This window comes from Equus caballus, chromosome 2, assembly GCF_041296265.1.
Source record: "Equus caballus isolate H_3958 breed thoroughbred chromosome 2, TB-T2T, whole genome shotgun sequence".
Taxonomy (NCBI): domain Eukaryota; kingdom Metazoa; phylum Chordata; class Mammalia; order Perissodactyla; family Equidae; genus Equus; species Equus caballus.
The window spans coordinates 110,605,781-111,533,976 of record NC_091685.1 but is presented as its reverse complement, the minus strand read 5'-3'; the positions used below and the strand labels follow the sequence as shown (position 1 = coordinate 111,533,976).

Here is a 928,196-nt window from a genome sequence, read left to right as displayed (position 1 = left end):
TCTCTTTGGGTTCATCTTATTTGGAACTCCCTGGGCTTGGCTTCCTGGATCTGGATGTCTGTTTTCTTTCCCGAAGTCAGGGACGTTTTCAGCTATTATTTCTTCAAATAAGCTTTCTTCCTCACTCTCTCTCTTTTCTCATTCTGGAACTACTATAATGCGAATGTTAGTCCACTTGATGTTATTCCGTAAGTTCCTTAAGCTATCTTCACTTTTTTTTCATTCTTTTTTCTTTTTGCTGCTGTAATTAGGTGAATTCCTCTGCCCTGTCTTTGAGTGCGTGATTCATTTCTTCTCCTTCATCTAATCTGCTGTTGAATCCGTCTAGTGTGCTTTTCAGTTCGGTTAATATGTTCTTCAGTTCTATGAATATATTCTCCAGTTCTGTGACTTCTGTTTGGAACTTTCTCATATTTTCTATCTCTTTGTTGAAGTTCTTACTGTGTTAATCAGTTCTTCTCCCAAGTTTGGTTAGTGTCTTTATGACCATTACTTTGAAGTCTTTATCAGGTAAATTACTTATCTCTGTTTCATTAAGGTTTTTTTCCTGAGGTTTTATCTCGTTCTTTCATTTGGAACATACTCCTTTGTTCATTTTACCTGACTCTGTGGTTGGGTTCTATGCATTAGATGAAGCAGCCACATCTCTGAGTCTTAAAGCATTGGCCTTGTGTAGGAGATGAACCTTGTTGTTCAGCCCTGCTTTAGCTCTTGGTTGTCTCTCAAACCTTTGTGCTTGTCCAAGCAGTCTGTTTTATTTTTAATAGCTCCCAGTAGTTGAGGGTATGCTAAGACCAGTCATTGTCTCAAAGGGGAGGATCTCAGTCAGCACCTAGATTCAGGCTGATTTGAAGCCAGACCCTCGGGCAGCAGCTTTTGAACTATGCAAATATATACAGTTCTGTTGGACTGCAAGCCTAAGCCCTGTTGGCTCCCAGAGCCAGGGATCTGGAGGTGTCCCCTGAGCAGCAGTCACAAAAATCAGGGCTCCAGACGAGTGTATAAGCTCCTTTCTGGGAGATAGCCGTGAGCTATTGCAAAGCAAAGGGAGAGAGCATCGATGGTGTCAGCCCGCCTACGTTCCCTGAGATCACCTCTGTAGCCTCTAGATGTATGCCAGACCTGAAGCTGCCCCTAACGCCAAAGCTCCAGGATTAGCCAGGTAGGCGTCCTTCACAGAAAGGCTGGGGGTGTGTTCAGTCTGCTGTCTGTGAAGTGCCCTGTGGGTATCAGCCTGCCAAGAACTGTCTCACTGATGGTTACAGTCCTGTGGGACCCAGAAACACAAGGCCCCTTGGCCACAGGCACCAGGCAGTCATCTAGTATGTCCTGGGCAGCAGCTGCAGAAACCAGGGCACCAGGTTTAAAATGTAAGGCACCAGACATATGTAAGAGCTCCTCTCTGAGAGATGCTGGCACTCTGGAATGTGGCAGAGGGAGATGATGAAGATGGCAGACAGTGGCTGGAGTGAGACAGAGGGGAAGTACAAAGACGGCACCTGCTGAAAAAAGAAAAAGAAAGGAAAAGAGGTGACACCCACTGGCTTTAGCAAAGCAGAGTGAGAGCAGGCAGATGGCTCTCACCAGCCTCTGTCCCCAGAGAGTATCCCAGCAGGCCCCTACCCCTCAGACCAATGCTTTAAAATTAAGAAATGAGTCTCTTTCACATAGAGTCTTGGCGCTTTTCAAAGGGCTGCTTCTGTGCTGGACTCTGGGGCAGGTGAGTCTGAAGGAGCCCTTGAAAAGCCATTGCTCAGTTCACCACAGCCTTGTGAGTTTCATGGGTGTGAGCCCCGTTGGTCTTCAGTGACATGTTTTGAGGACTCATCTTTCAGGTGCTAGTCTTAAAAGTTAGGGTGCCTGCTGTGGGGTATGAACCCTTTGCTCCTCAGGGTGAAGCTCCGGATTTTGAGTTCTGATTGTGAGTTGCCACACCAGGGGTGGGGTTTGTCGCAAGCTTGTCTCTCATTTGCCCAATGTGAAGAGTTGCTCTGCCGGTTTTTAGGTTTTTTTCAGAGAAAATTTTTTCATACATAGCTATAGATTCAGTATATCTATGGGAGTCCTATGTCACCATCTTGAATCAGAACCTCTCCACACCATCTTTACCCAGGTTCTTCCCATTTTAGGGACAGTTCAAAAATAACATTTGCATGAAATGTTTTCTGAAACCTCCTAGTTCTAAATGCGTCTCCTGTCTCTGAACTCTTATGTATCCTATTCCTTTTGCCACATTTATTTTCACGTGTTATCACTGTTACTAAATTGTCAATTTATTCATTTTTTACTTACTGCCTCCTAGACAGTGACTTTCCTTTAGTAAATAGTTAATCAACATTTGCTTATTGAAATCTTTTATCGTTTTTATTCTTTTCCCCAGGAATGAAAGGTACAGTTATCCCTCATGTCTGGAAACAACGAAATTTACTACTACAGAAATTTGGAGCATTTCTGGGTCTCTTAGATATATGTTCTTATAGACAAATTGTTATGCTTGATCATTTACTGCTAGGATTTTAATGACTATATCTCCTGTGTAACTTGTGTACTTACTAAGATGACTTGTATTTTTATTTTATTTTGTTTTGTTTTGTTGTATTTTATTTTATTTTGGTGAAGAAGATCTAACATCCGTTGCCAATTTTCCTCTTTTTTTTTCTTGCTTGAAGATTAGCCCTGAGCTAACATCTATGCCAGTCTTTCTCTATTTTTTATATGAAATGCCTTCACAGTATGGCTGATGAATGGAGTAGGGATCCAAACCTGAAAACCCAGGCCACCAAGCGGAGTGTGTGGAACTTTAACCACTTAGCCATGGGGCCGGCCCCAGATGACTTGTATTTTCAAAACCCAAGAACTTTCTGCATTTATTAAGAATGTATGTGACAATAAGTTTAATGTGTTCTTTTTTTTTGCAAAGGAATTATTTTTCTCTCAGAATTTAAAGAAGCTTTTGTTTTGAAATAATTATAGGCTCATAAGAAGTTGCAAAAATAATACAGAGAGATCCTGTGTACCCATCCCCCACCTTCCTTTAATGGTACATTTATGTAATTATAGAACAGTATCAAAACCAGGAAATTCACATAGGCACAATTAACTAAACCACACAACTTACTCACATTTCACCAGTTTTCATATTTACTCCTTTTTTTGTGTATAGTTTTATGAAATATGATGTATAGATTAGTATAACTACCAACACAAAGTACAAATTTGTTCCATCACCACAAAGGAACTCCCTCAGGGTTTATAGTCAAACCTTCTCCCCAACCTCTGGCAATCTGTTCTATCTATAATTTGTCATTATGAGAATATTATATAAGTGGAATCATATAGTATGTTTGGAAATTGGCTTGTTTCACTCATTATAATGGCCTTGAGATCAACCCAAATTGTTGCATGTATCAATAGCTTGTTCTTTTTTTATTCCTGAATAGCATTCCATTTTATATATTACCACAATTTATTTATCCCTTCACCCATTTAAGGACATTTGGGTTGTTTCCAATTCTGGCTATTATAAATAATACTGCATTGAACATTCGTGCATTTTTTTATTGTGGTAAAATATACATAAACTTTAGTGTTTTTTTTACCATTTTTAGGTATATAATTGTATTAAGTACATTCACAATGTTGTGCAACCATCATCATTATCCATTTTCAGAACCTTTTTTATCATCTCAAACAGAAGCTGTACCCATTAAATAATAACTCCACACGCCCTTCTTCCCCCAGGACCCTGGGAGAAGTGGTAATCTATTTTCTGTCTCTATGAATTTACCTATTCTAGGTACCTCTTATAAACGGAATCATACAATATTTATCCTGGCTTATTTCACTTAGCATAATATTTCCAAGGTTTGTTCATTCTGTAGGTGGTATCGTAATTTCTTTTTTAAGGCTGAATAATATTCTGTTATATGAGTATACTGCGTTATTTCTTGTTGTTTATCCATTCATCTCTTGATGGACATTTGGCTTATTTCCACCTTTGGGCTATTGTAAATCATGCTGCTATGAACATGAGCGTACAAGAACGTTTGAGTCCCTGCTCTCAGTTCTTTTGAGCATATACATAAAAGTGGAATTGCTGGATTATATGGTAGTTCTGTGTTTAACTTTTTGAGGAACTACCACCGTTTTACACAGTGGCCACACCATTTTGCTTTCCCACAAGCAATGCACAAGAGTATCAGTTTTTCTGCGTTCTTCCCAACACTTACTATTTTCTGCTTTTTTGGACATAGTGCTCAAGGATTTTTTTTTTAAATTATGCCCAGTTGACTGGGCAGCATTTGTTGAAAAGACCATCCTTTCTCCACTGAATTATAGTTGCACATCTGATGTAATCTTATATACGTTGGTCTTTTTCTTTTGCATTGCCCTATGCTTATGTCAATACCACATTGTCTTACTTATTATGTAGCTTTATATAATGTCTTGATATTTGGTAACATGAGCCCTCCAGCTTTGTTTTCTTCAAGAATGTCTTGGCTCTTTTAAAAAGATTCTTTGTATTTCCATATAAATTTAAGGCTCACTTTGTTGGTTTCATTCCCCCCTCTGCTGCATACACTTATTTAAAATCTACTCAAATTTTTAATGGAATTAGATTAACTCTACAGAGAATTAACATCTTAAGAATATCGAGACTTAGAATTCATGAACATGGTATATCCTTTCGTTTATTTACGTCTTAATTTCTCTTAATTATGTTTTGTTTTCCAGATAGAAGCGTGTGTATTTCATGACATTTATTCCCAGTTATTTGATGTTTTTTGGTGCTATTACAAATGATCTTGTTTTAAAATATTCTCTGTTTGTTCACTGCTGGCATATAAAAGTACAATGGACTTTTTTGTATATTAATCTTCTTAGTAGTAATCTTACTATGTTCACTCATTAATTCTAATAGTTTGTAGTTCCATATTCTTTTGGATGTTGTATTTATACAATCACATCATCTGCGAAAAATGATAATTTTACTTCTTTCTAATCTTTTATTTCGTTTTCTTATTACATTTGTTTAAACCTCCACTATGCCATTGAATAGAAGTGGTGATATACATCCTTGTCTTACTCTTAGTCCCATACTCAGAAGGAAAGTGTTCCATATCTCATCATTAACGCATTAGCTGTATTTTTGTAACAAAATACTCAGATTAAGGAAATTCCCAACTATTCTTAGTTTTCTGAGTGCTGTTAATTTTTATTTCAATTTTAAATGACTTTTATACACTAATTGAGTTGTTTCATGTGGTCTATATAGGTTTCTTTTTTTTTTTTTTGTATGTGATGAATTACACTTTGTTAAAATATGAAGCCAATCTTGCATTGCTGGAATAAATCTAACTTGGTCACATATATTATCTTTTATATATGACACTGATTTTAATTTGCTAATATTTTGTTAAAGATTTTGGCATCTTTCTTTATCAGAAATATTGGCTGTATTTCCGTTTTTTAGTAATGTTAGTTTGGTGTCAAGGTTATGCTGACCTAATTGAGTTTTGAAGTATCCATTCTTTTTCTACTTTGTCAGATTGGTTGTATAAGATTGCTAGTATTTATTCCTTTACTATTTCAAAGAATAGAACAGAAAGGCCATTTAAACCTGGAGTTTTTTTTATGGGAAAGATTTAAATTACAGATTCTCTTCCCACTTTTTTTTGACCATTATTTCTTTAAATATTTTTTCCGTCCTCTTTCTCTGGTATTCCTGTTACATACATGTCAAACCACTTGATATTATTCAACAAGTCATTGAGGTTCAGTTCGCTTTTTATTCAGCCTTTTTTCTCTTTGTGCTTTAGTTTGATAGTTTCTCTGTGATACTGTATTTAAATTCATTGATCTTTTCTACTTCATTGTCTAATCTCCTGTTAAGCCCATCTAGTGAATTTTTTATTCCATATATTTTTCATTTGTAGAATTTCTGTTCTAGAACTTTAGTTCATTTTTACAATTTTTTTAATAGTTTATTTGTGTGTATGTGTGTGTGAGAGAGAGGAAGATTGGCCCTGAGCTAACATCTGTTGCTAGTCTTCCTCTTTTTGCTTGAGGAAGATTGGCGCTGAGCTAACATGTGTTGCTAGTCTTCCTCTTTTTGCTTGAGGAAGATTGGCCCTGAGCTAACATTTGTGCCAATCTTCCTCTATTTTATGTGGGATGCCACGACAGCGTGGCTTGATGAGCAGTGCTAGGTCAGCACCTGGGTTCTGAACCTGTGAATCCCAGGCCATCAAAGCAGAGCATGCAAACTCAATCACTATGCCACTGGGCCAGCCATAGTTTACATTTTTATAGTTTCCATTTGTCTGTTGTATTCCCTATTTGTTCCTTCATTGTGTTTAGCTTGTCCTTAAGTCTTGAACTTATTTAGAATAGCAAATTCCATCATTTTTATTCTGTTCTTTGAGTGATTTTTCTCCTGGGTATAGGTCACAGTTTCCTACTTTTTCACATGCCTGGGCATTTTTGGTTTATGCTGGACCTTATTGATGCTTTCTTGTTGAGTTTCTGGGGTGGGTTGTCTTATTTTAAACAATGTTGAATTTTGTTCTGGGATGGAATTAATCTACTTGTGGATCATCTTGAGTTTTTCAAGGCTTCCTTTTAAGCTTTGTTAAGGCAAGTCTAGAGTAGCCTTAACACTAGGGCTAGATTAGTCCAACTTATAAGGCGTGGTCTTTCTAGTGTTCCTGCCAAATTCCCACGGTAGTCAACAAGCTTTCTCTACTTCAGCTTATTGGAATTTGAGCATCTTCTAATCCTCTGTAAGCCTCAGTGGTTGTTTAGGTCACAGTTTTTCACTACACATTCTTTCTCTGTTAGTCACTCCTTGTGGATCTAGCCTTGTGAAGTCACACCCCTAAAAAGGCACAGCTTAGTGACTCGGAAAAAAAAAAGTTAAAGGTCTTCTATACATATTTCTGCGGCAACTTTTCTGTATAGCTCTCATCTCTCCAGCATACTGTGCCACAAATTTCGGTTGCTTCACTAACCTTGAAACTCTCTAATCTTTGTTTCTGTAGTTTAGCAAGGTTGCTATGCTCTGCGTAGGGCTCACCTTATTTGTGTTCATTTTCTTAGGTGTCACATTTGTCTGCTGCCTGTTCCTCAATGCCCTAATATTATGGTTATTTATAAGAGGAGGGCTAGCCTGGTACCAGTTACTCTCTCAGAACTGGAAGGAATCTTATTCTATGTATTTTGAAGCTATGGAATTACTAGATGAATCAAATTTAGAATTGTTACATCTTCTTGTGGAATGAACTTTTTCATTATGAAATTTTCCTCTTTATCTTCTGCTTTAAAGTCCTCTTTTTAAAATTATTATCACTACCTCTATGTTTGGGGGGATTTTTGTTTTTTGGTGTTTGCATTATATGTATATTCCTTTTCGTCCTTTTACTTTTAACCTTTCTTTTTATTTAAAGTATGTTTTTTATAAATAGCGTATAGTTGGGAGTCATTTTTATTTCATCATACAGTCTTTTTTTAATTGGATTTTATAGTTCATTTATGTTTAGTGAGATTATTGATGGATTTTGGCTTAAGTCTTTTTGCTCTTTTCTGTTTGTCTCATTTCTTCTTGGTTCATTTAGTTTATCTTTATTTCTCCTTTCTTTAGCTTATTTTTAATACTACATTTTCCCCCTTCTTATTTTTTAGTTATACTATTTTAATAGAGGTTACCCTATATTATAATATACAAATCTGACTTATTACACTTTAACTAAAATTTATTCTTTTAGCAGTTCCCAAACAATGCAAGTATCCTGCAACATTTTAATGCCATTTATCATCTTTTGCCCTTAGTTCTTTTGTTGTCAAATATTTTACTTAAGCATATGTTAAAATGCCACAAGACCTATTGTCTTCTTAGTCACTGTTTACCCTATGTGGTACTCTCCATTTCTTTTTTTGTAGTTCTGTGCTTCCATCTGGGATTTTTTTCCCTTCAGTCCAAACTTATCTGTTATTACTTCTTCTTTTTTTGTGTGTGAGGAAGATTGGCCCTGAGCTAACATCTGTTGCCAGTTTTCCTCTTTTTGCTTGAGGAAGATTGTTGCTGAGCTAACATCTGTGCCAGTCTTCCTCTATTTCATGTGGGATACTGCCACGGTATGGCCTGACAAGCAGTGCTAGGTCCACGTCCAGGATCTGAGCCTGCAAACCCCGGGCCACAGAAATGGAGCGTGTGAACATAACCACTATGCCACCAAGCCAGCCCCTATCTGTTAGTACTTCTTGTAGCTCAAGTCTGCTTTTGACTCGTTTTTGCAGTATTTTGTTTGTAATGTCTATTTCACCTAAATTTTTAAGAAATTCTGGGTACAGAATTGTAGATTATCATGCATTTTGTTTGTTTTATCACCTATATGTCATTACATTGTTTTCTGACTTTCTAGATGTTGTTGAAAAATTAGCAAACAATTTTATTGTTGCTCTGCTGAAGGCAGTGTGTTTTTTTCCCCACTGGCTGCTTTTTGTCTTTGCTTTTCAAAAGTTTGTCTATGATTTCCCTAGGTGTGGATTTGAAGGTTTTGTATGGGTTCTTGGTGTTGTTGGTTTGTATTTATTCTGCTTGGGTTTTATGAGCTTCTTTAATCTGTAGGTAAATGTCTTTACATTGTTTATGAAAGTTATTAGCCATTATATCTTCAAATATAGCTTCTTCCCCTATACTTTCTTTCCTCTCCTTTTATGATTCCAATTACCTGTATGTTAGATCTTTTTACTGTGTTCTGCTTGTTTCATATGTTCCTTTTGTTTGTACCTTCTTTTTTCTCTGGTCTTCAATTTGGATATGTATTAAATTTTTTTTGGCGAAGGAAGATTTGCTCTGAGCTAACATCCGTTCCAGTCTTCCTCTGTTTTTTAGTATTTGGGCCACCAGCATAGCATGACCACTAACAGCGTGGTGTAGGTCCATGCCCAGGAACCATACCTGGGCTGCCGAAGAGAACGCACTGAACTCAACCACTAGGCCACCAGGGCTGGCCCTTCAGTTTGGATATTTTTTGTTAGCCTGTCTTTGAATTACTAATCCAGTCTTCTATGTCCAGTATGCTGCTAAGCACATCTAGTGATTTCTTAAATTCAGATACTGTATTTCTCAGTTCTAGAATGTGCATTTGATTTTTTAAATTAAGATTCCAATTTTCTGCAAAAAATCATAGTTTCATCTGTATTTTAGATCTTATCCTCTATTTTCTTGAACATATTAATCAGTTATTTTTAAATCTGTGTCTTATAACTCTGTATCTGAATTCTGTGTTGGAGATTTGTATTGGTTTTTGCCTCTTAATTTTGAGTGTGTGTGTGTGTGTGTGTTTGCCTGCCTCATAATTTTTTAACTGATGCCTTATGTAGATGAAATATAGAGGCTCTGGCTCATGTTATCTTTAAAGTAGATCGTTTTTTTCGGGAGGCAAGTAGGCTCTGGCAGATACCTTTGATCCTGTTGAAGCTTCGTTTTAGGCTTTGTTAGAGCTGGTATATAAGATTTGTCCTTATTCCAAGGCTTGTTTACCTGGAGTCTTGGCCTTTCTTTTTCTCATCCTAAGTCCTAACGTGTTTACTAGACTCTCCTCCCTGGCAGAACTTAAACTCCAGCCTGTGTCTCCTTAGCACCACACAGCTATCTACACAGTTGATTCACCTCCTATCTGCTGTTTTCTGCCATTTCTTTTACTGATTGGGAGGTGTCTTAACTTGTACACATGCAGCTGATGGATCAGCCATTGAAGGGAATTTGTATGTAGATTTACAGGTTCCTCCGTAGTTCCTTCTGTTTTGCTTCTTAAATCCCATCCATTTTGACGACCCTAAACTCCTATCTCTGTTTCCTCATAAGACTGCTGCTTGGGTTCCATTTGCCTGTCCCATAATTTGGAAAATAGCCTCAGAGAAAAAGCCAGGATATCTCTTGTGCACATTTCTTCTCTTGAGGAATGTAACCTGCAAGACCTGCCTGTATTGGTTGTTCTCCTCACACAGGGTTCCTGCTACCACATTTAGGCCTGAAGGGTGGAGGAGAGGGGTAGATTCTTAGAAACTTGAAGGACAGGGTCTTAAGAAAGGGCCACTTTGAGAGGAGTATGATCTTTGGTCAAGTGATGTAGCCATCCTGAGGTGATCCTTCATCGAACTCCTACCAGGGATCCCTTTGGCCAAACTCAACTAGAAACCAGAAGGCAAGAAAACACATTAATATAGTCCACATAAGGCAGCTTAACAGGGTGGGTAAGGATGTTGAGTTGTTGAGGGGAAAATAGAAGATACCTAGCACAGTTCAGCTTTTTGTTCCTCAATGTGTACTCTCTTCCTTCATTTGGGAGAAAAGTTTGTGTCCTAAGCAAAGGAGACACCTGAAATTCCATAAATTTTGGTATCACTGTGGGGTAATGTCAATTTAACAATACTTTTCCTGAAACTTAAAATGTTGGGCACCACCAGTATTCTTCACATAGAAAAAGTGAGGCTTTATGAAGTCCCATTTCATATGGGGGGGGGGGGGGACCAAAAGAGAGAAAAACAAGTAAAATATAACTACTTGAGAGTTCCTGCTCAATAGCTAGTCATGAAAGTTAGTAATCAGAGCTGCCTTCTTCCAATACTCCTGCATGTTCCTTTTCCCCTCTGCCATTACTTTGGCTGGATGGAATTCTTTATCTGGTGGTGGACTCCAATTCTCAATTCTGTGGAATCTTAGTTCTTGCATTTTGGAGATTGGTACAGTTTTCCAGTGACCAGTACTATTGGAAAGAGAGAGCTAAGAGATGTCTCACTGCATATCCTAGGTTCCACATATAGTGCTATCTATTGTGTAGCTGTTGCTTCTGTTCTGTAGCAAGAACTCAATTTCCCCTGTCATCAAAATCAATTACTCTAGTCAGTACAATAGTCCTTTATGTCCCTGTTGGTTCAGCTGCATGAAAAGCCCCCAAATGGCCAAAAGGTAGTCTCAGCTTCCATTTAATCAGTTTTCCGGTAGAAGTCAAGGTTCCTAGTAGAAACATGCCTCATTGAGCACTAGGACCTTAAAATTGATCAGGCTAAAGTTTCATTGATGGGAGGTAAAATAATTTTGAAGTGAGTCATTCAGTGTAATAATGAGAGGGACCATTTCTACTTCTTTATTCCCAGGCCTGTGCATTCTGGCTCTGGGGGAGACTGTGCCATGTATTGTCTGCTGTTTTACCACAAATAGCACATCCTGTAGGACCGCACCTCATCCTCACAATATTGTTTCCAAGTAAGTGTTATAACTGAACTTTCAACAGGCAATTTCACTGTCTTTTCAAGCCAGCTGCTTCTGAATGATAGAGCACATAGTGAGGTCAGTGAAATCCATGAGCACGATCCCTTCACCACACTTCTTTTGCGGTAAACTATATTCTTTGGTTGGAGGAAGTGTTATGATGGATAAGGCATTTCATAAATCTAATGGTAGCGCTGCAGAACACTTGAGTCAGGGAAGGAAAATCTATATTTAGAACATGGATCCATCCTTTTGAAGACAGAACACTGTTCACTCCATAGATGGGGGTGGGGGCGTCCAATATAAGCAATCTACCATCAGGTAGCCAGCTGGTTCCTCTGGGGAATGGTGCCATATTGAAAGCTCAGCATTGGCTTATTCTTTTGGAAGATTGGGCACTCAACAGTGACAGTAGCCAGGGCAGCATTTGTGAGTGAAAGACCATGTTGCGCTCATACATAGTCTTCATCCTTGCCACCATAGCCACTTTTTTTGTGGACCTATTGAGTAAATACTGGATTGGCCAGGTAAAGAGTCTGGCCGGCATCCACAGGAGGGGTCATCTTGAGCCTTCTTTACGGTGGGACATTATTATTTTCACATTCTCTGCCCATTCAAAGTGGTCCATTCATGAACCTCTTCCCCAGACCTCTTTGTCACCAGTTTTCCATTTTGTTTTTCAAATCCCTGATCTTCTGGCAAACTCATTTGTCACTTCCCGTAAGTCAGTCTATTTTAGGTCCATACCTCTGTCCACTTCTCCTTCACCATGAAATGTTAGCCAAATGCAGAACTTTGAATAGGGTTATAGTCCTGGGATCGTCTGTTCTGGCTGATAGCAGCATCTGGTGCAGATCCATTTGTAAACCAGGCTCTTACTCCTCTTTTCAAATTTGTAATAGGCAGCTTCCCAAGAAGCCAAAGGAGTGAGCTGACGGAGAGCAGTTAAACCAGGTGCTCTGAGAGTCTAAGCTTCCTGCTTATGCAGTTTACTTATCCCTTGTGGACCTGTTCAGGCCTACTCAGTTCCATTTAATGATGAAATGCTGCTCTGTTCACCAAATATTATGTTTCAGCACATCAGTAGTTCATGGTGGGCAGTTCAGGTTGCATAATCATTTGGTGTCTTGTGGTTAGATATTTGTCTCTACCAGGGTTCTGTTGCAATTCAGGAGCTGCTTTTTTCTTTCTCCGCAAATCCCCCTGGTACATAGTTGTATATTTCAGTTGTGGGTCCTTCCAGTTGTGGCATGTGGGACGCCACCTCAGCATTGCCTGATGAGCAGTGCCATGTCCACGCCCAGGATCTGCAACAGCAAAATCCTGGGCCTCTGAAATGGAGAGCACGAACTTAACCACTCGGCCATGACCTGTCCCCAGGAGCTCCCTTTAATTGGAGTATTATTTGCAGAGTAGGACATGATTTTTCTAAAAATTATAGGACTGTGTAGTAATTATCTTCCAGGGACTTTGTAGAGACTTAATCGCATCTCTATTGCAAGCACTTCAAATACTGGGTCTGCTGTGTCATAAAAACCCATGCGGCTGAGGAATCCGTATTGAGGCCTCCTTGAAAACTAACAGCCTTATGGGTTACCCCCCAAAAATGGCTCAGAGTAGTGTATGTAGCATACTTCTAAATTCCAGAGGCCCACCAAGCTTTGTACTTCTTTGTAGTGGGCTGTTCAAGGCACAGCATCTTGTCCTCCACTTTAGAGGAATCTCCTAATATGCATGAAACTACTAGACCCCCTAGAAACTTCATTTTTGTGACACATCCCTGAACTTTTGCAAGACTTATCTCCCTTTTACCCTACATATGCCTTACTCAGGCACTACTTCTACTTGTGACTTCTCACCAAATCCAATTAGGTTAACATCACCAATGTAATGGACCAGCATGACATTCTGTGAAATAGTAGATGATCAAGTACTCTCTGAACTCATTATAATAGAGAGCAGCAGACTTCATATACCCCTGGACCAAAGTATTCTATTTCTCGTGTCATGTGAATGTAAATGGCAACCACCAGAGACTGTGTCAGTCAGTAGTCAACTATGCTCACTGCAGAAAATGTTCTCTTGAAAGGAGTTCTGAACAGTGCACCTCCCTGGCCCCTATAGAGTTATGCCACAGGAAAGTCTGTGATCCCTTTGGACCTTCTGAGATGGACTCAAGCTAACGCTCCATCTCTAACTTGACCTTCATAAGCCCACATTCTGACTGGTGGCTTACAGTGGAGTTTCAGAATTATAGGGTCCACTGAGAGCCATTATTTAATAGCCCCCAGAATATCTATATATTTCCCATTCCTCAGTGAATGGTCTCCCTGGTAAATATCTCTTCTAAAATACCTTGGGGAAAATTTACAGTACAACAGTCTCCCTTATTCATGAAGGATACATTCCAGGACCCCCAGTGGATGCCTAAAATCACAGATAGTACTGAACTCTATAAATACTATGTTTTTTTCTATACATACATACCTGTGATAGTTTAACTTATAAATTAAGAGATCAATAATAAAACAGTTATCAAATATACTGTAATAAAAGTTGTAGACTTCAGCAACCCCAGCATACAATTTTTTTTCTTTCCTTGTTAAGTCAAGAACTTGCACCTTTTCACTTATAGGAAGCACTTTATGGCTTCTCTTTGGCATATCCGAATTGCCAGCATCACTACTTCTGCATTTTGGGGCCGTTATTAAGTAAAATAAGGGTTATTTGAACATAAGCATTGCAACAATACAACAGTTGATCTGATAACTGAGATGGTTACTAAGTGACTAAATGGATGGGTAGTGTATAAAGCATAGATGTGCTCGACAAAGGGAGCAAGATTTCAGCATGCTCCTCAGAACAGCACACAATTTAAAGCGTACAAGTTGTTTACTTCTGAACTTTTCCATTTAATATTTTCAGACCGTGCTTGACGGCAGGTAACTGAAACCACAGAAAGCGAAACTATGGATAAAGGGGGACTACTGTAGACATCTGTGGCCATGTGACAGGGTCCTTCCTTGAAGGGATCCAGCCTCTTCCCTCTGAGGCAGAGATAATAGGTCCATGAAGTGGCTCAAGTCTGGGAACTGGGAACAGATTGTGAATTCAATTATGATGACTTACGTTCATTTCTGCCCAGCAGAATTACTGTCTAATTTTGGGGGATCTTGCAGTCAGCCACCATGATAGATCTCTTTGGATCAAAACACTTTGATTAGTACTCTGCCCTGTGGTTAATTGTGGTGATTGCTTCAACCTTGTCTCTGAGGGCTCAGTCCTGCCACCTGGCCTTTACCACTCCAGGATTCCATTATTCCCATGAGATCAAGGAACCCAGTTCCATTGCCGTACCATCTGTTCAGTTATTTCTGGTCTAATGAAGAAAACCACCGCAGAACTCTTGTGAATGATAGTGTCCCCTTACCAATGCATTTCTTTTTTTTGGTGAGGAAGATTGGCCCTGAGCTAACTTCTATTGCGAATCTTCCTCTTTTTGCTTGAGGAAGATTGTCACTGGGTTAATATCTGTGCCAGTCTTCCTCTGTTTTACGTGAGATGCTGCCACAGCATGGCTTGACGAGCAGTGCTAGGCCCACACCCGGGATCCGAATCTGTGAACCACGGGCCACCAAAGTGGAATGCATGAACTTAACCATTACGCCACTGGGCCAGCCGCACCAATGCATTTCTTAGTGTCTTCCTGGGCAAGATGAGAAGATTGCACATAATACATCCATTGGAATATTTCCATTTCTCATTTCCTTTGGACTCTTTCTTCTACTGGAAAGTTCTTGTGTTTAAACATCATTAAAAGAGGCCACTGTGTAGTCTAAGCATTTACTCACCCAACTATTAATGCCATTCACAAGTTCCCATTAAATTCTGAATCTCAGGTGATTGCCTTCATCTCAATTAAATCAACCCAAACATGCCTTATTGTTCACCTGCATTGGTCTAAACACTTTGAATCTCACTTCCCCAAGAATGTTGAGATCTTAACTCCCATTTTAGTCCTGGAGGCAATGAAAGGTGGTAGAGTTGAGTTCTGAGGAAAATTGCCCTCAATTCGTGAGTCATTGGAAGGTTTTTAAGTAGAAGAGTGGTTTTTCCTTAGAAGGGATACTATGAAAGAAAAGGGGTTGCCTCTGTCAACAAGACAGGCAGACAGATGTTTAAAGTTCTCGGCCTCTATATCTGGCAGAATATCCACATCCCTTATCTCAGGGTCCCACTTCTTCCCCTTCCTTAATGTAAGAGACCTGGAAGGCTTAAACTTTTAATTGGCATTATATCTTTGCAGACCTTACATCAGACTCTTGGCTTTGTCCTCTGCCATATATATCTATATATATGTATATGCCAGATATATGTGTGGCAGATACATGTGGCAATAAGAGATGAGGAACTCCTTCAAAACTGCCAATGAGGACTTCTGGTTACCCATGCATGTTTTTAATTGTATATTCATAAATTTAATCTTTTTCCCTTTGTTCTCTATCTGGGAACATCAGAAGAATCTAGGTGGTGATTGCAATTTTTATAACTGGTGTTTCTGTAGCAATTAAGTGTCACAGCCATTTGATCTCACACCACCATGCCCTCTATCTGTATTTCATCCTATGCTCCCGTCGATGATAATTTGAGTAATCTAGATGCTACTACATGCCATACATTTCCCGTGTCCTCTATTATCATTAGGTTTCTTGAATATTCCTTGAACAACCCAGTCCCAGAATACTATTTTGAGGGGCTATTTCTGCTACAGTTACTATGTCTGAGTCAGGAAACAGATGGCATACTCAAATTAGAGTAATTCAAGAAGGATCTATGAGAGGCAATTTACAAAGCTATGGTCAGGGTACGGGGGAACTGCAAGGGATGGTACAGTACCCTAGAGCTGGTAACAGTAGAAGTGTTACCATCCATAGGCTTGAAAGAAGGAGTGGAAGGAAAGGTTGGCAGAATCCAGAAGGAAAAAGTCGCAAGAGAGTCAGTCACCTTGAGAGAAGAAGCTGGCTTCTTTGGTGGAGAGGCACAGCTGTTCAGAGACTACTCCACAGAGAAAGAGTCAAGGGAATCTCTTCTGTCCCTCAGACCTCCTACCAGCACTCCCCAGTGGCAGGAAAGCCAGAGGGCAGAGGAGGCCTTTGATAAGGTCATAAAGATGAGCCTCCTGAGGGCAGAGAGCAAGATGTAAGAGAATGGATAGAGAGACCAATTATATGAAGAGTTTCAAGAACGTGTTTGGCATCTTAAATTTAAGGCATGACCTGGACAAGGAAAATATCATTTGATGAGAGTTTTATCAGACTAGAACTAAGGATCTGATCAGCTTGTGAAAGGAGAAAGCAAGAGCTTTGAGAAGGCCATTCTCCTATTCCATATACCTCTCCAGGGAAAGAGAGACTTTTCTTTCTGTTTTTGTTTTGGTGAGGAAGATTGTCCATGAGCTAACATCTGTTGCCAGTCTTCCTCTTTTTGCTTAAGATTGTCCCTGAGCGAACATCCATGTCAGTCTTCCTCTATTTTGTATGTGGGGTGCTGCCACAACATGGCTTGGTGAGTGGTGTGTAGGTTTGTGCCCAGAATCTGAACCCATGAACTTAACCACTACGCCACTGGACCAGCCCCCAGAAGAGAGACTTTTGTAAGCATTTTAACTATCTTATGAGTTCACATGAGTAATTCAGAAATATTTTAGTGCTTACTGTGTGCTGTTCCCCAAATAACAAATATCTGGGCTTGTTTTTATTCATCAACTTTATTAAATAATTTTATTAATTGATCTACATAGACATTATGTTTAACAATTCAGTATAAAAATAAATACTTTTATGGGATAAATAAGCAAGTTTTTTAGAGCCCCTAGGGCTTACAAAAAAGAATCTTAAAAGATCCATATTTATCATCCGAAGACTAACAGTTACAAAAGGTAGCAAACCATAAAATCAAAAAATAAATATAAATTTTAAATATTTAAATAAATAACCTGATGCATTTTAAATGGGAAGCACTTAATTATCAAGTCATTGTTGAGAAGATGCTTTGACAAAAGGTAATCCATTTGTTCAGAAATTCTACAATTGTTCCTGTCTCATCATCATATTCACATGTGAATCTTGTTTCAGACCCCTATAAAACAAAAATTTTAATTTTTTTTTTTAGTTCAGAGTAGTTTACCTTATATAATTCTCAATTGAAGTCTTACAGGCTTATGGCCTTTATTTTCAAGTGTATTAAACATATTAATTATTCACATTTTCTTGAAATGATCAAAATGTGCCAAAATTACATTTTCTACAGTATTTTACTATCATTCTCATTTGTTAATTCTGCAATCTCAGTGAACACAAGATTTTTTTCCTGAGTTGTGTACAAGTAAACATTTGAAATAAAAACAGTTCTGGACAAATACTTCATTGCATGCAAAATAAACTTGTTTGACTTCCTCTGTGTATATATCTGTATGTCTATCTGTAGGTTACATGTATACAGTGATATGCACATTAGACTTCCTTCTTTTCTAAACCTTGATTAAGGTTATTCTACTCATTATTCTACTTGAGTAAATCTCCTCATATTTTCTCCAAAGCAAGGTAGAACCAACCCTGAGTAAGTTAGAACAGGCTTTTGTTTGGGGGAAGTTTGTGTGAAGAACATTTTCATAAATACTCATCCCCCCTCCCTCAACTCACTATCAATGCAGGTGAGTTTCCCAACTTTTAAAAGTGTAAACGTTAGAAATGTTGTCCTGTGGACTGACTGTGTAGAAATTAACCTTCTCTGCAGAAAGGGACTATTTCAACTCAGCTTCTAGCTGACAAGCTAAGGAGAAAATATTTTGATATGCAAATAAAAGAGAGTGCTTTTTCAAATTTGAAGTATCCTATCCTGGAAAGACAAAATGAGACAAAGTATTTCCTTTAAATAAACTGTTGCAGTGTTATATATCCTCTAACATGTAATTATTTAAGTATTGTAATTTCTTGGGAGGAGTTTTAGACTTTTAAAAATGATTTTCACATAATTTTATCTCAATTTTGCATCAGGAGTTTTAGAGTGAGTTTTCTGATGTTAAAAATTTTAGAGCAAACCTCTTGACGTACAATGAGAAACTGAGTCAATCAATGTCTAAATGACATTAATCTCAATGTATTTTTTAAAAAATTAAATGGAAAGAAACAGTCTACTAATAAAGTGACTCTTACTTGGAAAGATCCAGAGTTACATACTTTTAGAAACTTGGTTCTACTACTGTAATTAAAATTGCTCTGTTTATTTAGGATAACTGTTAATTCCTGAATTTTGTCCTTTGGCAGATGGGATGAGAAAGGAGAGCTATGAACCTCTTTCATGTCATCTGAGTCCCTTGTACATTTCATGCTTCCTGTGCATTTAAAAATTCTTAAGGTCCTGAAAGTATTACCTCTAAATAAAGAGCTAATTATTTGTCCATCAGCTATTTTAATGGTTGCTGTTTAAGACAAATCTCTTAATCCTTCCACTAAATGATAGGGAAACCCCATTTAAAAAGCTTTTCACACAATCAGTATTAGTTATTCTGGTAAATGATCTGAAGGAATTTGAAAATACATAATAAAGTCTGTCTGCTTTCTGTGAAATTCAATTCAGTACCTTCTCCCAGTTTTGTGTTAATGTGAGGGGTGTCAGAGCGCAGGGGTGGAGGCTTGTCCCTATGTGGATGGTAGATGGAAGCTCTCTGGCTTGCGCTTCCTAGCTCCACAATGTATGATCTAACATGAAAATAATTCATGTTCACAGTGGACTTAAAATACACAAGTACTTCACACATACCAAAAATGTTATACCACTTTAAAATGCCCTTCCATTTATTTCATTTCCAAGAGAGCAAATAAAGTAATGCCTTACCTTTAGTCCCAGAACTGTTACATTGATATTGCTCATTAATTCCTTGATATCTTTCGAGAGAAAGTTTTTTAGCATTTCCTCCAGAGGTTTGAGTTCTTCTTCTAGACACTGAAGATGTTTCAATTCTGTGGCCTTGAATAATAATAATTATCATCAAGTGAGTTTTCTCTGACTAAAAGTCAGAATCAGAAATTAATCTCCAATCTATTTTTATTGAGTGGCAGTATATAGTTTTTACCATTCTCCCTGTTCTCAGCATTACTGTAAAGGTGGACCACTATAGTTTACAAATCACAGATACAGGCTGAGTTCTTTTCCAATCTGTATAGAAATCATTAGAACCAGAGTAGTCAGAATGTGGAAGTAGAGGTTGACATTTTATGATTCTAATATTTCATAATCTAAGGGTTAATCACAATGTTAGGGAAAGAAGGAGATCTTGGATGCCATCTGTCACAGTCCCAAAGTTTGATACATTAGGCAATTTTAACTGTATAGTAATGACTCTCAATTTAGAAAATCACATATAACTGTAAATTTTTTACTTTTCTGTAATAAGTACATTAAGGTGCATTTAAAAAAATTATTTGTCCCAACCAAATAAAAGTTTACAATATTTGAAGAATTTTTGGATGGGCCTCCCAAATTAGACATACACATACATACTCTCCTATATATAATGATAGTATTTCACACTTTTATGGTACATTATAATTTCAAAGTGTTTTTTCCTAAATAAGCCCACTTAAGTGTCACAGCCACATTTTGAGATAGGCAGTGCAGTATTATCATCTCCATTTTACAAATAAGGAAACTAAATCTCAGAATTTAAGTGTCTTTCCCAACGCCGCATGACTAAGTGGATCCAGAATTAGATTTCAATTCTTTTTTTTTCATAGCATTAACATAGCATCCTTTGAATTAAATGTTTTTATATCTTTCTAAAATCTTTTGCAAACAGAATGGTGATAAAATGAACAAATGAATGAAATTTATCACATTACTTTTGGTTTCAAATAGATTTTGAGTTGTCATTTAGAAACTGTGAGATTTCAAAGAATTCCACCACCCTCTAAATTATACACATGATCTCATGTTATCTTTCTAACAATCTTTAGAGGGAGAGGTAGGACTACACTGCTCATATCTTCTGACATTTCTATCTACTGCCCTTTCAACTTGCTACTACAAGGTCTGCAAGTTCAAGGCTTACATTTTTGGTATGAGCAATTTGGAGCTATTGCCTTCAGAAAAGAGTCTAATGTCATTATGTTGCAGGAGATAAGAGTTGTGTGTCTGATTAAGCTGGAGGAGCATCTCTAAGCTATTTTCATCTTTCAGAAGAGTAGTGTAAAGCATAATTTCCTTGAATTAATGAGAAGTGGATCAATGGGATTGCATCTATAATCCTTAAGTCCCATTTTTTTCTGGGCTTGGATTTACCCTGGGATAAGGTCTTTCTGGCACCACAGTTTTGCCCCATCTCTGCTGACCTGCACAAGTGCTAGGAAACTTTATACTCCTAGCATCGCTCTAGGAGCTTAGATGATTGATGCTTACCTAACTATCTGAATTTGAAAATGATGACGATTTTAATCTTGGAAAATAAGTCACATAGAATCGTAAGTCTCTGGGTCTACTGACATAAAAGATGTTTAAGTCAAGAATTTTATACTCCCCAGAGAGAATTTTATCTTTACTACTACTAGTAGTAGCTAATGCTTGTATGGTGTTTACCATATGCCAGACACTGTTCTGAGTTCTTTACATCTACTCATTAATCCTCACAAAACTATATGAAGTACGTACAATTAGAATTCGCATAAGTAGGTGAGAAACTTAGTCACAGAGAGTAGGTAACTTGCCCAAGGTCACAAAAGCTAGGACACGGCTGACCTGGGATTTCAGTTCAGATAATCTGGACCCAGAGTCTGTGCTATTGATTACAGCTATGCTGCCTCTCAAAGATAGACCCTTCAGAATCTTTCCCAAACAATGAAGGATTTTTAAAAGTGGCCTCCTCTGAAATGAATTTTGATCATTAGCATGCTAAAATGATACAATCAAATATCTAGAGTTTTGCATGTTTAAATAAAACAGTAAGTCAACATAATCTTTTAAAACAGTCTAAGCAATAAAGTAAGAATGTTATTATTCTTTTCTTCCCAGTCCTTGCCCGCCAAAACACAAATACATATAAAAAAATATAGGCCAAGCCATTTACAGAAGGCCCATTATCAAACTTAGACTTTTTTTTAAAAGTATTGAAGTTACTTATTCTTTTCCTCAGATGAGGTGCTATTAATCCAATCAGTGTGCAAATTTGTATATTACTTTGAATTTCATTAAAATATAAAGTGAACATAGAAAATTGTACTTACCTTCTTGGGCATGTTAATTTTAAATGTGAGCATCTTGGAGAGTTTGGGATTCTTGTTATTCTGAGAAAGTATAACAGATTGTTATTAAAAAAGGAACTCCAGCTAGAAAAATTAAATGTAATAATTTTAGTAAGAAAGGAAATATACTCACATTAACTCCTTCCAAAAGCAACTTTAAATCCATCTGTAATTGCTTCAGTTGTTGCTGTGTTTCCCTCTTAGAGCTTGAAGTAGGTGCACTGTTTGCAAGGACTGCAAGAGTTAGTGCGATGCAAGCCAAGAGTTGCATCTTGTACATTGTGGCAGGAGTTGAGGTTACTCTGAGTAGTGATTAGAGAGGCTGATATGAAGCTCTTGAACAAGAGAAGCAATTTATACTGTTAATTCTGGAAAAATATTATGGGGGTGTCAAAATGTTTTACATATTACACATATTTTCAAAGATTCTACCTGTGTGGCAAAAAGCATTACCTTTATTTTTCCTCTTCTGATGACTCTTTGGAATTTCTTTAAACCCCCATAAACTGACTGAATGGATGTAGGTGAAATCCCTCTTGGTTACATTAGCCCACACTTAGGTGGCAGTTCTAATTCATACAACTAACGCCTTCTGTATGAAACAGTTTTTCCTCCCTCTTTCTTTAAGGGGGTGGGGATACAAAAGTGCCTCATGAAAATTTTCTCTTTGTCATAAAACTGCTGAACATGTGGAGCACCATGTTGTGGTGGACAAGAGCAAGAATAAATAGTTGAAAAGAATAAATGTTTAGATTTGTTGATTGAACAGGAAGAATATTGGTTTCCTGTTTCAGGATGGTTTTAACTTTTATCTACACAATGACTGAGCTAATGCATATAACATGACAGATTACTTCTTACACAATCAGCTGGAGAAATATTAAGATTAGAATACATAAAATGCTCATTGAACTTGAGGTACTGTTTTATGCTGTTTTAATTTTAACATGTTTCTTGTATTTAAATATCTTACTGTCTGTTGTCCTTTTTTTTTTTTTTTAAGGGTATGATTGTTTAACAAACAAACACTCAGAAAAGGATTTGTACCCAAGGGCACTCTTGCTAGTTTTATAATAGACTTTATATGGGCTTTATGTAAACCAATCCATAAGTTTCTAGTTTTCATCTCTTTAGTAAATTTAGATTTATCCTCTAAAGCACCTGGGACACTGTGAGTGTAACAATAGAAGTTATAAAGTAAGATCAGATGAGTATTTTTCTAGTAGGTAGACTAGGTAGGATATTTAGGATGTATGTTAATTTGTCCTCAGTATAATGCACAAACTGCCTGGATGATGGTATAACTATATACTTCTAATTTAACCTGGAGAGAATTGAGGAAATCCTTTATCAATGAGATTGCTTGTAACTCCTCCATTTTTACTACCTTATTCATTTCTTATCTAGTCTCTAAACAGATATTTATCTAGCACCTATGATGCCCTCAGGTATGTAGAAAGAGAGAAAAAAGAACAATGTGCAGGCACACAGTCTAATTTAAGCCTAACAAGAAACCTGTTAAATGATGGTTCCCATTTTGCAGTTTAGAAAACTGAAGCTCAGAGAAGTAGTTTGTTTTAGGTCATTCAGCCCTTACTGACAGTAAGGAACAGAACAAGGATTTGAAACCAGAATATTCTAACATCAAAGTCCACTCTCTTACCATCTGTATTCTTTCTCAAAGAACTTGATGTGTAACAGGGAAAACGTGCACATAGACAATTGTAATCCTAGGTAAAAGACAATTGCTGCCTCAAGAGAAGTGGATATAAAGAATTTTGAAGAAGAAATATGACTTTAAACTGGATTTCGAAAACATGGTTAAACTGTAGTTACATAAATTTAGGACTAGAGGGAGGGTGGGTAGGCAGGAAGGTTTAAGCATTCTAAAGAACACTTAATTGTACTTGCAAAGAACAGAGAAAAATGGTTCAAAACTGTTTATGTGCAAGGCCTTATTTTGAAGATTATAAAACATCTTTGTAAAATTAAAAAATAAGCTCTATATCTCCTCAGATGAAAAAAAATGAAGAAAAAGTCAGATTAAAGAAAAATGATCTTTTCTTTTAGAAAAGATGAGAGAGATTACAGACAAAAGATTATAATGTTTCTATTACTAAAAAATGCAGAATGTCTCTCTGTACCTTTCAGATCAAAACCACAAATTTAGCATTAGTTCTAAGGGAAAGGCTACTTAGTGGTCTGTGTGTCAACTTTATTATACTTGTTTCGCTTCTCTAAAGACTCAGTGTCTCATCCCAGCATCATCAGCTCAGGCCTTTACCCTTCCAGAATGGAAAAATTCAGGCCCACGCATTTTCCTGTGTGGGGGCTTTTCCAATGAGGCTTTTGATGTTCTCATAGTCTTGGTATTTATATTTCTCTGGCTATTTCCATTAGAGAATGGGTCGATATATGGCTACAATTCTGGGGTCTGTAGAAAATTGAATTCCTAGGCCCCTTGCTTATCCCTATTATTGCATAACAGGCACCATTGCAGAAGTTGGCCTTATAATTTCTTTCTTGAAATGCTTGAGGAGAAAGCTACCATATGCTGTGGTGTACTTTCACTTTTTAACATGTCTGACACATCAGCTGGCTTTTCTGGCTGTAGTGGTGATAAAGTCAGTAATAGACTGCTAACTACCACATGTGTCACACCCCTACTTCCCCTTTGAAAATAAAATTTTACTATTCAATAAGAAGCTATTTTAGTGGCTTAGCATTGTTTGTGACTCAGCTTCTTAGACTTGAGGGTAGCCTAAGTCCTTTAAAAAGGGAAGCCCCAGTCTCTGAAGCTGCCTACCAAAGAGATTGGTCTGTCAGTTGCATCCATTGTCGATCCATCAAAGCTGACTTTCCAGGACTCTGCCTCTTGCAAAAATTTCTTCTTTCTGACCCTCTTTCACAGCTTTGTAAAATTTTAATTTGTTCTGGAGCTTGATGCCTATATTTATGCATCTCTTTTTAGTTTCTCTAAAGGCCTCTTGGCTTTTCAAGATAATTCTCTCCCTTTGAAATTAGGACATAGTGCTGGATAATTTCCATACCACCTAGAGAGAATTCAGCTAGGAGCTGTGTTTCCTGTGAAAATCTGAATTTCCTCAGACGTATACTGGTGCCCAGACTGTCTTCATCACACCTGTAGTCTCCATAGTGTGATACCACTTCAATCTGTCTGTGATCAGTTAAGTCTCCTTCATAGGTGCTCACCTTCCATGTGGTAAATTTTAAAGATGTTCATAACCTTTTGGCGTGGAAGAATTATTTCCTTGGTACTTTTAATTTTGCAAAGCGTTTTCAAATTCATCATCTCATTGAGTCACATTTTACTGATAAGAATTTTGACGTTTGTAGAGGTTAAGTGACTTGCCCAAGATCAAAAACCCAAGCCTTCCTGGCCCATAGTGATCTCATGTGTTTCCAGTGTAAAAGAGTGATGCCAAATTCTAGGACCATTAGGCTACACAAAGAAGGCTGAATTAGGTTGTTCCTACTGTTCCACCTCGCTTCACTTTATCAGTGGTAGCTGATGAGTCAGGCGAGGCAGCATCCACCTTCCCCTAACCAACACATTGTCTGTACGTATTTCATGAAGAACTTTATTTTCTTCATACATTAGGAATTAAGCCTTTCAACTTACAGATAAATATTAGCTTTATCCTCTGCCAAGATAAATGCCTTCATTAAAATCTTGTGAAAATAAAATTATTTACATTTATTTAGGCTTATCTTCATCTATTTGCTTTTCCTGCCTACCTTTGTTTCTAAGCTCTCTGTTAACCATTTGTTCTTTCCTCTTCTATGATAGCTTTCGATGTGTCATTGACAGAGTCCATTGTTTTATCATTCCTAATGTTAAAAGAAAAAGTACAGCATATTAAACATTTTTTAGCGTATTTGAGCAAAAATTGATTTGAATTGGGCAGCTTCCAATCTAGCAGACAGAAAGGAGCTCTGAGGAGCTGTACAAAGTGAAATGCTTTTATAGCAGGAAGGGAGCAGGAACAAGGAAGTTATACTAAGCAAAAAACCAGGGATGACAGGGCTCTATCAGGCAGATTACCTAACCAGTGCTGTTCAGGCAACTCCTGATTGACTGTTTTGAGATTCCATTTCTGGGAGAGCTGAAACTGTAATGAAGTCTTGGTTTGGTGACATGGGGATTAGCATAAGCAGCTCTATTTGGGACATGTTGTCTTGTTTTTAACAATATTTGTAAAAGTTATAGCCTGATTTTTTTGTTTAAAAATTATAACATTATCTAGTTACAAAATAATACATATCCATTATAGAAAATACAAAGAAGCTAAAAAATTTAAAAAACGAAAATCAACTGTATTCTTACCAAGCAGAGATAACTATTGTTCCCACATATTGGTATATGTCCATCTAGTCTTTTTTCTGTGATACAATTTTACATGCTTTTTTCTCTTAACAATATGTTATAAATATCTCATATATTAAGTATTCTTCCAGAACATTATTTTTAATAGTTGCACGTAAAATTCTGTTGTGTGACTGTATTCTATTACTGGAATTTACTTTAATACCAATCATTCACAATTATGAATACTACTGTAATTCACTAAAATCTTTTGAACATAAGTATTTGTGCAAATTTCTGATCACCCTATTAGGATGAAATCCTAGAAGTGAAATTACTGGGTCAAAGAGAATGAACATTTTAAGGCTTTCAATGCTTATTCAGAAAGTTTGTAACAACAACACTCCTTATCGGGGTATGAGCCTATTTTTCTGTACCATCTACATGGTTTTCATATTATCAAATAGGGAAGGGGGCAAGAGAGAGAAAGGAGAGGAAATGATGAAATGTATATTAATTGGTGGTTACACTAATGCTCAGGTCCATATTTGGAATTGAGAGTCAGTCAGACCTGGGCGCAAGTCCTATTTATCACTTACTAGCTGTGTGACCTTGAACAAATTACTTATCCTCCCTGAGCCTGTTTGTTTATTTCTAAAATGACAATATGGACCTGACTGGTCTCTTATGAATGACAAATAAGATAGCATAAATGAAAGGATACAACATTAATCTGTTAACTTTGAATGAACGAGTAATCCCATGACTTGTTTTTGATATGCCACACTCTCCCCCTTTTCTGCCAAGATATTTTTTTCAATGATGACATTTGCTTTACATAATTCCTTGATATCATCCAGGTTTTACCAGTCTGCCTAATCCGAGGGTTGAGAAAGAGACAGGTGGGAAATTTTACCATGCCAGCATTGCCCAGATGAAACTCAGTTAAAATCTAATTTAATTAACCATATAATTTTGAATCATTCTATAAGGTCACTAGAGATAAAGTATAATAGAGATATTATTCCGTAAAATGTCAGTCCCATCTGAGAGGATCTCTGTCCATTGTAGGGGAGGAAAAATCCTTTCCCTCTGCCTTTCTAGGTGCTTAGCTGAGACTCCAGGAAATAAAAAACAGACTAATGGGATAAAAAATAAAAAATTTAATTATGTACGTACATACCTGTGGGAACCCCACAAAGATATGAGACTCAAAAGGCAGCCAGATGGTTGAGGCTTATCCACTATCCTGAGCTAAGGAAAGGCATGGGGGTCTGGGCTTTCAGAGGAGGGAAGGCAATTCATGGGAAGGTGAGAAGAGGAAAAGTTGGCAAGTGAAAGTTGCCCCACCATGCAGATTCGTCTCTCAGGTGAAAAAGTTATCTCTGGTAATAGCTTTCTTCCTGGCACACGCCCCCTTTCTGATGTAAATTTCCTTTATACTTGTAAGTTTCCCTTACAAAAGGCTAACTTCTACTCTGTTTTCAGAGCTTCTCCTCTGTCTTCTCAAACTAATCAGCTCAAAATAATCCTTATGCCAAAGAGGCATATTTTGGGATGGCACATTCTGCTACCCTTTACCATCAAAGTTGATCTGTCTTTTTTTCTTTTTTGGCGAGAAAGATTGGCCCTGAGCTAACATCTGTTGTCAATCTTTTTCTTTTTGCTTGGGGAAGCATGTTGCTGACCTAACATCTATGCCAGTCTTCCTCTATTTTGTATGTGGGACACTGCCACAGCATGGCTTGATGAGCAGTGTGTAGGTCTATGCCCAGCATCCAAACCTGCAAACCCTGGGCAGCAGAGCATGCAAACTTAACCACTACGCCACCGGGCCAGCCCCTAAAGTTGACCTATCTTGATCTCATTTCTCTCAAACAACCAAAAACCAGAAAGTTAATTTTTAAAAAGTCCTCTGAGCAGCAAAAATTGGTGTGGAAAAGCTCATGGTGAAGATGATAAATAGGTTTCCTCTCATGTGCTGCATTATTAGCAGAGTCTACTTAGAGTGCTGTATTAAGAATAGTTTTGTCCTCAGGGGACAAGTGTGCACCATAGATATTTAGTCTTCAGTGGGCTCTGGAGTGTGGAGTAGCAGCTTGCATACCAAGTCTTTAGCATTTCTGCCCTATGCTCATGCTTTCTTTACACCCAGTTCTAGCCAGCTTTGTTATTTTTCTTCAAGAGCATTGTAGATTAGAAGCAATTTTGGGAACTGGGCTGCCTGCAGAATAAATGATCACTGACAGTTTAAAAGAATGAGGTAGAGGAGGTAAATGTAACAATAGAAATCAAGTAAAGTATTAAAAAAGTGAAGAAAATATAGGAACCACAGAAAAGCACAGCCTTCTGGAACCTTAGTATGTGACTCAATAACTCCATGCACCCCAACAGGTCCTGAGAGTCCTGTATAACTGCAGGGTATAATGACTGATGTTCACAGTGATGACCCTGCCTCCTCAAAAAATGTTGAAATTATGTTTTGCTTTGTTTAAATCTGCTTTGTTTAGGAAGTCAGAATATATGTAATGTTTTGGGGAGAGCTTTCCATTTCAATTGGTTAAGATAAAAACAAATTTGATGCCAAATCAGCTCTGATTCCCTAGTTCCTGAATTCTTTTATGTGAGAGAGATACGAGTATATCTTGTTTAAGCCTTTGTTATTTTGGGTTTCTCATTATATGCAGCTAACAACACTGTATAAGTACAGTGGGCTGTGTTCTTTTTACACAATTCTACTTGTTTTTTTTGACTGAAAAATGTTTAAGGTACATTGATGAACATCATCATGGGCTATCAGAATACAAAAATAAGTAGCTATCCCTGGCCTGCAGAATTTTATATTTTAGTACGAGAAAAAGACATATGTAGGGAGCCTCCAGTTTAAGACAGTAAGTGCAAGGGGATGAGTAGACAGTTAATTGCCAAGTGTAAAATTTTCTGGCTTCTATTGGCATAAGAATAGACATATGGATCAATGGAATAGAATTGAGAGTCCAAAACTAAACCCTTACATTTATGGTCAATTGATTTTTGACAAGGGTGCCAAGACAATTCAGTGGAGAAAGAATAGTCTTTTCAATAGCTGATACTGAGACAACTGGATATCTACAGGCAAGAGAGTGAAGTTAGACTTCTACTTCACACAATATATGATCATTAGTGTGGATCATAGACCTAAATTTTAGAGCTAAAATTACAAAACTCATGGAATAAAACATAGGAGTAAATATTCTTCACTTTGAATTAGGCAATGGTTTCTTAGATATGTCACTAAAAGCAAAATCAACAAAAGGAAAAAAAAATAAATTGGACTTCTTCAAAACTTAAAACTATTGTGCTTCAAATGACACCATAAAGAAAGTGGAAAGACAACCCACAGAATGGGAGAAAATGTTTGCAAATCATGTATAAGTGATTTGCACCCAGAATGTAAAAAGAACTCTTGCAACTCAACAATAAAAGGACAAATAACCTAATTTAAAAATGGCCAAATGATGGAATAGATATTTCTCCAAAAAAGATGTACACATGACTAAAAAGCATATGAAAAGATGCTCAGTATCATTCATCATTAGGGAAAAGCAAACCAAAACCACAATGAGATGCCTCTTTTTACCCACTATGATAAATAAAATTAAAAAGACAATAACAGGTGTTGACGAGGATGTGAAGAAATTGAAACCATGATGCATTGCTGGCAGGAATGTAAAATAATGGTGCAGCTGCTTTGGAAGACAGTTTTGGCACTTCCTCAAAATATTAAATATAGACTACCATATGACCCAGCAATACCACTCCTAGGTATATACCCAAGAGAAATGAAAACATATCCACACAAAAACTTGTGCACAAATATTCACAGCAGCATTAATTAAAGTAGCCAAAAAGTGGAAGCAACCTAAATGTCATCAACTGAAGAATGGATAATTAAAATGTTGTATATCCATATGATGAAATATTATTTGGCAATAAGAATACTGAAATACTGATACATTCTACGACACGGATGAACCTTGAAAACATTATGCTAATTTCAAGAAGCTCTTCACAAAGGCCAAATATTGTATGACTCTTTTTATATGGAATGTCCAGAGAAAGCAAATCCATCATGGCAGAAAGTAGATTGGTGGTTTCTGGCGTCTGGGACGAGAGAATGGAGACTGACTGCTAATGAGTATGGGGTTGGTTTTTGAGGTGATGAAAATGTTCTAAAATTAGTCAGGATTGTTGCGCAACTTTATGAATACACTAAAAACCAATGAATTGTACACTTACATTATGTAAATTATATCTCAAAGCTGTTAAAAAATTTTTTGCTAGCTTCACAATTGTGGTTGAAACATATGCAGTATGCTTTTGGTTTGTGGCTGTACTGAAATAAATAATGTCCCCAAATGAAACTATATTTATCTCTAAGAACTATTTATATAACCAATGTATGTAAAACTAGTTTTATTACAAATTAAGAAGAATGAAATTAACAGATTAAAATTTAAAGTTGTCTTTATTGTTAAATCATAATAGATACCACCTGGCATTCAGTCCCTACTCATATTGCCAATTATCGTCACCTAATTAAGTCCCAAACATTGAAGAAGTGGTAATGGTTTTTCTTTGAGTAGTGAATGAAAATAGCATCCTTCAACACATCGCTATATTTGAATGCTTGAAAAATATACTTTAAGATAAATAACTGTACAGATACTGTGGAAATTGTTCCAGAAAAGATGGCTCCGTGGTCTTCCCTATGGCTCATTAATGGGAATCCCATATTCTATTAACTGCTCAAAACACAAAACTATGCAGTCATCTTTGTTTTCTTTCTTTATCTTGCATCCCATATTCAGTCTGTTAAAAATTCTTGTTGGCTCAATCTTCAGAATTTATCCTTAGTCTACTACTTCTATCCACTGCTCTCTCTACCACTCTAGTCTAAGCCATTATCACCTTTGTTTGAATATTTCAAGAACTTTCCTAACTGATGTCCCTTCCTCCAGTTCTTGTCCACTATAAGCCTCTTTTCACAGAGGAGACGGAGTGACCCTTCTAAAATCTAAATCAAATTATGTCACACTAATCAGAACCTTGAAGTGGCTTCCCATCTCACCAAAAGTGAAAGCCAAAGTCATTAATTGGCTTACAACATCCCCCTCATCTGGCCTGAATAATGATATCTGCCACTGTTCTCTTCTCTTACCTCCAGTCTGGCCTCCTTATAGTTCTTTGAACAAAACAACCTATGACAGCCTCAGAGCCATTGCATTTGCTGCTCCTTCTGTGTGAAATGCTCCTCAGTCCTGTATTCACTTGACGTATTCCCTCACCTTCTTCAGGTTCTTCACTCAAATGTCCTCCTCTCAGAGAGACATCTTCTGATCATCTTATTAATATGGACCTCCCAGGAACTAGCTATCTCCCTTCCCCGATTTTTCCCTCTCTGTAGCTTATTATCACCTTCCAATACACTGCATAATCTTCCTATTTATTCATTGTCTGTCTCCTTCCACTATAATATAAACTCTATGAAGGCAGAGATTTTGTTTTTCCTATTGGTATCTCTAGGGCCTATAACATTATCTGACACATAGTTGTAACTCAATAAATATTGACAGTATGTTATTCTAAGGAAATAGGATTTTTCCTGAGTACAATGGAAAGCTATTGATAGATTTTCTATTAGCATTTTATAAAGATTCCTTTAGTATAATTATGGAGGAGAAGTTGGAGGAGCTAAACAAAGCCTTCCTTTTGTGATATCAAAATTTTGCAGAAACACTCCACTTGGAGCCTGAACCTAGCTTGGGAAGACAACATATCATTTCTTTGAGAAATGCCTTAATTAAATAAAAGATAAAATCTGCAATTTTATTTGCCACTTTGTAAGCATAAATTATAGCATGAGGTTTGTATGTAAATTTAGCATGTGATATTGAGAGACTTAAACTGAAGCAATGCTATCATATAATGTGGAATCAGCAAGAGTATTGAAAATTTTGGTAGGGAATGTTGAAGTAGGGGAGAAAGATATGTGCACTAATCCACCTGAAGTTCTGGCACAAAACTATTTTATCATGAGTAAGTACAGAAATTCTTCTTTTTTTTTTCTTATTAAGGCCAAAAAATATCTTCAGTAGCTATCCATTTTATAACGTGAATGCAAAGAGTTACTGCATCTTAAATAAATGAGTGCCTGAATTCTAAGGGAGCAGAAGAATGTGTCCTCTGGACAGAGTTTTGAGAAAGTCAAACCCTTGGAAAGATAAAGAGCCTTCTTTGTTGATTTCTACTGTGTATGGTCAAGTGTATATTTACTGGTTTTCTTTTGATATTTATCTATAATCTAAAATTAAAATTTGGGCTTTCCATGGAACTCTTCCATCTTGATGCTACTCTTCATTGTTAAATGACATGCTTTTATGGTTTTCTCTAAGTGATTACTATTTTGAGAAAAATTGTGATGTATATTTATACTGGGGTAGATAAAGTTTGTATTTCACAATTACCGTAACCATTTAGTCTGTCTATTCCCAACATTGTACTTTCTCTTAATCTACATATTGCTAATTTTGTGGGCAAAAAGAACTGAAAGAACTTAAATTGGATAGCTGAGTAAGAGACTATTGTTTCTCCCCTGTTGAGCAGATAATAGTCAAAGGAAGACTCCTTAAATAATCTCATTTGTGAACTTTCTCCTTGGGTTTATTTTTTCATACCTGTTTTTTCTTGAATTCATGGGGTTTATAATTTAAATAATATTGAAAATATTTACTTTAATTTCCTAAAACACTAATGCCAGAGTGGGATGGTAAGACTGGATTGCAGATAAAAGAAAGTAATATTTATTAATTGAAAGTTGTATTAACATTGCCGAGACATCTGTTTTCAAATTGCCCAAGTTACATGGACTGAAGTGTGTGTTTTCAGTCACACAGAAGAATGATAGCTGCAGAGAGAAATCTCATTTACTACTTTCCCTTTTCTGTGGAGTAGTGTGTTTCCGGGTTGAAATACTGTCTCCATTTCATCTTTTATCATCTACCTTTATCCACGAATGTCTGCAATCTTTGCAGCATTTTAGCAAGAAAATAGCCATACTGAAATCTTTTACATTCATTCAAATACCCATCCTCTAACCATTCCACTGGACTTTAGTGTTGCTTGGTCATCTGTATTGGACTTAAAATTTCTATCCACGTCATAAATAAGTCAGTAACTAGAAACAGAGTAAGTAAAACATTAAATTAAGTTAGTAGAAAATGGTTAATCTCCCACTGTCTCAAAATTTGCTGTACTTTTCAATCCGAATTATCCTACATGGTATTTTTTCTGTTTCGCCACATAGACAACAGGAGGGCTTGGGGGGAACGTGTCATTAGTGAGCTTGGAAGTAGACCCAGTCACCCCACTCAAGTATGCATCTTCAGAGAGATTCACTTTCTGAGAAAAAGCAACTCTCTCCCCAATTTAAGTCAGTACGAGATCTAAAATGGAAAAACAAAAATGAAACCACAAACCCCCGGCATACAAGAGAGATTTAGATATTCCATGAACGAGCAGTCATAGAAACAGCCATTATCTTTTAATTCTGTCTGCAGTATATGTGTGACTCAAAAATCTTCCATAACTGGGGGTATTGTTTCAAGGGCACTTTATGAAATTGGAAAAATTATTTTACGTTTTATAGTTGACCACATTAAAGAAATAGTTCAACTGTATCCAAACCTAGTTTCTGAGAATACAAATGCTTTCAGGCATTACTAACATTTTTTTTCACAGCTTTATTGAGGTATAATTGATATTAAAAATACTGCACATATTTAATGTAATCAATTTGATGAGTTTGGACATAGGCATACCCATGAAACCATCACCACAATCAAGGTAGTAAACATATCTATCTTGTACCCTCTCTTTTTTGTGGTATTAACACTTAACATAGGATCTACCCTGTTAACAAATTTTTTAAGCACACAATACAGCATTGTTAACAATAGGCACTATGTTATACAGCAGATCTCTGAAATTTATTCATCTTGCACAAATGAAACTTTATACCCATTGAACAACAACTCCCCATTTATCCCACTGTCCAGCCCCTGGCAACTACCATTCTACTCTGTTTCCTTGAGTGTGACTATCTTAGATACCCCATGTAAGTGGAATAATGCAGTATTTATCCCTCTGTAACTGGCTTATTTCACTTAGCATAATGTCCTCCAGGTTTATCTATGTCATTGCACATCGCAGGATTTCCTTTTTCTTTTTAAGGCCAAATAATATTCTGTTGTATGTATATACCACATTTCCTTTATCCACTCATTTGTTGGTGGATATTTAGGTTGTTTCCATATCTTGGCTATTATGAGTAATGCCACAATGAACATGGAATACAGATATCTCTTCGAGATACTGATTTCAGTTCTTTCAAATATATTCAGAAGTGGAATTGCTGGATCATATAATAGCTATATTTGTAAATTTTTTGAGGAACCACTATACTGTTTTCCATGGTGGCCGCACCTTTTTACATTTCCACCAATAGTGTACAAGGGTTCCAGTTTTTCTACATGCTTACCAACACTTACTATCTTTAGGGTTTTTTTTCTTTTTTTAACAATAGGCATCCTAACAGATGTGAGGTGATATTGTGGTTTTGATCTGTATTTCTCTAATAATTAGTGATGTTGAACTTCTTTTCACATATATATTGGCCATTTGTATGTCTTCTCTGGAGAAATGTCTATTCAAGTCCTTTGCTCATGTTTTAATTGGGTTATTTGGGTTTGTTTGTTTTATTTTTTGCTACTGAGTTATAGGAGCTCCTTATACATTTTGGATATTAACTCCTTATCTGATATGTGGTTTGCAAATATTTTCTCCCATTTTGTAGTTTGCCTTCCACTCTGCTGATTGTTCTTTATTGTACAAAAGCTTTTTAGTTTTGATATAGTCACACTTGTTGATTTTTGCTATTGTTGCCTGTGCTATTGGTGTCATAGCCAAGAAATTATTGCCAAGATCAATGTCAAATAGAATTTCTCCTGTTTTCTTCTAGGAGTTTTACAGTTTCAGGACTTATATTGAAGTTTTTAATTCATTTTGAGTTGATTTTTGTATATAACATAAGATAAAGATCCAGCTGCATTCTTTTGCATGTGGATATCTACTTTTCTCTACATAATTTGTTGAAGAGATTATCTTTTCCCCATTGTGAATTATTGGCACCTTTGCCAAAAATTAATTGACTATGTATGCATGGATTTATTTCTAGGCACTCTATTCTGTTACATTGGTATATATTCTGCCTTTATACCAGTATCATACTGTTTTAATTACTGTAATTTTGTAATATATTTTGAAACCAGGAAGTGTGATGGCTCCAGCTTTGTTTTTTTTCCTCAAGATTGCTTTGGCTATTCAGGGACTTTTATGGTTCCAAATGAATTTTAGGATTGTTTTTCCTATTTCTGTAAAAAATGTCATTGGGATTTTGATGGAGATAACATTGAATCTATAGATCACTTTGGGTAGTATGGACGTTAAACAGTACTAAGTCTTCCAATCCATAAACATGGAATGTATTTCTACTTATTTGTGTCTTCTTTAATTCTTTTACCAATGTTTTGTAGTTTTCAATGTACAAGTCTTTTATCTCCTTGGTTAAGTTTATTCCTAAGTATCTTATTCTTTTTGATGCTATTGTAAATGGGATTGTTTTCTTAATTACTTTTTTGATAGCTCATTTATAGTGTATAGAAATGCAACTGATTTTTGTATGTTGATTTTGTATCCTGCAATTTTACTGAATTTATTTATTAGTTCTAACAGTTTTTTTGTGGGGTCTTTAGAGTTTTCTACATATAAGATCATGTCATCTGCAAAGAGAGAAAATTTTACTTCTTTCTTTCCTATTTGGATGCCTTTTATTTCTCTTCTTGCCTAATTGCTCTGGCTAGGACTTTCAGTACTATGCTGAATAGAAGTGGCAAGACTGGGCATCCTTGTCTTGTAACTGATCTTAGAGGAAGAGCTTTCAGTTTTTCACTGTTGAGTATGTTGTTAGCTATGGGCTTGTCGTATGTAGCCTTTATTACGTTGAGGTAAATTCCTTCATTATTTCTTTAAATAAAGATTCTGTCCCTTTTTCTCTCTTCTCCTTCTTGCACTTCATAATGATGTGCATGTTGATTTATTTGATGATGTCGCATAAGTCCCTTAGGCTATTTTCACTCCTTTTCATTATTTTTTCTTTTCCTCTGACTGAATAATTTCGAATGACTTGTCTTTGAGTTCACTGATTCTTTCTTCTGCTTGATCAAGTCTGATGTTGAAGCTCTCTATTGAATATTTTAGTTCAATTATTAAATTTCTGAGCTCCAGAATTTCTATTTGGTTCTTTTTTATAGTTTCTCTGTCTTTGTTGATATTCTCATTTTGTTCATGTGTTATTTTCCTGATTTTATTTAGTTATCTATCTATATTCTTTTGTAACTCACTGAATTTCTTTAAGACAATTATTTTGAATTCTTTGTAAGGAAATACATAGATCTCCATTTCTGTAGGGTTGGTTACTGGAGATGTATTTTGTTCCTTTGATTCTGTCATATTTCCCTGAATATTCATGTTCCTTGTAGTTTTGCATTGGTGTCTGCACATTTGAATAAACAGCCACCCCTTTCAGTCTTTACAGATTGGCATCAATAAAGAAAGATCTTCACCAATCATTCTGGCTAGAGTTTCTGGGAGCTTCTTAAACCTTTTCTGTGGTGCACATTCCACTCCTCTCCCTCCCTCCTTGGGGAAAAGTCTTTGTTTTCAACCTGCAAGGCTCAAAATTATTGAACTCTCAACAAACTTAGATTATAGGGCATAGACAGAGAGGGCTTCTCTTGGAAAAGATCTATATTTTCTTCGTTCTCTACTAGCAAATGGGCCACCTTTAGTCCCAGCTTCTCTGTTTCGTGTAGGGTCTTACTAAGGCAGCAAGCCGCAGCTGAACCATTTCAACATTCTGTTAAAATAAAAAACAAATGAAGAACAGCCTTGACAACTCCCTGAACATTCAAAACCAGTTTAGTCAGACAAGCAAGGCTTAATGTAGTTTATTTTGCAAGGCTAACTTGACCTGGGTCATTTCTTCCTTCTGCCTCTGGAAATCATAAGCAAAACTTGAACGATTTCCCAAGGTTAATATGAGGTAACCACTGACTAATTCCCTATCATTTAAGAAAACTCCAATATTATAACGAATCACTGTGAAGAATAAACAGTTACTGCTTTCTCACTATATGAACTGCTTTATGACAATATTCCCCTAAGCTTCATTCCATGTCTTGATTTGAATACTCCCAGTTTGCACATTGTCTTTTTCGTGTGTGCACAATAAGCTTTTACTAGCTACTACTTCAGTGATTCATTGGTTTTACTTTGGCTATTCTGAAGTTTTGACAATTACTAATTTTTCCTATCGTGTACCCAAATACTACAGCTTTAGTAGGCATATGTCTGTCCCCTAAAGTGAAACAGTTTTACCAACTATTTCCCAAGCAAGTTTCTAGAACCTCTCAACCAGGAATAATAGCAGGGTGCCCATTGCCATTGCTCCTACTTTCTCCACTCAACAAATTCCACATCACATTTTAGGTCTGAGAATTAACACTTCAATTTCAGGTACCAAATTCTGTGTCAGATAGGATACTTCCAGCCACAAGTAACAGAAGTCCTGCTTTGAATTGGGCTGAATGCCAAGGACATTTACTTCATGTATTAGGAAGTCTAAAAGTAGGATAAATTCCAGAGCCAATTGATTCAGCAGCTTAGAGATGTCATCAAGGACCCATATTCTCTGCTGCCACAGAGTTGGCTTCCTGCTAAGACTGGTTACTCTCATGGTCATGATAAGGCTGCCGGCAGCAACTAGAATAATGTATTTTCTTCTTCATATCCAGCAGGAGAATGAAACTAGCTCCTTTTCCCAGAAACTCAAGTAGGTCCTTGACCCAAATGGGCTTACGCCTGCCCATCCTCTAATTAACCAGTTCCAAGGGGGAGGAGTCTTATTATGATTGGCTTATACTGATCTTCTGAGGTAGATTGGAGCCAATATCCTCCAATCCTCCAATATCCTCTCTAGCCAAGCGTTTGCCAATGTGCATTCATATACAAATGAAGGTCTTGATTTCCTAATACCTCTTCTCTCAATAATAGCCACGTTTCTCCTTGTGCTCTCCTACACATAAGATCTTAGATTGAAGACTCTATTGCACGCATGAGTAGAAATTGGCAGAAAAATTATTTTACAAACCTATGCAGTTGTCATTTCACTTTGGCTTAGGTCATTGTCAACAACTAACACTTTAATAATTCAATAAAGCTAGCTGGACTCTATGTATCATTTAGGAACGCTTTAAGGTTGAGAGTAATGTAACTCCAATATGGTAGCTTAAAAATAGGGTTTTATTTGTATCACATAAGAAATCTGGCCATATGTACTTGCTTGTGTTGGCTCAGTTGCTTGACAGTGTCAAGGTTAACATCTGTGAGTCTCAACATTGCTTATATATGTCATCTCACGGTGACAAGATGGCTGCTGCAATTTCAGATATCAAGTTTATATTTTAAGTAGGAGGAAGTGGGAATGGTGATCCTACTTACATATTATCAGCCAGAACTAGTGACCCATAGCCACCTCTAGCTGGTAAGTGACTGTGGAGAAGGGGTCTGGGAAAGTCAAACACTATGTCTGCCATGCACTGCAGCTGGATAAAGTATGTAAGCATATGCAGTTCAGTGCAGAGTAATTTACTTTCTTCCAGAAGCTGGAAATGAATTTATAGTTGGTGAAGGCATAAGGATCAAGATACGCCCAAGCCAGCTGCCCCATCCTATAGGAGTGCTTCAGACTGTCTACTTAGCAGCTTTCCTGGACTTGGGAGACTATGTGCTATGCATGGTCCCCTGCTATCTTGTAGTTTTCAGTGCAACTTCCTGGGTTCCTGTCCAGAGGAGTCCACTTGGTTTGGAGAATTGAGGCACAATTGAGGTTGCAGGAAGCTGTGGTTGACCTGGTTTCTCGTTACCCCACAAACAGCCTATTATGAGATCTATTCTTTTAACTCCTTTGCAGTATCTATATGAGGAATAAGGGATTCCTTGAGTCTCTCTTTCCTCCTCTGTCCCCAAAAGTGGCCTTGGTTTTTTCAGGATTGACAAACTCTGACAGACTATGGAAAGGACTTTGCCTCCTTGCCTAAGCCACAAGATTGTTCCCTTCTTTGCTTCAACCCTCTTATCTTCTCTCTTGTCATCTCTATAGCTCACTGGACAGTGGGTGTGAAGAGACTGCAGTGAAGGGAGAAAGGATTATAGCAAAGGGGACTTTGTTTAGGCCTTCGTTAAGTTGTGCTTTGTTCCCACAGCATCTAGGAACTGGATGCAGGATAGTGCAAGCCTGGAGAACCTAATTCCCATACCTCCACTGCTCCCAGGCTAGGCTTACTCTGAACAGAGAAAAAAATTAAAGCCTTCCTGATGACTCAAAATCAGTCAAGCTTCCTTGGAATATCAGACCTACTAGGAACCAAGGCAGCAAGTAGGAGGCAATTGTCTTCTGTTGCCTTCAGTTCCTACTGTCTGTCAGAACAGTGCATCACTCTCCTTCATATGAGCTTCCCTTCTGAGTCTGCTTCTAAATCCTGCCATGGAACTCCACACTTGCCCCACATACACACTCTAGTGGTCTGTTCTAAGGCAAAGAAAAGTGGAAAATTATTCTAGATTTCTGAATCTAGAGAACTGGCTAATAGTTTTTCACAATTGGAGCTTGAGGGAAAATGGTACATATCTTTATTTTTTGATTTTTGGACATTCGTACAGAGAAGTGATATAGAAGTAGAACAACAACACCAGTGATCCACACACAACTCTTATGAACAGATGTAGCTTCAAAGGCAATGAGGATTCGGTAGCAGGAAGTGTCCAGATCCACAGAAGCTAAGTGGTGACAGCTTTTACTTGTGTCCAGGACTCCCTGTGCTCTTCTTCTCCAGACACTTCAGGTATGAGCCAAGAGGCTTAAGTTTAAAATAGGCATGGAATGTTTGGAAGGGCCAAATTCTTACAAGGTTTTTTTTTTGCCATCCTGGTGCTGTTCACATTACTGTTTGCGATGCTCAGAATCAGCCCTCTGTTTTCTGGATCCTTCAACAGCCATTGGCGTCCAGTCTCTCAGTGCTATCTATTGCTAGGGAGATAATGGCATGTCCTTGGTTTTAAAACACATCCCTGATTCCCTGAATAGGTTGTTAGCTGCTCAGGAAGGAATCTTAAAGATGCTACAAAGAGAAAAGGGAAGGAAATCTTGTAAGTCATTTAGTTTATTTCTCTGTCTCCAGGAAGAACCCAACCCAGATCTTTTCACACAAACGGACCTCTGATTGAATCCTATGTATCCAGCAGTAGAGTACAGAGCTTTTGTTTTTAAGATGATACAGTCTTTGTTTTCTCATTATAACGCACTATATTCCTTGTAGAGATTTGGAACAATATAAAAAGTACAAAAAGATAGAAATTATCTACAGTTCCATATGTCCAGCAATAATCATCCCTAACAATTTGATGCATTTCTTTCCAATCCCTCACTTCTCTCTCTGTCTCTCACAATTTACGTGTGTTCGTGCCCCTTACAAAATTGGGATGATAATCATATACATGATTTTGTATTCTGCTTTTTTTCCCACAACACTGTATCATGACTGTTTTCTCAAACAAATATTTTTTAAAAAATCTTTAAAAATGATTTTATAATATCTTGTCAAATGAGTATATCATAATTTATTTAATCATTCTCCTGATTATAATCCATCTTTTTATCTGAACAAATTTTAACAGTATTTATAGCAGTTTCATATAGCAGCCATATAAAATAAAATCAGTTAAGACTTAATTAAGCACATGAAATGTCCAGTGTCCTGTGCTAAATGCTATAAAGCATATAAAAAATTATAAGGCCAGTTCTCTGATCTCAAAGAGATTTTAGGTTTATTATGGTGTGATTTTTTTAAAATTAATATTATATAGCTTAATTCTTAAAACATGTATCTTACAGTTTTAAATAATTAGTACTTATAATTATTTTAAAATACTACTTATTTTACATTCTTTCTACTTTTCAAAACTATATGAGGCAACTTATTATAACAGAAACAGCTAAAACAAAAGTGAAGATCAGCATAAGAAGAGGGAAAAGATAGGAGCCAAGTCATAAAGGGCAAAGGAAGGAAGGAGACAGGAACCAATGAAACCAGAAAACCTCACCTAAGGAGACTGCTGCCTAGGCTGAGAGACACACAGCCTTTATCATCCAAGTGCATGCCTTCAGTTATTCATTGATTCTTTCAGCCCACAGGTATTCACGGAGCACTAATGCTCAGTGCCAGGCACCAAGTTAGGGGCTGGGGAACAATGATGAACAAAATAGACACGTTCTCAGAGAACCTGTATTTCACAAAGAGAGACAAACTTTCTCTTAGCTCTGAAGGATGGTAGTGTTGGTGAAAAATTCAAAGATCTTCTATACTTCCTCATCTCTTATAGGTCCTCAGAAGAAGCAATGAACACTATGTTAAGTCAAAGAATTCAGGATGAAGTTTGAAAGATGTAGTCCATCAGTGCAGGATTTTAAATAGAGATAATAAAGCTTAGAGAATCTAGAAATATGAATATTTGGCACATCCTTTATGAAACTCCATATGTATATTAATTATCCTAGCTAGTCTTTTGATAATAATTAAACAGTTGGCCATTTTTAAATGTTTCATTTTTTAAATTATCTAAGAAATATGAACACATTACTAACATTATGAAAAAGAAAGAAAAAAACTCTCCCTTAAGGCCTTGACCTGGCCTAGCCATTAACATTTATATCTCTTTCCAGTCTTTTTACATACTTGTAATCATACTTTACATAAAACTGTCTTTGAATGTTTTTACACATTATTATATCATAAGCATTATATTAAGGCTCTCCAGAGAAACAGAATCAATAGGTTATGCATATACACATATATGTATGTAGGTATATATATATGTAGATATATATATATATAGGTGTGTATATATATATATATATATATGTAGAGAGAGAGATTGAGAGAGAGAGGAGAATTGGCTCACCCAATTATTATTATTATTATTATTATTATTTTTAGGAAGATTAGCCCTGAGCTAACATCCACTGCCAATCGTCCTCTTTTTGCTGAGGAAGATTGGCCCTGAGCTAACATCTGTGCCCATCTTCCTCTATTTTATATGTGGGACGCCTGCCACAACATGGCTTGATAAGTGGCACTAAGTCCGCACCTGGGATCTGAACCACCGAACCCTGGGCCGCCAAAGCAAAGCATGCGAACCTAACCACTGCACCATCGGGCCAACCCCTCACCCAGTTATTGGTTGTGAGAAGTCCCAAGATCTGCAGTCAGCAATCTAGAGACCAAGGAGGGACAATGTGTAGTTCCAGTCTAAAGGCTGGCAGGCTCAAGACCCAAGAGAAGCCAATGTTTCAGTCCAAGTCCAAAGTCCAGAAAAGACCAATGTTCCACTCAAGTAGTCAGGCAGGACAAGTTCTCTCTTACTTAGCCTTTTGTTCTATCTAGGTCTTCAATTGATTGGATGAGGCCCACTCACATTAGGGAGGGGAGTCTGCTTTACTCAGTCTACCAACTCAAAAGTTACTCTCATCCAGAAACATACTCACAGACGCACTCAGAATAATGTTTGACCAAATGGCTGAGCACCCCATAAGCCAGTCAAGTTGACACATAAAATTAACCATCAAATGCATTTTTGGGCCCAGCCTGTGGCCGAGTGGTTAAGTGCACGTGCGGCACTTTGGTGGCCCAGGGATTCACCAATTTGGATCCTGGGCGTGGACTTGGCACCCTCATCAGGCCATGCTGAGGTGGCATCCCACATAGCACAACTAGAAGGACCTACAATTAGAATATACAACTACATACTGGAGGGCTTTGGGGAGAGGAAGAAGAAGAAGAAAAGAAAAAAGCATTTTTCTTGATATATAGTTTTCACGAGCATAATTTACTTAGCTATTTTGGATTACTATATTTTTTATTATTTCTTATTTTTCCCGACTTCTTAATAACACCATGATAGACATATTCATGTTGTGAATATTTCTATTTTTTAAACTATTTCTTTGGAATTGCTTCCCCAGATGGATTTCTTTCTGTTCAAGGGTTGTGATATGTGTTAAGTTTCCTAAGGCTGCTGTAACAAAATACTACCCACTGAGTGGCCTAAAACAACAAAAATTTATTCTCTCAAAGTTCTAGAGTCTAGATGTCCAAAATCAAGATTTCAGAAGAGTTGGCTCTGAGGAAGAATTTGTTCCTCACCTCTCTCCTAGCTTCTGGTGGTCGCTGGTAGTCCTTGGCATTCCTTGGCTTTTAGATCCATCACGCCAATCTCTGCCTCCGTGTTTGCATGGCGCTCTCTTCTCTGTATCTTCACATGGCCTTCTCATAGGACACCGGTCATTGGATTTAGGGCCCACAGTAATCCAGTATGACTTCATCTTAACTAACTACATCTGCAAAGATCCTATTTCCAAATAAGGTCACATTCACAGGTAGCAAGGGTTAGGACTTCGACATATCTTTTTAGGGGACACAATTCAACCCATAGCAGGGTATCTGGCTATTCCTGATAGATACTGTCAAATTGTATTCTAAAAGGCCTGTATTTATCTGAAATATGCCAAGAGGGTATGAGAGTAGTTTTATTTTATGTGTTTTATTTTCTTATAATGGTTATATCTTACTGATGATTTGACTCTATTGTCATTTTATAGTGACCGCCTTTGTCTGAATTCTTTTTTGGCTGAGACCAGAACTGCTGAGAGTATTCTTGTAATGGGAAATGTACAGGCTCTCATAGGCTGTTCAGAGGGCCAGGATAGCCAGTAGAAGGGCACTGGGTTACTCTGGCTCTTCCAAGTTGCAAGGAACATGTGTAGGGTACCTCAGGAGAGAAGGGATTCTCAGAAGGACATGTGGCAGATCAGGAGCACTCAGGCATAGCGGTCTGATGAAGACTTGAACATCATCCTGGAAACAGCTGCAGTTAGTCAAACCTTGAGAACAGGCATGGAGAGCCCATTCAGGGTACAGTGCTTGCTGCAATGGCTGGCAATTTTATCTTTCTCTTAGTAGCAGACGTCAGCTGCTCAGTAATAGACTAAGCTCCACCTGTAGGCTGCTGCTTGTCTGTGCTTTTGTGGCTCCTGCTGCAAACAATTAACTAATCTTAATTTCCTTACAGTTTCTGTTACTCATGGCTTCTACTCTACTATGGCTTCTGTTTCCTGTCCCCTCTCAGCGTCTCTTGGCTTCCATCCATACTGTTTTCTACTGGTTCTGATGCTGAGTGTTCTGAATTCAAACTCCACAAGAGAGTGGGTCAGACCAGATTGGCCCATCCTCACCCCTGTTGAGCACAGTACTAGGTTAAGTAGAGCTCGTATGACAGGCCTCATGGATAAGGGCCAGTCTATTGATTACTGTCTTTGAATCTGCTGGCTATCCCTGGTGCAATCAACTATAACCATGGTGGTGGATCCTGTGTTAATAACTATGGTGACTCAGGCCAAGAAGCCTCTCTCTGAAAGGGGAGCAGAGACTCTGAGGCTTTCTCAATGGGGTCAGTACAAGTAGCAGGCATCTGGCATGGTTTGTCCATTAACAGCACTTACCTCAACCTAGAGAAGACTTCCTGGAAGAGATGACAATAAAAAAGGTCTTGAAGGATAGTAAGAGTTGATTATAGAGGGAAGAGAAGACCAAACAGAGGATATAGATTGAATAAAGGCACAGATACATGAAGCATCTTGCCATGTGCAAGAAACTACAAATAGTTCAATATCAATAGCAAATAAATGTTGAGGCAAGACAGTGTAGGCTATGTAGGAACCAACTTATGAAGACTCTATTTACCAAGGTATAGAGCTTGGACTTGTGGTAAAAGGAAGTCACTGAAATATTTTAAGTAGGGAAATATAATAGCTTTTTCTAGTTCAAGCAAAAAATATAGGTTTAAAGGGGGCAGAACTAGCAGCATATTAACTGGTTAGAAAGCTATCAAAATAGCTGCGCAAGAGAGAGTGAGGGCATTGGTAGTACAGATGGAGAACAGGGTTCAGATCTGAGGAATGTCTGGAAGATAAAACTGGCAAAACTTGATAATTGAATTGAAGTAGAAAGCAAGTGTCAGGAATGAGTTCAGAATGACTCCCAGGACTCTGGCATGGGCAACCTATGAGTGGTGTCCCTTTAACTGAAGTTTAAGGACTTAGCACAAAAGACACATTTCGGGGGAGGAGATAAAAGGTACTGAGTTCAGTTTTGGACATTCTGAGTTTCAAGTACCCCAAGTACACACATTTGGATATATGCATCCAAGTTCAAGTGTCATTTCTTCAAAGAAAGCTCCTCTGACCATATACAGGGTACAGTCTCCATCTCATAAAGTCTTATACTTTTCTGTTGTGCTAATCACAATTTAAGGTAAGTAACCAACTGTGCAATTAACTGTTTAATGTAATCTTCAGAAGGACAGGCTCTGTTTCCCTGGCCTAGGCCAGAGCCCTCCCCACAGTAGGCATGCACTAAATATCTGTTGAATAAATGCTAGGTGCTTCTCAATCACCTAAGAATTAGTTATTATTATCCTGCATCTACACATAGGGCTGGAGATTCTGAGAAAGCAATTTGTGCATGGTCACACATTGAGTGGAGGGTTGATAGGTTTAGCAAATAAAAATACAGGATACCCAATTAAAAGTGCATTTAAGAGAAATAACAAGTACTTTTTAAGTGTAAATATGTCCCAAATATTGCATGAGATGTACTTGTACAGCCCTGAGTGGCATTTGATTCAAAACTGTGTCACCCCAAAGTCCAACTTTCTCCTCTGCCGCTGGGAGGGAACACCACTGAAAGCCTCGCTGGGGATTATTCCATTACTAATCCTCCCCTTTTAGTAAAAAGCTTTTGTTTTTTTTCATTCTGTGTTCGTTTGTTTTTAAATTCCTGCTTTCATGGAAGGTAAGTCAGTTTATCCTGGATGCAGAACAGCAACTAACAGATTCCAAAAGTTTTGTTCGAGTCTTTCTGGGTTGCCTTCTCCAAACATGAAGATTAACTAGAGCTGCCTGGACTTTCTGCTGTGCCAGGTGTGAGGAAATGAGGTAGAGGACTCTCCCCAGGTAGAGGTGCTCCCCACCCACTTCTGTGGTATTCTGAGCCACTTGGGAGCTGTGGCCCCTATCAGATGACTATGTACATCAAAGACAATCCTTTATAGTTTATGTGTTTCATCGTAGATGTTCTGAATTGTTCTGGAAAAAAGATAACAGTGTGGTTCTAGCAATTTTCCTGAGAGATCTTTAGGGCTGTCCTGTGTGGTTAATTTCATCTGGGGAGGTGGTGCGTTATGGGTAATTTTGAAACACGGGGTTTGCTTGTCTGTCTGTCTTCCCTAGGTGACAACACTTAGGCACTGGTTCAAGGGGCAGCACCAGGCTTTCCTTGAAAAACTGAGAAAGGCTCTCATGTGCTCTTTCCCTCCCTCCCTCTCTGTATGTATGTATGTATTTACGTACATACATGGAGAGACACATGTAAGTTTAGTAGAACATTAGTAGTGATTATATTCCAAATAGTGTGATTTGGGAATAATTTTTACTTTTCCTTTATATCTTTCTATATATATCTTTTTTTTTTTTTTTGAGGAAGATTAGCCCTGAGCTAACATCTGCTGCCAATCCTCCTCTTTTAGCTGAGGAAGATTGTCCCTGAGCTAACATCCGTGCCCATCTTCTTCTACTTTATATGTGGGATGCCTGCCACAGCATGGCTCCATAAGCAGTGCATAGGTCCACACCCAGGATCCGAACCAGCGAACCCCAGGCTGCTGAAGCGGAGCTTGCCAACTTAACCACTGCGCCACCAGGCCGGTGTCCTATATTATTTTGAATTTTTGACATAAGCAGTGTTGCCTTTATAATGACGATAACTGTAAAGATTATTCTGTTTTTGGGAGAAAAACAGTTTCAGGCTTCCCTTTATAGGTTATGAGTTGTCCTCATATCTGATACTCTGCTATTTCTTCTTCCTCTTCTCCACTTAGAAAAGAAAAATAAAAGAGAAATAAGATGAAGAAAAAGGAGAGAATTTTCTAAAAGATTATTCAATAAAAAGGCAAAAGAAAATAGAAACAAACAGCTCTAGGGGCTGGCCCCATGGCATAGTGATTAAATTTGGTGTACTCCACTTCAGCAGCCCAGGTTCATGGGTTTGGATCCCAGATGCAGACCTACACATCACTCATCAAGCCATGTTGTGGTGGTGTCCCACATACAAAATAGAGGAAGATTGGCACCGATGTTAGCTTAGCAACAATCTTCCTCAAGTAAAAAGAGGAAGATTGGCAACAAGTGTTAGCTCAGGGCCAATCTTCCTCACCAAAAAAAAAGTAGAAGTTAATGTGCTTGTTTGGACCTATCCACACAGGTCTTTGGAATTAATCCAGGTTGTCTCCTCTTCCACTCGTGCCACTCACCAGTTCTTCCTCTGTGATTCTTAGTTCTTTGAATTGAGTCCATATCCAGAGCTTAGCTCTCCTTGTCTGCCTGGCCCTCTTGGACTGTTCTGGGCTAGATTTTCTAGACTGGCAGAGATACTCTTTTTCCAGCCAGGCCTTTGGCACACGCCTGCCTTTACCTGCCCTCAGCTTCCACTCCTGAACCACCTCCTTGTTAGTGGAGGAGGATAAGCCGGAGCACCGAGAAACAGAGGATAGAGTTAGCTCCAGCGCCAGTAACTCTGTGCCTGTGGGCTAGTCTTTTTGAGCTATTTCACACTCTGCTGCTTTCCCTGTGAAAAGAGGGGATAGAACGAGATGGTCCCACTGTGCATTATGAGTTAAGGAACAATCACTATTTTTTGTGCTGGTGGTGTTTGCAATAATTTTGAGACGCACATACAAAAAAGAAAAGACGTTTCCTTCAAATCAAGTATGTTTCCTGCAAATCACATTTTTGCCCTGGAGTATTCATAGTTCACTCATAGTTCTCAGTTTTTGACAGGATCATGATGATGAGGAGTTTTTAAAAAGTTAAACCCTTGAAAAGAATGGAAAACTTTAACAAGTTAGAAAGCATTATATCAAAAATTGGTATGTATTTCCCCTTCTAAAGAGGGAAAGACGGAGGCTGGTTAGAGAGTTGATATAATGGAAAGAAATGCTGAAATCCTGGCATTAATTTTACCTTAAAAATCTGGAGTTTTTATTCGCATCAACTTGATAATGTAAGCAAAAGTAATGGAGAAATTTGCCCGAGACTTGGTCTTCCCACCTTTATTCAAATTACTGTCTTGATTACTTTCCATATCTTAACAAGGGAAAAACTGAAAGTAAGGGAGGTGTGTGCACCACAGTGGCTGCAGTCATACCTTCCATCTCTGAAAATGAGAATGAGCAAGCAATTTGTTTTTCCATATTCAGAAATTATTTTTTTTTTTAAAGTTCAATTTTAATAGTATTAAGATTGAAAGCAATCAACAAAGGCAAGGAAATTCACTCTGGAGGAAATGAAATTCCTTCTTAAGTCACAAACACAAGAAAACATAATCTATTGGTTTGATCGTATCAGGAATCCCCTGCCCATCCCCCAAACACTCTCTTTTCCCTGTAACAGATCTTTTTAGTCATTCAGCAAGGTGTGTCTCAAGGACACAAACTCCGAAGAGATTTTTAAAATCAAATTCTTAAGAGGGTTGTTAACTTAGGGCTGCTTTTATCTTTCTTTGAGGTTCTTTTGACAAGAATTATCAAACTATAATATAACTTTCTAAGATTTCAAACCTGAAAAGTTTGTTTAAATTTTTTTTTTTTTTTTTGGTTAGTCAGTACAGACAAGTCTACTTTTTATCTCTAGCGAAATCATGATGAGTAAACTGAAAGGAAGATTGGGTTGGGGTTTATGCAGACACAGTTTCTTCCTCTCCACCCCTCTACCTGCCTGGCCTGCAGAGAGACTCCCCTTTGCAGTTCTCATCCCACCCCTTGGTTCCCAGAGCACCACTGGTCAGTTGTGGGTAGTTCTAGCATTTTGTGTGTGAAGTCTTAGATTGAAAGAACGTAGTCAGGGTTTCTTAGGGTCAGCTTGTAAAAGCAGAATCTCCAAACTGAAAAGTATAATAAGACTCACTATTCATTCAAACTGACATGAACAGAATCATTTGGAGCTATGTGGCCATAACTATCAAGAAATATTTGAGGAGCTGGCTCTGTGGCCAGGTGGTTAAGTTCACGCGCTCTGCTCTGGTGGCCCAGGGTTTTGCTGGTTCAGATCCTGGCCGCGGACATGGCACCACTCATCAGGCCATCCTGAGGCAGTGTCCCACATATCACAACCAGAAGGACCTATAGCTAGAATATATGACTACGTACTGGGAGACTTTGGGGAGAAGAAGAGAAAAATAAAAAAGAAGATTGGCAACAGATGTTAGCGGAGGAGCCAATCTTTAAAAAAAAAAAAAGAAATATTTGTTAGGTGCCCATTTATGTATAAAACTGAACTAAGTAAAGTGTACAGTGAATACCATAGGCACAGTCCTGACCCTTAGAGGCACAGTTGATTACAATAGTGTTGATAATAGCACCTGCCATTTAGCGTGTATTTAACATATGCCTGGTATTTATATTCTCATTTAATCCCTAGAGCCACTCTAACATTTAGATATTCTTATGACTATTTTATCTAAAAGGAAACTGAGGTTAAGAAACGTTAAGCAGTTTGCCCAAGGTTGCAAGACATACACTATCCTTTATCTGAAGAACACACTACTAGATTGTATCACTCTTGAGCCTACATGAAAATTGAGTGTGTAGGACTAGACATGGCCTCTTCCCCACCTGTTTGCAGATTGTAAATATATAAGTGCATAGGGTCCTTGGATGGATGGGGAAATAAAGAAAATAATAGAATCTTTTATCCAGATGGCCTAGGATACTAGTCTCCTGGAATGACTCCCTCGAGAGAAATAAAAAGGAAGCAGATACTAAAGGAACTTTAAAATACTATATAGTTTCTTCCCAGGATGAGAGAGTTTACAAAAGAAATATATCCAATTAAAACTTCAAACAACACAGAAATGTATAAAACAATCCCACCAGAGAAGATTGCTGTTAACGGTTTGTGCATATTCTTCTAGAGTTGTCCCACATACAAATATATAATTATTTAAAAATAGGATCATAATATATACACATATGTTTCATCTAATAATATGCTATGTAATTCTTTTTATATCTTTACCTTATTTTTTCCCTGCGACTTCTTAGTATTTCATTGTATGGTTATGCTGTAATTTGTTTATCTAATAATTCTATTGATTTGGACATTTAAATTTGCTTTCAATTTTTTGTTGTTACAAATATTCTACAATAAATATTTTTATGCAATGTGTGTAAAATAAATCCCTGTAAGTGGAAATGTCAGATCAAAGGAAAGGCATATTTAAAATATTAAGGACTAGTGTCACATGCCCTCCAATAAGATGGTACCATTTTATATTTCCACCATTGGTGTAGGAGAATCCCTAGGCCACTATACTTTTGCCAATACTGGATATTACTAATCTTTTTAACATTTGCCAATGTTATGGGTGAAAATTGTGTATTATTTTCATTTGAATTTCTTTCATTGTTATTAAGTTACAGCATCTTTTCATATATTTATTTGGCCACTTGTATTTTTTTTCTGTGAATCCCTAATTCTATCTTCTTTTTCTATTGGGAATGTAATCATTTTCTTGGTTTTGATGAATTCCTTGTGTGTTAGGAGTAGTTTAGCGTTTGTCTGCTATACGTATTGCAAATTTTATTTCCTAATTTGTCTTTTGACCTCGTTTTCTTCTTCTCCTTTTCCCCTTCCTCCTCTTCCTCTCTCCCTGTCTCTCTCTCACTCGCTCACTCACTCTCTTTTTTTACTATATAGTTTTTAATTTTCTGTCAAAAAGTTTTTATGATCTTTGGACTTCGTATATTAGAAAGGCCTTTTGCAGTTCTAAGAGTAGGCAAGTATCATTCATGTTTTCTTCTAGAGCTTTTTTTCACATTCAGATATTTGATCTAACTTGGATTCATTCAGATTTAGCTACAAATCCAGGTTTTCATGTTAAATCATCTGCTTTAAAATGTGTGCTTTTAAAATATATATTTCCTTAGTGTACGTACCAAATAAAACAATCTTGGTGGCCAGGTTTGGCCATGGACTGCCAGTTTCTGACTTCTAGTTACTAAGATTCCACATAAGAAATTAAACAAGACCAGATGGTTTCTGTTACATTGCTGATGGATAAAAGGAGTACAAACAGTGTGTAATTAAATGCAGGGAAAACTGTATAACTATCTGTTTGAAGGTAATAAACTTCAAGCTCTATCTCCTGAGGAAAATAATGTAACCCCTCTCTGTTTCCTCATCTGCAAAATGGAGATAATAATAGGTTTTGGGGGAGCATTAATTGTGTTTCAGCCTTGTATGGGGTTTGGCACATGGGATAGGTCATTAAGTGGTAGTTCTTATGAGGGGTTTTAGGGAATTACAGATATGGTCTCTACTACTCCCATAGCCATCTTCAAGCCATCTTCCAAGTTTGTTTCAGAAACAACTAACTCAAGTGGAGATTCTGTTAAAGTCAAGTAGTGCTTATGGGTTCCCAGTTGTTGTGTGATTTACTGATAGACTCTGCAGGAGATATGGAAGAAGCATTAGGTATAGTCTTTACTCTCAGAAAGTCTCCAGTTTGGTTAGGAAAATTAGATTTTCATTTGGAAAACAATGAAAACACAAATAAGGATGCTGTAATTAAGTACCAAATTGATACAGAGAAGATGTGTTTTAGCTGAAGAAGATAAAGTTGTAAGGGAGATGAAATTGAGGGTCTTGAATAATGTGTAGAATTTGTGTGTGAGCCAAGAAAAGAGCATTCCAGATCTTGGGAAACAGCATGAACAAAGACATAGATGTGAGATTGTGTGTGTCATTGTGCTCCACTGCAGATGGTAGGGGAGTGAGAGAAGGGCTGTGACTAGGGACAGAAGGGAGGGGACATGGCGAGGGCAGAACTGTGGGAATATGCTGGGCAGACACGTTGAACTCAATAAACAAAGAGGGTTAAAATTCTGGGCTATTTTGGAGGGAGGGGTGCAAGAGTCTGTGACAGTGCAAAGTCTGGTAACAAGGGCTGATCAGTAATTGGGAATTATGAGCAGTCACATGGAAGTTGAAGTTGAAACTATAGATGAGAATGTCAAATTAACAATAGCTAGCATTTATTGTCACTAACATTATTAGTGATATGTCACTAACATAAAACATGGTTTCAAGAGGTTCTTTTTGTCTTTAAGTTTATCTTATCACTTAAACGTTACAACAAATGTAATAAGTTAGGTGGTATTATTATTCTCATTTTACAGATGAAAACGCTGAGGTATAGAGCGGTTTAGAGACTTGTTCAGGAAGAGAGAGATGTCCTCAATAACACTAAAGGATCTGCCTCTTTGGGATATTCTTTAGAAAAGCCACTCGTAAATCAATCCAGAGGCCACATTTCAAAGGATAGACACCAAGCTCTCAGCCTCTTTTGAGTGTACCTTAGGACATAGGTCAATAGGCAAGATGAGGATGGGATCACAGTGTCTTGGTGACATCTGTGCCCTCACCATGTGGTATATCCAACAACCTTTCAGAGGATTAGAAATCAGTGAAACAACGAGGCTCCCAGAGCAGAGAAATTCTACTCAGGTGAAAAATTGTTCACTTTTGACTCATTGGTTTTCTCTGCTCATTGAGTCATGATTACTGAATGCTGCCAGGTGCTTCAATAATTCCCTCATTCCTTTTTTGACTATTAGGTACTTTCTCTCACTTTTCCTTTTTAATTTTGGGGATTTTTCAGATTTTAATTTGCTACTAAGTAACAGGGGGAGAGAAAACCATTTTATAACTATCTGACATTTAGGTAAACCAAGTCACAGAATAATCAAGAATCTTTTCCAAGACAACCAAGTTAATCTCTGTTAACAACAAGACTAAAATGTCTTAACATTTCTTTTTGGAACTTTATTTTCCAAGCACATTTTTAAGCATCAGCTTCTGGGATATTGTGCTAATTTCCTTCCCAAGAACCAATAAATGCAGCTTTTATTTCTCAAGTCCCTAAAAGCAAAGCAAGTCATTCTCTTGATACTCTTAGGCCAGTTAAATGACCACTTGGTAAAAAGTGGAGAAGATAAAAAGCCTGACAGATAATTTGTCCTTAAGTTTACCTCCCCAAAAGGCAATTATGGGAAAGTTCTTTCATATGATGAGCGGAAGTATTTTCCTAGAATACTGACTCACAAATCTAAGGCTGAACCAATCCTATTGTTTAATAACGTGAACCCAGAATGAGCCTGGGATCCACTATTCTCCAAGGAACAAAGAAGCATAGCCTCAGCGACTGTTTTGAATTACCTTTCTTTTCATTCATCTTTTCAGAATAGATAGCACCAGATGTTTCAAATCTGGAATATAAACAGCCACTTTCTACCAATGCAAACAGCAACTCTGCTGCATATTTTTTGGGGGGGATTTTTAAAGACAACAAAAAAATCAATTTATTTATTTGATGTGCCTATGGTTTGCATGAAAATATCTCTTTGGTTTGCGAGAATTTATTAATAGATGCATAGTTTTTGTTAGACAATGTATCAACAAACTGTTGTTAGCACCTCCATAATATATCTCAAATTTATCAACTTATCTTCAAACCCACTGCAGTCACTGAGGTCTAAGCTACTCACTATCATCTCTTGCCTGGACCACTACAGTCGCCTCCTGGCTTGGTTTCTAGCAGCCAAAATGCTTTTCAAATCAAACCCACTTCTTAGGTCCATTCTGCTCAAAACCTCCCATGACCCTACATAACCTGGCCTTTGCCTACCTTTCCAGTCTTGTTCTACTCCTGCCCCTGCCTTCCGGCTTCCATTTGGTTTTAAAACTTAACCAAGGTTTCCCTCCCTAACGCTGTTGCACAATTGGTTTCCTCTTCCTGGAAGACTGCCCCTCTTGCTTGGTACGGCAGTCTCTTTTCTCCTCTTTAGATCTCAGCTTAATGTCAGCACCACAGAGAAGCCTTACTCACTACCCTATCTAAGTGGGGCTCACCATTTTTACTCCATTTCTTTGTCCTGTTTGTTTCTTTTATAACAATTATATTGATTTATTTGTTTCCTTTTTATTATTTTTCTTTGTAGAAAAATTGAAAACTCTTTGATAGCATAGACCATCTCTGTTTATTCACTACCGTACACCCAGCACCTGGTACCATGCCAAGAACACCCTATGTTCTGCCACATATTGATTTCCATGTGTTCCAAAGAGGAACTGCAATGTATTTTTGCTGGTCATTTTTTGATGCTAAAAGAATATTTTGAAATCTAATTGTTGTCAACAAGCTTGACTTTGAGAAGACAACCAAGACTGGGTTGGCGATATAGGTAACTAGGACATCCCTATATGTCACTTGAGACACTGGCCTCCAGGCTAAAATATGCCCTGATTAATAAACAGATAGTTGCATTGGTAATATTCCAGTGATACTTCTGTATTCGGTTACCAAGGGCCTGTGACAAGCTCAAGTGTGGTAGAAGAAGACAAGTAAGATGAGGAAGGATCTGGAAACCATGGAGTTGTTGTAGAGGATGCACAGAGTAGTAGTAGGAACAGAAGATGAGGATTTAATGTCAACTGGGGATAGAATTGTAAAAGAAATGAAATGAGATGAACATCAAAGTGCTATTATATGGGAGAGATATTGGAGTTATTCTAAATTGTTCCAGAAGGAGAACTAAGATCAGAAAAACATATTTCAGATCATTATAAAGAAGAACTTACACAGTTGAGCAAAAATAATTAAACCTCCTTGTGAAGTAAGCTTTTGTCACAACAAATGTTCAGGCAAGACCAACAACATGGTCAAATATATTAGTATGAAAATTGTTACACATAGTGACCTGTACAAAATAAACATTCAATTCATGTTGGTCGGTAACTGTAACTATGTGAAGTGATGGATATGTTAATTAGCTTGATTATGGTAATCATTTCACAATTTATGTATATGTCACTATATAACATTGTACACCTTATATATACATGATTTTTATTTGTCAATTATAACTTCACTGAAGCTGGAAAAAATTCACGTTTGATGAATAAATAAGGGTATTACTGCACAAGATTAGACCAAGTAACCATAGAAGTCTAGTAGAATGCTGATAGTCTTTGATTTGTCTAGTATCCACTCTGCACCACATGGGAGATACAGAGGGAAATCAACCCTTGTTCCTTGCCTTAAAAGTGGCTGAAAAGATAAAGGAAGTGCTTGAAACAAGGAGAAATTGTAATAAATTGTTTCAACAGAAAATTTTAGAGAAGGTGAAAACCCTTGAGTTGATATAGAAGTTTTCTTAGCGGGGCTGTATGAATTGGTCCTTGAAGGATTTAAAAAAACAGAATAAAGAAGATGTGTCATACTAGAGAACTAGTACAAGAGTCCAGAGATAAAATTGAGCATGACATAAGGGAGAATGAGCAGACAAGCTTGTCAGAGTGAGGAGTCCCCCATGGGGCAGGAAGAAATGAGGCAGCAAGCACATAGGAGCCAGACTGGGGAGTTCAATGCAGAAGACACATGGAAGTTTTGTCAGTTATTAAGCAGAGGAGGACATGATTAGAATGTGTATGAGAAACATTTACCTGATAAATGTACACTGGACAAAATAGAGCTGTGCTTTTCAAACTAGGGTGTACACCCCCCCTCACATTCAACCACCAAAATGTTCATGAGCCTTCATTTTTCTTGAAGATTTTGGGGAAAAGATAATATAGCTCATAAGTGATTGAAGGTATTATTTTCTATCAAACAAATGTGATGCAACCTAAGACTTCAGAGAAATGGCATTCTTGTTGCAGAAATGCCATAGGTTCTGCTCAAGGGGCCTGCTGGCTCTCTAGGGCTCTCTGGGGCAGATGGTCTTGGATGGGGAAATGTGAGCAGCCTGTGGGAGAAGATGAAAGAGCAGAAGACAGTGCCCAATTAATAAACACTGAGAGCGTGCTGCCCTGGGCACCGTGCTAAGTGCTGGAGTAGAGAGGTGAAGATAGCTCTGCCCTGGAGTAGCTGTTATCTGCTGGGGAGATAGGTACATAAACAGATAACTTCAATATATTTTGGAAACCAATAAAAACCAATTATGTACAGAAGGGGACCCTGGGTAAGTGAGAGGAAACAACTAGAGAATATAGTGGCAAATTGAATGCAGAGGCTAAAGGGAATGAAACAAAGCACCAGACCAAGATTTCTGTCCGGGAGGCCCAAAGAATGAAGCTGCTGCCAGCAGAAAAGGCAGACACGTGATTAGGTGCCCAAAGAGGTGGCTGTGACTAAACAACTTGTGTTTAGTACATCCGAGAACTCAGGCCTGGGAAGAAAACACATGAAAAAGACAGACACCCACTTCAAGAACTTGCTGTTTGCACCCACACTGTCTGACCTCGCTCTGCAGCTCTCCCACCTACCTGTGTACGTGAGCTCGTTTCTATCAATGGTTCTAAGACACAAGTTCTGGTATTTTCCAATTTATGACTTATCGTGCCTATTGAGAATAAAACCAGTTGAAAACTTCAGAATAACCTTTTCGGTAAAGAACTCAGAATCCCGCAGCTCTTGATAAGAATAAGAATAAAGATCTAACTTATAGAAATGGAATATACCTTGCTGAGGATGTTACTTGAAATATATACGTGACTTAGATTTTCCACTTTCTCAAAGAAAAGAAAATTGTAGCAAATTCAAAATATACTGTTTGTACCTTTCCTATAAAGCAGTGATTTATATTCATTGAATTGAATTAAATACCAGTGGCACACTGGTAAATGAAGTCATTTGTTATTAGTAAGAATTTTCAAATAATAGTCCCAAGTAATTAGCTACTGCTACTAGCTAACATTTTTTGAATGTTTAATGCATGCCAGGAACTGTTCTATATCAACAATTTTCACTCATGCAAGAGATGAATTCATTTAATTTTCACACAACCAAATTCGGTGGATATCATTATTATCTTTCTTTTATGGCTAGGATAAATGAAGCAGGAAAGTGAAGATATTTGTGGAAGGTAACATAGAAAGTGGCAGATGCTGGATTATTTAAGAACTCCAGAATTTAAATGCTTAAACACTGTACTTCACTCTGTAACAATACTAATAATCATTACAAATGATTTATATATTTTTGAAAAAGTAGTTATCCCTATGTGACACTCTCAGGAGACATTCCCGTGAGTAAGAGAGAGAGGGAGAGAATGAGCAGGTTGCACTGAGAATACCAGGAGTTGCACCCAATCTAAGGTAAGCCCATGGAAGTATATGATGTCCTGGTACATCATCCTGGGTGTACATCTCAGTAGAAAAAAGGATTTCAGACACTACATAGGAAATGAGTTGATGCTCAGTTAAATTCTACTCCATATAGCATTGGAGAAAACTCAGGGAGCAGCTTTGTATGTGTATTGCCAATAAATGGCAGCACGTAACATATTTTAGAGAAAATTTATCCCAAAGAATTTCAGAAAACATGGACCAACTTTAGGTGGGTATTTCCAACTATCAGCAGATCACTCACAGCAACTGGTTCAGACTGCATCAGACCTGGTTTAATGCACCTCCCTGGATTTACTTGGCCCTCCCTGCCTTCCAGGTTCTCCCTACTTGGTCAGTGGAGTGACCTGGCCACCATTATGGGCACCTCATCGCCTAACACCACCTGCTGTCACTGCCTCCTCAGGGTGATTGCTAGGCTCCAGTATGGTGTCTTTTTTGCCTTTTGGGAACACAGATGGGATGCGACCAGACTTTACAGGCTGTGGCCCCTCTGATCCTTCTGGTCTCAAATGAAGCATCCTACTATAAGGCATGGTATCCAGCTTCTCCAGCAGCTGCCTGGATGAGCTGGGCTGTACAACCAAGAAGTACAGGGGAGTTAATGTACCATGGGGCAAACTTTGGCCATGGAGGCATAGGATATGGAAAGAGGTTGGCTGATAATTCCCCTCCTTGATGGACTGTTTCAAAGCACTATGATTCCAAAGATCCTGTTTGAAATACATCCTATGTGACTGAGCAGTCATCTGTGTTTTCTTGTGAAACTGGCCAGCTTGCTAAGGCAACAACTTGTATTTGCTTTCTCTCCTTTCCTGCCTCATGTTCCTTTTTGCCTCACTCTTGGTACCCTAAGATTGTACCTCCTAATAAAGCCTTCACACATAAACTTTGCCTCCCACTCTGTTTTCTGGGGAACTTGGGCTAAGACAAACTATCCACTATATATACAGCTATTGATCTTAAACACACATGTGCTTTCAGATAATCCCTCTCCTCAAGAAACTTCCTGCTCTTGAAATTCTACTACTTGTTTTGTTTTTTTATTTTAGCCATTCCCAAGTGTGATAGACATAGCACTGATGGTGGTGACATGATTTTATGTACTACATGAATGAAAATTTAATTATGAATTTATTTTTCTGTTATTTTCTGTTTGTGGCAAATCATCCTGGTCTTCCTGTTAAGGTGGTGATAATTTTTTCTTTTAAAATAAAAAAGAATTCTTATAGACAAGAATTTTAGTAAATGGTTGTATAGGAGTTTTGAAGATATAACCAAAATTTTGAAGATGTCTGGATAATGAAAGAAGTTTGGGAAACACTTAGGTGTTTAAAAGCCTGTTTGAATATGAAGTAGCAGCAGTAAAAGCGCATTGCCTTGTTCCAGATCTTACGGGGAAAGTATTCAGTCTTTCACTGTTAAGTATGATGTTAGATGTAGGTTTTTCATAGATGTCTTCTTTCAACATAAAGATGTCCTTATCTGTTCTCAGTTACCTGACAGGTTTTTTTTTTTTTTTATCATAAATGGGTGTTGAATTCTGTCGAATCCTTTTCCTGTATCTATTTTCCTGTGTCTCTTGAGATGATCATATGATTTATTCCTTTAGTCTATTAATAAGATGACTTTAATTAATGGTTTGAATGTTAAACCAATCTTGCATCATAGCATAAAGCTCCCTTGGTCATGAGGCACTATCATTTTTATATATTGCTGGATTTGATTTGTTAATATTTTGGTTAGGGTTTTTGCGTTTATGTTCATGAGAGAGATTTATCTGTAATTTTTCTTTTCTTGTGCTGTCTGATTTTGATATCAGAGTAATATTGGCCTTGTAAAAGGAGTTTGGAAGTGTTTCTTCCTCAATTTTCTGAAAGAGAGTCTATTAAATGTTTAATAGAATTCTCCAGTTAAGATATTTGGCATGGGGCCAGCCTTGTGGCTAAGTGTTCTAAGTTCATGCACTCTGCTTCAGTGGCCCGGGTTCACAGGTTCGGATCCTAGGCACAGACCTATGCACTGCTCGTCAAGCCATGCTATGATGGTACCCCACACAGAATAACTAGAATGACTTACAACTAGGATATACAACTATGTACTGAGGCTTTGGGGAGAAAAGAAAAAAAGAGGATGATTGGCAACAGATGTTAGCTCAGGGCCAATCTTCCTCACCAAAAAGCATTAGAAAAAAGAAAGAAATTGGGCCTGAAATTTTCTTTATGAGAAGGCTTAAAATTGTGAATTCAATTCATTAGTAGATATTGGACTATTCAGTTTTCTGTTTCTTCTTGCAAGGGTTTTAGTAATTTGTGTCTTTCAAGGAATTTATCCATTTCATCTGGTTGTCATATTTTTTGCCATAAAGTTGTTTATAACATTTCCTAATCACCTTTTAATATCTGTAGGATCTGTATTGGTGTCTCCTTTTTCATTCCTGATATTGGTAATTTGAATTTTCCCTCTTTTTTGTCTTGATCATTATATCTAGAGGTTTATGAACTTTATTGATTTTTCAAAGAATCAATTCTTGATTTCATTGATTTTTAGCTATAGTTTGTCCATTTTATATTTGATTCATTTCTGTTCTTATCTTTATTACTTCCTTTTCTCTGCTTACTAGCCAGTGAAAAAAGTTTTCACAAGGGTGACTAGTGGATTCATTTCCATCTCTGAGGAAAGTCTATCAGACTCTCTCTCATAGTACTTGGCTTTTATGATAACAGGTGGTATAGTTCTATGAAAATAAACTAAGAAATTGCTTTCTAGTTATTTGAGGAACTAGTGTTCTGATCACTTTAAGGGTCATAGAAATGCTGTTTTCTGAGGACTGTTTTTAACTTTTTTCTAGCTTAATTGAAATATAGTTGACATATAACATTGTGTAAATTTAAGGTGTACAACATGACCATTTGACATATATAGACACTGTGAAATGATTACCACAATAAAGTTAGTTAACACATCCATCACCTCACATAGTTACCTTTTGTGTGTGAATGTGGTGAGAACATTTAAGAGGTACTTTCTTAGCAACTTTCAAGTATAATAAAATATTAACTATAGTCACCATGCTGTACATTAGACAAGTGTGTTAAAGATTGAAATTAGAGGAAATGAGAAAAATTATTGTGGGAGGGAGGAAAACTTCAGCAATGAGTTACTGATGAAAATTAAGTCTTTAAATGAACTCTTTTTTTTTTTTTTTTGTCACTAGAGTAAATTTGGGATTGGCATGAGAAATAAACCATACTCCCCCTCCCTAAAAGTCCTGTGTCTATAAGAGGAAAGATCCTAGGTCACTTTCTCTGTTATTGTTAATTTTTAGAATAATTTAACTCAGACTAAATCTCATTTAGCTGAAGCGTCTTTTGGATAGATAGCTTGGAACTTCCCCTCATACACGTCCGTTTCCAACACAGAGAAATAGAAATTTACTAAAAATAAGGCAAGGGCTAAAAGGGAGATCTCCAATAGTTACCCTTTGGAATTGTAGAAAATATGGTATGTCATGGTTGTCAAAGGAAGTTGTTGGTATCATACTGTTTGGCTTCAAAGCCTAGCGCTAGCTGGTCTTGGGCAAGGTATCGCCTCTCTGTGCTTCAGCTTCCTCAACTGTAAAGTGGCGATGATAATACTACCTTAAGATTATTGTGAGTTAATGAATATTAACTGCTTAATAAAGTGTCTAGCACGCCATGACTGTTTGCTAAGGTTAACTGTTATTATTTTACTGATATTCCCCTTTCTATTAGTGGCTAGGAAGAGTCAGTTTACCGAGGAAGCCCACAGAACAATAGTAACAACACTCAATCCAGATATTTTGGACTCTCTATAAAGTTCAAAGACTTGAAGCTGAGCTGATTTTTAGGTTCACAATCCAGAGTAAATAGTTGAGAAGATGGGAACATAATCCTGTTTCCTTCTTTGGCTAGTGTTTAGAAGTCCTAGGAAATTCTGGTCTCTTTGGCATACTTTGGACTTTTCAGGGGTTTTGGCTAAGGTGGTAACTGATTACATTAAGCTCTTACCTAAAACTGGAATTCAGTAACATCTTGAATGGTTGATTTTTAATTTTTCAAGCTCCACTCCCACACTTCTCTTCTCAGCTCATATTGGAAACTCTGTGTATTCTAATTAATTCTATGGATTACTTCCTGACTATTTGGCTTCTGGTTGGGTTCTACCAGTGGTGAGTATCAACAGGAGATTGGACACAGGAGAGTGAAGTCTGGGTATTGACTCCTCAGATTCCTCCCCACAGGGAGGCTTGATGAATCCCTCTGTTGAAGATCACAATTTTAGGTGGGCCTCCCCACATAGCTCTCTCTCCAGGTTTCGGTTACTGTGCCTCTCCTTCACCCTTTTAGGCCTAGGGATGGTAAGGGTGACTCTCTCCTGACTTTCCCCTGTGGCTTCTCTCTATCCTGCTTACACCTTAGTTATTGAACTTTCCTCATATAACCCAGGTTGTGTGTGATTGTTTCCTGCCTAGACCTTGACTGATATAATCCATATGATTACAGTCCTTTCAGCACTCATTCTTGCTGTGATAAGAAGTGGACAAGATTTTTTGGTTTCTTTGCTACTTAAAAGTTTTTACTTACAAGATAAAATAATTTGGGGAAAGAAGATACAAACTAAGGATGATTCATTGAACTTAATTGTATATATCATACCCATCTTCAAGAAAGGTATTACGGGGCCAGCTCTGTGGCCGAGTGGTTAAGTTCATGCACTCCGCTGCAGCGGCCCAGGGTTCGGATCCTGGGCGCAGACATGGCACCGCTCGTCAGGCCACGTTGAGGCGGTGTCCCACATCCCACAACTAGAAGGACCTGCAACTAAGATATACAACTGTGTACAGGGGAGGTTTGGGGAGATAAAGCAGAAAAAAAAAAAAAAAGATTGGCAACAGTTGTTAGCCCAGGTGCCAATCTTTAAAAAAAAAAAAAAAGAAAGGTATTACATGTGAAAACTACAAAAGATGTTATTCACATTTTCTCAGATTTAGAAAGTCTGTGGTCTTTCTTTGGTATTAACAGAACACATCTTATATTTCCTATAACTGTAACAGTAGTAGCTTCATGGGTTGTTTTTTATTATTATGTCTGACTATATAAAAAGCTATTCAAATCCTAAAACAAAACAGCTGGATTATGCTTTAGAGATACCTGGTCTAGTCGTTTTTAACCGAGCTGTGGAGTTTGAGGTGGTGATATAGGGAGGGAGAGCAAGGAGCGAGGTCAAAATTGATGCTGCTGCAGCCCTATCTCCACTTTAATGGTAAAGACCAGCTCTGTTTTTCCTGTTTTCCATCTTTTTAGCTTTCTGAGCTGCCTTTTGGGGTAATTTCCCCTAGATCCATGTTCCTGTCTATTAGTTCTGTCTTTAGCTAGGTATAGTCTAGCTTTTTAGGGTTTTTTTTAATTCCTAAAAGTTTTATTTGGTTCTTTTTGAATCTATCTGTTCTATTTTTCTGCTTCCCCTCTCCTTCCTTTCCCTCCTTCCCATTATCCCCCTCCTCCTCCTCTTCTCTTTCTTATTCTTTTTAAAACTAGTATCTTGTTCTTTTCTTATGCTTCCAATTCTTTCTTTGATGTCTCTAATCATTTTAAACATATGTATTTCATAATATTGGCCTGACAATTTTCATATGAACAGTTCTTGAGAAGAAATATCTAATACTGCTATTTATTTCATTTGCTGAAATTTCCTCATGGAGGAATGTTTCTCTGTGTTTTTATGACTTTGAATGATGACTGCATCTTAAGCAGATTCTGTAAGACTCTTGTGTAGCTAGATCATGTTTGTGTCTCTCCAAAGCAGTTTTCCTTTACTTCCGCAAGATGTCCCAGGGATATTACCAGACTAAACCCATTTTTAAATTAATTTCTCACTTGGGGGTTCCTGAACAAAAAGAGAGTATATCCTAAATTAGTATGAGGGCAGGCCTGTGGCACTAATTCTCAGAAGAGGGAGTGTTCCCTCCTGCCTCCACGCCCTACACCCAGCTTTGTGGTCATGGGCTGGTTCTTTCTTGTTCTCCCAGATTACAGTGATTCTTGTGTAGCCATTAACCACCACCCAGACTCTCGATTACTGTGATAGAAGAAAGTATGTGATGCCCCAAAGAGTCCCAACTTCTGGTATGCACACCCTGTGTAATCTCTCCCCTTGAACACAGGCAGAACCTATGACTATGAAGGGATATCATTCCCACAATTAAGTTTCTAATCAGCTGAATTTGAGTTAATCAAAAGAGAGATTATCTCAGTGGGCCTAACCTAATCATACGAATTTTTAAAAGGGACTAAGAACTTCCTGAAATCAGAGAGATTCAACTGTGAGAAAAATTCTCCTGCTGGTCTTGAAAAAACAAACTACTATGTTGTGAGAAGACCTATAGAAATGGGCCATGTGGCAAGGAACCATGGACAGCCTGTAGGAGCTGAGAGGGGCTCCTGGTTGATAGCCAGCAAGAAAACAGGAACCTCAGTCCTACAACCACAATGAACTGAATTTTGTCAACAATATGAATGATCTTAGAAGAGGACCCAGAACCTCAGATGAGACCCCAGCCAGGCTGACACCTACATTGCAGTCTTGTAAGACTCTGAGCAGAGAGCACAGTATGCCATGTACTATAGTCTGAATGTTTTTGTCCCCCTGCCCCCAATTTATATGTTAAAATCCTGATGTCCAATGTGATATATTAGAAGATGGGGCCTTTAGAGGGTGCTTAGGTCATGAGGGTGGAGTGCTCATGGATGGGATTAGTGTCTTATAAAAGAGGCTCCAGAGAGATTCCTAGCCCCTTCTACAATATGAGGACACAGTGAGAAGGAGTCAACTATGAACCAGGAAGAGGGCCCTCACCAGAAACTGACCATGTTGGCACTCTGATCTCAGATGTCTAGCCTCTAGAACTGTGAGAAATAAATTTTTGTTGTTTATAAACTATCCAGTCTATAGTAGTTTGTTATATCTGTCTGAATGGACTAAGACAGTGTACCTGGACTTCTGACCTACAGAACTGTGAGAAATAAATTTGAATTATTGTAAGCCACTAAGTTTTTGGTAATATATTATGCAGCGATATGTAATACCAAGCCCCAGGCAATCCTAGAGCCGGCTCATGCTTATCCGAGGCAGTAAAAACTATCTTCATCTTCAGTTCCCAGGGAATTTTCTTTACTTGTGTGTGAGCTCTGCTACGCATTTGAAAAGATATTGTTATATTTCTACCATCGTTTCTTGTTGTTTGGTAGTGGGAGGTGTTTCAGATTTATCATTGGAAATGAAACTATAGCTCTTCACTTGTTTTTGCTTTCACATAAAATTTTGATTGAACAAAGGGCTTTATGACTAAGAGAAAAGAAAAGCATGGTAGGCCTCTAAAGCACTGATAACAGACTTATTCTCTAATTTTATACGTGAGGAAACTGAGGCTTAGAGAGGTTAACAACTTGCTCAGGTCTATACAGAGAGTTAGTAGCAGAAGAGGGGTTAGAAACAAGCTTTTTGGCTTCTATCTAGTGACTATTATCTTCATCTGGGCCACACTGGCAGGTCTGGACAAAAAAAAAAAATCAAATGAAATGGCTCCATAACCATTCTATAAAATTTTACCACCTGCAACTAAAAGACAGGGAGTTATTCACATTTTCCGCCACTCTTGGAGGAGAGCTATGATGGCCACCTCCACCCTACTCCCAGAGTCAAAATGATACTAGAAGAGTGAAAGGAGAATATTTTGAAGGAAAAGTCTTGATTTTAAAATTTACAATGCTAGATCAAGTTTAAGATTAAATGCATGACCTTAACAAGTTAAAAAATATTACAACCTTTTAATTATAAACATCATGTACATATCTAAGTTACTAGAGCAAAAATAATTTTACTTTTTTGTGTGTGTGGTTGTTTGACAGTCTTTCTCCCCTAATAGATGTTTGTTCAATGAGACCAAGGACTATATCCCCAAATCTAAAAGTTGCTTAATAAGTTATTATTGGATAAATGAATGAATTATTGGCATGAAATGTAATGACTTCCTAGAAGTTATTTAAATAGCAACTTGAAAATATTTCAGTCTTGTGCATTAACACTTTGACCAATTCAGTTTTCAAGAGAACTTAACAAGACTTCAATTAGAGATTAGAAATACATAGATGTTCATTTCTGAGTTGATTCTGTGGCCATAGATGCAATTCTTTTTTTTTTTTTTTTCTGGAGGCTCTGTAAACTGCACAATTTGCCAGGTTGGATACCTTCTTGTTTCCAAATTGTATAATATACCTGTCTCAGAGGAAGTTGTCAGATTTAAATTTCAGAAATGTTATCCTTGTAACTAGAACTCCAGAATATATTTACCTTAAAACATTTAAAATTATTTGCTCATGAATTCCATCAGTTGAATGACAGATGCCATTGTGTTAGTCATGGTTCTCCAGAGAAACAGAACCAATAGGAGATATTGGGGGGGGGGGGGGGTGGGAAGGGAAGGGGAGAAGGAGGGAGAGGGTAAATATTCATGACAATTACAGTCCTTGTTTCTGTAACTGGTCACATGGTTGTAGCTGCTATAACTACTTATTCCACTATTCATTCTGTATTCCATTTGCCCTCAGCAAGTACCCCAGCTGGTCATGGTTCTTTACCTGGTCGGGGTGACCTAAATCTTCGTTCCTGAAGGGTCTGGGCTATTAGTAGCCCTGCCTGGATTGGGTTGTTTTAGTTTTCCATTGACTTTAATCACAGGGCATCCTAAAACTAAGAGAAGCTCTAAGGGATCTCCTGTATTCCAGACATTCTCTTCCTTACTTCCATTATGGAATAGTAGTCCAATTTCCCCTTGGTAGTGAGGATCAGTCACCCCAGCCAGCAAAGTAACCCCTTTGCCTGTTGATTCAGACATGTGAGGAGTTCAAAGGGGCCAGGTGGCAGTCGTAACTTTCAGTTCAATGGAATCATTGTAGCATTCCTCCTTTTTGGAACTAAGACTCTAGGTCAACAGAGCATAAGGTTGTGGGAACAGGAAACAGAAACTTTGTGACTGGGTCAGTAGGGGTAATAGTAAGAGGCGCCACTCCCATTTCCACCCCTTAATCCCTGAACCTGTGAATCCTGGCTACGAGAGAAATAGAATCATATGTTAGATATTGCTTCAGAGCATATACTGCCTTCTAGAGAACCATAACCCAGCCCTGCGAGATATTGCCACCTAGTTGATGCTGTAACTGAATCTTCAGAAGGTCATTCCACCATTCTATCTAGCCAGCTGCTTCAGGATAGTGGGGAACATGATAAGACCAGTGAATTCCCTGAGCATGGGCCCATTGCCACACTTATTTTGCTGTGAAGTGAGTTCCCTGATCTGAAGCAATGCTGTGTGGAATACCATGATGGTGGATAAGGCATTTTGTAAATGCACAGATGGTATTTTGGCAGAAGCATTGTGTGCAGGGAAGGCAAATCCACATCCAGTGGATGTTTCTATTCCATTAGGAACAAAACACTACCCCCTCCATGATGGAAGCAGTCCAGTGTAATCAACCTGCCACCAGGTAACTGGCTGATCACCCCAGGGAATGGTGCCATATCTGGAACTCAGTGTTGTTCTCTGCTGCTGGCAGATTGGGCACTCAGCAGTGGCCATAGCTAGGTTGGCCTTGATGAGTGGAAGTCCATATTGTTGAGTCCATGCATAACCTCCATCCCTGCCACCATGGCCACTTTGTTCATGAGCCAATTAGGCAAAGACAGGGATGGCTGGAGAAAGAGGCTGACTAGTATCAACAGAACAGGTCATTCTATCCACTTAATTATTAAAATCCTCTTCTGCTGAAGTCACCCTTTGGTGAGCATTCACATGGAACACAAATGTCTTCACTTTTTCACTCATTTAGAGAGGTCTATCCACATACCTCTTCCCCAAATTTTCTTGTTACCAATTCTGTTCTTTCCAACTCCCTGACCATCTAGCAAAACCATTGGCCACAGCCAGTGAATCAATATGTAATTACATATCTGGCAATCTTTCTTTCCAAGCAAAGTGAACAGCCAGGTGCACTGCTCAAATTCTGTCCACTGGGAGAATTTCCCTTCACCACTGTCCTTCAGGGATGTCCCAGAGAGGGGCTGTAGTACTTCAGCTTCCCACTTTTGGTTGGTACCTGCATATCGTGCAGAACTATCCGTAAACCAGGTCCATGTATTCTCTTCTTTTGTCGACTGATTGTAGGGAATTCCTCGTGAGACCTCAGTTACAGGCTGGGAGAAATAAGTCAGTATAGCAGGAGTGGAAACTATGGGAAGTTAGGCACTTCTTTTTGTAACTTACCTGTACCTTCAGGGCCTGCTGAAACTTGATCACATATGTACCACTTCCATGTAAATGATGGAGTGCTGCAGTGCATGCCCAATTTTACAGTGTGGTGGGTCAGATAAAACCCAGTAGCAGGCCAAGAGCTATTCCTCAGAAGGGGAGTAGTCATCTGCAGAGGATGGCAGAATTTTGCTCCAAAATCACAAGGGCCTGCCAAAGGATCCAAACACCATAGCTATCTGCCACTGCCACTTCAAGTGCCATTGGATCTGCTGGATGATATGGTCCAAGTGGCAGAGCAACTTGCACAGCAGCCTGGACCTGTTTCAGAGCCTTTTCTTGTTCTGGGCCCCATTCAAAACTAGCAGCTTTTTGGGTCACCTGAAAATTGGGCCAGAATAACAAATCCAAATATGGGATATGTTGCCTCCAAAATCCAGAGGCCAATTAGGCGTTGTGCCTTGTTTTTGGTTGTAGGAAGAGCCAGATTCAACAACTTATCCTTCACCTTAGAAGTGATATCTTGACATGCCCCATACCACTGGACCCCTAGAAATTTTACTGAAGCCCCTGAACTTTTGTTAGATTTATTTCTCACCCTCTGGCATGCAACTATCTTACTCAGCCTTTTAATTCCATTTAGGCCTTCAATAGATTAGATGAGGCCCACCCACACTAGGGAAGGCAATCTTCTTTACTCAGTCTATTGATTCATATGTTAATCTCATCCAGAAACACCCTCACACACACCCCTAGAATATTATTTGACCAAATATCTGGGCACCCTGTGACCCAGTCAAGTTGACACATAAAATTAACCATTCACAGCCATCTTGTTATTTTCATAAATATTGTCCTTAATATTCGTAAAATAGATTTAATTCAGGGCCTCATCATTTCCCACTTAAACTAATGGAACAAGCTTACAACTAATCTCATGACCTCCAACTTCTCCTTCCTTGCATTCATCTCCTAAACTCCTACCAAAATTATATTGCTTTTTAATAGCACAGATCAATAGTGTTTTCCACCCCCATTGCTTTGCCAGAGCACTGTAGCAACCTCCAGTGGTTCTCCTAAGCTGCGGGATTCAGTACAACCTCAGTGGTATGGGCATGAGGAAGTCTTATCATCATCTTCTACTCCACTTCTCCTCATGGGAATGCCTACTTATTTTTCTGATGATAAATCAGTGCAATACAATATAGTAACTATTAGGATGAACCGTACGAAATTGCCATTATTGTAGGTAAAAAATGGTAAATTGGCCAAATATGATGCCGGTTAACTCAATAATATAAAAGAAGTATACTTGAAAGTTCTCAAGAGTGCTTGTCTCATCCATCTCAGTTTACCCAGTGGCCAGCATGATTTTTGGCACATTGCAGGCCCTAAGGAAATGTTTACTAAACTAATGAATCATTTTTATATTAAAGAACATTCAAGAAGTGAAAACTTTAGAGTATGTAGTGAATTTTCATTGTCTTAGATTTTACTCTGACTTTATATGCTTGATTTTACCTTTTTTAAAAAATTAGAACAATCTTCAAAGATCCAAGTTAAAAAAGCAATTATTCCTAGAGTTAAGAAGTATTTCTAGTTTATCTATATGTTTAAAAATGTTCTTAGTCTGAATGGAAGAAAAACAGAGAATATCCTTAATTTAGTTTTGAGCTAAATTTTACTCCAAACAGTCACTTGAAAAGGAATCCACTGCTTGTGGCCAAAAACTCCCTTTTGAAAATATCACTTGGGGTTTGTTGGGATTTTTGAGTGACTTTTTTCTGGCTTCAGAAAAATGCTAAAAATATAACTTATTGAACTCATGGGAAAAGTGAACCATTATGATCAGATAGAGCCTGTTCAATCCATGAATGCACTGGAAACATTTTCTAATTTGACAGGAAATAGAAAGTTTTTCAGTGGAGGATCTCTCGGGGTAATTATAATCTACTTATAGAATTGAAGACCTGGTGGGGACTTTGGGAGACCAATTTATCTACTCTCTCTCTTCCAGCAGTACAATGTTAAAGCATCCCCAACAAGTAAGAATCTATCCTATTTTTAAAAAGTATGTAAAAATGTGGAAATTTTAAATCGTAAGCCACTTATAGATGTAAATAAATAGTATATCCCCCACAGGGATTGCCAGTACTGTAATTAATCTAACACATGAAGTGCCTGGGACATAATAAGTGGTCAATAGTTATTGGCTATAATTATTTTTGTATACTCAAGATAACCAGAAAAAAAATAAGCATCTTCCTGAGACTAAAATATTAGCTTCTCTTAATTAAAATAAACAAAGTGTGTCTACTTATCTCTGTAATTATTTTGGAACTGGCTGGTACACATGAAACACTAGAAGACATGAGCTATAGAGCCCCTAGTAGATGTGGGTTTAAATTTGAACTCCCCTAAATTTCTTCTTCTTAAAATGAGGACAGTCATACAAACCTACGTTGCAGGAATGTTGTGGAGATTAAATATATTATTTGTAAAATGTTTTGTACAGTGCCTGCCCATTGTGGGTCCTTCACAAGCAATTCCTATTAATAGTACTAGGACTCAGCTTAAGCGTTCACACGCGTTGCTGGAGAGTGAATGATGAATGGAGTGTACAGTCAGTCTGTGAAGTGATAAGCAGGACTCCACAGGACACGTCTTATTTCTTACACTGTTCCTTCAGAAACAGGATGTTCACAAATCAAAATCACAAAATCGCAAAGCTAGATATTCCTCCATTTGAAGGGAGAGGCAACTGTATCAGTGGGTCACAGACAGCTAATCCTCTGAATCACCTAGGGAACCTTCTAAAAGTACAGAGTCTTAACACGAAGTCAGACCTAGAAAATCAGCATCCCTGGGGTGGGGAGAAGAGGGAAGGACTCTTGTATTAAAAAAAAAAAAAAAGCAACAAAAAACAACCTAGGTGATTCCCATGGTAAGTCAGTGAGATGACCTCTCTATTCCCTTCAAGATTTAGATTCTGTGATTCTAATCACACCTTCTAAGTGAGTCAGAGCTCAGAATATTATGCAAAATGAGGTATTTTGTGGTTTCCTGTCTTTAGATTATGGTAGAGGGAAGTATCACATAATAGGCATTATCTGATAAATTAATGGAGAGTTGCTATAACAGAAAAGTGAAAAATTGTCTCATTAAACCCTTAAGCTTTAGATCCCTAAAGTTCTGGCAAATAAAGTGAACAAAGCAGACTGGATGTTAACATGATGGATATGTTCCATGCCCTAAAAAAACCCTGACCAAAAAAGGAGAAATACCCAGAGAATACTCAAGCAAACCGCAGTCAAGGGAGCGACAGAGAATTGAGCTGAAGTTCATAACAGAGACACTTTGTTTTACCTCATAAGTGAGCAACTGCAGTCTTAAGGCTGAATCAATAAAGAAAAAGAACAAGGCTTCATAGAACCAGAGTGATATTTTCTATAGAATTATGGGGCATGATTGCTGTCTGAGGCCCATGTGGTCAAGGAAAATGTTGCTAAATTAGAGTTCACAAACATACTTGATTCAATCAGAAGAAGAAATCTCATACCAATTTTGCAATATGTCCCAGACTAATGCAGCAGATCATGACCCGCAGGATAAATCACTCTTCTACGGACTAAAAGAAAACTTTTATATTTCCAGCACTGTGTCTGGCTTCCAGAAGGAAACTAGTGTTTATCATGGCTTTCAGAATCCAGAAAGTTCTCAATGAAGTCTCCTCACTCTGGGAAGGAAATGAGAGGGTTGCCTTTCTCTCCTGAATTGATACAGAGAGAACTAAGAACTGGGCAATTGATGATGCCAGCCCTCAGAAATATTTGCCTACTGCATTGACATTCATGGAGTCACTTCCTTTGCACCTAGGGTGGTGCTGGTCACACTGTGCACTAACCTTGGGAGTAAGCAGGGAGGGGACTCTGAAGACCTCAAGTCTCAGCAAAACAGTAGATCCACACCATGCTTTCAACTAGTTGTATAATTTTTAAAAAATTCTCATTAATTTACATAATCCTAGATTTCCAGCTACAGGGGTGTTAACACACTTTGGAAAGGACAAGTACCCATGTAGGGCTGTCTCCAGGACTCTAATCAGAAAGGCCAATCAGTCACAAGGTGGAGAGGAATCTGATTCTTAAGTGTCTGATTCTGGGTATAGCTCTGTTTTCTGGCTCTAAAACTGTACACTATCTCTTCACTAGAAAACATTCTCCTGTCACTTGCTAATTCACATCATGATGACCTGCATCAGGGTTGGTAAAGTTGGGGTCTGGAGGCTAGCACTGACATATCTACAGGAAGGTGTTCTCAAGGGCTCCATATCCTGTCCTGTTTTTAACTCTCTGTAATGAATTAACCTATTCACCCCTTGTGTAGATGACACAGAAAAGGAAATGATCAGGTTTTATAACTATTTATAGCTTTCTGATTCATTCTTGGTCTCAGAGATCTGTGGGTGTTTACTACAGCTTAGCAACTTTCTTTCATAAAGTAATGCCCAGTAAACCTCTTCTGGGACTGCAGCCAGGTACAAATGGTCTCATAGTCCTGTTTTGCATCAGTGCAGTTGACTGCCTTCAGAGAAAGTAAGGACCCTGCGAAGAGAAATTCCTCCCCAAGAGCTAACTAGGAACTGGAAAGGATTCTTGATTGCTAATGAATATTTTCAGTTTCAGCTCCTACATTCAGGGCTGTGTTTAAGGAGGCCCACTTAATGGAAGAAGTTAAGTCTAGCTGTAGAGGGATTTGGGGGAAAATGAACCAAGCTTCTCGCTTTCCCTGAATGTCACATCTGTGGCCACAAGTCAAGAGGGAAAACCCGGCTTCCTCCGAGCTCTGTCTTCGGAAAAAGGCACTGAGGTTTAACGTAGTCCCAAAGCACTTGAATCAGCAGTTCTAGCAGTATTTCCTCTGTACGATGAAATTAAGATAGTTGTCTTATAGGCTTTCCCCACTTTCTCTTTCTTTTTCACACTTACACTGCATCCCCTTGTTTCACTGCACTTCCCTCATCTGCTTCTTAGCCCATTCCTTTTTTTTCCCTCCCTCATCCTTAAAGAACTTCTCAGATGAGGTGCAGATGGGGAAGGTAGAAAAAACACACTCATCTGACTTAAAAGCCAGATGGGAAACAAGTAGAGTCAGGGATTTCTGTTTGTTGGTTCTGTAAACTAAAAATCTCTAAACATGTTAGGGAATCATGGTTGCAGAAACCTAGTCAAGTTGTCCCAGGGGCCGGCCTGGTGGAGTGGTGGTTAAGTTCGCAGGTTCTGCTTCTCGGCGGCCCTGGGTTCGCTGGTTGGGATGCCGGGTGCTGACATGGCACCACTTGGCATGCCATGCTGTGGTAGGCGTCCCACATATAAAGTAGAGGAAGATGGGCATGGATGTTAGCTCAGGGCCAGCCTTCCTCAGCAAAAAAGAGGAGGACTGTCAGTAGTTAGCTCAGGGCTAATCTTCCTCAAAAAAAAAAAAAGTTGTCCCAACAAGCTCATTGATGCCATCTTCCAAAGTCTGCCTTTAGTTTGAGATCAGTTTGGGGTGGGGCTTGGTGGTCAGCTGCAATTAACTTGAGGTACCACTAACTGGGTCAATAGGAGGCCTGGCAGGTCGAGTGGTAAAGAGCTGGGTAAGCAGGAGTCCCCAAGGTGATACTGCATAGACTTGTGAAAACCCAATGTTTTCCATACAAATGGAAGAAAAATCAGTTGGAAACAATCTGTTAGATTTTCCCAGCATGCATGAGGATTTCAGTGGAGGTTGAGTCTTGACTGTTGGCAAATTGCACAGAATTCTTGGGTCAGAACTAGCATCCTACGATGATCTGTGACAAGATTTTACTGAGTGAAGGACAAGTTGGTGTTTGAATTACAATAGAGCACATGACTAATTGACCCAGAGCTTGCATTCTACCAACATAAAGAACATCCTCTCCTTTTATCCCACCTTTCTTCACCCCCAGCAGGAGTTTTTGCATCCACAGAAAAGCAGGAGAATTTGGGAGGCAGGGGAAGGAGGGAAAAGTTTTCTGGGGTCTGAGCCACAGCAGAAGAAAGAAACTGAGGAAAATGGAAGGATGGTATAGCATCTGTCCCCTGTCTGGCTCTTAGAACAGGGTTTGAGCCTGGGTAATGGTGTGGACATGGTGCTTGTCCTCCGTCACTCTTTGAACTGAGGAAAAGGAGAAAGCCAGTGGGCAAAGGAGCTGTGTTTTGGGATAGATTTTGTGAAAAGTACACCAAGTTATAGAGAAGACTGCTCCCCTTGTGGAGCCCAGGATGAGTGTGGTGCCTCGAAGCTTGTCAGCTTTGGGAGACCTGGAGAAGTGCCTTTGTCATGGGCCTTGATGTTCCTACAATATCAGGATTACAGTGATACTCCTTTGCATGACCCTCCAGACTGTGGATGTGGATACTGAGGGAAAGTGCCGCAGATCCAAGACAGACGCATGTGAAGTACACCCTTTGATTGGTGCTCACAATTAACTGTGAGAGATTTTGAGGAGTTGAAATCCTGCTACCAAGTGTAAGGATGTAGTAATTTGGAAATTTCTGATGATGCTTGATATATGCCTGTTAGGAAAATTGGAAATGCCCTTTACATGACTCTGTGTGTGTGTGTGTGTGTGTGTGTGTGTACATGCATGTGTGTGTGTGTGTGTTTGTTGAAGATAGGCAGGATTTAATATCTGGTATAATTACATACAGTGAGGGACATATTTATTTTATATTAGTACATCTTCTTCCTGGCTTTCCCTTCCCTATATAATTTTTTTTAGCCTTTTTTAATCTTTGGTGATTAAGAATTGATGGAGACTAGGTCTAATTATGGCATTGTAGACTGTAGAGCATATTTTTCACCAAAATTCATTTTAGGAAAAACATTCTAGCCCCAGAGATATTTCCATGTTTTTCTCCCCTAAGCTTGTAATTGAAATACTCTTGTTTTGCTTTAGATAGTTTACTCCTTTTTTGGGTAAAATAAAAGCATATAAATTATAAGACATTTGAAATTATGGAAGTTTAGAAAGAAGGAAAAATATCACAAATCATATACTGTCATGGGCCCCTAATAGAAACCAGTCCTTGCAGGGTCAGAGAAATGGAGTCCAGTCCACTTGTAGATGAGAACCAAAGTTGCCCCTCAGTTTGTTAATAGCAGAAACAGGATTAAAGCAGGATTCCAGCCTGTTTCCAACTACATTTTAATAGTGGCCTTCTGGAGACAATGTCTTTGCTTTTGTTATCTGGGCATGGAGAGCATCTACCCTTGGGAATTTCAGACCACGAAATTGGGAGGGCAAAGCAGGAGACTGTTGGAGAACCACTGTAAGTTTACTGGGGCCCTGCTGCGATTTGGGACAGGACAACAGGCTACCCTGCGAGGTGTATATTCTGGAACCCCAAACCATACATTTCTGCCCCCTTTTTCCATGGACAAAAGGTGATAGTTCTATTCTGTCTACCACATTCAGTCCAAAGAAAAATATCAGAAAAATTAATTTATACCAATCTAAATGTAATACCACTCCCAGAGACTGTTGCATTTTAAAGAGGGACTGAAGATATAAGTCAAGGGAATTAATTTCTAATTGTGAAGTTTCCAGTATCACTAAATAAGATAGGAAACATCGACAGAAGGGCCATGGTGTTATATTACAGTGAAGCGGTAACTATCTGAGAAGATATCCCTCATGTTGAGTCCAGGGCAGTCTTCAGGCATTCTAAATCCGACATGAGTCTTACTGTACAAGTTCAGAGCACTCCCATGGATTTATTTCGGAGACTAGGAATAAGCCCAAGAATGACTTGACTAGATTGAAATATTCATTTATTCACTCAATACACATTCATTGAGCATGTACTGTATGTAAAGCCCAATCTCAGACTTTGGAGGAAATAAAAAGATGTTAAAATTTTATTTCCTGGACTTAAGGGGTCTTCATTCTAGTAAAGGACAAAAAACATATGCACAAATAAGTTTAACACAAGGTGAAAAGTGGTGTCGTGAGAAAGGTTCTGTTTTTTTCAAAGATTAGAAGGTGCTAGAACATCTTATAAGTAGAAGAAAAGATGTCAGTGGAGAGGGGATGACTAAAGAGTCAAGGCAAAGAGATTTCTTGAGAAAGTGATGCCCCTAGAGTGAATGTGGTGGGATCAACTTTGCAGAGGGGCTGGGAAAGAGACATAAAAGGAGGAAAGAGTTTGTGTGTGTGAGAAATACTGAGAAAATGTAAGTTGAAAAGGAAGAAAGTATGGGAGGTTTATATTGAGTGCCCTTGGTCCACAGTAAGTAGGATGAGAAGCTGTTAATTGAGAGTGAATATGACAGCAGTGATGTTGGGGCTTGGTAGAGGGAAAGGTTTAAGTAAGTGTCCTGAGACCTTGCATTCATTAAAGACAGGCCCTTCTCAGGTAGCAGGGAGGGCCCAGGTGGGTCACGTTGCATGGTTTTGCTGTGGATCCATTCAGCCCAGGTTCATGACTTTATTCTAAGGTTGAAAGCAAGCTCCAAAAGAGTGGAGGGGACTTTAACCTAATGGGGTTTGGCAAAGAAGGCACACGTGGAGGAGAGAAAGAAAAGAATCAAGAATGCCAGTAAGAATATCACTAAAAGGATGAACCATGGGGTTTGGGTAGGAGAAGACGTGAAACTGGAAGAGTCAGAGGATCTGAGAGGGCACCATACAGGTGCCTCTCCTTGACACTGATCCAATCTCTTGCTAGTGATCTCCTCCACTCTGCCCTAGGGGTGAATGCCCATAAAGCTAACTTCTTCCATAGGAGAGGAGATGAGTGAGTGTGGCAACAAGGCTCCAAAGGGCAGAATATTAATAATGCAGTGGCAGATTTTGAATGCAGCTTGACTACCTGTAGATATAATTCATGGAAATAAAAAAACTTTTATCTTTCCCCACTTAAATTTTTAAAAATGTAAACACTGCAAAGCAAAAACACACATTATATAACTCATATTGTTAAAAAATACAGAAAAGATGATAAAATAAATAAAAACACTTAGGAACAATGAGGCAGTTTACAAACTCTTAACTGCCATCAATCGTTATTGAATTTTGCCCTATTTTCCCTGGGCTTGTGTAGATTTTTTTTTCTCTTCACCTTGAATCTTTATACGTAGAATTGAAAACCATTCCGGAATTGAAAAAACCTATACCAGGAGTCAATATATGTTTGGCCTTTATTTTGCTTTATGCTTTAACTTCCCTGAAATGGGGATTTTTTTTTTTTACTCTTGATTGGTTTTTTCTTTGTGTTCCAAAATGAGGAAGAAACTGTTTTTCTCTATTGCCACTTCTGAAAGAGAGCTGGTGAAATCACTAAGTAAAACCCCATCTTCTCCCCAGTCGAGATTTTCTGGTTACTTTTTTCTTCTTGGAAAGAACATACTTCTGTTCCCATCTCCCAGTCAACATCCTTTAGTGGTTATCTCATTGACATGAGATAACCTTCACATGAGATAAGCTTCACATGAATGAATGAATTACAACATGGAATTTTGGTTGTAAAGTTAGACTTACCAGAACATGACTTTTAAGGAGAGAATTCACCAAGTTTTTAAGGCAGAGCTTAAGTCCCAGGTAGATTTGTCCTGGTGGACGAATCCCTTCCACAGCCATGGGCCATTTAGGATCAAAGGCTCTGGGGCCACCTAGGACAGAACCTCTGAGTATTGCCCTGGTTTAACAATGGCATCCTCCCACTGCCAGCTCCTGCTTTTGACAGCTCTGCCATGCTGGGCCTCATGCTGGGCCTCTCTGAGATCTCCTCTGTTTCACATACCCTCAGTGCTCAAGAGTCATTGATTATGCGGGTGACATTTAAAGGAAAATAAGCTTTTAAACAAATTCATTTAAAATAGTCAATAAAAAAGGATAAGGATCATTAGTGAAACAATGGCTTTTTCCTGGGAAGTAGCAGACAGCCCCAAGCTTGGATCCGGGTGTCCTCACTCACTCTGAGAACCTAGGCTGGGTGCCAGGCTAATGGGAAGTCCATCAGCAGCTCATTCGCTTTTCTTCCCAGTGCTACCTTTGGAGGGAAAACTGAGTGAAGCACCGAGCATGCCAGCTCTTTAGATGGAAATCTCTTTGAGGGGAGGGAGGCAAGGAAGGACGTTGTGCCCCAGTCTTTGCTCCCCTCTTTTGGTCTCAGAGCAGGAATCACCTCACCGTGGGGTGCCTTCCCAGGTGGATGGGATTGGTATTGTGGTAAAGACTCTTCCAGAAAGTGGCTGGCTTTCTCCAGGGCCCTGACCTGGGATCTGCTGAAGTTGGAGGGCTGGGGCACTGAAGGTTTAGAGTTGGGTTTCAGGTCAGGAAAGGTATAGAATAGCCATGGCAGGAGGCTGCAGTGTGTCTAGAGCAGTGTCTCAACCCTGTCTGCATTTTAGAATCAACTCACGTGCTTTTGAGAAAACGCCAATGACCGGGCCTGTCCCAGACTACTGAGTTAGTATCTTGGGAGAGGAGTCCAAGCACTAGCATTTTTTCAACAGCTTGGTCTCTTCAGTCCTTCCCTCTTATTTCTGGCCTGCAGCCTACTGACCCATCTCTCTCCAGATGCCTCAGAACAAGTGGAGGTTAATCCTTATTTGGGATGTAGCCATTAATGCCCTAGATGTTCTTAAGACTATTTCCCTTTGTTTCATTGTGAGCCTCCGTCCATCAGTTATTGAGCGTCATTTGATTAACTATTCAGTTTTCACAGATCGATGTATTTTTTATTTCAAGGTGGGAAACATCATGGTTAAAAGCACAGGCTCAGAAGGCATCCTGCAGGGTTCCAATTCCAACTCCACCACTACTAGCTTTGTGATCTTAGGTAAATTACTTAATCTCTCAGTGCTTAAGTAACTATACAAGATTGGTAATAATAGTATCTTCCTTTAGTTCATATGTGTGTGGTGTGTGTGTGTATTTAATGAATTACTGTATCTAAAGTGCTTAGAGGAGCTCCTGACATAGTGATTGCTCAATAAATGTTGGGTGGTTTTGGGTTTTTTTAATCACTTTGCAACCAAGCCTCATTGGTTAGAAGTAAGAGCTCACATTTAATAACTACTTTATCTTACTCAGAGAAGCATTACAATTAAAACATCTTATATCTTCTGAGAAGCACAATTTTTCCCCTCAATTATGCACAGCAAACATTATATCTTAAGTGTATCCCTTTTTGCAACTTAAATCCAAATACATTCAATATGAATTTAATTTCCTAGGAAGGTTTGCAAGGCAATTGATGTAGGGAAGATAACTTGGCACAAGGAAGTGGCCAGGCTGATGTGACTCAGTGTAGATCAGCATGGGATATAGAATGCCAAGTGTTATGGGTTGTATTGCATCCTACCCAAAACAAGGTATGTTGAAGTCCAAACCGCCATTACCTCAGAATGTGACCTTATTTGGAAACAGGGTCGTTGCAGATGTAATTAGTTAAGATGAGGTCATACCAGAGTAGGGTGGACCCCCAATCCAATAGGACTGATGTCCTTATAAGAAGATGGCCATGTATGAAGACACAGACACACGGGGAGGACACCATGTGATGACAAAGACAGAGACTGGAGTTGTGAAGCTGCAAGCCAAGGAACGTGAAAGACTGCCAATAAATCTCTGCAAGGATTCCCCTACAGATTTCAGATGGAGCACAGCCTGGTTGACAACTTGGTTTTGGACTTCTAGCCTCCAGAAATGTGAGAATAAATTTCTGTTATCTTAAGCCACCTAGCTGTGGTACTTTGTTACGGCTGCCCTACAAAACTAATGCATCAAGGAAAGCAGAAGAATCAGGAGGAAATAGAAACCTAGCATGAAAAAAGGGGAAGAGGGTCTGGACAGCACTTGAGCAAACATTACCCAGTCACTTGCAACAAGGGTTTTAGCTGGTGAGGAATTAATACTGGAAGGATACTGCAGTGACATCTACACATCATCTGTGCTCTGGGTATACTTATAACTATGTGTAAACTGTTAGAGCTCTAAACAATTTTTAGTCATAATGTAAGTTCACAGATACTTGATGGAGCCTTTGTTATCGGTACTATTATTACCCCATTTTACAGGTGAGAAAACTTAGGCACTGGGAGGTTAAGTAAGGTCGTGTGGCTACTAAGTGGCAGAGCCAGGAGTCGAGCTCCAGGGTTCATGCTCCTGATCACAGCTGTCCTTCAACATTAGTGAAAAGAGCAGCTTTGGAAGGGGAGAAGCAATTACCCAATCGCTTGTCTGTGGAATTGGGAAGGGGCAGTCCATCTGGCTCCTCTTGGGAGTGGGAGGTGAAGGCACCAGAGTCAAGGAAGACAATGAGATGGACTCCATCAGTTTTCCACCAGCTGTGAGAGACTCCTAAACAGGAAAGGCATAGAAGTAAAAGCAGTTCCCAGTGACAGTGATATTGGGTTTTTGAAAACTTTGTTCTATTGAAAAATAAAAAGATGCTTCAGACTTTCTATAGCATAGTTGATTGAACTTTTTTTTTTTTCTGATTGATAATCAAATGCCTGAAACAGAACTCACTGTAATCACAAAAGGTACTACTTATAGTACCTCTATAGATGGAGTTCCACAAACACAGGGATTCTGGTCAATTCTATTTGTGTTATCCCCATAAAAATGTGTAGTACATTTGTAATAGTGCATGTTGTATTACTGTGGCAAGAAAACCTTCCATTTTTGATTTGGTGTCTATATGAGCTGACTCCTTCACTTATACATGTATGTATATGTCTGGTGGTGAGAAGAATTTTTCACGGAGCACCTTCTAACTTTGAACATTTCAAACACTTTTTCTCCTCTGCTATCCATATCCTCTGGTGCTGGACATGGTAGGACACATTCATATTGTAATACAACCTCTAGCCCTGTCTCTTCATGTCATGAAGAGGTAAATTGGCACAGTGGGTAGTAGGCACATCCCTAGAGGCCATTCCTATAATAGCTTAACTATAAACAAAAGAGATTTCAAACCTCATAATGTATACTACTAAACCTAAATGAAATGTATTTCCAGTGTAATTTCCCCTTAGTCCAGTGTTTGTCAACCTTTTTTCATTTATTGCCTTTCTCCAAGGAACATCCTTAGACATGTTTTTCCTAATTGCCACCCTCCCCATGAAATTTTAAGACCGAGGATATATTGTATATATGCTTATGTAATGTATATAGATGTGCTTTATACTTAAAAAGAGTAGTATATTTGCCTCTGTTGGGAACAGTAGCACCCCCATTGAGGAAGCATGCCTTAGCCAAATCTCCCCAAATGTTTATGCCATTCTAATGCCACTCAGCTCAAGGGGGAAATGTGACAGAGGGGAAATGGGAAAGGAGAAAAACACGTGACCGTATGAACACATTGAGTGGGACCCTCCCAGTGCCTTGGAAGGCAGCAGTTTAAGTAAGGAGCCCCAAGCTTACCCTCCTTTTTCTTCACAGTTAATACACCTCTGCCAACACGATGTGACTTTTGTGGCATGACAAATAAGAAAATCACAGGGAAAAATCAGAGTATGCTCTCCTTTCAGAAAACTGGGCAAATGTCTTAATATCTTTCTTATCCCTCAGAAACATATCTGCTCACTCCAGGTCAAAAAGGCAAAGACACACTAATAAAATTCCACAGAAAAGACTGGGAAAAATCTTCAGATAAACTAGTCTCTCCTATTACATCGAAATCGAGGGACTCCTCAGGCATAGTAACAATTGATTTTGTAATATAACTGTGTATTTTTTAAAGATGGAGTTTTATTGTAAAGTGTTCATTGATTTTGCAATGATGATTGAAAACATTTAAAATAATTGAAATACTAAAACAGTTGTCTATATATTACACTAATTATTGGTTTTGAAAAACAAACAAATTCATTTTAAAAATGTTTTAAGTCTTGACAAGTAATAAGAAAGTATTCAAACTATAACCAGTATGTGTAAATATGGGACATTTGGTACTGTGGTACTACAAGTAGAATTTCCTGATTTCCACATTTCTTCATGCTTTTAAGGAAAAGTGAATTTGAAGGTTGTATATACTGATATTACTGTGATCATAAAATGTTGTGTTTTGAGCGTCAGTAGGGACTCAGATAGCTGGTTATTTAATCTCCCTCAGGCTGTGAAACGCTGCTTGATGCGCTGTTTGCTAGTCGTGGAGCCTGAGAATATTGACTTCAATGTAAAGGATCATTCAACATGTTTTTACAGACTTAAAATAGAAAGACAGGTTTTACTTTTTTCCCATGTAGGAGAGAGTGGAACATTTTAAAATTGAGAAACTTAAAAAGAATTCCAAGATAAAAGAAAGTGAGACTTGAAATTTCTAAGTAGTTCTGGGTCTTTTAGTCACAGTCCCCAAGTCATTTCTCATCAGGTGCTTTTATCTTTGGTAAATTGTGCCCCTGCTTATATGAGAAGAAATCTTATTTACAGTATTTAGGAATACAAGAGTTTAATTTAGAAAATTGATAGTAATTATCAAATAACACTTAGTACAGAGTATGCCCATAATAAACAGCGCCATGTGCTATTGTCGTTGAAATGTGAGAGTTGTCCTTCAGAGCAAGGTAGCTTCCCTAAGCCACAGCTTCCTCTTCTGTAAAGGGTGGTAATAAGATATTTTTCAAAAAGGTTTTTATACGGATTAAATGAGATAATACGTTACAACAGTTTAGAACTTGTCCTGTGCCTTGCAAGTATGAAGAATTGTTGCCATTATTATTGTTGTTATGAGTTGGGGTATCAGGAAAAACACAGAACTTCTTGCCCAAGCTCTTCTGATTGCTGCGTGGTGGTCTACTTGTCTGTTATCATCCTCATTTTTTAAATACAGGGATTCTCAGGATTTGCTTTGACTACACTGTACATAATTGTCTATTAATTGTATTGTGATGGTACTCTATTAAAATTTCCTGTTTACTTGTCTGTGTCCACTCCTAGACTATAAGCCAGAAAGGCAGCTTGTCCATCTCATCATTTACCACTCTACCCCTATGTCTAGCATATGTGACTTAGCACCCAGTAGGTGCACAGTTATGTGTTGAATGAATACAAGAATAGATGGTGATGGTGTCATGATAGATAGTTATACACTTGGATTTCCTTAGGTAAAATGTTTTTCCCATGTGGTTTTAAAACCTGCCTCAGTTGTGACCTGAGGCCTCCATGACTCATTCAGCCTGCCAACCAAAAACACCAGGAGTGCTAATTACTGTAAAAGGCAATGTCTTCAGAAAGAAAAGTTGTCTACCTACAGTAACTAAACAGAAACCACCTACCATCTAATTTCATGTTGGCCCATGAACCACCAAAGAGCAGGAATTTTCCATCCCCATCTAAAAAGATTGCTATTTAACAAGTGGCCTAAATCACTTTGGAAGGGGTTCGGATTAAAGCAAAGGAAATGATCTACCATATACTCATTAAGGCTTTCTTGAGTCTACAGTGTGCTAGGTTCGCTGTAGGTTGCAAGAGAAATGGAAGCCCCCTGCCCCTGTCCTCAAAGAATTTGCTACCACGTCAAGGAGATAAGTCCATACTACAGAAGGGAGGATTATTTCAAGGTCTCAAGGGACAACAAGTGTACAACTTATTGGCTCTTGGCTGGTGACTTCTGGGGATGGTTCTCCTGGAGAAAATACAATAACTCTGTTGATTAAAAAAAAATTTAGTCTTAGAATTAAGAATTACTTAGTTTTTTGTTTTTTTTTCCTTTTTTGATGAAGATTAGCCCTGAGCTAACATCTGCTGCCAATCCTCCTCTTTTTGCTGAGGAAGACTGGCCCTGAGCTAACATCCATGCCCATCTTCCTCTACTTTATATGTGGGGTGCCTACCACAACATGGCTTGCCCAGTGGTGCCATGTCTGCACCCAGGATCCGAACTGACGAACCCTGGGCCACCAAAACAGAATGTGCGAACTTAACTGCTGCACCACTGGGCCGGCCCCAAGAATTACTTAATTCTTAATTTTATTTGTATGGATAAAACATAAAAGGGTTGGAATGACTTCAGATGAAAGAGCCTAATAAACTTCCTATATTAGGCTTTGTTCAGATTTTTGTTTCTTCTGTATAGCACGGTAGCTATATGGCCCAAGGTCCTTTCTGTTCCTCTGTGGGTGTAACAGTTCATAACATAACGCTGGCTTCGGGAAGCTGATGGAAGCTTCATTTGGTCAGAACTTGAGGTGGGGGAATATGGAACTGGTCCTCTCACGCCCTCCAGTCCTTTCTTTCCCTGTGATGTTATCTCTTCCCTGTTGGAGCAGGACAGGGTAAGGCAGGTGGAAGCAACAGAGAGCAGCGTGGCCAGGCTAGAACAGATTGGCAAGGTAAGGGGGGCTGGGAGCTACTGAGTGGGGACACCACTGTGGGGGTTAAAGGCCTGGAACAAGGTAGATTCTGGGAACACTGAGACAATGATGGGGACAGCATGGATACGTGAAGATAGAGTGATGAGTAATTCAAATTCAAGGCTAGATTAAAAGCAAAGTGTTCAGTAGGACTGTCTTATAGCAACTGGATTAGAGCTAGGCTTGAGCATTTTCCTTGAGCTGGTCTCCTTCTCATAAATGAAATGTTTAGATGAAACAGCGGCTAGGGGCCTCCTACATGGCCTGGCCCCACTCAGGCTTAAAGGGACCCATCCCTGTTGGGATTTGCATTGCCTCTATATCAGTTAGGACTGCTTTCTTCATCATTTCTGCCTTCATGGTTACAAGATGGATGCTTTAGCTCTGGACATCACATCCATGTTCATTCAAGAGAGTAGTGTCAACAGATGTTCTCTAATGTCTTGTTGCCAGAATGATATCAGGTAATTCCTGGGGGAGCCTAGCAAGGAAGACTGTGAAATACACTATTTAGCTTTTGCATCCTTTCAAATAGAATCAGTAGAGAGCTGGATTTGGGTGAGGGGGACCAACATATGATGTCTGTCACTGGATCTGAAACACTCCTCTCCGCTTGCTCCCTTCCCACCCCACCCCTCATCACAATTTTTTCGAAAAAGGAGAGAACACTCAGGGATGTTTCCAGTGGAAATAGTAATCAAACTCAATCAAGTCCTCATGTTACACCTACAATCTGCCCAGATACCCAGGAACCTGTTTCTCTTGTTTTATCACCTTTCAGTCTTGTAGCAGGTATCATTCCTCTCAGCCACCTCTGACCTCAGCTGCAGCCATGGTGGACAGTTCTATGCATGTCATTAACCTTCCACCTCAGACACCCACCATAAACCTCTCCACTTTCCTGCCCCAGGGTTTTCAGCAAACCCAAAGGAAGTTGTTGGCCTGCACATGTGAGCAGCCCAAAGTGCAGGAGGGTTTATTTTCCTGGAGATAACCCTCTTCCAGGAGTAGATGGGAGTCAGTAGACAAATGCCCCGACCTTCTGCACTCGAGCAAACAATGCCTCTTGGGAGGCATTCTACATGCTGCTTTTGAGGGTCCCAGTCGGTTGCCCACAGTGGAGACCAGCCCAGTAAATCCCTCTTTCCTGGTTTTTCTTCCTCTGCCGAACTCTCCCTTTTCTCCTACTCCTGCTTCCTGGGATCACACATGAGCATATGATGAGACCTGTGCCCACGTCCCTCATCTCAGGCCCTGCTTTGGGGGAAACCCAAACTAAGCAAATCTCTTCATTGAAACTCCTTGACAATTTTTGCCTTTTGGCATTTCCACAGGATCCTTCTGTTTACACACTCGCTTTAAGAGGGAAGCTGGGCTTGATTTCTCTACAGAAACTAAATATCTAGATGTGTGAACTATAATCCATTATACAATGTAAACATACATGTTTTTCTTTTTTTTAATATTTAACTATTCTTTTTAAAGATTGGCCCTGAGCTATCATCTGTTGCCAATCTTCCTCTTTTTTCTTCTCCCCAAAGCCCCCCAGTACATAGTTATATATTCTCGTTGTAGGTCCTTCTAGTTCTGCTATGTAGGACACCGCCTCAGCCTGGCTTGGTGAGCAGTGCTAGGTCCCCACCCAGGATCGGAACTGGCAAAACCCCGGGCTGCCGAAGCGGAACGCATGAACTTAACCACTCGGCCACGGGGCCAGCCTCACCATATGTTTTTCTGTTGAAAAAGAGAAACAAATATATCAGAGCGTGTTCTTCTCTCAGAATCCCTCATTAGACCCAGATATTGACTGATTATTGTAAATATGTGTCCAGGGGAATCAGCAATAGCATAGAAACTTACAGTGTAGTCAGTGTGCCAAAGTACCAGGTCCAGTAGTGTGAGCTGAGGATCCACAATTGAGCAGACACCATTCTGCTCTCAAATCACTCATGGAGTGGAGGTGGGGTGTGGGGAAGGTCAGGTCAACAATGATCTATGTAGTATGTGCTATAAAAATCCACATATCTTGGTGACTGATGAAATGGAAGATGGGAACAAAAAAGACAAAGGGATCTTGGATGACTCCAAGCTTCCCAGCCTGGGTGACTGGGTGGATGGGACATTGTTAATCAAGACAGAAAATATAAGGGCAATCGCAGATTTGAAGAGAAAGACGACGTGTTGAGTCTTAAGTATCTGTAAGTCATTCAGAAGGAGATATCTAGTAGACAGAGACATGGGTCTTGACGTAAGGAAAGAGATCAGGGTTGGAAGGTAGATTTGGAAGTCACTGATGCATAAAGTTGATACTATGGAAATAAATTAGATCAGCAGGAAAAGAAAACAAAAGCAAGTGGATGATTAACTCCAGGAAACAGCAGGACTAATAAACAGGTTAAGAAACAGGAACCAGCCTTGAGATAAAGGAGAATTGACCACAGAAGCAGGAGAAGAATCAGATGGGAGTATTTTGCAATTCTTAAAATCCAAGGGAGGATGCTTAAGGAGACGTTGCAATTTATAGTGCCTGATGCTATGCTATAGAGCGGTCAGGTGGGATGGATAAAGACAAGGAGCTTCAGCATTAACGACCTCAGAGATAGCAATTTCAGTAGAGAGGCAGACAAAGGACAGCTGGTACATTATTTTACTCACCTCAACCTGTGTCTCATTAACAGCCATGCATGTAGGGCACCGACCTTACCTTTTAGAGGCTCTAGTTAGAATGTCAGCTTCTTCTGACAACCGAAAGCATATTTCCTCATTTTCACTTTTTCCTTCTCCCTTCTGCTCCTCAAACATATTGGGATTTATCTTCCTTCTGTGTGAAGTTTTACTCTGTCCTCCCGAACATTTCTGTTTGCCATATAGAAGATGCTGCTCTTTCTCGGCTTATTTGCATAGCAAGTTCTGGTAAAAAGTACTCTCTGCTCTTATCTGAACAGAAGCTCTCTGAGCTGGTGGATAGCTTCTAATTTGTATTAATGAACTTTGCAAATAGCACCCCCATCGGACCATCACTCCACCAACAAGGCCCTGTGGCATACGCCAGATGATCTGGTGGAAAACATTTTAGGGGGCTGGCCTGGTGGCACAGTGGTTAAGTGCACACGTTCCACTTGGGCGGCCTGTGGTTCACCCGTTCGGATCCCTGGTGCAGACATGGCAAAGCTTGTTAAGCCATGCTGTGGTAGGTGTCCCACATATAAAGTAGAGGAAGATGGGCATGGATGTTAGCTCAGGGCCAGTCTTCCTCAGCAAAAAGAGGAGGATTGGCAGCAGATGTTAGCTCAGGGCTAATCTTCCTCAAAATAAAAAAGAAAAGAAAACAATTTAATTGAAAAGAAAAATTGGTAGAAACCCAGAACTGGTTATAAAACCATATTTCCAGTCACTTATTTTGCATCCTCTCAGGCAATGATGCTTACTTTACTTTATAATGACAAGTCATATAAAGAAGCTAGTCCTGCATCTTGGAGAGGATTTGTTAAATGCAGAAAAATTACCCCCCAAAATGGAAAATTTTTTTTACAAAATGGCATGGGACACCCATACGATCAGAAGTACATTGTGAGGTGAAGCACAATACGGGTCCCGGCAAGCTATTTAGCCCTGAGGCAGTCAACACTGAGCGGGATTAGAAAAATGCCTCATGTGGTGTGAGCTGATTGCGTGATTGGAGGCCTTAAGCTTCAGAAAACTATGTGGAATCTGGCTTGGGGATTTAGTAAGATGATTATAAATTTAGTTCTAGGCATATTGAATTTGAGATTCTAATCTAGAGAAAGGTCTGGATGGAAAAATCAACCAGGAATGTGTAAATGGGGAAGGGAAAGCAGAATAGAAATTGAGGTTGGAAGAGATTTGAGAGGCCATCCATGAAACTGGGACTGGTTAGGGACAATGTAGAATACAGAGCGAGATTTACAAACATTTGATGAGATTACTAGCTACCTGGCCAATATCCATTCCCCCAGGTTCCTTAGTAACGGAATGCAAACTTTTAGCTGAGCACATCAGCTCCTGAAAGAAACCACGTTTCTCAGCTTACCATAGAGCTGTTGGCCATATGACTAAGTTCCGGCCAATTATTTGTTGTCAGAAGTGTTGTATGGGACTTCTAGGACAGAGCAAGCCCTCTTTCTCCATTTTTCCTTCCTGTTGCTTGGAACGCAGAGATAACGGCTCACTTTAGCAGTCATGTTGGCTATAAAGTGGCCTTGAGGAATCCACATGCAGTGCACCAAACAGTAGAAGGACCTGAATTTGTACTGACTTCATGAGGCTGTTAGGTAGCAGCTCTGGACATTCTGTATCTAAATTTCCTTTTTTTGGAGAGAATAAACCCTTGTGTGTGTAAGGCACAGTAGTTGAGTTTTTGTTTCTTTCAACTGAACATAATCTAACTGATACAAATGCAAGGTGAAAAAGGGAAGTGGTGCTAAAGAAAAAGACAACGCAGGCAAAATCAGAGAGCTAAGAAGAGGACTAGGACTGGGTGAATCAGGAAGCCAATGGGAAGAAAGATGGAAAGGGCCAACAGTATTAAATACTGAAGAGAGGATGATTATATTTCTTTGTAAGTACATTAAACTTGTTTTGAGGCAAGCAATTCTATTTATTAATCATAATGTTTATGCATAATTTATTTAATGTTGCAAAACACCTGCTTACAGTTTTCTATTATTCTAAAAGGCTTTATAATACATCTCAATTTTCTTTCAACTAAGGCTAATCTGAGCCACAAAACTTCATGAGTTGTATTTCATGTTTAAGTTTGACAATAATGACTATATTATAGAATGGATAGTAGCAAAGAGGTGACAGAAAAATCTCTATGTGTGCAAAATGGAATTTATAAGTCTCCAAAGAAGTTAACGATAGTGATTTCTAATGGATTCTGAATGATACAATGGTAGTGTGGGGTTTTTTGTTTAGTTTTCAGTGTCTTTATTTGAGACAGGAAGTTTATACCCATCTTATTAGCAATGTTCATCTCTTAAAATGAGGACACCCACTAGAAAATAATTTTATTAAGGGAGAATTTGCAATCACTTAAGATCCAAAATTGAATAAAAATCTCATGCAGACAAAGAAATGAAGTTTAAAAGATTTTCTAAATCAGCAAGAATGTTCCACAAAAGCATAATTTCATATTATTTCCTTTATTCTTCGTATGAATTTGGAGTTACCACATTATAAATCCATTATACTTGTAATGAACTGCTTCTAAAAGCATATTAAACTTAATCAATCAAAATATCCAAAGAATACAATATTCTAGTTAACTGAATTTTCTGGACAATCCAGGATTAAATAAAAGCTTTTGGTTTTGATTGTTATCTTTGAGAGGTTTTGTAAAATGTATACGTTTTCCAGCCTTTGTAATTAGAGTAAAATATGCTGCAGCTGTAATTGCATATTTTGACGCTTAATTTTCGGTGCCTTGAGAATAACTTGTTTGGAACTATAGCTGTGGAAGGAATAGGGATCTGGTGCTAGGATGCAACACTTTATATTCCAGATAAGGAACTGAGACCCTGAAAAGTCAAAGGTGTGTGCACATGCATGCATTCATAATAGGACATAGACTTGTCCAAGTATCAAACTAAACCACTGTTATCATTGACAATACAAAATCTCAAGGAAAGTTTAAAGTAAACTACCAAAACACAAGAATTTTTGTTTGTAACAAATGTAATAATCATGAATTTTTTCCCTGCTCACACATACAGGCAAGATTCATATTTATTGTCTTTCACATAATATAGTCAAAATTACCCATAGGTTGATAATGATAGAATTGGATGTTATAACCTGTAGCATGTTGAAATCTCCAAAGACCCTTCTAGGCAGACGGGGGAAGTGACTGAGTTAGCCAAGTCAGAATTATTTTTAACGAGGAGAGTAGGGGGAAGGAGAGTGGACACTCACCCAAAAATAACATTGGTGCCTCAAAGATGAGTCTTAACCTATGCATCTGGCAGGGGGCTTCTCTGCTGGGTGTTTATACTTCTCTTTGCTGCATGTTCCTGGACTAGCTCTGTTTTAGTTGAATAGTATTATCAGTGACTGCTCTATTTTACTAAGATTACCAATTAGTAGAATGTAAAGTCTGTACCTGGAATTTGTTGATCTGCTATTATTTCTGTCTCTAAACTACGTTGTTATATATTATATATTGGTTTATATTCACACAACTGTTATGGATTCATTTAGCAGGTAAAACAGCATTATTCTTCTCCCATGACTGCCCCTGAATGCTGTATCAGCTCCCCATTCCCCACACCTGGATAACATGTGAGGCAGATTCCAATGTTTTCCAGCCATTTTGGGATATCAGAACAATCCTATTTTTAATCCTTTTTTAAGAAGGACAGCCCAATGTAATATCAAAAATTGAATCTTTCATCCAATTAAAGCCTTTCCCTTCCCCTTCCCAACAGCTTAGACCTGACTCCTGGCTTTAAACCTGCCGTGGGGAAAGAGGGAGTGGGATACTTTGCTCTTTCACCCTCCTTTGTCTCCCCCTGCAAACACATATCTTGCCATCCTTGGCTCCTTCGGGGCCAAGGGCAGAGGAGCAACAAGCAGTAAAGGGTGGTGCTTTAACTGGTCAGTGCTGTTGACTATGCTCTTGCCCACTGGGGATTCAAATGCTGACTCTTTTAGGGCACACATTGGTCAATTCCTCAGAGATCTCCACTCACCCTGCTTCTTGACTTAGGTGATTCCATCCCCAGATGACCTCTTGTGACACCCCATCAGCTCCTATGCCTGGTGGAAACCCCACATGACCTTGCTCTGCCAAGATTCCCTCACCCCAGTGGACAGTGTTTTGGGTTTGAGCCCTTCAGGAATGGCTTTCATGTGGCCACTCCACCACCCTCCACTGGAACTGGCCTGGGGAACATTCGGTCTCCCTGCCCTGCCCTGTCCTACTGCTGCCCTCTCCCCATGCCCTGCCCTCTTGGGCTACTCTGGTTTCTTCTTCATGTGCCCCTAAGTTCCTGGGAGGAAATATGAGTTTGACCCCAAAACTCATCAACATACATTCTGGTGGTGGCAGCACATGGTGATCGCTGAGCCGTGACATGCTAGGACAGCCCCTGTTCTGGCAGATACCCAAGTCTCTGGGAGAGCTTCTCCTGGGGCCTCCCTTGTGCCCTTAGGGGACACATAGCCTGTATCTTCCCTCACAGAGGGTGAAAGGGAAATACCTTCTCTACTGTGAGCCCTGTGCAAAGACTCCTTGTCCCAGGGAGCCCTTAGTTTGCTTTTGCACGGTGTTGGGGGTGAAGTTCCCTGGACTAGCTTGGATGCTTGTCAGCAAGTCTTGCTGGGATGTGTCTAATGACTCTTTAGAATGTAGAGGGATTACCCATTATCTTCAGCTTTGTGCTTTAGCTGAAATTTCAAAGCAACAGAAAAAGTTCTTCCACAACCTGCTACACTTGTGTTTGAGGATGTACAGTAATTTTCGTGGATTATATATAAAATCGGGAAGTTGAATTAGTTCATCTTTCTAAGGTCTCTTCTGTTAGTAAAATATGCTGAGACTTTTCCTGAATTCCTTTATTTGGTAGTCTAACTTCTTGAGAAAACTAAAAATCAGGAAATAACTCTTAAAGGCCTTAGACCAAGTAAAAATAGTACTTAAAAACCCCCACAACAAGCCTGATACTTTATTTAATAGGAGATTCCCTTGGCCTCTCCTCAGTTTCGAATTACTCTGACTTTTTTATATAATTCTTTTTCATATAGCAGATTTAAGTCATTGAATACTACAAAGTTACCTTTGTAGTGTTACTCTTTTGTTGCAGACAATAGAAATCACCTTAAAATGGCTTGTCAATTAGGATGCTGTTAGTTGCAAGCAACAAAACACCTAACTCAAATTGATTTTTAAAATAAAGGAAATATATTGTACATGTAGGTGACATATCTACAGGCTTCAGGCAGAGCTTGCTCCAGGTTCTTGTCAAGGATCCAGTTTCTTTTTTCCTTTTTTTCCCTGCATGGTTTTGGTGTTAAATTAAATCTGACTTTCCTTATATTTATACAGTGTCCATCAGAAGCACCTGACACTTAAATATCTCCTCATTTATGTCCACTGGACATCTTTTTTGCCATCTCCTAAGAATGACAAGAAAACTCCTTTCTCAGAAGCTCCCAGAAAATTCTTTTAGTGGCTCAACCAGCACAAACTAGGTCATGTACTCACTTCTGCACCAATAACCCTATCCAGGAGAATGGGGTATGCTGACTGGCTTCAGTCTGGCCCCGCTCTGGAACTGAGGCTTATGGTCAATTCTACCCAAAACATGTGATTGGAAATTTGTGGAGCTGGCAGGAAGGAGGAAGTAAAGAATGGATGTTGGGGAAGCATAAAGAAATTTCCACTCCACCAACTTAAGGGGGAAGAGCAGAATTTATTATCAGATATGGAGATGGCTTATAGAACCTAAGGACAGGAATGTTCTGGGCCTCAGGAAGGAATCGAATTGGTAATGAGAAGTCCATTGTGAATCCTTGGTGTACTTTTTCACTGTCTCTTATTTCTCCTTGTTAATCATCTACTTTATGATGGGCTTAGAAGCCAGCTTCCATAACTCCCAAGTTCATGTATTAAACACCTAGTCTGGCTCCAGATTCCACATTACCTGGGAAGGACCCCTGATTAGCCTGGTCAGGTGCCTGCCCTTCACACAATCAATGTGGGCACAGGGGACATTATAAACAAACTTGGCTTCTAGGAACCTGCTCCTGCATACCAGGGAGGAGTTAAGAGGCCTCAGGGACTAGGCAGCCTTCACACAATGTGTCTACCATAGGCAGTAAGTGCTCAAAACCAGCACATCGCTGCAATCTGTCACTAGGTTCACTCTGTTCTATTTAAATTGGAATTTTGCTCTTGTGGAATGTGCAGCCGTTATTATACTAGTTTGTTTAACCTGCAGCCACCCTCTTCTGTCTTTTGTGGCTTTCTTAACCTTTATACATTATCAAGATTAATTATTAAGATTCCCTTCATGCTGCATATCTGCAGTTATTTCTGACACTGATTCTGAATCACTACAATCGTTTCTAACATGAATTCTTTCAATTAATATTTCCATCTCACTAAATAGTATGCTTGCCTTCTCCCATAATGTACGTGGTTTTATTTACATAATTTTGACCGAACTGATGAAGGTGCATGTTATTTATCTTAGTTCAGAGGTGAACTTGCCATCAAACTGTTTTTAGGTTTCCTTATTCCCAAGTTTTGGTGGCAAAACTCAATATATCTATTGAATGATCTCTCTGAGCTGAAGCCTGATTCACTTGAGAAGTAATGCAATGGGCTGAAGGACCCTTGAGTACACAGTACTGGCATAAAAGAAACAGAGATTTATTACCAGAGAAACTAAAATAAATTATACTCACCTATCACGTGGCAGGACTGCTGAGAAGACAGATCCGGGACCGCCTCCCTTGAGCCTCTGTCCTGCCTGTCCTTAACTTGCTCTAGATTCACAGACGCTTCTGGAGGAAGGACAGCATCGTGGTTAAGACTCTCGAGTTAAAAGAGCATGCTAGCAATTTAGAACATGGGCTGGATTAGAATCTCCCCTCTTTCACTGGGAAACTAGGAAAATTACTGACCTTCACCTGTTCAATTTATACAACTCCTTTGTAGGAGGGTAATAATAATAATACCTCCCTCGTAGGGTGGCTGTGGAAATCCAAGTAAAGTGCCCATATTCATATTCTCCCCTCCATAAATTTCCCTTCCTTTCCTATTCTTTCCTAACCTGTTTTCTTTTCTTTTAGAGAAAGAAAACAGTTTTATTGTTGAATAAGCATTATACTTGAATGGGATGCACATCACAGGCAATCTGCTAAAAGATTGCAAAGACAGAAAGAAATCTCACCCCCTTCTATAGCCAAGCAGATATAACCCATTCCGCACTTTCCAAGATACACAACTAGTCCTCAGATAAGAGGATTGGAAGCACCATTCATCACACGTTGTTTGTCCTAACTTTTCTTGGTAATTAGAGTGACCCTCTATCACTCTAATTGACTTTATCTGGAGGGAAAAAACTCAAACTTCTCATCTCTTTCTGACCGGAGGTAGTTTTGTAACTTGGAATAAAGCACCCATGTAAGCGAGGTCCCTACCTTCCTAGAGAACCTGGGAGATGGGGTGCTGTCTCCCTTGATTGTAACCTGCTTTCTTTGCTCTAAATTACCTGGCAGTTTGATCCTTTCTTTTCAGTCTTAATGAATCTTTGTATCCTAATGTAAGACACCTAGAAGATCTCGCCATACTTTGAATATCAAATCATCCTTTTCTTTTTCAAATATTTCCCAACACTCTTCTGGGAACCATGTACCTTCGTGAAATCCTAAGTCTCTTGGTCAGTTCAGGTTCCTTTCTAAGGAGACAAGGCCAAATTCCTTAGCGGTGACTGGTTCTCTCTTCTGATCTAAAGGTGAGATTGCAGGCCTCGTCTTTATCTCTGTTTTCTAGAAAATGCCTAGTAACCCTCTGGTGCTCATTAGCGTTTAAACAGTAGCCACAGTTTGAATTATAGACTGAGGCATGGCCATGTGTGTCATAATACTTACCCTCCTCTGCCAGTACCTTTATTTTAGTGACGAACTCTTAAAATGAAAGCAAAGCAAATACTCTGTGCACATCATAAGAGCAGACACTTAGAGGCACTGGAGCACAGCAGCTGCTCCTGACCGAAGGCCTGGGAGTCACCCTGCTCCACACAGCAGCTGGAGCCTGCCAGAGCTGGCTTGGGGGCTCTGACGTACAGTAACCAAGCTCACAATATACAGATCAGATCCCAAGGGCCTTTATTTATAATAAAGAGGGAAGTTACTGAGCAGAATGGATATTTATAGGTAAGTAATTCTTACCCACAGGATGGTAGCTTCCTTTCAAGTTCAAGAGACCCCCTTACTCTGCAGTACTCTCACAACACCTCTGAAGAAGTTTAGTTCTAATAAATCACCAAAACTTTGTGGTTTGTACCCAAAGGAGGCCTCAGTTAGATGTAATGGCCTTTGGGTCTCTATTTTGATACACAAGTAACAGAACCATGTATTAAGTGACATCTTAGTAAAGAGAACTTTGACAGAATCCAGGACAACCTATTTATAAAACCATTGATACAAATATAGATTTGCAAGTGTGCACCTAACTAGAATGTGAGTTTAAAAGTGGGGAGGGAGAAAAAATGATGGAGAAAGACAAGTTTCTGAAGCACAGTCTATAGAATGATCTCAGAACTATAACTTTCTAGCCTAGAGCAGCAAGGTCATTACCCATAGTTTCTTTATCTGCACTGCCCCCTGGTGGTTAGATGGATTAGTCTGTTGGCAGCAAGAGGCAGGTTGGGAACAAAGGACACAGAGGAGAGAGGCTGGAACTGAGCAGGGGCAACAGGTCAGATAAGAAATAAAATAGAAAAGAAGGAAGTCGTAGTTTTCCTGGAAGAGTGGTCAGGAGAGCCTGCCAGTGAGAATGTTGGGGAGAGCCCCTGGCACCTTGTAGGGGCTGCTTTTGCTGTCCATCTATGTATGGTCAGCTCTCTTGAATTCTGTAGGACAGACAAGGTTTTGCTTTGCTTTGCAGCCCTGTGTAGGCTGGGTGTTGTGAATTGTGATATTGAGTCACATTGCTCAGCCACCACTGTCCCCTACACTCCAGATCATCTCAGAGAAATGTAGCCTAGGAAATTGGATGACATTGGTCCACACACATACGCTAAGCAGAGGAGATGTCAGCAGAACAGCTCAGTGGCGCAGAGGAAGCCCCTGTGTGGGCCATCTTCCTCTTTTTAACTACCTTGGAAGCTCCTGGCCAAAGGAGGGCCTTGGTCCTTGTGTATAACGTATACCCATCTAATTCCAATGAGATGAGGAGGCCTGCAATCGTTATCTCTTTCAGAGAAACATTTGAAAAATAAAAAGGGGAGACTAGAAGCAATCTTGAGGAAAGAGCAGAAAGTATGGGGACTTTTGCACATGGTGATTGCCACAACTGAGCATTACATTTAGTTCTAAATTTCCTCATAGCTAAGGGAAAACTGGCAATACATGAATTATATAGTTTGCATTGCCTGGGAGGAGAAAACATAACCATCCTTCAGAGATACACACACAGTTCCTGTGACGGGATGGAGGTGTTAGCTAATGCTACAATGGCAGTCATTTTGCAAAACATGAATATAGCAAATCAACATGTTGTAAACCCTAAACTTACACAATGCTATGTGTCAATTATATCTCAGTAAAGCTGAAAAAAAAATTTTAAATGATTTTTAAAAAAGAGAGAGATATAGATAGTTCCTGGCGTTACATTCCAAGAGAAATTTATGTTAGTAATCCCAGACCTTTAAATAAACACTGAGTGGAAGGCATCCAAATGCATAGTTGTTTCTCTTCCACGTAAGCTTGCAAACCTGTTGCTATATCTGTTAAGTACTAGATGTATGTGTATTTGCTATTTATCAGTGGTTCCCCACCTCTGCTGGGCCCTCTAGTGGGTCATGGAGTTATTGCAAAGTGTCCATGACTACATTCTAGACACATAATTTCAGGAGTGAAAAAAATAATGTTTTGTGCAAATGTACTAATATTCTTCAAAAATATGAGGATGACCAGAACCAGTAAAATATAAATATATGTAGAAGAACTACTGAATGCACACTAGCTTTTTGTTATTATATATTTTCTTAATTAGCTTCTACTAACAATACAATTATTAAAATTTTGATATTTACAGGTAGGTCCCTGTGCTTGACAAGGTTGTGAACCGTCACTGGTGCAGACTATCTAGATGGTGTGACTGCTCTGAGCAGAGGAGGCCGACTCCCCCCCAGACGCTACCCTCAATAACTTTTTCAGGTTCTGAGATGAGCTCCAAGGAAGGCAGCATGTGCTCGGATGCTCTGGGCTTTGTTCGGTAATCAGCTTTGTGGTTTCAGGAGGCCCAAGAGAACTTCAGGGCTTTCCACTCTGAGCACTTTGTTCAGGAAGCTTAAGAGACTTGTTGTGGTTTCAGAAATGACACACTTGAAGTTCTGGAGTTGGCACAAACTATTGCTCCTGCTCACACGGGTGGTAGGAAGAGAGGCAGCCATAGGGGCTGGCCGCCCGAAAACCGAAGCTGTGGTTGTCTCCACAGACGACTGCTCTTCAGCAAGCTTGCAATTGCTCCACACCCCTTTCATGTGGGCAACAAAAGAACTTTATCAGACAGCAAGTCTCTATTCTCTTGAGACGTTGGGGTGAGAGGGGAGGAAGTTGGGCAGTAAATTGGGGCAGAATTTACAACAGTGAAAATCACGTTTTTTGTTGAGTTCTCCTTTATCACATGGGCGACTCCACTCTGCTGTATACGCCTCATAGCTGCTGTGTGCTGGCTGATGCTCCAACTGCAACATGAGGACCCCAGAAAGGGGAAGGCAGAGCTCCCTGAAGCCAGCTTGAAGTCTTAAGCCACTGTGCCCTGGGTCATCTGGCTTAGCTTGGCTGTCTGAAGACAGAGGCCAATGGCAACAAGATTCCAAAGCTAAAATGGGCGTTGCAAAGCCTTGTGAGAGAAACAAAGTTATGTAAGATTTCAGCCTCACCCTTTGCAGCGGTGCCGTTAACAAGCCACCGGATCACCACCCCAAGGACAGACTAGCACATTTGTTAAGGAAAGTACCAAGGTCACAAATTCTTTTTAGTCATAACTCTAAGGGAACATATAGACATATAAATTTAAGTGTCTAGACGAAAATCTCTCTCCCACTGTCTATCGTAGCTTCTCAGTTGTACCATTGGAAATTTTCTTTGAGTCAAGAGTCTTTTCGATCTCTCTAAAACTGCAAACATTCTGGTGGGTATATCTGGTAGAAATAGGGGGCATGACAGGTATCTGAAGGTAGGGCAGGATGCTGGGAAGGAAAACAGAATGAAAAAAGAGAATAAAAGGTAAAAACAGTTCGTGCCTACAGCTTGGAGTATTTGGAATAGAATCTGAAATCCATGGTCAGAAACAAGGTGGCCAGAGGCGAAATCTCAGCCCGGGCAGAGCCTGCCTGGCTTGAGGCCCTGCCTCTCAGCTTCCTCTCCTGCCAGGCCCTCCTCCCCTCTGGCTGACTTGATCTCAAACTTCAAACTCTTTCTTACCCCCTTTGCTCCAGCAAACCTCTCCTATAAAGAGCCCTGAACCAAGGAAGCGTGTGTTCACATCTTGATTCTTTGGGTAAGGAATTCCATTTCTTTCTGTTTTGTCATGTAAAATGGGGCTAGTGCCTTCCTGGTTCCCTGATACTAAAAAACAAAACAAAACAAAACAGTTTTTTTCTTGCGTTTCTGAAATCTGGAAACGTTTTTAAAAAATAGCTGTTACCAAATAAACAGTGTGTATTCTAATTAATGGCTTCATGGAACTAAAAAATTACAGTATTTTTTGCTCTTTCTCACAAGTTAGTGTGAGTAATGAATGTGATAATTCTTGTGAAAACTTGGCAGTGTATAGAGGTAGACAATAAAATGCCAGGGCGTTTTTCCTAGAGGGCCTGCTGTCTGTTGAATGATGGTCCAAATGATTCTTGATGACATCCCCATAGGTTCCTGCACCACAGACCCATGAGGCCGTCTTTCCTAAAGGCACAATGTTATAATGTTGGGTGCTATTATTGGAAAACTATTTTGTATCATAAAAATGTCCTGATCATTAAAATAAAAAAGAGAGAAAATGAAAATATATGTTCTTATAAACATTAAAAGTAAATATAATATAAATCTATAGGTTATATATATTATATACACAAATTATGTATATTAAAAGGAAGCATTATCAATGTTTCTTTAGGGATTTTTCTACATGGTCTGGATTGACCAAGTCTTCTTAAAATATAAATCCAATAACATTTTGGTAGAAAACGTCTTTTTCTTTTCCTAAATATCCCATAGAAAACCTAGGAGTTCTTGATTACTTCAAGACTTGTTAAGGTATAAAGGCTCCTGGAGGATGAATGTTGGGCTTCTGGCAGACCAAGAAAGAGGAATGTTAGGGGACAGGCCAGCCATGTGGTACCTCCCAATGATACCAGGTGGATGGCCTTTGCTCTAATTCCTGGTCTATTCTTTAGCAAATTTTTATGTAGGAGGTATTCTCTCTAAAGCACTGGACTAGGGATATGTGGTGTCAGGCCTACTGGGGTCTGACTGTGGTTAGCATTTTTAGATTCCAAGAATTCAATTTTCCCAAAGTTAGTAAATTCTTGGCAGGGTCAGGATTCGAACTTAGAATCCCTGGCCTTGTGTCCTGTGAGGATAAACATATCTTTGCAGCTGAGTGGGGAATTCAGTAAATATTTATTGAATGACTACTATGTGCTAGGTGATATGCAAAGATGAACACATGCTCTTACAAACTGACAGGAAAAATGTGCTAAGGACACAAACTAAAAATTCACAAAAGAAAATTTCAAATGGTCAATAAACATTTAAATGTGTGTAATGCACTAGCAATTAAAGAAATATAAGTTAAAATGAGAAATCACTTTTCTTTGCTCTGTTTGACAAAGGTTAAAAACAATGGCCGGTGTTGGGGCGGGTGTGGATAACTTCCCTATACTAATGATGAAATGCCACCTTTCTAGAGGAGTGTGATAATATGTATCAAAACAAAAATCTCCATCTTTAACCTGGAAATTCCCAATTTTGGATTTTAAAAAGAGGAAATAATAGAAAAGGGGCTAACAGATGTGTGTAAAAAGATTTTGATTGAAATATTGTTTATAATAATGGTTTCATATAAATGTCACTTATAGTATTGTTAAATAATTTATGATATATCCTTTCAATGGGTTTCTGTGCAGCTGATGATATATATTAGGAGAGCTATCCACAGTATATCATCAAGTGAAAATAACAGAATGCTATATATAGATTCATCCTATTTCTATTTTGTAAAATGTATACATAGTAAGAAAGTAAGAAAGATCCTCCAAAAGGATAAACATGGACTGATCTTTCATTTCTTTTTTATACTTCTCTGTATTTCTTTAATTTTTTGGGGGGATGAGCTTTTATTACTTTTATTATCTGAGAAAAAGTGTTAAAATATAAATAACAAGCACTCTGTCCTCAAGGATATCACATTTGTAGACACAGGCGTATTTTTCCAAGCTGGAGAGTAAGTCGTCCACCAATTCTGGAATTTACAGCCTCACTTTTCAAAGCCCGAAGCCTGGTCCCAGGAAGAGGGCAGGGGGTCCAGACAAGCCCTGCCTCCCTGTCCTCCAGTGAGCCAGCCACTCCAGGTGACGTCATTTCTCTTGAGCAGGGAAGGAACTAAAGTTTATCAGGAGATTCCTAAGTTCCAGGCACTCTGCTGGATACTCACATATCCTCCACTGCTGAGGTGGGTATTATTAGACAAAGTAACTGGCCCCAAATTGGCAGGACCATGATTCAAATCTAGTCCTCTGATTCTAAAACCCCTGCTATTTCCATGGGTTCCTTAGTGTCTACTTTTGTGCGTTCATGTGTTTACCAGGATCTAGGTTCCTGCTTTAGTGTCAAATGGTTTGTGCCTAAAAATTTACACTTAATTGGCTCTTCCTTAGAAGAGACCTACAGTGGGCACATTTTCCTCATGTCTCTGCCCTCTTTAACTGGCTAGAAACCTGCACACTCATCCACCTCTGCTTACGTATATCATCTCCTTTTGTCCTCCCTTCCATCTAGTATTTGTTAAGAGCAACAGAGTTTAGAGTTTAAGAGCATGGTCCATAGAACCAAACTGGCCGGATTCAAATCATGGCTCTATCACTTACCAGCTATGAGACCACGGACAGGTTACTTAAAACCTTTGTGCCTCTGTTTCCTATAAAAAGGGGATAACAGTACTTACTTCATAATATTGTGAACATTAAATGAATTAATCAATGTAAAATACTCAGAATAATGCCTAGCACATAATAAGTACATGTCCATAGTGATTAATACCAAGTGCCTGGCACTGAGGGAGATGCTGAAATTTCAAAATAGAACAAGACAGGGTTTCTGCCTTCAAGTAGCTCACAGTCGAGTGGAAGAGACAGACACTCCCGTGACTGTAAGCACAGGGTGCTGTGGGGGCAGCCCTGGAGAGAGTGGGCATCAAGGAGGCTTCTCAGAGAAGAGACTGTCTAATCCGAAGTGAACCACTGAAAGGTGGGGACGACAGGGACAAAGCCATGGAGGCAAGAGTGTGTGGCAAGCTTGAGGCACCCAAGTGGCTCAGCATGCCTGGGGTGCAGACTGCCAGAGAGGCACAGGGGAGAAGGAACTGGAGAAGGAAGGTCAGTTGGCTCTTGTCCTTTGGCAACTTTTTTGAAAGTCCTCTAAATTTAGTGGAGTTGACTATACCCTTCCCCCTTTACTTGTATTTAAATCTTTCTCCCTATTACTGCCCTTAATTAATAACAACACATTAGACCTAAAAGATAAGGTTGGAGGTAATGGGTAAAAACTCTCCTTTCGCTATGCTTGTAGTTTCTGGGGTGGAATGACTGAGTGTTCCAGCCATGCCTGTGTCTGGAAACTTCACCATATTTAGAGTCTCAGACTATGGAAGTGGGATCCAAAGTGTCCCCAGCTTTGGGGAAAACTGCCTCTCCCAGTCGTCTTGGTTTGGCAGACTTTTCTGGACTAGCTGCCACCCAACACAGGGAGCAAGGACATATGCCAGCCCACACCCTTGCCTTCAGCGGAAATCACGGCATGCCTGTGGGGCAGGCTGACCAGCTTAGAAGGGCTGATTTATTATACAGTTCTTACGTTGTCCTTCTCAAAAATAATTATGTTCCAAGGATAGAACTGGAGAGCTGCAACTCCTACTGACTAGGACTTTTATGGCTGTTCGGACTATTCTCAAGGACTACTCTCCCTCTGTTTCTTTGTTTGCCTTTAAAGAATCAAGTATTGGGGCTGGCCCAGTGGTGTAGTGGTTAAGTTTGCACGCTCTGCTTTTGCAGCCTAGGGCTCGCTAGTTCTGATCCTGGGGGCAGACCTACACACCACTCATCAAGCCATGCTGTGGCGACATCCCACATCGAAGAACTAAAAGGACCTACAACTAGGATATACAACTATGTACTGGGCTTTAGGGAGAAAAAAAATTGTTAAAGTATCCAGTATTAAAGTGTTTTCTATTAGTCAGCTTTAACTAATGCCTCATTTATCACAAAAATCATGTATTCTTAATTTTTGTCTTCAATCAGTAAATTCCATAGGTTTTCTCTGTGAAATATGTGTCTTTGGACCCAAAGATTCTTATTCTGTTTTGAGATTTCCTTTGAACGTAACGTAAGGATGCTCACTGAACTAGTTGCCAGTTTCCAGAGAAGGTTCAAACCCTGTTACCTATATTTATCTTCAAAAGGATTTTTGTAGGTCTGTCATAACAGACTCGGTGTTTCTCTCTTGGCTTCTGCTTGCTTTCTGTTTTTGGTGTAACATCCTCCATAGGATATTTTTGGCAACAGAGCTTGTCTGAATCAGTCTCCTTTTCATTTCTGAGGCAAACTAGTGATTCATCTTTAGTACGGGAAGACTTTCACAAACACGGCTGTACTGTTTTGTATCATTGGGGTTTAAGTTAGGGAGACTGATCAAAGAAAGTTGTCTCAAGGGGCATTCAACTTTCCAATTAGTTCTTTGCTGTTGACAGCACCAGGAAGAATGTGAGAGCAGGTGACCCCTTGGCTTGCTTGGGAAGGGGCCTGGATGAGCGAGGAAGAAAGGCTGGAAGTGCATTATAGAGTAATAAAATCACGTGTCTCTTGATGTGCTATACTGGGAAGGGCCCACCATCACCTATATTGTATTCCTGCCAAAGACGTTTAATCTAATGGTGAGGAAACAATCATGCACATTCAAATTGTGAGATATTTTGCAATACAGCTGGCTTGGGCTCTTCAAAAATGTCCCTGTAATTAAGCCCCGTGGCCAGGTGGTTAAGTTTGCGCCCTCCACTTCGGCAGCCCAGGGTTTTGCTGGTTTGGATCCAGCCATGGTTTGCAGCCATGGCACCGCTCATTAGGCCAAGTTGAGGCGGCATCCCGCATGCCACAACTAGAAGGACCCACAATCAAAATATACAACTATGTACTGGGGGGATTTGGGGAGATAAAAAGAAGATTGACAACAGTTGTTAGCTCAGGTGCCAATCTTTAAAAAAAAAAAGTCAATGTAATTTAAAAAAACAACAAAAAGGTTAAGGAATTGTTCTAGATTAGTTCTCAAAATGTGATCCCAGGACCAGCAGCATCAGCATCACCTAGGAGCTTATTGGAAATGCAGGCTCTCAGGGCCCACCCCAGACTCAGAATCAGAATCTGCATTTTAACAAGATCCTGGTGATTTGCATGCACATTCAGTTCTGAGAAGCTCTGACTAATGTACAATTCATATTCAGATTTCCCCAGTTGTCCCAGTAATATCCCTTTTGGTTCCCCATTCTAGCCCCCCCCAAATTTGAATCCACTCAGGTATCACACATTGCGTTTAGTTGTCAAGTCTCTTTCAGTCAAGAACTGGGGCTTTCAGGCATCAGCCTGCATTACAAACACTTAGAGGGTTTCTTAAAACAGGTTGCACCCCCTGCATACACACCATCCAAGAGTTTCTAGAAGTGAAGTCAGATGCTACTGGCCCTGGGACGACACTTTGTGTAGCAAGCTATTAAATAACAGTATTAGTTCAGTGTTAGATTTCTAAGCGTAATAATCATGTTTGTATAGCAGAAAGCCTTTGTTTTGGGAGATTTTTGCTGAAGTAGTTAGAGATGAAGTGGCATAATATCTATACATAACTCTCAAATGATTCAGAAAAATAAATAAATAGCTAAATGGATAGATGGATCATGAATGCATGAACGCATGGATGGATGGATAGATGTGTTACAGAACCAGGTTCATTTCACCTGCCACATGATTGTGCCAATCACCAAGATGACAAGTTTGCAAAGAGAAAGGATTTAATTGCAAGGCAGCTAAGCGAGGAGGTGGGAGAATCAATCTCAGATCAGCTTCCTCGAAAATGGGGACTTGGGGATATTTACGGGATAAGGGGATGGGTGGTCTGAAGTGTGGGAATAGATGATTGGAGGTAAGGAGAAAAGGTAATTGATGATCTGGGCAAGCATAGTCAAGCTTCATGCTTCTTCATAGGACATATGTTCATAAGATGGCAGCAGTACTATGATCTGAGGGTGAAGTTTTTAGCTCCTTGACATCAAAAACGGTCACTTGTCAAGCATTTGCACAGGCCCAGTTGATGGGTTGGTGGTCTCAATCACCTGAACTGGACGAGGGGTTGACTCTCAGTTCCTGAAAAACTCTAGCACTCGCCAGTTACCATGGTGACCCAAATCTCAGAGATGTTATGTGTAGGATGGCTTTAGTAATGCATTATCTGACTACCTTTGCAAACAGACAACTGAGTATAGTTAAAACAATTTGGCCCCTGTTTCAGATGAATAGGTAGATAGAGCAAACATGGCAAAATGTTAATAATCACTGAACACAGATGAATAATGAACATAGTGAACAAAAAGGACAAACAAACCCATAGTGGGGAAAATGTCCTTACCCTCTTAGGTTCCTCGCCTGGGGCCTTGCAAATTAGCTTGACAAAAGGCAGATTAACAGAAGAAAATGCATATAAATTTTATTTTATGTTAATTTTTACCAGACTTGGGGGCCTTCCTAGAAAAGAAGTGAAGACCCAAAGAAGTGGATAGGCCTGAGAGCATATATATCATTTTTAACAAAGAGTGATAAATTGTGGAGACATGACAGGACAAAGGAAATGGGTTTTGGGCTTCCAAGGGCAGCAAACTATGGGAAGACAAATATGTGGAGGAAACTAATGGGAGATAAGGGCTGTCTTAGCAAGGTTTGTTTGTGCAGGTCCATCTTAGTGCCAAGTTTCCGTCTTCTTCATGGCCATAAGACTCCCTGGGATGGGGTTTCATGACAGTCTTTACTTCCAGAGAGTTTCTGCTTCTAGTCAGATAAGGGAAGCTCTGGGAAGGTTTCTTTCTGCATCTGTTGAATCTCAAATGTCTTCAGCTCAAAATAATCCTTCTGCCAAAGTGGTAACAGGGTTCAGGACATGCTACCCTAAAATACAGCACCTTGGTTCATTGAATATCTTAAGCTGAAGGAATTTGAGAAACGGCAGATGCAGGAAGTATTCTCTGACCGCCCCTGAAGGAGGTCTTAAGACCGTTATGTGAGATGTGCCCTTCCTATACCTGGAGGAAAGGAGTGTCCTTGTCTCTGAAGACACAAGGACACGAAGCAGAATCCAAACCAACAGGCCTTGCTAAGTGTCCCCCAGTTTACTTCCCTTAGCTCATACCCTTTTGTCCTATCACATTTTCCCATGACTTCCCACACTTCATCAAACCTCGTATGAAAATGCTCATGCTTAACCACATCTTCAGGTCTTCATTTTCTTATGAAGCCTCCCACATCACGTAAAACTTAGATTACATAAATTTGTATGCTTTTCTCTTATTAATCTGTCTTTTGTCAGTCTAATTTACAGGGTCCCAGCCAGTGAACCTAGGAAGGTCGAGGGAAAAGGATTTTTTTTTCCTCTCCTGTAGTGGCATATTTTGGGGTAGCACAGTCTGAAGAGCATCGCCTTCAAAACAAACAGAGTGTCTACCTGGAGTTGCAGTTTTTATTGTCCCTATTAACATCGCCTTCAAAACAAACAGACTGTCTACCTGGAGTTGCAGTTTTTATTGTCCCTATTAACAGTACACCCATGTGGAATGTGGAAAGAACAGTCTTTGGGTGGATCTGACCCGCATCTCTAAGGCTGCTGGGTGATCAGTGTATAGTGCATGGCTCAGTAACCAGCCCTTATGATTTTAACCTGAGAAGCTGAGTGAGAGCTGGTCATAGGTAGTGTTTGGTGCCATAATGACCAATGGGAGTGGTGCCCATGTTGAATTGATTTATTTCATTAATACTGCTTAAGTCTTCAATCGACCAACGTTTTTTACCATTTCTATGTTTATGTCAGGAATATTTGACCCTTGCCCTCTGTGTCCAACCAGCATCTCTCCCAGGAGCCTGCGGCAGGAAATACTTTAGTCTCTGAGAGGGGTGTTTCAGAGCACCCTGGGCTAGGTGAGGAAGGAATGCAGATTCTGATTTGGGCAATGCCAACCAGAGGTCTGTTGCCTGGCCAGGTCAGTTAGGCCCTTTGACCTTCTGTTTTCTTGTCTGTAGCCTGACCATTGGACTAGAGCAAGGATTTTCAGATGTGCTGTATGGAACCTTCAGCGATTCCCTGCCGTGACCTCAGGGGCTACTGAAAGGAGCGAGGAAGACCCTTCAGATAGGTCTGGGGGAAGGTTCCTCCTCTGCTCCAACCACACACAGGTGAACCATCCACCCCTGCAGTGCAAACGATCAAGTCCTAATGGGTCTTGTAGGATCTCTGTTGGCAAGTGGGACACTGACAGGGGGATTGGGATGGTGGAGTAGAGATAGAATCCAAAGGAATGCCTCATCCTCCTCAAGGACCGGGAAACACACAAGGAAACCTCATTCTCATCAGCATTTGTCCAGTGCCTCCCGGGCAAGGTCAGCCGGTCTACATAAGGACTGAGGAGAGTGTGAAGGCAGCACAGGGTCCAACGTGACCATACAAGGCTTCTTAGAGGAAGCATTTTTTTCAATCAGGTCCCAAAAAGGAGCTCTAAAACCTACAATTCTGATTCTGAGGCTAGCATATATCCTGAATTTACCCTCCATAGCAATAAGAGAGAACTCTTTTCATGTTTCCGTTGTTGATGCCCTGTGGAGCTCAGTGCTTCAGTAAGAAATGCCAGGTACCCACGGGCACCAGGCAAAGTTTACCATAAACTGGGAACCTAAAAAACAAGTTAACCTCATTGGATCATTTCACTCTTGCTTACATTTAGATATAATTCTGAGCAAACAACTTTGCCAGCAAGCTGTAATGTTTACAGTGTTTACACTGAGCATCGGTCCCCACATATCTAGATGCTTTCTTTTTTCTTCTTTTTTCTTTTTTTAAGGAATATTAGCCCTGAGCTAACATCCGCTGCCAATCCTCCTCTTTTTGCTCAGGAAGGCTGGCCCTGGGCTAACATCCGTGTCCATTTTCCTCTACATTATATGTGGGACGCCCACTACAGCATGGCTTGACAAGCGGTGCCATGTCCAGACCCGGGACCTGAACTGGCGAACCCCAGGCTGCCAAAGTGGAATGTGCGCACTTAACCACTGTAGCACCGGGCTGGCCCCTAGATGCTTTCTTAACAGCACCTCCTGCCACAGAGGACTGTCCCACCAGCCAGGAGGGGTCCACTGGCTGCTTCCCTGTCACAGTAAGTAATGGCAATGCTGGCCAACATTTCTCAGGTTCAGCAACTGCTCCTCAAATACACACAGGCAAAATTATTGGCTAATTATTAGTCACCAAAGCATAAATCTTAGGCTATTTTTTCAAAAAATGTAAATAGACAACAGATTCCCTCTTGTTTCAGGTTTGGTCCAGCATTTAGTCCTGGTTTTGCTACTCCAGGCACTAGGAAATAAACCCTTAACACTTTGGAGACCCACAGTCTCAAATGCTACAGTAGGCAAAAGCTTGCTATTATTTCTCTTGAAACACACACACACACACAAAACAAGCCTCACATTAAAGATTTCTTCTGGATTTGCATTTACTGCCACTGCCACCGCTGTTGCACTTGCTTCTGGTTACACTGACCAGTTCACAGTCTTGTATCAATCACTGAGCCGTTCTGAGCCTTGGTTTCTCTAAGCCCATACCCACCCACTAGACCAACTGGGGGTGGTTTTGCCCCTCAGGAGACATTTGGCAATGTCTGGAGACATTTTTGATTGTCATAACTTGGGGTGGGGGGTTCGACTGGCATCTAGAGGGTAGAGGCCGGGGATACTACTAAATATCCTGTAATGCACAAGACAAGCTCTCACAACAAATGATTATGTGCCCCCAAATGGCTATAGTTACAAGGTTGAGAAACATTCTTCTAGACCAAGTAACTCCTGCAAGTCCTTTAGCCTCCGATTTAAATGTCACTTCCCCCAGAACACCTTGTCTCATGCCCTACACTGAACATAAAGCTGTCAGAACACTTATCCCCATATGCTGTAATTGTTCTTTACTCATTTTTCTCTTTAGGAGAGAAGGGAATATTTCTTCTTTAGTGTTTTATGTATCTCTTGAGCTTAGCACATAATGTAGTAGAACAAAGGAATGGATGCATAGGTGGGTGGATGGATGGATAGATGGATGATTAGTTTGCAGTCTATGCTAACAAAATACCACAGACTGGGTGGCTGAAGCCAGAAATTTTTTTCTCGAAGTTCTGAAGGCTAGAAGTCCAAGATCAATGTGTCGGCAGTTTGGTTTCTCCCAAGGCCTCCCTCCTTAGCTTGCAGGGCAGTCTTCTTACTGTGTCCTCACGTGGCCTTTTCCCTGTGGGCACCCAACCAAATTTCTTCTTCTTATCAGGACACCAGACAGATTGGATTAGGGCTCACCCTAATTTTTAATTTATCACCTCATTTTAACTTATCCACCTCTTTTAAGGCCCTATCTCCAAATACAGGCACATTCTGAGGTACTAGGGGTTAGAGCTTCAACATAGGAATTTTGGGGGGACACAATTCAGCCCATAACAGATGGATTTTTATTATCTCCAATATTCTGAGGTTCAACTCCATAGGAATATGTTTCCGTTGAAGAAGAACAATTCTCTTAATTCCTTCCCAATTCTGGCTTCTCTTCAACAATGTCCCACCTTCTACCTCTAAATCACTGAATGCTGAGATCAGAAAACGGAAATCACCAGGTATAACCTTGGCACTAACACCCTTAGACAGGTGACTGAAGGCAGATACCAGTGTGTGGTTGGGTCCTGCTTCCACCACGAGCAAGCTGGGTGATCTTGGGCAACCTCAGTTCCTGCTCTGAAAAATGGGACATTTATTACATCAACCTGTTAGGATTGGTGCCAGGTTTCATTAAGATATGCATAAAATGTGCCTAACATAGTGCTTGGCACATAGTGAATATTCAATAAATGTTAGATTTATTTTACCATTGCTTTTTTTTTTTTGCAAATTAAACATTATTTTTATATCACAGTAAAATTTTTCTTTTGCCATACTTAGTAAGAACTTTGATCTTTGTGAGGCAAAACGTATTTTGCTTCCTAATTCTTTTCTCTTAGTTGACATTATAGGTAACTTGAGAAACCCAATTGTCATCCAGTTTTTACTCACAACTCCTACCCTGGTACCCTGTGTGCCGTCAGTTCTCAAAAGCTAATGACAGGTTAATGGGAAAGTAGGAAGAATGGAGTTTGTTAGGACTATTTCCTCTGTCAACTTTATCATCTCCCTCTCACCCATCCTAGCATCCGCTCCTGCATTAAACTTGTAGATTCTACTTCCTTACTCTCTCTTATATAGTTCTCATTTCCTATAGGCTCCTTTCTCTGCCTTGGCTGGGACCCTCACCAACTCTGGTCTGGTAACACCTTGGAGCCTGACTTCCCTGATCCTGGATGATGTCCCTTCACACCTACTCCCAACTCTGCTCTCACTTTGATCTTGCCAACATAAAATGCCCCAGTGGCTTTCTCTAGCTTTCAGGAGGAACTTCAAACTTCTTAATCCATGAGGCCCTTTCCAATTTGGCCCCTACTTCCTTCTCTAGCCTTCTCTCTTCTCCAACCCCTCCTCCGGAAGGCATTGTGCTCTTTCACATTTCCTGTGCCTTTCTACAATGTCACACTCTCTACTTCAGATCCCTTTCCTCCACTCTTCACCTGACCAAGTCCTACTTGTTCTTCAAACATCTGCCTCCTCCAGGAAGCCTTCTTTACTCCCTAGGCTCCAATTGTAGCTTTCATTTATTCAGGAAAATTTGCACACAGTAAAATGCAAAGACCTTACGTGTATAATTCAAGGGGTTTTAATAAATGTATACACATCCATGTAAACTCCACCCTAACTGGGATGTGGAAAATTCCCTTGTGCTCCCTCCCAGTCCATCTGTATCCTGACCCCCCATCAGCAAGCTTTCTTCTAATTTCTATCACCACAGATAAGTTTTGCCTGTTCTTGAAATTAATATAAATGGAATCATATGATATTTACTCTTTTGTCCGTATTTGTGTGGGTCTATTTTTGGCCTCTCCAGTCTGTTTCTTTCATCTGTCTATCGTTACACCAATACTGTTCTGTCTTAATTATTGTAACTTTATGTGTCTTTCTTTTTTTTTTAGGAAGATTAGCCCTGAGCTAACATCTGCTGCCAATCCTCCTCTTTTTGCTGAGGAAGACTGGCCCTGAGCTAACATCCGTGTCCATCTTCCTCTACTCTATATGTGGGACACCTGCCACAGCATGGCTTGACAAGTTGTGCATAGGTCCACACCTAGGACCTGAACTGGTGAACCCCAGGCTGCTGAAGTGGAACGAACCTAACCGCTGTGCCACTGGGCCAGCCCCTATGTAAGTCTTGAATTCAGATTATATGAGACATCCAACTTTGTTCTTCAAGAATATTTTGGCTACTCTAGGTATTTTGCATTTCCATATGAATTTTAGAATCAACTTGCCAACTTCTACCAAGAAGTCTGTTGCAATTGTGAATGTGATTATAATTATGTTGAATTTATAAATCAATTTTAGGGAAAATTGACTCTTAGCAATATTCAGTCTTCTAATCCATGAACATAATGTTCTTCTCCATTTATTGAGATCTTCTTACATTTCTCTCACCAATATTTTGAAGTTATTTTAGAGGTTTTGCATGTCTTTATTAAATATGTTGCTAAGCATTTTATAATTTGATACTATTATGAATGAGATTTAAAATTTTTCATTTCCCAATGTTTGCTCCTGTTATATATAAAATTGATTTTGTATATTGAGACCTTGATAAATTTACTTATTAGCTCTAGTATATTTTTTAGATTCATGGGTTTTCTGTGTAATCAATCACATCATCTGTAAATAGAAACAGTTTTGCTTTTCTTTTCCAATATTTATATTTTCTATGTCCTTTGTTGCCTTATTACACTTGTTTAGACTTCCAAAACAATTTTGAATAAAAATGAGAGTAGACATAATTGCCTTGCTCCTAATCTTAAATGTGAAGAGTTTAATAGTTCACCATTAAGTTTAATGTTAGCAGGACATTTTAAAAAACTACCCTTTATCAGAATAAGGAAATTTTCTTCTATTTTAGTTTACAGAGATTTTTTGTTGTTGTTGCATCATGAATAGGTGTTAAGTTTTATCAAATGCGTTTTCTTCATCTATTGAAATAATAATTTGCTTTTTCTCCTTTATTCTATTAATATGGTGGATTACATTGATTGATTTTGGAATGTTCAATAATCCTTGCATTCTTTGTATGAACTATAGTTGGCCATGATGTAATAAACGTTTATATATTGCTGGATAATTATGTGCCAATTTTAAAGTATTTTTTGCGTCTATGTTTATGAAGGATATTGGTCTGCGCTTTTCTTTTCTCGAAAGATTTCTCCCAAATTTTGGTATCAGGGTTATGCTCACCTCATAAAATGAAGTTGGAAGTCGTCCCTCATCCTCTGTTTTCTGAAATAGTTTGTGTAAACTTGATATAATTTCTTCCAGAATGATAAAATTCACTAGGGAAACCATCTGAGCCTGGAGTGTTCCTTTTGAGACTTTTTTTTTTACTATGAATTCCATTTCTTAAGTAGGTATAGAACTCTTCAGATTTTCTATTTCTTCTTGTGTCAGTTTTGGTAAATTTATCTTGAAAGAATTTGTCCATGTCATCTTATTTTAAATATTCATTGATATAAAATTTTTAAAATAATACTCATTTGTTACCATAATGTCTGTAGAATCTGTAGTGAAGTCTACTGTTTTATTCATATTGGCTATCTATACTTTCTTTTTTGTTTATCAGTCTTGCCAAGGATTTGTCAATTTTATTAATCTTTTTAAGGAACAAATTTTGGAGTTTTCTTAATTTTCTCTATTTGTTTTCTATTTCATTGATTTCTACTCTTTATTATTTTATTCCTTCTACTGACTTTGAGTTTATTTTGCTCCTCTTTTTCTAGCTTCCCAAGTGGAATCTTAGATAATTGATTTTAGACCCTTTTTTCCTAGTATAAATATATAATGCTAAAAATTTCCTTCCACACACTCTTTTAACTACATCCCACAATTTTGATATGTTTTATTTTTATTACTATTAATTCACAATATTTTATCATTTGTTTTGTGATCTCTTCTTTGACTCATGGATTGTTTAGAAGTCCATTTCTTAATTTCCAAACATTTGGGGCTTATCTAGATATATTAGTAGTGATTCCTAATTTAATCTTGTTGTAGTAACAAATATATAAGATTGTGAAATTTATTTATTTTAAAAATTTATTGAGATTTATTTTAAGGCTTAGTATATGGCCTATCTTGGTCTGTTCTATACACACTTAAAAAGAATGTGTATTTTGAAGTTGTTGGGTGTAGTGTTCCATAAATAGTAGTTAGATCAAGTTGGTTGATAGTGTTGTTCAGATCTTCTGTAGACTGAGTGCTCTATCGATTACTTAGAGAGATGTGTTAAAAATCTCCAGTTACAACTGTAGATTTTCCTATTCATCCCTTTAGTTTGTCAATATTTGCTTCGTCTATTTTAAACCTCTATGTTAGATGCATACACATTTATGTTGTCTTCTCGAAGAAGTGATTTTTTTTTATCATTAGGAAATGTTCATCTCTTTCACTGGTAGTACTTCTTGTTTTTAAATCTATTTTGTCTGATATTAACATAGGCACAATACCTTCTTATAGTTGTTGTTTTTATCACATATCTTTTTCCATCCCTTTACATTGAGCTTATCTGTTTTTATATCTACAGGGTCTCTTGTAGAAAGGATATAGTTGTGTCTTATTTTTTTTATGCAGTCTAGCAGTCTCTGCTTTTAAGTAGAAGGTTTAGTAATCAGTTATATATCATTGAATTTAAGTCTATCATTTCCCTATATGTTTTCTCTTTGTCCCATCTGCTTTTTGTTCTTGTATTCCTCCCTTCTTGACTTTTTTTAGGTTAATTAAATATTATTACTATTCCATTTTAATTCCCCTTATTTTTAGCTATTCCTTTTTAAATCCTTTTTAGTTGCTGCTAAGATTATAACATGCATCCTTAACTTATCATAGTCTGTGTGAGTGAATATTGGACCATTTCATATTCAATTTAAGAACCCCAAAACAATGTAATTCAAGTTACTACCACACCATCTTGTGCACTGTTGTTTTCATATTTTTTATAATCTTCACAATAAGATGTTATAATTTGGGGTAATAAAAAGAGATTTGTCTTTGAAAGAAATTACAAGAAGGAAAAACAATATTATTTTACATTTACCCATGTATCTGCCATTTCCAATGCTCTTTATTTCTTCCTGTATATCTGAGTTTCCATCTGCTGTCATCTTTTTAGTTTAAAGAACTTTTTAAAATAGTTCTTTTAGCAATTCTATAGGCTTTTATTTATTTGGAAATGCCTTTATTTTGCATTCATTTTTAAAGGATATTGTTAATGAATATAGAATTTTGGGTTGACATTTTTTTAAGCATCTTAAGCATGTTTTTTCATTGTCTTCTGTTGTCCATTGTTTTTGATGAGAAGTCAGACATCATTCTTATTGCCATTCCCCTGCATATAATGTTCTTTTCTTCTCTGAATACTCTTAAAAATTTCACTTTATCTTTGGTTTCAGCAGTTTGACTATGATGTATAGATGTGATCTTCTTTGTGTTTATTTTACTTGAGTTCCTCTAAGCTCCTTACGTCTATATATTCATGTTTTTCACCTAATTAGGGAAAATTTTGGCCACTATTTCTATAGATATTTTTTCTGCTTCACTGCTTCATTATCTCTCTTCTCTCCCTTTGGGACTCCAACTTCACATCTTAGACCAATTGATATTGTTTCGTATGTCCCCAAGCTTCTGTTCATTCTTCAATTTTCTTTCTCTGTGTTTTTCAAATGGGATAAGTTCAAATATTTGTATACAAGTTCTGCTATCTTCAATCTGTTAAGCCCATCCCCATAAAATTCTTTTACTTCTGATATTATAATTTTTGGTTTTAAAATTTCCATAAGCTTTATAGTTTCCATGTCTCTACTGAGATTCTAATCTATTTACTCATTAGGACCATTTTTCCTTTAAGTCCTTGAACACATTTATAATAGTTGCTTTAAGATTGTTGTCTGCTAATACCAATATTTGGATTATCCTGGGGTCTATTTTCTCTTGAATGCTTTTTCTCTTGCCTGTGGGTCACATTTTTCCTATTTCTTTGCATATCTACTAATTTTTTTATGCTGATATTATGTATGATACATTGTAGAGACTCTGCATTCTGCTGTCTTTCTCTAAAGAAGGTTAATATTTGTTATAGCAGACATTTAAATTACTGGCTCATCACTTGAATTTGTGAAGGCTTGATTTTACATTTTATTAGGGTGAGTTTGTTTTGGTTTAGTCTTAGGGTGAATCTTAGTCCTTTAATATAGTCTTTACTGCTAAAGCATAGCCCTTCTGGGGTTTTGAGAAAACCCAAAATGTTTACCAAGTCTCTCTAACTTGGTGGGAATGATCTGCATGCCAACCTGTCTCCACTGAAGTGAACACTAGTTGACACCTCTGCTCAGCCTTCCATATATTGCTATCCACTGGGCTCCTTGACATCTGCTCTGTGCATACACAATTCAGGGGCCATCCAAGGATTTGGGGCAGTTTATGTGCAGATTTAGAGGCTTTCTACTTGTGCTCCCTCCTTTTTGGTCTTTCCTCCTCCAATTCCCAGCTACTCTAACACCCTAAACCATGTCTTCTGATACCTCAAAACAATAGACTGAAACCTTCTGATTGAGTTCTGATTGCACCACACTTCATGGACAGGAGGAGCCCTCAAGGTAAAAGTCATAAACGTAGCTCTCACTCAGCATAGTTTCCTTCTTTCAAGAGCCAAACCTCTCCACTTTTTGCCTACTTTTGAGTTTCAGTGAACTATAAATAGTGATTTTTTAATATTTTATCTAAGGTTTATTATTGTTTTCTATGGGAGAGTTGATTGAATAGAAACTACTCTTCCTTTACCAGAACCAGAGCTTTCCCACTGTTTTTTGAACATTCTCCTATCAGAGAATATGTCATATTGTATTGTAATTGTGAATTTAAGTATATGTCTCTCCCACTAGACTTTAAACTCTTTAGGGTATGATCTACTTACTCAAGTACCCTTAAGCAATGTAGCATTTGTTGTGCTCACTAAATGTTAATTGAATTAATAAAACTAAGAAGTTTGGTAACCAGGGGCTGGAAGTGCCTCCCTCTTCAGCACTTCTCATGTGGAGCATTGGTTTTCTCAGGTCAGCCATTTGAAGAGCATTCTGAGGATTACAGGGACGAATTGTCCTCCTCTTTTCTCTAGCTTTGATGATTTTGCCATTCATTTATAGTGATGGCAATAATAAAAACCAGGCCTTTGGCAATTAGTCTCAGATTATGGATTAACATGGTAAATAGGAAATAAAGATACATTATTGCTTGTTTTAATTTAAAAATGATTAGAATAAACCTCTGATTTGAAACAGCAGATGTGGTGGCCATGGCCATCCTCACTCTTGTGGAAGGAAATAGGGAGAAATAATATTCAGTCCAGCCCAGATGGATTTCCCAGCTCTGTGGAGCAGCAGTGGATTCCAGATCAGATAAAATGGAGTTTATGACCCCAGATTCTATTTGTTCTAATATGGTGCTGATGAGTGTCTGACACAGTAGTGTTTCCTGATTGTCAAAGAAAATATAAGTAGTGCAAATATTGTGGGATCTCAGGACCTTTTACTCCGTGTAACTTTCTACATGGCTTTGGTCCTTTCTGCTATTTCTGTGGTGATGGTGCTTTTACTACAAGGCATGTTTGGGGTGGGGGTGGGGGTGGACTCCACATCTGGCTCTGCGACCTGCAAGTGGCCATCCTACAGTCAGGAGCTAATGCTGTAACCTGACTGGTAGGCTTCGTAACCTGACCAGGCTTGTTTTTCAAAGATGAGAGAAGCGGATTCTACATTCTTGTTTTCCACAGATGGTTAGCCAGAGAGAGTGCTGCAGAGGGAGTTTCACACCTCAGTTTCATTTAACTAGGGGTTTGGTGAGGATCAGGATACTCTCCTTCTTTTATGAAAGTTATTTTTAAGGTAATTTAAAGTGCTGAGATTGAGGAATCTTAATTTAAGGGTCTTCAGGTCATAAATGACATAAATACAACTGAAATTAGCTTAAATATAAAGGGGAATTTATTGGCTCATATAATTAGGTTCATTGGTAAACCTTCAGGCACAGTGTCTCTCCCTCTCTCTCACTTTGCTTTTCTCTGTCTCAGAAAGCACTCCCCAAAGAGTGGCAAAGATCACCACTGGCAGCTCCAGCCTAAACCCTCTCAGCTTAGCAACCCCAGTAGGAAGAGAACATTTCTCTCTAAATAATTACAGCAAAAGTCACAGGAAGGTTTCTCCATGCTCTGGCTTGTGTTATGTTTCTACCACTGGAGCAGGGAGGAAGTGAGACCATCCTCAGTTGACCATGAGGACTGAGCGCTGGTCAAGTAGTGATTCGCAAACAAAAAGAGATCTGATACCAGAGGAAGGAGGATAGATGCCAGGCAGACAAAAGCAAGGGGTTTTGCTCTTGTTCGTTTGTTTGTTGAGTCCTTAACAGGAAGAAAGAAGTTCCAGCATTAAAAGCAGAAGCAACAGAGGCCAAAATGTCTGAGCCATTACTAGGCTTGACCTGATGAAGAGAGCAGAAGAAGGAGAGGAGAAAAGCTAAATAATACAGAATTGGTGAAAACACTGAGACTATACCGAGGAGGGCTATATTATGCAGAAAATAATGGTCAACTTTTGAAAGGAGAAGACATGACCAGAGACAGCTAAAAAAGATGATTTAATTGATGCGTTTAATTAAAGTGCTGCAACCTCAAATCCTTCTTCTGTGGCAACTACTAGGAACATTTTTTGATTTACTAGGAAACTGTGTATTAAAATACAATTCATTGAGGCCAGGGTTGCAGAAAAGAGGTTCCCACATGAGCTATTTGTCATGAGCAGGATGAGGTGAATGGGAGTTCAGCTAAGTGTCACCAGTGGCAAAATGTTTCAAAATAAGTCCTATACTGTCAAATGTGTAAACACTTTGCAAGGTATTTTCCTGAGCCTTATTTAATTTTATCTTCGTGAGCATTCTATGATGTTACGGCTGCTTGAATTATATCAGCGCTTTCACGGGGGAGGAATTCTGCAGTGTGTTTCTGACTTCATCCAAAATGAAGGGTTTGTCCTGGTTAAAGAACTCCTAAAAAGGGTCCCAGCTAGATTAAGGTCACTCTAGCAGGAGCCGCGGGCCAGGTATTTTGCCTGTTTAAGGGTCCTGTGAACTGCCCTCTCAGCTGCTCCTGTGTGAGCAGGACAGCAGCTAACAGTACCAGGGCAGGTTTCAAACACTCCTGTTCTTGTTCACACTGACTTCTGTAGGTCCAAGGAGAAATGATTTTCCTGGTCCTGAAGCTCCTTTCAGAAATGATCTCAGTAGTGGATATCTTTGTAAAGTCCAGGACTGAAAGAGCTGAGAAAATCTTTTAAAGTTTATACCATTGCTTTCTGCTAGGTGTGGGGTGACAAGGTCCTGACGTTTTAGAATTTGGGTGTCTGGATGTATTTGCATTGTTTCAATAGGTGGCAGCATGACCTCTCCTTTAAAAACTATCTTTTTAAAAGGACATATTCAGTGAAAACCTTCTGTTGGGATATTAAGAGGTGCTGATAATAATAAGGGCAAATAGGAAATGTTCCCTGTGACCCACCATGACTATATTCCTCATGGACACACAACACAAGTCATTTAACAGGTTTTGACCCACCAGTAATAACTTTAGAGCAAAAATTGTATCATGGAACCTCTACTTCGAATTCTAAGGCTGTTTAGTTCTCTTCATCATGGACTCTTAGCATATTGGAAAAGATTTGCCAGACAACACTTCCCCACCCACCATTTTGTGGATGATTCTGTTTCTACCCTGGCCACACCCTTCCCTTCTTTGCCTTCCTCAGAATGACCAGCTCTAAACTGTTCTTTCTTTTCGGGATCAATTTATCAATCAACAGATATAAATGTTTTAATTCCATTCACAATGGCATTTTTCTCAGGGACCCTCCAAGGAATGGTTGGTTCCGACTGAGTCAAACAAGAAAGGGAGAGGCTTACTAGAAGCTTGGAATCCATCGACTGCCCTATATTCTAAGAATATGAGTGTCTGTATCAGGGAAAATCTCTTCTGTTGGTGGTGTGGGAGTGATGGCTGCTCTGGGGTAGGAGTGGGTTGGTGAGGAGGGGTAGAAGGTCTCCTGGTATGTATGACTTGGGGTGCACATCAGTATTCTTACACTTGAGCACTCAGTCTTTGTGCTGCAAATATGTTTATCTCCAAAACTGGGTTCCTTTAGGTTGAGTGGGCTTTTGAGAATTAAATGGTAGCCCCCAAAAAGGAGGTAATCTATATAAAATATATATAATATATATCTGTAATTGCCTATGAACAAATATATCCTAACTTTCCTACTTCCATTTTGATAATAAAATTAATCTTTGCTCTAAGCCTTCTTCTTATTTTAAAAATAAACTTTTTTCTTTTTTGCTGAGGAAGATTTGCCCTGAGCTAACATCTGTGCCAATCTTCCTCCACTTTGTATGTGGGTTGCTGCCACAGCATGGCTGATGAGTGGTATAGGTCCATGCCCGGGATCCAAACCTGTGAACCCAGACCACCAAAGTGGAGCATACAAACTTAACCACTATGCCCTGGGGCCAGCCCCAAAAAATAAACTTTTAAAAGGAAAAAAACGATCACTCTTACTGTAGCAAGCACAGCTGGTGTCTGTTCGGATGCCCTTGGATCCTTTTCATTGGGTCTATGTTCCCATCCCATTTGTGCACTTTGGTGACAGCTTATCCTTGGGACACTCAGAGGATGGCCTTCAGGCACTGGAGCAGCCTCACCTGTGTCCTGAAATTCCACAGACATAAGGGTCATTGTGGGAGTACAAAAGCCCAGTCCCTTTGCCTCCAGGCAGAACTAATGTAATTTAAGCTCCAGGGCACCCTGCAGGATCAGGTTGATCTGGGGCTTCACCTTAATTTACACCCAGCCAGGATTTCCCTTCCCAATCCTGCTTGCCCCACTCCCTTCCTAGTTTCTCTGGGAGCATTTCCTTAGTAAATCACTTGCGCTGGAATCTTTGACTCAAGTTCTACTTCTGGGAAAACCCAACCAAGGATACTTACTGTTTTTAATTCTTTCTCTCTCTCTCTCTCTCTTATTCTTTCTGTTTTCTTTTGTAAGTTAGATTTGGGAAATTGCTTGAATTAAGATTATAGGGGAGAAACACACAGCAACACAAACTTTTATTCTCCAAATTGACGATCTCTCAGCCTTATAGGAAGGTGGTAGCATAATCAGAGCTAGTTTAAAAAGATAATTTTAAAGTTGTTATTGGACAACCTAGAATCTCCCTTTGAGGCAACTGCTGGGTTATTCCTTCCCTCTCCTCTCTGTTATCACTCAGCCAACTGTTTTCCTGCTCCATAGTCTCCTCCAACTTTTGCATTTCTAGGAGTGCCATGTATCATTCATCTGACAGAGAGGATTTCTTTAAAACACCTTTTTCTCTCATTTCTAACTTTTTATTGAATTTTAGCATAGCAAAAATGGTATAAATCATGTCAATAAAAACTTCCTCCTGGGTCAAGAAATATAGCAGTACTAGGACCCTGGAAGCACCCTTCGTGTTCTCTCTCAATGGGTATGCTCCGTTCGCCTCCCCACGGATAGCTACCATTGGCCTTCTAATACTATCTATTAGTTTTGCCTGTTTTGGAACTTTATGTAAATGCAATCATAAGATAGGTATTCTTTTGTGTCTAGCATCTTTTGTTCAACGTTATGTTTCTGAAATTCAGCCATGTGGCTAGCTACTGTTCATTTACTCAGTATTGAATTCTATTATATGACTATTCCAGAATCTGTTATTCCTTTTTTAAACAAATAATTCCTCCTATCTAAAGCCAGCCCTGGTGGTCTAGTTAAGATTCAGCAGTCTCACTGCCATGGCCCAGATTCATTGCCTGGTCAGGGAACCACATCGCCCCTGTGTCTATTGTCATACTGTGGTGGCTGTGTGTTGTTCTGATGCTGAAAGCTATGCCACCAGTATTTCAAATACCAGCAGGGTCACCCATGGTGGACAGGTTTCAGTGGAGCTTCCAGACTAAAATGGACTGAGAAGAAGGACCTGGCCACCCACTTTCAAAAAATTTAGCCATGAAAACTCTATGAATAGCAGCAGAGCATTGGCTGACATGGCACTGGAAGGTGAGAGGATGGCACGAAAAGACTGACTAGTGTTCTGGCTGCTGTACATGGGGGTGCTAGGAGTTGGAATGGACTTAACAGCACTAACAACAATAAAATCCTATGTAAAACATCCCCCAAATTATCTTTGTGTTATAAAGAGCAAGCACATCTTTTGGGTGCTATCTTTGTTTTTAGGGCCTCATAGAGAATTAAATTGTTGCAAGAAGGAAATGACTTAGAAAAAGTACATTAATATATTCATAATTTAATAGTACATATCATTTCAGAAACTACCAGTTCCTTCTACAAATATTTAATGAGTTCTTTCTATGTTCAAGGCATTGTTCTATTTGCTGTATATACAGCAGTGAACAAAACAGACCCAATCTCTGTCCACATTGAGCTTTCTAGCTGGGGCCAGATACAATAAACATACAAATTATTAAAATATATATGTTCAGGGTGGTAAGTGCTATGGAGAAAAATAAAGCAAAGGTGTTTGGGGGTGGTTTACAATTTAAAATACAGTGGTAGTCAAAGAAGTCCCTGTGGAGAAGACAACAGTTGAGCCTGGACATGAAGAAGGTGAAGCAATGGATCATGTGGACATTTGGCAGGAGAGCCTTCCAAATGGAAGGAACAGAAAGTGCAAGTGCCTTAGGTGGGAGTGTTCCTGGAGTATTAGAAAAAGGAAAGAGTGCCAGTGTGGCTGGAGTTGAATGAAATGAGGTTAGAGAAGTGAGAGTTAGAGGGGATGCGACCATGTGGCCCTTGTTATAGCTCTCAGGCTTTATCCTGAATGAGATGGGAGCCATTGGAAGGTTTTAAGCTGAGGGGTGACATATTCTGAGCAGTTTTTTAAAGGATCATTCAGCTTGCTTTGTTGCAAATAGACTTTGGTGAGGGGCAAGGACAAAAGCAAGAAAACTATTTAGGAAGGTATTACAATCATCTGAGTGAGAGGTTGTGGTGGCCTCGAGCAAAGTGGAAGCTGGAGATGGTGACAAGTAGTTGGATCTAGAGATATTTTGAAAACATTTGGCAGTTATCACTGGCTTTGGTGATAATTGGATTCAACATGTAAGAGAGAGATGTCGAGAAAAATTTCAATGCATAATCATGTATTTTGTGTTTAGTTCAATTCAATTTTGCAAACGTTTGTTTTCTACTATATGCTATTTACTGTATATGAGGCACTAGGCTAGCAAGATGCGTTCCTTCTCCCAAGGGGCTGATGTCCTGGAAAGGGAAACACATACAAATCAATAAATTTGTATACACCGCCTTAAGTCTAATAAGCAAAGTATGCTCAACATCTGAAAGAGGGGAGAGCTTAACACTGTCACAGAGATAGAGTAAGATGGTGATGAAAATCCTTCTAGAGGAAGTGATGACTAAGTTGAATGTTGATGGATGAGTGAGGATTTTTCTGGATGTTACAGAGGGGGTGGAGGAGTAATATTCCAGGGAGCGATCACTGCAAGTACAAAGGCATAGAGGAATGAAACAACATGGTGTGTCTAGGGAACTAGAAGAAGATTGGATTGGCTGGGATGTGAAGTTCAAGGTGAAGAGAGGCTGGGAGCTGAGTGGAGCAGATGATAAAAGGTTTTACATGCCCTGCTTCGGGTCTGGGCTTTATTCCAAAGGAGCGCCAGTGCAAGGTTTTAAATAAGGGAAAGTTGTGATCAGACTTAAGTTTTAGAAAATATCACTCTGGTGGCCATGTGGAGGTAGATTGGAAAGAGGAGAAGGCAAGAGGCTAGAAACCCAATCAAAAGTTATTGAAACCATTGCTGAGAGCCTGAATTAAGGTGATGGCAGAGGAAGTAGAAAAGAAAGAGTGGATTTTAGAGATAGAAATACCAAAGCCCAGTGACAAACTGGTTATAGTGTATGAGAGAGAAAGCAGAGTCTGGGAGATGCATTTCCATCAATTAAGATTAAGGAACACCGGAAAGTAGAGGAGGTGGGAAAAAGTGATGAGATCAGTTTTGACGTGTTGAAGTGAAGGGCCTGGGAGATCAAGATGGAAATCTCCAGGGAGAAGTTGGATGTATGGACCTGAGATTTAGCAGAGAAGTCTAGCCTGTACCTATAGATTTGGGAGTCAACAACATATAGGCGGGTGTTTAAAACAACAGGAACTCATTCAACTGTTCAGGGAAAAGGTTTAAAGTGAAAACGTGGCCAAGGACAGAATCCTCAGGAACATCAATTTCTAAGGGTAGGACAGAGGAAAGTAAACCAACAACTGACACCGAGAATGTATGGTTAGAGAGATAAGACAAGAAACCAGAGGAAAGAACAGCCTCCAAAATCAAAGAAGGGAAAGAGAGGCATGATGAAAGGTAGCAAAAGCCATGATAAAATCTAGTAGGATAAGGACTTAGACATTTTTGAGTTGGGTAATTTAGAGTTCATTGTTGCCCTGAGAAAGGGCAATTTTAATGATAACGGTGATGGGGTGTAGGATGGGTAGAAATCAGATTATAGTAGTTTGGTAAGTGAATAGGAGGTAAGGGAGTGTGGACACATGTATAGACTACTCTTTCAATGAGTTTGACTGTGAATACCCAAATCTCTCTACACATGAGACAAGGTCATGCCCAGACTAACCTGTAGGTGGAGGACTGGAGTAGATGGAGGCACCTGTTGAAGGCAGTTGAGTGTTTAGAGCTGAGAGTGAAGTGAGAAAATGACATCAGTAAGCCAAATTGGGGATTTTGAAAGGGTCCCGAAAGGTAAGGGGCCAGAGCCAGTGTCTGAAGCTGGATTAGGGGAACAAGACAGAACACCTACACAGAGAGTTAGTAGGCAGGTACTCAAGAAGAATAAGATTATGTATTCTGCTGAGTCTGGCCCATGCTCAGTGGGGGAGGGAGGGAAACTAATAATGGGGAGGAGCAAAAGCCTGGTCGTTGTGATGAGGTCTTGGGACAGATGTAGTAGAAGTAGGGCAGTTTGGGAACTAAGAGACTAGCAGGTGATGGTTTTATATATGTAAAGATTTCAGACAGACCAAGGTTCCAGGTGATGAAGTCTGGTGCATGGCCATGGGAGTGGGCTGATGATGGGGTAAAAGATGCAGGTGTTTGGAACTGAGGCAGTCAAGGTTCTGGGAAGCTACAGTGTTGGTAGAATCCTCCTCATGGGCACTGCCGTCACCCAGGATGATGGCAGAAGTTGGCTTCAAGGAAAAGAACATGCGTAAGTCTTCAATGAACATGGAAGAATGTTCAGGAAATGACAGTCATCAATAAGAAGTGAGAGAACAAAAAAGCTAGATGGGGTAAATTTCAAAGCAGCAAAGAGTTTTGCACAAAAGTGTACATGTAATGGGCATTAGGAAGGAAATCCTCAACTCCTCCCAGACCTGATATACATTTGGGAGGGTTGCAAAGGAAGTGGTATCCTTGAGGGACAAGAAGTGGAAAGTTCCCTTTCAGTGAAAGTATGTAAGGAGAAGGGTCATCATTAGCATGTACATGTAAAAACTATATGCTCCCAGAAACTAAGGATCATCCTTTATTTTCTGCTAAGACTATTGAATTAAGGGTTTCCAGGGAATCACAAAAGACAGTTATACTGACTGGGTAGTATTTAATAAGATCAGGTCTTAAATAAAAAGCCATAAACATAAACATTTAAAACCAAATATATAATAAATAATCATTAAGTTATAAAGTACATAGTTCATATTAAAACTAAATTCTCAGATGCAAATGTAAATACAACAGAGCAATAATATAAAATAATGCTACAATTTTATACAAGTGTCCAAAGGAGGCACTTTCAGCTAAAATAGTAAAAATCATGATTAATTTTCCCTGAACTCTCATAACCTACAGCAATGTTTTCCTTCCTTCCTTCCTTCCTTTTTTTTTTTTTTTTTTTTGGAACATTTTCCTTGTTCCTGCAGTGAGTGTTACTACAAATACTATTGAGATAATGTTGAGCAACCGAACATCAGCTTCAGTAGAAAGTTTTACGTGGAAGTATGGTCAGATATTCCTATAAGAGCATCTAGAACTTTAGAGACTCATAGACACATAAAGCTTTAAAAAAGGCAAAATAGACCTTGGAGGTTAAGTCCAACACCCTCATTGTACAGATAAGGAAATGGAAACCCAAAAAATGTAAGCAAGTGACCACAATTTGACAGCCAGCCAGATTTCAGGTCTGCTGTATTACCATCCGTAAGTGAACAGTAATGTTCATGGGTTAGCCTTCTATCCCTTTTGAGGGCTGGCTAAGTCTTGAACACAGAGCAGTAAGATGGAGCTGTTCAAGTCTCACTTCTTCATCTTGTTTATTCTGATGCATTGCTTTTCTTGGGATGCTCCTAGGATCTTTACCCAAGTCTTTAAACTCAGTTTAGTGAAAGCTCTTAGCCAACACTCCATTAAATTATTTTTACTTTTAAGGTAGAATCTCTGGTCCAACTGATTAGAACAGAGATTTTTAACAGTAAACACACCAAAATAAATATATTATTTTAAATATAAAATCACAGTGTCAAAGAAGTCAACAACACTAAAGCCAGAAACAAGAAATAAAGACTCCAGCTTCCCCAAGTCGACTTTGTGCTTGCCTTCCACTTTCATCCCCACACCCTGGCCTGGCACAATTTGACACTTAGGCAGGCTTTAGATGCATATTATCATTATTATGCACATATTTACATGATTGCTTTATAATAACATTTCCAAATTTTAAAACAGAGTACCTTGTTTCTAATGATAAAGCATTTCATTGAGATTTGATGAGATTATTAATTCCTAATATACCTTTTAGGACTATAAATTAACCTGTATTTGTTTTTAGAATACTTTCAAGTAGATAATTTTTCTTCTCAGAGCATAAAGCATTTCCCATACAACATCCTCTTGCACTCTCACAGCCATTTTTAACAATAAGAGATTCTCAAATAGCTTATAGCATTCTAGTGAAAAATTTATTTTTCTAGAGTTTTTAACTTCATATTTAAATAAACTGCTGGAGTTGATATGAAATGGCAGTTAGAGCAGATTGCTTGTTTTTACTACCCATGATTAAAAGATTGGGATGTTTATGCAAAAGTCTGTTTTCTATTAGGACAGGAGTCCTACCCTCTTGATTTGTCTCCTGATTTTGATTTTATATAGGTGATTGAATTTGCCGTATGCAAAGCATGCAAACACAAAGAGTCTGTCATTTTAAAAAGAAGAAAGGAAGAAAGAAAGAAGGAAACAAACATTTGGGATCTTTAGCTCGCTCTCATACAATCATAATAATTTGAGGAGAGCTACGAGACTTTTTAAAAACTCATTTGGTTCCAGAAGACCATCTGATGTATGTCCCTGTATAGATTTTAATTGCCATTTCCACAAGGTTAAAGTGTTAGCTTATAAGGGAACTTGAGTTGGGAAAGGTACCATTAAACTCATGTAAAGACAAAAAGGCTAAAAGAGTCTATTCCATAAATACATTCATACCTATAGTATTTAAATATTTTCATAAATCCCAATAAAGAAGCAAGACTGTTTTGTAGCCATCTGGCAAAGCTATCCCTCGGTACATAAATAAAATATATATTTATATGTTAGACATTCTGAGATAAAAAGTAAACTCTTCAGATATACATTTTAAACTCTCAGTTTTCATTTCCTTAAAAGAAAAAGACTTCAACTTTTCATTTTGATCCTATGCCTCTATATTTCTCAGCTTGAATAAAGGTATATAAGTTTTAAGTTATGATTGTCAGAGACCTCATTCTTGTAGTAATCAAGATCAAGGCTAATATAAGATCAATAAATCCAAAATTGTTATTTTGGATTCAAATTTTTGAGCTTTTCCCCCAACCAAGAAATGTTATATTGGGCAGTAAGATAAAATAAAAACTTTAGAAGTCATAGAAATCCATAACAGAGGAAATTAGACTCTAATTGAGTAGGAAGTTTTTTCAAGTTGACCAAACGCAAAGCATGTGAATCAAACTGAAGTGTTGCATAGCAATTTGGGGGAAATAGTCCTGACTTGGAACACTTATCTGAGTTCTGTTCCCCATCACTAATATATTGTCCTCCTTCATTTGGAATACCAAGAAGTGAGTTTCCCTGCTATGTTAGAGTATGTAATATAGTGTCCAGCTTCAAGTGAGATCCTCAGGAATCTTCATATTCCATGTGTTCTAGAGAGATGCTGATGAATCATCTGTGGAAACAGTATTCCATGAGTAACTTAAACATAAGCAGTCTAGACAGATGAAGATGAAATAGAAAATCAAATATAATTTAAGTTAGATACCTTTTGGATGAGTGATTTCAGTCTTTCTAGGAATTCTTTGAGTGGTTTTTTCTCATAAGAATCACATGAAGGGCATGTCTAGAAATCAATGAAAAAGTAACATTCTTCTTTAAAACTTTTTTCCTATTTAATAAAATGTTCATTTTAAATTTGTTTTTTCCAATTGGAGACACAAGTCATGTTCACCGAAAAAATTTTGGAAATACATAAAATCATTCAGAAAATAGCATTGGGAAAAATCACTTATAATCCCATCCTCAGAGATTACTGCAATGTTTTGATGTATATCCTCCTGGTAATTTTTTTCTTTGCATTTATGTTATTTTCACTGGTAGATAATTTGCTTTTTTTACATTTAACATATCACAAACATTTCCTACATGTTAAATATTCTTTTTTTTTTTTTTTTTTTTTTTGAGTAAGATTAGCCCTGAGCTAACTACTGCCAGTCCTCCTCTTTTTGCTGAGGAAGCCTGGCCCTGAGCTAACATCCATGCCCATCTTCCTCCACTTTATACGTGGGACGCCTACCACAGCATGGCTTGCCAAGCGGTGCCATGTCCGCGCCCGGGATCTGAACCGGCAAACCCCGGGCTGCTAAGAAGCGGAACAGTGCAAACTTAACCGCTGCACCACCAGGCCGGCCCCTAAATATTCTTCAAAAATATGACACATAATGGGGCTGGCCCCGTGGCCGAGTGGTTGAGTTCGCGCGCTCCGCTGCAGGCGGCCCAGTGTTTCGTTAGTTCGAATCCTGGGCGCGGACATGGCACTGCTCATCAGACCACGCGGAGGCAGCGTCCCACATGCCACAACTAGAAGAACCCACAATGAAGAATACACAACTATGTACCGGGGGGCTTTGGGGAGAAAAAGGAAAAAATAAAATCTTTAAAAAAAATATGACACATAATGCTTACTTTATATTCCAACACAGGATCAAACTATTACTATTTTTGGACACATAGATTGCTTCTGACTTCACTATTGTATGCAATGCTGCAAAGAATATCTCTGAATAGTTTTTCATGTGCATCTTTGTTTATTTTATTTGATAAATTTCTAAAAGTAGAGTTACTAAATTAGAGGGATAAACATTTTTTAGGCTTTTGATATACATTGTAAAGAAGTTTTATCTCTATTTATATGGAGCATTCTTACCATTATTGGGTATTGTTAAAATTTTAATTGGAAAAAATAGAATTTCCTTCTTTTAACTTGAAATTATAGGGAGATTGAACAATTTTTCATATATGTAATGCCCATTTATATTTCTTTTTTAAAAAAAATTGTTAGTTTATGTTCTTTATCCTTATTCCTGTTGAGAGACCAACACCAGGCCATTGCTTGGTATTTAGCATCTCTAAAGCCAGTTTGATGTTGTGGTGAGAGCATTTGACTAACAGGTGGAAGATATAAGTTCTAGATCTCATTCTGGCACTTACTATTTGTGGGGCTTGGGACAAGTCACTTAACCTCTTTGGTCTCACTTTCTCATCTATCAACTGAAAATGCTTAACTGGATAGTTCTAAGGCCAGTGCCAGCACTCCCATTCCATAAGTCTTTGATATTGGGTTTCAACAGGATGCTCAGCTTCTTTGTTTCTGAGGAAAGTTTTAGAGGGATATATTTCACATTGCAACCTGGCCAACCAATCATAGGAAATAAAAATCATTTTGACAATATAATTAAGATTTCATTTGAATCATATGTGAAATTACTTGGAGGAGAGAGAACTGATAAAAAGTTTCGAGTAACTTATCTTATGTGTTTATCCACTGGTTTCTCTTAATGCTTGAATTACTGAGGAGAGCATCAGCATTGCTTATGAGTTAGCATAGGAGAGCTATACAAGAGGGTCTCAGGGCCCTCCCAAACTAGGGACTATTAAAATTCCCCAGCCAAATAATGGGGCCTAGTTATTTAAATGTAGTACTGACTCTGTGAGTGTAATATTCCTTGAGACAGGAAGGCAAAGTCTGAGATTTATCCTGGTCTCTTGTAGGCTGTCTTTTTTCTTGCAGGAAAAGTAAGATCTCTCTTCTGTTAATAAGAGTATAAGTTACATGTCACCTATAATGAGAGAAAGTACTTTTTAACTCTTAACTTGTAACTAGATTCTCTATCTAATGACTTCTTACCTTGGGAAGCTATATTAACTTATTCCAGCTACCAGGGACTGTTAGTAAATTCTAATTGGTTTTCTGGGCACTTTGAAGTCTGTAGACATAGAAGAGATGACTTCAACTTCTCAAAACACACTATCTATGATAAGGTCTGACTGGAAGGAAGGCACTGGAGGGTCTGGCTACAAGAGTGTGCGTGTGTGTGTGTGTAATGTACTAGATAGATGACAATGACAATCTTACTGGTCTGTGTTTCTGTCTTCTCTCTGCATTTGTGGGAGGTAGTTTCCTCTTCAGCTGTTTAATTAATACATTGATTTTCTTTTCGTTGTCTCCTGCATTTGCTGACTTTAGTTGAACCTTCTGAAAACATGAAAAAGCCGACTGCTCACAGTGTCTCTGAAAGAGAAGTAATTTGTATATATGTTAACAAAAGTTATTCAGAAAGTAAAAATGACCCTCCCAATCCCTTTTTTCTTCTACTACAGCATCTTGGATCACATTCATTTCAGTAGAGAAGTGAGGAATGATTTCATATCCTACTTAATCTTTGGGCTAAGAGTCTCCTACAATTAAAATTCCCCCTTGTGTTAGGGAAGAGAGGACATTTCCTCGCCTCACAGACAAGAGCAGGGAGCCTCGCTTTTCCACAGTTCTTTATTCCTAATGCCTTTTTGAGTCTGGGTGCTGGGCAGGACTTTTGTGTTCCATACAGGAGAGTTAGTTTGGTGTTAGAACACATTTTCTGAGTTATGAGACTCTAAAAGTAACACTGTGACTGGTGGCAGCTTGGGGTGAGTTATGCTATAGTCTGATCAAGCATCTTCATTTGTTTTTGTTTCTCTCTACAGTGGACGTAGGAGTATCTAACAGTGACATGTCTTGAGCAGCATCTTATCCTGCACAATACCTGACTTGTTGCTAGTGAATACTCAATAAATATTTGTAGAGTCAACAAATGAAGTAAATGAGTAAAGCCCCTCCTCCGGGGAAAGGAAGTGGTACCTACCTCTGATGGCATATTCCACATCTAATATTCAATACACCTGCCATAGAGCACGCATGAGTATTCTGAAATCCTGTTCACAGTCTCAGGTCAGCTAGGGTAGGGTTCTGCCTGAACCAAACAGTCAAGGAACAGAATTTGAGACTTGCCCAACCAATGGGAGGGAAGACTGTTCCTTAGAAAGTAAAAGTAGTGTCTCAGAGAATAGAGAAGTGGACAGAACAAGGATCAAAAACTTGTCTCTGGGTTTAGTCAAATAACTAGTGACTAGTGAACAAGTCAAAATCTTAGAAATCAAATGGAAAGTGAAATGGAATTTATTGGAAGAACAAAATTTATACTGACCAATGAAAACATTTTAATGCCGATCCAAGAGCTTGTATCCAAGTTACTTTTTTCTCTCAGCAATTGTGTGTATACGATGCTACACCTCCCCATGCCCCGCAAAATTGCTATATTTTCATTTCATTAATATATATGGAAGCCACTGCAATATAACCAGAAGCCTCAGTCTCTCTCAATTCCTACGAGGGCAGTCCCATATTTAACGCTATTACGAGTCTTCTCATGGACAATCAGCTGAAAATAGCATCTGGCCTGCTTTGCATTTTCCAACCCATATGCTTACCCAATATGAATGTTGATTAATAACTTGCATCTTTAAGACACAGCCCCATCGGGCTTGCTTTGCATACTTTGCCACAAGCCGAGAACCAGCTTATCTGGTTTCCTTCTATCAGAGCAGCTTGCCTCTCATAAGGGCAAGGTAGTGTCCTTTCCATATGTTTGCCAAAATGCTTATTTAATAGAAACTATTTATAAATGTTAATTATAGCACTTTTTTTTTCCTTGAAAACCACATGTTCATGTTTGTTGAAGTTTTTTCTTTTCTCTTCTTTTTGACCACAACCGGCTTAACTTACTGGAAAAAAATAATATTCATATTTAAAGAGGTAAATTTTCCAGCTGAAACTGAAAACACTAACTGTTTCATCCGTGATGATCTGAGAAACCAGCATTTCTCACAGAGGCCCATTTTGCTGAGTTAACATTTACCCGTGCATGTTGAAAGAAAATTAGGTTCCAAAGAAGTACAGGGGCCCTACCGAATGAACTCCCTTGAGACGATATTGCCAGGAATAGTCGAGACAAGTTTACACCTGAGAAAGCCCTTCCAAAAGGCTCTGAATGGCATCTGGACACTGATGCCCACACTGCCGGGGCTGTGCTCTTTCTCCTGCCCTTACTTGTTCACCTGTGCTGATAGACAACGGTATTTTGTTTTGTGCTTCCTGCAAGCAGCGGGGCTGTCCCTGGCAGTGTGTGGTCCAGGACAAAGAACTGCTGGATTTGACTTCATATGCACATCAAAGGCAGCCTCAAAGAGGAAAAGAAGTGGAGGAGCTGTCCCGCTAACTGATTTAAGAATGTGTTGAGAAGGGGAGTGGAGAAATTAATCTTGATTCAGGCAGCCACAGGTGCCCTGTCACTCATGGGGTTTACTGGGTGACCCCAAGTTCATGTCTAGCACCACCATCTGGGAGCTTAACCATTGCTCTCCTTTGCTGTGCCTTTGACAGCAGACTCTGAGGGCCTGGCTTTGTTTTCTTCATCCTTTAACACATGAAAATCTGAGGACTTATCTGTCCTACACTAGTTTTGCAGAATAGAGGGAGCAGAAAGGAAGTCAAAAGCAAAAGTAACAAACCACTCCTCTCTTCAGCCAGAGAACAATCGAGTGCTGCTTTTGCAAGGAAGCACACTTCCCTTTGTTGTTTTGCAATTGAATATTTGAAAATATTTGCTTTCTTACAGCTTACTTTAACCTACTTATTCATTGTGTGTGTGTGTGTGTGTGTGTGTGTGTGTATGTATGCAAAGAAAGCTCTGGCCATTCTCACTAGGAAGTCTGGCTAACTGGACAAAATTACCTTTGTCCTATACACAAATTAGGTTTATATCAGAGTTTCTCAACAGTGGCATTATTGACATTTGAGGCTGGATAATTCTTTGTTTTCTGGGCTGTCCTGTGCGTTCCAGAATCTTTAGTAGCATCCCTGGCCTCTACCTACTAGACGCTAGTAGAAACCACCCACACACACACAATTGTGACAACCAAAAATGTTTCCAGACAATGCCAAATGTTCTCGGGGAGCCAAACCACCACCAGTTAAGTACCACTGTTTATATAATTAGAAAGAGAGAGAAAGATGCCTGGAGAGGCCAATTAGAGATCTTGGATAATCACTACATATCAACATTTATATGCAACATTTAAATGAATTTATTTTCATTAAACTTTTTAATCTTTTAAAAGCTCTTATAGCCCCTGCTTTGATGCTAGCCCTGAAAAACTTGATATAACCCTATTTATATAACACTATATCCTGAGTTTGCCTGCCATAAGGATCTTAGTTATACCATTACTCACTTGTATCATAGCCAGCATTGCTTGATGAGATTATCAGGTAGATACAGTGTCACTGAGACAAAGTCTTCTCATTATGATGTAAGATAAAAAAATGTCGCTTTAACAAAGCATATAAGGGAAGTACCCACTGAATCAACTTGAGTTGGAGAATGGAGTATCTTTCTTATTTCTTATTTTGCAAGTTATAGACTGCAGCTAGGAAACTCCAGAAAGGACTCTAACCAGAGCAATTAAACAAGGATGCTGTTAAACAAGGATGTGAGATGCTGAAAATATGTTTTGATAATTAAGACATTGATTAAGAAATATTCTTACTTATTAGAAACGTCTTTCCAATAAGCTGAATGTGCTACTTTCATTTTAGATGCTGCTTATTAGAAAAGGACCTAGTAAATGAGAGTGGTTAGGTTCAGAGCTAAGAGTGAATTTTAGAGAAAAGCAATAGTTGTGACTCATTCACTTTCTACATTTTTACACATAGTCATTTACGATAATTGTTTTCTTTGCGATGTATCTTCTTAAGTCTCCCCCTTTGTAGTGCCCTAATTACTGGTAGCACTTTTATAGTAATTCTAATTTATGCAGTTAAAAGTCTGTGACAATGAAAACATTTCCCCAATTGCGTTGTTATCCTCAAGGTACCAAACCTGAAGACTAGATTGAAGTTACCAAGGAAAAGATCAGCACACAACACCCCAGAGCTATGTGCTAGGCCTCTTCTTCCTGGATCTAATGGATTTAAATGGCTTAAGAGAACGGAATGAGTTGTTGAAAATGATCCTTTAAAAGACCTCACCGAAGGCCAAAGACAAGACTCACTGAGGCCAAGGTATATATATTCTAAAGGATGACCTTGATTTCACACTATCTTTCCTTCATGCTGTTCCTGTAATCTATCTTTCCTTCCTTCTTTCTTTTCTTCCTTTCTTTCTTTCTTTCTTTCTTTCTAGTTCTTAAAAGGTGAATTCGTCTTCTTATGTTATGTATCTCATTTTCTTAGATAGGCTTACAAAGAGGGCTCAAGAGCTTTCATGCACAAGGGCTCTTAAAATGTAATTAGTTGGTCATTGTTCAGAAACTGATTGTAGTATAGATTTATTTTCTAGTTTTGTTATTCTGTCTCAACAATACTCCTTGGGAGTACTCTTAGAGATATTTGGAGATCAAAATATATTTTATAAGGTATGTAGTGTTTTATTGGGTGGCTTGTTGAATATTTGACCAAAATAGAAATAAGTATTTTACCAATTATTAAACCCCCAAATTCATTGAAATTAAGTATATTCCTAAATAATCATGTTAATGCCTTTCTTAATTGGATTTAAAAACATATCAAATATATTTCATGAGTAAATTCAACTGGTCTTACCTTTACATCTTCTGGAGCTGGCAGAAATTCAGGATCCTAGAGCAAAAGAAAATTAGTTCTTTTTTTTATAAGTCAAAAAGCTCGTTTTATATTAATTGAAGAATATTATTTGAATTTTGTTGTGACAAGTATGGCCTTACCAAGTCATTCACATAATTTTTCAGCTGATCAACAATATCTATAAGTTGACGCATTCTAATCAAGAGGCGATCTTGGCCTTGGAAGCTTGATTTATGGGCCACTGTCCCCAAGAAGATGACCATCAGGCAGATGACTATCCTCTCCATGTTGCCAGGACTGGATCTCATAAGTGCCAGTAGAACAAGACCTTGGTCTCAGTTTTCACTTCAGTTTGACTGTGAACAGGTTGTCAGTAAAGCTACCTATTTATTCATCCTTCAGGGAGAGGTAAAGCCCTCCCATTGCAGCCTGGAAATCTTTGTAGAATGGATGAATGTGAGTAACTCGTTTTTCTTTTCCACTGGCTAGGTATACGTGTGCATGTGCTAATGCGTGGGGGCAGGGATTGATGGAGTCAACGAAATGTGCCCCATCTGCATCTTAGACAGGAAAAAGAGAGAAATGGGTGAATTCCAATTTTCAGCATGAATCAAGAAGTGGGCATGGTAAACAGTAGATACTACTAGACTTCAAAGAAGTAAACAAAAACACTTTGATCTCTCTTTCTCTGCCTTCTCTGGCAGCTTACCTGTACTCTCTGACAGTCATAAGGGCATTTCAATAATGAGTAAAGTGGCAACATGTGCTTTCTTGCAGGACTTTTTCTTATGATAATAACTATGCCTTTTGACTGAAATCATCCAGTATTCCATCATAAAGGTAGGAGGAGAGCTACCTGTTAGGAAATTTTAAATATCAGGGGTATTTTCCATATTAGCAAGAATATTTGGGGTTCTTAATCAGGTTAAAGGGTTTAAAGTAGAATTTGCTTGCAACTCTTCCCCAAGGTATCTTTAGGTAACATTAATCTTGGCTTCTAACATTTTACTTTACAATCTAATTTATACATATCATAAATGATTCTAAAGGACTCTACAGAAATTTATTGCAACCCCCCATTAAGATCTCACTCTACCCTCATTAAAAAAAGAAAACTCTCTAATGTCCATCCCTTCTACATAAGGCATCAATTAAATGAATGAAAAGTGCTAATACTCATTCCTGTCCAAACCAAAAGGTTTTTCAAACGGCAAAATCAAAAATACCCATAAATGATTCTTTTTCTCGTTGGGTAGTATTACTTATTTCTGTTAGACATAATTTCCTCTGGGTGTGTGCAACACATTTCTAACTATGACCAGATAGTGGTTAATAAAAGACTCAAAGTCCAGAAGTGGCTGTATCATCCTGCTCTCTGCTACTTCTCTCGTCTCTGCTCTTCTTTACCCATTTGAGAAAGTGGAATATAATATTTTAGCCAGAAGCAGTTTTGTACCACAGTCAGTTGGGTCTTACAAATAAAACTCTTGACTGTAGATTTGATTTATTCATTTGTTTCTTCATCTATTTCATTACATGCTTATAGCCATACTTTATTCTAGAATGTTATGAAGCCAAGATAAATTGGAGTTTGGACTTGATTTGCTTTAAGGTTGACTGTAATCTTTTTATCTTAGAGTATCTATTCAAGAGTATTCAGGTTTGGTCGTACAGGATAGAGAAGAATTCTTACTCTATGATCAAGAAGTTCTCCCTATAACCGCTAAATTCTATAGGGGAGGGTTCTGTGTAAACCTAGGAAATGCATATGGACTAGGGGTTGCCACTTGGCACCTCGACATTGCCTGCATTGTCTTTGTACATGCTTTCGTTATCTGCCTAAAGAGTAACCAAGGAGACTCGCATCTCTTTAGGTAGATAAGGAAAGCGTGTAGAAAGACAATACAGGCAATGTCGAGGTACCAAGTGGCAACCCCAAGTCCAAAGGCATTGGAGACACTAACCACAGAGCTCAATTTCTTCCAATCTTCCTTTTTTTTTTTTTTTTTAAGGATTGGCACGTGGGCTAACAACTGTTGCCAATCTTTTTTTTTTTTTTTCTGCTTTATTTCCCAAACCCCGCTGATACATAGTTGTATATCTTAGTTGCAGGTCCTTCTAGTTGTGGGATGTGGGACGCAGCCTCAACGTGGCCTGACGAGCAGTGCCATGTCCGCGCCCAGGATCCAAACCCCGGTCCGCCGCAGCAGAGCGTGAGAACTTAACCACTCGGCCACGGAGCCGGCCCCAAGAGCTCAATTTCTAAAACAAAGCGCTTGAGTTAAAATCCAGGCCCTTAACAATTAATAGCACATATGACCCTGGGTGCGTTATTGCAAAAGGAAGATAAGTATAGAATATACTTATACATGTATAGGGCTGTGGTGAGGCTTAAATAGACGTTCCAAGTAAAAGAACTAAGTACAGCACACAATAAAGTCCCAGGGGGTTTGTGTGCTGATTGTGGATGAGGGCAAAGGGAAGCATTTATAGAAGCCTAGAGAGGCTAATCTGATACACTGAAGGAAGAGCACAGGCAGGTTGGTGTTCAGCCAAAACACATGGGTGTGGCTGTACTGGTCGTAAAAAGGTGGAAACCCTTTTATACTGCTTAAAAAGAAATCACTTCTCCTGGCCCTGGAGTGCCACACCACCACCCTAAACACCCTAGGCCCTCGCTGAGACCTCCCAGCCCTCTCTACCGTCAGTCCACCAGCACGCCAAGATCTCCAGAGTCCTGCTCCAGGACTATGACCTATGGCCTTTCTGAGGGTCAGATCCCTTGCCTGAAGTGGTATATCAGTTGTTTGGCATTTTGAATATCGCCGCTGATGTGGGAGGCTGAATAATGGCCTCCAAAAATGTCCATATCCTAACCCCTGGAGCCTGTGAATATGTTACCTTCACAGGTAACAAAAGGGACTTTGCAGATATGACTAAATTAAGGATCTTGAGATGAGAGATTATCCTGGATTATCCAGGTGGGCCCAGTGTAATCAAAAGCGTCCTTATAAGAGGAGGCAGGAGTGTCAGAGTCAGAGAAGATGTGATGACAAAAGCAGAAGGTCAGAGTGATATGGGGTCAGAATCCAAGGAACACAGGCAGCCTCTAGACTGGGAAAGGCAAGGTACAGAGTCTTCTCTAGCACCTCCAGAAGGAATGCAACCCTGCCAACACCTTGATTTTCGCCCCATAGAACTCATTTTGAACTTCTGACCTCCAGAACTGTAAAATAATAAGTTCATGGGGTTTTTTAGCCACTGATTTTGTCGTAATTTGTTACAGCAGCAATAGGAAAGTAATACATCTAGGTATGGAATTTCTACTCTTGGAAGAAAGGCAGGAAAGAGCGGAAAGGATGATAAGGAGAGAACCAGTAAAGGCTGGAATTTTGTTTGTTGGGCTTTTGGGCGTTGCAGCTCTTGGGGACAAGGGATCGTGAAGAAGAAAGGGAAGTAAGTTTAGGGTAGCTGCCACATGGTGTGGGATGTTAGGGATAAAAATGTATGATAAGGACTTCCCAGGAAGTCTGATGTGTGTTGTAACAACTTCTTCCTACTGCTGAGAAGGTTCCCTCAGGATTGACATTATGTTTCAAAGTTATAGAGCCCAATTTGCATTTCACTTGAATTAATTGCTGCGTTGAAATGGACCTTAGGGTGGACATAAGGAGGCTCAGATTTACCTGAGTTACATATTCTCTGCTAAGAAATGTTATCCTTACTGCTACCTTTCTAACATTTCATTGGGTTCTTAATGGCTTTTTCCTCTTTAAATTTTAATCATTTTTATTATCTAGATTCAGTTCATCCTGCCATTATGCTTGTATTGAAAATGGGAATTTATTCCAACGTGATTAATATACCAGGGAACAATTTGAATATAACAAGAATTTTGTGTTTGCCTATGTGCAGTTTTGTCTGCAAGAAATGCTAGGGGAATGCAGAAAACTGCATCCAGCTGAACTGAGCCATATAGAAATGCACAGAATGCATACACATCTCAAACACCCACCAGCTTCCTCAGTCCACCATGTGTGCGATGAGCCACTCCTGTCCTCTTCTCGTGTTACAATGTCCATCCCGGAGAACCCTCTGTTGCCATTTCTCACTAGCTCACAAGCTTCAACCCTCCCAACACTCACCTCCATGAGCAAACTTCAGGTCTTTTTTCTAGGTAAAATGCTTTATTTATTGTAGTATTTATGTATTTCTTAACCAGTTAATATTGTAAAACTGCCATCTTTTTTATTAGGTTCTTTTTATCTTTTTTATGTGTCACTGACAAAGTTTTTGAGTGCTGTGTCCCTAATCCTATTTTTTCCATAAACTCTGTGGTTGTTAATGTGCAATTTTGTATAGTGCATTGATTTTTAGAAAAGTGTATGTCACATTAGAGCAGAACTGGCTGTATTTTGTCAGGAAATGGTCACACTTAAGCCCCAACAGCAGCTGGTTATACCCAGGTAAAGAGCCAGAGTAGGATAAAGGATTTATTCTTAAGGAGGGAGAGGAAAGGAAGATGATGGAAGAATGGATGGAGAATGAAAAACAACTCTTTTTTTCTTATTTTTACACATAGCCCATCTGAGCTTGGATATTTAAAAACCCTGCTGCCACTCCTCCCCTGGCTCTTCCCGATTAGCACAGGAGCTTATCCTGACACCTATGGACCCCCAGGGTCCACTATCAATGTGTTTTAGAAGTCCATGAGCCTCCTGAAATTATTTGCAAAATTTTGTGTTTATGTTTTCGGGAAGAGGAAAACCTTAAATTTTATCTCCTTCTCAAAGGAATTGTCAGAAAACTGCTGTTTTTATTTTCTAGGCTTCAGAGACTTTTGTGAAGGGCAGTGTGACCCGCATTTCTTCAGCACGTACACACGACTGTGCATGAGAGTGGCGGCTCTAGACTTTCTATCCTAGAGGAACTGAGGGCCAGCAGCCTAGCTGGAAGCCACACTTGTACAGCAAGCGTACTGCTTTTACTTAACTTCCATATTTATTTGGTACCTTCTGGGGAGGGAGGTATCCTGCTAGATGCATTATTTCCAGGAATATAACCCAAGTCATCACCATGAAAGCATGAAACTTTAGTCACCTACCCAAGGGGATTCATGGACATATTTCAAGAATTTTCTCCAAGGGACCGTGCTTATAGACTACCTGGTCAGGGTAGGAATGAAGCCAGGGAGCCAAAGGAAGGCTTCCAGCCAGGGAGAGCAAACTGAAGGTGAGAGAACCAAAGGGAAAAATGAGTTGAGGTCTGACAATGAATGCGCTAGTTCATGGTTTTGCATGGGGAAAGCTGTGCCGGGTCTACAACTGTGCTGGATACTCTCTGTGCCCAACACCTTTGCCCTGTCTTCACAGCTTTTCCTTGTGACCACTGCGTGTCAAATATTCTCTTTCTATTTTCACTTGCTTTGGCCCCTCATGGGTAGAATTAGATGGTCTGCATGGCGCACTCTGGGAAGAAAGGCCTCCAGTGTTTAGCGTGATATTAAGTTATTATAATATGTACCACTCCTACATAGCAAAGGTATTCAGATAGGAGGCTTGTCTCTAGGCTTGTCTCCAGTCAACTATGACACCCATCAGTGAGGCTAGAGATCAGATATCTTTCATACCATGACCATCAATCTTAAAGATGGAGAAAAAGAACTGGCTGATCCATACTGTGCAGCCAGATTCCACCCTGAACCCATACCAAGATATGTGACAAGTTCTACCAGCCTCCCCTGGCCTCCTGTCCAATATCTATGATCAAAGAAATCCTATTCTCTCTGGACTCAAGGCCTGCACCTGTTTCTTGCCTAGGGTGATGGGTGGCTGTAAACATCCTCTGTCTTGGCCCTGCACACAGTCATAAAAATAAAGAAGTATAACATTGGCCTTTGCTGTGTCCTCTTCCTAAGGTGTCTGCTGAGTTCCTTGTTAGTAGGAACTTCCTCCCCATGTTCTCCCAAGGGGCGGCAGCAGGATCTCAGAGAGGAGTCTTCAGGCTGTATGCAGCCCTCATTCTGAACAGTTATTTCCGTTTCTAGGAATGAGGATCATTTTTGGAAAATTACTTTTCATCTTTGTATTTACAAAAGTAATACATGTGTGTCATAAAACAAACAATTCAAAGAAGATGTAATTGTATAAAGTAAAAAGCAAAATATAAAATTACTCCCTTTCCTTCCCTAATTTTCACTCCCTGGGACACTCTTGAGAGTTTACTATGTATCATTGTAGACTCTTTTCCTATGTACATAGAACAATATAGAGGAATAGATATAGATATATGGAGACTGAAGTAAATAGAATTATATATGGAGACAGAGACATATAGAAAAAGAGACATAGAGATATAGACATAGAAAAGGTATACTTTTTTACATAAAAATTTAATCTTATACATATTCTATAACTTTTGTTTTTTACTCAACAGTATGTCAGGGACAGCAATCCATACAGTATTCACACACAGGGCTATCTCATTTAAATAGCTGGATTACTATTCCATTGTATGGCTGTACCATAACATCCACTCATAGCCCTACTGATCAACATTTAGATTGTTTCCAATTTTCATCTCCTACAAACAATGCTGCAATGAACATCTTTAACCATCTATATCCTTAAGCATATGCGAAATATATTCCCTTTAGATACATATGCCACATTTCACTTCCTTAGTGGAAAGATTATATCCTTTCAAAAATTTGATAGAAACTGCCAGATTGCCCTCCAATGTGCCATACCAGTTTATACTCCCATCAACAACAGTTTCCTTTCCTCTTCCACTCTCATAAATATTTTATATTAGGAATATTTTAAATATTTCCCAGTATGCTAAGGTGAAAAAATAGTATCCTATCATTGGTTTGTCCTTCTTTGATCGACAGTTAAGTTTGGCATATTTTCCTATCTTTGTTATCAGTGTATTTCCTTTTCTGTGAACAGCCTTGTTCATACTCTTTGCCCATCTGTTGGGTTGTTTCTTACTTGTAAGGGCTCTTTTTCTATTAAAGATGTATTAAATATGTTGAAGTTATTTTCTCTATGGGGTCTTTTGCCATACAGAGATTTTATGTTTTTCTGTTATTGTATCCAACAATCTTATGTTTTATGGTATGAACTCTGTTTAGTATAAAAAATGTCTCACCTTGTATTCCTCCTACTTGAGGAATTCTAATGCCAAGCAGTCACTATGAATTCAGGAGTGCTTTCAAATGAATTTGCATTTAATTCATCACAAGCCTAGCTACATACTTTTTTGAAAAATGATAATACATATATGGTTGAACTTGATTTAGTCGGTTTGTAGACAATGGCCTATGCATCCATGCATTCATGGCCTTGCTGAACACCGTTGTTTTAGAACAAAGCTGGATATGATATATAATTGTTACATACATATAAATGCAGTCTTATACCATACTCAGGGGTACAAGGCACTGAAGAATCCTGAAATGGCATCTGAGCCACAATTTGTCAATTGTGTTTGCTACAGTTTTAGTGCTGAATGTTTTATTTTACTTGAATTCTTTAAATATGGATTCTCCATGTACCATGTGCATGATAGCTCTCTAAACAAGAATGACTGATTAACAAAGTGGAGGACAGGAAAGCACAGGACTCTGAGGTTTACTCAATGGTCTCAAAGGCTGCCCTGAAATCAGCCTAAACTGAAAAATAGTTACACTTGAGAGACACTTCTGCTACTAATAGAGGGGGATGGGGTATCATTCTGGGAAAAGATGTAGACCAATCAAAAAGATAATATTAATAATTCCTAGAGCTAACACTTATATAGCTAAGTGCTTTACAGACATTACCTCCCTTAAAGCAACAATGAGAGAAGTGGGTACGTTCTATGATTACCCCTCCTTACAGATGAGGAAACCAAGGCACAAAAATGTTAAGTGACACATTGAAGTGACGGGGGAAGCTGCCTGTAGAGCCTGACCCTTCTCTCCACTACAGGAAACTGCCTCCAGTGCCAGTGCCATTGGGTTATAGCAGAATAGCCTGTGCAGTTCGTGAGACTCCATCGAGGGATTAGAGCTCAGTGATGATCTTTCTGACACGTGGATTTGGGGTAAGGTGGGGATTCCTTTTGCAAAATTATTCTTGGTGGTATCCAGAATGTAAATGTATGTCTTGTCTGGGTTAACTAAATAACCAGCTTCCAGTCTGGGCTGGAATATCCTGCTGTCTCTCTTTCATTTATTTTGCCCAGTGACAGCCTGGTCCAGTGTAAGACTGACAATAATTTTCTGGCATTTTATATCCATAAAAGAAGAGAGAAAGAAGTGAATGAACTTCTGCAATCATTTGGGTCTTGAATAGCACAGACAAAATCAATCAGGAAATCAGCCCTCTTAACAACTTAATAGCCAAAAATATAATTAAGTTTTTGCAATTATTTAACTCATTGTTCCATTGCCATGTTTTTCAAGCCTTCTCATGGAAATGAGAACATAATGACACTCATCTTCTGCTCCAGTTAGCCCCCAGAACTTTAAAATAAGAGACTGAGGGGGATATCAGTACAGAGGAAGACAAAAGAAACATGCTCATAAAGAGAGCCAACTAAAATGAAATCTTCATGAAATTAAGAGATGGATGGTTCACTGTTTTTGGATATCCCCAGTTAAGCCATCACAGGTCATGTCAGCATATTTAGCAGAAGTCGTCTTGTTACTTCTGTCATGTGTACCTATATCAACGGGAAACTTTAATGGTATGACAGTGAAGAGGGACTTTCTGGCCCTTGACTTGATTTTTACCAGCTGTCAGAACCACTGCTCGGATCATTGCCGCTGTGTTGAGAGAATAATTTTTAATGGGGTTGGTGTTCAGGTCAACATTTAGAATGGAGACCTTAGAAATGTAAGGATTAAGGCAACTGAAGAAGGTCAGCAGTAATCATCAAGAACAATGACCCCCAGCAGACCACAACCCAAATAAAGCACGGAACCTAGGAGAGCTCCAAGTGTCTGCCTCCTGCTCCCTTTGTCTCCTCCTTGATTTCTCTCTGGATCTCTCTATTCTCCCTTTCTCTTTGTGGCTCATTTACCTTAGATTTCTTCTCCTCTTCTTCTCTCTCTCTAGCTTTGTTTTCTTCCATTCTGGTTTATTTGTGCCTCGTTCAAATCCTTGCACCATGAAACCAAAATACCGTCATGTGCCACATAACCACATCTTGGTCAATTATGAACCACATATATGACGGTAGTCCCATAAGATCAGTACTACATAGCCTAGTAAGCTATACCATCTAGGTTTGTGTAAGTACACTCTGATGTTTGCACAAAGACAATGACATTGTTAAGTGACGCATGACTATATATTTTAACTGTAACTGTTTTGTTAAATAAAGCTTTCTAGTCTCTAAATATTAGTTTAAAGTAAAATGAGTTGAAAAATATATTCTCTCTAAGGAACAGAGAGAGCCTTTTTTAAATGTCCTTTGGTATTTGATCTTTAGAGGTTTTTTTCTCCTATCATGAGTCAATGATCCTTTTACAGAAAAACAACACTCTTTGCCTTTTCCTATTTTATAGAAATAGAAGTCAGAGAAACCGTAAAAAAGGCAATATCTGCTTAGCGTCTGGGGAAGGGATAATTTGGGAATATCCTATGTTTACTTTCTGATTCTCTAAGGAGCTGTTTTTTTTTAGAAAGAGCTCTCTTACCCATGTTAATTGCTCTTGGTGTTCGAAGCTCTCTGAGCTGCCACAACCACGGACTTCTCTGGAAACCTCTATGCAGTTAGTTCCTACGTTGCACATAACATGTACCAAACCGTGTCCTTCATGCACACACAAATCCAGCAGGTACTACCAGGGAGGAAACACTTTGAACAATTTTGTGTGGGATACCGAATAGAGTATTTCTGTTTTGACTTATTTCCCTCATCTGCTAAATTTTATGTGGATGATCCAGGAAGAGAAGGTTGTTTGATAGGTATATGTTTCCCATGAACTCATAACTAACATGCAATAGTAGCTAATCAGGTTGAATTTGCTGTTCGGTGGAGGCTTCCTGAGACAGAGCTCAAGGAGGGTTGCAAGAAAAAGACATTAGAATAAAAGGTCCTTGATAGCAGAAAGCCTGATATGGAACAAAAGTTTGATGTCCTTCATGTTCTGGCCTCTGAGAGCATTAAACTACGTCTGGAGAGGGTCGTGAGGTGACTCACTTGAGCTCGAAGGATGATCTCAGTCACATGAGCCAGATTGGAAGGAGGTTGGAGACCAAAGTGGAGGCAGCTGAGGAAACTACATTGAAAGTGTGTTCTGTGCAGTGCACATATTAGGCACTAGATAACGCCACTAAGGTGGCATTTGGTGAAATGCCATGAATACGGTGACAATGAGGTGAAATTTGACGAGGTTTGGAGTAATTGGCTAACAAACACCTGTAGGAGTTTTAGGAGACTCATTGTGTTAACTAGGACAACAAAGTGATATTGCTGCCCTGAAAGTGTCCTGGGAGAGGCCGCCCTGCCGCTGAAGGTGAGGGAAGGTGAGCAAAGCTTTGTGCCCCTCCACTCTTGCTTTAATCAGAGAACATCCTCTTTTGTCTGTTTTACACATTGGATCCTGTGCAAGAGTTAGTTTTGAGAAGAGGTTTACCCACCAGAAAAAAGAAAAAGTTTTAAAGTGACTGATGGAGCCCCCTGTTTATAGAACCCAGGGTGGTGGAGTCGCCTGCCCATGTCCAGGTGTTCTGTCTTGAATAAGGAAGCCATCCACAGCCCACAAGGGGCTTGGCAAGGCCACTTTGCACTTGGTCCATAAGTTGCTAATAGATATTTACAGGTCACGTTTATCAGACACATACTATGTACCAGGCATTATTCTGAGTTTTGTACTTATTCTGTCTTTCAGTTATTACTGTATTTAATCAACTCTCGAACAGCGTATTTGTGTATTAATATCTCAGAAACCAGGCTCCCGCTTATCGTCAATGGCAACTTAGATTCAAGGAAGTACAATAAGCTACCTAATCCTCACATTTATGAGGTGACTACTATTGTCCTCCATTTTAGAGATGAGAAAACTGAGGCACAGAAAGTTTAAGAAACTGGCCCAAGGTGGCATTTGTAAGTGGTCATGTGATGGCTCCTGTTGAAACAGCAAGATTGTGCTACTGACTAGGTGATAGGATCGCCTAGGACGAGTCCTGTTAGTGCTGGGAGTAAATGATTTGATATGAGAACTGTGATGAGGATAGCAATAAATCACTGCATTATACAAAATTACATGTAACTTTTTGGGAAAATAAGCATTAGACTTACATTCTGTATATTTTCTATCAACTCTGCCCTCTCTGACTAACTTCATTATTCACAGTAAAAATCATCAGTCTTTTAATGAAGAAGCTGACCAGAAAGTTTTTGCCTTGAAAGGCTGTAACTTATGGAAGCCCATTCAAACTCTTCCTCACACATAACAGGGACCCATTAAACATTAATTCCCTGCCCTTTTTTTCAGGGTTAGAAAAAATAAAAACTTCCTGTGGATCATTCTTTAAACATGTCATACTGGTGGCTGCCACCTCTGATGTTAAATTTATTTGCTAAATAGAAGTGTAAGCCTTGGAGAACATTATGGTTAGAGCTTTGACAATCCCAGTTGATTTATAAACAGATTTACAATATGTAAAACAATTTTCCTGACTTCTCAAGAAATAGGAAAAGCGTTGAGGCAAAGGAGGATCATCTATAATTGTTTACTATAAGCTAACCGGAATACCATGGAGAAAACGCGAAGGGAATTAAAATTGATAGCTATGATCAGATGCAGATGTCTTGATTGTTAGAAACATGAATAAGAACAAGACCAACAGGGGAGCTCAGAATACTTCCACTTCATGTGTACATGGGGTGGGGAAAATACATGGTTTGTCTGTCAAGTGAGAGCAAATGGGCAAATGACGTGAATTTAGTAAACGTCACCTAAGACGTCTGTGGCTTAGGAACATGCTGAGTCAATTTGCTACTTGAGAATTTACATCACCTTGACAGTGGACTTCCCCAAAAGTGGAATTCTAAGCAACCTCATATCCCTACCTGGGGAGAGCAGAGATTTCCTTTTTCCTTTATCTGTGACAGTCCAAATCATGAGGTGGATACAAATGAGACCTCATTCCCTCCACCCACATTTTCCTTTACATGACAACAAAAAAGATTTTTCCTACAGCTTAGTCACTGGTAGATTAAATAGCATTCTGAAAATTAGGAGGCACGGTGACAAAACTGCTTTCAAGGAATTTTTTTTTAATCTCTAAGTTGGGGATTCTTGAATTCATTATGCAGCATGTACCTTAAAAATGTAGTACCATTAAAACCGATCTGAAAGAATATGACTTGCAATTTAAAACAATAAATAGGAAGCATTACATCATCAGGAAACATTTATGGGGTCTGAAGTATTTGCTACTTGTCTAGATGCTATCAGGTCACTGCTCTATGAAGACACAAGGCAAACCCTAATTATACATGTGCCTGAGAAAATGAAAGCATGCTGGCCTTTATGTGTGAAAATGACACTAAATATGATCAGACAGATGTGCATTTGAGGTTTGTTTTTCAGTCGCACTGAGTTTTCCTTCCATAATTTCTGTAGCACATGTACTACTGGTGACCCCTGTCAAGATTTTAAGATGATTAGCAAGAGTTAGAAGTAGTCTTTGCTCATAAAATGGTTTTGTCTTTGAGAGCTTGCTGGTAATTAAAACCTTGAGCAAGCAATGAGCATCATACCATAACTAAAGCTTCAGTAAAAATAATCTGGACTTGGAGGAATGTGGGAGATGCTAGTAGAACACATCAGTGTAAGTAAGACACTAGGAAGATACACAAGTCATGACAATGTTAGTTACGTTTGAATTAATGTAGTTGAGAAAATTAATTAGGGGAATTATTATGGAACAAGAACTTCAGCCGTTTAATATACTGATCGGATTCCTCTGTTATGCTTTGCACTAGAATTCATCTGGATAATAGTGTGTTAAATTCCTTGGTCATTTTTTTCCTTTGTAGACAGGAGAACCTCACATAACTGTCTTCTGCCACCGTGTTGTGTGAAGACCCTGTGCAACTGTCTTCCTCACTGCTTTCTTTACAGTGCCTGGCACAGAAAGGCATTAAATAAATATTTGTTGCCTGAATACGTGAATGATTGATTGATTGAATGAATGACTTTATTAACTGATTATTGGCATATATAATTGGGTACAGCAGGAAACCAATCACCAGCTCAATCCTGATTATTGCAAATAGAATGAGATTCAGTGGGCCCCAAAATGGGAGGAGACCACCCACAGTCTATTAACCTAAGCATCATGAAAACAGATAACTCAGGTTCTAGAAAATGGATGGTGACTTCCCTGCAGTTACATCTACCAAAAAAGCCTGCAGGTGTACCCTAGATAAGACACACTGTTTCCGTTAATGAAACAGAAGCATTTGTTAATTAACAAAGAAGCGGTCACTTGAGCAGAAAGCTTGGCAAATGCCTTTGAGCAGTTAAGAAAAATTTCCTGCAGAAAAGCATTTCTTTTGATGATAACTTTAAAAAATAATTTATGTAGTTTCTTTTTCAGTAGCCGTGCTCGATCTGTATCGTGCAGCATTATTAGCATTTGTTAACAACAGAAGTGGTAAGGAAATTACTCACCACAATTGTTAAACCCCGTTATTAGAGGCAGAGAGAGAAGAATGGCGTTCATGAGTACTCAGTTCAGATCTCTGCAGTCAGCAGAGGTGTGGCCACGGTGGGGGAGGATGTGAGAATGGTGGAGGGAATTGGCTTGCCTCAGTTTCTGGTGAAGCATTAAAATTTGTAATGCAAGCTACCTAGCTTGACAAGGGTGATTGGTTTCTTTGTTCTAGAAGAGAAGGATTGGGGAGTAAATTCAGATGGGGAATAAATACAGCTCAGAACTTTCCAAGTTTGAATTTCATGAAAGCCTCATTTATAGAGATAAGGCGACATCTCAGGAAAGCAGTGTATATGCTATCTTTTTTTTTTTATTTTTATTTTTTTTTTTCAGGGGAAGTTTTGCCCTAAGTTAACATCTGTTGCCAATATTCCTCCTTTTTTCTTCCTTTATTCTCCCCAGAGCCCCAGTATATAGTTGTGTATACTTGTAAGTTCTTCTAGTTCTTCTGTGTGAGCCTCTGCCACAGCATGGCCACTGACAGACAAGTGGTGTGGTTCCATGCCCAGGAACCAAACCCAGACTGCCAAAGTGGAGCATGCCAAACTTTAAGCACTAGGCCATTGGGGCTGGCTCTATTTTTTATTTTTTAAGAGTGTGCAAAATTAGATTGTCTCAGTCATTTCTTGTGAATGATTTGGTGCCATGGATTAGCTCCCGTTACAAATTTGCATGTCTCATGTGCCTTGGTCCCTATGTGTCTATGCATAATGAGGGCATCTTTGTTTATTTAAAATTCATTCATTCAACAAATATTTCTTGAGCACCAACTAGTCACACATTCTCTATTTTTTCTGTATATGAAAAAATGGGATTGTCTTTAGCTGTGTTTTATTGGGTACAACTTGCTTATGTTTTAGCAGGGACTTCCCAGCACATATAGCACTTTTGTGGAAATGAAAGAAAATAGCTCCCTCTCTGTGCAAGAGAATTATTTTAAAAAGTGCCTCTTCCTTTGAGAAGAGGAAGCCCTATGCCAGGGCACAGGCTTGATGACGGAAGTGAATTCTAGATTTTAGACCCTACCTGGGCACCATTTAGCGGTACACAAAATGCATACCTATATGTGGAAGCTAGTCTTCAATGAAGCCTCACAAAAACAGGTTGGGTTTTGTTCAGCTTTTGGTGATTTGGACCAAGAGTGGGGAGAGTTCCTTCAATCCATGTTAGCCAAAGAATCTTTATACCAAAGACTCTGATCTCAGTTGTCCATCTGGCAAATGAAGGAGTTAGACTAGATCCCTTTTTTTCCCCTAAAAAATATGTATTTTGGGGGCCAGCCAGGTGGTGTAGTGGTTAAGTTCATACACTCCACTTCAGTGGCCCGGGATTTGAAGGTTTGGATCCTGGGCATGGACCTACACACCACTCGTCAAGCCATGCTGTGGAGGCATCCCACGTATAAAATAGAGGAAGGTTGGCACAGATGTTAGCTCAGGGACAATCTTCCTCACCACAAACAACAAAAAAAGTATTTTGGTTTTATAGTATACAGGTCAAGAGTATGGGCTCTGGAGTCAGCCTGCTTGAGTCTGAATCCTGGCTCTATGATTTAAGAGCAGTTTGACCTTAGAGAATCTCTATGAACCTCAGTTTCTTTATTTGTAAAATGGAGATGACAGTACCTAGTACCTAGTTCATAGAGTTATTATGAGAATTAAATGAGATAAAGCATGTAAAGCACTTAATACAATACCTAGAGTATACTTGTTAGCCATTATTATTATTATAGCCAATAATTGCTAGCCATTATTATTATTATTATTGTTATTACTGTTATTTAGTCAGCATGATTCCGTATCTCCAGAAAACCAAGGGCAGCCAATCCCCAGCTTCTACCTAGCAGAGTTCCAGCATCAGTCATCTCACTAACAGTCAATTGTTTATTCTCATTTGCCACCTGGCCAATTACAGCACCCTCTGGGTCACTTATCTATAGTAAATAAGCCTTGACAAAACTACTACCCTCTATCTCCTAACACTAATGTAATACCCCAACAGACATTAAGAGAGAGTCAAGTGGCAGGCACTTTTGCCTGAATCAAATAACTGGTGTTTGTACTGACACCTCAACATGCTCCCAAAAGCAGCCTCTGGAGATTCTTAAGAAATAATCCCTCAAGCAGATGGATTCCTGAAACACCTAAGAAGCACAGTGTATCAGTTAGCCATTGCTGTGTAACCAGCAACCTCCAAATAGAGTGCCTAAAAACAACCACCATTTATTATTTCTTATGAGTTTATGGGATGGCTTAATAGCTTTGCCAATCTGGGGTACGCCTAACTCATCTTGGCTGGGCTCCCTCATGTATCTGCAGCCAGTGGCAGGTTGGCCTTGGCCCAGACAACTAAAGTTCTTAACATGGCTCTAACGTCCCTCCAGCCCAGCCATATACTGATGGTGGTGGCACGGGTCCAAGAGAGAAAATGGAAACAGCAACTTTTTCCAAGTCTTTGCTTGTGTTGAGTTTACTACTCTCATTAGCCAAAGCAAGTCGGAGTGGCCAAGCTCAGAGTCAGCAAGGCAGGAAGTCAGCATACACAAAGGATATGGATAGAGGGAGGCATGAAAAATTGGGGCCGTTATTACAATCTACCGCACACAGTAAATATTAGTTTTAAAGATTTGTAGCATATAATCACATCTAGTAGTCAGCTTCATTGTTTTAATATTCAATCAAACTTATATACTAGTTTTTTCTTGTTTTAGTCACAGGAGATGTCTGGAAAACCAACACAAGATCCAAAAATAAGTTGCTAGTTTCTAAAGAAGTGATAAAATCGTGTCTGAAGCATTCTGTTCTGTTTCTACTTCCCTGCCTGGCTCAGTTTGGGTCTTCAGAGCAATGATTGTCACAGAGGTGTAATTGCTACCAGCCAGAGTAGCTGAAGGACTGCCTTGTGCCCAGTGTTTTATGGAGACCCCCAAGAGCCTCTGAACATGAACGCTTTAAACAAAAAAACCCAGAAAGCTGACAGGTTTCTAAGGAGTGTTAAAGATTGAGCAAAATCTTGATCAAGTTCTCTTCATGAACTTCTAATTTGTTCTTGTAGAAATCGGTTAGCAAGGCCTTCTAAGGTAAATAAAAGATAAAAAGGTAGGGTGAATTTGTCCCTACTAAGGTAAGACTGAAGCATTGACTTATGCAGTTAAGTCACATGCTAGGAGACTCCACCTAACAGTGTAGAAGACGGAGCGCCCCCTTTCATAACAGTTGGCTGTCCTGTCTGCATAGAAGCCAACTCAGAGAGGTCAGAGGGCGCCTGTCAAACAGCTGCTTCCAACTGGTTTGAAAAACCATAGTTATGGCCTTCAAGTCCTCCAGGATGTAAGTTGTCTATTAGAATTCGCATTTGGACTTTAGCTTTAGGATCCACAAAAATACTCTCACACTTGGCAAATATACCTTATAATTTAGTTTACATCTCCAAATTCTGCCACAGCAGCACGATGACTCACACCCTTAAATAAACCTCCACATATTTGAAGACACCATGTGGTCTGCTCTTCTCTAACTTGTTAACCAAACTGGTTTAATATTTTCTTATAGGACCTAGTTTCCAACAATAGCATTTTTTCCCTTGCTTTCCTCTAAACGTTGAAGCCCTTTGCCACATCTGCTCTTAAATGTGGTGACAGTGCTGCCTCGGGTATGGTAAATTGGGACAGTTCCCAGGCCCTATACCTTGTCCGCCCTCCCCAACACACACACGCATTATAATGACAGGTGGCTAGGAAATGACTCAGGAGGTGGAGCCTGGAGGAACAAGGGGAGACTCCCAGCACAAGTGTGGAAAAAACTTGAGGGTTTCGTATATAAGTTTACTTAGTCAATAAACTCCTTCCTCCTGACCTGGCAGACAGTGGCTGAGTCCTCCCCTCTCTCCGCACGCTCTTCAGGATGAACGTGTCTAATTAAGACTCCTACCTCCCTCCAAGTTTATCCTTAATATTGCCGTCACAGAAGATCATCACAGTGACCCCAGGTGGTGACCAAAATCTGTCATAACTCCAACAATGGCAAAAAACACAAAACTCCGGCTTTTAGAAGTCATTCTCCTAACAAAGCAGCCTGATAGGTGTTTCTCTTTTGACCAGAACCCATGCTCGCTACATTCAACTTGGACTACTACAACTCCCCATCTTTTTTCCTTGTTCCTGTTTTCTTTATTTTCTTAACTACTCAAATCTTAGTATTTTCTGACAAAAGCAGCTGCAGTGGGTTGGCTGAGTGCATGAAGAGGAGAGTTATCCCTCGGGGTCCTGCTTTGCACACTGTCTCTCAGGTACTTCATCCTGCTGTGATTGAGGGTTTCTAAAAGTGCAATTCAAGTAAATAGTAAGAAGTTATAAACAAAAGTTTTCTCTGATTAAATATGCATGAGAAGAGCATTAAACGAGGCTCCTTTATTGCAGGACTTGTCTGACCATTTAAGTGTGCTGTTACATCTGTGACTTTCCAGCAGTGTGCCTGTGACCATGGAGACACCCTCATGGAGCATCAATTGAGACAAGTACTACAGGATCCACTCTGGGAGCTCCGGTCAGACTTGTAAAGGCACATCCACAGCACAGATGTGGAGTATCCCTCCCAAGGGGTGCAGCTAAGCAGATCAAGCCGCTGCCTACAGCTGGGTTTTCCATCTAGTCACTGGGTCGCAACAAGCTAACTTCAGCTGCCACCACTCAGAGGCCAATGAGGAGAGTCTATAAAATTCCCCTCAAGTTCTCTTTGTTAGTGATCTAACACGCAGGTAAGGGTACTGTCTATGTTCTCCTGCTGCTTTTCCGAATCTAGAGTTTTGGATCATTCATTCAATGAACAATTATTTATTGAATACACACTTTGTGCCAGGCAACTAGACCAAGAAACCCAGACTTCATGAAGATTATATTCTAGTGGGCAGAGAGAGATAATGAAAGGATAAAAACATAAAATACAAAGTACATCAGACACTGATAACTGCTTAGGAGAGAAAAAGCAGAGGAAGATAGGGAGTGTGGGGGTTGGGAGTAGGTGCTATTTTTCATAGTGTGCACAACGAAGGCCTTGTAGATGAAGTGAGGATGTAAGCCACCTGAATCTCTGCTGGAAGAACATCTCAGGCAGCAAAAGTAGCTAGAGTAAATGCCAAGGAAGCAGTTAGAAGTACAAGTCTGGAGTTGGGGAGAGAGTTCAGGGCTGGAAATGTAAATTTGGAGTGATCAGCATGCACGAGGTGTTTACGGCAGAGAAGCTGGCTGAGATCACCAAGGAGTTAGTATAGATGGAGAAAAGAGGGAGTATGAGAATTAAGCCTTAAAGGTTCAGAGTTTGGGATGATGAGGAGCAATCAGCAAAAAAAAACTGAGAAGGAATGGACACTGACGAAGGAGAAAAACCAAGAGTGGAAGCCAAGTGAAGAAAGAGGGTATGATCGACCCAAAGAAATGCTGCGAGATGGAGTAAGATGTAAACTGCAACTGACCTGGATATTGCAACGTGGGAGTAGTTGGTGGACTTGAAAAGCATTACTTCAGTGAATTCTTGAGGACAAAACCTCAGTGAAAAGTGGCTTTAAGAAGGAATGGGAGGAAAGAAAATAGAGTCAGTGGGAAAAGATTATTTCAAAGTGTTTTGTGGTAAAGGGGAGCAGAGAAATGCAGTAGTAAGTAGAGAGGGATGAACAGTCAAAACTATTTTCAAAATGACAAAAATAACAGGCAGTTTTTATGCTAATGAAAATGATCCATTAGAAATGAGAAAATTGATAATAGGAGGAGAGAGAATTGCTGTGGTGATGTCCTTGGTGATTAAGTGAAGGTGCAGTCTAGTGCGTAAGTGGGCAGCTTGCCCTTAGATAGGAGCACAAATTGTTCCTCCAGCGTAACAGGAGGGAAAGCTGACTATATGGGCACAGATGCAGCGACGTGGGCAGATGTGGTGGTGAGAACATGAAGAAGTTCTTTTCTGATTGCTTCTATTTTCTTGGAGAAAATGGAAGCAAAGTCAGTAGCTGAGAATGTAGATAAGAAAGGAGGTATAAGAAGAGAGGATAAAATGTGAGATAATTATATAGGAGTTAGGGAGAGTGAATGGACAAGGGAATTTAGTGAGATTATCAGGCAGCCCTATGGCACATTTGAGGTTGATGGTTATGCATTTTTAGCAAGACCAGTTGGCGTGGATGCATATTTTTCTCTGACAAAGCCCAGCTGTGTGCATGTGAACATGAAGTAGGTGTAGAGGTGGACATGTTAATCGTGGTTGTACTTTTGCCAGGTGAAGACAATGAGGTGAGAAAGGGGACAATAATAGTGATAGAGAAGGAGGGAAGTGATGACAGGAGGATGGAGTAAGGGACAATCCAATGTTAGTAGGGTCAATAAGTTATGAGTGGTGAAGTGAATGGTTGTTGGAGTTGGGACACCAGAGAGAAAAAGCTGGAAAGGTAGGAGGTGGTGGTCAGAGGGTAGAATGCCTGGAATTGAAGTTATAAAGGGGTGAAAGTGATTGATAATGACAAAGTCTAGAAGGATATGACCGTGAAAGTGAGTGACAGAGGAATGGTGTAGGCAAGATCTTTGAAACCAACGAGGTCAAGGAACTGACTGACCAGAATATCGGAAGAATTATCTATATGAACATTTAAATCACCAAGAATTGTCAGGAGCATTGTTGGAGGAAGTGAGTGACAGCTAGCTAAGAGGTAAAAATCTCAAGGAATGAAGAAAAGGGACCTTGGTGGGAAGTGGGAAGACTGGAACAAGGAGACCATCTAGTGGTTTGGGCCTTGTGGCGTGCAATTCAAAGCAGGTTTTTTGTTTTTAGGGTGGAGGGAGCAAGAATAATCTGGAATTAACAATGAGGAGCAAGTCTTTTGCCATCTTGTCTTCATCTCTCACACCTTGTGTAGTATATCCTTCCAGTTAGGTATTTTAGAGGCATATTGCTTCTTGGTTTTCTTTTCTTCTAAACTTTTTTTCTTATTCAGTTCAGTTAATGCCCCCAGGCTTTAATTCTCAGCCCTGATTGTACTTTAGAATCACCTGAAGAGCTTTTTTTTATGATTATACCGTACCCAGGCCCCACCCGTGATCTATACTGATTTAATTGTTCTAGGATGGGGCCCAGGTATCTACAGTTTTTAAAGTTCTCCAGGTGATTCTGATGGACTGGCAAGTTAAGAACCATTGTCCAGAGAAGAGTCTGAAGTGGTTTGAGTCTTTGTAGGCCTATGCATTGTTGTGGAGAATGGTCAATAGTTTTCATCATATCCTTGCAAATATTCCTGACTCAAGAAGATTAAGTCTAAGCCCCTTATTTTTCTGATGAAAAAATGTACCTGTGGCCACTGATGAGTGATGTAGATCTGTGCTCAGGAACTGAACCCAGGCCACAGAAGCGGAGGACGCCGAACTTAACCACTAGGCTGCGGGGGGCTGGCTCTTAATTGATTTTTTAAAATCTTTTTCTTGGAGATGGAGATTGGAATTGGGAAAAAGGAGTTTGTTAAAATTTGGCAAGAACAATACCAAGTTAAGTAAAATGATGGTGTTTTTTCCAAAACATCAGCAGGGCTTTGAATCCTTCGTGAAGCAGAATCCATCAGGCTAGCCCACTACCCTGTGCATCCAAGAAAGCCTCTGTCCTCCCTTCCTGCCCAGAAAAATGCGAAATGTGCCGGGGCAGCTGACTCTGGGGCTCTCTCACTGCTGGTTTCTGCGTAGGAGTGTTGCACACAACAGGCTCACTTAGCACCTGCGTTTTATGATGTGAAAACTGCATATCCATCATATGAGCATTACCTCAAATTGTATAATTTTTTCAAACAAAGTGGAAAAAAGAAGTTTCAGAATATGCATTCAACCTCTTCTGGCCTCCTAAAGGAACATGATGGGTTAAGAATGGGGTCACGAAATTAGAGAGCCCTGGAGGCAGAAGCCCTCTCTGAGCCCACCTCAGAGCCCTCTCTGAGGTGATGGCTGCCACTGTGACTTGCCTGCTACATTGTTGCCCTTGTCCCTTCACTGTCGTGGCAGGGCCAGCTGGCAATGCACTCGGTTTTGTGAATTTACTTGCTTACATATTAAAATGTTTGCCAACATTAACTCAGTGGTCCTGGTTCCTTCACCACAGGTCTTAACCCTTTGATAGGGAAGGCAGGAATGTCTTGGAATCATGTACTGTAATTATAGCCATCATCTTTACTTAGCCAACCTTTATCCGTTCAGTTGGGATTCTGAGACGCCCAAACCAAGCCGTGACATTTCTAAGCAGGTAGTGCAAAGATACGAGGGAACAGTTTATAACTATTCTGGTGAAAGCAGGAGCCAGCAGAAATTCCTGAATGCATCTGCCTTGGCCATGCAACTGCCCATCTCTGGCCTAATGAGCATTAACCCCTACTCATCCCTGCACATTTTAGGGGAAGATAAACATTGGCAGATGGAACACATCTGCAACTGCACTGGTGAAAGTGTGTGTGGCTTCTCCCTCCTCTCTCCTTTTCTCCCTTTCCTCCTACCATTGGTCGTCATTCTCTTCCCTTTTCTCTTTCTGCTCATAGTCCTCCATGCCGACCTCACACCACACTTGATTCACACCCCCACATGTCATCCTGACTCACGTTCTCACAGTCACCCACACAGTTGCTCACTGTGTACTCCTTTCATGTCCATTTCTGCCCTGATGCCTTGGTTTTAGGCTTTTGTCTGATTCTCAACAGCAGTAGCCTATAGATCTGCAGGCCTCTTGGACTCCAAAGCAGCCAAATCAACCACAGGTTGACCTGTGACTCTCCCCATTCCTCCGTAGTATTTGGGTCAACTTCTGGAGGAGCCTGTGATAACACACATAAATCCAAAGAACTTAGCACAGGGTCTCCAGAGTGGAGGTTGCAAACTAGCAGCCCCAGATGCCTCTGGTCAGTGTTCTATTTAGCCCACACAGCATCTTAAAAATACTGTCGGGGCTACATTACCTTTAACAAAAATATTGAGTCAACATTTAAAGTTAGGAGATACCACAACTTTTCTGTAACATTCAGTCTGCATTCCAGCCAGGCAGTCACTGGCTAGAGTTGATTAACTCTCTGCCCCTTAGACAAAATGTCTCCTCAGTTTGCCACAGTCCCCACCACTCCTCATCCATCCCGACTTCCTGCCTCTTCACTCATTTATGGTACTTGTCTGGCTCATGGAGGCATTTGAGCTGGGCGCCTACTCTCCAGCTGCCACAAATGGAATCCAACCCAGCCTGACAGGAACCCAAACCCAAAAAGATAAACTACCCTGGGGGTTGTGAAAATCCAAAAGGAAGGGCAGCCCAGGGGACTAGGCTCTTTAGTACAACAGGAAGAGCATATGCTTTGGGAACAAACACCCCTGGGTCTAAGTCTAAGCTCAGCTACTTCCTAATAGTTTAACTTTGAGTGATTCACTTAGCCATACAAACTTTTCCTTTTTATAAAATGAGAGTATTAATTGAAACCTTGTCATGAGAATAAGAAATAATATATAAAATAAAATACCTAGCACAGTGAATGTTAGCTGCTATTATGATCTACTTGCCCTCTCCGCTCTGGCCCATAAATATTCTTGAGCACTAATGAGTATACATGCACAGTACTAATGAACGTATGTCAGCAGGGGAGAGGAAGTGATGCCAGCAATACTGGCCAATAATGATGAAGCCAGACAAACTCAAGGGTATTCCAGAGATTTCTGGGTGCCCCAAAGAGATAGTGGGCAGGAGCTCTTGTCATGGCAGATGACTTTCTGAAGTACCTACAACCAGGATCCTGAAACTCATCAAATGTTTTATATCTCTGCTATGCTGATAGGCCAGAAGAGAGAGACCAGTAATCTGAACTGGTGCAGTGGTAGTAAAGATGGAAAGAAAGGGACATACTTAAGAAATCTGTAAGAATTGAAATTGACAGATATATAAAGAGTATGTTGATTTTGTACTTTGTCAACTTAGCTGAGCTGGAATTACATTTCCCAGAATTTTCTTCCCTGTTTGGTTCTGGGTCAGGGGTGGTCACACAAGGCATTTGAGCATGATTTGGAAGGTGAAGTAAAACAGCAGCCATTGCGTTGTCACTGATCTGCCAGCTCACCCAGGCAGAGGCTGGCCCACAGCTTGGCTGCCTCTCACCCATCTCCTCCTTCAGCCTCTCGAAGTCCTGGGCTGTGCACATGAACAGCTCTGAGACTTATGGTACCATCTTTTTTCCATTGGTCATTGGGGTAAGATGCAGAGAGAGACAGACATGAGTTCTAGTGTTTCCTTGTAAGTTCTAGTTTATCCTTGTGATTCCAGTTTCTCTTCACTCTTCCCCAAGAATTTTCATCTTTCCTTCCTGACTGCCAGCCCTCCTGACCAAGAGTAAACCCAGGCCCACCACCTGATGATTCACTGGGATTCACAGAGGTGGTTGCCACAAAGAGCCAACAACCTTCCATAGACTTTAGTATCAACCTTCTTCATAGTTCCACTCCAGCAGCAGGTTAGTGATTTTTCTTTGATCCTTTTAGGATTTTACTTGCCTAACTTCTCCCATAATTGTATGAGGTCTAATTCTTACAATGAATTCCTTAGTCCGTAACATCCATAATGGTTCTGCTTCTCTGATGGAATACTGACCAATATAGGGAATAAGATAAGGAAATGACAGAAAGTTTCCAAGTCTCTGGCTTGGCAGATGAATTGGGTGGATGTATATGAAGAATGTCCAGAAGACAGCTAAAGACACATATCTAAAGCTCTTGAAAGGACTTCCCTAGTGGCTTTCAAAAGAATGGAAGAATCTTTGGATAAATCTAGGGAACCCAGAAATCTAGAGAAGTGCTGATTCCCAACCCAAACTCACTTTCATCAAGGCTTCCATCTCCAGGTCCCAGATTCATCTGCTTTACTACACTGGCTGTGCAAAGAGAGATTCATCTCTAGATGAATCTGTCTTTGGATATATCAGGTCACCACTGTTCTCAAAAAAATAATGGCCAAAAGTATTTATCCTAGATCTATATGAATATAACTTAGTTACAATCCATTTGTATATTGGTTTGATATTTTTATTTTTCTTTCAATATGCCTATCATATGCAGCCCCAACAATTCTAATAGAGAAGATTTGCATAGCAGGTAGCTCTGTGACCCTAAGGAGATTAAACTTGATTTTGGGGGAAGGAAGCACAATGGAAGGAGGTTCTCACCATTCTTTTATTACTCTTCTTGAAGGTAGAGAAAATTACTAGGAAGAAAGCTACTCTAGTTTGAAATGTACGGTTTCTCTTCAGGATCCCTTTTCAAGGCATATCATAATGGTCTCCTTTGTCTTCTCCTACTGCTCATCAATTGACACTGTCTACCACTGTTACTGCTCCCATGGTGGGAGGGGGAAGGAACCTTGAGAGTTGTGCTAGGAAGACCAACTCTGCATTTGGTCTAATCTCTGATCTAGAACTGAACGTCTGAGGCATAACTCACAATCATTGTGTATGTTTAAAGGTAGTTTTTTCCAATTGAATGGGAATGACCTGAGAGTATGTGAGCATTTTCTAAAGATGAAAAATAATACAGCTTTGTTCCTAGAGTATCAGACAGTTGTTGTATCAGCTGGTTGTTATCTGAGAATCAATAATTTTTTTTAAATCTAGGGGAAAGCTGCAAAATTGGAGAGCAAGTGAGTACACTCACGTCCATCAACCTCAGAAGATTTTTTAAAGCATTTTAGTGAGGTGTTAAGTTGAAGTGCTATTGAGAAAGGCACATCTTTGTATCATCTGCCTACTTCTCACCACCTCCACTGCTGACATCCTGCCCAGCCCTCATCACCTCTGCCTAGAGCGTTAAAATAGCCCCCTTCGGCGAATCCCTGCTCCCGCCCTCCCTCCTATAAAATTATTCACGACGCTCAGCAGCCAAAGGATTCGTGTGAAATATGTCAGATTAGCCATTCCTCTGCTCAAATTCCCCGATGGCTTGGTTTTCCCTCAGGATAAGAGCTAAAGTCTTTGCAATGGCCACAAAGGCCACACATGATCTGCTGCCCATTCTCTCTCTGACTCTCACTCTCCTCCAGATGCGCCAGCCTCCTTCCTGTTCCTTGAATGTGCAGGCACACTCCCTCCCCAGGCCCTTGTGTTCGCTGTTCCCCTTGCTTGGAGCATTGGCCAACTGCCTCATTTCTTCAAAATTTTATGCAAATCTTACTTTCTCTATGAGGCTATCCCGATAGCCTTATTATACACAAACTTCCACCTGCCACCTCACTTCTGATCCCCCTCACTCAGCCTTTTCTTTTTTCCACTGTAATGATCACTTTCTAACATCCTATATAACTTACTTATATGCTAGATTTATTGTTTGTTTTCTGTATCCTCCCACTAGAATGTAGGCTCCACGGAGGCAGATATCTTTGACTCTTTGTACATTGACACAACCAAAGTGCCTGAAACTGCGACACATAGTAGGGACTGCAAAAATAGTTGTGGAGTTGAGTTAAATGCTTACGCTAGAGAGTGAGATTCCACAATTGTGATATAATGGGCTTTATTTTATATGTTCAAAATCAGAAACAAAAATGCAGAAAGACATGGAAAAGACTTGGTTGTAGAAGTTTTGTTACATATGACATGATATTAATCGGAATTAAAGTGCTTACAGTTTTTCTGTCCAGAAGTGATGGGTGTTATTCAATGCCACACCAAGATCACAGCTACCTTGTCCTGTCTGTGATAAAAGAACCTATCTCAAAATATCAAGAGGCAAGCATGTTTCAGAAGGGATTCTCAAGTGCCACCATCTGAAATCAGTTACCCTTTGTGTAACATTTAAGGACACTGAATTTCTAATAATTTAGATAGACTTTAGTAGCTACTAAATGCTTCCAACATGCTAGGCACTGCGGGAGGCAGCTTGTGTGTTTTAACTCATTTAATCCTCCCACAAGCTGGCAAGTAGACATTATCATTTTGCAAATGAGGAAATTGAGATACAGAAATGCTATCCAACATCCTCAGTGTCACACAGTAAATGGACTCATCTGAACTAGGCTACCTCCTAAGACTAATTTCTTTGGTGAACATACACATGAAAAAAAATTGCAGGGAATTTTTGTTTGCTTATTTGTAGTTGCCACATGGACTCTCTCACTCTCTTTTCCTCACTCTTTCCCTCTTAAAGTATTCTTTGTTCGGGGGGATGGTTCCTAGGCTCCCCTTTGATGCACAGAATGCAAATAATGAGAAGATAGGAACAACGCTGAGAAGACAAAGTTTAATATAGATCTACATAGAGAAACTGATCAAAGGATGGAACAACAAAAGCCTACTTGGCTTAAGTTTATGGTATAGATTTTTGAGAGGATCTTGAAGATAAATTTTGGAGCTAATTTGGTATCAAGGCAATACTGATGATAAGAAGGGGACATGAGATTTTAAAAATATTTAGCTAAGTATTTTGAAAGTAGTCCCCCTATGACACATTCAGGAGAGACTGTTGTTTAACGGATTAAATAGTGTTTATTTACTTTTTGGTTGCCAGATAGTTTTGTCTCTGAACAAAAGTCCATATGGGATTGGATCAAAAAATGGTTTGCTTATATGGATTATGTTTTGTAAGGAAGGAAAATGAATAATTAGCTCCATCATCTCTCAAGTTTAAAAATCACAAAATAATCTGATGCCTCCTTTATTGGCTATCTATTGCCACGTAGTAAATCACTCCAAAACTTAGTGGCTAAAAACAATAAGCACTTACTATGTCTCACAGGTTCATCCCCTGTGAACCTCCCTACAGGACTTCTTGAGAGGCCTCACAACGTGGTGGCTGGCTTCCCATAGAATGGGCAAACCTAGAGAGCAGGTGGAAGCTGCACTGTCTTTTATGACCCAGCCTTGGAAGTCACACATCATCACTTCCACCATGTCCCACTGGTCACACAGGTCAGCTCTAATGAGAGGGACACACCAAGGCATGAATGCCAGGAGGCAAGAATCACTGTGGGGAGGGGCGTCAGCTTAAAGACTGGTATCCACACCTCCCTTTTTCTTTCTCCCCAAATCCAAATGGTCACTGAATACTGACTGTCTTCCTTTATAGCTTTTTCCATTTCCACCATCTTCGCTATTCAACTCCTACACCCTGTCTTGATCATGTTCTGACTAATGTAATGGCGTCTTAATTAGTTTTCCTACCTCCAATCCACTCCATATTTCTTTTTGCCACATCTATCATTCTTCTTTATCAGAGCTTGTTGTGTAATTATAATTGGTTATGTATGTGTCTATCCATTTATTTCCCACACTACATTGAAAGGCTTTGAAGGTAGTGACTGTTTCGTGTATTCATATATCTCCACGGCTCCTAAACTGTGCCTTACAGGCATGATACAGAGAAAAGCAGTAAAGCCTAGTGAGTAAATACAGAGGCGGTTGAGCCAGATAAATGCTATATTTGAATCCCAGCTCTGCCACTTCCAAGCTGTGAGATCTCAGGCTGGTTATTTAACCTCTCTGAGCCTCTTTTTCTCGCTTCTTAAAAGCAAGTTAATCATAATTATTAATTAATAATAATATGTATAATTATTATTAATTATTAGTAGTAACTATTATAATAGCTAATAATGCCTACCTTTCAGAGCATAAGAATTGGACAAGTGATGTGTACAAAAGGTTTAGCATTATGTCTTGTACATACTAAATGCTTAATAAATGGTAGCCATTCATATGTCACAAAGTTAGCATTTAATAGTTTTTGATTAAATAAATATTGAGGAAGGAAGTATTTGGCCAGAAGGCCCTGACTCTGGAAGTCCTCTTTCTCCAGCTTTCAGGGAATTTCTATGGAGTTCTAGAGCAGCACCCTCCAGTAGAACTCTCTGCAATGATGGAAATATGCTATATCTGCATGTTCAATAGAGTAGCCTGAAAGAACTTGGGTTAATATGAAAAGTGAGAGAAAATAATTCACATATAATTGCTATTTATGATTTTATTGTCAATTGAAACCCTTTTTAATAATCCCTTGTGTATCATTCTCATCTTCACCATCCCATCCCCAGGTCCTCTGGCTCGTATTGTGTCTAGTCCTCACAAAGCCCTATGGTGTAGATGTATCACCCTCCCTCCTTTTTAGAGATGGGCAAACTGAGGCTCTGGAAGACGGAAACTTACCTAAGGCGACACTGTAAGTGAGGGCAGAGCTGGGCTTTGAACCCAGGGCTGTTGTGATCCAAAGCCTGTTGTCAACCATTCTGCTCTGCTGCCTCATTCTTTGTCCCATGTCCTTCACAAGCCTTGCTTGCTTTTGAGCATCTATGTGTATGATTCCATTATTTTCATTATATAATTACATGAGTTCATTAGAGGAAAATTTAAAAATATAGAGAAGCAAAATAAATAAATAAAGACAATTTAAATTGGGCATTAGTTGTAGCCCGGTTTCTCCATTGTTGAGAGTAACCACAGACCATGATTTACTACCCGGCCTGTCTCCTCTGGGGAGAGAGGGACAGCCCAGGGTGAAGTGTGAGTTCAACATTTCTTTACAGGGTCAGCTCTTTGTATTTTCACACGTGCACAAAGTGGAATGTCAGAGTCTGAAGGGAAGGTATTGATTATCAGATGATTCTGGGCCAACTCCTTCATTTTCAGAGGAGAGAATTGGAAGGCCCAGGGGGTTGAATAACTTACAATGATAATTCTCCAGAAGGTGAAATTATACCTCACCAGAGAAAAGGCAACAGAACATTCAGAAATTCCTCTATGCACATAGGGGTTGTATTTCATTTGACGATATTCCTAAATCCATTTGTTCATAAATTCAAAGTGACAGGCTATAGGCAGCCACTACTGCCACCCACTGGTGGTGGGCAGAGTTGATGCAATTCTACACAGGTGCATAAAATGGTTCATATCTGTGAAAGTCCTTAAGTTGAATCTCATCGCAGGAAACTTTGTATTCATTTAAAAAAAAAAAAAAGTAAGGTGTGTAGAATCAGACAGATCTGTGTTCAAATCTTGGCTGTGCCTCGTGTGAGAAGGGTGACTGCTTTCATTCTTGGTTTTCCATTTGTAAAATGGGGATAATATCTAGTTCATAGGGATATTGTAAGAATTAAGTAATGAATGTGTATTAGATTGGGTAAATGCTAGTCAAAATCTCAGTGGCTTAACACAGTCTCTTTCTCACATCACAGCTCGAAGTGGGTCTTCCAGATCACCAGGCAGCTGTCCTCCAAGTGGTGATGTGAGACCAAGCTCCTTCTACCTGATGACTCCACCATCTTCAACTCTGGCCCCCCGGGTCATCCTGGAGCCCAATATCCACCAGCAGAGCAAGAGGAGAGGACATAGAAGTGTGCAAGGAGGTTTTTATGGGCCAGGCCTGAAGCTGCATACATTACTTCTACACCCATTCCACTGTCCAGAACTCAGTCTCACGGTTGCATCTCACTACTGGGAAGACTGGGAAACATAGTCCAGCAGTCACTGCCCCAGCCATAATTTTTAGTAATAGAAACACAAACATCACTCCAATGCAGTTATGAATTTTTCTTTATGTATTATGTAATACTGTTTATATTTTTCTCAGTTTTTAGTATGACACAGATATGAAACTAAAAGGCAAGGTGGTGTGGTGAAATGAGCAGTGGTCTTGGAGACGTGGCTTCTAATCCTCTGTGATCTTGGACGTATCACTCAGCCAATCTGAACCCCAGTCCTTATCTGCAGAATGATAGGGGTAAAGCCAGCTGGTAACTGTGTAGTCTCCTCTACTCCCATCTTCCCAGCTCCAAAGGTTTACAGTTTTTTTCACAAAAGTAATGCAAAATAAAACATGCAGTGACTCTCAGAGTAGACAAGTGATAGGTTACAAGTCTTGGATGAGTGAAGATGAGAAGATTTCTTGAAGAGAAGCAGCTTTAAGCCTGTTCTTGGAGGAGGTGATAGTCCTAAATAGAAGGAATGAAGTATGGAATGCTATGCAAGGAAGGGGTGAAGAGGACCATAAATAAGAATTTGGGGGAGGGAGCATGGCAAGGAGAATAGCCTGGCTGAAAATATGAATGTGTTAGAGTGGGGCTGGGGGTGAACTGAAGATATAGTTTGATAGGTAGAGGGAAAGAAAACATTAATGATAGACTACCACACTTAGGCCATATTTCATCCAAAAGGATCCCAATAGGAAGCCAATTATGGTTTTTTTCTATGGGCAAGTGACATCATGAAAATCTGTTAGTCATTGTGAAAAGAAATCTGATTAGATCATAGCACTTGATGTGACCTTACCCTTTTTAAGTCGCTGAACTTCTAAAGTCTAAATGCTCCATAAATAATCTTCCAAATATGTTAGTTATCTGAATTCTATACCCATTTCAAGGAAGAAGAAAGAGTTTTACATGGTAATGGGGAAAAGGATGAGGATGTGGGAAGAATCAATAGTTTGAAAGAATTGAAAGAGAGCCCTCAGTTCTCTGCTTTATTTTATTTTATTTTTTTAAATCTAGGATAAATATGTAGGTAAGACATGAGTCAGAGCAAACTCAGAAAGTACCTAGAAGCCTTCAGCATTTGAAGCAGGCTCGCTAGTTTCATGTGGGTGAAGTTTGGTTTTCAGGAAGACAAATTGAAAATAGAACTTGTTTGTTTAGATTTTGCCATTCTCTAGGGACGTCCAAGGATGTTCAATGAACTGAGAGGGGAAGAATTGGTTCTTGGGAACTGCTGCAGGGAGCCTTGTTTGGAGAGAGTATGGCCCTGGAGTGGACCCTCAGCACATTGCAGTTTTTCTCTGGACCTAGTCTGGGAAGACATGGTCTTAGCAAAGGTGAGCACAAGCAATTCAGTCCAGTCCTCACACCAGGTTTCCAGTAAAGACCTCTCTCACATTCTCGAGAAATGTGGAGATTGAAACAGTCCATGGGAAAGCTGTTGATGATCCCCTTGACTCTCCTTCAGCTCCAATAAGCTCTTGGGAAGCATAGTTTTGTTTTTGTTTTTAAGAAAAAAATTACATTTTAGATGGGTAACTATTTGTTACTTTGTGAATATTAATGTTTTTACACAAATGAAATATTCTACTACTAAATAACCACGTGACCTTGGCAAGTCCCAAGCCTTTTCTGAGCTTCAGACTTTGGTTTCCTTCTCTGTAGAATACAGAGACTGGATTATATAATCTCTGAGGCCTCTTTCTGATCTGAAATGATAAATTCAAATTCAAACAACTTCCTCTTTCTGGTAAAGTAACATGAAGCCTGAGGTTACTTTATCACATTGCTCTGAATCTCTATCACGCTTAAAACATATAGGACAAAAATCAGCAGCCCATTGAGCATGTACTGCGGGCAAAATCCTCCATTCAGAGCGACAGCACGTTGGTGGGAGCACTTTGCTCAGAGCTACTTCCTCCCACCCCCGCGACAGGGGGGTGTTCACACCTTTATGCTCCTTAGAAACACAAGTGTTTTTATTGTGGCCATACAATAGCTTCTCTGGCTGTGTGCACTTTCCAGTTTGGCAATAGTTTATTTGCTATCTATTCTTATTCTTTATTCCACTTTCATGTTTTTAAATGGGTTCCACTTTATTTCTATGAGGGAATTTCCTCTGAAGAAAGACCATATCCTAAATAGAGCGATTTTATATACAGTGTCCAGGAGAGAGTATGTGATGATCGTGCGATAGACAATGATGGTAGCTAGAAAAATATCATAGGATTTCAGAGCTGTGCTAATATGGTAGCCATCAGCTATATGTGACTTTTTAAAATTGAAATTAACTAGAATTAAATTAAAAATTCAGCTCCTCTGCCATCCCAGCCACATTTCAAGTGCTCAGTAAGCACACATGACTGGTGGCTACCATTTTGGATAGCACAGATGTAGCACATTTCCTTCACTGGAGAAATTTTAATTGGATGGTGCTGCCTAAGAGATCACCTAGTCACAGAAGCATATTCTTGAGATGTCAGGGAACATGGAAACCACCTAAGATATTCTTCTATCCAGGATGGTTCAAATCTTTCCAGTGCAAAGGAATTTATCACCTTACAAAGTGGTCCATTCCATTTTTGGAAACTTTATATTAGAAAGCTCTTCCTTAAATTGGGTCAAAATCCATATCCCTGTAACTTCTGCTCTCTCTCTAAACACAGGATAAGTATAATGATTTTTACCCCTGGAACTTCATCAGAACATTGATGCCACTACTATGTCTCCTTAGACTCCTCTGTCCAGTGACCCATGCACAGGTGAGGAGGCTGAGGCCTGGAGCAGTCCTGCCTCATGACTCATGGCAGGGCTAGGACTGAAGCCAGGTTTCCAGTTTCCAGTGTGTTCCAGGAAAACCCTACTGCTTCCAAGTCTAACAAATACGTCATTAAAGAGTATGTATACAGGAGTTTATAGGTTTGAAGTTCTTAGTCTTTTCTCTTTCTTTCCATTTTGCTGTTGTTCTCCCATAGTCTTATTCTCTCTCTCTCTCTCTCTCTCTCTCTCTCTCTCTTTTTTGTGAGGAAGATTGAACCTGAGCTAACATCTGTGCCAATCTTCCTCTACTTTATAGATCCCACCACAGCATGGCTTGATGAGTGGTGTGTGGGTCCATGCCTGGTATGCAAACCCGTGAACCCCAGGCTGCCAAAGCAGAGCATGTAAACTTAACCACTATGCCACCAGGCCAGCCCTTTATTCTCTTTTTTTCACTGCATGGTTCCTAAGAGACTCTAGGCTATTTCTTCCCCAGTAGAACAAAGATTGCTTGCACTCAGCATGAATATTTCAGAACATAAAACTACCTTCTTCCCCCAAATAACCCCTGCTTGCCAAGCATAGAAATCACACTGAGATGGTTGCTTTAGTTTGCCAGTTTGACAGCAGTATGAGGATAGAAGAGGAAGCTGAAGCACTAAAGATAAATGGTCTACTTTCAAATAGTATCTAGAAGAGAAGAGGCTCTTGATAACTATTCAGTAAGAAGGGACATCTACCTCTGCATGGAGCTTTGTGGGAACTTTGCGGGTGAGATACTGTGTTCAGTGTCAGTTACAGCTTCTGATCTGTTCAACAAATGCTCATTGAGGTGAGGGTCTGTGCTGGGGCAACAAAAATGATTGACATATTGTCTTTACCCTCCAGTCACTGGCAGGGAGGCCAAGTGGAGTCAATAAACAGTCAATTACCACTCTAGACATCTCCACTGAGTGCTTTGATGGGTGTGTTTCAAAGGAACCAGGAGATCGGTCTTGGAGCTCAAAGGGTCACAAGCAGTTGCTGTCACAACTGAGCAACTTCTTTTTTCTTGGTGAGAAAGATTGGCTCTGAACTAACATCCATTGCCAATCTTCCTCTTTTTGCTTGAGGAAGATTGCCGCTAAGCTAACATCAATGCCTGTCTTCCTCTATTTTGTATGTGGGACACTGCCACCACATGGCTTGATGAGCAGTGTGTAGGTCCGCACCCAGGATCCAAACCTGCCAACCCCAGGTCACCAAAGCAGAATGCACGAACTTAACCGCTACACCACTGGGCTAGCCCCTTCTGAGAGCAACTTCTGAGAGTCACTAAATAAGGGAATGCATGTGCCAAGCTTCCTAGGGAAGAAGATTCCGACTAAACAAGCCTGGGCCCAGCAGGAGATCTGGCATTGCAAAAACAGCTATCTTCTTTACCAACAAAAGAACTGCTACCTGATTCACCTCCTTAAATTTGGCATACCATCAGAAATAATGAAAACCTTACCAGCCTCCACTACCAGCCATACCCCGTAACATCCAGCACTACATACATAGTTGTTGACGATATATATATAAGTGTGTGTGTGTAAGTGCATGTGTGTATATATATATATACCAACAACATGTATAGGTAGGATTTTATATAGAATTATTTTATATATGTATATACATACATATATAGGTATGATTTTATATATGTTTTATATTTTAATGGTCTTATAATTTGTATATAAATGTATATTTATGTAATACAAATTTCTAGTTGTGTACCCTTATCTATATATAATTTTTTATTTATAGATTTTATAATTTTTATATATGTATGTATACGTGTGCATACATACACACTGAGGATATTTCTGGAAAGATACACAATAAATTTTTCACAGTGATTATCTCGGGAGAGCAGGAATGGGGATCTTGGGTCTGGAGTAGGGAAGGATACGCTTGCGTTTCATTTTATAACCTCTATATTTTTATTGTCCATTTATTACTTTTAGAACAATAAGAACATTTTTATTAATATTTGGTTATGCTAAGGACACCATCATCTATCTTCACACTGTTTTCCAACGTGATCTCCAAAGCGCAAATAGAGTTAGAAGACCTCGTTCCAGGCTGGGCTCATCCAGGTGCCTACCATGGAAGGTTTAAGTTGCTGTGGTTATTTCCACATTGGCCAATCTGAGATAGCTGGACCCAAATTAAAATCAGATGAGATGATGTGCATGACTACGTGACACTGCTGGCAAACTGTAGACTCCTACACCCAGGTCCATAACACTGGCTTGTCGAAGAGTGCCCAGAACTAGCCAACTTGACTAAAATCATCTAGGTCCTGGTCCTCTTCACCAGCCTATTTTTTAAAAGGGATGCATGAATATATGTGTGTGTGTGTGTGGTAGAGAGAGGTGGGCTGTGACGTTATGATGAAGAAATGAGTGGGAGCAGGAAGGAAAGAAATGAGAGGGGACAGTAGTACAGACTAAGGTGGGAGAGGGTGGGCAGGAGGCCTCCAGGAGTCCTGATGTGGTCCAGGCCTCCTTGCGGGAGGATGCTCCTTTCTGGCATGAGGCCTGAGCTGCCATAACTTGCGCCTGTTCCCTGCTGACGTGTGAAGATCTCTGCTGGGAGAATGAGGTATCATTCTAGAGAGTTTCAAGAGAATATGGTGAATTCATGTCCAAAGGCTAGCTGCCTCCCGCTGTCCTCTGCCAGAGTCCTTTATTGACTCCCTGGATCCTCTTGTTTAATTGTTAATTCAAGCAACATTTATTGAGTCTCTCCTCTATGCTCGGCATTGTGCTCAGTCCAGGGGAAATGAGACAAATATGATGCTGTCCCAGCCATCAAGCTATTTACTGTTAATAGTGGGTAAGAATGTGGAAATAATAACTGGACGTGGGCATAATAAGTGTGTTAACTGTTATAGCAGAGAGGACGCACAGAGAGCTATGATGGTGACTAACAATGCAAAGGGAAGCGGGGCAGACATTGGAGGATAGGTAGGAGTTTGCCAGACAGAAGGATTTTGAACCGAGAGGCTCAAAAATGCATGAGAGATTCAGAGGAAAGTGAGTAATCGGTTTTGGCTGAAATATAGAGTGAGGGCAAAGGGACAGAGGCAAATCTGAAAAGACCAGGCAGGGTTGGGTTGTAAATGGCATTTTGTGTCACACTAAGGAGTTTGTACTCTGTCCGGCTGGCAAGAAAAGGCTGGGGAAGATGAGAGCAGTTCATTTGATTTTACATCTTTTATGAAGGAAAAGTTATACAGCTACACAGTTATTTACCTGTAACAAATTAATAATGTATTCATCACAAGGACCTCTTTGACCTACTTATTTCATTGTGAAGTATAATTTTGTCATGTATATTCTATTTCTCTCAAATAATTGATTGGCCACTCAATATTATTAGACATAAAGCACGGAAGAAATCCTAAACCTGTTTGGGAATCAAAATCCCCAGTTTGATGAGTTGATGAAAGCCATGATTCTTCTCCCGTAAAAATGTAAATATAAAAATATTACATACAATTCCAAGGAGTTCATGGAACTCTTTAAAAAATTCCTGAGTTCAAAGTTTGTATAGACAACCAGATGACAGTTTGGGCAGTTTTGTTTTTTTTTTTACAAGGAAATTATGTAGAGTCTTAGGTACTTACCTAAAGCCTTATATTGTGTTCAAAAGAATGAATTCAAAATCTTTTTTCAGTGGTAAAGTCTGAGGTCACTCTCAAATACAATGTGGAACGTTGAATTATTTTGAAGTCTTCTTGATTAAAAGAACTCTAATTCGTATTTTATTAATATGAAGAGGGTCATTAAGCTGTTTTAGGATGCCCAAACATGAAATGAAGGAAGAAATAATCCTATAACGTAAGGTGAAAAATAATAATTCCATCAGATATCAGATGTTCAAAAGCCTTTTCTTACTGCTGCCATATAGATACAGGAATGAGTCCATGACTGTAAATAAAGATCTCTCCAATGTTAAGGCTTGCTAACTTTCAGAATAAAATGAGATTCCTTTATTAATTTATTAACCCAAGAGACCCTTAAAATTGCATCGCGTTTTGCACATGGACCAAGGGTAACATCTTTTGGACATGTTTCGCTGAGCCTTCCTGTTTGGGACCTGCAGAAGAGGCTGGGGTGGGTGTGAGGGTGGGGGTTGTGTATTGGAACTTTTTGTGGCAGGAGTGCAAAGAAAAAGATTCACTGTTTGGCTTCTGAAAGCCAAAATAGGGTTTTGTTCTTTTTTTTTTTTTTTGGTTGAGACAATAAAACCTGATTTCCTTGAAAAATAAAACAATTTTTCTAAGCTCCTCGTTGTCCTATTGATATGGGAAGAACCTGATCTAGTGACTTGATCTTGAGATTTTATGTAAAGAAGGAGGACTAGAAAGCTGGAAGAGGAGTGTGGAAAGAAGCTGTGAATGGGTATGGATGGGGAAGAGAGGCGGGTGAGGAGAGACCCAGTCCTGGCCTCCTCCCCTTGGCTGAAGTCCCAGTGGGGACACATCTGCTAGATACGCTGAGCAGCCCGACTCCTGTCTGTGAGAGTGGGAGGGGACTGGCTTGCATGCATGTTGGGCTACTATGCTACTTAGTGTTTAAACAGAGTCTGAGCTAGCTCTCTGGAGCCGCCCTTGGCACTCAGACAATGCAGAGAGTTTAGAAGTTCCTGCTGGCAGGAGAAAGCTGCAGCAGGAAGTAGATGGTGCTGGCTGTCCAACTTAGCAGAAGTCCCCAGGCAAGAGCAAAGGGCCTCTGAAGCCAGGTTGCAGCCCATCTTCAGGGGCCAAGTCACCAGAAAGAAACCTTGGTCTCAGGCCAAACTGAGAGAGCACAGACCAGTCACACCAGCCTCAGACTTCAGGAGCAGCCACCAGCTCCATGCCCAGGGGCAGCAGCAGGGCAGCCAGATCACAGAGGACACCAGCCAGTGCATGGCCACGGATGCCACAAAGAGCACAGTAAAGCCCCTCACACATCCAGCTGCTTCCCAGAAGGGAGAGAAGGAGAATTCTGAAAGTCTGAGCTTTTACTGAAGGACTGAATCACCCAAAAGCAATCATTTGAACCCGTTCTGATTGATGGTATCATATCATATTTGAATAGATTGAAATTTAGATGGAAAGGATACTATTGAAATCATCAGTTACTTTTTGATGTGTAGGGTGGGGGCTCCTAAGGAGGATGAAGTCAGCCATAGAGAAACGAAGCAACTACATTTTCTTTGCCTTGAGTGAATTTAGAATCCTGCTACATCCTTTTCCTGCTACACAATCCTACCACAAATTCAGGACTATATCATATTTTATTATTTCTTTGAAAAATGATTAAAAAATCCAAATTTTAATTAGTAGGGTTTTTAATTTTAAATATGCTAAGCAGATATAATTATATGTGTTTAACAAATTATTGACTTTTGTGTTACATAGACCATATATTTTGTACATGTGTATGTGTGTGTGTGATAACATACATGTATATATCTTAATATTCTCTATTTCCTTTTTTTGTTATATTTCCTGTGTGCTGAGCTGAGGTATTTATTCTTCGGAATGATGCAATGGGTTAACAAGATAGTATATCAGGAAGGAAATCTTTTAAGGTACAAGGACCTTGACACTACAATTTGTTTCGATTTGATTAAACAGATGGAATTCCACGCAAGTGGAAAGTTGTGAAGGCGGGCTCCTATAGCATATACAACATCAGTGAACAAAAGTGGTGGGAAGTCACTGAAATGAAAGCTGGCAGAATGGTTTCTAGCATCTCACCTTTTACCAACGATACTCTGCTGCTTTGAGCCTTCATATTCAAAATCCAGGTTTTGTAACAATAAGAAAAAGTGCTGTTTTTACCTGTGAAATTCTAAAACTCCTAACCATCAGAGAATGAAGTGGGTGATTGCCTGAAAACGACTCATACATTCCTTGAACATTTCTCTCAAAAAGTGATTCTTTTATGAACATGTAGAGGAAGCCCTGGGAACTACAGTAAATGTGGGAGTTTTTTTCTGAATAAAAACTACTGAAATTTATGACAAGGATTATTCTTCATTTAGTATGTAGATGTTATAGAGATGTCAGAAGTCAACGAAAATTTTAAGTGTAATATTTTGGAAACTTTTGTATGACCTAATTTTAGTTAACTGGAAATAGTTCTAATTAAAGATGAATATATTTTAAGTGACAGAATGTTTAAAGGACACTTTCTTTCCAACTAATTCTGTAAGGCTGAAACAGGAATTAATGAAAAACAATAATATGAAGATCCACATTGAACTTTCTTCTTCATTTTTAAAAAGGATATAAATCTTGCCAATTTAACCAGAATCTAATTTTTCTGTTTGATTGCATTTTTATAGCACACAGAATTGGAGAAACTATCAGCATCATATTAAGTTTAGATACATTATTTTAAATGAAGAAAAAATATCCAATTTAAAGCAGAGGAAATAGGCTTAATGTTAGTGGGTATATGAGGTATAAGATGTGTCAAGAAAACAGTGAAAGGGGAGCACGTGTTTTGGGAGAGTGTCCTCTGGGGGTAAATCAAGAAATTCTCATTTGGGGCATTTAGTACTTGTATTATTATTGTATATTTGATTTCCCTTTGTTTCTTCTTGTGTTGAGACACAAGTGGTTTGCGGCCAAAGAAAGTGCAAACAACTTGATAATGTGCCATCACCGATATCCACCAGCACCCCGAGAAGAAACAAGCTACTCAGTGACGGTAAGCAACACTCACGAGGAAACCACTTCAAAAGACTCGGGTCAGTGTTGGCAAGAGGACAGTTTTACTGCAAAGCACTGTTTAGAATAAAACTTGCTTCTAAACAGAGGAATGCTTAGGAAATAATGCTGTTGAGGAAGGGAGGGTGCAGAAGGGAGGCTGCACAATCACACTTCCATGGTGTGGAGGAAAATGCCGGGATGGGAGGACTGAGTGTCCTGGGTTTCAATCCTAGTTCCAGCACTTGGGCTCTTTGGACGTCTGTCTTCTCCTACGTGAAATGGGCCTAAGGATGCAAACCTTCTAAGATTGTTATGAATATTAAATGATTTTAAATAGGCAAAGTGCTAAGGCCATGGCCTGGACTTCAGACGGACTTATTAGTCCCCTTTCTTACTACGTCTACTTAGAGCAAGTTAGTGAATAAATACATGTGGATTAAATGCTCTAACATAATCATCCGCTCGTTCCTATGAGCACACGTGCTGTCCTCGGGCTCTCCCCCGGGCGAACGGGGACTGGTGTGGGAGGCACGAGTCCCTACCCCAGGCAGCTCTAGAAGCCTCACACCAGAGGCTTCCCTGGCCCACGCCCAGTTGTAATTCAGATAATTCAGATTAATCCTCTGAGCTACATCAGTTTTATGATTATGTTCTGCTCACCCAAAGAAAACCAAATGTTTTTTAATCCTTTCTAGAATAATTCAGCACTATGCTAGGTCCTTTACATATATAAGCCTTTCAACAACTCAGAGAGGTGTGTATTTTTATCCACAAATGGGTGTCTTGATATCAAGGACTATCCTTTCCAAGGCAACATTCCTGAAATATCTGGGACTCCCTTAGAAGCACGGTTTCCAGACATTCTGGTTCTGCTGGCCAGAAGGGATCACTTCTGCCACCTGCCGTCAGAGAGAACATGGACGCCCAGGCCATGTGGCCTCATCCAGTGGTGACTTCTCATTCTGTTCAGCCACATTGTAAGGCCATATTTCCCTCCCCTGAGCCTGGGGTGGAGGGAAAACCATGTTGGCCCCATTACAGACCTTTTCTTTAGCCCAGAGGGGTGACTTAGCTCTTCATGCCACATTGTCTTAGTCCAGAGCTCCTGGGCAAGACCCTTGAAAATCCTCTCGACTCTCACACCTCTCACCATGGTGTTTCACTGTATATAACATTATTGGTTCCACGCCTCCCTAAATTGCATCAGGGCAGATGAATCCCTCTCTGGACCAAGCTTCCTCACATTAAGTAATCTCTCTCATACAATGCTCATAACATTGAGATATTAGAGATAAGACCATACCTGAGGTTCAGAGATATCAGATAGCTTTGGCTAAGATAACCCTGGTAGAGAAAGCTGGGACTAGGAGCCAGGTCTTTTGACTTCAAGTTTAGGACTTTTTAGACTATGCTATTCTGCTTCCTGCTCTCATCAGCAATTAATATATCTTCAGGGATGTCGGAATAAGACAGTATCCTTTCATATCTCATTTAAATACTCAATTCTACGGAAAATGATGATCTTATGATATTTAGCAGCATTTATATAGAACAGCATTTAACAAATTTATTAAGTGTTGAATTCGGAGGAACATTAGGTGCTTAAAACATTTTAAAAGAGTGATTCACTACCGTTACTAAGAAAATATGCAGTGGGGGTGATTCACTGTAGAAGGTTTAAATGAGGCTTTGAAATAGATGGTGTACCAATCATAATAAAAAATTTAAAAAAGAGAGAGAAAAGAAAAAAACCCTTTGTGGTTGCTTTTCTTGCAACTAAATGTCATTTTACTAGAAAAGGGTTTGGCCAACCTATTGATTCATCCTGGACGGATGCTGTTTTTTGTTTTAGAATTTTTTTAAGACCTATTGTTCATTTTAATAATTTCATTTCTCTTTCTTCTTTTCCTTCTTCTCATTCTTGTTCTCCTCCTCCTCCTCTTCCCCTTCCTTCTTCTCTATCTCCTTCTTTTTCTTTTTTTTTTCTTTTTTTTGGTATTAAAATTAGTTCATACAAAGAAATCACATAGTGTACTACAAAGTTAATATCTATCAAAATGAATTATATGTTTGGCTTCATTTATCCTTTCTCTTCATCCATGGAAAATGCCTATTATTTTTCTCCAAGGGAGATAAAGACATTAGAATGGTCTGCCTCTAAAGGTAGAATAGGAGAAGAGTCAATGTTGAGACGTTACGAACTCACTCTTCAGGGAAGTTCCCACACTTATGTAGAATAGGGTATTAGTCGGGATTCCCCAGAGAACCAGAACCAACAGGATGTGTGTGTGTGTATATATATGTTTGTGTGCATGTGTGTTTATACATATATATGTATCTTTATATATATATATATAAAGAGAAAGGTTTATTTTAAGGAGTTGGCTCACACAGTTGTGAAGGCTGACAAGTCCAAAAAAACTGCAGAATAATCTGACAAGCTAGAGACACAGGAAAGAGTCAATGCTGCATGTCACATCCAAAGGCAAAATGCTGCCAGAATTCCCTCTTCTTCGGAGGAGGTCAGCCTTTTTCAATTAAAGCCTTCAACTGCTTGGATGAGACCAACCCACATTATGGAATAGTGTTAATCTGCTTTATTCAAAGTCTGCAGATTTTAATGTTAATGTTATTTTAAAAATACTTTCACAGAAACATCTGGAATAATGTTTGACCAAATTTATGGGTCCCCTGGCCTAGTTGATACATAGAATTAACCATCACAGATGGCCAGATACTCCCTGTAAAGAGATCATTGCCCCATGTCCCATTTTAAATCATATCAGAATAAGTAGAGTGGTCCCTTAATAAGCTGTGTCAGACACAACTCCTCTTCTCTCCCTGGCTTATCTAGAAATTTTTATGTTTTTTTGCAAACTAAAACCTGGTTCTCTACATTTATGGGAATTTGGAAGGGAAATTGTTGCCTCAACTCCAAGTGTGGTGTTACAAATCAACAGCAATTTTCCTCACTGGCAAAGCTGGTAAAATTCTTTCCTCTAAACTGTAAAGAGTTGACAGTTCCTTCCCTACTAGTCACTGTGAACAATGGCATAAATCTACGGGATTATTAGAGTCAGTTTCCCAAAATGTCTTAATGCCAATTCTCTATTGCTTCCTTTAAGCTTCTATTACTGACTCATCCCTTCTGTTCCCCATTCTGTCTTGTAGATGTAAGAATAGCTCAACAGCGACTGAGTCAAACCTGGGAAAACAGGAGAAGTTGTGGGTCCTGACTCCTCACAGTCTTGAGTAATTCCATCCTCTCCAGGGCTTCCGGAAGTTGCTACTGTGTGTGTGTGTGTGTGTGTGTGTGTGTGTGTGTGTGTGTATCTTTGAGGGGTAAAGATCAAGAACTGAGAGAAGGATACATAGGACACAGAAGAAAGAGAAGACTGGAATTTTCTTTTTCTTTTTTTCCAGTTTGTTCTCTCCAAATGTTTAAAAAATTAGGACTGAGAAGGTGTAGTGAAATTCAGAAAAGAGATGCTCACTATAATATAAAAAATTCATCTAAATCTTTCTCTCTCAAGATTGGTATCATGCTGGTACTGTGAAGAAAGGGGTATAAAAGAGGAGTCAGAAGAGAAGACAGATGTCCTGGGCCGGGGGACATGCACAGTGTCGAAAGTTTGTGGGAAAACAGCCTGACCAGAGTGGACATCAGCAGGAAATGAGGCTGGGTAAGGAGTGTAAAGCCACATTTTGGAGAGTCTTAGAAACCCCACTGAGATGAGACTTGTCACAATTGTGTTGTTATGAGTAGAGAAGAGACATGATGTGGTGGGGTTGGGGAGATGAGGAGGAATGAACAGAGGGCCCAGACAGGAGCTTTGGGAAAGCCCCGCTCCTGGAAGGTGAGAGGAGGAGGGTCGATGTGTGTGTATCTTGTCCCATAACTGATTTCCTCCCTGCAGTTAGAGAGGAGGTCATATGATGATGGTAAAGACAAGAGGTTAGGATTGAGGGCTCGAGAGAAGGTTGTTCAGTTCAATTCTACAAAACGTTTTTGAGCTTCTGCTCTGGACTGGCCACAATGCTAGGTGTTAGGAATACAAAGATGGATAAAATATGGCCTCTCTCCTCAAGAAGCTTCCAGTCTTGCAGCAATCAATAAGAAAAAGAATTTTTTTTTTTTTTTTAACGAGCTAGCAGCACAAGTCAGGCTTGATCTCTTACTTGACTGAGTATTGAGACTTGGAAGTCTAGTATGCCAAGGTGGGAGGTGGGGACAGTGTATCATGGAGGCCAGGGTGGTGTTGACATGACATTGCAGAGTGAGCTAATGGCAGGAGCTGGATGATTAGAGATCCCAGGGAAACAGCAAGCTCCATATATGCAGGGGGGTGGGAGAGGCTGGTGTGTAAGAAGGTTGTGGTGAGATTCAGTGTACATTCCAGGATCTCATGGTGAGGTCCAGGGAGTGACTATGCAGATGCACTCCTACTCTGGAATGGGGATGGAGGTCAAGAACCAGAGCAAGTGAAGAATCTTGAGATCCAAGAGTGGGATGAGTTGTTAATGGACAATTACACTTTTCTGCACTTATGACAAGATGAAATTGCTCCCACTACTCTCAGACTGGGCTGAGAAAATATTTCTTTATATCTCCATAAATCATCTCAATTTCTTCATGGCCCCACCTTCTAGGGGATAGGAAAGAAAACCCTAAATGTTAGTTTAGTCTCTAAGTAAACTTAATGCATTGTAATGAAAAGAACCAACTATATAATTTGCAGGGCTTAGTGTAAAGTGGAAATGCAGTCCCCTTTGTTCAAAATTAAGAAATTTCAAGATGGCAACAGTAGAATTTAAAGCAAGCCTAGGGACTTCTAGTCTCACACCTGCAAAACTAGGCCTGGTAATAAATTCAACAGTCCCTCTAGGTGACTGCTCCATATCTTTAAAGTGCTCAGAGTCTCTGATTTCCTCTCCCTCTGACTGTTCCTCTGAAGGTGGGGACAGGGTGTGGCTTACATGGAGATTGTGGGGAGAGGACATGTGGCTCCTAGCACTGCCCCCTCTATCCTCACTGGTCTCTACAGTGAAGCAGCTGGTTTTTGTGCTTCCTGTACTGGTGGCCACTGAGATGCAACTGGCTCATCTAGTTTTAGGGGATGAAGTGCTGGCCCACATGCTGAAGTCCAGGATTCCAACCCCTGTCCTTTTATGTTGAAATCTTGGCTCAGGGCAGCTCTTTGCCCCAGCCCTGGGCCTAGCCAGTCCACTGGCACTTTTGGCACTTCTATGGTTTCTCATTGGGGCACTTCAGAAATGTCTGGTCCCCTGATTTCCACAGCATTTGTGGGGCACTGTAAGCCCTGCCAAGGCCCATCTGTCTTCACCCTTCCCACACACTCCCCTGAATCACCATGGCCCAGTGATGATGGGTGTGGCTCTCTCTAGTTCACCTGAGAAGGTGGGTCATGCGTCCTGATGTTCTTGGGCTTTCTCATGCCTGCCTGAATGTTTCTAAAGCATCCACCAGGTAAGGCTTTTAAGGAAGGTGCAAGGACCTGCCTATCTACCCCATGCCCATCTCTAGCTGCAGCTTCTGGATCTTCTGCTCCCCACCATTTCTCCAGCAAAAAGAGATGTTTTGAGCTTTTTGATATTCTCTATGTCATATCTCACTTTCCTTTTATGGTCCTTATGTGCACAGAATTGAATTAATCAGAAATTTTGGTTCATAATGCATTATCTTCATTGGTTTCCTTCATGTCCCTCTTTTATTTTTAGCTGTTCATTTATTAATTAATATAATCAACATCGTGAAACCACTCAACCCAGGAGCTAAAACATTACCGATAACTTACATCTACCTCATCGTGCCCCATACCTCTTCCCTAGAAGTAATTATTATCCTGAATTTTACATTATTCTCTCTCCTTCTCTCTCTCTCTCACAGACACAAACACACACACCACACACACACACAGTTTTATCTCACATGTAGCCAGCTCAAGAGAGTCAACAACTGTGTGCTTCCCTTCCCATTTCTGCGTTTACTGATATCATGTGGGTAACTTGAAATCAGCACTGTGGGAGTATTTATAGCATGAACTTAGCAAATACTACAAAGCAGTGCCTTTTTCTCCAGAGAGCTCGTTTAAACATTTACCAGCACTCCACTGCATGTACGTTCCTAAACAAAAACTGCCTCTTTTGTTCACTTGCTGTAGTCCTAACTCCTAGAATGATGCCCAGCACATAGAAGACACTAAGTTGTTTAACATGTGAATAAATATCCTTCTCTATCCCCAGGGCAGCAAAGCTCAGGACTTAGATAGCACAGTGGAAGGTGTCCTCTCTGCCTATGGAAGAAATTCTATCATCTGAGAGCTAAATCAAGTTAGAAAACTCTCTCTCTTTTAATAAAGCCTGGCTTCAGTAACTATTATCTTCTACCTAAACCCCATGGTGGATGTTATATAATGAATATTAGGGCTTCTGTTCTCCTTGCATTCCTGCTGGAACAGTTCTAAACCTGTTAGGCAAATAGATGCCTATGGAAAAAGACCAGGGGAGTGGTCTGTACAAGGGAATGCAAAAGGAAAAATATCTAAAAAATATTATCCCAGATACACATTACTTTTCCCAGGAACCTAAACCAAAGGGAATGACACCATGGCAGGCTATTGCAGAAACACTGAGGAGGCCAGGAGGCCATGAAAAAAGCCAAGGAGGGAGATTATGTTTCCTTCAGGAATGTGTCTTGGAGTCATTCAAATCATTTCACAAAGCAGGGGGTCTATTATCGTAAGGTAAAGGGAAAAACTACCCTCTTCCTCTGTGCCTCCTTCCCCACTCACACAGAACACTTCACTTCTGACACTTAGGATCACCAAATGTGTGAGGATTTTTTCCCCCAGCAAGCAATTCTCTGAGACACTAGCTGGTGTCCTACAATTTGATTCAATTCTGACACTAACTGGAGTTAGATTAGACCCCACAGGTTAAGGGCTCAGTCACGTAAGACTGCCCCCCACTGCAGGTGCCAATCAGAAATTGTAGGTTACCCACAACTTCTGTCCCATTTGGCTACAAATCAGAGGTTCCTATGACCCTCTTCCTTAGATTCAATCATTTGCTAGAACAGCTCGCAGAACTCAAGGAAACACTTATATTTTCCCATTTCTTATTTAATAAATGACACTGATGAACAGACAGATGAAGATATACATAGGGTGAGGTCTAGAAGGATCCCCAATGCAGGAGCTTCTGTCTCCATGGAGTTGGGGTGCAGCAACCACCCGGTACATGGATGTGTTTACCAACCTGGAAGCTCCCCGAACCTCATACTTTCCTCATGTAGGTGTGATCTATCATTAACCCCATTTCTAGCCCCACACTCCTCTCTGGAGAATGCGGGATGGGGCTGAAATTTCCCAGCTTCTAATCATGGCTTGGTCTTTCTGGTAACCAGCCTCCCCATCCGGGAGCCCACAAGGAGTCACCTCATTAGAACAAAGGACATTCCTGTCAACTAGGAAATTCCAAGGGGTTTAGGAGCTGTGTGCCAGGAAGAGGAGTCAAAGACCAAGTATTAGAGCAAAAGATGTTCTTATCACTTAGGAAATTTCAAGGGTTTTAGGGGCTCTGCCAGGAACTGTGGGCAGAAACCAATATTTATTTTTTCTATTATTTCACATATAAGCAGGACCAGCCACACTTCTCTACATGTGTGAGGCCACAGTCTATTTGCAAGAAGTGTAGAATTAAGGAAATGCTATTTGAGTTTTTAGACAATCTACTAAAAACTCAAAACACAGATGCCATGGGTCCTATCACTACTGCCTTCTTCTTCTCCCTCCTTCTCTCCCCTCTTTCTCCCTAAATGTCCCCTCTCCTCTCTCTCTGCTCTTTTTCATTCTCCTCTTTCTCCTTTGTACTTCTTTCTTTGTCCTCTCCTTTTTCCAGGCAGTGTACAGTAAGGCAGACTGCTGAGTGTGCATGGAAGGAAAAAATAAGGAAATGGACCAGAGTTCCATCTCAGAGCACTTTCCATTGCTAGGAGTTGAAGCACTGTGCCCTCTGGGTGGGTACAGGCATGTCTGTGATTATTTCTGGGTGTTTTAGACACTCTGGAATGTCTCATATTAACATTTTTATGAAAATAAAAAATTAATCTTGATATTACGTTCATCTGAAAATGACTCTACAATCTTACTTTTTCCTATACTCTCCCTTATGTGGCAGAAAAATCCTATGTGTTTATAAAATCTTGTTTCATTTTCCTCGCTGAGTCACCACTTGGAGGAGAGCCCCGAAAGGGAGCCTCCCACCACACATCAGACTGTGACATGAGCAAGAAATAAACCGTGTTGAGTTAAGGCACTGAGATTTGGTATTTGTTACTGCAGACTAGTCCATCCTATCCTGATTCTTTTCTTAGGAACATCTTCAAAAGTCCTAGGATTCAGGGGCTGGCCCCGTGGCCGAATGGTTAAGTTTGCGCGTTCCGCTGCAGGCGGCCCAGTGTTTCATTGGTTCGAATCCTGGGCTCGGACATGGCACTGCTCATAAAACCACGCTGAGGCAGCGTCCCACATGCCACAACTAGAAGGACCCACAACAAAGAATATACAACTATGTACTGGGGGGCTTTTGGGAGAAAAAGGAAAAAATAAAATCTTTAAAAATAAAAAGAGTCCTAGGATTCATTCTAATTGAACATACATGGGTCATATACTCATCCTTGAAACAATTACCATAGGCAAGGAGCAGTTGGCACATTGATTGACCGAGGTGGGGCCACATGCTGTACTCCTGGAATTGAACACAGAACCTTGGTGAACAAGTGGATCGATACTGAGGTAAGAGTTGATATGCCAGGAAGAAATCATGGAATTGGTTTGTCTTTTCTTTCTTTCTTAAGTGAGGAGGCACAGAAAGACAGGGAGTAGATGCTGGAGTCTAAGACATCATGGGTTTTTAGCAATAATAAATAGGCTATTTTTACTTTAATAAATATTAATGTTAAGAATTAGTTGTAAATAAGTCTAAAAGGAAAAATTAAATCCAATTTTAGAAGCTCTAACTCTTGAATACCAAAGTAGATCATCTATTCTCCTATAAAATTTAGGGAACCATGTGTGTTTTTGAGGTGGCTAGCTATTTGACGTGTTTGATGAGAGTAGTTTTCTAAAAAGCAATAACTTGCTGGTAGTATGCAGAATAGATTGAGGTTGAAGAAAACTGGAGTTGAGAAAATTATAATAATCCAAGAATGCAATGATAAGTGATAGTAGTAGTAGTGGTGGAGGGAGTGAAAAGGAATTGACAGGCTGAGTTACATGAGAAAGGAAGAACTGACAGGTCTTCACATCTGATTTGATGCAGGGAGATAAGAAGGAATCAAAGATGATTTAAAGGCTTGAAACTTGCACAGGGAGATTATGTTTGGAGAAGATGATGTGCTTCTGTACACTGAGTCTGAGATGCCTATTAGGAGTCCAAATTGAAGTTAAGCAGCTAGAATCTAGGGAATAATCTGCTCTGGAAAGAAAGATTTGGGAGGCATCTACATAAAGATATTTGTTGATAAAATTACTCAGTGAGAGTGTAAATTATAAAGTTGTCCTCAGAGGTCTGAGAACAACTCCTTGGGCAATAACCACCATTGGGACAGGCGTGAGTAGAGAAATTGAGTGAAGAAGAGAGAAGAACCAAGGAGGAGGAGAAGAAAGTAGTGTGTGTCGAGGAAGGGAATCTCAAGTTGTCTTCAAACTGCCCAATGCTGCACAAAGTGACACTGAGTCACTGGGGATCTTGAAGTTTCAACAGAGTAAAGATGAAGTCTCAGGACAGCCAAATTTCAAAGTGTTAAGGAGATGGCGAATGGTGAGGAGATAGTGTTAAAAGGCAGTTATGAAATAAAATCATAGATTGGAGGCACATCGCAGTCAAACCAAAGTTTCTCCAAGACTGAGGAAACCTGTGCATTTTTAAATCAGAGGAAAAGAAGCCAGGGAGGAGGAAGTTTTTGTTGTTGTTTTGTCTGTTTTTCATTTTTTCAGAAAACTAGTAAGAATAAGAATGATACCTTTTATTGCCACATAATATGTGTCAGCCTCTGTGATAGGTAATTTTCAGTTTTATTTTTCCAATTACTGTACTGATTTTATAGAGGAGGAAATGAAAAATCAGAAAGGTTGAGTAACTTGACAAGGTCAGTCAGCTGTTAAGTGGTGGAGCAGAATCAATCTCACTGGATGTGAATTCACTTTCAATGACACCCCACAGTCTCTGCAGTGCCCAGCAGTGCTGGCATGAGACAGTCCATCAGAAAGTTCTCAGAGAATGGTAGGTGACATCTAGGAACCTGCGTATAATATGAAGAGACTTCCAGGGATGTCTAACAGAGGCCCCTGATTTATCTCAGCAAAGCAAGCAAGGCCCCGTCTCTGGAGGCTTCTCTTCTGTGCAGTTTACTAAAGGTGATAACAGGTAGTTACACATGGTTTGAATTTTGTATCAAGAATTAATTAGTCTTGAAGGTAAACAAGATTACTTTCTTTTATCAGATAAAAAAATTATATTATATATATATAATTATAATATATATATATATTATATAGTCCTTTGCCTTTTATTATTTTTCATTTAATTTTTTATTGAGATAACATTGGTTCATAACATTATATAAATTTAAGTGTAGATCGTTATATTTCTATTTTTATTTTCTCTAATTTTTTATTAAAATAATATTGGTTTATAACATTATATAATCCTTACCTTTTAAATTAAGAAAAGCTAAGAACCAAGCTAACAACTCTGCTGAGGTGAGAGATCAACCCAAATACTTGAAGACATGTATTTTCCCAGCAAAATTTTTTTCCTTCGTTTGTCCTTTTATATTTATTTTGAATTTTTTCAAGGTTTTTGAGGATCCTTTGTGAAAGTCAGTGGTATATATGTGGATTTATGTTGTATATACGGTCTTGTTGGTTGGTGGTTCTTCTCTCTAGAGAGATCTGAAGGGTGGGTAAGTTTTTAACAGGAACACATACTGGTGAGAAGACATTACAGGTGGAAAGACAGCAGGCAAATGAGGAGAAGCAAGCAAGCCCTGAGAGTTCCAGAACACAAGTAGTGAGTCTGATGATGTTCTAGAAATATAGAATGAAATGTTTACATTAAGAACTTGTTGCTTACCATGCAGAAGGGAGAAGAGAGAGCACAGCATCCCTAAGGGGACAGCTCTACGCTCTCAGCTCCCCTCGAAGTTACAAATGTCACTGTGCGCACCCCTGTGCAGATTCAATATGCAGAACTAGCCTAGCAATGTGAGCAAGCCTTTGGGGATTTTTGTCCAAGAACTGTCTTTCTCTCTTCTCAGGAAATGCTTTGTTTGGTGTGTCCAGGGGTTTGTTATGGCACAGTGACGTTGTGGGCAGGGATACCTGGAACCAAGGCGGGGAGAGTTGGGACAAAGCATTTTGTAACGCAGGGGAGTGTGGATACTTCTGGCAGGAGAGGAGTGAATAAGGTCTGCATTGACGGTCCATAAGACATATGCAGGGGAGTGGGAGGACAGAAGGGCAGCAACGCAAGTCTGGGTCATAATTGAGGACTGCGAAATGCCAGACTGAGGAATCCGAACAGCAGAAGCAGTCTTAATGGATGTGCAACAAATCAGACCTGTAGATAATCGATGCTTCCCGTTCCCCCTGTAGAACTTGTTCACTATGCTTCCTGCGCCTGAACTTGGGAGACAGTTGCCTCTCTGCACAGCTCCTAGCACTTCTGCTTCCACAATCGGAGTTCAGGGCTGACAAGAATCAGTTACCTTTGCCCCTAAGCCTGTTTGTGCCTTCTTTAGTTGTAACTGGAATTACATAACTTAATTAAATGCTCCATAACCTGATGAAATATGCATGTGAGAGGGAATGATGAGTGAATACTTTCTACAACAGCTAAGCAGAATGCTTTGGAAAGAATTGATAAAAGTGAGTCTTTAAAATAATTGATGTTAAATTAGCTGTGGGTGAAAAAGTTATTTTAAAAATTGGAGAAAATAAATAAAATTCCAGAAGGATTCTGGGCTCAGGTTGCTTCACAGGTGTCTTTCAGGTCTTGTTCCACTTTAAAGAAACTAAAACTTCAGATCATAAGATGATGCAGCCTGCATGTGGTGTAGGTAAGGAGGCACCTCTGAATTCCACCAGAGGACCCCTGTCCAAGACAAGGCCCTGCTCCACATCACATGTAGCTGCCTATGTTTCATGTCAAGTATAAAATATTAGGGTGCATTTATAGCATTTTCTATCATTTTTCATTTTAATTAACTTCTTCAATTAATTACTTAGGTATGGGTCAATAAGGAGCCACTGGAGATTTTGAAGTGGTGAAGTGACATATTCAACACAATAAAAATGGAATTTGTTATATTTAGTAAACATTTTAATCTACCTCTCAACATGAAATATTTCAATACACTTGCATCAAAAGATCTATCAACTTGAAGTGTGAGTTAAATAGAATTCCCTCCACAACTTGATTTGACATCAAGGTACAAATGTAATATGATGTCGTGAGTCTGGAAGAAGGCCAATGAGTTCTAGTCCTGGCTTTACCACCTACCAATACGTGACTTTGGACAAGTTAGTTGGCCTCTCTTTGCCTCAGGTTTCTCATCCGTTAAAGGAGGATAAGAATAGAACCTATCTGAGAGGAATGAGATATACATTAGCACTGTTATTAAAGAAAAGTTACGATAGGTACCTCTGCTGACTACAGAGTGGGGCTGAGATTAGAGGTACTCATGCCAGAGACTCAAGAGTATACGATGCTTTGCCTGATGTAGGAAGATGAGGATTTTGGTGAATTTGTCCTATACCTTTCTAAAATATTATTAGAAAATAACTCCACAAAGTGGGTACAAAACCCATACAACCACTACTTTTATCATCTTACTGCTTAACTATATACCAGCCCAGCCAATTGGCTGCTCCTTGAGTACCTGTTCATGTATAAGGGTGATCTAGTCAATTGGGAGTCTCCTCCATGACAAAGTCTCACTCTTCCCTCAGCTTCATATACTGGGGCCAATTTTCTCTCTAGTACTATTGAGAGACAGATGTGCTCCATAAACTTCAGCCCGGAAGGGAAGAGTTTAGTAAGTCAAAAGCAGTTACTATAATCTCCCATTGACTGAAAATCGTATTATAAATAAGCAAAAGTTTTCCACTGTGCTACAGTTTTATACAAGGCGGACTGAATATCAGATACGTCTTTAGTTATGATATAAAATGCAATATATCAAAATACTGACTTTTCTGAGGACACAGTCTTAGGATTCTCCAAGACTCAGAAAATTTTTTTAGAAAAAAGCTTGTGCATGTATGTATGCATGTGTATGTATGCATGTATAAAATGCATGCCAAATTCATAATTCCTCACAACCTTAAGAAGATATTCTGAGTCACACTTTTGATAGCTTTGATGGCTAAAATGGCTTTTGTGAATGTCCCTGAGCTTTGTGGATGCCTGTCACGTTCAATCATGATTGTTCTTACCAAATTTCAGAGTGAGTAGTAATGAGAAATTTTAAAAGAAAGAAGAAAAAGAGAGGGAAGGAGGGAAGGGAGGGAAAGAGAGAGAGAGAAAGAGATCCATTGCCCATTGTTACCATAAGCAAAAAGGAAGAGAAACTGTAGGTGGGGATAGTCTTCCTGGGACGTTGCCGCATATAAACAGTCCCCACAATGCCAGCAGCTCCCTTTGGGCACCTCTCCTTCCCTCTGGTTCCCCGATAGCTGAGCAGCAGCTCAGCACTAGGAAAGTCCCGGCAGAGGAAGGGCAAGAAGGGTGGGTGCAGCAGCTTTTCCGTTTCCCTTCTTGGGCTGTTTTTCCATCTTGCAGTTTGCCCTGATTCAGAACAAGAAGGTGAAAATGTACAGAGGGAGATGGCAACAGCCCCTTTTGCCACTTGGACCAGATCATAGAGTAGCCACGCCTTCACCAAGGAGTCCATGAAACCAAGGCCTGGCCGTTCAAGACAGACTCATTTCAAAATCCTGGTTCGGTGTTGCTCCATGAATGTTGGACTTTCCCAAAGTCTGGAGCGGTTGTTGAGCAAACTTCCAGGCAGCCGCAGAGGCACTGGGCTCTCTAAGGTAGACTCACAGCCTGCCCTTGCTGACACTGCCTCCCCTTTTCTTGACGCCCCTGTCTCGTTAGCCATTGCCAATGATGCAGGTGTCGTTTTTCTTTTACTCATCAGCACCCAAATCCATGGGGTTGTGATGGGTTAGCAGGTTTTCCTATTGATAAGCTGATGGGCCCTGTAGTCACAGAGGCAAAATGAATCATGGTTAGAAATATCCATCTCCCCCCTCCCTTGGTATGATGCCATCATTTAAACCATTTACATATAGAAGAATCTCTCTAATTTGTAAAGCCCTAAAGAGAAAAACTGAATTTGAAACTTTCCTTAATTATGTCAATGTTTAACAATAACCTTTGTAGTTTGGAAATCTCAGCTCACTGCACAGTGTATTCACTGACTCTCTTTTTACTTCAAGAGGAAAATATGTTTAAACTTTCTTTAATTAAACTTTCTTTAATAATTCCAAGGATTAACAAAAATATAAAAAACCTGGGGTTGACCTGGTAGCCTAGTGGTTAAGCTCATCACACTCTGCTTCAGCAGCTGAGGTTCAGTTCCCAGGTGCAGACCCATACCTCTAGTCGCCTGCCATGCTGTGGTAGCAACCCACATGCAAAATAAAAGAAGATTGGTACAGATGTTAGCTCAAGGCTAATCTTCCTCAAGCAAAAAGAGGAAGATTGGTAATAGATGTTATCTCAGGGTGAATCTTCCTCAGCAAAAAATATATATATATAAAAAATATGTATATATATATACGTATATATAATCTAAAAATCTAGAATCACTACTCAATATATTTACTGATTATGTGTTTTTTTTTAAAGATTTTATTTTTTTCCTTTTTCTCCCCAAAGCCCCCCAGTACATAGTTGTATATTCTTCATTGTGGGTCCTTCTAGTTGTGGCATGTGGGACGCTGCCTCAGCGTGGTTTGATGAGCGGCGCCATGTCCGTGCCCAGGATTCGAAGCAACGAAACACTGGGCCGCCTGCAGCAGAGCGCACGAACTTAACCACTCGGCCACAGGGCCAGCCCCAAACTGATTATGTTTTTAAAGATTAAAAGATATAATTATAAGCAGAGAATAATGTTAGAGTTATAATGTTACTTTCTGTACATCTGAAATTGCTACTCATAGGTCGATAGGAATCCTCTATTTTAAACTATTACCAGTTTGTGAGGTGAGTGGGAAGAACAGACACTGCTCCCTCACTCCTTCAGTTCCCTTCCATTTGCAGAGATCCCTCTTCCCATCGCACTGCTGGCTTCTCTGCCCCTTTATTCATCTGTCCCAGAAGAGGAGGTGAACTACGGGGAAGATTGTTCGCTAAAGTTGTCACAATAATTCCTCCTCCCCCAGGCCCTTTACAATACGACTTAGCCACTTCTCCTACCAAGAGGTGGATTTAATTTCTCCACCCCTTTCTCCACAAACCAGACTTATGATTTGCTTTCACCAACAGAATGCAGTGCAAGCAATGGGTTTTGGCTTCTGAACTTCTCAATCTCCAGTGGACTTGCAGCTTCTAGCTCTAGTCCCCTTGTCTGCTGCCATTGCATAAAAAAGCCCAGACTAGACTTCTTAACGATAAGTGAACACATGAGAGAAAGGCCCAACCAACAGCCCAAACCAACCACCAGATGTGTAAGAAAGCTGACCTTAGACCATCCAGCCTCGGTCAAGCTGCAGATGACTGCAGCTACACGTGTGACCCAGCCAAAACCAGCAGAAAGACCTCCCACTGGGTCCATTGCAAATTGATGACCCACAGTATTTTTTTCTATTGAGATGTAATTTACATATAACATTGTGTAAGTTTAAGGTACACAATCTTCTGATTTGATACATTTATATATTGCAATATGATTACCACCATAGCTTAAGCTAACACGTCTATCGTATCACATAATTATCAGTTCTTTTTTGTGGTGAGAACATTTAAGATTGAATCTCCTAGCAATTTTGAAGTATATAATACAGTGTTGTTGACTACAATCACTATGCTGTGCATCAGCTCTCCAGAACTTATTTGTCTTCTGGTTGTAAATCTGTACCCTTAAACAACATCTCCCCATTTCCCCTCCCACCTCCCCCTAGTAACCACCATCCTACTCTCTGTTTCTATGAGTTCAGCTTTATTAGATTCCACATATAAGTGATATCATACGATATTTGTCTTTCTCTGTCTGGTTTATTTTACTAAGCATAATGCCCTCAAGTCCATCCATGTTGTTGCAAATGGCAGAATTTCCTCTTTCTCATGGCTGAATAATATTTCATTGTGTGTGTGTGTGTATATATATACACACACATATATATGTATATATATTACCTTTTAATATATCATATTGTATATATATATAATCGTTTCCTTTGAATATATATCCAGAAGTAGGATTGCTGGATCATATAATAGTTGTATTTTTAATTTTTTGAGGAAACTCCACACTGTTTTCCACAGTGGCTGCACCAATTTAAATTCCCAAGAGTATACAAGGATTTCCTTTTCTCCACATCCAATACTTGTTATCTCCTTTCTTCTTGATGGTAACTATTCTAACAGGTGTGAAGTGATATCTCATGGTGGTTTTGATTTGTATTTCCCTGGTTATTAGTCATGTTGAACATTTTTTCTTGTACCTGTTGGCCATTTGGATATCTTCTTTGGAAAAATGTCTGTTCAGTTCCTCTGCCCATTTTTAATTGGTTTGGTTTGTTTTTTTGTTGTTGTTGTTATTAAGTTGTATGGTTTTTTATATATTTTAGATATTAACCTCTTATCTGATGTATGGTTTGCAAATATTTTCTCCCATTCCATAGCTTGCCTTTTCATTTTGTTGATTGTTTCTTTTGCTGTACAGAACATTTTTAGTTTGATATAGTCCCCCTTGTCGATTTTTGCTTTTGTTGCTTGACCTTTTGGTATCATATCCAAAAAATCATTACCAAGACCAATGTCAAGGAGCTTCTTCACTACGTTTTCTGCTAGGAGTTTTACAGTATCAGATCTTATGTTTAAGTCTTTTTTTTTTTGAGGACGATTAGCCCTGAGCTAACTACAGCCAATCCTCCTCTTTTTGCTGAGGAAGACTGGCCCCGAGCTAACATCCATGCCCATCTTCCTCTACCTTATACGTGGGACACCTACCACAGCATGGCTTTTGCTAAACGGTGCCGTGTCCGCACCTGGGATCCAAACCAGCAAACCTCAGGCCTCTGAGAAGTGGAACATGCGAACTCAACCACTATGCCACCAGGCGGGCCCTGTTTAAGTCTTTAATCCATTTCAAGTTAATTTTCGAGAGTGGTGTAAGATAGGGGTCCAATTTTGTTTTTCTGCATGTGGTTACCCAGATTTTCCAACAGCATTTGTTAAAGAGACTATCCTTTCCCCATTGAATGTTTGTGGCTCCCTTGTCAAATATTAGTTGATGGTATATGCAGGGGTTTATTTATGGACTCTCTATCTGTTCCATTGATCTATGTGTCTATTTTTATGCCATTACCATACTATTTTAATTACTACAGCTTTGTAGCATAGTTTTAAGTCAGGAAGTATAATTCTTCTGACTTTGTTCTTCTTTCTCAGAGTTAATTTGGCTATTTAGAGTCTATTATGGTTCCATACAAATTTTAGGATTGTTTTCCCTATTTCTTTGGAAAATGCCATTGGAATTTTGATGGAGATTGCATTGAATTTATAGATGGCTTTAGATAGTATGGACATTTTAATAATATTAATTATTTTTATGCATGAACACAAGATATCCTTCTGTTTGTGTCTTCTTCAATTTCTCTCATCCAAGTGTTGTAGTTTTCATTGTACATATCTTTCACTTCCTTGGTTAAATTTATTCCTAAGTATTTTATTGTTTTTGATGCTATTGTGAATGGGATAGTTTTCTTTATTTCTTTTTCAGATAATTTGTTGATAGTGTATAGCAACATAATTGATTTCTGTGTGTCGATTGTATATCCTGCAACTTTATTGAATTCATTGACTAGTGTTGCGGAGTTTTTTTGTGGAGTCTTTAGGATTTTCAAGATCATATCATCTGCAAATAATGACAATTTTACTTCTTCCTTTCCAATTTGGATGCCTTTTATTTCTATGCCTTGCCTAATTACCCTAGCCAGGACTTCCAATGCCATTTTGAATGGGAGTGGTGAAAGTGGGCTCTCTGGTCTTGTTCCTGATCTTCAAGGAAAGGTTTTCAGTCTTTCACCATTGAGTATGATGTTAGCAGTGGAGTTGTCATAGATGGCCTTTGTTATGTTGAGATATGTTCCTTCTATATCCAAATCGTTAAGAGTTTTATCGTGAAAGGATGATGTAGTTTTTCAAATGCTTTTTCTGCATTTATTGAGTTGACCATATGTTTTTTTCTTTCATTCTATTAGTGTGGTGTATCACACTCATTGATTTGCATATGTTGAACCATCCTTGCATCCCAGTGATAAATCCCACTTGGTCATGGTGTCTGATCCTTTTGAAGTGTTGTTGAATTCAGTTTGCTAATATTTTGTTGAAAATTTTTGCATTTATATTCATCAGAGATATTGTTCTATAGTTTTCTTGTAGTATCCTTATCTGGCTTTGGTATCAGAGTGAGGCTGGGTTCATAAGATGAAGAAGATTGAAAGTGTTTCCTTCTCTTTAATTTTTTGGAAGAGTCTGAGAAAGATTGGTGTTAATTCTTCTTTCGATAGTTGGTAGGTTCACCAGTGAAGCTATCTGTTCCTGGGCTTTTCTGAGTTGGGAACTTTTTGATTACTGATTCAATCACCTCACTAATTATTGATCTGTTAAAATTTTATGTTTCTTCCTGATTCAGACTTGGTAGGTTGTTTGTTCTAGGAATTTATCCATTTCTCCTAGCTTATCCAATCTGTGATCTATAATTTTTCATAGTAGTTTCTTATGATCCTATTTGTTTCTGTAATATCAGTTGTAATGTCTCCTCTTTCATTTCTGATTTTATTTATTTGAGTCTTCTTTCTTTTTTGTTTAATTAGTCTAACTAAAGTTTTGTTGTTTTTGTTTATCTTTTCAAAAAACCAGCTCTTAGTTTCCTTGATCTTTTCTATTGTTTTTCTGGTCTGTATGGCGTTTATTTCTGTTCTAATATTTATTTCTTTTCTTCTGCTAACTTTGGGCTTAGTTTTTTCTTCTTTTTCTAGTTCTTTGAGGTGTAAAGTTAGGTTGCTTATTCGAGATCTTTCTATTTTCTTAATATATTCATTTATCACTATAAACTTCCCTCTCAGAACTGCTTTTGCAGCATCCCATAGGTTTCAGTGTGCTGTGTTTCCATTCTCATTTGTTTTGAGATATTTTCTGATTTCTCTTTTTATTTCTTCTGTGATCCATTGATTGTTCAGGAGTGTGTTATTTAGTTTCCACCTGCTTGTAAATTTTTCAACTTTCCTCTTGTTGTTTATTTCTGTTATTACCGTTGTGGTTGGAAAAGGTAAGTTGATATGATTTCAGTCTTCTTAAATTTGCTAAGACTTGCTTTGTGGCCTATCATATGATCTATCTTGGAGAATGCTTTGTGTGCACTTGAGAAGAATGTGTATTCTGCTACTGATGGGTGGAATGTTCTATAAATGTATGTTAGGTCCATTTGGTCTAATGTATGGTGCAAGTCCAACATTTCTTTGCTGATTTTCTGTCTGGATGATCTATCCATTGCTGAAAGTGAGATATTGAAGTCCCCTACTGTTATTGTATTGTAGTCTATTTCTCTCTTCAGATTAGTTACTGTTTGATTAATATATTTAGGTACTCTGATGTTGGGTGCATATATATATTTAGAATTGCTGTTTCTTCTTGATGAATTGATCCCTTAAATATAAGGAACACTTTATGACTTTGCGTGTCATCCTTGCTTAAGGGCCATGATAATCTTCTTTGTGTTGGTCCAATTTCAGTATATGTGTTGCCAAAGCAAGCATGACCCACAGTATTGTGAACAGATAAAATTGTTTTTTTAAGCCACTAAGTTTTTAGGTGGTTTTTAAACAGCAGTAGATAATTGATAAAGACTTGATGTGATTAATAAGTCTAGAAAGAGAAGTTGAGGATGCACAGCCCAACCTCTTCCTCTCACTCTCCTTTTGGGAGAAAGCAGCCCACTGACAATCCATGTTCTGTTTTTGTCATCCAGGACATAAATCTCATAAGGTTGAAATGCACTGATATATGTTTTTTCCAAATGCTAAAACGCCAGGAGTTAAAGTCAATATTTGGCTAAAATCAAGGCCAAAACCAAGTATTGCCATGGGAAAAAGAACTAGAAATCAAGAATAAATCTGAAAAAAATAATTAAAAATGTAGAATTATTGTAATAATTTTATTAGTCACACATTGAAAGTTGATTAGTCAAATTAAAATGTTTTAAAATATTTTTTCTAACAAAGTATTCCATTTTCTTTTCTCTTTACGTTCTTTATCATGTCAAAATTGAAAGTAATTTATTAATATTTTAAATTATTTCCTCCTCATGAAGTTTTAAGGTGGCAAAAATGATAATTTAATTCATTTTCACGACATGTAAAAAATTGTCAGATAGGACTTTTTATTGAAAACACATAGTATCTTTGTATTGAATTTGGCCTTAACACTTTTCTGTTATTCATTTTTGTGTGAATTTAGTTCTCCTGATTATCAGAAGGATATTTTGTTCTACAACTCCTGTTGTTTCTGTGTAATGTTAAAAAAAAAAAAACACCACAAAACTTTTTCTTCTTCTTCTTCTTCTTCTTCTTCCCAAAGCCCCCCAGTACATAGTTGTATATTTTAGTTGTAGGTCCTTCTGCTTGTGAGAAAAAAATTTAAGGTGATTTTTCTGAGTTTGTCTTGCTCTATTTGTCTGCCCCACTTTTCCCTGGACCTTCTCTTTCCTTCGTCTATGTTATTCCTTCCTGTCAATTTTGATTCAGCTGCTCTATTTGGCCTGAGTGTGAGGCCCAGTGGAAGGTGGGAAGGTGGTCCTGCTGAACCTGTCAGCCTGGCTTACTGCAGGCCCCTTACCTCACCTGCTAATTGAGAGACAAACCCCTCTCATTTCTGCTGCTACTCTCACACTGGCCCACTGCACTCCCCAGTGAGTAGCTGGGGGCTCTTTTGGAGTCTCCTATTGTTAAATTGTTGATCTTCGGTAGCTTCCTTCTGCTTCCTCCTGAAAAGATGCTGATAATGCGTAAGTCTTGTGGATTTTGCTGGTTTGTATTTTGAGATTCACTGGGTATCTTGTCACCTAGCTTTGTTGTAAATGTTGTTCATCAATTTTTTTTAATTTCACTGTCTTTTTCTATGTGAGGATTCAGAAAGATCCAAAACTCTGCCACCTCCACCGCTGTCGTCTTCTTAAAATTTGATAAGAAGAGTTTTAACCCAACTTCATCTTGTCTGCTTGCCCATCATTTGAAAGTAAATATCCAGATATTTATTCAGATCACTGATAAATCTGAATGACGTCTCTGATCCCATCTATTGTTTGCATTACAGTCTCTGTTATGCTAACTAGCCGTGATGGTCACCTCTGACATCACGTGATCTCCGATCATCCATGAATTTTGGGACGTGTGAAATAGGCATCTGTCATTTGGAACTTTTGGCAGAATAGCAGGACCAAGATCAAACTTGGGCACATCCTTATTATATCAGCTATGTGTGTGTGATCTGGCTGTCCTGCCACTGCGTGGCTAAATTGAGTTCTGGGCTCAGTATTAGGAAGCCTACCTGCACAAAAATGGAAACCATGTCCTTCAGCTCAGCCCTTACCAGTTAAAAAAAGTGTAAATTTTAGCTCTAAATATCAAACAACTTCTTTATATCATTTTTTGGTTACTTCAGAACTTGGACAGGGAGAATTTTTCTCTCTATTATTTGAAAAATAAGTAAAATAGCGGAGAGCATCTTAATACATGGAGATTGAAGCATCTGGCAGAGCCGGGAGGGTAATTTAAGCTTTAGTGGCTCTTACTGATTGTTAGGGGTTGAATTGTGTCCCCCCAAATAAGATATGTTAAAGTCTTAACCCTCAGTCCCTCTGAATGTGACCTTATTTGGAAATAGGATGGTTGCAGATGTAATTAGTTAAGATGAAGTCATACTAGAATTGGGTGCAACCCTACTCCAATGCAACTAACGTCCTTCTGAGAATATGGCCATGAAGACAGAGTCAGAGAGAGAACGCCATGTGCCCGTGAAGGCAGGAAGTAGCGGCAAGCCAAGGAACGCCAAAGACTGCCCAAAAAACCACCCAAGTCAGGAGGAGGCGAGGCAGGATTCCCTTACCGGTTTCAGTGAGAGTGCAGCCCTAGTGACCTCTCAAGTTCAGACTTTCAGCTTCCAGAACTGTCAGGTAATAAATTTGTGTTGTTTTAAGCCAACCAGTTTGTGGGAGTTTGCTCCAGCCAACCTAGGGAACTAATACACTAAGTACAGTCTGTGGGGGCTTCTTACCCTCCTGGTCTGCAGCCTGTATTTGGCACTGGAGCTGGGTTTGCAGTCAGAGAGTTAGCTTTTAACTGGGGCAGCCTGCACAAGGGACTCTAAAACTTAGGCCACACGAGATTTTCTCCTGGCTGGTCACTGCAGCTTATGGCATTTATATCCACAGGTCAGTGGTTGTTTTCAGACAAGAGAATGGCTCTTTTTAACATAGACTAGAAGAATGTGAGCAAAGATTTCAGCCTCAGATCCCCAAAAGATGCACTCTAAAGAATCTCACTGACTCTATGGTGCTCATAAAACTCAACATCCAGTAATTTGGAAGCAGCTATTGTCGACTAATGTCTCACTGCAGAAAATCTCACTTTTTCCTTTAGTTGAATGTTTGCCTTAGCCACACCAGCTAAGATACAGCTTCAGTTAGGCAGTTCAATGTCAAATTACAACAGTCTGACATTTGCAGCAGAGTATATGCTAAGTAATACGATGTAAGTGAATTTGAGGACAATGTTGCAGAAATATAAATTAAAAACAAAATCTCTTGCCAACCAAGAAAAATTCTCCACAAAAGTAGAAGAGGCAGAAAACAGTTTTGTTATTGAATAACCATTAAACCAGAATGTGAAATGCATCACAGGCAAGCCACTAAGAGACTGCAGAAACAGAAAGAAGTCTCACTCTTTGACATAGCCTGGCAGCTACAGCCTGTTCCATCCATGTTCTCAAGATAAACAGTAACTAGTCCTCAAATAAGAGGACTTAGTAGCACCATTTATCACACAGAGTTCATCCTAAATTCATCTGGTAATTGGGGTAACCATCTGTGTTAGCTAATTGGCTTTATCCAAAGGAAAAACAAGCTTCTCCTAACTTTATGGCAGGAGGTCATTTTGTAACTTGGACCAAGGTGCCCACTCAAGTTAGGCTCCTACTTTCCCACAGAAACTGGGAGATGGAAGTTCTCTCTGTCTTGATGTTTACATTTCAAAAAGATGGCTTCCTCGTGCTTGAGGAAACATTCTGCTTTCAAATGAATTATTGCAACAGCTAGATTCAAATGAAAAAACATAAATCCTCCCTTTTATGCTTCTGGTTCCTATAAGAACACCTTAGTAAACCAGTTTGCTGGTCCTGGTTCTCAGGCTTTTCCAATGGATTGCCTTGGACATTGATTCTTAGAGGTTGAGAAAATACTGTGAAAAGTAATTAATTTACATCAATATTTCCACACTTTTATTTTGTGAATTGCTACCTGAAATAAAGAATTTCATGGTTGTGAGAGAGACTGTTCATGGTCCTCTCCTCTTCTTCCATAGAAATAGAATTTTTAACCAGGCACATGTCTGCACAGAATAAAGACTATCTTTTTGGTCCTCGTTTTCAGGTAGGTGTGGTCATGGAACTAAGTTCTAATCAATAGGATGTAATCAAAAGTTATTTTACAACCTCTAGGAAGTGTCTTTGAAGGGAGAGGGGATTCTCTTCTCCTTTCCATTTCCTCTTTCTGCTGGATGGAATGTAGATGTATAGATTGGAGCTGGAGCAGCTATGTGGGACCATGAGGTGGTCTTAATAATGAAAGCCTAAGTCCATGACACCCTAAAGAGCCAAAGTAGATCGGGACTATCTATCTCTGGAATTTTACTTAAGAAAGAAATAAACTTTTATATAGTTTAAGATATTAAGACACTGATATTTCATATTTTGTCTGTCACTTCTAATTGAACTTAATCTTAACTGATACGGTAACCAAATATATCTGGGAAATTCTGCATATCTTATCTCTTGCACTACTAGGGTATATTGGCATATAAAGACTCCAAAAAGACCTGCAGCAAAATAATATTTTTAATTTTATTTAATCCTCTATTCCCCAGTGTTTTTTTTATTAACACACCACAAAGAGAGTTGATTTCCATCTTATTCTTACACATGGAGGGCCCTTCTACAAATATAGTTGTCTTTCTATAACAATACCACTTTGCTAGCTTTGCTGCCGTTTGAACAACTAGGATCTGCATATCCCTGAGCTGTATTCTGATGAATATTTCACTCCATACGTTGTTCTGGGTGGTCTTTCAAATCCACATTATGCCACCTGACCCTTATGAGCACAGCAGGGTGGGGGTAACACTCCCATAGCCTGAGTTAAGTTGTTGCATAAGTGATTGAGTCATCTACAGACATTTTAGGGTGTGTTTTTACTAATTCTGCTAACACTGATGTCAAGAGCTTATATTGGAAAATGTTTATTCCTTTCCATAACAATTGGTCTCACTGTCTAGGGTCTGTTCTTGGGTTGAATTTGGTTCACTCGAGAGGAATCGTTGGAGAACTTCATCCTGAGCTACAGCTATAAGTCAATCTTGTAACATGTCATCTAAGAGATACCCGGACTACGGTGTTGAGACTTACCTTAGTTCTTCAATAAACATAGCTTTAAATGTAGCTTTAGCCAGACCAACAACGTATTTTATTTGTGTACTTTTAACGTCTGGTGTTACTGAGAAGAGTGTCTTTGAAAGTTCCACAAGCTCATCAGTATTACTATTAAACTAATGTGAAGGCTCCTAGAGGGCTGTGACATATTTTTATTTTCAGCCTCTTCAAAGACAAGCACAGGGCACGTATTGAAATTCAGGTTATTGCTAAACGGGATGTTGTAGAATTGCCTGGGTCACCTTAACGAGCAGAAAAGCAGTTTTGCAGAAGCTGTATTTCAATACTTTGCTTTAACGGTGCCTCTTTTCCTCTGCTTCTCATGAAATGATTAAGGTTTTTTTTAAACACTGTACAGAGTCTGTTTTGGTTTCCCAATATTTGACCTAGTCTTGATGTACATATTCAGGCATAGGAGGCAGGAAAGTTTTGAATTATGCTCAGATCCAAGTCTTCTGTAATCTAACTAATTTGTTTAGACTGATGATTTTAGAAACTTTAAGACCAGAGGCACATTCAGTGTGCTCTAGAGCTCAAACCTGTCTGTCCCGAGTGCCCTGGAGCAGCCCTGTGCCCTGCACACAGCCGGCTTCCTTGCGTTTATCTGTAAGGATTACATTATTTTCTATCGTGAAAAAGTTTGGCTTCTACAGGGTAAGTAATGCTTGGGCATCTCTTTTCTTAAAATTAGTGTTTTCGGTTTAAGTTATAAATCAACAAACAAACAAACCTCAAAGGATAACAATTTTTCTTTGTTAGTTGTAAACGTGGACGGATTCCCCATTAGAGAAGGATCCTGACTTTAATTCTTCCTTACTGAAGCAGGAGCTGCTAGGGGCGATTCTGCAGCTATTATTAGAAATAACATCAAAGGTAAAGCCTTTACCGTGCTTGTACAACCGTATGAAAACACTTTCTGATAGTTTCTGTAAATGGAATACAGAATAATTCTGCCAAAACTATACCCACGTTTGAAGCCACTGCACTGAAAACGTAGGGTATGGTGTTCTATGGGTCACTCCCTATTAAAATTTGAACTAGACGAGAGGCGTAGGGCTTTCTCTGCTCACCTCATTTAGTTCTGTTTTCTCTCCCTTTTTAATAGTCTCAAAGTATTTTGTGACTCTAGAATAATGATTTTCCAACCTGAGCGTCCATAAGGCTCATGTTCACAGACTAATCCAGTAGGACTGGGCTAGGTTCAGGAAACCACTTTATAACAAGACCCAAATCTTTGTTTATTTATTTATTTTTCTGTAGCTGACACTAGAACCTGCACCTGGCCATTGCCTGTCACCACCTCCATCTCCTTTCTTTTCCCGTGGTCATCTAGGGACAGAAGAAGCAAGCTCGTCCCCTTCACCTTGATATCTGGACCTCCCAAAAATAAAACTCTGGAGTCTGTATTGCCAAGTCTGTCCCTTGTTATGCTAAATGGGGAACTAAGACAGTGGCTGTGATTTTATTTAACGCATTAATTAATGTGGGAACCAGTAAGATAATACAACCAGTTCAAAAGCACACATATATATAGGCCATTAGGAATGCTGAAATGAATTTGCAAACAGGTGGAAAACTGGTCAATATCCACAGGGCCGTGATCAACTGTATTCCATATGAAAATATTCATCTACATTTCTATGCACAGGAATCATTTGCATTACTCTAAGTTTTCTAAGACTTGGTTATAATAAAATAGCTCAAAGATTGGAGTTTCAGACCCCTGTATAACTAGACAAACTGTAAGGATGTGCTAGACAGGACATCCAGTGATTTTTTCCCCCTATTTAAATTTCTCTCAAATTTTTTCTAACACAGTCAAAGACATAAATTTCTTTGTCAGTAAAATGAGAGATTTGGACCGGTGATTTCTGAGGCCCTTCAATTCCAACATCCTACTAGTCTAATTCCTTGACCATTATCTATGTGGGTGCATAAAACTCAGGGAACTTTTTTGTTGGTATGTCAGAACTATTGTACTCATTTGTATTCGTCAAAATCAGCCATAGCTATAAGAACATCCTCATGCAATCTCTGCCTGAAAATAAAATCAAACTCTGCCTCTCTCCCAGTTACTTTCAGGCTATGTGTGTGTGCACTTGTCAGTGGAAGCAGAACCTGAGAGTACGTATTCCAGGTATACTGGTTCACTGTCTTTACCAAATGCTACCTTCAGAAGACACTGGTAACTTGGTTAATATGACAAGTCAGGACAATATTGTGTAGATTTTGCAAATGGTGAAACTTTGAAAAGCAATGAATCAAGATTTCTCTAATTCTTGTAGACTTTCCTGCAGGGCAAATACAGCAGATCTTTCTAAGATTGCTCTGTGATGGTGGAGGTGGTCCTAGTAGCCTTGGGGGTGTCAAAAGTTGATTGAGCTGGTAGAGGCCAGTGTTAGACAGTGGAGGAGAATAGGAAAATACTGACGTGTGATTTTTTTTTTGTTTACTTCACTTCTCCTCTATTAGACTAAGCTCTAAACTTTAAAGCAACGGAGAACAGGGACAGAGCCTCTTCAGTTTTGTAATTTAACAAATATTTGTTGAATAAGTAATGGAGCTACCTTTTGTTTTCTCTAAACATAGAGCCCAGGTATCCTAAAAAGCTCTCAACCTATTGAGTTTTTAAAAAATCTATCATATTTGAAGGTGTGAAAGCATGAGTAATGATTATGTGCAGCTCATATTTTTTTGAGGATAAATATTCTGCTTTGTAGATTTTATCAGGTAAAACCCCATTCAGTTTAGAAATCAGCATCAAAACTTCTTTTTTATTTAAATTTGTTTATTCTCATTTGAATGGTCTCATTTTAACTAAAACGATATTCTTGATGGTAAAACATAAAAACAATTGCATTTCTTTGTTTCAGTCTTTCTTTTCTTTCATCCTAGTCATTTCTGTAGAAACAGAGACCCAAATGACTGGGTAGCGTTATGGAGGATTTCTGGTAATAATACACCTACACAAATGCAATGCAGGAAGTAGAAAGTCCACACCTGATACCCTCAGTAACTTACGACTTGATGAGTCATATAAGAACTTAAGGCTATTGCTACTGAATATTGAAGATTTACATCCCAGATGTATTTTTCTGCACCAATAACATAATATGGAATCAAGGGGCAAAAATATGAAAGGCCTGGATTTGATGCACACACACATATACATTTATATCTGTCTATATAGATATACATCTGCACAAAGGTGGTTGCAAGTAAGGTGCAGGAGGTGGACACAGAGGATGGGATGATGAGAAAAGATAACTAATAGCAATTAATGCCTTTTATGTGGGAGCCAAATAACCTTCGTTCATTAATTTTATTATCTCAGTAACTCTGAGAAGTAGTTTCTAGTAACGCCATTTTACAGATGAAGAAAATGAGACTCAACAGTAAGGAGCAGAGCCCAGTTTTGAAACACGTTCTGCCTGATTTTAAAGCTAATAGATCAAATAGTAAGACTTTTCTTGTTGTCCCTGAACTGCAGCTAGGGCCCCAAACTAAAGCCAAAAATTAGTGGGTACCTTCACATTTTAAAATCAGAGAGCTGCCAGCACCTGGAGCCAGCCCCATTCTCCCAGAGCATGCACCTCCCACCTCTGCTCCCCTCCACTGAGAGGACTGAGAGGGAAAGAGGTGTGAATCTCCCATCCCCAAAGCCAATGGAAAGGGAAAGGGAGAAAAAAAGAGAATTTCTTGTAAAGATTGGAGTGCTTACAAAAAAAGGAGACCAACATTTTTATCCCCAGAACAGGATTTGGTTCAAAAGTGGACATACAGCTTGGCCCGCATGTGACCTGACTAACGGCCAAGAGATTTGGAGAGAGAGGGTCTGGCGAGATCGAAGACTGCTGTGCCTGTGATGTGTCAGTTTCCATTAGAAGACGGATCCCATGTGTGCCTGCTGACCTAACAGTTTGCTGAAAGGTGAGAACTGGGGCTATAGTTTTGGGCAATGTAAGCAGTGTGTGTGTGTGTGTGTGTTGGGAAGGAGGATACTGGCAAAGAGGCCCAGGCATTGCAGGATAAATGGCACCAACTGGGCGTCACCTAGAATAGCTGGCCAAACCTGGCAAACGATAGCCAGTGCCTAAGGGAGCTGCACCAGAATAAGTTGCCCCCGCCCCCCGCCCTCCACTCCCCTCCCCATTTACAAAGGATGCTGGAGCCTCTTCATCAGCCTGTGTAGACATTGACAGAAGAGCAGTCAGGGTCAACCAAGAAGAGGTCTGCATCTCTGCCACTCCTCCCCAACCTCCACTCTAAATACAGCTAGAAGAGGGAGGAGGAGATGGATGCAGGTGCTACCGTGGTCCCTTTGGGCAGATCTAGCCTGAGCTGGAGGAAGGAGAAGATGAACTTTGAGTTTGAGAACAGGACTGAATCTTAAATGCCAGAAATACACTTTTCTAATAACCAAAATTGGCTGAAAATTTGTAAAAACTGGCCAAGAGTTTGTTACAGAAACCAATACTAGAGGAAAAGTCTAGGGGGAGGGGACATTTAGCACAACTGCCAGGAGAGTTATAGGAAAATATAAAACTTTTATATTTATACCCCTCCCCCAACAAAAGTTAAGCATAGTCACCAAACCAATTACCCTGTCATTCTTTCCTCTATGTAATCTTCATAAGAGTAGTGAGCCAGGGGCATATCTCTAGCACCTCAGGGCCCCTCTTAAGACTTCGCCAATTAACTGGGACCTCTCAAAGCTGGTAAGAAGTTGTACCTATTTCCTATAGTTACTTATCCCTTAGGTGTTCCTGCCTCTCGTGGACATCCACCTCCCATCAACCTGACTTGTTGGAAAAGTTCCTGGCTGGCTCTGCTTGTCACAGCTCTGAGATGGAGAAAGAGGGCCCAGCTGTCTCTGCAGGACCAGTGGACCAAACGCTTTAAAATACTCTTGGATTCAGGGAGTCTTCAATCTTCAAATGGCAGGTATAGGCATTGTGCCTTTGTAAGACATGCCACTCAAAAGCTCACCCTGTTCCCCTTTCCCTGATCCCCAACCCCCACATACTCACAGAGACACCTGAATCTTCAAGGAGTAGTGTCTAATTTAAGTTTATTGGGCCACCAATCATTGTGGTAGATTGCCTCATTGGCTCCAGTTCTCTGCCCCTTCCTGTGTCCATGTCTTTTCCATGGACTTTGCCATTCTTCCCACTAAAGGAGCAGAATATATTTCCCCACCACTTGACTTGGGATTTAGCCATGTGACTTGCCCTGGGCAGTAGAATGAAATGGAAATGACAATGTACCATTATGAGCTTGGGCCTTAAGAGGCCTTGAATATTGCCTCTCACAGACATGTGAGTCATATAATTTTTGTTTTAAGCCGCTGAATTTTGGGATGGAGGTTATAATGCACTAAAAGCTAACAGATACAGTCATTTTTTTAATACAGTAAAGAAATATAGAATTTATACCAGAAAAAAAAGTGCCTTTATTTCTAGAATAATTTTCCCTTGGATTGCATTTGCCAGCTTAATAAGTAATTAAATTAATTTCTGTTTGTATTATTTGCTGAAATATATGTATTTCCTGGAATAGTCTAAGAAGAAAATGTATCTACATTTTCATTCTGTAGAGCTCTGGGAGGAACATCCAGTCATTGCTGACAAAGCATACTCCCACATATCCCATCATAGTGCAAGGTGCATGCACAGTTCATTTGAAAAACAGCTAAATCTGCTTGACATGTTGTAGTCCCGAACTTCATTATGAGTCCCTTATTTAGAAGTCAGAGCACCCTTCCCCATGGAAACATATTGTAGTTAGCCCTCCCTAACCGCAGGCTCCACGTGCTAGGAATCAACCAACCGTGGATGGAAAGGCTTATGATGGTTGCATCTGTACTGAACATGTACAAGCTTTTTTTTTCCTTGTCATTATTCCCAAAACAATATAGTATGACAACTATACAGCATTTACTCTGTATTAAGTATTATAAATAATCTAGAGATGATTAAAATATACGGGAGGATGTATGTATGTTATATGCAAAGCCTGTGTCATTTTATATAAGGACCTTGAGCATCCGTGGATTTTGGTATCCGCAGGAGTCCTGAAACCAATCCCCTGTGGATACCGAGGGAGGATTCTATAATATTCCCGGGCAAAAGCCCATTTAATCCCACATACAACTGAATGATATGAGTAATGCATGGCCCACAAGGGGAGAACATTTATCTCCCACTGCTCAGGTTTCCTTCTCTGTTTATGGGCCCTCTCTCCTTGTTTGCTCTTTCCAAAGGAAGAAGAGTGGCTGATTGGTTAAAGCCTGCCATTTATGGGGCCTCCTTTCCTGAGTGAGCAGCATTACGGTATTGAAAGATGGTGAGGACAGGCCAGGCACTGTCTCTCAGACCTCTCGTCCTCCCACGCAACTCTTTGGCTTCATGGCCTCCAAGTCTGCTCCCTCTCTCATGCACACTCTCTCTCTCTTTCTCCTTCCCAGGCATACCTGAGCCTATAGTTCCCAAGTCTCGGGTCTAAGATGGGTTCTCCATCAGAGTACCAAGAATCCTTTAATCAGGGTGTTTAAGAAGTGCTTGTGCAGGTTGAGAAATCAGTTCTTAATTTCTCTCATTTACTGGTGATCCTTGCTGGCTATGTCATCAGTCATATGCTGAGGTGAACAGGAAAAGCCAGCATTTAGAACTCCTAAGACTCAACTCCTCTCTTATTCATTATTCCTATGGAACAATTCTTCCTGTGTCCCAGCTGAAGAGGCTGGGGCACATCTTGAGTGCAGCCGCCTTTCATGTCTTGAAGGGGAGACCCTCCCATTTCACAATGACTTGTCTTTTGGAAGAATCTGGTTCTTTCATGGAGGAGTGGTGGTCATGTTTTGTTAGAAGAGGGGGATAAAGGTTGATTTTGGAGAAACTAAGCAAGGTAGGAGAAAGTGTATGTGTGTTCCATTTTTTAAAATTTCATAAAAATGCTTTAACTTATTCTTCTCAGTTCAGAGTTCAAAGATTTAACTGCCCTCCAACCTTAGCATCACCCGATAGAAACGTATTCTAACACAAACTCTCAACATCGTTTTCTGAGAGAATTCTGGCATTCTTCAAAAACTTGACTAATTTAACTAACGTTACTCTTTCATTCAGTTAAAATAATTAATTTTGTCTCATATTTTTAAAAAATCGAACTATCCTGTGTAGACATATGACCTTTCTATTCATAACTAGAATTTTCTTCTTCAATTCATTCTGAAATCCATTTCTCTCCATGGTCTGTGTCTCATAAGAGCCTTATTTGCTTAAAAAAAAATCATATACCTTATCATTTAACTATTTTCCCTACAAATTTTATAGCCAGTAAAGTGTATTATTGATACTCATATATTTTAACTTTAAAAATTTAATAAAATTTTTAAACCTGAGATTTTCCAGCCTTCCTTTAATATAGCTGGTATTTAAAAACAAGTTTAAATCTATGTATCATGTCTTACATGCAGTTCAAATACTCGTTAAGGCCATTGTGAGACCTCACCTCCAGATAAGAGGTGACTTGATCCAAGGGCTTAAAGCCTGAGGGACGCCACCTTGTCAATCAACCCTGAGTACCTACCAAAAGCACTTTTAAAACTCTCAGGAATGCCACATTCTTACACACTGTTGAGTGGTTTAGGATTAACACTCACCCAAGCTGGACCAATGGAAGCCACCACCCCTTGCCAGTTCAGTGGCTTTTTTCTGTGGTAGAGACGGGAGTCTTTGGTGCAGTGGGCGGATGACTTCTGTGTGGAAGAAGCTCATCTGCTCTGCTGTGGGAGAGCACGAACATTCTGAGACAAGCAGGGACAAGAGAGGGAAAGAGAAAGCTCTGGCAGAATTTGATCCTGGCTCCATGTACCCGACACCAGGTACACTCTTGCACCTCCCACAGTTATATGAGTGACTCAGTTCTCTTTGAAATAGATCACTCCTCTCTTTGAGTTACAGCTAGCTGTAAAAATGATGCTCATTTGCCATATAATATATTTTTTTCAAAGCTCTAAGATTCTTTTTGTTTAGAACAGCTCCTAGGGAGTAGAAATTAAGGTTGTGGCCATCAAAAGCCAAACAGTTGGACCAATGGAAATGTTCAGGTTTTCCTTTGAAGGTTACAGCAACCTTAGACCTAAATCTTGTCATGTGTATTATGCGTATTGCCTAACAGTGTAGCATAGACACATTCCTTGCTTCCTTCGAAAAGGGAGGCATTATACCAATTTCTTGACTTTTCGTGTCAAAGATAATGGTAGATTCTCCAAAAAGATTTTATTTGGGTTTGGGAGAAATGCTGTAAAAATCCCATATTTGAGATCAAATAATAAAAATCTAAGGCAGGAGGAACTAGAAAGCTATTCAACTGTTCTATGTTGACTCCTGCTCAGAGAACTTTCTTTTTCCCTAGATAATGTAGACAATCTGCATTGCACTATTTGGACAGGTATTTATTGGTTCTTTGCTCAGAGAGCCACACATATGTATGAGATTACTCATAACTGGTCGCATGTATTAATTTTTAAATATTTTTCCAGTTCCTGCTGGGTTAGAGGGGCATCCTGTTACAGTGGAAAGAACAAGGAATGGATAGACTGACAGACATGGAAAGAGGGAGCACAGGCCAGTGAAGGGGAAACGGATTCATTATGACACAGAGATGTAAAATTCCCTCGCTAAGAACAATGCAACATTAAACAAAATACATTTAAAGATATTGTTTGGTACTTTTCCATTAATTTTTCAAAGGTCTTGACCTCCTAAGAAAAATTTCTGACTAAAAGGGGTTTTCCTCACCACTCAGTTCCTTCTTCTGCTGGGTCCTACAGCGAAACAGTGATCCTATATTTGGCCCTTCAGACAGTTGCCACGGAAATGAGAGCGGCAAACACTTTCAGCTTTCTGGCTTCACTGTGGGATCCAGCGTAGAACATGATTAAGCTGTCAGAGAACCTCCCTAAGTAAAGTTTTACCTGATAAGTAAGAGTTTCCAGAAAAATGGTGACACATATGAGAAGGAAAATAGATTGTTTAACTCACTCTGAAAAATCCCTTTTGATTCATAGAATGTCTACATGGTTGAAACATAAGAAACCATCTCTTTCTCTAATCAGACTCTTCTCAATTCACAGACAAGTACCTCAGGGGGCAAATAAAACCTCCCTGTCTTTGAATGAGAAGGTACCACATTAGCTAAAGGAAAATAGGGTTCGTGAGCGCTGAAGAAATGAGAAAGCAGAATGCTAACAAGGGGTTGACAGAGTGAATGAGAGGGAGGTGATTAAATGCCTTTTAAACCATTTTGAAGGAATATCAAATATCTTATTTGAAAAAAAAAAAAGAAATTACTGTGGATGTCAAAGAACACTGGATTTTCACAACTGGAATCAGAGATGTTGTGGAGCTTGAGAGACATTACTACAATGGAATTGAAACTTTATTTGTATCATTTGTTCCCAGCAAACGAGACCTGGCTTCTTTAGAGACGAGCTCTAGCTATCACTCTGAATCCATTGAGTAGTTCTACTCCATATCGTTGACACCTATGAAACTCTGTTGGATTGAGTAAGGTCAGTGTTCTTCATATTGGGATTAGACAAGAGAAGACCACTCCATGTGGTACCATGGCTGCAAATGAGAGAACTGATCAGCAGAAGCCAATATTTAGACAGCTACTTGGAAGAAGACTTTCCAGATATTGCTAGAATAGGAAAAAGAAGTGACAATTTGAAAAGATTGTACCCTCTCTCTTCCATTTGGGATTTTTAAGCTCTTTTAGTTAAAAATATCCCATCATCTGTATACTTGCTGGTGGGTGTCTAAATTATTGCATCCACTTTGGAGAGCTATTTGGAAATATCTAGAAAAGTTGAAAATGCAGATTCCATACAACCCAGCAATTTTACTACTAGGTGGCAGCTACAGACTGAATTGTGTCCCTCAAAATTCATATTTTGAAGCTCTAACCCTTAATGTGACTGTATCTGGAGATAGAGTCTTTAGTAGGTAATGAAGGTTAAATGAGGTTATGTGGGTGGGGCTCTAAATTGATAGGATAAGAAGACGTAGAGATCTCTCTGTCTGTCTCTCTCTGCCATGTGGGACATGGCTAGAATGTGACCATCTACGAGCCAGGAAGAGAGCTCTCACCAGAACCCAACCACACTGGCACCCTGATCTTGGACTTCTAGCCTCTAGAACTGTGGAAAATAAATTTCTGTTGTTTAAACCACCCAGTCTATGGTATTTTGTTATGGCAGCCTGAGCTAAGACAGTGGCTATCCTTGAAAAGCTCTTATGCCTGTGCATGAAGGAAATGTAAGAATGCTCATTATAGTGTTGTTCCTAATAGTAAAAATATGGGAGCTAACTTCCCGTAGAGAAATAAATACATAAACTTCTTCTTCACATGACATAATTCTATAGAGCCGTTGAAATGAATGAATAATATTAACATTTATCAATGTAAATAAATCTCAAAAATATAATGTCAAATAAAGAAATCAAGCTGTAAAAATATATTTATACATGCTTTCACGTAAATTTTGAAACACCCAAAGCAATAGTTTATAATTTTAGGGATACAGACTTGTATGGTAAACATACAAACATGCTGAAAGTGAGGATACACACCAACTACTTCTGAGAAGGGAGGGAAAGATGATTGCAGAGGCAAGGGAGTGACTTTTGCTATATCTGTTCTGTTTTATTTCTTAATAAGAAATGAGATTTGTGTCAATTTCTGTAAATTGTTCACATCTTTTAAATCTGGGTGGTAAATGCATTGTGCTTGCTACATTATTTTCCATAGGTTTCACATATTTCATAAATAAAAGATGTTTTCCCTTATCATCTGAGTTTTTCGCAGTACAAAAGTCCTTTTCAGACAGATAGTTTTCTTATCCACCTTTTATATATGCTGCAGTAGAAAGCCCAGAGAAGTTAGGTGACCTGGCCAAAGTGTGCAATCTAGTTAAACAGTGACTTGAGGATTAGAAGCTAGTTGTCTGTCTTTTGCCGTGGAGCACTCTGTATGTCTGTTAGTTATGTGCTATAGAGACAATGACTCCAAATTTATCATCTAAGCCAGAAATAAGCTAGATCATGTCCAGTCGTGGAAGAGCACGTTTGACCCCTCGTACCTTTTCTGTCCCTCAAATCATACTGCACAGTTGATGTTACTTATTTTGCTTACTCACAGGCATCAGCCGACTTAGGAGAGTTCAGATATTCCACTTTTGAAAAAAAGGATATAAGGAAACAAGACTACTGATCTGGAAATTTGCTGAAACAATTGAGAAGTTGGCAGAAGCTTTAAGATGGAGGTTTTACTAATTATAATCAATTTTGGCTAAAAGATTTTAATTAGGACATTTATATTGTTTGTAAGATAGATTTTTATCACTGTTCAACTTAGATATACAGCATGAAAACTAGTAGTTACTTATGCTGAATTTCCAAATTAATCTAAATAATTGTATTTCTGAAAAATGAGTGATATGAAGGATTCCATGATATAATATTGAAACAATGGGTAGGAAATATTTAGGGATATTAAGAATAAATTTTGTTTCTATAACAACATATCCAGACAAAAGTAAGCATTGGTTAACACATGCTCTTTATCACATTTTACATAGTTGGGGCAAGGAATTTTGGCTGCTTCAGTTACATACTACCAACCCACTTCAACACCTGACGGGATTCTATAACCTACATTTCATGAAAAATAAATAAAAAGGACTTGAAAAGAAAAGACTGAACTTATTTTGAGAAATAATGACTAAATACGCAACTTAGGCGTAATTTCATAATACAAATTTACCAAAAACACATAGTTGGAGAGAGGTGATGTTATTCATACATAGTGGCTGGTACGCGCACACACACACATATGCTACAGGCTTAGCCAGCCATAGGTAAGAAGGTAATCTCAATTCTTGTTCAAATTAAATTGCTGTCTTTTTTTGTTATCTGGGTTTTGCTGATTCTCTAATGTGTCCCAAAATATTCTCATCTCTTGCCTCCATCATCAGAGCCCCTATCTCTATTTGAAAAAAAAAAAAAAGCTCAGCCTCCTGCTTATCTGACTCTTCAAAATTCATTTTAAATCCTGTCTTAATAAATAATATTCCTAATCTCTCCTTTCAACATGCTTGGCAAAACATTTGTGTGCTCTGCGTCTTCTGCCAGATGCCTGGATGATGTTCCCCCACTGGGTTGATGGAAGGGATGTTTTAACTCTCATCCTTTGGGCAGAAGAGTGCCTGTTTGACTGGGTTAGCAGTGAGGACCTGAGGACCGTGACACTTCCTGCATCCCACCATTCAACACTCCTCAGCGCGTGGCAGTTCAAGGGTGTTTAGTAAGTGATAGCGTGTGGTTGCTGCTCGCATTTATAAGTGTTTACTTTGTTATTTTTATATGGTGTGATATTTGATTTGTCCACAATATATTTCCAAGAGAAGTAAAATGTACTTACATATTTCTAATAGAAAGACAGAAAAAATAGTGTGACACAGTGCACCTATATATTTTTTCATCTCCTTAAAATTAATTTAAAGGACCTTATTCCCAAACATAATTTGACTTTGGGTGTTTTTTTGTATATGTCAGTTTTTTCAAACTGAATTCTATAGAACTGTGTTAACTCATTTTGTTAAGTGAGAAGAAAAAAGAGTGTTCTGTTTTCAAGTAAACTGATATATATAGGGTTAGAACAAATTAGATTCATCTTTGAAGGTCTCAGAGTCTAGATGTGACTATCCATTATGCAGCACAAGAGATGCTAAAGTACACAGTGTGGCAACACCCTTCCTTCCTTTTGATGTCGTATTGTAGAATGCTTCTTAGTATCACCAGGACGCTGTATTTATTCATCTTTAGGCAAATTATATATATTTTGACATATATTTCTAATATATTTTATATTAGCTTCCTAACCTAGTTTTAAATGCAATTGAATTTTTTACTTTTTCTTTAAATTATAAAATTTATGTTCATGAAAATTCAAACCATACATATGTATGGAGAATAATGCTCTCCTGAGTCACACTCTCTTCCCTCAGAAGTAATCATTGTGAATAGTTTAGTGAGTCTCTTTTTAGTCATTTTTATATAAAATAATTTAATTCCTACCTCATAGAGTCAGAGGGAAATGGTAAACATCTTCAAAACTGGATTGGAGAGAAAAAAATCTTTTTTAAAAAAATCTTCAAATAATATATTTTTCCCTGATAATTCCACAGCTTACATTTTGAATAATGTCAGATTTGCTTTTAAGTGAAACTCTTGACGTTTCATTAACATAAGTAATTAGTTACCAAGGAAGTGGGATAAAGAATACAATTTCTATAGATTTTTCCCTAAATGGTGCTGGATAAATTACATCTTTAACTTTGATCTTTCTGTAAATCCTTCACTAATTTATGTGAAACCATCAAAATAAGCATAAATCAAACCACACGTTCGTCCCCAAACTGAGACAAGACCTCAACGCCCTCTAGTGGGGCGACCTCCGTGCTCCATCACCTGTGACCAGCCCTGCTTCCAGCGGGTAAGATGAAGTGAACCGCTCTTAGTGTTAGAACAGTACTTCCCTCTTCCATTCATGTAACAAGTATTTAAACTTGTACTTCAAGTTTTCCGATTAAAATGAACCATCACCAAGAAAGCAAGGGAAAATTATTAGGGGGGAGTACCCAAAGATAAAATATCAAGCAGTAACTTTTATCACTATAATCAGTCTCTGACCTTCCAAGTTATCTGCTTGTCTTGACTACCTACTCTTGGCCACATCATGACTCTCTACCATTGAATTTACCAAGACTTAAATCTATTCTTTCATTTAAAAAAAAGAAAAAAATTTGATCTTTTTCTTTGCGTTCACTTCTCCGTATTTATCAGTTTCCTTGAGTATTACATCAGTTACTTTTCTGAACAACAATAAAAAAGGTTCAGTAACCACTGATGTCGCTTTTCTGCTTTTATCCCTCTGAGAATATGGGCTCTCAGCCTCCCCTGCTTAAAAGATAACACCTGCTCCAAGGGATGATGAGCACAGCCTCGCAAGAGCCAAAGGCCTGACTCAAAGCCCACATGAGCAATTTACTGTCCATGTGTTGTTGAGCCAGTCACTCAGATCCTCTGTATCTCAGTTTCCTCATCTGTAAGGTCAGAATGATGATAACAGTATCCAGTAGGACTTAAGAAAATCCATGTACAGGAGGTAGAACAGTGCCCAACACATAGTAAGCACTCAGTAGCAGTCACTTAATGTTACTATTTCATCAGAGTCCTGTGAATAAAAATAAGACAGCATGAAGGAAAGATCTGAATCCAACCTCTTTTGCAAAACCAGATGCAGCTATTCATTAGTCAGGCCCTCACCTCCCCCTGTTTAAAAGATTGCAGTGGCCTCCTAACTGGCCTTTCAGCCAGCGGTCTCTCCCAATTCCAGTCCACTGTCATCAGTCAGATTTATTTTCTTAAAAATAATGTTGACATTTCTGGTTCAGGATATGATGAGCTAATCTTCCTGCTGGAAACAACTATAAAAGCTAATATATGAAACAACTGTGTGAAGGAACTGGAAAGCACCCAATTCAGGCAGGATTGGAAAGGAAAGGCTACAAGCCTTGAAAGAAGAGAAGCACTGGAGGGGAGCTCCACACCCACCATGACTTCCCCCTGAGAACATTTTCCAGTTCACAAAATAGGGGAAAGAGGCCCCAAACAGAAAGGCAGGAGTCTAACTCAGGAGCTGAGGAGAAACAGGTTGGAATTTGGGACTACCAAAGTGTCTAGGACTTGAGAGGAAAAGTTATAGAGAGCAAGGATTCAAGGTGACGTGAAATGAAAAACTCGTCTACATCCTCCTTCCCCCCATCACTGGCTAACTCCTTAGTTACACATGCCTGGAGTGAGACTCCAAAAACCCCAGCAGAAAACAGCATCTGAGAGAACAAAGAGCTGAGCAAAAGTTTAATTAAATAGCTGTGCAGTGCTGCCCAGACAAGACGAAGAGGGGCAGGAGGATTGTCAGTAAATATCCTGGGCTTTCAGTCAAGACACAGAAGTGTTATATCCTGGGAGTAAGAGCAAACCTAAAATAGAAAAACTGTAATAACGACTAAAGCCATCTCCCAAAAGAATCAAAATGATCCTCCTGTATTTTACATACCTGCTGGAAGAAAGCTGAACCTTCTGTGGAGAAAGATAACAGCATTTATAGCCTCTCCAATTTTTCATCTACAATATCTGGCTTAAAAAAAAGGGCCAGGCCCTGTGGCCGAGTGGTTAAGTTCGCACGCTCCGCTGCAGGCGGCCCAGTGTTTCGTTGGTTCAAATCCTGGGCGCAGACATGGCACTGCTCATCAGACCACGTGAGGCAGCGTCCCACATGCCACAACTAGAAGGACCCACAACTATGTACCAGGGGGCTTTGGGGAGAAAAAGGAAAAAAAAAATTAATTAATTAATTTAATTTAATTTAATTTAAAAAAAGGGCCAAATAACTGAAAGCCACAATTTAAAAGAACAATAAAAATAGACCTAGAGAAAATTAAAATATTGAAATAAGCAGATAGAGACTTTAAAAATAAAGATAATTAATGTGTTTAATGAAACTGAAGAAAGTATGGAGAATTTCAACAAAGACCTGGAATCTATTAGATATGACAGAACAGAGAACTTCTAGTAAACTGGAAAACAAGTCAGGAACTATATTTAGTTTGAAGCACATAGAGAAAAAGGGATAGAAAATACAAAAAAGAGTATGAGAGATATATGAAGAACAGTGATAAAGTCTAACATGAATGTAACTAGAAATAGAGAGGAGATGATGGTTCAGAAACAACATTTGAAGAAATACTGGCTCAAAATGTTTCAAAGTTGATAAAAGACACCAAACCACAGAATCAAGACACTTTATGAACCTCACATAGAATACTAAAAGTATAAAGAAAGCACACTTGGGGACATCATAGTTAAGCAGCTAATAACCAAGACAAACAGAAAAAATCTTAAAAGCACTCAGAGAGAAAAAAAACCCCACACATTACCTTCAAAGAAGCAAAAGCTTACTTTTCAACAGAAATTACGGAAATCAGCACATCAAGGAATGGCATTAAAATGCCAAAATGAAAAAAAAAACCTTACCTCTCACCTAGAATGCTATACATAGTAAAAATATTAATCAAAAAAAGAAAGCAAACATTGATGACTTTTCAGACGAACAAAGCTGAGAGAACTTGTCTCATCAGTACATCTTCACCACGACAAATACCAAAGAGTTATTCAGGCTGAAGAAAATGATCCCAGAGGGACCCACCACCTTGCAAAAAGAAATGCAGAGCACCAGAAAGGGCAGGTAGGTAATGCTGATGAATGTAGACTGGTTTATAAAAGACAAAATATTAATGTCTTGTAGGGATTTGAATATATAGAGAAGTAAAATATATGACAATACCATGATAGATGAGAGACATAAGTAGAGTTAAACTATTGTAAAATTCTTCTATTTGGGAGGAATTGGTAAAAGGGCTAATTAAAGGTAACCATAGGGGATGGCCCAGTGTCATAGTGGTTAAGTTCATGTGCTCTGTTTCAGTAGCCTGGGGTCCATGGGTTCGATCCCAGGTGCAGACCTACACACCGCTCATCAAGCCATGTGCTGGCAGCATCCCACATTCAAAATAGAGGAAGATTGGCACAGATGCTAGCTCAGGGCCAATCTTCCTTATGAAAAAAATAATAATAGTTAAAAAAAGTTAAACTGCAATAAGTCTAAGATGCATGTTGCATTCTATTATTACTTGACAAACCCCTGCAAAATTTACCAGTTTAAAACAATCACAGCATTTATTTTGCTTACAAATGGGCAATTTAGGCAGGGCTTATGAGGACATCTTGTCTCTACTCAGCATCAGCTAGGGTGGCTCCAAGGCTGGATGCTGGAACCATCTGAAGGCTTGCTAACTTACCTGTCTGGTAGTTGATACTAGCTGTGGGCTGGAACCTCTGTGGGACTATGCCCAGAACACCTATATGTGATAGTTCCATGTGGCTGCCTAACATAGCATGGTGGCTGGGTTCCAAGATTGGGAGCTCAGAACGAGAGCCAGGCAGAAGCTAAATCACCTTTTCTAACCTATCATCAGAAGTCATGCAGTGTCACTTCCACTACATTCTACTAATTAGAAGAAAGTTACTAAGGACAACCCATATTCAAAGGGAGGGAAACTAAGATTCTTCCCTTTGATAGGAAGAATGTCAAAGAATTTGTGGATGTGGTTTAAAAGCATGAGAGTAATTTTCAACAATTTTCAAATAATTGTTATTATACTGATGACATTCTCTAACAACAATGTAATTCAGTTATAAATCATTATCAAAAAGCAGTATTTAAAAATTCCTCATATGTTTGGAAAATAAAGAACACACATGCATTAATAGCCCATTGGTCAAATGATAAATCAATGAAAATTAAAACCTACTTAGGATCAAATCACAGTAAACCTACTGCATATTAAAATGTCTATTTTGATTTATCAATGAAAATTAAAACCTACTTAGGATCAAATCACAGTAAACCTACTGCATATTAAAATGTCTATTTAGAGGGGATGTTTTGAAGAAAAATTTTACCTCTGGTAAAAATAAAAGGAAAAAGACTGAACATTAGTAAGAGAAAGAAGCAAATTTAAAAGTAAAAAACAAAACAATATAGAGAAAGAAAGAGGAAATAAAGGTAAAACTAGAATTAATGAAATAGAAAACAAAGATACAATAGAGAGGCTAAACAAAGTCAAAGATTTGTTGTTTGAAAATTCTAATAAAACTGACAAACCTCTAGCAAGACTGATCAAGGAAAAAATAGGACACAAATAAACAATGCTCGTATTGAAAAGGGGACATAACTAAGATGCAACAGAGATATATTTGGTTGAAAATGTTTTTGTATTTACTACCAACGTAGTTTCTTTCCAGTCTTGGCTCTGATGATTACGAAGGCGTGGAAAACAAATAAAGGTCCACTGGATCCTCTTACACTTGAATGCTTGGCAGCCCTCCCTCTAGTATTTCAGTGTGTTGGCTCATCAACTTCCCTCACTCCAGGACTGTCTCCACAGTACTAGTTTAAATGAGACAAAATCATGATGCCTAACAATGTGGACATGAATGTTTTTTAAAATTTTTTATTGAAGTACAACACTCACACAAATGCACAAGCCAAATAAACATCTCAATGGATTAAGTCAATGTAAACAATTATGTAATTACCATACAAACCAAGATACATGAAGTAGCCAACACTAGAAATCCCCTGCAAGCCCCCTCCTACTACTTCCTTCCTTTTCCCCATGGTAATCACTATTGTGATGATCAGAATTAGACTACAGTCTAGTAGGAGTACTATGGTTTTTATGAGAATAAATACTGTTAAAAGATGAATCATTACCATCTTACTGTTACATAGTTTGAACATCTGTAGAAACCATCTCATGAAGTAAACTTTTAAAAATTTAAAATCTGAACAATAATCAAAATCACAAGACAACAGGAAAATGCATGCAGCACATATGACAAAGATTAATTTCCTTTGTATATAAAGAGCTCCTACAAATCAATAAATTTTAAAAATCCAATAGAAAAATAGGCAAAGGACATGGATAGGCAATAGACAGAAAAGAAAAAATAGATCCTAAACATGAAAAGACACTCAATGCCTCTCATAAGAGAAATGAACATTAAAATTACAAAGAGATATGACTTGCGACTTGTCAGATTGGCAGAAATCAAAAAGTTTGGTGATACTTTATCAAAGAGTGGGCATTTTCATTTACTGTTGGAATGTAATTTGGCAAAAATCTTTTTAGAAGGCATTATCAATATAAAAAATGTTTAAATTAAATGCATGTAGATTTTGACCCAACCATTTCACTTCTAAGAACTAATTCTACAGTTATACTCACATCTATACAATAAGTTTATTAATTTAAGCAAAAGATTAGAAATAAAGTCGATCAATAAAAGACTGTCAAATAAAATATAATCTATACAGTGGAATGTTATATAGCCATTAGAATGAGTCATTTTATTTGTATTGTTCCAGTACTATCTCTAGAATACATTAAATGAAAAAATTAATACATACAATATATGTAGTATGCTATCATTTGTGGAGAAAAATCTACTCTATATACACGTGCATATATATATGCATTCTCTGCAATGATTCATAAGAAACTGGTAAAAATAACTGTCTACTGGGAGAACTGAGGCTTCACTGGGAAAGAGACTTTTATTTAGAATTCTTTGAACTTGTTGATATGTATTTTTATGTTCATTACCCAGTTAAAATATATATTTTAAAAACTTAAAGGCCATAATTTTCACATATAAAGCATGTTTAGTAGGTATATTTTTTAGCAGGAAATGCTACATAATTAGGAATTAAAGATAGTGTGAAACGCTTAAGAATGTTCATGAGCATACGCCATTCTAGCTTCAATCAAATAATGAAAACCTCTCTTGTGTTGACAAAACGAGAAACTTCAGTTGAGCTAAAAATGAACCAGGTGAGGCAATGAAAGCTACATTTTCTACAAGCCTTTCGTGCTCCAAAGACCATTACTTGGGTTTAGGAATTTTGTGTCCAGCAAGTAGCATCTGTCACCCATTATCAGGAACAGAAGTCTGAACACTTCTGCCCATTGCATCTTGGTAACAGAGTCGCCAAGGAAAACACAATGCAGTCAGTACTGGAAGGAACAGTGCTTTGCTCATATAGAGGAGACAGCAAGATCAGCTTCAGTAGAGAGTGTTGGTTTCCCATGGCCAGCAGTTCCCTCCCAGAAGCCAACGCAGAGCAGTTGGCCTGCTCACACCCCTCTTGTTGCATAGCAGAAGACCCCATCCCCCGCCTGAAGTGGACTGATAGAGCAGTGGGGTTGGCCAGGTTTCATATGACATATATGCTTAAGCAGAACAAAGTACACATTGAGCCTGAAACAGAAAAAGATATTCACAGACAAGGTGACAAGTCCAGCACAAGCTATAAGGACTCTCTCGGTAAGCAAGGGTTCTAGTCCCAAAGCCCATTCTTATACAACCCAGTACGAGTCAAAAGACTGCACACAAGAGACTGCCTTTCCCAACAGTTTGGCTCTTTCATAGAAAACAAATAAAGCTAAATTACAAGAGAGTCATAGAATTGAATGACCTAGAAAATAGGCACTTAATTATCCTGAGAGTTTTTATCCATAGGGGAGCAGCATAATGAAGAATAAGGCTACAAGATTTAGAATCCATGTTTTATTTATCTATGGGCAATTCAACAATTTTTAAACTTAAGTTCTCCGAACTTTAGTTCTCTCACATGTAGTAAGATGGAACTAATACTACCAGCTTCCCAGTTGTAATATATAAACTGAGATAACATACGTAAAATCTCTAGCACCTGTCCTAGGACAGAGGTATTAAATAAATCCAAACTTCTAGGGTCAAACTTACAGGGAAATCTGGGTGATACAAATGCTTTGAATTTCTTTATAAAAAGAAAATTAGCAAATGATGTAGTTTCCAGTTTTATTTAAGACTTTACATATCTGAATAACTTACTAAAAACCAAATGCTCATCTGTTTTTAAAGAGTTGCACAAAAGGAAAATAATAGGGAAAGTAATGGCTTGTTTGCCAAATTCATTTCGATGTGGGGCCAATTTCATTAAACTTAAAAAAATTCTAAGTCTTTTGACCCTGGGACTCTAAAAATAGCAGTTGGAATTAATACTGTTCTTGGATTCATGGTTCCAAAAAGTCATTTACATTTTCTTTGTTTCATGATGCTGTAGATTTAACAACATATTGGTAGAAACATGTAACTACTCACATGGATTAAACATCAAGAGACCAATTTGTGTATATAAACTAAAAACTAAAAATGAATACATTCAGATATTATGGAACTGTATAACAAATGTAATTTGTTCACTTTACAGAAGGAACAAAAAAGAATTAATAAAGAGTGGTCTTTTTCATTATTTTCAAAAATTCTTCCTCATTTATTCCTCCATCCCCGTCACGATCAGCTTCATCAAGCATTTCCTGTAAAACGAAATGTTAAATATGATATGTGAAATCTATAAAAGTGAATAATGATATAAATGAATGTTCAAATACATACTCCAAACCAAATTTTATTTTAAATGTATTTATGAGTACAACTAAAGAATATAACTATAAATTATATGTTACATATGTTTTATGTTATATATGTTTTGTATGTTATATACGTAAATTTTAAAAAATAACATCTACCTGAAGTTCATCATCTGTTAAATTTTCCCCTAGTTCCTTAGCGACCCTCTTGATGTTGGTTAGTGTTATGCTTCCAGTCCCATCATCATCAAATAATTTGAAAGCCTTCAGTATTTCTTCTTTTTCATCTTTCTCACTCTTTATGAAAACAGAAACAACTAAATGTCATTAGTCTTTCATTTATCCTATCAAGCTGGGTCTACAGCAGCAACGTACCAGGTAGCTGAGCTCTGACTTTATGTACTGCTCTGACTTTTAACAATTATTCCAGTGCACTCACATCTGCCCATCCACGTATGTAAACTCAGGGTTTATTAAAGCGGAAGAGGCACAGGGTGGTAAAGAGAATGTATCTCTTATTAACTCCAGTAATTGAGATCCATGACCAAAAATGCAAGCTCCAAGAGAACAAGGAGGCTGTCTCATTCAACGCTCCCTAGAACAGTGCCTCGCCAAAACAGACAATAAATGTTTGCTGAATTCAAGGCTTCAAAATGCTGGCCCCATTCTGTCTATCTAGCCATGTATCCTCATTCATGGGAATGAGCCATGTCCATCAGCCATGTAGCCATTATTTCCTAATGAAAAACCTCTTCTCCACCCTGGACAGTCTTCATTACTACCCCGAAAACATCTTTATTTTGCTATTCCTATCAATCTAAATCCCACCCATCTTCAAAGACTGAGCCAAGTCTTCCTCTATGAAACCTCTGATTGCTCCAGCCAAAAAATGTAGGAGGCTACTGCTTGTATTTCTTTGAAAAACAAAATCACTAATGTACCATTTTTACACTCATTATGGCAAAAAAATCTTCAAAATTAATGGTGCCAGTTCCTTCTGTGTCGATTTCAGCTATCATTTTTTTAATTTCTTCTTTCTTTGGTTCAAATCCTAAGGCTCGCATTGCAATCTGAAATAGGAAGCAAACAAATTATAATATGCCACAATCTCATTCCTAGCTTTTAAATGACTTATTATTAATTACTAGATTCTCTCTTTTTTATACAGACTAGGCATAAACATAGAAAGTCGGTGAACAGGCCTAGGTTCCAATCCTACTGTGCCATAGGATAGGTCGCTGTCACACCCCGGACTTTGGCCTACTCATTTATAAAACAAGAATAAAATGTTTTACAAGGTATTGTTTTGTTAGTGCAGGGCAAGTGAATACACCAACAGTGTAGGTGTGTGCACTGAAGAGACTTTATATCAAGCTTCCAGAAGACTACTGTTAAAGACTGAAAAATTGCCACAAATGATAGTTTTTAAAATGTTTTAGAATTAGAAGCAATTTCAGAACCTTCAACTCTTTCACATCTATGGTTGCAGACCCATCAACATCAAACAAATCAAAGGCCTCTTTAATTTCTTGCTTTTGGGTTTCATTCAATTCAATTTTTGCTGCTCTTTTCCTCCATTGGTCTGAACTTGTGTGGTAGCTGGATGCCTGTAATAAATACACACATGGGTGAAAGATAAACTATATAACTGGAAAAGTCACCAGAGCCAGAATAATTGATAATGAACTAATTACATCTAATAAATAAACGTATCCAAGCATCCTATTCCCTACTATATAATGAAACTCAACAACTTGCCCCTTTTCCCTTTGCTAACATTTGTGCTTTTAGTTATTGATATCTTGATGGAAAGCCTGGTTCTTCTTTACTAGTTAGGTTTTTCCTTAAAACTGGTGCCTTTTGAGAGGGAGAAGAGGCAAAGGAAGGCATGCTGGAACAGTAGATGGTGTCATGTCAGAATACAATTAGCCTTACTCAATCCGTCTGAAAAGTGGTCGTTTAAGGAATATTTACCTTCATATATGCCTATATGTCTCACAATAAAATTTGTTCATTTTGTGGGATATGCTTGATTGGAACATAATATCCTTTTCACCTTATTCTAGCATACTCTTCTATATTACAGAGGCTGAGGAACGAAAAAGTAGATTTTCCAAGTAAAAAACTACTCCAGGGATCTAGATAAGAATACATGTCGGGCCATCCATCAGTATCCACCGTACATTTGGAAGCTAGAGGTCACCTTCCTGCTATTTGCCATTTCCCGCTGGCAAGCAAGGCCATGGAGTTACTCCTGGGGTTATTCTGCAGCCTCATTTTGGTATCCTGTCTCCAGCTTTGAGCTGAGAAGCAGTGGGGGACTAGACTCCTTGTTCCTGTGTACCAGTCGCCAGCTTCACGTGCAGGTGTTGGCTGTGGCAGCGGCAGATGCTTGATCCCTGGACTGCAGACACACTGGTGCGGTCCTTGACTAAGCAGTGCCAGCGGCAGCCTTCAGATTCCCCACTTCCCCAGCACTGGCAGAGTTTGTAGCTCCGCCGGCGAGTCAGTTTTCAGAGTTCAGGACATCTTTCCTAGAGGTCCAGGCCGTCCAACAGTTCTTAAGCATCTTAATCTCTGTATTCAATTCCTCTCTGGTTAAAGAGTGGTTTCTGTGTTCAACACGGAACCTATTGCAGACTGTTGCTATTAGCAGTTGATGGGGTGGATGAGGGAAAAAAGGAAGAACCCCTGTTCCCCAGGGAAAATGCGCTTCTATTTGGCTACGAGAGGAGGCGTTACTGACGACACTCGAGGATCACGATAAAGACGCGAATAAGACATATCATAAACTAAACAAAATTCCTTCCTTGCTCCGAGGGGAAACCAGCCCCAGCGGGAGATTACAGCCTCGCACTCACCATGGCCCCAGCCGGTGTCCGCAGCTTAGAGCCCGGACCCCACCTGCCGCCCCGCAGCCCAACAGCAGCCTCCTCCGCTCCGACGCCGTTGCTAAGGCCGCTCTCGCAGACCTCTCGTTCAGCCCCGCCCACCCGCGTGCACATACTGATTGACAGTTATCCCATCCAATGGGCAGGAGAAAAGGCCCTTGAGGCCAGCCCCCTCACTCTTCTCTCTACCAATAGCCTAACGCTGTGCCTTTTACTGCCTACAGTTAAACGGAACTTCCCGTCTGGTTTCTTAGCGACCAGGTCCTCAGCCCCGGCCCGCTTGCTCCTCTTCGCACATGCGCAAACTGCGTGCGAGGAAGGAGTGGGGCGGGTCTTCGCCCCGGCGCCTTAGGGTGGTTGTGCCCGCCGGATGCTCGTCTGGTGGTGGGAAGCCCTGGACTGGAGCCTCCCGTGGGCATGGAAAACAGACCGAGGTTAGTAGGGAGGTGCTTCCACCGACTGCTGTCTTTGGTGAAGACGTAGGGAGCCCTTGTTTGCTTTTCTGACCTCTTAGGGCCGGGAAAGGATGAGAATCTAGGGCCTGGTAAGCCTGGGTGTATTGGTACAGCTTTGAGCGGAGAGGACTGCTCTTTCCATGAGCCTCCACAGTGCCTGGCTCTTGGCCTTTAGCCACTTCCCTCCTCCCTGGTTCACAGGGATTCTGGCCTGGAAGGCAATGGCATTTCTTTATAGGAGGGGCGTGGTGCGGCGATGTACTTGGAAGGAGGTGGGTGAGGGGGCAGGATGGGTCTTGGGATGCCCTTGAAGCCTCACTGCATAGGAAAGAGTTTTGACCAGGATTGTGTTTATTTGTGGGGTAGGACTTTGGCCCCACCCCTCATCACTCTCAGACATCTACCCGACTCCTCGCTGACCACTCTCACCTCCAGCCATGCCATTGGCTGAATCCCAAGATCTCAACCCTACCCGGGCGTAGATCCGCGCTCTTGAGCCACACACAGGTGGCCTGATAATCCAGCTGACTCAGTAACAGCCGAGATTCAGATGCCCAGACAGCCGCTGTAAACCAGCGCAAATTCTTGTCCAGAGAGCCGGGCTTGCTGGCTCTGCCAAGTACTGAATCTGGTCATGGACCGACTAAAGAGTGGGGGAGAAGGACTGAGGTGGATCTTTCACTTCCTAGTAGGAATGAAAAGGTGATAGTCTCTTGAAACTTACAGATCAAGACTTTTTGTGACTCCTGCAGTGCCTTCTCTAAATACTTTATTTTTTAAAATCAGACTGGATTCTCCAGCAATGGATTCAGGAAGAACATTAACTTTCACCTGGTCTTTTTCCTTTGTCTCACTTATCTCATTGAAGTAGAGCAGGAAAAACGTGCAAAGCACATTCTTGAAGCAGTCTCCCAAGTCGCTGTTCCTACTTTAGTAAGTAGGAACGTGACACATTTTCCAAAACCATCATGCCATCTTGTTCGCATTATGTCCCAGGCAGACACCCAAGCATTGTAATAATTGATTTAAAAAAACTCATTAGGATTCTGGAAAATAGGTGAGGTTATCCTAATATTAGAAGTGATTTTTCCGTATAAAGTTACCCCAGTGGAAATTAATAGGATGCAAATTCAAGATATTTTGTGTATTAAGTAAAATTTTCAGTGTCTTAATTATAATATATTGATTTTTCAGGCCATTAATCTCACTTGAAAAATTGCTCTTGATAAGTTTCAAGGACATACACTTCATCTTTACTCCTAATATTAAAGGGATTTCTGAGACCCGGAAATGAATAAGTGACCAAATATGTAGAACCAGATTCTAATTTCTAGGCTCTCTTGGATCAAGTTTGATCTCATGTTAATTAAAAGGCTGAATAGTATGTTAACCTGCTTTTATATCACTCTATGATTTAGGCTCTTATATTTGGGATATTAACTTCTAGTAAAAGTGATTTTTTAATTATAGGCTCAGATTGCAATTTCTAGGTGGCAGATAGGAAGTACTCAGTCCTAAAAAATAGCTATTACTAATCTAATCGTACTATAGAACATTGATAATAATAATAATCATCTAGGAAAATATTAAACACGTTAGCACTCTTAAATCTCCCAAATTTATTTATACTCTCTACGTGTCATGTACTATGCCAACTATTAGGTGAAAGGAACTGAGTGTAGAATATAAAGATGAATAAAAGCAAGGAACCCACAGATTAGTGGGGGAGATAGGCAGAGACATAAATATAGTGTTTTAAATTCAGGGTGCTAAGTGCTTTAGCAGATCTGTGTAGAAAGTGCTTTGGAAGCACAGGAAAGAGATGCTACTTCCCAGAGCACTGGAGAAGGCTGTATCAAAAATGTGGCCTTTGCCTTTGGTCATGAAAGATGTATAACATTTGCCAAGGTGAAGAAAGGGTAGGATATTCATATCAGAGTTTAGCATGTGCAAAAAGGAAAATGAATGTATGTTCTAATGTGTCAAAATCATGGGGTTTCTAAGGAAAGGTGGAAGATGAGTCTTTTAAATTGAGATCAGATTATAGGACACCTATGTCAACCTAGGGAGTAAAGACTTTATTTTCTAATAGATAAATAGACGTTTTTAGGAAGTGGAGTGATTAGGTTTGTGCTTTTCAAAGATAATTCTGACAACCATGTGAAGGAGGAACCATTTTGGAAGCAATTAAAGGGCCTCAACTAAGGCAGTTCTGAAAAGGATTCCTGCCAACTCTAAGAGTAGTTGAACCGTAAATTTATGGTGGAGGAATACTGACAGTGGCGTGTGTTTAATCTTGTTTCAGTTTTGTACTTAAATCTAAGATAACAAATATAATGAAAACCATTCATGCATTCAGTCATCAAATATTTATTGAGTGCCTGCAGTGTGTTAGACTATATTCTTGTATGTGGAATGTCTCAGTGGCTAAAATTGCCCTCCTGGGAGTTACATTCTAACAGAGGGAGATAATCAATAAATAATAAATAAATAAGTAAACTATGTACTATTTTATAAGGTGATAAGTGTTATGGAAATGAAGAAAGTAGAGCAGATAAAGGGAATCCAGAGTCTAGAGGGAAAAGAGAAGTTTGCGAAGTGTTAAATAGGGTGCTCAGGGTAGGCCTCATTGAAAAGGGGGAAATTTGAGTAAATATTTAAAGGTGGTGAGGCAGTAGATTTCTTGGGGAAGAGCATCCCAAGAAGAGGAGCCTTTCAACTGGACAGAAACACTAAGGTGGGGAGCATAACTTGCGTGCTCCAGACATAGAGAGGAGGGCTGAGCAGAGGGTCAAAGGGTGTAGTAGTAGGAGACAAAGAGGGGCCAGAGGCAGGAGTGCACATGATCAGGGCACTGTCAGGACTTTGACTTTCACTCTGAGTGAAATGAGAAGGCTTTGCAGGATTTTAAGCAGAAGAGTGAAAGGATCTGAGTTAATTTGTTTTTTGAGAAAGATTAGCCCTGAGCTAACATCTGCCGCCAAGCTACCTCTTTTTGCTGAGGAAGACTGGCCCTGAGCTAACATCCGTGCCCATCTTCCTCTGCTTTATATGTGGGACGCCTGCCACAGCATGGCTTGACAAGCGGTATGTAGGTCCGCACCCAGCGTCCAAACTGCCAAACCCTGGCCCGCCAAAGCGAAACATGCAAACTTAACCACTCTGCCACCAGGCTGGCCCCCAAGATCTGAGTTGTTTTTTTTTCTTTTTCTCCCCAAAGCCCCCCAGTACATAGTTGTATATTCTTCGTTGTGGGTCCTTCTAGTTGTGGCGTGTGGGACACCACCTCAGTGTGGTTTGATGAGCAGTGCCATGTCCGCGCCCAGGATTGGAACCAACGAAACACTGGGCCGCCTGCAGCAGAACGTGCGAACTTAACCACTTGGCCACGGGGCCAGCCCCGATCTGAGTTAATTTTTAAAAGGGACTCCTGTGTCAGACAAAGAAGTAAAGTCTTTATTTTCCAAGTTGGAGATTTTTAGGCAGTGGAGTGATATGATTAGACTGCTGTCTGGGGAATAGACTGGAGATAGGCAAACTCTTAGTTTTGGTGATGGAAAAAGCTAATCATAACTGTCAGAAAATACTAATTTTTTTAAAATGCGACTCCTGAAAAGCATTGCATGTCTTAGTATTCTAAACCAAGTACTTTAGACAAGACTAGACATGATCTCAGGAAAAGAAAGCTGCTTCTGATGTCAGAATCCCACTGAAATAGTCTGACTGTGCTCTTCTATTACACTATTAACTTCTATTAACTTCAAACTTAATAGCTTAATAGGCTTGCTGGCTTAATAGCTGGCAAGTAAAGTTGTTAGTGATCTCAATAATGAAACAGAACTCTGTCTGTGGAAAACACTGATGCTGATGTGTAGCAGAACAAGAATCAGATTGTGTCAGTTCAACGCCAAGAACACTTGCCAGAGGTGCTTCTCGTGTTTGAAACTATCTGTTGCACCATCCCTCCCCTGTCTTTGTCTTGTTATACTCAGCCTCTTAGAAGATGAGGGATTCTTGTTTGAGTTTTTATTTTATGTTAATTATAGTGAATTGTAATCTCATCAAATAATAATTTGGGAGCTCTTCTAAATTTAGGAATGCTAAGACTGTTTTTTAAAAAAATTACTGTTGAGGGGCTGGCCCCGTGGCCGAGTGGTTAAGTTCGCGCGCTCCGCTGCAAGCGGCCCAGTGTTTCGTTGGTTCGAATCCTGGGCGTGGACATGGCACTGCTCATCAAGCCACGCTGAGGCAGCGTCCCACATGCCACAACTAGAAGGACCCACAACGAAGAATATACAACTATGTACTGGGGGGCTTTGGGGAGAAAAAGGAAAAAATAAAATCTTTAAAAAAAATAAAAAAAATAAATAAATAAATAAATAAAAATTACTGTTGAAACTTGGAATACAGTTTTCAAATGCTGAAACAGATCTCTTGCATAATTATTTTGATATTACTTTTATGTGACTTTTTGCTCAAAGATTAGTTTTGTCTAAATGATTTCATGCCTTCTCTGGGAAACCTTTTTTCATATAATTAAATACAGACTAAGTTTGAAAAAGCCCATGACTTTTTCCTTTTACTCTAAATTCTCTATGAGTTTTCCACTCATACAGTAATATCTTGTGATTTAAGTATAGTATAGAAAGGAAACCATAAACAGAGACTCTGACACCTAAAAGAAAAAATGGGCTTATCCATATTAGGGGTATGAACAAGGCTTATGAGAAGGCAGAAAGGCTTAGAAGTGGGAAGTGCAGTGGGAGATTCTACAGAAGAGAGGGCGAATTACCATCATGCTGAGTAGAAGGGCAGCCAGATGGTGGTATTGGATAGTAGTTAACAGCAGGGGACTTTGGCATTAGACAAACCAGGGTTTTAGCCCATATTCTTTTACTAGCTATGATGTTTTGTATGTTACTTATCTGTTCTTTATTTTCTACATTGTTAAAATAGGTTAGCTCTAGTACCTACCTCATATTGTTGTTGTGAGGACTACGTTATATAATGCATGTAAAGTGCCTCCTACTTAATAAGCTCTCAAAACCTGTTGGGAATGAAAAACAAAAGCAAAAATCCAGTCTTGTCTTTTCAGGCTTGTCTTTTCAATAAATTATTCTGGAGCAACTGGATATCCGTGAGGGAAAAAATAACCCCTACCTCACACAAAAATCAGTTTCTGATGAATTATAAACATAAATATAAAAGCCAAAACAAAAAAAACAAAGTTGGAGGACTCATACTTCCTGACTTCAAAACTTACTACAAAGCTACAGTGATCAAAACAGTGTGGTCCTGGCTTAAAGATGGACATGTAGACCAATGAAATAGAATTAAGAATCCAGAAATAAACCCAAACATCTATTTCCAATTGATTTTTGACAAAGGTACTGAGACCACTCAATGGGGAAAAGAATAGTCTCTTCAATGAATGGTACTGGGACAATTTTATATCCATATGCAAAAGAATGAAGTTGGACCCCTACCTCACACCGTATACAAAAAAATCAACTCAAAATGTATCAATGAACTTAATATAAAATATAAAATTATAAAACTCTTTGAAGAAAACATTGGGTTAAATCTTCATGATTTTGTATTTGACAAGATTCTTAAATATGACACCAAAACCATGAGCAACAAAAGAAAAACTAGACAAATTAGACTTCATTAAAATTAAAAATTTCATAGGTCTAAGTATATTGTCAAAAAATAATGGAAATATAACCTATAAAATGAGAGAAAATATTTGCAAATCATATTTTTATGAGGTTCTAGTATCTAGAATACATAAAGAACTCTTACAATTCAACAACAAAAAAAACCCAATTTTAAAATAGGCAAAAGATTTGAATAGATATTTCTCCAAAGATAGTGTACAAATGGCCAACAAGCACATGAAAAGATGTTCAATATCATTAGTCATTAGAGAAATGTAAATCAAAACCGCAATGAAATATCACTTCACATCCAGTAGGATATCTATTATTTAAAAAGTAATAGTATTAAAAAATAAAACAAAACAGACGATAAGTGTTGGTGAGTGTACTGGGCTGAATAGTGTTCCCACCTAAACTCATGTCTACCCAGAATCTCAGAATATGATTTTATTTGGAAACAAGGTCTTTGTAGATGTAATCAGTTAAGATGAGGTCATAACAGATTAGGATGGGCCCTAAGTCCAATGACTGGTGTCCTTTTAAGAAGGCCATGTGAAAGGGAGGCAGAGACTGGAGTTATGCTGCCAAAAGCCAACGACCTTTAGGAGCAACTAGAAGCTGATAGAGGCAAAGAAGGATTCTTCCCCAGAGCCTTCAGAAGGAGCATGGCCCTGCAAACACCTTGATATCAGACTTCTGAACTCCAGAACTATGAGAGAATAAATAGGTATTATTTTTAAGCCATCCAGTTTGTGGCAGTTTGACAGTAGCGCTAGGAAACTAATACAGCAAGGATATGGAGAAATTGAAGCCCTTATATATTGCTGGTGGGAAAGTAAAGTGGTTCAGTTTACTGTAGAAAACAGTTCCTCAGAAAGTTAAACATAGAATCACCATATGACCACCCCTAGGTGCGTATGCAAAAGAGTTGAAGACAGGTACTCCAATACTTGTACGCAAATTTCATAGTAGCACTATTCACAATAGTCAAAAGGTAGAAACAAGTCCATCAACAGATGACTGGATAAGCAAAGTAATACATCCATCCATCCATCCATCCATATGGTTGCGATGGAATGTTATGCAGCCATAAAAAGGAATGAAGTACTGACACATAATACAACGTGGATGAACCTCAAAAACATTATGCTAAGTGAAAGAAGCCAGACCCAAAGAGCATGTATTGTGTGATTCTACTTATGTGAAATATTCAGAATAGGCATATCCAGAGATGGAAAGCAGATTGGTGGTTACAAGGGGCTGGGGAAGAGGAGAGTAGGGAGGGACCGCTCAATGGCTGCAGGATTTTTTTGGGGGGGGGGGGGTTAATGATGGAAATGTATTGTAACTAGATAAAGGTAGTGGTTGTTCAACATTGTGAATGTACTAAGTACCACTGAATGGTACTAAAACCACATTAAAATGGTTATGTTTATGTTGTGTGAATTTTCACCTGAATTTAAAAGAAAGACTAGAGCCAGCACTGATGGCCTAGTGGTTAAAGTTCGGCGTGCTCCACTTCAGAAGCCCGGGTTCAGTTCCTGTTCCTGGGTGTGGAACCACACCACCCGTCTGTCAGTAGCCATGCAGTTGCAGTGGCTCACATAGAAGAACCAGAAGAACTTACAACTATACACAACTATGTACTAGGGCTTTGAGGGGTGTGGAGAAGGAAAAAGGAGGAAGATTGGCAACAGATGTTAGCTTAGGGCGAATCTTCCCCTGCAAAAAATAAAATAAAAATAAAATTTAAAAAAGACTAAAACCTAAAGCTTTGGAAGAAATATAGAAGAATATCTTTTGTACTCAGGGGTAGGCAAAACTTTTGTAAATAGAACCCAGAACGCAATAACTGTAAAAAGAGAAAAAAAAGATAAGTGAACTAGCTTGCCAGGCAGTATTAAGGGCCACTTGTGGTTTGGGATCATGAACTTAAAATGAAACCAGTTAGCATGGTTATGTGTGTTTTTCTGTTTATTTTCAGCTGCCCCAGGTTAAGCATGGAGTAGACAGAGAGTTGGATTTCATCAAAATTAGTGGAGATTTGCAAGGTAAGATGCAAATTACTTTAGATTTACAGGTAAGATGAACCAAAAGAGGTACAAGGTTTTGAGGGTGTACGTGCAAAGGAGTGATTGTAGTAACTGACAAATGGGAATTTAAACTGGGCGAGTAGAGAATTGATAAAAGGGGGTGAGTGGTGAAGGACAGCAAAGACATGGTAAGATCAGATAGTTGTAAGACATGAAGAGTCTCAGGATTGTTGAAGCTGGAGTCCTAGAGTATATTTTGGCTCTCTCTAGGATATGCTTGAGTGTGTCAGAGTTTTATTTTTATTTTACAGAGTTGAAAATTTCGCTGAGTTCAAACGATCATTATATATTTTCCTAGGCTGCACCAGCTTTTCTTCTTAGTCCTTAGAAACCTGTAGAGAGCTCCTCTTAAGGAATGGTTATTTGTGGCCGCCTGTGATCTCAAGGTCTGCCTCACACTGTGGTGCTCTTTAGCGTCAAGGCTGAATCTGCACCTTACAGAAACAAATTTACAGTGCTGTGGCCAGCATTAGAGGAAAAGCAAAACTCTAAGAGTTGTTTGCTTTTTGATATTTTGGACTTAAAATATTGTGATGAATGTTACTTGAAGAATTGTGAAGTCTTAGAGTTGGAGGAGAAATTTATATTATCTACAGTTTTAGCTTTAGTACTTTAACTGAGAGCTCATACCTCGCAAGACAGGTCCTTTTAGTATAGACAGCTGTTTAATTAGGGGGTACTTTGTTAAAACATTCTTTTTATTGGGCTGAAGTCTTTCTCTTGTAACTTCTTCCTATTAGTTTTAGATGTGAATTCTGAAATATGGAAAAAGTCCAGTTGCTCTTGAACTTCCCTTTAAATAGTACTTTTTTCCCCTTTATATTCTAATCAGTAGTTGAATTCATCCTCTTACCTCCATTCGTCTTCCTCATTTCTCAACTAGATAACTATAGAAGATGCTTAACTGGCCTCTCTGCCTCCAGTCTGGCACTCATCCAATCAGTTCTCTACACTGCTAGCAGAGTGGTAATAAATCCACAACACAAATAACATTTATTATTATTATTATTAATTATTGTAGCAAGTACTCATCAAGCACTATGTGCAGGCACTGTTCTAAGCACTATACTTGTGTACTCCTTATAATAGCCCTATGAAGTAGATTGTCTGTAATTATGCTCCTTTTTCAGATGTGGAAACAGGGCAGAGTAGTTAAATAACTTGTTGAAGGCTCTGCAGCTCGTAAGCAGTAGAGCCAAGTTCAAACCCAGACTTCTAGCTTCAGAGCACATGCTCTCAAACACTCCATCAAGCTCTTTCTTAATCTTCCTTACTTAAAACACTTGTGGTTCCCATTCTAAGATCAAGTTTGGCATGGCGCGTGATGCCCTTCATGATCCAACCCCTTTCCTCTTCTAGATCTTCATCTCCTGCTTTTCCCCACTACTTTCTTTGTATTCCCATAAAACTAAACTGCTTGTATTATCCCAGTACACTCTGTTTTTTCAAATATATGTGCATTTACTACCACCTCCTTTAACCTGCTAACCCTTTCAAATTATTCTTCAAGACTCACTTTAGGTATTACCTTTTTCTGGAAACATTGTCTGTTGCCTGCATGACCCACCTTCCCTGTTGGATGATGTGTTCCTCCTCCACACACCCATTCCTTTGTCATTAATATCATTATAATACTGTGTCATTGCACTGACCATATTTAATGGAAACTATAAATACCAGAAACTCCTCAAATGAGGGAACCATATCTGGTTTTTCTTTTGTAAGCATTTATACCCACGAGTTACACTGAATAAAGTTCCAAGTTTTTATTTTATTTGCAGATGATGATTCATGGTGATGGCTTGCAGAGTCATAAACAAAAGAAGGCACATGGGACTTCAACAACTCTCATCATTTGCAGAAACAGGAAGAACTTTTCTGGGCCCAGTAAAATCATCCAAATTTATTATAGATGAAGAGTGTCATGAGAGTGTGTTAATCAGTTCAACAGTAAGGCTTCTCGAAAGTTTGGATTTAACCAGTGCAGTGGGACAACTTCTCAGTGAAGCAGTTCGAGCACAAAATAACACATACAGAACTGGAACCAGTACTCTTTTGTTTCTTGTTGGAGCATGGAGCAGTGCTGCTGAAGAATGTCTTCACATGGGTGTCCCCGTTTCGTTAATAGTGTCTGTAATGTCAGAAGGCTTGAACTCTTGTATTGAAGAGGTAGTTTCCCTTGAAGTCCCTGTCCACCATGTATTCGACCATATTGACAACACAAAGACATTTTCTGGACTTGAAACATTTAGTGTCAGTTTGGGCCCTTTTCTACAAATCCCATCAGATACTGGTTTGATGCAGAAAGAGCATGATCTCAAAGATGTTGCCCCTCAGCCATTGACCATTCACAATCTTTCTGGGAGACCTGTTAAATCACCTCAACTCTTTAGGCCTCAGGCTAAGGTTGAAGCAGATACAAACACGTCACAAACCCCTCAAACTCTGAAGAACAGTCTGCTTGCAGACACCTGCTGCAGAAAGTCAGTACTAATCCACAGTAGGCATCTTAATAGGACGGATAATAGCCAGCAGATAAGCAAACCAGATGGATTTCTAGAACAACATGGTGCAGCTACACCCCAGGCTTACAGGTGTAATGATCTGGTAGAGTTGGAGGTGGGTTTGAGTCACGGAGACGACAGCAGCATGAAATTAGTAGAAGCAGCAGCACAGCTGCAATATCAGAATGCTCGTACGCAACAGGGCAGCTGTGCAATGCCGTTTATGTTTGACATTTCAAGAATCTTCACTTGCTGTTTACCAGGTTTACCAGAAAGTTTTTCTTGTGTCTGTCCAGGATATATCACTGTTGTATCAACATCCAGCACTACTCTGATCAAGGAATTGCAGAATCAGCCCATCCGGGTAGTTCTTATTGAGGGTGACCTCACAGAGAATTATCGCCACCTAGGATTTAACAAGTCTGCAAATATTAAAACGGTATTAGAAAGCATGAAGCTTCCACAAGACAGCTCAGAAGAACTGTGGATAAATCGTGTATTAGAGATATTAATTAAATTCAATGTGAACCTTATCCTGGCACAAGGAAATGTATCTGAACACTTAATTGAAAAGTGCACACACAGTAAGCGGTTGGTAATTGGGTCAGTGAATGGCAATGTGATGCAGGCTTTTGCAGAGGCTTCAGGGGCCGTACAGTTGGCCTACATTACACAAGTGGATGAAAACTGTGTGGGTAATGGGGTCTGTGTGACCTTCTGGAGAAGCATTCCCTTGGATGTTGTAGATACAGTCGACGGAATGGCAATCATGTTAAAAACAGAAGGGATTAATTTGGTTACTGTAGTGCTCACTAGCCCGGTCACTGCACACATGCAAAGCAAAGAAGATAGATTCTGGACTTGTGCCTCTCGCCTGTGTTATGCTCTAAAAGAGCAAAAGGTCTTCCTTGGAGGTGGTGCAGTTGAATTTTTGTGTCTTAGCCATCTTCAAATTCTTGCGGAGCAATCTCTGAGTAAAGGAAACCAAGCCTGTTCAGGATGGCTTCATAATACTTCCTCTTGGCTGGCCTCATCTCTGGCACTGTACAGACCCACTGTGCTTCAATGCCTAGCCAATGGATGGCACAAGTACCTTTCAACTCTCATATATAACACTGCCAATTACTCATCGGAATTTGAAGCCAGCACATTCATTCAACATCATCTACAAAATGCCATAGACTCTGGCTCTCCTTCATCTTACATCTTGAGCGAATATAGTAAACTAAATAGTGGAATTTTCAATTCAGGCATTTCAAATAAACTGGGACAAATTCCAAGAGTTTATGACATTGTTACACCAAAGATTGAGGCGTGGCGCCGAGCTTTGGATTTAGTACTCTTAGTCCTTCAGACAGACAGTGAAATTATTACTGGACTCGGACACACAGAGATAAATTCACAGGTGCCAGAGGGCTTTTTATTTTTGTAGTGTTATTGGCTAAGTCTTTGGAAAATAATCTTTTGTAATATATCATGCTAATAATAAATTTTCTAGTAGCCAGGTCATAGTGCCTAAAATGCCAGCTATTACCAAGAAGAAAATAATTGATATCTGTCAATAATTGTGCAAGCTCTGAGATTTCACTCTACTCAACAAGCTAACAAGTTAGCCTGTTACTATTTCATGGGATGCTATAGAATACATGAGACACTTGGGTAACAGACAGAGGACTTTTATTATTCACAGCAAAAGCAGAAGCCAGAGCTTCGTGTGGGTTTGTGTCAGTTCACCGTTTCTGTAAGTCCCACAAAAACAACACAAAGGGCCAATGATGGAAGCCTGCACACATAGTGGGTTGTGTTACTGAAGAGGAACACTGAGCTTGGGATATTCACCGCTTTTGTGGTAAGCAGAAACAGTCCTGTTCATTGTCCAAGGGGAGTTGTTACCTCATGCCTCAAGGTTGCTGAGTGTAAACACAAGCCTGGACTAGGTAAAGGTAGGTCAGGTCTTTGCATTCACGGCATACCCAGAAAGTATGCCGTGTTGCTCACAGCCCATAATGGATAGCCTCTTCCAACAATTCACTGTTTAACCTGACATGTTCTTGGCCAAACTTGAATTTTCATGTGAGTATGCCGCTCTTTTGGCTACTCTGATTAATCTGAAAAACAGGTTGTTTAGTCAATACCAACACCATTCAGTTGATCTCATATAGCAACTAATTAAGTCTGCTATCAACAGACTCTGAGCAGCAGGGTGAAGCCAGTCTGCAGTATTGACCTCAGTCGTGTCCCCGAGGGTCTTGCATTTAGTCAACTGTAAATTCCAGTGGGTTAGCAGGACATATTTTTATTAGCCAGAATGTAGTCTAAGACCAATTTATTTTCCATTATGACCCACGCAAGGGAGCTTTGACTGATTTGCTGACCTTTGGTGTCATTACCAAAAATTATAGGAGGCAATAGATGGGCCAGGAAGCAACCCCGATCCCTAATGGAGAGATCTTCCATGGCCCATTTTCCCCACATACAAGCACATAATCCAATGGACTCAGGTCAGTCTACTTCAGGATTTGTTGTTAAACCTGATTTGAATTACCATTATATAGATTTGATTAAGTCACAAAGATAGTGTCACCCAGTAGTCGCAGCCTCAGTTTCCATAGGTGGCAAATTCCAAGGCCACTCAAACATTATGAGAAACATATGATCAGTCAGATTGAGACAAGGATGTCCTGGTTCCTGTATTTGCACATGTTCACCCCTAGGAGCTGCCACCGATGGCATCGTGTACTGCCTCCAATCCTGAATGAGTCTTAAGGTGTCGAGCCTTCTTTTTGGTGGTGGGCATCAAAGAGACAATATTTGTTTGACTCCCAGAGGGATTGAGTGCTATGAATCTGTCGAGATGGTCTCAAGAAACTTTACTTGGCAAATAGGGTTCTGAATTTTGTTGGGATTTGTCAGCCACTCCTACTGGTAGAGGTGGATAACTCCACAGTCAGGTAGATAGTGGCCACAATCAGGGCCATTAAGACAGGCTTCTAACTTGTCAATGACCAGATCATCTGTATAGTAAACATTTGGGGCATCAGAGCATAGAGGCACTGACACTAAATCCCAACCCGCCAATGGGTTAGGATGGGTGAAGGCTTGGTAGCGGATGGCAGGGAGTTTTCTCTACAAGTGGCAATGCTCTGAATGGGAGAATCTCCTCTGGCACTTTATGAGCATTTATAGTATAAGCAAATAACATCTCAATACCAATTATGTATTTTCATAACAAAAGTACATTGAATTGGTCTACAGGGTCATTTTTTCCCTTTACTGCAAAATTTGCTCCAATCCTATCAGTTGACTTTAGTCACTTTTCCCCCCATTGGGAATATGGACCAAGAAGTTTAACAGTTGCACATTAGGGCCTTTAAAAGCTGCCAAGTTATTTCCCTGCCTAGGAGCTCAGGAAGGAGCAGGGAGTGAGGGCGGCAGCCAAGGGGGCCCTGTTTTTCTGTTTTTTTGGCTTTTCACTTAGCTGTTGGTGCCAACTTCTCCCCTGTGCACTTCCCGGTATCTGGAGAGCACCCAGACTCCAGGGATCTTTCTTTTTGCCCCCCATACACCATGGCATCTCCTCAATGTCCTGCAGTCCTTGGTACTTTTGACTGCCCTGTGCCAATACCTACTTCCCCTCTGGGACTAGGGGCACCTGTATCTTACAGAGCTATAAAAGTTTGAGTCACTTTCTTCCCCATTGTTCCTCCATCACACTTGGCTTTTTCCTTCAAGCAGCTGACGTCAGGGTAGAGGGTGAAGGAGGTAGCAAGAATTGTGGAGAAAGAGAAGGGCTCCATGCCAGTGAGCAAAGCTTTGAGTTTAGAGTAGTCCGCCCTTATCCATGGTTTCACTCTGTAGTTTCTGTTACCCGCTGTCAACAACTGTGGTTCGAGAGTATTACATGGGAAAAATCCAGAAATAAACAATTGATAAGTTTTGAATTGCATGCCATTCTGAGTAGCGTGATAAAATCTCACTCGGTTCCATCTGGGACGTGAAGCATCCCTCTGTCCAGCGAGTCCACACTGTATGTGCTGCCTGCTGGTGAGTCACTCAGTAGCCGTCTCAGTTATCAAGATCTGCTGTCACAGTTTCGCAGTGCTTGTGTTTAAGTAACCCTTATTTTCCTTAATAACGGCCCCAAGGCACAGGAGCAGTGATGCTGGCAATCCACATATTCCAAAGAGAAGCCATAAAGTGCTTCCTTTAAATGAAAAGGTGAAAATTCTCGACTGAATAAGGAAAGAAAAAACATCATATGCTGAGGTTGCTAAGATCTACAGTACTTTTATTACAGTATATAGTTATAATTATTCTATTTTATTATTAGTTATTGTTAATCTCTTACTGTGCCTAATTTGTAAGTTAAACTTTATCATAGGTATGTATGTAAAGGAAGAAAACAAAGTGTATATAGGGTTCAGTACTATCCACATTTTCAGGCATCCACTGGGGGCCTTTAACATATCCCCCATGGATAAGGGGGACTACTGTACTTTTGGATTTGATTGGCTGCCCAACTTGTGCTCAGGATTCTTATATTTTCGGTATACTCAAAGTTTTATTTCCTCATTGCTGACAGCATTTCTTTCAGCTTTGGAGACCTCTTGACTTAGCAGCCACTGGCAGATTTCTTCACAGCTAGGGCCCAGGGGCATGCATCCTTCCTCCTCCAGCCCCGAGGTGACTGAGCAACAACCAGGACTCCATCTAGGTGGCTTGTATAATCCTACCTCTCACTGCTTAGCCTCCAAACGTTCATCAACAGGTAGGACAGTGGGGGCCTCTGCTCCCTCCCCCTTTCCCACTAGTTGAGTGCAAGTATTCACTGTTGGATCCCAGGGAGTCTTATATCTCTTAATCCATCCCATTGGGGCCCTCATCTTTTCCAGAAAACCATGGCCCTGTCAGCCAAAACTGTCAAGAACTGTGCAGGGTGTAAGATGTTTCCGTTTACAAGCTAACAGGTTAGCCTATTAAAATTTAATGGGATACTGGCAGAAGACATGAGACTCCTGGGTCAGAGACAAAGGACTTTATAGTAGCCAAAGCTTCATTTTGGTTTGTATTGGTCCCCTGTGCTCCTAAGTCCCACAGGGATGACATAAAGAGCCCATGAAGAATTCCTGCACACAAGGTAGGTTGTGTTGCAGGAGAGGAACCCTGAGCTTTGGCGATTCACAGCTTTTACAGTAAGCAGAAGTAAGCCTGTTCTTTGTCTGGAGGGAGATACTACATCGTTATTCAAGATTTCTTACTGCAAACACAGCCCTGAGAAATGGCCTGGAAAAAGAGAGCTCAGTACCCAGCAAGAACATGCAGGGATGCTAAGAGCCCATGGCAGCCTGCCTATCTCAACAAAGTCTTTCTCTTTTGCTACTTAGCCATAAATTGAACATTATAAGGACTGAATTATTTGTGTGGTTTTTGGAATTGAATATTAGAAGAAGTCTAGGAAAATAATCGTAGTAGTAAGTAATTTACTGACTACCTACCATGTTCCAGCCACTGTTCTAAATTCTTTACATATTAATTTGCTAGGGTTGCCGTAACAAAGCACCACATATAGGTAGCTCAAACAACAGAAATTTATTTTCTCACAATTCCATTTAGGCTGGAAGACTGAGATAAAGGTGTTGGCAGAGTTGGTTTCTTCTGAGGCCTCTCTCCTTGACGTGTGGATGGCTGACCTCTCCCTGTTTCTTCACAATGTCTTCCCTCTGTACCTGTCTGTGTCCAAATTTCCTGTTTTTGTAAGGACACTAGTCATATTGGATTAGACCCCTCCCTAATGACCTCATTTTAACTTAATTGCCTCTTTAAAGACCCCACCTCCAAATCCAGTCACGTTCTGAGGTACTAGGGCTCAGGACTTCGTCAGGTGAATTTGAGGGGACACGATTCAGTCCATGACACATATAGTATCTCAATCTTTGCAACATCTATTTTCTCCATGTTATAGATGAGGAAATGAGCTTAGTAAAGTTAAGAAACTTGCCCAAGGTCTCACAGCTAGAAGGTAATAGACCTGGAATTTGAACTAAGATTTTATCTGGCTTCCAAGTCTATTTCTAAGCATTAATTGTGATATGAAGCTTTTTGTCTGTAAGGTAACAACAATAAAACAAGAAGAAAAGAGGATGTCTGGTTTATTTATAGGGCTAATTTAAATGTGGTCTTAGAAAATGTGATTTGATTATCCTCACGCTTTGGGTAAAAAATACCATTTTTGGTTTGGTGGTTGTCTTAAATGTGGTCACATGAAATCTTTGCACAGATAATCATCCCAGTTATATATACTGTCGATCAAAGTTAGAATAATAACAATGTTGAGTGTTGAACTGTTTTTAAAAATAAAAGTGTATTATTTTACTTTGGTAGATAATTGACACTTTTACTCTCCCTCTGTATGCTATTAACACTTAGTTTATGTTAAAATATTATGAAGATTACCAGTGCCACTAATATTAATGAAGATGCTCAGCTAAATTTATGTAATAGTTTTTTGTGAAGTTGGTATTTGCCTATATTAGTACAATTAAATGTTAGTAAAATCTTGTAATAAATACTTTCCTTTGAAACTAGAAATCTCACTCTAATATAGATTGTGTAAATTTGTTTTGTTTCCAGATATTAAAAAAACTTTGTACTATTATGTGGTTTATTGGCTATTTTTCTAATTCTTATAATCATAAAAAGTAACTTTAGGTTTTAATTTCTCAAGGAACTGTTTTGTCCTTGCAAACTGAGGGCAATCCCTTGAATAACTTGATTCATCTAAGCAAATGGACTTTCCAAGAAGCCCTGTCTACAAGCAGGTAAATGTTTCTCGAAGGACCAGAACAGTGTTGACATCTTTGTGAGACTGACCTGCCTCTGTAACGTTACGGACTACAAAGAGGTTTGCAGTCATCCTACATCTACATTATAGTCCATCTTCTGAAAGTTAAATAACTCCTGGACCAGGGTTAACTAGCCCTTCAAAAAACAATCTTTAAGAAATTCCAGCACTGGAATCCCCACATGGTCCAGAAGGTGGGCGGGTGTGCCTGCCCGCCCAAAGGCAGGACAGATGCAGGATCAGCAGAAGGAAAATGGGAAGCGGCAAGAGAGAAGGGGTTCCTGACAAGTCATTGTGAGCTACAGTCCCCAAGACTGCTAATAAGTTCTTCCAAAAGGAAAGCACTCTACTTGCATGGAAATATGGGTAAGCAGGTTTGAGAGCTAACTCATGGGCATCACATTCTGGGCGAGTGCAAAACAACAACAAACCAAAAACAACCCCACGTCTCTGTGTTCGTGTGGATGCAGAATTGACTAGTGGTGATCAAAGCTCTGAAGAATATCAGAAATACCCAGCACATGCTTCCTTCCAGGAGGCTGAGCCACACTCTGAGGGAACGAAAATGAGAGCAGGGCAGGAATATTTGGAATAAGAGAGAGGGAAGATTGACATTGTGAATGGTGAAACAATGTCATTTTGTATTAGGCTGGGTGGCCAGGAGACTCAGAAGAATGAGATCTCTGAAGGTAAACATAACCTTGAAGGCAATGTCAATAGATCTCTAGGAAACACAGAGCTGGTGGTAGGAAATCGTTCCAACCAGACTTTACAAGCAGAGAAGGGCTACACAGAAAAGTTTTATTTTCAGTCCTTCGTTTATAGCAAGAGAGACGGTGAGCCATGAAGCTGAGAAACTGAGCCTGTCCTGTCCCTGTCTCCTCCACAGGAATCTCCTCCTGTGATGGGATCCACAAAAATCCATGTAATTTGAATGTGGGGAAAGAAGAAATGACTGGCCTGGTGGCACAGCGGTTAAGTGCGTACATTCTGCTTCAGCCACCTGGGGTTCACCGGTTTGGATCCCGGGTGCGGACATGGCACCGCTTGGCAGGCCATGCTGTGGCAGGCATCCCACATATAAAGTGGAGGAAGATGGGCATGGATGTTAGCTCAGGGCCAGTCTGCCTCAGCAAAAAGAGGAGGATTGGCAGCAGTTAGCTCAGGGCCAGTCTGCCTCAGCAAAAAGAGGAGGATTGGCAGCAGTTAGCTCAGGGCTAATCTTCCTCAAAAAACAAAAAAGAGAAGAAGAAATGCCGTTTAACCTCAAATGACCTTAGTACAAGACAAAGGATTAGAATGGATTAAATAATATTTGAATAATGAGAACTCACCAGGAAAAAAAGTAGCTACAAAGCAGATGAAAATTAATGTTTTAAATGAGTTAAAGTAATCATTTAAAGTCTTTGAAAAAGAACAAGTTAGAAATGAAGATCTCAGAAATTAGATAGCAAACAACAGGTTATGAACTGACAACTGACACAGCTCGGAAAAGAATTGGACTAAATTACAAGTAACACAGGAGCAAATAGACTCAACAGAAAGCACAGTAAAGGAAGTTTCATTGCCAGAAACCCAGTAGAGGAGTCTCCTGTTTCACAAACTCTTCTCAATTTCCAAAACGGAGCTCTGCATTGTACCATCTTTCTTCTACGATGCTGACTTCCATGGCCGAACTTTACAAAGGATGACTTTCCTACGTAAAGCACAGTCCGAGCTAACGTTAGAGTCACAGTCTGGAACTTTCAAAGCCATTAATTACTCATTTAAGTCCAGGGGCCGTTCTTGGCCCCCTAGTTCATGCCATCGTCTACTCAGTTTAGTGAGGTGAAAGCACTGGTGGATCAAAGGAGTCCAGGCTCTCTCAGGGTGGAAGGGCCTCGCAGTCACCAAATGGCAGGGTTTCCATGATCATAGCTTTGCAGGCACACAGACTTTTGCCAGGATAGTAGGAAGTAATCATCCTTAGGGGGATTAACTCAAACCAAACTCACAGAGAATTGTTGTGTAAAACAGGATGTTAATTTCATATTTACATCTGTAACATAACTGCTAGAAAAAACAATATTTGTGTGAACCGAGCCCATCATTTTTTTTTCTTCCATGTACGAAAGTCTCTGAGAAGCTGGGAAGATTGCTTGTCGAGGCTGGAGTTGAAGCCGAGGGACTCTTCTGATACAGTGCTAGCCAGGCACCCTCTCTTCAGGAACAACGCTGGAGAGCCACCACTAGCCAGGAAGGTGAGCTTTTTGCTCACTTCTTCATTGTCATACTCTTTATTCAGATGTTGAGATAATTGGACACTGCTTTCTTTTTACTCCGTCATATTTCACACTTGCCCTCTGGAGGCAATACTCTGTGGTCCCTTTGAATGATAACTGCCGCTTTGATTTGAGAGACATCACCAGAATCACCCACTTCATGATGCTTGTTTAATGCCCAGAGCTTAACGTATTCTCCAGGTTCTGGGAGCAAAGGTTATAGTTTCCTATGGACAATCTAAAGGTTGTCCCTTCCATAATAAAAGACTGATGACAGGAAGGGATCTATCAGCTTCCAAGGTTCACTTGTAGTATAGTCAAATCGGCATTGGACTGAAAGCTAGGAGACCTTTGTGCAAATTCTGACTTCGTCCCCTGGGTGACCTTGGGCAAGTCACTTAGCCTCTCAATCTGTTTCTTTATCTGCAAAATGTATTCTTAAAGCGACTTCGAGTTTTAAATTAAATATTCATTACAGTAACCTAACTCAATAAATATTAACTGCATGCAAATATCTAGGGAAATAAGTCAGGCATTTGGAATCTTGTTATAAAATAACTTTATGAGATTTCTGTTCCTTTCCTGGCTTTACAATTTTGATGCTTCTCCTTTGTGCCCCTCCCTCCCTGGCCCTCTTTATAGTGATTAGAAATTCTGCCCCGTGAACAGAAAGGGTCAGTGTGCCTACTTTGGAGATGAGAGCAATAGCAAAGGCAAGTGCTAAGCAAGATATATTTCGGTTCTCAAGGTGGCTGGAGGACAAAAGAACCCAGGCAGTTGAAGAAAATAATGACAAATAATAGTAATAGTAGGTTTGGTGTAGTGCTTTACCCTTTTGAAGAGTTACTAGACTGCCGTGGGCCTCTTCTAGAAGTGGCAGAGCTCCTCTCTCCCACAGGGGTTTGCTGGCCTGAGAGTGCAGAGCTGAGCCCAAGCCAGGGAGGCTTACCAGTCATGCTGTCAAGTTCTTATTGTGATTGCCGCCTACTTTACTTTAGTATTTTGTTGACGTAGAGCAGTAGTTCTCAACCTTGGCATCATATAAGAATCGACTGGGGAGCTTTAAAGAACTCAGTGTCCTAACCACTTCCACATATATTTATTTATAATTCGTCTGAGGTCAGGGCGCCAGGCGCTGGTAGTTTTAAGAGCTCCCCAGGTGATTGGAATGTACAGCCAGGATTGAGAACCGTTGACTTTAATAAAGGGATGATTTTTCCCTTGCTCAGTGGTCCTTCCTCCTGAGCTGCACTTTAGGATCACCTGGGGAGCTTTTAGACAAGGTAAATCAGAGGATTTAACTGGAGTGGGGGCCTGGTCTCTGGATTTTCAAGGCTCTCCATACGATTATAATGTGCAGCCAGGATTGATGGTCAATGTTATAACTTAAATAGAACATAAAAAGATGAGCTTTTTAATACAAAGTAAATGCTGTCCATCCCAGGGGAAACTGAATTTTGCAACTTTGCAAAAATATGACAAAGCATGTGCTTAGCTCCAGCCTGGGGAGGATAATGTAGGAAAGGGGCACAGAGACAGGAAGAATAAGGAACAATAACAATCTTCATTCATTATTTTATATGAAACAACTTGAAGTCCTAAAATGCCAGCTATAATTACCTTTAACTCAGCAATCGTCTAAAGAAGGATTGCTTCTTGCGAAGTGTCGATCATAGACCGCAGCTACCATGGAAGAGCACTTCTTCGTGCCAGGCACATTGAGGAGCACTGACAGGCGTGGGCTCGCTTAGGGCTCACAGCGGTTCTGTGAGGCAGGCTCTATTATTATTCTCATTTTACAGATAAACTGGGCACAGAGGCTAAGTGTCTCACCCAAGAACACAGCCATTTAGAGGTACAATCTGGCAGTGGGACTCAAGAGACCCTAATGGCAGCCACTGGTCTCTGAAGAGGGGCGGATGCACAGACAAGAATGTCCATTGGGGTGCAAGAGGAATATATTAGAATTTCTACTTCTGTTTATTTTAATTTTTTTCTTTATATTATGTAATTTACATATCCTTAGTTTGGTAGGACATATATATATTTAATTTATAAATAAATAAATATTCACATATTGAGTCATATGATCAAAAAGTTTGAAGACCACTTCCCTAGCAGCTAATGAGTACGCAGCACAAATACAAAAATTCTGCATGAGGCAGACTCTGAGTCTGAGAGAGCAGAAAGGAATCTAGGAGCAAATATTCACTGAAGGGTGAAAAGGAAATGAATTTGGTTAGCTCTATCTTCTTCTACAGGTAAACACATTGAGACTTAAAAAAATGTAATATATTTTAGGGACATGCGCTCAAACATTCTGAAATACTTTTCAGTGAGCCATTCTAAAACATCTAGTTTATTTTAAATGAGTTTTCACCTGCGCCCACTTAGCAATATGTTTTTATGGAGCTTTTTAGACAGCTTAGGTCTTCATTTAGACTACAGAATTTATCAACTGTTTTAGACTGACTCCTGGGATAACCAAATCCGTGTTGTATAAGCAGCAGGCGTGCCAATTTGCCAGTCCTCCTCTGGCCTCACATCCAGGCTCCTAGATCGTGTTGTACAACCTCTTCTTTTGCATCTGACTTTATCCTTGACCAATTTTATTACGTGTTCTGGCACTTCCATTCTTCCTTAGTACTCTTGTTTATCCTTCATAGCCAGGCTCCATTTTCTTTTATCTTTTTACGTTTGATTATGGATTGCCTTTTCTTCTTCTATTCATACTTCCATCTTGGGATTTTTTAACATATTCTTCTTTTAACTCCTTCCGTTATTCTTCAAGAACATTTTTAGAGGAAACTCTTGGTCTCTTTTTTCTACCACACAGCAAGGTAACCTTATTAATATTTGGGACATAGTTTTCCAAAGCCCCTTCTGTGTGTGTGGATGTAGATATGTTTTTTGCAACCCATAAGTGGGATCATACTAAATGCACTGCCATATAACCTACTTCTGTCAAGTAATTACTAATAAATTTCCCTAATATCATTGAATAGAATTCAGTAAAATAATTTCAATGGCACCATATTATGCCGGCACAATAACCTACTATAATTAACCCATGGCCTATCAGACATGTAGTTCATTTCCAGCTTGGATGCTATTATAAACAAGGCTATAAAAAATGTATTTGTAGCTGAATTTCCTATTATTCATGATTATATCCTTTGGATAAATTCTTAGAGACAGATATCAGGTCAATATGTAAGCGGACATTTTAGCTTTCTTACATATTTTTGCCAAATTGTTTTTCCATAAGGCTCTGCAAATGAAAGTGTAATTTTGACAGCCGTTGTTGACACTGGATATTACTATTAAAATTTTGTTTGACTAATTTGAGTGAAAATACAGTCTCATCTTAAACTTTCTGTGATTATTAGTGAGGAAGAAAGTACAGTGATTTTCTTTATATTTTTTAATGTTTGTAAAATATCTATATTTTCTTTTGATTTTCTTCCTTTGGTGTTAGGTTTAAAAAGGTCTTCCCAACCCCAAGATTGTGTTACAATCCCCTATACAGACTTCTAGTAATTTTATGGTCTTATTCATCTTTCACATCTAAATATATAATCCAACTGGAGTTTATTTTAGTAGACTATAGAAGACTCTAAAAGAACTTTTTCCAAATGGTTATCCAGGTGTCCCAACATCATTACAGAGTTTTCGTTGCCCACACAGATATTTCTAGCAGTGCGGAGGAAATACCCACAGAAAAAGTGATATCATGTTCTCAGTTGCTAAGAAACATTTTCATGCCTTTCTAATTATGGATTCACACTGCTCAGTGTTCTGTCATTCTTTTCTGCTACCGTAGCACCATATACTACCAAAAGAAGAAGAGAGTAGAAACTTGTTGCACTAACAGTGATGAAAGTGAAGGCAGCATCCCCTTTGTAAAAGTCCTCCTGTGCTGGATTGAGAGCTCCTCTCCCAAAGAACTGTTTTAGAACACACTTTTGCCTCCTAAGGGTCATCAGAGCTTTACTCTGAAAAACCTGAAAAATTTCTTCTTTCTTTTGACCTGTAGGTGGCAAACTTCCACTCTTGAGCTCCTAAAATTTGGACCTGCTGATTTAAAGTCCGCAAAATGAAAGGTGAGTTGATTTTAGTGTGGGTTAGCATAAATATAAAGGTAAGGAGATTTAAAGTAAAAGGACGGTAAAAGTAAAGGCCAGTTCCTTTTTTATTATTGTCTGTTTCCAGACGGTCAGCAGAGACCTCGGCCAGAGGCCCAGCTCTGCTGTTCGCTGTGACTCGGGAAGGGGAGTCAAGTTCTCTTGGCCTCTGTCACCTCCCCTTTCAGTCACAAAAGTTGGGCGAGGTCATCCCTGTTGCAGTTTCCAGCTCTAAATTTTATGAGTCTTGTTACCAATTTAAATCCCTGACAGATTTTGAGTGATAGTGAAACTCATTTGAAAAGGGGCAAAAATGTCAAAAATTGCTTCTTAAAAGATTGTAATGACAGGGCCAGACTTTAAAATTGATTACAAAACTTTAGTACATGATATTTATAACATTGGGGTTTCAAAAATTGGCCAATTACAGATTTAAACCATTAAAATGACCTATTTTATTGCAAACCAGTAGTAATACAATAGAGACTGAAACAAATTTTTTCAATGTTAGGAGAAAGAATTAGGTCTATTGTCACCACAGCCATATCAGTAAGTTACAATAGTTTCAAAAGTAGAATATAAAATGTAAATCTGCAAGAAACCAGAATATAAAATATAAAACCCAAAGAAACCAGAATAACAATATGTATGCCTTTTGTGGGTAGGAGATGAATTAGTGAATATTAAAAAAGAGAAGAAGCTATTGAACACAAGATTCAATTTTTCATTCTAAAAGAATAAAAACATTTTCAAATGACAGGAAGAACTAAATGTGACACATTATGAAAAGCTTACTATTTTAAATGTATAAATATGTGTAATACAGGCCACAATTGGAGTCTCCCTAAACTCAGGTTAAATCTGGCCCAAATCTTAAATCCGGTAACTCAGATATTAAAAGGCTTTCTGAGAATTTTATTGTGGATCCCAAACACACACAGCACAGACACACACACACATCCTTTTGCTTCTCTCTGCCCTCTGTGTTTTTGTTATTTTTTTAAGGATTGGCACCTGAGCTAACAACTGTTGCCAATCTTCTTTTTTTCTTCTGCTCTTTCTCCCCAAATCCCCCTAGTAGATAGTTGCATATTTTTCAGCTGTGGGTCCTTCTAGTTGTGGCATGTGAGACACTGCCTCAGCATGGCCTGATGTGCGGCGCTATGTCCACGCCCAGGATCCGAACCGGCGAAACCCTGGGCCGCCCAAGCAGAGCTGGTGAACCTAACCACTCCACCACGGGCCGGCCCCTGCCTTCTGTATTTTATTGGCAATCTATTTTTCCTTTCCTCTCACCATCCTTTACTTCTCCATTCTTAATGTCTACAACTAATCTACCCATTCGTATTAAGCACTTCATGGGTTTTTAAAAGCACTTTATAAAAGGTCCGAGTAAGTTGCAGAGAGGCAGATGCCAAAACGTGGAGTGCTGACCTTTCACTATTTCCTCATTACATCCTTTCTTGCTTCTCCCCTCCCATCCCCTCTCCTCCTTAATCAGTACCATCATCCCTAGCCTCAAGAAGAGCTCTTCTTACATTCACCCTCCACTACACACTCCCATTTTCCAAAAAGGACAGCTCTCCTGAAGAGGCATATTAGTATACAAAATTTTCCCCATCTAATTTCATCTATAAGGTTGGCATTTTAATTCTACTTTAAAAAGGAGAAGCACTTTACACAAAAAGACATGGAAAGTGCACAATTTTGCTCCTATAGTGCAGTACACAGCAAAGCAGCTTTAAAGCAGCATTACGTACTAGTTAGAATGGAAAATATTTGAAAGATAAAACTCAGTGTTGGTGAGTGTTTAGGAAAGTGTGCATTTATGTACATTGCTGGAGGACACGCAAATTGGTTCAACTTTAAATTGTTCTTGTACAAATAGTTAGTATAGTAGTAGTATAAAAAATGGAAACAAACCAGATATTCCACAATGGGGAGTATTTAGACAAATATGTATTAATGTGATGCAATGAGTACTGCACTGCTTCTAAAAATGCCAAGTGTGCATTTTACTTCAATACATAGACAAGTTTATAAATAGCAATAAATTAAAAAACAGAACTCAAGGGGCTGGCCCCGTGGCCGAGTGGTTAAGTTCGTGCGCTCTGCTGCAGGTGACCCAGTGTTTCCTTGGTTCGGGTCCTGGGCGCCGACATGGCGCTGCTCGTCGGGCCACGCTGGGGCGGCGTCTCACGTGCCACTGCTAGAGGGACCCACAGCGAAGAATATACAACTATGTACTGGGGGGCTTTGGGGAGAAAAAGGAAAAATAAAATGTTTAAAAAAAAAAAGTTTAAAAAAAAAAACAGAACTCAAGATGATATTAACTTTATGGCTATGTAAGAACAATAACAAAGATTGGAACCCCGAAGAATGTAAATAAATTCAATTCTTATTAATTTGTAAAGTTAAGTTCCAATTTTTAGAAATGACAATAATTCTAACTACTAGTCATAATTATTCTATCTTGTTTTATATCTCTGTATACACTAAACCAATTGTTCAAGTCTATTGGAGTTCATTCTAATAGTTTGAACCATCTCCAAAAGATTTTATTTTCCTTTTAGAATTACTTTAAGTCAAATTTTTCTGATGCATTAATTGAATCTAGGAACAAATTAGGTGTTTTAAAAGATTTATTGGTGTATGACATTCCAAAAAATACTTGACCAGCACGACTCAAAACTGTAAAGGTTATAAAAAAAACAAGGAGAGTCTGAGAAACAGTCACAGCCAAGAAGAACGTAAGGAGACATGACAACTAAAAGTAATGTAGTGTCCCAATGGGATCCTGGAACAGCAAAAGGACATTAGATAAAAATGAAGGAAATCAGAATAAAGTATCAACTCTAGTTAATAATTATGTATCGATACTGACTCATAAATTATAATGTACCATACTAATATAAGATGTTAATAATAAGGGAAACTAGATATGGACTAATATAAGATGTTAATAATAAGGGAAACTAGATATGGAGTATATGGGAATTCTTTGGGCTATTTTCACAATTTTTCGGTTTGTCTAAACTATCCTAAAATTAAAATTTAATTTTAAAAATATGTTAATATGTTCAGACAACTATAACACCATCTAATGTATTGACCTATTGTCCTAAATAACAGGACCTAGTTTACTGTTAGTGTCCAGCTGATAAGGTGAAAAATTACCTTATCTAAATCTAGGTGAAAGATTATGTATCTATAATCATGCCATGGATCAAGAAAACAACTTCAATCACAGAAGATACCCATCAGTAGAGCAAATGACATGTTATTAAGAGCTGAGGATGCAGAAAGTACCACATAAAGCACTATCCTCGCCCAGGTGTACATAAACTATCTCCAAGATGATCACACCATGGGAATACATTCCAAGGGCCCGATGCCACCTCTATTCTAACAGTGTTCTTACCTATCAAGATGTAAAGTTGTTACTATTATACTACAATATCCAATGAAGTCTATTTCAGACTCTTTTGAGGTTTCTTTTCCTTTTCTGAATTTTTTTTTCTTTTTCCATTTTGTTTGCCTTTTTTCTTGGCAGTTGCATTTAAAAATTTTTCCAGTGTATTTATCTGGCGATGTGAAGAAGAGTCTTTGCACATTGTCCACTACGAACGAAAAACAAATTGGGAGGTTTGCAGTCTGTTGAGAACATTGAGCACTGGTTCGATGTCTAAAAAAAGTAGAGCTGTTTCCTGTGTTAACCTCAGAAGAGGAGGTGGAAAAGGCCACTTCCCAATAGTTTTCCACGCTGGACTATGGACAATTCAAAGAAATGAGGCAGATGTGATACATTTTTCCCCTCGTCACTCAAATTAAATCACTCATTAAAATAGTTTCTTTTTAATGTATTCAAAATGTTTTAAACTAGCATTTGTGTTTTCTTGCTTAAAAGTGATAGAAACTTCTGTTGATGAAGTCATTTATTTTCTTAGAAATAATTACTGGTTTCCTAATGTATTTCCGAAACTGCCTTGTTAGTAGCATGTGGGCCACTTGTCAAAATGCAGATTCCCGACACACGTCTCAAGATTCTAACTCAGTGTGCCTGAGGGCCCGAGGGAATCTGTCTTTTTTTTTTTTTTTTGAGGAAGATTAGCCCTGAGCTAACATCTGCTGCCAATCCTCCTCTTTTTGCTGAGGAAGACTGGCCCTGAGCTAACATCCGTGCCCATCTTCCTCTACTTTATACATGGGATGGCTGCCACAGCATGGTGTGCCAAGGGGTGCCATGTCTGCACCCAAGATCCAAACGGGTGAACCCTGGGCCTCTGAAGCGGAACATGCAAACTTAACCGCTGCACCACTGGGCTGGCCCGGAATCTGTTTTTTCAATTAGAGCCTTCGTCTGGTCAGACTACGTCTTCTTCTGATAGGTTAAGTTGCTTGTAGTCGTTCTTAACTCTGACTACACGACAGAATCATCTGAAGAACTTTTAAATCTACTAATGCCCCACCCTACCCCTTCCCCCAATTCCAGACTATTGTGTGTTTATCTGGGATGGAGCCTACACATCAGTCTTTTTAACTCTGCCTGGTTTTGCTAATGTGCAACCAGGATCGAAACCACTAGTCTTGTGTATGGAACCAAAATTAATTGGAAAAACCTGTACTTTACTTTTTAGGCTCTATTCAGAAATGTGTCCATACACTGAACATAGCATGTGGATCTCACTAGCGTAACGCTCAGCAAAAGAAGCCAGAGTCAAAAGAGAACATACTAACGGGGACTGAACTCTAACAGGTTTGGGGCGAGGCGGGGCTGATGGAAGGAAATGTTCTGGAATTGGAGAGAATGATTGCACAACATAGAAAATACAGTAAAAACCACTGAATCGTACACCTTAAAGCAGTGACTTTTATATTGTAAGAAGTATATTTCAATTTAAAAATGCTACCCAAAAAGAGAGAACATATGGTTTAACCATTTTTGTAAATTTCAAAAACAGGCACACCTGACCAGAGTGTTAGAAGGCTGGTTGTGGTTGTCTTTGGGGAGGTGGCAGGGTAGTGACTGGCAGGAGAGCAAGGACGGCCCTGGACGGCTGGCAGGGTGCTTATTTCACGCCCTGGGTGATGGTTACCGGGTGAATTCACTTTGTGATCATTTATTTTTGAGCTGTCTATTTATGATTTGTGCTTTGGGAAAACTGAGTTGTCCAGAGAAGGTTAAAAGATATTCAGCCTCCTCCACTTGAGACTGCACGAAAGATTGGCCAAGAGTCTATTTTGACCTACAGTAAAAGCGAGTCTAATGAGACGAAAAGATAATGTTTGACAGCAGAGGTCATTTAATATTGGAATTGCTTACCAAGGACAGCTATAAAATCTGTCCTCAGAACTCTCTGAAAAATATCTTTGCTGTAAAATCAGTTCTATTTTGGGATGGTATCTTGTAGTAATTGGCCAGATAATATTTTGAGGCTTAATCCAGTTCTCTGAGTCTACCTTTAGTTTATATTGACGTTTTATTCCTGGAAATAAAAAGTAGGCAAAAAAAAAGAAAAACTAAGAGAACTTTGAATTCCCATAACAGGATACTTGCCAAAGAGAGTTAGCTAATTCATATATTTTTTGTTGTAGCAAACCTTATTGTAATCTGTTTCATCAGTCATCAAACTGAATTTCCCTAAGCTCAATTTATTTTTCTTTCTTTTATATTGTTGTCAATAATGTTTTCTTAATTGCTGTTAATATGCTGGCAATCCTAGACTCTCCTTCCTTTCTTTCTTTGCTTATTGCTTTTCCAGGCTCCATGAATTTAGTTGTTTCCTACTTTCTTTCTTCATACGCTGCAGGATTTTATCACTATATTACCTCTTTCTGTATTTCTTTAGCTCTACTCACATTTCTAAGACCTTTGGTTTCCAGAAATGTCTACAGTATTGTGAGGTCCTGGAAAAGGTCCACTTCCTTTTGCAATACTGTTTGTGGGCTACAACAGTGTGGTTCAACACTGACTCCTCCGGCTCCAGGGTTACATCTGTGGGACCGAGTCAATTCAGCGTTGCCACTGATTTCATAAACTCTGTTTTGCATGCAATCTATTCCCTTTGAAATCTTCTCATGAGTTTCTAGAACTCTCTTATTCCCTTAGCCACCTGTAGACTATGGCTTTATTTTCTTACATCTAAGCTTTTATTTATTTTTACAAAGAAAACATCATTTTAAATTTGCTTCGTTCTTAATTATTTTAATTTCTCTGAGGACATCACCATATTATAAGCACTCATAATGTTAGCCAGATTCAGAGATAATGAGTAGTTTTTTTTTCTGGTTCTTAATTTTTCCAGTCGTTTCTTCATTGATTGACAAATCTTAGGTTAACTCTTTCATTAATGGTGCTATTTATTTTCACTTAAGGAAAATACTATCACAGAAATAAGAGTACATCCTGTTTCTTAGCTACTAAGCATATATATATTCCCTCTTATTGAGGATCAAGTCCCTGTGGTAGCCGTAGATAATTTTCTAGCCGGAAGGAATTTTATAGGTAATCTCCTCCAGTTGCCTCATTATACAGATGAGGAAATGGAGGCCCAGAGAAATCTATTAGTTAATTACTGATAATGCCGCTTTTCTTCCACAGTTCTTTATTGTTTCTTTGTGCTTAACGTGTATCTTTTTGTCTAAGCAATATTTTTAACATGGGGGCACACTGAACCATTTTGGCTTTTTTCCTCTTGTTTAATTTTTTTTTTCTCTTTTTTTTTTTTAAAGATTTTATTTTTTCCTTTTTCTCCCCAAAGCCCCCGGTACATAGTTGTGTATTCTTCGTTGTGGGTTCCTCTAGTTGTGGCATGTGGGACGCTACCTCAGCGTGGTCTGACGAGCAGTGCCATGTCCGCGCCCAGGATTCGAACCGACGAAACACTGGGCCGCCTGCAGCAGAGCGCGCTAACTTAACCACTCGGCCACGGGGCCAGCCCCTCTTGTTTAATTTTTTTAAAGATTTTTTGGTAAATCATTTAGCTCCGTTGTAGTACCAGATGTTCCAGCTGACTGTTTCAGCCACTTAATACATTATTATATTAGCACAACTTTAAGAACTTCTTCAGAGCAAAGCACTTTTCTTTGTCATTGTTGGCTTTTAATGTATTACTTTTTTCCTCCACCCTTACTGAATTTTCCACATCTAGTTACTCCAAGATCCATCCCTTCACATTTTCATCCTCTATTCCTTTTTTAGGTACACATTGGATAATAATTACAGCTGACAGTGATTGAGCTTCATGTTTATTCCCGTTTCACTGACGGGATAACTGAGGCAGAGAGGATCTTCATGGCAGAGTGGGATGAGACCTAGCCTTCCTCATTCCAGTTACAGTATTGAACTTTTTATATATTCCTTTAATATATTCTTTATTGTATATTTCATAGTGTTCATTATATGCTTGTATGTACTACTTGTGTATAATTTATAAATTTATAAAGGTAAAGAATTAACCTCAACTAAACAGAGGCCTGGCCTTTGCCCTCAGCTCCAGGGAGATGATTTCTGAGCCCCTGGAATGTCCTGCCTTATAAGACTGTCCTTGTTTTTCTGGGGACCTTGGGATACACTGGATAGTTTAACAATGTGATTTATGCTGGGGGCTTTGGGCCAAGTAGTATCAGCTAGACCCTCAGAGAGGCTGGACACTAAAGGTTGTGACCAAGCTCCAGTAAAAACTCTGGACACCAAGCCTTCCCTAGCTGGCACTACTCCATGTGCAATGTCACGTTGTTGCCAGAAGTTTCTGCCATTCGTAACTCCACAGGGAGAGGACACTTGGAAGCTTCATCCATGGAACTCTCCTGGACTCTGCCCTGTACGCCTTTCCCTTGGCTGATTTTAATCTATATCTTTCACTGTCGTGAACCATAACTGAGTATAACAGCTTTCAGTGAGTTCTGTGAGTCCTTCTAGGGAATTGCCAAACCTGGGAGTGATCTTGGGGACCACCTGAACTTGTAGCTGTTGTCAGAAGCGAGTGTGGTCCTGGAGATTCCCAAACGCGTGATCAGAAAAGTTTCAAGGTGCTGGCCCTGTGGCCCTGTGGTTAAATTCACACACTCAGCTTTGGCAGCCCAGGGTTTCACCAGTTCAGATCCTGAGGGTGGACCTAGCACCGCTCATCAAGCTGTGCTGAGGCAGCGTCCCACATAGCACAACTAGAGGGACCTGCAACTAGAAGATATACAACTACGTACTGGGGGGCTTTGAGGAGAAGAAGAAGAAGGAAAAAAAACAAAAGATTGGCAACAGATGTTAGCTCAGGGCCAATCTTTAGGGAAAAAAAATAAAGAAAGGAAAGTTTAAAGCCCATTAGTCTACGTCACATTGGCAAATGATTGTCTATTTTCTTTTTCAAGGTCTATGGAAATGTAAACTTCTTCAATGATCTATTTTATGATGATGGTATAAATGTAAAGTCACAGCAATAATCAATAAAGGTCAATTTCACCTGCTCTAGGGCCAGCCCTGGTGGCCTAGTGGTTAAGTTTGGCATGCTCCAGTTTGGTGGCCTGGGTTTGGTTCCCAGACATGGATCTACACCATTAATCTGTCAGTGGCCATGTTTTGGCAGTGACTCTCATACAAAAAGAGGAAGATTGGCAGCAGATGTTAGCTCTGGGTGAATCTTCCTCAGAAAAAAAAAACAAAAAAAAAACATTTCACCTGCTCTAAAAATGTGAGTCCTTTTCCTTTTTATTCTTTTAATCTCCTTGGTTATTGTTATTTTGTTCTTATCTTCCTGGTTCTATTGACTGCATTAAAAATTACTCATAGCTCCAGCCCCCTTAAAACTTTCTTGGGGCTGGCCCAGTGGCATAGTGGTTAAGTTCACATGCTCCGCTTCAGTGGCCCAGGGTTCACAGGTTTGGATCCAGGGCATGGACCTACACAACACTCATCAAGCCATGCTGAGGCGGCACCTCACATACAAAGTAGAGGAAGATTGGCAGAGATGTTAGCTCAGAGCCAATCTTCCTCACCAAAAAAAAAAAACTTTCTCCTAGGTGATCCCTTAGAGTCAAAGGCCCGTGAGGGCTGAGACCACTGTTTATTTATAATTTTAGTTCCAATACTTAACACAATGCCTGAGTTCCCTTTGTCAGGAGAAAAACAAAATCCTGTCTCTAATGGAGAAATAGTATTAGAGAAAAAGGTTTAATTTTAGTCCCTGGTTTTCAATTTGCTTTGGCAACAATAAGCAAGTCACTACCTTCTCTGAACTGCTATTTCATCATCTGTAAAACAAAGAATGTAGACTCAGTGTTTTTAACTCTCTATCCATCTATCTGTATGTTTATTTACTCATAGCCATGGCACTCTTTGCAAATGAAATCTCACAGAGAAGCCCAGTTGAAGCCTAAACAAGTTGAAGAAGCCGTGGGAGGGGGCCTGGGGCCTCCCGTGCTCTCAGTCCTCCCTTGTCCCCCATTCCGTGGCCCCACAGGCCTGCAGGACGCTAGGCTCTTTAGGGCAGCACCGGAAACTCACTGACTAGACAGTTTCCGGAGCCCTGTCAGACTCTAAGATGGTGTATTCTAGAAGCAGTATCAAAATATTTTTTTACAGTGTTACCACTCCAAATGTTATTTAACAACAAAGGAAATTTTGTTGGATTCAGAGTTTTGCTTTGTATTTTCAACACGGTGTTTACGTTGTAAAACATTCAAATTGAACTCCTGAAGAGATGGAACAAAGGACAAAGTAAACTGGAAGCCAAATCCGTCATTTTCCTTCTTTTTTTTTTTTCCAACTTAAGTCCAGTAACGCTAAACAGATGGTGAGAAGTTAACAAGCCCAGAAATCTTAAATGACATGGGTGCTTCATCTTGTCACGAGGCTGCCATTCTTGAGTCTGCTGGGAGAGAGGGAAATCATTAAACGAGAGACGTTTGTGCAAAGCTGAGCACTGAACTTTCCAAAAGCTTTGGAACGGTCTTCCAGTCTGTGTGTCTCAAAGGTCGTTGGTAAAACCTGAACTTGGATTGAGAATGAACATTTCGTGTTGTACCTAACAATAAGCATTTATATAGCGTTTAACTTCATTGAAATCTTACGACTTTATGAGCTGAGTATTAATGTATTATTATTATTGTCATTATTAATTCATGCTAGTAAGTTTAATATATTTTTTTCGTGATTATTAATATGTTTGAACTCATATTCACCGTCTTATTCTGTTTGTTTACCATGCATTTTCTTTACTTCTTGTTTACTTCTTTACTGTCTGTTATTGACCTACTAGACAAGAGGAAGGTTAACATACTATTTCTGTTCTTTGAGTGGTTACTCTTAAATTTTAATATGCAAATTTAATAAAGTTTAATCAATATATAATCCAAACAAACGACCCTTAATATGCAGTTGGCTTTCTTCCATGCCTATCCCTGGAGTTGGAGTTTTCTGGGCCCTATTTTATGGCTGAAAGGCCATTTCTGGGCCTTTCGAGCCCCTCGGTTCATAAGGGACCTCTGTTCTAGCACCTAGCATGCATGAGGCCCTACGTACGCTGACTTCCTTCCTCCTGTGATTACGGATCTCCAGCTCTTTGGTTATATATCTGGTTCTAATGCCCCTGTGAGAGTTTTTAGCTCTAGTTCCCCTCCACATCGTGGCTTCTTGTTCCCTCTTTATTTCATTATGTAGAGATCTTCCTTTCTTGTGTTCAAGCCTGTTTAAAAATTTTGTCGAATGAGTAGATCTCCAGTGTTGGTCCAACCTACCATGTTAACTGGAAGTCTCGGGGACACTTTATTAACTTCTTTACAGATGTGGAAAGACGTGTGGAGAAGATACAACTAGCCCCTCCCGGTATTGGAAAAGAATAAGCAGACTTTACTTCAGATCTTATAGCTCCAAATCCATTTTTTCCGTAATGTTGGGCTTCTTTCTTTTCCCGTGCCTCGTTACTTATGCCTTGAAGTCGTCCCTAGAGTCCTGTTGACTCATAGCACACCAGTCACATGTTATCTTTTCAAGGAAAGTCCTGTGTGTTCATATGGTCCCCGAAGCTTTAGCCCCATTTTTGCCAGTACAATTTTTTAGAGCCATGTTAAACATTTTTTTCCAAGCCCAGCATCAGGAAAACACTAGAGCCCTAAGGTCTTAGAAGAATCATGAACTCTAAGGTTTACTTGAATCTCCTGGCTTTTACCTCTTATGGCCTGATACAAAGCCGTGTGGACCTTGGCTCTTTTATTCATAAATGACCCATAAATTCATTTATTCTTTTACCCTCACATAAGAACCAGCCTCTGGGCTCCCGTGGACCATACATGAGACAATTTGCATCCATAGCCATCAATGTAATAGGCTTTTGAAAAATTACACCTCTATGCCATTTTTAAAAGCATATTCTTTCTCTGAAGAATTTTTCTCATCTTCACTATATCAAATATTTCCACTATCTCAGCTCACATTATTCCAATCTGTATCTTAATGTTCACTATTCATCCAGTAAACATTTTTTGACTGTTATTCTGTGCTAAGCCCTAGAATCACAAAGATAGGGAGGGAGCAAGTACACAGTGAAATCTCTGCTGGCATAGTCATATGCACATTATGCTATGGAATAAGTAAACAAGAAACATCAACGCCCCTGGAGGTGGAAAGGAGAGAGACAGAAAAAGCCTACAGCATGTACAAGGACATGGAAGTTAGGGTACCCTTGGGAAACTGCCAGTCTGTCTGGGGCTGGGGATCTATGATAGGAAGGAAGACTGGCAAGGAGGAGCCTAGAGAGGCTGGCAAGGGCTGGGCTGTTTGCCCCGGGGTACAGGTGTTTGTGTTTCATTCTGGAAGCACTAGGCAGCTGGAGTGATTTTAAGCAGAGAAGTTGATTAAAGCGGGGAAAGCTGGAGCCGGGGGGACATACGGGGTGATCATAGTGCCTGGTTCATAGTTAGCACTCAGCGAATGTCAGTTGAATTGTTATTTTTTTTTTTTAAATTTTTTTTTTTTCTCCTTTCTCCCCAAAGCCCCCTGGTACACAGCTGTATATTTCGTTGTGGGTCCTTCTAGTTGTGGCATGTGGGACGCTGCCTCAGCGTGGTCTGATGAGCAGTGCCATGTCCGCGCCCAGGATTTGAACCAACGAAACACTGGGCCGCCTGCAGCGGAGAGCGTGAACTTAACCACTTGGCCACGGGGCCAGCCCCCGAATTGTTATGTTTTTATTCGTGGATGAGCACCCCATTCCCATATTGACCTCCACAAATTTACAAATCCTTAAGTGTGGAAGAATAAGATGATGTCTGCATAAGGTAAAAACTGGTTTGGCTAGACCACTTTCATTGTTTACATTCCACATGCTCAAATATACTCTTAATAAAAATGGGCTCATTTAGTTTGCTGTTTTCTTAGAGCAGACATAGCACTCAATCTGACCAGAGTGGGCAGAATCCTTGCTTAGGCTCTGAACACAGGATGTGTTCACAGGTCCTTTTCGACTACTCAGAGCCTCTGTTATTCTATTTATAATCTAAGTCCTTTACTTTTCTTCTTATTCCTTCTAATGCCCAATGTTTTACTTTTTAAGGACTCTGTTTACATTCACAGGTGGTGGGGATAATGAAAGAAGAAAATAAGTTAATTTTTATAAGCGTTTTTGGAGTAGGAATTTTCACAAAAACTTTCCCAAAATTCTATGTGCATCACTAAAGACTTTAATATCAGAGTTGTGTTTATGCACTTCTTGGAATCAGGTTCTTTTGTAGAAAAAAATATATCTATTCCACTCAATTTTTGTTTATATGGAAAAACATCTACATGGCAGTGAAATTAAATTCCAAGTACTACTGGTTTATTTTTATGACTTCTTTTTCTTGGTGGGCAGTTAACAATGACCAGAAAAAAGAGAAGTCATTAATTTTGTCTTAAATATTTCAATAACTTGAAACAATTTATGCCAAATTATCTACACCTTCACTAAGGTATGAGTTAAAGTTTCAAATATTGGCTGTATCTTTTCTTCTGAGCCAACCCAGGCTATGTTTCCAAAGCATAGGTTTTTCATTTCTTGAAATGCATTCATTGATGGTACAGATGAACTTGTAAAGGTTGGCTAGGGGCATGGATGTCAAATAATTGAAGTGATGATTCCATGTGCTCATTGCTAAAGATAAGATTTGGGATAGGATGGGGAATAGAGAGTCACCTCATGCTATATATATTTTTAAGTTTATAAAGTTTAAACAGTGGGATACTAGCATTAGATTATCAAATGGATCAATATCAAACAGACCAATGGTGCAGAAAAAGAGCTTAACAATAGACCCTATTATATTAAAAAATATAATATGATGAAGCATTCAAATTCAACAGAAATTGGATATCCATATACCAAAAAATGAGTTTTGATCTATACTTCACCCTTTATACAGAAATTAACTTACAATGGATCATAGACCTAAATGTAAAACATAAAACTAAAAATCCTTTTGAAAAGACAGAGAAGAAATCTTTATGTCCCTGGGTTGTGCAAAAACTCCTTAGATATGATATGAAAAGTGTGATCCATAAAAAAATTGATAAATTGGACTTGAAAATTAAAAGCTTTTGTTCTGAAAAAGACACTGTTAAGAGAATGAGAAGATAAGTCACAGACTGGGAGAAAATATTTCATAGATTGCATATTTGTACCCAAAATATGTGACTAACTCTCAAAACTCAATTAGTTAATTGTGGTGATGATTGCACAAGTCTTTGAATATACTAAAAACCACTGAATTATACACTTTAAGTGGTGAATTGCATAGTATGTAAGTTTTATCTCCTTAAAGCTGTTATTAAGAAGTGGAGGGTGGGGCTGGCCTGGTGGCGTAGTGGTTAAGTTCATGCACTCTGCTTCGGTGGCCCAAGGTCTGCCGGCCCAGATCCTGAACATGGACCTACATACCTCTCATCAAGCCATGCTGTGGCAGTGTCCCACATACAAAATAGAGGAAGATTGACACAGATGTTAGCCCAGCAGCAATCTTCCTCAAGCAAAAAGTGGAAGGTTGTCAACAGATGTTAGCTCAGGACCAATCTTCCTCACTAAAAAAAAAAATTGTGGAGGGAGAGTTTGACTACCACTGGTAGCAAGAAGAAATTTTCTTTTTTTTAGGATGAGGGAACTTGATTCTGGTGGTGGTTACACAATTCTATGCATTTGTCAAAACTTGTAGAATTGCACATCAAAAAGAGTGAATTATACTGTATGTAAACTTGACAGCAAATTTTAAAAACTTTTCAAAGTTCAGTGGAGAAGTTAAGGTTTAAGAATAAATGGTGCTGAGAAAATTTATTAGCTAGTTAGGAAAAAATGTTGAGGCCGACTTTCACTACCTACCAAAACAAATTCTGGAAGGATTGAAGAATTAAATATTTTTTGTCATAGGAAAAAAAAAAAGAGATATTGATCAAGATTTTGGAGTGGAGAGAACTTTTTAAAGTTAGAAAGATGAAGGAAGCGCTGAATGAAAGATTCATGGATTTGTCTATGTAAAAATGTAGGAATCTGGATTTCAGAAAGCCCCCATAGTAAACAAACTGGGAAAACATATATTCAACAAATATGAAAAGAAAATCTCTTACTATTTAAAGAACTCAAACAAATCAGTCTGGAAATCACTTAAACCTAAACTGATAAAACATATCATTTCTATGTAATTTTGCAGCTATTCTTTCTATTTTCCTCTCCTATGGCTGTCTCGTTGTACTGCCTACATTTTGAGGAAGATAGAAGGAGGGAAAATGTAATCTAGTTACTCATACTTCAGAAGATGCACCCAATCTTCGTCCCACGTCAACTACAGAATTATGGGGGTTTTGTTTGTTCTTTTGATTTCATTACTGACCTATGTCAAGCACACAACAGTCAAGGCCACAGCCAAGGCCTACCAGATTTGGCCGGTAAGGATACAATGAGCCCTTTTTGGCTTTCGATGGTTTATTACCTACATGGACAACTAAAGGCTCACAAGCCTCCGTGCTCTGGTGTTCCAGGAAGAACGCAAGGAGGATCCGCCAAGGCTTAGGACAGGCTCCAGCCCAAACCTGGCTCCTTTGGATATGTGCAGGGTCACCAGGGTGCAGAGATGTCCCCCTACAACTTGCTGATTACCTCCCTGGTCTGCAGAAGTCACTCATCTCTTCTAATCTGCAATGAGACTTTCTTCATTTGTCCCTTTTCCTATTTGTGAAGTAAAGCTGTGTGATCCACCTGCATAGAATTTACTCACTGTTCTCCTTATTTCACTACCTTTTCCCAAATTATGTAATGTTTTCCATTATGCTAATAGGAATAAGAAGAAAAAGTATGAGTATGTTCTGTATTGTATATTTCTGTGTAATAAACCACCTCAAAGCTTAGAAGCTTAAACCAACAACTACTTACTATTTCTCATGATTCTGTGCATTGGCTGGGTGCTCCTCTGCTGGTTTTGCCTGGGCGTACAGCTGGAGGTCAGCTGGGCTAGAAGGTCCAAGATCACCTCAGGCACATACCTGGCACTTGGTGCTGGCTATTGGTTGGGGTACTTGGTTCTCCAGTAGCCTCTCATCCTCAGTAAGCTAGATTGGCTGCCTACATGTCCCTCCTGGGGCAGCATTCCCACAGACCCAAGGCAGAAGCTTAAGATCTACTTTGTAAGTCATACAACATCACTCCTACCACATTCTTTTAGTCAAAACAAGTGATGAGAACAGCCCAGATTGAAGGGGTGGGGAATAGATTCCTCCTCTTGATAGGATGAGTTGCAAAAAGAGTATGCTCATGTTTTTCAGTCTACAGCAATGCAAAAAGACAAGACAAGACTGAGTTCTTTCAAGTGAATAGATTCATTGATGCGCAAACAAAATATGACTTTTCATTCAGGTAAGCAAGGCTACCAATAGAGTAAATATTTTCAGTGCTAGTCACTGCAATAAAATTACTGTGACACTAACAGTTCACAAAGATAGAAAATTGAGGAAACTAGGCCTCTATTTTCCTAGGCCCAGAAAATATTTGCAAGAGGAAGTAGTGGTATTAAGTCTTATTTCTGTAGGCAAAGTGACCTGGCAAGTGTGGTTTCCAAACCTCAGAGGGTTATGCCAATTTGATTCCAAGTCTCTTTAGTTAATAACAGAATAGAGAACACCAGCCAAAGATTTTGTTACTTAAAGGGAATTTGCAAATTAACTCTCTTAAGAAGCCATTTGTTGGCCAACATTCCCTGAGGAGAGTTTGTATTTTTACCATCCACCTTGCATAACTGATGAAAGTGAAATGAGATGGTTAGTGTAGTGTGTCTAGTGTAATACCTGACTAACCTTTGCCTTAAAAAAATATGGTTGCTACTATTATTTTATTCAAAGCTTCACCAAGAATTTACATTGTTTAATGATAGATAGACATTGTGGTAGGTACTTTCTTAATACATTTTTATGGTCGAAGTGGGTGCTTGATAAACTTGCTTTAAAAACTTTTCAAGCTAAAATTGTCGTTACCATATTCTATGGGGTAAAAATTTGGAACCTCCATTTTCTATTTGTTCACATGTTGGAAACTGACCTAACAAATGCAACAGTCAGCTATTGCCATATAACAAATAACCATAAAGAATCTCAGTGGCATTTAACAAAAGCATTTATTTTGCTCATGGATCTGTGAAGTGGCTAGAGAATTCTGCCTCTGCCTGCAGCACCTGCCTCTTCCTCATGCTACAAGTCTACAGATAGGTTGGAACAGCTCTGCTCAACATGAGTTTATTCTGAGGCCCAGGCTAAAGGAGCAGCAGCTACCCAAAGTAAGTTCATCTCATGGTGATGTTATAGGCTCAAAAGAACGAGCAAAAACATGCAGGATCTCTTAAGGTCTAGGTTCAGAACTGGCATACTCTCACTTCTACCCAAGTCAATGGAATATCCAACTTCAACTTTAGTAGGAGGAACTACTCAGTCACAGGGCAAGCTCCAAGTTATAATAAGAGAAGAAGAATTGACGGCAATAATGCAATCTACCATGATATTGGTTAAATAATCTTGGCCTACTGACGGACGGTCCCTAATCCTACCTCCATAAAGAGACATGTCTCCTGGTTATGCTTCTGATACTTTCTCAATAGGACATAAATCCCTTGGTTGGCTGACTGTTGAAGCTTATGATTCTATCCTCAAATAATATAGGATGTCTGCCTTGTCAAAAGTTCAGCAATAACAGAAGTAAAACCAATGAATCATTGAAGTAGTAATTAGCAAAAGTTTATTGTACACACCAAAAAGACAGTCTGCAAACCAGGAGCACTCAAACCAAAACATGGAACGAGGCACAGGGGTATATTGTTATAAAGCAACTTATATAGTGAGAAAGCAGTGACTGTTTATTCTTCACAGTATTGGTTATAATATTAGCATTTTCAGTGATTACCTCATATCAACCTAGGGAAGCAGTTCAAATTTTGCTTGTAATTTCCAGAGACATAAGCAAGAAATGACCCAGGGCAAGTTAGTCTTGCAAAATAAGCTAAATTAAGCTTTCCTTGTATGATTAAACTTGTTTTGTCTGCTCAGGGAATTTTCATGGATGGTCTCCATTTGTTTTTGATTTTAACAATTCCCCCCTTTTGGTCATTCTCTCAGACTAGTTTAGCATTATTAGGGGTTATTACCATTGATGTAATCAGGCCAAAGAATCAAGTTATTTGCTGTTTCCACGAGTTGAGTCGTCAGGCCAGAGGGCCATGTAGTCATCGTCTTCATCATGTGTGCAGTTATTATTCATTTCATCCAGTTGTCTGATCCTGATGGGTATCATTTGACATGTGAGTGGCTACCGACAGGCATTGAAAATCCTTGAGAGTATACAATGTACTGGAGAGGTTAATATGATGACTTTAAGGAGGACAATAGCCAAGGATTGAAAAATTCCCTGGAGCAGCGATTCCCAGGAGCCAAGATTTAACCAACTACATAAATTAAATGAGTTTTCATTTTTTTTAACTTATTTAGGTGGACACAACATGACATATTAGCAAACACATATCCTCATGATTTCTTAGGATGGGATGAGTATGAGGATGTTGCATTTCAGGCAGGGATGTTGCAGGTGAGCTTTCCTTGGAATAAGGTCTCTGTGTGATGTGAGCAATCAGGTGATTTAAGGAGGGGCATTGCTATGGAAACAAAAGAAAAACAAAGGTTAATAGTTTGAGCAAATTATAAATTCAGTTTCTGGGTTTGGAGAGCAGCCATTTGAGAAGATTTCTAAATGTTGGGTTCTAAGCATCTTCGGATGGAATGAGGGCAAGCAGTGTCAATCTGATGGATTTTCCTGGTGTGCAGTGTGAATGTCTCTGGTGAGCCTTCTGAGCAGGCACATAGCAACAGGTGCGAAGACTGTCCACACACGAGTGGTGATTTCTCTGAAGTTTATATCAAGTTGTCCAGCCTTCGCTTTCGTGGCTTCAGGAAAAGGGCAGTTTTAGTTTCACAGTGATTCCCAGTCAGAAGAGTGGGAGAAAATTGGAAATGTTAGTTTGGAGAGTCCTAGCCAAATATTGGGGGAAACTAGAAGAATTCAGGATCCCATCCAGTTTAAGGTAGAAAACAGAACCTCAAAGACAATTAACGGCACCAGAATCTGATATCTACCAAGATGTATTACTGAAATATAGTCATTCCCATTTCTAACAAAGATAACCATAATTTTTTGCAAATTAAGTTTAGTTTCAATAAACTTGGCCTAACTATTTACATAAGTGCAGCAAGAGTAGTGATTGACAATATAGGCTCCTTTAAATCTGCTTTGCTGGAACTTTTCATAAGGAATCTCAGAGTGGATTATCAAAGGCCTTGAGGCTAGGAAGCCAAGTCCAGGACTTGTCCAATTGTGTCCTGTTATAAGGAGAAAAGATTCTTACAGCACTTATGCAAATGCATATATTACTGTGAAAAACAAGAATATTAAATAGGAGTTTCTAAATTCTGGAGGGATCAGGTAGGGAGAAAAAGATAAATGCTTCAAACTTTGTTGCAAAGATGTGCTTTACCAAATTGCTCTAAGTTATACATATCTTAAAAGAGAAGAGAAAAGGGGATCCTTTTTCTGGAAAACAAAACATTAAAGAATCAGCAATGTTTTAAATGAAGTCATAAAAATCATAATCATCTTCATCAGTTCATTAGGTCTCCTGTGATTAATTCTTGTTTTCCTTCATCTTGGGTTAGCAGCTTTATGAATCAATCAATTTCCCATTAGAATTTTCTAAATTCTTACCCAGTTCAGTGTTATGATCTTAAAGTTATCAGAAACCTGCATTTTAGAGTACTTGTGAGGGTCTTTTCCATGAATCTCTTTGAAGACAAAATGCATTTCACAAGAACATTTTTGCGAAATCATCAGAGTAAAACAATAACTGTCAGTAAACAACAAAAGACTTTAAAAAATGACGATGGTTAAAGATCTGGTGGGAGTTCCTTATAGTGCAATTGACAAGGAAATTTGGCTATTTCTCTGACATACACTTGAAAACAATAACTAGAATTATGACTGATAACATTATATGAGGACATAACAGATTTTTAGGAATTTCAAGTAATTTCTTGAACACATATTAATAACGTATATGTATACAAATATAAACTAAAGAAAGTTTAGCATCACTTCTTATTTGACAAAGCTCCTCGTGTAATTTAACATATCAAATAATCCCAATAGGTTTAATATTTTTCTTTTATAAGGAGAGAGAACAAATCTTTTGAGATGTTTCAGGGGCCTTCTGTAAAATCCCAAAGTTAGTTCAAGATCAAAAAGACTTCATTCAGAATTTGATTTGGGGAAGTTTGTTAAAAATGTCAAAAGATTTAAGACATTTGATCAAATAGGATTATAGGTCACTATGAAACAATACTTAATTATCCATTCAACTGTAGTGACAGTTAAAAGATTTCAAAAGCAAATATAGAAAGTTACATAGTTGTAAAAAACCTTAGCTCTTTTAATAGAGAAGGCAGTTTTTCTAATTAATCAAAGACATGATAAAGAAAACATGAAGCACAGGAAATATTTACATAAGACACAGAATCTTTGTTTCCTAGGCAGATTATATTAAAGGTAAAGGAAAACCTTTACTTACAGTTTCTTATTAGGAGCAGACCAATAATCTAAGAAAAGTTTGTTCTTTTAACAGAGAAAAAAACAAATTCTAATTTTGCAGCAGTGTACTTTTGATATTAAAACCTTTTTTTTTAACTTAAGTAAATCCATTCCAATTCTAGTCAATTTGACCACATATACAATTCTTTTCTCAAGAGCTCCTTTCCACAAGAGACCTTCCTCAAGAAACCTTCTACAACTTTCTATATCCATTTAGGTTTTTTCCTGTCTTTTTGCTTTCTTATTCTGGAACAATCATTTTATTTGAGGACGAAATTACTTCCTTTTTTCCTTTTTACACACAAACAGAACAAAACAAAACCATATCCAGCATACTTTTCCTTATCCAGAAAATGCATTCTATTTTCCATACCTGTTTTTCATATACAGTCATTTTCCTTCACCCTTATTTTTTCTAGTGGGTTTTTTTAACATGTTGACTATAAATTTTAACTATTTGTAATCTTTGCTTTCCAGTGAAAACTGGGAAGCAGGCAATTGTCATCTGTCTATCATATATTAGCATTGTATAGTGGATTGGAAATTTGTAAATACATTTCATAATTTCTAGAAATATATTTTTTATCATAGTAAATTTTTCAATGTGGCACAAAATGTGTATTAATAGACACAAATATCTTTTGTCTCTCTGTAAAAAGATTTAAAAGCCAAAAGTGGATAAACATGTTTAGCATTTAGACTTTATCTTATTTGAAAATGATTTGGATATTCAATGAATATCCATTGTTTAGTTTAACTTAGTATAAATTTTTATCTTATTTACATTTATTTAAGTTACTTGCTTTTAACAATTATGCTTGGGTTAGACATTAAACAGCTAACCATCATCTTAAGTTATTTTTCTTGCTGACAGATTTTGAAAACATGCCTGCTTTTATTAAACCAACAAACTTAAGCTAGCTTTATTTATCAAGCATTATCCCAGACCTTGTGAGCTTAAAAAACATTTGGGTTAGTTTCTATATTTCTGAGAGTATATTTAATTTATACAAATACTTCATTTTATTTAAGCCAATAAAATATAGCTCTTTACAAACTAATTTTGGCAATGCCATGGAAAGGTAGAAAAGTATCACATATCTATAACATACATACATAGATGTACATAAACATACAGACAGAAACAGAGATCTTATAGCTTTTGTTTAAAACATTTTAGCTACGTTTCAGGTACAAAACTCAAAAGAATAGTTGAATCCAAATTTTGTTTCTGGCAGATGGACTAAGTTAAGGTTACCTGCTCAGATGATCACAGAGTTTTTGCTAAAGATTTGTTATTTGCATGCCATAAGGATTCTTTTAGAGCTATTTTTGGAGTCATTTTGTCTTTTAGAAGCTTCTGAACACCAATAAAAGAATGCATTCCATTGTCTCTGAGAAGTTTGGGAATCTTCTCTTTTAAGGGTGCCCTTTAAAGTGGACTTATCTAATTTACAGGTTCCCAAAAGTGGCCACTATAATACCAAAAGTTCATCTGTTTTCCAAAAAGGCACAAGATCCTGGTCCATAGACCAAGTGGAACCCAGCTTTGCCTTTAGATTTCCTAACATATCTTAACTATGAGGGTTCCTGTTTTCCAACAGCTATTCTAAAACATAGGGAATGACATGTTTTTCCCCTTTTGAATAGAATAGGATGACTTACAAGAAACTTCAACAAACAAAGTACAAGTAAGCACAATAAAATCAGAGATGTCAATATGCAAAGAGAGCAAAGTTTGGATCCAAGATAGACTTACCCTCAAATTCCAGGGTCAGTGAGAAAGCAGTGAGCTCAGTGGGCTCTGTGGGTACCAGCACCTGTTTGCTCACTGGCCTCAGAGTCATCGGTTGGGGGGTCTTCTTTGGATCCCACTTCTGACACCATGAAATGTCAAAAGTTCAGAAATAACAGACGTAAAACCAATGAATCATTGAAGTAGTAATTAGCAAAAGTTTATTGTACACACACCAAAAAGACAGTCTGCAAACCAGGAGCACTCAAACCAAAACATGGAATGAGGCTCAGGGGTATATTGTTATAAAGCAGCCTCTCTACTGAGAAAGGAGTGACTGTTTATTCTTCACAGTGATTGGTTATAATATTAGAATTTTCAGTGGTTACCTCATATCAATCTTGGAAAACAGTTCAAATTTTGCTTATGATTTACAGAGACAAAAGCAAGAAATGACCCAGGGTAAGTTAGTCTTGCAAAATAAGCAAATTAAACTTTGCTTGTATGATTAAACTGCTTTCATCTGCTCAGAGAATTTTCAAGGATGGTCTCCATGTTTTTATTTTATTTTAACAAACCTGTTAGTTACCTAACAGAGTATATTTTTAAATTCTATGCTGCCTCATAATTATAAAGTCTCAGTTTGGAAAACCATATTTGTGAAGTATTTCTTAGTGAATCATCCATTCCTCAAGATAGTCTAAATTTCACACCTGGATCAAGTTAAGTTGTAGAAAAGTTTCCATGTACAACATATCATGTCGGCCTCTTATAAAACTGCCTTTTGTTAACCAAGCTTGGGTGTTAAGCTCTCTACCTACATTGAAAAGAGTTATAAGAAAATAGCTTATGGACACAGTCATTAATTAAGATTGACATTGATGTGCTCTACACATTCCCTTTTTTGAAGAACCATAGAAGATTTTCTCTTGGCACACAGAAACAAGAATTTTATGGGATCCCCCTGAAAAATTGGCTTATTTTTATCTTATAGTCACTGTGATGTAACTGATCATCTTTCCATTCTTATATTGGCCACTAGGAAGCTCTGATACAGATTCAGAAGCCATCTCTGCTGGAGCACAGAGCCTCATGCATAGTATGGCCATTTTGTGTCAGGCTTTAAGTGAGTTAACACTTATTAAGTCCTTAGAAGAGCTTGACACATAGTAAGTGCTATATGTTGGTTTGCCATTTGTCTTATTATTGATATTAATGGGATAAGTTAGATATAAATAAAATTCAATTAAATAAGAGAACGAGATCCTAATATCTGACCTCCTATTTCATTTTGGAATAAAAAGTACTGAATTCATCTGTTCCTTTTCAAGACTTTTGTAATCAAATTACATAATAGATAAGCAGGCCAAGTATTGGATGAGGAAATTTTATTCTCCTTCTCTTTAACTAATAGTTTACTGATTAAGTTTAAGTTTGTGTCGTTTGGATCAAAACAAATTTCCACTTCTTGCCAAGAACACTTAGAATGAAATAACCAAAAGTTTCAGCAAAGACTGAGGTAAATGTTATTAAAAAATGGATCATAGATTGAAACTCCCTCGAATGGTTTGGTGGCGTAGGGATTGGGGAGGGTAAGAAGTCCAATAGGAGCTCTCTTCTTTGCAACAGCTAGTTTTTGGCCTAAGCAGGGCCCTCTAAAATTTTGCTTTCCTTCCTTGTTTTGAGGCTGGGAGAAGGAAGTGAGGGGCCCAAATCAGCCAGGATTGATCATCTCACTGGCAAAGACACGATGCCCACAGGCAGAGGAAGCATGCTAAAGCTCCAGGGTTCTCTCTGTGCCCCTTGCCTTGATGGTGTCCACAAGAGAAACACAGAGAAAGAAAACAGCTGTTTTGCCCACAGCTAAAGGGCAAAAAAAAGAATACAAATTGTCAACCCCTAGCCCTCAAACTTTTGACCGGAAGGAGAGATTCAAATAGTCCTCTGCTAAACAGAGCAAAGGATCAAGGATTTGGGGCTAATTCTATTATTCAAAAGAACAGCCTTTGGTCAAAGAAAAGAAGCTGAATAAAAAACTCTTTTAAAGAAAAGAATATGTACCATATAACATGCAATGGACATATGAAAAATTCCTGCTAGAGGAAGACAATCTAGGTATTTTTATTTCAGGGAATAAATTGGACAGATTTTACACTCTAAAAGAAATTGAGAGTATTTCATAGTGAGGAATCTGCAAGTCTTTTGTATCTGAATGAAGACAGTATAGAGAAAAAGCAGTTAAATTAAATGCAGATAATTAACATTAGATATTAAAATGTAGACTAATTATTAAATTAAATTGTAGTTAAATTGAATGTAGGTATTAGGTTTTTTTAAAGACAAAAACAATGGTGTTCTATTCTTATGAGAAGCAGTTTGTCAATATCTATAAAAATGACAGATGCCAAGAGGAGGACTTTATCTTATGTGTCATATGTGTGTGAACTCATGTGTGTAAATGATGTATGTATGAGATTATTTATTGCAACATTGTTTGTGAGAGTAAAATATTGGAAATAACTTAAATGCCCATTAATTGGAGACCAGCTAAATAGACAATTCATATGCTGGAATATGCAGCCATTAACAAGAATGAGGCAGATCTTTATGTAATAATAACATAAGCTCTCCAAGATGTGTTGTAAAGAGGATGTGGAAGAGAGGGTATAAAATACTATCATTCATGTAAAAATATTTATTTGTATTTACTTGTTTATACATAAACATTCTGGAAGGATCCATAAGAAAATGGCCAAAGTGCTAGCTTCTAGGAGGGGAACTGAGTGTCAAGTGGACAGAGACGGGGGTGACTTTTTTCACTCTAAATCTTTGAATCCCTTTTTGTGTGTGTCTGTGAGGAAGATTGGCCCTGAGCTAACATCTGTTGCAAATCTTCCTCTTTTTCCTTGAGAAAGATTGTCGCTGAGCTAACATCGGTGCCAATCTTTCTCTATTTTATGTGGGATGCCACCACAGCGTGGCTTGACAAGTAGTGGTAGGTCCATGCCCGGGATCTGGGCCTGAGAACCCCAGGCCACCAAAGCAGAGCACGCGAACTTAACCACTACACCACCAGGCCAGCCAGCCCCTTTGAATTCCTTTTGAAGTTGATGTCATGTGCATTTAAATTCATTAATAATAATATCATCAAAGAAATTATGAATTCATCTGAAACAACAAGGAACAAAATTGGTACAAGCAATCTGTGATGTGGAGGGCACACTTGAGAAAAATCATGCAAGGTGCAGAGAAAAATGTCAGAGACTGTCCAAAGAGGTATGGAGGACACATCACAAGATTCAACCTATAAATAATCGGTATCACCAAAATATGTATACCATGTTTCTATTTTTGTAAAGATAAAGCTACACATACAGATAAATTACCTAGTATCTGTATGTGTAAATGTCTACTCCTATGTGATTGTATAATAATAATAATAAGCAACAAAAACAGTACTTAAACCATGTACCAGGTACTGTTCTAAGTGCTCTGTGTGTGCTATTGTTGGTCCTCACAACAGCTCTATGAAGTAGGTAGTTATCCCCACTGCACAGATGGGATTCCAAAGCACTGAGAAGTCAGCTTCTGGTCCCACAGTCACACAGCTAGTAAGTGGCAGAGCTGAGATTTGCCGCCCGGCATTTAACCCAAATTGGCCTTTTCATCTACCAGATCATGATGCCTCCCTGTCATGTAAAGAAAAATGATGGGGAGATAAGCAGTAGTCACTTAAAACCTGTAGAATGAAGCTGTTTGGAATTTTTATTTTCTGTATTAACATGTTTGTATCATTTGAATTTTTATAACTTCTTTATAATTTAAATTAAAAAGTAACTATAAATCAAAGAGAGGTATAAAACACTAAATAAACATCTGAGACTGCTCTCTCTAACTCACTCTTATTATCAGAAGTTTTATAAGAAACTATGTTTTTGTAAGAAATCCACAGAGCTCAAGTCCAGGGTTTAGGGTTCACCTTCATGCTCATTGGCTGGCTAGTTAGTAAAGCTCTCTGATTGCAGGTACATAATATCTACTTTGTTCCCTGTGGCATGCTCTTAAAACAGAGTATGCCAGGATTCCTTGACCCTCCAACCTACAATAGGACTCCTGAAGAACTGAGTTCTGATGCCTACATGTATGCGTGTAGTTGAAACTCGCTGCTGCTCTTCAAACCACCATGTCAACATCAAGACACTAGCCTGGACATCATCGTTCCCTCTGTGAAGATTACTGTTTTACTCATTTGAGTTTAAGAATATCACCATGTCTCAGTTCAGGCTGCTGTAACAGAATACCATAGTCTGTGTGGCATATAAATAAATATTTCTTTCCCACTGTCCTGGAGGCTGGGAAGGCCAAGATCAAGCTCCAGCAGATCTGATGTCTGGTGAGAACTTGCTTCCTGGATCGTAGACTGCCATCTTCTCACTGTGTCCTCATGTGGTGGAAGGGGCAAGGTAGGTCGGAGGGCTTCACCCTCATGACCTAATCACCTCCTAGGGGCCTCACCTCCTAACACCAGCACACTGGGGATTAGGATTTCAGCATATGAATTTTGGGGGGACACAAACATTCAGTCTGTAGCACACAACATAGCTAATTTATGGAGGTGAGCATTGTGATAGCAACTGTAACGCTTCCATACCCCAAAATTTCAGAGATGTTTCATCAGATTGAAAGCAATGTTGTAAATAACCTTTCCCTGCTTATGGTTCCTAAACTTTATAACAATTTTTGTAATACTTTAATACAGTTCCTGTAATAGCATACTACACTATACTATTATAAATTACTGTATATAAAATAGCATTACTATTATGCACACAGACTAAATGTTTGCCATGTTAATGAGGAGGGACACAGATAACTGAAGTCTATTTGAAATTTAAGGTTTTCGCCAGGGCTTTGTTTGAATTGCTGTATTCCTTGTTTCTTAAGACTTCTAATGCTGATAGCATTTACTCTTTCATGACAATGGGGTATCATTTGGTAAGACACTAAGGCTTATATACAACATTTAAAATTATTAAGAACAGCAAATTTTAAAATCTTAAGTGCATCTTTCCCTCTCAAGAACCTAGATCTCTGTCAAGAGCCTAGCTCACCTTAACAGTTTTTATGATGGCCGAATTAACAAACTCAACTTGTCACTAGTCTCAGTCAGACTTATTTAGATGTAATAACTTCTATTTGTGGGCACACAGTGAGAATATAGATCTGACAAGATGCAGCTGTAATAAACATAGATATAGTAACAGCTTCTATGTCTCTGTGTGGAATGGGGATCCCAGCTTGAACTTGAAGTATGTCTGCAGTTTTATTGATAATTCCCACCCTCCTCCACCACTGGATTTTCAGGAGTCCATGGGGAGCTTAGCTTGGAACAACTCAGTCTCACAAACATGCCCAGACATGTTGCAAGAGTGTAAGATTCCCCTGATTATAATTTAGTGCGGTTAATGGTGTGGGTCTTCTACGTAAGCACAAAAAAGAAAGCCTTTTTTTTTAACTTTCTCCAGGAGATATTTTATGTGCATGTTTGTCTCTGTGTGTTGCCAAAAGATTAGAAATTACAAAAGGCCATGGTACAGAAAATGAGTCCCTGGTTGGTCTCATTTCCTTAGTGTTTCAGCCTAATGAATTAATCCTGTATCCGATCCTTTTAATTTTTTGTTTCAATTCTGGAATCTGGTGCCAATTTAGCCATCTGACCACTAGGAATTACTTTTGAAGTATGATATTACAAAAAGACACTGACCAGAGGAAGGCATTACACACAGGATTTCCTGTTTATAGATGCACCAAACATGTAGGCCCCTGATTAACTGATTAACGGGGGGAGAATAGAATATATCTAAACAATGTACTCACTGAAAGTTTCCACACAACTGCGTTGGATAGCTTACTCCAATGTGTGACTCAGGAAAACATTCCAGTGCATTCATAAATTCAGAGAAGGAATCCAAACTGACGATAGATGGATGCAATTGTTGGTGTCCACTGGGAAAGAAGTAGCAGGTTAATACTTGATTTAAAAGATTTCATCCAGAAAGTAATACTAGGATGATGATTTTTTTAAATGCCAGCATCTTATGCCATCAAATTAGCCAATAACACTATTCATTTTCTCTTTCCTTGTAACTTTTTCCATTCTGTTCTGTTGTTCCACCAGTTTTTGAAAATAAATATGCAAGAAAATCACCAAAAATAAACTGTTGTCATTTTCATCTTTCTAAACTCAAGCATGTGCAGACTGCTCCCTTTTTACATGCTGTTTCTTATATGTAGAGAGGACAGATTTTCTGATTCTTTTTTTTTTTTTTTTTGAGGAAGATTAGCCCTGGACTAACTGCTGCCAATCCTCCTCTTTTTGCTGAGGAAGACTGGCTCTGAGCTAACATCCGTGCCCATCTTCCTCTACTTTTATATGTGGGACACCTACCACAGCATGGCTTGCCAAGGGGCGCCATGTCCGTAACCAGGGATCCAAACCAGCAAACCCCAGGCTGCCAAAGTGGAACGTGCGAACTTAACTGCTGTGCCACCAGTCTGGCCCCTGGATATTCTGATTCTTAATAGTAGTAACAATACTTGGAATTTCAGTGTTTTGGGTTTTTTTTTCTCTAAAGCACAAATGAATCTTTTGTACCCTGTATAGTATAGAATTACTATACAATAGTTTCTAATCTTTAAGACTATATTATCTATGCACAGAGAATTCAAAGAAAATTAGTATTCAGTACCCGTTATCAATTAAAAATACAACAATGAGAAATCTACATTTTTCTTTTCTTTTTCCCTACATCTATAGCAAATACAGCAAGAAGTTCCTTTAAACATTTAGAAAAGAAAAAGGAAGGTGAAGTAAAATAAAAGAAAAAAGGAAAAGGAAGAAAGAAAAGAAATGGATGCTATTCAAGCTCAGAAGATTATTGACTTTGATGAAACTATAATATAGTTTAAGGGAACATGGGATTTAAAAGCAGTTTTAAATGTTAGAAAGCAGGCAGCATTTCCATAGGGCTACTAGCGGAGCACGTAGCAATTCTAATTCCCGCTTTTAGAGCGAATCAAAAGTCTTCCATGACTGGTCCCCAGCCAACCCCTTCCGGTCCAGCTTAAGTTTTGTAGTATCTTGTCAGGGAAGTGGGAGAACCCTCCTCCCCCTTTCCATAGGGTTCTTATGGCTGGTCAAATAATTAAAAAGTCAGTTTAGCAGAGAAAATCCAACAAACTAATAGCATGTATACGTGGGAGAAACTCAGGGGAAACTGAATAACTCAGCCAACGGGCCGAGGCGGCCTGCTTAAGTATCTTCAGCTACAGACAAGGAGGACGGGATAGTGATTTGGGGCTTCAAAGGGGAGGAAGGCAACTCACATGGAAATGGAAAAGCAAATGTTTGGTAAATAGAGCTTTGATAAGAGTGGGCAAGGATCCTCCCAGTCTACAGAAACCCAGAGTTACCTATGGTGATGGCCTGCCCTGGAGACAGGCCTTTATTTTAAATTTCTTTTAGGCAGTTAGAGGGGAAAGGTGGAATATTCTTGCTGAGTCTGAGCCCTTATTGTCTTCAGCTCGAAATAATCCGCGTACCAGAGTGGAGCATCTTGGGGCGGCCTGCCCTGAACCCCGTCAATATCTTTTCCCAGGGGGAAAAAAAAACTGTCACCAAAAGAACCTTTTATTAGATATACTATTTCTCAGCTAATTTTTTTTATTGCCTAATCACAAGGATCAATTATTTCTTTCTTCTGGTTCTGTGTCTAAAACCCTTTCTAGTAGATAGGATTGTTGTAAAGATCAGAAAGACACTGTATATGAACATAAATGCTTTCAAATATACACAGAATCATACAAATATAAGTCAACATCATTATGAAAACCGCTTTGTGAGATGTACGTTTTCCTTTTGTTTTTATTTTTCTGTCTTATCCTATTGCTTTCTTTTTTGTTGTTGTTGCTGAGGAAGATTCACCCTGAGCCCACATCCGTTGCCAATCTTCCTCTTTTTTTCTTTTTTTTTATGGGAACTGCCACCCCAGTGTGGCTGCTCACAGACGAGTGGTGTATGTCCATGCCCAGGATCCAAACCGTGGCCACCGAAGCAGAGATCGCCGAACTTAACCCCAACGCCGCCGGGGCTGGCCCTCCTATCATTTTCTTAATAATCAAAACTGCTATATTGGAATTATAATGCTATTGTTAGGTTGAAAATGTTAAACATTTTTGGTTTTGCCTTTCAGGAAAACTAACAAAAGTATTCTACGTTGCAAACTGTTATTTTATATTGAGGCTAGTAGGTTAAAAAAGATCAGAAAACATAATCTAAAGATCTCATTTTCTAAAAAATCATTTTTTCTTCCCAGTTTTCAGTGATTAACCAGCCGCTTTTGTTGTTGTCATCAAATCTGCCATGGAAGTCAAAATTTCACAGCATGTCATGGTCCCTCAGAAATTTCATCTTATGCTTCAGGGTAATTTAAGTTGTTACAAAGGTCATTTAGGGGAAGAAATTAGTGACTATAATAAATTATTTATTTTCTTAGTGTTTATAAACAAAGATCTCCTTTGGGAAACAGGGTGCAAAAGAAGGCAGAGAAAATAAGAACAAATTGTCAGCTGGCTACAGACAGAGGGAAGATGGCCTGTGCTTGGCCTGTGTCTGGTTTCTAGGGGATCCTGCTTAGACCAACAGTCAAACAAGCACACATTTTGTATATTAAACATACAAAAAGGAAAAGCCAAAGCATGAAATGCAGTCCACTTCCAGTAATCTGCATTCTTATTAATTTTTTCCTGGTTTATCAAAAAATATTTCACGTCAGATAGAGAATCTGACTTACTCCTGTGCTACTCCCCCTGACCACTGGTTTTGTGTTTACTCTGATATCATAACCTAATTTTTAGTTATTAGCCTAAGTAAAAATAAGGAGGGAATAACTAAACCCACTTTTTAAAACACATAATGCATTACAAAGAAAAAAATATTTGGGGGTTAGCTACAGTTTGTGTCCCTAGGATGGATAATTGTGAGGGGCTCTCAGGTCAGAAAACATTAACCAGAACAGAGACCTGTGCACAAAGCAGACCAATTTCACTGATAGTCGTTGGTCCTTGGTTTATCTTCACTCATCTGGACAAAACCAGCTTAGAAGAGCCAACATCAGTAAAGGTTCTTTTTTCCTAAAGGTTGGTCATGTTACTCTCTTCACCTTTAAAAACCCATGAAGATGAACTTACCCTAGAATTCACATTGAGACTGAAGAGTAGCAGAAAATACCACCCCAAAATAGTCCACTTTGGCAGAAGGGCTGTTTCAAGGCACTTGAAATACAGCAGGTGCAAGAAGAGCTCTCTGACCTCCTCTTTTCTTCCTGAAACCAGGACATGAAACTTCCACGGGAAAGATGCCCTCCTAGCACCTGGAAGAAAGGAACGTTCTTATCACCAGAGAGAGGGAGTGGAGGCCAAGAGAAATCGCACAAACAAACTTCGGTAAAACAACCCCTGTCTTCCTTTAGCCTCCCCATAAATTTTAGTTACTTTGTCACAATTACTACTCTTTGTCCAACCTAGTTTATAAACACTTAGGCCTAACCACTTTTGGGGTCTTCATTTTCCTGTGAAGGCTCCCATGTACATGTAAAAGTAATTTTTGTGTGCTTTCCTCCTGTTAATTTGTCTTATGTCAACTTAATTTTCAGGCCCAGCTGGAGACCCTAACAGACTAAAAGAAAAGTTTTGTTTCTCTACAAGGCCAAGTGTGGATGTTGCTATATATATATATAATGGCTCAGATTCTTTCAAACTACTTTTTCTTTATAGCTTGCTGTTCCTCTAATCCATCTGGGATGAGAATTCCTAAGACTGGAATCATGGGAATCATAGAGTTCCTCTTCCAAACAATTCTACTTACTTTCTGGTTCTTGCATTTTACATGACTGCTTTACTGATTTCTTGCTTTAATGCCCACCCTTTAATGCCTTCGGTTGGCATTAAAGAGAGAGGTATTTAACCAGGAAATGAGATAAAGACTTTCAAATAGGACTCCTCAATAAAATGAAATGTGCACACAATTTCCTATATGGATGATGTATATTTTGATAGGCAAGGTTTCTGTTAGTAACCCATGATGACCTGCTTAACATTTTTGTTATGCAAAAGTTTTCCCCTTGAAAAAAATCACCAGTAATATTTGCATAAAAGGGAAAAATACATACTATCTATGTATTTTAAGCAAAAGATTTTATTTTTGTGGGCAATTATTTATAATAATATTAAAAATTTTACAGAATACCAGTTCTTTCTCACTGTTTTTAATTCTCATTTAAAAGATCAATTTACCCCAAAATATGTTACACAGGAGAAACGGAAAGATTTTTTGAAAAAATAAATATTGCTTATGTTACACAAAGCCCCTGCATTTCTATTCATCACTTACTGTATTAAATTGAGTATGCAATCAGTTAAGCTAATAGGAAACTCTTGGTTTGAAACTTTTTATTAATTTTGACTAAAGCACAATATGCCTTTATTATACTTACATTGTTAAGAATCATACATAATAGGCCAAAAAATTATGCTTTAGATTATTTTTAAAGCTTGGAAATTGAATTATAAAGTTACAGCACTTAAAAAAATAAAACACATAGAAACTTAGAAGAAAATGAAATAGAATATGAACTAAGGTAAAAAAGTCTTAAATCAATTTTGTCATAGTGATGTATAAAAATAGCAATACAGGGCTAAATTGACATCACTAGTCAAATCGTATGCATCTTGAATTCATTTGTGGTGTGGAAGTTAATTCAGTTCTTCAAATATGTCTCTCTCGTGGTCTCTCTTTCTCTTTGTCTCTACACACACACACACACACACACACACACACACGCACGCACACACATGCAGCTTCTTTGTGCCCAATCTACCAGAGAACATTATTTCTTTTTAAATGTTCCTTTTTTTTTTTTTTGATGAGGAAGATCAGCCCTGAGGTAACATCTGTGCCAGTCTTCCTCTATTTTGTATGTGGGATGCCTCCATAGCATGGCTGATGAATGCAGTAGATCCACACCCGGGATTGGAGCCATCAAACCCAGGCTGCCAAAGCAGAGCACGTGGAACTTCAACCACTCAGCCACTGGGCCGGCCCTGAGAACATTATTTCTTGATTCACTTGTCTTCAACAAATGTGTACTGAATGCCATCTATGTCATAGCTAGTCACTTTGGGGGTTATCAAGTTAAGTAAGACACTGGTCCTCCAGAAACTTACAGTTATGCACACAAATAACTATAACAGAAAATGAAGCAGAATAAATGCCATAAACGAGGCATTTCATGATATAGGAGTTCAGATGTCATTTTGCTTGGGGAAACTAGAAAAGTCTTATGCGAAAAGTGTCATTTAGTGTGGGCTTTGAAGGATGGTGAGATTTTTATAGAAATGATTGCAGAAAAGCTGAGAGGACTGATATGAAACCAGCAGCATGAGCAATGACGCAGAGACAGCCATGTGTAGAGGGACTAGGACTTAGCTGCAGTGTAACGAGTGGTGAGTAGCTGGGGGGGCAGGGACGGTGGGGAGAAGCCTGAGGAGGTAAGTGAAACCAGCGGTAGAAAATTCTCCTTTATTCAGAAGACAGTACAGATCCCTTGGAGGTTCTGGAGGAAGAGCATGGCACGCTCAAGTATCAGTTTAGAAAATGAGACTGTAGGTTAGACTGGAGCTACAGAGATTGAGGAACGGGTGCTTTCATCGCCCAGAAGAATAAGGGAATCAGTGGAAACGGACAAGGGGAAACACATCCAGAGGTATTTCAGAAGACGATCTTGAGGACTTGGTAATCAGAAGAACTTGGGAGCTAAAGGTATTAGTTACTCTTGGTTACAGCCAGGTAACAGAAGATTAAATTGAACTAGCTTAGACAAAAAGAGTTCACAAAATCCAAGGTGGGGCTGAAACCCAGCCTCAGAGTAATTAGAGCCAACTAGAAACAGGGACCCAATGCCATCAGGTCTCTCATCTCCCCTCCTCCCCATAGGCTGATGCCAACCTTTCCTCCTACAGAAGAGACTTTCTCACGTAGCAAGTGCGGTCACTAATATTTCCTGAGGTTTATATCTTTCAGTTTCCACCACTGAGAGACACTGACAGATATTGCTTTCTTCTCAAATCCAAACATCCCAGGAAATAACTGTAACATTTTTTTTTCCTCTCTGCTTATTTTTATTTTATTTTATTGAGGTAACATTAGTTTATAAGATTATATAAATTTGAGTTGTACATCATTACATTTCAGTTTCTGTGTAGACTACATCATATTCACCACCCAATGACTAATTACCATCCATCACCACACACAGGTGCCCTGTCACCTTTTTCACCCTCCCTCCCTCTTTCCCTCTGGTAACCACCAATCCAATCTCTGTATCTATGTGTTTGTTTGTTGTTATTGTTGTTGTTTTTATTTTCTACTTATGAATGAGATTATACAGTATTTGTCTTCCTCTGTCTGACTTATTTCACTTAGCATAATACCCTCAAGGTCTATCCATTTTGTTGCAAAAGGCAAGATTTCATCTTTTTTTTATAGCTGAGTAGTATTCCATTGTGTATATATACCACGTCTTCTTTATCCATTCATCCCTTGATGGGCACCTGGTTGCTTCCAAGTCTTGGCTATTGTGAATAATGCTGCAATGAATGTAGGGGGTGTATGTATCTTTATGCCTTTGTGTTTTCAAGTTCTTTGGATAAATACCCAGCAGTGGAATAGCTGGATCATGTGGTAGATCTATTCATAATTTTCTGAGGATACTCCATACTGCTTTCCACAGTGGCTGCACCAGTTTACACTCCCACCAGCACTGTACGAGGGTTCCCTTCTCTCCACATCATCTCCAACACTTGTTTCCTGTCTTGTTAATTACAGCCAGTCTGACCAGAGCCAGGTGGTGTCTCATTGTAGTTTTGATTTGCATTTCCCTAATAGCTAATGATGTTGAACATCTTTTCATGTACCTGTTGGCCATTCTTTGGAGAAATCTCTGTTCAGATCTTTGACCCATTTTCTAACTGGGTTATTTGTTTCTTTGTTGTTGAGATGTATGAGTTCTTTATATATTTTGGAAATTATCCCCTTATCAGATATGCAATTTGCAAATATCTTCTCCCAGTTTGTACGTTGTCTTTTTGTTTTGTTGATGCTTTCCTTTGCTGCACAGAAGCTTTTTAGTTTGACGTAGTCCCGTTTATTTACTTTTTCTTTTGTTTCCCTTGCCTGGTCAGATGTGGTATTTGAAAATATGCTGCTAAGACTGATCGAAGAGTCTACTGCTTATGTTTTCTTCTAGAAGTGTTATGGTTTCGTACCTTCAAGTCTTAAATCCATTTTGAGTTAATTTTTCTGTAGAGTGTAAGATAATGGTCTAGTTTCATTCTTTTGCATGTAGGCATCCAGTTTTCCCGACACTATTTATTGAAGAGACTTTCCTTTCTCCATTGTATCTTCTTGGCTCCCTTGTTGAAAATTAGCTATCCATAGATGGGTGGGTTTCTTTCTGGGCTCTCAATTCTGTCCCATTGATCTGTGCATCTGTTTTTGTGCCAGTACCATGCTATTTTGATTACTATAGCTTTGTAGTATATTTTGAAATCAGGGAGTGCGATGCCTCCAGCTTGGTTCTTTTTCTCAGGATTCCTTTGGCTATTTGAAGTCTTTTGTTGTTCCATAGAAATTTTAGGATTCTTTGTTCTATTTCTGTGAAAAATGTTATTGGAACTTTGATAGGGATCACACTGAATCTGTAGATTGCTTTAGGAAGTATGGACATTTTAACTCTGTTAACTCTTCCAATCCAGGAGCATGGAATATCTTTCCATTTCTTTGTGTCTTCTTCAAATTCTTTAAAAAATGTTTTATAGTTTTCAGTGTATGAGTCTTTCACCTCTTTGGTTAAATTTATTCCTAGGTATTTTATTCTTTTGTTGCAATTGTAAATGAAATTGTATTCTTAATTTCTCTTTCTGCTACTTCACTGTTAACATATAGAAACACAACCGATTTTTGTATGTTGATTTTGTATCCTGCAACTTTATAGTATTCATCTATTTCTAATAGTTTTTGGTGGATTCTTTAGGGTTTTCTATGTATAAAACCATGTCATCTGCAAAGAATGACAGTTTTACTTCTTCCTTTCCAATTTGGATCCCTTTCATTTCTTTTTCTTGCCTGATTGCTCTGCCTAAGACTTCCAATACTATGTTAAATAAAAGTGGTGAAAGTGGGCATCCTCGTCTGACTCCTGTTCTTAAAAGGATAGCTTTCAGCTTTTCTCCATTGAGTATGATATTAGCTGAGGACTTATCATATATGGGCTTTATTATGTTGAGGTACTTTCCTTCTATACCCATTTTATTCAGAGTTTTTCTCATAAATGGATGCTGTATCTTGTCAAATGCTTTCTCTGCATCTATTGAGATGATCAGGTGATTTTTACTCTTCATTTTGTTAATGTGGTGTATCACATTGATTGATTTGTGGATGTTGAACCATCCCTGCATCCCTGGAATAAATCCCACATGATGATGGTGTATGATGTTTTTAATGTATTGTCATATTCTATTTGCTAGTATTTTATTGAGGATTTTTGTATTGATATTCATCAATGATATTGGCCTGTAATTTTTTTTTCTTGTGTTGTCCTTGTTTGGTTTTGGTATCAGGGTAATGTTGGCCTTTGGGAATAAGTTAGGAAGCTTCTCCTCCTCTTGAATTTTTTGGAAGAGTTTGAGAAGGATAGGTATTAAGTCTTCTTTGAATGTTTGGTAGAATTCACCAGGGAAGCTGTCCGGTCCTGGACTTTCATTTTTGGGGAGGTTTTTGATTACTGTTTCAATTTTCTTACTGGTGATTGGTCTATTCAAATTCTCTATTTCTTCTTGATTCAGTTGTGGAAAGTTGTATGAGTCTAAGAAAGTATCCATTTCTTCTAGACTATCCAATTTGTTGGCATATATCTTTTTGTAATAATCTCTTACAATCTTTTGTATTTCTGAAGAAGCTGTTGTAATTTCTTCTCTTTTGTTTTCTGATTTTATTTACTTGAGCCTTCTCTCTTTTTTTCTTGGTGAGTCTAGACAAAGGTTTGTCAATTTTGTTTATCTTTTCAAAGAACCAGCTCTTAGTTTCATGGATTTTTTTCTTTTTCTTTTTTCTTTTTTTTTTCAGTCTTTACTCCATTTATTTTTGCTCTGATTTTTATTATTTCCTTCCTTCTGCTGATTTTGGGATTTGTTTGTTCTTCTTTTTGTAGTTCCTTTAGGTGCACTGTTAGGTTGTTTATTTGAGATTTTTCTTGTTTGTTGAGATAGTCTTGTATTACTATAAACTTCCTTCATAGTACCACTTTTCCTGTATCCATAAATTTTGCATGTCATATTTTAATTTTCATGTATCTCCAGGTATTTTTTAATTTCTCCGTTGATTTCTTCATTTACTCAATAGTTGTTCAGTGGCATTTTGTTTAATCTGCATATATTTGTGGCTTTTCTAGTTTTCTTCTTGTAGTTGATTTCTAGTTTCATACCATTGTGGTCAGAAAAGATGCTTCGTATTATTTCAGTCTTCTTAAATTTATTGATACTTGTTTTGTGGCCTAATATGTGATCTATCCTGGAGAATGTTCCATGTGCATTCAAAAAGAATGTGTTTTCTGAGGTTTTTGGAAAGAATGTTCTGTATATATCTACCATGTCCATCTAGTCTAATATGTCATTTAAGGCAAATGTTTCCTTATTGATCTTCTGTTTGGATGATCTATCTATTGATGTGAATGGAGTGTGAAAGTCCCCTACTATTATTATGTTACTGTCTATTTCTCCTTTTATGTCTGTTAGTAATTGCTTTATATATTTAGGTGCTCCTAAGTTAGGTACATAGATATTTGTAGGTGTTAAGTCCTCTTGTTGGATTCTGCCCTTTATCACTATGTAGTGCCCTTCTTTGTCTCGTTACAGTTTTTGTTTTAAAGTCTATTTTGTCTGATATAAGTATTGCTACCCCTGCTTTCTTTTCATTGCTATTTGCATGGAGTATCTATTTCCATCCCTTCACTTTCAGTTTATGAATGTCTTTAGTTCTGAAGTATGTCTCTTGTATGCAGCATTTGTATGAGTCTTTTTTTTTTTTATCAGCCAGCCTGTGTCTTTTGATTGGAGCATTTAGTGCATTGACATTTAAAGTAGCTATTGATGAGTATGTACTTATTGCCATTTTGTTTCTTTTTTTCTGAATGTTTTAGTAGTTCTTCTCTGTTCTTTTCTTCTCCCATTCTCTTACCTTGTAGTTTGGTGGCTTTCTTTAATATTATGTTTGGGTTCCTTTCTCTTAATGTTTTGTGTATTTCTTATCGGTTTCTGGTTTGTAATTACCATGAGGTTCACATATAATAACCTGTGTAAATAGCAATCTATGTTAAGTTGATGGCCTCTTAAGTTTGACCTTTTGCTAAAAGCCCTATTCTTTTACTCCCCTCCTCCTAAATTTTATGTTTTTGATATCTTATTTAACCTTGTGTGTGTGTGTGTGTGTGTGTGTGTATCCATTAACCTCTTATCATGGAAGTAAATAATTTTGATAGTTTTGTCTTTTCACCTTCATATTACCTTCATAGGTGGTTGATCTGCTACCTTTCCTGTATATTTTCCTTTACCAGTGATTTTTTCTTTTTCTTTTTGATATTTTCTTATTCCTGTTTGTGGTCTTGTCTTTTCCACTTAACTAAGTCCCTTTAACATTTCTTGGAAGGCCAGTTTATTGGTGATAAGCTCTTTATATCTCCTTCCATTCTGAATGATAAGCTTGCCAAGTAGAGTACTCTTGGCTGTAGGTTTTTTCCTTTCAGCACTTTAAACATATCGTGCCATTCCCTTCTATCCTGTAAGTTTTCTGCTGAGAAGTCAGCTGATAGCCTTATGGGGTTTCTTTTGTATGTAACTTGTTGCCTTTCTCTTGCAGCTGTTAGGATTCTTTTTAATTCTTGACATTTTAATTATAATGTGTCTTGGTGTGGGCCTCTTTAGGTTCATCTTGTTTGGTGCTCTCTGTACTTCCTGCATCTGGATGTCTATTTCCTTCCTTAAGTTAAGAAAGTGTTCAGCTGTTATTCTTCAGATAGCTTCTCTGCCCCTTTGTCTCTCTCTTCTTCTGGGATACCTATAATATGGATGTTAGTGTGCTTGATGTTGTCCCAGAGGTCCTTTAGATTGTCCTTGTTCTTTTTAATTCTTTTTCCTTTTTTCAGTTCACCTTGGGTGATTTCCTCTACTCTTTCATCCAGTTCGCTGATCCATTCTTCTGTCTCATCTACTTTGCTATTGATTCCCTCTAGTGAATTTTTCATTTCCATTATTGTATTCTTCATTTCTGATTGGTTGTTTTTTATATTTTCCTCTTCTTTGTTGACATTCTCACTGTGTTCATCTATTCTTCTCTGAAGATCAGTGAGCATCCTTATGAGTATTAGTTTGTGCTGTTTATCTCTTTTGTTTAGTTCTTTTTCTGAGGATTTGTCCTGTTCTGTAATTTGCAACATATTCCTTTGTCTCCTCATTTTGCCTATTTTTCTGTGCTTTTATCTACATATTAGGTAAATCAGTTACATCTCCCAATCTTGGAGAAATAGTCTTATGTTAGCGATGCCTTATGAGGCCAACAGTGTGCTTCCCTCTCATTACCAGTTCCAGATGTTCCAGGAGTATCCCCTGTGTAGGCTGCGTGTGCCCTTCTGTTGTGGTGGGGTTGCTCTTACTGCAGGCGCACAGGAAGACTGTCACCCTGGCCAGCTGGTTTATGAGGCTCAGCTGCGTGCAGCTGATTGATCCCTTTAGTCACTTTTTTGGGCAGGGGGAGCCCCATCACAGCTTGCTGCAACATCTACTAGCACACTTCTGCTGCTGTTTTGCTGTTAAATGAGTCAGGCCCCCACCATGGCTGGTTGCTAGGCTCAGGGCCTCCTGCCTGCCAGGCTGTTGTCAGCTTTCTGAGGAGTGCAGCTGGGTGGGGCTGGCCCCAGGCATGGGATCACACAGTTGTTTCAGGTGTTGGAAGGCGGGGCAGATCCCCTATGTGGCTTAAGATTGCTCCCTGGCCGTGAAGCACCACAGCTAGAATGTGAATTTTTCCTCTCCAGAAGGTATTTCTGCCTCTTCCACCTCAGTCAGTGTTGTCTCTTGTTGTGGGGGTTCCTTTTATCCAGTTTCCAGTTCCCTCTTAGGAGTAATTGTTCCACAGTGAGTTGTAAATGTGTTGTGTCCATGGGAGGAGGTGAGCTCAGAGTCCTTGTACGCCACCATATTCCCAGCAATCCCCACTGTGGCATTTTTAAATGTTTTCCATATACCAGGCACTATGCTAAGTAATTTGCGTGTATTGTCTCATTTAATATTCATAAAAGTCCTGCGAAGTAGGTTCTGTTGTTGTCCTGTATTTGTAATTGGAGAAACCCATGTCACCTAAGCAGAGGACAGTAGCCCAGACATTGAAATCCTGCCATTTGACTCCAGAGTCAAGCCTTTAACCCCTGTGTTGCTGTTGCTCTTCACAGGCACACTGTGGATCCACCCTTGATTCAATCAGCTGAGGCTAGAGAAGGTAGATTCCTGTAAGACCACGGCCATGTAGCTAGAATGAGACAGTTTTTGAAGAAGCGGGGTTGGCAGATGGAAAAGCCTCTAGAAAGCCACTGAACAAAGAAAAATCCAATGTGTTGAGCCAGGCTGCTGAAAGGTGAAGCATCAGGAAGTAATCATTTGTAAGGGACCACGATGAGTTTGACCTGGACTAGTTTAGTTTGTGCTGGCCACTCATGTAGGGAGATGTATCCAACAGGAAAGCAGAAATGAGAGGGCTATGCAGCATGACGGAAGCTCAATTTATCAATCTAGGGGTCACACTCGAAGCAGTGATAACTGAAGCAAAGGGAGTGGATGTTTGTTGAGGAAGAAACTTTGGAAAGAGTTCTCAAAGTGGAAGAGATGGTGGGAGAGCTTGATGGAGGAGCTGAGGAAGGGACTTGGGAAATTCCTCTATATTCGGAAAACATAAAAAGGAAAAGGCAGTGATAATGGAAGCAGAGAAGAAGCCATCAGGAACAGAGAAAAAGGGTGAGAGAGGATCCAAAGACAAGAACACTGATAGAAGAATAATGACAATATCGTCCTTCAAGAGAGAAGGAGGGGGGTTCAGCCTGGTGGCACAGTGGTTGAGTTTGTGCACGCTGCTTCGGCAGCCTGGAGTTTGCAGGTTCAGATCCTGGATGCCCACCTGCACATCACTCATCAGGCCACGCTATGGTGGCAGCCCACATATAAAAAATATAGAGGAAGATTGGCACAGATGTTAGCTCAGGGCCAATCTTCCTCACCAAAAAAGAAAAAAATAAAATAAAATAAAAGGAAGAGTGAAGTAAATACACCTTAAAAAAAGAGAGAGAGAGAGAAAGAAAGAGTAACCAAAACAATCTAATTAGAAGATACTCACTGATACCCACTTTTCTTCAAAGCATGGGAAGGAAAATTCAAACTGTACTAGTTTAAGGAGTGGGGAGACCAATGGGTCAGGAAGTGGAGTCACAGATATAGACAGTCTCTGAAGAGATTCGGTAGTGAAGGAAAGATGAGAAATAGGATAGATGAAAGTGTTTTATGATATGGGGGCCTTGTCTGCTGTAGGACCAGGGGAGAACGAATAGAAGAGGAGAAATCACACATGGGGAGCTCTGGGAAGGCCTCTTCCTAGGCCTCTAGGAGCACCTCACCTATCAGGAACCTATGGACACAGTGACCTTGCCTGTCCAGAATACAACCAAGAACCAGGAAGCGAAACTGGTCTCAGCAGCCAAAATCAATGTCATTATACTAATTCAATAAAGCTCATGGATTTTACATAAAAGAAAACTCTGATTCTTTTTGCAAAATTGAATCAATCTTACTCTCCTCTGGTCAGAGATGGAGAAATGTTTCTCCTGGGCTCTAGTCTGACAGCAGGAAACCACATCCACATATACACACAATAAACACTTAATTAAATTCCCATTTAATTAACTGAGGATACAAAATGTCAAAGGACATTAGGTGGCCACAGAGCAGGAACAGATGTAGCACATTTCAGCCTGGCTTTCCCTGACCCCAGAGTCCCTGGTGGCAGAGGAGGCAGAGGCATAAGAAGTTAAAACTGACACCGTCCATACAAGATAGGGTTTTTCTGCCTGGAAACTTAATTCTGGTTACAATTCTGTCCTTGTGCACTAGGTGTTCAGTCACCATTCTAAAACTTAAACTAACACCATGTGTCATTCCATTTCATGGATATCTTACAAAAACCAGGCTTTCCTGGTTCTTGAACCAGACTCAGCATCAGCAGGATACATGGTGTACAACCAGTGCCCAGGTATCCCCAAATAATAGTTCTGCCTCCAATTCCCCAATATTCTAGAAAGTCCACTTCTTCTCTGTGCCAGAGGTTCTCTGGTGCCTCCTATGTCCCTTCTCCACCATCTTCATCCTTCTCTGTGGCCTGAGTGGCTGATCCGTATGGACTGCATCAAAGGGATCTATCTTGCCTTCTGGATTATGGTTGGGTTTAACCAATAGGAAGCTCATGAAGGACACTGCAGTAGAGAAGGTGAGTGAGGTCAGGCATTTATTCTCTGTCTCCCTTCCTGCAGGATCTTCGTAAATTAGCTGCAGCCTCCCACCCAGTTCACAGCCCCTGGCAGCAGTTAGAGCTGGGTTCTGGGAACTGCTCCCTCTCTTGCTCCTCCAGGCCTAGAGGTCATAATGACTCCTACTGTTACTAACTCCAGGGTACAGCAGGGTGTATCTTCCTTAAACCCCCCTCAGACTTCTGTAAATAGAGTCTTTATTAAACTACTTTCAAATTCTCCACTTTGCGGTGCCGTTTATTTCATGCAGGACCTGACTGCTACCATCATCCCACAGTGGATAGGTTTCAGCTCCTATGCCAACTCTAATCTATTGGTAGGAGCTACTTGGAGCATATGTTTTGAGAGACTCTGAGACCATGTCCAGAGTTTTAGTGATTGATGGGTAGTAATTGGATGCATGCAGGATGAGGAAGAGTAGCTCTTATGCCAGGTGTTGGCAATGCTTGTTCTAGATTTTAACAATTCTGATCATCTTATGCCAAGATTCTCAGAAGATTTAAAACCAAAAGGAGATCTGTTGTAAGTAGGCACACTAGAAATAGTACAAAGTGACAGCTGACAGACTAGCAGAAGAGGAGACTGAAAGGAAAGCTTAACTTAAAAGTAACCCAACAAACATAACAAGTAAACAAAACCACACATGCAAATAATAGCAGAGTGCAGGCCAAGCGAGTGTTCAATCTGCCCAGATAATGGTGATCTTGAGCAATAAAAGAAAAGGCTAGATATGTTTGGCATAGTTTCTCTCAAAAAGGAAGAAAGTATATCACACATTTTAAAAAAGATTTCTATCTCAAAGGGCTAAATGTTTGTCAGTTCTCTCCATCCATAGCTTGCCGGCCAGTCTGTACTCCACATCTGTCAGTTCATCAGTATCTAGAGAGATTTCATGAAAGGTCAATTGTTCATTTCCCGTTGCCATTGCCAAAATTCCTAAAATTCCTGTCCATTGCGATAGGCATGACAGCTAATGAGTCTAGCCCCAGTGGGGATCGAGAACCAATGATGCCAAACCAGTGACGGGGAGGCAGCCTGTGCTATCTGCTCTTCCCCTGCAGAACTGGGGCCCTCGCCTTGCTCTCCGCATCCCAGATCTTATTGCTACCATGTCCTTTTGCGCCCCGTTGAAACTTATACCTCAGGCCAGACTCTGTGTTTTAGGTCATGTAACACTGATCATTTCTTTCGGATTAATAAGTGAGACTTCCTCTGATCCAACAGAACAGAGGTCCCATTCACAGCAACCTTATGGAGCTCTGTGGCAGCCGCTGTTGAGTCTGTGTCACGCAAGAAACAAATAAACAGCTATTATGCAGCTCACTGTGAATAACCCACTGTGCTAAGCTTTGTCGGGGAGGACGCGAAATTGTGTGAGAAGCTAGACTCGTCTTGACGGCTTCCAGTCTGGTGAAGAAGGCAAGCATGAGCACCACCAACTACAATTAAAGAAAACATTTTGCCAAACCAGTCTGGCCACCATGCAACCCTGAGCACACTAAAAAGCCCCATCACTCCATCCTGGACCCCTCTGAGAGCTGTGGGAGCTGCGAGAACTCTGCATCCTGGACCTCCCTTCCATGACAGGGGCAGTGTGACAACCAGCTGGAAAGGAGAGTTTGCAGCTGCCTTGTCAGCCAACTGGAGGTGGGAACTCGGAATCTGGCTTCATTTGGTGCCTTTCCTCCTTTGTGCCCTTTGTTCAGCTCTTATCTCGAATTCTTGCTCTTAATGACCTGCTGGAGTCACTCATTGGGTGCCATAATTCTCCCTCTCCTGACAAGAAAAATGCTTAGTTTTGTTCTGTACTGTTTTTTGGCCTATGATCTCAGTCTTTGTATTTTGATTTGACACCAGAAACAATGCCAATAAAATGGCTGCTGTGCAGAAGTGGTGGCAGATCTGGACTGTGAAGGACGAGAAGAGGTCTGACAAGTGAAGATGGAAAGGAAGGGCCTTTCAGGTGTGCTTCAATGTGCCCAGTGCTGCATACGCCATGACCTCTGGGTGTGAAGAAACGTGATGTTTTAAATTTTTCTAGGACTAAGCTTAGTCTTTACCTTTGGGCATAAGAATCATTTTGAGTTGAAGGCATTTGAGTTCTCAAATGCCTTATCTGCCTAAAAGCAGAGCCTCCCAAGAGAACTCAATGGTTATAAACCCTCTCCAGGAGCAACTTTAATATTCTCTTCTCAGAGAGCAGACCGAAAGTCAACACCAGACCCAGACAGACTCTGTCACAAACTGTCATATCTCCCATCTCTTCTCCTAAGGGCCCATTTATGTCGTTTGTGTTTCCATAAATGCCCCTCCTGCTCCCTCTTCTAAGAAGTCGTTTATTCTCGAGAAGGTGCCCCTTGGTGCCTCCTCATCTGCTGTTAACATGGCGTGTAGACTCTCAAATCTCCCTGCTCCTTTGGGTATTGGCTTCTTTCTGTGATGTTCCTGTGCACATAAAATTAAAAATTAATAAATTTGTATGCCTTTTCTCCTGTTAATCTATCTGTTGTCAGTTTAATTCAGACTCCCCAAAACTGAACCTAAAAAGGTAGAGGAAAAGTTTTTCCTCCTCTCCATCTGTCACCTGATGTCTCAAAATATAACCTAGTTGGCTCCAGTAAATATAATCATTTCAGTGTCTTTCTTAGTTATTTCAAATTTAAACTTGGTCAGTCATTCGAGAATTTTCCCCAACCCCTGCATTCTCCCAAAGTGGTGTCTGTGTCTGGGAAAGCGTCTTAGATTCCCCAGAAGCAGAGCCTGAGGCAGGGATTCTCGTGCAAGTGACTGAGTGAGGGAGTGCTCTCTCAGGAAACCTGCAAGGAAGTGAGGGAAGGGGATACCTCACGGCAAGAAGCTAAGCACAATGAGAGTTCGGCTGAAATCTAGCCTCAACTTGCCAGGAGCCCTGGAATGTGAATGGCACCACAAAGTTGATGCTCCTGAGGCAAGGGGAACAGGTTTTTGTACTCCCTGTCTGTCAGTCATTGGTGGGGTAACCTCCTAGGTAATTTGGGGCAGTTCCCTGATGAAGACAATTCTCTGGAGGAGGGTGGCTCCATGAGCTACTCTCAGCCAACACTCACAACAACTGAGGATGGTGTTGGTCAAATAAAGAGGATAGGGTGGGACCAACAGCGTCTCCAAGAAGGAGCTTCCAAGACGTCCAGACATTGGGCTAGTGTTCTGGATGCTTGGTCTTTCACCCCTCTGGCATCCAGTGATCTCCATTTATCAGCAGTTACTGACACTGTTGTGGCATGGATATGCTATCTCATTTGGTCTTCGGGGGCCATCATTGACTGAGACATAACTGAGAACTCATCTCATTTCCAGGTGTAGTCAATGCTGTAGCGCCTCCGCATCCCAGCCTTGAGAGCCCTCCAGCCTCTCTCTCTCTCTCTCTGATACCCTCTCCTCCCTCCTAGGGCCTGGGAGGCACTGGCCACACTCTAATTGCTGAGTGAACAGAGCTCTGTATGGGTGTTCTGACTTGCTGCCTCCCCAGAGCTGCCTCTCAGGACAGGAGGCTCCCCAGTCTTAGAATCCTGAACCCCTCAGTAGATTCTCTCAGCTACCCTCCTGGGTTCAACCCCACAAGGAGGCACGGGACATGCCCCTTCTCAGGCCCACGTGTCAGCCACTTCCTCCGAGTGGCTCTCCTCCCCTCTGCTGGGAAAATGCTTTTCTAGTCTCCATTTGGGTTTTTCTTCATCTGCTTTCTTTGCAAGGTATTGTTTATGTTAAGCATCATACTGGGAGATTTTTCTATTGATACTTAAAACTAACCTTTTGGAACTAAAAAAAAAATCTCTCTCCAAAATCCCTGATTTATTTTCTTTCATAGCTATTGTCTCTGCTACAGGTTTCCAAAGTTCATTCTTGAAACGCAAAAGCTGAGCAATAATTCTTTCTTTGTTTTCCCATTCCTGCTTTAATAACCGTAATCCTCCCTGAGGCAGTGGACGCCTCCGACTGAATAACTGAGCCTCGGAAACAAGGGGGTTTTCAGAGCAGAGGGCGCAGCCCCGCCATCGCCCTAAGGAGCAGCAAGACCAGAGGCAGGGAAAAGTCGGCCGGTCTTGGAAGCACTTGAAGGAGAGGAATTTGCTAAAGAGGAGGAAGTGTGCCAGAAAGGCAACGGGAAAATAAATCAAGATGAGTGTTTAGAGGTTTCAGTTTCAGGATCGGGAGGGGAATCCCAGGATCACCTCACCTTGCCTGGGGCTGCCCTTCCGAGGGCATGTCCAGACTTGCAGGATCTGGACCCTGGAGAAGAGAATACGGTGGAAAAGAATAAGAAAGGAAACCACTCTAAATTGGTTCAAGATATTTAAAATAGGCAGCAATGAATATTTGGCCTAGGTCCCAAAGGCCTACTGCTAGAGAAGAATTTAAAAGACATCAGAGGTTAGTTCAAAATATATCTGGCAGCTAATAAAAAGAGTAATATGGAACCAGTAAAAGGAAAATATTATTTTTTTTCATTCTAGGAAACACAGATGAAGAGAGAATGTTATTCCGGCTTAAAAACCAGAATTAATGGCGTGGTTGAAAACGGGTTTAGCAATTTAAATAAAAAGTACAACTATCCGGGTGTTCCAGAAACTCACCAGAGTAAAACTGAGGCTTGGCCACATAAGCCCTCTTGGCTTCAGATACGCGGGTCAAAGAAACATTTGCAAATTTTTTTAAAGCACTTTCGTCTGTTTTTAAATAAATATTCAGAGTTTTTCTTTCACTTTTTTTGTATTTTAATTGATAACTCATAATTAGTCAATCAGCAGTGAATTGGGTTCTAATTGATAATCATATTGCTAACGTTCACTGAGGGTTTATTATATGTGCTTTACGTATAATAACTCATTTAAGCCTCAAACAACCCTATGAGATGGATGCTATTGGTATTCCCATTTTACAGCTGAGAAAACTGAGGAAAAATTAACTATGCAAATGCTATGTACCAAGTACTAAGTGCTTCGTATGTAGTATCTCATTTCATCCTTTAAAAAAATATCTATGAGATTCTATTATTTTCCCCATTTTACACATGAGGAAATTGAGACTCAAATAGGTGAATTTGTTTTGAGGTGATACGACTAGTAAGGGATGAAGGAAGGATTTTTAAGCCAAGTCCACCTATTAACCCCAGTTCCTGGCTCATGTAACGTTGGAAAGCTAGAAGTAGTCTATATGTCCAATAATAAGTAATTAGTTAAATAAGTTAATGGTACATCTCTGTAATGGAATTTTATGCAGCTGTTAAAAATGATGTTGAAAATATACCATACTGAAATACAGAACAAACTTTTCAGCTGAAAAAAAAGCAGATAACAAAATATGCACAATATGATTTCATTTAAAAATATGTAAAAATACTGACTATGTACAAAAACATGTACTTTCCTAGAAAGGATTATAGAAGAAAATGAAAATGCAGGGACCCTTGTGAAGGGGAGCAGAACATGCCACCCCAAAATATGCCTCTTTGGCATAAGGATTATTTTGAGCAGAAAGCAATTGAGAAACAGCTGACATAGGAAGAACTCTCTGCCCTCCCCTTTCTGCCTTAAAGCAAGGCATAAATTTCCCTTTGTAAAGGTGATGTAAATTTCCATTTTCAAATGTGTTCCCCTCTCCAGGAAGAGGAGCACTGTGACTCTTATCTGCATAGCAACCCTTACTAAACAAGTCTTGTCTCCCGTATATTTCCTAGTCCCACAATTTACTACCCCTAGGAGCCCAAACCCTCTTTTCGTTTGTCTAGGTACTTCTCCACAATTTATTGCTCTTTTTTAAAATAATACAAAGCCCTTGAGTTTAACTGCCTCTTTGGGTGTTCACTTCTTTTCTGTGAAGCTCCTATGCATCCTAAAAGTATTAACATCAATAAAGAAACTATGGTTTTTCTCCTGTTAATCCATCTTTGGTCAGTTTAATTCTCAGGCCCCAGTGACAGAACATGAGAGGGTAGAGGAAAAGGTTTCCTTCCCTACACTTCTCAGTATTGCATTGCTTGTATGCCTTGCTTTAGTAATAAGAAAAAACAATAAAATAAGTAATAAAAGAAAGGGCATCAAATGTGGTGGTGGGAGTTTTGGAATACATATGTATAAATATAGATAGACATATACATATGCATACAAATAGATAAGTTTTTCTTAATTGCTTGCCTTCCTTCTTTCTTTCTTGCCTGAATTATTTGGCCCTAAAGCCAGTAGGCAGAGCTGAGCAAAAGTTAGTGTTCACATTGGAGAGTGGGTGCTAGTGGCCCAGCACAAGGAGATTGAACCCATGAGGGATGAGAAAGGCATCTGCATGGAGTAGGGGTGGTAGCTGTAATGTGGCATATGGAGCCCAACATGAGATGTTGGAGGCAGAATGAGGTGAAGGGGATGCCCACTCAGGGGACAGTGATGGTGAGAGAAGATTGATTACATTGGGAGTTGATCCAACAAAAAAATACCTCCATATTGAGTTAATGGGAGCCAGGTTTCTCATTATTAGTAAAAGGAGTGTTAAAAAGAAACAACAGGCCCAAAATGGAGTCACTTAGTCTAAGCCCCACCAGGAGACTTGATACCTACCCTAATTGTAGTTTCAGCCTCTCCCAGGATTGAAATTTTAAAGCAATCAGTCTGGAATTTCTGGATTAACACTAACGAGGTTATCTGCCTGATAAGATCCCCTGCTTTCTGCTAAGAGAAAGCGACTGCCAGAAATAATCCACTCTTGTAACTTCTTTGTCCAACCCTCCTTGTATTTTTGGTGAGGAAGTTTGGCCCTGAGCTAACATCTGTGCTAATCTTCCTCTATTTTGTATGTGGGTCACTGCCTCAGCATGGCTTGATGAGCAGTGTGTGCGTCCACGCCCAGGATCCCAGCCCATGAACACCAAGGTGAAACTTCACTACTACACCACAAAACCAGCTCCTGCTCCACCCTCTGCCTATAAAAGCCTTCCATTTTGTGCAACACTTCAGAGCTCTTATCTGTTTGCTGGATGGGACGCTGCCAGTTCATGAATCACTGAATAAAGCCAATTAGATCTTTAAATTTACCTGGTTGAATTTTTGTTCTTTAATAGAAGTTACAAATATGGAAAGGGATAAAACTGGAATAAACTCATAGTGTGTAAGATTAGAATTGAATATATCAGTGATCTTGTGTTTCCCATAGTGGATGTGTGTGTGTATGTGTGTGTATGTACACTTACATATATGTAGATAGACAGTCCCTAGCTCTTTCTGATGACTGACAGCAGTGTCATTGCAATAATGCTGAGCATACCTAGTGTTCAGATCTTAGTCTCTAAATACCATTCTCTGCAAAACACAACAAAACAGAGAACCCAGAGCTCTTTAAAGAAACACTTGATTCCAGGACTGGGGCAGGAAAAGTATAAGGTAAGCCTAGAACATTTTCATTTGTGTGCCAGAAAGTAAGGAAATGTTCAAAGAATGATGAGAATATGTCAAAAGAACGTGAAAACCAGCCTGGCAGGGCTCCCACTAGCCAAATCTGGGACAATTTGAGCATCAGTAAACAATGATAGAAAGAGAAATTGCCTATCTAATAAAATAAGCATCCATGAGTCTATACTAATATACATAAATAAATAAATGAGGAGAAGAGAAAGCTTTTCCTTACAGTACAATGCTGACTGATAAATGAGGAAGGAAAGACGGAATTAGGAAATCACCATTTGGCATCATAGTAGAAAATCTTAAATGCTGTTAGACAGAGAACAGGACTTTCAAGGGTAACTTACAAAGGAAAGATAAACGGACTGGTAACAGATGTATCTGCAACCTTGGTTGAATCAGACAATTTGCATTTACTTTTACAGACCATTGGTAATACCCCTATTCAAGGAAAGTTATCATTCATATGTGAGGGCAAATTAAAGAAGTTTTTGCACATTGCAAGGGCTCTGAAAATATCCTCCCCATACACCTTTCTGAGAAAACTCTAACCAAGTGAAAATCAAATCTCATGATAAGGAAGATGAAAAGTTCAAAAAATATTGGTGAACAATGAATCTTATAATATTTACAATTAAATCTAAATGGATGATCGTTAACTGGGAACTATACTCCAGTAAGAATTTTGAAACAGGAGAGATATCCTGTGAGGGAGAACTTAATAGTCTGGGACTGAAATCCTATAATTAGCTCATCCAAACTCAAGATTTGAGCAGTAGGAAAGATATGGATAGTTAAATGTTCTAAAGTTTTCAGTTTAATGGAAGGAGTGGAGAAGCATTGAACTAGTAATACAGCGTGGTAGGAAGGCAAAGTTGTTATTTATTGATATATCAATAGAAATACACATTTAAGTGTATGACAGGAAGACAACCATTATTAGGAATGGAAAATATATGTCAGATAGGAGTGAGCAAGTTGGAGGGCATAATTATTTAATTTTCACATATCCATGGAAATATAAATATAACTGTTAAAGTTGGGAAAGTTATGAGTAGTAGAATGGAGATGCATAGTGGAAATTCCAATTTATGAGTAGAGGAGGAAAGGAATAAAAAGAAATCTTATCAATCCAGCAAAAGTACGAAAAAGAGAAAAATAGGAAATAAAGTATGAAAATGTACAATTAGATGGAAGAAATAAAATTAATTATACAAATTTTCACTATAAATGTGAAATTCTCCTATTGAAAGGCAAAACCTCTCAGGCTGCGTTTGAAAATCAAATTCAATGATACTGTATCAGACTGGGCCTCAGCAAGATGACACATTCCAAACCAGACGATTTGCATAAGGTTTATTTAGGGAGGTGTGGGTGGGCCTGGAAGAACTGCGCATCATACTGTCACACTGGGGCTAATCCCAGCAGAGCCGTGGCCACTCCCAGGCCCAAAGGGACAAGGGGAGGACTCGGCGACCAGAACCTGGAAAGAAAGAATCATGTAGAACAGGTCACCCAGAGAGGAGCAGTGACGACAGAGGCGACATCAGAGGAAGGAGCCAAGAATTAATCTCATCCTTCTTCTCCCCTTGATTCAACTAGAGAACGAGGATAGAAGTTGGGGTCATCTATACATGTCAGTCTCTGCGGGGGGCAGGAGCGTGGCCAGCGGATCCACAGGAGGGACCAAACAGAAGACAACTGCCACATGTACTGTTTACAAGAACTGCACCAAAATGAAAGCAACACAGACAACTCCAGAGAAAGGAATGGGGAGAGACAATTAACTGCAACAGGATATTGATAGGCCCTTTCCTGTTATCCAGAAATTGTGGAATTTGTGAGACCCAAAGCTGGGAGTGGGTAGAGACCCAATGTCCTCCCACAAGACAGCCACCTGGAAGCAATGCTGCCAGAATATCCCTGCAGGGCTTACTAATGGGCACCCCAATCACTACAGCTCTCCCCAGTCTACATGAGAGAGAACTGGGGTAGGAGGAAGAAAGGTGAGTTTTAGACCTGGAGGAATACCATATAAGCAGTGCGGGGCACTTGAAGAGACACAGAGGTTGCAAGGGCCTGCAAGAAGTGACTTGCATCTATCTCCTTGGCTGGATGCTTGCTGAGTTGCAGCCTATATGGGATCTAACCGGGTGATGCCACCAAAGCAATGCATAGTCAGAGTCCTGGGAGAGTACTGTGGCCTCCTGAAGAGAGCCTGACGGAACGTGGACACAGTGGCTACCGCTGGCCTAGAGAATCTTGAAGGTGGAGGCCACTGAATGACTCACGCCAGCAGAGCTCGAAGCAACAGCGGTGAGGTGTGACTGGGAAGAAGATCTCGTCCTGGTTCCAACTGGATGAGATACTATACAGGATCTTATAGTTTTTCCATAGTAGATCGAATACTAGCCTCTATTTCATAGGAGTATCGCATTTTAAATGACTCCTCTGCAATATACATGAACAAACAATTCACATGAAGGCTATTTGGTAAATTATGTACGTGAGGTGCTTAACCACAGCAGTATTTGTAAGAATGGTAAAATACCATCTAAATGGCCCAGAATAGTGGATGGCAAAATGAACTACACATGTATCAACTTGATGAAATTTAATTCTTAAAATATAAATTCTATAAATTATGTAGCAAGATAGGAAATTATAGTTTTAAGTAAGAAGAGTGGAATATAAAAATATTCCTAAACTGTGATTCCAACAGTGCAAAGAAGGAGATAAGCCAATGAGTAAATTCAAGAAGGGAGCACAAATTAGACAAGAATAATTGCTGTCTTAGGCTAATGGAATGTGGGTGAAGTCTTTTTGTGTCCGTTACTTTTGTTGTGGTGTAGTTGCTTAAGCAATAAATGAAATCAAAGGCTTAAAACAGAAAACAAATGGGTGGAAGTGGAAGAGACAACTATTAGCCAACTCTTGAGGAATTTTGCTGTAGAGGGAAGCAGAAAATAGAACGGTATCTGGAAAGGGCTGTGGGGTCAAGGGAAGGGACGGGCTTTTTTGAAGATAGGAAAAATAGCTACATATTTTTATGCTGATGAGATGATCTATTAGAAAGGAGGAAAACTGATGCTGGAGAACAGTCCTTGAGCAAGGGAGAGAAATGTGGCCTAGTGCTTAGGTGGAGGTGGCAGAAGGCAGGTCAGGGGCCGGGTAGAGTATTCAGGAAGAGATGCAGGTAGGTTGGCTATTTGCTGGTGGGAAGTTGAGGAAATTCTATTCTGATTGATTCCATTATCTTCAGTGAAATAAGAAGCAAGGCAAGCAGACAACTCAAAGCTGGGGTTGTTGGAAGTTTAAGAAAAAGAAGAGTGTGAAATGGTCTTAGAGAGTGAAAGAGTGAACAGGCTAAGGCAATGTGGCAGAATTTCCCGAGAGACCCAAGTGTCTACAAGGAGGTTTGAGCAGTAATAGGTCTTATTGCGACATCCTGAGCAAGACAACCTGTCTCAATATATAACGTCAATGCCTGAACACATGGGCTTTCTTTTTTCTTTGACTCTTAAAGAAGAGAGTTCAGTTTCATAAATTGCTACTATCCTCCCTTTTCCTTTTGTGTGTGAACAGTGATATTGGAAGTACACTTGTGAGCAGCTGTCTTGTGTCAGCTTTCATTTTATCACTACACAGAACATCTTCTGGAAACATCAGAATGAGCTGACCAAGCCTCTGACGTTACCGTCCAGCGGAAGCCAAAACCCGTGATTTATGTGTGTGATTTAGACTGTAGATTCTCAAGATGATTGGTACCCCTCAGCAACTGCAAAAATAAAGAAATCTGTCTCATTTTGCTCTGTATGTGTGGTGCGGTTTTGTTTCTTTTAATTTGATGGTTTTAAGTGAAGAGAGGGCCACACAAATTGCATGACTAACTCCTCTCAGAAGTTAGATGCTTTTTGCAGCCTACACATTGATGTCATTAGGAGTACTTAACATCAGTGAGGTGGGTAGGATTGCACACTGGAATTTCTTCTAAGTGGATCAGAAGTGGAGGGAGAAATGAACAGGAAACCCTGTTGGAAAACAAACATATTAGGAGGAAAAAATAAATTGAAATGAAGCACATAATATAACTGACCAAGAAAAATGGTCAATGTATATTTTATCTTTTGTTCCTTTAAAAATACACATTATGTGGGAAGTGTGATGAGCAGCAAAGAAGAATGAAAAGGTAAGTGCACCTGACTGGGATTTCCCATCTGTTTCCCCACATGTCCAGCTCATAGGGTTCATAGGGACCCCTGTGGTCCATCTCTGTGCAGTGATGAGAAACTGAAAGTCAAAATTCTGAATATTTGTAGCGTGTGAACCTGGTTGCTTAGACCAGAGTGCCACCTTAGACAGGGATGTCTTAGGCATTTTCCAAATGACGTTGAAACGACTGTTCCTTAGCACTTGCCAAACTTAAGCCTAACAAATCACAGAACAAGAAATACAAGTGTCCAATAAACTCATGAAAAAATGTTCAATTTCTATGATAACTTTAAAAATCCAAATTAAACCAATAATGAACAGCCATTTTTTGCATGCCAAGTTGTCCAAAGATCGTATTGGTAAAAGGAAAGAGAATGTGGAAAAAGAGGGACTCTCACCACACTTTTGGGAAAACTGTAAATTGACACAACTTTTTCAAACCAATTTGATAAAATGTACCCCAAAGTCTTAAAATATTCACTTATTTAATTGAAAGTATTTATTATGTATTTAGTATTTAGAATGTTTTCTAGCTCAAGGGCTGGAAATTATATTCTGTCAGTGAATAGACATTACATAAATATTTCCAAGTGCAATGAGCTCTGTGAAAGGGTCTCAAAATGACATAAGAGCAAGGAATTAGTCCTAAGAAAGTAACCAGAATGCTGCAGAAGATATTGTTTAAAAAGTGAGAACTACCTAAATGTCTACAGACAGTGGAATAAATAAATTATGGTATATTCATGCAATGGAATAATATGATGGCATTAAGAATTAAGTTATAGAGGTGCTGGCCCAGTTACATAGTGGTTAAGTTTGCTCACTCTGCTTCGGCAGCCCGGGGTCCGCAGGTTCGGATCCTGGGCATGGACCTAGCACTACTCATCAAGCCACACTGTGGCGCCGTCCCACATAAAATAGAGGAAGATTGGCGTAGATGTTAGCTTAGCGACAATCTTCCTCAAGCAAAAATAGGAAGATTAGCAACAGGTGTTAGCTCAGTGCCAATCTTCCCCCCCCCCACACACACACAAAGAATAAAGTTATAGAAAAATACTTGATGACATCTAGAAATGTTCATGATTTACTGGCAAATGGAAAATAATGTTATAAAAGTGTGTTCAGTATGACCCAATTTTGTAAAAACAAAACAAAACGAAAACTACCTATCTACATATTTCTATCCTTATCCATTTATCTATGAAGGATATACCAGCAAAATGTTATCAATAATAATTGCTGGCTGGGAATATTAGAGCAATATTTTCTTCTTTATGCTTATCTTCAGGAAGATTCTTTTCTTTCTTTCTTTTTTTTTTTTTTTTTGAGGAAGATTAGCCCTGAGCTAACTACTGCCAGTCCTCCTCTTTTTGCTGAGGAAGCCTGGCCCTGAGCTAACATCCGTGCCCGTCTTCCTCTACTTTATATGTGGGACGCCTACCACAGCATGGTGTGCCAAGCAGTGCCATGTCGGTACCTGGGATCCGAACCCACGAACCCCGGGCCGCTGAGAAGCAGAACGTGCGAACTTAACCGCTGCGCCACTGGGCCAGCCCAGGAACATTCTTACAGTTGTAAAAATATGATAATAGTAACAAATATATAATTGGACATGGGGTAACATATTTAAGAGAGAAGACCTAAGGAGCATATTAATCAATTACTCTTCTAAATTATCTAAAATCTATCCTCATCTTACATTAGATCAACAGAACACAATGTTCCTGAGACACATTTCTTTAATCCTCTACAGAAATGCTTTTAAAAAGTTATGATTGAGGGGCTGGCCCCGTAGCCGAGTGGTTAAGTTCGCGCGCTCCGCTGCAGGCGGCCCAGTGTTTCGTTGGTTCGAGTCCTGGACGCGGACATGACACTGCTCATCAGACCACGCTGAGGCAGCGTCCCACATACCACAACTAGAAGAACCCACAACGAAGAATGTACAACTATGTACCGGGGGGCTTTGGGGAGAAAAAGGAAATAATAAAATCTTTAAAAAAAAAAAAAAAAAAGTATGATTGAATGTTGAACTTGGTTTTATTGAGGCAAGCTGAAGAACATTTTCTTAATTTTTGGGAAAATTACAGTTCAAGATATTGGCCCTTATGTTACTTGCTGCTCCTTTTATAAGGAGCCACTTAACAGATTTTTAAGAGAATTGATGCCAGGAAAGAGTTTACTTTCCAGTGAGCTTTTATCAAACAATGCAAATTTTAGAACACATCTTATTTCCCTTTTTGCCTTGCCTGCCAGGAAGATTAGAGGTAATTAATTAATGTATAGATTCAGCTCCTGGTACATTAATTCTGTCCTTTTAAGTGATGTGTACTTCTCATCTTTATAATTTTTCACTCTTCTGTCTTTTAAGAAGCATGTCTCCTCAAGTTGTGTTTCAAAATAGGCATGAAAGGTGGAGAGATGCCCAGATGTTCTATAATAAATAAATAGGAAAAATTGGGAATTAGTACTCTTTTGCTGTTTGTACATATGCATAATGCTAAGGTTTTAAAATAGTTGTCCTTGTACTAGTCAAAATGGTTTTCCTAACTTGTTTAGCCTTTTACATGGGTAGTGAAAACATTAACTATGGCTCAGTCCTTATGAATTGCAGTGGTTCTAAATGGAATCTTTACTGTAACTTCATTATTCTATTAGTAACCTACTGGTCAAAATACTAGCTTTTCAGACAGTATATTGTTTTGGAAAGTTTAATTTAATGAAATGCATTTTCCTATCATAGAAGAAATATTGAGGAAACATTTGAAATTTTCATGTCTAGTCAACTCCTCTTCCAGTTTTTTTTAAATCATTACTCATTCTTTCTGTATTACTTTTGTGAGATGACCTTAACCTTAAGAACACTAATTTGAGACGAGATTTTGTATTCTCCTAATGACTAGGGGCTGAGGTGTTTCAATGACCTTTTTCATCTCGGGGGATGATTGCTGTAAGTCAGGCTTGAGGTCATGGGCTGAAGAGCTACAAACAAAGTCATAGTTTTGGCTGAGGATACAGTAAACTTGGACTATGGACAAGGCTGATGCTTCCTCAATGATGGAAGCAAAAAATATTCCATCTTCTCCTCTGAACACAAACAAACCCTGGCTATCATCAGCCCGTTTCGGTGGGTTGGAGTTTATGACATTTCTAAATCTGGTACGCACTGCCGTTTGACCATATGTGGTCAGGCTAAAGTTACTGATATCTGGGAACATTTCTGGGAAAACAGAAGTATTTCCAAGAAAAGATAAAGAATGTTAGAATGGTAGGGATGGAAGAACCCCACGGTGGTCAATTCTCCTGTATCTAGGAAGGCTAACAAAGGAAGAGTCCACAGTAAGTGGATGCTCTATTCGGAGAACTGAAGGGAAAGTGTTTCTATAACTTTTTTGCCATAATGTGCTCTTATTCAGTCTTTGAATAAAAGAACCTGACGATACCTGGTAATTTGCATGATCACCACAATGCATGATTATGGTAATCAGTGTTGCCCTGTCTTGAAAACTTCTGTCTTGTCAATGTCCCCTTAAGATGTGAATGGTCTAGGTGTGATCTGTTCAACATTCCAAGGAATTGTAACCTCCTACCATCTGGTCACTAAATATCAATTAATGAAGCCCAGTTACGTTAGCTTTTTCGGTAATTATTTACCCTATTGGTTTCTGCTAACCGTGTGTTGTTGTTTCAATATACCAACGTAAATGATCTCCTTTACTTTCTGATCATAGACAATTAGAGGTATGGATTTATGTGGGGATTGTAGGCCTCGAATTAGGCCATTGAATTTTTAACTTTCACGTGATCTTTTTTACGTGGCTTTTTTCCAAGCCAGATTCTACCTTGCTATATTTGCCCAACTTATTCTTGTTTTAAACCAAGATGTAGAACTTATTTGTATCTACATTATTACTAACTTTATCTCAATCTTTTCTAACTTGTAGAAAGGCTTTTAAATTTTAATTTCATTATCTATATTACCAATTAGCATTCTTAGCTTTATGAGACTAAAATTTTGGCAAGAATGGCACGTCCTGGAAGGTATGAGCACTGATGGTGGGAATATAAGTCAGTTCAGTCCCTTTGGAGGTGAATTTGGCAATGTCACTTAGAATTGAAAATGCAGGGACCCAACAAATCCATTTCTAGGTAACAACTTTGGAAGGAAACTTAAATATACGCACATGGAGGCAAGTACAAAGATGGTTGCTGCAGCACTGTTTGTAACAGCAAAGACTTGTGTACAACCTAGATGTCCATCCGTCAGGGAATGGTTAAGTAATATGGATCTATTACTCTGGAATGCTCCGTAGCAGTTAAATGACAAGGTAGATCGATACTTAACTAATGGTGAAAAATTTCTAAGGCATACATTGAGTGAAAAAGCAAGTTACTGAAAGATAAGGACAGCATGATACCATTTATGTATAGATACATACACACATACCAAACAATATTGTATCTTTTCTATGTGTATATATGTGGATGTAAATGCACGAAGAAAGATTTGGAATGATACACACAAAACTGAGAAAAATGCTTTCATCTGGGGAGAAAAAGGAAGTGACTGGGAGTGGGGGTGGAGTCAAAAGTATATATATTCTAGGTGTGTGCATGTTTCCCCTTCATGAAAATGGAAACATATCTATACACATTGCAGTACACCTTACATTTTTCACTTGTTTTCCACTTTTCCAGTATATCTTGGAGACCATTCCATAGACCTCCATATGATCGATTTCATTTTTTTTTAAAGCTGCAATAATTCATTGTAGAATTGCATCTGGTAATGATAGGCCCTCAAAAAATATGTTAAATGAATGACTCCACTATAATTTCTTTTATAAGCCTCTACTGATATCCATTTTTACTGCTTATTTCCAGTCTTTTGTAACCACAAGCAAAACTGAAGTACACGTGTTCATCTATCTTCCTGCACACGTGTGAATATGTCTGTAGGATAAATTCCTAGAAAAGAAATTGCTGTATTAGGAGGTACACTTATTGTAAATATCAAACACTATGGCCAATTTGATCTCCCACCAATAGTGGAGAGCACCCAGTTCCTCCTACTCTCTAATGTGATATCTTAAACTTTCTGGCTGTGCCCAGCTGAGAAGTAAAATAATATCTCATTCTAGGTTTAATTTGCATTTCTTTTACTTACATGTTTTATATTTTATTTATATATTTTAAAAGATTTCTTTATCTATGTAAATATTATGTATTTATCTATATATTTTATTTATGTTTCTTTTTCTATGACCTACTTGGTCTTAGTAGGGTCTTTCCTCACTGATAAAGATCTCTTTATATATTTAGAAGATTAACTTGAATGGCATAGACACTGCATATTTTCCCAGTTTCTCATTTATCTTTTGACTTTGTTTAGATCAGGGGCAGCACTGGTGGTGGGTAATTGTGTTAAATTTGTATAACTGAAGGGTTGGTTCATACAGCTTTCCCAAAACCAAGGAGCTGTCTGTCCCAAAGGTAAATTCGGGTTCCCACTTCTTGCAAGTTTGCTTTAAGATGACAGGGTTTTTTTGCCTCCTAGTTTTTGCATATTAAAAAAAAAGAAGCTGCCTTGATTTGAGGGTGAGGATGCCCCTTTAAAGTAATGTCAAAATAAGAACAGAAGGACAATGAGATTAGAATCTCTGAGCAGTTTACGAGAAGCTAAAGACTAACAGGGGCTTCCTGCTAAGAACCATTTTTGTAATGCATTTATTATTAATAACAATTTATTTGAACGAAGTTAATTAAGGAAGGCTGAGCTCCTTCTTTGATAGCTCTTCCCACGCAACCCTTACTGTAGTGTTGTGCTAATCAAAAATATAGAACATATGAATAAACCTAATTACCTCTATCATTCCTCTCTTTAAAAGGTAAAAGGACACATCTTTGTGGGTTTCCAAAGCCCTCAGGGAAGCCCCAAAGATAATTTAAGGGTAAAAGACATCATGAAGTTTCCATTTTTCTGAATTTAGGGCTTGATCTTGGGAGGCAAAATCAAAGAGTCTGTGAGAAGAGACAGGTCACTTGATTAATATGGTCATATAGACGCCTGAAAACAGTGAATTACTGAACAAACAAAATGAAGCAGAAACAGACACACAGACACAGGAAACGAATAGCATGGGGGGATAGGTGAAGGAAATTCAGACGTACAAACTTCCAGTTATAAAATAAATAAGTCACGGGAATGTAATGTACAGCGTAGAGAATATCGTCAATAATGTTGTAATAGTTCTGCACGGTGACAGAAGGTAACTAGACTTATCATGGTGATCATTTCATAATGTATATAAATATCGAATCACTGTGATGTACACTTGAAACTGATAGGATATTGTATGTCAATTATATTTCAATAAAAACCAGTGAATGACTGTGGCTTGTCTATCTGTTTGGTTAGAATGAAAATACAATACTTAAAATTGACAAATATAACATGAGTCTTGGCTGTTTCAGGAACTTTTGCGTGTCGTTTACATATTTGTTTTTAAAAATCAAGGACAAAAAGTCAACATAAAGCACAAAACATTATTCTGGTGTCGATAGAAAGACAACCCAATTTAAAAGAGGGCAAACTATTTGAATAGATATTTCTCCAAAGAAGCTATAAAAATAGCCAATGAGTAAATGAAAAGATGTTCAACATAACTTATTGTTGAGTTGTAAGAGTTCTTTATATATTTTGGAGAATGAACTCTCATCATATATATATTTGATTTGCAAATATTTCCTCCCATTCTCTGAATTCTTTTTATTTTTTGATAGTGTGATTTGATGCACATAAGTTTTTAATTTGGATGAAGTACAATTTTCTTTTGTTGCTTGTGTCTTCAGTGTCATACCTAAGAAACCATTGCCTAATCCAAGGCCACAAAGATTTATATCTATGTTTTCCTCTAAGAGTTTTATAGTTTTAGCTCTTACATTTAAGTCTATGATCTATACTGAGTTAATTTTTTAATATGGTATGAGGAAGAGGTCTAAATTCATTCTTTCTCATGTGACTATCCAATTGTCCCAGTACCGTTTTTTGGAAAGACTATTCTTTCCTCAGTGATCTTGGCACCTTTGTTGAAAATCAGTTTTTCATAAATGTCAGAGTTTATTTCTTGACTCTCAATTCTATTCCATTGAGTTATATGTCTATCCTTATTCCACTACCACATGTCTTGTACATTGTAGCTTTGCAGAAAGTTTTCAAATCAAGTCTTCCAACTTGGTTCTTCTTGTTCAAGATTACTTTGGCTAACCTGGGTCTTTTGCACATCCATATCAATTTTAGGATCAGCTTGTCAATTTCTTCACAATAGGAAGTTGGAGTTTTGACAGGAATGCATTAAATATGTAAATTAATTTGAGTATTACCACCTTAACACTATTAAGTCCTCTAATCCATAAAGATCAATGTCTTTCTATTTATTTACATCCACTATAATTTCCTTCAAATAATGTTTCGCAGTTTTCATTATACAAGTCTTGAACTTCTTTGGTTAGATTTATTCCTAAGTGTTTCACTTCTTCCTGTGCAATCTGGATGCCTTTTATTTCATTTCTTGACGAGTTGCCCTTGCTAGAACCTCTACTATAATGTTAAATAGAAGTGGTGAGAGTGAAAATTTCTGTTTTGTTCCTGATCTCAGGAGGGAACTTTCAGTTTTTTACCATTTTAAGTATCCTGTTAGCATGGGCTTTTCATAAATGCCCTTCATCAAGTTGAAGAAGTTCCTTTCTATTTCTAGTTTATTGAGTGTTTTTTTATCACGACAGGGTGTTGAATTTTTTCAAATACTTTTAAAATGTCTATTGAGATGATCGTGTGTTTTTTTACCCTTTATTCTATTATTATGGTGTTTTATGTTGACTGATTTTCTTATGTTTAACCAACCTTGGCTTCCTGAAATAAATCTCACTTGGACATAATGTCTAATCCTTTTTGTATGTTGCTAGATTCTGTCTGATAGTGATTTGTTGAGGATTTTTGCGTCTATATTCATAAGGGATGTTGGTCTATAGTTTTTTGCTCTTGTGATGTCTTTGTTGGTTTTGGTGTCAATGTAATATTAGCCTCTTGAATGAGTTAGGAAGTATTACCTCCTCTTCTATTTTTTTTTGGAAGAATTTCTGAAGAAGTAGTGTTAATTCTTCCTTAAACATTTGTTAGAATTCACCAGTGCTCTTCTCTTTGGGAAGTTTTTTGATTATTTGATATGCACTTTTGATTACTAGTGATACTAAAATTAAAAAAAAAATTGTTTTGGTAGCAGCTTATTATACAATCAGTTCAGATACATCTGAAATTTTAATCCTTACATTGATCTTTCAATTAGTGCATGCATCAGTTCCACAATGGTTTATATATGATAAGTTTATAATATCTTTTAACATCTAGAAGGGCAAGTTTCTCCTCATTACACCCATTATTTTAAAGGATATATTTTTTAAGGTAAAATCATGACTCTTATGCAGACAGAACGCGAATATGAACATTTATACCTCTTACAAATATGAAGTTTACATTATCTCATTAATTAATGAGGAAACCAGTAAGATGTGGCAACAGGCTCATTCAACGAGCCACACATATCAAGGCAGAAGGAATGCTGAAATGAATTTACAAATGGATGCAAAACTGGCTTATTCCATAGGTTGAGGAATGTTCCATAGGTATGTTAATCAGAGTTCTCCAGAGAAAAGAACCAGTAAGTATATACTGATATATATTAGAGGAGGTTTATTATAGGAATTGGCTGACACGGTCATGGAGGCTGAGAGGTTCCATAATCTGCCATCTGCAAGCTGGAGGACGAGAAAAGCTAATGATTTATGGTATTCTGAATCTGAAGGCCTGAGAATCAGGGAAGCCCATGGTGTGACCCCAGTCTTTGGCTGATGGCCTGAGAATCGGAAAATTGCTGGTCTGAATCCTGGAGTCTGAGGGCCCAATAAACAGGAATTTTGATGTCTGAGGGTAAGAGAAGATGGATGTCCCAGCTCAAGAAAAGAGAGAGAGAATTCACCCTTCCTTCACCTCTTTGTTCAGTTGAAGTCCTCAACAGATTGAACGAGGTCCACTGGCATTGATGAGAGCGAATCTTCTTTACTCCTCCATCTACTGGTTCAAATTTTAATCTCTGCTGGAAACGCCCCCCACAGACACACCCAGAAATAATGTTTTACCAGCTGTGTGGACTCATCTTAGCCCAGTCCAGTTGACACATAAAAATAACCATCACAGGAAGGAAATCAGTGTCCTTCCGCCAAACATAATTCATGTGCATGTTACTGGTTATTATATTAATATGCTAGGGCTGCCAAAGCAAAATACCACAGACTGGTGGTTTAAACAACAGAAATTTATTTTCTCACAGTTCTGGAAGCTGGAAGTCTGAAATAAAAGCACTGGCAAGGCTGGTTTCTGGTGAGGCCTCTTTCCTTGACTTGCAGACAGCAGCCTTCTCGCTGTGACCTGACATGGATTTTTTCCTCTGTGCACAGTCCTAGTGTCTTTCCCCTTTTTATAAGGATGTCCATCCTATTGGATTAGGAACCCACCCATATGACCTCATTTAACCTTAATTACCTCCTTAAAAGGCCCTGTCTCCAAATACAGTCATGTTGGAGGTTAGAACTTCAACACGGGAATTTGGGGTGGACACAATTCAGTCCATGACAGCTATCTACAACTTACAAGAGTCATAAAGTCACTCAAACACAATGAAAGGTACAAAGACCCCATAGAATCAGATAACCTAGACAATGCCTAATTTTCCATTGAAGATATTTAGTAATCTTTTTTTGTCTATTTAAAAATCTTTCACAGTTTTCCCTATGATTAAAAAAAATGTATTTGCTATTCTTATATGTTTATTTGTCCAAATGAATTTTACAGTACTGTTGGATAGTTTTTAAAATTGTGTTAAAATTTAAACAAGTATTGCTTAAAATATGGCTAGAGGAATTGCACATCGTTATTTTACTATATGTTTCCATCCAGGAACATTTGAAGCTTTTTTCTAAAGCTTTCATTAAATCCTTGTTGTTTTCATCATTTAGATTCTGAACAATTTTTATTAATTCCATAGTAATTTATCTTGGTATTGTGAGGGAAATTACTCTTGCCTTTATAGTTTCTAAATAGATATCACTGGAACCTAGTGGTTTTTAAAAATAATGAGTTTTGGATCCATTATCTCACAAAATTCTATTGGTTCTATTTATTTTTCAAAGTTACCTTTATCTTTGTATTTATCCTTATAGTTGGGCAAACTGAGCATGTAAGTAATTTGAGTGTTCATGGTTCAGCTGAGAGCAAACTGATTGCATCTAAGAATAGTGTGTCTGCCCCCGTGTGTGTGTACAAGTGTGTGCTGAGCTGGGGCTGGGGAGGAACTTGAGACAGCTATCTTAATGATGTCTTCTTGCAATTAACACTATTTATCTTGGAGACCTGGATTCCCAGAGCTGGACTAACAATTTCCTGTGATAAATCCTTTCCTGGTTTTGGAAGGAACTAGGAAACAAGGGGTTATTGTACATGGCATGCAGTTCCACACGATCCATGTTTCATTAGCATATAAATCTCTCAGCTGCTTGTAGCTATTCCCCAAATTTCTGGATGCTATGGTTAAAAAATATTTTGACTTACATTTTATCCCTTTGCTCTTGGAATACTTAGGTTTCTCTGACTCAGAATTCAAGGTTTATTCAAATTTACTTTATTTCAAAGTAAGCGGCAACCTGCTAAGTGCTACAGTAGCATTAAGCTCTCCCCAGGATGCCTAGAGAACCATTCGGAAGGGAGCTATTTGTCTTAGCAGCTTGTCAATGCAGGTAAAACCTGTCCGTTTTGGAGATAGATGTCAGAGAACACACACCAGCCCAGAGAAGAGTATCCCTGGTTTTAAAGCTCCAAAGAATCAGCTCATCCTTTTAACTAACATCCTAGAAATTCCTCTAGAGTGTAACCCCTTCTAGAGACTTAGCAACACAGGCACTCATGGATGATCTTTTGAAACCAAACATGTTCCTAAATAGCGGAAGGTCTGTATTTTCACCTCTTCGTAGAAGCATTCCCTACCCCCTACTCCCCCCAAGCAGAATTACCGCTTGTCTGAATCTTAGGACACTTCCTACTCTTGCATGGCCTGGACACTCTCTACTGGTACCCCGCCCCTCATCGTACCTTCCTCGCTGTGCGCGAAGGTCCCGCCTGATTGGGCAGCTCCACCCAACTTACCGAAATGCTTTGCACGTAGCAGGCCTCAGTATATGATGTTTTGGGGACGGATAACGTGCTAATTTGTAGGAACTGTTATATTCTACTGCAAATTCCCAAAGTGCAGGTAACTTCAATTTTACAGTTTGGAAATTTCAGAAAACTATCTTCCTTCCAAGAAATGCCTAACAATTTAGCTGGGACTAGTGCCAGTTTAGGAATAAGACATTAGCAGGCTTCTATCACGATAAGGATCTTAGGCCCATCTTCATCTTTCCACGTTGTCTAATTCGAGTTAGGCTGGTAAAAGAAAACCTTTTGCTCTTAGCAACCCAATCCGCTCCCCGCCTCTGGCCTCTTTCTTTCCTTTTGTTGGTAAACTATTTCAGTCTCTACCTTCGCTTTTCACAGTCCGTGCCCCGCACGTATCCCTTGTCTTTTTGGTGATTACCGATGTGCAAAACCTACCCTGACACAGAATCCTCCCTCGCTTCCGATTCCTCTGCTTCTTGGGGGTGGAAATAGTTTCTCCGCTTAGGAACGCTGGCAACGAAAAAGAATGGGGGAGAAAGTTGCATTTAAACTTTTAAAAGTTGAGTCACGGCTGACTGCACGGAGAAAGCTCGGCCGTGTGGCGAAGGGCTAAATGTGGTTTGGGTGGCGCGGGTTTGGGCTGGGGCGACTCCTGGGGACCGAGCGGGCCCAAGCCCCTGGAGCTGGGGAGGCCTCGGCCGTGGCCTCCCGGCGCGCCCCCCGCCCTCGGCCGCGTCCGGGCTCCCCTCCGGGTCTGATGTCGCGCGCTTGCGTGCTGCGGCCAGAGCGCCCGACCCAGAGGCCGGCCCCAGAAAACCCCGAGCGAGTAGGGGGCGGCGCGCGGGGAGGGAGGAGAGCCGGGGGCGTAGTGGGTTGGTGGGTGTTGGGGGTGGAGATGTAGAAGAGGTGACGCCGCGGCCCGGCGGGCGCCAGACCAGCGGACGCGGTGCCCGCGGTTGCAACCGGATCCCGGGCGCTGCAGCTTGGGGAGGCGGCTGTGCCGAGAGCGGCGGCCGCGGAGACACCCAGCCCCAACCCCAGCGGCTCGCCGCGCCGGGGCCGGCGGAGGGCAGCGGCCGAGCGGCGCGAGGCTGGGGGCCCGCGGGCGCGGCCGCGCGCCGCCGGGAGGGAGGCTGGGGGGCCGGGGCCGGGGCCGCGCCCCGGAGCGGGTCGGAGGCCGGGGCCGGGGCCGGGGGGCGGCGGCTCCCCGCGCGGCTCCAGGGGCTCGGGGGCCCCGGCAGGGCCCCGGCGGGGCCATGGCAGCCGGGAGCATCACCACGCTGCCCGCCCTGCCCGAGGACGGCGGCAGCGGCGCCTTCCCGCCCGGCCACTTCAAGGACCCCAAGCGGCTCTACTGCAAAAACGGGGGCTTCTTCCTGCGCATCCACCCCGACGGCCGAGTGGACGGGGTCCGGGAGAAGAGCGACCCTCACAGTGAGTGCTGGCCCGCTCGTCCTCCCCCAGCCCGTGTGCGGCTCCCGGGGCTCCCCCTTCCCCGCCAGGCCAGCCTGCGCTTCTCTCCGACCCAGTGGGATGTGCGGTTTGTTCCCGCGCGGCCCTCGGCGGTGTCGGGTTCACCGCCCGCCCCAGCCTCCCCGGAGCTGCGGTGTCGGGTTAGACGCACCCCCCCCCCCCCGGCTTTGGGGTTTGCCAGTTTCCCCCGGGCCCGGCCGGCGGGCTCCCTTCGCGCACACAACCTGTCGCATCGGGGATGCCGGGCTGCGGCGGAGCGGTGGCCGCTCGCCGGGATGCCGCCCGCGTCCCCACCCTGAGGGGCCGACCCCTTCTCTGTGGGATGCGTGCAGTCCCCCGGACAAAGATAGGAGGGACCGCAACCGAATTAAACGTCTTTATTGGAAAAATGTCTTTCCAGTGTCATGCCCCTAAATTCCGATTCGGTAGAATCCGAGGCAGCTGGCAAACTGCTCTCACCCGTCCGTTTCTATTTTTTTTCCGAATTGCCGAAAAAGCAAAAGATAGGGACTTTGTTAATAAAGCGCGACGGACCTTTGTTTCAGTAGTGAAAAGAACTGCGAAAACTTTAGTCTTCCACCTGCGGTTCTTAGCTTTGGGATCTTGAGCCGGTTTCCTCATCCCTCACGTGGGGATAACATTTATCTTGCATCGGGTTTGAGGATCAAATGAGAGTTTATGTAAAGTTAGGGGACTCAGTTTACTAGTCTACACTTTTGTGTTCTGTAAAAAATAATCTATTTGTGGTTATAGAAATAACACTGGCGGAAATCATTGGTTCTGAAACTTCAGGGTCCGTTCCAGTCACCTGGAGGTTATAGCACCTTGCCGAACCCTGTCTCCCAGAGTTTCTGATTCCTGAGGTCCGGAGTGGGGCCTGATAATGTGCATTTCTAACAAGTTCCCAGGTGATGCTGACCTAGGACCACACTTTGAGACCCACTGGTCTAGAGAAAAGAGGAAGAAAAGGGCATAAAATGGGACGATTAACAACACTGATGGAATTTGAAGTGAGAGAAAGCACCTCAATGTATTTTAACTGTCATCTGTATGCGTAGGTAAAACACCTATTTTAAAAGCTATGCATTCTGGCCGTCCTTTTTCGTGGGTTTCAGACGAGAATCTTATCCTCTATTTAACTGAGAAAAGACCCGCTGGAGTCCAGAGCGCCCCTCCCTGGCGTTTACATCTTTGTCTTATGATGCTAATAGAATGTCACTCGCTCTGGGATGAGGAGAGAGGAAGAGCAGAAAGCTCGCAGCCCAACCCAAGCTGACAAAGGAACGGAAGTGTGCTTTTGTATTAGAGTCTGTTGACTGCAAAATAGCAACAAGAAAAAGATACCCGTCTTTAATTTTTCAGGCCTGCCATAATTTAAAAGTTTTATCAATCACTTACATTATCCAGTAAAACTGAAAAGATGCTTGTAACCCAATGTATGGGTTAGTGCTGTTTTTCTATTTTTGATAACTTGAATGGTTTCATAAAATTACCTTTGTGTTTGAAGTTTGTTCTGAAGTTGTCTGCTAGGCTAGCTGAGCAGATTAAGGCAAGGGGCGCATATGTCCCAATTAGTTTTGTTCTTTTCTGGTGGCACAAACTGTTTATAATAAAAAGGAGCATGTTCGATGAGTAGAAGACAGAACTCTCCTCCAGATTAGGTTCGTACTGAGGCTTCCCCTAGTACTCTTTTTTTTTTCCCAGACACTTTATTGGTTGCTGAATCTGTTTTTCTCTTTGAAGGTTTTGATACCCTGTTTCCTTTACAATAAAACTTTATGGGGGCTAGTGAGTGAGGATAATTCTGAATCGCATGCCACATTACCACCCTCATAAAAACAATTGTTAACTTTTTGTTCCCACCTATGAGTTGGGCTGCCATTTTTGTAATCTTATTTTGACTCTGGTTCTCAAATGGGGGTGACTTTGGCCCTAGGGGACATTTGGCATGCCTGGAGACAGTTTTGGTTGTCATTCCTGGAAGGTTGCTACTGGCCTCTAGTAGGCTGAGGCCAAGGATGCTGTTAAACGTCCTACAATGCAGAGGATACCTCCCTAATCCCCCAGCAAAGAATCTTCTGTCCCTAGTTGTTAATAGTGCTAGAGTTGAGAAACCCTGCCAACTTGGTAACTGTCTAAAAATAAGATGTTAAATGTGAAGAGTAGAATACTCACCAGGCAGTAGACTGACTGGAATACAAACCCAAGGATGATGAATTTAGACCACTTCTCTGTAGCCCAATCTGGACATAAGTTTAAGTATAGTATAGTTTTCTGGCATGATGAAGGCGTACTGATAGTTGACCAGACCAGGAGGAGACTGATGGAGAAGATATAAGCGAAAAATGAGCATGGCCACGACATAACAATATCCTCTCAACCGCATCCCCTCCCTTTCCCCAGACAAAACTCAGCAGCCAATACGGAGAAATAAAAGCAGGGTTAATGGTTGCCACAATTTGCCACTGAATTATGGCTCAGATATCTACACCTATTTCAAAAACTGAAAAACCCGTGGCCTCATCCCTCAAACTTTTGCCCAGTTGACCTGAAAATCTGTTACTGGAGATTTAGTGCTTCGACATTGACACCTTCTGTCCAGAAGTCTTCTAAAATGAAAATAAAATACCTCAGGAAAGGAAGAGTTGAGCCGTCATCAGATTTTAACGTTTAGTGTGGGTTAAATTATGAGGGCAGTTTCTTCCCCAAAAGCTGTCCCAAAGGACTGGAGTTTAGGGAGGGGTGCTTTGAAGACTGTGGCGTCCGTGCCGGGTGCTGATTAGGTGTGGGGCTGTGGCTCGGGGCGGGGAGCACAGAGGCAGAGATGAAAGGGGAAGTAGGAGCAGGTGCCTCCACACCAGCCTTTCCACCTTCTCCCTGTTGCTGAAGGTTGGCTTTGCTTCACACCTGGGTATTCTCTTGAGTTGTTTTCACTCAAAAGGGCCCATTTTCCTGCACTTTTTTCATAGTCCTGGAATAACTGTCATTGGATCTGAGAGTCTTGATAAAAGCAAGTTATGGTTACAGAGTCTCTGCTTCTCCAGCGTGTGTGCTGCACACCTGCCTTCCTTTTGGCTCCTAGATATTTTGACAGGCCTCTTTCAAAGGTCCCAGGGAAGGTGTAACATTAAGTCTGTACTCTAAAGTAGCGGACCATGTCAAAACGCAGAAGAGAACGTTTTATCCCAAGCAGCACGTACAGCATGTGGTGTATAGGAAATGAAATGTATGCTGCTTATGTACAGTTGAGCATTAAATTTGTTCCAGATGCTCTTACTTAGGAAAAAATGAAGGTAGTTAGGAGTGCTGGATCCATCCTTGGGCTTCTCCCAGGAGGGGACTGACTGCCTGTCTGCTGCCCTTCTCCGCTTCCAGGCTCCAGAGGACACTGAGACTTGGAGAGGCTGGGGGACCTGGCCTTCCTGGTATGGACCAGGGATGGGATCCAGGTCTGCGTGACTCCCACGCCCTTTGCACGGCACATATTCCATACAACGCCAATCATAAAATCATGCACTTGGAAAATTCAAAGGGAGGCTTCAGACCTCCTAGTTCACCGATCTCATTTTGCAGAGGAGGACACTGATTGCCTGAGTTCACCTGTCGATTTCCTCTGTTATCATCCTGAACAGCCTTCTTGCCCACCTGGCCCCCTGCCTTCTTTCTCTGCCCTCCCCGAGCCTGTGCTCTCATCTTTTCAGTCATAGAGAGGCCCTCAGGGTCTCCCTTTGCAGCGTCCTCCATTGCAGAGTACTGAGAGAGCCCGTTTCTCAGAGGAGTTCTTACTCTGGCATTCCTGCCGCACTGGATAAAGCCACCTTTCCTTCTCTTCACCCTCCTTTTTGTAAATGGAACTATTGATTTAATGATACTAGCTTCTCTCCCCCCATCTTTTTTGGGTCATATCTGGCAAGTGGATCCAACTAATTTGCCTTAATAAACATGATATTTGGGGCCGGACCTGTAGCCAAGTGGTTAAGCTTGTGTGCTCTGCTTCGGCAGCCTAGGTTTTACTGGTTTGGATCCTGGGTGTGGACCTACACACCATTCCTCAGGCCATGCTGAGGCGGCGGCCCACAGAGCAGAACTAGGAGGACCTACAGCTAGAATACACAACTACGTACTGGGGGATTTGGGGAGAAGGAAATAAAAAAGATTGGCAACAGATACTAGCTCAGGGCCAATCTTTAAAAAAAACAAATTAAATAAACACGATATTTACTGTAAGGCTATTTGTGTGCAGTAAACAAGTGAAGTAAGACTAACAGCTCGCTTAATTGTGGAAATCGTAATGGGTACAGCAATGAAAGGACAATTCATGAGTCACAGATATTACCACACCTTAGGAGCCTTTTAAAATGAAGTTGATGCCAAGTGACTTCAGTCTAGAAAAGGCAACATCCCCTTGTGACGTACCCTGAGGGCTTTGGTTGTGTTTATAAAATGACCATTATATAATTGGACTTTGACAATGGTGTGACCACTAGGTTCTAAGTAGTCTCATTTTGATTTATGATACCATTTTAAGATGGATGGCCTTGATTTTAAAGTTTAATTTGAAAATAAAATGTTACAGATGTAGTAAACACATCATCTTTTGTACATTATAATTATAAAATTGACTTTATTCGTATACCCAGTGATTCTCAGAAATCACCATCAGTGATTTATTAGAAAAGTTGTTTTCAAACCACGAGATGCCTGTACAACAGTATAGTAACTACACACGTGCCATCGCCTTTGCTTGTTTTTCCAATCCCAGTGTTGGCTGATTTTCCAAACGCCCCGCTCGGGCCCCTTTGTCCTGTAGCTCACGTCTGTAAGAAAGCTGGCCTGGAGTAAGAGTCGATGACCAAGACGGAGCATGGCAAATCAGCACAGCTGGGGCACAAACCTGAACTTTATTAGCATAATCTATCCAAACAAGTGTACTTTCTTCTGTTTTGTTTTTGAGATTGTCATTTTTTGCGTTCTGAAATCAGGGTTTTGGTCTTGTGCTTAACTTGTATGTTGTCAATGCTCAATAAATATTTAATGCTTGGTTGCCTGCAAAATAATTGGGAATAACGACTAGCAGTGTAGAATTTTCCTTGTATTATGAGGAAATGCAGATGTGGCACCATGAGTTTCAGTGTTTCCTTATTGGATCCATTGTTAGGTTAGTTATTGCATGCGTTTGCTGTCAAACTCTCCCTCTAAGCCAGGTTATTTATAGCTACAGGACTGTAAGAGGACTGGAAGAGAAGTGGTGACTCCCAGGGAACCTCAACCATTGAGCCATAAGCTATGGTTCTTAGAAGCCAGACTAGTCCTGTTCTATATTCCTGGGGGATAGTTTTAATTTGAAGAAATTTGAAGGGCCTGGAGGCAACGGCCAGCCAATGTTCTGTGTTTTTACTTGTGTCTCACCCTTCTTGCACAGCATGACTTTTGAGTTGACCAGTGTATCCTTCATGCTTACTCATTCATTTACAGAAATCTGTAATGGGGGTGTGTGTGTTTGTATTTTCAAAGGGCTACTTACTTCCCCAAATTAACTTACTCTCTAAATTGAATTATCCCATAGAATTCTGAAGTGAAAGGTTCACAGATTTTCAAGATATTCTGGAGATAAAAAAATGAAGAGAAAGTATGAGAATATTAGTATTATGTTCCAGGTATAATTGAACTGTTGAAAGGAATTTGCCTGGTATAATTTAAATTAACTATACTTTAATTTATAATTAAAATTTGTAATTAAACAGTAACCCAAATTAGCCAAGAAAAGTCCTTTTTTTTTTTAAGGAATTTGTATGGAGCAGTAATGATCTGGTTAGATTCTGAGTGGTTTATTCTCTGTTCATAATTTAGGCATTTTGAGAAGATGCTGGCACCTTGAGGTAGGAATCATGACTTCTCCATATAAATAAACATCATAAAAGGCTTAGTACCTTTGACTCAGGGAGGGCCCACTGCATTTCAGCCAATGATGAAAACAAACAGTCTGTGCGGACCTTGCTGTGGGATAACTGGTCCTGGGCCATATGCCGTATAAAGCTTGGTCGAGGTTTGTAGTTCTCTTGGTGTAGTAACACGTACTTTTAGACGCTTGGTCAATTTTTTAATGAAAATAATTATATCTAACAAAGTTATATTTGGAAAATATTTGGGAATTTTAGAGGCTGCCTAGTGGCATTTCTTAGGGTAATCTAGAGAGAGGAATCATTTTTCAGGATAAATAGTCTACAACTCTCATTAGGAATTCTTTTTTTCTTTAAAATGCATTTAGGAATTTTATCATGTCCTGTGTGGTATGAAATTCCTCAGGTACGCTGTGCATTGTTTGTTCATTCTTTTGTTGCCGATCTCCTGGAATCCTGTCCTCTTCTACTTCATCTCCATTTCTTGTTTTAGCTCTTTTAAACTCCCTTTTTAACTCTCAGTTCTGCCCCCAGTATTCTCCTTAAGTTGCTCTGTATGAGAGCCCCAGCAGTCTTCAGTTCAGTCACGTGGCCTGATCCAATTTGTCACCCCACTTCTGACATTTGACACCATTGTCTGCCTCGATCTTCTTGAGAATTCCTTGGCTCTGTTACACCACGTCAGCCTGGTTTTACTTTGGTCTTTTGCTTTCATATTCCCTAAGCCTCTGATTTTGGCCCTCTACCCCACTTTCTGTGTACACATGTTCCTTCAGCAAATCCTGTGTAGTCTCTCCCTGATTTCCCGTCTCTGTGTTAGCACTGTGTTTCCCACTGCGTGAAGGACAGATCCACCGCCTCAGCCTCAACTTAACATGCGTAAAACAGAATGGAACGTCATTTTCTCAGACTAGCACCCCTTCCTACCAAATTTCTCTTTGTACTGAAATTATTCTTCTAGTCTCCAAAGCTAGATACCTTGGAATCAGCTTTGATGCCTTTCTCCTCTTCCTGTGTGTGTATATGTGTTGGTGTGTGTGTGTGTCTGTGTGTGTGTATATATATATATATATATGTAATAAATATATAATATAAAGTATATTTTTTATCCTTTATAAATATATATATATAATGTTCCCCTGCTTCAGTGATTTTTCTTTGCCCTGTCTCTTGATTTCTCCTTGCCCTGTCTCTTGATTTCTCCTATCCTTTACCACCTACTCCGAGACTGCATCAAACTTTCCTTCTCAAATATGACCTCTCTGCCCAATCTCATTGCCTGCTATTTACCATCCCTGGTCCCCTGATGCCGCCAGCGCTCTGTGCTGTAATTATAGTCTCTCTAACCAGACAGAACCATCATGATTAGAGTGATTGGCTTTTCCTCATGTGATCCTTGTTTTTAGAAAATCCTTCTTTTTCTTGTCAATTCCTCTCTCACATCCTCCTCCCATTCCCACCTTTCTCTGGAAAAACCTTTTAAGAGCCAGCTCAACAGTCTTCTCCTCTGTGAAACTTGCCCTTGCCTTCCCAGGGAGAATTAATTGTTTCTACCTCTGTTTTTCCCATAGTAGTTGGTACATATTCTGCTGCAGAACGTAATGATTTTTGTTGTAATTGATTGTTTATGTGTTTGTCTCTGACACTGGGACAGAGAGCTACTTGTGGGCAAGGACTGGGTCACATTTTCTGTATCTGTCCTGGTGCACAGTGGCCACTCAAAGAATGTTTGTTAAGTTCGACATGTACCCAAAAGCTTAGCCAGATCTTCTGACTTCCTTTCTGACCTTCTTCCCACTTCCCCTTCTCCTCTTGACCTTTAATCGGGCTGTTTCCTTCAGCTGGAAAGTCCTCTCAATCCTCTTATTCCAATTCTAATCATGCTTCAGGCCCCATTTCTTTTCCACCATCCTTTCCTGTGTGCTATCTAAAAATTCTCTCTAATTTAATTTTTAATTAAAATTTTAATTTTTAATGTTTTAATTTCATATTCCGCAAGGTTTTTGAAATTCCTAATTGGTGAGGATTTTTTTTTTTTTTTTTAAGTCAAACAACATTACCTAGCAGTCCTGTACTCTCTTTTCTGCTCTGAGGTTCTGAGACTGAATTTACTCATCCCAGGTTCCCCTTGCCTTTATTGCTCAGTGAATGACCAGGCTGAGCCCCATGAACAGGTTCAATCTACAAATGAGCCAGAGCTTTAAGTGAATAAGCATAAACACTTCGGTGTGAGGCATGTAAAATGGATACATTGAATGTAGCGTCACTGTACTTCTTTCTGCAAACACCTTTCACATTATTCAAAGAAAGCAATAAAGATAAAACATAATCATTCGCTAGGATTACTTCTTATTGTGAAAGTTTTCTTTTCAGCTGTGAATAACATATCAATATTTCTAGTCAATTCCAGAACTAGTTATAGTCTGTAATTAAGGCATGTGGATCTAAGAATTCATTCTTGATTCAGACGCTTTAATTCTTAAATCTCTCTTAAGTCTAAAATCAGTGAATCATCTTATAAATTAGGATTAAGAGCTGTCTGGTACCATGGTTAGTATCCCTTTTGGCTGGGAGGAAATGGTACAAATAGTTTCATCCTCATATTCATTCAGATTTATGAGCAAGTCTTCATCACAACAATCTGTAAATGTCTTACAAGGCTAGAAACTGTATGACAATGTGAGTCATAGTCTTTGTGATGTGATGTCTGCAAGGGTGGGTGGGAGAAATTACTGAATGACCAGTCTCATTCTACTGCTTTCTAAGCTGAATCATTTTGCAAACAGAAAACAATTCATAGGTTTTTAGGTGATCATTTCATAAGTAGGAAATGGAAGAGAGTGAAGGGGTCAAATAATACCTCTGTTTAAGAAATTACTTTTTGAAATCTATCATTGGTGAAGTCTTTGTTTTGAATTAGAAAGTAAATTAATCTCTCTACTGCCTAATAATATCTTTTCATCTGACACCTGCTATATGTCTTCTTTGTATATTTTTACTTTTTCTATTAATTATGTTACCTTTCTTGCCTATTTATTTATTTATTTTCCCAAGTGTCATTTGACTTTTCTCTTCATAGCTGTTTCTAGCCTTGGCTCATTTGAAGATGGGTATGTGTGTGTGTGTGTGTGTGTGTGTGTGTGTGTGTGTGTGTTGGGGGAGGCGTCATTTACTCACTGGCTGGGTGACCACTTCAGTCAGGATGAGGACTTAAGAGGAAGGTCCCTTTCGTTTTGGAAATTCTGATTCTGCGATGGTATGATCTTGCATTTTGCATAGTTGGTCCTCTTGTTATTTTTCATCCTACTAGAGACAGAAGTTTGGAGAGCCTTTTTCTAAATCAACTTTAATCTTTAAATGTAAGATTGATTAACCTTATTTCCTTATCTTTTTTGCGGTAAGGCATTTGTCAAAAAAATTATGTGAAAAAAGAAATATTCTATTTTGAGTGTTTCTAAGTTTTAGAAGTTCTTCTTACATGCTTGTATTTATACATTATTCTAAACTCAATAATTTTGTAAGAGGAGTATAATGCAAGTGAAATTAGGAAGACAATCTTGCTGTCTGATTTAATGGAGGATACTAATATCTAAAGAAGATGTATAGAGCAGGTGTTAAATTAAGAAATAATGAGATACGGCAATATCTTTAGCTGTTACAGGTTGGGAAAAGTAAGGCACAGATTATTTTGGGGGGAGAGTATTAAAGCCATAAAGTGTTCCTGGGATCTGTCCAGCCTTGGCCAGACACGTAGGGAGATTGCGAGAGTGACTGGTAAAGTCCCTGTACCTTGCAGTAGAGGACGGGCCAGTTGCTTGGCCTTCACAACTCAATTCCTAGGACCTTGGTATTTATTGAGTATTTATCGAATGAATGAATGAATGAAGTTCTTGAGACTATGTGACATGTCAGCTTTACAATTAATACCTGTTTAATCTTGCTTACAAACTTATAAAGCAAGTATCATTATCTCATTTTACAGATAACAATACGGTTTTTGCTATTGGCTTTGCAAAACGTGATTCTTTGTGACAACAAGTAATTAATTGTGTCTTCTAGACTTCTCTGTGTTTAGAATACAGGTTCATGGCCAGAATTCCCAGCTGGACAATGTAGCAGAAATTTGAACCGAGATAACAATTTAAAAAAATAATTTAAACTCTTCCCAGAGGCTTTGCCATGTCCAGCAAAGTTAAAATCTCTACCATCTTTTCTCCCACCCCATTATTACATTCTTTTTTGTTTGGAAAATATTTGTCACAAATTAGTGTAAAATGATTTTTCTTTAATATTTAGGGGTTGCTTTCTGAAGAACTCAAAGATTTTTTAAATGACATATGTAAAAATAGAAAGAGTAGTAGGTAATTAAGGATATATACTGTGTGAGACTGGAATGAACCTTGAAGACAGGGTCTGGAAAATAAAATGCAGAATCAGCTAGGGCATGCAGAAAATGCAAAGAGAATAACTACAAGGATGTTTTAAAAGTATAGTTAGGCCTTTTCAAGGAAATTCAAGATAGGCTCACTATTTAAGGACATGTGGTGTAAGATTAAAAAACAACCCCCCCAAAAGCAGATGTACTTGGTCCTGTTTTGTTTTAATCTTCACTAAGTGAGATTGTCAGTCAATCAATAATTTTTTGAGTGTCTGGTGTGTGAGGAAATGAAGACCAAGATAGACAAAGAGATATCAAGAAAGCATTTAGCTACACACATCTGGAAATGTGAGTAAAATTCAAGTCCTCATTCTTTGAAATCACTTGCCCCCTTTTTTGACTCTCCTGTATTTTTAAGCAGTGTCACTATCTTTCTTGCCATTCTATCCTTCATTTTCCTCAGTCCTCACATCCCCGTCTCGAGCCCTGTGCATCTCCGTTCTGCAGCATCTTCTGCACTCACGCTGACCTCTGCCTTCTCGCCACAGCTGCTCCATTTCTCTCCCTGACTATTGCACCTACCTTCTAACCATCCCAGCTGTATTACTTTGCTAGGGCTGCCATAGCGAAATACTACCGACTGAGTGGCTCAAACAACAGAAATTTGTTTTCTCATAGTTCTGGAGGCTGGAAGTCCAGGATCAAGGTGTCTGCAGGTTTGGTTTCTTCTGAGGCCTCTCTCCTTGGCTTGCAGATGGCTGCCTGCTTGCTGCCTCTTCACATGGTCATCCCTGGGTGCACACATGCAAATTACCTCTTCTTGTAGGGACATCAGTCAGATTGGGTTGGGGCCCACCCTAGTGGCCTCATTTTTTTTTTTTTTTTTATTAATGTTATGATAGATTACAACCTTGTGAGATTTCAGTTGTACATTTTTGTTAGTCATGTTGTGGGTACACCACTTCCCCCTCTGTGCCCTCCCCCCACCCCCCCTTTTCCCTGGTAACCACCGATCAGATCTCCTTATCAATATACTAATTTCCACCTATGAGTGGAGTCATATAGAGTTCGTCTTTCTCTGACTGACTTATTTCGCTTAACATAATGCCCTCGAGGTCCATCCACGTTGTTGTGAATGGGCCAATTTCGTCTTTTTTTATGGCTGAGTAGTATTCCATTGTGTATATATACCACATCTTCTTTATCCAATCATTGGTTTCTGGGCATGTAGGCTGGTTCCACGTCTTGGCTATTGTAAATAATGCTGCGATGAACATAGGGGTGCAACGGACTCTTGAGATATCTGATATCAGGTTCTTAGGATAGATACCCAGTAATGGGATGGCTGGGTCATAGGGTATTTCTATTTTTAACTTTTTGAGAAATCTCCATACTGTTTTCCATAGTGGCTGTACCAGTTTGCATTCCCACCAACAGTGTATGAGGGTTCCTCTTTCTCCACAACCTCTCCAACATTTGTCGTTCTTGGTTTTGGATGTTTGTGCCAATCTAACGGGTGTAAGGTGATATCTTAGTGTAGTTTTGATTTGCATTTCCCTGATGATTAGCGATGATGAACATCTTTTCATGTGTCTATTGGCCATATTCATATCTTCTTTTGAGAAATGTCTGTTCATGTCCTCTGCCCATTTTTTGATCGGGTTGTTTGTTTTTTTGTTGTTAAGCAGTGGGAGTTCTTTGTATATTATGGAGATTAACCCTTTGTCGGATAAGTGGCTTGTAAATATTTTTTCCCAATTAGTGAGCTGTTTTTTTGTTTCAATCCTGTTTTCCCTTGCCTTGAAGAAGCTCTTTAGTCTGATGAAGTCCCATTTGTTTATTCTTTCTATTGTTTCCCTCAACTGAGGAGTTACAGTGTCCGAAAAGATTCTTTTGAAACTGATGTCAAAGAGTGTACTGCCTATATTCTCTTCCAAAAGACTTATTGTCTCAGACCTAATCTTTAGGTCTTTGATCCATTTTGAGTTTATTTTGGTGTGTGGTGAAAAAGAATGGTCAATTTTCAATCTTTTGCATGTGGCTGTCCAGTTTTCCCAGCACCATTTGTTGAAGAGACTTTCTTTTCTCCATTGTAGGCCCTCTGCTCCTTTGTTGAAGATTAGCTGTCCATAGATGTGTGGTTTTATCTCTGGGCTTTCAATTCTGTTCCATTGATCTGTGGACCTGTTTTTGTACCAGTACCATGCTGTTTTGATCACTGTAGCTTTGTGGTATGTTTTGAAATCAGGGATTGTGATTCCGCCGGCTTTGTTTTTCTTGCTCAGGATTGCTTTAGCAATTTGCGGTCTTTTGTTGCCCCATATGAATTTTAGGATTGTTTGTTCAATTTCTGTGAAGAATGTTCTTGGGATTCTGATTGGGATAGCATTGAATCTGTATATTGCTTTAGGTAGTATGGACATTTTAACTATGTTTATTCTTCCAATCCATGTGCAAGGAATGTCTTTCCATCTCTTTATGTCATCGTCAATTTCTTTCAAGAAAGTCTTGTAGTTTTCATTGTATAGATCCTTCACTTCCTTGGTTAAGTTTATCCCAAGGTATTTTATTCTTTTCGTTGCGATTGTGAATGGGATTGAGTTCTTGAGTTCTTTTTCTGTTAGTTCATTGTTAGTGTATAGAAATGCTACTGATTTATGCACGTTAATTTGATACCCTGCTACTTTGCTGTAGTTGTTGATTATTTCTAATAGTTTTTCTGTGGATTCTTTGGGGTTTTCTATATATAAGATCATGTTGTCTGCAAACAACGAGAGTTTTACTTCTTCGTTACCTATTTGAATTCCTTTTATTTCTTTTTCCTGCCGAATTGCTCTGGCCAGCACCTCCAGTACTATGTTGAATAGGAGTGGTGAAAGTGGGCACCCTTGTCTTGTTCCTGTCCTCAGTGGGATGGCTTTCAGTTTTTGTCCATTGAGTATGATGTTGGCTGTGGGTCTATCATATATGGCCTTTATTATGTTGAGGTACTTTCCTTCTATACCCATTTTACTGAGGGTTTTTATCATAAATGGGTGTTGGATCTTGTCGAATGCTTTCTCTGCATCTATTGAGATGATCATGTGGTTTTTGTTTTTCATTTTGTTGATGTAGTGTATCACGTTGATTGACTTGCGGATGTTGAACCACCCTAGTGGCCTCATTTTAACTTAATCATCTCTTTAGATGTTTCATCTTCAAGTGCAGGGCTTCAACATATGAATTTTGGGGGGATACAGTTCAGCCCACAACACCATCTAATCATTTGGATATTGTTCTTTGACAGAGTAATCTTTCCAAAGGGTAGCTCTGATTGTGTTATTCCTCAGAAAAATATTGTGGACGAGAAAGAGTCCAGTCCCCTGGTACATACATTGCTTACAGATGTGGGCACCGCTGAAAGTCCGTAAGAATTATAGAAAGTAGGAGAGTTACCAGCAGATGGGTGGTTGTCATAGATATCAAGAAGTGGGGTAAAGATGTTTTCTGGAAACTATGGATAGGTAGTAAGCTTGATGTAGGTCCTCAGAAAAAAATTCCAAGAGGCTTGAGAATACCGAGAAAAGAAAATAGCACAGTTAGCAGTAAATAGGGTAAAATAAGGGAAGAGTAGGAACATCTCTAGGCTTAATATGTTGCTTTCAATGGAATATCTGACCGAATTTCTCATAACAACCTTCTACAAAAGAAGTAGTTTTCTTCAGGAGAGAGTCTAGAGTTTCTCAAGTTTGGGCTTTCTGGGCCGGGGCCCAAGGACCATATCACTTTTAGTGAACTGGAAAGTATGTTCTCCCTCTAAAAGGTAAACAATTAAAGAAAATCAGTGATATGGATTTATTATCGTGATCTAAAGATATTCTTAACAGATGGCTGACCCTGTTACCTAATTACCACCAAAAAGTGATGCTGTAGATTTTTATTCTAAATCAGAGTTATAATTTTTGCTAGACACTGCACCCAACAATGTAACAGCAGTGTAGCTAATACTCTCATACAGCAGGAAAATTTTTTTAGTTATTTACGTAGAAGTTTTGCAACTCGACTTATTTTTCTTGGAAAGCGCTCCAGGAAGTTACATTACTCAAAGTTAGATATTCTTTGAGTGTTTTAATGAGATTAGAAAAAAACCCAGTTGGGATATCTGTTTGGTTACACCTACGTTGAAGATTTTTCAGACTTAGATTATTTTTGGCCATGCTTAATGATGGAAACTGTAGAGCTTTTGTTTTGTAGAATTCTGGAGACTCTTGGCCTTGCCCATGGATATCACCTCCAGAAGTGAGTGGGTGCTCCTGTTAGGCACCTCTCTTTTTCTAGAAGGAACCTGATGTCTACCATGGCTGACAGTTAAAGCACATGGTTCTGCTCTCCAGGTAGGCCAGAGAGAAGAACCTTTTAAAAGTCCTACTGTGGGGAATACTATTTATGGAAATCTGATTCAAGGATATATAGTACTCCTCCAGGTTGGGAATTTTAACCTGAGGGTTCCATGGACAAGCTTCAGGTTTCTATGATCCCGTGAAAATAGATGCAAAATATTATGTCAGGGTGTTTTCTGAGGAGAGGATATGTAGCATTTTATCAGAACCTCAGAGAGTTGTCCGTGGTCCAAAATATGTTAAGGACAGTATCACTGGATACCCTAAAGTATGTCTCCCGCCCGTCATGAGAGAACTAATTTGAATGTGTTGGTGTGAGCCGGTAGTTTAGGGTGAGTGATTTTTGAGTAACGTCTCTGAAACTTGTCTCTCTGTTAATTCTGAAAAATGTTTAAGGCTGCTCTTCTTTATCTCATTACATACTGTCCTCTCTGAGGTCTCTTGGGAGAAATTTCTCTTTGGTAACCATGTCAGGACTAGTTATGCTTATCCTTAGCAGCCAGTTTGTTTTAACCTTATGGTCTCTGGAAAACTTGTTATTGCTACTGGCTTCTAGAAAGCCAAATATGTGGCCTGTTTTTAACAAATCTGATAATCTTAATCCTGGCTTCACCAATTTGTGACTGCTTTGCTGCGTTGTGTCCTGGGCAAAATAAGGTCCTACTAAGGAGGATAGTCGATTCTAACAGGAAAGTCAGAGAAGGCCTCAAACACGAGTGACTGCTCAACTGGGTGTTGGGAGGCAAGTAAGTGTTTGCTAAGCAGCTGACCCTGTTATCTAATTACCACCAAAAAGCGATGCTTTGGATTCTTATCCTAAAGCAAAGTTATAATATTTCTTAGACCACCCCCCCCACCCAACTTTTAACAGTGATGTGGCTGATACCTCGTTCCAGCAGGAGAATTCATTTAGTTGTTTACATATATGTTTTGCAACTCAACTAATTTTTCTTGGAAGGCAAATAAGGGCATGAAGGCCAAGGAAGCAGCAGCCGGTTTGGTATGTTTTGGGAACTGCAAGCAGTTTGGCATGGCTGGAGTCTAGGGCTGTGGTGAGAAGTACGGCCAGCCACAAAGGCAGGGCCTGCATTCTGATGGGCCTTGTAAGCCATGCTGACCGATTTGGTCTTTGCCCTTGAGGCAGTGGGGAGTCAACGAAGGGTTTTAATCAGGGGAATAAGAGGATCAGATTCGGGCTTTTGTAAAATCACTCAGGCAGGTGTGTGGGGGTGATTGCAGGGTATTAGGGTGGAAGCAGGGAGACAGGAAGTTATTGCAGTCGTCCAGCTGAGAAACGTGAACCTCTCAGACCATTGCCTGGCACATCGTAAGTGATGCATACGCACTGGAATAGAAGGGTCTCCATTTCGTCAAGTGAAAAATGGAGATTATTGGAATAATACTGAAAATATTACCACATTTGTGAAAATGCATACGCACAAAAGAACTATATACTTGTGGAGTAAATTTGTAGACTAAGGTCTGAAAAGGATACATACCAAACTGCTAACAAGTGCTCCTGACTTTGGAGGGGGAATGGGATTGGGGAATACATGAAGGGGAATCTTTACTTCTTTACCTATGTATTCGGAGAATAATGTATCCATATATATTTATATAAAATTTCCAAGAAGAATGCATGGGGTGTGAGGGAGTGGAGGCAGATGTTGGATGCTAATCTCGGGGTGCATGAATGTGAAGGGAAGGAGAGGAATAGGCTGGTAACCAGAAGATTCCTCTCTTGGGAGGGCAGAGCTGTGGCTGGGTCTTGGTCATCAGTTGCACAGATGGACACAGCACACCAGTTGATGGTTGGAGCATTGCTCAACCTGCACCTGCCCCTTAGAAGGAGCCCACTCCTCACTCTTGGCTTATTTCCGCCTAAGTCCCACTCACAGGTGCAGGCCCTTGATCATTATCAGCACAACTGCTTTACGTTGCTTAGGGAAATGATACTATACTTGAAAGCAGAACATTATTTCTAAGTCACTCTATGTTCTAAGTCAAAGCACACCCCAAATTTAAATCTAAACATATTCTGCATAATGTATTTTACTTCTCTAAGATGCGAGAATCATAACTGCGTTCTTTGGGAAACTCCTCCTATATTAATGGAACAATGACTTGGGAGAGATGGGAAGGGACTGGATCAGAACCAGGGATGGATTAAGTTTAATGGAAGGAAGGAGACTCTGGGATGGGAGGAGAGTAGTACAGGTGCATTTTGGACTGTCCCTATGGACTGGCTTTGGTAGATGAGCAGCAGTGCTCACTGGAAGTCAATCAGGCTTTGGAGTCTCATCATAGAGGATAGCCGTGCTGTGTGGAAATGCTGCCTGGGGCTCTGACAGGACAGATGCTGATAGCCTGTTGACCTAGCAATTCCATTTTTAGGAGGCCTATATTAGTGTTCTCCAGAGAAACAGAACCAATAGGAGATATATATGATATATAAAATACACACACACAGATAGAGATTGATTGCTTTTAAGGAATTGGCTCATGTGATTATCGGAGCTGGCAAGTCCAGGCCTGTCAGGCTGGAGACCCAGGGAAGAGCCAATGTTGTGGTTCAAGTCCAAAAGGCCATCTGCTGGCAGAATTCCTTCTTGCTTAGGGGAGGTCAGTCATTTGTTCTGTATTACGGAGAGCAATCTGCTTTACTCAAAGTATGCCGATGTAAATGTAAATCTCATCCAAAAACACCTTCACAGACACATCCAGAATAATGTTTAACCAAATATCTGGGCACCGTGGCTCAGCCAAGTTGACACATAAAATTAAACATCACAGGGCCCTTGTTGGCATAAATCCCACGCTGGCCTGAATGTCCAGAGAAGAGTGAATAAGCCCTATCTTGGATAGGACCAACTTATTCACTGTGATGCCCCAAGGACGTGGGTCAGAGAGTTCCTGATGGAGGCGCTAGACTGGCCTGTCAGTCCTGAGAGGTTTAGTTTTGCTTTGGTTCCCAGCTCACCGCTGAGGCCCTAAGGAGGCTCCTCCTTCCATGGCTGGTGCTCACCAGGGGACATGGAGTCTAGCTTCTCTCTTCTGGTTTCTCTTTTCCTTCCCCCCACATGTGTGGATTAGTTTTACTTCTTTAGGATTTCTGAAAACAAGAATAATCTTATTCCAGAAGAATGACATTATAAGATTAAACAATAAAGAATTCCCAATAAGATCACCTACCTGTGGAAATGTTTTAGGCTGTTCTTGCCTCCATGCTGGAGACCTGTGGTCGTGGGTGAGATTGCTGCTGTCCCTGTCTCTGTCAGCTGCCCTCTCCTCCAAAGGCTCCCCTGCTCTTCTCTTGTCACAGAGCTGCGCTGGCCTCAGATGCCCGTTCCTGAGAATCTGGATGGCAGAGGGGAGCTGAGGCTACAGTCTCAGGTAGAACAGGTGCTAGTTTTTTTTTAAAGTCGAATTCTGTTCTGTGATTGGGAATGTCTGTTGCTTTTGTCATAGCATCATCCTCCTTTCTTGTGGAGGAAAACTACCTTGATGAGAAGCAGGGATATCAGCATAACTAGAGGCACTTCTGGTTTAGGTTGTCCCAGCCTCCTGAGAAGTCTAAGATGACACAGAAGTCAGGGAAGGTGGATGTCGGATGCATCCCTCTTTTCCGAATACATCACTGCTGGGCCACGAGCAGGGGAGTCCTTCCAGGTCCTGCACATCTCCCTTGCCTGCACCCTGGACAGTTGGGTTTCCTTGACTGGGTCTCTTTATCTTTGTGTCCTGAGGGTCAAGATGCCTCCCCACTGGGAAGCTAAAAGGCCATGCCAGAATATTACCAAATACACAAATATGTCAGTGTGCTAATATTGTAGCAAAGTGGCACAAAGTGACAAACTCTTTTTGGTGGCTTAGTTGCTGTAAAAAAAGAGATGAATGTGTTCCACTAAGTGATGAGTTCATCTTGGCTAGCACAGTGTGAGTGGACAAGTTTTTAGGTATGGGAACGTTAAGAGACTTCACATCTGTGATACTTAGTTTTTTTTTTTGCGGTAGTAGTTGACGTTCTCTCCAAGAGAGAGGTGTGGCTGCAGGCTGGGCAGTTTGTGGAGCATGGTGTAAGTTGATACAGCTACTGTAGAGAACGCGAGAGGAAAGAGAAACTGGGATATGCCCTCAGTTACTGAACACTTGGCTGAGGACCCACCTGAGGCAGGGAGACCTCACAATCCTAGTACACCAGTTTGGATGGTTGTGTCATTTCCAGATACATTTCCGTTGTGTATGGTCAACAATGCAAATGCAGGAGTGGAGAAGCCAAATGGCTATATTGATCCAGAATTGGGGCTTGGCCTTAGAAGTGCTAGAAAGAAGAAGCAGGAGAACTGAATGATGCTCCAGAGTTTAGACTGATAAGGAAGGGAAGCCCAAGAAGCTAAGGACTGGTAGATAAACGTAGAGTTGGGATTAGTAAAGTCAATGAGGCTGAAAAACCAGCAGAGGGAAAGGAGATTATACCATATTGGAGTTTAAGAGGAAGCAGCTCTTGAATGATGGCCTGGCCATGAGAGTGGTAAATACAGGTTGCAAGTTTTGATAAGCCAAGGATCTTTTTTTTTGAGGAAGATTAGCCCTGAGCTAACATTAGGGCTCATCTTCCTCCACTTTATATGTGGGACGCCTGCCACAGCATGGCTTGCCAAGTGGTGCTATGTCCGCACCCGGGATCCGAACTGGTGAACCCCAGGCTGCCAAAGCAGAACGTGCGCACTTAACTGCTGTGCCACCGGCCAGCCCCAAGCCAAGGATCTTTGAGGCTAGGGTGTTGGTGAGTCTCCTACATGAATGATGAAGTCTTTCAAGATGATGACAAGATTTGGGGTGCCAAATTCCAAAGTTTTCAGTGAGTGACAATGACCAATCAATGGATGGCACCAACAAGGAGGAAGAGAGGGTGTCATACCCACATAGCATGAACCTTGAAGGAGGAAAGACTTTAGTATGGTAGTGGGAAAGTAATAGTTGTGTAGATGCCATTGTGGAAAGCCAGAAAAAGTCTTAATTACCTAAGATGGGAGGAACCTGTTCCCAGTTGAAAAAGTCCATTCAGGAGAATTAGCTGGACTCCACTGTGCTGAGCTCCCAGTGGTGTCATGGCACATGGTGACCAGTGGCCCTGAGGACTTGAGTGTTGCAAGGGGAGAGGTCTAGATGGGGTGAGGAAAACATCTTTGGGTAGGGAGCTGGTTTTCTATTTTAGAAAATCGGTATTGGAACAGATGATCTATAAAGCCTTTTCTTGGTTTAAAAGTTCTTTCCATGAATCTGAAAAAATGCAAATCAGGAGTTTGATCCCTTGTATTGCCTGAAAGAATGTGCCTAGTTTCTGAATCTTCTTCTCTTCATGTGAAAATCACTATTCCCTTAGAGACAGCCAGTAGAACACTTAGAAATTCTTGGGAAAAATACATAATTACAGTCAAAGGTGTGAGTTGAGCAAAATGAGATATATTTGTTTCTGGTCTTGGAACAATTTACTTGAGAAGGCCAGACTCTCTTCCATACCTGAGATAAGAGATTTCAAGTCAGAGCATCTCAAACAGAAGCACTTTCTGTGCCTCCAGTCTTTCCTTATTCCTCCATAAGTAGTCCTGACACCACAGTGGACGCCTCTATAGATGTCTGGATTTTTTTCTTTCTTTACATAGCATCACATATCTTTGGGAGGACGCGGAAAGAATTGAGTCAGGAGAGCAGACAGGGTAAGAGAAGTAGAAAGTAGAAGAGGGAAAGAAAGAAAGAAAAAACAAACACACACCTGAGAACAAGCAAGAGAAGATTTAGGCTGAAACAGACTTTCATATGCACAACTCCTGAGGAATGAGTGGTGGGGGGCCCTTGGGCTCTCTCCAGAGAGTGGTTCCACATCTGACAAGGAGAAAGAAGCAAAAGAAAACAAAATGACTAGCCTTTGTGGCAGAGGGGAAGGAAATACACCCAATAGTTGTGATTTTAAGCTCCTTTTTTGGGATGGAAGTGTGACTTCTAGAGCCAGAAGCTATTTACTTTACTACTTGTGTACTTTTATGACTTTTTTTTTAACTTTATAAACTATAGCAGTTAACTCTGTCTTTTTATTAGTGTTAAAACAGAGTATAAGGAATAAAAAGACATAGTATAAGAAGCTTTTTTTGGGAAGATAAGACCTCTTCTTGGTATTTCCATCCATTCCCTGGCTTACCCCCTACCTCCTCCATTCCCACACAACTGATTGCTTGGAACAAGGCACAATTTTAGCATTATTTCAACCAGCTATTCCTTGAAGAATGGCCAATGAGGAAATGCTAAGAGTGATACCCTTTCCAGGGACAGTGTGGTTCAGCTGTCAGCAATAGAGGAGGATTAGGACTGCTGATCTTTGACCATAGGTCATTGGGTGACCTTGGGGAAAGCAATTTACCAACCTGGGACTTGGCTTCCTTATCTTTGAAAAGTCTGGACTAGATGATTTCTAAGGGCCAAGTTCTAAGGATTTTTGACTCAAATTCTGCTAGAGGTTCAAAAAATCAGTTTTTGGGGAGGGCTGCTAATGTAATCAGAACTAGGCATGGCCAAAGGAAAAGAGTATGAGCCCAGAAAAGAGGACACTTCATGTCGGGCCTGTCCCTGGAGATGGCCAGAGTGTGATCCTAATGATATGGGCGATAGATATGTGAGGCCAGACTCCATTAGCCAAAAGGTGACTCTAAATGTGGCTCTAGGAGACACTGTTTTTACCAGAGTTGAAGTACAGAGGTAGAACAAGCAGGAACTGGCTTTCTACTTAGGGGCTAGCATTGATTCCTTAGCTAGAATGTGTCGAACAGCTGGCCCTATCACTACCCATAGCCTTGTTCTTTATTCTCACTCCTCTGTTAAGGTTATTCTCATGGCTTCATCTTTCATGGCTGTGCAGGTGACAGGTAGACCTGGGTTTATGTCCCATCTGTGCCTTTCTAGTTGTACGATCTTAGGTAAGTTACTTAATTTCTTTAAATACCAGTTTCCTCATCTGCCAAGTGGGGATACTAGCTAATGATAGCTACTGTGTTAGTATTGTTGTGAGTATTATTAACACAGAATAACGCAGGCAGAGTATTTAGTATAGTACTGTCAAATGATAAGCCTTTAATGGATGCTAGCTGTGACTGTTGTTTATTATTCCTAAATCTGCCTTTTACAGACTTATATCTCATCTCTCCTCCAGTGCTTCAATTATCTATTGTTGTGTAATGAACATCTCAAAATTTAATGGCCTAAAATAACCATTTTATTATTTCTCCTGATTCTGTAGATTGACTGTGGTTCAGCTGAGTGGTTTTCTGCTAATATAGCTTGGGATTGCTCATGTCGCTGCAGTCAAATGGTGGCTGGGAGACGAGTATCTAAGATGGCTTTGCTTACATGTCTGGCACTTGGCAGGGGGAACTGGAAGCCTAAGGACCTCTTTCTTTCTCCGTGTGATCTCTTCATGAGACTGACTTGGGCCTCCTTACATAGTGGCTGGATCTCAAGAGCAGAGGTTCCAAGAGAGCAAGCTCCAATGTGTAAGTACTGTTTACATCAGGTTTGCTAATGTCCCATTGACTAAGTTCAGTCAGTGTGGCCCAAGACTGGAGTCAATACGGGAGGGGCTACACAAGGCATGACTATCAAGAGGTATGGTTCCCTGGAGCCACCAAAATAAGTCTGCCGCATCCAGCCCTGCTGTGTGGAAACCATCTTCATTTGGATGTCACTCTCTTAGCTTGAACCTAACTAACTTCACTTCCAATCAAATAAGCAATTCATTGTTCTTTTTTTTTTTTCAAGATTTTATTTTTTCCTTTTTCTCCCCAAAGCCCCCCAGTACATAGTTGTATATTCTTCGTTGTGGGTCCTCCTAGTTGTGGCATGTGGGACGCTGCCTCAGCGTGGTCTGATGAGCAGTGCCATGTCCACGCCCAGGATTCGAACCAACGAAACACTGGGCCGCCTTCAGCGGAGTGCACAAACTTAACCACTCAGCCACAGGACCAGCCCCAATTCATTGTTCTTTTTGATGAGTGTGGAGCTGGTGCTGGATCACAAGGTGGATATCCTTATTTTATCAACTTTCTTCCCAAATTATTCCCTATCAGTTTCTTATTTCCAAGTTGAAAACCTAAACACAAGCTTTTTCCCCATTCTCATTTTTTTTAGCAACATGTAGACTTCATGAAACCCTGGTATTTATTCCTTTGTTCTCCACCCTCACTGCCACCATCAAAGTCCATGTCCTTATTATCTTACACATGAATAGCTGCAATAGCCTTTCAAGTATATTTTATGTGAACACCACATAAACATGGATGCATTTATTTTTAAGAAGCTGCAGTTTATTTATAGTTCTCATTGCATTAAACCTAACCTTTCTGCTTGTTTTTCTGAGTCCTTTATTTGTCTGACTCTACTCCCTTTTATACCACTCTTTTTTTCACTCTTATATGTTATCTACCCTCCAGAATCAGAGAGTGAGGAGGGAAGGTACTTCATAACAGAGTATAAGTCCATCTACATTATAAATATCTTAGAACACAGAGGGGAAGGGAGGAGGCAGTGTGGAGGCAGAGCAAAAGTCCTGAGGGCAAGATGTAAAGTTGAAGGGATTTTATTGTTGCTGTTTGTGTTTCTGAGAATTAGGTAGGAGGAAAAGGAGGAATCTGATATTTCAAGGGGTTAGAAATTAGATCTCCTTTAATGGAATTCCTTAATTTTTAAAAATCTTGAGCTGTCTTTTGTTCTTTGCACTCCTGGCTCAGCTGGGTTAGACATCCGCATAGCCTGGTTTTATTGTTATCAGGGGTGCCAGGGCGCGTGTTCTAGTGCTGTGTTTGGCACACAAGTGCTTCATAAATGTTTACTGGATGAAGTATATAAGCAATTGGTTATATTCATACTTTTTAGAAACTAAAATTAACATCAACAAAGTCAAATAAAAGGGTGTATGGTCTTATTAAATGGAGATAGATGCAGAATGCAGTTTCACAAATTATCTTCACCATTAAAAGTAGACGTTTGTTAAGCACTCAATACACGTGCTCTGGACACTGAGACTGTAGCTGGGTGAATTTAGCTGGTTACACTGTATAGTGAGAGTGCCAGTTTCTTCTGTAGATGGAGCATATAGAACGTGGTAGGAACATGGGAAGAGAAAGCCATTATATTTTTTCTTTTTTAGATCTATGAGCCTTGGGATCAGATAAAAATTTTAAAAATAAAACATTGAAACAATAGTTTGCTGCTTGTATGAGGAAACATTTTAAAGTGATTAATGTAGAAAGGCATTAAGCTAAGGAAGTTAACAAGCACATTCAGTTATGCACTGCCATTACTTTGATACTGTTCATTTCCGTTCTGAAGGCATAGTATTTTTGTGAAACCAGTGATAGCATTTAACCTCAGTAATTGAGATGTTGGAAGATCTGGGTTCGGATCTCAGTTCTGCTGTGTAGACTGTGTACCTGGAAGGAAGTGGCAAACGTTTTTGAGGACTCTCTCCCACCTCACCAACTTTCAACCACAGATTCAAATATCCTATTTTAAAGAACTCAGCTCCGGAGTAGTCCACTTAACTTTATTGACTCCGACTTCAAGGCAGCTGCGTTGTTGGGATGGAGCCATGGCTTTTTTGCCCTGTGATCTTGTTTTGTTCCTTTAAATTCTCAGCACAGCTGAAGAAGGGGCCCTGTTTCTTCCCGGAGACTTTCAGGCAAAGGAGCTGTTGCCAGCTTCCCGCTCCGTCCACCAGCTATGTCATGCAGGGGATGCAGGGAAGAATTTTCCTTGGGAGGGCCTCCTCAGAAGTTTGGAGATGGGCCTTGAGCTCTTGGCTGGAAGCAGGGTTTTCCGAAGTGGAGGCTGCAGTAATGCTCGTCATTGATTGAGAGACGTGCTCCTCGGGCTATTTTCATGAGAGTCACATAAAACTCTCTTGTCTTAAGCCTACTTTGAAAGGTGTTTTCTTAATGATTTTACCAGTCAAATAGAATGACTGTGTGGGAGAGTGCAGTGAAATAACTGGAACACTCTGGGCGGCTTCCCTTCCCCACCCTGTGCCCCTGTGTGCCTTTCCCCCGAAGCTCCTCCTTTCTCAGGCACACACTTGCCGCTCTGTTTTCTGTTCTGGAGCTGCCTGAATTGTGTGATTTTTGTAGATGAATCTGAACACTTCAATCCAGAAAGAAGTGCCAGGAACACAAACAGCCCAGCTAATTGGCGTTCACCCCTAGGGGAGGGGCATGGCCGACCCAGCTGGTTGCATTATCTCTATGGAGCATTTAACTTTGAGAGAAACCTCAGGCTCTCTCCAATCATCCAAGAAGCATTGGAAAAAAGGAGAAAGAATCGCCAAGAAAAGGCTGTAATCAGGAGGTGCTCCATCTCTTGGGTATGTTGGTTGCAAAAATACTTGCTTGAGGCAGCTTATATTTTTGTTGTTAATCTTTATTTGAGCTGCTTGTGATTTCAGGGTGCTCTGGCCAGGTTAATAGCCTTTGATACAGAAATTTTTAATTGGTGACCCACAAGCCAAATTCCTGTCACAGACTCTCTGTGTGTGATACAGAGTTTAAACTCTGCGCTTGGCTGGCGCTGAGTGGTGGCTGCCCCCTAAGTTGGGGGGTGGGTTTTGTGGTTTATCACAGCCCCCGCTATTCCCTACTCCTCTTCATCTTTTCACCAAGCTGCTCCACTCCTGTGTGTTACTTGCCTGGTCCCTGTACGCCATTGAGTTTGCCAACCTGCTTTTGGTACAAGTGTTTTCACAGTGTTCCTTGAACGCCGAATTCCATTTACTCTGAGACCAACCAAAGGGCTTGATAAGGATTTTTCAAGAATTGATTTGTATTATAGAACTAAAATTTAGAAACATTCGCCGTTGGTTTTCAGTGAAAATATTTCTCAGCTTATAGCAGTGGCCAACTCTGACTGAAGGTCTGACTTTCAACAATTTGTTCCGTCTTAGGATATTGACTTCCTCAAAGGCCTGTCTGCGGCTGGCCTCAGACAGCAGAGCAGCTCTTCTAAGACCTGGTGTTCCCACCTCCCGCTTCGGAAGGCCTCTGCCAGAAGACATTTTCTCATGAGTGGCGCAGATGCCTGTGCCAGGGGCCGATGAGCTTCCTGTTTATTCAGTAAACATTGTAGGAAACACAAAGAAATGTGAAGTGATCTCAGGTTCTGGGGTCACCAGAGCAGTTCTTGAAGTTCTTTTACTAATGAAAAATAGAAAAATTTGTATACAGTCAGCTAGCTGAGGCACAATCTTCTTGTTTTCTCTTTACATAACCCCCTACTACCCCTGAAGTTTTTAATATGGCCACAAACAGGTAATGTAAGTGATATTTGAGCTTCATTCTTCTTTCCTTGCCCCCTCTCCCCTCACCTTCTAGTGGAAGTATTCAGAGGCTATGAAGAACAGAGAATGGAAGAAATTGAGAACCCATGGTGGCAGAATAGCCCACAGACCACATAATGAGCCTCTGAATAATTGAGAATTTGATAATGAGAATTTGATAAGCCATCAAAAAATAATTTTCAAATATTGATTCCTCTTAGAATCATTTCATAAATTTTCCCCATGATTCTTAGGATAAAATCCTTAAAGTTTAGTATTAACTGAAACTTTGCATCTGATTTTTATATTATATTGTATTGTATTGTGTCTTATTCCATGTGCCTCCATAGGACCAGCTCATAGTGAGTCAGCAATGAGTTGTAGAATGAAAAAAACCTATATACAGTTGGAGGCTAATTTTTTGGTCTATGGGTTATTCTACCTATGGGTTCTCAATTTCTTCCATTTCTCTTCTACCATGGAAACTGAAGTTACAGTAAAAATAATATCAAGAGGAATCTATCTTCTTTACATGACTTGGCTTTAATTTTTTTCTCTCAAATAAATCCATGTGTCTTAAAGCACATATTTCAAATGTTAATTATTAAAGAGATGAGATTTTGAACTAGTTGGCTGATTTTTTTTAATTAATTTTTTTATTTAGAGTAATTATTGATTCATGTGCACTTATAAGAAATAATACAGAGAGATGCCATGTGCCTTGTGCCCAGTTTTCCCCAATGGTAACATCTTGCAATACTGTAGTACAATATGACAGCCGGGATATGACACTGACACAGCCAAGATACAGAACACTTTCCTCATCACAAGGATTCCTCAGGTTGCCTTCAGGGCCACACTCATTCCACCAACGCCACCTCTGGCAGCCACCAATCTATTCTGCAATTCTATGATTTTCTGGCTGACATTTTTAGAAACATTTCTCCAACAGTTGGCCTCTGGGAAGAAAAGACCATTTAACGCTTTATAGGGTTGATGACTTTGTAGGTGGAAGCTGGTGTTTGTGGATGCATGTTCTCAGTGTTGCTTTATGTTGCTGTGCCAGGAGACAGTGTGGGGTCTTGAAGTACAGATTACCGAGACTTCAACTTCTGGCAACTATTCTGGCGACTATTCTTGCCAGAAAATGCCCCTGCCAAAGGTTGATGGAATTTTCCTGCTTGAATTACACTACCTCCATAAAGCAGGCCAAGAAATGTGCTTGGTGGCAGAGCATTTCTGGCCTCTTCCTGACACTAGGGTAAGTCAGATACTGTCAGGAGGCCCTGGCAGCTGTGGAAAGGGTGAGGGAAGGTGTTTTCTCTACCTGTTAACCTGTTTTGACTATTTACTGATGAGTGTTGGAACTGTGAACTCTTTTTCCTCTCCATCTTTGAAGTTATCTTTGCTGCTCTGCAGCCCTACTTTGACCCTGTATTGCACCTGGAGCTTCTGGAGTGCCACAAGATGCCACATAGTCTTTTCCTCTTTCTTGCTGTCAATCTGACTTAATTACCTGATACCACTATAGAAGTAAAAGCCATTGCCATTCTTAAATAAGCTGCTGTGTTATTAGAAGGATCAGGAATCATCTGATGTCTACAGCTTTTCAGGCATTGTATTACACTTGCTCTTATGTGTAGCTCAGCTAGCCCAGTCACTTCTGTTTTAGGACATGAAGTACGAAATCCAGTGGAAGAGATACTGGAGGAAATCGATTTTTTTAAAGGTTTTTATGGATTGGAATTGCTTGTAACAGCCTTGTCTTTGCATAAATCAGCTGTATATTTTCATTTTTTTATTGCAGAAATTAAATGTTATGGCTTAAAAGTAAAATAATTGTGGCAAGAAATTTGGTATTTTAGATGTATATCATACTTATTTTTATTTAAACTGTTTAAAATGTTTTGTCATCATCAACAGTCTTCAGTGTCCATAATAAAAACAATTTCTACTTTATGGATTTAACAATTGATCCTCATAAAGATTCAACAGACTCATAAAGCCATGACCTGATTGAGTAGTGATGAAGGAATTCATGGATTTCCAAGTTCTTTCCTCCTTTCCTTTCTTCCTTCTTGTTTTTTTTTTCTTTCACGTTATGTCCAGTTTTAACCTTCTTTGCAAATTGGAGTTGCTAAGAATTTTAATGAACTATGTGTATTTCTAATTTTCTTATCTATAAACTTACCTACCTAGTTGAGTTGTGAAGAGAATGGAATGTGTGGTTTTGGAGTTCTGGGATGATTTGCAAAAGGAAATTAGAAAAAAATGAAAGTTTAATGAGAGGGGCTGTGTGAAGCTTGTTAGTCATATTTGTGTTTTGTTCATCAAAAAAAGGAAGGAATAAATAAATTAGGTTACTGATCTTTGTTATTTATCTGATGATTATTTCAAGTACTCCCTAATGTCAACGAATAAGAGGCATAAACTGCAAGAGAAGCAAAAAGTTTATTTGGAGTCTCGAGGATTGCCATTTGGGAGACACAGATTCAAGTAGAAACTCAAATGTGCTCCAATTAATGGAGAGGGGCTCAGGGTTTTCATGGGGAAAAAGAAGGAAGATGAGGTAAGTTGTATTAAGAATGAGTTCATTTGAGCCAGATGGGGAAAGGACAAACTTGTACTTCATTGATTTGTTAATGATTTGGTCATCAGCAAAGTCCAGTTTTATCAGTCCTTACAAACCAGATATTCTTGTCCTTACTGACTTATTGGAGTGCTGGTGGTCTGGTCCATTTGGGAAAATAAAGAAAACAAGACATGCAAGGCAATTCCTCTGAAATGGCTGCTCTGCCTCTATTGTAATATATCTCCACTCCTGTCATCTTGCACATAATTTATCTGGAGATATAAAGTTTTTCATTTCTGGCGCATGAGTTTCTTTTGTGACCTAGGCTCCTCTGTCAGTTATCTCTGTGTTAGAAGTTTTCCGTGCCTGGTATACAGCATTAAATTGGGTGACAATTTATACAATTTCTCAATCTATTATCCTGTGTTTATTATTTATCCATTCATTCAACAAAATGGTATTTGTTGCCTCTTAGGCATCAGGAACTATTCTTGGAGCTAGAAAAACAATGGTAACCAAGATCTACAAAGTCTCTGCCCTCATGCAGCTTACATTCCAGTGGCAACTACATGGTGTTTCTTTAGTTGGGCAACCATTAATATTATTTCCTATGTAAGTAATATGGAACTGAAGCAAACAAAAACTCTCAATTTAGTACACGAAGATAATGAGAAAGCAGTTGTCTCATACTGTATTTCAAGGTTCACTATATTGGTCTACAGATGACAAGAACTCATCTTTCCCGACATCCTCATCTCAGAACACTGCACACATTTTAATTTCTTACTTACTCATTCAAAACAACATTTTTAATTTAAAACTGAGTGATAGAGTTCCCAATAGAATTATGTTTTTGAGTCAAAAAATAACTGAGATTTAGTAGTCTTCTTGGAACTGAAATTCACAAGTAAATGATGAGTAAATTCCAAGGCATAACCCACTGGTTTCTTGTCTGTGTCTTCTTTGCAGTAAGTACCACTTAGTTTATTTGTCTTGAGAATAGTGAAACTATAAATTTATTTGCTATAGGTAAAGAATCAGCCTCACCACGGTGAGACATTATCTACAGCATAAATGGCACATTTTTGAAGTATGCCACAGCCACATTTTGTAGGTCATACTTACCCTCTCCTAGATATTCTTACGTCCTTGATCAAGTACCAGTTTTCCTAACAAACAATATAATTCCTTGAATCTCAAAACAAAGCAATAGAAAAGAAGCAGGTAGAGTAGGAGGCCAACATATTTGATGATTACTGTGTACTAAAGCTTTTACATATGGAAGGAGGTCTGAGATCATCTAATCATCCCTATAACCTTGTGTAATAGCAATTATTTTGCATTGTGCAGGTGAGGTGGTAAGCTCAGCTAGGAAGTGATGAAGCCTGATTTTGGTCCAGTTCTGTCTGACTCGAAAATCCATGCATTTGACACTGTGTTACTTTTTCTGAGCGCTACAAACTAGTTTCTATGGTTTATTTCAGTCAAACTTCTTGAAGTTGTTTGCATTCACTGTTTCCAAATTTTTACTGTGGTTAAACCCAGTGGATACTTTTCAGTCTTATATTAACCTGACTTCTTCTGTACCATTTGACACTGAGGGGCTTTTTAAAGGTCCTGCTTGAGATCTGTCTTCACTTGGTTTTTACTCTCTCTTGGTCTTTTATCTCTGACCACTCTCTTGGGGTTTCGTTAAATTTATAGAATATTTGGGAGGAGAAGTGACATCTCAACTATATTGAGTCTTCTCCTTTGTAAGTATGCATAGCTCCTTTTTAAGTCTTTTAAAAATGACTTTCATTAAAGTTCTGTAATTTTAATTTAAATATTAATATAATTTAGTTATTATCACAGTGGTATCTTTTTTAAATAATTACATGTTCTAACAGTTTGTTTTAGGTTACAGAAATTCAATTGATTTTTATATATTCTTATATCAAGCAACTTTGCTGAATAATTTCCAATAGTTCATTTGTATTTTATTTTGACTTTTAAGAAACTTTTTACTTGGGAATAATTTTAGATTTATAGAAGAGTTGCAGAGATTTTACAGAGTTCCCCTGTACCCTTTACCCAGCTTTCCCTAAGGGTAACTTCTTACATAACTGTGGCACTTTTGTCAAAACTGAAAAAGCTGATACTGGTACATTACTATTAACTAAAGTACAGACTTTATTTGGATTTCACCACTTTTTCCACGAACGTCCTTTTCTGTTCCAGGATCCAATCCAGAATGTCACATTGCTTTTAGTCTCTTGATTTTTAATGTAGAAAATTGTATGATCTACAAAGAATAACAGTTTTGTCCCTTAGTTTCTGAATGTGTGTGTGTGTGGTGTAGGTATCAGGTGTGTATATACATAGCTTCCTGCACTGGTGTGGTCTGACCATTGTTTTCCAGGCTCTGCTTGCTCTGCATCCTCTGCTCCCGTCAGTGTTGGTGCTCCCCAGGATTCTCTCCTTGCCTTTTAATTCACACCTGCTCCACACTGTTCTAGAGGATTTTAGCCATTTTATATCTCCCTCTGTGGGTTAGGTGCAGCCTGTGTGCCCAAGGCAGTCATTGTTTGCTACGATTACCAATGTTTATTTTTATCATAGATTTCTTTTTTGAGCTCCAGATTCATATAGCTGGTTATCTTCTGGATATCTCTATCTGAATTTTCCACAGACTTTCAGTATGCCTTAAGGGAACATGTCACATTGTCCTCTCTTGCCAACTTGTCCCTCCTCCTGTGTTTCCATCTCAATAATCTCCCAGTTATCCAAGACAGAGAGAAACCTGGGACTCATTCTGGACTTCTCGCCTCCCTCTCTTCCTCCCTTCTTTCTTTCCTTCCTTCCTTCATTTCTAGTCTCCTTACCTCCATTCCCTTCATGTCTCCTGTTAATTCTGTTTCCTTCATTCCTCACATATTTATCGACTTCTCTCCATCCCAAAGATTTCATTAAAAGCTCTCATTCTTTCATCTCTTTCACCCCGTCAGACTTCTTAACACAGTATTCAGAGCCTCTGGTCTCTCTGGCCTCATCCTCTCCCATGATGCCCTCTTTCAAGCACACACAACACCCTTACTCTCTGTGCTAGCGAGACCTAAGGACCTGATGTTCCCTGGATGTGCCATGCTTTCTCTCCCTTTCTCCTCTGGAAGTTATATAAGGGTGCTTTTTTTGGGTTCATACTCTGTCTTTTCCTGACTAAGTTGCTAATTCCTTCGGTCTCCATTCAGTTGTCACTGCTTTCAGGAAACCTTTAATCTTCCAGGCATGGTTAGGTGTACCTTCCGAGTGCTTTCAAGGTAGCTTGTGTATATTTCTCTCACGGCAATTACAATATTGAGCTTGTTTAGTTATTTACCTGTATACCATCCCTCTTCTCCTCGACAATATTGTCCGTTCTTCCAGGTCAAAGTCTGATGTTGTATTTCCTTTCTGCTTCCTATTATTTAGCACAGTACCTGGCACAAACACTAATAACTGTTTATTGAATGAATGAATAGAAGTATTCACTGTCCTTGAAAACACTGACTTGACTGCTTCTGAAAACCATATTCTGTCACCAGGGACAAACCTCTCTAAATGTCAACTTCCTTATTTATAAATGAGGAGGGCACACTGGATGATCTCTGAAGTCCTTTACAGCTCTAACAAATTGGTGTTTATGATTTTAAGATTTATTATTCTTGAGCATATTCAAAAGAAAACAAGGTACATTCTGGAGGAAATTCCAAAAAAGGAGTTCCAAAATATTTTGAGCAATGGTGGTAACATTGAAATAATAATTTGGCTTTTTGGTTATACTGCATAACAAAATGTGTCCAGTGCCTATGATCTGAGCACATGAACATTTGAGTGGTTGATTTACGGTGATCAGTTTCTGTTCCTTGGCTTACATATCTACATCATTTTAGAAAGACTGTGTAAATTCTCCTTTGCTGAAAGTTTTCAAGTAAAAGTTAGAGGGCTATTCCTCATCCATATTGTAGATGGGATATGAGATATAATTGTATAATGATGGGACTAATTGACCACTAAGATCTTGCCTAATGACGAGATTCTTCAATTTTGTGGTTTAGCTCTTTGTTTTTATGCTACAATAGAAAAAAAGTTGAGTTTTAAGTTTGGGTAACACTATTTATTTTTCCAAGTTCATCCCTTACTGGATTTAATATCAACATTAGAAAGCCACCTGAAATATATGTTTATCAAAATTGTTAACTTCTCTGCATCCAAAAACTGACTATAATGAGTGGTCTCCAGCTTGCTGAGATGACCTGCATTAAATCAGTGTCCAAGGTCCAATTTAGAGAGGTCTTTTAGTGTAGTTGCTTTTTTTTTAATTTTAAAAACTTTTAAAATGTAAAATACAACATAGATAAAAAGAAAACCACAAAAAAGAAATTTGTACTTTAATGAATTATTACATGGTGAACATTCTTGTGGTGAACATCACTCAGGTCAGAAAACAACTTTGCCAGCCACCCTAGAAGCCTCTCTGTGTCCCCTGTCCCACTCACAGTTCCCTGCCTCTCCAATAAAAGTATGCAGATTTTTATTTTAATCTTTGCATTTCTTCATAATTTCATCACACCAATAGGCATCCTTGAATATTCTCTAGTTTTGCTTTTTAAAATATATGAATTTTAAGCCTTTTTAAGTCTCAGGTCCTCCTTCCATCTTTTTTTCTCTTCTGTAATTGATTGTTGAGGAAATTGGATGATTTGACCTGTAGAGTTTCTCAGTCTGGATATTGCTGATTGCTCCAGCTGTCTAGGACTTGGCTGTTTCGAAGAAGCATGGCTGTTTCACGCCTGGTCCTGGAATGACATTCTACCTGGAACATCATTCCCACTTATGTCCCTACCCTCTACCTTGTTGATGAGATTATCTCCTACGTATCCTTCAAAACTTGGCTCAAATCTCATCCTCCCTAGAAAAATTCCCTCACTTTCCATCTAATAATGGCTATGTCCTTTTCTGTAGTCTCATACACCTGTATAAAACTCCACTACGACACCAAGGACATTGCTGCAGTTGTCTTTTTACCTGTTTTTCTCTTGCATGAGACGCTTTTATCCACCAGACATTCACTGGATATTTCTGTGTGGCATTGTGCTACTGCGTGGGATACAGAGATGGATGAGGTGCAGCTCCTTGCCCTCAGGATGCTCACAGTCAGGGAGGGACAGACAAGTGTGGTACAAAATTGTTCTGAGTGGAGGAAGCAGGATAACATGAGAAATCAGAGGAGAGGGTTCCTAACTTAAACCGAGGGGAGAGGGGAGGAGGGAACGACGACAGAAGGTTTTCCCGAGTAGATTATAATTCCAGAATCTAGCTCAGTATGTGCCACAGAATAGGGGCTTATTATACAACAAAAAGGAATGTTCTATTTATGGTCATTTGTTAAGCACTTTTTAGGTGGCAAGCTTCATATTATCATGGAGAAAAATCTTTTTTTTTGCTTTTTTGATAGCTATGGCAGACACTTTTCAAGTGTATAACTAAAAAGCTGGCTTGAAGTATTAAAGTAGGGCTTGGTTTTTATATAAAAAACTGATGAGGGGCCAGCCCTGTGGCCGAGTCGTTAAGTTCGTGGGCTCCGCTTCAGCAGTTCAGGGTTTTGCTGGTTCGGCTCCTGGGACTGGACATGGCACCGCTCATCAGGTCGTGTTGAGGCGGCGTCCCACATGCCACAACTAGAAGGACCCACAACTAAAATATACAAAACTATGTACCAGGGGGCTTTGGGGAGAAAAAGGAAAAATAAAATCTTAAAAAAAAAAACCTGATGAAAACCAAGCCTTCAACATCTATCTAAGTATAAGAAAATAAATAAATATTTTGCTATTTCCGGGAACTAGGCTGAGGATGACAGCTTCCTTAGTTACGCACAGAAGGGGATGGATCATCTGTATGGTTCAGAAGAGTTGATGGTTAAGTCTTCCTGCACTTTTCAGAGCCAATTTTTATTAGCTTGTTTGTGTATTATATCGTTTCATTTCCTGAAAAGTGTGGGCAGTTTTGCAGTGTACTCTTTATGTGGAAATTTAATATAATTTCTTTCATTCCCTATTCTAAAGTACTTCATATTTAAAACTACTCCTTTAAGGAGACCCTCTCCCTCCTCTGCCCCCAGCAAATGAAGCATGTCTTTGGCTTATGCCTTTATTATGTTCTAAGATCCAATGACTTTGCTTACTAAGAGTCTTCTAAATCTCAAGTGTGATTATTTTATTGTATCTTTCCTCCCCATGAAGCCAGTCCCATATGGAACAATGACAACTAAGAGGCTTGTAATGTAACCAGAGTTAATTTCACTGGGCTGTACTGTTCGGTGTCCTTGAGTACCGGCTGAGATGTCCTTGAGTACCGGCTGAGATTTCACGTTGTATAGAATCTGCAGAGTATCTCAAGGACTCTATCTGGAATATTAACACAGTTTTTACACCTGTAATGGACTGATGTTTGTCTCCCCCTCAAATTCATATGTTGAAATCCTAACCCACAGTGTGATGGTATAAGGAGGTGGGGCCTTTGGGAGGTGATTAGGTCAAGAGGGTGGAGCCCTCATGAATGGAATCATTGTCGTTGTAAAAGAGACCCCACAGAGCTCCCTAGCCTCTTCTACCGTGTGAGGACACAGAGAAGACAGCAGTTTGTGAAACAGGACAAGGGCCCTCACCAGATGTGGAATCTAACAGCACCTTGATCTGGATTCCTCAGCCTCCACAACTGAGACATAAGTGCTCATTGCTTAAGTCACCCAGTCTATGACATTTTTGTTATAGCAGACCAAATTGTCTAAGACAATACCCTTCAATACACTGCTACTCAAATTTAACACCAATTGCCCAATGAACTGCCTTTGGTTACTTTTTGTTCTTTTACAACCCAAAAAACTTATATTAGAAAGTTTCAAATAAATACAAAAATAGAAGAACCAGTATAATGAACTCCATGTACCCATCACCCAGCTTCAGCCTTTAGCAGCACATGACCAATCTTGTTTCATATATACCTCTGCCGGCTCTTTTCCCCGCTACTACTAGATTGTTTTGAAGTATATCTAGACATCATATCATTTCATCAAATCATTTAAAAATGACTTACATAGATCATTACATGAGTTCTTTGTATGTATTAGTACATATTAGATACATAAATGATTAATATGTTATTAATCTCTAAAAGATAAGGACTTTAAAACATAGTCACAGTTCCATTCTCATGCCTAAAAATTTAAAATTTCCTCAGAAGCATAAAATATCCAGTTAGTGTTAAAATTTCCCCTATGGTCTTATATATATATATATTTTTATGGTTGGTTTGCATTAATCAGGATTCAAACAAGGTTCACACATTGCTTCTGATTGATATGTCTCTTAGATCTCTTTTAATTGAGAAACTTCTTCTCCCTCTTGGAATTCACGAATGTGATTATTTTCCTGGTCATGTTTAGTATGGCACATACTTGGTATTTTATTCTAGATTATTTTAAAATTTTGACAATATTAACATTTTAAGTTCTTATTGTAAAAGTAACAGATGGTCAATCAATAAAAATTTAAAAATAACAAAAACTATACGCAAATAAAATATTATTTTTGTTTTATCACCCCAAAATAACTGTTAACTCTGGGATTATTTTCTACTAATCTGTCTATATATTCAAGTGTATAATTTTTACATAGTAAGTATTCCCTTTGCTATTAGTTTGGGCTTAATTTGCTCTTTTTTTTCTAGTTCTTAAAGTAGAAGTTTAGATTTTCGTAGTTTTTTGCTTTTCCAATATAGACACTTAAAACTATAACTTTCCCTTTAAGCATGTTGAGTTTTCATTATCATATAATTAGAAGTATTTTCTAATTTCCCTTGTGATTTCTTTTATCTGTGTTTTGTTTGGAAATGTATTGCTTAATCTCCAAATATTTGGGGGATTTTCTCGATATCTTATTGTTACTAATTTCTAATATAATACTCTGTATGATATCAAGCCTTCTAAATGTATTGAGACTTGTTCATGGCCTGCATATAGTTTATTCTTGGGAGTATTCCTTGAAAAGAATGTTCTGCAGATGTAGAGTATAGTGATCTTTAAGTGTCAGTTTGGGCATATCCACATGCAAAAGAATGAAGCTGGATAGAAAAATTAACTCAAAACAGATCAAAACTTAAATGACAAGCTAAAACTAAAACTCTTAAGAGAAAAGCATAGGGGTAAATCTTCAGGACCTTGGATTAGGCCATGATTTCTTAGATATGACACCACAAGCACAAACCACGAAAGAATGAATTTGATTAACTGGATTTCATGAAAAGTAAAAATGTTTATCCTTCAAAGGACAACATCAAGAAAGTGAAAAGACAACGCATAGGATGGGAGAATATATTTGCAAATCAGATAGCTGACTAGGGATTTGTATCTAAAATGTATCAAGAACTATTATAACTCAGTGATAAAAAGACAACCTAATTAAAAAATGAGCCAAGGATCTGAACTGACATGTCTCTAAAGAAGATATACGTCCTGTGGCTTAGTGGTTAAGTTCGGCATGCTCCACTTCAGTGGCCCAGGTTCAGTTCCCAGGCACAGACCTAGACTACTCATCGCTGGCCATGCTGTGGTGGCAAACCACATAAGAAATAGAGGAAGATTGGCACAGATGTTAGCTCAAGGTGAATCTTCCTCAGCAAAAAAAAAAAAAAAAAAAAAGATATACAAATAGCCAATAAGCACATGAAAAGATGCTCAACATCATTACCCATCAGAAAAATACAAATCAGAACTACAAGATATCACTTCACACTCAACCAGGATGGCTATAATAAACAAAACAAAACAAAAAAACACAGACTGTAACAAGTGTGGCCTGGATGTGGAGAAACTAGAACTCTCATTTTCTAGTGGGAATGTAAATGGTTGCTTTGGAAAACAATCTGACACTTCCTCAAGTGATTAAACATAGAGTTACCAGATGACCCAGTAATTCAATTTCTTGGTATATACCCGAGAGATGAAAACTTATGTCTACACAAAATCTTGTACACGAATGTTCATAGCAGCATTATTCATAATAGCCCAAAACTGGAAACAAACCAAATGTCCATCAACTGGATGGGTAAATCAAATGTAGTCTATCTATTCAAAGGAATATTATTTGGCATTAAAAAGGAATGAAGTACTGATAAAGGCTACAACATGTAAGAACCTTGAAAATGTTACACTAAGTGAAAGGAGCCAGTCACAAAAGACTACATAATGTATGATCCCATTCATATGAAATATCCAGAATAGAAAATACAGAGACAGGAAGTAGATTAGGGTTGGGGATGGTGGTATTTGGGACTCAGGAGGTGAGTGCTAAAGGGTGTGGGATTATGAAAATTGATTCTAAAATTGATTGTGGTGATGGTTGCACAACCCTATAAATACACAGTCCTGTGTTGCTTAATGACTGGGATACATGCTGTGAAGTGCGTTAGGAAATTTCATCAATGTGAGAACATCACAGAGTGTATTTCACAAACCTAGATGATAGAGTCTACTACATACCCAGCTATATGGTACTAATCTTATGGGACCACCATCTTATACACAGTTCATAATTGACAGAAATGTTGTTATGCAGCACATGAGTATACTAAAAATCATTGAATTGTATGTGCACTTTAAATGAATTGTATGGTACATGAATTATATCTCAGCCTGTTAAAAAACAAACAAAGGAACCAGGGGCACCAGCAGTTCAGGACAAGAGCCCTTGATAGTACTTTTTACATCACGGTGACTTTCGAAAAAGAGCTTCTCAGCTGTAGTTAACTGATTTGAACAATTCAGGTTCACTAGGCAAATAAGCATAGGATGGCTTACTATGCTAGCAGAGTTAATATTTTTTAGCATAGTTTCCAAATGACTGTGATGTTAAGAAGAGAAGGAAGTCTCAGGTGAATGGAACTTACCTGATCTCAAAAAAAGTCATCAAGTTCTTGATAATGTTATTCATATATTCCATATTCTTAGTGATTTTTAAATTTCTTCTGTCAATTTTTTAAAAAAAATTTTCTTATTATTTTTTATTTATTTATTTTTTTGAGGAAGATTAGCCCTGAGCTAACATTCACTGTCAGTCTTCCTCTTTTTGCTGAAGAAGATTGGCCCTGGGCTAACATTTGTGCCCATCTTCCTCTATTTAATATGTGGGACACCTGCCACAGCTTGGCTTGATGAGCCATATGTAGGTCCACGCCCAGGATCTGAACCGGCGAACCCTGGGCCACTGAAGTGGAGTGCATGAACTTAACTGCTACACCACTGGGCCAGCCCCTTCTTTTGTTAGTTTTTGCTTCAGATATTTTCGAGTTCTATTATTAGGTGCTACACATTTAAAATAATTATGCCTTCTTGATGTATCTGACCCTCTTATCATCATGAAATAACCTTGTTTATCTCTAGTTATACTATTTGCCTTGAAGTCCACATCATCAGATATTAATATAGCCATACCAGCATTCTTATACTTAGGGTGTGCATTTTACATTTTTTTTCCACATTTTTACTTTCAACTTGTCTGTATCTTTTACTGCAACTTGCTTGTATTTAAAGTGTTTTCTTCTAAACAACATAGTTGGGTTTGCTTTTTTTATCCTGTTGACAGTTGTTTCCTTTAAGTGGAGTGTTTAGTTCATTTACATTTAGTGTAATTATTGACATGTTTGGGTTTAATCTGCCATCTTGGAATTTGTTTCCTAATTTCTTCATCTGTTCTTTGTCTTTATTTCTCCTTTCTTGCCTTCTTTAGGTTAACTGAGTAGTTTTTTGTATTCCCTTTTGCCTTATAGCCCAGCTGCCAAATGTTTGGTAGGTCAGGAGTCAACCTTGCTCCTGAACTCTACCCCTGGCTTTCCTTGTCTTGGAAGATCTCTCTTCATCCTGCTTTGCATTTGATGAAGGCTCAGTGCTTCTCAGAGGGATTTTCTCAGCCTTGTCTTTCTCCCAGCCCTCAGTGGACTCCTGCTTTGTGTTCAGCAAAGGCCTGAAGTACTCAGGCGTCTCTCTCAGCCCCTCTGTTCTGTGCCCAGCCTTTGTTGTGTGGTGGTTGTGCACTGGGTGCGAGCTCTGTGGGAGAGAGCTGTCAGGCGGGTATGGGACTGCTCTCTGATTAGGGCTCCTCAGAATTCTAATTCCTCACATTAGCAGCAACTAAAAGTTTGTAAAAGTTCAGCTGGTTTCTCCATACTCTCCTTTTTGGCAGGTTTATTCTTCTTCCTGTCAGAGAAGAAAGCAGCTGGTCATCTCTTTTTTGGGAAGGGATCATCATCTGTATGTGGAATTTAGTTCATTTAGGTTCTTTGCATCTCAGCTCTGATGGGGTTTTAAAGAAAAATCTATGATTTTTGTGGCTTAGCCAGCTTCTTCTTGTTTTAGGCTCTAGTTATTTTTAAAGTTTATATTTTTATAATTATATGGCAATGGAAACACTTTTCAAGCACCTACCATTAATGTTTATTTTTTAGTGTCTTATTGAACAACAAATCCCTAGTGTGGAATACCCAAGAAATCTGTAAAAGGCCAGTGAATAAGTGAATGATGACATTTACTTTGGGTATTAAGTCACTGGTATTGGTCATACGTTAGTATCCATAATCTCCCTTCTGACCAGTAATACTCATTTGCAAGATGGTAGGCTAGGGCTAGGCTACAGTTTATTGATAAGGTGCTGAAAGAAGTATAGGGATTGATTATGCAGTCTTGCCTCATGAGCATTTATAGAACATATGGATATCTGAACCTTATTTATTGACATTACATAGGTATGATGTCAATGTTTTTTAAATATAGGAAATACAGAAAGGTGTATGGTGGGAAAGAAGTCTATCCCATTTCTGTCTCATCTCACTCAGTTCCCCTCCCTGGAGGCCTGCACTGTTACCAACTACTCTCATTTCTTTCCAGAGACCATCTATTAATAAACCAACATTTATTTGCTAATTGTATGAGTTAAGAAGAGATGAGAATGTATTCAGAATTAATATGGCCTCTCTAGATCATTTTAGAGCTGTATGCAAGGATTTGCTCATAATCGTTAAGATAATTTTGGTTATATTTGTTAAAAATAAAGCTTATTTTCTACATTTCTCAGTAATGTTGTGAAAAAGACAACAATCTTTTTGTTTCGTTTCCACATTTTGATTATAGTTCTCTTTACTTTGTATTATCTTTTAAGATTCTGTAGAAGACTTTTGTCTGGTAACTTCAGGCTTAACTAATGCTGTGCTCTCCGGAATACAGGAGTGACTGGTGCATGGAAGAGAATCAGACATTAAATGTCCAACAGATGTCTTTTTTTAAAAATGTAAATTCTCAAACATTCATAAAATAGTGAGAATAGCGTGATGAAAGCCTGTGCTTCTAAAAACTATTGACATAGGTTAATCAATCTTCTTTTATTTATCCCACCCACTTTATAAAAAAATGATTGATTGATTACTAGGATATTTTTAAGCTACTCCCAGGTGTTATATCTCATTTTACCTGTAGGTAGCTCTAGCTGATAGGAAAAATTTTAAAACATAATTACTATGACATAGTCATATCTAACAAAGTTAATAATAATTCCAGAATCTTTCAAACATTACTTTTTCATGCCATGTTTTCCTAGCTACCTGGAAACACCTGGGAAAATTAAGTTTACTTTATGTTTCTAATGTTATCCAAATAATAGTATCTGATTTCTAAAATTTTGACTATTCACTGCTTTTTTTCTACTGCTGTCAAGAATATCCTAGATATGTTCATAGACCATAGAATGACCTGTGAAAAAATTCATTCTTGGACCAGGCAAACTTTATAAATACTGTATACTTGATCCCCTTATGGTGATTTACACTGCAGGCTATGAGGAGCAAAGTTCTGAGAAGTTTGGCAATAAAGAGTTAACAGGCTTACCCAAGAATTTCCTAACTTTATTGGCCCCAGAACCCTTTTTTAATGTAACATCTGTTAGCCAAAATACATTTTGGGGAGTGGTGTTCTAGGTGGGAGAATGCTTCTTCTGAGCAGCAAAATAGAAAATTTTAACTTTTTTTTTATCTGAATTAATTAGATCATTATTTGTCCATATGGCATGATCATCATAATCATGTAATATTTATTTTTTGTTTTCCTGCAACCTGTGTAATATTGATAATGTAGTGTAACAGACAGGTCATCCTCTTCAGGATCTTACCTTCTGAAAATCCTTCATGACACTGTATAAGCAAATTAAATATAAGCATTTTGTTTTTCCACTAGATGGATACCTGCAAAAATAAAAATACAGCTGTACATCACAATCCCTCCATAAAGACAGATAAATGCATTGGTATTGTACTGAAGGGGAAGCGAGAAATAAGATGTGTAGAAACAGAAGGAAATACAAACCAAAAGATAATAGAGAGCAATTAGATTATATTTTATTTGTGAAGAATTGGTTAAAAATAAGTTTTAAAGAGTTTGAACTGAGACAGTAGCATGGAAATTCTCATAAGTGGTTTACATTTTTATGTACTCTCAAAATATGTTCACTTAAAAAAAATGTTAAGCAGTTAACAGGGCCAAGTGGAGGCTAATTGCACAGTAAAGAAAAAATTCTCCATTCTGTGACTCTTCTCTGCTCACTGACACATGGTGAGAAGGAAGTCAAGAGGCTGTCCTGCGCTCGTAGATCTGCCTCTCCTCCTTGCTGAGAGAATTTAATTCACATCCGTCCCCTGTCCCCCCACCCCGCCAATCCTCCGGAGTGGAATAGCTGGTTGCTCAGGTGTGTCTTGTGCTTATATTGCATAAATGTGTAGATGGCTGTTTTTTCTTTGATGCTACAAAGGTCTTTTTTTCCTCATTACTTACAGTCAAACTACAACTTCAAGCAGAAGAGAGAGGGGTTGTGTCTATCAAAGGAGTGTGTGCGAACCGTTATCTTGCTATGAAGGAAGATGGAAGGTTACTGGCTTCTGTAAGTAATGTTTTCTGTTTTTGTAGTTTTTTTCTTTGTTAGCTTTTATTACTGTTAATTTGCTAGTATTGGTATTTATTAAATCTTTTTTAAGGTTTTGCAAGTATTATATCATTTTATCTTCATATTCACCCTATGAAATAGAGAGTAGTATTCTCTTTATTTCACTGATGCAAAAACAGAAGTTCTGAGGGAGTAATAAAGTAACTAAGAAAACACAGTTCATGTGAGGTGGGGCCTGGATGACGCTTGAGGTGTCTCGACTCCAGAGCGTGAGCTCTAATTCACTGCATTTTCCTGCCTTCCCTGCAAAGCTATTAAACTACTGTTAAAAAAATTCCTTATACTGTGCAGTTATTTGCTGATCAGTTAGATGGACATATAAAATTTTGAGTATAAGTTTTTAAGTTTATTCTTTCACATTTGACATACAAAACACTTGCAGTGGAGAATACTAGTTGAGAATGTGGGCCCTGGACCAAGGTACAGATGCTGTCTCTGCCGCTTATTAGCTGTGTGTTCTTGGGTAAATTATTCTGAGTTAGTTCTCTTACCTGTAAAACAGAGACAATAATGATCCTCTCTCACAGAGTTTTTGTGAGGACTAAATTAGCTAATTTATATCAAGTGCCAAAATCAGGGTCTAATACATAGCAAGTCCTCAAAATTGTTACTTCCTTCTCATGTTACTTCTCATTTATGTATAAGCTCATTCAGGACAGCAACTTCTCTCTTTTTACTTTTTATCACTGCTAGTCATGTGTCCTAGCTCCTGGCTAGTATTCTTTCCACTAATGCAGGCTGCCTGTCAACTTTCCCATTATTGTTAGAACTAGGATTGCACATCTGTTGAGCAGACACAGTGTGTGGGGAATGGCGCAGGGAAATAAAACCTATAAAAGACACAGACCCCACTTCTGTCTGGCTGGCGGAGTAGATTGGACATGTTCCTGAAAGTGTGTATATCTGCATACACAAACCACAGCCATAATCCCAATACCAGCAGCCAGTTATAACCTCTCTGTAACTTTCCTCACAGAAGGGATCTAGGAGTACCGAGCTGCTGTGGTGTTTTGAGCTATACAAATAGTTTTTGAAATTTTTTCTGAGTGAAGACCTGTGGATTTCTGGAGGAACTGAAATAGACTTACAGAGAAAAAGAATATTTCAACCATCTAACTGATCATCTGACAAAGATATATTCATGTTGATATTATCAATTTATGTGATTTTTGCAGGATAAATAACGTCTTGGTGTAGTGCCCCCCCCCCTCTTTTGTAGTTGAATGAATTTTAGAATCCTTTTCAAGAATAGCCAGTACTTATTGAGTGTGCAGTGTGCCAGATGCTGTGCTGGGCATCAGGGTTATAAAACTAAATACAAAATGGTCTGTGCCTTTAATGAGTCACAATCCTGGGGAGACAGAAGTGTAAGTCAATATTTGTAATAATGTATCAGGGTTTTGATGTGTTCCTTCTCTATCTTAAAGGCATGCATAGTAATATAGGAAAGGAAGTCAGAAGTATTATGACATAGGAAGTAGTAGGAAAGGAAGTGATTAAACTTGTCTAGGTTAGGGAAGATGACCTATAAATAGGATTTTAGATGATCTAGAGGAAGTCCATCAGGCAGCCGAGAGCAGAAGGAGTGGAGATGAGGGTATAGATAATGCACAAAGCTTACTAGGCATAACTCTAGAATCACCAGTAATTCACTACTGCTGGAGTATAAAGGGCAAAGGAAATACAAGGTGGAAGGAAGAGATAAGGCTGGAGAGGTAGACAGACTGCCTGCTGAAGTACCTTGTGCACCATGCTGCTATAAGCAGTGGAAAGCCATGAAAAGTTTTAAGAAGAGACACAGTCAGATTTGAATTTGAGAAAGATCACTCCAGCAGTAGAGTAGAGGATGCATTTGAGGGGCCCAAGACTGATGGAGGGAGATCAGTTAGAAGGCCATCATAATAGTCCAAGCAAGTGACGATGAGAACCTGGCAATAGCAGGACAGAGAGGACTGAGGAAAGTGCTAGCACTTGAGATTGATTAGATCCAGGGGTGGAAAAGAGGGAAAAGTCAAAGAATGAGAAAGGGGAAAGAGGAAAAGAGCAAGTTCTGGGAAAAGGTAATACAGGTTAAAGTTTAGACCTATCTAGTTTGAATTGCCTAAGAGAAATTCAGGTGAAGATGTTCACTGCATGGTTGGAATTATGAGTCTGGAGCTTAGAGGAGAGGTCTGTGTTGAGATATAGACTTAGGTGTTATCAGCATATAAGTAGTGAGAGTGGATGAGGTCTCTTAGGTAAAAGATGTAGCTCTAAAAGGTTGACTACTTGGGACTTTCACTTCTTCCACTGTTCTTGTGTTTTTTTCTACAAGTCTGTTGTCAGTTTTTGGTAGCAATATAATTCTTTGGGAATCTACCAAAGAAGCATTTAAATATTTCCATGACAGGGGCCAGCCCCGTGGCACAGCAGTTAAGTGCACACATTCCACTTTGGCAGCCCGGGGTTCGCCAGTTCAGATCCCGGGTGTGGACATGGCACTGCTTGCCAAGCCATGCTGTGGCAGGCATCCCACATAGAAAGTAGAGGAAGGTGGGCAGGGATGTTAGCTCAGGGCCAGTCTTCCTCAGCAAAAAGAGGAGGATTGGCAGCAGATGTTAGCTCAGGGCTGATCTTCCTCAAAAAATAAATAAATTAATTAAATAAAATATTTCCAGGACAGTGAATCAGTGGGTAATTTTGCATGACCTTGATCTTGCAGAGAGAGGAAGAGGCGTTTACCCCTACTCTTCTCACCTAAGGGTGTGACAAAACACATATAGTGTGAATCACCATGGCTTCTGCAATAGTATTGGTTTGGCTATTGTCAGACAGTGAAGGTGGAGAAAAGAAAAGAGATGCATACAGTTGCTTCTGTCATAACTAACAGTGGACAACACTGGTCAAATGGTTTTAAAGCTCTAGCCTTTTCTATGTCTGTCTGAATCTAGCTCAGTGAGTGACTTGAGATTGTTGAAATTAGAAGGTCCAGTGACCTGATGATCATGGTAGCCCTGTCAGATAGTCATTGGAGGGGTTATTTATCTCGAGAACATAGGATGGAATATAGGTTCATCTGTCATGATAAAAACCTCCATAATTGTCAAAAGTGATGGAAACAGAAGCTACTCTACTTTAAAGTGCGTTTCTGAAACTAGTGGGCTTCATAAAAGAGGAGACAAATTTAAGACAATAGACCTGAAAACTGAACTGTCTTATTCTTACAGAATTCTCTACAAGTTAGAATTCAGAGAGTTCTGACCTCTTCTCTTGGGTATATAGGCAGTAAGCTTCCCAAACTGTTGATTCTGTACCACCAGAAGCATAAGGTGCTCTAAAATTAACAGTGTTTTCTAGTTTCTTCCTTAGCTAAGCAGAACTTTTCATAAGATTAAGGTCATAGCATTTTATTTAGTCTTAAATGGGTTTCTGTTTCCTTGGATGTGTGTTAATTCTTCCTGATACAACAAATTTCTTACACGTTGATGCAGTAAGAGTTAATTTAGCAATGCTTAGAAATTTATCACAAACTTTCTGTAGGGACAAAACCACAGCTGTTACACATAAATGGAAAATTCAGGGTTTATCAATTTCCTTTGAGGAATGGCACCAGCCAAGATCCAGTTGCCAGCTCCCATCATAGCATCTATTCCTGCCAAGTTCACGAATTACTCTCTACTCTTACCACTCAATTTGTGTGGCTTGCTGCCTTGCCTTTTCAGCAGCAATTCTATCTCTTTCAAATTAGTCTGGGTGGGCTATGTCAATTTTTAGATGAGAAAGTAAGCACCCCTACTCCAAAACCAAGGAGGTGGTGTTGGTGGTTCAGTAAGTGGCATATCTCTCTGAGTCTGATGCATAGGCATTGAGCTGTCAACAATAGCAACTTTTAGGCAAGAAATTAAAAGTCTTGACCCTTGGTTATTAATATCATTTGTGCTAGCATTTAATGGATTAAGATGAATCACTGATGGGGAACAACACCATAGCCAGGGATGTCAGCAGAGACCTCACTCAGGTGACAATGGGAAGAGACAGCTGGCATATTAAAAAGGAACCAAAACAAAATAAAATTAAAAAACCACTAGCAGCTTTTGGTAGAAGTCCAGTGTTGTGACTAGTAGCCATCATTTGAGGATGCAGGTCCTCCTTATAACTTGGAAAAACTTGGGTTTATGACCTTGCACTTGCCAAAGGCATAAATCTTCCCCCTCTTCTTCTACCTGGGGCCCCATTTCAGACTGCTGTGCTATGACACAGCCCTGGGTTCTTCTGCATTTTACCCTGTTTGTGGTTCCTGCAGTGATTTCTAAAACATTCTAGTTTCCCCTCAGAAAGAAGAGTACTCTGGATACATCAAACATTTTGGTTTCTAAGAGTCATGTTAGGTTGATTACTACCAGTTGAGAGTATGAAAAAAGAATAAGTTGTGTGCCATTTTTTTCTCCAGCACCTTCACATATTAATGGCATGAATGCATTCAGGCTAAGGATTTCTCACTGTTTGAAAACATTTCTTAAGAATCTTTTCCCCCCTTTTGAAGCTGTAAAATACAAAAGTTCAAAGAGTAACTATATTTAACTGCCAAAGCCTATATTTGGAGGCTGAAGTCAAGTAGTTCTTTAATACACAACAGACTCATTATTCCATTCCATTGCTGGATAAATTTTGTTGCTATGAGCAACAGAGTCTCAGAACAAATACTAGGATTTACGATTTCTTAAGTGTTCATGAAATTGTAGATTTTTTTAAAATTGCATATAGTGAGGTTAACTATATTTTAAATTTAAATCACCAAACAACTTCAGTGGTTGCATTGGTATGAAAAAATTCGCCTGGTTTTCATCTGCTAGAAAAATGCACATTGTTTTCTATATAATGCTATAGATTGTGATAACCTGAACAAAATATCTCAGTAAGTATAAGAATGTGTGAGACTTCTGTTAATCCATAATAGTCAAATATGAAAAAATTATTTATATTCTGAGGATGTACATTTAATTACTATAAAAGTAAAATTCTTTTTTACCTATAGAATAACTTGCTTAGTTGTGGGGGCTTAACAATGAAATGAAAGCTACACACATAGTAAAGTAGGGAAAATGCATTTTTGAGGGGCTCAGTTATCCAGATCGACAATATATACTGATCAAATTTCTCAGAAAAATGCAGTAATTAAAGAGGAATGTATATCCTTTTTAAGAGATAAAATACTAGATTAAATTCAAAGGTTACTGCCTAGTAAGAATTATTGCTTCTTTTAGAAACCAATCATAAAATCTTACACAACCTATATATATATTACAAGGTTAAGATGAAATTTACTTTTAACTTTTCACAATTTGTGTATTTTATTTTGTTCTGAAATAGTCAACACTGATACTTACATCATGTCTGTTTTTAATTCTCAGAAGTGGTGTAATCAGAAGCATTTTTGGATTCATGTTGAGCAAACTCCTTTATAAGCCAAAACTGCAAAATCAAAGTACTGTAAAAGAATAAACAATCCAAAAAGCAGAGCATGGGGAAGTGGCCATAAGGTTCAAATCTAACAGTCAGCCGTGGACAAGAATTGTGAGGCCAGTGCCTAAGGAGGGGAGATGGTGGGAGAACTTTCTCTAGTTCTTAATTTCTTTTCTTATTGTATGCCAACAATTAAAGATTGTTTTAAAGGCCTAAAGACTGCTAACAGTTGGGAGGGATCTTAAAGATCATCAAATCCAATCTTATTTTACAGATGAGGAAAGTAAGGCTCAGAGAAGTTCAGTGACTCCCTCAAAGATACAGTTAGTTAGGGATCAAGGCAGGACCAGAACCCAGGTTTCCTGGCCCATCAAAGATCCTCACAGGATCTTTGTCAGGAATTCCTGTTGACTCTACCTTCAAAACATATCCAGAAGCAGAGAGCTTCTTATCATCTCTACTGCCACCACTGTAGTCTAGGCCTTCACTCTCTCTGCCTAGGTTACTGAGCAAGCCTCTCACTGGTCTCTCTGCATCTGCCTTTGGCCCACTGTCAACTTGGCAGCCAGAGTAATCCTGGAAAAATATGTCAGATCATGCCACTTTTCTGCTCAAAAGTCTACAATGTTCTCCATCTTCTTAGAGTAGGAGCCAAAATATTTACAATAGCCTACCTGTCTCTCATCCCATTACCTCTCTGACCTCATTTCTTACTCCTCTGCCCTCCAGACCCTCTGCTTCATCCACATGGGCCTCCTTGCTGCCCCTCACACACTCTAGGCATGATTCTGTCGTAGGGCTTTTGCATTAGCTGCTCCCTCTGCTTGGAGTGCTCTCCTCTGATATCCGGATGGTTAGCTCCTTCATCTCCTTCAAGTATTTGCTTAAATGTCACTTTGTCAGTGGAGCCTACTGTGACTGTGCTATTTAATACTGCAACCTAATCTCTACTCCCACCACTCCCAATCCCTCTTCTCCGACTCAGCTTTACTTTTTTTCATAGGATTTATCATATTTTAGCAAAGAATATAATTTACTCAGTTATGCTTATTGCTTACCGTGTGTCTCCCCCAGCTAGAATTTGAGTGGCACAAAGGCAGGGATCCTTGTTCAGTTTTGTTCATTGATGTATCCCAGTGCCTAGAAAAAATATATATGTTAAATGAATAAATGCATTATTTGAACTGTGTGCTTTCTGTATCCCAAAATTACTTGTAAGTAAAAAAAAGAAAAGAAAATTTAATTTGATGTAAACGTGTCAGATAGATACATGGGCAAAGAGTGTTCACAATCTGAAATGTTACTAAGAGCATTGAGTTCTAAAACTGAGATTATGATAATTATGTCACAGGATTGTTGTGATATTTAAATAAAATGATATGCCTGAAAGCAGTCAGTAACCATGAATTAAGGGATTTCCCAGCTCGTGGGCCTTTAGAAAATACGGCCTTGAAGGCAAGGTACAGGGTACAAGTTGTTATAAGCCCTTTGAAGCTGCTTATCCACTTTCTCTGTGATGTTGTTCTTTGTGATGTGAAGAGAAGACCCATGGGCCAGCTCAGTGGTGCAGCAGTTGAGTGCGCACATTCTGCTTCGGCGGCCTGGGGTTCGCCAGTTCAGATACCGGATGCAGACATGGCAGCGCTTGGCACGCCATGCTGTGGTAGGCATCCCACATAGAAAGTAGAGGAAGATGGGCACGGATGTTAGCTCAGGGCCAGTCTTCCTCGACAAAAAGAGGGGGATTGGCAGGAGATGTTAGCTCAGCGCTAATCTTCCTCAAAACAAAAAAAGAGAAGACCCCCTTTTCTGTTGTTTGAGATAGTTAGCAGTTAAACAGTGAGAATAGGAAAAAAGCTCTGTCAATATGTTTATAAAGTTAATAAAAATTATATTGCATCATTTTTTAACAGGAACATTGAGATCACAGTCACTGAAGATGGGTTTGTAAACTTAGAATGGAGAGAAGTGAAAATTATACTTACCTTGGGCTGTCAAATGCCTGCTTTTCTTGAGAACTGAATTTTGGCCCTACTCCCTGTTAAAAAAATAATGCAGTTTGTTTTCAAGTGCAAAACAGTTTAGTAAATTTATATGGCTGAACATTCAGCAGACATGCAAGTTTTCCTTCCCTCCCCTCTGTTTTTGTAAAGGTACAAGTAACTTCTGTAAAAAAAAAAAAAAATGAGGGTTCCATGATGTATTACCCATTTAATCTCTGGTAGTATTTCCTTTCTCTGAAATATTAGGAATTGGCTGAGAAGGCAGAAGGCAATTATTATTGGCATGGTACGTATCCCAGTAGGCCAAGCATTATAGGGAGTGCCAGCCAGGAAGGTGGGGCACCCTGGAAGCTGACAGAATGCCAAAAAATGAGCATATCAATGTCCTGAGTGATGACTGAATGATGTGGTTAGGTCTACTTCTGGGGAATTAGCCTGTCAAGCAAAAATGGTGACCTTTCATCTCACCTCTATGATTACAATGACTTTTCCTTTCACTCTTTACTTCCCCTCCACTTCTTAATTATAAACCTGGAATAGGGAAAGAGGAAGATTTTTATCACTGGCACTGAGAAATGACAAAGTAACCCAGGTTAACTTCAGTTAACACAAGAAGTGTACTAAATTTCACCAAAGGTAGACTGAAAGTAATGGATATGGAATACCCACATCACTCCAGGTAGAAGTGTTCACTGTTATCACATTTGAATCTTTAAGAGTCCTGTGTATCACAGAGCTGGCTCCCTGTGCAACATATGTGTCTCTGAAAGGCTACTGGTGATTTATTTGCATCAGAAAGACTTAAGTTGCTTTATTAGTAATGTGTTGCAACAAATGGGCAAATTAGATGTTTGTATTTCAGTTTTTAAAGTTCAGTTAACAGTAGTCAAAACACTAAAGCCAAGTAAATGTCCAGTAAAATTCTCGTCTGCAGAAGCAGATTACAGGCTCTCATACCACACCCTTACTTTAGATGACTAGACGCATGTTATTCCCTCTTAGGTCTTTCTAAGTCCTTTACTTTTCATTTTGGTTATTATGCCAGCTCTTTTCATTGTTTTGCTTATTGACCTACCTTTTTCTCATAGTTTGTGCCATTGTTTAGTTTATCTTGGAACCAGAGAATCTGGGAAAAGATTCAAGTCTTTTGAGTGTACATTTTCCCAAACCTGAAGTTTCCTAGATTTGAGTATATAGAAATAATCTGGAATCTGGTACACTCATTAATACTAATCCATAGGTTTATGTCATCTATTTGTGTATACATCTTGTATTTATATGTGGAGATATAAATATGTGTAAATTTATATGATTTTCTATATGAGTTTATCATTCTATCATCCTTCTATATATATATTATCGTAATATAAAAAATAAATGATTTTTCCTTTCTTAGCTTAAAGTGAATAAATCATTTGTTGATTTTTTTCCCCCCAGAGGTCAATAAGTATCATCAGTGTGAAGTTGATTATTGAATATTTACCTGAAATAATGTGGCAGCCTATTAGATTCCATTACTTGGAGTAGTATTTCCAGGTCTATTTGTAAAGCTAGCTATTTCCACCCTTCCTGATAAATAGTTTAATTGAAATAAAAAGGCAGAGTAGTTTCCCCTCCCACAAGAAAGAGACTTCCAGAAATCAATATGGTCTACATTACATATTCCTCATTATCTATTAGTGTTTTGAGAATGCTAATCATTTATAATGTTCCAATACAATTTTTTGGAATTATATACACTAGCTATTTTCTGTACAACAAACTATTCTTTTTATAGAATAGATGTTAGAAACAATGTCAGCCACTAGAAAAAATTGCTATAATTTAAGGAATTAATTCTGTTTCTGTGAGTAAAGTATTATTACAACCCTTCTCCTTTATGGGAGGATTACCCCAGGGCTACCCTTTCAGTACTGTTTCACTGGAGCTCTGATAAAAGTAAAAATGACTGGGAGAAGTGTGGATGGACCATAAATACCTAACTGGAAGCCATAGCTGTGGGTTTCCCTAAGTCTAGTGTGCTTCTTGTTACTGGGTGTATCCCACTTTGTGGGGACCCCCGAAAGCCGTGTTCATGGGATGTTTCAAGTCTGAGCCAGTGTGGTTCCTACACCTCTGTGTCCTCTCGCTGCCCAACACCTGACTTGTCCTTTGTGGGGGCTGGAGAATGGTCCTTGGACTCCTCCGCAGAGCTGTGCTTGAAGCTGTCCTGCTGACATCCTGTGTTTCCATCCTGCATCCTTCTGCAGAGCCAGATTATGTCAGATTTTGCCCTGTTGAATCTTGCTAGTTTGATTGTCCTGCTGAACCCAAGAGCACTGCTGCTGGTTGAGGAGAATGGGTAGTGTACTGTCATAAATATTTAATGCAAGAACTATAATAATGATAAAAACAACAACTACTACTAATTCTTCCTTTATTTTTCAGAAATGTGTTACGGACGAGTGTTTCTTTTTTGAACGATTGGAATCTAATAACTACAATACTTACCGGTCAAGGAAATACTCCAGTTGGTATGTGGCCCTGAAACGAACGGGGCAGTATAAACTTGGACCCAAAACAGGACCTGGACAGAAAGCTATACTTTTTCTTCCAATGTCTGCTAAGAGCTGATCTTAATGGCAGCATCTGATCTCATTTTATGTGAAAGAAGAGGTATATTTTAGAAATTTGTTAATGAAAGAAAAAGAAAAATGTGTACAGCTATTTGCTCAGTTTGGATAACTGGTCAGATAACCTTTATCTAATAGTAAAATATTTAACCATTGCCTTAGTAAAGAAAAACATGAATTCCTGGAAAATGTATAGAATCCCACTTTTTATAGAGCATTTGCCTTTATCCAGTGAAGCTTCCTTAGAGCTACAATCTTTTTCATACATTTGCTTCATTTGAAAAGAGGCTTTTAAAATCTGCACACTTACAAACAAGTTTCTTCATGGAAATCATACACATTAGAAAATTAAAGTCAGATATTTAGTTAACACAAAATGTTCCCTATTTGTAATATGGTATGCATTAATCTACATGTAAAATTTACCTACAATTTTTTAAACATGTAAATATGAATTTAATCCATTAATGTCATAGTTTTGTACTTGTCTGGCAGTTTTCTATGATAGAGTTTATAGAACAAGCCTGTGTAAACTGCCGGAAGTTCTTCCATGGTCAGATCAATCTTGTCAAACCCTTCTCTGTACCCATACAGCAGCAGCCTAGCAACTCTGCTGGTGATGGGAGTCGTGTTTTCAGTCTTGACCAGGTCATTGAGATCCATCCACTCACATCGTAAGCATTCGTGCTGGCAAAAATTTATGGTGAATGAACACGGCTGTAGGCGGCAGATGATGTACATATCTGACTTCCCAAAAGCTCCAGGATTGGTGTGCTGTTGCCGAATACTGAGGAGGGATCTGAATTCTGATTTTATGCCAGTCTCTTCAAAAACTTCTCGAACTGCTGTGTCTCCTACATAGAAGAAAGATGTACAAATTAATAAGGATCACATTTTAAAAATTTAATCATCAAAGGTTTTCATATAAAGTTAGCATTATCTAAAGGTTCAAAAAGCAAAACTTCACCCTAGGAAAGCAAAAGTTTCAATATAAACTCTTTGCCTTCTGGACATCCTGAAATATCAAAGTATTTTCTTACCACTGTACCTCTAAGAAGCTTTTGAAATACTGAATATTTTTTTGGCTGCTACTTGTAGGCTTACCTACCTGTATATTTTTGGGGTCACATATTCTTAACCTCTTCCTGCTCTATTTCCCAAAAGGTGAAAACATAGGTTGCAAAGCTGCAGTTAATATTCCTATGTATTTCTTCATTATTATCCTGCCTGATAATCCTGAACTGCCGAAGTGTACATAAATCAGTATTGAGAAGAAGTGATCCATTCTTCCTGGTAAAAGTCTGTAGAATGTATTGAACTATGAAATGATTCAGATCTCTCCTGGTGATATTGGGTGGGATCAAGCCTCTAAAGTCATAGAGCACATTTCTTTATGACCATTTTGTTATACTTCTCTGGTATTCTGTCAGTGGCATTGGCATTTCTTTTGTTTCTTGAGATTCCAAAGAACTTGGATTCATTTCTTCAACACCAAAATGCTCTAGTCATTTCATCAGACATTTTCAAAAAACTTGGAGTATACAGTCATGTGTCACTTAACAACAGGAACATGTTCTGAGAAATGGATCGTTAGGCAATTTCATCCTTGTCTGAGCATCATAGAGTGTACTTACACAAAACTAGATGGTATAGCCCACTACACACCTCAGCTATATGGTAACAATCTTATGGGACCACTGTCATATATGCAGTCTGTTGTTGACCGAAATGTCATTATGCAGAGCATGACTGTAAAGAATTTTATAATGCAACAAGTGTTTTCACATTTTATAAGGTTGACTTTTCAATAACCTTCAAATTCCTGGGGTAGGATTTTTATTGCCATTGACATATTTTTGTGGCTGCTTTTTCAAAATATCCAGATAAAACTCTTAAATGGGCTTTCTCTAATTTTGTGTCGCTCTGTCATTGTCTCCCAAAGTGTTGATGAGAAGCCCTTAAAAAAGCTCTGTTTCTTGCCCAGTTTGCTGCGAAGCTTCACAATTGCCACAGGCATAGATTTTTGTTCAAAGATCCTTTAAGGCTTCCATTTTCTTGTTTGTAAAATAGAAATTACATTTGCCTTCTTAGTAGTCCTACTGGTGAAGAATAGGCAAGAGACAGGAAGTTAAGGAAAAATGTCTCAATTCCTGTGTGCTCTTAGACTGTCTTACCAATTCCCTGGATATGCTCTTGTTTTTTTTCTAAGAAACAGCTCTGGAAATGTGCACAGGAAGAGTGAAGCTTTCTAAAACATAAGATATTTGTCTGCCATTTTTGAATTATATGCTGACTTCCCTTATAATTGAAATTTGCCATAGCTTAAACATGGTTATAAATTACATTTTTAAACTAAAAACATAAAAGGGGAATTTATGCTAAGGAAAACTTAGTAGGAAAAATATTCTTCAGTGTGGCATACAGTACATGTTTGTTATTAAATGTATTGAAGATTGTGGCGCTAGTCTTAAATTTTACCTGTCATTTGCTGATCTCACCTAATTCTGTCTAAATGTTCATTTTTATTCTTTAAATGCTTTGAAGAGTAACCAAAGGGGTCCTGTTTAGCGCTTAGTGCCACTATTCATGAGTTTGGCATTTAGTTCCTGAGTCTAGCCTGGTTCTATGTCACGGAAGCACAGGATGGGGCTAGAGAGCGAATCTGCCCTCTCAGCAGGCACCACAGCAGGTGATGCACAGTCAGAGCTGCCCAGGAAGCTCCATCAGTTTAACTTGAATCACCGTATCATTGACTAGACTGAAAACTGAAAGGGCAAACAAGTGCTTTGGTATCCACTGTATGAGAGACCCCTTCTACTTCAAGATGGAAATCTCTCCCTAAAGATTTCACCATGAATTTAAAGTTTTTATCTAGATAGAGTGCTTTATTCTTTTGTACCTTTATTACTTTAATTTACTGTAAGCAAAACTGAAAAAATATTTGCTGTTTTATAAGTCTGAAGAACACAGGAAAAGCCAAGAGAGTTTTGTTTTTATTTTTGCTGATCGAGAGAGATGTCAAATACGTCATAGCGTTTAGTTACAGGACAATAATGAAATGAAGTTTATATTTGTTATTTCTATTTTGTAATATTTAATAATAGGATTAGGTTGAAATAAAATAAAATCATAGGAAAACTTGTGCAGACTGTGGGTTTTGCTGGTGTTTCCCTCTGACTCTGGTGCACTGATGAGCTCTGATCAGACCCGCTGCTTTGACAGCAGAGGACTGTCTCCCTGTCAGTGGTAATGAGATTTTTTTTAGGAACGCAACTTCTCCATTTTTAACCTTGTAGAGACCTTTGTACTCTTAGGGTTTTATATTATATTAAACCCTGAGGATTGCATTCTATTTTGTATATGCCCCTCTTAATTTTTTTTTTTTAAACAACTCTGGACAATAGTGCCTCATTTACCTAGTATTATCAAAGAATGAAGGATTCCAAACAAATGTGTTTCCCAGTTAACTAGTGTTTACTACTTCAGAGCCAATATGAATGTTTGCACATTTGTGATGGCAGTATTCCTAACATATTACATATTTTCCTAAATACAGGGTTTAAAGACAAGAAAATAATTTAAATAATTCTTAGATGATTTGGCTTCATCATTAAGAGGAATCTGTCACTGTACTGTGTTACACAAGAGAAATGCCCTCATATAGACATAATCTTTCAGGCCTCTACTGTCACTTATCATTTCTAGCTGTTCAGGGTTTATCAGTTCTAAGGCAAAGCTTTAATTTATACTACTCACAGGCAGTATGGTGAATGCCAGTTGCTGCTTATTTCTTAATTCTCCATGGTGGAGGTATATATATGATCTCTGGAAAGGTGGGTTGTTGTGACAACCACAAATACTTTTAAAAAAGTAAATTCTTAATTATCTGGACTTGAAGGATTCTGGAGTACACGTAAAACTAAAGTTATACATATTTGGCTTGGAGCTGTGTTTCTTCATTTACATTTAAATATAAGTATATCTGAAATTCAGAAGATCTGTAAAACTCAAAGGGAAAAAGTCAGTTTGTTTGAGAAGGCAAGACTCCGAAGAAGCAGCTACACACACTTCTTCTGTAGACTGCTTTTTGCCCAATACGGATTGGGTAAGGATGTAAAACAGAAACCTAACTGGTTCATACACTCTCATATATCACATACGGATAGTGTGAGATACTTAGGTGTTCTAGAATAAATGGCCTTCTCTTTCAGCTCTAGCACCACTATAAAATCCTCTTATTTCAACAGAAGACCTAGCAGAATCTAATCAAAAGGTCAATAAGTACCTAAAAACCAAAATTTGCTATGGATATATCTGAATGTAGTAAATTTACTTATAGGTTGTTAGGAATTGGCTATAGACTGCTTTTAGGGCATTTTAATCTGTGTAACATTTTAAAAAATCAAGTTTCAGGTATATATACATTTTTAAATAAAATATTTTAAGATGATTTAGGAAACTGCCTTCATACAGATGTTGGCTAAAGAGAATAGGGGACATCATATTGAGGAAAAAGTCACAGAGAAATAATACTGGTATCAAATGCATTATCTATTGATTTATTATGATGGAGTCTGCATTTGAACCAGTGGTTTAAGGAAGATGTAGGAGAACTCAATTTCTATTCTTTTGTCTATTTCTTGTAAAATCAGGACCTAAAGAATTCTTAGCTCCTTTCATATTTCCCTGTCTTAAATGTTGAGCTCACTAAGTTGTTTTAGGGAGCTCTCTCTCATTTGAGACATTCTCATATGAGACATTTTACTATGTTTTAGCTTCCTGACTATTCAAAGTAAACAGTAGATAAAATTTTCATAAAGAGAAGAATTACATCACTACTGCCTTATAATTGGCTTTATAAATAATACTTATTTCACTTAAAAGTTACTCTTGGGACCAGCCCACTGCTGTAGTGGTTAAGGTCATGCACTCTGCTTTGGTGGCCTGGGGTTCGTGAGTTTGGATCCTGGGTGTGGACCTACAAACCACTCATCAAGCCATGCTGTGGCGGTGTCCCACATACAAAATAGAGGATGATTGGCACAGATGTTAGCTCAGCAACAATCTTCCTCATCAAAAAGAAAAAAAAGTTTACTCTTCATTGTTTTATGATGAAATAGTCAAGAATTTATCTTTATTCATAGTTTAATTCCAACAACAACTTTAGTCATATCCAAAATAACCCTTAATGCTAAACTTTACTGATGTATCTCCAAAGCTTCTCATTTTCAAACAAACTAATCTAGAAGCAGTCCTCGACAGAAGAAAAGGTGGTATGCTCCAATGGTATTATTTATACTAGAGGAGTAACTTAAAAGTTTTGCTTCTAATTTTCTATCAGCCCTGAAGTAACCTCTCTGAAATTTTCTGACTTAGTCTGAACCAATTAGAAAATTTGAAATCTTATTCTCAGCTATAGAGCAAGAAAGTAAACACATGAATTTCCACAACATTTTCAAACCAATTCAAAATATGTAACATACATACCAATATCTTCTCCAGGCTCTGACAAGCCTCCTGGAAACTTCCACATGTTTTTCAACTGCAGCAGAAAGTTAGAAAATGAAGCTAACGTAGCTTTTATTCAGTAACACACACACACATGGAGACTCCAAAAATCCACTCCTAATTGGTGATGGTGGTTGAGAATTTATCTTTTGGTAATTGCATACAAATTTTTTTCAGCTTCCTTCTTCACTCCTCCCTTCTTTTTTGGGGAAACTGGTGACTTATGAAATCTTTTCTCACCTTTTTCTTTAGGAAATAGAAGTGGTTTTGTTTGGTTAATGTGATAAACTGTGTGAATGAAACAGGAGGGAAACATCTACTGATTTTGTGTAATTTAAAAAATTTTGCTGCTAGTTAACTATTAACAAAAAAATAGAGGAATCTTACAGATGCTGCTATAAATAAGTAGGAAATACAGTATAAATTTAATCACTAAAGTATGCTATTTTTAATTTTCACTTTTTTTCTGTATTGTGTCCCTAATCAGATATATTAATTTTAAGATTTCTCTTGTTCTCTGTGTTAATGAGTTTATGTAAAAATGTAATTGCTTTTCATGGGTAGTGTGAATAAAATTGATTAAGTTTAAGTTTGTGAGGTTTTTTTGTGTGTGTATACCATTTCTTCTTTTGGTGGGAAGGGGCAGGTGAGAAGATCTGATCTTGGAAAGGGGATAAATATGGAAAATATTGATTAAAAATAATTACGAAATGGCATGGGACAATATTCTTATGGCTGACATGATTATTTTTTCTTGTTAGAGTTCTGTTATATCTATCCATCACCATGATAACAACTGAGGAATGACTGAGAAATTATGACATACTCATAAAGGTGCTGCAGCCAGTACACCTTATACTCTTCATTCATAAAACACATTTTATGGACCTTTTGCTGGACTGCTTTGTGACCCACTCATTTCCTGGACGAGTGCTTCTTAAAGAATGTGTCATTTCCCAACTATGCTAGGTTGGAGACCAGTGGCACGGTTCCCAGAGTTTCCACAGGCTGTTGATTATGCGGGTACAGAATTCAGGCTTTCCACCCTTCCATGTCTGGCTCAGACTTGAGATTAACTTATAAAGTATATTATGTTTTATTTTATTAATGTAGAAATATATCTCTAAATATCATCTCTCCATTAATGCACTGTCTTTGGCATTCCATTTTGAAATGGTTCCAGAAGCTCTGTTGCTACAGAAACTATGCAGTCTCTCGTCTGCTGGGTATTGAACTTCACCAGCATAAATTCTGTTTCTAACAAAAGAAATGTTACAGTGGGGCAGATAAATGCTTACCTAAAACAAGTCAACTTTTAAAATAATTAGAGATTCATTGTTGATTAAATTTGGAGATATGAACTTAGAAGGGGAAGAATGCTAGATACAAAGATTGAAAACAGCTCACACAAATTTGATTTTGCTTATTTCATAAAACTTAGGTATGGAAAGTTTACATATATTTTTATGCTGGTGAGTAATTTGTGATATTTTCTGGCACCAGGTTTAAAGAGCTTATTTATTTATTTATTTTTAGGAAGATTAGCTCTGAGCTACATCTGCTGATAATCCTCCTCTTTTTGCTGAGGAAGACTGGCCCTGAGCCAACATCTGAGCCCATCCTCCTCTACTTTACATGTGGGACACCCACCACAGCATGGCCCATCAAATGGTGCCATGTCTGCACCCTGGATCTGAACCAGTGAACCCCAGGCCGCCGAAGTGGAACATGCCCACTTAACCACTGCACCACCGGGCCGGCCCCAAGAGCTTATTTTTAAAAAGCTTCTTCTCCTAAAAAGCTTGAGCCTGCAGGCAGTTCCTGAGTGGTAGATGGAGATGCCTAAGTTATATGGTTTGACAAACCTGGTTAATGTTGTAGCTATGATCAATGGAGAGATGAGTATGTCTTCTCACTTTTTTTTTAATATTAAAAAATATTCCCAGGGCTTGCCTGGTGGCGTAGCAGTTAAGTTTGCACTCTCTGCTTGGTGGTCCGGGGTTCACCAGCTCAGATCCCAGGCGTGGACCTACATACTGCTTATCAAGCCATGCTGTGGCAGGCATCCCACATATAAAGTGGAGGAAGATGGGCACAGATGTTAGCTCAGGACCAATCTTCCTCAGCCAAAACAGGAGGATTGGTGGTGGATGTTAGCTCAGGGCTAATCTTCCTCAAAACAAACAAACAAACAAATTCCCACTAACTGGGTTTAACTATATAATAATGTTAAAATAATACTAGGTAATGTATATTGAATGCCCCCTATGTTCCAGACACTGTGCTGAATGTTTTTATAAGAATTACAAACATTTAAACTTTTCAGTAACCCCATGAGGCACTAGTATTGTTCCCATTTTAGAAGTGATGAAACTGAGGGCATATAAAGATTCAATAACTTGCCTGTTGTGACACAGCTAGTATGTAGTAAACTCAGGGTTAAAATCCAGGCAGTCTGATTCTAACCATCTTTTAAGAAATTTAAAAAGTTGATTTACCATTTTCTCACTAACCTTTAACTGCTATTCGCTGCTTTTTCACATACCTTTTGATCTTTTTTTCCGACCTCAGTGGAATATCTATGTAAACGGAACCAGAATCTGTATCTTAGACTTACACTCTTCAAGGGCTTGTGAATTTGAACTAAAATCTAGTTTGTTATCAAACATCTTTGTAGCTACCTGTTGCCTGTGAGTTCCCTATCTAGGATCTTCTGATTGGCTGAGATGTATCACTTTGTTAGTGATATACTGTTATTCTATCTTTGCAGTATATTTTTTCATGAGGGAAAAATAACTGAGGAAGGCATAAGAATGGGTTTTGAATATTTAGCCTTTTTGAGTTTATGTTTTCATCTTTGTTCCCTCTTCCTATAAAGGAAGACAAAATATCTCTATGCTTCATGTGTAAAATTCCATGATCTTTTTTCCTCTAATCTTAAAAAAGGAACTTTCCACTCTCTTTTAAAAGAAATATTATTCTCAGACATTCTTGTGCCTCCTCGTTGCGTGCTACTCAACACTCCCATTTATGACCCCTCCCTGCTTTGAGTTGGTGAGGTCATCTAGTTCCTGAAGCAGATCTGATTTTTACATACTACAAAAGGTAAAGTATCCTTTCAACTTATAAAAATGTGTGATTTTAAACTATGTTTAGAGTAGTTCCTTCATATTTCAGAATGGTGAATATGATGACAAATTTTTCCTGTATCTTTACCAACTATAAATCTGGTGTTTGTGGGTGTGTGTGCGCACGCATGCGTGTCTGTAGGGGTGAACAGAAAATAGAAGACAGTGTAAATGATGCAAGGGTGGTCCCATCTACCACTCTGGAACCCCTCCTTCCTCTGTATTAGGAATTGCTAGCCTGTGAAGTAAGCACTTTGGATATCAACAAAGGGTAAATATTATTTTTTAATGCATTTTTCAGAGATAACAGAATGAAAGATATTTTCTCTGTTAAAGTAATTTCAAGTTTAATAGCACTGTTTCTTTTAAAACTTGTCCTGAAGATAAACTCAAGTTTATTTTGGAGTTTCTAGAATGAGTGAACCGGAATGATTCATTTTCTGATCCTTTTTCTAACTACTTTCCAACCTCACAGACATCTTCTGTTTTCCTAAGCAGATGATTAGTTTCAGGACCTTCCCTGGGCGTGGCTGCTGAAATCTTAACTAGGAGTTTGTGTAAACGGAACCCCCAAAGGCTACTAATTTCTTTTAGCCATATCTCGAGAACCTAGAACAAAGGTACAGACGTGCTAGCCACTTCCTTCTGGTTTTCTCATATTAATTGACCAGCTTGTACTTCCCTTACTCCAACTTGCTCAGATGCCAGAAATTTGAGTATCTTTTATTTTCACTGTTCTAGTCTTTCATGCTACTACTCTCACTTTTCAGAATTCAGAGCCACTGTATTTAGATAAATCTCATTGGCTACAATATTATCACTGTCACCAACGAGACAGAAGCAACCATAGAGATCTCTTAATAAGTTTGTTCATTCTTTCAAGAAAACTTTATTGAATGCCAAGTGAGAGCATAAAGAAATTAATGCACAATATAGCAAGCCCAGTCAATTCTTTTTTCTCCCTGTACCATTGTATTTTTCTTAAAAAAAAAAACTTATCACCACCTTATATATTATATATTCATTTGTTTATTATTCATATCTTACCTATTTGAATATAAGGTCCAGACAAAGAAACTTTGCTTTGTTCACTAATGTTTGCCTAGTGCTTAGAACAGAGCCTACCACATAGTATGTATAGGAACTCAGTAATGTTTAGTGAATGAACGAATAGGTCCCTACCCTTACCTCAGCTCTTTAGCACCAGGTTACAAGGTCAAGCCTCTTTTAGTTCTTTTATTTCTCAAAATCATGGGGCAGGGATGAAGGAATGGAATATGTGGGTAGGAAAGGAGAAAGGACACGGTTTAAATATTTTAAATTTGTGTTTGAGTATGTGCAGATGCTCGTGGTGAGGGTTAAACTTTCCTCTCCAAAGGTTGCGGAGAAAAAGGAACCCTCATACACTGCTGGTGGGAATGCAAACTGGTGCAGCCACTATGGAAAACAGTATGGAGATTCCTCAAAAAATTAAAAATAGAACTACCATACGATCCAGCCATCCCACTACTGGATATTTATCCAGAGAGCTTGAAGTCAGCAATCCCAAAAGTCCTATGCACCCCAATGTTTATTGCAGCACTGTTTACAATAGCCAAGACATGGAAGCAACCTCAGTGTCCAGCAACAGACGAATGGATAAAGAAGATGTGGTACATATATGCAATGGAATACTACTCAGCTGCAAAACAGAACAAAATCATTCCATTTGCAATAACATGGATGGACCTTGAGAGAATTATGTTAAGTGAAATAAGCCAGCGAGAGAAAGATAATCTGTGTATGACTCCACTCATATGAGGAACTTAAAATTATGGACTAAGAACAGTTTAGTGGATACCAGGGGAAAGGTGGGGTGGGGGGTGGGCACAAAGGGTGAAGTGGTGCACCTACAACATGACTGACAAACATTAATGTACAATTGAAATTTCACAAGATTGTAACCTATCAATAACTCAATAAAAAAAAAAAAAAAACTTTCCTCTCCAAGAAACACTTGACACTAATGCCTGGGGAGAGTGAGCACTTAAAGGAGAAAAACTGACTCAGGTGTCTGGAAATTGCGCTAATTATTTATGTTAATAGCTATCATTTATGCTTTAATTCCACCTCACACCAAAATAATTACAGAAATTAAATATAATTTAGTGTCTCACTTTATACTTTTTATTACAACATTGAACTATACACGAAAACGCAGTTTTCATATTTTGTTGCTCTCTTAGGTGGATCTCTGTAACAAAAAAAAACCCAAACCCTAAGTAGGAGTATCATTCTTAATGCATAAAGAAACTAAAGTCTTATATAATCTGAATTTGTCTCTAGCTTTCGCCAATCCCAACTGTCTAGAAGCATGTGAGGATCATGTCTTGATTCTGAAAAGCAGCACCTTCTCATTCTTAAAGAACTAATCACTGGCAAGTTTGAAAATCAGCAAATGAGTCTGGAAGCCCAATGTTCTAATTTAGTGGTTCTCAAACTTGACTCTGCACCTGAATCACCTGGAGGGCTTGTTAACACACAAATTGCTGAGCAGCATCCTCAGAGTTTCTGATTCATCAGGTCTGGGGTGGGGCCTGAGAATGTGCATTTCTAATAAGTTGATGCTGTTATTATCTCTCAGCTCCAAACCCATCCTCCATGCTCTGCCTAGTGATGCTGGAGCTGGGACTCTACTAACCAATTTCTCCCTTGCCAGTTGACTCCCTTTTGGGCCCCACCAACAGATTCTAAGGCTGGAGGAGGAAGAAGGGACCAGCTCCTTTCCGTCTGCTTTCTGTGGGCTTTCCACATGCTTGTGGTTCCTGTATCACTTCAGCAATGCTGCTTCATTCTGGCAGCAGCGGTTCCTTCCCCTAGTATCCGCCAAATCCAGTGTGCAGTTTTCCTAGCATTTTCAACCTAAGCTTCATTGTGCATCTCCCTCCCCAGAGACACCAGCCAGCTGATGCCTCATTTTCAGAGGTCTTGGTCCCACTTTCTGAGCTCAGAGACCCCAGCAGCTGCTAAGCAGCAGATCTTATTAGAGATTTGAATTAGCTGTGTGCTGTCCCAAATGAAGGGACACACAACCCACCAGAATGGCATAAAGATTACTTTAAACTGAAGACATCTGAGAGACAGCAAGATGTAGGAAGAAGCCTTTTCAGAGCATCCCTTATTTGATTCAAGGCAGAGCTTCCTGAGAATGAAGATGCCACAAATCCCCTCTGGGGGAGCTTCCAGCCAGGGAGGAAACTAACCTTCAGCACCTGGATGAGCAATTGCATAAACAAACATTGTCAGAAGCTGCCACACCTTCTATTTGTTTCCCACAGAAGCCTTAGCTCCCCGCTCCCCTTTCGTTAAGCTGATATGGAAACCCTTACCCCTGGTTGTCTCGGGAGCACTCACCACACTTTTCTGCTGTTAATCTGTTGTCAGTTAACTCCCTGACCACCCACAATGGCAGAGGAAACGTTCTTCTCACACTATTTTATGACCTAACTCTCTGGCTGAGTTTCCCAGCCTGTGAAATAGGGATGATAACTGGTTGCCATGATGTTTAAGGAACTACATAATGTAGAGCACATAGGATAGTCTGTAGTGCAGGTTAAGCATTCAATAAATGCCAAACGCTATTATTAATAATACAATCAAATTTCTTACTGTTTTACATTAAGCTGATTTTCTCAGTAGTTTTGTTATAGTATAATACGAACAATTTGCATCTTTGAGGCTCTTATAGCATATTTTACTCAGTAGGCTCTTTTTACATTTGGATCATTTTTTTGGTCACTTGGAAGCAGATGAGAATCATTCTTATGTATGTGTGTGTTTATACATATATTACACACACACATACACACAGGTCCCATTACTTTTTTCCCCTCCGTGTACTGTTATACTTGACTTCTGCCAACATAAGGGAGAAAGAGAAGTAGTCTTTTCCATATAGGAAATTTCAGGAGTACTGTTCATTTATTTCTGCCTGTGAGCCATAGAAAGAACCGGGACTTTAAGAGGTCATCTCTCATTCAACTCCTCACTGACTGATACGTCAGTCAGTGCCTAAGCCACCTATGACAGATGTAGCCACCTAAAGAAGTAGAAGCATTCTTTCTCTGCTCGCAAATGCCATTTGCTATATAACAAAATATAACGCAGCATGCTGGTTCAACTGCGTATCTTGTGCTCTGCTATAGCCACAAGGTTAAAAGTCACATAGTTATTTTCATCCTATAGTTAACATCTTTCTTCGGGTAGTCCATGTTCCTACTTTTTGGGGATCATTTTCAATTTATTTTTTGAGGGAACAATTATGCTAATCAACTAACTATAAGTAAGTGAACACTTCTATAGTCAGAGGTCACCAGGTTTGGAGACCATCATGAATATTCCAGACTAGTAATGATTTTAAAATACACTGTCCTAATATAAAAGCTCTTGTCTTTTAGAGAGCCTCCAGGCAAGGGGAGGCTGCTCTCTCTAGCAAGAATGGTGCTGCTTCTATCGGCTCAGAGGATTCAGGAGAATATGAGATTCAAAATTTTCATGCTCACTCACTCAGGGCCTCAGGGTTCTACTCTTTTTCCTGTTAAGAGACTGGCTTTGACATAGGACATCTGTCAAACTCTATCCAGTCTCCTTTGCAGCTCTAATAGGCTTACAGTTGGATCTAGGTCTTAATTTCAGCATTGCCAGTTCTGTAGCTGCAGAATACGAAGGTCCCCTTAAATGCTGCCATGGAGGCCTATGGTTTTCATATTGGGCCTTGAGTTGATGGGCTGACCTGAGCTTGTCATTTTTATTGTGTCAAGGCTTTCAAAACAGTTAACAAAAGCTAGCCATCTCCAAAGCTGTGTAACTATTACTATCCCTGTGCTGTTAAAGTGCCATAGCTACCATCAACCAACACTTCCCCTTCCATCTGTACCGCATTCCATTCCATATGTAAAGATCTCAGTAGTTGTGATTTTACTCTATACCAGGAGTTATCACTACCCTGCTGTATTGATGCTAACTGGACCTGGAGAGCAGGATGTGTCAAGTACTCCAGAGGTCTTAGTAAGACATATATGTGCCAGAGAATGGGAGATGAACTTATACAGTTTTTAGAGGTATAATGGTCTGTGGATCTCTAAGGTAATGGGCAAGTTGTTGCACCTTCAGCCACCTGCCACTCAAAGCACTTGGAGCACCTCTTTGCATTTTGGAGGCAGCATATGTCACATCTGGGAATATTTCTTCAATTCATTTCTGATAATGGAAGGCCTGGAACCTTTCCCCCCACTGTGAATTAATAATGTGTCATTCTGATCTATTAATTCATCTCTCATTACCTTGAACTAATCTCTCTCAGAATCCAAACAACCTTGAGTAATGGGAAAAAAATTAAAGCTTATTAACTTTTAAAGGAACAATTGCTGGATCATAAGTACTCTTGAAAAGTTCAGCCACCTCAGGAAGCCAAAAACAAAAGTATTTTTAATAAAGACTTTTCTATTTCCTATATATAGAATCAATTCTAAAAACCCTACAAATTGATCATCCTAGATTTTGTCAAGAACTGATAATTACCCTTTTCTCCTTCACTTAATCATCTCCCTTTTCTCCATATTTCTTTTCTTCACACTCTTTTGCCCTTATCTCTCTTCTTTAGGCCACCAAATGTGTACTGCTTAGTATCATTACTGGCACCTGAACTGAAGGAAATTGTTAACCTCAGCAACAGACAGTGGCATTTGCACAATATATTAAAAAACAAAAACTACCTCCCTAAAAACAAAACCCTATTCAAGTGAAGTCTTTTGTATTCTCTGCAATATACATGTAGGCATTGCCATATACTACTGACTCCTTCACATCCAGGTTTTAATTCATTTTCTGTTTTCACTTGCTTTGGTTTAGTGCAAAGATTCCTCTCTACACTTAAATTCTGTTTTGCCAATTACTAGTAGTATAATGCTGAATAAGTTAGTGCAACCTTCTAAATCACAGTTCTTCTGAAAAATGGAGATAATTTTGTAGAAGTATTTTATATCACCACAATTATTATCATTATTTGATTATATGATTTTATTTCTGTTAAATAGCAACACATGATGGAATTAAAATAATTTTTTTAGCCTGAAAACCTCATCAACCAGGATCAGGAATGCGTGCTATAGCAGAAGAACAGTGACTTGGTGATGGTCAAGCAGTAGCAAACGTTTGGTCATGATGTTTTAGAAGACTGGAGGCCACAGCAGAGCTGGTGCTCCCACTTTACCTGCGTTTTTAATTCTCTTCAGATATGGCTGTAGGTTCCAAAAGCCACCAAATGAACCACTTAGGAAGCTATCTAGGGTTAACTACTCAGAAATCACCCCAGCCTAAAGGCAGGGGTGGGATTGGAAAACTCTCCGCTCACATCTTTATAAGTTAACGTTACAGGATGAACTCACTTATTACAAAGAATGGCTACAACAATGTCCCTGTGGAGAAGTCTTGAGTTTTTGTTTAGTCATTAAGTCTTGGGTCTCCCTTTGTTTCTCAACTACCTTGGAAAACACTAACAAACATTCCAGAAAACACTGGCAGTCATGTCTTTGAAACTAAGACGAACAAAACTAGAGAAGATTGAATGCGACTACGATGAACTGAGAATCATAAAAGTTTTAGTGGTTTATGTTGGAATTTAGGTAAATTTAGCATACATAGTTTTGACTATTGCCCTGTTTTAAAAATATAGCTCAACTCAATTCTTTCCTTTTCAATTACTGTGATACAGATTGCTCTGGAAGTTTGATTCCTACAAACCGAACCTGTTAAATCATTTGTCTTGGCAGGTTTTATAAGGGAAAAAAAAAAAAACAGCCAGAAAACATCACTCTGTCTAGGTTTGGAGTAAGACAGCTACAGTTGCCAGGGGAGCTCCTTTTTTCCTTTTTTCAGACTGCCACCCGATTTTTAACATTATCAGACCTAGGTTTGTTTTCTATGAATTTCCATGTTTTAATATATGAGTAACTACATACATAGATTCTAATTTGGTAGATCAACCAACCCTGAGAAACTGCTCAGAGTGGAGCAATCATGTTAGTCTGGCTGTCTTTCAGTCTCTGTTGAAGTCCTTAATAAAACTGTATTTGCCAAAGTCATTTCTGAAACACAGTGTGCTATTTAAAAATCTGAATAGTTTACCCTTTTCTTTCCAAAATAATAAAGTGGCTTAAACCAGTGTTAAAAAAAGAGACAACAGGTCCAAAATGGAGTCACTTGTGCTAAGCCCACGTCACCAAACTGAGACTTAAGGCCTAACCTAATTGCAGTGTCAGCCTCTCCCAGGAATGGAATCTTAAACCAGTCAATCTAGAATTACCTGGTCAGCACTAGTGAAGTAATCTGCCTGACAGACCCCTGCTGTCCCCTTAAGGAAGATGAGTTTGCCACAAACTATTCACTCTTTCCTTGTCCTGCCCCCTTCTGCCTATAAAAGTCTTTTCATTTTGTAGTCTTCAGAGCTCCTTTCTATCTGTTAGACGGAATGCTACCAGATTCATGAATTGTTGACTAAAGCCAGTAAGATCTTTAAAATTTACTCAGTTGGATATTTTTGTTTAACATCAGATTATATCTGGTATCTTGTCTTCCATAAATCTATAGGTATAATTATAGTATTTCATTTGAGATCACTGACTCTAACTCCTTATTTTTATAAGTGGGGAAACTTAGTTTCCCAGAGGCTCAGAGATTTGCCCAGAGTCTTAGAGCTAGTTAGTGGTGGGGCCAAATCCTAGAACCTAGGTGTCCTGATCCTGTTTTGTCTCTACAACTTCTTATGTCACTTGAGCCCAGAAAAGATTAAATGAACTTTGGTCAGACTGCTGCTTCTTTAAATGCAAGGAAAAGATAGTTAAAGGGATATAGTTAAAAGATAGTAAAGCCTTTTAAAAGATCTCTTTAGAAGTAATTTTTATATATCAAGGTATAGATTTTTTTTCAAACAGTAAAAGAAATGAATGAATTTGTTACTTGTATATATAGTATTTGTCAATAACGTTTGGACATATCATCTGTCTGCTAGTTATAATATTTACTTTTGGTGTAAGCCAATTTAATTGAACATAATCCTAAATAAATCTTCTCAGATCTTGGATACTCAATATTAATTATATGCAAGCCCGTTTGCCCTAAGGGTAGTAAGACCTGAATGACAAAATAATACAATAATGACTACAGGAACTTTTCTTTTGTAGGTAGAATAGGATAAACTAGGGACCATCTGGTGTCCCTCACAATTTGTTGGCATTGAGGAAAATCGTTGTATGTCTTTGAAGTCCTTACTTGACGCTTGGAATTGAGTGTGGAGAAAACTGAGGCTTATCGCTCTATTATGAAATGAATTATTTTGGGCTTTGGCTAATCTTTTTTTTTTTTTTTTAAAGATTACAGACTCTGAAATCAAACTGGTTGGATTAGAATCTTGGTTCCACTACATCATCTATGTAATTGTGGGTAAATTACTTAGCTTCTCTGTGCCTCAGGTTTTTCATCTTTAAAATGGGGATAAAAATCCTCATGGGTTGTTGCGAGGATTAAAATAGCTACTTCATGTGAAGTACTCATGTATTCAAGTAAAGACATGCCATAAATACACAATACATATTATTATTGTTTATATCTTGTCTTTGAAAAAATCATCTGTGATATATATATATATAAGAGCACAGTGAAATAGGAATAAGGGATCAAAAGCTAGTGAAGAGGGAAAGGGAGGATAATTTTCTCAGAAACCTAAGCTCAGAACAGCTATACTATAACTGAATATTCCTTGTATGGCCAAGTTGGCAGATGCTGATAATAATTTGGCTTTTAACTTCATATATATATGTCATATGTATATACACACACATACACACAAACAGACGTAAAAAATTGGAATTTGAAGAATCTGAGATACATTCCTCTATGTATAGAACTATATTCTTCTCAAAATGATACATTTATGGACCAAAATGGAGAATTAATTAATTTCCTTCAAAGAGAGAACCTAGGTACAGGGAAGAATTGAACCCATTTTCCCAATGCACTATAAAATGTTAACTTTAGTTACTAAGTGTAGTACTTGGGGCATAACTGAAGTTTAACATGTTCTAAAACAACTAAGTTCGAACTTTCCTATTAAAACACACACACACATATTCACACTCCATGAATTGCACCAGACACAAAGCTCTCTGGGTGTTTATCTTCCATTCCTAATGTGATGTCAGAGAAGTCCTCACTTCCAAATAGTTTATTTTAGAGAATGGCGGACTAACTCATATCTAGACATGTGAAGAATATAGATTAGTATGATTCAACTATTATCTTCATGTTTCAACTCCTTTAACCTCTTTGGCCTATGGGAAAGAACTGATATGTGTTACTCTTCCTATTTTTCAACTACTTTATCCCTAATTGTCAACTATTTATACAGATGATGCCGAAAATTAACTTCAGTGTACTTTTTGTCTGCTTTTAGAACATACTACTCAGTTCTCTCTTTCATGTAATGTTTGTTATGTACCTGTTTTTCTTGGGGTGGCACTGTGCTATATTGCACAACTCCACAGAGCATGATTCTATAGAATACAATAGCTAGAACTGCAGCTGTATGGAAGCCATGGAAAGTCCCCCGCCAGGCCTCTTAGCACAGTGAGGCTAGGCCATGCAATCCTAGACTCGATATATCAATATCTTCCTCGTATCTGTTCCTGTGGATGAAGACCACTGCCTACAGTTTTAAAGTACTGTGGGTCATGATGGTCGAAGTTGTAAAAAGAAATTCATTAACTAATATGCTTCATCTCACATCTCTTTTTAGTACCATAGGGAACTGAGGAATTAATTGACCAATAACAACTTGTCTGGTACTCAATAATTCATTAGGAGGAATGAGAAGAAATGTCTGGATATTCCCACTTCAATATCTCTTTTAACTCAACCTCAAATTTTCTGTAATGAATTCATTTCCCCTCTACCAACATCCCTAGCGATACCATTATTTCAGCTCCCACCCTCAACTCAAAATCACAAATGATTTAAAACTCATTCTTTTTCTTAACTGACAAATTTACTGTCACCAATTCATAGAGGCATCTATCTCTTCCTTTTCACACCATCATCCTAGTGCAAGGCTTCCTTACCTCCCCTCTTAATTACTACAGCAATCACCTGGTGGGCCTCTCTGGCTATATCTTTGTTTGCATCCTCCCTGCTCCTCCCCCCCTTTGCTTATAAGCATTAATAATCTTTATTTTATTAACATATTTTTCCCTTATTTAATACAAAAGAAATATTACAAACTCTAGTCACATAGTACTAGGTATAAATCCAGTTGGAAAAAAGGACAGCGAATGCATAATTTCTATGAGGAAGATATTATTATCTAGATTTTAAAGATGAGGAAACTGAGGCTCAGAGATGTGGCCAAGGTAGAAGTGGCATAGAGACTGGAACTCAGATCAGCCTGACTCCCAAGTCCACTGTGTTTATACTGACTCTCCTTCATTCAGGATATTGTTGTCAGGTTAATTTGCATATTGGTATTAGTTTAATCTTTTCCATACATCATCTTCATCACTTTGTCATCTCAATCAAAATTGTTCAAAAGCTACTGTTTCCACATCAAATCTAAACTCCTCTGCCTGGCTCCCAGGACCCCTCCTAACTAGGATCTACTTCCACTACTCAATCATGCTTCCCACTCGCCAGTCATTCTCATCAAATATATATATATATGGGTGTGTGTATATATATATATTTATATTTATATGTTCCAATTCAAATATAAAACTTATTGAGGGCTAGGCACAATACTACCTTAGGCATTCAATAAATTTCCGTTGATGATAAAGCTTAGTTTGAGTCAGAGATCCTGCCTTACCCAAACTTCAAAAGTTATTTATGAGATAACTATGAAAATAATTTTAGGTAACATTTCTGAGAAATGTGTGATGCTGCTTTCAGCTATCATTACAAATATTAGTTTAAAATTTTAAAAACATATACAATAGGGAAAAAAATGTTTGACTCTGTCCATGAGTATTTATTAAAGTCTCATAAAGTATCAAAATAATTATTCTCTTTCACTTTTACTTATACTCCTGAGCATAAACACATTTGATCTCTAATCATGATACTTCTCTTAAAAACCTTTGCTGCTTCTAGCTGCCTATATGCCTTATATTTTATTTTATTTGACTTTTGGTCAAATATTTTACCACTCCCCGCACTCCTGGCCACAGTGAACTTTTTCACATTATTTCCACACTGTGTGCAATGGACTGAATATTTATGCCCCCCCACCTGACCCCACTAATCCAGATGTTGACATCCTAATCCCCAACATGATGGTATTATGAGGTGGGGTTCTGGGAGGTGATCATGCCATGACGGTGGAGCCCTCATGAATGGGAGTAGTGCTCTTATAAAAGAGATCCCAGAGAGTTCACTTGTGTCTTCTGCCATGTGAGGACACAGGGAGAAGACAACTATCTATGAGCCAGGAGTAGGTCCTCACCAGACGCTGAATCTGCTGGCGCCTGGATCTTGACCTTCCCAGCCTCCAGAATGTGATAAATAAATGTTTGTTGTGTAAGCCACTCAGTCTATGGCATTTTTGTTACAGCAGCCTGAACAGACCAAGACACCATGTTAGCCTCTTTCCGAACTCTGTGCCTTTATATATGCAATTCTAATGTTCTCAGTCTGTTTTTCTACACTTTTTTTTTTTTTTGCCTAGTAAGTGTCTACTCATTTTTCAAGACCCACTTTAAATGTCACCTCCTCTGAGAAGTCTTTAGGGGCTTTTTAAAGGCGAAGTTAATTGTTAACCATAAGGACATCAGGGATATTGTCTTTTTAATCTTTGTATTCCCAGCACCTGGCTCAGATTAGGAGCTTAACGAATGTTGAATGAATAGAAGACTATCTTGATAGTCTGTTAGAAACAGAGTTGTCTTCCCAATTAAATAGAGCCATTTACAATTTTCCAGAAGCCATAAAAATAATAGATAGTAACATTGCATTTACCCTGACATTCCAAGGCCTGCATAAATATTTTTGGGATTAAATAAATACCTAAATGACCCATAACTGCTTAGAAATGACTTTTAAGATATCTTTCTGTAATTCCTTGAGCATATCAAAATTCCTACATTTTATTTTTCTCTAGCGAAAACTGAACATTTAGAAAACAATTTATAAAGCAGAAGCAACTTACTTTATTTCGATCTTGTACAACCAATATTTTTCTAGTATTTTCATCAAATACAGCTCCTGTTGGGGGGAAAAATAAAAGATAACTGAGAAAAATTAATTTCATTTACTTTAGACTCCTCCCACCCTCTTAACTGTGGTCATCAAAATCCTACCCATCCTTGAAGGCCTAGTTCAAATACCACCTCATCCATGAAGACTTGCAAATCTCTCCAGCAGGAAATTGGTTGCTCAGCTATCCAGGTTGTTTTAACAGCTTAGAGTACCAAGGATGGTTCTAGCACAGGCTAATTTACAGGACAGTCATCTGCTTAAGCTTCTTCTCTAGACTGTCTATTCCTGACAGTACACAGTTAAATAAATTAATCTGTCTATCCTTGTATAGCATTTACTTTAGTGTCCAGATTATTTTAAGGGCTTAAAAATATTTCTTGAATAAATAAATTGACTTTTCCACTCTCATTTCTATTTCTTGACGCTCTTTGTACAGAACATGGGTCGTGCCCCCTGACGACATAAATCTCAAATATCTTAATCTTCCCTGAAGCACTTAAATGTCTTTACTAGATTATGTACACAACGTTATAACATACCAGTATATTGTTTTGGAATACTTCTTTACTTTATATATATTTGAGTTCCAGTCCAATTCTTTTATCTATTCATTCTCAGCATTTGACTAGATGTCAGGGACTCAAAAATAAATGTTTTTAAAAAAATTTTTAATTTCTTTTTGGGCAATCCTGGATCAAAAATACAAATACTTTAATGATTTGTATTAGGTTCCACTGAATGCCAAAATTTAAAAATATTTGTATTTACACAATGTGGGACGATATTGTTAAAAAAATATTTTCTGTGTATTCCTCTATTCTTTCAGCATTAGTTGAGTTCTTATATATAATACATATAAGTTCTATATATACTATATTAATTGAGCTCCTGTTATGTGTCAGGCACTTTTCTAGGTGCTAGGGATAGAGTGGTTAACAAAACAAAATACCCTGTCCTTATGGGGCTCACATTCTGGTGTTTGTGAGGAGGTGACAGACAAATAAACAAAAAATAAACGGTACAGAACATGAGCAGGTGATCAATGCTGTGTAGAGATAAAATACATAAGGGGATGGGTATGTTAACACAAGGAAGAACAATTTTCTCTGAAAGGAAAACACCATACTTTAGTATTTTAAGGCAAGAAGGAAAACCACTAAGAGAGATAATTAACATTAATGTTGGCTTCTATTAAAAATGTAAACCATAATTTAATCGGACCTTACAAGGGAGACAATGCCAAAGAAATGCCAAGGAAACTTACTCTTAAATTTTAATAATTTGTGATTACTCAAACTGAACTTTTCCCTAATGAATTCACTGTACACATGAGCAAAATATTTATTCCAAAGACAAAACTAGCATCCATAAAGCACAATTTGAGTGACCCCTGCTGGTCACAACGTGAAAGTTAAATAAATCCAAAGAGATTAAGGATTAAATAGAAGTTATTATTATATTATTATGCTCAGTCAGGTAGTGTGCTAAGTGCTTTATGAGCATTATCGCAGGTATTCCTCACAGTAATCCCGTGAGTGGTATCATTTTCACTGCCCAAATCCACACAGCTCAAAGACTGACAGCCCGTCGGCCTGGATTACGAGTAGGCATTCTTCTCACTGTGCAAGATCACCCTTTCACCACACTACAGTTGCATTCTCAGAGGGCTGATGTCTCCACCTGACGATCTATTCAATGATTCAGTCAAGAAATATTTATTGAGCACCTACTTTATACCAGACACTATCTTTAGCCTGAGGATACAGTGGTGAACAAGAGAGAAAAAATATCTGCCTTCACAGAGTTTATATTATTGTGGGGGAAATTAACTACATGAAATAAAATATAATTTCAGATTGTGATAAGTGCTATAAAGAAAAGTAGAGCTGGATAAAGGGACAAAGGATGATGGGACTGGCATGCAGGAAGGCTCTATTTTAGACAGGAAGCTCAGGAGCTTTTCTGAGGAGATCTTTGAGCAGAAACCTCGGCGTTCAGGAGCAAGATAACTAAAGCACTGGGGAAGAGCACTGCAAGAGGAGCCAGTAGGTTTAAAGGCTCTGAGGCAGACACAAGAATGCTATGTTTGAAGAACAGTAAGAAAGCCATAGCTCACTCCATTCCAGTGTAGGGGAGGAAAGATTTTTTCTTCTACCCACTTAGGTTCCATGTCTGGGGCCTGTGAATTGAACTGACAGAAGACAGATTAATGGAGAAAAAGTATTAAATTTTATTTAATGTTAATATTTTTACATGGCCTGCAGTGGAGGTGAAGGGCTTCACAGAAAGAAGTAAAAATCCCCAGAGCGGTTAGACCCAGGGACTTATATACCATTTTAACAAAGAGCAATAAATTATGAAGACATGATAAAACAAAAGAAAAAGGGGTTTGGGCCAGGGGAAGTAAACTGTGGGAAAGCGACTAGGAAATATATGGGGAAAATTAATGGATATAAGGGTTGTTTTAAAAAGGTTTGTTTGTACAGACTCACCTCAGTGTCAACTCCCTGTCTCTGGCAATAAGAATGTTCTCCTCTTCCTGGTACAAGAAATCTATGCCCTGCTTTTAGGTAGAAAGGAGGAGGCAGACAGCCCTTCCTGCATCTGCTATTTCTCAGTTGTCTTTAGCTTAAAATAATCACTATGCCAAAGTGGCATAATCTGGGGTGGTACGTTCTGATCCCCTTCACTAGTCACACCTACCTTCTGTTGCTTATAACAACAAGTGTCAACTATTTTCTCTTCATCTAAAAAACTCTGTACGTTTCCAGAACAATTTCTTACATTATCTTGTCCCCACTCCCAACAGCCACTTCAAATCCTAGTTATTCTTCAAGACTCTGGTCAAGTTCCAGGTCTCTCATTCCCAGAACTCCTATAGTAGATCTTAATTATAATACACAATACAGTACTTAGGTATAAACAAGTCCTTCATAGGACATTGTTTATCCAAATATTACCAATTCTGTATAATAACTGGAAACTCTAATTTAAAAGTCATACCAATGAATTGATAGTTATCTGTATGCCTTTCTAATGAAGTATGAAGCTGTCATCAAATTATCAAGTGGTGTTTTGAAGTAGAGCTGAATGGAAAGTTTCTGAATGCCTGTACTTGCTACAGAGGAGTGAGATCATGGACAGAGAAAACATTAGACATCCTTGACTCACCCCTTTAAGACTTCAAAGGTGCAAACTACCTTTAAAAACTCTTGTATGCCAAATCATAATGTTGTATACCTGAAACTTATACAGTTATACATAAATTTTACTTCAATGAAAAACAAAAAAGCCCTTGTAAATTATAGGAAGGCAAATAAAATTATCATTAATTAAATTACTAATTAATATGTACTACTGCTTTCATTTAGTGTAAGTCATAAGGATTCTATACTATTTTAATTTTTCTGGAAATCTAGGAATTTTCTTAATCTTGGTTCTAAAAGCATCAACATCAGCAGCAGCAGCAGGGAATTTACTAGAAATGCAAATTCTCGGGCCCTACCCACACCAGCTGAATCAGACACTCTTGGGGGTGGGGCCCAGCACTCCCTTTTAACAAGCCCTCCAGGTGATTCTGATGTACTCTACAATTTGAGAGCCCCTGTCTTAGCCTAAAGCAAGTCTTCTCTCAAGACTATGTCACTGAAGCTAATCGGTGACTCAAAATTCTATAATATATTGAAGTTAAGCCATTTAAAACAACTGCATGGCACAAGAACTTAATGTAAATGTCTTTAAGAAGTAAAGTTCAAATCATCGAAAACCTGGTTTGCTTTACCTTAAATTCAACCTAAAAGCTATCTTGTATTTTACAAAGTCACATAATTAGTACTAATATGTTTGTCTTACCATAATGAATTTATTCCCTGATTCCAATTTAGTGTTACTATTTAAGTAGTGAAACTGCAATATCTGTGTAAAACATGTTCAAACATATCCTTTGGAAAACTAAACACTAAACTTGCTTGTTCTCTGTGCTGCCCTCTGCTGATTCATAAGGCAAACTTCATCTATTTAAAGCACTACTCAACAGTTCCAAGGAGGATAAAATGATTAATGCTTTAACGTAAGCAAATTGTTATTCCACATGAATGAATTATGGCTCAACTGTAAGAAGTAAGAAATTGGGTGAACCTTTGACAAGTTAATTCCGATTATTAGATTGAAACTGACCTGCAACTCCTACTTGATGTGTAGCATATCCTGGTAATCTGCTGGGCCCCTCTCCCAGCCACAGTGTGAGCGTTGAGGAGTCCGATACTGCATGGTGAAAGCAGAAGCCCAGGGAAGCGGCAGGGGCAATAAATCGGCTTTGGAGAATGGGAATGTGCAGCCATACCGCTATTCTACCTTCAGATCTCCATTGCTGTATTGCAGCTAAAAGGTAGAAGAAGATAAAAGTCTGTGAATATTGTCCAGTGAGAGGAGTGGAATAAATTAAAACTCATCTCAAGGTGTCAAGTCCTCTAGGTAGGCATTTTTAAGTGTCCACTTCCCTTACTGGTTAGCTATCTTGGGCGGGGGGGATCCCAACATGCCCTGTTCACATCAGCAGCACGGGAACTACTATGTTTTATTACAATTTCCACCTTGTTTATATGATTTTTCCACCAGACTGAATTCCTTGAGAATACAGTCAGTATATCTATATCATCTGACACAATGCTTGGCATATAATTAGTACTCAATAGTTGTGGAATGAACAAACACACTGATTTAAACAAAATAAAATACCACTTTTTTTTTAAGATTGGCACCTGAGCTAACATCTGTTCCCAATCTTTTTTTTTTTCTCTTCTTCTTCTCCCCAAAGCCCCCCAGTACATAGTTGTATATTTGTATATTCTAGTTGTAGGTCCTTCTGGTTGTGCCATGTGGGATGTGGCCTCAGGTCTGCGCCCAGGATCCAAATTAGCAAAACCCTGGGTGGCGGAAGCAGAGTGCACCAACTTAACCACTTGGTCACAGGGCTGGCCCCCTAAAATTCCATTTTAATGTTGTTCCTTTTAACATCCTTAGTTTTAATCTTTATAAATAACTATTATGGGTTTCTATTTACTCTTCCTTGGAGAGTTCTGTTGTAATTTTTTTTGGTTTATAAAATTCAAGGTGGTTAAAAGTATAACTTTGTTTTTATATAATGTATGCTAGTTCTTGAAAATTTTGAAAATAAAGTATAATGAAGAAATCAAAACTTCACATTTTATTAGCATGTAGAGATAAAATTTTAAATTTTGACATTTTTCCATGAATATAATTTTGGAATTGACATCATACCATATATAACTTACAGCACATCTTTTACTATATATTGTAAACACTTTGTTATTAAAATTCTTTTAATGAACATAAATTTTTAAAGCCTACATAATTTTCCACATACAGGTATACTATAAGTTACTTAACTAGCCTCCTACTCTTGGAAAGATTGTTCCTAAATTGTCCTGATTATGAATAATAGCATGATGAACATAAAGATAGATTTGTTTTTGACTTCCTTAAATTCTCTTAGTTTATTACTTAAGATTGAGCCAGGAGAAAAAGATGCTAACGTTTATTGGCTCTTACTAAGTTCCTTTACATACATCATCTCATTAAGTTCTCAGAACCACGAAAGGCAGGTATTATCACCTCTAATTTATGGGTGAACAAATTAATACTTTAGTTTTAGAAAAACTTTTCAGATCTCTTTCTCCATCTACCATCTCACTTAATCTATACAATAATCCTGTAGAGTATGTATGTGTATGTGTGTGTGTGTGTGTGTGTGTGTGTGGTGCGAAGGCTTGATTATTTATTTAATAGTTAAATTCCTTTTCCTTCTCTTCTCTTCCACAGCTCTGCAGTAGGGCCTCCCTGTTAAGGACCATGTTTTCTACCTCTTTGAAAGTCGGTGTGCCTAACAGTGTGACAAACACGTGGGAGTCTTTCATATGGGGTCAGATCCTTCTCACCTCACTCTTTCTCTGATTAAATCTTTTTAAAATTGACATTCAATTACATCAAGTGAAATGCACAAATCTTAAGTGTACATTTGATGAATTTTGACATACGCATACACTTGTGTAACCCACACTCCAATCAAGATTAATAATACATTTCCATCACCCCAGAGAGTTCCCATGTCCTCCTTGCCACTCAATCATTCTAATCAAATGAAAAAGCTGAAGTTCCCAAAGCACAGTCACTTGCTTCCTGCTTTTTATCTTTACACTCCCTAACTTGGAGTATCTGTCAACTCCCACTGTCTCAGCTAAAATCTACACAAGGATGGTCGCCCAGTCTGACCTCCCTGAACACTGCATTTTTCTGCTCTCAGAAATTTTCTGAAGGTTTCTACTTCAAATTTCACACTGTATGTTCAAAATTGACTCCTACACCATCCATTCCAAACTAGTTTCATTTACAGGTTTATTTTTGGCACCAATGCTTGAAACTTTAGAATCACTTTATTCTTTCCTTTCTCTTTTCTCTAATAAACTCGAATGCTTTTTCTTTCTCCATTCCTCATCCCCACAGCTATATATCCATCCCTGAAAGTCTGCTCATACACCACCTCTCTGACAAAAATCTTGCCTAACCACTGCTCACATGCTCTCCATAGGTGAACTTAGGGACTTACTATGTTAATGATTTACCAGAAGTTATTACACATTGCCTAATGATGTCTCTTCTGTTATTTATTTTTTCTAATACTAATTAATATTTCATGCATTTGCACTTCTCCAGGTTAACATGAGATTATGCACTGGGGCTCAGTTCATACTTACTAAATGACTGGCTTGCCTAAAGTCACACAGCTAGTCAGTTGCATAGCAAGGACCAGAACCAGGGTTATTTCCCGACTGATGTAGATGTATTATATGCGAAGCTGAGCAACATATTACCTGTTCATCCATCTAACTTTAGTTATCAATAACTAAAACAACAGACTTCATGTGTAAATCTGCATAACAACTCTTGCTAATACATAATACACAGTCCAATTTACTTGAAAAGAACAGATTTAGACTTCCTATGAGGCTTTCTTCTCAGATTATTTCAGTTTCTCTTTACAGGCAATACTATTCAGTTTTGTTTGACTCAACAGCAGAATTAGCAGTAGCTCGTAGAGGCAGACAGTGCAGGAAAAGCAGAATCTAAAGCAGGGAAATGCTCAATCTCTCTTTGTCTCAGTATCATCATCTTTAAAATGGGGGTAATAGTAGCACCTACCTCACAGGGTTGTTATTAAATGAATTAATATTTGTAAAGTTCTTAAAACAGTATCTAGCACTTAGTACAACAGAAGGTTTTTTTAAAAAATAGAAAAAGTATACAGTACTTAAGAGTTTATAGTTTCATATACTTTATCTTTGATAACCACATCCACCTAGTAATTAGGGCTGGGATTATTCATATAAACAACCTAAGAGGCAAATATTTTCTATCTTCAAATATTTGCCTAATGCCTGGCTAAGCATGTGGCAGAACCTGGGACTTGGACCCTGGATGTGTGACTCCAAACCCAACCTCCTTTCTGCTTTGCCTTGCTGACTAAGGTAGGGCTTTAATCACCTGTTTGGGCAGAGTGTGCACAATAAATACCTGTATCTACCTACAGAAATGTACACATAGAGGATGAACATTGATCTGATTCTCCTACTGGTGATACTGTTAGAGTCAGCAATTATTCACAAGCAGGAGAGAAAATGAGGTGAAGAGGTAAGCGGCTTGGGAATGAGAATGACTAAAGAATAAAGACAGCTAGTCGATCGTATTTACATAGATGCTCACTTGCCATATTGTTCAATAGGATAAAGATTATTTGAAGTTTCCTGTTAGTATGAGAGAATCTTCCCATGGCTGAATGTCCAGGCTATGCCTTCAGTTCGATTATAAGGACCCTCAGGCGCGATTTAAAAAACAGGCTGTTCCAACCAAATCATGGGCTTCTCTCAAAGTGAAGGCTCCTCCATCCAAGCTTCCTTTCTTAACACTGGACTCCAGGTTCAAAGACAGAGATTTCCTATCGAAACTGAAACCACCCGCCACCCTCCCCGGTCAATCAGAGAGGACTTGTTGCTCTGTAAGGAGAAGCAAACTCCAGTTCCTGACGCGACGGCTCCTGACCCAATTTGTGCACAAACGTGACCACTCAGAACCTCTCGGGTCCACTCGTTGTCTACCACCTCTACTAGAATCTGAGCTAGTTTTGTCTTGGGCAAAGTGCCCGGCTGAACCACGGCTCGGTAGCTGATGGTAAACCATAACGTAGTGATATTAACGAGCAGCGACTGAGCGTTCAACAGGCGGCAGAATGCGTGCTGAGCACTTTTCATATGCATTAGCCCACTTAACTCTGAGCCATCCCCTGTGCTCCCATCACCCAGTTGATGGATGGGGAACTGGTGGTTGACAGAACTTGCCGAAGGTCACACACTAGAAAGTGGACCAGAAACTAGGGCGGCTGATCCCAAAGTGTGGTATCATCGCCATTTCACCACACCGCCTCAGAGACCTCCCAGCAAAGGGCACAGGAACAAAAGGGAGAGAACCGGGCGGGTCATCGCGCCCTCTCCCCTTCCCTCCGGGCTCGGGACTTGAACGGGGGTGGGGCCGGATCCCTTCATTAGAAAGGCTCGGGTGCCGCGCAGCCCCTCGGCCCAGGCACACTTGCCCTGCAAGCCCCTCTGGAAGGCGGCGGCGTCCAGGCGGTCCAGCGCGCCCAGCCGCACCGAGACGCCGCCGAATCTGTCCAGCTCTCCCCGCAGCTCGCCCACTACGGCCGGGTGGTCTTGCGCGCAACCCGCGTCGCCTGACGCCCCGCGGGACCCTGATGAGAGCCTGGCGCTGTGGGCCCTGGCCAGCACCGCGCGCCAGCAGACCCCGCTCGGCAGCGGCGGCATCACGGCGCCGTCCCTCGACGCCCCACTTGCTCGGCCCCAAATCACACTTTGTGCTCCCGAGCGGAGGTCACTACCGTAAATTTTAGATGAGCGCCACCCCACCCGTCTCAGAGTTGGGTTAGGGTTACGACTTGGCAGCGCCATAGCGAGGAGAAAGCGAAGCCCTGTCTCCCAGCTCCTGTCAGGAATTTTCTCGGCTCCAGGAAAGCGGGTGGAAACTTTCCCACCACTTTTTCTCCTCCTAATTTAATTGAACAGACGTTTGTTTAGCGATGGGGAAGGCAGGCGGAGACACGAAAAAGTCTTATCTTTCAAGAGTTTACAATCCAAATGACGGTAGTGTCCGCTTAATCCGTCTTCCTTTGCAGAAGTCAGAGCCTCTTCAACCTCTTCAAAGACAGCGGGGTCTGAAGACGCGGGGCTCGCCCTCTTCCACTGCGCTCCACTCGCGGGATTACGGCTCCGGGCGGAGCCTCGCTGACTTCTGCTCCGGAAGTTCTTCCTCACAGTAAAGCGCGCACGTTGAGCCGGCTTTGCCGCTGCTTCTCTCAGGCAGCGTTCTGATCATGTCTTCCAAGAAGAGCAGAAAGCGGCTCAACCGAAGCGGAGAGGGTGGTTCGCTCTCGCCCTCCGCTGCTCCCTGTGCTGCGGGGGCCTCGGCTTCTCCTGCTGGGCCAGGCATCGCGGCGGTGGCCGGGACTCTGGCGGTGACCAACTTCTTAGAAAAGGGTAAAGAGTTCTGAGAGGGAGACTCGAGGCCGAGGGGGCGCAGCCCGCGAGGACGAGGGCCTGGCGACGCCGCCCGTGGCTGCAGGGGCTTTCGAGAGCTGCGCGAGGCCCGGCCGTGAACGGCCCAGCCGTCCGGAGGCCCCCAAGCCGCGCCTGCGATGGCTTATCCGTGGCCAAGTCAAGCTGTCTCTTTTGTAAATTGGTTTGGATTTCTAAGTTGCCCTGAAACGACTTTGCCTCATTTAAGATTAACGACGTATTTAACTACAAAATTGCTCATCTCTAGCGAGCCTAGGATACATACACTAAAAAAATTAAGTACCCAGTTCAGGAAAGATGTGGATACATCCTTCCTAAGAGACATTATTGTGCATTTAAGAATGAAGGTGCCTTTTCCTGCTGTTACTACACAGGTTCTAGTATTTAATAGCAGCTATTAATTGCACCCTGGTCTTAGCAGTAGGTTGGGTATGTCACATACAAATCTCATTCAATCTTCACAGGAGCCCTGGGAGATGGGTACTGTGTTAGGATGCCCATTTTACAGAGGAAGAAAACGTGGTTTGCTCTAGGTTACACAGGTACTAAGTGGCAGAGGCGATATTTGAGTCCAGATGTGTTTGACTCTAAAGCCATTTATGCTAAATCACGGTACCCTCGAGTTGGGAGAACGGATTTATCTGAAAAGTCATTTGGTCGGTAAAGCTTCTATGTGTTCAACCTATGTGTGATAGCTTTGAAAAATGGATCAGGTTAAACTAGTGTCAAGATTTTTACGTTTAATGCAAATCCTCAAGACACTCTTAGAGTTAACGTAGTGTTTCAGTATTCCTTGGGAATCAGAGGACAGCTTATGTCCTGCATGATCAAATCTCTTTTTCTTTTTTTTTTTAAATATTTTATTTTTGCCTTTTTCTCCCCAAAGCCCCCCAGTACATAGTTGTATATTCTTCATTTTGGGCCCTTCTAGTTGTAGCATGTGGGATGCTGCCTCAGCGTGGTTTGATGAGCAGTGCCATGTCCGCGCCCAGGATTCGAACCAACGAAACACTGGGCCGCCTGCAGCGGAGCGCACGGACTTAACCACTCGGCCACGGGGCCAGCCCCAATCAAATCTCTTTTTCAACCACATCCTTCCCATTGACATTTATACCTGCTGATTTATCATCCATCTTAAATCAGAACAAAAGCTCCACATTTTCTTCTTACCACCACCCTCTCTCTCTCCACTCTTCATTTCCACATTTCTGAAATGGAGCCGGCTGTGCCTCCTCATCTTTCACATACTCCTTAGGCTGTTCGTATTTGACATCCATCCCATCATTTGGTGGAAACTGTCCCTGCCGTGGTCACAGATCATCTCCATGTTGATAAAACCAATGGACAGTTTTTCGTTGCTTACCCTACTTGACCTCCAACAGCTTTTGGCATTGTCCACCATTTCCTCCTTGAACACTTTACTTCTTGACTTTTATGTTATTAAACTTTCCTAGTTTTTCTCCATCCTTTGTTGGTACTTTGTCAGTTTTCTTTGCAGGCTCATCCTCTTCCATTTGACGGTCAGATGTTGAAGTTCCTCAATTCTTAGTCTTAAAGTCCTCTTTTTTTCTCTGTAAGTCTTCTTTCTTTGCCCAAGTTCCTCCAATGCCCAGAGTTTTCCATCTATATCCTCATTATTTTCAGATTTATACTTGTAATTTATACTATTTCTGAGTCTTGATCCAGCTGTCTTCTAGACCAATGCTGCTCAAATTCTTTAGGGAAGGTTTTTAAATTTATGATATGTCGCAGGTCAGCACTGTTGTAAAATACAATAAAAATAAATTACTAGAAAAATAAGTTAAAAAATATAAATTTTTATTAGATTCAACAGATATAAAATTATCAAAGTGCAATAGAAGCTTCTAAATGCTTCTCATTTTCTGTGCTTATCCTGTCACAAAGCAGTAACAAATAGTTTGTGAACTGCACTTTGAATAGCACTATACTATACCTCTTCTCTTGGCTTTTTCAAAGGTGCATCAAGACTGGCCTCATGCACTCGTATTTCCTCCAACAAAACAAGCTCTAGCCCTGTTCAGTTTTTCCCATTGCAAAATTCAGAAACCCAGGAGTCATCCACGACACGTCTCTCTCTCACATCTCACATATTCAGTCCACCACCAAGCCTATCACCTAAATATTTCCCACATTCCTCTTCTTCATTCCGTTCCTACTGCTTCCACCTTCATCTCAGACACCATCATCCCTCACCTGGACTTCTACACTAGTTGCTCCATTCCAGTTCCTTTTCTGCTCTGCAACCAGGACAATTGTTTAAAATGAAGATCTTGTCATGACCTTGCTTTTCTCCCCTGACTTGCCTCCAGTTGCTGTCAGAATGAAAACCAGCAGCTTGATACAGCCTACTGCGCTCGCTGCTCTTGAACTTCTTTATATGATCCCTCCTTTTCTCCTACCACTCTGCCTGTGCTCTTTCCCTCAGATGCACGATGCTCCCTGCTGTCCAGGACCTCTGTACATGCTGTTCTTTTTGCTGAGAATTCTTTTTTTCTCTTCATTTAGTTAATTCCTAATTTTCCTTCAGATCTGAATTTAAACATTACTTTCTTGGAGAAGCATTCTCTGATACTTCCAAATTAGATCAGATCCCACATTATAGGCTCTCCCAGCACCCTTAGTCATTCTTTCATTGCATTGATCTTATTTTATAATTCTACGGTTACTCAGTGATTGTTTAATAACTCTCTCATCCTATTAGATTGTAAGCTCCATGAGGCCAAGAACTGTGTCTGCTCTTTTCACCTTGTATCCCCATTGCTTAGCATAGTATCTGCCATATAGTAGGCACATAGTAAATATTTGCTGAATGAACAAATGAAGGGTGGGTAGTTTGAAATTACTGTTACTATCTCATTAGTTAATCTGGCACATAAGGTACTCAACAGATGTAAATTTAGTTAATGGGGAAGGTGGATGTCACAATATATTTTTCAAGTATTGGAGGAATGAGGACTAGTGAAGGGAATTGTGTGGAAGACAGCTTGAGCAGATGTGGATGCTGTGAACAGAGAATACAGAATACAAGATATTGGGAAACAAGGCCAGTGGATGGGAATTTGAACGTGATCTCCATTGGTGATAGACCTAATGTTCGTGGGAAAGTTGAATTTCTTTTGAGCTTCTCATATTATGAAATCAGCTTATTTCATTTTTCACACAGTACTGTTAGTCTTGGCTCTGTGAGGTGTTTTCTTTTTCTAGATTTGTTCATCTGCTGCCAGAAGGAGAATAAATGTGTTGGGAAATTACCTTGTAGTGATAGAGAATAATGTAAATCAGACATACCTCTTGGTTTTGCTTTCATTGATTTACTTCCTTTTTAATTACAAAAGATCTGTTTTTCTGACATTTAGGAAAAATTAATATTAGAGCTCTATGATTATGGTATATGTGTCTAATAAAATTTTTTATAATAAATTTTATAACAAAGTTTGTGGCAGGTTAAAATTTCCTAAGTGTGTGATGGATTTTTTGCTGAAAAGAAAAATATTGTGTACTCATCTACTACATTCATTCATTTCACTGATATTTATTATACAACTGCCTTATTTGATGAACTACAAGACATTGAAGATACAAAGATAAATATGACCAAATTCCTGCCCCAAAGCAGCATACGGTTTAGGAGAAAGTCAGACTGTAAAGCAAATGAATATTAGGATGATAAATGCTAGTATCTGGCAGCATAGAGTGCTGGGAGAATCAGAGGAGGGATATCTAACCAAATGTAGAGCTTGAGTGGGTGGGTGGGAAAGGGTAGAGATGTTAGCACATCATTTTCAGAGACGTTGCCAATTGGGCTGAATTCTGGGCCCTTTCTTTGGCCAAGAGTTGAAAGCACTAATGTTCGTTTCAGTCGCTGGAAAAGACCTGTGTTACTGTCTTATCCTTGTATTCTTGGGAACAGAAAAGAAAAATATCTGATTGCTATCATGTGGGCCAGAGGTGGAAGCAAAGTTTAATCCTTTTGAGCCAGATGAGTGCCAGTGCCCTAATTCAAGCCTTTGAATACTAGTAGCTGACTCAACTTAGCATCTGTAATAGGAGAAGCTCAGTGTGCAAGTATGAAAAGCCCTATTGCAAGTATGTTCAGTTCTTAATGCAATTAGAGATTTTTTTTAAAGAATGAAAACTAGTAACGACCCATAAAATATTCTTTTTTAGTTAGCACTCATATTATCAGTGGACCCTCAAAAGGTTTGGTTTTAATTCTGCTTATTAAAATAAGGAGAGTTGGAACAGTGGTTTCCCGGGTATGGTAATTGTATTCATGTGGCTGTGTGGATGGAGGATTTTTATTTACTCCAAAAGAAAGCATGCTTTAACTGCACTTACAAAATATTACAAAACTAATTGTCTTTTCCTTCATGATAGATGACAAAGTTCCTAAAACATTCCAGAATTCCCTCGTTCAACTTGGACTCAACACTATGAAGTCTGCAAATATATGTATAGGTCGACCAGTGTTGCTTACCAGTTTGGATGGAAAGCAAGAGGTAAGAGTCCTTTTCATTTCCTTAGTTTAGAAAGAATTGAGATGTTTTTGATTTTAATTTTTAGTTCAAGCCGGAATAAATTAAAAACTATATTTTAAAAGACCCTCACATCTATATAAACTTTTCCCTACTTTGATGTCTGCGACTATGCTGGGCGTAGCAGCACCTAAACATCATGATGTAGAGAGAGGCCTTTCCTCAGGAGGTAGTGACACACTCACTATCAGCCCTATTTCTCCTAGTCTATTAGTTATATTTCTCCACAGAAACGTTATTTGGGGGTTTGAAGGTCATCTCTTTTGTGTACCAGTGTTTAATTACCCTACTTGTTTTCAGCTGTGTTTGTCCTTGCTGCCATTCATCATATCTGAGACTCCAAGCCCAGGACCTCTCCTGGAACACTGTTGGCACCTTGGCTTTCTTCCCTGCTGCTGGCCCCTGGCTGCCTCTGCCAGGTCTTCTGCTGCTGCTTCATCTCTCAATGTTCTCTCATCCACTTGGGTCCTCTGGAAATGTTTTGAAATCTCTGTCTGCTGATGGCGTGCTTCCCATTCTTTTCATTATTCTGGGCTTAGACTTTTAAAAATCCTTTACTGTGTTTTGTGGAAGGGAACACTGTCAATGTATGAGCTCAGCCCACTAATTTGAGCTAGAAATCCTTGCTCCTCTCCCTTAACATTTAAATCTGATGAGATTTAGGTTCCCACCAAGCTCTTCTGCCCATTCCTTCACTATTTCCTGGATGTAGTTTATGCTCCAGGCTGGATTACCTTACAGTTAGCTTGCCTTCAGTATTTTTTCTCATTTCTTTCTTATCATCTGTTAATGCCTTTGTGTCTTTTCCTAAATCCACTTTTCAAATCTTCCACCATTTTTGCTGTGGGATCATTCCTAATCTTCACAAAAAGTGTAATATTTATAAAAAAAGGTTTTTGTGACTTGTGTCAGATTGTAACTCCTTTGGGGTAAGGACTGTGTTTTGCAGATCCACGTACTTGGCTGTGCTTAGCTTTCTGCCTTATAAATTAACGATATACTTGAATATTTATTTTCTCATATTTTTATTTCCTGTGTTCTGGGCAGGTCTATACAGCCTGGCCTGTGTCAGGATTTCCTGGAGGCAAGGTTGGCCTGAGTGAAATGGCACAGAAGAACATAGGTGTGAGGATTGGTGATGCCATCCAGGTCCAGCCTCTTTTGGGTGCTGTGCTACAGGCTGAGGAAATGGACGTGGCACTCAGGTTTGGCACTTTTCTTTGGTGACTGTCTGGAGCAATGCTGCCCAGTAGAAATATAACGAGAATGACAAATGTGAACCACGTATTTAATTTTGCGTTTTCTAGTAGCTATATTAAGCAAGTAAAGAGAAACAGGTGGAATTACTTTGTTTTTTTTGAAGAAGATGATTAGCCCTGAGCTAACATCTGCCGCCAGTTCTCTTTTTGCTGAGGAAGACTGGCCCTGAGCTAACATCCATGCCCATCTTCCTCTATATGTGGGATTCCTGCCACAGCATGGCTTGCCAAACAGTGCCATGTCTGCACCCGGGATTTGAACCAGCAGACCCCGGGCCGCTGAAGCGGAATGTGTGAACTTAACCACTGCACCACTGGGCCAGCCCCAGGTGGAATTAATTCTAATAGTAAATATATGTATATTTTTTTGCTGAGTAAGATTAGCACTGAGCTGACATCTGTTGCCAATCTTTTTTTTTTTATTTGAGGAAGATTAGCCCTGAGCTAACATCTGCTGCCAATCCTCCTCTTTTTGCTGAGGAAGGCTGGCCTTGAGCTAACATCCATGCCCATCTTCCTCTGCATTATATATGGGATGCCTACCACAGCATGGCTTGTCAAGTGGTGTCATGTCCGCACCCGGGATCTGAACCAGTGAACCCCGGGCCACCAAAGCAGAACATGTACACTTAACCGCTGTGCCACAGGGCCGGCCCAATCTTCCTCCACTTTATTCATGGGTCTGACAAGTAGTGGCTGACAAATGGTATGGGTCAGTGCCTGGGACCTGAACCCATGAACCCGGGCTGCTGAAGCAGAGTCACTGAACTTAACCACTATGCCATGGGGCTGGCCCCTGTAATATTTTGTTTAACCAGTATTTGTAAAATCTGTTTTTAACACGTAATTAACTATAGAAAACTATTAATAAGATGTTTTTCAAAGTGTCTGCAAAATTCAGTGTGTATGTTACCCTTGTAGCACATCTCAGTTTGGCCTATCACATTTTAATCGCTTGCTAGCCCCATGTGGTGAGTGGCTAGTGGCCTCCTGTGTTAGAACAAGCTAGATGTGTGCCATGTAGTAATGGACTAGGGACTCTCTAATGACATATGATGAGAGTATGCCCTGATGTGTTAGGTGAGAGGAATTATTGCTGATGGATATTTAACAATGTTTTTCATCTTGGTTTGCAGTGTAGTTGGGGCTTCTTATCTTTTTTACAGTTGTAAAGAAGGGGGTAGATTACTGTGAGTAGGCAAAAAACAAGTTTTAATTAAGACTGCTCAAGCAGAGTACCTAGTTGTATATTTTAACTCTGATTATTCAATCTAGTAAAACATCCATTTCTATCAGATTTTAAAATAGTTCCTCACCAAATACTAATTGTTCGAATCACCTTATCGATAAAGTATACTACCCATCATCTTGGATACTCTGTATCTAATAGGCTTTTGACTCAGTTTGCATGAAAAAGTCTTATCAAAATTCATTTAAAAAAAAGCATCTTTTAATACTTTAATAACACCTTAGATAACAATTTGGGGGGTATATTTACATTCTATGCGAGAATCACAAAACATTTTTCAGTCGTTAGCTTGATTTTAAAATGTTTTTTTCTCTTTTGCTACTTTTGTAGATTCCAAGCTTGAGTTTCTACATATTTAAAAACTGGAAAATGTTTTCAGAGCATTTAATAGCATTTTAACAGGCAATAAAATAAAAAGCAGAAAAGAAGAGAGAACACAGCATATGTTGAGCACCAGCTGTGTATTGGCACACACACTTTTTCCCTTTTTATTTTTTCATTTAATCCTCTACACATCCTGCAAGTTACCCATTTTCACCCCTTTATTTACAGAGGAGGAAATGGGCTCAGTGAGGAGAAGTAACTTGCCCGTTTATTTTATGGATTAGTTAGTAGTACTACTCAGATTAAATAGGAATTATCCAGACTGTTGTAAAGCAGTGCTGCAGCTAGCAGTAACCGGTTGACTGGATTTTTGATGACCTGCAACTAGCCCCACCTCTTGAGGGCGCAGCAGTCAGCTCATAACGGCTGCTTGTTACTGTAGAGGGACTGTGTATGTTTTAATTGCATCTTGGTTTTTAAAATTTCATTTTGAAAAAATCTTATGTTTCAAATGTGGCAGCAGAGTTAGACAAGGAACTTAATTTCCACTAAGAAAATTTAGTAATTTTAATTTGCTGCTTAAATCCTTCAGTTGTATCTGAAAAATTTTATTAATAAGGTTAGAGCTCCTTCTAGTGGAAAGAATTTTATCTGCACCCATTCTTTTTGTAAAAACAAAACTGGTTGAGTGGTTTTTACTGTTCTTGTACATATTTGTAAGTATCTTCTTTTCAGAGTTTAATAAATAGAAACAATTTAAGTGTAACTGGTTTCAGAGTTCTGTAAACAGGAGTAAATTTAAGCATTTGAGACACATACATTTGACTCATGAGATTTCCTGCTTATTCTATTTCTCTCTCTCTCTTTTAAAAGAACACCCAGTCAATTCTTGTTACTTGTGGTAGTTAATGTTCTATAAAGTTGCCACAAACACTGAATTAGCAAATACTGAACCATTACTCCTTGGGGCGCATATATATATATATATATATATATTCACATATACACACACACACACACATATATAATATAAATATAAATATATATATATTACATAGATTGTAGTCTTAAATCCTTAAAACAACTCATCATTCCCCTAGGTTCTATTTTCTTTATTTTACAAAGAAGGGGCGGTTTAAGAGTGTTAAGTGACTTGCCTGACGCTACCCGACTAACAGATGCCAGAGTTAGGATTCAGATCCCCTCCAGCTGGCCCCAGAGCTGGAACTTTTTCTTCTGCATTGCACTGCCCCCTACCATCTCCACTCTCCATCCTCTGTCATCTCTGAACACGAATTGAAACAAGAGGCCTTCTTTAAACTCAGCTGGGAAAGCGTTGGGTGGCCCAGATTTTTTACTTGCTCTACTCACATCCACAAATGACTGGGAAAGCTCTTCTAGTGTTGATTTTGGGACTGCAAATACATTTTAGCAAGTAGGTGAATTTGCAAATATGGAATCCATAAATAATGATGATCAGCTATATTGGTTTTGTTACTGATAAAGTGACTGAAGAATAAGGCTTAGATTTTGACCAGATGGTTTGCTAACACACCCCTTCCTGAGCTAAACTATCCCCCCTCCACTGATTACCAACAGAGCTCACACACTGTAGGCATCCTCTGCTGATGGAGGCTTGTTTACACATGGAGAAGTAGGGAAAATGCACATGTTCTGAGAACTCTCCAGGAACATAGTTCTTTACAATGATTTTTAGTGTGCCTACTTCTGTACTCAAACAAGCAACCTTCCTGGAAGACACAGTTATTAGTCAGAAGAAGGAGTTCTCATTTTTCTTAGGCATGCTCTTTCTTCAGAATAAACTTCCATGGCACCATTACCCTCCTTTCTCTTATTTCTACCTCTTCAGATAATGTACTATAAAGGATTTGATTTTCTTGAAAGATAATTTATAAATTATACAAAAGGAGTCAAGTAAGCTTTTAATAAAAGCCTTTCTTCAAACTAGGCAAGTTGAGAAAGGGAATGATTAATTTAGGCCAGTGTTTCTCAAATATTTTTGACTATGACACATCATAAAAAATGTATTTTTTATTATGACTCATTGTACACATACATCCACAGATAAAGTGCACGTATACAGTCACGTATATGTACCTATATACGCATGAGTATATAGATATGTGTGTGTGCATGTATGTGTAAAAAGTAATGTTTTACAAAGCAATATTTACCTTTTCTTTGTGTGATGTACTCTGACATTTTGTAGTCTATTAAAAAAAATGCTGAATGAGATTGACTGAAATGATTTCATGATCCGCTCATGGATAGTACCGTATGTTTTGAAGAACACTCGTTTAGCCACTAGGATACCAAATTGCAAATCATATTTTCACAGCTATAAGAAGTATCTGAAAAGTGTAAATCATTCCAAAATTGTGTAAATCATTTCCAGGTTGTAAACTAGTTATTCTTTTGATTAGATCTACTTTACAACTGTGTACATGTCATTTTATATTACATTTTAATTTCTGTTGTACTTAGTGCTGATTTTTATTTCCCTTTTACAGTGACAAAAATGTGGATATTAATGAAGAGCAATTGACTGGTTGTCTTCTGAGAAAACTAGGTGAGACATATATTTTAAATAGTTTTTTAAATTTTGAGAAGCAGGGTAGCAGCAAATAAAGTAATGTGTCTTTGAGGTCCTGTATATATAATAGTTTTCTTCAAAATAGTGTAGAGAATATTCTCCTCAATGAATTGATGTCCTTTTGAGATAGAGATTTTTTTCCCCCAGTTGATTGGCAGTTGAGAGAATATATGACTTGTCTATGGACAAAGTCAATAGTAGAGCTGAGACTTTTAACCCTTGAGCTCTTTCTCTTTCCAGTAGGAAAGTTATCATGGCTTGCTGACTTAGATATGCTGTCAGGTTAGTTCATTATTGAACATAGAATGGCTGATTATTTGTTTATATAGTTGATAGTATCCTAGATGCATTGAGTGTAGAGGATTTCAAAGAATCATCTTATCCTTCTACCTCCAGATAGTTTTCTACCAATGGGAATATTAGGTCCTCTATTTTTCACAACACTTATTTTATAAATGCTCCCATCTTTGATTTAGTTTTTTCAGTCAGATAGTTTGTTAATAGATGAAATAAATAGCTGTTTAAACATTAAAAGGGTGAAAAATTGTGCTAACATGTATATTTAATAAATTGTTTTCCAGATGGCAAGATTGTTTTACCAGGCAACTTTCTGTATTGTACATTCTATGGACGACCGTGCAAGTTGCAAGTGTTGCAAGTGAAAGGGGTAGACGGCACGATATTGAGAAAGCCTCAGAGTGACTCTGACACTGATACTCAGGGAATGACCTCTAAATGGTCCAGCACAGAAACCAGTACCCTTGATATATCTGTACAACTAAGCCAGCTAGATCTGGAAGAGCCCCAGGACCCAACATCAAGCAGTACTCCTTGCAAACCAGTAGATGACAGAATGATAAAGAAAGCTGGTGACATTTTATTGGATGTTACCCAGAGTCCTGGGGATGATGGTGGACTTGGATTAGAGGAAGCCACAGGCCTTACATGCAGTTTTGAGTCTGCCAGAGAAGGAAACGAACAACTTGTCAATAAAGAGAGGTTGCTGAAGTCAGCCAGCTTGGGAGCAAAGTGCAACACTGATACTTTTTATTTTATTTCTTCAACAACAAGAGTCAGTTTTACAAAGATTCGTACAAATTCAAAAGAGCAAGACAACCAATTCAAAGTAACTTACGACATGATAGGAGGCTTAAATAGTCAGCTGAAGGCAATTAGAGAAATAATTGAACTGCCCCTCAAACAGCCGGAACTTTTCAAGAGCTATGGTATGATTTCTTCAGTGTATTGCACCTCAAAGTGTTAAATTCAAACTAAAAAGCAGTTGGCTCATTCCACTTATCTAATGATCGCTCACCCTTTTTTCCCGTTTTTCTTTCCTAAGTGATAGGTATGGTAGGAGGTGAGAGTTGCTTTGGGAGAGGCCAGTTGAGAGAGCCTTTTTCTGTGCTTGGTTTCTTTAGGTTGTAATGTGAGTTAGTTGCAGCCTGTCCCTTCTAATTGCATACTCCCACAATTGTTTGTATTGAATCTAGAATAAGTATCTTGTCGTGCTGGATCAGCTGTAATAACTAAAGAAATAAACCAAACATTCGAATATGTTGGATAAAACTTCTTTGTTAAGAAATGTAGCTGTGTGCAGATCTCTTTGCACTGAAGCAAGTGGTTGAGGGAGTGACTTGGCTCTTAGGAAACTCAGGACTTCCTCTGTATAGTTACTGCCCAGATCCTCTGCATGTGTTTGGTGCCTACCATCTCTTTCTCTACTCTTTCCTTTTTCATGAACCTTTATATATATAAATGAACCCTTGGATTGGTATTTTGCTAGTAATGGTTATTCTGTTCTCTGAGACAGCTAGTTGGATGAAAATTGGGATTGGTAGCTTGCCTTTGGATGTCCTTGTTGTTTGAGCTTTGTTTTCTGATCATTGAACTCTGCTGCATGGGATGGGGCATGGCAACAGTGTGTGTGTCCAGCCAGTTTTTTGCCAATGTGCCTGGCCTGGTTGGGTCCATAGAGAGAAAGTCAGTGCTGGAGGTCAATGTTTGGACTAATGAGTGCATCTTTTTGGGGAGAAAAAAGAAGGTCTGATTCTTACTTTAGTTTTGTGATGCAAAGTAAATTTATATTTTATAACTCGTGTTTGAAGTCATATGATAACACTTATAAGAAACCTAGTAATGCTGAATTCAGTGTTCTCTTTTTTTTCTTCCAGGAATTCCTCCCCCTAGGGGAGTGTTACTCTATGGCCCGCCAGGTACTGGAAAGACAATGATTGCCAGGGCTGTTGCCAATGAAGTCGGAGCCTATGTTTCTATAATTAATGGTCCTGAAATTATAAGCAAGTAGGTGCATAATTTAATAGAATAAGCAATATTATTAAATATACTTCCTAAATGTGGTTTTTAAAAAAATGGCAGCGTAGTATTCTGTCTGGGTATTTCATATGTTGGAATATTTTAAATTTGCTTTTTAATGTATATAAAAATTGTTTGGAGAATAATTTTGAAAGTAATTTTAAGTTTTCTGGAAATATTTGAAAAGTGAGATGAACTTTTATAGACAAAGCTTTAAAAACAGAATTGGTCCTTAAATGTGTTTTATTTGTTACAGATTCTATGGGGAGACTGAAGCAAGATTACGTCAGATATTTGCCGAAGCCACTCTGCGGTATTCTTTATTTTTAGATGTTTGGAATTAGTAGTCAAGGCTGTATTAATCAAAGTATAACTAACTTTAAGTGTTAGTAGACATACTAACACTTTATGTGAAGCATGAAAGAATAGTACAGAAATAATAGTGATAGCACTAGAAATAGATTGTAAATCTAATGAAGCTCTGTCTAATCTGTTTCTATCTAATATTGTTTTGGAAGTTTGGTAAATGAGTTATTAAAATAGATAAGGTAGCAAAAGGTACAAATTTTCATTTATAAAATAAGTCACAGAGATGTAATATATAGCATGGTGACAATAGTTAATAATGCTATATTGCGTATGTTTGAAAGTTGCAAAGAGAGTAGGTCTTAAAAGTTCTCATCACAAGAAAGAAAGTTTTGTAACTATGTTTGGTGACAGATGCTGACTGTCCACAATACATAGAAATATTGAATCATGTTGTACACCTGAAACTAATATAATATTAAATGTCCATTATATCTCAATTAAAAAAAAATCACAAAGTAAAAGAATTAAGAGTGTTGTTTGATGTCATGTGACTTTGAGCATATAAATTTATGATTTTCTCTTTTGGGTACTTAGGCATATCTAGTATATCTAGTTCCCTTAGTGGACTGTAATATTTTAGTAGCCCTTCATGCTTGAAACTTTATTGTTTTTTGCTTCAAAGGGATAAATCTTCTATTCTTTAAAATGATTCTTACTGATTATTCTTTAGTTTAGGCTATCATGTTACATTGCAAGAAATGTTAGAATTTGGTCTATAACTTGGTCTAATGTAATAATCATAATATGGCTATGTCTCCACTATTGCTTTGGTATTTAACTTATCATAAGTACTACCTTGTTATCAAAAGAACTTCCATTTTTAAAGTTTTTTTTTCCAGTGATAGTAGGTGAAATTAGTTTGTAGTCCCAATACTGAAGATTTGAGAATCAGTGGTTATGTTCCTGGTTTGTTGTTATGTTCCTGGCAGTAGAGGCTTCCTCTTGTGAGAGAATGTTCATCTTTTTATGGGAGAATTAATCATCTTGAAAGTTCTTTTTTTAATAGGTAAAAAAAGGAGAGCATTTCTGCTCTTTATCCCTTCGACTTAAATCTCCTCCAAGGCACAACATCTCTGGCCTCAGCTTCTGAATTGATCCTGGCATAACAATTTAATGGGCACTAGTGAGCAAGTTCTCTCTGGGCATAGACTCTCATCTTATGAGCAACAGACTGTTCTCAATACTCTTCTTTTTATTGAGGGCAGATCCACTAGAATGTGATACTGTGAGGTAAAATTTGGACCAGAATTAACCTAAGGTTTTTCAGCTTATCCTATTGCCTTTGTCTTTAATATTATTAACTATATCCTAAATTTGATACGTTGCATTTCAATTAAAAAATTAAAACTACTTAGTTTCAAATTTTTAATTGAAATGCAACGTATCAAATTTAAAAATTAAATGTGTATTAGAGAATTCATTTTACTTGTTTGTTTTTAGGCACCCGTCAATTATTTTTATTGATGAGCTGGATGCACTTTGCCCTAAAAGAGAAGGGGCTCAGAATGAAGTGGAAAAAAGAATTGTCGCTTCACTTTTAACACTGATGGATGGTATTGGCTCAGTAAGTATAGCACCAGTATTGATTCTGTATAGGAAGGGGTTGATTCTTAGTTATATGTATGTAGTAGCAAAAACTATTAAATATGTCTTAAGTTTTTGGACATCCTAGGATAAGGAAAAAAATATTCATAAAAACTAAAGGCAAGACCCATAAAGTAATTTTCTTTAGAAGATTTCTTAGTAACTGCTAGGATAATATAACCTGGCACGTATACACATTTTCTAGCATATAAAATAATATACAATAATAAATTTTTTTGGTAATAAATGGTACTAACTTAAAACCTGAAGCAAAAATCAGTAAGGAAGATTTAGCAGTTAAATTTTAGAGGATTTTACTAAGAAATTTCATGATTGTCTTATTACTCATGTAAAAGTTGATTCTTTTAGGTCTTTAAGTTTGTCAAGTAAAAGGAAAGAAAGTGAGAATAATGGAAAATGTGTTTGTACAACATTTAAAAAGAATTTACCCGTGTTACCTGATTCTCTAATAGGGCATACACTCTTATGGTTAATGAAAACTATGTGCTAATTTTGAAAAGGAGATCCATAGTACTAATAGAAAAGAGGAATGAAGAATTGTTTCAGACTCCTGACAGCCGTTTACCAGAAGAATACACTTCTTATGCAGAATTTTAACTCATTTTTTAGAATCATAATATGTTAAAACCAAAAGAAATTTTAGAAATCATCTGGCCTCATGCTCTCCTTTTGCACATTAAAAAACTGGGTAATTAAAACTCTCTGGTTTTTACTGCCTATTGGTAGAAACTGAACGCGTGAAAATAACATGAAGGTTTGGTAGTAAGTCTGTTACTTGCTAGTGTGTGTTACAATTTTAAGAATAACACAAGAGAAGGATTGCTAGCTGGGGGAGGCTGAATGACCGCCTGGTTCACAGTCTTGTGGCAGTACCTAGGTGTGATCATCATGTCCCAGGTTTGATTCTCAGCTTATAAAGCTGGGGATTTCAGTGTTGTTAGTATATTGCAGGTGGTAGGGCCCTGAAGACTGACCCACAGTAATAACACTCACAAGGGACATGTGTAAACTGGATGCCAGTTTATCCATTTACAATAAGAAATATAATTATTAAGCTGACCAAATATCTTTGTTTATGGGTGACTCTTTTTTCACCCTGAAGGCAAATATATGTGGAGAGCTCTATTATAATTAGAAGGGTTCCTGGTGAGTAGGAAATTAGATGGAAGGCTCTGTGTTGGAGGATCTTAATCACTGTCCTTGCTCCCTCTTTCTCTGCCACTAGGATAGACCTACTGTAGACTGGTGTTCTTGCCTTTGGGCAGGACTGGAAGCATGTGACAGTCATGTTTTAGTCTGAAAATGTTTAATGGACTGTATTTGTCTTCTAATCTCATAATTCATAGAATCACTGTAATCCATGCATTTTCTGTTGGCACATCCAGTATAATTGATTGGGTTAGAGTTTTCTTACATTGAATCACATTCCGCTTAAGCTTGTCTCTGTGAGTTTATACTTGGGTCATTGGAATAGAATGTTGGATAATTTCTACAGATGGCTGATCATGACTGTAGTTCTTGGTAATTTGTTCCAGATTTCATTCTCAGAGAATAAAAATTCTTATGTATTCAAGGGTGGCTGGTACTTGGATGTTGATTATATTGTTTATATTTTATGGAATTTAAAAATTCATCAAAATAAAAAAGAGACAGTCCAGATGTGAAGAAGATTCCTTAGACCCCTGTGTAATAGAGCCTTGCTCTATTGAATGATGTATAGGTCATAATCTTTGCTTTCAGGCAGGGGAAAAGGACAACTTAAAACAATTAAACACATTAAAACAGCTATATGATAGGGTATTATATGTTATTATTCATGAAAATGGTGTAGTTAAGATGCTAGAGGTGGGACAGACATCAGTGTGGATGGAGAGGTAAGTTTTGGAAAACTTTCTAGGTGAGGGAGCATTTAGGCTAAGCTTTGGAAAATATGGGATGAGTAATTAAAAAAAGGGTTAGGGCTTAGCAGCCTGGACAGTTAGATCCATCCTTGTCTATATAGCCAGTGCCTATATATATGTATTTATATATATTTATATTTGTATTTATTTATTTACTTAGATTTTCATTTTATTTTGTTAGGAAGGAAGTGAAGGACAGGTTTTGGTCCTTGGGGCCACAAATCGCCCTCATGCTTTGGATGCTGCACTCCGAAGACCTGGACGATTTGATAAAGAGATTGAAATTGGAGTTCCTAATGCTCAGGACCGGCTAGATATCCTCCAGAAGCTAGTTCGAAGGGTACCCCATTTGCTCACTAAAGCTGAACTGCTACAGCTGGCAAATAGTGCTCATGGATACGTTGGAGCAGACTTGAAAGCCTTGTGTAATGAAGCAGGTGAGAGTGATTTGCTATAGTGAGTCTGTATTGATGGACTTAACTCTGGTTTATTTACATACTGATAATTTGTACCTCATTTCTTAATGGAAATAGCTAATTTTTTCTAATCATAAAATATATTTATTGAAAAACCTACAGAAAACTATAAAAAAGAAATAAAAATCACTCTTTATCTTACCTCTAAAGATAACCACTATTATAGCATATATCCTTTGAGACTTTTCCTAAGTGTACACACACACACAAACACATGTACATATGTGTGCATACACACGCAACTGGATACATTAACGGCAGTATTGATGATGACAGTATTTATTGATGTTGTGCTCTGGAAATTAGGGAGAAGTGCCTGCAGGAGGATCCAAATTTTGTTAAGGAGCAGCTTTGTTATTTGTTGAAATGCTGAAAAAGTATTCAGTGAAACCTGAGAATTCAATGCCTCAGAGTATGTGACAGTGATGTTTAAAGTCTGAAGATGTTTAAGGGCTGTTATTAATCAGTTGACTCTTTGAGTTTAAGAACTTCACCATGGCATAACTGTAATTATTTTCGAAGCCCTTAAGACCTGTTAATGTTTGTGCAGTTTTTCAGAGTAATTTCAACCATGGAAAATGTATTCAAATCATGGCAGTTTTTTTAAGCTATTGAAATATTTCTTCAGGCAAGTAAGAATTTACTGAAAAGTAGCTGGTAGTCTTTTTTTTGTTCTGGGAAGATGTGTTTATTTCTGGTAACCTCTAAAGGCTGGGCACATACCTCATAGCACCTCTGGTTTGCTGATAATCTTAGGTTCTCTGTATTTATTCCCTCCTCCTGTATGGGCGTATGTTTCTAAGTCCTTATTATTCTTTGGAAGAATTTTTTTCGGTTGTGGCATTCTGTTGTTCCAGTTTGTGACCTATCCCAGTGTTTCATAAGGTGCTTTAAAGAAAGTTTAACCCTCACAGGTAATAGAAGAAATGGAAATCTTGAGTTGGAAATTTAGTATAGAAATATGGTAACTTTTACCTCTAAATCATTGGTTCATAGTTAATCTAATTTAGTAGGCTTTGAAGACCTTTGCATTAGTCCTTTCATCCTTCTAATCTGGCCTAATGTGTGCAGGAAAAGAGGTTAGAGAAGGAAAAACAGGTAGAAAAAGAAAACTTGGAAGAGATATTTAGGAGTCTTTGAATATCTTCCTCTTGGTGGAGAAAACCAGTTTGATTTCATTCTATTTGAGCATTTTCACAGTTTCCATGTTAGAGGACTCACAGTTGGGGGAGACTACAGGTTATGTAAACTGCAAAGCAAATATAAACAGTCTTCTGATATATTATGGTCTAGGGTAAGGTCCCTTTTTGTTTAGTTTCTTGTGCTTCGCAAGATACGGTGGGCTTGATCATGGTAATGCATTCCCTAGTGATCAAGAAGCAGAAGTATCAGTGGATAACTTTGCTCCCTTCATTCCATTAGGTGATAATGAAGAGTCTGAATTATTATGTAATAAGCATTGCTTTTGCATTTGTCCTGGCATCTATTCAAGGGTTCAATCTTCAATATCCTTTACCAGACATTTTTTGACTTTCTAATGTATTTCATGTATTCTAGAAGGCTCTGGGATTCTTGCTGTTCAGAAGCATATTGTCTGATGGCAGAAAGAGAGTTGTAAACTACTATTTATATCATGAGATGTGTACTCATGAAACTATGGAAAATGTAGTGACTTCCATTATGGAGAAAGGACATGCTATGGTTATATAGAAAAAGTGACATCTGGGCCTGGCCCCATGGCTGAGTGGTTAAGTTTGCGTGCTCCGCTTTGGCGGCCCAGGTTTCGCCAGTTTGAATCCTGGGCGCAGACATGGCACCACTCATCAAGCCATGCTTAGGCAGTGTCCCACATGCCACAACAAAAAGGACCCACAACTAAAAATATACAACTGTGTACTGGAGGACTTTGGGGAGAAAAAGGAAAAACAAAATCTTTAAAAAACGAAGGACCTTTCTTTAATAAAGGTTTTCATTTAAAAAAAAAGAAAAAAGAAAAAGTGACATCTAAGAAGAAGCTTAAAGAAAAAGTAGGAGTTCTACAGGCAGAATGAGAGGTGTGAGAAGGTGGCAAAGGGAAAACATTCTTTTATCTAATCCTCACACCAGTCCTGTGATATAAGTATCAGAAAGACTCGAGAGGTCTCACAGCTAGTGTTAAACTACAATTTAACTGAGGGTCATCTTACTCCAAATCCATTCTCTTAGTCAAAATTAAATCATAAAGGGGGTGGCTCCGTGGCCGAGTGGTTAAGTTCGCGTGCTCCGCTGTGGCGGCCCAGGGTTGGGATCCTGGGCACGGACATGGCACTGCTTGTCAGGCCATGTTGAGGTGGCTTCCCACATCCCACAACTAGAAGGACCTGCAACTAAGATATACAACTGTGTACAGGGGCGGTTTGGGGTGATAAAGCAGGGAAAAAAAAAAAAAAAAAGATTGGCAACAGTTGTTTGCCCAGGTGCCAATCCTTAAAAAAAAAAAAAAATTAAATCATAAAACACAGATTTTTGTCCAAGTGGCATAAGGCTTTTTGATTTAATTTTAGTCTATGAAGCTAAAGGGTTGAATCAATTTACAAAGTAGAAAATATCCATATCTTTTTACAGGTGAGTATAGTCCAGAAATTAAGCTGTGTCCTGAGACTTTCAAGGGAAAAGTGAAAATGTAATCCACATACTAGATGTAAATAGGACCATTTACTTTCATGGGTACTGTAATATCCCCAAGAACCCTGGGAAAATGGCAAGAAAAGGTGAGAAATTCTACCCCTTACTATGTTATATTTAATTGAAAAAATTGTGAAAGGATTAGAAGGTGGGGTGGAGAGAGGCCTCCAATCCAAGATAGATAGGTGTATCTATATAGATATATATAAAAAGGATGTACTTAGTGCATACAAGCAGTAAATGACATATTAACTATTGTTAATGTGACTTAGTAATAATTTCAAATTATCAGGTATTGAACTGATATTTTCCCCTAATCTAGCAATGAATCAGACTGTGAGAAAGTAATTTTTAAAAAGATTAGGGTTAAAGTGTCCACTAGGGAAAATATATTTATGTGGTTTTGTATATACTATCTTAAATACTAGTGTATGTTGTGTTATGTAGTGTCATTCTCTAACTTTATATAGCAGAATAAATTTTAAGAACAGTGTGCTAGAGTTTTTTGCAAGGGATTTTTCTAAAGAAGCACGGGGTATAGTAGAAGATGGATTCTGAGAGTTGGGCGGATCTGCCTTTAAAATCAGACTTGTGATCATGGGCAAGTTCTTTGTTTTATGTGAGTTTTAGTTTTCCCCATTTGTAAGTTAAGGGGGTTGTAGTAGATGATATCTAAGTGACCTTGTAAATATGACATTCCCTGGATATAAGGGAGAACAAGAAAGAAATGGGGGGAAAAAAAAGAAAGGATAGGAAGAATTAGAAAAAGGAGAGTGTGAGATAAAACTCAAGTTACTCACTAATCCTGGCCTGGCCTCAGCTACTTTCATACACCTGGCCTTGCCACCCTTCAGTCTTCTTTTTCGTACCTGTTTGTCTGAATGACTTAAACTTAGGTAGTTAGTCCCACGGTGTTCTTAGAAATAATGTTACAAGCAGACTAATGTTGATTGGGAAGTTAACTGCATTTTCTCATTGAAACAATTTTATAATTTCTGACTAGGGACTTGAGCAAATTATAAATTTGGTTAATTGTGTGACTCAGAGGAAAGATAAAACAACTCTAAAACTCTGTAAACTTTAAAAATAGTAGAATTGTGCTCAAGTGCTATTGAATGGGCACAAAAGTGTATCCCTCTTGTTGAATATACAAGGGCATCCCCGTATACTATGATGTGTGCATTGAGCATAGGAAGAAAAAACTCAGCCATATGGTAAATTTGAACTACCCTCCTAGTTATAAATACAAAGAATTGAACATTTAGTGTTACATCCTATCTGGGTTTAGAGGAGTTATTAGGGGATGACTTGAATGAACATTTAATGTTGCATCCTATCTGGGTTTAGAGGAGTTATTAGGGAATGATTTGAATGGCTCTCCAGTCTTTTAAAATGACTGCCTAGGGAAGTTTAAACTGATGATTTCTTTTTTTCTTTTCTTTTTTTTAACATGATAAGTTTCTTTGGGCAAGTGGTAGCAGTCACAATTATATTGACTTTAGAATTATACACAGTTAGAAACATTGTTTTTAAAAAAGAGTCATGGTATTGTCTTAATATTTAGAGGCAGTATTAGTGATTTCTGGTACATAATAGGTGCTCAATAAGTATTTGATATGAGAAATATATGTGAAAGCTGGGAGACATAATTACCACCCCACTCCCCTTGATAGAGTAATAAAAATGTTTATTAACCTCAGAGTTGAGTTTAGTTTTGTTTTTACACCTTGAGTGAGAGTCATCTCCTTCTTTCCACTGTTACCTGCAGAAATCCTTGCTCTTTGCTGAGGAAACACCTCCAAGTCATTATTGCTCCTTTATGGGTATACAGGTTTGCAAAAGCTGTAAGAACGTAACAAGGGGTCCTGGAAATTCCTGCCATAAGCCTTCAGATTCTTTCCCACTCTGAGGTCCTGTTCTGTGATTCTAGGCTCTATATAGAGGTACTTTATTTTATACGACAAATGCTGTTCTTGATCTAGACCAACCATCTCTCTAATTTTTGCAGATTTTTTGTAATTGATTTAAATGACTGAATTAGGTTTGGCGAATGTAGTTCTCAGACTACCTCTGATAGTATTGAGTTTCTTCCTAGCGTTTTTATGTGATAGTAATGTACTACTCCAAACTGTATCATTTAAATCTCCCACTCTAGCAGAAAATGAGTGTTCAAGTTTGTCTTGCAGGTATGTATAATGGTTCTAAATGAAACTTAAAAATGGCAGATGATTTTGAAGGATAGAAGAGCCACAAGGAAACGGTTTTGAATTAATGATTAAGAATACAAGTAAGAATATAGACGTGTGTTTTTCCTGGAACATTTGCTTGCTTATGATTTGTGGACCTGTGTGTTCTTTGAGTTTTTTGCGTGTTGACTGTCAGATAGTTTTCTTTCTTGCTGGACTGCCTTCTAGTTGGAGAAGCTCTGCTCTTTTTAGCAAAAAGTGGTGCACAGATGTCTAGTAAGAGCCTACATTGCAGTGATTCAGAATTTCATGAAACCTAAGTGAACTATGTTCCTGATTATTTTTGTAATCTAAAGGTTTTTGTTTGTGGGATCAAACTCCTTGTAGTATATGTTTATTTTTGCATGTTTTTCCAGAGAGTAGAAGATTTACAGTCTGTTCCATAGTTTATAAGAGTGATGCTTCATCTTTTGCATTGTGCTTACTCTCAGTTTTTCTAGTCTTTTATTCCACTGTTACTAAATATTTTTGTATCTTTTAACTTTCTCTCCATAATGAATATGAAAGTTGGAAATACTACAGTAGTGTTGCTTTCAACACTTGGATCTCTTATTATCTGGGCAGATAAAATGTTTAATGTTGAGGGTTGGGCGTGAAACTTATTTTCAAATCTTATGTTTTCTTTATAATTAATTTGTGAGCTAGAGTGTGGTTTGATATGTCCTCACTTGTCCAAAGGCCTGATGTTTTGTAGCTCACCTTTTTAAGCAAAGAGCAGCTGCATTTTGAAATGTTTTATCTCAAGTGGACAAGCTGTTTACAAGCTCAACTCTGACACATCCTGACATTTAATGTCTATGTTTGTATTCCTCCTGGGATTAGGCTGCCTTTCTAATTAATTAGTTGCATAGCCTTTTATTAATTCACTCAAAATTTATAATGTTTTAAATTAACAACATAGATAAGCATACCACAGTTTTTTGGAAAACATGAAATGTTAATTATGTAGCAGAGACATGAATTATATAAACTCTGCTGAATGTTAGAAGATGCTTAGCAACAATGTTTTCCAAATATAGGGATTTATTATAAACTTACCCTTCTAAGGCTGCCTGTGCCATTTCAGGAGAGTGAATATAAATAGAGCTTGATTTCTTCAAGAAGTGGACTCAGTCGTTTTGTTTACAGTGAAAGGAAGTATTTGCTTCACATCTTTAAGAATTTATCTTTAGCATCCTTGTTGATTTCACATCATTTCAACATGTTCATACCAAATACTTGGGCCTTGATAAGATAGCATCACAGAACAGGAAGAATTAAAACTCTTATTTAAACAATGATTTTATCATTATAACACTTAAGTAGGTCTAGTAACAATACTGAATCTAATTACTGTAACATAACTTTTTTTGAGATGGAAAATTTTATCTGTCTTGTACCAGAGTTCTGAGATATTTATAGCTGTTAGCCCTTCCTCCCACCCTCATTAGCTTATTTTAACAGGAATTTATGGAGGATCTACTATGTATAAAATACATAACAGTCCAGCTCTCATGAAAGGTTCTCTTTCCAACATTTTCCACCATTTTTTGAATTCTACCAATGTTGTTTTCTAAGTTGGAATTAACATACTGATTCTGTAAAATTCAGTATTTTTTAATAAAGTCCAGGGAAATAGTGGGATTTATTGGAAAGCTTATGGTGAGCTCTGGATTCAAATGCCAGCACTAGCCTTTATCAACTGAGAGACATTGGACAAGCCATTTAACCTCTTAAACTCTGCTTCCTCACCTGCTAATAGGGATAACGTATCTTTTAAGAGTTCTTGTGAGGTTTAAAAATATAGCCTGGCAGCAGTGGTTATGGTTTATACAGGCCGTTGGTAAGTGTCACGTTCCTTTTTTTTTAAAAAAAATTTTGTATTTTATGTGTATTTATGCATTTCTCTGGTAGAAGCTGATTTGAATTTTGGCAATATTCCTGATATTTTAGGAAGTACTTTGGTTATCCTAGTATAGGAGATATCAAGGAAAACTGACAGAATCCTTTACCTTGCTAGGGTAGTGATTTTCACTGAATCTGGATCAGTAAAGTCTTACCTCTCAATAAGAATATGCAGAGTAGAGGTAAATATGGCTTGTTTTGGAGGTGCCTCCCTGATAGATTTTCTTGCTGAACTTGGGAGCTGTCATGTCATATGTTGGCAGAATCATAGTCTCTTCCCTCTTCTACCTTCCCTGTCCTACATGTGAATCTGCTGTAGGCTTGCAGTAGAGCAACAAAATTAAATTGATGTATGTATCACAGTTACCACTCTAATGTAATGTATTTTATAAGGGATCATATCTTTATTTATGATTATAGCTGGATAAATAAACAGTTATTGTGCATTCTAATATCTCGTAAAACAGTGACGTTTCCCATATGTTTTGTAATTCTGAAATATGAGTTATATTTGTGATGTTGGGATTTTTCCTACTGCATAAATATTATGGATATTATTTAAGAAATGGAAATTTTTTTTGTCAGTGAATTGGGTATCTTAATATTATGTTTACTATTCATTTGAAATGACTGGAGCTGAGTGGTTTGTTTCAGAAAAACAGGTGGTAGTTTTGATTCTGTTTAAGCTCTAAGTGATATATACCATTTACTTCGCTAGTGGAAAGTTTTCTGAGTTGTCTTGCCAAGACTATAAAAGTATAAAACTTGAGGAAAGGTTTTCTTTTTAATTAAAACAATCACAAAAATACTATTGATCTTATCTAAATACAAGTTATTTCTAGGACTTAATCTTGATTCCTTTTCTCTTGACTCTTCCTTTATCAAATCCTGTTAGCCCTGTTTTCAAAATTTATTCAGAATTTGAACTTTTAAAAAATTTTAAACTCTTTTCATTGCTCTTGTCTAGACTCTTGCCATTGTCTTCTTCCTGCCCACTCTATCCCCCACCTCCTACCCCACTTTATTCTTCACATTGTCTAAGGGGCAGGGCTTTGAAGTGGAGGTTTTGGAATTGAGGAGAGTGTGGGTGAGTGATATGACTTGGAAGTTATCAGCAGTTAGATGGTGACTGAAGCCATTGAAATGAATGAAATCACTGAGAGAGAGTGTGTAGAGTTCAGCCATTCATTCATTTATTGAGCCAAGCACTACACTGGGTGCTAGGACTACCCCAGTGAATAAGACAGGCTTGGACTCTCTCCTGCTAGAGCTCAAGATGCACAGGGAAGGAGGCAGTTTAATAGGTAATTACAATACAGTGTGTTGGGTATTTGCAAATGATCAGGAGGTTTTAGACTGCCGATGAGGAGAGAAGAGGGGTCCTGAGGAACACCATTTAAAGTTGGGTTGTCAGAAAAGTTCTGGTATAGGAGACTGGAGTGTCTAGATAGATGGGAAGAGAACCCAAAGAAAGTGGTGACAAATTAAATGAGGGAAGATTTCAGGGACGATGTAATTAGAAATAATGTAGTTTTAGTTACCACTAATCAAGTACTTGTAATCCGTTGGCCACTGTTTGAAGTGCCTTACATGTATTAATGCATTTCTTACAGCATCCCTATGTGGTTATCTTCATTTTGTAGCTGAAGAAACTTAGGTCAGAGAGGTTAAAGAACTTTCCCAAGATCACACAGAAAATAAACAGTGAAGCCAGGATCCACAGTATTAGAGACCACAGTGACATCAAGTGCTTAGTTTCTTACCTGGGAGGTCAAGGGCACCTGAGAAGAGAATAGTTATGGTAGGGTTCTGTAGCTAGCTGCTAGATTGCAGTAAATTGAGGGGTGACTGAAAGTTGAGGACACAGAGATAGGGATTGTCTTTTCCCTATTGATTACCTTTTCCGTTTTGATGATGTACTATTATTTAGAGTTTTTGTACCTTCTATAATAAAAAGGGGTAGAGTTGGCCCACTTTCTCCCTTTGCTTCAACTGTCATCCCTTCCCCTCCACCCCTGTGCCCTCCTCAGGTGAAAACCAGATGAGATTATATTCCTTGATTATTTTCCTGGTTCCTTCTTCCTCTTACCTGGTGCTTGCTCTAGTCCACCAAGCCATAGATCTTCAACCTTTCTTGCCATAAGAATTGTATTCTAATCAACTATCCTTTTTTTTAAACTCAGCATTTTAATGATGTTGGTAAGCCAGATAAATAAGTTATTTGATATTAAAAATTTGAAACGTAAAGCTATATTTTTTAGGAAAGTTTGTTGAAACCCAGGACTGGTGAAGTGAATTAATCCTGATGTTTTAGAACCAGAAGATCCTCTCAGAAATCATTTAGTACATTCCCTTATTTCATAGATGAGTACAGGCTTCGTGCTATATCCAAGCTCAAACAGTTAGTCAAGTTTTGGTCCAATATTCAGGTCTCAAGACCAGTGTGCCTTCCATAGTGCCATTACTTTTAAAAGCAACTTTTGGGGCCAGCCAGGTGGCACGGCAGTTAAGTGCGCATGTTCCGCTTTGGCTGCCCGGGGTTTGCCGGTTCGGATCCCGGGTGCGGACGTGGCACTGCTTGGCAAGCCATGCAGTGGTAGGCGTCCCACATGGAAAGTAGAGGAAGACGGGCACGAATGTTAGCTCAGGGCCAGTCTACCTCAGCAAAAAAAAAAAAGAGGAGGATTGGCAGCAGATGTTAGCTCAGGGCTAATCTTCCTCCAGAGAAAAAAGCAACCTTTGAAAGTGATAGGGAGTTCAGAATAGACCTGGCTCCAATGATCCGTTTAAGTTAAACCAGTCTACACCAGTCACTTGTAATATAAATAAAGTGAGAACCACAATACTGTGTATGAGGATATTCTGTTTGATTTCTTGTCTATTCATGAGCAAGGAAAACTCTCCCAGTGACATATCAAGTGGTACTCATCACTTTGTCTGTACTTAATACTGAGGTGAGGGAGAGTAAAGACTCCAGATAAAACAAATTTTCTGGAGTTCTGATATTTTGAGGAAAGTCCATTTTAAAAAAGGAGACTTAAGGGCCAGCCCAGTGGCCTAGTGGTTAAGTTCATGTGCTTTGCTTCAGTGGCCGGGGGTTTGGATCCTGAGTGTGGACCTGCACTGCTCCTCAAGCCATGCTGTAGTGGCGTCCCACTTACAATATGGAGGAAGACTGGCACAGAGGTTAGCTCAACAGCAATCTTCCTCAAGCAAAAAGCGGAAGATTGGCAACAGATGTTAGCTCAGGGCCAATCTTCCTCACCAAAAGGGAAAAAAAGGGAGACTTAGATTTTGTTATACTTGTTTTCAGTCTTCATGTGCCTGAGTATATTATTAGGAAATTTTACACTCAATTTTTACAGTTCAAATCTGAGATCCAGATGCCTATGTTTCATGTTACTTCTTCACATAATTAAGTGTCTTGTAGGGTGGGTCATAATTCTAAAAGCATTATTCCTCCTGTGATCAGTTTAAGTTCATTGTTAGTTTCTAATGAAGGGACTTAATTGCATCTCAAAAATAACATCATAATTTAGCAAGCATCAAGTATAAAATTGTAGGATTCCATATGTGTGGGGCAAGATGATGTTTGTTGATTGAATCTGGAGCAGATGGTTCTGAAGAGCGTGAATTTAGAGTAATTGCTCTTGTAGAAGTGGTTATATCTGGAGAGTGATGTGAGGCTTGACAGGGAATGTGTCGTATACTGGAAAAAATGTGTTTTGGCATTAGGTTGGCCTGAGGCATTTTGCCTTTTCTTCTCTTCATTGCATCTTGTTTTCCATTCTCAAAACTTTTGAGAGCATTGGAAAATAAAATAATGAAAACAAAATGACGTATTTATTGTTTAATTAGCTACACCTGTTTTTTGTTTCAAAGTTGTGTTTCTTAAGAATATACAAGTATTGCTTCTGTTTTTGTTTAAATTTTAAAAATTAAACTTAGTAAGGAAAGGAAATGTCATAGATTGCTTGCCCTAAGCTATATTCCTTGATCATGTACATGTGTCCATTTGCTTGTCTAATTGTGTACTTCTGGTTTATAAAAATATATGTATTTCTAAAAATTTAATTTCTTGGCATAGATTCTAGTGTGGCCTCATTAGGAATGGTTTATGTCCAATAATTTAAGCTTGGCATCATAGAATTTTAAAGCTGAAAAAATAATTTAGAGAAAATATATTTTAATCTTTCCATTTAATAAATGAGATAACTGATGGCCAAAGAAGCTGCTTTATTTAAAGCGACACCTGGATTAGTGGCAGATCTAGGACCATGGAGGATTGTTTGCGTTAATATGATAGCTCTAGGGATCTTTAATTTTTGCAAGCTCTGATATACGTTTAACATTTAATTCGTATAAATTCCGTGTTTCAACTTATACATTATTTTCAAGAATAGCATTTGTCATATAAAATAGAGTATCTCCATATACAGCCTAGAGTCGTAAAACCAGGACTAGTGGGAAAGAATCTGAAGGCTTATGGCAGGAATTGCCAGGGTCCCTTCTTACGTTTTTATAGCTTTTGCAAATTTGTAATCTTCCGTATAATTCTTTTTCCTTTCTGACAGTCTACCATACTTTATCTTCTCACATATCTACTAACAAATTAGTAGAATTGGATTTAGATTTATTTAAAGCATGTTCTTTCATATTTCTAAGCGCGAACTCTCTAAGAACAGGGATTTTGTCTTTTATTGTTCTACAGGACCTCATAATCTCTAAAGTGTTATGCTCATTCTTGTCCCTAGGCTTTTGCGTATGCTGTTCCCTCTGGCTGGAATACTCTGCTGCCTCTTTCACCCCAGTTCTTGTGTTATTAGCTTAAAATCAACTCATTTTTCAGTTCTGACTACCTGAGCTTGGACATACATTTTAGTCTCTTCATTTGTGAAATAAAGGAATATACTAAATGAGAGTTAGTATATTCCCTGCAAGGGTTGTCTAACTTTAAACTGTCACTTATCCTACTAAACTGGGTTAGATATCCCTGACGTATGTTTTTGTGTCACTTTGTTCTTTCCATGTTATAATACTTGGCACAGTTTACTGTAATTACCCATTATGTGTCTCCTCTGTTAGATTGTTAGCACTGTGAGAGGTTTGTCTGCCTCTTGCTCTTGTGTCCCCTGGCATGTAAGAGCTCAATACATTTGTCAAATAAATTAATTATGTCTAAGAGGTTCTCACTTCTGCCACCTGCTGTCAGAGAGAACATGGACGCCCAGGCCACGTGGCCTCATCCAGTGGTGACTTCTCATTCTGTTCAGCCACATTGTAAGGCCATATTTCCCTCCCCTGAGCCTGGGGTGGAGGGAAAACCATGTTGGCCCCATTACAGCCCTTTTCTTTAGCCCAGAGGGGTGACTTAGCTCTTCATGCCACATTGTCTTAGTCCAGAGCTCCTGGGCAAGACCCTTGAAAATCCTCTCGACTCTCACACCTCTCACCATGTTGTTTCACTGTATATAACATTATTGGTTCCACGCCTCCCTAAATTGCATCAGGGCAGATGAATCCCTCTCTGGACCAAGCTTTCTCACATTAAGTAATCTCTCTCATACACTGCTCGTAACATTGAGATATTAGAGATAAGACCATACCTGAGGTTCAGAGATATCAGATAGCTTTGGCTAAGATAACCCTGGTAGAGAAAGCTGGGACTAGGAGCCAGGTCTTTTGACTTCAAGTTTAGGACTTTTTAGACTATGCTATTCTGCTTCCTGCTCTCATCAGCAATTAATATATCTTCAAGGATGTCGGAATAAGACAGTATCCTTTCATATCTCATTTAAATACTCAATTCTACGGAAAATGATGATCTTATGATATTTAGCAGCATTTATGTAGAACAGCATTTAACAAATTTATTAAGTGTTGAATTCGGAGGAACATTAGGTGCTTAAAACATTTTAAAAGAGTGATTCACTACCGTTACTAAGAGAGTATGCAGTGGGGGTGATTCACTGTAGAAGGTTTAAATGAGGCTTTGAAATAGATGGTGCACCAATCATAAATAAAAAATTTAAAAAAGAGAGAGAAAAGAAAAAACCCTTTGTGGTTGCTCTTCTTATAACCAAATGTCGTTTTACTAGAAAAGGGTTTGGCCAACCTATTGATTCATCCTGGACGGATGCTGGTTTTTGTTTTAGATTTTGTTTTTTAAGACCTATTCATTTTAATAATTTCTTTCTTCTTTTCCTTCTTCTCATTCTTGTTCTCTTTCTACCCCCCTTCTCTTCCCCTTCCTCCTCCTCTACCTCCTCCTCCTTTTTCTTTTTTTTGGTATTAAAATTAGTTCATACAAAGAAATCACATAGTGTACTACAAAGTTAATATCTATCAAAATGAATTTTGTTTGACTTCATTTATCCTTTCTCCTCATCTATAGAAAATGCCTCTTATTTTTCTCCAAGGGAGATAAAGACATTAGAATGGTCTGCCTCTCCATCCTCCCCCTCCACACTGGGCTGGTAGCCAAGTGCCCAGTACAGCCTAAAGAAGAAGTCTTTGGCCCTGGCCACCTGCCCAGGAAATCCGAAAATATTAAGTGGAAAATTCCAGAAATAATTCAGAAGTTTTAAATTGCATGCTGTTCTGAGTGGCATGATGAAATCTCATGCCGTCCCACCAGGGATGTGAATCATCCCTTTATCCAGGATGTCCATGCTGTATACGCTACCTGGCTGTTAGTCACTCAGTAGCCAACTCGGCTATCAGATTGACTGTTGTGGTGTTGCAGTGCCTGTGTTCAAGTAACCTTTGTTTTACTTAATAATGGCCCCAAAGTGCAAGAGTAGTGATACTGGCAATTTAGATATGCCAAAGAGAAGATGTAAAGTGCTTCTTTTAAGTGAAAAGGTGAAAGTTCTCAACTTAACAAGGGAAGGAAAAAATTGTATGCTGAGGCCGCTAAGATCTGTGGTAATTTTTACTACAATATATTATAATTGTTCTATTTTATTATTAGTTATTGTTGTTAATCTCTTGCTGTGTCTAGTTTATAAATTAAACTCTGTCCTAGGTGTGTATGTATAGGAAAAAACATAGTGTATATAGGGTTCAGCACTAGCCTCTGTTTTAGGCATCCACTGGGGGTCTTGGAACATATACCCCGTGGATAAGGGGGGACTACTATACTTGGAGAACATCAGCAGAGTAAACCCAAAGAGGAAGAAAATTAAAAATGTAAGGGTTGGGGCCAGCCTGGTGGTGTTGCAGTTAAGTTTACGTGCTCCGCTTTGGTGGCCTGGGGTTTGCTGGTTTGGATCCCTGGCATGGACGTAGGCACCGCTTATCAAGCTGTGCTGTGGCAGGTGTCCCACATATAAAGTAGAGAAAGTTGGGCACAGATGTTAGCTCAGGGCCAGTCTTCCTCAAAAAGAAAAAAAAAGAAAGAAAAAGAAAGTAAGGGTAGAGTCAATGGAATAGAGAACAAAACAACACAATAAAGTTTAAAAAATCTCATTCTTTGAAAAGATTTTTAAGATTATGAAGTCAGACCTAGGTCCATTCAAGGGACAGAACTACACTAGTGGGTGTTTTGGGTGAAAGAGAAAAGAAGATGCAAATAAAATATAGAATGGAGGAAATAACTACAGATACAATAGAGATTTAAAAAAACAAATATTCCCTCTGGATATTAAAAACCCTCTCTGCAAAAGAATAATGTGGGGATATCTATCTCACTGGCTTACCTATTATTTCCTCGCAGCCTCATGATTAACTTTAGTTTGATTAACTACACTCTGTCCATTTAAAAATATGTGTTAACATTTCTAGTATAGTCATGCGTCACTTAACTATGGGGATACATTCTGAGAAATGTGTCGTTAGGTGATTTTGTCATTGTGCGAACATGATAGATTGTACTTACACACGCCTACGTGGTATAGCCTCGGTGAAATCCTGTCACTATCCATAGTTCTTTCCTCTTGGGCTGGTACACTTCTGGGAGAAGGATCTTTCAGCTTCTTATGTGGCAGGTATAACATGGCTGTAAATTCTGGGAGCAGAGGGGGAGAGTGGAATGGAGGAGGTGAGGTCCTGCTAATTTCCCTTTTTAGTGGTTCCCTTTCTTTTAACTGTACTTCATGTCCCCCCCAATCTAGAAACCTTTTGTGTTACTTACCCAGAGAATACATCTTCAGATGTAGGGGACAGGAGGGGTCATCTGACTCCATGAAATTGTGGAGTGGATCTTGGGGATCTAACTGCTTCCTAACAGACTTCTATCCTAATCCTCCATTTTAACCCCAACTTTTCTATTTCTTTTCATAGGTGATTTCTGCTGCTTAGTTTTGAGGTTTTTTGGTTGTATGTGGGTGGGGTGAGTAGGAGGGGGTCTATGGCGTAAATCTTGTTGCTCTCAGATTTTTTTCATTCTATACTTGGGTATCAGCTTTCTTGGGTCAGTTATATTCAGTTACTACTTGTTCATCTGCTGTTGAGCTTCCAAAATTTTTGTTGCTGTTATGTTGTTTCCTCTCTTATTCTGTTTGCCCTTTGGGGTTTATGCTTCTTTAAGAAAATCCCTTTACAGTCATTTTCGTGGGGTTTTAGAAGGGAGAAAAGTTAAGTGCTTTGTGTTTAATCTACTGTCTTTACTTGGCCTAAATGCCTTTACTTCAAACCTTTATTTTTCAATTCTTGATCGATATGCTCAGTGGTGGCCCATTTCATCTTTTAATCATAAGTGTATTTTAGAAATAGTCGATAGACTTTTGTATTTTTTTTTTTTTTTAAAGATTGGCACCTAGGCTAGCATCTGTTGCCAATCTTCTTTTTTTTTTCTTCTTCTCCTCAAAGCCCCGCAGTACATAGTTGTGTATTTCTAGCTGCAGGTCTTTCCGGTTGTGCTGTGTGGGATGCTGCCTCAGCATGGCCTGATGAGTGGTGCCGTGTCTGCACCCAGGATCCGAACCAGTGAAACCTGGAGTCGCCTAAGCAGAGCACACAAACTTAACCGCTCAGCCAGGGGGCCAGCCCCAGACTTTTGTATTTCTTTCTAGAGACTAAGATGAGTGATAAAGCAAGGGCTTAAGACTTATTTTCTATACATGACTTATAATCTTAAAAAGAGAAGTTTCAAAAATATTTTTAGAAATGGTTGCATCATTGGTAAATATGTTTACCTATCATTTGGATATGTTAAGTTGTGCTGTGTTCATCACAGAATCAATCTTTGTACTTAACTATTTCTTAACTTTTGAAAACTCCAGGCTTCTTTATTCTTTTGCCTTTTCTGTCTCTGGGAATTACTGCTATTTTCTTGCTGTCCTCAAAGATGAGGAGTTTTTGTCCACTTCTAAATTCTGTAGTTTGTGTTTGCAATCCTGGAGGTTTGTTTTGTAAATAATACTTATAATATTGTCTGAGCTTTTTAAAACTATATATTTCCTGCCCTTTCCAAACCCCTTCGTCAAATGAAAATAATTGGTCTCCTTTATTGTCAAACTTTATACTTACCTGACATAACTGTGGCCGGAAAATTATTAGACCACTTCCCTTGTTGCTCTTTCTAGTGTCTTCAATACCGGTAAGAGTGAGGTATTTGGTCTAAATTAGAAATATTGATAAATGTTGCCACATAGCCATTTGGGACATGAAGAAGCGTCAGATTCTTCTGGTCTTTTGATTACTTTCATTTATGTAAGATTTTTTAGAAACTGCTTGAATTCATTCAGGCTACCAAGGTGCTGTTTAATACAACATAACAGGTTGCTACTGAAGTTTTATTTATTTAGTTTTTATGCTACTGCACCATTTAACTAAAAAATATGTTGGTCAATGAAACAACCTAATTTGACATAAACTTTTATATTTGTGATAAGAGCTGTGAAGGGTCTGAGATTTTACCCTACTGGTAAGTTAACAAATTTTGCAAATGCTTGTGGAAGACACAATATTCCTGGGTCAGAGTCAAAGGACAGAATATTACTTACAGCAACAGAAGTAGCCAGAGCAGCAGCATTTGCACCAGTTCTTTAAGCCTCAGTTTTCACAGAGTGACACAAAGAGGGCTCAGTGACATCTGAGTTCTGGCATTACGGGAAGATAACCCTGAATTTAGGGAACCTGAGTCTTTTGTAATGGGCAGTAAGCATGTCTGCCCTTTGCTTTGGGGGGACTCACTCTTATCTTCCTGTATACAAACATCCTTGAAAAGATAGTCTAACAGAGGTAGTTAGTGCTTCTGCTTGAAAGATAAGCAGAAATTTGAGAGAGACAGGAAGAATTGTTTTTCAACATTTTGGAAGGCAGAAAAACCAAATGGATATTTGTAAGATCGACCTAAATAAATGACTTACAGATTTTAGTTTGCAGAGAATGGCCTAAGAAATTTTCCCTAGAAAATAGTGATATTTTTACATATATCCTCTTGTGTAATTTTTTTCCAGTTAGCCTACTATCTCAGAGACCTCCATGATATTAGACTCACACTGATAGTTTCCTGGGAAATATTATGATGAATTTATTTTTTCAGTATTGTTGTACTTCCCATTGTTTTTTCTTAGTCAGAGATACCCAACCCTCTGTTTTGGGGAGTTTGCATCTGTCTTCCTTGTATCAATGCTTCTGTTTCTCTATAAAAGTTCAAATATAAAGGCAAGTAAAATGGCAATTATCATATTTTAATTTAGTAAAAATTCACTGAGGCATGATATTTTAGACAAAAGACAGTGAAAAATCATGGAGCCAGGTGGTGTTCCAGGGCAAGTTCATATGTTCAGACTGGATTTCTAAGTGGTCTCTGGGACTAAAGTTCTTCCAAGTGGAACTTCATGTGCACTGGAGCACAAATGTAGCACTTCATTAAAAAAGACCCTAAGGCAAGGAGCTCAGAGGGATTTTGCTGCCCTCTAGACTCGAGGTCTTTGTCACAGATCAAAGGGCTCTAAATCTGGCAACTTAATTGTGGGGGGAGGGAGTTGGGACAGTCAGTCCTGTCAGTGTTTAAACTCCAAGCAGATGGCAAGAACAAAGATCTGACCATCTTTAACTTTCCAGGTCAGCGTGATCTCTTTTAAGTTATTTTGGAATTTTCTAAATTTGAATTGGTTGACCATCTTTTTGGCTCTTGTAGTATTTTACTATTCTGTTTCTACTCCTCTATCTCTTCCTATTAATTCTCTCTTTTTTTAAACCATCATTTTTTCTTACTTTCTTCAAATGATGAGCTTTCCTAAGATTGAGTCTTCAGCCCTCTTTTTTCCATCCCTGATCTCTCTCTAGCCTCCCTTTATAGATCTCTTCCACTCCTTAATAGCAGGTCTCATGTGTATGCACATAACTCTGAAATCTGATTCTCTCTTGAGTTCCAAAACCACATTTACAACTGCCAACTGAATATTTCCTTTAAGATGTTCTGCCAGCATCTTACAAAACTTGTAACTCTGGTTTGAATATATGAACAAAATGGGCAGAGACAAAAGGTATGTTGTTACCTTAATGTTTTACTCTTTTAAAAGAAATTCCCCAAACTGAGTATTTTGACAAATCTTTATGGTCTTTTTTGTGATGTTGTTTTGTAAGTTTTGTTTCATGTTCGGAAAATATCTTTCATATTTCATCTCAGTTTGTCATATTTTCACTGCTGCCAGAACTAAGCATTTGGAGTTTTACCTTCATCTCCACATTCTTCCATCTCCCTTCATACCCTTCTACCCTCATACACATAGACAAACAAAAAAAGTTAAATTCTATAATATACTTTAGGTTTGGGTTTATTATTATTATTTTTATTGATAATGGTTCAGTCTGTATTTATGGGGTAGACAATAAATCTTGTGCTACTTTTCTCTTTGCAGGTCTCTATGCCTTGCGGAGAGTTCTGAAGAAACAGCCTAACCTCCCTGACAGCAAGGTGGCTGGATTAGTGAAGATTACTCTGAATGATTTCTTGCAGGGAATGAATGACATCAGGCCCAGTGCCATGAGGGAGGTAGCAATTGATGTCCCAAATGTAAGTCATTTGTAGCCCAATGCTAGTCGCACTGTTTGAATTAAACTCTGAAAGAGACTCAGACTCCAGGGAAACTACCTTTCTAGGCTAAACTTTAAAAAAAGTTTTTTGAATTGAAACTTTTATGGAGATAATTGTAGTTTCAGTGCAGGTGTAAGAAATACTGTAGGGAGATCCTGTGTATCCTTTACCCAGTTTCCTCCAGTGGTAACATCTTGCAAAACTATACTACAGTATCACAAGAAGGATGTTCTATTGATATAATCATTCATCTTATTCAGATTTCCCCAGTGTTACTTGTATTCATTTATGTGTCTGCACGTGTGTGTGTGTGTGTATTTAGTTCCGTGCAGTTTTATTAGACATAAAGATTTGTGTATCCGTCACCAGAATCAAGATACTGAGTAGTTCATCACCTCAATGATCTCTTGCATTGCCCTTTCATAACCACACCTACCTTGTTCCTATACCCATTTCTAAAATTCTGTCATTTCAGAAATGTTATATAAATGGAATTACGTAGTATGCAACTATTTGGGATTAGTTTTTTTCTTTCACTTAGCATAATTCCCTGGATATTCATCCAAGTTGTTATGTGTATCAATAGTTTGTTCCTTTCTATTCCTGAAGGAATATATGTACCATAGTTTATTTAACCATTCACCTGTTGAAGGACACCTAGGTTGTTTCCAGTTTTGGGCTATTATGAATAAAGCTGATATGAACAATTGTATATAGATATCGTGTGAATGTAAGTTTTCATTTCTCTGGAATAAATGCCCAAGAATGCAATTGCTTGGCTGTATACTAATTGTATGTTTAGTTTTATAAGAAAATGTCAAGTAGGCTAATTTTAGGACCAAAAAATCTTCTAATTATGATACCTTCTACTAATAATCCTGATGTTTCCTTGGGTTCTTTTACATATACTTCATCATTGACAGTCTTTGCACAGTTCTCTGTTAAATCACCACAAGTGCAACAAAAGTTATCTTTTATGCATGGGTCATCTGTTATGTCCTCCCAGACCTAAGTGAGCCTGATGTGTAGGAAAAAAATGGCCTTATAGTTTTCTTTGAATATATTAATATTTCTAGATAATGAACATTGAAAGAAAGCTTTGGCAGTGTGTCCTGCATTGTACTGAGATAGGGAATGTGCCATCAAGCTTGGCTTGAGCATAAGGAGAATGTCTATGTCTTAGTGTAGCTTGAGGAAGGTTTACAGATTGCTCTCTGTCAGTTATAGGAGAGCTCTGAGGGAAGAATGCAATTTTGTGACTGTTCCCTTTGCCTGTATAGTATTGCCCCATTTCTTTTTCTCTTTTGAGATAGTCCTGTTCCTTCTTAGATACTGTCTTGTAAAAGCTCTGACATTACAGTTATTTGAAAACTCAGAGCCTTGTTAAGAGAGTCAGGCATAGTTTTTTATCCTTTGCCCCATTGTGTATAGGCATGTCAGCATTCACAGTTCTTTTGATCATTAACCAATGTTTTTTAGTTGTTGTAAGTTAAAAAATAAAAGAGGCTAAAATGATATTAAATCAATGCAGTAGACTTTGAGGAATGATAGAGTGGGGAGAAATCATTGAATTTGTTTTCATTTTTAGAAGTGAGTCTTCCTTGAAAAATGTGTTTTATGGTCAAATAAATTTGGGAAATACTGGTTTAAATAAAATCAATTGTATTTCTTTCCTGCAGGACTTCTCAGAGTCTTTTAATATGCTGATATGTATTGTCAAGTGTCAAAAGAGAGCTGTTAGGGAAACTTACTTGGCCATGGACCATGTGGAGCAGAGACTTTCTGCATTTTATAGTGTGGTAGATTGCAAAAAATGACCACAGATTCTTCCTGTCACTGTGTGTTTGCCCTTTAGTACTGCAACTTTGTAGCTCCTACCACAAAAGAAATGAAGTCAAGTTTCCCACCCGTTGAATCTGTACTTGGCCCTGTAACTTGCTTTGGCCAGTAGGATATTAGTGACAGTGCATGCAGGCTTGAAAGCTTGGGACCTGCCTTTTCTTGCTGCTCTTTGAAGTGTTAGCTGTGTTAGAAGTCTGTACTAGCTTTCTGGAGGATGAGAGAGCAGACATGAGCTCTCCTGGCTGAGATCCTTTTAGTCCAGCCATCTTGCCAATTGTCAAATGTGTGACGCCATGCTAGACTATCCTACCCCCGTCAAAGTTTGCCCGGACCAAAAGAACCACTCAGGTAACTCTCAGAATTGTCAGAAATAATGAATTTCGAGCCACTAAATTTGGGTTAGTTAGCAAAAGCTAAGTGATGCAGGCACTTGTTTACTTCTTATAGAACACAAATGTTTTGTACATTTAGGCTAGGAAATGGTGCCCTAAAGATAGGAACATCCCCAAGGACTAGTGGCTAGTTTAGGGCACTTAGTGTGGTTTTGAATTCTTTTTGAAAGATTTTCAAATTCACTACTGAATTTACAGCTTCCTTTGGGTTTTTTCAGAAACTCTGTAGCAGAATATGCTAATTTAGGATGCATAGTTTGACAAATGAAATTATGGAATAATGAATAATTGATGTTGGGTTAGTAGTAACTTTTCATTTCTTTGGAGTTTATGGTCTAAAGTTTGGGCCATTGGTAGGAATGCTTTTACTTGCAGTATTTATCTGTATTTTCTTGGCTACCATTGTGTAATATAAGGGGTCAGGTAGATGCCTAACCATCAAATGCCGTATGTGAAAATTTCAGGTAGTAGGGCTATAAACCAACTACACCATCCAGAAACACCTTAGTGTTTAAAACAGTTTAGGAACTAAAGAAACATACAGTAAGGGTTTAAACTTAAAGTTACTGCCAATGGAGAATGTGTTTAAACAGTGGCTGTCCACTCTTGGAATTGCTGAACTGATTTATTCATCACAGGAACTGGTACTACAACTCCGTTTTTAATTGCTCTAATGAAAGATTTTTTCCTTTATTTTCTTTTGATACAGTATTTACAGGCCATGGACTTGAGCCATTTTCCATTTGGCACTTTATTATTTGGCCTCGGGCCATGGTGCAGTGTGATGTTACTCATGAGCTCCAGAGTGATTAGCCCCGGTCAAAGGACTTTCTTACATTGCTTTTTATGCTCACTTCAGATTGTAAAAATTTTCCTCAGAAGTCAACATTTCTATAATTGGATTCCTAAACTCCACTCTTCTGATTTCTGGCTATTACATTTATAAAAATATCTTTAAATTGTTTCTGCAGAAGATTTAATACTTACTTTGCTATAGAAAACCTGTTTCAAGTAGCTAGTTAGTTGTGAACATTTTTTAATAGCAAATTGAGCATTCAGCATCTTTTGAGAGAAGATGTTAGTGTGTAAAATTAAAACTTCTAAATCACACTTGCCTAGTTACATTTAAGTTTGAAAGAAATGTCTTAAGATGGGAATATTGCCAATTATAATATGACACATTATTAATTTCAGGAGACCACAAGTGTTAGCCGCTTACTTAAATGTAGTGTTTCCCTCTTTTGGATTTTCTGAATTGGTGATTATATCAATTGATGTATTAAAAGTCAAATGTATTTTACAATTAATTGATCATTAAAGTCAAATATATTTCTTTTTTTTTTTTTTTCAGTGAGGAAGATTGGCCCTGAGCTAACATCTGCTGCCATACTTCCTCTTTTTGCTTGAGGAAGATTGTCCCTGAGCCAGTATCTGTGCCAGTCTTCCTCCATTTTTTGCATGTGGTGTGCCTGCCACAGCATGGCTTGAGGAGCCGTGTGCAGGTCCATACCTGGGATCCAAACCCATGAACCCTGGGCCACTGAAGCAGAGCACACGAACTCAACCACCACACCACCAGTCTGGCCCCATCAAATGTATTTCTTTACTGCAAGAGTCCTTAGAATCTTTGAGTATGCTAATATGCATCGTGAAATTTCAATTTTTCACCCAGAGATGATAACTGTTAATATTTTGTTACACTTCCAATAGAATTTTTAAGATTTTTTTCCCTGTGCATATAGATATTTTAATATAGTTACTCTTAGAATATATAGTTTTATATTCTGCTATTTTCACTTAAAATTATATGGTAAACATTTTACTTTAAAATTTCTTGGCAAACATCTTTTTTATGGCTGCATAGTGGACTGTTAAGTGGATAAGCTGTAATTGTTTTATCCTTCTATTTTTGAATATTTAGGTCTTTTCTATTCTATTTTTTATATGGTTATAAACATATTTGTGTTCAAATATTTGCATTTGTGATTCCTAGAGGAGGAATTTCCAGACTAAAATGTGTGATTTTTAAAGCTTGTGACAAATATCAAGTTATTTTTTTTCCCAGAAAGGTTATTCTAATTTATAATCATATGATAAAAATTTAAAATTACAAAGAGCTTAAGCAAAATCTCATTTTCACTTTAGTTCTTTTCTCTTTTTACTTTCCACTAGAGTTTATTTTCTTGACTGAGAAGATCTTTATTATGAGGAATAAGAATGGATAGTCTTTAGATGAATAGAGATTTAAAAAAGAAAATGAAAAATAATTATCAATTATATATCTTCTCCTTCCTATAAAAATGATAAATTTTTAGATAAAGGGTGTAGCTGGATGGTTTTTTGATGGATTTTAAATTCCATGAGAGCAGTTCTTACTTTTTATTTTTATCCTTAGTACTTAGTATATGACGAGCACATAATAGATGTCCGCTCAATATCTGTTGAATGAATGACTTTAATTTTCATGAAAAAATACATTAGCTGGTCAATTTCAGATATATCTGAAAAAGAGTATCTCATCCTTCTTCTGTACCAAAGTACAGTACAGTTTACTATTACCCATATGTAACAGTCTTTAATTTTTTCATATTTTATAAAGCAGCTGATTTCTTCAGTGAATTTTAATCCTTGCTATTTGTTCAGTGAATTTAATACTTTTGGAATAAAGATGCCTGTAATAATGCTGAGCTGTCTACTGTGGGTGGATATGGAATAGTCCTTTATATTTCTGGCAGAAACAGGTTGCTTCCTTGATCTGCTATTAAAAATTCTCATTTTAGGGGGGCCGGCCCAGTGGTGCAGCGGTTAAGTTCGCACGTTCCCATTCTCGGTGGCCAGGGGTTCGCCGGTTCGGATCCTGGGTACTGACATGGCACCTCTTGGCACACCATGCTGTGGTAGGCGTCCCACATATAGAGTAGAGGAAGATGGGCACGGATGTTAGCTCAGGGCCAGGCTTCCTCAGCAAAAAAGAGGAGGACTGGCAGTGGTTAGCTCAGGGCTAATCTTCCTCAAAAAAAAAGAATTTTCATTTTATTAAAGTAAACAAAGAAAAAATACAGTGCTTTAAATATTTTTATATTTATATTATTTTTGCAATGTTATTTTATATACACCATAGTAATTATCACTGACAAATGGCATTCTTAACCAAATATGTCCAAATTGGTTGCCATCGAGTTTAATTCATTTATGCATTTTAACCCCCCCACCTTCCTGGTTTTCCCCATTTCATTTTATGTAGTTTTAGATTATCCCTTATCACTTGAAATAATCTATCTTTATACTTTTGATACTGCCTTTGGGTTGCAGTTTTCAGAATTTGAACATTTGCTTCAGGATAGTCTAAAAGCCAGTAAGAGATAGGGCTGTTCTTTCATGTGAACCCACTTTTGTAAAGTGAACTGCAACCAGAGCCTCAGGACTAACTGTATAGTCCCAAACTCCTTTGTAAGCTTGGATCCATGTTTAGAGGTAGTCAGCAGTCAAACTGAGTGTATATGAAATGCCATAGTTAAAGAAACATTCCTCATTTACTCCCATTTAAAGAAGTAGCAAACTTCTTAATTATGTAAATAATCAAAAGGCTGTCATTTCATTAATTACATATTCAAAATTTGTTATGTATTTTCATTTGGCACCTTTTCAGACTAGAGCATCAGTATGTGACAAGCCAGTTGAATTTCATAGGGTGAACTCATTAGTATTATGTTTCTGATCCAGAGATTTGAGTTAAATAGTTTAATTGACCATAATTACATTTCATTCTTTACGTACCCTCAGGATAATTAGAATGAATTTATTTGAGTTTTTATTCTTTAAAAACAGTAGTGTATTCTATATTTTCTTTATTTTTTACAGACTCAAAGGATTGAGGGTTTCAGGGATGCTTTACTAAATAACAGATTGCTTTTTTTGGAATAGATAGTACAACCTGTGGAAATTCTATTAATTCCATATTGATTCTTGGCAGGGCTTTTGAATTCGGTTTCTTTTGATTTTGCTTCTTGTTGTCTAGACAGAAGAGTGTCTTCTATCACTCCCAAGATGCCAGTCTTCCCTGCCAACTTCTCTTATGCATTTTTATAGTTTTAAGTAATAACAGTTGAACAGGAAAGCACATTTGGGAAAGTAGATTACTTTTAACCAGGAAATACTCTGTGCCAAACTGAAAACTGTAGTTTTAGCCTTATTAAATATTTTGGAAGTTTAACTCATTCCGCTTTTCTTTTTATACTGTACTTTTCTCAGCTTCTATAGGAGGTGAAATGAAGAGATACAAAAGTTAGTGGAAGGATCACCAATTTCTATTCTCAGCTTTGTTCCTGGTTAACTGGTGAAATCAAACACTCTTCCTGTCAGATTATAAATGCAAAACTCTTAATTTGCAGTTTCCGATGGCTGACTTCTTTTGAATTTATAAATGATGTTGAGGTTATCATAGAGGAATATCCTGTACTTATATATGTAGTTGATAAATACTGAATACTTGATGAGTGTGTGCTAAAAACGCAGATTTTCATTTAGAGCAAAGGAAATCATTGGTAGGGTTAATGTGGTTCTTTCGTGGTACTGCACTTCTTCACTTCACTTTATACAGATATGAAGTATTGCACTCTTATCTGATCTTGCCCTTTAGTCTATCCATCCCAATACTTCGAAGAGTGATTTTTCCAAAAGAAATTACTGATCTGGCTTAAAACCCGTCAGCATAACTACCTGTTGATCATTTCTGGGATGAAGTCTAAGCTCTGTGGTTTGGTATTTGTAACCTGGCTTATGCCTCCTTCTTCACTTTCATCTTATATTTGCTCTAGTCCTTTTGAACCACTCCGTATTTTTGCACATGTTTTCTTCTCCTCTGCCTGAAAATTATTTTCTGATTTCTCACTTACCAAAGATCTTGTAATATGATCCTTAATACACATGCACACATAATACACATATATGCCTTGTGGACCTTTTGTCTTGTTCATCTTTGTATTCCCACTGCTTGGCAAATAGTAACAACTAAATAAAAGTTTGTTAAAGGGCTGAATGAATATTTTGTGAGGCATTTTGGTTCATAGTGGTTCTTGTTTTTCAAAAGTATTTCTTTTACCTTTCCATATAAGGATATATGTTTTTGGTACTAGCTTTATTGAGATCTAATTCACATATCAAACAATTCAGTCATTTAAAAGATACAATTTGGTGGTCTAGTGTATTCAAAGAGTTGTACAGCCATCACTACAGTCAATTTTAGAACATTTTCATCATCCCCAAAAGAAACCATATACCCTTTACCTCTCCTGTTCCAACCTGCCCGTTCTCCCAGCCCTAGGCAACCATTTATCTATTTTATGTCTCTCTAGATTTACCTATTCTAGACATTTCATATAAATGGAACCATAAAATATATGGTTCTTTGTGACTGGCTTCTTTCACTTAGCATAAAATTTCTAAGGTTCATCCATGTTGTATCATGTATCAGTACTTCATTCCTTTTTATTGCCAAATAATATTCCATTGTATGGATATAGCACATTTGATTTATCCAGTCATTAGTTGAAAAACATTTTGAAATGCTTCTCCTTTTGGTTCTCGTGAATAAAGCTGTTATGAACATTTGTGTATAAGTTTTTGTTTGAACACCTGTTTTCAATTCTTTTGGGTATATATCTAGTAGTAGAATTGCTGGGTCACTGATAACTCTGTGTTTAAGCATTTGAGGAACTGCCAGACAGTTTTCCAAAGTGGCTGCATCATTTTACATTCCCACCAGCAGTGTATGGAGAGTTCCTGTTTCTCCATGCCCTCACTAATATTTGATATTATCTGTCTTTTTTTGGAGGGGGGGGGGAAGATTAGCCCTGAGCTAACTACTGCCAATCCTCCTCTTTTTGCTGAGGAAGACTGGCCCTGAGCTAACATCCATGCTTGTCTTCCTCTACTTTTTACGTGGGACGCCTGCCACAGCATGGCTTTTGCCAAACGGTGCCATGTCCGCACCTGGGAGCCCAACCGGCCAACCTGGGCTGCTGAGAAGCGGAACGTGCGAACTTAACCGCTGCGCCACCAGGCCGGCCCCTCTGTCTTTTTGATTATAGCTATTCTAGTGGGTGTGAAATTGTATCTCTTTCTGGTTTTGATTTGCATTTTCTTAGTGGCTTATGATGTTGAGCATCTTTTCATTTGCTTATTGGCTATTTGTATACATCTCTTTGGAGAAATGTCTGTTCGGATCCTTTGCCCATTTTTAATTGGGTTGTCTTTTTATTATTGAGTTGAAAGAGTTCTTTTATATTCTAGATACAGGTTCTTTATCAGATATTCGATATCTGATATCAGATATACATGATTTGCAAATATTGTCTCCCATTCAGTGGGCTGCCTCTTTCGTTTTCTTGATAGTATCCTTTGAAGCACAAAAGTTTTTAATTTTGATGAAGTCTAGGGTATCTGTTTTTTATTTTGTTGTGTGTACTTTTGGTGTCACATTTGAGAAACCATTGCCAAATCCAAGGTCATGAAGATTTACTCCATATTTTCTTTTTAAGAGTATAGTTTTAGCTCTTACATTTAGGTCTTTGATTAATTTTCTTTCCCAAGGTAGAATTAACCCTGCTCTTCTATGTGTAACCATAACATTAAAGAAACTCCAACTATAGCTTGAAGCCATGACAACCATATAAGGGAAAAGGTGTTTTCTTTTAACTGGTATAATATACATAACATAAAATTTACCATTTTAACCACTTTTAAGTGATTAATTAAGTATATTCACATTGCTGCGCAACCATCACCACCATCCATCTCCAGAACTTTCCTTTTCCCAGACCGAAACTCTATGCCCATTAAACAGTAACTCTTCATTCCCTCTCTTACCATTAAGAATGGCGTTAACCTTGTGGTTTTTTTTAAGATGTCCTGTATTAGGTTAAGTTCCTATCTATTCCTAGTATGCTGAGAGATTTTTTTTTTTTCAATCATGGGTGGGTGTTGAATTGTCTTGAATGCTTTTTCTGCATTTTTTGAAATGATCATATGGTTTTCTTAGTCTGTCAATATGGTGAATTACACTGATTGATTTTCAATGTTGAATCAGTCTTATATTCCTGGATGAATTCCACTTAGCTGTGATTTAGTATCCTTTTTATATATTGCTGGACTCTATTAGCTAATATTTTGTTGAGAATTTTTACATGTATTTTCATGAGAGATATTGGTCTGTGGTTTTCTTATGTTTTTGTTAGGTTTTGGTGTTAGGGTGATGCTCACATTTCAGAGTGACTTGGGAAGTGTTCTCTCTGCTTTATTTGTTGAAAGAAATTGTGTAGAATTAGTGTTATTTCTCCTTAAATTTTCTCCGTTGAAACTGTGTGGCCTAGAATTTTCATTATTTGGAAGGCTTAAGTAAAATTTAATTTTTTAGTAAATGTAAGACGTTCAGGTTATCTATTTTTTTCCTGAGTGAGTTTTGGTAGTTTGTATCTTTTAAAGAATTGGTTCATTTTGCTTTAATTGTTGAATTTGTAAACATAGAGTTGTTATAGTATTCCCTTATTATCTTTTTATTGTCTGCAGGATCAGTAGTGATGTCCTATTTTTCCTTGCTGATATTCTGTCTTCTCTCTTTTTTTCCTGTGGTCTGTCTGTCTGGAGATCCATCAGTTTTGTTGATCTTTTCAAATTGTCAGGTTTTTATGTTATTGTTTTTCTGGTTTTCATTTCATTGATTTCTGCTTTAATATTTATTATTTCCTTCCTTCTTTTTACATTGGGCTTAATTTGCTCTTCTTCCTTTAGTTTATGGGAACTGTCTAGTGATTTTAAGTCTTTCTTCTTTTCTAATACAAGAATTTGTTCTAAAAATAAATAAATACCCATTAAGCATTGCTTTAGCTGCGTCCCACATATTTAATATGTTGTATTTTCATTTCCATTTAGTTCAAAATATTTTTTAATTTTCCTTGAGACATCTTTAACTTATTATAGTCTACCTTTAAGTGATAATACATCACATGTATAGAATCATAACCTTAAAACAGTGCACTCCTGTTGCTCCTCTCCTGGCCTTTGTACTATTGTCATTCATTTTACTTTGCATGTGTTGTAAACCCCGCGATTGTCATTCATTTTACTTTGCATGTGTTGTAAACCCCGCGGTATGCTGTCATCATTTTTTTCTCTAAACAGTATTTCCTTTTGAAGAGATTTAAATAATTAGAAAAAAAGATCCGTATATTTACTCAATGTAGTTACCATTTCCACTTCTCTTTTAGTCTTTTGTGTACATACAGGTTTCCATCTGGTATCATTTTCCTTCTTCCTGAAGGGCTTACTTTAACATTTCCTGTAATGCAGGTGTGCTGGTCATGAAATCTTCCAGTGTTTGTATGTCTGAAAGAAGTATTTATTTTGTTTTTGTTTTAGAAAGATGTTTTCACTGGGTATTTAGACTTTTCTTGTGGCATCTTTCAGGCCTGATTCTCAAGTTGGTCCTGTTCACTAACATTCATACCCCTAGCTATTACATGTAGCACAATTAGCATCCAGGGACAAGCTTTGATTATAAGGTAAAAATCTTTTGTTCTTTTTTTAAAATATTGCCTGTTAAGACTGTGGGGTAAGAATTGTCTTCTAATGTCTCCTTTACTCTTTGTCAGGGCTTCCTCCTTCTGCCTGTTGCCCTCAAGCCAAAACATCAATAGTATTTCTCTTTCCCCAGCGTCTTGGCTCTCTGACCAGCATTGGTTCTTCTTCCACATGTGGGAGCTGGTCTGGTGTGTATGTCAAGATACAAGAGTCGGGGCTGCTTAGGAAATTTGCTTACGTGAGTTTGCTCAGCTTTCTAACAGAGAGGAGCCTCATCTCTTTGCCTCCTATTTAACAAAAATTTGGAGCATCCCTTCAGCCAGTCTTGGCAGGGGAGAGTTTTTCTTTCTATATATGCAAAACTTTATTGTCAACTAACCATCAAAGGAGATCAGAGGAAATGATTTGAATTTATGACTCAACTCTTGGACAAATCTGGGGTAGAAAATGTCGTGTAAGGCATATGTATAGCCCTTGTACACTTTTACACATTGGCAATATTTTTCACTATTTCTGACCACACATGCTGGTTTATCCCTAACTCTCTCCTCTTTTTCCCATCTCACCTCCCACCAGCCTGTCCTCCTGCCATTTCTACCCCTTCTACTGCTTTATTTTTAAGATAATACAAGAGAATCATGCATCTGCCCTTTAATTTATTCCTTTACCAAACTGAGCATCTGTAAAGTACAAGGCACTATGTTAAGAAGGTCCTGGTGATACATACACATATAACAAAAGAGGCCTTTCATTTGATTATTATTCACTCATATCACAGATTCCCAAAGAAGAAAAATAAGAACAAAACTCATTTTAAATTTTGTTACTTAAAACATTTTTTCTTGGCCTTTTATATGACTTCTTTTAGTTTGGGGACATTTGGTCATATATATTACATATGGTTGATTTAAAATTCACTTGAGAACCTTGTGCACAAACATATGCTTCTCTAGCACCTGGGCTTGGGACCAATCAGTAGAAGTCCCTGTCTCTTTCCTCTGTTGTTGTATTTTTCATTTCCTTTATCTTTTCACATTTCTACTCTGCCATAGTAAGAATGACAGGGGTTACTAAGCAGTTTCCTTAAATAGTCAAAGCATTTTCTGCTGATCACAGTTTAATTATTTAAGGAATTTGATAAATTAAAAAATATGTAAAATATTTTAATGAGATATGAAGCATTTTCTAGGTGAAACTCTATCATTTTCATGATATGACTTTTTATTTCTTCTTTTATTATTGCTGCTGGTTTGTTTTTTTTCTTGTTTAAAGTTTCCATTTTTTATGAGATTTTTCCTGGACTTATTCATCTGGCAAAAGTAAGTAGTTTTTTTAAAAGCTCATTTTGGAAATGGTTAACCAGTTTTAAGTTGAATTAAGGTATAAAGTTTTGTGATCTAAGGGAGGCTTTAATAATTTATTCTATTTGTAAGGTTTGACTTCATACATAGCCAGCTCTCTGAGGACAGCTCATGGTAAACTTATTAAAGTGTGATTGTAGTGTAATGATATTTTAGAAATTGAACTCAGATTTTAATATAACCATTAAACTGATAATGAAATCTGTACAGTTTGAAATTTGGCTAAAATATTTGTCTTTAAGTTGATCATATGTTCCATGTTTTGGAGGATTTTTCTTTTTACTTGAATAGTTCCTTTCTTCTTTACTGTAATATTTTCCCTTAATAATTAGGAGTATTAGGAGCATCTGTCTCTCGTAGCCTTTATAATACGTTTCAGTAAGGTTCTTAATGTGATTTACTAAAGAACAACGAAATCACCTAGATTAGTGGCAATTTGCAATTAGTGGCAAAATTTTGGTGTACAGTTTTTTATATTCTTTCTCATCTACTTTTTTAGCTCCCTGTGCTCTTATGTGTGAAATTGTTGGATATTCAGTGTAAGCTTGCTTATACAAAATGCAAGTGAAACAGGAAGAGAGGAAAAGCTGAGTGGAGAAAGAGAAGGAAAACCACTGAGTGGAACACTCAGCCCGCCAACCCTGTACAGGGCACTGCTCCATATTTTTCACTTGTCTCACGATCCACCTGCTTTTCTTTACTTTTCAGAGTCCTCATGTAGTTGTTTTTTGTTTTGTCTGAAGTTTTTATTTTTAACAGAGGGGAGAGAGAGGCTGTAGATGGTTTATGGTACCACAGTGAAACAGGAACTTTGCCTTGGGATTTAAAAAACCTCCTTAGAATGTGTTTTTAAAGCGTGGGGAAAAATATTTTTTGTCTTTTCACTCTGTAAAGCTAATGGCTTTCACTTATTTTCACATAGCTCTAAGAACACATTTTGAACACTTACTGCTTCCTCATTTTGCTTTATCTCCATTAAAGAAGCATCTGGAAATATATTGATTTTCCTTTGAATCTTGGAGGTTGGGTTTTCTCAACTTACTTCCTTCTGCATTATGTAGTATCTTTAGTAATTTAGGTTGTTTATAACTTTGAAACAAAATAAATGTATTTTAAACATTTGAATTGTTAAAAGCTAGTGTTTGGCCCAGCAGAGAATTTGGAACAGGCGCCAACCCACTTGTTACTGCCTGACTTCTTGTCCTTATGTTTGGACTTGTTAGCATGAAAGAACAAAATGAAAAGTATTCTTTGTTGCAATATTTTCTATAAAAATAACACTTTCAAAAGAATTTTTGTCCCTGGCCGTGTAAAACTTGGCACCTAGCAAACAAGAGGATCTTGATTCATGGATGTATAAAGACACTGTCAGTCCCTTTGGAGCTACTGGATTCTTATCTCGTAGTAATTCTCCCAATGTCTGCAATCTAGTTCATTAATTTTTATTTTGTCCTCTTGAACTTGTCCTTAAAAGTTTTTTTCTTTTTTTTAAACCTGATCATCAGGTCTTTTGTCTTTTATGGGTGTGCAGTTTGAAGTTTTTTTTGTTTTTGTTTGATTTTTTTGGTTTGTATATTGTTGGTTGCTTGTCCAGAAAGTACTGTAAGATGTTTATGGGAGGTATTTCCTTTGCGAAATTTATCTCACTGCTCTGTCTGTGCTTGTTTGACGGCTATTCCTTCACTTCTAACTTTATTATTAATTCAAAAAGTTATAAAGCCATATGTGAGCAGCTGTTCACTGTTTTCATTAGGACAAAATAAGAAAGAAAGGACCCAAATATTATCAAGAGTGATTTAGGTTAGACTGTAGGAATATTTTTCTGGCAGTTATGATATAGTGTAACTTATTAAAAAGAGAGTTACAGAATTTTTTTTAAAAGAGCATAAAATAGTATTTGTTGAAAGATGAGAGAAATTGAAAGATGAAATACTGACTGAAGGTAGGATAGTGAACCAGCTAGTTTTTGAATTCCTGTTCTAGTTCTAGGGTTTTATGATTTCATGCTAGTGTTTATTCTTCTTACACACTGAGTTTTCCCATGACTTGCTGTGCTTTAAGACTCTTGTGCAATAGTAAGCCCTAAGTGGATTTCATTTTTTAACTGATATCTTAGCTATAGAAAGACTCATCATTTATTTGGCATTCAAGTGCTAAATTAAAATGCAAAACTTATTTGCCCTTAGTTTAAGAAATGTAGTGATCAGATAAAAAGAGAAAGAATAGAAAAATTACGGTAATTAAATGTTGCTCAGGAAACTGCAAATATAATGGCTTGGTTGTCCTTTACCTTTTATCACTAGTCTTTCAGAATACAACTATTCATTGTAATCATCTTTCAGACATTTAAATAAAATACCTAGTATTTATTAGATAGTTACCATGTGCCAAGCAAAGTGCACTTAATTTAATATATGCTCTACTGTTTAATTCTCACAATAATCTGAGAGCTTACATTTCATTATCCCCATATGACAGATGAGAAAGCAGTTTAGAGAGATGAAGTGAATTGCCCAAAGCCATACAGTAACTAGAAGATCAGAAAATGTATGAAATTTTAAAAATGCAAAGTATAAAATTGTGAATACATTGTGATCTCAATGAAAATACACACAGATGCATTTGAAGGTTAGAAGGTACTACACCAGAATATTAACAATGCTTACCTTTAGTTGTTGGGAAAACAGGTAATTCTTATATTGTCCTTCATAATTTCTTATAGGCTGTACTTATTATACATCAGCTAGCCTCATAACCATATGAAGTGAGAATTGCTATTAATATTTTCACATTCTAACACATCGATGTAAGTCTTATATACATGCAACAATTTCCAGATTTCTGCTCTCACCATCTCACATATTTGAGAACTGTAAAGCTATTTTATATTTTTTTCAGTAGTTGTATTAATTTGTGTGAAGATGGATATTTTATGTCTTTAAACAAAGACTGTGCCTTTTAGGATACTTTTCTTATTCCTCTTTCTAGATTACAAAATTTTGAGAACATTATCTCACTCATCTTTGTGCCCTTACAGTCCCTAAGACAAGTCCAGCCCATAGAAGACATTCCTTAGTTTATTGAATTTATTTCACTGGTAAATTCTAACCGCATTACAATAATTGGAAACTGATTCCTTAATTTTCACACATGTTCCTTTTTCTCTTTTAAATGTAACTTTCAATTACACAGTTGCCCAAATCTGAATCCTTGCTGTTACCCTTGATTTCATTTTCTTTTTCACCACCCCTTCTCCAGATCTAATTAATTATCAAGACTCAGTGATTTGCTTTATTTGATATAGCTTGATACAGTTTTTATTTTGTTGTTGTTGTTGTTCTCTATAGCCCTATAGCCCTACTGCTACTGCTTTGGTGCAGATAATCACCATCTTTTGTCTGAATTACTGTAGAAGTCCCTTCCTACTCTTCCCCGAATTCTAATCCCCACTCTACTTTGTAACCATAGGTCTTCCAGAAATATGGTCATGTCATTTCCTTGATTAAATTGCTCTCCACTGCTCTCAGGATATCCTGAGCCTAAACTTCTTGATGCCTTATGAGTCTTCAAGGTCTGATTGCTCCCTGTGTTGCTAACCTCCTTTGTTTCTCTTCCTCTCTTGGCTCTCTAAATTCTAGCCGTACTGAATTACTTTTAGTTCTCCTAATGTAGCATGCCTTGTTTTCCTCTCTCCTCTCCATGTCATTGACCGTTAATTTCAGCTGGCTAATTCCTGTATGTTCATCAGATGCCACCTCAAATATCACTTCTGAAAAGCTTTTTCTGACCATCTGTTGAAACTCTGTGACTACTATTTTAGCATATACCATGCTGTATAGTAATTTCCTTTTTAAGGAAATACTCCATCAGGTCAAAAGCTCAGTATGGACAGGAACTGTTTTGTCCTCAGGAACCAGCATAGTATGAAGCAGGCATTTTGTCGGTATTTGTTAGATTGATTGATGTTTCTGCAGATGACCTTGCCTCATATTTTCCTGAGAGGCTACACACCTTCTGACATAAGTCTTTCAAATCCCTGTTTCCCACCAATCTTAAACTTTCTATCTTTCACTCTCCTTTCCTACCACTACTTAGTAAAAGTGGAAAATATAAATGAAGTAAGAGTAGAGGGGTATTAACTATCTTTCAAGAAGTTTAGTGGTGAGAAGGAAGGAGCTATGATATAATATTAGGTAGAAACAACTGCAAAGTAAGGTTGTTTTGAAGAGTAGGGAGAAGCGGAATTTTTGTGGGCTGAGGAAAGAATTCAGTGAAGAATACATTTAAGCCAGGAATAGAGGAAAGACAACTGATGAAGCAAGAGCCCCAAAGGCCAGGAGATGGGGTAAGGGACAAGATTGTTTCACTTTTCTGCTTGTTCTTAGAACTTTCAAGGCAATGGACAGACTCCTCAGCATAGACTACTAGGTGCACACAGTGGCATCGGTTTTGGGCCTGTTTCATGTCCAGTAAGCATTCAGTTTTCTGGTAAGAGCATCTTAATTTCTTTTGAGGAACAAGCTCTCTCCGACTCCTGGTCCGGCTGATGCTGTTTGCTACTACTCCCTGATCCCTAACTAATGATCTCTTTTACGATATGGATTTCTTTATCTTTATTTTGGTGATTTCTGTGTGTGTTTCTGGGAGGTGCTTTAGGGATTTACTATCTAATATTAAGTTCTTTTAAATAACTCTTATTAAAGACTTTTTTAAAAACTGATTAAAAACCAAGCACACTCAAATTTATTAAATACCAAATTTTATCATGTTGAAGATTATCAGGTTGTATTGCTAGGTTTACTTAGTTTCATATACACCTGAGAAAACTGTCCTCCCTTGCTATTTATTGGCGTATAATTGAATTTTTTAAAAATGTCATTGACTAGGAAGGATTAGTTCTGCACTAACCTTTAAAAAAATTTTATCTGTATATGTATGCTTATCTAAAATATCTTAACTAAGTATTCTGCTCTACTGCTACAGTATTCAATATGTAATTCAGACATGCCCCAAGGCTTGGGAACATCTGCTCCTTGTGGAACATGTTTACAGAGTGTGCTGTTCTCCTTGTATAGGTATAATAACTGCATAGTGACGACCAAATGGATCTCTTGCAGCATCATAACAGTAACACAGTATCAGTTTAGTTCCTTTGAGTTTAAGGAGTTGCTTCTTTGACTTTTACATTTATGATAGTTATTATAAATACAGCTTCTATCCATTGTATATATAATATATACATATTGTCTCTATATGGGTGTATATGTGTGTGATGTGTGTGTTGTGTGTATATGTATATTCCACTGCTAAAAGGCAGAAAAACAAAAACTACTGATCTAATTAAACCACTATATTCAGTAACCTTGTTGCCAAATCTACTGACCGTTTTTTCTTGATTCTGCATACTTTCTGATCTCTCTATTTAGGTTTTGTGTTCTTGGGGTCTTTTTGGTAAGGAAGATTGACACTGAGCTAACATCTGTTGCCAGTCTTCCTCCTTTTGCTTGAGTAAGATTGTCCCTGAGCTAACACCTGTGTCAATCTCTGTCTATTTTGTATGTGGGATGCTTCCCCAGCATGGCTTGACAAGCAGCGTGTTGGTCTGTGCTTAGGATCTGAATCTGTGAACCCTGGGCCACTAAAGTGAGCACGCAAACTTAACCACTATGCCACTGGGCTGGCTCCTCCCTATTTAGTTTTTGATAGTTGTTGACTACCTTCTTAAAACTCTCTTCCCAGACTGTTTATTTTTATGAGAGGTATGCTAAGTTATTTAGAATAAGTGTCATGACATCTGAAGCCTACTTTAAAAAGGTTCAACAGAAAATTTAAAAATTGATAAAGTATGTGTGTTTTTGTGTGCGCTGTTGGTATATATGTGTGTGTGGAGAGAAAGTGAGAGTACATACTAAAGCAAATGTGGCAAATACTAAAAATCGGTGAATTTTGGCTAAGAGTATGTCTACACTTTTACTGATTTTTCAGCTTTTGTATATGTTTCAAAAATTTCAAAATTACGTTAAAAAATAAAAAGATCAGAGACACCAGAGACCATGAACAGGAACTACCAATCAAGATGTGACAACTCTGCTGCACTTCTGCCTACAGGGGCCTGGTTGTACCAGTGACATTCACCCTCTGTGGTAAACAGTCTCTTTGATCCTGCTGATGATAGCTGGACTTTTTTTTTTTGAGGAAGATCAGCCCTGAGCTAACGTCCATGCCCATCTTCCTCTACTTTATATGTGGGACGCCTACCACAGCATGGCTTGCCAAGTGGTGCCGTGTCTGCACCTGGGGTCCGAACTGGTGAACCCTGGGCCGCCAAGAAGCGGAACGTGCACACTTAACCACTGCGCCACTGGGCCAGCCCGAGCTGGATGTTTTTAGGGCCATTAGCTCATGTGCACTTATCTCAAGTTTAATTTTAATTTTATTAATTGATGAAATCAGAAATCAGTTAGGAAAGAAAGAAAAACAAAAGGCAAAATAAAACCCAAGGCTGCTGATGTTGCAGGGAAACTTAATTAAATCCCATCTCAGGATTATAGTTCATAATAGAGCATTCTCCTGGTTCTGTGCACAAAAAACAAAAGCAGCAACAAAATCCCTCCGAAAAATTATGCAAGTTAATATGGAAAAAGTAATTTTTTCTTGTTACTAACAAGCAAATAAAACCCGTCTTTTTTGGATTTGTAGATTGATTGTTCTTTGACGTGTCTTCTCTTTCTTTTCTCTTGCCTCTTAAATGTAGCTGGTGCCCAAGGATCTGCCTTCACCCACATCTCTCTTCTCATGGTTGGCAATTTTAATAAGTCTCATGGTTTCTATTGTTTGTATGTAGATATCTCTGAAATCTAAAATTCCAGTCCTGTCCTCTTTCCACAGTTCCATTTGTGATGCTTACATTCCAACTGCTCACTTTTCATCATTTGAATATCTTATCCGGTGTTCCAACTCTGTATATCCCACAAAATCTGTCTTATTTATTTTCCCTCCAAAGATCGTTTTTCTGTGGTCCATATTATATCAAAATCCGTCTTGAAATCTTTAGTTTTAAATTCTCTGTTTTTCTTACTCTACCCTCAAAACCCTCAGTTATGGACCTGCAGTATCTTTCTGTTGTGTCTTTGTCATCTGCATGTGGTTATCTTAGTTTAAGCTTGTTTTTGTTTTTTTAAGGATGTTTGTGATAGGTCTTTAATTGGTCTCCCTGCACTCTGTCTTCTCTAATGAATCTTGTCAAAGAAGTCTCCCTGAAGCACAGATCAGACCATGTCGCTTTCTAGATTAAAAACCTTCAAAGACATCTCATTTATAAGCAAAGAGGTTCTTGAACTCCCTCATTTAGTCTTTAAGGTCCTCCACTATGTGGTTTCAGCCTACTTTTTTTTTAAATTTCCCTCCCTTAAATCTTTTTTCACTCATCCTCTTCATACTTCCTTATGAGCCTTTTGTAATTTTTTGGCCTCTGACCATTTCCCTATTTTCACATTTCCAGATCTCATCCATGCTTCAAGAGTTGGCTTTCAGATTTGCCTTCCAGCTGGAAATAATCTTTTCTTCCTGGAAACTCCCAAAGGCTTTTTTTGTTTCTCTGTTATTGTGATTAGTATCCTTTCCATCATACTATAGTTATTTATATGCATGTTATTGGTAGTTAAGTTCATTGAAGTCGGGATTTATGTCTCATTCCTCTATTTCCTGTGTACATTATCTGGTATGTAGTTCTTAATGCATATTTATTAAGATGTAAAGAGTTATCTTGTTTTGGGGATATTTCTTAGTTGAGAAAAAGTAACAGACTTTTGAGGATACTTTATTAATATACCAAAGACTAAAAAGATTATATGTTCCATAAGGACCTACAGAAATATACTTTGAAGTAATTTTGCTAAAAAAGAAATATGAGAGTAGATATATAGATGAGATCTTGGATCATTGCTTCAAACCATTTTCAGACAGTTGAAAGCTAATTTTTAAAGCCATCTAGAATAGAAGATAAACTTAACAGTATAGCCAATCATTTAAACAGTTATTTATACAAAACTTGCAAGCAGAAACATTTTGTTTTCCTTTAATATTCTATAAAATGCAGCTCACATTTTATGTACTCCTTATTTACTTTTGATATTGTTGGAGTGTTTTTTTAGGATCTTCTTGAATCTTAGATGGTCCTGTTCCCCTTCTTGTACTTCTTTGTTGATTTTTCTTTTTAATTTCTTTGTTTGCCTTGGCAAAACTTATATTTAGAAAATGTTCTCTTTTGCAGGTATCCTGGTCAGATATTGGAGGAGTGGAAAATATCAAACTGAAATTGAAACAGGCTGTGGAATGGCCCTTGAAACATCCAGAGTCTTTCATCCGAATGGGTATTCAGCCACCTAAAGGAGTTCTTCTGTATGGGCCACCTGGATGCTCTAAAACAATGATTGCAAAGGCTTTGGCCAACGAGAGTGGACTGAATTTCCTAGCTATAAAGGTACGCTGTTAAATTTTTTAATTGCTAATATCGTCCAGCCCTGTTACCACCATACTCGGATTCTTACCCTTAGGAGAACAGGAAAAGGCATCTTAAGGAGCAGTTGATTTTTATTGGAGGTTGATGGCAATATAATATAGGAGATGAGAGATAAATGTGTGTAATCAGCAAATCATGGTGGACGATAGAAGACTGCTTTATTTAGTTTCTTTATTCTCAGTATTTCTTGTACCTGTGTGTTATAGAAACCAGGCTTCTTTGGTTTCTACATTTTTTAATTGTGCTAATCACTTTTGCTTAACGAAGACTTAATTGTAAATATGATTGTGAATTTAATATTTATATGCGTAGAATTTTCAAAGAAATCAGATACTTTATATAGTAAAACTAAATTCCTTAAAAACACTTTTCCAGTCAGAGAGTATGTGTACATTGTTTATATTCTACAACACATACACACACACACACACATTTTTTTTTTTTTTTAAAGATTTTATTTTTTCCTTTTTCTCCCCAAAGCCCCCCGGTACATAGTTGTATATTCTTCGTGGTGGCTCCTTCTAGTTGTGGCATGTGGGATGCTGCCTCAGCGTGGTTTGATGAGCAGTGCCATGTCCACGCCCAGGATTCGAACCAACGAAACACTGGGCCGCCTGCAGCGGAGCGCTCGAACTTAATCACTCAGCCACGGGGCCAGCCCAACACACACATATTTTATTTGTTCACTGCCCTGCCCTCTTACTTGGCATAGATAATCTTACTTGATGTGTAGTTTTACAATTACTTTAGGACCAGATATTAATTTTTATGTAATATGATTATATATCCAATTATTAAACATACATATATAAAACTGTAAATCCATTTCCATGGACTTTATCACAAAAATATGTCCCTAAATATGTTAAATATCAAATTCATTTCAGAAAAGGCACATTGATAATCTGTTTTGATATACCAGAGAATTTTTTCCATAACAAAATACCTTTTCTATCTTAGAACATTGAAATCATTGGCAGTTTCAAAGCATAAAACCTATTTCAGAGTACAGTGTCAGTTTTTTGCTTTATTTAAAATTTTTGTGGAATGATATTTAGATGTATTTAGACTACTTTTAAGAATCAGTCTCTTCACAGTCACTAGTGTTTGCATATTATTGATTATCTTGTGGAAGATATTGGATAGTGAAGATATGGGGAGGGGACCATTTTCACTATCAACAGTTACGCTGAATCATAACCACAGTTTTAAAGGTTGCAGTTTTATGTGTTGGAGAAATGAGTGATTTTGAAATTTCCAGAGACTTTTTGATTTCTTGTTAATCCCTGTCCTCTTATCTCTTGGTAATGGACATGGCCATTTTACTGGCATTTCCTTCCCATTTTCCTATGCCATTTTGTATATTCCACGATTATGTATTTATAGTCTTTGAATTTTTCCTGTCTGCTGGATATCTGAAACTTATTTGATGAGGACTTAGCTTACAGTTATTTACACTTGTATTTCAAGAAAGAGCACGTATATTTTCTTACAAACTAGCATCTCACTCATTTGTGATCCAGGATAACTCTTCCAGATACTACCAGGACTGCTTTATGGACTGTTCTAGGATTACTTAGAAATATGTTTATTACCATTTTTGAATAGGAAAGCTTTCACTAAGTTTTTAATTCTTTTAGGTCACATACAAAAAAGATAAATGATGTTAAGAAACTTTCTTAATAAATTGGGTTCTTACTTCATTAGAGATTGTTATGTATTCTACTTAGTAATTTTTATTTAAGGTGGATTTTTATTCAATATGGAATTAAATTTGACAGGATTATTCAATTTTTGAATCTGGGTGGAGGCTCTATTTAATGGACAATGGGAGTTCATTTTACTATTCTTTCAACTTTTCTATATGTTTAAAAATTATCAAAAGAAAAAGTTAGGAACATGAGAAAATAGTTGCCTTTTCTCTGTATTTTCATGGGTCTTTCCATCTTGGTCTGACTAATGCTTAGGAGAAGACTTACAGTAGCTCTATTATGCAGCTTAAATATGAGGAAATGAAGTCAAACAAGTTGAGAATTCATATTGTATTCTTTTTAGTGTTATTTTTCTATGAAGATAAAGTTGCCTTTTGGTTCTAACATATGTTTGTTTTCTAAGGGATTTAAGTGTTATAATTAAATTTGAGCTTTTTGAAATAACAAATCTTACACATTTTGAAAGTCATCAGAAAAAAGCAGATAGACAATGGAATTTTCTAGCCAGTTGCGAAACACAAGATGTATTGGAAAGAGAGACTCCCTAACACTTTGTGCAGTGATAATTACCTTTAATTCCCAAGATAAAGAATTTAAGGACTTTTAACATTTCTTTCTCTGAGTTTATGAAAGAACCCTTTAGTTTCCCTTGTGCGTCTTTTCTAAGCAGTGATTAAAGAGATATACTCTACTCAGAGTTAAGACTTCACCTTGACTTGTATGGGCTCTTAATATCCTTTGGCATCTGTATGTGTTTTGGTGCAGACTGTAGCACTTGACATATGCTTAAGTTTAGTTTGTCATCTGGGTCAATTACGTCAAAATATTTTCCAGTTGAAATTTCCTCTCTGCTTTTGTCTGAAGTGCTACCATAGATTAATTACTCTTGTATAGCTGGGCTGCTTTACTTTATGAAGAACTGTTAGTGATTTTGGAAGAAGGGTGGGTAGGCCTCTGACAGGGAGTTTCAGCAAGTCCTTCATTAGGTGTATTGGTAAATACAAGAATGTAATGAACTTAGTATATCCTTGACTTTTTTGGGATATTTTCATCTGATACTTGTCTCAGAGAGGAATTGTATAAAATACATCCCATTTTCAGGAAAATCTGTAGTTTAATCAAAGCTGTGCACAATTTAAATTACTGTTCTTCATTTAACTAGATCCCCTACTATTCTGTTATCAAAGGTACAAGTTAATCTGTACTTGCTAAGTTCCAAGTTCATCTTTAAGCTTTTGTTTTTCAATTATGTAGGCAAGTCTATAAATTGTAGAGCTTCCATTTTGCAGATACTGCATGGAAAACTGCACAGGTAGCTTTTTTATATATCAAAAGCTTTAAGTAATGATGCTTAAGAATGTTAAATGACTTTTCCAAGGTCACAGTGGTGGCAATGGAACCGAAATTTGATCTCAGGATTTTCTGACTCCAGAGTATTACACGATCTTCATTTTCTTCTTCTTTCTTCTTTTTTTTTTTTTAAATAAATCTAGTGTCATGTGCTTTTTTCATTAATTACACCAGGTTACTGGAGAAGGTAGTTCAGGCAGTTTCTATAGGGCAGGTTTAGAGAAGTGGAAAGATGTTTCTGGGACCCAGTTTAAGACAGAATTTAGTTTCTCTAGAACAAAGATATCTGAGAAAAATAGCATGGCTTTGGAGTGAAACTGGGGTGAGTTAATAAGAAAGAGTAATCACTGCCAAAGAAACAGGAAACTGATGAATAAAATAGAAGTACATGGAAAAAGACTAGTGGTTGAATAATGTAGAGCTTGAAATTTACCAATTACTATATAATTTGTTTCTTTGAGATTGAGCGTGTTACAGTGAAAAGAACACTAAGCTAGGATTCAGAGTGCTTTGGTTTGTTTCCTACCCTAGCACTTTTTAGCTCTGTAAACTTGAGTTGTTTCAGTCTCAGATTTTTCATGTGTATGGGCTTTTTGAGAGGACTGTATTAAAAAGGTAAGTGAAAAAGTTTTGGAGGGCATAACTACCTAACTCCTTAAGTGTGGGCTGCATATAGTTATGACTTCCTTCCAAAGAGGGGAATGGAGGAGCTACTTTACAGTGGAGAAGCCGGACAAACACCACCTCAGCCCAGGTGATCAAGGTTAACATCTTCAGTGATTAGTCATGTTGATATATGTACTCTTGCTTGATGTGATGAGAATGGCACTATTTCTGTGATCTTCCTCCCAAACACTTGGCAAACTCAAATGGAAGGACATTCTATAAAGTACCTCACCAGTACTCCTGAAACTGTCAAGATCTTCTAAAACGAGGAAAGTCTGAGAAATTGTCACAGCCAAGAGGAGCGAAGGAAACATGACAGCTAAATAATAATGTGGTTTGCCACATGAGATCCTGGAACAGAAAAAGGACATTAGATAAAAACTAAGGAAATCTGAATAAACTGTGGACTCTAGTTGATAATAATGTGTCTATATTGATTCATTAATTGTAAGAAATGTACCATACTAATATATGATATTAATAATAGGGGGATATGGGAACTCTTCATAGTATCTGCTCAGTTCTTCTGTCAATCTTAAACTTTTCCCTGTCCCCACCAAAAGTCTATTAATGAAATAAAAGAGTTTTAAGGTCAGTATCACAGATCTAGGCATATTATAGACATTGAATGAATGTAACTGAAGTTAAAAAGGCTGGCTCAGAATTCTGTCCTGCACTGTACAGGATGAGTGGAATGAGGGGGAGAAGAATCATGCAGAAGATTGTCAGTTCGTTGGGTGAAGGCTTTGGAGGAGACCTTTCCAATCTGTCATCCCCCTGGTTATGGTGGTAGTGCAAAATTCCTGAGAAAAGCCTTGAGAGGAAGTTGGCTGGGGAACCTGGATTTGAGACTGCCCTGAGCTTGCCTGTTTCACTACAGTTCTCAGTTGAAGCCTATAAATATATGTTGGTTCTGGCCCCAGACCCAGACCCCAGCATTATAAAGAATACTTTCTTTTAGTGTTTTGGTTATTTTTGCTTTCGCCCACGGTGAGCTTCTAATTTAGAGTCTCACCAGGAACTGTGTCCAGTTTCATGCCTTTTGTGGACCCTAACTCTTTATTCTCATTCTATAGGTTTATTGCCGTTTGAACTTATCAAGAATCTGAAACCTTTGGGTTTCTATTTAATTTCCTTTAGGTTTTTTTTTTTTTGTTTTTACTTTAAAAATGCCCTCAATGTCTCCTAATAGTGCTGTCTTACGTGACTTATACACTTAAATTGGCAGTTATTAGCATTGATATTAAATAAATAAGCCATATGCTTAGTTTTATCACCATTTGAATGGCCATTAGGGAATAACTAATAGTAATTTATTATTCTTAGGACAAATAGAATAGTTAATGTGTTGTCAGTATCACAAAGTTTTGTAGATGTTAGATTGGATTGACTTAAATTTGGCATTATTTGTACACTGTATGTAAGCTGACGTGTTACAGTTGAGACATCCTAAGTTAAAACTGAGTATGTTAATTTTTTTTGAGCTGGGCTTGTATTAGTCGATAAAGCTACTATGTAAAGAAGATGTTTTGACATGAAAATATTTTATAGTATTTGGCTAAAAGCAAAAAATGACAATAATATGAACTATAATAACAAAACTTTTAGGATTTGGAATCTAAGAAGTCCTAGAGAGATTTAGAAAGAGAAGAATGCTTTTAGACTTCTGAGAAGTTTATTTAATAATAGAGAGAAAGAAAATTTTATTATTGGATTGGTTTAATTTTTTATTCATGGATTCCAGCTGAGAGAGATTAGTTATTTTTTCCTTCTTTGAAATCTTTTCTGAAGGAAATTTAGAGTTTAAATAAATAATACAATTTCATGTCTCTTAACACTTTAAAAAATATTTGTAAATGTTTTAAAATTGCAACAATAACTCAGAAATATATATTAAGCATCATCTATGTGTCTGGCACTGTACATGGCAAATAAAGATGCATTAGGTGGGCTCCTTGCTGTCTATCAACTCATAGTTTAGTGAGAGAAACCTTTGGCTAAACAAGTGATATAGTGAAATGAGTAACATTTAGAATCTTGATGGTTAATTGTATGTGAGAAATGAGAAAGAAAGGGAGAAGTCAAAGGTGATTAAAATTTTTACTTTGAATGACTGGCAGATGGAAATACCCTAACTCTGGGAAGAGTTAGCATGTGAGGAGGAGCAGCAGGTTGGAGTTGGAGAGCAGCTACCAAATTGGGATTTAGACATGTGGAGTTTGAAATGCCTTTAGGATAATATGGCAGATTTGTCCAAAAAGCCATTGTAAATATGGGTTTGCAGCTCAAGAATCAACAGTCTTCCCCATGATTCTGCACAGTAGTCAGTAAAGGAGATTGAGAGTGACAAGAGTGGTCAGTGATCATAGAAGGGGTTTTCGTGGGCATGTGTACATGACTACTACACAGCTAGCTTAATTGTAGTCAGCATGGTACCCACAGTATAAGTTCTGAAGAAATGTGTCATTTTTTTCTTCCCGAATGAATGAATTGGGGGAAAGGTTTGTATTAATTCGTTGAAGGGAACTGCTTGAATTCTATTCCCTTCCCTGTGAGCCTCTCTCACTTTTTAGGGTTTTTACTTGCCTGAGGTATTTCTTGCCTAGTGCAGAATGGCTGTTTTCAACTCTTTGAAGTGCTTTCCCAAAATGGCCTTCTGTATGTGCTGATTCTGTACTTTTTATTAATTTTCAAGATCCTTTACTCACATTACATATATGTAATTCCATCTCATGTGAGTTTGGTTTTTTATGAGCATATTCCATAGCATTTAACCATAGTTAACACTTAGGTTAACTTGCCTTCCCTAGACATTTTAGAACTTATAAAAACTTGATATGAATTCTAATAGCCAAAAGCAGCAAGCAGGTGTTGGACACATTTAAAAAGCCCTTGGGAAGACTGGAAAAAAACTAGTAGTGATTAAAGGGGTAAAATTGCAAGAGCATGAGATGTAAATATCATACTTGAATTTGTGACTATGGTGTGAAGTAATGAAACACAGTAAAAGATAAGTCAGGTTTAGTTCTCAATAGGTTAATAGAACAGCTGGACAAATATTTTTACATGTATTTATGTTATTTTTGTTGTTTTGTAAACTTGAACACTTGAAATCTTGGCCATGGAAACATTAAAAATAGCACTACCCCAAAATAAGCCAATTTATGGGACTTAACTTATTTTGGTAGTTTTTCTTGATCAACCTTATCAGTGAAGAACATGTTATCCAGCCAGGTGAAATGTGGCAGGACTAATATACCATAGTTATTTAGTAAGTAAAACTGGAAAAGAAATAACATTATCTAGTCTCATCAACCTTATCTGTTCTAAGGATTTATGTATTACTTTTTTAAAATGTTAAAAAACTTAGGAGCAAATGTGGGAATCATATTCTATACTATGTACTTAATCCTTATACTTAGATATAAATGATCTCTTGTTTGTAATGGGTATCAATAAAATTCTTATTTTCAAATTAACCCATGCTCTCAGCTATTTATTAGGAATTAGACTTTGCTCCTGCTACATGATCTGTTCCCACAAATATCTTTGAATTTGAATTGCTGGTAGCATGTATAATCTGAAGGAGATATTTCCTTTTTTTTTTTTTAAGGATTTTTAAGGAGAAAACAGAGGACATCATAATTTTTAGAAAGAATAGTGGTCTTGGAACCCAAATCCTGCATTCTTATCATTTCTGCCATTTAATTTTTCTGGGACTTTTGGCATTTCACTCAACTTCTTTGCACTTTCTTTTCCAGGTGTTAAGTGAGATAGTTTAGACTAAATGACTCCTAAAGCCTTTCCACTGTTACTATTCTATGAGTATCTCACCTAATGCTTATATTCTAATCTGTTGCTTATCCTTTGTACCTGATGATGGTTAAACATTTGGGACATTTCCTCTAGTTGTCAGGTATAAAGATTAAGAGTCTTGAATCCCAGATCTGCCATTTATGAAGCTATGTGACTTCGTGCAAATGGCTTAACCCTTTTTCATTTCATATTTTTTTCTGTAAAGTTACAATAATGAGAGTATCCACTGCAGAAGATTGTTTTAAGCAGTAAAGGGGACAATACATATCAGGCATTTAGCAGGATTTCATAAATTAGCTGATAATAGTTGCTGCTTTCTTCTATTTTTAAGAATTGGTTGTATATTTGACCTCAAATGGAACAAAAAAGTATAGCACACAGCTTATGATCCCTTAAGTTTTCTCTTAGTGTTAGAATAAAATGTAGCATATATTTTTAAAACTGAATTTAATCTTTTGCAACTCTTTGTACCAGAATACAGTGATTTTTGACAGTTTGAACTTGCAACTCAAATTCCCTTCCTAGGTGATGGTATTGCCTTGACTTCTTTTAGAGCTCTAGACCTAGTAACATAGCAGTTCAGCTACTGGGTTGCATTTTGCAGGCCAGTCATCTAGGTAAGATTCATCAGTATGTAACTCTGTACAAAATCACAAGTTCTCTAGGGGCCTACAGAATTCTTTTCATTACTGCCCTGACTTGTTAGTAATACTTGAATTATTCTAACCCAGATTTTCTTCACAGTGCTAAATTCTTAGGTTAGATTTTCAAGTGTTTGATCTTTTTTGTTTTTCTTTTGTTTTATATTTGGAGAAAAGGCATTGTTTCTCATCCACAGGTTTTCTGTAGCTCACCTCTATGTGTAGTGGAGTGACCCTTCACTGGTTGAGGCTATGTGGCATATTTTCACATTTCAACAAAATATCAAGTCTATTTGCCTGTACTCAGATATTTAAAACATATTAATCTTTCTCTTATCAGTAGCAAGATATTGATATTGTATTCCCATGAAATGATCATAATCTTCTACTTTCCAACATTGATGTTCAAGTCATCTTCTTGTTTAGAAGCACTGTCTATGGGGAATAGTAATGATTTCTCCAGATTCTCTAACTGCTTTCCTTCAGTTAAGCCAGGTAATTAGAAAGCAGTATATATGATTGAATATATTGTCTACTTAAAGTAATGTCTTCACTGGATTCCTATTTTATGTCTTGCCCTTGACTTTTATGGGGAGTTGCTATAAGAATGGTAACAATAATACAGAGTTGGCATGATAATAATTACAATAAAAACAACAGTGACACCAGCAGTTTCCCTTCTGAGTAGTATCAGGCCACACTTGGCTAATTAGTCACCTTAAACTGAGTAAAATTCTGCATAAAAGTTTCTTACCCCTCTGTCATCTACCTCCTGCAGCCCGCTTCCCAGCAAAACCCCATCTCCTAATTATTTAAAGCTTGTTTTATTGAGTGGGCTCTGATGCTTGTTTTGTTGTTCACTTTCTTAACTCTTTGTCCACAGTCCCCTTTGAATGAAAGTGTAAGTTACCATATGTAAATGAATAGCACCTCCTTTGTTTATTTGACTTTACATTATATATTATGAACAGACAGATTTTGTTTTTCACTGTAGTACAGGACTGTAAAAATGATCATACAGAATGAAACCATGTGAAATAATGATCAATAGGGAAAATTACAAATGCTCTGTGACCTTTAAAAATTTGGCAAAACATTAAAAACTCTCCTATTCTTGGTTATAAATGTATAAGGCAGTGCATTTTGGCTGTATAACAGCATTCTTGCTGGTCTCCTTGCTTCCAAACTCTCTCCTTAGTCCATCCCTTCATTCACACTTTGGTAGTATAGTGCCTTATTTTATGAGGACACTATAATGTGCCTACATTTTTTATATTAGTGAATTTTTAGATTTTTCCAGGTTTATTTTTTGTTGTTGTTGTAAACAGTGCTTCAGTAATATTCTTGTACGTATCTCCTTTTTTATGTATGTACAAAGTTTCTCTAGGGTATATATACCTAGAAGTAGAAGTTCTTGTCTTTGGGCGTGAACCTTAAACGTTACTGCATATTTTGAAATTGCTTTTTTAAGTGTCATTGATTTTTTTTCTTAATGTTTTGATCAATTTTCTTAATATTTTGAAGTCCAGATTTTTCACTCAGCAGTCATGTCATTGATAGTTTTGATGACTTTTGATCTCATTGGCAGAAATGAACTATTTCAAAATTGTGTGAGATTCATCTAGATCAGGGGACAGTAATCTAGCATGCAATTTGTTTTAATCTAGCCCTCTAGTTAGGAATGAAGTTTATATTTTTTAAAGGGAAGTTAAAGAAGAAAAGAATAATAATATGTGACATAGGCTGCATGTGGTCTGCAGAGCCTAAAATATTTACTCTCTGACCCTTCACATTTTATCTTCCTTGATCCCCCAAACCTTGGTAAAATGCCTTAAAATTTATGTATCTCACTGAGGGCTATGAGTGTAAATTTTGTGTTCCTGTTACATAGCCTGACCTGTGTCTCAAAACAAGCATGAAAAATTGATTTATTGTTGCTACTTTCTTCAAAATCCTTTAAGAAGTGAGAGCATTTTGCTTCAGCATAACTAATGTTTCATTGTTTGTCTTTATTTAAGCTAAATCTATTTGGGGTTGTATTATTTAAGAAATTAAGTTAATTCATTGATGAAGAGGTTAGAAACATAAAGTCTTTCTGTAGTATCTTTGGAAAAATAAGCTTAAAAAATGTTTTATTCTGTAAACATGATTGCTCTGAGACAGTATAAGTACCAGTGTACAAACAATTGATATACTAATTTTAAATAATATTTAGTCATCAAAAGCACTGTCCCAAGCCAGTTTTCTTAACTTTGTTTGCTTACAGATGGTTTCTGTATTCCCTGGTTGTTGATAGGTGTTAGTCAGAGATGTAGAAGTGCCTTAAATGTTATATAATATTTTATACGTCATGATTATGCTTTTCATGAGTCTGCCTGTAATTCGTCTCAGATATTAATTTTTTAGGGTATATATATTCTATTACTCTCAAATAATTTTGAAAAGATTATTTTTAAAGAAAAGAGATGAAAACAGAAATAAGAAATAAGATTTCTTTTTTTTACTTTCAGAAAAACTGTAATTAACCTTGTTAAATAAAATTTACGAATGCATCATCTTGCATTGATCCAAAAATCAGGCAGAGAGATAAAACTGTCTCTCTCATTACTTAAGGATTTCTATGTTGATGCTGTCACATAACTCATCTTAATTGAACATGATGAATGACCGTATCCTTGGAGCAGCTGGGTTTTGTCAGCTTGGACTTTGAGATACTCTTCCTATCCTTTGCTTGTTTTTATCCTTGACTATTCTATCATGGTCCCCATATGTTCTAATTTACTCATTTGTTAGCGTATTATCATATTTCAGTATTCTTGCAGCACCCATTATAGAGGTAGTATACAAAAACAATATTAAAGATTATTTCTCTTTCCTCAGGCATGTTTGTAACTTGAAAGACTTTTTTTTTTTTTTTTTAAAGATTTGCACCTGAGCTAACAACTGTTGCCAATCTTCTTTTTTTTTTCTGCTTTTCCTCCCCAAATCCGCCCCCCCCCCCCCCCCCGGTACATAATTGTATATTTCAGTCCTTCTAGTTGTGGTATGTGGGATGCCGCCTCAGCGTGGCCTGACAAGCGGTGCTGTGTCCATGCCCAGGAGCCAAACCAGTGAAACTCCGGTCCGCCGAAGTAGAGTGCACCAACTTAACCACTCGGCCACGGGGCTGGCCCCTCAGAGACTTTTTATGCCCATAATTTTTGTGCATTTATCCCATGTCCTTTTTTTTTTTCGTCCTCTCCTGCCCTCTTTTGGATTAGTTGAGTATATTTTTGGTATCCTTTTTTCTCTTCCATATTTTCATAATAGCTAAAACTCTTTTTTTTACCTTTTAAAAAATACTCTAGGGTTTATAGTATACATACTTAATTTACAGTCTGCCTTCAAATAATACTATAATACTTTATGTATAATGTAAGATTCTTACAGCAATTCACTTTCCTTTGTGCTATATTTGTTCTGTATTTTATCTGTACATATGCTATAAACCTTACAATTTTTTTTTTCTTTGAGGAACATTAGCCCTGAGCTAACTTCTGCTGCCACTCCTCCTCTTTTTGCTGAGGAAGACCGGCCCTAAGCTAACATCCGTGCCCATCTTCCTTGCTTTATATATGGGATGCCTACCACAGCATGGTGTGCCAGGCGGTGCCATGTCCGCACCTGGGATCCAAACCGGCAGACCCCAGGCCACCGAAGTGGAAAGTGCTCTCTTAACTGCTGAGCCACTGGCCGGCCCCACAATATATTATTATTACTTTTGCTTTAGATGGTCAGTTATCTTTAAGAAATTAATGAAAAAAGGAAAGTCTTCTATGTTTAGCCACGTACTCACCATTTCCAACACTCTTTGTTTCTTTGTGTAGATCTGAGTTTCTATTTGATATAAATTCCCTCCAGGCTTTAGAATTTCCTTTAACATTTCTTATAGTGGAGATCTGCTGGTGAGAAATTCCCTCACCTTTTGTTATCTGATAATGTCTTGTCTCTGCTTTTGGTGTTTAAGGATATGCTTTTCTGGCTTGACAGTTGTTTTCTCACAGCGCTTTTGTTCTCTTGTCATGTGGCTTGCGCTGTTTTGGATGAGAAGCCAGTAATGATTCTGCTGTTTACCTACATGTCATGTGTCATTATGTTCTCTGACTTCTCTTAGGATTTTATCTTACTGATTTCTAGCAACTTGATCACCAAGTGCCTTGGTGTGGTTTTCTCTGTTTTATCTTACGTGGGATTTGTTGAGATTTTTAGATCTCTGTTGTCGATGCAAATAATCCGTAACTAATCTATAAATGAAAATTTGGGTGAGTTTATTCTGAGCCAAAATGTAAGGACCATAGCCCAGGGCCTTCCTTCCCCAAGGAAGGAAGGGCACCAAAGAAGTGGGGTGTACAGAGTGGTTACATACCCTCAAACAGCATGTTTCGCATATGACTGAAATGTCCCTTTTACAATAGTCACGAGACTGCTCTGTTGGCACAGCGATTGATGGACACAGCAAGTACCAAGTCTGCTGTCTCAGTGGACACAGCAGGGTGGCATGTCTGCTGTCTGGAGCTAGGTGGTCACAAGTGGTCACAGTTCCTAGCCTAGGGAGAGATGCTTATCCTTAAGGAAATGCCAGTGTGGGGCAAGTTGCACCTTTATCTTAAGGCCATTTGTTCTTGCCATAGGAAATGCTTAAAGTAGATATACAATGCATGCTCATGGCCATGTCAGGCCCTTTTGGAAAAACAAAGTCAAGCCAAATTAAGTTTACACCAAATGGCTTCCTTGTATAGTCCAATATATCCTATTGCTTGCCATTTCTATTAGTTATTGTGTTCACTCATTTTATGAAATTTGTATATATTTTTATCTGTCTCCTTTTGGTTTTTTCTGGATCTCAGCTATACATATTTTAAACCTCTTGATATTGTTCTACACATTCTTGAAGTCTGGTCATTTTTTTCCGTCTTTTTTGTTTCTGTGCTTCAGTTTGATTAGTTGCTCTGTCTTCAAGTTTACAGATGTTTTCTTCTGCAGTGTGACATCTGCTTATAAGCTCATTCAGTGCATTTTTTATTTCAGATATTATGTTTTTAGCTCTAGAAGTTTGATTTGGTTCCTTTCTATGTTTTCCATTTTTTCTTATTTTTATGTTCCTTAAAGTTATTGAAAATATTTGAAATACCTGTTTTAAGTCCTTGTTTGCTAATTATCATTTCTATTATTTCTGGTCTGTTTGTATTGAATCTTTTTTACTTGTCTCACTACAATATTTTTATTCTTGTGGATCAAGTATTTTTTTCTTTTGTTTCTTGGAACTATCTAAACTTTACAGAAAACTTGCAAGAGTAGTCACAAATAATTTTTTTCCTTAAAATATTTGAGAATAAGTTGCTGCTGTATGCTTCATCACCCTGAATACTTTTGTGTGTATTTTTATAAAAGGTATACTCTCTCACATAACCGCAATACAGCCATTAAATTAGAAAGGAACATTATTATTACCATTTAAGTTTTGTTAGTTGTCCCTGTGTAGGAGAGGGAGACATTTCCTCTACCCACTCTAGGTCCTTCTGGCCAGACTATAAATTAAATTCACATGAGACAGAATAATAGGAGAAAATCAAACAAACCTTTATGACATGTATATGTGGGAGAGACTCAGGCAAACTGAGTAACTCGCCAAAATGGTGGAGCTTCTCATCTTAAATACCATCTTCAGCTACATAGGAGGATGTTGGGGGTGGGGGAATCAGTTACAGAGATTACCAGAAAAGCACGGTAAACAAGAGTAAAATGCAGATTTAAGTCCTTGCCTTCTGCGTTGATAAGAGTTTTTAGGGGTAGGGTCGGTCCCCCTTCTTCCTGGTACAGAGAGGGAGACACCTTTACAGATGAAGATTTCTTTACAAATGTAAATGTCTCTTACAAAGGGTAACTTCTGCTTTTCAGAGTTTCTCTCCTGTTTGCAGTTTTTAAAAGTAACCAGCCCAAAATAATCCTCCTGCCAAAGTGACATATCTTGGGGTGGCCAATTCCAATCCCCCACACCATGTAATGTTCTTTTTGTCAAAATGATCTGTTCAGAATCGTTATATTTATTTGTCATGTCTCTTAAGTCTTCTTCACTGGGAACGATAGTTCTTTAAGTCCTTCCTTTACTTTCATGATGTTGACATTTTTGAAGATTATAGGTCAGTTAACCTATAGAATATCCCTTAATTTGTGTTTGTCGGATATTTCCTCATGATTAAATTCAAGGTTTTCATTGAAGTAATGTGAAGTTCTTCTCATTGCATCCTATCAGGTGATACTTGATTTTAATTTGTTCCGTTGCGACTAATGTTAACTTTGATCATAGTGGTGCCTGCCAGGCTTCTCCACTGTAAAATTATTGTTTTCCCCCTGTGAAGTTGGTATTGTTTTGTGAGTAGTTGCTTTGGGACTGTATAAATATCTCATTCCTTAACAAATATTTCATTTAATTATGTTCATTTGTATCTCCATGGGCTCTTGAATTCCTATTCTATTCAGTGGGTCATCGTTCATTACTGTTATTTTTATTGATGCCTCAGTTGTGCTAGTTTAGCTGGTAGGTGCTCTTTCAAGCTGGCTCTTGTATCCTTTTGATATGTCTCTAACACTCTGAGCACCTTCTTACTATCTGGTACAGTAAGATTTTCAGACTCATTTTGTACTTTGCCTCCCTCACCCCAGCCTTGGAATCAGCCATTTTTCCAAGAGACCCTGATGCCTTTTGGTGGAGAATTTAGAAGCCAACTTCTTAGAATTTAGAAGCCCAGGTCTGCGGGCTAGGTGGTGTTTATTGCTGTTGAGATATTGCTGTTCTTAGGTTCTCCCAGGGAACAAAGCTCAGGAATATATATATATATATATATATATATATATATATATGCATGTATGTATGTATTATACATACAGATATACGTTAAGTACATATATATGCGCACACATTTATATGTATTTATTTCTGTAGCTAAATATGTTGAAAATCTTGAATTTATACTGATAGCTCCAATTTCAGTTCAGCACAGCAGAATTCATTTTCATTTTCTTCCTTTCCGTATTCATAACTCACATCTCTAATAGTGAGAAACCTAGGTACTCTTATCCTTTATATATTTACTTATTTGATCAGTCCTCTAAATATAATCCCCTTTTGCTGCCTATGCCCCTTTTCTCTTGGGATGAACACACTCCTTACCCAACTCAGGCTCCTCTCCTGTCAGGGTGATGCCACTATCTCCCTTTCCCACCACTCCCAGCTTTTGTAGTTCCTTCCTTACCCCACTGACTTTGACAACCTGTGCTGGGCTGCTTCTCCCCAGGGATACCCTTCTTACACCCCTGGGGCTGTGACGCTGGATACCAGGACACTCTCTCACCTGAGTGCTCTCTTCATCCTGCTCTGCTCTCCATGTTCCCCTTCCTCCACACCAAACGCCCAGCTACTCCCCACCCCTCCAGGAGGATACTTGTCTTATCCCACTGGGGCTGCAGTATTCTCTACTGAGCTGCTCCTTCATGTGGACACTTTTCTCAATCTGCTTTGCTGCAATACTCCATGCTGTTCTACACCTTCATGTAGGAACTCTCCATACCGTACCCCTGACCAACCCCCTGGGAATGCTCTTCTCACCCCACTCAGACTGTGACAACTCATGCCTAGCCACCCATCTATGGTGAAGTTCTTGATCTTGGGGTGTCACTTGATCTCTGACACCTCCTACTAGGTGAGTGCCACCACTACCTCCTGTGCTGATGTTCCCTCAGCCGTCTGTAGCTCGCAACCCCATCCCTTGGCTCTAAAACTGCACTACCTGCCCTCTGCCCCTCGTGGAGTTGCGCGTCTCACCCTACACCTGGATATTCCCTAACATGTGGCCCTGAAAATTCTTTTTCTAACAATAAGCTCCATATGCTTCCAGAAATTTCCTTTCTCTGTTCTATTGCCTGACCATTTCCTTTATGGTAGCTTCTAGTTTATTAGCTCCCTCCTTGTCTAACTGGGTGCTAAGATAACCTCATGCTTCCTGTAGAACTCTGGAATTTATTCTGCCTTCATCCACCCCAGAGCAGTCCACACCCCTGGGATCAACGTAACTGCCTTTGTTTTCCCTTCCCACTCTGTAGCCATACAGATGAGTTACTGAAGTGGCTGTTGAGTAATGCCAGAGGAAATCTTATAATTTTGATTCAGCCATTCTAAACGATCTAACACAGTTGTGGTCTCATTGCTGTTCAGGATTATTCCTTGATTCTTTTACCTGGAAAGAATCTTTGTCTTATTTTTACTTCTCTTCATGGCATTGTCTATATAGTGGTGATTTTTTTCCTCACTATATTTTTATTTTTTAAAGAATATACTTAATATCTCCTATTAAACCATAAACTCATTGTAGGCACTTAATAAATATTCATTGAGTAAAAAAAATGAATGATTAGTGCTTGTATATGTCAGCAAAGCGATTAAGGTGCTAGATGCTTGTTTGTGATCTTTCCTGCCTTAGATTTTGTGTGGATCTTTAATTTATTTACCGATTGAAAGTCATCACAGCAACTGTACCTCTTTGACATTTTATATAGCTGAATTAATACATACATAGTGCTTAGAACAGTTCATGGCACATAGTAAATGTTCAATAAATGTTAGCACTTAGGTTTGTGATTACAAAATTTTTAATTTTAATTATTTTATGATGAAATATTTTTAATGAGATACATATTTCTGAGACTTGCTACACTGAATACATGGAGCGTCCTTTTATCCTTCATGAATTGTCATCATCATGAACATCAAAAATAGTACTAAGTCATATTTGAATTATTCTACACCTCTTATTCTCTCTTACTTTAATATCTTGCTACTCACAACAAATTCAGTTGATTTTATCTTTTTACATAATTTCTGTGGCTGTCTTCTCATTTCCGTCTTGTTTTGCCTTAGTCCTGGTCTTCTTCATTTCTCACCTTTTCTATTTTAAGAATTTCAATAACTGGTCTCTCTATTTCTGGTTTCATATGTTCCTCTAAACCGTCCTTTATATTGTGGCTAGAATCATCTTTCCACAATACACCTATTACGAATTAACTCCCCTAAGACCCTTCTGGTTGCTTACAGGGTGAAATCTTTACTTGTTTTTGACATGCCCCCGGCCTCCCACTTGAACTAGCTTTGTTGACTGCTTCATTCTCCCTGACTCTATCCTCCATCTATACTAAATTCTTTTTTAGTTTTACTCAAGTTTGTTAGTCTTGAGTATAATTGAAAAGTCAATGGACTCCGAATAAAGACCTTAAGAGCTCTTCCACAATTATAGTGCGTGTGGTAATACCTATTTTGGCTCATCAGAGACCTTTTTGATTTCTTTTTGAGTCTTGATGTATTTCATATTTTTGAGTATTGAATAAATCAACTGAGGACTCACCTGAAGTGTTACCTTCCTAGGAGGATGTTTGACTCTAAGCAGTTCCTTTTCTGTGTTTCATTGACACCTATGCTTGCCTTGTCCTAGTACTTGTCATGCTATGTGGTAATTATCTTTGTAATATGGTATCTTAACTGAAGGTAAATATTGCCCATATCAATTTGTGGGACTGGTTGACATTCTGCTAGGGCTTGCCTCTGTTCTTTAATTAGTCAGATTTTTTTTAAATTGATGTAAATGTTTTAGGAAATAGTCAAGCCATTGTCTAGTTACAGTCCCTAAATTGTCTGTACCAATGATTTGCATGGGATAAATTGTGAATCTTGTTCAAAATAAGGTATTTGTATGTGTGTCTGTGAGCCTACGTGTGGAGAGAGAAACACAGATAAACACACACATACACACACGTCCTTTGGATTTGGGATTGTGTGGGGAAAGGTATCAGTAGAAGCCATTTGCTGGGAAGTGAGAGATAGTTTCCACAACTGAGAAAGACATTGTAGCACAAACTTTTCTTTCCTTCTTTTTATTTTACTGAGGTCACAGCACAAACTTTTTATCGGTATCTGAAAGGAATAGTTGTGGTTCTCATGACAGCATTATTATTATTATTTTTTAAATATCCCTTGACTTCTTGTGATGTGATGACTGTGTATCGTGAGAAAGTAGATAAGTGTGCTGTAAAAAAGAAAGCCTACTGTTTTTCGTACAATGTATGATATTTTACGTATTTAAGAAAGAAAAATACTAAAATTCAGAAATATTAAATAGCAAAAAAAAAATGTGCACGTTTGAATCAGTCATGCAATACATCACTGGGATACCAGCCACCTTTATAGGGATTCTCTGTTGAACGCCAGTTAATAAAAATTGATAAATTTTATTACTAGGAGTCCACACCTTTCATCCTTGGTACCCCTTCTGAAATACCTGGGTGCAAAAAGGGAAAATAAATTTCCTATCAACTGGATGAAGTGCTGAGTGGAGATAGCTAAAGAGAGATTCAGACAGAGACTGAGTGAATAGATACTTTGGAGGGTGACTAGGGTCCTTGTCACAATATGACACTCTGGCTGAGAGTCAGCAGTGTTAGTGGTCCTAAGATTTTGTTCTATGAGAGGTCTCTCCTCTGGCTGGGATAGTGGCTGAGAAGAGCATGTTTGGTCCTGCAGATCCATATGATCAGTGTCTACATGGCCAAGTCAAGTGAGAGCAGAGAGTTTGACAGCAGTGTTTACATCAGAAACATTCAGGGACTATAAAATAATGTTGTGGATTACTTAATTCCCATTCCATTTTCAGGGATTATCATGGCATCCTAAGAAGAATAGCTCTAGGTCTTTCTTACTTCTTGTCAGATAGGGCTATTGATCTAGTGGATTTAGATCAAATTGACAAGTAGACTTACTCAGAACCAGCCACTGATTAGGCCTGGGAATACATGGATATTATCTCTTTGTTGGTTTTCTAAATTAGATTGTTCTGTCTTTAATGCCTCTCAGCATGCCTGATACATAGTAAAAATATGGATGGATGGGTAGACAGATTATGAACAAAATGTTAAACTATTATGTTTAATTGCAGCGGATTTTTTAAATTTTTACTTTTCTTCTTTGTTGTATATATTTTCTCTTTAATCGAAAGGCATACACATGGCTGCATTTGTAAAGACATTGAACATTGTTTTCTTTTCACGCAGGGGCCTGAATTAATGAATAAATATGTTGGTGAATCTGAAAGAGCAATTAGAGAGGTAAGAAGATTATGCCTTTAAGTAGAACTCTGCATAGGAAAACCATGCTTCTGTTCATCTATATGGTTTCCATTTTGTTTTGGGTTATAGACTTTGAAATTTCCAAATTCTAGTGGTATATTTTTTCTTCTGGCAAATATTATTTTATTGTTATTTAAAAATGTAATTTTGGTCATCTGCAATACAGGTTTCCCCTTGCTATCCAAAAGTAGAGCATTCCTGTGAAACCCTTCATAAGCTGAAATGGCATAAAGTGAAGAAGCAATTGCAGTTAATTTATATGGGAAAATTTTTTGTCTGTTCCTGGACCCAAAACATAACCTACCAAAATGAATTGAGAGAAAGCACAGATGCTCACAGACAATTTAAAGCTATGGTGGCTTGAAGCAGAGATGCTGAGTGTAGTTCCCATGGACTCTTGCATCTTGGGGTGCTTGCTGCCTCTGTAATAGCTTGCTGCAAAACAAATACTGAATGCTATTTTTGCTTTTCACCCTTTTTTGTAAAAGTGAAAGTCCTCTTTGGATATTTTTCAGTTAGCAAAAACAAGTACTAATGTAAGCCTTTTGTAAAAGCAAAGTGGTGTAAAGCAAACTTTCAGATGGAGGCGGGACACCTGTACTTTGTTTTTATTTTTGAACATAGTATTACCTGCCTTTAGTTTTACTAAATAAAGGTTTTTTTTAAAAAACTGCAGCATTTCATTAAAAAAAAGATATATCAACACTTTCAAAGAGCACATGATCTCAGAATGAGATTTAAATCCATTAAACTAGGTAGTCTTTTAAATCAGATATGCTTAATATATGAAAATTTCACTATTCTCTTCTTATTTTATTTTCTCTCTCCCTGGTGATTTAGACAGTGCATCCCCCTCCTCTCTCCTAAGCTTTAAAGCCAGTGCCTGATTGATAGGCCACTGCTTCATATTTCGGAAGCTACACAATTGGTAAATTCATGCAAAATCAAGGCACTGGAGTCAGGTCACTACAGCAGTTTGACCATATCTCTTGGTTTTCCTAAGCGGAGATTGGCCTGCCTCACATAGGCACCTTGTATCCTCAAAGAAGCTAAGCAAGAACAAGAACACACCAACAGCAATGGAATGGATGGTCTCCATTTGTGAAATACCTGGGTACCAACCAGGATTATTAGAGATTAGAATACTTCTTTTGTCTGAGAAAGATTTTAAGTTAGTTTTTATCCAATTTTTTTACTTTAAATTGTAGATGATGGTAATTGTGTAAAACGCTAACTGATAATAACAGCACCACCAGTGATTAAAATATGAAAAAAGGTGATGTTTATTAATATTAATGTTTTGGTGAACGTTTTGTATTTTTATGGTCATCCTACTTGTGACCAGAAAATGGGGGCCTAGGTTACAGGTAACACATGTTTGGATTTCTTTCTGCCTATGCTGACTTTTTCTAGCCCATTTCCACATATCACCCCCATGGCTATCTGGCTAGTCTCTGATGTTGGTAGTCTGATTGACTTCTGGTCTAACCAAACTATCCTCTTCTGAGTTTTGGTCATTTTTCTTGTCCTGGCTTTACATCAACCATTATTTTCCCATACAGTCTTCAAAGAAATGAGCAAGACATGTGGCTTTTGGGCTTATGGATATTTTATATGCTAATCTGTGGCTGATTTTGCACATTTATGGTTTTTCTTTCAAACATGTGTTTATGATAGTTAATAATACCTATCATTTACTGCCTCGTACTATGTTACAGGCATGTGCTAAATGCTTTGCATTCCTTTTTTTGTTCAATTCTTAAAGTAATCTTCTGAGGCAGGCTTTTTATAGATGTGGAAATTGAAGTTTGAAGAAGTAAAGCTACCTGCTGAAGGTCACGCAGCTACAGGTGGTGGAGGGGGGATTTTAACTGAGATTGTCTGATTGCTTAATGAAATTGCCTCCTGCACACCTCTGTGAATATATATTGGTGTCTTGTCTCTGTGCAAGTAAGCACTGTGGAAGAAGGTACAAATCCTTTGTGAAGTGTGCATAGATCTGTTACAGGGTGTATACAAAATGATTGGGCTGCTTGACCAGTACATAGTAGATTTAGTTCTAAATACCATTTTCAAACTAAAACCAACTACAGTTTTCTGGAGTTCACTGATCTTTACCTAATGTGGCCCTCTTTCCACCAGATCTTCCGAAAAGCAAGAGCAGTGGCTCCTTCCATCATTTTCTTTGATGAACTTGATGCCTTAGCAATTGAAAGGGGCAGGTAAGAAATATTTAATAGAACTGCTATTAAATATCAGCAATTACAGGGTAAATAGCATTTCTTATACAAATTTTTTTTATTAATACATTTGGCCTAAAAGAAAACATTTTTAAATTCGTGTAGTTTTTTCTCTTATATCCATTAAATTATTTCCTGTTATCACTTTGTAATACTTTCATATAGAATATTTGTTTTTTGAAAAACACTGGTATCCATTTGGGACATTTGAGTTAATTTTTATAGTTTATTATCTACAGAGACCCCCTAGCACTGCCTATCAAAATTAAAGTTGTTATAAACATAATTAAAAATGTAAACAAAGCTCAATTAAGTGTAATTGTATGATACAGTAGAACCCAATTATAATAAAATATTTTATTGCACAGATTTTAGTATTCTCTGGATTAAATCATGTTTCCTACAATATAATTAATTACAATAGAATAAAAATTAGTATTAATAATTTTGTTACCAAATCTCAAGCAATAAAGAAGATTATAATCTCGTTTCATACAGATGTGTGTGTATATATACATATCAGAACTGTTTACAAGTATGATTTTTTTCTCAACAAATGTTTAGAGGTCTTTTAAGGAATATGTACTACAAGTACTTCATGTTAGAGAATGTTAATTTATGTGTTTTGTGCATAGCTTTCTGATGTATAAAAGTTTTCCTGATGGTGATTACAGTGATGGCGGAAAACACCTTTTAAGTCCCCAGTATTAAAGGCGATAAGAAGTATTACTTTCCTCTTCCTTCCTTGGCAGAGCTGCCTCATCAGATGAGAGTATAAACTGTCATTAGGAAATGATTGTTAGGAGGTTACTCTCCCTGCTCTTGTCCCCCCTTTTCAGTATCCCATAAATACCTACCAGTCTTTTTATTTTGTGAGTTGAAGTTACTCGGACCCTTTTATTACTTCTGAGGTGAGATAGCACAGAAGGTTACAGATAGCTCAAGTTCATCTTAACTACAAGAGAAGAAAAAGACGCCAGAGAAGTTTGCTGAAGTAGTGTGACCTGCCACATTTATGTGACATCAGAGACATCTGTTTTTGGAGCCTAAAAAAGGAATAAGGTGTGATACATTGTTAAATATGAATCAGACAAGAGGTAGAATATATAGCAGAGTTCTCATAAAATGCTTTTGAAATGAGATGGTGTGAAAAACCACACAAGGCACTTGGTAGAAGTATCTTGTTTTTGCAGACAATTTGGCTCAGTAGGAATTTACAAATATATTAGAGATGCTAATGATTTGCAGCCTTTAGATATCGTTTCCTCTGATAGTCTTCATCATAGTGTGTATTGTATACCTCCCTCCCTCAGTGGCTCATTAAAATCAAGTAAAAATAAATTCTGTGCAGTTTCCTTTGTATAGAAAAATTTTTGGTCAAGTTAGTCGACATTTCAGAAAACAAAGGTGAGGCTTATGAGCAAATGAAGTGCAAATGGTCCAAAATGGAGAGTTTTGATTGCACTTTAGTTGCACTAAGTCTTATATAGTTCGTTTTTTATAGCCAAAGAATCTCACAGGGTGATACTCTGTTTTCAGTGTATATTTTCCTAATTGTGTGATGAGCCAACACTGCCTAGGGGCAATTCTACATAATATTGGGCTGTAGAATAGTCATTGCTTTCATTTGTTCAAAGTTATTATCTGTTTTCTGTAACACTCAGATCAAACCCATATGACTAGTCCAAAAATGACAGTGCATAAGAAGACTGTTTCTTCTTATCAAGATTTTAATTTCCAAACTTAAGATGTTTAACAAATTGAGCAGGGAATTATACTGTATGCTAGTCCTTACTGTCTGTGTATGTTAAATCAATTATTTCGACCGTTTCAAGTTACTCAAATTCGCTGTGGAACTCAGGATTGTAACCAGCACATTGTAAATACAGCATAGACATACTATTTGCTTAGCTTTAGAAATATTTGTACTTTCAGAAAGAGAGATTTTTCATACTTATAAGAAAGTGTCTAATTACACCCACTATTTTCCCCTCCTTCCTACCGCATTTAAGTTTCCTTAGGACTTAAAAAATAAATAAGCCTGACACTTACTTGTCTTTTTCTGTATGCCCATTTAAATTATGGGTGATCCAAATAAGATTTTCTTTTGGTCTTAGTTCATATGATGAGTCAGAGGAAATGCTGTAAGATTCCCTTTGCAAAGTGCTTCAATGATCTCTATAACATTTGGGAAAATTGAAATTGCTGTTAAAGTAGCATAGCTCTTGGGTAAATAGATGTATGCTCAGGAGTAAGGCACTGAGGTAGGGAAGAGATTTGAATTATACTGGGCTAATAATAGTATTGGGTAACATTCATTTAGTGCTTATTATGTACTAGAAACTGTTTTAAGTGCTTGATAGGTAGAGAAAAAAACTCACAGAAAGGCCCCTATGTTAATGCAAAGTAAGATATTATACAATTGGCAATTGGCTCCAGTATTGTGCCCCATTTCCCAGCTAGCTTAAGTATTTACCTTTTTAAAGGTTATAGTGGGAATGGGAGTGCAAGCTGGGAATTAAATCATCAGTCAACCTTGTCTTAGGCAGCAGTCCTGTCCCCAGAAGTAGAGAGGTGTAGAGTGAGTCCCTTGATTCTTAGAACAACTTTCTCTGTCTTAGGACATTCTAGCCAGTCACACCATCCCAAATCATCCTCATCAGCTAACATTGATTGCCTGGTAATGCCAAACTTCAAGCAGAACTAGAAGAGATTTGGTACAAGGACCGTCTCTGAAACCTAGAGTCACTAGCTGGAGAGGCCCATCTTGTTTATTTAATTAACTTCCAAATAATGTGACGCCCTTTGTTTGGACCTCAGTCACCATGTTATGGCCTTTTGCTGTATTAACTTCTAATCATCACAACTCAAGAGGTGTAGGTCCTATTCTCATCTCCTTTTTACAGGTGAGAAAACTTAGGCATATAGATGCATAAATATGTTTTTCAAGGTCATGTATGCTTAGTAGCAGATCTTGGATTTGAATTCACATATTTTGACTCCAAAGCAGATACTCTGAGCCACTTTTTCACTCGACTACACCACAGATTCCAGGATACCAGGTCTGAGTTCAAGCTTGTATTTATTGTGCATTTTCTCTGTGTCTTACATTAGTAATGACCCTGTCTGTCTAACTGGGCTGTTGTAAGACCCCTTTGCAAGTATTCATTCATTCACTTGTTCGGTATTTATTGAATGCTCACTCTGCAACAGGCTCTGTGTTGGGGATAAAACAGTGACCAGGACCTAGGGCAATTTGCTTAGCCTCTGTAAGCCTTAGTTTCTTCATTTGTGAGGTGGAGCTAATAGTAAATTCTAGGTTGTTGGAATTAAATACGTGTAAAGCACATCACATAATACTTGACATTTTGTAACTGCTTAAAAAACTTTGTTTCTTATAATTTCTGCATAGATATTTTTGTAATAATAATTTCCAAATAGATATAAATATAGTAATAGAGATAGAAATGAATCCTGCCCCAACAGAGTTTACGTTCTACATTCGTTATGTTCTAATGAAGCATTTGGGAAATTAGAAAAATTATTCTACAGATAACAGACACTATGGCATTTCATTAATCTAAGATGCCATCTGTCGTAAGACCCATCATTATTTTATGTACCAATATTGAAGAAAAATGCAGCCTTAAATTATGGAGTGGTGCTGAGAAATCACAACTCCAAGAGACGTCTTGATTTCAAAAACTTAAAATATGAAAAAAGTTTATATCTTAGAAATAGAAGAAAGACAGTAAGAAAGAGAAGATGATCTGTTTTATAAAGCCAGTACTATTATATAAAAAATGTTTGGGATGTTGTTTTATGACTAGAATGTAAAGAAGAAGATTAAATATATGGAAAAATGAAAAAGATTAAGTACTCAGTTAAGAGCTGATTCATTGGTATCTTCTGTGAGGTATTGGAGAATCTGTGATTTTAATAACTGCTTTCTTGTATAGCTGTTTCTGTACTTAATAGTCCAGAGTTGGTTTCCACTTGGAGTGGTTGGGGAAAAAGTAAGAAGTTCTGGGCCAATTTTCATTGAAAATGAAGATTCCAGGCTTAGCAGCATTCTGAAAAGAGCTCTGAGTTTTAAAATAAAGATCAGGAAATGGGGTAGCTCTTTTACGGCATATCCAGATTTCAGGTAAATTCAGTGAATTCATGACACTAAGCACTGTAGAGGAAATTTTTGTAGGCATCATTTCTCTAAATGACACTTTTCAAGGAGGGTTATAAATTTTTTTAATGTGATTTTTATGGTGGTTTTTAAAATTTCATAAAATCATAAAATTTTATAGCTGGAAAAATTCTTAGAAGTCATCTAGTGTAACCTTTTATTCTTCACAAGGAACAGAAGCCCCTAGAATTTAAGAGAAGAAGCACATCTTCCTTGTGACCTAAACAAGACTAGAACTCATGTTTTCTGATCTAGTGCCTTTGAACTCTACTACTGCTACCTCATACACTATCAGGATTTCAGATAGAAGAAGTGTGTTTATATCAGTGTAAAAATTCTCATGTATCTAAATACTTAAAGAATATTTTTTATGTTTAAGACACTCTAACAATAGCCACTTGTTAAATACTCCTAACCACTCTTATTTTGTATATCTGTATTTAAAGTTGCTATATTCAATCCCTATGTCCTGGTAGGCAGTTTTCTCTAATTTATACTTCATCACCTCAGATATAACATAGTTCTCACATTGGTAAACTTTTAATATTAAACAGAAATCTTGAGGAAAACAACAAAAGAAGAAATGGAAAATGTGTAACATATTTTTCATTATAATAGTTTTATAAAGTATAGCCAAGTTCTCTATTTTTGTGTTCTGTTTTGTCTATGCATTGTGGGTAAGTACTATAGCATAGATTAAAGGTATGACTTTCCTTAGAAAGATGGCCTGGCATAGCATTTTACTAGGAGTTGGAAATTTCTTGTTGTGGGACACAGATGTCTCCTATTGTAGTTATTTTGCCTTTAAAATGCATTTTACATGTACCAAGAAAATCGTCATAGTTAGTGCTTGTGTTCAGAGTAGTTTATGTTTGGCTGGTCTTCTTAGTTCTCTTCTGAGCCTGAATACTGACTATGGGAGTGTGGGAGGTAGATTTTAAGAAACAAATTCAGATGCCTCCCATTTGGAACTCTTTATGACATTTGAAAATATATACTAGAAAAATATTTTAAAATTTAAGTCAGATACATGAGATATTGGTCTATAATTTAGAAATCATAGGGGATGATGGGGCATTTTATTTTATTGGAGGAATTGAAGAGGAAAGACATATATCATTTTTGTGAAATTTTTAGTGTTGAAAAATAAAATCAGTGTAATAATTAACATCATGATAGTGGGATTTCTTTAAGATGGGGATTGGCATACCTCTTCTGTAATAGACCAGTTAGTAAATATTTTCGGCTTTTTGGGCCACACGGTCTCTATTGCAACTATTCATCTTTGCTTCTGTAGTGCAAAAACAGCTGTAGAGAATATGTAATCAAAAAAACAGTTCACTGGCTGGGTTTGGTTTATGGCTCTAGTTTACTGCTCATTTTAAGATACCATAAAGGCCTTCAGTCCGTGGCACTAGATGAGTTTTGAATAGGAATAATTTGGAAAAGGGGCTTGACTTCTGAAGGGATACAAGAATTAATGTTTTGGGAAAGTCTAGCTTCAATATTTTCTACAGCTGAACACTTTTTTCCCCCATTGTTGTCTTGCCTATCTCTAGCAGATAATAAAGTTTTATGAAATCATTTCATTATGTTAGTGATTGCACATTTGTTTTAAACTTTTTCTTGGAGTTGGTTTTGATTTCCTATGATGTCAGTTTTATGGTTTTTGTTTCCTACTGCAGCTTTGAAAATCAGCCAAGAATATTTCTCAGCCCATAAAACATTTTCATTATGCTGTTCTCCACCCAGCTCTCAATGATCTGTGGAAAGAAAGGGCAAATACAGCATGGGTAATGGAAACCCACAGAGTTCCCTTCACCTAATCTTCAACATTAGTTACATACAGTCACTATCTCCTCCTACAACAAGTAGGAAATTGGACAAGTATGAGTTTCACCTCTTTCTGTTTAGAAGCACCCGATTGGAGGTGTCAATAATAAGTTTCTGAATCACAGAATTTTAAAACTAGAAAGGCCTGTCTATGTATTGTCTAATTCAACTTCTTCATTCATACATGCCAGTAATTATTAAATCCTCAAGGGAACAATAATGTCATGTCTTTATCCTCTTTTCTCAGATGCACAGTGTCTAGCAGAAAAGCACCCAGACATTTATTTTTTGAAAAAGGAATAAAGGCTCAGAGAAACTAGAGATTTGGTTCACTCAACTAACTGCTAGCAGAGTCTGACTTCACTATGTTTTAGTGTCATTTTTGAACCAATTTTCTTTTAAAATTAATACAGAGCCTATCTTTTGGAATTTTGTCACTTGCGTTTATGTTCATAGAAGCGTCATCATCTTCATTATAACGAATCATTTGTAAGCATTGGGATACATTCACCTGCAAAAGACCTCTAAAAAGAATTAATGAAGTGTCAGGCATTGCTTTCTTCAAAAAAAGTCAATAGTTTTTGAACACACTAACTCTAAAAGTTGGTCTGGAATCACAAAACTTGGTCAGAAGTGCTAAGTATATAGAAATGGTAGATACTCTTTTTAATGTAACTGATAGCAACAATAATCAAAGGATAACAGGATAGCAACAGTATTGAAGATCATACTGCTTAGGTTGGTGAGAAAACATTTTAAAAAAGACTACTGCCATCCTTTGTATACTAATGAATTTTGTAGAAAGGTCACCATGTTACCCTCTGCCCAGAAGACCATTCAGTCACACTTATTTTATTGTAGGGGAGTCGAAGTGAGTCTTTTCTCAAGTAAGCAAGCACCCAAGTGACTGGGTTGTAAATTCTATTTGTCTATAGCCACACTTAGAGCATGTAAATAATGATCCTGAATCAGTATCCACCTACCCAACCCTGTCCCTCAGGAAAAAAAGAAAGTACCTTCATTTAGAAGACACACAAAAAAGGGTAGAAAAAAACAGATGAAGTCAACTTCTTTTGGTATAGATCCAAGAAACCAAAGAAGTGGAGATTTTCTCCTCTTTAGTCTATATCTTGAGTGAAGCATTTCTGCATGCCAGCACAGAATCTTGTATATTGTTGAAAAATATTCTGTCTGTTTTATCTGTTTTAGAAGGTTTTCCATTTTTTAAAAAAAATCATTTTAAAATATGAGAATGTCTGAAAAGTAAAAAAATATCCTTATCTGGGGGCTGGCCCCGTGGCCGAGTGGTTAAGTTCGCGTGCTTAGCGGCAGGTGGCCCAGTGTTTCGTTGGTTCGAATCCTGGGCGCGGACATGGCACTGCTTATCAAACCACGCTGAGGCAGCGTCCCACATGCCACAACTAGAGGGACCCACCACGAAGAATATACAACTATGTACCGGGGGGCTTTGGGGAGAAAAAGGAAAAAATAAAATCTTTTTTTAAAAAAAATCCTTATCTGCAAATTTTAGCTATTCAAAATAAATCGTTCCTTGAGCACCCTGAGGAGCCAAGCTATTACTACATTTGAATAGCTAATAGTTAAGACTAAAATGTAAAGAATTCTAATTACCAAGGTATGGCAATCTCCTACTAATACATCATGTAAAAACAAAGTTTCTTTTAGTAGTTTATTTATTAGGCCCACTGTTTTAGGCATGCCTAACAGTTATGAAGGGCTTCAGAGGAGCAGCTCTTATCTTAGTATTATGTTAGTGTTTTCATGGCAATCTTTAAGGAAGTTTGTTACTTTCTTACTGTGTTGTAAGTAAGGCCAAGTAGGGAACTGCCAATATGAATCTGAATGTATCTGCTGACCTGTGCTATCCTAGCTTCCGAAAATCTACCATACATCATGTTCGTGCTTTATGTCAGTAAACATTTATATGCCAGACACTTCTTTGTTAGTTTAATTTAAAATACCTTTAAAAAGTTTTGGATATCTTCATTAAGCCAGTTTTAATGGTGATGATTATAATTATGTTAATGCTTGTACTTGTTATCTACAGTTCCTTTGTGCTAAATAGTATGCTAGATTCTTTATAGATTTTACTTAATTTTGAGGACGGTACGAGCCTTCCCGTGTTTTGTTTGGGAAAACTGAGGCTCAGAGAGGTTAAGTAACTCTTCCACAAGATTACACACAAAACGTAAGTGGTGAAGCTGCCATTTGAAGCCAAGCTCATTGAATATCAAAGCCCTTTCCCAAATTCAAAGCAACCTTCCCAATGAGTACTAATCAGTAAAGGTTTTACTGGAATGATTTAAAAAACTTCATATTGCATAATAATTCGTTATAATTACTACAGAATTTTAGTTTTCTCTATCACCATTTCTAGGTCTATGGCACTAGGAAAACAATACATATTTAGAAGCATTTTCTCTGCTTCAAGTTTTAGACAGCCTATTGTCAGAAAATGTTTGAACTGACATGATTAGTTTATCTTTTTGTTGGATTATGTTCATGACAACTGAGAGGAGGTCCAGGATTATGTTCATGACGACTGAGGGGAGGTCCAGGATTGGGAAAAAATTCCCTTCAAAAATACCCTTTGGGGGGGCCGGCCCCATGGCCGAGTGGTTAAGTTCACATGCTCTGCTTTGGCAGCCCAGTGTTTTGCCGGTTTGAATCCTGGATGCGAACATGGCACTGCTCACCATGCCGTGCTGAGGTGGCATCCCACATGCCATGACTAGAAGGACCCACAACTAAAAAAAATACACATGTTTGTACCCGGGGGCTTTGGGAGAAAAAGGAAAAATAAAATCTTTAAAAAAAAAACCAAAACCTTTTGGGGGCTGGCCTGGTGGCGTAGTGGTTAAATTTGCTGCTCTGCTTTGGTGGCCTGGGCTTTGCAGGTTTGGATTCCCAATGCAGACCTCCATGCCACTCATGAAGCCGTGCTGTGGTGGTGTCCCACATACAAAAAATAGAAGAAGATCGGCACAGATGTTAGCTCAGCAACAATCTTCCTCAAGCAAAAAGAGGATGATTGTGGGGCCAGCCCAGTGGGGTAGTGGTTAGGTTCACACGTTCCACTTCAGTAGCCCAAGGTTCGCGGGTTCAGATCTTGGACGTGGACCTACACACTGCTCATCAAGCCATACTGTGACACTGTCCACATACAAAATAGAGGAACATTGGCACAGATGTTAGCTCAGTGACAATCGTCCTCAAGCAATATGAGGAAGACTGGCAACAGATGTTAGCTTTGGTCCAATCTTCCTTACCAAAAAAACCCAAAAGCCTTGTCATAGTGTGAATTGAACTCTGAGTTTAAGAATCATTTGTTTCTCTAACACTGTGTTTGAGTCAAAACTGTACAGATGTAATGAGTATTGCCTATGTTAGCTTAGAATTTTTACTAGGAAATCATGGCAAAATGGAAAAATACATACTTTTATGTCATTATGTTAACAGTTTATACAAAGCTGCAGTTATGCAGAGCACATGCAGCTTACACAGCTCTAGGACAGCTGGCGAAGATAACTCACTATGTCTGTCTACTTTTATAGGGTATCTTGTTAATCTAAAATAGCTCACTTACGGTTAGGTTTATGCTGAATATTGATCACAATCTGATGGCATAGTTTGTCATGTAGTGATAAGCTGGAAAATTCAAGGCGTTATTGATTCTTGGCATTCATCAAATGGTTTTTGCTTTCATTTTTCCAGTTTTGGTGGTTATTTGTTCTTAATTGGCATATATTTCTTTAGTACAGTTGTTTCCTTTCAACTATAATAAAAGCTCCCTGCCTCCCCGCTGCCATCCCTTCCCAAGAGTGCTAATTTAAAACATTTCAACTTAACTTTGGCACATTGGTGTATTTGGTTTACAAAATTCTTTAAAGTTATTTATACTTTATAGTATTATGGAAAGGGTATAGATTCTGGAGTCAGGTAGATGTGTATTTAAATCTTGCCTCTGCCATTTGCTAGTCATGGAATCTTAGGCAAGTTACTCAACCTCTCTGTGCCTCAGTTTCCTTATCTATAAAATGAGAGTAAAAGTAGTATCTACCTCACAGTGCTGTTATTGGGATTAATGAATGAATACATGTGATACATGGCACAGCAAGTTAAATATGTGTCATCTATTATTAATACAGTGTCTGGGAGGTAGGTATTCAATGAATGTAAGTATATATTTTTTATAATTATTTATGAAGGTTTTCTCCCCTCACAGCATTCTTTGAAAAATCAGAGTTCTCCATTTTCTTGAGGCTATAAGTAAGGCACAGATAAACTGCATTGTATAAATAGACTATGTACTGAGCTTTCATAATGCTGCAAACAAATGGTTTCTCAGAAACAGGGGAGTTTAATTTTATTTATGGGAATCAGAGAAGACTTTGTTGAGGAGATTATTTTTAAGTCAGCTCAACAAGGTGAGCAAGGAATCTGAGAAATTTCTGATTTTGGTAGACTCTTTATTTTTTAATTTAATTTAATTTTTTTATTGTGGTTATAATAGTTTAAAACATTGTGGAATTTCAGTTGTACGTTATTTGTCAGACATCATGTAAGTGTACCCCTTCACCCCTTGTTCCCTCCTCCACCCCCCTTCACCCTGGTAACCACTAAATTGTTCTCTTTGTCCATACATTTGTTTATATTCCACATATGAGTGAAATCATATGATTTTTCTTTCTCTGCCTGGCTTATTTCGCTTAACATGATGCCCTCAAGGTCCATCCATGTGATTGCATGTGGGACGATTTTGTCTTTTTTTATGACTGAGTAGTATTCTATTGTATATGTATGCCACATCTTCTTTATCCAGTCATCAATTGATGGACACTTGGGTTGATTCCACGTCTTGCCTATTGTGAATAATGCTGCAATGACCATAGGGGTGCATAAGTTTCTTTATATTGTTAATTTCAAGTTCTTTGGATAAATACCCATTAGTAGGATAGCTGGGTCATATGGTATTTCTATTTTTAATTTTTTGAGAAATCTCCATACTGTTTTCCACAGTGGCTGCACCAGTTTTCATTCCCACCAGCAGTGGATGAGGGTTCCCTTTTCTCCACAACCTCTCCAACATTTATTATTTTTTGTCTTGGTGATTATAGCCATTCTAATGGATGTAAGATGATATCTAAGTGTAGTTTTGATTTCCATCTCCTTGGTGATTAGTGATGTGGAACATTTTTTCATGTGCCTGTTGGCCATCTGTATATCTTCTTTGGAAAATGTCTGTTCATATCCTCTGCCCACTTTTTGATTGAGTTGTTTGTTTTCTTGTAGTCGATAGACTCTTTATTTAATTATAAAGATGTTATTGTCAGCTGAATAGCATAGCTAGAATTTTAAGCATGCAGAAAGTTGTTTACAGGAAAATACAATATGTGGAATGTGATATAATGCTTTTCTGTAGAATTGCTTTTTAAAAAAATCTAGTCTAACATGAATTAGATTTCTTCAGTTTAAGAGTTTGATGGTATTGGAAATGACTTATTAAAAATAATGCATTTGTTTATGGAAGAATCAGCTTCTTTCTGAGGGACAGAGATGTGTTCTGTAGATAGATTTATTACTGTGTTATCAACAAGTTTTATTCAGAATTATAGAAAAGGTTTATGTTCAAATTTTTTAAATTGTTTAAAACATAAGTTCCTACACTATTTTTTTGAACTTAAAAATATCTAGTCACCCTTCCCAGGCTATCTCCCTTTTTTCTTCCACTTTCCCTTTAAGAAAAGATGTTGATAATTTTAGTGTTTTCATAACTTACAAGCTACATCTTTATAATAGATTTTTACTTTTTAAAAGAGAATTCTTGACATTTTTAATGAGTAAGCAGTTATTGGTGTGTATGCAAGCAAATGGTGCCCCAATAGCTACTGTTTCTATTACTAGGGGAATTGCTGTTTAGGACTCTGAAATATTGTTTGTATTTGTTTTACTGTTAGCCACTGATTGCTAAAATCATTTTGCAAAGACAGCTTTTGGAATAAACCTTAAATGTAAATGTTGGTCACAGACTGTTATCTCTAGTTGGCAATAATTTTATTGGCTTTAGCATTTGAAAATCCTGAGTCCATTTTTGGTCCCTGTGATTCCTTTTGATAGTTTTGGGAAATTCTCAGGTTGTATTTCTTGAAATATGCCTTCTATTTCATTCTCTCTCTTCTCCCCTTTATTGCAATTATATGTTTCTTAGACTTTCCACTGAGTTCCATATGTCTTTTACACTGTTTTCAGTCTGTTTTTCTTTTTGTGAATCAGTTTGGCTACTTTCTACTAATCTGTTTTCTAGTTCAAGAATCCTCTCTTCTGTTGTGTCTAATCTGCTTTTACACTCATCTTTTTAAATTTCAGTTTTTAGGTTTAGAATTTTTATTTGACTTTTTCTTATGGATTCCAGGTTCCTGCTGAAATTCACCATTTATTTTTTTGCTACAATTCATGTGAATTTTTGTTTTCACTATCTCAGCCCTATCCTTTTCCAGATTACTTGGTAATTTAATATTATTTCACAGATTCTAACTTCCTAGTATCTCTCCTCTTCTTAAGAAGAAGCTGAAAGGAAGGGATAAAGGCTGAATGATAATCTAAGAAAACCTTTTCTATGTTACCTCTTTATAAGATATAGAGTTTTGAGGAATGGGGTGAATAGGGATGTATACATTATGATTTTGTTGATAATGGAATATCTTGAACTTTTAATTGTTGCATTTCTTTATATGGACTCTGTACGTAATGCTTGGTGTTTAGTTCAGTGTCTGAAACAATTATGGTACTGGTAATCTTTCTGTTTATGAAGTGTTTTATCCATTCTTAAATTAACTTTAGACTAGTTTATGTTAATATAATGTGATGGTGTGTCAGTGCATTTTCAGCATCTAAAAAGTGGCATTAAAAAACCCCTTAAATTTTTTTTTTTCCTACCTATGACTTAAACCTTAGATTCAAAATGAAAAATGGTTGTACAGTTTTTAGGAGTTTTTTTTCCCAATAAGCTCTCATGTAGAAAGTGCTTATAGGGGCTGGCCTGGTAGCATGGTGGTTAAGTTCACATGCTCCACTTTGGTAGCCCAGGGTTTGCTGGTTGGATCCCAGGCGTGGACCTACGCACTGCTTGTTAAGCCACGCTGTGGCAGGCATCCCACATATAAAGTAGAGGAAGATGGGCATGGATGATAGCTCAGGGCCAGTCTTCCTCAGCAAAAAGAGGAGGATTGGCGGTAGATGTTAGCTCAGGGCTAATCTTCCTCAAAAAAAAAAAAAGTGCTGATAATAAAGCTTATATATGGCATTCTTTCAGCTTTAAATGTTAATTTATACAGTAATTTATGTTCACAACATTAATCCTGGGCTATGAGATACTGAAATTCTGTTTGAATTATATGATGAAAATTTATATAAATTTGGAATACCTTTAAATGTATTCAAATTATTTGGTTTTATAAAATTTGAAAAGTTAAAACCTGTATGTAAATTTTAATATTAGAAATCTCTATCATTTGTTAACTTGTTTTCTTAGCCTTTAATAAAATGTTTTAGATTTTCTTTCAAATGTTACCACATATGAAAGTCTATATTGAGTGGTACTCAAATTCAGTACTACCCCTGGTTAAACCTCACTTTGATAGATATGAGATTGCTCTTGTTTTTCTAGAAAAGATTCTAAATATTCTGTATAGTATAAAATCACTCATGGTTATAAGTTAGAGCCACTTCTTCATTACTGATGGAGTAAGTGGTCATCTTAATCTAGTTTTGTTTAGTTTTGTTTATTCTGTCGAAGTTCTTTATTTAAACTGAAAACAAATGTAATCCAGAGTTCTTGAGTTAGTCTTTCAAGAACTACTCTGTGTTTTTTATTTTGGAAAAGCAAGTAAATGTGGGGTTTTCTTTTCACTACTAGACTCGAAGGTCCTTCAGCGAGTAGGGAATGCCTTCTTAACCTTCCATTCTCATTTCAAAAAACAGCCTGGCTTGCTAGGCAATGAATGTTTGTTGAATGAATGAATTGAATTGAATGAGTTGTTGCACTCTGTAATGAAACTATCCCCCTCATTTCTTCCGTGATCCTCCTCCTACCATACCATAATGACCTTTGCGAATCTGAAACAAAACCTAGTAGCTATTTATTTTTACTTTTCAGTAAGCTCAGCTAATACATTCACACTTACCAGTAAGATATCTAGCAGTCTTACTAATTCATTGGAGAAAGAAGGGAGAGTGTACAGGACATAGCTAAGGATGGGTTGTGACATTTGAGTATAGATCCTAGTAGGGAAAGACAAAGCAAGCAATAGCACATATAAAATGAGATGTGGCATGGCCCAGGATTTTTTCTTTTGTTGAAAATATACCGCTCACTTGGAACAATTTAGTTATGTTACACAAACTCCTCTAGGTAGGGCACAAAAATTAGAAGAATTTTACCATCATTTAGTAGTGCAGTTAGGTTAACATTTGTTATTAGTGTATGTGTAACTCTCTCCAATGCTAGGGAGTATAACCTTCATGTGGATAACTGCATTCAACATTTTTTGTTCCTTTACTTGACTCAGCAGCATTTGACACAGTTAACTTCCTCTTTGCTGTGATACTATCTGTTTCTTGTTCCTTGTTTTCTTTCCTTCCTCTCTGGCGCCCTGCTAGAGACTGAATTGCGTCCCCCCAAAATTCATGTGTTGAAGCCCTAACCCTAATGTGGGGTCTTTGGGAGATAATTAGGTTTAGATAAAGTCATGAGGGTGTGGCCCTTGTGCTGGGATTAGTGCCCGTGTGAGAAGAGACACCAGAGAGCTTGCTCCTCTTTCTCTCTGTACCATGTGAGGACACTGCAAGAAGGTGGCCGCCTGCAAACCAGGAACAGCTTTCACCAGAATCCAGCCATGCTGGCACCCTGATCTCGAACTTCCAGACTCTAGAACTACAAGAAAATAAATTTCTATGTTTTAGCAACTCAGCCTGTGGTATTTTGTTATGGCAGCCTAAGCTGACGAATATATACCACTTATTCATAAAATACTGGTGTAAGCATTCTGTTCACTACTCATTTACCTTTCTTCATTCGCTATACACTTCCTGAGTGATCTCTTCTACTTCCATCTCTTCACTTATCATCTTTATGGCAAAGCCTCCAAAATCTATATTTCCATGTCTTACCTCTTCCTTTTATATCTAAATCTCAAGTTGTCCCACAGGCACTGCAAACCCAGTGTGTTTATAGTTCAAATCCTTTTCACCCAGTGACTCTATGAAGACAGTAGTTTACCAGCTCTGTTGGTTTTGTCTCCTTGTGTAGTATATTCTATGGGTTTTGACAAATATGTAATGACATGTATTATTTCTCATATATATCCACTTTTTGTCTTTGTTGCCACAATATTTATTCATACATCTCTCTTTCTATCTTGGATTATTGCAACATTTTACTAACTGAATGGCTTACAATATTGCCCTTTAAAATTATTTTTTGTGTTTTTCTAAATAGACTTTAATTTTGGAAAGCAGTTTTAGGTTCACAGCAAAACTGAAGAGGAAATCCAGAGAGTTCCCATATACCCCTTCACCCTTCACATGCACAGTCTGCCTACTGTCATCATCCACGGTAGAGATGTATATTTGTTAAAATCAGTGAACCCACGACACAGCATCACCCAAAATTCATAGTTTACAATAGGGTTCACTCTTGGTGTAGTGTATTCTATGAGTTTTGACAAATGTGTAATGACATGTATCCACCATGGTAGTATCACACAGAGTAGTTTCCCCCTGCCCTAAAGATTTCCTGTACTCTGCCTATTTGTCCCTCTGCCACCCTCAACCCCTGACAACCACTGATCCTTTTATTGTCTCCATAGTGTTACATTTTTGGGAATGTTATATAGTTGGAATCATACAATATGCAACCTTTCAGATTGGCTTCTTTTACTTAGTAATGTGTGTTTAGGGTTTCTGCATGTCTTTCCATGGCTTGATAGCGCATTTCTTTTTAGCACTGAATAATATTCCCTTGTCTCTGTGGACCACAGTTTACTTATCCATTCAAATACTGAAGCACATCTTGGTTGCTTCCAAGTTTTGGCAGCTATTAATAAAGGAGCTATAAACATCTGTGTGCAGGTTTTGGTATGGAGGTAAGTTTTCAACTTGCCTGGGTAAATACCAAGGCAAATGATTCCTGGATAATATGATGAGAGTATGTTTAGTATTGTAAGAAACTTCCAAACTGTCTTCCAAAGTGGCTGTACTATTTTTGTATTCTCATCAACATTGAATGAGAGTTTTTGTTGCTCTGCATCCTAATCAGCATTTGTGTTGTCAGTATTTTGGATTTTGGCTATTTTAATAGGTATGTAGAGGTATCTCCTTGTTGGTTTAATTTTCAATTTCCTCATGAAATATGATGTTGAGCATCTTTTCATATGTTCATTTGCCATCTGTATAGATCTTTGGTGAGGTTTCTGTTTGGGTCTTTTGTCCATTTTTTAATTGCGTTTTTCATTTCTTATTGTTAAGTTTTAAGAGTTCTTTTTATATTTTGGATAATAGAGCTTTAATCAGACACGTCTTTTACAAATATTTTCTTCCAGCTTGTGGCTTGTCTTCTCATTCTCTTGATGGTATCTTTATGCACAGCAGAAGTTTTTAATTTTAATGAAGTCCAGCTTATCAGTTATTTCTTTCATGGGTCATGCCTTGGTGTTACATCTAAAAAGTCATCAGCATAGCTAAGATCATTTAGATTTTCTTCTCTGTTATCTTCTAGGAGTTTTATAGTTTTGTGTTTTCTGTTTAGGTCTGTGATCCGTTTTGTTTTGTTTTTTTTTTTTTTTCCTTTTTCTCCCCAAAGTCCCCCGGTACATAGTTGTGTATTCTTCGTTGTGGGTTCTTCTAGTTGTGGCATGTGGGACGCTGCCTCAGCGTGGTCTGATGAGCAGTGCCATGTCCGCGCCCAGGATTCGAACTAACGAAACACTGGGCCGCCTGCAGCGGAGCGCGCGAACTTAACCACTCGGCCACGGGGCCAGCCCCGGTCTGTGATCCATTTTGAATTAATTTTTGTGAGGAGTGTAAAGTCTATGTCTGGATTCATTTTTTTGCATGTGAATGTCCAGATATCTGGTATAGGTTTTTGACAAGAGTTTTGTCAGTTCTTTCATATGTTGTACATAGGTAATCATTTTGTCTGCAAATAAGGCAGTTTTATTTATTTCTTCCAAATTTGTATACCTTTTATTTCCTTTTCTTGTTCTGTTGCATTAGCTAGGACTTCTGGTATATTGTTGAAAAGTAGTGGTGAGAGAAGACGTCTTTGCCTTGTTCCTAATTGTAGCAGGAAAGTTTCTTCTTTCTCAACATTAAGTATGTTAGTTGTAGGTGTTTTGTAGATGTTCTTTATCAAGTTGAGGAAGTTCCCTTTATTCCTAGTTTGCCAAATTTTTATCATGATTTGGTGTTGGATTTTGTCAAACGCCTTTTCTACATCTATTCATACGATCATGTGATTTTTCTTTTTTTAGCCTATTGATGTGATAGATTAGTTTCATTGATTTTAGAATGTTGAACTAGCCTTGTATACCTGGGATAAATCCCCCTTGGTCATAGTGTATAAATCTTTTTATACATTGTTGAATTATACATACTTTATTATACATTGCTGAATTCAATTTGCTAATATTTTGTCCATAAAAGACACAGGTCCTTAGTTTTCTTTTGATATCTTTGTCTGGTTTTGGTATTAAGAAGTAGTCCCTCTGGGGGCCGGCCCGGTGGTGCAGCAGTTACGTTCGCACGTTTTGCTTCACGACCTGTGGTTCACCCATTTGGATCCTGGGTGCGGACATGGCACCGCTTGGCAGAAAGCCATCCTGTGGTAGGCGTCCCACATATAAAATAGAGGAAGATGGGCCTGGATGTTAGCTCAGGGCCAGTCTTCCTCAGCAAAAGGAGGAAAATTGGCAGTAGTTAGCTCAGGGCTAATCTTCCTCAGAAAAACAAAAAAGAAGTAGTCCCTCTGTTTCTATCTTCTGGAAGAAATTCTAGAAAATTGGTATAATTTCTTCCTTAAATGATTGGTAGAATTTACCAATAAACCCATCTGGCTTTGATACTTTTTGTCTTGGAAGATTGTTAATTATTGATTCAATTTCTTTAATTGTTATAAGCCTATTTAGATTATCTAGGTCTTCTTTTGTAAGTTTTAGCAGATTGTGACTTTCAAAGAATTGGCCCATTTCATCTAGATTTTAAAATTTGGGGGTGTAGTGTTATTATTCATAGTGTATCTTTTATTAAACTTTTAAGATCTATGGGATCTGTAGTGATATCCCCTCTTTCATTTCTGATATTAGTAAATTGTGTCTTTTTCTCTTTTTCCTTAGTTAGCCTATCTAAAAGCTTATCATTTTTTTTTTTATCTTTTCAGAGAACCAGCTGTTGGTTTTGTTGATTTTCTCTTTTAATTTCCTGTTATCCATTTTATTGATTTCTGCTCTGATTTTTATTATTTCTTTTCTTCTGTTTACTTTGGATTTCATTTTCTCTTTTTTCACTTTCCTAACATGGAATCTTAGATTATTGATTTTAGATCTTCTTTTCTAATATATGCATTCAGTGCTGTAAATTTCCCTTTAAGCACTGCTTTCACTACCTCCTACAAATTTTGAGAGGTTGTGTTTTCATTTTCATTCAGTTTAAAATCTTTTTTGACTTCTGTTGAGATTTCTTCTTTGACCCATGTATTACTTAGAAATGTTTTTTTTTTAATCTCCGAGTATTTTGGAATTTTCCAACTATCTGCTGTTGATTTCTAGTTTAATTTCATTGTGGTTTGATAGCATACATTGTATGATTTCTATTCTTTTTTTTAATTAATATTTTTTAAAGATTGGCACCTGAGCTAACATCTGTTGCTAATCTTCTACTACTTTTTTTTTCCTTCTCCTTCTTCTTCCCAAAGCCCCTTAGTATGTAGTTGTATATTCTAGTTGTAGGTCCTTCTGTTTGTGCTATGTGGGATGCTGCCTCAGCATGGCCTGATGAGTGGAGCTAGGTCTGCGCCCAGGATCTGAACTGGTAAAACCCTGGGCCACTGAAGTGGGGCGTATGAATTTAACCACCTGGCCATGGGGCCAGCCCCTCATTTCTATTCTTTATAATTTGTTAAAGTATGTTTTATGGCCCAGAATATAGTCTATCTTCGTGAATGTTCCATATGACTTTGAGAAGAATGTGTGTTCTGCTGTTGTTGGATGAAGTGGTATATGGATAACAATTGTATCCAGTTGATTGATGATACTATTGAGTTCAACTGTGTCCTTATTGTAGATTTTCTGCCTGCTGGATCTATCCATTTCTGATAGAGGAGTGTTGAGATTTCAAAGATTGGATTCGTCTCTCTCTGCTTGCAGTCCTATCACTTTTTGCCTTACATATTTTGATGCTCTGCTGTTAGGTAATGCACATTAAGGACTGTTATGTCTTCTTGGACTATTGACTCCTTTATCATTATGTAATGCCCCTCTTTATCCCTGATAATTTCTCTTGTTCTGAAGTCTGCTCTGTCTGAAATTAATATAGCTACTCCAGCTTTTTTTCATTAGTGTTAAAGTTGTACATCTTTTTCCATCCCTTTACTTTTAATCTATATGTATTTTTATATTTAAAGTGGATTTGTTGTAGACAACATATAGTTGGGTCCTGTTTTTTCATCCACTCTTTTAATTGGTTTATTTAGACCACTAATGTTTAATGTGATTATTGTGATATAGTTAGATAATACTATCATATTTATTATTGTTTTCTATTTGTTGGCTCTGTTCTTTTTTCCTGTTTTTGTCTTTCACTCTTCTTCTGCCTTTTTTTGTTTTAATCAAGCATTTTGTGTCATTCCACTTTTCTCTTCTTTCTTAGTATATGAATTATACTTTTTTAAATACTTTTTTCAGTGGTTGCCCTAGAATTTGCAATATACATTTACAACTAATCTACATCTACTTTCAAAATAGCACTATTCATAGGTAGTGTGAGTACTTTAGAATACAGAATATTTGAATTCCTCCCTCTAGTTCCTTGTATCATTTCTGTGATTGTTGTTATTATTATTATGGACAAACTGTAATCTGTTAGATCAATTAAGAATAAGAAAATTAAAGTTTTTATTTTATCTTCACTTATTCCTTCTCTAATATTCTTCCTTTCTTTACATAGATTTGCATTTTAACCTAGATCATTTTCCTTTTCTTGGAAGAACTTCTTTTAACACTTCTTGCAAGACAGGTCTACTAGCAACACATTCCCTCAATTTTTTTTGAGAAAGTCTTTATTTCTTCATCACTTTTGAAAGATAATTTCACTGGATAAAGAAATCTAGGCTGGTGGTTTTTCTCTCTCAGCACTTCAAATATTTCACTCTAGTCTCCTTGCTTACATGGTTTCTGAGGAGTCACCCAATATAATTCTTATCTTTGCTCCTCTAAGGTAAAGTGTTTTTATCCTCTGGCTTCTTCGAAGATTTTTTCTTTGTCTTTGACTTTCTGTGGTTTGAAAATAATATGCCTAGGTGTAGTTTTTTTGGCATTTATCCTACTTTATGTTCTCTGGGCTTCCTGGATCTGTGGTTTGGTGTCAGACATTAATTTGGGGAAGTTCTGTCATTAGTGCTTCAAATATTTCTTCTATCCTACTCTCTTTCTTCTCCTTTGGGTATTTTAGTTACACATTTATTACTCCTTTTGTAGTTGTCCACAGTTCTTGAATAGTCTTTTGTTTCTTTTTTTTTTCTAAGTCTTTTGTTCTCTTTGCTTTTCAATTTTGGAAGTTTCTATTGCCATATACTTAAACTCAGAAATTCTTCCCTCAGCCATGTCTAGTCTACTAATGAGCCCATCAACAGCATTCTTTATTTCTGTAAGTGTTTTGATTTCTAGCACTTCTTTATGAGTCTTAGAATTTCCATTTCTAGGCTTACATTGTCCCTTTCTTGTATGTTGTCTGCTTTGTCCATTAGAACCCTTAGCATATTAATCGTAGTTTAAAAAAAAAATTCCTGGTTTGATAATTGCAACATTCCTGCTCATTCTCTGGTTCTAGTGTTTGCTCAGTTTCTTCAAATTGTGTTTTTTCTTTGCCTTTTAGTATGTCTTGTGGTTTTTCCTGATAGACGGACACGATGTACTAGGTAAAATGAACTGTTGTAAATAGGCCTTTAGTAATGTAGTATTAAGGTGTTGTTGGGAGGAGAAGTATTCTATGGTCCTATGATTAAGTTGCATTCTTTTAGTGAGTCTGTGTTGCTGGACTGTGAACTTCACAATTGCTTTTCAGTAACTCCCCCTTCCTTAGAGTGGAACAAGATGGCTAGTAAGGGCTAGAGTTGGGTATTTTCCTTCCTCCAATTCAACTGGGCTCTGATAAAATCCTAATAGTTTTGGTTCTGGTAAAATAGTTTCTCTTGAAGGCAGGACTTGTTAAGAAGTACAGAATGTTCTGGCATGTTCAAAATGGTACTTTCCCCCTTCTCCTGCTGGAAGTATAAGGAGATTTTCCTTACATCTTTCCTGTAAGAACCTGGTATAGCTTCTGGAGCTTAAGCTCACAAAAATGTGATGATTTCCCTATGATTGGCTCTTCCTGGAGTATTTAACTCTCAGACTTTTCCACATTGAGCCTCCAGCAATTCATCAGTTATGTTTCAGATTTCCCTACCCCGGCACTGGTTCCCATGGAGGTTTCTGCTCATTGGTTTCTCTGTATCCAGCCTGTCTCTCCAATTTTGGGAGCAATGGTTTGCCTTGTTGCTATAGCCTGAATGTTTCCTCCCAAAATTCATATGATGAAATCCTAAGATGTGGGGCCTCTGGGAGGTGCTTAGGTCGTAAGGGTGAGGCTCTCATGAGTGGGATTTGTGTCTTTATGAGAGAGGCCCCAGAGAGCTTGCTTGCCCTTTTCCACCATGTGAGAAAGGTATTGGTTATGAACCAGAAAAAGGGCTCTTACCCAACCATGCTGGCACCTTGATCTTGGACTTCCCAGCCTCTAGACAATGAGAAATATAAATTTCTATTGTTCATAAACCACCCAAGTTGTGGTATTTTGTTACAGCAGCCTGAACCAATTAAGATATCTCTAATCTCACATTTCTGAGGAATCTAAGAAGAGTTGTTAATTTTTCAGTTTGTTCAGCTTTTTACTTGTTAGGAGGGAATTAAGACTTCCAAGATCCCTACATGCTGGACTGGAGAACAGACCGGTATTGCCCTTTTTTAACCTGTTCTCCACACTGTAGCCATAGTGGTCCTCAAAAACATAAAGCTGATTTTGTCATGTCTCTACTTGAGATTTCCCATTAAGTTTAAGATAAAATCCAAACACAGCAATTTGGGTAACGAAGCCTTTGTTATCCAGCCTTGGTTTATCTTTCTGTACTAATCTTAAATTTCCACCTTACTGCCATGCTGAGCTATTTGAACTGTTTTCCATTTTCATTGTTCTGTTTTCTCTCTCTTCTTCTTCTTTCCCTTTACCTGTCTGGTCCCCACTCATTTTTCAGGTCGTAGGTTAGAAACCATCTCCCTTGGGCAGTCCACCTTGACTCTCCAAAGACCTGTTCATGTGATCTTCCTTTGTTGTGCAGGATCACAACTAATTAGCAGAGTAGATACAATTAAAGATGTAATCTTTTGGCAGCCTTAAATATTTATATACTTGTGGCCATTTTGAAGGCGCCCTTAGAGCTTTTGCTAACAGTGTTCCTATCTGACAGTTAAACTCTCATGTGGAAAAGTTATATTATGGAGGATCTTTTGAAGGATATGTAATCCATTTATTCAAAATGTTCAGTTTATGCTTAAGTAGTCAAATCAGCAAATCTGTGCACCTGCTGATTAGTTACTTGCAGGAATTACTGCCAACTAAAACAAATCTCAGTGGCTTTCCAGGTACTTTTTGATCCCAAACTTTTTAGACATTGGAAAGGACCATTTATTTAACTTAATGAATTGACTGTGATTTATATAATAACCTCATGTGTGTTTGATTAGTGTGAGTTAGAGGCCACTCTCCTGTGTATACACTGAGTCAAGTTTTTGAACTTGTAATGCATGTTGAGATCTAAATTCTGTTATTTGGAGATCCTAATTACCTTTTGTGTGTGTGTGTGAGGAAGATTGTCCCTGAGCTAACATCTGTGCCAGTCGTTCTCTATTTTGTGTGGGATACCGCCACAGTATGGCTTGATGAGCAGTGCCAGGTCCATGCCTGGGATCCAAACCTGTGAACCCTGGGCCACCAAAGTGGAGCACCCAAACTTAACCACTATGTCACTGGGCCAGCCTCCTACCTTATTTTCTTTTTTGAGGAAGATTATCCCTGAGCTAACTACTGCCAATCCTCCTCTTTTTGCTAAGGAAGACTGGCCCTGAGCTAACATCCATGCCCATCTTCCTCTACTTTATACGTGGGATGCCTACCACAGCATGGCTTTTGCCAAGCGGTGCCATGTCCGCACCTGGGATCCGAACTGGCGAACCCCAGGCCGCCGAGAAGCGAAACGTGCGAACTTAACCACTGCGCCACCAGACTGGTCCCTCCTACCTTATTTTTAAAGATATTACACAGTGATTGTACTAAGGTGCACTTGTGTCACGGGTGCTAAGACAAAAGTATAGGATGTGTCCCTTCTGTTCTCTTTCCCTCTTCTCCATTCCCCCCAAGTACATCTGATTGCGTTGAGCTGTTTAATACACTTAGAATGCTACTTCACTGTATAATCATCCACATAGATTTTTTTTATATATTTCTCAATTCTAAACAGCTCCTACTAAGTTTCATCTAGTGCTAATGAGAATTGTTATTGTGTGGCCTTGATTGTGTAATTTAGGGTTTTGTTAATTAGTAAGACCTGTTGAATTTACTTCTTAAAAATCGATATTCATTTTTTTTTTGTGGTAAAAGGAAATGGGATTAAATTAAAGTGTATTATGTCCAGTAGTAGCTTTGTAATTAACCTGGTACATGAACAAAAGGAACAAAATAACATACTTTCTTTGCCTATTTTTCCATATATGGGGATTATGGTGACTACCTACCTGCTGACATGCTTAAAAAAATTCTTAATATTAGAAAATATCAAAATACATCAGAAATAATTGCATTTGTTATGGGTGTGTAAGGAGTTTTTTATTTTACATAGGCTCTAAGCTTCACGTGAGGAGTGGGTTTGTATCTTACTCAGTTTTTTTATCCCCTATTGCTGACAGTATATTTACCATTTAGAATGCAAATATTGATTAAATTAAGTAATTATTTATTGATGAACTATTTTAAATAATCTGGTATCTTGCTTCCCAGATCTTTTATATGTAATATTTACTTACCAGTTTATTACTGGAGAGAAAATGAACATGGTTGATGATGGAGGAAAAGAAATGATTTGAATATAGTTAGTTTTTGGGTATAATAATTCAACAAGCAGTGAATCCTGAAGCATGTATTTTATATTTTGAAACAATTTTTTTTTCTCATAGACTGGACATTCTTTTGAAAGTAATAGAGTATTTGCAAATAGCTAAACAGATTGTTAAAGTATATTTTTAAAAATCAGTTCTTCAGGTGCTGGGAATGTAGCTGATCGTGTTTTGGCTCAGCTCTTAACTGAAATGGATGGCATTGAACAGTTAAAGGACGTGACCATTTTGGCAGCCACTAACCGCCCAGATAGGATAGACAAGGTAAGAAAGAAAGCAGTGTGGGCATTGTAAAATCAAGAACTGGATCACTTGATTATGTCAAGTTGTTTTGCTTTGTTCTTTTCAAGTTACTTTCTAATCAGTTTAGCATTTAGAGGATACTGAATGATCTTAAACTAAAGGAAATGAAAAGAACAGAGAAAAGCTTTTGTCTATGTTTTTATTGCTTATGGTTTGGTATTAATGAAACTATTTTGTAGTCCATTGCATTTCCCCTACCCCATTGTTGCATCAGTATTTCCCTAGAGAGTTGAAGTTTTGAGATTTTTGTTTCATCTGATTTATTTTTGAGAAGTTTTTAACATTTTCATTCACATTAAGGTAAATTTCTGGCTATTTAATACTTATTAGATTCACGTTATCATCAACAACTTTTGATAAGTCCTGGCCTAGCAGTTGTTGTCAGAGTAAGTAGAAGAAAACTGACAGTGGATTTTATTTCTCTAAGAAGTTACTTAGGCTATATTAAATTAAATTTCTCTGCCGTGCCTTGTCCAGATATGTCTTTCTTCAAGTTATGTATGTAATCTCTCTCAAAATAGAAAAGGATACATGAATTTAAACTCATTTTTTAAAGGATGCATTTTTTTATGTTCTTTATATTTGTAACACTTTGTAAGTCTGTTATATAATATGGTGGGATTGTTGATTTATAATCTGTTTTGCTTACTTTTCTCTCTGTAAGGCCAAATTTAACCCCAACTGTTATATTTCACAGTAAGGTGTAATTTATCCTAGTTTTTACCTACACCTTGTACAAAAGACCTTGAGAAATTTTTAAGGTAAACCTAGAGATTAGATGTTATTCTTGGGCCGTTCCAAGGTTTTGGGCCTTTTTTTCAAGCTCATCTTAGAATAAGGCAGAACCTCCAAGGTAATGGTAGATGACTTCCAGTCTCTTTAGGATACTTTAGTCAGTGGATCTCTTGGAGGAAATGCTTAACCAGATTTTGGGCAGAACTTGTCTCCAAAGGTAGAAGATTGAAGGAATGGAAGTGGTTTTTTTTTTACAGTTCAAATATTTTGCATTGTTTTTCTGCATTTCTTCCTTGCCAATAATATTTGTTGTTAACGAAAATAGCGTCTGCTTCTAAGGCAAATATTAGTTTGTGGTCACTGGTGGTGTCTCGAAGTTTCCCTAGACCTTTAGCCTCCCTCCCCCTCCAGTTCATAGATGAGTGAAGATAACTTGCATCCTCAGGTATCCATTTTGCATAAGAATGACAGGATGTGAAGGACAGATGAAGAATAATGAGAATAATGAGATTGGGTGATGTCTCATACACACATCTTTAGGTTGATGATAGTCTGGATTTCCTTAGCATCAGGAGACTTTGGAACAGCAAACAACTAAATTATTGTTGATACCCAAATAATAGTTAAATGCCCAAACTCTAGGAGTTTTATTGTTCTTTGTTAGGCTGTTGCTTGTATGGCCCCTTTAGAAGAGTACAGTGTCCAGTCCGTGACATTTCATGCATTTGTGTTGAATATTAAGGAAGAAATGGTCATATCTTCTTTCTCAGGTGTTATACAAGCCTCAAAATAGTTTAATTTTGTGAATATTTTTGAATTTAGTTCCTTTGGTTACTTTAGTAGTGATGACTAGCATGTAATAGGCTCATAGACTCTCAATAATAATTATTATAACTATTATCCTGAGTCTGTAAACCTCATTTTCTTGAAATAGTAAATTCTCATGAGAATTTAAAAAATTCTGCTCTAAGCCATCTATGAAAAGATTGCTCAATTGGGGAAAATTTTGGAACTTATGTAGACGTCTTTAAATGATTTAGGGTTCAGAATTATTTTCTAATTTAGTATATTTAACGTCAATGGAGTGAATAAACTGGCATTGATTTTCCTTCTGGTTTTTCTGAAAGAGGAAATATGCTTGATGGGTTAAATATTGCAAATTAAAAGTTGTTTTTGTGGATATCTTTGTAACATGGAAAAAATTTAATTATCTTCTTTAGAAATGTCTGCAAATGAGAAACTATATATATGTAGCTTCCAATTTTCAAATGAATTGTGTTCCAAAAATACCTTTAGAAGATTACAAATATGTTTGTGGATGACTTTTTTCTCTCCCCTTCCTAGTTGTAAGTCCTGTTCTAATATTGCTGTTCTCAGCTAGGTCAACTTAAAAGCAAGTTGCTTGACCTAACAGGCACTAAGTTTCAGTGAATCATAATTCTTTACTTTCCTGTAAGTGCTTAAGGAAAGGATGCTTATTAATCTTTAATATTGTTTATCACAGTGTTGTGGAGAGTCTTTGGGGGGTAAAAAGGTGAGCTGCTGTGTGGTCAGATCTGGGAGGCTCCCTCCAAGGTCACCTTCCAATTTCAGCATTACCATTATTTTACAGGACTCTCCGAAGTAGTTTTCTTATTGTTTCTGGATGTTTGTGTGAGTATGTGTTTGTTTTTAAAGCTCTAAGTGTTTGCACTGTTTCTGCTGTGGCAGCAGTTTTAAGGGTTTCAGCTTTGGAGATGGGCGATTAGGAGAGATGAGAGAAGAGAAGTTGGTCAGAGGTTGTATGCACATATATATGAGTCATATCTTATTTGGATGTTGATAAGATAAAAACTATCTATGCTGAGGATCAGCAGACTATGGCCTGTGGGCCAAGTCTGGCCCACCGCTTGTTTTTGTACATTTCATTATCTAAGAATGGTTTTTACATATTTAAATAGTTGAAGAAAATCCCAAGAAGGATAATATTTTGTGACTTGGAAAATCTTATGAAATTCAAATTTCGATGCCCATAAATAAAGCTTTATTGGAATATAGTCACATTAATTTGTTAATGTATTTTCTATGACTGTGTTTACACTACTGTAGTAGAATAGTTACAGTAGAGTCATGGACTGTGAATCCTAAGTTATTTGTCATTTAGACCTTTACAGAAGAAGTTTACTGACCATTGATCTGTCCTTGTAAGCTCTTAGAAATCTTAAATATCTTTATTGCATAAATTTTCTGAAGATAAATTATATATAAGTCAATAATATAATGCTGAGCTTAAAATAAACGAATAATAGTAGGAAGCCTGTATTAACTTTTTGTTCTTTCAAATGTTCTATTTTTTCTTGAAACTTCTTTTAATATTTAATCTTTTAAAATACATCTTGTTGGACTAAATAATTATTGTTTCCAACCTAATGACTCACCGAAATCCATAAATTTAGAAATGCAGTTTTTTATTATATGAATAAGGTAAATATTTATTTATGGCACCTGAATTTTAAAGTTTGATTGGTTTTTTGGCTTTTTGTAATTGTGACTTGAATGCCCTTTTTAGTATTTGTCATCATTGGGATTTTCAGGCTTAGATATTTAAATTTTGAGAAGTGAAGATTCTGTGTTTAGATATATTTGGTGAATATTTGATGATGTCAACATGCAAGTAGGAGTACGTTTACTTTTCTATTAGAGAAGAAAGTAGTAACATAATAAAATATGTATTTGCCCTTGATACTCAAGTTCTAAAAGTAATCAGTTTTTTCAAGATTTGGGACAACTTGGAAGACTTGATAGTCTAGTTATCTTTCTAATGCATTTACCTGCATTATAAAATTCCTATCTGTCATTTCACCTTCCTTTGCTTACTCACCTATACTAATGAGAAACATATTAACTCATGAAATAGACCACTCCATCTTTGTCTCAGACTATTAGAAATTTCTTGATTCCACCGAACCAGCAGCTGTCTGTCTCCCTAGAGCTTCTACACACCTGCCTGATTTTATTCCAAAATACTATAAAGAACAGTTTTTAACCCCTCTTCTTTATGGTTCTTCTTTAATTTTGAAAACTGTTTTGTGTCTTATCTTTACATTCTATCTCACCTACTGGTGTTTTCTTCTCCAGGTTTGATGTCTTGGATTATTTCATATGATACTCTTATTCTATCTTCATCATTCTTATCCTTTTTTTTCTGAACTGTTGTCCATTTATTCCTTTCTCTCTGAAATTGTGGCATCCGCTAATGAACATACTATAATAGGTTGTGGTCTGATCAGTACAGAGTTTAGTGAGACAATGCCTTTAATCTGAATACTATGCTTCTGCTAATGCATTCCAGGATTGTGTTAGTTTATCTGCTGTCTGAATCACACTGTGGACTGCTACTGAATTTAAAGTCATCAAGAACAAAACAAAAACAAAATTACTAAAAAGTCCAGGTCTTTCCACAAAGTCTTCTGCTAAGTAATAGCTTCCCCGCCTTGGGCTTGTGGTATTTAAGTTTTAGAAGTTGAGGCACGGTGTGATCAGATCTAGAGGTCTTCCTCCAACTTCAGCTCCTCTCAGCTTCTCTGACTTTTCATGTGCCTCCCAGAGATTTCTTTTCCTTAAGTCCAAGTGGTTTCCCATTAGCTTCCATGGCAGCAGCTGCAAGGGCTTTAGGCCTTACAAATAGAGGAATTAATTCTTACTAAATTCATTTTACTAGATTTGATCTTTCTAATTTGTCAGGTGTGGGATCCTGTTTCTTCCATTCCCTGTGTGTCTCTTACATGCACTGATAGCAGAGGCACTATATATCTTAAATGCCAAGAAGAGTAGGTGTAGCTTTCTGACTTTTTGAAAAAATGGTTTAATGTATATAGTTCAAGACCCCTAATTCAGGTGAACTTCATGGAACATTTTAATTGTCACAGAGACAGGAGATATTTTGAAGAGTTACCAAAGAGAATCTTTGATGAGAAACTAGGATGATTAAAATTATTTATGGGGTAAGAACAATTGAAAGTAAAACTCTCCTAATTTACCTTAAGAATACATATTTGGGTAAAGAAATACTTTCTGTTTTCTCTGATGGAAATAGACAAGCTAAGACTTAAATTACATTCAGTGAAATTTAGATAAACTTCTTAACTCTAAGGCTTTATATCCTGTTAAAGTGAAGAGTTCAACATTATTCTGGTTTAGTCTTTATAGGTATTTAAAACATGATATTTTATTTTCTTTTAGCATTGAAACAATGCTGAAAATTAACACTGTGTTAATTTTCTCATCACTTATCTTCACTTATAGCTGCAGTTTCATGAATTTGTGATATTAGAGGTCTTGTATGGGGAGTTGTGTGATTTTTTTCTTTGAACATTTTGTTTATAGTGATTTAGGCACAACCCTTCCTAAACTTTAGTGCTCCAGATAAGTTTTTGGAGTGTGCATAGCATTGGAGAGGGGCTTTTGCATAAAGTAAGTAGCATAATTAGAGAAACAAGTCTAGAGGAAAATGAGATTGGCACATGTAACAGATCACAAAGATGATAGGGACTGGAAAGTTACATGCAGAATGTGATAGGCCTGAAATTGACAGGGAGAAACTAGCACTGAAAGAAACCATAACAGACACAGATGCAGGCATCTTGATTTGTAATTCTAGCTTTGTTGTTAACAAACTATGTATTTTTGAAATTGTTTAGCCTCTCTGAGCCTCTCTTTCTTTACCTGTCAAAAATGTACTAGATAATCCCTGATATATCATTCAGATTCTACAATTCTCTTACTTTCTGACACAGAGACAGATAATAATAGAGATTCCAAATGCTACGCAAAAGGTGCTATTTACCAAACAAACTTCTGAGGTTTTTTGGTTTTGTTTTCTTTAAAGCTTTTTCAGTTACCACTTTTCTAAATTTGCTTGTTATTGAAAAGTTCCTTTCTTCAAACAGGTTATAAAGCAAGCAAATATTATCCAGGTGTGTAGAAGTGACTTTTCTTTTTAACCACTTGATTGTCAGAAAAGGGAGGAAAAGTCATAAATCAGCCTTAAGGCTGCTGTTGTGTAATAAAAACCTTGGTTGACAGTTGAAGAACACCTTAACTTTTTCACTGAGAATTTATTACCCTTTGAAAAGGGAGAACTTGTTGAGCTGCATATTTTCTCCTTTCACAGATGTGTGATCAGCCTGTAATATTTTGTAATATTTAATATGCTATTTTTAAAAACTTCTGTGAATGTAAAAATAATTTTGAGTTTGAACAGAGATGTTGAACTGTGTGATTAAGGTGTTACTTCTAAATTTGAAAAAGCTTCTTTGCTTGTATTGTTAATGCCACTAGAATCCCGTATTTGGGAACTAATGTTCAATGTAGTCAAGAACTAAATCTGAAGCCATGTATTGAATGAGTTAAAGTCATTAGTAGAAGGGCTAATTTGGCGATTATTTTTTAAGTGCAAAGAGAGTGTTAACAGTAATGTGCCATTTGTGTGCCTGGAATTCTATTCAGTGTCTTTTTGTGTGTGTTTGGAAGGGACGTGCAAAAGTGTCAGAGGGAGGCATGTAAAAAAAAGAAAACTCAGTTATTTTCTTTGATATGTACAATCTAATTCGAAATACAGGTAAATTTTTAAAATATTATAAAACACAATCTAAACTTTTTCTTCAATACTGTACACTGGCATATACATGAGAGTCGATTTGGAAAAATGGATCTTAGATCTTATGCTCTCCAGCCTCTCTCTCTATCATCTGTTCTCTATTTGACAATAAATTTGTTGTTGCAGTTACTCTTTTTTGACACAAGGTGGTGATGCTCACCTGAAATGTTTCCTGATCGCAGGCTCTGCTGCTTTTAGACGCTTCCATTCCTCCAACCAAAGGATGAGAAGCTTAAGGAAATGGGTGGAACTGAGTTTGCTTTTAAAAATCATAGTTGAAATTTGTGTGTGTTTGTGTCCTACTGTGTAATTTGTTTAACAAATAATGATTTAAAGTGTAGATTTATGTAAGTTTGGGTAGGGGGGAGGTGGTAATATTGGGAAAGGGAAGTTGAACAATGGAGCAAGAACTACCAGTCATTAGACATATACTTACTGTGCACCGAGCATGTGCTGGGTGATTTACATCTGACACCTAATTGAGTCTGGTCAAATATGAGCACTTTGTATGTATTTACATAATTCCAGTGTATTCCTTAGCTTAATAAATTGTGCACGATTAGTACTGCTGTGTGTTCTCATAAAAACTGTGGTATACCATCAGCCAGTGTAGTGGCTTTTTTTCACAGTTTCAGTGAAGTTATTAATCTGTTTTATTAAATAAAAAAGTTTTTATATAGTAAAATATACACTAACTATACTATACAGCAATCCTACTCCTAAGTATTTATCCAAGAGGAATGAAAACATTTGTCCACACAGAGAACCTGTAAGTAAATATTTATAGCAGCTTTATTTGTAATCACCTAAATAGCCCCAAATGTCTGTCAGCTGATGAATGGTTAAAAGAAACTGGGATATATTCATATAATGAAACATTATTCAGCCGTAAAAAGGAACAAATTACTGATATATGCAACAAGATTGATGAAGCTTAAGGGCATTATGCTAGGTATAAGAAGCCAGACACAAAAGACTACAGAATATGCTGACTGATTCCATTTATGTGACAATCTAGAAAAGGTAGGACTATAAGGACAGAAATCAGATCTGGGAGTTGTGAGGAAGGGACTGACCACAAAGCAGCAGGAGGAAACTTTTTGGGATGATGGAAATGTTCTATATTTTTGTTGTGGTGGTGATTAAGGGACTGTATGTGTTTGTCAGTTTCTAACTGAGAGACTAAAAATAGAGAATTTTATGGTATGTAAAGTATACCTCAGTAAACCTGACTGTTAAACATACTTGGAAAAAAAACTTCTTAATTGTAGATGCAAAGGAAAATGTCAGCTTTATTTCAGTTTCTCCTCACCTGAGAAAAGCCCCTTGCATCTCGGCTCTTTTCCCAGCCTGTGATTATCTTTTGATAACCCATTTACGCAGACCTCCCTTTATCACTGCCTCAGTGGGCTCAGAATTACCTCAGCAAAGAAGATTTTGCTTTCAAACATTGCTACCCAGCTTTTAGGGTGGAGGTAGGTAGAATTTTAGTGCTGGAAAGATTCTCAGGGAATCTAGTTTCTTAGTAAAAATTTGGCTGCAAACTAGAGATTTTACAAATAAATCTTTTAGAGAAGTTATTCAACTTTTGTTTCTTTGATATGCATGGATTAAGGATAATTTCTTGGATTTTTATTGTGATAAAGTGTAACTAGAATTATGAAAATGTACTTTTTCTTTTTATAAAGTTAGATTATACTCTTGTCTCTTGGAAGGGACAGTGCAGGTGAACCAGACTTGGATCAGTCATTATGTTTCATATCAAGTAATAATGTTTACCTTTCAGCAGCTTTTCAATCTGTTATGCCAATAATATTTATGGCCTAAAGGTTACCTGTTTGATGATATTTGATGACAGACTTATTCAGAAGTGTGTTTTGTTATGGAAAAAGCAAGGATAGTGGGGCTGGCCCATAGCCAAGTGGTTAAGTTCACACACTCTGCTCCAGCAGCCCAGGGTTTCACAGGTTCGGATCCTGGGTCCGGACCTAGCACCACTCATCAAGCCATGCTGAGGTTGTGTCCCACATGCCACACTAGAAGGACCCACAACTAAAAATATACAACCATGTACTGGAGGGCTTTGGGGAGAAGAAGGAAAAATAAAATCTTTAAAAAAAAAAGAAAAAGCAAGGATAAGCCAATTATAGTACTCATGCCTTTTGGAAATCTTTATTCTGAAGGGGTTTTTTTGGTATTAAAATACAAAAAAAGAGTATTTGATGTAATAGGATTAAAACAAGAGGTAGTATATTTGTCTAAGTAGAAAGGTGAAGAAAATTGAATGTTAATGTTTGGGGAAGGTGAGCAAAATTATATTTTCAAACACAATTAGGACACCTTTGGATATTGGAGTTCTCTTTTGCTAATCTCATATTTTCAGGCTTAGTTATGCACTCATTTACTCTTCTTGATAAAATACAGATGTGCTTTTTCAAAGACCAGTTGAAGGCTAGTATTTTATTGAGTGCAGTAGCTTTATGAGATAGATGCTATTTATTGCCTCTGTTTACAGCTGAGGAAATTGTTACTTAAAAAGATTAAGTAAATTGCCTAATTCAGTGGAGCTGGCAGTTTAACAAATCCAGGGAGTTTAATTTCAGAATTCACATTCTAAACCACTAAATTGTCTTAATTTCTATGTCAGTTTTAATGTCTTTAAATTGATTGTGTATTTAGTATTTTATCAGCTTTAGCCATTGCATTTACAAACCTGAATCCAATCTCTGACGTTTGCATTGTATTACCAAATAACTAGGGAAAAGAGAGAGGGAAAGGGGAGATGGAAGGAGAAGCCAAGTATGTGTTATTGTTCTATTTGTTTTGTTTATTTGAGTTAGTTGATTAGAATTGATTAAGTATTAGCAAGTAGATGATAAATTTACCTTTATACTCCCAGGAAAATCTAACAGAAGACTTAAGGCAATTAGATAGGTACAGAATAAACTAAGCAGAGATCAGAAAACTCCTGTGCTCTCTGCCTGTTTTTGTAAATAAAGTTTTATTGGAATATAGCCACCCCATTGCTGCATAGACTGTTAGACTGACAAGATGAAAGTATTTCCTGTCTGGCGCTTTAAGGAAAAGTTTGCTGACCCTTCAACTAAAATTTTTGGACCAAAACTATTCAGAAAAACTGTTTATTGGCTTGGATTGAGTAACTCACCAAATATTTATTGAGCACCTGTTATGTTCCAGGCGACGTGCTAGGTGATGGAGAGGCAAAAACAAACACATTCTACAAAAATGTTCGACTTTCTTTTTTATTACCAGTTATAACACAGGTTGCAAAAAACTAAAAGGAATTATAAGAGCTAGAAAATACTCATAAGACAGATCTCATTTGTCTGAAGCAATAGTAACACTGCACCTCTTAGGCAACGGCCCTATCACCATAGATACTCCAACTCCTTTTCTCTCCGTGGTTCTCCTGATCCCCGTCTATGCTACTCAGTTATTTGTTTCTATTGTATTTATTGCCATACAGTTTACTTATTTTTACAATGTTTATTATTGTCTGTCTTCTGTTGCTCCAATGTAAGCTCCATAAGGACAGGGATTTTTATTTTGTTTACTGATGTATCCAAGTGCCTGGAACACTTAGTAATCAGTAAGAAAGAGACCTGCTTTCCATGTTCTTCCTATTAGCTATATTAATGCATTTGGAAAGGGTCAGCTTTTTCATGTCAGCTATAAATTTACTGATTCAAAATGAAAATAATTTGCTGAGCTAAATTGTGTATTTTTAAAATTTATATGTTCTTCATTTAGAAAATTAGTATTTCTTATATTTTTATCTCCTCACTTTATCACAGTTATATACTGTTGACGTAGTTTTTTCGTGGAAGTGATAAATGTTTGATAAAAGATATTTTGGGTAGTTTAGTAGTATATTTATTGAATAGAAAATTACACATTAAGATTAAAGCTTATTTTAACTCTTCTGATGGCCTTAAAGAAGTAATGTGGTTGCTTATTTGATCACCATTAAAATAATTAAGAATAATTTCTCATAAAACTTCTTTTTCTTTTAGTTATATTTGTAAGTATGTTTTGGTGATAGTTGATTGCTCTGCCTACATAGTTTGCAAAATTAGTAAGGAGAACAGTATTCTGCAGCCAAGTTTCCATGAGTTGATATTTCACATTCACGTTTGTGACCTAAACGTGTATTCCTTCAGACAGTGAGAAAAGCCAAATGTTCCAAGCAGCAAGGATTTTCTTCATGGAAAACAAAAAAGTAAAAATGTAGTCCAAGCAAAAGTATAATGTATATATTGAATATTATGAGTAGATCTACCTATATAAATATGAATAATGAATATTAGATGCTTTTATGCATTTCATTGCAGGATTTTTTGGTTAGGTATTTTATTTGAAGTAATAAAATAAAATAGAAAATTGAATACATGAAGGGAATCAGAAATATTACTCTAAGCTAATAACAATTGTTGCCCCCTTTTAATTGAGCAGCCATACATCGTCTCTAATTCTAATGACCCTGAAAAGTAGTATTTGTATTTACATTTTAGAGATGAGGAAATTGATATTTAGAGAGATTAAATAGCTTGCCATGGTTCAAGAACTAATAAGTAAGTAATAAAGGCAATATTGTAAGACAGGCTTCCTGTCTCTCTAAATACCTTGTTCTTTATCCTACAGCATGTCAGTTTCTCTTGTTTCGTCATAATGTGCTACCAAATAACTGTACTCTGTGTCTATACTTCATTTAAAATTTTTACGTTTTATAACATTTACACTGTATAGTTTTAAAATTTGAATTTTCATAATGTAGTATGCTTCTCAATAACCTGAGGAGAGGGTTACACAAAAGGAAATGGTTTCCTAATTTCAGGGAGTGGTGCATGGAGGGGATAGATACTTCCTTGTTTGTCATTTTAAAGTTAAAGCCATTGCTTTCCAATTTTAAGCTGACATGTATTTTTTTGTTTTACCTTTTTCATCCCCATAACATTTGTTAGGCCTTATATAGCCACATATACACATGCACATAATCACCAACATGATTTTTAAAGTTTATTTTTGTTTAAAATATTGAATGTTTTAAAATTTTTTAAATAAAAGTATTATGCATAAGGACATTACCCAAAGAACATCTTTATTATATAAATTGACTGCTAAAGAGATTGAGATGTTATATGATGCTTTTTATCACTATGATTCATTTTGTTCATAATGTTAACCGGGATTAGCATGCCATGTAGCCAGGAAGTTGAGATACCCTCATTCTCTAGCCCTTCACATAAGAGTCACTTCTAGTTTTTCTAAATTAAGATGTTTAGTTGTCTAAGAATGAATACCTTGCCTCATTTAGTGAGTTTTCCTTTTTTAAAACATTAAGAAATAAGGTATTGTCCTTACTGTGATTTGAGAGCGTATGACCTATTAACCCTTGTATCTGGTTTAGCATAGAATGTGATATTATCTGGTTAGTATAGACACCTAAGTTTTTGGATAGCCCTCGTATTTTACATTTAATAGGACAATAAAAAGGATTTACTAAACTTTTCATTTTATGAAAGACTAAGAAGCCACAGTGTAGTGAAGGAATTAGCATTTCTGCTAAAGTTTATACATTAAAGTCTGGTGGCAGCATATGAAAAAGAGCAGTACTCTTGAAAAATAGGGAAACTTAAGTTTTAGTATTATATTTAATTCTGTAACTTTCAAATGACTCCCTATGACTGCCTCCCATTCCTACCTCTTTTTCACTACAAATTTAACTTTTCCCCTTTTATAGCAGATCATAAAGCCAGGAAAGAGTGAATAGTCAGTTATAATAATGTAGTGAAGATGTTTTGTACATACTTAAACATTGTATGAATTTAGTTTTTATTATTATTATTATAATTATTATTATTATAGAAGGAAGACCTTATAATACTCTTCATTAATACCAAAGATTGCCTTAAATTAATATCTGTTGAATGAATGTATGACTGACCAAATGAATGAAAATTCTGTACTCCAAAATTGTTTAGAGCCTGCCTTTGAATGGAAGGTCCTTCTCCTTGATTTTGGTAACATTAAATTAAAAGACAGCTTACTATTGGTATTGAGTTATTTTCTATAATTGCCAAAAGGAAATTATAGTGACTTCCTAAAGACAAATAAGGAGATAAAGAAAAACCAAAAAAAAACAGGAAAATTGATGAGCTAAATTGCTTAATCCTTATTTGTTTTATGTGTTCCTCAGATCATTGAGATTAAAATTCAGGCAGGGATGCAGTCTTCTTTTGAGTTTTATGTTAGAGTCTGTCACGTTGGTGCTCTTTATATCAGATAGTAATACTGCCCAAGATGGTTCTTGATTTAAGAATGTGCTTTATTTTATAGTCCATATTTGTTTCCATATCATATTTAAGTCTTGTGAAACTTAATTACTTCCATCACTCAAGTGTCAGCTTCTCTTTCATCAGAGAGAATAGTGATATGGAATCATTTTGTCTAAATAGTTGGCTAAAAGTCCAAAATATGAAGGATAGAAACTTAAATGCAGAATAGTATTTTTTCCTATTCTTTATCTGATTCCCAAGCATTAACATTTTTTCTTCTGTTTCTAGTGTTTTAAAGGTCCTTCCAAAAGTGTCCCAAGGGCACAGAAAGTCTGTTAGATTTTTCTTATGTGCTTTATTTTCTTGATATTTTCATTTCTGCAGAATGAATTTACCATTTACTTTTGACTAAGTTAATATCTGTGTAGTATCTTTGTACTCTTATTTCTTGGATTTAGAGAATAATTTGAATGTTAGGTCTAAAAAAGCTTATACATGGACAGCCTTTGGTAGTCAAATTTGGTTTGTAACTAATCTACTATAATTTAGTTACCAGGGGCTGGGTGGGTAGTCATTCACGTATTTATATTTGTTGTTTAACTTAGTTACAGATGTTTGATGATTGTCATTGACTTTTTTCTCTAATGTGTTTTGAACTTCATTCTTGCATATATTTTTGTTCGTTTTAAGTAACTTACTATACGTATAAATGTACACTCAAATAGATGGTCTTTCCAAAAGCTTTGCTTGGGAATCTTTGCTGGGAGGATGATTTAGACGGATGGAGTGCGTTGCTTGCTTTTTACTATTTATCATTTTCCCAGACAAATCCATATAGACAGGCTGCTGATAGGATAGGAGCACAACACAAACAAATACAGCGCTTTGGCCTGGAACTGAATTGTATTATCTGTGCTGTCAGCTAGAGTCTTTGCTCACTTACCCAGACAATCTCCACAGGGATTAAAACTTCCCCCTGCATTAGTGATAGCCTTTAGTATGCTGCAGCCTCATTTGCAGTTAAAAAAAAAAAGAAAATCTGACTATAAACAGTTTTTAATAGCCTGCAAAATCCTTACCAGTTCACCCTTTGGGGAAGCGATTATGCTGATGAGTCAAACAGGAGTGTCAATAATTAAATTACTAATCACCTGGATTTCGTTTTTAGTTTCCGTATATAGCTCCTCACAGCCCTCAACTTTGGGCCTAATCTGAAAGGTTTATATTTTGTCATCTTTGTCAAAGTTGAGAAGAAAAACATGGATATATACAGTGATGGGTACACTGGCAATTCAGCAGTTATTTTGAGGACATTTCTATTTTTAAAAAATGTTATAATAAGAATTTTGACTCCACATGAAAGTTTAGAAGGATAGAATTATAGAAAGAAACAGTAACAAGAAAAACCTAAAAAGATTCTATAAACCAAACAACAGCTATTAGAATAAGCTTCTACGTCAAACAGTGAATGTCTGAGCTATCCAGGAAGCTGATTATCTATTCTTTTCTTAAAGATTTTTAATAATGGGGATTTTATAACCTTCCACAGCAGTGGTTCTCAGCTTGACAATTTTACCACCCCCCACAGGGACATTTGGCAATGTCTGGAGACGTTTTTGGTTGTTGCAAATGGAGTGATGATATGGGCATCTAATAGCTTCAGCACAGGGATGCCGCTGAACATCATATAATGTACAACAGAGCCCCACAACAAAGTGTTATCTAGCCCAAGATTCAGTAGTGTTGGGTTGAGAAACTGCCCTCAAGCATGGATTTTTACCTTGATGGGCGTTTTTCCAAAGCCACAGTGATATTTTCAGTGTTTTATAAGGAGATTTTGTTTTGTTTGTTTGAATTACCGACAAGAGAGAAAAAATATTTAGATATTTAGATATTGATTTGGGGATTTATGGATGCGGTAAACACAAACATTCTTTGAAAAATGTTCACAGAGATAATACGGTAATTTCATGATACAAGAAGTGGAAGGCAATCCTGTTTGATCATAGAAGGATGTGAGAAATTTTGTATTATTTTTTAGTTTCATGAATATGAAAGGAAACTTCTACTTTGTAAGAGATGAGGTTGCATAGAATTATTTCTATGTTGGTGAATTAAATCGTTTAATAAAAAAGTGACCACAATATGTAAAATTAATTATCTTGGAAAAATATTCAGCAGCCTGAAGCTCTGAATTCATTTCTTAGATGTGACTGTGGGTTATTTATTTAATGTCTAAGCCTCAGTTAACACATCTGGAAAGTCAGATGGTTATTTTAAACTTGTCAGGTGAATGTTTGCTAATTTGTATTTGGTAATTTGTATCGACACTAAACTTTTTTCAGATGAATTAAAAGAATTCTCCAAACTTTTTTTCTTTTTTTTGAGGAAGATTAGCCCTGAGCTAACATCTGCCACCAATCCTCATCTGTTTTTTGCTGAGGAAGACCAGCCTGAAGCTAACGTTCGTGCCCATCTCCCTCTACCTTATATTTGGGATGCTTGCCACAGCATGGCTTGACAAGCAGTCCGTAGGTCCGCACACGGGATCCGAACCAGCGAATCCCGGGCTGCTGAAGCAGAAAGTGCTAACTGACCCTGACCCCTGTGCCACCGGGCCAGCCCTTCCAAGCTTTAACTTATTGATTGCTGTGCCTCAGAGTAAGGAGTGGGCATTCCCTTGTTCATCGCACACATGGAGCTATTGTACCTCCGTTCATTTTCATCGTCTGCTCAATCACAATAATTTGCAGTAGAAGAAAGTATATGTAACCCCACATGTATAAACACAAACACACCTAGTGACTTAGTGATAGGGAAATTAGAGACTGAGAAAAAGTGTTTACATTACCTGTCAGAGCTTTAGGTTTTTAAAATTGGCCTGGGGTCCGAGGTGTACCCATAACACCCATTGAGGTAAATGGAAGTAGTACATAGAGTAGAGCATGTAGCCTCTAAAGATATTTAATAATATTCCATCCATTTTGCTAAAACAAAAACAGACATTGGGGAGTAAATATAAGTAATCTTAACTCCACTATATTAAAAAAATAGCAGTTGATCTTATTTTTAAACAGTTATGTTATCTGCCGTACTACCTACATCCCATTAATTAACTGAATGCATGCTATGAAAAAGTCATGGTTTCTGTAAAGGAGCAGAGAGTGAAAAAAATGCAACTTGAAGTCACAAATCATAGCAAGTCACTTTAACCTTTGTTTACATGTTTAAGAAGTTGTCTCTTTGGTGGAGACAGACAGGAGATCTGCATTCTGTCACCACCAAAAGTCTTCTTAGGGTTTTTGTTTTGTTTTTCTAAATTAAGGGAACAGCCAAAGCTATGAAATTAGTATAGAAAAAAATTCAGAGAAGAAATTGAATCTTAGCTAGAGGTGAAAAATGCAGAGTTTGATGTTCTCTTAGAGATTGTGATATATAAAATAAATTGTTTCACTGATAACAGAAAGCAAAATAAATTTGATGTTATCTTATATTCTATATATTGTTTTAGTTATTTATTTATCTTTTTTTGCTGTGGAAATTTTGCCCTAAGCTAACATCCCTGCCAGTCTTCCTCTATTTTTTGTTATATGGGCCACCTGTATAGCATGGCCGCTAACAGAGCAGTGTAGGTCCATGCCTGGGAACTGAACCTGGGCTGCTGAAGCGGAACGCACTGAACTTAAGCACTAGGCCACTGGGGCTGGCCCTGTTTTTTAATTTTTAAGCAATATTTTGTTTTGGTGATATTTTGAATATCATCATGTAATATATACGTGATTCAGTCGAAACTCTATAGAAAGATACACATGGTGATACCCTGCTCACACTTCTGCACCCCAATCTTGTGTCCCTCATCTCATTTTTATTAGTGTTTTTCTTCTTCCAGTGTTGTTTTTAATACAAGCAAATATCTATGTTTATTTATTGTTTCCAACACCCATGCCCCCGCCAAATATACAAAATGTAGGCAGTCATGCACATTGTTCAGCACTTTGCTATTTTCATTTAGCACTGTATCTCGAATATCTTTCCTTCTCAATATGTGGGTGTTTTCCTTATCCTTTGTAGGCTGTGTAGGTGCAGACCTACATACAAATAGTCCCCAGTTGATGGACACTTAGGCTATTGCCAGTCTTTTGCCGTTACTAATAGTACCACAGTGAATAACTTTGTCTGGTGTTATTTTGTCTTGTGCGGATTTGTTGTAAACTGCGATTGCTGCGTTAAAGGGTAAATGCCTTAGTAGTTTTGGTAGATATTGCCATATTTCTTTCTGCAGTGGTTCTACCATTTTTGCCCTTTCACCAGTAATTTTGAATGTGTAAGGATTTCCAGATTGGTACCAATAGTTAGTAGTTAATTGAAAAAGTCAGTTAAATAAGGAATCATTGAAATATTTTATATAAAGTTTAATGGTTTTACTTTAACAAAATATTTAAATATGCATTAATTTGCTATTCATTTGTTTTAGGGCAAATGATTTTCTTTGAGAATAGTCCACTGATCAGAGTCCCATGATATCTCTTATCTAAACCTCATCATATTGATTTCAATGTTTGACTTTTATAAATGGAGAACTTTAGGCACCCTGAGTGTCCCTGTTCTTTTGCAGATATTCTGCTTACATCCAATTAGCAGTTATTTTAGTTATTCACCTTGATTGAATTTTCCTAAGGATTTGCTTTGGTTTTCCCAGAAATAGTAATGTTCTTTTAACAGTCATATTTTATTGGTTTATATATTTATGAACATCAGATTATTTTAATATTAAATATTTGAATTTTTGATTCAGGATTTTTTAATTGTGTTTTGTTCACTGATATGTCACTGTGCTTATTAGGGTGTCTCACCATGTTAATTGCTCAGTAAATATGCATTGACCAGCAGAGAGGAAGGAAAAGAAGTAATATGGGAACAGACTCAGCTGACTGTTGCCGTGCACCCAGAATAAGAAAGCGAAAGTTAGATGAGGAGGAGGAAGTGGGGCACAGCAAAGGGTAATCTTATCAGCCTGCCATGGCTGGCACAATCATGTACTGGAAAACTAGACTTTTGTGATACCTCCTCTGTGATGAAATTGAAAGAGCAGTGGCCTAATGGAAACCTTGATTCTACATTCTAACTCATTTACTTAGCCTAAGTGCCAGTCTGGGCTAGACATCTATGTATTATACTCTTGTCCAACCAGCAGCTTACTCTCTCTTTGAAAAAGATACTGGGACTAGTCGAGTGATTTCTAAATTTCGTTTTCCTCCATGCATCGTCATGAATCTGCCATATCCATGTACCATCTTACTTCTGTTTACTTTATATTTTTCTTCATTTGACATTTTAAACATTTAAAGAAATGTTATGAGTAAGGGTAATTTATATCTCCCTAAAAGGAGCACTTGCCATAAATAAAAGCAACAGGGGCCAGCCCAGTGGCATAGTGGTTAAGTTCGCACAGTCCCTGGTGGCCCGGAGTTCACAGGTTTGGATCCTGGGCATGGACCTACACACTGCTCATCAAGCCATGCTGTGATGGCATCCTACATGCAAAATAGAGGAGGATTGGCACAGATGTTAGCTCAGGGCTAATCTTCCTCACCAAAAAATAAGTAAATAAAAAATAAATAAAAACAACAGTAAAAATAAATATAAGGAACAAAACAGTGCTATTGAACGAAAGTTAAATATAGTCTTTACAGAAGGCTCTGAGAAAAACAAAATTAGCAAGTGTTAGAGAGATGAAAAGTACATTACTAGTAAATGGAAGCTTATTTGATAAAGGACCATGATATTTGCAGCCTAGTCTTAGATGGTTCAAAACCAAAAAAAAAAACAAAAACCCATAGGACAAGAGCAAAAGAGAGTACAGATAAGGCAGAAATGGTAAAATGTTAATAATAGGTGAATTTGAGTAAAGGTTATATGGAGGTTCTTTGTACTGTTCTTATACTTGCAACTAATGTGAATTTGAAATTATCTCTAAATAAGAGATTTAAAAATGATCCTGTGAAAGTTAGAAAATTGACAAGAGAATAAATGTTTAATGTTATTTCATATAGTATGTATATGTCATCTAAAAGCATCTCAGGTCGTCTTAGGCATTCCACTTTTCCAGAAATAGTGTATTAGATGATCTCTAAGGTCCCTTCTAGTTCTAGAATTCTATGACATGGTGTGCATTGTATTAAGGCAGCATAATTAAAGCTACCTGAACTCCCAATTCAGTATTCCAGTGAATAGCATTATGGGGGCTCAGTCTGGGGGAAGGCTGTCTTTGAAGAAGGTAGCCTAGTAGGTCGAAGAGTAAAAGTAGCTTAGGAAGAAAATGCTGGACCGCTGCCGCTGTGAGAAGGAGAAATATTAGGTATGAAAGTTTTTGAGAGGAATCAGAGAGGCTTCTGTCAAACACAAATTAATAAGTTTTTATTTCTTATGTTGATAATACTGATCCTACTATAAAATTTTAATTTCTGATAGCAAGAGACTATAAGAGGTTTATGTGTGAATATATTTCTGAAAAACACTACCACCGCCATTAATTGAGGATTTTTCATGTGCTGATGTTGTTCTAAATTCTTTATGTAAATTATCTCACTTATTTATTTCCTACAGCAATCACATGAGGTACTCTTAATCCTGTTTTATAGATAAAGAAAGGGAAGCACAGGGGTTAAATCATTAGATCAAGGTTGTATGACTAGTAAGTGATGGAACCAAGTCTGGTTCAAGTCACACAATCTCTGACTTGAAAGTCCATGGCCTTAGCCTTTCTTCTCTACCATGTGTATTTTTATAGTTTTTTAAAAGTACGTAATTAGGGACTCCTACCTTTTAGTTTTCAGTTGCCAATGTGTCTTATTTTGTTCCATTGTTATGCTTTCAGTAACTTATTTTATTTCTTTAAGCATATTAATTATAGTCATTTTATATTCTGTTTCAAGAATATCCAGTCTTTGTAGATCTGATTCTGTGTTTTGTAATAACTGGTTCATTGTTGGTGTATTTCCTCTGTTTTTTATGTGTGTGTGTGTCAGTTTTTATTGTTAGCCCATGTTTCCTGGAAGTTTGTTTTTTAAGGTCAGAACTTAAAGGTTTTTTTCTACCATAGAGAGTTTGGTGTTCTCTGCAAGGGACCTGGGGACAATATCACCAGAAAACAACCTTTTTTAAAAAAACTTTATTTATGACATTGTTTCAGACTTACCGAACAGTTGCAATAATTTTACAACAAATTCCCTTATATCTTTAAGCAAGGTTTCCCAAATGTTGACATTTTCCAGATTTAATTTATCATTTTCTCTCTAAATATATTTCCATTTTTTTTCCTGAACCATTTGGAAGGGTATTATAAATATGATTCCTTTTGCCCCTGAATACTTGAATTTGTGTTCCCTCAAAACCAAGGCCATTCTCTTATGAACGAAGTCTCAATAGATTGATCAAAATCAGGAAGCTAATGCTACTATCTAATCAGTAGATCCTATTCACATTTTGTTAGTTATGTTGATAATGTCCTCTGTAGAAAAGAAAATGCAGTATCATATGCAGCATTTGATTGTCCTGTCTCCTCCTTCTCCCTTAATCTGAAATAGTTCCTCAGTCTTTCTTTGTCCTTCATGATTTTGACACTTTTCAAGAGTATAAGGCAGTTATTTTATAGAATGTCTCCCAGTTTAGGTTTTTCTGTTGTTTCTTCATGAGTAGATTCAGGTTATGTGTTTGGACAGGAATACCACAGATATAATGTTCCTCTCATATCAGGCAGCACGTGACTGATTTGTCCCATTACTGATGATGTTTTCTTTGATCACTTGGTTAAGGTAATATCTTCCAGGTTTCTTTACTGTAAAGTTACTGTTTTTCCATTGTAGTTTATAAGTATCTCGTTGGGATATACTGAGACTATGTAAATATCCTAGTACTACCCAGATTTTTACCACTAGTTTTAGAATCCACTGATGCTTCTTGCCTGAACCAGTTATTATTACAATGGTTGCCAAATGGTGATTTTTCTCATTGCATCATTTTTCTGCATGTATTGATTGGCTTTCTACTACTATAAGGAAGAGCTTTACCTTTTTCCTTATTTTTATCACAGTGGACTTTTAGATTCTTACTTTATTCAGTGAGTTTTAGTCCTTTACTGTCATTATTTATTTTGATGCTCAAATTGTCACAATATAGACCAATGGCAGTACCTTCATGCTCCTCTGCTTTTTTGCTGTATCTCCATTTTTTTATACTTTCTTTCTTTCTGGCATGAGATGTTCTGGACTATTAGTATACTTTTCCTGCTCCATTCTTGTAATCAGCCACTTCTCTGGGAGCCCTGATTCCTTTTGATGGAGAATGGTATTTAGAAGCCAAGTTCTGCACACTAAGTGTGCTTATTGCTACCAGGGTGTTCAGGACCACTTTAAACAGATTTTTAGCTTGAATTTTTTTGGGCTCTGTGTATAGTCTTTTTTAAGGCTCAATGATTATCAGTTCTACAAGGAGTGTTTTTTTCTTTATTTCTCTTTGACTGAGCGCTAAGGCCATGATGACATATCCCTGTAGTCTCCCTCTGTAGGCTGGGTTTGGCCATGTTGACCTAGTGAAGATATGCCCCTTTGGAGTCCCTGCTCTGTATTCTCTCTCTGATTTAACCATCCACCAAGGCCAGGCTCATTCTTTTACCTTCACAGGTGCACAGGACACATCAAAACTCAATTTCTCGACCACAAAGGATTCTCAGATACACTCAAGGCAAATGCCTGCTTGCAAGTTAGCTATTTTTCATAGCTTATGTCTATAAATTAGTATTTTCTTGGGAATTCTCTTATATTACCTCCACCTTTGAAAGAGACAGTTTTTAAATTTTGTGTCTGATTTTTTTGGTGTGTATAACCTGGAAGTTTTTCTCTTTGTTAGAAAGAACAAGTGTCTATAATTTTTAAATTAGAAATGGTTGATTTTCTTCAACAATATGGGATTTTGCTTAAGGAAATTATTTATATAAATATTAAGGCAAAAATCAATACAGGATGTCTTGGAAAGAAGAAAATATTTGTGGAGAGTTATAATTGACTAGTTGAATGCTGAAGGTGAAAACGTCAGTCTAGGTGTGAGCAAGTTTCTTGTATCATTTAGACACTTCATTTGTTCCACCATTTCAATCCATCTTCTCCGTCTTGCTCTCTCATCTGTGAGGAGCCTGAGGATCATAACACTGGCTTTTGGAGAGAGATGAGACAAGCAGTAAAATCCTTGATCTTTTCTGAAGAGTCTAGGAAGTTATGTACTTTGCTCTCCATTGTCCAAACTTCCTCAAAGACAAAGAATTAAGTGAAATAGAGTAGTGTACCTGGTGGGTCCGTCTTCACTCCCCATTTGGCTCTTGTTTTCCAACTTATTTATTCTTGTAAATCATACCATTTCCTGCTAAAATTGATGAGCTGGATGTGCTGGGGATTACAGAGTTTTAGACCAGATTACAAAGATAAAGGTTTAGTTTCAAAAGTATCGTGTTAATGAGGCCATACTTACGGGATATTTACTTACAGTGACCAGTGATTTTCATTTCTTCAAAACTCACAGAATTTATCATCAACCCTGAGCAGCCTTTTCAGTTTTGTCTTAATTGTTGCAAGTACAGGTCAAGGAGACCTGGATGGATCCCTGCAAATTAATCACTCCTTTTGAGGAAACAATCCATTACGTTTGAATTTCTACAGTGAGTCATTAATGTAATTTCATATATAAAATTGTGCCTATATCTTTTCTGACATTTTCTGTCTTGTCTTTATTCAAATAACTTCTCAGAGAAATTCTAAGAAAAAACAGTAATAATTAAGGGCTAATAATGAAGAAAGAACTTTAGTGTGCTGGTGACATCATTTTATCCATTAGTGTTTACCAGTAAAACTTAATTAGTATTAATTAACCATCCCCTCAGATTATATATACATGAATTACTTTTCTTATTGGGTGTGCTGTCATAATATGCGTGGTCTATACAGGGCCCTCAGGCAAGACTGAGTCTTGGTTCGTGAGGATTGTTATTGCTGTCAAATTTAAGATATTTTATTCTATAACCTTTTTGTCCAAATTGACTGTTTTAATTGAGTCAAATTCCACAGGCCTTTTTATGTCCCCTTGGAGTACAATGAACTTTTTTTTTTTTTCTTTTAAGTTCTTAAAAGATGAGTATATTCAAGGCTGATGATTGTTTACAAAATTTTGTAAGGGGCAAATTTGATTTTTTATTTAAACTAGCTTTGTCACTTTCGGAGATACCTTCACCCCATATCTTTCATTCCTGATCCAGGGCACATTGTGCTCTCCCAATTGCCTACTTGTTTTTGTTTGTTTGTTTGTTACTGTTTTGTTGCCTCACTTATTTCCACATCACCTCTACTTCCCATCTATAAATTCAAAACTTAAATGTGTTAGTGTCTACGGTGATATTTAGATAATCAGGTAAATATTTCCTCAGGATATGCTGATGGGAAAAAGCTAGATGCTCTGAGATAAACTTACTTGGTTTAACTGTGTTTCTCTGGACATAATACTGCTACTTTTGATGTCAAATGCAGTAATAACTAATGAAGGAAAATACCAGAGAGAAAGGTTTTTGACGTTGTACTGATAAACTGTTCTTTCTATACATAAGACTCTCTCTGTGTTTATATTAATCTACTTTAATGAATAGAGTATGAAGCTTTTCTTTTGGCCATGTCATGTTTTTCTGAGTACACATTTGTTAGCATATTCACTTGTGGGTTGTCTTTTGAAATTTACTTCTGTTCTTCATCCCGACGTGTTCTACATAGTGTAAGTTAAAACCTGCTTTCGTTCCTCAGTTCAAAATTGTCATTCCTATTGTTTTATTATATATATTTTACTTTCTGAAAATCGACCTCTATTTTTTCATTATATTTTTTGCAGGGAAAGCTCTTGTCAGAGGAACTTTTGTTTTTCAAAAGACAGTTGTCTGGAAAAAAATCTATTCTACTTGAGTTTGAAAATGGAAAACTAACATTTTTAATTACAAAAGATGTTTAAAATATCTAAAATATAACTATTGCTATAAACTGTGTTCATGTATTTAAAGATTATAGAATAATATTCAAAGAAGAAAACAATGATTAATTCTGTTTTCTTTTTCTAAAATTTTATTTAATAACTTATGTAATCTTTTTCAATTTAAAAGGAAAAAGGTATCAGATCTCTGCCTGTTTATCTTTAGAGAGAACTTAGTTTGGGCTGTTGTATAGACATGTAATAGGTGTAGCACTTTTATTCATTCTACAAATACTTAGGAGTTCTTGATGATTTTTAATCTTTTATAGGAAATATTAAAGTTAACAGCTCAAATCAATTTTATTATAATATTCAGAATATTCAGTCGCTAAGAAGAATAAGGCCTCACCTCAAAACAACTGGTGTACTCTCTAATAAGCATAGTATGTTCTTATTGGACCTCTGCACATTCTGTTTATTTCATCATTTTGTAAATGTGAGTTTTTAGAGGAAACTTCATTATTACAATGTTCATTTTTTAAAACTGACATTAAATAATACAAGATAGTGAACTTGGGCCAGAAGCATTACAGATAATTTGCTCTATAAGCAAATGAATTAATTCAAACCTAACTTCAAGATTATACTTCTTTTAACAAATTCCTTTGCAAAGAAAACGTAACAGAAAATTCAGAATGTGTGATTTTCCATGGTTTTGTTTTGTGATTCTAAAACAAGACCACTATTTTATCTTAGGAGACACATTGCTTTCCATCAGGTCTTACCATTATCATTTTTACCTATGGCATTTGAATATGGTCTACTCTTGAATTGCTTGCTCCAATCCAGATGTCTTCACATAAACCATGTTTGGAAAGACTATACTTATATATATAGGAAGCAGTGTCATCAGTGGGTCAGCTTTGAACTTTTTGTGAAATAGCACACAGATTTTTCTAGACAGGTATAGAAAAATGAGAAGTCTTGGCTAGAGGAAGCTATCCCTTGGGATATCTCCAGTAGAAACTGGATTCCTGAGTAGAAAAGTGATATCAAATATTTTCCAAGTTTTTTTTCTGACTATCAGTCTATCATTTTTCTTCAGAAATGAGCTCAGAAACTGATTTATGGAGATAATTGAGACCGTTTGCCATGAACTTCCTCATGTATCCCCATCTTTAACTAAACATGGCTCTGCCCAGTTATTTACGTGTTCCTCCTTTCCTCAACTCAGAGACAGACGTGTTCTCCTTACGGAGAATCACACCACTAAGTTTCTATGTCTCATGTCAATTTTTTAAATTTTCAGCTTTCTAGTTCCTCTTGACTGTACAACTTTACTAAAAGTGAGTTGTGAAGGTCACCAGTGACTATTGAACAAAACTTCATGGCTTCTTTAGTGTTCTTATTTTTCTTGAAATTGTTCCACGAATTTGATCTGCTGACTACCACATCTTCTTGAAACTCTGTATTCCATTAGCTCCAATGATGCTGCAATTTTCCTCTTCTGTTAACTCTTTGTTCACCACTCCTTTTTTATTTTCAGTTGAATTTAACAGTCATTTAAAATGACATAAGAATTGGACAAAAATCTGAATTTAATCAGGTACCCAGGTTTGTTTTGTAACTTAAAATGTATCTCAGTTTCTTTTTTCTTTTCCATTCACATTGCTTCTATTCTGGTTCATTTCTTTCCCTGGATCACTGTAGTTGTTGCTTAACCGGTTTCTCTGCCTCCAGTCTCTTCTTTCTCCATGGAAATTGTTCTTTGTTCTGTTTCATAGTACTCTTCCGAAAGGAATGTCTTTACTAGGTTATTAGACTGCTTTACCAGGTTATTACACTGCTGGGGAACCTACAGTGGCTCCCTGTTGTTTACCTCAAGTCCAGCTCTTCATTCTGACTTTTTTAGTTTGCAAAGTTGGGCAATTTATCCTGGCAGTTAAGCCTTCTGGTGTCATATGTTCTGTACAAGCTCTGTTCATTATTTCCTCCGGGCTTTTGCTTATTTTGTCTCTTCCCCATTTGTCTAGCACCATCTGCATTACTTTTCATCAGCTATCTCAGTCTTAACAACTTTTTCCATTAAGTTTCTTTTTAAACTAATTTGGCTCTACCAGTCTCTTTTCTGTAGCTTGCTTCTCTTCAGTACCACTTAGTTTAGTTCTTGATTTTCTCTAATAGTTTATTCTTTTTCAGATTCTTTCCTATCCATCTAATAACTTGCAAGTATTTTGAAGTCAGAGAGATGAAATCGTGTTTTTGATAACTGTCAGGTAATAGATATCCCACAAATATTTGCCCATTGAGTGAAAATAAGACAGAGGTTAAATATTTCAATTTCGTTAGTCTTCACAAGAAATTGAAACCAATTTCTTGAGTAACGTAGAAACAGTTTTTAAAAATGGTAACATCACGGTGTTCTCAACTTTTGTAGTTTTAAAAATTTCACATCAGCAGGGGGCAGTCAAACCAAGGTTCATTCTGCTAGCTTATATAAAATTGAAATTTATCTCTGGTAAAAGTTATTCTACTTGGGATACCAGCTGCACTTAGTAATCTCTTTGTAAATAAATTTCAAAACTCTTCAGTAGGTAGGTTTATAGAATTTAAATTTTTTTAATCCTTGGATGGTAAATAAGTTTTTTTAAGTGAAAGTAATTTTTTAAATGTTTTTTAGAACGTGAAATGCTTTTATTATTTGATGTTTTTGATGGATGACCACTTTACATAGAAATTTGTTTTCCCTGCCTCAGAATCTGTGTTTCAATTAAATTAACTAATAATAAGGCTATTTTTCATTCAATAAAATATTAACTTTTATGGAATACTTTTATTTTCCCCTGTGAAATTGAAAAAAATGAATTTTTATTAGAAGCTGTAGTATAACACTAACTAAAACGTAGTTTGGCAAATTCTTAAAGTTTTATTGAGTTTTTCTTCCTGAACCCTTTCTCTGGCCGGCTGCAAACAACTGGTGGTGTGTGTTTATAGTTGTGCTCATTTTCAACTCCTCCTCTTGGAGGTTAACCTAGTACTTATTAAGCGAGAAACACAGTGTATACTAAACAGTGTTTAACATATACTGATGGTATTACTGTATTTCCTGTTTTGTGTTCACAATAAGAAGATTCTGAAAAACTGCCTTTGTATAAATACTTCACTGACATTCCAGACAAGTATAATCTTGTCTACTGGTAGGCAGGAAAGAGTGATGTCCTGGAATGCTGTTAGAGAAGGAAATCTCTTTGTGTTCCACAAATGATAGCCCTGCACCTTTTAAGAATATAATTTAAAAATGACAACTCTGTATTTGCTTTTCCTTCCGTTTATTGACTTTGCATGTATTTCGTTCAGAGATACATTTCGTTGGAAAAAAATCCATTGTGTCTGAGGAAGAAGCATCTTCTTGGTAGTTGGCTGGAAATTGTTGGTGGAAATGTCGGAGGGCAAACATAAGGAACAGATTTAATAAATAATTATTACTTTTTGTTCTCTTAGCTTAAAACTTTTTTTAATATTTGAATCAGTCTTTTCAAAATTCTCTGCAGGCTTAAAAGATGCAGGGTTTCCTACTCCCTTCTGAAATTTCCAGTAACAATATAATTTGGGGAGGTTGTTTTTAGAACACGGATAATATTTCTTAAAAAGTTAGATTTGGAGTTTTTATGTTATTTTATTATTTAATGTAAGTCAGTGAAATATATAAAAATCAGTTGTGTAACTTTAATCTTGAATATTCTAATGACTGGATTTTCTTATACTTAATTATTATAGCTAAGAATTCAATTAAAATTGTGTTGAAGTTTCTTTTCAGTGACTGAAAAAAGCAGTTGGTTAAACCTTTAAGTAATTGCCAAAGCAGGCATCATAGACTAGACCTATGTCTAATTTCTAGATCAGTGGTTCTTTTTCTTCCTTCTCCCATCATTAACATGGGTAGTAACCTAATTACTTGCATTGATTCTCTGCTTCAGCCCTCACTCTCTCTAAACCCCAGTAAAACAGAGAATCACCTATAAGAATTTCCAAATACAAGGTTTAAAATGCTTGTTCATCACTTCCAAATTGTACAGAGGTATCATATGCTTTTTATGATCTGAAATAGTGAGGCTACTGCATCTTCAATTAAGAGTCATTTAAAGGGAGTAATTTAAGACAACAGAGCTACTAGCTGATATGGTGGTTCCATGGTGTCAGAAACTCAGATTCTCTCTATCTTGCTGCTGTACCTTTCCTTAGGCCATGTGGTAAGAAAAAATTCTCTGTTACATCATTTGAGTTCTCGTTCAGGTGAACAGGAATGAAGAGATGAGGTAATTGAGAGCTCACTCCTTCATTTTAAGGATATAACCCATAAATTGCATGTATCCTTTCCATCCCATTGGCTTATCTTAGCTACATGACCATATTCAGCTATAAGACAGGCTGCAAGACAAAGAGAACAGATTAGTGGCTACCGGGGGAAAGGTGGGGTAGGGGGTGGTCACAAAGGGTGAAGGGGCGCACCTACAACACGACTGACAAACAATGACGTACAACTGAAATTTCACAAGATTTTAACCTATCATTAACTCAATAAAAATTTTAAAATAAATAAATAAGTAAACAAAAAAAGAGAGGCTGCAAAATAAATATATTCTGTATTTTGAGTGGCTGGGTGCACAGCTTGAATTCACTGGGTTTGTTACCAAAGTAAAAAGAGAAAATTAACAGTCTCAGCCATTATCTGTTAACTACATTCACTATCATTGTCCACTCCTTTCTTGTTGAAACACTCACTTCTTTTGTTTTACATGACAAAATAATCTCCTAGTTTTTCTGGTATTTCTCTGTCCTCTCTTGACTCCTTTCCATATTTATTCTCTTCTGACTAGGCATAAAATGTTACAGTTCATCAGTGCTGGGTGCTAGGACCTCTCTTCTTCTCTGTCCGTGGGCAATCTCATCTACATCCGTGGCTTCAAGTATCATGCCATTGCACTTGATTCAGCTCGCTTTTGCTCTGACCTCTTCATTGAACTACCTACTTATATATCTCAGAAGCATTTCAAGTTCAGCATATCCTAAATCTAAGTTTTGCTCTAGGTGTTTTAATCATTACATCTTCTTTACTACTTTATGAGATAAATACTATTTCAATACCTGATCCTACAGATGAGAAACTGAGACATAGACAGGTTAAGAAACTTGACCAAGGTCACAGAGCTAGTAACTGGTGTGCAGTTCTTTAATTTTTGTGAAATACTCAGAATTGTGTAAGCACCATCACAATCACAATGCAAAACAATTTATTCGCTCCCAAAAATTCCTTCATTCTGCCTCTTTATAGTCAAACCCTCTTTTCACCACTAACCCCTGGCAACTACTGATCTGTCCCTATAGTTACCATTTCCCAAATGTCATATAAATGGAATAATGCAATATGTAACCTAAGTATGACTTCTTTCACTTAACCAGTTTTTGAGATTTATCTGTGTTGTGAGTATCCCTACTTTGTTCCTTTTTTATTGCTGGGTAAGGATGTACTACAGTTTGTTTATACATACGTTGTTGAAGGACATTTTAGATTGTTTCTGGTTTTTGCTGTGAATAATGTTATTATGAACATTCCTGGACAGTTTTTTGTTTGAACATAAGTTTTCATATTCTAGGACGATTAACTAGGCGTGGAGTCATATGATAGTCAGGGCACTACTGAGTCGTAGGGTAACTAATTGTATACTTAACTTTATAAGAGACTGCCTATTCATTTCCAGATTGTCAAAACTTAGTTGCGTCCTCACCAGCAATATGAGGTCCAGGTGCTCTGCACTGTTACTAGTGCTTGGTATTTTCAATTTTGTTTTGTTTGTTTTGTCTTTTTAAATTTTAACAGTCCTAATAGGTGTGTAGTGTTATTGTGGTTTTAGTTTGTGTTTCTCTAATGACTAATGATATTGATCTTTTCATGCACTCTTTTGTCATTAGAATTTTTTCTTTGGAGAAGTGTTTTAAATTTTTTTGTGCAGTTTTTACTTTTTAATTGAGTTGTTTATTTTCTTGCTTTTATTCTTTATATTCTGATTAAAAATCCTTTATCAGGGATATTGCAAATATCTTCTAGTCTATAGCTTGTCTTTTCTTTCTCATAACAGTGTATTTCACAGAGCAAAAGTTTTTAATCTTGAAGAAGTCCAATTTCCTCTTTTGTTTTTTTTGATCTATTCTTTGGTCGTGAATAATTTTTAAAATTTTTATTGTGGTAAAAAAACACATAACATAAAATTTACTATCTTAACCATTTCTAAGTGTACAGTTTAGTAGTGTTAAGTACATTTACATTGTTGTGCAACTAATCTCCATCTTGCAAAACTGAAACGCTATACCCGTTAAACAGCAACTCTCCATTGCTCCCTCTACCTAGCTGCTGACAACCAGCATTCTACTTTCTGTTTCTATGAATCTGACTACTCTAGATATCTTATATGAGTGGAAATATGTGTCTTTTTGTGACTGGCTTATTTCACTCAGTATGATGTCCTCAAGGTTCATCCATGTTGTAGCATGTATCAGAATTTCTTTCCTTTTTAAGGCTGAGTAATATTCTGTTATATAGATACACCACATTTTGCTTTTTCATTTGCTTCTGCCTCTTGGTTATTGTGAATAGTGCTGCTATGAACATGAGTGTTCAAATATTTCTTTGAGATCCTGCTTTTAATTATTTTGGCTATATGCCCAGACGTAGAATTGCTGGATCATATGATAATTCTATTTTTAGTTTTTTGAGGAACTGCCATACTGTTTTCCATAGTGCCTGCACCATTTTACATTCCCACCAACAGTGCATAAGAGTTCCACTTTCTCCACATCCTTGCTAATGCTTGTTATTTTCTTTTTAGTTTTTGTAATAGTAGCCATCCTAATGGGTGTGGGGTGATACCTAATTGTGGTTTTGATTTGCATTTCTCTAATGATTAAGAATGTTGAGCATCTTTTCATGTGCTTTTTGGCCTTCTGTGTATTATCTCTGGAGAAATATATATTCAAGTCCTTTGCCCATTTTTTAATTGGGTTGTTTGATTTTTTGTTGTTGAGTTATAGGAGTTCTTTGTATATTCTGTGTATTAAACCCTTATGAGATATATGATTTGCAAATATTTTCTCTCATTCTGTAGGTTGTCCTTTCACTCTGTTGATTTTATCCTTTGATTCATGGAAGTTTTTAATTTTGATATAGTCCAAGTTGTCTATTTTTATTTATTTACTGTGCTTTTGGTGTCATTCCAGGAAATCCTTGCCAAATCCAGTGTCGTAAAGCCTTCTCGTTTTGTTTTCTCCTAAGAGTTTTATAGTTTGGGCCTTATGTTTAGGTCTTTGATCCATTTTGAGTTAATTTTTGTGTATTATATAAAGTAAGGATCCAACTTCATTCTTTTGCACATGATATCTAGTTTTCCCAACACCATTTGTTGAAGAGATTCCTGGGTTTTTTTTGTAAACGTTTTATAGTTTTACATTTCACACAGATCTATAATCCTTTTTTGAGTTAATATTTATATCTAGCATGAGTTATAAGTATGGGTCCATTTTTGCATGTGGATGCAAAATTGCTCCGGTACCCTTTGTCGAAAAGACTCTCCTTTCTCCACTGGATTGCCTGTACACCTCTGTCAAAAATCTATTGACTGTATTTGTGTGGGTAATTTCTGTTTGTTCTTTCACCAAACCACACTGTCTTGATGATCATAGCTTTATAGGAGGACCTAAAACCAGGTAATGTGCATCTTCCAACTTTGTTCTTCATTTTCAAAATTTGTTTTAGCTTTCCATATAAAGTATAGACTTAGGTTGTTGATAGTTTTGAAAAATCCAGCTAAGATTTTGTTGGGTATGTTTTTAAATCTATATGATAATGTGGGAAGAATGTATAACTTAACAACATTGAATCTCCAGTTGTGAACATTGTCTATCCATTTATTTAGATGTTCTTTTATTGCAGTTTATTATAGTTTGCAGCACAGAGATCGTGCACATATTTTGTTAAGTTCATACCTAACTAATTCTTCTTCTTTGAGGTACTATATATGGTATTTATTTTAATTTTGATTTCTGATTATTATTAATATTTAGAAAAATGATTGATTTTTGTATGTTGATCACCTTTGATGGGTCTTGTTTGTTACACAACCTGAGAATCTTGGATTTTTTAATTGGTGTATTTATACCATTTACATTTGGTATAATTGTCAGTATGTATGGGTTTAGTTCTGTGATTTAATTCCTTTTCCGTTTGTCCTTCTGTTTATCTTTCTTCTATTTTCTTTTTTATGCCTTCTTTTGAATTATTGAAATATATTTTAGTTCTCCATTTTAATTCATCTATTGCCTTTTTATTGTATTTCTTTTTTTCTTAATTAGTTGCTTTAGTGATTACAATATTCACACCTAACTTTTCAGAGTCTACTTATAGTTAATATTTTATCACTTAAAGTGAAGTGTAGCACTTTCTAACCATCTAGGTCAAGAAGATAGGGAGAGTAGATATTGGATGACAGTTGTATGCCACAGAAGGCAATCTTTAAGTTGCTCTTTAGCTTCCTCTTCTCCACTTAATCTTTTCTGTATTGCTTGTTATTCACCCTATAATCATTTGTTTTGTTCTGTACTACTTTCAGCCTGTAATGTGCAAGTATGTGCTTAATAACTCTATATCTGTGCCTCTTTTCTTGGGATTGTTTTTTAAATTCAATAAGAGACTACTGATATAGGTGAGAAAGCTATATTAATTTTTAATTTATTTGCCCAGGGTCACACACCTAATAAGTAGCAGAGCTGGGGTTTGTACTCTGGCAGCCTGGCTTTAGGGTTGGCACATTTGACTACAGTGCTACTGCCTGTATTTTACTTTAGACAATAGCAATGTTTATGAGAAATCTCTTACTCTTCTAAGTGTATGGCTTCTAAGTTTACTTATTCTCATTTCTTTGGGTGTTCTAATTTCGTTGTAAAATGTGCTTTTTTTCCTTCTTCTTCAGGCATCCTTGATACTCTTATAATAGCTCGTTAAAAATTTATTCCAGGGGCCAGCCTGGTGACATGGCAGTTAAGTTCGTACATTCCACTTTGGCGGCCCAGGGTTCACCGGTTCGGATCCTGGGTGTGGACCCACGTACCACTTGTCAAGCCATGCTGTGGCAGGCATCCCACATATTAAAAAAATAGAGGAAGATTGGCACGGATGTTAGCTCAGGGCCAGTCTTCCTTAGCAAAAAGAGGAGGATTGGTGGCAGATGTTAGCTCAAGGCTAATCTTCCTCAAAAAAAAAAATGTATTCCAGCAATTTTTAACTTTCTTGAGTTTGTGAAACTAGTTTTTGGCATTCAAACAATTTGTGATTTCCTACATAATTGCAGTTAAATTTTCTCAATGTAATTGACAAGTTACTTTATGGAAAAAATACTACTGAGAATTGCGTAACACTTTTAAATGATTTTCTGTTTTTCTAATTACAACAGCATATACATATATTTGAAAAATAATATCATGTATATGTGCAAAGTATATTATTTGTTTTTTTTTTTTTTTAGGTAAATACTTGGTATTCATATAGGATCTCCAAGTACCAGAATCTGTAACCCACAGAGTGGGAGCTATATTTTAGACAATTAATGAATAATAATAACAAAAGTAAGATTCACATGTTTCCTAGGGTACTAGAGTTGAATAGGTTCAAATTTAGAGGGAAATATAATGATGTACACCGGAAATTTATATAATGTTATGAACCAATGTTACTGCAATAAAAAAAAATAATAATAATAAATAAAATAAAATACTCTGCCCGCAAAAAGATAGCCAGTAGAGATAGGGCGAAAGTTGTAGAACTCAATTATCCCTTCTTGTCAAGACATACCAAGCATGAAACAAGATAATTTGTCCTGTTCATTGCCATCAAGATGTCAGATTTGTGTGTCCAAATAATAGCCCCACTCTGTTAGCCCTGTGTTGACTACTCTCTAGAATGCTGTGGTAAATCACAGGTGGATTGTTCAGGGCATCAAAAATCCCACAGGAATAGACAAATAATCAAAATCAGCTGACAGGTCATTGCTGAATCATGGAATTTACCCTTTTCTTTGGCATAGCTCATGAAGGCTAACGTTTTGGTAATTGTTTTAGGAAAAGAAATACCATACTATATTTCTTTTTTTCCCTTTAGTCTCTGTTAACAAAGTAAACCAACTTGTTCACAGAACATCTAGCATTTAGTTGAGTAAATGACAGGTAGGAAATTAAGCTGTTAATACAGGAGGATGACTAAGTGAGGAAATCCGTCTTTTGTCAACCACTCATATTATTATTATTTTTAAAATAGAATTTGCTTCCAGTTTCAGCGATTGGAAGTGTTGCAGTTACATGTTTTAATGAATTTGGTACTTAAAATTCGGATTTCCCTCTTTTACTTACAGTCTTCCGTCACAATGGAAATAATGCAAATGGTCTACTACATGATTGATATAAGGTGATGGTTTGGGCTCATTTACTGAATCAGAGCTCCACACCTTTTCTGTGTCATAACACCTTCCTCAGAGGATGGGTTTGTTTTTTTAAGCTGTTTTTTTCTTGCAATGCCAGAGGCGTTATAAATCTCTAAATTAAAAAATGGAGCATTAAATTTCATTCTTATTTTAATCTGTTAAAATTAGTCCTTTGGATACTTTCTCATTTTTAAAGTGGATTGCTGATTATCACATTGCTCTAAATGTATATCCTGTTTTATAAACCTTAATAAGATATTAATCTTGATATTCATGGTAGTATGAAGAATAATCCTAACATTACTAGCAACATTCTTCCCCTAATATGAAGTTTACTGAAAATAAATCTGAACTTTTACATTTAAGTTCACCAAAGTAAACACATAGAATGAAAAATATTTTATTTATTTGGTGGTACATGGAAATTTGAGCTCACATTTAGTATGTTAACATTTTCATGAGCCTACTAAAAAAATTCTCATGTCATTTTAGATTGCATTAGTTATAGCATCCAGATTGCTTAAATTAATAGTTTCTTGGTGCTCTGTCCTGGTCATATCACATCTAGAATATAATATACAATTTTGGGATTTCATGGTTTGTAAGTAATTTTAGACAAAGCAGATATGGACCAGAGCATGTTTTTACTCTGGAGGATAGAAGACTATGTGCAGATACAGTTATTGCCTTCATATATTTAAAAGTCCATTCTGTAGAAGAGACAGCATTAAAAAGAGATTCTAGCAAAACAAATGGAATAATTTTCCAGTGAATTGAAATTGTTCACCAATATACTTGCTTGTTCTGGGAGGCATTGAGCTGCCTGTTATTCTAGGTGTTTTAAAGAAGGGTTAATTATGCTAAATGTCTGCTGTATTGATTAGGAAGTTGGGAAAGATAATTTCTGATCTTTTTTCAATTTTCAATTGAATTGGCACGCATGAAAAGATATTCTTGGGGCTGGCCCATTGGCATAGTGGTTAAATTCGCGTGCTCCACTCCAGCAGCCTGGGGTTCAGGGCTTCTGATCCCAGGCATGGACCTAGCACCGCTCGTCAAGCCACCCTGTGGTAGGCATCCCACATATAAAATAGTGGAAGGTGCGGGGCTGGCCCTGTGGCCGAGTGGTTAAGTTCGCGGGCTCCGCTGCAGGCAGCCCAGTGTTTCGTTGGTTCGAATCCTGGGCGCGGACATGGCACTGCTCATCAGACCACGCTGAGGCAGCGTCCCACATGCCACAACTAGAAGGACCCACAACAAAGAATATACAACTGTGTACTGGGGGGCTTTGGGGAGAAAAAGGAAAAAATGAAATCTTTAAAAAAAAAAAAAATAGTGGAAGGTGGGCACAGATGTTAGCTCAGGCCAATCTTCCTCCGTAAAAAAAGGAGGATTGGTGGCAGATGTTAGCTCACGGCTAATTTTCCTCAAAAAAAAAAAAAAAGATATTCCAGATTTAATCATTTAGCATAAATGCAAACTTGAGATTTCAATTTTGAGAATAATTATTGAAAATTACCTTTGATCCTATGAATTTTATGTGTGTTTTTGGTCCTCTGTATTTTTTCTTCTTTTGGAAAATAATTCAAAATAGTTTCACAAAGAAAAACGTCAAATTTTGTCCCAAGTCATATAAATCTAGTCTGAAGTTAGAAGTAGGAGTAAGAATGAATAATACAGGTCCTGTATTTAACATGTGAACCCCACTTATCCCATCATATGTGAAAGTTGGACATTAGGAACTTAATAACATGGTATAATAACTTGATGCTTTCTTTGTAGCAAACATAGCCTTTCCTAAAAAGGAGAGAAATGTATTTGAAGATTCAGCAGTATTGTCCTTTGAACTTTAGGCAGACTATTTGAATGAATAGATGTTTTGTCTCCTCCCATTATCCAAAACTTCTTGGATTCTTCTCCTTTATTTAGTGTTATATAGATGCAGTTGGGAGACTAGACAGTGAATATAGGTTATATGTTTGTGCAGAATGTGACAAGAGAGGTTGCCTGTTTAGCAGTAAGTATCTTCATTATTATAAAGTTTTTAATAACGTTTAGATACTGACTAGCACTGAGTAGCATACAGAAAATTCCTGTTATATAGAGTTACTCATTTATGACATGTAAGGGTGAAAGAATGAATTTATATATGCATGCATCTATATATGCATGCATGCATCCTTTGTAGTTACAAGGGCAGAGATCACCTTTCATCCATAGACTAGTCTAGAGTGGTTCTTGGCACTCTTAAGTCCTATTGAACATTTGTCATGTAAATGAGTATATTCAACGTAGATCGCGTCAGATAGATGTTAGCATTTAGATAAAGCAGATATATTTTAATTTTTAAATTACATATATGAGTAATTTCATTTTTAGATTATGACTTTTCTAGGGAATCTATGTGTATGTTGATTTAATATCAGCCTAAAACAGCTTATTATATAGATATATTAACTTTGATAGTCTGCCATAAACTTCACTCCATTCTTGTGGCTGTTATTTTAGGAGAATGGTAGTTCTTTAGATGCCCTTTCCCAACATTAATCTTCCAACAGCTGAAAAACCAAGAGCAATTATGATAAGCCCTTTTTACATAATACAGGATGGCATAGCTGCTTTTTCTATTTTTCCCTTAAAAATTTGAAACTGGATTTGGATTCTATTTTGGGCTTTACAGTGTGATATGAGGCACTGTTTGCTTATCTAGAAAATGGAAAAACTACCTCCTTTGCACAAATGTTGGAGGTTTACATGAAATAACTCATATGAATCATTTGGCTTAGAACCTTTTACAAAATGAACCCTTGAGACACAATAGCTATTAATTTATTACTATTTTCTCCAGAAAAAAAAAAAGATTAGAATATCATGGATAAATTCCTGACTTTGTTTATTTTTTTAAAAGGTATACTTTTTTTGCTATGAAGTTTGGCCCTGAGCTAACATTTGTTGCCAATCTTCTTCTTTTTTTTTTTTTCTTCCCAAAGCCCCAGTACATAGTTGTATATCCTAGTTGCAAGTCATTCTAGTTCCTCTATGTGGGATGCCATCACAACATGGCTTGATGAGCGGTGTGTAGGTCCGCGCCCAGGATCCAAACCAGTGAACCCTGGGCCGCCAAAGTGGAGCACGCAAACGTAACCACTCAGCCCTGGGGCTGACCCTAATACCTGACTTTAACACTTAAAATTTTAAGTTGTTATACCTTCGCTTCTTTTATTTTTCTCTTTTAATGCTAATGTTGAAAAATTTCCTCCTGTTATGCAGATTAGATCAACAATTTGTCAATAGTCTTCACTATAAATGAATTGTACAGAAACTCTAAGTATTCCTGTGGGGGACTTGGTAATATCTACTTCTTCTTTCACAGTGTGATGGGTAGTGCATGTCATATCTATGCCCCTTCCTCTACACTCTTCTGCACAGAAGTTTCTGACATCTCAAGGAATCTGCAGAGGTTGCATATATATGGTCCTCATCCATTGTCAGGAACTGAGCTTCTTAGGGTCTTTTCCAGTTTTTTGACAAATACCTAAATAGAATATTCTGATTACTTAAAATTGGAGACTAACCTTTTTGTATTTTTCAATTGGCTGGGATTGATTAGTCTGTTTGGAGAGGGGTAGACTAGCAAGTGTTAAGCTAGAAACAGGAAGACTGCAGATTGAAGCACCTGTCATTCATTGTCCACATAATATCTTATTTTCTCTGAGGTTCTTATTTAGCCTTTCTATTGCTCAATATTGACCCTCCAACAAGTTTCCTTTCCCCTTCTTACCCACACCGTATGATCTGCTTCATACACTTGTGCCTATACACATTTGCCAATATAATCTATAATATATACTGAGTAAAATCACCATCTGTATCTTTCTGTCTTTTCTAATCTTGGTCAACATCTGCATAGCACTTCTGATAGAACTGCATGGAACTCATGAGCTCCAAATGAACATGATGAAGCTTTAAGCTTTTCATCTTTATTCTAGGAACATTCCCCATTTCCAAAATATTTATATTATCTTCATCCTACTACTAAAACATAAAACAAAAATTGAACCATCCCTTCAAATTAGAACTTTATTCAATTTATGACTCTGCTTGGAATAAGAACAAGAGGTTAAAGAAGGCAGTTTAAGTATTACTATGGGAAAATAGAAAGTGTTATGTTAACAAATTTGCATTGTATGCATTTAAGTTAGTCTCCCACTCTGTAGAAATGTAAAGAATTCATTTCTCAGAGTGTGAAAGACCAATAGGATTTTAAAATTTCTGAATGGAGGAGAAAAGAAAAATCTTTTGAACCTAAAGCCTGGCTTCATCCAGGGATAGGCGTAAATAATTGTTGTTGTTGTCGTCTTTAACCTGAAAGTATGTTTAGAAAGTCAAGCCTCACCAGAAACACTACTGATGCTTTGTACGAACTATATTTTTTTCATCCTATGTCTTTTAGCTCAGACTTTCTGTCTAGTATAGAAAGCACTCCCACCAATGTTGAATGAATGAATTTATGTGAAAATTTATGCCTGGGGAAAAAGGAGGCTAGAGGCTTTTGATACATGTTGCTAAGCGGTGTAATATAGTAAATGTTACAGTTCAGAGAACACAAAGATTATGGAAAGTCAGAATAGTTAGGAAAGGATAAACACACATTACTTTATATGTATTTCTAATTTTTTAAAAATCATTTTCTATGTGCCAGGCTGAGTAGTTTGTGTATACTGTCCCATTTCAGTCGGCACTATAAAGCAGTTAAGGTAGGTATTTTTCATACTATTTTGTGGATAAGGGGACAGGCTTAGTAAGCTTAAGTAACTTATCCATGATCTAACAGATACTAAATGACTCTACAAGGAATGTTACTTTTGTTCCTTTGGATATTCTTCCCAGAAGTCAGGGATTTTTGATGGCCTTTAAAGAATCCTAACAGGTTGATAGGGTTGCTACTTACCTTGGGAGGTGGATTTAAAGGCATTGAGAAAATCTGTTGATGGCTGTTGAGTGGGAAGTTGAGTAATCGACCTAATTCCATGTACTGAAAGTAAAGTCAGTTCCAATGTATTCCTTTATCATTGATCTGAAAATTTTCTGAGTATATAATACTGTGGTAAGTGATATTTACCATCTAAGCTTGCCCTGTGGCAGGTACCAGTCAAATCAAAGAAGTATCTGCTTCTTGTTTACAAGGTTTTAATTTACTTGAAAGACAAAAATATATATATTTGCAGCTGAAAAGTTTTTCATGAGTGGAGGTGTTCAGTATTATTTTTCATACAAGCACTCCATGGTATCTTATTAACAATGACATTTGTGAGTTGAAGTAGAAATCACTTCGTTATAGACACTGTTAACTGTGACATTGTTGGCATCTGTTTTTAGCATATCAATAAGTATCATTAAGGGAGCCATTTTTGCATGGCAATTTAAAATTTTTTATTTGTTCGTTGATTGGATCTAAACTGCTACAGCTTGATATATGATGGTTAAGAGCATGGACTTGAGCCATGAGTTTGAATCGCAGTTCCATCACCTGCCGTGTGTATGACCTAAGGCAAATTATTGAATCTGTGTGACTCTATTTTTTTCACCTGTAAAAAGGAATTAACAATAGTACCTACTCCAGAGAGTTGTGAGGATTAAATCAGTAATAAATGTGAAATAACTTAAAACAATATTTAATAAATATCATTTGTTATTCTACTTTTTTTGTTTGCCTCAGTTTATATTTGATTAAGGTAGGAGGCCGTGAAAAATTCCTCATGGCAATTGTCTTCATTGTGGTCTTGAAATACATTATTAAATGTGGTTGATTTATAGTAATAGATCATCTACATGTATTCATTATAATATCATATCATTGATATCTTAATCTGGTAAGCTAATATAAATGTATTCTTTTTGAAAATTACTTGTGCTCTTGGAAAGCTAAGATCCTTCCCCGTATTTATGTAGTATAATGACTCCCCCCGAAATGATAACCTATGTGTAATGTACAAAGTTGAACATCAAATTTATGAGATATGTGTGACAGTTCTGTTGCCAGAAAGTTCATATTTTTATGAGATTCCTAATTGTACTTTCCCTTTGATAAAATATTTTCAACATTTTGACTTTTGGTTTTTTGCCAACTAAAGATATTTATTTGGGGCATTAGTATGCACAATGCCAGGTGCTGGGAATACAAGAGCAAGTAAGTGGATAGAATCTCTTCTAAAGGGGCATACAGTTCAGTGGTGGTTACAAACAGGGAAGTATGATAAAGTCTGCTAAATTCTGTGATGGCAGAAGTACAGAGAACTCCAAGGGGAAGGAGGTACAGTAAAGAGAACGGTAAAACTAGATTTGGGAAAAAAGGAGAAGTTTCTTAGAATGACCCTGGTAAGAGGGCTAGAAGTGATGGGGTGAGGAAGAAATGGGATGTTTCAGAAAGAGAGTTGCATCATGTGGAAAGGCCTAAAGTGGAGAGAGCTCGTGATGCATTTGTAGTTCAATGTGGCTAGGACATAGAGGGGAAGATGAGAGTGGCAGAAGTGAGGCTGAAGAGATAATCCAAGACCTAATCATAAGAGTCTTTGAATGCCATGGCAAGGAATTTTTATTTTATCCTGGGAGCAGGGAGTGACGTAATGAGATTTCTCTTTTAGAATTCTCTGATTGTAGTGAGAGGATGGACAGTGAGGGTCTGTTGGTAAGAGTGACTTTTCAGTAGTCTAGGAAGAGAATCAGTAGCCTAAATCAGGGAGTGGTCAAGGTAGGGTGAAAGGAAATAATTGGCTTCGACCCCTCCAGTTCCCTTTCCCATCGGATCTGAACAGTGGTCTTGGTGGTCGTAAAAGGAGGAAAAGTAATGCTGAAGCTGGCCTCATGGCGCTTGTAGTCTAGTATAAAGCATGTGGGCTAGTTTCAAACAAGGTTGAAAAAAAAAATAATAATTGGCTTCGAGAGATCCTTCAGACTAGAATATATGGGACATGATGGTTCATTAGATGTTGGCCATGTTTCTATTTTGACAGGGCCAGCTTCATGGGCATGCAATCTGTGCAGCTGCACAGGGCCTTGTACCCAGAAGGGACAGCCCATTGGTTTAATGTTATTGTCGTCATCTTGAAATTCTTAATTTTTGAACAAGGACCCCACTTTTTCATTTTGCACTCAGCCTTGCAAGTTAGGTAGCCAGTCCTGGTCTTGAGAACTTGTTGGATGGTGGTGTATTTCACTGAGAGAGGGGAAACAAAAATACAGTTTTAATATATTTTTGGGGAAAGACAGAGTTCTGCATGAGATATGTTGAGTTTAAGGTGTTAAAATATTTAATAGTGATTGGATCCTTAGCTCAGCTGAGCTGATGATACATTTTTAAGACTCAGCATTTTAGTGATAATTGAAGCCATTGGAATGCATAATATCCCCCAGGGTAAGTGTGTAGAAGGTGGAAAAAAAAGATTGAATAGGAAAAAAAAAGAGGTGCAGTCCAGTATTTAAGGGGGGCAAAAGAAGAAAGTCTATAAAGAGTGCAGAATAAACCATGTAGATGGAGGAATTTAGATTCAGAAGAAAGAGACTATGTAAAGTTAGCGTTTGTAAGTTTATGTCAGGAAGTTAAGAAAGTTCCCATATAATGTCTTTTGTTTCTGCTGTGACATAGGAGGCTAGGTCAACTGCTCAGAATAAGAAAGGAAAGTGGTCAGGTTAGGGATTTGAGGAGAAGGGAGAAGGTTGAAATAACTTCTGAAGAAAATGAAAGAACTATCCAAGGAAACTGGAATGCTGGGCAAGGTTAAGGATCCATGAGATTGGAGAAAATTTTGTTGAGATTTTTCTTTCTCGGTACCTAGTTGTCAGTTGTAGTTGTGTAAAATGAAGACAGTTACATTGACTGGAACTGAGTTTTGCCACGTACAGGAAAGGGAATTAAATGGGATGATTAGGCAGTGATTCTCAAACTTTAATAGGCTTACAATCACTTATATGTCTGGGGTAGAGTCTGAGATTTTGCAGTACTAATATGTTCTGGAAAAGACTGATGGTCTAAGTATTCTGTATCTTGACAAGGTCCTCTGATAATTCATATGCACATTAAAGTTTGAGAAGCACTTAGCTGGAGAATGATTGCAGTGTATAGTGGAATCCTTTTCGGAGTGATAGAAAATTGAGGAGTTAAGCAACTGGTAGTCTCAAGGAATGAAGACCATTTATAATCATTTGGATAGTCTCTGAATTCAGTACCGGTGTATTTTTGTCTTTTATGACAGTGTTAATTTTTCCATTTTACCAGAGACAAATATTTTCAATGACTGTTGTGAACAAAATAACACTTGTAATTACACACATTTAGGTTCATATGCAGAAACCAGACCAATTACAAATTAGTAAGTAGAATCTTGACAATGGGGTGTTAATAAAAATTATGACTCCAGTTTGTGTAGAACTTTTAATAATCATTATCTTAGTTAGCCTTTATAACCCTACGAGTTGGTAGAATTAGATGGTTTATGCTAATTTTACATGTAAACGTGGAGCTACCAGATTCATAAAACCCTCTCATGTCATTTTGCAAATAGTTTTTTAAATGATTTAAAATTTGAAGTTGTAAATGCCTCACTCTCTTTTAATGAATACTTTCGGAAACTTAATTTCATTTTATCTCTATTGTGTTCCTTAGTAAATAGACTGCACTTCATATTTGAACCTGCACGTGGCCACGTTTTATTCAGTCACATAGATATTGTTCATGAATAGGAGGGAGAGAATCAGCCCTTCATTTTGCCTAGAAATTTCCAGTATAAACTCTAAAAAATAAACCTGATATATGTGCATTTTTGTGTATGCGTATACCTTTGTTTATAGAAAAAAACATGAAAAGATATATATGTTCAAATGTTAAAAGTGATTATCTATAGAAATAAATATGTATGTATTTCCCTGTTTTCTAAGTTTTCTGCAATAAGCATGCATTTCACTTGAAATTATTTTAAAAAGAGTAATTATATATACATATATGGAAACCTTACTGTCATAAAATTTTGATAGTATCTTAAATTAAGTTTCCTGGGCTAAATTTTCTGCCATTCTCTAGCACCATAACTAGACATACATTTTTGATTTCAATTCCATGATGAGTCAAGACAATTTCAACAGTCGTTGGGCAATGAAGAGCTCATTCAGATGAAGTAAATGGTCTTTCCCTTAAATGCCAATAGATGACCTGTTTTATATAGGCATATTATTTTTCAGAGTAGTTAGCTGACTCCAGCTTGTTGTAATTATGCCCACTAATGATGAAAATCTTTGATAGTTATTATGGGAAAACTATAAGGACCTGTGTATCTGTAGTAAAAACTTTTACCAACGCAACTGAAAATGCATGGTAAATTTATTCTGTGGTAGTAAATAAACCAAAGGTCATGGGTTTTGAAAATTATAATTAATCCTGCAATTCTCATATATGTTATACTGAAAATCAGAGGTAGTAAGAGAGTTAAAAATATTAATTTGACAGTCGTAAAAATTATGTGAATATTCAGGTTTTAGGAATGTTTATTACTGAATCTTCTGGGGTTTTTTTGGTACCTAAATCCAGCCACAAATATTGGCTACTATTGATTTTAATAATAAATATGTTTAATCAAAGTACTTTGAAAATAAAAACTCTTATTACTCTTTGATGTTACTTTAATCTGTTCAAGTCAAGAAGGTACATTTTATAAATATGTATCTTCTCAGGAATTAAACTTTGTCCTATTTGCCCCCCTCCCCCTCAAGAAAGAGACTAGTTTACTCTCTCTCACCAGTAGGTTCAGACCGTTTGTCTTAATTAATTTGCCAAGACATACTGTGCAGTTAGTTAGTGGCAATTATCGCCTTTTTACAAATGGAAAGACTGAAGGAAAGTGTTAGACAATTTACCAGCAGGCAAGTAGTAAACCAGTGGAAGAGCTCAAGTGTAATCTAGGCCAATGGGGTTGACAGTTCTTCTAGTTACTCTAGGAATCACTGACGTTATTTTGCTCTTATTATACTGCCTCAGAGATATCATGGAAATTTTGGAAAGACCACATCTTCACAACTCTTTAGCTCTATTTATCTGTGGGTTTCATTTACTATTTAATATTTTTACTAACAGATATTTTTCTGTTTTGCTCAGCAAATTTCAACTAATTTAAAGATAAGCTATATAAGTTATCTAATTCAAATTACATGCTGTATGTAATATAGTAATGCCAATTATGCTTTCCTTGCTTTTGTTCTGTTATCATCTGAGGCCAGATTATAGTTTTATATATATGTCCAGCACTGGGTGCCAGATGCAAGGGAAGCCAGTAAATAATAATATCTAAAGAGATCCCAGCTTTAGTTGAGAAAGGAGGATGCCTTGTAAGCAGGACTGTTGTAAACTACACAGTAATTATAAATCTCCATAATTATAAAGGGACGTTTCTCTCCTTTCTTTAACCTGTCTTAAGTGTAGATATGATTAAAAGCAGAAGTGTTTCTTTCAATAAGGAGAAAGAGGGGCTGGCCCCGTGGCCGAGTGGTTAAGTTCGCGCGCTCCGCTGCAGGCGGCCCAGTGTTTCGTTGGTTCGAATCCTGGGTGCGGACATGGCACTGCTCATCAAACCACGCTGAGGCAGCGTCCCACATACCACAACTAGAAGGACCCACAACGAAGAATATACAACTATGTACTGGGGGCTTTGGGGAGAAAAAGGAAAAAAATAAAATCTTAAAAAAAAAAAAATAAGGAGAAAGAAATACTTGTTTTTATAGTCAGTTTTTAAAACAAAAGAAAAGCTCCACTGGGATAAAAATATGTCCACACCTGACCTGTTGTGTAAAATTTTTCCTGACTCATAGGGACTTAAACCCTGTTTCTTGGTTATTTGGTGAAATTGCTCATACTAGTTTTTGAATAGTTCTGAATGTCCTTGTATTCTTCTTTTTTATATATAATGTTTAAAAATGTATCAGTTTTGGCTTCTCGTATCAGTAGATGGACCTGTGGAAAAGTGGGACTTGCTTAGAAAATGCATTGAAAGTAGATATTTTCCCAGCCTTGAGTAATTTATTTCAGTCTCTTGTAGAACATACTATTTAGAGTGTCTGCTGAACATTTAATGTATATGGCTTTTAATTGTTATTTGTCCCTAAATTACAGGCTCCTAAAAGGCAGAGATTTACCCTTTCTTGTGGTATTCCTGGTGCCTATTAATTTTTAACAAATAATTAATAAATTATTCTGACATTTTCTCTTACTTCTCTTACCTATTCTCTTATCTCAATTTGGGGAATAATTTTATCTAACCACACTGACAGAGCTTTCATACATATGCCAGCTCTTCTACTCAGTTGCCCAGTTCTTTAATGAAACTGAGCTGGGGCTAAATCAGGGAAGAGGACCATACAGAGTGTGATAGATATAGGAGCCTTGAAGGTGGCTGCAGTTTCTTTATTTAATCTTCTTAGTGACGTAAGGAGTTCTTCAAGTAAAACTCAATGACAAATTGAACATTTGGTGGTACCACACATCTAATAGCAGCAAATCATGTACTTTCAATTTGTTAATACCCCAAACATTTTACATTCTCTCTTTCTTTTACAAAGAAAGGAATCTGAAGCTTACAGAGTTTAAAAGCTTCCACAAAGTTAATCGTTAGTAGTGGATGGATTAATATTAGATAGTAGTGGATGGATTAGTATTAGTTATGGTTGAATCCAAAGCCAATGATTTTAATAACTTCCAAACAATTATACTGACAACGAAAAATGAAAAACATTAGTACCATTTCTTGAGAGTTCACTGTGTACATGAGTTCACTGAGACTTTTATTATCTCATTTAATCTTCCCAAATTCTTTGGCAATTTTCTCATTTTATCGATTTGATCCCCAGTGAGATATATCCATTTGATATATTGGTTTAAAAAATAATACATCTCTTTAAGAGTGGCGTTCTAATGACTGAAGATTGAACTACTAAATTTTTTTAGATTTAATTAGCAATAATTTAACTTCAAGTATGTTTTATACAGTATTTCTTAATCCTTATTTTTTTTGTTTTGTTTTGGAGATTGCATATGAATTACGCTTAATGATTTAGCAGTGCTTCAGAGCAGATTAGAAAGGTCCCAGGCTAGAAATGTTTGACATATTTGTATAGGAGTAATGCAATTTTAGTATCTAGTATCCTGCTGACATACAAGATAAATGTCAGTAGAAAAAGATATATTTGCTGTCTTTTAAATTTTCATTTTGTAAAGGAAATTGTTCCTGTTAAGTTAGAAAATAACCAAGGGTTTCTGGTTTGAAAAACATCATGTAGAAGTTACTGAGGGTTGTATCTTTCTATGTTATACATTAATTGTTCCAGCAGCGTTCATAAACCCCAGTGTTTATGGGTATGACCTGTTGTACAGATTCCCATGGCCCCTCACAGCCCCAGGTCCTAAAAACAAACAAACAAGGATTTACATAATAAAAATTGAAGGAGAAATTTAAAATATAACCCATAACATGAGGTATGAGCTTACCTAAACTGTTGTTTTTTCTTGCTAGTGCATGAAAATTCAGAATGCCATTGCTAATTGTATTAGACTTCAGAGTCTAATAAGAAATAATTTCAGAGCAAATCAGTGCAGTGTCAAAAAGAAAATTGAAAAAAGAGAGACAATTTTCTCAATTTTAGAACCACGAAATGTTAGACCTAAAAGAGACCTCAGAGATGATCTTAGCCTACCTTTCAGCAGCTGTCTCCTGTAGGAGAAAGTCAGGAGCCATATACCAGGAATAGTATGCCAAGAGAGAGTTTTCTCATTGAGCCCTTCTCTCTCCTGCACAATGCCCTAGTAATCGTGCGCTGTGTCTTTAGTGTAAGGCAGGAAAGTAACAGACTAGTTGCAGCTAGAGGCAGAACAGTAGTTAACAGGACAGTATGGGAGCCTGTCTTGGGTGGGAGATTGTGTTAGCAATAAGCTCAGGCATCTCAGCTCTCTCAACTCCTCTCACACTGTGGACTAGGCAGCTATTATAGAAGCAGGAAAGCCTCTAATAGTGAAAATGCCTAGAGTGGAGGTCTGAAGAGATTTGCTGGTGGACAGAGGTCATGGGGAGGTGGGAGGTGGAGTTGGAAAGTAAAAACAGGGAGTGATTGAATCTAGTCTGTGACGTCAGAGGGACCCTTTAAAACTCATTTGGAAAGCACAAGCCAGGGTGCCTCTACCCAAGCAGAAATTACTTGCTTAGGCAGCTAAGGGTCACAACAGAATAAAATAAGGAAAACCAATTACAGACAGAAGATGAACTTAAAATAACTGTAATAGTGGGTCTGGCCTGGTGGCATAGTGGTTAAGTTCTTGTGCTCCACTTCGGCGGCCTGGGGTTCCTGGATTCAGATCTTGGGTGTAGACCTACACATAGCTCTTCAAGCCATGCTGTGGCAGTGTCTCATAAACAAAATAAAGATTGGCACACAATAGCTCGGCGACAATCTTCCTCAAGCAAAAAGAAGAATATTGGCAACAGATGTTAGCTCAGGGCCAGTCTTCCTCACCAAAAAATAAATAAATAAATAACTATAATAGATATCCTGAGAGAAGATAAGGAAAGAAATTGGATTTGTAAAGAAAGAGCAAATATTATTATAACCAACTGGATATATTGGATTTGAAAAAATACCGTTTTTACTAAAAAACAAAAAAACAGATGAGTTAAACAGCAGAATGGATACAGCCAAAGAATGAAGTCATTATTTGGAAAATCAAGTCCAGAAATTCTTCTAGACACATCAGGAAAAGATAATGAGATAGGAAGACTGTAAGAAAAGTCAAGAAATATGAATGATAGAAGTAGACACGTTGTCGTTCATCTACTAGATGTCTCAGAAGAAGAGACAAGAAGTAAACTGAGGGGAGGAAATGTTTAATTAATAACTGAGAATTTTCTGGAACTAAAGAAAGATATAGCAATTAAAATTAAAGACTTCAGAAAGAACTGAAGAGTATAGATAGGAAGAAAACCTACATTTAGACTTATTGTACTTAAGTATTAGAACATCAAAGCTGAGAAAAACTCTAAAAGCTTTCAGGTGGGGAAAAACACATAACCTATAGAGAAACATGAATCAGACTGACATTAGATTTCTCAACACCGCCAGATGCAAGGGGGAACTGAAATGACATCTTTAAAATCTTGAAGGAAAACAATTTTGAACCTAAAATTTTATCCGGCTAAACTGTCGTTTAAATGTGAGAGAGAAGGAAGGATATTTTCTAGTATACAAGATCTTTGAAAACTTACTACACAAAGAACCCCTCTAAAAGAGCTCTTGGAGCATGCACCCTGGCAAGAAAAGTATATCCAGGAGGAAGTGATGAAATATATAGATAGTATTAGAGAATATAGAAGCCAAGAAACGCCAGGTAATATTAATATTTCAGCAGTTGTGGGTCAAGAGGGGTAAGAAGAGGTGGCGCTTAGAGACCAAAGGAGGTGAAACTGTGATAAGGTTCCTTTTAGGGAGAGTCTGTAGACATTAACTTTAGACATTTACATTGAAAAATAAGCATAGTAATGGAATTCAAAATTAAGCTGTTTACTTGATAATAGACATTATAGGTAACGTGAACAGATCATGATAAGTTGGAAAAAGAGTTCCAATATCAAACGAAACAAACACTTTGATTTCCAGATGCGTTGTCATCTGATCATATTTGAGAACCATTGTGTTATTTAAATTAGGGCCCTAATGTTTTTATTCTTTCCAGTCACAAGGGATAGATACCAAATCTCTAATTTTTACGTCATTATTACATCCCAAGTGAAGTGCACAGGGTTTGAAGTGGTTGCAGTTGCTAGAGAGGTATGCTGAGGAGCTGCTGAGACAGCTCTGTTATGCTGTCATGTCACATTGATCATAGAACCTTGAAGAAATCTCTCACGAACACAGATCTGCGGTTGTAGACCTTTGTCTATCCTCACTGTCTTTTCTTCCTTTTATCTGGAAGCTCTAAGATATATAACATTTTATGAAAAACTTGATCTTGTTTTACTAATATTATATATTTGTTATAATTTCACTCTTCATTTATCTTGACTCTGACCCTTAAACGCTATATGACCAATCTTGCAGAATTTAATTTCTTTAATTTCTTTCAGTCAGGAGACTCCACATGTGGGGATGCAGGGAATACATAGGAATGATAGTTTAAGGAAATGCGTTTCCAGATCTTCAGTGCCTAAAACTTATCTGCCTGGGAATCCATTTGTGATGAAAGTGATGATTTCTCCTTCCCAAACTCCTCTCTGTAAACCTCTGAGGCACCAAACAAGAGATAACAGGTTTGAGAGAGTGGATGACTCTGAAGCACCAGTTTTTTAAGTGTGCTCTGGAGGTCATAATGATTACTCTTTGCCTTTTCACTCTCATTTTCTCAGAAGTTACAGTGAAAAAGGACTTTCAGTTGTCATTTATTATCTTTTCTCATATATAACTCAAATTTCAAAGAATTGAGGGGTGTTACTGTAACAAAATTTCTTTTATTCTTACCTACCTATTTATGTGAACAAAGTCTCTCTGTACTTTATGCTACAAAAAAAAATTGAAATAGAACTGAAAAATAATTGAATCCTAGCAATAAGTAATAGTCACATGTTTATGAGAATTCACTGGGGAGAAGGAGACTAATAAGATCATTCCATCTATCTCATTAAGAAATGAATTTCCAATAAACTTTAACTTGTTTTGCTTAATATTTCCCCCAAGTCTTTAATATGTATGACTATACATAAGTAATTGTAGTGCTAATTCAATCCAGAAGAAATTTAGTTCTTAGAACGTTATGTTCATGTGAAATTTTAAAAAAATTAATGTATATACATATTTCCATTTCCGAGAATTATTACAAGATAATCAGTGAAGGAAGGAAATTTTTTTGGGGTAGTGGAATGGAAATACAAATTTAAGGAGGAAAAAAAGCAGTGTAAAGTTTCTCAAAGCTAATCTTTAAATGGATAGTAGTATTAAATCACTGTGGTCTGAAATCTATTGAATACATTAGAAAGAGTTGATGTATAGGTCTTATTTTAAAATCTTAATATTTATAGTACTCTAGAAATTACATCCTTTACAACTATTTAAACATAGATACATGAGAGAAGGCAAGAATCTCAATTTTCTTTTTTAAGTACATACAGTTCCTTTTTAGCACTACTAAGAGCTACATGTGCACACTGATTGAGACCAGAACTCTACGTTTTTGGAGAAAGGGAGGGAGGTGAAGCTAGAGAGAGATGCTTTTAAAATTAAACAGTGAAACTTTTCCAGGGAGTGGTGAAGAGTGAATGGTTGTAAAATGATTTTTGGAAGCAGGTCAGCGAGAAGGGTGAATGGATCAGAATGCAGATATAGCAAAAGATAATGGAGTTAATCCCTAGCTAGCCTGTAGCAACTGCCTTACTATATTTTAATATGTGCCATTAGCTATATAGCTTGACTCCTTCAACTTTCTGCCAAAATAAATGACTTTTATTTCTATAGTAACTAGACTTGAGTTGGCTGGTCCACTGCTACCACCCTAGCCTTTTCTAATCCATTGTATATTTAAAGGGGGATAGGCAGGCATACCTGAAGAGTATGCAGGTACATCAAAATATACAAATACTCTCTCTTCTTCACAGGAGTCTGATATGACTTAGCAATCTTCAACAGTGCTTATCCCATCTGTCTCACACACAAAATAAAATAAATAACCACTGGTTTTTACAAGTGGAAATGTGCTTCCATGTCAATGATGTGGAAGCCTAACCAATGTGATTTTAATCATCCAGCAAATATTTTAAAATGTTAAATTCCCTAAGCATTATTTTAGGAAATTTTTTTTTTTTTTAAAGATTTTTTATTTTTTCCTTTTTCTCCCCAAAGCCCCCCGGTACATAGTTGTGTATTCTTCGTTGTGGGTTCCTCTAGTTGTGGCATGTGGGACGCTGCCTCAGCGTGGTCTGACGAGCAGTGCCATGTCCGCGCCCAGGATTCGAACCGACGAAACACTGGGCCGCCTGCAGCGGAGCGCGCGAACGTAACCACTCGGCCACGGGGCCAGCCCCAGGAAATATTTTTAATGCTTTTTTAAAATAAAAGCTTTTAGCTAGAATAATTTTGATACTGCTCATTTAACTGAGTTACAAGTAAAGTATGAATGAAGTAATATAGCAGCCACTTAAAATATATAATCCCCACCATTTTTTAAGGGAAATGGGTACTGGTAGCTAGAATGCTTTCTACTCTATGCTTCAATGGATGTGCACAGGCACATTTGAAAGAGGAAGCTACAATTAGCCAAATTGCCCACTCAGACGAGGGGATAGCAGATATCTGATGGATAAAATAATAGGGAGACTAGGGATATTTCTTTGAGAGTAGTTATAATAGCTAACATTTATTGAACACTAACAATGTGTCAGGCACTGTCTTAAATTTCGTTGTTGTTGTTAGTGCCATTGAGCTGATTCCAACTCCTAGCGCCCCTGTGTGCAGCAGAGCAGAACCCTGCCTGGTCTTTTTGCCGCATCTTCACACCTTGCGGCGCAATATCAGACAATGCTCCACTGCTATTCATAGGGTTTTCATGGCCAATTTTTTCAGAAGTGGGTAGCCAGGTGCTTCTTCCTAGTCTGTTTTAGTCTGGAAGCTCTGCCCACCATGGATGACCCTGCTGGTATTTGAAATACCAGTCGCACAGCTTTCAGCATCACAGCAACACCCAACTGCCACAGTATGACAACCAACAGATGGGGTGGTGTGGTTCCTTGACGGGAAAACAAACCTGAGCCATAGCAGTGAAATCACCGAACCTTAACCACTAGACCACCAGGGCTGGCTCTTAAATATTTTACGTATGTTAAATTATTTAATCATCACAATAGTAACCGCATATGTGTTTTACTATCAAAGAAATGTCCCCGATTTTCCTTTTATTTGTTCTTTTATCGTTCAGACACTTATTAGCTCTCCCCTTGTCTGAGTGGGCAGTTGAGCCCACTCCTGGCTTCTGCTTTTAAATGGAGGCTTAACTGGCCTAGAATGTTCACAACAGCTCACCCATATGTTTGGCTTATCTGGAACATTCTCTTGGAGCACCTTGGAACTCTTCCAAATGGCCTCTCTACAATCATGAGCTTCTAACAGCGTGGCAGCTAGGTTCTAAGATGAAGCATTTCAAGTCCAGAAAAGCAAAAGCTGCAGATCTCTGAGGGCCTAGCTCTGAAGTTATATTGTGTCACTTTACCTAATTTTTTTGCATGTGTTTTGGTGAGAGCATCTCACAGGGCTAGCCCAGACTGAATAGGAAGAGAATAGATTCAACCTCTCAAAGAGAGGAGTGGGAAAATTTTTCAGCCACTTTTAATCCATCACAGATATGATAGCTTCCTGTGTTATTAATATTGTTAAATTCTATTTATGAGGGCTAATCATGTATTTACTTACAATGACATGAAGCTATTTAAAAAATACCTTGCTAATAACAATTATCTTGAAGACTGTCTGATAGTTGGATGAGACTTTGGTCCTAGGAGGACGGAAAGGGAGGAAAGCTGGGGGACTGAGTGTGCTTGTGCAGAGTTCAGTTATGCATGACTCTACTCAAGTCTCAGCATCCAAATAAATCACTCTAGGGAGTATGAGACAGAGACAAACTTAAGATACTTTATCTTAGTACTTCCCAGAGGCAAAAGTCTTATTTCTTGAAAAAATAACCAAATGAAACTTACAGATCTAAAAAATACAAAATCTGACATGAAGCAGTCACTGAATGGGTTTAACAGCAGAGTGGATACTGCAAAAGAAAGACCTGTAAATATATCAATCTATTGGTAAATGAACGCATTCAAGCTGAAGCACAGAGAGAAAAAGGCAAAAGAAAACAAAACCACACACACAAACAAATATACAAAAAAACAGAGCTTCGGTGACCTGTGGGACATTATTAGGTGGTTTAACATAGATGAAGTTGAATTCCTGGGGTTGGAGTGGGAAGAAGAGCAGAGAAAACATATTTGAAAAAATAAGGCCAAAATTTGTTCAGATTTGATTATAAAAAATAAACCCAACAGATTAAAGTAGCTCTAAGAATAAGTATAATAAGCAAGCACAAAGAAAATCAAGCAAGATAAGCACAAGAAAACCACACCAGGCTGTATCATAATGAAGTTGAAAACCAATAATAAAAAGAAAACCTTAAAAGCAGTCAAGCAGAAAAAATACAAACCTTGTTAAATATAGGGACACAGGTAGGAATTAACACTAACTTCTTGTCAGAAACAATGCAAGCTAGGAGACAGTGGAATGATACCTTTAAATTGCTGAAAGAAAAAACTGTCAATGTAGAAAGAGCAAAACCTATCCAACTTAAATAATGAAATGTGTTATTGTTGAAAGAGTCCTTTGTGTTTATAGAGTCACAGAAACTGATGCTGGAAAGGACCTTTGAGCTAATTAGTCTATAGCAATGGGAGTGGAATTAAAAAGGGATTAGAGTGACTACCCCCGTAAACACACCCACTCACTGATCTAAATTTGGCAGATATACCTGGAAGCCCTTTTGCAGACGCACTCACACACACATACCCCCTCACCCTCACCTCTCACTGTAGTGTTACAGGGTGGTGTGCTTCTGTGAGTAATGAGACTGAGTAAGATCTTCTCTGGTGTGTTGAGGCAGAATATAGGTTGAAAACCACTGACAATCCAAATCCTCACGTTACACATGTCATCGTTAAAACTTTGAGAAAATAAAATGACTTGCCCCAGATCGCTTTTGGCAGAGAAAATAATAAAGCTGAATCTCAGATCAGGTTGTTCGATATTCTTTTGGACATTTAAAAGTTTGGGAATCCTATTGGAATTAGGCTGTAACAACGTACTTGCAATCAAAGGTGAATCTCAGGCATTTCAGAGCAAAGGTTGTGTTTATGTGTGTGTGCGTGAGGGGTGAGGGGAGAGGATACTTACAGGTTTTACATCAATGCAATTTTATATAACCGTCAGTATAGAGACTAGAGTTTACTAAGCTGTTGATTTATTGAGGCATAACAATAGTAGAGATGAATAAAACATCTTTTCAGTATTTCGTTTCTCTCTTGACAAGTGAAGTTCCGGGTGTGGTAATACCTATTATGTAGTGGCTACCCAAAGAAGTTCATGTCAAGGAATACAGAATACATAGGCAGTATATAAACATGCTTATTGTTGCATCATGTCAGTGGAGGAAAATACAGAAGGAACATTTGAGCACAATAAATCTCTCCTAAAGAGAGCGTTACTTGCTCCAACCTGTCTGCAGCAATCAGAGGAAGGAAGTCAGCAAGAAAAGGAAAGAATGCTAGGTTGCAAGTGCCAAAATGTCTCATCACTTGCTACTCAAGAGAAAGGGCAGATTCCTATAACTCAAAACAAGGCTCAAATTCAGCTGCTAAATTTACAATAGTGTCCTAGATTTTAGAATCCATTTTTTTTCTATCAATAAAGGTGATCTTTGTCCAAATATCAATAGTGAAAACCACAGAGGATAAATCTTGAAAGAGACTTAAATTGTGTCTAAGTCTCTCATTTTCAGATGAGGTAACATGGATCAGAGAACATTATTGACTCCTAGTCCAGTGTTCTGTCCATTACATTTTGTTATGAAGGATAATTCTAATCAAATCACTTTTGAATTCCCAGTAAATCATGCCCCACCAAAAGTGTGTCTTTGTTATTTGATTATAGCTGTTAAGTGGATCTGAGGAACTAATTCTGAAGGATTTGCAGATAACGTATTAGTTTTCTTTTGTAAAGGTTTTGACAAATGTTTGATCTGATACTCTGATGCATTTAGAAGCTACCAAATGTTACTTTTAAGTCTCATTACATGCTCAATTGCAGTTTTGATAAAATAGTCATGATTCTTTGGAGGAGTATTTTGGACACATAGGAGCTAAGTCAGATGGAAGTCGTAGAAGTGTTACCATCAAGATGCCATTGATTATAAGGCAACTATTACTTTATAGGTTACTAAGAAAGAAAATACGGTCAATTAAGCTATGATGTGCATTGATTGCAAGACACATATTGATTTCTGTAGTGTTAAAGGATGAAGAAATGTGCTTGGAATCATGGAAATATAGGAGGTACTTGGTTAGGAAAGACCTGTCTGAAGAGAGGAAGCATAATGGAGGCAGGAGTGCCAAGTAGAACCGGGGTTACAGAGTGGATGAGCCGGGCCAAAGCAAAGACCCGTCTGGGAAGCAGTGGAGAATAACTGCAAGGCTGTAGCACGTAGGACTGGAGGTTGGAGAGAGTGAGGAACGGGCTCAGACCAGAGCCCTTGGTCCTGAGCCTCAGCCTCTTGGTTCTGGTCACTCGTGAATAGGGGCAATTTATCAGAAATCAAGGCTTAACAACTTAAATGGGAGAGCAACTCTCAAAATCTTTGAGACTCCTAGGATTTAGAAGACAAGTTAAAGGATTGAGTGCCAGTCTAAAGCTTTTGAACCTTATTTTATAAGTAATAGTGAGCCTCTGAAAAAGGAGCAAAATGAAGTAAACAGTGTTTTAAGAAGATGAATCTAATAAGAGTGTGAATAATTATAATCTGCCAAAAATCGTGTTTTTGTTTTGTTTTTTTCCGCAAGTACTCTCTGGAGAAGCAAAAGTAGTGTGATGATTGACTTTTTTCTGTTTTACCAAGTTGTGCTACTTCACTGAGAAAAATCCAAATCCCACACATGGTAGTAGAGAAGCCAGTAGTTATTTACATCAGATTTTAAGTTACTCTCACCAGTAAACTGAATGCTAAAACACAACATTCAGTTACATCCTTAAAAAAAATGATTCACTTTGGGTGGAGTACAAACTTGCCCATAGTCGTCAGTTTTACTGCAGGCAAAATAAAGACACACCTCTTCCTGAAAACACAGACAACACAAATTACTGTGGCTAGCTTCTTGCATTATCACTTTTACATCAGCTCATCCCTCACTGCTAGTCACCTAAGGCTACTAATGTAAACACTACCCTTTCCAAGCATCAGGCTTCCTTCGGTAGTATTCTGGGATAACCTCTCATTCTGCAGTATCTTCCTTGACATTTCTTCTTCCTGCAAGATTCTCTAATCTCTGACAGTGTATTTTATCACCTCCATGATATTGCTGTGAACAAGAAATTGCTTTCCTATTCGTCTGCTTGCTCAATTCCTACGCATTCTTTAAGAATCGGATCTCCTGACTACCTCCAGCAGATATTTGAGCTTCTATGCATAAAGTAACTCTCTCTCATTCTCTCTTTCCTTTTTTTTTAAAATATTTCAGTTCTCTCATTATATTGCCTACTCCTTGCCGGTAAGGGCCATTTCTCTTCAGATTCGTATCCCAAAAACTTAGCACAGTGCCTGGTATATAACAGGTGGTCACTAAATCATTGTTGACTTGATTGATTGATTAGATGATGGTGATTTATATCATATGCTAGCTATAAAGTTTGTTTTACCATGACTATTGGCTTAATAAGATATATTTTCTAGCCTCAGAATTAGAATCTAATGGAGACTTGAGACATACAACTAATTTGAGGACAAGGAAACGTTAATGCTCTAAAAAGACAGTCAAGAACATCTAGGAAGGACAGACTGCTTCCAGCAGGGGTGACTAAGAGATAATAATTACACTAAGTCTTGGGGAAAAGGATGATATTTCAGGAAGCAGAGGAGAGGAGTAGGTAGGGATTCCATATGGAACTTACACTCTAGGCAAGGGACATAGACATGAAAGCGAGGAACGTATTAGGAGAGTAGTGAATATTTTAATTTGCATGGTTCAGAATTAGGAGATCATTGGCTAATAAAGCTGGGCAAGTAAGCTGAAATCACACCTAGGAAGAGTTCAGACTTTGGTAGGCAATGGAGAGACATACTTTCTGAGTAAAAGAAAGATACTCTTATGAGATTTTAGGGAGATTAATCAGTGCTCAGGCTGGATTATAAGAGGCAGAAACTACAGGCTGGGATGAAGGGGTATGGAAGTTCTTTAGGAGAGGAATTTAAGACAAGAAGTTAAACTAAATCAAAAGAAGAGAAGGATATATGTGAGTGACATTGTAATGTATGAAGGAAAAAAGTGTCTCACTTGTTGTGTGCTGATCAGTTTACATTTGAATCACCAAATTCAAAGAGAAACACTGGCAAGCCAAGGTGAATCCAAAAGAGAGTAATCGGCATTTGGGTGGGAGGGAGGGACTAGGGTCTGCAAACTGTGAGTTCCTGATTAATCAGGAGGGAAAAAAGGCTGAAGGAGAGGTGTGATAGGCAGCTTCAGTTATTCGAAGGGCTGTCATCTCAAAGAGATGACAACATCCTTATTCTGTTACTCCAGAGGGCTGAGAAAAGATACTGGACTGTGTCCAGAAGAGTGTGATCCAGGTGTGGAAAGATTTGGGAACCGTGACACACAGGAAGAATAACTGAAGTATTTTGAGAGGTCTAATTTATGATAAAGGAAACTTGTAAGAAACTGGAGCACTGTCTTCCAATACATGAAAAGTCTGCCACATGTAAATGGGACTGGTAAACAGATTCCATTAACTCCATACATCAGAACCTTTTGTAAGTTATCGATAAGCAATTTTTCTCTTTAACGTAAGGAATTGACTATTGATTATAGTAGTCCATCCATCAGAAATATTATAAAAAGTGTGGGTAGTTAGAAGTGGATGTTGACAGTGGCAAATGTTTTTAAAAGGACAAATTAATAGTGTCTATTGGATTTGTTTTGTTAGTATCTGTTATATTAGAGGATAAAGAAAGAAGAACCAGTGGGTCAACCAATGTCTTAGAACTTATGTCACTACTATTTACTTGTGTTATTGAATGAGTATGTCAGAATTTATACGTCTCAGATAAACAGAAAATACAGAAAGACATACAAGGAAGTTGAGATACCCGTGTATGAATAAAATCTCTTAAAATGCATACCAAATAAGGAGTTATGGCATAGCATAAAGAGCAGTGGGTTGACATCAGGCATACCTGAATTTGAAGCCAGCTCTGCCACTTACTAGCTGTTTTGTCTTTGGCATATTACTTGTCCTCTCTGGGTCATAGTTTAATCATCTGTAAAACAGGGATAGAGTTTCTCTCTTCCAAGGTTATTCCACAGATTAATAATAATGTTTATTCAGTACATAGAAAAGAACCTGGAATGTATTTGATATTAAAAAATGGCAAATATTAATACTATTATCTGAAAAGATTTTAAATAAGCAAATGGTAAAGTAGAAAGAACATGGGCTTTCAAGTCACACTCATATGATTTTGAAGCCTAGCTCAGCCACTTGTTACATTCCTAGCAATCTGTTTAACCAATATCAGGTTCTTTATAAAATGAAAACAATACCTGTCTACTTCACAGGTTCGCAATATTAAATTAGGTCATTTATTATTTCTATGTTGAGCAGAGTCTGGTATGTGATAAAACCTCAGTGTTAATTTCATTTCTCCTCAAAGGTATGAACAGGCAGTATCCCGCTTATGACCTTAACACGCATTTTACAGACTTTAGATGGGCTGGAAGTCCTGGCTGGGCTCCACAGTCCCTGAGGGAAGGGAGAGCTGTTACTGTTTGCCAATGCCAACTCCTGGGACTGATTCACCTAATGGACTCCCTCTGTTATGCGCCCCATGAAAGGAAATGTCTAAGTTTTAATAGATAAAGAGAGGACAGAGACTGGTATGTTGTAATCAGTTTCAGTTACTAATATCCATGCACACTTATAATTTCTGCTTTCTAAACCTCATCTGATATTTCTAAAGCTCTAGCTCTTCCAGGAGGAAGTGATGAGAAGAGATTTGTAGTCTGCCATTTATACCTGGGTTCTTACCTTATCTTCAGCCACGTATTACAGTCCACTTATATTGACTGTTCTGATCAGGTTTGTTTCCTTATTATTGAGATAATTTACATTCTTTCTCTCCGCAAATTTACCATTATGTTCTTATTTAGAAAACCACCCTTTTGGGCTCTTATGTATTTCTGAGCCACACTTCAAGAGTCACCCTAAGTTCTGCCTCCTCTTGACCTTTAGTGATCCTTCTAGCCTATAGTATTTTTCCCCACCTCGATCTCTCTCAGCCCCAATTCTGACCTTCATTCACTTTGTTTTTAATGAGGAAGATTGGCCATGAATTTTATGGTATGTAAATTAATAAATAAAGTTGTTAAAAATAACTTATGAGATTATATGGTTAAATTTTACTTTATAATAAATTGCCCAAAGTGATAATATTTCCATTATGAAAGACAAGGGTGTTGATTCAAATGATTCCATTAGAAAACTAATTATAGCTACTCTTTGTTATATTGATATATATAGTTCTCATATATTATTTCTGTTAATAAATTTATATTGTACTATTCAGTAAAATTTTCAAAAATGTAACTACTCGTATGTAAAAAATACCGTAATGGTCTTTCTTTGTTTGATTTTTCTGACCTTTTTTTAACTATGAAATTCAAATGATTTCTTCTGTCTCTATGATTTTCTACTCTAAAAATAATATAATTATCAGTTGCCTTTTTAATCGAGATATTCTACAAGTTGACTATAAAGTGAATTTTTTTGTAAGAAAACTTAATTTTTTATATTTCTAAGATTAAATTTGAGGGATATTCACATCGGGGAAAAGTCAAATTTAGTAATGGACGATTGAACTACTGGCTTAAATAGTAGCTAATCTCTGTTCATTATTCCTTTCCCAAGCATAAGAATTTCTCTTATGCCTGTTATCTTTTAACTTCATACTTCTAGCTTCTATTTCTAGATTTGTGTTGGTATGCCCAATTGAACAGTAATACTGATTTTTTTACTTCACAGATAGGAACTATCAGAACAGGAAAATTTGAAGCTACAAGAGAACTTGGAAATCATCCAGCCCAACTTATCAAATTATCCATTTGATATGAGATCCTGGGTGGTTAAAGAACTTGTTTGGATATATAGAGTTAATTGGTTACATAGTTAACTCTTAATTTTCAAAGAGTATTCACAATAAACTAGCCAAATTTCCTCATCTAGTCAAGAAGAGAAACTGATTTTTTTCATTCCTTGAACTTCAAATTTCTATAAATTTATGAACTGTAACTATGACTATGGACATTACTCTTCTTAATCAGCCTTGCCTAGCTCCATTTGCTCAAGTCCAACAAAATTAATTTCAAGCTATAATATATAGATGCTATTTATCTGGCTCCTTGCACTTTTTATAAGAAGGAATATACTGTAATATTAAGAGCTCTAGATCCAAACTTTCTGGGTTTGAGTCTAGCTCTGTCACTCATTTAACTCTGTGACCTTGGACAAGTTGTTCTCCCCTCAGTATGGGGAGACTAAAACTCTTCATAAGCTTTCTAGGATTAAATGAGTTAATACATTGGAAGTGCATAGAACAGTACACTGAATGTAATATAATAATTCATTATTAACATAATATTAATAATAAGCTGAGCAATTAATACAAGCTGAACAGATTGGTTGGGATGGGTAAAGAGGCAATAGATATTAGTAGCTTTTTTCCTGTCCTCCTTAGCCTTTGCTTCTGTATAGGTTTAACTCTGGAGCTATGTTTCTTAAACTTTAGTAAAGCATGGACACATTTTAAAGAAAATTATTTTTCCACACTTCTAAGAATATACCTACAAAATCCAGCTGAAGAAACAACATTAATTAAATACTGTTGCTTCCCATGATTGCTTGGCTTCAACACAATCAGAAATACAAATGTAAATTTACATACTGAAGTCAGGTTAGGAGTAGCCTATTGTAAGGTGTTGGTTCAATTGATCTAGCATTTTAATTTTTTGAGAGTATTATTAAAATGAAAACAATTTTAAATTTATAAACTATCTTGAGAATACTTCAGCAGACCTTAGTATGAGAACTGTTGCTTTAGAAGCAAAAATAACCCACCTTATGCACAGCAAATTGTTTCTTTTATATGTGTCTAAGGCTCTGTTATCCCTATGTGTTTTGATCAATTGAAATTACTGCAGAGTAATACCAGGCCAAACTGCCAGTGGTGGTAGCAGCTGAAGCTGACTCTGGTCAGATCACAAATGAGCCAGAATAATGCCCATTCTGGGGCTGTCTTTAGGTAGAATGATAAAATTGGTTGTAACTTCTTTGTTTTCCTTCTGTCACCCCACTAAGTTCTCCTATCCTTCCTCTCATCTGTGCCTTTATCTCTTACCCCAAATATATGTTTCTCATTAAGGTGAGATGAATTAGTGCTTATTAATGTGTTACTTTTCCCACAATATTTACATTTTAATAAAACAGATCTAAGGCCCTGAAGGACCTTAAGATTTATTTGAATCTCTTAAAGCGGGATTTCCAACACTTTGACAAGTTCAATAAGAAGAAATAGAGGTACATATATTTTTAAGTAATTTTTTATGTTGTAAAGCAAGAACATGTTCTTTGTAGAAAATTTTGAAAATGCAATAAAATGAAACAAAACACAGAAAAAATAATATGTATTCTTAGCTTATGAAGATAACCAGTGATAATATTTCTGACATTTTTCTTAATAGATTTTGTTTTAGGATTTTAAAAAAATTATTAAAATAAGACCAACCAGTTTATATTCTGCCTTTTTCACTAAACATTATAAACATATAATATCTCATGTTTTTATAAACTATTCTAAACATTATCTTTAATGATTGCATACTATGGATTTACCAAGTTAGCGTGTGAATATTTCCCACGTTCTTCTTACATATTGTGAATGATGTTCCAGAAGTTTTGTACTGTATTGCATTCCAACCGACAGTATATAAGAGCCACTTTATTGCCATATTTTAATTGTTTGGTGAAAATGATATCCTTAAAAGAGTTTTTCTAATTTTTATATTTTTATTACTTTTAAGAGAAATTTGATTTTCTCTTGTGTAAATTTGCTCCTTATGTCTTTGCTTGTTTAGCTGTTGAAATCTTAATATCTTTCTTACTAATTTGTTTAAATTCTTTATATAGCTAGGTTATTAATCTTTTCTTGGAGATATTTTGCAGGTGGTGGTTTATTTTGGAATTTCATTTGTAATGTTCCCTAACATGCATAAGTCATCTCTACAGATTTTTCCTTTGCTTTTAAACTTAGAAAATCTTGAGAGTAAGGAATTTGGAGATAGGATGGGGCTTCTGTTGCATTTCAAACTATTAAGCTTTATATTTTTTAAAAATCTAAACTCATGTTCTCCTGTAAGCAGTTTATGAACGAAGAAACAAATAATTTCAGAGGTCCATGTGGAGTATTCTTAAATGTGATAACAGATAAAGGGAAAATGAGGAAGCAAATCTCAAAAAATTACTTATATTTAAATTTTTATTTCAAATGAAATGTTAAATGATGTAATATCCAGCTACCTTCAAAAATGTCTGCAAGACAGTGTTTAAAATAGTTTGTCCAACTAAGCTAATAAGTTAATAGTCAAAACCTAGGGTAGTTTTACCAAATGAAAATAAAGTTAAATTTTAAGACCTGGCACATTAATGGTACCACAGTTAAGAATTCTACTGGGAGAAAAGGCAGAGTAGTCCCCATTTTCCCCTAAGTAAAGCTTCTTTATGAAAAGATAATGATCATAAAGAATTATTAATTGAATACTACTTCAAATGGGGGATATATACATGGAATATTTTGGATATATATTAAGATAAAAGTCATCTAAAATATAATAAGCATTATCTCATTTTGTAAGTCCCTTTCTCTAATGTTTGTTAAAGGAAAAGCCAAAGTTTTTTTTGTATATACATACTAAAAGATATAAATATTATTAATTTATGTCCGATAGCTCCCTGTGGAAAAGGAAAGACTGGTGTTGCCATAAATGTGCTCTGTTCTTTGTGTGAGTAGTTGAAGCTAATTGTAGGTGATCGGGATTTTATTTTGTCTCTGGTTATCGTGTTTAGAATCTTATGCCATGATTTGTTTGAGAGTAATGCCTGCTTGCAGTTAAGTACATCCATTAGCTGTAAGCCTGGTTAAACAGTGCCTGTCCTCAGTTGGTAAACGTCTACTTGGATTATGATAATGCAGTAACAATCTGTTAGATATAGCAACTGAAGTATTAAATCTGCAATGATGAAATAGAAACTGTCTTGCCTGCTTATAATCTTATGAGAGGGTTGCATTTTTAGTGGAGGTGACAGGAAGACAAAATAATAGCTTCTTCTTGCTGGAAGTACAGTAAGTGAAGACTTATGTGAAGATCTCTCACATTCCTTGAATAACCCTTTAAAAGGTGACATTTTTCCATCTTTGCTTTCAGTCCTTGCTTATATAAGAAAATAAAGTGAGGAACCTAGAAATGTGGGTTTAGTAAATTCTCACTTTTATAATCGCGTAAGGTTTTTTTTTTTTCTCCCCAAAACTCCCCAGTATGTAGCTGTATATTTTTAGTTGTGGATCCTTCTAGTTGTGGCATGTGGGACACCGCCTCAACATGGTGTAATGAGCGGTGCCATGTCTCTGCCCAGGATCCAAACCGGCCAAACCCTGGGCTGTTGAAGTGGAGCACGCGAACTTAACCACTCAGCCACGGGGCCGGCCCCAATCATAAAGCATAAAACATAAGGTTTTAATCAATGAGTGTCAAATGGAGAAGGGAATTTATATTTAATACCAACCTATGATGTGCCTGTATTTTAAATTATTAATTCTCACAATAATCCCATAATCCCAGAGAGTATTAGTGACTTGTGCAAGGTCATACAATCCCAAAGAGAAAGAGCCTGGCTTTGAGCCATGTTCTACTGACTTTAAAACCTAATCCCTTTCCTCTTATACAAGCAGATATGTATGATATATGAAGCATAATGTAAAATAGATATATTTATAATATAAAAATAGATAGACTATACTATAGTATAATATAGTTTCTGATTAGAGCCAGATGATTGAAACAAAGAAAGGAGAGATTGCTCCAGACTGGAATGATCTGGAAAAGCTATGTGAAGATACAACTTGAATTGGCCTATGAACTCTGGGTAGATGGGCCTCAGATGGAATGAAGACTGAGAAAGTTTTGGAAGATAATTGGTAGTATGTATTTGAAGACAAAAGAGAAGACATTCTCTGAGTTACTTAAGGGCACCATCTCAGTTATTGGTTTTAGTTATTGATGCCTTGGTATTTATCACAATGCCTAGCACATAAATAGGTGCTAAATAATGTTTAAATGATGCTTTAAAATGTTTGTTGAATTGAAAACACTCTGGGAGATAAGAGAAACATAGTTGAGAATATATAGTCTTGCAGTGTTGGAAGTAGCAGAATTAAAAGTACTTTCTCACAAGTCATTAGCCTGGTGTGGGAGTTGGGGGTGGGTGAGAATGGTGGGGAAGAAAGAGAGTGAGCACAAGTGGGCTTTTCCTCTGATTTAGAATAATAGGTCTAAAAGAGGAGCAATTTTGAAGGTTGATGAAAGAGCTAACACCTGATGCCCTCAGCCAACTTTGAAGTCTAGGAGACTTCATTGAAGCTTTGAGGGGAGTAAAAAGGGCTTGTTTCAGCCACTAAGGCAAGGGCAAATGGGTTCTTAAAAGAATAGCCAAATAGCAAGCAGCAAGGACCAAGGTGAAATTTGAGAACTAAATTTGGGTTATGTTTATTCCACAAGGTTTCTCTCTTTTCTTCTCAGAAATCTGAGGTACAGTGCAGAGCAAGTAGTTCTGTCTTAATATTTACCATTCAGATCTAACATATGCCATCATTTCAGGTTTCATACTTTATTTCGGGTCATGGGACCTGGTGGCATCTGTATCCCTAGGCCTTTGTGCAGGATTGGAACAGCGTATGGGCACAAATTAAAAATATTCACCTGAAACAATTTCTCTCAGGAATGCTTAGAAAAGCTTTAGGTTACACAGCTCAAGTAGCAGAGCTGGAAAAATGATTGGTGGGGAAAGCTAATGGGTTCATTTTCTCACTTCTGATGATTGTAGTATTTTTGGTAGCTACAATGTAGACCTCTGTCCTTCCCATTATCTAATTATAATGTGCAAGGACTGATTGCATGTGCTCTTTGTCTACAGTCCTTGGCACTAATAACCCTAAACAAAGCTGCAGACACTAATTACCTCCTTTTCCTAATCTGAATTTTGATGTGCTTTTGAACTAGTAAGTCTTCTAATGTTCTAAGAGGGCTTTCCCCATCATTGCGGAGACATTTACTTCCCCTGAATTCAGGGAACTAGATTTTGAATTAAAGTTTTTTTGGAGGAGTTTTTGATGCTTATAATTTTGTAGCAGCACAAATAAATCAGGATGCCTTTATTTATTATATACCCAAACCAGCATTGCCTGCATTTGAGAAAGAGATAATTATAAAAGTTTGCTCTAAGATACTCATGAGATGTGTATGCTCTTTGTAGAAAACATGGAGACAAAGATAGTTCATTTTGTCTCCTGACTGTCAGATTCCATCTGTAACTAAGCAATAATGTTATCCTGTATCTCTTTTTGATAAGCTGTTACCTGAGTTTCTTGTGGTCATCCTAAGAAAGTAGAAAGCATAAAAATTAACTTTGGGTTTATGGCAGCTGAAAGGAAGCTGATTTACTGAGTTACTGAGCACATTTGAAAAATGACAAGGCAGAGTCTATTTATTCCTTTTTGGTTAAAGAACCAGGAAACGCTTTTGACTGATGACATCGCAATGAATCAGATTTATTAGCTTGAAGCACAGAACTTTTGTTTGTCTCCAAAGTCTTGACCAAGAGAATATAGTCTCATATAAAAATAAAGATAATTTGGCCTATGATTTTTCTTCTTTTTTGCAAAATTCAGTTTTCTTTATAAAATTTTCTTTTCCTTTTTTTTAAGTATTAGTTATATGACTTGAGCAACTCACTCTGCTTCAATTTCCTTATCCTTAAAATGAGGTTATTTACCTACCTATTTAACAGAGTTGTGAGAAATAAATGAGATCATATCTTTGGAATGATCAGAATGACTAGAACGGTATCTGATAATTGCTCAATGAGTATTAGCTATTGTTTTCAGTTAAACCAGAATGGCTTCAACCACACTGGCAGGGATAATGTTCCAGCTCAGCCCTTTACTAGTTGTGTGACCTTAGGAACGTTACTTAACCTCTTTGTACCTCAGTTTCCACATCGGTAACATGGAGGTAACATTGATGCCTACCTTACAGACTTTTGTGAAAATTAAATCAATTAATGTATGTTAAAGTGCTTAGAACAACCTGGCACATAATAAGCCTATTATCATAATTATTTTTTACATTATCACTGTTTTTATTAGGACAGATTTTTTCACAATGCAAAAAAGTACTATAAATGTACATTGTTCTACATCATGGCCAAGTAAGGAAATAAAAATAAGGTAAAATCACGAGACATCAAGGAAGAGAAAGAGGGCAAACTGATAGGAATAGGCAGAAGAGTAAGTATTACAGAAGCAGACAGTATAAAACATATACACCCAGGGGAGAGAGTGAATAAGGTAGGAAAGTTCCAGAAAGTTCTTCATACTTCTAACATTCGTTTATTTGTTTATACACACACACACACGAAATAAAATCCTGGACTGGTTTACATGCTCTGTGGGCTACTATCTCTCACCACTTCATAGCATTTATTGCACTGTATTCTTTTTGCTAGATTAATTGTCCATCTTCTTCACATGCAAGCTCTTCGAAGGCAAGAAACATATATGTCTTGTTTATCTTTGGAATCATAGTGTCTTGCATATAGAAGACACTCAATATATATTTAAATTGAATCAGAAATAGGGCTTTGCAAGACTAATTTGTATTTTTCCGTAAACATTTTTCCTAATATCTTCCATAAATAGGCCTTCAATATATAACTTTATATAAAATGCTTAACTGTGTGTAAAATGTTTGCCTTTACTGCATGTAACATTTATTTCTAAATTTCTATTTTCTTTTAAATTTGGAAGACTATTAAAATTAAATACTCCTGCTACTTAACATAGTAATGAGCACCACATCTTTAGGAAAATACAATTGTCTTGTTCACCACACTTTATATCATTTGTTAACTTTTCTGTTATTTCTTTTCTTTCAGAGTCTGTTGTTCTTTTTGATTGTAAAACAGCATACTTGCTGCTGCAACTAGTGGCTTTTTGCCATGCATTCTTAGTATTTCTTGGAACATTTGGTTTAGGAAGTGGGATAATTAGTATATAAACATTGTGTAGCAGAACTACTCTAATTAGTGCCTTTTGGCTTGAGTTCAGTGATAAACAAAGTAAAATGCACGTCAGCATTCATCCTAACAGTTTATAAAAATCCTGTTATGGCCCTATGGGACAACATACACAAGACATATTAAATAATGTAGTACTTGAGACCATGAGAAAGAGTTGCATCATGTCGATTTAATAGTCTCCACATAATAAATTAACTCCCTAACTTTGAAGGCTTTCATTAGTCTTAATTATTCAGAAATCATAAACTTAGCCATCAAAGTGTATCCCTAATAACTTTGCACATCTCTAGTGATACATTGCCACTTTAATCTACCTAAATCAATTTCTCTATATTCCTATAATCTACTATCTAAAGAAGAGCATTGATTTAGACCATTAAAATGAAATAGACTGAAAAGCTAGGTTCAGAGGCAAAATATTTCTCACCCACTTTATAGGAGCTTCAGCAGATTTTCTTTGGTTCAGTTCACTGGTTAAGTCCCTTACTTCTAAAAAGCACTATTTCATATTTTTGAGTATGAATACTCAGATTTCTTCCATTAAGATGTTGTCCTGTCAGTCTCCATTATTCAAGCTGCTATACACATAGGGACAGATAATTTTTTCTGGAGACCAAGAACAGAACTTTCTGATAGACAACTCTTTTTTTTTTTTTTTTTTTTTTGAGGAAGATTATCCCTGACTAACATCTGCTGCCAATCCTCCTCCTTTTTTTTTTTTTCCCCCGCTGAGGAACACTGACCCTGAACTAATATCTGTGCCTGTCTTCCTCTACTTTATATGTGGGATGCCTACCACAGCATGGCTTGACAAGCGGTACGTAGGTCCGTACCCGGGATCTGAACCAGTGAACCCCAGGCCGCTGAAGCAGAACATGTGAACTTAACCACTGCACTGCGGGCCAGCCCCTAGACAGCTCATTTGTTAAGAGATACTCTGAGCTTAAAATTGGGGCTTGAGTATGATGTCTCGGTACCAGTTCTTATGAATCTCGTTTGTACTCAGAACGCTGAGTACCTCTTTAAAACCTCTTTATGATTAATTCCCTTGTATGAAACCAGTGGGCTGAAAATGGCAAGTAAATATGTAAAAAAGTAGAAAGCTTAATAGATGAATACTTGTCAAAGAAATGAAAATGATAGTCAGAGCTTTCTCTAAATTCTGCACAAATAGGTGAATAAATAGACACACCTCCCCAAGCTGAATAGGTTTTACAGGATACTTCTACCAAACTTCAGGAGAGGTAGCTCCTGTCTCATGCAAATATCCCCTCCCCACTCCAAAACTAAAAGGTAGTCAAGGGCATGCTGCCTGGCTGATTGTGCAAGACTTGTAAAACCTTAATTCCAGAAGAATAGTACAAGTAAAGAAAATTATAGGTCCATCTCACAGTGACAGGTATGGGAATTCTAAAGGAAATATTAGCTAACTAAATCCAACAGTAGGTTTTTTTAATGTAATATTCATCTCTGGAAGGCAAGGATGGTTTAACATCAAAAATATCAATGAGATACACTATATTAATGGTGAAAATACATGATAGACCAAAAAATACATAATTGTCTAAAAGAATGCTTGAAAAGTACTTTATAAAATTTAACTCCAATTTATGACTAAAAGTCTAGAAAACTAGGAACAGAAGGAAACTTTACAAATTCGATAAAGCTTATATACCAAAACCTATAGCAAATATCACAACTAAAACAAGCTTTAGACAAAGCAAGACAAATATACCTACTAATACTGATATTCTTGATACAGATCTGGCTAATCTAATAAGAAAAAAAAATAACATGAACTAAAGATGGGCAGAAGGAGAGGGAGGAGGGGGGAAAAAGAAAAATATACCAGACAAACAGTCTTTATTTGGATATTATATGATGTCCACAGGGGCAAATTATTAGCAATATAACTAGCAAAAGCAAGTTATATACTTTCAAAAATCAACAGTTGTTTTTCCACATTAGCAGTCCCTACATTTCAAAATTGACAGTGGCTACAAAAATTATAACGCAGTTAGGCATTAACCTAAAAAACATGCATAACAACTTTTGTAGAACAAATTGTAAAACTTTACTAAAGGACATAAATGAAGATTTGAATAAATTAAAGCTATAGCATGTTCATTGGTGAGGCACATTAACAATATAAGGATGTCAATTCTTACCAAATGCAATTCCAACTAAAAATTAATTATAATAGGATCTTTTGAGGAACTCTAAACTGACTATGATGAAGAACAAAGATCCACAAATAGCTAAGTCTATTTTGAATTATATTCAGAAGAGGAATGATGTTTTGGCCAGATGTTAATCCATATTAATAAAAGCAGTATGGAACAGGCCTAGAAGCAGACAATCCGACTAATGAAACAGAGATGAGAGCTCAAAAACAGACCCCAAGTGGGAAAGAGGTGTGTAGCTTAGTAGGTTCTTGGAAAGACTCGTTTACTAGACTAAAAAAATAAAGTTGGGCCCTTAGCTCACTCATATACTATATGAACTCCAGAGAGAACAAAGACCTAAAAATGACAGGTAGAACTATGTGGTAATAGAAGAAAATGTCAGAGAATATCTTTGTGGCGTTGGTATGTGGAAGAACTTATTAAAATCTATCACCAAAATCACAGACTATTAGGGATAAATTGGTAGCTTTACAATGTCAGAACTAAGGATTTCTGTTCAGTGAATTATAGGGTAAACAAAATTAACATAACAGTAACAGATTGAAACAAGATATCTGCAGCATCAAAAGCTGAAAAGAGAGAAATGTGTGGACTGTATGAGAAATGCTTGCAAATTCAACAATAAGAAGGGGAAACCAGTATATATAAAAGCCAAGGTTATTTCTAGACAGTTCATAGAAGGAGACTCCTGAATGGCCAATGTATGATGAGAGATGTTCAACCTTATGAGTCATTAGAGAAATGCTAATTAAAATAACAGTAACATACCACTCTGCACCCATCTATTTGGGAAGAAAGTTTTGAAAAATCAGTTGGTAAATCAAAATGTAGGTGAAGTTTTGGGGTAATGGGGATACTTACACTGCTGGTAGAAATCTAGACTGATATAGCCAATCTGAAAAGCAGTCTCACAATCCTTAGTAAAGGTATGTGTATAGCTGGTCACCCAGGAGTCCCATTTCTGTAGACATATTCTAGTGAAACACAGCTCAAGTCCTATAATGGGCTGTATTCCAGGATGTTTATTGCAGAATTTTTTCTGGTGGTATAGAGTTGAGGACAACTTGAGTTTTTATCACCAGGGGAATGGGTAGGTAAAATGTGATGGATGCATCCTATAGAACACTCTGTAGCAGTCAGAAGCAATAAAATAAATACTGGCAATGCCCTCCAGCCACAGACCCCCAGGAACACACACCTGTAGTGGAACAAGTTGGGTTTATTACTCATTGCAGGGAGGGATAACATGCATTGTGGAGAACTCTGGGGCATCTCAGCAAGAGGATGTTCAGAAGGACTTATCTGAGCTTCTGGTAGATTTGAGAGTTTAAGGTGGGACTTTGCTCTGGCTTGGATACTCTCAGGAAGCAGATGTAATTCTATGATTGGTTATCTTAATTAAATCTTATCTATAAGGAGGGAAGAATAGAATGAGGCAAAGCTGTAATTGGCACAGAAGCTGCAGTCACTCTTACTAGCCTGGATAGGGAACGTTTGGTTGTTTTCGTGGTTTGGACAGTGTTCATATTTTGTCTGTGTTCAAACGTGATTATGCAGGATCTTGTGTTTGTCTTGATCCATTATGGTCAGAGAGTGGCCTTGTCCGATGTTGATATTTTGTGAAATTGTTTATGTTCAACAGAACACCAAGTGAGTGTCAGGCCAGCTCGTAATAGCATGAAGACCTTGCTGGTGATGCCAAGCCAACTCCCTGATGTGCTTTTCTCTTTCCCAATACTGCAACAACAAGATTAGAACTTCAGAGCATGATATAGATTATTAAAAAGGGCTGACAACAAGATCTATAGCGTAATAATTATGTAAGTTAAACACATAAACAATAGTGTGTATTATTGAAGGATCAATCTATATACGAAGCACTATACCAAATGCACTGTTTTTCATCTTTAGTGATGGTGAAGGAAAGGGACCTGTGGCCAATACTGGGGGTGAAAGGAAATATTAAATTAGAGAGGAGCTTCATGTACTGTAGATTGAGGATTATGATAATTCATTTCTCAGCAGCTGAGATCCAAAAGCCAGTCTATACATCAGGAGAAACATGGTAAAGGAAAGAGTGAGAGCCTGTGAACCAGCTTCTTATTTGCATTTACTGCCCTTGCCTTGTGGGAGGTGGGGAAGGAGGAATGCCTTCTTTAAGCTTTTCCTGAATCTCTTTCATTTCCCCCAGCAGAAATAAACTACTGTAATGATAGCATGTTGATGCTTGTTGAAATAAAACATGCCCACCAGTGTAAAAGGAGAGCATTAATATTTCATGTGAAAACTTGCTTTAACTTTAAACATACCCAAAAGCTTTGGAAGTAGAAAAACCAAAAAAAACCCCACCTCATATTAGCTTCAGAGAAAGCTAGTTTATTATATTGTAGGTAAAAGATTTCTTCATAAACCTTAAAATTAGTGTCTGTAATCATGTTATTATGTCATCATTTACTTTTTAACTGTAGAAAAGAGCTTATGTTTTTAAGAAGCAAAGAGACTTCTTAGCCCTACCCTGACATTTTATCAGTGATTCTTTGGAAGCAAATGTGCTAGCATCTTAAGTGAATTCACTTCAACTTTCTTAACAAATATTTAAAAGTAGTATTACAGGTATTAAGAGCATAGATTCTTTAATTTAGGAAGGAAAAAACTTAATTTTTATTTTGACATCTTTCTGCTGAACTTTGAAGTGAACATGTAGGTCCCTGGCTTCTGGGGTCCTCACTGGCTTTGCTTTGCCCTTTCCATAGTTTCTACCACATTAGGCCCCATGGCGTCCAAGGCGTGTTACCAAGATCAGCTAATGCATCTATGAAGGCCACTCTGCCTCCATGTTGTGTCTTACTGTTAGTTCTTATTCTTCCCTGGCTGTGTTCTGGATGTCTTGGTGTTAACTTTTGAAATATTCGTTCCCTTAATTTATGTCATTTTATAGTCGGGGAAGGGAAAAAGTATAGTTCTTATGTCATCAAATCCTGTTTAATCATTTCTTACTTAATAATCAATTAATCAGTAATCAATAATTACTTAAACCTTCACTAACATTACAGGAGGAAATATAGAACTTTTTCTATAAGCATTCAAAACCCTGAAATTAGTTTTTAAGAATAATTACTCTTTAATACACCATCTCTTTAAATCCATGTCAGATCCCCAGGTTTCTTCCACGTCTACTAGTAAATATAATGAATTTTGCTTTAAGAAACAAACACACCTCCATTCACATTCTTGAGCAATACCGCAATTGGTGAATTACTCTGGAATTTTGCTTATTAAAACATAAGCTATGAAATCTGTGTTGTTTAAGACCTCTGTTTTCTTGAGAGAAGCCCCACTGTTTCCTATAGAACTTACTCATTCAGACTTCTGGGTTTGATCTCCTGAGATTTCTGTGTGTTTAATCTCTAAAAGTATTTAGCAGATTCCACATTTGTTTTATGTAGATAGGATTAAGAAGGAACTGTGTTCTCAAAATTGAGTTGTGTGTATAAATTGTCCAAACTCATGTTTTCGTATAAAACAGTACTAAGAGTGATAGCCACAACTTCTTTTAAATGCATAACATGGCTGTCATATTATGTTTGCAGTACAGAATACTAGAAGAATAATACTGCTGCAAGCATATGGAGTAGTGTTTAATTCTGCATGCTCCTGTGCTTCCATTAAGACCTGCAGATAGGCTTCCCACAGCTGTGTATGGTCCATTCCAGATTTTCAAACTCAGTAAAATATGAATGAAAAATGCTTGCTCTGCCTTTGAGCTTATGAAATAGAGAGGGAGCTAATGGACAGTGTTAAAATTTTATCTCCCCCTGCTCCCCAACGAGTTTTCCTTCCTAGACATGTTTATGTGTTCTATATTCCCTACATTCTTGGGCCCAGGATTGTAAAGCACAGTAAGAAGCCAAAAAGAATGAATACCTTTTTTTTTTTTTTTTTTTTTAAAGATTTCATTTTTTCCTTTTTCTCCCCAAAGCCCTCCGGTACATAGTTGTGCATTCTTCGTTGTGGGTCCCTCTAGTTGTGGCATGTGGGACGCTGCCCCAGCGTGGTTTGATGAGCAGTGCCATGTCCGCGCCCAGGATTCGAACCAACGAAACACTGGGCCACCTGCAGCGGAGCGCGCGAACCTAACCACTCGGCCACGGGGCCAGCCCCAAGAATGAATACCTTTTGAAGAACTTTTTTCAAGTTACCGTACCTAACCAGACAAGGACCTTAGGCAGTTTTTCCTGCAGATGCGGCAATCTGGAAGAAGGAGCAGAATGGGAGCAGACAGGTTGCTTCTTTACCTGAATAACTGAATGCGTTTTTTCTGCAAACTCTTCAAATTGTCAGCTCACGCACACTTTAAGTACTTTATTTAGTATCTCCATATCAGGAATGGAACTTGACACAATTTTTCATACCTGCACACACACATATAATAAATGTCACCCTCTTGCAACTTCTGTAAGAATTAGTGCTTATAGCATTGGACATTCTGTTAAAATTGTTAGTTTGAAACAGTGTTCTTTCCACAGGAATTTTATCAGAAAGGATATAAGGTGTTTTGAGCATGTGATTCCAAAGGAAAGGGAAAGCTGATAAAGAACTTAGTAATATAACCATTGATTTAGCTGTTTTACAGTTTCCTTTTGGAACTAATGGGATTTTTCTTTTTAACTCTCTTTAGGCACTGTGGTGGTGGGAGACAGATTTCATATTTATAGAGGCTTTAAAAGTAATTGTGGTTGGCACGGTAGTAGGAAGTCATCTAGGGTCACTGCTGACATCCAAGACCCAATATTCATAATAGGCATAGGCCAGAGTTTGATTTGTTTTTTGCGAGGGGATTATATATCTATTTAGGCAAAGTAAATTCTTATTTTTGGCATTCATACTAGAATTCTCTATTCTGGCTCTTATATTTTTGCACATTACAGGTAGGTAGTAAATCCCATGATTCTCCAGTCATAGAAATTCCTGAAAATTAGTTTACCTTAAAACATTTCAGTGTTTTGAAGGAGAAAAGGATATTGTTTCTAATTCTCCCTTTATACAGAAATTTTAACTACATTTTAAAATTGTTTTTTATTACCTGATATACCAGGGTTCTGTGGATGGTATTCTTTTTGTTCTTAGGTCTCGGTGTCTCAACAGGGGTCAATAAACTTTTTCTGTAAAGGTCCAGGTAGTAAATATTTTAGGCTATGCAGACCACATGTGGTCTTTGTTGCATCTCCTCCCACTCCGCCATCTTCCTCCTCTTTGTTTTTTACAAGCTTCCTAAAATGTAGAAACCATACCAAGCTTGAGTGGCCTACAAAAACAGATTTGACCTGCTGGCTGTTTTAAGTGAGCCTTTAGTTCTAGACTCAGTTCTGCCCCAAACTCACTTGTGATTTTGGGCAATTGGTATAATTGGGCTTGGATTCTCTGGCCCTTTTATGAAGAGAACTTAATAGTCTCTTAACAGTGTGTAGAATCTCTGAAATACCTGTACATTTGCTTTTATTTGCTCATTTTCGCTATATGGTTTAATTATTAGAGAAAATACTTCGGTTGTGCTTCAGTCAAACTTCATTAATGCGTAGATTGGTATTATCTAGGGCCAAGCCATCTGTCGTCTGAACTCGTCAGAAAGTCTGAATTTGAGTCCTTGATTTGCCACTTATTTAACTCTGGTCTCAAGCAAGTCACCAAACCACTCTGAGTTTCCATTTCTTCTTTATCAAATTGAGGAAATGACACTAACTATCAAATTGAGGAAATGACACTACTCTGGCTTCCTCTAAAATTGCTTAATTATTTTCTAATCAAAATGTAGATATTGAAAATGCTCCATAGACTACAAAACATAAAACCATCATTGTTTTAAACTACATGCTTCTATAACTGTGAATTTCCCCTTATTAATTTTATTATAGGAAAATGTATTTTTTTATTTAAAACTGTTAGCCTAAATAACATTAGCCAGTAAGGCCAATAATTCTTCTTAGTGTAACATTTGAAAAATAGTAGACATTCAATGTCTAGTTAATTAAGGCCGCAGTAGCTTTTTCCAACCAGAACTTGTACATAGATTTTGATTACACTGTTCTTTTTCCAGTGGTATCAAATGCTTTCTAGAATGTAGATAACCCAGTTCTCAACATAGTGCCTTGCAAGTAGTAGCCACTCAAATATTTGCGAAATTTCTCGAGGACCTAGTCTGCCTAGGGATCAGATGTTCCTATTTACCGCTCAGCTGTAAATAATTGCATTTTTATACTTACAGTATAAAACTATTGGCTTTCCTTCTTTCATAGTTTGTTATTAAAGAAATTCTCCACAGATATTTGCTCCATTCCCTCAATAGTTCTCTGTTTTCCCTTCTTCAGTGACAGAATAATGAAAAGAAAAATATTCCCTGAGACTGAATAGGTTCTTTCCAATTAAAAGATAGTTAATTCCCAGTTTAATTTTTTCTTAACCCCCTCTCATCAGTTATTTCCATCAAAAGCACTGTAAGCCAATTTTTATATAATACAAGCTATTCCTTGGTTAATGGAAGCTGATCTGGGTAGGGGTAGGTGGGAAGGAAACACCCTAGAAATCTGAGATGGAATTCTTAGCTTTATTTGATTTTGTATTATACATGGCTTAAAGGGAAAGAACGCAGAATAACCTAGTGCAGTACTCCCTAAATCTGGCTGTACATCAGAATCACCAGATGAGCTTTGAAAACCCAAGGATTTCTTGGGCCTGCCACAGACTTACTGAATCAGAATCTTGGAGAGGGTCAGGCCTAGGAATCCATATTTTTTAAAAGATTCAGCCATGTTTGAAAGCCAATGGAGTAGTTATTAGCATGGTCTTTGGAGTAAGACAGATGTGAGTTTGAATTCTGGCTGTGGTATTTATTACCTGTATGAATTTGAGCAAACTATTTACCCTCTTTCCAAAAAAGTAAAGATAATAATAAAATTTAATTTCATAGAAGTTTTCAAGGATTTAATGAGATAATATAGCATTTAAGTGCATGGCACATAACATTCAGTAAATCATTGTTTATTATTTTTGTGCATGACTATATTATTATTCTTTCTGACAGATACTGTATTCCTTAGAAAAAAAATTAATGTAGATTTTGAATAGAATTTGAATAGAAATTTATTTCATGACAGTCCCAAATTAGATTAGTTATGCTACATGTAAATTTCCATCATCTTATTAATAGGAATATGCAGGTATATATTCATTCTGTAGTTTTCTTATGAAAACTTTTTATTTTTATTTTTTTTGCTGGGAAAGATTCACCCTGAGCTAACATCTGTTGCCAATCTTCCTCTCTTTTTTTTTCCTCCTCAAAGCCCAAGTACATAGTTGTATATTCTAGTTATAGGTCCTTCGAGTTCTGCTATGTGAGCCACCGCCACAGCATGGCTACTGACAGATGAGCGGTGTGGTTCCATGCCCGGGAACCAAACCCTGGGCTTCCGAAGCAGAGCGCGCTGAACTTTAACTGCTAGGCCTTCAGGGCTGGCTCAGCATTTTTTACAGTAGTAGTATGAATATGTTGCTATTAGGCTCTAGAGGACAGTCATGTCCATTTGGCAAAAACTATTTAAAATTCTAACCTAATACAGTAAAAGAAAAATTGAAAAGAAAGAGTACAAAATTCTTTTATGTTCACAACTTGATTTCCATTAGGCCTAATGTGATTTTTTTTTTTTTAAAGACTAAAGCCACAGCTGAGTCAGGGGAAGCTAGTGCACGTAAGAATATGAGATATAGATATTAATTTTTAACAAACATTTAGTTTTCTTTAAAACTCTGATTTCACATATTATACTAGAAAGAAAGAAATGATGAAGTCTTTTATATGTATTAAAATAAGTATCTGTACAGACTATGGTAGTCCTTCCTTATCTGCAGGGGATACATTCCAAGACTCCCAGTGGATACCTGACACCATGGTCTGAACCCTATGTATACTATGTTTTTTCCTATACATACTTACCTATGATAGAGCTTAATTTATACATTAGACTCAGTATGAGATTAACAGCAATAACTAATAATAAAATAGAACAATTATAACAATATCCTATAATAAAAGTTACCATAGATCTTAACAACCTCAGCATACAATTTTTTTCCTCATTAAATTGAGAACTTTCACCTTTTCACTTAAAGGAAGCACTTTACGGCTTTTCTTTGGCATATCCAAATTGCCAGCATCTCTGCTCTTGTGCTTTGGGGCCATTATTAAGTAAAATAAGGCTCGCTTGAACACAAGCACTGCTATACAAGTGACAGTCCAGTCCATCTAATAACAGAGATGGCTACTAAGTGACTAAGGGGTGGAGAGCTTATACAGCATGGATACTTTGGACAAAGGGATGATTCACAGGATGATTCACATCCCAGGCAGAGCCAGAGCAGGAAACTCGAGATTTCATCACGCTACTCAGAACTGCATGCAATTTAAAACTTATGAATTTTCCATTTAACACTTTAAGACCATGGTTGACCACGGGTAACTCAAATTGTGGAAAGTGAAACCACAGATAAGGGGGAACTTTTAGCATCCTAAATATTGTAAGATCCTTTAAAAATATTTTTTATCCTTTTATGTGTCTCCATGCTTTGAGGAAATAATTCTGATCATGAAAAATAAGAGCGCTTCATGCTCCACTCCTCATAGCATTTTATTATCTTTTTTTTTTTTTTAAAGATTTTTTTATTTTTTCCTTTTTCTCCCCAAAGCCCCTCTGGTACATAGTTGTATATTCTTCGTTGTGGGTCCTTCTAGATGTGGTATGTGGGACGCTGCCTCAGCGTGGTTTGATGAGCTGTGCCATGTCCGCACCCAGGATTCGAACCAACGAAACACTGGGCCGCCTGCAGCAGAGCGCGCGAACTTAACCACTCGACCACGGGGCCAGCCCCTATTATCTTATTTTTTAAAAACTTATTTGCCCGATAGTTTGGATGTAGTCTCTGAAACACTGGACTTCTCCACAGTTATGTATTACTGAGAGTATCTCTTTGAGTAAGGTCTAGGACAACCATTTCTAAAGTGAAAATAGGCAGTGAAAGCGATTATTAAACAGCCAGTAACGTTCGTTCTTTGGTTAGAATAATAAATCAAATTCCTAGGAGTAGCCATGCAATTAAGCATCGTGTTGAATTTGGCTAAGTCATAGCAGAGTCAAGCTTAAAACTCAGGTCTCCTAACTCTCCTCAGAAGCTATCCCTTTATTTAGTAGATGAAGCATAGGCTAAGCCAATTTGGCACTCACTCCTTCCCAAAAATGGGTGTGGTTGATGGATTCTTAGAGAGTATTGAGACCAGGCATCTGAAGAATTGGAGTAATATTAGTAATAATAGTTAAACTTTATTCAGGCACTGAGTTGATGCTTTATCTGTTTTTCATTTAATTTTTATTCTGCCACCCTATGAGATAGATATTGTTGTTATGGCCATTTTAGAGTTTATCTAATATTCATAATTTCATAACATCAAAAACAGCCATAATATTAACTATTATTAGAGTAGCTACTGTAGGATCTTATTTTTGACACTGCCATTTACTTTGTGTTTTACGTATTATTTCATTTAATATTCAGGACAATCTTATGAGAGTATAGTTATGAATATTCACATTTTAAACATATATCACCTAACACTGAACAGGTTAGAGTAACTTACCCAAATTCACACAAACGTAGGTTTGAACTCAGGTCTGATTCCAAATTTCATTCCCATCCCACATTTTTATTGTACTTATTGAAAGCCAAACACATAACTCTTATTAAAGTAAGATTGGTGTTACTTGGGAAATAGGGTAGGAACTTGAAAGCAAGACATCTTCTTTTCTTAAATATGTAGGAGTTCTTAGAATTTGTGTACTTTAATTTTCTAAGATAAAAACATGTTCCTCTTCCATTGTTATAGAATTGTAGAAAATCAGTTTAATGCCACAATATCCAAGGACTTTAAAAAGTTACTTAGAAGATGTGTTGTATTGGCCTCTCTATGAATTATCAGAAATCTTCTCCAGATATGTTTCAAGGGGACTTTTGTTAGGTGAAGTCAGAACATAGACATTTATGGAATGTATCATAGTGTCACACACACTTTTGGAAACCAGACAAAATTAAAAGAATATATCATTCTAAATGCTGGGCTTTGGTTCTTCTGTAGCTAATCTGATTAAACATTCAAAGTTACAAATTCATAGTTGAGTGCAATACTAAAATTTCCATAGATTTTAATAATTAATAACACAGTAGGCTAGGAATCCTGGTGTAAGAATTATTTTGGAGACAGATCATTCATGCATTTCTATTTTAGTTTACAACTGATAATACTGTGATTGATACTGATAACATATTTATTCATCCTAGATGGATATTGTGATTACAGAAATAATTAACATACGGGATGCCTTTAACAGGAGCAGTGGAAAACTTGAATAAAAATTATTAAGGATGGAAGTTTTATTTTTACTTCTCTAAGATAGTGGCTTTTCAGAATGTAAGAGTTTGGCATTATTGTATTTTGCCTAAGACAGCTTTTACAGTTTAGTAAATAACTGTAGTCTTTCAATAGAAGTTGGTGGACATATTGAAGCTGGATGGCTTTCTTTTCTTAAAAGATAATGTGATCTTCTGATTTGTAAGCTTTCATTTTCTAAAATCTAATAACCTTGTAAAAGAAACATCATTTTTAATTTGAACTCTAGTTGGAATGTCTAATTGAATGCCTTCAGTCATGACTTGTAGTTTCCCTGAAGGTTTCCTTCTTGAAAAATATTGACCTTTAGGATCATAAACGGAAAGTAATGAAAACTGTATTCATGTACAGAGTGATAAACGAACTGAACATATATGTTGTTGGAGATGTGGGGTGTAAAGCCTGTGAGGATGTTCTAAGAAGTTACCTTAATTGTTAAGGAAAACACCATATGCTATTTTTTGGCCATTCAAAGAATGGGAGTACAGGTATGGGAGTTGAGGAGGGGAGGATATGTACATGCAAAGCTCTGATGAATGTCATTTCCTGGCATGTGAAAGGAGCACAGGGCAGACTGAGCTATGTAAAAGGCTAGTTTGTCATCGCAGTGGCCCCTAGATACTGCTTTGTGAAGAAAGAAAAGAGGAAAGGTGAAAGTTCCTAGATACGAAGGGCAAGATGGGAAGAAGAAACCACATCCATGATTTACTAAGTGCTTACTTTGTTATTATTGCTTTGTAAATAAGATAGACAGCAAATCCAGGCATTCAAAAATATACATGACCGCAAAAGGGCGATGTCACAGCTAACCCTACTTTGGCTTTTACTGCTGTTCTTTATGATAGACATTTGTGTTTACTATGCTCTCTGAAACAGATCTCCAACAATCACTTTTTCTATAAGTTCTTTACTACTTATCATCTCACTTTTGTAAAGTTGTTTGCATTAACTTACATCTGTAGTCATTCCCCAAGTTCATTCTGGAATGGCTGAAACCACTTATAAAGAAGAAAATATTAAGGGCATCAGGTGACCAGTGTATTACTTATGATTGCTGAGTTCTGCTTTTGACCAGAAATATCCTGAGGTTTTCATTCAAAAATATATTATTTTCTTTTTGTAATTAGAATATATATGGAGACAGTACAGTCTTATATTTATTAAGAGTATTAATAGATATTCTTTTGAATATTTCTGTTTGAAGCTTAGAAAATTCTGGCCTCAAAATTATATTTATTACTAATCATACATAGTAATTGTATCATTTGTATCAATTGTATCTAAGCTGAAGTCATCCTCCACAACTCTTTATGCCCTAGGGGAAAAAAGGCTGAACTCCAGCCTTTAAATATTATGCTTCTAGATTTTAAGGGAAAAAAAGGGAAATTACTCTTTTATTCTTAATCTTTCATTTTTATTCTGTATTATTAAATATATAGAATATAATATGTAGTCCATGTAAATTTAATAATCTGTATGTTTTGAGGGTTTATATATTCTGGTATCTGTCCCTTAATAGAATAGATACATTCTTACAAAGTTTGCTCTATAATAGCTTCCTATTTATTGTAATGATTTTTTCCCCAATGATTTCTATTATAATATTAAAACTGTAAACCATTTTTCTAGTTCTGACATCTATCATAAAATCATATTTGTTTTTAAATATCTATATCCTTCAAAGGAAAACAGTAACTCTTCCGTAAAATATTAACAATCTTCAATTCAAATATTAATAACATTTCTACCGTGTACTCAGAAACCAGAATCTTTGGCAGAAAGATTATCATTCTCATTTTTCCTCACAAACTGTTCTACAGTTGTGGGCATCGCATGAGCTTTAGTGGTTAGGCTGCCCTTTTCTGCTCCTGAGGGACTGCACCGTCCCTTCAAATGTTCTCTCCAAGTTAACAATATTCTTACCTCTTAGCTCTTTCCCTTCCTCGAAACTCGCTATCTTTGCCAAAAGTTTTGATTTGGATCATGTCTATTTTAAAATGCTGATCATAAAAAATAGGTCTGTTTTGACCATTTATCACATATCAATCATAAAAGCACCAGTTTATAGGTAGGCATCTCAATAGTCGCAGACTACTAGATGTTGAACTGGGCCCCAGAATCAGCTAGTTCTTGTTCTTTAGATTAATGTTGAGGTAATTAGCAAGTTCCTTAGATTTTCGGGTTTATCGAGTGAATTTCTTTTCATTATTCCTGAATGCACATCCGTTTTACAGGTTTGTTTTAAATATATGAAATAATATCTGTGAAACACTAGAGAACCACACATATTTGGTGGTAATGGCTATCACTACTCCATGCTAGCCTTCTTCCCTGGTTCACACTTTCTCTTTTCTCCAAGGACTTTTTGGATTTTTTGCCTGCAGCTTCAAAAAACATTATTTTCTGTTGGTTCACATTAACTCAGCAGCTGAGCAGAGGTGGATGATGAATGGTTATAGAAAGGATAAGAAATATTGGGACTCCTGCACAAGCACTTCTCCAATCCCTTCCTTATATGAAAAAAATTTCTTGTATTTGTCTTTCTAGTAGTTTCATCATGGCTCATTTACTAATATATGAAAAAAGAGGATCATTTAGATGGAAGAAATAAAACAGGCAGAGGCAGATAGTGGAAACTGCTTATTACTACCCAACTTTTCTTCAAGCACCATCCTGTGCAAAACCATATTAATGTAATATAACAGAAAAATAATATTAAATATTAATATACCCTGATTTTCCTGGCTAGGCTTGTTTATTGCCTTCTTGATATAATCCTGAATTTCAGAATCCACGTGTCAGCATGTGCTGTAGTTGAATATTTTTAAAAATTTGAAGTCTAGAGAATAGTATTAAATACTTGGTTACTGGATGTTAAAATTCTAAGCTCCCAAATACATCTGTATATAACATTCTATCTCTATTTTACTAATTCACTATGTAAGAAGGAGTTTTAAGACTTTCAGGAGCCACTTAATAGGAGTTATACTTTATTCTCCTGATCCTTTGGTTCAGAAAAGTAATAGCATATCTATCTTTGAGATTTTCCTTTGTATATGTTACTTCCCCTTCATGAAATGCCCTGCCCCCTCAGCCTGACAAGCTCTGGCTCAGTCTATAAAACACAGTATAGGTGTCATATCCCCTAAGGCAACTTCTTGACCTTTCCACACCTCAGGGATGGAGTTGGTGGTTGCCTCCCTTGCACTCCCATATCACTTGGTGTATCTCTATTGGAGCACTCTGTCTCAGTCACTAGGATGTAAGTTCCTTGAGGGCAGGAACCAAGTCTATTTATCTTTATATCTATTTAACCTGTATACAATGGTTTGTACATAGTGTATGCTTGCTGAATACATAGATAAATGACCATGTTAGAAATCAGTGAGTCAGTGAATCCAGTCATATCGCAGGTTTGGAAACACATGGTCCATCTTCACAAGTATGTTTTAGAGATTATCAGTCAATAAACATTTACTGTATCATATCCACCCACAGGCTACTGGAGTTACTGAAAAAAAGTTGTAGAGAATCAAGGAACAAAGTTAAGATAAAGCAAGAAGTGACCCAGATCTAGGCTCGACTGAGATTGAATTTTACTGTATTAAATCGTATTTAAAAATATAACTTTTTATTGAATATTAAATCATATCAACAAATACAACTGTTTTTGCTATAAGTGAGACATTATGCCAAACTTAGTAGTGGGTTCTCTGTTATGAAGAAACTTATAGTCTAATTTAGGTAGCAAGGCGTAAGCATTATAAAAAATGGTTAAACATCTCTGCAGTTTTTAACATTAGTTCATAGAGTTGTCCTAAGAGATGCCAAGTGATTTTACAGATCAATTTAAAACTATAAGAAGAACCACCGTTTTGACTCCTGGTGATCTGCTGGTGTGACTACTAACAAATCATCATTCTCCATTTTATGCAACAGAAGTACTATCCTGCATAAGTAAATACAGTGTAATGTGGGGAGCACCTGTGAGGCAAAATGGCATGTAAAATGACTACTTTTTCCTCTAAGGCAGTGGTTCTCAACCAGGGATGATTTTGCCTACCCAGGGGACATTGGACAATATCCAGAGACATTTTTGGTTGTGTCAACTAGGAAGAGATGTTACTAGCATCTTCTGGATAGAGGCCAGGGATGCTGCTAAACATTCCAGTGCACAGGGCAGCCCCCACAGCAAAGAATTACCTGGACCAAAATGTTAGTATCGCTGGGATTGAGAAACCCTGCTCTATGGTATTACTATTTTTCTATATTCCTCCTGCGTTTCATAGGAAATTGTATTCGCCTGTGATTTTCTGTTTCTATTTTGTTCATTCTTTATCATCTGCTCAGAGTTGTGAATCTAACCACTGCTGAGCCCTGGAACATAGACCCAGGGACCAGACCACACCATAACTCAGTTCCTCATGCATTGTTTCCTAGAGTAGCCTTCTTTTCTTTTTGCTGGAACCCTTCAGATGCCTTTTCTTTTAATTTGGCTTTTCCAGCCTATACTAACCTCAGAAATCTCCTTTTGCCCACAATTGACACTGGTCATATTCAGATCAAGTTTTTAAGCACAAGGTAGAAGCACTCACCGTGCACATGAATTTCAAGATGGACTATCCAGTGGGGCCGGCCCTGTGGTCGATCGGTTCAGTTCGCACGCTACACTTCAGTGGCCCAGGGTTTCGCCAGTTGGGATCCTGGGCGCAGACGTGGCACCACCCATCAGGCCATGCTGAGGCGGTGTCCCACATGCCACAACTAGAAGGACTCACAATTAAAATATACAACTATGTGCTGGGGGATTTGGGGAGAAAAAAGCAGAAAGAAAAAAAAAAGATTCCAACACTTGTTAGTTCAGGTGCCAATCTTAAAAAACAAAAAGATGGACTGTCCAAGATGGCCATACCCTGAACCACCTTCCTGCCGCTGTTTGTTTTCTCCAATTTCCTGACGTTGGCTGCTCATTTGACTACCTCCTCAGCCTTCATTTCTGATCTTTGCCTTCCCCTTGCCTGTACAGACTTATTGCCTGGATTCCCTCTACTAATTTGATCTGAGTTGATTTTAATGTTATCCATTTGCTAAGGTCAATTGAATACTGGAAATACACTCTTCCTGGGTAATAGTCCCAGGATATTATAACAATACTGTGATTATCCTCTTTTCAAAAATGCACATTGGTTTCAATGTTTAAGAGATGGGGAAGAGAAGTTCCTGATGATGTTGTATGTACCAACAGAGGAGTTGAAGTGGTGGATATATCTCTGCTTCAGTAATAGCACTTTGGGCATTATATCAGCATCCAAATTAATTCCAGAAAAATGTGTCACATTTTGTTTCATCAGTTTTCCATCTCAGCACTAATGATCCAGGCAAAAAATAAAGCAGTGTGCTTTCTTTATCTAATTTCATCTGATTTCATAGTTGTGGCCAGATTTCCTAGAGATGAATGGAGGACTTTGAAGTATCGCTTTTCTAGTTAGATTTGCATCTTTCCTGTGTATGTTTAATAGAGCCGACAGAATGAGAAAGGGTCTGAAGGGTACCTCTATCTTCCTGTCTTCCTCCTCCAGTAAAAGGACTTCCTCTCATAGATTAGTGGATTGGGGTTAATAATACCGGTATTCACAGGAATAAAAAGAAGAATTGACTATGCCTGAAGGAAATCAGGTGCTGCTGTGGGTGGGAATCAGATAGAATCATGACTTCTATACTGTATAGTAGTATTGGGGACATTTTCTTGTTGATATTTTTTACAAAATACCCTATTTGGTTGTGTTAAGAATGTTAATAAGCCAGTTTTTAGGTGAACACTGCCTCAGATTTCAAGATCTATGCTGATAGCTAGGATTCAACCCTTTGACTGCAATGCTACAGAGGGGTCCATTTATTTGTTACCTGCAAATTGTTGAAAGAATGCAGAGATTTAAAAAACTGCCTCCATGCAAAACTTTGCAGAGATGTCACTTTCCACCCATTACTCATAGATGCCCTCATCTTGCTATTTAGGAAGCACTTTTCGTGGACTGTTAACTTCTGGTAGATATGTATCAATTATAGTCAATTTGACAGAAAATTTCAGAAAAGTAAAGAAGTGAGAGCATTGTTTGTATTCATTTAGCCATTTTAAAGGTGAAATTACTATTTGATTCATACAAGTGATATCATACACACTAGAAATATAAACCTCGTCTTTAGATATTTCTGTCAACCATTATCAGCTGCACAATGTAAGTGTCACTTCTATCAGAAGGAATGTCTTAAGTAATTGGTTGGGATAAAGGAACTGTGTGTGCCCACATCAACCCATTCTGGACTCTGTTTTTCTTTTTGGACCTGCCCAGAAGCAGAGAGGTTCTGTGGTGCCTACTGTCCCATGCTGTAAGCGTATAGGGAAGGCTTTGCCCTGGGGGGAGCCTACAGTTAGCTCCTGTCACTGAGTGGGTTAGTGCCTCTAATTCAGAGGTGCAGTGTTAGGAAGCCCGTGTAACTATACACATAAGCTACGTGCTCCAGTAAGAAAATACATATTTTGATATGTTGAGCTCCATATTTCTTACTTCTCTGTGTTCTGATCCTCTCATGCCTACCTATCTCACTGTCACTCTCACTCTATCCTCCTTTCTTCTTCCCTGCTGTATATATTCAGATAGGAAAGATAGGATTATTTTGCAACCACCCTCGCCCCCAAGAAAAAACTTTAACAATATCTTTTGTCATATTTTTGGTTTTCCTGAGTGATTGTCGTTTTCCTATTACTTTGTAGGTCTTCATATATTCTGATTACTAATCTTTTGTCAGTTATATGTAACTCAGATGTCCCATCTCAGTCCTGTTGCTTGCCTTTACACTTTGTTTACATTTTATGTGGTCTTTTATCGTAGGGGAGTTTTTCGCTTTAATGTAGTCAATTTTATTGGTCTTTTACTTTTTGGATTTTTTATGTCTTCTTAAAGAAATCCTTCTGTACACTCAAAATCATCTTTTCGGTTAAATGCTTTAAAGTTTTACCCTGTAGATTTAGGTCCTTAATCAGTCTGGAGTTTTCGACCTAATATTTAGTGCTTCAGTGAACATACTCATGTATCTCCTCTTACAAAATGCACTATCCAATACAGAGGCTACTAGCTACATATAACTATTTAAATTTAAATTGATTAAAATTAAAGAAAATTTGTAGTTCAGTTCTTCATTCTCACACTAGCCACATTTCAGGTGCCTGAGTAGTCACACTTGTGGTTGGTGACCACTCTATTGCACAGTGCAGATGTAGAATATCACCACTGCTGTAATAAGGAGTCTTTTGCTCCCCTAGAGTCTTAAGCAGGACTCTCTTCTTAGTGGGCTTTGATTCCAGTTACTCTGCTCCTGGACCCATAAGTGTGTTGAAGGGCAGCTAGCTTCTTATCTCTCGGTAGCTTCTTTCAAGTGAAAGGCCTGCTCCCAAGTGAAAAGCTCCCTAAATAGAGGACTCATCTCTGTAGTCCTCCTCCTCCCGGCTCCTGGCCTCATTGTTACCTGCTAGTTCTCTAATTCCTTCAATTAGGTGTTTTTCTCCGGTTTTTCTAGTTATTCTGAGCAGGAGTTATTCTGTTCAATTTCTAGATCTCCATTGTCAAAAATGCAACTACCTAGCATTCAAGCTTGCGTTCCTTATAAAATATTGTTCATTATACGTGAGTTTGATTCCTTTACCCTTAATTTTGAACTTACTCTATTTGAATTAAATATATTTTATTTTTAAATGAATGTCTTTTTCTTTCTAAATCCAAATCTAGTTTTTTATTCTATCTTTGATTAGGCTTGTCTGTTGAGTAAAGAAACTGGTCCGTTTAAAAATATGCCATATTCAGCATTACCTTTAAAGATAAACATAAATTATAATAGAATATTTGCTTACTATTTCTAAGGTACTCATGTAAATAAAAAATAAGTCTAGGCTTTATCTGAAAAAGTACATTGTTCGTTTATTTTTATATGTTTTGCTTGCTCAATCATTGAATGACTTTAATTCTTCTGAGAATACCAGTAAACTCCATGTGAATACTAGTGGTCTTAGAAACCTGAAGCTACTAGTAAAACTTTGCTGAAATATGATTTTGTGAGGAGAATTATAAAGCTTGCAGATTAACACAGTGAGACCAACCCAGCATGAAGCATTAAAGCTAACCTACCTGATACTGATTTCAATAAGGCAAGTACACATTAACATACTTAATGATATTACTGCAGTCCTACCAACTTTAAAATAAATACTTCAGACTTCACCGTGCTCAGAAAGCATCTAGGAAATTGAAAACAGTGAAGTCTCTCTTTTTTTTTAAATATTCCCTAATGTTACAGGATTTTTATATATTTACCCATATGAAATGTTGACCTACAATGCAATATGCAGAGAATATAAGGTTGATGATAACTATTATTACTGATTATTACTGATAAATTTTTAGTTGCTGAATATTACAATAATAAATAACAAGTTCACTTTAAAGCACCACAGACAAGAGAAAAGCATAATATTCTCTTAACGGCCAATGAATAAATGATTTAACATTTTAAAGCATTTAATAAGACTAAAACCCACAGCATAGCTGTTTTCTGCTGTACAATTACCAGAAAAGTTCACTAGGTCATAGTAAAAGCAAAGAAGATTCATCTTAACATCTAATGTGCAGTGTACCTTTGTTGCTTAATCAAAATGTGCAAAAGGACATAAAACACAGAATTGTATTTTCATCAAAATTTAAACCAGGCTTGACATCTTTAAAGTATGCCTCAAAAATTAGAAGAATAGAAATGTCATCACTTACACATGTATAGTCCATCCCAATCATTCCTGAAAAAAAGACCACACACAAACTTACATTTTTAAGCCAAAAGGGCTTTAGCATATAAAGGGGGACAAAAGAGACTTAATGGCATCAGAACTAATGTCTCCAGTGTATTGAAAGGAAAAGTATAGTGTATATTCCTCCATCAGCCTCTCAGTTCACTTTCCACTGCTTCCTAGGGTGTGAAAGTAATTAATTCTCTACTTTATTGAATCATAAGGCTTTATGAAGCAACAATTTGAAATGATTTATGTAAATGTCTTATTACGTGGACTTTAGTCTTAGGGGGACAAATTAATCATCAAATTTCTTTTTATAAGGTAACTTACAGAGTTATACAGTTTCCATGTTAATATGTCACTCATAGGCTGTTTTATTTTATGTTTTACCATGTTTTATAAGTGATTCTTGGAAATTTTAAAGAATTTATGCTATTTAGCCTTTGTTTTTTGAGTGGCTTTGGGGATTCGAAGGCAGGAGAATGCCAACAGGAATTATCTGCTTTCCTGCCATAAGAAATAGTAGTATTTACAGGAAGAAAGCACATTCTATATAAGGGCTAGAGAAAAACTCATTGAAACCTCAGTGGTACTTTTTACAGTAGTTTTCCTTAGGGATGCTTGGTATTACATTAAGACTGAGGCATTTAAAAAATATATTTTCTCTGTAAGGAAAAGTAAGTCTAGCTTAATGAGTTATATTAAATCTAAGAGGTTTGAAAAGTTCAAAAAGGTATAAAGGAAATATATCAGTATTTTGGTTGCATTTTGATTAACAAGTTCATTTCTTTGAGTTTTTGAATAATGTTTAAATTTTTGAATAGTTAATTCAAAATTCATGATCAGTGCATGACCTTAAACATGAGATTTCCCAGTTTTATGGTGGTGACAAACCAAACAGTTTTTGGTCTCTTGGGCAAGACTGGTGCTTATTATAAGCAGCGGTAGAAGTAGTAATAAAAATAATGGTCTCCTATAAGGAGAATAATACTGCTGACTTAATTACATCTATTGACCAATTTTCTTTTAGGGTTACCCTCCCCCCCTCATAATATTATTATTCCTAAATAGCAAATAGGGAAAGTAAGGCAAAGACAAATCAAGTAACTTTAAATCTTCAACACCCTAGCAATTCATTCACTCATTAATTAGTTTATTCATGCCCCTTCTAGTTTCTGAAAGAAAATTAAGCTAATAATAACTTAATGATAGATATCATTAAGGTGACTTGAGCAGTTAAACAAGTTGACAAAGTAAAACAAAAACACGACTACTTTACACTCTTCTCTCATCACTAAGGCATCATGCCAGTTAGTCACATAAAAAATAAACAAATAAATATGTCACACCAATTTGTTTTTTGTAGAAAAGACTTGATCCAAAACATTCCCTGTTCTCGCAGTTATTTGCAAATAAATCTGAATCCTGTTGAAGCTAATTTGTAAGATACGCAACAAAGTTTATCACAAATAGAAAGCTCCATGAGGTCAGTGTTATAAATTTCAAATTTTGATTTTTTCTAGTACTAAAATAAATTGCTTAAAACTTCAGTTAAGAAGTTTCACTCTTTACTTTTGGATGGAAGAATCTCAGTAGTAGATGTTTCAAAATACAGTACATGTAGGGAGAGAGATGATGAGTTTACAAATGTGCAGATATACAGTTATGTTTTTAAAATCTAGATTATAAAACTGATATTAAATTCAAGTTTAACAACATATCTTATTAAGATAAGGATCTTAATCCTCTGTGAAAAGAAAAACAAAACAAAACAAAGCCCGGATAACAGGTTTCTTTTGGTGGTGATCTACAATGTATTAGGGCTATGATTTCCCTCTTGTTCTGCTGTCTCCTTATCCCTCAGTCATCGTAGGTAGAGCATCACACCAATAACTCTTCCTGTCAGTACTGGTGGCGACAGCCAGTCTGACCTGAAAGGAAACCAACACTCCTTCCCAACCTGGAAATGCTGGTTATTTATTTCACCACCCCCAACTCCCTGTAACTGCCCCCTACCACCACCACCACCGGCAGTCTTTGTTTATTTAAAATGCAGAATACCTCTTTCACATGTAAGCTGATTGGATTCTTTCAGTACTAAAGAACTTAACATAGTTTTCTTGGGCATTTCACACACACACAAAAGCATATAATCTTTCCACATTAGATCATTATTTCTAAACTTTAAAGAATTTCATATGGTGCATCCTGTAATAGGATCTTGGTTTATTTGCTGTTTGTTGGTCAGGTATAACCAGATGCAGAGATTGGATGAGGGTGAATAAAGTGAAATTACAGAAGCATATTTCTGAAACTTCCCAAGTTTGTTACTACTTTAATAGTGTTAGAAACAATGTCACTGTAATTTCCGTTCCCAGTCCTTGTGTGTAATGTTAGCAAGATTCTTTCCGTGGGTGTCTTTACTATTTATAGATTTGTAGGAGCCATTTTTCTGGAATCCAAAACCCTTTCTTAGATATAAAACATTGAATAAAATGAGTTGAAAAGATTATTAATAATATTAGGCAAGGATACTGTCCTTTAGTTTCAAAGAAGGTGATAATATCAATGTTAACAGTGGCATTTGCTTTAAAAGACTAAGTTTCCTACTCCTGTTTTTCATTAGAACTGTAAGCAAAAATACCAACAGAGTCTTTATTGCAATAATCAATTGTTTGAAAAAGTTGTCTAAAACCATTAGATTTACACAGTTTATATTGGCCATACATAAGTTTATTATAAGTGGTCAAATATGTTTAAATATTACAATCCACCAATCCAGTCAATACAACAGTTTAAGAAGGCATTGATTCTCTTATTTTAGAAATGTTATCTCAAATAATGTGAATAACCATTAGTGTTCATTGTAATTGTATACTTTTCCCTACTCACCTCTAATATTTCTGTTACTTGCCAAATCCACCCCCTGATTAAGAGAACATAGAAATCTGCATGTAGCAGGTAATGTAAAGACAAACAAGATAGGGAATTTAATATGTTTTTCCTTTATCAGGCTCGCTGAGCATGCTCACTAGTTACATTCTAGTTTCCTTTTTATAAGCATATTTACTCTACTTTCATGGATGTGCTAAGAGGGAGGCAGGTGTTAATTTATATAAAATTCAAAATGTTAATTATAAATTAAGAGTTTTTGAGTGCTGAATTATAAATTCTATTTAAATAACATTAACAATAGAAACTCTGGGATTTTGAAGCTCCAACATAACGGTATATTAAGAGGATAATAGAAATCAGGTTGAAGGCATCTAGCATACAACTGCCCAGAGCCTTCTCTCTACATCTGCATCTAAGTCTGCTTGGTATTGTGGGGCGTGTGTGTGTGTGTGTGTGTGTGTGTGTGTGTGTGTGCGCGCGCGCGCGCGTGCCTTGCCAGCCTCTTCCTAGAATTATATCTCTACTTCTGAGTTTGTTTCTTCTCATATAGACATAATTAATTAAAGCTAGGACTTCACGCAACACTAAAAATCACCACTAAGTAGGATCATTAAAAGCCACAACATCTTCCTACCCTAGGATTGGGTCCTTCCCCCCACCTGAGATTGGTATGTGATAAAATTGACTTGCACTTTTAAAAATATTTTCTATTACTTGTTATAAAAAAGAATAAGATGGGTAGGAGAGGGAGAAAGATTAGGGAATGTGTTGACGTTTGTGGGATTAGATCTGGCATGTGAGAGGTGAACTGGAATTCTGGGGCTTCTTGTGGTAGTCTGATGTAACATGGATGAAGGGCAAAATGAAATTGGTACTGGTAGAATCAAGGCACAGATAGTAGTGGTGACACTGTAAGTTGTGGGAGAAGGGAAAGTCAGGTATTTGGGGCTCCCTCTTGGACCGATTTCTGAAGGCTTAATAGTCTAGGGAAGTGGGTCTAAGCCCCAGGTACAGAGCTCACACTTCATCCCTCTGGAGGAGGACAGACTCCTCCATGTCAGAGCTACTTCTCTTACAGGTCGGGGATACTCCTTGACCCCTGTGGGTTATAGACATTCTGGATTAGTAAATAAATGATAGGTATAGGTATAGATATAGAGCTAGTTAGGCGTATGAACCAGATTTATCTCTCCAGACTTTAAATATAAAATAATGTTAATATTTGCATTATACGAAAGGACTTTAATACAAACTGAACTTGGAGAATTTAGATGACCCGCAGAGACTGAGTGATTTTCAGAATCATTGATAACATCATTGTTTTGAATTTATGAAGGGAATTACAGTGGTAATGTAAGAAATTAAAATATAGCTCTAAATAGATCATGCCACTTTAAAATTTTAAATTTGAGATAAATGCTGTCATATTATAAGCACTAGATATAAGTTACAGAGCTCATCAATGATATATTAGATCTGGTGTCTTTCCTATAAATTCAAAGCCACTAATCCTTATGGCAGAGTATATAAATGAAGAAATAAAACACTAGCACCAATTACTCTGTTCCAAAAGGTAAGACCACGTTCTGTGTGTTAATTTGTTTTCTACCATAACCATTTTATATGGTACTCAGAATTATGAGAGGAGTTACTGAGGGTACCTGAGGAGCTGATGCATATGTAATGTTAAAAGATTTCTTTAGTGGCCAGCCGGTGGTGCAGCGGTTAAGTTCGCACGTTACACTTCCGGGATTCGCCGGTTTGGATTCCGGGTGCGGACACGGCATCGCTTGGCTAGCTGTGCTGCGTTGGGCATCCCACGTAAAGTAGAGGAAGATGTGCAGGGATGTTAGCTCTGGGCCAGTCTTCCTCAGCAAAAAGAGGAGGATTGGCAGCAGATGTTAGCTCAGGGCTAATGTTCCTCAAAAAAAAAAAAAAAAAAAGATTTCTTTGAAGAGAAAACTTCTGTGTGCCCATGGTTACCCAGTTGGGAATGCCCCTGTGCATACCATAAGCTTGGCCCTCCATTTGTTGTTGCTCATGGTTTGGAGTGGCTCCTTTGATTATTTGAATTTGGTTGCACTGAAAAAGCGAGCCTGTTGCTTCATCGTAAAAAGAAAGTGCTTGTCCAAACACGTCGCATGTTGGCAGTTTAGAGGCTGCTCTTTTGCTGTCTGGAACTTAGACAACTTTTTAACCTCTCTAAGGCAAGGTAGCTGGGACAAGGTGTCAGTTACTTTCAAAAAGTAAATAAATCATAGGCTTTGAGTTTCGGTATAATAATAAAGATCCAATGTCCTCACATGAGTTTCTCATTCCATGATTTTGAATCCTTTTTTTTTTGCAGTGAATGCTCTACTTTCAAAGTAAAACTTTAAAACTGCACAGTTTAGAAAGCCAAGTACCTTGAGAGGAAGATTTTTAAGAATTCGCAAGGAAAGAACAGAGTTAACTTTAATAAAATGAACTAAAGAATTAAAAAAACGTATATTTGAAATTTAATCTTTCCTTGCCTCTTTTCTTTACCAAATCAGGAAATACCAGTATAGCTGTTGTGCGAACATCCTTGTATTTGAGGGAGTGACTTTGAATGTTTTAAATATTTTGTAAGCCAGTTAATCACTTGTTATAAGTTCACCTAAGACTTACAAATTTCTATGAATAATTCTAAACTTACTCTATAGAACAGTACTTCAAAAATTGACAAATATGGAGATAAAAGTCTTTATGGCTTAACTCTGTTCGGTTGCTAATATCTATCAACAATCTATATTTGCCAGGTTCCACTCCCAAAACCATAAATTGTACTTTTTCAGAAAGGCAATTAAAACACTAATCATTAGTTGAATAAAGAGACTATTTGGTTGAGGATAAAATGGTCTGCAAATAAATGAAGCTTGGATTGGCTAATCTTTATCAAGTAGTTTCCAGTGCTCAAGTATGTGCTGTAGAGTAAACATACCTTGCTAAGCAAAAATTGAGTGTTTCAGTGTTAGTTTCATGTGTTCTTATAACCTCCAAAACTATTGATAGAGTTAATCCTGTCACAAATTATCTAAAAAGAATGAACAAGAATATGCAAAATATAACAATAACAACAACAACATGCACAGATTAAATGAAAGTGTTAAGGCTTTTTACAGCTGATTGAAAAGTGTATTAGGATTGCTAGAGCCTTTTCTAGAAAGAGGAGATAAACTACTGATTGCCCAAGTTGCTGGTGCTTTATTCCATTTCTACTTAGCATTTTTTCAAATTTATTTTTATTATATCTTGCTTTTACGTTTTAATGCTAGGTTAATATTCTGGAGATAATATTACATTTTGGTTTTTATTGTTTAAAAAAACATATGCTAATGGTACTTCAGAGCATTGATCTCTAAACTTTTTTACTGAATATACCTATGAGTACTTTTTAGCATGAACCACCAATATAGTCACATTTATTTATAAATTATATACAAGTGCATTATACAACATATTAAAAAACATATAAACATATAAAACAGAAATTTAAAAGGATGAGATTTTATGTCTTAAGTATCTATTCTAATATCTTAATTTTATATGCAGGGGATCATTTTTCTCTTTCCTCTTATTTTTAAACTTTTTACTTTGATGTAATTATAGACTCGCAGAAAGTTGCAAAAAAATACTGTATAGAATCCCACGAACCTTTCACCCACCTCCTCTCAGTGATGACATCTTATATGACTACAGAACAATATTAAAACCAGGAAATTACCATTGGTATAATACTGTTAATTAGACTACAGACCTTACTCACTTTTCACATGCACTCATTTGTGTTTGTGTGTGTACCTGTGTGCACTTGGATGTGTATTTGGTGTATGTAGTTCATTGCTGTTTGATCCCATTTATAGATCATGTAATCACTACTACAATCAAGATACAGCATTGTATCTTGAATCACCACAAAGAAATTCTCTTGTGTGCTCCTTTATAGCTAAATACTCCCTTCTTCCCCTCACCTCTGTCTTCTGGGAACCACAAGTCTATATTCCTCTCCACAGTTTTGTCATTTCAAAAATATTGTATAACTGCAATCGTACAGTAAGTATGTAACCTTTTGAGATTGGCTTTTTTCAGTAAGCATTATATTCTTGAGATCCATCCAAGTTGTGTCAATGCTTGTACCTTTTTATTGCTGAGTAGTACTCCACTGGATGGATATATCAAAGTGTGTTTAACCCTTCACCTGTCTAAGGACATTTATATTGTTTCCAGTTTGGGGCTAGTATGAATAAAGCTGTTATGAACATCCATGGAGAGATTTTTTTGTGAAGAGAAGTTCTTATTTCCTTGGGATAAATGCCCAAGAGTGCAATTGCTAATGGTATGTTAGTTTCCTATCGCTGCTGTAACAAATTGCTACAAGACTAGCAGCTTAAACAACACAAATTTATTATCTTACAGTCCTATAGGTTAGAAGTCCAACATGAGTCTCACTGGGCTAAAATCAAGGTGATAGCAGGACTGCATTCCTTTCTGGAGGCTTTAGGGGGTAATCTGTTGCCTTGCCTTTTTTAGTTCCTCCTAATATTCCTTTGCTGGTGGCCCCTGCCTCCGTCTTTGAAGCCAGCAAAGTTGCAGCTCTCTGTACCGTTCTTCCGTAGTCACATCTTCCTCTGACTGACTCTCTGATCTCTCTCTTCCACTTTTAATCCTTATGTAATGCTATGTAATGTAATTCTTATAATTCCACTGTCCTGTCAGGATAATCTCCCCATTTTAAGGTCAACTGATTAGTAACCTTAATTCCCCTTTGCCAAGTAAGGTAACATATTCCTGGGTTCCAGGGATTAGAATATGGACATCTTTAGGGTGAAGAGCAGGGTGTGCACTATTCTACCTACTGCACATGCTCTATTAAAAACACTGCTAAATTATCTTCCAGGGTGGGTGTACCATTTTATGTTCCCACCAGTAATGAGTGAGAAATCCAAGTTCTCTATATTCTTACCAGCATTTGGTGTTTCGATCAGTGTGTAGTGATATCTCATTGTAATTTTAATTTGCATCTCCCTAATGGTTAATTATGTTGAACTTTTTTTCATGTACTTATTTGCCATCAGTATGCCTTCTGTGATGAAATGTCTGTTCAAGTCTTTTGCCCATTTTCTAATTGAACTTTGTTATTTTACTGTTGTATTTTGACACTTGTTTATATATTCTAAATACAAGTTCTTTGTTAGATATGTGATTTGCAAATAACTTTTCTCAGTCTGTGGCTTGTCTTTTTATCCTCTTTAACAGGTTCTTTTGCTTGTGGGAAACTTTCTAAAGTCTCATTTCTCGCTTTATGTGAGTGATGCCACATGCTATAATCATGAATATCTCATGGGATTTTAAAGAAAATATTCACGTAAGACTGTAATCATTGCTTAAAACTGTATTTCTGGTAACACTTTGTGTTCATTTGAATGCATTTAGAGTTGGACCCAGTGATGGGCTAGAACTGGCTCTTACCAGTTTGCAAAAGCTGCTTTTAAAATTTTCGGGAATGTTACAAATTAGTTTGTAAATGGTCAGTAACCATGGTGGGAGTACCTTTACCATGGAACTTTTCAGTCACTACGAATCACTGTTTAGAGGGGGAATTTGAACCAAGACTATCTAATTCTGAAGTTCATAATCTAATCCACATCACTAAACTATATTATTTACTGTGTGATATTCTGGAAACTTATAATCTTGAATAATACAAAATTGAAACAAAAATAAAGTAGCAAAAACCTACAAAGCAACTATTATAGTCTGGTGAAGAGAATGCCCTGACTTATTTATTTATGATATATATCTCAGTGGTTATTGATTTACTTTTTAAGAAAAGAAAAAGCACTCGATTTCTTGATAATTCTTTGTGTAGTTCCACTAGTAGTGTGCTGATAAATATTTAACAACCCACTCGCCAGAAAGAAACAAAACAACTTAGTGGCTGTCTGACCCTGGGCAATACCATCTCATATCTAAAATTGTCATAGTAATAATATATACCTCATAGATTCTGAAGCTTGTACAAGATGATGTTTATAAAGCATTTAACAGATAATGACTCAATAAATGTTCACTGTTTTATCATTATAGTCATCACCTCTGTAATCTCTACAGGGTAAGCTGAATGCCTTTCATAGTCGCAACAAATTTTACGCATTGCATTCAATAAATTATGTACGTAACAGTAGTAAGAACATAGCTACCTCTATATGTTACTACGATTGAAAAGATGAATTTTGAACCAACAGAATACTTGCGGGAAAAATTCTTCTTATTGGTATGGCACTGGACATAAAAATATACAATAATACGAATATATGTAATAGAATAGAGTAAATATAATTCATTCATTCCCCATTTACTAAATATCTACTATATGCTGTTGAATACATATATATATTCTGTTCTCTTGAGGGAAAAAGACTTAGGGTGGTATAAATAAGACAAATCCTTTTCTCAGAAAATATAAATTAAAGAGATAAGATGATTTTTAAATTACATGAAATGAACTATTTTGCAGTAAAACTAAAAATGACTTATTGATATGAGAATGCTTTTTTAGTATTCAAGCATCCCCTACCTACCACTTAACATCCTAGAAAGTCATATGTCCTATACTTGAAAACGCTAACCAGGACCCCATTTCCCAAAATCCTCAACCAGTTTCCTAAAACCTAAGTAAATATAATGAAATGTCTTTAAATTAACAAATTATGATCTTAGGATGTAATATACTTAAACCAGGCTTCCTGCTGACCTAACAAACAAATCTAGCTGTTAAGGAACAGTTGCTTCGTTGACACTCAGAGGGCTTTCCTGAATGTCTACACACAATCTACCCTTTCCACCAATTGTATTTGGAATGTAACATGAGACTTTGCCCCCATATGTCCTGTTATTTAAAATGTTAAGTTTGAGGAACATAAGTATAAATTTTTTCCTATATTAACATCAGCTGAAAAATGTTGAATTAAGAGATATATATTCCCTGAGGTAGGGGGGTTAAACTGAGAAGCATTCTACCAGGAAAATGTTAACCATGGAGACCCTCTGCAGGTAGGCCTGCTTTTTGTGTTCTGGCTTACTTATTGGAGGAAGTACAGTATAACCAACAATAAACACCTGGTTAATGCTTCATGCTTTAAATACTTGCTTTTTAAATTCTCGTACAACCTTGGATGAGGAAATGGGGGTTCAAAGATCTTAAATTAATTTCACAAAACCATGCAACTCCTCAGTTTAAGAACTAGAATTCAGATCTACTTCTACAGGTAATATCCAGGAACAGCTATTAGAAAACTTGAAAAGCAGCGAGGAAAACAAACTGAAGTGTCTCTCACATGGACCCAGTGTCATATGGTTTTAAATTAAATGCCTTTCCCATCCCCTCTGCCACTACAGGAGGTTTTAATCCCTGTCTCCAAATATTGCTATATGAGATAGAATTTGCAAATTCTTCCTTTCTGGTCTGACAGTAGCTGTTTTCCATTATACTATACAATCAGTTACCCTTGATAGTATTTTTTACCCATCCTTAAGTAAATATTTCTGAAGTCAGTATTTGCTGCAAAAGAATTAATAAAATGTATTAGGAAGTTTGCTAGAGCTTTTTGCTTTGCTTATTTCATAGAATCAAGTGAAAAATTAGACTTTCTTATTATATTTCACTTAACAATTCAATTCACAAGAAAGTCTATTTTAATACGGCAGTTTAACAGAGCATATCCTAACTGCCAGCTTCATGGAATCGTAGGGTATTGAAGCAAAGAGTCTTTTAATTTATGTTAGAGAGGAAGAAATGAGTTAATGAGGGAGAAAATCATGAATGAACGGTTGAAGCATTCTAGAGAATTCTAATGCAAATGAGATTAGCTACTAGGTCACTTTTGCATCAAGTGTTCTAGATAAAAGCAATGTGGTACTCTCTCAAATGGTAACTCATATCTGGCCATTCTGTTTCCTAGGTAGCTCTCAAATTAGTTTTAGGTGTATTTCTATCTACCAACAGTCAACAATCAGAAAATAAAATTAAGAAAACAATTCCATTTATAACAGCATCCAAAGAATAAAATAATTCGTAATAAATCTACCTAAGGAAGTGAAATACTTACACGCTGAAAACTACAAAATATTCCTGAAAGAAATTAGAGAAGACCTATATAAATGGAAAGATATTCTGTGCTCATAGATTGAAAGGCCTAGCATTGTTAAAATGTAGGTACCAGCCAATCTGGAGGTTCAAAATAATTTCTATAAAACTTCCAACAGTGTTTTTTGCAAACATGGAAAGATCAGTCATCAAATTTGTATGGAATGCAAGAGGCCCCAAATAGCCAAAACAATACTGAAAAAGAAGAACAAAGTTAGAGGACTTATACTTCCTGATATCAAAACTTACTGCAAAGCTACAATAATCAAAACAATGTGGTATGAGCATAAAGATAGACTATATATAGATCAAAGGAATAGGATTGAGAGTCTGGAAATAAACCCGTGAATATATAGCCAATTTAATTTCCACAAAGGTGCCAAGACCATTCAATGGGGGAAATAATATACTTTGCAACCTGGGACAATTTGATTTCCACATGCAAAGAATGAAGTTGGATTCCTACCTCACACGATATACAAAAATTAACTCAAAATAAATCAGTCATCTAGATATAACAACTAAGATCATAAAACTCTTAGATTAAAAACATGGGGATAAATCTTAATGACTTTGGATTTGGCAGTGGATTCTTAGATAGAAAACCAAAAGCTACAAGGAAAAAACAGATTTAATGGAACATCTTGGCTTATAAACAGTAAGTCCAAACCACAGTGATAAAACTATGATGCAAATAAGCAAACTTGTTGGATCAGTGTAAGCAGATTATCTAACTATCCATTGATTTGGATAAAGAATATGAGACCAAGTTTTTATTTGTCGACAGTTAACCTACATATAGCAACTAACATCCAGACTTTCTTGGAAGTTTTGTCAGACTCTACAAAGCTAACCATCAATGGTGGTATGGACAGAAGGTACCAAAGTCTTTGGGGTAACATATTTAGATGATGAAGAGGGTTAGGAATATTCTCCAGAAGGATACTAAAGTGATTCTTATCAAACAGTATTAAGAAACAGTCATTGTTCTGTAGTTCATTGTGCTAATTGTTCTCCTTCCACTCCCCAGATCTACTCTTGCCTTTATCAGTGTTGGGTGTGTTTGTCTGTATAAGGAGGGGAGAGTGAGGTGACCTTTATGGACTGCGTAGCTCTGGCTTCCATTCCATTGGTTTCAGCCATTGGGAAACATCAACAGGAGATTAGAAGGTGGAGGAGAAAGAAGTCAGGATATATCTTCCCAGTCCCTCCCTGCTGTAGCATTGCGATTTTAGCATTGTCAGTGTCTCTTTATGACTGTATCGCCTATACTTTGAGTAGCCACCCCATATCTCCAACAGCTTCAGCTTTGTTTAGGTTTTGATAAAACTGTCTTTTGCCCTTTCCCCCTTAGGCTCCTAAGCAGTAAGAGCTTCCTGTAGTTGCTAGACTTTGGGACCTTCAGCATCCCTTATGGGTGCTCTTAGCCTTTTCCAACTCTTCTGAAAATATTTCTTAAATTGATTTGTCTTCAAAATCCCTGCCAGAACCCTGGCTAATTTGCTGGTCTTCCAACTTAGTTTTCCTTTTCTATTGTTTGGTGTGACTTTGCCCTGTCAAATCATGGTAGACAGTCTGTGCTTAATATCACTACAGTAGAAGCCATAATGTTTTACACAGGAAATGGAGAACAGTGATTAAATCTTGGGAGTCAGATAAATAAAGGTAGATTAAGAGAACCTCTCCTATTAGTAAATGTTACTGCCTTTGTTCTCAGAAAAAGTTGAAATGTTGTAAGTATTATTCAGTATTGCACTTAGAAAATAAGTGTTTTACCAGCAAATGAACTTAATTTTTACAATTTGCTTTATTATCTTCATTTCCCAGTCTCCAGAATACTCTTAAACTAGTAATTTTTAACATTCATTGGTTCATGCTAAAGACCATCTTCCCATGAAAGTGCATATAAACATAAACGTTTATTTGTGTTTTCAACCTGTTCTCCAATCCCTTGCATTCATCCAGGAACCCCCAGGTAAGCATACCTGTCTTCACTGTTTTAAAACTTTCCATGGCATGCTTGATCAGGGGAGAAAAATGTTCCGTGGAAAGTGCCAGTTTTATCAGCAAGCTAGAAAAGGCCTTAGAAAGTGCTTGTAAGACAGACTAGAACTGTAGGAGGAAATCAGTAGAGATCTTCAGTCCTTTGGACCCATTCCCTCTAGTCCAGCAGATCATGAAGACCTACTGTTTTGTAGAGACTGTCACCACACACAAGTTGGAAATCACCCTTTTATATGTAGATTGGCTATAGCCAAGAGTCAATGATAGTGATACCTTTTTTCACTTTTAATTATACCGTTTGCAATATGGAGCAAATGTTGAGTAATCTTTAGGCATTTATTATTTTTTTCACCTAGACTAATAATTTTGTTTCTAGAGTTCCAGTGAGTAATGGAGTGAGAATTAATCTTGAAAATCCTGCTACCTTATATCATTGAAAACACTTTGCCCACCTGCTCCCTGGGCCCAGGAGAGTAAACCCCTGGATGTCAGATTGCTAGATGATACCTTTAAGACTGATATATTTGTAACCAGCAGTTTTAAAACAAACAAGAAGGTATAATCCCATTTTACTGTTTGTTTGTTTCAATGGACAGGGTTGGATATATCTATCTAAGAATAGAAAGTGTCTGGAAGAAAATGATTTCTATGAAGAGAAATAGTGGATTGGTAGAAGAAACAGGATTTTTGCTTTACACGCTTCACATTTCTATACTGTTTGTTGTTGTTATTTTACCATGAGCTTGTGTTACTCAATAAAATAACAAAAATAGGTGAGGACAGGCGGACATCTTTTTGGCTTTTTTGATTATTCTCGCCTCATCCCTGGTTCCCTAGCTTCCATTAGTTAGCTATGTTCTCCATTTACTTATTTTTGACAACCTACAGGGTCTTCCCGAATTTTTTCTTTTTTCTTTGTTCTGATTAATAGCCTCTCAATTTATTTCTTCATCACCTGCCCACACCCAGGTCCTCAGATCATACATAAGAACTTCTACCTATTCACTCCCTGCCCACACACACCGCTCATCTTTTTCTTGTCTTCACTATTCCAGTTATTCCGTTATTTTTGTTCTATGCCTTTGAGAATTTATTCATTACAAAGAACCAAAACATTATTAGTTTATTTGTTTTTAGGTACCTCAGAAGATACAGTAGGCAAAATAAACACCGTAAGAACATACAAAAATTCCACTAAAAGGAGTTTAGCATAACTGAGGAATACAAGCTAAAGCTAAGCTCTGAGCTAACAATATTTAATGGGTACATATCCTATATAGAATAAAGTCTTTCCTAAATTTCCTTTTCCGTTTCCTGAATTTCATTCATACATGCTCATGCAAATACATCCAAACATACTTCCATTGTACCCTAACAGAAAAAAATCTTCAGTTTAGATTTATTTTGATTAAAATCAGATATTTAGTCCCAAATCCACAAATGTATTTATAATTTAGGAAAAAGAGGGCACTCCAACAAAACTATTATTCAGTGTACTTCTCAGCATAGCACAAGTCATGTCTGGATTTAGGTGCATACAGTTAGCTACTACTAAAAATGAATCATCAGTGGAGACAATGAATACTGAATATGGGATTTGTAAGACTTTGTGAGAATGACAAATAATGGAAAGAACGTTTAGAGATCTAATTCTAAGAAGAGCTGTTCAGGAGGCAGCTATAGCCAGGGTTGCTTTCTGGGGTATCTCTCTGTCCCAGAGACTTAGGCTTCATTGTTGAGGCTTGGTACTGTCTAAACCATTTCAGTGATGCCTGGCAGGGGTCTCCTGACAACCAACCTTCCAGGTAGGTAATGAGACTTCCTTGCCAGCAAGGAATACCATATAATACCACTGCAGTTTTTATATATAGATTCTTTTTTTCTTTTTTTTTTTTAAAGATTTTATTTTTTCCTTTTTCTCCCCAAAGCCCCCTGGCACATAGTTGTATATTCTCCGTTGTGGGTCCTTCTAGTTGCAGCATGTGGGATGCTGCCTCAGCGTGGTTTGATGAGCAGTGCCATGTCCACACCCAGGATTTGAACCAACAAAACACTGGGCCACCTGCAGCTGAGCGCGTGAATTTAACCACTTGGCCATGGGGCCAGCCCCTATGTATAGATTATTTTTGCAGAGGTACATACTACCTAACAGACACTAAACTAAAATAAGTCTATCTCCTTCTCTTAAAAATACCCTTACTAGCAAATGAAAATGAAAACACACCATACCAACTCATTTGGGATGCAGCAAAAGCAGTGCTAAGAGGGAAATTCATTGCAATACAGGCTCACCTCAATAAACAAGAAAAATCTCAGATAAGCAACCTCAAACAACACCTAACAGAATTAGAAAAAGAAGAACAAACAAAGCCAAAAGTCAGTAGGAGGGAAGTAATAAAAATTAGAGCATTAATAAACAATATTGAAACAAAAAAGACAGTAGAAAGGATCAATGAAACAGAGAATTGGTTCTTTGAAAAAATTAACAAAATTGACAAACCCTTAGCCAGACTCACTAAGAAAAAAAAGAGAGAAGACTCAAATAAATAAAATTAGAAATGAGAGAGGAGAAATCACAACGGATACCACAGAAATACAAAGCATCATAAGAGAATACTATGAAAAACTATATGCCAACAAATTGGACAACCTAGAAGAAATGGACAAATTCCTAGACTCTTACAACCTCCCAAAACTGAAGCAGAAAGAAATAGAGAATCTGAATAGACCAATCACAAGTAAAGAAATCGAAACAGTAATCAAAAACCTCCCCAAAAATAAAAGTCCAGGACCAGACAGCTTCTCTGGAGAATTCTACCAAACATTCAAAGAAGATTTAATACTTATCCTTCTCAAACTATTCCAGAAAATTGAGGAAGATGGAGCACTCCCTAACGCATTCTATGAAGCCAACATCACCCTGATCCCAAAACCTGACAAGGACAACACAATGAAGGAAAACTACAGGCCAATATCACTGATGAACATAGATGCAAAAATCCTCAACAAAATTTTGGCAAACCAAATACAGCAATACATTAAAAAGATTATACACCATGATCAAGTGGGATTTATACCAGGGACACAAGGATGGTTCAACATCTGCAAGTCAATCAACGTGATACAGTACATTAATAAAATGAGAAACAAAAACCACATGATCATCTCAATAGATGCAGAGAAAGCATTTGACAAGATCCAACATCCATTTATGATAAAAACCCTCAATAAAATGGGTATAGAAGGAAAGTACCTCAACATAATAAAGGCCATATATGACAGACTCACAGCCAACATCATACTCAATGGACAGAAACTGAAAGCCATCCCTCTGAGAACAGGAACAAGACAAGGGTGCCCACTTTCACCACCCTTATTCAACATAGTACTGGAGGTGTTGGCCAGAGCAATTCGGCAAGAAAAAGAAATAAAAGTAATCCAAATAGGCAGTGAAGAAGTGAAACTCTTGCTGTTTGCAGACAACATGATCTTATATATAGAAAACCCAAAAGAATCCTTAGGAAAACTATTAGAAATAATCAATAGCTACAGCAAAGTTGCAGGGTATAAAATCAACATACATAGGGGCTGGCCCCATGGCCGAGTGGTTAAGTTCGCGCGCTCTGCTGCAGGCGGCCCAGTGTTTCGTTAGTTCGAATCCTGGGCGCGGACATGGCACTGCTCATCAGACCACGCTGAGGCAGCGTCCCACATGCCACAACTAGAAGGACCCACAATGAAGAATATACAACTATGTACTGGGGGGCTTTGGGGAGAAAAAGGAAAAAAAAAAATCAACATACATAAAACAGTAGCAAGAACTCAATCCCATTCACAGTCGCAACAAAAAGAATAAAATACCTTGGGATAAATTTAACCAAGGAAGTGAAAGACCTATACAACAAAAACTACGAGACTTTCCTGAAAGAAGTTGATGTCGACATAAAGAGATGGAAAGACATTCCATGCACATGGATTGGAAGAATAAACATAGTTAAAATGTCCATTCTACCTAAAGCAATCTACAGATTCAACGCTATCCCAATCAGAATCCCAATGACATTCTTTACAGAAATTGAACAAAGAATCCTAAACCTCATATGGGGCAACAAAAGACCCCAAATTGCTCAAGCAATCCTGAGAAAGAAGAACAAAGCTGGAGGCATCACAATCTCTGACTTCAAAGCATACTACAAGGCTACAGTAATAAAATAGCATGGTACTGGTACAGAAACAGGTGCACAGATCAATGGAACAGAATTGAAAGCACAGAAATAAAACCACACATTTGTGGACAGCTAATCTTCAACAAAGGAGCTGAGGGCCTACAATGGAGAAAAGAAAGTCTCTTCACCAAATGGTGCTGGGAAACCTGGACAGCCACATGTAAAAGAATGAAAATTGACCATTCTTTTTCACCATTCACAGAAATAAACTCAAAATGGATCAAAGACCTAAAGATTAGGCCTGAAATAATAAGTATTCTAGAAGAGAATATAGGCAGTACACTCTTTGAGATCAGTTTCAAAAGAATCTTCTTGGACACCATAACTCCTCAGATGAGGGAAACAATAGAAAGAATAAACAAATGGGACTTCATCAGACTAAAGAGCTTCTTCAAGGCAAGGGAAAACAGGATTGAAACAAAAAAACAACCCACTAGTTGGGAAAACATATTTACAAGTTATTTATCCGACAAAGGGTTAATCTCCGTAATATATAAAGAACTCACACAGATCAACAACAAAAAATCAAACAGCCTGATCAAAAAATGGGCAGAGGACATGAACAGAAATTTCTCCAAAGAAGATATACAGATGGCCAATAGACACATGAAAAGATGCTCATCATCACTAATCATCAGGGAAATGCAAATCAAAACTACGCTAAGATATCACCTTACACCTGTTAGAATGGCAAAAATATCCAAAACAAAAAGTGACAAATGTTGGAGAGGTTATGGAAAAAAAGGAACCCTCATACACTGTTGGTGGGCATGCAAACTGCTGCAGCCACTATGGAAAACAGTATGGACATTTCTCAGAAAAATTGGTAATAGAAATACCCTATGACCCAGCCATCCCACTACTGGGTATATATCCAAAGAACTTGAAATCAGCAACTCCAAAAGTCCTATGCACCCCTATGTTCCTTGCAGCATTATTTATGATAGCCAAGACGTGGAAGCAACCTAAGTGCCAGTCAACTAATGATTGGATAAGGAAGATATGGTGTATATATACAATGGAACACTACTCAGCCATAAAAAAGGATAAAATCATTCCATTCACAACAACATGGATGGACCTTGAGGGTATTATGTTAAGTGAAATAAACCAGATAGAGAAAGACTCCACTCATAGGTGGAAGTTAAACATAGAGACAAAGTGAAGTGAGTAGTGATTACCAGGGGAAAGGAGGGGTGGGGGGAGGACACAAAGGGTGAAGTGGTGCACCTAGAACATGACTAACAATAATGTATGACTGAAATTTCACAAGGTTGTAAACTACCATAATCTTAATAAAAAGTTAAAAAAAAAAAAATACCCTTACTAGCAAGAGGAAATCCTCCATGCCCCAGTCTAACTCAGTTCAGTCTGATTTAGCTTGGGAGAGTAAAGTAGTATATCAGTCACTTCAGCTAATATTTACAGAAGCTATGTAGAATAATTTGTATTGGTTTAGTTTTTAATATAACTTAATAATTGGTGTAAGCTAACTTACATGTAATAAGTCCTTTAAATAGTTGAAATTATTAATAATCCCACTGCCTTTGTTCTTACTTAATTGTCCTATCTCAGGGTACATATATATAAGCAAGTACCCTTGGGTATTTTGATGCTAGATCAGTGATTTAAACTGTCAACTATATTTATTACTGCTTCCAAGAAAGGTCACTGGGGTTTAAAACAGCAGATTAAGCAGGTGAGGAAAAGCATGGGACATAAGTAACACATATTCATTTTAATGTCTTTGCCATTAATGGAAAGTTTAGTAAGCAAAGGAAACAGATTATGACAAATTTGATAATTATAATATGTGAGAGAGAATTTAGAAATATGGGATTAACTTTGGTCTTACTGAGATTATTTGTTTTGACTGAATGTTAACTGCTTCTTTTTTAAGATATATTTTTAAAGACTAAAAATAATAGCATGTAGATATAGAAATATAGTCAAACACTATGTTTTATTTTAATTAACATTTGAAATAAGTTAAAGTGAAAAGTAATACTCATTTTTGCCTGTTTATTTTGAATATTGAAAATATAGGTAGTGATTTCACACATTAAACTGAGTCTAGAGCTGAACCAGTGAAGACAAAGTTGACGTATCAGATTTGCCCACTCTTCCATAGAATATGTTCATGCTTTAATGAGGTCTTAAAATTATCTTCTAATGCTAATTGTAATGATGTAGGTGATATGGATCAATAATTTTATTTTTTAAATGTTAGAAATTATTGGATACATTGTGGATGTTTCAGTGATCTCTAGACTTTATTTGTATAATAAAGTGTGATCAGAATGTTTGAGCTTGGAGTGGGCCCCGTGTCCCAGTGGTTAAGTTGATACGCTCCGCTTCAGCAGCCCTGGGTCTCGCTGGTTCGCATCCTGGTTACGGACATGGCACTGCTCATCAACCCATGCTGAGGCAGCATCCCATATGCCACAACTAGAAGGACCCACAACTAAAAATATGCAACTATGTGCCAGGGGGCTTTGGGGAGAAAAAGGAGAAATAAAATCTTTAAAAAAAAAAAAAAAGGAAGAAAGAAAGAATGTTTGAGTTAAGGAAGATGCCAAATATAGCAGTCCAGTCCCTCTCCTTTTACAGATGAGCAAACTGAAGCTCAAGAAGTAAAGTGGATAGCTTCACCAAGGTCACACAGAGAATGAGAACAGACCTGTGGATTTTTTTTTTCATGTATAACAACTTCGATAGGGAACTTCTACAGTGATCACTGTTTTACAGATGAGGAAACTAAGATTATGAAAAAATAAGAAAATTATCAACCAATTGGCAGTTTTAACAAAGTATAATTATACTTTTAAGCCCTTCTTTCCCTTTTTGAGATATCATTGACATGTAACAATATATTAGTTTCAAGTGTATAACATAATGATTCAATATTTGTTTATGTGAAATGATCACCCAGTCTATTTCTAAAGCCCATGTTTTTCCAGCTACATCACAGTGCCCCCCATCTTGTAACTTCCCACCCATTTGTCTTCCCAAAGTGCTGCTTCCACGTTCCAGATAACTTCACTGTTTTTCCTACTCTCAACACCCACCAAAGAAAAGTTCCTAATTTCGTTCTCTCTCCACCTTCTGGGATATTTATTGCCTGAATGAATCTCTGAGTAGTGTGTTCAAATAGTGTAACAAGATGAAACAAGCATTCTAATGTCAGAGGAGCTCCTTGGGGGCTGAGGAGCTCTTCTCTTCTGTCTGTCAATCTGCCCTAGTTCCAGTCTCGCTTCTCATTCTCTCTTGTTCTTTAGTTCACTCCTGAACTGCACGGAGTCTCTACCATATGATCTCCTAGTAAGGGCAAATATAAAGAGGAAAGGATTTTTTTTTAAATACATAGAGAGACTGTTTTTAAGTTGGTAATTAAAAATATGACAGACATTTAGGACGCTAAATTTCATGTTTCAAGATAGCAAAAGAATATAGTCAGCACAGTGTCATGAGATCTGACCTATGACAGGTTTTTTGTGGACATTTATAGGAGACATTCCACTTTTTTTTTTTCAATATCAGACATCACCATATTATACTCATTAAAATATATGTAGATAAAAGTGATTGTAGGGCATAAATTAGCATAACCTTTCTGGAAAGTAGTTAATATATAACAGAAACTTCAAGTAGTCACCTTTTGTTTTACTAGGAATTTATTCTAGGATTATAAGACAAGCAGTTCAAGATGTTAAAGTGTTCACTGCAGGGTTTGTTATGGGATTGAATCTGTAAAATAAGACTAATGGTACCTACTTATCTTAGAGAGTTGCTTGAGGATTAAATATTACATATGTGCTATATATAATAAGCAACTGTTAAAATAGTAATATATATTTATATGTATTAACATTAAAAGAAGTCCATGCATTATGTTTACTGGGAAATACAAGTAAATTATAAAACAGTCATAAATAATACAACTTTTATGTAAAACAGTGTACATTACAATGATCTAGAAAGTTGTTCCCCAAAGTGTTAATAGAACCATCATTTTTGGTGATTTTTAGTCTTTAATTAATGTTAATCGGTATTGTGAGAAATTTGTTTACAATAATATAAATCTTTTTTTTCTGCTTTCTCTCCCCAAATCCCCCCAGTACATAGTTGCATATTTTAGTTGTAGGTCCTTCTAGTTGTGGCTTGTGGGACACCGCCTCAGCATGGCCTGATGAGCCATGCCATGTCCGCGCCCAGGATTCGAACTGATGAAACCCTGGGCCTCCGAAGCAGAGAGTGCAAACTTAACCACTTGGCCACAGGACTTGCCCCTATGAATCTTTTTTTTTTTTTTAACAACTGTTTCCAATCTTTTTTTTTTTTTTCCTGCTTTATCTCCCCAATCCACCCCCGTACACGGGTGTATATCTTAGTTGCATGTCCCTCTAGTTGTGGGATGTGGGACACCGCCTCAACGTGGCCTGACGAGCAGTGCCATGTCCGCGCCCAGGATCCGAACCCTGGGCAGCTGCAACAGAGCACGTGAACTTAACCACTCAGCCACAGAGCCGGCCCCTATGAATCATTTTTATATTCAGAGAAAGCAGTGATATTATTTTTATTTTTAAAATAAACCAAATGTGTATGCTAACAATATGACTTTTAATTTGTTTTGAACTTCCTTGTGTGTAAAAGGAGAGTTACAAACTTCTAGCATAAATGTTGTTTATAACCCCCATCCCATCATTATGATTCCTGAACCATTCTTGGCTCCATAATAACCGAAGTGAATGTCTTCTCAAAGGGTTTGGAGTCTGATTTCTCATCAGCAACTTCCTTAGCACTAGTAATGCTGTCAGAGAAGTGGAAGGGGGTGGAGGGAAACCAGGATGTTGACAGAGCCCAGGAGAGAAGTCAGTGTGATGATCTAAAGGAGTATTGGCAAAGTCCAGAATTATGCAGCAATTTTAAGACTGTCTTTAGTTTTACTCATCATTTAGAACTCAGTTATGTTTTAAACATTCTCTTGGTGAATTTCAGGAAAGGGAGACTGCCTCTTTCCATTCATTTGGACTCAACAATTTTATTTTTAGTTATATATAGAGGAGAAATTCTCTTGACTAAAAAAAATAATTTAAAGGAAAACCTTTAGACAGCTAGGTGAAGTGAAGGGTACTCTTGAGTGTATGTGTGGAGGATGTAGTGAGTGACAGTGTGGCATACCCTCCCACCCACACCAGAATTTTTGCCTTGAGGCTTAAGTACTTTTCCCTAGCTATTCTTAGAAATAATCATATATCTTAAGGAGTACTGTATGATCAACTTGGAGGAGTTTAAAAATAAGTGAGAAAAGGTATCCTGTAGTGCAGCATATGAATGACTCTTCAGCATTTACAGGCCTTTTTCCTCTTTACTTTCTCATTCATTCCCCTGGTTAATACTAGGCAATAAACCCATTTCAGAATTATTCACTGAGAAGGAAATGGTGTAACTATTCACAGCTGTAGCTGCATAGGTCACCAACAGGTCCCTGGGACTTAGGATCAAATCTGAGTTAATATTATCAGATTGCCTCTGCCCAAGATAATAAAATTTGAAGTCCTGTGTGTGAGGACTGAAATGTATGCAAGTACTTGAGGAAGTTTGTTTAAAGTATTTCCTTTTCAAAAAGCAAGAATTTAGAGAAGCAGGGCTCAAGGACCAGGCTGATGTGTTGGGGATTTTAGTTTAAGATTTCCTTTGTAATTTCTTCCCCTGAGGAATTTTAGTTCCATTAGCAAACTGGTTGTCAAGTACAGTAGTGAATCTTACAGAAAATATGAAACTGGAAATGAAAATTGTACTGGATTGTGTGCAGGTTTAATAAAAGTTGGCAACTGATACAAGAAACAAGAAAATTCTGCTTTATTGAGCTAAAGTGAATCCCATCTCTTTATATAGTTTGTGTTGAGAGGTTTTGTTATGATTATTTTGTTTAGAAAAGTTATAGATTTTGCCTTTAAGAACAAAATTTTCAAATCTCTCTAAGATGTCTCACCTTGAATTGAAATTATTTTTTTACCTGTCTATCATCTTCATTCTATAAGCTCCTCCAAGGCAAGGATGATATTGCTTATTTTTTATAAATCCAATACCAGACTCATAAATATTTATTTGGTTGGTTAATTAATTAAGTTTTACTTTTATTGCAGGTGAGTTTGCATAGCACTATCTTTACACACGCACGCACACACACACGCCTACCTTCTATTTTATGCTGCTTCTGATTTCAGAAGCTTAGGAATGGTTTTTGGTTTGAATGGTTTTTGCTACAGCAATTTAGAAAGTTTCAGCATTAAGGGACAAAGTCATTCTAAATTGAGTGGGCATTGGAAGGAATAGTAATATTGGGGGATGTTTTTGTATTTTAATGTGCTAGAGAATAGGAAATGGTTAACTATGGCCATCACTAAATCCAAACAAATCAAAATCTGTGGCGAAAATGGATTAACCACTATTCCACATATTGGCACTTAGTGTGCCAGGTCAATGCAAAATGTGGGACAATTAATTTACATAATTTCTTTTTATATTTTAATCCCTATGGATAATGTCTGTACCCGTAGTTTATGTATATGTAAAAATATAGAAAAACAAACACTTGTAATATTATCTATTTCAGCCAATTCAATTATAATTTTACTTATATGTCTACTGTGTCTTGTCTGTGTGTATTTGTTTATAGGTGCATAGATATATAAATAATATTTCTAAAAATAGTACCTAACAAGAAGACCTTGGCTTTGTTTCCTAAAATGAATAGAAAGCTCTAGTATATAGACATTTGTTCATATCTCTGAATTCTTTAACTTGAATAAAAGTCTACATAGTTTACAGAGTTCCTTTGCTTTCTCTACCAAGTAGTCCCTCTAACAGAAATCTACACCAGAGTTAAAACTGAAGAGTTCAGCATATAACTGAGCAGCAAATTAAAATTTTACTTGGAGAACACCTCTATTGTCACAGATTCTAGTTTCTAGTGATTTTTAGCAGTGATTCTTTTGTTGTTGTTATTAATTAGCTGAACAATCTTCAGCTGATAATAATCAGGTTTTTTAATGATCTTACTCATTTTTTAATTTAACAAAATTGATCATCTTGGATACTCAAGTGGGCCTAATAATGTGTTTCAAATATGATGTTGGATAGAAATTGAGATTCGGTGAAAAATAATCATTTGGTAACATGAGAAGTTTGATCCTACTATCAGTTAAGAGAAAAGTCTTTGAAAAAGAAAGATGCTCTCTCATGTGAAGGAATTTGATGAGACTGGTTAATGCTTTCCTAAGGGTAATTTATCTAGTGCCCTAACAATTTAGTATGTATTTGGGGAAAGTTTCTTCAGTGAAGGTCTCCACAAACCCTAGAGCTGCCTCTGCATTTTGGTAGCCGCTGACCACATGTGGCTATTGAGCAGTTGACATGTGGCTTGTCCAAATCAAGATGTGGTTAAAGTGTAAAATATACTTCGGATTCAGAGGCTTTATGCCAAAAAAAAGAATGGAAAATATTTGATACTTTTTACATTGATATTTAAATGATAACACTTTGGATATATTGGATTAAATAAAATATATTATTAAAAGTAATTTTATCTTTTTTAAAAACTTTTAAAATGTAGCTACTAGAAAATTAAAAATTACATATGTGGTTCATACTATATATCTGTTGAATGGCTCTGAACTAGATTTTTACCTTTTTCACTGTCAGAGTTTAAATGGATGATGACCTGTGATGCCACAGGTATCAGAGTGGAAATCTCATGTGTTTTAGAACTGAAAGGTCCCAAGTTGGAGCTGGTCCCCAGGTTTTACTTTTTTCTGGCCTCAACTGTGTCCTGCTTTTTGTAGGAAATACAATTTTTCCTAAGCTAGTAGGGTAACAGAATTTTTCTTCACTTCTGTAGATCTGGTAAGCTAAGTTAGAACATTATGTCAGGAATGGCTCTTTCTAACACATAACACTTTCTTGCGTCTGTTATTTTAAATTTCAAATTCTCCTTTAAAGCTCTGGGATGGGTTTAGCACATGTTTCTCCTTGCTCTAAAAGGTGTTACTTTCAGGCAAAGAAAGTTCTTAAGCACTAATATTTTGTTATATAGTTGCTTTGTATTTTGTAATGTTACTGGTATAACAGCTATGCATGGTTTTAATCTTTGAGAGAGTATTATTTTTATGGTTGTGTCAAAGGACTTTACTCATAATCACAACTGAATGTTGTTGCTGTGACTAAGGTTAGGGATCCATACTGAGCAAAACAAGGCCCCAAAATTTTAAAGATGTTTAAACTACTTCTTATAGCCTTCTTACTTATTATGCTTATGGATTATTTATTCTTGCTTTTTGTATGCAGATTGTTAGAGAGAGGATTTCTAAGAAAGAATAATTCTCAATAAGTCTTTCCAGTTAATTGGTTCACCTAAGAGCTATGGAGTGGGAAGATGGGTGGAGAGGGAGGTTAGGACAATATCAGATAGGTCTGTGAACTGAGGAAATTTGAGCCAAGAGAATACCCTGCTTCAAGATAAAGGCCAAATGGACCCACGTTTTTTGTTAACTGTTTATGCTGTCCTCCTCCAGGTATTTTCTTCTCAAGTTCTTGAAATCTGTAGTCAAGCTTGAATTAATATCCAAAACTGATAATGATTTGCTTCCTAGATTTGTGAAAGGACTGGAGGTATTGTACTACCCTTTTAGCAGAGATCTGACAGAAGTTTCCTGTCTGTGACTAGCGGTCAGAGAATGTTAAAGGCCCTAAAGCATTTTCTGAAACTGGAGGTCTTAGTCTGAGTGTCTGTGCCAACAGTCTTTCAGTAAACTAAATCTTACCGTGAAGAGTATGAAAGGGCAGCCCATATATTCTATTTAGATAGGTATCTAGTGATATAATGGCAGTTCTGTTTATATACAGTGATCACGCTGTTTCTTCTCATCCTTTACTTTTGAGCTCTTTTCAGTTTCCTGAAATTACTTTAAAAAATCAGATGCTTTATCTGTTATTTCAGAACCTCCTCCTCAAGAAAATCTAAACATTTCATTCAAACTTTTTGAAGATATTTGAACCGTGATTTCCCACACTTTTTTTTCCCTAATGTCAGTTTCTTTTGGATAGCAATATTTCATTTATTCCTAGTCTGTTTACTTTCCCACTCTCCTAGACAACCGTCTCATATGTTCTGTCTTCAAACTTCCAATTCCATTTCCTTTATCCTCAGTCTCATCCCATGTCTTTTTAATAAGAAAACTGAATAATTAGAAGGAAAGTCAATCAATAGAAATAGACTAATAGGAATGATAGAATTAGCAGACTTTAAAACAGCTATAATAGGGGCTGGCCCTTTGGCTGAGTGGTTAAGTCTGTGCGCTCCGCTGCAGGCGGCCCAGTGTTTCGTTGGTTCGAATCCTGGGCGCGGACATGGCACTGCTCATCAAACCACACTGAGGCAGCGTCCCACATGCTACAACTAGAAGGACCCACAACGAAGAATATACAACTATGTACTGGAGGGCTTTGGGGAGAAAAAGGAAAAAATAAAATCTTTAAAAAAAAAAAAAACAGCTATAATAAATGTGTTAAGGATTTAAAGGAAAGCATAGTTAAGAGGAGATAAATGGAAGCTTTGAAATAAAATCAAATGAAAATTCTACAGCTGGACTATACAGGTATCTGAAGTAAAAATTCACTGGTTGGACTTAACAGATTAGCTGCTACATGGCAATAAAACTGTCCAAATTGAAGTACAGAAAGAAAGAACTGTTGGAGGGAGGGTGGTGGAAAGAACAGTGTTAGTGACCTTTGGGACAATACCATGTAATCAGAGTACTTGAAAAGAAATGGGAAAGATTGGAGCAGAAAATTATTTGATTAAAAAATGGTCACAAAAATCTCCAAATATGATTTTACGTATATGTGTGTGTGTATGTATAAGCAGGATATACATAAAAAATTACACAAGGCACACCATGGTTAAAGTGTATAAAACTAATGATAAAGAGAAAAATCTTAAAAGCAGCTGAAAGAAAAAGAAATATTACCTATAGATTAACAAGATAATAATTCTGCTGATTACTTATAGGAACTCTGCAAAGCAGAAAACAATAGAGTGACAAAATACTAAACAAATGAATGCACAAAGCCAGATTTTTCTGAATAATGATAGCTTCTGTTTGTTTAGTACAAATTATATACCAGAAATTGTGCTGATATGTTTAATATACAGTATCTTATTTAATCCTTAGAACAACCCTGAGAGGTTAGAAATGAAGAAAATAAGGCTCAGAGAATCCAAAGGACTTGCCTAATAAATATTATACACTTAGCAAATGGAAAATTAAGGATTTGAAACAGATGTGATTGACATAAAGCCACTTCTCCTTTCACTATGAACCATACAAAGTAGAATATTTATATAACCTTGATTTTCTAGGTAAGCTGATTGGAGCCTATTTGTTGTGGTTTATGTTTGAAAACTGCTGTCAGTCAGTCAACAAGCATTTATTGAGCACTTCAGATGTTCCTGGCTGGATATTGTAATGGAATAGTAAATGATACGATATTGTTCTGCATTCTCTTAGAGCTTATAGTCCAGCAAGAAGAAAAATGTGGTAATTCTAGCTACTTCTCAGTGTTCTTAGGATTAAACTAAATAATTAATAAAGATCCAGCACAATTTCTCGTATGTAGCATTTCTATTAAATAATTCTATGTATTTAAGAAAATAATTATAGATATTCAAAGTGCTATGAATAAATACTAAGTACTATGGAAGCATGTAGGAGGGGGACTCTGACTTAACTTAGTCTGGAAGATTAGAGAAGGCTTCCCTGAGTTACTGATTTTTAAGCCTAATCCAAAGAATGAATAGGCTGTTAGCCAGAAAAAGAGTGAGGTGCAGAAGTTCATTCTATTCAAAGGGCTCAGCATTTGAAAAGACACAGTTTAGAGAGAGCATAGTATGTCCTTTATTCTAAGGACAATGGGAAACAATTGAGGGTATTAAGGATGTGGGTGGATAGTGGTTGGCAATCATTACATTTGCATTAAAAAATCATTTCATCATTCCAGCACTCTGTATGAACAGTCTTTGAGGGATATGACCAGAGGGGACACAAGGATAACCATGAGAAAGTGGTTCAAGCAGTGGGAGTGGAACAAGGTTGGAATCCACAGACTCTGGCAGTTTTGAAAGTGGGAAATCAGAAAGAAGATGCACAGTTCCTAGGCTACTGGGTTGGTGGAAAGGCCATTTACTGAAATTAGGAATTTGGGAAATATTGCAGGTTTGGAGAAGAAAGTTATGAATTACATTGGGTATGTTTATTTGGATATACCTATGTGACATCCAAGTAGAGATGTCGAATAGAAAATGGGTGTGGAGCTCAGAGGAGAAATGTGAAGCTGATAGGTAGATTCAGGGAATTATTTATTTGTAGATAGTAAGTGAAGCCAAAGTGAAGAAAAAGTGAAGAGAAAGAAGAGACGAAGGTTAAGTATAGCTCTGAGGAACTTGTAACAAGTGAAAAACTAGAAACAGCTAGAGCTTAAACAATTCTTTAGCTATGCATGAGGAAGAAAGAGGTTGGGCAGTTGCTAAGATAAGATGAGGTGTTGAACAAGGGTTTTTAGTAGGCAGAAGGTATCTGAGTATGTTTAAATAATGCTGGAAAAGAGCAAATAGAGCAGAACTTGAAGTTACCCCAGGGGGGATAATAGCAGTATCACGTTCCACCATGGCAGAATGAGGTAGGGTTTGGAGGGAGTGCCCCTGGATAAGGAGAATAGCTGGTCTGATATAATGTTAGATAAAATGTCTAAAAACGTACCATCAAGTCTAAATGTCAGTTCTTAACCGTCACACTGACATCATGAAAATCAGGCAAGCACTTTGCTGTTACTAAAGGAAATCTTCCTTGTTACAACAAAAAACAAAACAAACAAAAAAGCAAATGAAGATAGTGACCTGACATCAAAGAGCAATATCGAGTAATGAAAAACAAAATTCATTCATTTTTAAATCATTAAAGTGGAATTGCCTATTTGAGAACTTTTTTATCCACAGTCCTGTTAATTTTACTGCCTGAAGCAGTGTTAATCCCATGGCCCACATTTTTAAAAATGCTTTGTCAGAGAATGTGGTGGACTTGCAGTTGCAACTTTCAAATTCTTCTTTAGAGACTTTTAATGTTTGGTTTGAGTTCTACTTTTTCTTTTTTTCATACAGAGAAAGCATCACCCTCCTCCACCCTCACAGTAAGTTTGAGATGCTACTGCTGCATCTGTCAGAGTTATGCTAACCTCTGTGGTCCAGCTGTTCTGCTTATAATATATTCCTTCCCTTTCCTCTCTTCTCTCTCTCCTATTGTCCCAAACCTTAAAGAAAAAATGTTGAGAGAAAGAACAAATTGTCTCTATTTTCATATTGTTATTTAAGGTAGAATTAAAGTGGTTATAAAAGCATCTATCAGCATAGCACTAACTTGCCAAACTAAGTATTTGGATTGGAAATCATGCCTTCCCAACTACTTAAAAACAGGAAGTATCTCTGTTAAATGATAGATAGCTCCCTGTTGCTGGAAAGGAAGGTCTCTTTCATTTCTTTCTACATTTTCGAACAATAAAATGAGTTCTGCAGTTTCAGTATGAGGGCCAAATACATACATAACACGTAATATATGTATATGTTGCAAAAATCCATTTGCAGTATGTATGCACACACACACATCAGTGTATATAAATATATGTTAAAATACCTTCAAAGGCTTTATACATAGAATCTCTTTAATAAGCCAGCCCACGCACCTCTTATCCAACAATTCAAGCAAAGCCCAATTCAAGCAAAGGTCTGGCAGAAACAGCCTGTAGGTTTGCACTGGGTGATTAATTGCCAGGAGAATCTGGTTCTATATTTCATTACATATAATTGTTATCTTTTCTAAGGGCGTTCTTTGATTAAGCTCCCACCTTAAATGGGGAAATATACACACATAACTTACATTCCTGATGTTTAGCACTTCTTACGAAAGAAAGAGGAAAACTTTAACATAATCCAGTAACAAAGGCATGTTTGTCTTGATACACAGATGATTTTTTTTCTCAGTTTTTATCAAAACTTTAATAGTATTTTAATTTGCCTAGAAATTTGTCTTGGGATAGCAGTATGGAATATGGAATATAGTTTAGTTACCAAGATTTGAGGGTATGGAATCAAATCTTAGTTCTAATTCTAGCTTTATTGCTTAATGTCCCTCTCATCTTTGGCAATTATTTAACCTCTTCAAGCTTCCATTTCCTTTCTTGTAAACTGGGTATAAGAATATCTCCTTCTGAGGGTTATTGAGAGAACTGCACGAATTACCATAGTAAACCACTTATCACAGTTCTCAATATATAATAGGAGCTCAGTAATGATATCATTTTAAACATTATTAGAATGCTTACTCTAAGCTCTACCACTTAATCATGTATGACTCTTGACATTAATTTAACCTGTCTGGATCTCAGTCTTCTCAGCAAATGCAGGAGTTTAGAAGTGAAAGAAATCTTTGTGATACTAATATCCTGTGATTCTCTAATTATCTTCATGTGAAATTAAGAAAAAATATTTTTTCTTTAGATAACAGATATTCTTGCCCTCATGACTGACAAAGTAAGGAATCTGGCTTCTCTTTACAGTGTAATCTTTGCTTTACTTTTGTGAGTGTTCGGTAAGATATATTTTGGTATAGTGGTTGAGTATGACTCTAGAGTGAGACTGCCAAGGTTCCAATCCCAGCTCCACCACTTACTAGCTTTGTGACTTTGAGCAAGTTAGCTAACTTTTCTCTACCTCAGTTTTGTTATCTGTAAAGTGGGACTAATAATAGTGCCTAATTCACTCACGGGGTTGTTGTGAGGATTAAGTGAGTTATTTTATGTAAAGGGCTTAAAACAATGTCAAGCGTATAGCAAATTCTACATGGGAGTGTTATTTATATTATCGTCATCATCCTGGAACATCCTCTTAACCATAGCATGGGAATATTATAATAGGCAGATAAGGGTTTGGTTCTCTGAAATACAGAGATAGAGCCATAAGCTTTGATATATGTTACCTTACTTAGGACTGAGATCTCTAAAGATGAATGCACACGCCAATAGGGTGAGGGAAGAAAACATTAGAAATTTGTATTCATAATTATTTTATTTAGGATTCTTTAGTAAATGTATATTTGTGTGTTGTATATTATATACAATATATTAATGCAGGAATGTGTGTATATACTTTCTGAATAAATATAGAAATGTTTGGGGAGAAGTACTCAAATTAATTTTAATGATATGAAGGAATGATCAAAAGATTTTGAAGACAACAGTCCTAGGAGACAGTGTCTTCCAAAGATAGTATTAACTTCACCTAGCTGTCAGTCTCAATTGTCTACCCTTACTGGATGGAGATGAACATATGCTGAAGAAGCAAATCAGACTTCTTTTCATAACTCCGGAGTATTTGGAAAGACCACAGCCAGTGAGTGGTCCTTTGCTAAAGACAGGGTAAATGCAGTGTGGAATCCAGGTTCTTCTGAATGTGTTGACCACTTGATGTGACTGAATAATGAGATGTCTGAGAGATGTCAAATCAATCAGTTCTTATCAGTACTCATTTGGACTTGACCATGTAAGAAAATTCTGCTGTTCTCAGTGCCCAGGAATCATAAAAACACACTCCCACAGGATAATCAAATTCTTTTTCTGCTTATATTTAATGACAGTACAGCTGGGGCTTTTCTGACACATTTTAAATTTTTGAATATAATTATTGTTGCCTCCATAGAGGTGAGGGAATTATTATTAACTTTTGACCTACTCTGTTTAGAAAAACCAGAAATAAAAGAAAACTAATAGATTTACAGCATTTGGAAATAACTGACAATGAACTTTTTTTCTCTCCATAAGAAGTTCTCCTAATGAGTTGATATGATCCATGTCTTAGAACATAGATACTTAGGGGTAAATGACTGCCCTTAATCTCTTTGGGAGAGTGAGTTCTTTGGGAAATCTGTTAGCCATACTCTCCTGAAAAATGTGAATACAAAATTTTGCATGCAAAATTTGGCCTACAATTTGAAGAGTTCACAGGTACTCCCTTTCCTAAGTCTATCCAAGAACTATTAAGTAATTGAGATCCTCTGGACAGTGAAGGGAATGTTGCTACATTTGTACTCCAACCCATGAGGCACTGTATAATCACTACAGTATATGACCAGCTTTGTGTAAACCTTTCATTTTCCAAGTTTGACTTCAGAAAGTCATTGACACAATTCTTAGTTATGTCTTGTTTCTGCCCTAGAAATAGTGCTCAAATTATGGTATCTGCATTATCTGCTTGTTATGTGATATCTGCTTATCATGTGTTTATTACTTAAATTTTTTGGAAGGCCACATCAGTTGTAATCTGAATCTTCCAAAAGAAATATTGTCTAGATTTGACCAGAGAATTAGAGTTGACAAAGCATTTCTCATAGCAAACTTATAAGGTAAGCAAGACAGGTAGAGAAAGAGTCCCATTTTACAGATGAGAAAACTAAGACTTAAGATCAATTAGAATGATGATTGATTGCTGGGGTGGGATGGGACTGTCCAGGTTTATCTGTGAGGCTTTTCCAAGCCAAGTCCTATAAGCCGTATCTCTCAAAGTCTGGTCTAGGGACTGCCTGCATCAGAGTCAGCCAGCATACCTATTAAACATGCAGAGTTCTGACCTGTCTTTCCAGACCTAGGTTATTCAAATGGGTGTAAATAGGGCTCAGGACTCTTCCAGATTAATGAGTAAGTCAGATGATTCCTGTGCACATGAGGTTTAGAAATCCTGAGCACTGATTTGACTTTGACTGCACATTAGAATGACTTGAGCTTTGGAAAAATGATTTGCCTGGACCTGGACTGATTGAATAAAAATCTCTGGAGGAAGGAGTCCAGGGAAACCTACTTTTTAAAGGTTCACCATGTGATTGTGATGCACAACAAAGATTAAGAACCAATATTATAAGGGATTTGGAAACTTTTCCTGTAAAGGACCAGATAGTAAATATTTTAGGTTTTGCAGCCTATACATTATCAGTTGCAGCTATTTAACTTTGCTGTCCTAGAGTGAAAGCAGCCATAGATACTATTTAAATGACTGAACATCGCTGTGTTCCAATGCACCCTTATAAAAACAGGTAATGGGACAGATTTGGCCCATGGGCAGTAGTTTGCCAAACTCTACAGAAGTAGATGGTCCCCCACATGCCTCACTGAGCCACTGTTAGATTGTATTCTAAAGCTCAAGGGCTTCTGGTTATTTGACATGAGGATTGAAAACTACTGTATTAGAATTCAATTAGTAAGTAATAGAGCCAGAATTTTGAACTATGAAATAGTTCAAAATAAAAAAAGAAAGGAAAACCTTGTGTAATATCAAAGATAAGATCAAAAAGAAAAGGCATCGTATACTAGGAAGAAGAAAGGTGCACTGAATAGCTAAAGCAGATGTAGTACTGTTGGTCACAGAGCTCAGGCCAGGACCAGCCTGAGAGTGAAAAAAAAAGGTAAAGAATACAACAGCCCTGCACTCTCAGATGGTGAGACTGATAAGGAATAGTTCCCTATACTTTGGTATCTTGTATCTTAAAAAACTGGAGTGTTGACAGGAGTGGAAAAGAGAAATAGTCTGTTTGGGGTGGGAGGCAGCGTGAAACTGTTGTTCAGCTCGGTGGCTGTAGAAAAATCATGGACTCTACAAGTGTGGGCAGGTAGGCAGTGTGTATAGCCCAGTAGTGCTGCTCTGCAATACCCATCAGTCCTGTGTTGCCCATTCAGGTCACACTGTATAAATCTGTTGTTCTACATCTCTATCCTTGACAGCTACTTTAGCACAGAATAATGTTTGATCATGAGTGAGGGGGAAAACTCTGAGTCAACAAGAAAAGGTTCGTTTACATTTACCGTGTCATCCATTGTACCTATTAGCTATCAGAAGATTTCTATTTTAAGTTTTTATTTTATTTTATTTTTGAGGAAGATTAGGCCTGAGCTAACTACTGCCAATCCTCCTCTTTTTGCTGAGGAAGACTGGCCCTGTTAACATCCATGCCCATCTTCCTCTACTTTATACGCGGGATGCCTACCACAGCATGGCTTTTGCCAAGCAGTTCCACGTCCGCACCCCAGGATCCAAAACAGTAAACCCCGGGCCACCGAAGCGGAACGTGCGAACTTAACTGCTGCACCACTGGGCCGGCCCCTATTTTAAGTTTTTAAAAATGGTTTGTATGTAATGGGTTAAATAGCCCAGCTATCCAGAAAATTAATTTGTTTTTGGTATCACCTGATATTTCTTGTCTGCATGCTTCTGCGTCGGGTAGATGTCGATAAGTAGATCACCTTATATTTTGACAAACTGATTTTCCTTTAATTTGGAAACATGTGTCCCTTGAATATTTATAATCCAGTGGGAGCATTAGAACATGTAAACAAATATTGTAGTATAATATATGCAACACACATGTGAACAATGTTCAGAAGTAATATAGAGAATAAAATGACTATTCCTTGTGCATTCAGAAATGATTTGAAGGAAGAGCTAAACTGTGCCTGTATGATGTGACATAAGGGTGGGTAGGACTGTTCGCATAGAGAGATCAGCACGCACAGAGGTACAGAGGTGTGAAGGACGTGCTATTTCCAGAGAACTACAGGGACTCAATATTAGTAAAAAGTAAAGCAGAGAGGGGTCGAATGGTGGGAGCTGATGCTGGAGAAATAAGCAGAAGACAGGTCATTTCTCCTCTTCATCACCACTTCCCACCCCTCACCCCCATTAACAACTATGAGTTTATTTACTATATTTAAATATAAAAATCAATGTATGCGTATAAGGAAGTCCGCCCCTCCCCCTGCCCTTCTACCTTATGGAGAACTTTTAAAAGAGTGAATTTTATAGAGATATCCAAAGGATTAATTACATTGTTTTCACCTTTCCTCTGTAGTTTATCAAAAAGCAGATTCACTTTTTACAAGAGGAAGAATTAGCCTAATTAGTTCTAGATAAATACTGTTTTGGCTTTCTAAGAGGGCCCTTTAAGTAGAAGTAGATGAAGAATATACCATTCTAGTAAAAGAACTTAAGTGTATGTGTGTGTGTGTGTTCAGTGGTTTTTGTTCTGTTTTCTTCACTCGTTTGTGCTCATCATCAAGTACTGACATTTGCTGTGGTACATTCTTCCTAAACACCTGTCAAACGCGTCAAGTCTTTTCTTGCACAGCACTACGGGCTTTTATAGAACTGGGCAAGCCCAACATTAGACAGAGAGCCTACAGACCTATTGATTTGTTTGTTTTAATACCGATACATGCTCAGATGTTGTCATACAGAAATCCTTTTTAAAAGAATTATTTTTCAAAGAACAAAGAACACTGTAACCCTAGCACCTAATCCTGTGCCTGGCACATAGTAGATACTCAACAAATGTTTGTGGAATTGAACTGCTCTGTGAAGTCTCAAACTGATCTCTAAAAACTCCCTCAACTCTAAGAGTAACTGACTATCTTAAATAGGTGTAATACAGATTGAAATGTTGTTTAAAAAGCATTTCCAGCAGTTGAAGAGTGAAGTCGTGGCATATTGTAAGATCCAAATCTTAATTTGGCAAGTATTGTTCTCCTTACAGAATAAATACAAATACAAATTTATCTAAAAGAAATCCTTCTTTATCTTCATCTTCCTTTGGAAAATGGAGAGGCATTGTCAAATAGGGGAAATGTCTAATAATAAGTTGAAAACTTTGGGCAGTTCTACTTCAAAGATACCTCTTAAATCGTCCTTTTCAGGTTCACTGCCCGTTTATTATTCATGTTCTAATTTAAGACTTCTAGATATACTAGCTTCCTAACTGGAAGTTGCACTTCATTCCTGTGCCACCTCCACTGCTGCCAGAATTATTTACTTTCTTAAACAGAAAATTGAGCCTGTCCTTTACCTAGTTAAAAACCTTTCAGTTTCCTATGGACTATGGTGAGATAAAGACCGAAGTCCTTGGCATTACCTACCATATGTAATATAATCATACCTGGGGAGATTTTTTTTACTTCGTATCCCTCTTCTTTCATATCGTGTTTTCTGTATCACTGTATTTCCAAGAATTGTCCACCAGTGCTTTCCAAACTTTTTCATGACATGTCACACGTGGAATAATAACCAGACGAAGTCGCTGTCTGACTGCTTGGAGCCTTTGGCTTCTCTAGGCTCCTAGCCCTCCTGAGAATTGAAGGGAGCAATATCCCAAGCCCAGTGCAACCGTTGGGAAGGTCTCCCTCACACTGTGACCACAAGAAACCTTTGCCTTCCCAGGAATGGTTTGTACATTGCTTCACCTTTACTTCTTTGTACATAGTATGGTCTCTACCTTTTCCCACCTGCTCAACTTGGTAATTTTCCCCTGCTTGTCACTTAAGGCCCAGCTCATTTGGATCAGGGAAATGTTTCTAGATTTTTTAAGGAAATTTGAAATTCCTCAAATAATTTAATCTTGACTCTTGGAAATTCTCACTGTGCGTTTTGTTTCATTCTTTTATAATTTTATAATTTGCATTCTGTTGTAATAACTTAATTTTAAGGTCAGAAAATTACCTACTGACCAATAATAATTTTATGTTTCAAAAAATACAAATAAATTAAAATTCTCACTTCTTTGGCTTTTTGGAAACAGTTTCCCCCATAGATTATATTCTCCATGGGATCAAATATACCAACTCAGAAGAGTTGCTTATTAAAGCTAGTAAAAGCAGAGCTGAAATTTTATTGCCTACTGTTTTTAGGACCTTGACTCAAGTCCTTACCTATAGGTACTTCCAGATTAGGGATTTTTTTTGTAGTACAAATATATATCATTACTACTTACTCAGTTATACTATAAAATTAAAAGATCTCAAATTATTTTTTTTAATGCTCTTTTTGGTGAGGAAGATTAGCCCTCAGCTAACATCTGTTGCCAATCTTCCTCTTTTTTTTTTTTTTCCTCCCCAAAGCCCCACTACATAGTTGTGTATCCTAGTTGTAGGTGATTCTAGTTCTTCTATGTGGGATGCCACCACAGCATGGCTTGATGAGCGGGGCATAGGTCTCTGCCCAGGATCCGGACTGGCAAACCCTGGGCTGCCAAAGCAGAGTGCATGAATTTAAGCACTTGGCCACAGGGCCAGCCCCTCAAATTATTTTCTATGAAAAGGTTCACTAAGCTAAAAACTGTAAGAGAAGAATTATGAAAATTGATTTCTTTAGTTTAACAAAACTCTTTGCTTCTTTTAAGTGTAATTGATCTTGATCGCTAGCACATTCTTCTGTTAACTATTTCTGCCTTTCTAAAAAATGTTTTATATATGCATTAGGTAAATATTGCTGGTTTTATTTCATTAAGTGATTGGCTTTTGGTATCACAGCATCCATCAAGTTGCAATTTGATTCTCCCCACATCCTTAAATTTTTAATTAATTTGGCACTTATTCATGTATATTGTCATCTTTTCTACTACTGTCTTAGCTCATTGATTAAAACTTGCTGCATTTAACTCTTTTTATGATGACTTTTCTCCACTTTTGAAGTGTAAGTTCTTAAAGGTTAGGACAAGTCATATACTTCTTTGTATTGCTCATAGTGCTTTGCACAAAAAAGTTGCTCAATTGGTGTTTTTTAAATTACTTTTAAAATGTCATGTGAGTAGTCAAGATTTTGTTATTCAGATTTTATATAAAATCTGTTTCTGCTTCCTGGTATCTGTTCAGCAGATACTTTCCACAACTTAAGTACAATTTATATTTTTCATTAACCCAAAATCTTAATTACCAAATAATATAATGAAGTGTTCCTTTCAGAGGCTTGCATGGTTTTTACTAAATATTGCTTTTTTTATTGGTCTCTAAAGCTATTCTTCCTTCAGTCTAATTAAGCTTTTAAAGATTACTAAATTGCATAAAAGGTATTATGAAATTGTATTCCTGAAATGTTGAGAATTTCAAGGTTAAAAGATAGCAGCTAAAGTGAAATAAGCGAGACAGAGAAAGACAAATGCTATGTAGTATCACTTATATGTGGAATCTAAAGAAAAAAAGCTGATTTTGTAGAAACAGAGAATAGAATGGTAGTTGTCAGGGGCTATGGGGAGGGGAAAATGGGATTATGTTGGGCAAGGGGTACAAACTTTCAGTTGTAAATTGAGTAAGTTCTGAGGATTTAGTGTACAGCATGGTGACTATAGCTAATAATACGGTATGGTATACTTGAAATTTGCTCAGGGTAGGTCTTACGTGTTCTCACCACACACAAAAAAGAGTTACTTATGTGAGATGATGAATATGTTAGTGACCTTGATTGTGATAATAATTTCACAGTATATATGTATATCAAATCATCATGTTGTATGCTTTAAATATGTACAATTATATTTCTCAGTCATTCCTCAATAAAGCTGAAAATAAATAAAAAATTTTTAAAATAGCAGCTAAAGTCAAAGAGATAAAACATTTCCAGAAGTCAGGTGTGTCCATCTCTAGACTGAGTAACGTGGATCAACAACATGGAAAGATTTAATAAATACAGATGTGTTCTAGGGCCTCCTCTCTTTTAGTGATTTCTCTATCAGATTTCTGTTGAAGAGAGCAAGCGTGTTTCTGTAAGTTCTCCTTTCTCTATTACAAAAGGGCTATAAAGTGAGCATTTCAGAGGCTGTGATAAGCAGGGAGACAAAAAGGCAAGTAGAGAGTTGTTCAATAGCCATTCTTTTTAAACATTGAGATTTAGAAATATAAATCAAGAATCTGTTTTTTAACCCAACTTGTCTACCATTATTCTAACCTCACAGTTTTAGAATATTTATTCTTTCATTTATTCAAAAGAACATTAATGTCTACCATGTGCCCCATGTTAGAAATCCAAAGATTGCTAGCATCCTCTATATTGAAGGAGCTCAGTCAGGTACTAGGGATAATTATACAAGAACAGTAATAAAGATAATAGCATCTGAATTGAAGCAGGCATGCCATGTGCCAAGCACTGTGCTGAGCACTTTATAAGATTATTTCATTTAATTAATATAGTCATATTCTGTTGGATACTGGGACTGTTAACGACTGAAAGGTACCAAGAGGTTTAAATGATTTGTCCAAATACAGAGCTAATAAGTGGTGGGGCTAGAATTTTACCCTGGTTAGGCTGATTCTTCTGCCCTCACTTTTAACCTGTGTGCCAAATTACAAGTTATATACTTGGAAGAGTCATAAAAGGTTATATAAAAAAGACTTTTAAGCTGAGACTTGAACAAGATATGGAACCTGCCTGATAGACAGGGAGATAGTCATTCCAAAGAGAGAGAGAACTATGTGTGAGGGCAAGGAGGCAGAAAGCAGCATGGTGAGTTTGGGCTACCTGTGAGTGCTTAGGTACACTTGGAGCCACAGGGTGAGGAAGGAAAAGTAGCTGCAGATAAGATAGGAGAGTTACACCAAAATTATAGAATCCTGAAATACTGTGCTTGAATATGACTTTTTTCCTTGAGGTGCCATTAAATGGTTAGAAAATAGTAAGTTACAGTATTTGCAATTAGAATGGTCACTTTAGCAGTGATGTAGATAAAGAGAGGGAGAAGAGGGAAAGAATAAGACTACAAACAGAAAAGCAACTAGCAAGGCCGTTGTGATATTCTAGACAAGAGATTATGTTGGCTTGACTTCATTTAGTAAACATTTATTGAGTGCCTTGTATGTGCCGTTGCTGAGTTTACAGTGTTGAATAAAAGAATATGATATCCACCATTACACAGAGCCTACAGTCTTTTGGGAAAGACAGATGGTAAACAAACACACAAATATATAGTGAAGAAGATGGAGTAGAAGTGACAGTTTCAAGAGAGATTTAGGAGGTAGCATTAACCACACCTATTAATCAGTTGAATTTAGAGGGAAGGAGAGCTGCCTAGTATAAGTCCTGAGTTTCTTTGAAATAAGTCAGAGCTGTTACCAAGGATCCATCTCTCTCTGCAGTTTCTAGAACTATTTTCTCCATGAGTCATAGTACCTTGATAGGTTTTTATTAGAGTAGAATGTGAAGGCTCAGTGCTGCTTATCTTTCCTAGAGGTAGGCATTCCCTACACTCACTCACACACCCTTGTTGATGGTTTTAAATGAATGGGAGCCAGTGGGACCTGATTTTTCAAACTGTCTATTTTAATACTTTGGTCTGAACAAATATTTCTATGCTAATTAAATTAGATTTGAACATTGATAGAATATGAAATTATAAGTGTTGTATTTCAGAATTTATAAAAAGAAAAGGTAGCCCTATAGCTGTGGTCAATAAGGATCCTTTATGTGAAGTACCAGAAATTCTTTTGAGTTCATTTTGTAAAGGTCAGAAGAAGAAAAGATATTAGTTTAATTAAGTAATATAATCACTAAAATAGTAAAAACACCTTTTCAGTAAAGACCATGTCATGTAAGCTATGGGCATTGCATTGGGGAAGATACTGTATGGAATTGGGCCTGGAAGATGACCATTTAAAAGGTCATCTGATATAGTAATTCTTAGTCTGTGGCGCACAAACTGATTTCAGGCGAACCCCATGGACTTCTTTGCAAACTTGTTTGGGGATATTTTTTCTTCTGTGTATTTTGAGGGGAATTCTTGTCAGAAGCACATAGGCCTCTTTGATTAAAGAACCACCTTCATTTTCACACTTGAAAAAACTGAGGCTGGTAGAGGTGTAGATTTGCCCAAGGTCTTAAATAAGTTCTTTTGAAGGGCAGTTTGCCCTATGATTTTTTTCTTAGTAGAGTTTTAATGTAAAGGCTACAATATCTATGACCATGGAGCCAGAAGGTTCAGAGTATTAGGAAGCTGGGCTTGTTGTTTTCATTGAGAGTTGTCATATGGTAATTTTAAATTAACAGAATGAGCCATCATTCAGAATATATTCTTCCACCCTAATATCCCAGAACAGTATTTTTAAAGAAATTCTAGGAAGGGTGTTAACTCATTCAGAGTTGTGCAGGAAGGAAAGTGCTTTCCTACTATTTTTTAAACTAACTTTCACTGACAAGATCAGGCCAGAAAAAGCCTCGCTGGCTGTTGGCCCAGACAGTGTTATGATCATTGAAGTGTACTCAACCTGCACTGCCTGGGGACAACTACAACTTAGAAAAAAAATTTAAAAAGCACAGATGCATGCTGAGTGTTGTTCCAATGACTTAGATGACGTCTATGCTCTATATCCTTTGCTGTGTTGTTCTTTCAACTATTAGAAAGGAAATTTTAAAATAGCCTAGAATGAGTTTTCCCAGAAGGGTGAAAAGGAGAACTTCAACTTTAAAAAAATAACCAATCTATTCACAGCTGTACCCTCAGCAACTAAAACAAATCCTGGTACATAGTAGATGTATGATAATTTTTTTGGTGAGAGAATTATTTAAATTTATTTTGTTACCTATGTCATATTTTAGAACAAGAATTTTTTTTCGTATGTCCATTGATACTGAGTATTGTATTGGTAGGCTAGTAAAATAAAAAAGGACTGATTCTATATTCAGAGATCCCCTGATTTCAGCACAGTTTCTGTCATTTATTGTGTGATATTGGGCCTCATTTTCTTTTTTCTTAGTGGGGTATAACAATATCGAATTTACAGGAATTGGAGTAATATTAAATGAAATACAGTATGTAAAAATTATTTTATGGATTTGTAAGGGCTGTATAAATATTAATGTTAATCATCTTAGATACAGTTTTTAATTATTTGAAAATATGTATTTAATAGTATCACCCTAATTGCCTGAATCCCATATTTGTTTTAGTTAGGGGAGAAGTGATCTCTATGATTGAAATGCGGTTTTGAATTATATGATAAAGTACATTTAAAGGAAGCTGATCATGCATCATTTCTACCTTAATGAACTAATGTTAGGTGAGGAGAAGAGTCTGCAAATAATTAAAGCATTCATTTTTAAACAAAGGCAATATATTTACTGTATATTTGTTAATTGACTTTTTGCTTGCTAATTTTATGTAACTTAGGAATTAATGGATACTTGGTAAAATACTCACCATGTTCTAGGTATTGTGACGTATAAAAAGTATACAACAGCTTTTTCCAAAGTGGAACTATAATATTAGCTTTTGAGATGTTCTATGATTAGAATTAGGGAATTTGGAATCAAATTTCTATATACTATTGCAGCTCTCTATTGGAGATTTTTAATATTCATTGGTATAGGCTTCAGAAATTCCTGTGTATAGAAACCTGTTTAATTTTGTTCCTACCCAATGTTTCCCAAACTTATTTACCAAGAAAACCTTTTTTCCATTAACATCTGCTAACTTTTACTACAGTATTTTGTGAAGCAGTGGTATGAGATATGATGGTATTGACCCCATGAGTTTTAACAGTCTATTTGGAACTGTAAGGTAAATTTTTTAAAAAGAGAGAGAGTTGAGTATGGGATTAAAATGGTTGTGATATCTGTCACCTGTATTTATCTCCAAAAGATAGAATTTGATCTGTTACAGCTCATTAAATAAGTATTCTTTCTCTTATTGACCACTTCCTATGTGACTCTTCCCAAACTGCTTAGTCAAAGATCATCTTTCCAGATAGAGAAGATCTGAAAACACCTCTAATGTCCTTAAGTTTGCTGATTTGTAAATACTAAGAACCTAACAATTGCAAATTAGTACTTTTTAAAATCAGCTTTATTTAGTTAAAATTTACATACAATAAACTGCATCAATTTAAAGTTAATTTAAACATATATGTAAACCTGTGAAACCACCTCTGCAATCAAGGTATAGAACATTTCAGTCAAACCCTAAAGGTTCCTTTTGCTCTTTGGCAATCCAGCTTTTCCTCTGCCCCAGGCCCCAAACAACCATTGGTCTACTTTTTGTTATTATAGATTAGATTAGAGTTTTCTAATATTTTATATGCATGGAATTATATAGTATGTACTCTTTTGTTGTTGTTGTTGTTGAGGAAGAGTGGCCCTAAGCTAACATCCATTGCCAATCTTCCTCTTTTTGCTTGAGGAAGATTGCTGCTGAGCTAACATCTGTGCCAATCTTCCTCTGTTTTGTGTGTGGCTCACCACCACAGCATGGCTTGACAAGCAGTGTCTAGGTCCACATCCAGGATCTGAACCCACGAACTCTGGGCTGCCGAAACACAGTGTGTAAACTTAACCGCTACACCACCAGGCCAGCCCCTGTACTCTTTTATGTCTGATTTCTTTGACTCAGCACAATGATTTTGAGGCTCCTTCATGTTGTTGAGTGTATCAGTAGTTTATTCCTTTTTATTGCCATGTAGTATTCTATTATATGTAGATACATATTTTGTTTATCCATTCATGAATTGGTAGACATCTGCATCTTTTACAGTTTGAGGCTATTGTGAGTAAAGCTACTATGAACATCTATGTAGAAGTCTGTATAGATATATGTTTTTGTTCTGCTTGGGTAAATACCTAGGAGTAGAATGGCTGGATTATTATGGTGGAGAATGTTAAACTTTTTAAGAAACTGCCAGTTTTCTAAAGTGGGTATACTGTTTCATGTTCCCATTAACAGTATAAGTTCTAGTTGCTCCATATACTTGTTCAATCTTTACTATTGTCACTGTCTTTAATTTTAGTCATTCGTATCAGAATGTAAGGATATCTCCTTGTGGTTTAAATTTGCATTGATCTGATGACTAATGATGTTGAACATCTTTTCGTTTGCTCACCTGCCAACCATATAGCTTGCTTTGCCTGGATCTGTTCAAATTTCTTGCCTATTTTCTACCAGGTTGTTTATTTTCTTACTGGATTTTAAGGGTTTTTTATGTATTTTGGATACAAGTTCTTTGTCAGATATGCCTACTGTGAATATTTTTTTCTAGTCTGTGCCTTGCTTTTTCATTTTCTTAGATGTATCTTTAGAAGAGAAAAATGTTTTTATTTTTATAAGGACCAATTTATCAATTTTTTTCTTTTGTACTTCTAAAAGTTTACAGTTTTAGTTCCTATATTGAGGTTTATGACCCATCTCAGGTTAATTTTTGAGAATTGTGTGAGGTAAGGGTCAATGTTTATTTTTTAAATAGGAGTATCTAGTTATTGTAGCATCATTTCTTAAAATAGTTTCCTTCCCTCATTGAATGGCTTAAAAATAAGTATCAATATGGACCCCTTATTCTGTTCTATTAATATATATTTCCATCTTCTAGACCTTATCACACTGTCTTATTCCTTTAGCATTGTAAGTTGTGAAGTCAGATAGTGTAAGTCCTTCAACTTGGTTATTTTTTTAACTTGCTTTCACTATTCTCAGTCATTTGCATTTCCATATAAAAGTCCTTATGAAATTTTCATTGGAATTGCATTGAGTCTATAGATAAATTTGGAAAGAATGAATATCTTAATGATATTGAGTCTTCCAATCTGGGTCTTCTTTAATTTGTCTTAACAGTGTTCTGAAGTTGTCAGTAAAGCATTCTTTTGTTATTTTTATTCCTGTGTTTTACGTTTTTTATATATTCCTGTAAAATGGATTTTTAGAATATTTTCTATTAGTTTGCTGCTTAATAAATAAAAATACAATTTTTTATATTAAACTTGTATCCTTTAATCTTGCTAGTAGTTGTTTTTGTATATTCCCTGGGATTTGTACATAAACAATCATGTCATCTGCAAATGAGTATAGTTTTCCTTACTTTTGCCTCTTCCAAGTTCCATACTTCCTCCCCACTGCCCCGCCCCCAAGTTTTGCCTTACTGCAAAGGCTAGTACTTCTATTATAATGTTCAGTAGAAGTTTTTACTTGGAGAAATTTAGTTTTTACCTTGTTCTTGATCTTCAGTAGAAAGCATTCAATATTTTGACATTAATTATGATGTTAGCTATAAAGATTTTGTAGATATCATTGGTTATATTGAAGAAGTTTCATTCTATTCCTAGTTGGCTAACAGTTTTTTTAATTATGAGTAGATCTTGAATTTTGTCATATGCTTTTTTCTGCATATATTAAAATAATCATATGGATTTTTTCCTTTAATCTGTTAACATGGTGAATTATACTTAATTGGATTTTGAGTGTTAAACTAACAGTGCATTCCTGGATAACTCTTGCTTAGTTATGATGATTTATCCATTTTATATATTTTAGATTCTATTTGCTAATATTTTTAAGGATTTTGAATATGATGTTCATTAATCTGTAAGTTTCATTTTTTGTAATGTCTTTGTCGGTTTTGGAGTTAGTATTATGATGGCCTTATAAAACAAGTTGAGAAGTGTTCCTTTCTCTATATTCTGAAATGGTTATATAATTTTGATGTTATTTTTTTCTTCGGTAGAATTCAGAAGGGAAACCATTTGGATCTAAAGTTTTCTTGGGAAGGTTGGTCATAATGGATTCAAATTTTTAACAAATTCAATTCCATTTTTAAAAATATAGGGCTGTTCTAATTTTCTGTTTTATTTTGTGTCCATTTTGAATAACTGGATTTTTCAAGGAACTTTTTTATTGTCTTAAAGTTGTTCATAATATTCTCTTGTTATCCTTTTGCTATCTTTAGGATCTGTAGTAATAACCCCACTTTCATTTCTGATGTTGGTGATTTGTTCTTTCTTTTATCCTTGTTCATTCTATCTAGAATTTAATCAATTTTTAAAGACCTTTCCGGAGAACCGCCTTTGAATTTGTTAATTTTCTCTATTTTTTTTTTCCCCATTTTAATGATTTGCTCTCATCTTCATTATTTTCTTCCTTGTACTTACTCTTAAAATTTTGGTCATTGACTTTAGACTTCTTTCCTACTATAAACATTTAAAGTTATAAATTTGCCTCTAAGCACTGCTTCAGCTACGTTCCACAAATCTTGGTATGTTAGATTCTCATTATTATTCAATTTGAAACATTTTCTGATTTCCTTTGTGATCTCTTCTTTGACCTATGGTTTATTTCGAAGTGTGTTGTTTAATTTCCATGTGTTTGGGATTTTCCTCTATGTCTCATTCTTATTCATTTCTAACTTTTCTTTTAGAGCACTATTCTATATGATTTCAATTCTTTTGAATTTGTTGAGTCTTGTTTTATGGCTCATCGTATGGCTTATCTTGGTGAATATAACAAGTATGTTTGAAAAGAATATGTATTTTGCAGTTGTTGGTTATAGTGGTGTATAAATAAATAGCAGTTAGTTCAAGGTGACTGATAGTCTTGTTCAGATCCTCTCTGTCGTTACTGATTTGTTTTCTAGTTGTTCCGTCAATTGCTAAGAGTGTTCAAATCTCATGTTATGATTGTGAAATTATATATTTATCTCTTTAATCCTATCAATTTTTGCTTTATATATTTTGAGGCTTTATTAGTAGGATGTCAAGAACTATGAAGGTTTTTAGACTTTACCCTATTTGAAAGCTAACAAGTTAGCCTGCCACAATTTCATGCAGGCTGGCAAAAGACATGAGACTTCTGGTTCAGAGACAGAGGACAGTTTATTATTCACAGTTTATTTCTCACAGAATATCATTTTTTGAGGGGGAAGGGTTAGTCAGTTCCCTAATAACTAATTCCCACAGAGCAACCATATAAGGTTTCAATGTTTTTATTTTCTGTAATGTTTTACATATGATCCCAGCTACATTTTCAGGATTTTGTTTTTTTAATTAAAAGATGTTTATCTCTGAGTTCTTGTCTTCCTTAGCTTCTGTATTTACGTCTATCATCGTTTCTTTCTGGATACTTCATTTTCAAAAGTGTACATGTAGGGGCCAACCTGGTGACATAGTTAAGAACGTGGCTTGGGGTTCACAGGTTTGGATCCTGGGCCCGGACCTAGTACCTCTCATGAAGCCATGCTGCAGTGGCATTCCATATAAAATAGAGGAAGATTGGCATAGATGTTAGCTCATCGACAATCTTTCTCAAGCAAAAAGAGGAAGATTGGCAACAAATGTTAACTCAGGGACAGTCTTCCTCACACACACACAAAAAAGTGCACGTGTAGAAATGTGCTGTTTTTCACTGTTTATAAATGAGTGTCTCTTAAATCTCCCAGAAATGCCATTTCTGATTATACCAGCAAAAAGAATAATTTTTGGAGATAGAAGGAGTCTAGGTTTTTGCGATGTTTTAGTTCCAATGCTATTCATTTTTTCTTGAAGATTCAATTTGCCATCTCATGTCGTTTTCTTTCAACCTGGAGGACTTTCTTTAACATTTTCTATAGTACAGATCTGCTGGTAACAAATTGTTTTGGTTTTATTTGATCTGAAAATGACTTTATTTTTCCTTTATGGTGAAGGATATTTTCACTGGGAATAGAATTCTAGGATGACATTTTTATTCTTTCAGCACTTTAAAGCTATTGTTCTGCTGTTCTTGCCCTCCATTGTTTTGGTTAAGAGTCATTGCTGATTCAAATCATTGTTCCCTGTATTCAATCTGGCAGCTTTCAAGAATTTCTTTTTTTTCCTCAGAGCCCTGAATTTTGAGCCCGGAGATCTTGGGGGTTTTTTAATTTTAATTTTAATTTTTTTTTAATTTATTTTTATGTGTGTGTGAGGAAGATTGGCCCTGAACTAACATCTGTTACCAGTCATCCTCTTTTCTTTTTTTTTTCCACCCAAAGCCCCAGTACATACTTGTAGGTCATTCCAGTTCTTCTCTGTGGGATGCTGCCAGAGCATGGCTTAATATGCGTAGGTCTGTGCCCAGGATCTGAACTGGCAAACCCCGGGCCGCCGAAGTGGAGCACATGAACTTAACCACTCGGCCATGGGGCTGGCCCCAAGATTTTCTTTATCTTTGGTTTTCAGCAGTTTGACTATGATGTATCCAGGAGTGATTTTCTTTGTATTTATTTTGTTTGAGATTCACTGATTCTTGATTGTATAAATTTGTTTGTTTACCAATTTGGGGAAATTTTTGGCTCTTTTTTCCTTCAAATGTTTTTTCTGTCCTACCTTCTCTTTCCTTTCCTTCTGGGACTCTAATTGCACATATTTTAGACCTTTTGGTGTTGTCTCACAAGAGTGATCTTTCTGTGTAAATCTTACCATTTCACCTTCCGTTTTAAAACCTTCATTGGCTTCCCATTACAAGTAGAATGCAATCCAGACTCTTAACCATGGCGTTTAAGGCCTTATAATCTGCTCTCTCTCTGACCTCATTTCCTACCTGTTTTCCCTTTATTCACTCTTTCTACCATTGGGTTTTTTTCTTTCTCTGGAACATACCAGTCATCCCTACTTTTGCACTTGATGTTCCCTTTAGCTTGAATGCTCTTCCCCCAGATGTTCATATGACTGACTCTTTTGGGCATCTGTGTAAGTTACCTCCTCAGAGAGACTTTCTCTCACTAGCTCAACTAAAGGCTGCCCCATCCCTTCAATAGACACATGCACACATGTTTTAGACCCATATCTCTTTTAATAGCTTTATTGAGTTATAATTCACATACTGTAGAATTCACCCACTTAAAATATATAATTTAATGGTTTTTATTATATTCACAGACACGTGTAACCATCAGCACAGTCAATTTTATATGTGTATCTTATTCATGGTATTTCCTAGTATGAAGAACAATGTCTGGTATATCATGCGTGCTCAATAATTTTTTCTGATTAGATGAATTCATTAGCTCTAAGATAATTTAGGCATTAGCCTCCAATAAAATGTTAGGGAAGTTCGTTTGACTACATTCAGCCCTAGAAGTATTCTTTTACCAGAGTTGTGCTATTTTGAGGGCTCTCTAAAACAGCTTAATCCATGTCTTAGGAGTTATTACAGGAAGTTACAAAAATATCTCTTTTGATAGGATGAACGCAAGTCATATACGCCTTTCCCTAAAAAAAAAATAGTCATCTTTTACTGACCTGACGGTTAGCTGAGGAACAGAAAACCTCTCAGAAATATTGCTTTGCTGTTTTCAAAAGTAATCTGAAATTGTTTGTTTGAATCTTCGAAATAGAGTATAGAATCTCTAGTACTTGTGTTAATTACTAATTAATAGTGGGTTATTCATGAGATTTTGGACATCCCCTTTCTTTGGATACCTTTCATGTGGAATGTCAATTCTGAGTTCGGTGAATCACATTACCCCATCTTCTTTATAGGCTTTGATGCGGCCTGGAAGAATTGATAGAATCATCTACGTGCCTTTACCAAATGCAGCAACAAGAAAGGAAATATTTAACCTGCAGTTTCACGCTATGCCAATCAGTAATGAGGTTGATCTGGATGAACTCATCCTCCAAACAGATTCATATTCAGGAGCAGAGGTAAGATAGTTTCCCTCAAAATACCTTGATGGGGGCAAAGTGGTGGCTTGGGGTTATTAGCAAAAAAGACTGCTTGATGCCAACTGTCTTAAATAACTATATATTAAGAAATCTTAAAACAGGAAATGCATTACGTAACAGGTAATCACTAAATTAAATTGCATTTTACCTGGCCTCTGTTATATCTCAATTGCTTTTACCTGGCTCCTGTTATTTCTCAAAATGTATTCTTGAAAGAAGTAGCATAATACAGTGGAGAGAACACTGAACTAGAAGTAGAAGATTCTTCTGTTGGGCTTCTTGATACAGCAACTTCCAACCAGTCACACACTTCTCTGACTTTGATTTCTTGACCTATCAAATGAAAATGATATATTACTTTCCCTACTTTTTCTTATAGAAATCATAAAAATGAAATTAGGGGGGCTGGCCCAGTGGCATAGTAGTTAAGTTTGCACACTCTGCTTCAGTTGCCTGGGATTCATAAGTTCAGATCTTGGGCGCAGACCTACACACTGCTCATCAGGCCGTGCTGTGACAGCGTTGCACATACAAAATAGAAGAAGATTGTCAGAGATGTTAGCTCAGTAACAATCTTCCTCAAGCAAAAAAGAGGAAGCTTGGCAACAGATGTTAGGTCAGGGCCACTCTTCCTCACCAACAAAAAAGGGGGTGGGGGAATTAGGATATCATGAAAGCACTCTGCAGTACAAAAGACTTGGCATTATCATGTTTTATCATTCTGGAAAATTATCTCAACCTGCTTGTGTATTAACAAAGATTCTCTCATAAAAACTGTAAAAGAGACAGTCTGCCCTGAACTGTGAAAATATACTCTCAATAAGAACAGCAAGACCTCTGTGAAAATATAACAATTTTAAGTTTGGCAAATAAACATTTTTTCTGTCCTTAGCAACTCTTTACTTAGACTGTTTTTATTTACAAAATAAAATTCCATTGTAATAATTTTGTAGCTTTTCTACATGCATTTCTTAAGAAAAATATGGAATATATTCCTCAACACAAAAATATCTTCTGAATACCATTGATAGGGATTTGTACTGGGAAATTAATACTTTTTAAAGTAACAAGTTGTAGATTCTTTTCATTCTTCTGAACTATCCAGCAGACTGGGATTCCACATTCTGTTTTGCTTCCTATTGTTTTTATCTGTCTTCTGTAAAAACCGGAGAGATTAACATGTACTATAGATGAATTTACATGTGGAATTGGACTTAGTATATCATGCTGTCATAGCTAATAACAACCAAAATAAATCCCAAATCTATCCCATTGTTTTTTCTCAGCCATGAACTATGTGTATTTGATTTTCCCCCTTTAGTTTTTTAAATTCCACTGAGGGTGGGGCAAGCCAAGTAGAAAGTACCTTGAGAAGCAATTAAGCGTGTTCACCTTCAAGTCCTGTCTGAAACAGTAATCTTTATGAGTATCTCTTTGGCATGACCATCTATTAAGTTAAAATGAACATATAGTTACTGTTAACTGACTGCTCCAGCATTTCTAGAATTCGGTTTTTGATGTGAGACCAAGGGCTGGCATCATGTGTATGATATGTCGTTTATAGGAAACAGCAAGGAAAAGAAACCATAAATCTTTCACTTGAGCTGAGTGAAGTGGAAGAGCAGTTAGCAAGTATAAGTGTGTCTTTCTCACTTGGAAGTAATTCATGGTGGTAACATAGAAGTGCAAAACAAAAATCAAAGCCAGTAAGCTTCTGTCTGCCTGAAAGGGAAAAACTCATTTGGTGCCAGAGTTATTGTACCAGCTTGCTAGTTCTTTGTAGTACATGTCTTAGTCAGTCTAAAATATAAGCACCTTCATGTCTGATTAATTTTATATCAGATCTTCTAAAAATAGTCACAGGAAAAGTAGCAGAAAATTCTTTCCCTCCTCAAATTACATTTTTATCTCCCATAATGCTGGAGTAGGGGAAAGGTATCCCCCTGTGGTCCTAATTATAACCATATATTATTATACCTTCATAGACATTTATTCCAGAACTATATTTTAGTAGTTTTAGGGTTTTCAATTTGGACAAGACAGGTTTGTGCCGCATTTTTTGTTTTGGGGGGATTTTCTTCTGAATATTTAGGCAATTCACTCAGGTGCCCTATTGTTTGAGAAGAACTATCATTCTTTTTGAAGTCTTAAAATTAATAAATAGGGAATTTAAGACAGATAAAATTTAGCTTCACATAAAATCTAAGATCTCATCTTTTTTCCCCCTCTTTCCATCAGAATAAAAATGGCACTGCAATGTTTGAAAGCCAAAGTTAGTTTTGATTTTTTAAATAGTGAAACAAATTCAAAGCTAGAACTTTAGTCACCTGACTCCCACAGACTCAGTACCTTACCACTGATGTAACTAATTTATTTCTTCCCCAGGCTGAGGTCATATCCTTCAGTACAGAACCTACCACATAGTACATATTTAACAAATACTTAATAAACTGGAAAAAAAGGAAAAAAGATTTTTAAAAATTATATTTAGGACAAATAGACTTCCCATTCTCATTTCTCATAAGAGGAACCCTCATGTAGCAATTCTTCCTGCTACAGACACTGCCACTTTTTCAGAGTTGGAGTGTCTCTGTGGCCACTTTCGGTATAAAAATGAAAATACTGATAATTAATTGTCTTCACAGGAGAGTGGTATATTCAATGTTACATAAAATTAATTTTATTTAACTGTACACTATTAGCTATATGAACAAGAATTTGGCCAGGTGAGCCAAAGATGAGGAAATTGCTGGCACTCTGTTTTTTAGAACCATAAAATGTTTAACTGTAGTGAGTATTTTTTGATTTTGTTTTTAATTAAAAAGTTGTAGAGAATGATTGGAATGGAGATGATGGTGTTCATTAAAAGACTGGGATCAGGGGGTCACTTGTAAAAAATATTCTCTTTTCACCTGGTGCTTTATTTTGCCCAGTCAACATTGTTCCATAAAAGCTTCCACAGGCACCATGTTTGAAATAGCTCCTTGTACCTTGTGAGTTACTACATTTTCCTTCTCTGGAGAAGGTATACAGAGAAATGAACCATGTTTTTTATCCTCAGAGGAGTCCCAAGAGGAAGTTTGTCGCCAGCTGGAAGGGGAATGTGTTCACTAGGGAGCAGCCTCTAAAGAGTGGCTGAAGCAGGCAGCATCCTTCAGCCATCTCTGCTGCCTGCCACTCCTCCGTGGCCAGAACCTCATTGTCTTTGGCTTCTTGGCTGTAGCTCCCAGTTCATGGAAAAACATGTTGGCATTTAAAAGCAGATGTGAATTCTGTTCAGGAGGAAATAATAAGTCTTTTTTGGTTATAGCTATTGTTTTCTTTTGCTTTGATTTTTGTTTTTTAAGTTATTTGTAGCAAATTCCACTTCATTTATTCGTCTTTCATCAAATTATCCTAGTTACTTCAGGAAAACTTTCATCTTACCCACTGACAGGAAATCAACAATCACAAATATATGCACATGAAAGCCATAACTGGACCCATTACACATGTACCATGTGATTGGGAACCGAGATGATGAATGAGATACATAATTTCCTCTCTGTGTAGGAATTTGATGACATAAGCCAACAACTAATATCTGTAAAATTTGGGTTGACTGCTTATTTGTATTTGGATGTTATCCTCCTTTTAGTCATTATCTCATTAAGTGAAATTGATAATGTATCTAAGAGCCAGGTATCAATATACATTTTATAAATAATGTAGATGATCATAGCATTTATTTCACGTTAAGATTTGAGAATTCAGTTTCCAAAAGAGGCAATTTTAATGTCGCAATTGAGTAGATTTTTAATAAAATTGTAGCTCTTTTCTTTCAGGGTGGTTTTAAGCAAGTTATTTAACTTCTTTGAACCTCACTTTACTCATTTGTAGAATATCTACATGACTGAAATTGTTCTTTTTTTTTTTTCTGCTTTATCTCCCCAAACCTCCGCTGTACACAGTTGTATATCTTAGTTGCATGTCCTTCTGGTTGTGGGATGTGGGATGCCTTCTCAACGTGGCCTGACGAGCAGTGCCATGTCCGCGCCCAGGATCCGAACCCTGGGCTGCCACAGCGGAGCACGCAAACTTAACAACTCAGCCACGGAGCCGGCCCCTGAAACTGTTCTGAGTTAAATGAGATAACAAATGTAAAAGCACCAAGAAACAATGTCTGACACATAAAGAGTTACATAAACATTCCTTCCCCTCATCCTGCCCCCTCTTAGTTTACTATTTATATTTACCACTCAAGTATTGAATCATGTTGCTACAAGATGGTAATATGTTTTGCATTGCCTCAATAACCAGATAATTCATCTGAAGGCTAAATGGTAATTGAGTTTGCCTCTTACCCTTTTATTCAAAATATAAAAATCTGCTTAATATGGTGATTTTTAGTGTAATCTTATGAATCTAGCTCTAAAGTCTTTTTAAAGCAATTTGTTAGAGTTAAATACATTTCACATTGAGTTTTCAGAAAGCTTTAACTTCATGGAAATTTAGTCTATCTCTGTTTTACCAAAATGATGTGTCTTGCTCTGAGTTCTGTTTTATAGTCTGTGCTCTCCTGGGTTTAATAATAGCTGACGGTCCTCATGCCAGCTTGACATTAAAAAATCACCTTCCAGTGTGCCTCATTAATTTGAGAAGGGTTCCATTCACTGTACTTGAGCTATTAGAGCCAATAAAGGGAGAGCCTTAAATTACTTTTCTATCTTGCTGATTAACGTTCCTTCTGACATCCTCTCTCTTTTCTCCCACACACTGAAAACAGAAGGAGCAATTATAGCCACTTAGGATGTCTGTACTCTTCCTACATGAAGCCTCTTGTGACAATTTCCCCCAAACTGAAAATCAAGAACAATGTACTATTAGAATCTGGCATAGATTAACTCCCTATCTGACCAGTCTAAAAACACATCTGAGATAGGGATAAAGATCCTAAAGCAGAACAGGACACCTTTTGACCTGGTCTCAGACACTCGTTGTAGTGTAGTTAGAGAGCAGCTGCAGCAGTGTTCCTGTCTAGAAAGTGAAGCAGGGCACCACAGCACTTAGCAACCTCCTGTAGACGGCCTGCGACCTGCTGTCCTACCGAATCAGAAGCTGCCCTGTGGAAACATGCTGCTGTAGCCAGCCAGTCTACTGTTCTTGTTTGAGGTCCTTATTATCTCTCCATTCTTCCTTGTGCATTTAGCCTAAAATTCTATATCTATACTCAGAATTTCAAAATACTCTTTACTTACACAACCTCCTGAAATCACTGCGTTGTCGTGAAACCATCGTGACTGTTCTAACTTTTGAACTCCTTTACACTGATTTCTGTTTTACTTGTTTAGTTTTTACCATATTTTGCCTTGTAGTTATTTTAATGTAAACAGCTGCCTCATCTCCCCAAACAAACTGTAAGATTCTCTACAGCAGAAACCAGGTTTTATACTTCTTGGAGTCCAGCAAAGCAACCACTATCTCACACTCAATCAGTGGACGGTAATGTGGGATGAATGATAGATTTATGTGTGGATTCGAAGTCATTTTGCCAACCAAAAAAAATGTCAGTTTTAACATTCACTAAAGTGGCACTTTCTAGTTTTAAATGTCTTTTTGTATACATTATTTTTATGAGCACCCTAACTCTATGGAAACAGTGCTATAGCAAAAGAACTAGAGCCAAGCAAAAATAATTGATTTGTCTGAGATCCCACAGCAAGTAAGTGACAAACCCAGGACCAGAAACTGGATCTTTCAACTCCTCCTGAAAGACTCTTCATGATCTCTTCATGCCTCTGAGTCAGCAGAAGAGTCTTTGAAACTGTTTCATAGATCCCTTTGACATATCTGAATCTCTGATAAAGGTTTGCCTGCTCTTGGGGACAGTGCCTTAGCAAACTAAACAGCAGATATGAAACATCTTTACATTTTTTACATGTTCTTTTCGTACAGTAGCGTTTAGCTATCTTGTTGTCACCCTCACAAAAATTGTAAGCTACTTTAAGTTAGAAACTATGTTTTTCTTTCTTCATTTACTGTATTCTCCAGGCATTGTGAGTAAGACCTGCCGTTCAGAGGGAAAGACATAAACAACAAAGTTCTATATATAATGTGTTTATATGGCATGATCTAATGATGTGCAGAATACTACTGGAGAAAGAAGAGAATGTGACTCACACAAGAGGGGATGGAAGGAGAGGGGCTAGTTAGCCAGAAGAGGGTAGTTGATCTGAGTCTTAAAGGGTGATAGGAGTTCCCCAGTTGGATAGGGCTGAGAAGGGAGCATCCCTGGCAGATAGAAAGGCAGAGGTGCATAAAAGAATTTGGTGTGTTCTAGATCCAGTTAAAGGTTGAAATATGACTGGAAAAAGAGTCTACATGTGGAAGGAGTAGATGATAAAGCAGGAAAAGGAGGTCAGAAAAGTGTGAAGGACTTGGATATCATCTGAACTTGCTTTTCTCCTTTAAGCAGGGAGAACCATTGAAAAATTTATTAAGGAATGTCGTGGTCAGATTTGTGTTATTGAAAGATTGGTGGCATTTTTGTCCAAAGCCACCACTAGATAGCCTACTGGGCACCTTTATGTGAATTAGAAAAAGGTGCATCTTCACCCCACTTGTGACAGCTTCCTGCCAGGGTATAAGGCTTGTCAAGCAGAACATGAGCTTTCATGCATTTCCCTATTTCAATAAGTCCTTATTTGCCCCCTCAGCTGAGCATCCTTGTATATGCACAATCTTCATGTCTGTACAAGGCTGTCTCATTTTTGGCTTATCCACCTTTAAATATCCCTCACAGTGCCTCGCACAGTACCTCATATAAAGGTGATATGTGTTTATTGAATAAACAAATTTAGATTTTAATCCAAGTAGATAAACTGCTTTCTGTGACTTGAAGATTTGCCTCATGAGCTCTTGAATAAAAATGTATTGTGAATAGGATAAGTTGGAAATATTAAAGATGTCTTTTGTGATCATTGTTAGCACATTAAATCTCCCATGAGGTGCAGCACCTGATATGAGTGGCCAAAATATTCAAAGTCAGGTGGATTATGTTCTCTAACTATATTATCACTTGGAATTTATATAAGCTCCTAGGGTGAGTACCTTATTTCTGCAGGTCTGTTTAGTGGCTAAAATATGGTTACCCTGTTGTAAATGAATTATGCTAAAATTCTCCAGGGCAAAAATCAAAATGTACTAAAAGCAGATATTTAGACTGTAACTTTTAAGCCAGCCCTCTACCCCATTATTTTACAATCTACATACTAAGTAGTGAAGAGGTTTGGTAAAAGCCAAGACCTAGACTTTAGTTCCATCTTGACCATTTACTACAGTATTAGTTTGACCAAATCAGATATCATCTCTAGAGCTCAGTTCTCATATTTTAATAAGGGGGTGGGAATATGGTCCCTATGATCCTTTCTAGTGCTAAAAGTCTGTGTGGTTATATACCTGTCATAGATTAAATTAATTGTATAAGGAATCCCTTAGAGGTTGGACCTCCAGGGACATATAACGTAGTTTTATTTTCCTTACAATGCTTCTAGAAACCTGGGATCTTGGAATCTTGGTCAGTGTCTCTAAATACTTCCTACTGTGGCCTAGAGATCCTAATCATGGCACCAGAGGAACAGGAACCTTGAAAGACTGACAGCATATAGAAATCGGGTTTTAATAAAATTCTCCTTAGCAAACTTTAACAATTTTCCATGGAATGGAAATGAAAGTTTTACCTGTTCAAAGATCCCAAGGCCCACTGATTTTTTTTCTGAGACCTTTAATTATTCTGCTTTTCAACTTCCTTAAGAATAGCTAGTTAAGTTCAATTTCTGATTCTGAAGGCATTAGGATAAAAAGTGTTATAAAATGGAAAAATGCAGCAGCACACTTTTTCACTGAAATCTTTATCAGGAAAGTAAGTAAAAGTTACAAAGTTATTATGTTGTTCATTTTAACTTACAGTTTTTAAAACTTGCAGTGTATGGAGATGTAAACATTCTCTGTATTTCTAAACTTTGACTTCTCCTGAAATTGGCAAAAAAAAGAACCTTAATTCACTTTACCTGAAGGCTATTTTGGATAGGATGTTTACACCAAAGCAAATCATCCTCCAGAACACCTTGTGCTGCCGTACCTGTATTACTGACTCCTTGCCAAGCGTTTAAAACTACTGTCAGATTACGAGAAGTATTAGTCAGAAAGGAAATGGATGCTGAATGAGAGGCTGGCTGGCAGCAGGCTTAATATAGCATTTTATAGCCGAATACTGAAGCCCCTTTATAGGGAAGCAGTATATCAAGGCAACAAGTTAGCCAAGATCTCCCTGATAATCTAGTCCCCAAGTGTGGTATCCAGGCTAAATCTGTATCTGTGAAGAATTACTTAGGCCAATAGTAATGCTGAGTTAAGCATTTTAACATTCTACCTTGTTTCTCCTCTTCCAAATTCTCAGTCTCTCTGTTGACTCACGCTGGTTCTCCAGAGTTTTTGCACATTTAATCTGTGCTTCTTCAGTTTCAAAAGAATGATAAAATTTGGGGTTTCTACCAGTTTGAGAGGAACTTATGATTTAAAAAAGTATAGAGCCTGCTGTTTATTCTGTAGTGTAGATTCTGGTAGAGTTGGATATTTTTGTTTGCTTATTTGAGGTGATGGAAGGCTAATTACTAAAAGTAGTCCTAATTTATCTATACAGTCGTACTCTGCATAACAATGTTTTGGTCAATGATGGACCATGTATGCGACAGTGGTCCTGTAGGATTAGTACCATATAGCCTAGACATGTAGTGGGCTGTACCATCTAGGTTTGTGTAAGTACACTCTGATGTTCACACGATGACGAAATCACCTAACAATGCATTTCTCAGAACATATTGCTGTTGTTAAGTGATGCATAACTCTATACAAAAAGTATGCCACTAATATATTTGAAAGCTGTTTCTTCTTTGAAGAACATTTTGTACCATGGAGCTGCATTTCACTTAAGCAAATGGCTTATGGCATGAGAAATGACAAAAGCCACGTCTGCCTATTTCCTAGCACGTGACCAATTTCCTTGTATGTAAATAAGGATAAGAAAGGTCTTTATACTTCATAGATCTCTTGTCCAGATTAGATGAGATAATTCATATAAGGTGCTTATCCTAGTAAGCACATAACAAGTGCTCAGTAAATCATTTTTGTTATATTTTTTGTAACCACCAAATCCAATTTGACCTCTAATATAAAAAATCTACAATTTGCTTAATTTTTCCATATTTTGTTCCCTTAGATTTTATGAATACTCATGAGTGTTTCATGTGTATGTCTTGTTTTTAGTTTTAATAGTGTATTCTTCAAATTCAAAATATATTTCATAGTTACATGCAGCATTTATTTCAGCTGGTTTATATTTATAAACATCTGTAATCTCTAGTTTTATTTTTCCTTGTTAAAGATGTGTAGTATTTTTTACTTTTAAGTGTATAAAGTTAATGTTTCTTTACAGACTGTCTACATAATATCCCTATTTCAGGATATTTGTTAAGGTAATTCCTAGTTCCTTGTATACAACTTAATTTTTTTTAATGTAAGTTTTGTTAATTAAAAAGAAAAATATAGGGAACCTTGCAACTTTAGAAAGTTGAGGGTTTCTGTTTCTACTAGAATGATTGTTTAGGAAATAAGCACACCTAATTACTATGCCCTTTCATTCAAGTTGGGATTGAACCCAAGTGTTTGGGTAAGACTCAGAAATCTAATGCCAAGGACAAAAGCTTTGCATGTTTGGTGATGACATAGGGATGTTCTCATTCTTCATCCCCAGATGACAGTAATTCTGAGTTCTCAAAGGGATCATTCTATTCAAATGTTACTAAAACTCCATAAATTGTTCAGAATTGCAATACAGTCATTAAATTGTTCTTAAATATAACCTCCATTAAGTTTTTGGAATTTAAAAACAGAATCTAACCTTGCCTTAGGCTAGAAAGAAAAGTAGAAAGAATTATTAAGATTTGCACAGCTCTCTTTTTTTATTTTATGTTTTTAATCTTCAAATATGTTTCTAGTGTTCTTTAATAATGGCTACCTCTCTTTTTTCTATTAAAATTTGGAAAATGAGTTTTGCTTTAATATTTGTGGGAATGTTTCTCTGTTCATTTATGAGCAAAAAATGTTAGGTATAATATGCATGCCACTTATACCATTGTGGAAGTTCCAATTCATAAACTAGTTATTTTCTCTTCAGAATTGTTTTTAAAAAATCACTTAAACTGTTTTTAGCTTTTGGACAAGACATTCTTTCAATGGGAGCAAAAGCAGCCCCTTGGCACATTTTTATTCACTTCAAAAGAATCCTTGAGGAGTGGTTTTATATTTAAAAGCAAGAATTGTATTTAGTTTGCCTAGCATTAACTTCTTGCCAGAATCCTTAAAAATACAAAAGGTCAAGCAAATATTCTTAGATGTGAAAGAAGTAGTCCCCAGCATTTCTTTTTAGCTCTATCATAAACTTAAGTGTTAGAACTGGAGGTTAGGAGGGAGATGAATCCAAAAGTTGTCAATTTCGAAATGAATTGGTCATAACGGGCATGAAATATGCTTGCATGCACAGGTTCACAGAAGCTAGTCTTATGTTTCATTTATGGCTTCTTTATAGTTTAATAAAAGATACTTATGCTATGAAATTAATATTTTGTACCTGCTGTATACAGCACATCAAAAACTTCCTGCCGTATCTAGTCTATTTTTGAACCCTACAGGGATATTTTCATGGGTAAATTCTACCTTCAGTGTTTTTAAATTATGTATTTTTTTTCAAAAATATTTATCAAATTTTGGAACATTTATTATGTAAAGCAAGTTACATTAATATTTTCATTCGTTTTGTTCTTGTATATAATACTAGAAATCAATTATTGAGTTTTAGGGACATAAAATAACTCAAGTGAGTGGAAGATTTGGTCAATATTATACATTATAAATTGTGTAAAAATTGGAACACATTGGAATCCAGTTTTAACATGAGCTAGCTTAATATAAAATCTGGTTTAACTTAGGCATGAGTTGGATGCTACCCCAGGTGGTTTATTGCAGTTAGTACCCAAAGACCGCATTATAATAATTTTTTTCTGTAGTAATGTCTTATAGCATAAAATAGTATATAACTATATTCTGTATTACCTTGAACTTTTATTTTTGCTACTCCGGTAGTGAGACATCCTGAGGACCTCCAAGGAGCCTTAAACATAACTTTACAGGTATTTGAAGAATCAGTTGACTTGCTGCCTGAACCATGTACATCTTTAAAGCTCTGTTTAAATGTAACTCTATATATAAATTGATTGTGCCTTATAAGCTAACCACCTATAAAGATTATATGTTTTCTTCTTTAATAGCCAATACTTTAGATGATAAATATATAATTCATGTTTATAGTCATATAATAGACAAAATGTAGAATAAAGTAAAAAAATGTATATTGCTACCATTTTATGTGCTTCATAGAGAAAGCCACAGGCTGAGTGAAGGAAAAAAAGAGAGAGAGAGAGATCTCAGTGCCTAATAAGTTGAAATTTTCTTTCTTCTTTTTCCTAATAGTAATTGCTTATAATTTTTTAAAGAGTCTGCCGTGAGCTGAATTCTGTTCCCACAAAAGGGAATTGAAAGGAGTTGAAGCCCTAACCTCTCAATGTTCCTTATGTGGAGATAGAGCCTATGAAGAGGTAATTAGGGTTAAATGAGATCTGAGGGTGGGCCCTAATAAGGCCTCAGGCATGCACAAAGGAAAGGCCATGTAAGGGTGCAATGAAAAGGCTGCTGTCCGGAAGACAGGAAAAGAGCCCTCACCAGGAATTGACCATGCTGACACGTGATCTCAGACTTCCAGCCTCCAGAACTGTGAGAAAATAAATTTCTGTTGCTTCAGCCACCCAGTTTATGGTGTTTTGCTAAGAAAGCCCAAGCCAACTAAGGCAGAGACCATTACAGTTCACATCATTATAGCACAGGTCATGTTATATTTTGGGTTTCTTTTTTCTAACTAATAAAGATAATTTCTTTAATTTATAATTCTTAATTTCAGCCTGAATTGTCTTTGAGAATCAGATGATTATAGGCAGTTCCTAGTTTACCAAAAATGTACTGTAAGTTGCCTTTGAGAATTCAGAATACATTTATTTCTGGAAGCAATGCTTCTGTGGTGAATAGTTTCCCAGGCTAGTCCCCTGAAATTTATTATGCCCCTAGTATGGGTAACCTAACAGTAGTAAACATAAGTTTTAGATCCTGGAAGCAGAACATGCATTATTAGAGCCAACCAAAGGAAACAGGGAGATAATTTTTTTCTTTTCTAGGCAGAGAGCCAGTCCTATGCAAGATTAGATTAGACAAAGTTTGTCTTCACTTTAGCTCTTTCTATAGCTTTTCACCCTTCATCTTCAAAGTTCACTGCCCACCCCCTGCATCCTCTAGACCTACTTTTCTGAATACTTATTTTGACAGTCCCCATCAATTGTCTGATTAGAAAACAATCTGATTGAATCAATTCACCATAAAGCCAAATAATAAGGATCACTCCCAGAGGTATCTGCATTTTTAAAAAATTTTACTCTCCCAAATGAATCTCTAACTGGTAGATTTTCAGGTTATATTAAAAAAATTGATAGAAGAGAACTCAGAAATATTCTAGTCTGCTTCTGATAGCTTTTATTGCTCTTAATCCCTCTACCTTTTCTCCTCTGCTGACTTTCAAGATACTTAAAAGGGCTCAAGGTTCCTTGTAAAAAAGATTTATTCTACACTAGCAACTTTTACATAAAAAAGCATCCAATGGGGACCAGCCCAGTGGTTAAGTTCGCACATGCCACTTTGGCGGCCCAGGGTTTGCCGGTTCAGATCCCGGGTACAGACATGGCACTGCTTGGCAAGCCACGCTGTAGTAGGTGTCCCACGTATAAAGAAGAGGAAGATGGGCATGAATGTTAGCTCAGGGCCAGTCTTCCTCAACAACAAAAAAAAAGCATCCAGTGAACATAAAACTACTTACAACTTGCTGAAAGGACTTCCCGTCTTTTCTGTTGTGTGCAATTACATTTTCACATGGTTATAATCAAAATGCATGGTACATTTTCTTGACTGTATTGTATTAGTCTACCCTCATCTTAAACACTGCTGTTGTATTTTACTGAGGCTTATTAGCATCAATAATAGGAATAGAAAATTCTGTAGTAAGGGATTTTATAATTGGGAAATCCTTATATTTTAGAGGATAGTTTAAAACTTTGTCTCTTAAAGCGCTATGGTTCCTTGGGGTTGTCTCCAGTCCAGGGAATAGGAGCAGAGAAAGAAGACTCTAGAGTCCTTCACCTGGACTTCAGTGGGGAACAGCTCTGCTTAATCTGGAAGAATTTGTTTGATAATGGAGATTTGTTCCTAAAAGAATTTTGGTTTGAAGACCCTAATTTAGGAGGAAATTCGTAGTTAAAAATATAAAAAATTGGGATTTTCTCACACAAGTACCAAAAAGAAAACTGAGTTAAAGAATAAAATTAATAACCAATTTCTGCCCTATGTAAATTTTCTTTATTAGACATTTTTATACAAAATTTTTGGAAATCTATTAGATATAGAAGGTATCAATTAAAGAATTTACAAAGAAAAATATTTATAGATATTTGGTCACCAAACCTTAAGCATGACCCCTAAAACTAGGAAATACATGCTTAAGACCATATTTTTTGAGTATTTGTGTACAAAATATGAAAGTACCATTTTCTATTATCAAAGAACCAAAATTCTTTTTTCTTTTTTCAGTGATGCATCTTTATAACTTGAAAGTTATGTATAGGAATCTCATCTCCAAACATTTATCTCAGTAGAAAAAATAGGAATTTTTCTTTTTACCTTAGTAAAAGATATGCTTTAGTAGCTAAAATTATCTCTTACATGGCATTTTAATAGTATTTTTTTATTAATAGATTTTTTGAGCAATTTTAGGCTTACAGAAAAATAAGTGGAAAATATAGAGTTCCCATTTACCCTCTCACCGCCTCCTCCCAGTTTTCCCTATTATTAGTATCTTGCATTATTGTGATACATTTGTTAAAATTATTGCACCAATATTGATAAATTATTATTGTTAACTAAAGTCCATAGTTTACATTATGGTTCACTCTTGGTGGTGTACTTTCTGTGGATTTTGACAAATGTATAATGACATTTGTATCCACCATTACTGTATCATATAGAATAGTTTCACTGCCCTAAAAATTCCCTGTTCTCCTCCTGTTCATCCCTCCCTCACCCCAAACCCCTGATCTTTTAACTATCTCTGTAGCTTTGCCTCTTCCAAAATGCGATATAGTTGGAATCTTCTTTCACACAGCAGTATACATTTAAGCTTCTTCCATGTCTTTTTGTGGCTTGATAGCTGATTTCTTTTTATCCCTGAACAATATTCTAGTGTCTACATGTACCACAGTTTGTTTACCCATTCACCTATTGAAGGACATCTTGGTTGTTTACAAGTTCAGGCAAATATGAATAAAACTGCTATAAACAGCTGTGTGCAAGTTTTTTTATGAACTTAAGATTTAAACTCTTTGGGAGGGCCAGCCCACTGGTATAGTGGTTAAGTTCACGCACTCCACTTCAGCAGCCCGGGGGTTGTGGGTTTGGATCCTGGGTGCAGACCTAGGAACCGCTTGTCTAGCCATGCTGTGGCAGCTGTCCCACATACAAAATAGAGGAAGATTGGCAACAGATATTAGCTCAGGGCCAATCTTCCTTACCCAAAAAAAACATATGTATATATGAAATAAACTCTTTGGGGTAAATACTTGGAATGTGATTGCTGGATCATATAGTAAGAATATGTTTAGTTTTATAAGAAACTGACAAATTGTCTTTTAATTTGGCTGTGCCATTTTGCATTTCCATCAACAGTGAATGAAAGTTCTTATTGCTCCATATCCTCACTGGCATTTGATGTTGTGCGTCTTTGATTTTCGCTATTCTAGTATTGTTAATTGTTCATTTGCAATTACCTAAGGACATATGACGTTTAGCAGGTTTTCACATGCTTATTTGCCATCTGTCTATCTTCTTTGGTGAGCTTTCCAGATCTTTTGCCCATTTTTTAATTGGGTTGTTTTCTTATTGTTGAATTTTAAGAGTTCTTTGTATATTTTGGATACTGCTCCTTTATCAGATTTGTGTTGTCCAAACATTTTCTCCCAGTCCATGGCTATCTTTTCACTCTCCAAACAGTGTCTTTTGTAGAGCAGAAATTTTTAATTATAATGAATTATCAATTTTTTTCTTTGAAAATATATTTAATAAGGTATTAAATGTATTCTTTCTATAAAAAGAGATATATTTGGAATCAATTTATGCTGCGTAAATGTTTATAGATAAAAATCACCATATTTACTCAATAGTTTATTTTTGTCTTCATTTTATAATTGTGATGATTTATAACTTGTAATGCAAGGGAGAATTATTCCCTTTGAGAACTATTATCCATGAAAAAAACCATTCTCTTTTCTTTTGAACATTATGCTACTGTATTTGAATCAGATATTTCTGCCTGCATGAATAGAAAAACACTCTCCTCAGAAGCTGGGACTCCCTGCTGTACAGGAGCAGTTTTAACTTGGGCACATGCAGTATTTTATATGTAGATCACACACTACACAATGGCAGTACTATATAACCATGTTTTAAATAACTGTACTAGGTGATAGATGAGGAGAGGGACATTTTAAATGAAGAAGTACATTATAAAAAGAAGCTATTACATTTGTAAAGTTTTGTCTGATTCAAGAACCTTGTCACATCACATACTGGCAGTGATGTAATGGAGTCTCATTCTGTAACTTCTGCTGCTAAGTCACTTAGAACCTTGGGCAAGTCTTATCCTCTTTGTATTTCCATTTCTTCACATTGAATGGAACCATTCCTCAGAGCTTTTCTATCTTAACAATTCTAAAGTTTTATATCCACTTTATGACTCTTACATTGTACCATTACCTATCATTTTTAAACAGTATTAGAGCTAATGTTAGGGGAAATTGTCTGCAGAAAACATAGATATGCCCACATTGTGAAACAGTAAGACAGAAATTTAAAGCAAGTAATTTTTTTTCACATACTGTATTTTCTGGTTTTTTAAATCTTATTCAAAAGATAATTGAGGATTTTTAAATGATAGCAATTTGCTGACATGTCTCTTGGAAACATATCTAATAGAGTATATCCTGGTAGGTACAAAGCAGCAAAACACAATCATTCTTTGCTATGCTGGGGTACCTAATGTGTTTACAAGCTCCTTCCAAGAAGTACTGGAGACTTGGTTTTATTGTTTGAGTGGGCTAGAGAGAGAAGGTGGGGGAAGTGTAGTGAAGGGATTTCAGCCAGTCTCAAGGTGTGTGCTATAATTAGAAGCAGGACCCTCATGCTTGTAAAGTATGCCTTTAGACCCCTTGCCTTTCAGGGCAAGACTGGGAGATGGGCGATTTTGCCCCTTCCCTCTGTGCTGAACCCTGTGGAGATAGCTGCAGTGTTCATGCACCCATGAAGCACTGCTTCTTTGTTTGCTATAGTGTTATTGGTCTCATGGATGCCAGCCCCATTGGCTTTCAGAGCTAGATGTTTTGGGGGTGCATCCTTCAGGTGGGAGTCTTAAAAATTGGGGCCCTACATGTGTAGTCCAAACCTTTCACTCCTCAGGGAGAAGCTGTGAGTTGGGAGTTCTCTACAGATGGTATGACGCTGTGCCAGGAGTGGGATTTATGAAGAGAGCTGTCTCAGCCTTTCCTACCCATTTCAGGGTGGGTATTTTCTCATTCACTCGACATATAGGAGTCTCAGCTTGTTTCTGGATTTCTTTCATAGGGAATTGGTCCCTGTCTAGCTGTACATTCGGTGTGTCTGTGGGAAGAGAGAAGTTCAGGAACCTCCTGTGTCGCCATCTTAGTCAACTCCCCTCTGCTTTCCTTTTAGTAGTATACAATCTACTAAATTTCTTTTAGAAATATCAAGCAATACAAAGGATGAGCAAAGACTAGACCAGAAATGGGTGTTTCTTTGCCAGCGTCCTGTCACCTACATTAAGAAACTAACAGATGCCAAGTGAAGATTCGTACTAGAGCAGAATGTAACTTACAGTGTAGATTCATCTTTCTGCATTTTTAATAAGTAATTTGGAAGCTTTCTTTGAGGACTGGTGAGCTTAAGCAAAACTCTGAGAAATGTTTCTTTAATCTGGGAGATTGGCTTGTTTAGGATTATTCAGTTTCTTTCCTTATTTCTCTAAAGGCACCCATGGACTTCATTTGCTGACCTTATTATAACAGTCTTCATTTACATTAGCATATTAAAGGTTGAAGATTCACCTGCTGTCAGTTTCATTTCCTGTGTAACACCTTGTCTTTAAAGTAATGTGCGTTGATTTTCGTCATTCCTGTCAACTGCAGAGCTGCTGTTGTCTCCCTTATTTGAAAGGATATGTCCTCCCCACCCCTGAAATAGAGATAAATTATCTTATTGGATGAGGAATACAGGGATGTTTAGGAACATTTTGTTGTATAGCTACAGCTTCATAGAACTATTTGTCTGAGTCGTCTGCACCCACTCAGCTTAGATAGAATGTCTTCCAGAAAACCATTTCTGACAACCTCCAGCCCAGATTCAGTACCTCTACTATGTATCCCATAATACCTTGCGCATTTTTCTTTCATATCTTGATTTTTGGTTTTTTAAAGCTTCATTAAGACAGAATCAGTAAAAGTAGCTGTTTGGTTTTGAGAATCTTGATTAATGAGTTAGGATCCATCTAGACCAGGTAATTTTGGTTACTTTAAGCTAAAATGGGTTCCTCAACTTAGCACTTGGTGATGATGGGAAAAGTTGTTGAAAATATCTTAACATATACAGTGTAATAAAGCTTTAGCAGATTTTATTGGCATAACTGTCTTGTAATAATTTCCAATAGTTTCTCATTCCTCCATGGCTATAGGAAATATTCTGGTTCACTTTGGAACCTCAACCACATGGTGCTATTATCTCATATTTTCTGTGTCCACAAGTCCTTTTTTCATTTCAGGGCTGTTATTGCAAAGTCTTGGAATGTGTGCTTCCTCAGCACAGCCTTTAAGAACAGAACCCTTAAAAATTAATTTCCAAAAAGGGTTTTGATTCTCCACTTTGCTCACCAAAATGCTGGTTATGCCTGTGTGGTACCATAGCTCTGTCTATTCTGACTGAAACCCTATGTCAGTGTCTGTGTTCTCTTTGGTGGCCACATCCTCCCTTCAGGCCAACATTCATCTGGATGCTGTGGCAAAAGGAAAGGTGTTTACATACCTTTCAGCAAAGAATTCCCTCTTTCATGGGCTTTAGACTGAAGTCAAATCCCCGTTTTACAGAAATATGCAAACCATGTAATTCTCAGTGTGCTACTATTAAATATGTCCTCAGAATCAGTGTGTTCAGCTATTGTTTAAGGACTTCATGACTTCTGTTGCACACCACAGGAACCTACTCAACACTCTGTATCAGTCATCCCAAACTGCTGAATTATAAGCTTCCCCAAGATAGGATCTATGTCATCTCTTTGTATTCTCAGAACTTAAGCACTTAAGGGAGGCTTTGTTATTTGTTAAAAATAAAATAATAAGTGACTAAATGAAAACTTAAGTGCCTCGTGGGTCCAGATGCTATGAACTTCATAGAATCTTTCTCATCTCACTTTCTTCAGAAAACAGCAATTATTTACAAACACATATTTTTAAAAAAAATAAACCAGCAACTCATTATTTGCTCTCTGGTGACTTTATATACTTCATGATATATTAACATGTTAACCTATCTTAACAGAATAGTAGAAAAAAGTTTGTGGGAAAGTATTTCATCATGCAGAAACATATTGGAAACACTAATAAGACTAACTAAAATATAAGCACATAGTGTCTCTTAGTGAGTATTCTTAAGACTTTATAAGCATTATCTCATTTGTGTCTTCCATCAACCCTCTCAAATAGGCACTAACTTATGTCCTTGCTTCTGAGATACCGTCAATTGTAAGAGACATCATCAAATTAATAATAGCTTGATAGTGACTGTGCGTGTTAGAGGCACAGAGACTTCCACTTTAATGTGCATATCTATTTTATAACATTTACTAATTTTAAATGTTAAACGTTTAGAAAAGCATATCTTAGTAACACCCTTAAGTACTTCAGGGGTTGAGGTCCAGCCCACAAGATACAGCAGTTATAGCATGCTGGCATGGTTCTGCATACAAGTGGCTCTGCATGTTGAGTGCTGACTTCTGAGACGTAGATTTGTTGAACCTATGGGGTGATCTACAGAAACTGTCTGAACATCATTAAACAAATTCATGAAACTTCTCATTGAACGTGGTAGCCTGAACATACTTATTTACATCTGCTCCCTTCTGAAACTGTACTAAAATGAAATTTGCAAATAAGAAATGCGTAAACCAATAATGACAAAGAGAATGAAGAAGAAGATGACAGTGGATGAAAAATAAAAATAAAAAATATTAAAAAAAAAGTTGGACAATAAATGAGCAGGTTAGAGAATGCTGAAACTTATAGGCAGGAGAAACCAATAAAATGCAACTGATTACCGCAATAGAACTCAAGTAAGACTCAAGAAAGGATTTAGAATAGAGGGCACCTCTGAAGAAAAGGGAGAAGGGCTGAAAACAGGATTTGCCACAAGTCTTTACCTAGAAGAGGCAGAGTCCTAGCTTCTTTCCCCTGCTCCTCACAGACAGGAAAGGACTCTCAGCAGAAAACTGGAGCTGTTTTTCCGAAAAGTTGAATTAAAGAGGTTCTGGACATGAAGATACTAGTTCCTTCTGAAGATGAGGGAGGGGTGACATGTCATACCAAAAACAGGGTATTAAGTGAAAATCTCTATACTTCATGTTAAGACTTCCAAGCCCCCTCCCTTGTTCTGTTTCTGTCATGCTGGCAGCCAGGCAGATGACTGGAAGATTGCTCTCTGCAGAAACTATTAGTCTGAGAGAAAAGCTCTACAGATGCTTACATTTGTGGGAATTACAGTAGTGAGGACCACCAGCTGACAAGACTCACCCATGTGCACAGAGTTTCCATTTGGAATTTTAGTACCTCCTTTATAAAAATGAATGGAAAACTAGGGATCACCAGTATTTGAAGAAAGCTTTAAATATGAAAGACACTGAGAAAATAGAGACAGCAAGGGAGCGGATGAAAAGAGAGAGAAGAGGGCCAACCCTGTGGCGTAATGGTTAAGTTTGCACATTCCACTTCAGTGGCCCAGGGTTCACAGATTTGGATCCCGGGCATGGACTTAGCCCTGCTCGTCAGCCACACTGTGGCAGTGTCCCACATAAAATAGAGGAAGATTGGCACACATGTTCGCTCAGCAACAGTCTTCCTCAAGCAAAAAGGGAAAGATTGGCAACAGATGTTAGCTCATGGCCAATCTTCCTCACCAAAAAAAGAAAGAGAGAAAGATAAAAAAAGATAGTACAACCATGAAACAAGCTCCAGAGGCTCTACAAAAGAATATTCAATTGTTCCTTAATTGGAAATTTAAAATATTCAGTTGGAAATTTAAAAATGCAATAGAGAAATTGGAAGAAAAAGTTGAGTAAGTCTCCCAGAAAGTAAACAAAAAGACAGAGGGGAGAATTGGAGAAGGGAGACATGTGACTGAAAAAGCAAACAGAAGTCAGGAGAGAAAACTATCAGAATTCCTTTCCAAGAATTGAAGACAGGTTTCTAGATTGAAAGCCTCTACCAAATGTCCAACCCCAACCCATCACAGACAAAGGACTAAGGATTTGGATTGCCGCAAGATTCTCTACAGCAGCAGCAGAAGCCCTAAGACAGGAGAGTTATGCTCTTCCTTTCTGAGGGGAAGTGATTTCCAACCCAGAGTTCTGTATCTAGCCAAACTATGAAATCAAATGTGAAGATGAAATAAATACATTTCAGACATGCAAGATCTAAAACAAATTTATCTCCATGCATCTCTTTTTAGGAAGCTACTGGTGGATGTGTTCCACCAAAAACAAGGGAAAAAGACATGGGATCCAGAAAACAAGCAGTTCAACACAGGAGAATGGTGCAGGGAATCCCAGGGTGATATTTCAGAGAAGTTCCAGAAAAAACATTTTTAAGCTTCTCTGTATAAACTGGCAAGGAAAAGTCATCCTTATCAGGTTGTCACTCTTTGGCTGACTTTGCTTTTCAATTGAGAATAAATATTAAGAAAGACTAGTAGGTGGAAATTACATCAGCTACACTTGGAAGTTATAAAAGCAAAATATTGTCTCAAAAAATGACCATGTGTTCTTTCCACCTCTTCATTCCAATGCAGAGCTGTTTCTCCATGAAAACTTTATTTTAGAATTCAGTGTTAGTCTTCTCTAGCATTTCTGAAACTAAAGATGAGTAGTTTCCAAAAGATATTAGTAGTAGAACCTTTTCCCCTCCCTAAATAAAACTTTATGTGGGAAAACCATTATATAAAAGACATGAGATGAATCTGCTTTCGTTGGGGCCTGTGCTACCTACATACCTTTCCCTCTTCCTCCTGCTGTGACCTCTGAGGCACCTTGGAACCTCTGAAGAGCAGTTTGAACACTATTGCTCTAGATGAAAAAGCTACTGAACACATGGCTCATTTTGTTCTTATTTGTCAGTATTATAACTTGAATACTCATTAGTTTCATGAACTCACAAAGCAGAAGCTTTCATAGTGAGTTGGGGAACCTGTGTATATGTGAAATGCACACTAAAATTCTATCTTGACAAGTTTGCACCTATCTGATTGGAAGAGTTAATCTCATTTTTAATGGAATGTCTTTGCCTCAGTTTCAAATAAAAGTTGGAATCTCTAATTTCTACATTCCTGACATGTTTGAGTTTGAAATTAGTAAGTCATATCTTTTCCCTTGTAAGCATGAGCTGAGGCAAACATGGAGCATCCAAATAGCACTTTCTTTGGGGTGTGGGAGCCTGCATTTCAAATGCTCCTTGTAATACATCCTTTGTCCTTCTTAATGCTGTCCTTTCTTTTTTCCATGTCACTCCTATAAAAGAATCTGTTGACAGATTTATGGTTTTAAATAGCCTTCCAGATACAATCTTCTCTGGTAAATAAAACTAAAAGATGAGGTTAAAGAATAAAAACAGATAACTTAATGCTGTAAGAATTTGAGTTTTTATATAGCGTGGTCATTAGGGCTTGTCTGTCACGTAGGAACTGAATCTGCCTGTGTACCATGAAAATGTAAAAAACGCAATAGTAGAGCATGGCAATAACTTTTCAGTCTGAAAAATGAATTATGGTGAGCGTTAAAAGTGCTGTTTGTTTGAAAACATCAAACAACCCAATCAAAAAATGGGCTGGAGACATGAACAGACATTTCTCCAAAGAAGATATACTGATGGCCAGTAGGCACATGAAAAGGTGCTCATCATCGCTGATCATCAGGGAAATGCAAATCAAAACTACACTAAGATATCACCTTACACCCGTTAGAATGACAAAAATATCTAAAACTAATAGCAACAAATGTTGGAGAGGTTGCGGAGAAAAGGAACCCTCATACACTGCTGGTGGGAATGCAAACTGGTGCAGCCACTATGGAAAACAGTATGGAGATTCCTCAAAAAACTAAAAATAGAACTACCATACAATCCAGCCATCCCACTACTAGGTATTTATCCAAAGAGCCTGAAGTCAGCAATCCCAAAAGTCCTGTGCACCCCAATGTTTATTGCAGCACTGTTTACAATAGCCAAGACGTGGAAGCAACCTCAGTGCCCATCAACAGACGAATGGATAAAGAAGATGTGGTACACATATACAATGGAATACTACTCAGCTGCAAAACAGAACAAAATCATTCCATTTGCAATAACATGGATGGACCTTGAGAGAATTATGTTAAGTGAAATAAGCCAGCGAGAGAAAGATAATCTGTGTATGACTCCACTCATATGAGGAATTTAAAACTATGGACCAAGAACAGTTTAGTGGATACCAGGGGAAAGGTGGGGTGGGGGGTGGGCACAAAGGGTGAAGTGGTGCACCTACAACATGACTGACAAACATTAATGTACAATTGAAATTTCACAAGATTGTAACCTATCAATAACTCAATAAAAAAAAAAAATGTGCTGTTTGTTTGCCTTTATTACCAGTATACCTTGTGTGGAGAAGGGTAGTCCCTGACCAAACATTTTGTGAACTGGTTAATGTTTAATATTTATTTGTAAGGCTTAGAAATATAATGAATAAATAGCTATAAATCTTGTATGCTTTGTGCATCAAAGAATTTAAGTTTATGTTGCTTTCCCATTTACCTGTTCCTTTTAGATTCTTCAGCTAAATAATGCAGAAAACATAGCTTATAAAAGAGGAAAGTAACATTTTAAAAACTCCACCTTTTATATCTCTACCTGTAATTTTAAGAATTAACACCTTGACAAGTGTGTATCTTCGCAGGCAAATTACCTTAGCCTAAAACTTGATCGAAGTACAATTAGAAGAACACTTTGAATCGCAGCTAGAGGTATTATTACCTTCCTATGCTCAACCTAGAAAGCAGATGCACAGATTACCATTTCAGCTCAGAGGATATGTTTTTATCTTGAAGACCTTAAAAAAGTCAGTTATATGTGAAAATCAACAGAGCAGTCCATCATTTTTATCCTTCAGTCATTCTCTAAGGATACTTTTTGTGATTCCTGTGAAGAAGCAGAGCCATAGTGTTATGTCTGCATAGGTAATAGGATGTACCCAAATATAGTATGATTGATGATATCCTTGTAGTTTACTGCAGCCCAGTGCTGGACAGTTACTGTAGCACTCCAGCCCCTCACTTAGGATCTACTTTCAAAGCCAAAGCATTACCTAGACATACCTTTAAGGAAAATTACACCTTCCCAGCTTGGCAAGAAAATAATAGTTGGACTGGCTTGAGGATGTTCTTCAGTTCTTTTTTTATCATCTTCTGGTTTTCCACCTGTAGAAACAGTTAAAAATATCCATCTGTTATTATTTTTCTTCATTTTGTTTTAATTAAATGAGGATGCTCTTGTTATCAAGAGTTGACACTAGTGAATCCCTCCCAGCAGGAAAACAGCAATGCACAAGCTCCAGGGAGGTCCGTGTGAATATCGCCACTTGACTTGGGCAGTGCCCAGTCACTGTGGCCTTTGCTTTTCATGCAAGGTTTATGGCATGAAGGATGTCCTGATCCCGCTGGGTTAAGCTTTCCACTTGTTCTCATTTGGTTTCTAGCTGGCTTACTCCCTCCTGAGAACAAAGTTCCTTGGCTACTTGAGACTCATTGTTCATTTCATGGAACTGAGATGCACATACATTTGAATAAATTTAAGTGTTTCATTTGCCATTTGTAACATACTGTAAAGTCCTCCTAGTCCTGCAGTTAAAATTCTACCCTGGGCATTATTCTTAATATGTCACTGATTTTTTCACGCCCCAAAGTGATATTGATAATTTCAGTTTTCTGATTGGAACATGAATAAGATTTACCTATACTAGTTTTGAAAGATTTAGAATAATAAGTATTTCGCATGCTAAGAATCATGATGACAGTAACAATGCACTATAGGGCACAGTGAAATTCTTTCAGGTGTTGGCAAGAATGATCTTTCCTATCAACTTATAAATGTTTCCACCAGTCAGCAAAGGCAGCACAAATTTCATCACTTGGTATTGATGCTCAGATAATACTAGCAGTCAGGATGCCGCTGTTGAGTTTTTGTCTGCTAGAAAATGTTTTGCTTTCGTTTTCAAAGATGGCAATTGACAGATAACCCATTCTCTATGTGTGTGGATATAATGGAAATACCACTGTGAGTTCAGAAGACCTTTCCTTACTAAATACACACAAAGTCCGTCTTTAGGATTTTGCCGTTTCCAAACTTGGTTATGCACAACAATGTCTTGAGCCTATGAACTTCCCCTCCTCACTCCTTCATTCTAGTTTGCTGTTTAACAAGTTAATTCTCCCTCAGTCTCCAACAATGGATGCTAAATGGCTGTAAAAATTAGTTTGGGGTTGCTTTTCTTATGGTCATCTCATATCAGAACCCCACTTACCAGCTTCAGTTATTCTCTGGAAAACACTCCAGAACAGCTAGAACTTCAGGAATTAGAGACAAGTTATAACCAGAAGAGAAGCATATCCACCTGTAGAACTTTATGTGAGATAGAAGCCTGCTAGACCACTTACAGGGACGTCCACTTGAATTAGGTTATAAATGATCTTTGTTGGGGAAAAAAAGAATAGATAAATCCGTAGCCACCAGATTTTCTATTGGCCTTCATTATACATTCAGTAACAGGTAATATGTTAATAATATTAGTAATGTTTGCCACGATTTTTATCTAATTTAATAGAACGACCCCGTAAGATACACAGTTAGTATACTCATTTTACAGAAGAGGAAACTGTAGCTTAGAGCAACTTATTCAAGATCTCACAGCTAACAGCTAGTGGAACCAAAATGTAAATCCAAGTGTGACTCGAAAACCTATGCCCTTAAATCCTAGTTTCCTGGGTTATCCATTGTGTCTTTAGAATGATTTTGAATGTTTTCAGTAAACGGGGAGGGTCAGGGGATGAATACAGTTGGGAGAAGACAAAGGTACTGGCAGTAGAAGATTTCCTTCAAAACTTTGAGGAAAATGATTTTGACCTAGAATTATATGCCAAACCAAACTTTAGAAACAAGAAGATTAAATAAAGGCATTTTTTAATATTCTAGAAGGGACTCAACAGTGTACTTTTTTTTTACAAAGTTACTTAAGGGGTACGCCAGCTACACAAAGGAGTAATTCAAGAAATAGGAAGACCTGGAAAGAGTAATAATGGAAAGTCTTAGGATAAGAACTGTGCTGCAGGTCTAGAGAGCACTTAGTCCCTATGGACTAGGAGAATGTAGGGTTCTAGGACACAGGTGTTAGGGTAAAGGGAGAGTGGGCTCCATAAACTAAGCATTATGATTGAGATGCCAGAAGAGCAGAAATTTTGAAGAAGGAAAGAATATTAAGTATGTGTGTTGGGTTAGGAAGAGTCATTAGATAATATACTTAAACATTCCTCATTGATTTTCAACTTTAGAATCCATCTATTGACAAGGCTTAATTATGGTTACAGAAGAGAAGGTAAAAGTTATCAAAACTAATAAAATTGAGAGAAGGAAGGGGACAGAGAAATACACTGAATAAAATTACATTAATATCCTAATCTTACAAGGTAAGGAATCCAGGTATGTACTATCTGTAGTTAATGGAACAAGAAATAGAGGTTAAAGTATATTGTTTAATGTTACAAAGTAAAAAAGGGGAAGTATACCTAAGCTAAATATACATGTATCATGGTAAGACATCAATAGATAATGTCTGAAGTTGATAAATCAAGATTTAACAATAGGCAACCACAAAAGAATTAAAAATAAAAAGTGTTAGAAATTGTTAGTCTGGGAAGTATAATGAGGGTAGGGAGGGGAAAGCAAGGGACTGTTGCTTTTTTTATAATGTATTCCTTACTTCTTTATTTATTTTAGCCATGTGCATGTATTACTTGAATTTAGAGAAATAAATTTTGATTTTAAGGAAAAATGAAGGAAAAAATGCTACCAAATTGTGGACCTGCTCCACATTATCTTCCTGTGTTTCTAGGATGACTCGAAGTACCTTGATCACAATAAAGCAGACTAGTCAAAATCGCAAGTTGGCAAGCCGTTAATTTATCATGGGTAACCCATGGAGAAATTCAGCTTGCCTCCAGCGATTTCCAAGATGAAATCTAACCCTCACTGAAGGGACAGATCACAAAAGTTTCAACATAAATGGTGAAGGAAATTATGAGAGCGGTGTAAGAAGTCCAGAAAGGGAAATAAATGCATTGAAACTTCAAAGGAAGTAGAGAGCACATCCAGTGGGGGAAGATCAGAAAAGCCTTCATTGAAGAGTTAACATTTTGGTGAACCTTTAGAAGATAAGTAGAATTTTGTGAGAAGACTGTGGGAGAGAAACGTTTTATGCAGAGGGAAAGGCAGAGAAGGATGTGACTCAGTAGAGACAGATGTACACTGAAAAATGGACTATGTCAAGGTGTTTGGAGGTAAGGCTCTAGGAGTGTGTAAGGATTATATTATAGGGAACCTAGAATATGTGCATGGCTGGAAGCTCGTCCTTTGCTAGGTAAATGCCAAAGGACTTTTGAAGTGGCATCAGAGCTATGACTTAGGAAAATTAACCTGGGAACGAGATGGCTAGTCAGGAAGGTATTATAGGGTAAGAGTGGTATAAAGTAGGAAGAGGACAATGCAAATGAAAAAAGAGAACAATGAAAGTAAATATCAGCAATTACAAGAGTTGGTAATTGATGAATGAAAAGAACATCAAAACTGACTGTTTTCAGCCTGATGACTAAGCAAATGGTATTTATCAGCAAATATAAGAATATAGTAGTTAAGTTTCTATTTGTTGTAAGAGAAACCAGCTAGAACTGACTTGAGCAAAAACAAACAAAACAAAACAAAGAATGTTTTCAAAATAGACTGATCTCACAGTATTTAAGGAATAGGCCTTTGGAAGGTCAGGGTCTAGAAGGACTCCACAATCCTCAGCAACAGGAATTATCACTACTCCGCAGCCATGAAAGTGAATCAGCTACCCATAACTCTTCTTTGTGTCTCTCAGTTCCACAGTCCCAGGAGAGAGGAGCTAATTGGCCCATTCTGAGTCATGTGTCTGCTCCTGAACTACTTGTCTCTGGATGGCAGTGCAGGGAGGGGCAAGGTCATACCTTATAGATATGGAAGGTATGCTGCTGGAAGACTAATGTCAGGGTCATTTCCCAGAGAAAAGGAAAGTGTTGTGAGATAGGCTATATATAATTGATTAATTGTGTATATTCTATTCTTGAATTCACAGATTAGGCACACTTAACTTCCTCTACTTCCATATGTGAAACGTAATATCTTGCTATTCTATAAACAACTATAAATGTACTCGGCCCTCCCTAACTAAAGATAGCATTCAGAAGCGATACTCTGTGACCAATATTCTTCAAGTTCGTAATCTCCTAGTGATTCCCATTCTTTCTATGGTTCCATCATGATCCCATCTTGCCTGTAGCCTTTCCAGATGCTGTCATCTAGGGATTAAATTGCAAATTTAACTATCACCAGTATCCTCCATATACAATAGTTAGGGAAAGGAAGAGGGTAGAGGAAAAGCAAATGACAAAAGAGAGTGTCATTTAAAAAGAGGAAAGAAAAAAGGAAAGGGGTAGGATTTTTCTTTAGATATTCTAACTATAAACAAGGACAAAGTGGTAGAGGCAACATTCGTAGTTTCTGCACTTGGCAATGGGGCCACAGTATATATGACTGACTTTCTCCACTGACACTTTGTGTTTCTCTGCCTTTGGTTAATATTTCACCAAGTCAAAGTAGAGTTCTTATACTATTGGCATGACCCAAACCTACATTCCTAAAGGGTCTCAGCTCTGAGTGGAATTGTTTGTTTAGTGTTGTGATAGTCATCCATTAGTCCTAACCAATGGTCATGTAGTACAAGATGTTCTGCCCCAGAGGTCACCAAGGCTCTACTCATACCTTCCCAAGCCTCTATTATGCATTATCAGTCCTACCCTTACTTGCCAACACTGTGATCTCTTTTTTTTTTTTTTTTTTTTTTGCCTGTTCCCTCAGCAAGAGAAGAAACTCACAACGGCCAGGTGGCAGACCCAGCTCCTACTTTAGTTGAATCTTATGTCTGCGGGTGGAAGCATTCCTCCTTTGGAAACTAAAACTTTAAGATGGAAAAGACCTTTTGTTAAGAAAGGGAAGCAAAAATTCTGAGACTGAGTCTTTAGATGTACTCTACTTAATTGTTAGACCCTTACATTCTGGTTGTAGTAGTGAATACAGTGAGGATCAGCCCATTGCTTCACTTTTACTTTCTTAAGTGAAAAGTGACTTTACTGAACATGGACATTACTCATGCCATATGTCAGCGGTGCATAATGCATTCGGAGGGTCAGTGTAGTGGCCCTGGCAGAGCTCTGACACTTAGGTAATGCAAACTCAAATCCAGAATAATTGTTTTTCTAGTGAGTAAAAAATCACTGTGCCTTTCATAACAGAAGGGGCTCACTGTAAATGACTTACCTCTGCCCTCGGTTGATTCTCTGAAGGACTAACATTGGGTCAGTTTTTATTAATGAAGCCACTGGTTAGTTATTTGCTTAAAACTCTTCCCTGGCAAGCGTGCACCAAAGGCCTCTCTTACCTCTACAAACTTCATCTATTACCACTCTAGTCCTCTTGTCTTTTACTTCAGTAACAAAATGGTGCTAGGTTTCCTGTACACCTATTTCTTGTCTTTGTACTTGTCCTTATACTGTCTCTTTGTAGAATTTTCTAACCCTCTTCACCTAACTCCTCCTCCTCTTGGGCTTAGGTATTCTTGCTTCAGGAAGACCTTGACCCATTCTCTTTGGGTTCCTTTTCTCAACTCTTCCAGAAAACTCTCCTTAGTATTGGACTTATTAAACTGTATTACAAATTTGTTCACATATCTTTCTTCAACTAGACTGTGATTTCCTTAAGCAGATAAGTAACCAGTGGCTTAATTAATAAAAATTGACCCAAAAACCTAGTGTGAGCCTATCTGCATAAACAGAGCTCCTCTTCTTTTCCTTTGAGTGGAGAAGTAGGTTAGACTAAGTAAAGATGAGGTTTAGGGGAGCGTGTGTTTTTTCTCACTGAAGTAGAAATATGTCTACGGTGTTGATTTTGCCTTATGCATCTGCAGAATTGACAGGGATCTGGACAGAAGGCATAGTCCAGTCCTGGGTTCCCACAGTAGCTAGCTAATCATTAACTCAACTTTGTCCTCTTGGGCTATACTATCTAGTACTACCCCCATCCATCCTGAGAATGAATCTGAGAGTGAGCCTCAAACAATACTTGGCTTGGTTTCACTACTGGAAGGTTTGTTTTAACTAAATACTTCTAGTTGTGGTATGAAGGGCAGACTTAACATAGAGATGACTAGAAGCACAGATAATAGCCCATATGAGGGAATAATAAGGCCTGAACTTGTATTAGTTAAGGATGGTGACATGAGGTTAGATTCATAAAGTATTTAGGAGGCAAGACTTAGGGATTAATTAGTTAGATAATAAAAGAATAAGATAAAATAATAGATAATAAAAGACTAGATAATAAAAGAATCAAAGGTGACCCTTACTTGACTTTCTCAAGTGAGAGAAAAAAATATAGGCCAGTTTAGGGGTAAATGTAATAAATCCAGTTTGGGACATGTTCAGTATCAAGGACCTCTTTTTTTTTTTTTTTTTTTTTTGAGATTATATTGGCTTATAACATTGTATAAATTTCAGGTGTACATTATTATATATCAGTTACTGTATAGACTGCATCCAATTTGCCACCAATAGTCTAATTTTTATCCATTACCATACATATGTGCCCCTTTACCCCTTTTGCCCTCCCTCCCACCTACTTCCCCTCTGGTAAGCACTAATCTGTTCTCCTTATCCTTGTGTTTATTTATCTTTCACATATAAGTGAAATCATATGATGTTTGTCTTTCTCTGTCTGGCTTATTTTGCTTAGCATAGTACTCTCAAGGTCCATCCATGTTGTTGCAAATGGCACAATTTTGTGGTTTTTTATGGCTGAGTAGTATTCGTACCCCATCTTCTTTATCTATTCATCCATTGATGAGCACTTCAGTTGCTTCCATGTCTTGACTTTTGTGAATAATTCTGTGATGAACATAGAGATGCATAGGTGTCTTTGAATTGTTGATTTCATGGTTTTTTTGATAAATACCAAGTAGTTGGATAGCTGGATCATATGGTATTGCTGTTTTTAATTTTTTGAGAAATGTCCATACTGTTTTCCATAATGGCTGCACCAGTTTGCATTCCCACCAGCAGTGTATGAGGGTTTCCTTTTCTCCACATCCTCTCCAACATTTGTTATTTCTTGTCTTGTTAATTAAAGCCATTCTGATAGGTATGAGGTGATATGTCATTGTATCTTTGATTTGTACTTCCCTAATAATTAGTGATGTTGAACATCTTTTCATGTGCCTGTTGGCCATCTGTATATCTTCTTTGAAAAAATGTCTGTTCATATCCTCTGGCCATTTTTTTGCTTGAGTTGTTTGTTTTTGTGTTGTTGTATGAGTTATTCATATGTTCTTTGGAAATTAGTCCCTTTTTGGGTATACAATTTGCAAATATTTTCTCCCAGTTGTTGAGTTATCTTTTCGTTTTGTTCATGGTTTTCCTTGCCTAGAATCAAGGACTTTTGAGTCATCTAAGAAGAGATGTTAGCAGGTGGTAGTGGAATATACAAATTAAGAGATGAAACCAAGAGAATAAAGGAGATTACACTGTAGAATATATAAAATATGAAAAGTAATGGGTCTCTTAAAAAGAAGGAAACCTGGGAGCCCTAAAATCTAAAAGGTAGACACAGGAAACAGAACAGAAATGACTGGAAAGAGATGGGTTCTAGAAGCCAATGGATAAAGAACATTACCATACACAACCAAGAGGCTCAGTTCTATTGAGTTAACAATATGCAGTTCATTAGTGACTTCACTGGGAACAGTATCAGAGGAGTAGTGAGGGCAAAAACTAGATTGTAGAGAACTGAAGTGAAAATGGAAAGTGAGATATTATTGTAGCTTTCTCTCTCAAGAAATTTGAATGAAAAAGAGAAGAGAGATTAGATTGGTATCTAGAGAAATATTGGCTGGGGAGGGGGCTGGGATGGGAGGGAGAACAAGCATGTTTATAGGCTGAGAAGGAAGTAACTGTAGAGAGGAAGTATGAAAATATCCAAGAGAGAAAAATGAGGAAGGGGAAAACTCATGAAGGAAGGTCACAGGTGATTGGGGTCATGGGCACAAAGAAAGGTTTGGCCTTCAGCTGAAGGAAGGGAGCCCTTACTCTCTTAAGTTGTTAAGAAGTAAGGATAGAATGATTGTGGATGTAGATGATTTTGTAGATAGGGGCCTGGAAAGTTGAAGAAGAGGGTTGGATTCGGTGATTTGCAAGCCTCAGCTTGAGTCTATTTAATGAATCATTTATTTGACCCCTTGTGTTACTGAATCCATATATAATCAACTGTGATTAAGACTGAGTTTTACCCTTTATTATGCACAGTACAATACATAGTAAAGTCTGATCCCTCTTATTGAAAAATAATATACAGAAATCCAAACTTTAAAAATGTAAACACATTGAGTTTGAGGTGTCTATGGATCATCTTAATGGAGTTGATCATCCAGACTAGTTTTCATTTTGTTTTAATTTCTCCCCATTTAATTGAAAATAAGATCTATTATGTAAAATTCTAATTAATACAGATCTATTGCTTTAAGAGGAAGAAGCTCTATATGTATGGATGTTCATGTACTTATGGAAGTTTTCTTTACTATAAGTTTATGCTGTTTTCTAGATAAGAAAATAAGATTGAATATACTGAGGTGACAAGTAATAATCCTTTATTCTCCTGGCTTTACGTAATTACTGTTTAGGTCAGGACCTGTCTGTGTGGGTGGTCTTCTCTATGCAACATTTTTATCCAAGTTAAGCTTCTCCTGTAGCTTTTTCTTACTTTCTGACCTGCTTGATAATTTAGTCTCATATTCACTATCACAAAAAATTCGTCTATATAGTATGGTACTTGTAACTCAATGTAGTCTTAAAGGGTTTTCTCAATTATTTTAATATTTGACCTTCTGTAGTGGATCTAAGAATCATTTCCATTTTCCAGAAATAATGCCTTTGTAAATACATTGTTAAAGCTTCAGAATCTTAGAGTGAATTGATTGATCAAAGAAGACTAGCGGTGCCTGGCCCACAGTTTGTACTTAATAAATGTTTGATGAGTGAAAGACTGAATGCACACAACTTCATTTTTGTGAAAGTTTACCACATTGAAAACTCTGATTTTCTCTGAAAAGAATAGTACTTCTTCTTTTGGAATATCTGAAACCACTGAATCTTAACTGTAGTAACAAATGCTTTGAGTCCCAGGCACTCACAAAGGTACTCACTGGAGATAGAGGCCTCGCTCACCTACTTTTACCTTGGGTATGAGTTTTAATATTTAATGATAACAAGTTTGGATTGGTGCTGGTTTGGGCAAGGTTCAGGTTAATTATATAAAAGAGTACATAATTTCTTCAAACTCTATCCTATCCTGTTACCCAATTCTCTAGTACAAGTGCTTTAGGCACTGATTTAATCTGGAAATGGTAATTGGACTCCCCACTAGAATAGTCCATGTGTTTTGAGAGGCCATCTGGTAATAACAGGATGTCATTCTTATATGAAAGAACTCAAGGAAAGAATCTAGAATGAAGAACCATCTGTTGATCTCACCAGAGTACTGGCAGCACTGTAATCTGAAACATTCTGGTCAAAGTCAAGTTTATCAAGGGTCATAATTTTCAGTAAGAAGAACCCCAGAGTAAGTTGCTGGATGGGTTGGAATTAAAAAACAGCTCACACACTGCATGATTGAGCACGTTTGCTGTTACTTCTTGAGTTGTGCAGATTTATTAGCCTCCACATCCAAGTGTGCTGGAAACAGTTTGTATTTTAATTGAAATATTCACCTTAATTTTCTCTGCGTACTTTTTCCTCAGACAGACCCTTGGATGGTTGTCTCTTTTTTTACCCCATCCATTTTCCGCCATTCTCACTTCACATATGTTCCAGTTAAATGTAAGCAACCACAAACAGCTACACACTGTAAAATATCCCATTTCTACCCTGGAGTCTACACATTCACTTTTCTGCAGGGCCTGCAGAAACCAAATGATGAGACCCTTGAAGGTAGTGCAGATGAGTTTGCAAGAGCTTCTATATAAAGTTCTGGTAGTCTCTTCTGTTCATGTTTGGTTCGTTCTGTTAAACTGTCTTACCTACAACCTTGTTTTAGTATTTTAATCTCTTTTGGGCTAAGAAAATGACCCGGAGGGAAAGGAAAGTCCTGTGGCAATTCAGCTTATATTCTTAGCTAACTGACTTAATTGGCTTATGCCTTCATTTTTGTTTATGAAACTATAAAAATATAAAGCCTGTGATAAATACCTAAGTACAATACTGATGCTTTTTCTTGGGTATATACATTCCAGAAATTAGTTATGTTTCCACATTAGGGTGAGTTGTGTACTGAAGTTTTAAGGGGAAATTTTAAATCTTAATCTATGTTTTTTATATAAATGGCACCTTGCATCTTGTGGACACTGAAATAGACCCCAGGATTTAGGACCACAGTAAAGAAATCTGAAATTTATTAATTATTTCTTTACTGTGAGTTCACGTTATCTCTGGTTAAAAAGACAGTTTCTTTTAAAGCTTTAACTAGAAGAAATGTATATAAAATACATACACAAACTGAAAGGACAGCAGAGAGATAATACAGTCTCTGGAATTAGGCAAACCTGGATTTGAATCCTGCCTCTGACATTTACTAGCTCTATGACCCTGGACAGTTTTCTCATATGCACAGTAGTTACAGTAATAACAGTACTTACTTCCTAGAGTCATTGTGAAGATTAAATTCTTACCTTAATATTTTGTCTCTAATATTAGCAAAAAAATGGCTGACAAAGTTTTTAAAAGATGTATGAGTCATATTCTTTTATAATACTGGATGCAGGAAAAAAAAACCAAATGTAGCATTTGGGGTGTTAAACCTGGATTACACATCCTAATCCAGAGACTAGCAGGTCTTTAGACCTACAGGCTGCCAGTGAGGACAGCAGAACCTTTAGGTGTTGTTAGATGTTGGTGGTTGGGCTCAGACAGATGCCTACGGAAGGGAACAACACCATGGGCCAGTAGCTTAACCTCTGGGCCTCAGTTTCCTCATACCTGTTTTGAGGATTGTATGGGTTGCTAATTAAGACCCTGTCTACTTTGGACATGCTTTGACTTTAAAGCAGTAGAAAGAAATTAAAATAAAAGAAGAATGACTACAAAAAGTGTGGAAGCATCCACAATGCCCTTCAGTAAGTGAATGGATAAATAAAGTGTGGTATATCCAGGCAATGGAATATTATTCAGCACTAAAAAGAAATGAACTATCAAGCCAAGAAAAGACATGGAGGAATCTTAAATGCATATTACTAAGTGAAAGAAACCAATTTGAAAAGGCCATGTACTGCCTGATTCCAACTATATGACATTCTGAAAAAGGCAAAACTATGGAAACATTAAAAAGACCAGTGGTTGCCAGGGGTTATGAGGGAGGGATGAATAGGCAGAGTACAGAGGATTTTTAGGCCAGTGAAACTGCTTTATGACGCTATAAAGATGGATACATGTCATTATACATTTGTCTAAACCCACAGAATGTGTACCCCCAAGAGTGAACCCTAGTGTGAACTATAGACTTTGAGTGATAATGATGTCAAGGTAGATTCATTGATTGTAACAAATGTACCACTCTAGTAGGGGAGGCTGTGTGTATGTGGGGGCAGGGGTATCTGTACTTTATGCTCAATTTTACTGTGAACCTAAAATTGCCCTAAAAAATAAAGTCTGTTTAAAAAAAAAAAAAAACACAGGATGGGAGGAAATGAAGAAGAGAGGAAATAAAAAGGCTACTCACTATGCCTGCCCTCATCTCCACTGCCTGTTTTGTACACTCGGCCTTTCCACTCCCTGTGGCCCTTCCTCTTCTCCAACCTCAGTCGCTTCCATATACGTGGTTAAGGCAGCTTTTTTCCCCACAGTGAATTCCTAGAAACAGTGCCATAAAGCAGACCACCACAAACAGACCATTGTTGAAAGAGTTATATTTCCTTACACAAACAATATTGTAATTGAGGATTGCATTCCTGACCAGAACTTGCCATCAAATAAAAAAGTATGCTCCAAGTTCTCTAAAACAAGTATAAGTATACACTACACATTGATTGAGATCCTGTATACCATGAGTGATTGGTCCATAAAAATACAACTCTGGAAATAGTCATGTTTTACAACCATTTTTGGATAGTATATTCCTTTTTTAAACCTTCCTTGGATTGTTTGTTACCCTTAGGATACAACATGTCTGGACCAGCTGGGTCATATGGCTACCCCTGTGGCCAAAGGAACAGAGCACTATGCCCGGCTTATCAAAGGGTCAAAGAGTTGGAGTGGCTGAGGAGCAGTTCCCTGAAGGTGAAGGCCTCATTTGTGCAGATAACTAGGGAGAAGTACTGGGATTATCCCAAAAAAAAAAAAAAAAAAAAAGAGGAGGAAGAGAGAGACAGAGACAGAGAAAAGAAGGGAAAAGAGAAGAATGCCCTGTTTCCTATATCAAGGATGTGAGATACCAACCAGGATGTTTTACAAGATTTTCTCTTTTAACACAGAAAGGGAAAAGTCAGTGTTTGTTCTATAACAGAATATTTAATGTATAAAAATTATTTTGCTTCACAAAAACTACGAACAAAGATGCCTCTCACTTTTATATTTCCTTTGTTTCTAGAAGTTTAGGTCAGATGCTCCATAAAGTTTTTAGCACCATGTGATCTGTAAAGCATATGTTCCACCAGAAAATCCTTCTAGTCACCAGCTCTCTGGTTTCCATAGAGGCAATGATGGAAATTTATGTGTAATCCCAGACTGGCATTATTCTGCAAAGGGTGTTTGTAAAATATTAAATTCTGATAAAGGGGATAATATTTTTAAATCATTCTTTGTCTCTGAATAATGCTGCATATTAATAGTTATTTTGCATTTGGCTTCAGAATTTCTTACTACATAAACTTTGATTTCATACTAGTGTAAGTATCCTGCGAGGAAAAAAAGTAGAAATGCTTTTCTTTTTTATAGGGTTAGAGAGAATATGCTGTATCTTCCAAATTAATGCTTTCTACCATGACTACCATCTTTTTATTCAGCTACTGATAAAAAGAATAGCAGTTTTTCTTACCCAGAATCCTAAATTTGAGTCAAGCCCAGTTTTATAGGAATGTTCTATGTAACAGGGCGTTAGCTATCTAAATCAGGGGTCAGCAAACTATAATCTGTGGGTCAAATATGTCCCACAATCTGTTTTTGTAAGGCCAATAAGCTAAGAATAGTTTTATATTTTTAAGTGATTGAAGAAAAACTAAAAGAAGAGGAAAAATACATGAAATTCTAATTTCAGTGTCTGTAAAGTTTTATTGGAACATAGCCACAAACACTCATTTACATATTGCCTACGGCTGCTTTCACACAACAAGGGCAGATCTGAGTAGTTACAAGAGGGACTGTTTTCTCCACAAAGCCTAAAATACTTGCTGTCTGGCCCTTCATGGAATCAGTTTGCTGGCCCCTGATAATTTTTTCAGCATCTGCCACTCTACCCACACATGTATTCATTCTCTCTCTCTCTTTCCCTCCCTCTCTCCCCCTTTTCCTTCTCTCCTCCACTCCCTCTCTTCCTTTTTATACACATACATCATTTTGAATTTGGAAATTACAATTAGAAAGAAATCAAATTGTGAGCCTACAGTAAATGGTAAGCGGAAACACATTTTAATTTCCCTTTGATTTGTCAACTTTCTCCTCCCTGTCTGCTTTCCCTTTCCTCTGGCCTTTATATAGAATTTGTAAGTCTATGCCATTTCCCAACATATTTTGTTTTTAAGGTAGAGGTTAGATCTTGATACATTTTTTAACTTCCATGGAAAGTTCCCTGTTAGTATGTGGTCCCATTTTTAACCTATTTTCAGACACCCCCGATTATCTAAAATCACTTTCACATGGTGCTGAGGTTAAGCTTTATTTCTCTTGGCATGTCCCTGCCATAGCAGACACTTCCTCTTTGCCTTGAAAGGACAAAACGATGTTCAGCTGTCTGGGCTTAGGCCCAGTATTTGATTTATACATTATTTAATTTCCTCCTGAAAATTGGAAGCAGGACTTTCAGGAATGGAAGTCGGTATTTTTCATTTGTTTAAGAACACTTTTAGGTCTAATATAATCATCAGTAGTAGATATCAGCATGATTAGGGGGTGACTTAAGGTAAAGCAAATAAAACATGAATACAAAGGAAAACTATTTGACACTGGAGATCTCAAGTTTTTGAATAATCATTATTGCATGTGTTATTAGGTTTTTTGTGTGCTAGTGTTCATTCAGCAATCTTTTCTATGCTACATTTTGAGGCACCTGTCTTTACCCATTGGAGGAAAGACCTTTAGCCATTTTGTTGTAGTTGAAATGGTTAGGGGATGAGAAGTTTGAGGAGAACTTACTGTGACCATTCCAGTAATTTTACAGAGGATTTTTGGTTTCTCTCTGAGCTGCTACTGCATTTATCTCCACAATTAAGTTCATACACATGCCAGGATATGAATGCCAAAACGGTTTGAAATTCTTACAGCAGTGAACTCAGGAAATTAAAAATTAACTCTGGAAATATCATTTCTTGTTTTACATCCACTTTTGGGTAGTGTATTCGTTTTTAAACCTCCTTTAGATCATTGTTACTGTTAGGTTACAATCTGTCTTCTTTTTACCACCAAAGTTCTTAAAAGTGTGGCACACTTCCTCACTCCTAATTCACTTCTCAAACCCTGGCAGTCTGGCCTCTTCCTCTCTCCACCACCACTGAGCTGATCTCACCAACGTTTCCTCATCTCCAACGCAGTAACCAGCTCGGAGTCCTGGGCTTCACTGGCCTTTCTGCCCCATCTGCCAGAATTCGTACCCGCTTCCTGAAACCCTCTTCTGGTTTTCATGTGGACTGTCTTAGTTTCCACTACTTCTTCCTCTCTTTTATAGGACTCCTCTCCTAGGATCAAGCTAAGCCGAAGTGTTCCCAAAGTTCTGTTTCTTTGGCTTTTTCTCTCCCTACACCCTTACCTTTCCCTTCTCACCCTTCTGCAGTGCCTGAGACACTTGAGAACTGAGAGGGCTGCAAGGAGCACAGTTTGAAACCATCCCAGTTCTGTGAGGCTACTTGTGAGTCCCTGAATCCAGCCCACCCTGTGCCACCTCTGTGCCTTGCTCAGGAGTGTGCCTTCACCTGGAGTGCCTCGCTGCCAACACCACCATCTTCACATTCTCACATTCCTTTAAAGCTCGTTCCTGAAGAATCTATTCTTTGAGGTTACTGAGCTCCCGCTATTGTCTTTGCTTCCTCATCTGAGGTATGGTGGAGAAAGCCTGATATGGTAGATAGAGCAGGGGTACTGGAGTCAGGCAGATAGGGATTTAAATCTGGACCCACCACTTACCTGTTTGTATGATTTGGGGCAAATTTATCTAAATGCTTTAAATGTCAGTTTCTTCATTTACAAATGGTGAGGGGAGGGAGAATGCTGCCTACCTCATAGGAGTGTTGGATAGATTGGAAGTGTGAAGGCCTAGAACACTTGGGAATCAATCAGTTAGGGTGCTGGTGCTGGCAGTAGTGTTGGTGGTGGTGGTAGTAGGAGTAACTATAATATCATCATCAATATTGTTCTTCCACCCCAGCATTTCATGTTTCTCATATGTCAGTTAATGCACTTCACTTTCTTTTTCTAAAGATTCTATTTTTCCTTTTTCTCCCAAAGCCCCCCGGTACATAGTTGTATATTTTTAGTTGTGGGTCCTTCTAGTTGTGGCATGTGAGACGCCGCCTCAGCATGGCTTGATGAGTAGTGCCAAATCCGCGCCAGGGATTCAAACTGGTGAAACTCTGGGCCGCCGAAGCAGAGCAAACTTAACCACTCGGCCACGGGGCCGGCCCCTCACTTCATTTTCTAAATAGGCATTTACATAGTTGTATTATTTCCCCTTCTGAATTCTAGGCTCCTAGAGGTTGTCTTTATATCCCCTACTCCCCAAGAATGTAGAACAATGACTTGTACATAGGTTTTCCTACGTGAGTTGAGTTGAATAGGATAGCCTCTCTCCTCCCCTAAAAGAAATCCTGGCTTCACAGTGTTCTGATGATTCAGAGCTGGTACATTTGCAGCTGTATCTGCATAATTCGATCAAATATTAGCGTACTAAAAAGTCATTGTCTGTTGTTACATTTTGTCACACTGAGTCTTGAAACTAGCCTTTAAAATGACTGCATTGACTTAAGGACCTATATATATTTAGAGCTAGACAGTCTGAGGAAATTCTTATTTTTGATAAAAAAGTTTGTATTTCATATGTAAATGCTATCAGTAGTAAAATAAAATAAATTAATACGTATTTAAAGTTCTTATATTAAAATGTATCTGTCTTTTGATTTTATACTTTCTGATTTATAAATCAAGGCTAACTGCAAAGGTTTTTTTGGCTTAAGTAACTAACAGTTTTTCTTTTTACATGTTTTTTCCTTAGAAAATCCTTACTTTCTATCTCTGGACATATTTCTGGAAAGCAGCTTTTCTGCCTCTCGGAAGTGTCACTTCTTCACAAATCACACGTTATTCTAGTTATAATCACCTATAACTGCTTAGTTTGTTGTTTGGAGGACCAGGAAGGCAGATTAGTTCTCTAGGTGATTTTTGAAGGAGAGAGTAAGGAAAGAGTTATTGCACTATTGCTGACCTGAACTTCTATAGTAGGGGAGCCCTGAAGCTCATGGACTTGACTTACAGACCAGGCAGCACTGGGAAGCCTTGGGAAAACAGTGTAAATTCACATGGAGTACTTTTACGAAGTACCAATACCCCCAAATCACTAAGATCTCCCCTGGTTAGGCACTCATGAGTCAGAAAGCCTTTTTGGAGCAGCCCTTTTCCAGAGCTCAGTATTACGTAGTATTCTGAGAGCTTTGAACCAGCTGGCCTTCACCTGAGTTAAGGACACTTCTGTGGTGAGCCCCAAGGAAGTGTGCTCAGGGTCGGGAAAGGGAGGGTGGCCAAAAGACAGACAATTCACACTTTGAATACCTGCAAGCATTCTTTGCAACCACTCAGGAATATAAACTAGTATCACAGCTGAGAGGTTTATGTAGCATTCCATTGAGCTCTAATCTCTGCTTAGTCTCTACAGTTTTTTTGGTTACTAGGTATTTAGTGCAGCCCCATTTTGTGGAAGGCTGGCCAAGAGCACACTTCAAATCAATAGTAGTCAAAGCTAGCTTTCCTAAATCTAGGTTGGAATATGAGCATCCAAGTTCAGTGGTTCTGAATTTTGTGGGATGGATATTTTTTAGTTTTTGGTAAGTCTTAACAATCTGCCTGAGCAATGTATATGATGTAAAGTTAAATACAGCACCTGCTCTAAGGCATAAATTCCAGACTTGGTCATAAACCAAACTGTGAGAACGGATATCCTAACTTTAGTTAACATTAAGTCAGATATCAAACCTTATTCTCTTGATATATTCTCCTTTTTTCTTTCGTTGTCCTCATTCATACATTTAACAAATATTTAGTAAACATCTATTATGTGCCAGGTAAGGTTCTGCGTGCTAACATACATTAGCAAACAAAACAAACAAAAGTCTCTACCCTGTGTGTGTGCGTGTCATTTTTGTGAGGGGAAACAGACTATCGACAAACTAAGTTAAAATGTAATATATTAGATGGCAGTAACAGAGGGGGAGCAAAATAAATAAATCAGGGAAGGAAAAAAAATGATTATAGGGAGGAAGCAGCAGGTTTAAATAAGGTGGTCAGGGAAAAACTCACTGAAAAGGTGGCGTTTGGTAAAGACCTGAGGTGAGTGAACCATGCAGTTAGTTCTCCAAGGGAAGGGCATTCCAGAAGAGGAAAGAAGTGCAAATGCTCTGAACAAGACTGAGCTGCTCATGTTTCAGAACAGCCAGGAAGCCAGGGTAGCTGGAGTAAAGAGAGTGTGGGAGTGTTCTAGTGTCCAACTGAAGAAAGTGGGAGGAGGTGATAGGTATCAAATGCTGCTGATAGATCAAGTAAATTGAGAACTGAGACTGACCATTGGATTATGATCTTGACAGAGCAATTCAGTGGAGGGTCAGAAGTCTCATTTGAATGGGTTTAAGTGAGAGTGGGAGGAATTGCAACATATTTTTATGCTGGTGGGAAAAGTTGATTGTATGTGGGGGAACAATTACGGCAGCAAATCTTGACTTAGGAAAAAGGGAATGGAATCCAGTTTATAAATAGGAGGACTAATCTTAGAAACCCAGATAGTTCATTGAAACAGGAAGGAAAGTTAAGTATGCAGGTACAAGGGAACAAGGTAGATTTGATGGTGATAGCATATTAATAGTTCTTTTCTGTCATATAAACCAACTTTCTTTCCAATGTTTGAATAAAATCTGTAATATTCCTGTCATATGGTCATTTGCTCACTATTTCTAGGACTATCCGCATATTTGCCCAGCTTATAAATTATTGATATATTTCTTCCTTTTATTGAGCAAAAGCCTGTCTCCTGAAGCAGTGGTCCTAGTTCTGCTTTCTAGAGCCTCCCAAGACCAACTGTTCTAATCCTTCTCCATGAGAGCCTTTCAAGGACTGGAGGGTTGACATGATTTCTCAGTGTCGACCTCATTCCTTCTGACTATCATACCTAACCCTTTAGTGTTTCTGCTGGGATGTGGTTTAAGCCCCCTTACATCTGATCACTCTGTCTCTCCTAAGAGGGTCCAGGCTTATTGAAACAGTTTTGTTTGTTAATCAGAACTCATTTATCCTGGACTTTGGGATTCTTTTTCTGCTAGGCTTGTTTTTTTCCCATATGTTCAGTGTTTCTAACAAATCTTCACGCTTGACCAGCAAGTCAACACAATTTTCATCTAATGTGTTTATCTCTAGGATGCAGCCAAAGACAAAGCACAGCTATTATAGAATCCCCTCTAACCTGACCTTTACCCATTACTTAGCCGATTCTGGGTAGTATTGTCATTTCTAAGTTTTCACATGACTCCAGGTCAGTCAATATCTAATCCAGCAGACTTGGTCAGATTAAGTGGTATGGGGCAAAAAAAAAAAAAAAAAGGGAGATATATTACCAGTGGATTCAAGCCTAGATGACTGGGAGAATGGTGTGTCCCTGAAAATGAGTTAGTGAGGCAGGCAGTTTTCAGATCAAGGTAAGACATCTGATGTTGGACACTTTGGATTGTAGGTGCCCAGAGAAATGCCTAAGCTGAAGATATTTCAAAGGCATTTGTGTAGGAGTGATATTTGAAGACATGAGAATATATTTGTTCTTGGAGAGGTGATACGTAAAGACTAGAAACCAGGGGCCAATAATAATACATCTGTATTGGAAATGTCTGTGACATGTAAGCATGTGACCTGAGAATTAGAAGCTAGTCCTAGTACATAACCATGTGCATGAAAAATTGACATAGGAGAACCACCAGGATAAATAAGAGTCCTGATTCTCCTATTATCACTTTCCTAAGCCCATGTTTGCTGCTGTATGTGAGCTGACCTTAGTCCTACTACCAGCCCCATTAGCAGTGCTGCTACCTTTACCGTTACAACAGAGTATTGGCAGCAGTTGTGATCACCAGAGGCAGTGACTGAGTGTGAGCCACCTCCAGTAGCCAGGCTTTGGAAAAAAGCCAGGTCAGTTCTATAGCGTGAAGCCACTTGGAGATGTAGAGAGGTGGAGCTATGGCTCGAGCTGACAGAAGCCTCTAGGCCTTGAAAGGCTGATTGGAGCAGAGTAAGGTGAAAAATGAGAAGAGGCAAGTAAAGGAGCCAGAAAATATGATTTCTGAGACTCACCTTTTCTAAAATTTTGAGCGAGCAGTGGTTGAAAAAGCAAGATTCTATAATCGTACTCATGCTACGGTGAATAGGAGCATCTTACCATGTTCTTTCTTCTTTGCTAGAATTTTACTTTTGTCCTACTTGACCATCTTTAGACTTTGATCAACATATAAATAAATCTTAAGAGGGAACAAAAGACTGGAAACAAATGTACATTACTTGGGACCTGGTTGAATAAACTGTGCAACTGTAAAAGGAATGAGAAATAGCTCTCGATATAGCCAGGAAGTGATTTGTAGGATAAACTGTTAAGTGAGAAAGGCAAGGCAGAGAAAAATATGAATAGTAAGCTAACATTTATCTGAGAGGGTGGGAAAGCTTCCCCTTATACAGTATATCCCAGCTGATAAATGAAGAAGGAATAGCAGAAATAGGATAGCACCATTTTGCAACCATTAATGAAGTAAAGGACTTAGGCAATCATAAGTAACTACTAAACCATAAAAAAGGGGGCAACCAGAAGTTACGTGCATCTCAACATCACCTATGAAGAATTTGTTCCAAAAAATCAAACCTGAATCCTCTCAAGCCGCTAGATCTTACTATAACTTTACAGGAAATACAGGAGACAGAGAAACATGTTAAATCACACCACAGAGATGCTATCAGGAAAAAAAAGAATGTGGAAAATTATATAAGACATATGATCCCGTTATTGCAACATAAATTATAAAGGAAAAGAGGGAGAGAATCTTTTAGATATGAGATATGTTAACTAAATGCAATGTGTAGGTCTTACTTTGATTCTAATTCAATCAAAATAGCTGTGGAATACATTTATGAATAATTGGCAAAATTTTAACACTGACTAAATATTGACAATATTAAGTAATCATTGCTATTTTTTAATGTGGAATAATGATGTGGTTGTGCTTTTTTAAAAAAAAATATTCTTTTTCAAGTCAGCCCTGATGGTCTAGTGGTTAAAGTTCCATGCTCTCTGCTTTGGTGGCCCAAGTTCATTTCCTGGTTGCAGAACCACACCACCTGTCTATCAGTTGCCATGCTGTGGCAGCAGCTCACATAGAAGAACTGGAAGGACTTACAACTAGGATATACAGCCATGCACTGGGGCTTTGGGGAGAAGAGAAGGAAAAAAAAAAGTTCTTCCAGAGATATATATTGAAATATTTATGGATTAAATATTATGATTCTGAAATTTGCTTCAGAAAATTCAGTGCAGTGTCGGCAGTGAGGATTAGTGTGTAGAATGAAACAAGAGTGGCCGTGAGTTGATCATCATTAAGGCTGGGTAACAGGTGATTGAGAGTACACGGTATATTGTTCCCTCTACTGTTGTATATGTTTGAATTTTCCCTAGTTAAAAAGAAATTTAAGTAGTAGGGGAGGAAGATAATATTATTCTCTCCCTAAATGTTCATTAAGGCTTTCAATCTCATCTATCTCCCCTTTCTCCTCTATTCTTGGGAGAAAGAATTGCGCAAATTTACAAAATGGGATGGAGCTGTTGTGACAGGCACTTCAAATCATTTTTCGGCCACTTAGAATGGTAGAATTAAGTCAAAAAGTTCTCCAAATTTGGAATGCTGTCCGTTTCATTCTGTCCCTCCTTAATTAAGACTTATCAACACACATTTCCAGTTACATGCACAGTTTTGATTGAATTTACGAATTGTCTCCAATTAAAATTTCCATAACCTTCCAAACTGGACAGCTCCAGACTTGAGCTTTGTAATCTATTAGTTATTTATGACCCCTCCCACACACACAAAAAGTTGAGTTTTTGTTTGCTTTCTTTTCTAATTTTCATTGAGACTTCTCCAGTTACTAGGAAAGAGAATGGATTTAACACAAAGATAACTTTTAACTTTGACCATGACCCATGTTGGAATTATTCAGAAACAATAGCTTTAATTCTTCCTATAGATTGTATAATCATTTCCAAAGAAATTAACTGGTGGCCCTTGAGGCTTCTCAACTTTATCATATTTTGAATGATACCTGTGGCCTGGAAATAGTTGTACAGCTCAGAACATTATCTGGACCCCTTTGAGCAGGATGGTCTCTAAGAAAATGGCAGCTAGAAACAACTGGCCCCCCTGCAGCATGCTCAGCACTATTTTTGGAAGTATGGCTGGTAGGGAGCAGGGGCACAGTTGCACCACTGGGCGCAAGTCCCAGAATGGCAACCTTTCAACAGAATGTTTTGAGGTAATGTGTTGCCAAGACAGCATTTGAGAGGAAGCAATGTATAAGCAACACAAGTTTGCATATACATAGAGAAGGATAAACGGCACTTTTTACATCCCCCATCTCAATTCCCTCAACTCACCAACCTAGGCCTGCCTCAAATCATCTATACTTCCAGCCCTCCCAAGGATCTTCACCTCCTCCCCCTAAGAAATTACAGAGTTGCATGTCATCACAATGTGACTGATGACACACATACAGTTGATTGGTGCAGGGGAAATGACCTGTCTCAATTTGGCCCCATCATAGTATGCCTTCCATTGCCACTGTGACTGAACCAGGCCACTCAGAGACTTTCCACAGGAGTTTTGGCTACTGGAACTGAGAAAAGGAGGACTTTCTGGTAGCTAAAGCTGTAAGATATAAAACAGAGAAGCTGTGCATTGCCATGTTTTCTACCATGTGGGGAGAACCAGTCTGTAGCGAGAGAGGAATAAAACTGAAGTACAGAGAGAAAAGATCAAAATTATAGAGAGAGAATTCTGATAGCATTGCAGTCCCTGGTTCCAGTTGGTCTGCTGAGGCCCAGCCACACCCTGTGCCTAGATTCTGTTAGATCAAATAATGCCCTAATAATAAATTCCCCGTTTTGATTCAAATTGGGTCTCTGTCCCTAGCAATTGAGCCCTAATATACAGCAGATGTCACAACTGATTGCACATGTTTGGAGACATAAGAGAAGCTGAGGCAGAATTTAGTCCACCTTGCTCAGAGGCATTCACAAATGTAGTGTGAAAACTACTCATCAGCCCCCCCCGATCGTGTTTGTTATGGCGATTAAAGAATACATGGCCTTAAAGCCTTTTCAGGACTTGGGTTTCTTAAAGAAGATAAAGCAAAAGTGTTCATTAAAAGATTGCTATAAAAATTTAATAATTCTGAGGTTAACCAAAACTTAGCATAATCTTCCATAGGAACATTTGTGTATGTGTATGGGGGTTTTAAATTCCACAAATATTCCTAAAATGAGCACTTGGCAGAAAGATATTTTACAGTGTTTTGTTTCAGCATGTAAAATCTCGTTTTATTACAGAATTCTTTTGTCAAAGGTACAGCTATGCTGGGTTGCTGCCATAATGATGGATCTTAACAGCCCAGTTAATTTGAAAAGATTCACAAATGCTGGGTTTCAGAACTACTTGTGGTAAAATGTGCTTCGCACTTTAATACAGTGCTTAAACGCACACCACATCTTGTAAACTTATATTTCATCTGCAAATGAGTGTTTGTGTGTATACACACATATATGTTCATACATATGAATGTAGGTATGTTTATTTCAAAGAGAACAGAGTTGGTGGTTAAGAGCAGGATGGACTTGTAAAATAATTCAGAATTTCTCCTGACTCTCACATTTGCCAGTGTAATTGTAAAATGTATACAAAACTTATCTTGAACACACTGTATCAAAGATGGTATGGGTTTATTTCCAGTTAGATGCCCACATGCTAAAATGGAGGTACCTGTTATCAAAATGCAGCCTAATTAACCTTTTGTGATTAGATCTCCAAATGAAAAAGTATAGCCGTGGGCTAGCCCTGATGGCCTAGTGGTTAAAGTTCCATGGGCTCCACTTCAGTGGCCCAGGTTTCGTTCCCAGGCGCAGAACCACACCATTCGTCTATCAGTTTCTATGCTGTGGTGGCAGCTCACATAGAAGAACCAGAAGGACTTACAACTAGAATATACAGCTATGTACTGGAACTTTGGGGAGGGAAAAAAAAAGAAGGGGAGAGGGAAAATTAGCAACAGATGTTAGCACAGGGTGAATCTTTCCCAGCAAAAAACAAGACAAAAAAAGAAAGAAAGAAAAATATAGCCCTTAAGAAGAAATCCTTGGCACTTGCTTCAATTTTCTCCTATTTACAACATTATAGGGTGCTTTTATGTGTATATTTTATCATTCATAATAAAGAATACATTGACTAAGATTGCAAAATAGTTCCATTGTATCTTAATGCCCTTGTGTCCAGTTGACTCATCTCTGTGAAAAAAACATTCTACTCAATTAGAAATAGCTACTGGTCTCTTTCCAATGATACATTTTTGATGGATAGAAATCTGAGGAAAATTTACCTAGTTTAAAATGATGAAGCAAAACGTATGAATATAGTCCTGAGATTTACTAAATACACATACTCAAATTCACTCAATTTTACATCTTTAGATTTTAAAAACTTGAATAATCTATGCTTTAAAACTTCACCAGTAGCTCTTTAAATATACTGACTGCTGTATTTCTGATACCAAAACAATCCCATCAAGTGATAATTTAATGATCCTTTTAATAAAATTTCTTTTAAACGTGACTGTTTCATTATCAACAAGTAGTTTCCTCTACCCTCTTTTTCCACAACGCTTTCCATATCTTTGGATTGCTGTTATGGCCTTTCTCATAGTTTTTAGTTTAGTCTTTACAAGTAGACATTTTTCAATCTTTCCTTAGGAGTCTTTCTGGCTTTTTTCATTGCTGAACTTGACACAAACCTTGTTCTCTCACTAGAATTCCTGCAAAGGAGTTTGGGTAACAGTAGTTAAGAAAAAATGTTTAGGTTTCATAGTCCATTAAGTAATAGACTTAATGATCAGAAGAGAAAAACATGTGAATGTTTTGGGTAAAGCCTGCATAAACTGACCCATCTTTATTCTCCACCTTGACCTGGACTAAGAGGAACTGTAATGAAAGTGATTGTCCAAGATGGCTTTTACGAGTGTAATTTCCTTTAAATTACATCACATATATAATTTTTTGTTATTAAAAAGCAGGAGCTGTATCTCACTATTGGCTTTCAAATCAGTATAATCAGTGATTTTCTTTTCCTTTTAATGGACATGCAGGAAATAGAGTTCAAAGTGCGTTTCACTCCTTGTAAGACCACAGGCCATATAATTTTGCAGATAAGGAAACAACTCCCTCAGTTTCTAAATACCCAGTATGTAATGTTATGACTAAACATCAAAACCTAAATGTATTTAAATTTAAAAATTCACTAAGGGTTAACTAAAATTACACATAGTTAGCACATGCCACTTGTAATTTCTAATCTTATCTTGGGAACTTCGTTTTGCATTCCTTAACTAGTGTGCTTAAGTTTTCAGTCTTAGTGTCGTATTACCTTAGCTTTTTTTTTTTTTTTAATATATGAAATAGGATATAGGTCTTTAGCTTCCTCTTCATGTCAGTAAAGATCTAAACAAGCATTTTGTTATACCTAGGGGCGGCTGTTGAATTTTTCTAGGGTACAAGAGGAATATCTAAGAATGTAAAAACAACTCACCTTTACTATGATCAACTCCACTTTGTAACTCCTATACTCCCCAACTAGGATAATTCTAGCCAAATTACATTCTGGCCTCGGTCATCTGGAAAGGGGAAGATAATATTGTTATGAAGCATTCATAGGATTTAAGAAAGTCTGAAATATAGTTACTATAGAGCAGTGGTTCTTAACCCTTTTGTAGTTATGGTTCCTTTTTAGAATATGATGAAAACATTGAATCCTGTCTCTATAAAAATACATATACACATAAAAGTTTTCATAGGTTTCAGTATATTCTTAGACACACCTAGATATCCATGGACCCCAGGTTAAGGACCCTTTTTTATATGGCCAGTAAACACCCAAAACTGGTGAAGTGCTGTTTGAAATAACATCCAATTCATTGTAACAAATAAGATAATGTTGCTTTATTACTATTTTAATTTAAAGCAAAATAATATCTTGTGAGCTTCTAAACAATGGCTTATAAGCAACATAAATATTCTCAGTCAGAAGAAACAGAGACCACCTTAAAAATGTAAAAATAGAGAAGATATGTGAATATATACTGGATGTTTTAGAATATCGTATTTGATGGGGATATCACTTAATATAAATCCATTTTTATTTATGTGCTAGAGAGAAAGAAGAACTTTCCTTTCTTCTTTTTATTTATTTATTTTTAATTCCAGTAACATTGGATTATAACATTATATAGCTTTCGTTTGTACATCATAATATATTTCGAATTCTGTGTAGATTACATCATGTTCACCACCCAAAAACTAATTATAGTCCATCCCCTCACATGTGAGCCTAATGAACCTTTTTGCTGTCTCCCTGCTTCTCCCATGGTAACCACCAATCCATTCTCCGTTGCTATGTGTTTGTTTGTCGTTGTTTTTATCGTCTACTTATGAGTGAGATCATACAGTATTTGACTTTCTCCCTCTGACTTGTTTCACTCAGCATAATACCCTCAAGGTCCATCCATGTTGTCACAAATGGCCAGATTTCATCGTTTCTTACGGCTGAGTAGTATTCCATTGTGTATAAATACCACATCTTCTTTATCCATTGGTCCTTTCATGGGCACCTAGGTTGCTTCCAAGTCTTGGGTATTGTGCATAATGCTTCAGTGAACATAGGGGTGCAGGTATCTTTATACCTTTCCGTTATCAAGTTCTTTGGATAAATACCCAGCAGTAGGATAGCTGGATCATATGGTAGATCTATTCTTAATTTTCTGAGGATACCCCATACTGCTTTCCATAGTGGTTGCTCCAGTTTGCACTCCCACCAGCAGTGTACAAGGGTTCCCATCTCTCCACATCCTCTCCAACATTTGTTGTTTCCTGTATTATTAATTATAGCCATTCTGACCAGAGTGAGGTGATACCTCATTGTAGTTTTGATTTGCGTTTCTCTGATAGCTAATGATGTTGAGCATCTTTTCCTATGCTTGTTGGCCATCCATATATCTTCTGTGGAGAAATCTCTGTTCAAATCTTTTGCCCATTTTTTAATTGAGTTGTTGGTTTTTTTGTTGTTGAGCTGTATGAGTTCTTTGTATATTTTGGATATTAACCCCTTATCTGATATATGGTGTGCAAACATCTTCTCCCAATTGTTAGGTTGTCTTTTCATTTTGTTGATGGTTTCCTTTGCTGTGCAGAAGCTTTTTAGTTTGATGTAGTCCCATTTGTTCATTTTTTCTTTTGTTTCACTTGCCTGGTCAGACATGGTACTTGAAAATATGCTGCTAAGACCGATGTCAAAGAACATGCTACCTATGTTTTCTTCTAGAAGTTTCATGGTTTCAGGTCTTACATTCTTTAATCCATTTTGAGTTGATTTTTGTGCATGGTGTAAGGGAATGGTCTACTTTCATTCTTTTGCATGTGGCTGTCCAGTTTTCCCAACACTGTTTATTGAAGAGACTCTCCTGTCTCCATCGTATGCTCGGCTCCCTTGTCAAATGTTAGCTGTCCATAAATGTGTGGGTTTATTTCTGGGCTCTCGATTCTGTTCCATTGATCTGTGTGTCTGTTTTTGTGCCAGTGCCATGCTGTTTTGGTTACTATGGCTTTGTAGTATATTTTGAAATCAGGGAGTGTGATACCTCCAGCTTTGTTCTTTTCTCTCAGGAATCCTGTGATACCTCCAGCTTTGTTCTTTTCTCTCAGGAATCCTTTGACTATTCGGGGTCTTTTGTTGTTCCATATAAATTTTAGGGTTCTTTGTTCTATTTCTGTGAAAAATCTTGTTGGAACTTTGATAGGGATTGCATTAAATCTATAGATTGCTTTAGGAAGTATGGACATTTTAACGATGTTAATTCTTCCAATCCAAGAGCATGGAATATCTTTCCATTTCTTTGTGTCTTCTTCGATTTCTTTCAACAACGTTTTATAGTTTTCAGTGTACGGATCTTTCACCTCTTTGGTTAAGTTTATTCCTAGGTATTTTATGCTTTTTGTTGCAATTGTAAATGGGATTGTATTCTTAATTTCTCTTTCTGCTACTTTGTTGTCAGTGTATAGAAATGCAACTGATTTTTGTACATTGATTTTGTATCCCACGACTTGACTGTATTCCTTTATTGTTTCTAAAACTGTTTTAGTGGATTCTTTAGGGTTTTCTAGATATAAAATCATGTCGTCTGCAAAGAGTGACAGTTTCACTTCTTTTCCAATCTGGATCCCTTTTATTTCTTTTTCTTGCCTGATTGCTCTGGCTAGGACTTCCATTACTATGTTAAATAAGAGTGGTGACAGTGGGCTTCCTTGTCTGGTTCCTGTTCTTAAAGGGATAGCTTTCAGTTTTTCTCTGTTGAGAATGGTAATTGCTGTGGGTTTGTCATATATGGCCTTTATTATGTTGAGGTATTTTCCTTCTATACCCATTTTATTTAGAGTTTTTATCATAAATGGATACTGTATCTTGTCAAATGCTTTCTCTGCATCTATTGAGATGATCATGTGATTTTTCTTCTTCACTTTGTTAATGTGGTATATATCACATTGATAGATTTGCAGATGTTGAACCATCCCTGCATCCCTGGAATGAAACCCACTTGATCATGATGTATGATCTTTTTAATGTAATGTTGTATTCGATTTTCTAGTACTTTGTTGAGGATTTTTGCATTGATGTTCATCAGTGATATTGTCCTGTAACTTCGTTTTTTTGTGTTGTCATTGTCTGGTTTTCACGTCAGGATAATGTTGGCTTTGTAGAATGAATTAGGAAGCCTCCCCTCCTCTTCAGTTTTTTAGAAGAGTTTGAGAAGGATAGGTATTAAGTCTTCTTTGAATGTTTGGTAGAATTCACCAGGGAAGCCATCTGGTCCTGGACTTTTATCTTTTGGGAGGTTTTTGATTGCTGTTTCGATCTCCTTACTGGTGATCAGTCTATTCAAATTTTCTACTTCTTCTTGGTCCAGTTTTGGAAGCTTGTATGTTTCTAAGAACTTAGCCATTTCTTCTAGATTATCCAATTTGTTGGCATATAGCTTTTCATAGTATTCTCTTATTATCTTTTGTATTTCTGAGGTGTCCGTTGTAATCTCTCCTCTTTCATTTCTGATTTTATTTATTTGAGCCTTCTCTCTTTTTTTCTTGGTGAGTCTAGCTAAAGGTTTGTCAATTTTGTTTATCTTTTCGAAGAACCAGCTCTTGGTTTCATTAATTTTTTCTAGTTTTTTTTAGTCTCTATTTCATTTATTTCTGCTCTGATTTTTATTATTTCCTTCCTTCTGCTGATTTTTGGCTTTGTTGTTCTTTTTCTAGTACCTTTAGATGCACTTTTAGATTATCTATTTGGGATTTTTCTTCTTTGTTGAAGTAGACCTGAATTGCTATAAACTTCCCCCTTAGAACCACTTTTGCTGTATCCCACAGATTTTGACATGTCGTATTTTCATTTTCATTTGTCTCCAGGAATTTTTTGATTTCTCCTTTGATTTCTTCATTGACCCAATCGTTGTTCAGTAGCACTTGGTTTAATCTCCACATTTTTGTGGCTTTTCTGGTTTTCTTCCTGTAGTTGATTTCTAGTTTCATACCTTTGTGGTCAGAAAAGATGCATGGTATTATTTTGATCTTCTTAAATTTATTGAGACTTGTTTCGTGTCCTAATATGTGATCAGTCCTGGAGAATGTTCCATGTGCATTTGAAAAGAATGTATATTCTGTGGTTTTTGGATGGAATGTTCTGTATATATCTACTAAGTCCATCTGGTCTAGTATGTCCTTTAAGGCCAGTGTTTCCTTATTGATCTTCTGTTTGGATGATCTATCCATTGGTGTAAGTGGACTGTCAAAGTCCCCTACTATTATTTATTATTGTGTTACTATCTATTTCTCCTTTTATGTCTGTTAATAATTGCTTTATATATTTAGGTGCTCCTATGTTGGGTGCATTGATATTTTTACAAATGTTATATTTTCCTGTTGGATTGTTCCCTTTATCATTATGTAGTGCCCGTCTTTGTCTCTTGTTACAGTTTTTGTTTTAAAGTCTATTGTGTCTGATATAAGTATTGCTACCCCCACTCTCTTTTCTTTGCTATTTGCATGGAATACCTTTTTCCATCCTTTCACTTTCAGTTTGTGAGTGTCTTTAGGTCTTAAGTGTGTCTCTTGTATGCAGCATATACATGGGTCTTGTTTTTTTATCCAATTGGCCACCCTGTGGCATTTGATTGGAGCATTTAGTCCATTGACGTTTAAAGTAGCTATTGATGAATATTATTTATTGCCATTTTGTTACTTTATTTTTCTGGGTGTTTTAGTAGTTCTCTGTTCCTGTCTTTTTCTCTTGCTCTCTTCCCTTGTGGTTTGATGGCTATCTTTAGTAATATGTTTGATTTCTTCTGTCTTACTTTTTTGCTTGTTTATTATAGGTTTCTGATTTGTGATTACCATGAGGATCCTATTTAATATTCTATGTATATAACAGTCTATATCAAGTTGATAGACTCTTTAGCTTGACCTTTTTCTAAAAGCTCTACTTTTTCACTCCCCTCCTCCCACATTTTATGTTTTTCAAATCATATATAGTCTCTTGTTTAGTGTGTGTCCATCGATTACCGTCTTATCATTGAAATAGGTGATTTTAGTACATTTGTCTTTTAACCTTCATATTATCTTCACAGGTAGTTAATCTGCTAGCTTTACTATATTTTTACCTTTACAACTGATTTTATTGCCTGGGTTTTTTGTTGTTGTTGTTTTGGTTTTTTGATAATATTTTTTTAATCTCTATTTGTGGTCATTGCTTTCCCACTTAAATAAGTCCTTTCAGCATTTCTCGTAGAACTGGTTTCTTGGTGATAAACTCCTTTAATTTTTGCTTTTCTGGGAAGCTCTTTATCTCTCCTTCAATCTGAATGACAACCTTGATGGATAGAGTATTCTTGGCTGTAGGTTTTTTCCTTTTAGCACTTTAAATACATCGTGTCATTCTCTTCTCGCCTCTAGTGTCTCGGCTGAGAAGTCCACTGATAGCCTGATGGGCTTCCCTTTATATGTCACTTGTGGCCTTTCTCTTGCTGCTTTTAGGAGTCTCTCTTTATCTTTAATTTTGGACATTTTAATTATAATATGTCTTGGTGTGGGCCTCTTTGGGCTTATCTTGTTTGGAGCTCTCTTTGCTTCCTGAACTTGGATGTCTGTTTCCTTCCTCAGATTAGGAAAATTTTCATCTATTGTTTCTTCAAATAAATTTTCTGCCCCTTTGTCTCTCTCTTCTCTTTCTGGGACACCTATAATCTGAATGTTAGCTTGATATTGTCCCAGAGTTCCCTTAGACTGTTCTCATTCTGTCTAATTCTTTTTTCTTTTTCCTGTTCTGCTTGGGTGATTTCCTCTAGTCTTTTGTCTAGCTCACTGATCCGTTCTTCTGCATCCTCTACTCTGCTATTCAGTGCCTCTAGTGAATTTCTCATTTCCAGTGTTGTATTCTTCATTTCTGATTGTTTTTTGTTTTTTATATCTTCCAGTTCTTTGCTGATGTGCTCACTGTGTTCGTCCAGTTTTCTCCCAATATCAGTGAACATCCTCATGATATTTTGTTTGAACTCTTTGTCGAGTAGGTCGCTTTTTTCTGTTTCATTTAGTCCTTTTTCTGGGGTTTTGTCTTGTTCCCTTGCTTGGAAAGTATTCCTTTGTCTCCTCCGTATGCCTCTTTCTCTGTGCTTATTTCTATGTATTAGGTGAGTCAGCTATGTCTTCTGATTTTGGAGAAGTGGCCTTATGTATGAGATGCCTTATGAGGCCCAGCAGTGTGCTTCCGTCTCAGCACCAGTCCAGAAGATCCAGGAGTGACCCCTTTGTGGGCTACTTGTGTCCTTCTGCTGTGGCAGGGTTTCTTCCACTGCAGGTACCCAGGGAGTCTAGTCTTTCCTTCCCTGGCCAGCTGTTTGTAAATCCGGTTTGGGGAGCCTCAGCACTGTTGGCTACAAAGTCTGTCAGCACACTCCTGTCGCAATTTTCCTTAATTGGGTTGGCACCCAGTGTAGCTGGTTGCTAGGCTCAGGGGCTTACAGTTGTGATAGGCCTCAGGCCTACAAGGCTGTTTTCAGTTCTCTTAGGAGTGCAGCTGAGTGGGGATGCCCCTAGGCACGGGAGCACTCAATTGTTTCAGGCTCTGGAAGGTGGGGCTGATCCTTTTTATGGCTATTTGTGAAGCACAGGTCTTCTGCGGCTGATGAGCCTCACCTGACTGCACACACCATTGACAGTCCTGGTCCATGCACACTTCTCAACCCCCTGGAGCGTACCCCAATGCCATGCTGCAGAGGCCCCCCCTCTCCACCAATGTCCCCCACAGTTCACCTGGTCCTCAGAATTCACCTGCCCCACAGAGGCAGACACCCTTGCCTGCCTGTAGAAGATCAAGGCACCCAGTCAATGCAGGCTGAAAAGTAGCCTGAGGGCTTGCTGTTAGGTGGGGCCAGTCCCTAGGGCGGGTTGCCTGCCCTGGCTGAACTGGATTAAATCTGTGCTGTAGTGGGCGTGGCAGACCCCTGGCCTAAGAGGCCAAGGGATGAACCTCAGTGGCACCCACGGAGTCTGTGTCAGCATGCCTGGACCAGTTCAGAACAATGGCCCCCACCAATGTCTCAGTCTCTGGAGAGGTCCCTCCCCTCTCACCAGATGCACCCAGAACCCACCAGGTGAGTCTCGTTTCACCAAAGAATTGTCAGCCTTCTCTCTGGTGATTTTAGGTTGCTGCAATGAGTGAGTTTGTGCGTGGGCCCTTTAAGACCCGGCTCTTTTCGGCTTTCGGCCAATAGCTTTTCTGGGGATATCCTCACTGCATTTAATAGCCAGCAAACCAGACAGTAAGACCTCCGTCTCAGTTGGGCTGAGTCCAAAGGATGCTTATAGCAGTATCGGCCCCTGCTCCAGACCTCACTCCTCAGGGAGGGCTGCGTACCTTAGGGTGTCTCCCGCCTGGCCAGCTGAGACGCTCCGCTGCTCCCAAAGGTGGCTTTTTTCCTCTCCAGAAGGAATTTCTGCCTCTTCCGCGTTAGTCATGACTGTCCCTTGTTGTGGGGGGTTCTTTTTATCCAGTTTTCAGTTTTCTCTCCAGGGTAATTTTTCCAAAAATAGTTGTAACCTGGTTGTATTCGTGGGAGGAGATGAGTTCAGTCTGCCTACGCCACCATCTTGACGAGATCCCTCAGAGCTTTCCTTTCTTTCAGGACAATGCTACTGTCAATGAGAATAACATCCATAAAATAAGTGTAAGATAAATAATCATATTGTCTTCTCACTCCCTGTTACATGCTAACGGTATATTTAATGTTTGCTCACCAGGATCTATCTTCAGGTGCCCCTTAGCTCACTGCAGATTGTCCAGTCATTTTTTTCTACTTAACACAGATAGCCATTAACACCAGACTATACTCTTAAGTGATTTTAGGGATGCCAAGCAAGGCTGCTGATCAGGCTGGACCAGCCTGCAGCTGCTAAGAGAATGGGAAATGAGAAAGGAGCTCCTTATAGATTCAGACCAAGCGTAGGGGGCGTGAAAGGGGTGAAGGTCAAAAGGTAGAAACTTCCAGTTATAAAATAAGTCCTGTAAATGTACAGCATGGTGACTATAATCAATAATACTGTATTGTATATTTGAAAGTTTCTAAGAGAATAGATCTTAAAAGTTCTCTTCACAAGAATAAAAAATTTGTAACTCTGTGTGGTGATGGATGTTATATTGTGATTATTTCACAATATATACATGTGTCGAATCATTATGTTATACACCTGAAACTAATTTTATATGTCAAGTATATCTAAAAAAATACTTGGTGTAAAGGTGCAAAAAGTTCTAACTCCCAAATATTCCATTCCGAGTGCTTAAAGAGTCCAGAATCCCAAGCTAGACAAGATCCAAAGAAGGCTACCCAGGGCAACCCTGCATCTACAGAGTTTCAAAGGAGGCATTTTTATGTGCATTGGTGGGGCAAGATGTAGGGGCTGGCAGGGAATTCAACTGACGGATGAGGAAACATAAGGTGTATTAAAACTGGCTTAACACCCTGCCTACCCCCTTCCCCCAGGCCCCGCCTCCCAAGCTCCCATAACACTGGCAGGGAGGGTCAAACCTTCAGACCTGGAGAGGCGTCTTAGAGCTAGCTGAACTTTGCTTGGTCTCCTTTCCCAAGAACATGCCCTCGCCTGCCCTTCTCTTTGCCCGGGGCCAACCTCAAACTCTCCTATTCCTGGGTGCTTTAACCAAAGTTTGATGCCTCTTCTGGGTCTCCACTGGCTTTCTGGCCATAGCTTGGTCATCAGCCCCACAAGAGCTCACAGATACACACCTCAACTTAGGGTGACCCATTGTGCCCAAGACATTTTTGCTTTTTAATCCATAGTAGACAATTACCTTGGGTGCAATTGTCACAGCAGGAACTGCACACACGTGTGTGTGTGTGTGTGTGTGTGTGTGTGTGTTTTAAAAAGGCAAAAACTGGTTTATATCTCTGCTCAAAGTTGACCTCAGCAGGAGAAATTTTTGTAGACTCTTAAAGGTCAAGGAACATGCTAACCTGTATGTTTGGGAAGTAGAGCAGGACCAAGGCCAGAAGGCTTTTGTGGAACTTCTAGTCTATTGAGAGAGATAGACATTTAGCACAAATAACTCTATATAGCCTGACAGTTGTGATGTGACAGGATAACGCCGGCTGCTACCAGACCATAAAACAAGTGATCCTGCAGCAGGAAGGCCTGGGGAGGTGGTGAAGTTGCCTCAGGGAATGCCTCCCCTGGAAACATTCCCACTGAACCTTGGAGAGTAAATAGATTAACCAGTACTGTGCACATCTTGTTCCATGAAAGTGGGACTTCGTTTTCTTCACAGCTGTATTCCCCAGGGCTTGGTACCTTGTAGGTGGTCAATAAAGATTTCTTGAATAAATCAACGAATAGGGGGTTCCTGACATCTGTCTGCCCTCTCCTCCCTCTCCTTCCCTACCACAGGGCTCCTGTTCTTTCCATTGCTGTAACGAGGGGGAGTCTTTTCAAAACTAAAAACACTCCTTTTTAGCTTGTTATGGTTCAATTAATGTTACAAACATTTAAAATTCCTGCAGCTGCAGATGGTTGTAGAAATAATAAGAATAAAAACTTCAGATCTTTCCAGCCCCAAAGCTCTGTGGAATGATCAATTCGTTTGTACATTTTTTTAAAAAAGCAAAAACTATTATGGGTTTCTCCATGCAAGTAATATGAAAGGTTATACATTGCATGTACATATACTTCAGCTATATATTTTGGAGACCTCAAAATAACTTTAAGTCAGCAAAATTAAGCAAGCCAGGGTTGTTTTCCCTCTTATTTAATGTCATTAGGCTTTGAATGTGTCTTTACAGAAGTTCTTACTTCCTTTTGACTCAGTACTATGGATGGCATTCCTAGATAGTATGACTTTAACACAATCTCAGTTGGATTAATTATCATAAAGCTTATTTTGCAGATAATCCAAGGGAATTTAGCCCAAGAGCAATAGTTAGGAAATTCCTTAAATCTGAAAATTTGTCCTCCAGAACCCTCACTTCTAGCCTCACCACGTGAAAGTTTTTCAGTGAGGTGGCATTTTAATGGATTTTTAAAAGTGCCGCTTGCTTCCACTCTGCATTCCCTTCTTCAGCCCTGTTTTACGTTCTGAGCTGCTTTCTTGGCAGTTCAGGGCGCCCTTGGCCATTTGCGCCTGTGACAGTCTGACTTCCATCTGCTGCTCTATGGCCAGGAACCTGCTGTGCTCCCTTCAGTCACAGCTTTCATGCCCGGCCATTCAGCTACCTTTCAGCGCGTCTCAATGGGGCAGGGGAGAATGGGCCCTCAGCATCCACATGAGCACATAATCTCCCAGGTAGCCTCCTCCTTGAAGCACCTCCAGTGCATGCTATTCGCAAACAGCAGGACACCACTCTCTACTGGGTTCCTAATCCCTCAGACACACAGGGGAAGGAGGTCACAGGGCTGTGAAAGTGAAAAGAAAAGCGAGAGGGCGGGTGAGCGGGAGCCACACAATATCAGCCCCGGGCCGCCAGCGGCTGCGCCACAATCAGCGCCAGCTGCAGCCCAATTAAGCTCTACAGGTCACAGGTGTTCCGGACAGAAGATGCTTTTAACAAAACCACTTTCTTGAAAATACCTAAGACTTTTTAAAGCACTGCAGCCCATTTCTTTCGGTGGATTCTTTAAAGCTATTTAGTACACTTGAAATACAAAGAAGCTGAAAAGCACATTTAGGCCTCACTGGAAGGCGTGCTTTCTTCATGCCAAACAGCGGGAGCAGCGGCTGCGGCCTCAGGACCTGGAGAGAGCAACTCTGCCTCTGCGTGGATTCCGAGCACAGCTGCCCGAGAAAGGGCTGGGGTGGCTCTCTTCTCCAGCTCCATCTCTGCAAGTGGTCTGCTCTAAACTGTGCGGTTCACCTACTCATGCGCGAAATTGCTGCATGGCGATCCTTGTAATCATAAATTGCAATCCCTAGGATGCCACTGTAGTTTCCCTATGAAATTTTTAGCATCTTGCCATGTGCTGATTAAACAAAACATATGAATTCAGCTATCCAGAGCCACTTTTCTCATCATCTAAGGTCACCCTATAAATAAGCTTCCTCTTCTTACATATTTAAAACTTCTGACTTCTTTTTCTCCACAGATCTGAGTGCTCCCTGTGCCTACAGGGTGGGGTCACAGAATCAGGCAGAACTTTAGTTGGTTAAGGCATGGTCAGATCTTTGTTAACCTTCCGCCTTTCTTGGAAGATACAGATAACCCCAGAGAGGGAGGAACTTAGTGGTGAGGGTTATGTTAGAATTTCAGCATCCCTCTTGCAGGTGAGCAGCTCATAGTTCCCCTACTCCATAGACCCACTTGCAGCAGCCTCCCCTCTTCCCAACATCACATGCCATTGTGGGTATGTTTGTCATTATTGTCATCTGTTTACAGTCAATAGAAAAGAAGCACAGGTACTACCCAGGCCTCTCCTGGAAATGCAAGTAACTGTGCTTTAATTCACTACTGGGTTTCTAATCGCTGAATGCACCAGAAAAGAAGGTAGTGCTACTGTGAAACTGAAGAGAACAAGAGCAGGTTTGTAGCACAGGAGACACGAATACCCAAAATAGTGCCCGACATTTTCTTTTCTTTTGAGGAAGATTAGCTCTGAGCTAACTACTGCCAATCCTCTTTTTGCTGAGGAAGACTGGCCCTGAGCTAACATCCGTGCCCATCTTCCTCTACTTTATATGTGGGACGCCTACCACAGCACAACGTGCCAAGCGGTGCCATGTCTGTACCCCAGGATCCAAACTGGCAAACCCCGGGCCGCTGAAGCAGAACGTGTAAACTTAACCGCTGTGCCACCGGGCCGACCCCCCAACATTTTCAGGTTTTCCTTCCTGTTTGATTAGTTTTTGGTAAACAGTCTTTGACTTGACTATTATTCTTTATCACGTCATTTTAAAAAATTATTACTGCCCGCTTAGAAACCATGTTGGTTTTAATTTTCCCAGTACGCCTATTTCTTTTTTGCTAAGCTGAGCCACCTGTTTAAACTCTCTTGTCTTGTGGATTGAGGGAAAGAACTGTAGGCTATGTGTAAGAGGTTTCATTTTTTTTCCACAGTGAAGTAAGACATTGTTCTTATTCTTCGTGGCATTCAGAATTCTGCACAATTGCCTCTTTTGCCCTTTTGCATTTAAAAGTGAGGTAATTAGATTTCCCAAGGTTCAATGGTCAAGAGCCTTCTCATCCTGGGAAGTTGCTTCCCCACACCCCTCACAAGTGCGGTTGTCTCACGTAATCCAGTTACTGCTGGACTGTTGTGCTGAGGCCCTGCTTTCTCAGCAGGCAAGCCTAGCATGAAGATTCCTACTCATGTGTCCCTTTGCTTTCATTGCTGAGTTACATTCCCTGCATTTGAAGACAGTCACTATTTTTCTTCAGTGACTTTGTCTTGAGAATTTCTAAACATTTTCATTAAAAATCTTTTCACTTCCTAACTTCTAGGAACTCATCTCAAATATGCCTAAATCTTTCATATGGAGAGTTCTTGCTTATTTTATGTTATTTTTCAGATATCTGATGGCTCTATTATTACTGGTAAACAAATAGAAAGAGAACTTGTGATATGTTGGCACTAAATAAATGTGTGTCGTGGGTCCCTGAAACAACCATGTGTCTCAGTCTACCTCTGACAGTAAGAGCTTGGGCCCTCTCTGCCAGTCTTTCATCTTCTTTTCTCATTTCCCCAAACAGATAATATTTTCAGCGTTGCAACAAGGCACATGTTTATTTTAAAAGTTTGGATATCAATTTTTTAGTCAAAATTGCAAAAGAACACAGAATACACACTCTCAACTTTACAGAGCCAGCCAAAGCATTTTTGCTTTTACAGCCTAATGGTGAAAGCAACCTTACTGGTAGTTGGCTAATAGTTTATTTAAATGATCTAGTCTGCAGCCTATGGGGGAAGAGGACAAGATGGTAAAGGGATTAGGGGGAAGCTTCCAAAATCCTTTTTACCAAAGATGTTAAGGTGCTCAAGTGCCAAGAGTTTTCTTTCTAAACGAGTTAGTTTAACATTGCAGACAGTCTGTGATTCAAATTTGTCTTCTCATCTATACATCTTCTCAGTGAGGCTCTTCTGTGGGCTCACAGGAAAATTCACCTGAATTCCCCCATCACTGAAACAGTTCCAGACTGCATCTGGGTTCGAATGTGAGGTCAGCAGAATGACAAACTGTGTGGTTCCTGTATACACCGTAGACATATATATACACGCATATATGTATACTTATTTCATTAAGTTTCCTTGCAAACTTTAGAGATAGTAATGGGAAAGGTCCCAGTTTAAATTGAAAGCTGTTCTCAGTTTCTATAGTATTTATTCCCAAGTGGAGAGATGTATTGGCAAATTTACCTGAAAAGACCTCCTCACCTTTCCAAAGCTTAGTACAGAAAAGAAAATCCTCAACAATTAACTGATGCCAGGTTACTTTCATGAAGTGAGAGAATAGATCACCATGTGCACAATTTTTTTAGAAAAGCTTCCATCTCATTTCTCTAAACCAATACATATTACTGCATTGTTTGTAAATTTGGAGGAATCTTTCTCAATTACGGTGCAGTTTTTTCCATTGACAACACAGCAAAAAAAACTCCTGTCCCTTTGTAATAACTTTTGATACCTGAGGCAGCATCCCTCAAAACAACACAGGCATGTTTGTATTCTTGCTAAAATTTCTAATTTATATTACTTCTAGGGAAAGAACTAGATTCAAAGTAGTGCCTCAGACTGAAAGATTGCTTAAGATGATCATATTTCACAGTGTTAAACAATTTTTGTTATTGACTTTATCATTCCAAACACTTTATTCCTAAAACTTAAGTATAACTGACACAGTCTAGGTCATATGAAATATAAGTAAAAATATTACAAGATATTGGCCAAATATGAGAAAGATACTTATAACATGTACTTTTTGAAAACTTGTTTGTAGTTAAGGAACTATTCAGTTCAATTCAACAAACATGTATCGACTGTTTACATCTGCAGAGCACAAGTGTATGCTGGAGCTCCTGCCTCTTGACCTCTTTCAGCTAGTCTTCCTCCAGTCTCTCTTACTCAGCCCTTTCTCTTTTCTCTCTGTTCTGGAATAGGGGAGAGCAAAAGAAAAAAGGACATGAGATAGGCTAGAGCCATGTTGTGCCTTGATTGAGTTGTTTGGTGTGGGTTAGCATCCCCCAGAGTGTGTGCTAGAGATCACCAGTAACCCTAAAGATAGTCATTCGTGGGTGTTCTGTCAAAAACAGAATGGGGGAGAGTTCTGTGGGAAACACTGGGTTAAAGAAAATTAAGCAGATCTTCGTTGCTAGACTTCACAGAAATCTTCAACATTCTGCTGTGCATTGTGGGAAACAGTATATACACTGTTACCTAAAACTTACTTGATCATGAAGTACTTCTTCCTCTGGAAATACACTAATATCTCAAGGGGACGTTGGCATGGGCCATGAGACCGAGCAGGACGGCCTCAGTTTTGAGGAAGTGTGATATCTGGAACTCAGGCCAAAGTAACGGACCCCAGAGCAAATAGAAACCAACCATCACAAAATGGACCTCCTAAGAATACTTCCACTTTTAGACCTACCTTTTTATTTGGGTTAGGAGAGTAGTAATCCAATCAATGCTTTTACTTTTGGAATTTCTACTAAGAAGCTCTTTCATAAGGACAGGATAAAAACAAAGACACCTCTAGGAGTGATGCTCTGTCTGCTGCTTGTGCATCTGCTGCTTGTGCATTAGCTGCTTGTGAATTGGGTTTAGAGCTTTAGAGATGACTGTCACTGACCAGCCTTCACTGTCACTATGGCCCATGTGACTTCTGAAAACTATCATTTTTATCTTTCATGACATTTTGTGCTAGAATTACTCTTTTTTTTTTCTCTTTTTTAATTCTCCATTTTGGCTCCTCGGGCTAGATCAACGTAATCCCTGGTCTCTTTCTCCCCACCTTGCTGTTTCTTTGCTCACTTAGTTCCTTCTGCTCAGATGCCCTTTCCTTTCCTATATGCATATCTAAATTCTATCCTTCCCACGTTGGTTCATGAAGCAGTAATTTCTTCCTTCTTGTCATACCGAAGCGCTTCCCTTCTGCCTTGCTGTTGTACTTCTAACACCGTGCCACGCATCACTGATGTCCATCTCCTGCTGGTTTGGGAGCACCAGAAGACAGACACTATGTCTTAGACATCTCTGAATCCTCCACTTGGCCTCACCTAGTTGTTGCTGTTCACACAGTAGCTATTCAGTGGATGTTGATTGATGAAAGAGTGACTGGTTAATTATTAATAGTGTGCTATTTCTGTTACTGATTGTATATTGCTAAGCAAATACGATAGGAAAATAAAAGTGGCAGAAAGAATTGCCTAATTGACTAGTTCTTCAGGGCATCCCTTGTAAATAAAAAAAAACAGGATAATGTTTATCAAAGAAAGTGGTGTATTCAGGCAGTCCTCTGCCACCCCAGAAGTGCGATAAGCTGTGCTCCTTCAACACAGAGGAGGACACCTTCATATCAGGTCCTTGAGAGCCAGTATTCAGCTGCTGTTTCTCTTGTCATTGTCTGTCAGAGGTTCTAAAGGTCATTTCTATCTAATCCAAACATTTTTCAGCACTCTAGTCAAAACTCTGCCCACCACCACCTCATACGTGCTCATCTGGCCACTCCATTTGCCATGCTCCCATCAGACTTTGCACAGTGCCCCCTATTAGTGGCATCACTGCATTATACAAAACCTGGGGACACTAGTCACATAGCAGTTAATTAGTACAGTCATTAGTAATTGGCTAGCACAGATGGTAGGTATTCAGTAAACGTTCCTAGCCGTTATGCACTGGGTCCAGTATTCTCTGAAGTCGGTCTCAGTTATGAAGTGTGCAAGACAAGGCACTAGCCCGGGGCTGGTGACTTCTCTACTCCACTTAGCCTGCAGAGGGAGCCACACAATGGAACCTTCCCTGTGCCGTGTCGGGGAGAGAGCTAGAGCTGTACCAGCCAATAGGAAATGCAGTCCTCTCCGCCTCTTCCAGTGACTCTTCTTTCTACTTTTAGCCTTGCCACCATTGCTTCACTCCTTGCACAGATTAAAGAAGTGCTGCTCAAATTGGGGGGGGGGGGGGGGTGGTGTGAGGCTCACCCCACTTGGTCCCTTCACCTGCCTTCATGGAGGTGCCCAAGGTCCCTTTGGAACACAGTAGAACCGTTGGATAGCCAGTTTTCCATGCTGGGCATTTCCTGTGCTTATTAATTATCACATCTTGTTTTCAAAGTAACTCTTTTTGTACCAGAATATGCGATGAAGTTGTTTTACTAATCCCTAGAAGTTTTGTTTTTTCTTCAACAAGTTGGTAGCCACTCTTTCTGGAAAAGCATTAACATGCATAACCACTATAGTCAACTTCAGTGCTCATTAATGAAGCCCAGAACTAATAGTTACATTGTTGCAATTTGACAAAGCCATCTAAATCTATGCATGTTTTTTTGAAAGCTCCCTAAACATGCTGCTAAATCCTCTAAAAAGCTACTAAACTGCTTTGGCAGCCATTAGCCCAGCATAAGCAGAGGAGCTCTTTTCAGTAAGTGAACAAACAGAGAAAATATGCTGAATGGGTGGACAAATGTGTTTCAGCTGGCCCTTTCATTTACCGATATAAGGGTGCAGTCAATATCAATCACTGTTTTCCCTGTTGCCCTGAAAATCACAATATCTCTTTTCATCCCACAAGCTCTTTTCAGCACAGTAATGTGTCTTTAGAATGACACTGGCATCAGCCTGCTTCCGCTGTCTGAAGTCCAGAGAGCTTAAAAACACATTTCAGGATTCAAGACTTGAACCTTCCTCCCCTTCCGTTTTCCTACCGCCCACTCTCTCCTCTCTCACTCTGCATCCACTCCACCCCCTCCCTGGATTCTTCTCAATTCTTCCAGCTTTCCTCGTTGAGTAAACAGAATTCACTTCTCTCTTCTAATGCAGGTCTCCAAAGTAAACGTCGACAACTCTACCCGATAGTCCCAAGATTTAAGAACTCATTAAAGAGATGCACATAAAGAAAGGCTTTTACGTGTTGGTAATACATCAAAGGTTGAAAGGAATGTGGAAATTCTTTGCTGCGACAAGATGCACAGATGAGCAGGCCCTCACTCAGAATATCTCTTTCCTCTGCCCCCCCATCACTTGGTTCCTCCCTGCCCCCACCTCACGTACACACTCATCCTTTGTCATCCTAATTAGAAGTATGTGCCTGCACATCTGTTCCACCTTTACAATTGTAAGCTCCTTAAGAGCAAATGCCATATCTTTTTGTGCTTCTCATTCTGAGTACTTAATACGTTGTTTTGTAATGAAAGTGATTACTTTCTATCCTTTTGAAAACCTAAGTGGAATAACTCTTGAAGATAAATTTTAGTAGTGCGCTTATAGTTGTAGAAGTTACCACAGATGAATATCTGAAATACTACATTTCTAAAACACAATATGTTTTCTCGCTTGTTTTTTGTTTTTATTTGTTCTCTTTCAGATTATAGCTGTCTGTAGAGAGGCAGCCCTTCTGACTCTAGAAGAAGACATTCAAGCCAGGTGCATAATGAGAAGACATTTTACTCAAGCCTTGAACACTGTGACACCCAGAATTCCTGAATCATTGATACGTTTCTATGAAGATTATCAAGAGAAGAGTGGGCTACATACCCTCTGAGAAAATATATGTATTCATTATGCTAAAAATGCTTTCTAGATAAAACTTGTTTCTTTTTTAAATTTTATCTTGAAGGTGTCAAAAAATCCTTAATAAGCACAATGTCTGAAATACGTTGACTGGAATTGAGGGGCTTCAGTTCTTATAGAGATTTGAGAACATATGAATACAGTGAAAATATCCATGAAAATCTCTGGACATGAGTTTAAATCAGTTTTATCTGGAAATGTGTGCTGAGTTTTAGAAAGCAAACTTTCAGCTTTTTCATTTTTGACTTGGTTCATTCATCCCATGAGATGCTTTCCTTACTCCAGAATCCATTTCAGTGCGTTCCTAAATGCCAAACCTGTAGGCATCAGTGTTATACAAGAACATAGGAAATGTATGTGGATGAATGCATGATAAAAAATATTTATAAATCTTTGTTTTTGAAGGCCAGCCAATGAAATGGCCAAATGTGCCAGCCAGGCTTGTATGACCTTGTCTCCAAATATGCACTTGTTCTCGTTATAATTCATACCTATGTTTTTGCTTTAGCCTTCTTAACCTGTACTTATGGCAATGAAAAAAAGAGGATTAAGAGTTATTTCATATACTATAATACCCTTTGAAAGTTTAAAAAGTGGAAATATAAGCCTAGTCCAGTAGACTTGGGTTTTTTCATAAAATGCCATAAATAAATCATATGAAGTGTTCATGTTTTAGCTTGTACACATTTTCAGGTTACCAATAAACTCTTTCAGTTCAAAGATAAACCAAATGGATCTCTCAATCTCGTGTCTTATGTTGCAATCTAAATATGTGTATTTATGCTCCTAATGATTTATCCTTGGGATTTCTTGATACCTTAATGCTCCATAAATATCCTTGAAAAAGCTGTTGGAAATTGATTCCCTGGCTTCCAGTTCATAAGCTGGCAAGGGAAAGAATGTGCACTTAAACCTAGTCACTGTGGATCTTTGAACATTCCTAGAAAGACAAGTGAGACGAGAAATACCTGATTATCAAAACAACGAGGCTATACAGTTATGTGGTGGCAGATATTCAAAGTCATGTCTCAGCTGTTTCATCCTTTGACTATCAGAAATAGATTTGCACAGCTTTTTTCTCAGACTACACTGGTTTATTAGTACAAACAAACCACTCAAGGGACACAGATTACTACTATTTAGAATTGTGCCGTCAAAGATAATAGACAATAGTGACATGTGGCTATTTAAGTTTGAATTTTAATTAAAATTAAATAATATTAAAAATTTAGTTCATCAGACATGTTAGCCACATTTCAAGTGTTCAGTAGCCACATGTGACAAGTGTCTGCCATATTAGATGGAATAGATTGTAGAACATTTTCATCATTCAGAAAGTTCTGTTGAACTCTGTTGATTTAGAAAATAAGGCCTACACACATTGAAATACATAGAACCTCAAAATCACGTTTCTGCTTCGCATTTTCCCTTTAGTTATCAGAGGATTATAACTTCTTTCCTATGAGTGCTGAGAACACAAGAAAATAAGAGAAAAATTTATCCCCAAAGGGCTAAACAGGAAAATTAAAGAAATTCTATTGCCAATAAAATAAGAACCAGAACAGTAAGCTTGGACCAACCCTCAGGCTGGGGACTCAGTGGTGGGGAGGAGGGTAGCAATCTCAATCAGCAGGGAATTTAGGTGTTAATGGCCACTCAGACTCTTCAGCCCATATGATTTATGAAGTTATAACTGAGCTTCCTCCATAATGCCCAGATTTTAAAGACAAACATCTTCAGTGTAAGGGCAGACTAGAAAAGAAGTCCTCTTGCAGGCCAGGGAGACCACAAGGAGCCTCTTTTGACATGATCTGTGTGCTTTGAATTAAAAAAGGAAAAAAGAGGCCACTCTGAGGAATCGGACTATGGCATCATTCACCTGCCCATGGCTTCAGAGTTTGAATTCGTATGATCTTTGTGATGCAGAAGCTGAAAACCTAGAAATTAACATGAAAATATGGATTCAAGCTAGAAACACCCTTGGAGTGACTAGTAGTTGCACCCGTTAGAGAAATATATCCCCACCCCGGCCACACAGGATTTCAACAGCTGAAACCCTGCTTTAAGAGTTGATAATCCCAAAGGCTGTGGAGCAGTGGAAACTCACACTCAGCCTGGTGGAGCATAAACTGGTACAGCCACTCCAGAAAGCAACTAGCATATGTAGTAATGTTGAAGACCCTATAACTCAACAGTTCTCCCTGGTGTATATCTCAGAGCAAGCTGTGTTCGATGAGGTAATGAGTAAGAAGATCATAGCACTATTATTTGTATGTAGCAAGAAACTGGAAACAATCTAAATATTCATCAATAAGAGAATTGATTTCTATGGAATATTCATACAATGCAATACTCGTGGCAGTAAAGAATAATTAGAGCTACACATAAAACAGATGAATCTCAAAAACAGAATGTTTCAGAAGAATAGTTATGATATTTATTTAAAGTTTAAGGCATGCATAATAATATACATTGTTTATGGGGACATGTGTAGTAAGAGACTACGTGAATGGAAGTGAAAAGCACCAGTGGGGAGGAATTTCCTCAGGGGAGAAAAACTGAAAATGTTTCATACCTTAAGCTGGGCGATAGGAATACAGGTGTTGGTTATAATGTAGTCTACACTTTCTGTACACTTTTAGTATTTCATGATAATTTTAATTCAAAAGATGAACCTTAAACTGACATGTTATGGTGCAAAGATGAAATGCATCTATAGCCATGTTCTGTGTTCTGACCAGCGTCACAATCCTATCATTCAGCCCACTTCCATGGACTTCCAGTGCATTCACAGTGCCCACAATCCCGTGTGTCTGGAAAATCAGGAGTACCAGGTATGACAGAATAAATTGCAAGAAGGCAAATGAGAGATCCGGTTTTTAGGACCCAGGAAACAAGTTGAAAAAAATTTGTTAGTGAAGTCTTTAGGTTGTGGGGGGATTAAATCTGGGAGTCAGACATCTGTTTCCATGGCATTGTGATTGTGCAAGGAGTTGGAAGTTACGAATTTTGAAAGATTTTAGAGCAATGCATCTTTAGTCTATTACAAACCAATTATTTTTTATATCTTTAAATAGCTAATTATAGCCATTGAAAAGGCAATGATATCCCTTTATTTGACGTTTCATCCCTTTTTACGACAGTGCCAGTAAAAATTGAGTCACAAAAAAGCAGGTCAAGTGTCACTAATAACAGTTTGCCCCAGCTTCATCTGTGTGAGGGTTTTACTCTGATTCCAGAGTCTCGTGTTGATGGATTTAAAGTAGTGTATGATCCTATTATTTGGATTTGTTTATGAATGAATACACAGTACAGTTCATGGAAAATTTAAGTTCAGCAAGGAAAGGAAATGCCCAGGTTCCTGTCTTAAGAAGACAATCTGCTTTGTTGGCATCTATTTGGTCAAAAGTTTGTCTGTGGTCCAGATTCTTTTCAGGGTTTCAGGGATATTCACATTGGCACATTTCTTTTCAGTGTTCCAAAAGATTTTAGTTTGAATAGTGAAATTAATGCTTCTTTCTAACAACAAAACTGAGAAGAATGGCTTCTTTTACTTCTTCATGACCGAGTGTATTTATAAGCTTAATACTGACCGCCTTAACTTAGCTTGAAAAATGTTTAGTTTTTTGTTATTTCTAATGTGTAAAACAGGTTTTAAAAATAATGCACAGGTTTTTCATTTTGGAAAAATAATTATTGAATTTATAGAAAAACCAAACTTGAGTATATGTTTAATCTATATTGATCAGGAGAAGGCTACAGAAAAGTTGCTATAAAGGTAGAATAAAATGATTTCTCTGGCCTGTTGTTACTTAAATTCCTGAATATGAGGTTGTTAGAATCTTGGTTCATTTTATCATGTTTCTCAGTCCTTTAGGCACCCCATAAAATTACATGTGGATTGAACTATCAGTAGTTTCCAAATTTGGTCCACATAGAAATTCTAATCCTCCCCATTGATTTGCTTTCTTCAGTTTTCACTGTAACAATTGTATGCCTGGATAGGCTTTTTACCTAATGTCCATGTCAAATATACCCCAGTAGCCTCTGTCTTTGGGGGCTTACTTTTTGGCAACAAAATTCACTCTGGGAACTTTAAGCAAAGAGAGATGTTACAGGGTTTTAAATGGCTTACAAAATCATTGGGAAATTTGTAGACTCCTCTTTCAAGATTTAGTGATACATATTTCTGGAAAGACAGTTAAAGTGTCACAGTTACACACCACACACAACAAAACCTCAGGAAAGGAAAAGAAAGAAAAACTTAAAAATAGAGTTCATCTATGCTGAAATCAGGGAACGGATAAACCACATGTTAAAAATTTCAAAGGCTGTCAGGTACAACACATTGTGTACCAATCCAGGAAGTTGAGCATATCTCTGCTTGAGAACACATATGATGTGATGGGAAATACCTTATTTACTTGGTTTTAACATGCCATCAATTGTAAGACTAATAATTTAAAAACATCTTTTTTTAGAAAAAAGATGCAGTACTGTGATCTTAATGTTATTACATCCTGATTTCAGGAACTCTAAAATGTGAAAAACATACGTATTTAAAAAGCATCAAATCCAGTTAGGTGAGAAGGTAACTGGCATGTAATAATATGTTCATATATTTATCATAAGCCCACAGCAATTAAAATACTGTTTGCACCAATATAATCATAAAGAATAATGAAAACATTGACAGGTAAATAGAAGAGTCAAGGATATGGAGCACAGATTACTGGGGGGCCAGGAACAATCACAGATTGAAATATCCCAGATGGAAATAGCAGGAGAGCTATGCCAGAAGCCTGGGCGGAAAGGTTGGGAGTGGAGCAGAAACAGAACGAAAGACAAAGGTGAAGCACATTAGCAGGGACAATTTCTCAGAACAGAGAAGAAAATTTTAGAATACAACCGCTTTGAAGTCTCAACAATATTAAGGAAACAGGCAGTGTGATTCAGGAGGTAATAAAACAACTGAATAAGACTCAAAAAGAACAGAGCTAAGGAAAGGGATTGATTTATCATTTAATTTATTCCACGGATATACTCCCACAGGTATAAAGTGGCATATTATTTACCATATAATGGTAAAGTACTCATTACAGCCTTGTTATAATAGCAAAATATTAGAAAATTCAAATATCTATCAACAGGGGCTATTTAAATAAATTATGGTACATCCATACAATGGAACATTATGGTGCTGTAGAAAACAACAAAGAAGCTTTTTATAAACTGATCTAGAAATTATTTCCAAGATACAGAGAATCTAAATAACTTATAATAGATGCTTAAACTCTGCAAACAGAAGGCACATCGTTTCATGCTCTCATTATTTAATCCACATAATTATATAATAGGGTGCATGCATATATACACACACACACACACAGAACTTTTGTAATATATTTGCAAAAGCAGAAAAGGTGAACGTGCTCTATAACCACCATGTAATAAAACTGAAAATAAGAAACGTAGAAACAATAATAACAAAAAACCAACTACTTAGAAGTTCAAAATTCATTTTGAAATAATTCTTTGATCAAAGAGGAAATCAAAATCAAAATAGAATATCTGAAAAATAATAGTAAAAATACTATATATCAAAATCTATGGGATACGATTAACACTGTACACACAGGATAATTTATAGACCTAAACATTTTCATTAATAGAATAAGATTAACTGAATTAAGCATTCTCCTCAAAAAGTTATTGTAGAGAAATCCAAAATTAACCTCAGGAAAATAGAAAGGTAAAAGCTGAAATTAACAAAGAACAGCAGAAATGATTGATCCAACAGCTCCTTCTTTGGAGAACAAAATCCAAAACAAATTAATCTTTTTTGTGGCAGACAGAATAATGTGGCACTCACACACTCACGGAGATGTCCACGTCCTACTCCCCAGAAACTGTGAATATTGTATGTTACCTTACATGGCAAAAGGGACTTTCAGTCCCACCCCCCTGACCTCAGGGAAGGGAGAGGCACTGGAGGTTGAATCAATCACCAATGGCCAATGACTTGATCAATCATGCTGTGTAATGAAGCCTCCATAAAAACCCAAAAGCAGGTGGGTCAGAGAGCGTCCTGTCTGGTAAACTCGTGGAGATTCAGGGAGAGTGGCTCAAAGAGCATGGAAGTTGGTGCCCTTTCCCCGTACGTTGCCCTGTGCATCTCTTCAATCTGTCTGTTACTGAGTTATATCCTTTTGTAATAAACCAGTGATCTAGTTAAGTAAAATGTTTCTCTGAGTTCTGTGAGCTGCTCTAGCAAATTAATCAAACCTAAGGAAGGGGTCATGGGGACCTCCTATCTATAGCCAGTCAGAAGCACAGGTGACAACCCGGACTTCTGATCGGTGTCTGAAGTGGGGAGAACTGAGCCCTTAACGTCCAGGATCTGACTCTGTCTCCAGGTAGACCGTGTCAGAATTGAATTGAACTGAGTTGACTGCTTGATGGTTGCGGGGGAAAACCCACATATCTGAACTGGTGTCAGATTTATACTTGGTCTTTTCTAGACTTCTGAAAAGGATTACCAAAAACATTCATGCCATGTTAACCGTATGGCTGCAATACTTATTTCTGGCGGTGACCTTAATATAGTAATGATATATATGCCCTTTCATTATAGGAAAGTACTTTGTTCTGAATTTCATCAGTTGTTCACATGTTGTCTTTAAAATGTACATAGTCAAAATCTTTTCTGAAATAACAAATAAGTAAAAATAAATTCAACAATACTTAGATTTGGAAGTTATACAACCTGATTCCACCATAATTATACAACTTTGTTTTCCACCATCCCCAAATAATGCCTCCTATATACGCCAAACATTGAAAGTTTGGATTTTATCCAGTTGGCACTGGGAAGCCAGTGTTGTGTTCTGGGTTTGATGGGCTATGGAGCTTCTCTCATTTCTAGTCTCTTGGAATTCTTTTTAGCCAAAGTATCTCTTTCCTCTCTCTCTCTAGGATGCCCATCATCAGTTTGGTATTACGTGAAATACCATGCGTGCTGTGGAGTTTACCTGGTTGGTTGTCTGATATGATCTCAACGGTGGCCTGCATTTAATACGATGCCAGAGCTTCCCTGACTTAATAAAGACTAAGGAATCCAGCCCTAGATCCAGACCTAGTAAGTGGCGGAGCCAGGGAAGAGTACAGGTCCAGGACCTAGGGCGGGCTTGGCCTTGAATTGGAGCACACAAAGCTTCTCTGGTTCCGGAGGGAAAAGCAGGGTAGATGGTACCGGGCAGTAGGTGGAGAGATTTGGTGGAAACTTAGGACTATTTTTCTCAATGAAAATAGGAAGCTCTGCTCAGGTGAGGATGGAGATGGAGGAAGCGGCTTTGGAAATTTGAGGAGCGAGAGTAAACAGTCCATAAAAGTGGAGTTAAGATGGCAGAGCAGCAGTGAGGGCCCCCTGAGGTCAGTGATCAAGATTTTAGAGCACAAAGAATTTCCTGTCATAGATCAAATTCTTACATTTTATCTCAAATTCATATCATTTTTATAGTTTTCCTCCATTTTAGTGTATAAAAGCCTAAAACCGGTGCAAACTTAGTCCCAATTTCCATAGTAAGTGAAGGAAAATCATTTGTTTTCGGTGCCAAATTTTTTAAAAAATCCTTTTTTATTTGTATATTTCCACAAAACATTTTTGGTGGCCCTTTGTGCTTTGCCTCCTCCATATAATGTCTCAGTAGGAATTCTTCAAAAAACTTCCTGAGAGTGATTGAATGAATGCAAAAGAGCCTCTGGGCTGAGAGTTAAAGGACAATAGTTAGCCATTTCAACTGCTTCTCCTAAGCTTTCTGAGGTTTGGTCAAGAGACAAATCTGGGCCTCTGTCTCCTGGGTTCACCTTTAACAATTTGCCACTTTATTCCTCCATGTAGCTCCCATTCTAGTAATAAGATATCTGGTAAAAGCTAGGAGTTGGGGAAATCATCCAAGTAGATATAGAAATATTAACATGGGTTTTTAAACATTTTGTAAGTCCCAAAGGCCTAGACTCTTGTAAAATGTTGAGATTTTTGGTAGGTTTTATCACAAAAAGTTGATGTACCAGAAAAAATATTACACAGAGGTTTTAGCACAGAGCCAGATTGTACTAACCCAAAGAACACTCAAGATTTTTTCCAGTGGCTTCTGAGGTAACTCGTACTTTTCTCTTCTTAGGGTGTGTTAGATAGAGTTCATCCTCACAGAGCCCACCAGCCCTGGATGCAGTCCCGAAGCTCAGAATCACAGGAGTTTGTCCAGTGCTCTGGGCAGAAGTTGTCTGTCACTGTCACCCAGGGTTGGGTTTTTCCTCTGGTCTCAGTGAAGAGAAGGTCCACGTGTGCTCTCCTCTTCTCTCCCCTCCCTGGTGTCAGAGCAGGTGGAGAATGAGGAAGGCCTTTGCACTCCCACCACACGCGGGTCCGCCAAGCGTTCCTGATACCACACTTCACATCTCTCTTTTGTGTTTCCTCTTGTTGCCAGTTTGTTCCTTTACCATGGACTTAACTGGCCAGACCCAGTGGACTAAGAGGGAATTCCATTAGGAAGCACACGGGGGAAGAAAGCAAAAGAATTTTGGCAAAATCACAAAACGTCAATAATACTATACCTATTGGAATGGACTACTCACCCATCTCGTGGGGGTGCTGTGAGACCTAATTAATGTTCATAAAGGCCTTTGAGTTCTTTGGAGGGACAGTGCCACCAGAGTGCTAAGCATTATTGTGAAGGGATTATGTGCACGAATACAATGCCAGGAGCCAGGATATTACTAAAAATAAAGCAGAACTTTCTGTGAGGAAGGTAAGGAAGGAAATGCCTCACTGAAAAAAGCTTAACTGTCTTTTAATACAAATGCTTAGGCTACCGGGTAATGGAACAGCAAATCTGAGATTCTATTCTAAGTAAAGGATTATGTTTTCTCGGCATTGTCAAGGTGCTGTGGAACAAAACAGAATGACTGCTTTACCCAAAAGGAGGTTATCGTCTTTGAAAAGAGATTAAGAGGATGTTTGGCTATTGCGCTGTGTAGTCCATCCATGAGGAAAAAGACAACAGTCAAGCAAATGTTTGTTGGCATTTGAGGGGAAGGGGTTTAAAAAATTGGAAGAAAGGAGACTGCTCCAAATAATTCTTGATGGTTTGCTCCCGATAAATCTAGTGAAGAAGAATAAGGCTTCTTAGAAACCTAAATACGTTTTTCATCTGCTTCTCTCTCAAACAACAGCTTTAAACTGTTTGAAATAGCAGAAGTAATAAATTATTGCTTGTGTGTTTACAAAGAATGATCACATTAACAGGGTGAAAAAACAAAAATAAAACCTTCTACTTTGTCTGTATTATAAGTACTACACGCTACAGAGGTACTTATGGAATGGATTCTATAGTGTCTTTAGACGTTCTAGTCAGACGTTGAGTTTGCAAAATTTACAGCAGAAATGGGAATGAAAACTCTGTCTCCTCCTAACCTCTTCTTTCTAACCCTTTTCTTCTCCTCCACCGGCTTATTTCGTAACAAGGCCTCTGGAGTCTGAAGCAGATTAGCAAACAAATAAATCCTTTAATGTCATGGAATACTTTCCCCAGCATAAATGGGATTAATCTGCAAACCCAGCAAATTCTACATTTCAAATACCTCAGCTGCATAATAGGCCATTTCTGCCAACCCCCTAATTTCTGGCACAAAGGTCATTTTATTTTAATGTTTGCACTGGTTAGACTTTCTTTCTTCAAGTCTTCCTTCCCATTCCATGAAAACGCCCCATACGTACCCTTTAGAAAAGCATCAAAGAGCACAAATAATCACCTGTGCTTCACAGAGAAGCCGGAAGAGGGAACGAATGTGGACGGACCCTGAACTGCCTTCCACCCACCTGGGAAGATCCAGCTCCAGATGCTCCCGAGGCAGCTTCGGTGTGGCTCTGGCTGTACAGCTCTGGGTGTGAGGACTGAGTTTCATGGCCAAACAGGGGTACTACATAGCCACACACCCTTGTTTCCCCCAGATTTTACTATAAGAATGAGAAAATCACTGGGCCGGTCCCACAGACCCTACTTAGACGTGTTCAGGACTAGAAATGGTTGAGCGTGTACGCATAGAGAAGGCAGGCAGTATCATCTCTCATCTTCGAATTAGAAGGGTTCTCTAAGCACCATTTAATTCACTGACTTGTCCAAGGTCACAAAATAAGAGGTAGGGGCACTTGGCGGTTTATAGCCACCAGGTCGTCTGCCTGCCAGAGCCATCGTGTTCCTCCCAACCCACACCCCTTCCCTAAGGAAAAGATGGCCACGCTGCTCTCATTCAAGGAAAAAAGATTATTTTGGGATTATTTACTCAAAACTATTGGGTAAACTCTGACTCATATTAACATTTCCCTTTACTCACCCTGGAAATCTGAGCAATATGAGTCATCGAACTATTCTATCCTCTTGTTTGGTGACCAAAGGGAAATAGTTCATTTTAAGACATCCTCGTGGCTGTTGTGGATAAATTTCTGAGAGTCGTAATGAACAAAGATATGATGAAGAATGAGGCCAGAAGATCCCTACAGCTGTGAGCCCCTAAGTCCTCATGCACATGAACCAGAGAGACTCCTCCTTCCTGAAATACACGGCGTCCGCCAGGCCTGGAAGCCACAATAGTATAAACAGTGAGATAAGGGAGAACGAGAGCGTAAGCAGGTTTCTAAAGAGCGGCCATGACATCAGCAAAGCACACGACCAATGATGCACAGCAACCCACAACGAGACGGGTGAATCTTAGAAGAGGATCTTAAGCGAAAAAAAGTCCTAACATATTATATGCCACATGATACCCTTTATATAGTGTAAAGCAACTAAAATTTTTAAAAACGTGTGCAGTTTAGAAACACATTAAAACCATATAGAAAGAAAGGCAAGGAAATGATGAGTTCAGGATGGTGGTGGGAAGGACAGGGGTGACAGTGGTGGGGCACTGTCTGATTAGATGTTAGTTATTTTCTGGTCCTGTTTTTGTTTTGGGAGATGGTTTCACAGATGTTAGTTATGTATTAAAAATAAGTAAACACTGGGGCCAGCCTGGTGGCGTAGTGGGTTTGGATCTCGGGCACAGACATACACACCGTTCATCAAGCCATGCTGTGGCAGCATCCCACATACAAAATAGAGGAAGATGGGCAGGGATGTTAACTCAGGGACAATCTTCCTCAAGTAAAAAGAGGAAGATTGGCAACAGACGTTAGCTCAGGGCCAATCTTCCTCACCGCCCCCCCAAAAAAAACAGAGTAAATAATTAAACTTAAGCCAAACATTCATCACGACCCAATGATGACAATGTATCATGAATCAAGCATTTTGATTAACTAATTAATACACACCAAATTAAAAATAAAAGTGATAATTATGTTAGTTTTCTAAGGCTGCCATAACAAACTGCCGCAAACTGGGGGGCTTAAACAATAGAGACTCATTGTCTCACGATCTAGAGACTGGAAGTCCAAAATGAAGGTGTTGGCAGGGTGGGTTCCTTCTGAGGGCTGTGAGGGAGGGATGTGCGCCAGGCCGCTCTTCTTCACTTGTACATGGCCGATCTCTCTGTGTCTCTCCACATCATCTTCCCCCTACGTTGTCTCTGTGTCCGGCTTTTCCCTTTTTATAATGCACTGGTCATATTGGAATCAGAACCTTTCTAATGCCTTAATTTGAACTTGATTACCTTTCTCAAGACCCTTTCTCCAAATAAGGTCACATTCTGAGGAAGCTGGGGTTAGAATTTCAACTTATCTTTTTTGGGAAGACACAATTCAACCCATAACAACAATGTACAATTCTTGACTGTTAAGATCGATGGCGTTGGGAAGGGAAGAAGAAAATTATTTTAATTGTACACTTACAATGCAGTTTTCAAAGTTGTTCTTCATTTTGGCACTGCTGGCTTAAACGTTGTGAATGGAAGAAAGCCTAGAGAGATTGCTGGAACACTCCAAAACGGTTATCCAGAGAGAGGGATCTCATTCTCTGAAAGTCTTTTTAATTGATTACAAATATTGATTGCAAATCTTTACACTAACTTTGATTCACTCTCCTCCTTAAAGCAGCTGCTAAATCCTAGGTATCCTTTCTATCGTGCATCACCTGTCGACATTTGAATGTGTCAGTTTCTCTCTTCCTAGAATCTATTTGTAACATGAGTTTTTAAATGTTAGATGTACAAGGCTGTGTATGGCGACACTGTTTGTACTAGCAAAAAAAAAAAAAAAATAGTAGAGACATCCTAAAGGTGTATCGGTAGGGAAATTGTTGAATAAGTTCTAGCATATCCATGCTGGCAAGCATTTAAAAAGTACAAGATGGAGTTACCTAAGAACAGCCAGGCAATGACGGAGCATTCACTGTGTGCAAGCCCTGTGCTAAGTGCTCCTGTTTGATTGTCCAATTTATTCTCAACACAGTAGCTTATTTGCCATGTGCAGCTGACGAAAGTGGGACCTAGGAGACCTGAGCAGTGAAGTAACTTGCTAAAGAGGACACAGCTTGTAACGTAGCAGAGACAGGATTCAAACCAAGGAAGTGTATGAATGAGATAAAAAGTTTTTGAAAACTATGTGCCATGGTGTGAATAGCGGTTATTACTCTAAAGTAGAGGGGTTATAGATTATTTTTCTTTTATTTTTTAAAACACAAAATTTGTGCCTCTCAGGCCCCTTCCTTCCTTCCTTCCTGTTCCCTCTGCTCCCAGTTGAGTCCAGGTTTTGTCATCTCATGCTCGGTTTACACACTGGTATCCTGGTCTCTAGTTTTCCTCTAAACGTCCTGCATGACCCCTGAATCTGGCAGTCGCCTCCAGTGGGCCCCTGCCTTCCAAGAAAGCCCAACTCTTCAGGCTGGGATTCCCTGGCCACGTCCTCACGAGAGGCACAGAGTTCAGCATCAGCAGCTCTGCTCCCAGTGCTTATTTGTCTCCTGCCTCTTGCCATTCCGGATTTCTGTGCCCCCAGTCAGTGTCCTTCCACGAGGCACCCTCACCCACATGCCTCCGTTCCCTTCTTTGCCGAGCTAACGCCTCCAGCGCTCAGCCGAGGCCACCATCTTGTGAGGCTGCCCCTCGCTCTGCCAGCCTTTGGTGCCTTCTCCTTTCTGTGGCCTCCTGTTCACCATTCATTTCGGCACTTAACATGTGTTTTTGCACTGCTGTCTTACTGTTTCACTTGTGCTGTCCTTCATGTTGGATCGGAGCTCCTGAAGGCAGACGGCACCCATTTTCCTTTTGTGCCACTGCATACAACTCAGCACTGTGCTGGATCTCTACCTGGTGTCCAAGAAACAGGTCTGTAATAACGCCAGTGAATTAAGGTTGCTATGTTTCAAATGGATACTGTTCATAACAAAATAATAGATAGTTGACATGAGGGAAAATCGAAAGCATAAACATTGTCCCCAGAGTAAATCTTGCCCTGGGATGGGTTGATGACGTAGTAGCTGGCTGTGCTGCTATTCCTGTAATCATCTGAGCTTTCTGGCTCGTCTAACGGGGGTTCCCACCTCTAAGTGCCTACCCGAGTCCATGAAGAGAAGGAACAGATAGGACCATGCGTCAGCAGCTCTAATCAGTTTATCGTGTGGACTTTGACATCCTAGCTCTCCCCTGTGACTGGGTCTCTCCCTCTTTTCCAAGGGAGATAATTCCTGCTTGTTACCCCAGTCTCTCAGTGACTGGCTTTCCTATCCTTGGATTGAACTGTCCGTGGCTGAGGCCCCACACCAGCTGCCAGATTCCTTGTGCTACCATCTCCCTCGCTGGACTCCTATGGGAGCATACTAGACCTCTCCTTGGATTTTGGACTAGGTTTGAACCTTTAGTTAATAGCATTTATATCCCATGTACCCTTTCCTTATATGGATTTATCTCCTGGCTTCATACCTAATTTGGGCTTCATGGCAGAGGATTATTGAAATCTCAAGTAAGGCATTTCTGTCCTTACTCCCACGTCCAGCATTTGAACCTTGTCCTTCTCTGTGAGTGCACCCTGGAAATCCTCCCAACTGTCCATAGCCTGGCCTTTATAGCCCCCGATCCTCTCTGAACAAATGCAGCTGGAAACCAGAGCATTGCTTCAGTTATACTGCGTGGGGAGAGGAATGACCAAAAGTTTTTGAAGATTAGAAAAGAGATTGCTAGAGAGCATTGAAAGAAGATAGATGAAAGAAATCTGCCAATGCAGAATGAGACAGTTATCAGATGCGCAGACTCCGTAAGAGAGTTTACTGTGCTGTGTGAGGCAGTCTTGACCTTCACACAAAGATGAGTAGCCACTCCCAAAATTAAAGTGGAAGCTGACTCATTTACTCAGTGTCACATCTAGTCATTCAATATCAGTTTTCAAAATGTCACTGTGTAGAGGCTGAGGATTATACAGGATCTTTTCTTGATGGAGGCAGGCTGGTTAGCATGATTGCTGGGGGAAGATAATCAGAGGTAGGTCAGGGGATGTAGCAGTGGGAACAGCGATGCTGAGGAGGGAGCAGATGCCGTTCTCCAGCTCAGAGCCTGCAGCACCAGGACGGCGGTGCCCTTCACCTGAGCAGCCGTCATTTTGGTGACCTTGACTCTTGGCCTTCTAGGCCTGCCCAACTCATCCTCCAAAATTGATAGAATGTAAGGAGAACACCCTCCAAGTAGGAAGGACCAAAATCTCTATGTGGCACCAAAAGCACTCCTGGCCCCCTACTCCAAAAATTCAGGATCAAGGTCGTTGTGCCGAGTAGGAGCAGGCAGAGCTGTAGTAAAGACCTTAAACTTCACAGTCTGGATTTGAATCCTCGCTCTACTGTCAACGCCCTGTGTGATCTCCAGGCAAATCACCCAACTTCTCCAATACAAATTTCTTTTTTTTTTTTTAAGATTTTTTTTTCCTTTTTCTCTCCAAGCCGCCGGGTACATAGTTGTATATTTTCAGTTGTGGGTCCTTCCACATGTGGCACATGGGACGCCGCCTCAGCATGCTTGATGAGCAGTGCCATGTCCACACCCAGGATTCGAACCAGTGAAACCCTGGGCCACGAAAGCAGAGTGTGCGAACTTAACCATTTGGCCATGGGGCCAGCCCCGCCAATACAAACTTCTTATTCTCTCCCACTAAGACCTGTTTTTACCCACAGAACATTTCTGACACCAAAAGTGTGAGCTCTCCCTGCCAAGCAATTCTCTGCAAACACCAGCAGAGTGTCTTACAAGTCAATTAAATTCTAACTACCTGGAGTTAAGGGTAAGGGCTCATCCCATAAGACTGCCCCTGACTTCAGATGCCAATCGCAAGTTCAGGTCACTTGTATTTCTGATTGACTGGCTATAAAGCAAAGGTTCCCATGACCCCCTCCTTAGGTTCAGTAATTTGCTAGAACAGCTCATAGAACTCAGGAAGTCACTTTACTTACTATTATCGGTCTATTATAAAGGATACAACTCAGGAAGACCCAAATGGAAGAGGTGCATAGGGCAAGGTCTCAGGGAGTGGCATGGAGCTTCTGTGTCCTCTCCAGGTGTACCACCCTCCCAGCATCTGTATATGTTCACCAACCCTGAAGCTCTTTGAACCCAGTTGTTTTGGGGTTTTTTATGGAGGTTCCATTATGTAGGCATGATTGATTAAACCATTGGTCATTGGTGATTAACCCAATCTCCAGCCTCTCTCTACTCCCCAGTTTAGGGAGTGGAGCTGAAAGTTCTAACCTAATCACATGGTTTGTTCCTCTGGCAACCAGAACTGATCCCTACCCCCCACCCCCCCCCACCCCCCCACCAACCTCAGCTGTCTAGGAGCCCGCCAAGAGTCACTTCATTAACATAAACTCTGGTCGGGCTGAAAGGGGCTTATTATGAATAACAAAAGATGCTCCTCTCACCCCTATCACTCAGGAAATTACAGGGGTTTTAGGAGCTCTGTGCCAAGAGCCAGGGATAAAGACCAACTCCACATTTCTTATTCTATCACAATAACACTCTCTGAAACACAAAACTCATAACATCTACCTTTTAAGGTTGTGCAGGATAAAATGAAATGATGTTTGTAAAGTGTGACCCAGGCTGCGTCTTTAACGAACGCTCATTGGCTACCCTGCCCACCCCCTCCCATTCTAGGTTCTGAGTGTACATCCTCCTGCCTTTTATACGCATCCTGTGGAAATCTGAACAATTCAGAGAAGTTTTTCTGTAGCGGCCATCACCTGTTCTTTTTCACAGGAATTATTTGAGTGTTTGCTCTGACACTGTTTTTTTTTGTTTTCAGAATTTCCCTTTCTTGTGAATCATATTCCTGGCCTACAGGGGCATGCCTATCATTTTTCTGACAATTCTAAAACCTATTTTCCAAAGTTCAAAACTCACGTCAGCTCAGCCTGATGGTCCCTTTCCTCTATGTGACCCAGAATGACGTGGTCATTTTTTTCTCTAGTTTCCTGGAAGTTATACAATAGCCATCGAGTTCTTTTTCGTCAGAATTAAGTCAAGAATAGAAGTTCCCTTGTTGTTTCCTCTGTCTTCCTGGTGAGGAGAGTATCATGAAGATTGGCAAGGACTGATTACATGGTTTACTTTTAGCAGGCAAGACTCCTAGCAAAATCTGAACCTTCGAACCTGGTCCCCATCATCACCTAATGTGCCTGTTTATTAACTAGTATTGGTAAAGCATTATCCCACATCCCCTTAAGAATAAAAAACAGTAATAGCTTATATTTATTGTGCATTTTCAATGTGTGTACCAGGCACTTGCTAAGCACTTTAAATATGTTGTAATTTTTAAGTTCAAAAACAACCCCAGAAGCATATATAATCATATATATATATATATATATATATATATATATATATATACACACCATGGAATATTAATCTTAAAAAAGAAGGAGATCCTGCCATTTGCAATAACATAGATGGACCTTGAGGGCATTACGCTTAGTAAAATAAGCCAGACAAAAAAAGACAAATACTGCATGGTATCACTTATATATAGAATCTTTAAAAAAAAAAAAAAGTCCAACTCATAGAAACAGAGAACAGAAAAGTGGTTGCTAGGAGCTGGGGGGTGGGGGAAATAGGGAAAGGTTGGTAAAAGGGTACAAACTTTCAGCTATAAGATGAATAAGGTCTGAGAATCTAATATATAACATGGTGACTACAGTTGATGACACTGTATTGTGTGCTTGAAATCTGCTAAGAGAATAGAACTTAATGTTCTCACCAAACACACACAAAAAAAGGCAAAGATGTGAGGTGATGGATATGTAATTAACCTGATGGGGGGATCCTTTCACATTGTGTATGTATATCAAATCACCATGACGTACACTTTCAATATCTTACAATTTTATTGGTCAATTACTCCTGAAAGCTGGGAAAAAAAAAAAAAAAAACCCATAAGGTAAGTGCTATCATCAGTTCCCATTTTACAGGTATGGAAACTGAGTCACAAAGAGATTATGTAATTTGCCTAAAGCCCCAGTGCTTGCAAGTAGGACAGCCAGGATTCTAACCCCAGTGCCCAGCTGTGTATCAATACCCGATCGCTCCTCATGCTGGGGTTCCATTGCCAGCTCCCTAACTGACCCGTTTTCTGAACTTGGAAATGTTGCTTAACGTCTGTCTCTCAATTTCCTCATTTGCAAAAACGAGAATAACAACATCAACATCACAGGGACTGTTAGGGAAACGAAATGAGGTACCAGACGGCAGCGGGCAGCCCGGTTCCTGGTGAGCAGGTGCTCGCCAGCGGCTGCTGTCAGGCGTCGGAGCGTCCTTCTTATTCCTGCCGCCACGGCATCCCCTCTGGTCCTGAGCTGCTCTTGTCCTTCGCATGTTCACATTTCAGAAACCAGATTCCCTCTTATAATCAATGCATACACCTTGAGGAAGTTTACCTTTTTTTCCCCAAAAAGTTACTTCTTATAACTGGTATCTATGGATCAAGGAAATACATCATTTCCACGTGTATTTGTTTTATCTGGCTAGTTTCTTGATAACTTAAGGGCGAGAGGCATATCTTGAATTTTTCTGAGTTCTGTCAACACCCGATACCGAGTCTCACACACTCTGAACACGCAAACAATCGTAGGTACAGAAGTGTTTGTCAAAAGCGAATTCAGCTGCTCTGCATCGTGCTGAGTAAAGGATGCTTTTTTTTTCCTAAGGCAGGGCCTGGAGTCGGGCTGAGGAGAGACGGTGTGTTGTCCTCCAGGGTCGTTCCCCTGCCTGCACCGTGGGCCGACCGCTTCCCGGAGGGAGTCTTTCGAGAAAGCAGCGGCCAGCAGCAGCCCCTGACCGCAGAGCTTGCCCGCTCCCGGGCTTTACCGGAGACGTGAGCCGGAGGAGTGCGGGGCAGGGGGAACACGGGCTGTGTGGGCCATGGGTGAGCGCCAGCTCTGAGGAGCCCCGGCCGGAGGAGAAAGGCAGAGCTGGATTCCGTTCTAGGAGGTCTGGGAGTCTGCGTGCGTATTCTGCTTTCACAGCCTGCCGGCGATTAGGGCCTGCTGCTGCGAACGTCTGAGCGGGCCCTCACCCCACAGTTAACGCGCTCAGGAAGCGGGCCTTGCTGAGCGAGCGCAGCTGTCTGGACCAGGTACAGGCCCAGCTTAGCGGGAATTATTGGAAACATGAGCACGGGGACGGTGTCTTTGGGCTGCATCAGCGGTTTTCATGGCCAGCCTTCTCAAGACTTTTATAACTACTGCTAGAAAGCAAACAAACAAATAAAAATTAACTAGTCTGAAAGTTGGTCAGCTAAACCTCAAGCTGGAGATTTTTTTTTTTCTGAAATGGAGAACGTTTCTAAATTATTGATCTAAAAGTGAGTGAAGTGTCCTGGGTCTGTGGTCGTTTTTGCTTGCGCTTTAAGGGTTTCACAGTTAGAAAGAGCAGATTGTTGAGCAGCACTTCCCTCCAGGATGACCTCCTTCCTTTTATTAAAAAGCTAACAGAGGGGCCGGCTCCGCGGCCGAGTGGTTAAGTTCGCGCGCTCCGCTGCGGCGGCCCAGGGTTCGGATCCTAGGCGGGAACAAGGCACCGTTCGTCAGGACACGTTGAGAAGGCGTCCCACACCCCACAACTAGAAGGACCTGCAACTAAGATACACAACTGTGTACGGGGGGGTTGGGGGAGATAAAGCAGAAAAAAAAAAAGTTGACAGAAACAGCATTTGTGTGGAACAAACTTCCCTAGCATATCTACTGGCTTATAAATATTCTACAAAATTTAATGAGTTGGGTTTTGAAAAAGATCATGAGTTATCCAGCTTCTATTGCCCACGTAGACTTCCCTTTGGGCTTACAGGGCTCTTCTTTGAGTTTTGGTTTTTTTTTTTTTTGAGGAAGACTGGCCCTGAGCTAACATCCATGCCCATCTTCCTCTACTTTATACGTGGGACACCTGCCACAGCATGGCTTGCCAAGCAGTGCCATGTCCGCACCTAGGATCCGAACCGGCAAACCCCGGGCCACAGAAGTGGAACATGCGCCCTTAACTGCTGTGCCACAGGCTGGCCCCTCTTTGAGTTTTCCTCTTCAGTTTCTCTTTTGATTGACGTGGCCAAATGCTGGAGATGCTTACTGTGGGAAACCTGTCCTGCTTTTCTTTGTGTATTTATAGAAATTATGCTTGAGCTCTGCTCTCCTAATAGAAGGGAGATACATGTTCTGCTTCTAGTGTCACTCAGCTCATGTTGGGAGCAGAAGCAGCCCAGACAGTCCCCCCAGTGGGAGTGGCCCACGAGAGGAGGGGCAGCACCCCTCCCCCCATCAGGTTGGGATTATTTGCTTTGGTAGTTAATGAAAGAGAGAGTCTTTTTCTGACTTTTTTGCTAAAAATTTACGTTTATGCCTCTTCTCAAATGTTTCTGTCTTCTCAGGTGCCTCTTGTCCATTCTGCCGGGCGACTGTATCGCCCACTCCAGGGGCGGGTTCCCTCCGGTTCCGCACACTCGGTGTCTCCGGGCTGTGCGGCCCTGCAGGGAGCCTCAGGGTCCATGGGAGCCACTGCCTTTCTCCCCTCCCACGAACTTTCTTTTCTTTCCGATCCCATTCCCTCGGGACCTGCAAAGCCCCATATAGCTCTTCCTTCCTTGCCTCTCTTTCACTTGCCCCCTCCCCGCAGCCCGCCCTGAGGCCCAGCTTCACTGCATCTCTCCTTGGAGGAGACCTGAACCTCATGACAGACTTTTGAAAAGCATTTCAGAGTCACGTTGTCCAGAATGTCTATCTTAGGATATTCATTCTGAGAAACGCTTCTCCATAAAAGAGGTTTCTGGTCAGAACATATCTCACTTTTGGAAAGTCCATTAACATTGTCAGTAAAGGTTAAAATAAGCCTGGGAGAAGTCCTGTGCTTAAAAAATAATGAACCAACCAATAATAACAGCAAAAATAAACGCTGTTTGACTTTGTTTAACCCGGAATTTCCCAGATGATTTGTACTCCTTTGTTTCACGATCCTGGTGGTCTCCAGAACAGGCTTTGGGAATTGCTGTCCTAGAGCGTCCCAGCCACCTCCTGGGCCCAAGGAAGTCAAAGCAATTTAGCAGAATGTTTAACCAGGTTCCAGGGAACTATATGTGATTTCTAGTATGTTTAAACTTTTACATTGTTGTCCTAAAATAGATGACACCTAGAAATCGAGTTGGGTTGTTATTCTTCAAGCCCCATTACACAGAGACCGTCCTGCCAGTGCACCTGAGAAAAGACAGTTGCTACACTAGACCAAATCCAGGTAGTGAGATTACAAAGAGACAAACTAGAAATGGTGTAGAATAAGGTCAGCTGGCCTGAGAACAGCCTCTCTGGGAAACAATACCCAGAGCTGGTCCTCAGTTGCATTCATGTGAAGGAACTTGATTTGGTCAGTGCCCTCAGAGGTGATCATGCTCAAAGCAATTGAAACCTCACATAAAACACCAAATGCTGACAGGGATGTGGAGCAACAGGAATGGTCATTCGTTACTGGTAGGAATGCCAAATGGTACAGGCACTCTGGAAGACAGTTTGGAAGTTTCTTTTTATTAAAGCAGTCTTTTTTTTTTTTTGCAGAGGAAGATTTGCCTTAAGCTAATATCTGTTGCCAGTCTTCCTCCCCCTTTCCTTCCCTTTTGCCCCTGCAAAGCTCCAGTACATAAATGTGTATAGTTGTAAGTTCTTCTGCTTCTTCTATGTGAGCCTCCACCACAGCATGGCTACTGACAGATGAGTGGTGTGGTTCTGTCTGGGAACCAAACCCAGGCTGCCAAAGTGGAGCATGCTGAAATTTAACCAAAAAGCCATCAGGACTGGCTCCAGTTTAGCAGTTTCTTACAAAACAACATACTCTTACCATATGATCCAGCAATTGTGCTCTTTGATATTTGCCCAAGGAGTTGAAAACTTATGTGCACACAAAAACCTGCACACAGATGTTTATAGCAGCCTTATTCATAATTGCCAAAACTTGGAAGCAACCAAGATGTCCTTCAGTAGGTGAATAGATAAATAAACTGGTACATCCAGACAATGGATATTATTCAGTGCTAAAAAGAAATGAGCTATCAAGCCATGAAAAGACATAAGAAATCTTAAATGCATATTACTAAGTGAAAGAAGCCAATTTGAAAAGGCTTTATACTGTATGATTCCAACTATCTGACATTCTGGAAAAGATGAAACTATGGAGACAGTAGAAAGATCCGTGGTTGCCAGGGCTCAGGGTGGAGGGGAGGCATAGGTGGAGCACGGAGGATTTTTTAGGGCAGTGAAACTACTCTGTCTGATACTTCCATGATGAACACACGTCATTGCACAGTCTTCCAAACTCACAGGCTGTACAACCCTGAGAGTGAATCCTCAGGTAAACTTTGGCCTTGGGGTGATAATGATGTGTCAATGTAGGTTTGTCAGTTGTAACAAATGTCCCACTCTGGTGGGGGACATTGATAATAGGAGAGGATATGCACGAGTTGGGGCAGGGAGTATATGGGAAATCTCTGTACCTTCTTCTCAATTTTGTTGTGAACTTAAAACTGCTCTAAAAAAATTGTCTGAATTTAAAAAAACAACTCAGGAAAAAAAAAGAAACTCCTACAAGATTGATGTATAAGCCAGAAAGCTGATGATTGCTGTTCAGTAAGAATAGAAATGCCAAGGGTAGCCATCTGGTCACACGGGCTGGCCAGTATACTCTCTTCCTTGGGAAGGCTGCATAGGAAGCCAGAAATTACAATCACAAGTTTGCTTCGTGAGCAAGAAATCTGAGCAAGGGAATTTCATTGGATAGGGATATTCACTGGAGGGGTGAACTTGCCAAATAGAAGAATAATTACATGGGCAGATCTAGACACACCTCTCCCTGGAGATGCACTGAAACCTTCTTATGAAAGACCCCCTTTCATTGCACTCTGAGACGATTCCTATCAGGAGAAGAGAAAGAGTTCCCAAATCAGATTCCAGGCCTGACTTCCGGCACCCATGCTCTAGTTGTCTAGGTTGCACTTGGTTCTTCTCTAGATTATCTCAAGCTGACATTTCCAGTCGGTCTCCAAATGGCTGTCTTCTGCAGATGGCTCATCTCCAAGACCACTCTCACTTTCGGAGATTATTTCCATATTTGGGCTACCCTACTTCACCTCATGTGTCCTGACTACTCTGTGGCCCAGCGTGGCTGTCTGGATTGGTCTGTCTTTGGTAGAGGCAGGAGGAGAGAGGGATATGTATGGATAATGGAGTATGTATAAGTATGTATGTATGGATAATGCTCTTTACCGATTTGCCATCCATGCCCTTCTCTATACAAATAACATTTTCCTCCAGTCTGTTACGCCTTTTGGGTTAATTCAAAGCAATTCAAGTCAACAAATATAATAATATTTGTTTACCAAGTGTCATGAACTGAATGTTTGTGTCCTCCCAAAATTCATATGCATAACCCTAACTCCCAATAGGATGGTATTGTAAGCTCCATGTAGGTAAGGACATTCATGGGCTGTCTTATTTATGATAGTAACACTGTGTCCCTAGCCCCTAGAGCCGCCTGAGCACACACTTGGAGCTCAATCAGTGCACACTGCAGAGAGGAGTGGGTGAGTCAGTGAGGCTTGTTTCAGAGCCAACACACCTGAAAACATCCGTCAGAACCTGATTATCTACAGAAGCAGGGCGTGAACATTCCCTTGATTCCGGCAAGACAACATTTCTAGCAGGTGGCAGCAGGGGGTGCTCTCTGCTCCGTCAAACGAGACACGCGCAAAGTCCATATTATGCCAAAGCCAGAGAAGCCAACTGGCCCATGGAGGTGATGGCCTGGCAGAAACAGGTGGGCCCTATTTACGTGGAGCTGAGTGGGAGGACGAGAGAGGACCTGCCTTTGCCTTGATCAAGGGCAGAAAGGTGTTAACAGGAAGGGAGGAGGGAGAATGAATTAAAGATGGGGAATATGGTAGAAAGGGTAGTATCAGGGGTGGGATAAAAAATTATGAAATTATCATTGTAGGGGCCCTTGAAGGACATCAAAGTCAGCCTTCTCCCTTTGCTGTCCCCCACAATGACCTTGATACATGGCCGTCTCTTCTCAGTAGAAGTTTGCCCTGTCATGGGAAGTTCAATACCCAGTGTTACTGACAGTAGGTGACATACATTGAGAGCTGACTTGGGGCCATACTGGGCCACCAGGTACGCTGTGCAGGGCGTCACTGCATTGGCAGAGACTGTGACATGAGTAGTGGCTCCTGAACCTGTGCAGTGTGGCACCTCCCCTGTTGGGTGTCATCTAAGTTCATCAATACAACCCAGCCAGGTAGGGACATGGTAATCGATGGCCTTGCTGGGAATTAAACCTCAAAGTTCCTCCTCAAAGTGCAAATCTGACGCTCTGACACCCATTTTTTCTTAGCTTCCAGCCAATTGCCCTGATGTTGTCCTCTGAAATACCCCAAATACTGTTAGCCCTTCCATTTCCTATGCCCAGGCTTCCCTCCACACACACGCCTCTCGCTGATTCCTGATCTTCTCAAAATCCATGTGCCTTGGTACTCCTTGGGCACAGAGTAATTTTTCTACATTGTCCTTACAGTACAGCACTCCAGGTGTGATTGATCTTGAGCAGAATACAGTGGGATTGTCTCCTCCCATTTCCATCCACGCTGGAGCCCAAGAATTAGCTTTTGTTAGGGGAGGTAGTTGAATTAGTTAACACACTGCCCTCACTGTCTGGATAGTCACCTCGGATTTTGCCCAGACTCCTGCTCATGGTGCACTGAGTGGTGGTAACGGTTAATAACCAACTGTCTTCACTCCTCACCCCTCAAAGCTGTGACCTGTAGTGCTGGCCATTTCCCTGGTGTAAATACTGCCACCATGGCTGATTTCAAGCTACCCAAGTGAGGTCATGGATTTGGGGAAAGCTGCTAACTATCCTAGAGCAGCTCCAGCACACCATGGCCCTTCCCCCAGCTGCTGCCCCTCCTGCCCGCCCCTCTACTCCCACACAGACACACAATCTCCCATGTTACTTGAGAAACCTCACCTAAGAGAACCCACGCATCTGCCTTGTGCAAACACTCTGAGTTTCTCCATAAAACCAGAGTTCTATACAAACCAGACATAAGAGAATCAGAAGAGAAGAAAGGAATGTATTAAATCTCTTTCAGGTCTACTGCTTGTCTCATTCGGCCTGTGGGCACATGGACACGTGCCTATTTTCATGGCTTTCCTAAAACATGTTGGCTGATTAAAATTCCTTGTTTTCTTTTTTTGACCAAGACTAATGGACAAAAGAGACATAGTTCTTTTGTTGTTGTTTTGGTTTCTTTTATTTAACTACACTCATTTCTTTTTTTCCCCTCAACTCTCACAACAGGTGGTATGACTTAAGAAGACATAATTCAGCAATGAGCTCTTCAGTGAACGTGTGATGTCCCACACGCGGGGCTGTGACACCATTTGAATGCCAAGTTTCGTGTGTGTGTGTTTTGAGAGTATGTTTCAGAACTATAATTTATTTACCATGTTTTTATTTGGGTCAGTGGGAGAGGACTGGCAATTAGTTATTTTGGCAAAGGTTCACTTATGCCTGAAAAAGGAACACAGACTTAACATGTTATATAATCACACTTAAACCACCTCTGGGAATTTCTCCAAGCCCTGTGTGTCAGTCTCCATTGTGCATGTCTGGACACAACCTCTACAAGAATTCCTATTTTATGAAGCAGGGTGGAGAAATGCTGAGAGACAGCGAGAGCTGAGTTTAGTTGTGAGGATGACTTGTTAGGGGAGAGCTGAAAGGAAGAGCTTATCTTACGCCGAAATCCACCACATTAATCCTTAGGCAACGCTGGGGCACAGAATCTTCCAGACTGCTGGACTCTATGCTGTAAAATAATTTTACTTCAGAATCTAATGGTGTCTATGGGTAATTTTTCATTTTTGAGTGGTAAACTTTTTAAGTGTATTTAAGAGTAATATGCACACAGAAACATGCACAAATCATAAATATACACCTTGATGAATTATCCCAAAGTGAATATACCATGGAACCACTCCTCAGGGCAAGAAATGAACACCACCAGAAGTTCTCATATGTACTACCTCCCCCGCCCCACTCTTCCCCAAGGTGACCACCAAACCCTCGATGGAAAAGTTTTCATTTTACTTTTCTAATTCTAAATCAAAGTTCTGATTTTTTTCCCCAAAATCGTCCAGAAGGATTCTAACTTATTTGTGTTTTTAAACTAGAGATTGGGGAGTTGTGGAGCACGTGTCGGGGAACCACTGAGTCAGATGTTGTAATCTGTGCGGAGGTCAGGGCCACCCTAGGGCACACAGGGAACTGGGTGTACCTTTTTTGCAAGGTCCCCACCTATATAAACAATTTGACTAAAAAATGTACTACAGAATTCATGGTACCATGCGAGGTACAGTGATTTATCAAGAAGATTTACAATAATGGTTAGAGAAGAAGTACTTAAGTGTATGTTTATTGTCCAATCGGTGCACCTGGAGAATCTTAGTACTGTCCAGACACCATCTCTTTTTCTAGGTCCAGGAAATATCTCTTCCTATTCTTTATTGTCAAATGCCTTGTTTCTGGCTAGTTTCACATCTCCCACCATAAGAAAAGAGCAGTGTTACTGTTACTCACAAATTTCCGTGTCTTTTCTGAACCATGAAGCAATGTAACTCTTCTTGCCTGTTCCTAACTCCATTTATTTAATTCTGACTACATCGTTACTTGAGATGCTGCGTCATCCATCACGCCATCCATGAATGCTGGCTTCCAATGATGCTCTCCAAGTTATTGTGTGTTGCTGATAATGTCCACAAATGCAAGTCTTACCCAAAGTATGCAGGAAATTTTAGCATTCATACAGAGCAACACATCTTCCAACTATGCTTTCCTTGAACTCTTTACGGCCATATTCACTGCATTCATAGAATGTGGACTCCTTCAGTTTGACTGCATCCCTGCCTTCTACACATGCCCACAGGGAGGATAGGTGAAGTGCCTGTGACAAAGAGAAGAATGGTCCCGTTCTCAAGACGATGTCTGTGTCTCATCTGGCATACCTTAAGATGGACCCAGAAGAGCATTAATGTCACCACATCAATAAGAGGCAAGAGAGGACGTTAATCAGAAAGACCAGTTGGCTTTGTTCTGCAAGGGTGATGAAGCCCCTGAATGAGATGAGTGTTGCTGCCTCTGGAAGAGTGCCCAACACGTGGAGGTGGTATGGGGATTGCCCTAGCTAACAGCAGAGCACAGGGCAAAGGATGCCTGCCACACCCCTATCGCCTTCAGGGGCTGTAGATCAAAGCACTACCACAGTTAGAATATGGATGGATGAGAGCCAATGCACAGGCTCACGCATACGGCTCAAGTCCAAGGGTCAGTGATGGACCCTCAGTAGCCCAGAGCCCTGAACTTTTCATGTGTCTGACATAAGGGAAGTACATCCAAAATCAGTGTGTCAATACCATTCTTCTGGACCATTCTTGCACAGTTCCATAATAAAATACCATGCCAGCCATGGGGCCCCAGAATGATGCCACTGATGTGATCCCAGAGCTCCTCGAGGCATCTGCTCAACCTCAAGAGCAAGATAGAGGATCGGAGAGTGACTGTAGGGAAGAATGGGACGCACGAGGGTCCTGGTCTGAGCTTGGATCTCCCTTCCTGAATGGCTCTGCAGGCCCTGGCTGGTCCCAGGCACCATCGGGAGACTTAGCAGTTTTCAAGGAAGGCACTTCAAAGTGCAGGGCTGAGGCTTGGGGCCCGGCTCTCCTGGGTCTGATGTTGATCAGATTACAAAGGCAGAGTTCAGTCTTCCTGCTCCCAGGGGCTTCCCCTGCACTGCCTATTTCCTAAAAGATCTCCTATGACACCAAGAAGGAAAAAAATGGTGTGCTGTAGTTTTTTTAGTGAGGAAGTATGATACGGTAGAAATCGTCTATGTCCTAAGGTCAGTGTTGGCTATTTGTTAGATGTATGTCTTCATGTATGTTATGAAACCACCATATGACTCCCTTTCCTTATATATAAGGTGGGCATAAAAATAATACTCAGTAAAACTCAAAAGATGTTTCAGAATTAATATGAAAATAATGTATGTCAAAAATATTTTGCAAACAGGTAAGGACTATCCAAATACAAATTTGTGTTTTTTAAAACAAGGATTTGTGTTTTTTAAATGTTGGCATGTACTAACGGTCCAGCTGAGTTCTTTCAATTCATTCCCTTTTGAGTCATAGTTTAGAATTTGTGTGATCATGTGATTTGAAATCTGTGTCCTAAGTCCAGTAAAAGGTACCACGGCCCCTTCTTTTGTTCCTCTTTATTCTTTTGGACAGACCCTTGACTTTGAGTCCCTGATTCTGGCCTGCCCCAAACACTAACCTATGTGTTATATTTGCCTTCAGGTAGGATGAACACAATATTCTTCCTAGTTTTCTAGCCAAAATGTATTATCAGATCTATCAGTCGATTATAAGGCACACTCACTTACATAACCCAGGTAACTATCAAGAAATGAATGATGAACGAAGGCACCCGGGGCACAGCCTTGAATAGCCCTGAGCCTGTGGCAGACAGGTGAGAAGAAGGAGCCCAGAGGGGCAGAGTTTTCAAGTGAAGTGTGGGAGGCAGCCTCTAAGATGGCCAAGAATCCCAGCGCCGGGCGTTCACGCCCTTGTTGATTCCCCTCCCCTTGCGCGTGGGCTGGCTTCTAGCACAGTGAATACAGAAAAGGAGATGGGAGGTCGCTTCCGTGATTAGACTATGTGAGATGGTGACTTTCATCCTTCTGGTAGACTCTCTCCCTTTTTGGCTTCGATGAATCAAACAGCCATGTGGGAGAGGCCCATGTGGTGAGGAATTGAGGGCAGTCAACAGCCCACGAAAAACTGAATCCTACCAACAACCGTGTAATCTTGGAAATGGGTCCTTCCCTAGGTAAGTCCTCTGAGGAGATCCCAGCCCTGGCCAACATTTTGACTACAGCCATGTGAGGGACCCTTAAGCAGAAGATCCAGCTATGCAAGTCTGTGAGAAACTGTGAGAAAAAAATGTGTGTCGTTTCAAGGTGCTAATTTTCTGATAATTTGTTATGCAGCAGTAGACAACTAATACATAAAGTAAAAAAAAAAATTCTAAGAATTGGTTAAATGTAAAATTTGAAGACAGACCCCTACTCAAGAAGATTAAATCTTTGTTAGCTTTAAAACGGTATAGGTTAATTCTGTTAACACTCAACACTGTTATAAATACATTTACAAAGTTACTCCAGAAGTTCATTTAAAAAATATTTCTAAGCTCCAGGAATAATGATTTCATGATCAAATATATCAGCACATCTAACAAGAACCCATTGTCTACCTTCTAAACGAATTCCCCTGCTCAACTCTCCTATTTCTGTCAGAGAAAATATTATTTTGAATTCATGTTAGAGACTACTCATCTGTTGATTTTACAGTTGAAATGAACTGGAATTCCCAAGAGGTTGAGTGACACACCTAAAGCCACACAACTCGTTAAGGCAAGGACAGTACACAACTAATTCCAGCTCTTTCCATCGTGTCTTCTCCTTCATCTCTCGCAGCCATGAAACATTGCCAGTTCTTCAGTGATCACTTGGTCCCTCTATCTCTGTTCCCACCACCTTTGTCCCAGTCAGGCTCTCCCACTTCACGCTTCCTTCCTGCACTAGTCTTCCAGTTGGTCCTCTGCGTTCCTTCCAATCCATTCTGCCTGCCACTGTCAGACTAATCTTCCTACAGCCTCACTTTCATCCTGGCTCTCCCTTGCTCAAGAGTCGCTAAAGGCAACCTGTCACTTTCTAAATCAAATCCAAACCCCTCTGCCTAAATTTTCAAATCCCCCTGAACCCCAGCCCCAGCTTACAGACACAACTGTCTTTACTCCTTCCTCCTCCCAGCACACATCCTCAGCGCCATGGCTCATGGCTCCCCTGTCCCTACTGTGATGTTCTTCTCCCCTCTTGGTGCTTTTTAAAAAGAAAAAAGTAGGTTAGTCTCTTCTCTCTCCTAATGCCTTTCCTTGTTCTTATCTCATTCCTTAAAGAACAATTTCGAAGAACATCTTTAGCTTCATTTTTCCCCTCAGCACTTCTCATTATCCAACGTACCATTGATTTCACTTCTGTGTCCAGTTTACTGTCTGTCTGCCTGTAGAATGCGAGCTCCATGACAGCAGCGACTTTTTACTATTGGGTTCACTGCTATGGTCCCAGGGTCCAGAACAACATCTGCACAGGCTAAGCACTCAATACATGTTTGAATTAACGAATGAAATTCCACTGCTCTGTGAAGTTCTCCTTTACACTGCTATTTTTTTCTGTGAATACCTAAGCATTTGGTCTGTGCAGCATCCAGTCAGGATTTAATTGTTTCATGTGTTCTATTTTGTTTCTCTGAGTTGTAGGCTTATTTGTGTATGTTTGTTTACATATGTCCAACCTTCTTTCTTCCCTAATTGTTCTAGAAATATACCTGCCAATCCATTCCTGCTAACTCCACAGAGGTGGACACGAGGTCCAGGCAACAATGGGTATAAGACCCACGCGCGGGAAGTTGGAGGCCTTCCACTACTTCACTCTTCAGGTCCTGGTAGCTTTTCCTTTAGGCAGCCCTGGTGGTCTAGTGGTTAAGATTCAGCACCCTCACCTCCACAGCCCGGGTTTGGTTCCAGTCAGGGAACCACACCACCGGTCTATCGTTGTCATACTGTGGCAACTTCCTGTTGCTGTGATGCCGAAAGCTATGCTTCTGATGTCTCAAATACCAGTGGGGTCACCCATGTGGACACATTTGAGTGGAACTTCCAGACTAAGGCAGACCAGGAAGAAGCACCTGCCACCTACTTCTGAAAAAATTCGCCACAAAAACCCTATGAATAGCGGTGGAGCATTGTCTGATATAGCACTGGGAGGTGAGAGGATGGGGCAAAAAGACCAGGCAGGGCTCTGTCTGCTGTCCACAGGGGCGCTAGGAGTCAGAATTGACTCGATGGTGCTAACAACAACAAGCTTTTCCCTTAATTCCTCAGGCTACCCTTCCAATAAATTGCCCTTTTTACTTAAGTTGGTTTGAGTTAGGTTTGTCGTGTGCAACTTGAAGTCCTTATCTTGTATTTTTAAAAATGTTTGTAAACTCATAGGCCAATACATACATTTGGTTGTATATAGACTTCTATATTCTAAGTTACAGGTAATTCAATATAACGTATTTCCCCCTTGTTATGCAAATAGTGGGTTAACAATGAAAACATGTATCTAATGCGTGATTGTGTGGTGCAGCATAATCTGTATGGAAAACATCAGACGATAGCAATGGCAAAAATGATGGAGGAAAAAATAAATGCAAAAGGCTACCTTTAAGTATACTGTAGACTGTGCTTCTCATGGTTCCATTTTCCAGATGGAAGAATTTGAACTCAAAGAAAGCAATTATGAGGTCTGGTTTTGTAGGTGCTTGTTACAGCTTTCTGAGTTCTGTCATGGTGATAGACCTGGGTGAATTTTGGCTCAGCTTTTTATTAGCTTGGCTAAGTTATTTACCACCAATATTCTCATTTTTATCATCCTTATAAATTAAGATGACAGCTACTTATTTCTCAGGGTCATTTGCGGATTTTTTTTCGAGGTAATATATATAACTGATTTAACCTAGTTTCCCTAGGAAACTGAACTTGAGGCAGAAGCTTCTGTGCTAACACTTTTCTGGGGGATGCAACCCCAGGGAAGCATGGTGAGGGTCAAAGGGCAGACAGGCCGGGAGGGAAGGAGACAAACCTGCCAGGGTGCATGATCAGGGGCCACAGCTTTGCACCAAGTGCAGCTGATTCCTTATTCTTACGGTTCTTCTTCCAGACAGTCTACAGCTCTCGGCACAGTCTGTTTGGGTGGAGGAAGGGAGTAGAAATTATATCCTGGTTCCCACTCCCATTGGTTACAGTTTGCCCACTGAGTGTCTGCTCCCTGCACTTCCAGGATGCATGACCCACTCTGTCTGGCCCTTGACACAGGAGACCTCATAGTGTGAGCCACACAGTGTCATCAGTACCCCCACTTGCCTGTTGGCATTCTGCAGCCTCATGAGGCAGCTCTTGGGAGCCGTTGCAAGAGCATGGGCATCAAGAGGTCTCACAGAATCTCACACCTCAGTGGCAACAAGAAGTCCCAGAGGCAGAAACAGAGAAGTTCACGCAATGTGCTGCCCAGCCAGTCAAGCAGGTAGAGCACCATGACAACATGATCTCGCCAGAAAGGCAGCAAGAAACCTCCCTCCTACCAGGGTCAAAACGTTTCCTCTGCAAACTACGAGAACATGGCTGGTGCCAGACCCTCCTGGTTACGAGCAGAGAGCCATGGCTAAGTACCTCAGAGGAGCCTGCTAAGGTGGACGTGTGACTAAGCCTAGCATGGCAGCCTGTACTGGAGTGCGCCCCATAATGCTAGTTTCCATCCTTCTTTAGGAGGCTCAGACATACGCTGAACATCTGGAGCTCTGACATTATTCAAATGAAATTCTGTTAAGAACAAACAATGCAAGATGACCTAAGTTGCCTGCAGTGGGCATTAGTTTTAATACTGTGAAGATCAGTGAAACAACATTAGCAAAGTACTCTTGAACTCATAGGATAAAAAGACCTCAGCATGTAAATATCAGTGTTATCATTACTCTCCTTATTTTTCCTAGTCAGTGGTAGGTGAGCCATCCCTTTGGGTGATATGCATATTGTTGACAACACATTTACCAAAGTCCCCTTTTCTAAACACCACCAATGGTGTTTAAGATTTTGTGCCTATCTGGGCAAAAAATGTCTCAGTTTCTTAGACATTTGGCTCTTTGGCATGAGTCTCTGAGGCATAAATGCCTTTCTGATTTCTATAAGGACCTGGGGCTTTTTAACGTCTTTTTTCCTATTGAAATCTCTGCCAGAGTTGGCCGCTTTTCAAGAATGGATGCCGGGAAAGTGTGGAAGTGGGAGGCTAGTTAGACTCTGGCTATTAAAACACCGAGAATTTCAAGACCACCTTGCAGACCTGATAAAGGAACAAGGCAGCAACGGTATCTCTAAGTCAGGTGACTCCACAAGATAAGCTACGTGACCCCACAAGACGTCTTGAACATGAAGCTGGCAATTCCTCATGTAGACATTTACTCTCCCAAAAGTCCACACAAGATTTCCCAAATCTGGCCAAGTGGGAACAGTCACTAGCTTTCTCCTTAACTTGGGATCATTTGTAGTAGTTCTAAAGACTGCCTCAATGTGTGGCTCTCCTTAGACTAAGAGAAAAAAATAGTACTTAAAAGTTCCAACTGTCTGAACATTTTCTGCTTAAAAAAAGAATGAATTAGACAGGAAGATAATGATCCAGGACTGGTGGAAAACAAACAACAAACACGTGTTATCTTAATCATCCTGATCAAAGTCAGTAAATTGTATGAATCTAAAATGGAATTATCTAGAAAGGGAAAATAAAGTGTATTCAGAAGACAAAGCTGAAGGTTTTGTTTTTTTCAAATTGTCGACTTGTATAACTTCAAACAACCACGTTGATCAGAATCAATCAGAACATAGATATAAGAACATTTAGGTATCTTGAGATCTACTTATTTCACCAAACTAGGTTTTAGTTAATGAATGTATCTCTTTATGAAAACCTCTGTCAACTTTTTGCAATCCGATCCTATTCTGAATGATCAGGGTCATAACCCATCATTCCTATAATAAGCCATATCACTAAAATCCATTGACAGCTAACTGTGTAGCAAGCATTCTGCTGGATGATCTAGCACACAAGATGTGTAAGTTGTCCTTGCATTACTGGGGTTCTCAGTCTAGTTAAATAAGTGGGTATTATGTGAAAACTCCATGTTTCATGAAGCCATAGATTGCTATCTTGGCACAGGGAGGGAATTCTTCTATATAAGGTGATCTGGGGCATCTCCTCCTAGAGACAAGTCATGGTGGCCAAAACGGAATAGTGGCAGAAAGTTACTGAAAACTATAGGAAACTCTCACATAGGATTATTATTTTTGTTAGTATATATCTATATATATTGCCCTCCACAAGAATATAAGTAGCTTACCATGTTGCATAAAATATCAAAAGCACATACATTTAGAGTGAAAGGAGAAAAATAAGATAGACCCAAAGTTAGAACCAGGAATTAAGTGAAAGCAAAAATGTATATTTAATGATGCTATAGATGGGTGACAAATTTGACCTTAAGCTTTTTATCAGTTATTATGCAAAAGGGAAATCGAGGCAGTTGTGCAATCCACAGTGTGCATGAGCTAAAAACATACCAAGTGCTTAGGAGAACTGATTCAAGAACTGTTCTTGAGAGGAAGAGCAAAGAGGAGCTTCTTCCACGGCCACTGAGAAAGAAGGCAGCCAGCCAGGTAACGAGCATGGCCCTCCAGAAGACGTTATTCGAGTAGACACAAAGTGAGTTCTACAGCCTGTGTTCTTATAGTGCCCTCTCTTAGTATATGTCAAGGTTATCCCACAAACCTTCAGGAAGCTGTTAGTCCTGCAGGTCTTTGGGTATCAAGGGCGAGGACAGAGTGGAGAGGTCAGGGCCTCATCCGACGTACATGCACAAGCACTCTGCACACCTGGCTTAGCCTGGCCCGACTTTTAAATAATTTCTAGAGCCATGTTACTCAACATGTGGTCCTCAGACTAGCAGCATTGCGTTACCTGGGACCCTGTTGGAAATGCTGAACCTCAGGTCCCGCCCCAAGCCTATTGAATTAGAATCTGCATTTAACAAGGTTCCCAGGTGATTCATCGGCACAATAATGTTTGAAAATCACTGCTCTGTTGGATGGAATGTATATGCTCTCAGAATATTGTTTTTCTTAAGCTTTCGATAAATAAAATTTTGATTCGTTCACAATTGCACCTTGTATCTAGTTCACTACCTGGTTTATATCAGGTACTCTCTAAATGTAGGTTGAATTGCTAATTATTTGACCAATATAGTTGTCTTTTGGAAAAGTTTTAAGGCAAATGTAATTAAATACACTTTGTCTTGGTGGTTAAAAATCAATTCGAATCAACGTGGTCCCTACCTCCTAACCCAGGACTATTTGCAAAGATGTCCTTCTTGTCTTCTACCTCAGGATGTCCCCTTTTTGTAAGCTGTGTGCTCCTACATGTAAAAGAGGATCAGATGTGTCCCAGGTGCCATCAGTGTATTAGAACACAGCTGACAAAAATCCAGAGTGGGGATGGACCCCAAACTCTCCTTGAGCTCCACTCCCCCCATCCCCACGTCCATGGAATTCCTCAACTCTTGACTTAACCCACATTACTTAATAAAATCGAGTGTCTATTTTGAATATGCCCAAGGATGAAATGACCTTTCCTCTCCAAGCCTGTTAAATTCCGGAACTTGGGAGGGACAGAGAGAACCAAAACTCCCAGAGCTCTCCTCCACCCCTCTCCCACAGTGTTCATGGCTCCGTGGGTGTTCCTCTCAGGACATCCCTCACACAGCCCCTGAAGCACCAGCTCACTTGTCCATTGTTCCTGTTCACTTGTCCAATGTGAGCTGGAGCGATATTGACTAAGTAACTGACGGACAAATGTGTCTTCACCTTACTCCATAAAACACACCCATCGCATTTTAAATTTCCATAAAGTTAGTTAGAAACTATCTCTCTATTTTATTTTAAATTATACATATAAGGGTTTTTTTGATGTCAATGGACAGGAGACAAGGAGAGGTGGGCTAGAGACTCGATGGCTATTTATCATAAAGAAATTTATCATTACGGATTGCACGGGTGAAGCCAGATATTACATTTTCACCATGACCAATGTCTTCACCTTAATAATTACAAGCCAGTTTTTATTTAATATAAATGTTTTGATTATAGCTGAAACTTAGTATAAAATTTAAGCATTTAAACAGAAACTTTCCAACTACCATAAAGGTTATTGTCATAATCTTAAAAGCAAGACTTACGTCTTATTCATCTTTGTATTCCTACACCTAGTACAGTGTTTAGAACATAGTACACCTTCAATTAGCATTGATAGAGTGAGTGGATGAATGAGTAGTCTCCCTCGGTGAAGGGGCTGGTCTAGAAGTCATGCCATCTCCTTATGGACGCTGAGCTCCACAGCCTCTAGCTCCCACCAAAAAGTGTGGTGAAGGGAAATCAAAGAGGCTCAAGAAACCAAGTTATTATAAACCATTTGTAGTGTAACTCGTGTGAGACTCATCAAACTCCTGATAATCAGAAATCATCAAAAGGTAAATGAAATCTTAGCAAGATACAGTGATTTATGCGTTCACAGTCCTGACTATAAGAGATTCTGAAATTGATCTTATATGGCTGCAAAGTGTACACTTGATAACTGCAGTTAGTTGGCGCATGTGTGGCTTAGGAATTCTGACTTCTCTCTGCACTTGCTTTTGGAAGAGTTGGGTGCAGGCCTCCAGGACACACAGACCTAAAGGAGGATTTAGAACACGGACTCCACAGGACTGAGAGGCACAAAGCGTCTGATAACTTGGCGTTGCCCACCTTTGTAGCACAACATAAAATTAACTTGGAGAATAACCAGGGTACATGGACAGTTTCTGGAAAATTAAGGGGCATTTTTTGCAAATACGCCACTGAGGGCCATAGTGGAAGGGTTCCAGGGCTGGGATGGATTTTGCGCCTTCTGAGTGTGGGGTTAGGGACAGAGGCAGACAGCTGACAAGAGGACAGTTTCTTTGCATGGAAATCCTGAGGGATGTGATTCTCCAAGGTGGGGAAACCAGAAGGCACAAAAATGGAGAGTTGCAAAAAGCAGAGAAGATGGACTCGAAAAGAGGCCCTGTTTTATCAGCATCTTGTAAAGAAAACAGCTTTGGTAAATGTTAGGGAAAGAGGTGGGGGAGCTTTTGTTAAGGGGTATACTCTCCACCCAGCCGCATAGCTCAGGAAGAACTCCCCAGGCTTCCTACAAAACGCCAAACCAAGGAAGGCATCTGGAAGCAGCAAAAGTGGACCAAAATGCTGTAAGAGCTGAGGGTGAACCTTGCGGCCACAGAGAAACGCAGCAGAAGACTGGGACAGAGCCTGCCTCACCCCGGCAGGCAGTCCAGTCCACGTGGGTGCAGCAGCTCCTCCGCCTCAGGGCTGAACGTTCACGAAGCGCCTGTTTGAACTAAGAATTTCCCCCAGCCCGCGAGAGGCATTTGGAGCACAAAGCAACTTTGCTGTTATTTGTCTGATGCACAAAATCAAAGATAGTGAGTTTTCTTCTCTTTTAATAAAACCACCCTTTGCCCCATTATAAATATTATGCTTGCAAGTGGGGACTTAGTGCCAGGTACTTACTGTGATCTTCAGGGAGATAATATCACAGGTTGCTCACCAAGGGCTGGAGCCAACAAATTGCCCCACAGAGGCATTTTTGTGCAATATTCTTAGTAATGGGATCAATGTCTTTGAAATTGCTAGCATGACTGCATATACTGATCTAACCCCATCTCTTTCTCTGTGTGTCTAGGTCACCCACAGGTGGCCTATGGGTCAAACTGTCATGTTTGGCCTGCACGGTATTTTGAAAAATGCAATGAATCTTCAACATTGAAAAATCAAGGACTTCATGTTGAGAACCTTGATTTACATTTTTTTCTGCAAAACTTGGAAGAGATGCCCATCCTGGGCCCAGATTCCCACATGGTGGCCTTCGGCTGGAGCTGAGTGGCAGCAGCCTCCTTTGGAAGGGGCATGTCCATTTCAATTCATCACAAGCCCCATTACTGCAGATTAGGCAACTGACCTTGAGGCCTAGTGGGGCTGTCATTTATCAGGATGTTTTCTGAGTAGAAAAAGTTCTTGGTACTCATACCTCTATGAAAAGAGAGGAAGTGAAAGTAGACTGGGAGGGCCATGTATTTCTTACACCAGGCGCCCTTCATCCATGTACACAACTTGCCTGGGCCCTGCAGCCTAAGATGTCCTCATGACATTTTCCCCGTTCAATATTTTTATTGTTAGTACCAGCCTTCTCTAGTTTCTTGTTCTTGCACCTGCCTCCTCCACTCTGGAAGAATGCGTAATTATTATAAAAATGTATTTTGCTTATCAACTAACATAGTCTGTGGTTCCTGCACATCAAAAGACCTGTCTGAATGGGACAGATTATTTTCTCCAGTTGGTAAATCTGAAATCTGAGAGTAGGAAGCATATTTGAATTATAAAAGTTTGGCACCTTCAGGTTAGCTCAGTGAAAAGTGAGTTGGCAAAAGTAGAGTCCCCAGGGTGTGGTGTGGGAGCAGGAATGGGGGACTGCGGCACCGAATTGTCTCGTTTGCCATAATCTGTGGCATAATATTCATATTCATGATTTGCTAGTCACAATTTTCAATGTTTTCATGTCTTAGGGATCTTTTTTATTGCTTGAGTTTATTATGGCAAAGAAATTAAAACCAAGAAAGAAATCTGGATCCATCTATGGCTTTACCAGGCTCCAAAGTTTATCTTTGAGGATGAACTGGTGATAAAAATGTCACCTTTCTTTCCATTCAACCTTAAAATTTTTTTTTTCTCTGAATACCTGTCTATTTGTGATTGCAGTAGGAGAAAGGTAGTGGCTGGAAATTAGGCACAGGATAAATATTTGTTAATTGAATGAATGAGTGAACATCAGAGGTAATATCTGGGAAGATTGACTCAAAGCCTGGAGCATGTTGGCAGTCAAGGCTGAGTGGCAGAGGATGGTGTTATGAAAGGCACGCAGGTGTTATGATGGCCCGGGGGAACTATGCAAATCCGGTGGCATCAGTTACCAACCAAAGCCAGAAGAGGAGGGGACTGAGAGGACAGAAAAGAAATGGGAGAAAGAGGTCCAAGTGGCAGACTTTGTGCTGGTGACCATTTTTCCTGGATATTTTGCAGAATTGCAATCACAGAGCAATAGCGGTAGTGTTCCATCACAAACATCCCAACTGTTGAAACAAGAAAGATAGGAAGAGGAAGTAATTATCAGTCCTACTCACTTAAAAAGAGAAGGCCTGACAAGATTCTGCAAACACAAAACTATAAAAATTTTCAAACATCTAATCCCACTAGTCAAGTTACAGTCTGTGGGCGTTTCAAATTCTGCTGGTAGCCTGCCACGACAAAGAAGTGCTGCTCAAGAAGGTGTGGAGAGTGCTGTGTGAACACGGCTGCCTACATCAGCATTTGCTCCTTTGCCTCCTGGAAATCATCCAAAGACAATAAGGAGAATGAAAAAAATGCACACATCAGTTTTGGTGAAGTTAGGAGACAGGTATATCCTCTAGATTCCAAAATATGTAAAAGGCTACCAAATGCAGCTGAGTTAGTTGGAGGAAGAGGGGAAAATGCAGAGTGAGGCCTTCTTGGGTAAGAAGACTCAGGGTAGAAGGTCTGGGTGAAAGCCAGCACGAATACACTCACTGGGGGTGAGAGGCATGTCTCAAGGGTAAAAGCTTTCCCCTGCGTGATAGATTGTGTTATTTGTTCCAAATATTTTCTGACCTTCCCTACCAGTCTCTTTCCTACCACCCTGGACCTTCTGGTCCCTTCCTAAACAGGGTTGTCCCTGCTAAGGATTGAACTATCCCACCCCGCTGGCGTCAGGCTTGGCTATGAGACTTGTTTTGGCTAATGAAATGTGAGTGGAGCGACAGGTACCACTTTTGAGCAGAAGCTTTAAAGAGCCACCGTATGTGGTTCTGCCACCTCTCTTCTCCCTCTGACACAGACCAGCAATGTGCCACTTAGGGGTGCGTGGACAAAGAGGCTGCGTTGCAGAACCACAGTCAACCTGCAGGTCAACAGGCTGTAGAATGAGTGAGAAAAAAAGCTTTGTTGTAAGTCACTAAGATTTTGGGGTCGTTTGTTACCACAACATAACTTAGCCTAAGCTAACTGATACAAACATTTTCAGAAGGAAGTGCAGCAATTGTGACGAGCTGGGCTTGTAGCAGAAGCCTCCTTGGATCTGGGTTGGTTCAGAGCAGAAGAGATAGGTCTACTCAAAGAGACAAACAAAGGGCTGTATGTGTGGAGGAAGTCTGTCTCTGCAGCAGCAACCTGAAAAACTATGGGGAAATATACTAATTTTATCATTGCTCATAGCAAGGCACTAGTAGCTATTATATAAAGAAATAGAGGACTAAGGTTAGTAAATAAGGCTATAATTATGAAGAGCAAAATAGAACAAAAATAAAAACCTTCCTAAATATTAGAACAACATGTGAAAAAACAAAGAAGAGTCTACATCATGGAAGGCTTTTCAAAACTCTATGAAAATGACAAACACCGTGTCATATAGGATGAAGTGTGACTATCCCCATAAATGGGCTAAAATCACAAACAAAAGAAAAAGACTTTCAGATTTGATCACTGTGTTGGCAGACTCTGAGGTGGCCCCCATGATTTCTGCCTCCTGGTGTTCACACCTTTTGTGTAGTGCCACCACTTGAGTGTGGGAGGGAGAGGGGACCTGTGACTTGCTTCTAACCAACAAAATCTGGCAAAAGTGACAGAATGTAACTCGCATGATTATGTTATGTTATATAAGACTCCATCTTGCGAGCCAACTCCCCCTAGAGATCTTGCCTACTGGCTTGATGAATTAAGCAACCGTGTTGGAAAGCCCATGTGGCAAGGACCACAGGTGGCCTCTAAGAACTGCAGGCAGCCTCTAGGAACTGTGGTTGGCCTCTGGGAGCTGAGGGTGGCCTCCAGGCTCCAGCCAGCAAGAAGCTGGAACCCTCAGTCCTATAATAAGAAGGACATGAATTCTGTCAACAACCTAAGTGAGGTTGGAAGACTGTTCTTCCCCAGTTAAGCCTCCAGCTTCGCTAACAACTTGACTACAGCCTTGTGAGTCCCTAAGCATGGGACCCAGCTGATGCATGCTTGGACTCGTGACCCATGTAAGTGGTCAAATAATAAATGTATATTATCTTACCTGTAATTTGCTACACAGCAATTAAAAAACTTACATAGTCACAATGCAAAATTCAACTTAACTCTGTATACACGAGATGTATGTAAAAGAAAACTACCCAAAAACGTTGAAAATAAAGGACGAGGAAATGTATGTTTGGCAAATGCAAGTGAAAGATAAGCAGATTGCAATCATCAGACAAGGTGGAATTCAGGACAAAAACATTATTTCAGGGGGCTGGCCCCGTGGCCGAGTGGTTAAGTTCGCGCGCTCCGCTGCAGGCGGCCCAGTGTTTCGTTGGTTCGAATCCTGGGCGCGGACATGGCACTGCTCATCAAACCACGCTGAGGCAGCGTCCCACATGCCACAACTAGAAGGACCCACAACGAAGAATATACAACTATGTACTAGGGGGCTTTGGGGAGAAAAAGGAAAAAAATAAAATCTTTAAAAAAAAACAACATTATTTCAGGCAGAGGAAAATTTTAAAGAGTACAATTTAAAGATTTTATTTTTCCTTTTTCTCCTCAAAGCCCCCCTGTACATAGTTGTGTATTTTTAGTTGTGGGTCATTCTAGTTGTGGCATGTGGGACGCTGCCTCAGCATGGCTTGATGAGTAGTGACATGTCCGCGCCCAGGATTCAAACTGGTGAAACCCTGGGCAGCCGAAGCAGAGTGGGTGAACTTAACCACTCAGCAACAGGGCCGGCCCCCTAAAGAGTACAATTTAAAATAAAGCCATAGAAGTAATGATTTCTGTACACCAAACAACGTAGTGGCAACATTCGTAAAGCAGAAATAATAAAAAAGCACGGGAAAACTGATGGAGAAATACTAGTAGTAGATTTGGTTTTTTTTCAGTTCATAAGAGTTCAAAAAATATGAAAATATATAGAAGATAAATAATATTATTGATAAGTAAATAGTTCTATACTATACAGCAAGTTTTCTCTCCTAGTAATAGAGAACATATCTTCATTTTAAGCATCCCTGAACTGGTACCTTACATTAGTCGACACAAAAAACCTCAACAAATTCCCAAAAGTTAAAATAGTATTGACAATATTTTGATTACAATGAAAACAATCCAGAAGTTAATAACAATAAAAGCCCCTACTCCCTGGAAATGAAAGCAGAAAACAAACCAACCAATAAAATCTGCAACTCTTGGCTCAAAGGGGAAATACAAACTGAAATATACAGGGAAAATATATAGAAAACCTACGTATCAGAACATATGGGTTCCAGCTAAAGCAATTTTTAGAGGGAAATTTCATAGCCTTATGTGCTTACCTCAATAGACAAAGAGTGAAAACAAATTGAGCATCTTAAGAACAACATAATATACTGAGAGATGCAAAAGGAAGGAACATAAATATAAAAGTGGAAATTAATAAACTGGAAAACAGAAAAACAGGAGCAAATATAAATACATTCAAAACAAGTCTTTGAAAATACAATAAAACAGATGAATTGATAACTGAACAATTAATTCACAGGAAAGGAAATATACATAGTCTTTAATGGACTCTGAAAAGATGCTCAACCCTCCTACTACTATAAGAGAAATGTAAAATAAAACTACACATAGGCACCATTTTTTACTCATCTGATTGGCAAACATTCAAGCACTTGATGACACACTGTGTTGGTGAGGCCTTGAGGAAATAAACGCCCTTTAACAAGTCTAACGGGTATGAAAAATTGTACCACCTCTATATAGGGGAATTTGGAAATATCTAGCAAAACAATTCCATAAGTCTGGCCAACCCACTTCCAGATTTTATCCTGCAGTTACATTCAGACACGGATGAACAAGTTTATTCATAGAGGCATTGCTTGTCATAGCAAAATATTAGGAAAAAACCTAAATGCCCATGGTTTGGTAAACTATAATCATCTATGTAACAGAATGCTATGCAGCTGCAAACAAGAGGGAGGATGTTATTTATATACTGATAGGAAAAGAGATCCAAACTATAATGTGAAGTGAAAATGGCAAGGTAAAGACAGTGTGTAGCATATTTTACCATTTATATAAAAATGGTGGACTAAATGGACAAATACATATATTCATAATTCTTGTGTGAGCATTAAAAAATTCCGAAAAGGATACCCAAGAACCTAATAGCTGTGGTTAGTTGTTTGGGAGGGTTAGAAACTAGGTAGATGGGGAATATACACATTTTTACACTTTTTTGGTTTGAATCATGTGAAAATATTATCTAGTCAAAAAATTTTAAATAATTTAATATAAACTGTAAAGTTTTACAATTTGATATGTGATGCTAGATTGAAGTACAGATTAATAATATTTTTTATGGCAAAGGAAATCTCCATAGCAAATCATTTTGTAATTTATTTCTTCCATGATAAGAGTCTCTATGACTCAGAGGTACTATTTCTTAGTCATAATTTAAATAACTGGAAGTTTAACTATAGCAATGGACCCCTTGATGGAATGTGAGGATTAAAAATTATCTGAAGATAATTTTGAATAAACAAACATTATGTGAAATCCATTATGTATACCTATATTCATATATATTTTAATAAATTGATATCCACTCCCACAGTTTGTTTATAAACAAATAGATAAAACAGGTGCTCAGCACCAGGGTCTGCAGTAGATCAACTAAATCAATAGGATGAGTCTCAAATTAAACAGGAGTGGAGTGTGGGTACCGTCGAGTGAGTTGTGTTTTTAGCCTTTGTGGCTAGAAAGTGGCGAATGGGAGGCTTCCATAAAGCAGCTGTCCTCCCGAGCAGGCCAGGCCCCACAGCGTGAGACGGTGGAGAAGGACCATCTTTAAAATACGCTTGGCTCTCATTTCAGCAAGTGGGTTAGAGACCACTTGCATCCAAGTTCTAGAAGGTGCGTATAGAAATGCAGATTTCTGTGTCTCACCCATCATTAGGATCTCCGGGAGTGGCACCTGTGAATCTTTAACATTCTGATCATCTCTGACCTATGGAAGCTGGAGAAAATGAATTTAATACTAACCTTTTTGGGAAGGATAATAGTGACTCTCAGTTAAAAGTGACTGAGAGCTCAGATTATGCCAGGCCTTGTCACACGCATGGAGCTCCTGTATTTTTCTAAAGGAGCTTTAGATAAATAAGCACATTTTTTTTTAATATTGAAACTTGCATTTAAAAGGAGGCAAGGACCAACTAAATGTAAGTGCTTGCATGTTTTTGAGCAACAGAAACAAAAATATACATGAAACCTTAGGTAATTTAGTTTAAGTTTAGTTAAGCATATGTTTTAAATGTCTTAACTTTTGGCAAAAGCGAGATGCAAATTCCAAAAATAATGAGTGTTTGTAAATGTGACATTATTAAATACTGCTTTAAATAAACTCACTGAAGAATGAAGACCTGTGAAAGATAGTTGATTAAGGTTAGAAAATGAGAATATGAAAGCACCCTTTGTCTTTGAATCCAATGAGCAAAAGGAACTGGAAACTATTAACAAATCTCTTTTTTGCCCCTCTTGGATACAATGAACTATTCCATTCCAATGAGCAAAGGTTTATTTCATCCATCACTCTATCGGTCACACAAGACTCCTATCCCATATTTAAGAAGCAGAAAGGGAGCCCTTCTGTTTAAGTCTAAAGAAAAGACATAGCATATATATATCAATAATTTAGTCTTCTAATTTCCACAAATAATGCCCAAAAGTATTAATGAGTTAGTGAATACCGAAAAATTACTAGGTAATTATGTCTCATGGATTAGCAGGGCAGTATACGTTAACGTATTCTATGTATTATGATTTCTGATGTAACTTTTTGTTTTCCTGCCTAAAATTTGGGAATTTTGGGTTGGAAGACGGGAAAGACCACAGCACTGGCAGTTAGGAACTTGAGGTCTCATCACAGCTCTGGTACTGATTAGCTGAATGATTTGGGGAAAGCTTTTTGGTTTTTTGCTGAGGAGAGAAAAGAGAACTTACTAAACACCTGTAATATTTCAGGCAACTCACAGATATATCTCATTTTAATTCTGAGAACAACACAGTGACGTAATTCCTCTTTCAATTTTATCAACCAAGCCACCAAGGCTCAGGGAGATGCGTCATTGCCAAGGTTACTCATGTAGTGGATGCCGGAACTGGTTTCCAATCCTGCTCTGATCTGTCTGACCCTAAAGATATCCCATGTGGACTCCCAGGGATTGTGTATTCTTACCTGTAAGAATCAGGAGGTCGATGAACTCTGACAACCCTTCAAACTGATTCTGAATACAGCCTCTCCTCCCCTTTTCTCTCAGCATCATTCCCTTCTCAAGTGGCTGCGTGTATCAAGAGCTTGTTCCTTTTTATTGCCAAGTAGTATTCCATGCTGAATATGTACCACAAGTTGTTTAACCATTCACTTTTGAAGTACATCTGACTTGTTTCCAGTTAAAGCTTCACTGAACATTCTTGCACAGATTTTGGTGTGAACATGTCTTCATTTCTCTGGGATAAATACCCAAGATGGCAATTCCTGGGTCGTGTGGTAGTTGCATGTTTAGTTTTATAAGAAACTGCCAAACGGTTTGCCAGAGTGGTTGTATCATTTCACATTCTCACCGGCAACATATGAGTGATCCAGTTGGCTTGTGTCCTTGTCAGCTTTTGGTGTTGTCACTGTGTTTTATCTTAGCCATTCTGATAAGTGTGTAGTGATAATCTCACTGTGGTTTTAATTTGCAAATCCCTGATAGTTAACGACCCTCAACAGTTTTTCACGTGTTTATTTGCCATCTGTGTATCCTCTTTAGTGAAATGACTGCTTGTGTTTTTTGCCCATTTTCTAATTGGATTGTTTGGTTTTTTGCTGTTGATATTTGAGAGTCCTTTATGCACTCTAGATACTAGTCTTTGTCAGAGATGTGGTTTGCAGCTACCTTCTCCCAGTCTGTAGCTTGTCTTATCAGAAACTTGGGACAAAATAAGTTTTAAATTTTGAGGAGATAGCACTCTATCAATTTCTCCTTTTATGAATCATGCTTTTGGTATTAAGTCCAAGAACTCGTTCCCCAGCCATAGATCCCAAAGATTTTCTCCTACGTTTTTTCCTATAAGCTTTATAGTTTTATGTTTTGCATTTTAAGTCCATGATCCATATTGAGCTAATTTTTGTATAAGGTGTGAGGTTTTGGTTGAGGTTTATTTTTTGCCTCTGAATGACCAATTGCTTCAGCATCATTTGTTTAAAAGGTTATTTTTCCTACATTGGATTGCTTTTGCACCTTTTTCAAGTTGGACGTATTTATAGGGCTGCTTCTGGCATCTCTATTCTTTTCTATTGACCTAGTCGTCCATCTCTCCACCAGCATCACACTGTCTTGATTACTATCACTTTATGGTAGACCTTAACATCAGCCAGAGTTATTCCTCCCTCTTTGATATTCTTTTTCAAGATTGTTTAATCTTGATATAAATTTTAGGACCTGTGCCTTTTCATATATTTTTTAGAATAAATTTGTTTATATCTACAAAACACCTCACTGGGAATTTGTTAGGAATTGTATTAAACCTATAGATCAATTTGGGGAGAATTTTCATCTTTACTATGTTGAGTCTTTCAATCTATGAACATGGTAAGTCTCTTCATTTACTTAGATCTTACATGACATCTTTCATCAGTATTATGTAATTTTCAACGTACAGATTTTACATATATTTTAAGTTTATACCTAACTCTTTCATTTTCTTTGCAGTAATCCTAAATGGTATTGTGCTTTTAATTTTGCTTTGCACATCTTATTACTAGTATATAAAAGTACAACTGATTTTGTGTGTCCATCTCATGTCTTGTTCTGCAACCCTACTAAACTCATTTATTAGTTCTAGGAGTTTATTTGTAGATCCTTTGGGATTTTCTATGTAGGTAATCATGTTATCTCAAATAGGGACAGTTTCTTCTCTTCCTTTTCAATCTGTATGCTTTTTATTTCTTTTTCTTGCTTTTTGTAGTAGCTAGAACTTTCAGTATGATGTTGAATAAGAGTAGCGAGTGGACATCCTTGCTTGTTCCCAGTTGTGAAGGAAAAGGTCAGTTTCCACCACTAAGGATGGTGTTAATTGTAGGTTTTTTGTGAATGTTCTTTACTAAATTGAGTTAGTTCTTCTCATTCCTAACTTGCTGAGTTTTATCATGAATGGGTGTTGGGTTTTGTCAAATGATTTTTCTGCGTCAATTGATGTGATGATGTGTTTTTCTTCTTTAACCTGGATTATATCGATTGATTTTCAAATGTTAAATCAGTCTTGCAAATGTGGAACAAATCCCACTTGGTCATGGTGTATAAATCTTTTTATACATTGCTGGATTGAATTTGCTAATCTTTTTAGAGGATTTCTGCACAAGAGTTTATGAGAGATATTGGTCAGCAGTTTTCTTTCTTGTCCTATTTTAGTTTTAGTCTGAGAGTAATATTAGCCTCATAAAATGAGTTGGAAAGTATTCTCTCTTTCTATTTTCTGGAAGAGATAGTATAAAGTTCGTGTTAATTCTTCTTTAAATGTTGCATAGAATTCTCCAGTGGGGACATCTGAACATGGAGATTTTTTCTCTGGAGCTTTTCATTATAAATTCAGTTTTTTAATGGTATAAGATAATTCAGGTTATTTATTCAACTTGGTTGAATTTTATTAGTTTCACTTTTCGAGACACTGAACTGTTTCTTCTAAGTTGTCTAGTTTATAAACATGAAGTTGTTCACAGTATTCCCTTATTTTTTTTAATGGCTGTGGGACCTATAATGATATCTTCTGTTTAATTTCTAATATTGGTGATTTATACCTTTCCTTTTTATCTTCATTTTCTGAATACCTTGTTTAATTTTAATTCTATCATCTGTAGAACAAGATGATTGTATCACTTTCCAATTGGTGCTATAGCAAATCAACACACATTTAGTGGCTTAAAACAACACAAATATATTATTTTACAGTTCTGGAGGCCAGAAGTCCAAAATAGATCTCACTGGATTAAAATCAAGGTGTCGGCAGGACTGTGTTCATTTCTGGAGGCTCCGGGGAGAATCTGTTTTCTTTCCTTTTCCAGCTTTTAGAATCTTCCCACATTCCTTGGCTCACGGCTCTTTCTGTGTTCAAAGCCAGCAATGGCTGGTTGAGTGTTTCCCACATTGCATCACTCTGACCTCCTCTGCTGCTTCCCTGTTCCACATTTAAGGATGCTTGTGGTCAGACTGGGCTCATCCTGATAATCCAGAAAATATCCCTATTTAAGATCAACTGATTAACAGGCTTGATTCCATCTGCAAGCCTAATTCCCCCTTGCCACCTAACATAGCGTATTCACAGGTTCCAGGAATCAGGACGTGGACATCTTTGGGGGGACATTAATCTGCCTACCACCATGATGTATGTAAGAGTGTTTTGCAAATTTTATTGCACTCATTTAATATTTATTAAGCATCAACTATATGCCAGATCCTGTACAACATGCTAACCTCAGCTAAGTTTTCTCTCCTGCAAATAAGCATTTGGCTCCACCCCATGAGCTTTTTCGTTCTTGACAATAAATCTCACACTTCCTTTCATAAGCAGCACTGAGCCATTACAGTCCTACAAATCCATCAGGCTTTTCCAAACTTGCATGACTTGGGACATGTTTGTTTTTCCTAGATTGTCACTTCTCCTCCTTCTGCTTAATCAGGAAAGGCTGCCTCTCCCTCCCTCTTTCCTCCTCCAGCTCCCTAGCCCAATGACTCTGGCTGCAGATGCCCCTATCACCTTCAGTACCCTTCAGACTCTGCTAACTTAACATTTCCCCACTGTGCTGTAATCCTTGCAGTTTATTGTCTAACATCTCCACTAGACCTATAAGGCATCTGAAAGCAAGGACTGAGTGTTTATTTTCTTTATATCCCCAGCGCCTAGCACAAGGCCTGGAACAAAGTGGGCGCTGTAATAACGCAATAATTTTTTTGCTGAATGTATGAACAATCTCTAAATCCTAAAATTTTGTATTCCACCTTTTCTGTTCTTTTCTTTGTTGTCTCCCTTAAGGATTCTCTGCATATAGTCAACTATCTGCTCTGTGCCTGAAGCTCAAATATCTAGGTTCACACCTTACTGCTCCCCTGAGTTTTGGGTGTCTGCTGGATGGACCTCCACCCTCATGGATTTTGCCATATAATTTCAAACTCACCATGTTCAAAATATAATTTATTATTTTCCTGCCAAGTAAGCTCTGTTTAAAATTTAGTTGAATGCCACTTCTACCTCCTGTTAGCTCAAACCTTTCATGTTGCCTTTCTCTCTCTCTCAAATCACATGTCCAAGCTGTTGCCAAGCCTCCTGGACCACCCCTCTCCACGTCCCTCTGCTTTTGGTCTTCTGGAGGTTCAGCTTCACCACCTCACACGTGGCTGTTCCAACAGCCTCCTAATAGTCTGCTCTGGTCGTTCCCCCCTTTAATCCAGCCTTCACTACCTACATCCTTCCTAAATCACAACAACACACCATTATCTTGCTAATAAAACATCCGATGCCTCCCTATTGACTTTTGCCACATTGGCCTAGGCTCTTCAGAAAGTATAACCCTCCTTAGTCTACTTTCCTACTATATTTATATGCTCCTGCCCTCCACCTAGACAGGACTACTGTGATAGGCAGAATCCTGCCCCTCGCCCTGCCCCCCTGCAGATGTCCGTGTGCTAATCCCTGGAACCCATACATAGGTTACCTTATGTGGCAAAAAGGATTTTGCAGATGTGATTCAATTAAGGAATTTGAGGAGATTATCCTGGATTATCCAAATGACCCCAATGGGACCACAAGGGTCCTTATAAGAGGGAGGTGAAAGGGTCAGAGACGGAGAAGGAGATGTTACGATGGAAACAGAAGTTGGGGTGGTGTTGGGCCATGAATCAAGGAATGCAGGCAGCCTCTAGAAGCTGGAAAAGGCAATGAATGCAGAGTGGCCAGAGGAATGCAGCCCTGCTGACCCATTTCAGGCTTCCGACCTCCTGAACTGTAAGATAATAAATCTGTGTTGTTCTTAGCCATTGAGTTTGTGGTAAACTGTTACAGCAGCAATGGGAAAGAAATACAACTACTTATCTGCTTTCCTCATTCTGCGATATTGTTCAGGTTATTTAGTTTGTATGCTCCTTCTCATTTCCCCAAACTGGTGAGTCTGTCCACCTCAAGGTTCATGTCATATGCCACCGCTTCTTCCCTGAAGCCTTCTTGGAACCTTATCTGGGGACGCATCATTCAGGGACACACCCTCGTTTACCCCACCAACTACGATAACCTCCAGTTAGTCACCTCCATCCCAGCCTTCATACTACTGCCTAAGATGTGGCTCTAAGCTGCTCATCTACCCGGAGTCAGGCCAATCTTGACGTTCATGGCACAGTCTTCAAGACAACCAAGTTTACCTGAAACTTCCAACACCAGTCACAAGTTCAGGGACCCCACAGCACCCTCACTTCAGACCTGCTGGCTACAAATCCAGGGGTCCCCATAGCCTCCCTCAGGTTCAATGATTTGCTAGAATGATTCACAGAACTCATGAAAGTGCTACACTTACGATTATAGTTTTACAGCAAAAGGATACAAATCAGAATTAGACAAAGAAAGAGATGCATAGGGTGGAATCTGGGACTAGGAAGATTCCACATGTGAAGCTTCCATCTCCTCAGGGACTCCTCACCCTCCTGGCGTCAATGTGCGGCAATACATACATGGAGTATTGCCAACTCAGGAAGCTTACCTGAGCTTTGGTGTTCAGAGCTTTTATTGATGGGCTTCATTAAGTAGGTGTGATTGATTGAATCATTGCCCCTGTCTGCAGTGGAGCTCAATTCCTAGCCTCCCTCCCTTCTCCGAGGTTGGGCTGATGCCACATGGCTCAAAATCCAACTCTCTCAACACATAATTGGTCTTTCTGGCATGGCCCACCCTCTGCCCTAAGATTGGGTGTGGCTGGCTCTATCCTTTGTCATTTAGTTAGCATAAACTATCAAGTGTCCACTATGAGCCACCTCATTAGCATAAACTATCAGACACAGGTCTGGTCAGAGGCGCTCACCATGAATAATAAAGACACTCCTATCACTTAGGAAATTGCAAGAATTTAGAGGTTACCTCCCAGGAACTGGCAAGGAAGGTCTGCCAGACTCTTTATTACACATCCCCTGATTAGAATCCTTCATTGGCTCCCTTACTTTGCAAATGAAACGCATACTACTTAATAGGATATTCCAGGACCTTCATGAGAAGCAGCTGATAAATGGGTATAAAAACACTTCTTTGTAAAGAATGGAGGAGCTAATGCTCACTACCTGGCACACAGTAAACACTCGGTAAATTCTCTTTAAATTAATTATTGACTGACTGATGAGAAGACAGAAGGAAAAATATAAAACAAAAAAAAAGATAAATGGTTTAGTCTAGAAAGCTATTTACCAGGGTACTGAGAAAATATGGATTTTGCAGATGAGGTATTGGGGAGAGAAAAATAAAAATAAAATTTATAAACTAAAAAAGGAAGAAGAACTTTCCAAGAAAAGGGAGGAAAAATAATAAAACTTAAGTGTCTTTTCCATGGCTCTTAGAAATTGAATGTTTAATTAATAGTTTTTCATTCTGGCTTCTGGGTTTAGCTTAGACTCTAAACATTTTGTCTCCTCATCTCTAGACCAACACCAGTCAGTCTTTCTTTTTTTGTCTTTTTATGAAGTTACTATATTTAAATAGTGTGAAGTAATAACACCATAAAATATTAAAATAGAAACTGATTCTTGGAATAGACGTTATGCAGTGTATACAACAGAGACAGGAATTAGAAATGTGTTTTCATGAATACAATGCTAATTCGACATTCTAGGTCCCGTACTGAGATATAAGGCTAATGTACGTAATGCACATCAAAAGACTTTCAGACGATACTGTCTTTGCAAAAGAATTTTTGATGCAATTTGCATTTCTTTTTCCTAGTATTTCAAACACAAACAGGAAAGTGTCAGCTTGTTAGTTCCACTGCAATCTTACAGTTATATTGTCTGAGTCTATACCTTTGTGTAGAATAAAAAGATACAACCATGGAATACATGGGCAGTAAGAGAAGATATATGCGTGCTTACGTGACTTTGATTTAGAGAAAACCAAGTCAGGAAGAACAGTTTCAGAATTTTCTTTTTTGGAAATAACCTAAGATACTTGACAAAAGGAAATTATATGGCATAGATGTTATAACACGAAGAACACAGTCTATTATTTTCTCCTGTCTTACTCAGAGTTAAGATATTTCTATTTTAAAGTAAATATTTCTAATGTATAATTAATAGTTTAAAGAAAATATTTTTCTGTATAGTTAATAGATTTAAAATATTTTAATGAAGAATTTAAGAAATTCACTTATCACTCGGACCTAGCTAGGATAACTACAAATACACCATGCACAGATTTGGCAAAATGACCTCTTGCTGTCTTAATCCTGGGAGAAGAGGCGAGATACGGAACCAGCCTTGTTGGTAGATGAAAATGGAGTTGGGACAGACTCCTTCTATGTGTCATACCCGTTTCCCCCCATCAGAGCCCCATACATCTCCTTCCAAAACATGTAAACCTGATGTCAAAATAATATAATATGAACTGATCTGTGCAAACGATTGCAACTACTTTATAATTAAACATCTAGGGAATTATTTTTGTGAAATAGATATCTCTGTACATACCAGGGATTTAATTACATCCTGGATTAAAAGAAATTTTGACCCAAGATTGAAAACAGATGGTCAATCACCTCATGTCCCAATGGTTGCTTTGTAAGCAAGTGACACTGGATTCTGTGCCTTCAAGTACGTTTTCCCCCACCTCATTGTTTTTGCCAAATACTCATTAAAGAAGAAACACAAAGGACTCCACTGTTAGATTTCTCCTGGGTTTCTTGAATGTTAGAAATCAACGGGATTAGTGACGTTTGATTGGAAAATTGTCTTCAGCATTTACCCTCGTGATTTGTGTCTAATCTGGAAGGAAACAGCTGACTTATTTAATCACCATGTTACGTCTTGTTCTTTCTACTTGCGAAAATTCAAAATCTGGAATTTAGATTGTAGTTAGTTTCGTTTTCTACCTTGATGTTTTTAACTTTATGTAAATGAGCAAAGAATGTGAGATGGGGGAAATGGTAGCTATTCTTCTCCCTGTTTTGTTGATGAGACAATGAGCTCCCTCCCCCCAAGACACAAAACTATGTTTGAATAGAGAAATGTACAAACAATTCTTGTGAACAGTTTGTTGAGTTGATTGTTATAGAAAACAGAAGCAATTTAAATTTCCCCCCCTCAGTCAATGAATCAAGTTTTTCTAATCTAATGTAAGAGGGAGATCTTTTGGTTAATAGCACAATTTGCATGGATTAAACCGCAGGCATCACAGGGTGCTGGGGATATAATGGTGAACACAAGAGACACATCGTGGAGCCTCACAGTCTAGAAGAAAAGACAGATTTTAAAAGAATTATTCAAAATAAATAATTACAATTGTGCAAAGAAATACAATGTGTTGGAGCTTTATATAACTGAGCGAGAAATAATATGCGAAGCTACTGACGTCAGAAAACCTTGGCACGTGCGAGGAACTGAGAGCGTTCCAATGTGGCTGCAGCGTAGAAGACCCGGATGTGGTTGAAGACAGAGGCAGCAGACAGGTCACAGAGTGACATGAGGCCGTATAAGTTGGGGATCGGGCCTGGGGACAATGGGAAGCAACCGAAGAGTTTTTAGGTAAAAAAAGTGATCAGATATCTGTTTTAGGAAGATCACACCGGCAGCAGTATGGAAGCTAGGCGGGTAAGAGCTGATATGACTTGTCCTGGGGCAGCCCTGGTGCTGCTGGAGGGAAGTAGGCGGCTGAAGGAAGGTAGGGGAAGCAGAACTGCCAGAACTTGGTGATTCGTTGGATGTGATGGGGGAGGAAAAGGCTTTGATTCGAGCAAGTGGATGGATAGAACTGCCTTCTACAGAGATAGGAAGTGCTAGACGAGGAGTAAATTTGAGTGTGAGAGAGAAGAGAGGATATGGTGTGTTCTCTTTTGGAGTTAGAGTTATAGGTGCCTGTAAGACATCCAAGTGGAATAAGCCTATATGGGTCCAGGGCTCCAAAGGGAGGTCCAGACTGGAGATGCTTGGCCATCATTTGGATAAATATGATAAAGAAGCCGCAGGAGTGGATGAGATCACTTAGGGAGAAAGTGTGGAGTGAGAAAAGCAGACAGCCCAAGAACAGGACGACCATAAATCCCAGTGTGCCCGGCGTAGTGCCAGTTATCACCCATTGCCCCAGTATAATTATTAATTGCATCCCTTTCCCTCTTGAAAGTGACCCAGTTTGGAAAATAAATATATAGTCATCCTACTTAAGGAAGAACAAGAGGAATGCCAACATTTAAAGCTTGAGTGCAAAGCCACAAAAGGAGCCCAAAGGGAAGTAAAAGAGGAGAAAGTGATGCTGCTGAAGCCAAGGGAAGACAACGTCTCAAAAATTTTTGCACGTGGAATTGCACAGGCTTTGCTCTTGGGTTCCACCGTAATGATGAAATAGTATGACAGCCAAAATAGCTCAGTTAGGACAGTAGAGTGGAACAAAGGTTAGTTCAGGAATTCAGGCAGAGCTGGGGGCAGTGCTGATCAGTTCTGGAGCAAGATAAGTGCCATTGGTACTGAAAGAAGTAACGCAGAGCTTAGACACTAAAAAACAAATAATTTTCTTGTCTTGGCAAATATATTGGGGAGACTGTTAGGAATGTTAACATCAGCTAACTGGAATAGTACTTAACTACTTCTAGTGCCTCGCTCACGCCATGCCGTTTCTTGTCTGCTTAACTTTGTTTTGATTTCCGCCCCCGTCTGAAAATATCTTTCCCTCCATCTTCTTCTTTACTCTCAAGATAAGGTTCTGGTGTCCCCTTCTCCGGGGACCTTCCTTCTCTAGGCACTCTGAAACTAGGTTCCCTCCTCTGGCCTACCTCTGGCCCCACAGCTCTAGGAAGGCTTCTGTCATTTTACAGTGAAACGCGTCTTTTCTTCACCAGACTGTGAATCCTCCTTCTTAGACTTTAGATTCCTTAAAATCAGGGAGAGTGGCTTATTCTTATTTATCTTTGTAGCTTTTGCCACTACATAGGGTTTTGTATGTAGTAGAAACTTAATAAATGTTGAATTGAACTAAGTAAAAATGTAGGAGTGAATTCAGAATCATTTTCTTTTTATTGAGGTAAGATTTATATAAAGTGAAATGCATGGATTGTTAATGTGCAGTTATTGAGAAATGTAATTCAATGTAACCACTGTCCTAATAAATAGACCCTTTCTATCATCCCAGAAGGTTTCTTCATGCCCCTTTCCACTTAACCCCTAACCCCTATCATAGGCAATCACTATTCTGATTTCTGTTCTTAAACATTAGTTTTTGCCTATTCTAGAACTTCATAAAAATGGAACCATAAGGTATGTGCTCTTTTGTGTCTGGTTTATTTCATTCTGCCTTATGTTTGTGAAATGGATCCATTTTGATGTGTGTATCAATAGTCCATCTCATTTTATTGTTGTGTAGTAGTTCACTGTGTGAATATGCACAATTTGTTTATACATTCTCCTGTTGATGGACATTTGGGTGGTTTCCCGTCTGGGGCTATTATGAATAAAGTTGTTATGAATTATCATGAATAAATCTTTTTGTGGACATATGTTTTCGTTCTTCTTAGGAAAATACCTAGAAGTAGATTTTTTGGGTCATAGGATATATATGTGTGTATGTGTATATATATATATATATGTATATAGTGTGTATGTGTGTGCACAACTGTGTAAGAAACTGCCAAGCTGTTTTACAAAGTGGTTGTATCATTTTTACATTTCTCCTGGCCAGACATGAGCGTTCTAGCTGCGTCACTTCATTACCACCATTTGTACTCTTAATCTTATAAGTTTAGCCATTCTAGTAGGTGAGAAATGGTATCTTTTTATGGTTTTATCTCCATTTTCCTAGTGAGTTAATGATGTCGAGCAGCTTTTTTGTGAGCTTATTGGGCATTCATATATATTCTTTTGCCTGTTTAAAAATGTGGTTATTTGTCTTTTTGTTATAGGATTATAGTTCTTCATATGTTCTGAATATAAGTCCTTTATCAGATATATACATTTCAAATATTTTCTCCCAGTCTGTGTCTTGCCTTTTTATTTTCTTCGTAGGATCTTTTGATGAGAAGTCCTTAACTTTGGGATGAAGCCCAATCTACTTTTTTATGTATAGTACTTTTTGTGTCCTCTCTACAAAACCATTGCTTTCCTCAAGATCATAAAGACACTCTGTTTTATTCTAGAAGCTGTATCATGTTAGTTTTTATATTTAGGTCTATGATCCATCTTGATAAAATCGGAGTTGGGGACATTTTTAACAATTTAGCAAGTGGAGTGGAGTCATACTCCGCTTGGTTGACCTTAGGAAAAAAGATAGGCTAGCCTCTTGTAAAGAGACTTTGGTCATCATTTTGAGTATTGTGTGGGCCTTATAGTGATAAAATATGATTTATCTACTTTGAAAGAACATTAATATGCCCGGGCAGAAGAGCAACAGACTGGAAGCTCAAGCACTGTGTTTTTTCTGAACATTTATATTAGTAAGACTCACTGAATTCACCTTGATTTTTATGTCTCAGTTTTTAAGTAAAATGCGATGGTATAATCACCTTACTTCATCGCATTGGAATGAGCATATTAAATGACCATAAAGCCTTTCTGAAATATCAAATTATTAGTCTGCAACAGGTAACAACGATGATAAGTTGCGAACTGTATAACAGTTGCTTATTAAGTTACAGACTCTGTCCGTAAATGACAAAAAGAGTTTTGTGCTGGATATCTCTAATGTAGATGAAACTAATATCTTTTAAACCAGCACAACTGCACAAACTTGCTATGGTTTTGCCACATAATGAACAGTTTCACCCCAGAGTCTCCTCTAACGAATAAGGATTGCGGCAGTGATGTATGCTCACGATCTCTACTGTCACAGGGAACTGAGAGGGAACCCGCTTGGTGATGTTTGCACAGGGCCTTATGAAAATACACCCATCAAATGGCACATTGTCGTTGAGTGCAGGGCCACTCATTAATAAAACTCCTACCCCAGGATCAAATTCCCTGTATAGTGTAAAAAAAACTCATTAATCTCATTAATTCAGAACCACTTTGGAACTTGTAATCATTCAGACCTGGCGTATGCGATTCTTATTCAGTTCAAAGTTCACAGTTGAAGATAGAAAGTGGGACTCAGAATGACTGTATTAAGTAATTATGGGACAGTAAGTGCTGTGAGTTTAATTTTACTCTTTTTGGATCTTTAGTTTTTAATACGTAGTGTACAAGGCATAAGTCTACATTTAGTTTTAAATATAAATTACTCTCCAGAGTTTTACCAGTTAGACACCCCTCTCCGTCTTCCTGCATTTCTTTTGCCCTCTCCCTTCCCTCCCTCACTTCCTTCACCCCCAGACTCAAAGCCCAGGGTACTTGTGACCACACAGACTCACCTGTGCCCAGAGGGGAAGGAAATTACCGTGGCCCGGAGTCTAATACACACTGTATTAATGGAGTTTTCTGTATAAAATTAAAGGTAAAACTGGAATAAGATGCAAATGCATGTTCAAAAGGAGAACCACACACTCATTAAAAAACATCTGCTGACATTTGCTTTTTCCTCATTTTCAGTAAACATTTTACTTGATATACAGTCTTTATTATTGAACATAAATCCCTTAGAGGCAGGAAATGCTTCTGGCTTGACAAATCATATAATATAAAACATTTCAAGGCCAAAACAGTGGTTCTGAATGCTTTGGTGAGAATGTCGGCAATTAAAGATGAGAGAGGAAAGGTCTGTATTACAAGGGGTGCTGAATATTTCATTTCTTTTGTCACATCTTCATAAAGACACCACTTGTGGCATGGTGCAAGAGTGTACTTTTAGTCAGAAAACACACCGATTTAGGATGCACTTTAGTGCCACATGGAAAAAATTTTAAAGTGGCTCATAACGATCATGTTTGTATACATTTCATGCATTCCTGGTTATAGTTGTTAAATGGAGAGAAGGCAAACAAATTATTTACCAGAGGGAAGAAATCACCCCAGGAGTTGCGTCCCATACTCAGGTAAATTTCGCTTATTTCTCATTTAGGTTTCCTATCATCTATCCAGGAACTATATTTCCCGTATCTGATTGTCAAGCTCTCCTGTTTTTCACACTCAACCTTTGTGCGTGTGTGTGTGTGTGTGTGTGTGTGTGTGGAGGAGGGGAGGTTAAAAGGGAAAGAACTTCTTTCTTTTTACTTCCACATGTCTTTTGATTGAAACCTCCTGATTGTTTCCTGTGTTAGGTCTCACAAGAATAGTACTGAACTCAAAGGTAAATCTGGGATCTTAAGAACAGAACTTCACCCACTAACCTGCACTTGCACGTGGTGGGCCCCGAACGGGAATAAGGTGTCTTCAGAAGCGCGAGTTGTACTTGGGATCTGCCTCACGAGTATATTGCATATGAAATTTCCTGAAAATTCCCTGTGATGGGCAGGGTGGAAGGAAGAGGGATGGAGGAAAACCCAGCTGAGCCAAAGCCCCAGATGCACGGTCATCGATGTGAGAAATTTCCTGTTCCTGATGACATCCTTGGTTCCACTGCATGTGGCTTAGCAAGCAGGGTTGGGGGGTGGCACCCAGCAAGACAGTGAAAATCAGTCTCATGAAATCTTGATATCAGAGTTGAGACCTAGGACCAAGGAAATTTGTGCTTTTTCTTCTTAAAATTTGGAACTGGAATATTTAAGTAAATTGTAATACATTCTTTCAGTGGAATATCAGCATTTATTTCAACGATGTTTTCAGAGGTTTTTAAAAAAATAATAGAGTCAAGAGCTGCTGTCCTAGAGTCATACGAATCTGTTTTCAAATCTTAGCATTGTCACTTGCAAATTGTGTAGCTTTGGGTACATTATTTAATCTCTCAGAACATCAGTGTCTTCCTCTATAATCGTAATACTTAACTAATATGATTTTTGTATGGATTAAAAGAGATGATGCTTATAAAATTCTTAGCAGAGGGACTGCACACAAACATCTATCTGTATAAAATCTATAAGGTATTATAGATTATCATTATTTTGTAACATTTATATGGCAGGAAACAAACATATCCGTTATCGTCTTATTATGTAAACACATCAGAAAACACGCACAGAAAAAAAAAGACATCTATCATTCACTCTGTGTTTTCCCAGTTCCTCTTTGTGCATAACTAATTGTACTTCGTTTTCTGGCCTCAGAGATTTGTGAGGTTGTCTGCTGTGTATGTATAAGAAATCCCTCGTCACTTAAACCTGCCCGGCAGTCCAGTCCTGAGGAAGACTGGGCATCGCTCATTGCTTAGTCTCCGCGCTGGATGGTCGCAGTGGCTTCCCAGGCCTGAGAGCAGTGACCAGCTCTGTCCCTCCGTCCTCCTTCCTATTGCCAGGATGATCGTCTCCTGTTACTCTGGGCGTGCCTTTGAGTTCTAGAAATGGATTTAAAGCTGGGCCGTGTGGGGCTGCCTTTGGAGAGTCCCCTCCCCCCACCCTATCCTTGCTTCTTTGGTGCAGTGTCACTTGATCTCTTAGATATTTTAGAGTTTCATATAGAGTTTTTTTTTTTCCTGCAAAAAATGGGTTACTGCTAAAATGAGTTTGAGAACCACTTTTCGACAGGAGAGGATATAATGTCTTTACACGGCATAGAGTCCTTGTAAAGAACTGCTGATCCGCGCTTTCCTCCCCAGCCTTCTCTTTCTCTCTTCCCCTTCCTTACCCTCTGCTTCGACAACTGTGACTTCCTTAAGATATTCCCCAGATACGCCATCATTGTGCTGCCCTTTGTACCTTTGCACACATATTTAGCTCTTCGAGAATGTCCTCCCTCTGTCTCCCCACATGGCCCCAATTTTGTGTGCCATCCAACAAATCTAAGCCCAGTGTGCTCTTCTGTGTGCAAGATTCCCAATTCTACCAGGTGGACTTCTATGCTTATATTTATCAGGATTATTGGTTGTAAAGAGCAGGGACTGAGTCAGGCCATCCCGAGCAAAGATGGTAAAAAGGGAGATAGGAATCTCATGGGAATCCATGAAAAGAAACCATGGCATGGCCGAGTTACCCCAAGAACCAAGGAGCTTTGGGGACATCAACAGTAGGTTGGTGGCAGATCTTCAGTGAAAAGCCCTGTTATCACAGCAATTCAACTGTCCTTTTCTGTCTACTTTTCCTTCTAACAACTAACTTCCTCACTCTGTACTCTGTGTACCTGGGTTCAAATCCTGTTTTACCACTTGCCAGTGATACAATCTTGGACAAATTACTAAACCTCTTTGAACATCACATATATGAAAGTTAGATAAGGAAAGCATAAGATTGTTGTAAGGATGAAATATTAACCACTAATGCTAACCATGTGTTTCATCAATTCCAAGATGCACATTTTTTTTTTCTTTTTGCTGAGGAAGATTTGCCCTGAGATAACCTCTCTTGCCAGTCTTCCTCTTTTTTTTTGGCTTGAGGAGGATTCACCCTGAGCCAACACCTGTGCCAATCTCCCTCTTATTTTGTGTGTGGGTGACCACCACAACATGGCTGCTGAGGAGTGGCATAGGTCCACACCCAGGACTCAACCTGGGCTGCTGAAACAGAAGACGATGAACTTAACCACTAGGCCACGGGGCCAGCCCCAAGATGCACACTTTCATCCACATTTTAGTACCTCTGAACTTGGGTTGCATCTTACAATTACTGTCTGCCAGACAGGAGTTAAGCTGTGAGGGAGTTATTGCCTGCTCCTGTACAAACATGGTTATTCCCGGATGCGTGATTGGACAACAGCAACATCTCCATGTTTGACTTGGGAAACTCTTCAGGGACTGATTGAAGTAGGACTTTGAGTCCCAGCTGTTGTCTGAAAACCTTCTATTGGCACTTCTTGATAAGATAAAAAAAACGCTCCAGTATCAAAACTTGCAGAGTGTTAGTGGCTTGGAAGAAATACTGAAAACAGCGGTGGAGCACTCTTAGAACTGCTGCATCTTTTGAGAACTGCAGCCGAGGACTCTTGATGGCCAGAGGATTCTGTTGTGTGGAAAAACACTAGCATTGCTGACTGAGTCCAACAGTGATTCAGAAGAATTCAACTCTATGGAGAAGTTTTAGGAACCCTAATTAATTTACTTTGCTTATATTTTCCTTTTCATGTGTGCACAAGAATGATATATGATAAAATCTATGTATAAATCATCTTAAAATCCTTTTCAAGAAGTATAAAGCTCTAAGTGGTAAGAAAGCATTGGGTTACAGATTAATTAGCAGCATTTTTTTCTTTCATAGTAGTCCATAAAATAAAAGTGTATTGTACAATAATGACATCTTAGACTTGATGAAATGTGGTATTTTCGTTATTATTACCTAATATTTATTTGCTCATAAATTTTATTCACTCATGGTCCCTCATTGCCTTTTCCTTCATGACTTTGCAGCTGTATTTCATAAAATAATCACCTTATTCTCTCCATAATTACCAGACTGGCCCAGCTCATTCTTTTTTCTTTTTTTTTTGAGGAACATTAGCCCTGAGCTAACATCAGCTGCCAACCTTCCTCTTTCTGCTGAGGAAGACTGGCCCTGAGCTAACAGCTGTGCCCATCTTCCTGTACTTTATATGTGGGACACCTGCCACAGCATGGCTTGCCAAGTGGTGCCATGTCCACACCCAGGATCCGAACCAGGGAACCCCAGGCTGCCGAAGCAGAATGTGCGAACTTAATCGCTGCACGACTGGGCCGACCCCATCTTTTTTCTTTTTTTCAACCAGGACATCTTTTAGGCCACAGCTGTGTTTAGGTCCTGAGCCCCTAATGTAATCCCACTGTGGGAGTTGGGGGAGAGTTATGTGGTAGAGAACATGACTGCCAGGACTTCCCCAGGAATTTCTTGTCGTCTTTGTCTCCCCAGTACTTAGCACAGGGCCAAGTGTAGTACTAATACATATTTGTTGAATGAATGTATGAACCAAAGTGATCTTGCAAGAGAGGGAAGTCCATGTCTCATTTATCACACACAGTTTGACAATGAATTGTAAAGTTTAATAATGTTTTAAAAAAATCATAGTAGCATCTCTAACTTACTTGCTATTATAAATATTTGATCTCAATTTTCTTCAAATGTAGTATTTGAGATCTTTCATGGATTAGGTTTTTCTAATTGTCCTGACTTGGGGGAATTTTTCAGTAATCATTTCTATGCCCTAATTGATTAATTCTTTTTTTCTTTTCTTAAGATTGGCACCTGAGCTAACAACTGTTGCCAATCTTTTTTTTTTTTTTTTCCTGCTTTATCTTCCCAATCCCCCGTACATAGTTGTATATCTTAGTTGCAGGTCCTTCTAGTTGTGGGATGTGGGACGCCGCCTCAACGTGGGCTGACGAGCAGTGCCATGTCCGCGCCCAGGATCCAAATCCTGGGCTGCCGCAGCGGAGCGCGCAAACTTAACCACTCGGCCACGGAGCCAGCCCCTGATTAATTCTTTAATGGAGTATACATAGTGTTTGATATCTCTGTGATATAACAGCATAATATAATCACATTCTATTCCTTGGGTTGGCCAGATATAGTTATAAATATCAGTCATCTCTTATGAACACTTTTCTCCATGAAATTTTTTTTTTCTCCTCCTATTTCTTTCAAAATTGAGTGGAAGAAAATGGAAGAGAAGAGTGATCCCTCTCTTTCTTCTCTGATGACTTATGGATTCCTCCCCTTCACTCTGAAGGTCCTTAACATTGGGCAGATTCTGTAAACTTTATGTGCTCACATCTCCTTATATGACTGGTTTATTCCCAAAGTAAGTGTCTTTAGTATGACTGACCAGATTAGGTACATTTTACCATTCTTTAAGGTTTTGTTATAGCCTTGTGGGCAACACTTCATTCTCTCGTTATCACATCATTTAACAAAAGGCATGCAATGAATGTTCATTATGTTAGATCTGGCCCTTTCCCTCTTTTTCCACTGCCACTCTGATCCGAGGTCTCCCTACCACTCACTGGACGGCCATACTCCTCTGTAACGCCGTTCTCTGATACCAGCCTCTCCCTTGCTGAAAGCCACATGGTCAGAGGAACCTTCTAGGAAGAGCCTCTTTGATCAGGTAACTTCTTTGCTCTAACATTTCATTTTCCTTGGGATCAAGCCCAAATCCTCGTGGTGGCATTAAAGTCCCTCAGTAATTTGTCCTTACCTTACTTATCCAATTGTGACAGCTACGATTTTACAGAGGACGCCTTCCCTTCCAGTCACGCCAGTCTTGTAGCCGAGCTGTGACCATGCCGTGCCTGTTGCCTCCTCCCTCCTTCTGTGTTTCCTGGTGCCAGGCCCCAGGGTAGGTTGTGTTTTTCTTCTCCTCGCCCATGAATCTGGTTTATTCTAGAATGAGATTCAAGTTCTTCCTCCTAAAATAATTAACGCCTTATATTTTATAGCCATACTTGCTTTAAGCTATGTGTCAACAAAAATAATTACTTCCTTTCACTGTTAAATCTGCCCACAGCAGTCAGGGATCTTTTAGCATTTTTGAACAGTTTTGTTATTTTTATATTGACACCTTGTTTTTCTTCCTAGACTTTTATTCAGCTTGAGCACTCATCTTACTCAATGCACATGGCTCCTACTGATGTATGGGTTAACAAAATCCAAATCCATCTTCAGAAGGGAAGTATTTTTCTAATATTGATTTATTTATAACATATACTCTACACCACATACAATATTGATATACAAGGTTGATATTATTCAAAAGAATATGTTGTTTAGGCCTAGATGATATTTACAATTGCGGATTTTAAAGAAAGATTTATCCAACTATGGCGTTCTTGGAATAAGTGTATACCTTTTCTAAGTAACTGCTTTGAGAGGGAAGACTCCTTTTTGGATATATTAGTTCTAATGTGTTGGTTAAAATAAAATATCACTACCTTATTATCTTCTCCACTGATATTGTAACTTCAGATGGGCACGGTGTTTTTATGTCTTTTAGATTCCTCAAAAAGCTATCCAATGTATATAATGCATTTTTGTTGAAAACAAACACCCTAAATCCTATTGCAAAATTGAAACTTAAGAAAAAAAAAAAAATGTAAAACACTGATCAAGATGAATACCCCAGTTCCTAGGATCAAGCGCAGTTTTCAAGTTTCGATTGAAATTTGAAATGACTTATTTTCAACAATAGGTGGCGCTTCACAGGTTTTTGCTGTTAGTTGAAATGCATTGACTGTATGAAATCTCTCTCTGCTATCAATTTTAAAAATTAATAGAAACGTTAACATTCATCTAGCACTTTGGTAACTGACAGAAACTGTATGTACTACTATATCTTCCACATTTATTATAAAAATTAACATTTTAAAGATTATCCAAAAGAACCTGTCAATATGCTTTTTGAAAATATATAGAAGGATCACCTGTGTTTTACTTTTCTACTTATCTTCAACTTTTTAAATATTATTTACTTTTTTAAAACGTTATTTGCTTTATTTACTCTTAATGATCACAAAGAGTTTATGAATTTTATAGAAGGGCTTTTTAATATGGCAACGACCTTTACTTTAACCAGAAGTAAAATGTAAATGAATAAAAATTCCAGATAAATCTTAAGGTCATCAGGGCTCATTAAGTTCCTTAATCTGAAATTATTAGCGGATAACTGCTCCAAATTCCCAGTTAAAACATACACACACACACACACACACACAAACACAGAGCAATACAATTACTTAAACCTAAGAGTTCAACCTTAGAAAAACAAAAGTAAAACTGTATTAACTTGAAACACTTACAAGACAAATAAATTCATTATTTGGGGATGAAGCACCTAGAAAGAGGGGACCTGAGACATTTCCTCATCATACAGTATGTCTGAGGCAATGATAACTTGTAAGAATTTATATAGAGCTTTAATGCTTACAAAATACTGCATACAGATTCCGTCCACAGTAGCACTATGATTAGGGAAGGCGAATTATTGTTATTAACTTGGGGTTTTCGATCAGAAAGCAAGCTAAGAACGATTAGGTGAGGGTCATCAAGCAAGAAAGTAGCAAAGCTGAGACTTGAATTTCATATCATCTGACCCTACGACAGGTCCTCTTTTCTCAATACCATGCCATTTTCATACTTGTAATATTGGACAGGGGGAGATTATGGGCGAATATGGTATATTAACTAAAGTTATAGACCATTATATAGAAGAATGACATAGTCAAAACTCACATTTTCAATATATGTGTCCTACCAATTATTATGGGCCGTGTGAAATGTTTTTTGGAAATGGAATTATTTAAAATTCTCCATGAGAATTGCAAATCGAAGACTCTAAATATAAATTCTTTTTCTAAAAAACCTCTTGTAAGTTTTTTGTGTTTTCTTGTTTCAATATTAGGCGTTCTTAAAGAAGGCATGCCTTCAGTCATTTCATCAAATAAATATTCTATTTTTATTTTCCCAAATAAAGGATAAACGATAGCCTTTGGAATAGGTTATTTCAATAGGAAATATAGATTAAAGTGGGCAAGCCCCAGGAGAGGTTTTAAATTGTTTTTGTCTTAATGAAAACATGATTTTGTTTTCTTACTGGTTTATCTTTGGGGGCAGTTACAGGTTTAAATTAAGCTAGGTTCTTAGTGCTTGTCTCTTAAGATGAAGATAGCAGTAGACAGTTAAGGAAATGAGAGATTAATAACTTTTGCTGGCCAGAATCAAAGATGATACCAGGTGATCATTATAAGGGCCATTCCACTCATGGTTTCAGGAATCAAATCAGCAGCAGAGATGGCTACTCTTGTTTTCTGGTGAAAATGAAGAAGAAGTGAAGGCTCTAAAGGAAACATTTAATATTACGGAACAGGAAAGAAGACAGGATTTATTCTTCAGTGGCTAGATAAGAAATGAAGCCTGTTTTGTAGTCGGGGAAACATGTTTCCTTCGACAACCTTACCATGTGGACTTCATTAGTCCAATCTTTGATATACAGTAGTGATGCAGTTTGTCTGAACTCGTCACTTTGATGCTCTGTAAAAGAATATGACACTTCAGGAATGAAGGGCACCAATTCAGAGCCCTTCCATGTACATTTCTTTCACTTCTTACAACTTGTAGAGAAACAGAATCACTTGTGACAAAGTACACAAATGGTTAGTTGTGGAATTACAGAGCTGACAGCAACTACAAATCATTCAGTCTGATTTACCAAATGTATTGTTTGATTTGCCCACTTCCAGAATTTGAAACCAATACAGAACACCAGTATTTCAAATAGGGCAGAAGGATGAGAATTATGCCTATGAAAATGAAGAGAATGTTTATGGAAAATTTGCAGAATAGGTTGGTCTATTTTTGTCAACTACAAAGATTGTTTACAAAAGGAAACTGAAAATAAAATGGCCTATCCTTGCCAGCTTTTCTTGGGAAGTATAGTAATATAATGACTGTTGCCCTAAAAGGAAAGTAGGGACTTCGTTTCCATTCCTGATTCTGCATTAATTTATTAGATGCTTATAGGCTAACTCACCAACTTCTGTGATTATTTTGTTTGTTTCTCAAGAAGATAAAAGATTATATTTATTGTAATGACTTCACAGAAACATTGGCAGAATCAATAAGGTATTATTTTTTCAAGAGCTTGGAACACATTATGGTTCTGCTATTTTGGCAAATAAAGTAGATAAATGAATAAGTTAAGCCTCTCAGTACTACACTTGTGGAAAAAAATCACTAGCAGTTGTGAGGAGTTACCAGATTTTTTTCATTTGAGTTTATCTTTTTTTCAAAAATCAAATCAGCAGAAGAGATGGCAAACCTTGTTTTCACATGAAAATGAAGAACAGTCAGGGCTCACTTTCCATTCCACTATATTCTTTTAGACATATCTTAATATAGTAAACTGAAAATTATTGTAAGATTTTCCCATGGATATTTACATTGTTTTTCCTTTTCAGGAAAATTTCAAACTCCAGCTATCCATTTCTAGCCAAGGCACACTGTAATTAAACTTACTAAGTAAAGAACAATGTCTATTTTAAGCTAAAAATTTAGAATTTGTACAAAGTCTTACAGTTGCAGGCAATCAAAAGGAGAGGGAAGTTTTATGAAGTCTGTCTAGATCCAGGGTGGCAAGGCTATAACTATATTTATTTGTAATGTAACATTTAGAGGAAAACGTACTGATGTATTTTAGTCCTAAATGGTGTTAAAGGGTCATTGGTCAACTTGGTGCAGCATAATATTTGATTTCTAAATAGAACATGACCCATGATGATGGTGTTATAGGTAAAATTTCACGGGTTTTATTTATTGTTGTAATTTAAAAATAATCTCATGCAAATTATAATTTAATATATCTGTGATTGAAATAGTTTGATGTTTATTTGTGATAGAAATCTTTCAAATATATTTTTGTAAGATTTACGGGAGTGGAATGTTCAGTGCTCCCTCTCCTGGTTTTATCACATTGGTGATCTGACCTCTCATCCCCAAATTGTGATAGCTGAGAAGACAATTTTGAAGAACCAAATAAGAGACTCTGATGTGATCTTCCGTTTCTGATTTCACTATTCCAAATCCATTAATAATGGTCAAAAAACCGATCCATCATTGGTTAAAGTTCATTACATCCCCAAATATAAAGAGATCTATGGAAAAACCAGAAAACATGTACCATAAAGTTGAGTTTATGGTTTTAAACAGCCTGTTTTAATACAATTTATAATATTGAGTGATATGTAGCTTCTTGTCTTCATTCCTGTTCTACGTTATTTTCTAGGGATGCTTTCTTCTTGTTGTGATGGTCTTAATGCCCTAGGCTCCTCAGATCTAATTCCAAATACGACTTAAAATTTCTAAAGTGCTCAACCATTTGAAAGCCTAGTATAGAAAAAAAGTTTCAACAGAATCACTTGCACATGTAAAGAAGGAGATTAAAAATAATTACTTTGAACTGAAAATTTCCATACTCAAATTTATATTTGACTTAGATTCTGGAGTTTTGTTTGCTTTATTGTGCAAAAGACTATAAGCTACTTCTGCTAGTACCCGGAAAAAATGTTTCCTTTCCATTTACCATGTTTTTGGGTTTTAGGTATCTTAAAAGTCTCTGTGGAAACTTAAAGTTCGCATAGAATTATCCTCATTGCAGGATGAAAGTACAAGATTTTGATAATAAACGTCTAAAATCCCATAGTTTGCAAGGACACAAAAAGCCAGCTTCCTACTGATTAAAATGCTTTTCTTTTTCAGCGATGCATTATATATCACTTAAGAATTACGAGACTTCTTGGTAAATTATTTCCATTTTAATTAATTGCCTTTTAGATGATTTAAAAAGTAAACTGGTTGGGTGCTTTTTTGCAAAATTATACAAATACATTACAAAATTGCAGGAACTTGGGATTTTTTTCATTTTATTTTGGGGAAATTATATCACAAACCTAGATAGAGCAATTATTTAAATATCTCCAGCAGGAAATTTCACCTTTACGACACGATGTTACACGACATTTGCAATAAAGGTGCCACCTTTTGAACTTCCAGATTTCGCATTTTCTGAACTTGCTTTAAATAGGAACTGTAATGTTCTGTCATCATGTTTTTTACATGAATATACATTTCCTCTCTAGCTGATCATGTGATAGCTTGGCATACCACTTTTTAAAAATCTTCTTTTATTCTTTAAAATTATTTTCTAATTCAACTTTAAGAGCTGAGTCCACCAACTCTTGTACTGAAATGGATAACTAAAGATTGATAGCTAAACTTAAAGCTATTCTTCAGCTGCATTTGCAGGGTTTCTAGAGCAATCTCAAATTTTTGGAGGATGTTTATTACAAAGAGTGTACACGGCAACATTTCCAAGTTGGTACACATAAACGAAAGAGGAAACGACTGTTGGGGAAATCCTGTTCCAGGTTTTCAGGCAGTCCATGTGATTGACACATGATATCACTGGAGGCGTGTCCCTGAGTGGAGGTGGAGGTGGAGGCTAGGAGCAGAAATTCTGCGGAGACAGAGTGGGATCGCTCTGTAAGGCACGCAGTGGTTTGCAGAGTGATAGCAGCAGACAGAGCTCCCTGCCTTGGATAAGGAACAGCTACAGTCGCTGTAAATGTGCCTGAAAAGCAATTTCCAATCTTTGCGTTAGGTAAGAACCGTTTCCTTCCTTTCCTTCCATAGACATTTTAGGAAAGATTAGGTGAGAAATGTTGGCTTGTGCAAGGAACTGAACATTCCTTTGAACTCGCTTTAGAACTAAGATTACTGGTTGCATTTCAAATTACCAGGAGCATTCCCACTGCTAAAACGAATGCTTTTAAAGTAAATGCTACCGCTAAAAGAAAAAGCAGGTTCCTTTCCTTTTTTTTTTTCACTTTTCCGAACAGTAACAAGTTTAAAATCTGAAACGGTCGGATGTGTGAAAAACAGGGTGGTTTATGCCGAAGAGGGGCTCGGTGTGTGGACCAAATGAATGTTTGTTTAGGCATTGTTGGCGACCGAGTCCCGAGCGAAGCAATTGTTTAAAACCTGAATTTCCCGTCTCTGTGTATTGATTTCCAATGTGCAGAGGCGTTGCTTGAACGTTGTTTGAACTCCTAGGCATTCCAAGGGGGCAAAAGCACTTCGGCAAAAACGTGCAAGACTGCATGTTACTTTGGTTCGCTGCTGACACGCCGACTGTGCGCTGGCCTGTCAATCACGGGGAGCAGCAACAGCCAGCACATGGCAGCGGGCTGCGGGCAGCGGGCGAGCTGGCGAGTGGCCCGCCCTGCTCCCCTCTCCGCCGGAGCGAGCGAGCGCGCTACGCGTCCAAGCCCCCGGAGAGAAAGGGAAATGAACGTGTTTTTCTCTCTAACCGTCTGTAGCAGCCACTTCGGCCGTGGACCCGGAGGGTCGGAGCCCTGGGAGCGCGCGCTGCCCAGGAGGGGCTGACCGCCAGGACCAGAGTTCCCGGGGACGCCGCGCCCCCAACCGGCCCAGCGTGCGGGATCGGGAAGGTGCCTCGACCTGCGCGGGGGCCCAGCGACGACGCCCCGCCTCTGCCTCTGAGACGCACCCCCAAACCTCGCTCCTTTCACCACCACCCCTAAAACAGCGGGTCAAAAATCCCACCCCCAACCCCGGGGGAGCGGCGGCCTCGGCCTCGCAGGCGTGAGCTCCCGGCCCGCCGGGGCCTGCGCCGCTCCGGGACCCGCCCCCGGACACGGGTTCGAGCCCCGGCCCGGGCGCCGCGAGTCTCGAACGGCCGCGCCGTGGATTTTTCGCGGGGCAGGCGGCCGCCCTCCGTCCTTGCCCGCGACCAGCGAGCGGTCCCCGGGACGCCTCCCGTCCGAGCCCAGCGCGCCCGCCGGCGGCCGTCAGCACTCCTCTCGCCGCCGCGCCCCGCTCGCTTTCCCGAGAGGCTCGGAGGGCCCTCCCGAGGGGGCTTCTGTGTCCTGGTCCTCGGACGGGCTGCGGGAGGAAGGCCCGGCGGTGGAGCAGCCCGAGCCGCGCGGCCCCCACGAGCCGTGAGCGGGCTGCGGAGCAGCGGCCGCCGCCGCCGGAAGGGGGCCGTGCCGAGCGCCCCTGCCCGCGGGCCGACTCGCCGCAGCTCGGCGATGCCTCCTCGTCCTCCCCGCCGCGGTTGATGCGGCTCGTGCACGCCGCCGCCCGCACCGGCACCTGGGCCGGGTGGCACGGCTCGGCCCCGCGCCCCCGCTTCGGCCTAGGTGAGTGTCGGGGCCGCCCGGGCCCGCCGGGGGGGCGGCAGGTGCGGGGAGGGGAGGGAAGGGGCGACCCCCTCGGCCCGGGGCGCTCGGGGCTGGGGCCGCGGCGAGGCAGGGTCCCCAGCTGCCCGGAGCGGGGGATCCGGGGCGCAGGTTGTCCTCCCGGAGGACCCCTCCACGCGAAAGGTAGACCAGGGAGGTTTGGGGGTGTTTCCGGGAGGGCCCCGAGGAGCTTGTCGGCTGGTGCCAAAAGCGGGCTCTTAGTGGAGGAGTCTCCCGCGGCCGGGGGCTGGGAGGGGCCTTGTGCGCGCGCGCGCGCGCGTGTGAGAGTGTGTGTGCGCGCGCGTGTGCACGTGTGTGTGTGCGGGGCGCCCCAGGACGAGTGGGCGCCCCAGCGGCTGCAGCGCTCTCCCCGTTGGAGAGCGGCGGCCCGGCCAGCGGCGAGGCACTGCCGCTTTAACGGGGAAGTCCGCCCTCCTGAGGTCATGGTAACCTCAGCCTCCTCCCCTCCGCCCGCCCGCCCGCGAGAGGCAGAGCGGGCGAGCTTGTTTTCATTCATAACTTTTTCCTTTTCCTTCCTCTCCGTCACTCTTTATTCCCCGCCGCTCCCCGCGCGGCTCGCAGAGGGCGCAGCGCCGCCGTCGGAGCGGGCGATGTGGCGGCGCGGCTCGGCGCCCCGGCCCGGCCCGCCGCCCCCCGCGCTCCAGGGACCGGCCTCTTTAGAGTAGAGACAGATAGGTACTCATCACCTTCCCTGCCCGGGGCTTCCTTTGGCGCCTGCGTTAGCTCCGAGGGCTCTTCACGGTTGTAGGAAACCTTGGTGGGATACTCACAAATGTTCTGGAAGTCCTCGGTGGTCCTTAGGATGTGATGGGATTGTCCGAAAAGGTATTGGATTCGTGTTTTCTGGGGGAAGAGAGTTTGTCGAGAGCGGGTGAGCGTGTCTGGGGAGAGCTCGAGGACTGTCACTGCGTGAAAAGGGGCTTTGCTTCGGATCAGAGGTGGCTCATTTTCTTTGCTTTTTCTTTTGATCTGGTCATCGAGTTTACCAGCCAGCATGCACTTTGTTACAGCTCTCACTTCCAACTCCGATTAAAGTTGTGCCTGCTGTTTTTGCTACACCCTGCGAATCCTTCTCCACGGTTTTTTCTTTCGGGTGGAATCTTTAGGACTTACAGATCCTCTTTGCGGGGGGTGGCGCGGGGGTGATACTGTGCAGAGTAACGATGGAATATTTTTAACAGTCCTTAGGACTCCAGGGCTAAACCCAGCAGGTTATGAATGTGTTTCCCCTCATCCTGTGCAGAGAAGGTAGAATACAGTAGAAATTTGGGAGATCTGAGTTGGGAGAATGAGGGAGGGGAACTCCAAGAAGTTGACATATAAGACACTAGGGACTTTCAGTGTAGTTAATAGAGGAAACGGTCTTCTTTCTGCTTTATTCCTTAAGCTGGAGTTTTTTAGCTCAAGGTGGTAGTGGAGGATTGGCGTTTTTTTCTTTTCATTCTTGAACTGGATCTAATCTTTGGAAGGAATTTGTGTGAAAAATATTCCAGTTTACCATTGACTGAAAACGGGAACTTGTTTGGTATTTTGTTTTACGAAGAATACATTATGTTAGAAATAATTTACTGTTGGTATGGAAAGACAAATGCTTCTTTTTATCAGGATATTACTGTACTTATTTTATTACAAGAAGCACATTGATTCAGAGTTGGCAGTACTTTTGAAAATCAAGATGTGTCATGTAAATGCAGATTTTTAAATTCGAGGAAATAGAGATAATTGAAATGGCCAGAATTTCCCCCCACTGATTTAAAGGCCAACACTTATTTGTCCGTGAATGTCATCTCGTTATGTGATTGAACCCTTATTTAAACTTTAAAAAACCCTTTCATGATTTCCAATGTGAATACTCTCACATTCACAGAACTGTGCATTGAGTTTTGTGCTTGTGCTTTACTGGCTATTAGATACCAGGAACAGTTGTATTTGTCTGTATTCATTTCTGCATCTTGTAGATTGATAATGGGCTATCTTTAAAATCCTAGTTTCTACTGAAAATGACCGGTTTTGAGATTCCACTTTACTTTGGAATATCGTGGAATTTTTTTTTTGATGCATGAAGTATACCCTGACTTATTTCCTCATCATTAATCTAATTCTTATAACAGCAAACAGATAACACAAAGGCAACAGCACCAAAACCATTCTTAATTTTTTAAAAGTGGATCTTTTCCTTTATGGACAACACCGATAAACTGATACTGAGCTCTCTTTAGATGAGAGCTATTCCAGTACTCATGCTCAATATGCCCTACCAGGGCATACTCCATTTTAATTGTTCGTTAGATTCACAAACAGGAAGGCATTACTTCTTGATTCTGCTTTTTAGAAGTTGAAAAAACTCCTAATTTTTATGGCATGGGGTCTCTTGCTTACATTCTTCTTCTGTGATGTGGTCCTCAGCCTCTCTTGGAATTGGACTCTGGCCAGGAGCCCGGCATCATTGTAATCCGCTGATGAAGGAGATCATTACCAGGTGGTTTAGGCAATTTGTGACTTGACAGGATTTTTCCCCCCAAAACGTGCTTCCTGTCATTTATTTTGTCTCTCTTTCTGTTTTTTTCATCTTTGATTTCCTTTTAGGATTTCAGATGCATGCCAGGTTTCCACTGATTGCCAGAATTCGAGATCACTACACATGGATCCCCCAAATCAACATGGCAGTGGCAGTTCATTAGCTGTGATCCAGCAGCCTGCTTTGGATAGCCGGCAGAGGTTAGACTATGAGAGAGAGATTCAGCCTGCTGCTATTTTGTCCTTAGACCAGATCAAGGCCATCAGAGGCAGCAATGAATACACAGAAGGGCCGTCAGTGGTGAAAAGACCCGCTCCTCGAACAGCACCACGACAAGAAAAGCATGAAAGGACTCATGAAATCATACCAATTAATGTGAATAATAACTATGAGCATAGACCTACAAGCCACCTGGGACATGCAGGACTGTCGAGTAATGCCAGAGGCCCCATTTTGAGCAGATCCACCAGCACTGGAAGTGCCGCCAGTTCTGGGAGCAACAGCAGTGCCTCTTCTGAGCAGGGGCTGTTAGGAAGGTCACCACCAACCAGACCAGTCCCCAGTCACAGGTCTGAAAGGGCAATCCGGACCCAGCCCAAGCAACTGATTGTGGATGACTTGAAGGGTTCTTTGAAAGAGGACCTGACCCAGCACAAGTTCATTTGTGAACAGTGTGGGAAGTGCAAGTGTGGAGAATGCACAGCTCCCAGGACCCTGCCATCCTGTTTGGCCTGTAACCGGCAGTGCCTTTGCTCTGCTGAGAGCATGGTGGAATATGGAACCTGCATGTGCCTGGTCAAGGGCATCTTCTACCACTGCTCCAATGACGATGAAGGGGATTCTTACTCGGATAATCCTTGCTCCTGTTCACAGTCACACTGCTGCTCTAGGTACCTATGTATGGGAGCCATGTCTCTCTTTTTACCTTGCTTACTCTGTTATCCTCCTGCCAAGGGATGCCTGAAGCTGTGCAGGGGGTGTTACGACTGGATCCATCGCCCAGGGTGCAGATGTAAGAACTCCAACACTGTCTATTGTAAGCTGGAGAGCTGCCCCTCGCGGGGTCAGGGTAAACCATCATGATTTTTGGAGGTGGGTTGGACCTCCTGAACTTCTAGCTTTCAAGCTGTGGCTGTTAACAAAGATTCTATTAGATACTGATTTTATTTTCTTTACAATTTTCCCCTGTTTCCTGCCTTCTCTTCCCTGTTCCCAAGGTTTGACTCAATGGATTTTGCTCTTCTCTAATGGATGATCTTCAGTAATAGCGGACTGTGAAACTGCACCTGGCTCCCACTTATGACAAGAGCCTCTGCCATCCGCTCGAGAGGGTATTGAGTGAGAGCCAGTGGGCTTTTGTGTAACCTTTTTGTTCTGCAAGCAACTTTCCAAAGTTGTACACATGAGCATACCCACACACACACACCCAGACCACAGTGATTTAGAGCTGTGTTTGATTGGGAGCTCTGGGAGCAGGGAAATTGGGTTTAAAAGAAGCCACCGTTTAATTGCTTAAATAAGCTGTGTATTAAGTCTGTCTCCAACTAGGGCTATCTTCATAGCATTGGACCCTTAAGTAGCATGGGGGGATATATTTTTGTTATAACATAAAAACTTTCCTTTAACCACTGCCCTCTCCTTTTACCCCTCAAAACTCTCTCTCCTCTGTTTTGGCATTATCTTATTCTAGAGATGCCAGGTATTTTTGTTTTTCTATGTAATTTTAGGTTTGCTTTACATTGTAAATCTTCACATTGGAGATATATTGGTTGTATCTTGCTCATCCCTATTCTAGCTTTCATATTTGTGAAGGATTCAACTACCTTCCTTCCACACCCCACGCTTTTCACCAAATTTCTCTTGTCAGTGAGGGCACTTGGCTAACTGAAGTTGATATTTATAGCTGATCAATCTATAGGTGTCACAGAACTATGCTGCCTCAAGTGATCTGGGCTCCTTAATGGTCCTTTTGGTCCCTTGGTTAGTTAACAGCTGAGTAGTTCTAATCTTTTCTGTGTTTTCATTGCCTTAACCACAAATTGTGGTGCTTTTTGTATGTTTTATGTATAAATCACAAAGTTGAATTCTGACTATTTTTAAGACAAAAGTCTGTTAAACTTTTTTATTGTAAAGAATATTTATTATGCGAATCTCTATTATTTTATGATATTTATTGCAAAAGACTGTTGAAATGTACTCATGTCTGAATATAACAAAATATCAATACGTAACGGAAAATAAGGTGACACAAAGAAAGTACATATGTTAACTATAATGCAGAAAATATATTAATTAATGAAACTGTCTCTTGATTTCTTCATTTATTAGCCTGTATTATATGGTGATTTTTGTCATTTGATTTGACTCTTTCTTCATGCACATGCATTTTACTTCTTTCCTTTAACATACCGAATCTAGACACAGGTGGGCTCAAATTTTGAACTAGATATTTCCTGGAAAATGTATTAATAAAAATTTTGTAATTCAAATTCTGTTTCAGCAAATGCCCAAGTGAATCACTTTAGGGAGTGGAAATCTTTTGTAACTAATATTAGCAATCACTCCCTACTTTGGATATTTTGTAAGCAATAGGTTTTGTGTCTATCATAGTTTCTTGGAATGGGATGTATCTGTAAGTTTTTAAAAATGTTTATCTTAACTCTCTTGGGTGAATCAGAAATTAGTCTTCATCAGCAAAACTTGAAGAACTTAGTTCTCTAGGCTTGCTAGGAGTCTCTGGCACTGTCACTTTCATAAAACCTTCTAGAAGTTAGAGTGCACCAAGGGAAGAGTTCACATCATTAAAACGTTTACAAACATTTCTGTCCCTACCTTTCCATTTCCTTTAATAAGTTTTTAATGTGGCCTGATCAAATTACATTTCTCTATGTCCTTTGGAATAAGAAATCTGAGGGCCTGAAACTTTATACTGTAGAAAGAGTAAATTATGTTTTAGTCTGCTGAGACTGCTACATAGCTGGAATCCTTGGGTCTGATAAATTTTGTTCATGTGAACGCTCAGACTCGGTTTCACTAACTCCCTCTGCCTAAGCGATGTGTCAGACCTGAATAATTCTCTGCATTTGAGAATAAGATGTTGACAATTTGCACCCAGGATTTAGGCTATCAGAACTCTTAGCCAGCTGTTTTGTTTGGGTCTTTTGCTCTTAGGTGATTTGGCTACAAGTTTTGGGAGTATTTGTTCTTTGTGAATAGAGTTTGATTTTCTTTTAATCAGACAAGGCATAAGTGATAGAAACTTGTTTTAATGCTGTCCCATCGAGCCACTAAACCTATTAGTTGGTGCTGTGACATTTGATATAATCAAATATTTTCTCTATGCCCTGAAAGCAGAAGTGTTTTTTAAAATGAATATTTGCGTTCTGGAGACTACTTCGCAATCTATAGTATTTCAAAATGTGAACTTATTTCCTCTCTATGCAAGTTATGTTTTGACTGGTCCCGTAACATTGAGTATTTTGTTGAGATTTGGCTCCTTAATGAAGTGTATAAACAGACTCCCTTAAAATACTAGTTTTTTTCTGTTATTCAGACCCTTGGTATCATTAGGAGTTGGTATAAGAGCTGTCTGAAGCTATAATAACCAGACTAAGAAGCTGCAGCTTTTATTGAAAGAAATTTATAACTTTTGTGAGAATGAGGTATGCTGTGGAGTTTTAACTTCTGGCTATGTGCAGAATGTGTTAAAATGACAATATAAAGCTGGTGGCCTGCTGCTCTGGGGCTCTGTATGTATTCTGGTGGAATGGCAGGCCAATATTTGGAAATAACAATAGGTTAGAGGTTCAGACTTCTAACAGCCTTGTCAGGTGGCAAAGCATAAACTCTGATTCAAAACTTCCTCCTTTGTGATGGTTTAAACCTAGAAGGAAGGAATATTAGGGTGTGTCCTCAGAAGTGCTTATGAGTCCTGGGCTTTTGAATAATACTGATCGTCACTTTAAAGTGCTGAGGCTTTGAAAGCATTAACAAAACTGAAATTTCTTACAATGCCACTGCCATTTATTTGCTACTGCTAAGTGAAAAATGACATACCAAATAGATGGGCTAACCTCCTTTCCTTTTTATTCCACAATTTTGTTGCTCTTCCTCTACAGCTACAGCTTGACAGAATGACTATTTTTGTTAAATAGTTCCTTTCCAGCATATTATCTGACTTCCAATTTTTTCGTTTGAGAGAAGTTTTAGATAATGTAATTGGGAATAAAAACCAATACAAGATTTCTGTAATTGAGTGGTTTCCTGTCAACAGAGCTTATAAAATGTAACCTGGCAGAAAAATGAAATGTGAAAAAGTAGATATGCTTCTATTTGTGAAGGCCTAAGGTGAATCCTTAAATTATAGTCTGTTATAATTATGATATGGTATTCAAAATCCAAACCATAGAACATTCCAGTTATTACTAAGAAAAATAAAATTAAAAAACAAAAAAAATTTAAGGCGAAAGGAACTGAGCTGAAAACTAGTTATGTTTTTGCCCTAAAATTGAGACTGGAACCACACTCGGAGGGTTCGTTTCCAGAAGATTGATTTAATTTTTGAAATTGTCTCCTTTTCCTAAATCTGCATTTTTTAAAAATAGTGTGATGTATTTCATGGCAGTTTTTATGTATAGCTCTTTAGCAAAAAAGTACAATGCCTTTTGGAAACATTTGAAATATTGTTGAAACAAGGAGAATAAAGGTATCTAGACAGTTCTCATCTTAAACTCTATCCTACCTCCCGCTATATATATATATGAATATATATATGAATATATATATATATAATTTAATTGCAAGAGAGAGTTTGGTGTCTTTAAACATCTTAAAAACAAACTTTAAATCCTCCTTTTGGTCAGTTGCCAGTTGAAGACTTTTTTTTCCATTATTTCGCTGATTAGATAGAATCCAAATAGCCATGTACTTAATTGACATGTTATTAACTCTTCTAATATTCTCTCAGACTATTACCAGGCCATTTTGCTCCATTTATTGAATACCTACTATGTACATTATTCTGTATGCAGAATGCTAGAGCCAGATCTCAGAGTATATCTTGCTTAATGTTTTTCAACCATATATGAAAAAAACAAGGTCACTAGTTAGGTTAAAAATTCAGAAGTCTGTGTCATAGCTCAGACCTATTATATCAGAAGGATCTCCAGGGGAGGAGCTTGGTATTCTGTATTTTTAAAAGGCTTCTTGGGCGATGTTATCAGGCAATTTTGGAACTGCTTTTTTAGCTCGATGTCTTCATTTTGAGGATGTAGAAACAAAGACATAGTTTGAGAAGGTGAAGTGTTCGAGAGAGCTAGAGTAGAGCCAGGACTCTTCCCTCCCACACAGGATTTTCCGGCAGCGAGCCCAGTAGCTTTATGCTGCACATTTGCCTTTCCATTCCATTCTCTTCACCAGAAAGTTTTTCCTTTATAATTAATACATTTGACCATAATTTAGGAAATGGACTGTTTTTCGGCATACATTATTTGCACTTAGCTATCAGGAATAAGTTGCAAATGACTTCATTGCCATGATTATTTTTCATATGCTAATATTAAAGTTAACTTCATTTGAAAACTGAACATGTGTGCTTCCTCTGGCCAGGTTTCTGTGTTAATAATAGAGCAAATTGATTGAATCAATTTGTAAAAGGTAATAGTAACTTGGCATCTAGATTTAAGAACTTGTGTGATGGTCCTTCTTAACATTATTCTGGTTTCATTAGGAGTACAGTGATTAAAAAGCAGATTTAAATATTCTATTTTGAACTATTAAACAAGATTGGTGTTATCTGTCAGATAGTTGAATCATGTTAGATGTGGTAATAATTGTAATTGCAAAAACCATCAGAGAACCTAGAACTGTTCTGAACTAGGTAATTTGAGAATTTATACTAGAAGCTTCCATCATTCACCAGTAGTCCGAGAGCATGTTTTGATAAAATAATCATAGAATCATAATTTTGGTGCTAGAAAGAAACTTGAGGTCACTCATCCATCTTCTTTAATTTAGAGATGAGAAAGCCAGGTTCAGAGAGTGAGTTACCGGAAGTCATGATCCATTTGCCAAAATAAAATAAACTTTATAAAAAACAACTCGCTGTATATGTACATGTAGTAAATGGTTGGAAGGAAGAGAGGTTGGTTGTGGGGGGAGGATGGTTTGAAAGAAAGTTTTAGGTTAGGAGCAAATTTGTTAAAGTACAGCGGACTAATGGTAGTCCCGGGTGGAGAAATAAGTGCCAGAAGAAGGGAGTCAAACAAAACTAGCTGAATAAACTTGATGTAAGAAAACAAGGTTTGTGTTTGAGAACACTGAGTTCAGTTTGGCTAGCAGTGGTTCTCAATGTTAGCTGTACATTAAGATCACCTGAGAGTAAACAACAACAACAAACTAGCCTGTGTGTAGACCCCGCCCAGGCCAGTAAGATCAGAAACTCTAGGGGTGGGGTTTTGGCTTTGGTTTGTCTTAAAAGCACCCCGGATGATTCTAAGGCACAAGCACAGTCAGGAGCCTTTGAGTTGGACTGGAGGTATGTGTAGGGGAACTGTGGGAGGTTAAAATGGCAGATAGTAAGGTACAGAGGAGGCCAATTTGGGAAAAGAAAGCCGGAAGTATTAAGGTTTGGAACTAGCTTGGAGGTTAGTAGGAATGGAGAGAAGGGGGTGATGTGAGAAATACTGCAAATGGCCAATCTATAGGACTTTGCAGTTTTCGTATGTGGGTTTGAGATGGAAAGAACTAAAAATGGTACTGAGGTTTTGGACCAACGTGAACAGGCAAATGGTAGTTCTGTTAAAAGAAATGGGTGGAATTAGTTTAGGAGGTATGTGGGATGGGAAGAGTTAGGAGTTCTACGGGGAAAATATCTTGAAGTGCAAGTGAGTGGCAGGCAGGTCATTGGGAAAAAAGTGTAGAGTTTAAGAGAGGTAAGTGAAGCCCTGTCGTCCACGTGGAGGTGACAGGGAATCTGTAGCATAGATCCCTAAGGGCAAGAATGGGATTACAAGCAGGCTAAGGACAAAACCGTGAACACATGTACCTGCATTTAGAGGGCCGAGGGAGGATACAGAGCAAATAGATAAGAGAGGTGGTCAAAGAAGCATAGGCACCAAGAGATTGGTCTGGTTTCGAAGCTAGAGGAGACATTCAAGATGGAAATCAGTAATTAAATGTCAAAAGCTGTGGAGACTCCCGACTAAATTTGGTGGGTGGTATTTAGGTTAAAGTGTGGTAATAAAAACCAGATTGCATGGGATTAGGAAATGGGTGGGTGGGGAGTACATGCAGGTAACAGCTTTAAACTATGTATTCTAGAAATTTTGAGATGATAGGAAAGTAACTAGAGGCAGGCAACAGCTGAGGAGGATTTTTATGATAACAGAAACGTGACCACTTTTGTGGGAAGAGAGCAAGGGCAGTTAAGAAAGAGAGATGGGGCAGAGGAAAAGCTACAGGAACATGATTCCAGAGGAGGGAAGAGGGAGATAGTAGAGAGAGCGCTAAATGGGGCATGTAGACCTTGGCAAGAAGGGTTCTTCTCCCAGAATAAAGAATAAAAGAGGAGAAGGAAGAAAAAGATATAATGGAATTTTAAGAAGGAGAAGAGAGAAGTTGTACAAATGCGCCCTGATTTTGGTAAGCAGAGGGTGGCATTCTGTTGATGGATCGCTGTTGATGGTTTAGGAACTGAACCTGGTTCTGGAGCGCAGAAGTCTGGAATGGCTAGATATGGGGATGCTAACCTGTAGTCGAGAGCTGATGACGTGAAGAGCAGTGCAGGGAGCTCAGCTCACGTTGAACGGGGAATTTTTTTTTGTGGACCATTCAACAATTTTCAGATTTTATCTAGACGTTCCTTGCAGCAGGCCAGAAGGACAGTGAAGGCAGAGAATAAGCGTTACCTGGGACCAATAACAAATGATGAATTTCAGAAAGGTCAGACGTTTTAGGGCAGTAGTCTGAGTATTTGTTGAAATGACAGGCCGGAAGAATTGGATGGAGGTTCCAGTGAGGGTGAAATGCCGGTTTGCAGAGTGTACAGAAATAGGAAAGGGAGACAGCTAGAAGACAGGAGAATTTTCAAGTCCTGATCTTAGAAGCCGGGCCATTTTTAAATGCTGAAGAAATCTGGGGTTTCTCTGTGTGGAGGGGTAGCTGAGGTAGAGAGGAGATTTTTGGAGCTAAGGATGAAGAGAAGGAGAAAAGTAGAGGCCAATGTGTTTGAAGAGTTGTTAATTTAGATAGTAAAGTGCCAGAGGGAGAGGTGGAGAGGAAAATTTAGAGGCTGGTGTTTATATTTGGAAAGGATGTTTTTAGACACTTTAACTTGTTTTTAAGCTAATGGATTATAAATTAAGTAATTAAGATGTAGTAGAAATGTAAGATTTCTTAATAAGGAATGAACTAGTGGAGGAGAATTTATTTCGAATGGGATGTGCTCCATTTATAGCACAAAATGGTCTGTTAACAAAATCTGTTATTGAATAAAGTATCTTCATGAAAATTGATTGACCAGTCAATTCAATCAAAATAATACACAGTGCCAGAGACCTTTCTGCTTGTCACATTCCCTTCTTTAAGCTTTTGTGCACATGAGGCTCTTCAGAAAGCAAAAGGATTGGGTCCAAGATCTTAGTCCTGTCTGTTTCACAGAGTTTGCATGTTGCCGATTTGCAGTAGAAGCTATGAGTAAATTTGATTCCTTAACAGAAGTACATTTTATTCTTCTGGGCCACCCAGAATCTGCCTTCTACTCCAAATGTAGAGAGGTCTATCTTTATAAAGAGAGCTTCTGGTGTCGGAGTTATTTACAGAGTCTGTGGAGTTCTAACTGGTTACTTTGTGGTTTACAAATCTACTCTTGGAATTACTTATAATTTCCTCTTTGCATCTGCCTTTGGTCATCTTTGGCTTTTGCGCTGTAGTACCAGAAACACAATTCAGTTAGGGAAGATAACAGAAAATGAAGATGAAACCAAAATTTATCAGTTTAACTTCTTGCTCTCTGATACCTAGAACAGTGCTTGTTCCACCAGAGTAGGACCTCAATAAATATTTCTTGTTGATTGCCTTGCTAGATTTATTCTTACATGATTCAGAGTAAGGAAAGATACTGAGGTTAGTGACCAAACTGAACTTTTGTTTTTGCAGGGTTTTTGATACTGTTTCTAAAGTCAACAATACTGGAAATTTTGAGAGAAAATAAGAATTGCTTGGCTCTGTCAACCATTTAATCATGTATTCAATGACAATATCTTAGGTGCTAAGGATCCCAGTCTTTGACTAGTAATTCAAAAGTTTTTAGCACTGTGATTGGTGCTATTATATGAGTTGGTACCTGGGGGCCATGGAAACACTCTGGTAGGAGGCAACCACATCTGTCTTTGCAAGTCAGGGAAGGCTCCACAGAGAAGACATGAAAGATGAGTAGTAATTTATCAGGTAGACAAGGGAGAAAAAAGCATTTCAGACAAGCACAAAGGCATATTAGTGGGAAGGATCATGGCATGATGGGAAAATTGCAAGTAATTTAGTATGTTTGGAATGTAAGGGGCCTGTGGGAAGGATAGGAGCCAGTGATGGAAAGTGTGAATGTCATGTAAAAAAGTTGGAGCTCTATCCTGTGGGTGATAGAGAGTCGAAAACAGAGCAGATTATAAACAGGAGAGTGACGTGACCAGAGCTTCAGAAACACTCTTCAGGCAGCACTGGAGGGTAGACGAGAGGAAGAAGTAGACCAGCTAGATAGTTAATACGGTGGCCAAAGTGGTTAGTGTACCTTGGGCAATGGAGACTGAGAGAAAGGGATGGGTGTGAGATGGTTGGTTGGCAAGATGAGGGGGGAGGAATCTAGGTGACCCAGTGCTGGATCAGCTCATCTTTGGTGATACAAGGCAAAGAGAACATTTGTATAAATCAAGTGTATAAGGAGACCAAAATTTTCCACACTGAACATTCTACTAATTCTGCAGATTTAGACTTTTTTTTCCCCCTAGACCACATATCTCCCAGAACAGTTAATGAGTAATGAAGTGGACCGAAGGCAGGAAGCAAGAAGGCAGAGGAGAGAATCAAAGCCTTTGAAAATCAAACAGAAACTAAATTATTAATTCTTTATTCCACCCCAGTTCCCCAGACAGAGTTCATTGTATATCACTCAGAAAAGTGAATTATGTATCTGACTGATACATACCAAATTCCAGCACTAGGAAATTCAGCAAGCCAACCATTTCTCCTGATTGGCTGAAAACAATCTCCCTACTCTTCCTATGTACCCTGTTCCCCACCCCCACCCCCTGCCCCAGGCATGACATTTCAAATCAGTGGAGTATCTAAAACATGTTTGCGACTTCAGTATCATGGTTTTCCTTATTCTCTGTATTTTTCTCTGTCTGTCTGTCAAAGTGAGAAATGGTAGTGATGATGGAGAAAGGAAAGAGCGTGGTTGGGGAATGTGTATATTAGGTGACTGAGAACGAGGGTTATAGAATAGTTTGAAGCCACTCAAAATCAAACTGAGAAGGACCTTAGACAATGCTTGGTTCCTTTCCTTCATTTTAAAGTAAAGAAAGTTGAACCCCAGAGAGATGAAATGATTTGCTGAAGGATAAACAGCTAATAGGAAAGAGAACCAGCTGAAGGAGAAAAAGATAAGAAAACTCCTTGTAAAAGGCCTGGACTATTCCATTATGGAGACCTTGTCTATACGTGAAGACTGAGAGGAGTTTAATTTACATTTCCTAGTTAGAGTCCATCATAATAATAGGTGGACGCAGTAAAATCCAGATTCTTGCAGAAGCCATACAAAATGAAGGACAAAAGGATTTGGGGATTGGAATTGGTCGTTTTTTTCTTGTGGTTTGAAATGCTTGTAAATGATAGTATTGGAGTTACAATTTTTCTCCATTTTATAGGTGGTATGTGGCACATGTAGAGACTTGGAAATACTTTTTTGAGAAGTGATTGTTATAAAGCAGAATTACTTGAATTTAAGGGAAGCTGGCATTGCTTGATTTCAAAAGTTTAGTAAAAGAAAATGTCATGTGAAAGTCCACATTTCTCCGAGTCCTATGTAGATAATGGGACTTTTTTTTTCTCCTCAGCCCTGAAATAGGTACTATGTAGTCCCTTAATTTCTCAGGTAAAAATTTTAATTGGGGGGGCGGGGGAGTTTCTTAATCCTTAGGGGAAATATGCTTTGTATGGATTGTAAAATCTTGCAAATTTTGGAAAGAAGAAAAGCAGGCAGTACTCTTGAAAAAAAAATGGTCTGCTTGAACTTGCCTTTCTTGAAAAAAACAAAACCCAACATTCTTTCATAAAGCATTTTTTTCAAAAGTATTTGCCCTTGAGCATTTTTTCCTACTTACCCATGCTTATCTTTCAAAACAAACATTTATTCCTTTCTACTATAGAGTGTGAGGAAGTCCCTTTGAGGTTATGCCCTACAAACGTATCTAGGCAGTAACTGTCACCTCCTTCCTATGGCACAACAAATGACTAACCCAGCCGCAGCCTGCACGGAGCAGAGGGCGGTGATTTCACGATGGGGGCCATTCAAATGTTACCTATGGGACAGTTTCTCAAGGGGAAAAAACACAGGACTGTATTTTTGTGTGCAAATAAAATTTTGGGTCCTTTTGACCCAATGGAAAATGTGTGTCTGCTGGTGGCTGCCTAGCTGGAATATGATGATTTACACTTGGAAACATTTGTGTCATTTATCATATGATGTTACTGGCCTACAGCATGACTGCATAACAAATAACTATATTAAAAATTAATCTTTTCCAGTTGATCAGACCGTATGTCTTTTTGAAGCCTCAAGTTTTCTCTCTCCCTCTTGCCCTGTCTTCTTTTCCTGCAGTCACTCTTTACATGAACTATGGGATTAAGTTAAAACTCAGCACTAGGTATGCATGGCTGTGCTTTCAGACTCCCAGCCTGCCCTTTCACCCTTCTCTCCTGCTTTTCTGCTACATAAATCTTCTATCCAGTGGGATTGGTTCACTCTCTGTTCCCTGAAATATACCTTCAAATCCTGACCTCGGGGACTGCCTTTCCTTTTTAATCCTATTCTTTTATGGCTAGGTTTAAATCCACCTTCTCTGATTGGATCAGGCCAAAATAATCTTTCCTAGAAATTCCTCAGTAAGAGCATTGTGTAAACTGCTCATTAATTTTAATGTTTACCCTTTAATGTTGTAGAGGAGGCAAAACTTTACCCTCTTCAGGTCTCCAGCTGGGCCTGAGAATTAAATGGGCATAAAACAGATTAACAGGAGAAGAGCATGCAGATTTTTACAGGTGCCTGGGAGCCCCTCTAGGAAAGTGAACACCCAAAGAAGTGGCTAGGCCTGTGTTTATATACTAGGTTGAACAAAGAGAGACAACTGTGGAAAAGAAGGTAAAATATATGGAGAGACTAAAGGAAGTTAGGAGTTACTTTAACAAGGTTGGTTTGTACAGATTTCTCTTGGCCTCCACTAGCCATCTCTGGTATTAAGAATTTTCCTTTCCTTCTGGTACTAGGAGAGCATCTTTCACATAAGAGTTTTATCTCCTGCTTTCAGGAAGAAGAAGAGAGATCAGAGTGCCCTTCTTTCACCTGCTGTTTTTTTACGCCTTTACCCCAAAATAATCTTTATGCTGAAGTGGAATATTTTGGGGTGACATTTAATGCCACTCTTCAAAGTTTATGTCTTGTCTCTCCTTTTATATTGTACTTCTTTGAGATTGAGATTATGTTGTAGACTTACCTGTACCCAAAGGTGCTTTGCCCATAGTAGGCACCGATAAATATTTATTGATTTTTTTCCTGCATTTTACAGTTGAGTCGTAAAAACCCATATTTGGCTCTTGTTTTTTCCTCACCAGGATGGCATTTACTATATTAATAAAATACATATTCTGGTATGATCTGTAACCTGCTTTAAATCATTTTAGTCTTGTCTATACTAGTCAATAGAGTTCCAAAAAAATTATGTAATTATTTGCTGTAGACAATTCTGGTAATGTCATTGATCATGTTAAAGTTTCCAGAAGAGAATAGTTTTAAGAATCGGGGCAGTGAAATTTTGGCACAAGAAGAGACAAGCATTATAGGTCATTTAATGGTCTTACCTTTCATTCACCATAGTAATGGATCCTCTCTATAACATCCCAAATAGGCCTGACATGGAAGTGCCTGGAATTATCTACCACTTCATTTTACTAATCAGTTCTTAGTTATTCATAATGCAAACCCCTTGGTCTTTTCCATTAAGAGTCAAAAGTATCCTTAAGAGCAACTAATATTGAGTTGACTTGAGAATCTTGGCGAATGCCACAGCCCTTCTCAGCTTCTTAGGTGCTAATGCTCTTTCTCCTGGATACCAAACTATTGTTTACTCTTCTTGCTGAACTTGGCATAGGTGTGAAACTCTTCAAAATGTCCTTTTTTTCAAATGTACAATGGCCATAAATGCTTTTGAATGCTCTTTGGATAGATCTATGATAATATTATGTAATATAAGTTGTCATTCAAATCAAAGCATTATTGTTAGTAAATACAGTAATATCTCAACTTGTATATTGCCCAAAACATGATTGTAAGTATCTACGTTTATACAATTTTGGTATTTCAACAAACTTGTGAGTTCAGGAGAGGCCAAATTTTTAGTCTAATTTTATAGATAAGGAAGTTTGACCCAGTGAGAAAATACGATTTTCCCATTTATTAATAAAGTTGAGACTAGAATCTAACTTCCCTGACTCTGTCAGTTCATTCTGCTGTCTTTTCGATGCTCACTACGTAAGAACAAGTGGGTATGTCCCACCAGCGGATGAGGCGTCAGTGTTTTGCCCATGACTTTTGCTACGATGGAGGATCCAATTGAAAAAATCATCTCTATTTTCATACTTGAATTTTATAGGAAGTTTCATTTTAAATCGTGCTGTTCTGTGTCAAAGATAATCTAGCCAATTTCTTAATTGCATTCCATTCCTAGGGTTTAGAAACAATGTTGTTGCATTTAGGCTAAATACACAAAAGCAAATTGAAATTACCTTGGATTTTTAGGATTTTAGTACACGAGTTTATCATAACTCAGCTTTCTGTAGGAACAGTTGCCCTCTTACTATATCGTCCCCTCCAAGCCCGTCCCTGCTCAAATTATTAAGTGGAAGGATTCTAATTATATAGTCTCATTTTGAGGAAAATTGGGAAGACTAGGTAGAAATCTAAATGATGCATGTTACTCTCAGAGCTAGGAAACTAGAGCCAGGTCTCATGGCACTCTAATTAAAACTTTTATTTCTGCAGATTTATTCTGCGGTCCTTACTGAACAGATCTGCCTTGGGTTTCTACTGGTGAGTTTTTCAGCAGGAATGCGGGCTTTGTTTCCTTGAATAGTTGAGTGCAGATTAGTGGTATGCCAATTTCCTGTGGCCTTTCAGAGCTGCAATTTGAGCCCTGTTTGCTCCTGGCCCTTGCACAATTGAAAACAATGGGTGACTTCTTTTAGAGGTTTCACTTCAGGGCTCTTAGAAACAGGGGAAGTGGCTAAAGCCCTACTTTACAGGTAATTAACAATAGATAATGTTTGCTTTGCATTTTTTAGAGCCGATAAAAGGTAGAAGAACATATTCAGCTCCTGATTTAGACACTGTGCAGTGGTTTTACGGATACAATAGCTGTCTTAGCATTAGCAAGGTGGTGTTGAATATCTGGGTCACATATATGACTGAGCACAAAACTTTTAAAAAGTAGGAGAAAAAAGAATATTGTTAAAACACTGAAGAGTAACCAAGAAATGCTGGAGAAACTGTCACTTTAAGGTGCATTTACTTTATCTATGTCTGTTTTACGGGGTGGATAATTTTCGTAACTTGTTGATAGTTACTCAAGACAATTTTTTATGTTCTAGAAATTCAATGCTAGAATCCACCTGTGGGTTAAAATAATGCCAGCTTAAGAAATTTTTGTTTGACATCACATGTAGTCATTAGCCACAAATATCCTTATGAAATGGTCTTAGATACCTAATGCGTAGAAAACAGTGCATTCTTGCCCTCTTAGTGTATAGTGATGGGGTTTTTATTTCAATACTCTACTCTGAATAAATAATATTTTTTAGACAACCCTTCTCCCTGAAACATATTATGTCCACTTCATGACAAAGTGGGTTTGTAGCTGTGCTGACAGACTAATTGATGTATTCAATCTTCAACAGCTATAAAGGACCTACCTTGCCCCACATACTGGCCAAAGACCAAGCAGAGAAAGATGGTGGAGGCTTTGTCCTCAAGGAGATTATGGCAGTCTCTCTCCCAGCACTGTAGCCAGAAGAGGTGGAGGGTTCTTTTCTGAAAAAAAGTAATCTCAATTTTAGTACTTAAACTTCACATCTACCCTTGTAATGTGTAGTCCGCTCTCTCGATAAAAAAATCTAAAGACTAGGTCATGTCTGAGATCCCCTGGTAACTTATTTTTAGAGTGAACATAACTCTAAACCAAAAGTTAGCAGCTTTTTGTTCCAAGCCACTTCTAACTAGCAACATGAAAATGTCACCTTACTCATCTGCTCTTAAGAGATGATGAATCTAGAGCAGTTGCTTTAGTAGAGAATTTATATATCATTTAAAACCAGAGCAGCTCTTTCTAAGTGTGTTTAGACACCCTCGAGAACAGCGTTTTAAGTACAGAGGTGTACAAAGGTGAAAGAGCCCTACATCAATTAATTCGTCAGCCCAGACTTGCTGAACGACCAGAACGTGTTGCGCGCCGTGCCAGCTGTGTGGTTTTAAGGAACAAGCATAAGCCCTTGATCTCCACTAAGAGCTGGATCAGGAGGCTGACCTGGCCACCGGAAGTAAGAAAGCGCTTAAATCCTCTTTTCTGCTGATAAAAGTAACGTGTTTATTGTAACATTGTTTTTGAAAATTTAGGAAAGTATAAGGAAGAAAATAAAAATCACACATCTCTCTGCTACCCATTTTTTAGTCAGAGGGATACTTTCTTTACCTAGCTCCTGGTTTCTTTACCTTCTAAAATAAAAATTTAGAAGTAGAAACCCTGCTCTGCTTTTATTCTCCCTCTATTACCTTCTATTACTCACCGAATCTTTTAGAAAAGAGATATGGGTTCCAAAATATGGTCCAGACCAGATTGATCATGCAGAAAACAGTCACTCTCAAAAGAACCAGAATTTGTATTTTATTTCATTTACTTCCCTCCTTTCTGTCTTCTTAATAAAATGGAGCTCTTTTCAGAAAGTTGAGAAGGAGAAGACCTCAGCTTGTCCTAATCAGCTTTCCAGGACTTACCCTGCTGAGCACATTTATGGGAGGAAAATTCAGACACTTGATCAGCAAATGAGAACTAAGAAAATTGGGATCGCCAGTGAAAGCATGAAGGCTCAGTGGCAAGAATATATGATTTTTATTGACACTGTAATTATTTGATATTGGCAATAATTACAGCAAAATAATCTTGTAAAGAAAAGACTTTAAAAAAATGTCAACCTGGCTTTTGCTGTGAGAGCCAGGTGGTTATTCCTTCTTTCCACGCCCCCACCCCTACTTTTTTATGTTAACCACATTAATAGTGCTCATAATTTCCCTTAAGAAACTTTGTCTCTGAAAACTAATGCTCATTATTTTCCCCACGGTGACTGGCTTGGAATCACATAACCGACTTTATTATCACTGTCATTAAAATCAGTGTATATTTCATTCCAGTTGTACAGGAAGTGATTACTTAAAGTATCTATTTAAAATATGACTTAATGTTTAGATAGCGAACTTGTATGTTTATCATGCCAAAGCCTTAGAGAAATATTTTGTTTTTCTTAAGTGCTCTCCATGGCTGCTCAGTTGCATGCAGTCGTGATAGCTACGCGTCCATCCACAGCTACCGATATTGAAATAGTGCTGTTACAATGATATGATTAGAATGCTCAAATTCTGTTTTTGTTTTGTTCCGCGGATTAAAGGAACTGTTTGAGTTGTAAGCAAAGTTACTTCTTCAGTGTCCATCAGTCTTATGCTAGGACGCTGACATCTTTCATCTTTTCCGATGAAAGAACTCATTTGCTAAAACAACCGATGCACTTAGGAACAAGTGACGACCCTATTTTGATTTTATTTAATTAACCTTTTACAATGACTCCTAGATAGGTAAGTGTTATGCCAAAAATTAAGGTATTTGAAAGCAGCAATGAGCTCACTTAATTTCTCTGTTTTAAACAGAGTGCTTTTGATGGTTTGCTAGACACGACATCACAGTTTCCTGTTTCATATTTGAGTTAAGCAGGGTTGGAGAAAACCATTTGCCCTAAGTTTTGAAACTCTAGGGACAAAAAGCCCCTGACCAGAAGTTTCAGAAGCACAGTAGCTTTTTCAAGTTGTAAAAGAGAATTAAAACCACAATACTGATGAACCAAATAAATAGACAACCTTCCTGCACCCCCTCAAAAGAGGGCTGAAGCAGGAGATTGAAAGGTGGAAATGATTATTTAAGCCTTTTCCTTTTAAGGGCTCACAGGTTTTTAAATTTCCTACCTCCTAATCACAACTAGCCAGGCACTCTGTATGTTGGCAAAATTGTTTTGTGTTCTCAACTGAGAAAGGGAAATTTAAGGTAGAGTTGAGCTTTTAGGCTCAGTAAATCACTTGGAGTTAGAATTTACTGCTGATGGTGGCTGCAGGACTGAGATGTTTAATCGTGTGGTAAATAAGGAAGAAATATTGAAATCTCTTCTGCAATCCTTGGGGAATAAAAGACATTTGGCATTATGTGTCCTTCTTGTGCATGCTTCCTTATTTTATTACTTTTAAAAAAGGCAACAAAATAACAAGTTGCTCCACAGAAAACAAGACACTTCTGAAAACCTTGTAAACCACTGATTACTTAAAATTCCTACAGAGGATGTTATAATATGTGACAAGTTAAAGTTATAAAGTATGATAATTTTTAAAGATGTAATATAATAATTTTTTTCCTTTTTTTCTTTTTGGTGGGGAAGATTGGCCCTGAGCTACCATTTGTGCCAATCTTCCTCTATTTTGTATGTGGGATGCCACCACAGCTTGGCCTGATGAGCAGTTTGTAGGTTGGTGCCTGGGATCCAAACCCGTGAACCCTGGGCCACCAAAGCAGAGCATGTGAACTTAACCACTGTGCCACTGGGCCAACCCCTAATAATTTTAAATAATTGAGCAGTTCAACAAAAATGTTTTGTAAGCCCTACCTCTACACACCATAATAAGGAATTAGAATGCCCTGAATTCTCTTAGAGAAGCAAACAGAAATACTGAGCCGTTGGAGAAACAAATGATTATTTCCTGAGGTAGGGGTGAGAGAGCAAACAGGGGCCAGGAGAGAGGCAATGAGAGAGGTTCTGAGGTTGAGGTGGTGAACAAGACAGACACATTGCTTCCAGTTTGGTCTCTTCATTTTTCCTCTTGATTACAGGAGCAAAAAGATTTTTTTTGAAGCCTTCATAATTTCAGTACTAGTACCCTCTTAGTTGTCTATTCCAGATATTGGCACCCCTAAGAGATGAAAGTTCTCTTTCTCTTCTAAGGAGATTTGTTTTTTTCTGTGAAGTTCAAAAAGGTTAGCCATTTCCCCCCTTTTGCATACGGGAACCCAGGTCACAAGGTAGTGGAGCTGTCAGCTGAGGTCCCCATCATTTCGGTTCTTATTACCAAATATGGCATTTGAACTCTTTGCTTATTTTGTGATTTACTCTTTCTCAACAAAAGGCTACTAGCATTGCTCCTGTAATCTCCATTTCCTGAATTTTTAGTTCGGAAGCTGTATATTTATTCGTATGTGTATTAATACTCATTTCAGGATAGTTTACTTATGGTTTGTTTTTCTCACTCTATTGTAAGTTCCTCCCAAGGATAGAGCTCTCTTTTTATGTCCTTTTATTGTATTTATAACTCAAATTTATTGAGTGCTTGGTATGCCCTGGGGTAGCTGGGTGTTGTTCTAAGAACTTTATATGAATTATTTTATTTGATCTTCTTAAAAATTGTAGGAGGTGGGTACCGTTATTATCCCCTTTTATAGATGAGGAAACCAAGCCACAGGGAGGTGAAGTAACTAGTCCAGGTTCCCCCAGCTAAAACTGGGGCAATATCAGGATTTGAACTCTGGTTATCTGACTCCAAAGCCTGTGCATAATATGTGAGTTTAGTTAAGATCGACTTTGATTGTTTTAGCCACAGATTTCTAGGAGAGGCACCCTCGATGCCTTTACTTGGAAATAGAAACCAAGTGCCACAGACTGAATGTTTGTGTTCCCCCAAAATTCATATGTTGAGGCCTAATCCTCAATGTGATAATAATTGGAAGTAGGGCCTTTGGGAAGTGATTAGGTCACGAGGGTGGAGTCCTCATGAATGAGATTAGAGCCCTTGTAATAGAGTCTTCAGAGAGATCCCTTGCCATCTACCCTATATGAAGACACAATGAGAAGATAGCCAGCTATGAACTAGGAAGTGGGTCCTCACCAGACACTGAATCTGCTGGTGCCATGATCTTGGACTTCTCAGCCTCCAGAACTGTGAGAAATCAATTTCTGTTGTTTATAAGCCATGCAGTCTGTGGTATTTTGTTATACCAGCCTAAATAGACTAAGACACCAAGAAACCAAGATCAACTCTTAAGGAAGAAGAGGAGAATTGTATCTTTTATTTAAGAATGGATTAACTTTTTTTTTAACTAACTATTTTTTTTTCTTTTTCTCAACCTTAAAACAATATAGCTGTGTTTTGTACTTTGTCCTGTACCTCCTTGGTTTGAGGGTGAAGATGGGTGAGAGGGAAGGTATGATTTTGAAAGTCTTTTTCTTTAGCACGAGTAAATAATATACTAACTTCATTGACACAAAACCATACTATAGTTAATAAGATTGTAAAATTGAGTTGAGAATTAGATCCATCCTTGATGAGAGATGGGGGAATAGGGAGGCCAGTGCCTGGTCTTTCTAGCCTAGCAATGGCCACGAAAGGGCTTATTCTGACTCATAATTTGAATTTGTAGTGTACTCTATTGTATGGTCCTTCTGTGGGTCAGTTGCCTTTGTTTTATTCATTGCTAACCCAACTCCAGGCAGGTACCTAAGATCACGCTAATGGTTGACCAGTCAGTAAATAGCAAATTCATTCTTTCATATGTTGAACACTATACAAGGGAACTGTGGAAAATCAGCAATTAGATGACAAACTTTTTTTTTTTTTTTAAGATTTTATTTTTTTCCTTTTTCTCCCCAAAGCCCCCCGGTACATAGTTGTGTATTCTTCGTTGTGGGTTCCTCTAGTTGTGGCATGTGGGACGCTGCCTCAGCGTGGTCTGACGAGCAGTGCCGTGTCCGCGCCCAGGATTCGAACCGACGAAACACTGGGCCGCCTGCAGCGGAGCGCGCGAACTTAACCACTCGGCCACGGGGCCAGCCCCTCCTCATTCACTTTTGAATCTCTAACACCTAGAACTGTGCTGGCATTTAGCATTGCTGGCCCTCAAAGTATTATCGACTAAATGAATAGACACTGCCGTAAAGGAGCCTTCAATCTAATTGAGTGAGATAAGACCAATTACAGAAAACAGCCAATAAATGCTATGGTATAACATCAATGAAGTGTTGTTTTAAAACAAAGCTCCCCAGGTAATTCTTGTGATGAGCCAGGTTTAGATTCCCTGATCTAGTTCAGAGGTTCTCAAGTGTATTTTCTAGTGGAACCTTTTTTGTTCAAATGTTACCTAAAAGTCAGTACATAAAAGAGATTAATATGTAGCCACTCCACTGGAAGAGAGAGGGGTGGTGGGAGGCTTTCTTCCTCCCCGTCTCCTCAGCCTTTCCTTTCCTCTTCTCCCAGAACCCACTAGAATAGTTTTTAAACCATGGATTTAATGACCAGATAAACAGTCATTCATGGAGAGCCTTCAAGGGACCTATAATCTCTTGAAATGATGTGCGAAATTGTGTGTGTGTGTGTGTGTGTGTGTGTTCTGATTTGGGAGCCACTCTTTCAGGTATGGCACTTCCCTCATCACTTCAGTTGGAATTGAGTCATTCAGCTCAACAAATTTATAAAGCTTTTGCTACAGTTCTGGTGATAGAGCACTGAACACGATGGCTATCGTCCTTTCCCTCACACAGCTGACGCTCCAACGAGAGACAATTATAAGTAGGCAATGCTAGTATACGTGCCATTGTGCAGTGGAAGTAATGTGGGATGTGGGCATGCTAAACGGCAAACAGCAGTTTTTTCTGCGATTCTTGGCTTTCCTGTCATAGCATATGGAAAAATAAATTTGTATATTGTCATAGTCCGTTTGGGCTGGCATAACAAAACACCACAGACTGGGTGGCTTATAAACAACAGAAATTTATTTCTCACAGTTCTGGAGGCTGGGAAATCCAAGATCAAGGAGCTGGTAGATTTAATGTCTGACGAAGACCTTCTTCCTGTTCCTAGAAGGGCTGTCTTCTCACTGTGTCCTCACTTCACGTGGGGGGAGGGGTGAGGGATCTCTTTGAAGTCTCTTTTATAAGGGCACTAATCCCATTCATGAGGACTCCATCCTCATGACCTAATCACCTCCCAAAGGCCTTTCCTCTGATTATCATCACATTGGAGATTAAGCTTCGACGTATGACTTTTGGGGGCACCCAAACATTCGGTCCGTTACAGTAAGTGTATATTTAACTTTGTGAGGAACTGTCAGACTTTTCCCAAGTTCTGTATCATTTTTTTTTTTATTTTTTATTTTTCATAAAATGCAAGTTTTTTTTTTTTATTAATGTTATAATAGATTACAACCTTGTGAGATTTCAGTTGTACATTTTTGTTAGTCATGTTGTGGGTACACCACTTCCCCCTCTGTGCCCTCCCCCCACCCCCCCTTTTCCCTGGTAACCACCGATCAGATCTCCTTATCAATATACTAAATTCCACCTATGAGTGGAGTCATATAGAGTTCGTCTTTCTCTGACTGGCTTATTTCGCTTAACATAATACCCTCGAGGTCCATCCGCGTTGTTGTGAATGGGCCAATTTTGTCTTTTTTTATGGCTGAGTAGTATTCCATTGTGTATATATACCACATCTTCTTTATCCAATCATCAGTTTCTGGGCATGTAGGCTGGTTCCACGTCTTGGCTATTGTAAATAATGCTGCGATGAACATAGGGGTGCAACGGACTCTTGAGATTTCTGATATCAGGTTCTTAGGATAGATACCCAGTAATGGGATGGCTGGGTCATAGGGTATTTCTATTTTTAACTTTTTGAGAAATCTCCATACTGTTTTCCATAGTGGCTGTACCAGTTTGCATTCCCACCAACAGTGTATGAGGGTTCCTTTTTCTCCACAACCTCTCCAACATTTGTCACTCTTGGTTTTGGATGTTTTTGCCAATCTAACAGGTGTAAGGTGATATCTTAGTGTAGTTTTGATTTGCATTTCCCTGATGATTAGCGATGATGAACATCTTTTCATGTGTCTATTGGCCATATTCATATCTTCTTTTGAGAAATGTCTGTTCATGTCCTCTGCCCATTTTTTGATCGGGTTGTTTGTTTTTTTGTTGTTAAGCAGTGTGAGTTCTTTGTATATTATGGAGATTAACCCTTTGTTGGATAAGTGGCTTGTGAATATTTTTTCCCAATTAGTGAGCTGTTTTTTTGTTTCAATCCTGTTTTCCCTTGCCTTGAAGAAGCTCTTTAGTCTGATGAAGTCCCATTTGTTTATTCTTTCTATTGTTTCCCTCAACTGAGGAGTTACAGTGTCCGAAAAGATTCTTTTGAAACTGATGTCAAAGAGTGTACTGACTATATTCTCTTCCAAAAGACTTATTGTCTCAGGCCTAATCTTTAGGTCTTTGATCCATTTTGAGTTTATTTTGGTGTGTGGTGAAAAAGACTGGTCAATTTTCAATCTTTTGCATGTGGCTGTCCAGTTTTCCCAGCACCATTTGTTGAAGAGACCCTCTTTTCTCCATTGTAGGCCCTCTGCTCCTTTGTCGAAGATTAGCTGTCCATAGATGTGTGCCAAGTTCTGTATCATTTTTGCATTCCCACCAGCAATAAATGCGAATTTCTATTGCTCCACGTCCTCGCCAACATTTGGTATTCTGCTAATTGTACTATTTCTTGATTTCTAACATGCTGCAGGATTTATTCTCTCACGTGCTATCTTTCCTATTCCTTCAGAGGGTTTCCATAGGGAAGGTAGACACTTGTGCAGTCTCCATCTTGAACTAATTTTCCATACGGGGTTTAACCTAATCTTTCTCACCTATTTTGTGAAAACTTATTTTTCCAGAGGCCTCCGATCACTCCTCTATCAGAATATAAATTGCTTTAATTAATTTTTTTTCTCATTTATGTGAGACGATAATACAAGAGAGTTTTTATGGAAGTTTGTCATATTTGTGAAGAATTTCAGGAAGACCTTACCCAGTTTTGTCCTTTGTTCGGCAGATCTAACAGCATAATTGTTTTCTGACATCCGTACGTGATTGATAGGTTTTAAATATTATCTTAACATATGTTGCTGATATTTTGTAACTGCATCCTCTGGACTTTTACACAACATGTGTAAAACATTTGCACAACATAGTGCAACATATTATTCCAATGCACTATTTTTGTACCATAATAAAAGAACTAAATATTTTTGCTTCTGACTTCGTTGACCTTTCCTTTCACAAACTCCCTTTCCAGAAACTACAGTTTCTTTCTAAAACGTAAAAAGCTCAGCTTTTCCTTAGGCGTTAATCTTATCAGTGAGGGGCCTTGAAGTCACATCCTAGCACATGTGCAGACTCAGAAGGGGCGTCTGTCCTTTTCCTGCTGGATGCCCTGCTGCTTCCTCTGATTAACCTTTAAACTGTGCTGTCCAGTCGTGTACCACCTCTGATGGAGATCCAGTGCAGAAAACAGTGGGCTCACAGCAGCGACTCATTTCCTAGCAGCTGTTACTAGCTAAGATGATGGTTCACTTTAAAAACTAGCACCTGGTGTGAAAGTTAATTTACATATAAGGCTCAAAATGATCCATTTTCTCTGTTGGAAGCTTTCGTCTGCCACCTTTAAATAGGCTCTTCTATTTTTATAGTTGTATTTCCAGATTCAATGCCAGGTATTCACTTTCCTGGGTATTGTGAGTGAAAAGTTAAGGGGCAATTAGGATTCTCTCTTTTGATGGGTACTTTTTAAACATTTTCTAGATATTTTTTTCACAGAAGTTAGTAGCTGCCATCTGATTTTTAAAAATCTAGTTTAATCTTATGAAGATACTTGTAGTTTCAGGGATGTACTTTAATTTGTTTAAACACTATTTTTTTTCATGAAAAGGTGTTTTTGAGCCAGCTGAAAAGCATATTAAGAGAATTATTACTAAAAAAGAAATAAGATAGCCTGAAAAACAAAAAAAGTCAGAGGATGGTCGGAAATATAAACAGTTAATAAATTTGCTATGTTTGAGCTTCTAATGTGATCTAAAATTTCTGCCAGACTAGAAGAAAAAATGAAAATATAGTAGTACGAGGTTCTTGGCATTTTTAGGAATTATGGGACGTTCTCATGGAAGACAGTTTTTGCCCCTGGCACTGAATTCTAAAAGACACTTCTCACACAGAGCTTACGTACGTATTGGGAATGGACAGTATCCTCAAAAAAGGTAGAGATAGTTCACAGAGTTATTTCTTGCAGCAAACCTCAATAAAAGACAGAGATATAAAACTAAAGCATATTTCTATGAAGAGGATCAATTTTTTCCAAGGCGATTTACAAGGGGCTAAACTTTGTGGCTCAAGTGTCATAATCTTCTGGTGGTCTAAGTTTTCCATAACTCTGTCAACTTAAGGTATGTGTTATGGACTGAATTGCATTTCCCCAAAATTCATATTTGAAGCCCTAAACCCCAATATGACTGTATTTGGAGACAAGGCCTATACGGAGGCAGTAAAGGTTAAGTGAAGTCATAAGGGTAGGCCTTAAATCCAGCAGGGCCGGGGTCCTTCTAGGAAGAGGAAGAGACACGAGAGAGCTCTCTCTCTCCCTCTCAGCCAGCACAGGGGAAAGGCCACGTGGGGACAGAGTGAGAAGTGGCCATCTACAAACCAGGAAGAGAGGCCTCCTTGGAAACCAACTGTGCCAGCACCTTGATCCAGGACTTCTCACCTCCAAAACTAGGAATATAAATTTCTGTTGTTCAAGTCACCCCCTCTGTGGCATTTCGTTATGGCAGGCCTAGGCAACTAATACTCTATGGCTTCTAGACAGAAGATAATCCTTCAAACATTACGATAAGGACTCCTTGGCCTGCAGGTACTTCAGTGACTTACCTGCGTGCAGAGGTGGGCAATGGCTTTATATCAAACACCCCTTAGGCAGCTCTGCAATCTTCATACAAGGTTGTAGCCCTACCAATGCGCCTGACTTCCAGAGTGAAGGGGTTGCCTTCAGCTGGCAGTGTAATGTTTACAGCAGGTTAGTTCTCACCTTCCAACTAGTTGATAAGCTCCTCACCAGTGGCTTTGGACCTTATGGAACTAATCTCCACCTCGACTAAACCTTCTTCTTCACTATTTAGTGGGAGAAAGATTGTCGAGCAGCGTGTTTTCTGTATTGCTGAAGTACTAGGATGGTGAATAATGTATTTTTTCTCCCATGTGTTCATCATTGTAAGTACTTACAGAGAGGAAAGAGATGAAGGCAAGAAAAAGAAGTCTGTGGGCAAGAAGTTGTGGCTTCAGTTTTCCCAATTCTCCTCTAATCTTGTGAATAATAGATTCAAGGAAATAAGAATCATGTACAATAAATCTCTCATACAAAGTTTTTTTAATCTTATAATTTTCTGTGGCCTTTACTGTTTTACATTGCAAATGTTGGCAGTGGGGTAAATTTTCCCAAGTTTACCAAAAATAGAAGAATTTGAGTCCAAATAGATACAAAGCTGAAACTTGAGTTGTGTTAAATCTAGCAAAATTTAGACACATTGAAAAATGCCGAGGGAAAAAAATTCATGAAGTGGAGCTGTTTTGACACGTTATTAACTTTATGAAGTTTGTGAGTGTCAGATATGCTCTTTCCATATAATTTCTATTTTAAATGTGCAGGTTATAAGTATTTGGTCTGATGGGTAAGATGGAAGATTTAGAAGTGATAGATTATACCCAAATCTCATGGTGGCCAAAGGCACTTTGATCAGCTCTCTCTCTCTCTTATTTGTTTGTGTTTTTATCTGCAAAATTCTTGTTCCTCACTGTGAGAGGTTTGGGTTTAAGTATTTGTGCCGTAGCAAATTATCTGAAAACTTCAGCATTGAAAGTAGTGTCAACTGAATATACAGAAAACACAGCAAAAGTCCTTCAAACTCTCTGTATGAGAAGCCAGTCATTAGGGAGACAGACCCAGAGAAGGAAAAGAAAAGGAGCTTAGGTAAACCCCTAAAACGAAGTACCAGGCCTTCACTGATTGCTGAGATGTTTTGCACATTATAGCGAAACACCGTTTTTTTTAGGCTGTTGTAAGGTATTCGGCTGCCCCGTGTTGATGTGGCTTAGTGTGATTTAACAGGTTTGTCAATGCCTCACGAGGTGGATTCAAGCAGATAAAACGTAAACCAGAAAATAACGATATGCTTGCCTTCTCTTATGGAATGAGAGGAACAGGACTGGGCCGTGCCAAAACCAGGCCTCTTTTTCTAGACTCATTTTAAGTGGTGAAGTGGCGTGATGCAATGTGAATGTCTGGACAAGTATCCCCTTTGTTGTTCTCAAGGGGGTTATGTCCTGGATTTGTTCCTTTGCAAACTCTTTGCAGTTTACATAGCTGGAGAGACTTAATGCCTTGGCAGGGGCATGGGTTTTATTTGTGGCTTTACCCTCCTAGAATGGCAGGCAGTTAGAAGATGTAGGAACAGCATTCTTTTTACCTCTGATTAATCTTGACGTTTTATCACTGATTTCTTTTTTTCTTTTTTGGCACCTGAGCTAACATCTGTTGCCAATCTTTCTTTTATTTTTTATTCTTCTACCCAAAGCCCCCCAGTACATAGTTGCATATTCTAGTTGTGAGTCCCTCTGGTTGTGCTGTGTGGGACGCTGCCTCAGCATGGCCTGATGAGCGGTGCCATGTACACGCCCAGGATCCGAAGCGGCGAAACCCTGGGCTGCCCAAGCGGAGCGTGTGAACTTAACCACTCGGCCACAGGGCTGACCCCCACTGATTTCTTTTTTTAATCACATGGGAAAATAATGTGTTGTATGCCCACTAGGCTTTCTGAAAGGAAACGAGGAAGAGAGCTCTCCTGCATTTCTCCTGTGCCCCCTGACCTTCCCATCAGCACATAGTTCCTCTTTTAAGAATGTACAATCACTGACTTGATGAAATTCTTGACGTATTTGAGCGTTTGCAAGTGAAAATACTAGGCCATGTAGTTTATGCTTATGAGTGAGGGATAATAACACCACAATCTTTCTGAAGATTTTGAGACAAGTAGCGAGAGCACACACGTTCTCCAGGCTCCTTCTGGGTCATTTCCCCCTAGACACGTTGTTGCCACGACTATCTGTACTTTGAGCAACAGCAGAATTAAAGTCACCTTGAAGAAAAATTATGGAAATCATTAAGTATCAGTAACGATTACTGTATTGACTATGAGAGATTTCTCTATTTTAGTAGCTACTTTGTCAGTCACTTTAATGATCTTAGAGTCAGGATTGTCTTAAGTTGGTTGATATTCCTCAGAAAATCTAGTGGAGACATTGAATAACTGATGGATCCTGGGCCAAAAAAATTTGCTCTGCAAATATTCTAACATTTTCCTCTGAATTCCTATTATATATCCAAACCTCACAGTTTAAAATTTGATATTCTCTCTATAGTTAATTTTCATAAAATGTGTTTCACTCACTAGGTTAGAAACTTTCAATGCCTCAGCCATCTTTGATTACACCATAAGGTTTGATAACTCTTAACTCAATATTCGGAAGTAACTAAATTTCAGGCAGAGATTGGCTTCCAACTTTCCGAAACATTTTGTGATCCTGAAGAATGCATCTTTGAACATCTATAATAATTTTTCGGATCAAAGCCAATCCACTTTTTTTCCTATAAAATACACCTTGAAAGTCTTATTTTCCTCACACTCACTAAGTTTCTGGATGTTCAATACTCAGCAGTTAGTAGCAGGATAAAGGCTGATAGGAAGATAGAGATTTTTTGAAGGAGAAAAATGAGAATAGTAGGAAGTAACAACCGTTGATCTAAAGATGTCCTCTGGGCCTTGGGGTGAAGGATTTGAGCAGTTCTAAGCACAAAATCATTCCCGAAAGTATTGGTGTATTACAACAAAGTATGATATTTTATTTTCATAATAAATGATCGTGAATTTACAAAAAGAAAATTTGTTTTTATATTGTCATAAAAAGAATATATTTTAGATAAAATTCAAAATAAAAATGTTAATACTTGAAGGAGTAAATTTCACTTATTCAGAAAATTATCCTACATGTAGTAACTTATCTCAGGCAGTGTTAATAAATGAGTGATTTAATCGCTTAATTCAAAATAACATTATATGCATATTGTTAGATAAAATGATCTTTTCTCTGCTCAGATATCGAAGGTGGCTTTTATCTTTCCTTTTTGAGGAAGATTAGCCCCGAGCCAACATCTGCCACCAATCCTCCTCTTTTTGCTGAGGAAGACCAGCCCTGAGCCAACATCTGTGCCCATCCTCCTCCATTCTATATGTGGGACGCCTGCCACAGCATGGCTTGACAAGTGGTGCATAGGTCTGCACCCGGGATCTGAACTGGCGAACCCTGGGCCACCGAAGCAGAACCGCAAACTCAACTGCTGCACCACTGCCTACCCCGCTTTTGTTTATCTTGTATATAAAATCTGACTTACCATTTCCTGCATCAGCTATAATAGTCACCCAATAAGATGGCTACTTGGTTCACATCTACTCTCCCAGTACCTATCTCCATCCTCTCTTTAACTTGTGCTTTTTTTTTTAAAGATTGGCTCCTGAGCTAACATCTGTTGCCAATCTTTTCTTCTTCTTCTCCCCTGCCCCCTTCTTCTTCTTCCCCGCTCCCAAGCCCCCCAGTATGTAGTTGTATATTCTAGTTGTGGGTTCTTCTGGTTGTGCTATTTGGGACGCCGTCTCAGCATGATGAGCAGTGCTAATTTGGCACCCAGGATCCCAGCCATGAAACCCAAGCGGAACAGGCGAACTTAACCACTCAGCCACTGGCTGGCCCCCTAACTTGTGCTTTTATTTGGGATTTTATCACTTTCCTGGCTTAGCCATAGTGATTGGCCCAGGGCATGGGCATGTGACCAAGGATAGTGCAATCAGAGTATTTTCCCAGGATGTTTTCAAACAGGACCAAAGGAAGAGCTCTTTTTCTGTCCAGTTGTGAAGGTATAAGAATGTGTGCCTGGAATTTCATTAGTCATATTCTCTAGCAGTCAGGGCTGCCATGCAGAAATGACAGATCAGAGTAAAAGAACCTGATAGCGCTGGCTAGCAACTTAGTTCCAGTTCTTCCCAGGGCCAGCCTCCAGCCTTGACCCTCTCGTAGTTTGCTTCAATCAGCCAATAAATTCCCTAAGCTACTTCATTTCAAGGAATAGTCCTAGTGTTAGGCACCTTACATTATTTCTTGTATTGATAAACCTGGATTATGGGTGTCATTATCCGTATTGTGTAATTGAGGAATTTGGGCCTCAAAGAGTGAGTACCTTGCCTGTGGTCACATGGCTGTTAAATGGCAGAGATGGTTGTTAAAGGTGGCCTATTGATTTTGAAGCTCATCTTTTAAAATTTATTTTAGTGCATTTTTTAAATTGTGGTAAAATACACATAACATAAAATTTACCATTATAGCCATTTTTAAGTGTATAGTCCAGTGGCTTTAAGTACAGATAGATTGTTGTGCAATCATCACCACTATCCCATTTCCAGAAACTTTTCATCATTTCAAACTGGAACTCTATACCCGTTAAATAATAACACCCCAGTACCCTCTTCCCCAGCCCCTAGCAACCATTCTTCTACTTTCCGTCTCTATGAATTTGACTACTCCAGCTATCTAATACAAGTGGAATCATACAGCATATGTCCTTTTGTGTCTGGCTTATTTCACTTAGCATAATGTCTTCAAAGTTCATCCATGTTGTAGCATGTGTCAGAATTTCCTTCCCTTTTAAAACTGAATAATGTTCTGTTGTATGTATATACCACATTTTGTTTATCCATTTATCTGTCGATGGATGTTTGGGTTGTTTTCTACCTTTTGGCTATTGTGAATAACCCTGCTACAAACATGGATGTACAATGTTCTATTTGAGTCCTTGCTTTCAGTTTCTTTGGGTATATACCCAGAAGTGGAAGAGCTGGATCATATGGTAATTCTATGTTTAATTTTTTGAGGACCCACCATACTTTTTGCTATATTGGCTGCACTATTTTACATTCCCTCCAACAGTACACAAGGGTTCCAATTCTCCACATCCTCACTAACATTTGTTATTTTCTGTTAAAAAATTTTTTTTGTGTAATATCTATCTTAATGGTTGTGTTGTGGTTTTGATTTGCATTTGAGGCTCATGATTTTTAAACTACCACAGTTTTGCGTGCCCTCCTCTCCTGCAGGCCCTCGCTTCTTGAACTGTCCTCATCTATTGTATCTCTTAGTTCACAGCATCAAATCCAGTTGACCAGACTCAGATTTTGTGATTCCACTTTTAAACTTCCTGGCTAGAAAAGACCAATGTCTCCTTTACTCTGCCAAAGCATATATCTATTCTTCTTTAAGATTCTGTTTGAAATTTATCTTACCACGAAAGTCTTCCGTAAAGGAACCCAACCAAATGCAGAGCTCATTTTCTTCCAGTGTGCCTTAAGCATTAAGGAACAATTGGTATTGGGCTTGTCTATATATTTGTTTGCATGTTTTCCAAGTGGCTTTATCCCACCCACTTTTAGATTATAAGCTTCTTGAGGAAATGGATCCTGGGTACCTTTCTGTGGCAATCCAATTATACCTACTGTTTAGTGATCAATGTGCAGTGGGCATTTCATAGAAGTTGTTGACTAGGGACAGGCCTGGTATCGCAGCAGTTAAGTTTGCACGTTCCGCTTCTCAGCGGCCCGGGGTTTGCAAGTTCGGATCCTGGGTGTGGACATGGCACTGCTTGGCAAAAGCCATGCTGTGGTAGGCGTCTCACGTATAAAGTACAGGAAGATGGGCATGGATGTTAGCTCAGGGCCAGTCTTCCTCAGCAAAAAAGAGGAGGATTGGCAGCAGTTAGCTCAGGGCTAATCTTCCTCAAAAACAAAAAAAGTTGTTGACCATGCCCACCATTACTTAAGTATTATTACTTATTTACACACAATATAGCATTTAAAATTTTCCTATAGTATTCTTCTTGAGAGGAAATTTTAAATATATCTTTTGTGTTATAATTTTTTATAATGTGATTTCAATATTTTTCTCTTATAATATTTTTCTTGGGCTTATGAGGATGTTAAAAAGCAAGCTCCAATTTTCTTATCTACATTTCTGTTTCCCACTTACATGAAATTTCCTCTGTGGAACAGTTTCTGAATGTGCTCTATTGGGACAAAGGTTTAGTTGTCCTAGGAGAAGTAGACATTCAAATGCTCTATTTCCTTTCTAGCAGTACTGCTCGAGTGGTTGGCAGACATTTATTCCAAATCCCCGTTTTTGAACACAGCCATTTTTGAAAGATGTTCATCTTTAGAAACATGAATATCATACTGTGGCCCACCCTGAACTGTCTCAGATCAGCTGGTTTGTTAGCCATGCTGCACCCCTCAAAAAAAAAAAAAAGATCTGAAAATGATTAGGCTTCCTGTCCTGTGGAGTTTGAATTACTGTAATTAGGATCTCGAGTTTGCTGCTGCACAGCCGGCAGCGGTGCCTTGGCCTGGGCACTTTCTATTTCAGTTGGTAATTACTCAGTGGTAAAAAAAAAAAAAAAAAAAAAAAAATCACAGATGAGGGAACTGAGGGCATCATTTACTTGGTACTGACCCTTTGGTGGGGGGTGGGAGGGTAGGGGGGCGGGGTGGGGATAAGGTACACTATCTGTAATTCTAGCTTTCCCCAGACCAGGGCATCTAGGCTGCACATGATAGGGTCCTTGACTTTCTTGCATCCCTTTCAAGGTGCTTCAGGAAGAACAAGTGAGAAGACTATAGAAGGGAGAGAATTGGGGAAGTAGGGGAGGGGTGAAGCAGAGGAACGACAGAGGAAGAAATTAGTACAACTGTATCATTAAAAAAGGATTTCACAGTCTTTTAAGAATTATGTGTGTCTCTGTGTATGTTTTAACTTAAGGTTAACTTCAAATAATTAAGCACCAGTTGCTCAGTCATCTACTTAGTACTTATCAGGAGAGTTTATTAACTGATCTCATGAGTAGAAAAGCAATGCATCCTCTAGTTAGCATTTGCTAAGATATCTCCTTCTATTTGGAAAAAAAGATCTCTTTCCCACTTCCCTCCTTCCCTCTCTCTCTGGTTTTTCTAAGCCTGGGAAAGCTGGCTTTATATTATTAAAAAGTTTGAATCGCACAGCCCAGAGTCACTGGCCCCTTTAAAGGGGGCTTTCTCTCTTGTCTTAAGAACAGACCTCGCTTGGAGCCAGATGGTTCCCGTCTGCTGCCTTGAGTCAATGCACTTCCTCCCACAGACGGAGCCCCTTTGCCCTCCTTCCTCCCCAGCTCCTCCCCACCTTCTACCCCCCACCTCTGGGCCTCTCTGTTTTGTCGCAAGAAATAATCTTTTATTGCCCAGTTGTTCGGAAGTGACCTTTTGCCCTTGATTAGATAGCACCAGGCTCTATCACCGGATTGCTTTTGAGCTGGCAGTTGCTTTTTTGTGTCGGCTGATCCGGTGTCAGGGAGAACAATGCAAGGCTTTGCAAAATTTTAGTATAGCTCAGTCCTCATGTGGAATAAGTGGGGATGGGGAGATGGGGGTTATAGGAAGCGGCCCAGTGGATCCTGGTTGCAAAAGTATCTTTCCTTCGGTAAACTGAAAAACAAATGGTATATTTTAAAATTCATTTGTGCATATTTAGCTCATTTCAGTTTAATAACCATGCATTTCAGAGGAATAGGAGATTACTTCAGGATTTCAGGATATAGTATTTAAGTATATTAATATACTAATAAACTGACTCTAGTGTATAGTCTTACATTCAAATACTGATCAAATGGACTATTGAATTTCTCAGAGGGCAATTTTCTGGAAGGTCCCAATTATTCTAAGTAACAAGTGTAATAAACCGTATAATAGGAATGTGCTTAATAACTGAAAGCTAACTCTATTTTTATTTTAAAAATTAGGGAAAATGTCCATGCTTTACCTACTTGCTGGATTAAATGAAGGAATTTGTGATTTTGTATCTTTCATAATAGTTCTCAAATTCTTTTAATTTCAAGTTCCCTGGGATATCTGCAGAACTAGCAGAGCTGGCGAGTTTGAAATCTTTGTTTTAAAACTTTCAATTTCACTCTAGAGGTGAATATTCTGCTATACAGGTATAGAAAAATTTGGGGATCCTTTTTGAAGTTTTTACATATTATTGACATCTAAAACTTGAAATTTGAAATTTCCTGGCTCTCACCCTGAGGGGGAGAAATGTCTTCTCTTCCCCAACTCCTACCTTCTTACCACTCATACAACCCTAAATTTTTATTGTCGGTGATTCTTAATGCTACTGGCCATACTGTTTCTTAACTCTTTGCCTGCCAGTTGTGGTGGCTTAAGATGAATGCCACCTTCTGCTTTTTCAGGTGGTCTGGTCTGTTTCTTGTTTCAGAGGTTTGTAGTGGTGGCCATACCTGAGAAGTTATTTCGACTGTTTTCCAGTGTCATATATGGGGGCTGTCTTTGCTACACAGAGTGGAAATATGTACAGCTGCCTTCACCACAAAGGAAGTTAAAGATGTAAAGTGCAGAGTGAGGAAGTATTGCCAGTTCCATTTTATAGACAAAGCGGCAGGAACTCACAGTCATGCAAATGTTCTAGAAGGACCCAGACCAATTCTATGATTCCTAATTGCCTTGTTTCCATGCTGTAAGAATGGGTGTTTTCATAAATACTGTGCATATGGATGTCACAAAGAAAAATGATGGGTGTGTTCCACCTTTTTCATTTTTTGTTATTGTGCTTTCCTGGTTAAATATATTTCTCTCAAAAAAACCAACATGAAACATGCAAAAATTTACCAACGAGTAATTTTGAGAATATGTGTGTATACATATGTGTGTATATATATGTATCTGTGTTTTCAAAAGGGCAATGGATATTGTTGATCAATTTTATTAGCAGGCAGGATAAACAGTTTACCAGATAACTTGCTGTTTGCTGGGTTTCCTGGTTGAGCCTAGGAAAGTGGGAAGTGACCAAGGGAAGATGGATGTTGAGACATCACTGGGTGAAATGAAAACGTGCCATTCATGTGTTTATAGACTTCTTTTGGTTTCAATCATCTGCCTGTTAGCTGAGGCAGACTTCTGTATGTCTCTAGAGGCGGGATGGTAAGTTTGAGTGGTAGCATTTGAGTTTTTAAAAAGGACCAAGAAATAGGTCTGAGTTTTTCCACTGTTTTTTCTTTTTTTTTTTTTTTCCAAAGAAGGGGTTCTTCAGCTCTGGTACTGTTCTGCGAATTGGTCAGTCTCCACGGATGATGAGAGAATATTGGAAAGTTTCTTTGGGTGAGTAGCAAGGGAAATGCTTGTGGCTTACAGACAATGGCAGACTGGGTCATAGTAGTGCTTATTGCATTTTATTTTCTTTCAACTCCTCCTGTCTGAAGTAAGGATACTTCTCTTTTTATTTCATGGGATGTAGTGGAAACTAATAGTTTCATAAGTAGAATATTAAATTCTTTTTGAGAGTAATTTGGCTTATGTATGAACTTGAAAAAGAGTAGAAAGACTAGGATTCTGGAGACCAAAATTCTTATGTTGATCATCTTTAGAAAGACTAAAAGCTTTCCCCTAATTTACACTATTATTAAAGTAGTGAGCAAGATGTATATGATGTTCCTGACAACCTCCATCACAGCAACAAAAGGACACAAATAAGCAAACAAAAAACTATGTAGTCATAGTGTTCGAGTCAACAAACATTTGTTAATTACCTCAATATTAGCATATTTGTATAACAATACTATGAAAAGTTTAAATATATTTTAAAGCTGTAAATTATATTCTCTTGTTGCCATGCCCAGAAAGCTGATTTTCTGCCTGTTTAACATAACAGTGTCTACTTTTGACTTTTATAGAGAATGACATGTAAATACAAAGATAAAATTATACTTTCATTGGAAAAAGTAATGTACTAGCCAGTTATTGATGAGGTTAACCTTAAGGAGGGCACAGAGGCTTAGTTATAAAGACCATAGAGCTGATTTGCTGATTATCATGTATATAATCACAAAAAGTCATTCAAGTAAGCCAAAGTAGATTCTTTTGATTAAGAAGAAAATTTAAATCCATTCCTAAAAATAGATTGAGAGTAAAAGGATGTATTAAAAATAAAGTCATGGTAAAATATTTATGGAAATGGCTGCCTTCAGCCAATTAACTGGATATTAGTTTTGTCATGAAATAAACAAAACGTTTGTTGAATTATTATAATTGCCCATATTTACTAATATTTAATTTCACCCATGCCACTCTACGACTTGACTTTTATTGCCTTCACTTAACTAGGTCTCTGAAGATCTTGGAAACCCTTTTGCTGGTGCAATTCCAGATCTCTCTGTCTTCACCCTTTTGACCTTGGTTTTAGGAATACTGGGATCTCTGCCACTTTGTGTAACTCAGCCCACACATTCACAGGGGTCTCTCTTCAGTATTGTACTTTCTATCAGCCATTAATGCTAATGACTTCCAAAGCCCCAATCTTTGTCCTCTTTCTTCTTCCTCTGCTATCCCTCCTTTGTGGTATTTAGAAATGAAGTTCATTACCATCCTAATTTAAATGACTCCAAACTTTCCTTCACTGCCTTGCCCTTCCAAGTGTCTCGCTCTGCAGGGTAGCACTGCTCAGATACTCTATTGATGACCAAAACAAAGCATATTTAAAATGAAACTTATACTTCTCACGAGAACCTATTCTTACCACCATAATTGTTTACTGGGTGACTTTGCAAAGGGTGTTAAATAAGTTGCTGGGTGCAGGTGAAAACAATAACAACAACAACACAAACTTATAGGCTCATAGATGAAGTAGCGTCAAAAGATTGCAGAGGACTTTGTCAGTAATAAAACCCAGAGATAGTGAGGGAGCTGTAGCTCCTGTGTGGAGCTTGTTTCAAGCGATGTCCTCTCATTTAATGGGAAGAACACAAGGTGGGAGTGGAGGGTGACAGACTTCCTTTGTTGGAGCATTGACCACGTAAACTCTCTGAACCTCAGTTTTTACTTTGTCAAAGGGCTTTACTCCCAAACTTTTGTGGCTAACATGAAATAAAATACATGAAAATGCCATGAAGTACTAAGCAATATAAATAGAAGGTAATTATACTATAATGATCACGTTGGGGATCTGCGGTTGCTACAGTGGCAATAGGAACACTCATACCATGGTTGTAGTTAAGTGTTTATTTGACTGTTCACTTGTTTATTGCCTTTCTCCCCCACTAAAGTGTAAACTCCATTAGGGCAGGGACCATTTTGCTTTATTAACCTCTGTAATCCTCTTACGTAGTATAGTTTCTGGTTCTGGGAGGCACTTAACAAATATTTGTTGGATGGATGAATGGCTTATGATTTAACAGCACCAAGAACATTAACGTTGTGAAGCCTAAAAGGATATCAGAAAATCCAGGCACCAAAGCTTATGAACATTAATATTTGTAGAATTTCTCAAAGCTTCACTCCAACTCAAAGTTTATTTCAGAGACAGTTTTTAACAAAGCTGGCTATCAAGTTTCCCAAGTTATATAAAATTAGAAGGTGACAATCAGGAGTTGCTAAGGAGGAATTTGAAGGACATACTCTGTTATCAACAAGAAGTGACCGCCAACTACTTGAGAGTGAGCTAAGAAGCAGAAACACTGCTATAGGAACCCAAACAATGGGGCAGTCTGGGACCACTTGCTATATATCCAACAGAATGTTGTGTTCATGAAAGCTTCGTGAGCCGTACACCATCACACAGGTGCCTGGTGTTATGTCAGGGGAAAGTGGCCTATCTGTTCCAGTGCATGGTGATGGATGCTCGTAAGGATACCCCTGAGCCATCAGGAAAATTGAATTATGTTTACTTTCCTTAACAAGGGAGAGAAGTATGTAGGTTACTTTAGATTTAGGAAGATTTCTCTCAAAAATGGCCAAAGTAAATAAACTTGAAATGCCTTATTTCTGATAGTACTGCATAAATGAGATATTCTTTTATTCACTAAACCAATGTTCTTATCTAGATATATCCAAATCAACCAAGTTCTAAAAGTTAGGAACTTACATTTTCTATCTATTAAAACATCCTTAAGGCCAGCAGATATACATGCAGAATAAATTAAAACTATTATATTAAAAGAATTGGTGATTTTACTAAGTCAAGCTGGTCAGCAACTTAATTGGTCTAAATTAGTGAGGCTTTAGTTTTGCCACACATTATATTCCCTTGGTATGTGAGTTATGCTTTAATAATAAGTTAGGCATTTAAGATGTTAAATATACTCTGGTGTGCTAGGTAGCTAGATTTACATAGTCATAGGGAAAATGGAGTTTTATTTTTGTTTCTTTAGTCTGATATTCACAAGTGGTAAATTTTGAGAGCTTAAAGTCAATTTTAAATTTCACTGATTTCAAAAAAATTCTTATTGACCATCCACTAAAACCAGGTGACCCTGGAGACAGATGACGAGGAATACAGTATTCTCTCTCTCAGATTTTGATATTCTCAAATGGAATAAAACCTTGTCTTAATCCATGAACTTTAAACTCTAATGACGTTTGGGGAAGAAAATGACAGTCATTACTATTAGTAAGAATGAACAAAGAATTTTAAAAGATTTAAAATCTTCAGCCTAATATAAATGAATTTGAATTGTAAAATATGTCACATTAACTGTTAAACATATTAGAGAAATAACATTGATCTTGAAGAAAATATTTCAATTTCATTGATTTTTTTTTTCTGATTATTTTGGATTGTAATGACTTTTTTTCAAAAAAGGAAGGAAAAACCCTCAAGTTTATAATTACTAAACTCTCTAAAGTTAAAATAATTTATTAAGGAATCCATGTATAGTTAGGTGGAAAAAATTCAGATGAAAGTAGTTACAGAAGTGATATTTTCATCAAAACAATTCCTATTATACATTTACTTGTAAACTCAATTTTCACCTTTCTTTGTTTTAAATCTTCAAAGTAGGTAAATTCTAAGTGAAACCTTTGAAGAGCTTTAAGGTAAGTAATTCTAAATTTTTCCATGGGTTAGGTTTTTGATGTCCTGGGTTACTCAAATCCATAAGTCAACCCAAGAACAAAATAAAACCTTCCAGAATGGAACAAACTGTGTCTGATTAAATGATAGTTTCCTAAAGTGAAAAAAAGTTTCACTACATCAGATAGTAGGCGATATCCACTGCTCACGATCAGATAGAGGAACCCACACATGTGCCATTCCGGGAGAGCTGCCAATAGCGCTGTCATCACTGGTCGCTAGGAAAAGGCATGATTAAAAGATTTGCTTGTGGTGTTGCTCATCATTAGTAATTTGCATATCCAGTAAGTAGACATACACGAAAGCAACTCTCACATTGATATTTTTGCCCTCCTCCGTTCTCTCTGAGCCTCTTAACCTCTCTTTGGATCTCCTCAAAGATGTGCTGGTCTGTTGGAGCTGGCATTCAGTCTTTGTAGGTATTTTTGGCTGCTTGATTTAAGCATACTTACCCTGAGCTCATTTACTCCTCCTGACCATTTAAGCTAAAACAAACAAACACCTAACTCGAGCTTCTATCACAGTCTTCAGTTGTCTACAGCTAAAGTTTATAACGTAGTACTTTATGTGTTATAAAGTGTTTTTCAGTCATAACGTAGGTGGAGTGGAAAAGATGACCACAATGAAAAGGTCAGTCAACTGATAGTGGCCAACATTGCCCTCATAGAAGTTAGCAGAAGAGAGGAAGATTTTATGAATGAAATGAGAGGAAAGACCCACAAAAAGGAAAATGGCTGTGTTAAACAATGAGAATGAAGAAATTATCGTGACTTTAGAATGGCAAAAATACATGACTTTTTTTTTTAAAGACATCTGAATGAAAATGAAAGAGAAAAATGAATTGTTGAAGAAAAGAGGGAAAAAGTTAAATGAACACAGGCTGAAGAGGGAATCCAGTTTAGACACGGCTTTGAGGATGAGGAATGAGCTAATGAAACATTCATCGTGACATGTAAAATGCTGTGTGACGCACCAGGCAACTGCTGGTAGTCACAAAAGAGAAATTATGATACATCTCTCAGGTTCTGAAGGTTTTTGCCGGAGCCCATTAGCTCTGTGCCAGGCTCCCTTGTGAGAGGGAATAGGCAAACTTATTTAGAATCATTTTTTTCCTGTGAGAAATTGGCCCTGTGGGACAAGGAATTCCTGCTCCCCCCAGGCACCCTGGAGATTTCCCGGGAAGCCTTGCCCGGCACCCTTATGTTTCTATTTCCAGTCATGTTTTGACGCAAAACGTAATGGGGAGACTGCTGAGTCCACCTAAAAATCACTGTTCCTATGGGGACATCCGAACGGGGTTAAATAAGTCTAACTCTAATCAAAGTAGATTCAGTAGCTTGGTTTTCTTACTCAGCAAAATAATGCAACCATTCTGAGGAGAAGTTTTCTATACTTTAACTTCTGCTGTTTTAACTTCAAGAAGCTCAAAGTCCTTTCCAGAGCACCGTAGCCCATCCTTTGAAAACACTGTACCTTTATAATGCACTCAAGTTAAAGACAGGTGACAAAGGTGGAAAGCATGATCTTAGAATTGGACAAGTATAGGTTCAAGGCTGGTCTCTGCCGCTTTTAGAGGGCAGTATCTACTTCTAATAGCACCCATAGACCTGGACACCCAGACCTTATCCCGGCACACTGCCCTGCCCCACCTTCGAGGACCCTCCTCTGCCCTGTCTCTGACCTCATGTTTCCACGTGTCTGGGAATCTCTGGGTCCAAGGGGACATGGCCACTTCCCCAGGGCCTGTGCTGCCCCATATTCTGGGTACCCTGGACCTCAGAATTCTGGACCTGCAAACAGCAGGGCCTACTTTCAGGCAAATACAAGGCTCTTTCTCAGGTCTGTCTTCGGAGGGTAGACAATGCTGCCATAATGCTGCCATCAAAGGAAGAGGTGAGCAGAGGGGGGGGTGGAGATAGATATAGTTGGGACGTGGGGGGTGCAGTGTCCACACACATGTGTGAGATGCCTATGGCGTGGGACAGAGCTGGGTGTGGGAAAGAAAGACCCCTCCATTTGTACTCTGCACCCCACCTGCAGATGTTGGAAGTGGGCCCGTCCATCTCATAAAGTTATGATGATGTTCAAATGAGCTAATGTATGCAAAGTGCTCAGCACAGAGATTGGTAGACTATGAGCATTCAGTATGTTTTTGTTCTGGTATGGTTTCTGTTTTAAATTAAACCTGACTTAGCCTCTTCTAAATTCCCATGAAAAACATGTATCCAGAGAGCCAAAATAAAATGAAATGAAACCTCTACAGCAACACTGAGAGATAAGACTAATAGCCATCCTATTTTCAGAATCTGGGGGGAATTTACAAACACCACAACACCTATGGAGCAGAATAAAGAATCAAAATGGGTGTTCTGAGTCATTTTGCATTGATAAAAAGCACAACCCACACTATGGAAAAAGAAGTAATAAACCTGCATAAACTGAATTACATAGGTATTATAATAGGAATCAAAATCAGTGTATAAAGTAAAAAACACTAGAAATACATAGAACAGTGGACACAAATACAATTATTGTGGAAGGTAATACACTTTTTTCAGCTTTTGACAAATCAAGTAGGTAATATATAAACATAGACAATTTGAATAGGAAAGTTGAATTTACAGCTAATTATTGGACTTTGTATAATTTAAACAGAGAATATACTTCTTTTTAAATGTATGTAAGATATTTTCAGAAGTTGATTACATTGTGCCATAAAGAAAATCTCAAATTCTTCCCAAGTAAAAAGTGAATGGGCCATATTGTCTGATCTTAATGCCGTAAAACTAAAAACTAATAACAAAAGATTAAACAAAATGATTAACTGTCCTGGAAATTTAATGCCGCAGTTTTGTGAAATTGAGACACCTTTGATTGTTAGACACATTTCAACCTGAGAGTTTTAAAATTTGCAAAAAAAGTGTGTTTTACAATTAATCAAATGCTTTACCTTTTAGATCAAAGAGAAAATGGAAGATTTACTAAAAACATGAATATGACTATGGTATATGACCAAAGCTATACCATGAGGCATATTCATATTCTTAAAATGCTTTTGTTACAAAGAAGAAAGAAAATAAAGGAACTAAATATTTTATTCAAGAATAGTTTCACTTTGTGGTGGAACCACCATTCTCTTTCCTCAGAGACTGTTATGAAATCTAGCCACCATGTCAGACTTTCTCTCTCTTAATCTTAGAAGCCCTGCTGTCTCTCCTTGAAATTGGATTTCTGTTGTTTAACTTTTCCTCCTTCCAGTCTTTTCCTTTAGGCATGTTTTACATGGTAAGCCTCAATTACATAAAAGATTTAGATTTTTTTAAATGATGCATCTAGGCCTGATATAAATCGATGGTGTGGTTAGATACCATCAGGGAGTAAATGTTGCTTAACATTATGTGCTGACTTACCTGAATTTTAGTCCTAACTCCATGCAAACCCTAAATGGCAAAGAATGTTCACCCCAAACCAAAAGTCAGGGTAAAATTTAATGATAGAACACTAGAGGAAAAATCAAGAATAAGACAAGGATGCTTCTATAACTCATTATTTATTATTACTCTGTGTGAAGTAGAAATGGGAAGTATAACTTGCAGAAAAGGAGGAGGCCAAGTTATTGTTATGTAAGATCATGTATATCTAGAAAAATATAAGGGAATCAACTTTGAAACGATATAGGAAATTTCCATAAAATGGCCAGTAATGGATCAATAATGAATAATTTGCAAGATAAAAGTCTCCAAACCAATAGTTTTCCTATTTGGCAGCAAAAAACAAACAAACATACCTAAAAAAGGATATAATGGGGAGGAGGAGATTTAATCAATAATAGTAATAAAAAATCTTTACTAGAACATTAGGAATATGTAAAAATTTACTTTGCTTCTGGATGGAAAGACTGAATATGATAAAGGTGACAGTTATTGCCAAATTAACTTATAGATCTAATGCATTCCTAATCATAAGACCAACACAGTTTCCTTTAGGAACTTGAACAAATTATTCTAAAGTGTATCTAGAAGACTAAACGTGAAAATGTCCATGACTTATTTTTTTGAAAAGAGTGATTATCATTAAGAAAAGTGACAAAAATGAAATAGCATGGGACCAAAACAAGAATAGACAAACAAGCCAGAAGTAGAATAAAAAGCTCTGGAAAAGTTCCTTATAATTATAATGACAGTTCATGATTTAGAAGTAAAGTCTCGGGTAAACGGACAAGATGTCTGGGAGACCAGACCAAGAATTTGGAGAAAAAATAAAGTTATAGTTTCACCTTTTACTATACAGTATAATAAATATTTATTAATTAATTGATTAAAACTACAAAAATCCTAGAGGAAAATGTATGTATTTAACTAGTTTTGAGATGAGGATGGACTTTCTAAGCGTAAAACAAAATATAGGAAATGCAGTGGAATAAATTGTAAAAGAAAATTTGTTTAAAAAACATAAGTAAAATGATGGAATGGAAAAAATTTCTGTGGAAAGCATTACCATCACAGGTTAGTTAAAAACATAAAAAAAATTTTCAATGAGAAATCAGTGAGAAAACCATATATTATAAATCAATGAGAAAGCCATGACTATTCTACCAACAAAGAATTTAAACCTCACTAGTAATCAAAAAAATACAGATTAAAATGATAATACTATGTTTTAAAAATATAAATGTATATAATATCTTTATATTATATATACCTAAATATGTATAAAATATCTAACATTTGATATGAGCAAGATAAATACATTGCTTATAGCAGTATACATAAATAATCCTTTTGGAAAGCAATTATGCTTTATGTAGCAAGATACTACAAATGTTTATATGTTTTAACTCGGTAATTTCTTCTCTAAATATGGATCCCAAGGAAATAACTAGAGATGGACTGGAAAGCGCAAGGGTTAGATGAACAGTATAATTCCCTTTTAATAGAAATACTTAATATTTATTTATACATGTACACACATGCGTAGTAAAAGCCCTGAAACAGCGGTTATTTATGGACGTCAAGATTTTAATGTTTGTATATTTCAAGTTTTACATCATCAGCGTGTGTTGCTTTTGTAATTAGGAAAACAGTTGAACATTATATTTAAAAGTTAAAAATTTTCTCTTGCCTTTCTTGTAATCCCAGAGCTATGAATAAGTGTTCTGATCTCTTTTTCTTTGGTCTCTCACCTTATCTCCCAAGACACATTTTACATTTTCCTATGAAGTCCTATAGCTCTTTAGTAAAGAAAAATAAATTATATTCTTGTAATTATGAATTTTTACTTTAACTGCTTTATATAATATGACCACACCAATTCACATTTCAGTTTAATATTGCATCTTCAACTAAAAACTTATCTGATCCCAGTGGTAACAGCCACGTAAATACTTAGGTGAGATTATTTTGGCAAACATCCAAAGGTAAAATTAGATGTTGCTATTAGAATATTTTTAAAGGCAATTTACACAAATTCTTTCTCTTGACTGGTAAATCCCGGCAATTACAGCAAAGAAGAAGCATTCCAAAATTCAGCCTAATCTAACGTCTGTTTCTCACGTTCTTCATAGTCTTCATTACAGTTAATATCCGTAGATTCTGAATATCATATGTGGTTTAAAAAATAATCTTGATTGTAACTGTGACCTTAGAACTGATCTTTAATAAAAATATTTTCCTCTACGACAGGTTCTTGGATTTCATTAAGGATAAAGGGGCAATTTAGATGATTACACTTAACTTGTGAGACGAGAATGTGGTAAGGCATGTTCCAGGCTAACTTCAGTCAAACTTCGTGGGTGCCGCTTCACTTCTTGAAGCTCTCAGCTTGAGATATGGGGTCCCTAGATCCCATAGGAGCTAACTTAGGTATTCATGAGAGTCTTTGAATTTATTTTTATAATTTCAAACAACTTAATGGAATCATACGTTTTTCCCATGGGAGAGTTGCTTTCTCTCTTTCTTTCTTTTTTTTCTGCTTTTGCTTTTGGTTGAAACTCAATTTTTTAACCCAAGTAGTCCTATACCATTTAGATACTGCGGCCCTCTATATAACTTTGACTAATAAAAGACTGCAAATGACACAATTTCAGTTTGATAGACAATTTCAAAACCTGTGGGCACTGGTTTAGAGTAGAGTTTGGACCTACTGACTTACCCCTTCCCCTGTCTCACCATACCATGTCAACACTTCTTCACTTAAAGGGTGTTAGTTTCTCTGTGGTAGACTTAACTTATACATTTTTCATAGTCAAATGTTTAAGAACCTTAACAAACAATTTGAGTATAGATAAACCTCTCTTTATATATATCTAATATGTTAAAACCTGAATCTACACAGCAGATACATTTTTCTTGGACTGCCTTGGGTGACTGCATGCATGTACGCCCCTAGAATTTGCTTATCTTTCAAGAATTTTTTTATATTCGGAATAAACCTATGTTGGTCTGGCTTACTCTGGGGACATTGTTAGTGGGCGTGCATGTCTCAGTTGTACCAATGAAGGCATACATTTTAGGAGTTGGAAAGTTCATGAGTTCTCTGAATCATGCAATGAGTTCAATGGGCAATTTCCTTATTCGTGGTAATCTTTGGAAAAAAATGTGGAAATCTTCAATGGGTCTTGGTGGATCTTGAAGCAGCTTGAGACAGATTTTTCTCCTCTAGCTGCCTCCAAATTTTACTTTAAGTAAAAGAGAAAAAAATTATCGTGTGCTTTTAGACTCACGTTTGCTGTTATTTTTGGGCCCTGTTTCCAATAGCTGCTTTTTTTATTATTTATTTAGGGAATTATTTAGAGAAATCATTCATTGAAATATATCATTTTTCTCTTGAACTTATCTAAAATTGTGTGTGTGTGTGTGTGTGTATGCATGTGTGTGTGAAAAATGTTCCTAGGATCAGCTCTATTTGCATTGGTATTTCCAGTGGAAATGTCAAGTGTGACCTTTTTCTTGTCTGGGTGTCTAATCCTATTTTAAAGCCCTGTCACGCCCCTGCTGAGGGTCAGTGCCCTCGTGAATAGAACTTCTGCACCTGCTCCCCCTTTCTTCTGCTCTTCTTCCCCTCTGCGTGGAACTGGAGGATGTTCCGGATGGCAAACAAAACAGTACTATGCTTCAATGACTGCAGGGGCAGAAAATAATTCCAGACTTGGGAATTTGGGAAAGTTCTGAAACCATGAGAAAATAAACACAAAAATAAGCAAACCTGAAAAGAGAGGAAGAAAAAATATGCGGGAGCATCACATTTCATTGCTACACGTATCAGGGCTAACATACCCTTGAACTTTTCAACCGATAACAAAGAGGCTCTGATGAAAGATTAGCTCTTGCATATATAGGATGCTAAAATCAGTGTCATTGACATTTCACCTGTAGGGAAAAAAAATTATTAACATGGAAGAACTGTGGGAAATACAACCGGGGAAGTCCACATTACCATAGTGACTGTATTTGGTTGGCCTGTTTCCCAAAGTAGAATTTTCAATAATTATGCTTAGTGGAGTTGAATTAAGCAGTAAGTGAATGTAGACGATTTGAATAGTAAAAGGATTGTATCTTCAGGCTTATTATTTTTTAAAGATAATGTTCTGTAAAATTCAGCTCTGTTTGCCAGGGCTTGGGTTGGATCATAATTTCCCATCACAGGAATTAGTAGGGAATTAACAAAGAAGCTCTTGTTGAATTCCAACCAAATTTAAATATATAATTTGTCATTATACTATATATATTTTAAAGCTAACCATGTGGGGAAAAATTGAATTCACACTGAAACTCTGCTAAAACGTAAAGTTCAGTATCAATAGTTTTATCTGACAGTACCTTCACTGCAAAATCCCTAAGTGAGCCATACTAATGTTCTCACTATTTTTCCTAAGATCGTGCTAATTTCTACTTTTTCTTGTGAAATAAAGCCTTACTAGTGTTCTCCAAGTTTGTAATACGAATGCGTTTTATCTTTCCCTTGTACCATGCTCCCAAATCCAGATTAGGATGCAGCTCTTGGTAACTCTATCTCTACTCTTCCTTCCTCACCTTATATCTTGACCCGGGGATAATTTAGTAACCAATTTCCTCGCCTGCAGACTCCATCTCCACCCAGTCCACCTGGCAAACCACCCCAGGAATAATCTTCCTGAGATAACGTGACACTCTTCCTTAGATACCTCCACACCCCAGAGTAAATAAAAAAATGTGATTGATTTCACAAGGAGGAACCAAACTAGTTAGGAGGTAAGTGATAGAGATGGCGAGTCCTAGGGTTCAGAATGCTTCAGGGATCACTGGAAGTGGGAATAATCCTAGAACTGTGAGGAGCTGGGGCTTTAAACAAGCCTTGAAGAACTGGGGAGTATTTGGCAGGAAGAGAAGTGGCTAGAAGGGAGCATGTGTCTTCAGTGACCAAAGACACAAAAGTGTTTTGGAGTGTGGCTGGTATAGCCATTTGACTGGCAAGGAGGGCTGTAGGAGATGAATCTGAAAAGTAGGTGAGGCCCTGATTATCAGCTGATAGATATTTGTCCTTTAGGTTTCGGGAAGCCATGGAAGATGTTTGAGCAGAGTAGTGATATTATCATCTAGGAAGACTCATTTACTGGAAATGTACAGGACAGACTGGGCGGGGTGCAATGTTTGAGGCAGAGAAGCTGGTTAGTGGGCAGAGGCTGTAATCTAGATGTGTGTAAAGGCCTCGATTAGGTGAAGGAAATGAGAAGAGAAGAGTGGAGACAGATATCAGAGACACAGGAATGGAAGTACTTATGGGATTTAGAAATTAAATAGGTATGAGGGAGCAGATTAAAAAATGACTCTAAGATTTTGAGTTTGAGGACTAGGAGAAACAGAGCAGCCGGGAGAAGAATCTGGGGTTTTGTGTGTGTGTAATAAGCTTTTACATATGATGTTTGAAATGACTGCAATTCATTTCATTGACAATGTCATGTAGGTAGTTTGGGACGCAGGATTTGGGTTCCAGAGAGAGTCCTGGCTAGAAATGCAGATTTGGGAAGCATATTAATTGAGTGCTAGTTGAAGCCTTGGAAATGAATATCACTCAACAATGACTAGATTTTGGAAAGTGCTCATATTTCTGAGATGGGGAAGAAAAGCAGAAAGCAAGGAAAGAGATTAGAGGCAGGTGGGACCCAGTGAGCATTGTCTTATAAAGGAAAAAGAGGAGACATTGGCAGAAAGGAGGATGGCACAAGCAAACACAGAAAAAAAATCTGCGGAGAGTTTCACTGCAAAGAAAATGAAGGCTTAGAAGAGGGCACTGCATTTGTCAACTGGAAGACCCTAGTGGGCTTTTGAAACTGTAGGGCCAGAAGCCATTGCGAATGATTTAGGAGAGAATGTGTTGTGTGAAAGCAGAGGCAGGAACTTTGATGATAAATGGAAAGAGAAAAAAGGGGGTGGACAGAGCCCCCAGCTCATGTGAAGGACATTAGATGGGACAGTAATGTTGCTGTTGGAAGTCAGAGAATCTAAGGCCAGGAGAAGTGAAGGACTGAAGGGTCAGAGAAAGCAGCATGGGGTTGAGAAAGCAAGTATGAATGAATGACTTTCCTGCATTTGAGCAACTGAATGAATGTGATGTATGAGGTGACTAGTGAAGTTTGTCCCGGCACGTGTGTGTCTTCTATGAGTGAGGTACAGAGTAGACACTTTGCATACACTTCCTTTTAAACTCCACAACAACACTATAAAGTCATTATTATTCCCATTTTGCTGATGAGGAAATTGAGGCTTAAACTGTAATACACTTACTTACAAGCTCATATTAAAACCCAAGTCTCTTGATTGCAAAAACCTATATTGTCTTCCATATGCCGCGTTATTGGAGCAGTTGTAGGAAGTGTGTAAAGGATTCAGGAGATGAAGAAAAACATTGAGCAGCAGCAAGGGTCTAGAAAGGGTGAGTAAACTTGAGCTCGCTTAAAGTCAAGGCAGTAAATTCCATGACTGAGAAAAATGGAGGAAGCAAAAAGCTGTGGCAATCCTGACTTTGTAGCTGGCATGGCAGAGGAAGTTTAAGGGACGAGGAGATGACCAAGGAGAGTGTGGAATGGGCTTTCATTAATCATTGCAGGTCGTTACATCTAGTCTCTTTAACAAGACTAGAAGCGTCTGCAGCGTTTCCTCATTGTGCCTTGCAAAGTATGAAGGGCTGATTCAAAACTCAATAACTGCTGTGGACTGATGGACATAAAACAATAGGAAAACTGAGATGAAAACGGAGAGGTGTACTAACTAAATCCTGCGTTGTTTTGGAGTTGTGTGCTTTGCTTATTAAGACGCTATTAAGCCAAACAGTGATTGATAAATAATAATACTAAAGTTCTTCGCAAAGGTAAATCTGGCTGACTAGACATGCCTGGATCAGATTCACTGCAAGCCAATAGCCAATCTTTGGTGAAACAAGACTGGAAAATATGTTCCCTTATATCGTGTTGCTCTAGGAAAGAAGATAATAATGAGTATTTTTGAGTACTTATTTGTACTTATTTGTTCAAGGCAGTGTCTGAGTATTTCACACGCACTAGTTCATTAATCCTTGTCATGACCCGAGAGGTAAGTGTTATGATTCCCATTGTACAGACAAGGAAACCTGGGCCAAAAAAAGTTAAGTATCCAAGAATGCATTGCAAATTAATGGCAAATTTAGAATTTAAACTTGATGGTCAGCTCCTAAGTGCACATTGCTAACTACTTTGCCATTCTCTGAATTCTGACATTTTCTATTTTATGGTACAAGCAGCTTCTTTGTGTTTGATGAGAAATATGAGTAACCTTTAACAAATCTGAAGTGCATCCTTCCTTGGCGGTTGGATACATTCCCTTTTATCTAGCACCTGTTCTATCAATTGTGTTCGGAAGGAAATCCGCTTTCTTACTCATTTGTGTGACATTTGTATCTCAGTGGTTCTTTGGCAAAAAATGTTCAAAACCTAAAGAAACCTACTATGACAAAGGATGCCATCATATGTCTTTCCTTAAATAACAGCAGGCTGAGTCTGCGAGTTGTCAGATTTCTCCTTCCTTTCAGTTTTGACCAGTTTCCACTCATTTGGCTTTAGAAATGGTATTTGAGAAATCTTTAAAATAGGCATTTAATCTGATGACCATTATAAACTTTCTTTCTTTCCCTCTTTCGTTCTTTCTCTCTCTCTTTCTTTTTCTCTCTCTCTCTATTTCCATCTTTCTGTTTTCATTTGTTTTTCCAGCTTTATCGAGAGGTAAGTGACATACAACATTGTGTACATTTAAGATGTACAATGTGATAATTTGGTACATGTATATATTACAAAATGATTCCCACAATAAGGTTAGATAACACATCCTTCTCTTCACATAATTGCAATTTTTGTGTGTGGTGAGAATATTTAAGATCTACTCTCTTAGCAACTTTCAAGTACATAATACATTTTGTTAATTATAGTCACCATGCTGAATATTAGATCCCAGAACTTATTCCATTTGTAACTGGAAGTTTGTATCCTTTGACCAAAAAGTAATTCTTTATTAAAAGAAGAATGAAGCCTGCCATGTTTATCTAGGAATTCAATTGTGAGGATCATACAGTTGAATTATCTTTACATTTATATGCCAAAAGACAGAAGACATGCTGGAGGAGTTCTGAAGGAGAACTTCTATCATACGTTTATTTTCTTACAACAATAGGTAGAGACGAAGAAATTGCTCTTGTGGCTTCTTTTCATCTTAACTGTATGATTCAGAGATGACTAAGAGAAAATTAGATTCAATTTTGGACATTAATGTGAAGTTTGCATTTTCGTCATTGTAGTCTGTCAAAGTTTATTTTTGTGGACTGGACTGTAGGAGGCATAATATTAATAAAAATTTATGTTAAAGAATAATTCTCTAGAGCTTTTTAAAGGTATAGTCTAAATTCTTATCAAATGCTCTTAAATATCTCATCCTGTGTTAAAAATTCGGTTCCTTCTAATTTAAGGAAACTGTGATTTCAACTGTTCACACTTCCTTGCAGAATGACTAAGACACATAACAAACTTACTTCCAATTGATATTTGCTTGTTGAGTTTGCGAAGCGGAGCATATCTGACATAAAGATTTAGTCAACTGTGATCTACTAAAGAATTTATAGTGCACAGAAAATTTAATTTCGTTGGCCAGATCCCTGTCCAACAGAAAAGTATCTTTTATTTTTAAGACCTTTTAAAATTTCTTGTTTGTTTGTTTTGTATTGCTAAGTTTGTAGCCTTCTAGAAGAATAGTATAAGACAGATCCTCTTAACAATACAAACACCCTCATACCCAATATGCCCACATGCACAAGTGTGCTGCTCTGCTTCCAATAGGTCCATGTGCACAAGCATAATTCTCTCATTCTATGTCATTAACATATATATTTTTCATTTCTATTTGCCCATGTACTTGCAATCTTAAATTATGATCAATAAATAACATCTACATATAAAGTTTTATAATGAGCATTGTCAAGTTTAACATGTATTAAAAAATTTTTCTTTTTGCTAAGGAAGATTAGCCCTGAGCTAATATCTGTGCCAGTCTTCCTCTATTTTGTATGTGGTTCGCCACCACAGCATGGCTTGAGGAGTGGTGTAGGTCTGTGCCTGGGATCTGAACATGCAAACCCAGGTTGCCGAAGCAGAGCATGCAGAACTTTAACCACTCGGCCATGGAGCCTGCCCCTAAATTTTTTTTTTTTTTTGAGGAAGATTAGCCCTGAGCTAACATCTGCCACCAATCCTCCTCTTTTTGCTGAGGAAGACTGGCCCTGAGGTAATATCCATGCCCATCTTCCTCTATTTTATATGTGGGATGCCTGCGACAGCATGGCTTGCCAAGCAGTGCATAGGTCTGCACCTGGGATCCAAATCGACAAACCCTGGGCTGCCAAGTGGAATGTGCGAACTTAACTGCTGCGCCACCGGGCCTAAAATTTTTTTTATAAAATTTCTAAAACACAAAATGTTTGGCAAATAGTGCTAAGTAGTAGATAGATAAAATAAACATTGAGTTGCCTGACAAGCGGGATTCCCCCACCCCAAGTTTCTGAATTTTATACTAGACTGATTTTAAACATATGTGATTATAAGCTTATCAGATTTCCAAAAATGAATCTTCTATAAAAATCACACAGGGCCCCTCAGCTGTGTTTTCTTCCATTATTTATAGACAAATTGAAAGCAAATGTTCTTTAAGAAAAAGTACAATGAACTGAAACCAGCTGTCAAGATGCACTTTTTCTCTGGAATTCATCTGTAATACAGACATGTGGTAAACCAGAGCCTAACTCTCGTGAACTCAGGCCATATTGAATGGTAGTTTTCGTGTCAATTCAGAGAGAGAAGTGTTAATGTCTGTTGTAACAAGACCTAAATGCCTCATTAATTCAGTGAAGGTTATGATTAAATAAGCAAGTGACATGGGCCAAATGCAAATAGTGTCATTTTGAAGCTCTTAATTACAAATATGTTTTAAAAAGAAGACACTTTTTGAAAACTCATTTGAAGTGATTTAGCGGCTGTTGTAGGGATGGTTCTGGATGTCTCCCTCCTCCAGCTATTGTTGACTCATTGCATACCTACGGCTATTGAATGCTTGACCATGAAACAAGGTCACAGGAGAGGTAACGAACAGAAAAGCTCAGAAAATACATGCAGAAAGTGTTGGATGACTTTCTTGTTGTAAACCTAAAAATTTCTTATATGTAATAAAAACATTTCACTTAATTTAGAAAAAGCATATTAAGTTAACAGGAGCTTATTTTTTACATTGAACGTTGAGTCTTTTTTTATTTATTTATTTTTTATTTTTTTAATTTTTTAAAATTTTTTCCTTTTTCTCCCCAAAGCCCCCCGGTACATAGTTGTATATTCTTCGTTGTGGGTCCTTCTAGTTGTGGTATGTAGGACGCTGCCTCAGCGTGGTTTGATGAGCAGTGCCATGTCCGCGCCCAGGATTCGAACCAACGAAACACTGGGCCGCCGGCAGCGGAGCGTGCGAACTTAACCACTCGGCCACGGGGCCAGCCTCTGAACATTGAGTCTTTTAAGACACTATGAATTTTTTTTTTTTTAGATAGAAACCATCATCCTTTCTGGATGTGATACCTTGAGAAGAACATAACATCCCTTATATACTATTCCTGCCAGGAATCCATAATCTGAGTTTAATCATGAGGAAACAGCAGACAACTCTAAATGAGGAACATCCTATTGAAAAAGTGAGAGAAAGAATTATTCAAAGATATCAATGTCATGAAAGACAAAGAAAGGCTAAGGAAATTTTCAAGGTTAAAGGACATTAGAAGAACGTGACAATTAAATGCAATACCTTAGACTGGATTCAGTTCTGAAGGAAAAAATGTTATAAAAGACCTTATTGGAGCAAGTGACAAATTTGGAATACAGATCGTGGGTTAGCTAGAAGTATTGCATTGACGTTAAATTTGAGGAAATTGATAACTGCACTGTGGTTATGTAAGAGTCTATCTTATTCTTAGGAAATACACACTGAGGAATCTAGGGTAAAGGGCCACGATGTATGCAACTTAGTCTCAAATGGTTCAGGATGATAAAGAAAATGGGGCAAAATGGTAACAACAGGAAAATCTGGGTAAAGGGCATATGGGTGCTCTTTGTACTATTGCAGCTTGTCTGTAAGTCTGAATTTGTTTCCAAATAAAAGTTAAAAATTAAAAAATCACATTACTCGAAAAAGAACGATTTCTGGGGAACATGAACTCTTGAGATAACTGCCGAAACCACTAGGTATTATCAAACATTCGTTGAACGAATCCATGACTGAAGGAAAGAATACAATTGGCATCGTTGAATTACTTTAGATTTTGGTTCAAATCCCATGGTAACTGACATGAAAAAACAAGCAGAGTCCATTGACTCAGTCTTTTAGTGACCAAAGAGCTTACTGTACTGTACAACTCATTTTGTTGTGCTGTAAGTTTCAAAGGATCTTTCTTTTGTAGTTTCGCTCAGCTGGTCATCAAGTTTGAAGGAGTCTCGTAGTCCTCAAATTTCTCTCCGGAAGATGTGTATAGATTCTTCTGTGTATGGTCATATCTTCTTTACAATTTTATCCAAAAGTGTTTGCCTATGACATATTTTATGAGAGTAAACTTTAAGTATGTTTTACTTTCATTGGATTTGCCACCTGAGAAGCCCAAAGTCCTTCACATAACTCTCTGGTCCTGGGCAATATAGTGACAGCGCATCCCCTTTACAAGGTACAGGGAGTAAAGGGCCACTCCACCAGCTTCCTGCTTTATTTTTGTTTCACCAATTGCTGCATGCTCAGCTGTCTCCTCCCACTACTTTCCTATTTTTTTCTTGCTTGTGGTAAAATCACTTTAAAGATTCAAATACACTTACAAATATATTTTATGCATTCTATAAAATCAGCCAGTAATGAATGATGAAAGGGCTGTGGAGTGGGACAACATTGTTGAGTTCGACTGTGTGCTTTAATTTCTTTATGAGATTGGATGGGCAGACCATATGACATGGTCTCTTCTAAAACTTGCTACACAAAATGTGGTCTACAGATTAGCAGCGTCAGCATCACCTGGGACCTTTTCGGAAATTCAGAGTCTCAGGCCCCAGCCTAGATGTGTTAAATACAAATCTGCAATTTGACAAGAGCCCCAGGTCTTCCGTATGCACATAAAGGTGGAGGAACACTGATAAAACTTCAAAGATACTCTAAAACAGATGTTCCTGAAGAATCTAGAGAATCCAGTGACCTACACTGCTTTCAGCTGTCTCACTACTAGGACCACTTTGACGAGAATAAAAATAATGGTCGTTGTAGCTCCTTCGTAAAACCTCCCTTTCTGATTGTTTACTATCTCTTTTTTTTTCCCTTTCTAATACTCCCCAGTTTCTTAGTTCTTTTTTTTTTTCTCATGAATTATTTTTATTGCTCATCCTAACCTTGATGGTGTTTTTCCTAGATACAATCATCTTGAATGTTTTTGTATTACCTGCCTACATGATGACTCAATGTTATTTCTTTTCCACTGTGGTCAGAAAACATAAGCTGTAAGATTTAAACCCTTTGAAATTCATTGAACTATATATTGTGGCTCAGCATATAGTCTAGTCGGGTGAACATTCTACGTGCTCTGGAAAACAAATGTGTATTCAGCAGTTGTTGAGGATACTGTTCAGTAAATGTTAATTAGGTTAATTTGATGGATTGTGTTATTTAGGTAATCTATATCTATCACGTTTTTTTAAAAAATACTTGTTCTATCAAGTACACTGAAAGAAAGTATTAAAATCTCTCACTATGTGGATTGGTCTAATTTCTCCCTTTGAGTCTGTCAGTTTTTGCTTCATGAATTTGATGTTGTTATTAAATACATATATATTTAGGATCATTATGTCTTTTTGACAAACTTCTTTTATTATTATATAATGTCCTGTATTTCTTATAATATTCTTTTTCTTGAAGTCTACTGTGTCTGATATTAATACAGCCACTCTAGCTTTTTTACACTCACTATTAGCATGGCATGTTTTTAATCTCCTTTTATGTGCAAGTTATCTATTTATATTAAAATGTGTCTTTTGTAGATAGCATATAGTTGGATTTTACATTTTTATCTGGCCTGACAAAATTTGCTTTTAAACTGGGGTGTGTGTCTAGTCCGTATACATTTACTATCATTATTGACATGATTATAAAGACTCTGGATTCTGTTATCTTCCTGTAAAGAATGTTAATTTTTCTATTAGCAGGCAGTTCAGTTTTGGCCAATTGCCTTGAACTTGTATCTTTGGCAAGCTTAAGGTATAAGCTCCTCTAATTTGGTGAAACTTAAATCTCTAAGCTCTGTCTTCCCTACAAATCTTGTATGGGCGAGATTTTTGGTTTGTTAAAGCAGGTTTATGGTAGGTCTTACTAAGACATGGACTTCCAGTGTCTCAGATGAATTCCCAGGGTGTGAATGGGATGTTAATTAGATCTCTCCACTCTGGCAGGGCTGGAGCTTTAACATCTCCCACCGGTTTTCAACGTCTAGGGTCTCTGTTCTGTTCTCAACTCTTTAGCAGCTGCTATCTGGTAAACCTCGAGTGGTCTCATCCTGTGTGTGTGCAACACAATGTTTCACCATGTCTTCATGTAGAGATGCCCACACAGACTCCCAGGGCCCTTTTTCTGCTTAGCTCCCTCCTCTCTGGTTGCCTTGCCTGAGAATTCCAGCCATTCTAGCTGTCCTGCATTCTGATCGCTGCCTGTTCAGTTTAGCTAAAGTACCATGCTCTCCTTGGACTCCTTTTCTCTTCATCTTGGTCAAGAAAATCCCCAGGCAGAGAACTGGGTGATACCAGGACTTGCATTGTGAGTTTTTATTCCCTTAAGGATTACTGCCTTGCAGTGCCTGTTAATGATTTCCTGAAAACATTTATTTTGTTGAATTTTATAATTGTTTTGGAGGGAGAGAAGACTATTTTGGTTCCAGTGACTCCGTCATGGCTGGAAGCTCCTATGATTTTTATACTGAGGAGCAGAGAGAGAGGCTCCTTACCTTGATGCTTCCTTAAGGATGAATGACCAAAAAATGGCAGAACTTTGTTCGTTAAAGCTCATGTTGGTGTCTAGAGTTTCATAATAATAATATAATACTAATAATACTTTCCTATTATCAAACATTGGTACTCCATTTAGGATTTGAACTTTTCAAAATCAGTTTTTTAATGTGTTGTTCTAATATAAGGAAGGTTCTATCTAGGTTATGATTGCTGGTGTCCTCATTAATTGTCTTAGAAATATTATTTAATAAAGTAAAAGTAATTAAATATTTTTGATTAAACATGAGTGTTTTGATTTACTGATACCAAGGAAAAATACACCACTTTTATGAACTCTGACAGAGTATTGCTAGAGGATAAAGAGAATGGTTTGTAATTTGCATGTGTGTTTCTTTGGGATGCTGTCAGTGGCTCTACAAAGGCTAAGCTCATTCTTTTATGACTAAAAGCATGCTGTAATTGAATATATATATATATATATAGCATAATGTTTGCAGTTGGGTAAGATACAGGACTTTTGATGCCTAAGTACCCTAAAAACCTCTCAACAAATTATTTTCCCATTGTTTCAGGGAAAACTTGCAGCTTCACTGTGAAAATGGGTCTGTTTAGGAAGCCAGCTCTTCCTTCCTCCCCTCCCAGGATTTTCCTGTTTCTGAGGAGAACTGACAAACCTGGTACAAGTAACTCGTATGGACCTAGTATGAGGAGCTTTTTAATCTTAGTAACTTATTGCCTGCCTTTGGTTTCTGACAACTAGGTTTGAATTAGGACTGTTGCCCATTGCTTACAAGTCTGCAGAGACAGATGGATAGAGGAGATTCTTTAGAAGATGGCTTTCTTTTTTGGGTGTGAGGAAGATTGTCCCTGAGCTATCATCTGTGCCAATCTTCCTCTATTCTGTGTGTGGGACACTGCCACAGCATGGCTCGATGATTGGTGTGTAGGTCTGCACCTGGGATCTGAGCCCGTGAGCTCATTCTTTTATGGGATGGGTCCTTCAAAGAGAAGGTATCTGTACCGGGTACAGGCCCCGTAGCCTGTACCTTAAGAAGAATTAGGAACCTGCAGCAAAAAGAAATTCGTATATTTGTCATGAACCCCTTTTGCTTCTTACTCCTTCACATTATGTCCTGCCTTTGCTGCAACATTGAAGACCTTAAGGGGATCCCATAAAGAAGACTTTATGAGGCTCCGGAAGCAGAGTGTGTGAACTTAACCACTATGCCACAAGGCCTGCCCCCCAGAAGAATGGCTTTTATAGGAGCGTTTCCTGGGCAAACCAGGTGTCATGAATGGACTTATTAAAAAAGTCTTTTGCCTCACTGGTAATCAAAGATATGCATATTAAAATAACAATGGGATACTATTTCCCTGCTAAACATAAGTGCAAGGAGGTTTTAAATGCTAATCTCAGAGCAACTGACGGTGAAGGAAAGTTTGCTCTGGTTGGAGTGTAATTTGGTACTTATTTTTTGGAGGGCAATAGATGAAGAGTTTCAAAAGTGTTTATGTTCAAGGATGTTCGGCACACGGTTGTTAATAGTAAAGAAAAATCCGAAACAACCAAATAATGAGGAAATATTATAGTTGCAGAGAGTATTAAATAACATGGGAAAATGTTTTTGATACAATATTGAGCAAAAAAAAAGGTAAGATCTAAAAACTGTATATTTAGAATTAGAATTTGATAAAAATTCAAAGTAACATTTTAGAATTTTCTGTCATATGCAGATATTCAAGTGCAATGCAAGTTTATATATATAGATATTTTAATCATAGAATTTTAAAAGGGTCTGTTTGTTTATTTAGCAAGGAATACTCCAAAATATCTGGGACAAATAATCCATTTGAAGATCTCCAGGGATGGAAATTCCACAGCTATTTGTAGCATTTTTCAACTCTGACGGTCAAAAATTTTTTTTCTTAAGTTTAACTGAAATCTCCCTCATTTAATTTAAATCCGCATCCTCTTGTTCTGGACTTCAAAATTGTGAGAACATTTTTCAACATTCTCCTCCTTAAAGGAAAATGTAAAGACACTAATAAAACCACATTGGCCATCTCTTTTATCAGATTCAATATCTTTATTGTAATCTTTTTCTCACTATTTAGCATTTTAACCATTTTTTCAATGTTCCTTTCTCCCTTGAATCTGCTTCGATGCTGTAAATTTGTTGGGAGCCTGTACCTTAAGAAAGGTTAGGAACCTGTAGCAAAAAGAATTTCATATATTTGTTGTGAACCCCTTTTCCTTTTTACTCCTTCACATTTATGTCGTGCCTTTCCTGGGACATTGAAGACTTTAAGGGGATCCCAGGAATCATTGCAGTCACAACAAAGGGGTTTCTTTTAAATTTCTGGTTGATCTTGGATAATTTAACTGCCAGAGGGTGGAAGGGATGGATTCATACACGCTGAAACATGCCAGTGGCAGCGCTGTGCAAGGCGCCTTACATGTATGACGTCCGACAGTTCTACAAAACCCCTGCTGGGGAATGGTCACTGTCCTCATATTAAGAAAAGGACCTGGAGACAAACAGGTTAGGTGATTGCCAGGGGCAAACAGCGTGTCTGCATCAGACTGGATTCGACCCCAGGTCTGTCTGAGCTCTTGCTGCTACACAAGGCAGTTTTGTTTTGTTCTTTTAAAGAATGAAAGCTTGATTGGTTCTTTCTTAGCTTGATCTGGCATATTAGAATGAGCATTTTTAGTATATCATTAAAGCTTCCAATTAGGCAGAATTTATTTTTTGTTGACTTGGTTTACAGTGAGTAAAACCATTAGGGCAATGACGGTTTCTGCTTTATTTCACTGTATTCCTGTCCTGGTGGTTACATAGAACTCTGAGGTTCACATAGTTAGCGACAGCCGCCCTCTGTGGCAAATGGCAAACTACTGACCAACTAGAAGGATTTGAAATGTGACTTTGAGAACAGCCTGGCTGTGGATCCATCAGGAGGGTCTGGGTGAAGTTCAAGGTCAGGGATGTCACAGGTATCAGAGCTACAGCATCCACCTAACTGTGCAGAAGGGGGGTGTGGGGTGGGGATGGCAGTGAACAGTGGGGCCCCTCCTGAGCCACAGGACTTCCTCCTTCTCTATCTTTAATAGCTAAGGATGACACTAAAACTACAGAAGAGGTACTTTAAAAATTATTTTATGAAACTTGTTATTATGAAGTAATTAGGCATATAGAAAAACACAGATAATAATACAATATTTGCTTGCATTCTAGCATTCTGCTTAAGAAATAAAGCATTACAAATATGATTGAAACTCTTTCTGTATCCACCCCAATCCTATCCCCATCTTCCCTCTTTCCCCAGGGGTAATATGTGTTTGAGATTTATACATGTTAATAATTACAGCTGTCATTCATTACTTTCACTGATGTGTAGTATTCCACTATATGAATATACTGTCATTTATTTACTTACTTTCAAATTGATGGACATTCAGGAGACAGGGGTGAGCTTGGTGGGGAATGTGTGATTAGATCTGAGTTATTTTCCAGTCTTATTTTTGTTTTGAGAAATGGGTTCAACAGATGCTTATTACGTTATTAAAAATAAGTAAATAACTAAAAATAAGCTGAACGTTTATAGCCCAATGATGATAATGTGTCCTGATTAATCCGATTGACGCATACCAGCCTACTAATAAAAATGGCAATTGTATTAGTGTGTTAAGGCTACCATATAAAGGGCCGTGGGCTGAGGGGCTTAAGCAACAGAAATTTATTTCTTCACAGCTGTAGGGCTAGAAATCCAAGAGGAAGGTGTTGGCAGGTTTGGTTCTTCTGGGGCGTCTCTCCTTGGCTTGTAGGTGGCTGTCTTCTCCTCCCTTTGTCCTCCCATGGTCTCCCCTCTTTGTGTGTTTGGTTCCCCATCATCTTTTAAGGACACCAGTCATAGGATTAGGGCCCACACTAATGACCTCATTTTAACTGAATTACCTCTTTAAAGACCCCATCTCCAAATACAGTCACATTCTGAGGTATTGGGGGTTAGGGCTTGTGAATATGTGAATTTGGGGGGACGCAATTCAGCCCCTAACAATTATTACAGACAATGCTTCAAAGACATTCCTGTAAAGGTCTCCTTGTACAAAGAAGTTCAGGTTTTCCTGGGGACCCCACTTAAATGTGGAATGGCCAGGTCATGTGACAGAGTACTATTCAATGAATGATCATGATAATGTTTGCACAGTGATAGTTTGAAAAAATAGCAATAACAGTAGCTAGTATTTTTCAAGTAAAAGCTCTATATTATACAAAATTATATTTAATGTTTACAACGTCTATTTGAGGTAGGTATTATCATTTTTTTTCCATTTTACTCATCAGGAAACTGAGGCTTGAGGAAATTAAGTAATCTTTCTAAGGGCCCAGAGGAGCCAGTGATAAAGCGGGAATTCTAACCCAGGTCTGTTTGATTGCAAAGCTTGCACTTTTATAAACTGTAGCAGCCTCTGTCATAGCTTCATCTGGAGAAGACACACACACACACACACACACACACACACACTGCCTACACACTGCCTACCTTCATGAAGTGCTGCCCTGGAGCACAGTCAGCCACTAGTTCAAAAATCCCTTCATCAAGCTGCATAGATGTGGCTGGGAAATGAATGACAACAGTAGACGAGAACAGCCCAGGAAAAGAAAGGAGGTACCGATTCCCTGAAAAACAACTCCCAGAAAGGCACATCTGTGTTGATTTATAAAAATAGAAAAGTGTAGAAACCCTGTGCTGTGAAGTCTTTGCTTTAGGAGCAGAGGCACGACATCCTGTGACGCCAAGAAGTGGTGGTGGAAGTCCCTGCAAACAATGGCCACAGATGCCAGCCGAGGAGAGAACGCTGCTCAGGGGAAGAACTGTGTGTCACCCCCCAGCTGTGGGATGTGCACAGGAAGGAAGTCCAGGACCAGCTACAGCACCGGCCTCTGCGGGTTGCTGTGAGCGTTGAGCAACTTCACAAATGCAAGGCTCTTTGAGTGGCACCTGGCACACAGCGAGCGCTCAGTACAGGTGGCTTATTATCATTGTTATTATTCACGTGGCCCATTTCCCCCAGACATGCAAGACAGAAACAGTAGCCTCTTTGAAGGAGGAGCTAAAAATTAGATTAATAAACCCTGCATTAACATCCCTTGGTGGAGCTGTCTGCTCCATTAACCTGATTAACCCAACCTTTGTGTAACACTTATGCAAATAGATCCTGGACAACACTTGGGAGGGAAATGTGGTGTTCTTTTTGACTTTTATAACATGAAAAATCAGAATATGTTTGTCTTATGATACTAAAACCAGCCAGAAAGGGAAACTTGGATTTCACGTGAAGTGTAAGCCATAGTAATTTTCAGAAAAGGAAGGTCCGGTTCTTAGGACAGGGATACTAAATATACAAGGTCAAGTGATTTGAAAAGAGTTTTACTGCTTTTCTCTCTCACTCCTGCCATCTCTGTAGCCCAACTGGAATTTCTTCCCTTGAAAAGTCCTAAAGGATCCTAGAATTGGAGGTAGGAATGGTCAGGTCATTGAAGCCATCTTTCTGCTGACGGGGAAAGATACCTATGGTACTGTCTATAATGCTTTCCTAGGGTGGCTTTGAACAATGTGGCTTTCATCAGATGAGCGGTTGTGGAGATGGAGGCCTCTGTTCACGTCCAGAACAGGCATGGCCCAGAGAGGCGCGAGGAAGACACTCTCAGAGGCACACATCCCGGCCCCGGGCCTGACCTGCTGGGGGAGGAACTCAGGAGGGCCAAAGGGTAGCCAGGACTCCGCTTTGATGTGCTTCGCTTTCAGCCCGACCGCTGTGTGGCTGTGTGGCCATGTGGCTGTGTGTGTGCCGGGGGCAGGGCGAGGCTAATGAACACCAGGGAGAGTTTTGCAATGCTGCCTATCAGCTGAGCACTGCACAAACATTTTCACCGCCGGCTCTTTCCCCGAGGCTTCTGACAGTTTGTGCAACTTGTGTAAGACATTCCGGAAAGAGAGGAGCATTTGTTCAACTTATATAACTTCTTTTTGTATCTTAAGACTAAAGCAGTCCTTCCGGGCTCATGTCCTGTTGAACGCAGTCCAATTGAAACTTCTTTCCTTTCCATACTAGAAACCTGACTACCTGTTTGAATTCCGCCTGATAGCATAGCTTGCTGTTTGCCCTCGGTCCTTCTCTGGCCCTCCCATACACCCAGCTTTCATAATGACATTCCTTCTTCCTCTTCTGATTCTATTTAATTATTTAAAAAAGATGTGATAGCTTGTGATTGAACAATTTCTACAGTGTCCTTAAATTGTATGTGTGCACATAAAATGTGTATACTTTTAAAGCATAAGGGATACTGTGTGATTCTGGAATTGCATGGTAGGAGTTCAGCTCCTGGAGTTTGGGGGGATATGATGATGTGTGCAAAGTTGGGGACACTGCTGTTCAGGAATATGGGGAATTTGCATTCACTCGCTTCCTGCCCCTGGAAAAGGAGTTTAATAAAGCATGTGCAACTTCTTATAGTTGTTATAGCTTTAGTTTCTTGCCATTTTCTTTTTGACAAAAAGTGCTGATAGGTTGTGCTTGGCGGGTAAGGGGGTGCCTTGCATAGGCTCCATCTTGTTTAGGGGTTTACACTTTACAGCGTGCCTTCCCATAGATATTCCCATACTGCCTTTTACAGGGTTACTAGATGCACATGACAGATGACAGCCCTGTGGCCACAGCGCTCAGGGAGGTGAAGGGCCTTGGCTCAAGTCACACAGCTAGTAAGTGGCATAGCAAGGCTCCTTTGCCTAAAAGTGTTTATTGCTCAATCAGTGCTAGTTTCTGCTAGTGTGCTTGTTACCACGTGCCAGTCATTGTTCTGAGTGCTTCATGTGCCTTATTTCAGTTCATACTCATGACTACTGTAAGAGTTGGCATTAATACGACAGAAAAGGAATCTGAGACTCAAGTCACCCACAGAGTCTTCCCATTTGGAATCAGGTCACTCAATGCACTTCTGATGCTCTTTAAACCACAGCACACTCGAGAACATCAACCTGTCTCTCACTAAATGTTAGCTCCCTTCCTGCATTACCTGTTGGGGCTGGGTGCGCCTTGCTTTAGGATAGTGAGGAAGGAAGAATGTGAACCATGTGGCAGGGCACATCTGTGGTGGAGATTTGGCTGTCACAGGGATGCTCAGTGAGAGTCACTGAACTGTGTATGTACATGGAAACCAAGCACGGTAGACATTGGTGCCACCTGGGATGAGAGGTGGGGAAGACATGAGCCCACTGTCATCAGTACAGCAGCTCCCAGCGGAAGACACCAGTGTGAACTCCACACAGGCAATCTCTCAGCACCACACTGCTCTGTGTTTTTAACGCCCTGGTGTTCTCAACACCCTGACTCCAGAAGCCTGTTCCATAAGTCCCCGGAGGGAAGGGCCACTCGGCTCTCAACTTGGGGTAATCTTTCTTTTTAAAAAAATGTTGCTACTGCTGCACTCTTGGCATTATCTGTGAGCAATCTTAGTGGATTTGGCAGACACTGGGACCAACTTGCATTGGGAAATGCCAGAAGTGGAAAATTTGAGTAAAAATCATCAGGGAAATACAATAAAATGTTCCTGAGAGTTAAAATTAATTACTTGAATATGTGTGGCTTGTACTTTTAGGTTTAAAGTTAAGTTTCAAGATGTGGCCCCTTATAAGATTCATGAAGCTGGATATAAAAAAAAATTGCCATTATTTCTGAAACTTTCTATTTCAAATGATATTGGGTTTTAAACATTATTTCAAAGGAAGAAACATGATATATCAGGCAGAGCTACTCCTGGCTCTTACATGTCTCAGCTTTTCCACCTATAAATGGGAATAAAAACATATCTGAGAGGAGGTATGGATTCATTTTAAGTTATTGGAGATGCACAATGAAACTATCATCATGAAATTAAAATACTTTATTATCAAGCAGAATCAACTTGATATCTGAAGGAATAGTTGACTGAAAATCAGTTGCCTTACGTGAAAAGGGAAAGTCTCTTCTTTATGTGGACTGGTCTCCTTTGGTACAGAAGGGAAGCTAATCTGAAGATCCTGAGATGGAATGTCCCAGCGCTAACACCGTTCACGTGAGAGTGGTGGTATGTAGGAGCAGGGTGAACTCACGCTCCCTAACTGAGTGGACAGGTCAGGGTTTGGTCAGGAAAATAGAAACCACCCTTTGTGTTCTAGATATAATGAGTTTCATTCAGAGTTAGGAACTTACACAACTTTTGGAAGAGCTGGGTCAGAGGAGGACGCACCAGTGCAAAGGTTATAAAGCTGCCCCCAAAGGCCAGAGCAGTCGACCGGTGAAACCCACAGCCCAAAACACTTGGAGTGGTTTTCAGAAGCTTGTCTGCAGGCAGCTGCACTTCTTGAGGATTTCCGAGAAGCTCTCGCTAACTGTCTCGGTCTGCAGGGCCATGTGGGTGGTTGTCACAGACTTGCCTGTGCCTCTGTGTGCAAATGCCTCCCGAGAATCAGAGACCTGGCTTCATTCACCTTCCACATCCATCCCTAGTCCTCTCCAGTAACTCTGCGAGAAGATTCCGGGGCAGGCCTCAGGCTTAGAAGGGGCGGGTGATGATGCTGACTTGGCAGTAGCCCATTCCGCGCGGAAGGCCTACTTCTCCAAACTCTTGGAGGAACATAGGTTTTGATAGAATCACAGAACGAAAGTAGGCTGTGGCCTGAGCTCATTTCTTCTTTCCTTCATTCATTTAACAAAGTGTGCTTTGAATAGCCAGGTTACGTGATGTGTGCTGAGAAAACCGTCGTATAGAGATAGACCCATCCCTGCTTATCCTAGTCGAGGAGACCAGTAACATACAAGTAACCCCCACAAAAAAATAGTGATAACTTGATGATATGGACACAGGCACTGTAGAGGGTGGCATTGTAGACGGAGTGGCGCCTCTCTGGGAGCACTTCCACACAGTGTTTTATTAGACTGCTCTGGATACATTTCTTACCTTCTCTGTGAGGTTTAAGCTCTTGGAGGACAGGAAAGGGAGCCAACTTATACTTTTATTCCTTACAAGTCTTGTATAGGAGAGTAGGCACCAAGTAAATATTAGCTGGACAAATGTGGGCCCCAGTTCAGAATTCCATAGAGTCAGGTGGTTCCAGGTGAATCAGATGGATGAAATGTTTTATTTTTATTTTTTTTGAGGAAGATTATCCCTGAGCTAACATCTGTGCCCATCTTCCTCTATTTTATATGTGGAACACCTGCCAGCATGGCTTGATGAGCAGTGTGTAGGTAGGTCCGTACCTGGGATCCGGACTGGCAAAACCCAAGCCACCAGAGCACGGGAACTTAAGCACTACGGCCCTGGGCTGGCCCCTGAAACATTTTTGCTTTGCATGTGATTCAGATACTTATGTAGAGAATACTACATGGTAGGGACTGGTCATATATTCCTCTGATTCTTTTGTTGAATACCTGGGATCTGAGCCTTGACACTGGTTCTCAGAGTTCTGACCAACAATTCTCCTTGAAGGAGTGGGTTCCAGTCTAACTGCCTAAAGCGGGCAGGGTCAAAGGCAACAGAAACTTTCAGAAGATAAAACACGTCAATTAATATGTTAGACTAGTAGTCCATTACACCTGGCTTCCTTCCGATCTCTACTTAAAAGTGTTCTTCTCAGAGAGGTTTGCCCTGAGCAGCCTGATGATTTCCAAAAAAATGAAAATGCAAAATTCAAGTTCATCGCAAATTCAGGAGAATAAACATTTTAGTTTTCATTATTCAGATTAAACATCTATATCGATTGCAGTAATTGAATGTTAGTGGAGTAATTGTTTACCTCTCAGGAGAATGACGGTGAGGTGAAACTTACAAATAGCACAAATGTAGGTTTGTTCAAGGTTACCCTTCCGGGGTGATGTCGAAAGGCCACATTTTCCTGAAAAGCAGGTCATATAAGGAATTATGCCAATCATTTCTTCTTACCTGTTGTTGGTAAATGTAAAGGAGATTTACAGTCTCTTACTCTTCTTTTGTGTCTCATCAAAATTGAAATAATCAGAAGGAGAAATATGCCAAGTTAAGTTTCTCATCTTTTTGGGTAGCTCTCCACAGAAGCATATCCCAAATCATCTCTACCTCTAGCGTTTGAGTCTCCCTGGCAAGAAACAGCCCTGGTACCTGGGATCGGCTGGGAAGATGAGGTGGCAAGCTTTGCTGCTGTCTGTAAACACATCGTTATGTACGGCTAGTTAGAAGGCGGTAATTCTAGAGACCTTGCTGTGGCTCACCATTTCCCCCCCTGGTTTCCAACCTCCCTCAAACTATTAATTGCACATTTTGCCTCCCTCCATGTTGCATCCAATGATAAACAGATGGATCCCAGCCACAGCATGAAGATGGGAAATTTGTGTACAATATGTTTCATATTCCTACCCCGCTGCTTCCTGCTTCCGTCTTCATAAAGTCTGCTCAATATTCAGACTTTTATCATCATAATCTATGAAGGAGTGTTCTTTTTTCCCTCCCTTCCCTCCTCTGTGGCTGTGAATTATTTCTCCAGTAGTGATTTACATAGTGTCCTTAAAGAAGAAAGTCTGTCACGGCAGCACGAAGAGAAAGATTCTCCGAGAGAGAGCCTCAAGAGCTCCCCGAGGACACCACCAGGGTAGTGTTGTGGAGCATTAAACCATAGTTTTCTTTGATTTTTTGACTGTGAAAGAAACAAAGGACTTAGTCCCTCTCCCACATCCTTCTCTCCACTTCAGACCAAATTGCATTTAATTACCACTCAGTGTCATGTTAAGATGTGCTGATAATTTTTCTGAAAAAGATCGGTTTAGACACAAGAGCCGTGTTACTTGAGTCGGTCCTTGTGCTACAGAGCTGCATGTCTCGTTCAACCATGTTGAACCATTTAACCTATTAATTTGGCTTGGTTTAATTTGTCTCTACTAGGCATATGATGGGAGTAATACGGTAAAGAAACATTTCTGGGGAATTTTAATACCCCAAAATTATGGATTGCTCTGTTGGTTTTATTTTATTTGCTGTGACAACCAATTAATCAAAATATTTATTGGGTGCCACTCTAGGCAAAGCACAGTGCCATATGCTCTTGTGAAACCTACATCATACCCTGAAATGGCAATGATCCCTTAGTAATCTGGTAGAGTCTTTTTTTTTTTTTGGTGAGGAGGATTGGCCCTGAGCTAACATCTGTTGCCAATCTTCCTCTTTTTTTTTTTTTGCTTGAGGAAGATTCTCAAGCATTCTTCCTCAAGCAAGATTCTCCCTGAGCTAACATCCGTGCCAATCTCCCTCTATTTTGTATAAGGGATGCCACTGCAGCATGGCTTGATGAACGGTGTGTAGGTCCATGCTCTGGATCAAACCTGCAAACCCTGGGCCACTGAAGCAGAGTGTGTGAACTTAACCACTACACCATCAGGCCAGCCTCTAGCAGATTCGTTTCTCTGTAATGTTTGTAAAGACTCTCCCCTCTTTCCCCTTTAGAGCAGTGCCTAGCACATCGTAAGCAACTTTGATTGGAGAAAGCCATATAGGATGGAGAAATAATCTTGCTTTATGAAGATTAATATGAAAAGCTGAATTTCAAGTCAGAACATTAGTGAATAAACATGGAATTGGCACAAAGGGAATTAGTTTCAAATCTAGGGCTTCAAATGTGGCAAAATACAAGAGCTGCTACCTGAAAGTCAGATGGTTGTCTATCAGATGGTCTCACAAGATGGCATTTACTTTCATGAATTCATAGTGATCTGAACTGGTAGGATCAGAAACTTGACTTTGTCACTGTGCTGACAATGGGTCCTTCTATAGGAGCTGACTCGTATTAGTCAAGCTCATAGAGACTGCTGTATAATCACAATGTCAGTTTATTAATTTAGATTAGGAAACAACTGGCAGAGAGATTCAGATTCAAAAACCTTGTTTAGGACATTTTCATTTTTTCTCTTTATAAGTAGATATACTTTTGTTATGTGATACAGATAATATCCAATTAATTTAAGCCACTGTAGATAATTTTTTTTTGTACTTTACAACCAGATGTAATCTTGATATTTCTTGTTCTTTGACTCAAAAAATGTTTCTCTTGGGGCCAGCCCTGTGACATAGTGGTTAAGCTCGGTGTGCTCTGCTTCGGTGTCCTGGGTTCATGGGTTTGGATCCCAGGCACAGACATACACCTCTCATCAGCTATGCTGTGGTGGCGACCCACATATAAAGTAGGGAAAGACTGGAACAGATGTTAGCTCAGGGCTAATCTTCCCCAGAAAAAGAAAAAAAAAAATGTTTCATTTGGAACTTTCCTCTTCCATATGAATTTTAGGATCAGTTTGATAAGTTAAACACATGTACATCAAGGAAAAAAAGAAAGAAAAGAAGAATCTATTCTGATTTTTATTTGAATTACATGGGCTTTAGAGATTAGTCTGGGGAAAATGAATATATTTCTGATGTTGGGTATTCCCATCTGTGGACATTTTATATATATAGAAAATTTGATATTTCTTTAACATATATATAGTTATATTTATAAAATCAGGTCTTCATGTCTGCTAATGTAAAATTCAGTCATGCAGGTCTTGCTCATCTTTTGTGACATTTATTACAAAGTCTTTTAAAATGTGTTTAAAAAAATTGCATTTCTTTACTTTTATTGTTGATGTATAGAAATGATATTGATTTTGTTTAAAACAGATCCAGCAATTCCAACAGCCTTTTTTTTTTCCCCAGGGGAAGATTTGCCCTAAGCTAACATCTGTTGCCAGTCTTCCTCCTTTATTTTTTTTCTTTTTCCTCCTCCTCAAAGCCCCAGTACATAGTTGTGTATAGTTGTAAGTTCTTCTAGTTCTTCTATGTGAGCTGCTGCCACAGCACGGCTACTGACAGACGAGTGGTGTGGTTCTGTACCAGGAAACTGAACCTGGGCCTGTGGAAGCAGAGTGTGCCACACTTTAACTGCTAGGCCATCAGGGTTGGCTCTGAAATGATACTGATTTTTGTATGTTGTTACAAGTAACTTTGTCAACATATTAGTTCTGATGGTATATTCCATATTCATTTAACAGTGTATAACTTCTCTTAAATTTTCAATATAGATATTCATGTCATCTGTAAACCATGACAGTTTATTTTTTTCCTTTCTAGTTGTGGCAGAGACATTTATGACCCTCTGAATATTCATGTGTCCCCCACATTTCCAGCCTTTTGCAGCTAAAGCTATGTACTTGTGTCTAGGTTTTCAAATTTAGTTATTCCTATTTTTCTCTTAAGATTAAAAAATCTCCGCTGTATTTATAATGTCTCCTTTTAAGGTTTTCCTAATATCAGCAAAAGACTTACATGCCATTTTAAGTACCTGCCTTAGCTTATCCTACATGTTTTGCTATAAATGACTTTACTGTTATGTTTTTCAGTTCTAAATATTTTTTAATTTGCTTTGTGATTTCTTCTTAAGCCCATGATTTAAAAGTTTTTCAGACATGAGTTTTAAAAATTGCCTTTTTAATTTTCTAATTTTATTTAAATTATGCTCAGGAAATATGGGCTACCAGTTGTCAATTCTTTGTTATTATTTGAAATTTACTTTGTGGTTCCATACAAAATCAAATTTTCTAAATATTCAATTTGTGCTTGAGTAGATTTTGTTTCTTTTTTTTTTCTGCTGACGAAGATTCGCCCTGAGCTAACATCTGTTGCCAATCTTCCTCTTTTTGCTTGAGGAAGGTTTACCCTGAGCTAACATCTGTGCCAATCTTCCTCTATTTTGTTTGTGAGTCGCCAGCACAGCATGGCCACCAGTGAGTGGTGTAGGTCTGCCCCTGGGAACTGAACCTGGGCCACCGAAGCAGAGCATGCTGAACTTAACCACTAGGCCACAGGGCCGGTGCCAGATTTTTATTTCTTGATTGGCAGATGCAGTGTACTAGATAGGATCACAAGATTTTCTATTCTGTGTAGGTTTGTTTTTAACAGCTTTATTGAGGTATAATTTACATACCACAAAATTTACCCATTTTAAATTGTATAATGTAATTATTCTTAGTAAATTTACAAAGTTGTACAAACATCACTACAGTAGTTTTAGAACATTTCACCTTAAAAAGATCCTTCCAGCCCATTAGCTGTCATCCTTGTTCTATCTTTTCCAATTTGTGTGTGTTTGATCTGCCACTTTCAGAGAGGTGTGAATATGGGGTGGGTTTGTCAATTTCTCTTTGTAATACTATAAATTTTTGCTTAACACAATTTGTGATTAAGTACATACAAGCTTAAGTACATACAATAATAATAAAATTATTATATTTTGTAGGTAAATTGTTTATTTGATCTTTCTGTAGTATCTATCTCAAAAAATTCTCTTTGTCTTAAAGTCTATTTTGTTTGCTATTAATCTAGCTACAACAACCTTCTTTGAGTTAATATTTACTTGGTCTATCTTTTCCATCATGTTAATTTAAATGTTCATGTCTTTAAATTATAGGTATGTCTTTTATTTACCAGGCATTTTTCTTTCCTTTTCTTCCTTTCCTCCACCTACTTCCTTTCCTGCCTTTTTCACTTGACTACATTTTTCCCCCCAATTCTCCACCAATTCCAGTTTTGAAGTGATGCTTTATTTTTACAGACATACATACATACATATATATGAATATTTATACCTGTGTGTGTATGTGTAAATGCATATATATGTACGTGTACGTGGATATGTATATAAAATCCTTGACAAGTCTACTTTTGCCTTAAAAGTTATCATCGTGTAGCATTTTAGTTCCATCTCGATTTTTACTCTTATACTATATTTTTAAGATTTACACACATTTACCATTTCTTGGCATAAAACTATCTCTTGCATCTTATTTCTTCCTTCTGAGTTCACTCTTTTCTTCCAGAAGCACATATTTTAGATGTTTTTCAATGAGAGTCTGATAAATAGTAAAAGCTTTGCTTCTTTGTGTGTCTGGAAATGTCTATTTCATCCTTACTGTTGAATAAAAATTTGGTTGGGAATAGAATCTTGAATTATCTGGTATTTTCTCTCAGCATGTTGAAATTATATTCAACTGTTGGCTCATTTCTTCTGCTAAGAGGTCTGCTATAAGTGTACTTATCAGTTTTTAATCTTTGCTTGCTTTTATGATCTTCTCTTTGCCTATATTAAATTTATATTTATCTACTCTGCTAAGGGCTTACCATGCTTTCTGAACCTGAGAATTCGTATCATTTATCCATTCCGGAAAAGCCTGAGCCAGTGGTCTTTAAATTTTACCTCGCCCTCTTCTCTTCAATAATTCTGGAAATACTATGATGGCCTTTCTCATTCCATATTCTACATCTCTGAAACTCTCATATTTTTATTTAAAAAAATTTTTTTTGAGAAAGATTAGCTCTGAGCTAACTGCTGCCAATCCTCTTTTTTCTGAGGGAGACTGGCCCTGAGCTAACATCCATGCCCATCTTCCTCTACTTTCTATGTGGGACACCTACCACAGCATGGAGTGCCAAGCAGTGCCGTGTCCTTACCTGGGATCCGAACCAGCGAACTCCAGGCCGCCGAAGCAGAATGTGCACACTTATCCGCTGTGCCACCGGGCCCACCCCAAATTCTCATATTTTTAAATCTCTTTCTCTCTGTGTGTTGAATTCTGAGTGGTTTTCCATAGAGTTTTGTTCTTTTAATGTTTTTAATTATTTATTTTATGTCTGTAGTCAATTCAAATATATTTATTTAACAGTATTTTAGAGTTTTCCATTACTTTAATTTCATTGTTTATTTCTGTTGTTGTTGTATTTGCTGACTCCCGAATCTGGTAGATTTCTTACATATTTTATAATCGTGAGTTGTGGGAGACGGTTTTCAGCAGGGCTCTGCTTGTGTAAATTTTGTGCATCTCGATTTGAAGGTGTGTTTCTACACAGAGTTTATAGTTGCCCTGCCAGAGCTTCCAGGGATTTAAGACACGGGCCCAATTTGTATGTTAATTTATAGTTTGGAGTTCTGAGATTATGTTGGTAGCGTATAAATCCCAGTTTCTAGCCATGTGTGATGCACACCAATGGTTCCTAATATCTGGGATAGACCTTGAGCCCAGGTTGAGCTAAACAGGTATCTACCAGTTAGTGGATCTTTCAGTCCACCTAGACTTTCCCAGCTTCTTTTATTATCCTCTTTTTTCTCCTACAGCCCAACCCCCCACACTCACTGCTTCTGCCTGGAAGCAGAGACCTTGCTCATGTTGCCTGCCTGAGGCCAATGATGTGTCTGGACGGCCCACTGCAGTTCACCAGATGCTCAGTCCCCATGTAGCTGGATCCTTCTTCTTATACCTCCAAACAGGATGATGCTGTTTAGCTCCAAAGTAGTAGCCTCCTTTCCACATTCTGGCCCGTGGCTCCCTTCTTCCATTCAATGCTCACAGCAACACCTAAAGTTAGTGTTTGATTGAATAAACGGGGACTGTAGCCTAGCCAAGCTGACAAATAAAACTGACCATCCCAAGTACATTCCATGGGAGATCCTGGAGGACATTACATTTATCAAAGCAGTTAGGTATACACTGGTGAGGGGGCACTACCATCACTGAGAAACTTAGTGATGTCTCTCTGCCCTGGGGGAGGCTCAATCATAGGAGATGGCTTGATAGAACTGGACTCTCTCAGAACAATGAGGATGACAGGATCTAAAATAATGGAGTCCAACTGGTGATGCTAAACAAATCAAAAGCAAGGTGGCTGCAAGTATGGTAGAATGGCAAGGCCAGGATGGCAACTGGAGGCCTTCACCCACAAAGAGCAATGAAGATGGTTAATACAACAAGGCATTCCTGGGGGCAATATAGATGGGAAGCCAAAAAAAATACACTTAATTTACAGAAAAGAAATGAAAAATGAATATTCACAAGGTTGAGGGGCTCCAATAAAAAATCACAATCCTTTTGCCAGTTCCCAGACCTGAGCCAGTCTTTTGACCTATAACCCATTGACTATAGGAGGATGGACCCTGCAACAAGGTGGCAAGTCTACCCATAATGATTCCTCCCAAGTCTTCCTCAGTGGGCCTATAGTCACTTACTTAGGAAACTATACTCTGAGGAAACGGAACACCCAATCCTTCCAAGGGTTATTTTATACAGGATCCAAGTTGATCTTGATATCCAGGGATTTTAATTGTCATCATGGCTCCCCTGTGACAGTGGGGACACATGAGGATCAGGTAATATATGGTGTGCTGGTTCAAATCTGACTCCCAGGGGGTCCAGTGGGTCTGTGGACCAAGTAATGGTCATTTTACTGGTCCCCAAATCTATAATTTGATTGGACATTCTTGGTAGTTGGTACAATCCCCACTTTGGCTCCTTGGCCTATGGGGTAAAAGCTATCGTAGTGGGGAAGGACAAGTGGAAGTTGAAACTATCACCTCCTCCACCTCAGCTACAATCGAGCATCCCGGGAAAAATGGCAGGAATTAGTTCCACCTTAAAACCTAAAGGATGCAGGGGAGTGGTCCTCATTATATCTCCATTCATTTCACCAGTCTGGCCCTTACATTAACTAGATGGATCCTGGAGGATAACAGTGGACAACCACAAACCAAACCACACAGTAGCCCAAATTGCAGTTGCTGTGTCAGATGTGGTATCTTTGTTAGAAATAATTAACACTGTCTCAAATACCTGGTGTGTGGCCATTGATTTGGTAACTGTGTTCTTTTCCTTCCTTACCAGAAAGAAGAATCAGAAACAGTTCATATTTTGAATGGACAATAGTATAGCGTTGCCCCAAGGCTATGTTAACCTCTCACCCTCTGATAATACAACTCAAAGAGGCTTGGATTATGTAGACATCCTTCAAAACATTTCACTAGTTCATTCTACTGATGACATCAGATCAGCAAGTGGCCAGTATGTTGCAAACCTTAATAAGAAAAGTCTCTTCAAGAGATGGAAGATAAACACTACAATGATTCAGGGCCTGGCTATCAGCGAAAATTTTAAGAGTCCAGTGATCTGAGGCATGCTGAAACAGCTTCTTAGTTGTACTAACTTCAAAGCAAAGGACAAATTATTGCATCTCACATCTCCCATCACAAAGAAAGAAGCACAATACCAGATAGCTCGGGTTGGGTTTGGAGGCATTATATTCCACACCTGGCAATGCTGCTCCTGTCTATATATTAGGTGACCCAAAATACTTCCATCCTTGAGTGGGATCGAGAGTAGCAAAGGGCTCTGCAGTAGGTCCTGTCTGCAGAATGAGTAGCCTTGCCATTTGGACCATATGGTCCAGCAGACCGTATAATATTGGAGGAATCTATGCTGGGAAAATCTGCTGTGAGGGGTTGACAGCAAGCTCCAACAGAAGAATCACAATATAAATCCCTAGGGTTCACAGTATAAACCCTTAGGTCATGCCGTCAGCTCCAGAGGATTATACAGGTTTAGAAAAATAGCTGCTGGCAGGCTACTGAGTCCTGGTAGATATGGAACATCTGACCATGGGTCATCAAGTGACCATAAGGCCAGAATTGTCCAGCACGAGCTAGGTTCTATAAGACTTATGAGCCAGGCAGGACCAGCAGCTATCCATTGTAGGATGGAGGTGGTACATCCAGGATCAGGCACACACAGAGCTGATGGGCATGAGTAAGTTGGAAAAGCAGCTAGCCTAGAACCCCATGGCATTTACCACTGTTGTGCTAGAGTCCTTTTCTCAACTCACACCTGTGCACCTATGGATATGGAGGATCCATATGATCACTGAAGGAGGCTAGAACTCAAGCTTGGTTTACCACGGGTAGGCTTGGTATGTGGTACAAGTTGAAAATGGACTGAAGTTGCAATATGGCCAGTGGTCCACTGGAAGTGGCTCATACTGGCTGTGTACAAATCTCTTCCCAACTCTGCATTCAGAGACATCACATTGGGAGCTTGAAATGGCCACAATGGGAGTATTTTCCCTGCAGAAAGCAGCAAATGTTAGAAATCAGGGCTCTTTTTTTCCCTGGAGAGTTGATTGTGAAACATTTACCAGCACACTGCTGGTCACAGCCCTGCTCAAGAGTGGCCTTGAAACAAGTGGAAAAAGGAAATTCTCCTAATGCCAGAGTTTTGGGTGATGTACCTAGGCACCCACTTTATGTGGAAACAGAAGTGGTCAGATAAGTATATACACGGACTCAAGGACAGTGAAAAATGGCTTGGCCAGCAGTCTGGAAGGAGGAAGATTGGAAGGTTGGGGACTAGGAGGTCCGCAGAAAGGCATATGGATGGACTTGTAGAAGGGGGTACTGAGTGTGAAGATCCTTGGATGCATGCTAATACCCACCCGAGAGCATCCACTGTGGAGGGAGACAAACCACCAAGCAGCCAGAATGACTCAGCCAGTTGATGTTAGCCAGCCTCAGACACGGGCCACTCCAGTGCTGGCACAGTGGGCCCATGAATGAAGTAGTCATGGTGGCCTGGATGGAGGCCATGTATGGGCCCAAAAGCTTGGGCTCCCACTCATTTTGGCTGATTAGCTACTGCCATTGAATGACCATGTGACCATGAAATCTCTTAATCCTATCACCACACTTCTGACAAGCTGCTGGCCTGATTGAGCAATGGCATGTCTGTTGAAGGCACATCTGAGGCACTATCTCATAGATGATAGCTGTGAAGACAGAGCACCATTTTCTAGGGCATAGTATACCACCCAATGACTTTGTAGACAAAAAGAAGAGTCATCATCCTGACAGGGGTAATTGACCATGATCTTCAGCACAAGGTACTGCTCTGTTATACGATGCGGGCAGAGAGGCATGAGTTTGGCATCCAGGTAATCCACTGACCATTTCTATGGTAGATGAGTGAACGCAGCAGCCATGGCCTGAGAAGGGTACTGTGACCAGGGAATCATATCCCTCAGGGATAAGGATGTTAGTCATCCAACCGGATACTTTATTTAAACCAGAAGAGCTAGCTGAATGTTAGAGAGATCTAGAATGTGTAGTAGGAGAGAGACATAATGAGACCACTTGCAGTGGTGGGGCCTTTAGTTTGCCCCTCTTACCTTTCTCTTATAACTGAGACCCAGGGAAAAAGGCCACCACCGTCCTGAAGGAGCTGCTCCCAGAACTTGCCTGAAGTCTGCGGCTCCAAGCAGTGCAATGGGTATACTTTAGTGGGTGGCATGATGTTTCCCCCAGATCCCTGTTCAGTACTGAAGGACTTATTGCTCCACTTGCGGCAAGTGCTGCCAGATGTGCTGTCCAGCCGCCAGCCCTGTCTGGGAATTGCCCTTGATCAAAGAGAGCCCTTGCCCTGATGGAAGATGCCTGGCCCCCTTGCTCAACTCAGGACAGTTCTGAAGAGCCATTCCAGTTTCAAAGCTTCCCCACAGAGTCAGCTGAGGCCTTAGATGATGCTGAATGGCAGCCCTACTTTACCTTCTGCCCAATCCTGCCTTCTTCCCTTCCTCCACAGATGTTGATCCTGAGAGCGCTTCCTAATGAACTTTCTGCATGCTGACCTCCATTTCAAAGTCTGCTTCCTGGGGAAACCTGAAACAGGAGTAGAGGCTAGCAGCTGCCCAGAAGAACCAGATCGGCCATTGTCCTTGCCAGATCTGATCTTTGAGCAGATGGCCACCTCTCACACTGCTCACTTGTACATCCAGATCTCAGGTTGGTGTGACTGCTTGGAGGAACAGTAGGTAAAAGGACTGATGGAAATTTAGTATTTAGCTTTCCAGCCTCTATAGTATAGGAAGTTAAGCTAGAAGAGGGTTTGAACAGGTGTAAGTTGGGTGAGGCAACTTACAATATCTGCTACAGTCTATCTCTATACTATTCAACGTTCATGTGTTCCGCCATACTTGAACATCCAAGCAGTAGCAGGAGCAACATGCTCCTGCTGGACATAACGCAATGATTCCTCCCACAAGTGCACTCTCATCATCTCCTCAAAAGTGGGGAGTAAAAAGTCAGTTACTACACCCACTCTGAGTGATGTTCGTTTCTACTTCAATTCAGTCACAATCCCATTTACTTATCCTGTATCCTAGGGACTAAATTATAAAATTAACACCACTGATGCACCCTATTTAATGATATGGGATATTTAAGATAATGGGAAAGGAAGGTAGATAATAAAAATTAAGAAGAAAATAATGAGGTAAACCATCCTCTTCTTTTATTATATATAAGTTCATTGACATTTATAATTTCTTTCCTCTACTACCAATTCCGTTTTTGCTATGCTTTCATCCAGCAACTCAGCTGGCTGGAGTTCTTTCTCTGGTGATTCAACCATAATCTTCATGCCTGAGAGGTCTGAGCTCTCGGTGGTCCTGCTTACATGGGGTTGCTGTAGTCTTTTGGGGTGTTTCTTTTTAACTATGGTAGACTAAATACAATATAAAATTTACCATTTTAACCATTTGTAAGTGTATAATTCAGTGGCATCAAATATATTCACAATGTTGTGTAACCTTCACCGCTGTTTATATCCAGAACTTTTTCATCATTCCAAACAGAAACTCTGTACCAATTAAGCAATAACTCCCCATGCCACCCTCCAACACTTGTCCTTAGTGACCTCTGTTCTACTTTCTGTCTTTTTGAATTTGCATATTCTAGATTCTTTGTGTATTCTTTGGAATCATATAATATTTGTCTTTTTTTTGTCTGGCTTATTTCACTTAGCATAATGTTTTCAAGGTGCATCTATGTTGTAGCAAGTATCAGAATTTCATTCCTTTTCATGACTGAATGGCATTCCATTGTATGTATACACCCATGTTATTTATCCATTCATATGTTGATGGACATTGGGTTGTTTTCACCTTTTGGCTATTGTGAATGCTCTATGAACACTGGTGTACAAGAACCTGTTTGAGGGCCTGCTTTCAGTTCTTTTGGGTATATATGTAGGAGTGGAATTGCTGAATCATATGGTACTTCTATATTCAACTTTTTGAGGAGCTGTCAAACTGTTTTCCACAGTGGCTGCACCATTTTACATTCCAGTTAGCAATGTAAGAGTGTTCCAATTTTTCCACATTCTTGCCAATACTTGCTATTTTCCATTTTTTTGATTATAGCCATCCTAGTAGGTATAAAGTGGTATATCATTGTTTTGATTTGCATTTCCCTAATAACTAACGATATTGAGCATCTTTTTCATGGTTTTCATTAACTTTTACCACATACCTGAAAGAACATAACTGAAAAGAACCCTGGAGGGTAGCTGGGTTCAGATATATCCCTCTCTAGCCCCACTGTATAACAACTATCTTTTTCCCCCTTTGGATTCTGGAACAATCACTCCAGCCAACGGGGTAACCAAATTTCAGTTGTTAATCCAGAGGTTTAGGAGCCCTAAATAGCCATGTGGCAGTCTCAACTTCCAGTTCAATAGAATATTGTTATATCCCCCTGGAAAATAAAGCATCCTATCTTTGGCTAATAAAACCTTTAATTCAGCAGAGATAAAGTCAAGGGGAATGGAAACAAAAACATTTTGGAAATGAGTCATTAGCTATAATTAAATAGAGAGAGATCACCCCATTTTCCATTCTTTTTTTTTTTTTTTTTACTGGAACCATGTGTCCTGGCTACCAAAGAAACAGTACCATTACTAGTTCAGAGAAAACACCACTTCCTGCAGGGCAGCTCCCCAAGTGCACAGACTATCTCCCAGACAGTACTGTAAGCAAGTCTTTAATAAGCCATTCCACAATTATTTTTACCAGGCCAATTATTTGGGGATGAAGTAGATGGGAAACCAGTGAATCCTATGGGCATGTGACCATTGCTTTACTTTTTTTTTCTTCAATTAATTTCCCTCCTTGATCAGAAGCAATGATGTATGTGGGATATCATGTTGTGAATAAAGCATTCATTTAGCACATGTAAATTATTGCAGACAGGGTGGCCAAATCCACATCCAAAATAAACATCTGTGAGGATAGTTACTATGGGCTCCATGATGAAAGGGATCCAGTGTAACTGACTTTGCCAGGTGGCCAGGTGGCTCCTTCCTGTTAAGGTTGCCCTATTAGGGGCTCAGCATTGGTTGTTGCTGCTTGGAAATTTGAAACTTAGTAATAGCAGGAGATGGTTTAGCCTTGATGGAGGAAAATCCACGTTGCACTCAACCCCCTACCTATAACCTCCTATTTCATAAGCCAACTAAGCATGGCTGAGTGAATCTACAAAATAGGTAATCTTAATGACCTGATTATTGGACACTTCCTTTGCAGAGGAATCCATTGTGAATACTGACCTTGAACACAATTATCTCTGTTCTCTTTGTATATATTCTGAATGGTCCATCTATATCAATCTTCCCCAAGTCCCCTTGTTACCAATCCTCCAAACTTGATTTTTCTAAGACCCAGACATTGGACCAAACTATTAGCTATGTCCATCACTTGAAGAGATTTCTACTTCCAGTGATTTCTCCTAAGAGTCAAAGTGGATAATAAGATGTACTGCCCAAGGTCTGCCTGCTTGTAAGCATTTCTATCCCCTGTACTTTTGAGTCATTCTTGGGTGAGACTGCAGCAGAACACTTGTAGGTGGAGCCAGCATATCTTATAGAACCTTCTCTAAACAAGACTTGAATAGTTTATTCTCAGCCAACTGGTTATAGGGAATTGCCAACGAGGTCCTAGGTATATGTTGGTGAAAGGACAGCCAGGAGGCAGGACTAATACATTGGGAGTGTGAAGCATCTGCTGGCCTCAAGAGGAAAATAGTTATTTGCTGAAGAGACTTTGCTCCAAAATCCTTGGAGCTTTTATTGCAATTGTCCTATTGTCACAGGCTCCATATAGTGTTCTGATCCACAGGGTCATAAGAGATAATAGACAGGACTAATTGCCATTTAACCTGGAAGAGCTGCCAAATTTTCTCTCCCTCTGGACTCTCACATAAAGCCTTAGGGGTTATTTTGTCAATGGTTAAAACAGAACACCTAAATGCAGAGAGAACTACTAAGCTGGAACTACCACAGTACTGTGGTAGGGGACACAATGTTTAACAAATTTTCTCTTACTTTGGAATGAAGATACCGACTTTCTTGGCCCACTGAACCCCCAGAAACTTCATGGAGAATAGATCTCTAAATTCACTTGGGTGTTAGCTCTCACCCTATGGCATGTCCACATCTTCCCGAGGCGCCTGGAGTACCTGTTACTGCCAATTCACTAGTCCTGTTAGCACATTATCACCAATGCAGAGGGCCAGAGGGATGCCCTGTGGGAGGGTGATAATCAAGGTCTCAGCAGACTAAATGATGTCATGGGACCAGGGAGTTGACACAGCCTTGAAGGAAGCTGGTGAAAGCATAACGCTAAACCTTCCATGTGAAAGTAAACTTTCTGTAGACATAGAGCGGGGGATGGGAGGAAGCATTTTCAAGGATAAGTAGGTGCATTCCAGATACCAGGGGCTGTGTTGATTTGCCACAGTAATGAGATCACACTTGAAACATACCTGCTGTGGAGTCACCAATGGAGAAAGCTTAGTAGTCTATTATTATTCTCAAAAACTTATTTCTTTTTTTCTGATAGGTCAAACAAATGAGTTAAAGGAGGTTATCATGGGATTTACTATCCCTTAAATTTCATTTCTTTAATGATGGTACTATTCTCTATGATCCCCCCAGTGATAACAGTATTGATTTCAGTTTACATTATGGAAAGTGAGGGATAAGTTCCAGTGCTTCCATTTATCCTTTCCTTTTCCATGACAGCCCCCCCCATAGGTCGGAATTCCAATGTATGGGGTTCTTCCAGTTGCCTGAAATAGCTCTTATAACTATTTGGGGAACAATAGCCAGTGAACAATCTACTTTGATCTTTTTTTTGAGGAAGATTAGCACTGAGCTAACATCTGCTGCCAATCCTCCTCTTTTGGCTGAGGAAGACTGGCCCTGAGCTAACATCTGTGCCCATCTTCCTCCACTTTATATGTGGGACGCCTACCACAGCATGGCTTGCCAAGTGGTGCCATGTCTGCATCTAGAATCTGAACCGGTGAACCCTGGGCTGCCAAGGCGGAATGTGCGCACTTAACTGCTATGCCACCGTGCCGGCCCCTATTTTGATCTTAAAAGTCCCATGATCAATAGCTACCCTCAAAGATTCTTGCTGTTCAAACAATTCTTCTTCTTAATTTGATTCTGATGCCTACTTTGGGAACTATATCTACCTCACCTCTGGCAGTTAAATATTGCTACTTGGCCTCTGCTATTCCAAGATTGAATCATCCTCATTTAAATAAGAATCCATTTTCAGTAGGGTTTTCTCCTACCTTCTTTTCTAACCTGTAGAGGACAGCCACCACTGCACTTTCAAAAAATGTTGGCCCTTGTCCCTTGCCAATGCATTGCTTAATGTCAAGGTTCAATGAGTGTTCTCTGAGTCCTCTTAGAAGACATACTTAGGAAGTGGGCAAGCAGCTTGCAAATGAAAATTTGTCTCAACTTACATATTTCCTTAAGTCTTTAGGTTCTTTCCTGCATAATGTATAAAGAAATTTCTGGCATCTCAGCCTGATGTCATGTAGACTGCCTCTGAGTCCAGGTTTTAGAAAAGCAAGTGAACAAACAGGACAGCCAGCTGTTTAAGCAAAAATCACTGGAAAGTGTAGCCATGCTGATTAATTCAACCTGATCTGGAATGATTTACCTCCCTCTCTAGACTAGAAAGCTTAGAATCTATTCCCACACATATTACCTATGTTCTTGACGATCTAAAAAGAAAAATGTTGCAATTGTGTTTGTCTTTCCCTTTTTAGTTTAACTTTATAAACTAGCAAATGCTGGAATAAGGCTGTAGTTATAGGTCTGGAGGCAATGAACGGTGGGAAGGGAAGAGCATAAGGAGAGCTGGCATCCACTGCAAATTATTTACCTGAGGTGAGATTATTAGAGACTCTTAAAGAAAGATAGTTCCAATCTCAACATATAGGGGAGGAGAGGCTGATGATGCTGGGGTAGCTCAGTGGGGCCGGGCAGTTGAAGTACTCAATTGTAGTTAAATCCTTCCTAATACCCCCATTCCAGTTATGGGCGGAGGTGACAGAGTAACAACGAATCCACACTTCCACATAGGACACCTAAAATGAATGTAAATTCACCTGTGTCATAATTCACTCATATGATCAGAATCTACATCACATTTTCAGCTATGTCAGATAAAAAATGTGGCTGACAAGAGATAAAAAGTCTTCAGGGCAACTACAGTAACTCCTTGGTCTCTGACCATGCCTCTAACCAAGAACTTAAAACCTTGATGTTATCCTTTTCTTTCTCTAAGCACTCCAGTACAATCAGAATTAGTCCACCACACAGACTTTACATTTCTTATGTCCCTCCATTCTGTCCTATAATAGCGGTCACTTGGTCATCTAAAACCTAGCCTTCAATAAGCATTGTGGTGCTTCCGGTGGGTGCAGGTAAATGTTTAGGCAACTTTTATCACTGTGCCCCATCCCCTGATCATCATCAGATCCTCAGTGCCTTCAAATCCAACCCAGTCAGGCAACCAATCTCAGACTTCTATTCCCCTCACCTGAAAAGTCACCGTTACCAATTACTGCATCCATCAGAATTCACTCTAATCAGTGTAAGCAGGTACTAGGTAGTTTGAAGAATCGTCAGGAGGGTCAGAGAACCAGGCTTGGGTAGTTGCTACACAGCTAGGAACAGAGCAGCCTCAAGAAATACATCAGTCTGACATAGGAATGTTCTGAAGAAAACACTCCTAGTATTACCTTCTGTCATTTTGAACCTGTAACTATAGAACTAGACTTCAGAAACTCCACCACAGCTGCCCTGGAGGAGTTGGACGTCTCTGCTTTCCAGGGAATCTGATCTCCTTCCACATGTCCACTGCTCATGCTGTTCACTTCCATCTTGGAGTTTCGAGTGGTTATGTCTGCTTGGCAGAAGCTAGATCTCATTAGAACCCCTAAGCTGCAAGGGAGTCTGGGAAATGTGGAGTTCAGCTCTGGCCTGTGTAATACAGGAAGTCAAGCTACAAGGAGGTTAGATAAACTCTGAGGTTCTCAACTTCTAGTTATTGTTCACACTTGCTGAATGAGCTGTCAAACCTCTGACCTTTCTCCACTTGATTAAACTCAGCAGATAGCATAGGCAGGTCAGGTGGGAGTTAAGGAGGCCAAATTAGCTGTGGGTCATTTCTTCTTACAGATTAGGAATTTTAAAGGAAGAGTGGAGCTATCGACAAGGTACTAGAATTATAACATAAAAATAGAAAGCAGATGTGTCAAACGTTGTAGCAAGGAAGGAAAAGAAGTCACTATTTATAAAACAAAGGACTAATGGCATCTTTTTTTCAGTCTGCTAAGGTGTGACAATGGTACAGCCAAGAATAACAAAGAACAGGAACCTGAAAAAATGAATTGCAGTTTCTCCTAATTTTCATTCATATCTAAATCCTCTGTTCTTAGATTTTTAAATAAAAACAGCAACAGGAACTTTGCTTTGGTCTAAAACTGGAACTAATTCTGGTGGTTATACTTTTTTGAAACAAGATTTAATTTTTTCAGGTTCAAAGAAACATAATTCAAAGTAACGTAATGATAATTATGAATGAACGATAAATGCGAGGGGATATCCTAAAGAGAGGATAAAATACTAATTAATTTGGGGGCAAGTTCATATCTGCTACATCTAAAAAGGAAGAATCATAAAGTCAGGATACAAAAATTAAAAGGAACCTAGACACAGCTTAACTGCTCACTGCAAAGCAGAATTCTTCCTACTACATCCCTGACAAATGGCTCATCTTCTATCATCCACTTGAATATTTCTGGGAACAAAGAACAAAGTGCCACGTTGGTTATCAAGTGAGAAATGCATTTGGTTTGGTATAACTTTTCCTTAATGAAGTTTTACTGTTTGTTATCCAGTGACTATCACTTTCTAAGTTCTCACAGTCTATGCAATCTGTTCTTTTATTTATTAGTGTAGTTACAAATTTATTAAACTTCTCAGTAGGTGTGAAAAGGTTTTTTTAAACCAATTTCAATGTGTCATATATCATTACTTAAAACTAGACATGTTAAGAGGATTAGCCACGTGCGTAGTTCCCAACCTTCCCACCCAGCCCCTCATTGCATATTCTGACTGTATTAAATAATGGACACTGCCAAGAGAAAAGTTTTCAAATCCCCAAAGAAAATAAAAATTCATTCATGTATTTTAATGTATTATATATTGAAGAAAAAAAGGCAGGGGAAGTGGAATGGTTATTTACAAGGTTGATTTATCTGTTACTCAAAGAATTATGAACTGCCCTGATATCAAAACCCAAAATAAATTCAGTTACATAAATATTATCAACAGTGAGAATTACCTCTTCCCACTGTAGCAATCGTACTGGTCAAGATTCTTTTGGATCGCAAATGACAGGAAATCATTAAACTGGTGTATTCAAAAGATGGAATTTATTGGCTTACATAACTGAAAAGGGGATGGATTCAGATGCAGCTGAATCCAGGTGCTCATACCATGCGATGAACTCTCTCTGGCTCTAATTCTCTCTCTTGCCTCAGGCTGACTCTGCCCCACTGATGATGGTGATAGCCAAGTGCAGCTCCAAGTCTACATACCACCATTTAATCAACTCCACTGGAAAGTAAGAATGCCTCTTTTCGAATAAGTCCAGCTGAGTTCTCTGGCTAACTTTCTTGAGCTCAACTTGGTTCACAAGCCTGTTCCTGAAACGCTTCACTGTGGCTGAGAAGTTGAATAGGCTGATTTGCCAGTATGAGTGTACTGCTGGAAATGGGGAGGACTGAGTACAACAGAGAACTGTACGAGGTCTCCAGTTGACAGGGCCGTGCAGTTCTGGCTATTTGCTGGGCAAGCCTGGTGTTCTGGTGCCAGGCATGGGCTTCATCTGCCTGGAGGATGGGCTATATGTTTCTAATATGCACAATAGCATCCCATGGACTAGTTGTGGCCCCAGAGCCATGGGTGTGAACCACTTGGACTTTGAACCGGGTAGTCCTCTGGGTGAAAAACAGGTGCTGTATCTAGGGAAAATGGACACAGCACAGCAGAACTATCAGATGTACACTACAGAAGAAACGCCATTACACTCCTGCCATTAGTGTAATTCTGAATGTCTTGCTGTGTAGATCCCACTCAACTCAATTTAAATCTACTCAGCTCAATCCAATCCAACAATTATGGATCCCTTATTATAGGCCCCAAAGTGTGTGCGTGTGTGTGTGTGTGTGTGTGTGTGTGTTGGGTAGGTGGGTAAGGAGGCACTACCAAAAAAAAAAAACAAAGAAAGAAAGGACAGAAGAGACCTAAGGAGCATAAAATATTGTAACTTTATGTCAACTACGAAATTTCTTTCTTTTTAAATTAAATTCTACTTTGCCTAACCAAATCATTAAAAAAAACTCTCATGTGAAGTCAGACGGTAGAGTGTAAATATCCCTTTAGTTGTATTTTAGAAAAATAATCTGGGTATTTAAGTGAATTTCACATCTAATATATGTTCAAATATGTTACACTCTGGTAAACTTACACAACTAAGGGATTTAAAAATAAATATTTACTTCATATGTATTTGTCATATCAATCCTTACTTCCTAATAGTCTGCAACTGCAGCCAAATATGTATCCTGAGAAAGCCATCTTATATTTTCAGGTGACTTTTAAATATCTTTTAGCTTTATTTTTAAAATACTGCTAGTAACTCACAGTTTGCTAAAAAAAATTGAATTAGCCTTTTATTTCTGTAAAGAAAAAACTTACCTATACTCCCCCTTTGAAGTCCTGTAGGAGTTTTAACGGTGCATGCGTTAACTTTAAACCTTAGGGAAAGCGCAAAACAAACAGCGAGCTGATGCTTTTATCTAGTCAAAGTAAAACAAGGGACAGGGAGCGGGGGCAGAGGGCGGGGATCAACCAGATGCCAAATGGGCTTTGTTTTGACTTAAGCAGTCACAGAGCCTCAGCTAGAACTTCCTTCTCGGCTAAAATTACCTAGCACCTGAAAAAATTCAGGTCTGTTTTTTTTCTGGATAAAAGAATGAGGACAGGATTTAAGTGAGTAAATACTTAAGGTTAAGTGAGTAAATACTTAGGGAGAAAAAAAAGCTAACTGCCACTGTGGAACTTTGGAACTTCTGTTTGTTTGTTTTAAACTCAGCAGAGGAGTGCATTTTTCTGGTCCTGGGCCAGTAATGCGGCGACCTGCATTTACAAGGCTCTGCACACCTCCTTAGGTCTGGAAGGGAGGTGATGGTGATGACGATGATGTGATGATGATTTACAGGGATGCCAACGACGACACAAGCTCGCAAGCACTGGGGCTCCCGCGGACAGCCGGGCAGGCGCGCGTCAATGGCCCATTCAGCGGCGCGGCGCGGGGGTGAGAAGTTAAGGGGCGGGCGGTGGCGCGCCTGGCCCGGCCGCGCCATTTGCATTTCAATGAGACCCGCTTGTTGACTCAGTGCCCGGCGCTTCCGCAGCTCCCACCAGAATCTGCCTTTGTTGGTTTTAGCTCCGGTCAAGTCCACTTCTTGCACCGGGGAGCCGCGCATTGAGCTGGTGTAGTCAGGCGGAACGCGCGACAGGAAGGAAGGAGGAAAGGCTGCTCGGCGCGCCCATTGTCCCGCCACCGCGCCTAAGCAGCCGAGGGACTATTTAATCTGTGAGGTGCACTTGAATCCCTCGCAAATCCTCTCAGTGTGGAGCGGAGGGCGCCCACACAGGGACAGATGGTGCAGAACCCCTTTGTTTATAAGTATGGAAATGCGCTTTTTCATTTACCTAAGGTGGTCCGCTCTTTTAACTGTTGCTATTGCCCCTCGATGCATCGTCAAGGACAGACCCGAGGATGCTAATGGGTCTGGTCAGCCCTGCCGTAGCGCCTCCGCATATATATCTTTAAATGTAATTGCTGGAAGAAGTGAGTCTGCTACTTTTGGAAAGCCATCGTGGCAGCGGGGATCCCTCGTACCTTTTCAGTGTCTTCGAGCTTAGGCAGAGAGCAGCCGGGGATATTTCTTCAAAAATCTCGCAAGATCTCTTTTTCAGAGGTGCCCGCCCTTTTTCACATTAAACATCAAGTTCAGAGGTCTCAGGAGGTATCACGTGCAACTAGGGGGAAGGGAAAACGCCCTGTCCTCAGACTTCTCCCTTTGCAGTGACCTCTTGGGCCGCTAAGCGCAGGGAAGGACGCTGCGGCTGCGGCCGCACATGTGTTTCTGCTTGCACAGCAGTAATTTAGAGTATGTTCAACATCAGGGTGTGGGGATGTACATATACGCTTGTAGTATCTTAGAACATGGCGACCTTTCCCAAGATGGTTTCTGTCCTGATTACCCTGACGAGATGGAGGACTCCACTTTCAGCCAGGGCTGGGGGCGCCCCTAGGAACATCAGAACACACCCCAAGTCAGTTTGGAATGAGGTCAACCAACTGCCCGCACACTTGACCTATTTTTCTTGTCCCAGTTTTTGTTTAAAACGTGGCAGTCATGGTCCTGCTGGACTCTTCCAGCCGTGGTAATACAAATAAATTAAAGGAAATATTGGAATGGACAACTGTCTGGTAAAAATCAGATAATTTTCCATTTTCAGCACAGATTACACAGGAAGCAGATTATTGTCTTGTGGTTTTGAAGGTAGGATAAAGTTGACAGGTTAGAAAATAGATTGTATAGAATTGTTTTAATAGAAGTATTTTAATCTTAAGGTGTGTAAATCTTGGGCATGTGAATATATTTATACAAAGAGACAGATGTCTGTTTGGTTTCTAATTCTAATGCAAACATTTGACTATGTGAAAGGCTCACCATCCATTTCTATTTTTCTTAAAAGGGACTGTTTCTTACCTGCCACCTGGCTGCAGACTCCTTGCCCTAAGGTTGCGCTGACATGCTCTCTCTGGGAATATACACAACATGCCTACAGTGCCTGGATATGCGAATTCATTACCACCCAAGGCTGCCCCCACAAGGCTTTCTAAGTGGCCAAGTGCAAGGATGTCTGTGTCTTATCCAAGTACTTTCTTTCATCACAGGCTCACGTTCACGAATTGACCCTTAGCTATGAATTCCTGCTTCATTTCCATTTCTGTCAGCCATTTGAGAGCAGGAAAGAGCCAGAATCAGGTGTTAGCCAGCAGGCATGGCTTATAATTCATATTTTTTGCAGAAAAATCTGTCTAAGCTGATTTCAAGTTATCTTGTTAGAAATTAATTAAAAATGTGGGGGTGGGAGGGTCTGTGTTTGTACATGCTTAGGCATTGTTCAGTAAACAAATTTGTTTAGAAATCCAAAAGTTAAAAGAAGGAGAGCTTTGCTTGGAATTTTAAAATTTTACAGGTTTTCCTTCCAAATGGTGAAAAATGGAATACATTACTATTATTATTATTATTCCCCGGACAGGTGTGAGCTTGAGCATATTGAGTTTCTTGGCTTTCTTTTGATTTTATATAATGAACCTTTTGTTGAACTTCATTACAGTTTTGGTCTCCCTCTGATTCTGATTAAGCCGTGAAACCCCACACGCTCCCTGATATTTGTCATTTCGTTTTGGTTGGTAAGTGAATTTTGGTGATGAAACTCTGAAGCCACAAATTCCCTGCAGCACTGGAATGCAGTGAGAAGGAAACAGCCCCATCGAGCAAAGAGTCTTGGTTTTAGTTGAACCTGCAGCTTCATGCTCACTCCTCATTAATAAATGATGCCATGCATCCTCCCAGGGGCATAAGACTGGGGCACCCGCATTCTGTGGGGTGAAGAATTCTCAGTACGTTTCTAAGTCCAGTGTGTTATAAGCGACCAACCTGGGCCTCTATTAAAGATCAGAGAGTGAGACTGTGTGTTCCCATAGGGAAAGTCCACTTCAGCAACTGACTCTATTGATGGGAGAGGATTTGGCCATCTGGGACCTGAATTCGGAGGCTGTAGTTAGGAGACTGTCACATCTGGGTTGAAGGTGTTCAAAGTGAGCTATTTGTAGTTTCTGCATTGCTTGGGTTTGTCCAAAATGAAAATACTATGGTGACCTTTCATACCAGAAAGAGGATTGTTTAGAAATGCGCACCAAAATTTCCATTCAGGTGTGGACTTAGTTTAGAAAAGTTCTCTAAGTCAGAAACTGTTTTCCCCAAAGTCATGAGAAATTCCCAGTTGCCAGCTGTAAAAGATTTCTCTTGTGTCTTACCTGATCTCTGCATGGTTGGCAGTTTTGACTGCTTCCTCTTTGGAAAACTCATCTCTTGGCTTTAGTGACAGAACTCTTGCCTGGTTTTTCCTTCTACCTCTCTGGCCTCTCCTTCTTAGTCTTCTTTACAGGCTCTTTGCCTCTTTGCTCATCCCTTATTATGCTCTCTTGGGTTTCTGTCTTTGGTTCTCATCTCTTCTGTACGTTCTCCTATGGTGAGATTTCTGGGAGAGCTTTTTTGAATACACTATGTACCCTCCTGCCTCAGGGCCTTTGCACATCTTTGTTGCTGATTAGACTGTTCTTTCCCCAGATAGGGGAATACTTGGCTTGTTTGTTTAGTTCTCTACTCAAATGTCACCTTTCAAATGAAGACTTCCCTGGTTATCCATAGAAAATAACAGGTATCCAGTCAGGGCCCAGACGAGGCTGAGGCACACAAAGTGCCCAGGGTACAAAATTTAATGAGGTGAGTTCAGATCAGCGCCCGAATTGCATGCCTCCTTACATTTGGTACCCTGAGCACCTCGCTTGCCTCACCTGTCCTGGCCCTGCACCTATACTCAGTTGCTCTCTAGTCCCTTAGTTTGTTTTTCTTCACAGATATTATCACAACTAATGTATATATTATATATGTAATTGATTGTTGTATGTCTCTCCACCCTTACCCAACTGGCACCGTTGGCACGTGGGCCCTGTGAGAGTGGGGCCCGTGTCTGTTTCGGTTTTTGCCGTATCCCCAGAACCTAGAACAGAGCTCACCGTGTAGTAGATATTCATTGCATATTTATATTTCAGTGAATCTAATGTTTAAATAACTACCACTCATTTTATTGATGACTCTCAAATGTGCAAAAACAAGGTTTGTAGGAACTCTCCTCTTGGATGTCCAACAAACTTTTCAAACTCAGCATGTCCAAAATTGCGTTTATCACTCTTCCTTCCCAAACCCGCCTCCCACCTGAATTCTCTTTTTTGATGGATGGTACCTCCATCCAGCTCAGATGAAAATGCGGGGGCCGTGGTAACTCAGGCCTATCAAGTTTACTCCATGAATAACTCCTGCCTTCCTTAGCTCCCTCCCCGCTGTTCTGCTTTAATTCGGGCTCTCCTCCCTTCCTCCCAGAAAACTGCCCTCACCTTCCAACTGATCTCATGGCAAATAGCTTGTCCTTCTCTGCTCAAAACCTCTGCCACAGTGCTGCGAAGCGAGCTCTCTAAACCACATACCCAATCATGCCACTTCCTTCTCTTAAGACCCTTCCGTGTAGCCCCATAGGTTTGAAGATACAATTCACATTTCATAGTGTAGAAGACTCTGTGATCTGTCTGCTGGCTCTGCCCCAGCCCCAGAGCCTCCAGCTGCGCCCTCTCCTCCCTCCCTGCTCCTGCTGTCTCCCCTCCCTCCTCCACCCGGTGCACACACTTTGTGCTCCAGTCACAGAGCACTTGGAATTTTGGAATAATCTGTCCTCAAATACTGCTCTACCATGGCCTGGCTGAACTCTTCTTTTCCATTCATCCTCAGTGGAATGGGCAATTTGAACTTCCCCCTGTCTATCAAGCTGTTTTGTAACTGTGTTTACTTACCATTCTCCACATTACACTGTGAGCACCTTAAGGACAGGAAGTGGGTCTTTCATTTTTGCATACCCAGCATAGAGTTGGCCTTCCATATTGTCTGTTGAATGAATGTATAAATTCATCTAAAGATCATTTTGTTATGTGGGATAAGGTATGTAGCTAAATGACTTTTTCCTTATTTGCTATCTATTTATTCCAACATTATTTAATTAATTTATTTATTTAATTTTTTTTTTAAATTTTTATTTTTTTCGGATGTACATCATATTTCAAATTCTGGATACATTACGTCATGTTCGCCTCCCGAACACTAATTATAGTGCATCCCCTCACATGTGACCCTAATCACCCCTTTTTTAAAAAACCCGTCCTTACTCCATTGTGTTAGTTTACTTTGTCATGTATTATATTCTTACAAATAGTTGGATATAGTTCCGGTTTTCCACTTTGTCCTCTTGATTTGCATATCAGTTCCTGCATCAGTAACACACCAGTCTAGACTCCCTCTGCAACTTTTTTTCTAGGATATCCTTGAGGCTTCATCTATGTTAATTTTCCTAAACATATTTTGGTATCAAAAAATTTACTGATTTTTAATAGAAAAATCTAGTTAGAGTTTTAGAGTAATTATCTGAAAATTAACTGTGGAAAAAAACCTTCTTCATTTTAGTTTTCTCATCATAAAGTTAACCAGTTGCTAGTTTAAGAGTAACCAGATAATAGAAAAACCTCATCAAAAACTGGCGTTAAGTGATAGCCACATTTTGAAGCCAACCCCTTTACTTGCTCATGACAGAATTCATGGACTCCTGTGTTTCTCATGTTATTATGTGCTCTTCCCTTCGCATGAATAGATGACCTATCCAGCAAGCTAATGTCTTTTGAAACTCTCTGATGAAAATAGGCAGTGTCTTTCGTGTGTCATTTCAGCGTTAGATGGAATACTATGGATGGAAAATTCTTCCTTTTGTTCAATCCTAGTATTTAAAAACAAATTCAGCCTATTTTCTTGGTGGAGATGAAAAACAGCTGCTCACCATCCCATTTCCACAGACTTTTCTTATACTTTCAACTGGTAACAGTAGAATACATCTGTAGCCTGTTTGTCTGAAAATTTATTTTGTGTGACCTCCTAAACATCCATAGATTTTACACAAATCATTCTGGCATTTTACATGATTAATCCTCTATTATTGATCTAACGCAAGATGCTGCATAAGACCTGAAACCCCCGTTATGAAGAGAAGGCCATAACCTTGGGGGAGGCTGGGCTTCGTGTTCGCTGTGTCATCAGCCTTTCCAATCCCTTTGTTTGTATTACGGGATTAAAATCATAGTCATTTTGTTTTTTACCGTGCTTATTTTAAGTCCCTAGTGTCTTTTTTTGCTAGGACTAGACTTTAAACTTTCTAATTTAAGCAAAAGGGTTTATGAGCCCCTGGGGCAAAGATTTCATTCCGCAGCCCTGAAGTTGGAAGCAGGGAGGTGATTTGGTTCATTGGTTTCTTTTCTGAGTCCATTTCTTTCCAGTTCTCTAGCCCCGATCCCTATCTGCCAGGGAAGTAGTTAATAATTTTTTCTCATATCCTCTGGCTTTCGATTAATAAGTGCTTGGGTGATCTGATGTAAGGCATGCCTTGTGTTTCTACAAGCCACTTGCCTGAGCCCATAGCTACTGTTTATTTCAGGTAAAGTTATTGACAGTGTGTAAGGATGACAAAACTTGGTAACTTACATTATCATGAAATCATTTAATTTTACACCTGCTTAATTTTATAAAAATATAGTTTTCAAAAAATTACCTAGAACCATAGCAATGGAAGTCCACTCCCACTTCCATGCAGTATGTTTTTTAAATTTCTTGAGAGCTGAGTTTTCAGCCACTGTCAATCAGAAAAACAAAACAAAACAAAACAAACCCACTTTCCCCACCTGGACCACTGTTTATCTGCTTTTCTTCCATTTCTCTGACGGGAAAATAGCGTGCTACGCAGAAAGGTGAACCATGCAGGCCAGTTTTTAAGCACGAAAGCTCTTTATAAAGCAGTGAGTACATTTAGGGTGTACGCCCTGGGCTGCTTAGGTCCGATCCAGCACATGTGCAGAGTTTGTAGGAGACAAAACAGAACAGAATGTGCTCTTCTGCAGTAATAACTTTGGAAAGCTGTATACTTATTTCAGGGATGCTGCTATTACTGAAGATTCTTTTTTTGTTTTTGGAACTCCCCTTTAGGAAACGCCTTCAGACTTTCTAGCCCAAAATATTTCCTAAATCTGTCCATTGCTTGACATCCCTACAGCCCATGTCCTAATTTAGATGCTTACCATCTGTTAATTTTGACTATGGAAATGTCTTCCCACCGGCTTTATGCCTAAGTTTTGTACTGCTTCAGTTGATTCTTTATGCTGTTGCTAGAGTTATCTTTTTCCTCTGACCATATCACTCAGTATGACATTCAAGGCTTTCTACCATCTGGTCTTGTTCTACTTTTCTAGCCTTTTCCTCTCTCTATCCCCTCCTTACATCCTATTTCCAGGCAGTTATTAAAACCTGGACCGACCCTACATCCCCCTTTGCCTGGGACAGTTTAGGTTTATCCCTGCTGTCCCGGGGTGCTTTCTGGTTTAACGTTTTCAGCACTGTCAAAGTGTCCTAATTTGGATGATAAATTATATGGTCACTCCTTCGTATTTTTAACAGCTTTTTGAGACATCGTTATGTACTGTGAAGGTCACCCATTTAAAGAGTACAGTCCAGTGGTTTACAGTATGTGGACAGAGTGGTGGAACCATCGCCATAATGCAATTTTAGAACATTTTCATCACCCCGAATAGAGACTTTGTACCCATTAGAGTCACTTCTCGTCTTCCTCCCCTCTCTGCATCCTACTTTCCCAGCCTTAGGCAACCACTAATCTACTTTTTCTCTCTACAGATTTGCCTATTCTGAATATTTAAAATAAATGGTATTATACAGTATGTGGTTTTGTGTGTGTGTGTTTGTCTGGCTTCCTTCACTTGGGTGAATGTTTTTGATCGAGCATGTTTCATGTGTTAGTACTTCATTTCTTTCTGTGACCAAATAATGTTCCATTGTATGGATATACCACATTTTATTTATCTATTCATCATTTGGACACTTGGATTATTTCCACTTTTTTGCTATTATGAATAATACTGCTATGAACGTCAGTGTACAAGTTTTTGTGTAGATATGTTTTCATTTCTCTTGTGTATATACTTAGGAGTGGAATTGCTTGGTCATATATGTAACTCTATGTGTAACATTTTGAGGAATTGCCAAACTATTTTCCAAAGCAGCTGCACCATGATACATTCCCACCAGTAATGTATAAGGGTTCCAATTTCTCCACATCCTCACCAACACTTGTTATTGTCTGTCTTTTTGATTATAGCCATCTTATAATGTGAAGTAATACCTCATTGTGGTTTTGATTTGCATTTCCCTAATAAGTAATGACAGGGATTTTGTTTTTAAAAACAACTAAGAGTTTTCAGTGAGTGAGGGTGGTCTGGTTGGATAATGCTATTTTGAACCAAAGGCAAACTCTGAAGGCCATTGCAAAGGAGGAGACCCGCAATGTTTTGACAAGTGGTAGCATTGTTGAAATTACCTCTCCAGATACCCCCACTAAGGAGAACAGCATTTGAACAGATGAATAAGTGTTGGTATGTTTGCTTACATTTTTTCCCAAAGATACCCATCTTTGCCTAGGGTAATACGAGGTATAACACCAGGGTAGGAGTTATGACTGAGGAATATTACAAACTTCTGCTTACCACCCATATCTCCCCCATTCCCTTATTCGCCTGTCATGGTGCTTCCCTCCCTGCTCAGCTTTAGTGTCAGTATCCCACATGAGACACCAGGAGCTGAGGCACCATCTCTAGAAGGTCACATTTAGAAAGCCGAGCCACCACTCTGAGGGAGCACATTCTGTTTGGTCTTTTCCTTGGCTATTAGCGAGCCTAGTTGATCATACGTGGTTGCTACCATGTAGGTTACATTGGAGGACCAGAGATGGATTGGCAGAGGCAACACCTGATGGTGGCAGAAATCTGAGATGACTGGTGCTAACAGACTTTGTGTCCTATGTGGATGTTATAAAAAAATACGTTGCTCTTTTGCAGGCATCTAGGATCTCCTGGTCCACAGCTATAAAGGCTAACCCAAAGAGCTAATGGTCAGGAAAATCAGGTTCAGCTTTAAGCCTGTGCTTAACCAGGACTTGTAGTGTTAAGGCGACCAGTGCTGAGATAGTGAAATCCCATTGTAACTCGTTGTCCGGAGAAGAGAAAACACCCACGTTATTGGCTTCCAGCGTCACAATGAGAGAGCTCACTTAACACCACCACGACCTCGGGGGATGTGGTTTCATCTGCAGTATAACCGAATCCCCGGAAAAGCCAGGTGTGGGTCTCAGGGGTTTTAAAAGTATCTATTCCAAACCAAAGCAACAAAAATGAATAAGAATCTATTGTAGATTGCCAAAAGAAGAGTTAGTCAAGTGTCGGCACTGTATAATCACGTTCTTCTTGATGTATGTACGTGGCTCCTGAACATCGGCAAAGCAGAATTACAAGGAGGGGATTGCTGGTGTTTTGGAATGAGGGAATGGCAGCCAGATAGCCTAAACAGCAATGAAAATGTTCAGTTCGCAGCTTCATAGACGGGCTCTCTGCTGAAATGACTAACAACTGTTGTCAGATTAGCAAGTAGTAACCACAAAACACCTGCACTCATTTCTTGTGTTTAAATTCACGTTTATTAGACTAAGTGGTTGCTCATTTACGTAACAAAAATTTAATTCTCATGAATTTCAGAATTCATAAAAAGCTTAACATAGTCAAGAACTATATTCAGTGGGATAATATAAATCTGTATCAGAATTAAAGATCAAATGCTAACCATTATCCACAGGTGGAAAGAATAATTGGAAAATTAGCAAATTGTTTAGGATTCTACTGTTATGATTTACATAAGTTAGAACATCCACGTTGATTAAAAGCGTGTGGTAAATAAAAGCCAAGATGATTTGCACGAATCTTGCTATTTATCCAAGTGTGGCATGCTAAGCAAACCCTAATCAGGGAAGAAGTTCTCATATAACAACAGATTTGCTTTGAAAATAGTAAAACCGAAAACAATTCATACATTTCCTATTCATTTAAATAATAAGTTTCTATTTGTTTAGTCATATTAAGGGGGGCATATGCAGACGTTAGGCATATACATACATAGCAAGAAAGCGTATTCTGCACATTAGGATACTTTGTAAACTTCCATTATTTACCAACTGCCCAATATTATTTCACATTACTTGAAGTTGTCTGCAGGACCCAATGGCGAGTGGTCCGTCAGTAACTGTATGAAGGTGCCCCGTGAGATAGAATCTGGGACTAGAAGAGTGAATCTCAGATGCTGGGATGCCACAAGATCACCTGGGGAGCTTGTTCTGCCCCAGAGCGTCTGTATTTTGACCAAGCTCACCTAGGTGATTCTAGTGTGCATCAATATTCGTGAAATACCCAGCTGGGTGACCTATAAGATCTTTTCCAACTCTAAGGTTATATGAGATTATAAAACAGGCATATGTGTATCTTGAAATATCTCAAGATGTCAAAGCTGAAAGAAAATACAGCTTATTCTGAAAGTCTCTTATAAAGGAAACCAAGATTTTAGTCATTCTTCTTTTTTCCTGGTTGTCTCCCCACTGACTTAGTGTCATCCTTCACAGTCTGTATTTGTTTTGCTTACACATGACTCCCATGTGTTACACAAAGTTTAAGGGCATATGAGATAAGCGTTATAAAATGGTTCAGTGTTTTAGAGCTCACCCCCTCTCCCCTCCATTGTGTCAACCTGCCACCTGACAAGGGATGAGGCTAATCCACTGACAGCTAATCAGAAGGTTTTTGTGAAACGAAGAGAAAGTGCTGCTTGCTTTTGAAACAATTGGTTTCCTCTTGCTTAGACCTTGTCACAGCCATAGCAAACTGCAGGGGATTTGAATCAGAGCCCTCAGGAGGCTGAGGGGCTGAGCGTGAGCAAGTCCAGACTGTGGCCAAAGCCCGCTCGGAGCGAGATGTAGCTCCTCTCTTTGCTCCTTTCCAGCGGGCTGGGACCTGTTTTCTGTGTTAGTGGAAATTAAATCCGTGAGACATGGTAGGGTAAAATAAAACTCCAGGAGGGAGGGTCAAGTGCTACTTCGGAAAATACCCTTGTTCTAATTTAACCTTCCGGTGCCCGGGCAATAAGGATATAACCCCAATGAAGCTAACAATGCATCTGGAATCCAAATTCTTTCGTGAACCTTGCAGAAGAGAATATTCCATTTTGTAATGTTGAATGTCTTTGCCACATAAGAATTACACAGCATTGTTAGGAATGAACAATGTTGCTGTTCGTTTTTAAATTATCAGTGTACAGTACATATGTGGACTTGCTGGCATAGAAAGAGAAATAATTGATTCTGAACAGACTATGGCCTCTGTTAGCATCAAATTGCTCGCATACTGTAAAATGATTAGTTGACTGGTAGAACTGGAATATTATGCCTGCTTCTCTCCCCATCTCCATCACAGCTTATTGTTCACCTCTTATTGCATTTCTCTTAAGGCATTAGGGAATGTCTTATGTCAGAAATCTTTTATGCAGAAAGGCAGGTTCCCAGAAAACAAAATCACGTGTGTGTATGTGTGTGCATATAATTCAGAGAGACGGAGGAAAACAAGGCTGAAATTTATTTGCTGAGAGCGGATTATGCTAGCTCAGTTTATTATCTTAATTTCTGCACCTGACTATGTCATCAACAAGTTGGACTGATTAAGCTTATGAGAACATTCATTACAGAAAGGAAATAAGTCTAGTCTGTGGCTGCTCAGCTAATGAATAGTGAAAACAGGATAATTTCAAACTGGTGAAAGAAGAATGTATATAACAAGGATGCTAGACTATATAAAGGACCTGACGTCCCTACCACAGTCAGCCCGCGCACCTGAAACCTTACACTATTCTTTTATGGACTTGTATGGTACGACGTGAAGTTTTAGAATGTATGTGCTAGCATGTGAAATAGAGTAAAATTTCATAAATTTGAGCCAAGAATGAATAATTTTGCTACGGAATAGTAAAACCTATTAAAACATTTTAAAATATATTTTTTAAAAATAGATAAACCTGACTGTAAAGAAATGGTTAATTACCCTTAAGCAGACATGAGCCAAAATACATTGAACTTACTTTGGGGGCTGTTTTAACCCAAACGTTCCCCCTGATCCGCGCCTGGTTTGGACTCTCTGCCAGGTGAGCGGCGTTTATTGAAGGGATGTGTCATACCTGCAGTTGGGCGGGGCAGGAAACAAGACTGGGAACTACTGACCCATACCGTAAGGTTTTAAACATCTTCCAGATGATCTTATTCATACCATCCAATTTCTTTATATGTGGTACAGAAGTAAGCCTCACCCTGCTGCTGAACTAAAATGGTTATATGATTAGAATTATAGGTAATGAAGTTTTAGTTAAAAATTTCATTGATTTTTTTTTAGAAGCATATGATATAACATAGAAAATGTAGAAAAGTGAAATAAAAGAAAATACATTTCACCCATAAACTCACAACCTAGAGTCACTGTCGTCATTCTGGGAGTCCAGCTCCGGCAGCTAGTCTGAGACTGACCGGCCCAGTTTTCCAAGGACCAAGGGGACCTTCCTAGACATGGAGTGCTACAACTGGGAAAGTCCTGGGCAAAGTGGGATGAGCTGGGCACCCACCAGCAGTCTCCACAATGAGACTAACACAAGGACTGCTCATCTTAGCCCAGTTGGTCCTCTCAGCCAACCCATGGAAACAAGAGAGAGAACAAAATAGTTATTGTTTTAAGCTACTAAGTTGTGGGGTGGTTGGGTTCTATCCATGTATCTATCTATGTATCTATGTATCTGTGTAGCTATGTATCTATGCATATATCTTAAATTGCACACAGAACTTTGTAACTAGACTTAAAAAATAATATATTATGGACATATTTTCATGTTTTAAAATAGTCCTCTACAACAAAAGTTGTAACGGCTGTGTGGAATTCCATTGAAGGGGGGAACCACAATCTATTTAACAACTCTCGTATCATTGGACCTTCATGTTGCTTCTCAATTTTTGCTCTTCCAAACAATGCCATCCCAAATGTCCTTATAGCCAAATCTTTACATACAAACTCCATGACTACTTCTTTAGGATTAATTCTCAGAAGTGGAATTGCTGAGTCAAAAGATATTTTGATGCCTTTTGATGAATATTGCCAAAGTGCCCTTCTTAAATATTGTGCTAATTTATAGACCCACTGACCATATATGAGAATGCTTATTTTGCAAACACTGGATTTGCAACACGGAAACAAGCTCCCAAACTCTGTCAACTTGACAAGTTAATGAGACTTTCTTATATTCTACGCTCAGTCTCAGACACACCACACTGAGATCTCAGGTCAATTTAAAATTGTGCCATGAGACTACGTTCTGTGAAGCAGCTCCTGATGTTTACATAAATCATTACTTAAGCCCTCAACATCATAAAATATTTATTTAAAGTCCATGTGGGTTAAGAATTGCAGCCATGGGCCCCAGTGCAACTTTAGAATCTAAAGAAGAGAACAGAGACACAGCTCCTTACATTGGCCTTGGGAGAACTTTTAGTAACTTCCTTCTTTTTCTTTCCGTTCTACAGCTTTATGGAATCAAATTGGGGGAAGATCATCCAGCAATTTAAAAAATTAAACATTTTACATTGTGAAATATAAGATACTTTTATAAAAGAACATAGTATGTATGTATGTGTTAAATGGTTAAAAATTGAACTTCTATGTAATCACCATCCAACCCAAGAAATAGAACATCACCAATACCTGGAAATCCCCTGTCCTCACCTCTCCCTCCTGTGTGTCCTTAAGGAATTGCAATCCGCTTCCTGCCACAGAAAGGTAACCACTATTGGAACTCTAGGGTAATCCTTTCCTATCTTTTCTCTCTTGTTCTACCATTGTTTAGTTTTGCCTCCATTTAATTTTCTGTCAAGAAAATCATAATGAATTATTTTTCTGACTTGCTGGTTTTGCTCAACATTATGTAAGATTTACCCATTTTGTTGTGGGTGGTTTATGATATTCCACAGTATAACTATGCCACAAATTTTAATCCATTCTGCTGTTAGCGGATTTGGGTTGTTACCAACTTTTGGCCTTTGAGCCAGTCTAGGATTCATGATATAACCATGGAGCAGATGCTTTGAGGGAATAGACTTCAGGTTAGACGCATAAACAAATCTAATCTTTCAAAGATATTAGTTCCTTTGTGATGAATTTTTCTCCTCCAGTGCTTTTAGCTTTGATGATGCGCTTAAATTATAGTTTTGATTGTGAATCCTATTATCTTGAATCCTCTTTAGTTATAGCTGTTTAATGAGGGTTTTTTTTTCCTTCCTGCCTATGGGTTTGTGTTTGTACAAGTCATCTCACTCAGGAAACACTCAGAATGGATGGCCACCACTGCGACTGCCTGAGCTCTTTGCTTCTGCCACAGCTGCTCTTCTTGGTGAAAAACTTGGAGTTCCCAGAAAATTTGTGGGTTCAGAAGTAGGTTGGGGTTAAAGGAAATAACCCAGGAAAAGAAAGTTGGTCCACCAAGTTATAGATTTATTTAGACTAGAAAACATCATATTTCAAGAAAGCAGTTGTCTCTTGGAAGGTTCAGGAGTTGTTAGTTTGTAGAAAAAAGAGATTTTTCCCTGATTCAGCCTAGATTCAACTCTGTTTCCACCACCTAATGGTTACATGATGATGCGTGATTTACCTACCTGAGAATCTTTGTTCTTTTGCAAAACCAGGATGATAAAAACCTTTCTTAAAAAATTAGGGAGTGAGTACAAGTAGTTAAGATATATTTGTGATTTGAAATATAGCATATTGATAATATTCTGCTGTTAGCTTTTAAAAATAACTTTCAAAGCTTAAGGAATTTGAGATATAAAAGTTTCATAATTAAATTTGGGCTTAAATTCTTCTGTTTAAGATTGTGAAAGTGTTTTTAAAGCTGTCATATCGAAAAGTCTATTGCTCTATACTCTTATTTGTGTCTCTTTAGGTTGAACATTGTACTTATCACCATGTAATTTAATAATTCATTGGGCAGATTCCCCACTAGAAATGATTAGAATGTTAGATTAAAATACAGCATTGAACACAAAATCAAAACTTTGTGTATAAAAGTGTTGTCCATTTTGTTGTATATATATTTACAAATATATATTTTTATAAATATGTAAAATTTTACAATGTACTTTACAAATATATATATTTTATAATACATTTTACAAATATATATTACATATATATTTTACAAATATATATATTATATATTCTTTCCCTATCTTAAAAATATACGTATCTATATAATAGCCTTAAAACTAATGTGAAGTTAGAGTGGTAATGGGAAAAGTAATGTGAAATAATTCAGATTTAAGTAGTTTACATACCTGCAAAATCTTTCTTTATCCTTCGTATTTGTGAGGTGATTAAATGTAATTTAATTGTATTTATTTTATATCTTAATTATTCATGAGTGAAGAAAAACTGAGGTACTATTTATATTTAGAAATTCATAGCAGTTGGAATGAAAGAACCAGTTCTGCATTTGTGAGGGAGATAGTTAAATATATTCGAGATGATGTAGTATCTAGGACGTTGTTTTAAATACCTACTGTGAAGGCAAGTGGGAAGGGTAAGGGATACAGATAAAACAGTATTGGACAGAGGTTGATGGTTGGTGAGAGATTGGGCATTGGGTATAGTAGGTTCCTTATGTCATTATCTCTACTTTTGTGGATGTTTACAATTTTCTACAATAAAAAGTAAAAAGAAAAAAGAGGGTTAAATAAGATAATGAATTTAAAGCATCAATCCCATTTCTAGTACCAAATGACTTAATAAGTGTAACCCCTCACCTTCCATTCCATCCAGGTGAAGGACCTATTAGCATAAAGGGGTGGCGGTTTTGATTGTGGAGAGTAGAAATGGAAGTAAACTTTGTTGTGTACCAATGGTTGTGGAAGGTTTTAGGGACGCAAAGGTGGCTAAGACTGGGTCCTTATTCTTAAGGAGCTCTGGGATAGTGGGAGAGAGGATGGGACACTCGGAGACGGGGCAGCCTCAAGGTGATGGGGTAAGGAGGCTCACTCGAGTATCAGAAAGTGGGACAGGGTGTAGAAAGGACGATATGTGGCTGTCAAAGCAAGCTTTGCCCCTTTTAGAATTCTTCTTTGAACCAGCCACATGTCAAGGAAAGAGGGTGGGGGAAATCTCTTTCCCTTTTAAAATTTGTTTTTTCTTGAGTCATGCAGCTTTAATTCTAAGGTCAAGAATTCATGCGATTCCTCTTAGTTTCCTTGGACAGCTACACTGTGGATTAAATAGGAATTTGGGAGCTAACTCCAATATCTCCCATGTCACTGAAGGGGCTCTTATCTCTGTATGAATTCCCCATGGAAACTGAAAAGCTAGCCAGTAGGAGCCGAAACAGGCCAAACACCACAGTAGGTGTCACATTTGGACGGCATGCCACATGTACAGAGAAACACGAAGACTGACTTAATATGCCAGAATAGGAAATGGACCACACTTCCAAAATGCCGAGTGCTGTTCAGATACATGGCAAATGTGTGTGAATGTTGATGTATTTCAGTGTAGGAGAAACAACAGAAACTGGGAGGTCAGTGGGCATTCATTCAGACCCACAAAATAGCGGTCTTAGGTCCTTTTTCAAAGTGTGTGAATGGCCTCAATAGTTTGGGCCTAGTTCTGTGTTTAATTCAGTTTCTTTTGACCTCCATTCACCTTTAGCGGGATGCTCAGGTCCCCATTGAGGGGTTAGAGCAGGACGGGCCTTTAAATCATGATGAAAATAGCACCTTCACCACATGGGGTACATTTTTGTGGTTGAGTAATTTTTAACTGTCCCTTCCAAAGATACGGATAACAGAGAACAATTTCTAAATTTTATCAGTTTCAGTTTCCAATAGGATTCTGGATTCTTGATGGAAATATCTGTCACATGGGATCTATGTTCAGTGAACTTGGCAGGAAGATTGACATGAATCAGGGGCTGTTCCCATGAGACTCACTCAGCTTACTTCAGGTGGTTTCCATTATGTGGGGTGTGCCACTAAGAGTCCTTGTAAAATGAGTATAGCAGTGTCTGTCTTATTGGAAACTTAAAGGATATAATATATGTAGAACATTTAGCACAATGACCCACACAAAAAACATTTGTTACTAATACATTAGGAAGCTAATAATGTCATCTTCACTGTTGGTAAGGATAGTAGGGCTTGCGAATAACCATCAGATAAATGGCTGATAAAACTGGTCCACAGCTAGACAAAAAAGTATACAGTTGGACTGTCATGCTGCTATTTTGCTGGTGTTCTGTTTGATCTGATAATGACCTGAATGGGCTCAGTCTTGCCTGTAGGTCTCCCCAGATGTGCACCGACAGGTGGCTTTCGGTTCCTTTCTATCCTTTCCTTTCAGTGCTGTTGTTGAGTGGTGCTCTGGTCCGGCAGCAGTACTTGACGATCCCAGTTGTTGATGAATATCCTATGTGTATATAGTGTTCATATAAGCATGTTGGTACATGAACTTGGTGTTTGTTAGGTCTCTATCCCCTGAGTCCTGAGCAATGTGCTGACTGAGAAGAGTTAAGTGATACCTGAAATGTGTTCCCACAGAGTATATTCATGTGTACAGTAAGCCCGAGTTCCTGAGTGACTCTCTCATTAAGGGTAGACAATGTTTCTAGCTTGAATTACAAAAGTTTATAGTTGGACTGTTTTCACTGTGCCTTAGCTTCTAAGGGAATGTGAACTTTTTCTATAAAGGATTGGATAATGAATACTTTGGGTTTTGCAGGCTACATACAGTCTTTGTCACATATTCTTCTTTTTTTAAAACAATGCTTTAAAAATGTAAAAATCACTCACTGGGAGCTAAGGAGGAGGTGGTGGGAGAGAAGCAGTGTATAAAACTGAGGCCAGAGGCCCTCAGGTTATAATTTGCCTACGCCTGTATGACATCACAGTGGGACAGACTGACGAAACATGATTTTGCTATGCAAGCTTTGGGAAATCATTACGGGCTGGTTGATTGATTTCCCATTCCAGAGTCATTCTTTTGGTGATGGGGAGATGAATGGCTCAAGTCACCACCAACCCTCCTTTGTAGCCATATCGTTATGGAGTAAACTTGAGGTAATTATAAATTTCTCTACTGGGCTGAGGAGTTCTTCATCAGCGAGTGTCAGGAGTCCTGTGGTAACAATTTGTGAAGTCCTTTGAGGTGAAAGGCAAAATCATAAATATTAATTATAGCCATTGTTTTGATGAAAGGAGGATTACTGGAGGCACAGAAGCCTCTAAATCTACCTATTAACCCACACTCTTGCTCTTAAGTTTGTTCTTGAATGAAGGGGTTAAATTATATTAGAAAAAAAGTCCATGGGATTCTTCTGTGGTCTGAAGTCTAATAAAAGGCTGACTTTTCATATGACATTATTTTAGAAATGCCTTCCAAAGCTTTCAGAGTCACTTTCATGAGAAAAAGAAAATTCAATAAAGAAACATTTTAAGCTATTAGTGCTTTTCATCAAGAATGCAGTAATAGACTCAGGTTATTGGTGCAAAGCCCTAGACTTCAGTGTTAAAATGAACCCAATCGACAGGGTGAAATTTTTAAGGAGGTATAAAACACACTTAAGCTTTTTGAAATAGTTATTAAAGAGAAGGAAAAAAACTTGAATAAACATATTTCTCATACTTTACATGTGTTACTATGGAGAAAAATAATTAGAAAGTTACTGAGTGACTTCATTTAGATCAAAATTTTTCTTTTGTGCATTGCTACACTAGCCAAAAGCCATAAACTATGCTGGTAGAAGGTGCTGCCTATTTACCATCCTTATAAATGTCATCTTTTAGAGTCCTAATGCTTGGAAAAGAAAATGGATGATGTGTTACTATGGTACAGGAAACTTGTTTAGAAATAAAGGAGCAGGGTAAAATTCAGAGTGAATTGGTGGGTGATTATGTTTTAATTTGTACATAGACCTGTAAAAAGATTGGACCAAAGCCTTGGTTTTTAGTATCATTTTTCTTATTATAAAAGTAAAAATTATAAAATATGGAAAATGATTTAAAAAATCACACATCCCAATACCTAGGAAAAAAGCTACCATTAAAATATTGTCTCTATTTATCCATCTATTTTTTAACATAATTAGTTGATACTGAATATTCTTTTAGAGCTAGCTTTTTCTCACTTAGTATATCAGATCATCTTTGCATGCCATCCATTCATTTAATTTTTATTGAAAGGTATACTTTGGTAAAATCATTTTAAGGGCCACATTAGTTTTAGTTTATGAATATACTATAGTTTGCTTAACCAATCCTGTTGGACATAGAGGTGTATTGGTCAGAATGCATTCAGTTGCAGTGACAGAAACTGATCTCAAAAGAATTTATCCAAAAAGGGGAATTTTGTGACTTTTGATAAAGGGAAAGAAGGGGTGGGGTTGGCCTCAAAGTCACCTGGATCCAGAACTGGAGGTATTAGGACTGTCTTTCTATTTCTCTGCCTTAAGTCTTGGCTTCGTTTTTGTTATCACTCATTCTCCATAACTTTAGATGGCTTCTTGAATGGAAATTTCCAGAGGCGGCTCCAGAGTATAGACAATCCCTGGGGAAGGCTTAGTGATGCCAAAAGAGAGAGACTCTTTCTCTAACCTTCAGTTTGGGGAATCTCTGGAAAAGAAAGGCTCATCTTTCAACAGGTGCTCACTCTTGGACCAATTGCTAGAGCCAGCGGGCTTTACTCCAATTGCCTGGGCCTTCGTCATCGATCTCCCTGTGATCAAGGGGACAGACAAGGGTGTGGGATTTAGAGACATTCAAATGGGAGGAGGCACACTTTTTCTTTGTAGGGAATATGCGGAGGCTGGTTCCAGAAGACTGGAAAATATGGTGCTGTGCAGATAAATACAAGCCTTGTCCATTATATAGGCTGTTACCAGTTAATGCAATTAAATGTTCATGTTTATACCTAAATCTTGAGCAAAAGTTTAAAAATTGAGGTCAAGTTGGTTTCCTCAGATATCTGTTGCATTTTTACCAAACAACTTCAGAGGATTAGAATGAAGGATTAGAGTACAGTATAAAAATTGAAGAATTGTAGCTCCCTCGCTATTCTATTTCAAACCTTCTTAAAAATTGGGTGTTCTAATTTCTAAGTACTTGGCTGTATCTGCTTTTCCTTTAATTTAATATGTTGGTTTCAATTTCACCAACTCCTGTTTCCTGAATTAAGAACTTCCTGCATTAAGAAGTTCATTATCTGAATTACAACTTACCATCATCAGTCCACAAACAAGCCAGCAAAACTCTGAGTTGTCCTGGAGTCTGAGCAAGACTCCTGTCATCTGTTCTCTCAATAGAATCAAGTTTGTGTATTGACAAAATGAATTGCACATTATTGCTGTCATCTTCCCCACATTATTCAGTGAAACATCTTTTAAGATAGTGCAAAAGCCTCTGGGTGAGTCCAAGAAGTCTGGAAGAGCTGCCTCCTAGGAGAAAAGCTTCACATGATGAAGCACGCTTCTTTTCTCCTTCTCACCTTCTCTCACCTCCAAAAACCAACAGCGACCACAGACCGACTTCTGTCTCTGGCCCCTGAGCCTCACTCAGGCAACTCTTCAAGCAGAAGCCATTCAAAAATAATTGTCTTGTTTATTTTATTTTGCCGAGTCTTATTTGAACTTTGACGTATCTTTAACATATCACTTCATTGTTTATTTAGATTACAGTGCATGTTTATGGAAATACAGAAGGAAAAACATAATTCATATCTGATTCTGTACAATATCACCAAGTACAGCATACAAATGTACCCACTAATGAGTTCATTACGTGTTGAATAATTAGATAATTGGTCTTTTAAAAGTTTTGTGGCATGCAGGAATCTTTGATGCATTGTTACGTGGATGTCTAAGAGTGTTTCAGTGATGTTTGGGGAAATTGGCTGGGCTAAGACACACTGGGAACATCTTATTATTTTTCCTATTACGAATAATGGGTTTAGGGGCTGGCACGGTGGCGCAGCGGTTAAGTTCACACGTTCTGCTTCTTGGCGGCCCAGGGTTCGCTGGTTTGAATCCCAGTGTGGACAAGGCACCGCTTGGCATGCCATGCTGTGGTAGGCGTCCCACATATAAAAAAGTAGAGGAAGACGGGCATGGATTTTAGCTTAGGGCCAGGCTTCCTCAGCAGAAAGGAGGAGGACTGGCAGTAGTTAGCTCAGGGCTAATCTTTCTCAAAAAAAAAAAAAAAAAAAAGGAGAGGAAGAATGGATTTATAGTTCCTGTCATCTGAAAATTAGGTAACCCATTTTGGGGAAAGGATTAAAGTTACTATGCAACATATTTTTCAGGATAGGATAATGAGGCATTCCTGTGTAAACTAATTAAATTTGGATATTATGTTGATTAAACCACAGCAATCACCTCATAACTAAAATACAGTACATTATATATGATGCCCCCCTCATCATTCTTTCTCCTAGAATATCAAATCTGGTGGAATTTAATGAATTCATTTTTGCATAAATTCTTTGAGGGTAAGGTCTGCATGCTATTCGTCTTTGCATATGAAGAGGATCAGAATGTGCCACCTGGAAATATGCCACTTTGTCACAAGGATTATTTTGAGCTAAAGGCAATCAGGAAACAGCAAATATAGGAGGTGCTCTCTTCCCCCCACTTTCCTGCCTAAAAGCAGGGTATAAATTTCTCTTTTGTAAAGGAAATTTACATTTGTAAGGGAAATTTCCACTTGTAAAGTTATTCTCCTCTTCAGTAAGTCTCAGTGAGAGAGCTCTTACTACCTCAGATAACTTGATACCACATAACAAACGTTACTAAACAACCCTTATTTACCATGTACTTCCTAGTTATCTTCCTAAAACTCTCCTCCACCCCAGAAGTCCCTCCCCCTGCTTCTCCTTTGTCTAGTTTCTTCATCACACTTTATTGCCCTTTGTTAAAATGGTATATCAGGCTCCAGATCTAACCACCTCTTTGGGGTTTTCATTTCTTTTCTGTGAAGCCCCCCTCTGTGTACATAGGAAATAAACCTTTTCTTCTATTAATCTGTCTTTTGTCAGTTTAATTCACAGACCTCAGTCACTGAACTTAGAGTAGAGGAATGTTTCTCCTCCTCTACACATAGCTTACAGTATGCTGCTGCATATGCTCAATATGTTACTTTTAAAGAGATAAAAATGGTTTTATTTAGTATATCTTGATACAGTTATGTCTGCAGTATTCTAAGTGGAAATCTGAAACCACTTATGTTAATTTTAGCCAATGAATGGTCAAATTAGAAAATTCAGACACTGCCAAAGGATTAGATTTTGATGTTGTGTTGCTATATCTGGGATACTACCTGAAACTACTTATACCCACTGACAATTCAGGAAAATAGGATCTTGACTTTGCTTAGAAGTCATGAGGAGATCGAAGTTGCCCCATCCTTGATGAGGAATGAAATATGACTGGATTTAGAAATGTTTATGCCGATATTGGTACTTGGGAGAGGTATAGAGCTTGAAAGGGGTGATTCCCCAAAGTCAGAAAAAAATGAGATTAAAATCTTGGATAAGGTTTTGGAGGAATGTTAAGATGGGAAGGTGGATGGGGATCAGAGTTGGGAGGGGACATGGAGCTTGATAGAACATGTGGGCTCGTGAGGAAGCCATGTAGCAGGGGCAGCTCATGGGGACAGACCTGGAGTTCTCTGCCCAGAGAAATGGAAGAATGAGTGGAATTGAGTAGACTCCAGGGAAGCCGTAGTGTCGTGATTTGGGTGGCCGGAAGGAAGGTGGTTTCAATCAGAATCATGGGGTGGGCCTGGAATTGAGGTACAAAGACTTTTCCTTCACTCCCACCCTGCCCACCTCCCACCCCTTGGGAAGTATATTTGAAGGGAAGTAGATTGAACTAGAAATGGGAATTGAATAGGATCATTAAAATCCTAACCGTGTCCATCTAGGTCAAGCTCAATAAGCCCAGTACATGGAAGTTACCCAATTTGTATCCTCTGATATCACCTCAGTGTTCAGAGTTTAAGCAGTGACCATATATGCTATATTTTAGAGGACATAGGACAGGGGTAAGAAGTCTACAGGAACAAGAATATTTCAGGAGCATGATCTCTGGAGGAGAAATCCTAATTCTTGAAGTAATAATGGCATGAAGTACCTAAAAGTGGACACTCAGAAGATCAGGGCTTCTTCACAGAGGTGTTAAGGGCTATAAACACTATGGGTTCCATTGTTCTGATAACAAGACTGTCAATTCTGACGGAAAAAAAAGCTGAATTTATCTTGTTGAGCAAGGGAGACAGAATATTGGGACATAGTTTATTTAAAGGTTGCTTGAGCAGGACTTGTGGACATTTTTAAGTGAGTACAGAGGGGTTTTTTTTTTTTGTTTTTGTTTGAGGAAGATTAGCCCTGCGTTAACTACTGCCAATCCTCCCCATTTTGCTGAGGAAGACTGGGCCTGAGCTAACATCCATGTCCATCTGCCTCCACTTTATACGTGGGATGCCTACCACAGCATGGCTTTTGCAAAGCTGTGCCGTGTCCGCACCCGGGATCTGAACCGGCGAACCTGGAGCCCCCGAGAAGCGGAGCGTGCGGACTTAACCGCTGCACCGCCGGGCCGGCCCAGTATAAAGGGTTTTGATGAGTTTTAACAGAAGAGAGAAATAATTTTGTTAGCTCTAACAAAATCGGGGGATAATGTTGCTTGGCTCTTGGACCAAAGCTGGGTTGCTTCAACTTACTCAGATTAAAGCTATTTCATTTTGCTCATATATTCCCTGATAGGATTTCAAACATCCGGATTTTTCAAGGTCCACGATTTAAAGAACAACGTTTCTTAGTACTGTGTCCCTCATGCCCACCAGCAGAAGCAGTTTTACAGTTTTAAGCATATTTAGTGGGTCAAACCAAGAAATAATTTGAATATTGTGGTCTAACCATGTTTAATGATCAAATTAACTAGAAAATATTTGAATGTCTTATTCATTTTGTGTTATGAAGACTCAACCTTTAGCAAAACCTAATACTCTTGTGCATTAAGAATGAAGAGTCTCAAGTGGGCTGTGCCTGCTAGAAGTATTAGCCATGAGTTAATGTGTCTAGGCCAGAGGGATTCCAAAATACGTTAGAATAGTCCTTTCCCTTTTGTGGACATTTATTAAGCACATGATGATAGTATCATATCTACTGTTGTTATGTGCCAGTTGCCAGTTGCTTTATGTGATCTCTGATTCTCAACAATCTTGCAGGAAGGTAAGGGTGTTACTATTACCATTTGACAAATGAGAGACCTGGGGCTTAGGTAACCTACCCAAGGTCATCCAACTGGTAAATGACGGAACCAGAAATTTAATAAAGATCTGTCTGACTCTGGATTCTATGATCAAACCTCTGGACCTTGCCCACACCTCTCTCACTCTCCTTGTGAATATATTACAAATTAGTGCCAGGATTGCCATAGGTCTATTTTGAATAGTCATTTTTACACAGGATGAGTAATTCACCAAGAAACTATCACTATCCATTTCAGGCCTCGATTTCCTAATCGAGGATGCATACATACTGTATCTTCAGTATCCTAGTTGTAGCTCATGGGACCAACTCATTTCAAGTAAATCACCAGGCCACTCCATCACCATCTGTCCTTTGGAGTGGGAAGGAACTGGAATGGGAACTCTGTTCAGGATCAACCTGTAGATAGAGTGAAATATTGATAAAAGGTTGCCCGTCATAGCTATTATTCTTTATTCTGACTTTTGTTTCCCTCTCCTCTCCTCACATTTTCAAGTCCATTAGTGTTTCTAACCTGGGCAAGAACCACCAACTGTAATAATTCATACTAAGGTTTTAGTGACTAAGTGCATCACTAAATATTTGTCTTCTTTTCAAAAGAAAAATATAAGAGAAGACAATGGCTAACACAGAGCAAGCAACCATTAGCAGCACAGACCTTCATGCACTCATTAGTTATTAGCATCTAACTCTCTAATGTACTCGATAGTGAAGGATGGCAGAATATGCCTCCCCAAAATATGCCACTCAGGCAGATGGATTATTATGAGCTAAAGGCACCAAAAAACGGCATGTGCGAGAAGGGCACTCTGACCTCCCCTTCTCTTCCTGGAAGCAGGAGACAAGACTCTCAAGTGAAAGATGCCCTCCCTGTACCAGAAGAAAAAGAACACTCATCACCAGAGAGGAAAAGTGGAGGCTGAGAGAAATCTGTACAAACAAACCTTGTTAAAATGACTCATTTTCCTTTAGTTGCCCCATATATTTTACTTTTCCACAAGTGACTCTCTTTGTTCAACCTACTATATATATACACTTAGGTTTTGCCATTTCTTTGGGTCTTCATTTCCTTATGAAGGCTCCTGTGTCCTGTAAAACTTATCTTAAATAAATCTATGCTTTTCTCCTGTTAATCTATCTTATGTCAATTTAATTCTCAGGCCCAACCAGAAACTCTAAGAGGGTAGAGGTAAAATTTTTCTTCCCCTTATGGCACCTACAGTGCTGTGCTCTACCCTGCAAAGTGAGACTGAGGAAAATCCACTTCCTCCCCTCAAGGTTCTATTCCAACACAGGAGACAGACAAGCCAACACCGTCATGGCAAAGGCATCACTGGAGTCACCCACAGGTGCCCAGAGCACAGAGGGAGGTGGTTGCGGGGGGAGGCAGAGGTGTTATGGGGAAGAGGTAGCTCCCTTTTGCCTAGCCATTACATTCTGTAAGGCTGACATTATTCGAGCCGCGAGATGTGAAGGTCAAATAGCTCTCATAGCTTTCCACCATGTTGGGCAACCTCAGTTCAAGTCGGCTGGTGAATCAGCACATCCGTGTGATCTTTCAGGTGTGTGTGTCCTTGGGTGCAGCCCTCGGGATGAGAGGTGTTCTTCTAAACATCGAGAGAGTCATCAGCCCCACAGTGGACGTTTCCAGAGGTTTCTACTAGTCCCAGAGTATGGATGTAAGAGTAGAGTAGTGATCTCTTTTTAGAGAGATCCATAAAAATTAGGATAAATTAGGATTTCCAATAAATTAGGATTTGAGGTTAAAGTAAACCTGCCTCTGGCTTCTGAAGAATCATGTTAATGACCCCTGTGGAATTTGGGGCAAGTGGAAATGGCTTTTGTTAAGTTGTCAATTCCACTCTTTGTGAGTGGCTCAGGCAATCCACACATTCTGATGGTTTTATTTTTAATTATTTTGATGGTATTTCTCTTGACTATTTAGTGAATGGCTTCTAATTTCTCTAAATATAGTTAGAAAGTCTTGTTAATGATCACGTACTGCATGACAATGTTTCGGTCAATCATGGACCGTGTATATATGACAGTGGTCCTGTAAGATTAGTACCATACAGCCTAGGTGTGTAGTAAGCTATCCCATCTATACCATCTAGGTTTGTGTAAGTAAGCTCTATGATGTTCGCACAGTGATGAAATTGCCTAATGATGCATTTCTCACAACGTATTGCTTTTGTCAAGTGACACATGACTGTATGTAATTCCTTGCATTGTGCATAGTAAATGCAGACATCCTAATGAGTCAGGGCTCAATTCACGTGTAAGATATTGTCATTTTCAGGCCAGAAGCTAATCTGCCCCAAACATCTTACTATTCAAGAGTTACCCCTTTGAATTAAGTCCCTCCCCACCCATTTTTTGGTAAAGATATGTTTGTGTTATTTGGCCATTATAACATTAGCCCATTAAGACCTGTAGCTAAATAATATAGTATTATTATTTTTAAAAAAGTCATAGAGCCAAAGAGAGGAGAAGTCAGAGGGAGCATGTGGTGAAGGGAAAATTGGGAAAAAGAAGTCTACTGAGGGCTTCTAGAAAGCACTGGCCAACTCTTGACAAGAAACTTCATGAAAAATAACCAAGACTGGGGGACAAATTTTGCCGATTTTGTGATTTTGCAAGCCTCATTTTGTGAGCCTTTGAAGTTTCCTAGGGCAGATGATTTTATTTGCCTACGTAGGAAGATGCTAACGTTATAGTAAATAGCCTCAAATTAAATGATTGTATAGTCAGAAAGTTGATTATTTTTGGTATGACATTTAGTTTTAAAACTTTTTAATATTAAAAAACAAAACGTGATAAAACAATGCACTTAGAATGAGCATATTTAGTTTTCTTTTAAAAAATGTGTAGGTCAATTTCTCTTAGGGAAATAAACTATATTAAATTCCAAGTGCAAAAGACTATTCACTCTCACTTTCTATCATTCCTCTAACCAAAAAACTACAAAACAAGTGGTTTCCAAACTTGGCTGATGATCAGAACGCCAGGGAGAATTTAGGACAGATTCCTGGGTACCTACCCTAGATCTATTGTATCAACAGCCAGGAGTGGGGCCCCAGGAATCTGTATTTTCAAAAGCTATCCAGTTGAAACAGATACTCTGGCAGATTGGAGAACCACTGCCATAAAACAAACAGGGGTTTAAAACTCTCAGCCTTATCTCAGCCTCTCACCGAATATGCTCCTGTAAGAGTTTAAGGTAATAATGACCTTGTTGTAGGCGATTTCCTGTTGATTAATGACCAGCTGGAAGAAGTTGTCTCTAGGATCTTTCAGTTCAGACTGCCAATAATTACCCAACCAAAGATACGCCTGCAGCTCCTCTGCAGGGCACCTTGCACTCTCAGGCTGTCTTAATTGCATTCTTTGCTAATTCATCTCTCAAATGGCACAGTTACTCCAAAACAGAAAAAACAAACAAGAGGATCAAAGTGTACGTCTCTGCTGGAACAAACAGAAGCGGAGAGGCAGGGAGAAGACTGAGCTCTCGGCGGATTTTGCTGAAATGTTCTATTTGTGTAGCAGTGATTTGTACCGGGTAAGGTGAACTAGGTTGCCCTCAGTCTCTTTACAGATTACACCCCGTTTCCTTTACCACGCTGCTAAGTAATTCTTAGGGAATTATTCCCCCTCCAAATTCTCTCTGCTAACAGAGTGATCGGCCACATATGCTTCCACTTTACGCACCTCTGGACAGCGGGTGTCTTCATAAAGCTGCCCGCCTCTCAAACGTGCAGGCTGGAGCTGCAATCTTTCCACCCACCCTTTTCCCGTGAGGTAGAGAATGTTCATACCTCAGGTCTTGTTACCAAGCAACAGAGTTCCATTTGCCAATTGCCACCATTTCCTTCTCATAGTATTACAGGCCTTATTATTAACATTTAGTTCAGAGAAATTGCTGTCATTATGTGAAGTAACTTCCTTTAGAGGTTATTCATTAACCTTAGGTATTTTACTGTGTAATTATAATTGCCAAGTGCCCCAGGCTTGGAAAACCTTTGAACTCCTCAAGGTATTAGGGGACGGCAGAGAGGATATTATCTGAGTTTTCTTCCTTTTCCAGTTAAGTTTTAATCTTGAAGGTGCCCCATTTCCCCTCTAGAGGCGTCTGCCTTCCTAAATGGCAAACTCTCCCGTCCCCTCCTTGCAGACTGCTGACTGTCAACTCAGAAGACAGGATGGAGGAACTTGCCTGTTAGGGCCTGATTTCCTCCACATACCGGAGACCGGAATGAAATTGTCCCTCCTTTGTCTTAAGGAAAAATCGTGGGAATGTTCAGAAGACCCACGTGGTTGGCGTGCACACTTGTGCCTGGGCGGGGCTCCCGTGAAGATCACCATACCTGGAATTGTGTATAGTGCACCAGTTTGTTCTGACACAGCGGAAGCCCTTCATCCTTTTGCTCACCCGATGGTTCTATAAAAGCGATTTCTCACTCCCGGGCTTTGCAGGAGCCAGGTGTGCATTCCATAATGCGCCTATTATGCAGCCATTCTCAGTAGCCATTGCTCATACAATGACCCTTCTGATTTTCCCCTTTACAGCGTGGTTGCCAACGACTTCGGTCCCCACCCAGTACAACTTCAGGTATGCATTTCACATATATTTCCAGGCAGAAAAAAGAAAACCCTTTCTCCCTTTGTCTCAAGACAAACAAAAGTAACTGGCATTTTTCTTCTCCCAACCACATGTGCCTGCAGCACGGGTGCCCTAAAAAAGGAAACCTGTTTCCCTCCTCCCAAGTTTCTGGTTTCTCCACCCAGTCTCCCCACAGCCCTCCGCTCCCGCACCCAGGTCTTCCGGCCTCCGCCCAGCCTCGGAGCGGCGCCCGACATTCCAGGTAACCCGACTCCCCAGACGGAGGGGCGGGGGCCGGCTGGGTTGCCGAGGGCGCCACGTGACCTTCCCGGCCCGCCACCGGCCAGGCCTACCTGATTCAGAAACTAGGGGACAGGTGAGCCCAGAGGACTGTTTGGAGTTTGAATTTAAAAACATATAGTTGCTAAAAGCGCGCTTGCTTCTGCATCCCACAGCTTCCACTTTGATCCTTACAAATGAAAAGGCACGGCTGGCCGTGGAGTGTTCGGCCGTGAACGAAGCTGCGGGACAGAGGCAGCGCCATCTCAGTCCGTCTGTCCGTCAGTCCAGGAGGAGCAGGCCGCGCGGGTGCTCCGGGAGCTGCGGCGCCACGCTGCCCGCAGGCTGCACGGGGAGCCCAGTGGCAGGCCTGGGCTGTCACTTCCCGCCTCTGCCCTCCCCAGCTTGCCCTTGACAGCTCTCTTTGATCTGTAAAATGGGAGACAATAGGAGACACTTTGATATTCTTCAAAAGCTGCGGGGATTTGCTGTTTTCTCCCGAAATAAAGGGCTTGTAGAGAGTTTCTTTGAGAACTGGAAGGAACATGCTGTCACATGTAATCTAACGAGCTCGGCCTCCTCTTCCAGTGCCCATTAATCAATCATCCAACACTGGAAACCTGTGGCAAGGCTTCTGTGTGCTGTGGAGAAGCAAGGGCATGGTCTCTGCTTTTAAAGCATTTATGGGCTAGCTGGGGAGATGAACTGTGTATATATGAGCATAAAACATGACAATAGCCAACATTTATGGAGTACGCCCCGTGTGCCAGGCTCAGTGTGGCGCTCTCCTTTACTCCTCTGACACCCCATCAAGTATGTGCTGTGTTATCATCTCCATTTTATAGACTTTTTAGCAGGATCACTTGCCCTCCGGGTCACACAGTGTGCGGGCAAGTCAGACTGTGCATACAGGCCTGGCTGACTGCAGAGGAAGGAGCTGCGTTTGCAAGCTCGAATCTGTGCAGCGTTCAGTGAAGGTGAGTGGTCAGTCGCGTTTGGCCTCATCATCTCCACTCTGGTCCTGAGACTGTTCTCCTTGCCCTCTTTCTGGAAAGTAGGGAAACTGCCTGGGGTCAGCCCCAAGGAACTTTTTTAGCCATCACAGCCTCCTGGGACCCTACACAGGTTCTGTTTCTTCCCTTCCCTTCCTCTGTCTTTGGGCACTCAACAATCACAACCCAGGTCATTTCTCCTTAGACAGCATTAACCTTGTACATACATCTTGTCTTCTGTGATTTTGTTATCCAAGTAGAAGACACCTAATTCGCAATGCGTAGATATACAAAGCAGAACTTCACCTCAGTGAAGTGGGACTTGGTGGTCTCTTAAGTTCCTTCCTCTAGCGTTCAATGGTTCGTTCCCTCTCTGCTTCACATGGAGCAGTGACCTTCCTTAAACACAGGCGGGTAGATTCAGGCTTTCATCAGTACCCCAAAGGCAGGTCTGACAGTCCAGCATCTTCAACTCGATTTGCCACTCGTGATGACTAAAGGACCAAACAGAGAAAAATGTGGTTTTCTCAGGTAAGCCAACGTCTTGATATTTTTTAATAGTGTGAAGCACCAGCCAATAGGATTTTATGAGTATCATGGGAGACACATCCTTTGACCTGGTATATAATCCCACATCTCTGGGTGGGCTAATTATCGCGGCTCCCTTGGGCATGGGTCTGAATGGGAAAATTCTGGTGGTTGGAAAATTCCAGATTGATGGGAATTAACCTTGAGCCCACTGTTCTTTATGTTGTGTTCCTGATCAACCTAGTTGATGGGGATTGAAAAGGCCTGGAAATTCTTATTTAGTGTAATTCCATCTTCTCTTAACCAGAAATTTGAGTAACTGAAAACTTGCTACACTTAATTTTGCTTTTATTGAGCACCTCTATTTGCATCACTTATTGGTAAAAATAATGGAAAGAACAAAGTAGGTATTGAGAAACCTAGGTTCTAGTTCTGGGCCTGCTACTAGCCAGCCTTGGACCAATTGTACATACCATCAGCCACTCGTATGGGCCTCAGTCTCTTCTCCTTTAAGAAAAATAAAATGAAAACTTGGACCAGGCCAGTGGTTTTCACTGATCATAGTTGTTGTAAATCCACTGCGCCAGAGGCTCGCTTGCATCTTCAGCTCTAACATTCTACAATTCTGTTAAAGCACGTGATGATGGCCATGTTCCCTGAGAGTCACAGGGCTTTAGTTTGGCTGGATTATAAATTGCATGAGGGAAAGGAGTGGAAGACAAGGCTGGAAAGGAAGTTGCAGTCCAGGTTTGGGATTGCCATGGGTGCTGGGCCAAGGAATCTGGACGCTATTTTGTTGGAATTGAGGAGCCATCAACGATTTTTGAAAGCAAAATTTTGTCAGTTACGATTTCCGTGCAACTGTGAATAACAGAGACCTGAAAAATAGTGGCTTAAGCAAAGAAGAATTACTTCCTTATACAAAAGCCTCTGGAGATTAGCACTTCAGAGCAGGAGTGTGAACCCCACACAGTCTTCAGGGATCCAAGCCCCTCCTAGTTTTCTGCTTTTCTGTTCTAGTGAAGCAGGCTTTCATCCTCACAGTTATCTCATGGTCCAAGCTGGCTGCTGGACTCCACCCATCATGCTTGCATTTCAGCCTAAAAGGAGGTAGGGGGAATGGAAAAGGGGTATGCATCCCAGCTGAGTCAGCTCACTTTAAGCAGCCTTCTCAGCAGCCCCTCACAACCCATTGTTTTACATGTCATTGGCCAGAATGTTTCGTTGCCACGCCTAGTTTCAAGGGAGGCTGGGAAGCATACACTTTATTCTGGGCAGCAATGTGACTAGCTAAAAATCAGGGCTTTGTTACTGAGAGAGAAAGGAAAATGGATATTGGGAAGCAGCACATACATATTCTTGGCTACAGAAAATGATCAGAACTCTGCCCTGGCTTCATTTATTTGGTGGCCATAGATGGGAACCTATGGACTAGGCGGAGGGAATGAGGGCTTGAACTGGAGTGACCCCGGGAAGATGGGGAGAGGGAAGGAGGGGGAGCTAATGCAGAGGAGGGCCAACAGGACTCTCCAGGTTTGACGGGATTTTGTCAGCTGGGCGCGAGGGAGTGGGAGGATGCGAAGAACACACCCAGTTGTGGAACGATGTGAAAGGGATGCTGGGGAGGCCCGTGACTAAGATGAGGAAGTTGGAGGAGGAGGCGTTTTAGGAAAGGAGGTCATGAATTAGATTTTGGATGTGTTGAGTCGGTGATGCTGGTGGTACACCAGGACTGGAGCTTGGGGGAATGCGTATTGTACATTTCCAAGTGAATATTAAGTTCACCTAATTTTTTTTAATCCTAATATCTAGGATGTCCTAATTGTTTGGATGCTTTTCTCGGCTTCATAAGTTGTTACTTAGGGACATTCTGTTAATTATGATGGAGTAGGGCAATGAGGTTATCTCTTCTCTGCTGAACCCGAGCTCCATAGAGGTTCTTTCCCACTATTGGGTTTAAAAATCCAGAGAGTTACGACAAGGGTGATGTTCTAGGCCAATGCACATTTCTTGAAAGGGCTTCTGCCCAGAATCCCTGTGTGTTCTTCTACACTGGTGAGCTCAAATATGGACAAAACACAAAACTCTCAATTATAGTCCGGAGGCATTTCTTAGTAGCAGGTTGCCTTATTTCCCTTTTGCTCTGAGCCTCCACCTGGCCCCACTTGATCTTCCCTGTCTTAGGCTCATTGTTAGGGTGGCACAGCCTAAGTGGGCATTGCCCCTATAATTCGGGAGGGTCGAACTTCAAGAGCCATATGCAGCATCCCTGGGTCCAGGAGAAAAACTTACAATGAAAATGTGGAGCTGAGGGCTCAGATTGGATGGGGAGTGGGAAAGGTAATCGTGAAGGTGGCCAAGAGCTTAAGGCAAGGGGGCATGAGCTCAGGCAGCAGAATTTGAATCCACTGAGCATGGGCATTATAGGAAAAGCTTTAATGCATCTTGCCTGGGTAAAAGCAGCTCATTAGAAGAGACAGCCTTGGTCAGATAACCCCAAGTGAGAGCCTTAAAAAAGGCATGCCCAGTGAAAGAAGAGATTAGTCTCCACCCAGCCTGAGTGTCATGTGTATTGTTAGTTACTAGTGTGCCTGGTTATATAAATCTAGATTGGATATCCCTTTCCTTCAGAATTTTAAAGACATTGTTCTATTGTCTTCTGGCTGAAGGTATTGCTGCTGAGGGGTGTGATAGCAATTCTGACAACTGGTGTTTTATTTGTGACCTTTTTTTCTCTTTCTAGAAGCTTTTGGATCTTCTCAATTTGTCTTTGAAGTGCTCTGCGGTAAATCTTTTATTATTCAGTGTCCTGTTCCCTTAATGGGACCTCACTTGTGTCCTTCAGATATGGGGAATTTTCTCATACTATTTCTTTGATAATTTCTTCCATGATCTATTCTCTGTTCTTTCTGGAAATGCTCTTAGTCACATGTTGGATCTCCTAGACATCTTTTCTCTCCTATTTTCCATGCCTTTGCTTTATATTCTATGGATCTTATTATTGCCTTCTTTATAAGGCAATTAAAAAATCTTTTTCTGTTGTCATCAAAAGGGTGGTCATGGACCAATGAATGGGCGTGGGGATGGGAAAGACCTTTCGGCACGAGGACTTTGTCTGGTGGGGAAGTATTCTGCATTTTCCCTTCACTTGCAGTTAGTTGTCACCCACGTCGCTCCAGTCTTCCACGTCACTTGACGCAACTGAAGTTCATTGGTTCCTTGGATTTCTCACTGGGAATGGAGACCTTCTTTGCAACCTCAGATCTTCTAGCTTTCCATGTCTCTGTGGCTTAGAGCATACGTTCATGCTTTGGGTCAGTAACGTGACTAAGGAATTGAAGAGTGCATGATTACAAACGAATAACCTGCTGTTATTCGTATTCATTGAGTGGTTTTGGTTGTGTGTAGATCCTGATGATTTAGTTGTATGACTCCAGGCAGCCGACTACCTATATTGCTTGAATGGAGCTGCTTTTCTGAAAGAAACTTGGATTAATCTGAGTTTTAGAATATTTTCACTTGAATATCATATTGGCATAATACCAATTTAAGGATGCTTGCTTGTTTGTTGTAGTTTTGAGCATTTAACAGAATAAACCAAAATAATCTTCTACCTCCACCCTCTACGGAACCCATCTTTGTCTTATGGAGACTCAAGGCTTTGCCAGAGTTCTCAATGCCCTTGCCCTCCCAAGCCCCTTAGCAAACTCTCTTCTCCTTAGATTCTGTGCTACTGCTGTACCGTCTTGGTTCTTCCATTCTAGGCTGTGTCTTGCTGCCTTTCTTGCCTCTCTGTTTCACCCTTCCTGATTCTTCTTCCTTCTCTTCCTCTCTAAATTGGTATTTTTCCAAGTGTGGTTTGTGGATGTCCAGCATCAGAATCATGTGGGACCTAAGCAGACCTACTGGATCAGAACCTCTCGGGGCGGGGTAGGGGTGGCTGAGGGGTCTGCCTGTTGGTCAGGCACTCTTGGGGCCTCCCTTGCACACCAGAGTTCAACATATGCTGCCCTAATTCCTGATATCCACTGAGCTCAGTTCCTGCCTCTGTTTCACATCCTTGGCCTTTTCTCTGGGGCAGTTCCTACCCCAGCAGGCTTCGCACTCCTGCAAAGCACCCAAGGCTCTGCTCCAGCTCTGACCCCTTGTCTAGCATCTCATCTTCTATTTCCAGCTATTCACAGGGACTCTCCTCTGTGCTGGGTGTGACTACTCACACTTGCCAGCTATTGACATAACATCTCCAGGACTTAGGTAGTTTTCTCCCAGGTCGTTTTGTAGGTGAGGACACAGAGCTTGAGAGGAATATGTATGGTAAGATTTGCTTTGTTGGAAAGAATCATCATGAATGCATATTGAACACACAGATGAGAGAGCAAGCCACCCTGTGCCTGCTGTCTTTGTAGACTTGATGTGAAGTCTGGGTTTGTTGTTCTTGCATTATTTCTACTACAACCACTGGCGGGTCGGAGACGGGGAAACATGGTAAATTTCCGTGCAAGAGTTTAGCTTTAACAATGAAAGTGGAAAAGCTCTGGGAACCTGGCTAGAATAAGATGGAGCTAGCCAGGAGTGCCCTAACGCGAGACTTTATCCAGTAGCATTTTTTTGGGGGAATTGTGTGGTGTTCATTGACTGTTGATTACTGCAGAACTGGGTCAGTCGGAGGTCAGGAAGGCAGGCAAGGGGGGAGCTATGGGTTTAGAGATGGAACAAGCAGCTCTACCAATCCGTGTGAACAGAGGGCTTCAAAAAACACATTTGGGAATTTTCTTTATGAAATTATAAGAAGTGTAGATCCCTGCACTGTTCACACTCTGCATATAAAACAGTGCAAATGTTGTAGGAAAAAACCCCCGTTATGAGAAAGCAGTTAGAATCATTGCGCATTAGGAGAGTCGGGTCCCCGCTGGCCAGCTCTGGTGGTGAGTGCCATCGGTTTTCGTACTTGGGAAAGGAATGTTTGATGGAACAGAAAGTGGACGTTGAGTGTGCCCCCCCTTCACAGGTTGCTGATGGATCCCGGGGGGAGGGGGGTTTACTGCTTCCTCCAAGGAGCTCCCCGCTACAGCTGGAATAGAGGCTTGTTTCTCCAGCTGTCTAACCTTTAGTTTTATCTGTCTCTCATTGACCTCTTAGTTTTATAATGAGTCAGTTTATTTGCTTGTGCAAATTGAGTTTTCTTAGAGAGAAATAGAACAGAGCTCGAAAGAGGCCAATGTTTTGATTGTTTCCCCTTAAGAAGGAGAAACAGCCATGGGACCGGGCACTGCAGAGGCTGTTCATGCCATGGCAGTCCCTGTTGTCGGTTTAATACTGTGTAGTGAAGTCTGGTGGGCAGAGGGATATCCTCTCCCTTGTTGGAGGTGGAGATATCTGCAGGGTTTACAAGTCAATTACTTCTGGATTCACTGGGAGTTTAGAGAATTTGCTTAGCAACTGGCCTGACCCGTCCCTCCCCCCACCGCCCCCCAACGTTACTGCACTTCCCGGTGGGGCTGATGGAGGCGTTTGTGAACTAAACAAGGGCTAGGCATTTTGTGAAAATGGTGCCAGTCTTTTCCTCGATGGGACCTGAGCCTGTAACCCAGTCCAACAAAACGAGGGAGAACAAGCCAAAAAAAACCTTTTTAAGAAACAACACAGGCAGTAGGAAATCATACTGGTCAGGGCTTGTTTTCCTGGCGCAGGGCCTCATTCCAACCTGTTGCAATCAGCTCTGGAGTGTCTATAGGGACACCCTGGTGCAGGGGCCTCTCCAGGAAAGGAGCTTTTACATTTCTGTTGGGCTGGGCTCTTTGCCAGGGGCTAAGTTCAAAGTGCAGTTTCCAGTAATTTGCTGGGACTTCTCTGTGGGTTTGATAGGCCAGGACAGAAGCCTGCAAGCCGAAGTAATATTTCCTGATTTCTGTCATTTCTTAAGAAGAGAAGGAAGGTTGCAGAGGGCCCGGGGGCTGGAGGACTTTCGTTGGCTTTGAAAGCAGATGGGGCCTCCCCTTCCTCCTGTCTGCTCTGGCCCTTTCCCCTCGTCCTATCCCAGGCCATGGGCAGCCTGGCAGTCACGGCGGCTGCCTCCCCGAGCAATGTGAGGTGCCCATGCCGTGCAGCTAGCAAACTCTCCGTTGATTTACTGCGTGCTAGCATTATTTGGAGCTATAAAGTTGTCGAGTAATGGCAGTATGTTCTTGTTTTCTCATATCTGTAGGATGAAAGTGAACATTTTTATAATCCTTCCCTCCTCACCACATTTAGTTCGCTGGTGTTAAACATGTGGGCTCCATTAAAGAGGAAAAAGAGCTACAAAGAGAAGTTAGATTTTATGCTCCTCTCGTTCTCTCAACCGCCCCCTTCCCAGAATGTTGAGGGCACAGCCCATCTTTATGTCATTTCATCTTTGTGTCTCCCCCCTGTGTCTATCAGAGGACTTGACACATAATACTTCTGAATGGATCTTTACTCAGTGAAGGGCTGGGTAGCAGTGGAATCTCGTTTCAAAGAAGCGGTTGCTAGAACGGTGTAATTTCTGTGTCAGGTGGAGGCTCAGAGCCATGGTGCTTTATTGATTTGATTACAACTCATTTTCCACAACAAGGAATTGTCTTCCAAAAATGGATGCTCCCGTGCCTGTATCAGCCCCTCTTTTCTTAGGACCCAGCTGAGCATGGAAGGTATCAGGAGCGAGGAAGAAGTAGTGGGAGCTGGAGTTGAGCTCTTCAAGATTCATTAGCCCCAGCAACAAGTTGCAATCATCTTTTAATCATCCTCCCATGACCTCAAACACCCTTAAATCCACAAAAACAAAACCAGACCCAACCCCAGGATACACACACGGATGAGGGAGGTGGAAGGGTCTGGAAATAGTCTGGGGGGGTTACTTCCTTCTTTCTCTCACCAAGTTCCTTCCCCACTTCCTTGGTTCTCCTGTAACACACATCTTTTCATTTGCTAATTCGCCTCAGAAAGACTGACAATAGGTGCTACTTTTCTTCTAGCCTGGAAACTTGAATTATAGCAATTTAACATTATAACATTATTCCACTGCAATAAAGCAATTTGGGGCTGGCAGTGGCGATGGAGGGGATGTTGGTGGGAGTGGGGAGCAGAGAATTGACTGTGATGGATTTTTTTTCTGCATTCGTTTAAGAAATGCTAGCGTAAAGTCGTGTTAGTATGAAATCTTATTTAAATATTTTTGTTAGAGGATTGGTGCTATTTAAAACCACCTAAATATGTATCTACAGGATGCCGAAAGAACTAGTTAAAAGTTTAAAAGAAGGTGGGAGACAGTCTGGTTGAATGGACTTGTATTACACAAATAATGAATTTGTGTAATTTCCCCCCCTTTACCGAATTGACTGTTTTTAACTTACATGAATGAATTATTTGTTTTTACAAAGTGGAATAAAAAAGAGTCTCAAATACTTCAGTGGTCTTTAGTTACAATTTTTTAAAAAACAACTTGTGGCAAATTGTCTAGAAAACCAGGCACCTAGCTAACTCTGTAGGTCAGTCTCAGGGGAATGGAGAGCAAAGAAGGGGATGAACTTAAAAATTCTCCTTGCCGAATGACTTCTCACACCATGGTGTCATGAAGTTGGGTGATTTCGATTCTTGAATGAAGTAAAGGCAGCTTTCTCATCGTCAGGCAGCTCTCCTAAGGCAGGGCGTGGATTTCCCAACACAAATCTGCGTATGACACATCTCTGTTCAAAACGAGACAGACACCTGCAGAAGACACTAGCTTTAAAATTGATTTAAAGTGTGAATTGCGTCCTCTCAGTTCCTGTGTGTGTGAGTGACTTGGGCATCTAATGAACTGCACATGCCTCCTCTCTGTGATGTTAGGCCTTTGGCATTTATGGAGATAACGCCGGCAGTTTCACCTACTCATGAGGCACCCTAAAAGCCCCTGATCTCTATAATTTGTAATCTCCATCAGGCCCAAAACTCTGAAATTTCACCTTGTGTGTGAGAACAAGCCCCTCATGCAGTGAATAAACTGCTCAGCTACCGGGGCGCGATTCTGCTGTTCTTCACACATCCCAGTTGATGCAGCCAGGAACTCCTCTCAAGCAATCCACATTTGGTTCTTTGTGAAAAGTGGCCCTCTACACAGAGTCACTGGAGAATTTGATGGAAATGACAAGTGAAGGTCTAGGAAAATGAAAGTTCTTAGCCAGAAAATACTTTTGTACAATTTTTAATCCTGTGTTTTTAACCTCATTAACTTATTAAGAGGCCTAAAGAGTCACTTAAGACTTCTCAAATGTCCGTCTTACGTTTTGGAGGATGTTATATGCTACAGTGATATTTAAGAATTTGAGAATCTGTATGTCAAATAACCCCTTGGGGTTGTAAATTTGGTTTTTTCCTTTTTGCTCTGCTTAGGATATCTTGGAAAATATTTTTTGAGATTGTCATGCTGTTAGAATGAATAAATATTGATTATTTGTTTTGGGACAAGCACTATCATAAACCCATAGCATTTAAACGAACAGTATTGAAATGAAGGAAACAATATATTTACAGTATTGCTAAACTCCAGGGCAGCTACATGAATGAATGCCTATGCCTTGATTAGAAAAACTTAGAAATTAAAAGCAGCAGGAGGCAATTATTCATATTGCAAAAGCTTTCTTTGCTGCCACTGAGGGTTTGGCTATAGGTTGCGTGTCAGGTATGGGTGGCAGTTTTTGGCTCTTTGAGATTGTTCTGCCGAGCAAGCACACCCCCCCCTGGCAGTTCTTCCTCTTCGTCACTCTGTTTATCTCTTCTATTCTTCTGGACTCCTTTTTTCCAATTCAATTATCCCAAAGCCAGCGTAACAAGTGGGTGGGAAGGAGGAAGGAACTAAAATGTATTAAATGTTTTCTCTGTTTTACGTACATTATCTCATTCAATTCACACAACACCCTCTGAGGTAAGGTACTGAGGACATCCCATTTTGGAGATGAAGCTCAGAAATATTGAGTAACTTGCTCTAAGTCACACAGCAAGAAGGTAGAGGGATTTACATCCGGATTTGTGTGCCTCTGAGGACATATCTCCTGGGTCTCCCCCGTATCCTCCAACCAGGAGGCATTTGGGCTGTTTGTGGTTGGGTGAAAGGCATTTTGTGGCCCTGCCTCTCTTCCCCTCGAGGTCTGCCCACATCCTTTCATTTATAGTGAGTTTCCCTGATACACTGAAAAATATGGTTGAGTTAAGGAGCATATCTATTGCATAAAGCAAGGAACATCTGATTACCTTTTTTCCTGGATCTATGAATGCTAGAGTTTGAGGATCACGCTTGTAGTGAATACACTCCCAGAAAAGCTAGTCTTTAAATGCATGTCGCCTTATTCTTTGTTTTCAAAATAATCCCAGACATCTTAGCCAAAAAGCTTTACATCGAGGCTATAATTTTAAATTTATCACTATGCTATCCTTGTGAAAACTTTCAACTCAATTTTTTTTCCCTCTCAAATATGTCTAATACCACCATTACCTACCGACTGTGGACTGAAATAGCAAGTCATTATGATGTCTGAATTAACATCCAAAACACACTGGTTTTCTTCCAGGGTTCCCATATCTATTATTGTTAAAACATATAACTTTTAAAACTCAAATGGTTTTCCCAAGCCAATTCTCTAATCACAGACATAAATTTCCCTCCATTAAGGAGAGGAAACCAGGCAGTATGACTAAAGTTAGGAATATGATCAAATTTCAAGGGAGGAAAAAAAAGCAGATTAGGCGTAGAATTCTTTCCATCGCTTTTGCTTGTGAAACACGGTCAAAGTAAAACCCTGCTTTGCTGCCCACGTAAAGCGTGTGGCCCTTTAGAGTGAGAGGGTAGATTTGGGATGGAGGCTGCCATCTTCTCACTCGGATTTGGCAGGGCATTTTGCGGATGGAAGATCCTGAGAGCTGCCTGCTTTGGCTTGGAAAGTCTGAAGGGGTCCTGGGACTGGTGAGAGCCGGGAAGACAGACTCTCCTCCTTTCTGTATCTTAGCGTGGTTGGAAGTTATTCACTTGCGTTTTCTCCCATGAAATACCTGTTGCATATTTATGAGTCCTTTAAATGATGACAGTCCCCGAGAACTTGTGATAACCAGGCAGGCCTATAAAGAAGGGAGGGATGTGGTGGGAAAGTCCAGCCCCACAGGCTATGGATGGTAGATTTGGTGGTATTCTTTTGATGGCTACTCCTGAAAATACCTCAGCCCCTCAAGTGTTGCTTTTTAATGTTTATCAAGATTTTTATTTGTAAGAGTCTCTTTTCAGCCTATTAGACTTGCTTCCTTACTATTTTATTAAACTCAGGTGTGTTAAACCATCTTTTAAAAATGTTAACTCTTACTATCTGTGTTAAGAACATAAGGCAGTTCCCCACCCACCCCCTCCCCAATGAGCGCCTGTGTTTCCTTTGAGAGCATTCCGTGAGCTGTGTGTTCTTGATTTCATAGGAATAGCCGTATATATTGCAGTTTTAAAAAGTAAACAAAGTGACGTAAAGTAATTTTTGATGTTTACCTTTTAACTGATGTACATTTATATATGTTGGATTTGAATTGCATAGTTATCAGACAAAGAAAAATCTTTTAAAGTTCTCCTAGTGAGTTAAAAAGGACGACAAGAAAAGTTTATTTTGTAGATCTGTATTTCTATTGTTGGTAGAAATAAATTTATAGGAAATATGCCTTTTAGGAAGCAAAGTAGCAATAATTATTAAAGTTTAAAAAAAAAAAGCGTATCTTGGGGCTGGCCTGGTGGTGCAGTGGTTAAGTTTGCATGTTCTGCTTCAGCAGCCAGTTTGGATCCCGGGCGCGGACCTACGCACTGCTTGGCATACCATGCTGTGGCAGGCGTCCCACATATAAAGTAGAGGAAGATGGGCAGATGTTACCTCCGGGCCAGTCTTCCTCAGCAAAAATGAGGAGGATTGGTGGCATATGTTATAGCTCAGGGCTAATTTTCATCAAAAAAAAAAAAAAAAAAAGCGTATCTTTCAACCCAGCAGTTCCACACTTGGGGGTTGGATCTGTATCATGTAGATAATATCTGCAGTTACCACCAAGTGGCTCTCTATCACATCACCCTATTTTAATTCTCTGCATTTGACCTAATGGCATCATCTCCTGTTTTTATTGTTGTTCATTCATTCATTCGTTCATTCCTTTGTTCTCTTTTCCTGCCAGTGAGCTCTGTGAAACCAAGGACTGCACCTGTCTCCCTAATCACGGAATAGTCCCAGCACAGAGTTGGCCCTCATTAAATATTTGTTGAATGGGAGAAATCAAACACCCATAGACCAGGATGTATGTCCAAGGATAGTTATGAAGTGTTATTGTAGTGGCAAAAAACTGGAATCAAGAGAATGCCCAGTAGTGATGGGCTGGTTGGGAGCTCCACCACGCCTGGCTAAGCCCATGGCGCAGGGGTAAAAGGCATGGCTCTAGCATCAGGCTGCCTGGTCTTTACTCTCTATATTCATCTTAAATGTGTAATGAATGGCATCAGGAAAGGTGTTAAGCTTCTATGTCTCAGATTTCTCATTCTTAAAATGAGGACAACAGCAATTCCAATCTCATAAGGTTTTTGAGAGAATTAAATAATATAGGCAACATATATGAGAACAGTCCTAGTAAGTACTCAATAAATATTATTCTTATTTCATGAAATATTAAAAAGAATGAATTAAGTATCACTTAACTTGGAGGAATTTCCATGGTGCATTGTTTAGGGACCAAAATATGATGCAGAGAAGTGTATGTAATGGATACTACTTTTATAAATCTAACGACAATAATAAAAATCCTATATATATGTATATATATATGCTTAATATGTTTATAAGAACATAAAATTGTAGAAGATATATACGAGGTGTATAGAACTAGGTGTGGAAAGAGCAGGATTCAGGAGTGGGAGGGAGGAGAAGGGAAAGTTGAAACACAACGGAATGACTAAATAATAAAATATTTGTATTACCAAAATATTACCAATATCATGATTAAAACTACAAAATATAGGGGCCAGCCTGGTGGCACAGTGGTTAAGTTTGCATGCTCTCCTTTAGGGGCCTGTGGTTCACAGGTTCGGATCCTAGGCGTGGACCTAGCACCACTGGTCAAGCCACACTGTGGTGGCACCCCACATAAAATAGAAGAAGACTGGCACAGATGTTAGCTCAGTGACAATATTCCTCAAGCAAAAAGAGGAAGATTGGCAACAGATGTTAGCTCAGGGCCAATCTTCCTCACCAAAAAAAAAAAAAAAAAAAAAAAAAATTACAAAATATACATGTATGTGTATATGCATGATGAGGTGATTAAAATATGAGCCTCTAAATATTAATGGTGTTTGTCTCAGGGGGGTTGGGACTCCAGGTGATTTCTTCCTTATACTTATGAGGTATTTGAATTTTTGACAGTAAGTATGTATTGTTCATGTAATCAGGAAAAACAAGAAAATATTTTTACTATAAGGGAAAAAGAAAAAAGCAATACTTTTCTATTTCCATAACTCTTTGCTAAAGGGAGAGGGGCTTCATTTGGTTAGATGTGTCTCTCTCCTAGAGGTTTCGGAGCCTGAGAGTTGTCAATACCCTATTTGTACCCAATTCGTATGGTACCAATCTGTACCGTCATTACCCAATTTGGAGGGGGAGCTTGGCCATGCGATCTGAGGACAAGATGGATTTAGTTTTCGGCAAATCACATGCCCGCTACTGCAATCCTCTCCTGTTTTCGAAAGGTGAACTCAAATCTGGGGGATTATGTGAACCAAAGGTGTTGTAAACACAGGCAAGTGGACCACAAAATTCTCGAAAACAGGAGAGAAGGGAATCACAAATGTCTGTATCTGCAAATAATTCAGTCACAGGAGGCTCTGTGGAGCCCAAATCTAGAAATTTTCTTAAAATGCCACTTGACATGTCAAAGCTTTGTTCAAAAACCCCTATGACCCTGTATCTCTTCTAAGATAAGGTTGACATTCTGTAGGCCGGTCAGCATGGGTCTGGATACTTCTGCTAATGTCCTCTCCTCTATTTCTTTTCACTGGCTCTCTGCTTTCGTCCGTGTGCTCTTCCAGTGTCCACTCAGGATCTCTCCTTCTCCCTCCTTTTCCCTTTTCTGAATCTTACTCATCCCTTAAGCCTTGGCTCAAGCCCATCTTCCCTGAAAGGACTGTGCGTTGTCCTGGTCCCCAGGGATTTCTCTGCCTTCTCACTGCCTCTGTTCTTCCCCATGGAGATCATTACCTTACTGCCGCAGTCACTTAGACTCACCCGTGCTCCCTTCAACCGTCCTCCAGCCTCGTGTGCATCTCCTCCTCTCCTTTCTTCACCTGGAAAGCTCCTTGACGATGAGGCAGTGCCTTTTCCTTCCTTGAATTTCCACAGTTCTTAGCACGTTAACTTGGGTGTAAGTGGCATGCAGTAAATATTTGTGGATTGATGGGTTTTGATAGATATTCTCTGAAAACCAACAGTATGTAGTCATCCCATAATTAATGTAGGTGTTGGAGACTGTAAGTAGAAATCAATTTATTTGCATATAAGCTTATCTATCTAGATAAGAATGCCTGCCTAAATATACAGAAAAAAACCTTTGAACCTTTCAAATCCTCAGAAATGTGTGTGCTCTCAGTGACAGGAATCTACAGTTGCCAGAAGCAGGATGAATGAAAAATAAGACAATGAGAGACATTTCATTTTTGAGCACTGGGCACAGTGAAATATTAATAAGGATAATAGTAGCCAGCACTTACATGGTTTTTATTATGAGCTAGTTTGTCTAAATACTTTGCATCTATTTACTCATTTAATCCTGAAAACAACCCAGTGAGGTAGGGACACTTTTTAAATTTTATGATAGTTTACAACCTTGTGAAATTTCAGTTGTGCATTATTATTTGTCAGCCATGTTGTAGGTGCGCCCCTTCACCCTTTGTGCCCACCCCCCTCCCCGCCTCCACCCGGTAACCACTAATCTGTTCTCTTTGTCCCTGTGTTTGTTTATCTTCCACATATGAGTGGAGGCATACAGTGTTTGTCTTTCTCTATCTGGCTTGTTTCGCTTAACATCATACCCTCAAGGTTAGGGACACTTTTATTAGCCCCATTTTGCAGAGGATGAAACAGAACCGACCTAGCTCCTACTTGTACTGAGTTTCTTTAAGCTGTTTAATTGAGATATGAATAATTCTGTGATTTTTGACTTGTAAATTTGCCTGTATGGCTACAGCTGCATAAAGCACAGAGCCCACACGCTGAAATACTTTGTAGATGGCATGACTGTGATTCTGCTTAAGGTGAGATTTAAAAGTAATAAATGGTTTAAAGAAAAATTAGCAAACACACCTCAAGGAAAATTTTCAAAGGCAGAAATCTTCCGAAGAAGCTCTTTATGTTTAATCTGAGAATTCTGTCACTGCTTTTCTTTTGGAATGTTTTTAAAATTCAGTATATGCTTCCTAAAAGAAATTTGATCTCCCTTAATAGTTACATCTGGTTTTAAACCAAAGACAGCTTTATTATCTACCTCATTCAATTCATCTTGGCTGTGTGAGATTATGATTTTACCCCCAAAGGCTGAAGATTTACTATTAGCTAAGGGTACTCTAAAGAATTTTCTAATAGTCTCCGAAGGGAATTTCAAGACAAGAGTTCCAAAAATGTTGGCAACATCTTGTTATCCAAATTCTGGGAAGAACCAGCATTATCCACTGTTGTACAGCTCTTCAGGGACCAAAGCAAGATGAGGACCCAGGGCTTTTGACTCCAGTCCACTGGGTTTTCTCCTGAACTACAGTACCGAAGGAGGTCTCAGGGGCAGACTTGTAGGCAGCCCTGGAGGTGGTGTTGGGAGAGAAAGAAAGCAGTCCCTTGGGCAGTAGAGATAAGGATGTAGCATTGACTTGAAGCTTCTACTTCTTTGGGAGCAGAAAATAGTGTCAAAATGGTGAAAAGTGAAAGACTGGTCAATCTTTGTAGTCTGTTTAGCTCTTCTGTGGGGCCAAGGAGATTGCTGGATTTATGTTATGCTCCTCACTAAGAGGAAGGAAGAACAATTTTTCATGAGCCAATCTTAAGGGTGTGAAGGCATAGAAATTCTAAGCTGGGGCTTCATCCAATTTTGTGGCGAGATGCTAGCTTCACAGCCACCTTCCTTGTTTTTTTTCACCAGTTCAGAGAGTTGGTTTCTTAACATCAGCCAAAGTTGATCACTTAGCTTGTTTAAAGAATCATAATGAACATGTGGCTATTTAAACATATTTGATGCATTTTTCTTATCAATGCTCAAATTGCCCCATTTTGGCCAGTGGAAGCCTCTTCAAGTTAGGCTTCTGAGTCTTTCAATGATCCTCAACAGCTGCCTTATTTTCTGGTATGACAAGATTTTCTAGGCTCATCTGGTATGTTTGTTGCCCTAAGCCTGGAATTAGGCATTTTTTCAAGGAGCTGGCATTCATTTATGGGAAACGGTATTATTTAGAGACCACGACCTGGGTATGCGGAGTGCTTATTGCTACCAGACTGCTTATTGTTCCTTCCTTCCTTCCATCCTTCCTCTCTCCTCTTTCCACCTTTCCTCCTTTTCTTTGTTTTTAAAGAGAAACTAAACAATGAGTTCTTACTGATAATTACTTGTTTTACCTTTCTATGTAAATATATATAAAACTAATAATAATATAAAATATTATTAAAGTATGATTATCAAAAATAGTTTGAATTTCTTTTGCAGTTCTTTTCATTTTTAGAGTGGGTACCACTAGGATATACGGTCAAAGTATTTTCTTCTAAAGTCACTTGAAATGAATTCTTCTCCGTAAAGTCTACCAACTTGCTAGGCAGTTAAATTTACTTGTTTCACTTTGCTTTAGAGTTGTAGTTATCTTAAATTTTATTTAATTTTGTTTTGAGGTATCTTAATACAAGATGTATTAAGAGGAGTCTGGCTTCCATTTCTGTCTCCTTTCTCTTCCAAAAGTAATTTTGTGTAAACTTCATTTTTTATCTTTCTATTTTTTTATAGGAATAAGTATATATAGATATTAGTATCTCCCTCACCTCTACTTTCTTAGATAAATGTTAGCTTAATATACACGTTTTCCTCCGCCTTTTTTTAATGCCATTTGTCTTAGCAGTCACTCCTTAGCGGCATGCACAGATATTTCTCATCCCCTTGAGAGCCGCACAGTTTGTTTAATCAGTCCCCAAGTGATGGACATTTCAGTTGTTCCCAGTCTCACTTAAAGGTCTGTCCATATGTTGATCAAAGTTTAAAGTTTATGTGGAGGAAAAGGTCCCATTCCGGCAAAGGGGCAAAATGAGATAAAATGTGTTCTACAATTTGAGTCAGTCTCCTATTCATTATGGTATGTATAAGGTAAGGGAATCTCCCTTTCTATAATATTAGGCTTAGGGAAATAATCGTAGAAGAATCAGGGTCATGTGGTTTCTTAACTACCCAGGGGGTTCCCAGTCTGGAGATCCAAGTTGGTGGGGTTCTCCCACCTTAACTTTTCACATGTAGATGGCAGTGTGCTAGGAGCGGCCACTGACTTGCGGGAGATCATACACTCATATGACACAGACATTACTAATGTTCTGTTCGTGGCCTCCTCTGGTTTTCTGTCTTTACCTGTTTATCTATTATCTTTTAAAGAATCACTCTACCCTTGCATATTCAGATATCACTTCTATGCAAACGTCCGTCTTCAGCTCAGGTGTCTCTCCATACACCTCCGACCTAGGGCATCTAAAATTAAATGTATCGTCTTGGATATCTTGCATACAATGTGAAAACCTCTGCCTTGCTGTCTGTCCCTATTTTCAATGATGCACTATTCTCCCAGACTTAAAGCTGTTGGTGGTGTATGTCTATGTATTTATTTAACTTTGTACTGCCTGATTTGACCAAGTCTCTTGGATTAGATATTGATTTACCTGGAGTCACATGACAACTTGGACATGACAATCTTATCCAAAAGAGACTCCTTAAGAGGAGTTGGTAACAGCAGCAATTTTTTCTTGGCCCCTTCCCATGGATCAGTGGGTTAGACAAAGATAGGAAAGCATACTGGTCAAATATAACTATTTGGAAGAAACACTGAATGTGTGGAATAAACCACTAGGAAAAATGATGCGAAGAGTTGGAATAAATGAGCTCCAATTAAACAAAAGAAGCTGATTAAATGCCCTGGGTGGTCTTAGGAGAGAGAGTGATGCACTGTGAGAGGAGTTGAAAACACATCCCAGCGGCAATACTGAAGTGCTGGGTGTGACAGCCAGAGGAATGAGGTCGCTGGTGAGAATCATGGTCACCCTCCATCGTCGACAGGCTCTCCTGGAGAAGGATTAGAACTGTTCATCTTGGGAGGCTCCGGGAAGCAGAACTGGATCCAGTAGACGATAGAGGTGTATCATCCAGGGTTCTGCAGGAAAGCAGTGCCACACCCAGAGTGGGCTGAGGTATTTATTATACGAATTAAACCTTACACAATTGTGGGAGGATCAGGGGAAAGGAAGGTCCAGAAAGGGGAGGTGGAGGATCAGAGAAGGAGTCATTCCCTTAGAAATGAGTGAAGCCCCGGCCTAGGGGGGCGAGTCAGAGCTTGCAGGGAGATCTGAGGAGACGAGCCTGTGCGGCTGCAGAAGTGGGCCTGTGAAGGGGGAGACAGGGCAGTGTTTTGGGAAGCTCTTGCCTCCAGATAGCTCCAGAAGGTCGGCGACCAAGTCATTGGGAGTGGGCTGCTGTTGGTCAGCAGGGCTCATAATTGGGACGAAAACCTAAATGTGGAGCAGAGGGCCTTGAGGATGATGGAGATCTGCCGGGCTGCTCTGCATCTTTCTGTCCCCACGTCTGACTGAAGGCTTCGCTCTGCCTCGCAAAGTCCTCTTTTGGCAACTCTAACCCAGAACCCAGAAGGAAGGGAATTCCAGGAAGTGTAGTTGCCAGACCAATCACGTTGACTACTGCGTACCCAGCGCAAAAGAGGTGGGCTTTTGCTCCAAAAAAGGAAAAATTAAAGGGCTAATTTTAAGTCTGTGCAAGTGCGAGATGTCTCGAGAGATAGTGAGGGAATGCCCACACGGCAGGGGTATTGTAGGTAGATCCAAGCGCTGGGCATTCAGTTGGTCTAGAGATTAAAAACAGCTTCCACATGCTGCCGCCATCAGTCTACCACCTGACCTACGTCTGGACCCGTGCACTCTGCTTTTTGTTCCTCTAACCCTCTCCATTTTCTGTGAACTGGTAGTTAGATTTAGAGATTGATCTCATTTAGGTAGATTATATATTTTTTAGCAAGAATAATTCCAAAGATGTGCCTAGTAACGGTTGTCTCTCTTTTTGTGATGTTAGTGGCCGCTGATGACCATTCTTTCATTTGGGGAAAGCCAGGCCTCCTTAGCTTCTTTGCTCTTTCCTTTTCAGTGAAGAGTAACCAAACTTTCATCATCCTGGCCGGAACAGGCGTGGCCTAGAGAAGAAGGATTGGGCACACGTTCTTCTGAGCATATATGTCTCTATATGCATGCATCCCCACATACGTAACCTTACCAAGATGAGTGATTTCTGTGCGATTGCAAGGCAAGGCCTAGGCGAGCTTCTCCCTTGGCAACATTGGAGGCCAGCCCGAAGAGAGCGGGTAGGAGGGAGAGCAGGATTGCAGTGAGCGTGTGTGTTGTAAACATTTACACCTCCAGAGAGTAAGCATCTTGTCCTATATACTTTATTTTTATACGGTGCCTCCGGGGGGATAAAACCAAATCCCTCCATTTACACTTCCCGGGGAGGTGGGGAGGGGCCGCAGAGAGCTGGACTGGGGAGCCGCGTGCCCAGCGAATGATGGGATCAGGCGTTTGCTTTCATTGACCCCGATGCCAGGCCGGCCTGGGGACCTGGGTGAAGCGGCTTTGATGCTTTCACTTTATGGAAGTCCATAAATACACTTTGGTGGAGCTCATACAGGACCCAACTAGTTAGGGAGCTAAATCACCTGTGATGTCTTGGGGGAGATTTTCCTCAGCAGAGATGGAACAAACTCCTTTGCTGAGGTAGAAGAGCCAGGTATTATAATGTCTTAAACTGTTTACACTTTGGAACGCGTTGTTATTGCCTTCACAAGTTAAAGGGTCCTGTTTTTTTTCTCATTATTTCCTATGGTTTTGGAATTATCCCTTGAAAGAAGGCTGGATTTTTCTGCTTTATAGTTTCTCCAAAACAAAACTTCCCGAGGCTGTCAGAGGATGGACATGCGACACAGAGCTGTGGGGTTGGAAGGCACCTGGACGTCTTTCAAGGAAACATTGAAAATCCCCCAGAGGAAGAAAGGTCCTGCTTAAGGACATCTTAGCACAGCAGAAACTCTTGGGATTTTTCATTCCATTTTGTTTGTACATATGAAATTGCTATTTTTGTATTTAAAAATGGTTAACTATTGGCTATTTCGTAGGGTTCAACCTCCAAAATTTAAAGATATGTTCAGGAATCATCCTTGGCATAATGGATCCAAGCTTTTAATGAATATAAAATTAAGAGGGAATGCAGTTAAGTAAAATTATTACAAATAGATGAGGAAATGCCCTTTATTGGAAAAGAAAATTAGAATATCCTGATTTAAATTACAACCCTATGGTCTCTGACTGTCTGTTCCCTCACCGAGGGTGGTGTAAGGCAAACCCATTCCTCGAGGTTCTTAGGATGTTGATTGAGAGCTGATTTTGTCCCTTTGTGCATGAACGTGTCCCTGCAATCAGGTGGAGGATTAGATTCCACAGGTCTCTTGACAATGCTGAGGGAAGCAGGAAAGTCAAGGCTGGTCCTCTGTCTAGTGGTGGCACTTCGAGTTCTAAGCCTTGGTCAGGGTCACCGCTGAGCAGATTCAGATATTTGATTTTATTATTTCTTCTAGAGATAAGGGGGTAGGGTAATATGAATCTCACTTGTGTAATTTTTAAGGAACTAGGTATTACTTTTTAAAAGGCCAATTTACGAATTTACTATCCCAAATTCTAACTTCTTGATGAATTGGATGTTTGGGTCAGCTGGCTGGTGTATTTGTGTTTGAGCATCTGACTTAGAACAGAAATATCGTAAATATGATTTGGATAAGTTTTGTTGGATGGCTTTAAAAGTATGTTTTCTTCCAGCTATGCTATTCTCTGGAATCATTTTTCTCCACTAAAAAGACGTACTTGCCAAGCAGGCAATCTATTTTAATTAGCTCTGAGCGAGGTTCAAGAGGGCCATTCTTTCACAGACAGTGTCAGCAAAACTCCACTAAATTTTTTTCTTTTCTCTTTTTCTTGCTGTTTTTATATTTAAGGTACTGCTCCTCTGCTTATATCATTAAACCATCGAACTATTTCATTCCAACACTCTTTACATGTCATGATTCTCAAAGGTTCCCGATTTACCAGATGGTAAACTCCTTGAGGGCAAGAGTTGTGCTTCAGGGAAGCAGGTGTGTCCTGGAAGAGGCATGTGCCTTGAGGTAGAGAGGCCTGGGTTCGAATTTTGGCTGCTTTTGACCACAATTTGTGCATCTGTGACCTGGGAGAGTTGCTTAATTGCTCTGACCCTCAGTTTCTTAATCTGTAAAAATCCTCATGCTAATACCAAACTCAGGGGTTTCATAGGGGTTCAGTGAGGTAGATGTGAAGCCCTTGGAATGGCATACCTGGTAGCAGGTGCTGAAGAAAGGTTGACTTCTTTGCCTCGTTTTGCTTTCATCTTCCTTCTAAGGGATCGTCCATCATAGGCACTCGGTAGACATGCTGACTAGTTGATTTCGCGTGAAGTGGCCTTTTCCTTGACGATGTAGAGCAAGACCCCTTCATGTCGGTGGCATATAATCTCCAAATCACATTGTGAGGTGAGTTGCTTTGGGGAAATCATCTTGTGAATAGCATCTGTCAATATTTTGTCTGTAATAGCTACCACAAGAGGAAATAAAAGGCTCATTTATTTTTCTGAGAAGGGCCGTGGTTGTTATATTGTCATTGTTGGCAAGTTTTATGGACGTAAAAATCATAGTAGTCCTTGCTGGGACTCCCTTTGCCTCCTCAGTGGTTGAGTGGCTCGGCAGCGGATCACCAATTCCAGCCATCTTCTGTGGACTTTGGTTAGTTACCCTGGGAGGATGGCCTTTCTTCCTGCAGCCTCCGTCTGAGGGTTCCTTTATGGCCTTGTAGCTCTGTATGCACTGAGTTCATCACTCGCCGCTAGCATACTTTTAAATGGTTGGAGCCAATGAAAGCTTTGGGAAATAAATCTGTCTTGGGCAGTATACGGCAACTTCTCTTTGAGTAATAGATGGTTTAAAATCTAATCTAACTTTATTTTTTCTTGCCTATAGATTCTTTGCCCAAACTTTATAAAGCTAAGAGGTTTTTAATTATTTTTAAAGCCCCTGTGAAGACAAAAAATACAAGACAATATGTGCTTGAGTTGTTTTACCAAGGTTTCAGAAGAAAGAAAAACAACACAAAACAACTAAGAAGTTTCTTTGTCAAAGGTCTGGAAAATACAACTTTTGGAGAGATTTTTGGGAGACCTGTTTTGCATTAAAATACCAAATAAAACAAAATGATGGATTGTTCTGGCACATTTACGTTGAGCTTATGTGATGAGAACTGTACGTAGAAGACAGCCAGTTATTGTCACAGTTGACAGATTTTTGGGTACCGTCTACTTGTTCGGTATAGTAAAGTTCCAGGGGTGAGGAGCTTTTCCAAAATTCTCATGCCAGCAACGATGCAAACTCTTGCTGTAACAGAGGCTGACTTTATCTTTCCAGTTCTGTAGCTATCTGTAAGTGGTGGTCTTGCCTGGCACACCAAACTAGTTCCTGTGACTTTCGGGGCAACGCATTGTCATTATTGGCACGGCTTCATTTCAGTTTTCGCATGTTAGAAAGTTGCCTTAAAGTATTGGTTGGATTGGTGCAGAAGTTTTCAAGTGGAAGATTGCTCAGGCAAGGAGAAAAGGTCCTAGGAACAGCAAGATGACTCCTTTCATTGGACTATAGGGTATTTCTAGGGGTTTTCTGAGAAATAATACTGGAAAGGTATTTTGGGGACATATTTGGAAGGCTCTGAGCGCCAGAATAAGGAACTGGTACTTAATTTTTTGGCAATGTGGACCAATTGTAATCTGATGAAACACATGTTGGAGAAACTCCGAAGGAGGCCAGTGGTCTAGAGAGAGGTGATGGTGCTTGCTCTGGGTGGAGGTGATGACAGGAAGCACACTGAGACAGATTGCGTGTATTCTGCCACATTACACTTAATACACTTGTAATATAATGTGACACACATCACTGATGGATCTGATTTTAAACCTATTAATGGAAATCACAGGGGCCTGACATTAAGTCCAAGGTTAAATGAGGAATAAATGTGTTCAACACATATTCATGTTTGTTAGTCGCTGTGAGGGGAGGTGGCCACCACAAATTCACATGCCTGGGTGGAGATTTAACTGAAAGATGGTTATGGAAGTGAATCAAAGTCTTAGGACACTTTATCTCTATTTAGTGCTTCAAGGTTTTTAACATTTATTCCCTTTTTTACTTCATTTCATCTTTATGACAGTTCTGTACGGTAGTGCCTTGTGTCCTCATTTGGTAGAAACTGAGGCATAAAGAGGTTAAGTACCTTGCTAAACCAGATGCTGAATCCATGTGTTCAGGGCCCATGTCCATCTCCTGCCATTTTTTCTCCTGCCTCATCTGTGTGCAATGACCCATTTGTTTATAATTTAGTCAATTTGTTTGCTATTGTGGCCTGTTCAACATTTTCATCAAGGGAATGTTAAAAATCCCCTAGACCTCTTTGTTTTCTTCTTAAGCTTCTAAGGGCAGCAGGAGAATTGCACCATAAATTGCGTGCTCGTTGTCATTGGCACTGGGTGAAGGAGAGAAGGTGGGTGTGTTTGGATTAAACGTATTTGGGTGAACCCCTATGGCACTTGAATGACAGGTCAGGACCTTGAAGTACTGAAGAAATGTTAGCTGATGAGCAATGTTCCTGGGAATAAGAAAGAAGCTCAGGAATGTGCCTTATATGGAACATTAAATGGTCTCATGGTGGCTTGAGATTCACTGCACTTTGTCTAAGTCCCTCATTTATGATAAGGCCCTGGGGTAGACCTTAGCTCCTTGAGGTTTATTATTTGTATTATTTGATACGTTATTTGAAGTAAATTGAAAGCGTTCCTTGAAATGCTTCTTTCTAGTCTCTCCTATCTTTTCACTCAAAATATAATTCTCCGTTTAACTTACAGATTAGTTCCTGATGTTTAACTGAGCTCACAGAAACAAGATGGAAGGTTTATCAATGAGTTGCCTCTAGGAAACACCTGATAAGGACCTGATTTTGATGATCGGATCCTGTACTTCCAGCCTGAGCCTAAGCCAGAGCCTGACGCCATAGTGGACAGTCTGGGGAAGGAATGAGTATATTTTTCATGTGAGAGGCGTGGTAGCATTTGTGGCCAGAGGGATAGCTGTGGCAGTTTTAAAACACAGCTGCAAATTCATTGAGACATGGGGTCGTGTCCACTTTCCTTGAATCTGGGTGGACTTACGGCTGCTTTGAAAAATAGAGTATGACAGAAATGATGCTGTGTGACTTCCAAGGCTAGGTGATATAAGACCTGGCAGTTTCTTCTTGGTTCACTGCAATACTTGCTCTGGAACCCTGAACTGCCAAGCCTTGAAGTGTCCACTGTGGCCACTTCGCATTGCCAAGCAAGAGGTGACCACTCAGAGACCATCGTCCTGGAGAGTCCTCTCATAAGGGTTCTGGTCAACAACTCCTGCTGAGTCCACCCTTCCGGTCATCCCTGCCAAGGTGTAAGACTTGGTAGTGAAGCAGTTGTGGACCCTTCAGACAAGCCCAGCTGCTCGTTAAATACCCTTGGATTACTTACCTTAACACCACATGGAACAGACGAATCACCCAGCTGAGCCCTGCCCAAATTACAGACCCAAACTGTGAGAGATGATGAAATGGTTGTTCTAAGCCACTGAGTTTTGAGGCAGTTTGTTATGCAGAAATGGGTAAGTGGAACAGAATTTGGTAGCAGAAGTGGAAAGACTTGAAGGAATGCCTACCTGCCTGAAGAAGTCTTTAAGAATTAGCTGGTTAAGTAGTTACACGTATCATGTCGAGGTGCAAAGGGAAATTCCTCTGCTGATCTGAAAACACCTGACAGTGTGTATGTCTGTGTATGTATATGTGTGTACAGCCATATAGTACTTGAAGACTGGCCCTAGAGTGAGTCCTTATTCAGATGATTTATCTTCCTTATTCCTTGCCTCACAGAGGGTGGTATTCTAACTTCTTGCTACTCATAGTGTGGTCTGAGGACCAGCAGCGTTGGTATGGCTTGGGAGCTTGTTAGAAAAGCAGGATCTCAGGCTCTGCCCCAGACTGAATCAGAACCTGCGTTTAACAAGATCCCAGGAGATTCCAGTGCACATTAAAGTTGGAGGAAGTCTGCTCTAAGCTTTACTGCTCACTATTGTTACTGCTTCTGTTGCTGTCACTATTACTAAAAACCAAAGGACAGCGCCCACTTTTGGTGCCATGTGCTAGTGATTTATGTACATTGTTGCACGTAATTTCATTCTCAGAATAACATTGCAATATAGGTATTATCATCCCTATTATATACATGAAGAAGTGGAGGCTTAGAGCCTTTGGAGAATTTGCCCAAAGCTGCACAGCTAGTGAGCGCCAGTGACAGGCGTGGAACCCAGGCCTGTCTGTTTCCAAAGGCTGGACACAGTCAAGCCCAAGAATTCAAGTATAGTTTATTTGGAAGGTGATCTCAGGAGACCCCTGTAGGGGAGTGGGGAAATGGAACGGAAGGGCAGGAGAAATAGGGGGGCATTATGGAGACAGTTACCATTCTGGACAACTGGAATCTAATCCCCGGGGAACTCTGGGAAATAATTTAGAACATGTGTCTCAGGGTTATTCCACCTGAGTGAGGAATGAGCTGCGGTATCTATGCAGTCGTCTGCAGAGGGCTACTCCGGGGTACTAATTCCCGGGTATTTCTGGGCAGCGAAACATGTGAACAAAGTGGGCTCAGGTGGAGACAGACAGCTCTTAGGCAAAGAAGTGAGGTACTGGCAGCTGGAAGTCCAGCCAGGATTAGGGCGAGAGGATAAGGCTGGGGTACCAACAGTATCTGCTGTACTACGCTTGCCTGTATCTTACAGAACGATCCCTCAGAAATGCATTTTCCTCTCCCTTTTTATTTATTGGACCAACTATTGTTATAAAATTAAAAGAAATCTACCCAAAGTCCTTATTCTTAGGCTACTGACCTGTTTTTCAGACCTTAAAAGAAAATCTGAATAATGAAAAAGATCACATCAAATCACTTACCTTTTCAGCTCACCGTGTCCTCCAGCTGTGCTCATTCTCTAGCTGTGCTCATCTACTTACACACATATTGCTATCTTCTGTTTTTTAAACAATGTATCATTACCACTTTCTATGTTGCTGTCTAGTCTTTAAAAGGATAGTTATGCACAGCTGGGAAACATCCCACTGTGTGGCTACCACAGTGCGTCGAACAGGTCCTCTATTGCTGCGTATTTAGGCTGAGAAACATATCTTAAGTGGCCCAAATACAGGAATAGGTGCTTTTTCCGGCATGTGCATGCAAATCAGTTTATTCCATGGTGATTGAGGTACTTCCACAGGCTTTATTTCATTCAAGAAATATGTATTGAGTAACTTCTACATGCCCAGCTCTGTGCTGGGTATAATGCTAGGATACAAAGATACAGACAGTCTTTGTCCTCCAGGAGACAAACTTATTTGTGAGGCAGTTGGTGGAAAGTTAAATAGCAAACAAGAAGTTAAATACCATTAGAAGAAATGCAATGTGCTAATGAGTTGTAAACCTGGGCCATGTTTTAATGAGCTTAGAAGAATGGGTTATACCAAAGGTCGCTGAGTTTATTCCTTATTATCTTGTAATTCTATAACTCACAGGCAGAAAAGCCATATTGGTTCTAATGAGATGTATGAGTGGAAAGACTCTTGGACCCTTGAATACGTATTCAACAAGCACGTATGTAATGGGAATGAGAGAGGAAGTGTGAAAGCGTATGTTGTGGTCATACAGATTGCCAAGGGCCCCAGATTTCCTATAGGTTTGCTTTTCCATGGAGCTGGGGTTTGAGCCCAGGGCCATCAGACTCCAGAGCCATGCCCTTGACTCCTATGCTATGCTACCTGTTAAGAAAAATCAGGATAGGATACTAATTGATACTTTCTGCAGGGATGTGAGGATGGATAAAGAGGTTCTTCTATTGTAATGCCCATTATTACTCTAAGTATCAGAAACTGATTTTAGCTGATTTAAGCAGAAAATAAACATTAAAAAGTTATTAGATGGCTCATAGAATTTCCAGAAAGATTCTGGGCTCAGGGACCATGTATTCAGGAATGGTTTCCCAAATCACACTATGAATGACCCCAGTGAAGATAATTCTGTGCTGCTGACAATACCACTGGCCCCACTGACATGGGTCCTGCTACTCGAGCCCCTGCTTTGGCTGCCTCTAGGATAAGGATGCAGCCACACACGGTCCACACACATGCTGTGTGCTCCCTGCTTCTTCCTGACACAGCAGTGGATGGTGAGTCCAAGCCTGGGGCGAGTGGTTTCAGTTGGCAGAGCCTATGCCGCGTGCTAGCCAGGGAGACTCGGAAAGCAAATACCTGGCACTGTTAGCTTCTGTGGTGGGCAGAGGCGTCAGGTGCTGCGAGACCAAGGAATGACAAATTCCACAACTTCCCTTTTAGTTCTTTTGGTTCCTTCATATTGTTCTCTCTCTTCTGTTGAGCAGAATCCACCCATGCTTCAGGGTTCAGTTTATATTCCCCCTTCCCTGTGAAATTTCTCTGACTCCCTTAGACTTTGGTTTTAGCTTTCTTCTGAATCACTGCATTACTTACAACCAGAAAGAGTTGTAAAACATAATATTTAGAAGTTGACTTCATATCATTAAACCTGAATCTCATGGCACCGACCAACTGTTGTAACTAGAATAATATTTGGTGGCACTTTTGAATAGTTAATAGAGAAATAGCTAGTTTGCAAGGTGGAAATAAGTCTGTATTGATAGCTTCCTCTTCTTCCCCCAGTCTACTCCCCTTGTTCTCTCTTTGGTCTTTACCTAATAGTCAACTGTTTTGTGTTGTTGCTAATATTTTGTGTTATTTTCTTGTCTCCTTAACTAGAAGGAATTCCCATTGAGGGTAGCAGCCCCATGTAGTAGTTCTTCTGTGATGTCCATACTGTGGTGCAAACAGTACATCCTTATTGATTGCTTGAGAAGAAATATGCCTGAAAAATGCAACATTTTATGGCATATTGGGGTCCTGTCATCCAAGTAGGTATTCACTCAATGTCAGAATACTTCATTTGCAGAAACAGTAATGAAACTTCCTCCTCTTCCTGTAAAACCACCCCTTCCAGTAGGGTTTGACAACGGAACACTTTCTTATAGGACTGAAGATCCTCTTAGGAATGTCAGGTCCACAGCCCTCATGGTAAAGGATCCTCTATCCTTGTCCACACACAAAGGTTGACTGCATAATCCTTTAATATGCTTTTCAACAGACTGATTTCAATGGGAGTCAGGAGCCAGTGTTTAGTTCTGAACAGTTTACCCATTAGCCTTGTCTTGGTACAGATACATACCTAGTCTAATAGTTGATATCTATGATAGAAGTTATTTGAAAGACTAATATCTGATTGCTCAGTAAAAATGTATGTAATATTTTCTATTATGGTTTTCTTTCAAAGAAAGAGAAGTACTTAAATGATAAATCTTTTTTTTTTCAGCGATTTGGGGATGTGCATATATATTCCTCCGGTCAAATCTCCCTGTGTGTTGCACTTAATAATTTACAGGTAGAAATTTAGATTTGCTACTATCAACGTTTTTACTACATTGTTCTGAGCATATTGTTGACTTATGGAAGAGGTAAAAGTATATAGAGTGGCATCGTTTGTGGATTTAAAGTCTCATAAACCTTTTTCAAAGGAACTGTTTTTTTTTTTCTGTATGAGATTTCAATTCATTTAAAAATATTTATTAAGCAGATTGGGGGAAAATAATTGCAATTCACATATCTGATAAGAGACTCATATCTAGACTATTAAAAGTACTCTCAAAACTCAATAATAAGACAACCCTCCAAAAATGAACAAAATATTTGCATAGACATTTCACCAAAGATGCACGGATATCAAATAAACACATTAAAAGATGTTCAACATTATTAGTCTCTGGGGAAATGCAAATTAAAACCACAGTGAGACGCTGCTACGCATCTATTAGAAGGGCTAAAATAAAAAGAAACTGACCACGTCAAGTGTTGGTGAGGATGTGGAGAAACTGGAATTCATGTTTGGCTGGTAGGAATATGAAATGAAACAGCCACTTTGGCAAACAGTCAGGCGGTTTCTTATAAAGTTAAACAGACACTATCTGATTTAGCAATCCCATTGCTAGTCATTTATTCAAACAAAATAAAAACTTATGTTTACACAAAAGCCTGACTGTGAATGTTTATAGCTGCTGTATTCACAACTGTCCCAAACTAGAAACAACTCAGATGTCCCTCAAGTGGTGAATGGGTAAAAAGACTGTGGTATATTCGTAAATATGTGGTATGTTCATAACTCCTCAGCAATAAAAAGGAACGCACTGCCACAGTACTAACACAGAAGAGACTCAAATGCGTGATGCTAAGGGAAAGAAGCCTTACTCAAGAGGCTGCAAACTGTAGGATTTCGTTTCTATGACATGCGGAACCTCTGTGTAAGAAAACAGTGGTTTCCAGGGCTGGGCGTGAGGGGAGGGGTTGACTCCGTGGGGATTGGAGGAGTCTGTGGGGCAGCGCAGTTGCTCTGTACCGTGATCGTGGGGGTGGTGGTCCCATGACTGTGTGCCTTTGTCAGAACTCGCAGAACCGTCCACTAAAAAGAGTGAAGTTTATGCATGTAAATTACACCTTAATACAAAACTAAAAAAATTATTTAAGTTCATCCTAGGACTGAGATAACTGCTAAGCACTGAGAATACAGAGATTAGTAAAGTCAGTCTGGCTGAAGAAGCAGATTGAAGGGACACAGCTAAATATAAGACGAGTTAGGCCATGCTATTTTCTGGTAGGGATGTAACAAAGTGCTAGGGTGGCATCCAGAAGGTTGCAATAAACTCTCATTGCGTCTGTGTGTGTGTGCTCGTGTTTGGGGCTGGGAAGGTATGTAAGCAGGGAGGGCCTCACAAAGGAAGTGACATTTGATGGGTGAAAAAAACCTTCCTAGTAAGGTAAGCTGGGTGAGGGAGGGGAGCAGGTACATTCAAGTCACATGACTAATGTAAACAGAGTAAATGAGGACTTACCCAAAAAATATAGGGAAAAGGCAAGTGTGAGTTTTTAATAAAGAAACCAGTTAAGATTTGTTTATCCAAAGGAGAAGAAAAACAGACATTCCTGGAAACATGCAAGCTGTGCTTTTTCTCTGCTGCAGCTGCTAGCCATAGAGGCCTCCTGGCAGAGCGCAGGTTATCTGTCCTGTGACTGTGAGGGCACACCCTGTGCGAGCCCCGAGGTGGAGAGATAATAACAGTATGCAGGGCTGGCAGCCTACACTCTGGACGGCTTGATGAGGAGGAAGTCCGCAATTACATATTTCTGGGCAAACATTAACCAAGATTGAAACCCAGATTTGAAGAAAAATAACAGGCTGGAATCTTCAGACATATTCTGTAGCTGTTCTGTGGATTGAAAACAGTAGTCAGACACTCTGCTGATGCTAAAAGTGAAGGTAAAATATTGAGAAGGCGGTACACAAAACTTGGTAAGAAAGTTTTATCACACCTGCGCCCCGCTTGGGTTCCATAACACATAGAGCATTGTCCACATCTGAATGCTGAGAAACTATTTACATTCACTACAACAAGGCCAAAGCCACAACACAAGGTCTATTGTTCACCTCATAGCGATGACCGAATCTATTTATCCATGTGGTTTGGGAGCTCACCACGGTGCCTTGAGAGGCCTCCTCTTGGCAACACCACCAAGAGCATCTCAATCACGGTTACTACCATCGGAACAATTTTGGTTCCGCACTGTGGTTTTGTAATTTCCATTTTTAAAACTTCTTAGACTGAACCATGATGTGCCCAGTCTGGGTTGGGCATACTTAAAATGAAACTGTTTAGCTAAAATTAGCTTGACATCAAGATGGCGCATGTGCATTTTTCTTGTATTTATAGCTGGCCACAATCATTATACAGAAGGCATCTAGTCTTTACTGTGCACTCTAGGGAACAGGAAGGGCAGTGGCAGTAACCAAAAAAAGAACTAAAAGTTTTTCCAAAGGCAGATGGTCGTAACTACTGCCGGAGCGGTGCCCGCATCTTGGTGAGGTCAGCCCGCGTGGGGGAAAGGACTTTTTATTATGCAGCTGTTACTCTTCAGTTCCTCTGCAGTTGATCAAGAGTGATGGGACCTTTTCTAAAAGTTTTGCTTGGGGGCCTGGAATTTGACTTGCATCACCACAAAGGAAGTATATGGAACAAAACTTCCTCTTCATCAAGTAACTTATCTGCTGACCTACCCAAGAGGTGAAGAGAAACTTATCCACCATGACACAGAGAAAAGAATTTTTGACTAGAGTCAGAAGATCTGAATTTTAGTTCAGTTTCTGTCTCTAGCTAGATGTGTAGTTTGGGCCTCAATTTCATTGGATACATTCAGAGGATGGATGAAGATTCTTCCAGGTCAAAATTCTGATCTTTCCCAACTCTTCTGAGAGAAGAAAGATAATTTTTGTTGTTCTCGTTGTGTGTTAAATTTAACAGCAATTGCAAAGGAAAGAAGAAAATCTTCCATTAACCCTATAAAATCAGTATTTAGATTTTATTTTCCAATTCCAGAATATCATGTGGAAAATTAGTATGCTTCAGGGATAAGATTTCTCGTGAGATGAAGTACATTATCCTTGACCTTGTCTAGCATTTGACTTTGAAATTCTAAGCAATATATTTTTGACTGGGATGTCTTGGTTAAAGCAGAGGTGCAAGCTTTTTTGATCACAGATTGTCCTGTATATCATATTTCTTTTTTGATTTTGCTAGTTCCATTTTCAAAGTAACATCCTTTAGGTATGTCACAGAGGGATGCTTAATGGGTTATGTCAAGTATCCCATCTAAAATGAGAATAGAGCCAGCCCTGATAGCCAAGTGGTTAAAGTTTGACTCTCTCACCACTTTGGCTGCCTGGCTTCGTTTCCTGGTCGTGGAACCACACCACTCGTCTGTCAGTTGCTATGCTGTGGTGGTGGCTCACATAGAAGAACTTACAACTAGGATATACAAACACATACTGGGGCTTTGGGGAAGAAAAAAAAAAAGAGGAAGATTGGCAACAGATGTTAGCTCAGGGTGAATCTTTCCCTGCAAAAAACTAAACTAAAATAAAATGAGAATGAAAGGTTACTTGCAATCCCGACTGATTGCATCTAATGCATTATAAGAATCTTTTTACCATTATCTTTCCCTGAATATTCATTATGTTGTGGTTACTGAGGAGGAGATCTATGGTGGCATGTGTCCCTGTTGAATAATCACAGGTGTGGCAAGGGGGCAAATAAGAGAGGCATCAGGGCCTTAGACACGGGGAGGTTGAAGATGAGACTGGTGAATTGATAAGAAGACTCCAAATTCTGAAGAACATTTTTATGTTGTGACTTGCTATACACAAAAACACTTTGCCACAATTACCACTTATTTAATCATTCCTAAGGGAACTTTTAGATCAAGAGTTGTTGAACTTTTTCTGTAAAGGGCCAGATAGAAAATATGTTATGCCTTGTGGGCCCTGAGGTTTCTGTCCCAGCTCCTCGACTCTGCTTTCGTAGCATGAAAGCAACTGTCAACAATGTGTGAATGAATGAGTGTACTGTGCTCCAATAAAATTTTATTTACAAAAACAGGCAGTGGGCTAGATTTGGGGCCATAGTTTTCTGAACCCTGGTCTAAATTATTGTAATCAACCACATCATTATCAACATCAATGACAAACATTTATTGCACCTCTATTATGCAATTTATGGTAGAGTTAGGGTCAGTGTTAAAGTTAAGAGAAGAAAGCTTGAGCACCAGTGGCCCACGACTCAGTGTCAACTCACCCATCATTAAATGACCAGTTTTTAAAACAAAAAACTAATAATATATAGTAATGAAGGTCAAGACAGATTCTCTTTTGATTCTGTGGGTGTATTCATCACTCTTTTTAATTATTATGCACCTTTCCTTTTGTACTACTCTACGTCAAAAAAAATTCTGAAATTAAAATGAGACTCTGAATATTCAAGCTCTCTGTTGGAGACATTCAGTTGGTCCTATCGAATGTTTTGGAAATTCCAGGATGTCCAGTGACAAACACATTCTAAGCTAAGCCATGACTTTATCTTATGGTTTCTGTGTGTTTAAACAACCAAATGTCTGTGAAAGCAAGGGTATGTATATTAACCTTTTTTCTCTAGCGTCAGAGGATTGACCCAACCTAAGATGAGGTAAGACTAATTCTATCAGATCCATTTTCCCTGGTTCTACTTTCAAGTCTGAACATCCAGGTTTCCCTGGTGAGCACAGATGAAATAAAACTGTCATTGTTTCAGAAAATTCAGGACATGGGTGGACCTGTAGTCCTATTATAACTGCGTATTTTTATCTTTGTTTCTGATTCCAATTATCCTTCATAATAGAAGGCTAAAAAGAAGTGTGGTTCAACTGCATTTGGTTTTGTTCAACCTTGTAGCTTGTCCCGAGGCTCTGATTTTAGGTGTAACAGAGAGACCCGCACACGGTGGGATTCTAATGGTGCTGAATGAACCTGTTGTGCAATATTATCTTTTTTCTTTAGTGTTTGAAAAAGTGGCTTCTTTGGCTTTGGACATATTAAAATATATGTATTTTATATGGCAGAGAGGTATTATTGGCCATTAAAGTCTCTCACAGATTTGCTTGTATCATGGCTAACGGAGATAAAGTTCTGAGGGAATGAAGCCCCAAACAGATGCTTTTAAAAAGAAGGAGAGTGGTAATTTACTGTCTCTTTGGCTATATTATTTTCTCACTCTATTTCGGTAACACTGACACTCCTTTTCTGGAGTCTGCAGCAAATTCGCTGTGTGCTCTCTAGAATGTACTGATCAATAAAAAATAATCATCAACTGCCTCATTTTCTCAAATTTTGTGTG

General features: G+C 38.5%; 8 protein-coding genes, 3 long non-coding RNA genes, 2 other non-coding genes and 1 pseudogene across 40 annotated transcripts; 7 read left to right on the top strand and 7 right to left on the bottom strand.

Annotated features, from left to right (window-relative positions):
- Nucleotides 1-17,149: 17,149 nt before the first annotated feature.
- Nucleotides 17,150-21,881, bottom strand: IL2 (interleukin 2). The gene is made up of 4 exons (NM_001085433.2): nucleotides 21,704-21,881; nucleotides 21,553-21,612; nucleotides 19,172-19,303; nucleotides 17,150-17,413 (listed from the first exon to the last, which is right to left on the bottom strand). The coding sequence occupies exons 1-4, from the start codon at nucleotides 21,848-21,850 to the stop codon at nucleotides 17,303-17,305; spliced, it is 450 nt and encodes a 149-aa protein (NP_001078902.1). The 5' UTR covers nucleotides 21,851-21,881; the 3' UTR covers nucleotides 17,150-17,302.
- A 44,582-nt stretch (nucleotides 21,882-66,463) lies between these two features.
- On the bottom strand, nucleotides 66,464-86,967 carry LOC138923129 (uncharacterized; annotated as a pseudogene).
- A 23,566-nt stretch (nucleotides 86,968-110,533) lies between these two features.
- Nucleotides 110,534-134,229, top strand: LOC138923068 (uncharacterized). The gene is made up of 3 exons (XR_011436191.1): nucleotides 110,534-110,756; nucleotides 133,223-133,413; nucleotides 134,118-134,229. It is a non-coding gene; the product is annotated as an uncharacterized lncRNA (long non-coding RNA).
- On the bottom strand, nucleotides 124,499-134,261 carry IL21 (interleukin 21). Its single transcript, XM_001503013.5, has 5 exons — nucleotides 134,094-134,261; nucleotides 133,954-133,989; nucleotides 129,391-129,546; nucleotides 127,021-127,098; nucleotides 124,499-126,927 (listed from the first exon to the last, which is right to left on the bottom strand). Exons 1-5 carry the CDS (start codon nucleotides 134,259-134,261, stop codon nucleotides 126,889-126,891), a joined length of 477 nt encoding a protein of 158 aa, XP_001503063.3. The 3' UTR covers nucleotides 124,499-126,888.
- Nucleotides 134,262-141,378: 7,117 nt separating this feature from the next.
- LOC138923054 (uncharacterized) lies at nucleotides 141,379-171,055 on the top strand. The gene is made up of 3 exons (XR_011436186.1): nucleotides 141,379-142,041; nucleotides 152,092-152,429; nucleotides 163,865-171,055. It is a non-coding gene; the product is annotated as an uncharacterized lncRNA (long non-coding RNA).
- A 22,570-nt stretch (nucleotides 171,056-193,625) lies between these two features.
- Nucleotides 193,626-193,730, bottom strand: LOC111772634 (U6 spliceosomal RNA). Its single transcript, XR_002806638.1, has one exon. It is a non-coding gene; the product is annotated as a U6 spliceosomal RNA (small nuclear RNA).
- Nucleotides 193,731-218,980: 25,250 nt separating this feature from the next.
- CETN4 (centrin 4) lies at nucleotides 218,981-222,924 on the bottom strand. The gene is made up of 5 exons (XM_003364501.5): nucleotides 222,702-222,924; nucleotides 221,301-221,447; nucleotides 220,782-220,910; nucleotides 220,000-220,137; nucleotides 218,981-219,786 (listed from the first exon to the last, which is right to left on the bottom strand). The coding sequence occupies exons 1-5, from the start codon at nucleotides 222,843-222,845 to the stop codon at nucleotides 219,697-219,699; spliced, it is 648 nt and encodes a 215-aa protein (XP_003364549.4). The 5' UTR covers nucleotides 222,846-222,924; the 3' UTR covers nucleotides 218,981-219,696.
- Nucleotides 222,925-222,964: 40 nt separating this feature from the next.
- Nucleotides 222,965-290,912, top strand: BBS12 (Bardet-Biedl syndrome 12). Of its 11 annotated transcripts, XR_011430320.1 has the most exons (11): nucleotides 222,972-223,165; nucleotides 230,831-230,897; nucleotides 232,721-234,848; nucleotides 238,026-238,211; nucleotides 240,168-240,261; nucleotides 242,399-242,524; nucleotides 246,582-246,648; nucleotides 253,871-254,007; nucleotides 276,906-277,013; nucleotides 277,924-278,034; nucleotides 278,244-278,953. XR_011430320.1 is itself a non-coding variant. In XM_070246168.1 (6 exons), exons 3-5 carry the CDS (start codon nucleotides 232,731-232,733, stop codon nucleotides 246,600-246,602), a joined length of 2,265 nt encoding a protein of 754 aa, XP_070102269.1. In that variant the 5' UTR covers nucleotides 222,972-223,165; nucleotides 230,831-230,897; nucleotides 232,721-232,730; the 3' UTR covers nucleotides 246,603-246,648; nucleotides 251,307-251,521. The 11 variants fall into 11 exon arrangements, 4 of the variants coding, with proteins under 4 accessions (XP_005607841.1, XP_070102269.1, XP_070102260.1 ...); XR_011430316.1 differs by lacking the exons at nucleotides 238,026-238,211; nucleotides 240,168-240,261; nucleotides 278,244-278,953 and adding an exon at nucleotides 290,490-290,912; XR_011430312.1 differs by lacking the exons at nucleotides 238,026-238,211; nucleotides 240,168-240,261.
- Nucleotides 290,913-313,367: 22,455 nt separating this feature from the next.
- On the top strand, nucleotides 313,368-366,338 carry FGF2 (fibroblast growth factor 2). The gene is made up of 3 exons (NM_001195221.1): nucleotides 313,368-313,598; nucleotides 356,110-356,213; nucleotides 366,149-366,338. The coding sequence occupies exons 1-3, from the start codon at nucleotides 313,421-313,423 to the stop codon at nucleotides 366,332-366,334; spliced, it is 468 nt and encodes a 155-aa protein (NP_001182150.1). The 5' UTR covers nucleotides 313,368-313,420; the 3' UTR covers nucleotides 366,335-366,338.
- Nucleotides 352,575-364,319, bottom strand: LOC111772569 (uncharacterized). Its single transcript, XR_002806530.2, has 6 exons — nucleotides 364,190-364,319; nucleotides 363,704-363,756; nucleotides 362,777-362,858; nucleotides 361,643-361,743; nucleotides 355,449-355,521; nucleotides 352,575-353,488 (listed from the first exon to the last, which is right to left on the bottom strand). It is a non-coding gene; the product is annotated as an uncharacterized lncRNA (long non-coding RNA).
- A 184-nt stretch (nucleotides 366,339-366,522) lies between the features above and the next one.
- Nucleotides 366,523-396,587, bottom strand: NUDT6 (nudix hydrolase 6). Of its 4 annotated transcripts, none has more exons than XM_070259610.1 (5): nucleotides 396,214-396,587; nucleotides 391,425-391,628; nucleotides 387,199-387,254; nucleotides 371,821-371,875; nucleotides 366,523-367,187 (listed from the first exon to the last, which is right to left on the bottom strand). In XM_070259610.1, exons 1-5 carry the CDS (start codon nucleotides 396,281-396,283, stop codon nucleotides 366,790-366,792), a joined length of 783 nt encoding a protein of 260 aa, XP_070115711.1. In that variant the 5' UTR covers nucleotides 396,284-396,587; the 3' UTR covers nucleotides 366,523-366,789. The 4 variants fall into 4 exon arrangements, with proteins under 4 accessions (XP_070115711.1, XP_001502041.4, XP_005607917.1 ...); XM_001501991.7 differs by having other exon boundaries at nucleotides 395,911-396,283; XM_005607860.4 differs by having other exon boundaries at nucleotides 395,028-396,221.
- Nucleotides 396,588-396,641: 54 nt separating this feature from the next.
- AFG2A (AFG2 AAA ATPase homolog A) lies at nucleotides 396,642-705,893 on the top strand. 9 transcript variants are annotated; one of them, XR_002806528.2, is made up of 17 exons: nucleotides 396,642-396,868; nucleotides 401,306-401,427; nucleotides 402,511-402,668; nucleotides 406,827-406,885; nucleotides 407,491-408,135; nucleotides 409,084-409,213; nucleotides 409,482-409,538; nucleotides 411,035-411,158; nucleotides 413,282-413,537; nucleotides 432,184-432,338; nucleotides 452,804-453,013; nucleotides 472,371-472,424; nucleotides 474,588-474,667; nucleotides 499,330-499,456; nucleotides 637,923-638,087; nucleotides 699,951-700,072; nucleotides 704,957-705,893. XR_002806528.2 is itself a non-coding variant. In XM_003364517.5 (16 exons), the coding sequence occupies exons 1-16, from the start codon at nucleotides 396,706-396,708 to the stop codon at nucleotides 705,131-705,133; spliced, it is 2,682 nt and encodes an 893-aa protein (XP_003364565.1). In that variant the 5' UTR covers nucleotides 396,642-396,705; the 3' UTR covers nucleotides 705,134-705,893. The 9 variants fall into 9 exon arrangements, 5 of the variants coding, with proteins under 5 accessions (XP_003364565.1, XP_023492365.1, XP_023492367.1 ...); XR_011436155.1 differs by lacking the exons at nucleotides 699,951-700,072; nucleotides 704,957-705,893 and adding exons at nucleotides 664,255-664,389; nucleotides 674,249-674,370; XR_011436156.1 differs by lacking the exons at nucleotides 396,642-396,868; nucleotides 699,951-700,072; nucleotides 704,957-705,893 and adding exons at nucleotides 396,929-397,062; nucleotides 664,255-664,389; nucleotides 674,249-674,370.
- Nucleotides 540,466-540,598, top strand: LOC111772608 (small nucleolar RNA SNORA61). The gene has a single exon (XR_002806615.1). It is a non-coding gene; the product is annotated as a small nucleolar RNA SNORA61 (small nucleolar RNA).
- Nucleotides 705,894-773,712: 67,819 nt separating the features above from the next.
- Nucleotides 773,713-780,355, top strand: SPRY1 (sprouty RTK signaling antagonist 1). Of its 7 annotated transcripts, XM_023636593.2 has the most exons (3): nucleotides 775,982-776,361; nucleotides 777,943-778,015; nucleotides 778,123-780,355. In XM_023636593.2, the coding sequence occupies exons 2-3, from the start codon at nucleotides 777,996-777,998 to the stop codon at nucleotides 779,135-779,137; spliced, it is 1,035 nt and encodes a 344-aa protein (XP_023492361.1). In that variant the 5' UTR covers nucleotides 775,982-776,361; nucleotides 777,943-777,995; the 3' UTR covers nucleotides 779,138-780,355. The 7 variants fall into 7 exon arrangements, 6 of the variants coding, with proteins under 6 accessions (XP_001502965.1, XP_023492362.1, XP_005607915.1 ...); XM_001502915.7 differs by lacking the exons at nucleotides 775,982-776,361; nucleotides 777,943-778,015 and adding an exon at nucleotides 773,713-773,915; XR_011436145.1 differs by lacking the exons at nucleotides 775,982-776,361; nucleotides 777,943-778,015; nucleotides 778,123-780,355 and adding exons at nucleotides 773,752-773,915; nucleotides 774,634-775,476.
- The last annotated feature ends 147,841 nt before the right edge of the window (nucleotides 780,356-928,196 follow it).

Bases quoted from the DNA above. Each gene is read 5' to 3' on its own strand.
- AFG2A (XM_003364517.5), top strand. From the start codon at position 396,706: ATGTCTTCCAAGAAGAGCAGAAAGCGGCTCAACCGAAGCGGAGAGGGT. The intron at 406,886-407,490 runs GTGAGACATATA...ATTGTTTTCCAG, and splicing joins TTGTCTTCTGAGAAAACTAG to ATGGCAAGATTGTTTTACCA. The intron at 474,668-499,329 runs GTAAGAAATATT...TTTAAAAATCAG, and splicing joins TTAGCAATTGAAAGGGGCAG to TTCTTCAGGTGCTGGGAATG.
- SPRY1 (XM_005607856.4), top strand. From the start codon at position 777,930: ATGTGGTCCTCAGCCTCTCTTGGAATTGGACTCTGGCCAGGAGCCCGG. The intron at 778,016-778,122 runs GTGGTTTAGGCA...ATTTCCTTTTAG, and splicing joins ATGAAGGAGATCATTACCAG to GATTTCAGATGCATGCCAGG.
- FGF2 (NM_001195221.1), top strand. From the start codon at position 313,421: ATGGCAGCCGGGAGCATCACCACGCTGCCCGCCCTGCCCGAGGACGGC. The intron at 313,599-356,109 runs GTGAGTGCTGGC...CATTACTTACAG, and splicing joins GGAGAAGAGCGACCCTCACA to TCAAACTACAACTTCAAGCA. The intron at 356,214-366,148 runs GTAAGTAATGTT...TTTATTTTTCAG, and splicing joins ATGGAAGGTTACTGGCTTCT to AAATGTGTTACGGACGAGTG.
- BBS12 (XM_070246168.1), top strand. From the start codon at position 232,731: ATGGTGATGGCTTGCAGAGTCATAAACAAAAGAAGGCACATGGGACTT. The intron at 234,849-242,398 runs GTGCCAGAGGGC...CATGTACGAAAG, and splicing joins ACACAGAGATAAATTCACAG to TCTCTGAGAAGCTGGGAAGA. The intron at 242,525-246,581 runs GTGAGCTTTTTG...TTTGACCTGTAG, and splicing joins AGCCACCACTAGCCAGGAAG to GTGGCAAACTTCCACTCTTG.
- IL2 (NM_001085433.2), bottom strand. From the start codon at position 21,850: ATGTACAAGATGCAACTCTTGGCTTGCATCGCACTAACTCTTGCAGTC. The intron at 21,613-21,703 runs GTGAGTATATTT...ATACTTTCTCAG, and splicing joins TGCTTTTGGAAGGAGTTAAT to AATAACAAGAATCCCAAACT. The intron at 19,304-21,552 runs GTAAGTACAATT...TTATTATTCAAG, and splicing joins AAATTAACATGCCCAAGAAG to GCCACAGAATTGAAACATCT.
- IL21 (XM_001503013.5), bottom strand. From the start codon at position 134,261: ATGAGATCCAGTCCTGGCAACATGGAGAGGATAGTCATCTGCCTGATG. The intron at 133,990-134,093 runs GTAAGGCCATAC...CTTTTGCTCTAG, and splicing joins AAAATTATGTGAATGACTTG to GATCCTGAATTTCTGCCAGC. The intron at 129,547-133,953 runs GTAAGACCAGTT...CTTCTCTTTCAG, and splicing joins CAGCTCCAGAAGATGTAAAG to AGACACTGTGAGCAGTCGGC.
- CETN4 (XM_003364501.5), bottom strand. From the start codon at position 222,845: ATGTGCACGCGGGTGGGCGGGGCTGAACGAGAGGTCTGCGAGAGCGGC. The intron at 220,911-221,300 runs GTTCTGAAATTG...TTCCTATTTCAG, and splicing joins TAGATGTGAAAGAGTTGAAG to ATTGCAATGCGAGCCTTAGG. The intron at 220,138-220,781 runs GTACATTAGTGA...GTTTTCATAAAG, and splicing joins CCATAATGAGTGTAAAAATG to AGTGAGAAAGATGAAAAAGA.
- NUDT6 (XM_001501991.7), bottom strand. From the start codon at position 396,283: ATGGCGCTGCCAAGTCGTAACCCTAACCCAACTCTGAGACGGGTGGGG. The intron at 391,629-395,910 runs GCAAGTGTGCCT...TCTACCTTTTAG, and splicing joins CTTCCAGAGGGGCTTGCAGG to CTGCAATACAGCAATGGAGA. The intron at 371,876-387,198 runs GTAAGTTGCTTC...TTTCTGCTGCAG, and splicing joins TTGTACAAGATCGAAATAAA to TTGAAAAACATGTGGAAGTT.